This window comes from Rhinolophus sinicus, chromosome 2 (genome assembly GCF_057876585.1).
Source record: "Rhinolophus sinicus isolate RSI-liver-muscle chromosome 2, RSI-T2T, whole genome shotgun sequence".
NCBI lineage: Eukaryota > Metazoa > Chordata > Mammalia > Chiroptera > Rhinolophidae > Rhinolophus > Rhinolophus sinicus.
The window spans coordinates 51,345,618-52,499,050 of record NC_142502.1 but is presented as its reverse complement, the minus strand read 5'-3'; the positions used below and the strand labels follow the sequence as shown (position 1 = coordinate 52,499,050).

The 1,153,433-nt window shown below is 34.2% G+C and overlaps 1 protein-coding gene, 1 non-coding gene and 3 pseudogenes across 5 annotated transcripts; 3 read left to right on the top strand and 2 right to left on the bottom strand.

Moving 5' to 3' along the window:
• The first annotated feature begins 184,398 nt into the window (after positions 1 to 184,398).
• On the top strand, positions 184,399 to 774,643 carry GRIK2 (glutamate ionotropic receptor kainate type subunit 2). Of its 4 annotated transcripts, none has more exons than XM_074333338.2 (18): positions 184,399 to 185,377; positions 190,576 to 190,982; positions 402,830 to 402,997; positions 405,593 to 405,850; positions 448,665 to 448,846; positions 452,345 to 452,398; positions 455,646 to 455,819; positions 536,371 to 536,514; positions 543,390 to 543,497; positions 558,644 to 558,757; positions 595,708 to 595,914; positions 627,982 to 628,205; positions 664,282 to 664,400; positions 667,996 to 668,213; positions 741,390 to 741,615; positions 759,296 to 759,546; positions 770,387 to 770,521; positions 772,904 to 773,008. In XM_074333338.2, the coding sequence occupies exons 2-17, from the start codon at positions 190,868 to 190,870 to the stop codon at positions 770,504 to 770,506; spliced, it is 2,682 nt and encodes an 893-aa protein (XP_074189439.2). In that variant the 5' UTR covers positions 184,399 to 185,377; positions 190,576 to 190,867; the 3' UTR covers positions 770,507 to 770,521; positions 772,904 to 773,008. The 4 variants fall into 4 exon arrangements, with proteins under 4 accessions (XP_074189439.2, XP_074189440.1, XP_074189441.1 ...); XM_074333339.2 differs by lacking the exon at positions 770,387 to 770,521 and adding an exon at positions 768,791 to 768,877 and having other exon boundaries at positions 184,400 to 185,377; XM_074333340.2 differs by lacking the exon at positions 772,904 to 773,008 and adding an exon at positions 768,791 to 768,877 and having other exon boundaries at positions 184,400 to 185,377; positions 770,387 to 770,405.
• LOC109451021 (high mobility group protein B1 pseudogene) lies at positions 449,622 to 450,422 on the top strand (annotated as a pseudogene).
• LOC109433757 (TBC1 domain family member 1 pseudogene) lies at positions 727,095 to 730,540 on the top strand (annotated as a pseudogene).
• A 91,612-nt stretch (positions 774,644 to 866,255) lies between the features above and the next one.
• LOC148758781 (U6 spliceosomal RNA) lies at positions 866,256 to 866,362 on the bottom strand. Its single transcript, XR_016020526.1, has one exon. It is a non-coding gene; the product is annotated as a U6 spliceosomal RNA (small nuclear RNA).
• Positions 866,363 to 955,677: 89,315 nt separating this feature from the next.
• Positions 955,678 to 956,368, bottom strand: LOC109433761 (MICOS complex subunit MIC19 pseudogene; annotated as a pseudogene).
• Between the last annotated feature and the right edge of the window lie 197,065 nt (positions 956,369 to 1,153,433).

The window sequence follows — 1,153,433 nt, the reverse complement described above, 5'->3', positions numbered from 1 at the left end:
TAAAAAGATAAAAGGCACATATCCCAAGGCTTAAAATTATCCATGTAAAGAGAAAAAGTATTTCTGGTAGAGAAAAACAGTATGCATACCTGTCCAGCCAGAGGTAGGGGAGAATGCCATTTGGAAGGGACTAAATTAAATTCAGTATGGATAGAGTGAGAGAAGAACTCAGGGAGTAAGGCTGGAGGTATCGGTTTAGGAAGGATCTTGAAACCCACATTAAAAGTCTGGACTCTATTTTGGTGGCAATAATAAGCCATTCATTGAAAGATACTAAGCAGGAGTAACTTGATTGCTGGGAAAAGTTAGGGCCTGATTTTGAAGAAACCAAGAGAGATTCTGTGAGACTAGTTAGTACACTGTTACAATAGTGCAGGCGAGGGATGGCGGATGAGATGGAGAAATATTCAGAAATATTAGATATGAGGGGGGTGAAGGAAAAAAAATGGGATCTGAAATTATTCCCTCATCTCAGGCTTGGATGGCTGAGTGGACAGTGAGGCCTTACTGAAATCAGGAACACCAGATGAAGAGCACACTTGGAGGAAAATATGAACTCTCTGCAAAGATTGAGTTTGAGGGAGCTGCAGGTCATTTAAACATAGTCATGTATAGGTTCAAAACTCAGGGAAGAGATCTGGGTTGAGGGTAGAGATTTGGGAATTACCATCAACACTCCTATGATAAAATCATACAAAGACAATGAAAAGAGAAGAAAGCAGAGAACAGAACTTTAGGAATGCAGTATGCAGGGAATGAGTAAAGGAAAACGAGCCTTTAAAAGTGGAAGGAATGACCGTAAAGGCAGGAGAAAGATTGGGCTGATGCGATGTTATGACCGTCAAGGGCAGGCAGTGTTTCAAGATAGTGTGATTAGGGGAATTGAATTCCTGAGAGGACCAAGTAAGGTAAAAATGGAAAGCTCTCTATTGTGTTTAAGAAAGTTCCCTTTTATTCTCTCTTTGTCTGTAGCCTGCTAAAAAGCCATTAGTGAGTGTTAAATTGTCTAATGCTCTTTTCTGCCTATATTAACATAACAACAACAAAAACAGCAATGCTAATAGTGACTGATGCTTGTAAAACTGATGATGTGACAGGTATTATATGTCAATGTTTTATATATTAACTTATTGTATCAGTCAGAGTCCTGGTGGGAAACACAAAGTGGATAATTGAAGAAAATATAATGAAGGGACTATTTATGACTTGTGGTTTAATGAAAGGAAATCAACAATGGATGATGAAACCCTCTGGGCCTAACAACAATGGAAGCTGTTACCATCTCTAAGCAGGAGACCACACTGGTTACTGGAAAAGCCACCAACCAGGACTGGTGGCCTTAGGCTTAGGGATGCAGCTATTGCCAAACTGTGGTCTGGAGTGGAAGAGCCATGTGAATAAGTACCCATATTCTTTCTCCTCTGACCAGCCAATTTCTTGCTGGTGGTTGAAACTCATGGAGAAAAAGAATGCCTGGTTGTTGTAGTCTAACAGGTCAGCCTCCCGAGACACAGATCACAGTGAAGAGAGCAGGAGAGTATATGTGGAGGAGCAAGTAAAAAATATCTAGCACTCCTATTTAATCTTCACAATAATCCTGAGTGAGTGCTACTATTTTTGCTATTCTGCAGGTGAAAAAACTAGGGCAGAGAGGTTGTCACTTGCTCAAGGTCATATAGAGAGCAAGTACTGAAACTAGTTGCATACTTACCTCATGAATTTTTATAGTTTCTTTTTTACTAATATGTGCTTAAGGTTGCAAATACTGTTTCAGATGCATTCTACCCATTTAATATACAGGATTTAAACTATTTTTCAGTTGAAAATATTTGTTTATTTTTTTATGGCTTCTTTTTTACCCCCTTGATTATTTAGAAGTACATGTCAATTTCTAATTGGAATTTTTAACTGTTATATTTTTGTTTTTGATTTCCTCTAAATCCATTTGGATCAGAAAATTTAATGGTTATAATACCCTTTGAAATTGGTTGAGATTAGCACTATAAACGTTTCTTTGGTGAATTTTGTGATTGTTCTCCTTGAGCTTCAAAATAATGTGTGTTGATCCTCCTTGACTTATGGTGGGGTTATGTCCCTACAAACCCATTGTAAGTTGAAAATATTGTAAGTTAAAAGTGAATTTGATACACCTAACCTACTGAACATCATAGCTTAGCCTAGCCTTTCTTTCTTTTTTTTTTTTTTTTAATTAAAGTTTATTGGGGTGACAACTGTTAGTAAAGTTACATAGATTTCAGGTGTACTATTCTGTATTACATCATCTATAAATCCCATTGTGTGTTCACCACTCAGAGTCAGTTCTCCTTCCATCACCATATATGTGATCCCCTTTACCCTCATCTTTCTTAAACGTGCTCAGAACACTTCCATTAGCCTACAGTTGGGCAGTTATCTTGAGTGTCATCTCAAGAGTAATTGCCTCCCTCTTTTTCTTCTCACCAGAAGTAGGAGTCACAGATGGGAATTTTGTGGACATGATAGGATGTTAAAACACAAAACACAATATCCAAAAAATGCTGGCAATACAGTACAATGTAGAGTATCTGTTGTTTACCCTTATAACTATGTGGCAGACTGGGAGCTGAGACTTGCTTCCACTGCCCAGAATCACAAGAGGGTATCACACAGCATTTCACTAGCCTGGGAAAAGATCAAAATTAAAAATTTGAAGTACCGTTTCCACTGAATGCATATTGCTTTTACACTGTCATAAAGTGAAAGAATCAAATTAAACCATTGTAAATGGGGATTTTCTGTATTCTGCAATTGCTAAATCCAGTTACTTATATATGTTTATGTATATAAAGCTGTATATAATTGTTAATTGCATCAATTGATATTTTCACTCTTCTTACCAATATTCTGTCTGCTTTGGTTCCTCCCCCACCCAATTCTCTTGATTTTTGCTCTTTATATTTAAAAGCAATGACACTATATGAATAGATGTGCAGAATTTTTATATATTTCTGAATATTTTATTGTTATGCAGTAACCTTTTTGTCTTTAATAGTCTTTTTTGCCTTAAAGTCTATTTTGTCTGATATTGAGAGATCTGACACTAGTTTCTTTTGGTTAGTGTTTGACTGTTATATATTTTTCCATCATTTTACTTTTAGTATTTCTGAATTCTGTATCTTTGGTGTATCTTTTATAAATAGGATTTAAGAAGAAATCCATAATAGAAATCCAAGAAATTAGTCATAATCTTTGTCTTCAACAGAACATTTTTATAATTTATGTTTATTGACATTACCAAAGTATTTAGATTTATTTTTACATCTTCATTTTTGCCTGATTATCTTGCTTATTCTGTACTTCTTTTTTCTCTGTTTCTGCCTTCTTTTGGATTTGTTGATTATTTTTTAATGATTATTCCAGAAAATTCAATATGCATATTTTTCAAGTCTAAAGTTAATCGATATCTTTACTGTCCTCCAAAACAATTACTCTCCTCCAAAAAACAAAAGATTTTTAAGGACCTTAAAATCTTTAAATTCAATTACTCCTCTCCAAACTTTGTATTATTATCATCATGTATTTTAGGTTTATTTTTTATCCCACAGTACATTATTATTATTTAATTTACTCAATATATATTTAGATTTATCCGGATATTTACCGGTACCTCTGCTCTTTCTTTCCTCTTGTTTCTCAGATCTTCCATCAGGATCACCTTCCTTTTGCCTGATGTATGTCATTTAGATTTTATTCTAGTGAGGGTCTGTTGGTGAGCAAACCTTTATATTTTATAACAATAAGAAGTTATCTAATAATTTTATTTTCAGTAAGATATTTTTGCTTGACATAGAATTATAGACTGATTTGTTTTTTTCCTCATCACATTGAAAACATTCAACTTCTGTCTTGCAGTGGTGGCATTGAAAATTCTGCCATCAGTATGCTTGTATTTTCTTTAAAAGTATATCTGTCTTTCCTTATGTTTTAAGATATTCTCTGTCTTATTTTTCTATAATTTTTACAGTGATTTGAATAAGGAATAAGTGTCTTTTTGTATTCATTGCTTGAAATTTATTTAAACAGAGAATTTAACTGATTAAAATGTTAGACATTCTTATTCCATCTTTCATGTTTTAATGTTCCTTTTATATTTTCTATCTCTTTGTCTTTCTGTACTAAAGTTTTCAGATATGTCTTACTGTTCAATAGAACTCTCTTCATCTATTAAATTAATTTATTGAGTTTCTAATTATAATAATTATATATTTTATTTACAAAAATTGCTTAGCTATTTTTAAAATGTGGCTGGCCATTTTATAGTACGTTGATCTTTATTTATGTTATTGGTCATTTTATTATTTTTAAAAAATAATAAACATTCATTTTATATTCTGTTTGATAATTCCAATATCTGAATTGTTTCATGTCTAATTCTGTTCTCTATTATTCTCTCTTGCATTTTGTGACTTCTTTATTTCTATGTTTTGTGATTTTGGATGGGAGTATTACTTGGAGTTTAATTTGTAGGAATAATTTGAGATCTAGAATAAAAGTTAGTTCATACAGGAAAGAGTTGCATTTTCTTCTGCTGGTTCAAGTTCAGAAACACTTGAAATTCTTAGCTCATGGTTTTCAGATTAAATAAGTAGATGAATTCAGGAGAAAACCCTTGTGAGTCCTGGATTATAGGTAAAAATTTTCGAGAGTGTTAACCTTTACTCAGAACCAAGGCCGTTCTGTATAGTCCGTCTTTGAAGAGTGGATGGTTGGGTACAATTGCTTCAACCTCACTTTCATTTTTCCACTGAAATTGTAGCCCTTTTAGGCCCAGCTTTATGGGGGAAGATCTTTTCACAGTTAGGAAGATCTTTCTCCAAGTTAGGAGTCCCTGGGCCTTTCCCCCTCCTATCTACCCTCTCTAATTTCAAAGCCATGAAATCTGATCTGGCAAATGCACCTGAGGTGAAAGCCAACTTCATCTTTTAGACTTTTTTCTTCTCTCAGTATTCCTTATTTTCTTGTCAACTCAGATAAATTTAAGACTTAAAAAAATGTTGCTCCAACATTTTGTTCATGTTTTAAAATTATTTGTAGGAGATTCTATCAGAGCAATTAATGCACCAAATTGTTGCTGGAAAGTGAGTTGCAATATCAGTGACTATGGGGATTCTTGATACACTATTTCAGAGGATTTGTAGGTAGTGTAAGTCAGATGGTAGTAGGTAAAGGAGAGAGGGGAATGAGGTTATATAGGAAAGGTCCAGAGCTGCTAGTCTATATCTAGGCCCATCCCAGCCCCCTTTTTTTCTTTCTTGTGTTCACAGAGTCTACATCTCAAAATTCCATCAGGGTGGGAGCCACAGTATCTACAATCTTAGTCTTTATTCTTTACAGATTCAAACACATTAAATTAATTACAGATTTAAACACTAAAGACCTCCTAGAACCCATTGAAACCAAGTTTTACTTTGTTCAAGATTCAGAGCCAGGTAATACACTTTGTTCGATTTATTATTTTCACTGATTAATGGAATGCTGCAATATTTTCCCAACATTCCCTCTTTATTATATTCCTTATAATATCTTGTGAGCTCACTGCCAATATTGGGTCTCTTGGGGCTAACCTGGCCTCTTTAGAAGCAGTCCTCCCTCTGATAAGAGATGCCATTTCCAGGTATGTGGATTCAGCATAGCTGAATGGAACAGGCAGAGCAGCAGGAGCAGCAGCAAACCGTAAAATCCACGATTTTAAAGTGTCAGGATAAGTATTTCATGGACCCATCCTGTTACTCTAAAATCAAATCAGCTGGGAACATACTTCCCAGCCAAATTTTGACAGGTGCAGCTACTGCCACAGCTCTGCTGTTCTTTCTCTAATCTGCCCATCTGCTCCCAGAATTCCTGTTTCTCTTAGAAATATTCTCTCTTCTGCTTGCTTTGGCCTCAAATATTCCACTTTGTCAGTTAAAACAAAGTTTGCATGAACAAGTCAAAGCAGACAGGAACAGAGCTATTTTACGTAATTAGAGCAGTAAAGGCAGCCAGTCTGAATAATTTCATCTTGCAAATTGGTTCTCTTGTCTGTATTAGTCTAATTTACTCAATATTCTCTGTACTTTTTGAGATTTTGCTGGCTTTACATAAGCAAATAAGATAGCTAATCAAGTTGTTAGTAACAGATAAAAATGTTTAAATGAATTCATTCATACAAAAGTTTTCCATGAACCCTATTTTTCCTTCATAGTAATTAACAAAAAAAAATATTTTGTGCTCTCAAGAGTTTACTAAAAGAAATACTTATTATTGCAAACTTTATCATTATTGAATTTTGGCATCAATTTATTTTGTTAAATTTTTAGTAAGAATCAGAAGAAAAAAATTGTCACATTGCTGGTAATTATGTGTACCTTGTAGGCTAGACTAGAAATAGGTTACAGACTGTACAAAAACAGGGCATAGGCTAAATCTGGCCTATGTGCCAGAACTTGCTAACCCTCGCCTTAGAACAATCATAAAAAATAATTTATTGTTATTATTTCTTAGAGGAAATGAACTAGGAGAAGTTAGGTGAAGGTAACAGAGCTTTGAGTATATTTCTAGAATTCTTTCTTTTATTTCACAAGAGCTTATGTAACTCTCCCTTTCTCTGTTGGGTAGGTTTCTAGGAGGGACAGTGATAAAAATTGAAATTTTGGATAAAAAGGTGGGGGAGTTGGGGAGTCCAAGACAAATGACACCTATATGTCATTAAAATTCTGTGTCTGTAAAATCCTCTCCTCTCGAGTTGGATTCATGTGGCTGGTTCCTCCCTACCTTCCTGATGGCATATCAGCTAGCCTAATTTCTTCCCAGATCTTGAGAATAATAACAAAATGGATCAAATGTGTGTATCCCACCCCAGTTCCTTTTTTTAGTCAAACACTCTTTGGTTTTTCAATTTTTCACATTCTTCCTAATATCCTGGGAAACACACACTCAAGAAGAAGTATATGATACTAAGTTGTTAATGATGAGGCTCAAAAATGTTACCCTTCCCAAGGATTTGCATTGTGATTGGGAACCAAGCCCTACGCCACAATATTTATTATCTTGTTGCTCTTTCTATCATCCATGAGGAATGCAGGTAAGGAGAATATTTTTGGGATTCCCATAAACAGATGACCATACTTTATATCTTCATGAAACTGACTTTAAGCCAATGTTCCTTAACTTTAAAGTATTATACAGTTTACTGTTACTCCTTCCTCACCTTGCTGGAGACTTTTATTTTTTAATGACTAAAAGAGGAAGCTAGGGCCTAAATATTTGTATATAAAAATGTTTCAATCAAGTAATAGTTTGCATTTTAGTATGCATCATACTTGTTATGTTATGTTATACCACAGTGCAGTACGTTTGTATTTGTGAAGTATTTATATGCTCGATAAAAGCACAACTAAAAAGAGAGTAAGCAATAACAATGATTCACACAATAGAAAGAAATATGACCCAGACATTTTATAACATTCTCTTTTCCAGCATCAAGAACACAGATAATATGTGAAAATATGCTGACAGGAGATTAGTGTGTGTGTGCTTATGTATGTGCATGTGTGCACACTTGTACATGTGTAGAAAAACTGCAGTGTTGTGGTAACATTATCTGTTGTGGTAACACACTACCCCCAAAACTAGTGGATTAACGTAGCAACCATTTGTATGCCAGTGATTCTTTGATTTGGGCTAAGTTCAGCTGATAATTCTTCTCCTTATCTTGACTGGAGTCAGTCCTGCGTCTAAGTTCATTTGGGGGTTCAGTTGTGGCTGGATGGTCCCCGATAACATCACTTACATGTCTGGGAGTTAGCTGGGGCTCTTGGCTGAAGTCGCCTGCTTCTTCTCCATGTAGCTACTCCAGCAGGATAGTTTGAGTTTCTTAGTTGGCGGTGGTAAGATTCCAAAGAACATACCCCAATGTTCTAGCACTTACTAAGCCTCCACTAGTGTCATATTTGCTATATCCTACTGGGCAAACAAGGTGCATGGCCATTCTGAGAGTCAGTGTGGGGGATGGACTGCACAAAGATGTAGACACCATGAGGGGTGATTCATGGCAGGTGTTATTGTGGTGATAAGATCTCCCTCCAAATGTTATATTGAAAAGATGATGATTCTTTTTTCCTACCATCACAGAATAAATAGCTCTATAATATATGTGTCATAACTTTGTATAGCTGATATCATGTATTACTATGTTTAATGTTCTGTGCTATAGCATTTCAAGCAATTATAATTGTTTTCCTTACATGCCATGACCTTGCAAGAGGGTAGGGGATGTGTAGTGAAGCTACTTTACAGTTCATCAATACTTTACAGTGCTTACGAGAATTTTGGCTTAAACGTAATATGCTTTAATTGTCAACTCTGCCACTTGCTATCTCGGATCAATTCTAAACCTCTCTGTCTCAATTTCCTCAGCTATAATAATTGAGAATAAGCGTTTGAAGAGCATTTACATGCTTCTCCCAGTGACAGGCACATATTAAACCATGAAAAAAATATATATCTAGTGTTATTATTTAATACTAATAGAGAAAAATTTTCACTGTGTATTCCTCCTGGATTCCTCAGGGACTCATCATCTAACTATCTGCTCAGTCTTTTCCTAACTAATTTAAAATAATTAAGTTATTGTTATATATTGCGTGTAGGTGCCACCATCACGAGAGACAACAGGCAGTTGTATTCCCAGTTGGCGCCATTTCCAACTGGAACTGCTGACTTACAGTTCGTTTTCCTAGCACTTGCCTCCTGAAATAAATTGACACTACTTGGGGATCACAACAATTTTTGAGGATATTTGTGTATTCCTATCTCTTTCCATCCTAGCACTTATAAAGCCCAAGGGGGGAGATTGAGTGAACTCTGAGGATTTGGAAATCAGGGAGACCTGTGTGGAAATCCCACCACTGTCACAGCTTTATGAGGCTGAATTTCAGTTTTTCATCTCTAAAATGGGAATAATAATATAAGCTTAGCAGGGTTGTGAGAATTTAAAGGGATAATGCTTATAAAATGCCCAGCATAGAGATGGGATGAATAAATGATAGCCTTTAAAATAAATTTAAATGTGCTTTTGCAGGTTTATTCATTATCTAATCACAGTCTAAAAAAATGAGCCTTGTGACACCTTGATGTATAAGAATATTTCTGCTGCCAAAGCTATCACTGTAAGTTTTAATCAAAGATTCCAGATAACTGTGATTACTTTGCATTTCTGTGTCAAGTCTGCCTCAGGACATATCCAAGAACAAATAGCCTACTGTCGGATGGAAATATGGAAACAGACTTTGGAACACTAGCATGCAGCTTGCTCACCATGACTATTTCTGAAACACTTCAAAACTACTTCAAAAAACATAAAAGACAGAAGGAAACATCAGGGAATATTTATGGAAAATAATCAAGAGAGGATAAATTATCTTTAAAAGTGTTCTGTAATCATTTTCAACTTATATCCCTTTTCAAATGAATATAATAGTTTTAGAGCATCAAGGAAAACTGTACAAAGCAAAACAAATGCCTAAACACAAATTGAACAAAACCTCACTTCTTCTCTGACCCTAAAGACGTTGCCTGATTATATTCAGCCTATTTCAGAGTGGCATTAACTCTTTAAAGCCCTCACGTTACTGTTTAGTAAACTACAACTTCGCTGCAATTAATGGAATCCTAGTATATGGATAACATTATATATCTTTCTCGAAACATCAGGATTCTGGAGCGCCATGGTATAGTGGGATTGAAAGATGTAATATGTACCTCACCAACCAATTTCAGTTTGGTTCCCGTTGGTTCAAAGTTGCTGACCTGGAAACCTGGAAATACAGCCTACAGAGATCAGCACCTCTTAGATATAGAGCTGAGCAGAGGGAGGACTCAGAAGGAATCTGAGGGCCAACCGATGGTCCAAGGACTGGCACAAGAAGCCAGATCCCTGAGGACTTATATTCTACTACAAATACATAATCAATGGCAAACATATTAAGTAGATTATTGTCTGTCATGTTAGAAGAGGATGAGTGCAACAGGAAAAAAAAGAGTAGAGAAAGCCAAGGGGAATTGAAAGTGCCAGATGGGAAGAAGGGATGCGGAATTAAACAGGATGATCAGGGTATGTATGTTTCATTGAGAAGGTGAGCAGAGACTTGAAAGCAGGGAGGAAACCACACATATAGACATCCAGGGGCAGAGTGTTCTAGGCAGAAGGAGCGGTAGGGGCAAAGGCTCTAAAGTAGAATGTGTTTGGCAAATTCAAGGACTGAGGGGGAGACCGCTGTGACTGGAACTGTGACTCAAGACATGGATGGTAGGAGAAAAGGTTCAGAGGGCCAGTTGGGAGCTGTATTCTGTAGAGGTTTACGGGACATTTTAAGGGTTTTGGATTTGCTCTCTGTGAACTGAAGAGCCTTTGCAAGGTTTGGAAGAAAGTGACATTGCATTTGGGTTTTTAAAAGGTCCATCTGGATGCTGAATCAGGAATAATCTATGGGGATGAAGGTGGTGGAGGCAAGGGCAGAAGCCCAGAAACACATTAGGAGGCCTCTGCAGTAATCCTGGTTGGAGATAATGGTGGCTCAGACCAAGATGGTAACAGCAGAGATGGTCAGAAGTGTTGTATCCTGGATATGTTTTGAATATAGAAACAACGGGATTTCCTAATGGAAACTGATAAGAACTTTTTGGCACACCAACTTTATTTTAGTATTGTCCATCACTGATTTCAAGTTTCTAATCATTAGCTGAGCAAACAATTATAATCCTTCCCAGCTGCTCAAAGCAGCACACTGAATCATGTGGTGATGCATTTGACCTTCCAGGCGCCCTGGCACTGAGACAGAAGGGGCAAGAAGGGTTGGAGTTTGAACATCGACTTCCTCTTGTAAGGTAACTTCCCAGGTAAGGGAGGAACAGCCCCACAGACAGTGAGGCAGTGGTAGCTGTCACGGGAGGTACACGGAGGTGGGAGTGAAAGGTTGGGCTGCAGGACGCTTTGCGTCTCCTAAAGCCTTCTGTTTATCTCTATCCCAGTTTATAGTGTCTTAACTCTTTCTTCATCAATACCGTGACTTTTACTTAGAAGGAACTTGGTGAGGCTATGAACTTCAGTGGACATAATTCAACAAATTACTTGCCTAAACCTTAAGTGTGGATTTTGGCCGCCTCAGCCCTGAAGTTTGAAGTGTTAAGAAATTCTTTAGTATCTTCAGAGGAAGTCTTTGGTATCTGTTTGTTCCTTAAGCCAAACATTTAGGGATCTAACCTTGTCCTTATCTGTGATCTATTTAATGCATGCCCCTGGAGGAGATGTCCCAGCTGGTCTGGACTCTCACAGTCCCTTTATTGCTGTGTTGCCTTCCACATATTGCCCTCAACGCTGCAGCTCCCTCCTGAGGACCCATTCTTATTTGTCAGGTTTTCTGGTTACAAGCAATAAAACCAAATCTGACAAATTTAAGATGAAACTGATTTTTTTGGAAGAGTGCTCATTGAATTGAGGGAAACACTGAAGGATTACGTTTAGGAATGGCAATCGGTAAGGCGACTTAATAGCAGGCAATACAGCCGATGTCATGCCTCTGAGTTTGAGTCATACTCCCAGTCTCTGCTTCCTGATTGGTCCGGGCCTGGACTCCAATCACTGAATGTGTGCATTGCACCTGCAAGACTTCCAGTCCCCGGGGGAAACATCCAGTTACTTAACCGGATGTATCTCCAACTTGAGGATCTGAGGGAAAGGTGAGGAAGTTCCTGGGAATCAGAAGGGCAGACTTCCCTCCAACATGCAATGAGGGATTTTCCTCCAGAAGAAAATATTTGGATGCTAAGTAGTAAAACATAATAACAATGAATCAACTGGAAACATTTGCATAGAAATGCATAATGCTATACCTCGCATTTGCATGTACCTTGTATTTGCCCTAAAGGACTGACTCCATGCTTCATCTTTGGATACTTTTCTATTTAAAATGTTATTACTGTTGACTTGGAAATTTCTCCTTTTGTTAAAAAATGAATTTTTATGAAGTCTTTACTATTTATCATCTTTTTTCCTCTTCTTGCTCAACTTTCATTTCTTCCAGAACATAAACATCCCTTTTTTATTTTCCTGTTTATTTTTTGCTTCTTTCCTAATTGACTTTATGTCTTGTTTTCTCCTACTTATTTTATCTAAAACATCTTGTATATATCTTGTTTTCCTTTCTTCTTTTATCATAAGAAGCGCATAGGTTAGAACCTAAGCAAAATCATACAGGTTCTGTTTATTTCCAATCCCACCTCATCATGACTCCCTCTCTCTACCCTCTGACCGTTATCACTTTCAATGTTTTCTACCATTTCCTAGGTATCCAGGGCTTCCATGTGTGGCAAAGAGATAGCAACCCACCTCAGAAAGGTGGTGCAGTATAATGGTTAAGGGGGTGTCCTCTAGAGTCAAACTGCTGGTATGAGTCATATCATATATAATAATACCTACTTCATTGGGTGTTTAAGAAGGTTAAATGAGTTATTACTTGTTATGTTGTTAGAACAATGATTGTAACATATAGTAAGTGCAGTATAGGTGTGAAGCTATTATTACTATTATTACTGTTTTCTGTCTCAAAGTGTATCTGTTCCTTGTCCCATTATTGCAAGGCCCTCTTCTATGATCTCTCAAGTATTAAGATGATGTCATTAGCATAATGTGTCATGGATTTAAACGGTTTAAGACGTGATCTCAATCCAGGCATCTTATCGCTATTTCAACATGAAGTGTATAGAGCTACAAATTTCTTAACCAAAAAAGATGTTAATGTCTTTTTAGCACCCTGAGGAACATGCCCAGTAAGAAAAGGCATCTTTGAGCCTTTTGATATTCTGTGTAGGTAACTCTTCAACCTTAATGTCTAAAATTTTCTTTTTAATTAGATCTTTTAAACTGTCAGGTATCTCTGCAGGCCTCTCTGCCAACCCCACACTGCAACATTTTATTTTGAAAATTTTCAAAATACAATGAATTTGAATGAATTTTACAGTGAATGCCCTTATTTCTACTCTAGATTCCTAGAATCTATATTGTCATATTTTTTTTCTATTATGTGTATTATTAGATTTAGGTGTAGTAAGGAAATGGCAAAGAAACTGGAAAGAATATGAGCTTCATGTTCAGAGACCTGTATTTTGAATCCCATTTCCTGGCTTAGAGCTGTATTTTTAGGGTTGATTTCTTAAACAGCTTGAGTTTAGTTTCTTTACTTGTAAAATGTGAACACTAGAACTGACCTTGAAGTGTTGCTGTGAAGATCAAATGACATAGTTCAGTTGTATAATAAGCTCTAGATAAATGTTAATTCTCTCCTTTTTTGTATTTTTCACATTGTTTAAATTTATTGTAATGATTTAAAAAATAATTACACTCCAGACAATTGTCCTTTCTGTAGTGTTTTTCATCTTTCAAATTCATAAAGGAAATTGGTGACTTAAACAATCATGTTGGAAACTAGATGCTGTGATAAACTATGATGGGTCAATCCATTTTGATGATATATTTTCATGGCCTTTAGGTATCCTGTTTAACTTTTTGGGGTCTTCCCTGACATTTGAAGTGAAAATTTTATTGTTTAAAACATGTCTATTTTATTTTCTTGGTATTCAATTGGTATTTCTTTCTTCCTTTGCTTAAATATTATATTTGAAACATACTGCTTTTGTTAATTTTTATTTTTTTGGTATATCCCTTATCTTTGTGACCTTTTTCAAATCTTACATTCCTGCTTAAATTTTTTTCCTTCATTTTCCTTCATATGTGTAATCTGGGCTTGTCAGTATCTGAATGCCTATTTTTCTCCAATTCCCATGGCTCATTTACGCCCATCCATTCTTCTTTGCATCATTTCTTGACCTTATTCATGAATTTTACAATCAGGAAGCATTTAAGTTATTTTTCTGCCTTCCTCCTTTTTCCATTTGGAAAGATGCAGGCATTTCCTCCATCAAACAAGCTTCTTCTTGTGCATTTTTATGTGTTATTATTATTGGTTTTATAGCATTGTGGTACCATTCTTTTTTCTAACTTCTTCCCTGTTTTCAAGCTACATTATTGAAAAATGCTTTTATCAATGAAGGTGATTCAAGTTTTCATTGTTATTTATACAGTTTTTATATGCTCATGCATTTACCCAATCTAGTCTTAACCTTAACTGATCTATATTAAATTCTGCTTTTTCTCTACACAAAACATTTCAGAAACAAACAATTGAATTCAAACAACTATTTAGTAAACAACCATTATGATTAGGTTACTTTCAAATTAACTTTTAATAAGTTTTGTTTTAAAAGATGGCTTGATGTTTGATAAATTTTAATGGGTGTGGTAGTTTATACTTCCATATACTCATAAGTATTTCAGTTATATCTGGTGATAGATGTTTGGCCTGTAGTTGTCAATCAAATAAGTATACTTGATATTCCAATTATTAATTTCTTAATTATAAGAAACTTTTTTAATTATAAGAAACAGCTGTGAATCCAAAAGTAAACAACAAAACTCCAAGTTTGAGAAATGCAAGATATAGCCTAAAAATGTGAAGATGAAAAGGTTCTACATTCAGCAAAACCCACTAAGTCCAGGGCCCTATTTCTTCCTGGATCTTCACTAAGAGAACCCGTTGGAGTTTCTGGAGGTAAAACCCACATGGTGAGGGACCCATCCTAAGACTGTGGCCCTGTATAGTTTCTTATTTTTCTGCTAGTCCACATGTAACTTCCAGTAATCTTAGCTACCATTTAAATGTTCCTACCAGTTTATGGTCCTATGGCTTCTGCTCCAGGTAAAAAGATCCATGCTGTGATTCTCTATAGTCACTTGTCTGTCCAGATTTCAGAGGTGGTTGTTTGCCCTGCAACTTCAATTTTCTTCTGGGTCCAACAAAAGTCATTGATTTTTAGTTGGTTCAGCCTTTTTTTTTTCTTGTGAGGATGGGAATGATGACTTTGAAACCATAAAATGAAATGGACTATTGACACATGTAATGACATCAGTGAAAAATCAAAAATATTCATTGTGTTGAGTGAAAGAAGTCAGTCCGAAATGACTGTATACTGAATGATTCCATTTATATGATATTCTGGAAAAAGCAAAACAATGGGACAGAAAGCAGATCAGTGATTGTCAGGTAATGGGAGTAAAGGGAATATCTTAGTCTATCCAGGCTGCTATAACAAAAATGCCATAGGCTAGATGGGTTATAAACAACAGAAATTTACTTTTTACAGTTCTGAACACTGGAAAGTCCAAGATCAAGCTGATTTATAATTTCAAATTAACCATAAATCTAGACATTCTTTTTTCTGTATGCTCATATCTGTCCCTATGAGAATGCATATCCATTTATTTTGCTTCTACTATTATATTCATAAAGCGTAATTTTAGTGGTTCAAAAATAGGATATTTTAATACAATTGTTACCCAGAGATCTGGAAAGGTGCTGTTGAAGCTGGGTGGGTTTTTTTCATTTCATTCTCCAACACTCACAATTAAGCCAACAATAGGTATTTCTCTAGGCAAAATAAATAAGTAAGTAAATAAATAATCATTTAATGATATAAATAATCAATCATTCAATACATACACACATACACACATACATATATGTATCTATATGGTAATTAAGGAATTACAGCAACTTGAATATTCCTTTTTCTATGATTTTAGGGTGTTTCAAGACTTGTACAAAGCTAGATCTCCCAGTGTTATTCTAATCCAACAATTCAGTTTAATCTTGAGTAGTTTGGTCATTCAACAATTCTCACCCATAGGTTTTCGTATAAGGTACAGACTAACTATCCTTACAATGATCTTGAGCAGTTCTCATGACTTTCCTATCTGGGGAGTGAGACTGGCAGGAAACAAACTACAGTAATTAATTTAATTTTATATTTACAACCTTGTTGTATTAGTTTCTAATACCACAGATTGAGTGGTTTAAACAAAAGAAATGTATTGTCTCCCAGCTCTGGAGGCTAGAAGTCCAAGGTCAAGGTGTTGGCATGGCCGTGTTCTTCTCTGAAGACTTCAGGGAAGGATGATTGCCAGGCCTCTCTCCTAGTTACTGGGAGTTGCCATGGTTTGTGGCAGCATAACTCTAACCTTCACATGGTGCTCTCACTGTGTGTGTGTCTGTGTCCAAATGTCTTCCTTTTATAAGGAAACTAGTCATATAGGACTAGGGGCCCACCCTACCCTAGCGTGATTTCATCTTAACTAGTTATATCTATAATGGCCCTATTTCCAAGTAAGATCCCATTTTAAAGTACTGGGGGTTAGGACCTCAACATGTGAATTTTGTGGGGGTACACAATTCAACTTTGTACCTGTATTCACACTTGATGTCAGAGGCAGAGGTTTTAACCAAGGCCAGCAAATTCTTCTGACGTAAGATTTTTATAGCATGGCTGCAGACTGCTATAAAGACTAAGGAAAAAACATTAGAACATTAGAAGCAGACCACTGCACTATTTTTAGTGTGTAGAGGAGGTCTTCAAACTTCTTTTATGATCATATCTGCTTAACAAATAAGAAACTTTAATTTTTGTCATTATTGATATTATATTCCTATTTCTGTTTCTCTTTGAATTAAGATGTTCTTGAAGAAATTACAGAGATAGATGAGATCTTTATGATAAGAGATCAATAGCCAGTACTTATATTTCAACTTTTCCTTCTTTTCCAATAAAATTATGGAAAAGCTTAGCTTATACCTTTAGAAGATTGTTCTGGAGTGAAATAAATAGTTTGCTGTGTCCGAGCTCCTTCTCCTTCCGTGCAGTTATTGTTATTCGCTTCTGGTCATTCAATCTTTTCTCGGCTCTTGTTTTCACATCATGTTGTAGTGTTGGTCCTTGGCTACAAGAGTTTGATTAAAAAATGTACAGGAAAGGAAATTTAGGAAAGCTTACATGCTACATATAAAATGTCAACATTTCATCTCTTGAAGGGGAGCTTCTGCTCCCCTACTTTTTCAGGCAGTGTGCTGAGTGTTATTTCACTGCTCTATTTTCCTTTGATTTATTTATTCTCATATTTAGTAGACATTATTTTCTTTTTTAATTTCCTTTTCAGATAGTATTTAGAAATGGCATTGCTTCTCTAGTCAGTTTTCTTTACTAAAAACAATTAGTTTTTTAAAAATATTTTCTCCATTTTCTTACTGTGTACATTGCTATTAATCCACTGTACATCTATCTTTCTTTTTCTCCATTCGGACTTTTTGAACTCTTCAGGTGAAAATGAACTCTCCTTTTGTTTACAATGTAACTTCATAGACAGAAATGAGTACTCTCTATATTGGATCAAAACTGAGGGTTCAGGTAAGCTATTTTCAGAAACTAGGCACAAACACAGTCTTTTGCCATTTTAGGTCTGACCCTCAGGCAGCCAGAAAGTCCCTAAAGGTCATTCAACTGAAATAGAATCCTGTCAGGGAGTCGCTGTTCCTGACATTCAGTTAGGTCATTCAGGGTGTCCCCCCTGCAAAGGGAAGCTTTGTATTACTTCTGTGTAAAACAGAAAAAGAAGTAAATGAAACTGATCCACTTGAGGATTCTGTTTTTAAACAAAGACCAAAATAGGTCTTTAGTTTCCCAGGGGACAAGAACCATGAAATTTTTAATTTGATGTGGGACCTAGACTGTTGTGTTGTGAGCATTCTTTAAGGACCAGGTCAAATAATTAACCATTGCTTCTTGAATTCACATCCTTCTGGATTATTAGAATTCTCATTCACATAGACTCGGTACAAATCTACTGTGGGATTCTTTGTTCAAGATTCTCATCAGTTTATGTGTCTTGGTTAAAAAAAAACGCACCAAAAAGACACTAAAGTGTCCATGAAGATTCCTCTACTCATGAAGAGGAAGTAGCACCCCACCCTCAAGGGGATGTTGCTGAAGTGATCAAAGAGGCACATGGAGTAGTGGAACAGGTTTCAACTGCGAGCACAATGGCTCCTTGGAGATGCTTCAGTATGGTGAAACAGCAAACTACTCTCCACCGAACAGTTAAAATTTTACTTGCCCAAGGAACTCATTCATCATTTTATTATGTTGTAAAATGACATATGTATAGCAAATATATATTATAGTGATATATAAAGATATATCACTATTTTTTATAATGAGATTCTGTGTTAGATATCCTTTGGAAAAAGACTTAACTGCTAAGAATGTTTATGTCATACATGTACCTTAATATTTTGGTTACTATAACAAAAGGTAAGGAGAGGTGAGGAAAAAAGTCTTTTTCTAGACTTCTTTTTTTTAAAGGAAGATGTTGAAGTCTGTTCCTTCCCAACTAGATTGTGAGTTTCCTGAAGCATTCTTTATGATTTTTATAGTTTTATTTCTTTATTATTCCCCATGGCTCGCTCATTGTAGGCCCTCCACAAATTCTTATCCAAAGAGTAATTAAATGAATTGGTGATTGAGCCAATAAACAGACAAGCTGAGATGGTTAATCTCGTCTCTAAGACCCTCTAATGCTCTGTTTTATTATGCCGAAACAACCACCAACAATCTGACTTTGGATAAGATGGCTAACATGAAAACTAGAGTTTAGCTGAGTGCATATTTCTCCTTTCTTATTGGGAAGTTGAAAGTTCTGTTCTTGCTCTGCCCTGATTCTGAGCAGCAACAAGCAGTATACAAGGGGTAGCAAGTAGGCCAGCTGATGTTATCCTTTCATCTTGAGTCATAAAAGTTAGCATTTTGGATTTTAGACTCTTAGCTTAGTCTTTGTGATAGTACTTTCCCTCCTAGCTTCCTACCTGACATGTGGGACAAAATCCAGTACAGAAAGTCCAATGTGATTCCTTGCTGCATATGATCTGCAATAATAGAATGGACGAGGAAATCCCACCTTTTTTTTTTTTACTGTATATAGATAAAAAATTACAGTAGAGAAATAAAGAATGACACAATTATGCAAATGCCAAAGAGGTATATGTTATATCAAGAGCCAGGGTCAAAAATATAAGCTGAAATGTTTACATAATCTACAGTATACTTTTCATAACTTTTGGCTAGTAACACAAGGGCTCAGAAATACATGTAACATGATAATATGAAAGATTTACCTTTCCATTTCAATCCAACATTTATTTCACAAGCATTATGTATAAGACAGACACGTAAAAATGTGGCAAGCTATGGTCTTTGTCTTCAAGAAACCCAAAATTCAGTAGTGGAGCTAAGATAGAACACAAATAATTGTAATTAAGAACAACTAAATAATAAGAGTATAAATAATTTAAAAGGAGTTTGAAGGGTAGAAATTAGTTTATGTAATTGAAATTTGTGAAAAGGATGGCATGGAAGATGGACATCTTTATTTGGTGGGGAGTAAAGGGATTGGAGAAAGAGGAGCATGAGTAAAGCTGTGGCTGTGGAAAATGTCCTACATTTTGGAATAATGAACAGTTAAATGCTTTTGGATCCTAAGGTACACTTGGAGAAGTGGTGGGCAATGAAGTTAGGAAGACACAGAGGTCTTACCACAGAAGGGTCTAAATATTAGCTGAACTACCCAGACTTCATTTAATTGGAAATGTGGAGCCACTGAACAAGATCGAGGAAAAGAAGAGTAAGTTTTGTGCTATTTTTAAGAAAATTGTACACTTAAGACTTACATGGTTTTACTGAACAATGTCACTCCAATAAATTTAATAAAAATTAAAAAAATAAAAGAAAACAAATGTGGTAGAGAGAGAAAAGAAAGGAGAAGATGAGTTGTGACATTATTACCGTAATCTGGTGCTTAGATAATTGAGAGGGGACTGGAAAATAAAGATGTAAGAAGTATTACACAGGGTCCAACTGGAAAACAAATGACGCATTTAATCTGAGTAATTTGAAGAGAGGTTAATAAAAGGACTCCTTTCAAAGTTAGGAAAACTACAAGGGATAGATAATGCAGTTCCTTGGGATTTGTTAGAGCAGGGACCATCACCACCCGTGACCTTATTCTTCTCCCTCCTCTAGTTTCTTGCTAGGGATCCCCATTGGCCAAGCATAACTGGAAGCCAGAGATCAAGAGAGCTGTTCCTGCCATGCATTTAGGTCAGCATCCCAGAGCACACAGTGGGGTGGGGAGTGATCGGCAGGGCCAATGAAAGCTATATCCTGTGCAGTTATGTGGTGATGCAGTAGAGTTGAGATGAGAAGCCAAGCAGAGCTGAAAATGCATATTTGGAGCACAGTGGGAATACTGGGCTAAGGATGAGGAGGTTTGAGAACTGCTGAAGTGGTGAGGCTGGGTGAGATCATGGGGAAAGAGAATATATAAAGAAAGAAGGAAGAAATTTATGGCATGAAACTTTCAGGAAAAACTATATTTAGAAGACAGGAGAATGAAGACTATTTTTTTCTGCTAGTCCACCTGCTTTCCCTGTTTCTTCTCTTCTTCTCCTTTGCATTTATTGAATATTTATAATTTACCAGACACCTACTTATCCCATTCCATTTCAAAATAACCCAGTCTGGTAAATATTATCCTCATCATATATAAAAGAGGTCATGGGTCTTGCCCATGTTCGAGCATTTAGTAAGGATTAGGCTCATTTTCAAACTCAGGCCTCTCGGGCTCCAAAGCCATGCACTCGTCACGGTAGCAAACACTGTGTTTTACACATACTAGTAGTTATTTGCCAGCTCGCTGAAGAAGGGATGACTGCAGTGAGGCATAGAATACTGCATAAAAGACAGACAACCTGGGTTCCAGTGCTCGCCTTGCTATTAAACACAATGCAAAATCAGTTAATAAAGCTTGCTTCTAGCTGCTCTGAGAATAATCACGTCATGAAAACGTTTTCCTTAGTGAAAGTTACTATATAAGTATTAGATGAATCATGAACATTTCCCATAATGCAAATATTGGAGTCAAACACCTTCTTTGTAAGATCCTTAGAGTAAAATATCTTTATCATGTCATTGTTGTGGGCTTTGCCCCAAGGCAATGGATGATATAATTCTAGATACTTTATGATGTGCCATGTTCATTGTTCAATATACAGTATATAAATCAAGATATTGCCAATTACTCACAGGTGATCATAGTAACTTGTGAAATCGGTGACATCTAAGAGTTCAGGCCAGAAAATAAAACAGAATCCTGTGCAAATAAGGAATGATGGCAGTCCTTTGACCAATGCTCTTCCCCAGAGAAAAATGAAAGCACTTACTGTTCCTCTTTGTTGTAGTGGAAAAATCAGAACTGAGCAATCTGGTCTGTTCTGGAAATGTTTGCCTTAAATAGGAAGTGTCCATATTTTTTTAGCATCCCCGCCAACACAAATAACACTTAGCCTTCCATTCATGAACTTTCGCTATACTGTTAAGAGAACACCGTCTGTCTACCATGTAACATTTAGTGATGATTTAGTGATGTTTTTTGTATTAAATGCTTTGAAATTGCAGGGATTATTGGATAAATATCTTGACCATCTTTTAAAGCTTACAATTCAGCCAGTACACACATTTTCTCATTTTTCCCTCCCTTACTCCATTTCTTTTGAGAAATTCCTTCAATTCTTTACATAGTGCTGTCCTTAGACTACTTGGGAAATATTGTAGATAATTAACATCCACTGATACCTATAAAGTACAAAAGTGACACATTTTATTATCCTCATAGCACAATCGGAAAAATGATACCCAGAAATGTTAATTGATTTATTAAACAATGAGATAAATGTGGAATTAGCAGGGCCATAGAATGACCCCATGTCCAAATAACAAGTTCGGTGCTCTAGAATTCACCAGTTAGTCGAACTGTGTTCAGAGCTCTGTACTCTTTCGTTATAGAAATAAAATAATCCCCACACTCCCGTTGGATATAACAAAACATGTGTTAAAATCGACATGGTTATGTAGTTGAAAGGTCTCAGGGCCTCTAGATCTCTAGGCTTGTTTTTGTGTTCATTTATAGATACTTTTACAGTTGGAGTTTAATTCCCTTCTGTTTCTTCTATTGCAGATCACTTATTAACTTCATGGATTTTGAGGGAAGTGTTAGGAGTCAAGTGAAAGTGAATTTTTCAAGCAAATAATGTTTATATATGATTGAAAAATGAAAATACAAAAAATTCTGAATGATTATGACAAATTTAATGTAGTATTAAAATATCAAGGGAAGAAGAAAATTACATCTCCTTTGAAGTAGTAGACCCTAAATTCATTGCATGATAAAGGAATGCATTGATTTGATCAAAAACGTTAATGTAAAAAGTTTTAGAATATATAAAATGATGCTTATTTTCTCCTGACTTCATAATCATCTAAATTATGCACATGGATAACTTCTGTAATCAACCAACTTATTTATTCAGCAAAATAGTTTTTAAAGCATTTGTGTTGGGATATTTTATCCTCAGTGAAAATCTACAATTATTATAATTATTGTAGTACTCAATGCAGGCAGGGTGAACTTTATGGTTATTTGGGATCTAGATAAAAGAATCCAATCCTAAAAATGGAAAAATAAACTGTAAGGTGAGCATAATATCACTGTTATTTCTGGGTGAGTCAATACCATTTTCTTAATATATCAAGCTCATTATGATCAGGCAAGTAAATTGAATTAAAAAGTGGGTTATTTCTCTCAGCTGTCCTGCACTATTTGGAAATAATGACAATTATCTGTTTGTTTGAAACAATTTGACGTATTAAAAAACAGTTGCCTTCTATGTCCAGTCATTGTCTTAGGCACTGAGATTCAATTAAGGGTATTAGCTTTTGTGAGCTCACAATCTACAGAGCTTTGTAAAAGATGAAGTACACTGTATGTTCTGATAGAAAAGAGAGTTGAATTGTAAAAGAAATGGGAAATAAAAACTTAGAGATATTTGGAATTTTATCTGAAAAGTTCTTACTTTTTTTTTTTTTTCACAGTCCAAGAAAAAGTTTATTTGAATTTCCTTGTTCGTAACTTTCACAGTTCCTGGAGTTAGAATAATGTGAAGATAATCACATTTGATTTGGGGTTGGAAGTGTCTAAAAGTGCCTTCTACACATGCCTCTTCTGTATGATTTTTCAACAGCAATGCTTGCCTTGGGAAGGAATGTGAATGAACACGCTGTAAAAGCATTATTCACCTAGATTACAGTTGACCCTTCAACCATGCAGGGGTTAGGGGTGCTGACCCCTCTGCCAATCAAAACTGTGCATATAACTTTTGACTCCCCAAAAACTTAACTACAGTTAGTCCTTCACATACACAGATTCTACCAACCATAGTTGAAAGAGGATATTTTGGATCCATGGTTAGGAATGCAAAATACGTACTGTTTTGATCCTCAACTGGTTGAATCTATGGTTGCAAAACCCATAAATACAAAGGGCTGACTGTATTTAATGGACCCTGTGTACTTTGAACTCATGTTGTTCAAGGGTCGACTGTACCGGTATTCCATGTCAGAGGTAGTGAACAAACCTAAAGCACATCTACTACAACTAAGGCTTACATATGCAGACAGGGTTAACATGACAAGAGGAGGAAAAATTTCAGAGGTTTGGAACTCTAAGAGCCTTAAAAATTATTTTAATTTCCTTTCTCATTTTACAGATGAGAGCAACATGTTTCTGGTCAGAGCTAATTAGGTGGAGGTGAAACCCAAGTGCTGGCATTAGGAATGGGAATTCAGTGTCTGTTCTGGGACCGCACTTTCTGCACAGTGATTGGCAAGAGCAGGGTTGAGACAAAAGAAGTCGTAAAGAGTAGGTTCACGGAGCCCTGTCCTCCTTTCTGTCCTTTTATGGGGTTTATCTTCTCGTCCTCAGTCTTCATCTCTGAGAGGTAAAGTCCTTTTTAAAACTTAAAATTTTTTGAGGTATAATTGACATCTACCATTATATTAGTTTAAGGTGTATGACATAAAGATTTGACATTTGTATATATTGCAAAATAATCACCACAGTAAGTTTAGTTAACATTTGACACCATAGTTACAATTTTTTTTTCTTTTGATGAGAACTTTTAAGATTTACTCTCCTAGCAACTTTCAAATATGCAATACAGTATTGTTAATGGGAGCACCATGCTGTACATCACATCCTCATGACCTATTTATTTTATAACTGGAAGTTTGTACCTTTTAACCCCCCCACACACAGTTTGTTTGCTTCCCCCACTTCCCACCATTTTTTTTTTTTAGGTTCCACTTATATATAAGTGAGATCATATGATATTTGTCTTTATCTGCCTGACTTATTTCACTTAGCATAATGCCCTCAAGCTCCAGTCATTTGTCACAAACAGAAAGGTTTCCTTCTTTTTTATGACTGAATAATATTCTGAATATATATGCCATATTTTCTTTATTAATTCAGCCATTGATGGACCTTAGGTTGTTTCCAGTATCTTGGCTATTATAAATAATGCTGCAGTGAACATGGGACTGCAGATATCTTTTCAAACTAGTGTTTTTATTTTCTTCAGATAAATACCCAGAAGTGGAATTGCTGGGTCATATGGTAGTTCTATTTTTTTTTTTTTTTTTTTTTTTAGAAATCTCCATACTGTTTTCCATAATGACTGCATCAGTTCTCATTCCCAAGAGGGCACAAGGGTTTCCTTCTCTCTACAAACTTTCTGATACTTGTTATCTCTTGTCTTTTTTATAATAGCCATCCTAACAGGTGGGAGGTAGCATCTCATTCTGGTTTTAATTTGAATTTTCCTGATGAATGGTAATGTTGAGCACTTTTCATGTAACTGCTTGCCATCTGCATGTCTTCTTTGGGAAAATGTCTATTTAGAACTTCTGCCTATGTTTTAATTGAATTATTAGTATTGTTATTTTTATAAAACTTATTTTATATTTTGGATATTAACCCCAAATATTTGATTTGCAAGTATTTTCTCCCATTCAGTAGGTTGCCTTTTCATCTTGTTGATGGTTTCCTTTGCTGTGCAAAACGTTCTCACTTTTGAAGTGTAGTTGAACAGACACTGGCTTGGGACGAGAGTCAGAGATTAGTAATAACTTGTGGAACCTCAGGCTAGTTTCTGAAATTTGGGGGGAGGGGATAAAATTTTCCACATCTGTAAAATAAGAGCTTGAATCAGAAGAGTTCTGACATCCTATTTCACTCTGTGGAAGCATTATTAAAATGTTTTAGGCGGAGGAAACTGTATGACGAAACGATCCAATGTGTGGCTAAAAATCTTACAATGTCAAAGATCACACACAGTTCAGTTTAACCAGAGCATAGCCGTGTGGAGATTAGTGAGAAAGTAAGATTGGAAAGGTGGGCTAGAGGCCAAAAGGAATTTGCATTTATTCTGTAGTATTAGGGAACTACTTGAGGTTCTTCAGCTGTGAATGAAATGATCAGAACTGTGCTTCTGGAGGTTTCATCTGGCAGTGAATTATAATGTGTGCTGAAGGGAGAAGAGACCAGGAGGTAGGGATTCCAGTTAAGGGGTTATTGCAGTAGCGGAGAAAAATGATAACGCAGGTCTGACTTTGGAGAGGCAGTAGGAATGGAAAGAAGTGGAAGAGCAGCATATGCTATGTCTTCATTCATTTAGTACATATTGGATACCCTAGATTCAGCTAGGTTCTGAACTGATACTTGTGAGCAAAATAGAAATGGTCTTTGCCTTCAAAGGGTTTATAATGTAGCAGTGGGCAAAAACTATTCAGTGAATCATATACTTATATAATTGCGGACACAGAATGGACAACGACGGGAATATACTTGGTGCTAGAAGAGCACATAGTGGAAGATCTGATTCAAGCTTGTGGAGGCGCAGAAGGGTTCCCTGAAGAAGTCACGTTTGATGCATAATCAGGACGAGTAAGAATTAAATATAAAAGTGAGAAGGGACGTGGACTAGAATTCTAGACAGAAGGACCAGCATATTCTAAAACCTCGAGGTGAGAGAGAAGCTGGTGTTAAGCTCAAGCCACTGGCAGGAGACCAATAAAGTTGAGGCAGAGGGAAGAGGGAGAGCCATGGGAAATGAGAGTGAGGCCATAGTAGGGGCAGGATCATTCAAGGTCTTGTAGGTCAGATTAAGGCTCTATACTTTAGTATAAGAGCAATGGATTTGAAACAGCAGAGAGATAGTTATAATTTAAGCTTAATCCTCTGACAGACATGTGGAGAATCATCTTGAAATGAGCAAAATGGATATAGGGAGACCAATTTAGAGGCCAGATATGAGGCATAGGAATAGTAGCTTGAACTAAATTGGTTGCAGAGAAGAAGAGAGAAATGAATTGTGTAAGACTAATAAAATGCATGTGGGATTAGAGAGAGGGAGCTCATTTTTATTGTTGGTTTATGAAGCCATTCAAAAAATGAGGGGGGAGACCATGATTTTCATTTTGAGAAAACTGAACTTAAATTGCCTTTAGGACATTACGTGGAGAAATCTGGTTGGCAGCTGGATATTCAGGCATAGAGCTGGAGATGATTTGGGAATCGTCCGATGGATTGTAACATAGGCAAGATGAAACCACCAGGGAGATCAATTAATGTGCAATATAGAGAGTTCAAAGAGAAGAGGGACTAAGTCTGGCCCTTGAAGATACTGATATTTAGTGGTCAACTAGGGGAGAGTGAGACAGTAAAGAAGACAGAGAAGGAAAGGCCAGAGATTTTTGAGGAAAACTAAATGAGGGGCACCGTGGAAGCAAAGGAAAGACTGTTCCAAAAGGAAGGAGTGATCCAGTGGCAAGTGCTGCTGAGTGGTCAGGTTCTGGAGCACTGAAAATATCCATAGGATTTAGTTACTTTGATGCCATTTATTGACCTTGGAGAGAGGTACTTTAGTGGTGTGATTGGGCCACAGTGGAGCAAAATCAGATCACAGAGATTTGAGGAGAAAGGAGAGTAGGCAGTGAGCGTCTATGCTATCTATTTAAACCCTTAGGAGAAGTTTAAATATAAAGGAGATGAGATAGTGTGGCAACTAGAAAAGGAAGTGGGATAGATTTATTTTTTAAATGGAGTTACTTTCTTCAGAAAAGAATTTGGGATTACTTTGTGAAAAATGTTAAATGTATGATACTGTGTAAACATAGAAATAAGAAGGTACAATCTTGTAAAAGCAAAGTAAACAAATAGTATGTTCATGAGGGATAATTTAGTGTAATTGAAGATTAAACTTTATTCAGGACTCCTAGAAACAAAAGCAAACTGAGAAGGACGATGTGTTATACAAGCTTCATTATTTGATAGCAGTAACAAAAATAACTAATATGAATAAGAGATTTTTATTATATGTGTAGTAGCTCATTTAGTCCCCATTAAAGCCCTTGAAGAAGTTAGTACTATAACATTCATTTTTCACATTCAGACACCTGAGCTAACGAGGATAAGGGATGCTTAGAACCAGGCACTCTGACCCAGAGCCTATGGACTTTCATGACTACGCTACATGGCTTTCATTTATACTGCATCTTCAGAGAAGACGAAATTCTTTTTAGTTCCAAATTCTAAAAAGCATTGGTCACATGGGATCTCACATAGGAGCCACTGAACAACATGATGGAACATGTCCATAAGCTTTAAGTGGTTATAGTAACTATCAACTTTTGGGGGCATCAGTTAATGGTCAGGTGGATTGGACCTTTACCGCCTACTTCCTGGTCCGTGCATGCTGCATATAATGACAGCTGCAGCTCCCCTTGCCCTGCTAAGGAGTTAGTACAGGTTCTGCTTCCTGCACTTAACCTTTAAAGCCTTCACTCACCTGCTTTGTAGGAGTTTCATTCTTGTCTTCTATAAATGCTTCCACTCTGCCAAGCTTCTTAGAACCATTTACTTTCTAAGACAGTCATTTTTGGAATTACAGAAGTGATATATGTTCAGTATATAAAATGGGGGGAATTCAGAGAAATTTAAAGAATTCAAACATCAGTTGTAATCCCTCCACCTTTACATAACCATTGCCAACATTAAGCATCCTTACTGTCTTTGTTCTATGGACTTACCCGTAAGTAACACGTATCTTTTCCTGTAGGCAGTGTGCTAGACACTTTATAGCAGTATTTATACAGGTGAAATCATACTATAAACAATGTTTTGTAAAGTGCTTTCCTTGCTTACATATTTAGAATAATTTCCCGTGGCATTAAATATTTCTCTTTGCTATAGCTTAATCATATTTCATCACAAGGGTGAACATTCTATATTTACCCCATCCTACATTGTCAGGCATCCAGCTTTTCTTCTCATTGTTTTAACAATTATAGGTAATGCTGAGATGAACACGTACATACATTTCTGTGCATGGGTCTGATTTTTTTTCTTTGGGAAAATCCGTAGAAGACAAATTGCTGTCTTAAAAGGAATTTAAAAATCTAATCTGCCTATGTCGAAAAATTGACTTTTCTGCAGGGTATGGTGCCTTATTATTATTTTTTTAACCACTTTGTTGAGGTATGATTGATATACAAAAAGTTGTACATATGTAATGCATACCAATTTATTTCTGTAGAGATAAGTATATAACTGTGAAACTATCACTGTAATCAAGGCCATGAACTTATCTACCACCTCCAAAAGTTACCCTCTGTCCCTGTTATTTATTTATTTATTTGAAAATATATCTATTTTTTTCTTTTGTGGTAAATCATTTAATGCTAGATCACCTCCTTAGCAAATTTTTAAGGGTACAATACAACATTGTTAGCAATAGGCCCTGTGTTGTCCAGACGTATTCATCTTGCATAACTGAAATGTTATAGGTGGTACTGTGTCTTAGATTAAATGTGATTGCAGACAGTAAGTAACACAGCATTTTGCACTTAGTAGTTGCTTAAGGAGCGATGACTATTATTATTCAAGATAAGCAAACCACGATTTGTCACCGAATTATAAAGAACATTCTTATAAATGGGATTTTTTAAAAAAGTAACCTTTCTGCCTATTTTTAGTATACAATTTCCATGTTTCTTCATGGTCGTCCTATGTAATAATGATGATGATGATGATGATGATGAGAAACACTTTTTAGAGCTGTTTAATGTAGGAAGCACTGATTTAAGCATTTTTTTTGTGTGTGTGCAACATGTCACTAATCTTCACATGGTCGGGAACTATTATTTACGTTTACACATGAAGAAACTGAGACTGGAAAGTCTCAGTTGTGATATGTGACAGCAGGTGTGATATGCCCAAAGTTACATAGGTTGTAAGTGGCAGAACCAGGTTTCAAAGCAGGCACTCTGATCCCAGAATCTGCACATTTTACTACCGTTCTATGAGCGAGAAGGAACATCACGTGAATATATTGCAATAACGTTCAATTCTATTTTTTGTTATTGAAAATCTAATGCTGACCTCAGAGTCAGGCAGTAGCAGTTTATCCATAGCATGCTAAGCAACAATTTTTCTGTGTTTTCCTCCCTTATTTATTTATTTATTTATTTATTTATTTATTTATGTATTTATTTATTTAAAATCCATCCCCAGGTTCCTTATGTTCTTCCTCCATTACTGCTATCAAAATCAACTTTTATGAATGGACCTCGTAAATTATTTATTTATGGTTTCTTGGGGTTTGAAATTGTATTTTAATAGGAGCCAGCATGTTAATTCAAACTCACGTAAGTCTAATTATGGCATTTTAAGCCTTAGAAAACTGGAGGGGTAAGGAAATTTGTGGGGCAGGGGAATCGTTCTGAAAGGACGTGAGGTAGGCAGCCATACGCATTGCCTACTCAGAAGACCAGCCTTTAACCTCTGACTCTTACTTCTTTCTCTTCTTCCCTCATTCCCTGACTTTTTCCCTCAGGTATTTCTTGAGGGCAATTTAGGGAAAGTGTCTTTAGGAAAGTAATAAAAAAATGAATGCACCACTGGTTTTGGAAGCAAGCTAAGTGATTGAAAACTGATGTTTATATTCATTGTTTTTCTTCAAGCCTTTGGTTTTTGGCTACAGGACCTTTGGTCCACAGGAAGAACATTATGCTAGACTGGCTCAAGCGAGGAATAGTGCAGACAGACAACAGCAGTGGAGGGCAGGGGTGAAGCAGCTACAGATATTAGAAATCTTACCAGTGCCTTTGTTTTAACCCTCTGTGTAGCTGTGTGGACTAACCTTAGGGGAAGGATCTCTTTGAATTAAAGGAGACTGTTTAAGAAAATGATGGATGTGCGAGACTTAATCCCTCTCACCAGCTACGAAACTGATTGATCTTAAAGCTTTTGCCATGGTTGTTATTTCAAGGAGAGAAAAATACGTGTAGGAAAATTTTCAAGGACTTTATCTTTCTGGATTTTCTCATTTCCTTCTCCAAGTGGGCAGAGGATAATTTGATGAGGTTGGAAGTTATGCAAATAACTACATTATATTTGGAATGTATATACAGTGGCCTTGGTAATGTCAAGAAACAGCCAAGGACCATCCAAGGCAACTTTTGGCTTCTGCAACCAGTCACCCAACCAACTGAACAACCCAAGGAAGTTCACAGGATAGAGGGGCCAAGTTGACAGTTTTCAAATGTTGTCCATAAAAGATTTCTACTAAAATGTATAGTAGAAATTATACATTTATAAAAATAGAAATTATAGTAAAATGTAATTGACTCTGCAGTTATTAACTTAGGCTCTGCAATATCGTAAATATGATTTTAGACCACACTAAAGTTTACCTGCTATACCTTAAGGATTCACTATTCCTCACCTATATTTTGAGACCATGGATCTAACCATCTGAGTAACTGGCTCAGACATATGCCTGATTTTCCAGCAAAAGTTTTTAAAAAGGGACAGAATTAAATTCTTGTTTCTGTTCTTTCCAAGGCTGCTGTGTTCCATTTTCAGTTCACCTTTGTACATTAGTTTTTAAAATGTAATAGGAGGAATTTAGGTATAAGTAAGATTTGATTCCTTCTTTGTGCTCCAAATCAGATGAACCAAGAGGAAATAAAGTTCTTTCAATTCCAACTCTATATATAGTGTTTATGCTCCCATTTTGACATCTGTGTTCACTTGTGAACAATTTAAATCAAAAGAAGGAAAGAAGTGATGGGCATCTCTGAAATGCAGATTGGAAAGTTGTTTTCATCGTCTGTACAAGTGATCTGCCAGTGTAGTTTCCAAGCAGCCTGTCAAATATACCTCTTCCACACACTGTCCCTTCCCAAGCCTATAATTCTAGCTGCCCTAAAGGAGAGCTCTAGTCTTAACCTCACTGTCATGGTGCTGTGGGGATTAATAATCAGGTTCCACAAAATTGTGAGGTTAAATATGAAACAGATTAAAGAAATCTTTTCAGTTCTCTGATAGGGCCTTGTTGAGTGGACCCTGGAAAATTTGTGAGGAATTCTGAAGACAGTTGAGGGAAACAAAGCTTCTGGAATTAACTCTTTGTATGGAAAGAAAAATAAGTAAATCATAGTGTAAATAAAAAGAGTATGCATAAAGGCCCAGATCACCCCAGTTCCCTTAGACTGTGTGAGCCTCTTCTGCTGATGCTCATACAGAGCCTCTACCCTTGGATGCATCCGCCCATGGCCCAGTCTGGACACACAGAAATATGTTTGTAAATTCTTGCCAAGCAGAGGCAGGGGAAGGGAGCCATCTGGTGTGGGAGGTGTGTGCTGGTTAACTCTATCAGGAAGCAGGTGGCTGCGCTGCAGGAGGTTTCCAAGCTGAGAACTACAGAAAGGGCAACCTTCGTTGCTATGATGGACACTGACATATCAAAGCAAGAGAAAGAAGCCTACTGAACTAGGAGAAAGACGTTCAGAAGGAGAAACTGCTCCTTTTGCTCTATTTTCACTTTGGCTAGCATTCAGTACCATTGCACAAGCATTTGTGGAGGGTCACCACATATAAGACACTGTGTCTTTTGGGAAATAAATAAAAAGAAATGTCATGGAAGAGAAGGAAGAGTGATTCTTTAGGGAAGAAACAATGCTAATGGGCATGATGCTTCATAACTCCCTAAATGTCTGTGAGACCATGGCAGACATTGTGCAGAATCACGGAGAGTTGATTCCTTCAGGAGGTAGCAGTGTAAATACACAACTCAAATAAAACTAAAACCTAGGTTTGTTTTGAAAGGCATATTCACTATATCATAAACGCATATGTATCCTCTCAGGCATCAACTCTCTGTCTCTCTCCCATACACATTACTCTTTCTCAAATATAATTTATTCTAACCATTTAAAATGCTGTTCCTCTATGTTTGTGAAAGATTGGAACCAAGTAAAAGATGGGTATGTAAAATATTCCAATAAGCACAAAAAATATAGAAAATGTAGAAGTTTGTAATTTTTCTATATTTATATTCTAAATATGTTTTAATAAAAATAATAAATATGTTTATATTATAACAAATATAATGTTTATAATAGAATGATAATTGAAATGATCAGTTCTTTCATTAAGTAACTGAAGAATTCAAAGTCCAGAGAAATTAAATGACTTTCCCAAGGTCATATAATTCATTAGAGGTAAAATTGAGGAAGAAATTAGTGCACTTGCAGTTTAATCTAGACGCTGTAAAAATGGCAATATGTTACTTCTTGAATATAGGAAGCCAAAGTACGTTTTATTGGAACATACCAGTGAGTTCATCTCCCACCTTCTCTTCTTCAGTATTATCTTAAAAACTCACTAAGTCTCAACAAATTCCTTTCTTGCCTTACTTACATTGTTGCCCTTATGCTATGTGTAATGTCTCTAATAAATTAACTTTTGTTTTTAAAAATAAGTGCAGCCTTAATTCAATAGTCATTTGATGCACCTTTAGCATTCTTTGTTTTTAATTCTTTCACATTCTACTCACAGATCAAGTTTTTAAAATTATTTTCTGCATTAACTGTCTATTCACAGTTAAGCTTTCTGGAAGTACATTTTGGCTAAAGCTGGAACACTAAGATTATTGCAGGTTAAAGCAAAAATGTTTTGTGATACATTATCTTTGCACAAATATTTTGCCAAAATATGGCATCAGACCTCATCCCCAAATCACTTAATTCCTAGGCTATCCCATACAATTGAGTTCTATTGTCATGGAAAGTGCCACTTCAAAGGAAATCAGAAAGAATCAGAGCACTCTTGAATGTGTTTCCCAGTAAAATGACACAATCTTCTGTGTTAAATCTGGAATTCTACAATGTAGAATATTAAATATATATTTAGTAAAGTAGATATGTTGAGCTGGGGGAGAGATTAGAGGGAATATTTTTGATACGATGGAGGAAATACTAATACTTCATTTTGAGGATGATTACAAAAATATTTTTTTTGCTACAATAGTAGAGTTTTAGCAGAAAAAAATGACAGAAAATCTAAGGAGGTAGAATTAATGTTTCAGGAAAAATTTAATTAGTCGTAACTTCGAGAAGATCTGCTCTTGCTTTGTGTGTTTTTTTACAACTTGTTCTTGCTAAGACACATTAAATGAATGGTCCTTTGTAGCAATGCATTGGGAAACTGTAATGCTATGATGACACTGTTCTGGTAGGCTACAAGTAGTCAGTAGGGCTGTGGTGGAAATCACGTATTTTATTTCTGCTGCTTAACACTTCACGCACTCCTGCTCTGTACCTTATACCTTTGGTTTGAGTCTACAAACAACAGGTTACAATTGTTGACACATAGGTACTTTGATACTAGAGTTAAGGTTTTATAAACAATTCTTTAAAATTTCCTCTATGCTGAAATCCCCTCTAGTAGCTAACATTTATGGAATGCTTGTTACATTCAAGGCACTGAGCTAAGGACCTAATATCATTTATACCCTCTGACAACCTTGAGGGCAGCTACTTTTATCTCCATTTTACAGATGAGAAATCTGGCATTCACAGAGATGAAGCTAATTGCCAAGGCCATTAAATCAGTAAGTGGGAAAATTGAGTCTTAAGTCTAGTTCTGTCATACTCAGGGGTTATGGTCTCTGTCACTGTGCTCTGGGGCCTCCGTGCAGATTCAGAGGGTTTCAGCTCCTTTACCAGTAAATTGGAAGCCAGCAAGGCTCATTGTGATTGGTCTCTGTTGTCAGTGGGCTCATGAAAATGGATGTTAAGTAGTGGAAAAAAAAAAGGAAAGAAAGAAAGAAAAATAACGAAGATAAAATTCACATAGGCATTAGAAAAGACATTGAGATTATCTAGTGACTTGCTAAGAGACCGGCAACATTAGCACCACCTTGTTAGAAGCAGACTGTCTGCCTCCTCAGCCCCTCAGCCTCCCAATTAGAATCTAGCTTGATGGTTTTCACATACATACTTGGATGAGAGAGCCCTAGACATCTGAAAGAGGGTCTGTCAGGGCTGCAGAGAGCTTGAAGGATTCATTCTGCCCCCTCCAACCAGAGAAATTCAGGTTTGACTTTTTCCCACTCTCATTTTGAGCTCTTGTCTAATCCGAGACTCCAATATTTCGTTTGAAGAACACATTTGCTGTTTCAAGAAACGTTGAAAACCAGCGATCTACACGAGGTCACGAAGGTCATACATGAGAAAAATGAAATTCAATTAATGACTTGCTCCAAACAAATTATAGGTAGATCTAGAAATGGAACCCACACCCCAGCTTTCCTGCCTTTCAGATGAAAGTATTCGAGCAGTGTGTTATATTGGGATGAGGAATGATTTTAGATTCAGAAACCAAGATTCTACTCATGGCTCTACCTAGAGTCAGCCCGATGATCGAGAGTACACAATTTGATTTTTCTAGGACTTAGTTTCTGTAGCTATAAAAAGGAGAGTGATGGTATTTATAATCTTTATGTTCCTTTCTAGCTTTTATATTTGATGTACATATTGTCATCTGATTTCTAAAATGTCTTATTTTTAAAACAAATTAAAACTAATATGAACATAATGCCATAGTAAGAAAAAATCAAGAAGTGCACAAGGGTCTAAAGAAAACTTAAAAGTCTCCCGGCTCCCTGCTCACACCACTGGTCTGTGCCACAAAGCCAGAAGTAATGGTTTCTGTTTTTATTACTTAGTCCTGCGATTACCATTCAAACAGTATATTTTGACTCGATATCTAGTTTTATCAGTAGACAATATTGAGTCCTTAAAACCGATGAAGAATCATTTCCATTTAAATTACCAGTGAATTCTTCACTTTCTACCCATTTTTTCAATTACATTTTATTTTTAGAAATTCCAGTGGTTACCTTTATGACTTTAAATAACACACTCTCCATTTGTTCATTTACCCACGTTAGAACATATTGTTGATATTTTTCATCTTTCCTGTTATGAACTTTTAACTACTGATAACTATATTTTGTAGGTTGATTCTAAAAATTAAAAAGTTACTTAACAGCATTTACAGTCATATGATGATATAAATATTGTTCTTACATGTGGCAGGCAGACACTAGGGTGGCCCCATATTTCTGTCCTGCCCTGGAGTGTGGGTGGGACCTTTGCCTAGCTTCTAAAATAGAATATGGCAAAGATAATGGGCTATTACTCCCATGATTATATTGTGTGTGTGTGTGTGTGGGGGACACACATATGCATGCCTGCCCCTGGCTGATAGCCATCAGGAGCCGTCTTACAACCACAAGGAGATGAATTCTTTCAATAACCCGAATGAGCTTGGAAGTGAATTCTTCCCCAGTCCAGCCTCCACATGAGAATGTAGTCTGGCCAGTACCTGGATTTCAGCCTCATGATACCCTAAGCAGAGAATCCAAATAAGCATAGAATCTAACTAAGCTGTACCTAGACTCCTGACTGTGGAAATTGTGAAATAATTGTTTGTGTGGGTTTAAGATGATGTGTCATAACTTTATATGCAACAATAGAAAATCAATACATTATAGATCCAAATAGAATTATTTTATTCATAGTGAAGAAATGTAATTTTATGTCAGTAAATTTGTACTGACCAAAGAAAGAATATTCAAATATTAAGGTCTATTTATTTCTTAATTACTCTATCTACTTTCAGTAGGACTTCAGGTACAGTGGGTTGAATAATCACATTGCTCAGTTCTTGACAGATTATTGTCCTTCATCTATACATGATCATTCTTTATTTATTCGTTGCTTCCCCCCCTCACTTCTCACTCCCAGTTTCTCCAGACCATAGGCAACCACTGTAATGTATTTAGCATGTAGCTGTTTATTTACCTGTGTTCCAGAAAAACAAGAATTACTGTTTTGGGTGAATGTATGTTTTATTGCCTCATAATGCATTTAATTATAGATCTCATTCAATTCTTACTTTTTTCTCTCAACACTATATTCTTAAAGTTCAACATATTGTTCTGTGTATAGGAACTCCCTTGCTTCAGAAAGACACATAGTCCCCTATTGTGAACAGCCACTCTAATTTATCTTCTCTGCTGCAAGAGACACCAGAGCATCTTCAATTCCCTGACACCATAAACAGTGCTAGTTAGGGAATTTTATTCTTCCCTAAAAATCTGTATCATGTATTTATTGATTAAATAAAAATAAAACAGGCATTTTGATTAGAATTGCAATGAATTTATAGATTAGTCAGGGAAAATTAATACCTGTATATTATTAAGAGGTCCCTTCTAAAGCATGGAATCCATTTACTGACATCATCTTCTGTGTTATTAGAATTGTCATGTTCTGTATAAATGGCTTGTGTATTTCTTTTTTAAATTAGAGGTTATTGGGGTGACAATTTTAGTAAAGTTACATAGGTTTCAAGTGTACGATTTTGTGATGCATCATCTGTTAATATATATCATGTTGGGTGTTCACCACGCAGAGTCAGTTCTCCTTCCATGTATTTCTTTCCACCTTCCTTCTCTACTGATTCTATTGAGGGGTTTCTTTTTTTTCCATCTAGGTAAATGGTGATCATTTTTTTTTTTTTTTCGTTTGTTTGTTTTTGTAAATAGGGAAATATTTATCTTTTCCCTTCCAAACATGCATCTCTTATTCTTTTTATTTCTTATAGAGTTATCTAAGACTTCCCACAGTGTTGAATGGGTAACAGTGATGGCGGCATTACTTTTTATTTCTAATCCTTAAAGGAGATGCATGTAAAGTTTTTTCTTCAAGTATAATGTTTACTATAGACTTTTAAAAAATGACTTTATTCTGGTATAATTGACATATAATATTTAATGTGTATAATTTGATATTTTGACATGTATATATTGTGAAACCATTACCACAATTAAGATAATAAATCTATTCTTCATCAACTCCTGAAAGCTTCCTTAAGCCCCTTTGTAATTTTTACCTCTCACGTTTCCCTAGGTACCGACTCCCTTACCACTCCCACCCCGCATCTTTGTGTGCAAGAAACATTGATCTGATTTCTCACAATATATTCATTTGCATTTCCTAAAGTTTTATATAGATGAAATTATACACAATGTACTCTTTCATATTGTTTCACTCAGCATATTTATTTTAAGATTCATCCATATTGTTACATGTAGCAATAGTTTATTCTCTTTAATTACTGATTAGTATTTCATTTTATGGTATACCACAATTTATCTATTCACCTTTTGATGGACATTTGAGTTGTTACAATATAGCTGCTAAGAACATTTAGTACAAATCTTTGTATGGACTTATGCTTTTGTTCCTTTTGGGTAAATGCCAAGGAATGGAATGGCTGAGTCATATGGTTGGTGCATGTTTAATTTTGTAAGAAGCTGCCAAAATGTTTTCTAAAATAGTTATCCCATTTTACATTACCACAAGCAGTTGTTCCATATCCTTGCAAGCATTTGATACATCAGTTTTTGTTTTCTTATAATTTTAGCCATTTCTGTAGTATATAGTGACATCTCACTGTGATTTTAATTTGCATTACCCTAATGACTAATAATATTGACTATCTTTTTACATACAGATGGCTTATTTGTAATTCATATGTCTTCTTTGGTCAAATGTCTACTGAAAGATTTTGTACATTTTATTTTAGTTTGTTTTCTTATTGAATATTTTTGAGAGTTTTAAATAATATATTCTGTTATAAGTGCTTTGTCACATAGTTGATTTTTAGGTATTTTCTTCCCATCTATGGTTTGTCTCTCATTTTCTTAAGTTTTTCAAAGAGCAGACATTCTTAATTTTTCTGAAGTCCAATTTATGAAGTTTGTTCTTGTATAGATCTTGCTTTTGATGTACCTAAGAAATATTTGCCTAATTGAGCATCATGAACATTTTCTGCTATGTTTTCTTACAGAAGTTTTATAGTTTTAGATTTTGCAGGTAAGCATATGATCCATTTGAAGTTAACTTTTGTTTACATCGGGAGGTGTGGATGGAAGCTTATTATTTTGTAGATGAATACTATCAGTTCTAGGACTGTTTGTTAAAAGACTATACTTTTCCACTGAATTGTTTTGCATTTTTGTCAAAAATCAACTGACCACCTGTATGTGGTCAGGACCCTATAAACTTGGAGCAGAAGAGGCAGGTGGGCATGGATTAGGCAGGTATATAGTCAAATACGTGCAGAAAATTATGCTAGGTGTACGAGTAAAACTGTGTGTGGTGTAAGAACTAAAGGCCAAAGGAGAGAGCTGGCGTGGTGCGTGAGCTGAGTATTAGAGAGCACACAGGGGCCCTGCAGACAGCTGGCACAGTGCCAGTGAACCCTCTCAGGACACGTACTTTTCTTCTGGAAAAATAAATTCTAATTTATTAATTATTTGTAAAAGTTTGCCTAATATTGCTTGTCCCACTTGAAAATGTAAGCTCCCATGGGGCTGTTGTTCACTATTGTATACCCAGGGTTCTGTGGCTTTATTCTCTACTGGAGATATTCAGCATTTTTACAACCCTTTATTATGGCAATTTTCAGATAGGCAAAGTTGAGGAAGTTGTTACATGAATCCTCTTGTACCTATCACCAGCCTCAATAATTTCCACCATTCTGCCAGTTTTATTTCAATTGTCCCCTAATCTTACTATTTATTTTTTTCATGAGTATTTTAAAGCAAATCCCATGTCATTCCACTTAACACGAATCTCTAATTGAAAATAATAGTGTCCATTTAACTGCTACCTCATTATAACACCTAACTAACAACTATCATTCCTTAACATTTTCGCTGCAACGTTCGTCTGTTCAAATGATATTTCCATACCCCCGAGTGTGGCGTTTGACTGTACCCCATGAGCTCACTGTTCCAGAAAGGAAGTTTTGGAAAGCAGATGTATATTTTTTCTATATTTTTGTGTTTTTCAAGAATGAATTACAATAGGAAATTTTTATACTTTAATCATTTATTTTAATAAAATGTAGCACCTTAACTGTCTGTACCTAAAAATTATAAATACTGTAATGATTTTCTGTGGATTTTTACACATTTTGGAGAACAAACTTGAAATCAATTAATTCAGTGAAAAGGTTAATATCATCTGATACCCAGTCTGTATTCAGGTTTGCTTAATTGTCTCAAAAATGTCTTTTTAGAGTTGCTTTGTTAGAATCAAGATTAAAATAAGATCCACCCATTGCATTTGGTTATTATGTCTCTTCTATAATTTTATTTTGTAATCGTCACCCTAACTTTTTTTTTTTAATTTCACTAGTTTGTCCTGGGGATTACCCCATGTTCTGGATTTGCCTAATTGCTTCTTTGAGGTGTCTTTTAACTGGTCATTTTTTCATACATTCTCTATAAATTGATTATTAGATTGAGGAGCTTGATTAGATGGAGGTTCTACTTTTTTTCACAATAATATTTTATGAGTACAGAAGTATTTCCTAGTGTATAGCATCCACATCAGGAAGCACACAGTGTCCAATTATCACATCATTAGCGCCCTGCCATAATTTGGAAAGACTTCATTGAAAAGTGGCATGTGAATAGAGTCTTGAAAGAGTCTTGCCAAGGGGTTGAGGAGAGTAGTGCATTCAGCCTGAGAGAGGATTGCCATATAGGACAGGATGTGAAAACATGTTTTGTTGTTCTTTCTATCTCACATTCAGAATAGATAATGCCATTCAATTTGAAGATTGAATTTTAAACTTAATTGCATTCACCATTACTTTTAGGATAATTACTTTTGAGACCGAAACATTCTATTCTCTTGCGAAACATAGGTTTTTCTACTTAAGTCATTCTTACCAATCAAGTTTTCTTTTTTCTGCCCTAATAGAGAAGGTTTGCTATTTTTATCTCAAGAGATAATTTGTAGGTTGTGGTACAGAGGTCAGATCTGGAAAGGGAACTTCTGGTTTAATATAATAACCTGATCATTTAATGGCACATAAATAAAGCTCTTAGCAATGGAATTTGCTAAATTTTGTTCTATTAAATCACGCTGTTTCCTTTATGAAATAATTGACTTTAGGGGTCAAGAAGGTATTTTACTGCATGCAGAACACTGTATAATTCAGCAGTTAAATCCTCGGATAATGTTATATCTATTTTATTGACTTGGTGAAATTGACATTTGGTTAACAGGAAGCAATAAGACCTGATAGGACATCTAATTACTGACAGTGATAGGAGAGCCTATCATTTAATTAGTGTTTTCTAGGGATACTTAGGGTTTAGTCATATAGATCATTTACACTTTGGAAGGCTGAGTACTGAGGGTAAAAGGTAAGTCTATTTTATGTAGAGGAGGTAAATAGTTTCCTATACGAAGGGTTTCTTCCCTGAAATATCTCCTTTTAATTTTGTTGTTGATGATGATGAGATTTCACCATTAATAAAAAAACTTGTCCATTATTAAAATGAAGCTCCTCTAGGCCTTATTTCATAATATGCCTCATCAGTGTTAGCAACTTAGTGTGTATTCGTTTTGGTACAGGAGTCTATTTTTGAGAGGATAAGTAGGTGGTCAGTAGAACAATGAGAAAGGGATGATCCAAATGAAGCAAAAGGGAACTTCCAACAGAGATGAGGCTCAAGAGTGGGAATCTGACCAAGGGAGTTGTCATTGCTTGGGTTGAGGTCAGCTAATCTGCAAACAACAGTAAATCAGATCGCATGGTCACAGGGAGGTGTGTATATTTTTATGGCTACCATGTTTAGTTGCTGAAGATGGCAAAAGGTGAGAGTTGAAAGGATGAGCTTCATATATCTATTTCATTGATAATTTTTCATGCCAAGAAAGTCTGTAAACAATCTATTAATGCGTGTAAACAGAGTATGTTTTGTATTGTATATTCCATTGTAGATCAAAATATTTTACAAATTCTTTCTGCAAGGTGGGGACAAACTAGATGAAAACTACCCCTTAAAGGGATCCAAGTGCTCTGGTGCAGGTAGAAACAAAAGGGCTTTGTTTATAGCAGCATTTGCAAAATGGAGAGATGAAGCTATAAACAGGAGAACAGCCAAGGTCAGAACTAGGAGCACAGGACTGCGTGTCACACCAAGGTGTCGGCTCGCTTAGGAGTCAGCTGCAGCAGAGGACGTGGGCTGGATGCCCGTGTGTGTGCTGACTGGCATAAGCTCCTGGGAAGGCACACTTGCTCTAAGAAGCTATAATGGGGAAGGTCCACTAGTGTGACTAATGCTTTCTCATGCTAGTTTCCAGGAGAATCACATACTGGTGTGTTAAACACTAAACTTAGCATGAATGTCACTGAGAAAAAAAACAGAAATTCACAAGGTCATTTCAACACTCAATTTAAAGTGTAACTGTGTTTTAAAGTAGTGGTATATCCTGTGTTCTCTTCTGAATTGGTGTTTGGGGGCATAAAAGAATCCCAAACAAATAGCTACTGAATGCATTTTGGTGGTAAATGAGGAATAGTGACTTCTACAAATTGGGATTTGAGCCAGTATTTTTCTTAATTAGAAACACAAAATGTGACTAGAATATACTCCAAGCCATTCCACAATCAATAAATTTGCAATAAATTTGTGAGGTACACAAGTAAATAAAGTAAATGTGATTCTGAATATGCATGTCTCTGATAGAGGGGTAAAAACCGAGCTGCTCAGAGCATGAACAGGGAAAGAAGAGTGAGACCATGGGTGAGGTATGGACATCCTAGACTCCTATGGCACCATTTCAGAAGATGATGTCATATGTCAACAAAGACTTTTAGGTTTAAGCAGTGATTAAAATATAAAAAGTACAAAGACACCCTTAACTTCCCTGCCCAAGGAGGTATCTGTTAGGAAATCTCAGAAAGCTTGAATGGTGGAGACAGTAGATAAAAGACAAGGCTCTCTGAGAGATCAGGCTATTTCTGTGCTCCTCTGTATGTGGGAATCACTGACAGATAATGTCCTCCATACGCTAACTTCCTTATGTGTTTGTATCGTGCTTTGTTTGAGTTTCCCTCTTACTAAATAGCAGCACAGTCATTTATTCATTCAACAAACATCGATTGCACACCTTCTCCTCCTATACGCCACATACTGTGAGGTGGGATGGGATGAAGATATAAAGAAGACACAGACCTTGTTCTCCAGGAGCTCATAGCCTAGGAAGCTAGTTTATAACACAGCCCTTAGAAGGACTACTGCTTGATGTTGCCTATTTCAGGTAAAAATAGAAAATAGGCTTTTCCTTCTCTTTCTTTTTCCCTCCTCTCTCCCTGTGATGCCAAACTTCCAATCAGCAATAGTTATGTTTCCAAGCTTCTATCAAAAACTATTTCTATTTTTATTCTGGCCAAGGCAACCACCCTACTCAGTTCCTCTGCTTTTCTTCCTTTTCCCTCTGAATCATTATCTCCTAAAGATAAAATTGTTTTCTTTACTGAAGCAGGTAGACCACCGATTTCAAAGTTGCTTTCTTCTTCCTACACTTTCAAATACATTTTTAACATAACTGACATATTCTAAAAAAGCATGATTTTCTAAATGTTTTCTTTATCATCCCTGTTCGCCAATCATATAGATCAAGGGTACCTGATTTTCTGAAAAAAAGATGTATGTGCTTATATACTTCACTTGATTTAAGCAAGGGAGTCACCATTCCATAAAACTGATCACATTTAGAAGAGTTTTGTATTTTTTCTAAGCCTACCTCATATAAATGATGGTTGAATTGGCAGAAAGGAAATTCATGTTTTCAGGGATTTGGTGACTTTCTCAAGGGCCACTGTGTCAAAACTGGAAAAAAGAGTATACAACATAATCAACCCAACTTTCCACAGAGGAAAGCAAGATGGATGTGTAGCTACTTCCCTAAAGCAAGTGACATCTGTTCACTTAGTCTTAGGTCTATTAATTGTTGTTGGTAAGACATCACCACCTCTGTGCTGAAATTTCAATTGACATTCTCTGAGCAGTGTGTTTCATTGTGTTGGAACCTGCTTCATGAAAGCATTCTTCAGTTTTCTGCTATGTTTCAGGAAAAATAACTTAAAACATCCAATCGAGAATTTATTTTAAAAAGCAGGGGAGCCTAATATTTCCCTTCTTTGAGTGCCTATACTGTTGTGAATTCTTCATTTACCCTCCTCAGTTGTAATGACCTATGACAAGCTTCCATTACTCGAACACCCTGTCCTCTAATGCAGATGGTATCTACAATAACACCTTTTAAACCTAGTCGGTCTCTCTGGATCCTTTGAACATTCTATTAATGAATATGTAATTAATCTCCAGTGTATCGCTATCTTTGAGCTTAATATTAGTATATACATATGAAAGCTTCAATTGAATCAATGAAAACAAAACGTCCTAAATAATTCTTTTACATTAGGTATTTATAATCTGATACTCTTTCAGTCTTCCCTGCTAATGCATTAATTTTCTTTTTTGGTGGTATGAACTTTCCCCTACTCAGTAATCTAGAGGTGATGAAATAGTATTTTAACAACTACCAGTTCTTTTTATATTTTATCCTCCAAAACCTGGTTCTTACATGTCCATTTTAGATAGAGGGGGAATTGGTAAAGTGGTGAGCATCTATTCTTTTACATACTCATACTCTGCAGTTTGAAGAGCACTCCTCCCTTTTTAAAATGTTGACTTATGGAGGGAAATTTTTATATCATTGTGCCATCAAAGCTTTATTAAAGTGTGGAAATATTTCGAACTTAAACAATACACTTTCAAATTATAGCTTATGAAAAGATGCTTGGTGAAGTATAACTAGAAGAAAAAGAATTTCAAGTACATTTAGACTAAATTTAAGTGAAATGTATATCTGAGAATTATATAAGAACAAAGAATATTAGATCAACATTAATTTTTAAAAATTTTATTACCAGTACAAATTGAGACCATCCATTTACTGAAATATAATCCTTAAGCAGTGTATACACCTTTCCCTGTTGTGAACTCAGAGATAAAGAGCACAGAGATGTGTGCTAGTTTGTGGAGACCTTTCTTGCAGGACTGACTCAACCCTTTTAGTCTTAGCCAGGGTCCTCCAGGAAACAGCCCGAGGCAAACCTTTCCATGGTAATGTCTTATTGGGAGATATACTTTAAGGATGGCGATATTGAAGGGAAAGGGAAGGAGAGGCAGGGAAAGAAAAATAGCAAATACGATGTGGTTCATTACTAAACTGGCATGACTTCATGAAGAAAAACACAGCTAGTTGCTCGATCATGCGGATGAGATAAGTTGTAGCGAACCACTGCACTTAGGAACACTCTCACAGAGGGAGGAAGGAAGAGGAATCTGTGAGCTGCCTCTCATCGTCACCTCCTACACATCTGAGTTTTGTCACTTGACCCCTTTGGGCAGCCCCTGGGGAAGCCAGATTCTACATCCCATGACATGGCGCTTCATCTGAGTATGAAGAGTGGGAGAAGCTAGAATCTTGAGTTGGGCTTGGGGCCTGGAGCTGCAGCAGCTCCTGCCTCAGTGGGTATATTAGAGGCTGGCACAGCCCAGCCCTAACACTGGGGGTGGGGAGTGGCAGAAGAAGCTGGTAGTGCTATAAGGTTAGGCAACAACAAGGCTCTCTGAGCAGCTGGGGCACCAGAAGGCAGGCGAATTTGTACAAACATGGGAAGACACATAAATCAGGCCAGGGACAGTCCTCCCCTGCCATCATTCAGAGCTGTTCTCACCCTCTTATACTATAAGGTGGGAATTCCACTTTTGTAAGAACAAGATGCTCTTGTTTCAAGACAGGAGTTATAAATCCAGCCAATCATAGATTTTTCTTAAAGATGGTAGCCAACCACAATCTCTGAAAAAGGTTTCAATAGGCTTAGTAAGTCAAACGATAGCCTCTCTCCTGTTGCTTTTCCTGCTACTGTAATTGATGTCTTTCTCAAGCATTTCTTACCTTGAGGACCCTCCTCAGGAAGGGACCTAAGTCCTTAATTGCCTTTTTGGGATGCAGTTGCTTCTTGCCTACTGAGTTGTCCCTGAATGTGAAAGTAGTAAGAGAAGTTCCAGTGAATTCCTTAGGTTTTAGATACATTCCTCCCTGGCCTATTGTGTTGTAATCCTAGCTTGCTATGGTAATTAGGGCTAACTCCCAAAATGCTGTATTCCTTGTCCACTGATATTGAGAGTTCAAGGTGGTTAAGTGGTTATCAGAGCCTTCAAGTCAACGGAAACTTTAGTTTATCCTCTGACGGAAATGGAAACCATCCCTACTCCAAGACTCTGAATTTCTAACTTGCAGATATTACATTTTCAGTTTGAGAATGCACACATTTTGCCAGGGGGTCACTGGGAGTGATGGAGGAAAGGGTGTCTCTTAATTCCATCCCCACACATTCCAGCTGTTAGCGAGATAGTACCACACATTGTTTAAGTGCAGATACTGCATCCTGGAAGATAGTGGCACAGTCCTGAAATGTGTTTTCTCCAAGCTAGTACTTTAGTTGCGCTTTTAACAGAGTGCTTGACTTTAACCAGGACAGGCTTCTAGCAAAGCTCCCATAATCATGAGCCCATTGTCTTAACTCATATTTTAGAACCAAATGAATCACATGGTCTGAAGTAAAGTCATGGGGGTACCACATGGTATGTATCAGAAGTTCTGTCAGATGTTGAATGTAAATGCGGGTGGGGGGGAAATTCCATGTGCGACAAAAAGACACTTATAATGTGTCCAGAAATGGTCGGACTAGACAAGCCTCTTTGGTCCTGAAGGGCAAGGAGGAGAGCTGGGGCTGCTTTGGCTCCCACTGCACTGGTACACGGAGGCTGAGCCAGAGCCTGGTGCTAATTTTGGGGGAGACTGCGACACTGACAGTGCTCACAGGTTAGGCAACTGTGACAGGAACTGGCGCTCTACCTTGAGCATATGGCAGAGAAAGGTAGAGCTAAGCAAATTTGGGGAGCAGGAAACAAACTGGATTTAGTACACATTCTAAATGCATTTTCATTGATTTCAATCGTACGTAACTGTGTGAGGTGGGTAGAAACCAAGAAGATACATATCCTTGGTTTCAGACTCTGTGTAAGAGATGCAATCGATTTAAGTACCATTGACAGCAGCTGCAGAGCCAAGTTCTTCCACTTCCTCCTTACCCTCACTTTCGAAAAATGGTGGTGTGGGATCCTGGTGCAGTGGAAATTGCAGAAGTGTAGGTGTTAGGACACCTGGTTCTCGTTCAACACCTATCACTAGGGGCGAGGTGACCTGAGACACCGTTCTTATCTTTTCTGGCGTCAGAGTTCTTACTAAAATGAGGGGTGGCTTATGTCTCTTTCAGTTTCAAATCTTATGAGCTGTCACTAAAATCAGATGATATTTGGAAGGCATGCCCTCTTTAGGCTTATTACTGTCTTCAAGCTCCTTTTGACGAATTGAGGGAACTGATACAAGGTAGAGAAGGAACCCCGTGGTAGAGTGCAGACGGGCTTACAAGCAGAAATATGGAAACATATTAAGCACAGACACGGGTACAGATTTTAAAAAATGGATCTTTTGGAATGAATATTATTAAAACAAACACTGATACAAATATGGATATACAAAAAGATCAAAAGTTAAAAGAAACGAGAAACTGATCTCAGCCTAGTGTCTTTGCAGCAGCCCTCATTCTCACTTTTTTCAGTAAACTGTGCTGAGGGATTATTCTGAAACTACTTTTCTTATGAGCTGCAGTGTGCAGGGGTCATGTGCAGTGGGCACCTCTGCCATTATTTGGCAGCTGGGTGCCTTGGCCTAGAAGCCCTGCAGCCTTTCTCCCTGAACCACAGCCTCATTATGAGAGAAGCTGTCACTCAACCCGCAGGTTCTGTTCTTTGAAACAGCCACTGATGGGACATCATAGGTTTGGCTCATTTCTCATTACATATTTATGTTAAGGGGAGTCTTCAAATTACCTTTTAGCTTCTCATTATCATTTAATATTTCCTGCTTCCACAATAAGTCAGGCTAGAAAGATGGAGAAAAATTATGCAGAGACTCTCTCATCTCTTTCTTTTGCTTAAACTCCTTGGACTCTTCAGGCAAGGGGGTGGGGGTTACAGGAATGATAAAATAACTGGCCTAGAGTTGTCATAGTCATTCTTTCCTCACTTTGTTTTCACTGTTTAGGTTTCTAGGTTCTCCATTTTTTTAGTGAAATAGATTCTTCAGCATGAAACCAGATGATCGCTTTTGCTAAACTCTGAAATTTTCTAATTTTTAGTCTTTTATACCCACTCTCAGCAATTTTCTACCTTTGGTTTCTTTCCTATCATCCACTGAATTTTTTCTTTACTTTAAGTAAACCTATCTTTCAGGTTCTCTCTTGCTCTCTGATTTTTCCTTTTTCATTGAAGCTTACTTTTGATTTATAAATTCCTCTGAGGATAATAATTAGATTTGTATGCATACATATTTCTTATTTTACGGAAATGTCTCTAAGAGGGTCTTTGTGTGGTGAACACTGTGGTGTGCTGCCCAAGGAAGAGTTCGTTACCCTAATTGTGAGACTGTTGTAGGTAGGCTTTCAGCTGTCCAGCCTTGTGACGTGCAATTTCTAAGTTATAGTAAAATTAATTTCTCAGAGGCGTACTCATGGCAAATATTGGTCCTTAAACACCTAAGTCCTTCTTCCTCTTTGTGATTTTACGATTTTGTTTGAAGTGAATTTTTAGAATGCCAGTACAGCTTTATCTACTACTACCAGCTAATATTCATGTATCACTTACATGCTAGTAGCTGCTCGCAGGACTTTCTATGCATCACCTAATTTGTTATCAGTACCTAAAGTTTCGTAGATGAGGAAACGAGGACTTAGATAGATTAGGAAACCTGCTGAAAATCATAAGATCACACGTGGTGAGGCTGCGAACCATCCCAGGAGGTCTGAGTCTAAGCACACGTTCTTAACCAGTTCTCAATTTTGATACTAGGGGGCAGAATTATATTCCAACAGATTTTGTGTGTGGGGGGAGAGGAGGGTTGTGTACTATTTTGGTTTATCTATGATTGTGATTTACTTCATTAGTATAAAAATAAGAATGAATTAAACTATATAGAAAATAGAGGTATGTAGTCATGGTAATGCCCACTAAATCTCCTGCATTTAGAAGAGATAATTGCTAGAAATAATGTGTTTAAAATTTAACTTTCTCCTGTAGAGCCATGAAGTTGTTACCTGTGTGTGTTTTATAGGCTAGAAGTACCAAATTTTTATTACTCTATGACTGGCTTTTTAAAAACCATATATATATATAGTCAGTGTTGTTAAAACAAGCAACCAAACAAAGAAGACTACTATAACAGTTTTAAGTACTTTATATTTCAAAAACATTAAGTTCAAATCCAAAATTGATATGGCATTTTTATTAAAAATGTCTCAGTGCTTTGTTTTCATGGTCAAGTAAACGATTAAATTTTCAAGATTTATTGTCATCTGAGAGTCTTACATTTTAAGGAAAATATTTTTTCTTTAAATTAAAGAATCTCTGCAGTAGAAGAGATTCTGATTGTTTTGTCCCTGTGTGTCCTTTTTTAAAACATTATTTTGAATAGCAGATTGTTTGATTCAGATAATGTAGGGTTTAGTTCATTTCTTTGTCATTACTCATCACTTGAAATTTAGAAAACCTGAGTTCGGGAAAGGAAGGAAGATAATCAGTTTATGGTATATTTTATCTCACATTCCCCCCTCCATGTCTTTATAGTGTTGAGATGCATTTTGCATCTATTTTAGGCGTATGGGATTTTTGGATCAGGTTGTTGGCCTGCCCTCAAACGCTCGCGTACTTTCCAAGCTGCTTTGACTTCAGATGTACTCATAAGCTCTAATTTTTAAAAATGGAAATGAGGCAATAGTTTAAAATATTTGAATTTTCTTCTGGTTTTGTCAGTCAATAATACGCATCTCAAAATCACTCTCTGTAAAGAGATTTTCTTAGTGGCATAGGATTTTGAAGGGGAAAAGCGAATACTGTTCCTTTCACTTAATACGTGTATTACTGCAATGTACACAACATGCATTGAGATCTGCTATTACCCAATCTTTTCAGAAGGGATAGAAGGGACAAAGTAAATATCTTTTAGTGACATCGATAAAACCTCACCTCTTCTCTGAATCCTTTCTCCCATTAAGAAACAGTTCACATATTCATTCTTTTTTTTTAGTTGAGATATAATTAACATTAACACTGTGTAAGTTTAAGGTATACAAAATGTTGATTTGATACATTTATATATTACAATATGATTACCATTACAGCATTAGCCAACACCTGTGCCATAGCACATAATTATCATTTCCTTTTTGTGGTGAGAACAATTAAGAACTAGCAATTTGAAGTTTTTAATGCCATATTGTTGGCTATAATCACTATGCTCTGCATTAGGTCTCCAGAACTTACTCATCTACTAGTTGCAAGTTTGTATCCTTAAACAAGATCTCCCCATCTTCCCTCGTCCCAGTGCCTGGTACCTACCATACTACTCTCTGTTTATACAAATTTAGCTTTTTTAGATTCCACATATAAGTGAAATTGCACAGTATTTGTCTTTTTTCTGTATGACTTATTTCACTTAGCAGAATGTCCTAAAGGCCCTCCATGTTGTTGCAACTAATGGGATTTCCTTCTTTCTCATGGCTGAATAATATTATATATATAATATATATAATATATAATATATACACATATATTATTTATATATAATATATATTATATATATATATATATATATATATATATATATATATATATATATATATATATATCTCCAGAACTTAGTTTTAATCCATGCAGATAAATACTCTACAGTAGGTATAGTGTATGAAGTTATGGAAGAAGTATATATACCTAATAAAAGGAACACTTTTTTCTCCCCCAAATTATCCCTTGAAAAGATGCAATTTATAGTTGAGACCTTTTAAAATCTCTCACATTTCAGGATATTCTTCGAATTGTCCTGTTTAAACCAAAGAAATACTGTTGGAGGAAGACATACTAACTTGAAACAATTTCAATCAAAGCCATTTGTGCTTTCTTGTCAGGATCACTTGATGTATTCAGTAAAAAGTTTTCATAGAAATTTAGTGCAGATTTGGGTATTTATTCTTGTGTAAATTCCTTTACAACTAGATGTGTTGGGAATTGTTTGTAAATGATTTTAAAATATCAATTTAAAAAGCAATGCAAGGGAATGTGTTATAGAAAATATGTTATAGAAAATAGAAACAAATATCCACTACAGTAGTTCTCAGATTTCAGTATGCATCAGATTACTTGGCCCCAATGTTTCAGATTCATTGGTCAGACATGGGGTCTAACATTTTTCACTTTTAACACTAGTTTCCAGGTGATGCTGATGTTGTTGGCCCAGAATTATACTTTGATAACCACTGAAATATTAGAAAAATGAAAATAATCATGATGATACAAATCATTGTTCTAGTGTTTTGCGAATGGACTCATATGGCTTTAAATAAATTTGCAGTAATGGCATCCCAATTAAATGGAGTTGAAGTGCTTTGAAAAAATTGTATTAGAAGAATCCAAAACTGGTTCTAGTGATCACACAGATATTGATGTCCAACATACATCTGAGGAGTTTCAATAGATTTTTTTTCATGAAATTAGAGAGTGGAAAGTGGCATTTTATATATAGACATGCCTTGTTTTATTGCTCTTTGCTTTATTGCACTTCATAGATGTTAAATGTTTTACAAATGGAAGGGAAGATACTCCACCAGCAAAAAGATTATGACTCACTTTATTGCAATACTCACTTTAATGCGGTGATCTGGAACCGAACCTACGATTATCTCCAATTGGTCACTTAAAGTATGTATCATTCCAAAATTAATTCAATATTATAAGCAGACATTGAGTATTTTATCTACATCTCTAAATGTTTGCATGTTAAAGCTGGCCACCTTCCAAAAATATTGGACCATTCCATGGAGCAAATGAAGATTTGCCTTATATTTGGGGTAAACGCCTATTTGATTATGTGCATGTGCACATATATTGTGGAGTTAAATAATTAAATAAATACAAAGCAATGGGGACAATTTTATCTATTTTTGTAATAATGAATTTGCGTACCTTTATCTGTGTCTTTGAGTGCACATAGGCATACTGGTTTAAAACATGGATAAAGTTCTGAAAAAATACACCCAAATATTAGGATTGGCGAGAGACATGGGCAGGCTTTCCACATGATTTCATACTTTCTATACTCCAGATGGAATATTTTGTGATAGATTGTATTACATTTACATTTTTTAAAAAAGCAATTTTGAAGTAGCAATCAAGATTTCTTTCAGTAGAAGTAAATGAAACATAATTGTGAAACTAAAAGTATTAAAATTATAGATTCTCCTCAGCATTGAGATGTAGAAGGACAGGGAAAGGAATGGGGAGGGAGGAGGTTAGACTTCTCCAAGAGTGGGAACCCCACCTACAGCAAAGCTAGAAAGCATATCTCAGTGGCATCTGGATATAGCATGTGACCTGCCTGAAAGAGAGGGGAGTTCAGGAGAATACATTGCTGGGGAAGGAAAACCAGAAGTTTTGCTCAACTGTTATGAGGTAGAATTTGCCCAAACCTTGCCTATAGGCCTGAATCTGTAGCACAGACAGAAGGATTAGAAATCAAGGTAGGAGTTCTTAATTCCAGGTTCAAGAACTCACCGAAATTACATGTGACATTTTATGTGTATTTGCTCATGGAATTGGGGCCAGGCTTTAGTCAAACATTAAAAGGGCAGATGATGTAATAAAAGTTAGGAGTCTGTTTATTAATTTGGCTCAAAACTGTCCAAAAGCATGTCCTTTTTGTAATCCCCCACATAAAGAATATGTACTGTAATAAATCTTGAACATACTCTTTAAATCATTTTCTGCATTTTTTGTTATGTTTAATTTGAACATTTTTCAGAAATAATTTTCTTTGTTTCAATTCTGCAGCTTTCTTGATCTAGATTTTATGATAAAATCATCTTCTACTCTTTATTCTTTAGTTCTTATTCTTCTAATTTATATTAATAATGTTCAAATATATCTATTTATTTTTAAGTTACCTCAAATTATTCCTGGAAGTAGTTGAAATACAGATGATAAAATAATGAGTATTGTGGATTGCAGACATAGATGAGAACCAGGTCCTTCATAAACATTTTGAATTTTTACTTTACAGCTTTTCTGCTGAATTTAGTATTAGATTGAGAAAAAAATCTCTATAAATTTTTGAATTTCTCTTGCAAGTAATTTATAAGAACCGTGATTTATTGTGGGTAGAATATGCTATTGCATACGTGTATAATAACTAAAGACCATTAGGTCAGGAAGGGATTGCATACATCACTTGGCACTGTCTTACTGTAGATCTCTCTTCTTAATCTAGTGATCTGGAGAGAGGTCTATGTGCCTCACCCCGAGTCACATCGTGACCTATCGTGTGAGGTAGGAATTGGAGTTATGGAAGCTGCCATCACAACTGGTCCAAATTTGTATTTAAGTCTCTTGTATTTAAGTGATTTAGGGCAAGTCACTTGGTCTTCTGAATCTCAATTGCATATAAAATTAAAATTGGTTATGAATTAAATAATCATAAATTACTAATTATGAATTTGATTGGACTAGAAAGTGATCCTTTCCTTTGTGTATAATGTGATACCATATTTCAGTAATTCTAAGATTCCCATTTTTTCACAGTGAACATCTTTGTAATAAAAATGTAGCATACGATTGATAGCATGTCCTAGCTTAATGCCACGTATTAGTTTTTAAAATGGTATGTAAAATAACGATATGTCATACACTCGATATTGGCTTACATTCGATGAAATACAGTATAACAGAAGCTTCCATTCAGATTAGTACAAAATTAGAAGCAAAGTTTGCTTTTGTGTGGTGATGTTTGAATCCTTGCTCCATTACCAGATTGTCTTGCATTGTTTAGCTTCTTTACACTTTAATGTCTTGAAAGTTAAACAGTGTGGCAACTTCATCTCTGATGTTCCTTTTAGTATTAACATTTTATCATTTTAGAGCATGATGATGAGGAGGATGTTGATGATGAGGATAATGACAATTGACACTCTGACTGAAGAAAGAGAGGCTACATCAGGAAGTTAAAAAAATAGAAAATCAGCAGACCATAACTATCTGACCCTATCAAGCAATTCTCTCTACTGTTGATTTTCAGTAATGATAGGAGATAGCTTAATTTTTGACTGGTTGTTGACCTATATATTCATGCAACCAAAGAGGAATGATTTCAACATATATAGTGACTCATAATTGATGGCATCCAGAAAAAGTGTGGTTACCTAAGGTTAGAAAAAATAACATGTCCCTGCATGCTAGTCCAAATCCCATGAAGTTAAGTGCATTCATGAGATCAATTATACATGGAATATTCTGAAAGGCTAGTTTAAACTTCAGATCTCTCTTCTTAAATGTATTTTTAGCTTTCATTATTCCATGTTTCCAATTCCCATGGGTTAGTGAAATTTTGGTTAGATTCTTAATTACTCTTTGGAACTATATCTGGGTATACGATGTAAAAACAGTAAGTTTAATATTCCCAAGGAAATTGCTGAAATATGATGTGTATATATAAGATCAGAGCTATTTTTTTTTTCTTTGTCTACTACTTGTCATCAATCACTTGCAACCAGTAAGTGAAAATGGAAGCTGTCATCCAGGCATTTCCTTCAGAGCCTTCAGCACCACATTTCCATTCATTTTTCTTATGCTCTGAGCTTCATTCTGTCCTTTTTTGATAACCAGAACTTGACTTTATCTGCACCTGTCACTTCAGCCAGTACACAGATTTGCTCATTACACTTGTCTTCCATATCATTTAAAAGACTTAGCTATGATTACAGGTTGCTTTCAAAAATGCTTCCTTCTGGTCATAGCTGTATATATCATCTCCTCTCAAGCATAAAAATATGCAGGCAGGAAGACCCTAAGGCCACAGAAAGAGTTTCCATAAAATACTGAGGTTATGGTCTAGTGTTAACGCACCCGTTCAAGATAATAGAGGTAAAGCTAAAATTTCAAGACTACCTTTATGCCCTTGTAACTAGGAATTGAGAGCAGTCTGTTAAGTAATGCATGCACAGTGCTAATTTGTGCAGAGAGATTATGAAAAATGTGCACTTTGAATTTTTTGTCCTAATGATAAATGTGATCCAATCAAACCATTAAAATGACTTAAATACAGCTGAGTGTCATTTATTGATTGCCATAGTATTTTAAGAAAAAATAGTCATTGTGAACTCTTGAAAAGGTCTTACTTGCTTTATAACCCATGACAGCTCTGGGTGACTGGTAATAGCCATTTGGCTTTTGGGGAAATTATGAACTCTGAAGGTCTAAATGTCATGTCTGCATGAGGGTGTAAAAAGTTTTCTTTCTTCCTTTTAAAACATTATATTCTTATAATTACCTAGAAAAATCCAAAAAAGTCAGAACTTGAAACAACTGAATAACTTATTTCAGCTAGTGTGGTCTCTTGTGCTATGACCTAATTCGGGATATTTTAGGTCAGTTATCATTGACCAAATGAAGTGGTCTTGGATCTGTTATCTTTAGGGTCCAATAGATTTTATTGAGGAGAAAAGACCCCAGGGTACAAATATGCCACTTGCCACTTATAATTAAATATATATATATATGTATAATATTATATTATACATATATAATATTATATTATATATAATATTTAAAATATGTAAAATATATATTTTAATTGCAGAATATAGTATTTCATAAGTTAGAAAAGAGAACGATAATATCAAAATCATGGAAAATATTATGGAGGATAAGTAAAGAGAACACCGTATCATGAGATGAACATAATTCAACTTTATAATTTGCTGAGTATAAAAGCAGATTGATGTGCTTTATCATTCATTTGTTTACTGACTCAAGAAATATTCATTGAACTTCTATAATGTTTTAGATGTTAGATTATATCTTCTGGATATTTGTGATAATAATTATTTAGTTGCTTTTTTCTTTTGTTTAATTAGGTTGCCACTTACAAAATTATGTATAGTGCCTGGTATTTTGCAAAGAAGATTCCCCTCCAATGAATAGGGGTAAAGCAGATTAAGGTTTTATGTGAGTCTCGTTATTTTAGTGAACGATAAGCAGCAAGCAGCTGACAGAAGGAGGACATCAGGTCTTCAACAACTCTCAGTGAGGACAAGGCCAGAGGATAAATGTGATATTTAACTCAGATAAGGAGAGAAAACACCACAGCAGTTTTTCCAATCAAGTTCGGTCAAAAGAGGGTAGCTGGGCATATATGGCCCTAGAGCCTTGAAATGTTGTATGTTTGAAAGTGAGCTTTTTTTCTTAAATCTTGCACAATACAATTAATTTTGTCAAACAAATAAAATTTTAGTCACCATTATAATTAGGGTTTTTGTTGTTACACATCTTACTCGAAATTGCAAGTAAGTCCAAATAAGGAGAACATGAGGAAGTATGTATGTCAGGGTTCAGGAGAGACCACATGTATTCCATGTCTACTACCAGAGAAAAGAATCTTTGCTCTCATAAACTTAAAACTGACTCTTTAAACTGTGACATAAAAGTCATGTTCTAATATTCAAGTTGGTGAAAAGCATTTTTCTCCGTCAAGATAGAAAATAAGAAGAAAGAAATGCCTTTGGCATCCCTCAGCTGATGATCCATTTTAATCATGATGGTTGACCCTGGCAGATAATGGTCCTACTCTTTTGCTCAGGTCAACTTGCGCTATTTGCTCTACATTTCTTGGCCTACACATCTCTTACTCTGCTTCAGTCATGTAATATTTTGGCAAGGACTACTGTGGTCTGTGTCTTTGAAGGTATTATTTCAATTATTTGAAATCAATGTCATAATGATGCCTAGAGCATTGTCTAGCATATTGTAAACATTCGGATGTTTGTTGACTCAGTGGGTCAAATCTTATGTTTGACTCAATTTTCGTTTTTCCTCTCTGGCAAACTCGCAGGGACCCTGCCTACCTCTGCTAAAGTCTCAGACCATTGATTCTCCCTTTGCCCCCTCTATTATGCCCCATCGCTACATCTCCCCTCTCCTACTTTGGGATTCTCTGGAGAGGTGGTACATTAAGTCGTCGTGTCCCAGGGACGGCAGCATTGGTTTAGGCCTCTGGATAATTACATAGAGATGCCACCCTGCCCTTTGTTTTATTTAGCATAGGACTCTGGTTTGTTTTCTTTCTTTATTATAAGTAATTGTGCAAGCTGCTGTTTCAATAATTATATTTCATTTTGTCTATTTTTAAGAAAAAACTAATTGTCTTGATTATTGAGTTATAGGCAAATAAAATATTAGCTGAGTCTAGTTTGGTTTTGTGGATTAAATGAAAAATTTGTTAAATTCAACCATAATTATAGAAATTTACTTTTTTCCCAAATACTAAGATGAAGGACAGATTTTAAAACCATGTAAATATTTAGTTTAAAATTTTTAGTTTTGCAATGTATGTCATCTAAAGTAATACTAACAAAAAATAAGACTTCTGCTTATATGTATGTTTCACTGTTATTTTAATAAGGTTACTTAGTTTTACATGATTTGCCAGAGCAAAACCAAAAACACAAATAAGACAACTTCTGTAGAGACAGTATTGGAAACATCAGATTCATTATGATATTATCATAACTTTCACTGCACTGTTTGTAAGTAATGAATGGGATGTTAGAATCTCAAAGAGAGTTATTTTTTTCACTAGCTTATTTAGGAAAAACCATGCAGTTGTATACCTTATTAAGTAGTCAAAAATGTGACCATTTAAAAATGCAGAATATGTACAAGGTAGGATCCAAATGCCTCCTGGTGCAAGTCATGTCATAACGTGGCCTACATGTTAGGAAAATATTTTTGAAGAAAACAAGGACTAAGAGGGAAGTGAAGGGGGCACATTTTTTTTTTCTTTTCTCCCCCTGCTTTTCATCTACCAATAGGCAGAGTATATCATAGTAAAGAAAGCTGTGGATTATGAACTTCACAGCTGCCTACATTTCTGTCAGTTAGAGATTCGTTTGTTTAACAAGTACAATACCTCTGGGAAATTACCACCTGGAAGATTTACTTTTTCTAGTTTATAAACCAAAGTCCTGCTTCAAACTTTGCAGAACCCAGAAAGAATATAATTAAAGTTTTAAGCCAAATGAAGCAACTGGGGAGGAATTCCTGATGTTACCATGGTCAAGAATCTCTATTTGAATTGTGGCCTTTAGTTCTTGCTTGCATGTTCAACTTTGTTAACTCAACAGGTAGAATTTAATTATGTGAAATCCTAACTTTTAGTGTATTTTCATAAAACAGAAGCTTTTTTAATCCTCCCAAATTATAGACTATTGATTTACTGGACATTCTTTCTAAAGTGCATACCACTCTTTGGCTTATAAATTAAAAGCCTGAATTTATAGGCCAATATTCTCTGCAAGACTATGGAGGTGGTGGTAGGGGGTTGTAAATGCCTCTGATCTTGCAGTTCTGTGATAATTGAGATAGCTATGATTCCTGCCCTTAGTGTTTACAGTCTAGCAGGGAGATGACACAGTAAATATATCATTACATAAGTATTTACTTATAACCATGATATAAACAGTATGAAGCCATTAAGTGACTCGTTATTCTATCTAAATTGTTTAAAGTTAGTTGCCTGCTTACTTCAGAGAGGAGAGATAGACTCCCAAATCTATGGCTCTTTTAGTGTTCACTCAGTTCTGTTTCCAAGGCAAGTCTACACTAGCTGAGTCCAGAGGGTTTTCCAAGTTTTTACAAACTTACCCTAAAATCATTCAATGATCTTAGTTCTGCTCTTAGTTCCTGTCTCTCAGGATAAATTGTGTTTTTTCAGTGGAAATCAGCACTTTCTCACACACATACATACTTAGAAAAAGATATGGAATGGTATATATCACAATGACATTGTGTGATTTCAGTCTCAATTTTGCTTAGCTATATATATTTTTTATTTTTCTGCATAATCATACATCACTAAATAAAATCTCCCAGTACATCTGAGTCCATCCACTTCTTAAAATTTAAAAATCTTTTTCATTATGAAATCTACCAAATATATATGAAAGTAGAGAAGGTAGTACTTTATAGAGAACTCCAACATACCCATCACCCAGAATCAACAGTCGTCATTTATTTTTGTCATTTTTCATTTATCACTACTAACCCAAATTTGTATTTTTCAGGGATATTTTTAAAGCAAATCCAACATATCATGTCATTTTACCTATAAATACTTTTACCTATAAATATTTTCATATTTATCTCTAATTGCAAGACACCTTTAACATACTCATTGTGTCATTATCACTCCTATTCTAAATAACTGCAATTCCTTAACGTCATCTGATATACAGTCTATATTCAATTTTCTTGTTTCTCAAAAATGTATTTTTTTAAAGTTGGTTTGTTCAAATCAGGAATCAATAGTGCTTAACATATTGTGTGTGTATTTTATGACTCTTAAGTTCCTTTTATGCTGTAACAGTCTCCTCTCCCTTTTTATTTGCCATTGGTTTGTTAGAAAACTAGATCATTTGTCCTTTAGAATGTCCGATGTTTTGGAATTGGTTGATTCCTCCTTTCTTGACTTATTTAGTTTTTTGTTTTTTTAAATTATTCCAGTATTTCCAATAAAGTGTTCAATTACAGTAAGTGCCTAATTACATTTTGGTTCTGTTTAAGAAAAAAATAATTCCTAGTCTTTGGCATATTATGTTACTGTTTTTATTTTGAGGAGAGATTGCCTAACTGATGGTGATACTAAGACTGGTCATTGGGTTTGTTTTGCCTTTTACGCATATATTTATTCTTTTAATCAAAGTAGTACCTGCCCATGTTTGAAATAAAAAATTACATAGAAGTCGTATATGGCTGTACCCTCTCTGTCTTCTACGCTCCCCTCTACTATTACCAGTCCCAGGTTTAATTATTTCAATTTTTAGTTTTTGTCATTACATTTGGCCCTCCAAATAACATACTTATTCTCTCTCTCTCTCTCTCAATCTCTCTCTCTCTCTCTCTCTCTCTCTCTCTCTCTCTCTCTCTCTCTCTCTCTCTCTCTCTTTCCTTTTTTATAAATTTAATTGGGGAATACTGGGGAACAGTGTGTTTCTCCAGGACCTATCAGCTCCAGGTCGTTGTCCTTCAATCTGGTTTTGGAGGACGCAGCTCAGCTCCAAGTCCAGTTGCTATTTTCAAACTTTAGTTGCAGGGGGCGCCGCTGAACCGGCAACCCTGTTGTTGAGAGCTCGCGCTCCAAACAATTGACCCATCTGGCCGCCCAGTATATTCTTCTTTCTTGATTTATCAACTTTAGACATAATCTTTTCAAGTAGGAGGTCAATAGACAGAGATTTAAATTATTTATACCACCTCTCCATCTTCTGTAGCAGTTATGTAGTAACAACGTAGTAACAATTATATTGTTTTCAGTTCACTATTCCTTACCTTTGTAAAAAAAATTGTTTCACTTATTTTTCTTGTTCTATCAATATTAGATAGAATTACTGAATCTCTATTGAAAGGTGAAGGTACTAGCTTTTCTATTCTTTCCTCTATTTTTCTCTTACTCAAGGTTTATTCATCCTGCACCTTCCTCTTTTGATAGAGATAAAATGAACTAAAACTTGCTTCCGGCAGAAAGTGCAGTGTTGCCAGTCAGTTGTGGAACCTCACCATGAGACTGTAGAACAGTGGGAAGATGGCTGAAGGAGAGGTGTCCCAGGCAACGTCATGGACTGAGGGTCTCTCAAAGGAAGGGCTAACTTCAGGTCTTGGCCTCACTTTCAGCCTGAAATCCTTTCTTAAGAGACCAAGGTGAGCTGGAACTCAGAACCACAGTGCACCTGGACTTGGTGGAGGCGTGAGGTATTGGTCACAGTTGGTGCTATTGATTTAGTTTTTAAACGTTGCTCTGGATTCAGCATCTCTGAATACAGCAGTGGTCCAATCAGGACTACTGATTAGTTAACTAGTCTGGGGGCGTTCCAAAAAAAAAAAAAAAAAAAAAAAACTGATAAAAAGGAAGGAATGGAAGGAAATGTCCATTTCAACTTGTAGAAGTAGAGAATAGCTTCCTAACAGTGCTGAAATCCAAGATGCCACGAAACTTAAATGTATTTCAGTCCTTTAAATATATGAAAAATTTATAACAATATAGTGAATGTAAAATACAATCAAGGGTTAAAATATTTAGCAGTTAAAATTATCCTCCCATTTAAGTAAAAGGTAAATAACAAGAAGAAAAAACAGGACAGAAGATCAGGTTACACAATACATGATAGAAGAAATGCAATACTTCTAAAACTCTAAAATTTAGACATTTGTAGATACATGCAAAAGTCATGTGTTTAAACCATCACAAAATTGAATTGAAAAGAGGTTAAAATCTGCCTAGAAATAAGAGAGAGGAGCATACTCTTATAGAACAGCAAGTAACCATTATAATAAAAATACAACTAGGTATTCTCAGCAGCCTTATTTTGGGAAAACTGGCATGTAGAAATAATGTACCATCGGTATACCAGGACTTTTGTATAAGGAACTGGCATGATTCCATTTGATTAAGGAGTATATATTATATATAGTTTATATATACATATATAATATTTATAATGTATGTATAGTATTTATTATATGCAATTTTTATGTTTTATTTATACATATAATATAAGTAATATATTCCTTGGGAACATACACATATATGTTCATATATGCATGCATGTTTATGTATGTACATATATACATATGTGTGTGTATATATATATTCCTTAGCCAATGTTGTATATATGTATATTCCTTATATACCTGTGTGTGTGTGTGTGTGTGTGTGTGTGTGTGTGTGTGTGTATACCATAACCAATGCAGTCAGGCTATATGTATATTTTTTTCTGACTATACTCTAAGATTGACCATTGCATTGTTAACATTTTAACTGCCTTTTGCTTTTCCTTGCCTTTATCTCAATGTTCCTCAATGTTTACCTTGTTAAACATTTTATTATTCTACACATACAGTGAAAAAATTAAGTTCTGACTCTCTGACTCCCTCTATCCCCACAACCCACCTTACCCTTCATAGCTCTTAAACAAAGTAACCGTGAAAGATTCAAGAATACTGAGATAAAGGCTGGTGGGGAAAACAAGGCAGGATATGGTTACAATACTGAGAGCGAATCAGCACAGCAGCATTTGAATTCTAACCAGAAAGGCTTCAGCTAATTCTCATCTATTTTCCAATATCCAGAATGAATTTTTTTTTTAAACTGTTCCTTTTTCTATTATGGTTGGCTGTGTTTATTAAATCACCAGTTTGTGGGTAGAAGGTTATTGGAATACCTGTTTTTTTGATTTTCAGCATGTATCACAATTTGCAAGGATGTACTCATGTATCTGTTCATAGGTGTAAGACTCCCTTACTGGAACGTGAACTCCATGAGGCAGGGTCTAAGTCTGTTTTGTTCACCCATGAATCTGTAACACTGGGTATATAACTGTGTATAGAAAATATTGACTATTGAATGGAAAAACTAATCCTACTAGTCATTACATGTGAAGATGAGTATCTGTCACCAGCTCCTGAACTTAATTCCTCAACTTCTTCTTCCTGCTTTGATAGCAGAAAAACTGGGAGATATCAAAGATCAAGGCCCCACTAAACTTGCTGTCATTTCGTTCGGATAGCTTGTTAGCAGAAGGAAGGTGGGTTCTTGCAGCTTAAAGGGAAGTAGAGGAAGGGAAAAAAAATGGAATTTGGGGTAGAAAATTGGAGTTGCTTTAAGCAAAACACTATTGATTACAAAAAATTATGTTAAAATCAGTAAAAGTTTTTTGCATTTTTAGTATGTCTAGGAAGGTTATAGTAAAGGAAATAATAAAACAACTACATGATATGAAAAATTATAAAAATAGGGTGCCAATTACACTGAAGGCATGAAGTTTAATAGCTATAATTATTTTAATGTTTTGCATATCTGATTCTCAAAATATAAATGCAGTATAGGGCTTAGAGAAACACTATTGCGCACACATTTACTCAAAAGTTAAATTTATCATTTAAAAAATGGAAGTAATGACTTTAAACATAATAAGTAATTTTTGGTTTGGAGATATGATAAAACCTGAGATTTTACTTAATTTGGAATTTGTGATCATTTGCCAAGGCTGACATTTCTTTTTGTATTATCTTGAAGAAAATTTTAACAGAATAGATGAAAAGCTAAAAGAAAATGGTGTGGGTGGTTGTTTAACCTTTATGAAAGAGACAACATAATTTTAGAAGAATTTAGAACATTATTTATATGCAAATAATGCTATTATTTATGAATTAATTTTGCCTACTTATTAAAGCAAGCCTAGTATAATTTGTTTTACAAATACAGTTTTCATTATTTTAGCACACATAAAATAATTTCAACTAATTATTAAAGACAGTGAATTGGAGATGCTTATCATTCATTTATCTATTAAGCAAGTATTTACTGAGAAGTAATCATGTGCAAGGCCCTGTGGAGGGTGAGAGACAGACATAATCCTTCTTCTTGTGGAGTTTATGGTCTAGTCTAATCTAATGATTTCAAATTGATTTGTTTGATTGTGCAGCTCTACTAGCAAAAATATTTGATAATGCACAATTAACATATGCATATTTACTTATAAATACATGTATGTACTAAATATGTAAAATAAACGAACTTAAAAATAAATTTAGACAGAATGGGATAAAAAGAAACATCAATAAAAGTTTTAATGATGGATCTTCAGGTACAACTCCTGAAGCAGTGTCACCTGCTACCCATGTGGGAACCTGTCTGGTAGGTGAGATAAGCATCAAATCAATAGAGAGAATGTTTAAATATTTATAAACCTAATAAATTCTATGAAAAATATAGTGTTCTGGGAAGAGAAAAAACGATAATTTAAGTTACATAGCTGTTTTTATGCTATAGCCACAGTTAGTAGTTGCAATGCAGACCTGAAAAGCCTAAAATATTTACTATCTAGCCCTTTACAGAAAAGTTTGCCAACCCTTGATTTAGAGTATACAAGGGAAGACAAATTGCTATTTAAGATGATGCATGCAGTGCACTGAAAACAAAAACAAACACGGAAAAACATTCAATAAATGAGTTCCTTTCCTATTCTTTTCTCCATTCTTTTTCGTGTCTTTTATGTAGTCATTCAAAGAAATTAAAAGATTCAGAGCATATTCATACTGTTAAACTCCAATAAATTTACTTATTAGGTTTACTTATCTGGATAGATTTATATATTTGAATTTAATTGGAGTCTATTTTTTGTTAAACATCTTAAATATACATTAATTAATTAAAAAGTTTTAAGACAGATTGTTGTAAATTTATAAAATGATTGTAACAGGTGTTTAATAGCAGTATTACATAAAGGTGGCACAGAATTTCCTTTGCATTAAAATTTACTGTCTTTGAAACTCCAGGTGTTTGAAGTAAATAGGGAAAATGAACTTTGCCTTGTAGCTTTTATATTTAGTATTTAAAACTGAAGTATGGTGACCAAGTTAGTTGAATACTTGTCAGTTATGTAAAGTATAAATCAAATTGTTATTCAAGAAAGTATAAAAAATTAAATACATAAAATAATAGTCCTCTAAATACCATAAATGAAGAAACAATGTCTTTTAATTCTTTTGAATTCTCCTAGAAGAAATGCATTTGAATTTGTGGTCAGTTTAACAATTTTAAATGGAATTGAATATTCATTTTTGACAAAACATTTGATCAAGATTTCCATTTTTATCAGAATTTAATCAATTTCTATATATTTACATTTCTCAGAAAATTTTGTTACTATAAACTAAGACCAGGGGTTTAGAATCCTGATTATAATCATTATCTTCAAATTAGAAATAATTTCTGTCCTGGCAATCATATAACCTTTCTCCCTTCTTAAACATTTCATATTTTCCTTTTTGTATATCTCCTTGTTTTGGGTGGGGGGGTTACACCTATCATAAAATATCTTGAGATCACATTTATTTTAAAACAGTATGAAATAATATTTAAGATATCATCCAACTGTAAAGTTGTAAAGAAACTAAACCTCTCTGCATTTGTGCATGGTAAAGGAAAAAATAAACTCTACTTCCCCAGGTATTGCCAAAAATATTATTTACTCTGGAACACCAGTTTCAAATACTACATGGATATACTTCTAGTTATGCTGGTAGAAGAAAAGCATAACTAATCAAGAAGTTAAGAATAAAATTTATTGCATATATAAACTTCCTCTTTGTTTGTATATGTACGTGTGTATGCATGTGTGTATGTGTATACACATATACATATACGTATGTATATTTTAAAAAATAACTTTTATGTTTCAGGTGGTAAAATACATAGTCAGATTGTTTTACAGTATTACGTAAATTTTCCCTGAGTGTGGGGATGAGAATATGGTATGGCTGTCTCCAAGGCCGAGGAGGAAGAGAGCATTTCTTTGTGGGAAGAGCACAAGAGAAGATGTGGCTGAGAGGCAGACCTTTAATCATGTTTAGGGTTCTCCTGAACAAGAGAACATTAGTCTTGAATGTTGGTATAGTCATAAGTCTTAGTTTGTCAAGCCCTAAGCCTTAAGACATTTATTGTCACTAATGCATTTTTTCTTCTCGTGTTTGCCCTTTGTAAAAGGATGTGAAGGATCCCATGATGTCTTTTCACCATGTGTGACTTTGCCCATTATTTTTCTCATTGCTTTGAGGTCTGAGTCAGTTCTTACTAAACTTCTTAGATGCAGCTAAGATTTTGTGCTCACTCTTACATTGCTGACACTGGGTGAGAAGAGATACTAGATGTTTCTCAGTTATGCGTGAGTAACTGGACAGACTCAGGAATGTGAAAACAGATTTTACAGTGGTATCTCCATGTTATTATTGATATTTATTTATCACATGTATATATTTTAGTTAAAGCAATTATAATTAACCAATAATAACCAATGGGGAAAAAGAAGACCAAAAACAAAATTTTACGAAAATTTTCTCTGTTTGAAAATAATATTTTCAAATATGTAATTGATAACCAAATCTGACACTATCATTCATCTGAAAAGACTCTTTCTGTCCCCCCAAGATTATCTCATTCATGACCATTACTATTTGGACCAACTAGGTCATATCTGTTCTTTCTTTTATAAAAATAACTTGTTGGTACAAAAATGCTCTCTCTATGCCATTAAACTCCCTTTCTTCTTTACAGTCTCAGTCTAGTGGCTTTTCTTTTTTTGCACACCATTTCTTTCTATTAGACTAGCTCTTGCATTTCACAATGTGACCTCATGTTCCCAAGGCTATGCCATCGTTTTCTCCCTATCAAGTACACAAAAATTAATACAGCTTAACAGAAACTGGATTTTGACAAAAATAGATATGTACCTACCGAATATGAAATGATTTTAGTTCACCCTCATAGGAAGAAAATATCATTGAGACAAAGCAATTCAGAAAGTTTTGAAATCATATTTTAAAATTTACTCTAAGGATTAGTTTTATTAATCCTAGAAATCAAGGGTATCATTCAGTGATCATATTTTCTAAGATAAATGAATTATTTGATTTAATAGAGTAGATTAAAATGTTGATCAAGCATATAAATGACTTCCCCTCCATCAATTACCCAAGTATTTAATTACACACTTTACTTTTGAAAAATCAATTGTTCCTAGTTTCTTTTGTAGGTGATATTAATAGCAACAACCCTTTTGGAAATTGAAACCTTATTTTTTTTGTTTTTCATTTATAAGTTAAGATAGCTTTTCTTTCAGTTGACTTATTTTTATATGTGAGATTTAAAGTCACGTATTAACCACAGGTGGCTGAGTATGTCATAGAATGTAAAAAACTCAAGATAGGTTCTCACTTTCTGGAAGTTGGAGTGATGATATTTCTTTTGTAGTTTCTAGCAGAAAACTGATTATAGCTTACATCCCTATAATACGTCAAAAGCAGGATCCCAGAGAAAACCTTTGAGATTTTTTATTAGATGGGTCCCATTTCTAGATGAAGAAACAGATTTAGGTAGTTTATAGATAATGTCAGCGCTGTGCCCATATCCCTTTGGCATTTTTCATTTCTGTGCAGGTCAGCTGGCTTTCAAATTGCCAGTAAATGTGACCTTTTGCCTTTCTAGCGCCATGATCAGAGAACCCACAAAGTACTTGATTCATCATGATGGGATTCCACATGACATTGCTTGGATCAAGGGAAACACTTACAGGGATTGAGGTTCAACGATGGACACATGACCTTGGCACCCATTAGTTCTACAATTATATGCATCATCCAGAATCTGCTGGTCTGATAAAATGCTGTGTAACTTAGTTCTTAAAGGCACAGTTTCGAGCCAGCTAGAAAACAAAGCTCTGAGGAGGTGGGGTATTATATACTTTGAATTATAGGTATTGTATACTTTGAATGTATTGCCATTATATGGCTATATCTCTGATAAACAGAAAAGGAACCAAAGGATGGAAGTAAGAGTGGCCCATCTTCACATCAATCTGATTGGGAATTTGTGATTCCTGTTCCCATAACTTTAAACTCTGCTGTATTAGAGGTAGCTTATTCCACTGACATTCCTAATGTAATTTTACAATGAAAACAAAAAATGTGAATCAGTGACAGGACACAGAGACCTTCATGTGTGGTATGAGTGAATCCGAGTGGTGCAAGAGGAGGAATGCAGCAAAACACTACAAGTGTCCTACCCATAGCCCCTGCATATTTACTGTTTCCATGCACATCTTCTGACTGATCGGATTTCTTTGACTGAGTGCTTACTCTGATCAACAGATCCTTCTCTGTCTGTTTTAAGGGCAGGCTGGAATTAACACCGCCCCCACCAAGAAGAAGAAGAAAAAAAGTCCCTCAAACAATGTCTGATGGAATTGCTGTATAAATACCCCAGTGTCCTCATCCTGCAGCGGGATAACTTTTAGGGGTATCTCCTATACGGTCTCTCAGATTTTCCCAGCAGGATGAAGCTCCAGTTGCCCACAGCGGTAACTTTTGCTGTCTTATTTCTCTGTTCAACTACCTTTGTGTCTTGGAGTCATCTTCTAAGTCAACTACTTATACGTACATATTTGTCTTAGGGTCTGCTACTGGGGGACCTAACATAAGACAAGTGGCTTGTTAAATGCCATCCAGTGATAGGGCAAAATTTAATTCCAGGCCTTCTAACTCTTACACTAGTGCTCTTTTCACTACCGCATTCCAGAAGTGTTCTGTAGACCTGGACATAGTGCATTAATTCTAGACCTTTATGTAGACAGGTTACATTAAACACATCACGGAGGTAGGAACACAGTCAGAAAATCTCTTCCAGCTTTTATTTTGTGCAAAAGATAGCAAGTAATGTGGATTTGAATTTTGTAAAAAGAAAAGATAATAGCACATTTACTATATTCATATGTTTTCTCCCTCCTATGCCCCCTTCAAGGGAGAGAGGATTCCATTCTGGCTTGCTTGCTCAGTTCATGGGCTCCTTTTTGTTATACAGAGTTTGGGTCATGTACTGACTCCTCTGAGAGAAGCGGATTCACTGCACCTCTTTCCTCTGCACTAGAGGGTGTTCCAAGAATGCAGAGCTTGGGCTTCTGGGGAAGGCATGGCATAATTAAACTGATGGCATGAACGTGCAGGAGGGAAATCAAAAGCGGTATGTAGACAAAAGGACACGCATAGATGAACTAAAGGAGTGACTTTTAGCCATTGACGTAAGATAGAAAATATGAAGAGAAGAGCTATGTGGGTTAAGTTTTTTGTCAGGATTCTATCTGTGTGGAGAATATTGAGAGTGAAAGTGGTGGCTAGAAAATATTTTAATGACATTTCACGCTGCCTTTTGGGATTTCTTAAGTATGAGTGCAGATTTGAATTTTTTATTTATTTATTTTTGTTTGTTTGACTACGTGTCTTTGACTATGCCAGAGTAGATTATGCAGACGCCTGTAATTTCCAGGTTAGAAGTAGTTGCATATACTAGAGTGAATATAGTTCCAATACAGTTTCTACTAAATTTAGTCTGTAGATGTTCTTATACCTGTGTGAGAGGTTTGTATTTCCAACGAGGCAGCATGGCTTCCCCTGGGGGAAGGGCTAGAGGAAGAACAGAGTGAGGAAAGCAAAGTACACTTAATTAGGAGATATCAGGAGTAAAGGGTCCCGGATTTCTAAAACAATTTTCAATGCTTGTAGTTTTCAACCTAGAGCGAAAGATTCAGGTAGTTCAGGTGTGGGAAGAGAAAGGGGAGAGCAACAGATCAGTAAATATTCAGGCTTCTGTGGTCCTTGTGAAAAAGGAAAGCCACAGCAGGAGCCCACCGGGTGGAGATCACCTGTGATGAGCTCCCACTGGTGTTCCAGCCACGGCCAAACCACTGTCAGGGTCCAGCCTACTTGCAAATGTGGACATGGAAGGAGAAGAGTCATAATGAGAAGCTGAGTCAGTGTAGAAAAGAAAAACAAAAGAAGGGGAAGAATAAGGAAAGCAAATTCACCCTGCTGGTTTAGTTATTATTATTATTATTTAATAAGAACTAGTTTAGGGAGAAGCTTAAACGTAAACTTGAAAGAAGTTGTTCTGTCTCTGAGAGGATATGAAGGATGCTGTTATGCCTTCAGAGGAAGAATCACGGTGAAGAATTGCCAGAGGAGCTGAGAAGAGTTGTTCAACCAGGGAACACTGATTAGAAACTCAGTCAGATTGAACACAAGAGGCATGTTTGAGATAATTAAAATCCTTGTTAATAATAAATTTTATGTAAGTTTCAGATTGGGTGGGGAAAACATGGATCAGACTTTGGAGAACACGTGAGGAAAGAAAGAGGCCAGGATTTCCAAAATGATTTTAGTGATGCCTCTGAGTCAGAAATAAAGAATATTGGTGGGGGGGAGCAAAGGTCAGGAAAGCTGTGGCTAAGAGATACTCTAACTCTGATAGAGGTAAAAATATAGACGCTATAAGAGAAGTAGAAATATAGAATAGAAGGGAAATAAATTGGAAAACACAGTCAGACAGAATGACAGTAGGGTAAGAGGGAATTAAATGGAGCTCTTGAGAGTAAACTAAAGCAAATGTATTTAACAAAACTGCAGTGAGAACATACTGTAGAGAAGGGAAGCATTAGAATTCTGATTGGCAGAGAGATATTGGAAAGGATAGCAGAGGACAACAAAATCATTTTGGGAGGTTGAGGACAAGAGAGAAATTGTTGGTTGATAGAAGATAAGAAAATAAAAATGGTAATGGGAGGAACCAAAGTAAGATTAAAACATTTGAAAAGACCACAGAGAGCCGAGAAAGCCAAACACTGAGGTCCGTGATCTATATACATGAACAGAAGATTCCTGGGGGGTGCAGTTCTTCCATCATTAATTTGCATCCTCTGTCCCATGGTAGGCTCTGGAAAGATGACATGGGGCTTCTGTAAAACAAACAAAAACTAGAAGCTCCCTGCTCCCCCAAATGAAGTGACCACAAGAGAATTAGAAGGTTAACGCAAACAGAAAGAGATGTTTGCTAGATTTGACAACAAAAACTACTGAGTTGATGTTAAATTCTGTGATTATGTGCCACTAATTTATTACTTTAGAACATGAAGGGATTACATAATAATGACCCAAAGGACTGTTTCTTGCGCTATGTGAGAGTGGGGGGTGTGGGAACAAAAGAGAGGGGATACAAGGAAAATCATTGAGAATTAATTTTAAGTTCTGATTTTACACATCAAAAGATATTTTCTGTCAAGGGGTATTTATTGACACAGTGTTTGAAAGCATAGATTCTAATGCTTAAAAAAAGTTGCAGATGTCATTTATTCAGGTTACAAAAGATAGAGCTGATGCATTTTGGAGTTATTTTAGATTAACACATTCAGAAAATTGATTCATTTATAGTTTAATTTTTAAAATATTACCATTATTATTTCCTCCTAGTCAATCCTTAGGGACCTTCCAAGAAAGCACTATCATATTTATAATACCATTTCCTCCTCACTGCAGTCCTTCTTCTCGTGGAGGAAGTGTAATACGCCTTATGCTTATACTATCCAGTAAAATTCCTTTTTGAATATTTCGGGCCAAAGGATAGTGAACACTGTGCTGTTTAAACATATCAGTATTATGATTTAATTCCCCTTCCTTCCAGATTTTTTGACAAGACGACATGAAAGGATGATGATGGCTTAACTGGGAACAGTGGCATCTGCGGTAGAGAGAAATGGATATTTTGAGACTATTTCCTAGGTAGAAATAATAGGCAGGACAACCGAGGTTAGATTTGTTGGGAAAAAAGGAAGGAGAGGAGTTAAGCATAAAACTATGTTTTTAGCTTGTATAACAGGAAAGATAATGATGTCATTTAACAAGATGGGGGATATTGGAAGAACTGAGAAGGTTGTATTAAGAAATTGATTTAGAACATGTCAAGTGTGAGATGCCTATTGCATCTGTAGGTAGAGATTCAGGAAGTCAATTCAATAGATTTTGGAAATCAATTCAATAACAGCAATTCTATCCATGGAGCCGGAAGAGATCGCAGACAAAGTGATTAAATACAGAAAGATTAAGAACGAACTTCTAAAGACTGAGCCCTAAGGTTCTCAAATATTTAGAAGTCAAAGAGGAAGAGGATCCAGCAAAGGAGATGGAGGATAGAATAAAGGAAAACCAAGATTATGTGGCATCATGGAAATGAAAGGGAAAAAATATTTTAAGAAAAAGTGTGTGCTCTGTGAATGTGGCTGAGAGACCAAGGCAGAGAAGACCAGTGAAATGGGTATGGATTTGATCAAATGATGATTTATCAATTGCCATAGATAGAACAGTGGTGATTCAAAAGTAAAGGAAGCCAAAGTAATTGAAGAATGAATGGAAAGTGAGAAAGGGAAGACTTTGAGAGCAGATTTTTGAGAATTTTTGTGTGAAGGGAATCAGAGATGGGATATGAACTGTAGGAGGATTTAGGATTGAGGGAGAAAGCTTAAAAGAGAGTATGCCTTAGAACATAAACATGGAGATGGGAACAGCACAGAAGAGAAGAAGGAATCAGCAACTCAGGAGAAAGGGATGACTGCAGAATAAAAGCCTCAGAGAAAGTGGTGAGTGGAAAAGCCTCCGAGAAGGTGGCTCACTCTGGAGCACAAGTGAAGGGTTGGCAGCCATGTTTTCCATTGTAACAGAAGAGAAGGTAAAGAATAAGGTCAATGATGTAGCTAGCTTCCTGGATTTCATGGTGAGAAGACAAAGGAGTTCTAGGAGGCATCTGCATGTGACAAAATCCACAAGAGGTTTCATGCAGGGCCAAACAAATTTTCTTCCCTTAATTACACTGGCTAAGTGATAATGTCAAGTCCTCGCCGAAGAGGAGGTGAACTGGAACGTTCGCACCATATAATAAACTTTATGTAGTTTTCTTTACAGAGAGTAGATTTAGTTATTGCCCACAAATCCTTTTATAATTGCCAGAAAAATCTTCAAATAAAGAATTCTTCTTGGTATTATTAAAAATAGATCCAGGGTTTTCAGGAACCTCACTTTTCCACTGGAGTTACAGTTTTGGTGCCCAGTGTGGAGAAAAAGGAAACCAACTTGCCTCCAGGAGCTCTGTTACATGTTACATTTGAGATAATATTAAAATAATGAGAAGGAGAAGGAGAACAGCTTAAGACCTACCAAGTGCTGGTACTGTGTTGTGCACTGTACATATTTATCCTATTTAGTCCTTATAACATAGCTCTAAAGTAGGGATATTGCCTCCTTGTTACATTTGAGGAAACTATGGCTTACAGAGGTAAGGATACAGGTAGGATATGAATTTAGGACAGTATGATTCCAGGAGCAGCAAAGTGTGTGTGTGTGTGTGTGTGTGTGTGTGTGCGCGCGCGCACATGTGCTCCTGAACTGAGCAGCTTGACGGATATTGCCAGGTTTGAGACTTATGGAGCAGGCGATTTACAGATGTTACAATCTGATTTCTCTGGAGTTTAGATGAAACCTAGAAGGAAATAAATTTTAAGAAAGAAATGAAAAAAAAAACTATTCTATTTGCAATTGCAACAAAATGATTAAATACCTCAGAATAAACTTAACCTGAGGAACCTATACATTGAAAACTACAAAACATTATTAAAAGAAATTTTAAAAGATACAAAGAAATGGAAAGATATTCTGTGTTCATGGATTGAAAGAATCAACAGAATTTAAATGGCCATGTTATCCAAAGCAATGTATAGATTTAATGCAATCTCCATCAAAATTCCAATGACATTTTTCAAAGAAATACAACAAAAAAACCCATCAAATTTGTGTGGAGCAACAAAAAATCCTAAATAGCTAAAGCAATCCTGAACAAAACTGAAGCTGAATAATAATTGTATGTCAATTATAATTTCATATATACATATATATATGCATATATATATATATATATATATATAATCACAGGATATGGAGTACAGCATAGGGAATAGAGTCAATGGAATTGTAATAGATATATACGATGTCAGTGGGGCAATAGATTGGGGGAGGGGAGTTATCACTTTGTGAGGGAGAAATGTCTAACTATTGCATTGTTTTGTACACCTGAAATTAATTTAAAAAAATAACAAAGCTATAGGTATCACACTCCCTGAATTCAAAATAATACTACAAACCTACATTAATCAAAACAGCCTGATACTGGCAGAAAAGTGGATACACAGACCAATGGAACTGAATTGAGAGCTCAGAAATAAACCCACATATATATGGGCAAAATTTTTTCAACAAAGGAGTTAAAAGCATACAATAGAGAAAAGAAAGCCTCTTCAGTAAATGGTGCTGGGAAAATTGGAAAGCCACATGCAAAGGAATTGAACTAGACTGCTATTTGTCACATACACTAAAATTAACTCAAAATGGATCGAAGACCTAAATATAAGACCTGCAACAATAAAATACATAGAAAAAACACAGGTACTAAATTTATGGACCTTGGTCTTAGAGAGGCTTTTATGAATTTGACCCCAAAAGCGTAGGAAGTAAAAGCAAAAGATAAGTGAATGGAACCCTATCAAACTAAAAAGCTTCTGCACAAGAAAAGAAACTATCAACAAAACAAAGAGGCAACCAACTGAGTAGGAGAAGATATTTGCAAACAACATCTCAGTTAAGGAGCTAATATCCAAAATATATGAAGAACTCATATGACTCAAGACGAGTAAAACAAATAATCCAATTAAAAAATGGGCAGAAGACCTAAAAAGACACTTATCCCAAGAAGACATATAAATAGCCTACAGGTATATGAACAGATGCTCAACTTCAATAGCTATTAGGGAAATACAAATCAAAACCACAATGAGATACCACCTCACACCTGTTAAAATGGCTATTATCAACATGACAAGTACCAACAAGTGTTGGAGAGATTGTGGAGAAAAAGGAACCCTCATAAACTGTTGATGGAATTGTAAATTGGTACAGCCACTGTGGAAAAGACTATGGAAGTTCCTCAAAAATTTAAGAAGAGAGCTACTATATGACCCAGCAATCCCTATTCTGGGTATCTACCCCAAAAATCTGAAAACACTTATCTGTAAAGATACATGTACCCCTATGTTAATTGCAGCATTATTCACGGTGGCAAAGACATGTAAAAACCTAAGTGTTCTTCGATGGATGGTTAGATAAAGAAGAAGTGTATATATATACAATGGAATACTACTCAGCCATATGAAAAGATGAAATACTGCCATTTGGAACAATATGGATAGATCTTGAGAATATCATACTAAGCCAAATAAGTCAGATTGAAAAGGTCAAGAACCATATGATTTCACCCATATGTGAAATATAAAACAGAAAGCAACAAATGAACAGAAAACTCATAGACACTGACAACAATACAGTGATTACTAGAGGGAAAGGTAGGGAGGTAGAAGAGAGTAAAGGGGGTTAAATATATGGTGATGGAAGGGGACTTGACTTTGGGTGGTGAGTACACAATGCAATATACAGATGATGTATTACAGAAATAAATGTACACTTGAAACTTACATAATCATAGTAACTAAAGACAACCCAATCAATTTAGTAAAATTAAAAAATAAAGCACAGATTAAAATAAGAATAAGCAAAATAAAGAATGTTAATATGATATGCCAGAACTTAGAACTGGAAACGGAGAGGAAAAATTTTGATCCTATTTTAGTCCAAGAAATAAATTGATTGAAACAGGAAAATACATTGGTATAGATATGTAGATACAGATACAGTTGCTCTGTATTTTAGAATTATGGAATTTCTAGTGCTAGCAGTATCCTCATAGAGCATTCCAACCAGCTCTCTCAATTACAGGTGAGGTAAGTGAGGCCCATAGAGGGGTAGTGGTTTCCCAACGTCAAAGAGAGTTAATATGCCACGATTACCCCCAGATTTCTTGCCTCTTTAATGTTTTCCCTTTGTATCATGGGGTGTCTTATAAACAGAGAAAGAAGTGAGAGTGGAAATTTAAACATAAATAGCTAAGAAAAAAGAACAAAAGAAAGAATATGGTTAAGATCGGGAGAAAAGGAACAGAAAACAAGGTAGGTACAGCTTACATATACTAAAACATATTCCAGCAAAGTGTATTTATTGAATGTTTAAAAAAAACTCTGGTCAGACTTAGATGAATATAACCAAGAAGAAGGGAAGAATTGAAACAGAATTAGGGAAAGAATGCCAAATAGCACATGGTAGTCCAAGAAGAGAGGAAGACACAAAAGCTTACTCGAAAAACTTACAGGTATTATGGTAAGCCTGAGAGCCGTAGTGCTGAATTCTAGAAGACATTTGAAAATGTTTTCATCAAACTCAGAGAAAATCTTCAGTGACACGTGGAAAATGTCAAATGACCACAATATTGAAATAAGAGGCTGAAAATGCTTTTAAAGAGAGAATGGGAAGAGAGAAGACCTTGGCATTGGTGAATGCAATTTTCCAGCTGCCTTTTCCCCCCAGTAATCCTGCTGCAAATATTCTCATGAATAGTTAATTGGATGACACATGCAGCACAGTGGTATACTGTAAATCAAAAGGAAATGACCAGTGACCTTGAAATTACAAAATATGCTACATGAGGAAGGTAGGGAGAGTACTTTAGTTTGGATTAGACAGACTGTGTTTTTCTCTTCAGGACCATGCTGAGATATATGAGAATACCACATTCAAATGAACCTAGGGCGCCCACATGCAGTAGAGGTGAGAAAAGATAAATGACAGGTGGTGTGAAGCAAAGTATCTTTATTATGTGTGTAATCCTATGTTCCTCCTCAGGAGGAGACATGCCAAAGTTATATCAAGTTAAGACTACGATTGGAGACTTCCAAATGAAAAAGAGTGAGATTGGCTTTGCTTGTCAGATGATATTGTCTGGGTAATAACAGGATGATGCGAGAGAACACATGACATATTATAGTATAGTATAGGGATAGTATTATAGATGAAAATTAGAAGAGGAGCAGGTGACAAATCTTTATAAAGATACTGTACTTTGTAAGCCTTACAACACTAGTGATTCTCTGTAATGGAATATATTTTTTAGTCGTAACGTGGTATGAAAAAACATTGAACTATTGGTCTGTGGCATGTGTAATCCGAAAACCTGAGAAGTACACCATTAATGGTGATTTGCTTTATAATATGCAAAATATTTTTCTGTGGTAAAATGTGCTAATTAAAAAGTCACAAAACAGGATTGATAAGCTTGAAGCTAGACATGGTGCATTCAAAGATTAATTTCTAAGCAAAGTTAATAAAACAAAGAAAATAAAAACATGAATATGGTTTATATATTTTATATAATAAGTTATGATGTTATTGAAATGTGTTATTTTTATTTTGTTGCATTTTCTGCCATTTCAATAAAAGTTCTTTTGTTAGAGAGTCAATGCTTGTATTTTGTTCTGTTGAAGTATAGTCTAATTAAAATTGTTATTCCTACATTCTAAAAATATTTAAATTTTAATCATGCAATTGTATAGAGACACATAATTTTAATATTTTAGTTCTTAGCTAACCATGTGTTATGTTTCCCTTATATTACCATCCTGGTTAAAATACACACACACACACACACACACACACACACAGTGTCTTAGGTTTCAGTTATAGATCCTAGGATATTCCAAGAGGAATGTTTTAAAAATATCATCTATAGTACCATATTCTAAAGCACTTTTTATTCTTTGTTTTTCATTAACTTTCCTCAAGATAAAAAGCATTGAGAGGGATACTCAGCATTTATTCCTACTCTCTTTTATACTATCCTGTGTTTTGTGGGGGCCAGAATCCTGGTAACTGAAACCCCCAGAATCTCTTGCTGTTATGGTTCCAGTTTCCACCAATGAGAGACACTTGGTGAAATTTGGAAGTTGTTAAGGAAGGTAGGGAGTATTATTCTTACAGTAGTAATAAATGGATATAGAGGCTTAAACAAACATGCCTTTAAAAAACTGTTTTATAGCCTGTATACTGTAAAGTACACTAACATTAAATTTCCATGTTGATGAATATTTACATATGTATCTATCTATGTAACCAACATCCTGATAAAGACACACAATACTTCCAGCATCCAAGAAGTTTCCTTCACGTCACATGTCAGTCACTACCCTCTAGTCTCAGAGGTAACCACTCTTCCAACTTCTAGCACCTTAGGTTAAATTTAACTCTCCTTGTTTTTTGAATTCATATAAATTGACTCACACAACACAAAGTATGCACTCTTTTTCCCCAGCTTTATTTACATGTAATTGACAAATAAAATTATAAGATATTTAAGGTGTACATGATGATTTGATATATGTATATGCTATGAAAGAATCCCCCCGCCTTGAGTTCATGAACACATCCATCACCTCACATATTTGTCTTTTTTTCTTTTTTGGTGAAAAGATTTAACTTAGTGTCCTTAGCAAATTTCTATTGCATAATACAGTAATGTCAACAATTGTCACCATGTTTTACATCAGATCCTCAAACCTTACTCATCCTACAACTGAGAGTTTGTGTCCTTGTACCAACTTCTGCCCATTTCCCCCGCTCCCTAAACCCTGGTAAAAATCATTCTACTCTCCATTTTCTAAGTTCCAACAGGTTTTTTTGTTGTTCTTGTTATTTATGTTTTCTAGCATAATGCCCTCCAGTTTCATTCCTATTGTTGCAAATAGCAGGATTTTCTTCTTTTTTAGGGCTAAAGAATATTCCGTTGTATATGTGTACCACATTTTCTTTACCAATTAACCTGTTGGCAGACACTGAGGTTGTTTCCATACCTTGGCTATTGTGAATAATACTGCAATGAATTTGATAGTACAGATAACTCTTCAAGATAATGATTTTGTTTCCTTTGGCTATATACACAGAAGGGGGATTGCTGTGTCGTACGGTAGTTCTATTTCTAATTTTCTGAGGCACCTCCATCCCGTTTTCCATAGAGGCGGGAGCAGTATACATTTTCACAGATAGTGCACAAGGGTTCCTTTTCTGGATGCCCTCACCAGCATTTGTGATCTCTTATCTTTTGATAATAGATATCCAAACTAGTGTGAGGTGACCTCTTATTGTGGCTTTGATATATGTTTTCCTGATGATTAGTGATGTTGAATACCTTTTTAGGTACCCAATGGCCTTTTTTTTTTAATATCTCTTCAGGTTCTTGGCCCATTTTCTAATTGAGTTGTTTTTGGCTACTGAGTTCCTTGTGTATTTTGGATGTTAACCCCTTATTCGATATATCCTTTGCAAATATTTTCTCCCATACTATAAGTTGCTTTTGATTTTGATAATGGTTTCCTTGGTGAACAGAAGCTTTCTAGTTTGATGTAGTCCCATTTGTTATTTCTGCTTTTGTTGCCTTTGTGTTTGGTGTCAAATCCAAAATATCATCACCAAAACCCATGTCAAAGAGCTTATTCCTTGTTTTCTTCTAAAAGTTTTACAGTTTCAGGTCTCATGGTTCAAGTCTTTAATCCATTTTGAGTTGATTTTTGTGTATGGTGTAAAATAGGAGTCCAATTTCATTCTTTTGCATGTGGCTCTCCAGTTTTCTCAGCACCGTTTATTAAAGAGACTGTTTTTCCCCATATGTGTTCATGGTTCCTTTGTGGGAAAGGAATTGACCATCGATCATGGGTTTATTTGTGGCCTCTTAATTCTGTTTCATTGATCTATGTGTCTGTTTTTGTGCCAATATCATACTGTTTTGATAACTAACTATAGCTTTTTAATATACTGTAGTTTGAAATTAAGCAGTGTGATGCCGCTAGCTTTGCTCTTCTTTTTCAACATTGCTTTGGCTATTCTGGTTCTTCTGTGGTTCCATATGTATTTTAGGACTGCTTTTCAATTTCTATGAAAAATGCTGTTGGAATTTTGGCAGGATTACCTTGACTCTATAGATCAGTTTAGTTAGTATGGACATTTAAAGAATTTCAAGATGCATAGCCTCAGGGGATTCTCCAGCACCCATTTAAAAACTGCCTCTTTGTTTGTCTGAGCTAGGGGACTCTCGAATGCAAACCCCATTGGCTATCAGAGCTAAGTGATTTGGGAGCCCATCCCTTGGGAGACAGTGCTAAAAGTTGGGATGCTAGATTTGTGGACAAGCTTTTTCCAAGGAGATACTGGTGACTTGGTTCTTTTGTTGGTGAGAGCCAGAGGGAAGAAGCAGGAGAAAAGCACACTTTCTACCAGACCCTGGGAGGATCCACCGCAGTCAGCGCCTAGGTTCATGCCAATTAGAAGCTGCACCGCCAGGCAGCAGCTTATAATGTGTGCAGTCACAGCCATTCCAGGGAAAGTGTGAGATGGGCGTTTTTTGCTTGCTCCCCCTTCTTGAGCCACGGAGGGCATAGTAAACAGAGAATGCTTGTGAGCCCATTAATAACTACTTCTTTGTATGCTATAGCCCTACAGAGTCATGAACCCAAGGCCTGTTGGCTTTTGGAGCTATGTGATTTGGGGGCCCCTCGCTTGAGTGGCAGCCTTCAAAGTTGACACACTAGATAGATGTGTGATCTAAGCCCTTCATGTATACACATGTTCATGTACAAGCTTTTGAATAGACAGGCTTTCATTTCTTTTAAGTAAATGCTTATTGGTGGAAAGCCTAGGTCATGGATATTTTTAACTTCTTACTAAACTGCCAAACTGTTTTCCAAAGTGATTGTAACATTTTACATTTTTAGCAGCAGTGTACTTACCACACTTGGTATGGAATTTTTAATTTTAATCACACCAACCAGTATGCAGGGGTATCTCTTTGTCATGAGTTTCTATTTCCCTAATGAATAATGATATTGGTCATATTTTTATATGCCTATTTGCCATCTGTATATCTTCTTTGATAAAATGTTCAAATTTTTAAACCATTTTCTTTGCTTTCTTATTATTGAATTCTGAGAGGTCTTTATATTTTGTAGCTTCAAGCCCTTTATCAGATATATGATTTTTAAATATTTTCTCTTGGCTTTAGTTTGTTTTTACATTCTTATAACAATATTTTTCAAAGAGCAGTTTTTAATTTTGAAGAAGTCCAATTTATCAATTTTTTAATGGATCATGATTTTGATATTATCTCTAAGAAATCTCTGCCTAATCCAAGGTCACAAAGTGTTCTCATGTTTTGTTCTAGAGGTTTATAGTTGAATTTATTATATGGAGGTATATTTTAAGTTAACTTCTGTATATAGTACAAGGTATTGATCAAAGTTCAGTTTTTTTGCACATAGACATTCAATTGTTTCAGCACCATTTGTTGAAATTACTATCCTTTCTCTAATGACTTGCCTTTGAATGTTTATCCAAAATCAGTTGTCCATATACGTGTGGATCTATTTCTGTACTCTTTATTGTGTTCCATTTATTAATTTTTCTATCTCTATAAATCTCACTGCCTTATTATGTCTTTAAGTTAAGAGCTGAAATTTGGCATTATTAGTCCTCAAACTTTGTTTTATTTAGCAAAGTTGTTTTGCTTATTCTAGGTCCTTTGTATTTCAATATGATTTTATAATTTTCTTATCAATTTTTAAAAGGCTACTGGGATTCTGATTGGGAAGGCATGAAATCTATATGCCAATTTGTTGAGAATTGAAATCTTACATCGGGTCTTCTGACCCATCAACATTGTGTATCACACCATTTACTGTGGTCTTCTTTGATTTCTCTTAGCTGTGTGTTTTAGTTTTCAGTACATAGGACTTGCACATCTTCTGTTAGATTTATCCATAATTATTTCACATTTTTGATGCTATGATATTGTTTTCCAATTTCAGATTTTTCCAAAAACCATCTCTTTTTTATTAACACAATAAAAATAGCTACATTTATTATTTTTAGTAAAATTCAGGCTGCAAGAAGAAGCTCGTACATTTTTTTTGTGAGAAGAAACAGCCTTTCTTATTTCCTTTCTGATTTCAATTTTTGATTATTTATTGCTAGCATATAGAAATACAATATATTTTTCTTTCTTTATGAAATTCTCCATCAAATCTGTGACTGTTTTTTACTAAAATATAGACTTAATTCATTGAAGGCTTGAGGTCTCCATTGTCAATTCTGAATACTTAATTTTTAATTTTAAATGGATTTTCTAAATAATCATCTATTAGTATTTGAATAGCTGATCATTTTTAAACATGCTAGGTGATGAGTGTGTATCTCAAATCTATGCACTCTTTTAAAGTTCATGTGTTAGATTCTGAGTAGCAGTTACTCAGCTCGGTTGACACTACAATGAGATAAAATAAATCAGGAAAATTTGTAAAAATGTCTTGAAATATTAAATCATATTGGATAACCATATAAAAGAAACAAGAAAAAATTGCAAATTGTTTCATCAACTATCATTCTGATTCATTGTTAGTGTACATTTAGGCAGAAAGAGTTGTACAATTAAGAACACTTTTTTTTAACTTTGGGAAGAGTTTTAGGTCATTTCTAAATGTACGTAGAGGAAAATCAATACCCTCAATTAAGATGAGAAATAAATAATAAAATCATATAGCTTGCACAGATGTAGTACTCAGGATGAAAAGGATCATTTGGTTTATCTTGATGAGCTGCTGTATCATTTTCTTCAAAGAACTAACATTTTAAGAAAATAATAGAGGACAGATGGGAAGCTTAAGCATATCTAAAATGATACACTGATGCATGCATGCAAAAAAAAAAGAAAACCCAAAAAAAGTCATTCAAACTTTATATAATTATACCTGTCTGCAGTTAGAGTTGGTTTGTGAGGGGAAGTAGGCCAGGTGTGAACTAAATGAATCCATTGAGGTGACCCCCAGCCTGTGCTTCCTAGTAAGCAGGTACACCTTTACATAACAAAAGTTTGATTTCAAGAACTCTTAGTCCAATACTTCTGAAATTTTTAAAATAAATTTCATGTCACTTTAAACAGCTGGAGGTGGAAGATGGGAAGGATTCTAATATAAGTTCTTTTTTTATTGTTAATTTAGTCAAGGTATAAAATGAAAGATGTATTAAATAACACTTTTTAGTTACATCATACTGGAGATCATACTTTTAAGGAAACTCTAGAAAATGTGGAAAAGATAATTGAAGAATAAGTAATATACATTTTGATGGTAATGCTATTATCTTCCCTATGATACATCTGCCTAAGTAATTTAGAAACACAAATGAAAGGGGGAGGGAATGTACACTTTACATCATTTGTTCTACTCACAGGAGGCAGTCCAAAATCTATTGGTCCACAAGGGATAGGTCATCTTATTTAAATTGATTTAGGACAGGATGCATATTCAAAATTCTTACTAACCATGGCTGTATGTTTGCACATTCCTGGTCTTTAATATAAAATAAATCATGAAAGTCTTTATCTTACAGAATTGAAAAAACACATCTTTTGAGAAGTTAAATAATTGAAAAAAATGATGCAAACAGTTAGTATAGACCAAAGATAAAGACAAGTCTTCTTATTATTTTCAATATTATTTTTCTGCCATGAGAATATTTTATTAATAAAAAGATACTTCATTTAAGGTCTTAAATAGATGGCATTTATAATATTGAACTAGAGAATTAATTTAGCTCAGTTTAATTATTATGAAGCTGTAGCTATTAACAAAATAACTTAAGAGCAAAACTAAAAACAAAACAAAAAGACCTAAAACTTTTTCATTGAGTAACTAGAGTAAGTTTCCTATACCAATAGTCTCGTAATTCTTATAATAAGTGTATTCTAGACACAGTTTTTGGTTGTGGTTTGCTTTGTTTTGCTCCACTTAGCCATCAATCTGCCCATCAGCAGTGGCCTCCTAATCATCTCTGGGAAGGCATTTCGCCTGACTCTCAGCCCAGGTAATGTAGTCCCGTTAAATGTCCCCTGGTCTTGGGGTTGACAGGGATGCAAGCTGTCCCAAGCAGGACATAGCATTCCCCACGCCGATGATTGCTTCAGGGTAGTCACGTGACTGGCTGACAACTCAAGTTAAATCAATCTGGGGATCTTTACTTCAGTAACTAGGAAAGGAGTCAAGATCTTTTCTTCTGGATCTGTAGCTATGAAGATGTAAGTCTGGAACTTCTGGAAATTCTCATAAAATTCACAAGAATGAAGCTCTCTGATAATATAAACCCTCCCAGAACAAAATGAAACCGAAAGGACTTTTGTTTTGTGACAAGGGACAGGAATGAGATTTACTCTCTTGTCAGAAATAATAACAAAAAACTGACACAATATGGGAAAACAGTGATTTTCAAGACACTGGGCATCAGGCAATGAAGTTCAATGATCCCTGAGATACAGGAAGCAAACAAGGTGTTCCCTACAATCATCCTAGGCTACTGACTTACACAATTTTCTCGGCAGGGCTCAGGGAGTATCCCTGAGTGAAACTGGCAGGTTCCTGTTTGAGGAGATGAAGAAATTTTGAGTTTGTAGGTGAAAGCAGCAGAGATAGGAGATCTGTGTAGGTAACTCCAGAGTGTCAGAGTCCTCCTTGAATATTCAGCAGTGTACTGATTAGTATATGAATGCAAGCAAGTACTTAAGGCTGTGGAAAAAACCTCTGCAAAATTATTAGAGGAAATGATAGCCAATGCTCAACACAAGATTGGGAATAGACACTCAAACAAGACTAGAAAACCTCATAATTTACAGAGCAGTGGATAGAGAACCCAGAAGAGTCGTGATTCAATAGGGGGGAATAATTAGCTCTAAACTAAATATGACATTGTCCCTGCCTTACAAATCTTAACAAGCAAGACCTGAAAGAATCAAACTGTTGCCCAGCAACCTAATAACTGCATCCCAGAAAGATGCTCAAGAATATTTATATAAATATGACAATATCCTGTACCCAATAAGGTAAACTCACAATGTATGGTATCCAGTTAAAAATTACCAGTCATGCAAAGAAGTAGGGAAATACAACCCATAATTAAGAGAAAAATTAAACAATAGAAACTGACTCAGAAATGATACAGATATTAGAATTAACATACAGGGACATTGAACAATGATAACTCTATACCTCAACTTCAAAACTTTAAGCAGAAACTTGAAGATATTTTAAAATATCCAAATTGAATTTCTAGAGATGAAAACTACAATGTCCAAGATGAAAAATACACTGAATGTAATTAATAAACTGAGATAAAAATATAGAGATTATAGACATTGGAGAAGATGATATGAATTAATTTGAAGACTTCACAATAGAAACCATCCAAATTAAAACCCAGAAAAATAAAGTGGGAAAAAAATGAAAAGGGCATCAGTGAGCTATGAAGTCTACCAAAAAGGTACAAAAAAGTAACTAGACAAAAAAATTAGTGTGCTTATCAAGATTACAGGATATGTGATTGATATACAAAAATCAACTGTATTTCTATGTTAGCAATAATCAAAATTGAAATTGAAAATCAACATAATAAACCAAAAATACCAAATACTTAGAGATAGATCTAATAGAAGTTGTGCTGACCTATACATTGAAAACTAAAGGCACTGTTGAGAGAAATTAAAGACCCAAAGAATGTAGCGATATAGTGTGTTAATGGGTCAGAAGACTCAATATTGAGATGTCAATTCTCCACAAATTGGTGTATAGATGCAATGCAGTCCCAGTCAAAATACCGGCAGACTTTTTTTTAAAAAATGGCAAGCTAATTCTAAAATTCATATTAAATTGCAAAGGACCTAGAATAAGCAAAATGAGTTTGATCAAGAAAATTTAATTAAAAAAAGAAAATTAAAGGGCTAACAATACTTGATTTCAAGACTTATTATAAAGTTACAGTGATCAAGATGGTGTGGCATTGAAATAAAGATAGACAGCTAGATTACTGGAAGAGAATAGAGTTGAGAAATAGATAACTATGGACAACTTTTATGGACAACTTATATTTTTAATGAAAATGCAATGAAGAGAGTCTTTTAAATAAATGATGCTGGAATATTTGGATATCCATTTGCAAAAAAAAAAAAAAAACTGCATTAAAAATATCCTTTCGATCCATACGTTATACTATATATAAAAATTAAGTCATAATTGATCGTACACATACATTTAAAATATAAATCTATAAAACTATAGCTATAAATCTAGAAAACAGTGATCTTGAGTTTGGCACAGATTTTTTTAAAACAGAGCAAAAAATCATGAACTATAAAAGAAAATGTCAATAAATTGGACTCAAAATTAAAATGTTTTAGCCTTCAAGAGTCATTGTTATGAACATGAAAAGACAAGCTTGTTCATGAGAAAATACTTGCAAAACACATATCTCACAAAGGACTTGTATCCAGAGTATGTACAGAAATCTTTCAACTCAATATGAAGACAAACCACCTGATTAAAAGAGTTTGAACAGGGAAAAAACTTTGAAAAGACCATCACCAAACATTTACAGATGGCAAATAAGCACATGAAAAGATAACTCCATCTCATTAATCATTAGGGAAATGGAAATTAAAACCACAATGAAATGATACTGTACATCTACTAGAATAGTTAAAGTAAAAAGAGATTGACAACACCAAGTGTTAGGATGAGAAGAAATGAGATCCCTTATATACTGCTAGTGAGAAGTAAAAATGTTCATCCATTTTGTAACATGATTGGGCAGTTTCTTAAAAAGTTTAATATATACCTACCATGTGATCTAGCTATTCAATTCTTAGGTACTTGTCAAAGAAAATTAAAAAAAAAAAAATAAGTCAGTTAAGTTTTTCTATCAATATTTATGTATTTATCTTGACAGGAAAAACAAAGTTGCCTGGTCAGGGAACAAATCAATTATTTATTCACATAGCTTCTTAGTGCTATTTCTCCATGCCTCAATACTCCATGGGCTAACACATGAGGGCTCAATCCTGTGCATGGAGAGGGATTTGCACCACAGGAGACAAACTCCAAAATTATGAACCTCAGATTTTACATATTGCATCTGGCAAATATACTCCCTTTTCCTCTCTAGAAAGAGCAAGCTTTGCTCTGGAGCGTATAGAATGTAAGCAAATCCTCTCTGGGGAGAGGAAGAAAGGTCTCTAGGTTTATTACCCTTTGAAATAAAAATAAATTATGGCTTTAAGGAGAGATAAGAAGCTGCCCTAGTTTAGGCGCATTATAAGAAAGCAGGGTTCTTTGGAAAAGACAAGAATGCTGGAAAAACAGAAGACAGCAGGAAAAGAGGAAGACCAACTAGAGATGGACTGACTCCATAAAAGGAGTCATAGGCATGAGTGTACAGGAGCTGAGCAGGGCTGGTGAGGATGGGACATTAAGGACGTCACTCATACATAGAGTTGCCAAGAGTCAGAGCTGACTCAACAGCATGTAACACAGAAGACTATATCTCCCTGGTGGTCTTTGTTTTTAGGGTTGCTACTCAGTTATCTCATAATCCAAATACTAGTGCTCTTTGCTTAGAAATCCGTAACCATGCAGAAAAGTGAAAATATTCATGGAGCATTGTTTCCCAGCAATGTTCATATAAAATTTGTACATGAATGCTCATCGCCCTAAACTAGACAATACAAATGTTCATCAACCGATCAATGGATGAACAGTTGTGATATATCTGCACAACCGAATGCCACTCAGCGATAAAAAGAAATGAATGATTGAAAAATACAACTACATGGGTGAATCTCAAAAAACCGTGCTGAATGGAAAAGGCCAAACCAAACAAACAAACAGCCCCCTCCCAAAACAACAACAATGACAACAACAACAAACATACTGGATAATTCCATTTACATAAAATTCTAGAAAATGCAAATTAATTTATCATGACAGTGGCAACAAGCAGATTAGTGGTTGCATTGGAAACAGTGGATGGGGAGAGGGATTGGGATGGAGGAGGGATGGATTATAAAAGGGTCCGAGGAAACTTTTATGTGTATATATTTATTATCTTGATGGTGGTGATGGTTTCATGGTCTTCTACGTATGTCAAAACCTGTCAAGTTGTACACTTTAAATACGTGCATTTTATTTTACATCAGTTTTACCATGATACAGCTGTTTAAAATTTCAGAAAAATCAGCCCCTCTAGACTTTAAAAACTTTTCTTTGAATTTCTGGTTTAGAGTTTCATGGGGAGAGAAAAGGACAAGAATAGCTTCTCCTACTGTAGGAGAGATTAAAGGCTATAGGGCTCAAGTTCCTCGGGCTTACACTTAACCTCGGGTCTGTAGTGAGACCAAAGTGGCCTCAGCCTGAGGACTGGTGGAACCTGCGGTTAGAAAACTTCACAGCACTGACTGACTGAGATTTATGATGCGATTCTACTCACTTTAGACAGTGGAAAGTATGCAGAAAAGGGAAACTTCAAGTTCACTTACAATTCCATGATTTATTATTGATCTTGTATTGATCTTTTCCTATTGTGAAGTTTGTATCTTTTGTTCTAATTTTTAACTAAAAATAAAAATTACCGTGCATTTGTTTTGGCAAATTTGCAGCCCATTTTACCTATACTATTTTAGCTTTAATCCCCAAGACAGTGTTATAAGGTATCATTTCCCCCATTTATACATTCAAACAGGGATATCCAGCTTTGTGACTGTTCACGTTAAACTATTTGTGCCCCATCTCTTTAAACTATGAATGCATGTTAGCAAACATTACCTCTTCTTTTGGGCCATTTTGGTCTGTTCTATTCTCTCCTCTGCTGGTGCTGCTCATGGGCTAAACCCAACTGGAAGCCACAGGTCAAGAGAGCCCTGGCCATGCTCAGTCCTTGGATTTTTGCTGTTCTCAATGTATGCTCTTTTTTTTTTTTTTCCACAACTCATTTATTCCCATAATTATAACTCTTACCTCTAGAGAAATGGGCCAAGTCACTTGATCTCTTCTTCCTGACGTTCTATAGTAAGCTTAATGAGAGTTAGGGTATAACCCAGGGCTAAAAAATTCCAAGATATCAATAAAAGGGAATTAATTGTATTCTCGTTTATTTCTTTAATAAACATGTATTGAGTGATTTGTACTTGTGACAGAAGCTAAAGATACAAAGTCTATGAGAAACTTAGGATTTAGAAAGAGAGAGAGGTAAACAAATCATTTTGGGACAGTGGGATAATATTTATGATAAGATGATTTATGGGGAGTTAAGGGACTACAGAAAAGTTTAAAGCAGTATGTACTGGTAAGTGTTTAACAGTTAGTTGTATGGAGGAAAACAAAACATCCCCCACCCAATTTGTAGCAGTTGCCCATTCCCATTATATAAATCCTTCTACCATGGATGACTTCAGGCTATCAACGTGATGCCACTGAACACAGAGTTGGGAAGGGACATGTACAAGTGGCTTTCACAGTCTGTATGAGCCATCTCCTCCTTAACTACTCTTAAATCAGACTAGGGATGCAATAAGGGAGGCTTTCTGAGGGAATCCACATTTGAGATGAAGTTTATGGATGAATAGGAGTTACCTACACAAAGAATGGGTGGGATAGGGAAATTGATTTCTGTTAGCAGAAACAGCATGACTTGCAGTTTTTAAGCATAGTGATAGGTTTGTTTGAACTTAAATGATTATCTATCGCTGTAGCAAACCATGGGCACTAGAGAACAGTGGCAAGTGAAGCCAGAGAGGAAGACTGTGGGTGCTAAGATGGGGATTGAATTCCTGAATAGGACCTTTGTGAGATGAAACGGAATACAACAACCCCAAATCCCATTATTTCTGTTGATTTAAGTCTAACACACCTTAACTAACTTATGTGGTAATAGTAGATGTTCTTGTATAAGGGAATAAGAACAGGACATTGATCTGATTCTCTCATAAACTTGCTAAAAACTTTGAGTTGATCAATCTCTGGACCTCAATTTCCTCAGATGTTAAAGGAGTAGACAGTTTCAAGTAGACAAATCTTGAGGTAACTTCTGCCTTTAACAGTCTGTGATTTGATCGACTGCACATGCATAAGACATGAGAAACATAGGTTAGTAGAAGTCCATTTGAAAAAGTGACATGACTTCCAAAATGTTAACATAAACTTAGATTGATTAATTAAAGCATAGCCTATTGACAAATGGAGATCTGTCAAGAAGAGAGGGATCTGAGTGGAGGAGAGCCTTGGACTCCATGTTGGCTATCAATGAGTTTAAGTGGGGAATTGGCACTGTTTAGGTTGGATGAGAGAAGACTGAAGTGGGAGGGCATGATGACTCTCAGTAAATATTTTAAATGCTATCACATGGAGGAGGCACTCATCATCTGTGAGTACCATGGGGAAGAGCTAAGAGCCGGGGATTAAGCTCCAGAGAGTCAAGTGCTATTGCTTTAGGGAACATTATGGAGTATCAGGGGGTATTAGGACTAAAGCAGCGATGGCTGGTGGTGGAGTTCTACTTGCACATTCTATGATTTGTGATTATATTTGCTGGGAGAATGTTTCTGTGGTAAGGTCCCTAGCTACTCTCCTTCTAGAGCTTTCCCTCTGTTTAGACTAGGCCCTTCTCTTTCCTATTGTTTCTCTTGCTTCACAGTTGTAAACTTGATGTCCATCCTTAGATTTTTAAAAGTTTTTAAATTGAGGTATAATTTATACACAGTGAAATGCACAGATCTTAAATATATAGAATAATAAAATATGAAAGATATATGCATCCCTTTAACCCACACCCACTCAAAGATATAAAATGTTTCCAACACCCCAGGAAGTTCCCTTGAATCTCTCTCCATTCACTACCTTTGCTCAGAAATAACACTGTTTCATTTTGTTTTATTTTGTTTTTATCCATGGATCAATCTGTTCTTCATATAAAGGGAATTAAATGATATGCATTCTTTGTATCTGACTTTTTTTCACCCAACATCATTTGTTTAGAGATCCATGTTGTATTAATAGTTTGTTCTTTTATTGCTAAGTAATATTCCATTTTATCACTATAGCACATTTAGTCTGTCCATTCTCATGATGATGAATATTTGAGTTATTTTCCACTGTATTGATATTGAAAATAAAGCTGTTATGAATTTTTTTTTTCAAACACATCTTTGTGTGGACATTGTATTTTCATTTCTCTTGAGTAAGTAAATACTGAGGCATGGACTTACTGAGTCATAGTGTATGTTTAACATTATAAGACACTGCCTGAGAGTTTTCCAGTTTTTTTGTAGTGTTTTACAGTCCCACCAGCAATGTAGGAGAATTCCAGTTGCTCCACACCCTTATCAACATTTCATATCATTAGTCTTTTCAATTTTACTTATTCTAGAGCGTGAAGTGGTGGTTCATTGTGTATAACATTGGTTTTCACTAAATGCAACTATGTTTTTAATAAACTTTCAAAATTGTTAGGCAGAGTTTTGACTTCTACAAATTACAATTGCATTATGTTTTCTAAGCCCTTGATAGGCTGCCATTAAGTGTGACACATACTGAGAGCAGAGGGAAAATTTTATGATGGGAGGAGGTTTGGGGAGAGTGAGGATGGGCACAGAGTTTCTTGCTTCAAAGGATCTATGACATCGGAAATTCTTTGCAGCATTGTGAGGTGTGTCAGTTTATGTGCTTGCGTGTGTGTGTGTGTGTGTGTGTGTGTGTGTGTGTGTGTGATGGTTTTTACTAGAGAGTCATCAAAGTCAAAAAGTGATACATGATCTCCAGGAAGGAATAGTTAAGTGGGTAAATGATGCTTGGGAATATTGTTTCCAATTTTCCCTACATATATATTTAAGGTCAAGAATTCTTACAGATATAATTTATATTTGTTAAGCATGTCATTCTCTTCCCTTCCCTTCTCATCTCTCTAACTCCCTGCAGGACTAAATAAAAGCATCGACCCCACTCAACATCATGTAATTTGTTCCAAAGCTTAAACTTTGGTCGGCTACTCTGCATTAGAACATAGAGCCTTGCTTTAACGGGGTTTCATTAACTTTTAGAAAGTGTATTGTTCATGTTTGTCTAATCCTATAAGAGTTGAAAAGTCAGAATTTTTTACTTTCCATGCAGGAGTGGAAAAGACCCATTTGGCAGCCTCACCTGTACCAACAGAGAATAACCTTCTCAATAGCCTAGGTATAATTTTCAGTTTAACCTTAGAAATTTTAAATTACTAAACTTGAACTACTTGCTTTAGGAGACCATTTGGAGAACAAGTCACTGCTTGGGCCTATCCCAGTTCTGTATTTAAATTATAAAGCATTCTAAACACCAAAGTCTAGATAAATCCTGATAAATGGCAGTGGTTTAGATTATCTTTGCCAAGTATGTCTCACTGATCCTCTTACTCTTTAAGTCTGCAATTCAAAAACAGTGAACATTTATCCCTCTAGTTAAGAGGAATCCACATGTACATACTTATACTTAAAAAAAATGTCTTAACTTTATAAAATTGGGCTTGAGAGTCTCTCTTCAGTTGTCTATAAATTGATGGCAAAATCTGCACTTGAGCACAAAACTGTCATGACAGTCTTGATTTTGTTGTAATAAAGTAGCAGGAAACAAACCTTGGTATCTACATTTCATGCAGCATCGTCTGCGTTGCCACCTACATTTGATGTTTTCCTCTTGGGGCTGGTTTGCTATGAGAAGCAAGGACTGCACAGCCATTTCACTCTTATTTATTTATTTATTTATTTATTTATTTATTTATTTATTTTTTAATTGAAGTTTATTGTGGTGACAATGGTTAGTAAACTTACATAGGTTTCAGGTGTATAATTCTTGTTTTATATAATCGGCATCGATCACTGTTCGCTTTCTTGGTGACTACCTTTCTGAAATCTCCGGCTTACAGTCACTTCTGCATTCACATGACTAGAATCGTTTGCTCTAGGTTTGAGAGCAAAACTTGAAAGCCCTCAGATTTATGTATGTATAAATCTTACTGTGTCAGTTTTCCTTGTGCATTACAAGATTTATATTATTGCCTTTACTTTTCTTTCTCTTGCTTTCTCCTTGACGCTCAGCAGTCTAGTTTCTGGTCCATTAAAATCATGTCCTTATGACCAATTCTAAATGTATGATTTCATTATTTATCCTTCTGGGGTTTATCATTGCCTTGGCTTTGTTTTCTTCCTTGAAATCACACTTCAGAATTCAGAGGTATATTCCCCGCCCCACCCCCATTCCTGTTCTTTATTTTAGATGGATCTTTTCTTTGTCTAAAGCTTTATGCTTTTACTTATCTCGATTACCATCATTTTCTGGAAAATTGTTTTCTTGAGATTGGTACCAATTGCTCTATAGTTCCCTCTTTTTATTGGGAGAATTTATGTTGGGGGAAAGCATGTAATTATAAAGGAAAGGTATGTCTTAGGGATGACTGGAGAATCTGGCACTCAGCCTTGTAAAGTCAGAAATCTAATCTCATTTGTATTCCAAAGTGATAAAATGCTGGCATGTTGAATCATGCAAACAGACCTCACAAAACACCAGTATATAAAATAAGAATGCAGTTTACTAATTTAAAATTAAAAATTGTAACTATTGGAAAGATCAGGTATTTCCCATGGCCTGCCCTGCCCATCTCTCTCTATAGATAAACTACTTGGGATTAGTGATGATTTAATTAGAAAAAGAGATGTTAGTTAAATGGGCTCAATGTGTAATAGCAACCATCTTTGATAGTTTACTGTATCCAGCTATATAGCAGATAATATTCCAGCCAGATCAGGTCTCTGCCTGTGCCTCCTGGAAGTGCATCTTTTCTCCTGGTTAGTGTTTGTATTATATTACAGTTACGGATATTTGCCCTGATCTTCTTTTGTGCTCTTATAGCCACACAATCTTTCTTTGGAATGACATGTACTTAGCGCAGTTATATCAATAATGTTGATTAGATTATGGTCAATTCTTGCTGGCCAAAGAATGTGTCTTTGTAGCTATTGTTTGCTTTCTTAGTTTAATTATTGGAAGAAAATTCCAACTGTCCTTATTTTCCCCATGTTCTGTCATAATCATCTATTTGATTACATATGGATTTGTATTTTAAAATGTATGTCAAGCTGTATATAGACAATTATATGTGAATAGCCAGTCCTAAATAACATGACAAAATGATATGTGTGCTTCCAACTCCTTACCACAGGCAAAATATTCTTTCCTATCATATTCTAACTTTTTTTTAATTATTATTTCTGGTGGCATAGGCCTGCTCTGTACATTGGAGAAAATACTCAATGTGCTTAAGGAAAATTGTAGATTGAAACAGCAATCTAAAGTTATAGCATTTATAGTAATTCATGAAATATATTTTTTAGAAATAAGGCATAGCAGACACTGTACTAGAAGCAGAGATGAGCATGTTATCGTATTTGTCTCTAGACACTCAAAGTACCTCAGGTGAGGCAGGTATGGAGCTGTATAAAGGGGCAGCAGGGTCTTCTGAGAAAGGAATATCTGAGGTTTGTGCAAGGTGAGTAGGATTTTCCTGGCCAGGCTGAAGGAGCACACTGCTCATGTGTTTGGAGAAGTTGAGTTCGGCTATAAGTGGAATTCAGAGTAAGAAATTAATGTGATGGGGCTGGAGAGGTCAACAGGTGATTCTAAAGGATCTTCCCTATGCTAATGAGGAATCTTGACCTCTTCCAATAGACAAGTAGAAGCAATTGTATACAGAGAGCTAGAGCTTGGGAAAGAGACAGAGCAAGAGGTTCAGGGAGGACAAGAATCCTTCCCTTGGTGTGGTGCATAGATCCTTATTTGGGAGTAAATTAGGAGAACTAAGGATATCATGGATACAGGGAATATCTATTCTTAGCAGATTTTCTGAAAATCCTGCTGAAAGGTAAGCCTTCCGGGCAAGCGAGAACAACCATGAAAGGGATTCTTTGCCCCTCACTCCTCACTCACCACCCCTAAACCCTCCCCACCTCCCACCTCCCACCTCCAACCCTCAAATCATGTCTGAACCAGTCTTGCATCCATAAGTTAAGTAGTATAATAACTTCAGTTGTAAAAATTGCCACAATAGTTATTGGTCCATCATAACCTCAGGCCTCTGACACTCATTTCTTTTTACTATTTCTAAATGTTGCCTTTTTTTTAAATTCCATGCCTTGTATGTTTCTTTATCTCTTCAGTCAAGTAACAAACTTTCTTTTCCGTCAACGTAATTTCTTCTAACTCCTCTGCTTTTTTCTTTTGACACTACTTTAAAAATGATCTGTACCCTTTATAGTTTCCACATGTCCATCTGTTGCTCTTTGCAACAGATTCCCTTCCTGGTCTCAGAGCACTCTTTCAATGTCCTTCTGTGTATCTTAATATATCCTTTGTCCTTTCCATTGACTTCGTCCAAATAACCATCCTCTTTATTTGCTTGCTTTATCTACTAAAGCCTTGTCTAACCCTTCTCCCACTATCCCCATTTATTAAATAATTTACTGATCTCTGTCAACCCCTTTTTAAATTTAAAGCTTGATTTAAAAGAAAATTTCTCTTTATCTCATAGAACACCTTCACTAACCTTAGGTACTACTTCTGAGAAAGGACCTGTCACATTTGAACATTTGTCCAGCTTCGGATGTGCATTTCTTGAAAGAAGAGATTATTCTTTATGTTCACATATTTTTCTCATATTGTTGGACTTTTAAAACCTGTTAATCTATAATGAACAGAGTTCTAATTGAGAAAGATTTGAAACCAATGTTTCTAGAATTTTATAGGTCCTGGTATGATACAATGTGTGCACATTTTCTTATGGAGAGGATTCATAATTTTAGCTAATTGTTAAAGATCTCCAACATGAAAATAGCCATTCCTACTTAAGGTTTAATAATCAAGATCTTACCTTCAACTTATGCAAGGAATAAGTATGATTAGATTTTTATATAAACTTGAAATAATTCACGTATAACGAATAGCACTACTTTTCTTCTTTACCCTGTCTGGTTGGTGTTAATATTACATTTTGTTTACTTACTGATTATATTCAGCAAGACTTTATATTCGTGGACTATCTTCTCACAATTTTAGCTATTTTGTAGCAATTTTGAACATATCTCTACTTAAATTTGTTCTTAAAAAAAACATTTTTTTAAAATTAAAGTTTATTGGGGTGAAAATTGGTAGTAAGGTACATAGATTTCAGGTGTACGATTCTGCGATGCATTATCTGTATCTCACATTGTGTGTTCACCACCCAGAATCAGTTCTCTTTCAATCACCATATAACTTTTTTTGTCTTCAAAGACCAAAATCAGAAACAGGAAAGCAGGAGCTTTTGGCAGCATAGAATCAAAGTGTGTAATTTTCTAGCCATTCAGCTGCCACCTGCCCTGCCACCAGAGATTCGGTCTAATTATGCTCTCTGATCGAGCCAGCCACAGAAAGAGACATGATGTATGTGAAAGGGGAGGTTCTTTGAAGAGTTAAAGCAATCTTTCTTTAAAAACTGGCTCTGTTTTTGCCTTGATACATGCTTTAACTGCTTCTTCCTGCCCACAATATAAACCCAGATTCCACAGAAGTAGGTGGCAGAGTGGAAGCTGAAGGTACTGACATTAATCATAAGGACGTCTCATTTTTCTAGGCTTCAATTCCACCAAGTGACAGGGCGATTTTCACTTTTCTCTTCCAGGATCCTAATGTGCTAAGTGACATTTAGGCTTCATACTCTCCTCCAAGTATCCCGGTGTCATTCTGACAAATGACCATGTCTTCTGCAAGATGCCAGGGTGGACCGTGGGCACATCTGGCTGATTTTCTTTTTTCCAACAAAGAGGAAGACTTGGTGAGCACTCACCTGCCCCAGGGGGTCTGGAGTCAGTGTTCTTGTGGACTCAATGGAATCAAGTGGTGAGTCTCCATTTCTGAGTAAGTGTCAAAGGCTCCCACGGCGATCAACTCAGCTGACATTGATATAAATACTGTATGTTTATCTTGGTGGCCTTTCAACTGTTTTCTCACTCAGTATTTTCGTTTATAGAAATATAATACCAAGAAAGCGATGTTTCATGTAGTTATATTAAGGGAATAATTGTCAGGTAAGTGGTTATGACTTTCTAAAGTTCTTTTTTCATTCAGACTATAAGTAGATTTAATTTGTGAAAGTGCTTTTCAAAGTGCAGGCATAGAATACCTTTTTGAGTGAAGCTGTAATATAGCCAATTTCACATCTGAGTTTAATGTCCACGTTTCTCTTGGAACAAGTAGTGGTGTCAGTGCTTTATAAAATAATACTAGTTTTGTAATTCTTTGGTTTAACTTTTAAAACTTCCTAACTATTAAGAAACATTGATTTACTTGCTAAATACCTGGTTATCCTGAAACTTTCAAGTTTAAAGCTCAAATTGTTCCCATCTAGAGACCTTAGTCAAAACTTACTATTGCTCCTTGCTTCTGCCTCTTTTTATTATGTAAAGTTTAATAAATCATCTTTTCCTCAGAGTATTTTCACCTCCTCATTACACACTGTTTTCCTAAATCACTGTGATTATATAAGTATGACATATACTTTTTATAAGAATATTTTAATAATAAAATCAGGGGATATCGTGGGCAGTGTCGGATGGTGTGTTAGTTTTCTAATGCTGTGCGACAAAGCATCATAAATGTAGCGACTTCGGAACAACACCCTTTTATTAGCTCACAGTTCTGTAGGTCAGAAGTCCAGCACAGCATGGCTGTGCTCAGGCTCTCACAAGGCTGAAATCAATACATCAGTTTAAATGAGTTCTTGTCTGGAAGCTCTAGGGGAAAATGTCTTCTTCTGAGTGCATTCTCGTGGTTGGCAGAACTCAGGTTCTTGAGGTTACAGACTGAGGTCCTCATTTCCTTGCTTGCTGTAAGCGGGGTCACTCTAAGCTACTAAAGGTTGCGCATTCTTTTCCATGTGGCCTCTTCCATCGTCCAGCCCACAAAGGAGCCTTTAAATCTCCTTGGCTTCTCTGACTTTGGCATTTAGACCCATATTTAAAGAGCTATGTGATCAGGTCAAAAACCACCCATATAATCATCTCCCTTTGTGAAAGTCACCTGAGTTGGGTCCTTAATTACATCTGTAAAAATCCCTTCCCAGCAGTGCTTAGAGTTTGATTGTATAACTGATTAAAGGTGTGTGTTCATCAGAGGCTGAGATTTGGGGAACCCTCTGAGAATTTGGCCTACCACAGATAGCTAACTTATCAGCCACTCCTAATTCCCTTCTCCTGCTCATCCCCAGTATAGAGAGGTTGGAAAGCCGCATATTCTGTTATTCATTCTCCCTTCCAGCTACGGTGACTAGTTGACCTGGCAGTGAAGCATTCAATGGAAATTCACTGGCGGGCTACTGAAAAACTTCTGTTTTCCTGATAAAATAAACAGGTACTCCTGGGGGGTTTTCTTCCTGTATGGAATGTAGGTGGTTGGAGCGGCTTGGGCCCTCTGTGACTATGAGGTGACAAACATTTATACTAAGCCATCTGGGTATAAGCATATACACATTTATCTGGGGGCAATGGATGATGTTATTATTTGATAAAACTGCTAACATGGGTGGGGAAGAGTATAAAAAGTCTTGGAGGGTATTGTTGAGTTACTATTCTATGCTTAATCTTTATACTTCTAGACTTCTTATTAATTGAGAGACAATCAAATGTGTTTAGTGACAAAGCGACCATAATTTATAAGGCAAAAGGGTGAGTTAATATTTATGAGTCATTACTAAGTACCAGCCATGGAACTAGCTGTTTTGTACCTTATTTCACTAATCTTCACGACAATTGTATTAAGAAGAAATTCGTATTATTCTTGTCCAGAATTCTCCTGTCACAGTGGTAGCAAGCACTGGAGTAGGGTTTTGAGACAAATCTGTTTGACTCCAAGTACCCATGTTCATTTCACTAAATCATGTTGCATCTCTTAAAGGTTTAATCCTGATCCTGTGAGCACCTTCTTAATGATTTATCATAGTAAGTTTAGTATTTTGTATGCTTACAGATAAAAAGCAATATGTATTTAGAGAGCCTATGCTATGAACAGAATTGTCTGTCTCCCCCAAATTCATGCATTGAAGCCCTAGCCCCCAATGTGTTGGTATTTGGAGATGGGACATTTGGGAGATAATTATGTTTATATGAGGTCATGAGGGTAGGGTCCTCATGATAGGATTAGTGTCTTTATAAGAAGAGAATTGCTTTCTTTCTCCCTCTCCCTCTCCCTGTTCCTTCCCTTCTCCCCCTTCCCCACCTTCCCTCCCTACCATGTGAGGACAATGGGAAGGTGATGGCTAAAGCCAGGATGAGAACTCTCACCAGAACCCAACCCTGCCGTCACACTGATCTTGGACTTCCAGCCTCCAGAACTGTGAGAAAATACATTTCTGTTGTTTAAACCACCCAGTTCATGGTATTTTGTTATGGCAGACTTACCAGACTAAGACAGGTGACATCTGCCATGTCCCACTTCTCCTGAACCAACATCCCTAAAGCCCAATGTAAAATTTGGATATGGTAGATAATGAATGTACTCTTCAATACTTGCAAACTTCCAAGCCTTTATATCTTTGCTTCATAGCCAGATGAATTTAAATCTTTCACAGAAGGTGCATAAGAAATGCTGAAGGCAAGAAAAAGTATTTAAATATCTACCTTTCCAGAAAATTTATGTCTGCTTGGGGACTTTTCTCTCAAGTTAGTCCCTTGGAGAGGTCTCTCCCTACTGTGGGCATTTCAAAAGGGTATAACTCACTTCTGTAAATTCCTGATCTCTACCCCTTAGGACATTCTATTATTCATGTTTCGTCTAAAGAAAGATCCCTAGGGTTGTGAGACTGCAATCTGAATCTTGAACTTATCACAGCTGCTGCCATCCATAAGATATATCCTCAGAAGACACGCCAACCCATGTGTATATACATTATCACTAACTCGAGCACAAAACTCAATCTCTGTCTTTTATTCCAATGAAGCTGGACTAAACCACAAGTGAGCCTCCAGAACGCTTTTACCTCCATTATATAATGGCCTAGACTAAAGGCAGAAAGAGCCTTTCTCCTTTCCTCTAGATATGCGTATGGTTGTGCCCTTAGTTTGCACTCTAAAAGCAGGAAGAAGAAGTTGAGAAAGAAGATAAGAGGAACTTCATCTCACTTAGGTCGTAGCGCCCCACTTGTGTGTCTTGCCTTTAACCCCTCCCTGTGCCGTAAGGCTTTCTCATTAGAAGGTACCCTTCCCCCATTCTCCTCCTTAGTCTGCTCAACTCCATCTTAAATGGGAGTGAGTAGGGAGAGCTCTGCAGAGAAAACTGGAAACAAGTCCCCCCAAAAGAGTGGTTCCATTCAAGCTCACTATAAATCCACTTGCTAAAAGCTGCACAGCTGTACAGTCTGGCCTCGTTGTTTCCTTAGAACGACATTTTGTGCATGTAGTTCTCCTCCCTTCAAGAGGAGTTTAGGTGTGGAAGTGAGGAGTGAAAAAAAATTGAGCTCTCTCAGTTCTGAAGTGATTTTCAAAATCTTTCGCCGCATAACACTTTGTACTCATAAAATTTTACCTGGGATTCCATTTATATAAATCCAATAAATTCAGAGTATCTCTGGTTGAATCAAGGAGTAGGAAGCACCCTAGACATTTGCAAACTGCTGGAAACAACTGAATTCGAGGTTAGAAGTTGAGGACCAGTACCTGGTCCAGGCCCATATTGCTAACATGCGGGTAGAACACAGGTCACGAGGATGGAGAGAAGACTGTGCCTGTGCTTTGGCAAGTGCTTGACTATCTTCCGTCTTACTCACGTTGGTGGAGTTGATATGTACCATAGGCGAAGGGATAGGCTAAGTCCTGTGGAGCTAGTGGATGAAACCTTTCCCCTCTGCATGGGATTTCTTCATTGTAGAGCTTCTCTGGTATCCAGACAGATTCCTGGCCTGCTTCAGTCATTGGTGCAAGAAAAAAGAGAGGTGTGAGATACTCCAAGTAGTCTCCAGGCCCTCCCTAGACAGTACCCTCCCCCGTGCTATAAGGAGACCAGACTTAAGAATCAGAATTTCAGGGAATCTGACTGTGAGTTTCTTAAGGTTACAGAGCTTTCCTTGTGCTCAGGGCAGAGGATGGAGAGACCAGTGTTCAGTCCCCTTTCAGGTTTCTTTTACAACCTCTGAAGATCTGTTGATTTTCTTGCTGCCAGTTCTGTTTCTGCACATGAGTCATTGGGGGCAGAGGCTGATACTGCTGTTGTAGAAAAGTAATTGACGAGAGTAAATGTGGCCCTTGGTGTTCTTCTGTGTAGAAAGGCCTTTATTTCACATTATATCATACATTATCCACCTTCAGCCAGGTTCTGAAAATGTCTTTCCCAGCGTCAGTTAAAGTTCATGGAGTTTTGGGTGTGGATTTAGTATGGGATTCTTTCCAGAGCCATGACCTTACACCTTCTTACACACGGGTGCTTCCTGCATGGCAGTTCCTATTAAGATTGAATTAGATTAGAACATAGATATTTCTCCAAAGATATTGGTTGTAGAAGCAGTTCTCCAGTATGTGTCTCAAAAACCACTAAGCCCCCTCCTGACAAAGCCCTATGGATGTAGACAGTTTTTGCTTTTGACTATTATTTATTTAACTTTGATTTTCATGCCACTTCATATGTAAAAATGTAAGTGAAAGGAATCATGTGAAAATGTGCTAAAAATAAATGGACAAGCTCACATTTAGATTTGTGAATTAGAAGAAAGAATACATAGACTGGAGCTATTATTTATTTGAACTTTTACCAAATTGGTTAAGCAATTGCTAAACCAGCTCACTAACACTGACCTAAATATCAATTGTCTTGCCAGACAAAAAAAAAATAAAATTTTATTGCATCAATTGAGATATGCTAACAATATAAAGAACACTGCCGTGGAAAATGAACTCTTGAAACAAAACCCTATCCCATGATACCCTCTTCCAAAGCCAGGATTCGTAGGCTTTGATGCATGTCCTAGGAACATAGCCTGGTTTTGACCATCCCCAGATCAGTTTTTTTTCTAACCACTGCAGCTATCGACACTAATGTAATGCTTATCTCTGCTTGGATAATTGGCATGTCAATTATTTCTTTGCTCATCATTCTGTTTTTGTGGATATGTTGAAAAGAAGAAATTGTTTAGGCCCAAAAACTATAATTACAAATATGTTTGTCTCACATAGACTTTAGGAATTTAAATGTCTTTGTGTATGCCAGGTATAGGAACCAAAACAGAAAATTAGAATCTTGGGGGTTACCTAGGAGATGCTTCTTTCTATTTGAATGGCTCTAATTCTACTTGGTATGTGAAATCCCTTGAAATAAATCCACTAGTAAATCAGAATCTCGAATTTGTGTATGGACAATCTAATTTTATCTACTCAGAGATTATAATTTATTTAGATTGTTCTATGAAATGTGGTAGTCAGTGACAGAGAGCAGAAAATGAGTAATGGGAAAGGAAAGCATGAATGCAAAGAAGCAACCAGAATAGACAGGCAGTAAAGGAAATGTATATGTTACAAGAACTTTAGAGCCCAGAAGGAGAGATGTGCAGAACTGTCCTGGGTCATTAAGGTCATAATGACCCGGGATGGAAAAGGAGAGTTGAAATGTGAAGATTCATTCTAGATTTCAAATCCTCTGTGGCATGAGGGAAAGGAGGAGTGAGAAGGAAGCAAAAAGAAAAGCTATGAGGTAATTATATACATACCTTAGTGGAATACTTACTAGGAAAATAAAGGACCAAAAGGGGCTGCATGTGTGTAGTGAGATGGCATAGCACTGGGCTTTTGCCTTAAGTAAAACATCTCTGGATCCTATCTCTGTGCCCTTCAGCTACCAAAAGTCCTTCAACAAGTAGCTTAGCCACAGGAACCATCAAATTCTTCACCTGTAAAGTAGAAATAAAATTGGTACCTTATCTCATAGGGTTAGTTGAAGGTTAAATGTGAATGCATGTAAAGTGCTTGTCACAGTATCTGACCCATGTAAATGTTCTATATATGTGAATTAATATATATTAGCTATTGTTATTCTAATTCTAATTGTTCTAATTCAGTCTTACACCACACTTTGCGATCACTCTTGTAGAATGATATGGGACTCTATCAATAGTCTCAAGTTCAGCATCAATCTTACTGCAGGTTCTGCTTGAACTATTTTGTTCATTCATGCCTATAGTCATTCAATGGATAATTATCGACTCTCCACCCTGAGGGACTTCTGTTCTTATGGGGAATATTATGATAAACAAGAAAGATATCAATAAACAAGGTAAAAACTGTGGAGAAAAATTGAATGAAGGAACCAAGTGTAGTTGGGGTGGGGAGACTGTGCAAGTCGTAAGATCAGGGAAGGCCTTTCTCAGCAGACGGGATTTGAACAGAGACCTGAATGAGGAGATGGACACATCACAGGACAGTATTTTAGGAAAACATTTCATGCAGAGGAAATTATAGAAATAAAAGCAGAGAGCTAAGAAAGAGTTTGGTATTTTTGAGTTTCAGAGATTCAGAATCAGTAGCCGTGTATCCAAACCGTATGGTACAAGGATGCTTCTGGGATGACAAGGTGCTGGTAAGGCTGGGAGGGGAGATCACCAAGGCCCTGAAAGCTGTGAAAAGGGGTTTGAATGGTTTATATCCAACTGCATAACATTGCTTCTTAATCACCTCAAAAGCAGCTCAAACTGACTATTATTTTAACAAGTCTTTGACAGTATTTGGGGGTAGGAGGGAGTGAAAACTGGAATACCATTGTTGTTTTAATATGTGGCCTTTGTTATTCTAGTGTTTTCAATAACCTACTATATTAGAAGGTGGCATATTCAGGAGCATTACTAGTTTTCCAGAATCCCTGTTGATCTCTCCTAAGGAGCCCAGTGCCTCAGCTCCTTTTCTCTGAACCATTAAAACCTGGACTAGCCGTGACATCTGAACTGTCTGCATCTTTCTCTTGGGTCATAGAAGCCGTCTACCGCTGTCCCTGTTGGTTCCTCAGGCACACAGATCACCTGGGGTCTTCACTCAAGCTGCAGGCATCACCTGAGTTAACTCCTAGTGTCAGAAGCATTTCTGTTTTTTACAAGATACTTGCATTCAGTTTCAGACAATCTCCCTGACCTCCCCAAAGTGAGTTTAACCTAAACATTCTGATCCCAAGGATCCAAAAAATTATTCTAAAGGAACACTTAAGTACTGTAGTAAAGAAGTATAATGATGAAAAAACACATTGTTCTGAAGACCAGAAAAGCCCAAGTGTGAACTTAGAATTCATTTTGTATCCAGAGACCTTATGACCCATCTTTTAGGAGTCCTATTGACGGAGATTCAGGACCCAGTCCTGGGCCCTCTTAAGGTCCACTATACTCTTTCTCATCAAAATTCCTGAATCCAGCTTCAAGTTATTCACAATGGCGCTCCAGGATTAGATTTATCCCTTAACTCCAAGAAGCCTGTTTCTAAGCCAAGGACATCATTCCTTTTCATGCAACACAAAATTACTTGGTATATGCTATGCACCAGCTATTGTGTTCATTGTTCGGGTTATAGCAGTTGACAATGTAACCACAGACCTGGTTGTCTTTGTAGTGAATTAAGCAGGGACTTTTCAAAGATCAGGAATGTTCAGAATGCTGTGAGAGCACAGAGTACCACGTCTGGCATAGACAGAGTGTCTGTGCTCAAATCTGTGTAAGGAGCGGGATTTAGCCACATGTAAGGTATTGTATTGGGAGGGAGCTGAAATTGAGGGAAGATTGTATAATTCTGTGTTGATGGCTACATAAATCTCTTTGTATATTATTGGAGGAAGTGTGTGTGTGTGTGTGTGTGTGTGTGTGTGTGTGTGTATGTGTGTTTTATGAGGGTTATTTAGATAAAGATAAAGCAATCTACAAAGTGACTGAGAGTCAACTTCTTTGTCTCCTGTGACGTTTCCCTCAAAATCTCAAAGGGATTAGGGCAGACTGCATTCTTGGCCCCAGTTGGTCACTGCTCTCTATATCCATGGCTTTTGCCATGTGATATTTCTATCCCTCTCACTAAAGGTAGAGTGAACTCCCCACCTTGACGTTTTGCTCAGCCATGTGATTGTACCAATGGGATGTTAGCAGGTATGCAAAGAAAAGCTTGAAATGGGCTTCCATGACTGAGCTTGCCTTCTTCCACTTTTGCTATCATCATAAGAAGAGTTTCCCCTGGGCAAATGCTGTCTATTCAGCATGGGCCCCAGAATGAACATATGCAGAGCTGACCTATGATTCAACCTGCAATGAGGAAATAAGCCTACCTATAATGAAAACTTGAAGCAGAGCTGACCAATTTAGCCAGAGTACATCAGCAAACCCCTTGTGGAACTACAGATACATGTGAAAGAATAAATGATTGTTGTTTTAAGCCAATGAATTTTGAGTGGTTTGTCACATCGCATCATGTAGTAATAGTTCATTGATGCAGACCTCAACTACGAAAAAGTTGGCACCAAAGTTGATAGCACTACATTTCAGTGTTGGGATTCCTGACATTCTTTTTTATGTCAGAAACTACATTTACTGGTTTATGTCTTGGTTTTTCAATACTTGTGCCTGAATCCACCCTACCCCCAGTGACATGAACTTCATCTTTACCTTTTATGATTACCCTTTGCCTGGCTATCAGCATGAATGAATAAGCCCCCTGAGTCATTGGTTGAATCTTGTGCACTAATGCTATTAACATGTCTGTTCTATCACCTCTCTTCCCTATGGATTTGGATCTACCTTCAACTTCCCATCTCTTTGATTATTTCTAGAAGAAATAACGAGATATTGCTGATAAGTCATGCATTGGAGGTCGTGCTGGAAACTGGAGACATATAAGATATGACCAAGACAGTCTTTACTCTCAAAGTATTCAACACCTATGTTATGTGCTGTAGTGTGCGCTCCCTAAATTCAGATGTGGAAGTCCTTAACTTCACTAACTTAAAATGTGACTGCATTTGGGGAAAAGGTCTTTAAAGAGTTAATTAAGTTAAAATAAGGTCATTAGTGTGTTTCCTAATCCAATATGACTGGTATATACTTATAAGAAGAAAAAATTAGGACAGAGACATGTACAAAGAGAAAACTATTTGAAATCACAGAGAAGACCGGCATCTAAAAGCCAAGGAGAGAGACCTGGGAATATATCAACTCTGCTGACATTTTTATCTTTGACTTCTAGACTCCAGAACTATGAGAAAATAATTTTTTGTTGTTTAAACCACCGGTCTGTGGTTTTTTGTTATGGCAGCCACAGCAAACTGATACACTAATCAAGGAGATAAACTAGAATGAGTGCATTTTTAAAAAAGTCATACTCAAAGCACTATGAGAACACAAAGGAGGTATTATTTTTAGGAGTTGGGGGAAAGAAGGAAGAAGAGAAATCTTTATAGAGATGGTACCTTTGGAATTTTGATTAGTGAATAAGATGGTATTAAGTGGAAAAGTGGGAGAAGAATATTTGAGGTGGTGTGAAAAGCATATTCAAATGTAGGAAGACATAACTCATGGCATCTTTATGTAAGTACAGATTGTTTGGCAGAGTTGGAAACATGAGGCGATTAGCAAAAATGACTACCACAGAATAGTTATGTGGATAGTTCATACTTAAAGAGAAAGTGCTCTCTTTTCCTAAAACATATAAATTAGCTACCATAGAAAATAATTTTTTTTAACAAGTGATTTCTCCCCATTCCATTACAATTGGACCTCTTGTGTCAAATTGGGTGAAATTTAAAATATCTTGACAGCTTGATTCTAATATCTAGCTGCAAAGTTTTTGGAGGGAGATCGATATTTCTGAATTTCTATCAATGTATTCTTACCATGACATAAACATTACACCAAATGTTATAGGCTATCTAACTAGCTCCCAAAGTAAAAGCTCTGAAGTGGTTGCAAAGGTTGTAAAATCAGAAAACCTGGGTACTATTTACCATCAAACTGAACCGAAGTAATTTTTTTTTTTTTTTTTTCTTTTAGAAGGGCTGAGAATCTATGTATTTTTCAGGATGTATGGATGAGGGAAAGAAAACTGGCTAAAACGTTTAGCCTGTAGATGAAGGAAGATGGGTGAATTTCTGTTATTGGGCTTCTCTCCAGAAAGAGTCATCTGGCAAGTTGGCAAATACAAAATCCAACAGCCATGTGCCAGATGTGAGCAGCTGCTGTTGGGCCATCTGCAGCTTGCTTTTGTGCCATATGCCACTTTTACACTTGGTCGAATGGGGTATCAGAGGCAAAATTCACAGTGCAATTGTTTTTGCATTATTCTCGCAAATTTAATCAGAAAAAAATGAACAGATATCCAGCTAGGCTAGAGAGTGAGCACAGACAGCATTGTTGATGCAGAGATAAGTACTGCCAGGACTGCTTAGGGTCTTAGTGAAAAGCTAGGAACAATCTTTGACTCCACTTTGGGAAAACAAATGACAAAGTGATGCTATAATTCTGACTCTTTGGTGGCCTTCTTAACTTTGGTCATCTCTGAGGCAATCTTCTACTTTTTATTTTTTTCTTAATTTGTTTCACTTTACTTTTCCCCTTGTCTATAGATAGAAATGCTACTACTCCAAATAAAAACCTAGCCAGTTATTTCCTCTACAGGTTGAAAATGGGCTGTAGTTGTAGTTTTATATTTCAGAGTTAGTTGTTGGCCTACTTGGCACAGTACAACATTAGTTAAAAAAAAAAAAGGTTGCTTGCAATTTGAATTCCATAGTAATATAATAATACCACTGACAGGACATAAACAGAGAAAGAATGGATTATGGTATTCTTGAGTTTTATACCCAGAAAGTAATTTCTTGTTTTTCTACCAGATTTTTTCAAGGCTCTCAGCCATTATTGACCATATATTAATATGTTTGCCTTTTGCCAATTTGGAATCTAGTTGAGGCCGAACTGCAGTCAACACTTTTCTAAATCAAAGCCTAGAGTTTTAATCCAGCTAACAAATTACTACACTTCTTAATTGAGGTGTTCATGACACTCTGCTACTGTGTTCCCCTTGAAAATAAGACCTAGCCAGACAATCAGCTCTAATACGTTTTTTGGAGCAAAAATTAATATAAGTCCCGGTCTTATTTTACTATAATATAAAACCGGGTCTTATAACATAATATAATACCGGGTCTTATATTAATTTTTGCTTCAAAAGACACATTAGAGCTGATTGTCTGGCTAGGTCTTATTTTCTGGGAAACATGGTGTTTCCTACAGCTGATATTCTTATTTGGGATTAACATGTATATATGTTGTAACAGTGTATAAACCAACAACTTGCCTATAGTCGAAAAGGGTGGTCTAGTCTTTTTAAAGATTGTGTGAATATTGTGTTATGCTAAAGTTTGCATGGAATAAATAAATCTATGAATCCCTAAAAATGAATAATGGACATAAGGGAAAGCATTTTAGAGAGAGTAGCATGGAAAATGTGTTAAGATCTATATTTTTTAATTAGAGCTAATTTAATGTGTTAGCTCTATTTTAGGGATTTATTTTTCTCTGTTTTAATAAGTGTTCTTGGTGACTTAAACCTTATGAAATGGTTAGTTTGTGATATTTAGTATAGTCATATCAGTCTAAATTGCCACTGATATCAAATTATATTTGGAACTTTCATATGATCACACAAAGGCCCTCTTAGATGTTTCGGCAGTTAAAGTTTGGGATGAGAGCTACTCTGTGACATCCAGATGGACTAGTTCTGTAAGAAAAATTGTGGGCTCATAGACCATAATCCTAAGCTAGGATGGTGAAGGTGACTAACTTCAGATTCCTCATTTGGAAAATTAGTAGGCTGGAGTAATTTATACCTAAGGCCCAATTCAGCTCTTCTAGTGTATGATTATCACTTGCAGTATTTGGTTTGAGATCCCATGGCTATCTTTCCTAACACATAAAATTGAGAACAGATTACATGTAAAGGTCAGCATCATCCACGGAGAATTGAGGGGAATATGAGAGAACATTATTGTTGCTTGAATATGTTTCAGAAGTGTGCAAGATACTCTTCACGTATTATCTCTATAATCCCCTCAGCATACGTATTAGAGTTAATTATTAGATTAAACCCCCTGAAGTTGCCCTCTTTGTAGATCAAAAACTATCAAATATCATCAATTTCATATGGGTCATCCTAAATCCTATTTTACTTCACAGATAAAAACTCTGAGACCTAGAGAAGATAAGTAACTTGCCCAAGTTCACAGCTATTAAGTGGCCAACGTGGGATTTATACTCAGCCCACACATTTACCATATACCATTACACAATACCATATAAAACACTGCTTCTATGGACTAGATAAATGTAGTTTATTATTAGCTATTTCTATTTGCATGTAAATAATACCCTAAATCTTTTCAAATTATATTTTCATGGGTTAAATGTGCCTCATCACACAATTTTCCTTGCTAGAAAGCCCCTACTTTTCTAATATGCTACATATTAACTTTTGACAAACAACTATAGAAATATGGCTACTGTATCTGAAATGCCCACAGTTAGCATATTACTGTGGAGTTAATTTTATATATAAAGTGGCAAAATAAGTACCAATTCTTTCAGTTTATTTGTTGTAGTTTTAAACTTAAATTTTGCTTATAGTCCTTTATTATAAATTGTGTGTGTGTGCGTGTGTGTGCGTGCGGGCGTGTGTATTGAGGAAGGGTATCATTCAGCTTTTGGAAACATGCGTATTTTTCCTTATGCCAAGTTTCTTATCTTTTTTTTTCCTTTCATAAGAACACCCTCTTAAATTGTTAAGTGCATTATACAGGACTGTTAACTACAGGCACAATGTTGTATAATAGATCTCCAGAACTTTCTCATCTTATACAATTGAAACTTTATACCCATTGAACAGCTAGTCCCTTACAAATGTTTTTTTGTTTGTTTGTTTGTGCATACTTAGGCTTATAGCAGATATTGGGTACAGTTATCAGGGGTGGGCAAAGCAAGCAAACTTTAAATAGCTGAAAATATGCTTATTTGGGCTATATTTAAAGTCATTGCACATGCAAGAATTTGAATTTGGCAGATTTTGGCTTATCTAGCCTGCTCTGAAGAAGTAAACAACATAGAAACCAATATATGGGGGCCATCTTTGGCCCATGTATATAACACTGTGTTATCCAGGTATGCAGCTGAAAGGGAAGGAAACATGGCAAAGCAGCCACTGATGAAATAGCAATTGCTCTTCAATGATCACTGAGCTGCCAGGGAATGAAGGAAAGGGGACACTTCTTAGAAGTCATGAGCAGTCGCTTTTGTAGTTGCTTCTCTGTTCTCTTGTTCTCATCTATGAGATGAGGTCCATGCCCTTATTTATTCAGCACCAGGTATCCACCATGCACAGTGCTGGGTGATTTACATAACTAGAACTGTTCTCAGTACATAACAGGTACTCAAAATATATTTTTGAATAAATAAATCACTTCTAATATTCACAGTAATATGAGAAGGTAGACATTGTTTATATCTGTGTTACAGATGAGACACCCACCTTCCCAAATCAATTGTTTTAGGTGAGCATTTGAGATACAGTAGCTGTATTTCAACAGTTCTTTGTCAAAAGTTAACATCATATATAGCATATTAGAATAGAAAAAGGAGAGGTGTCCTAGTAAGGAAAATTGTGTGGTGGGGCACATTTATCTCATTAAAAATATAATTTGAAAACTTTTTAGGGTATTATTTAATGCAAATTGAAATAGCTAATAATAAACTATGTTTATCTAGTTTATAGGATCTGTGTTTTATATCATAGATAAGCATGTGGGCTGGGTTTAAATTCCAGGTTGGCTACTTTTGGTGTCTCTGTGCTGCCGACAGGTGAACACTGGTACAGAGAAGCATGAGGTGGGAAGGTGATGTCTTTTTAGGTTGATGGTGGAACAGAAGACTAAGCCCTCACATACACTATCGGCCCATAAAAACTGCCTACTAATGTGCTCCAAACATAGCTTTGAGTCTCTGTCCTCACTTCTACCCAGTATTTAGGCAGGCAACACTGTGTTGGGGAAAAGTCATAAAATTGGAGGGTCAGACCTGAATTTGAATCCTGATTTGTCACACAGTAGCTGTAAATAACCTCTTGAGTCTTCAGTATCAGAACCTGTAACATGGCACCAATAATACACATCTCATCCTGTATTTTTAAGAATAAAATGAAATAATATCTCAAGACGATCTAGCAGAGGATTTAGCTCATCGTTAAATGCTCAACAAATATTAGTTTCTGAAGGTAGTTTTTGAGCCTACATTTTCTACATCAGGGCTTGCCCTGACGCTCATTTTATTATGCAATGATTTTTGCCAGGATAGAAATGTTCAGGGTGGAGGTAGTTGCATAAAATGATTTTTTTCACCCTAGCCTCCTTTCCTTTTCCCAGGCATAGTTCTAGAAATGAGTTCAACTTTATAATTTCTTCAGAAGCCATAATGTCCAGCAATAGGTGAATTGGGATGCTGGGTGGTTCTTTTCATCGAAAAACACAATAGAAGCTGGAAGAATTAGGCCTGGAAACAGAGGTCCATGTGTACACGGGGACCGAATCCTTCCTTCTTCATCTGACATAAGCAGGTTGCTATCAGGGGGAGTGAGGAGCTGGGCACAAGATGAGGAGCTTCTTTCCCGTGAAAATATGTTTCCTGTGAGAAGGTGTGACCAGGGAGAGCTAATAGATCTGGAAGAATATACAAATACCCTCATTCTCCATTAAAATGTACTGGTAATGAACATCGGAGCACATGTATCTTTACGGATAATATTTTCAGATTTTTGGGGGAGACACCCAGGAGAGGGATTGCTGGGTCATATGGTAATTCTATTCGTAATTTTTTGAGGAACCTCCACATTGCCTTCCATAATGGCTGCACCAGTCTGCATTCCCACCAACAGTGTATGAGAGTTCCTTTTTCTCCACAGCCTCTCCAACTCTTGTTACTATTTGTCTTGTGGATGATCACCATTCTATAGATGACGTATTATAGACATGTACGCTTGAAACCTATTTAATTTTACTAACCGTTGTCACCCCAATACATTTAATAAAAAATGTATTGGTAATATGATTCATACTAATATGTATTTATTCATCTGAAGAAATGTTTTGCTCTTGGTTTTTATAATTCTGGATGCTGCATTAATTTTTTTTCTCTTTGAAAACTCTAATGACCATATGCAGTGCTGAGAACTAGAGAAGTTATTATGACAGCTATATTTCAGATTCAGTTAAGATGACTAATAAATTGCATGTGTTAGCTTTTTAAAATTTGGGGACAGATTCTAAATACCTATATACTCGCTTTTAAAACAAAATGTGTCCCTCTTAAATGCTGGAAAATTCTCAAAAAAGAAAACGTAAAATCTGTTTAGCATGTTTCTTTGAGAAAAACTTTCAGCACATAAAAATTTAACTAACTTTGGTTAAAACAGAATCTTTTTTGCCCAACGTCACTAATCATCAGAGAAATGCAAATAAAAACCACAATGAGATATCACCTCACCCCAGTCACAATGGCTATCATCAACAAGACAAATAGTAACAAGTGTTGGAAAGGCTGTGGAGAAAAAGGAACCCTCATACACTGTTGGTGGGAATGCAGATTGGTGCAGCCGCTATGGAAGGCAGTGTGGAGATTCCTCAAAAAATTACGAGTAGAATTACCATATGATCCAGCAATCCCTCTCCTGGGTATCTACCCAAAAAATCTGAAAACATTTAGAGATAAAGACACGTGTGCTCCAATGTTCATTGCAGCTTTGTTTATGGTGGCCAAGACATGGAAACAACCAAAATGTCCTTCGATCGATGAATGGATAAAGAAGTTGTGGTATATATACACAATGGAATACTATTCGGCGGTAAGAAAAGATGATATAGGAACATTTGTGACAACATGGATGGATCTTGAAAGTATGATGCTAAGTGAAATAAGTCAGACAGAAAAAGGAGAGAACCATATGATTTCACTGATATGTGGTATATAAACCAAAAACAGCAAAAGAACAAGACAAACAAATGAGAAACAAAAACTTATAGACACAGACAATAGTTTAGTGGTTACCAGAGGGTAAGGGGGGTGGGGGGTGGGAGATCAGGGTAATGGGGATCAAATATATGGTGATGGAAGGAGAACTGATTCTGGGTGGTGAACAATGGGATTTATAGATGATGTAATACAGAAGTGTACACCTGAAATCTATGTAATTTCACTAACAATTGTCACCCCAATAAATTAAAAAAAAAAAAAAAATCTTTTTTTTTTCTCCAGTGGTTGTCTGCCTTCTCCACTCTATAGCCACCAACACTAATGACCACCAACCCATTCTTCTGGAAACTTTCTTTATCCCTAACTTGGTTTCCCTATCCTGGAATGACTGTTTTTCTGTTTTCTAATTCTTTATTTTTCTGGTTTTTTTTTTCGTTCATTTCTCCTCCTCCAAAATTATAGCTTCCTGTCCTTAATTCTATTCTCTTCTTTCTATATTCTCTGTTCCTTCGTGAGCACACATATCCCTGTGAATTTAATGATCATCTCTAAATAGATGGTTTTCAAATATCACTCTCCAACGACAACCATGTTTCAAGTTCTATTCCACATTTCCAACTCTGATTGACAACACCCCAGAAGTCCCAGTGGCTCCACAATGAAATCATTCTTATGTTTTGATACTGACATTAAGAAATAAAACTAAAAATGTCAGCTCCATGTTTGATTCCTTCCTTTTGCACTCTATTTTCAGTAAGTCAGTTATCAGATTCTGTCAAAACTTTTAATCTCTCCTTCCATTTCATTACAACCATTATACGATATTTTATCAGTTCTAGCATACATATTTATTTAAATGTTAAGATCTCTGAAACTGTTACATGTCCTACACTCAACGGTGTATTAGGAATACCATAGTTTCATTAGCAGTGATTTATGTTCTTTCATAATAGTACATAAAATAGCATTTCATCTTACAACTGATGGTATCTTTGATTTGATGTCTAACTTTATATAACTCCTTAGTTTTTGGTAATTGTTTTAGATTTTGGTAATTGTTTTCTCAATCTCCTGTTATTTTTTTCATCATCATCATAACACTCCTCTTAAAGTATAATTCTGATCACTGTCTTGGTCAAGAACTTTTATTTATTCCCATTAGTTATTATATAAATTCCAAATTCTGTATCTTGGCAGTTAAGGCCCTCTTATACTTAATCTTATCTCCCACAGCTCTCCTAATAATTTCCCACTCCATATATACACTGGAATAGCTGTCAAGTACACCCTGTAATTTCTTACCTTTTTTTTTTTGCTGAAAGCAGTGTTCTGCTTCACATGCTATGTCCTTCCTCCCATTTGCTGATAACCTAACTGGGAATCAAGGAACGGTTGAAATGTCACTAACTCCATGAAGCCTTATGGGTATCCCCGGCCTCTGTGGTTTCTCCCTCACTCATGAAAGGTAACATTATTTTTCCTATCTAGTAAGTAAGGAAGTTGGGTTGAGAAATTAATCAAAGAGTTGTCAGGCAAGGGCCAGGGTATGTGACAAGGCCATGATTTGAATGTACATCTGTCTTACTTGAAATACGACGTTATTTTTAGTTACACATGAAATGGAAGGAATGAGCAGATGAAAACAACAAAGAAGGTTAAGCCTCTGCTTTCTGTGTAATTTTATTTTACCTTAATATCTACTTATAATGAAATAATGTAAGACATTCTATTTTCAACTGGGTGAGTTATCATTTCTTATGGAAAGAACTTAGAATCCTCCAAGTTAATGCCTTCTTCCATATCTGGACACAGCACCATAGTTATCAATGTAGTACAGAAAAGCACATACAACAACGTTGTCAGCTATAGACTTTGCTAATCAACAAGTAAATAAATAAAATAAAATTAAGGGACATGTTAAAAGTATAAAATGACAAAATAATGAAAAGATGAATTAGGCAGAGAAATAGATATTAGATATACACACAGACATATACAAAGAATAAAAGCGTATATGAAGCACAGCTCCATTTTTGCATGGAAATAAATAGGGCCCTTTGAACTGAAACATATTCAGACCATGGGTTTCCTTCCTATGTTTCTGTATTAGTCAGGGTTCTCCAGAGAAACAGAACCCATGGGATATACATAAATATATATATAGAAAGAAATTTATTATGAAGTATTCACTCACACATTTATGGAGGCTGAGAAGTCCCACTATTTACTTTCTGCAAGCTGCCAGCCCAGGAAAGCTGGGTGTCCTAAAAATTCAATGCAATTCTGACACTAACCCGAGTCAGTGCAGACCCCACAACTTAAGGGCTCGGTCCCATAAGACTGCCATCCCTTCAAATGCCAATCTCAATTAGGGGATCCCCAGGTTACTTCTGTCTGACTTGCCCACAAATCCAAAGTTCCCACGACCTCCTCCGTAGGATTGATCGTCTGCTAGGGTAGCTCACAGAACCCAGGAAAACAGTTTACTTGCTATTGTTGATTTATTACAGAGGATGTTTTAGGATATAAGAGTGAGATGAAGAGATAGAGTGATGTCTGGATGGGACCTGAATGGAGGTGCTCTGTCTCTGTGGAGTTAGGGTGTGACACCCTAATGGCACATGGATGTGTTCACCAACTTGGAAGTCTCTGAGCCCTGTACTTTTGGAGTGTTTACGGAAGCTTCATCACATAGGCATGACCAATTATTAACTCAATTTCCATTTTCTCTCTCCTTTCCAGAGGATGGGGTATAATACTGAAAGTTCCAAGCTTCTAATCATGGCTCGGTCTTTCTAGTGACCAGTCCCCATCTAGAACCCCACCAAAAGTCACCTCAATAGAACAAAAGGTGCTTCTATAATCCAAGAAATTTTAAAAGATGTAGGAGCTCAGTCAAAAAGATTTTCTCCTATTTCTTCTAGAATTTTGAAAAGCTTAGTTTTTACATTTGCAATTATTTTAGTTAATTTTCATGTGTATTGTGAGGTAAACATTGAAGTTCATAATTTTTATATGGTTATCCTGTTTTCCATTATTGTTTGTTTAAAAGTAACCATTTCCCCACATTTTCCCATTAAATTACCATGGTTCCTTTATTTAAAATCATTTGTTGTTATATTAATGAATTTATTTTTATATTCTGTATCCTGTTCCATTATTCTATATATTTAATCTTATGTGAATACCATGCTATCTTGATTACTCCACTTTTACAGTAAGTTCTCCACTTTGAACTTATGATATAATAGCTTATTACCATTCTTTGCTTATAGACCTGCCGCTGGAGATGGACTCTCCAGTCCACCCCTGCTTGATTACCACTTTGAACAGGACACTCCTTTTTAGGATTTTGTAGATCCTTTCTTCTCAATGTAACTTTAGGATCAGCTTGTCAATTTCTACAAAGAAGTGTTCTGAGGTTTTGACTGAGATTATGTTGAATACATAGACCAATTTGGGTGGAAATTACATCTTAACAATATTATGCCTCTTGATCAATGAATATGCCATAGTATTTCATTACTTTAAATTATTAGCTTCTTTCAGGAATGTTTTACATTTTATAGTGTACAGATCTAGCATGCATGCTATTACATTTATTCCTAGTTATTTCATGTTAGAATACAAGTTAATCATTAAAATTCAACATGATAATTTTTCATTGCCAGTATATACATGTACAAATCATTTTTTATTCTTGTATTCTGAGGTCTTGCTAATTTGCCTCTGATTTATAATAGGTTTTTGTAGATTCCTTAAGATTTTCAATGTACATAATCATGATAATGTTGTCTTAGAATAAAGACAGTATTTTACATCTTTTTGTCCTCTCTTTCTGGCTCTTGTTCCATGTATGTACGTATGTATGTATGCATGTATGTTTGTTTTTTTTTTTGTTTGTTTGTTTTTTTTGCCTTAAGTGCACTGGATAGAGCCTCCTTTGCAATGTGGAATAGAAGTGATGTCAGCAAACATTCTCTTCTTCTCAATCTTCGGGAAAAAGCACTTAATCTTTCATCATTGAAGATGACATTAGCTGTATGTTTTTTATGGTCTCCATTTATTAGACTAAAAAAGTTCATTTGTATTACTAATTTATAAGGGGATGTCAAATTTTGTTAATTTTTTTTCACATCTGTTAAGATAATCATGCGGTTTTCCTCCTTTGTTGGTTAATATGTTGAATTACATTGACTAATTTCAAATCTTAAACCAACCTTGCATTCCTGGAGGGTGGGGGAATCTAGTTGTTCATGGTGTAATAAACTTGTAAGATATTGTTGGATTTGATAATATTGAGCTGAGGGGTCTTATGTCTATATTCAAAGAGATTCTTACAATGTCTGTGTCTTATTTTGGTATCAAGGCAATGGTGGTAGCCTTATATAATAAATTGGGAAGTGTTTCCATATCTTCTCCTCCCGAAAGGACTTTATGTAGTTTTTGTACTATTTCTTCCTTTAGTGATTGATAGAAATAACTATTGAAGCCACTTGGGTCTGGTATTTTCTTGTAGCTATAAATTGAAATGCTTTAATAGTTATAGGACTACTCAGATATTCAGTATTTTTTTCTAGTTACTTTAGATAATATTTTTTGTCTTTCAAGCAGTTTGTCTACTAGATCTAGGTTTCCAAATCTAATAGTGTAAATGTAGTCCTAATATTTGTTTATTATTCTTTTATTATCTCTAGGACCTATAATGATAACCTCTTTTCTATACCTGATATAGGTAACTTTTTTCTCACTGTCTCAGTCTCTGTAGATGTCTCTCAGTATATCTAAAGTTGATACATTTTATAGATTTTTTAAACAGTTTTTGGTTTCCTGATTTTCCCTTTAATTCATTTTTATTATTTCAATACGAGGTTCAAAATATAGAAAATACAATATAATACAGACAGAATTGCATATATAATGGGAGATTTTAATTTATTTCTCACAAAATTGTAAATTAAAAAATGAAAAATAAGTAGAAGTATAGAATAACTAAATAACAATAAAATATATCTAATTGAGTATTAATAGATAATAGATTAATAGATTAATAGATTGGTTATATACTGATATTGGAACAGTATAAATACTACAGAATTTAAAACAGTTGGCAACACTTCTTGAATAGGCAAATAAATCAACGGGACTAAATAGAGAGTCCAGAAAAAGATAACAATTTATTTATAAAGGTATTAGTATATGATGAAAATCGTATTCTGTTGGTGAACAGATTAATTATCAAGTAAGGATGGGACTGCTAAGTGGGTAACTAAAACAAATTCAAAGACTTAAATATAAAAAGTGAAAGCATAAATGCACTAGAAGAAATCATGAAAGATTTAAAAATTCTTACAGAGTTTTTCTAGAGATAATAGTATAAAACACAAGCTTTAAAAGAAAGGATGCATAACTTCACATAAAAATAAAAGAAATGTAAGAAGATAAAAATGGGAAAAAGAAATACAATTGACAAAGGATGGATTTTCTGAATATAGTTTTCCTAAACACAAATTTAGAAAATTTAATCCAGTAAATGTTAGACAAGACCATGAAAACATGCTATATAGAACGGAAAATACAAATTACTCTTAAACACATAAAGAGGGTCTAAATTCACATACAATAAATGAAAAGCAAATTGAAACTATAAGGAGATAATTTTCTTTTAAGACTGTCAGTTTTTTTTAAAAGTTGATGTGAGAACACAGGAAAACAAGCTCTCAGAGCTATTGGTGGAATATAAATTGATACAATTCTGTGGAGGACAATTTGTAATATTTATCAAAATTTAAAAAATGCATATACTTTCACCACTAATATTGCTTCTAGAAATTCATTTAAAGCCGTACTCACAGAGGTGCAATATAAGCAATCCATAAGGATATTTACTTCAATGATATAACTGCAAAAGGGTGAAAATAAGCTAATTTTCCAATAAATAAGACACTACTTATTTCAATTATTGTATATTCATGCAGCCATTAATAAGGATGAGGAAGCTTTATGTGTATTGATATAGAATGATCTCTAGGATAAATTACCATTATGTAATTATGCAAAATTATTATGACATAATAGCAACCTATTGAACAATGCATATAATCCACATTATTCATGGAGAATGGGAGACTACTTTTATCTGTATGCCCTTTTGTATATTTTGAATTTTGTAGCATTTTGAACTTGGCAACCTGTTGTTAATTTTATCTATTCAAAACTATTTAACGTAAATAGGTCAAAAGTAAAGAACCCTGATGATGATGAAGTTGGTGATAGCCACCATACATGGAGGGCCTCAGTTGGAGGCTTTTATGTATTATCTTCAATGCTCATAATGACTATTTAAGACCTAGTTTATGATCCCCATTATAAAGTTAAGGAGACTGATGCTCAGAGAGGTTAATTAATGTTCCCAATATTACGGGATTAATAACCCACTTACCACCTGGAAATCAGGTCTGTCTAACTTCAAAGGCAAAGATAACCAAGGTTTGGCCAAGTTCAACTGAGCATCACATTTAACTAAGTTTAAATAGATGTTAACCATTTCTCCACCTCATTGAGCAACATAGCACAACTTTTTCTCTTTAAATGCCAAGTTTGATATAAATTAGCTAACTTTATTACAATAGTTTGTGATTTTATGTACATGAAATCTTCTTCTCCTGAAAGATCCAATTAAGATTACATAAAGGTTCACAACAGTCCTGTTGTGTAAACCGTTCAACATTCCAACAACAAAGTAGATAAACATTTTGCCAATCACTAATTAAAAAGCTGGCTCTAAGTACAACAACCTGGAGTCAGTTTGCCTTCACTTTCTATTAAAGGCTAATGAATACACAGCTAAACTAATTTAGTCAAATTGTTTCTTTATTGTGTTCAAAGTTAAAACTAACAATTCAGCTTTAGCCCTGAGTCTTTTAAATTATTTTTTCTCCCCTATTGAGTAAAAGTCTAATTAAAAGCTTTTAGTCTTTCACATTGTGCAGGCTGCTAAGTGATATTGTTTGGTCTGCAGGGATTCAATTATTACTTGGCTTTAAAACATACATTTCTACGAGGATTTTTTTAACCCACTTTACCTGGAAGGGTTTTGTGCTCTAAAATTTAATTCGATAACAAGATTATTAAATTGTGAAACAAAATAAATATTATCTTTGGTATGAGATTTTATTTGTATTTGTAATTGGTGTGCAATTTTAACTCTAAGTAGTCAGCCCTAAGACTTACTGACTACTTTAAGTTTTCAAGTCAGGTGAAGTGAGATATAAAAAGTATCCAAAACACTAAGTAGAAGTGTGAGTTTAACTCTGCGTATTCCAAAACAGGACTGATTATATAATTTGTAGGGCCCAGTAGAAAATGAAAATGTGGAGTCCCTCGTTAAAAAACTAAGAATTTCAATATGGCAACAACAAAGCATTAAGCCCGCAGAAACACGCCCCTTCTGACCTTCGGACCCTGTGCAGCTGACCAGGTTGCGGGCCCATGAAGCCAGCCCTGCTCACAAGTGGAGAGTGTAGACATTTCTCGTTATATTATTACTATTTTTTAAACTAAAATGACTCCCCAAATCCCATTCTACTAGACTGACAAACAAGTCCACAGTTTGTGAGCTCCCCAGCTTAGAAGTATGGGGCCTTACGGACACTGCAATCTGCTGGACTTCAGTCTGCCTGGTTGTTACTGAAATACTCCCCGTGCAAGCCCACTGTTCTGCCTCTGGTGCCAAACATACCTTGCTGGCATGGGAACTTGGTGCCTAACATTCAACATTTGTAGCTACAGCTACAAATGCAAATGAATTCATAATGCAAATGAATACATTTTGACAGTGAATACTGATCTAACTGGCTTACAGGAACTCATATGATTCAATGACAAAAAAACCCCAAGTAACCCAATTTAAAAATTGGCAAAGAACCTAAATAGACATTTTTCCAAAGAAGACATAAATGGCCAACAGGTACATAAAAAGGTTAAACATCACTAACAAACTATATGAAGAATGTCGGAAATTCTTAATTTATAGTGTGCATAAAATGTATAATCTTATTCAACCACAGTTTACATTAGCATAATAGAATCTGTGAAGGCCTGTCACCCCTTTAGACTCCGATGATCGATGATCGCAGAAAACCCATTTCTCAGCCTGAGAGGACACCCTCTCCCCTGGAGTTGGCAGGTGGTCCACAGACAACAACTTATACAGACTGGCTTTCCGCAACAGGTCTTAATCACTAATGTTTCTCATTTAAAGCTTATAATGATAGTAATTAGGTAAACATGACTTTATTGTGTTTCCCTATTATTGCCAATGTTACCTTAACCAAATTTTCACAGAAAAGAAGAAACACAGAATCCTGCAATTTACTCTTGCGGGAATTTTTATACAACCTTAATTTTAGTTTCAATGAGATACAACATTCAGATGGAAACCTTAGGGAATAGTTAATGGCCAAAATGAATTCCTCTTAATACCCCCACTAAATTAACTTGCTAGCATAAGACTGTCTCAATAACAGTTCAATTAAAAGTGTAATTTAATGAGATGTCAGTACAGAAGAACAAACTGGTGAAACTTTCTATTTAAGCTCAATTTTCAATAGTCTGCCAAGTCCTTGAGTCTTCAGAGAGCTATCATTTTGGTGAAAAAAAAGATCATATTCATGATCGTCTAGTTAGATTTCTTAAGCACTCACTTTCCATTTTTATATCAGCTTAGTTTTCTCTGGATATTTCATAATTGCCTTTTCAAAGTGTATCTCTCCCCACAGGAAGTTGTGATATCATTTGGAATACTGAGATACTCTACAGTCCATAGTAATGATGTCAGAGGGAAGGACTTCATGAATATAAGAACATTTTCCCAAAGACACTCCCCCACTATCTTCTCTCTCTCTTTTTAGTTTATTTATTTATTTATTTTTTAATTTGAAATCTGAAAGGGCCTAGAAATTTTCTGCCAGCTTACCGAGAGACCAGTGAAATGAATGAACTTGTTTAAATTCTAGTTCCAGCCAGAAGCAGATAAGACTATGTTTAATTTTGTAAGACGCCAAGCTGTACCCATTTCTATTCCCACCAGCAGTGAATGAGGGTTTCTGTTGCTCCACATCCTTGCTAGGATTTGGTATTGTCCAGTGTGTTTGTTTAACCATTCTTAATAGGTATGCAGTACTAGCTCATTGTTGTTTTACTTTGCATTTCCCCAATGACAAGTGATGTTGATCATCTTTTCATGTGTTTATTTTCCATCTGTATATCTTTGTTAAGGTTTCTATTCAAATCTTTTATCCATTTTTTAATTGGATTGTGTTTTCTTATTGGTGAGTTTTAAGAGTTCTTTGTATGTTTTGAATAGAAGTTGTTTATCAGATAATGTGTTTTGCAAATATTTTCTCCTAGTCTGTGACTTGTCTTTTCATTCTCTTAACATATTTTGCAGAGCAGAGCTTTTAATTTTAGTAAAGTCGGACACACTTTTTTTTCATGGATCCTACTTTCGGTGCTGTATCTATAATCTTATCACCAAACCCAAGGTCACCTAGATTGTGCCTGTTTTCTACAGATGTTTTATAATTTTAAATTTGCATTTAGGACTATGACCTACTTCGAGTTAATTTATGTGAAAGGCCCAAGGCCCATGTCTAGATTCTTTTTGCATATAGCTGTCCAGTTGTCCTAGCACCATTTCTCGAAAAGACTATTCTTTCTCCATTGCATTTCATTTGCTCCTTTATCAAAGATTAGTTGACTATATTTGTGTGGGTCTGTTTCTGGGCTGTCTATTCTGTTCCATTGTTCAATATGTCTTTTTTATTATTCTTGTTTTGCCAATACCACACTGTCTTGAACATTGTATAATAGTAGAAAGTTTTCTGACCAGTAATGTCAATCCCTCAACTTTGTTCTTCAGTATTGTGTTGGCTATTTTGCACGTTGTGCTTTTGCATATAAACTTTATAACCACTTTAGCAATCTCCACAAAATCACTTACTGGGATTTTGACTGGATTGCATTAAATCTATTGATCAAGTTGAAACGAGTGACATCTTAACAATACTGAGTCTTCTAATCCATGAACAGAGAATATTCTTCATTTATTTAGACTTTCTTTGATTTTTTTTGTCAGAGCTTTGTAGCTTTCTGCATATAGATTCTGCACATATTTTGTTAGACTTATCCATAGATATTTAATATTTTGATGCTAATGTAAATGGTATTGTTATAGATTTCAAATTCCTGTTATTCATTGCTAGTATAAAGGAAAGCAATTTACTTTTATGTATTATATTTACCTTGTATCCTGTGACCTCACTGCAATTGCTTATTAATTTCAGGAATTGTTGTTGTTGTTGATTCTTTGGAATTTTCTACTTGGACAGTTGTGTCATCTGCAAACACAGATAATTTTATTTCTTTCTTCCCAATCTTTATACCTTTTATTTCTTTTTCTCATCGTATCTTACTATCCTGACCTTCTAGTATATCAAAAAGGAGTGGTGAGAAATGACATTTTTGCTTTTTTTCCAGTCTTGAAGGAAAAGCATCCAGTTTTTTACAATTAAATATGATATAGCTTTAATATTTTTTATACAGATATTCTCTATCAAGTTGAGGAAATTCTCCTCTGTTCCTAGTTTTTCTGAGAACTTTTGTCATGAATAGGTGTTGAAATTCGTCAAATACTTTCTCTCCATCAATTGCTATGATCATGTGATTTTTCCCCTTTAGCCCATTGACATGGTAGGTTATATTAATTGATTTTAAAATGTTGAACCAGCTTTAAAAACCTGTAATGAATTTCACTTGATTGTGATCATAATTCATTTTATACTTTGTTAGATTGAATTTGCTAATATATTGTTGAGAATTTTTGTATTTTTGTTCATAGGAGATACTTGACTATAGTTATTACTTCTTGTAATTTTTTTTATTTTGGTTTTGCATTAATACTTTTTTATTGTGGCAAAATATGCATAATATATTTATCATATTAAGCATTCTTAAGTGTACATTTCAGTGGAATTAAATACATTCATAGTGTTGTGTAACCATCACCACTATCTATAAAAACTTTTTCATTAGCCCCAACAAAATCTATGTAACCATTAAACAATAGTCCTTCCCTTCCTCCCCCTGTCAAGCTCTATTCTACCTTCTTTGTATATAAATTTGCCTATTCTAGGTAACTCATCTGTATACTTTGTCATTTTACATACAGTATTTTTTCTTCCATTTCTGGTTCATTTTACTAGGCATAAAGTTTTCAAAGTCCATCCATGTTATAGCACCATATATCAAACTTTTGTTTCTTTTTATAGCTGGATAATATTTGATTGGAAAAAAGTGTATATATATATATACTGCATGTATATATTATATACCACATTTTGTTCATCTATTATCTGTTGATGGACACTTGAGTTGTTTGTACCTTTCTGCTATCATGAATAATGCTGCTATGAATATTGGTTTACAAATATCCATTCAAGACCTTGATTTCAATTTTTTTGGATATATATCTAGGAGTAGAATTTCTAAGTCATATGATAGTTCTATATTTAAACTTTTGAAAAACAACCCAACTGTTTTAAAGAGTGCCTGCATGATTTTACAGTCCCACCAACAATTTATGAGGGCTCTAATTTCTACACATGTTCAACACTTGTTATTTTCCCTTTGTTTAATTATAGCTATCCTAGTAGATGTGAAGCGATATCTTTTGGTTTTGATTTGTATTTCTCTAATAGCTAATGGTGTGGAGCATCTTTTTAGTACCATTCATATATATTTGTTGGCGATAAGTCTACTTAAGTCCTTCACCTCACCCATTTTTTAATTGAGTTGTTTGTTTTGTTATTGTTGTTGAATTTTAAGAGTTGTTTATATATTGTGGATATCAATCTTTTATCAGATATGTAATTTGCAAATATTTTCTCCTATTCAGTAAGTTGTCTTTTATTTTTTTGATAGTATCCTTTGTGGCATAAAATGTTCTTAATTTTGATAAAATCCAATTTATCCGTTTTGTTGTTGTTGGCTGTGTTTGGGCATATTCTTAAAGTCATTGCCAAGTCCACATCATGAAGATTTTCTCCAGTATTTTTATATTAGAATTTTGTACTTTTATCTCTTACATTCAGGTCTTTGATGCACTTTAAATTAATTTTTGTATGTGGTGTAAGTAAAAGGTCTAATTTCCTTCTTTTGCATGTGGATATCTAGTTTTGCCAGCACCATTTGTTGAAAAAAATATCTTTACCCCCAAAAAGAAAAAAGTTATTTTTTGAATGATGTTGGCACCCTTGTCAAAAATCAGTTGACCATATATGTGAGGGTTTATTGCTGGACTGTCTATTCAATTCTTTTCTTCTATGTCTTTCTTTGTGCCAGTACCATACTGTCTTCATTATTATGGATCTGTAGTTAAGTTTCAAAGTTGGGAAATGTGAGTCCTCCAACTTTATTCTTCTTATTTAAGGTTGCTTTGGCTATTTGGAACCCCTTTGAATTCCATGTGAATTTGATGATCAGCTTTTAAATTTCTATAGAAAGGATGCTGGAATTTTGATAGGGATTGTGTTGAATCAGTAGATTGCTTTGGGTAGTATTGACATCTTAACAATGTTAAGTCTTCTTATATATGAACATGAGATATCTTTTCATTTATTTTGGTCACTTTTAGTTTCTTTCAACAGAGTCTTGTAATGATAAGCATGCAAGTCTTTCAACTCCTTGGTTAGATTTTTAAACATTTAATTCTTTTAAGTGCTATTGTAAATAGAATTGTTTTTCTGATTTCCTTTTCAGATTTTTCATTGCTAGTGTATACAAATACAACTTTGTATCCTGCAACTTTACGGAATTCCTTTATCACTCTAGTCACTCATTGATTCTTTGAGATTTTGTATATATAGGATCATGTCATCTGTGAACATGGAAAGTTTTACCTCTTGCTTTGCTATTTGAATGCCTTTTATTTGTTTCTTTTTTTTTTTTTGGTCATATTTCTGGCTAGAACTCACAGTACAATATTAAATAGCAGTGATGAAGGTGGTCATCCTTGTTTTGTTTCTGATCTTAGGGGAATGCCTTCAGTCTTTCACCACTGAATGTGATAATAGCTGTGGGTTTTTCATAAATATCCTTGTCATGTTGAGGAATCTTCCCTCTATTCTTAGTTTTCTGTAAATTTTCATCATGAAAGAGTGTTGGATTTTGTCAATTGCTTTTTCTGCATCAAATGAAACAATTATATGTTTTTTTCATTCATTGTATGAGTATGGTGTATTACATTGATTGACTTTCATATGGTGAACAACCCTTGCATTTATGGGTTAAGCTCCACTTGGCAAACAATAATAATTTTAATATGCTATTCAATTCAATTTGCTTATTTCATTGAGGAGTTTTGTTTTTATACTCATAAGGGATATGGGCCTGAATTTTTTTTTTTCTTGTGATGCCTTATATGACTTTGGTATCAGAGTAATGCTTGCTTCATGGACTAGTGGGTAATATTTTACTAATATTGATTAAATAGGCAATTGGATTATTTTATATAGTTTTTCTCAGAAAGAGAAATAGATTCATGAATAAAAAGACAGTGATTATATATCCCTAGAAATCAGGTTATTGGAGCTAGAAGTTTCAGTGATATACTGAAATTGCCTCAAAATGAGGAGAATGTAATTTTGGTGTATGGTCATCCAAAGAGATAGTTTTGTTTAGCTTGTCTACCATTCTTATATTTGGCTTATTCCTCTTATTTTCTACTAAGCCTGACTCTCAGACAATTGACTTTATTGTACGAATTAATATTAATAATATTTTGCATTTTTATAAACTTATGATATGATGTCATGGGAAAGTATTATACTAAAATCCACAACACTTCAGTTTAAATCCCGTTTCTATAACTTGCCTGCTATATGACTTAGGTAAGACCCTTAGCCTCTCAGTTTATATCTTAGAAACCTAAAGTGTTTTTCATGTTAAAAACGAAAGAGTTGGGGTCGGCTGGTTAACTCAGTTTGTTAGAGTGCAGTGCTCTTAACAACAAGGTTGCCAGTTTGATCCCCACATGAGCCACTATGAGCTAGATTGCGCCCTCCATAACTAGATTGTAACAACTTCTTAACTTGGAGCTGATGGGTCCTGGAAAAACCCACTTTAAATTAAAAAAAGTTGAAAAAAAAAAATGAAAGAGTAGATGTATCAGCTGTTAAAGACTAAGTTCTTGCTTCCAAAGATGAAACTAAAAATTATGTGCTAATATATGAAATAATTAATGTACTTTCCTCAAAAAATATAATTTCAACTCATTGTTAGATCTTTTCAGCTTAGGAGAGATCTCTAAAATTGATAACAAATATTTACAATAATAACAAATAGTATTATAAATATTTACAATAATATTGTTAAGAAATCTGACTCATGAAAGAAATCTTTGCATTCTCAACATATATAGGTATCCTTCGAAATGAGAATTCTAATTCTTTCTCTCATGGCTAATTTCTTAATCAGTAAGAATTGTTTGATTGGATTTCTAAATATTTCATACAGTTTAATTAAACATCAGTACAAGTTGAAGAATGTGAAAACACTGAACTTTTGAAATCTAGGAAATATGATTAATTAGTTAAAAAGATTTCATATATAAGTAAGGAAATGTAATAAATGTTAATATTCAATTTCACTTCATTTTTACTCTTAATTTTAGGAAGTGCTTATAATAAAAGTTTAAAATATTTTTTTATTTTTCAATTATTGTTGAAATATATTAATTTTAGGTGTACAACATAGTGATTAGACATTTATATAACTTACAAAGTGATCACTGTGCCAGTACCCATCTGACACCATACATAGTTATTAAAATATTATTAACTATATTCCTTACGTTATACTTTACATTCCCATGACTACTTTGTAACTACCAGTCTACACTTTTAATCCCTTCTCTTTTTTCACCCCCACCACCCAAACCTCTTCCTATCTGGCAACGCTCGAAATATTCTCTGTATCTACGAGATTGTTTCTGTTTTGTTTGTTTGTTTATTTTTTCTTTAGTTTCCACATGTAAGAGTAGTCATATGGCATTTGTCTTTCTCTGTCTGACTTGCTTCACTCAGCACAGCACCCTCTAGGTCCGTCCATGTTGTCGCAGATGGCAAGATTTCATTCATTTTGTGTGTGTGTGGCTGAGTGATATTCCGTTGTACATATACGCCACCTCTTTTTTGTCCATTCATCCATTGATGGACACCTAGGATGCCACCATATCTTGGCTATTGTAAGTAATGCTGCAATGAACACATGGATACACATGTCTCTTTGAAGTACTTTTTGGATTTCTTCAGATAAATACCTAGAAGTGGAATTACTGGGTCCTTCTCTGTCTCTTGTTTTAACATTTGTTTTAAAGTCTATTTTGTCTGGTATAAGTATTGCTGCCCCCGGTTTTTGTTTGTTTCCATTTTCATTAAATATCTTTTTTTTATCCCTTTACTTTCAGTCTATATGTGTCTTTTGATCGGAAGTGAGTCATATGTAAGTCAACGTAATAAGAGTCTTCTTTTCTTCTCTATTCAGCTACTCTGTTTCTGAATTGAAGCCTTTAATCCATTTATTTTAAGGTAATTGTTGATTGACATGTAGTTATTGCCATTTTATTCTTCATATTTTTCTTTTCCTTCTCCTTTTCCTCCTCCTCCTTCTCCTCTTCTTTCTTTTACTCCTCCTTCCTCCTCCTCCTCTTACCCCCTCCTCCTTCTTCTTCTTCTAGAAGTCCCTTTAACATTTCTTGTAATACCAATTTGGTGGTGATTACCTCCTTTAGCCTTTTCTTGTCTGGGAAGCTCTTGATCTGTCCTTCGATTCTAAATGATAGCTTTGCTGTGTATAGTAATCTTAGTTGTAGGTCCTTGCTTTTCATCATTTTGAATATTTTGTTCCAATCCCTTCTGGCCTGCAAAGTTTGTGTTGAGAAATCATCTGACATTCTTATGGAAGCTCCCTTGTAGGTAGGTAACTGCTTTTTTCTTGCTGCTTTTAAGATTCTTTTTTTGTCTTTTACCTTTGAGATTTTAATTATGATGTATCTTGGTGTGGGCCTCTGTGGGTTCATCGTATTTGGCACTCTCTGTGCTTCTGAGCTTGTATGACTATTTCCTTTGCCAGATAGGGAAATTGTTCAAATAGGTTTTCATCAATTCTTCAAATAGGTTGTCAATTGCTTGTTCTCTGTCTTCTTCTTCTAATATACCTATGAGTGTTGTTATACTTGATGTTGTCCCAGAGGCCCATTAAACTCTCCTCATTTTGTTATATTTGGATTCTTTTTTCTTTTCTTTTCTTTCTTTCTTTTTTCTTTTTCTTTCTTTTCTTTTCTTTTTTTTTTTTTTTTTTTGTTCTAATTGGGTGTTTTCTGCCACTTCCTTTTTCTAAATCGCTGATTCAATTCTCTGTTTCATCTAATCTACTGTTGATTCCCTCTAACATAGTCATTTCAGTTATTGTATTTTTCATTTCTGACTGGTTCTTTTTTATGTTTTCTATCTCCATTTTAATGTTTTATATCGCTTTGTTGAAGTTCTTACTGAGATCATTAAGTATCCTTATAACCAGTAATTTGAACTCTACATCTTATACATTGCTTGTCTCCATTTTGTTTCATTCTTTTTCTGGAGGTTTATTCTGTTCTTTCATTTGGAACATGTTTCTTTGTCTCCCTATTTGGACTGCCGCTCTGTGTTTGTTTTGATGTACTAGGTGGGGGTGCTATGTCTTCTGGCCTTATGTAGTAGGTGTCCTGTGGGGCCCAGTGGCGTAGTCTCCCTGGTCATCTGAGCTGGTTGTTCCAGGTTTGTCCCTTGTGTGAGTTGTGTGTGCCTTCCTATTGTAGTTGAGGTTTGATTGTTGTTTGCATGTCAGTGAGAGGGATTGACTCTCAGACTGATTAATTATGAGGACTTTCCATGATTACAGTGGAGGAACTGTTGTTCAGGGACTGACTCTATGGAGAAGAATTTGCTTTAGCACAGCTCTGGTGCCTTCCCACTCTTCCCTTTGTATGTGTCATCCTTAGAGGTGGCCAGGTGGTATACTTGGTCTGAAGCTGGTCACCAGATGTGCTGGCTCAAGGGCCTTCTGGAAGGGTGCCAACCACAGGCCAAGTTCAGCAGCATCCTGTGCCCTGCCCAGGGCCACCTGGCATGAGCCACAAAACAATCTTCAGATGGCTGCCACCTGCAATGGGTTTGCAGGTGCCTCAAGAGGTCAAGCTGAGAACTGAGGCCAGCTGCCACTAGTGCTCGGCTTGGGGCTGCATAGCAAGAGGTACAGGGCATGCCAAGGCCAGATGATGCTTATTTGGGGGTTTTGTGAACATTTGAGAGATTTTAAGAAATTCCACAGCATGAGCCAAGACAGGCTGTTTGTATGAAAAAGCCACTGGAATTGGCTTGGGAGGGTACAAAGTCGGATGAGACAGGGTCTCAAGAAATCACCAGGGCAGGGCAAATGGTGTTAGCAAGAATGATGGAGACTCAGATATGGAGGCTGTCTGCACACTGAGAGAGGAGAGGGCTCAATAAAGAAACAAAGGATTCTACCAGCACTTCTCCTTGGAAGAAAGCCAGACAATTCAGCTCTTCTCCATAGAACCCTGGTGCCTTTCAACCTGCTGCCCCCGTGCTGGACATCAGTGCAAGTAAGTCTGTCAGTGAGTGAGTGAGTCATGTACAAGTCTTTTAAGAGGAATGCCTGAGACTCTAGCCACTCTTCATCTCATGCAGCCACCATCTCCACTGGTTTTCTCAGCCAGAAATTGTGGGTACTTCTCTTCCCGGCACTGGAACCCTGGGCTGGGGAGCCTGGTGTGGGGCTAGGACTCCTCACTCTTCCAGAGGGACCTCCATAGCCGAGATAGACCTTCCAATTTTTAACTGCCACATGTGATTGTGGGACCAGCCCATTCAGTGTCTCCACCCCTATTACCAGTCTCGAGGTGGCTTCTTCTGTATGTCCTTAGTTGTAGGATTTATGTTCAGCTAGTCTGCACGCAATTGTCAGTGATGATTTTTCTGTACTTTAGTTATAATTTTGATGTGCTCATATGACAGTGTTTACCTACTTCACTATCTTGACTGAAAATCCCTAATAAAATTTGTATTTGCTTTTATAATTTGCAAATCAGTCACCTCAAAGATAAAGTAAACTTTTTGTTTCCCTTAAGTAACAATAGTTTGAAAAATTAAAATAATATATATTTGGTTCGTTTTACATTCTACTTTGTGTCTTAACATAACCCTAAGATATTATTCATTATTATGTAATGAATAATCAGTGAAAATCAGCCATGTTTAAATGTAGCTGAGGGCTGGACAAGAGTGTGTACTGGAGTGGGATTGAATGTACATTTTACGGAGAACCCTGAGGCCTGAGGGTTCAGCGAGGGAGACGTGAATGGAATTTGGTGAAAGTCAGTGATCAGAACAGATCAAATTATTGGCATCAATTAGAAAGTAATTATAGCAGTAAAGTCTAAGGGCAAGGAATAATAGTCAGAAATGATTCTGTGCCTGAGAGAATAAGGCCAGAGGTATAGGCAGCATTAGGGATAGTTTCTAAAGTTAGAATACATTGAATGAAATAGGGTTGGAAGTGTTGATTGGCCTCTCAAGATGTTATAAGAGTATGAAATATTGATAATTCAAGATTACAAAGATTTATACTTAAGTTTTCTAAGAGTTTCATACTTTGGGCTTTTACATTTAGATTTCTGATCTATTTTGAGTTAATTTTTTGAGACAGTTGACTTTTAATATTTTATTTAAAATTACAAACAAAATTAACTCTTTAAGTCAATATAACTCAGGGAAAGAGGATATTTTGAGTTAACTTTTATATATAATGTGAGGTAGGGTCCAAATTCATTCTTTTTCATGTCTAATATCCAGTTGTCCCAGCATCATTTGTTGAAAAGACTGTTTTACATTTTCCTTTCCAATAAGGATGCCTTTATCTATCTGTCTGTCTGTCTGTCTGTCTGTCTGTCTGTCTATCTGTCTATCTGTCTATCTATCTTGTCTAATTGCCCAGCTAAACCTTTCAGTACAATATTGAGCAGAAATGGCAAGAGTGAACATTCTTAATATTGTTCCTGATCTTACTTGGAAAGATTTCAGTCTTTCACCATTAAGTTAGCTATGGATTTTGCATAGATGCTCTTTATTAGGTTGAGGAAGCTCCATTCTATTCTTATTTTATTGAGTGTTTTTTTCATAAAAAAGTTGGATTTTGTCAAATGATTTTTCTATTTCCATTGAAATAATCATTCATTTTCTCCTTTATTCTAGTAACATAGAGTATTATGTCTAATTTTGTGTAATTTTCATATATTGACCTAATCTTGTATTCTTGGGATAAATCCCATGTGTATTATCTTTTTGTGTGCTGCTGGATTTGTTTTGACAGTATTTTTTTGAGGATTTTTGCATCTATACTGATAAAAGATATTGAGCTATAATTTTCTTTCTTGTGATATCTTTGTCTGGTTTTGGAATCTGGTTTTGGAACCGCCCTCATAGAACACAGTAGTAAGTGTTCCCTTTTCTATATTTTGTTAGTTTTTGAAGGTATGGTGTTAAATTTTATTTAAACATTTGGTAGAATTCATCAGTGAAGGCATCTGGTCCTGGGCTTTTCTTTGAGGGATTTTAAAAAATTACTAACTGTAAAAGAAACAAATTGAATCAGACAAAATGAGCAGACAAAGTTGATTTTACTTCAATAATAGTGCCAGCAACAGGAGAGAGAGCACAGAGCAAGTCTGGGTACCCAGCTCCGCCAACACAAAGGGCTGAAGAATTTTTAAGAGCTGGGATGGTGTTAGGAGAATCATAAACCATCTGTGTTTGCTAACTGACCTTATCCAAGGAAAAGTACATTTTCTCTTATTTTCAAGTCCAGAGGTAGTTTTACAACTTGGAGCAAAGCACCCCCTTCCCCCAAAGTTAGGCTCCTGTCTTTCCACAGAAACTGGGAGATAGAGGCACTATCTTTCCTGATAGTTACATTTCAAAGGTATAGTTTTCAGGTCTTTTAAGAAAGACATTTTTGGGTTGTTATACTTGTAAGAGGCTGGGAGAAGATTTATACCTCATAGAAACAGAGAACTATTTACAATTGCAAGTTTCTAAAGTAAATGCTCTAAGTAAAAGGAAGTCAGGGGTCTGTAGTGAGGAAGAAGCTGTCTAAAGTGTAGTGAAGCTGAGGATAGTATTAACGCCATCTTGGTCATAACTCCAACTCTTTTTTGCTATAGATCTATTCAGATTTTTTTTATTTCTTCCTGAGTAATTTTTGATAGTTTGTATCTTTCTAGGCATTTGTCCATTTTACCTAGGTTATCTGAATCTTGGTATACAATTGTTCATTTTATTCCCTTATAATTCTTTTTATTTTCCAATTTATTTCAGGAGATAGGACAAATCTGGTCCCTATTTCTCTCAAAGCACAAGTTGACAGATTTTTAATGCCTAGCTTAATGGTTAGTTTAATTATTGTTTCTCTTTCATTTTGATTCAAGTTTAGTAAATTATTTTTCTGGAAGAAAATTGTATTTTATTTAAAGTTTCACATTTGTCAGCATAAAGTCATTAATAGTATTTTATATTTAAAACGTTTACTTTATTTGTAGTTATAACTCTTTTTTCATTGTTAATATTGTTTTTTCTTGATAAACTTGTCATATTTTCTAAAATTTCCTTACACTTTTGAAAAAAAATACGTATTTTGGATTCTTTGAATCTGTTTTGGTTTTCTATTTTACAGTATTTAGTATCATATTTATTTCATTCTTTACATGTTCTTTGAATTTAACCTATTATAATTTTTCTGACTTCATAACCCTGAAATCAATAACTTTCATTCTCTCAAACTTTTTTCTCTAAGCAATTAAGGCTATAGGTAACCCTTTAATGAACACTTTACCTGTATACAATAGTTTTGCTATGTTGTAAGTGTATTATCATTCTTTTCCAAGTATTATCTAATATACTTTGTAATTTCTTTTTTTGCTGATAAATGATTCAGAGTATTATGACTTTTTAATTTCCATTAGCTTTCTTATCTGGTACTTTGTATTCACTATTCCTCCAAATTTATTCTTCTTGTGAAAGTTACTCCTTTCTACAGAAGTAGATATCCTAACTCTTCTGCCCCCATCTGTCTCCTAGTCATCTTGTGGTTTCTCCAGTTTAAACAGTTTTGCACAGGAGGTAGATCTGCGTCCATGTGCACATAGGGGTATGTAGTCCTTCATAGTATTCTTATATGGTCCTTTGTATTTCTCTGGTATCCATTGTAACTTCTCTTTCATTTCTGATTTTGTTTATTTGTGCCTTTTCTCTTTTTTTCCTTAGCGAGTCTAGCCAAGGGTTCCACTTTTTCACTTTCAGTCTATATTTGTCCTTGTAGCTGAGATGCGTCTCTTGGAGACAGTATACAATTGGATTTTGTTTTTTGATCCAATTTGCTATTCTGTGCCTTTTTATTAGTCAGTCTGTCTGTTAACATTTAGCGTGATTATTGACATATGAGGATTTCCTACAGCCATTTTGTCATTTGTTTTCTGACAGTTTGCTGTCTCCTCTGTTTCTTTATTTTTGTGTTTCTGTCTATTACTCTATTTTGGTGGTATTCTATGATTTTTTCCTTTGTTTCCTCTTTTTCTTTTATGTTATGTGTCTCAGTTCTGATTGTTTTTTTGAGTAGTTACCATTAAGTTTATGTAAAAGAAAGTTTCATATATACAGTCATCCTTTTTCATCAGCATGCATCTTATCTCCATTCCTCTTTACAAATTCAGAACTTTACCACCCCTCCTCTTTTATGTTTTTTTTTTTTTGTCACAAATTATCCATGTTCATGGTGTGAATTCATTTCTGAGTTGCAGTAGCAAGTTGTCCTCTTCTTGTCTTTTTTTTAATGGTTTTATCTCCCTTACACTTTGTTATGTTTAAGTGTACAGTGCCCTATTCTGTGTAGGGGTTGCCATTTCCTGCTTCTGTCTGTCTGTTAGTAATTTTACTCATAGTTTTGTATTCTTTTGTCTTTTTGTTTCAGGTCTAGTAACCTCTTTCAGTATTTCCTGTATTGCAGGCCTTGTTGTGGACAATTCCCTCAGTTTCTGTCTGGAAAGGTCTTTGTTCCTCCTTCATATCTAAAGGATAACTGCTGGATATATTATTCCTGGCTGGTAATTTCTCTCTTTCAATAGCTTGAGTATTTGATTCCACTCACTTATGGCTTACAGAGTTTCTGTTGGAAAATCCGATTATAATCTAATGGACTTCCCTTTGTAGGTTATTGTCTTCTTTTCCCTGGCTGCCTTGAGGATCTTTTCTTTGTCACTAATTTTGAGAGCTTCAATATAATGTGCCTTAGGGAAAGCATTTTAGGAATGAGGTAATTAGGTGTTCTGTTTGCTTCTTGGATGCAAGGATCCAATTCTTTTTATAAGTTTGGAAAGTCCTTGTCAACTATTTGTTTGAATAGGCTTTCTGTGCCCTCTCCCTCTCTTCTTCTGGTACACCATTATTCTTATATTTCTCTTTCTGATGGAGTCAAATATTTCTTGTAGAGTACTTTTATTTTTTTTTTTTAACTCCCAAGTCTCTCTCTTCTTCCATCTGCATCATTTCTAGATTTCTACCTTCAATATCACTAATTCTTTCTTCTATCTTGTCAGCTCTATTTGCTAAACTCACTATTTCGTTCTTCATCTCTTTCATTGAGCTCTTCAGGTCCAGAATTTCTATTTGGTTCTTCTTTTTTTTTTCTTTTTCAAATGTCAGTCTCTTTGGTGTTCATTTTGATCGTTGATTTTATTTCTGAGTTCTTTAAACTGCCTATCTGTATTTTCTTGCATCTCATTGCGTTTTTTTCAGAACTGCAATCTTGAATTTTCTATCATTGAAGTCAAATATTTCCATGTCTTTAAGTTTATTTTATGGAGATTTTTCATTTTCTCTCTGAGCATCCTTGTTACCTTGGTTATTCATAGTAATTGGTGGATTATTTCTCTTCTGAGGCATCTATAGAATTGGATTCTGAAGCAGGTTGACAGGAATAGGTCTTCCTTTTTGTTTTCTAATAGGTAGCACTGGAGAGTTTTTATATTCTCTTGCCCTGTTCTTGCTTCTTGCAGTAGATGATTCCCTTGGGAATTGGGCATCTCTGTAACCAGGTCACCTCTCTCTCTGTGCATGACCCCTTTGGGAGGATGCAGTAGACAATGGGGTTCTGAGCCCCTGAGACCCCAGTGGTGCCCCTATAGCCAGATGCAGAACTGTGCACCTCAGCAGCCCTGGATGCCCCTGCTGGGATCAGCCATGGAAGGTGGGGGCGGGGTGGCTGGTGTGTTTTTGTCTTTGTTCTCCTCTGGGTAATGGCAACTGCCAGATCACAGCTACCTTGCCCCTACATCTCCTCCTTTGTTATTGGAATTAGTCACAGTGAGCTCCTCCACTCAGGAACTGCCTCTCTAGTTCTCAGGTATAGATATTCCACTCTTTAACCCCAAACTGCCACTGTTTCTTCTGGGGCCCACTGGTAGCACTGGGAGCAAGTGGAGGAGGCAAGCTCTGGGAGGGTATAGAGAGGCAGCCTGCCTCCTTGGCTTTGTTTTCTGCCTGGTAGTGAGGGCTGCTGTTAGACCACAGATGTTGCATCCCTGTATTTGGTCTCTGCTCTGAGGTTTGCCCTGATCACTGGGTTCAGCCATGTTATATGCTGCTCTCCCGGCAGGAGTGCTTGGGGCTACAGAGAGTGCACCTGCAGTTTGAATCCGCTTCTGTCCCAGGACCACATTGAGCTCTGGGCTGTATCTGGGGGCCCCTGTCTCTGTACTTCTCCCTTCCCTTCTCTCTTCCTTTCTCCCATTCTCCCTATTTTGCCCACCGTCAGATGTTTTGATATGCGGATCTCTCAGGTATGTTTGTGTGTTGTGCAGGGAATCCTCTGCTGAATTATATTGTTCAACTTTTAACTTTAAGGGGAGAGGTCAAGGGGAACCCCTCACGCTGCCATGTTTCTGACATCACTCAGCAATGGTGACTCCTAACTTTTCCTTTTTCTTCATGGGATATGGAATGGAATGCTGAATACCTGTTGTCTAGACTCCTTGTCTCCAGAATATATATAAAAGGGTAATTGAGGTTTATTTTCATCAAGTAATACAAGATCATGCACTGGATTTATTGTCTATGTTGTTCATAGGTCCCCCATCATATTTCACAGAATTCAGTTATATCTCTTTATTTGAGCGGTCTTGGGAAAAATAAAAGGCTAGTCCTTGATTCCTTCACTCCATCAAGCTCAAGCAATTCTGGGGCAGAAGCTTTTAACATTTCACTCCTGATTAGAGACAAAATGCTGAGAAATAACTCTCACAGAGGAAGGTCAGTGAGACCTTCCTTTAGTTAAGTACAACCTGTTAGGGTTTCCTCCAGCCTTCCTCACCAGTAGAGGAACTATTTGTTTGTCTAGTGCCATGTGTTTATAGTTAACCAAGGCACGGTATTGGCAAGAGAGCTGAGGACAATTCTGGGTCATAATTCCTTCAGATCTATAGTCTACTCCAAATTCTACTGCCCTTTTCTGGGAAATATTTTTAATGGCTTGCAAACAAAGCAGATGGAATGTGCTTCTGCATCTTTGTTGCTGAGACTTGGTGTGAGATTAGAAAAAAAAGGTGAAACTGTAGTAAGGTGGTATGGTCACCCACCACTGCCACTTGGCACATAGAATTTGGCTGTAGTGAGCAGATCTATGAGTTGATTATGGCCCGCCACATTTGGGTTCCTTCTTGCTGATGACTACTTTTAACACAGTGGTCCAAATCTGTGAGTAGGATACAGGCTTTCACTTTTAGTCGGAGATGGGCTCACAGAAGTCTTGGCCTTCATTCTTTATTCTTTGTCTTGGTTTATCTCAGTCCCTAAACCCCCAAAGCCTGAGCCTGGGTGAATAAGGAATTGCAGAGCATGGTCAGCAGAGGCTAAGGTAAAGCTCATACTAGATCATATATCATCTCTGACAGTCTGTTCACAGTGTCTACCCAGAGCTAGGAAAACATGGAAGGCAAAAGTTGAATTGGGCCAGGAATCCAATTATCTGGTGGGTTTCTCCTGATTTTCTTGGTTTTCCCTAATGGTATATTACAAAATAGAGTCAGATCATTGAACAGCTTAGTAATCTGGGAACAGTTTTTCACAAAACTATAGTAACTTCTAAGCTCCCAATGATTTTTATTGCTTTATAATTAATCGGGCATTGCCAACTGGTGTTAGCTGGTAACTTTCCGGCACTGGTGCCCACTCTGTGCTTGAACACTCTGTGTCCAACATATTTGAGAAAAGTTAGGAAGAAATAGGGACTGGTAATTACAAATCTGTCCTTTCCAAACTACTCAGTAGTTTAAGAAGTGGTTGTTCATGTTTCTTTCAAGTCCTGCAGAAAATAATTATTTCATCTAATTAAAGCAACATTTCTGGTTAGTTGGTATCCCTAATTACCTTTTATGTTAATCAACAAAAAGTGGCAGTTGTTCTTGAAATACTTTGGACTTTATTTTCAAAGTGATAGAATCCTACAGAGCATAAGACAGAAGTTATTTGTTCTCATAAACCCTGGGCATTATCCTAAATATTTTGAAGTGAAAGGAGAGAGAGAGAAAGGCCATTGAATATAATGGAAAGGGAAACTGTGTGTGTGTGTGTGTGTGTGTGTGTGTGTGTGTGTGTGTGAACGAGAGAGACAGAATAGATATTGGACTGTATTCCAGGAAAAGGAAAAAAGTAGGAAAGGCTCAATGTTAGGTGGTTCTCACTCCTTAAGAGTATCCCACAAAGGAGGCAATAACCTCAGAAGTATGTGTAGTGTTTCAGAGCCCTGTGGGCCATAGGCTCAGGAGTTCTGCCTCAGCAAATATTCTTGTGCTCCCCTGTAACAAATGAGAAGCAAAGCTGCTAGATCTGAATGGCCATGCCTGCTTGGACAAAAGTGTTCCAGTGACAATCCAGGAAGTCATGGCAGAGGACTCTGAGAAGCCCTGATGTTATATAAGTTCATGGGAACTTTGCATATCCCTGAGGGATAGGTGGGAACAGAAAAAGACTGGGGATAGTAGTCAAAAATTAGTTGATTTAAAGAAAAACAAGGAATGCTCCAGTTTTTGCTTACTTGAGATTTTCATCAAGATTAATATCTGCTAAAGTATGGTAAGATTTGTATACTAGAAAAGGTCACAGAAACTGCTAAACCCTAGTGTCTTTATAAATTAAGCCTACTTGATTATTGGCTGGCAATAAGTGAATTGTCAATTTCTAAAATTTATGTATTCCTCAAATTTCTGCTGTTTTAATTAGCTCTGAACATCAAGGATAACATAAATAAGTTCTTGTTCTGTCAATTACATTCAGATTTCATTAAAATGTCTCCATCCTCAACTACAATTTCAGGGATCAACTTAGCACTATCTATTAAAGTTGAAAATCTGTTAAAGTTGAAAATGCAAATGAGCCAACAATAGGCTATTCGCCAACAATTGCACTTCTAGCATATACTCTAGAGAGATACTTGAATATGTGCAGGAGTCAGACACAGATATGCTCATTGCAGCACTATTTCTCCACCAAAAGGCTTAGGGAAATTTTAATATCCATTAATAGGAAAATAAAATTTGAAATTGTGGTATGTTTATAAAATAGCATGCATAACAGTTCAAGTGAATGAACTAGTTTCATATGTACCAATACAGACAGACATCAAAAGTGTAATATTGAATGGAAAAAGTAAATTACATAGTGATATCAATTATTTAAACTTTTTAAATACACAAAATATTAACATTGCTTATAGGTTATTGAATATATAAAAATTATTTAAAAATAAAAACTCATAGAACAATTCCATGAGAGGTTGCTTCTAGTGAGAGAGAGAGAAGAAAATTCAACTATAGATAGAATTCTAAGGGGACTGAAATTGTATCAGAAACGCTTTGTTAAATGAAAAACCTTTTGTGGCACATAACACAGAATGTCCACTTGTTATTTATTTGTTGTTCTGGATGGTACATTAGTGTTTGTTATAATATTTTCTGGCTTTTATTTTAGAACTTTATATATATTTTTAAAAAAGTTATTCCCCTTCCTCAGTCACCTACAGTAATTCAATACAAGTTTTCTAATCATTTTCTAATTTCTTCATTAGATAATTATGGAGCATCTTCTGTGCATTAGGGATCAAGAAACTTAAAACCTCCTTTTCCAAACATGTATGTAGGCAGCTAACCCACGCTAGAATCACCTACATGTTGTGGCAGAACAGGCAGGCTGCATGCTGTGCGTGTGGAGGGGTCCCAGGGCCAAAGGAAGGAGAGATGGAATCACACTGAGCCTTCAGGATGGCTTCTCAGGGAGGGGCCATTTGTGCTGTGCTCTATTAAAATCCCATTCATTCTTCAGGTGGGGCATTCCAGGCGGAGGGAAGCGAGATGTGAAAAGAGCCTAGTGCCCTCGAGAACCATAAGATATCTGGCATCCCTCGAGAGAATTCTCACAGAATAACTAGGAAATGGGGGTGGAAACATGACTGAAATCAGATCTCGGGAGAGTCGTCAGTGCTGAGTTTACACAGGTTGTTTAAATGGTGGGAAACCACAAATTGTCCTAAGGAGGTAAATGATATAATGTAGCCTGCATTTGGAGTAGACAACTCTAGAAAACGTTTAAAGAATTAAAATAAAATACAACCTGAAAGCTGACAAGCTGAAAATACAACGTGAAAGCAGACAAGTCAGAAGTGTAAAGTAACACTCTAGGTTTCAGGTGAAGAGGGAGGGCTGACGGAGGGGAGCATCTGTAATAGGCAGGGAACAAGGCCGAGGGGAGAACGGTGGGTGGATCAACTGAGGCTGGAGCCGAGGGAGAGAAGCCAGCAAAGCCCCCTGTGCACAAGCCACTGGGGAGGTGAGAAGGCATTAAGAACAAGGCTTGAAATCAGTGGCTGAGAGGGTTTCTATGAGAGGATGTTAATGTCCAATGTTCCATGACTTTAAGATAAATGAGGTCTCCGCTGATTGATCCAAGAGAACAACTGAAGTCTGAGAGAGGAAGCCAGGCTACCTCTCATGATGGGATAATAGGATGAGACCAGCTGCTCATTATGTAAGTGTCATGATAAACAAAAGGAAAACAAAATAAAAGAAATGAAATAGTAGCTTTAGAAGAAAGAAAATTGATGCCTAATTGTTTCTGAAGTTTATTTTCAGATCTATAACATAATATACTCATATGTGTTTCAGATATATAACATACAGAGCATCAGACTTATAATAAGATAGATTATTTGCAATTTTAAATAAAGGGAAACATGGCAGAGTTCTGATTTTCAGCAAACGCGTGAAATATATCGTTGAATTATGCTGTTCATTCCATTTATCATTTACACACAATACCGGATTGAAAGAAGCTTTTGTAAGCAAGACTATAAGCGTGAAGTTCAGGGGTTTGTAGAACAACAACAACAACAAAAACCCAGCATTTTTACACAATGGTACTATTATTATTATTATTATTTTTTTCTTTGCTGAATGAGGTTTCCATAGCTCGAGGAAAGAGAGCTGTGTTTTGGTTAACTCCTTTGGGAAGACAAAACGGGATGTTACTGAGAATTCTTTGGTCCACAAAGGCTTTATAATATGTAATACAAATAAAGAGAAGGCAGATACTCCAGGGAAAGCACTGATTAAATTGCATGTTGAGGAGGAGTGTTTGAGAAGCTTGAGATGGCCAGAAATAGAACTGTTTCTCAAACTTTCTAGGCAGACCAGGTGCCACCCAATTCAGGACTAGGTTTTCTCTGTGCACAGCTGGTTGTGGGTGGAACAGTCGTACCCACCCAAGCTTTGAATTGAAAACCAATTTTTCTGAAATTGCCTTAGTTAGAAAGTATTCTCTTCCTCCTGTCACCCACCAGTTAGCCATGAGCACTGAATGTTTTCAGTTTGGGGACTACTGAGGACAGTGAGGATACTCTGCCATTTCTTTCTACCTGATCCATCCCCACATTTAGAGCAAGTCCCATTTATTAAATATGTTTATTTAACCCTGGCAGTAGGAATTCTAATCTCTATATTACAGAGCAAGGAGAACACGAGGGCTCAAAAGAAGTTGAATGATTCCCCTAACTGCTGAGAGGTAATAAGAGAACTCAGCCTACAGAGAAGGTCTGGCCCTTTTAATCTTTCACGTTGGGAGAATGTAGTGGGTATTATTTGGTTTCTTCTCCTACCTCCCCTTTTAGTCTTGCTACTATTTCTGATATTCTTTAGTCTTTTTACTATTTCTGATATCTGGTCAAAGCATTGGTTCTTATACAAATGGTAAGGTCTCTGTGCCCCATGGGTGGAAACAAGAGGTCCACTTTCCTCTTTGATACCTAGGTTCCCAGAAGATGGGTCGCTTCTGTCATTGTTTCTTGTTATACACACGTCAGTGTGAGTGGGGCAGGCTAGTCACTCCATCTTACAGTGTGTAAGGTGGCTGAAGATGTGGCTTCTGGACCTTATGACACCTGGGTTCAAATCCCAAATCTTCACTTGCTCTTCTACGGTTCCTGCACTCATGGCTTCTAAGTGGCTGTGTAGAAAAATCCAGATGTGAGCGATAATTAGAGATTTTCTTTATGCTACTTTTCACATAAAAGGTCCAGCCTTTCTAATAATCAATATACGGATTAACACTGGTTCCCATGGCTGTTGGCGTCTCAGGCAGTAAAACCAGGGTGTTCAGGCATCCTGAAGGGAAAAAAAAATAAAAGGAAGTTTCTCAATGTGGAGGTGTGGGCAGTGTGGCCTCTCTCGTTTGATTTTACTGTCTCATGACAAAAAGTTTAATTTACTTGTCATTTATTTCCACTAGGGCGATTATTGTCATAAAAGCAAGACCTGGGAATATTATAATTTTAAGTGCTTTGTAGTAAGAGGTAGAATGACTTTGAAAATATGTTTCACAATAAAGGTTTGCCATTTATCTTGTGGCAGCATATTTAAAATAGTTATTGGAATTTAAGAGTTATACGTTCTTATTTTATTTTATAAAAATAATATTTTAAATATTAAATATTTTGTGGAAATGGTTTTCAACAGTATGCTGTCTAGAAGATATACTTTTAAAATTATCAAATCTTTCCCTCTTGAAGGTAAAGGTGACATTTAAACAATAAGGATGAAAGTCCATGCTATTTAAAACAAAAAAAGAATGCTCACTAAAGAGAGAGGACTTCAAAAATGAATATTTGGAAATGTTTCCACTGCTGTGTAATTTTATTACTGAAAATAATATGTCATCTATAAAAACTCTTGTACTCACAAAACTGGGAAACTGAATTTCCTAACCTTAAAAAATGTCTTCCAAATGAAGTTATTCAGTGAATTTTTAACTCATTTGTTTAAAAAAAATTAGAAAAATCATCACCTTATAATTTGTTTATAGGAAAAACTGATTAATATCAGAGAAGATGGAAATTTGCTATCTGAATTCTGCAAAAATAAAATTGTATAATTACTAAATGGAACTGAAAAATAATTCCATGATTTAGTAAACATAGCTAGTGATACTTTGATTTGAAATATGTGTACCTTTTGCTATCTTTTAACTATGACAGGGAAAAAAACAAAAACAAAAAACCTATATTCAAATAAACTGGACTTAAAGCCAGCCCTTCAAATGGCTGACTCACAAAGTTTAAGCCAAGTTTTAAAAAACATAATAAAACATCATTTACTATATTTATATTACAGACAATATTGTAGAAAGAGCAAAATACTTTGTCCCATTAATTTAAAAAGATTTAAAATTACATTTTGTTTAATCTTTATGTTCTGCTTTTAAATACTTTGTTAGTATGTTATGAAGAAGTAGATCTACATCTATTGAGGGGACATGCTCAAAATCCTTTTATTATTTGGCATACCTAACCAGAAATCTTCCTCTGTTCTTCTAAAAAGGAAACCAGGCAGGTTCTGGTAGTGTTGAGGATATAATCCTGGAAATAGGAACTCAGGTAATTTCTCTACAGAATTATTATAGTGTAGCTCGGCTGCGTCTTGCTCCTGGAAGCAGTGATCACTCTCATCTTCTCTGCAAATCTCCGATATTGTGATGCTGCTCCAACCATACTTCCTTCCAGCTACTGCTGGTGCACTTGCTGGTGGGTCTTCACCAGTTGCTGTAATTTGCTGTGCCCTTCATAGTGTTCCGCTTCCTCCAATTCCTAAATGCCTGTTAATCATCACTACCTGTTTTCTTTGGTCATTCTCTTGAAGATTCCTCCAGCAGTATTACTTACATGCCCTTTAACAGCTTTCTTTAGTCAAAATTATTTGCCAGGAAACTACATAAAAGGCAGCAATAGGGACAGCAGTCGAGAACCAAGATAGGTTGTAGAACTCACTCAGTTTAGGATAAGCTGAAGAGAACTCAGCAGCTGAGTCAGCTCAAGAGAGCACAGAACAATTCTGTCACTCTAGTTCTCAATAACCATAAAACCCTTTTTATTAACATGTATTCAAACTGAAAAAAGTCAGTTGAACTGATCCAGCCTGCTAGTAAATGGTTCTGTTCTTATAAAATCCCTCTGACTAATCTCTACATCCTGTTCACCCAGAACAAGGGACAAACCTTCTTGCAACCAGTAGGGAAACTCTGGGTGCAGTCACCTTAACTAAACAGTATGTTTCTCTAGGGTGGACACCATATCACATGCCACAGTTTTGTTTGTTTGTTTTGTTTTGTTTTAATGCATCCCCTGCACTCATAGCTCAAGGCTAGCTGTTGAGCAGAGCTTCAAGAGATTATTTGTTAAACTGTGCGTTGAAATTGCCTGATCAAATGAAGCAATAAAGCTTATAATGCAAGATTGCAAATATTGACTCCCAAATAATTTAACATTATTTTTGGTTTTAAATATGAATGTATCTGATACTTCTATAAAACACACATTTTTAAAAGCCCATATTAAATTATTCTGTGAAAAGTAATTTACAGCGAGTGGGGGGGAAATCTATTTCAATTTCTTTCCTCGATGCTTTTAAGAGGCTTTAACCTCACTCTTTCCCTCTCAGTGCTGAGGACAGGTCTCTAAAGTCAATGCACTTTGAGCAAAACTATCTAAATTCGGTCGCAGTTTACTGACTTCTCTGGAGGCAAAGGCATTTAAGTCTGTCCCTCCTCTGGACTCCACACTTCTGCCCCTCTCCTTTCCATTAGAGCCAAGCTACTTGGAGGGCTATATTCCCTTCTAGCTCCTGCTGAAAATACAAACAATTACATAAACATTTACTAAAAATGACCATAGTGGTCATTAAATGCAGACCCCAAAGTATTAAAACTGGAGCTCCCCTGAGAATTTAGTTAGGAGAAGTCATGATAAATGAAATTTTGGACTAATATCTCTTTCTTGGCTCTCCCCAGTAAATCTTTTGGTTTTAAGCACTAGGTTGAGAGAACTGGTTCATAGAAATCCAAACAACTAAACTGACTAACCCTTTTGGAGGTTTAGTGCTCTGACTTGGTGCTTGTTGTTGCTTATTTTCTCATTAAAAAAAAAAAAAAAAGTCTGGGTGGTGAACACACAATGCAATATAAAGATGACGTATTATGCAATTGTACACTTGAATCCTATATAATTTTGCTAACCAATGTCACCCCCAAAACATTTAATACAAATTGAAAAAAAAAAGAAGAAAAAGGAAAGGTAGGGGGATTCTCCTCCCTCCCAACTGTGTCTTTCTTAAGGGAGCACCAGATTGAAGGAATGATAAAGGACCCTTTATTACATGTCCTTTATAGCAAAATGCTCATATTTCTTAAAGAATGTTATTTTCTGTGAAAGAATATTATTGTCTAGACTATTTCCCCCAATTATTTTCAGTTTCTATAGCTAATACAAGATTTCAAGTAACGAGAGGTGAGAATTGACATATTTTTAGTTAATCGTCTAAACATGTCAATTTCAGTGAGGTTCAGAGGACCAAGGTATTTATTATGCTTATTGGGAGGGGAAATGGTGCTGATAACCGACTTCAGGTGCTTGCAGGAAGAAGGCTGCTTCAGGCATGCACATACAGGCCGAGTACTGGGAGTCAGGGAGGCCCAAATGCACTGGCAAGATTTGGTAACGTTTTTATTAAAAGCAACAGAAAGAAAACATGCAAAATATGATACACTGAATAAGCCTTTTTTTCCCCCTCCTCATAAAAGGATATAAAATGAGAATATGTTAGTGGTTCAGACTACGGATAACTTAGAAATAAATTGCAGGACCATATTAGTTAGGTTCATTTTAACTCTCATCTGAAAATGTATTTCCCATTATTCTGTTGGCTTTTCTCTGTCTTCCTTTTCTCTATCTGTGAAGCACCATGATTTCTATGGTTTCGTTGCAAAAACTGATTTGATAGGCTCTCTTCAGAGAACATTCTATTGCCTCAGAAGAACATGAAGTGTGGGTTCACAATAATAATAATTTTTAAAAATTAGTACTCAATCTGAGACAGTCCAGGGGTAATTTTTGAGGAAAGGAAAATCTTTGGAAATTGGGAGAATCGTTTTTATTTGGCTTAATTAAGACAGAACTTAATATGTATGCTTCATTCACATAGTGGTAAAAGATAAACATTATTCTTCATTTCTTCTATTAGAGTAAGGCATGACTGCTAACTTCCTTGTATCCATTCCTCACTTAGTCCCCCATCGTCTCATAAAGGATATACCAGAAGAGCGTGCTCGTTTAAATGTGTTTATCTAATTAGTGATAGGAACTTCCTAATAGATGTTTCAGTCCTTGAGTGTTGAATATTACATTGTTTATCTGCTTTACTGGAAGTGCAGACAATGCACAGTAGCATCATCATGAAGTTTTCTCAAAGCTACAATTATATATCTCTAGTGAAATGAGACTCTTCACAGGAGCTTCTTCACACAAATTTCAACACACTGCTGCCCTGACGCCAATTGCTCTTTTTCTTGCACTTGCAGAATCGCAGCTGAGTCTCCTTATGAAAAGAGAGCACATAATAATTGCACTAAATATGCATTAAATTACTTTGCAAAATGATAGTGGCATTCATTATAAATCCTGTGTTTGAGGAGTTTAATCAGCTATTTAAATTTTCATCGGGATGCAAGTCGACGTGCAAGCTCTTAGCCAAAGGTATTCTATTTATCACATAAATATTTGTTGATTAAGAAAAGCACAGGCCCCTGCACTTTTCTAGGGTTTCAGAGGCACACAGCATTTCTCAGGAGCAATAAATAAAAACATGAAATTGAAAAAAAATCACACTTGAATTTTGATACATTGTTTAGTTGGCAACTATGTTTCCTATGGATAGTATGCCACTTCACAGTGATTTAATGTTACTATTCCTCAGGAAATCAAGTTTCAAAAAGTGGAATTAAAGAACACAGAAAATACTAGTAATTGTATTTTTGAAGAACCAAGCTAATACATGCAAAACAAAGTATTTGCTGATTGTATCACAAGGTTTTATTTTAGTTTCTTCTATGTTAAATATTTTGTACACCAGAGTACTTACACCAAAATGAAAAGGAGTGGAGTATTTGAGGTTATAGTATCTTATTTTCTCATTTCTTTTCACATTTACCTGATCTGACTTACATTCAGGGTATTGATTAGTTTCAGAAAACAGAGTTGGTACATGTTCTGTCTGCTGGGCTCCAGGGAAGGCGTCAAGGGGAACATGACTTGTGGTCTCCATCACAGCAAGTGCTCCATTTATGGAGCCCTGGGTACCATGCAAGTGCTGGGAGGAAGAGGAGGAGGGAGGGAAGGATAGAAAGGAACTAAGGTCACCTTGAACTTGGCTAGGACTGGCTGGTTCCTAGATAACTAGATAAGATTTTTAAAACTATTCCAGAATCATTTATTATTCTGAGGTGAGGAGCAGGAATGGAGATTATCTATAGAAAATATAAATGTGACTGCCTAGTAGAAAAAGAGAAAAAGCAACATATTTTGATATTGTGATTTTGCTCTTTGAATAGGAGTTTATAATGTAGGAAATGTTAAAACTCTCAATTTATTACACTTCTAATAGCTAACAATTACTCTGACAGGTATAAAATGGTAAGGTTGAAAAAGACAGTAGAAAATTATTTAGGTGAATCTCTTTCCCTTTGTAAGAGATAATTTAACCTATAAATGTGCATTCTCACGAAAGTCATGTAGCATTTTGTCCACTCTTTTTTATTGTATCCACCAGAATTTAAGTCTAACTTAAAAAATGAAAAGTACTCTTCTATTTTTTCACTGTACTGACTTATAACCTGGAATGGTGTCTGGAATGTAGTAGGCACAAACACGTATTTCCTGGATGAGAGGTGAATGGATGAATGGATGAATGAATGAATGAATGTATGCTTAGGAGACGAATCGAATGAAATGGGGCAAATGGCTTTCCTGCCAGGAAGCACATTGCATTTACAGGGACTTCTCCCGAGTAGAACAAAGCTACTGAATTCCATTGTTAGAGGTGCTGTTGCTAAGTGCGATATTTGAGTGAAGATGGCAGTGCTTATTCTGTTTATGTATGGTACATGATTCTCTCTCTCTCTCTCTCTCGCTCTTCTTTGAAGATGTCACTACTAACAGGAATGGATGTCTATGTAATTAAAAGGAGATTTAAAAAATATTGACAGTGAATGCATTTTTCCATTATTCATGATAAAAACTTGCCCTTGTTTTCTGAGTAAAAATCTTTTTGCAGGCATGCTCTACAAATTGTCTCTAACACTGAGTGTCGCTTAAAGTCTGGGCTCCAAAAGTCTGAAATGCTGGTCGACCTGCCAGTGCTAACCAGGCATATGACCCCAGGTAACTAATTTTGTTTCACAGGTCTCATTTCTCCATCTAAGGACTGGAAGTTTTGGTGTTCTGGGAGAGCTCCAATGTTCCTTCCAGCGTAGCAGTCTGTGAATTTACATTCTATGATCTATCTTGAGTGCTGCTTGCAGCCTAGAGCATGGGGCAATAGAACACTTCAGTGCATTTTAGAAGTGTGTCTCCTACTCCCCTTTGCTTAGTGACTTTCCATCACCATGCCTCTCTTCCCCCTCCACTGGGAAATTGAGTTGGGTAGAGCTTTTATACCCAGGAGCAGTGTTCAAGGCATGCGTACTTCAATCATTGAGGCCAGCTGGTGAAGCAACTATGGGCTGGTGACTCTGTCTTTCCATTCAGTGTTAATAGGACTCATAAGTAAGTCGCGACAGTGCTTGAGAAGTTGCAAATGAGATTTATCTCTTAATTTGTATCTCAAAGCTTCGTGGGACATGACATCCTTTTCTTTTTGCTCTTGGTCTCTCTCTGTCTCTCTCTGTCTCTCTGTCTCTCTGTCTCTCTGTCTCTGTCTCTCTCTGTCTCTCTGTCTCTCTGTCTCTCTCTCTCTCTCTCTGTCTCTCTCTCTCTCTGTCTCTCTGTCTCTCTGTCTCTCTCTGTCTCTCTCTCTCTCTCTCTCTCTCTCTCTCTCTCTCTCTCTCTCCTTGTTGAATCAATATGTATATATGAGCTTCTACCAGCACAAAAGAAGATATTATCCTGAGATAGAAAAACATCAATTCTTTCATAAACACAAACATTCTTATAAGTAAAACAAGAGTAAGACTTTTCAGAACCACAATAGTACCAATTAGTTCACAAAGCATTTCACTAGTTGGCTGGGAAAAGATTAACTCTGAAATCTAGTCTGTTCTCTAGGGCAATGAAATTTTGGGCTATTCTCAGTATCTTTAATCCTACTATCCACTTCTATATACTTGAGGATAATCTCATGGCTCTGCTACCACAATCTTCCCTGATTTTGTGCCTCGTTTCCTTTTTCTTCTTTCCATTCATTTCATTTAAGCATATATTTTAAAGCCTCTTAACATTTTTTTCTGTTCAATGTATTTAATCCTTTTTTTCTATAAGTATTCAAAAGATGATTATTAAAATTCTACTCTTAATTTTAAGTTAATCTTCTCTCTCTCTCTCTCTCTCCCTCTCTCCTGCATCCCTCCCTCTCTCATAATATTGAGGAGTGTGAGACTCCCCTGGCAAAGATTTATGTTTGATCTGGTTAATCTGAACAGCTGTTGATCTGATATTTGGAGGCTCACTGAAGCAATATCCGGCTTTCAAGGTAAATAAATTTACCCCTTTCTCTCAAAATTGTTGGACATTTCGAGCTTTCAAAGTCAATGTCTTTGCCAGCTCTTCCCATCCTGTTCTGTAAACTCACCATCATCTGCAAACTTTTACTGATACCCAGTGTGCTAGGCTCCTGGAAAATAAAGGGCAGAGAGATTTAAAATATTGTCTCAGACTTCAGGGGAGAGGGACATCATAAACATAAATATATTTTTAAAAACCATATATTGGTAGCATGTTGTTAATGTCAAATAAGTGAGGGAAACAATAATTGCTACTTGAGTTTGGAAGTTGGAGCTGGGAAGGTGGGCAATTGTCTTCCAGGCTTCAATCTCACGTTATGAGACCCAGTTGTTTGTGAAAGTCCTACCCCAACAGGATGCACAGATGGACTTCACAAATGACAAGAATCTCCTGATATTTCTCCTGTTTATGGCTAAGGCGCCTGATTTCAGTGTAGGGTGACTTCTGCCCAAGGTCTGTACCTAATACGGTTCTTAAGGTGTTCATCTCCACTCTGACCTCAGCACCTCACCCATTATCGGAGTTCCTGTTGTATGAATCTGTGAGGGAATTTGTGCCGTATGCCTCAAGTTCCCTGTAATGGAGCTTCCACTGGGCTTCTGTGGGTGAATCCGTACCTGCCACCCCACCCCCATTCCAGACCTCCCAAATAATGAATTTTCTGTTCTTGAACCAAATTCTCAGAGCTGGTTTTCCATCATCTGTTGTCAGATTTCCAAATGCTAACCACCTATTCCCCTGCTCTTGGCTGTTGCCACACACCCTGGCTTGAATGGATGCCTTAAATTTCAGATAAGGTATAGAACCATTGACTGGCATGTTTCGGTCCTACCTGGCCTTTTCATCTGATTAACTCATCTTGAAATTTCATATCTGCTCTTGGACCCATATTTTAAGTCACTAATGTTCTCAATCCTTGCCATTGTTGTCCACCCTTTTAGGACCCAATACTTGTCTTACTCTAGACAGGAATTATGTATAATCCTGACTTTTTTTTATGACTCTAAGATTGAACAAAGTCTTCATAGTAATATAAGATCTAATACAAATTGAGGTGGGTAGTAGGGGGTATATTGAGATATATGGAAAATATCCTAGTGAGAGGTAAATGAAGAAATTTAAGCAAAATTAGAGAGGTAGGAATCCTATAGCATGTTTAGGGAGGAAGAAGTAGTATATGAAATAATAAATGTCCTAATTTATGTAGTGGTTTGATTGAAATAGAGTTGATGATTTTTAAAATAATATCATCTAAAATAGAGCTTCTAGAATTTAAAAATATTGCAAAATCTTCTGAAATCCTTGGCAATATTGGTTCCTCAGAGTCAATACTTAGGGCTTTTATTGACTTTCTATTTGTAGGTCATTCAAAATTAGGTATATCTTTGGTGCAAGTACAATTTTTATGGTGCTTAGCGTTGAATTATTCTTGCACTGTTTTCACCATGACATTATAATATTTTGGAGCCACCATACGGTGATAGAATGCTAAGATTTCCAAACTAAATCTAGTTTCTTAAAATAATACACATTGCTAATAACCTGTAATTGTCACACCAGTAATTTTCTACAGTGCTGTAAAATATTATCACAAAGAACCCATTTTATTTGGCAGTTTTATCTTTCTACATGTATTTTTGTTATTTAAAATATGAATATTTTAATTTTGAGCTACTCTGCCATGTGATGTTCTCATTTTATAAAATTATTATTAACAGCACAAGCCTTGACTTTTAATTTAGGGTGGGTGTAGCTTGTAATTTTTAAAGTACTTTTATGACTAGAAGCCATTTTTCAGTGATAATTAAAATTATGTTAAGTGCATCTTGTAAAATGTAACACCATAAACTGTTACAGTGGTGCTAATCTGATAAATCTCAAAAGCAATGAATGTCATTAGCACTTTAAACACATGGAAAACAAACATAAAGAAAGATACAGAAGCAAACATATTGGTAGTCCTTAAAGTTTGAAATGATTAGCAGTAATGCTTATTTTTAAGCTTAGTATTTTCTGAGACGCGTGCAAGGGCCTCAGAGGTTCCAAACCATGTCTTATTTCATTAGAAGAGGAAGACTACCAAGATCTTTTTCACTAAAATATTTGCCTTTAAAGAAAAATGAAGTCATAAATTGGTAAACTCAGCACTTACCTGCAAATAAAGAAGGGAAGAAAAAATTGGGGGGCAAAGAGGGGAACACAATAGCTTTTCAATAAATGCCTCTGAATTTTTTGAGCCTACAACTTATGCTTCAGACTTTCTCTAAGCTTCCCTCAGAATTCCATTGTAGATCCATCTTGGATATTATAGTCCAAAGAACCTGTGAAACATGAAGACAACACTAAAGTCCTTTGAGGTCAATATTCTCCTTTGAAGAGGGAGAACTAAGGCAGTAGAGTAGCAGTATAGATCAGAATTACACAAGCGTATCCTAAAATAGTCCACTTCTCCCGAGGGTCAGTAACAAGGTCCAGCCCCAAAGAAGATCATGTTTCTAACAAGCTTATGTTCACCAAATTGGGCCTGAGAAAGCCTTGGACATCAGACTACAGGGCTTTCTACACAAAACAATTTTTGTTTTCTAAAATCAAAATGTTAGATAATTTTGTATTTCACCTTTTCACACATAATGTTGAAAAGGAATCAGTCATAATTTGGAAGTCTGCTTAAAGCTAGGGAAAGAACAAATGCTCCCATTTGAGGAAAATTCTGTGAAATTAAATTTTATCTTATTAATAGTACAATAACACATGTATAATATAAAAAATGCCGTAACAGATTTTTCAGTTGCAATTTCTAATTTAGTTTGTTCTCATATAGTTACTTTCCTTTGAAAATTTGGTTCAAAAATTACTCCTTCAACATGGAGATTTTCAATTTTAGTAGTTGTGGATTTTGAAGCAATTTTGTGGCAGAAAATGAGTGTCAGGAGTTGCAGCTTGGGAGAGGAAAGGAGCCCAGGGACGTGTAAGGGAGAAATCCACATGAAGGACACTCCTGTTGCTTCTCCCCTATATTACAGTGTAGGGTCCCAGGTTGGGAATAAGAAGAACAAAATGGTAACTCAGCAACATACTAGACTTGTCCACCGTATGTTAAACTATGAAAGATAAATCATCATTCTGGGCTAGTGTCTTAGTCTGCTCAGCTGTTATAGCAAAATATTCTAGACTAGGTGGGTTAAACAGCAGACATGTAGTTCTCATGGTTCCAGAGGTTGGGAAGTCCAAGATCAAAGTGCTGGCTAATTAGGTTCCCGGTGAAGTCTTTCTTTCTGGCTTGCAGATGGCCATCTTCTTGCTGTGTCTTCACTTGACAAATGAAGGGGCGGGGGGAGAGAGAGAGAAAGAGAGAGAGAGAGAGAGAGAGAGAACCTCATGGCTTTTCTTACAAGGATACTAATCTCATCATGTGAGTACCACCCTCACAATCTAATTAGACCATTCTTCAAATGCCATCACATTGGAGAGTAGGGCTTCAATATATAAATTTTGGGGGAAGAGAAACAATTCAGTCCATAGCAAACAGTGTAAATTTGTTTCCTTTTATTTTTTCTTTCTGCTTATTTATTTATTTTTTGATCAAGACAGAAGATAAAAACAGAAATTAACTCATCCATCACTGTGGAAGCACCTAATACCACGCCCTGGGAAGGGGACTTTTTTTCAGCTCTCTAGCATAGATAGATAAAACAATAGTGTTCAGCAATACGTGATAGAGGGTTTTGCAACGTTGACTTAAGAAAGATATAGGAAGATGTGGCAAATAACCCTAAACGTTCTCTGCTAGGTAGAAAGAAGTTAAAAAGTGTCAGAGGTATTAACAGAGCTAGGTCCAAGTCTTTTGTTGTTTTCCCATTTATGCCAACACTGATTAGGTTTATGGATGAAGCTAATTCTGAATAACTGTCTCTTTGTCTTCACATGTTCCAAAGGGTGGGGCTACATCTTTATAAGACCTACTCTTCTGTAATACATTTAAAAAATTATAAGATTACCCACAGTATTGTTGTTGTTGCTTTTCTCCCCTTCATCTCAATATGTCAAATATACAAATCATTTTTGTTTCTTGGATTTCTGAAAGCAGAACTCAATGATTTAGAAGATAACAGCAGAAACACATTCAACTTTTTATAAGGGACCAGACTACTCTTCAGTATATTTAGCTGCAACAAAACAAAGACAATTGATAAGTCTCTCCCTCAAACAATGGTGGCAGAAGATCCTGAGTTAGCTTCAGCTAGGAAGGAAAAGAAAATAGAAAGTAACTATAAAGTATTAGTTATTAATCTGCAGACATATAACTTGTCTTTGAAAACCTATTTGATCTATGTTTTTCTTCTATTTGGTTAATGTGAAAATATTTACAGGGCTTGCAGTTCCCTAAACCCATTTCCACATAGCCTTAAATTCCTCAGCAGTGGATTTTCTCAAGGCAGAGTATTTCAAGAACATAGTGGAAGTCGGAGGAGGACTACTGTTTGATTCCTGGATTGTTGTTTTTGAGATTAAAGGAGGCTCATACTTTGACTTCCTTTCCTGACAATGGGGAAGTATTTGAACTGATCCATCTAACCTCTTTCATCTCATCTCCTCTCATTTCCAAGAGCTAAATAGTCACACATGGGCAAGAGGTTTCTTTGGATCACATTGTTGACTGATTTTTCAGGAACATGGTATTCAGTCAACTGAACTAATACCCCATTTATCCAAGTCAGCATGTATAGATGATATTTAAAAAAAAAATACATTCAGTCAGTATTACCTGATGTTTTATTTTGGAGCAGTGATGCCCTTTGTTTCTTGACTTTATTATGTCTTGTGATTCTTTCTCACACATTACATTATATTATTGCATTTTAGAAAAATAGAATATACTCTAGTGGTGTTTCATTATTCATATTGTCAAAAACCATGTAGAATTGCTAAACAGCTTTGTGCCTCTACCTTCTTTTCTAACTCCATCCACCAACCACTCTTCCCCCCCATCCAGATGTGAGGAGAAGTTGCTAAACTGAATGATCAAATTTTAAACTGTATCTCCAGTGGGCAGGGGCAACATGTATTTAAAAATCTATTTTCTTCTTCTATGTTGCTGAATTTAGCTTTGGATAGGGAATTATAAGCCCAGTTTTGCCTTGAGGTATAATCTTACCATTAATAATAATAAATTTTCATAGAGCACTTCAACTCAGGTACCAGAGTAGCTACAGGCTACTTTTTTTTTTTTTTTTTTAAGAATATAGAACAAAAAGCAGTAATCTTACTGGGATCAGCCCAACTTAGAAAGACATGATACTTCAATTTTCATTTTCTCTTATTTCTTTGTGTTTAAATTCGCGTGTTAGCCTAACATTCTAAGGATGACTGTGAAAGAGAGCTCCTTGCCAACTCTTGGAGGATATTTACCCTGAGCAAGAAATAAATGTTTGTGATTGTAAAACATTAAAATTTAGGACTTGTAGTTATCATGAATGCTGTGGCACAGTCCGATCCTGACTAATACAATCTTCTGGGGTGGATATATGCTTTCATTGCTATTCAGGTTTCCTTCCTCACTACCCAATGTGCCTCTCTTAGTTTTATCTTTAGTTATGATAATAGTCGTGCTCCCAAAGTCCTTCCTTTTAAATATTTACGGACGTTTTGAGGTCTGATTTCTAGTCATCTTGATTTCATCCAGGAATGAGGAGAGTTGTGTCTTTCATCAAAAGTAAGAGATGAATCCCAGTTGTGAGAAAAAATATTATTAAACTATGGCAAAGTGTTATATACTAAAATCATAATAAACCACAACTACTGTGATAAAAAAGATGGACAAAAGAGTTTAACAATTTACAGAAAAAAATACAAAAGTTATTAACAATGAGAAAATAAAAATTTAATCTTACTGTAAGCAAAGACATTCAAATTAACATATTATTTATATACAGTTTTTATATATCAAATTAGCAAAGATTGCTTAAAGATCATATTCAATGCTTTATAGGGTGCAATTGGACAGGACCCTCATCTCCACTGGTAGAAGTGCTAAGTAGGGCAACCTTTTGGGAAAGCAATTGGGAGCTACATAAAGAGAGCTCTGAGCATGTTAATTCCTATCGACCAAGAAATCACATTCATAGAATATATCTTGAGGAAATAAAAATCAATAATTTAGTCCAATATTTGTATGCGTACAAGGATATTTATCCTGGCATTTTTCAAATATTAAAGATTGGAAACAGCTTGTTTCTTAAATAAGGGGGATTTAAATATATGCCAATATATCCCCATATGAGAAACACAATAAAACTATTAAAACGATTGTTGAAAATAATAGCAGGAGAAAGTACTCACATTATAATATTAAGGGAAATAGGTATGATAAAATGCTAAACATCTTGCTTTTAATATGTATATTTGTAAAGTTTTGGTTTGGTTGTTATTTTGAGTTTAAAAATTTTTTTTGTAGTTTGTTGTTTTGTAATTTCCAAATTTTGCAAAGGATTATACCTTGTGAAACCTGACCATTAGTAATAACAGTTTATATAAAGTACGTGCTATATGTGAAGTACTATTCTAAGTGCTTTCCTTGTAAACCTATGTAGTAAGTATGATTATTTTCACCATTTTACAGGAGGGGACACATAGGCTAGGAGTGATTAGGTAATATACCCAACGTCACCCAGCTCACAAGTTCAAGAATCCAGGTTCCTACACTATTAGAAAGAAGAAGTCAATATAGGAGATCGTTTTAGGTTCTGAGGAATTACAGACCACATATCGGACAGAGCTTATCCAAGGGAAGAATTAGAGTTCTGTGGCAGGAAAGAGCTTTTAGAGATCAAGTCCGATCTACTGCTTTTTGATGAATAACATTTACATTGGCTTTGTTGAAAACACATTTTATATATTACCGTTTCAAATCAGAAGCCTAGAGACGCGATCAAAACAGAACCATGATGTGATCATGGTTACACATTAGGGCAGAAAGGCTCTATCTGTTCCTTTTGACCACTTTCCCTGCTACCACGGTCCGCCGGACAGCAGCTTCCCTGTCAACCTGTTATGGATGAGGCTGCTGCTTCCATCCTGGGAAGGGCACCTTTGGAAATAGCCCATGAACTCTTCAGGGGACCCCAAACCAAGAACACTGGTGTGACTCCCTGACTCTGCTCTTGGAACTAGATCAGGAAACACCAACTTCAGTTCATGAATGTGTTTCTGCAGTGGGAGGAAGGGAGATCTCCATTTTATTATCACACCGAGGGAAAGGGAAAGGACTCTGTTGTTATCTTTGTTCTCTGTCCATATTTCTTCTATGAGGAGCAGCAGAGGAACTTGGTTGGAAGAGAAGGGGTTGATGAGAATTAATCTTACTTCTTAGGGGTGAGGGGTTGGGCAGACTGAAGAATTGCTCATCCTCTGTTACACAGAGTTTGCAGGAAGCATCATGTAGCAGTTTTACATCTGGTTTTCCAGAGATTGTCACTCAAGGATTTTGCGAGATAGAAGGGAGGACATCCGAACCCACTGTTAAACTGACACTTCAGCCCAGCCCTTTGCTCTTACGCTCAGTACAAATAATTGACAACATAAATCTAAACTTAAAATGCCACGGTGCTAAGATTTGCTAGCTTTAGATATTCCCGAAACTTCCATTTGGGTATCATTTTATTCTCCCTTCCTTAAAACTGTTTTTGATATTTTAATTTAAAAACACAGCACTAGGAACTTCTCCCAAGGTGGTGGTGAAATTTTCTTCATAGTGCTTCAGTTAATAAAGCATTTTGGGATAATGAAGGGTGAAAATCACAGTATAAATGTAAAAATTCTTATATTAATGAAGCATAACATATTATTGGACCCTTCATGGAATTTTCCGTTGCCAAATCAAGGCTCATTATTCTGCACCTGAGCATCCCAATCCCTAGAGTTCCATGGCATGTTTTAATAAGAGAAATATCCCATTTTGTTTTATAAAACCTTATTTTGCCTTTTTGATGGTCTTTTTCTCACTAGCTTTTAGTATGGCCTCAGAGATTCATGCTTTCACATACAAATTCACATAAGACATATCTTTTTTCAATTGTGTGGGTTGAAGCAGGTTGGGGGAATGCTATAATCTGAGAAATAGTTTAGTAAGTCTTGCCAGAAAATATGCATTGGAAGATGCAATATGAAATATTTCCAACTTTGGGTTTATGATCCAAACCATGACATCTATAGCACAGACTCCATGGTATTTTGAAACTCAGTTTATATATTATGACAATCCTTGTCTTTTCCGATCTCGCTGGTGGGCTGATACGTTGAGCAATATATATTTGAGACCCTGTTAGAGAAAGGCAATGATTCCCCTTTGCCTTCACCGATCCTCCTCTCAGAATTAATTTCTCCCTACTATGTTCTTTCACCAGACTTTGGGTATGACCCTGCGACCCTCTGTTTTCTTTCATTTTTGTAGTTGCTCACAACTTCCTTATTCACTAAATCATTTCCAGTGAGAGAGAAGAGGTTATTGCTCATTTGTGATTCTATCCCAGTGCTTAGCACACAGCCTCACACATTGTTGTGGCTCAGTAGGATTGGATGAGTGGATTTGATTGCATTTCTAGGATCAGTGCATTAATGCCAAGTAGTGTATTCCGTGAATGATAAGTGGTGATTTTAGTGTATTCTATCATTCTTATTAGTTCAGAGAAAGAGTGAAAAAATATTTTGAATAGATTTCAAATGTTAAATTCAGGTTTACTATAAAGTATAAAACAAACTTTTTAAAAGAATCTAGTAAAATGTTTAAAAGAATCTTATATTGACCACAGAAATGAAAGCAGTAAAAACCATATTTTTGACAAAAGCAATGAAGCAGGAAATTATAGCAAAAATAGAAAGTGAAAAAACAGAAACCAGTATAACACACACACACACACACACACACACACACACACACACACTCCTCCTACAAATTTAAGTTCATAGGTCAAAGGAAAGATTAAAACAAAATGCAGAATTTCTAGGAAATAAAGATACTACATTAAAAAATCTAAAGCTAAAGGATAAGGCTATGAATTCACCCATAGAAATTTTTGAGCATTAAACATTTAAGTTATTAAACATAAAATAATAAAAATGAATAACTTAAATATCAAACTAAAGAAATAAGAAAAAGAAAAATAAACTCACAGAATACAGAGGAAAAAAAATGTTAAAATAAAAGTGTAAGTTAATAAATCAGAAAAAAAGAAAACCGTGACATAGATAAGTCCAAGAATTGTTCTTATGAAAAAAATCCTATTGAAAATAATTAAGCTAGTAAATAGCTTCATGAAGAAAACCAAAAGGGGGAAAGCGAAGCATAAATAGGAATGAGAAAAAGCAACATCTATGAATTGAGGAGACATATATATTTTAAATATTAAGAGTTTTTTTGCACCTTTCCGTATTAATGAATTTGGGGACGATCCGAGATAAAATATGTTTTTGAAAAAAATGAATGATCAAAATTGATCTAAAAAGGAAATGAAACTTAAATGAACAAGTAACAGTGAGATAAACTGGGAAATTTAAACAAACCTCTATCTATTCCTAGCTACTAACAAACAAACCTAAAAAACTAAGGAAACCGGTAAAAATTTCAGATACAGAGTGGTTTAGAAGGTCCCACATGACCTCATCCTGGCATTTTAGCTTGCTCCTCTCCAGCCACACTGGCTTCTTGGCTGTTTCCTTAACACTCCAGGCATTCTCCACTACACCCTTTGCATTAGTTGCTTTGTCTTCCCAGAAATATCTGTATAATTTACACAAAACGAAGATTGCATTTCATATCAATGGAGTAAAATGGATTATTTAATACATGATAATAGAATAATTATTTAGCCTCTTGAGGGCTGAGTTATGTTCTTTATCTCACTCTTTACACTAAATAAATTTCGTGTGTATGAAAAACTTAAATGTAAAAATTTAAATCGTAAAACAAATTTAAAAAACATAGATGCAGAATGAATATTCAATTTGTACAAACTAGTTCAGGCATATTAGTGGCATGGAATATCTATCTATCTATCTATCTATCTATCTATCTATCTATAATCTATCTATCATCTATCATCTGTCTATCTCTACCATTTTAGTGTATAAATGTAAACTCAAGTTGGGGTGGTGCTGAATGTTTTGAGGCTGCTCTCCTGCCTTTGGATATATTGATTTTGTATATATTTATGTATAGGGAAGATCTCACTAAGTATGGCGCAAACCATTTTTCTGGAGATATATATACATATATCAGAAAAAAAGAAAACCGTTTTTCTGGAGATATATATACATATATCAGAAAAATATATATATAAATATATATATATTATAACCAAACTGGGAAATAAACAATAACCTGGGAAGAATTCTTGCAACAATAAGACAGGCTAAAGGCAAATATCCCTAATATACAATGAGTTACTGAATAATCCACAAAAATTAAACTACATAAATTACCCAGTAACTTTAGGAATAATTATAATGCAAATTAAAATATTTATCATCTAAAATATTTTCAAATATTGTAAACATTGATATTTAGTGTTGACAGAGGTATAATGAAGTATGTTCTCATTCGTACTGGTGAAAGGATAAATTGATATATTCTTTTTCTAGAGAAATTTGCTATTCCATTTTTAAAAATATATATACACTTTGAACCAGAAATTCCATTTCTCCAAAACTTATCTTACTTCTGTAAGATAAGAAATATCTAAGTGCAAGAATGTTCACTTGTAAGAGGGAATAAAAGGAAAAACTTACCAGTCTACCATTCTGGTATTAGATAAATATTTTATAGTATAGTCATAAAATATGCTGCTATTTCATGAAATGTGATTTGTCTACTTGTATTAGCATGGGAAGGTTTATAAGATGTATTGTTAGACAAAAAAGGACACAATATAGTACACTATATTATGATTACATTTTCATAAAAATGTATATGCACAGTTATCTGTCTAAACACACAATACAATTTTAATATATACAAAGTGAAAAGTAGGAAACATGTTTATTATTTACTAATAGTCCTTAATTTTGGGGTTGGGTAGTTTCAATTTCTAACTCACACATTTTGTTCATGTTTGCATTTTAAAAAAAATAATGAACGTGTATTTTTGTAAACATAAGTAAAACTAGAGTTTGAAAAAGATTAAAAGGAAGTGGTAAGTGTAAAGACATCCCTGAAACATATTTTAGGTCTTGCTTAACGTAACAGAAATCCAGGTCTACAAGTCGAGTGGAAGAATGTATACAGCATCCCTAAACATAGTTTCTGGGAAATGAAAAATGATGGATTATTTCTGGGTAATAGCAAAACGTTCAATCTGGTATCTCTCAAAAGAGTCCTGAAATATATTGCTTTGAAGGAGATGAATTCCATGCAGTGTTTTACTTATTAACTTCTTTCAATGGGTGTGCTAAAAAAAAAGTGACTTTTTCTAATCTTTGTGATTTTCCTTACTTTATCTTTTGAAACATTTTATTTCTACTAATGTTTGAGAAATGTTCTCATAGTAAATTGAATGCAAGGAGTTTTAAGAAAAGGATTTAGGGGTCAGCCCAGTGTCTCAGGTGGTTGTAGCGCCATGCTCCTAACACCGGTGCTCCTAACATGGAGGTCGCCAGCTCGATTCCCACACGGGCCAGTGAACTGCGCCCTCTACAGCTAAGATTATGAACTACAGCTGTCCCTGGAGCTGGGCTGCCAGGAGCAGCCGGCAGCCAGTGTGAGTGGCCGGCAGCCCACAAGAGCTGCTGTGAGTAGCCAACTGACGACTGGCGACTGGGAACCCACTGCCTCAGCCCTGGGGGAGTGCAAGTCTCGTAATACCAGCATGGGCCAGGGAGCTGTGTCCTACACAACTAGACTGAGAAACAACGGTTTGAACTGGAGGGTGAGGGAGGAGAAACAAGGCAAAAAGAAAAATAGAAAAGGATTTAGTAATATGTCTTTTTGAAATGCTAATCCTTAGAACATTTTAAAATTTCCAGCTCACATCAGTCTCCTGGTTACGCTGAATAAATTTGAACATTTACACTTAGCCAGTTAACTTCCTTGAGGAGGAAGCTTATCAAGGAGTTTTTTAAGTATACCCAAGTGACTTTATACATTCTAAAAGAGTCTGCAACTCAACATAATTAAAGGCAACATCATATAATAAAACCTTATTTCTAAAAATAATAGCACACATTTATTTAAGGAAGTGCTAACTTTAAGATGGAAACAAGTATGGACCACAAGAAAAAGTCATAGAGCCTATCTCCTGCAAGCCATGCTCCAGCAGAGAAAGCAATAACAGACTCTCTTCCAGAATAGAACTAGGCGTACAATATATTTATTCAATGATCAGTAAAGACTTTAGTACCCATCGGGTACTCCCCCCTCCTGAGAATACACCAAGAAGGCATGTATGCATGGCTTGCATGGTATGCAAGCCAGGAAGAGGGCTCTCACCAGATCCTGACCATATGAGCTGCCAGAGCTGTGAGAAATAAATGTCTTGTTTAAGCCACTTGGTATATGGTATTTTGCCATAGAATCCTCAACTGGCTAAGACAGGTGTTTCACTGGTGGTTTTGCATATTTTCTTTTTCGATTGATTTTACATAGCTTTGTGATAAAATCCATGCTAACTTTTCTAACTATGTGGTTGAGGTACGTACATTTTTTAGTTCATGATTACTGCCAGTACCAGCAATGATGCTGTCTACTTTAGACTGTAAGTGCCTAAAGGGAAAGGGCTCCACTGGATTTCAACTCCATCAGCCAATTCAGTTCAAAATGAATTAAGTCACATACACAAAATAATTGCATGAAGACAATTCAATTTTCCACCTGCTACTTTGGGCATGTAGATACAAGCTTACTGGAAACTGCTTTGTTCAGTATCAAAATTACATCTTGCATCACATACATATTTACTGATTATTATGATGTTATAGAACCTTTTTTTTTATTAATAAGGCACAGAAATAGGATGTTTGTGATAACAAATGTGTTAACTCATTCCAGTTTAAGAATCTTTTGTTTATTTTTGTTGTTCTCCAGGTAATTTTTACATGTCAGAAGTTGTTCGTTGCTGTTAGCTTATCACTATTAATACTGTTTAATAATTATTGTGGGTTACATTATCAAGAAAAATAATATTCTACTTCAATATGACAGCACAGTTTGACAATCATTGTGTTGCCTTTCTCTGGTGTTGTAATTCTTCACGGTCTTCCATTTTAATTGTGAGGCAGCACGATATGCTCTGAACATTAGTAGACTGAAAGATGGGGTCTCAACGCTAGCACTTCTGCCTCCTACTGTGTGACCTTAGGTAAATCCTCCACCTCTCTGGAGCTCCGTTTCTGCATAAAGACTTGGACTCTCATTTCTGATATTTTGCTATATTGAAGACTTTGTGATGTGTTTTGGGATTAATTTGTGTCTAATGGTAGATAAAGTGCCAGATTTACCAAGAATTTATATTTTATTTTAGGGTGCCTATCCCCAAGATAATATCATTCACACTAATTTTCATTCCTATATGCTAATTTTGAGTGTGAGAAAAAAAGGATAGATTTGTAGCTTATGTGCCCAGAATAAACTTGGGAAGTAGTTCATACTGTGAGAATTATCTTATGTGTGGATTCAGAAAAAGAGGTTGAGAACTGCAGGACCTAAATCAGATGGTCACTAAAACTCTCTGTTCCCTAACATTCCATGAGTCCATTAACCCATTACAGATATTCCCCATTCTCCTCTTCAGGAACCAAAGGGATCCAAAATATCCTTTGAATTACTTCATCTACCACACTGAAAATTATCACTTTTTTTCATTTTATCAATTCAATAATAATTTAATTTTTTTGTTCCAAATAATTTGTTCTACTTAAAATAACAATGCCCACCACTTACTTGTAATTGCAGTTTTAAGCAACAATGAATTCAATTTAATATATATATGTATACACACACACACACACACACACACACACACTGAGGGTGCCAAAATATGTATACAAGTGGACACTTTGGTCAATGTTGCTCAAGCAGTAGTTCGCCGTAATCAGAAGTGTCTGGACATTGATGGTAACTGCTTTGAGCACCTCTTATAATTGCAAAAGTCAAACGAGACTTGTATTCATGTTTTGTTGTTGGTATATACTATTGAGTATTACAATTTTAATACAATTTTCCTTTCTTAAAATGTGTATACATTTCTTGACACCCTCTGTATATGCATACACACACACATATACATACACAGACACACAAACACATACACACAAGGTCTGACAATTAAGTTTGCCAAATCATGCTGAAAAAAGTGCCCATTGCTGAATATCACTATGGTCACCTTCCAAGTACTCCCCTTAGGAAGCTATACACCAATGCCAGTGCCTGGTCCACCCTTCACAGCAATTTGGAACTCTTTTTCTGGAATGGCCATCAGAGCTGTCATCGTATTACCCTTCATGTCCTGAATGTCATCAAAATGTCTTCCTTTAAATATTTCCTTTATCTTTGGGTAATGAAAGAAGTCATTGGGGGCCAGATCAGGTGAGTAAGGAGAGTGTTCCAATACAGTTATTTGTTTACTGGCTACAAACTCCATCACAGACAGTGCTGTGTTAGGTAGCCCATTGTTATAAAGCAAGAGCCATGAATTGTTGGCAAAAAGTTCAGGTTGTCTAACTTTTTCACACAGCCTTTTCAGCACTTCCAAATAGTTTGTCCAGTTTGTACGAATTCTTAATGAATAATCCTTCTGATATCAAAAAAAGTTAACAACATTGTTGCAACAGTTCGTGAACTTAATTGTCAGACCTGGTGTGTGTGTGTGTGTGTGTGTGTGTGTGTGTGTGTGTGTATGTATTCTTTTAAAGTGTGAACAGTGGAAAAAAAAATGCTAAGAAGAACCACAGATACAAAGATAAAAAGGTAATAGGAATTGTAGTGTTATCATTTAGTTCATCAAACTGAAGAAAGAAGCACTCTCATTGTATGTTAAATGTAATTACTTAGGTCAAGACAAAAGAGGACAGAGACAGAGAAAAAATACAAATAGCAGAAAAGATGATGTTGGAAGTAAATTCAAAGATTAAAAATGGTAGTGCTACAACTTGCTGACACCTGAAAAATGGTGGGAGTGTCCATGGATAACAATGGGGAGAGGGAGAAAAACATCACTTAAAACTCTACAATATTCTGAGGACACTTAGTGTAAGGTCAAGTTAAGTTCTGCACGACTCAGTCACCCTCTAGGGATTCTTAGTGCCAATTTAAGACTAAAGCTCACCAATTAGAACAGCACAGCACTTTGGAATTATACAGTGTTAGGGAAAGCAATCTTTCATATTTGAAAAAGCCAAAAATAGCAATATATTACTGCATAGTTCAACTTGTCAGTTGTTCATAAAATTTTTGGTTCATCAAGAAAATTTTAAAATATTTTAAGAAACTTATATAAAACTGAGAACTAAGTATATTTTCAAAAGACTTTATTGACAAAAGGAACACTTTTTGTGGTGTCTGAAGACCTAGATTCTGAAATTGTGTCTTTCATTTACAAGATAAGTGACTTTGAAAAAATCATTTAACTTCTCTGAGCTTTAGTTCTTTTTCCTTTGTTTAGTGAAAATGCCTGTTATATGTACCTTGAAGAATGGAAGAGAGATTTAACTTTAATTGAAATAATGTATGTTCTCTGAGTAATTGAAATATAAAAACATATATTTGTAAGATTATGTTATTATGATTAAAATTTTTAAGCTTTGGACATGTAGTTAAAAGAATCTTCCCTTTTCTAAAATACCTCATTTCTCACACCTGGTAAACGAAGCATTGCTGCAGAATAAATCAGTTACTATTGATTCCAAGGACCAGAACTCTCCAGAGGGAAAAGAAACCAGGTAAGTAAACAAATAGTGGGATGGCTTTATTTACATATTGGAAATAGAATTTGACTTGATGAAATTTCTGTTTTATACCTATCACCAGGTCGCTTCTAAATGAATGCAATTATTTCACCTCCTAAAAGCATACAGAAGTCTAATTGATTCTCTGTGGTATTAGCTTTAAACATGATTTTATAAAAGATCAAATTTGCATTTAATAGGTACTTAACACTGACATATACTTGTCAAAGATGTGAAGGAGTTGGCATTTTTGTACATAAAATTTCTGCTTAATAGAAGTGCTCCGAAGTGGGAGCCCAGGGGACCCATAGCTAGGTTTACTAGCACATGGCTTCTTAAGGTGGCTGTGTGGGTTTCAACACCCATGATTCCGTCTCCAGTTCTGTAAGAACATGCGTATTGCGCATCTTGATGTGTACCTCCTTTTTACCTAACCAGAAGGGTTGTAGTTTCATAAATAAAGTGAATTTCTTATCAGGTTTGTCAGTACTAAGCGGTGGGCTGGGGTGAGGTAATAAATCTCTTTGAATAAATTGGTTATTGTAGATGAACTGTATGATACATGAGGAAATATTGACTATTCATGTTTTCTTACTGAATGAGATTTGTATCAAAATAAAGAACTTCTATACCAAAGTCATGTTTGGTTAAAAAAAATGAAAGGGTATTATGCTTTTGTGATTAGAGGAAGAACGAGGTAAAGTTGGGTCATATCTTGCAGGCTTTCAAAACTAGTAATTTTTTGATGGAAGGGCAGGCTAGAAGATTTGAAAATTCATTTGGAAAGGGATGGGGACAATAAAGTGTTATTTCTTTCCAGTTTTTCATTATAGAAGTTGCTGCAAAGCAAAAATTGAAAAAAAAAGTGAGTTGGAAAACTTCTGTATTTTGATACTTTCCAGTATAGGTTTTTAAAAAAATATTCTTTGCTATTGAAAGACTGTTTTCACTGTTTTACTGAGGAGATCAAAGCAGTTTTCAAAGGTAGAAGGACAGCAGGTGAATGGCATTAGGCCATGTGATTCTGTGAATTTTGCTGCTGGCCCTACTAGTTTGTATGGTGGTGTGGGAAACAGAGCAGTGGCTGCCTGCCTGTCCTAGGAGCTCTCCCACCCACTTCAACCATGGGAGATTCATTTGCGTCAATGAGTTTTAATTTGGGAAGGGATGTTTAGGCTCTCTGTTCATTCACCACTTCCTGTAAGCTGCCTTAGGATCTGTTTCAGTGACTGGATATTTTGATGGGAGCACAGTGAATAGAAGAGAAAAAGAGGTAAGGGGGACTGTGCCTCTGGAGACACGTGGCTCAGACATGTGTTCCAAGATCTTGTCTCCATTTTTAAAACTATGTCTGTTGTATAGTTTAGGCTTTTACTTGGTTTTGGATTATAGAAACATAGGATAAAACTCTACAGTTTCTTGGCTATGATTGCCAAATTTTCCTACCTAGGGAAAAGACTCCTGCTAGGTGGTGAGAGCCTGGTGGGAAGTGTCATGAGATAGCGATTCTGATTAGATGATGTCAGCCGACATTGAAGCCATTTCACTGCTCAGGAGACCCACTTCTTGTGCTCATGTAGATTGGAAGGTGAGCCCCTCTTAAACTAGTAGTGGGTGTAGTAGTTATGGTTCAAAGGAATGAAGAAGGCGGAAAGGGGTGAGTCATGAGCTGAGATTGCTGCAACAAGGAAGCACCACGGGGGAGGAATCTGCAAGCGCCAGTCCCTGGCCTTCAGAAGGTGAAGTCATCCTTGGAGTTACTGTGAAATGGCTTGCAGGAGGAATATTTGGAGCCAGATAGGGAGATTCTTCAGGTCAGAATGGCTGAGGAGCAGAGCCAGGGCGAACTGTGGTATGCGTCCCTGAAAGGGGGCGAGGAGGGAGGTTGTGGGGAGAACCTTAGAATGCCTCCAAACCTAAGTACAGTGGCAACTATATGTACAAAAATCCACATCAGGCTGGCTGTCTTGGTCGTGTTGTCTAGTCCCCAGCAAGACAGGAATGAAGTCAACTAAAACCCAAAGGATTCTAGATTTTAGCTATGATTCAATTTGACTAAGATTTGGCATTTTTATTTGGCATGCTTTCTTTCATTTGTCCTCAGAAAGTTTATTTATAAATGCTGAAATTCTGACTGCTATAAAAGTAGTCTAGTGAAAAGAACATACACCCCATGTTTCAACCCAACAACATCTAACAACATGGGCGAATGAAATTAAAGGAGGACCTGGGACATAGCCCACAGTGGTCTAATACACCTAGATGTATCTTTGAAACCTTATGTTTTATCTTAAAATCCTTATAAAATTGGCGTTGTGTTATATAAAATAACCATACACCTTATTTTAATATAAAGTAATGTGTCAAATTGCTTTCTCGTTATAACTCCAACAAGCACCTTTGCCCCTGAATGCTACTTCTCTCACCCCCCTTCTCTGCTAGGGCGTCCTCAGATAGCCTTCTTTTAATGCCTATTGTTGAGATTCTCCTCTAATTGAAATTGAGTTCATTTTTAGTTTCTATTATTGTTATTTTCATCTTAGGCATCACACCAGAAAAGGGAGTTTTCAGAGTTTTATTTCCTTACTGCGACTGACTGATGAAAGCACAGGGAGTGATTGCATCACTTCTTACCTATGGAGTGCTTCACAGAGGCAGGACCTGAACCCCACACCCCGATCCCTAGTTCCTGACCACAGAGTCAGGAGGGGCATGGGAAACCTTTATCAGTCACCTTTCACAAAGCCTCCGTGTACCACTACCTGGGTCAGGTCACCAGATTCTAATCATTGTCCCTTGAGGGAAGAACAAAAATAAAACAAAATGCTGGGGCAACTTTTGAATATAGATTTAAATGATGAGGCTGTGTTATTCTGGAAATAAAAGTCAGAATAAGTGGGGACTGGCTATGATGAATGTAGAATTACTCAGCAAATCCAAAAATAGAAAAATCAAAGGACAATTTCTTTGAAGTGAATTTAATAACAGGGTTTTAAGACAAAATAAAGCTTTGTATTTATCCATATGTCCTTAATTGTCCTTTGCATTTTCACTGAGAGAAGGGCCAAGGGAACTTGTGAGTACATTCACCATCTTAATTACTTTTATATTCTTAAAGATTTTTCACATATTTTATACTGAATAATACGTAGGTATTCATCCAGAGTAACATAGTACTCATTTGCAAAGCAAATTGCATTGTAAATATCCTAATAATTTTTCTTGCCTTTAGCAATTTCTTCTGCACCTGGTGAAAGATTTAAATGCATCTGGCTATGGAGCGAAGATAGAAAGACCTACAAGTATACAAGGATTGAAGAGTATAGTCAGTATCCACCACATCCAAATTTTATGTTGGGTTTTAGGGACATTGGTTTGGGAGAAGTGGGACTTGGCAGATGTCACCTGTCTTATTTTGCTTAGGCTGCCATAACAAAATATAGACTGGGTGGCTTAAATAACAAAAAAAAATTATTTTCTCACAGTTCTGGATATTGAAAGTCTGAGATCAAGATGCCAGCAGGGTTGGGTTCTGGTGGGAGCTTCCGTCCTGGCTTTGAGAAAGCTGCCTTCTCACTGTGTCCTCACGGGGCAGAGATAGACGTGGAGAGATAGCTAGCTTTCTGTCTCTTCTTATAAAGACACTACTCCCATCATGAGAACCCACTCTCATAACTTCATCTAAACCTAATCATCTCCTAAAGAGCGCATCTCCAAATACCATCACATTGGGAGTTAAGGATTCAAAATATGAATTTGGGGAAGACACAGTTGAGTCCACAGTATCATACAACTCTAGTTTCAATCTTTCTTCTTTGTCCCTAAAATGGGGCCAAACCCTGAATAGCCAGACATGCTTGAATTCTTTTTGCCTGATGTCCTGGGTCATTGCTGAAGCAGCTTGCTGTCGGTTCTGCTCTGATCTTGATGGTGCCATCTTCTTCTTGTTGTTGTTCGTTGTTTTTGTTTGTTTGTTTATTTAGGTTTTTTGAAACTTTATTTTTTAGAGCAGTTTTAGGTTCATAGCAAAATGGAGCAGAAAGTACAGAGTTCCCATATACTCTTGAACCCTTATACATGCACACACACACACACACACACACATGCACACACGCACACATGCACACACGCACACATGCACACACGCACACACCCTCCCTCACTATCAACATCCTACACCAAAGTGGTATATTCGTTATAACTGAACTTACATTGACATATTATGATCACCCAAAGTTCATGCTTGCTTTAGGATTCACTCTTGGTATTTTTCATTCTATGGGTTTTGGCAAATGTGTAATGCCATGTATCTGCTGTTATAGTATTATTTAGGATGCTTTCAGTGCCCTACAAATCCTCTGTGCTTCGTCTCGTCATCCCTCCCTCCCTCCCTCCTAATCTCTAGTGACCACTGATTGTTTTTTTCACTGTCACCATAGTTTTGCCTCTTCCAGTATGTCATGTAGTTGGAATTGCATAGTATGTAGCCTTTTTAGATAGGCTTCTTTCACTTAGTAATAAGCATTTACGATTTCTCCATGTCCTTTCATGGTTATATAATTCATTTTTTTGGTTGTTGCTCTGAAGATAGTACCATCTTTAATTGTCTGGATTCCTATCCTTGACTTTAAGTCTCTTGGTGCCTAGATTAGTCCCAAGTGATCCCTCTGGAAGTGTTAGAGTCCCCATGTCTGCTGCTTAGATCTTGACCCTCAGTGTGTGAAACCTGAGTTCTGTCTGCTCTCCTTCTTTTACTCATTCATTTCACATCTTAGAGGCATGTTCCTTCCTGCTGCATAGTTTGGCAGCTCATTAGCAACTGTCCTGTGTAAGTCCCTGGCTTTTGCTCAACCCACAGGTTTGCTTGGCCTTCCTTGTGTGAATTCCTATCCTTGCCAGAGCCCTCGAATGGCTGTTGACAGGCAGGGAATAGCAGTAATACTATAGAAATGTTTGTGCACTTGCTCCTGGCAAAATTTAAGTCTATTCCAAGAAGAAAACTGGCATGTTGCTGATGAGAGAATTCTGCAATGGCTGCAGGAATCCAATAAAATATTCACACATACTTACCCCAAACTAACAAAAACACTAAAATAAGTTAAGGAATGTTATTAAAAATTTTTTTTTCATATTTTCATTTTAAAAATGGGGTTGATATTAAGAATTTTTGAAATTTATAACTTAATACTGCTGTTCTTTATAAAGCAAGTGATCTACTTTCCCTTCTCCCCACCTCCTACCCTGGAAGTTAAAAAGTAGAAAATTCAAATAGTGGAGAAGAATGTTGGTGGCTTCGTGGGTGCTCATAGCACGTTAGGAATAATCTGAGAGCAAGGTTTGACTCAGTTTCACACATATGATCCACCCTTATTTGATTCAGTTCTCTTATCATCATGTATAACTGCATTTTTTTTATTTTTTTTTTGTCCTCACAGAGAAATAAAATGGTGTGATGCAGAAAGAACTTCCTTAAAGGTATTGGAACATTAACCTTTGTTGGTTTCTCTGTACTGATATAAATGACATAATTGTGTTTGAATCCACATGGGAAGTCTGAAAGGATGTTGTGAGAATTCATCTGCAGGTTGCTCAAGCTCTATGAAAAAGGCACTACATTGGGAAAATTGTGCAACAATAAAAAATGTACTATTGTTTTACTGTAGCAGATGCAAATAAGACAGAGGGGGAACCCAGGCCTGAGAAAACACAGTGATGGGCGAGGCAGATGAAATGATTATAAAGCACCTTGGTATCTAAAGCACCTTCTTTTCACACTGTTTGATGAGGATGGAGACAATGCCAGGATTTATGAATGTATGTCACAATTATTTTCAACTACATTCACAGTGACCTGTTCTTAACCCATATCTGAGAAAAATTTGGTAGTTGTTTCTTTTCCGATAGAGTGGTTGAAATCTTCTTTGTTTCTCTTTAAGTGAAAGGTTAAACATATCTTTACAGAACTACAGATGATTTAATTTAACATGAAATGAATAAAAAATGGACTTGCTTCCACCTTGATTGCTGTCAGCATTTTAATAGTTGAAGAAGTATCGTTTTACACCTGGGATTAGACAAGATCTGAGGGAGAAAAGGCTTAGAATGCATGACTGAGGAAGCCTCATGCTGTCTGTCCCTGGGGAGAAAAGAAATCTGTCCTCATTTTGAAATAGCTCTTGGCTATGGCTCAGAAACATTCAATGGGCAGCTTTAGAAATTGTAGCACTTTCTTTGACAAAGAGAAAAATCACTGCATGTCTGTGTACTCTTAAGGGAGATAGAGGAGGTTAAGAAGTAGATGCAGAAATTATTATGTGTTTGTAACAAGTATCAGCATTATTAAATATTCTTATTTTATTAGGAAACATACATTTTTTTCTGTAAATATAAATTTTTCTCGGAAGTTTCTGATTTCAATTACTTTGTTCTATATTCAGATTATGTGTTCCAATTCTGTGTTAAGGAGTATACAAAATGTATATAAATTAGTTAATTAATATACAAGAGGGCTTTCACCAGAAATATTTTTTTATAAATATTCTGCAATCTTCAGAAAATATCTTTACCCAGGTGGCTAGTCTTCATTTTGCAGTGAAACTGAGTCAGGGCACACATCTCCTATTTTCTATCAATTACATCTTCCTTTCCCACACTTGAAGGTCTAATCTTAGATTTCCCTCGCATTTATGTTGCAGGTAATAGAAACTGCCAAACTTAAAATCAGTTTTGAACTTGAGGAATTTACATAGGGTCAATGGAGTTGGAAGTTGGGATTCTTTTCTGTTTAAAAGGTATTTCGACCAGGAAAAAAAAAGAAGAGAAAGAAAACTAATAACTTTTTTTGTTGTCTGTATGAAACAGTGTAAGAAAACTGACATAAATGAGACATTTCAACAATATGCTGAGATAAAGTCCCCAAAATTAGTTTACTTTCAAACTGTTTCAGAGTTGCCCTTCTGGAATAAAACCATTTTTACAGAAAATAGGGGAACACTATTTTGAAGATTCCTTGATGGCATTGATGTGCAGTCAAGTATATTATCAACATAAGCACTCAGCCAGAAGAAGCCTCCTATCTGAATTAATACTATTTATTTATTTATTTATTTACTTATTTATTTATGGTTCCCAGGGTTTCCGGCCTCCCCCGAGGATGTGGAATGCCACATGCGCGTGCGCGAGCACGACCAGACAGACACCAGGTGGGGATACATTTCATTTTAAAAATTGTATTTCTTTATTATCAGATTTGTTCTTAGAGAACAGAGTGAAAGAGTATGAACTTTAGAAGTAAGCGGAGCTATGCGCATCAATCACCAGTAGACAGACAGTGTGAAGACCCCTTAGAATCAGTCTCCCTACCTGCTTTGAAGGATTGTTTTGCGAGGGTTTAATGAGATAAAATGTGCGGAACACCTAATGGAGTGTCTGCATGTAACATATAAGTTATTCAATAGAGAACTATACCCACTGTGGGGACAGAGCCAGGAGGGCAGTTTCCAGGATCTCGGCCCCACGTGGAAAGGTGCTGGCTCAGGTAGTAAATGGCCATCAACTGTGATTGGATGGCCATCAGCTGTGGCTAGTTGGCTGTCAGCTATAACCAGTGAGCCATTGGCCACTAATATAAATGCCGTGGCTACGTTAGCAGAAAAATGGGGGCTAGCAAGAAGATGGTGACTGAGCCTACAAGAGCGGATTGCGGCTAGCAAGTGAGGTTGGTTGGCAGAGAGAAGTAGACGGCAGGTTGCAGATCGTGTGGCTCCTGCTTCCTGTGTCTCCAACACAGCCGCCAGCGAGAATGTAGTGGTATGACTCCCCTATCTATGGCTCCATGGGTGTTCCTTTTTGGCCTTGGCATGTCCTGCGTTCTTGTGTGGGGAGCGGGGCCAGAGGCCCCCCCCTGCCACCCTGCATGACACCCCCTCTCAAAGGGGTATAAAGACCCAGAACAAAGTAACACTATGAATTTTTTTCTTTTCTACTCTCCAATCAGATTTTATAGGAGAAAGTTGAATATGGATCACCTGTCAGAGCCTTAAATAGTCACAAATGAGTATTCTTGGTAAAGAGGAAAAATAATTAGAATATTATGGATGTTCCAATAATTTTGTCTTAGTGGCAACAAATAGACTAACGCACTGCTGGTATATGCACTTAAAGCACTGGCTCTTCTGAACACAAGCAGATGGAATTTCTGTTTTCTGGAATTGTCCAGTTACTAGCAAAACAAGGCTTACTTATGAAAATTGGCCATCTGCAGTGATCATTTTATTCCTCGTATCTAATTCTGAAACTGTATCTCTGATAAAAAACAGCAATGACCAGGTTTGAATTTTATAAGTTTGGAGAAATAATTTTTGTGATATTTTAACTAGTAATTATTAATGGACACAAAAAAATGTGATAAATATTATGTAATGTGCTTTACTTGTTAGAAATTCTAAAATCTTTGGGATTGAATTAGGTATATTTTGCATAGTACCTGTGGGATAATAAGACTTCGTGAATAAATACTTGTTGTCTACCTCTTCTATCTAGACCCTGGAGATAGAGTGACAAAGAAATCATGGTTCCCACCCATAAGGGGTTTATATGCCAGTGAAAAAGAAAACAGAATAACATGATTGTGTGTAGTGGGTGGAGTTGGATGGTCAGGGGAGCTGTCTTGGAGAAGTCTTAACACCTGAAACATGAGAATTATTCACCCACATGAAGATCTAGGGCAAGAGAACTCCAGAGGGAACCGGAAGTGTGAAATGGTGAGCAAATAAATGCAGAGTCTATGAAACCAAAAGAAGCATAATATGTTCAGGTAAATGTAAAAACAAACAAATAAACAAACAAATGAATACTCTAGATGGTGAACACCCAATACAATATATAGATGAAATATTATAGAAATGTACACTTGAAATCTATATAATTTTACTAACCAATGTCACTCCAATAAACTTAATAAAGATAAATAAAAAAACAAATAGAAAACAGTGTGACTGGACCATTGTGAGAGATGGTGAAATTGTCAGGAAATGAAATTACAGAGATGAGTAAGTATTGTAGGACCGTGGTAAGCAGTTGAGTGTTATAAAAATTCATTGGGTGGAACAGGTATCAGAGAGTTTTAAGCAGGGGGATGCCATGTTAGATCATGTTGTTGCTGTTTGGAGAATGGATTGCAAGGGCAAGAGCAGATAGTAAGGATATAATTTATTCTGTTATGGCAGTGGACTAGATGAGAGATGATAATGAGTTGGGTCAAAGTCAGTAAGGCAATAAACATGAAGAGATGGGCAAATTTTGAATATATTTTGGAGAAAGAACTAATTGGACTTGGTAATAGATTCACTATGGGGATGGTGAGAGAAAGAGGAGAATCATGAGTGATTCCGGGTTTTGACTTGATCAGTGGAAAGATGTTGCTGCTGTTTATGATATGGGGGTCAACTGAAACTAAAAGTTTTCAGGAGGATCTGGAGTTCTGCTCAAGACATTATTCTATTAGACATTCAAATGGAAATGAGTGTAGGAGTCTAGAATGTATGAGTGAAGTAAGAATTGAAGATAAAATATTTTAGGTCTTCAGAATATAGATGGTGTTTGAAAGCCATGTTACTGGATTAATTCACTTGGACATATACAAGAAAACCTAAAACTGGATTACTCCAACATTTAGACATTAGCAAGATAAGAAGGAACCCAAAAAGGAGACTGAAAAGCAAAAACAGAAAAATGTGGTACAACAAATATTAAAGTAATAACGATAACAACAAAAATAGTAAAAGCATTTCAAGAAAGTGATATTGGTCCTCAAGTGTGAAATGGCCTTGAGAAATTAAGAAAATAAAGAGAGAAACAGGAACACAGGGTTGAACAACATGGAGCAGGCTGGTAGTCTTGACAAGAGCATTTTCAATGGGATGGAGAGCATAGATACCCAAAGGGAATACTTCACATAGGTGATGTAGGAAAATAGAAGCAAGGCCAGAAGATGCAAGAACTTTTGCTTTGTGGATGAGAGAAAGAAATGGAACTGTAGTTGAAGAGAGACGTGGGATGGTAAGTTATTTCTTTTTTTTTTTTAAATTTTACCTAAGAAAGATATACTAAACTATAGAATCAAAATGTTTGAGGATGTAAGACAGTATGGAATCTGGAGTTGAATTAATTACGATAACCTTTGAAAGAAAAAGTAAGGTGATGCCATCTTTTGGAAGATCAAGAATGTGTAATGAAAAATAAAAAGAAGCACATACACACACACACAAAGAATGTGTAATGATATGGGAACAAGTGGCAATGGGGGAGTGCACTTGCTGATGGGTGATGAAATAATTCCTATCAGATGGCTTCTTTTGTCTTGAATTTGAATGAAGTACCATGTTTCCCCAAAAATAAGACCTAACTGGAAGATAAGCACTAGCATGATTTTTCAGGATGACGTCCCTTGAACATAAGCCCTAATGCATTTTTTGGAGCAAAAATTAATATATTTGGGGACACAAATATATTATTTGTCTTATTTTGGGGGAAACATGGTATGTTATAAGCTGAGATGAGGTTTTGGAGGAGAAGGAAGGAGATATAGAATTGTTTTATGGAAGAGTGGGAGAGCAAACTTGCAGGTCAGTGTTGAGAGTTCAATTAAAATGTATAGTTATTGTTTGGCCAGACTGTCCATGTATTAGTTTCCTAGAGCTGCCCTAACAAAGTACCACAATAAGGATGGCTTAAAACAACAGAAATTTATTCTCTCACAGTTCTGGAGGGCAGAAGTCCAAAATGAAGGTATCAGCAGGGTTGGTTCCTTCTGGGAGTTCTCAGGGAGAAATTGTTCCAAACCTCTTCCCTAGCTTCTAGCAGTTGCTGGCAATCCTTGTTCCTTTGTTTGTAGCTGTATCTCACCTATCTCTGCCTCCATCTTCATATGGTGTTTCTCCCTATGTGTGATTTTCCATCTTTTTATATGGACACCAGTCATACCGGATTTAGGTCTCACTCTAATCCAATATGAATTCATCTCAACTTGATTATACCTACAAAGACTCTTTTACAAATAAGGTCACATTCACAGGTTCTAGGTAGACATGGGTTTTTATGGGGACACTGCTCAACCTAATACATCCCAGTTGTATAATTTTCTTTAGAGATGTTTAGTAACTTGGGCCCAAATACTGAGTGAGTTTAATCAGGGTCATGTTTTAAAAAATTATTATGGTATTGCTTCCTCTATACATTAACTTTAGGCATCAAATTATTAAGTTCGTATTTTTAGTTGTTTTCGCTAGGTGAAGAAAATTTATTTATTTATTTTTTTGCAAAGAATTATTTTCAAGTTAGATTATACGTTGCCTTTTTTCTGATGACTTTGAGTAAAGGATAAAAGCAAAGAACTATATATCTTCTGCAGCTCAGCTTTATATTTCAGATATGTTTCATCATCTGGATAATGGTCAAAGTCTGGAGGCCTGAGTATTACTGCCGTTACACCAGTGACTGTAATATGATCATGGTTCTGTGAAAAAGCTATCACTTTTTTTAAAATTGCAAAGACCTCATATTCAAAATAAATTCCTGCTCTAGATTTTACAAATAAAAAACCAGAAGCATACAGGAATTAACTGAATTACCAAAGACATTATATTTCAATAGAGATCTAGTTGGTGGAACTCAGCCCAGTGCTTTTTTTGCTATGGCATAAAATTGTTCTGAACCTTTTGGTCCTCATTTTAAAATGAGGACTATATCCCTTGACTGTCCTTAGTGGTTGTGATAAGTATAAAATGAAGAAAAATAAATGAAAAAGATTTGCAAATCCTAGATTCTCCCTACCCCCTTTGTAGCTGAGACCATTTTCAAAAATGCTGGCTGCTGACACTGGATCTTGATTGCTAAGTCCTTTATTGTAGTAGTATAAATACAGCAAAATACATACAAATATGAAACCTATGTGTTGCTTTACAATGAGTGAATATAGAAAAATATTATAGAAATTACTGTTCTGTTTTATCCACCAAAATAGCAATTTCTAATCCTCAGACATCATTTGTTTTCGTATCATAGATTCTTTTTTTTTCTATTTTCCTAATTATATATGTATCTGGTATTGTAGAAGTAATTCTAAAGTTTTCAATTTGTTAGCCAAGAAGAGCAAACAAAAGATCAGGGACAGTGTTTGACCACATTTCCAGTTTGTAAATAAGTCTTGGTTGGATAGCTCTGTTTGTAAAGTGGAAATGTGGTCAACAGACCCTTTGTCCCTACAGTCCACAGAGAAGGCTAAATCTGCTTCTGATTTTTACACGATCAACCACATAAAATATTGATGCAGTTAAGTGATGCATTGCTGTTGTTCATCTCTTTGTACAGAAATTTAACATGTGTTTATGAAGGGACACTGATCTGGAAGCAGATTGAAACAGTTATATATTAAAAGTGTATTGGGACAACAGATTGAAAAATAAAAAGTTTATTTTCTGACCTCACACTTTCTGTTAGTATCAAGTACAGGCTTATGTTTGTATTCTAGTTTCTTCTCTATTCATTTGCTTTTCATTTTAAACTTAATGCCTCATCCATTAATTTGCAGAATTAAAAACCATAACTGAATCCTATTACTTCTGTTGTGTGCTTTCTAACAGTGCGTGTCCAAATAAGGCCACGGCAGTCCTGATAGCCAGCCTGTGCAATGCTTTGGTAGGAAGACAGGTGAAAGGTAGGTGGTCAGCAGTATCTGTGTCCTTAATGAATGCTAGCCTTTGAAGCTGGGCTCACCTGCAATAAGAGATTCGAAAACTGCTAATTATAATCACTGCATTAAACGAGAGGAGGAAAATGTATTAGCACCCTGGTCAGTTCCTAAAAGTCCTCTATAACCGCTTTCTGCAGCATGGCTGACCTCTCCAGGCAGGGCCCATTAAGGAAACAGTTTTAATTCTTTATCCAGCAACTACTTTTATGATGAACTGAATCAATCAGAATGTTTTGGTGTTGTGCTGAATGAAAAATAAATATAAAGCCCTATTCGACATTCTGAAACAGTTTACGAAGTTTGCTTGAATCCTGTGACATACCAAGTGAACCCTTCCCTATCATTGGAACAGAATGTTCTTAGAAATCATCTCCAGTTCCCATCTTGAAAAGCACTGGACGGTTTCGTAGTCAGAAAGTTAGTCTAAAGCTGGAAGGCATAGACTCATAGAAAGAATAACTAGGAAGGTATTATCATTATGGATGAAGGGTTATTACTAGAAGTGTTTTTGTCTTTAATTCTCACTTACTGCAGTAATTGTGCTCTTGGCAAAGGGTATCCTTTAGATTCTGTTGAGAACACTCTTAAGGGATCAAGTCAAGTTCTGGGGTTTTCCTTGGACTCTAATAAAAGCTGAGAAGAAGAGCCCTCTGCTTGCGTTTGAGCTGGCTTCCCCCTCTGAGAGGCAGCTGTTTCTGATTTCTGGCTCCAGACACATCTTTTTCTCAAGGGTTGCTGAGGGAACAAATCTGCTTGCTCTGGTTTCTCCATTTTCTCCAGCTCTCCATATTCCCAGCCGAAACTGTAGAGCTTTACCCCTTACAGCTTAGAAACAATACCTAAAACCCTTTGGGATAAGAGAGAGAGCTGGGGCAGATACTACTTCATTCCTTCCACCTGCCTCCTCTCATGTACCAGCAAGAACAATAAACCACAACCGTCTGAATCCTAGTTTCGTGTTCTCCAGCTGTGTGTCCACAGGCCTCTCTACGTTTTAAGTTATATGACTTCTCTTTGTTTTATTTTTATCATCCTTAAAATAGGAATTATGCATTTGATAAGACTACTCAAAGAATTGTATGTGATATTTTATGTGAAAGTGTTCCTAGAATAGAGTAGGACTTAAAGAAATGATAATTTTCTTCCCCTGAAACGTTGCATTCAATTTCCAAGAAACAGTAGAGATCAACAGGAAGTGGGGAATGGACTTGAGGATTTGTTTGGCAGTCCCTCCTGATCTGGCAAATTCAGATCCTGTGCTTTGCAGAAACATGTACTTCTGTCACTGTCTGCTTTGTCATCTCACCCAGAGTGGGAATCCCTGTCCATTTTTCTGCTCCTAAAGATCTTCACTGCCTTTGTATGGCTCCTTTCCTCCTTTGTTAGGGGTGGGATGGGGAATCTGGTAAGAACTGTTTTCAGGTACAATGCCTCTCTAACAGATGCCGCTTGTGTGTATACTTCCAGTATGCTCCTGCTTTTGTATAAATGTTTTCTATAAAAGGAGGAGCAGGAATATCATAGTTACCATGTATCTATAGAAATATCTTACAAGGTACATGCCGACATTTTGCTTCATTGTTTTCTCTTCATTTCCCTGTATCACAGTAAGTACTCAATAATTACTTGCTAAAAGAGTAAACAAATTAGCTAGGGGTTAGAGTAGGACTAGAGGTTTAGAGACCAGTGAGGGAAGGGGTAGCAGTAGAGGATAGAGGATATAGTACAAAGTAATCTCAAGAATCTGAAATTTACACTGGTAGGAAAGGTGAATGAGAATCTTTGGAACACTCAAAAATTTGTAAGGCACAAAAGTAGAGTACGTGAGGAGTACTTTGATCTTGGTACCTACTTTAGGAGTCTAGGCAAAAGTGAAGCGACTAAGTGAGCAAGTTTTGCACTGAAAAAGTCAGGTACAATAAATAAGGAAGATGCTGAGTGGGAAAAGTTTTACACATGAAGCAATGGACTGGCTATAGAAATGATTTAGTAATTGAAGTTAACCTGGAGGTCTCCTAGACTTGTTCAGTCTGGATATGGTGTTATTCAAATAAAGAGAATCAGTTGTATGTCTAGGTGCCTGGTGAGATGGAGAAAGTACACTGGAGGAGGTGCTCAGTTCGCTCTCTGCCATTCTTCCCTCCCTCAGGGATCGATGGACATCTCCTGTAGGAAAAGTAGCAGGCAAAAGCCTTGAGGATTCTGAGGTCTGGCAATAATAACATTCCCTGACCCACACATTTCATAGGCAGATGTACAAACAGGATCCCAGAAGAATCCTACCCTCCCACCCCACAAGAAACACAACCTTAGCACATTAATATGTGTTGGAGGCAATTAGACTTAACCACAATTTGTCTTTTATCTCTATTTATATCAGTCCTTCCAAGAAGCCTGGGGCTTCCAGGTCATCCCGTGTCACTTCTCATCTCCAAATTGCTAACGTACATCTCCAAATCCAAAACCTTTCCACCGTCCCCGTTGTAACTCTTAGCCTTTCAGCAGCTTCTCTGAATTTCCCCCAGAGAACTGTAGACCTCTCATGTGATTGCTGTTTTCTCCTCCGCACCACTACTGCCACTGGGCAGCCACTGGGAGATGGAATAGGTGTTCTTGCTACTTCCCCATATCACTGTCCACCTTTCCTTCCTAAAACCCTTGGATGTTAAAGTTCCTGTCATCAGACTCTACCATTTGTTAACCCTCCCTTCTGTACCTGTGTCACTCCCAGCCCATTCCTTGAAGATACTGGCTCTTCACTGTCACTCCCACCAGAACCATTCCCGTGATCATTAGTCATGATCTGAACACCCACATCAACAATACTTCTAATGCCCTGGCCTCTGTCCCTTGACCTTCACTCCTCCAGTCATCTTGTTCTCTACTTACCTCAGTCACTCGCTCCCAGAGTCGCTCCCTCCAGCACTGGCCTATAGAATTTTCTGTGATGGTGGAAATATTCTAAATCTGCACAGCCCAGTAGGGTAGCCATCAGTCACATGTGGCTAATGACCATTAGAGAATGTCATTAGCCAATGTGACTAGTGGGACCGGGGAATTGTGTTTTAATTTTAATTAATTTAAATTTAAGTAGCCACATCTCGCTAGTAGCTATACTTAACAATGAGACCCTAGGCTTTATCATTATCAAAAGATCCATCCTCTCAATAATATTAAATTCAAGTATCATTAACAACTCCACCTATCACCTCCTACCTTTGCAACTCACTCACTCTCCTCTGGTTTAAAGCCCTCCGTGGCTCTGTGTTGCCTTCAGAGAAAAATCTCAAACTCCCTAGGACAGGGGTGTCCAAACTTTTTTCAACGTTTTTCCCCAAGGGCCATATGCAGGTAAAATACACAAACAGCCGGCCACTCACTCCAGTTGAAGTACGTTATTGCCTCACCTGGTTTATTTAAGTAAACTAAATATATTTTTGGAATTTGCTGTGGGCCAATAAAAAATGGATCGCGGGCCATAGTTGGCCCGCGGGCCGCAGTTTGGACACCCTTGCCCTAGGACATGACCCTCTGCTCCTCTTTAACTGGACTTTCTACTAACCGCTTATCTTTTCTCTAAGAATTAACTTCTTTGCTCTTCCTAAGGAGCTTTATAGTTGTCCCAACCACAGGATCTATATACTTGCTCTTTTCTCTGTCTGAAATCTTCTTCCTCAAAATACTTACTTGGATCTCTCCCTTACTTTCTCCAGATTTCTATTTAAATGTCAACTAATCAGGGAGACTTTCCCCATCCACCCTATGTAAAATCACCCTGGCCCCTTTGCTGTCCTCCCAACATACCCTGTTTGGTCACTCTGCTTTATCTTTGTCTGTAACACTCCTTGCTATGTAACATCTTATATATTTGTTTGTATATTTGTTATCGTCTACCTTCCTGCCACTAAACTGAAAACTCAGTGAGGGCAGGGGTTTTATTTAATTCATTCGCTGTTGTCTTGCTAATACTAGAGCAGCGCCTGACAGATAGTATGTACTCAATAAACATACTGAGAGATTTCAGAAATAAATATTAGACCCCATCCTTGAAGTGCAGATGTGAATTATTCTGAGAGAAAAAGCTATTGAGCAGGAAGTAGTAACACCTCAGTGTAGTTTCTGTCCAATCACAGCTAAAAAGACTTGGAGGAATGGGGACAGGTGGGAATCAGGATACCCGTTATTCAGTTCTGGAACCTTCTATAACCCACTCTGTGACTCTAAGTGAGTTTTTATTGTTTGGTTTAGATTTTATCATCTGTAACGTGATATTGTTGGACTAGGTTGGTGATTCTCGGCCTGGGGTCTCAGAATTCCTCACAGCCCACAGTGGGCTTCAGGGGATCTGTGCATCTCCTATTGGTATACGCAGTATTTTGAGGCCATGTGTACATGTGTACATTTATTTTCCAGATGAGTAAAAAGGTCTGTTACACTGAAATGAAGTAGATGTCCTAGATCTCTCTGAGTCCTAACTTTATTTGATTCTAGGTTTTGGAAGGGAATGACGGGAGACAGCGCACTTCTGCTCTGCATGGCTAGGAGGCGGTCTCAGTTCTGCCACATCCTGAGCAAGTCCTGTCTGTCACTTTGGTTTATATCACTTATAAAATGAAGGCAGTTGACTAAATGATCCAAAATAATAACTTCCAATTCTACATTCAAATTTAAAAAAACCAGACCAAAACAAAGAAACAAACAAAACCTGATAGTAAGTTTGGTAAGTCAGACTGGTCCCTGCAAGGTCCTTAGGAGTCAGAGTCCCAGACCTACTAAGAATAGCCTAAGAGCACTTTGAGAGGTAAGAAAGGGAAGACAGAGAGGTGGTTCTTGTGTAAGTTTTACAAATGACTGGGAATGGAAAAGAAAAAGCTTCACCCAAAAAGAATTGAGGTCTGATTCCTTAAAATTTAACCTCATAAATCCTGAAATAAATTACGGAAGAGATATCTTTATAGTGTTGGAGAACTTTATTTTGAAGGGTTAAGTGGGTATGTATAGTCTAACGCTCCCTTATTAGTCTTCTTTCTCATTAGAATCCAGATAGCATTTTGTTATTGACGAAATGAATTTGTCACAACATGCATTATTTTGATTTGTTCCACTCTTCTTCCAGTTCTCTCCTCTTGGTCCCTATGCCCTTGCTAGTGCCTATCATTTTTTCCTTTATAATCGTGTGTCCTGTTTGCTCTCGAAAAGAAATTTGTGACTCGGTTCTAAGGATATACATAGCACTTAGAGGAAGTTGTTTGAAACCTCTCCTTCTCCAGATACAGTGTGGTCCTGGGGCCAACAGTATGGAAGGGGGAAGGTTGATCCCAGTAATCCCCTCATTCTGTCATTCAGCACCCACTGTCTGTCTGCCAAACCTATGCTGAACTTTGAAAGTCAAATGAGACACACTCCCTGTTTTCACACTCTTAGAGTCACAACAAAACAAAACTCACTTTGCACTGGAATCTACTCTATGTCCAGCGTTTTGCTCTGTCCTCTCTGTAAGTGGGGAGGCTGGGTCCTATGACGACAAGAAGAGTGTCTTTGGCCAGTAGACAAGTTGCCTTCATTACTTCTGTTGGGGAATGGGACAAAATTTTTTTTTTTTTTTCCTTTCCTGGGGTTGGTCCAAACTTGGCTGCGCCTCAAGGGCCATTAGGCTGCAGGTCACAGCAGCTGGAGCCCAGGCACCCAGAGCCAGTCACACATCCGTGCTGCCTGCTCCAGGAGGCACAATGGAGTCATTGACTATTTATTTACTGGGTACAACAAGGCCGCTGTTGACTTAATTAAGGGAGGCTCCCTGCCACCCTGGGGATCTTTAAATGACTATCGGATTCTCCACTGCCACTAACTCATCTCTCCTTAACTTCTGTAAGTCCCGAGTCTCCCCTGCAGGGAAGGGCTCAATAGGCAAGTAGGGGACCAGGAGTGGTGACCGAGGAGAGGGTAGAGTCTGGTGGTTTTGCTTGGGACCCGGGTAGGGTTTGGCAGGACTGAATCTCTGTGTGTTTCAGGCTGAGTCAGAAGCTAGCTCAGGTCGTGGAGGGTGGCCATGCTGCGCCAGGCTCTGGCGAGGGCTGCAGAGAAACAAGCAACAAAAGGACAGATGTTTGTCTCCAGCAAAGACAACTTGGTCCCTGGGGACGCAGAGTCTCTCTACTTACGACCTTTGGAATTAGAGAATGAAAATCAGGGCTGCTCAAGGACTCAGCAGAACCACAGAATCTCACCTGGCCCCTTATGCAGCCCATTTGAAAATTGCCTCCCGGCCCAGCGTGTCCTGCCTGCTCCTGCTCAGCCTCACTTAAACCTCCTCGCGAATCACTGCTCGCTAACTTCCTCTGGGGGCAACTTACAAAATCTCTGCTCTAGTTAATATTGTAGGGCCGAGTATAAAATAGCAACGGTATTGAGTAGATGTTGACTTTTCCAACCCCGAGGAGCGGAAATCGGGGATTGTTTGCAAAAGCTAATCGTTTCCATTGAGAAGCCGGGGAAGCCGGGTGTGCTCGCTGCCGGTAGCCCCTCCCTGGAAACGGAGTTGTCAGAAGACTCAGGACTTAGGCGCTCCTCCCCTCCTCGGGCCTTTTAAAATGTCCGTTAGAGAATTTGGAAGGAAGGCCGCCGGGCCGGGACTGCTCCCAGGCTTCTTTCTCCACCCTCTGAGTCTGCCACCTCCAGTTTGGCCACCCACCTGATCTCAAACCCAACTTCTTTCGGTGATTCGTTTGGGCTGGGAGTTCAGGGACCTGGGGGGAAAGGAGGCGTCTGCCATTAAGGCGACAGACGGGCACAGAGACTGCCCGCCAGTCCTCCGACCACAGGGAGAAGTCCCTTTCTTTTTTTCAGAAACGGAGGCAGGGAGAGAGGCGCAGTGACTCTAGGCTTCTAAGGGGGTCGGGCAAGCGTGAGGGGAGCGTACTGGTGGCTTGCACAAGAGTGGAGGTGCGGGTGAGGCACAGGTCAAGATTTTTCCCGCAGACCTCAAAGGGAAATGGCAGTAGTTGGACTAAGAGGGCCACTTTCGAGACTACCAGCTGCTCCCCAAATGCTGGCAGCAGAGAAGTTTCGTTGCTATGGTTTCGGCAAGGTTTAAAAGCCACCACCCAGAACAAAACGTGCTCGGGCTCCTTATACGTGTTGTCACCACCCAGAGCCAGGCACATTCCTTGGCGATTTGCATCACTCCCTGACCGAGCATCTCGTTTCCAGTGCCCCCATCCAAGAGCAGGCGGGGATGTGCGCTGGGGAGAAGTCCGGGAGGGGAGGGTTCATAACGTCCTAGTCTAGGGGTGCCCAGAATTCTCGCACTTTCGCTCCCGCGGTCCAGGGACCATCGCTGCGCCCTCTTGGCTACGGCGCCCGGGAGCGTGCAGGGGCTGCGGGGAAAGGAGCGCGGCGCCTTTAAAGCAAGAGGCGAGGAACCCCCGCCAGGAGGCGTGTCTGTCTCCGCTGCTGCTGCTGCTCCACGGTCTCCTTCTCCGCCGCCGCCGTCACTCGCGCTCGGCGCCCGCGGCTGCGCTGCTCTGTCCGGGATCCTGGGACTTCCCGCCCGACATCCTCCCGCTGCTCCTCCCAGAGGACCACCCATCCCCCTCTCCTCCCACTTCACCCCCAGCGAAAGGTAAGGACTCCCCCCCGGGTGGGCTCCGCTCCGGGCTGTCTCCCGAGGAGTATGTTCCCATGAGGACGGGAGATACCGGTGGTGGGCGAGGGGCATTTTTCCATCTGGAGAGGAAGAAGGCGAACGAACAGCAGTGCTGCGGAGCCGGGTGCGCACCCGGCGCCCGCTAGACCGATTCGCTGCGAGTGGCTTTGTCCCGCTGGCCTCAGCCAATTCCCATCAAGGATGCAACTGGCTCGGTTGGCTACAGGCGCTCGCGTTTTCCACATCAAATAATTTAATAAGTGGACGTGTCAGGAAGTGGCCTCCGCTACTGGGACTCACGCGAGGCGAAGAGAAACAGATGGCAAGAAGCTGTGCATCTGCCTGCGGGTCTGACGAACTCCCCAGCTTTCCTTCCATCCGTCCATTCTTCCATTAGCCCTGCTCCCTAGTTCTGTGTGAGGAAGTACAGACATTCATGCCAACCAGTGCCAGCATTGAAAGCCTCTGAAAAAGCTCAGAGGGCGTCCCATTAGGGTGAGGGGAGTAATGTCACCTGGGTGGATCATGAACATCAAGAACTTTTAGCGACTCTCATCCCCTGGTAGTTTTACCTTCAGTGAGTTCTTTACTAAATAACACGATTCATCTGAGGCTCCTTATAATCATTTCCAATTTAGGGAACAGGGGCTATTAGGAAACTTACTACTGCTATACTTTTGGTAACAGATTACCTTCTGTCATTTCTTCATCTTCATACTGTAAGTGTTGTGTCATTAGAATTTACCTTATAGATTAATGATCATTTTCATTTTACAAGAGATGATTGATTCAATCGAATCTTAGTCTGTAGTTTGCTGGAAGATAGGTATTAATATTTCCATCTTGGTTTGTTTAAGTTCATTACTTTATAACTTTTTATAGACACCATTTCCGCCACCACCAAGGCAGCTTCCAGTGGCCTTAGGAACTTATTAAACAAACAAACAAACAAACAAACAAACAAAATGAAACGCACAAAGGAAGATGATAGAGAAACAAGTGATGCCTAGAAGTCTTACCTGTTAGTTTTCTTCTATTTAAACCCATTGAAAATTGCACAGTCTGAAATCTATAAAAAAGAAAAAAAGGTTCCAGGATATGTAAATTATTCCAATTCAATTTCTTAATTAAGATATGCTTCTTTTTGGCATCTAAAAATTAATTATAACTCTAAATGTCATTAATCATCAATGCAGCAGAATGTTGGTTGAACAGCTGATATGTGTTCAGAATCACAAGGGATTGCATAGCATAGTATAGCGTTCATAGTTAGGAAGAGTGAAGTGCAAGTATGCAACAGTGTGGTTTTAAGTGATATCAGCTCTGACTTTATTTTCTGGCACCTCTAATACCATGGATGAACAGGCTGTTTGTTTTAGCTTAGCTGCAATACAACAGGCCACATGCATGGAAGAATAGGTCAGGTGTTACTATAAGATGAGGTTTCTCAAATGTCACATAACAGCAGGACTTTGGTGACAAGTCAAGTGGAATTCTTACAAAGAATTCCATGTGAAAACATTAAATATAGTTATGGCATGACACAGTTTTTAAACACCTTTGAAACACCTTTGAAATTCGGGTTGTCCTGGGGTATGTATTTGCCAGTTTCTTGCTAAAGGTATAGGCATTGTCTTTTTAAACAATGTGCTGTAAGGATTATTACACATTTGTACATGCCCCAGCAGGTGGCAGCTAACTAGAATAAGATTCATTTTCACTGGGAGAAAAGAAAAATAAAATTGCTTCTCAAGTAATAGCGCCCAAGAATAAGAGGTCATTAGTGTCAGTAAATATAAAAATATAGTGAAAGATGAAGCTAATGGCTTTTGGTTGTTGTTGTTGGAACAAGGTTCGCATAAACATGATATGCATTTTGTTCTTCACTAATTTATCATAGGCTTGATATCTCTTCATGTCAACATTCTGCTTTTTTTTTGAGGCTTACTTTTAGACACAGCTCCTCTCTCTGTGTGCATATATGTGTGCATTTGCAGTTTGTCATCTCTGCTTTGACCTTGGAACCTACAGAGCTTTTGGCTCTATGTGGTTAAAATGAGGGGAAAAAAAGCAAATGAAACCATGGAACAAGGGGTGTAAATCTCTATTACTAATTATGTATGATCGCCTGACACCAAGTAATGGTATTTTTTTTAAATCTTTGAGAAGGGAGCAAATTACAAAATTGACACAGTTTTTAAAAGAGAGTGAAATCTAGTCAATGAATACTAGATAATGATTTTATTAATCCTTCATATTCCCCAGAATTATGATGTATGGTATCAGCATTGGGGAGCAACTTGTAATAACTTCAAAATTGCCTTACTATAGGCATCTTCTAGACTACCAAATCATTCTGTTGTAGTATTGGGGGCGTAATTTTAGGGGTTTTGTTGTTGCTTTTGCCTGGGAGTGAGTGACGTTTAATGAGAAAGAATGAGAATGAATCTGATTAGCATTGTAACAGATGGAAATCTGGAGGTGGAGCATTCTGAAGAAATAACTAATTGTACATTTTAGAAATGTCTTTAGCCATGAACATTGACAGTATGTTATTCAATATTCTGAATTCTTGGTGGTCTTACAGTCAATTTTTTTTTGTACTGAGAAACAAGTAGTTTTGTGCTCAGGATGGAACTCAGTTAATGTAAATAGCTTTTGTAATAGTGTGCTCTGAAAAGGGATGACTATTAGCACATCCTGGGTATGCCAAGCAACCCCAGTAAGTCACACTGAAATATACACACAACACGTTGACAAAATAGTCCCCTTGGCAATGTCAACAATGTAATAATTCAAAATTACAGACTCTGTATAGTAGAAATATGCACACTGTCACTTCAAATGGTACATGACCCATTCAATATACTACTTTCAGTGTACTACAGAATAAATCGATGGCTGGAGCGCTGTCCACGGTCCTGAAGAAAGGTCATCTTCTGCCTTGCAGAAGTTCAATTGGACAGGTAGAGTTGCTGTCTGTGCTGTTGAAGCCTTTAGGATGAATTGATGGGTGTAAATGAGCCTAATATAGCATATGTGCAAATTGATTCTTTGGGGACCAATTAATAGTTAAAAAAATTATGATAGACTTTTTACTGTTCAATTTACTGTGTAAGAACTTCATGAATCTGGAAGCTTGATCTTTCACTTTTCCAACAAGACATCCAATAAATAGTACCACAAAAACTAAATAGTTTAGAATGCTAGTTTTAAGTAGACAAGTTACAACTGTAATGTCAAATGCCATTATGTTAACAGAGTACATGAACAAGGAGTTATGGTACATTTTGTTTTTTCAAGTTCCACTAAATGCGAACTACACTGTAGAATTGCAGTATTTTGATTAGTCACAACAGAACATGTTATTTTCAGGTAGTAGGTATCAATTATATTGACAGATGGAAAAAAAATAATATTGTTGCCCTGGCAGTCATGATTATCTCTGCTAATATCAAAAAGTAAAAAGAATAGAATGGAATAAATGAGACAGCAAATACAAGACAGAACATGTTGGGCTGTACATGTCTTACAAGAGATATTTTAAACATGGACTGAAGGAGTCGCTAGATACCCTTGGTTTTAGCACAAGGTGTTCCTTTTAAAGTGCTCAAATAGTCAAATTATTTGATTGAATTGCCTGCTACACTGCAGAACTAGCCATTCATGATACTTATTTTTGACACTGCAGTAATGCCTCCATCTTAAAAAAAAAAAAAAAAATCAATGTCCACTTAATTCCTTTGCAAAATGTAGGTTTATTTTCAAACAAGCATTTTATAGTATCTTAAGAAAAAATAGAATGAAGAAATCATGAGGGAATGAAAACATTGCACTGTTTTCTTGCTATCTGGAGGACATAGTACTCATATGCCTCTTTATCTAAAAATTACATATTCTTCAAATAAGATATTATTTCATATTTTTTCATAAGGTTAAACCTGTGCCCTGTTAGTTGGTTAAGAAAAAGAGATTATTTTAAGATATAGGCCCAGCAGTTTACCTTTTGTGCTTCTTGATCACTTAAAACTATTAATATGTAGCAATATATTTATCACTATCCATCTTGGTTTCACTTACTAATATAAAATATTAGGATTGAATATTCTTATCTACATACCTGGAGGAGAGCATATTACCTATTTCAACAATAACATGTATTTTATTGTTTTAATAGAAATATATTCCTGTACTTTTTTTCTTGAATAAATTGCTAGTTGTGAAATCCAAGAGAGTCACTGCCTGAGGACTCTAAATATTTTGACCAGAGCACTAGAAAATAATAAGGCATTTTTAGATGAAGTTGTGACAGTGTTGCTCAAGCTTTGATCCCACATTTCACTTCTTAAAGAAAAACGTATTCAAAACACCAGAGATAAGACATTTGGACATAAATGACTGAAGCTTTTGGAGCTTGCTACACCAATTCAAATATCATTGTCTTTTTATATATGCACAATTATTTTAGATGAGCTAAAAATGGGTGGGAAAATGTGATTCCTTGATTTTAATTCAACATTTTTTCCCCTAAAAGGACACTTGAAGAAATCTATTTTTATTCCTGGGTAGTAATCAAAGACTGTCCCACTCAAGTTTTAAATGACTATCTTCACTTCTCCAGTACACTCCAATCTATATTCATTCCTGGACAAAATTTTAAAAAGTACAACTAAGACCCTCTTTGAACCTAAACAGAAGTTATATTTGCAGTAAATGCCTTAGTCTTGGAGCACTTCCTTTTTTATAACTCTTAGGCAAAGTCACTTTGACTTAGCTTGTCATTTATTAAAATTCATCAGTTGATTGTAAGAAGTCCGCTTGCATACACCAATCACTCTCTTGGTAAAGAATCTTATTGAAAATAAAAGCACTTTTCCCACATAAATAAATGCGACTTCTTTCTTGCAACTCAAGGCGGGCAATCAGATCGGTTGCATAATAGATATAGGGACGCTCACTGGCAGAGAGCCTTAAGAGGCAAGCAGCTATCTCAATTTTTCTCACTTAATCTTGGCTTCACGTCAGAAGCTGTGCAGCAGTGCAGTGGAATAGGGCCTGGCAAAATCTTTACGAGCAAAGCGCCTTTTGTGCTGGGACTGTGGCTCCCTACTGACACCTCGGCGGTTTCCAAGGCTGGCTGTCCTATTGATTTTCCCCTTCTTTTGCTTCCCCAGGCTCGCGCGGCCAGACACTCTGGGTGTGCGTGCTGGATTTCTCCCGGATGCTCCCCGAGTAACATGGATGTCCCACCATCCCTTGCAGTGGAAGGTTGCTCCTTGGCGCAGTGAGTGAAGAACATGCAGCGATTGCTAATGGGTTTGGGAAGCGGAGACTCCTTCCTCTCTCTGTGACCATGCCGTGATCGTGCCTGCGGACACCACTCCACGCATCCTCATTCCTACCCGAACCGGGAGCCTAACGCTAGATCCGGGAAGTGGGTGCCGCGCGTGTGGACGCAGAAACACCATGAAGATTATTTCTCTGATTCTAAGTAATCCAGTCTTCAGGCACACTATTAAACTCCTGCTCTGCTTAATGTGGATTGGATATTCTCAAGGAACCACACATGTATTAAGATTTGGTAAGATTCCCCATCTCTCTCTATCCCCTGGTATCTGGCGCCCAGGCTGCCGGATGTAAACAGGCGGGTTCGCGCTACCAGGCGGGTGGGCTCCATGCATTCCGACCTGTTCACTGCTCTGTCGCCTGCCTCCCGGGGGGTTTAAAGAACCACCGTGTATCTTTTATTTCATTTTTTTTCTTTTCTTTAAAACAATTTAACCGCCGGAGAGTGAAGTGAGTGCCAGTGGTCCCTGCAATACCTCCCCTTACGTAGTAGCCTGCCTTGGAGCTGCTAGTGACGCTGGGGGCAGGCAGCCTTGGCGTCCCTCGGTCTGCCCCAGAGCCTTCCGGCCTTGGCCCACTGAGAGGTCCGGATGGAGGTGTGGGCTAAGGCTACACGCCTCTCAGCTTGCAGGGCTGATGAGTTAATACTTGGTAACTCTTTGGCGAGTTGGCGTCCAGTGCGCTGCTGCCTGGGACCCGGACAGGTCCGCAAGTGAAAGGCGCTCAGCCTTTTGATTTCTTTTGTTGTCAGACGCACTTTTCGGTTAATTTCGCTGCTTTTCCAGTCCCTGGCTCCTTTACGGGGATCCGGAGCTCTTAATAGTGTTGTAAGATTGAAGGCTCTACTTAGCAAGGGGAGACTGCTGCTTAGCTCAAGTGAGGTAGCCGCCGTCCTAAGAAAGGGTTTTTGCTTGTTTTTAACTTGTGAGTTGTCCTCTCACAGCTTTCTCACTGCGCGTCCTGGACTAATAAATGATTAACAATCCTGTTTGGGGAGGAGGGTAGCTGTGTATGGGACTCTAAGTCTGCATCTTTATTTCACTCTGGAATGATAAAAGCCCAGGGGGGCAGTTATACATTAGGGGAATCTATTGCTTTCCTAAGGAATCAGGGTTTCCTTAGAGCTCGAAGGACAATCTAAGTGTGGGACTCCAGTGGAAACACTGGTCTAAAGGTTTGTTTGGAGGAAATTAAGCGTGAGCAATGCTCAGCGGCTATAGATGGCCAGTGGAGTTTTAGTAGGAGCAGAACTAGTCAAGGAAAGTTCCCTGAAGTAGATAAGAGTGAGAGAGAAGCATGCCAGGCGGGTAAATGCTTCCACTGGGTGCCTCCTTTGACAGTTCAAGTGGATTTAGACCAAAGAGTGCAGGAAACCGTATAATCCTGAATATGTGTCTTGGAGATAAAAGCAGATACATTAAATCACTCAGTCAAATTTAAATCGAAGAGTGATTGCCTGCATCTCCTATTATGTCAACAGCATCTTTTTCCTTGTCCCCATGTGCTTTTTGTATAATGATAAAATTTATTATCTCAGGCTTTGTGGAACCAGGGTAGGAATGCTTCTCACATATTACAAGAAGGGAACTCTACCTTCCCCTTCTCCCACGCTCCTAATGACACTAAAGACAATGGGTTATAACTGAGTTCCTACTGCAGTAGTTTTCCTGCTTTCTTCATGCCTTTAGATGGTCCTTAAGCATGTTGCTCTTAGCAACAAGCATCCACAGGAATGCTTATTTCTTTAGATCAGATTAAACAGGTCCCTATATCACTGACAATATGTGTGTTCAGCTGTTCTGCTTCAACCACGGTAAGTGCTACAGTATGCTAGTTTTGCCTAATATTTTGAGTAGTACAACCTACCTACCTATCTGAAATACTGAGGTGTCTTGTGAAGTGTTTATGAATGAGTGTGTCTTAGTGTGTTTGCAGACTCGGTGGGAAAAAAGGAAGCCTGGGAGCCAGAAAACTGCAACCAATACTCTAAAGATTTAATTATTGCTGCTCTGGTCTTGCAGTACAATATTTGCTGAATCATTAGATTGTTACATTCGCTGATCATTTCATATCTTCATATTAAAAATCTTGGCAACTGTGGCAGAGTGTGTAGCAGCTTTCCAAAAGAGCTGACACACACACAAAAAAACATTTTCCTAGACCAAAGCTTACTAAGAATCTCCTTAAGAAATAGGGGAGTAGGTAAAGACCATTCTCACCAGTCAGTGCCTTGATACCCTAATCCAACAGTCCTATTTCTAAATAGCCTGTTATTTTATTCATTAACTTCAAACATTTTCCACAGGGAAATCCATTTTCCCTGATTTCTGTCCTGAGATGTGGGGAAGGACTCTGCACATTGTAATGTTGGGACATTTTTCTGTTGGGGCTATTTTGATGCAATGATGGGAGTTTCATTTTCTTCTGGTGAAAACCTGTTTTGGGTGGAGGGTATGGTTGGCTGAATACTTATAAGCCACTTTTGAGGAAGGTTATTTTCTACTGTCGCTGAAATGGCAAACCAGAGCCTCATCCCTGGCTCCTTTCCTTGGACGTGAAGGGGTTGGAATTGCTCGTGTTGCCCCTGCTCCTGGGGGGCCGCCAGGTGCGGGTGAGACCCATCGCCTCTGCTGAGGAAGTGGCATCCAGCCCCCTTTTCTACCTCCCCCACCTACCAAGGCGTGGCCAGCAGCGGCCAAAGGCCCGGTGCCTCCACAGCGGTGCTATGGCAACCGTGGAGCCCTGCTGGTGCTTGCCCCAGCCCCTCTTCCTGTAGATGGTAGAAACCACCCTCACCGGCTCTATCGTTCACCGGTTGTCGTCCCCCTCCCCCCCCAAAAAACAACAACAACAACAACTACTGCACACACACTCCCGAAGTCCAGTCGCCGTTTTTTTTGGATCAGAAAGCAGCCCTGCTCTGGGTATGACCCTTATCTAATTCCCTACCACCTCCTCCAGTCTACCGGGTTCACAACTCTCTCTCTCTCTCTCTCTCTCTCTCTCTCTCTCTCTCTCTCTCTCTCTCTCTCTCGCTCTCTCTCTCGCTCTCTCTCTCGCTCTCTCTCGCTCTCTCTCGCTCTCTCTCGCTCTCTCTCGCTCTCTCTCGCTCTCTCTCGCTCTCGCTCTCATTCACTCACATACACAAACAGACCAGTGCGCTCAGGGGAAGCAAGTCTGACACTTTGCCATAATTCCTCTGCGGTGCCCAGGAAAACTTCCTGCAGTCATGCCCAGGAACGCCTATGCCTGCTCACGACCCCTGTCCCTGTCCCACCTGGTCTGGCTGGCGCCGGGCTGCACACCTGGGCTTGCTCCTCAGTTACCGCTTAGCAAACATCTCCCAGAGACGGTCTCCGGAGCACCAACCCCAGGGTGCTTTCCTAAGGCTTTATGGCAGCCTGGAGGCAGAGGAGGGAACGACCTGAGAGTCAGCTGTTCTCCTAGCAAGGGGGCAGGCGGGGGCCTCACCTTGGGTCGCGGCTGTTTCTCTGCCTTCATCCAGCGTGTTTTCTCTAGGGCGACCATCCAGCAAGCATGCAGTCAGGGGATAAGGTAGATCTTGGACGGTTAGTTCCCTAGCTGCAGGTCAGGTGAGACGTTGTCAGCCTGCTTTTGCAAGGGGAACCTGGGACGCCCCCAGCCGTGCCTCTAGCAGCGCTCTGGCTTTGGGGCAGTGGCGGCACATGTAAATAAGGCACCATTGTTTCTCCGCAGCTGTGCAGCCGCTGCAGCCGCTAGAGAAGGCAAAGGTGGGATCCTTCTGTCCATGGGGTTGTGGCCCCCGATTCCACAGTCTCCCAGCTGAACCATGGCTATGCAGTACTTGAACATTTCTGCTGTTAGTTTAGCCAACTTTTTCTTCCCAGTCTGCTCGACCTGTGCTCCAGGGAAAGCATGGGCAGGAGTAGAAGCCCTGGATGGCTCTGGATGCGGCTGTGGGTGGGGCAGCAGTCCCTTTGGGAGGTTGAAGGCTTCCGCATCTTCTGTAAGGAATCACTCCTCAAGCCACCACTTGTTTCTGATTTTCGAGGTAGGGCTTTTCAAGTTCCATTCCGGAATTGGCACTTAGAATGCCAGGAGCAAAGATAGCAACACAAACTTTCTTCCCTCTCCTGGATAGCTTGTCCTAGATAGTCCCTTAGAGTTGAGTTGCTGAGCATGTGGTAGGCTGCTTCTTCCCTTCAGATGTTCCCGCCTAGCTTTCTTCTTAAGCATGCTAGTAAAAGCCTTTATTAAAAGGTTTCCCAGGCAAGATCCCTTCCCCCCCCCCCCATCTCCTTGGCACAGAGCACTGGCCACAGGTCCATGGCACAGAACATAGCCAACTTGCTGTGCATATGCTGAAGGTGAAGGCAGCCAGCTCAGGGACAGCCCAGGTGAGAAAATCCACGGCCTCAGAATGAGCAGAAAGGGTTCCTATGGAAATCCCCCATTTGCTGGACATCCCATGTACTTCCAGATATAATTAATAGCAGATGTACTACAACCTCCAGGAATGTGAGTGAATTGACTGAGCTTAGAAGTTGCCATTCTCAACAAGTTCTTTGAAAGAGATCTTTCATCCTTTGGGAGGTGAGGTGGGCAGGAGGGAGGAGTGGCTTTACATCTGGAATCTGGAAAAGTGGCTCTTGGTAGGTGGGGATGGGGAGTAACAGCGGCTACTGTCTGAAACAGATAAAGCCAGAACACCTGCTCAGCTGAGCTCTGGAAAGTAGGGAAGTCTTTCCAAGAATCGCCAACACAACGGCTACAATAAAAAATACAAAAGTAAAAAAAAAAAAATCTATTTTTCACATAAGTTCTCACTTATTCTTAAAGCTTCAATGAGTAACTCTGATGTGATCCATCAACAGAGGCACACTCATTTCAGAAAACGACTTTGAAAAATGATCTTTCCTTCTGTAGAAATAGCACCCCTTCTCCACCCAGACACATGGAACTCAGTACGTTTTCTGGCTCTGTGAGGTTGTCTTTCAGCAGCGAACATGGGTTTGTTTATATGTCAGCAGACATTTCTTCCGACAGATGCCTTTTGCTTTTTAGTTTAATCCAAGTGATCACTGCCGTGTGTTCATTCCCTGAATTCTCAAATGACACTGTTTCAACATTTACTCAGCACAGGAAAGTTAATGTAAATTGCTCCCACACAAAGGCTGAACATACCATGGACCAAACGTGGGATGTGCCATTGATTATCAGAGCCTCTTCAAGTCTACTCACCGTTAAAGTGTTGTATATGATAATGATGACATAATCTTTAATTTTTTTTTGATTATCAAAACTTCTGATAAGGGAAATGTTTAGCTCTTTTGTGGTAGAAATTCAAGTGAGAGGAATGCATTTTCTCCTGTTTTTCAGGTTTTACTGAGTTATTGTAGCTCTAATTACATTTGTTCTCTGGGAATTGTTGACGTCCATTTTTACACACCAAGTAGGAAGCAGTTCACTGTCTTTCAGCTGTACTATACTGAAATCGTTAAGCTACTACATTCACAATACCTGGGCTTTGTGGGAGATCCTAGGTTTTCCTCCGTAGGATGGTCTAATGTCTTGAAATGGAATAGGTGATTGTTTTGCATTTGGGTGGTGAAGCTTTATCTTCCTGGGCTTTCAATTTGTAGTCCAGAGATCAAGGTACTAGAAGTGCTTCAAATAAATCTTAAACCCTAAATCTTAGCGTGAAAGGTAAGGTCAAAAGCTCCTCAAAGGGAAGGAGGCAGGTGCACATCACCAGTGTTGACTGGTACAGATTAAACACCGAAGGAGACGATTGTAATCTGATAACGTCATAGGGCTTCCTGTTTTTCTTTGCTGCTTCTGCTGACAATTTTGTAAGGTAATTAAATTGGCTGATTGAAGTCACGGTGGTCATGGGGCGATAAAGACCATTTGGATTTAATGGAATTTAAAACAACAGAGCACCGAACACAACTCTTACTGAACAAGAATTTTAATGGCCCATTCTGGGTGCTGACTAAATAGAATGCCCTTAACAAGTTTAATGGAAAGGGCAAGGCAGATTAGTACTATATAGTCTTTATGGTTGAAGATTGGAGAATTAAAATTATCCCTTTAAAAGACTCATTAATGCATCCTCAAGGTTTAATGTAGGTTAAATAAGATTTTTTCAGACCTTCATCATATGCCGTGAACCTAGGTATAGGACCAAGTTTCAATAAGAAAATAACTTTAGGAGCTGACTTATATGTCTTCTTAATTTCAAAAACAAATTTTTGAGAGTATACAGGGTGTTGAGAATAAGTATTGATGATGGATCCTTTCTTTTCTGTAACTGAAAAGAACACATTTGAGTTTTAATTGTTGCATTATTGGTAACTTTTTCTTATAAACAAAGCTTGTCTGTAGTAGAGTAACTGCAGAGACAAACAAATGTTCTCCTTCTTCAGTTCCAAAAGTCATTAGTATTTGATCTGTTTTATGTTGCCTTTTTGATCCTGTCCTTTTTTCTTACTGAAACTTTTAAATTCAAGTTACTGTATTTCAGTGCATTCACATTTCTTCTGCTCCCAGAAAAAGGGCAGAGCCTTGCTTTACATTAGGGACACTAGAGGATAGTCAGTGCCAAGGAGAAAATCACGTCTCAGTCTCTTCAGAGATTGTTCTTCCAGCTGTTTTTTGCTTTGTGAAATTGTCTATTCAAAGTTGTCAGCTCCTTTGACTATTCCAGAAAAAACTGAAACCCAAGTTTTCACGTACAAATGTCCCGAATTTTAATGGCATAGTTTTCAAAATTGTTTAAAAAATTCTGAGTTGACCAAACCAAAAGCACGTAGCTAGTTGGGCCCAAAGGTCACCAGCTTTCACCCTCCAGTCCCACTCCACATTCCACAGGTTCTCAAAGGAGTACGTGCTTTCCTCACTCCTCATTGATCCCCAAACAAGTAAGGCTTATTTGTCCCTTGCCTCACACCTTTAAGGCCGAACATTTTATATTGTTGTTTTTTCAAAATGACATTATTAGCTAATCTGATAATATGAATGTGGGTGGGAGATTAGGGAAGACCATCAAAATCTTCCTGCAGGATTTTACAATTTTCATTTTATTTTTATATTTAGGCTTTGAGATACTCTAATTACCGCAGCATTCAAATATAGCACTTGCCTAGAGATTGAGTTAAATCCCTATTTTCTTAATTAAAAACTAAACATTCTTTTCTGGATTTAGTAGCAAACCAGAACACTAGACAGCAGGGTTATGTGTGAATATCTGAAAGGGTTTGCGGATGTTGTGACTTTCAGATATTTTCCCCACTGACATATGTAATTTCTATCTGTCTTTCTTTTTGTTCTCTTCCATGGACTTGTTTTAAGAAAAATATATTCTGCAAGGGAGACCACATAGTCCTGAGGTTGTAAAGTTAGGATGAGTTTATTGGATCAGTCGATTCTGTCTATGACAGAGATGCTGATACACAAACGAGTACCCGGTGCCTAAAGGAGTACTGAGTGTTAGCACTGATGCAGAGGGGAGGCTGAGAAAAAGAGAAACGTCAAATGCCATTTGATAACAGTCTTTTCCAGGTTTACTCCCAGACATCTCCATGCTTTGTAAATTGATCGTTTTGCTTGTATTAGTCCACATCTTTGAACCTATGTGATGATTTAAAATAAGACGTCAATGATATTCTTACATTGACATATCTCTTTCCAATCAAAAGGACCTTTAAAATACTTTCACAGCCTTTTAAATCAAACAAGCTTCTTTTTCATCATTGAAATAAAACAACTATGTGGAAGGTGTTGCCTCTAATTCCTATTTCTGTCTCCAGCGCACTCTCACTCTGATTCCTTCACCGTTCACAATGGGAATATTGCTCAAAATGATCCAACAAGCAAAGGGAATATTAAAGAAATGTTCTGCTTCAGTCTTAGGCATTTGGTCTATTTTGTGTTGTCTTTTTAATCCTGCCCTTCTTTTTATCAACTGAAGCTTCTATATTCTGTACATTGTTTTGAATGCATTCAGGCCCCTCCTTGCCCAGAAGAAATAAAAGGAAAACTGTCAAGATGAAGGAAAACTATAAAATCCAATAATATTGAGCCAAATGGGGTTTAGAGATCATCGAGTGTAATATCTTGAGTTTAGACATAAATTGCCAGGGGCATTTAAATAGCTTGTTCTGATCACTGCTAGTTAGTGTCAGATTTTGGACCAAAACATGAATATCCTGTCTGCCAGTCTACTGATGTTTTTCAGTGAATTATGCTATTTTTCCAGTGTAGCCTCTGACTCTCTGTGCTTTGCATCAATTTTAGGAAAAGCCACTTGTTCTGGTAGCTCCTCTAGATGTTTGCCTACTTTGCTTCCTCCACCTTTTGTTTCAGAGAACATGATCTCTAGATGATCCCTTTTCTCTCTTTTTCTTACCTCCAGCCCCCTCTCCCATGCCTGCCGAGGTCTTCTTTGCCCTTGTGTACATACCCATTCAGTCAACAAATAGTAATTGAGTACATACTATGTGGCAGACAAATAGAATTCCAAGACCCAGCTTCTGACCTCAAGCAAATGGTAATCCACTCAATATGTATGCCAAATGAGTGGTACGTAAAATATATACAACAGTTGTTTAAAGGATATTGTTGTCGGCTTGAATTTTTATAGAAGAGATAGGACTCTGTCTAGGACCTGTAAAAAAATTAAGGGACAGGGAAGGGGAGGGGGAAATGTATCATTGGAGGAAGAAAAGGAATTTGGGCAGAAATTAAGAAGGTGAGCTTTGGGACATAGAATGGGCCAGCTCTGTCAGAGAGGATAGATGAGGTCTTGCTCTTTCAATGCTTTATTATTTAGATTATAGGGTTTGAACTCCTGTCTGTAGCCCCTGAGAAGCCGTCAAAAGTAAAAGGATGGGCTTGACTTGGTCTTCAGTAAGCAGTTGAGTGGTTTGTCAGTCTGTTGCTTGCATTTTGTGAAGAATAAGATGGATCTCCTTTCTCTGTGTTACTGAAATGAAAGCAAAGGACCTGTGTTTGTTCTTGATCATTGAAGCCTTTAAAAAATTCTTGGTTTGGGATCGCAGATACTTCTTAAGTGAAATTATGAAAGGAACTAAATAAATGTATTTTTAACATATGACCAGATAAAATGATTAAGCAGGGAAAAGTTTCCAGTTAACTTAAAGGAAAATGCATTGGAAAACAATTTAAAACTACAGTTAGCTTCTTTGAAGGATACAATAAATTACCTCCAAGACAATTCTCAATGTCTAATTCCAAAAGATCTCTATTACCTGAAACATTACACGTAAAATAATATATAATAAATTATTTAAAATAAAAATTAAATTAATTAAAAACTATTTTAATACAATGGATTCATTGTAAGTAATATTTTGGGTCTACATGAAATCAGGACTCCAGACCCTGAATTTAGTTATTTGAGTCATTGATTTTACTCCTAACTTTGTCATCTAGTGGCTATAAATTAGGAAAAATACTTAAATCAGCCTGAGCCTTGACTTGTGTTTCTGTGCAATGGGTATTACTTGCTATCTGTCTAACTCCAAGGATAATGTTGGAATTACTGTGTTTTCCCAAAAATAAGACCTAGCCAGACAATCAACTCTAATGCATCTTTTGGAGCAAAATTTACTATAAGACCTGGTCTTATTTTGCTATAATATATGACCAGGTCTTATATAATGTAATGTAATATAATATAATACCGGGTCTTGTATTAATTTTTGCTCCAAAAGACACATCAGAGCTGATTGTCCGGCTAGGTCTTATTTTTTGGGAAACATGGTAATAGGAAAATGTATAGACCTCTGGGCTTATTGGCAGAAAAGGACTTTTGGGATTGAAAGTGTAATTTATTGTGTATGTGTGGAGCACAGTAAAATTTGTTATCACTCGTACATTTCATTCAACTTCTTAAACTGTGCATAAACATTTAAAGTTGTCTTTTAAAAATTATTCTTGAGTACTCTTCCTTATAAGGAACCTGAAACTTTTATAAACGTGCTGAAAAGGACTTATTTGACTGATACAACAGATTTTCTTCTGAGTTGGTAGTTTTATAGAAAAGCAAGTGCATAGTTTATTTTTTTTTCTTTAAGCATCAAAAATTTAATTGGCATTATCAAATATCCACAATACATGTAGGAAACAAATCATAACTAAAAGCAAAAATAATAAGCAAAGAAATCATGCTAAGTCCTGTGGTTAAGATTTTTCACTTTTTCACAACTGCATAGTTTTTCTAATTTATGTTCACAAACATTTTCTGAAAAACTGTGCTTGATTTCATATATACTTCATTCTTCATTTGCCTATGATGAACTTTTAGCTATTATTCAAATTTTGTAGATACACAGGTGATTGTATTTGATCCATTTGTCTTGATTCAGGAAAGTTTCACAAACATTCAGATTTGCTATAATTGTTTGGGGTGGATACATATGAGGGATTTTTCTATGGTTATGTTTGCATCTTTATCAAGGAACTGTCCTAGGTAGTCTTTCTGGGGCTTAATCTTTAAGGCATAATCGACTTTGGTGCTACCCCTACACCACTAAGCTCACCATTCTTCCTGAAGGTCCTAAATTACCTTTGATTCTTTTTTATTCAAGATTTTACCCAGTGTTGGGGGGATCAGCATAGAGGTGGGTAGAGAGAAGACCCCCCCACCCGTGCCAGCAGTGATGCCTCATTACAGAACCCAGGAGACCATTTGAAAAGTATTCAAATTATAATACTCTCTTATAGTTGGAATTTTTATTTTAAGTTTTCAAAACTTCAGAATATGAAGTAAATTAGATATATATGAATTTCCTGGATGTTGAGGATTGTGAGGTTTTGAATCAATGATTCTCAGCTGTCAGAAGTGAGATGAAGGAGAGGCAGTCTCAGGATTTTTATGATAATCTAAAGGAAGAATGGGTTAAATGCAGGTTGAAAAATACTCTTCTGTCATAAGTCTGGTTTTTGTTTTCCTGGAAGCAGTTCTGCATTGTGGTAGAAGTGATGTTGGAATATGTGAAGATACAGTGGAGTTCCTGCTTTCAGTGGGTGAAGGGCGGAGCAGTATTTCATTCAGTCATCTTTCCCTGAGGGTTCTGGCTTGATCGCTCAGGAAGCCTTCCTGGAGACTGGGGGTAATGTTCTAATCACTCATCCTCAGCTTGTTCTCTAAGATGCATTTCTCTTCTGTTTGCTACCCCATACATCGACTGTCCATTAAAATCTAATTCAAGTTTTGCTACCTTCTAAAGGTCTATTTTAGGTCGGGATTCTGTAGGGTAAAGTCCAGCATTGGCAAGAGAGAGTGATCAGAGCAATGGTTTCCAAACCTTGTTTCACATCAGAAAGGAAGGAGCTTTAAATAATTTAAATTCCTGGTTCCCAAACCTGGAGATTCTGTGGTTTAAAGTGTTTCATTTTTCTCAGCTGCATAGTTTCACAACTGCATAGTTGTAGTACCTTAACTTTTTAAGAAAACTCCTAAGTAATGTACTTAAAAGAAACAGAACGCAACTCCCAGGCAGGTTGAGAATTACTGAGCTTGATAATCCTAAGGAGTCTTTTGAACTTAAATCTTTACAGTTCCTCTGTTTATAATGGACATGTGCATCAGCTTTCTGATGGGCAATTGATAATCAAAACTATGCAGAGCAATGAGTACACTTCAAGATAAGTGCTGTGTCTTTGGTATCTTATCATTTTGGCTCTCAGCATACCACTTGAAGGGCTGACTGATTCTTTAAAACCTAAGCACTTGGAATATTGATACTCACATAACCAACCTCACAGTCCAAATGGATCTTAACCAGGGTTGTTTTACAAATAATGTCTAAGATGATGTATAGTTGTAGGACCTTTTCCTCCCAACCTCCTACTACAGGAGCCCCTAATAGATCATGTTAAATTTAGTTTTCCCAAAATCTATCAGAAACAAATTCTAGCAGTCATCCGCTCTAGTTGAGAAGACCTCAACTCAGTTGACCTGGATACATGTAAATGGCCCAGAGTTTAGGCTGAAAGAAGAGCTCAGCCTAGGTGGTGGTCACTGAAAACCTCTTGGATAATACCACACCCTCCCCACCCCAGCCCCATTGTTCTGATTACACTCTCTGGGTTATTGCTAAGTCCTGGGGCCAAGAATTGAAATCTGGACATTACCTTTGGAATGAAACCAGAATGCTCTTATATATTTGTTTCAGGTGGACATTGTTAATAATTACATATACTGCATTAGTACTAAAACTGGGAATATCTTTATTTGTTCAAATTATTGGTAACCGTTTTCCATATTTATTGGCGACTAGGTAAAACATCAGTTTATGAAGTATATTTCTATAATATAACTTGCCATCTAGGAGACTTTATACACAAGTATATATAGGGGGCACCTTATTGGTGGTACAATTTAAAAATAGCACAATTATAGATTAGTTAGAGATTCTAATTATTAAAGTCATGGTAATCACGTGTTAATAATAATTTCAAGAGAAATACTGAAGAAACTAATCGAGTTAACTTTACTATTCCTCAGAAGTTTTCTTATTTGGACTCAACTATGTTTACCAGTATGTGTTTAAATATTGTCAGTTCTTTTAATTAAAATAGTTCAGAGGGGATATAACAACAGAGAGCATGTAAATTGTGGTGCAGTCTTCTGGAAGATAAATATGAAAAAATAAAACATTTTGTATGGCATGAATTTCACAGAAGATTTTATTCATATATATTCATTCAATTATAGTTCTAGAAGCACTATGCCTATAACCTTTCCATTTGGGTAGGATACATTTAAATATATGTAGGATATGAAAAAATGTTCACAATAGGGAATAAAAATTAATAAATTTACATTTATTCAAGGATTCTCATTTATTGACTTTAGGTAGGAGTTTCTGACTTTACTAAACTTGATAGCCACAAGTAAATGGTAATGGAAATGAATTTCTCAAAGTATTTTGAATTTCATACATCTTTTATTTCCTAGCAGGTAGCCAGACTACATTAGCATTTTTAATATAAACAAGGATAGACTCTTAGCTGAGATTTCAAAGCACTATATCTTGTAAGTGAACTGTGAAGATAATTTTAACCCTCAAATTTGTTTATTGTTCTGTACTGTTTGTAAGGCCACAAAACTTAAATGTAAAAAAATAGCTAGCTGTATATTAATAAGTCATATTTAGTATAAGTAATCTCTCTTCCATTCTCTTTTGGTGTTCTTTATCAGGAAAGAGAGATAAAGCTAAATTTGTTTACCAGAAAATAAAATAATGCTTTATACTATTGTTGTAAGGAAGATGCTGAAAGCTTCCTATCAACTCTTTCTATTTTGATTCCATTTTTTATATATATTGCCATTCAATTCACTAAATATTTATTCAGCATTGGTATCTGGTCCAGTTCTTTGATCATTCACATAATACAGCAATTGGAAAGCAAGATAAAATTAAAGCTTCAGGAAATACGAAAATTTCCCTAAAATATGGTTGATTTAAAAAAAAAATACATTATATGGAGGTTCCTAATGATACTTTCATTTTTTCTAATAGGCCGCAAGATGTGTATTTTTCAATTTTGTACTATTGATTCTTTTTTCAATACTTTATTTCAATACCATCCTTATTGACCTTTACTCTCAGAAATTCACATTTAGTTAGATATAATTTATCTAAATGTATGTATACTTGGAGATGGGGGAGGGAACACATCTAAATTATTTTAAGTATTTGAGTACCATATTAGGATGTGGATTCAGTGACATCACAGAAACATCCCCCCCGCCAAACAAAACAAAACAAAATAAAATAAAACAAGATGTAGACGTTCACTTCTCTCTGGCATAGGAGTCTTGATTTTGCAGCTCAGGGATGGTATGGTGGATCTTCAGTCTGTCTCCTGGGGCCTGTGCTGCTGCTTCCGGTTCTCTCTTCGGGAATCTATATCTAGCATGTAGCGTGCATGGCCTTTCTTTTTGTCTACAAGGGAGCTCTAGTGATCTTATGCACCTTCCCAACAGCAGGCTGGATACCTTCTGATGTAGCATGCACCATTTTACCTCACATCCTGTTGTTAGGAACTAAGGCTACTCCTGGGAGCACAGGAGGCTGGGAATGGAACCCTATTACAGGACCCAGCTGAACATCTCTGGGTCTATTCCCATAGGCGACATGGAGAATGAATATTGAAGGACCACTGGTAGTCTCTGCCACAAGCATCCAATTAAACATTTCAGAAAGAAGGTCTTCAGAGTTTTTAACTTTTTTTTCGTGGTCATGAAGTAATGCTTTGTAACCCCTTTGGAAAATATGAGGAAGTGTAGAAGTAAAAACAAAAGCTCTCATAATTATGCCATTCAGCCAAAACCACTACTATCATTTTGTTTCTATTTACTAGCTTTTCAAAATTAAGAGAAAACAAAAATATTTTGGTTGATTAGAAGAGTAACACATATTTATTATAGCAAATGGAAAATATATTGAAAATTATAAAGAAAATAAATATCATCCATTTCTCTCACCATAGAGATTTATCCTTGAATCTTACTGTACATAGTTTGTTACTTTTTTTTTTTCAATGAATGCTTTATGGTGAACATTTTTCTGTAATCAGGTATTGTTGTGTAACATTATTTACCAGTGTCTGACTTTTCCTGACATAGATGTTTCTCATTTATTAGCCAGTTCTTCTGTTATAGGGTCGTGAGCTTGGGCTTTAGATTCAGGCATACCTGAGTTTGAACCTGGCTTTGCTGAGTTTAAGCTATATGATTGGGACATGCTGCTGAATCTTTTTAAGTTGTAGTTTCCTTACCTGTAAAACAGGAATGATAATATTATCCATCCCAGTTATTCTTGGGATTTGAAGAGATAACACACATGTAGTGCTTAGTGAAGTGTTAACATAATCAGCCCATCAATCAGTGAATCGTTTAATTCATTTTGCCACACAAAGTACTTATTTCTGTAAGTGGATCGGGCTCATTTAGATCAGATACTTCTAGGTGTTGTGCTATTCTCCCAAGGGTGGTTGGACCCCATAGTAGTCCGGTGTGGTCTTTCAGGCCAGTGGAGTGCCCTGTGAGAATATGAGACAGATGTTCAGCCAGGACTCAGTAGACCTGTAGACAGGTGATGTATAAATAGACTGCTGTGCAGATGTGGCCTGCCCTCCCTGCCTGCTCTCCAGGACGAGGAGGTCTCTTCGGTGCTGGTGACGAGGCTGGGGCAGGGGAGCAGCAGCAGCAGCCATGTCCCAGCCGTCTCCCTTTCGCTTTTTGATTTGCTGAGCAAATTGCAAGTGGTTTACTTGCTAATCACATTATCATCCCTGATGCTTAATTATTTTCTGTAGGAAAACAGAATTGTTTGGGGCTTTCAGGAAATTAAGTTGAACTTCAAAAGCCTCTCTGACCAAACAATATTTTGAAGTGGGTAATTCCTCAGGGTTTGTTGCTGGGTTCATTCAGTTTTTTCTTGTTTTTTTCTTTTTTTTTTCTTTAAAGGGCATACTCTTAAATAGTAGACTTACTTGCTCTATTTATTTGAGATCATATTTTTAAAAATGGGGCGCATTAAGGCTTCATAAATCCCAAGTAATATGATATAAAAATGTGTGGCTGGGGCCTTGGAGGCAGACTAATGCTGAGATCTATGGAGTGGGAAATTGGAGGGGATTATTCTGAGTTCTATATTTGAGAGGAGCCTCCATCACTGAAAGGTGGTACCTACTGGTCTGCTCAGAGAGAAGAAAGTGGTTTCAGTGTTAGTACAGCAAAAATGCCTGAGAGTGATTTACACTGTGTAAGAGGGCGAATTTCCACAGGGCTGGTAGACACCGTTCTCATCCTCTAATGGAGTCTATACAAGCTCAGCACACATATTTTTAGCCCCAGTTTAGTAAGACAGATTCTGTGTGTTGCTGCTCTATGTCCTCCTACACATCCCTCCTCTATTTACCCTGATGTGCTCTTCTTAACCTTCTAGTTTGCCTTTAAGTTCAATATTTTCTGGACTTTTTGCCCGCTCATGGATACAGCCACAGTGGAATCTTACATTTTAATCACCCCACCTCCCCCTGAAAGGATGGGGGTGCAGAATTCTGTTTTGAATATTGCCACACATCAGCCTTTGAGAGGCGTTTATAAGTTATAAGAACCACAACCTGTTGCTAATAATCTATTGCCAGGAGCTTGATGCCAGACGAACCTGGAAAAGGCATGGTCAGAAAGATTGGTATTCCAGAAACAATTTCTCCATTTAGGTGTGTAAACTAAGGCAAGTTACTCAGCCTTCAAGTCCCCTTTTCCTTATTTTTGAAAAAATATTGATACTAGCACCTCACTTACATAACTTTTACGGGGCTTAAATGAAATAAAGTCCTTGCATGAAGAGAGCATCCCAAAACACCCCTTCCCTTTTAGTTATCCTGAAAGTCTGAATGTGGAAGAGCTGTTGAACGATAGGTTAGTGCTACATTCTACAAGAGCCTGTCAGTCAAATGCTGAGTTCTATGTGTTTATTCACTACTAACTTCGGCTTCTGTGCAGCTGAAATACAAACTCAGCCGTAGGCTTTTATCCACAGATCTGAGAGGAGGAAGGCAGGCACCTGTAATTATAGCCGCAGTGATGACTTGCCGCTGAATTTCAGAGTGTGTTAAGGCTTTTCTCTGCTGCTTGACTTGGGTATTGCTGTAGCGATTCTGGGAGTAAGAGGCGGTATTTGAGCAAGTATTTGTCTTTCTGTTATCCATCCTAACATAATCCTGGAATCTCCATAGACAAGCAAGGGTTTCTTTGTTGCTCTCTGGCAGCAGATAAAAGGGCCTATTTTTATAAAGTGGTCTGTGCAGAGTTTAACAGCCCTTTTATGGACTGGTAGTAGATTACATCTGGAGAGGTGGGGTGAAGATAGTTTTCCACTGATGTCTGTAAAATGTTAGACTCAAGTTTCCATGAATCAAAATACTACTCTACAGAGATCTAAGACTGAGCTTTGCAAATGCTTGTCTCTTGTTTCTTCATTTCCTTTCTTCACGTTGATTGGTCAGGAAGGCAGCTGTCCACTTGATTTTTCCAAGGGGGTGTAGTGGAGTAGTTGGGCCTTTCGTATGAGGTTGATACTTGGGCAAGTGAAGGAAGGTGAGAGAGGAGACACTTTTGTTCTCTCTGCTAATCCCCTTTCCTCAAATACTGTTTGTTCTTATTTCCCTAAATTCTCATAATGGAAATGTTAATGTTCTCAACATCAATTGAATGAGAACTCTAAACAGTGTCTGCAAAATGATGTTTGTGAAACCTCAAAGAAAATGAGCCCCCAAACCCAGGTTTTTCATTTTCTCTCATTTATTTGAGCATCCCAATCACAGGGTTACACTGACATGCCAAGGAGATTTAAAACCTTCGCTGAAACTTATTGAAAGTGTTATTTTTAGTATGGTCATGTCTACATGACTTTGCTAGCCTGTAAGAGCAGACATGAGTCTCAACTAGCAATGCTCAAATTAGGAAAGAAGAAACCCTCTTAATATAACTTACATTGATTTTCTTCTTAGTTACCTTTCTCTGACTCATTCCTTCCTCATGATGGACAGATATGATTCCTTGTTATTTTTCCTCTTCTTCAAGCTATGCAGCAAGCTGGTTTTACTTCTCTTAATTTGTTTATCACATGATCTATTCTTAATGTGAGTGTAGGATCTTTTCCCATCACCCTTCCTTTTCTAGAACCCACTTCCATTTCCTTCTACCCATAATTATCCCTTTCTCAGTGCATCTCTTTTCCTCTGTAGCGAGCGGCTTTCTTAAATAACCCAAATGTCATACATGCCTGTGCAAAGAGGCTCTTGCGGGGATGGAGGTATTTGGGCCCTTTGGTAACATAGAAGGATGGCTGAGGTCCTGAGGTAATTAGAAACTGTGCAGCTACAATGACCACCTTATATAAACTCTAAATCAACACATGAATATGACACAGTGGAATAGTGTGGTTGAAACTGGGACTGTCCACTACATACTCTACAAATAAATAATACTTGTGTAGTGCTTTGCATTTCATAGGCATTTATACATTATTTATTTCAACTTTTCAATAAATCTAAGAAGTAGGTGCTGTTAAACAGGCTAGAAATGTGAAATTTCCCCAAATGTCCCAAATATTGAGGAGTTTGAAGCTGGATTTGACTTCCGACACTAAGTTTTCTGGTCCTTTCATTTCAACAACATTCAGTTGAATGTAGATGTATTTTGGTACTGTTTGATTGGGATGTGGGATTCTCCAAGTGCACTCTGAGAACTGGCTCAGGTGTCACACGCTGTAACAAGGAAATCTTCCTCCGCAGGAGGAACTGTTGCTCTTCTGAAATAGCTTCCAAGCAATCTTTCCCAAGTCTGTTTTATTTCTTACAGAGAAAACACATAGAAGAACATGAGTTATTCTAATTTCTAGAGTGTGGCCGGTGTTAAGATGATAACAATGATTGTGAAATTAATAACAGTGGTGTTGGGTATTCTTTATGAAATATCTGCTGCATGCCAGATACAAGTAGATTATTTTCAGATATCTCATCCAATCCTCATAGTAAGCCCATCACCCCCATTTTATTTGCTTATTTATTAAAATCTCTTCTTTATTTTGATGTTTTAATTTTTTTATTATTTTTCAATTACACTTGACATACAATATTATATTAGTTTCAGGTATACAACATTGTGATTAGACATTTCAATAACTTACAAAGTGATCACCCCAGTAAATCTAATACATATCTGATACCATACATAGTTATTATAATAATATTTACTATATTCTCTATGCTACGCCCTATATCCCTATGACTATTGTGTAATATTACCCATTTGTACTTTTTAATCCCTTCCCCTTTTTCATGCCAATCCCTTCTGGCCTGCAAAGTTTCTGTTGAGAAATTATCTGACAGTCTAATGGGAGCTCCCTTGTAGGTAGGTAACTGCTTTTCTCTTGCTGCTTTTAAGATTTTATCTTTGTCTTTAAACTCTGGCATTTTAATTATAATGTGTCCTAGTGTGGGCCTCTTTGGGTTCATCTTTCTCTGCACTTTTTGGGCTTGTACATCTATTTTCTTTACCAGGTTAGCGAAATTTTCCATCATTATTTCTTCAAATAGGTTTCAATTTCTTGCTCCCTCTGTTGACCTTCTGATTCCCTCATGACGTGAATGTTGTTATGATTGATGTTTTCCCAGAGGCCCTTTAAACTCTCCTTATATTTTTGGATTCTTTTTTCTTTTTGCTGTTCTGATTGGATGTTTTCTGCTACCTTATCTTCCAAATCTCTGTTTTGATCCTCTGCTTCATCTAATCTGTTGATTCCTTCTAGTGTATTCTTTATTTCAGTTACTATATTCCTCACTTATGGCAGGTTCTTTTTTATGTTTTCTATCTTCATGTTTGTGCTTCCTATCTCTTTGTTGAAGTTCTCCTGGAGATTATTGAGCATCCTTGTAACCAGTGTTTTGCACTCTACCAGATTGCTTGTCTCTATTTTGTTTAGTTCTATTTCTGAAGTTTTGTTCTGTTCTTTCTTGTCTCCTCATTTTGGCTGCTTCCCTGTGTTTAGTTTTATATATTAGGTAGGAATGCTATGTCTGCTGGTCTTGGTAGAGTGGCCTTATGTATTAGATGCCCTGTGGGGCCCAGTGGCACAGTCTGCTTGGTCATCCTGGCCAGGTGCTCCAGATGCGTCCCTTGTGTGGGTTGTGTATGCCCTCCTGTTGTAGTTGAGCCTTGGCTGATGTTTGCACATCAATGGGAGGCATTGACCTTTGGGCTAATTGGTTTTGAGGACTGGCCATGACTACAGTGGAGGAGCTGACCCGACAGAGTGGAATTCACTTTAGCAGGGTTCAGGCACCTGCCCAGTCTACCCTTTGGGTTGTTGTTCCATCATTCCCATTTTAGAGATGAAAATACTGAGGCTACAGGAAGATAACGATCACCTAGCAAGTGTCAAAGTGTGAATTTAAATGTTGGTCTGTCTGGCTCCAGAGCCCATGCTGCCAGTCTGCCATATCACTTATGCTGGCTTCTGGGTAGGAGTAAACTCAAGAAAAAATATAAATACCTACATTACATTCATTCATTTATACACATTAGTTCATAAACATTAAGTTGAGGCATATGAATTTGCTAGTATTTGGTCATTATGGACCAACAAAAATGGCAATTTCATGTAGCTTAATACAGTGATTCTCAAAATGTGGTCTCTGGACCAGCAACAGTGGCAACTCCTGGGAACTTAGAAACACAAACTCTCAGACCTCACTCCAGATCCACTGCATCAGAAACTGAGGACATGGCTTATCAGTTTAACAAGACCTCCGGGTAATTCTGACAACAGTGAAGATTGAGAACCACTGGTTACCCTAATATATTTATTGAGCAGCTACTCTGTGCCACATGCCATGGGAACCACTGGGTTTAGCGCATGAGCAGAAATGGGCATGGTTCCTGCTTTTAGAGAGTTTATATTTTACTAGAAAAGACAAAGTTTTGAGAAGCATAAATATTGAGTCATTATTCTTACTGGTATTTATATTTTATTAGAGTTTCTAGCTCTCTGCCAAAAGACTGGGAGAGGCAAAATTAGGTAAGAAAAGGGTTGTCTCCCTTTTCTTCAGAGGCAAAATTAGGTAAGAAAAGGGTTGTCTCCCCATCACATGGGTAGGCGAGACCAAGCAAGACAAACACAGGTCCAAGGACAATGGGGTGGAACAGAGATGGGCCCAGTGCTCAGGGCTTAGCACCACGAATCACAGACATCTTGGGCTCCTGCTCCGTCCCTTCCTTTACCCTGCCTCGAGGGGTGGCTCTTTTTCATTTTGAGGCCGTGTTGGGGTTGGTGGAGAGCGGTAAGTGAACTTTTCAGCATGGGGCAACTAGGGATGTTTTAGCCTCCAGCCAGCTGGTTCATCCAGCTACTGCTACCTCTTACACCGAGGAGCTTCATTTTGTTGGCAGACGGCAAGGTCTCAGAAAAGGGTTTGTTCCAGAACTCTGTTTATCTCTTTCAGTAAGCTGTGCAGCATGACATACAGGGTCACTCTGCCTTTAGGAGTTTAGAGGTTCGTCTAGGATATAGTCACACAGGAAGAGGAGGAAGCAGGGGTCAGGTCAGTGGGTATGAAGAACAGGGACTGGGACCTTGTCTCATTGTCAGGGTCTTCCCCAGTATGAGGGGTGTGATCCTTTATGCATGTCCCTTAACCCTTTGTCATCCCAAAAGGAGACCTTCCTGATATTCTTCCATTTACTGAGGCACGGGTCCTGAAAGTTTAAAGAACATTACTTCGTTGAGACTAGTTTGAAGTTAGAATCATCCTGGGTTCATATTTTCTTAATTCTTTACTAGCCAACTTTTATAGATAACACTTAAGTATAAGTAATGCAGCTTGAATAAATTCCTGTTTTTTTTTATTTTTTGTTTTGTTTTGTTTTTTAAGCATCCCTAAGCCACTTGTGCCAGCAAGTTCCCAAAGAAAAGGAACCAAACATCTGTTGTATGTTCTCCTTTTAAAAAACAGGATTTTAAAGCAATCTCAAGTAAATGAGCATTGTCTCACTTGGATTCCCTTCCTTCCATTGGTAACAATTTAGAAAATAATTTGACACAAACTTTAATGATGGGATTAGAATCTGAAGATATGGAGGGAGAGGGAGGATGCTTGGTGACAATTTATACTTTTAAGTACCAATGGCACTATTTTTGTGACATTAAAAAGGTTGCTCCTGTTATTAATACTTATTTGAATTAAATTCCCAAATGTAATTCAAGCCTTGTTATAGGAGAAATAATTCACATACACAAATAGCAGTAGTTGTGTACTTAGCAAAGGTAGGCTGGATGCATATCAAGCATGGGGAATGGCAGTCCCACCTCTGAGAATTCAAGAGTGCTCACATAATCAGCACAGGTTTTTACCCAATTGATTAAATTATATTTCCTCTGCTTTTACTGAGGAGGAGGGTGGGGAGGATTCTAAAGGTTATGATATCAATGCAAGCTGCTCTTGGATTGTATTATTTGCTTGAAATCAGGATTTAGGTTTTTCTCATCACCTGAAAGACAAATCATATATAGATGATTTTTCATATATATATGTATATATCATATATATGTGATATATATATGATATACATCATATATATGTGTATATATGTGTGTGTGTGTGTGCATATATATATATATACATACACACACAGACGCACACACTTTTTTTTCCTGGAGTCCTTCAGAAATTCCCATATATATATATCATATGGGATATGTATATATACATATACATATTGTATTATTCCCAAGCTTATTATACCCAAGTTTATTCTTAGGTATACTTAGGAAAAAAAGTATATATATATATACTTTTTTTTTCCTGGAGTCCTTCAGAAATTCCCAGAGTATCTTCAAGTATTACATGAATAATTCATTTTACTCACTATACACATTACAGCCTTTAATAAAGGCTATGGCCGGAATCCCCTCCTCGGGGAAGGTAATTTGGAGCATCATTATGACTGTGATTTCACAATGTTTAGAGGTTTTATGACCTACCTGATGAAGTCCTCCTTTTTTTTCCAGTCCTTTTAGAAAAACACTTCAAGTTTAAAATTTCATAGAGTATATTCTTGGAAGGAAATAATCCTAGGATTTCATATTTATTTCACCCCTACCCCTGAATAAAAATTAAAAATAAAGATAAAAAGACAAAGGGACACTTTTTAATTTAAATACAATCTACTGCTCATGAAATTTCCTTACTATTGAAAATCAGATGACATGATTTTAATGTTATATCTATATTTCACCCTGAATTATTCAACATTGGGACACAACCAGGAAAACCGATTGTGTGGATACATATGTGGACATCTTTTAGAATTCTGTATGGAATCTTTTGTGAATTTTCCTTGAATTAAAGTGCATTTTTTTCTTATGGCTCTTATGGGAATTCCTACAAATCTTTAAGTTGCCAAAATACCCCAGTGCGCTCTCAGCTATAATTTATTACAACACAGGATATGTCCTATTTGAAAGCAGATGGACTTATGTACTGTAGCACATGCTAAATATAAAAAGTCTGAAGCAATGCTGACTATTCAGCTCACTCCACCAATGAACTTAAGTCTTCCTGCCTTTCTCTTTTTCAATCCAGAACACCACAAGGCATACATAGCCTGGGCCAAATTAAACACTCTTAAATACTTGAAGTTGGAACAGAGAACTCTATAATGACTCAATAATGCACATCACTAAGTGTCATTTCCAGACTGCTTTTGTTTTAACGATGTGGGGAGAACCTCATTTTACTCATGAGGGTGGCTCAGTTAAGCTTATTCTTAGGTATACTTTAGAAAGTCCTGGTAGGATTTCCTTAAAAAAAGGAAAGAAAATGAACTTTTTCATTTTTTAGGGCTCTTGGCCAATATGCATATGAAAAGATGTTCAAGTTTACTAGCAGTCAGGGAAAGGCAAATTGAAAACAAGTGATATATCACTTCGCACTCATCAGCCTGGCAGAAATAGAATAGAGCCATAGCATCTCTTGTTGGCTGGTATATGGGGAAAAGCGTACCTTCATACATTGATGGTGGAAATGTGAAGCATTACAGCTTTTTTGGAAAGCAATCTGGCAGTATCTATCAAAATTAAATATATACATGCAAGCAATATACTCAGAAGATCCTATCCCACAGAAATAAAAGCACTATGTGTGAAGACATATGTAAATGGATGTTTATTTCAGTATTGTTTGTTGTGGGGAAAAAAAAGAAAAAAGAAAAGGCAGTAAATTTCCAATAAGAAGAGAATCATTGACTAAATTGTGATATATGTAATGCAATGTAATATTATATCACTGTTAAAAAGAACAAATTAGGACTATACCAGATGACTTAGAGGGCTTTCCAAAAGACACTATTGAATGAGAAAATGAAAAAGTATATATAGAAAATACAGACATATATAATAATATATACTATATAACATATATAATATATGCTATGTTATAGTAATATATAACATATATAACATTTTCTTCCTTTTTTTTTTGTAAAACAGTGACAAAAATTCCTAAATGTAAATGTGTATGTATGTTATATGTCTGTCAGTATATTGTATTGTGTCTTTGTGTGTATGTGTGCCCATGCATTGGTAAATTCATATAAGCTCTGTATGAGATTATATGAATACAGAAAAACCCATTGATTATTAATATAGATGCCTGGAGGAGAAGAGGCATGGATACATTAATATGTGGGAAATGTGTATGTATATGGGAAGACCAAAGGGAGGAATCAAACAAAAGAGAAAAAGGGTGGAAAAAAGAAGACACACGAAAATACTTACGCATCTATGTGAAGTTATGGATATGTGTCATTATATGCATAAGTGAAAAAATAACAATAGAGAATACATGGAAAAATGAAAATATTCCTGGAAGAACTCCCTGTGATGCAAAACTTAGTACATATTAGTTTAATCTGATTGATTTCCTCTGACTTGGACAGAGGATAGAAAGAAGTGATTTTTAGGCATAGAGCATTTGGAGAAAGTGAGAGCAGGTCAAGTGGAATATGGAAACAGATGAGTTGCTGAAGCTGGGCGAGATGGTGAGATGGGAAAGTACAGAGACAGCTTTTCTCTATTTTGACGTTTAACTGAGGTTGGCCCCTTTAGGAACAGAAATGAGCTGGCTCCAAATAGTAGCACTGAAGAAGCACTGATTTGCATAGCTGATTTATTCCCCTTTTTGTAGAATGGCTCACAAATCCATGTTATCCTCAACATTTATAGGGAATTGGGTTTCTTACAATCTTGGACAGCACTAAGCTGTGCATTATTTATCTTTAATGAAGTACTCCTTAAAGCTTTGACTGCTTAGACAGTCTGGGTCCCTTCCCACTAGAAGTTTCCCCAAATTTGGAATGCAGGTTAGCTGTGGTAGTGGAAAATAGCTAGAGCCAAAGTGAAGATTATACAGATTACTCATGAGGGCTTGGTTTCTCCTACAGAAAATATTTGTATATGGAGGTTGTTACTATTTTCTGAAAAGAAACAGGAGATCCAATTTGCAAAAAATTACTTAGAAATAATAGCAAGTGCTATGAATCTCACTGGACTCAAGTTTTACTGATCAAGCATAAAAATTAGTAGAGACATTAGGTGCAATCAATACAATTAATTCTATTATTATTAGAGCAGTTATTTATATTAATGTTGACCAGTGCTGGCTTGTGCCAATTCAAATATGTTTTAATAAATGTATCTGACATAATTTAGGTAATCATATTGCATAAAACATAAAATATTGAGAGTGAAATTTCTCATAAGAGCAACACCTCACACAACCAATAGTATTTCAGCACATTCTGTTCCTTTTTTTCCAATGTGCATCTTTTTACCCTAATTTGTACCCTAACTGTACACAATTTTATCCTATTAATACCTTTTTTAGTTTGTGTCATTAGTTTAAAGGATTTGTTAACATGAAGTATAAGATAAAAGTTTTGAAGACAGTAGAGCATGTATGTTTGTAAATAGTTTTCTTACAATCAATTCTGTGTGTCACAGTTAAATTCAAATTTAGGATAGCTTTGTTCACTCCTCCTCTAGACCTTTAAACCTGAATGTCTCTCAGAGCTGTCATTCTGCTTTCTGCCTGACGAGCACTCCCCTGGCTTCTCCTAACTCTCCTTGTGGATTATTCCAGAAGAGAGTTTAGTCCTATCTTCTAAGCATTAGAGGACTTGACTCGCAATTCTCCCTGGCACTGAGATCATTTCCTGTTACTCCTAATTGGTTTTTCCACCTGAATTGCCCTTTCTTTCTTTTTCTTTTCTTTCTTTCTTTCTTTCTCTTTCTTTCTTTCTTTCTTTCTTTCTTTCTTTCTTTCTTTCTTTCTTTCTTTCTTTCTTTCTTTCTTTCTTTCTTTCTTTCCTTCCTTCCTTCCTTCCTTCCTTCCTTCCTTCCTTCCTTCCTTCCTTCCTTCCTTCCTTCCTTCCTTCTCTCTCTCTCTCTCTCTCTCTCTCTCTCTCTCTCTCTCTCTCTTTCTCTCTCTCTTTTTTTTTGATAGACCTTTCAATTTATCAGACTTGAAAGCTTATAATCGTCTTTGATTTCTCTTTCTCTTCTTTATGGATATGCCATATTATGATCAATTATTAAATCTTTTCTAAGTACTCTAATTCCTAATTCAAGTCTTCATTGTCTTCTGCTTTGTCTATTGAGAGACAGGACAGCATTGTGCTTGAGAAGACAGGCTCTGGAGCTGTACTTACTGGGGCAAAACCCTAGCCTGCTACATTGTAGCTAGCTGTATGACTTTGGGCAAGATTTTTAATGCCTCTCCTTGTGTTTCCTCCCTAATATGGGTAATACAATAGTACTACTTGTGGCACAAGGTCATGGGGAGGACGACAGTGTGTCTGTAAGACACTAAGCTCTCAAAGAGTGTAGTTCCCGTCACGTTTGATGCCTATCTCTTTCTTTCTAATCTGTTCTATGCTCTATTGCCAGATTGGGCTTCCTAAAACATAATTTGACTCCTACTGATTCCCATCCTCTTCTCCCCTTTCACCTCCAACCCCTGTGATACTGCTTCCCAAATGAAATCCAAACTCCTCGGCCTGGCATTGAAAGTCCTATGTGCCAGTGTTTATGAACACTTTCCAGTAGTCTTGTGCATGTTAGACAATCCAAACTACATGCTGGTTTTTTGTTTTTTTTTTTTCTTTTTAAGGCCCAGTGTAGGGATGATATATAATATATTTAGCATTTCATAAAGCATAGCCATAGACCAAATGCTGGAACAGGGTCCTAGGGAACCCTGCTGTGCCATGAATTAAGCTTTTGGTTGCTCATTTGCAGGAGGCCCCGTGAGAGGGTCCCGTACAGCTGGAATGGCAGGAGAGCGCTGGGGAAGGTGGGGCGGAGGCCTGTTACTACCTGCTCTGGAAGTACCTTAATATTTTAACAATTTCCACAGCCAAACTGAAGCCTCCCAACTGAATGTCAGCCCTGGCTAGATGCCTTCCTCCTGACTTCCTTCCTCTTGCTCATTGAGCTTTTGTTGAAATTCCTACATATTCAAGAAGACGTCAGTGAAATATCACCTTCATTCTTATAGCTCAACCTTTCTGAAATCCCATAGTGCTTCTAAATAGCTCTGTTTTAGAGTTTACACACTCATATGCTTTTTTTTCCCTTTAATTGTGATTTTTTTTTGATACATGAACACATATACCATGTTTCCCCGAAAATAAGACTGGGTCGTATATTAATTTTTGCTCCAAAAGACGCATTAGGGCATATTTTCAGGGGATGTCTTATTTTTTCATGTACAACAATCTACATTTATTCAAATATAGTCATGTCATCTTCTTCTGGAACGTCCCCACAGAGCATGCATTTAGTCTTAACGTACTAAATGCATCTGTCTGGCTGACGATCTTAACCGGAGCTTATTTTCGGGGTAGGTCTTATTTTCGGGGTAGGTCTTATTTTTGGGGAAACATGGTAATTATGCATGGTTAGCTAAGTTGATAGAACACCTTCTTGAAGGCAGAGACTGTAAACTTTTCATCTCTGCATCCATGCCCTGGTGCTCTTATGCTGGTGGGCAGCCAGCCAACATTTGCTCCACGGAGACCTTTGAACTTGCACTATTTAACACTGTTTTTTTCTTTTTCCTTTTTTTTTTTTTTTTTTCACTTTTTCCTGGCTAGGCATGTACCTGTGCACCTTACTGCTTTAGCACTCTGATTACAAATTACCAGTTTTGAATTATGGTAGTGTTTTGTATCTGAGAATTCTGTGAGGAAATAAAACTCTGAAATATTTTGTTAAAGAAAATAATGCATATAAGTGAATTAATTGATTAGTCTGTCAGAGGGTTATTCTGTCTTCAGTCAGTCAATTTGTCTATCATTTATTTATCCATTCATTCAATGAATACTAGCAATTCACAATTAAAATATATTGGTGGTTTCTAAGCTGTTGTAAAATTTCTAGGATAATCTGATGGCTCATGGAGGCAAAATATAACATTTTTTAAAGAATGATTTTGAAATGTTTTCCTAATTTTTAACCCTCAGAGTTATCTACTTAGGAAGTGATTCTGAGGCGATCTTTTGCTCAGTACATCTTGCTGTGAGGTTTGTCTTTTATTATTATAGTTCCTTAGGAATTCATACTTTTTGTTGGAAGTAATGCTCAGTCCACATTTTATCACCTGTAAACAAAAACTTTTTTTTCATGTGAACCGAACCAACACACAATTTCTGAATATGAGTCACTGACATTAAAAATAAAACACAAATATCCAGAGTTCTCTGGAGCCTGGTGATTACCTTGACTTCAACTTTGTTGAGGAGTTAATGCCCTGAGAATTCTTTAGTACAGCTTTGATTTGTTAATCTAGACCCTTTTTATGTTGCTGTCCGTTTTTCACTCATGGTAGCTATTTTTACAGCATAAAATGAGAAGAACGAAAATGAGAATGCATTTTGTCAGTCAGTTGTCAATACAAAACAACACAAAACAAAAAGCTTAAAGCTTTGGTCATGAAAAAAATTAACATTTGGAGTACAATTTTTAAAATCTTGGTAGGATGGGAATATTACTTTATATTATTTCTTATTTTCAAAGGCTTATATTGACTTTGATAAGATATGAGAAAAACTATATTGAAATCAAAAGGCCTTCTTGCAGTTATATAAGGAAATTGTTAACATTTTTAAGCAATTTGAAAACATCAACTTTTACAAAGAACCAAGCATAAAATCTACGTGTTAGTTTTTTTAAATTATTTTCAGTTGTATAAAGCAATGTAATAGTAGACATTTGCACCCCTCACAAAGTGATAACACCCTCCTCCCCAAATCTACTACCCCTCTGACATCAAATAGCTGTTACAATACCATTGACTATCTTCATTATGCTGTAGTCCACATCCCATGGCTATATATATACCAGGGGTGCCAAAAAAATGTATACAAGTGGACACTTTGGTCAACGTTGCTCAAGCAGTAATTTGCCATAACCAGAAGTGTCTGGGCACGGATGGTAACCACTTTGAGCACCTCTTGTAATTGCAAAGTCAAATGTGACTTGTGTTCATCTTTTGTTATAGGTATATATTATTACAATTTTTATACGGTTTTCCTTTCTTAAAATGTGTATATATGTATTTTTGGCTCCGTGTGTGTGTGTGTGTGTGTGTGTGTGTGTGTGTGTGTGTATTATAGTTGACATTCAATATTATTCAATATTATTCTACTTCATCTTCAGATGTATGGATAGCATATTGGTCAGGGATCTACACAGTCTATGAAGTGATCCCCCTGATAAGTCCAGTGCCCATCTGACACCTTACATAATCTTTACAACATTATTGATTATATTCACCATACTGTATTTTATATTCCCGTGACCGTATTCTGCAGTAGAAGAGCACAGGATGGGGACTTGGGAGACATATGTGGAAGTCTAATTGCTACACTCACCTACAGACTAAGGCAGGTGAGTAACAATTCTGACACATTCCCTATGGGAGGAAATTAAGGTATTGGGTGTAATGATTTTTAAGTGACTCTCTGCTTTTAAACTCTGTAGTTTTATAGATTCTCATTACATTTGCTTTAAGAAAAACTAACACTTTCAATTGGTTAAAGAAACTGTGGTACATTTATACAATGTAGCATTACTCGGCCATAAAAAGGAATGAGCTCTTACCATTCACAACAACATGGATGGACCTAGAGAACATTATACTAAGTGAAATAAGTCAGACTGAGAAAAACAAATACCATATGATCTCATTTATACGTGGAATCTAAAGAATAGAATAAACAAGCAAACAAAACAGAAATAGACTCAAAGATTCAGAGAAAAAAACTAAAGGTTGCTTGATGGGAGGGGGATGGAGCTGGGAGAGAAGGTGAAGGGAGTAGAAAGTGTTCTTTTTTTTAAGCAAACATAATGAGAATCTGTAAAACCATAGAGTTTAAAAGCAGAGTCACTTAAGAATTGTTAAACCCAATACCTTCATTTCCTCCCATAGGGAATGTGTCAGAGTGGTTACTCACCTGCCTTAGTCTGTAGGTGAGTGTAGCAATTAGACTCCCACCTATGTCTTCCAAGTCCCAGTCCTGTGCTCTTCTACTGAATTACATTGTTACTTTTAAATCTATTTTATGATTCTTTTTTCGGCTCTCAAATTGTTAATTTTCTTATTAGAACTTGCTGCTTTGGGATTCTAAGATAAAGATTTATGAAAAATCAAATGACTCCTTATTCATCAAAAAGTAAACATGTTTATATTTGTACCTCAGCCAGAATCTAAAATTGTGTGTGTGTGTGTGTGTGTGTGTGTGTGTGTGTTGCCATTCCATTTTAAGTTCTCTTGGGAACAGTACAAGTCTTGGTGATCTTGGTGTCCCCAATAGCACCTAGTGGGCGTGACACATGTGAACAGGATCAGATCTTTTCCAGTCAGAATGCTTCAGAAGTAGTCATTCACCTGTTATTCCTCATTCAAGTGCCACAAAAACCTCAATTTTGTAAGTGGCATGTTCAGAGGAGAACAATATTGATGAAAGAGAGCGTTCACGTAAGACCAGGAGAAATGATGCCCTTGTTCCTCCTAAATGTTTAATTCATCCTTAACTAAAGAGAGATGCGGTGCACGCTCTGACTACGTCCGCACTGTCCTTCCTCCCTTATATTTTGAGCAGGGCAATTCACAGCTGTGAGTCAAAATGATGGCATAAGGACCTCCGAGCTCTGATAATAGACCAAAAGTTATCTTGGCAGAGAACTGAAGAGCAGTTACTACTGAGAGTCTAAAAAAGGAGTGCTAAGTAGATAATTAACATCTTTCCTCTCAGTGGCAACCTGGAAAAGTTCTTGGTCAGGAGCCATAAAATGGTCTCAGGTCGATAAGAAGGGAGAAAAGAATAATGGATTTCCTCAAGGAAAGGGGAACTTTTTCACCCAATGTGTGTATACTTGGTGTGTTTGTATGTTTGTGGATGAGAGTGTGCAACCTAAACAACCTTATTACGTATATTTACCAGAGTAGAACTTGTCTTTAACATCAGTTTGGCCATTTGAAAATCATAATATATGTTATCGTTTTAATACTTGGCCTGCTATGGATACCTTAAAACTATTGATTTAATATTCTTTGTAAAGAGGAGAAATTCCCAACACTGAATGGGCATAAGGTCTCCTGCACACAACAGCCCTGCCTGTTTAGTGTTAGCTCCACATGCAGTTTTTCTTCAGACATGGACAGTTGGTGGTAGGAATTATGTAAATACTCTGTGTCATGTTCCCAACAAAATATAATTTCTTGTTAGAAAGCAGAACCTCCATTCTCTTCTACTTTTCACATATACTAAGACACATGTGACACATGTGACACTGTGACACATTTTGAGCAAGTGTTAAATTAATACTCTTATGCACAATTAAAAATCTTGTGACTATGTAATTGTTTTTCTTCTCATTGGCTCCTGTACTGCACCTCCCCAAACACCCCAAACCCTGATAAACAGAGTTATAGTGTGGTATCAGATTTAAACATTGGATTACATGGTATTTCCTGCCCAAATAGCACTCAACAACAATCCGCTCTGTCAGCATTTATTGAGCACCTGACGTAGCATAGGAATACAAAGTGGAGTGAGGGTCAGTCCCACACTGTAGGAGTCTAGGGAGAAGGTGGATACTTAGGCATTGACGGTGATAGTTACAGATAATTGTGTGCTTCTCTCTTGCCTTTTTGGGAACAAAAACATCCTAGTCTATCAGGACATCCATCTGCTTGGGGTGACAGGAGGGGGTGATGGTTAGAATTTGTTAAGAAAAGATCATGATAATATTTATGTCACTCAAAAATAGGATAAAAGAGATAATGATAACCATACAAACTGGGCTATTTTCTTGAGAAGAGATTTTCCAAATATCTTTGTAGGAGTTACCTTCACAACAGAGTGTGGAGGGGAGAACTTTCTTCATGATTAAGGCTTTATAGAGTCAGAGAAAATGAAGATGTGAAACAGAGGAAGAAAAAAACCACTCCCTTTCCAGACTCTATGATGATGATGATGATGGAGGAGGAGGAGGACGAAGAGGAAGAGGAGGAAGAGGAGGAGGAGGAGGAGGACGAAGAGGAAGAGGAGGAGGAAAGGAGGAGGAGGAGAAGGGAAGAACTTAGATGACACAATGTGGTGGGGTTGAAGGGGCTGTGGCTGGTGAGCATTTGAGGCACAGACACTGAGTTGAGAGCTGCAAGGTGACCTAAGACAGAGGCTGTGCAGGTTTGCGACTGGCACAATCCCAAGTGACTTTTTCTGTATTTTGGAGGTAAAAACAACTACTCTGGGGTCTGTTGCATGGATCACATGTAAAAAGTATGTGACGTGTCCAGTATAGTGCTCGGCATCTAGAAAATGCTTCAGAAGTACGAATTGCCTTCACTTCTTTCCAGTTTGCCTTCTGGCAGGACTGAGTAAGTTATTCACTTTCTCAAGGTCTGAAAAGATTTCAAGGACAAAGATGAGCCTGGTTCCCTGCTTTTTTAGCTGTGTGACCCCGAGCAAATGGCTTAACCCCTTTCAGCCTCAATTTCCTCATGTATAAAATGAGGATAATATGAGTAACTACTTTGTAGGCTGGTTATGAGGATTAAAAGAGGGAACATACAGTGGCTTAGCCTAGTGCCTTGCACGTGGTAAGGTTGTGATGAATGTTTATTATGTCTGAGAAGAGAAATTTATACCTTTTGCTCCTTCTGTGTTATCTGATGTATCTCAAACTTAGCTTCAGTTGTTTTCTTCGTTGGAAGGTACCTACCTCAGGTACTTAATTTGTTTCTTATTGTTTTAACTCTGTTTTCTCTATGCTGAAGAACAAAATATATAGCTTCATATTTAGAATTCCATAGCAGCGCAGATGGTCCACGGGGATGAGAACTTCTTTTTTACTCTGAATCTAAAGGTGAGTGGTGTGATTAAAAGAGAAAGCTCTCCATTTATTTATCCCCTATTGCCTACATTTTCAGTCAACCAATTAATGATCACTAGTTGCCTATGCAAATTGCTCCCAAGAGTAGCTTAAAGAACAGTTTATGAGTCTTGTAGGCCAGGAATAGATCTTAAAATAGTGACTAGAGATTTGAAGTCCCTCTTTAGTATGCTGGAATAAACAGTGCATGACCAATCACAGCAGCACCGTGGCCTCAGATTTTACCGTAGCCCCTGATGCAGGGGTACATGCGTGCTGCACAGATCACCCTTAAATATAGAATAACATCTGGCTGTGGGGAGTTTTAGACAATGACAGGCAAATGGTAGAAGGTGGGCTTTCATGCTTGCTGCTTACTCCTGTGGGTGACCTGGGGCCATTGGCAGCAGCATGTCAGAGGCCTTCAGCAGAAGTTCCAACTGGAGCAGAGGAAGAGATGACGTAACGGGATACACGTTCTGGATCATTTGTGAGGGAGGATTCCTATAATCAGGCCTAAGGAGAGATATGGCCCTGGTCACCTCCCTCAGAATGGATTCTCAGAGGAGTTTCCATCTTCTCAGGCAAACTCAAAATAGTGGAATCTCAGAGTTGGTTGGGATTATGAATATCAGCAGACGTGTAGTTCAGACTTTAAAGTACCTTGTAGGTGTCTGATTCTGTGAACAGAAGAGCGGATATGTGGACTTTTTTTTGCTAATTTGAATCCTTTTTTATTGACAGAGGCAAGAAAAGGGCAAGTCATTTATGTATTTTTCCCTCTGAGAATTTCCTGAATCTTGGGTAAAATTTTGTAGCTCTATTGAGTATAATTTAATGGTTTAAATATTAGCTTTTCGACATGGAGATTTAAGTTGTTCTCTTTTCCCACCACATTCTGGAATGAGATAGAGCCTTTTATAAGGGAAGGGGATGAGGACAAAGTTCCCTGGTTACCTAATATGTCACATACCTGATTCCTCATGAAGTGCTGCCTTTTTCTCTGAAGGGCCTAACAGACATTTTAGTGAAGGCATCGCTGCAAATGGGGCACTTCTCTCCCCAACTGGTCACCGTGATTGATCCCTGAAGGGAAAACAGAAATTACAGGAAATAAAGACCATTTTGCTTATTTCCCTGCAGCTACCCTGTAAGGACTCTGGTACCTGGCAAATCTGTTTTCATTCCTGAGAAGGAGTCTGAGGAGAAAATAAAGTTCTGTTCATAGAGATTTAGGTTGTTCAAACTGAACCTACATTTTCAAAGAAAAAAATAGATAACACAGTCCCTTTTCTTTTTCTTTTTCATTGGCACTTTTTTCTTTTTCTTTTTTTTTTTTTACTATATAACGGTTTCTAGATCAGATTTTTGAGTGTTTTCATCCAGAACCATGGATGTACTTTTCTATTCTTCTTTTATTAGTATAGTATGACTCGCAGCATGTCTTAGGGATGTCTTAGGGATGACTCCCCAGTAGTTGTTGGGAGCCGGGGGATAACTCTTACCTGTGTCTGATGCTGGCACTTTCTGCTGTTCAGAGCAGAGATCATTTCCCTTAAGACTGAATCTCCCCCTACCCTGCTTGAACTGTGCTAAGAATTAGACAATTCCCAACGACAGTATGACTACTCACAAGTTATTTTATTTTGTTCAACTGGAGCATGTTTAAAACAGACATATTAAAGCAGGATGTAGCTATGGTCCTCTCTCCCTTACCCCAAATAAACCACTGCCCCAGTTTTCTCCTTGCATTCTGGAAACCATTTCTCTCCCAGTTTGCTGGAGACACCACTAGGCCTCTTTCTACTCTCTCCCTTTTCTATTGCCTCTATACCAATGGCTCAAGCAATTTCCTTTATACCCATGATTTCTAAATCTCTGTCTCTAGTCCTATCTTCTTTTCATGCCATCAAATTTCATGTGGCCAAACAGCATGTGAGTCGTGTGCCCAAACAGCACTTGTATTCTTCCCAGAGACCACATTCTTCACCTTATTAATGCCACTTAACATTCTCCAGTTAACTGGACTCAGCTTGGATTCAGATTCATTTTTATCTTTTTTTTTTTTCTCTCCCTACTCTCACGGCTAAACATTTTCTAAGCCTTGAAGACTTCATTCTCAGTGCCTCCTGGATATGGCGTATCCTTGCATTCAGAGCTAGGTACTCATTATTTTTTCACATGGATGATTGCAACAGCCTCCTAATTTGTTTATCTCCATTCTGCCCTTCTTTTACTTCATATGGAAATATTAAAATATGCACATCATTTTTTAAAGTTAGGACTCATTATTTATCCTTTTCAAAATTCAACTTAAGGTTCTTCATAAGTGTAATCTTTCTTAGTACATTTCAAAGATTTGGTTAATAAATTATATCCAGAATTCTTCAGGAGTAAAACTTTTGAACAAGGTGATGTATTTATATATACTTAAATATTTATATAGCTACACTTTGCTAATTAGTGTTTACAAGATAAATAGTTTTTTCAAACTGTTTATTTTCATGTATGTTATATTCCTACATATTTTTTGAGTATCAGAATATTCCACAAAACAGAAAGATTGACTGAGATGATGATGATTTTTTTTCCCTGTACTGAACTCTTAGTGACACTGATTCATTTTTTTTTTTCCCCTAGCTTCATGGTTATGTACTGAGATACTTAGCATTTGCCTTGTGAGGAAAATGTTCTGTGGCAGAGCTTGAATAGAGTGGGGGTGTGGTGAATAATTAGGTTTCTGCCATATTTAGATCTTATGATTTATGTTACCCTTGCTCTTACTGGAGCACGATTTTCATGTGGGAGCAAGTATTAGTCTGGATAAAGAATATGTAACTTGAATTAGTATCTTCTGCAAATTTCCAAATTCTTTTTGGTTCATCATGTATAATCTTTTTCTAGAACTAAATCTCCAGATTTAAGATTCTGCAGTTTTCTTCTTTTATAATTATGGGCTTTTGTGTGTGTGTGTGTGTGTGTGTGTGTGTGTGTGTGTATGTGTGTGTGTGTAAAAATCAATAATGATTTAAAGTAAAAACAAAAAGTCCTAGATGATTTAAAATTAATTGTAAATGTCTTCTAAATTAACACTAGAAATTGCCTATATCATAGTTTTAGAAATTTTGGTTAAATTTATAATTGTGTAATATATTGCACGCAGTTATTAAAATAATTGCAGATTTAAAAACTTATATGGGTGGATATATATATATATATATATATATATATATATATATATAATTTTATAAACACAAACAAATGAAACTTAAACTCACCAAGGACTGAAGGACTGAAGGAGACACATGATGTCTCCTGATGCTAGTAAGCAATCAACGGACCACATTGCTGGTTTATTTACATACTCAGAAAACACCTTCAGTTTTCTATGCTCACAAAGGGAAAGACATTAGCAAAAATGTCCCTTTGCATTCCTTCATGAGGCCTATTTACTTAATGGAAATCTAAGCAGATATGCTATTTTTCTTTTATTGATAATGGTCTAGCTACATAATAGAAGCATAATGTGTCGAGCATCTAATGTACTTCACAACTGCCCAAAATGGTGCCAATTAGAACAAAAAGAATTGCTCCATTTCCATTTATCTCAAAGACCCTTTTTATGTTCTTTGTTGCTATACAGTAAATATGATCATCAAAAATTTCCTCCTCTGTTTCTCTGTTATTATGCCTTTAAGAATTTGTAATTTTATAGGGCATTTCTTAGGAACAAGAGGATGTTGTATATAAATGGGGACCCATTCTTAACATCTGAGAGACTAAGGGAAAGAGAAACATACTGATTTCCTAACAGTAATACAGTATAATATTAATCGCTTTCTCAAAGTGGCCAAACTGTCCAACTTGCCATCTGAGTAGCCTAGGGCAACTAACATAATCTCTCTGAGCCTCCAACCCTCATCTGTAAAATAGGGAGAGGTACTTACAGGGCTATTGTAATGAGTAGAATAAATGATATAGATAAAGAAGCTAGCAAGGTACCTGATACTTTCTGCTGTATCTCCTTCCCAGTTCACCTTCACACTCCATCCTTTTTCCCCTCAAAGGTCTTAGGTTTTCATTGTGAATGACAAAAACATACATAAAAGGAAGAAAACATAAACAATGGGCAGAGAACATCAAGTGTAATGGAAAAAAAACTTGGCAGGAAACCCCCTAAACTCCAGTAGTCCTGATTTTGCCACCAAAATAAGACCTTAGTTTTGTTTTTGTTTTTTGATATGAATAAATATTTTTCTTTGATTAAATGAGCGGAACAAAATCACAGGTTGTAATATTAATTTCAGCAAAAATGAAGGTGACAGGTACTAAGTGGAAGTCCAGGTACCCAGCCTTGTCTCAGTTTGGGACACCTCTTAAGGCCCTCCCTTCCCCCCCAGCTGCAGAGATACTTGTGGGATTGGCTAAGGCCTCTGCTGCAAATGAATTACACTTTGACTCTCCCCTCTGCCCAATTCTGTTTCCCTCCTCCTCTGAGTTCCTGATCCTGAGACCACTCCCCAATAAACCCCTGTGTTAAAGTCTATTTCCCAGAAAAATGTGACTTGTAGTATAGTCTATGGCTATCACCGTAACCAAGATGAAAACAACAACAAAAAATTAGGAAATATTAGCCAGGTACTGGGTTAATTTTCTTGTTTCCATTTCTTGCTTTTGAAGAATCTTGTCCATCTTCCATTTCCTTCCTAGGGAGCAGGGTCCTGTCTCCTTCCAGTGCCCTCCTACTTGCCTGGGCTAGCCTCCCACCACCCCTCTCCCACCTGGAAGGCAGAAACCCCCGATCCCTGCCCTCCCTACACAGCAGGTGGCGCCTCCCTACACACCAGGCGCCTAGCCTGGGTCCTGCTTCTGCACTTCTTTTTGTTTGTTTCAGGTATATAATGCAATGTAATAGCCTTTTCACCCCTCACAAAGTGACACTCCCCACCCCCACCTGCTACCCCTCTGACATGGTATATAGCTGTTTATAAGACCTTGGTTTGATCACAAAGTCTATGTCTCTATTTACCCATCAGATAAAGGTTTAACTGAGTATGCTTTGATTAAATGCCAAATTTGTTATACAGGTAGTAAGGCTTACTCTAAATCTCAGTTAGTGGTTCTTATAGATTGAAGTAAGTGATTAGGAAGGTATCATGAAAGAAGTGGGATATGGTGTGGACTTTAGAAGTTGATTATCATTTGGTTAGTTCAAGTGAAAGTATTCATTTGTTGTTGTTTTGACCTTAACCAACTGAAATGTTTAATTTTTCACAGAATGACATAATTGACCAGAATAATTTGTTCTGAAGTGACACTAGCCATTAATTTAATTGCTCTAGTTTAGATAAGTTTTATTTGAGAGATTTAAAAGTACAAAGGACAAAGAATCCTGTCAATAGCTCCATTATTGCACTTATAAATAAATGTTTCTGAGGAACTCCTGAATGAAACATGGATCTTTCCAACGCAGGGTCCTCTGGAAAGACCAGAATAATGCAGCTGCAATGTGAGGTCACTATGAACAAACATGTGCTCAATATTTTTTTTTGTCCCTGGCATACTCTTTCATTAAATCCATATTTGTAATTAATAAATGTATGACATCATTACTTTCCAGTAAATGTATATAAAGTAGCATTTAAAAGTGACATGTCAAGCATGATCAATATTTTTCTCAGTAAACTTACAGAGAACAGTGTGCTTTAAAAGAAAGTCACAAATAAGAGGATTTGAGAGAAGTCACCATACAGATGGCAATCGCATTCCTAGTAACAGATTAGATTCCCTAGATAGGACACATCTATGTTTACAAGGCGACATGCACCTTTTTGCTCTACTGATTTTTATGACTATAATAACAATGACCAGAGGGGTTGTTGATAAGTAATATAAAATTAAGGAAGTTTGGCATATTTTATGTCATCTTGAGTCTTGATTTCATCTCGGAATTTCTAAGTCTGGGATGTAAAGAAGGTCATATATGTCTTAAACAATTGCTAGCTGCTTTCAGTATGCACGAAGAGCTTGGTAACCATTTTGTGAGGTACACTGAGCGTTCTTACTTTCTGAAAGTGGGTACCATGAGGTCCATATATGTTTACATCATATGCATCATTGCTCCTTTTCATGGTTCCATGGAACCCACCTCCGAGGTAAGTTTACTAACATTTGTTTGTAGTTTTGCTACCAATCCCTTGCCCTCTTCATTTTGTTCCAGAAAGCAGTGATAGTTTCACTGGATGCCAGTGGATCAAAGGAACGACTTTGTGCAGAAAGAACATCTTGGGACTTCTGCCTAAGAAGGAAGGCGTAGTTCTGGCAGCTACTTAATGCTTCATAGACTCCATTACACATAAATTATCTCATTTAATCATCACATCAGCCCTATAAGAACATTTTGCCCAAATCTCATCTTTTAGATGAAGAAACTAAATTTTAAAGCTAAGTGATCCGAGTTCACATAAATAGGCATTTGAAACAAGGGTTTTCTGATTTCTAAAGATACGGAGTTTTTCCATTATACTCTACTGATCTCAGTAAACTCCTTTTTAACTTCCTTGTTAAAGTCATCATTGTACATGTGAATATGTGTATTGAATGTTAATTTAAAGATGGACATGAAATACACTGTAGTTGAAATAAAAAAAAGACAAGATAATATCTCTGAGGTGTAGTTATTATAGTACTTATTTCATCTATTGGATATTAAGTTAGCACGGCCATTTGGTTTAGAATTTTGAGTTATATAGGTCTACCTAGTTACCTTGAACTTAAATACAGTTTGTAAAGAAAAGCAATATTTTGCCTTAGTAGAGTCTTGTGAAAAGAAGACACTTGAAAAGATTCCTGAGGGAATATTTATCTTGTTCATGGCAATTAGTGAGAATCTGGGATTAAAAACTGTAATTATGGCAATAATGTTTCTATTGGCAGATGACCAACTCTGTGTAATTATGAAAAAGCTATGGAATAAACAAATGTTAGTCGGTACCAGTGGAAAAAATAATTTCCAAGAAATATGTTCAACATTACCCACACACAGGTACAGAAAAAATGATGGCATATCAAATGAAAATAACCTTTTCTGGAAGAGTCCTTGAAAAAGAGTCTATTAAAACAATAAAAGACTAGGAAATAATCAAGGCAAAATTAGAAATTCAACAATATTAGGTATAAGGCACAGCATGGACCAAATCTCATTTGACAAGGGTCAGTTGATGTCATCAAAAACTAGAGGGAATTATTAGACTTTATGAAGAAATGAACAAAGTTGCAATATGGCTCAGTGCATTAAGTTAATCAGTAATTAAGATAATCCTGCTGAGGTACTTGAATCTCTATTTCTTTACCCAATGGTTTGGAGCCATCAGGACCCTAGGAAAAATCCTTACATGGTTGATTTGGTTAATCAGCCAATTCTAAGACCAGTCAATTTTAAAAGAAAATCATTTGAGGAAGATTATTATGCCCAGTTGGAAATAACTGGACTGAGGAACTCAAAACTATACATCTTCCTGCCTGTGTAATAATAGAACCTGAACCCGTGCAGACTGACCAACAACTATATTTTCTAGTTCTTTTCAGTTTAAGAAATTAAAAATGATGATTAGATTCCAACTCCTCTCTGCCCTTGGACATATTGACACATTGACTCATATTTCCATTTAAGGGCCTAGAACAGCTCAGAGCCCTTTTCCTTTTCATCATATTTCTTCGTCCTGTTGTGTGTCACTGCTTTCCCCACCCCTGGTAAATCTGGAAGGAACATCAGGACCCAGTTCTCATCAGACTCAGAGCTAAAGACTCATCCTCTTTTCCAGATTTCACAAGAGATCCTGTTTCTATTTGTTTGTTTGTTTCAATTTTACTGAAGATTCACAGAGGGAAGGCAGTTAGATTAAAGGACTTGCAGCTCTCTTCCATCTTGTGGGCCTTAATACCTTTATAGTGTCTCCAAGCTCAATGCTTTCCAAAAGCCAGTATTCCTACACATATCACTTCTTACTGAGTGATACTTTCTATGTAGTCCCGTATCTGTCTTTTGTCATCACAAGATCCCTGCTTTTGAGGAAATTGGCCCTGCCAGACCAGTCCGCACCTCCTGGAATGCTGGCGAATCAGTTCTATTCTAATACCAAAAGATTAGGAGAAAAAAAAAGTTGTGGCAGTTTTCTATTTTTCTAGAAGGTCCGCAAGTTGTTTTCTAGTGAGAGAACAGGGTTTTTGGTCTGTTTGGAAATAACTGTTCTACCCAGAATGTGGTGTAACCCACTTTAGGAGGCGATTTACCCCCTTGTGACCCTGGATCACCAATAATTCTGTCTCGATTGGCTTTAAGGTCTGGGAAAAGCTTTATGAAGTAAAGAGTCTATATGGACTTATTTTGTTGCTGAAGCTACAGAATGCAAGAAAGTGGTTTAGGAAACTTACAGTGAAAGGATATGTGTACTTATCTTTTGGGAGATACAAGAAAAGGATAAGCAGAGCACAGTTTTTGTACCTCTTAGGAGAAGAAGAATTTCAGGGGAGAAGAGTGGGTAAGGATACTTTCAAAGAGGGAAGAAACACTGGCTGAGAATTTAAGGTTTGTTAGATGGCAGGAAAAGACAGCATGGAGTATGGGCTGTGGCCACAGTTGTGTCCTGAAGCTTGATAATTGCATGGCATGCTGTCACATTCTTTGAAAGCTGCACCAGAAACTTCTGTTGCTGTGTGCTGACATAGGGTTTAGAAGGAAGGATAAGACACAGAGAGTGATGATAGGACAAACGTATGGAGAAGACCTTTGAACCCAAACCTCAGGTTGGCAAACTTTTTCTATAAAGGACCATATAGTAAATATTTTCTACTTTATAGAACCTAAAGTTTCTGTAGCAACCACTCAATCCTACCTTTGTAGGCATAACTGAGTTTCAATAAAATTTAATATACAAAAGCAGGTAGTGGATGAATTTGGCCTGAGGGTAGTAGTTTTTACACCTCCCCCCCTCTAGACTGTTTTCCCAGATTTCTGTGAATCAGAATATTTACTATGCCTCATGTTAGCAAGTCATGAGTGAACTGGTAAAGAAACAGTATACAATATATTTCCAGTTTTAATTTTTTCTTGCAATGTTTGCAATAGAATTGGACATGAGTGCTTTTGATTTTGCTACTACTTCTCTTTGCATTATACTAAATAATTTTCATCACTCCTTTTAATGTAATAGAATGCATCACAGAGTGATCACTGAGATTGACTGATTCCAATTTCTGAATAGCTAAAGTAGGAAAGGGGTCTTCAAGAAAAGTTACAGAAATACTTAAGGAATAAGAGGCACCAATAACATCTTATATGGAGGTAAAAAAGTGAGTGACATACAGTATTGCTTTTTTTCTTCAAGAGTGCAAGAGCTCACTTGAGAGAAAATGAAAGGAGGAAAATATCTCTAAATATTTTTAAGTGTATCTCTAAATACATATCTCACAAACTAAATAATTAAAATTTACATAGAGGAATACTCATAGAATGTACTAAAAATATCTAGTGATTGATAGAAAAATCAGAATACATTAAATGTCAAAATAAATTATGTGGTTGTATTGAGATTATTCCTCAAGACAATGAGTGGATACATGTTTCTGAGTGTTAATCAGAGAATTCAATTTTGTTCAGCCTTATTTGTCTTCTGAGACATCAGTAAAGCTAAAGTGGGCAAGTAAATTTTGGCTGCAAGGAAATGTTTTTTTAAAATCACTTTAGAAGTGATTATTTATCACATATGCCAATGAGAATTATTTCTGAAACTTTTAATAGGATAGATCTTTTGAATATGTGATTATACTTTGCAGATTCCAAACTAAGGCCAGATAGTACTTTTTTCTTTTTCTTGATTACTTACTCTAGAAATATGATTACTACCTGAAACCATTTGCACTGTATTAAGTGTAACTTGCAGTATCTCAGCCTGGGGCTATATTCATTTTAAATTATTTTCTTTCCTTCTCAAGGAAGAACATATCCTATATGCTGAGGTAAAGTCTAGATGAAAGTTTTACTTGTGTTTATTTAAATGAACTTTATTAAATAATTGTTACTTTAATAGTCTTTAGAAATATTTTAGTTTTATATTAAATAATATATTCAATTTAGTCAAAGTCTTTCATCTCTGAGCTTTGGCAATTTGACACTATGATGTTGAAAATACTGTTTGTAAACTGTATTAAGATTTCTGAATTAGAAAAGAAAACATTGCTTTATACTAGCCTGTGGTGATTTTCAGGTTCTAATTTTCTTTTAAAGGTGGTAATAATCCTAACTTACAAAATCCCTTCAATTTGTAGGCCAAGTTTACTTTAATTGCTTTTTGTTATGGAACCACACAATTTGCTCACTACGTAAGAATTTCCAATTTGACAATTTTAGTCCTTTCCTCTTATTGAAAATCCGTACATTTTAAGATTAAAAAATAAGGTACCGATTTGACCCTCATGGTTGATCATACTAAAGGCTTCTTCATTAACTACCTTCAGTCTACCCACTGCTCCTCGTACTGGTATCATTACTGAACCCCGAGCATTTACCCTGTTGCAGAAAAGCTTCTCTGTTTTACTACCACATTCTCTTGTTTTCTTACTCCTACCAGCTCTGCAATGTACGCCCTCAGGACCCGTCCACCCCATCTGCTATTCATCAGTTACCTCTACTTTGTTGTATGCATGTCTCATTCTGTTGGGAATAAACTAACCTTCAAACTTGAACTTCTTCTCAAATATTTCTTCCTCGTCCTTCTTATATTACTCAAAATGTGACAACATCCTGGGGCTTCCTTTCCACTGTAGGCTTCCCTAAAAATCTTGGAACCAAGAAGCAGGTTCAGCGTGCTCCTCGGTCTGCACTATTTTCCTCTTCTTTTCCTCAGTAACTTAAGGATTTGGATCAGTCTGCCTTAATGGCTTGCTCTTGCCATTGTATTTGGAGACAGTACTCATGTTGATGACAATTGACCACCTCAGTCTTTCATTGTTTCCACCTCCTAAAACCTAGTAGTGTTTGTTTCTATTCCATCCCAGCCAAACTGAGCTACCAACCATTGCTATTAGAATCTATCATTACTTGAAAGTAGATTTCTAACTCTGAATGTACTTTCTGTGAACTCTACATCTTATCCCATCCTCTTTTCCATTCTTCACTTTCTGCTCCACCTCCATAACAAGCTTTATATTTATCCCCTCTTCTGAGTCCTTTTGTCCTTCTCATCTGCTCTCCACATCTTATTTATTCTGGTTCATCTGCTTAGATGTTCAGCTTGTACTAGGATCTACAATTTCAAATGTGCACTTGCTATCACTTTAGAATCCATTGTCCCTTTTGTTGTTTACCAGTTTCCTTTCATCCTTCCATAGCCCTAGTTATTCTCCTGTGTCTGTTTTCTCTTTTGTAATGGGCCAAAAAGTTTAGTTGTTGTGGACTATGGAATTAAATGAGTGCTGGCTAATTAATTCTACAACAAATTCTTGCAATTTCACAGCAACTGGGTCAGGGCCAGTTTTCCCACCTCTAATTGACTCATTCACTAATATAGCTGTGATAAACCTCTCCAGATTTCAAAGGCATGCAAAATTTTTCCTAACATCCTGGGTTATAGTATGGGCCAACTATATAGGTTTCTCATGAGTGCTTCAAATAAGCAGGAAAGGTAAGGTAGGCCCAATAGATTATTGAGGTGCAGTGGAAAGTGGAAAATACATTGTGGAAAGATTTCCTTCAGAGCATTTTGGTAGTCTTAGAGATAACTGAACCCTGATTATTTCTCTCTCTCTCTCTCTCTCTCTCTCTCTCTCTCTCTCTCTCTCTCTCGCCAAAAGCAAAACCAACCAACCAAAAAACAGAATTTGAAAATGTTTGATTCCCCAAATACCTGACAAATAAGTATATATTTGCTTACTTAAAGAGTACCAAAACTTTTAACCAATTTTTCATTATTTATTTATGTTAGGCTGAATCATGTGTAATTACCAATACATTTAGCTATTTTTGACATACAAAAATATAATTTCATAAGGTCCAGACTATATAGAAAAATGAATGATTTTTAAGGCAACTGATAAAATTATATATTAAATTATTTTTATAGAGAAAAATAGATGTTTATGTAAAAATCAAAGTACTAACTATTTAATAAATAGTGAGCACCTTCTATGTGCCATGTACTATTCTAGTTATTCAGAATATAGGAGAAAACAAGTCAGATATGCTCCGATTCCCTACTTTCATATAATTTACTTTCTAGTGGTGGAGACAGAATGAAAATAATTGAATTATAATATAATGTCAATTTTGGATAAGTTCTGTCTATCAAGAAAAATGAGGCAGGCAGGAAAAGGGGAAGGAGAAAGCTGGGCTGGTTTCACTGTTGGCAGGTTAGGCTTTTCTACTTAGGGTTGTCAGCACAGGCTTCTCTGAGGAGATGGCATTCGAACAGAGACCCAAATGAATGAGGGTAAAGTCATGGTGAATACAAGGGCAAGATCATTCCCGGCACAGGGATCAAGTGCAAGGACTTGGAACCTGGAAGGAGCTCCGGTGTTTGAAGAATTTTAGGGACGGCATTGTGACTAAAATTTATTGAACAAGGAGTAGATTAGTAGAAGAGATAGGAGAAATAGTCAGGAACAAGGCCATATAGAAATTTGGAAAACATTTTTGGTACTGTTCTAAAGGAAGTGGGAAGTTACTGAAAGATTTTGAACAGAGTTACATGAACTGATTTGTGTTAAAAACGTCACTCTATTTGTTGTATAAAGAATAGATCCTGGGAATGTGTAGATTACTTGAGAAACTAGATTACTTGAGAAAAGGATAGAGTGGGAGTATGTAGTTTACTTGAGATTACTTGAGAAACTAGACCTAAGTAAGAAATGATGGGAACGGGAATTAGTCTATATTAGTGAAAAATGAAGAAGATTGCACCAATGCTTTTTCTCATATTTTAGGTTTTTAAAAAAAATCTTATTTATGTTTTTTTAACTTGTCAGTGTATAGGATGTGATTATTCTAAATCTTTGCTTGCTCTTCTATGCAATTGTGTTTTAAATAAAATTCTGTAGTTTATATGTGCTGGTATATGTTATTTAGTCAGGAAAACTATGTTTCATTAACTTCACTGTATATAATTGGTATGTCCATCTGTTAGCTAAGTAATATGCTTAACTTAACATATATTCGTATCTATTTAGTTATTAACATCTTTTTGATTATGTATATATGTTACTGCATATTGTATATATGACATTAACAATCAGGGTCCACCTGAATGAACCTGGAATTGATATATTCCCCAAGACAGGATAATTTGCTGATACACTAATATTTTTTACTGTGGTAGAAATAAATATCATTCTTAATATGCAAAGACTCATTTATTTGTTCAGAAAGATAAGATTTTTCATTAGTAATTTTAATCACAATTCATACAACATCAGCAGTTAGAGAAATCATGAAATAACTCCAATGAATCAGGAATTTGACACATGTAATAAAGTGTTATTTACTTTTTTCCATAGAATGTGTGAACTAGGATTTATTTATTTATTTATTTATTTATTTATTTTTCACTTTTAAAAAAAATTAGTTTCAGGTGTACAAAGCAACATAATAGTTAGATATTTAAACCCCTCATAAAGTGATAACCCACCCCTCAAATTACTACCCCTCTGACATCTTATATAGCTATTATAATGCTATCTACTATCTTACTAGGTATGGTATACTCAGCATCCTGTGACTACTATATATACCTATATATTTAGTTATAGCTGACATTCAGTATTATTCTATTTCACCTTCAGGTATATAGCACATTGGTCAGATATCTACACAGTCTATGAAGTGACATCGCAAGGGCTCATGGTAGAGTGGGGACCAAAGTAAATGTGGGTTCTGGTTCTGTGATGATTCTACCCGAGTGGCCATTTCAACCCTAGCATTTCTAAGTGCTCATCAGAAAATGGTAGTTTGAGCAAATGATTTAAAGTCCTTTCAGTTTTAAAATACTCAGTTTTTACTCAGGTACATGATATAAGAGGGTAAAAGACTGAAACAGCAGGTCGATTTATAGAAAAAGAAGGTTATGTATATTAAGTCTTTTCATTAACTTGCTGGATTATTATTTGTGTTTCATGCATTAATGTAGTCACAATCTCAAGATTCCAACATGAGAGAGTAATTTTAGAAATAACTAATTAGAAACAAATGTCTATAAACTTCTTGGCAAAAAAATACCTAAGATTTGACAACACCAATAGCAATGGTAACAGCAATAAATGTATTAAAATATTTGTATCTTTTTAAAATTAAATTTATTGAGGTGACATTGGTGAGTAAAATTATGTAGTTTTCAAGTGTATATTTCTATATACATCACCATATATTTGATCCCTCTTTCCCTCTTCTACCACCCCTCTCCCCATTAGATGTCTTAATAGAATATTTTAATATGAATTTATTATTTGAATTACCTAAATGGCTTTCTTATAATAATGTTTTTAAAATAAAAATAAACATTAAAATTATCTAGAAAATAAAAGGAATAAGTATTCTAACCATCCATGCTCACATAGTTATGGTAATTAAACGTTTGATTTACTGCTAAGTCAATATAACTGAATAGAAAGTCAAAACTGATCTTAGTTTTAGAAAACAAATAATATATAAGACAGGTTGTATCATTCATTTAGGGAGAATAAGGAGGCTTGCTTATTCAATAATTATTATTGGGACATTGAATTCTATTAAAAGATAAAATGTAAGCACAGAAAATATTGCAAATAAATATATCAAATGCCATTATTATATGTAGAGCTCTGTGGATTTATAAGGAAAATACTTAACTATTAATAGAAAAATTATTAAAGGACATGAGGAAAGAAAAGTCACATACAAAGAAATACAAATTCTCTTAATAAGAAATAAAAAATGAAATTGGTTTACTACAATATTTTAAATCTTACTAGTAATAAAAAATGCCAATAAAAAATAAAATACAGTTATTTAACAAACTGGTAATGAATATATTCCTTATTTCTAAGAGTACAAAATCATTTTTACCTTTTAATTTATATTGCTCTATATTGTTAATTTTGTTTAATATATTACTTTATAATTGAAATCAGCATAAAATGTAATTTATCTCTAGGCATGCTGGAAACCAGAGCAATATGAAACAGCACTATATATAACAATGTGATACATGAAGATGTCTTTTTTTTTTTTTTTTTTGTATATACATACTTGTATAAAGAGGGTACATAAGAAACAGTAACAGCCGAATGGATAATGGCCTTAACAATGGTTATATTAGGAACACTTTTGGTTATTTCTAGATCTTTCCCTTTAATAATTCAAGGCCTTAATATTAAAATATAATGTGGTTGGGCTTTTGTGAGAGCAATATTAATTATCTGACAATATAATGCTAATTATCAAAAGATGGCTGGCCCACCCCTTTGACACGACTACTGTTTCAGCTGCACTTTTGACAAAGATTGGGTAATAATCAGTTTAGGGGTAAATCGACTGGTGAGTGCCTTGAATGTAGATGTTTTGATACTGAAGATCAATTTGCTTGAGCAGAATGAAGGGGGTTTAATTCTTTTATGATTATGAAAGGGCTGACATATCCTGTCAAGTCCTACATTATGAATTTGTATTCAGTCATGCATAAATGTATTTCCTAAGAATATAATGGAAATTAACTTAATTAGAATTTTGAAATTATATACTGAATGTGTGTGTATTTGAGTTATGTAGGAAATATTCAAAATTTCTTGATTTTTAATTCAATGCTTATGCCAATAATAGGTTTACTACCCTGTTTCCCCCAAAATAATACCTAGCTAGACAATCAGCTCTAATGAGCCTTTTGGAGCAAGAATTAATATAAGACCCAGTCTTATTTTAATATAATATAAGACTGGGTCTTTAATATAATATATAATATAATATAATATAATATAATATAATATAATATAATATAAATCATATAATAATACTGGGTCTTATATTAATTCTTGCTCCAAAATGCGCATTAGAGCTGATTGTCCGGCTAGGTCTTATTTTCGTGGAAACACGGTATATGCAAATATTTTGTCAACATGATTTTTCACATTTGAATAATTTGAGGTCCTTAGGTAGTTGAATTTCTGTTTTTTTATTTGGATGTTTGCCACACCAACAATGCCAAAGTGAGAAAATTGTGTTATTGATTAATATTTATTACAACTTATATTTGGATTTAGAATAAATCATTGTAATCAACATTTTTAGAATGAATCTAAGTATCTATTATATTTTCTGCAAAGTACAATTAATCTAAGAAAATAATTTCTTTTTTTAAAAAAAATTTATTGGGGTGACAATTGTTAGTAAAAGAAAATAAGTTCTTAAGTTAAATTGTTTACAGAGAGGCTTTTAAAGTATTTTTGTTGGAATATTTATATTGTTTAGTATCAATGATAGAATACTTTGAATATATGTGTTAACCAAATAATCCTTTCAAAGCATTTCAATGTTTGAAATATATTTTATATATTTCAAAAATACATAAAAAATAACTATCTAATAGGAAGACTTTGAATACGATTTTCTTGAAGTACAGAAACTAACAATAGAAAGATAAACTTTGGAAAAAAGCTGAAAATGGGAACCTTTCCCAGTTTGGAAAAATGTGAGGGAAATCACATCATGATTTCCTAAAGTATAATTGTTTTAATCTGTTCTTAATAAGTTGCTCTGATAAATTTGCTGTTCACTACATTGACTAATAGACTCCAAATATTACTGAGTCTATTGAAAGCCATACTGCATCTCAGGTAAGGTTTGTAACAACCTGAAGAGTTCATGGCCTTGTAATGTGGAAAACAAGATAAATCTGGGAAATCACAAGTCCTATACAGATGGCATAACTTCTTGTAGCTCAGTAACAATAGATGAAGAGAGTGAATGCAAAAAAAAAAAAAGACGAGGCATCATGGAGTCTTTGTTTACATGAATTTTCAATAAGTTTTGGATTTAACCTTATTAAAATGTGGTAATATATTATTTGTTACATTGTCCTCTTTGTTGCTGTTATTGATTCTATGGAGTTTTAGAAATGTGGCAGATTGAAAGCCAATGAATACACCAGAGATTTTAGGGTTTAAAAACCACCTCAAGGATGTGATTCTGGTCCAGGGCAATTTCAGGATCAGCTTCAGAGTTTCTGGTCCAGATCCCAACTGCTTAAAATGTGGTATACACAAGAGAAAACACTATTTTGCCTGTAAGTAAATGGCACCCATGAGTGTGGCAGTAACTACACAGTGCATTTTATCATTGCCCACTTAATTTAATTCAACCTTTTAATTATGCTGTTTACTATATTTATATATGGTGTTTTAAAAATAACCCCCAAAGAAAGAAAAATAAATGAATGAAATGGGAGAGAAATAAAAATGTAAAATAAAGAAGAAAAGAAAGAGGGAGGGGAAGGGAGAAAGGAGGGGAGGGGAAAGCAGGAAGACATGGGGGAAAGAACAGAGAGAAGGGGAGTAAGAGATTCATTTTTTTGTGTGTCTAGTTCTGCTCGTTATTCCTGGTGTAATACTTGGTGAAACTTTAAAGATCTCTGGACCTCAGTTTTCTCAATGTAAAAAGAGACTACTACTTGATAATCTTTAAAGTAGCTTTCTGGTCTTTTGGTTTTGATCCTATGACAATGTCTGAGTCTCCTTTCCTACTCTATCTTTGCATGTGTTCTGTACTTCAGCCAGATCTCACTACTTCTTACCAGTCTCTAAACCGTTCTTTCTCCATGTTGTACACTAATCATTGCACAGTTTTCTCATATCCCTTGTCCTGCAGAAATTCTGCATAATCATGGTGAAGCTCAATTGTCATCCCCAAAGCCTCTTTGATTCCTGATGCTGAAATTAATTCCTCATCCCTCTGTACTACTATAGTATTTCTTGGTTTATGCCTCTCTTATAGCCCTTAATATATTTTATAATCAACTCTTATGTATATAATAATATCCTTGAAGACAGGTATCAAATGGGTTTCAATCCTGTATCTTTCTTAGCCGTTGATTATATTAGGCAGTCAGTAAATTAGTTGAATGGAATTGGGTTACTTATGGCATTTCTTTCAAGATTATTTGTTTCTGTTGTCTTTTGGCAGTGAATTATACAAAAGCCCCCTTTCTTGGAGGTAGCATGGAGTGGTAGGAAAAAAATACAGAATAAAATGTGAATTTGCACTCTATCTTTTAACTTAATTATTGTGTGAACTTGGACAAATTATTGTTTTTTCTGAGAACACATTATTCAATTCTGATGGTGGGTGCTACCTACCTCTCAGTTTTTCGTTTTGTTTTGTTTTAAGAAAGTTGAAATAATATATTTAATGTGACTGGCCAGAGTATTTGTCTTCTAAATCTCAATTTCCTTTTTTATTACTCTTTTAGTAAATATTGAAAGTTTCTCTTATATTACTTTTGTTTTATGTTATTTCAACCTTCTTATGGAGACACTCTTGATAGCTAGTATTATCTATTAAAGTATAAAAAAGTATCCACTAATATCCAATACTTCATCCCAATAGTTTTTCATGAATTATAGCTTGAAGTAATATTTTCATCAATTTAAATCATCATATATATACATATATATACATATATATATATACCCCTCTATTAATCAATTCATAAAATAAGGAGGGCACATTTCTTATGAAAGTGACACAGAGGCTAAAATAACATTTTGAAAAACACATACAAGCAGAGAATGTGGATATGTAAGTGAAGTATATGGCTCTTCATGTTAAAAGACTTTCTTCAAGATATGTGACTACAGTATTGGTCGTCAGCATGGTGTGATGTCCTGGTTTTATTGAAGATTAGACTCCTTTATTTAACCATAGTATAAAACCTCACTCACATTTTAAGAATAACAACCTTAAAGTAGTGGTTCTTAAGCCTGGCTGAATATGAGAATCGCTTGGGGAACTTTTAAAAACATACCTGAGGACTCACCCAAAGATTTGTTAAGTAATTGATTTGGGGTTACAGTGCAAGCGTGTGTTTTTGTTTTGTTTTGTTTTGTTTTGTTTTGTTTTGAAGTTCTCCAGTGTGTAGCCAAAGCTGAGAACTGTTGCTCTGGAAGTAAATAAGAACCTGCTTTTAAGTTCTTTTAAAACTACTTCACTCTCTATGATTTTCCCCCCGAAATGATGACAAGGATAGTATGAAAGATATGTTTGCTCCATACTTAAGTTGAGCCAGTTCTAGCCATCAAAAATTGAAGCGCCTTCAAGCAAAAACTAAATAATACAAACTGTATTTTTATTGGAGAGCAGGTTAGGATTCCATTTCAATGTGCTTCTTTATTACTTTCGCATCTTAAAAAAAAAACAGTCTTACAGTACCAAAGTAAACCGAAATGCGTTGAAAAAGGGTAGTGAAACATTGAGAATACTATCTGAATGTGGTCTGTGGAAATATCTCACCATTTAATAGTCTCATCTTCAACAAGGGATCAAAATTCAAACCATATGATTAATGGTAATAACAGCAAATGATAGTTTTATTTTTAAAAGTTTGCATCTTTCAATTACTATAAAATGCAGTTTTCTGTAATGTAATATGCTAAAAAAACTTTGGAGTATTGCTTGTGAAATGATGTACTGACTTTACACATATTAAAGTTTTCAATATGGATTTCCCTCTCTACATTTCAATGACCTCCAATAGATAATGTTATTATTCAACTGTAACCCGCTATTAAGATCAGAATAGGAAATAGCAGCTTTAGATTTTCTTTCATCTTTGTTTTGTTTTCTCCTCCCAATAATTTCTTTCTTTTTTTTTCATCTTCAGATTTATCTATCCATGGCAATTTCAAGCTAGAAGAAACAAATTAAGAAAAAAATAATTGACTTTATTTGCTTTAATGCTGCCAGCCCATATTATCTGCTTTCTTAAATGAGTTTGGAATTGCCAACTTTGAGGGTATTACACTATATTTTGGGTTGCTGCCAGCATATCCTGAGCAAATATATTTAAATCAAAGCTAAGCTGCTTGAATATTCATGTTATGCTCTTATAATGGTTCAGAAAAATGTGAAACCATTTAAGATTTGCAAACCTGTTACATGGCCACAAAATATATTTGAACTGTCAGATATATCCTTGAAATTGATAATGGTAACCTAGTTTAATAAGGAAAAGTTTCCATAGTTAATTAGTTGTGATGAATTGAAATTGTCTAATTTGTTTATGATTTTCCAGTCACTAGAGCAATATACATGTAATATTTTTCTCCTGAAATATCTATAGAAAATGACTCTCAGAATGTGATGTTATTACATGTATAGACTCTTGCATTCTATGTGCTTTATGTCTATACTTTAATTTTATAAGCACCCCTTTAGTACATACACATTACATTTTATTCTATTAATCTTCCCTTCTTGCTTTATTGGTATGTTCCCTCAAAAATGTACAATTTCAAAAGATTATGTAAAACATTAATTTACTTTCCAGTGATAGGCTTTGAGGGTTCCCAATTGTTTGAACAAAGCATAAGATATAGAAAGGGAAAAACAGTAGTCCCCCTTTTCCGTCGTCGGGGATATGTTTCAGGACCCCCAGTGGATACCTGAAATCGCAGATAGTACCAAGTCAAAATTTATCACACTACCCAGAATAGTGTAATTTCAAACTTATGAATTGTTTATTTCTGAAATTTTCCATTTAGTATTTTCAGACCATGGCTGACCGCAGGTAACTTAAACCACAGAAAGCTAAATGGTAGATAAGGGGGGTACTACTGTAATCAAGAGGGTAAGGGGGGAAGGGGGTGGTAGATGAGGGTAAAGGGGATTAAATATATGGTGATGGAAGGAGAACTGACTCTGAGTGGTGAACACACAATGGGATTTATAGATGATGTAGTACAGAATTATACACCTGAAATTTATATAACTTTACTAACAATTGTCAGCCCAATAAACTTTAATTGAAAAAAAAGAAATGCTAAACACAAAAAAATCATTACATGAAACAATAAAGGAAGCGTAGAAGGAGAAGCTGAACTCACATCTTTGTGTAAGAGGCAAAACTGAGTTATCCCTACTGCAGACTGAAGCAAGCAGGCCTATTTCCCTGCTCCCTCCTCCCACTGCCCCTTCTCCTCTTCCTTAGTCTTCTTAGGTTGGTAGCATTACCATTGCAGATTTAAACTATCTGATTTTGTATAAAATAGTTGTTTTTGTTTGTTTGTTTTTTAATTTTCCTTTAAAAAGACAAAGAAACCATTTAAGACAAAGAAACTATTCAGAATTTTAAAATTCCAGAATACCAAAAGCTATTTGTTTGTAATCATAGATTCTAATGACAGTAGAATGATCTGTGATTTATGGGATGGAGTGTTTTTAAAGCATTCTACAAAATTCAATATAAATTCATGAGATGCCAGTAAGAATTGCCACTGTCGAACCTCCAGCCCTCATGTGAATATGGGCAAGCATGCAAGACTTTCCGAGCTGGGGAAGAACCTGGAAAGCTGGTGCAGCTGTCCCAGACAAGCCACTGGTGCTGTTTTATGCCTGTTGTTTCAATGTTCAGATTTCAACAGAGACTGACCAGTTATAGCAGTAGGCCTGGCCAGGAGGCCGCTTGGTATGTAACATGCCCTATACGGAGCTCTTTGTAGAATTTCTTAACCTAAACCCATGGAAAATCCAATCCAACTAATAACTTTTAGTGAATTTTACTCTTTATGTGGTAGTATTAGAGAGAAGTTCCAATACATTTCTCTGTGGGGAAACTACAGGTGGGGTTTTGCTTCAGTGAGGCATAAACGTACTGGGCGGAGCTTGCGAGGATTACAGGAGCATCCGCTTTAGTGCCCTGTGCAGGAGAGGGATTTAATCATATTGGTGTAAAATTGGTGAGTTCTCAAGATTTTCAGACATTGATCATGAATGAATGGTTGTATAATTTTTTGTATGACAATAACTATATTTCATTGACATTCATTTTTTGCTCCTATTTAGGATTGTAAATCAGATCAACAATGCACAATCATCAGAACTATTTCCCACCTTTTCAATTAAATAGTGATCTGTTCTTAAGGCATGGACTCGTACACCATCTATGAAAGAGAGTGAATGATCTGTCTGTTCCTAGAACAACATGGTGACATTGCTAAATCAGAATGAAAATACTCTGTAGTATGTTGGTGGTAAAACATAATGTTCACTTAAAGGAAGCCTAAAGAAAGTTTTGGTTTTAATAACACACTAATAATTTAGTTTATTTTCTAGGTAAACATTTTCGTTATAGAAGTTAAACAATGATATCACAGAAAATCTGGAAAACAAAAAAATCTCACTTATAACCTTATGTCCTTAACATAATTAACAATTTAGTTTATTTTCTTTCAGTTTTTTATGCATTTATTTTTCATAAATAATTTTTTTTATTTGGCTTCTTCATGAAAGATTAAATTGTACACATTTTCCCATGCTGCTACAAGATTTTGTAACCATTAGGTTTTTGTTTTTATTTTTTAGGTTAAAAATACTGTCATTGTCTTTAATTTGTGGTCAGTTCCAACTGATCAGAAGTCCAGTTTCAGTTCCCAAGTTAGGATTTAGCTCTAGCTGTGGAGCCTCTTTTTTCTCATAGAAAATGAATGAGGAAGGAAGCTGGCCATACAGCTGACAGAAAGCTATTAAATAAAACAAAGCAGTCCAAGATGTCAGTGCATCAGTAAGCAGGTGCCAGTGATAATCGACATCGATATTTTAATGTTAAGGTTTTTTTTTTTTCTTCCTACTAGAGTTATTGGATTCACTGGATTTCCAGGATGTCTGACTAATTAAATGGTTTGTTTTATGTTCAGTTATAGTCTGTTAGACTTTTCCACAGATCAAACATGTGGAGATTCTTTTCTTACAAAACCTTCAAATTATGTCAAGGATCCTGGAATTTCTTCACACATACCTGAACATTCACAAAGTTTTATGTGCAGTAAATGTGTTACTTTTAACAGTGATTTTTCATTAATGTCAATTTTTTCATATAATTCTGAATTTTAACTACTGTTTGAAATAATTTCATAAGACTCATTAATTTTAAAAATTCTTTATATTTTATCTAATGGATTTAGATGTTGGGAAATTTTGTGTGGGGCACAGGGGTTCATGGGGTATGCCAGGCTAGGATATGGAAAATGGGCAGTGACTTTTTCTGGCAATGTAGGTTGATTTGCTTATTTTGTATGTCAAAAAAATAAGAAAAAAAGAAAAGGTGGATAATGTGTTTAGAAATGTTGATTCTATTTAGTTACAATAATTTTAGTGATGTATTATATATGCTAATCCTCTTTCTTCAAATAATATTCCATAGTTCAGGGCAGTGCTTACAATGTGACTGGCATGGAGGAAGAAAAAAAAATCTCAAAAAAAAATTGGGTTTGGGAGTGGTAATTCATTCTTTTCTAACTTATTTTTTGGTTACCCAAATCTCTGCTGAATTGTTTCTGTCTCCCTGCCTCTAACATGTCATGGACCACTCTACATTATTCTAGCAGTGTTATAGGACATAGGTTAACATAGGTTAATGTAATCATTAGACATAGGTTACATTCATACTTGCCAAGTTAATTTCAATGGAACATGGACATTTTTGGGAGTTCTTATAAATTGAAGTTTCAATAATTTTCTTGATTTCTTATTTAGTGGTCCACCTATCTGGATAATGAAAAAGATTTGGAAATCATTTTATAAACATGAGGTAAGCACACATTAATCTTGTGGCTCATTAAAATACATTAAGGTTTTAGTAGGAGAGACAAGAATATTATTTATGACTTGGTGGAGCTATTTGTTGTATTTCTGTGTGTGATCTGCTTGCACTACTCCTGATGGTGGAAGTCTCCAGCATGAGAATTTCAGCTCCACAAGAACAGGGTCTGCTCCTTGAATTAAATAGTTAGTAGTTTATCCTGAGTTGAGAAGTGAAAACTCAAAAGGCTGGAGTAAAAGAAAGCTGGAACTTAAAAGTTGGTTTTTCTAGGAACCAGGTGTAAGATTTTAGCCAGACCATTATCACTTTTGGGTTTCTGTAAATGGAGTTCGACTACACGGCCTTCAAAGTCCATTCCAGAGCTGAAATGACTTTTGAATATAGGCTTGTCCTGGTACCTTAAATTCCAACTACTCCAGTCATTTTTACAGAGGAAGGCATTATCTCCAAGAAGCTCTTATTAATATACCACATATTACTGTGGAAGTAATTCATTATCCCAGTAGGACCCAGTAACACATTTGCTTGGCTCATTAGATGAGCTGCCACCAGTTTCATCAGAGAAGATGCCCAAAGGGGTCCAGAGAAGGTCCACAATAAACACTCATATTATTTGAAAGAGGAGGTACTCTGGTATATTTGATTCATGAACTTCATCTGGAGTATGAAATACTTCTAATATAGGGCAGGTCTTGTGGGCCTTAGATATCTTTAAGTTTTGGGCACTGGCAGTAATAGGGACAGATTTTTGAAAAACAAAAGAAAAATGTTGAAAGGGGCATGTGCATATGAGAAGACACTAAAAAAAAAACTTCACTAACATTATAATTTTGACTGCATATGGCCTTGAATTGATAGGAAAATATATTATGAACTCCTAGGACCCAGAAATGCTTTAGTAGAATGCAGAATTAGATACTGAAATATTTTCAATTTGAGGTGGGATGTTTTCCTTGGAATAATTTATACTTAAACTTGCCTAGATTTAATATTGTTCAGTAGCTTCCACTACATGGCAGTGGGGCCAGGCTGGGGGTGGTGGGGAGAGACACATGCCATCTACTAGTTAGAGTTGTTCTGAAAATCAAATTCTAAAAAGCATGGTTAAATTTAGTGAAATAATGAGTAATTTTCTGAAATATACATTTTCTGTATCCACTGCATATAGAGAACAATATTTGGCATACTCAAGTAGTAAATGCTCAAATAATTTTGTTGAAAGAAAGAAAATAGCATTATTTTAATTCAGGTTAAAATATATATTTGGTATGTGCATGTGAGCATTTGTGTGTGAATACATCTTTAGAAAAAAAGGTTAAAGATGAAAGTAAGCTATTTACTATAGTTCTTGTTTTATAACTTTTGGGTTCTTACATTAATAAGACTTTTCGGTTTCAGCTATGTACATTTTTATATCTAAATCTTAAAAGTTTGTAATCTTTTCATATTTTTCAATCAGACAAGAAAAACATATAACTTTCATAGATAAAAATATACCAAAACAAGCACAATGCTATATGGGTGTTAGCTAAAACAAAGTGAAGTTAATCATCTGATTGAAAAAAGTTATGCTATAAATGCGATATTTGGTTTAGTTGAATTATTGGACTGATTGCCGAACAATTCTAAAGGAAACACTGTAGTGTTTTGCTTATGTACACATGCTTAGGTAAGGCTGAGAGTATGAGTGAGTAAAAACGACATACTTACTAAGCTGTAATTATGTAACTGAGTAATCAAACCATTGCATAGGAACTCATGAGCAAATTCTGAGTATATGTCGGTTTTCTCCTTGTGTACATAATTTAAATTTCAGCATATTATAATCTAGGTAATCATAACAGGTATGGGAAACTTGGTGAGGCATAAGCATGTGTTAATCAGTTTGTACCTTTTGAGGTCACTTACTGCTTACAAACAAATCTTGATATATTTAATGTGCATTTAATGGAGTAAATGCTTTTGGAAGTTCTGACAGGGTGGTACCAAGTATAAGTTAACAGTATGGCAGTGTGGCAGTATGACAGTTAGCACCCCTGAGATTTCAAAAATTGTTTTTCTACATCTGTTTATAATCTTTATTAGCCAAGATAGTCTACCCACATTTTGGTCTTGTGGGATTGTTATTTTTTTCAAATTTAATCCTGCCTTAATTAACATTTTGACTTTTCCACTTTTACAAATAAATGCCCATTTTGGTCTCTAAACACAATCTTTTGTCTCTGAACACAGCCAAGTTATAGTTACTTGCTAATATAGTTACATGCTCCAGTAGGTTCTTTCATCCTTTTTATAGAATTAGAAATTTCAACTACATTAACATTTAGGGTTTTAAGTGCTTCACAGGAAGTTATTCCTTTGAGTGTTTTCTCCTACACGACAAGGTTGACCTGGAATACGAAATTATAACCAGCTTTGCTTACTAAACATCATTGCCGGGATGTCAGAATCCTGTGGCTACTACTCTGAGAGCAAAGGTAAAGAGTATTTCGTACAAAAGCAAAATGTTTTTAATAAATTTAAAACCACTAAATCTTTCTATGCTTTGATTTTAAATAAAGAAAATCATATTTAGACCTCGAAAGTAATTTATTTTGAAAAGAAAAGAACAATATTCCTTAACCTATCGTTTTAAGACTCTTTTTTTAAAAAAAATAAGTGTTCCATAAAACCACACTGTGTATTATATTTTGAAAACATTAAATTTTTTCTTTAAATTGGATAGTATTATAATATTATCACTATGCTATCTGATTAAATTTTTGTTTTGTAATCTATGAATTTTCCCCTCTGTGAGGAGATGTAATTTTTTTTAAATCAAATTTTCGGAAAGGTCTTAACATAAATAAAATATATATTGTCCAAATTGTTATCCCAAGAATTTTATGCCACTGACTAATTTCATCATAATGTTTGTGAAAAGTGGTGAACCGATTTCTTTTGGACCAGGTTTGTTAGCTACTTCCTTGATGGAGATATTCATTCAATTCAGTGTTCCCAATATTTTTCAGATTTTGGCACAAATAGAAAATAATCGGCTATCTACGACTGAGCGGGCTAAAGGGAAAGATGAGACGCTGGCAGCTGGAGGTTGCTGGCCCAGAGCTAGAGCTGCCCCCAGCCAGCTGCAGTGCATCCCCCGTCTTGCGTGTTTGAGAGGCTCTGATGTAACTGAGTCACTGAATACTGACAACCTCAGCTCTAGGTACAGTGGGTACAAAGCTCAGTCAGGAGGGTCAGGACCTTCTCTGTATCGTGGGCCTGCTGCAGAGGTAGGTGTTCAGTTGGTGAAACCTGGTCCATCTCTGTTCTGCAGGTATGCACAGCCCCGTGGAAGGTAGGTAGCCTTTTAGCAAAAAGGGAGCAGCACCTTTGCCATTTTCTGTGGGGGCTCCTCTCGAAGAGGCTCATTTATCAGCATAGAGTATTATCACATTAAATTTATTTCAAAACTTTGATCTTCTCATTCCAGATGGCCAAAGATTTCTTGATTTGAACTTAATTTTTAATCTAAGAGAATATGGCCGATTATTGCTTAAAAATCAAATTGCATTTTTTTTTTTTTTTGGAGAATTATGACCCCAAATTTTTACTTTAATATTTTCAGAAAGTATAAACGTACAAAGTATTGAAATTCTTATTTTTTCAAAGTTGGAGTTCTAATAACAGGAAAAACAACACCTTACTGATCACCTACCCTCTGCTTCTGTGCTATTCCTGGGCCGGGCCTAAGATACTTAGCACACCTTCTTTGCAGGAATGTATTTTTCTTTATTAGAAGCAGGAACTGTCAGCTCACATGTAATGAAAATTATCCATGCATGATTTCTAGCCCAATTTGGCAGACTCCAAGGGTCCTTTGAAAGGCAGCTGACATTTCTGATGATTACCTAAATTGAATTGGACCTTAGAAATGTTGTCATTTTAAAGCATGTGAAACTCAGTCCAGAGAGGATAAGAGTAATAGCCATATATTACCAATTTCTGTTGACGTGGAAGAAACCATTTAGTTTCCCATTTAGAAGGCACACATCTGCTAGGCATATGAAGAAAATCCATCATGACATATTCTTACTGAAATAACTTTCCTAGTCTTTGTTAGTACGAAATAGTTTCATTCATAGACATACAGAGGTAAAGACTTTTTTAGATTGCACAACTTATTTGGACGTGGCAGTGATGATTTTTCCTAAAAGTGAATTTTTACTATGCAAGAAAGAAACTTGATGGGAAATTTCAGATTAATGTTTTTTCAACTGTATTGGACTACTACTCATGGTGGTCAGTGATCAATCCCAAAATATGTAAACTCAGTGTAGGGCATTCTCGATACATGCCTGTTATATTCTGGTATTATAGGAGGTATTCTGCTTTGGACCATAGAAACTGCGTATGAGGCTCTATCCTCAGCAGTGTCCTCCAAATTCTGCCTGTACCTCTCTCTCTCTCTCTCTCTCTCTCTCTCTCTCTCTCTCTCTCTCTCTCTCTCTCTCTCCTTCTCCTTCTCCCTCTCCCTCTCCCTCTCCCTCTCCCTCTCCCTCTCTCTCTCTCTCTCTCTCTCTCTCTCTCTCTCTCTCTCTCTCTCTCTCTTATTCTCATTATTTCTAGATATGCCATGGCAATTGTGACACCACAGTTGAAATATCACCTCCTCTGTGAAGCCTTTCCTGGCTTTTCCAGCTTTCCATCTCTCAAGCAGTGTGTCACTGTGCTTTCCCTGGGGCCATTTAGGTCTGTTTATACATAAACAGATGTTCAGAGGAGGTAACGAGTTCCTCCAGAGTAACCATTTTATAGACCTAAGAGCCAGTATAGAACATTCTGATGAAATTAATGTGGGGAATAAGTGTTACTTCTCAACTGGAAGTTCTTTTTTCTCAACCAGAAGAATAGCTCCTAAAATAGACTTATTGTATTAGTAATATAACACCAGTTTAAAAACTAATTTGTAGCAACATTCATTCTTAACACTGACAGGAACTGTTGCAAATAAACTAGAATAGTCCTTTGCAGTTTGGATTACTTTTTTAATAGTAAGAATGATGCAGCACATTAACACATCGGCCTATTTCATATAGATATTTACAATATCATCCTGCAGAAAGTAGCGTTTAATCTTTTAACTACAGGAGGTTATCTCCATATAGAGAATCTTCAATTTTCACTATGCAGTTCCTTTATTTTTTCTGAAAGGACACCTGGAAAAATTAAACGTGTTTTCTCTAACATCAAGTTTGTGTCCTTAAGAGCCTGGGGGAAAGAAGAATGACATTCCGACAGTCATTTTTTTTTTTTTTTTTACTTTGATGGAAAGTCATCTGTCTTTTTTATTTGGATTTTACCACAAATTGACTCCTTGTAATGAAGTTTATGTAGGTAGTCATTTTATGGTGAGAGTTAGAGGTGACATATAACTATTTTTAATAGCAGTAATTTTAGTACCAGTGTGTGTGTGCCCAGTATGTGTGGCATCACCCTGTACAGGGTGAGACAATGTGGAGATAAGGTGATAGCTCCATTAATATTCTTTAAAAATGCCGGAGATGAAGCCATGTGGACACTTATACATGTTGGCTCTGGGTGCTTATATTAGTTTTCTATTGCTGACATAACAAATTGCCATAAACTTCATTGCTTAAAACAACACAATTTTATTATCTTACACTTCTGTAAGTTAGAAGTCTGCTATGAGTCTCAGCAGACTACAATCGAGGTGTCAGCAGGGCCAGATTTCTTCTCAAAGCTCTAGGAGAGAATCCTTCTCCTGCTTATCCAGTTGTTGGTAGCATGCTGTTCCTTGTGGGTGTAAGACTGATATCCTGCTTACTTGCTGGCTGTTAGTTATGGCAGTTCTCAGGTTCTAGATGCTACTACGTTCCTTGTCTCATGGCCCTAATAATGGCGGATCGAGTCCTCAGATTGCGTTTTTCTGACAGCCCTGCAAAGTTCTCCACTTTTCAGGATTCGTGTGATCAGACTGGGCCCAGGACGGTATGCTCTCCACATCTTCTGGTCCTCAGTCTTAATCCCGTCTTCAAAGTCCCTTTTGCCATGTAACATAACATAGTCACAGGTTCCCGGCATGATGACTGGGACATCTTTGGGAGACCATTTTGCTGTCTACCACAATGTTGAAGAAAATGATCTTAATAATTCTCAGTTGCCAAAAACATCTAGCAATTAGGGATGACCAGGAGAATATCAGTTTGGGTTAAATTGGGCTAAAGAAAAGAACTGAGTAAAAACATAGTTTTACAAGTTTTAAAGCCCAAGTCTTTTGACTTCCAATAGTTTTTCCATAGAACCAGGTTATTAGAGTGTTATATCCCCTGACATTCTTAGCTATTTTAAGACACATGAAGTTGAGGATTGCTTCACAAGGCTGGCTGGTTTTGAATCTCAGTTCTGACATACTGGCTGTGTGATCTTGGGAAAACCATGTATCCTTTTTGTGCCTAACTGTGATTAGGTAAAATAGAGGTACTAATAGTATCCATTGCAGGATGTTAAATGTTAATATATTTTTCAATTAAAATTATTAGCACTACATAAGAGTTACGTACAATTATTGTAGAACCATACATTGCTACTAAGTACCCTCAATGCTCTTCACTTAATAAATCTTTTCCTAATATAACAGTGTGTTCCATATGAAACTGGTCCCAAGTGTTTAATTGATGGCTGATGGGGGGAGGGGTATGAGAAATTGTTGTTTTAAGGTTGACAGCATGTTTTCTGTTTCTCAGGAGAAGATTTAACTTCCCTAAGAGGGCAGAATATCCCTTTGTTTCCGCGAAAGAAAAGGTCAACAGGGCTTTTTATTTCAGCAAAAGGAAAATTGAAATGTTATTCTCAAATAGAGATCTTTAAGACTTTGAGGAACAAAATTTCTCTGCTTTACAGTATGTGTGTGTATATATACATATACATATATATATATATATATATATTTTAATTGTAGGTACAGGTGCATATTATAAATTATATTTTCTGTTGAAATAAAAAGATTTTCTTTTCTTGGACTCTGGTGAATGGGAGCCAGGAGTCAGGAAGGGAAAGCCATGATGAAGGAGCTGTGACTTGGATGGGGACAGGATGTGCATGGGGAATAGCCAGACTGTGCATCATCATGGCAGGTGGGACTAAGGAGATGGCCAGAAGGCTTAGTCTGTAGATCTTGGGGACATTCATTTCTAGAGTCCATGTTTAATCTTTGCTTGTGATATAACATTTCCCAAAGCCTACAGAAATATCTCATTACACACTGTCATTTGCTTTTATCCGTTCTCTGGGAGTGAATGTCAGGCCTGTGTCAGTGTTTGTAAGGAATTTACAAAGAGGAAGTCAGTTGGTATAGTCCAAGTGAAGACAGAATGGATAAATGAAAGGTGGTATGCGAAGGAGCAGGGCAGGGGATAGGACTGGGCTTCTGGCCAAGGGGACAGTTAATATTCAGCCCTGATTTATCATCAATGCACACATCCCACAAGGATTCCCAAATGATGGGGAGGGTGGGGGGTGCATAGTCACTGAAAGGTGAGGATGGGCTCAGATGACTGCTGAGTGGGTCGTATAGAGAACAAGACTTCTAGCAACTTGGGACATCTGAATTACATTAATATAAGCATGGTTTGTAATGTTGAAGATTATTGTGTTAAAGAAAGCAAATATCTTCCTTTTTATTGATCAATTAAAATGCCATAAATTAGTTATTAGACATCTTAAATTTTTGAGACAGTTTTGATAAATTATCAAAATATTTTGTTTGAAATTTTAATGAAGTACAGAAATATCATTTCAAAATTATCATTTCAAATTATTTCAATAATCATTCAAATCATTCAAATTATCATTTCAAGAATATTGTATTTAAATAATCTAATAGTTTAAATAATGACATTTTACAGGAAGTATTTTAGTGACAAAGTGTCCAAGAATCCACACAAAATGTATGAGTTAAAAAAACAAACTATAATCTATTCCTAAATATCTTTGGGTAGTATTTATTCATCATGGTATTATTACTTAATAAATGTCTTCTTATCATTGTGAAGGTTGTTACTATTTTTAAAATAAATTTGTGGTGAAAATGTAATTTTGTTTTCCCAGTCAAGAGAGCTAAAGACTCTCTTGATGCCAGACATAATGGTTGGGATGGACTGAAATAGGAAGAATATAAATTCTATTTCATGTAATATATTGTGTGTCTTTCTATCAAATTAGAAAACTCAGTTTCAACTGGGAATATACTACCTGGTCTTTTGAAGTTATCCTTAAAATCAATTTCAAGAGGATTGTTTAAACTACCGTCACTCGTTCTCAGGGAACCACTTCACGTGCATATGAGATAAGGTTCTTTTCTTGCAGGCCCCTCTAGGGCTTTGCCTCTCTCTCCAAGGACAACACCATGCTTCTGACCTCCGCCACACAGATAGAATCAGGTCATGGGCACATAACAAAGGGACTCCAACATGTATAAAGAACAGCATTTCCTAAAGTTGGTCCTGAGGGGCACGGGTACCAGTAAATATGGATGTGTTAATCCAAAAAAGGGTCCACTTGGAATGCAGGATTAGAATATGTGGTAGACTTTTCCTGACTGCAAGAATGCTCCGCTCCATCAATGCACTGCTGTGTATAGTAAATCTGTAAGCGAAGGTAAAACATAAGGTGTACGGACTTTTCCAAAAGTACTTGATTATTCTACCCCCTCTTCTTTGTGACACATTTTCTTTATTACTGGGATCCCACTAAGGTGAGGTGTTTTTGGGTAGATTAGCCAAGGAGTTCATTTGGCACAGAGCATCAGCACAGGTTTGGAAGCTGGCAACAAAAACATCAGGAAGATGGGATGTCCTACTCAAGATCAAGTCAGCCTAAAGAGAGAGTCCGTGTCCTTGGCAATGATAACACTCAGTAAATGATGTACAGCACAGGGTGAAGCAAATGTGATTAATGAAGCAAATCTGACTCCAGATTTCAGACATTATTGGTGGTTCCTCTTGGGCAGGAGCCAGTCTCAGTGGAACAGGTATAAACCTTGCCTGTGGTTAAAAGCAATTGCATGTGGAACTTTATTATAATTTTTACTGCACCTTCTTATAAAAAGACTTTGTGGTGGGTTCTCCAAGGCAGAATGATGTAAGCCTTTTTAAAGGGCTTGTATCTGGCTGAGGTGGAGTATGTGGGGGTATTAGATCAATAGTTCTTTGTTAGCCAATCTTTAAAACAGGACTCCTAAATTCTTCCTCCACTATTTCATTATCTGTAGCACTTTAATAGTCCTAAAATACGATATAGCCAAGGAGATGACATCTGAGAGCAATGGATCTTGACTTCCCTTGGAGAACTTAATATAAAAGCATATTCTCAGACCCAGGTTTAGACAGTCTAACCCAGCAATGCATTCTGCAGTGGGATCCTGCGCTCTCCAGTTTTTGATGATCTGCGTATATAATTCTGAGGTAGGAGGTCCAGGCGCTAGGCTGAGAAAACTGTCCTGAAATCTTTGTAGCAGCAAAGCTATCCCTCCTTATCTAGCTGGGGAATATCAGGGAGGATCCTTGTGTTATTTAAATCAAAAGAATTCAGATGTATTAAGATTCTGGTCAGGTCAAGTATTTCTCAGAAAGAAAATTATCCTCAATTTGGAGAATAAGATTAGATTAATTCAAGTCTTGTGGAGGTTGAGTGCTGTTTTGACTAGAGGGAGGCAGTGTCTAAAAGCATGAGGTATGATTGTCTTCCCAAATGAGCTCAAAAACAAGAACAGGAACAACAATAAATCAAAGACAGGTTTATTTAAATCTTGGCCTCCAGTCAGTGTTGTTGTCATTGCCACCCTAAGCAGTTATGCTTCCCACTTATTCAGTTGTTTCCAAAATATTTTTTTTTCCTGTCATTGCCAGTGTTCTTAATTTGTCAACTTATATCTTTCTGGATCATGGTTTCATCACCTTGAAACTCTTCAAACTTCATTCATTGAAACTAAATTGTCCTATTATTACATTAATTTTTATTTACCTTAGAGATGCATAGTTGTAGTTTATGAATGTATAAGATATGATACAATGTTCATTAATATGCTATTTTATAAATTTTATATATAAAGAAAAACAATATGCCATTTGTGCTATTTTTTTTGTGATTAATATTAGTATATTCCTGGTTTTAGTAACATTTCAATGAATTGAACAGCCCTAAAAATGCCCAAAACTCAATAGGAAGTTCTTTGTGTGCTACAGCTTGTAGCGTACATATATATATATGATATCACAGACAAAACACTTGTGAAAGGTGGTTGGCTGCCTCTGTGGTTCTCAGTTTGTTTTGGAAACAGCTATGAGAATCTATTCCCTTTGAAACAGGTCCTAGGATATATTCTGCTGTGCAACTGCCGACTGGATCCTGATATAACTTAACAGGAAATGGAGAAGGTGGAGACCTTTGGCAGGTAGAATTTTAGGAGACTTCACTTCACAATTAGTAGTCAGTTGCTGTGTAAATAAAACCATTTGAGTTAGTAAAATCATGTTTGTTGGTTACTTTGAAATATTCATATTTTAAAAATAAAAGTTGTCGCACTACTTCAGGTTGTCATGACACATATATCGTTTTTCATTCATCCATTTTCCATGATGTAAATAACTCAAGGTGTCAACCTTTATGGAGAGCAAAGGAGGCACCAGTTATTTCAAGCAACTACAATGACCTCTGTGTACTTTGAAAGAGTCAATGTGCTTTCAGGAGGCTGAGCAGGAAACTTGCAGATGAGGAAGGTGGAAATCTAGAAATAGTTGCTGTTGACTATTGAATTAGAATCATTTACTTCTGGACTGATTATATTTCAAAGGATAGATAAAATTCAAAGGTGTTCATTTATTGCTTTCAAATAACTTATAAAAATAATATTATTTCTTCTGAGATTTGATCTCAGCACCTGCTAATATACATAAGTAGTAACTGTGTCAGAGGACACAAGAAAATGAAATGTCCATTCATTTCTGATTTAGCAAGTTGCATATCACAAGATACACTTCATACCCTTTCCAGCAAGAAATATGCTTTTGCTGTATAATTTAAAGCCATTTTCTATTGTAAAAATTTAAACATTGGAAATCTGCTGAAATAGAATTGTTTCTGGACCAGAGAAAGCACTGTGAATGGGGAACACATAAATAATTGAAAAGTGTATAAGAACAAAAAGCCAAGAATTAATTTGCATTTTTGAATAAAGCCAAACTTTCATTTAATTATACAGTAGTGGGCTTTAAACATATATTTTCAGTCAAATCTGTAAAACTGCCAGATGCTAAAGTAACATAGATATGCCAGTTATGAATTGTGTTTCATTAACATGATCAGAGATTTTATAAAATATAAAAGGCTTTCAAGGTTTGGAACAGAGACAAAGTTTTCAGTGCCTCTATATATCCTGGTGAAAATGCATAGTGATTCAAACGCAGAGTAGGGCAAGCTATAATAAAGCCTTTCATCCTTATTTTTTCTAGTTGACAAAATTAGGGCTCTAGCTCCCATTACCCTTATCTGATGCAGTGGGAAGAAAGAGGGAGGAAAAATTCCTGGTAGGACACTGATAGGGAAATATTTTACCCTGGGTGACTTAAAAATACCTATTTAGTCTATTCCTACCTTCTTGGATCATCCAAGTTTATCAACCCAGTAAAATATCAACATATAAACCTCATGCTATACTTTAGTTTACATGCTGAGTACACATAATGAAACCTCCTACAGTGAAAAGTAATCTAGATTATTTCATACGTAGGCACCCAGGATATGCTGCTCCCAAAGTCCTTACTCATTTTTTTTCTAGACTCCTTCCATAGTTCAATTTCACTTTCTATTCCTCTACTAAAACTTAACTTTGCATGAAACCATTCAGTTTTTGAGTGTCTGTCTATATTGGAGGAATAGATCGAATTGAAATCTAAGTTCCAATTCCAGATACTTTTTCTATAGTATTTTTACTTCATATCTTTTTACAGTATGCTTTCACTTTGGCATGGACCAAAAGCTTCAGTTGCTATCTATGTGAACTACAATGGAAATTCCAGGTAGATTTTAGTTCAGATATATCTATAGCTCTATCTCTGTCTCCATCTATATCTGTATCTGTATCTGTGTCTGTGTCTCTATCTCTATCTCTATATATAGATATATGTGATGTTGCAGACAAAACACTTGTGAAAGGTGGTTGGCTGCCTCTGTGGTTCTCAGTTTGTTTTGGAAACAGCTATGAGAATCTATTCCCTTTGAAACAGGTCCTAGGATACATTCTGCTGTACAACTGCCAACTGGATCCTGATATAACTTAACAGGAAATGGAGAAGGTGGAGACCTTTGGCAGGTAGAATTTTAAGAGACTTCTTGAACCATAGTAATCCAATAAACCACAGAATTAGGTACTATCCTCTTCCAAATCTGATTAAGAGATATGAAGCTTCTCCATCTTTTATAAGGTGCCATAGTGTAATAACCCCATCTTTTCTCACGTGCTCCTTCTCTCTCCTCACTTGTCCAACACAAATCATTTACATTCATTTTGTTGGACAGTGCTGAATGCAGACCCACAGGGTGAGGAGTGAGTAACCCAGAGGCCTGCTCCAGTTCCAGTAAAGTCTCGGGAGAAATATTTTAAAGAGCTTGAATGGTTATCTTTTAGTGATTCTGAAGGGAAGATCTCAGATTGAGTAAGAAGTTTACTATGTGTTCTCTAACCATCCACCAACTAGAACTATGTCCTATGGTTGTGACCCCATACTAGAGAAAATAATTGGGTTTTATTCAATACTGTTGGATTTCTTGATGAATGACCTACACTATTTTAACACCTGGGATACTATTTATCATTTTTATAAAATTGAAAAAACGTGCAAATGAAAACAGGGAGAACTGTTACTGGCATGCAAGACAAGACAGCTATCTTCCCCACACTCCTTAATGCAAGACCCAAGCCAGTCAAATGAAATTATTCAAAATAGATGGTATTATTCCTTTTCTTCTTTCTTCTAAAGGATGTTAATCCACTGACCCTATTTAGGTTAATAGATGTACAAATATAATTTCTATTATTACCAATGAAGAACTGACATCATTGATAAGTAAGCACCAATGGGTTACACATTTAACTCTGAATTCAATAAGTGTTCCTGTTTCTCTCCAATCAGTGTTTTAACCATGCTGTATTGAGTTTCCCTTCCTGTCCTTAAATGATACCTTGAATGGATCCTATACATTTCCAGTTACTTTAATTCTTAGAGTCAATCCAGTTTAATACTTTGCTTTCATTTCATCCCAGGCTGTCTTCCAGCTGTACACCTGAGGGGGGGGAAGGCATGATTTCTTGGAGTGGTGCAGGTCTCGGTTATCATTTGGCACTAGACACCTCCTCTTTCCATATCCTCAGGACCTGGCTCCTTAGGGATGTAGGAGCAAAGGACAAAGGATGAGCACTCTCAACTTCCATCACTGCTGTTGTATTTCTTTCTGTTGGTGGTCAGTGATTCTCTGGCTAATACCGCCTGGGTGTTCATGCCCTCCTGTAGCCAGTGTGGACACATGCAAGTTCTCAGAGGCTCTGTGGGCCTTTCCCACTGGACAGGCTCTTGACGAGGGACACTTGACTTCTTCTTTCCGCTATCTCCCTTTAGCTCTGCCTCAGGCAGTTCAGCAGCTTGTCTGTGGGTCTCCTTACTAGGGGATAACTTTCTGGGACAGAGTACCAGCCCAATGAGTTGAATGTGACTGTCTTCTCCTGACCTGAAGGACACTCTTACATCCTGGCATGACAGTCCGTGGAATGAAAGCTGCTTATAGCCCCTCTCTCTTCCCTCTCTGATCTCTCCATTTCTCTTTTCCTTGCTCAGTTATGTATGGGGACAATCAGAAAGTTTGTTGTCCAAGCAGATCTCTAAGTGAGGGACAAAATGCCAGTCTCCCCTTCTTGGAGGAGCCTTCAGTTTTTAGATGTCATTCTTTTTTAAACCGCCCCTCATCTACACAAGAACTGTGCTGTGGGAGGGAAATTCTCCTCCGTTCCCTTAGACGTCCTCTCATGGGGCTCATTCAGATAACCCTCTCTCTTCTTCCCAAGTGGAGAAACTTACATTCTGGGAACGCGTGAAAGGCAGGGGAATGGTCTATCTTGGAAGGGTGGGCTCAAGACCAACAGGGGGGTTATTATCTTCAGACTTAGTGTTTGTCCACAGTCTGTGAGCTCAGTCACCAATTTCTGAGTACCAGGAAAGTCCATATTCACTATTCTCCCACACACTGATATTAGACTGTACAAGGAAACAGGAAGAAAATAACCTAATAAATTCTTAGCTAACTTTTTATAGTATAATAGCCAATATTCTACATAGTTTGTCCATCGGATATTTCACACGTGTGAAAACATTGTGTACTGCATGACTTACAGTATAACCGTGATACGATAAACACCAGGATACATGTGGGGAAACATGATTAAGGTGACTACAATAACTTGAAAATATAAATGTTACCTTTTGATACATTCTTTTTGTGTCGTTATGCAGAGTGATAGCTATGGTTACATCAAGTTCCATATTTTCACTTTTTTCTCTTAACGTGCATTTTCTATTTGCATGTCCACTGGAAAGAGTCCTTTTGCTGACGTCAGGAAACCTGAGTTCAAATCTAGCCTCCTCTGGGTGACTGCATTGCTGTATGACTTTAGGCAATCCCCCTGACCTTCACTGGGCTTTAATATTTGGTAGCCTTATGTATCACACTTTGATAGATTACATGATCTCTCATATTATGCCTAGTACTAATTCTAATTATTTAGAAAACACTATTGAATCAATAATGTTAATGCGTTTCCTCAATGTTTGCCTAATGTCACCTAATTTAACTATGTCCAAAGTAGCATGGCATTCCATAATGTTTTGGTGTCTATAACTTGTACACAGTCCTGTTAAAGTAGACCTTTAGACGTTTTTGAGATAATTATTTTGATTACTGTCATGTAACAATTTAGAGATAGAGTAGTAAACATATCTTAAAGGTAAACCTATCTTACCAGAGTCATAAAAATGACTTTCAACATTGTAAGTAATAGTTAATGTGAAACTGAGATGCTTCGATTTTGGGGCATGACCTGTCTCTCTTCAAAATTAAGGTTGAGATTAATGTTTGTTTCAGTCTTGCATTTATTATTTGAGAAATAATATATATTATTATTGATAATATTTAGCTTTAAAATATTTAGTTTCCTAATTCATTAATTGAATGGCTTAAAGATCATTAAATCTTTAAGCATGCCCTTGTATCCAAAGCATAAGCATATCTGCAAGTTGGTATTCGTTTGAGAGAAATTCTTTTTGATTAGTATCCTTCTCTTTCATTAATAACATGTTTAGTTTATTATGTATATACATGGCTAGAAAAGATGTGATTATTTTAAGCACTCAAGATGAGCTATATGCTCCACAGAGTAATGGTGTCCATAAAGAAATTTTCTTTAACAAGGAATGTTTTCCTATTGTCCTACCACATTGGAAATACAGTTTTTCTCTCAAGATACTTCATTGTTGGATATGTATTGTTAATCATTTTTACTCTTATCTAGCTCAGATTATTTAGTCTCTGCCTTTGTTTGCATTACAGCAATAACCTTTCTAAAAAAATGTGTCTTCATAAATTATCTTTTTTTTTTTTTTTTAAATGGTGTATTTGTGACAGATGGTATCTGAATTTCTCATAAGACTTCTATTTTGGGATAGCTTCCCTTTTGGAAATTTCAGCACCAAAAGATTGCCTTTTCAAAGACATCCTTTCCTTTGTGCCTTATTTTTTGTTTGAATTTGTTTTCTCTGTAGAGATATAATAGTTTAGAAACAGTGATACTGAAGATTATCTTTTGTTCTGGTATTTTTCAAAATATCCAGGGTTATTTATTTTGACTTCAGTATTCAATATAGAGTCCTAAGAGACGCATCTTAGATTCCCCATACTGAATATATGCACTTAAAATAAATATCCACAACATGTTGGCAAAATATAAAGGTACTATTTTTTTTGTTGTTGTTGTTGTTTTATAATTATTTATTTTTTAAATCAGGAAAGCCTCTCATGGCTTGACAGATAAAAATGTATATAGCCTAAAGACTATTCAAAATTCATGAAGTTTGTGCAGACGGATATTTATTTTAAGTGTATGAATAAGAAACAATTTCCATTTCAGGTTCTTTTTGAGCAGGCACAATACGTGATTACAATTAGCTGATTGGCAGCTATTCCTTCTAGTGATTTAAAATCATTATGCAGTTTTGTTGCACTGTCCGCTTTCAAAGTTCTTTGATTGCTAATTTTAAAGAATCATATTCATTTTAGAATGAGAAATCTTATATATTCAGAATTGGAAAGCAACAAATTGTATTCATTTTTAATTTTTTAGTTTAATAGAAACTTCATAATAGGTGTGAAGAGGGAAGAAAAAAGAGTTTTAATAACTAAAACTGAAATTGCCACTAATTGATCATATCTTATGTTTTTTCAGTTATTTAAAGGAAATTCTTTCATTTCTGTATGATTTTTTACAACATGTTTTTTTCTTTTATTTCTGAGACTTCAGCCCTACAGTAAGAGAATGCTTTTTCTTTTCTTTTCTTTTTTTTTTTTTGAGTTTCAGGCAGAAAAAAAATGTTTTTTTAAAGCTCTTTGTGTTTATTTGTGTTTAATTCAGAATCTGATATAATACTTCAGAAAGGTGGATTAAATACTTTATTTCAGCCTTGAGGTTTCATTCACTCATCACTTTTTAAAAGAAGTTTAGTAGTATAAAGCCTTTTAGAGCAAGAGGAACCCCAGTTTTTCTTTGTGTATATGAGTATGTTTCTCTATGCACAACATGAATTTTGTAACCAATTAGAATGCCATTCTTTGTTACTGAACAACATAGATAGCAGTCATGTAAAAATGTTCATTGGACTTAATTTACAGTGCTAGTAGTTTGTGCTTCAGTTAGTCTGACACTATTTATTAGAAAACAAATATTTTCTTCCAATTCCAAAATAGGAATTGGAAAGGAACTAAAATTTTCCAATGAGTAGCTTTGATAGGTTATACTTCCCTCCTTTAGAATAGCTTGTATTTTTGTTCCAGAAACAAATAACAACTAAATAAATTGATTCTATTACTAGTTATGGGTCTGTTTTTGACCATATTTTCTACATACTGGATGCCCTTAGGTTTGTAACATGTTTTATTTATCTGCTCTGTCATAAAATAAAACACTTAGCATTCATAGCTTTGAGGAATAGATGTGATGATCGATCACTGAATGGAAAGCACAAAAATGAGCAGCAGATGTTGCTTTTCTTATTTTGCCTTCTTTTCCATATCACAAATTAAATTCATATAAAATTTTGTAGGAATATTGGACAGTGTACACTCTCACTGTTAGATAGTGAAAACAAAACAAAAAACACCCTGCTGCTGAGTTCTTTTTAACTTATTAGCCACATGGCGAATTTCCAGTTCTTTCAATGCCTCCTCTCCCAACAGTGTCTTACTAATGAATCCTGTATGGGGTGCTTTCAACGAAGGTGGTTGAAGTGTGGGTTTGAGATGAGGAGTAGTGAAGAAGCAGCAAAAGTCTCCTGTGCTGAGCCAATTCTACCCCAAAAAGAACTTCAGTCATTTCAGTCTGAATCAAATGTTACTATTGGTCTCTTCATTTAAATAATCGAATTGAGTAAATATTAATTAAAAAAAGCTTGACATAAATACCTTTAATATTTCTTTACAATTAGAAAGGAAATGTACCAATCATTTTGGAATTAAGGATTTAAAAATTGCAAGCACTTTATTTCTTAATCTACACAGAGTATTAAGTTGTATGCTTGTTTGAGGAAGACAAAGATGTCCAGTACATAGGGAAACTTTTAGCACATATATCTTACGTAGTGTCAGTTTTAATGTAATAAGTGTCCTGAAGATTTATCTAGTCAATTAAAATATTTGGATTATTATGAGAAGTTCAGATCTGAATATTGTACTTCACATTTTTGCTGTGGATTTTTCTAGTAATATAATATAAAGGTACTATGACTCTAAAAATCTTATTTCTATGATAATCATATTCTAAGATCCTTACCCTCTATTATATATCCCTACTAAGCTGTTACATATCTCTAACTCAGGGAAATAAATTAAAATTCCACATGAGAAAAATGAAAGACTGGCATGTTGCTTTAGTTTGTACTTCTGCTACCCAAATCACGTTGTACAAATTGAATATTATAAACTTTTATAGGTAATTATTTGATTATATACTATAGATACTGTTTAAAAGAAAGCTCACATAATATTGCTTATCACAATATTTACAATTATAAATTTTTAGCAAATCTTTATGTAAATTTTTACATCAGTAATTTCTTTTTTACTCCTGCAGCTCACAGATTTTTCTTCCCATCCTCCAATGCAAACAAACACTTGACTGCTTCATTACACGGATCATTTGTGCGTCTAGATAACCAGAAGGTGTAACTCTTATGTTGATCAATTATAGGAGACTTCCCTTGAGGCCTTAGAAAAAAGAATTTTTGAAAGAAATTTTTATCTGTTTTGCCTGACTCTCTTTGATGACTGATAACACATCTAAAGGCAAATATGTGTTAGAAACTGACACGTTTAGTGAAGGTGTGTTGTGCTCTAGAGATCTGATGCTTTCTTTCACTGACTAGAATTCTGTCATTCTCTTGTGTCTAATGAATTTTAAAAAGTCAATTTTATAAGCAAATGCATAATTGAATTTGTTATTTTCTTACATCACAAATATTATATTTGAGTCCGTCAAAATGACATAAAATTATATGCAAAATGTGTTATGGCAAATGTGGTTAGAAGGAATTATTTTAGTAAAAAAAATGTATAGTAGACTCTGAACATCCATCACTTTAAAAGTTGGGTCAGATATAAGAAATGTATAAATAATAAAGAGTTATTTTATCATTTTGATGTCTTTTTTTAATGAGAACTTTAGTTCTGTTTTTGGTTTGTTTTGTTTCTGTTCGATTTCATGTTGTACTTTTTGAACAAGAGTTCAGCATATGCTCCAGTTCTTCTCTCTTTCCATATGCAAAAGGAAGGAAAGAATTGCATGAAGTATTAGTAATCCTCTTTTGTCGTATAGTACTATTTGGTTGATAAGAAAGATCTTAATGACATAAAGTTTATACAGCCTTGGAATTTAAATCTAAAAATGCCGTATTTATGTGGATGAGTCTACTGTAAGAAGAAGATATAAGGGAATGAAGATCATTGATACCTACACAAATAGACTGAAATTTTATAATCTGGACATATTAAAAGTAGAAGAGTGGTTGAATATTAAAGGAGCATGTAAAGGATAAATGCTTTTAGATGCAGAGTGAAATATATGGAAAAGAGTCAGGAAAATACCACCTTTGATCTGCTTGATCTAGGAAGATTCTGTGAAAGGACAAAATGCATGCAACATGTCGTAAAGTTAAACATTTACATTTTCTTTGTTGTGCGACATTCAAAAATATTAATTAAGAAGGTTGTGCCATCTTTTTCTTTAATTCACAAATACACAACTAACCCCAGGAATACCATACAATTAATTTAGAACATAATTGATAATGGATTTAGCTATTATGTGTTCTCTAGTGTAGTTAGATCCAACTATTGGAAAATGTATTTTCTATATAATTATACTATCTTCACCCATCTTCCATTTGAAATATTCCATTATTATGGAATTATTTCTTCCTCAATATTTTGATATTTTTTATTTTTACTTTTATTAATCTTGGAGGGATAAGAAGTGGAAAAATGCAAATATTCTCAGGCAAGGTAGTTACATCTTTAAGGAGAGTTAATTGGTAGGAACCTTTTAGCAGGACAAGTTGGTAGGTGTTGTATTGTAGTAATTAAGGGAAAAGGTTCTGGAGTCCACTAAGACTTGATTTGCATCCATCCTATTGTATAATCTTAGTTTTTAAATCTATAAAATTTGGATGATTATAGTATCTATTTTGTAGAACTGTTGGTAAGATCTCTGGAGATGAGCCATATAAAGAATTTGGCCCTTGGAAAGAATTCACGGCGTCTTACCTGTGGTAATTATGGTAGGGGAAAGAAGAGGTGAAATTTTAGAGGGGTGGTTCTTAAACTACTCCTTGCATCCCTCATGATAATTTATATTTTTAATGTTAATTTTCATCACCTGTAAAAAATTATTCTGCCTCACCTGGTTAACCAGACATGATCAGATGTTAAGCGTGTATTATCACATTTACACTATATTCAAACCAGGTGATGTTCAGCCAAGGCTCTGTGAATGAAGGCTTTCAATGGGTCCAGGAAGACAAAGTGATGGGATCTTAGATCATCACCAAGGTACAGTAGGATAGCCAACCTAGAAAAAACTATACCATATTCATATTTTAAGGAATTTATCATAATAAAGCAGCAAACTGTGTGTGGTTAATTCAAATATATTAATAGTAGAAGTTTTAAAATGTTATTTTGTAAATTTTCAAACTCTCTATGGACTAAAAGTATACTAAGATTCTACATAGTTTGTGTTTGTATATGTCTGAGAAACCTTGTAAAGTGAGTTAAGAATAGGGGGCTGTGAAAATATATGTCCTTTAAAGGAGATAGATACAGTCCTTAGTTTGAGACACACCTTGAGAGTGTGGGACACACACTTACTTGGGCAGTTTAGGGTGGTATGATCAGGACAATGATTAAGTATCAGGTATCATTAGGCTCTGGGTTGACAGCAGGAGGACGGATAGTAGGTTGGTATTAGGAGAAAAGAGGCAAGAACATGGCAAGAATGGTGAGGCCTACTGAAAGGCAAATGTTTCATATTTCAGAATTTACCCACATGACCCTCCTTCAGATCTTAGCCACCTAACAGTTCATCGAATTATATTTTTCATCCATTATAATCTCCCTTCCTCTGTAGCTGCTCTTTGATTGGGTGGTTAATGAAGAATCATGGTACTCAGGGCAGGATTCAAGCATGTTGGCTACTTTTCAGTCCATTCTCTTGGCAGGATGTGGACCTTAACCATATGGTGAGGCCGGCCACTTACATTCATTCTACTGGTTTATTCGTATCAGCCTGCTGCAAGAAATTAACACTGTTCACACTTGTTTAGCCTTAATAAAAATCTTTTTAGCTGAAGCACAGGGATAAGGTCACCATCTGCCACATAGAAATGCCAATATTAAGTGAGCAACAGGAAGAAGTTGTCTTTCATTCTTACGACTTTTAAAAAGAACTTCAAATAGGTTAAACACTAATTGATTCTCCTCTTCACTAGTTTAGACTGTAATTTACATTTTATATTGTCAGTTGTGTTGTAATAGCTGTGGAATCTATCAGTGTATCATGCTTGCTGTTACTAGAAATGGCACTACAGGTAGCTTTTAAAATATGAATGTCTTTAAAATCAAACATACTGTCTGTGCCAGATACTACTTGAAACTTAAGCTGAGATGGGTGACCAAGCATCTTTGATTTTTTTATGACAAGATTTATATAGATTATGGACTATGAACTATCTTTACTAAAAAAGTATATTATTAAATGGGGGTGTATAATGTGAATGGGATTTTATGATTAATAAATTCATTAAAAGCTAGGAAAGGTTAATGAGTATAGTCTTTAAACCCAAATTTTCATATGAGTGGGTTTTTGAGTCCTTGAAAATTAATAGGTACCCAAAAATCTACTTCTATCATCAGAATTTAATTGTGAGGGGATAGGTAAAATATTTAAATAACGTTTTGTTGTTATATCTTTATATCCTATGTGTTATAGTGAATGCTTACTTTTCTTTGTTCAGTATATTTTGATAATAGGTCACAATTAAAGGTGGCTAGATGGATGACTGCTTAAAACTGGTTTTAAATAAAATCACAATATTGAGATTTAAAAAAAATTACATTATGTACAAAGGAATGAACTTGTTCTTTTTGTGTTTTATAACATCTGCTTTAAAAGCGAGTGTTAAAATTTGAAGCCTGAGTCTACTATTAATGAATGTAACATCCATTTTGTCTCATTCCACCTCCTTTACCTTATTAGGTTACATTTAGCCTTTCTTATGTTACTTGTAGCAGTATACCCTCAATTTTCAGACATATATTGGCATTTTTATTGAAATAGATCATGCTGTTCATAAGCTACAAAATCGACAGACTTTTTCAATTGAGAAAAACAACTGAGATGCAGCAGACATGTGAATAACAACAAACAAAAATAATGTGTAATCATGAACCAGGAAATTGACAGTAACTTGTCCTCATTTTATTTTGGTTTTAAAAATTTGGTCTTACACAATAACACAAATTAGAGAGAAAATGTCTAGACAGATCCAAGCTCTAATTCCTATTGCTATGGTCACTAATCTCATTTCTTTGACCTTATTTTTCTCTGTAATAACCTTTACTTCTTAGCAGTCATACCACTTATTCTAATTTTATTAGGAATGAACCTGAGGCTGTTTGAAAAGTGCTGTAAGTGATATTTGTTGGATGGATGGTTATATCATATAAGTATTCCATTCTCAGGGAGAATTTTTTTTAAAGATGTGTATTATTTTGGCATAGTTGAAAAACCACTCCATCATTTAGCATCATGACTATTTACCATGTGTGTTTGTACAACGACCTACATGAAAATTGGGAGACAAAAAGTTTGATTTGAAGTCTTCAAAACAATGATGTTAAAAATTAGGTGAAAAAAATTAATGCTTGAATTCCGAGGTTTTTAAAACCTTTTACTGATGAATGTCTTATTATTTCTTAATTTCAGCATATTTTATCTTTGGCTAAATTTAATTTTTTTCTTGCCTGTTAGAATAATAAATGGATTATTAACATGGATATGTAAGTAACCTATTTAGGTTTTGTTATTGGTGCTTTGTACACCCCAATGACAAATGTCAGCACTTAGACATTTTGGTCTATTTTATTAGGGCAGTAGCTTTAGTTGTACATTCTGAAGCTTTTAATTTCAAAATATTCCAATTTGGGGAAGCCAAATCATACTGTATTCAAGAGAGAGAAGGCTGCTGGGAACGTGCCAAATCTCATACACTCATAAGAGCAACACAGGTAGTGGCAGTAACATTGGCTTCATCCTCCCCTACCAGGCCCCAGGCAGGTTTTTGAAAATTTACAAAGGCTTGTAGTGAGTAGGAAAGGCTGTATGCTCAAAGTCATCCCACTGAAGGATTTCTGCTTATTCTGGAGAAGTTTCTGTTCTGAAAGGCATCAACTGACAGGGGAAACCAAGTCTCTTTATCAACGTCCACAAAACAACCATTTAAACCAATTATTCTCAAGAGCAATAAACTTTGCTGATGATTTTAGGGGAGTAAGGTGGGGAGGAGGTATATCACATCAATGCAAATAACTTTGCATTGAAACTTAATTCAACCTTGTTATTGATAGATCTCTCAGGAATTTTACTTGGCTTCGACTTCGTAGCATTTCTCTGTTCCCCTTTCCTCTCCGTCTCTTATCACCCTATCTAATGTTCTCTTTCTCCTTTGCCAAGAGGAAAATAAATCTCATTTTCCTACTTCCTACAAAGACTCACTGTTGCTGTGTTGCTTTGGCTTCCACCTCTGCCAAAGTATTGCTTTCTACTTGGTAAGGCATTTTCCCAAAAAAAGTTTCCTCCCTAGTGGAAATTTTTGTGCCAGCTGTTAAAATAGCATGCTATTTATTTATTTATTTATTTTTATTACTAAGAATTTTCTTTGCAGATTGCCAAATCGATCATACTAGATGGTTAAAAAAATACTGGAATTAATGCAAAGTGCCCTGGTAGGTGGTCCCTACTTCTTGCTTTGTTCTTAAAAATATTAGCCTATTAAAAAAAGTAGAAGTGTTCTTTAATTACAGATTAGTAAATGAATAGGGGCAATTCTTGAAAACTTGAAAGCAGTTAAAAGCCTGAGCAGAACGTAATTATGTCATGTAAGGAAAGCAGACTATGAATAGTATGTTGACAAATAGGAATGACATAGGTAAACTTAAATTACTTTCTATGGAAATGTATTTTGGAAATCAGAAAATAAGCCTATTTTTAATCCCGAGGATAATTTTGATGTCAAAATAACTGTGTACCTGATTCATTTTACTCTAAAGTCCATGTAATTAAAAAATAAATTTAGTGACATGTTATTTTTCTTTAACTGAGGAAATATATTGTTATATTTTTCAGGGACTCTCTTTAGTTGGGACTAGAAGCTAATAGCATAATTTTTGAAACCTTGTGTGTTTTTTTGAAAAGGGCGTGCATGGGCTGTTTTTGCTATTTGGAATCAATGCAGAAGGCTATTTTAGCTGTTGTAGCCAGTCAGCACACTCTGCGCAAGTCTCAGGGGAGTTTTCATATTTTGCTATCATTAGACTCATAATTACCAGGTAATAATTAATTAGTTTTCATCCCACCTGTGGAAGCTTGAAGTGTATCCTTGGAGATATAGAGATAAGTCTCTGGCTTGTAAAACTATATAAGGCATTATTTACAAGAATACAACATTCATAAAACTCCTTTGTTATAATTTATTTATAAATTACTTACTGTTCATTTAAAATTTGTAATTACTTGTACCAATTGGGAAAACAATCCCAGATTATTTTTGAGTATTAAATATGTAATATTTTCAGATAAATACAATTTTATTTCTTTGAATTAAAGTGACCAACATTAACCCAAAAAATATTTCTAAAACATTTTCTCATGTAGAAATCCTTGGTTTTGGACTTAGTGAATGAGTACAGACATATGTCATCTATTATTATGTACACTAGTGAAGCCATAGTACTAGTATTTTTGTTCCCCTCAGTAAATTAAACTTTCTCCTTCAGATTCATTCATGTAACAAACATTTATTGAGTGCCTACTATTTTCAGGCCTGTGCTTAACACTGGAAAAATAAAATGAATCATGCTCCTTCTTCTTAGTGGATTTCCCAACTTTATCAATAGGGAAGACAGGGGTTATCCGTGATACATCTCTGATTGGGATATGCTGCCCTGTGTGAAATACGGTGCAAAAGATGGAAATCCACAACAGACTGGGCAGTTCAGGTTTCCCAAAGCAGGTGATGCCAGCTGAAAAATTAAAGGACATGCTGTTGTGAGTGGGACAAGGGGAAAATGCATTTTTGTTCAGAGAAATTACTTTGGCCATAGTGTGGGACACAGACTTGCATTTTCAGGGAACATTAAGTAATTCAGTTTGCCTAGAGAAAACAAAATATATGGGGCCAGAGCTAAAGATGAGGTTGCAGAGAAAGGCCGGCATAAGATGAGGAAAGGCTTTATGATTTAAACCAAAGACTGTGAATGGCAACAGAAAAGTCATGGAAAATTTCTGAAAGATTTTGAGCAAAGGAATGGCATCAGATTTGCATTTTAGCAGGATCACTCTGGAAGAATGGGAATGTGAGAGGTGTGTGTGTAGGAGTGAGGCTAGGTGGGCTTCAGTAGATTTGAAATACAGAAACAGTGAGAGACATGTTAAGATGTCTCTTAACATGATAATAAATCCAGATAATAAATAGGAGGCCTGGATAAAGTAGTGGGAGTGGGAATGGAGAAGTGATGAATGGGATGGTTAACTCAATATGACTTAGGGACCCAGTGGAAGTGAGAAGTGATAATGGGATAGCAGAACTTTATAATCATCTCCATCATTATTTACAACTGTATGAAGCTATTTTTCAATGTCCATGGAAGGATGTTTTTGCTTGTTATTTTAACAAATTGTATAGTGTGAAACCAATACTAATTTTGTATTTGGTAGTTTTAATAAACAGCTATTTGCATCCAATGTGTAATTTTTCATATATTAGCTGTGTGATTTAAAAATGTAAAAATACGCTCACAAATGCATCCTAGCTATCTTATAGTATTCTTTTATGTGTGTCTTTCTAAAGCGGTAGTCATACTTTTTACATTTCATGTTGTTTTTCCATAGATCTTAAAATGTTGCAGTTTCTAGTGGGCATTCAGTTATTATTTTTTCTTTTTTGTGTGGAATTCTACTCTTTGAGACCTGTCCTCCTCAGGGTTTTCATTGTGATAAAGGTTATGCTGGGCAAAGGGCAATGTCATAACTTATAGTGATTTTTACTATCAGAGTATGTTTATTAAACAAGCAACTTCTGCCTCTTTCAGATCTTCGCTATGCTATTAGTACTGGGCACTTCTGACCCTCTTGAGTTTATACCAGTCTAGATGTTTTTCTGAACCACAGTCTTGCTTATCCAGATATGTGTTTTAAACAGAATGTCACCTTTCAATAATCATCTTTAAAAATCCTGTGTAATTGGTATAATATATATGACTGTTTCTTCTACTACTTCTTTGTGTTTATTTTATTAGTCTACTTTCCCTCTCTCTCAACCAGAGTTATTTAAAATAGGAAATGAATATGAACATTTTGCCAACACATTACTTATATTATAATGAGAGATACTGAGCAGCTATTTAGAGTGTTTTGTAGACTTTTTCAAGTAAAGAGAAATGTGTCAGCATTGGCTTATAACCTGAGTTTAATTTGTTTATTTTTTGTAACTTTGCAGTCAACTTTATTTTAATTTACTCCAGATATTCTGTTAGTCTACTGATTGCAAAAGACAACAAAGAATGAAATGAGAATTTTAGCAGAGCAGATATTAATCCCAGTTGCTTGGCTCTTTTGATAGAGCATATGAATTATTCAGCATCCATATTTAATAGCATATGTTATACTCCTTAATACATCTATAACCATCCACTTCCAGAGGGGAAACTATCCTGCTGCTTGTGGTTTGTTTATTTCATTTTTCAATGGAAGCTGAAGAGAACATTGAATATTTCTCCAAAGACCTACTACGGAATGAATATTACTACTTTAGCATATTATCCTCCATTGTATTTTCTAAAAAGATTGCCTTGGAAATCCTGTCAGATTTTAAAAATAATTTTAAATACATTCTATTTTGAAAGTTTGCTGATTCTTACACTGTATTGCTATAACATTTAAAAATGTATATATATGTGTGTATATATGTATGTAAATAAATGTATGAGATATGATAAGTTGACATTTATGCCTTTGATGTGAGAAATGAAAATGATGTCTAGTTAGGTAACATTAAGATGATATTCATGCAACTGTCTCAAAGGGACAGTGAACAATTATTATTATTAATATGATTATTTATTATTGGCACTTTTCTCAGGCATCAGAGAAGTCTGAGGTAAAATGTATTTCTTTAACCTAGAAAGTGTGCGACTGGTTTTTCTCAGCTACTTCTGTTATATTTCAATGCTTAAGTAGATTATATATTTTTAAACAAGTGAGATATAGGTGCAGAATTTATGAGTTCAAAATGCTTCTTCTATTATTGACTACTAACTTAATCACTGGAAACATTTATCACTTTATTGGCATAGCTTACAGACAGCAGACTGCTGCTGTCTTGCAGGAATCAGGCTGCAGAAGCATGTCATAATTCAATTGAAACACATTTCTCCTATCACGAAAACTAGCATCAAATACCCTTGACTTTACATAGTGTGATAACAACTACCTTGACTAAGCACAGATCATTTGCTTCAGCAAAATGAATAGGTCTAAATATCCATGTACTAAATCCTGTATCTTACTCCAAATTATATAAACAACTTATAGTTTTAGAATCATGTATTTTGAAGGTACCCTAGCAATGAGATAATTCAGTTTCTTTATTTTATAGATGAGAACATTTGAGTCCCTTAGAGGTTAAATGATTTTCCTGTGATCCACAGCTGGTTAGTGGTTGAGTAGGGATGTAATGCAAGATGCATGACCTCAGCCAGTCTGGTATTCTTTTCGCATTGCCTTATATTTAATTATTTTTAGGCATAACAAACTAATTTGAATGATTGGTATTTTTTCTTTTAACCTTCCAAGCATAAATATTTTCCTTTTATGAGAACTTCGTGTCACTTTAAAAATCTAAATCATTAGGTACAAAATACACTTGTGACATTTTGGGGGAACTTGCTCTGTGATATTTATATGAAATATTGTGATAACCTTGTATGTTAATCATTTTGTTTTAGTCATTAATTCTGAAAAGTAATTCTTACAGAATTTAGAGAAGGATTTGCACGATAAATATCAGTAGATTTGATTATAACAGTCAGGGAGGTTTTATAAGGATAAGGACAATTACATTGAAATATACTTAGATGACAAAACATGAATATAAAATGAAAGTCTTTAATGTGAATATTTGTTTTAGAAAAAGAACACAATTGCTGCTACATTTCTACATAATAGGCAAAGAAAAGCTATAGCTCTCTCAAACTATGTTATATGATCCAAAGGAGCTTTATATTTTCAATTTATGCTGCCATTTTTTCTCATTGGTAGAAAATATACTTTTGTATTTAGCAAAATAGCTTTACTTTTTGGGAGGGGGCTGGTGACATGAATATAAAGCATTGTAAATTCATTGATTTCCAGTTAGGATTTTTAGTTATGCTGTTTTATGATGATATGAAACAAAGTCTATGAGCCTTTTAGTAATGAAATTGGTGACCATTGGTGGGCCTCATATTGTATCAAGGTTTTCCCTTGGGAGAAATGTTGCCTGGGGAAAACCATGCCCTAGTGGTTTTAGTCTTCTTCTCCCTAGAATTTTTAAACATGTAAAATTTAGGTAAATTTAAAAAAAAAAGTAGCCTTGAAGTAGAAGGAAAAGTTAAGCCACCAAGGGAAATTTTCAGTTTGAGTGGGTGTGGGGGAAAGAAGTCTGTGGCTCAGTAGTGACTGAGTGTTTATGAGGCTGGCTTCCTGTGGGCTGTCCATAGGATTACTGTTGGATCAGCATGATGGCAATAGAGTTTTGACAAGTGGCAATTAAACAAGCAGATTGTGGAAAGCCTATAACAAATTAAAGGGTTTCACTCCAAGCTACAGATAAGAAGTCACTAAGGCATTTAAGGAAGGAACTGCCATGAGGTAGAGTACCTAGAATATACTTTTGTGTTTATTTACTTTAAACATTGAGCCATCTTGACTAACTCTTTCGTGAGTCAAGGAAGACCAGATTGGGAAAGGATCTCAGAGATCTCTTAGCTCTTTGCTTGTACCTTCGTTTATTGAATCTAAAAGCAGTCTTCAGAAATGTGTTCCATCAAATCTATTTCCATGTTTTGATAATAGTAAATTAGAGTGGAGCTTCGTCTGGCAGATATGCAACAATCAAAAAGAATAGGAGACAGAGTTTACGTTTAGGTGATCTACTTTTAATTCTTGCATGCATGAGATTCTTTTTAGTAATCATGAGGTATTTTAATTTACTGATGTCTCGCTCAGGTATATGAACAGGTATATGCAATACCACAGAGTCCTGAGGAGGATGTCGTTATATGGAACTAGATTAAGTCTCTAAGTATTCTGTGAAGCTATTTGGTTATAGTGCACTAGACTTTGAAATCAGGCACCCTGGACAGCATTACTGAGCAGGCAAATTTTGTCTTTAACTGATACCATCTCTTTTCTTCAAGGAGTTTCATAGATGAGGGAGAATTTTCGGGGAAGAACAGCTGATCCTGTTCCTCAATTTGTGCCACACAGAAAACTGCTTACCCTGCCTTTGTGTAGAGTCAGTCTTATGTTCCGATAAAGTCATTTTTTCCCAGATGTTTAGTAGTGTTTTAATGTAATTAAAGCATTGTAAGTGATGTTTATTATATTACTACAATAATAATGTCATGGTGTATAATGTTCAGCAATGTTTTAGTTAAAATGGAGTTAACATATCCCAGATCATTTTTAACTATGAACTGGGGAAAGAGCCAGAGTATTTCATGGAAATGAACACTGGTCTAAAAGATCCAAGACACCAACCATTCTGGCACTGATGCTGCTTCTGGTCAACCTTACAACTGTGCAGACGTCTTTCCTTTCTCCCAAGCCTAAGTTCTTCATTATAAACTGGCGGTAATAATAGCAGTCCTACCTTGACCATAACATTATAAAAATAAAAGGAGATGGTGTATGTGAATGAAAATTGTCACTCTTTTTCACTTGTGTGGGAACATTGTTGTTTTATAATCTTCTGACAAAGAGCTTTGACGGTCATCTTATAAAATAAGAAAAATCGTCGACATGTAAAACAAACTGCTGAAAAAATACAATGTGACCTACAATAGTAATAGACATAATGTGACTTACATATAGGAACAATGTCATGTAACTTACATATATAGCCCCTCTGTTTTGCATCATTCATTTGTTTACTCAACAAATATTTACTAATACTATATGATGATTATACTATATGATGCTCTATGTGCCAAGGAGACAGCAATAAATCAGAAAGACAAAAATCTTTGTTTTTATGGAACTGGCCTTACGGTACAGGAATAACAAAATTAGGGAGAACTTTTTTCAGAGTTATGTAGGAGATGACACATTAACACTGAATAAGTGTTATGTTTTAGTTTCATTAGTCAGTAGAAAAACACTGTCTGTTAAGAGGAAAATTTGTATTTTTGTCTTTTCATCACCGAGAACTATATAAACATTCTAATCTCCCTAAAGTTAAAACATACAAACTATAATCTTTTTGATTTGTGACTAAAATAGATGTCAGTTATAAAGGTATACATTTTCCTCTTTCGTTTAGACTGTATTTTAAAACTTAATATAAGGAAGATCTAAATAGACATGAGTCTTAAAATGTTTTAAGCATCATTAGTGAGTCTAATAATATGTTTTAATATCTTCTATTCTCCTTATAATAATCATCCTGCCCTGTATTTAACCAAAGTATTCTGACTTAAATGTTACTGAAGAATGGGAAGAGTGTTTATGAGAAGCTTAACAGTTCCCTCCAATGGTAGAAGTATAACTTCCATAGTCTGTGAGCCTCAGAGTTGATGAAGTCTGTGAACAGGCCAGGTGGGTAGAGAATGTGAAAAAGGTGATGGGTTGTGATTTTTAGAAAGCTTTTGATTTAGTTCTGTGGGGAAAATACTTTTATCAACAGAAGAAAACAGTACCTGTTGTTATAGTATGAACTACTTTTTCTATGTTCTCACACAGGTGGCAGAGGTGATTTTGGTGTGAGAATAATCTGTGAGATTGTTGAGAGAATCATCCTTTTCAATTTGGGGCTTATTTTGTTAATATTTTTGTTGTTGAATGAATATATCTATTAGTTTGGGGGAACCTGTGTTCTAATTTTGGTTTTACCATATGCAACTTACAAGCTACTTTTCTTCTCTGAGCTCATCTTTCCTCATCCAAAAGTGATCAGAACAAATGATGTCTAAATTATTTTATTTCAGTTCTTACATTCATGCACACAAACACCTTTTTGTTTTTGGTGATGCTTTTGATTAGTTGTAAGGATGATTTTCTTGATATTGTATTCCTGATAATAGGTGGCCTTGAATATATATGTATAGAGCACATGTAAATATAATTATTGCAGTTTTCTTTATATGCTGAGAGTTAGAGGAAGAACTAGAAAGCTATAGGAAAGAAGCTAAATAGTATTTCAAGAGGTGATTATTTTTTTTAGAAAATAAATTCAATTCTGCTTAAAATACATTTGTTTTAAATAATGGTAGAGTTAAGCATCTGTATTTTAATTAGAATTCAAAAACTTTTACTCTTTTGAACACTATGACCACTAGATTTAATTTGAACATAAACTTACATATAGAATATCCCATTCGACTGTGGTTCCAAATGTGTATTACCAAAAAGTCATAAATACTAAGAAGAGTGTGCCCTATTTACATACGGAGGTGATACACGATTAGCTTTTGTTTCAGGAGTAAAGATCACTATGGCAGTCATCCCTGATAGACACTATTTTCCATTAAGTTATTGTGGCTGGAGAACCATGAAAAGTGGAAGTAGGACACTTTATGTTCCATGGGAACTGTCTAAGAAGAACCTGGAGGCCAGTTGATTGTTCTTCTGTAGAAACCCATTTATTTAAAACATAAATAATTCCAATTGGCATTCTTATTTCCCCAATTCTTATTTGTTCCTTTTTTTTTTTCTTTTTCCTTTTTTTTAAAAATATGGTGGTATTCTGAAGGACTTCTGTAGAAGCTGAATTTGTGAAGTTGCCATCTTGCCTGTTTTGATAACATAGGGTTTGATTTTTTTTGGGTAAACTTAGCAATTTATTCTTTTTTGTAATTAAACTGTTGAAGTCAAAGAAGTCTTCTTAGGGGATGGGATGTTCAAATAACTAGCTAGGTTTCTCCAGCTATATGGTACTCTTCTACAGAATTCTCATTTTCTAAGTGTGTGATGCGATTTATAAGACTCCAGATAAGCTGCAATATCCATCAATACTTCTCTGACAGGTGTTATGGATTATGAAATCCCATCATTAGATAGTTTGTTTTCTAAATGAAGGTGCTACCAGAAGTATATTTTATCAATTTTGAAAATACATTTTTTATCTGAAAGAATTATAATATAGTTATTAGGGAAAGAAAAATGATAAAATGGTTGTGATGTTCTTAAATGACTATAGCTGTTACCTGAATACAAATATGTCCTAATCTGATTAAGAGTATTCTCGGCAACCTGCCAGTCCCATGAAGTGGCATGGAGCAGTAGCAGCATGGTCTTTATTCACAAGGAACTTCTGCTCAGCGTGGAAAGATGAAACATGGATGTTTACAGAGATAACTAACAAAAATAAGCATCAGATAATAATGCAGTTAGAACATCCTCCATGCTGTGTGTTGTACGAAACATATTTAATGGGTCATCTCATTCAGTAATCAAAAGAGTTCTATGAAGTGAGACTAATGATACCTCTAATTTGCACATGAGAAAACACAGATTAGAAAATTTAAGAAACATCTCCAAAGTCATATGTCCCACACGTGTTGGTGGAGGACTCAAACCCCAGGCAATCTCACTACACAGTCTGTGCTCTAAACATCTGCAATAATGTGAACTCATGAAGGGGTAGTGTACAGAGAAGGATGGCTATGGGGGTTCAAAGGAGGCAGTGATGGTTAAGGAAGGCATCATGGAGGAAAGGGACTTTAGTGTGCTCAGCAAATTAGTATCTTGTATTTGTCGGTTCAGGCCACCAAAACAAAATACCACAGATTGGGTGGCTTAAACAACAGATATGTATTTCTCACAGTTCTGTAGGCTGAGAAGGCCAAGATTAAGGCAGAGTTGGTTCCTTTCCTGGCTTATAGACAGCCACCTTCCCACTGTATCCTCACATGAAAGGCTGGGGAGAGAGTGTTCTGATCTCCCTTGCTCTTTTTATGAGGGCACTGATCCCATAATGGAGACCTACCCTCATGGCCTCATCTGAAACATAATTGTCTCCCCAAGGTCCCATATCATATAGCCAGATGTCATCATATTGGGGATTCGAGCTTCAACGTATGAATGGGGGGAGGCTTCAGCTGGTCCTGAATAGAGGTATTACTATAAATGTTGATAAAGGAGAGCATGGTCACATTTATTTTAACAATTTGTTTTTGAGGTTACTACTTCTCCTTGTTGATATTTGCCTGCTCATGAAACAACTTTTCCACCAAGGAGAATAATGAAACTATAGCACAGCAGCCTTAGGAGAGTGATCACAATGACAAATACAACAACGACAAGAACATTTTTACCATAATATAGGCACTGTGATAAGTGCGTCTCATAAAAAGTTAATTGAATCCTCATTTCCATTTCTTGTGATATAGTAAACTGGCTAATGGAGAAAATATTAGCTATACATATACATACCCCAAATACATATATTTTAAAAATGACAACTGATCTTGTGCAAGAGTGAGAGAACTCTTCGAGAACAGAAACTAAGAAAGTTGGCATCCAGAGAGGTCTGGTGACTCTTTAACTTCAATGAGTCACATGTTAAGGTCAGGGGCAGAGCTGGGCCTTGGCAAGATGGAGGTTGGATGGAAAATGTGACCCCCAAGTGACTACTCTCTCAGTGAGTTCATTAGGAAAAAGAACAATAAGAAGGAAAAAAATAAACTGTCAAAATACAGAATGTATTTGTTTGTCATACTAGACCTTGTTTCTAGATGAAAGGAAAAAGGAAAACTCGTACACCCATTTGGGCCTGTGATTTATACTGCCAGTGTGGGTGACCTAAAAAATGCCAAGTCAAAAAACAGTCAAATTATCTTAGGTTGGTCCCCAGGCCTATAACAGAAGTAAACACAAACCTGTTCTAGAGGGATGCATTTCAATTTTTCAAATGTTTCCAAATGTTTTGATTATGAAAAATTCAAACATATAAATAATGAAAGAGTAGTACAGTGAAAACCATAAACCCACCTCTTAGATTCAACAATTGTCAGCATTTTGCCAAATTTACTTTATATCTGTCTCTTAGCTCTGTCTCTACCTTTCCATCTTTTATCTCTTTATTGAACCATTTGAATGTAAGTTGCTGGGAACACACTGCCTTATCCATAGTTATTTTAGCACATATCTCGAGAAATACTTGCTTAGATACAGCACTATTATCTTCATTACTTCTAGAAAATGAATAATTCCTACTATCATCTCATGCCTAGTCTTTATTCAGATTTCCACAGGTGATGCTAAATCATCTTTTATAGTTGTTATTTTCCCTAACTAGGGTTCTACCATACATACATATATATATATGTATATCTACACATACATATATATGTATATAAATGTACTATATATGCATATATATGTATTAATTAAATGTTTTAAATGCTTTTTAGGTAAAGTTGAACCTTTCTTGGCAATAATTGTTTCTATTATGTACTTCATACTTTACATTGCATCTCACAGGAGGTACAGGAAGTTAGGACGTAGCACTGTTAGTGAGGCTAAGGTTGATTACTTGGTTAAAGTAGTGATTACCAGATATTCTCATAAATGTACTTATTTTTTCCTTTGCCATTAGCAAATTATCCTTTGGGTGATACTTTGCCCTTCATTGAATATCTTGCTTCCAGATAACTTTCCACCTGTTAGTTGCAGCATCCTGTAACGATACTAGCTGAATCATTACTTTCAGAGTTGATATACAGAAGGTGACAAAAAAATGTATACACATTTTAAAAAAGGAAAACACTGCATTAAAATTGTAATACTCAATATATACCGATAACAAAAAATGAATACAAATCACATTTAACTTCTGCAATTACAAAAGGTGCTCACAGTGGTTACCACCAGCATAATTTTAATAGGTTTTTTTTTCCTTTCTTAAAATGTGTATACATTTTTTGGCACCCTCTGTATATTAGCTGATCTTCCACATTTATTAGCTGATGTTTTTCTGTAATGATGACTTTTCCTTCAACTGGGAATGAACTGTAGTTCCTCCTAAAGGGTAAATGATTATTTTTTCCATCAATTGTCAATTCTCAGAGAAAGTTATTGGCATAACAGTCACTTCCAATAATGGCGGATGAGTCTCTTCACCTTCCTTTTTTCTCTATCCTGAGTATCACTATGGACTCATTAAAAAAAGAATATCAAATGGGTTATAATAAATTACAGTTATCACATTGTGGGAAACGAGTAAACTCGTCATATCACCTCTAGTTGGAACCGGCAAAAATTTTGCAAAGTAAATAAATAGAGACCTCTTTTTAAACTACAACATTGAAAGTTTCATAGAAAAATATCAAATAGATCGAAAGATATGAATATTTTACGGAAAGTCTAATTTTGGTGAGAAAATGTCAAAAAAGCCCCGCGTTACTACGCAATTTGGCGGGAAAATGCCCGCTTACAAAGTGTTATTATTCATTTGAAGGCCATATTGTCCTAAGCTGTCTCTTGTATCTTGTTGACATGCCCTCATTTGTTTTTCAGGGCTTCCTTTCTGTATAGCACAAGATGCCCTAGCTCTACTTGTACTTTCCCTGCCCCAGACCTGGAATTAGATAATCTCCAACGAACCCCAGAGTAACGTACTTTAAAGACAGATAATTCCCTTGGATAACTTTACCAGATAACTCTCACACACACAAAAACACCTAAAATATATGGTAAGACAGTATCACTGGGGACAGCAGAGAAAACAAATTCTAGAATCAGACTTTCAAAGACTAGGAATATTACAATGATCATATTCAAAAAAATGATTATGTTTACTATAATATTAATAGGAAAAAAGAGGGGGATAGTGGTTTAGCAAAGGAACAAAAAATAAATAAGACTATCAAAAATAACCTATCAGATGTGAAAAAGAATTAAAACTTCTTGAAATAAAATACATGTTTATTTGAAGTAAAAATATATTTATATACACGTGTATATAATTATATACACGTGTATATGTAATTATTGAAATTAGAAGTACAGTAGATGATTAGAAGTACAGAAATTAGAAGTACAGTAGTAGGAGATTAAATATAGCTAAAAGAATTAGTGAACTAAAAGATTTGTGGAATTATCCAGAATATAGCACAGATGTGAAAGAGAGAGAAAAGTTTTAGATAAAAAAGATAGAGTGAGATTAGCAGCTATTAGAAGGTGAGATTAGAGAGAATAGAAGAAAAGCAATAGTAAAAGAGGTAATGGCTAAGAGATTTCTGGAAATATTAAAGACACGAATCCTCAGATTCAGGAAATCCAACAAATCTACTTAGAAATTCATACCTGCACATTGCAACAAAACTTCACAATATCAAGAACAGACAATAATCTTAGGGTCAACCTAAGAAAATCGATTGCCTACAAAGGCGCACAATTGGACTGATCACTAATTACTTAATAGAAACAATGGAAACCAGAAGTTAGTGAAATGATATCATCAAACTTCTAAGAGATTAACTATCAATATAGAATTATATACACAGAAATATTAGTTTTCAAAAACATGGGCAAAAAATACATTCTCAGACCACAAAAATCACGGAATGTCTACAAATCAATGAATCATCACTAAATTAATTTAATCATCACATTAATGAATGTAATTTAGGAAAAAAAAAGAGACTTGAAGTGAGGTCAGGGATGCAAAAATAAATTATCAAAGAAAATGATCAACATGTGTAAGGAAATAATCATGCATTGTATAAAATAATAGTGATAGATATGTAAAGTTATGAACAGAAGCTATAATAGTGTGTTTTCCCAAAAATGACTGGGTCTTATATTAATTTTTGCTCCAATTGGGCTTATTTTCAGCAGATGTCTTATTTTTTCATGTACAGTAATCTACATTTATTCAAATACAGTCATGTCGTCTTCTGGAAATCTTCATAAAGTACTAAATGCGTCTGTCTGGTTGAGATCTTAACTGGGGCTTATTTTTGGAGTAGGTCTTATTTTCAGGGAAACACGGTACTAGACAAAAGTAGCAAATAGATCTGAAGGATAGTGATTGGAATTAAAGCGTTTTGTTACCTTTTCATTCTTTTGATTAGATTATGCTAAGTGAAATGTATATTCTCTAAATTCTAGGGTACACCAAGAAAAGAAGAGAAATAAGTACCATATTTTGCCATGTATAATGCACACCCATGTTTTTGGCCCAAACTTTCAGGGAAAAAATCTTTTGTTTTAATTTTTTAATTCAAATTTTTATTTGTTTGCATTAGGTAATTTGGTTTATAAGGAAATTGGTTGCATTTGGATTATAAGGAAATTTTAGCATTTATTTTTTAACATATTATGGTACAAGACATTTTATCTAACAATTACAAAATACAAGAACGGATACAAGGTACAGGAAATTTTATGTACTGGTAACAAATTTATGATATTTATGCATCATAGAAGGCCAAGAACTTTTCATTGTTGCAAGTTCATCATAAGTTCAACAAAACCGATTATCATATTCCAGTGTATTATTTTGTATATGGATATTGTTATTGATTTCTAGAGTTATACTTTTAACTCATAAGCATAAATAAAAAAATTAGAAACATTTATATAGATACAGAATTAGTACTACCTATGTATAATGCATGTCCTTATTTTTCCCTCACGAATTTGGGCAAAAAAGTGTGCATTGTACATGGCAAAGTCCATTATATCGGGGGCAATGGGCCGAGTAGATCTGAAGGGGCAAGCCGAAATCCAGCCAAGGAGCTTGAATAGGTGGCAGTCCTTGCTTGTGTGAGAGCATTCTTCACATATTAGAACCCGTGATGTTTAAAAACTTTAAAAGGTATTTGCTTGTATTGATTATACTGTTTATAAAGCTAGTAAGTATTCATTACAGAGAATTTGGAATACCAAATTATATACCTCACAATAAATATACATCTTCATTCATTTACAAATAATATTCTATATTGTGTAAAATTATCTGTAATTTCTTCATTTAGAGATTGTCAATTTATTATGCACCCTCTTCAGACATTTTTCTGTTTTATATATTAACATTATATGCAACATATAAACATATATTAATATATTTGTATACACTGTATGTTGTATAATCTATTATCTATGTATTTACCATCTACCTACCTACCTACCTATCTACCTATTTATCTAAATTCTGACTTATCAACTGTGTCATTCAGCCTTTAAGATACAGGTAAAATTGGAATGCTTCCTACGCATTATGGAAAGTTCATTGACCTTCCTCAAGACATTTGAATTCTTGGGCACATACAGATTTTATATTATTTTGTTATTACAAATATTTTAATGTAGTATTATTTAATAAAAAGTTAGGAATGTTTTTAAGGCTTCTGATTCACATTGCCAGATTACCATAAAGGTTGTAGTAGTTCATACCTCAGAATACACAGGAATGTACATTTCACTTACCAATACTGGGTTGTGTTATATAAATATATTACTATTTTTTATATAAGATTTTTCTAAGCAAATATTTACATTGATCTTATTTTCTCTCCTAAATTATATACTGACTAACAGGGAAAATAGGATGCAAAAGGATAAGGTATGAACTTTTCTAAGGAGGAAAATAAAATAGCAAAATGCCTGCATCACCAAAAATACCAACCTGAAAATAAGCCTTTTTAGGAGCCGTGATGTGACAATGCCTGTGATTGACTTTGGAAGGCTGCCCATACCTCCCATTAGTAGTAATGAAAGTTAATGACAAGCCTTATGGGATTGCACAATGGTCTTCAATATTTGTAACTACTTGCTGGGGTAGAAGCTATTCTGTATTGTCAGTGGGTGTCAGTTTATAATTACGAATTGTACAAACACTATGCACGGCATGTATTTTGCCAACAAGGATTGACTTGGCACCTAGAAATACGCTTTATTTTTAGTGCCTAAGAAAAACAAAATCTGTGCCTTTTAAAGTAACAAAGTTTGGAGAATAAACTCGCATGAAATATAATTTATTGCTTTGAAATGTAATGGGATGTGTATGTTTTTGGATTTTTTAAAGTTTCAGTGGTCATTTACCACCATCAGTCCCCAAATAATGAGTTAGAGTACGCGTTCAATTTAAAAAAGTCTGTGGTTATCCTGAGTTTGAGGGTCACTTCTACTTTAGGCCCATATATTGTTCATTCAGTTCAGCTGATACCGTAAGGTTTTGATCAAATAAACCTTTGAAGTAACTTCAATCATGGTTTGAGAAATAGCTTTGTTACCTGATGCCTCCTGGTTTTATGTTTGTGAAAAGATACTAAGTAGGCTAAAAAATAATTAAAGTAAGAAATGCACAGTTTTCATGAGGCTAAAAAGATCTAGTTCACTCTCATTTACTCTGCCCTTCTCACTTTACTCTAGCTTCTCTGGTCTTTTCAAACACACTAAATTCCTTTGCACCCCAAAGCTTTCATATGTTCAGCTCTTTATTCTTAGTGGGTTCTCTTTTATTCACTTTCGTTTCTCCAGTAATATGCTTCCTTGAGTAAGCCAATTTAAGAAAGCTATCCCTTTTGTTCTTTCTCCTCATACTATTTTTTTTCCATCCTTTACAGACCTTACATAACCTGGGATTTTATATTCATCTTTCTATTTGCTTATTGAATCTGTAGCTCCTGCATTAGATGATAAGCTCCACAATGTCAGAGACGTCTAACTTTTTAACCATCTGTTTCCAATGCTTGCCATAGTGCTGGGCACATAGTAGATGCTAAATAAAGATTTGTTGACTTAATGTAAAATGAATGACTAAATGAATGAATCAGAAATATGTCCATTTTCGGGTGATTCTATTCACTTTTTATTGAGCTTTGTTGAAATGTGATATTTTTCACCTTTGATTTTCATATGAGGTAATTGTTTTGTCATTGGAATTAACCCCTCGTCATTCTCAACAGGTGAAAGAATTCACAAGACTTAGAAAAGTGGGAGAGCAAGGAGAGTTTTATTCAAGAAGAAAGACTCCATAGAAGTTGACAGGGGCAGACAACTGCACCTAACTTTAGGTTAGCTTTTTCTTATATTTGAAAGGGTAGGTAAATTTTCTTACAGCAGGAGATGTGACATATAGACTAAGATCACTTGATTGACATATGTTGGTTATATAACTAGTTTCTTACTGCACATACTCTTACCCAGAATGAATACAGAAAAACCCCCGGGGTGGGGGCCAAGACTTAATGTTCATTTTCTTTTAATTGTATTATAATGAGGCTAGAGTTCAGATAGCAACTAGACTGCAACAGTTTGCACATGTGTAGGAACCAGCTAACCCCAGTCAGAGGTTTTATCTCCCCTTTTTAGGGGTGTTTGGACAGTTTGATTGATTTCGAGGGGATGAGCCTGGGTGATTCCTGGGGAGGCGATGCAGACCTGGGCAATCCTCCTTTGGGCTCACTTTTATTAAGTCTTTTTCCTTATCAGTAATATCATTTTTATTCCACCAGATGGGCATATGAAGTTGAAAAGAATGCTGAACCTATTATTGCTTATTCTCTTTTATGTACGTAATATAATAAAGTTTCATATTTGGTACTAAAGATTTATTCAACATTTAAAAAGTTCCATATGTTCACATTCACAGCTAATTTAAAGTTAACTTTATATTCTGCATTTTAAAAGTGTTATGAATTTTTACTTTAACATAAACAGAAATTTATGGCTAAAATATTCTAAATTATGCTTATTGAATGTTCCAATTTAAATTTAAACATTGATTATTTTTACAGCCTCATATTTCATTAGTAAACATTGTTATAAACACTGTAAAGATGGTTTGTGTTTGCAAAATACTTTGATACGCAGTGGTAAAGTTTGCTTTATAAAATGTCAAGGTCAATAATATTTGAAATAGCAATGCTATTTTCTTACATTTATCAAATTCAAATGTCTTGGTCAATTTAAAGTAAAATGTTCTATTTTCTTTAGCAAACTTTATGCTTGATATGTGATATTTTATGACTATCATAACATAAAGGCTGTGTTTGTTTTAGAGCATTCAGTTAATTCTGTAGCAAATAAAGTTTAGGATTGTATTAGTTTATAAAAGTAGGAAAGATATTTAGTACATTTTAATGTATTTTGATTTTATGATTCCCTTAAATACCCTGCTTTATTTTTACATTTTCCTTTTCTCTGTCTTTTTGGGGAAAATTAGTTGCAGACATATGTTAATTTTTGGTACTTGTAAGTTTATAGGCATATAGTTTAAGAATCACCGGGGCGTAGGAAAGCCTAGGACAGTGTTTGGCACTTAGTGCTCGGTGAGTATTTGCTTACTTCCTTTTTTAATTAATTGATGAAGGGACAAAGTGAACTGTTATTTCCATTAAGTAGCAGGAAAAGATTAGATTGAGTATTCTAGGTTTTCATAATATTGCACATTTAACCTATATTATAAGACATATAACATCTATATTTTTTATTCTGATTCTCTATTACATTGTTGGAAGGAAATGTTGTCCTCACTTATTTTCATAGGAACCTGAAACAATGTGAAGTGAAATAATTTGACCTAAGAGTTCAGGTAATTAATGGTAGATTCTGGATTAAAGGATTTAAAGTAAATTCTATCCTCTATCAAACTATCAATATTGATGTCAATATTGATTATTTATATATCAATAACATAGGAAAAGTTGTGGCATTTTTTTTCCCAATAAAGTCAGGTTGTTTTTGTATATTGAATTTTTAAAAATCAAATGAGTCTAGAAATTCAAAACTTTCAACTATGTTAGGTCTGTCACTATGATAAGTTAGAATTCGTGACAGATATATGGGATTACATAAGATGAAATTTTTTTTTCTTAATCTTTGTTTGTATTGCTAAGATTTGGCCTGATCTATAAGTTTTCTAGACAAACACATTGATCTTAGAATTAAATTTGTTGAAACAGACAATTGATTAACTTTTAAGTTAAGGTGACTGCAGAGAACTACTTTGGGTGAATGTTTTTCAACCTGATCTTGGTGGGTTTTAATACACTTGATGGATTTTCTTCTGTGTAATTTTGAATGAATTTAAGTAGGTAAATTAAATGTTAGAAACAGTGTGAATTTGCTTTTCTTGCTAGTACTCTTGTCCTAAATGATTGATTTAAAGAAAGTGAATACTAAGAAAGCAAATGTCTGAAAGACTAAAATTGTTATTTGAAAGCCATTATCCCTCAAAGACTTTTATTCATATTTATTGGAAGTTCATGGTTTTGGCTATAACCCATTCTGCATCTTTTACAATATGGAATAGTGGAAAGTGTCCACTACCAAAACCAAAACTAGGGTGTGGATCCCTACTCAGCTCATTTGATCAGTATGAATGGATCTATAAATTGAGTATAACAATGTCTGTCTTTCAGGGTTTTAATGTAGAATAATATAAGGTATGTTCAATGTTTAGATCACTGCCTGGTGAGGTACTTGATAAATGCTAGTTATTGTTAGCAATATTTTATAAGTTCTGATAACTTTCTTCTAGATTGTTCTTTTTTTTCAAAAAATGAAGATTGCCACAGATCTTGAGATGATTATGATGTTGAGTTACCCTTTCAATATTAATGACACAAGTGTTTTTTTAGCTAGAGAAACAACTCTCTTGCCAATCATATAAATACAGATTTGGAGGTGAATAAAGCTTCCAGAACACATTTAAAATCATAAAAAGCATCTTGAATAAATGAAGGATATAGGGAAAACTCTTAAGCCCTTCAATCTGTATCTCAGTGTTAATATGGGATTCTACTGAAACATACTGCAGAGTTTTTGGTTTTTTTATTCCATTAAATAGGGAGGACTACCTTTCTACATACCTGTTTTTAAACAATTTTCAAAACTAGGGAGCCTGAAAACTGAAGTTAGTTTCATTTCTCTAGACTATGCCATTAATTAAAAATGCAGAGACTAGTTACTATGCATGTAATATAATGTTTGAAATTTATAGTAAGCAATGATTTTTATCATATTACTTATACCAATTATCTTGCTTGTAATTTTAGATTGCATAATTGCTTCGTAGATAGTTCAGTGACAACATATGTCACATTTATCTATTCAGTGACCACACTTCATCGTGTCTAGTCATATTCTGTGGACTTGACATTCAAATTGACAAGTGAGGCAATTACCAGTCAGCACGTCCTGTAGATTTTATATCTGGCTTACCCATTTGTGCTTTTTCAAAAGCACAGTGCAATATAGAGATGATATATTATAGAGATGTCCACTTGAAGCCTATATAATTTTACTAACCAATGTCACTCCAATAAGTTTAATAAATAAATAAATTTATAAAAAACATAGTCAAGTCTGCAGGAAGAACCAAAGTGACCTCATTTCAACCGTGGCTCTACTGCTTACTAACAATGTGACCTTGGAAAAGTTACTTAGCATCTCTGAATTTTAGTTTCCTCATCTGTAATATTGTGATAATAATTAATATAACAATGAAATATTACTTATTGCCAAAAATCAATATAATTGATATAGGAAAACAAGCAGTCATACACTGTTGGTGATACTATTCATTATTAATAAATTTCTACAGGGCAATTTAGTATTACCTATTAAACATTAAAACGTACATTCCCTTTGGCTCAGTAATATAGTTTCTTGGAATATGCTCTACAAAAATGCATTGGTACAAATAGACTTATGTACAGTGATGTTCATTGGAGCATTATTTATAATAGGTAACTTTGGAAACACTTAAATATCCATTATGAGGGAAAATGAATCATGGTATAGTCATGCAGTGTGAAAAAGAATGTACTGAAATGAAAATGTTTCTGAAACATAAATGAAGATAAATAAGAGGTTATGGAAAGTATAAAATTATTTATGTGAAATGTAAGAATATAGAAGTAATTAATACGCAATTATGTGTATATTAACTAATGTAATATGTAATTTTTATGTACTATTATAATTACTTTGAAGAGCACTAAAATGGTATACAATAATTGATAGTGGTTTCTTTTGGGCAGAGAGTGCTAGGATATCTGGGTGTTAAGGGCTGGTGAGTGCATTCATGCAATTGAAACACTAAAGTTAAAAAAATATATTACTAAAGTGTTTTGAAATGAGGTAATGCCTTCTTTCCACCGTCAAGATTAGTCCCCTTGTCATCATTCTAGTTCAGAATTTTCATGATTTCACTAGAGAGTCTCACCCAAAGTGGGAGGGACAGGATACTCTAGAGTCTAAATAATCTCTGTGTAGCACTTTAGGGCTTTTTCAAGGTGCATTTGCCATCTCCTTCCCACATTGAATGCCTGCCCTCCCCACAGTGAGGCCTGACTGATAGGATGAGCTCCTGTTCTGGAGGCCGTACTGCTTGCTCACTGAGAAGAGCCTAAGAGAATTAAAACCCAGCATCCACAGGAAAGGAAGGGGAAGACACCCCTAAAGAAGACTAAGAAGGAGTAAACAAAAGATTAAAGGAAAGTTGGTTGATTGTGGCATTCATGGAGGTTGGGAAAGACAGAGTTTTAAGAAAGAAAGGAGTGGTCAACCATTTTAAAACCTGTAGAGAAGTCAAATACATTAAGGATTGAAAAATTGTCTTTTGTTTGCTTGTTTTTTTTTCGGTTTTAGCACAGAGTGATAACTGTGGACCTTAGTGAGAACAGCTTCAATGGTGGTTGGGTGGGGGGGGGGGAGTTAAGATCCAGTGAAAAATAAATTGTTGAGTAGGAAATGAGAACGTAGATATTGTGGATTACTCTTTTTCAAGACATTTGGATCTGAGGGAGGGGAATATGGGAAAAGGTTCTTTGATGTCCTAAATCTTACCACTTTTTTTGAAAACAATTTTTAAAAAATGCATCACTTATCCAAAGTCATGATTTTTGGTAGGCATCCCAACTTTAAATGATTAACTGAAACACAAATAAAGCAATCTCATTCCTTAGGCATACATTTTGTAACTAGTTTTTCTTGTAAGGTACCCAAAGAAGTCTTCTAATTTTGACATTTTTCTTGACACTTGCTGAGATTCTTTGATGGTCAAAGGGGGTGGTTAGTAATTTGTAAATTTCCAAGTTTAAATTTATCTCATTCATGTTTTTTGATGTAAGTTTTAGCATGTTCCTCAACTCTCTTTTCATGGCTTGAACAAAACTCCTCTTGTTCTTTGACACTCTCCTCACTTTTTAATTAATAAAATTTTGGCCTTGCTCGTGGCTTTCTTTCAAACTCTGTGTCTCCTCTCATCTCGGAATAATAGGCTAGATGTGGAAGCAGGCAAGATGGTATAGCAGAAGGTATGGGAGGAGGAAGGGAGAAGAAGATAGGCTGATTTAGAAATGCTGTGTGGAGGCTATCTGGAAGGTACAAGCCATGGAAAAAGTAACTTGTAGCATCATGGTTTAACCCAGAAACTTCCTGTAAATCATACAAAATTGAGAACCAGTTATGCCTACATACTACTTCATTTGTAGATTAACAAACTAAGGCTATATACCTATACTATAAATATATAAATTGGAAAATGTGCAATATTCTAAAAACATATTTATCTTTGGTTTCACTCAAGTTATTGCATTGATCCATGGAACAGCCCAAATAGTGCATAACATTTTATATACTTTCCGGAGACAGAGATAAAATATATTTAAAATCTTGTACTTAACAAAAAGATAATTTGTCTGGAATAAATATTATACTCAGGTATAAGGATATGAATTATGTTACCAAGTCAGTGCACTACATTTTGACTTTTTTTTTTCTAATTTAAGACGTGACTATGGAAAATTTGGAAGCCATAGACAAATAAGAAAAATTCATTATAACGTAATTCAGATTTTATCACTATAAAGCTTTTAGTAATTTTTTCTCAGACTTTTTTTTATTTGAAATATCTCTAAACTAAAAAATGAATTTTCTATTAATGCTGGTTATAGTGAAAGATAAGAAAAAGAAACAAAAAATTGCAGTAGGTTGGTTATTGTACCCTGGGTCAGTAGTTGACAGCCTGGATTTAGCATTAGCATCTTTAAACATATATTACTCAAAATATTTTATTGTATGCTGCACTGATTGTAAATTATGTTAAATCATTTGTGGAGTTTATGAGATTATGCATAAAGAAATAAGCTAAAATCTTAGTCAAGCAAGAACTTCCCTATTAGTTTTATAGCCTAGAATATCCCTCATGTGAGCGGTGTATTTCCCACATACCATTAGAAATCTGCATGAAAAAATTTATCTCCTTGGACGTAGTCATGGTGTGTTGCAGAGTGGAATGAGAAATGATTAGTTTTTGTGATTCAAATGCCATACTTGTTAAGTCAGCACTTTTAAAAATAGGTACACTAAGCATATAATTTTTTTGTTTGTTTGATAAAGTGCAGCTTTGGTATTAAGTCTGAAAAATAAAATGTTTATTTAATCTTTGGCAGATTTGATGTCCTAGATTGTTGAGGATTGCATTGTTTTTATTACCCACATTGTTCAATTAACATACATTTCCATGTTTCATTTCCTTTACGAATTTTTCAGTTCTGCTTTCATGTCTTCTAGTACCTGGCACATTTGGAGCCAGCCAAGAGAAGTTTATTTGTTGCTGCCTGTGAGAATGTTCCTCAAGCTAATGTCCTTTGCCAGTGACTCGTAGAAGTTTTCCTGCATCAATCAGTTAGCTAGCTAGTCTGGTACTTCCTTAGAGAAGAAGAGTGAAGAGGGTCCTCACACCTTGGCTCAGCCTCCTGCCTCTCTTTCCTTCAGTGCGTCAGTTCTCTGCGATGTCTGTAGTCATTAGCAGTAAAACTAAACTAAAAATGTGATTGACCCTGTTGTACCAGACTCTAAAACTAAAATAATGACACTAGGCCAATACCATTCATATTACATACACATTTCCTTATGCATGCATGCAAGTCCCCCTCCATTTATTGATCTAGTTTTACAAAACCCCAAACGTGTTAGTGGCAATTGTACCAATTTGAAGTGAAAAAAATTAGAGGTGGGAAGAAGGATGGTTAACTCTCATTTCTCTCTAAGATGAGACCCCAAAGCAGATTAGACTTACACAATGCCTTGTACAGAGAACAACTGCTTGAAAAACTTAGACATCAGAAGACATTTTGTTTTCAATCTGAAAAGTAGAGCAAAAGGAATGGCAATCTCTAATGGTCCCTTGATAAGTTTTTATTTTTTAACTAAAATATATTAAAAGTAAATTTTGAAATGGCACATGGACGTCTTAAATTCAGATAAAATATATTGTTATTAGGAATAGGTTAACAAATTGCAAATTAATCAAAACACAAAACCTTTGTTGAGTACTCACTATATTCGGGCATTGGCACAGTGCTTTTCATAAATTAACCAATTTTATGTTCACTATTACCCAATGAAATTTGTTATAGTTATAGTGATTCCTCAGATGAAGAAGACAGTACATAGTGGGATTTTTTTTTAATCTTGTCTACTGTCACACTGCTGTGAAGTGGCAAAGCTGGTGTCCTAGCTCAAGCAGTGGACCCACATACCCAGGCTGAATTCTCCTACTGGGCTGTTCCCTACTAAGGAACACTCTTCATGGGAATTGGAACTGGGTTTAGATAGTGGCATTTTTTTCTTTTTCATTTATTTCTGATTGAAAGACGTTGAACTATGCTGCCTTTTTAAAAAATTGCATTGTCATGTGAAAATTCCAAATCCATATCCTTCCCATTGCCTTTATTCTTCAACATAATCCAGAGGTATAGAGAATATGTGTTCTATGCCTATATGATGCCAAACATATTTATTTAAAATAGTTTTTAAATGAGTATAAATGTGGATATTTCTAAATATGTAATTTTAAAACTGAAATGTTCAAATTCCAATTATGTATATTGCTTTATATATACTAGATGAATATACAGTTTTAAAAGAACAAAGTTCCACAGAAATGCTTTTAAAATCATCATTTTCAGGTGTTTTGATTTTTATTTTCATTTATTGACTGAGTAGACTAGTGATTGATAAAGATCGTGATGAGAGCTTTTTTTTTTTTTTCTAATTTGGAAAGCAGCTGCTGATACTATTAGCTCCCAATATATTTTAAATGGCTAATAATTGTATACATTCCAAGGTCTCAAATCGTACACCTGTGTGCATATTTTGTGGGAACTGTGACTTGGGTAATGATATGACGGACAATTTACAAAAATTAGTGTGATGCAAAATGCATTTTAGGTTTTCATACTAAATAAACCATTGTACTAATTTAAGATTTATCTAAATTAGGTTGGGATGATTCACTGATGAAAACCCTCTGTTCTTAGTATCACTTGAATTATTCAGACTACTCTCTGTGGAAAGTAGGAAAGACAGCTATGTGACTTCCCACAAAGCTTAGGACTGGTGTGTTCATATGAACTCTCTCGTTTGTATATTTAATTAATCATGACTGTTAGGGTCACATGCCTTATTTTTCATGGACTTTGAGAATTTATTCCTGATTTGACTATTTTAGGATCTTAAAATCATAAACTGACTCTTAAAACCTCATTCAGAAATTCACTTCCTTTACATATATAATTAGTTAGGAGAATCAGTTCTTTAAAATGTGTTTATGTTAACCATTCATAATAGGTGCTTTAATTTAGAGCATTTTGTTTTAATAAATTGTGCTACTCCAAAGAGCGAAAGAGTTCGTTGACTTGAGAAATAATTTGTTATTGTCTTAGAGATGTTATCTATTTGTTGCCTGTATGCTTAAACACATCAATGGTATTATTCTATTCATATATTAGAAATATTTCCTACTATAGGTTTTCATTAGAATTTTCCTATATGGGTTAAGTCCAAGTTTCTTTTAAAATGTCAAAGACTGAGAACTTAAATTGAAAAAAAAAAGATAAAACTTTAAAGTTAGAAAAAGATAAAGACATACTATATTGACACACAATAGAATATTATTCAGTGGATATAAATAGGAATAGAACACTACTAAAACTGAGAAAGAGGAATTATAGAGCTGTAATGTGGAATGAAAAATGCAAGTTGTAGAGGACAACATATAGTCCAAGTTTTATAAAGCTCAAATATAATTAAAACTAAGCTATGTATTATTCAGTAACACACAAATATATGATGAAACTATTTTTTAAAAGGAGGCAAAAAGGAATGGTAAATACAAAGTCAGGATAATGCCACCATTGGGGAAGCAGGGGAAGAAGTTAATGGTAATATTCTAGGGTTTAACTTAATGGTGGGATCACAAGAATTAGTTTTATCATCATGCTTTGTAACATATACAAATATATATTGTTTTGGCTCCAACAAACACTACATAACAGAAAAAGCTGCAAGACAATCAATTTCCTGACTGTTTGTCATTATATATGCCTTAGAATAAACTAGTGAAGTGAGAAATTTAGGCAATTAAGTAGTTGTTATATCCACATGAGATCAAATAATAGGCTTACTGATTATTTTGTTTTTGTTAAATAGGACCAAATTATCCTGTCTTAAAGCTTCATATTTTGTTTCTTTACTTAATCTTCATTTTAATGGGAGGACGACTTCAGACAAAATTTTTAAAATATGAGAAAATTAAATCTAACAAATATTTATTGACCTCTCACACTAGTCAGAAAGTGTGTTGGGTACTGCTGGAGTCCCAGAGGGAGTAAGATGAGGTTCTGTTCTTCAGGATCTTGAAGTTTAATAGCGACAGGAGACTAAAAATTGTCTGACTGTAATTCCAATTAGTATAAATTCTGAAAGCACAGTTATGTAAATTTAAATGAAAGAAAGTAATTGAGACTAACCCATCCCTTCATATTGTATGAAAATATGAATTAAGTAAAGCCTTACATAGCAGCTTATCTATATAAAACATGACACCATTTAATTTTGTCAACTCTCTTTGTTTTGATCATTACGTAAGTTTGTATATCCCCCGTTCTTAGGAGTTTTCTTTTTAAAATATTAAGATGCAAAGGCAAGTGTATCAATTTCATGCAATAGCTATGATAGAGCTTATTCCAAAGATATGTTTTTACCAGAGATCCTTGGCCTGGATGACATTATACTTTATTTATCAAGTCCTTTATCTTCTCTAGAAATAAGTTTGGTATGTTGAAAAGAGCATCAATTTTTAGACAGACTATTTGAATTCCATCTCTGACATTTTCTGTCTATATGATTTTAGTTAAATTATTTAACTTCTCTAAGGTTCAATTTCTTCACCTATACAGTGGAGTTGGTAATATTTCCCAGAGCTGTGACGATTAAGTTTTATGGTACAGAAAGCACCTCACCAACCTGACCACAGTGGCTGTTACTTGTTTATAGGATTTAAGGCCACCTAAAGATAAAGCCTTCAGTGTATGCACACTGGATTTTCAAAACACCAAACTTAATTCCCTAGTCCTGGGTGTACTGAGTCACTGAATTTATAAATGACTTAACCATTAAAAGCTGAAAGTCGAGGGAGTTTGAAGACTACTCTCTAATTCAGCTACCAGCAAATATCTTTCTCAACGAAAATGCAGCTGTATCCTGCCCTGAACTGAAAGCTTAGGGAGAAGATTCCAAAACCTGGGATGGAATGGGCACAGAGAGGAAATGATCCAGGTGGAGGATGAAGAATCTAGGAAACTTTCTATCTACTTCTGAATTAGATATTAACCTTGGCTTGGTTATTTTGTTAGAAGCTTGAAGACCTGCCTGTAAATTCAAAAATATAAAGGGTATTTATAGTCAAATAGAAAGCAACACATGCATTCCAAATGATATCATTTGCAATTTGGTATTTTCTACTCTATTGCTTTGCTCTCTTAGTATGAATCATTGGCGTTGACTGGAAATGTCTCTACTATGTGCACGGCACAGTGCAAAGAATAGAGTTTACATTTCAATCTCTTCCTTCCAATCCTCTATCCTGTCCAAACTTCTTTACAAAACAAAAACGAAAAGAAAAACAAAAACACATCTTCATGATTTATTTTAAATTTGTAATGTTTTGCTACTTGTTTAGAAAAGCATGTGAATCTCTTTCAAACATTATTTAATTATAGTTCACTGACATAATTTCGTCACACATTTTTTATTAATTTAGAAATATACATTTACTTCCCTTTATTATTTTTTTCATTTTTTATTTATTTATTTTTTTTTAATTAAAATTTTTGGGGTGACAATGGTTAGTAAAATTACATAGGTTTCAAGTGTACATTTCTATATTACATCATCTATATATCACATTGTGTGTTCACCATCCAGAGTCACTTCTTCTGGCAACATTTATCCTCTTCTACTACCCCCCTCCATTTAATTCCCTTTAAATAAATGATTATCTCAATTTTTAAAGTGGTATGGGTAAACTTATTTCAATGACATTGAAGTGGGCTTTAGTTTATAATTTCTTAAATGAAGTCAATACCTGTGACCTAGTAATTAGAAGCAGCTAAGAGTATTTTGAGTCTTTGTATACAAAGGATTGTAAGATTTTGCTTCTGTCAAACATCTCTACAAGTAATTTGGCTTTTTTGGGGGTGGAGGGTGAAGGTGAGAGGTAAAGATATTTAAAATGAGTTTAGCTTTCAAAAACACTATTTTTTTACAAGTTAAATAATAGCTTATGAGTCTGATTGGATATAGTACACCTTAGTTTGTAACAATGGTTTACTTCTTTAACAGCAAAAGTATTTCAGAGGTGTTCAGGCAGACCTGAGAATCTTCATCCTAGGTAATTTAGAAAGCACCCATCCAAACATTTTAAAGGCATATTGATGGAAGGCAAATTATGATTTTTTTTTAATCTTTAAGTTTATTGGGGTAACATTGGTTAGTAAATTCATATAGGTTTCAAGTGTACATTTCTGTAATACATCATCTATATATCCCATTGTGTGTTCACCACCCAGAGTCAGTTCTCCTTTCATCATCATATATTTGACCCCTTTCACCCTCTTCTACCAATACCCTTTCCCCTGTGATTTCAATTAGAGAAAGTGTTTCTGCAATTATTCAGAACTTAGTCAAATGTGAAACTACTACATGTCCTGAGGAGTAGCTTAAATCTTTGCTCTCAGAATCTGTTTTCTAGGAGCAAGAAGAGACTCAGCTCACTACTAAGTGTTGGAACATGTAAGTTTGGGGTGATTTTTCTATTCTCTGGCATACCTCAGCTGAATTTCAGAAATTGTATTAAATTTCACTTTTTTGTAAAGGAAACATGATTAGCTTTGAAATTGCTATGCTAGCCTACATGATTCTTTTGGGTTTCAAAGTTTACATCTTTATTTTATTTTTTATTTTGATCTTCTTTATTGTTTTTAATATTTTATTTAATGAAATTTATTGGGGTGGCATTGGTTAGTAAAATTATATAGATTTCAAGTGTATAATTCTATAATGCATCATCGGTATATTGCGTTGTGTACTCACCAGCCAGAGTCAGTTCTCCTTCCGTCACCATATGTTTGATCCCTTTTTCCCTCTTCTTCCACCAGCCTTCTCCCTCCTTACCCTCTGGTCACCACTGAACTGTTGTCTATGAGTTTTTGCTCCTTTGTTGGTCCTGTTCATTGTTTTGCTTTCAGTTTTATATCCCCCATATAAGTGAAATAATATGGTTCTTGATTTTTTTCCATCTGATTTATTTGGTGTAGCACTATAATCTCAACATCCATCCATGTTGTTGCAAATGGCACTATTTCATCTTTTTATGGCCAAGTAATATTCAATTGTGTAAATGTACTACATCTTCTTTATCCAAAGTTTGCATCTTTAATCCTATGCTATTTTTCTGTAGATTACTTATGTTAGCCTGGAGGAAATTACATTTAGATATCACCAAACAATTCATAATCTGTGGACTTATGCATGTGTGAAGGAAAAATGTGTTTTGAAAATGAACTTTTAAAGTATTTATCAAGGCACTGATTGTATTAATGTAGTACATGGCAATATATTATTAAGCATTTCGTATATAAGGAAACGTGTACATATATCTAGGCTTCTTGCAGGCAAGAGAAAGGAATATTTAGTTCAGCTCTAAGTTCCAAATACAATTATAATAGTAAAGTTGTTCAGTAGTGCAATTAATAGTAGTTTTATAGTCTACTAATTTACTGTTCAGAGTGTGTTCCTTGCACCATCAGCATTTATATTTCCTTAGAGGTTGTTAGTAATGCAGATTCTGTGGCTCCAACCCAGATCTACTGATTCAGAACCTGAATTTAATAAGGTCCCCGGGTAATTCACATGTGCAATGAAGTTTAAGAAGCACTGGTTTGATAGACTTGTGTAATAGATACGTAGAGGTCTTATGGCACAAAATTGTTACTGACTATACTTGTGAAGATTGAATGACGAACTTACAATTAATATCCACATTAAAAAAATCTACATTTATGAGTTTTATTGCTTACAAACTGGAAAATTTCTTAAGATAAAGCTCAGTGTACAAACTTTTAAAATTGAAAATGTGCAATAAAAATGTATTAATGTATTCAAAATTGCATACTTTTAAAATTTATATATAGACTATGAAAATCAATAATAATTGATATAATAATATTCAATAATAATTTCAGGTATTAAAACTAAAGCCATAGCACAATATCTATTTTATCAGTATATTTTAGCTAACAGTAGAAGGTAAAACTATATGTAACTTGCTAATGAAGTTGTGCATGTGACAAGAGATGGAAAGGCTTGTTGCAGCAATTGAAATTACGTCTCATTTCATTTAATTATATCAATAAGGAAATAAGAAAAATGGGTTGGTTGTATATAGGATTAGCAGAAATTGCGCATGTAAGGAGAGGTGAACATGACTAACACTCCTGACACATGACTAAAGCTCTGTGATTTATACAATCCCTGTCATTACAGAGAGCTTTGTTTTCAGATGTAACAGGCAGAGTTCTGTCAAGGATTCTGCCATGGGAGGAGACAGGGAGGCTTATTTTGAAAGACTATATGAGGTTGGGTGTGATGTTAGTAATCTCCAGTTTTAGGTGGTAGGAGTGTTGCTGCAGCAGTTCCAATCCCATCATCCTCTCAAGGTCGTCTCCAGCCACCTTGGTTCCCACTTTCTCAGTAAAAGTGTTATTGTGTCTTCCTGGTTCACAATCTTTTTGTTTGGCTAAGTAAAGTCATGGTCTGAGAGTTGAGGGGAAGTAGATCTTTAAACAAACAAACAATAGGACTGCTATTACCAAAAGAAGGTGTAATGGATTCCATGCAGGCAATAAACTAAAAATATCCAATAGAGTAGGATTAATAAAAATAGAACAAAATTACTGACCAAAAGATGAGATATTCTGTTTTTTTATAATGCAAATCACAGGGAGAGCTTATCAAATCATCAATTCCACTAAGAGGAAACATCACAGGAAACTTGCAGGACTTTTTTTTATAAACACCCGGTTACCTGGGCTTTAGAGAAGTTGCTTTGGCACCAGGTAAACATATTATGAGGCTGAGAATACTGATTATAATTATCTTACAACAAACGGAATGCATTGAGAATGCATTTATCATCAGAAACTCTCTATCCCAATAACAGATCATTGCAATTTAATTCTCCAGTGGGGCTCATGAATTCATGCAGTATAATGAGGAAAATACTAGATAAAGATTCACATGACTTGTCTTCTTGACCTTTAACTAGCAAGTTCCTTGGTCGCTGCTCCCTTAATTGTTAAGTGAAGCTGTTGGGTGATGATATTTAAGATCCCTTCCAATTCTGTAAAACATTATGGTCAGATTGTTTGGAGTGGCACAGATAAAATCAATGTTAAGCATAGCAAAACCCTATATATAGAGAGAGCAGTATTATCATGGTGATTATTTAATGTTTATTTAAAACTTATATGTACAACTACAGCACATAGCTCAATATCCTAAACATTTTGGATTCCTGAAAAGATTATAAGTATATATAAATTTTGTAACAATTTAAATTCATTATTAGAAAGCTAAATATAAAAACAATTATTGTCTCAAGATTTTTGTGTTAGGGAAATAGCAAAATGTAAATGGAAATTGACAACACTTATTTCTAAGACTATTTTTAATCATAATTACATGGTGAAACAACCGTGAGATATTTTAAAATAACCTTATTTATTTATACATTGGTTAAACGATTAGTTTAGAAAATATACTGAGCTTTTTATGATCAGTGCTTGGATTAGTAGCATAACTCTTGATATGTTGAATATATAGGACACAGAGTGGCATATACAGTAATTATTGGTTAAACAGTAAAGTGGAACTACATAACTACCCAAAGAAAGCAGTGTATGAAAAGATGGGCCCTAAAAGTGTCATTTGCTAAAGCTATGGTTTCTAGAAACATTTTTGTTGAATACGTCTATTTGCAAAAATAAATATGGACATACATGTATACATAAAATAGCTTTAAGAATATGCCTCCATTATATTTATTTATAAGTCATATTTGCATGTACTTTCTTATGTACGTTATAAAATATGCAAGATAGAGATTTAAAAAGATAAGATGATCAAATAACTGACATGTTTAACAGAAATTTTTTTATTCATGGTTTAAATACTTTTTGTTCTGGCTAAAACATAGAAATGGAATGAGGCATTAACATTTTTGTGAAGTAATGCAATATAAAATGAATCATTATTATGATTTTTTATTAGCTTAACACTTCGAAAGGTATGAATTGAAAGTCTGGTTCTAAAGTTTGGTTTGTTGGTTTTAATGGAAATTATAATGGAAAAATTAGTCCTCACAAAGCTATATGGATCCAAATGGAGAAAGAAAATTGTTGACCAAAAATTATGACAAGGTTTTTTATTGAACTCCAGTTGATGAACTTCCATCTCAATTGAAGTCAATTAGTTATTCTTCTAAACTAATCCACAGGGTATTAGACATACGTTCTTAACAAATGGATTTAAAGTCCTGTGGAACATTTTACATAATGAAAATATGTCTAAACATACACTTTTACAACATTCTTTTCATAGTATTAACTTTTTTCAATAAACTGCTATTTTTTTCGTTTCATAATATCAGCAAACGTGTGTGGTATAAATGACATTTGTGGTCACCCCCATTTCAATACAGAGTATTATATTCACTATGTTTTAAAAGTCTTGTTTTCAAATAATTAGCTGCTTTGACAACATCCTGTCACACTTTGAAAACTGGCTTCCAATTCTTTGTCATAATATTCTGCTGGCTTCTAAATTTTTGTCATAATATTTTGCCTATGATTAATGTAAACAGTGACTTTCATGTGTTTTGCTGTTACTGTAGCCTAGTTTTGCTATTATTTTTTTTATTTCAGTCAAATTTACACCTGCCTTTTGTATAGTCTCATTAAAATATTAGTTTTTAAGGAACTAATTTAATGTTAAGATTATAAATTCTCTATGCAACTTTGTCTTAATGGTGACTAATGAGAAGTAGAAAACATGTTGTATTTTATTGAAACAATTTAACTAATAATTGGATCTGAGACTTGTTAAAGACACTTACGTTTGAGTCAACTGTGTAGCAATACTACCACTTACCATTGAAAGTGGTGACCATGGAATAGAGGTTGTTTTTTTTCCAATAAACAAGATCACAATGGTAAATTATACCTCTAACAAAAATATGCAGTATGGAAATGAGAGTAGAATAAGGCAGCTTTTTTATGTATTTTTATGGAAACATTGAAATTCTGAAATGACTTAGAATTTTGAAGACATTTTGAAATCTTTAGGTTCGGAAAAAGGTGGAACAGAGAATGTTTTCTTAATGGTACACTCATTCCTTATAGGTTAAGTGAAAGGAGACTGCCTGTATTTTATATACTGTTCATTTACATGTATATAGCTATAATAAAATACAGACTTTCTTAGATTCGGTTAGAAATTTGGCTGCCTTCCCAGCAAAAGGAAAGTATATAAAAACTGAAATTCCACATCTGTTAAACAAGTTGGCCTCCTCGACCCTTAATACATATGTATTTTCAGTGATAACACATCTTTTTACTCTGTTTAGTAAATTTGCAGGTAGAAAAACTATGTTTTGACTCCAATAATTATTAGCATTATATAGTCTTGTGCTCCGAACAAGACTTCTTTCATGGAACAAATTGACCAAATGTTCAGGTCACTATATAAGCAATGGTCAGTTTTTTTTTGGTTGTTTTTTTTTGTGGAATGCATTTTGTGTGTCCTGTCCCTTCTTATTGAAGTTAAGGTACAAGTCTTCCTCGTTTTTACTTTTCATTTAACAAATATGCATATTTTATAGGACATGTCATGGTACTAAATAGGAGACTTTGTGGGGAGGGTATGAGTTGGAGGTGAGCCAGCATGCTGTAGAGGGAGGACAGGCTTAAAGCCAGGGAGTTGGTTACCTGGTGTAAGTCTCAATTTGCACATCTGAGAAGGGAGGTGAGGTGTTTAGAGAATTAAATTACACTGTATGAAAAGAGGTCTTCATACCATGTTTCCCCGAAAATAAGACCTAGCCGGACAATCAGCTCTAATGTGTCTTTTGGAGCAAAAATTAATATAAGACCCAGTATTATTATATTATATTATATTATATTATATTATATTATATTATATTATATTATAATTATATTATATTACATTACACTATGTTATAGTATGTTGTAAGACCCAGTCTTATTTCACTATAGTAAAATAGTAAAATTTTTTTTTTACTATAGTTAAATAAGACCGGGTCTTACAACATAATATAATATAATATAATATAATATAATATAATATAATATAATATAATATAATATAATATAATATAATATAATATAATATAATATAATAATAATTTTTGCTCCAAAAGACGCATTAGAGCTGATTGTCTGGCTAGGTCTTATTTTTGGGGAAACATGGAAGTAGATCATCAAGAAGTTATGTGTGTATCTTACTATTACACAAGACTCAAAGAAAATTTGAGCCATTTTAATTATTTTGTTTTACTTTTACTATAATGTTAAATAGGGCATTTATCTTGTATAGGAAGTCCAAACGTTCCAAAAAAGGCCTCCAACTATAAATACAGAGGGTGCCAAAAAACTGTGTACACATTTTACGAAAGGGAAAAAACTGTACTAAAATTGTGATACTCAATATATACCAATAAAAAACGATGAGTACAAGTCATGTGTATACCTGTTTTTGGCATCCCTGGTATATTGTCCTTTAAAACAGGCAGCATGACGTGCTTTAGTCAGGCAACACTCACGTAGACAAACACAGTTTTGACTTTTAATCCTTTGCTTTAATTACTGCAAAGGTGTTGTCTTCTAAGCAGATATAGGGTAATATTTATTAGCTTTCTCTGAAATATTCCATGGCAACAGCTGTGATTTTACTCAGCGCCTCTCTGTTCCTCCAGCAATATTTTGCTACTTAATAAAGAATCTTATTAATAGGCTAAAGGTATCTTAAAAGATATGTGTAGGGAGAGAGCAAATGTTGGCTCTAGTAGTCATAGCAGTATATTAACTGTTTTTTTCTTTTATAATTTTTACAGTTTGGAATTGTCTCCCTGATGTCTATTATCCACTGTACAATTATGGGATTATTTTAAACTATAGACTTTTCAACCTAAAGCTAATCTTCTTTAGATATGAAAAATATATATTTCTTAAATTTCTCACCAAAAGAACCATTATGGATGTTTTGAGACCCCAAGTGTTTTGAGTTAAGTTTGCAAGATAAAGTGTTTACTGGAGTATGTCTTGTTGCTAGGACAAATATGTTGGCAATAAAGTTTTTTAAAAGTGCTATAGCAAGTGTTTAATTGTAGTTGGAGAGAAAGAGTCACTGTTAATGTACTGAAGCATTTAATGACACTTTGGTGTGTGATAAAAGAAAAAGTACTTTCATTAGTTAAAAAGATGGAAATGACTTTGGTTGCTACTTTCTTAGGAGCATTACTTTCTTATGTGTTCTGTTTGAACTTCTAGAAAACTAAAGTATAGTTTTCTTTTGTTAAAGATGTAATTGGTCAGCTAATCAGCAACGACTTATTGCTCACCTTTTCTCTAGTGTATGTTGTGGTAATTATGCAGAATACAAAGATTGTAAGACAAGGTTAGTAGCTTACCATCACATTGGAAAACAATACGTTTTCTACATAAAATAGCAATATTAGCAGATATATGAAAAAGAGTCAAACAACATTTCCCAAAGTATTCTGTGAAACATTATTTCCTTGAAATGTTCTGAGGAAAATATTCTGTGACCAAATATGTTTGGAAAATGTGAAAATATACAGAAGGTGCCAAAAAAAAAAAAGTATGTACATTTTAAGAAAGGCAAAAACTGCATTAATTGTAGTATTCAATAAATACCAATAACAAAAGATGAATACAAGTCATGTTTGACTTCTGCAATTATCAGAGGTACTCAAACTGGTTACCATCAGCATCCACACACTTCTGATTATGGTGAACTACTGGTTGAGGATAGATAATATTTCTTAAAATGTGTATACATTTTTTTCCCCTCCATCCCGGTATATATAATATACATTAGAGATTTACAGGACACTCTAGCATATTAAAGAGTCTGAGAAGGCCTGCAGTAAAGAAGCCAGTAAAAAGTATTTGGATAAGCAATTTTCTAAACTTATTTTGACCATGTCTTGAGTATCCCTTATAGGAACCTACTTTAGGAAATGCTTCTTAACTTAGATTGTAATTTGTCCAACAAAACATCCCCTTAAAGGATGGGGAAGCTTGATTTCTGTGATGAAATGCTGATTTAAAAACAGTGTCCATTAAAAAAATACATTATTGAGGCCAGTGGAAGTTGTTACAACTTTTAAACAGGAAAATTTGGTAAAACGTACAAAAATATAAAATATAAATGGCCTTTGGTTTAGAAACCACACTTCTATAAATTTATCCATGTTTAAAACCTCTCAATGGCTAAGTCTTGCTTCCAAACTAAGGATAATCTCATCAGATGCCAGTTAATATCCTCTGCAACTCCTTGGGATATACACAATAGGTGCTGCTGAGATGAAGAATAGAGACAGATTTATGGAGCCTGGAAAGGCTGGAAAAAGATTGGTGGAGCAGGTGGGACTTAAATCAGCCACAGTGAATGGGTGATATTTTCAAGAAGAAGAGGCATTCATTTTATACTTGATACTCCGAATTCCAAGTCCAAAAAGAGTAGTTGGCATATTGTGGAGTTAATTAAAGACATGTATGTTTTTGTTTGTTTTGGCTAGTGGTGCTACTACATGTCAGGCAGTATTGTAAGCTCTTTATTATATCTCAATTAGTCCACAAAACCATTTCATGATGTGAATAGTATTATTTTTATTTGTTATGTACATAAAGAGACTGAGATTTCATGTAATCTTGCTCGAGTTACACTGCTAATGAATGTTAGAGATTTGTAACTTCATCTCAGAGGCTGTATTTTAGCCGCTTTGTTCTACTGATATAAAAGAGTTAACTAAAACAAGCAAAAACTCATAGACAACAGTTTGGTGGTTACCAGAGAGTAAGCGGGCAGCGGGGAGGTAAAAGACGGTAAAGGGGGTCAAATATATGGTGATGAAAGGAGATTTGACTTTGGGTGATGAACACACAATGCAATATACAGATGATGTACTATAAAATTATACAGTTGAAGCCTATATAATTTTATTAACCAATGTCACCTCAATAAATTTAATATTAAAAAAAGTGAGAGAACACAGACTCAGAAAAAAAAAAAGTACCATCTAATTAAGTCCCAGAATACAAAATACCTTCTTTCATTCTTAGGTAAAGTGTAATTTCATTCCTATCATACTGAAACCCAAATTCTTTGATTGACTTGTTAATGGAATATAGAAATAGAAAAGATTATCAACCACTCCTGTTACTTGAGTTGCAATTGTACACATACGTAAAAGTTATTAATATATTTATGTAAATTCTGAACTTTTCTTGACCAAAACAGATCCAGTCAAGTTTCTTATGTGGGCCTTTATATTTGACTCTCTCTTAAGAAATTTTATAAATTCCAATTTCTGTAATGTATATAAGGAACAGTTTTGCTGACTTCCCTGATATTTTTCTTTTAGTACAATCAGCCACAACTGAGATTGAGTTTAGTTTATGAAATAAGCTAATCTGTATACTCTCCACAGCAGAATATATGACAAATATATCTATCTGTAAACATTGACTGGAAGACATAGATTGCCTCAAAAATCACAGGGAGACCTTTCTCTGTTTAGTCCAATGTTATTAATAAACTGTTAAAATGAGGATCATGTTTAGAATACTAAAGTAATGAAAAAATTTTAAACTATTATTTTCTGTGTTATTATACATGGAAGAGAAATAGTTTTGATCCCACAAAATTCTAAATACCGTTTCTCTGAACATAAGACATAGCCAGGCAATCAGCTCTATTGCATCTTTTGGAGCAAAAATTAATATAAGACCCAGTCTTATTTTACTATAACATAAGACCGCATCTCATATAATATAACATAACTTAACGTAACGTAACATGACATGACATAACATAACATAACATAACATAACATAACATAACATAACATAACATAACACTTGGTCTTATATTAATTTTTGGTCCAAAAGATGCATTAAAGCTCATTGTCCGGCTAGGTCTTATTTTTGGGGAAATACAGTAAGTATCACTGTCTTTCACACTTTTTTATGAATTTTCATAGTTGACTGCTATTATGCAAGGGAATTTTTACTCTAACATTAAGCACTTTCTTTTATGTTTATATATTCGTTCATACATCAAAATAATATATGAGATGTTTGATAGAGCTGAGAAGCCCCAGACATAATATGTACAGAGGATGGAGTAGCTATTAATAAACAGCTATTATATGTTTAATATTATAAGTATTGAATTGTCAAATACGAACAGGAAGATAGAGGTACTTGGGGAAGTGAATACAACAAAACACTGGTTGTTTTAGGCACTGTATTCTCAAATCTTATTGAATATGGTAAAAGGACCAAGGATTTCTTACTTATTTGGTTTCCAATTTCATTTGGCATTTTGTTTGTAAGTCCTTTCTGAGAAAATGTATGTGATAGTAAACAATCTGAATAAGAATTTAAAAAACACAAACGATCTACACTTAGTAGACTAAAACATAACCTACTAAATATTCTCACTGGATGTACTATGCATTGTATTATTTTATGGAACCACAAATTCCAGGAATTGGCCATTTAAAGTATCTTTATACAGACTTTTATTTGTGCTTTTTTGTTGTTGTTACTATATTTCTGTTCTCCAATTTTATACTGCATTAATTGGCAGCTCAAAACTGTTTTCTATAATTACTGAAGTCTTTAATCTTTAATTGTCCAAATTGAAGTTTTGTCCAAGGTTAAAAAATTGGTTAAAAATAAAGCAATGTATTGATCAGAAGTTGAGTAAAGTAGAATTGTTTTATTTTAAAATAGTATAACATAAAATAACAAGGTACTTTTAATTCAAAGCAGTTATTATACAGGGGATCAATGTTTCCTGGTTTTCTTAATAGTAAATTAAAGTTATTTGGAAATAAGTTGTGATGTAAGCTAAAATAACTATTCCCTCTCCCTCCTTTTTTCTCATTTATGCACTTCAGTGAGAAGATAGGAAATAACCAAATAGAAGGAGCTCAACTTTATTATAATTTACATATAAAAAAATAAAGTTTGAATTTCTGAAAAAAATGCATAGTTTGGATTTGGTTCATTTAAATCAAAAGTAAAGCAAGACAGTATTTGTTTATATTTAATGAAATTTCAGTGGTTATTGTGAGCATTTGTTTTTATAAATATTTGAAGATATGGAGATAGTGTGTCCTTAGAAGTTATATTACTATAGATTAGATATGTACCTCCCATTTTCTTAGAAGCTATCAGAATTTTATGGCTAAAAGACCACTTTGAACAACCCCTCTAGAAACTAATTATTTGGGTTCTTCTCTATCAATTTAACCATGAAGTTAATTTTGCTCACTTTCTCAAAAGTACCTCTTATCTCTGATGCCAGGGTTTTACCCATATGACTTTTTTTGTTGTTGTTTGATACACTATGTCCTGTCCCTTTTCCTGCCCCTTTCATTTGCCTAATAATTATTTATTCTTTTAGTGTCTTTGTGTTAATTTGGATAGGTTAGGCTATGATGCATTTAAAAAGAGACCAAATCTCAGTGGCTTAGCAAACAAACATTTATTTATCACTCACATAAGCCTGTTGTAGATGGACGTGGCTGTAGTGGGCTGCCATATTTTTCATATGGTGTCTTTGTCTTCCAGTTTCTTCCATTTTGTGGTATTTCATCTTGACACTTAATTCTGCAATAGGCAGAATACAGAGGAAGGGAGCATGAAAAGTCCTGCAACACTTTTAAGTATTTCTTTCTGAAACAATGTGCCCACCTAGCCAGGAAGGGGAATGCTGGTAGGCATTAGCAATGTCTACCAAACTCAAATTAAATAAAACATTTGCATGTCTTCTCTTGAACAATGTCTTTCCCCTGATCTTTTCCAGAAGTTCTCTTAACACTTTGTTCGTTCTTTTTCACAGTCATTATCATAATGAATTTTTCAATTGTCTATCTTTTCCCACCTAGACCATAAGCTCCATAACTTCTGGAACTATATCTAGTTTTGCTCACAGTTTTATTCACAATAACCGGAATGTAATAAGCAGCCAAATATATATTTGATGAATTAATCAACTAATGGTTTTTCCCTGCTTTCAGTCTTCCAACTAGAATGCTAAGTGATTAAGTTAGATCTATTTTGATTTCTTTTGAATCTCCCTTGGTTTCATGTATGATTTTGTGCACATAGTATTATAATAAGTGACTTAATTTTTAATGGGTAAATCAAGTATTTGTTTAGTACATATTATGTTCTTAACACTATTTGAGGAAATCTGTCTTGGGGAATGATTATATTTCACTGCAAGTGGGAGGAAACTTACTTTTGGCAGCCAGAAATAATTTTTTCATAAGATACTTTTGTCAAACTCCTCCCCCACTTAATTAACAAAACTCTTACTGTAGATCTACTGTGATAAAGACTATAGTGAAACTGATGGAAGAAACATGGAAAAGGGAATTCAAAGATGAATGAGTCATGGTCTCTGCCTTCAAAGAATTGACCATCTATTGGGTATCAGATGTATACATAATCATGAATGTTGCAGAAAGCAATAGAGCATAAGGGGTAAGTGCTGGGACGATGATTCCTAGATGAACTATCAACACCAGCTTCAAGCTAGGAATATCAGGGTAGGTTTTGTGGATGAAGTTGCTTTGGATCTGGGCCTTAACTGCTTGAACATGTTGAGAAGGGTAGAAGACCATTTATTTCAAGCCAGAGGAAAATGCAAAGACCTTCTACTGTATGCTCATTGAGTAAGTAGTCGTAGTAAACATGGGTAGTGTTCATCAGTATCCTCTGTTATTTTCTCCTTACTGTAAAACCTCTTTTAATGTTAGGTGGGCCACAGGCTAATTTAGGTCAGTGCACTATAATTGGAAGTGATGTTTGTTATTTTTGGGCCAAATTTCTAAAGAGGCAGTGTTTGATTTTTCTATACTTACTTTCTATGTATTCACTTAATTTGAATCTTTAGGTTGAGACAGAGTATTATAAAATGGCAGAGCCTCCATCAGTGTAGATCCTTGCCCACGTGAATCAAAACCCTCTCCATCAACACCTGTTAGACATGTAACATGAACAACAAATAAGCATTTGTTCTGTAAAAACACTGACATTTGGATTTGATTGTTTCTATAGCATGATCCCGTCTATTCTGACCATCTGTGGAAATATAGTCAATGCGCTATTATATATGTGTGTGTGTTTGTGTGTATACACACATGTGCGTACTATTTAAAGTTTTAAGGGTGTTGCTATTAGGAAACTTGGGTAGTACTCAATTTTATTCACTGTAGGTATGCTCATCTCTCTGTTTCTCTGTCTCTCTGTCTACTTTAAGTCTGACTGGGATTTAATAAATGAGATACTTAAAACAAGCCCCAAGGCCTACATAGTGTAATACCCAAATACAAGCAGTAGTAGACCGTAAGTAGACTGCCAATTATCTGGCTAACATTGGCTAATGTCACCTCCCACCATACCATTTTACAAATTAATTCTTCCTCAAATTGATAAGAAACTTAAGAGTTGTAAGCGCTTGAGGGTAGTATAAAAAATTTAGCTCTCCAGTCAGAGTTTTTTTTTTTTTTTTTTTTTTTTCTGTTGTGGTGTTGTTCACATGATGCTTAATGAGTAACTTGACAGGCTTTTAAAAACTGAAGTGATGTGGCTTGACATAAAGCAGATGAGAAGTTAGGCTATTTAAAGAAGACTATGCATGCATGTTAATTTTAAACCAAAAATATAATTTCATTGCTTTAGATAGTGTCATTTATTTTTTGTTTCTCATATGTTCAGTTACACAGAGATGATAGTTTATGTTGAGGGTAGATCTATATTACCAGCAGCATGAATATTCGTTCTGGAGGCGAGACTAATGTTTACGGTCAGCTCTAGGGGTTAAGGCAGCTACATGAGTTACTGATTCTGGGGTTTCAGTAGTCTGCCAATTGTGGTGGTGTATAAATTCCTGTGAGTGACAAAGAATTAGAACCTCTTCACCTTTTGGAAGATTGAATCCTATTCCCACATAGGTAGGAAAGAATAAAAACACCTCTGATGCAGAAAACTATAGGAGCTGAGTTAATAATTCCCCTTTTATTTTTTAAACATCTGATACATTTAAAGGACAGATTCCTTAATTTCAGAGAACAGCAAGCTGTTGAAATCATTCATATACTTCCATACTCTGGTTTAAAATGTCTGTCCTATAGGAAGGGTCAAACTTCCCTGTTTTCTAGCACCTACTCTATAAAAAATAAGAAGTGTACTGTGAATTTCAAACATGACCCGAGTGAGTGACTTTATGAAAATAACGTGCATGAATAATTACATGCTGTTGGTTGTCTTATATGAGGGAGGATTATTAAGTTTGCATATTAATCAGGCACACAGTTTTCAACTCTCCTCCTCTGAGTATCAGGGCTATTTTAAAAATCATGTAATGTGGTGACTAAAAAGGGAGGAAATTGAACACCACTAGCGTGATCGAAAGTGTTGTAAAGTGGAGAATAAAATGGGAGTAATGTACAGCAAGATGCATTGAGATCGTGGAAGTTAGTCTGCATAAACCAGAAGAAGCTGGAATGATTTCTGGAAAAGCAGCAGAGTAGAAGTGATTCTCTAGATGTGTACACAGACCAACTGTTCTATCATGGACCTTGACTGCCAAGTCTCTGCTGATGGTTGACTTCAGGTTATCCACCACAATCACCGTTCACTTCAGTTCAGAAAAGAGTTTTCATCCCTGTGATTTTTATTAATATTCTTAGTAGGGTAAGAATTTGCTTTGTTTTTCACTCTTAAAATGCCATTCATGATCTAGTCACTATATATAAAACTGATTCTTATTGACAGGATTTTTAAAGAATAGAAAATTGAGTAGGAGAGTTTAGTTAGACTTTCTAATAATCAGGGTAGATATATAAAACTGTATCAAATGGCTTATTTGTAAACAAACCAGAAAGAAAATAAGCATAAATCGATGTGTTTCAATTCACTGAGAAATTTGTTGGATAACTGAAAAACATGAAGGTAGCTGCCATATTACGTTTTCTCACCTTAAATGTGGCAGATTAAAAAATGGCTGATATGTTGATAAGTACTAATTTTCTACCTTCAGATGTATGGCTGGAGAAAGTCATTTCCCTCTATATGGTGGGCTTTATATAGGGGACATAGATTCAGAGCTTAATGCTGCCTGCAGCTACTCATGACATCTAGAGAGGAAGATCGCTGGTCAAAGAGTAAGGTAAGCATTGCAGTTTCGTATCCCTGCACACAGATTTTAGCACAAGTTGATGGCATAGAGGTGGTAAATCGAGTGACCCCCTCACGCCTTGGCCCTGTAGAAAGCTGAGTTCTTTCCAAGAGTTCAGGAAAGCAGTACTTCTCTTAGCAGGCTCCAGTGGGTACATGCCAGTGTCGCAGAGCTGACCTATGTCCAGTAGCCTCAGGCTATCCCAGAGTGAGGGCTTTCAGGTTCTCTTTCTATTGACTCCAGCAAAATTTGGCCTTTACATTTTAGAGAGTGGACAGATCAAAGACACCAGATACCCTTTACACCAAGAATAACAGGGTGAGCTAAGTCTCCCCCTTCCTCACTAGCAAAACAATCTGCTCATCCTTTTAGAAAAGTTAACTATAAAACAGTCACACACTGACACTTAATTTTACCATCCGAATTAAAACTGCTGAATTGTGATCAAACTCCATAACCTATTGTAGGTTAGAGCCCCATAAGCTTCCTCTCCTTCAGGAATGAAAAAAAAAGAAGTCTCATTGCAAAATGGTATTTGCTTAAGAACCCCCTAAAGCTCAGCAAAAGAGGATGGTCCCAGGGACCTCTTATCAAGATAGCTATATTATGGTGATGACAGAGTTGGAACTGAAATTTGGAACACAAATTGACTAAAAAGTCAATTTCCAACTGAAAGTTAATTTTCAGCTAAAAAAATAAATTTCCAGTTACCAGGGTTGTTTTCTCAGACATATCAACTACTTTTTGATTTTGTGCTTTTGATGAAGGCCAGTCTTGCCTCTTTGTGTCCATTGCTTTGTGGGTAATGTAAAGCTGTCCACACACAGGTATTTCTGGTATTCTTCAGATCTCATTAGAAATAGAGGCCAGCCATGGCCCTCTTAACAGTTCATTTCAGAGCATGATGTGTCATACTTTAGAGGCACCATCCAGTATGCATAGTTCAGTAACATTCTGTAGAAAATAAGGGGAAAACAGGTGCTCTTTCTTTATCTACCCACTCTCCTCTAGGGAAATTTTGGCAAGTGATGACTGGTGGGTGAATATGTGTTTAATCCTCTGCTGTAGAGCAAGGCTTTATCACAGTCTTTCCAGGAGCAGATTGATTCAGAATGTCTGATAACAAAGTATGGAGGGGTGGCATGGAATAGGTAGGTGTGTGTGCTAAGGCATCAGACTTCCAGTTTTGTATTCTAGCTCAATCACTTAGGGTGATGGATAATTTTGTGCAAGTTGCTGAGCCTACCTTTACCTCAGTTGCATAGAGTTCTTGCAACGAGAACTAAATGAGCTAATTGATCTACAGTGCTTAGAAAGATTCCTGGCACTCAGCTAGCACCTAGTAAATGTTATGTATGATAGTATTAACTAATTACACTTGAAACCTGTGGGGCCATAGATTTTGGAAGTAAGAATATTTTAGATTTTAGAAGTTACTCATAGTCTTCATAATGTAACATCCACTTTAGGGTCTGAGGCAGAAACTCTTAATCAAACACTTTCATATTTTTATAGCCAAATCTATAGAATATTCAGACTTTATGCAATGAATAAAAATTATAAATAGCCTTAGGTAAAATCAGATTAGGTTTTGCTACTAAACAAATTACCCCAAAAAAACCTTTTCTTAGAATTTTAGATTTTTAAATTTCAGATAAGGAATTGTGGACCTCTGTTATATTTCTTATGTCTCTAAGCCAAACAAGTCTCTACAGTAGGATGGCAGGTATCCTTGCAGAGACAAGGTCAGACCCATTCTCTGTGGTTTTCAAAGTATTACTGACTCAGGCCTCACTGTAGGGCAGGCTGTTTTATATGAGGTTACTAATACTCAATTAGGACTGAGCAGATATCACACATGGGGTGAAATTATTCCTTACTGAAATCTCTCTACATGATTTTCAGAAAAAATTATAGTCTGGTCTTGCCTCACCACTTCAGAAATTTTTCTTCATAAGAGACTAGAGGGCAGCATCCCATTCCCCCCCACCCCCAAAAGTTCCAGAGCTCTATTGATGTTCAGAGGCAGGGGCTTACCTCCAAGGCTCCAGTGTCTATATCCAGGTCCCCATCACTCTGTTTTCTATCAGTAGACAAAAGTAATATACATTTGGACAATGAGGTTTAGTTGAAAGGTTGATTTTCAAGTTCTATATAAGAAAATGCCAAAGCATCTACCAAATTATGATATTCCAGAAACCATCATTGTTTCCCCATTCTGTATATTCACTTCATGGTGGTACTACAAATTCATGGCATCCTTTTGGTGATAAGATTTAAGATAAAGAAAAGACTTTCTATTCTACTTAATTGACACTGAAAAAGGGTAGCTAAAGCATGAGATTGGGTAATGCGATGGCTTAGTCTGTGAATATCTTCTCTGAATGGCAAAATCCATGCCTCTTACTCTGTTTAACAGTCTAGATGGAGTGTTAAGCTAGATTTCTTTCTCATCGACAAAAAGTTGGAGTGCCTAGAAGCCCCATAGAAGCCCCTAGAAGCCCTGTAGAAATTGAACTTGCATTATTACTCATTTACCTTATTTCTCTATAGATTTCAAAATTATTTTGGGGTATACTGATGATGGCAAAATTTAAAATGTAGTTCATATAATTCAATTATCTTCTCCTGTTTTTTACCTTCCTTATGGCAGAATACCATCAGTGAATTAGCTTTGAAGAATTTTGCTTGACATTTAGAAAAATGATGGCTAAATGAGTACATTCCCACCCAATAATTCCATTATAGTCTCCAAGGCTCACCACTCATTAATTGCTTTTCTAATTGCTTTATGAGAAATTAGTGTTTGATAGGTTTTTCTCCTTTTTCTTTCTGAAGTCATTGACAGTTCCTAATTTGCTTACTAGATAATTTAGGATAAGTTACATAATTTATTTGAGCATTTACAAATAATTTCAACATGCTGAATTCTGAATTGCCCTTGTGATGCAGTGTTCTCTGTTGTTCTATTTTTGACATTCATTAATTCAGCCATTTATTCAACAAACAGGTTTTGAATGTTTATGATGAGCAAGGCATTGATCAAACCGCTGTGGAATCTATGAAGAGAGTTGTTGTCCTAAAGGAACTTATATTGTATTAAGGAAAGAAGACCAAAATAATTAGAATTCAAAGTCAAAAATGGTAAATGCAGAGGATGGGGCAAAGTCGTATGAGAATTCAGAAGAAGAATAGAAATCATTTCAGCCTGGGGATTTTAAAAATGGCTTAATGGAGAAAATTGTATTGAGTGGTAGTACATTAAAGGATAATGCATTTCATTTTTATTAAAAATTGATGAAAATATTATCTTTTTGACCATCAAGAGGACATAGGCTAGGAAAATAATGGCACTTGTAAAATGATGTCGATATTAAAAACATCTAATAGCCAGTATGATTTGTACACTAACAATTCAGAATAGAAGCCTGACTCTTCAGTATGGACAGATACTAGCCTATGTGTTACATTGGTACATACTGGCTGAATATGAACCTTACCTGTAGCAGAATATATAATCATTAAAATAATGACTCAAATCTGCATTTCTTTACATGGAAGGATGCTTGCAACATGCTGTTGCAGTTTTTTTTTTGTTTTTTTTTAAAGCAAGTTAAACAGCAACATGTCTAGTATGATCTATTTGTATAAAATTATATACATATATTGATACCTAGAGAATTACATGAAAAGATATTCAACAAAAATTGAGTAGCATTTCTAATAATTTTTATCTACTTCTTTGTATTTTTCTATTTTCTTTGAATTATTTACAGTGACGGTGAATCAATTTTATAAAAGAAATCAGGTGATTTAAAAATCATTATGACAAAAGTCATTATGAACAATATTTCAACTGTTAGTGATAAATAAATGAAGAATATGGTAATTGGAAGGAAATTATAGCTATGAGTGTGTGTGTGTGTGTGTGTGTGTGTGTGTGTGTATTCATGAAAATAATCCAATTTGGTGGGAGCATAAAGTGGACGAAAAGAAGATGTTTAAGAAAAGATGGATGGAATAAAGTCGGTAAACCATTGTGGGAAAATCCTGGAAAGCCTTAAAAAACACAAATTTGACTTTTTGTGATTGGCAAAGGCAGAGAAGGGCAACTGTGGTTTTGAGCTGAATAATGATCCCCTAAACCCCCACATTTAGAAGTTGTTCTGGAAACAATGTTTATGAGGAATTTTTGGTGACCCAGAGTGGAATTATGGGGATATGTAAGAGGTTAATTCAGTAATCTGCAAGGAAGGCAAGGAGGATATGGAATTTGACAGTGGCATTAGACATGCAAGAGAAGCATAGATACCAACTGTTTTGGGAGGAAGAATGAACACTACTTACACATTATCAGGGTAAGGAGGGCAAAGGAGAGGGAGGAGTCACTGACTAGTACTGGTGATCTTCGTATAAATAAAGGAGTTAAAAAGAGCTATAGGTTTATGAGAAAATTTCAGAGAATATTAGATCTGAAAGGGATCATTTCTTTTCTCTCATTGTATGTAGGAAAATGAAAGGGAGGTTGAGTGACTCATCACAAGTTTTACATTTAAAAGTTCAGTTCAGATACACTGAATATGAAGTGACATAGGATATCCCATAAATCCATTAGAAATATAGGTTGAAAGCTCTGTCAAGCCCTATCTTTCCCTTTTGTCAAAATTAATGACTCCTCTGTGGTCCCGTAGAATTAGAAATGCTCCTAATAAAGACCATGCCTTATTCATTCACCATCTCACACACACACACACACACACACACACACACACACACACACAGAATGCTTAGTCTAGTGCCCGTACTGTAGGTACTCCAAATTGTTTAGATGAATAAATAAGAAAGGTGTCAAGGAACATACAGATTTTAGAGTCTCCCTGGAAGTTGTAATAGAACCTATGGAAGTGAAAGTCCATGGTGAAAGGGAGAGCACATAATCATAGAAGAGTTCCTGTTGGTTGAGCTCATGCAGCCACATAAGTACAGGTATGTAGGTACGTTACCTATTTACTGAAGACTTCCAAATATGTATTTACATATCTGTCTCTTTTGCATTTCAGATAAACCAACTGCATTCTGAATAGTCTCCTTAAAATTAAGGATTCCAACGTTGAATGAATCACATCTCTTCCCATTCAGTTTGTTTCTCTTCCCTAAATCCTATTTTGGTTAATTGTACTACCATTCAATGTACCAGAAATCTGAGAGCTGAGATTTCCTCATGCTCCAAATCTGATTTTTCTATTAAATTTACTTCCTGAGCATTTCCTAAGTATATACCTCTATCAGCCCCTGCATTCTCCTTGATTCCAGTTCTCATAACTTCCCAGCTGGAACACTGCAATAACCTACCAATTTGTCTTCCTTGGCTCCTGGTTTACCTGTGCCCTTAAGCCACCACCATTAGAGAACAGAATTATCTTTATAAAACACAAATATAATTTTATTTCTTTAAAAACTCTGCAGTGACTCTCAATTGCTCAAGTTACAAATCACACACCTTGATGTGGAGGGGTGCCTGCCATGTTTTGGTCTGTCTCTACAATTTCATCGCTGTCTGTCACTCACTGCTCCACCCTTTCCGAACTGATCACAGCTCCTTAAATACTCCATGCCATTTTGTATCTTGTTGATTCTTCTTTTTGGAGAGCTCTTTACTCTGCAGAATTCCTGTTCATCTTTAAGAACAAGGTCAATGACCACATCATTTGAGTAGCATTTCTGACCTCTTCTGATGGAATGGACAACTCCTCTTATGCCCTGATACCTTATGCATGTATAGATTCTATCATACAGTATTGCATTTACCTGCCTGTAAGACAGAGGTTTATACTGTGAATTCTAAGAGAATAGAGACGGTCTTAATCAACGTTAGTGCCTGGCAGATAGTAAACATCCAATAAATATCAGCTTCTCAAATTCTGCATAGAAGGATGCTGATGACTGAGAAGCCATTCTTCTACTTCTTTTTTTTTTCTTTTTAATTTAGGTTCTTATTTGTGACTTTATCACCTTTAGGAAAGAGGTGAAGATGGGTACAGCATTCATAAATTTAAGGAATTAGAGAGTGAAAAATCAGAGTCAGTCAATGTGGTTAAAAAAAAAAAAAATCTCAAAGGAGTATCAGAGTCCCAGAGATTATGTATGGGGATACCTAAAAGAGAGTATGGACCACTGCAAAAAATAAAAATATGAGTTTTAAGAATAAGGTTGTACTTGTATATAAGAAGAGAGGTTCTATGTGAGGAAGGATATGGTCCAATATGAGAAAGAGAAGATGAAGGTGAAGAGAGAAAGGCCTCTGTCTTATACATCCTTGTATAATTAATGGTTTGCCTATAGGATCATTAAATGTATTTACATAAAACTGTAGGAAAGGAATATGGGTATGAGGAAAACAAGAAAGCATGGAAAAGACATAGGGGAGAGATGTTAAAGGTGGATAAATTGAGTAAATTAACAGTTAAGACAAAATGAGCAATGAGATCCAGTTTATGTCATACTTTTCCATGGAGTTGTCAACATAGGTCTTTCCTCATCCTTGTCTTCTAGTTCACTTACCATCCATAACCACAGTGAGACTTTAAATGTCATGGTACACACTTCAGTTTTGGTCTGTTATGCAAAGGGGAATCTCTTTTCTGAGTGTCCTTTTGGACATGATCCTTTAGTTGGATTAAGTTTACCTGGCTAAAAAAAAGTGAGAAAGCATGCAAGAAGAGCAATTAAGAGGTAATAATAGCACAGGGATTCATTTAGCGGTAAGAACAAAAATAAACATTTACGTGTAGTTTATCAGAGGAAAAGCAGGCAAAAATTGACGATCGATTAGCTTAGGGGCTAAAGAAGAGGCATGAATCAAGTCTGAGAAGAGAGTGGTACCTTTTGTACCGTGTTATATTCTGTCCTTGGAATGTCCTTTATACTATAAGAGGTGTCCTAGTGCATATGAAAGGATTTTCAATCTGCAAAAGTGTTCATAGAAGGCAAGCCTGCTTGAAGGTTTTCAGTGGTCTTTTTAAATAGCTGAGATGCCATGCAAGGCTATCACACCTTGCATAGTGACAGTGCTGTTAGGTCATTTGTGCTGATAGGGTGCTGTAGAGACAATGTGAATTGTGTGCTGGTTTGGAGTGTGAGTGCCTAGCTGTAAGAGTTCAGTGATTTTACTGCATGGCAGCTGTTAAAGCACTTATTTTCATTATAAAGGAAATTAAACATCTGCCCTCATAGTTCATCACAATCCATGACTATCCAGTTGTTGCTGCCACTGGAACTTATTTATCATAGTTTTATGACATTTCTGGATTTATTTTACCTGTGTCCTTTTCTAGTCATGAAGTTCTGAGTTTCCTATCACAGATCCTCTTTCCTTTCATACTGTCTTGACTCATTGACATAAAGAGAAAATAATTCAGATCAAGAAGCAATCCTCACATAAACACTGCATACAGACCAATAGAATAGTTTTTCCAATTATCTAAAATATTAATGGTGGTAAGATCATCACAAGCACAGTTGTGATATAAATCAAGTTTTAACTATGTTTCTTCTAAATATAATTTATACAACGTAACAGTATTTCCAATCTTAGGAAAACTATCTGAATTGAAAGACAGAACCTCAAAACCTGTCTTCTACTGTTGTGACTGACATAAGATCTGTTTGCTTTTGGTTGATTAGATACAGGTCTTAATGAGCACTACTGAATACTTTCCATTCCTGCTGGTGTTTTGTTTGTTTGTTTGTTTGTTTTGTTTATTGGGGTGACAATGGTTAGTAAAGTTACATGGGTTTCATGTGTACAATTCTGTAATACATCATTTATACATCACTCTGTGTGAAGCTTCAGCCAGCTTGTAGTGTTCAAATTTGAGAAATGAATCACTTTTTAAGATATGCTGTTTCTGAAAATACGATTTTGTTTTCTTACCCACAAAATACTAAACCTACATGTTATTACTATCATGAGTTGTTTTGAAGTCAGCCCAAATGATCTAAACTATATGTAAAAGGCTTCTTTCTGTATTTTGTGCTGGTCGTCCTTTTAAGTAAGATGCACTCCCAGTGCAATCTGTGGAAATCCTTATGAACGTTCATACAGATGAATGACTTTATGTTCAAAGTCCCACTTAATGGTTTTAGTTGTAAGGGGTATTTTTAATAATGTGTGAGGAAGACAATCTCTCTTTGTTTATAATTCCTTTGGAGCATATTATCCTACAAACCCTGAAAAATCGTAATGTATCTTTGAGCTACAATATCAGTCATTCTAACGACACTGAAAATAAAACAAAACTTGCCAATTAAAACACCATCAACATTTTAGCATTTATTTTTCTGTGGAAGAGAAAAAGATCCCCGTGATAGTGATTTTTTCAAGGCTTTTGATTTTTCTTTTCTTTCCCCCCCTTACTCTAAACCAACAGATTTATAAGCCATGTACTTGAACAGCATAACCATTTGCCATTTGGTAGAATTGGCTGACATTTCATTTTTTCTGGGCAGATTGCAGATTAGCTTGACATTATTTTGCTGAGTTCTGAACTACATCATTAACATATTGCTTATGACTAAAAGCAAAGTAGTTTGATTTTGTGGCATAATACCCCACATTTTCTACAAGTAGTAAAAAGTATGATTTATCTGAAAATAACTAGGTATTACTCCAGTCTTGTAAAAAAAGAGAAAAAAACAGAATTCTATTAATGTAACAAAATGTATCACTAAAATGGTGTGTCAGAGGGGAACGAAAACCTCCATAAAAGCATGATGTGTTTACTGTTGATATCGCTAAATCTTGGCTAGAAATGAGAAACATTCATGAAATATTGGGCTTAAACTGAGATTACATCAGTATGGTAGCAATATCGTACTTGTCAACTAATGGAATATAACTGCCTGGTTGTACCACATGAAAATGAAAATTTGCTTTTTGATCTAAGGCATAACTCTTTTCCCGTCCGTGTTGGATGACTTTTTGTTTTTAATGTAAAGAAAATAAGAGCCAGATTACTGTACCACAAGATGGCTTTGTTTGGGATCTCAAGGGAATAACAAACTGCTGATCATTTTTTAATTAAAGTGGAGATCAAATAATTACCGTGCTCTTATTTCTGTTCTCAGTATATTTGCTCACCTCCCATCTTTCCTCTACTGAATTAACTCTAGTACAGAAAATAAATAGGACCACGTTGTACAATTATTGGGTTCTCTTCTATTTAAAAAGCAATTATGCTTGTATGTGATATGGATGAGCTATGTGAAAGAATTCACTTGCTATGATTTTTTTCTCTTTTCTTTCATAATGCTGACATGTTTAATGAAGACAGAACATCTTGTTACTGTAAAATGCTGCTTTTACTGACAGTAAGCACCTAAATGAAGTATTGTGTGAATGTTTTGGTCACACACACTTTAGTGTTTAAGCAAAACATCAAACCAATTAGCAAGCTATGCTGCAGAGATAAAGTATATAGCCTGCTAGCAGATTTTAATGCATTTTTTCCCTCTAGTTACATTCATGGATTTAATTCTTCCTAGTTGCATGGCAGCAGATAGAAAATCTTGAGGGACAAACTATAATTTCATGGTCATCTAAGATAATTATTATACTAATTACCTATTATTAATCCCATTTCCCATTTGTTTCATTGACATTTTGAAAGGGTAAAGGAAACTGTTTTCGTGAACTTGCTTTTAAACCCCCCACTATTTTTGACTCTGAAAGGTGTTCGGGAATGACGTATATTGTTCCAACATACTCTGTACATGCTGTGCATCAGCGATGACCTGTTTTTTTCAATATCTGAGATAGAATACTATTACGCCAGAAAAAAATGTACTGAATTTTCAGGAATGATTGTGGGCATATCAGGCACATCTTTTCGTTCTAGCATGTCCATCTTTTTCTAATTCACCCTATATGTTAGATTTTATCTGGAAGAAATCTGTACATTTAGTTTTCTCCAGGTACAGAATCCAGTGGGGTAGGAGTCGGGGATGAGCAGCACAAAATAAATAGGAAGACGACTCAAAAAAGACATTTCCAGCAATTACATTCCTTTGATTCTGATGATCTTTTTATTATTAAGTTTATTCTGATTTATATTATGCTCTAAGACATAACATAATTTTACTCTGGCTCAAGAACTACCTTTAATAATTTTAGATTGGTATTTATCAACCTATTTGGGTTATAATCAGATTATTATTATTATGATTATCAAAATTTTTCTTAAGTGCAAAGTTGTTCATACACAGTCATCTAGATTCCTCCAACGCAATCCAAGTGGCTTAACATCATCAATTTTTATCTTTGTAATGAGGAGTAAAGGTTAAAAATTCTAAATATATGGCTTTTGGAGTTAGTGGTATGCAGTTTGTCTGGTGTGGACCAAAATACACTGTGGCATGATAGCTTCCGTAGGTCCCTAAAATTTTACTTAGTATATTATTCAGATGGAACTTGGAATGCTATCCCAGTCGGCCAGAGGAATTAAAGTACTTGTGAATCTGATCCGCTTGTTCCGATGGAGCACTTTTGGCTCTCCCTGCTTGAGTCATTATTATTTATAATTCATGTTAAATATGAACCGTTCTTTTCAATAAAGACTAAAAGGAATTGATACTATATTTCATTTCCATTTTGTTGACAAATCAACTCCATTGTATTTGGCTTAATAAATATTGGCTCCAGCCAGTACATAAAAACTTGTCACCATTTTAATTCATTGTTTTGTGTTACACCATGACAGTGGCTGCATTCTTTTGTCTGGTTTTCTTTTGGTTTTAGTTTTAAGCAAAACAGGAAGATGGTATTTCAGGGAGTGACAGAGGCAAAAAGCAATGAGTGTTTAGTGATTTCTTTTTCAGTGTCCCAGTATTTGTGGCCATATGGGCCTTTGTGCCAGAGAAAGAGTGATAGCATTGGCAAGGTGGAATAGCTTGAGAGGATTTCAAATTGTTCTGTAAACTTAGAACTATTAATAGTTTTTCTAGTTTTCTATTTAATTGAAGAAACATGCCTAGGGTCATTAGTTGACCTCCACAAATCATCAGTGAGACAACTGGAGAGGGAACCAAAGACTCCTATTTTCAAGTACCCTGTTGTATGTATGCCACTGCCTTGGAAGAAAGAATTCAGCAGTCCTGGAGGGAATACTCACTGTGAGCAGTCATTTCTTAGGATGTGCTTATCACACTGAGATTTTCCTAAAACCATCTGCATAGTATTGTTTGCTTAAATAATTTTGAAATATAATGGAGAGGAAATATTCAGGTTTAGACTGATTGCAAGGGGAAGTGCAATAAAGCGAAGTGCTTATTACCATAGAAACAAGAAAGTATGCACAACATCAGACAACATTTGAAACCAACAGGACTCTATAATGACACATTATAATCTAGCATATTTTGCTTATAGAATAATTTGTGGTTTTGGGTTTTTACTATAAAGCATACTGGTAGCTTATATCTGTAGGATTAGCACAGTCTCAAGATGCTGTGATGCTCAATTAGATTATTCAGAATATATTCTATATTTGAAATATAGGATCAATTAATCTAAACTTACTGATGGCCGCTGGACTCCCAGGTGGACAGATAGATTGGAGGTTAAAGATTACACTGGTCTGTGTTTTCATTGTGTCATTATATATTATTTGACAATGCTAGAGATTATGCTTTTTCTGCAGGCTATTTTTTTCATAAAATTACCATTGTAAGCATTAGCAAATTTTTTTATGTTATCATCACTCATAATAGAAAATGTTTGATAGGTAATGTATTCTTACTTAATTTTCTTATACATAGTACATTAAGCAGATTTAAAATTTTTCTTGACTGTCAGGGCTCATAACTAAAATTATCAATTATAGTATTTTTCTGTAACCCACAGATGCCCTCAGTAACTTTGGTTTATGTAGCCCTGCTTATATTTACTCTAAATGGTGCCAGTCTGGCATAGAGCATCCTTCCTATCAGCTGTACCTTCACTGGTATCAGGGCTCCTTGTTTATACTATTCACTTAATTACTGTTTTTTTGTTTTGTGTTTGCTTTTTATCTATGTGAATAAGTGAGAAATGTCTGCAGAACAAGAACAAGAAGTCTCTGAGTAAACATATGAGACTTTTCTTATGATTAAAATATGGGTGCCTTGATGAATGTTATATAAAATTTATTTCTGCTGCCCAAAGATCTCTTTTTATCAACACCTAATTCCAGCCAAATTTCCTGTGATTGAGAATGCTGCATGGCTAACTTAATAAGTGGAGTTATTATTGTATTTTGAAAGTATTAGATACAATACTGAACAAATGAAAAATCAATTTAACCCCAAATTTAGACCATTAATGATGCTATCATGGAAATGGCAGAAAGAAAATAATCTGAACATTTGAAGGCTTTTATTTAAAATTTCTTAAATGTCTAAAGCAGGAAATTGAAGTTTTGAAATGACGATCATCTCAGATTAATTACTATAATTTTTAAAGTTAATTTTTGGGTCTTTGCAACAAAATCATCTGCTTAAGAAGGGTAGTAATAAACAATCTGCATTTTTTCGTGTGGGTTTTTAATAGGCAGCCTCTTATTTTCTTTGCTAATATGCTATCTCCCAAGTACATTGAAGTTTTGTCTCATACTTTGCATTCTAGATGGGTGAGTCATAAAAGAAACCCAATTCTCAATGTCCTAAGTCATGTCTGCACAATTAACATAATAATTTTTAGTTGCAGGTTTTTCTCACATTTTAAAATACCAGAAATTCTATCTTAGAGATTTGATTTTTCAAAAAAATGGCACAACTTTATTTAGAGAATACAAGTTAATTTCTATGCCTCAGTTTCCTTGAAGTTAAGTGACAGGATTTTAGCTACATAATTTCTAAAATTCTTGCCAATGCTAAGATTTATTGAATCATATTAAAGATTGGAGGATGAGTGTGCATCCATTGATATTTGGCCTTTGGGTCTGGTCTACCTGCCAAAAAATATTTATTTTCTCGGCAGCTTGTCATGAAAAGTCAGAGTTTCTTGGCATTTTTTTTCACCTGATCTTTTAATATTCATTCAAGCATGGTTATTTTTCTGTGGTCAAAGTTGTGGTATGTGAAGATGTACAATCTTTTGCAACTCCATGTTTAGGATTTTGAGTATATTCTGACAGTTTATATTAGAACAAATAAGAAGACTGGCTGATAGCGAGTGTTTTAAATTAACTTCAGACCTTTGTAGAAAACAGTGAAGAATATAATGTTCATTGAAAAGTTATGATGAAAATTTATGAGGGGGAAACTTTAGTTAAATTCCAGGCCTTCCTAACAACTAGAATCATCCAAAAAAGAAAATAGCTGCCTTGTGCACTGTGAGTTCCCCATCAATGGGTGTATTCAAAGAGCAGTTGTATGGTTGCTTATATGATGGGGTTTTGCAAAACCAGTGAGTGGGAGGCTGAATGACCTTGTTTTAAGGTTCTTTCTAATTTTAAGTTTATATGAGTTCCAAATAAATTACAATTATATTGATCTGAGAATTTTGCTTGAGTAAGGATTCCATGAAGAATTAGACTTAGAACATCTGTCTTTCTCGCTTACTGCATGGGACTCAACAGTGATATATTAGAGTCATTAATAAGCCAGGATTTCAAGACCAATCTGACTAACGTAAGCAAGAAAAAGAGAAAAAGAAGTTCTTTGAGAGGATATCTGTAGTTTGCAGAATTGAATGAACAGTTGAAATCAAGCGTTGGGCAAAGATGAAAACTATGGCAGCCCTGAATCTTGACAGCAGAATTTGTGGATTATGAGTTCGTGACTCAGTTTCAAATTCTTTTCCTGTGTGTCTGTGGACAGGATTCAAGTTTCCAAGGAAAATTGATGCACCTAAATTAACCAATAAAACTCCTGTTGTCAAAGCAGCAGTGGGAAAGGAGGGTGTTAGGAGAGGAGATCCAGGGTACTAGGACTTCTAGTCCCACTAGAATCCAAGTCTAGCAAGAATATTGGGTGAAAGGGATATCTTGAATATAATGGGTTAGGAGTTGCTTAAAGGAAAGGCTGAGATCTTACCAAAAGAATGGAATGAAGGTGATGGGTGCTTGGAAGTTAAAACATTTTGTAATTATATATTCTTTTTCTGTCTCCTCAGTGGCCTCTAAGCTCCTTGAAGTCAAGGATTATGTCTTGTTCGCTGTTAAATCCCCAGCCTTTATTGTAGATATTGGCACCTAGGATTTTGTGTAGTAAATATTTGTTGAACAAACAAATACGTAACTAATTGAATTTAAGTGATATACTTTACAAATTTATTGGTCCACCTTCAGTAAATGTAGAGTACGATTCAGCAAACTGTTGACTCTCAAGACTATTAAAATACATGTTGGCAACTGGATGATGAAGGAGGTGCAAGCTTCATCTTTTCATTCTTCCCATTTTCCGTTTATTTCCTTTTGTTTCCCCTCCCTGCCTCCCTCCTCTATTTGCTTTCTTCTAATATGTATTAATTATATAATTACAGATCATAAAGTCAATGCAATTTCTTTCCCTTTATTAACAAAATATATTTATACACAAGGATATTTGAATGATCACTGTTCTGTTTGTATTCTCTTAATAGTTGAACACAACAGATGGACTGTAAGACTCCTTGCCAAAAAGTTGTGTATTCTAAGGTGTTTTTACTCATTCCTGTGTTTCTAAGACAACTATAAAAATCAAGTCTCTCATCTGATTTTTTTTTTTTTAAGCTTTGGTGAAATCCAGTTCAAACATAGACCTAATCATAGCTTATAATGAGCTATGAGAGATTTTTCTTGTAAATTTGAAGGAAAAAAGGACTGAATCATAAGAGAATTTGAAATGTTGTTAACAAGAGTGAAACCAGAAAATAATTATCTTAAAAATAAATTGCATATATATCATGTTCATTTTAATTAAAGGATATCACCACAACTCAGGACGCTTTGCATTTAACAGGCACATAATCTGTATAAATGCTTCCATGTCAGTAACAAACATACCTAAAGAATGGTCACCATAGCAAGAAAACTGTGTTTGATGCATAGTCTAGAAGTAGCGGTAGCATCTTTCTTTAAAACACTTTTCTTTCTGTCATCAAATGTACATAAAAGATAATAGCTTATATTATTTTAAGTATGCATAAATTCAATGTATTTACAAGTCAGCAATTTCAGACCTTACAAATAGCTGTTTGGGAAGAACATGAGACATTTGGAGCTTTTATATAGTTACACAAGATTATATAGTAACTAAGAGTATAAGTGACCTCACAGCTCAAGCAGAAAATTAACTGAACTATGAAACATTAATGTCTTCACATAAAATGAAAATTCAGTGATAATCAAGGATGCTACATAATAACTATGCCCCTATTTTACTTGCAGAATATCATCAATGGCTATTTGATTTACAGGCTGTCATGTGTTTAGATTGTTACTAATTTATTCGAAACCTGTTGTTATCAGGAAGGGTAAGAAAATACAAATAATCATTGGGATGATGCCACCTATTAATGGAGAACTACTGATGTGTTAAGCCACACAAGAATAAAAATTAGATTTGTATTATATGGAAAATTGGATTCTCTTCTGTCTGTACTTTTGGAATGTATGCTTAATAACAGGTAAGCTCAAAGCCATTTAAAAAACAAGCAAACAAAAAAAATGGACAAACTCCAAAAATGATAGATTTTTCTACTCACCTGGAATTGATCAATTTTGTAAGCACATGGAGGAACATCTAATGCAGGCAAAAATCAATGTGGCTCCATGAGCAACACTTCTTGTTGGATTAATCTAATTTCCTTCTGTGCCAGAGTGACAGATTTAGTAGATGTGTCTGAAGTCAAAGTCTCAATGTGACTTGATTTTGTGAGGCTTTTCTTCTATTCTGAATCATTTCCCAGTTAACAGCCTGGGAAATGTAAACTATTCTACCAATACGCAAAAGGTTGGCGATAGTTTTGGCTACTGGGGACATTTCAAATAAACCTTACCGGTATGATTACACCACGCGTTTATACATGACTTCAGCATCACCATCATAAAAACTGAAGAATAACTAACATTTATTCAGGGCTGATTATGTGCCAGGCATTGTTCTATCGGATTTATATGTATTAGTCCATTTATCCTATTTAAGAAGCAGCATCAGATACTGTTTAAAGGCATGGACTCCTCAGCCTGGGTTCAAATTCTAGCTCTGCTCCTTAGCTGTGTGTCCTTGAGCAAGGTATTCAACCTCTTTGTGCCTAGGATTGGTTGTGTGTTAATTGGTGATAACAGTCCTTAACCCTGAAAGTTGTTAGGAGGATTAAACGAGTTATTGTTCATAAAATGCTTAAACAGTAGCTGTCCCTCTGCCAATACTACAAGCACTTTGTTTGATAAATAAAAATGTAATCCAAACAATAAATTGTCAATTACAAAATAATACTTAGGAAAGAGTTGCCCAGAGTATTGCTTTTAGTGAGGAGTTCCAAACAATGCCTAGTGATGGAAAATGATTGAGTAAGCAGAGTATAATATAGCAGAAGAAGTACTGTGATCTCAGTGGGACGCTGGTTGAGCATATGTCAAGAACACAGGGCTGTAATTACTTAAAATAAACAGGCACTAGGTTGTGTTGATGGAAGAGGATCAAAACAGCATCAACACTGGGTTTAGTGCTTCGCCTCTGCCTCTTTTCAATATGTTGTAACCAATTTAGTTTTCGCTCCCTTTTATTCTCCCTTCATCCCCTTCTTTCTTTCTTTCTCCCTTTCTCCTTCGATTTTTAAAGAAGCAATTTGGAGAAAAAGATTACCTGAGGAAAAACAATGGCAATGTTTTTATTATTTAAAAATTATATGCAGGAGAAAATTAATAGAGTTTGGACTGATTATCTGTATTGGATATTCTGTATTCTAAACAGATTTGAAAGCATTCCTATTGTATCATCATTTAAGACAAAGAAGGATGGGCTCTGCTTTTTGAGTTACCTCAGTCAGACACCTCATTCAACGGGGCCTTCAGCGCACCCTGAGGGGTGAAAACCGGCCTTTGATCCTGCCTCGCAAGTAGCGTGTGTATGACTCACTGTGTTGCACCATGTAAGACCTATGCCATTATTGTAGATCCTCTGTAAATCACCACTCGTGTTCCTCTGCATGGTCTCTCCTCTCAATTATTATTTTATTTTTCGATTCCATTTGTGTGATATGCCTTCTTCTTTTTATGGACTTTTTTTCTAAGTCAGCGAACCTTCTTTGAGTGCTTCCTCTTTAACCATGCTCTGTGCTCTTACACATTTCAAATTATTTAAACCTCAAGAGAGCGCTTTGATATAGTTATCATTCTGCTCATCACGCAGTTGGGGAAACTGAGATCTAGAAAAGTTGACTAGCTCCATGCCATCCAGCTAGAAAGGGCTGGAGCCAAAATTCAGAACCTGGTCTTCTCACCATATAATCTTCAGATTTCTTTCACACTTCCTGTTTAGTTGGGCTCAAAGGATAAATATGTACAAGTACATCCAAATACACTCTGCTTTTTTTGTAGAATCATGACACCCACCCTAGGGTGGATCTCACATATGTTTTCTATTTCTCCAAGTAATATGTTCAAAGCTAAAGAAATAGTTATTTCCTCATTTTTGCCATTCTTTCCTTCTTTTCCCCTGAAGTGTCTTCTCTCTTGAACCTTTTAATACATGCTCTCAAATTATTTCTTAACTTTAGATTATAGTCATAATTCCTTAATGCTTAGTTATTTAGTTATGTCACTGGGGAGATGCTTCCAGTGGGTTGGCCTGTTTTCCTCACTGCTTAAGTACATGAGTGATTCTCTGATCTACCTCCCAGGAGTATGGAAGTTTCAGTGCATCACCTCACTGTCTTTCACAAAACCATGCCAAGCCGTGCTTCTTCACTTTGTCTCCTCAGCTCTGTTAACGGCCTAGGAGTACATGTGCATGTTTTCAGTTCGAGCAGCCTAACATGGCTTATTTAAAGAATACATTTCTTGGGAGTCTCCTGTCTTCTCTTTTACACTGTATTCACAGTTTGCATTTTACTCTGTAATACAGAGGTTTTGTTAAAATATAAAAATCACATGTTCCTCAGATCTTTAAGGAAATGTGCTTAACCAGGCTTGTGTACCACGTTTTTCCTGTGGATTGGTGTATCCCAGCACAAGGCTCAATGCGTAGGGGACAGAGTACCCCTCCTCAGAAACGCAGACCTCAGGAAGAGCCATTGTTCATCTCAGAACATGAGCTCTACTATGGAAGCTTTTCTGAGAACACATGACACTATATAATTATAAACTGTATAAGTGCACATATTTGTGTTTCATAGACACTTGGCTTGATGTTAGAGTTTATAAACAATAGACTATGACTTTGTTAAATGAGTATAGTGCCAATATGCATAGTATTTTTTTTCATAAAAGCGATATTTTACTTGGCTAACATTTTAATTTTGAGTTAAAACTATTAGAACCATAATTACAACACTCGATTCTTATTAAACAACAAACCTTCAAGTCTTTCTCACAGAGACCTCCTAAAGATTTAAATTTTATGTTTAGCTTTTCTTTTTATAATTAGTCTATTACCTACCTGAATTTTTTGACTTCCTTACCTCTTCTTTCCTGTCCATGAGATCAGAATTCTAGCTTTTCTGTGCTGTCATTTATTCTCAGCATTTTTTTCTGAACAGATACCTTCAGCATTCTCATTTCCCTGCATCTAGTGCCCTACCCATCTCTCCCGGGCAGCTGAATGGAGTAAAATCTCTACCCAATTTAGTTAAATGTATTACACACACTTATCATGGTTATTCAGTTTTAGATTGCAGGCTCTCAAAGGGCATGGGTTATTTCTGTTCACTTATGTTATAGACAAGAGTGATATTCAGCTGTGATGACAAATAATAAACTTAAGAATCTATTTTGGGCTAAGCGTCTTTATTATTAAAATGAGAATATGAAATGCAGTATTTCCCTCAAAAAATGATTTCAGAAAAAAAGTGATAAATATTTCTGTCTTGGAACAGAATCTGCTTACCTTAAACATTGCATGATAAATCCTCTCTAATGATTAACCTGATACCCTTGTAAATGTTGAAATTTGACATGGGTATTTTGTTCAAGAATTTTCCATATCTCCACCAATAATTTGTCTTAGCTTTCCTATTAAGAGTTTTAAGGCTCTTGAAAGATCTTCATATACCGATAGGCATTGTAGTAAAGCAGTTAAGAGCAACGATTGGAGACAAACTGAAGATATTTAATCCTGGTTTTACCACTTATCAGTTATGAGATCTTGAACAAATTATTTAGTCTTTCTGTGCCCTAGTGTTGGAGGATAATAATAGGTCTTATCACACAGGATTGTTGTGTGGATTAAATTATGATACATGTTAAAGAATATAGAACAGTGCCTGACACGTGGCAAGTGCTGTGTGCATATTAATTAATATTATTCTAGGATATTATTTTATTATCTCCTAAATTAAACTGTTGATAATTCTATATTTCTAGTGTCCCTTTCATACCTTGTAGCTTTTCTGATTCCCCTAGCTCTCATCTATTTTTGCTTCTCTAGCTCATGCCTCATTATTATGAAATAAATGCCTGCCATCTATATTGTATTTTCCATCTTTTCCTACGACATGTGAAATCAGCAAAAGCAGAGGATGAGCTGAATATTCTAATTATCCCCTCTGAATTGCATTTATTGGTCTGCTTCATGGTCTTAAGTACATTGCCTCTTAGTAATTTTTTCATCATTATCATCATTGTTATCGTCACATGATCATAATTAGAATCTCATCATATCTAACATTTATTGAGTGATTAGGACCTGCCAGGAAGTAGTCTAAGCACTTACATTTATTGAATCATTTAATCTTCACCAAAACCATACAAAGTAGGTTTTATTATTATCCTCAGTTACAGATGTGGAAGTGTTGTAGGAGTATAGCTACTTCTCTTGCTTCTGTTTTAACCTTTGCACTGACTCAGAGACCCATTAGAGCTGAAACATCCCTTATGGATGATCCACTGTCCCTTCCCTACTTTGAACCCTCAGAAGATGACAAATGACCAGAGAGTAGATGATGCTATGTTCCTCATTTCCCTTATGACAATTTCGAAGATTATTTTAGGGAGCATTAAATGTCCAAGACTGGAACACATGGATCAGTCTGATTGGTTTTGGCAGGTACTAAATGAGAGGGAGAAGCATATACAGAATAAATTGTGACATAGAATGAGACAAGTTGCTGTGTGTGGTTACACATAATGCCTCCTGGAATGATCAAATGGAGGAGGCCTAATAATGATGAATTGAGAAAAATAGATGGCCTCTAGTATTGCTCTGTGGTAGATGGGGCCAGACTGGTAGGATGGGAGGAGAAGGCTTGGCACTTCACAGAGACAGATGCTTGAATGGAATTTGCAGGTGGTTTTATGCTAGTTCATGGTGGGCTCATTGGCAGAGCTTTCCCTTGGCTCTTTTAATTCAATCCAGGCTCGAGGTGACACTGTGTATCTCTGTTGGCGATATAGGTACAATGACCTTGCCAATATTTTACCAGTTCACATTAGAATCTATTGTTATTTACTTTTTACCTGATTTCAACCCAGCAAGTTTTTTTTCCTTTTCATTTAAAATTTTAGAGAGCCACTTTATGGATGAAGTTTCCTTGATTATGGTTATGATTCTGCCATGAAAATGCTAGGGTAAGAATAGGTTCTTAGATACCCTCTCTTGTTGACTTTATTTAAAAATCTCATAGGCAATATTTTAGACCAAAATAATAAAAACTAATACGTACTGAGTGATTACTGAGTATCAGTGTTTCAGGTGTTTTACCCAGGTTGTAGCTTTGAATTCTCACAACAATCCAGCGAGGTAAGAACAATAATTATCCCCATTTCACCAGTGAAGAAAACACTATATGGGGTAGTTAAATAACTTGCCTGAGGCCACTCAGCAGGTGGGATTTACATCCAGGCCTCTGTCCCCAAAACACATGCTCTTAATGACACCACCTCCTTGGAACTGTCATCTCTAGGCAGGGTGCTTTGTTGCACAGACTTTTTCTATAGCTGTCAAGCACAAAATCAGCCAAAAGCTCTTCTGCAGAGACATATAAAATTATAACTTGAAGTTATTTTTTTTTTCTGTGTTCCCTGCTTTTTATCAGCTTGCGAATAGGAGACTAAGTTTTTATTTTAATTAGTAACATTGAAATACATTAAATAGAATCTGGTGGCAGCTGTGTAGTCTCCCTTTGACTTGAAAACTACATTCATTGATATCTTTTCAGTCTTTGGAAAGAACTCTATTGTCCATTATAGATGCTACTGCTCTGAACTCTTTTGATAATTGTCCATGCAGGACTTTGTTCTGTCTTCTTTGGGAAAATAACAGTGGCATACTGTACTTCACAGGTGCAAAAATGAAGTGATTTGTTCCATCATTTAGTTTGCTTAATTTACAGCTTTTATGTTTAATTATGTCTATTGTTCATAGATTGGATATTGAGGGTCCAACAAAGATGGTATTTTGCATCAGCTTTGTAATGTCATTGAGTAGGTCTTACACAGCAGGATACTTAAATCTTTTCTCCAATCGCGACAGTTTGAATATCCTCAGGGGTTCCGAGCTATCTTCAATTATGCCAGCTGTCTGAATATGGAATGTAAAACTACTATTACAGTGGGGAATTAAATATTATTTGGCCCAATTTTACCTTTCTAGTCAAAAGTGAAGAGCATATGCCCACATATGCAGTGAACGTACTAGACAGATGCAGCGTGTGCAAATATGCTGCAGGTACAATTTCCCTTTCAAAGCATTTATGATTCGGAGAGACCACCCATCTGCCGCTAATAAGTTGAATAACCTTGGGTAAGTTTCTTAACCTCTCTAGGTTTCTGTTTCCTTACCTGTAAAATAAAGGTATTATTCTAAATAGTTTATAGCCATTTGGGATAGAATCATGAATGTTTTGTCATTTTGGGAATTTTATTATTCTCACCTTGGTGCTGCTTTTGTTCCAATGACCTGAGGAAGCCTCACTCAGGTCAGCACCACCTAAGATTCACCTCAAGAATACAGTTTCCCCAAGGATGGATAACTATAGCCAAATCACTGTGATACTAAACTTCCCCCTACCCTGTTACCCATAGAGATGTGTTTCCTGAGAGCGTGTCCAGAAAGTGTTCAGAATGAAACTTATAGGGAGACAGGATTTTTCTTTTTGAGACTAGTGTACAGCAAGCTTCCAACTTATTGTTCAAGGTGTGGTTCTCATTTGGAGGAGCTTCACATAGCATTTGCAAATAGGTGGCTTAGGTGGTTGTCTTGGCAATAGAGAATAGAGGATAGTAACATTTTTGAGCCCATAAAGACTGTTCTAGTTAATCTTTGAATGTCATCTTAGATTATTCATAATTTATTATACTATTCCTTTTTATCAGTACCCACAGGATTGTGAGACCTAGGGATAAGATCAAGGAGAATGAAATTTTAGGGGAGTCAGAAAACACCATGGAATATTTATGATTGAGAAGCCTAAATCTCTTTTCAGTTAGTCATTGAACATGGTTATATTTGGATCTGGCCAAAATCCAATAATGTTCATTCATTCCTTTAATAAACAAGAACTTGTTGTGCACCTAGAATGTGTCTGGCCTTTTTCTAGGTCCCGGGAACACAGACATAAACAAGACCAACAAAACCTTTGACTTTATAAGATTTACACCAAGAAGAAGTCAACACAGAGATCTGAGCTGACATTCACCTGAGCATCATTTTTATGACGACTTATGGAATCATCCCCTTCACTGCACTTCTTTTTTTGCTTGTTGGAATGCTATCTTGTCACAAAAGCTAAGCAGATAAGACTAGGAAACAGAGGATGTATTAGTGTAACAGACAAAATGTGATTAAGCTGTGGTCTCTCACTTTCTGATCCTGTGGCAAGGATTAAGAATTGAGAAGATTGGTATAAAGCTCCTGCACCAGACACAGTGCTGATCCAAGGCAGAAAGTTAATCATAAATGAAAAGTGTTGGGTAAATTTTCATTTGGTCAGTCAGCAGATTCAGTTGTGCTGGGAAGTGATTGGGAGAGAGTGAGGAATGTGTGGTTTTCTCTCAGTGCCATGGCTGGAAAGGAGGAGACAAGGGCTATCGACTTGTGTTTGAGAAAAAAGAAGGTCTTCGAAGTAGGAGTAAACTCATAGGTGCACCACACAAATCGCACATTCCTGTCCTTTGGCACTTGAGGAAATTTGAGCTGAAAGATTTCAAATGAGTTGTACAGAAGGTTATACAGAAGTTTGGGGGGGGGGGCATAGGATTGAGGTGGTGTGATTGCATCCTCAAGTGTCTAGTTTTAAGAGGGCAGTCTTTTCTCTGGAAATATACTCGTAGGTCTCATGCAAATAGTTCCCTGTTTATGCTTTGGCTGGATTATTTTGAGGTGAAACTTATGGGTCCTCTCCCATCTCCCCATTGTCTCCTTATTTTCTAGAGGGCAAACAATAAAAGGGTAAGTAAAGATAATCATCAGAGGTCCTTGAAGAGGATCATCAGACGTCCACCTCAAATTTAGCCCTGCTCCTTTTTGGCATTATGCATAGGTGGGAAATCTCAGTGTGTGCTTTTAGCATCATTGGCATTAGGGATGCTTCATTGCACACAATGTGACACTTATCACAATGCTCTGCCCTGCACAGATGTGTCTAACCTGCTGTCCGGACACCTGAGAATTGGAAAGGTGATGTGCTCAGCATTCTATTATAAGCTTATTCTCTAGGCACTTCAGAATACACTAATGAAAAATCTTTTCCTGCCACCTGAGGTTTCCTTTTATTCTTTCCTTGCTGTTCAGAGATGATCAATAGGAAATACTCTCAAAACACTTGAAGTTGAAACTATTGGACTTTGATAAGTTTGGGCAGTTCTGCATAACAGCATGCTCTTTAACTTCTTCTTACAATCATATTGGAAATGTATGTGATCAATTTAATTACCTCTCAGAGCTATCCCAGTGAATATTTTATCCTTTTTCATTCAACAGTCAAAGCTAGTTCTCTGTCAGGCACTGAGGGGAAATAGGAAATGTTGTCAAGGAACTCACATTTTTGGAAAGGAGGAAGAGAAGAAAACAATTGACATACAATATCAAACACTACAGTAGAGTTATACACAGAGTACATAATCATAGTAATTGTCCTTTGTCATTAGGAAATGGTTAAATGTTTCCAAGATTCTCTATGAAAAGGTTGAAATTTATCCAATCCATCATAAAAAGTCTTATTTCAAAATGTGTTAATAAAAGGGATATGTTTCGGTTCCTGGAATTGTCATTATTTCAAATATTTTATTATCCAGAAATGTATGATTAATGAAGAATTATTTTGATTGTACTTTGTATTTACAGTAGCTCCTAGCACACAGTAAAAGCTAAATAAATATTTAATGAATTAATGATTGTCTCTAAATGAAAAAAAAAATACCACCATCAGAATTTGATTGAGAGTTATAACAGAAATGATCACCTGGAGTTTAAACTCAAGGGCATACTCTGTACAAAGAACTAACAAGGCCAAGGACAAAGTTCCCTTCCTCACATGAGCAAGTTAAATTTATGTCATGTAAGGCAGCAGGGCAAAGATGTCTGGCAATTCAGTTAAAACAATCAGGTTCTGCAGGTCATAGATCAAATTTTAGAGAACTGAAAGGAGCCAAAGGATTCTAAAAATCAACGTAATAAGAACAAAGGCTAAAATAGGAAAGAGCCAAAATGTACCCTAACCCTTGTCAAGAGACATCTTGAATGTCAGTGCTGGGTCTGTCTTGCCTGATCATGCCACCTTCCAAAGAAACGGCCTACTGACAGGCCCAGCTGCCTCAATGGACAGGTATGATTTGGGCCACTTTCCTGTCCATGCATGACTAGATTTGGATGGGTTCATGATCCATTTTACTATGCCTGCGTTGGCATCAGAGTTTGCGGTGTATGTGAGTAGAGACTAAAACCACGAGCAGGAGGAACTGAATCAGGAAAGTCGTGGCTGAACATAAGAGAGAACAGAAATTGCAAGGAGAAGAACAGAGTCAGTCAGGAAGCGCAGAGACCCCACATGAGTGAGTGAGACCAAACAACCCCTGAGAAACACAGCGAGGACATGGTTGCAGAATCTCCTGAAGGCTGTTTATTCCCCGTGCCTGTGTCTTTAGAATTGATCCCCCCCACCCCAATACACACACAGACACACACAAACACACACACAAACACACATACTCTCACATATGCAAGGTTTTTTGTTGTTGTTGTTTTGGTTAGAGATAACTAACATAGATGTTTGTTCTTTGCAACCCATCTAAAAAGGTATTGAAAATATCCACAAATGCTAATTTGTTGCTTTTGGGATATTAGGTGGAATTAATCAGAATTGTGTAGGTCAGAGCATCGCTACCATTATATTTGGAAGAAAACAATTCAAATCTCTTCTCCTGACTGCCTTCTGGACTCTATCTACCTCTGTCTGGGTTAGTTGGACTCCCCAGAGCTGCCCATCAAACTGTTATGTATTGATTGTCATGGCAATCAATATGGCTTTTAAATTCTCTCCTGTTAGGACTTTATGTCTATATTCTCCACTAGATGCTTGGCTCCTAAGGGTAAGTTTGTGAATTATCTATTGTTCTTTTTCTAGTGTCCAACATAGTGTCACAAAAATGCCTGACACTGAGTATGTTTCTGCTGTATGCTTGCTGAAAAAATTTGTACCTGTCTATAGAAAGGATACCCTTTGTTACTACATATACTGATTTAAATATTCACTCTTGTCCCAAATCAACCACGTTTATGTATAACCACTCAGACGTGAATGTATTGTATGTAATGGGGCTGTGGTATAACTGAGTGGTCTTTTAACTGGATAGAACAGACAAGAAAGTAATACAACGGTGTGTTGCAGTTAAATTTAGTTCCCACATCGTTCCTGACCATCTTTTTGTATTGATAGTTGAAACGTTATTGAGAGAAATTTCAACACTGAAAGTGTGCTGTTCAGGCTCCTTTTATCATTCATTAATAGTTTTAGGGTTTCTGTCCACACTAGGGCTTGATAATTGAGTTTGGATTTTTACTGTTTCTGTTGTGGTAACCACATTCACTTTATGCTAGTGCATCAGAACAAAACTCCAGTCAGTCTTCAAAGGAAATGAGCTTTTCAAACAGTGATTCAGCTGTTCAGGGGTGTGCTGTGCTATAATTAAGAGCTAGTTTCCAGCCACCACGTTGTTGAAATTACAGGGTCCTAGGGAGGTGAGTGGAATATAGCCCCTTATGGCAAGCAGCAAGCATGTGATGACTCGATTTTCTGAAAACATCTGGCTCAGTAGTTCTTGATTCCTCAATATCAAGTTTGACATGCTTGCATGAGACATGTAGATATTTTAGAGTAACTTCTGTATCCAGAGGGACTTGGACTTCAAGGTTAGTCAAGAAGAGGCATGTCCAGAATTGAACATTTTCATCCAAAATCGTATGTAATTATCTTTCTATTGGGTACATACTTTCCCTTACAAAGAAAACTGTATTTATTTAATCCAGTAATATAATATTATATAAAATGTTTAAGTAGGAATTGTTTTAGTAAATGTTACTTTTTCAATTACATTTTCATTAGTGTGGAAACAAACACTCAATACTTGATCATTTTGACTACATACTAAATTCAATTTTTCATCCAACTATTTCTGTTAAGGTAAATACAAATGCTGGTAATAAATGGAGAATCATGAAAAAAATTGTCTTTCAGATGGGGTAATAAATATCTAACTATGCACTGGGGACACAATGTATTAATATAAGAAAGAAAACAAAAGTAAATTACTGATGAAGGAGAAGGAGGACAATGTTATGAATGGGGTTTAAACACTAAGTTTTCAGTAATTGATTATAATATTTAATGTTATAATTTCATAAGAAGGAACTTGACATTTTTATTTTTTATAATATGTATATTGCAGCTGTACCTCCAAATTGCAAATGTCTATAGATCTCCATAATTGCTAATCGTAAGGACATGACACTTTTGAAAGTTATCCAAAGGTGTTTTTCCCTAAAACATTTTAATAAAAATGTAACCTCATTTAGTTTTCCTACTTTCATTAGCAGATTTAGCTAATACAATAGATTTTTTAAAAGTTGATTTGTCAAGAAATACTGTTATCACTCTTTGTGATATATTAATAATATTTGTTTCACAAATTTGACAACTCTTCCTTTGCATGTATTTGATTTTTTTAAAAAATCAGTTATAATGAATTAAAGGAAAATGTCAGAAGGAAAATGGTCAAATTATGGGAAAATCTTGAGTGATAACAATAGCCACCATTTATTGAGAGCTTACTTTGTGCCAGGCACCTTATTAAATGGTTTACATGCAGCAGGTTGTTTTATCCTCAAAACAAAACTGTGAGATTGGTGCTATTATCCCCCATTGCACAAAAGAGGTAACAGGTGTGGACAGTTTAAGCATCTTGCCAAGATCAGTTAGCTAGTAAATGGTGGACTGAGTATTTAAATAGATCTGTTTAACGCCAAACCTCAGATTCTTAACCACTGTACTGTATTTTAGGAATCTGCTTCATAGTGATATTTTGAAGATGATAAACGACATGATATATTTGTGGTACTTTACAGTGGAGTAGAGTAAGAAATATTTAAGTATCATTAGAGTTTGAAAAGAATTTCAATAGAATTTCTACATTATTTTTGACTTTACATCAGCTTTTCTGTTTTTAAAGTGTTTTGTTCTCTGTATATTTAAGCCACAGTTTTCTATAGAAGGTAGTTGTAAGTGTGTGAAAAATTGTTTCTAAGCTGTGTACTCATGTAGGCTTCCTTACATCCATTTTTTCATATTCCCATTCCTAAATCCTGTAACTAATGGAATGTGGCAAATAATCACCATTTATTCACAGAAGCCTCTCAACAAGAGAAGAAACTCTTAATTTTTCTCATTTACAACAGAAAATTTCTACCATGACACTCCTTTTCCTTTTACCTTCGAATCTCAGCTTCATCTCTACTCTCAGTTTATGAATTTACTCCAGGTTTCCTTATCCTTAAATTCCTTTTATCAACAGTGCTTCCCTTTCAAGTTACTCTCTGATTTTTCAACTGCCCTTTAGTGCCAAATTGTAGATAAAGTGATCTTCAGTTTTTCTATCTTAATTACTACTCATTCCTTCTTTTATCTTTTGTGATCTGCCTTCTACCCACAGCACTGCAGTGAAATCATTCTTACAGAGGTCATGACAGTCCTCTAAATAGCCAAATCTAACTTCCTGTTCTCTGTGTTCATTCGACTTAACCACTCAGAAACCTGTAATATTACTATCCATCTAAGCCTTCCACATTCAATAAGTGTTCTTTAAATGCCCATTATGTGCAAGACTTTAGCTTTAGAAGATGGATGAGGCCCACGTATGCGTACCTAGAGTTCCCATTTAAATGGAGAAGACAGGCAAAAATGTTTACCATACAAGGAGATGAAGACGCTAATGCAACTGTTTGCCAAGTAAGACATTGTGGGGCAAAGGCATTGTGGGACAATTTCACAAGAAGTGGTATTTGAAAGTTTCTGGGTAAGAATTCCAGGTAGATTAAATAGTACAAGGCAACACAGAGTTGGGAAACAGCCCAGTGTATTTTGGAAATAGTGAGTGTAATTCAAACTTATAGTGCCTGGGGATGGCATGGGGTTAGGTATAATGGGAAGTTGAAAACAGTTTAGGTCCAGATTGTATGAAACATTTTCCCATTGCCTCTGTTTCTCCCCTTGGATTCTTGTTTTTCTTGGTTGACTCTCTTTTTTTTTTTAGAGTACCTGTGGGGGCAGAGCCCCAGAAAGTAGTTTCCAGGCTCTCGGCCTCACATAGACAGGTGCTGGCTCAGGTAGTAAATGGCCATCAACTGTGATTGGATGGCCATCAGCTGTGGCTAGTTGGCCGTCAGCTGTAACCAGTGAGCCATTGGCCACTAATATAACTGCTGTGGCTGTGCTAGCAGAGAAGAGAGAAAGAATGGGGGCTAGCAAGAAGATGGTGGCTGGGCTGGCAAGTGTGGATGGCGGTTTGCGGACAGTGTGGATCCAGCCTCCAGTGAGAGTATAGTGCCGCCAGAGAGAATATAGTGGTATGACTCCCCCATCTATGGCTCCGTGGGTGTTCCTTTTTGGCCTCACCATATCCTGCGTTCTTGTATGGGGAGCGGGAGCAGAGACCCCGCAGGCCGCCCCGCACGACAAATGGCGCAGCGAGCAGGGTCCCCCGTGTGACAAATGGCGCAGCGAGCAGGGTCTCCCGCATGACAGTACCCCTCAAAAATAGCTTTTCCATGGCACGGCAAAATTTCTCACCCTGTCCCAGGAGACACTATCTACTTCAATTGTCTTCAACAATTATATTGGGCACACACATTTTACTACCATCTGTAAATCTCTGTCTCTCACCTCTCTTCCAAACAACAGATGTGAATTTTCATCTTTTGCCATGTGTCAGTTCAGCTCATGTCAAATATGGTCAAAATCAAAGTCTAATCTTAGAACTCTTTGCCCCTTTTGTATTCTTTATCTCATTTAATGATTGCCACCTTTCTTTTGGTTATCAAAAGAAGGTACTAAATTAGATTTTCCTTTCACCCTCTGAATAAACCCCTACACTCAATCAGTCATTCTTCTAAAATAGTTGGCTGTGAGTATTTTAATACTCACCTAGTTCATACCATCATTATTTTTACCTAAACTATTATCTAAGTATTTTAATGGTATTGCACTACCCGGAGCCTCTTCTTTAATTTGTCTTTTATACCAAAGTTAACAATATAAAGCTATATAAATTACAGTTTAAATCAATTACTGTATGTTGTTTCTGAAAATTTCCATATTACTTGAATATGTTCAAAATAAAACCCAACGTTGACATGGTCCATCCCAGAGACTCTTTATAACCTTGCTCCAACTTCTTTCTGGTCCTGAAATCCCCTGCATGACCATCTCTACTCTGTATTCCACCAATTCCCTGGATATGCTCTTTCATTTTCCTGAGGATACATTCAGTATTTAATATGCCTATTTCTTCATCTCACTTCCTGATTGTAAAGTGAACTCCCATTTTTTTTTATGACCCAGCTATGGATCTTCCTACATAACTCCAATGGAAACCAACTTGTCTTTGGTTTTTGCTTATCATGGTGTAGACCTCTAATAATGCCCATGTATTCTTCCTTGTTTCAAAGTAGTTAATTTATGTTTCTCTAATTAGATTTTAAATTTCTTAAGTGTACATTTTTATATCTATTTTGGTTATTAGAATAATATGAGTTATGATCACACAATATGGTATTTAAATTAAAAAAAAACTATTACAGTAAAAAACACATTGCTATTAATGCTCCTTAAAATACTCCCCCTTGCTTTGAATACTCTTATCCCATCATTCTTGCCACTTTCTGAAGGAGTTCTGAAAGTCCTCTTTCGTGAGTGTCTTTTGTTGTGCTGTCGTGGTTGCCTCGATGTCCTGAATTGATTCAAAACGTTTACCTTTCATGGTCATTTTGACTTTGGAGAAGAGCCAGAAGTCTCACAATATCAGATGTGGTGAATAAGATGGATGATAACACATCGTAATGTTTTTATTTGACAGAAATTGCCATATACCAGAAGTGATGTTTGACATGGAATGTTTTCATGATAGAAGATGAAGGAAAGGCACTCATGAAAGAGGACTTCCAGAACTGCTTCAGAAAGTGGCAAGAGTGGTGGGATAAGTGTGTTCAAAGTGAGGGAGAGTATTTTCAGGGGGATTAATGGCAGTGTGTCTTTTACTTCAATATACATATATTTTTAATTTAAACATTCACCGTATCTTTTGATCACACCTCGTACTTTGTAGTTGTATTACTTGATCATCATAAAATGAGTTCAAATGAAACTTCCTGTTCTAGTTTTAATGTTCTTTGTGTTGAGCATAGATAGCTCGATTTCTGGAGAGTAAAGGTGTATGTAATATATTTATTTGACTGTATGTATCTCAAGCACAGGGACTTAGCTGTATTTACAGTCAACTCCTCCCAAGAATGTTGGGCACCTAGTATTGTTCAAATATTTATTGTTTATACCTCAAACTTAACTGCCTTATAATTTCAATAATAATGGCAGACAACTTCTTTGTAAGCCATGCATATTTATGATTCCTTTGAATCTCCTTTTCTCTTTCCACCAAATAATCAGTCTGATTTAGCTGACTCTACTAAAGGCTCTCAAAAAAACTCTAGGCTTCTTTTATCCTCACACTCATTTCACAATTTGTACTTGAATTTACCTATTTACTTCTGAATCTCCTTCATTAGAGTAAGTCACTGAAGTCAGTACTAGTTGTATCCAGTGTGTGTGTGCATGTGTGTGTGTGTGTGTGTGTGTGTGTGTGTGTGTGTGTATGTGCATGTGTGTATATGCAATGAAAGATAATATGGTTTATATCACTATGAAGTTCTGACCTTAACTTTTGTTGCTCAGTTTAACAGTTTAAAAATATCTATAGTGCTTAGCCTGTTTGCTGAGTAATGACCCCACCCCATTTTTCTGATATTCTTATTTCATAGAAGAGAAAGGGATTTATGTGAGCAATGGAGTCCCGGTTCACTGCCACCTTTGAAAACCTTTATTAAATATTAAGGGTCTCATTCTCATTTAATAAATAACAGAAAAACAGGATACATGGTTTTCAGTAGAGAATTATTATTTAAATTTCATAAAGTTTTCTTGAATTTAGTAGTTTCTTTTTGATTGAATATAGAACTAATTTTATTGAGACTGCCACTATATTTTTAAGAGGAAAAAAATATTGAATTCTCTGGATATTTATTGATTGCAAAATATGCATTTGATCCTTCACATTTCTCATTATCTTTGGAATAATATGGGGCCATGTGAAGTGTCCAGCTAATGGGCTATGAGAGTGACTTTTGTCCCTTTGAGGCCAGAGCATTTAAAAACTATTGTGAGACTCGAGTTACTCCTGCCACAGTGATCATGGAAGATTCTTGTTAAGATTGTGGAGCCATAGAATGGACCCATCCCAAGCCTTGAATCATTATTTAGATTGATGCCTTTTATAGAACTGTGGTACCTGCAGTAGACTTAGAGTGAGCCACAGAGATTTTCTTTTAAGCCACATAGATGTTAAACTTTATTGCTGCAGCTCAACATAGTCCACCCTGATTAAAATACGTGCTTTGGGGGTAATCGTGGGACTCGTAGGAATGTCCTTGGCTAAGTTAGGGAATAGATATAGAAGAGCAAGCACAATTCATAACACAGGGTATAGCCTAAGAATCCACATCATCACCAGGTTCAAAACACCACACAAGGGAACAAGGGAGAGAACAAGAGATTAGGAATTAGGGAGACCTGGAACAGTCTAAGAAATGGAGTGTAAAATAAGAGTGAGAAATGGGCACCAGCTCTGAGCAAAACAAGGATTCTAGAAGGATTTTCCAACTTCACATCGCCTCATAGCAGCGGCATAGGTTAGCTTATTTGATGTGCTAGTCTTAGAAAAACAAATGCTTAAGAATTGCTACTTTAGAGTTACAGTCCTCACAGCCCAATTTCTCTCTGCAATATCGCCAACAGCAGGCAGTTTGTGGGATGGCATTGTTCACTTCCATCAGATGAATGTCAAGAGACTGGGATATTCTCCAATAGTCTATGTTTATTTTACTTTATTATTTCATTGTGGATTTTATTTTCAAACTATTTGTTACTGCATGTTGATTAGTAGGATTTTATTAATTAACCAATTTATGGGCAAAATAGTACTTAATTGTATTTGCAGTAAAAATGTCATTTTGGGCATTTAGGAACACTAAAAAAATGCAACTGGTTACAGCTGTTAAGTATTTTCAGGCTTAAAAATTGAAGTAACATTTTATCATTTTCAATGCAAGAGTAGCATATACACAATCTTGACAGTATTTATTTTGGTCTTGCTTTTCCACAAGTTGGTTTGATTATCATTTGGAATCATACTGTAGATAATTAGAAGCTGTATATTAAAAATAAACAAACAAACAAAAACACATGGGAATTATACATTCAGATAAACTTTGAAAACTAAGTACCATGATTATTGAAAAATAATTTAGAAGATGTATTTAACTCTAATATAAATCATTCAGGCATCTCTAAATTCTGTAAGATGATTTGATGCCCTTTGCAGCAGTAAAAATATTTCTTTTCTCAAAACAGAAGAAAAAAATAGTAAATCTTAAATGGAAAAAATACCCCATGATATCTCACTATTTTGTAAAACTTCTTTTTAAGTCATGTTATTACTACTGATAGTCTAAAACTTGCCATTTCTTATCATCAATGTGCTAGCAATTTGAAGATAGGATTTTTGTGATAAGAAAACAGACAGAATGGCTATTTGGATATTGTTCAGCAATGCTTTTAAAAAATAAAACACTGTATTAAGGATGTGTTATTTTATTCTTCTTATAAAAATGATAAAGATATTTACAAAAATATCTATGACAATTAATGTTCTAAAGAATGTAGACTTGGGAAAGTAAATGTTAAATGATAATGTGCCTTCTGAAGGGAATGGGAAATAAATGTAGACTTTAGTTATATATACCTTTACTTATCATCCATTGAGGACCTTAGCTGTGGTCAGGCACTGGGCTAAGTGATGAAAGGACAGAGATAGCAACCACAGACCCTGGAAACAGATGGGTGCATATACAATTTCAATAAAGTTTGGGATATTCTTTTGCTAAAGAGTGAAAAAAGCTGTAAAGAGTCTGTGCGTTGGGTATTTGAGCTAACTAGGTTTGGAGAAGTTCAAGGAAAACTTATTTAAGGGATGCAACAGTAGTGGGGGTGAGGGAGAGAGAGAGATTGGACTTGGCTATTTATAACATGTGGGGTTCATGGTGATATTTTATAATACAAAGAATTTAAGAAAAAATATGTTGAGCACAGGTGAGAGTTCAATTTTGGGGTCATGTAGCTCTCAAATGTAGGTGAGATATCAAATGGAGGTGTCCAGTGGGCAGGTGCATATTAACAGTCAGAGCATGTTTAAGTTATTTGATCTGGAGAAAAATATTTGAGAGTCATCATTATAAAAGCATAGCCAATTCAATGGTTTAAGTTAGTTGCGATACAGAAAGAGGTCAAGAGCCCTGTTCTTGAACCAGACTAATTGGATTCAAATCCCAGATTTCTCAGTTAGTAACTGTGTAACCTTAGAAAATCAATTAACCTTTTAATATATAAGTTTCTTCATTGGTAAAATGCATATGGCATAATAATGAAAATGTGAGAATTTAAGAGATACTATCTATAATACATTGACAAAAGTAGTATAAAACTCAAAAAAAAAAAAAAAATACTAGCTATATTCCTAAGAAGAGAGTGCAAGATAGGAGAGCTGGTTCTGTATTCCTGGGGATATCATCATTCAAAGAACAAGCAGAGAAACATTATGCCAAAAAAGACTGACCCGAAAATATAGGCTAGAAAAACGGGGGGAAAAAACAGAAGCTAATTCCAAAGATAAGACAATGATTAGGAGTGCTAAAGGATATGAAAAATTCGGTATTATAAGCTAGATTTGACAGCAAGAGGTTGGTCATTTGTGACTTTTTGGAAATAAAATCATTTTTTTTTAAGGTGGAGAGTAGAAAATAGGATAAGATATGCCAGGGAGTGAAAGAGTGAAGATGATTATCAACTATTGCCTAATTCATTCCTTCAACATACATGTGCTGTAAACTGATGATGTGCAAAACATTGTGTCTGAGATCCAGCCATGCGCATGATTTAGTTCCCTGAAGTCATGGAGCTTTTAGTCCAGCAGGAATGAAGGCCATTAAATAACTACTTGCCTATTTAATTTCAATTACAATTCTAATGAATGTTATACAGGAGAATGGCTTGGTGCTATGAGAGTGGCTACTTGGGGACTTGATATAGAGTTAGGGGTTGAGAATGCTTTCCTTGAAGAAAACATAGAGCTGAGCACTAAATGAAAGGTAGGAATTAAATTTATAAAGTAGCAATGGTAGAGAATGCCCAGGCAGGAGGAATAGCATGTCTGATAGCTCTGAGAGAAGGAGCATGGCACATTTGAGGAACTGGAAGTAAGCCATGGAGCTGAAACAATGAGAGTGAGGAGGGACTTGTATGAATCAAGGATAGCGGAGCAGGTCAAATTACATAATAGAATATAATTGAGATAATGCCAAGAATTCTGTCCTCCATTCTAAGATCCATGGGGCACCACTGAAGGGTTTAAACAACACAGTGGCATGATCACATAGCATTTAAAAATGATAGCTCTGTATTTTGTAGAAAATATTGAAAAGAGGCATAGATGTGAGAAATACATTTAAGAGGCAATTAAAATGTTCCAGGTGAAAAATGATGGTACTCGCATGGTGGTGGGAGAAGTGGGGAGGAATTGAAAGATTCAAGGTATATTTTAGGAGACAAAATACATAGGATGAGTGATGTACTGAATAAGAGAAATTGGGGGAGACGAGTAGGGGTGACTCCTAGATTTGTCACTAGCATAATTTGCTGAGTGTTGGAAGTGGACTAGATATTTGGAAGAAGATAATGATTCAGTTTCTGACTTTTAGAGTTTGGGTGCTTGTGTGATATGCAAGTTGAATAGACAGTTTGATGTACTGGTTTGGTAACTCTTCAGTTGCCAGGCTATGGATGTTAATAAGATTGCCTTTGTGTGGAGGACAGATGAGAGCCCTAAGACTAACTCTTGAGAACCTGTGAAATTGGTTATGTTTGAGGAGGACGTTATAGTTAATTGAGATTTTGTCATAGAGAATAGAGGTATAACGTGAATGTGATGCTATGAAAACCATGGAAGGACCAGATTTCACGAAGGAAAATACAATCAATACCGTCGCAACATATGCTGCTGTCCAGTCGAGAAAGATGAGACTTGAAAATGATCCAATGCCTTTAGAAGTCTGGTAGTCATTAGTGACCTTAGTGAAGATGATTTTGGTTAAATCGTGGGGAAAGAAATGTTATTGCAATATATCTGGGAGTATTGTTGAAAGTAATTTGGCTATGAAAGGAAGGAGAGAGATATTAGATGGTAGTTATAGATGGATGAATGGTGAAGAAAGTAACTTTTAAAAGATATGTTATCTGTGCATAACATATCATTTATCAATTATCTTAACTATTTTTGAACTAAGTTCCACTAGCAGGGGTTAACATTACCTTGAGATTAGGGGATATCATCCTTACTAGGCTCGCAGAAGTGCAAAAAACGACATCTCTTAACATTAGAAAGTTAGATCTTCAGGCTTTCTTTTTTTATTATTTTAAAATGGAATAGTTGTGTGGGGGAAAACATTTTCAAAACCAATCTTTCTAATACTGTAAGGATCTAAGTGTAGCATTGGAAAGCATCCAATTGAAGTTAAATTATTAAATTATTAAAACTAATGTTCTACATGTTACAATACAGGACAACACAATGTTTCAACAACTCTACATGGAATTATCAAGGTGTTTATTGGAAATATGGGCTTCCCTTCATTTATAAATAAAATTATCTTGCCAGTCAGAAACTAATTGCATTTTCCTCTCTCAGAACATGTGTTTTAAGCTTTTAAAAATCAGCAATGATTTGGTACTGATATTTTAAGATGCTTAAAAGAACCAAAAAGTACAATGAAGAAAAGCTGCCCTGCCTTATGGTGTACCGTTCTTCATGCCTCAATTCCTATTTGCCTAACTTGTAGTATTTAAAAATTATGTATTGTGTAAAAGCAGGTGGGAATAGAAATGTGGTCTTATTAAGAAAAGAGGAACAGACCAAGGATGACCAAGGATGGAAATTGATGCAAGCCTCAGAGATCTGGTAGGAGCAGCTGTCCTATTAAATGTACTCATGGTGAATTTGCTCATGCTTGATCTTGTCTCAAGACAAATAATGTTTCAAGCAGGATGCTACCAAAATCTAGGTTTTTAAGATTTAGAGGAACTATGTCTAACATAATTTATGGAGGCTGGAGTTTTCTGAAAAATACAATTCCATTACTGAATAGAACACTTTCTATCTCAATCTGAAATATCTGCACATCATTTACTGCACTCTATTCAAGCCTTCCTCAAAAGGTCCATATATAAATATATGAATCAAAAGTAGGACCTTCTAGAGTGATCCCTCCAACAACAAAGGATTAGTTGGTTCCCAAAATCATTCTGCCAATTTCCACCCAAAAGGGCAGTAAGTGCCATCGTGTTCCCCCAAAAATAAGACCTAGCTGGACAACCAGCTCTAATGTGTCTTTTGGAGCAAAAATTAATATAAGACCCGGTCTTATTTTACTATAATATAAGACCAGGTATAATATAATATAATTAATATAATATAAAAGTCTTACATTAATTTTTGCTTCAAAAGATACATTAGAGCTGATTGTTCGGCTAGGTCTTATTTTCAGGGAAAGATGGTAATAAGACGTGCACAAACTTTCCACAACTTTTTTAAAGAAAGTATCAGTTTCAGTCCTTCCCAGTCACTACAATATATTCCTTTTATAATTCTGTACGCTTTCTACTTTGAAGAATCTCTAAATGGATATATTTCTGAAAATATTGTACATTCTACATATATTCTACATATATGTTCTCTGGACTATTTAGTTCTTCTGAGTGTCAAACATGACATCAATGGTGTACATTTAATAACATCAACTTCTGCTTCTACTTGAGCAACACATTTAATAAAGAAGATTACATTTAAGACATAAAATGTAATGAAAAAAAATCCTAAAAGGAATTCCATGCCAATAAGTGAAATGAATATTTTTCACTTTATTTTAGGGATTGTATTTAATCAATTCCTAACTGTATAGAAATCAAAACACAAGTGTTCTGTCACTTTAAAACAAGCCAAAATGTGTAACTGTTTATAATATATACAATAATCATTCACTGTATATTGTGAAATCTTAAATTTTATCTGATGGCAGAATGATTACTATATTAAACTTCAAATATATTGAAAGAAATATTTACCTCTTCAGGGAATATTACATGCTATTTGTAATTACAGATAATATTACAGATATGTCTCATATACGTTTTTTACAGCCACTTGCTTGTTTTCACATAAAAACATCTACCTCTGTGCTACTTACTCCCTTCTGGTGTACCATTTGCCTTATACATTTGAATTAATTTTTAAATGTCCAAACATTAAAAAAGAAAATCATGCCTTAAGATTTTTTTTTAGTATCACATCATTTTTTACTTAAAGAAATTGAAATCTGAATTTTTAATAAAAGTGAAACTAAAAAACAAATAAAAACTTTACTAATGTATCTTTTTATAGTATGTTCATCCAAACTAAAAATGAAAGTTTCAATTCTCTTTGGCGTAATCAAAAGACCTTTTGTGACTTTTCTCCTCTGCTCTTATTCCCCATTTCAAAATAAGTCAGTCTATTTACTTATCTGTCAATGGGAATAAGTAGAAGAACTATATAAATATATACATATATATATTATTCTACATGCACGGATATGTACATATGTCTATTATATACACATTTCCTTGGGAGACTCTAAAAAACAAAGTGTAGCTTTGTGAATTTTAGTGTATTGTCAATTTGAAAGGCAGAAATTGTTTTACTTATGAACATATTTTCTTTGTACTTTCTGAGTGAGCATGGTGTCCTATACACTGTAGTAGGAACCGTAAATATTCCTTGATGGTAATAGTGGTGGGATCTGTTTATTTTGCAACATCCTTATAATTTGGTTCTTTCTAATTCACATTCTTTTTTGTCTTAGTTCAAGCTTTTATCATCTCTCTTGGCACATTTTAATAAACTAAATTATTTTCCATCTCAAAAAACTTCTGTTTCCAACACGTCCTGTAAAATAAATGCCAGACTAATGCTCATAAATATAACTCTGTTATGTCACTACCTTTCTCAAAACTCTCCAGATGCTCCTTAATGTTTTCTAAATTTACATCAAATCTCAAAATGGTATCTTTTATTGCTTAGTTGTTTTTTATTTTCCCCCTTAAAACACATATTTTCTTCATTAACATCACATTTTGGGCAAATGGAACAACTTCCTTTTCATAAACTTATTCTCTGGAGTCGTTCTAAGTCCAGCTGTGGTGCTGCCATCTTCAGGGAGTGTCTGAATTTTCTCAGTAGGTTGAAAACTGTACCAGTTCAAGCCATTCTCCCTCCAGAACTGTAAAAACATGTAGATGTGTTTTGTGGAATTTATCACAATTTAGAAGCATAGATGTTTGATTGACTACCTATTTGGAATCAAAATCTTGTTTAATAGAGTTACAATTCTACATTTTAGAGTTACTGAGGGACATTATGTGGACGAGCATGACAGATTCCACAACATCAACTTGTTGAACACTGCAATCCTAAATCCATTATTAAAATATCAATTATGTATTTTCCCTAGTCCATTCTGAATTTGCTTATACACTTTTCATTTTGTCCTTTTTTTTTCAAACATTTCTTCCTAACTGAATGTAATTAATTGAAGTTGTAATATATAATGTGAATAGAAGGAAACTGATCTAACCTTTTTAAATAAAGGTATTATTTACAAATGCAGACAACAAAGGCAAAGATTTACTTGTGAAACATACTTTTAAAAAGCATCCTTGTCTCTTACAGGTATGAATTTTTATGCTCATTTTACTTGATTTTGTGAAAAGAATCTGGGGAGAATTTTTTGGAATGTACATCCTCTATCTTCATAAACCAAAAAAAGTACTTTTGTGTCTAAGTATCATTTTCTTGTCAAATTAATACAACTACACATATATGTTTATGTTGGTCTTTTCTTTTTCAGACTATTTTATATTTTTTTTAATTTGAATATTCAGCTTTGTAGTATATGCGTACAGTGAGGCCTATTGTTGCTCAATATCCTATGGTGAGTTTGGCAGGAATGAGGACTAATGCCAAGGTTATCTAAATCCTTTGTGGTTCTCTGGACACTAAACTTGCTTACAACCCTGGCACCATTTCTATGAGTAATTATTCAATTATATAAGTTGTGAAGAATCTGATGACTGATAAATGAAGATTTAATAAAATTTTAGATTTTTAAAAAATTTTCGACTTTTCACTGAAAAGTTACAAACCTTATCTTTCTCCTTTTATGGCATGACATAGGACATAATATATGAGGATGAGACTGAGTTCGGGGATTATCATCCATCCATCCATCCATCCATCCATCATCCATCCATCCATCATTCTTTTGTTTGTTTCTTTAACAAACATTTGCATCTATTCACCTCAGACACAGGAAAATAAAAATCCTAGAAAAATCCAGATCATCTTTCTCGTCTTTTCTACTGTAGACCACATGTAATAAATTTGGAAGTGAAGTTGTTTTAAAGGAAGACTTTCTCATGAATATGTGAATCCAGAAGTAGGTTATTCTTATAAAATGAGTGTAGCTAAATTCCCTTCACAATATAAGGGGGGAAGATAGTAAATTAAGAAAAATAAATGGTATTTAATGTCCTTGAGTTACTTCAGATTCCAGATATGTGAATTATAGCCTGTGTTCCTTAAACATATAAAGCATGATGATATTTCTATGCTGTTTGCAGCCACTATGCTTAGTAAAACACTAAAAAAAATTACAGTTGCTAAATATGTTTCTATGGTGCACAGTTCAATATTATTTGTGCTTGTTAGTTTATATTAGTTACCTGCAGGGCTAGGTTTAAACCAGAGGTGTGAGGTTATGTTTGTTATTGGTTAACTCCTAATGTCCTTTTTCTTGTCACTAGGTCACTAAGTCATTTGTCCTATATCTCACTCCTACATAGATATTGCTTTTAATTATTTACCAGAAAATACTGATTTTAGTAGAAAATCCTGCTTAGAGCTCAGCCTTGTTTATATGATTGCCCCTCTTCTGTCTATGTACTAGATTGAACAATCATGAAGACATAGGCTTCACCTGTTTCCCTTATTACACACAAATCATAGTATTGCTTCTGTTTGTAATGAGATGTTTAATAACTGTAATTTGAAGACATAAATGGTGCTTTTAAGTATTTTAATTTTGGGGGGATCTTAGTGTGCAATGTAAATGCCAACCCTGAAATTTCTTTTTATAATCTTGTCATCATTTCTATCATTCTTAGAAATGGTTAAAATTTGTCTTCAAGACATTTTTGTTTAGGTGATTTCTTTCAGTTATTTTGATTTGTCTCTAAAGATTTGTCTGTTTTTTTTACTTTCATATTAAGCCCATGCATTCACATGTGGAGTATACAGAAAACAGTGCAGCATGAAACTACATTATTCTATAGCAATGAAAGTCTTTGTATATCAACTATGTTCCTTTCCATAGTAAAAATAAATTTGCCTGGAATCTTGTGTTTTAACAGACTCTTACAGAGCTGGAGTAGAGGTAATTACAAAGACAAGGACCCTCCATGAAGAAGGCTTGGCTGCGAGAGCCTGACATTCACATTTGTTGCTAGCTGAGTGTATCCCAATGAAGGAGAAGCTTCTGCAATTTGAAAGGAACACATATTCTGTATAAAATCCATAGCTTTGTTATTTCCGAGCCTTTTGTAACAGATATGGCTTACATAAACTTTAGTGTCCCAAATAGTTTAAATTTTGCCCTAAAAATTGTACTTTTTGTCATCAGTAGAAATTATAAAAGAAAATTATTTAAATCATATAAATTATATAAAGGACAGTACAACTAATCAAAATGCTCAATGCCTCAAAATACGGTGACTTTGAAAAAAGTTACACCCTTAATGTCATAAAGAAAGCTTTTAAAAATCATTGAATAGATACTAAAATTTATGATCCAAATGGAATTATACTCCAATCAAAATGTACTTGATGGACACTGTGGTGAAATATATACAGCTAATAGTCTCCTTAGTAAATTCATAAAACATAAATTTTGTAGAACTGAGTGGCTTAAATTTTTCCAAATGTACCATATTTAGTGTGTTTATAGATGATATATAGTGATATACATCCATGATGATCTAATTTTTATATATGCATTCTTATTATATCCCATATCTGTTACCTAAATAACAGATAGAAGAGTCTAGTGAATTCTTTATGTTTCTGTGTATGTTATTTCTATCCAAAGGATCATTAAATATTTATACATTTTTTTTAAAAAAGCACTAGTTGCTTATGTAAAAAAATGATGTTAGAGTACATTTTTACACAACTGTATCCTTTTAGAGGGAATAATTCCTAGATAACTAAAAGTTAACTCCTTAAACCTGGATATACTTATTTTAAATACCAAACCTGGAAATCTTTGTGAATTACTTTCTTTCTTGCCTTCTTAAAAACAAAAACAAAACAAAACAAAAAAGCAGTACATTGAGCTTGTTGCAAACATTTTTATTATTGATTCAGAGTAATCTTTATGAACTTTGTTTATCGTAAAGCACTCAAGCTTCAGCTACTAACACTTCAGCTACATATACATGAAGTGGAAAATGAAGCCAAAAAGGGATGATGCCTGAAACTTGCAGAAACAGCTTTATTATGTTTTTCCTCAGTCATTGAAAGTAATGTAGTGGTTCAGAGCACAGCATCCAGAAACACATATGCTTGGGTTTAAATCTCAGAACTTCTAATTCCATAATCTTTTGTGGTTGGGGAATGGTTATTTGACTTCTGCAAAACTGTTTTCTGAGTCATGCGTTGAAGGTAGTAATCAACCTTGTAGAGTAGATATAATGGATAAGATGATCTGTGTAAATCAGCTAAACTAACTGGCATGTTAAAAAAAAATGTTCAACAAATGCTGTTGATGTTCTACAAGCAACAGGTAGTGACAGCAGTGTAAGAAATAGTGAAGGACAAATAAGGATAAATGAAGGTGGAAACTTGCTTTGTTTTTTGAAAGTCTCTCATCGTCTCCATAACTGGTTTTCTTATTTTCTGCTGCCACAGTATATATTATTGCCATGCCAAATTTTACTTCTAATAATGGTTCTGAACACTGCTGATCTTAATTACTATTTATGCTTGCTTTTTGTACTGCCTGTTCCTTTCTAGCTTTGTTCATTTTTTAAAATTTGCCTTTTTTTTTTTTTAATAAAAAAGTGAGTCTTACCAGCCAAGGAGGAATGTATTAACTTCTATTCAGCAAACAAGTCATTAGGATAGCTAGTAGCAAGTTCTTTCCAATTATATTTTTTTCCTCCATGATGCTTTTTTTTTTTTAATTTATTTTTCTGGAAATTTTTGCTCTTTGGCCAACCTCTCCCCTTTTGCTTCACTCTCCAGACTCTGATAAAAACTGTTCTACTTTGGGTTTTTATGAGTGGCTTTTTTAGATTGCACATATCAATGAGACCAGTCATTACATCAGTGAGATCATTCAGTGTTTGTCTTCCTCTGCCTGACTCACTTCACGTAGTATAATAACCTTAAGGTCTATCCACGTTGTCGCAAATAGCAGGATTTACTCCTTTCTCATGGCTAAATAACATACAATTTAATATATATATATATAGTACATATATACCACAACTTCTGTATCCATCAATCCATAGATGAATTCTTAGATTGTTTTCATGTCTTGGCTAATGTTGAAAAATGCTGCAATGAACATAGGGGTGCAGATGTTTCTTAGAGATCCTGTTTTCATTTTCTTTGAATATATGAAGTGTGATCAAACAGTACAGTGAATGTTTAAATTTTAAAAAGTTATTACAGTAAAAGACACATTGCCATTAATCCCATTCAAAATACTTGCCCTCACTTTGAACACACTTATCCCATTGTTTTGAAGCAGTTCTGGAAGTTCTCTTTCTTGACTGTCTTTAGTTGCATTGTCATGGCTGCCTCAATGTCCTGAATCGTTTTGACTTTGCGGAAGAGCCATAAGTCGCAGGGTGCGAGATCCAGTGAATAAGGTAGATGAGGACACACCGTAATGTTCTTATTTGACAGAAATTGCCATATACCAGACACGATGTGAGACACGGAGCATTGTCATGATGGAGGATGATTTATGGCACATTTTGTACACCTCTCAACTGCAGCTCACACCCGACTGATAGTACCGAACAATGTCACACACTGTTACTAAGGTTTGACGTGCCACTTCCCATATTGAAGATCCCTGCCTTTCCATTGGGTGGCATTCAGCAGCAGCATTCAACATATTTCATGATCACAATGGAAAGGCTCTGTGTCACACAGCTTCTACAAACACCCTCCTCTCTTAACTTCTGGTAACTACTAAACTGTTGCCTGTGTCTGTGAGTTTTTATTTCTTTGTTTGTTTGTCTTGTTCTTTTGTTGCTTTCAGTTTTATATCCCACATATGAGTGGAATCATATGGTTCTTCACTTTTTCTAGCTGACTTACTTCTCTTAGCATGATTATCTCAAGGTCCGTCCATGTTGTCGTAAATGGCAGTATTTCATCTTGCTGAGTATCATACTGATTTAATAGCTTTGTAGTATAATTTGAAATCATAGAGCAAGATACCTTCAATTTTGTTCTTCATTCTCAATATTGCTTTGATATTTTGGGGTCTTTTCTGGTTCCATATAAATTTTAGGATTATTATTTTTTTTTTTTCATTCTGTGAAAAATGCCTTTGGTGTTTTGATAGGGATTGCGTTGAATCTGTAGATTCCTTTGGGTAGTATGAATGTTTTAACTTTATTTATCCTTCTAATCCATAAGCATGATGTAGCCTTTAATTTATTTGTGTTATCTTCAATTTTTTTCATTAATGCTTTATAGTTTCAGAGTACAGGTCTTTAACCTCCTTGGTTAAATTTATTCCCAGGTATTTTATTCTTTTTGATGTAATTGTAAATGTAATGTTTTTAAATTTTTATTTCTGGTATTTTATTATTAGTGTATGGAAACAATAGATTTATGTATATTAATTTTATATCCTGAAAGTTTATTGAACTCATTTATTAACTTTAATTGATATTTGGTGGAGTCTTAAGGTTATTAATATATATGTATGTATATATATATATATATATATATATATATATATATATATAATCATGTTATCTGTAAATAATGACAGTTTTACTTCTTTCTTTCCAGTTTGGATGCCTTTTATTTCTTCTTTTATTTCTTGTCTGATTGCTGTGGCTTGACTTTCAATATTATGTTGAATAAAAGTGGTAAGATTGGGCATTCTTGTCTTTTTCCTGATTGGAGGAAACACTTTCAGCTTTTTACCATTGAGAATGATGTTAGCTGTGGGTTTTTCGTATATAGCCTTTATTATTTTGAGGTATGTCCCCCCCCATACTGATGAGAGATTTTTTTGAGAGATTTAATCATCAATGGATGTTGGATTTTGTCGAATGTGTGTATCACATTGATTGATTTGTGTATATTGAAACAAACTAGGAATAAATCCCACTTTATCATGGTGTGTGATCCTTTTAATGTATTGTTGAATTTGGTTTGCTAATATTTTGTTGAGAATTTTTGCATCTATGTTCACCAGAATTATTGGCCTGTAATTTTCTTTTGTTTTTGTAGCATCTGTCTGATTTTGGTATCAGGTTAGTGTTGGACTCATTGAATAAGTTTGGAAGCATTCCTTCTTCTTCTATTTTTTGGAAGCATTTAATATTTGGTCAAACTCCCCTGTGAAGTCCTGGACTTTTGTTTGTTGGGGGTTTTTTTATTACTGCATCTGTTTTTTTACTAGTAATTGGTCTGTTCAGATTTTCTGTTTCTTCCTGGTTAAGTCTTGGAAAGTTGTATGTTTCTAGAAATTTATCCATTCCTTCTACATTGTCAATGTGTTGGTATATAGTTGTCCTTAGTATTATATTATGATCCTTTATATTTCTGTGGTAATTGTTGTAACTAATTCTTTTCCATTTTTGATTTTGTTTATTTGGGTTCTCTCTCTCTTTTTTAATGAGTCAAGCTAAAGGTTTATCAATCTTGTTTATCTTTTTAAAGAACCAGATCTTAGTTTTGTCAATTTTTTCTATTTTTTTTTTAGTCTCTATTTTGTTTATTTTCGCTCTGATCTTTATTATTTCCTTCCTTCTACCTACTTTGGGTTTTGCTTTTCCTTTTTTCAGTTTGCTTAAGTGTAAAGTTTGATAATAAGGGATTTTTTTTGTTTGTTTCTTGAGGTAGACATGTATCACTATGAACTTCCGTCTTAGAACTACTTTAGCTGCATCTTATAGATTTTGGAAAGTTGGTTCTATTTTCATTTGTCTTAAGATGCTTTTTGATTTCCTCTTTTATTGCCTCTTTAATCCATTGGTTGTTTGATATCCTCTTTCATTTTTAATTTCATTTATTTGTGTCTCCTCCCTTTTCTTTTTGGTTAGACTAGCTAAAGTTTTGTCTATGGTTTTTGAAATTTAGTTTTGTTTTCTTTTTAATTAAAGTTTATTGAGGTGACAGTGGGTTTCAAGTGTACAATTCTGTAATACATCATCTATTAAAATTTAATTTTAACTCTGAAATAGTATATGTTTTCCCTGACTCCATGTCAACACTCTTCCCTCCTACCATAATTATTTTTGAATTTGAAATTATTCTGATACCCTTACTTTTTTTGTAGCCAGTATTTTACTTTAAGTTTTCATAATACCACGTAGTATAAACATTTTCAATAGTTGTGCTAAACTAAAGCTGATCTCATTTTATGATTAGAAAGATAGAAACAAATAGAGATAGAACAGGAGATCCTTTGCCATTACAAAGAGGCCAAGATTAGTTATTTTATATTTGCTTAGAGATAAAAATCTATTGTAGAAGTGTTTTTTTAGAGTGACTCAGGCATAAATGGAGGTGGAGATGCTCTACAGTGGAATTCAAAATTTACTGCAAGATATATGACCAAAGCAGCTGTATTAATTTCTACTATAGCAACTTCATCCTTGTACTCGGCCTTGATTTCTTCGTTTAAGTTAGATATTGATGTGTGGTGGTGATTGTTTTCTTGTGAGTGTTGGAAGTATTGTCTACTAAATGTAGTTCACATGAAAATGTATAGGAAGACTTCATAATTTGCTCTAATTATCTTCAATAGCTTATTTTTATAATATACAGTTTGCCCTGATAAGTTTGTAGATGGTCAGATTTCTGGTCATACATGATCTGGGAACAGATCCTCACCTTGAACAGCCAGAAAGCAGCATATTGATGGGCACAAGGCAGTCCAAGGAAACAAAGGTAATTGTTTAAAGAAGTCACATTTCTGAAGATGCATGTTGCTCTTTTATTGTGTTGAGAATCAGCCCTAGTGATTGCTTTGTTCAATGGTTCATTTCTTTTCCTTCTAGAGGATTTCTACCACCTTCACTCATATATGAGCAAATTGACAGCTTGGTTTTATTTATTTCTAAACTTCTGTGGCTTAGCATAGTGCCTGGCACATCCTGCCATGATGTGTGTGATAACCTTGTGATAGATTGATTTTTTTTGCCAACTCTGACTTACATATGTTATATACTTATCATCTTAGGGGTATTTATTTTCTTTTATAGGCCACTGGAAATCTTTTTTGGACAAAGCATGTGTTCAAATAATATTAAAATCTCACTGTACTCCAGTTAGTTTCTTCCCTAAGAAAGATCATGTAACTTACATGTGGTTCCCATCATGCTGTTTGTGCTTCTCTGTAATGCACTCAGCTTTTTGGTTTATGTTGTGAGAATAGCTTAGGGCTTGATTGCACATATTGTTGAGATTATATATAAAACTATATTATATTACATAAAATGAATGAAATATTTTTGAGGATAAAATGTAGGTGGTATACAAACCATTAATTAAAAAATACAGGGGCAATAAAGAGTAACTATAGATTAAAAATAGCAAAGATGAGTTTCATTTTGAATTGAGGCAATTGTGGTATGAATAATCTGTTAAAATATATGTATATTTCTGAAGAGCTATTATGTAAGAGTATTATGTAATAAGTTATACACTTTTTGTTAAGAAGAAAAAGAAAACTTACGTAGTCTATACCCAATTACCAATTAAGTTCCCCCATTATAGATGGTAACTTTGCAATAGCATTGTATTAGGCAATGTTGTGCTAACTCCGTATATACAATTCATGAATGTAATATATATTTTGTGTTGTTAGCAGACAAGGCTTTTCATAAATACAGGTACAACATTAAACAATTTCTTTAAAAAATGGTTCAATTAAATAAAATCTGGAAAAAATAAATACATGCTGTACTATAAAAGGTAAATAATCATATTCTAAGTCCACAAGCTTTATGTTATTTCAATGCAGGAGTTTTTGAGATATTTGCAGTTAACCATTCCACATTAGTAAATATATCTTTAATTTTATTGATAATCTGACTGTAAACATACCTGAATATGGCTTTTTTTTATTTTCCATATCGGGTGGTTTGTTTTTAGTTGAATCATGTTTTCACACAAAAAATAGAAATAGCATTTTGTTGCTTAATTCCATTAATTGAATGTATTTCTGAGGCTCTCTCAAAGACATAATAATTTTTGTTTTTATTAAAACTATTAAACTCTAAGCTCTATAATCTTCACACAGTAAAGCAGGAGATTAATTTGTGGGCTTTTGCAGTGGGTCATATTTTGCATTATATATATTGTCTTAAATTAATATCTGTAGACTAGTTGATGTGCCCTCTCATCAGCGTTTCCATTTCATGCACTTACCTGGCATTTAAGGTTCCTTTTCTGTGTAATCTATGTGAGAATTTCTGTTTCCACACCCTCCAGTTTTAATCTAGAGATTTTTCTGGAAAGCCTAACTGGTAAATGATTATCATTCAGTTGAAAAACAGAGTATTTGAGTCTGAATTATTTGACTTTAATAGGACAGATTTTGATATACTAAACATAGTTGATTCTTATGTACATCAAATTTCCACACTTCTTCTACAAGGTGCTCAGCTACCACAGATAAACATGTGTCTAAGCACTTGCAATGTCAGTAAGCATTGGCAGGGGTGACAGGGAGTCACTAATTATATGGGGCACTTCAAACCATGCTTCTTGCTCTACACTTCTTAAGCCTGAAGGAACTTTTGCAATCTGCAGGAAATTTTCAGTCACTGCCTTAATCATGATGGCATTTATGATGTTTATGCAGTGATAATTAAGACATCTAAACCTGATATTGCTGTAGTATCAGTATGAGTTATAAAATTAAAGAAATCACCATTCTTTATTCTCCTTTTTGCCCAGAGGAAATTGCTATTTTTCTTGGGTAAGTATGCTCTGCCCTGGTGTTTCTGTGTAGGAAATTGACATGTTTATCAAGATTTTTATTAAAATATCCAAGGTGATACACTTTGGGCAAATATCTGTCACATTATGCATAGAAATGAATTTTTATATTGACTTCTAGTGCTGTTTAATCTGTTTTGCTATTTTCCTACCAGTGTATAAGCATATTTAGGTACTGAACTATTTAACAAAAATAGCATTTATGTATTACTTAACTGTAAATGAGGAGAATTGCTATGAAATATAGGATACCTGAACTTCAATCTTTGACTACTGTCTTGTCTGTCTTTTAAGTGTCTGTTTTTACCTAAGAGTTTTGTTGTGACAAGTACTAGAGAGTCACAAATGAGAGCCATTTCACACAAAAAATGTCCTTCAGATACATAAATAAAACTACATTATATACATGCATAATTAACACATTGTATTTTTATACCTGGCAATCTAATCAGCTTGTTTTTAGAAGCAAATAATGAGGATTTCAACCTTGCTTCAGAAAGGTCTTTACAATGGTATTTGGGCATTAGAATTTAGATATTTAAAAGGTGTCATTAGAAATCAAGTAATGGATTGTTGATTAGATCTGTTTAACTTTCTTTGACAGCTGGGTTATAGTCAGTTGCATATGGGTAAAAAGAAAAATCAACATAAGGCTAAAAGCAGCTTTGCATCTGACACAGGGAGTTCTTAAAGGAAACTAATTAATTGGCCATTTTGCACTATAAAGAAAACTTTAATTAAGTTTCTGTATTTGGTTTCATAGGCCAGCAATATGTTATAAAAAATCTATACAGAGGACAGTAAATAACATGATAAGAGTATTCCCTGTATACTTTTAAACATTGCCTCTGAGCACAACATTTTTATGAAAACAATCTCCAAGTCATGAATGTTAATCAAAATGTATTCAGGGTAATCCACATATTCATAGAAACCATAATTTCCTTTTAAATAAGGATATAATTCACAAGTGAACCTCAAGTTAGCACACATATAATAACTTTGTAAAGCTTTAACTAAATTCAAACATTAAAGTTTTAAACCACAAAATAAAACCAATGTTTTATAAAATAAAAAAAAGAGGTCTGGTAAAACAGGAGCATTGGCTATATAGAGTACATATAGTGAATATGTTTATGTTAAATTGAATTATAAACTAAGAACATAGGCCATTGCAACTAATTATTACTTACTAAAGATTTCATAAGAATGACTTATTAAGAATGTATGACTTCTTAAACTTATTTATATTAGTATGATAAAGCAGTTAATAAAGTATTAATTAGATTTCTTACTACCTTGACTGGGTCTTAGGAAGAGATACGTCAATACAATATAATCCCTTGCTTTTAATGAAACAGTCTTAAAAGAGAAGGACCAAAGGAAAGCTACCATATGATGAATGGACAAAGGACTTGTGTGTGTGTGTGTGTGTGTGTGTGTGTGAGTGTGTGTGTGTGTTTATGTTTGGGGAGTGGGAAAGGTAGAGTGGGGACACTTTGTAAAAGGCCTAAGTCTAGGTCACATATTTGGCTTGCTGCATGGTGTGCTACAGCTGACAACCCATTAGTGCTGTGTGGATGAATGACAGACCCTTCAAAACCCAACTCTTCACCTCCAGTGCTCCCTAAGAAAAGACTGGAACCTGTGAGCCTTGATCCAGTAGGAGATACCAATATGCCAGTAGATATTAACTATATTTTATCTCTAACAGTACATTTTGCTAGGGCCATGGATGCACTGGTTCATTTTTTCATAACACTAAGTAGTCTCTGTTCCCCCTTTCTTGGCTAATATAAAAGTTTGCTTAATTTAGAAAAAACAAGCTGATGTACCTTGGAGAACTATGTCCTCTGTGTATTACTGAAGGAATCTCAGGAATTATTCGGCAGCACCAGGTTAAATCTGAACTTTGCCTATGTATTTTCTACATTGTTGACTAAAATGGAAAGATCAGAATAGTTTTGGCACTGAACAGACATTTCATTTTGAGTCTCTGCTCTACTTTATTGTAGAATAAGGTAAGCCAGAAAGTAACCAGCCTGAATTAGTTCGTGTGCCAATGCCAAAAGAGCTAATCGGAGTCCAGCATATAGGGCATTTGAACAAAAAAATGGATGTTAAGTATCTGGTGTGCGTTTGGACTGCTCCAGAAGCATGTAGTTTTGCTTGGTTATCTTACAGGTAGCCAGCAGAAGATAGAAACAGCTGTGACCATTCTACCTGTAAGTGACCTAAGTTACACCCTTGCCCTTTCCACCTTCCTCTTTGGTGAAAATACCTCTTTGGCTTCTTGGATGCTTTCCTAAACTGCCAAATAGCATATTTCTAGTTTGAGGAATGAAACTGTTGCTGATGTACTTCATTCAAATTCAGTGAATATTTATTGAATCATCAGGCAACATACAGATTATATTCACTGAGATGCAAAATAAAACAGTGGTTAAGAACAATTCTGAAGTCAGATCCCACAAAGTTTGAATCACACTCCTGCCATTTTTAGTGTGTGATTGTGGGCATCTAACTTCTACGAGCTTTATTTTTCTCATCTGTAAAATGGGACTCTTGATAGAAGTTACTATGATGCATGGTGTTAAATGAATGAAGTGAATACTCACTCCTTTGTTTTGGATAGTGCCCTGATTCATTCCTTAGACTTCTTCACTTTTTTACATTTTTCTCAAATGATCTTTACTAATCCTTGTGACTTCAAATACTGTCTATATTCTGATGAGTTTTAAATTTATATCTCAATTTTTGACTCTCCTCTCTGAAATGTAGATTCTTGCACATAATTTCCTGTGACATCTCATACTAAACTCCTGATGTCATCCACATCAAACTGGTTTTTCTTTGTTTGTTTGTTTTTTATAATATTCCCTGGTTAAGCAAATGGTAACTCCATCCTTCCAATTGCAGAGGCCAAAAAATTTGGAAGTCATTTTTAAGTCTTCTTTTTTTCTTACACCCTGCATGTGATCTGCCAGCCATATCTGTCAGCTCTATCTTTAAATATCAGCAGGTCCTTGAATGATGTCATTTTGTTCAATGTTGCATTGTTATAACATCGATGAGATGCCATAGGAACCTAATTCTTGTTTATATCAATTAGTCTATGGTAAAATTAGTTTTGTCACACATCATTTTGCTTAAAGTGGCAGAACCTGTTGACAATGTGAAGCGAGGACCTGCTGTATCTATGAATCTGTCCGCTTATCGCCATATCTATCACTACCGTCTTGATCCAAAACACCATCATGTCTCACCTTGATTATTGTATAGGTCTCCTGCTTGTCCCCCTAAATATGTTCTTACCCCCATTCAGTTTCTTCTAAACAGCCAAACTGATTCTTCTAAAGTTTAAAGGAATCATAGCATTCCTGTGCTGGAAAAAGCCAAGACCTTAAAATTGCTTCTAAGGCCCTAGCTGAGCCCTGTTCCCCACCCTGACCTCCCTGCCCTCAGCTCCTACTACTCTGTCTTTCCCTCCCTAAGCTTCCATGACCTCTATGCTCTTTTTTTGGACATGCCAGACATGCTTCTGCCTCTGGACATTTGCAGTTTTCTGTTTCATTTACCCAGATGCAGATATCTGCATAGCATCTTCCCAATCCCACTGCAATCTTGGTCTGTGAACAAATGTCATCTTCTCAGTGAGGGCTTCCCTGACTACTCCATAAAAATTACCACCCAGTTTCTAACACTCCAAGTTTTTCTTCCTTGCATCACTTTTCTCAATAACAAGCACTACCCTCTCTTATACTATGTATTTTACTTATCTCTCTGCTTATTTTCTACTCCAATAGAATGTAAATTTCAAGAGAATAGGGGTGTTTGCTTTATGTGTTCATTGCTGTATCCCCAAAGCTTAGAATAGTGCCTAGTAGATATTAGACATGTAATAAATATTTATTGAATGGTAGATGATTCTATGAGAATTTGCGGAACACTCAACATACAGCATTGGGTTGGGTGCTGCTAAGGCTAAAGAGAGGATAAAAGTACTTCATACCTTCAAGGAAATTAAAATCTAATTTAGGAAATGATGCATGAAAATATCTGCAGTATAAGACAGAATATAGTAAGTGGCATAAAAATATTAGAAGTAAAATGCTAAGGAGAATAAGGTCAGCTTCTTTGAGAAAAGTGCATTGAAGAATGGACCCCAGGTATGTGGTAGAATTTCAAGCAGGAGAGATGAGTTGGGGACTAAAGAATTGCTAAGACGGAAGGAGCAACGTGAACAAATTTATATACAAATGGAGAAGGTAGACTGTATATGAGAACTGTGTGTATTTCAGTTTGTGAAGAGTGTGGAATATACATATAAAGGCGGTGGGTTGTGTTAGTTATATATGAGTATAGTGGATGCTACTTCACATACACAGTTCCTGACAAATGGAAGCTTCTGTACGCCTATTCCTCGAGCACGGAAACAATGGGGTGTCCATGTTACTCGCTCCCTTTTCTAACTTCTCTTTTGTCCATAGCTAATAAAATCAATACTGGGTAGAGGCCTATGAATAGCCTGGTGTGGAGAGCCCTGTCCTATCAAACAGTAGTGATCACTCATAGGAACCAAGTTTTGTCTCTTGGGAACTTGAACTATAAAATAAGGAGACGATCAGGCAAGAGCAATGGAAACACAACAGAAAAGTCATGAGGCAGAGATAGGCCATGAGGAAGCATGAAGAGGCAGAAGTTACGGGTATTTACAAGTATGAAAAAGCTCTGATTAAGCAAATGTTTAATGAATGTTTGAGAAGAAGCTGATTGAGGTGAGGAAATAATATGCAGAATAAAGGGTAGCCATGATGGTAGAAGGAAAATTAGTCAAAACACACACTGAAAGAAGCCAGGACTTAGTGAATATCTACACCATGTTAATGGAGGTGCATTAGAAGTCAAGAAAACACACAAAGTCCTCCTTCTCTGACTGCTATTGAAGCAATGAGGTGAGAGCTACGTGGATCCTGGATGATTTAAGGATTCCTTTCTTTGTTTCTGTTGTATTACCACTGTAGCTAGATCATCTGTCTCCATTACTTAAGATTGCCTGAGCACGTTGCTGATACTTGCAACTCATAGATCTGTGTACCATTTGCCCTGTAGGCATTAGCTTCCTCTTCTGAACTGTGATATACCAGCTGAAGTGAACTTGCTGGATGTCTTTCAAGGATCTCTATAGCAATGAAACAAATCTATGATTTTTTTTCTATTGGATGTTTACTTGCAAGTATGCCATATAGAATGGTATTATCATAAAGTAGCCCATTGTTCTATTTTGACAGCTGGGGACAAAATAGACTAGTTTAGTGAAAACTTATGCAACTGAATTTTTTTTTCAGTTTTCATTTCATGTGATGCTTTTGTTTAAAGTTGTACATCCTGACCATGAAAGATGCTACCAACCTGGAAAGATGGGAATTTAATTGCTCTCATCAAACATGCTGCCTAATAAATTGCTTACTCTGGCAGAGAAAATTAGACGTAGCTTTAATATAAGCAAAAATCTTTTTAATATGGCAGATTTTATATGATACAGATTTATATAACTAGATTTTTTTATATCACATGCCATCTGTCATTGACTGTCGGCATGATGGCTGCAGTTGATGTTATTATAAGCATAAATACAGTGATAAATGGATCTTGTTTTGTATGCATGTGTTATTTTCCAAATTTTCTCTTAAAGGAAAAATTTTTAAATATTGTAATATTTGACATAGATTTGTATTTATAAGGTAGAGGAACATTTTAATTCTACTTTATTTGTAGTACTTATTTTTGCTTTCCTGGACCTAGTAATGCAAAGCAGACCACTTAAAAATAATAAAATAAATGGAGCTTTCTCCTCTTACTTGTTTATCCCATCTACTCAAACATAATTCAAACTATTTTTTGCATTAGTAGAACTCGTTTCTTTTTCTCTAGAGAAACACTTTTCTGCAGGGCAACACATACTTCTCAAGTTTTTGAATAAAAATTGTCTAATGTAATTTTACAGAATTTTATTTTCTTGTGAGGATACTAACGAAGTCTACATCAGGAAACTAACATTTTAAAAATGCCGTAGGAAATCTGGATATAGAGAAACTGCTTGAGGAACAACACCTAGAAAAACAAAGTTGAAGAGAGGAGTTATTTCTCCTTGTCAAGTGTATCAGCATCAAAGTTAGTACTAGCTGCTTCTACACTGCACTGTTGTTTAAGATTTTATATTTTTAAAGAACAGAGAAGAAAAAAAAAATAAAATCAGCATAATTATTTAAGGTTATAGCAATGCTACCTAGAAGACACAAAAAGAGAGAACTGATATGGATCATATAACGAGGCAATCCCAACTGTCTAATGCAACAATTATTTTCAAACACATGAACACATGTCAGAAGTTGCAAAAATGCAAGATGATGGGACTTGACTTTAGGTTACATGCTGAAATTCCAGTAGATGGGGATGTTACTACACAAAAGAGGATTGTGATCAGTAAACCAGCATTTCTCATTTCCTAAGCTCTGAGTTAAGGACCCTTTTTATTTGAAAAGTGAAGTAGAGGAATCCTCCAGCACAAGTACTTACTTCTCAGCTATATAAATAATTGAACGAGTTTATAATAATGTCCTGATAATCTTCAATCATGATTATAATCTAAAAAATTTAGATTTCCCCAAAATAACCAATATTCATAATTTAGCAATATCTTTGAATTTCAGAAATTTGCCCAATAATGTCTGTTGCATTTTTTAAATAATTTGTTGATTTGGAGGCTATGTGTTTATTTAAACTCCACAGAAGGTTGTTATAAAATTAATTTCAAATTGTCAAAATTTTATATATATATATATGTATACATATGTGTGTGTGTTTATGTATGTATGTAAATATGTGTGTTTATATGTTGTGTAAGAATGAGTCTGCTAGTCCATTATGATAAAATGAATTCATATATTTATTCAATCATTTAAGCATTCAACGAATAGTGTCTGTAGTGTCTCAGTTACTATGCTAGTCATGATGATGAATAAGTTACGTATCCTAATCTCAAGGAACTCATACTCTAGTGGGGTACAATACAAATAAAGACGCAAACACAATGCGATGAGGTATCGCGTAGGATATTCATCGGGATAGTCTCCACTTGCAGTAAGAACACGTATGGGTGGTGGGTGGTGTTGGGGACCTAGTAAATTGGGTGCTCGAGGCAGAGTGTAAATGGCCGGATCCAGGCATTTGGTGGACCAAGCTAAGAGAAATCTTTGCCTCCTGAAAACAAAAATGATGAATAACTTTCAACATTGAGAAGGAGTCTTTCTTTTTTTAATTAAAAAATAAAATCAAGGGGGAAAATAAGAGGACACTTACAGCCAAAGCAGTAATAATGTCAGTTGCTGTAATAATGTAGGGCAGGGTTTTAGGGCTGTGGTTTGGGACATCAGTCCTGATACTAGTCTCTTACAGCGAGGCACTTGGACTTTTCCACTCAGGAATGGGAAACAGTAGGTCAAAACAGGGCATGAATTTGAAACAGTGATCTCTGCATAAAGCTAAAATCTGGAGGGGCTGGACCTTCCATGGAATGGAAACTAAAATCTCTACCTGCAGGATCATAGAAAGAAGTAGAAGGCATACTCTTCCCAGGTCCCTGAATGAAAAACAAGGCAAAAAGCAAAAACAAAAAAACCCCACATATTTATGTTTCTATAAGAAATCAAAATTGAAAGCTTATTCCAAGTATGGTATGGTATACAAATTTAACTCTCTTCATGGTGCAGGGATCTCTAAGTGGACACTGTGATATAAAAATTGATGTTAGAACAATGAAATTCTTTGGACATCTGGCAGAATCGAATGCAATGTGAAACTACTCTGAAGGAATACTTCCAACTCCGCTGAACCCAGAGTGCCATAGAATATCCCCACTCAAAGTGAACCCCACCTCCCGCCCCACCAATGCTGGACCCTGACTGATCCATGGGCTATAGAAGAAGTTGATTAGAAGGCAGAAACTTTTCTAAGCAGATAAGTAAACCATGATCCTCATGTAGGAAACAAAGAAGATGGTTTCCGACACCTGTGAAAACCATGGTGAAGGACTTGTATGTGTGTGTCATTGTTGCTGATTTGCGTTTTAAAAGTGTTGTACCTTCAGAATTCTCCATGAGGTTCCATATCTGACTTTTGGATGTGGCATTGATTTCAGAAGCAATGGTCGATCTTTTTGTTCCAGTTATCTTCTTTTAAAAATGTATTCTTCCACTGAAGTCTATGTCATGTTCATGTCTATCGCTGTAACCTTGATTTTCTGTAATCTCTATTGTAGTATTTCTCTGTCTCCTTATAGTCTTCTAATGCTAGTCATCCTTTGGGGTCCAGCTCATGTTACGAAGTCCACCAATCTTTGCAGGTTTATCTACAGCCCCCTCCCCCCCCCATACAGATTACTATTCCTTTAACTCTATCTGCCAACTCCTACATTAAAATCCTTCTCAAATTCAACTATTTAAACTTTTTTTTCTAATGACTACAACCTAATGTTAAATATCCTTTCCTTGAAATTCTGTAGAATTTTACATTTCTCTAATTTTCTCTCTACTTTTCTTCTCTCAAGACTACTCTCTTTTCATGTACTTTAAAAAATGTTTTAAGTGTGGTTTGGATAAGAAATATACAAAATAGATACTTGTTAAAATATAAGAAATGGATTAACAGTGATACATGGTATGTGTGTGGGGGTGACTGGAAACCAAACATGGGTAAATTATCTTCATTGAGCATTAAGTTTAGCTAAGAGTTGTTGAGAGACAAATGAAAAGGGAAACTCATGGGCTTTGTGTTCATTTGTGTTTATTTGATATTTTTGGTCAGAGGTTGGATTCCCTGGGAAGGAGACGGAATGTATGTTAGTGTGCAGAAGTCCTATAGAGAAAAGTGAAAGAAGCAGGATTAGTCAAAGAGCTAAATTTGGCTGCAGTGGAATCACAAAAAGGGCTCAGCTGACCCCTCAGAGATGCTCTGAAGCTGAGATGGCTCTTTCGAGTTGTCACAAGTTGGGGTGAGTGAGCTGGATCCTTGTTCCCTGGAATTGATGAGTTCTTGGATATGATCTGCCCTGAGAAGGAGGTTTGCTCTGGGGTCAGGAACTTTCAGCAGATGCAATTCCAGCAGACAATCTTGCCGGCAACCAAGGGAATAAATACTTCAGTCTTTAAAAGGGGTCTTGGGGGCACAGGGCTGAGTTACTAAACTCTTATATTTTTTGCTTTTCATAGACAGGAACTGTATAAGCTTTCTTTAATAGGAAGGACTGTGCTTTGCAGAATTGTCTATCAATTCTTCAATGTAGATTGAAGGAAAGTTATATGCATGACCCTGTGTTGTGGGTACGGAGCAAAGATTAAAACATTCTATCAGTTTTTAATGGAATCAATATCTGACCATGAGACATAAATAAGTAAATAAATAAATAAATACATAAATAAATAAATAAATGAAACTGTATAAGTGAAAAGAAAATATAAGTAACAGTTTGTTGCAACAGCAGAACAGATGCAGCAAGGAATTATATTACATAATTAATTACCAAATGAGCCACATTAAGTCTTTGCTGGAACAAATAAAAATAAATTACCAAATTAATGATGTAGACAATTGTTGCTACAGAGTTTAGTTGGAGTGGAAACTTATTGAAACTGAGCAGTTGGAGGTAAGGCTGAAATACTTACAAATAAGGATTATAAACAGATTATAAAGTCCTGAATCACTTGGTCTGGCAGTGGTAAGGAGTAGGCAGAAACTGGGAGTAGTGGGAGTAGTGGTGCAGTGGATTAGAGTAGGCAGAGGCCAGGGGAAAGCAGACCGCGGGTACGCGCTTGCAGTCTAGACATGAGGTTGCAGAGGTGATGTGTATAACAAGCAACTTCCTTTGTACAGGTTTCCCTAATGCTCTGCTCTGTGTTGATTTCTCTTTCTCCTATCTGCCCCAGGTCTCACTGCTTTATGCATTTGGGTTTTTGATCATTTGTTATGATGTAAAATTAATAATAATAATAATAATAATAATGATTTATATAATTATTAGATTTTTATATAGTGCTTTCACTACTCGTCTGACTCTTCCAAGCATACTGTGAGCGAGGCAGGACAGAAATTTTTATCACTATTTTTAACTATGAAAACTAAAGCCCAGTTGCTTAAGATTATTATTCCTTTCTTACAAAATTAGAAACTTCTTCAAGATACAAAGGTCATTTCTGTCCTTACAGAGCCTAGAATAGTGACTTGAATATGAAAAGCAGTCAACAAATTTTAGTGGGATGAGTGGGGGCTTGTATCTGAGGTACTAAAATGTCATGAAATTAGATGTTATAGATTATGCTGCCAACAGATGATGCCAAGAAATATTAAATCTCTTGACTTCTTCATTTTTTTTTTTTTACTTCTGAATGAGAAAGGTTTAGTTTTTGAATAGATGACAGCTTCATATGTTACGATAGGAATAATGTCACATTTGGAGGACTCTTTTTCTCATGCTGTTGGAAAATGTTACAAAATGTTCACATAGAATGTGATATAAGTATCTCTCTAAAATGAATACACCCCCCCAATAAAAAAGTGCATTTATATTTGGGTATAATTACCTTACATGAACCACATCTCAGGGCAAAAAAAGATATGTAAGGATAAAATTATGAAGCGTTAGGTGTTGGATAATACTAAGTTCACAATTCCGGATAAACACAATAGGTGATTTCCTTAATATAGTATCATTACTTTTTTTTAAATTAAAGTTTTTTGGGGTGACAATTGTTAGTAAAGTTACATAGATTTCAGGTGTACAATTCTGTATGACATCATCTATAAAGCTATTATGCGTTCACCACCCAGAGTCATTTCTCCTTCAATCACCATATATTTGATCCCCTTTACCCTCATCTACCACCCCTCTTCCACCCTTACCCTCTGATTACTGTTTTTTAAGATACCTTTAAAAGGAAAAGATTCCATGGCAATTTAGTAATGTAATAGAGGCAGCATTAAAATGTAGAAACAAACACTGGAATGAGGTCAATCTAATGTTTCAGCTTTACCAGCAATTTATTTTATCACCCTGGGAAAGCTGAAGAGGGTTGGAGTAAATATCTCTGAATTTCCATTCAGCTGTTAAATACCTTTATTCAATTGCCAGTTAGTGTTTGATGTATAATTGGAGACACAACAGAGAATAAGAAAGACAATTATCCTCCTGGATCTTATATACTGGTATTGTCTGTTTGACAGATTTGCTGTATCACAACTGAAATAGATAAAGCTTGTGCCACACAAAAAGCATTGTTCATTTCAAATAGAGAACTATAAAAACTGGCCTGAGGTTGGGAAGTATAATGCATGTCTGAGGAAAATTTAGTGATATATTTTACTTGGATACTGGTGGAATTTTTAGGGAATCTCAGAAACCCAGTGAGAAAAGAGTTTCAATAAAGGTAAAACAAAACCATGACCAGAGCGATTAAGGAGGAAGAAATTAGAAAACTGATAATCGGTTGGTCCTTGGTGACTTCTGAGTAAAATTTAATGAGGCAGCAAAGCCAGATTGAAGGAATTACAGTGTGAGTAGGTGATAATACAGGCAGTAGCATATGGTTTATGTTTAAAGAAATATTTGTAGTTTAAAAATATGGGTAAAGATAGATGGGGTGGTAAGTTACAGGAAATAAGAACTTGAGGAATGTTTTCTGTTGTAATAAAGAATACCTGTAGACAGAGAAGCATATGGGAATGGAGCTGGGCAAATAATGAAGTCTGGAAGCTATTGGATCAGAGCAAAGTTGTGTGGTTATGCTTGAGGAATGTAGAAGTGAATGAAAGAGAGAGGTGAAGACATAAAGACACTTTAAACATCTAGAGACTTTTCAAACTCCTGAAAAGTTTGGAATATTACTTTAGAGAACATGGTAGAGAGTCAAAAACATGAAAACAAAAGGAAAAGAAACAAGGATAGTCAGAAGAGTGAGAAAATAGGTCACATAATGAGAGAAAATATTTGAAAAAGATACATCTGATAAAGAACTATTATCCAAAATATACAAAGAACTCTTAAGACTTAATGATAACAAAACAAACTGACTAAAACGGGAGCCAAAGACCTTAAGAAGTATCAAACCAAAAAAAAAAAAAAAAAATTACAGATGGCATGTATGAAAAGATATTCCACATAATATATTTTCAGGGAAATGCAAGTTAAAACAACAATGAGATACCACTACACCTGTTAGAATGGCCAAAATCCAGAACACTGACAGCACCAAATGCTGGCAAGGGTGTAGAGCAACAGGAACTCCCATTCATTGCTGGTGGGAATGCAAAATGGTACAGACACTTTGGAAGACAGTTTGGCAGTTTCTTCCAAAACTAAACATATGCTTAGTTTATGATCTAACAATGGAAAGCCTTGGTATTTGTCCAAATGAGTTCAAACTTATACCCATACAAAACCTGCACACAGAAGCTTATGGCAGCTTTATTCATAATTGTCGAAACCTGGAAGCAACTAAGATGTCCTTCAACAGGTGAATGGTTAAATAAACCATTCATGGTACAATTGGACCATGGAATATTATTTAGCACTAAAACTAATGAGCTATCAAGCCATGAAAAGATGTGAAAGAACCTTAAATGCATTATTAAGTGAAAAAAGCCAGCCTGAAAAGACTATCTACTGTTTGATTCCAACTATAAGACATTGTACAAAAGCCAAAACTGTGGAGACAGTAAAGAAATGAGAGATTGCCAAGGGTTGAGGTGGGGTAGAAGTATGATTAGGCAGAGCACAGAGGATTTTAGGGCAGTGAAAATACTCTGTGATAACTATGACAGATACGGGTCTATATACATTTGTCCAAATTCATAGAATGTACAATACCAATAATGAACAATACCAATAATGTAAACTACGGACTTTGGGTGATTATGATGTGTCGATATAGGTTCATCAGTTGTAACAAATGTGCCACTCTGATGAGGGATGTTGGTCATGCGAAAGGCTATGCATGTGTTTGGGCAGGAGGAGGATATCTACACCACCCTCTCAATTTTGCTTTGACCCAGGGACTACACTAAATCATAGACTTTAAATCTAAAAACAAATAATAATAGACACTCAATAAAATAATGTTCTCTTAAAAAACAGGAAAGGAAGGAAGAAAAGAAGGAAGGAAGGGAGGAAAGAAGGAAGGAAAAAGAAGAGAAAAAGAGAAGAAAGGTGGGAGAGAAGGAGGAACAGACAGAGGGATGGAAGATGGGAGGATAGGAGGAAGATGGTCCTGATGAGGTGTAAGCAAACTTTTTCTGTAAAGCACCATAGAGTAAAGATTTTAGAATTTGAGAGCTATAAACTCCATTGCAACTATTCTAACCTGCTTTGCACAAAAACTATTTGCAATAAAACTATTTGCAAAAATGTGGCTGGGTAGACTTCGCCTAAGGGCCATAGTTTGCTGACTGTGATTCAGATGATGCCAGAATCTTTTCGATTATATAGAAACGAAATTAGCATGGCTTTATGACTTTTCTGAATATAAGAACAAGGATTATGTGTACACACACACACGTAAACATGTGTGTATGTATACATATATGCAGATTTTTATGTGTATATATATATATTTTGATACACATACAAGAAAACATCTGGAAACTCGAAATCCTTGAATTTAAATCACATCAGCTTGTCACAGACCCAAGATTTTGTGGGCCTCATTTTCTTGGTCACCTCTGGTTCTTATTTTCTGGCTCTATCAGTTTTTTTCCTCTGTGTTTTGCACTTCTTTCGTTACCTCTGCCCTGAGGTTAGCCTAAATATGATTCACAACTTCTTATTCTTGTTGCCTAGCACCTCAACACCAAGTCCCTGAAAACTCTTCTTTTACTAAAGTATGTGGATCTCTGCGAGTCCTCATGAATCACATCATGAATCACATAACAAACAGATTCAAACTTTAAACTGATTTTTGACATTCATAGTCTTATAAAGCCTTTTGAACATCATGCCACCAAGAGATTCTTCGCTCAGTGGTCAATTGATCCACACAGAATTGCTTTTAAACTGATTGTTTTCTTTCTCTCTACATCCATTCCCCACCCCCACTCTTGGGCAAAATAAATGAGTGAATGAATTGTGTCACACAGAGAGAGAGTCAATTATCCATTTCACTATTGTCACTTCTACCAATAACCCTCTCCTAGAAGTATCCTTTTTATCTAAGAGTCTTCATTTGTTCTAAGTATCTATTTGTTTGTTTGTTTACTAGGATCTGGATTGCTAGATCATCTGACTTATATTACTCTGTGTGATTAACAACTCATTATGGCTGCTAGTGTCTTTTCCATTTAAATAGATGACAGGAAGAATTGAGGAGGGTCAAGAGATAGCAGTCAAAATGAAGAGCAAAAGGAGGATCTTCAGGAGTGAGTGAGGGGTTTAGAATTTGGTTTCTTTGGGAGGTGGACTTGATGATATTTCTGGTTAAGGTGAGAGATAATTGATAATACCTGATGCGTCTTCTGCAACATCCCATAAAGGTAATCATAACAACCTTTAGATAGAGTCAGTGTTCTAAGTGCCTGGGGAAATGGGAACAACAATTAAGGCTCTTCCAGACCCCAGGAGGACTTTAATAAAAATGTAGGTGATCAATGAAACAGAATAGCCAAAGTGGTTAACACTTTTAAAAAATGTCATTATGTGAGTTTGAACAAATCCCCATCTGAACTTTTGTTTTGTATTGATTTTAGTCTATGTAAAGATGACAATAGTTGGATCACCATTATTTAAGATGATTTATTGTAAATACTGAATTAAAATGTAAGTCCATTGGAACGTAAACCTCATGAGCACAGGAATTGATGTCTGTTTTGTACATTGCTCTTTTTTTCTGATACTAAGTAGATCCTACCTACTAATTTGTTGAATGAATTATTTTAGAACATCCTCAATTTTACAATACAGGTATACCTTGGAGCTATTGTGGGTTTGGTTCCAGAAAACCACAATAAAGTCCTTATCACAATAAAGCAAGTCACACAAATTTGTGGTTTCCCAGTGCATATAAAAGATATAATACTGTAACCTAGTAAGTGTGCAGTAGCATTTTGCCTAAAAAAAAAAATGCACATACCATAATTTAAAAAAAGAGCTTTATTGCCACAAAATGCTAGCCATCATCTCAGCCTTCAGAGAGTCATAATATTTTTGCTGGTAGAGGGTCTTACCTTCAGTTTATTTAAAAAAAAAAGCAATATCTGCAAAGCAGAATAAAGTGCAATAAAATGAGGTATGCCTCCAATTCTAAGGTAATAATTTCTTTATTGATAGAAGCGTCAGGAAACATTGTAAGTCAACTTCTAGTCTCATAGAGAGTTTGGTTTCCTGCATGATTCCCAGGCTTGCCCTGTCTGCTGTGCCCCTGGCATCACTCTTAGTTCCATATCATACAAAGATTTTCCCTGTCTTTAGGATAAGAGTTGTTAAAAATCTGTTAAAGAGATACTATTTAAGTATAACAAAGATGTCATCAGGGCCACTGAGTCCTTTCCAAAATTTTGAAGACTCTATCGGGGTGGGGTTGGCATTTTACCTAGTCATCTCTGCCTGTATTTTTTTCTTCTGAATTTCCGCATCTCAGTCAGGTCTTGTAACTATTGTTGCATCCCTCCAGATATGAAACAAAGTATTCCTTGATTATCCCAAATCACCACCAACACAAAGACATGAAGTGTGACAGAGTTTACTGAGTGGTTTTATTAGTAGAAAACATGTGGCAACTTTTAAATTGAATTGAATAGTAAATCTCCCTATTTTTTTATATTTTTAATTGTATTAAATGTGCTGGGACGACATTGGTTCATAAAATTTTATAGGGTTCAAGCATGCAATTCTACAATACATCTGTATATTACATTGCGTATTGATCAACCAAAGTCAAATCTTCCATCACCATATATTTGATCCCCACCTCTACCGTTGTGTACCTCCCTCCGCTACCTTCCCCCCTTGCCTTTCGGTAACCACCATACTGTTGTCTCTGCCTGTGAGTTTTTGTTTGTTTGTTTGTCTTGCTTCTCCTCTAAGATCAGAAACAAGACAAGGATGCCCACTCTCACCACTGTTGTTTACCGTAGTACTGGAAATTCTAGCCGACCAATCGGGCAAGACAAAGAAAGAAAAAGCACCCAAGTTGGGAATGAAGAAGTAAAATTGTCACTTTTTGCAGATGACTTGATTCTTTATATAGAAAACCCCAAGGTCTCCAGCACAGAAAACAAACAAACAAAAACAAAACAGAAACTATTAGAAACAATAAACAAATACAGTACAGTTGTAGGATAGAAAGTTAATATACAAAAATCCATTGGGTTCTTATATAACAGTGAAATTTTAGAAGAATAACTGAAAAAACAATCTGTTTTACCATTACAACAAAAAGAATAAAATACCTAGGAATAAGCTTGACAAAGGCTGTGAAGGACTTATACATGGAAAACTATAAGGCGTCATTAAAAGAAGTTGAAGACGACATAAAGAAATGGAAAGATATTCTGTGTTCATGGATTGGAAGAATCAACAGTTGAAATGGCCATATTACCCAAAGCAACATACAGATTTAACACAATTACCATCAAAATCCCAATGGCATTTTTAAGAGAAATAGAACAAAAACAAGCAAACAAACAAACAAAAAAAAATCATCACATTTGTATGGAAACACAAAAAATCCCAAATAGCCAAAGCAATCCTGAGAAAAAGTAACAAAGCTGGATGTATCACACTCCCTGATTTCAATTTATACTACAAAGCGACAATAGTCAAAACAGCTTGGTATTGGCATAATAACAGACACACAGACTGATGGAACAGACTTGAGAACCAAGAAATAAACCCACATATATGGACAAATAATTTTTGACAAAGGAGCAAAAACAAAAGCCTCTTCAATAAATGGTGCTGGGAAAAATCAGAAAGCCACACGCAAAAGAATGAAACTAGACTGCTATCTGTCACCATACACAAAAGTTAACTGGAGATGGATCAAAGACCTACATATAAGACCTGAAGCAATAAAATGCATAGAAGAAAATGTATGTACTAAACTTATGGATCTTGGTCTTAGAGAAGTTTTTATGAATTTGACCTCAAAGGCAAAGGAAGTAAAAGCAAAAATAAATGAATGGTACTATATCAAACTAAAAAGCTTCTGTGCAGTACAAAGAAAGCATCAACTAAACAAAGAAGCAACTGACTAAATGAGAGAAGGTATTTGTAAACAGCACCTCTGATAAGGGGCTAATATCCAAAATATATAAAGAACTCATACAATTTAACAACAACAAAACAAACGAACAAAAAATCCAATTTAAAAATGGGCAGAGACCTGAACCACTTCTCCCAGGAAGATATACAAACGGCCAACAGACATGTGGAAAGATGCTCAGCATCAGTAGCTATTAGGGAAATGTAAATCAAAACCAGAATAAGATACCACCTCATACCTGTTAGAATGGCTACTATCAACAAGACAGGTAAGAACGCGTGTTGGAGAGGCTGTGGAGAAAAATAATCCTCAGACTCTGCTGGTGGGAATGTAAATTGGTACATGCAAAACAATGTGGCGGTTCCTCAAAAAATTAAGAATAGAGATACCATATCATCCAGCAATCCCTCTCCAGGATATCTACCCCCAAAATTCAAAAACATTTATTTGTAAATGTATGTGTACCCCTATGTTCACTGTCTCAGTATTTACAGTGACCAAGACATGGAAACAACTGAAGTGTCCGACAGATGATTGGATAAAGAACATGTGGTGCATACCTATACACTATGGGATACTTCTCATCACTTGTCCATAAGAAAAGATGAAATACTGCCATTTTTGACAACATGGATGGATCTTGAGATTATCATGCTAAGCTAAGAAGTCAGGTAGAAAAAGTCAAGAGTCATATGATGTCACTCATATGTGGGATATAAAACTAAAAACAACAAACCAACCAGCAAAATAAACGAACAAATAAATCTCTATTTTAAAAGTTTTTTTGGACAGTACTTTCTCTCCTCCTGCATTTACACTTATTATCTCCTGTTTGTATATCAGCCTGGCTGTGGGTGGACTTCTTAATCTTTCCAAGCTCCCTTTACAGCCCTTCTTCCTAGTTCACTTGTCCTTTGCTCCAACCTCACTTTACTACTCCTTGAGCAGAACACAATTTGTCTCTACTTTGTGGGGGGCACATAGTTCAGTGTTTAGGTATGTTAACTCTAGGTGACACCTCATTGGTTCTAGTCCTCGTCCACGTTTTATTGGCTATGTTACCTTGGGAAATTTCCTTAACTTTTTTATACCCTGGTTTCATTTATTATATGGTTCTCACAGGAATGTAATGAACTGACAAATGTAAAGCACTTGGAAAAGTATGGTATGGTAGAAAGCTCTCATTAAATGTTACTTATTAGTATGCTCTTGCTTCAAGATCTCTCTTCTTAAAAGAAAAACCTAGAAAGAGAAGGAAAAAAGAAAAAAAAAATAGTACCTTGTCAATGTATTTCATTAAACAGAGACATGTATGCTCACAACAGGGAATTCAGTGATCAGTTTTAAGGTAAAATTAATTACTCCCGGCTGAAGAAAACAAATTGCATGCTTTTTTACTCTAAAACCAAAAGCCATTATACCTCATTTTGTTTTAACAGTACCAGTTACTACCTCTTAAGCAGAAATTGTTTAATTATTTCTCTCATTTAAAAAAATTGGATTATACTGATTTCTCAGAGGGGGCAATGGAGGATAATTTAGAAATAATACTGTATATCTCCCTACATTTTAACAATGTTGACTTTGAGCCCATTATTTAGATGGCTTGTAGAAGGTCTTGTGTCTCAATGTCAGGATTGGAGCCAAGCAACTTGGAATACTACTGTTCCTTTCCTCTTCCTTGCTGATAGTACATAACTCTAGAATGAAATAGGAAATTAATAGCATTTATCCAGAATCAATATAGGAAGAACAATCCCACTTTTATACTTTCCCAACACGAATGTTCAGCTATAATCTGAATTCGTCACTTATTTGAACCACTAAATGATTTGCATCACATTGTTTTAAGCCCTAATCAAAGAAAATTATGTCTCAGAATAAGATTGCCATCTTTGTATTTCTTATACGAAGTGCTCAGACTACTTCTTATTGCATACATTCTACTGTTGCTTTCATTTTCATAATATATGCCTAAAGTTTCATTTCAGTATATTAACTTCCTTTGGCTCGCATCAAATCAATAACAACCCCTAATCTCAAAGACTATCTTCACCTGAAAGCAATGGATAGATGGAAGAGAGCAAACAATCAACATACACATCATCAGTGTCAATTGAATAGAGCAGAATGTCATAAATTCCAATGTGTTCCCCTCAAGATAAAGTGGATAGAGTAAGTAGTTGATTTAACTGGTTCAATCACAACTACCTTAGAAGTCGGTGAATACCGTATTTTGTTTGAGGTCTGAAGGAAAAGTTTAGAGGTACGAGCTTGTGGATAAGATAGGGTCTTGTAAGTCACTATGGGAAGGAAGAATAGCATAACCACAATTTTGGCAAGCAGAATTTTTGGTTGGCATCCTGAAGTTCACATGGTGAGGAAGAAAAGTTGTTTTATTTCAGGGTGAAGTGAAATGGAGGGTGGAACTATTTGTGGAGAAACTTAGACCACTCTCAGCAAAGTCTGCATATAATTTTATGATTTAATGTGCTTTGCTTTTATTCTCTTTGGGCAAGACCTTCCTTCATAAACTGAAAATAATTCATGAATGAATTATAACCAGTATCTCCTCATGTTTTAGAAGCTCCATGAATTTATAATGAATACTATTCTTTGTATTCTCTGTTTGAGTGATGAAAGGGTCAGAAGCACAATTTATAGGTTAAATGATATTAGAGAACTATGTATTGTATGACATATTTCATTAAAGCAAGTGCTATGAGCTGGGGCTTTAACAACCAGGAATTTCACACATCTGACCAGCAATCTTGTTCATAATTACTTTTATAATTGCTAAGAATAAGAAAAAAAAGAACTGTGTGCATGCATTTTTTAAAGTTTTACAACTGTAGTTTCTATTCAGAGTTGATTTTAGTTGTGAGGGAATACTGTCATATAAAGTATAATAATTCTGTGATGCTTATGTAAAGTATCAAAGTTTGTCTATAACTAAAATGTTCTGAAAATATGTACTAGGAATGTACTAAAATTGGAATTGAAATTCTTTTAAGGATTTATCTTTCTTAGGAGGAGAAAAGGTTAGTTACAAATTATCCCAAGAAAATTAAAAAAGCAGATTGAATTCCTTGCTTCTCATTAAAAGGTTAATTGCTACTATTTGAAAACTTGGCAGAAACTTCCTATTCATAAAATTAAAATATAAATATTTTAAAATAAAAACTTAATGTATTATGTAATGTGCAATTATAATATGACAGCAGATGCGCGTATATTGATATAGCCAGTGAATGACATTGGTAGCTGCCAATAAATCAATTTTAAATATTTTCAAGTATCTTTCATTTGCCCTTCTGGAGCTATGAAGTTTCTTGGGAGCATCGTTTAATATACATAAAACTATGATAGAAATACAGGACAAGGAAAGACAATATATATTTCAGTGATAAATGACACAACTTTGAGTGCTGTTAGAGTTTAGCAGAAGTAAATATTCCCTTTAAGAAGAATAAGCATTTTCCAAATTTTGTAAGAATTTATTCATTTTAATCAATGGCTAAAGGGAAATTTGAAACCCAAGGGTGATAAACTATGCTATTTGAAGGACTGTTAGAAGACAAGAAGATGGCTAATTATCCACATAATGGTAGTTTAAAAAGCTAATATTTTATTTAAGCATCTAATGACCTAGCTGATGATGAATATTTTTTTCTACTCTTTACTAAGCAATATATATTTTAGTTTCTTTTTATATAACATTTAAAAAAATAATATTGAATAGCTTACTTTTTTAGGTATAATTAAACGTTCAGAGTCCTGAAAACGGCAGGCGTGGACCTTTACATTTAAAGTAGGCCTACAAATTTGGAGAAATAACAAGAATGAAATAGTGAAATGGGAGGGGCTCACAATTGTTCATGATTTTTAGACTCCCACATAATTACTGGATTAAACAATCCCACTAATATATATCCCTACCTTTTAGCTAGATGCACTCTATGAGAGGTAAATTGTCACCATTTTCATTTTTGAATGAATTCCTATTTTTCACTATCTGTCAACAAAATGCACATGTTGTGGCCGAAATACAATAGAAAGGTTTGATGTTTATATACAGAAGGCCTGAGTTTGAGTCCTTGCTGTATCACGTCCCTGCTGTGTGGTCTTGAATAAATGAGTGAGACTCTAATTTTTCATCTGAAAAATCAAGCATTATTAATATTTTTTTCATCCAGTAGCGAATCTGTGCATGCTCATGGAAACACTCTGTTCATTACCAAGTGCTTTGGAGTCATTCCTCTTGTATTCCTCTCTCTTTCTATTTCCTCCCTCGCTACCTCCCTGCCTCCCTTCCTTCTTTCATTTGTTTTCCTTCCAATAGTTATCCATATTAGGGATGATATCTAAACGAAAAAAAAAAAAAGGAAAACATCAAAACTTCAATAATTGTTCTTTAAAGTGCTAAAAATTAGGGATGCTTAAAAAACTTTTAACTCAATATTTTATGCAGATATTTAGGTGTCATATAAGTACAAGGTGACTAGATCCTTTCTGTGATTTCCTTAGTATAGGCTGAAATCAGTGTTATTTCTTCCTAACCTTTTATTCCAAGCTTGTATAAATGCCAAATAAAATGATCTTGTAGAGTATCTTATTAGCATAATAATTTCATAGGGTAGAAACATAATGATTAGACTGTTTCAAATCCCTAACCTGTTTCTGGAAAGTAGAGTTTGCTTCCTATTCTTAGATATGATAATTTTCTAGTGAATGTGACGTGAACAGGAAAGGCAGTAGGCTGACAGAAACCCACAATTTTGATTTTTCTGCAATTCTGTACAAGGTCAATGGTTAATTAAGTCACCACCAGTAGAAATTTGATCATGGATGAGGTCTCCAACATTGCCTGTATTACTGGGCTCTCACTGGATGACTCAGCTAAGACATTATATTAACTTTGCTTTCTCCAGACAGGTACATGATTCAGACTGGACTGATCGAGGTTTTAGGTTGTGATGCTGTAATGTTACTTTTTAGACTCCATTAGGTATTTCAGAAAACTCACATTCATCACAGAATCAGGATTTCATTTTAAGGTTTTGTTTGTCATGTAAATTAGCTACTTCATGTCATGAACAGTTTAGATTGGCAAGGGTGGATTCCTTAAATATTTCACTCATTCATTTCCATGGATATTTATTGTGTATCTCTGTGTGTGAAGCACTGTGCTCGGCACTGGAGTTAAGCAGATGAAAAAGAACAGCGTGAGCCCTGACTCCACTTGAGCCCTTCAAGCTCCTCAGTTCACGACTAGGTCAACTGAGGCCCAGAACAATTAACTGATTTGCTTAAGGTTGAGCATTAATTAATGGCCAAGCCAGGACTAGAATCCTAGGCTGTAAACCACCGCCCTGGGTGGCACTTATCATAGCTATGATGCTTTTTAATTTTTCCTATAAATTTGCGTAAGTATGGCATAGTATGATTAAGCATCATATGTTTATACCAGCAATTAAATATATGAAATTTCGACAACACGTATCAGAGAAAACTCAGGTGGATTTAGGTGCAGGCCGTGTACATAGCAGTATAATAAACCTTTCCTGTTTTAGAGGAAGAATGTCTTTGTTTATACTGTGGCATTTTCTCAGTATCTTCATTCTGCGAATCTGCCCGTAAATAACCATCTCTCTCTTTCCTCTGAAGCATACTGTGTGCCACGTTTTCTGTGTCACAAACAGGTATGGGGGAAGGAAAACAAATGGCACTTTTACTCAGTTAGGACTATGGGATATTTATTGTCCTTTGACAAAAACTAAGTACATATTCATAGCATCCTACAAATGTAGTGGAAATTCCATCTCTGCCTGTAGGCTGCCTTCAAGTAGGTCACACCAGGCAGTTTAGGTATATATATTGGCTCTTATCTGTCTGCTGGGAGGAATCCGTTTTTGGAGGTTGGGGTGGGAAACAGTTTAGGCTGTGGTTTATGTATATTTATAGTGCTTGCATTTACTCTCCTGTTTTTCCCCTGTGTGCATGATTGTATGGGTTCATGTTGACAGTATTGGATGAGGCACCATGTTTTAACCTCTTTTCTTTTGTAATTATATAAACATGTACACTGTACATGGTGACCTGGGGATGCTGATCAGAACATCTGTTATGATAAACAGAACAGTGAATGAGAGTTGATTTTTGAATTGTAAAATACTGAAAGTCACTCTTCTGGTCTGTGGCTTTATGCAAATAAGAATGTTTGACAATGTTGCTAAACCTGTCATTCTTTTACTTGCCAGAGGTGGAAAGAGAGGCTTGTTTTTTACTGTTCTCAGATGGGTGCTCTGCAGCCAGGGAGTTATTTGTCTTTCTTGGAATCAATTAGGTTAACCTTTACAGCAATTTGTATAGAGGTTTAAGCATTCTAGAGCCTGCAGGAAAAGTGTCGACTTAAAGTAGCCAATAATGTCAGGATAACCTTAAGACAACTTGGCTGAGGTTCTTCGATATGCAATTAGCATCACTTCCATATGTACTTGGCAAATTTGGGGCTAAGGGTAGAAGAACAATGGGGTGAAAATGGATAACACGAATGTTACTCTCATAATTCTTCTCCCAAAATGAATAATTAGTCAAAGAAGACCCTAGATCTAGTGACAGATAATAAGCTCTCCTTGCATAAGAACCTCTGGCCATTCTGATTTCTTATAAACCCTCTTCACTACATCAGGATAGCCAATCTCAGGGGAATTATCAGCTACCTTTCCCCATTATCAGCTTGGTTGCAAGCAAAAGACATTTTAAATATTATTAATATCTATTGATTTAGATATGTTTTCCTATTCAACTCACAATTGGTTTATAACTTAAACAACAACAATTTTAATTTTGAATTGCTTATCATATCTGAGGGTTGGGAGAAAATTTCAACCAAGTTACTCACATACTCAAAACATATTGGAAAGTGCTGTTCTGGGGGAGGTAGGGAATGCAAAAGTGGTATTGTCTCTGCCTTGTGCCAGGTCATTTTTTAATTCAGCTTTCAAAGTCATTGTTTTATAAAGATAAAATGGTTCATTTCTATAGTGATGGGCTAAATTTGCTGAATCTATATTTGGATATTTCCCTATGATTGGAAATGTTCTCCCTTTTGCTTGGATTCTGTCCACTGCTAAGAATCTAAAATTGTATAATCTTCTGTTCCAAATTACTACATCATCAAAAATTGTTTTCTTTCTATAAAGGTACCTCAGATATATAAAATTATTTTTATTTCAAGAACTCCAGAAAATAGTAATCATTTATAGTCTTATTATTCATAGATATATTCTATTAATATTTTTGTGTGTATCCTTTCTGACATATTTCTGTATATACATATTTATTTTATATTTATATATCTATCGGTAAATTTGTAAATGTAACTAAGAAGGAATAGCTAAGTTTTATTGAGATAGCCCTGTTGTTCTAAGAATTTTATTTTCTCGTTTAACTTCCACAACATACCTATGAATTTGGTATTTGGTACTACCCAATAAAATAACATTTTTTTTTTTCCAATGGGACAACTGAAATATAAAGAATTTAAGTGATTTGTCTAAGGCCACTCAATGTAAATGCTAAACCAGGCTATGAATCTAAGCAGGTTGACTCCAGGTTTCTTATTTTTAACCAATACACAATATTGCCTCTTAAAAAAATGCTTACCTGCTATTTTTGACCTGCTATTTTATTAGGATTATATCCTGAATGTTTTTTCATGTCAAATGTATATCTTCCTAAGCACTGTAATGATTGCATACTATTCCATTTGTGGTTTACAATACTATATAGAACCAACCCTCAGGTGATGTATATTACATGTTTTCTAGTTTATTTCATCATGAAAAATGATACTTCTATGAACACGTTTGAACATGTGTAATTTCTAGTATAATTTGCCTAATTCTTCAATAGTTATGTAGTTTGCCTTTTCAATTATTAAAATTTGTTCTGCAGAATGACTTGCTCAAAGACCATTCCTTGAATCTGCAGGTTAATAAAATTATATTAGTGCAAGGAATATTCATTGAGCACCTACTGTGTGACAGACACTGTCAGCTAAGAGTTGTGGATTCAACATGGTGCAAATGCACAAGAGTTTAAAAGCTAGTTATTCTCATTAGATAATGAATTTAGAAGCATTTTTTTTAAAGCTTTGCTTAATGATAGATCCACAGTTAACTTCTCAGGAAATGTTAGGAGTAGTACCACTTTTAATCAGGAGATGTTTAGGGGTAGTACTGGTTTTAAATGAATAATTTATTGTGTGTGTGTGTGTGTGTGTGTGTGTGTGTGTGTGTGTGTTAACTCAGTCACTGTCCATCTTGAACACACAAACCTCCATAATGTACAGCTGGGTCTCTTCATTTGAACATAAGTCATACTCCTTTAGTCTGTGTTTACAGAAAGTCAGTGTAAACATTTTGGGCAGTGACCTTTTGCTTTGTTTGATAGTGTCAGGCCACTATATTTCTCTCCTCTACTTTGTCTCTGGATTAAGTAGCTGGTTGTTTTAAGTTTTTTTATATGTTGCTTTTGTTTGAGTCTTTGTGAGTATACATCAGTTTTGTATGTATACATAGATTTGTGTACATTATTTCTGGATTATGCCACTACTGACTTAGTCACACTATATGCAATTAAAATATCCACAATGCTCTTTGAGTTAAATGTTTGGAAAGGGTTACTAGCTTTAATATTGTGTAGAAATATTTACATTTTCTTTGACAAACAACTTTCTTCAATATTTTCTTTCTACACCTGCCTTGGATTCTTTCAGTTTTTAAATTCTCAGGAAATAATATCCATTATTGAATGCTAAAACTAGTTATGAAGAATAAACACTTTTATATAATTAGCCTTATAGATATAGTTTATTCCACAGACATTCCTAATTATAAAAATAACACAACATTTTGTAATTTCCAAAGGACTTTAGCAGGTAAGTGATGCTTTCTGGATTACTGTGAAGAGAAACACAGAGGAAGACACAGAATGAACCCACTTGATTCTCTTAGTTTCCTGTGAAAAGGAAAATAAATTATGGCCATCTCATCAATTTCTACAATGTTTTATGTTATGCTGATGTAAAGTATGATTTTAATTTAATTCAACTTACTTTTGGGTTAATACTTGCAACACTCTCATATTCCCTCCCTTATTAATAGTTTATTCTTTTAACACTTATTAATTGTACTATATGCTGGACACCAAGTTAAGTCTAACAAGTCAAAGATGAGTAAGTTATCTACCCTGCCCTCAAAGAGTTTTCAGAGGAACTGCATCTGGTCATAGAAGGTTTTACTACTTGATTCTGTTAGAAAGACTAGAAGCGAAGAATGAAAATGGTATTGCAAGTGGGATGCTTGAAATCTATCTGAGGGATAGATTTGTGGAGAGGTGGGCTTCACCAAGGAGATGTGAGGTGTTATTAATGGTAACATGAATGCTAACTTTTTTTGCAATCTCAAAATGCATTATGTCTATTAATACTATAGTTTAAAAAAGGGGAAACAAAAATATTTAAAATTTTTAAAAGTCTTGCCCAAAATTTTCTAAGTAAGCATTTCCTTTCTTTATTCCCCTTGCCCCCCCCCCTCATTTAAAGCAAAACAATATAAGAATTTCTCTTTTTAAGGAACTGCAAAATAAATATGTATGGGGTAATGAATGAAAGAACTTTTTAAAAATTATAGTCCATATAAATAATGTGAATTATTTTGTATGTAATATCAAATTACATATTTATGTTGCTTTCTGGATTGCACTATTACTGTTAAATCGATTTCTGATTTTTTTTAAATATTAATTTTCCAGGCATCCTTTTTATTACTATTTCTGGATTTAAACTTAAGAAAGTTTGTTTTAATACCTCTAGTTTAGCCTCATATGATCTAAATGCTCTTTGCAAACTCAAAACGTATTTGCATTTATATTTTTGTTGATTGGAGTCAGTCATATTTTGATACATGGTTTGTCAAACCAACATATTTTTTGCAAATGGTTATTAGGTTGTTAAGGAGTGTGCCATATTTGCAAGAGATTGGCATTTAACCATATCTTAAATTCTGACTGAATCAGCGATACCCCCAATATGCTGTGCAGTTCTTAAGCCGTCTTATAATCATGGAAGTTTGCTGACTCTTAGTCTTCAGGATCATTTTGCCCATTTCCTTCATTTTGCAGAAGAGAAAACAGAAGTCTGGATAGTGAAAGGGGCTTTCTTATTAAGTCACTTTCTGCCTTTTATTTAGCTGACCTGTTGTTTTAAAAATCAGTATAATTGAAGTGTGTTCCCTTGGCTCTCAAATACTTGGTGTTACTTATACAGTTTATATGGTGGTTATTCATATGGCTGCCTTCTCTGCTACCTCAGTTTGATCTCTTCTATCTATATCTTGATATTATTCAAGCAGCTGCCTTCTCAATCAGTATGCATTTCTTCTAGGTTTTAAATTGCTAACATTTAAATAGCCATTTGCCAATTTACCTCGCAGTATGTAGTACATCTACTTTCAAATTAATATTATCTGAATGTGTAAGTCCAAGGTCTTCCCTATGATTTTATGGGTCCATTTCCAGGAAGAAAAATCAACACCTATTTTCCATTCGCTAGTGAAAAACATGTTGGAAACAGCAGGAGGTTTATAAAGTTCAAAGCTTATTTATTTTTAAAATAAGAAAGCATATTTACATGCCTGAGCATAACCAATCTTTGTGGAAGGGGACAATGATATCATTTTCTGCAACTTGATTTCAGTTTATGTACTGCCTTCTAACTCAAATTCTTTATTCTGCACTGTAATCAGCAGCTTTCTTTTTCCAAAGGCTGAGAACAAGTTTGAGTTTAATTGAATATGGTAGATAGAGGAGGGGGTATGCCAGAGTAGCTTCCATGCCTTCTATAGCTGAAGAACTGCAAGAGGGCTAAAAGTACAAAAAGTTCCAGGATATTCCATAGATCAACTTCTCATTTGTCACATGTTTGTGGTTTTTAGTTTACTTAAAATATTGACAAAGGTGCTAATCTGTATGCTTGGATGAACTTAACTTAGTAACATTATAATGAAAAACATTATCATTTCTAGAAATATGCCTCAAAATACTGGAAGTAGTTCTTTCATTAAATTAGAAATACCTATTTCTTCATGGCTCGAGGGAATCAGAAGCAAGTGGGAAGAGTGGTAGGTATCTCTGTGTGTGAAATAAGATGGGTTACAGCTCCTGTCCTTGGAAAATTCATACCTTACCCTATGTGCTTTCCACACAGTTCCCTTGTTGGAAGATGTGACCTTATTCATTTTTCATGGTGTGTCAGTCATTAAGGTCCACATGTACATGTGTTTTTCTTCTTGCATATACAGGTAACTAGGATAGCATCCACCAGCTTCACACAAAATCAATTTCAGAGTGTTATAGACATGTTTCATATGGACACAAAACTTAAGAATCTATTTTAAGAAATTGAAAGTATTTATCATTCAGAACTAAGAGAGGTACTCTGAAAACAACCAGAAGTTGAGGATAAAGAGTGGCACTATTACCCAGCAGGAAGCAGTACAGCATAGTGATTAAAAGGTGAGGCCTGAATTGAGGTCTCCTGTGTCCCAATCAAGCTTTCACCATTTACTATGTAACTGACCTTAGGCAAGGTGCTCGGGATGCTGGACTTGCTCCAAGGTCTTGCTAAAGCAGAACACCATAGACCCAGTAAAGCAAGTTATTGGGCCTAAGAATGAAACTATCTTGTGAGACTATGGAATCTAAAGAGGGGAAAGCAATTCTTAAACTCAACGATATGGACAACTTAAATATCAGAGTTGTATTCAGCATTAAAATATAAAACATTATAAAAATGGGAAATATATTGAAGACAGAAAATATGATGTAACTGTACGTCTTGATAACTTTCTATTAATGTATGTGAAATGTGTATCTAGATGCCTAATATAGAGTATGCTCTCAATCAATGTTGAGTGTTAGAAGCTTTCATCCTTGAGAGTGAGCTCAGGTTTGAACACGTTTCTTACTGATTTAACTTTCTTAAGCTTCAGATTGCAGGGATATGCATGAAAATATTTGAATGTAATCTGGGACTTACGGAATGTAAAGCAGAGACATAATTTAGTCAGATGGAGTTTGGGGCCCTGGGAGGAATGTCTTCCCAGAGAAGGTGATGGTGCCAAAGACTGACAGTGCATTAGGGAAGAGAAAATGTTGCAAATGTATGCATGTGTTCATGCGTGTGTCTCTGTGTATGTATCAGTGTGTATGTGTATGGAGGGACTTGGTTCCTGGGCTGGGGAACATCATCTGGAAGCATTGGAGGCATGTGACTCTGGTTCATTCAGAGAAAGGTAGGTGGTATAATATGGCTGCAGCACTAGGGAAGTGGGAGTGGTAAGAAAGGAGCCTGGAAAGGGAGGCAGAAGATCGATGATGCAGAACCCTATGAACAACAGCAGCTTAAACATCAGCCAGTTTTTGAAAGATTTTAAGACACTAAATGACAAGATCAAAGTTACATTTTAGAAATATTACTCTGGTTGCAGTATGGAGAAACTACTGAAGAACGCCAAATTGAGATCATTAGCTAGTGACAGTTTTTAAGTTATTAGTTTTTAATGGAAACAACTTGACCAAAAATCAGTCACATAATTTTGAGATCCATTATAACAAAGTTTAATGAGAAAGAAAGATATATCATTAGCTATTTTAACAATAGAAAGAGACTCCAGTGGGGATATCCTATCCATGGGGTTATGATCTGAAGCTTTGTCTTTAACTCTCTTGCTCATCATTTTAATCTCTGACTTTGACATAAAAACAAAACTGAATATGATCTAAAGACAAAAGAAACATTTTATATATCATTGTAGTATTAGTAATTTGCGTTGATACATTAGATATTGAATGAATTAATATTAGTAATGAGTTGATAATACGATCAGAATCCAAATAGTCTTAATTAGAAAATTGGATTGACTCTAAATAGATGACATTAATCAGGGACACACGTAAAAGATGAAAAAAAAAAAAAATAGAACATTAGAAATGTAAACTTTTTTAACAATAAACTTAAGATGAACCAGTAGTCTGATATTGTATTCTAAAACAATTTAATATTTATATTATGTATACTTCATTAATTTAGGGAACTGGCAGCCCCATTATAATTTCCTTTGCTTGGACACACTTAGAATATGATTTAAAAATAGACCCATATTGAGCTGTGAGTATATTGGACAATGTTCAGAGGAAAAATAACTAGAAAAATGAAAGGATCAGAATAGTCATGTGACAAAAAAAATCAAAAGACTTTAACCTGGATAAAAGAAAACACAGTAGGAAGATGGTATCTGTTTTCAAATTCAGCATGATGATTATATGAAAGTTGGATTTAAATATAGTCTAATCTGAACAAATGGATAGAAGCTTCAGGAAAGTAAATGATTGATTAACATGAGGGAGAACTTTGTGCTAGAGCTTTCCTAGAGAAGTAACAGACTACTTCAGATTGCAGCAAATTTGCCATTTCTGGAGACCCATATGTAGTAGTAGAAGCAATCTGAGTATTCAAAGAATGGGTAGACCCCATGATTTTTTGATTGTGTCAATCCTTAGACTGTTCTATTCTCATACATTCATATATATATATATATATATATATATATAACTTATATATATGTAACATATATATGTATGTATATATATACATACATATATATGTATAAGTTTCTGGTGTGCAAAACAACAAAATGAATAGACGTTTATACCCCTCACAGAGATAACTTCCCCCACCAAAGTCTACTACCCTATATTCCCTATGCTGTACTTCAAATTCTGTGACTATGTATAATTATAGTTGACATTCAATATTATTCTACTTTGGCTCCTCTATTCTTTACACTTACAATAATGGTACAATTTTAGTACATAGTAAGCATTCTTATAAATACTTGCAGATTAATTTAATGGCCTTTTTTGAGACATCCATTCAAAACAAGCAGTAATAAAAAATGATTACACAGAAGAGTTTCATTTCTTCCTGTCCTTCTTCTATCCCTCATCACAACTTTTATTATATTTTAAAATCTACAGAAAAGTTAAAATGATACTCACCACCTTAATTAGAAATTGTTAGCATTTTTCTATTTTCATTTTTATGACACTTCACACCTAAACCATTCATCATGGATCTCCTAAGAACAAGGATATTTTCTTACGTAATCATTATATCATTAGTTTGCCTAAGGAGGAAAAAGAAACAAATGATTCCCTAATATCATTTAATATACAGGACATTTTTTAAAAATGGCCTTTCACATTTATAAAGAAACGTGATTTTTATCCTTTGGATAAAGATTTACATAAAATTAAAATGAGGATGATTTTTTTTACATTTATTTAGGTAGAAATAAGGTTATTATAACAGTTAATTGAAAGAAACACAACATATCTTCTGAGAGAATAACAGATGACGTATCATTCATAACATCAATTTCTTTATTAAAATAAATGTCTATAAAACAATGATTGTACCGACTTTAAGATAGAACCTATTTGAATCTCCTCAGAAGTTAAATGTGACATTGGTTGGCACTTCCAACATGGGTTTATGAGTCATACAATTAAAAGTAGTTAAAGTTGGTTTAAAAGAGGAAAGACTTGGATAGGCTTCAGCAGTTGACAAATATAAATCTTTTATTTCAAGTCTTGAGTAATGTTGTTTTGTAAGTCAGAGACTTGATGGGGAAAGTTTCAGTGCCGGGATATCTCTGTAAACAAGGAATTCCTTGCCATTTTTTTCCTTTCTATCTACAAAACAAAGTGAGCAACTAGGCTTATGGGGGAAAAAAAAAGGCTGTTCTTGTGTTTCCCTGCTTTGTTTAGAAAGCCTATTAGAGACTGATGAGAACTATTAACTTTACTATAAGCTTGGAGAAAGAACTACAGGCATTTTATTGTTTGATATAAAAGTTATGTAAGCTATGACAGGTTCTTCCTGAATTAAAGCAAACAAACTAAACAATTTAAAGCAAACAAAAATAAAGCTATGGGAATAATTATCTTAGATGACATTTTTAATTTTAAAAAGCCAGAGGTAAGTATAAAAAAGCAGTGAAATTTTGTTTGTATCCTATAGAGAATAGGGAGATTCTTGAAAATGTGAAATTGGGTGAATCTTGGTACTAGTCTCAGGAAAGCACATAGTTATAAATTACTAAAATGCTGCTTTAGGATTATATAGTTCTATGTTTTTTTTAATACTCTAGAACATATTTTACCCACCAAACATGATTTGTGAACTCCTTAAGGTACAAATTCGCTTCATGTACCACATGCTTATGAAATGCTACATGAAATTCTAACATTTCATAATAAAAATGAGTTTAAAAGTAAACACATTTTATAGGAGGTACATAGCACGATGTGAATAAATCTCAAGCTGTATAAAGAGAAAATCCCTGTTCAAAATCATGTTAACAATTAATCTTTTGTAGATTTATGAACAGGTAGAAAAATGCTTTGTCTTTCAATATTTTATGAGCAGCTTTTAAAACCATGTTATCCTCTATCTACTCTCCTTTTTTACTGCTACTCTTTAATGTTCTAGCTTCATTTTAAAACATCTCTTATTCCTTTGTTTAAAAATATTGTAAGATTAAAACTGGTTTATTGTTAACTGTTTAAAATTTACAAATAAGCAAACAAGAGGACATTGAAATTAATCAAATGCCTGTCATCTAAAGTGAGCGACATAATATTTTTATGCCTAAGTGCTTATTGTAATTATAAAGCATTTTTGTCATCAAATACCTTCTACAGAGTAATTTAAAAATGGCTATACACATAGTATTTTATTAATTATATGTACCATAATTTATGTAAATAACCCCCTACCATAGGTATTTAGAACTTTTCTAATCATATTGTTCTTATGAAGAAAGTGAACACCCTTGTAGCAAAATCACCCAAATTTTCCTCATAGTTAACATCCTATAAGTAGAATTAGTGGATTCAAGTGTATGATATTTTAAGAGCTTGATAGATTTTTCAAAAAGGTCCTCAAGAATGTTTGTATCAATTTTTTAAATTGTGCTTTTTTCACACCTTAACAAATTTAATCTGTAGAAATTCTATCTTATTGGTTTAATATTTTTTCCTATTTTTGAACATTTTTTTGTCTTTTGGTTATTTGCACAAATTATTTGTAGATTAGTTATGTATTTTCTTTGTCAATTTTTCCATTGGAGTGCATATTTTTATCAGTAAATATTATTTATATATTGGAGGTATCAAACCTTTTCTTTTAAAATATTTATATTTAGTTAATGTACTTTCACATTTTTTTGTCTTCCTTTAATCATGTCTATGTGTTTGATTTAATTTGAATATTCAAGTTACATTCAGAATATTGCCCTTATACTTTTCTGCTTGTATAATCAAACTTGGAAAAGCCTTAGCCCTTTTATGCAATTGTTTTTTAAAGTACAATTTTATTAAAAGATAATCATATATGCCAAAGTACACAAATCACAGAGTTCTAATAATATATATCCAAGTCCCTAGATCACCAGCACCTCAGAAGCATATCATGTACCTTCCCTGCTACTACTCACACCCCTACTATTCTCTTATTCTTGATTAGATTTGGTAAGGGTTTATCTATTTTAATAATCTTTCAAATAACAAATTTGGCTTTGTTATTTTTCTGTTTCTATCAAATATTTGTTCTCTATTTCCATATTTTCTGCTAGAGTCTTTATTTCTTTTAATTTCTTTGGATTTGATTTTGTTTTTTTTCTAGATATTTGAGATCGAGTCTTAGGTCATTGATGCTAAGTCTGAAATTTCCTCTAAGTGTGGATTTAGTTGCAGCCTGCAAGGTTTCAGTGCCAAATTTTTAGTTTTATCCAGTTCCCAAAGTTTTATAATTCCCATCTTGATTTCTGCCTTGACCCATGGATTAATTAGGCATGCATTCTTTAATTTCTAAATTTGAAGATTTTCAAGTTGTCTTTTTGTTATTGATGTCTAGCTTATATCACTGTGTTCAGAGAACATAGTCTGAATAATTCAATCCTTTTAAGTGTGTTGAAGTTTGTTATGATAGGATCTTATGATCAATTTCGGTAAATATACACTTGAAAAGAAAAAAAGTTATTTTGACATGTTGAGGTACTGTGTTTCATCTATGTTAAATAGGTCAAATATATTAAATGCACAATTTACATCTTTTAAATCTTAACTGATACTTTTGTCTACTTATTCTACCAGCTACTGAAAGTAGTGTGTTTGTTTCCCACTGTAATCTATTTATCCTCCTAGTTCTATAAATGTCTTGGCATTTTTTTTTACTGGATTATGTGATTCTGAATTACGATATCTTCCTGATGTATTGACCCCTTTCTCATTATGAATTATACTCTTTATTTCTATTATTTTGTTGTCTTCAAGTCTACTTTAATATGAGATTAGGTTTACCGGCTTTTGTTTGGTTAATGTGGTTTTAGGACAAAGATTTGCCTTCTTTTTCTTTGTTTTTTGCTATTTCTCTTGTGAGTAGCTTAGAATTTTGTGACTTTTTAGCTTATTTGATAATCTTAAACTTTAAAATATGAATTTGTTCCATTTATCTTTAACCACTGATGTTTTTTTTAATATATACCATTTTTTACTTTTCTTGTCATTTTGGACAATGATATTTTAATATGTCACTTTTTCAATTTTGAATTTTGATCATATGCTTATTTCATGATTAGTTTACTGTTTATCCTAGACATTAATATGCATTCTTGAAGTATTACAGTTCAAAATAATAATCTTTGCCTTTTGCCCTATACTGCTAGAACATTAATATCCCTTAATTCAATTGCTTAATTTCTTGACTTTCGCATTGTTGTTACCATGCACTTTAATTCTACATACATTATAAACTTCAGAAGATGTTATTATTCTTGCTCTTTTAGCCAACATTTATTGATATTCACCCACGTGTTTATCCTTTCTCTTATATTTCATATATTGAAGCAATGCAGTAGTTACCTCTGGGATCATTTTTCTTCTGCTTAAAAAAATCCATTTATTTAGTATTTGTTCTACTAGAGGTGTGTTGGTGGTAAATTCTCTCAATTTTCTTATTTTCATTGTTGTGGTCAAATACCATTGGGAAAAGTTATTTATATACAATTAAATAAAAATGATCGATCTGTACATAGTTACATAAATAAGTTTTATTTCAAATTGCATTTATTAAATCTAGAGAATAATGTTAAGAGAGAGGTTAATGGGACTTCTTTGCTTTTTTACTGTTAAATATAATATCTACTGTTAATATGTGACTTATATTAGTAAAGTGTCATTTTTACTCTATTATTTGTTTTCTGAAAATCATTTTTAAGTCAAGAATAATTTGTGAGATATATCAAGAGTATGTAATATGTAATATGATAATTGCACTTTTATTCTTTGATCAATTAACACGTTGGATGTTATTAAAACCTTCCCAATTTTTAAATAGAATTACAAACTCTCTCTCTTTTTTTTTCCACATAAGTTTAAGGTACCCACCTAACTGTTTCTTGAAAGTAATTCTTGACTAGGTAGTTTTTTGTTTTTTTTAACCTAACCTGCTCATACCTTCTGTGCATACATCAGGGGTAGTGATCTCTCATTTCTTGAGTTAATGTGGTTGGGAGGTGTTATAGAAGATATTGTTCCTGGAAAGCTTATATTATCTGGATGTTTTTATTTTTATATACAAAACTTTTTAAACTCTGACTTTTGATTAATAAAAAAAAAATCATTCATGTTATTTAATTAAGGTAGAATATGAGTTTCCTAAGTGATTACAAAGATTTCTTTAAATATTCAAACCAGTGATAAATATGTAAACTTGGAGTTGGATTTGAATTATTTATTTTGAAGTGAGGTAAAGAATAGGAAAGTTTTAATTCACTGTCATCAAATATTGACCATTTCAGTATCCTTATTTTGTATTTGTACCACATGGAAACTTTAATTTGAACTGAGAAAAATAGAAAATTCAGTGTTTTATTTTATCTTGCCATTAAGAAACAACTTCAGGTTTGGATTTCTATAATTGATTCTTTATTCTTAATTAACTTTAAAAAATACTTTCTAATTGCTCAATTATTTTTCTGTTCCATGTATAAGACCTTGCATTTCCACTTACACATTATTATTAAGGTCATCATATGTAACATTTTAGGAAGCTTTGTATATTTTGCCTGAAACTTTGAAGAAAACTACTTGTTTGTAGTGGAATAGGCAAGGGCTTTGTAGTCATCCACAAACAGGTTTTAATGCTGGCTCTATCACTTGATAGTTTTATATGATCTTAGACCAAAGGGTTCTTTCCTGTAAAATAATACTGCTTGAGATTGTTTTGAAGACTCAGTGAAATCTTAAGCACTTATTGAGTGCTTACTCTATGGCAGCCACTGTTTTAAGGGCTTATTATGAGATGACATTTAATCTTCATAACAACTCTATGCAGTAGCCTCTATTATCATTCCTTTTTTTTAGAGAAGAAGAAACTCAGACTGAAGATTTAAGCAGCTGCCAAGTGTACATGATGGCAAGAGGCAGAGCCAGGATGTAAACCCAGTTTATCTCTGTAATCCATGATCGTACCACTATTCTCTTCCACATATACAAGACTTCTAATTTGGTTCTTGACACCCTTTAGGCATGTCAATACTTATTATACTTTGCTTAGCACAAGTCTCAAAGATTTTAAATATATTCAGAGTACTATTCACAGTAAGTGGATTAATCTGGTAACTACACCAGCAATTTAGTTGAAAGAATAAGAGAAGTATTTCAAACTAATATGGTTTATTTTGTATTTATACCACATAGAAACTTTAATTTGAACTCAGGAAAACAGAAAATTTAGTTTTTTATTTTATTTTGCCATTAAGAAACAACTTCAGGTTTGGATTTCTATGATTGATTCTTTATTCCAAATTAAATTAAAGAAGGACTTTCCAAATGCTCAATTGTTTTTCAAAATTGCTCAAATGACAACTTTTCCAATTTTTTTCTGAATATAAATTTGCCTGATCACTGTAGTATCTTCTTGAGTCCTCATTCCTCATCTTTGTTACCAAATTATGACTTCTTACTAATTTATAATAGGCTGATAGTATAGTCATCTGACTTTCATGTGTCAAAGACTTTTGATGAGGTATGAATTGCAAGCTGTGGAAATGGCTTATTTAAGGAAGTTTAATTTGTGAATGACTGTGTTGAGAGTACATGGTGTGAAATTTGAAAGAGAGAAATATAAATTTCTTTTATAAAGTACTAGTTTCCCCAGGACAGAGTTTGTATCAGGTACTCTCCCTTTCATTGCATTCACCAAAGTAACAATAGGGAAGCAATTACATTGGAGGAAGAAGTCTCAGTTAGGTTAACTGAAGACAGAGAGATGATATTAAGAAGAAAAAAGTCTAGGACAGAACTGAGAGAACTGGACTGAGAAATAGCTGAGAAGATGACAAATAGAAACGCCATATTTTTCAGTTATTGTCTACATTTTATGGCTATAATTATATATACAGTGTTATTCACTGATTAAGGAATTTGCACTGTTTGGGAGAGTTATCTTTTACAAATGTCAAGTAACTTCTGAAAAAACTTTTAGAGTAAAACAAATAGGGAAATGCCACTTTGTTCTCTTTTCTTGCAAGTAAGATGCAGGAATTTGCAAATGAATTAGTATTTTGGCCTTCTAACACAGTAAGTGCTATAAAATTGTTCTAAAGAGTTCTGATTTCTGAATAAATGGAGACAAGCTAATACAGTTGTCCCAATGCCTAACTTTATATGTAGCTTTATATTAGTATAGAGAATTAATTTTTCTGGAATAGTGTATAAAATTTCTAGGGATAATATTCAGTCCTTAAGGCAAGATCTATATATATGCCCAGCTCTAAAAGAAGCAGTTACTAAAGATAAAAGGCAAAATCATGTTTAAATCATGTTAAATCTGGGTAGCAATACCAAGATAATTTTGCCAGTGCATATTTCTCTAAAAGGGCACATATCAAATATTCATGTTCATAGAAAAGGTAAGCACAAATCCATGTACTTAAATTACACACACACACACAAAGACATACACACATACATAAAAATGTAGAAAACTTCCAACATTTTCTCTGTCTTGTAAGAACTGTGATTATTCTTTCTTTTTGCCAGGTGGTATTTTTGAATATGTGGAATCTGGCCCAATGGGAGCTGAGGAACTTGCGTTCAGATTTGCTGTGAACACTATCAACAGAAACAGAACCTTGTTGCCCAATACCACCCTAACCTATGACACCCAGAAGATAAACCTCTATGACAGTTTTGAAGCATCCAAGAAAGGTAATTGATAGATACTTAACATTATGTTTTCTGGAATTAAAATATCCAGGTATTCTTAAGAGATTTCTTAATTCTAAATTAATAGGCCATTAGGAATATTCTCATGAAAGGTTTCTTTTCAAAGTGCACAGAAATGTTATCAGGGAAGGTAAAGTAACATGATTACCTACTGCAAAAAAAATTTGCTTGTGATAAGACATGCAATTAGATCTGTGATAGTGAAATTGTTTTTCTTCCCTACCAACCCTTCTGTTAATAAATTATTCCTATTTGCAAAAACCCACCTACAATAAAAAATGTATTAGGGATTTTACTAAGTTGTTCAATCCATTCTTACAATTTATTTGCATTATCTGTCAATTCCACTATATTATTATTGCGGTCCAAATTTACCAACTACCTTGGAAGTTCTGTGGTTCCAAGTCAACCTGATCTTAAAACTTTATTGGAAAAATTTTAACAACTTTAAGTTTATGTATACTCCATGCACATTTTTTAACTACTTGATGTTTCTTCTTATAACTGGATAATGGTGGATAATGATATAAAAATTGGATTCTATGAAGAAATACTTATCATATTTAGCTATATCATTTATTATGTTGTAAACTGTGTTTTAAATGATAAGAATAATAAAATAATTTTGTGAACTATGAATTTAACATTTATATATGAATGAGAAACTATTATCAAGGCATTATTTTAACCAGTCTTAGTAGTAAATGCGTTTTGAGAGATGTTTCCAGACTTTGCCTAAGTAGGTGATTTTTTTTTTTTGCATAGAGTTAGCATTCATGTAACAAGAATAAAAGGATAATAGAGATTTCCCCAAAGGAATGGGCTTACAAAGCATTTGTTCTAAATTCCTGTTTTCAAAACAATGTTTCCTTTTCTGTAATGCTAATGTTGTTTTATATGCTACTTTACATTGATGGAAAGGTACATAATTATTTATAATTCTAACTTGGTGCAGATTTCTTGTAAACTGATTAATATTAATGGCAGCTGATAAGGTACACTATTTCTTGAAATGGAAGAATCCTTCTTTTCCCAAGCTAACTAGTGTTTATAAAAGCCTATATTCTGCCTGCCCTTTGAATTCATATCTTTATGAATACAAATAAGTTTCCATATATAAGAACCGTGTCAGGGTGATGAAAGGTTTTAAAGGCTGAAAAAAGGGTAAAGGTTATTGTGAAATACTGCATTTGTCATCATAATTGCAAAATAAGTCATTAACTGCAAGACAAGTGCATTTGATTAGTGACATAGTTCATGATTATTTCCATTAGAAAGAAGAAGCTCAATTGAAATCATTTAGACCAAAGAATATGGAATATGAGTGCAGTGTAAATAAAATATTGATAGATTTCTTTCTTTTGATATTTTAAATTAAATTTATTGGGATAACAATGGTTAGTAAAATTACATAGGTTTCAAGTGTACAATTCTAGAATACATCATCTATATATCACATTGTGTACTAACCACCCAGAGTCAGTTCTCCTTCTATCACTATGTATTTGACCCCCTTTATCCTCTTCCACTACTCCCCTCCCCCCTTACCCTCTGTTAAGCACTAAACTATTGTCTGTGTCTATGATTTTTTGTTTTTTTGTTTGTCTTGTTCCTCTGTTAAGATTATTATGGTAATCGAAATAAGTGAGACAGAAAAAGTCAAGAACCATATGACTTCATTCATATGTGGGTTATAAAACTGAAAGCAACAAAGGAACAAGACCAACAGATTTCTTAATGGTGACTTCAAAGGAACAACATTAAAAAAAAAAAAATTACTCACTTTCTAGGCCCAAACTACTTCAGTACATCTTATAGAAATTCAAGTTCTGTCACGGTATATCAATTTTCACTTGAATACCTTCTAGTTTGTTTATGTCTCTCTTGATTATTACAATTATTGTTGACATGAATAAAATTTTCCCAGGAATAAATATAAATTTAGAAAAAAAATAGACCAATATAAAAGTGATAGTACCAAAAGTAAAATAAATAAAGTTAATTAAATGCTTATTTTATGACTTTGATGTTCTTTCTGTTTATGAGGTTAATCCACATGAGCTCATCCTTTTTGAGCCATACCAAGTTTTGTATGGGTGGTGGCATGCAAAGCTTGACTTCTGTCACCAGATATATGCAAATACTTAGCTATGTGCTGCCATAGTTTATTGGAGTGCAAGGGAGGACAAAAGGGCTTCTGATTAAGAAATTGAAATTGTAAGGAATGACCAGTAAACTTGGAAAGGAACACTATTCCCCCAACTCCCTGATATGAACTATTCTTCCAAAATGATCATCGCCCCCCTTAAATTCTGGAGTATCCCTCCTCTTTCTCCTGACCTCTCACCTTCCCTTGACATTATTTGTCAAAATATCTGAACATTGAGCTGCAGATGTCTGGGTGAATTAATTCCCTTCTAACAAATTGAAAATGTTCAGCGTTAGACAAAATATAAAACAGATGTTACATTAAAAAAAAAAAAAAAGATCTTTAGGATGTTACCTTTGGGTTTACAGTATATGTGGTAATGTTGGCACTCTGGCATCATTATTGACAGACTTCTGTCTCCTCTTCAGCCTGTGATCAGCTGTCTCTTGGGGTGGCTGCCATCTTCGGGCCTTCACACAGCTCTTCAGCAAATGCTGTTCAGTCCATCTGCAATGCTCTGGGGGTTCCCCACATACAGACCCGCTGGAAGCACCAGGTGTCAGACAACAAAGATTCCTTCTATGTCAGTCTCTACCCAGACTTCTCTTCACTCAGCCGTGCCATTTTGGACTTGGTGCAGTTCTTCAAGTGGAAAACTGTCACAGTTGTATATGATGACAGCACTGGTAAGAAAAATCAGTAGCCTTTGGGGTTATGTTTTAAATATAAATAATTTTATGAAACATACTTGAAATTCTTACTGTAGTCTTGTTTTGTTTTTTAAATTGAGAGATGGAAAGACATTTGGAATCAAACATCAACACTAATTCCACACATCAACACAAAAAAACAGCTAAATCATGCACTTTTTCTCTGTATTTTTTTTCCTTTAATTAAAGTTTATTGGGGTGACAATTTTAGTAAAGTTACATAGGTTTGAAGTGTACAATTCCGTAATATGTCACCTGTATATCACATTGTGTATTCACCACCCAGACCATCACCATATATTTGATCCTTTTTACCATCATCTAACACCCCTCTCCCCTTTACCCTCTGGTAACCACTAAACTATTGCCTGTGTCTATGAGTTTTTGTTTCTTCATTTGCTTGTCTTGTTCCTTTGTTGTTTTCAGTTTTATATCCCACATATCAGTGAAATCATATGGTTCTTTACTTTTTGTCTGACTTATTTCTCTTAGCATAATAATCTCAAGATCCATCCATGTTATTGCAAATGGCACTATTTCATCTTTTCTTATGGCAGAATAATATTCCATTGTGTATATATACCACATCTTCTTTATCCATTCATCTATCAAAGGACACTATGGTAGTTTCTATGTCTTGGCCACCGTAAATAAAGTTAAAATGAACATCGGAGCACATATATCTTTACAGATAAATGTTTTTAGATTTTTTTTTGTAGATACCCAGGAGAGGTCTCTGTATTTTTAAAAGAAGCACTTTTTTTTTCCTATGAAGTATCAGTTAATGGAAACTATAATATTGGATTAAGGATAGAGATAGTGTAAACTATAATATTGAAATATTTATTCAAAGAATTTTTCTGCTAAGTTCAGGATAGTTTCTCAACTTAAAGCTTCATGATTTGCTGTCAGTGAAACTTACCAAGAAATTCAGAATTTTGCCATAACATTTTCTTTAGTTGTTTAGGTGCAAAGAATGTTTATGGAAAGTAATACCTTTATCTGTATGAACATTAAAGTTTGAAAAAGTTTTTTCGCACATTTCCAACAAAATAATATCCATTGAAATACTTAGTTTTTGGAATTCTTTATGTACAGACACAGATTAGAGACTTGGAAAATAGAACTTATTAAGTGGTGTTTATTTTGGCATATTCAATGAATTTTTGCTGGCAAGAGCTTGTCTGTGCTTTCTTGTTTTAATATATGTTATTTTTATGTATGAATATTTATTTTGAGGTACCAGTTAAAAGCAAATCTCATAGATAAATATAACAAAGTAAATAGTAGAAATAAAGTATTAATTTTTCTTATAGTTATATTGTTGAAGGAAGTGCATACTCTTTTAGTTATTATATAATGATAAGGAGTTTTACATTAAGATACTTATCAGTGGTCTAAATAGTGCTCTTTAAATTAGAATTTAAAAATATTTTATTCTAAGACATTTTACTATACCTTGATGTTTACATCAACACTGAAATTTATTTTGATTTAAATTCTCCCAAAGTATGCCAAGAAAACACTTTGTTCATTCATTATTTAGAACTATGTGTAGAAATCAGTCCATTTGACAATAAATTTGACCATCTGCAAATTGACAGATAGAAATTCTCCCAAGAGAACAGGGAACAGAGAACAGGGAGTTACAGGACTGGGAAAATAATGAAAATAATTTTTTAAAACTTTTCATTCATAAGAAATAGTAAGTCCTAAAACATATTAATAAAGCAATTTTACATCTCTGATTAAAAAATGTGAAATGTTTACAAATAATTTTAACTTTCTTTGTAGATTGTTTCTCTAGGTTGTATGACATGATGGTCCAGGGAATTCTTAGTTATACATTAGTCTATGTATGTTTATAGATGGGCATATACAGAAAAACATAAATATGAATACACATACATTATGATTCCATGGAGTATTTACTTCTCCATCCCCTCTGAAATAATTCAGGTGAACGCTGCCTAAGTATCACATTCCCCTATATCTGCATGTACATACACATGCCATATATGTATATATATTTGTGGATGTCGTGCATGTGATACTTTGTATTCATTCCTTACTATCTTAAAATTCCTCATGGTAGAAGGAAAATTGGCAAATGTTCAAATGTTTGTGGATAGACAGTCAATCCCTCAGTATCTCCAAGGGATTGGTTCTAAGACCCCTGAGGACACCAAAATTTGTGGATGCTCAAGTCCGTTATATAAAATGACAGCATTTTCTTCACTCTTCTATCTTTGTGTGTGTGTGTGTGTGTGTGTGTGTGTGTGTGTGTGTGTGTGTGAGAGAGAGACTTTTTTATTTTATACATGTGGTTCTTGAGTGATTGGATAAGGAAATAATGGGATTTATGATTGAAGTCATATCACAATTTGGTAAACTTCGTGTGTAATTGATCTTAGCTGTTCTTGATCTTTTGCTTTAATAATATAAACATCATTGAGGAAAATTTTAATAGAGAAATATATAGAGAGATAGTTAGATGTATATACTTTTAATGGAGGTTTCACCTCACACTAAAAATATTAAAATACTTTGCTACTATTTAAAAGAAACTTTGTTGCTTCTCACTTTGAAGGTGGCATAGATATTTGGGGATTCCAAAGGTCCTTGATTATTTAAATATTAATGCTAACTTAGAATCACTACAGAATTATTCATAAAATAGGTATGACTTAAAAATCCTCTGAGGATAAAAGCTTACAATTGCTCCTTTCTGTGCAATATTTAATTGAAAAAATATTGATTAAGCACATACTACATTCCAGGGACAGTTACAGGTGTGAGTATATGCCAGTAAAAGAAACAAAGTCAGGACCCTTGTGGAGCTTCAGTTCCTATTTAGGGGTACGTGATTGTGTTTCTAATGTTATTTGTAATGAATTAATTGCATTTGTAATTGACCAGATGTAGTCCCTTTTAATTTAAAACACTTTTGAGGACTTGGCTTTCTTGGTTTTTTATTTAGGATAGATTTTTTTTTTCTTCTTTTTTTTTTTTTTTTTAATTTAATTTTATTAAATTTATTGGGGTGACAATTGTTAGTAAAATTACATAGATTTCAGGTGTACAATTCTGTATTACATCATCTATAAATCCCATTGTGTGTTCATCACCCAGAGTCAGTTCTCCTTCCATCACCATATATTCGATCCCCCTTACCCTCATCTCCCACCCCCCACCCCCCACCCCCCTTACCCTCTGGCAACCACCAAACCATTGTCTGTGTCTATGAGTTTCTGTTTCTCATTTGTTTGTCTTGTTCTTTTGTTGCTTTTGGTTTATATACCACATATCAGTGAAATCACATGGTTCTCTGCTTTTTCTGTCTGACTTGTTTCGCTCAGCATTACTCTCTCAAGATCCATCCATGTTGTCACAAATGTTCCTATATCATCTTTTCTTACTGCCGAATAGTATTCCATTGTGTATATATACCACAACTTCTTTATCCATTCATCTATCGAAGGACATTTTGGTTGTTTCCATGTCTTGGCCACCGTAAACAAAGCTGCAATGAACATTGGAGCACACGTGTCTTTATCTCTAAATGTTTTCAGATTTTTTGGGTAGATACCCAGGAGAGGGATTGCTGGGTCATATGGCAATTCTATTCGTAGTTTTTTGAGGAACCTCCACACTGCCTTCCATAACGGCTGCACCAGTCTGCATTCCCACCAACAGTGTATGAGGGTTCCTTTTTCTCCACAGCCTCTCCAACATTTGTTACTATTTGTCTTGTTGATGATTGCCATTCTGACTGGGGTGAGGTGATATCTCATTGTGGTTTTGATTTGCATTTCTCTGATGATTAGTGATGTTGAGCATTTTTTTATATGTCTATTTGCCATTTGTATGTCCTCTTTGGAGAAATGTCTCTTCAAGTCCTCTGCCCATTTTTCAATTGGGTTGTTTGTTTTTCTGTTGTTGATTTGCATGAGTTCCTTGTATATTCTGGATACTAGCCCCTTATCGGAGGCACTGTTTGCAAAAATCTTCTCCCATTCAGTTGGTGGCCTCTTTATTTTGTCAATGGTTTCTTTTGCTGTGCAGAAGCTTTTAAGTTTCATATAGTCCCATTTGTTTATTTTAGCTTTTACTTCCATTGCCTTTGGAGTCAAATTCATAAAATGCTCTTTGAACCCAAGGTCCATAAGTTTAGTACCTATGTTTTCTTCTATGTAGTTTATTGTGTCAGGTCTTATGCTTAAGTCTTTGATCCATTTTGAATTAACTTTGGTACATGGTGACAAATAGCAGTCCAGTTTCATTCTTTTGCACGTGGCTATCCAATTCTCCCAGCACCATTTATTGAATAGGTTGTCTTTGCTCCATTGTATGTTTTTAGCTTCTTTGTCAAAAATTATCTGTCCATATTTATGTGGTTTTATTTCTGGGTTCTCAATTCTATTCCATTGGTCTATGTAGGATAGATTTTTTATTTAGGATTTTTTAATAGGATAGAACTGACTCTAACAGAGACAGAAGATTCCATTTGAAATGTATTCATAAACTTATAGAAGTAGATCTTTTGTCTTTCTGGGTATGTTTAAAAATCTCAAGATAGAATTTTGATGGTAGAATTCAACAGAGAGAATTTTTAAACTTCCAAGTGAAAAATATGACTTTTTGACCATGTGGGAGAAAAATCTGATTATAGCGAGGACTGTGAACTGAAATGCAGAAAAAAACAAAAAAACCCTCATACCCAACAAAATAAACATTGACTCCATTATGAACTTAATGTATCTGCTGTTTATTGCAGGACACCCTGTGCCATTTTATTTATGTTTCTTTCTTCCCTTTCCAGATTTCTTTATTATGTATGCTGTTCCTCCCATTTATATTCATTTCTATTTTGTTGTGTTGTCCAGTTTGATACATGATAATTATACTTCCATCTAGTCTTTGTTCCCACCCCCAAAACAGATGGGATGATGGATGCAATATAGTACTGGAGTAGGAGAAATTCTTAGAATGATGTTAACAGGAGCTGTTTATGTTTTATGATAATTAGCATTTGTTGTTGTTGTGGATGAATGCTTTTAAACACCCTGAAAGTCTGTTATAGCTCTGAATGATGTCCAAAAATGATGGAAAAGAGTTGGCTTCAGAAACAAAGCTGTCTTTCTGTCAGTCATTTTGGAGCATATGATTCATTTTAAATATAAACTAAAAATAAGTTGGCTAGCTGTCAGCTTGTAAGCAATCCAGCATAAGTTGTGAATATTTGCTTTCAAATCCCTGTGTTTCATCTTTGTTTATAGATCGGTAGTCCATTAACAAAGAACTCTGGACTCGTAAACAGAAGTCTGGGATTCTATTCCCAGGTTTGCTGCTAAATTACTGGTACACATTTGGAAAAGAGAAGAAGGGCATGGAAGTGACTACATATAGGATCTGTAGTGCACAACACATGGTGGCCGTTGCTATTATATAAACAATTTCACTTTATTTTCAAAGCAGTTTTATGAGTCCTAAAGAAAACAGGTTAACACCTCACCATACCTGATGCCTCCAGTGACTGGTTCTTCTGCCCACCAACAGCCCAAGACAGAAACCTGAATATCTTCCTTGATTCCTTCTTTTCTTTGGCCCCACAATCAAGCTCTAACAGTTGTCAATTCTTCCCCTCTCTGATCTCTCAAATCTGTCCTGTGATTTTTTCATTCTCTCTACCATGATTTAGATCAAGGTCACCATCATCTCTCACCTAGATTATCACTAACAGACTTCTAACTAGTCTTTGTACTTCAGTCTGCATCCACTAATCTAGTCTCCACATTGCAGTTAGAGTAATTTAAAAAAATGCAATTCTGATCCATTGTCCTGTTAATAGTTTCTCATTGCTCTAAGGATAAAGTCAAGACTTTTAAAAAAGTTTTACAAAACCTGGCATGATATAGTCCCTGTACCTCTCCAATGACATTTGAGTCTGAATCCCTCTTTCCAATTGAGACATTAAACTTCCAGTTGCTGAAAATACTCTTCTGTCCACCTGCAAAGCTTTCGTTCTGGCCCCCGCTCCTCCTACCACTAAGTGCACACACAAGTGCACAAGCTCCTTTGCAAAAACATGCCCATGCATGCCATCCGGGCTTACATGTCTCAAAGAAAGGCTGCCCTTACCCCAGCTCCCAAGCCTGGAATAGGTGTCCCCCAACATACTCCAAAAGCACCACGGTACTCAGATGACCATCACCCACTATAACATGCAGCATTATGTCGTGAATGACTTTTCTTGTCTATATTTTTCTATCAGATCAAATACACATCTGAGTAGGGCGGACCCGGAGGCTGCTCACCAGTAACTAGATAGTGCCTGGCTCCTTGAAGTACATTGATAAATATTTCAGGAATGAATGCATAAAGAGGTATTATTATATCAATTGTTTAAACAAAGAAACTCCAATGGATTAAGTCATCTACCCAAAGTTAATTTAGATCAGGTAGCTTTTTAGTGCTTGCCATTGAGTAAATACATTCAATAATAATTTTTATATACCTAGACATGATTTCTTCTATCATTTCAAAAATTTTATAAGAGAGCTAAAGTAAATCATACTGATACCATATTTCAACTGCAATGAAACACGTATTTATTTATTCACTTATTTGAACATTCAGTATATTGCATCTTCTGTATACTAGGTTCTGTGTTATGCACAAGGTACAATATTATAGTAGATACAACTTTGACTATCTCCATGAGTTCAGAGTAAAAAGAGGCAGAGAGAAAGCATGTGCCATTATTATAGTTTAGTAAGTGCAGACAAAGACAAGAAAAGAACACTGTGGCATCTTGGGAAAGAAAGATTTTGAAGCTGCCTAAAAAGGCAGAAGAGTTTTAGAGAAGGCGACATTATCATGAAGTTATCATGAAGGACAAGTAGAAATGCTTCAATTAGAGAAGGAGCCAAACGGTGTTGCGTGTGTAAATGTGAGGGTGCCTAAGGGAGTCAGTTTGCTAGGTAACTACAAGCACTAGTGAGATAAGTAAAGTGCTTCATAAAGCCCACATGGTAGGAGCCTAAAATTCATAATAATACAAATGCCACGCGCTATATGCCATTTTTTCTTTGCTAGCCTCTAAAAAATGAATTATTATTAATCCTACATTTTTAGTATGATAAAATTTAGATGGAGAGAGCTAAGATAATTTGTCCAAAATTACATAGCAAGTAAATGGTAGATCTGTGTTTTGACCTTAGGCAGTAAACTCCAATTAAATATTGTGATACGATGTTAGCTTTAGCTGTTATGTTTTGATTTGCTTGATTTTGTTATTATTTTTTGAAAAGGGAATGAACAATCAGAACTATTTTTTGCAAAGGCTGTGACTACAGTGTGGAGAATTTATTGGGGATACTGAGATATGGTGGGGAATAGGACAAGAGCAGAAGCAAAGGAATTTCTGAATTAGTCAAGTTGAAAAAGGTAACAGTCCCAATTAAGGAGGCTTTGATGGAGTGATGTGGAGGTAACAAATTCTATAAGGATTTAAGAGACATAGACTGTAGGATTCAGTAAGTAAATAAGGGGAGGGAGTGATGGACCGAAAGAAGATAAGAATTGCCTCTATGTTTCTGGTCTGGACTACTAATCAATGGCACATTTACCTAAAAGGGGAAACAAGAAAAAAGAGATTTGGGAGAGGTATAATAAATCTACTTCTAACACATTAGGCTTGAAGCATCTGAAATAGTTCCTTGGAATCATCCAAAGGTGCTGGAGGTATAAATACATCTTGAAAAATAGGAGTTTACTGTGGACATATAATTTTCCCAGTGGCATTTTACTCTGCCCTCCATTTTGACTGTTTGTCATATGAGGAAAGAAAAAAAATGAACAAAATCAGGGCTATGGTAGCAAAAATTCAGTTATGTAAATGAGTAGGCAGTCATAGAGCTAAATATATACATAAAAAGAATTTAGTGAGGGGAATGTAAATTCTTTTAATTAATGAAGGAAAATCGGTCATTTTTAGGTATTATAATATCTAACAAACAGCATGGATTAATTTGTATTATATAAATATAGAAAAAAGGCCAAGGCCTTTATCCTAAGCAAAAGAAGAAATGCTTTCTTTACTAACTTCATTAACTGGATGAAGTATATTTACAGACTATTCTAGATATATCTGTGCTTTTGAAGTTAACATAATAAAATGTAAAATCAATTAATAGTAAAAATGTATTTTATTTTATCTTGGACCTATGTTTACATAGGGTAAAATAAAATAATTCAGTAAAATAGGTTTATGTGAAAGTATATATTCTTGGAAGACACTAATTTTTGAATAATACAAAAATTTTTTATATTGTAAATCATATAACCAAATTATTTTGATTTTATTTCAGGGAGGTGATAATTTGGATTTAAGATGATTATATGTTGCACATTCTAAGTACAAATCTTCAAGTTCTCTAAGTGCAACACAATTAGCAATTATGAGTTAAACCTAATTATTTGGATATAGTTGATTACATAGCTTGGTGTATTGGTGTTTCCACAAAGTTGGTGTTGCTTGCATATAGTTTCTTTTTATTTAAGCAAGCATAAAAATTATTATTACATGGGTTTTTATTACATGAGAGTGAACATTTTTAACCATTTATAGAACTAATTCTTACTGTAATTTTTAAAATCTTTAAAAGAGTTTAAAGATAAAAATAAAATTTCTAACCTACAACAGTCACACAATTCATATCCCTGCCAATAGTGAAATAAATATATATGTAGGTCCTAAGACATAGAAGGGGCGGGTCTGGTACCAGACTTCAATGATCAATAATATCTGCTTTTGTTGGAAAAGAAAAAAACAAATCATAAAGTGAGACTACTTCCCTGGTGATGGCCACATACTGCCAATTTCCCTAAATTTAAATCTGCAACATATTGGCATGTACCTCTTGGTAGCTACTTTTCCCTTAGCCTTTTCTTATTCTTGTCTGTCTCCCTCTCTGTGCTGATGCATGGGGCAATTTTGACTACTCCTCTCTTTAGGGGAAAAATTAAATTCTCCTACACTGACTTCGGTGCCATAATTTTCTCCTTACTACCACTTCCTTTCAGCCATATTCCCGTTCTTAAACTCCTTTTTCTTTCCCTGCTCTTTAAAAGCTGATGTTGTTCAGGCTTTAGACGTAGTCTTCTTATTTTCTACTTGATTGCCTCCCTCTCCCTAAAGCCTGTTACCTGACCCATGCCTTCCTCTGCCTATGCAGTCACGTGCTGTTTGATGACAGTGATGCGTTTTCAGAATTGTGTTGTTAGGCAATTTCATCACTGTGCGTACATCATAGGGTGTCTTTACATTCACCCAGACACTATAGCCTACTACACACTCACTGAGGCTATGTGGTATACCACCGTCATATATATATATATATGCTGGCCATCATTGACCAAAACGCCACTGTGCAGTGCATGTATAAGGTAGACACACTGACCTACATCTTCAGTGGTTTCTACCAAGCTCCATACTCACAGATCTAGTCACTCATTGATCATCTTTATGTGGATGTCTCACAGGCACATCTAGCTCAACAAGATAAAAACCAAACTCATTATCTGACCTCCAAACTCGCTTTTTCTCCCGTATTTCCCTCTTTATTAGGTTACCCAGCCAGGTCCCTAGTAATCATTCTAGATTCTTGTCTTTCTTTCATCCCTTATTTTCAATGGATTACTTAATACTTCTTATTTTGATCTCACATTTTTCAAATTTACCTCTGTCCTCTATCCCCGCCACCTGTCTTAGTTAATGTCCTTATCTTTACCTCCTGGACCATGTTCTTCTGCCCACTGCTCTATTTAATCTCATCTATTTGATGCAGAGAAAAATGGTCTTTTTTGAAATGACAGTCTGGTCATGTTATTCCCAAGCTTAAAGCTGTTCAGTGGCTCCTCAGTTTTAAGAAGAATGAGTGCTGATTCCTCAACATGACACATGCAGCATCCAGTGTTGCCACTCTCATTCCTTTCTGATTTGACTTCCCCTGTGTTTCTTCTCTCAATGCTTACATTATGACTTTAGTCCTTAAATAATTGTAGTTTTTCCTTACCAATCATGTTCTGCTGTCTCAAGGCTCTCTCGCTGTGCAAAATTGTTCTCTCTCTCTGGCATGCCCTTTTCATTTGGTGATTCACCACCTTCAGGATGCACCCTAAAATATTCTTACAAAGTTTAAATGTGAAGTAACCTTCCATAACTCCTACTCATGTGAGTCTATAGTTCTATTCTTTGTGTGTATGATGCAAGAATTAATTTAGTTGATAAAATGATACATCATGAGTGCTGTAATAAAGCTTATTTTCATAACACTCACATAATCCATTTAGCAAGGGTGATGTTTTTTCTAGGCAAGAAAGATCTAATTATTTTATAATTAATTTATCTATTTATTCACATCTTCATTTTCTAAAAATTCATTCCTTTATTTAGTCCACAAATATCAAACGTTTACTGTGTGTCAGCACTGTTCTAGGTACTGGAGATACAAGAGTGAACAAAAGAGACAATTACTCCCTTATGGAGTTTGCATTCTAGTGTAGGGTGATAAACAATAACAAAGTAAATATGTATATTATATAATATCAAACGTGACAATTGTTATGGAGAAAAATATAGCTGGGGAGGTGTATAGGTGATGTAAGGGAGGGGTATTTCAATATTAAGTTGAGTTGTCTTGGTAACAGTAATGTCATTTATTTAAAAATAACTCAGTGTAGACACTATTCACACAGAGGCTCATTTTTATATGAGGTACTTAGTAATGATTGTGGTCCATAGCACCAGCTCCTAAAAAAGTGTTAGCATTCATTTTAACTGCAATAAGATTTCAGGTCAAGAAGAGGAAAAATTAGTCTAACATAGTATATCTACTTCTACAGATGTAATAGATTACTTTTCTATACTCAATTAAAAATATATTCAATTTGTATCAGAACACTTTTAAAAAAATCCACATCCTGAATGCCTAGGTTTGATATTCATGGTATATCAGGTTAATGCAACTGCCTTCTAAAGAAGTTTTCTCTATTCTTCTCAACATTGTGTAAATGCTTATCTTGTTTTAAATATAAAGTATATAAAGTATATTTGGGGACAAAATTATCTAGATTCAAAAATTTTGACAAGGCAAGAAAGGGTTAACACCCGGATTCTAGACAGGCTAATTGTGTATCACTGTTTTTGAATTATTTCAAATGGGAGATGGCACAGTGTCCACTCTGATAGTATTTCAGTGACTCAAAAAGAAGTCAAGAAATACATTTCTTTTGTATAAATGCATTAATCACGTACTAAATCTACCTTGTGATAAATAGAACCTTAACTAGTAAAAGTTACTGATAGTACAAAGCCTTACAGCTCTCCCTTTTTCCATATAACAACCAAAGATGTTATTTTACTATTTATAAACAGTTACATTTCTACAAATCCAGTCATCTTTCTTTTCATAAAACATTTTATTATTTAACAGATATTAAAAATAAAACCCAACGTACTGGTTCTTAAATTTAATTGGTATCAATAATAGGATTTCCTAGCCTTCTGTTAAAGCTAGAGATTCCTAGGCCAATTCCTCTGATTCAGTAACTCTGGGGTTATATCCAAGGACTTGCAATTGGTAGAGGCATTACTAGGTTTCCCAATATTTGGTTATCTTCACTTCTAGACCTAAGCAGGTTGCAGTTCCCTAGTCCTTAAATTTAGATGTGGCCACGTGGGTTGCTTTAGCTGATGAAATGCTAGTGGTAGTGTTGTTCATTTCCAGGTGAAAGAATTTAATGACTTGGCACTAATTCTCCAGCTTACTCATACTTTCCCATAACAATTACACTATATGTTCAAAGCATCCCAAAATGCTGAGCCAAAATATTGAACACAGCTGCCCTGGAGAATTATTTAGATCGACAGCAGACCTTGCTTTTATGAGACATGATTTAGTTCTGTTAAATTGCTGTGATTTGCTGGATGATTTTTCCTACAGTGTAACCTAGTCTCAAACAGCAGTGCACAATGAAATAATTATGAAAACTTGTTAAAACACACCACCTTGCTGGTCTTATTTCCACGTTCTGCTTCAGTAGGTATAGGCTGTGTCCTGACAGCTTTTCTTTCTAAAAAGTTGCCATATGAGAATGATGCTGTGGTTTAGCAACCACACTTTGAGAACCACTGATCCATCTAATTTTGAATAAAATGTACATTATTATATTTTTAAAAATAATTGTTGATAAATTAAACTTAGTAAATGGCGGCATTATTTTACAGATAAAAGCAGACTTAAAATTTGTAAGCAAAACTAGAACAGTTTTATAGTGATTTAGCTTTGACAAAATTATCAATCACTTATTGAACGTATTTATTCAGTTGTTTGAACTTTCACACTAAGTTGTTTTAATTCTGCTAAATATTCTTGTCTTTAGAGTATTTTAAACAGTTTTGAATTAGTTTTACTATGGAGGAAGAACTTTATGCTGTAAAGAGAGTAAAAATTGTCAAGTATAAATTAATAAATTTTGGAATAATCTAGCATTGATAAAATGACTTACATATTTTAGCAAATTTACAAGTTGTTTTACTTTTTAATTTAACTTGAAAAGAATTTTGCAAAAAGTACTAATTATATGACTCATGATTCTGATTTGTCAATTAAGCATATTTTAAAATCTCCTGTTCCATTTGCACAATGAACTTTTTATCCTTTTATCCAATTGAAATAATTGGGTTGGCATTAAAGAAGGAAAATTAAGTCAGCCCTTGAAATATTAATACTAACATGTTAATTACGCTATTAATTACTCAATGAAAAATGACAAGCTATAATTTCCTTTCCTAAAAATGGCTGAAGGTCAGAGAGCTATCTTATTGTCATATTGAGAGACTAAAGCAAATGATGCAAATTTTTTCTTTTAAATACCTTCATTGGAAGCTCAGCCAAGGAACTAGATCAATATTATTTTTCTTTAAATTAAAGTTTATTGGAGTGACAATTGTTAGTAAAATTGCATAGATTTCAGGTGTACAATTCTGTAATACATTATCTATATCTCACCTTCTGTGTTCACCACCCAAAGTCAGTTCTCTTTCCATCACCTTATATTAGACCTCATTTACCCTCTTCTAGAATCCCGTTCCTCCCACCCCCTTACCCTCTGGGAACCCCTAAACTATTGTCCATATCTATGAGTTTTTGTTCTTTCAGTTGTTTGTCTTGTTCTTTTGTTGTTTTCAGTTTATATACCACGTATCAGTGAACTCATATGGTTCTCTGCTTTTTCTGTCTGACTTATTTTACTTAGCATTATAATCTCGAGATCCATCCATGTTGTCACTAATGATCCTATTTCATCTTTTCTTACCGCTGAATAGTATTCCATTGTGTATATATACCACTACTTCTTTATACATTCATCTATTGAAGGGCATTTTGGTTATTTCCATGTCTTGGCCACTGCAATGAACATTGGAGCACACTTGTCTTTATGGATAAATGTTTTCAGGTTTTTTGGATAGATACCCAGGAGAGGGATTGCTGGGTCATATGGTAATTCTATTCGTAATTTTTTGAGGAACCTCCACATTACCTTCCATAGTGGCTGCACCAATCTGCATTCCCATCAACAGTGTATGAGGGTTCCTTTTTCTCCACAGCCTCTCCAACACTTGTTACTATTTGTCTTGTTGATGACAGCCATTCTAACTGGGGTGAGGTTATATCTCATTGTGATTTTTATTTGCATTTTTCTGATGATTAGTGATGTTGAGCATTGTTTCATATGTCTATTTGCCATTTGTATTTCCTCTTTGGAAAAATGTCTGTTCAGGTCCTCTGCCCAATTTTAAATGTAATCTTTAAACATTGTTTTATTTATTCTTAAATGAAATTCTACCTATTATATATTTAGAAGTAACATGGCACTCAATAGCAAAAAATAAACAAACAACAAAGAAAAAACAATTAAGTGGGTAGAGGAGCTGAATAGATGTTTTTCCACAAAAGATGTACAAATGGCCAACAGCTACAACATCACTAAAAGATGCTCAACATCACTAACCATCAGGAAATGGCACATCATATCCATAATGAGATGTCACCTCATACATATTAGAAGGGCCATCATCAAAAAGACTGGAGATAACAAATGTTGGCAAGGATGTGGAGAAAAGGGAACACTTGTGCACTGTTGGTGGGAATGTAAATTGGTACAGAAGCTATGGAACACAGCATGGGGATTCCTCAAAAAATTTACCTTATGGCCTAAAGTCTCACTTCTGGTTATGAATCCAAAGGAAATGAGGTGATCTTGAAGAGAAGTCTGTATTCCCATGTTTACTCCAGCATTATTTACAATAGCCGAGATATGAAAACAACCTAAGTGTTCATCCATGGATGAATAGATAAAGAAGATGTGGTACACACACACACACACACACACACACACACACACACACACACACAGAATATTATTCAGTCATGAGAAATAAGGAAATCCTGACATTTACAACATGGATGAAATTTGAGGACATTATAAGAAGTGAAATAAGTCGGACAGAGCTAGTCAGATATCATATGATCTCAACTACGTGCGAATCTAAAACAGCTGAACTCAGAAATAGAGAGGAGAGTGGTAGTCAACCAGGGGTTTGTCAGCAGGGGAAATGGGGAGATATTGGTCAAAGAGTACAAACTTCCAATTATAAGATGAATACATTCTGGGAATGTAATGTACACTATGGTAACTATATTATAGAATTGAAAGTTGCTAAAAGAGTAGATATTAAATGTTCCCACCCTCTCCCCCCAGAATAGAAGAAATGGTAGTTATGTGAGGTGATAGAACTCACCCTATTGTGGTAATCATTTTGCAGTATTAAGTGTATCAAATCAGCACATTGCATGCCTTAAACTTACACAAAGTTATGTATCAATTGTATCTCAATGAAGCTGGGAAAAAAAAAAGTAATGTAACAAAGGTATTTGCATTTCTATGTTCAAAGAAACCAAATCTAACGGGCACTGCCCATATCTTAGCTTTTACACTATTGAAAAGGGGTTCCTAAAAAAAAGAAAGAAAGAAAAAAGAAAAGAAAAACGGTTCCTTGTACCTTTATCCTACAGCAAAGATCAAAGAGCATTCACAAAGGCTATTGGCAAACTAGAGATACACAGAACTGTTTTCTCTGCCTATTGAAAAGCTAACTCTTGAAAGTCACTTTTATTTTGGGAAGAGTAAATTGAAATTATGCAGCACAAATTTTATATTCAGTGACCTACAATGATACTGTTTATATAATTATGCATGTATTTTCCTCAATACAATTTAATTTATTGTTGTAACTGTTTCACTATTTAGGAGATTAGGATAACTCTAAAAAAGTTTGTGGAACTCACAACATTATTTGTAACACCATCATTAGTTTACAGTAGAGATGGACTAAACATTTGTGCAATATTTAGTTGTAGTGATTTTAAACAAGTATAGAGCCCCATAATACGGTTCTCAGATTTCTCCATTTTTAATAGTTGTAAAACACACCTTACAGAACTTTTATTTTTTTATCTTACAAAACTGAAATTCTATACCCTATAACAACTCCTCCTCATTTCTCCTCCCCTTAGGCCTTGATAACCACCATTCCGCTTTCTGTTTCTATGAATTTGAGTACTCTGGATACCTCATATAAGTATAATCATACAGTATTTGTCTTTTTGTGACTGACTTATTTCACTTAAAACAGTGTCCTCAAGGTTTATCCATGTTGTGTAGCCATGTGTCCAAATTTGCTTCCTTTTATAAGATTGACTAAAATTCTATTGTATATGTTTATCACATATTGCTTATCCATTCATCTATCCATGAATACATCCGCCTTTTGGCTACTTTTATTTTTTTAACATTTTTGAGGTATAATTGACATACAACACGGGTGTACAAAGATGTCTTTAAGACTGTGTTCTTAATTATTTGTATATATATTGCCAGGTGTGAAATTGCCAGATCATGTGGTAATTCTATGTTAAATTTTTTAAGAAAGCACCCTACTATTTTTCAAAGGAGATACACTGTTTTACAAGCCCACCAACAGTGGACAAGGTTCTAATATTTCCACATCCTCACCAAGACTTGTTATTTTCTGGTTTTGTTATTGATAGTAGCCATCCTGATTGTTGTGAGGTGATATTTCATTTTGGTTTTGATTTTTTTTTTTAATTTTATTTTATTAAATTTATTGGGGTGACAATTGTTAGTAAAATTACATAGATTTCAGGTAATCACCCTAAATGTAAATGGACTGAACTCACCAATAAAAAGGCACAGAGTAGCAGATTGGATCAAAAAACTAAACCCAACATATGCTGTCTCCAAGAGACACATCTCAGCTACAAGGACAACCATAGACTCAAAGTGAAAGGGTGGAAATTGACACTCCAAGCAAATGGTGCCCAGAGAAAATCAGGTGTAGCCATAATGATATCAGATGATTTTTATTTTCTTAATAATTAATCATGTTGAACATCTTTTCATATATGCTTGTTGGCCATTTGTGAATTTTCTTTGGAGAAACATTTATTCAAGACCTTTGACCATTTTAAAAATCAGGTTGTTTGGATTTTTTGTTGTTCGATTATAGGAGTTCTTTATGTATTCTGGAGATTACTTCCTTATTAGATATATAATTTGCAAATATTTTCTCTCATTCCATAAGTTGCCTTTTCACTCTGTTTATTGTGTCCTTTGATGCACAGAAGTTTTTAATTTTGTAGTCAGTTTATCTATTTTTTCTTTTGTTGCCTGTGTCTTTGGTATCATATCCAAGAAATCCTTGCCATGAGGCATTTTCCTTGTGTTTTTATAGTTCTGCATCTTACATTTATATCTTCGATCCATTTTGAATTAATTTTTATATATGCTATAAGGTAAGGATCCAATATTATTCTTTTGCATATAGATATCCAGTTTTCTTAACAATGTTGGTTGAAAAGACTGTCCTTTCCACATTGAATTATCTTAGCATCCTTGTTGAAAATCACTTGACTATATGAGTATATGTGAGACTATTTCTGTCCTGTCTCTTCCAATCAATTGATGCATGTTTATGCTAGCACCATACTGTTTTGATAACTGTAGCTTTGCAATAAGTTTTGAAATCAGAAAGATGAGACCTCCAACTTGGTTCTTCTTTCTTCAAGATTGTTTTGGCTATGTGCAATCTCTTGAGATTCCAAATGAATATTAGCACGGATTTTTCTATTTCTGCAAAAATACCATTGGGGTTTTGATCGGGATTACATTAAATCTATAGATTGCACTGGACAATGTATTCAGATTTTCTAGATCCAGGCAAATTTAGGTTATATTAAAATGTACTTTGTAAATGATACAACATTGATTTTTCAATTTATTAACTTGTCTGATAGTTAATCAACTAACATAGACCCTTTATGGACTTCAGATCCCAAAATGTGCTACTTCAACTAGGTTTCATTCAACATTCTTATTTTTAAAAGTTTTATTGAGGTATAATTGACATACATTATATTAACTTCAAGTGTACAACATAATGATTTAATATTCATAAATACTACAAAATTATTATTGTAATAAGTCTATCACCATACATAGTTATAATTATTTTTCTTGTGATGAGAGCTTTCTTTTTTAATTAAAGTTTATTGGGGTGACAATGGCTCATAAAGTTATATAGGTTTCAACTGTACAATTCTGTAATACATCATCTATATATCACATTGTGTGTTTACCACCCAGAATCAATTCTCCTTCTATCACCATATACCTGATCCCAGTTACCCTTGTTTATGACCCCCTTACCCTGTGAGGACCACTTAACTCTTGTCTATGATGAGAAATTTTAAGATCTATTCTCTTAGCCACTTTCAAATACCCAAGAATGTACTATTAACTCTAGTGACCATGCTGTATAACATATACTGATGACTTACTTATTTTATACTGGATCACCATTCTTTAAGTTGGGCTCTCTTTATCAATTCTCGATGATAGATGGAGGGAGATCATCTCTCATTAGCTACTATAACATTATATTTAATTTAAAGGTATATTTGAAGGCAATTATTATTCTGGATTTTTTTTTTCGCTTTATAAACTTATATACTGATAATATATAGTGATTACATAAACTAATTCCTTATCAAGCACTGTCTTGGCCAAAGAACAAACCACAAATAAGATGTTTCCTATTACCAAATACTTAAAACCTGGTGTTGCAAATAAATATAATACGACATGCTATGTATTAAAAAAGAGCCACATAAAAAGTGTTATAGAAAAACAGGAGGTCACAGCAAGGAGATCAGCTGGTTAGAGAAAGTAACTATAGATGTCATTTAAACTGGGTTTCAAGGTGTGTTAAGGATAGGTAGGATATGAACTTCAAAAGCACAAAGCTGTGAAACAGTATGGTCAAGTCATAGTATGGTGACATGTCTACTGTGGTTGAAACAAGGATTTGTCAAGTAGAAGTGCCCAAGAATAAGAATAAGTAGGTCAAAATAAATCATGAAGAGTCTGGCATGCCCTAAAATTAGAGCATGTATTCATTTAAGAACTAAGGAAGGTTAGTCAAGGCAACCCTTTGGAGCTGACCCTGAAACTTGAAATGACTACACAGGTTGGAGGCACAAGTAGGTTCCACAGGGCACAATTTTGATTTGAGCTTCAACATGTTGGTTACCAGGAATTAATAAACTTCATAGGAAAAATTGATAAATTAAATTTTAAGTAAGCAAATTTTAAAATTTATATAGCATATTTGACAACATTAAAAAGTCATCAAGTTTTGTAGTTATTCATGCTATGTACCAAATATATCCAGCTCTGCTTTCAGGCACAGAAAAGAATTGCATTTTCTCACCCTCTTTGAAGCTAGGAAGAGCTATGTGATTTTTGTTTCACCTAGTGAAATGTGAGCAAAAGTATTGAATCAGTTTTTGGTGGATGTTCTAAAACCCAGTGATCAATTTGTGACATTTTTTCCCAGGCCAAGATGATGAGGTGAACGTGTCTAGACAGGGGTCTTTAACTGCAGTGCGCAGAGCCACCCTACCAATCCATGTTAGACAAGTTGTAGGAGACAGAAATAAATACCGTATGCATCTTGTTAAGTCACTGAGATTTGGGTGTGTGGTTTGTTTTTTTTTTTTTTTTTTTTTTTTTTTTTTTATCACAACATAGCTTAATCTATCCTGAATTACAGAAAAAGTAAGATATATTGGCTATAAAAAGACTTGATAACAAAGAAAAAACAGAAGAAAAAATCTTATCATTAATTATAATTTTATGAAAAAGAGGCAAGGCAAGAGCTATTAACTATTTCGATATTTACCTCTTAAACTGTCTTTGTTGTTATATGGAACATTAACTTATTATGTCAATTATTAGCTTAGTTTTGACAGATATTCACTCTGCTAAAGACATATGCTATAACTCTCTCTCAGGAGGTTAGCTTTTCTGTCAGTAGCTGTGTTATGACCCAGCTTATAATGATGAGACTGTAGTGTTTTTGTGTCCAAATGTGTAAACTATCAATTCCTCACTCAAGTGGGAAAACATGATACATAGCAGGGTTGTTTTACATTTCCCATGAGACAATATACGTAAAATAAGGGTCACATAGTAAGCTAAACAACAAATGCTAGAGGGGCTTTTTTGTCTTTGTAAAGGTTTACTTATTAAATTTTTCAAATACCTGATACCTTTAAGATATAAAGCATTTTTATTCACTACAACTGGAACATAAAATACAAATTCCCCATCTCCTCTATGCAAGTAAGCGTTATGTTGTTCTTTTAAAAAATATGATCTTGTTCAATTAGTTGAACTTTATAGAGTTCATTTTATAAGTTCTTGATATTTTTAGTACACGATTATTTTAAAAATCCTGAACTTCGTTGCTTTTGATTAGTTTTTATTGTCCTAAGAATTTAGATGTTATTATAACATTTTTAAATCACATTCATGCTCACTTATTTTGAATATGAGTAGCACTTTTGCTGTCCACTGTCTCTCTAACACTAAGGTCAAATATAAAAATTCTGCTTTGTTATTAAAGCCTTATTACAAATAAATGATAGTTACAATTTGTAATAAAACTCATCACAATCTAGTACTGTAGACAGTATTTTCTATTTCCGCCATTTCTTTTTACATTTCATTTAAAAATTCATCTGTAACTGTCTACTTTTATAAGAATTTTACTTTATGGCTTGTCTCATCAATAAGCAGTTCCAGGACATTCGTCTTCTTTAGGACTGTGCCCTCACCTCCTGAAATAGGGCCTGGCTCGGAGTAAATGCTCAGCGCATATTAGTTGAGTGAATAACTGAGTAAATACTATTCAGTTATGTGTCTAAGAACCTATATTCTGACACAACTACATTCCCCATTTAGATTTCAAAGAAAAAGTTTTGTTATTTATTGATTGATTGATGCATTTATTGATTTATTTATTTAGTGATTTAGTTATAACTCTGCATGTGTAATTAAGAAAGTATGAAATTTACTTGTGTCGAATTTAATCTAGTTAATTCTTACCTGCTGGCCTTCTGATAAAGTAAAATGTAAACAATTACAAAGGGGCATAAAGAAACCCAGTGGGTAATGGAAATATTTATCTTAACTGTAGTGATAATTTCATGATATCAAAACTAATCAAATTTAACTGTTTAAACATGTGCACTTTAGTTTGCCTCAATTGTACCAGAAAAAAATGAGAACTAAAACCAAAACAAAAGTGTAAGAATAAAATATTAACTTGCTTTATGTTACAACTGCAGCATTTCTGTAAATATTCTGCCCCTGCACCTCAAGATTTGCAAAAGTTATCACTACAGAAAATTGAGAATGACTTTTGAGATTCTTTGTGAGTATAATACATTCAATTTCCTGCCAGATAGAGAAATTAAAACTGCTATATTTTTATCTCTGTAGGCATTATCTTAAAATTTTCAACCTTCCACCAGGATTGTATGGGAAGGAGAGAACAGAAACATTTGGAGAAGAAATTATCTCCTTACTATTAACTCAGAGAAGAGAGACAGGGAAGAGACATGTATGAGAGATACACGTCCATAATGATTATCATAACAATTGCTGTTTAGAACTTGGTGCATGCTAAGTCTAAGTCTTACAGCCTAAGTACTTATCATGCAGTCCTCATTTTTCTAGTTTCACAACTTTGGTTAATTGTCATCATATATACAAATGTGGAATCTTAGTTGAAAAGACATTAAGGAACTTTTCCAAGGTAAAGTACTACTAAGTGTTGGAATCAAGATTTGAATCCCAATGTTGAATTCAGCACTTACATTCTTCACTACAACTCTCTACCTTTGACACAAGTAAGGAAAAAACCAACAAACCACAGGTTAGGAATGATGACAAAAATAAAACAGACTTCTATATGTTTTGGAGGGTGAGAGGGACTTAGCAGCTAAAGCTAAACAAGAGTCCAGGGTCCACAGCTCTGTCTACGCATATCTCTACACAACTAAGCTGTGATGTAGACAGTTGACTCCAGATAGAGAAGTGCTCAGGCCTGCAGAAAGCGTTAAACAAAAGTAATAATGTGATATCATCTTTGCAACTTTTGCACTCTATACAGTTTTGAGGACCCAAAGTTTTTTCTAAGGCTATTGAAGTGCACATTAAGCCAACGTTTTATTTTATGAGACATAAGAAACTGCAGCAGACAGACAAAAATAAGAGATAAGCAGAGATGAATAAATGGTATATAATGTCTCTAATTTTAAAGGCAATAAAGATTGTATCTGAAGCAGCAGACTGTCATTATAAAAAGGATACATAATGCCCCTCATACAACTTGCTCAGTCCTTTGCTTTTTTTTTAACTAAAGATGAATAGCCTCTGCCGTATTGTAAACTGGCAGCAAAATTAAAGTTAGATCATGGAAAATCTACCTAAATGGGGGGCATGCACATTTAATGGCAAGTACATAAAGCATTCAGCATGGAAAACAGAAGGCAGCATTACATATCACTGTGACGTGCTAAGTACCAGTCTCAAATATCAGTGGCTTAGTCCAGAGTTTCTCATCCTTCAAACTATTGACATTGGGGCCAGATAATTCCTTGTTGTGGAAGGCTGTCTTGTACATTCTGGAATGTGTAGCGGCATCCTTAGCCTCTACCCACTAGATGTCAGTAGCAGTCCCCACCCCCAGTTGTGACAATCAAAAATATGTCTCCAGATGTTGCCAAATGTCTCCTGAGGCAATATCACCCCTGATGGAGAACCACTGCCTTCTCCTAGCATATTCTTAGGTATTGTTTTGTTGTTATTGTTGTCATTAAATACATTGCATAATTGTAGCAAATACAGTCTACAATTTTAGAGATTTTGTTTCCCCGAAAATAAGACCTAGCCGGACAATCAACTCTAATGCATCTTTTGGAGCAAAAAGTAATATAAGACCCGGTCTTATTTTAATATAATATAAAACTGGGTCTTTATAATAATATAATATAATTAATATAATATAATATAATATAATATAATATAATATAATATAATATAATATATAATATAAATAATATAGAAATACCGGGTCTTATATTAATTTTTGCTCCAAAAGGAGCATTAGAGCTGACTGTCCGGCTTGGTCTTATTTTCGGGGAAACAGGGTATATCATGGCTTAGAAGTCTACCTATAGCTGCGAAGCTAATATACGTAGGCTCAATAGAGTTAGCATTGGGCTAACAGTGTCTCTAGTCATCGATCACATAAATATTTAGTAATTACCTACTAAATGCCCATCACCATTCCACGTTCTTAGAGTACGTAAATAAAGGGCATATTTGAGATCTGAATTGGACCAAGGGTCACATCAACTATTCTCCAAGGTTTGCTTTGGTATTCTATTAGATTATCAGAAACCACAAATTATGGGCTTGGTTACCTCATGTCTGTGTAGAGATATTTTCAGTGAGTTATTATGTTTTCCCTGGGAAATGGATATGAAAATTGCCTCTTAAACTATTTATGAGCCAAGATACTATTGAATGCCCTTAATGCAAAGACTTATATAGTAAACTAAGGCTTGAGTCCAAAGCTATAAGGAACATTTATCCACCTGTGTTACTATGTATTTACTGTTTAAGATAATAATGATTATCTTTTAAATTATTTCGATTGTTAGAGAATTTTAGAAGGGACTAAACATTTGGAATAATTACTGGAACCATTCTCTTTCCAGAAACTCCTTTCTAACTACTGTGCCCCTCTCCTTCCTCTCCGAGATGGTAGTTCAGGTCCTGGAATAAAAACAAAGAAATACATAAACAATAATAATAGAGCCAGAAACTGTGATACATATTTTATTTCTGTTATCTTATTTAATCCTTACAGAAAGCACAGGGAAAGTACAGAGACCATAGAAGTAAAGAAGTTATGTAACTTGCCCAAGGTCATACCTTAATTGGTACCCAGGTCTGGATAAATCTCAAGGCCATGCTTTTGCCCTTTTGCCATTTTGCCTTTGGGCCATAGTAGGTTGGGGGTAATATTTTAAATGTGCAACAACCAATTTCCTCATACCTTAGAGATGTTTATGAGCTGAGAATCAGCCCTGACTTTCATAGATGATCTCAGTCCACATCCAAGTACAAACCACATTCCAGCTTTTAAATTCTCATAAACTATTAGGGTGATGCAAAAGTAGTTGCGGTTTAAAAAGTTAAAAATTGCAAAAACCGCAATTGCTTTTTCACCAACTTAATAGTAGCACTGAGTCTCCTTCCTAAACAATTCTGGATATCCTCCTCCAGAGGATGTACTCACAGGATATCACCATGCTTCAGGGTAGGGTCAGGAAAATCAGACCAGGTGCCAGCCAACAGTCAGGGGAGAAAGCCCCAGTATGAGCCCTGGTACAGTGAGGGCTGACACCTGGTGGCTAAGAAAGGGAAAGGAAGGAAGTGATTAGGAGCAGGAAGAATGTGCAGAAAGGTGGAAGTAGCCAGTCAGTACCAAGTCTGAGTGGAGACCACACCTTAGGACCGCAGACAAGAACAGCAAAGGCCGGAAGAGCCCTTTTGCCAATCCTAGATCTTTAATGTCTCCTGCAGTTAAAACTGATTTAGTGCGCCTTGGCATACTCCTTGAAGCAGGGCTTCCTGGGAGATCCCGTCTGTTTCCTTTCACCAAAGCAATCTGAAAGCAGTTTAGAAACTCCATTCTTAGAATTAATTCATTAAATTCTTCTTCATTTTCCAGGACAGACAGAACTTTTCAGACCATAACTAAAGGGCAAATGTTTAAAATACTAATAATCCACAAAGAGGAAACATTAGAAACTAGTTTGTAAGGATGGCAGTCTAAATGACCAGAAACGTATTTTTCTATTTGGCTAGAAGGAAAGAAAAAAAGCATGCAGTACACTTGGTTCCTAAAGCACTGGAGGGGTCACCGATGAGAGGAAAAGGACAAGAGAGGAGATTGGGACAAAGAGAAATTTTAAACATTTCCATTTAAGTTTAACCCTCAAATGCCCCTGAAAAAAATACTCACTGGACAAAGGGAAGCTATACCAAAAAAACGGTTTCATCTTCTAATTGCCTGTGCTTAGGAAAAGCTTATGCAGGGGTAGGGGTCCATTAACAGAAAGTCAGCACCAGCCCCAGGAGAAGTGACAGTCGGGGAGCCAGGGTCTCTCTGAGTAGACTCCAGCCTGTACTGCACAGCACCCGCCACCCCTCTTCACTCCATTAGAAATAATCACTCTTAAGTGGCCCATCATCAGTGCCAGCATGATTTTTTCACATTTACTAAAAGCTTTTCCCTTGGCCCACTTACATTTTTTTTTCCTTTTGTTTCGAAGTAACTATTTAATTCCCTCCCCCTCTTTGTTTTGCAGTTAATTGACTTGAAACATCTGATTTGAAATGGGCTTACAGAAGGTTTCTTCTGTTCTTTTCTACATCCACCCCCAGCACCTAGTAACAGCCACTGCATATGCATTAACCAAAAGGCCCATTAGTGGGATATTGTTTTGCACTTTTGTAGACAAAGAAGAAAGAGACCTCTAGTTGGAAGGAACTCTTTGCATTTTTTTGGGTTTTTTTTTTTTTTTTTTTTGAAACAAATGGTTTCCTTTTAAACTCAGAAATGTAATGGCGTTGAGGTCCTAAATTGTTCTCATCTAAAGTGTTTGTCTCCCATCTTTCCTTCCCTAGATTATGATCAATTTTCGCCCAGAATGAATTATTCAAATTGAGCCCAGTCTTCTGAATCCTTAGAAAAAAATAATGTCTTAGCACTTTTGGTCTATTCTACTCACTTATCACTTGGCACATTTTGCTTGCTACTGGCAGACATTCTTTTTTTCAACATATAATTTATTTCTCCAAATGGACTGCAAGCGTCTCAAGATTAAAGATCATGGAATTTGTTCATTCATTCAGCAAATGTTTTTGAACATCTGCCATGTGCTAGACATGCTCTAGTCACCTGAGATACATCCAAAAAAATATTCAGATAAAAATCCCTGCTTCCATAGAGTTTATATACTAGTTGAGGGAGACAGAAAATAAGTAATCGGTGTCATAAAATTGTAAATCACAGAGTACGTTAGAAGGCAATAAGTGTAACAGAAGAAAACATAAAGCAATGTAAGAGGAATCTGAAGTATAAAAGGAGAAGATACAGTTTTAAATAGGCTGGTCAGGGTAGATGAGCGAGCAAGCCTTATGGATAAATAGGAGAAGAACATTTACAGGCAAGGGCAATACTCTAAGGTGGGAACTGGCAGTCTGGAGTTGCCATCAACTGACTCTGGGAAGACTGTGAATGGAACAGAGAGTACAGCTTTGGATATGTTAAGGTTTGGGTGTCTACAAACATCCAGATAGAGATGTGATGGAGGGGGCAGTTGCCTATAGGAGTCTGGAGATCCAGGAATGTCTGAGCTGGAATATCCATTTGTGTGTAGTATCCAAGCCATATTTAACTGGGTGAGATCACTGTAGGAGTGAAGGTAAATAATTAAAAGTAGAGGGTTAGATGCAAAGAGATGGTCTGTAAGTTACGGGAAAACCAAGAGCATGGGTTGTCCAGGAAATAAAGTGAAGGAATCCTATTACAGAAGCTGGGAGTGATATTGCATAGAAGTGAAATGAAGGCTGAGACTTGACCATGGAATTTAGCGACTTGGGGGTCATTGGTAATCTTAACAAGAGCAGTTTCAGTACAGAGGTAGGCACAAAAACCTTATTCAAGTGAGCTTACATGAGAATGGAAGGTAGACAGAGACTCTGAATATAGACACCTGTTGCTAGGAACTTGCTTATGAAGAAAAGCAGGACAGTGAAGTGATAGCTGGTAGGGAAGTTAGTGCAAGAGAAAATTGACTGAAAATTAAATAACAGTATGCTTGTTCTGAAGAGAAGAACAATAGAGAATAGAGACTTGACAATGCAGGCTTTGAGAGAATCGTGGCCAATTGTAATAATATGAAGGGAATGCTATTATTTAATAACAAGTAGCATAGCAGCCTCCCTGAAAGAAAGACCCAATCTGTGATTGCTTTAGTAAGCCCACTTTGCAGATAGACCTCCAAGGCTTCTCTGTCAGCTCCGTCTTAAGATTGAATGAGTTAAGATAATTTCTGTTTGCCATAGGAAAGAGGGAGAGACTGGACAGTGCATGAAGGAAAGAGCCAACAGTGCTTAGGAAAGAGACTATGTGTCACATAATCAAGAAGAGAGACTTCAGGATTTTTGAAGTGTGATATGTCTTGTAATGTAAACCCTCTCCCCAGTCTCTTCCACTAATTTTTTGGTAAGATCTACCTGCGTAGGTTTTGTTTTAGAAATGTCAAAATGTGCTGAAAGTTGTCTCAAGGTTGTAAACAGATTTAAAGAGTGAAAGCAGAGCTGCCCACGGAAGGATACATCGAGGTTACACAGTTGATTTTCTCTGCAAGACCTCTGTCATCATCTCTTGCCCCAGACAGCTCTCATGTATTTTATACCAAATTATCCACTCATAACATTATACCTGCTTAATTCTTCAATGTCCTGCCTGGTAACATATACTTCACATTCCTAACTTACTTATCTACTTTATTTGGACTTTCTGAGCCATCTTTCTAGCCTAGCTAGGGGCAGAGCCTCTGCTTATCTTTCCCTCACTCCCTCACCTCTCACACCATATTTCCTCCTTGTTCAATGCAAGGCAAATGGAACTATTTGAATGAAATTCCCCAGACTCACCATGCTGTCACCAGTGTCTCTCTGCATTAAGTTCCCTCTGCCTGAAATATTTTTCTTTTCCTCCAACAGTCCAACCCCCTTACTTGCCTATTTAACTCCTTTTAAAATTTCATCTAAAACATTCTTCTACTGGAAAATTGTCCCTCTTCTGCTCTTCCCTCGTGGTGGTACCTACTACAGTGCATAGCAACTGATGGTTTATTGTCCATCTCCCCATTTAACTGTGAAGTCTCTAGCATCCTGGTTTCCAAGATGTTCTATGTATCTGGAATAGGGTCTGTTACATAGTAGCTGCTTAATAAATATTTATCATAAATTGGATAAATATTTCATATCAAAATTTATGAATACCAAGCCAGGTAGCTTAACATTAGCCCTGACCTCAGACAAGTCAGCTTTAGAGTTCATCTGCTGCTCTAAAATCAAGGTCATTGTCTTCTAGTGACTCTCTGGTACCCACAACTATACTAAGTTACAAATGGGATTCTAATGTTTGTTTGTTTTGTTATGTTTTACTTTTTCCCCCAGTCCTCCGTTGGAATTAAAGACTGCTTGCTCTCGAATTACAACTAATTCAATGGGGTTCTAACCCCCAGCTTAATTCTTTCTGCTAGTCTCTGATCCCTACTTCTATATGTCTAGCCAGTAGAGCCTATCCACAGTTGAGTCACTGGCCTAGGATCTCTAGAGCCTGAATGGCCAGGAGACAGATTGCACAGCATTTGCTGCCACGCAACTCCTCACCCCTACTCCTCACCCTGCCCTGTGACATATTCAAGACCAAACCAGCCCACGTTAGAACAAACTATGATTTGGATTTAGGTTTCAGTTTGGGAGGAAGGTCTATCCTACTGCATTTCGTCAGCCATGCTACTTCCACCTTACACTTCACTCCTCTTCTGCCCACCCAAAGTGTTAGTATGTCTAATGTATGAGGCCTGATTATGGATCCACTTGGACCTCTGTGCCATGTGTCTGACATGGACTCTCCACGACTTCTACCTTCTGGACCAGTCCATATGTCCATCCCACTCTCTGATCTACATATTCTTTGAAATCTTTCCCAGTTCCTACTCTACTTTGCATGCACTGCTCTCAGCTCTTCTTTGTGTTGATAACGTCATGTTGTTGCATTTTTTATTTTTATTTTTGCTTTTAAAGTTTATCAATAATTTGGAATTGCACATGACACATGTATGGGGACTGATATCCTGATGTTACTAACTTTGACCTTTGAATACTATGAAAATTATAGTTAAGGGATTTTGGATGACAAATCAGTGATTCTCACTCTTAGTTCTAAAAGTTAACAGTTTTCAGGGTGCCTCAAACTTTAAGGTACATACTTAATGCCCATTTCTTTCCTTAAGTCTCAGCTTCATAGGTTTCATTCAGTGCTCTAAGAAGGTTCAAACACATTTTCATTCAGCAAAATTACTAAAAGCATTTTAGATTTGAGCACTCGGACTGCAGTCTGTGTTCTGCCCAGAAAATCTGATGCATGTATTTCTGGTAGAATAGACATTTTTTATAGAAACTTATTCCACCTATCATCATATGAATGGCTAAATATTCTTCTTAAGGCAGATCATTATCTAGCTATTTGGACAGGTTTGGCAAAAAGAAACAGAATAGCCCAATCTAATTGAACTCATTTTACCACCTATTTTTAAAAACAATTACTCATAAGAAAAACATAGTTATATCAATGAGTACAGATCCCAGCTCTGCCATTTATTAGATTTAAGCCATTTTCAATTGGCTCAAATCCCTGTGCCTCATTATCCTGTATAGAAAAGAGAAGAAAAAAAGAACGCTCAGAATTTTTGTGAAAAATTAGTAAAACACAACTTTTACAAACAGTAAGTGATCATAAATGTTATCAAATATAATTTTTTTAAAAATCCTCTGAGTGGCAAAAGAATGAAAAAATATGAGCTTATTTTTTACTCTCTTTTTAATGTTTAGAATAAATTTCAAAGGACCATAGATAAGCAATTAAGGGAACAACCAGTTGAGATGTCCAGATAGCATCATATTGGAGCAAAGAACAGTGTATAAATTTCCAAAATGTGTGTGTGTGTGTGTGTGTGTGTGTGTGTGATATGGGTGCTAACTAGACCCTGTATTCAGCAGTTCTTCATGAAATGACAATTAAGGACAACCACTTAATATCAGTCATGAGAGGTGCTATGCAATGGATAAGCTTATTGTTTGAGAAGGATTTAGTAAAGAAGGACTCCAACTTCACCTTATTAAGACTGAAAAAAAAATTAGTTGACTTATGGGAAAGTGAGAAGGATTTGAAAAGCAATAGAAATGGCAAATGATAATCAGAAAGGAAATGGAGAAAATATCAAGATCATAAAATTGAAAGAAAATATAAATGTTTGAGCTCTAAAAATGTTTTGGAACAGAAATTTGAAAATAAGACATGCTTATATACAATGACAGACTATATATTTGTACAACAAAGGCATAGCAAATAAAATAGTCTTCCAACCCAAACTCATTATGGGCAGACAGAATTCAAACTGCTTCACAATTCGATGGACTCTGTAGATGGACTCAATCACTGTTGAGATTGGAATTAAGTACTTTGGAAACACCTGGAAATTAAGTTGCCCTCTGGGAGTTAAAACTGTGAAATCAAAACATAATGAATGAGAGGGAGAAGTTGTAAAGCTACTTAAAAGACAGAATGACTCCCAGGTAAGCAAGATTTGATTATCTCCTATCTGAAGGTACTAACATAACCAAAGAAAGAATATCTGCATTAGAAACAGAATTGGTTAAAAATGTGAATTTCTTAAGAAGAGACTTACATGGGAAAACACAGATGACACATCTAAAAGTTGTTCATGGAAAATAGGTTCTTAGATGATTTACTACCAACAAGACCAGGCTTATTGAGCTCTAGATGTACAAGTGGAGTACTGGATTTGGACAGAGACTTCCAGGGTTTGAATCTGTCTTTGTGACTTATTAGTTATGGAACTTTGAGCGTAGTAAACCAGACATCAGTGCCTTCACCTTATCTGTAAATTGGGGCTTATGACAGTACCTCTTCACAGAGTTCTTATTGAAAAACACAAACCCTTAATAAGTGTTCTCTATGATTATTATATTCATTGGGCCAATTCCCTTTGTTCTGATTCCAAATTATTATTAAGCGACTTTCAGATTACAATATGGTTTCTCACATAATTTGAAAATGCAGTGGCCATGCAATTCAAGTATTGCCATGCCTGTGACAGACATATATCTCATTATAAATTAATAGATTGGATTTTTAGTGTTATATGCCACTTTCATGATCTTGATGAATGTGAATCCATTATGTTAGCAATATGGCATATGCTTCAGAGCAACCTAAGGTCTTCCAAACCAAAGCAAAATTGAAACATTCAACATGTATTGCCTCAGTTAAGGATGTACTTAAATTCAATGACACTTCTTCATTATAAGAAATTCTGTTTCCAGAGAAATAAATAATAGGGAATGCATACAGATAATATAGAACATTATGATGAGGGAGAGTGTACAGGGAATGCTTCCTGCTTTTCTCTTACTTAGGCTGATAGAGGCTAAAACACAAGGCAACCTCCTTTCCAGTAATATCTTGTACTATTTCAATAACCCTTGGTTTACCACTCTGAAACCCATCCTTATTGATCTTTTAAAAACAACAACAAAAATTCTTGGTATCAGTCTCCTTAATTTCTTCAGTGATTCCACAGTGAGCAGGGGAGGTACACCTAACTCCCCCAACCCCCCAACTTCCTCACCTTCAGGGGCAGTGATGTTCATACTTTAAGGTAAGTCTCTGTCCCTGACTACAGTTGATTAGATCAAGGGTTCACAAAGCAGGGCCAATTAGATTCTCTCTCCAGAAATTTGGGATTGGGACCAAGAAAGATTAATTGTTCTCCAGCTGCTTGACTTATAACAAGTAAACTCAGAAGTGAATTCGAAGAATGGCTATGTCTCCTGTGTGAATTGTGAGGCAGAGAAAGTTGGTCTTGTTAGATAAAAAGGAAGCAGACACACAAAAAAGAACAGAAGTGAAAGAAGGAATATCTTAATAAATTTGTTTCTATTTCTAAGGAGTGACTGAATTCCCACACTTGGGTTTTATGAAACTACCTAAAATTTTCTAATCTACCCTCCCTTTGTGCTTAAGCCAACCTGGATTATTTTTTAAATATTTGCAACTATAAAGTTTCTTCTTTTAGAAACTACAATCTAATATGCTGCCCTTCATAACTGGTTCTTGCCTGCTACTAGTGCAACCTCATGTCTCACCATGTCACAGCTTATATTTGATTTACCAGCACTACCAACCAAAATATCTCATAAGACTATAAACTTTCATACACTCATATCATCATATTTTATACATGTAGTTTCTTCTTCCTCCAGCACCCATCTATCTTTTTCTACTTGCCAAATGGTTACCCTTCCTTAGACATCCTATCCCCATCACTTCCATTGAACTTTAGAGAAACTTACATTATCGCACATAATTCATTATAGAGAAATTATTTGCATGTCTATCTCCCCACTATCCTATAATCTCACAGATGGCAAACAACTACCATTTATATTTTTGGATTTCATTTTTGCATTGCAAATTCAAAGCACATAGTATGTGCTGTTATATATTCCTGATATAGTCCCCATTTTTCATCCTTTTATAAGATAAAATGTCCGAAGAGCACAATTGCTGAAGGCATTGGGATTAATGGTATTCTTTTCTGGGGCAAAAATAAAATAAAGCCTGAGCTCCTGAAGAGTTAAATTCTATTTGGCATTTCTACCAGCACATAGCAGTTTGGGTAATTATTGTTAGTCATGCACCCACCACATAATGCTTCTTAAGCTGTTTCATCAATGTCTACTTTAAATTATATTTGATATATTAAATTGCAAGATCAAAAGGGTAACAGCAGCATCCTGGGACCGAGCCAAGAAAAAAGCTGTGAAGGATGATTTGCCACTTCATAACTGCACTGACCTGGACACAGGTGGGGGTTAGCAGCAGCAGGCACCTAATCAGCCACTTTCTGAAGAGCTGACGTTGGGTATCACAAGCTGAGAGGGCAGTTGGAGTGACAGAAGGACAGGTATGCATCTGATAGGCTTGTCTTGAGACAAAGGAACCTGCCATGTGCCATCAGAATTAAACAACGAGGTGTGCTAGTCCCACTGGGGTTGAGGAACATTTCCAGGACAGCAGGTGATGAAATATCTAAGATGAAGGATGAAAAATGCTGTGAAGTAGGAGGAGGGTTGTACAGAACCCAGGTTTGCCCAGGACAGTCCTGGGTTATGCTTGTCCTGGTCTAATTACTATATGCTTACATCTCTTCCTTGGACTATCTATCTATCCTTCTTAAAAGGGCCCCAGTTTGATGAAAACAAATAAAATTATTTTAATTGTAAACAGCTATTGAATCAAAATATTACCAAACTTTGGTCACAAACTAAAGTGTAGTCATTCTGTTTGGAAAGTTTCTAGAACATTGCCATAATGCATATTTGGGCTGCGTTTGTTTGCGTGTTTGCTTGGAATCCCTTTGAGGGAATGTTCTTAGTCTCTATGGTTCTAGCAAGGCACACTTTCTACCCCTCATAACCCACTGATGCATCTAACACCAACCCTATTACTCCCATCAGATAACCCCCATATGAGCCAGACGGAGTCCTTCTTAGTATTTTGACAGAACATTCAAGGAAAAATCTCTCTTTATGAATGCGAGATTTTGTTGGTATTCTGTGCCATCAAGTGGGAAAATGGGAGGGGGTAACAAAGGTAACACAGAAGGAGAACTGAACAACAAAGAATTCCTCCCTCCAACCATGCCTGGAGTTTATTTTGAGTTATGGGAGGCAGTATGTTCCATTTTAGTTCAGTGTAGTGCAAATTAGGTCTGCACATATTACCAAAGAGTCCTGTCAAATACAACTGCCTTCTTATTCAACTGTCCAGCTTTTTAACCTGCCCGATCTCATTACACCAGGCATATGCCCACGTTCTGAAGATGTATGGATAGGAGGAAGAAAAATTAGATTATAGGATTGAGCTAGGGCTGGGTCAGCCTAGGACAAAGACATTTATTATGACTGTGGTGCCCCAGTGAGCACAATACTTAAGTTACCTTGTCTGGAAATCAATCACTAATGTGACTATTTGTTCATGAATCAGATGCAGCAAATTTCAATAGCAGTAAGCAAAGCAAAATAATTAAAATGCAACATTAATTCTATTGGCATCTCACAGACTGAAACATTCTGAATAGAAAACTGACTTTAACACATATTGATCTTAGACCCCGAGGCCTTAGAGGCCAAAGGATTTTAGCCCTGGTATAGTGGAAAGCACTGTTTACTTTTTAATAATGGCATAATTGCTTTCTCTCATTGCAGTGAGAGAAGAAAGAGGAACAGCATATTTTGGTACTGACTTTAGGAGTAACAGTCGGCTGGCAGCCCTTGCTTTCCAGGGAACACAGATACACTCCATGTAATACCTCAGTGGAATCCAGTTTCTGAGCCAGGCTGTGACCAGTTAGACCCCACGGGGTGAGGTGCAGGTAGTCCTGGCCCCAGCCTCAAGCCCATGGTAGCAGTTCTGGCGTTCTCTGTCCATTTCTTCCCCATCTTCCCTGTTACTTTCTTCATTCTCAAGACCTCTGGTTATACCCCTGAGACCTCGCCCAGCAGGTCTGCATTCTGCTGTCTGTACAGTTTTTTAGAACAACTTTCTTGAGATGGACTGGTTGTCTGGAAATACACTGTCTCCCTCCACTTGGCCTAGAAAATCACAGGCCACTGTTTAATGTACCTCATTGTTGGGAATTCTTTGTGTATTGAGTCAAGCCTACGGACTCCATAATTCCATGGCCACTGACTGTAGTTCCACCCAGCTGCTCTCATAGTATCCATGCCTGTACCAAAGCTGTTCTGCATGTTTCTGCAGTCCTCATTCCCACCTTTCTATCATAAAATTGTCCAGAATACTGCACTCACCAGACTTACAAAGTAAGTCCCATAGGCTAGGACCTGCTACTGATGTACGCTAGGAGGCTTTACAGTAATCCAGTCAAGAGATCCAAGTAGTTCAATGCAGTGCGTTAGAAGTAGTAAGAGTTTGTAGTTGCCTATGTATATTTTGAAGGTAGATTCCATACGATTTTCTAATACAGTGAATGTGAGGTGTGCTAGGAAGAAAGGAATCAAAGGCCTGGATAACTGGAATGATAACAGTTGCCATTATTCTGGGTGGGGACAACTGAGGGAGAAGCAGTTTTGGAGGCTAAGAAGATGAAGAGCCAAGTGTGGAATGCTGTGTAGTATCTACTATACATCAAAATAGAGATGTTGCATTATTCAGAACTCTTTCAGAACACCCTCACTTCTAACACCAGCTGGAAAGTTTGGTGGTCCCCAAGACCACCCTCACTTCTGACACCAAAGGCAATATCAAGGGTCCCCAAGATTGCCCACAAGATTTATAATTTGCTAGAACAACTCACACAATGACTGTAAGCTACTATACTCAATGCTCTGATTTATAACTACAACAGGATACAGATTATGATCAGTCAAGAGAAAAGACACTTAGGGCAGGGTCCAGGAGAGGTCCACACTCAGAGGTTCCAGTTGTCCTCTCGCAGTGGATTTGGGGACAGTGCTAACTCTTGTGGCAGCAATGAGTGACAGTATACATGGAGTATTACCCACTAAGAAAACTCACCTGAGCCTTGATGTGTAGAGTTTTTAGTGGGGCTCAGTCATGTAGACATGGCTGAGTACTGACTTGGCTACCTGTGGTCTCTAGCCTCTCCAGACATTGAGCTGATAATCTCACAACTCAAATCCCATCCTATAAATCACATTGTTAGGCTATTCTGTGTGACCAAAGGCTCCCAGATAACAAAGACATTCTTATCAGGCAGAACGTTCCAAGGGCTTACACATTAGCCCCAGGAGACATTAGCAAAGGCCAGACCTCTCTTTGGGTAAAGTTAATTCATTAGAACACAATTGTTGAATAAGGAAGTGAATTTAGGAGTCTAGAATTCAGGGAATTGTTCTAGTAAGAGATAAATATACATTTGGGAGTTGTCAGCATATAGATGGTGTATTATTCAGATTCCAAGCAGGAAGCAAATGTACTTACAGGTTTGAAATGGAGAGATTTTGGTAGAGACCCCTCAACAAGCTTGCAGGCAGGGTTTGGGGAACAAAGAGGGTCTGTTGAGGTGCACACATACCATCAATCCCTGGGTTCCAAGGGAGAAATAGTTACCGGAAACCACTGAGAAGGTTTAATACATGCCAGGCACAGCACTGAGTGATTCATGTTCATTAGCTCATTTGATTTTTCCTCTCTGGTAATGATAGTTATTATTATAAAAATGATAACATTTTTTACAAATGAGAAAAATAAAGTTGAAAAAAATTAAATACCTTTATCTATAGTCCTTCAGGAGAATGTTAATAAGGTGGGGTTCAGCCCAACCTGTGCTAATGCAGACTGCCATGCCACTATATGGTCCAGAAATTCGGTGTCATGATGCAGCATAGACGATTGACCTATAGTTTTCAGCCTTTCTCCATGACTTACCTGAAAAAGGTTACTCTGCTGGGAGGCTTCTGCTTTGCTAGATAAGTGTTGTAGCTTTTCCAGTATGGACTTTACAAATGGCAGTAGAGCTGTGAGAACAAAAACATCATGGCCAGATTCTCCTGAGAGAAGTCAGTGAAGAGGTAAATTATATTTCCCAGAGAAATAGAAGCAGGAGAGTAGTGTGTGTGCATGTGTGAGTGTACGTGAGTGTGTGTGCACATGGGTGTGTGTATGTATATTATGTGTCAGAGTGAGTTTTCAGAACTTGAGGCTTTCTGAGATGAGGGAAAACATAGGGTTGTAATGAGTTGCTTCAAACTATAAATTTGTACAATTTGAAAATATTTTTGGGTGATTGTATTTCAGAATTCCTGTTTGGATTCTACATATTTGAACGTATGTGTCATGGTTCAGGGTTGAACCATATGGGTTCTGATTTCAATAGAGAATATGGTGCATAGAATGTAAGGTCTGTACTGTTTTATTTTCCATTTTGAAGCATAGAGAGGCTTTGCTGTCAATAAAACGATATCATGGAGAGGATTTTATGATACAAAAAATAAGCAGGAGATTTTAATATAGGGGTTATCAATATATGATGCCACCATGCCTAACCACCACCCCAGGTCTAATCCCTTATTGAAAGATGCCCCTAAACACAGAGCTCGTCTCAAAAACATTCTTAACGCAGTGTCCCAGGTAGCCACTGACAATCAATTGAACTTGGCATGTGATTGAAACTCGTTTGCCATTTGGATTCCAATATATCAAGCTAAAGTGTTCTTTACATATTTTGCATTTTGAATGTATTAGGCTCTAGCGTACATTAAACATATAGCAAATCTCAGAAAGAGAAGGCAATCCCTCTCTATAAGGTTACTGTTAGAATTTGAGGATTTTTTCTGGAGACCAGCCCTCCAATTTTACTTTACATAATTAGTTTTCTCTCGTGTAACAAAATGAAAAGACTTTGGAAGTTTCCTGTTATCTTCCCTTCTTCTCCTCCTCAATTTTCTTTGTTTTCTATCATGTTTCTCCGAAAATAAGACCTAAGTGGAAAATAAGCCCTAGCATAATTTTTCAGGATGACATCCCCTGAACATAAACCCTAATGCATCTTTGGAGCAAAAATTAATATAAGACTTTGTCTTATTTTCAGGGAAACACAGTATTTTCCCTGTACTGATGAAGAAATTCATATCACCCCCAAGGAAAGGAGGGCCGACAAAGAGCTGAATTTTTTGCAGTGCCAATCTGCCTCTCCTGGCGAAATCATGATGATTAGCTCCCTTCTCTATATTTACAGTATTACCATACATTACAAAGTCTATAACTGATATACATATTCTATTTAGTTTTCTTTAAAACACTCTGTTGCACAAAAAAAATCCTAATAACAATAAGTTCTTGAAATATACTTTGACCTCTAAATGAATTATTCTTTCTTAAATGAAAAAAAAAAACAACAACAACAAAAAACGGCAGGGGGAGGACAAAACATTGAATGTAGATGAGTCATTTTTGTATCATTTATTATACAATGAATTTTGGGGGAGAGTTGGGTCTGCACGAAGACCACATTAACTAAAATGATAAATAGGCCTGATGAGTAAGCCAGGTGGCAAAGCTCTGGTTTGTGTGGCTGCCGAAATCAATACCTGGGGATGGGAGGAAACTTGGGACTCCCTTGCTGCAGCTAGAGGGAGGCTGAGCCTGCAGAGAGGTGGTGTGATTGATCTCTTTAGAAGAAAGTGCCAGCTGGAGTATGCACAGAAATGGCTCCTTCTGGATTCTTTTTAAAAGCTAAATTGATGACAACTTCTGAAAAGAGCAGCTCAGACCTCTGTCCCTTGTAAGCTTAAGATAAACCTTAATTTCAGCTACTGTAAAATAACTGAAAGTAGAAGAAAGCTAAAAAATATACTCTAAGTGAAGGAATTAGAGTGGATAGAATGTTACTCATCTACCAAAATAAAAGGATACTTTCAATGTGCTGCTCTTCTTTGTTAGAAGATTTCCAGGAACTCATCTCTGAAGATTGTTTCTTTTTTATTATCATTACATCAAGTACATTAGGGCAAAGGGGGCATTCCATTTAGAAAGCTGTTATAATTCTACTTTCTCATTGAATAACTAGGTGACAAATTTGTTAAAGTGACCTATTTTCTAAAAATTGTTGTTTGGAAGTTATTGGTATTAACTACATTTTCAAAATAGATTTTATCCCTTTATTTCATCTAATAGATGGATGTTTTTATTGCTCCATTTTGACCAAAGGACTATACACATTGTAAACCTTCCCAATTATTTTGAGAGGTTTATTTTTTTTCCTAAAAGGGGGAAAAAAACTGTTTCATTTTATAAAGCATGCATATTTATTTATATGTGATCAATTTGATTAGGGTAATTTCTGAAAATGGCATTTTTAGAACATGATTGGTTGCAGAAGAATATTGGGGGAGGTAGGAAGAGTGATAAAGATCCACAGAGGAAAATACATAGCCAGTATTGCAATTAAAAGCTATTCTTGCTGTTTAAGCCCATTTTCCTATGAATAAAGCTTTATCCACATACATGAAATTACAGGGATTCCATCAAATAACTCATTATATAGGTAGATAAGCATCTATTCTTTGGATGTTTTCAATGCATCTTCCATTTTGTAAACCCTCTCTTATTTTTCTAAGGCATTCAGCATGCCAGAATGCAGACAGGTAATTTTACCTAAATGACAGAAAATGGGGAAGGCAAAGAATCTAGTGTGGAACTATGGATAATAGAGAAACATTATCATAAGGTCCATCAATGAAGGTTTAGAAGCCAATAGAGAAATCTAAGCACCTGGTGCAGGAGATGATGGAAAGCCACATTGTAAAAATCATGATTCTACTGTCAGTATTCAAGCAGCTCTCTAGATTTCTTCTCACTGATTGAAATGCTGAACCACTCTCATTCCAAAAACTGAATGTGAAAAGCATTGCAGAAACAACTTTTGTACCAAAAAAAAGTACCAGTCGAACTATATTTCATGCAGTTGAAAACTGACTACATGCTATTATTCCAATAATTATAATTATCGATGAAATAATATCTTACATATAGTAGACAAGCAGTAAATGAATGTTGATTGAAAGAAGAAGACAGCATTTCACTTAAATTCTCAAGTAGGAGATGGCAGTTCCTACTAGCAGAAGTTATTCTTTTAGCTCTTCAATATTATTCCCCAGGGAAGCTGGCAAACTGAAATCTGTTATATTAATGCCAACAGGGATGTTCATGTGTGAAGAGAATAAGTAAACATTTATTGTACATGATGGCTCAATGCGCTATGCACATGAGCTTTTAAGAGACTTGAAAATATTTGGCAGTATTTATACTTAGGGTCAACTTCACAAATACTATTTGTGGATTTTTTTTTTATTGGGGGATATTGGGGAACAGTGTGCTTCTCCAGGGCCCATCAGCTCCAAGTCGTTGTCCTTCAATCTAGTTGTGGAGGGCACAGTTCACTGGCCCATGTAGGAATCGAACCAGCAACCCTGTTGTTCAGAGCTTGCACTCTAAGCCATCCGGCCGCCTGTATTTCTGAATATTTATCCTTCAGAAATTTTATATTTATTAATCAGTTGAGCTTTATCAACTTAAAACTACGGGGCTAATCTGTAATGATATAGTTCCTTTACTCTTGGTAATGAGTTTATCTCTTAAAAATTAAAATTTTGATGTTGTTAGGTTTTCAGTCTAAATTAGTGTCAAATAACTTGTAAGAACAGATTTAGTAACCAGCACATAAAAAACAATGAAAAAAAAATAAAAATAAAAACACGCTGAATTCTTCCCATGTTTGCCAAAATATCAACAATGACTACTGACACTTACTGAGAGTGTAATATATGCCAGTTCTTTTTTTTTGGTGTTTTATATATGAAATATAGATGCTTTTATTCTATTATAGAAAGGAAAAAAGCAAAGCAAAGCTAAGAGAGATATAATACCTTGCACAAATTCACATAGATCATAGATTTTTGAACTGACATTCAAATCTAGCACCTAGGGTATTTCCACTATGATAGGCTAAATCCCACAAATTTACATTTTACTTGCATAAAATCTTGTGTGGTAAGTAAGCCAAGAATAGCTTTCTTTTCTTTATTCAGCTAACATTGATTTTTAGATCAGTGTGTTTTTATGTAAATAATTTTGTTAGAATAATAGAAATTTAGAGTTAGGAAAAATTTACAGATAATTCAGTTTAACAATTCTTAGACATATTGATTTTAGTACCACTTTACATTCTTAATATTTTTGAGGATATCCAGAAGTATTTGTAATGTATTATATTTATCATATTTATTATATTTACCATATCATTGTAAAATCATAACATTTAAATATTTATTAATTCATGTAATATAGCAATAATAAACCTATTAGCATAAAATAGCATATTTTTAATGAAAAATGCCTATATTTTCCAAAACAAACAAAACAAAAAATAGAAGAGGGGCATTGTTTTACATTCTCCTAAGTCTCTTTAATATTTGGTTTAATGGGAGTTAGCTGGATTTTCATATCTGTTTCTCATTCAATTTTCTATGGCATCACATGTTTTATAACCTTTAGAACACTCCACTGCACACATATAAGAGAATGAAAGTAAAAAAGCTAAATAATCTCTTACTATTATTATGAAAATAGTAGGATCTCAGGGATCCTCCTAAAAGGATGCAAGGGTGTGTGGACCATACTTTGAGAACTGCTGAACTAGGTAAGACTCTCACTTAATAGACATGGTGACTGCATTGTCCTGTGCATCTGTTACTTTTTATGTATGTTTGGGAGGATTTTATAAGCCCAATGTTAACTTTACTACAATTAAGCAGGTGTTATATGTTCAGATATTTATTTTCTCATTTGTACAGCTCGATGTTTTTATATGTATAATATAATCTGTACCTATTATATTAATTATTATATTAATTCCCTAGAGTCAATTATAGTATTTAATGGGCACATTTAATATCAATTACATATGTAGTATTTATTTTACTATAGTTCTTAAATATTTAAATTTGTAAAACAAATTGAGCTAGTAATATTATACTGTGTAATGTATGCAACCATTATTTGTAGTATTTTAAATGACAAAATTCTAAAATAATTCACAATGAAGCAAATTTTATGGGACAATATTTTAAAAACAAAATATACTAGGTATGTTTGAATTTATATATTTTTAAATTGCATGTGTTATTTGAAAATTAAAATTAGTCATGTAAATTTTACTGTTAACTATGTTGCAATGTATTAGTGTAAATAGCATAATATGTATGAGAGACTCTATTATTTATTGAAACATTCCTATGATTGTATTTTATTCTCTAGATCTTAAATGTTATTTTAATACCCAGTAGGTTTTTAGTTTTAATGGGTGTATTTTTATTTCTGTTTCCAGAGTACAGAAGTAACATATGTCTATATGTATCTATCTACCGTGTTTCCCCAAAAATAAGACATAGCTGGACCATTAGCTCTAATGCATCTTTTGGAGCAAAAATATAAAATAATATTATGTTTTACTCCAAAAAACGCATTAGAGCTGATGGTCCAGCTACGTCTTATTTTCAGGGGAACACGGTGTCTATCTATCTGTTCTAGCTATCTGAATTCCAGATGAGTTATTCCCAGATATTTTTGTTTATTATTTTTCATACTAATATTTATGAAGTTAGTTTTTCAGGGAAGATAGAAGTAAAGATATATAAATATACAGATGAAAAAGAGGTAGATAGAAGGAAGAGTAAGAAGAGAAGAAAAGGAAATTGCTTAATTTGGTTCAAGCTAGAATAGAATAGGATGATCCTTTGTTTTCTTATCACAGTCTTTTCCATATTGGGACTTTTGTATCAGATTCTTTTTGTTGTTTTGTTTTTTTGTTTTCATTTTTTTTCAAGGAGGGCTCTGCTCACAGTGGCCCATGTGGGGATCAAACTAGCAACCTTGGTATTATTAACACCATGCTATGACCAACTGAGCTCACCAGCACCCCTTTTTTATCACTTCTTAAAGGGGTTTCATTACTTGGAGTTTGTATAAAGAATGCAGTCAACGATTTGTCTGTTATTTTAAAATGCGTTGACGTTTCTATGACCTATTGAAAATGTGTCTATTAGTTTGATTTGTTTTTGAAACATATAATCAGGAGCCACTTCTATAGGAAAATGTTTGTATTACCAATGTACGTAGTTATATTTATTTCTGAAGTTAATTACACCTAGAATACAATACAAAAATGTTAGTTTTATTTCTTAAAGTAATTTAATTGTGGTTCAAGATTCTTTAGAGTCTATTTTATTAACGAAAATCATTTCACTCTTGCATATACACCAAATTATTATACCATTACTTGTAAAATAAAACAGAAAGGGAGTAACCTGTATTTTTTTAAATAAAGTTTATTGGGGTGACAATTGTTAGTAAAGTTACATAGATTTCAGGTGTACAATTCTGTAATACATCTTCTATATATCACTTTGTGTGTTCACCAACCAAAGTCAGAAGTAACCAGTTTTTTAAAAACAGAGAAATTATGCCCACTATAAAACTGTTAATTAAGGACAAATTAGTCATTTTTGTCTTTCATAATTTGAAAAAATACCTTATGGAATTTGAGAAGTTATTATTTTAATGAAAATCTCTAAGATCTAAAATTCTGAAATGAGAATTTCAATAGATACTCCATATAATGCACATATACATATGGTCAAGGAAAACAGGCATTGTAATATTTTTTGTGGTTCTATGACACACTCTGTTTTTTTGTCTAATATTCTTTTTTATTTTATTTTTTTTTCATTAAAGGTCTCATTCGTTTGCAAGAGCTCATCAAAGCTCCATCAAGGTACAATCTTCGACTTAAAATCCGTCAACTACCTGCTGATACAAAGGATGCAAAACCCTTACTAAAAGAAATGAAAAGAGGCAAGGAGTTCCATGTAATTTTTGACTGTAGCCATGAAATGGCAGCAGGCATTTTGAAACAGGTAATCTTTAAATTACTTAAATTCTTAATTTCTTTATTAAATTTGCATTTAATGTATGGTATTTTGTTTTTCAAACCAAAGTGTTATTTTTACAGTCAGTTAAAAAAATAAAGCCAGGTAATTCAACTTGATGTAGTCTTCTGATACAAATTCTGACAATTATTTTAATTAATTACCATAAAAGAAAAGTAATGTAAATATCGATGATTTTCAAACAGATTGTCGGTAGTTCTGAGGTTATTTTCTAGTGGCTACAATACTGTTTGCTAATGTGAATATTGATTTATGAGATAACTATTTCAGTTTTGTACTGAAATGAAGGAAGAAACTAAGAGTGAACAACTGAGCAGGTCAACCATTAAAATCGACCAGTAGGGAGAAGAGAAAAAATGTTTATTATTTAGCTGTCATCTACTATGAGATGCCTTACACATTTGCCCTTATTTAATTAGCACCATTGGTAGGCTTTCTCTAGGCTTCCAACACAATATAACTGATCAGTTGTCTTATCTATATAATAACTGACTTATTTTGCTATCAGAAAGGTGAGCAGATCCATCACCTTTAATAGGATTTCTATTCTGGATTCTATTTGAAATAGTCATTGTTTTATACTTGTTTTCCTGTGTGTATCATGACCTAGAAATATTAAGAAATATTCATTCCAAAATAAAGCTAGGTCAGGATACAGATAGGAAAACAGAATCATCATAGTCTTTAAAATATGTACAACAGAAAAGTTACATAAATTTAACAAGATGAGTAGGTGAAAAATTGGAGCAAAGGTAAAATGAGAATATGGAAGTTAAGAAGTCACAGAAGGCATCTCGCTCCCGCTCTCACAGCCATTACAGTACATTGAGCTCCATAGAGACAGCGCTGGGGCAAGTGCGAGTCAGATGGGCACTGGGCGACTCTGTGCTCACTGAGGAAAAATAATTAAACATGGGCAAAGGAGATCCTAAGAAGCCGAGAGGCAAAATGTCATCATATGCATTCTTTGTGCAACCCTGCTGGGAGGAGCACACGAAGAAGCATCCATATGCTTCAGTCAACTTCTCAGAGTTTTCTAAGTGCTCAGAGAGGTGGGAGACCATGTCTGCTAAAGAAAAAGGAAACTTTGAAAACATGGCAAAGGCTGACAAGGCCCGTTATGAAAGAGAAATGAAAACTATATTCCTTCTAAACGGGAAACAAAAAAGAAGTTAAAGGTTCCCAATGCACCCAAGAGGCCTCCTTCGGCCTTTTTCTTGTTTTGTTCTGAGTATCACCCACAAATCAAAGGAGAACATCCCAGCCTACACATTGGTGATGTTGCAAAGAAGCCGGGAGAGATGAGGAGTGATCACATTGCTGCAGATGACACGCAGCCTTATGAGAAGAAGGCTGCTAAGGTGAAGGAAAAATGTGAAAAGGATATTGCTGCATACCGAGCTAAAGGAAAGCCTGATGTGGCCAAAAAGGGAGTTGTCAAGGCTGAAAAGAGCAAGAAAAAGAAGGAAGAGGAGGAGGAGAGGAAGATGAAGAGGATGAGGATGGGGAGGAAGATGAAGATGAAGAAGATGATGATGAATAAGTTGGTTCTAGCGCTATTTTTTTTCTTCTCTATAAAGCATTTAAGCCCCCTGTACACAACTCACCCCTTTTAAAGAAAAAAATTGAAATGTAAGGCTGTGTAAGATTTGTTTTTAAACTGTAGTGTCTTTTTTTGTATAGTTAACACACCACCAAATGTGTCTTTAGATAGCTCTGTCCTGGTGGTATTTTCAGTAGCCACTGGTACAGTATGGGGATTGTAAATTGGCATGGAAATTTAAAGCCGGTCCTTGTTGGTGCACAGCACAAATTAGTTATATGTGAGGATGGCAGTTTTTTCATTCTTGGTTATCGCTGATGCAGCTTACACAAAATAATTGTTCTTCTGTTAACTGAATACCACTCTGTAATTGCAAAAAAAAAAAAAAAAAAAAAAAAAATGCAGCTGTTGACATTCTGAATGCTTCTAAGTAAATACATTTTTTTATTAAAATAAAAAAGAAAAGAAGTCTGAGTAACATTATTGCACAGAATGTACCCTGTTAGATTCTATAACACTGGTAGACCATATATATATGGTCTTGTTTCAGAGATCGGAGAGTTAACAGAGATCATTTGTCTCAGAGATCATTTGTCCCAGAGATCATTTGTCCCACATTAGGATTTCAGTTATTCTAGAAGCTAATTCAAGAAGAAAGCTAGTCATTTCCTCCTTTTATATTTAGAAGTATACTTAATAGTACTCTGTTTTTTGATTGATGACATTTTTCTGAGATTCCGTAACAGTGGCTAATGACGGAACTTCAATGTACTGGTATAGGAGTTGGAGAGCAGACATAGTTGGGCTTTTAGCCAGTCTAGCTTAATCCAAGAGCAAATATGAGATGTATCCAGAAAAGGGGATGGATTTATCAGGTTAGCCTTATTTGTTTATTTGTTTGTTTAATTTCTTTATATAAACTAACTGAGCTTTTACTAAATACTGAGCAACAATTAATTTAATGTTTTCCTGCCCGAAAGCTTTTAAAGTAGGTGGAGCTTGGGGCTGGCTAGATTTTCTGTGAGGCAAATTGAAGCAACTAATTGGCACACATGCCTTAATAGCAAAGATTCCACTTACACTTAGAATGAATTTTTGTAGTTAGTGATTTGTGTAAGAGTATTAGATGCACCTGAGAATGCTTATTTTCTCCTAAGAACTCTTCGTTCAATGCATCAGTTTTCAGTTATCACTAACTATTGTTCATTGATAAACAGCTATATCAAAAGCATTCTCTATTTTCAGAGGGGGAAATTGACACTTTTTATGGCTAGAAGTTCTAGTCTAAAAGTCTTTGTTTTAAGATTGATATTCTAAAATTGACAAGGACTGTAGAAGTGTGAATTAAAACAGTGATTTGCAATTGGTCTATTAATAAAAATAAAACAAAAAAACATTTATTTGTACTTTTCAAATAACACTGGCGATTTACATTTGCTTCTTTAATACTAAGCAAACATCTCAAAAATGCTAAAAAAAATTCTTGTTGACATTGTACTTTATAGCAGTTTTTCCCTAATTGAGTAATACCTTTCCACAAAATAAAGTGGTATTCCTCATTAGGGTATTTGTGGTGGACACATTACAAATACAACAAACTAAGAAGTGCTAATTTCAGGTTTGTGTCAAATGGAATGTCTCCTTTAATATGGAAAGCCATGAGCTTTACAGTTGCAAACATTCAACTAATAGCTTTTCTATCAAGAAAATTGGTTCTAAAATTCCTTCAGTAACCATTAATCTTCTTTAACTGGAGAAAAGATTTAGTTTGACCCAATTTTAATGTATCCTGAATATTATAGGTTGATTCTTTATTATACCCTAGTATTTTGTTCTCACTTGCCTATTGACATAATGTATTTTATATAATGTATACCTTCAATATCAATATTTTAATATTGACTTATTTTTTTACTTCTTAGGCACTAGCTATGGGAATGATGACAGAATACTATCATTATATCTTTACCACTCTGGTAAGTAATTTATAAAATATAAAGATAATGCACTAAATTTTGTTATTATGACTTTCAAGATGGAAAATGGGTTTTTGAGTGAAAAGAGTAATATAATGACTGGCACTTTTGTAGTTATACTATACATTATTTTGTTAAAACCCAGGAGGAATTATCATCACAGAGAACTAATAATTCTTGGTGGGAAGCTGATGATTTTGAAGTAATATCATTTCAGATATAAATTCAAAACATTGCATTATTTTTATATCGCTTTAGCGGACTTTCAGAACATAATGGACTTTAAAATCAGTTTGCTGAGAAATCAATGTTTTAGAAAAGCACAAATTCTTATGTTGGTGGCTCTATTTACTTTACAAAAATCAGGTTGATTAAAGCTACTCTTTTAGTATATTAAATTTACTATCCTGTTTTGCCTATGTTTAGTAGGATTTTTGAAAAGTCAATATCATGTAATTTACAATTATCAAATTGAATGTTACGTTTATCTTTTGTCTTTACACACCCACCACACAGTTTTTTCTTAATGTGCATGAAAATCTGACTTAACTCTTTCACCAAACCTAGTTACTCTTAGCTCTATTTCTTTATCAATCCATATCCTGATTTTTATTTAAAAATGAAATTCAACTGAGTAAATTTGAAGACTAATGGGCTTTACTGAACAATTTTTCAATTGGTCAACATCCTCTCTAACAAGTAGAGAGGAACTCCTAAGAGCTGTACAAAATGGAAGGTATTTAAAGGCAGAGAATGGATGGAAAATGGAAGTCATAAATTAAAAAATTAAAAGGATTATTTCAGGCAAAGTCAACTCCCATTGGGGCACAGGGGGATATATTTAGGTGGATTATCTCACTGGTGTTGACCAGGAAATTACAGTTAAGATTGCATTCCTGGGAAAGGATGAAACTGCAGTTAGGTTAGGTATTAAGCCTTGGTTTGGTGATGTGGGCTTTGCATAAGTGACTCCATTTGGAGCCTATTGTTTCTTTTAAACACCTTCCTCTGTGAAGCATCTGTGCCTCTGTCACTAAATTCTTCTTGCTCATTCCCAGAATATGAGAATATATCCAAGTTTGGGACTCTGTCCTTTTTTCTTTTTTTCTCTTTGATTATTTTCTTCAGAAATGGTATGTATTTAGGATTTCAATTATTACCTTTGTACAAATAAGGATCTAAATGTCCAACTGTAATATTCCTGAGTTGTTGCATGTTGCTACATTGCAGAACAATTATAATTGTTGTGGCATTAAGAAACTGTCAAATTATTTAAACCTTAATGTATTTTGCTCTAAATTGACTCTTCTTCTGACTCCCTTCAAAACTTCTATTGTCTCTGACTACTATATCACCAACTGATTTTTCCTTCAGTGTTCCTAGCATGCATCTTCTCTACCCCCACAATAACCAGTCTAACCAATGCTCTCTCTCTTTCTGTTAACTCAAAAGTCTTCCAATTGATCTCCTTACTTTTTAGGAGGGCGAAGCCATCAGGTCACATTACTAAAATTTAGTTGATCACAATAGCTTTCTGTATTAAAACTCTCTTCCAATAGACATTCTTCCAACAGTAAGTTGTATTTTCCTGGCAAATATTAACTCTGCCGCACTATCTCTGTATCTCTTCCCAATAGGAGACTTTTTGTAGCCTGTGAGAAACTTAGTGATAGGCTGATAGAGAGGGAGTGGACGCTTTCATTCATCAGCAGTTCATATTTTAATGCTGCTGCTAGTCAGTTCCATCATAATCATAAAATTTTAGAGAAATCAGTATCTCTTAATAAGGACAAAATTTAAAAAAAAACTAGTTTAGCATGTATAGAACTTATTCACTATTAAAAGCCTTTTAAGTTTGGTTTCTAATTTAACTTGGCTAGTCATTTGTTCTTTTGCTACTCTTCTCCTTCAGTAATTCTTTTGTAGCCAAACTGATCTACTTCAGTCTCCTGAATAGGCTTTATGTTTTCTAGTTTTGTCTCTACTGACACTTAGAATGGCTTCTCTCTTCCTTTTGCCTATCAAAATTCTGGCCATTATTTGATGGCAGTTCAGATTTCATCTGCTTTATGAAGTTGTTTCTGACTATAAAAATTGAAAGTCAACCTTCTTGCTTCTGACTTCTTGCTGACTTCTATTCTTTTACTCCTTAGAATATATTGTAACACATTTTTTATTTACCCCTTGAAAAAAAAAAAAAATAAATAAATAAATATATATATATATATATATATATATATATATATATATATATATATATATATATATATATATATTCTCCTTGGCTAGATTGCAAACATTAAAAAATAAAAACCTAAAGATCCCTTATATTTTTCACAGCACAGAGCATAGCTCAGGCCAATGTCAGCTGCTCTCCACAGAATTGTATTCCTGTTATCTAGCCTGTGTAGCTGTATGAATCCAAGGCAAGCTGTGCAGAGGACTAATGACATTAATCTTGCCCAGGTTTTCATATTGTCTCTAAGACTAGTTCAAAAGAGGGCAAAAGCCCCATGTACTGCATGTTCTCATAGTCATACCCAAATACCCTGACAACTTTGGTCTCCTGTCTCCTGGGAAAACCAAAGGGCAAACCCAGAGCCTGCACTGTATACAGACTGGAAAGGGCAACTGAAATCTAGAAAGTTCCTCATGATGAAGTTGCTGAATAGGGTATAAGACAACGGGACTGCAGGGTTTTGCAACCAGAAAGCTAGCTTTTAATAGCTTTTCTTCCCTCAGCTTTGATAAAATTTTCTTTAATTAGAAGCTGTATTTTGTTATCTGTTTCTCAAATAAATACATGAATACATAAATAAATAAATAAATAAATAAATAAATAAATAAATAAATAAAATATAAAAATGGCAGTACGGACACAGGGCATGAAAAAAAATACCTCTGGTCAGTTAAAAGTAAAAGATTAATGTATAATATTGAAGGGCAAGCTATCCTTAACATGGAGAAGAAAGCTTATGCAAATCTTAAAAGTAGATTATACAAAAGCCTATTGTTCTTTTGGTGGAATTAGAATATGATATATACATACATGTTTATGTAAAGTATATATATTTTCATTGACAAAGCTTGAGGATAGTATATTTGAATCTTGGTGACTTGTGATGTTTAACATCACTTGAGATACAAAGGTGTTAACTATCCTAAGGGAAGCAAGACTAAGTGACTATTTCAATTATGCATAATATGTACTTTGTTGATAATAACACACAAAAAATTTGTCTTTCAGGACCTCTTCGCTCTTGATGTAGAGCCCTATCGATACAGTGGCGTTAACATGACAGGGTTCAGAATATTAAATACTGAAAATACACAAGTCTCCTCCATAATTGAAAAGTGGTCAATGGAACGGTTGCAGGCACCCCCAAAACCCGATTCAGGTTTGCTGGATGGATTTATGACGGTATGAATACCCACTTAAAGATAAGTTTCTGTGTTTCTAAGTAATATTTCATTAATTATTACATCCTCTGGATCTAAAGTTTGGTTTAATTGTTTGAATTTAAAAGCATCGTATCAGACTATTATTACAAGTGATTATTTTAACAATTTTGTAATTTTTTTTTATTGCAAATTGATACTTTCATCCAAGATTCTCAAAAGGCATTACAACTATCATTAAAAATACTGCAATGTAGGGATTTCTCTAAAATTAAGCAGTTCCATATACAGGATAAATTAAATTAGAGGCTGAACATAAGACATTACCTGATCATTATCCTTCTGATTTTAACTTCCAATATATGATTACTCTTCAACATGTTGATTTTTGATATCTGATGTCATATGGATGACCTACCTCAAACAGAAATCTCCCTTGAGCTTACTCACTCTTTAAAACTCAAGACTAACCAATAATCACACCTGTCATTTTCAAGTTCTAGTTTAAACCTAGAAACCTGGATTAACACAGACACTGTAAAAGAAGGGTATATTCTTATGTAACTCTAGTTGTTTATACCAGTGCTGCCAATGAAATTCTAATATAAGGCACATGTATAATTTAAAGTTTTCTGATAGCTATGTTAAAAAACATGCACAAAAAACAGGTGAAAAAAAAGAGAATGTTATTAATTTAGTTTATTTAACCCATTATATAAAGTACAATATTATTTAAACAGGTAATCAATCCATATAAGATTTATAACTGAGATATTTGCATTTTTTTTCCTACGAAGTCTTTGAAAGTTGGTGTTATTTGACACTGCATATATTAATTCAGACTAGTCACATTTCAAGTGTTCAATACCCAAATGTAGCTACTGGCTACCTGATAGAGCTGGGTAGGGATATACTATACTATTTAAATAAATTATAAATCCCTGATGCATTCTCATTAAATCTACTTTCTGTAGACCAAATGCTACAATTTAGGAAACAGCTTAGCATTTTGGCAATATTTACATTTTCTAGATCATTACCACCTGCTTTTAATAAGCGTCAGTCTAAATGGAAACTTTGTAAGATAAACATCCGCTATCCTGATGTGTGAAAATGCTTTTCTATTATCATTGTAATTTTTCCATTAATTGCTTCAGTGGGGCTTCAAGGTCTGTTTTTCAGGTTTAGCAAAATAAAGGGAAATTAAAGATTTTTTTTTCCCTTAAAAGAAGATTTAGTAATATAAATTGAGTGTCTTCATAGGGACTATGAGAAAATCATGGTTAGTCTCAAGCAATCAACCTCCTGATGGACAAAAAGACATTTTTTTTGTTTTGTTTTGGTTTATTTATTTACTTATTTATTTTTGTGTGTGAGAAAAATAACCTACTAGAATTTGAAAATCTTATATCCACATTAATGTTTTAAAGAAATAATATGAGGAGAATTTTACTGTTTTGCATAAAAAGAAAGGGTTGACTAGGTCTAGTATTTTGGACTTAACCTAAGATATATTTGAGAAATTTTTTGGGAGGAAAATATCTAAATAACTTAAAAACAAAGATATTTTCATCTAAAGTACATCCACGTTGAAAATAGTATACAACCTAGAAAAAAATTACACGTATTGTATTTTATTTCCAGTTTGAAAGTAGTGAATTGAACTTTTGAGATTTAAAAAATGTTATTTTTAAGCATTAAAATGTGTACTATCTTTTAAGTTGTTATTTTAATTATGTATATATGTATATATTTCCATGTATGTTTTCTATCTCTGTTTACCATTCTTTAATTTGAGGATGGATATTTTATCATTTGTTATTCAAAATCATTATTGAATGGTTTTAGTAAAAGTAAATCAATAGGCATCATGACAGTCTTAACACTTTTATATTCTAAGATTTTCACTTACATATCCAAAGATTGGTGTTCCCTTTGATATATCAGAATCACAAAAAATATCCACCTTTACTTGGGTACTCTTTGTATTTCTGTATGACTCCCTGAATGTGTCTATATGTCATCCCCTGAAACAAAGTACTCTCTAACTTCTGGTAACCTACGGAGACTGTTGAAAGGTAGATAAATACAAAGGAAGGTGTACTAATTTCTTACCCAGGGAGGGAGTTAAGAGCTCTTGAAGAAAACGTCAGACGACAGAACAAAAGGACAGTGTGTTTAGAGAAACAGAGGTTTGGATTTTTTCTATTCAAGAGTCCTTTCTACGCATTTTGCACTTCTTCTGAAATGGCAAGTGATTTAGTATGAGTGGATAAGTGATAGAATAAAAACACACTGATGAGAAAATTAGCCTATTTATTGAAAACTCTGGGCATTATTCATAGACCATGGATTTTGAAATCTTTAGAAGAATTTTCAGTGTCAACACCCTTCTCTTTGGTAGAGTCATTAAATGCTTTTCAAGTGACATCTTAAATAAGAAAAAAAATTGTTTTCACATATAAGAGATAATTGCCCCTTCACTTATATATGTCTATTTGAGTGACTACAAGTGTAAAGATTTAACCAGAAAACTTACATGATGACATTTTTTAAATGAGTAGGCTGATGATAAATTTATTTATATGAGTGGTTTTCAATAATATTTCTTATCTAAAAATGTGTACCAGCTATTTATTTTATTATGTTCATAAAGAGCATAGAACACAAAATATTTTGGAAGAAGACATGAAGTTTTCCATTAAAATAAAAGTTTCTTCCAAAATGGATTCCGATTATTTTTTACAATTTCCCTTTTGGAAAATAGACATCATCTTTTAAAATATTTTCATTATATCACATTATATAAAGATATGAAAGATAATGATATGAAAAATATTTTCATTATATAACAGTAATTTTAAAATAGTGAATCATTAATATAAAAATAAAACCAATATGAAATCTGTATAAAAATGTTGGCATACTTCAACCTTGCATGAGCATTCTTTTTCTTTTCAATTTAAGATTATATTGTAAGCATTTTCCTAGTCATTAAATATTTAGGAAAATAAATTGATAGTCTATTTCCACCATGAATGGCATCCGGAAATTAAGAGTATTCTAGTTAGAAAAGAATTATAGCTTGGCATTGTGGTCTAGGCAACATTCCCTTCAGTTAATTCAAGAGATCTCAGTGTTTATGGATCTCTTGTTCTTTTCTTTCCCTGTGGTCACATAAAGAAATGGTACTATCAGTGAGTTCCTAGTGTTTGCAAGAACTTTTATTATTGGTATCATAGTCACTTGTCACTATATGAGATCATAGTGCTTATACTTTCACATATTTCTTCATGTTTGAGCTATTAAAGGAAATAATGAATTGGAATCATAAGAATTTTTCTGGTTGAGTTAGCACCTTCATTGCTCCTCGGTTATATGTTTATCAGCTTCATCACGTTGCGTTAGCATCTTCATTGCCACTTGGTTATGTGTTTATCAGCTTCATCACTACTGAATAAAAGACCATTTCTCCTGAAGTTATAATTTATCCTTCTGTGGTCTGGGATCATGATAATAAAGATATTAATATTAGTATCTCAGTAAAATTTTAATCTTCATCTGGTATAAACCCCACCAAGATACCAACTCACACAGTACATCCAAGTCTAATCTAGTCAAGGAGGAAGGAAGAAAGGAAGTCCAACCCTCTTCTTTCACATATAAGGTGGTTGTTTTTTTGTTTTGTTTTTGTTTTTGTTTTTCATATCACTTTTTCCACACTTTCCCCCATACCCACACACTACCATCCACATAGTGCTCTAAGCTTCTCCCCAGACATCTTATTATAAAGGTCTGTCTCTATTGTCTGTTCTCCATTAAATATTCACATATTTCCATTCTCCTGGGATATGAAAATACTTTACTGGACGATCCTTTACTAGACGTCCTTTACTAGACGATCAAATGACATTTCTCCCCGTCTTCTGGACATCTGCCTTCCCCAAGAACAGTTACTATAGGGTAGGAATTCACTTTTTGGAATCTATCAGAGCTTGACGATAATTATATTTAATATTGATGTATTCGGTTTGCAGCAATCTCAATTTAAGAGAACAAAATCAAATACAAACACTTCAAGGTACATTTTAAACAGTCTAGCTATAATCCTAGAAATCCTTCCCTGTGCTCCAATTATGGCTATGCATATTAATGCTAATGCACTTATAATCTAGTAATTTAAAAATGCCATTTTTTCTTATTTTGATATAGAATACCACACATATCCCTTGATAATGTAAATTTGCAATACAAATCAATAATGACTGTGTTGGTTGACTATATTGTTTGGATTATTATAGGGAGATTACTGTTTTTGAAATTTAAACTCTGGCTACCAACTGCTCTCTCCATTTCATTTTTTTCCTCTCTTCACATTCAACAACCACCAAACACTATCAAATCTACTGTATCAATATCTTTCTTAACTACCTTCTTTTAACCCCCAGAACTATGCCTATATAAAGGATCCAGTGCTCTGTCCTGACTGTCATAGTAGTCTCCTCACTCATTTTACCAGAACATTGCTCATGACTCTGTCATTTACTAGATTAAATTAAAGCTCGTTTGCCAAGATTGCAAGATCCTCCATGATCTGGCTCCTGCCATTTATCCACCCTCATGTGTGCCTCCACCTACTCCACCATGCCACCCATTTCCCCTTTGATATGTCAGCAGTGCTGATACGCCTCCTCATTTTAGCACAGGGTGTCCCCATTGTCTGAACCACCTACCCCATTAGAATGCATGACATAGTCCTACTCATGCTCTAATTTTCAGGTCATCTGTTATCTTGACTGTGAATTAGCCATGAGTCCTCCAGACATTTTGTCTGTGTGCTTCTTCATTAATGCATTTTATATTTAACTTCATGTTGAAATGTAACTCTGGTACTTTTGTGGGTTTTTTTCACATCCCTTTCCCAATAGACTGTCAGCTGTTTCAAGGCAGTAACTAGGTTTTATCATCCTTAAAGCACCTGTACCTAATTTGGTGCCTGATGCAAAGTAGGTTCTCGTAATAAAAAAAGGAATGCCTATTTAAATAAAGGTGTGTGTTCATTTATTTTAATCATATTACATCTGTATTCTAATCACAAGGACTTCTCATTTCCCCAGATATATTCTGGAGAGCATTTTTTTATTTACCTACTTGAACTTTATTATCAAGATACCTAATCATTTAGAAAAATGCAATTAGGCTATCTCAATTATTTGTTAGAAAAATACTTTAAATAGCAAAAGCGTAGAAACACTTTTGATTAAATAGTGAAACGTTAGTGAGTTAGAAAAGTAGTTCCCATTCTCTTTTACAAAAAAGGGAGACTATTTATGAGAGATGAATCATTATGTGTTTAAGTACCAATGTCCTCCTATGAATTATTTCTTTTTAACAACTGTCATGCAGGGAGGCCGGCGGGGTCTCTGCTCCCGCTCCCCATACAAGAACGCAGGATATGGTGAGGCCAAAAAGGAACACCCACGGAGCCATAGGTAGGGGAGTCATACCACTTTATTCTCTCTGGCGGCACTATACTCTCACTGGAGGCTGGATACACACTGTCCGCAAACCGCCATCCACGCTTGCCAGCCCAGCCGCCATCTTCTTGCTAGCCCCATCCTTCTTCTCTCTTTCTCTCCCTCTCTCCGCTAGCACAGCCACAGCAGTTATATTAGTGGCCAATGGCTCACTGGTTACAGCTGACGGCCAACTAGCCACAGCTGATGGCCATGCAATCACAGTTGGCCATTTACTACCTGAGCCAACACCTTTCTATGTGAGGCCGAGAGCCTGGAAACTTCTTTCTGGGGCTCCGCCCCCACAACAACAGACCATGGCCCAGAAATTTTATAATTTTTTCAACTTAAATTAAGATATCAACATCTTGTATTCATAATTTACAGCAGGGATTTAGCTCCTGTGTTAAGGGGGCATAACTGATTGCTCTGTTACTATACAAAGATTTACCTTTAGGAAATGACAATAGAACCATAGAGAAATAAAATATGGCCAGGCAGGCTTTCATTTATTGCTAGAACTGCAGGCCTGCCTTGGCTACTGTCTGCTTATCTTAATTAGCTGTAGTTATTTTGATTCCGTTGAAATGAGAATAAATATAAGACTTTGCCAAGCAGTGCAGCAAACTAACTCGCCATTTTTTAATTGATAAAGACATTTTGAAAAAGTTGATTTTATCTCCACTAAAATGCCAAAAGTATAAAAAGTAGCAAAATAATGAATTAATTACCCTTCCTTTGATTGATTTTAATTATGTGTATGTTGTACACAACACTCAGGATTTGATATCAGGCACTCAGGATTGGGTGATGAAGACAATACCACAATTTCCTCACAGAATTCAGGGAGTTGACAAAATTAGAAGATGCTGACTGTCTTACTGATCACAACTCAGGTCTTTGTCAGTAAAAACATCATATTCAAACTTTGATTAATAATTTCTTCCTAATTTAGTACTTATTTGATTAATTTAGTTTCTTAATTCTTCCTTCTAATTCTTAGTAAAATTCCTTGTTTTCCATGCTATTTTGTGATAGCAAGAGACAGACATATATTTACCAGGGGCTTTACAGGATTTTTCAGTATCTGGCTAAAAAATGTGTAACATTTAACAAAATTCACTAACATAATTGTTAGGTTTATTCTTGTCTTTACCACTGAAAAAATATTTTGGGATTTATATTATCAAATATGGAAGAAATATTTGTATAAGATATTTCAGAGTATGTAATAAAGTCATAAATACTGCATTCATTACATTTGTATATGATTGATTTAATGAGCAGTACAAGGACATGGAGTATGTGGCATGAATAACAGAATGGCACTATGTTTCTTCACCTTATATACCTATTACTCTTCTATGATGTACTAAGCTGCAAGTTAAATCTGAATATAAATAATTGATATGACCTAACAACCTCTATTATTTTATTAGCGTAGAACATTCCATCTAATTGCTTTTACTCATTGGCAGATTAAATAATCAGCATTTATGTAAAGCTAATAAAAAGATGGAATTTCTATTTTAAATAATGGGTTTTTAGATGAAAAATGGCAGTTGCAGTGAAGCATTTACTTTATAGTCATATTATTTTTTAGGTCAATTTTTAAACTTTTCACTTGGAAAAGGTAAGGTTGAATGAAGTGACTTTTTTGTCCCTTCTACCTTGAAGAGCAAAATTTATCTTCAAAGCATTGATCTAAGATTGGGCAATACAATCTTGTAAAGGATAAATGCATTTCTGCTCACAGTTTTCCTCAACTCCTTTTAGATTCTTATTTTATATTTAACAGCGATATAGTTACATATGAATGAAACCAATCACAGATGGTGTGAAGTCTACCTAGACAGAAATTTGTGTTATTGAGGAAGGAGGACACCCTCAAGGGACAGCCAATGACAAAGACACCAAGAGAAGGTGATTGGTCAGTGTTCTGACAAGAGGGCAAAGTCCATCATTGCAGTCTAGGATTTGAGATTTAGGATTCCCCTTGTATTGGGCATCAAGATAGAATTGGTAAAAGTAAGCAATGAATGTACCTTGAAAAACCAAAATTCCAATCATGCTGTACAGGTAACAAGTCATCAAACCTAGGAAAACAAGTACAGGTCACATTATAAAGGGAATGCAGGTGGTTGAAAAAATAAGTAGTGGATTCTTTTTCTGGAGAAGGTGCTCAGGTAAGAATGGGACTAATGGCAAGTTTGACACATGTTCAATGTCCTGGATGAAAGGAATGGATTGGGAAACAACAGAAGACAAAGCTGGGATATAATTTTACATACCAGTGATTCAGAATAGTTATAGTCAGCATGAAGTACTTGTTGAAATTTACTAAAACCAAAGTAAGAAATTGCATTGAGGCCTATAAATAACAAGAAATACTGTTACTCACATCCATACTCATCATGAGCCACAGAAAAGTTCTGGCTAAGGATGGTTAACAATTGCTATAAACTATGGTATTTTCTCTTCATTGGGTCTATTTCTAAAATAGAAAGACAGAGTGGATCTACGTCTAAAATATACAAAATATGGTTTCTGGCTATTTTCATTCAGGATAAAATATACATTTTATATATTTCTATATTTGGGAATAGGAGATGGACTAAGAAGGAGTAGACTGGTGATAATTACTATTGAGATGATGTGATTTCCTGTATTATTCCATTTTATTCATAATTTTAGAAATTAATTTAAGAATTTTATTTCTTATTGTCATAGTTTTATAATTTATTTCCAAAAAATATTGACATGCAATACCAGATAAAATCTATTTTGGCCTCACTACAGTCTTTAAATAAAATAAATTTTAATAAAGTAAATTTTTATTTAAGTAGTTACATTATATATAATTTTATGTAGAAACAAAAAAATAAGCATATAATTTTATTAATATTTACATAGATTCATATTACTTTTAGATGCTTTTGTGAATAGTAACCTATATGTTCTTATTTATTTACTAGAAAGATAGTGTTACAGCTTCAATATTGATAGAATAATTAGCATTTATAATATATGACCTCAGGATACTAAATATAAGGTTTTGATAGATTTTTGTTACTAAATATGAACTATTATTCATAAAATATAAGCATGCACCTTATTTAACTGTAGATTTTATTAATTTTGGTCTCAATATGTCTGCCAAATTTTAACAAATTTTCCCTCTTCATTACTGTGATTTATTTTTTTAAGACATTATGTTTTATTTTTATTTTTTTAAGGAGGGCACAGCTCACAGTGGCCCTTGTGGGGATCAAACTGGCAACTCTGGTGCCATCATCACAACACTCTAACCAACTGAGCTAACAGGCCACCCCATTACTGTGATTTATAACAAACAAATTGCTGTCTTTTTTGTCATGCTCAGTTTTAGAAGAATTTTATTTAAAGGTTGAGACAGCTGGAAAATATTAAAATAAATCAAGAACTTGGTGTATAAGAAAATTTACATCTAATAAACAACAGTCATAACTATTTTTTTCATGTAAATATATGCCACAGTAGATGATTGCCTGTTTTGGTTTTTAAATTTTCTACCTACATATCCCACCAATACAGAAATTCTGTTGTCTATTTGATCCAAAGAATGACCTGACTCTTATTAGAAATAGGAAGAATATATAAATTATGACTATTAAGAACACTAGGATGTATAGTAGCCCTAGGAAGTTTGATCCAAATAATGACTATATATTAACTCTGAGTCTAGCTTCCATTGCATGTAACCATTTGTGTTTGACAATCTCGACTCTAATATAACCTAATTGTGAAATGCACTTAATGCTTACTGGGTCCTACTGTTATTATTGTCTCATGACAACATCATGTGGCAGATATAATCCTCATTTTGTAGATGCTGATACATAGAATAGATTTTATATAAAGGAAGATCACTGGACTATAGTCAGAAGCAAATAAAAAGGAATCTTTAAGCATCCAGAGGTAAAAAGTTGGGCATGACAAATTAGAAACCAGTAAAAATGTTACATTTATTGCTTCTTCTTCAACTTTAATATGTCGGGGTTTATACCAATTTTGGATGAGTTGATGCGTCTACTAAATCCTCATTAATAAATTCACATTAATAAATTAAAAGAATATTTCAGACAAAATGAAATGAAGAGTTTTAGGGTGAATTTGCCTAAGGGATATTAAGAACTCTCTTATTATGCAGAGATGAAATACTATGTTGATCTTTCATTTGTCTTTCTAAAAGAAATCATAAATATTTTATTCATTAATCTTCAGAATACCCTGTGACCAAATTGAACCAGAGGGAAAAATAAAGTTATTAAACAGATACAGATATTGAAATGGTACTGAATCAATTTTTCATGAAAAATTCCTGTATATTGTTACTCATTAATTCATTCTCCAAATATTTATTGAATATCTACTATATTGCAATGTATAGTATTAGACCATGTGGATAAGAAAAAAATGCATATATGTGTAATATGATGTCTACACCTAAAGAATTATCAATTTACTAAACAAAGTAAAACATAGCCTTAAATAACAATAAAAATGCTGTCATATAGTTAGGAATTTATGTAGGAAATAACACATTTAGATGGCAGTTTACCTACTTTTTGTTCCAGATATAGTTGAACCTCACATGAAGTCACCCCTTGAGGATGTTACACGCCCGAGTTAACAGGGTGGATAGTTTTTTTTCTTTGTAGTTCCCTCAATGGACATGGCCCAAAATCCACCATTCTATGATAAGTCTGGTCAACTTGGAAACTTTATCAGCTTGATCAGGTCAGTTGATGGGACCACAGGCTCCATTGTAGGGTACGCCACTCAGGTGTGCCCTCTTGAAGCTGGAGAATTCCGTATCTGCTATGGAATTCCATATCTGCTACCAGGTCTAACGCACTCCAGAAAAAGGGGCCACAGTCCTGGAGCTGTTGCCTGAGTTGGGGTTTTGCTATTTCTACTGAAAATGTGGCAGTGAAATAATCATCTCTGAATATGCTTCTCTTGCCTCTGGTGTTAGAGACCATTTTTGCAGTTGTTTCTCTATGTCTTGTCACTCACCACTGGTAATAGTGCTCAAATTTTTCCCAACTCACCCTGGATTCACACTGTTTCATTTTTCAGCTTCCAGCAATCTAGCTGTTTAGTTTACACAACACATGTGCACCTGAGAACTTGTCCTTAATGCCAGCGTGGTTGTGTCAGCAGCCCAATTCCAGTCACTGGTGGTTGACAGACCCAGCCTTTCCCCAAGTGCCCTCAGGCCTTGTCTGGACTGTGCCCTCTCTCAGCTGGGGATTGTCTTCTCTTACCTGAGTCTACCTGGGCAGCCGTAGTCTCTTAGAGGTTTTCAGGATTGGATTCTTGATTATTTTTCTCCCAGGAATTTCCTAGGAGAAAAATAAATTTTGCAAATTTATCCACGTTCTTCCCAGCAACTTTCACGCTCCTGCTACAAAGGAATGGAGGGAAAAGAGAGGTCTCTGTGAAACTAAATGCACAGTTGCTAGAGCCACCACAAAAATGGTGCAGAGTTGATTTTCATCCACAGAAAGAAAAGAAAAAAGGAAAGGAGGAGAGAGAGAGAGAAGTGAGCGAGGGAGGGCGGGAAGCAGGAAGGGAGGAAGAAAGGAAGAGGGAAAGAAAGAAGGAAAGGAGGGAGGGAGTGAGGGAGGGAGGAAAGAAGGAAAGGTCATTTTGATGGATCTACTCAGAACATGAAAACGTACACCAAAAATATTTGCTGTTTCTTTCAACATAGAGGTAAATTAATAATAAATTTTATTTTATTGTTATTATTTCAGCAGCATCAAGTACTGGCCACAGCTGCTACAGTGTTATAAGAATTTGACAACTTGGTATGATTGGGAAAGAAAATTTGGAGAAATTTTAGTGCTTAAACTGGATTTTGAATGTGAATTTGAACATAAAATAGCATTTTGATGCGAGTAGATGGGAGCAGGAAGGCCAAGTTGGAAGAAGAGACTGGAAAGCCATTAAATGTTTTAGAATAGGAGATGCAATAAATATGTTGTATATCCGCTCTGTGCATATTATGCCATATGAGGTAGTTATATGAAAATATGCTACTCTTACACTATCTATAATTCTCACAAAAACATGCAAGATGAGCATTATTTCTCACTTTATAGGTGACGGAACTGAGGTTCAAAGTTGTTTAGTATGCTGTTAAGGACATTTAGCTAAGAAAGTGGAAGCTGAGCTTTATTTATGTCCAGGCATTTCTAACTTGTTGACTTGTGCTCTTCCTGCCCCTCCATGGGCCCAGGAAGGCTCTCTGATGGCTCTGTGCAGGTGACTCACTCCAGCCGAAGGCAGAAAATTGTAATTCAGGCCTGCAGTAATAATAACTGGACGTGGAGCATAGAGGGCTCAAAGCAGTGATTGAAATGGAAGGCATTTTTGAGGTAGAAAGGAGAGTAAGAAGACACGGCTAGAAAAGGAGAATAAGAAGACAAGGGAGACCTTTAAGCCTTCCATTTTAAGTGACGGCAAAGAGACTCATGCTTTTAACAAAAATGGGGTTGTCTGGAGGAGGAAGTGACTTGGAAATGGAATGCCACTGATTACAAACATACATAATTTGAGATAATGGTGATACCCAAAGAGAGAGGGGTCTGGCAAAAAGTTGGAAGTCAGAATGTTGTTTCTCATTCCAGTAAGGAATATGGTCTCCATTTCTTTTTTCAGAAAGAGGGGGAAACATCCCAGAATCTACTGCCATACGTTTGCAACCCTTCATGGAAAAAGATGTAGCCCATCTGTTTGGCCAACTAGACTAAGCAATCCTAAAAAGTGAGAAAATTTAAGCTGTATGCAATGTCAGTTAAAGAATTACTGCATCTTTCAGTCCCTTCGTTTCTCAGTAGCCATGCCAGAGCAGCCTGAGGCTCCACACCAAAAGTGTCTTGGGTCTTGGAACTGTGCCTTGGGAAAAGATATTTTAATTTGTATTCTGGTCCTAGCTTGAAGGAAAATATTACTCCTGCTAAGTGTTGCCTTTAAAAATCAACTTCTCAGACGCTATTCTCAGCTTTTAAATATTTATTCCTCTCTCTAAATTTTTTATTTTATCAAAAGGAAATAGCAAACGAATAAGTGATAAATTAAAGACTGTGAAATACCTTTAAAATATGAACTTCTCTAGCCCTTAAGGTAGGCACGCATATATTTAACTAACAAAAATCATGCATAATTTTCTAGATTTGAGAGTCTGCTAGACTAAATTTTAACTAAGTTGTAAGCGAATTTGAAACAATCAAAACCACAAGGTAAACACAGATGCTACTCAGGATCTAAAGAACAAAATAAATGAACAAGCAAAATACCAACACACTCATAGATACAGAGAACAAACTAATGGTTGCCAGAGGGGAGGGGGATTGTATTAATTTCTATTAATATTTATTTGTCCTTGCACATATCTTAAAATAGAATCATATAGTACACACTATTTGCATGATGTTTTCTTAAAGTCAAACTAATATTTATTTAAAATCTGCTATGTGCCAAACAGTGTTCTTGGCATAGGATTATAGTGGTAAACAAGATAATGATGGAATTTCCCTTTTATTTGGTAAATAGAAGAGATAAATGAAATAAAATAGGTTAGGGTAAGAGGTCAGAGAGTGTCAGGGGTTGGAAGCGCTCTTTAGCTAGAATACTGGGAGGAGATGATATGTGAGAAATGATGACAAACAGGTAGCCATGCAAAGATTTATCAGAAGAGCATCCTAGTCAGAAGGAACAAGTGAAGACTCCTTGAGATGGAAACAAGCAAGTAGTGTCTGAGGAAAAGAAAGGTGACCCATCATTGTGCTGTATTATTTCAAGAGGGAAAATTATAGAAGATCAGAGCAGTGGTCTTTGAAAGACATGTAAGTGTGAATTTTGATTTAATTGCAGTGGAAGCCCTGGAGGACTTTAACGAGGGGAGGAGTATAATCTGATTCAGCCATCGAAATTATGCCAGTGGCTTCTGTGTGACATCAGAATGTAGAAAGCAAGAGTAAACGTGGGGAGAAGAGTTAGCTATTTCAGTAATGCTGATGAAAGATGCTGGTGATTTAGACTCAGGTTTTATCAGTGGAGCTGGAAACAGTGACAGAATTTGAGATTTAGTTTGGGGTGATGGCCACAGGATTCATTAATGGGTCAATTTGGGGTAGAATAAAGGAGGATACAACAGTTCTTGTCAGTGCCTTACCTATATCCCTCTAACTTTATGGTTCAGGGCGCCCAGAAGACTTGTGGTTACCAGCACCTACTTCTTGTGTCTAAGGGCTTTTTCCAGAAAGCTGCTCTGCTCATGCTTCTAGCAGGCTGGAATTCCTGGGCAAGTAACACCTCTCACCCATGGCTCAAAGAAGCCCATTACCAGTGGCAATGGATGTATAAATATCCCAGCTCCCTCAGTCTTAGCGTGAGATAATTCTGAGATATGCACTTTATATCATTCTCAAAATTCCCTGTGAGATCAAGTTCCATGTGCACATCATAGTAACTCGTTTAATAACCATGTAGTAGGTGCTTTTCCTTCCCACGTCACTTCCCTTCCTTGCTGGTGTTCTCTGAAACTTCCAAATAGGAGTGAGCAACTTGTATTGAAAACTTATCTCAGGGTCTGCTTCAGTGGGAACCCACACTGAGGTAGGAAACATCCAGGTTTTTAAAGTCCAAGGAAGTTGATGGAAATGGACCATATACTGAAAATACAGAAGAATAGCTGAGAAGTGATTTGGGGGTGAAAAAAATCAGTGTACTCTTGTTATGCATTACATTTGAATCACCTATTAGACATTCATGTGGAGATATTTTGTTTTGTTTTGTTTTATTTTGTTTTACTCCTGTATTCTTTGTGCCTTAATAGTGTACGACACATTACAGGCACTCAATCAATATTTGCTGTAAGAAGGACAGAATTATTTGGGGAACGAATTATTTTGAGATGACAAATATTTTATGAGGTTGAAACTCAGGTAAAATGTTAGGATTAGAGTGCAGATGTGTGAGTCCACGGGACATAGATAATATTTAAAACCAAGGGACTTGATAAGATCATCTAGGGACCCAATGTGCATAGAGGAGAGAAGAATGCCAAGGACTGACCTGAAATGTATAGAAGAGAAGGAACAGTCAGCAAAAATCATTGAAGAGAGATGTGTAGTGCGGTAAAAGGAAAACAAAAAATCTGATTTCATGGAAGCATAGAGAAGAAAGTGTTTGGAAAATGACAGAATGGTTAATTGTGTCAAACAAGCTACTAACATGTTTCAAGTATGATGAGGTTAGAGAGTTGAATTAAATAAAATGCACATGTATTCACCTTTATATATGGGTATTGGACTTATTTGGTCACTGATAATTACGGAATTTTCTTTTAATGTCAATCTCTTTTTATAATAGAGCAGTGTTACTTTAGCGGGAATAGAACAAATCCTTATGGACAGTGTATATATTTCAAATGGTGACAAATTAAAGTAAACAAAATGTGGTATAATGTGTCCAATTACCATGTTTCCCTGAAAATAAGACCTAGCAGGACCATCAGCTCTACTGCATCTTTTGGAGCAAAACTTAATATAAGACCCGGTATTATATTATATTATATTATATTATATTATATTATATTATATTATATTATATTATACCCAGTCTTACATTAAAATAAGACTGGGTTTTATATTAATTTTTGCTCCAAAAGGTGCATTAGAGCTGATAGTCTGGCTAGGTCTTATTTTCGGGGAAATAAAAGTAGTGACTCTTAATGTAAGAATTCACTGTTTTAATATGCTGCCAGTGTAAGGCAGCAATTGCTTATAATTGCTAACAAATGACAAAGTCAAATGTGGTAAAAATATTTTGCATACCAATTAATTTCTCCATCTACTTGATGCTATTTAAATATTAAATATTGAATTACAGTTTTTTGAACTGCATTGTTTCTGTTTCTTTAATGAGCTATTTAAAACAAATTCTTTAGAGAAGTACAATAAAAAAGTATGTTAAATGTTAGGAAATGTATAAGGAGGTAATCAGAATTCTAATCTTCTAGCTAGTGTGGTATTCAGTATATTGTCTTCATCAAAATGTACCCACAGGAACACAGCTGGACAGAATATCTTTCTGTGATCTTTAGTAGCTCTGTATTGCCCCATAAATGACTCAGTTACAAACCAGTGAATGTGCTTCAGGCTTTGATTTTTGTTTTTAGTTCAAAGATGAACACCATGAGGATACCACCCAGAGAGAGATTTATCATGTTTTGTTTCAGATCTCTTGTAGTAAAAGCTGAATTTTCTTGTCTTTGTTCTACCAACTATCTTCTGTGCATATGGTAGTTTAAGAAAACATTTTTAATATATTAAAATACATGATAAAATTAAAGTAGGCATCCCCATCCTCTAAAAAATATAATACCACTTCAAGACATGTGTGTTGGCATATTTATTATCCACAAATTTTATCATATTGTGAGTTTTCAAACATGCACCTATACTATGCAGAACATTAATCAGTTTTTAATTTTATAATTGAAAATATATATCAACTATTGTATCTGTTTTGATTCCTCCATGAAGCAAATGACAAAATGAAATCAAAAGTACAACAGATTTATTGGCAGATATGCCTGTGAAGAATAAAGAGGGAGGAAGTTGGAATATATAGAGAGTCTTCAGACTGAGATGCTGATTTGAAACCTGTGAAAGGAGAGAGAGAAGTTAGGATTGGATAGGAAGAACTTCAGACCACAGTTCAGAAATTCTTAGCCATGCTACAGGGGTTCCTTGAGCCAAAACTGCCCTCTAGAGAAAGTGTCCATTAGGCGGAATGGCCTGGTTCTAGCAAGCCGGCCCAGCTCAGTCCCTGACTGGGAGCAGCCCAGCATAAACATGGCCTGGTACACACAGTGGCATGTACAGAGGTGCAGAAGCTAGAGGCCGTTCCGTGGCTATGTTCCCCATAGTAGTTTGTCTTGAAGGAAGATTTGAGCAGGGTACCTCCATGGCCATCACACATACATGTTTGGAGCCTTTTAGTAGAGTTTATGAAGGGGATGTAGATAGTCTTCCTTAGTTTCCTGAGTTTAGAATGCCCATCCCTAACTCACCACGTGCTGTAAGCATTATCAAGTGAGAGACAGGATGGACTGTGTAGCTACGTCTTGGACTAGGGTTAAAACCAACAGTTAAATAAACAAACAAACAAACAAATAAATAAATAAATCCCAAAATATTTGTCATGATTATAGGACAGTATAGGCTTATGTGTGTTTGCTAATGAATAAATGTGTTTTAATTTGGCACATAATACTATTAACAAACAAATTCAAAATTGTAAGAGAGGTATTATATTTCAATGAGGACTACCCATCAGTGTTCAACATAATAGGGAAAGAAACTTGTAAGCAAGCATAGAAAATAGTACAGATTACAAGGCGCATAGATTTAATAATTGAGTTAATTAAGAATAACCACCTGACTGCACATGCATTATGTATTTTTAAAGAATTAATGGAATAGTCCCTCTGAAATTAAAACTCTACAGTAGAGGGAAAGAGTGAATAGGCTCTCCCACTCAGTGAGCTCTGCAAGGCACTCAACCTCCTTCACCTTAATTAACATATCCTAATTTAGTCTTTGATTAACAAAGGCTTTGATTCACAAAAAAATTCACAAAAATTGCAGGTTCTTTCAATATTTCTAGATGATTATAGTTATTTTAGAATTAGTTATCTTTGTACAATAATGTAACTTAAAACTCAGTAATAGTTTAAAGTGTGTTGATTAAGTGCCAGGCTTTGTCCTGGGTACACCTGATACACAGGGGAAGCCAAGCAGGTGTTATTCCCTCTCTTACTGGTTAGTTGAATTTGTATTCTTTCACCCCTTAGGCAAATAGAATATGTGTTTTCCTATTGCTCTTACTTTTTGTTAAGTAAACAAAACAGGCATAATAATAAATAACTAAAGAAACAAGTCCCAAAATACACTGGCTAACAGCTGTGTAATCTTCCTTTGTAGATAGAATCTTTTATTCTTATTTAACATTACTAAATTATTTAATATAATTTATTGTAGACCCTCTGATATAGAACTCAACTTCAGATATACCGGGGATGCCAAAAAATGTTTACACATTTTAAGAGATGTTAGCACTTTGGTCAGCGTTGCTCAAGCAGTATTTCATCGTAATCAGAAGTGTCTGGATGTTGATGGTAACCACTTTGAGCACCTCTTGTAATTGCAGAAGTCAAACGTGACTTGTATTCATCTTTTGTTATCGGTATATATTAATGCAGTTTTTTCCTTTCTTAAAATGTGTATACATTTTTTTGGCACCTGTAGAATGTTTGAAAGGCAATTTATATATCAATGAAAAATAAAACACGATAACCATTTCTTTGAAGAAGAATCCCATTGAAAAATAAACTAAAACCAGTATCATTCAACATTTCTTACTTTACATTTATAATATCTTTAAAATATATCTTATTTGTTTTTTTCTGATAATATATTATTTTAAGAAACTAAAATAATATACAGAGGGTGCCAAAAAATGTATAAACATTTTAAGAAAGGAAAAAATTGTATTGTAACACTCAATGTATACCAATTACAAACGATGAATACAAGTCATGTGTGTACATTTTTTTGGCACCTCCAGTATAAAGTGGATAATGCCATCTTCAAAGATACTTCTATTAAATATTTGATATATATTATTCAATAATTTTTAGTCATAAATTCCCACATATATATTTTTAATGTGAATTTAATTTCACTATACATGGTATTCAGTAACTTTTTTTTTCATTTAATATTTATAAATTCATTGTCACCTTTTATTCTTTTATTTGCCTTTGCTTTCTTAATTACTACATTGTGTCTAATGTATGGTTGTGGGATAATTTCCTGAAAATATTGAGGGTGTTTCCAGTTGCTTAATAAACATTCCTATAAAAAAACATTTTTGTATTTATAAATCTTCATTGTCATGTTTATTATTTCCCTAGGATAAATTCTTAGCAATGCTGCACTTGATCAAAGTGTGTGCATGTTTTAAATTTTAATATGTATTTCCAGATGACTCTTCAAACCTCATATAATAGTTTTCAAGTTTTCCTTTGTTATGGGTTCAATTGTGTTTCCCAAAAAGGTATAGTAAAGTCCTAACTCCTAGTATCTGTGAGTGTGAAAATAGAGGCTTTGAAGATGTCAGTCATCAGTTTAAGATCAGGGCATTAAGGGTGGGCCCTAATCCTATGTGATTGATGTCCTTGCAAGAGTAGGGAAATGTGAACACAGAAACATAGGAGAATACCACATGAAGACACAAACAGGGAGAACACCAGGTGAAGAGGAGGCAGAGATTGGAATTATGCAGCTGTGAGGCAAGGCCAACCAAGGATTACTGGCCAACACCAGAAGATAAAGGAAAGATATAGGCATGGAACAAATTCTGCTCTAGATCCTTCAGAGACAGCATGGCCCTGCAGACACCTGGAGTTTGGACTTCTGGCCTCTAGAACTGTAAGAATAAACTTCTGTTGTCTTAAGCCATCTCAGTTTGTGGTAATTTGTGAAGGCAGCTCCAGGAAACTCATCGCACCGCTAACAATATTTGAAAGTGCTTCTTTACCCGCAGTCTCTAAACTGATCCTTCTTACTATTTTATTCCTTTTGTCAATCAGAAAAAATAAGTAAAAAGATACCTAATAAATTTTTAAACTATGTGTAGTTCATTATTTAGAAGGCAGAGGAATTGTACATTGTTAATATATACGTATATTTATTTATACATTTATTTTTCTATTTACCAATCGACCTACTTATTGATGCATTACTTTGTTATATAAAATAATTTAAGCAGCTGTTCACTAGTTAGAATAGAAAAAATGGAATAAGATTAAAGAAAGGGAAATTTCCATCAAATAGGGAGTTGAGATCAAGTATTATCATCCCAGCTGAGTAACTGGGCCTTGCAAACTCTAGGTATTTAGCTGATGGCTCTAGTAGTGAATGGATTGCAGGGTTCAAACCTTATGTTTGTGATTTCTGGCTAGCCTCTTATCTCTTAGCTTCAGGTTTTGGCACAAACCTAGGATGGCAGAGACTCCTCTGCTGTTTCTGTGGAATAGAAGAGAGAATTCTTGCCATTAATGTTCAGCTTTGCTCTCATAGGAGTTTCTCTATGCTGCTAAAATAGGAAGAATTAGTTCTGGATGGGAAAGAGCTTCCCGACAGTGTCAATTCAGAAATGTTCTGGGTTTATCTTTAGCTTCTGGGGATTATATCATAAGAGACAAAAACTCCTACAAAACATTCATCAATGCCACTGTCAGAGATAGTTGGTCTTAGGTTGATTTGATCAGGACGACATTTACAATGTTTTAAGTACAAGAAGAGTCCACTGAGTCCTCATTGTGGTGTCTTTTCAAATGGAAAGCATTTAAAATGTCATCTCCTGGGATGATGGGACAATTGCAGATTGTGACAGTAATGGGATAGCAGGGGATTTGTAGTCGGAAACCTGCATTCAGAAACCTAGACATGGTTTTGCTGCTTACTCAGTATGTGTCTTTGGAAAGGTGATTGAACCTTTGTTTTCTTATCAGTGAAATGGGTTATAAAGTACGTTTATCACAAAAGGAGGATCAAGTGAGATCACATTTATGCAAATGATTTGGAAACACCTAGTGCTAAATGTATGTGAAATGCTTTCAGATACAACATTTTAGTTTGAATCATGAGTGATTAGACTCTGTGACCTATGATTATTTCTTCTCTCTTATATCTTTTAGTCATATTTAATCTACAGATTAAAAACACAATAAAAACTCTATAACAAAAAATGCAGTTGATTGGGGCAGGCTGTAGGCAAAAGTATTGTCATTGAATGAGGCTCATAACCCCTCCTGTGGCTCACCCACCCTTCTAATTCTAGGGATTTCTTACTTTCAACGTGGGCTCATTCTAAATCCGAGGGCTATGTCTTCCAAAGGAGCCAAACTGATACTAATACTTTTGATAAGCTGTCTTTGTAGATTCCATAATTACAAAACATAATGCATAAATCTGCATTCTTCTCAACAAGGGCTGTCTCTGTATACTGCCTGAAAAATTGATAAACATTTTCACAGTTGAGTTGACACTTCAAAACAATTTTTGTGACACTTTATCTTCAATTCTTAAGGTTAAGCCAGGAAGAAATGAGTTAGCACCATCACAAATGTAGACTTAAAAGTAGAGGCTCAGCCTGTTTATGAGAATGAGAGCTCTGTCATATGCCACTTACTGCTCTAACAATTACCAGGACTTTGAATCATGTAACTCTTTTAATGAAGATCATAGAGACTTCTTCTATCTACTTTCCTAACCTTGAAACCAGAATGAAACATTAGTAAACCATTAATTTATATATTTTGGGAGCCCTGCTGCCTTACATGGGCTATGCACATTTTTATCCCAAAGAAACCTTTATATTTTTTTGTCCCTCTTTGTTATGCAATCACGTTATCAACCTCTGGCATTCAGCTGAAAATATTTCAGGGCAATATTTCTTCTCTCAGGAGACAATTTACTGTGGTGGAATATTGAAGTATTCTTATTCTTTTGCCTCCTCATCTGTAGTTGGTGGGCCCGTCCTGGTTAGTCAGGGCTCATCTTGAGTACCACACTTCCTCAGACATTCTCTGACCATCTACCTCATTGCACACCCACTCCCCCTAGTTACTGTGCTATCACCTGCTTTCCTCTCCTCACAGCTTTTGTTTATGTGTTTACTGTTTAATGGCTCTCCTCCCAATGTGAAATCCGAGAAAGCAGACACCTTTTGTCTTGGTTACCACTGTAGCCCCTGCCTCTAGAACAAATTAAGGTATTGAATGAATAAATGAATTGACTTCAGTTTTGTCCTCTGAAAAATAGAGATACCATCTACTTCATAGGGTTCTTAAAATAATTTGTGAAACAAGAGTGTAAACATATGTAAAAGCATTCAGAAATTACTGCTCTCTGATGGAAATATAAGCTTACCATTATTTTTTCAAAACCCCTATCCAGAAGAGGAAAGTTAAAGCACCAGGGTGAAAACATGATTTTATTTTCTGTGAGACAAGTGAGGGAAATTGAGATAAAAATGGAAAGGATGATTAAAATGAGTGTATTTAGATTCATATCTACTTTCTTAGTCTCACGGTAATTGTTGTGAAGAAGTATCTTGTTTTCCTCAGGCTGTTTCTATCTTGCTTGATTTGGGCACCCTCTTAGGGTTCTAGTGATCTTGAGATTTCTAGTCAATGGATAGAACCTTGATGATGTGGCTGTGTGTACAGCCTCAGAAGGCCACACCCCTTTATGGGTATCACATTTATAAAGATTCTCTGGAACAGTAGGAATAACTGGGTAGTGGTAGGATTGCACAAGGACAATGCACACCTTTTCTGAGTTGGCTTTTATCGTTGCACCTCTTTATTCCAGTTAACATTTGCTGTTTTTCACATTGGCAGCTTAATTTGCTGATGAATTTTAAAGGATAGACTATGAATGTTTATGACAAAAATCAGAATGATTTAAAACATTCTTCAAGATAAATTCAGTGTGATGATTAAATTCACTGACTATATAGTAAATACAATGCCAATTATATATATATATATATTATAAAATCCTACAAAAGAATATTTTAAAATCATGTTTACATTTTGTCCATCTGTATCCTAAATTTGGTTTCATAATTTGAAATACAAAAAAATTCATAATTTTAATATTAAAATCTGGAGCATGATATTCATGACCATATGCTTATACATGTTCTCTCTAAATATGTGGTTGTAATATTAACTGTTAATAAAACACATAGTGTAGTAATTTTTATTAAAGGGGATAATTGAATTTAAATAGCTTTTTCCTTACCTTTACTGCCTTGGGAAGCCGGTGACTTACATCCAAACCCTGTGAAGCAAAGTATGGAGGTAAAATTCCTTTAATGCTGTGAAGAGAATTTGAATGTCAAAGGGCACTATTGATTTCTATGCAAAATCAAAAGAAGAAATGTGGTGTTAGCTAAATCACAATCAGTAAAAAATTCCCACTTAAGGTGTGAACTCAAAGTATCATAACTAAAAACATACAGTGGCATTTTCGTGTATTCTGGGCACACAAATCAGCAACAATTGGCCAAAATATCACATGATGAAAGCTAACCAGCAGGATATTTTTCTTAAATATACTAGACTGTGACATTATACTTGACATTTAGAAAAGCTTCTTATAGTACTTGTTTCTATCAATATTTCTACAACAATTTGATACTATGAATGCATTTATTTCGCTTTTCAAATTTCCTTCACCTGCTAAAATATGAACTATAAATTATTCCTTAGATAGGTCAAATTAATCACTCCAAATGGCTGAGTAAATTTGTAACCATGCTGAAATTGGAATCTTTCAATCATGACTAAAAACATTATTGAAATTGAATGGAGTCAATCATAGAAAAAATTAAATTTTACTCCTCAAAGCATTAAAGTTTTTTTGTTGTTGTTTATTTGTTTAGACCATAGGATTATGGTCAACTGCTATCATTTACAACCTTTCGTTCACTGACCAGCAGCATCAATATCAATCCAGAAATCCAGAATCTCAGACGTACTGAATTATAATCTGCCTTCTAACAAGGTCCCCAGTGATTTATGCGCCCTTAAAGTTGCAGAAGCACTGATTTAGAACACCACCATATACTTTCTCATTTTTTTTTTTCTTTTAAGTAATGGCTGTGAACTACTTACTAAGGTAAAATATGAATTTCGTCATAAAATGTCAACTATCCATTAGGCTTTTTATATACGTGGATGAGAAAGCCTGATTCCGAAGAGTGAGCTATGCAATATGTATTTTATTTTCTGCTTACTAGGTATTGATGTTTTGTTACTAGTAAAGCTTTAAAATGATCTAAATACTTCATTCAGGTGACACAGTGTTTATGAGCAATAAGGTATCAGAGCTAAATTTTCACTCTCATCACCATTGAGGAATACAGTAGTCTCACATGCATCCAGTCGTCATTAACTGGCTAGAAAAGTCCTCCTCAAATCACAGTGTTCAGCAGCTGTTCAGATCTTATTTACAGTTCACAATTGGATTTTAGGTACAAGAAAAACAAAGTGAGCTTTATCATCTTCTAGAATGTGGTCTCTTAAACTATACTGATATTCAGTGAAAGATGATGATAAATCAGTTTCTTTGCATTGAAGTTACTTTGACGTTTCCATTCCAGCTACTTTTCAGTCTTCGTCTGCATGATGCACAACTATTTACTGCTAACCTCTGTACTGGTATTTAAATTAGCTCTTTGGTAATTGACCTTTCAAATTTTTTTTTCTAATGACTATGATTAGAAATAAGCAAACTTATGGCTATGTATGTGACAGACAAAATGAAACTTTCTAATCCTTGTCTTTTTAAATATCTCTATCTTGAAGCATAGAGAACAACCTAGCTGTCCTTTGTCCCCTTGCTTTCTTTTGTCCAAAAAGTGAAAATGGGATAACAGCGATGGCTATCATCACCCAGAAACCGTAAGCTCGATTTAAGGTTTGCTTTCTTTCCTTCATGTTAACTTAAGCTAAAATTAGGAACCTTTTTTTAAATTTATGCTGTCAGATGAAGTTTATTGCTTTCAAAATAAGCTATATTCTTCGTGAAATAAATTATTCCCCATCTTTCTTACATTGAAACACAAGGAAATATCTAATGCATTTTAGAATAGCATAGTCATGTGTTACAGGGGTCAGACAGAATGGAAGTAGATTGACAGGGTGGGAGCATTGTCCATTTTTAGGTGTTTCTTTTAACTGTTGGAAAGTTATTTTTCAATATGAGGCAAAACAAAAACATCATACTCTAAAATTAAAATGTCAATCAAACCTCCAAAAAAAATCAAAATGAATTAACAAATCAATTTTTACAGTAACTGTTGGAAATAGTTTCCACAAGTCCCCATGGTCATTTTTTGATGGGTTGTTAGTAACCAGAAATGAATATGCTTTTTGATGCCTTGACTCCCATGCTTTTACTATGTTTAATATCTGACTCCACATCTCTTTTTCTAAGAAGGGTGTTCAGTTAGCACTTTTGAGTTAAAATAAATTGACTTTCATATTTTATTGTAGAGAAATTATTTTAAAAATACTATTTTGACATTAATTCTTAATATGTTATCTCTTGAATTTCCCATTGGGTTTTTTTCTTTGGAAGCTTACTTCAGAGATGATTACATACAAGGACTCATTTGTTTTTCATTAAGCATTTGTTCTCAAATTTAAGTTTTATTATATACAATGTCTACTTTCACTTTTATCACTTCTTAATTCATTTAGTTTTCTCACAAGTCCTGTGGTTTTGTTGTCATTTTGTTTCTTTTTGTCTTTAATGTGGTTCACTTTTCCACTTAAAATTCTTAAAAATGATTGTTGTCATTTTGAATTCCAAATCAGAGGAATTGATTTTAAAATAAACTATGATAGAAAACCAACAAATTATTATAATATTAAACACACTAAAGTAATTTGAAATGTTTCCCAAGTTTAAATAACAATTATAAAGAAATACATTATGTAAAATATCCTGAAGGAAGTGTTGATATCCAACCCTTTCAACTCAGCTCAGGCCTTTTCACCTGCTTCACTTCTCTATCTCCATTTTCCTATCTTTCTGCTTTTTCCACTTTCCTATTTCAACCCTTGAGCAGAGCATCTGTGGATAAACCTACAGTTTCATGAATATAGTTTAAAAATGATTTGCCCAGGTAATTTCTAATGTTATTTTAGACAGTCTTTTTTCATACCTGAATGGTGTTTAATTAATAGTTAGTTAATATAAAGGAGATAAAAGGAATACAGTAAAGTGGTAATTTTAGGGGCCATGGCAAAAAATACAGTAGGGTTCAATTAGACATTTCCCTTCACAGAGGCAGGAGTTAATGAAGAGGAAAGGTAAACAAATTATAATAGAAGACAGGGGTAGCAGATAGGTCCTAGAAGTTCTGATGTTCTATTGATTAGAAAAGTCTATGCTAAAATGAAATAGCAATCATTTAAGTACCTAGCCATTGATTCCTTATTACATTCCAGATATTTTAAATATTTTGATCTTGTTTAAATACCCAGCCACCTCAGACTAGATACACTAATTTCTTTTTGCAAAGAAAGTAATGTGAGTAAAAGGGGTTAAAGATGATTTCTTACTAACTCCACTGACAACCTATGAAGAGACAATGCTTTTTCTACTGGCCCTTATGCATATTAAACTTAATCCTCACAGCCTGTGGAACATTTAAAGTAGGCACAATTATTCCCATTTTATAACTAAAAAAATCAAGATTCTAAAAGGTGAAATTAATTGCTTAATGTGAGGACATTGGGCTCCTTCTCCGGTGCCCTTTCCTCTCCATACTTTACTGCCTCCTTAATCTCCACAGGAATCATTTTCCCCTTTTATCAGCCTTCAAAATCTTGTTGATTGCTCTCTAATTATAAATACTTGGAGAAAAGTGTGTAAATTGATATGCAAATGATCTTTTCCCCTTAGCAAATTAGCACTTTACTTCCATCTAATTAAGTAGCTTTGTGGAGGAAATGGATTTTTGAAAGAAGAATGGAAAGTGTTTGGATTTTTCTAGGGGTGTTTCTGCTTTATCAAGCCTTGCGAATGAGGTACAGAAAAAGGAATCATGAGTGGGAATAAACAATGAAAGCAGAGAGAAAAGGCAGGGGGGTTGGAGAAGACAAGAAAACTTAAGTGTAATGGTGACAAACCCTTATGGGAAAGTAAACTGCCTTTCTTTTTTCATTCTTTCCCTAATGGTAACCCTTTTTAAAAAAGTAAAATGAAACTTTAATAATAAGAAAGTTCTGTTTCCTCTCATACTTTTGGGTTGCTTATTTTTTTATCGGAAATGGATATATTCAAGCTTAAATGACTGTTACTAAATTTGATAAAGATTTCAAAATTTACAGGATGTACTTTTAATTAAGAAAAAAGTGATTCCTTGAATATATTACAGTAATTTTCCTTAGGAAAAAAGCCACTTGTTGCAATGAGAACTGTTGAAAGATAAACTGAGGAACATGAAAAAATGTAAGAGTTTATTTTAGCAAGAATTGATTCAAATCGTGCAGCATCCAATGTAGCAGAAAGAAAATAACTGAAGAGCTGTACAAAATGAAGGACTATTATAGGCAGAAAGGAGCAGGAACAGGGAAATTATACTAGCATAGAAAGCAAGCTGGTTATTGCAAGGTTAGTTTTCTTCACAGGGATGGCAGGGTTCTATCAGGCAGATAACAAGTAGAATGCTGATGGGCGATTCCTGATTGACTGGTTTAAGATTCCATTTCTGGGAGAGCCAAACTGTAATTAAGTCTCAGTTGGTGAAGTGACACTTAATATAAGGAACCGCATTCTGGACACGTCTTGTTTTTAACAGAATTAATGGGATAAACTACTGCTCTTATATATGTTTAGTGGTTTTAGAAGTAAGGAGAGAGAGTGACTGACAGAAAGGGCGAGGGAGGGAGAGAGAAACAATGTGCTTTCTTCCATGGTGGTATTAAAGCACGTGCCTGAATGTTATCTTCAATATATGATACTGAAGTGGAATTCAGTTCACCTGTATTGAATGTGCAAGTACATGAACAAATAGTATGAATTTAAATTTATCATTGGAATTAAGCAACTGATATTTACAATGTATAAATTCCATAATCTCCAAAATTGATATATGAATTTAGCAAAATGTTGTATTATATTTAGGGGAAATCTTTAGTTTTTATTAAACTGTGCTACCCAGGAGCATAAATAGCTTGCTCCTACAAATCAAATGATGTCATTTTAAATTATATTAATATCTCTCTTATGATGAAAATGTGTTTATTAATAAAATATTGTTTACCCTCCTGCCCATGTTGCTTTACCAGGTATTGATATCTTGTCTATACCCCTAAATTATTTGTGGATACAATGCTTGTTTTTATATTTTGTTTATTAAAATAAAATAAAATAAAAATAACTACAAACTCATACTAATTGCATACCCCAGCAATGCTCAGCTATGCTATTGGCAAATTCACTTATCTTGTTCTAGGTGCCCTTTAAGAAAAATAAAGAAAAATCATGTTTGCTATTTATACTATATACATATAATATATTGAGAGCACACTATCTATACTAGAAAACAATTGAGTATCAGATGCATGATTATTGATTGAGTAGAACCATTTTATTATAAGCATTTCTATGGATAATGGTGACAAATATCACATATCGGAGAAAAGGTCAGATATTTAAGTCTTAATATAGATGTAAAAATGTCTTTTTGACTATTACTGAATACTGATATTTCAAGAACAATTGAAAATGTACAAGTACTGAAGATTATCTCCAAGCTACAGGATTCTTAGGAAGGAGGAGGAAAGATTATGAATTTCATATCCCCAACCATAGCCATCCCTCCCTTACCTGGGCTGTGCTTCTCCCAGTGTTTTCTGAAAAGTCCTTAAAGATATCATGTTGCCAATGTGTACAGGATTCTACTCTTGTACAACACGAGGGGTGGGGGGTCTTTGAGATTATCCATTTCATCACCTTTGCTTTTAGATGAAAATACTGAGGCCCAGGGAAGTCATTTGACTTTGTCCTGTTTTAGTGCTTCTTAGAAGCAGGAATTTGATGCCAAATCTGATATGTGATCCTCAACCAAGAGAGGATTTTCATCCCCCTGACTTGCTGTCTTCATGCTCTGAATAAAGTCATCACTTTGTTATATAATTGGTCCAGTAAGACAATTATATCTCTAAAGAAAATACAAATTGATGAAAATTTCTACAACTATTAAGTATGCAAAATATAAACACAATGATCTATAAAGCATATATTTCCCTCAATGTTTCATTCCCTCTCCCTCAGATGCGTGATTTTTTCACTGTATTTCCCAAGAACAATAGATATGAAATATTTTTATTTGACTATATTCTAAGGAAGCTATATAAATGTATGTTCTGAAATGTACCACATACTGCAGGGGTTTTCCTTTTATGACTTCATAACTGTCCTAAACATTTTTAATTTGTTGCATGGCAGATTCCCGGAATGAAACAGCGGCTGTTTCAGGAAAGTATCAAACACATTCTCTCCAGGCCCATTGGTTGCTGTTTTGCTTTCATATTCTCTCATCATTGACTATACAGCAGCTAGAGCAGAGGAGTTGTTAATAAAATATACTTTCACTGCTAGCTAAATATACACATGATCTAGTGGTAATATTTGATTTTATATAATTTACCTATGTCTGTGTATGTCTTACACCGAGGGACTAGCACCCAATAAGAGAAAGAAAAAGGAAGGAAATTAACTAAGTAACTGTGAGCCATCATAAAGGCCAGGTTAAATAATGAGCTTTCAATAGGTTGGAATAGAATAACTTTAAGTCTTTGGAGTTCAGTGGGCAGTTAGATGCACTAACGGCAGTGCTGTGCTGGGAAAGCATATATTTTAGTTGAAATTTTTGCGTGGAGGCGATTGCACATTACGATATGAATAGCTGTACTAAATGCATGGAGGTTTTCTGCCAACATAGGAGGTGATTAAGGCCCCCTTTACTAGATAACGGCTCACTGGAGGAATGTAATGGTGGTAAAGGAAAATCTGAAAACAGATGATTTCCATTTAATAGTCCATTGACTCTCTTCCTAGAGCCACAGTGGTGATGGAGCTGCTCTTTATTTTCATTTCACAAAGAAGCACAAGTTGGTTTGATGTTTTTGAGCACATACATTTTCTGAAAGAGAGAGAGACAAAGGAAGGAAAGAACACAGTCTTGCATTAAAGATAAATGTAACTAATTCAATTATACGTTTTAAGTAATATGTTTTTGTTGTTATTGAATATTCACTGTAGCTCGGATAATTTTCTTTCTTTTGTTTTTTTTCCCCTTTTGCATCCCATTTTCCCCCTGGATCATTCATCCTCTATCTAGTTGTAACAGACTTAGAGGAAAATACCCTGTATCTTGAGTGTGTTCCCAGTGTGATTATTTGACAGTCCCAGCCCAACACCCTCAGAGAGTTCATGTTTTGTCCACTCAAACTATTTGTATACAAAATAGCTAGTGTACTTTTCCCATTGAAAGCATTTCCTCATTAATTATTTTTCTCTTTTTTCTATGTATTCTATATTCTCATATAGGTTGAATATACCTGAATATCTTATTTTATCCATTGTTTAAGCATAGCAGTTATTTTTTCTCTTTTGAAACAAATATTCTGTTCAGCTAACATAATTTTGCATAATTTAGATTTAAAGTATGTTATTGTGGCATTATTTATTAATAATTCCTAGGGTTTCCACCCTAGGTCTTGAAAGCACCTTGGACCATTGTTTCCCCTACTAAAACATTTTAGACCCTTTGTCTTTATCTACCTAATATCACTTTTCTCATACTGTGTTTCCCTGAAAATAAGACCTAGCCGGACAATCTGCTCTAATGCATCTTTTGGAGCAAAAATAAATATAAGATCCAGTATTATATTATATTATGTCATATCATATCATATCATATCATATCATATCATATCATATCATATCATATCATATCATATCATATCATATTATATTATACCTGGTCTTATATTAGGTAAGACCCGTCTTATGTTATATTGTATAAGGCCGGGTCTTACATAAGACCCGGTCTTCTATTATAGTAAAATAAGACTGGGTCTTATATTTATTTTTGCTCCAAAAGACACATTAGAGATGATTGTCCGGCTAGGTCTTATTTTTGGGGAAATACAGTAGTACATATATTTTATGTACTTCTGAAAATAATAAGACAAGTAATAATTCAGTCATCTAAGATTTACTTAGATATGGAAATATCAATCTTCACAGAGTGAAACAAATTTAAAAGAGCCCAAAAGGAAAAAAAAAAAAAAGAGTTGAACTCACATTATTATTTGTACACTAGTAAAAAAATAAAGTGCAAAGCTATACTTCCATCCTTTGCTGCTGAATGAAATGGTTTTATATTAAGACTTATTTTCAGATATTACTAGAAAACCTTTAAGGTCCAAATCTTAAAGATTTGTATTTCTTATATCAGAGATGAATCATTTTCACATCTAAGTTCCTGCCCCTTAAAAATACCACTCATTCTGAGACTTAAGAGGTTTATCCATAAACATTCTTGTAATTTCCCAATTTACTAGTAAAGCTGAATGGTTGAATTTAACCATTTGGGATAAGGTGGTTGTATCTAACGTGACCATTTGTTTTTCAGGATGATAAATTATGAATAATGTCATAATTCCTTAAATCAGACAGCTTCTTCTAATCTATAGTTCATTGGGTGTTGCTTCATTTTTTTGCCATCAGAACATATGAATGTCTTTTTTTCTATTTTTTTAAAAAAAGGTTTTATAGCAGCAACTTGAACAGAAATAAACTACTAATATTTGTTTATTTCTTTGCATATTCTCTTCTCCTTTATCAAAAAGGTTATTCTATATTTCAGTTTTCTTTATCATATCTTTTTAAATTACATCTCTTTTCACTGGTCTTTCCATTATTTGCATTTGCTGTCTTTAACTTTTTAATACCCACTATGGAATTCTGACATTTTATGTGTAACACATATATTGTCTAATATACAACATATATTTATCATCTATTTTACTAGCCTTAAAAAAATTACTTCCAAACTCAAATAATATGTTGTATGCTTTTCAAGGAACTAAGTATTTTCATTCATAGAGCTTCTTCAGATTAATTTTTTCACAAAACAAGTCTATATATAAAAAATATTTTAATCCATCTCTACCTCAATATACACATCAACAGGAGTGGGCAGTGATACTTCTACAATATTAAAAGTACTAGTAGTGAGGATTAAATATGGTGGTTTTATAGTTAGTATTATTTGCATCTACATCTTGTATATTTCTGAAAGATATATAGTAGTTAGTACTATTCTTTTTTTAAATAAAAAAATATGGCATGAGGAGATTAGTGATTGTCCCAAGATTTTACTATTTTCTTTAGGTAGAACTAAACTAGAACCTATAACTACTAAATCTTTCCATTAGATAGTCCATTTAAAAATAAGTTTTGTGATTCAACTTTATAGTGCTAAATTTGAAATGTACTAACTCTGGCTGTTCTTTCCATCTTCTTTTAACTTTGAGATCCAAGTACAATCTATGCATTTGACTCTACATATTCTGTTTGTGTTTATAATTATTTGTCTCACTATTTTTATGGCTGATGAAGTTGTTTGTGTAAGTAGTTAATGAGAATAAATCTGATAACAACTCATACATCTGGAATTTACATATGGTGTTAATGAGTAGCAGGCCAGTGATTCAAATTCCATTTTTAGTGCTATTTTTAGGACTTCACATTCTCTTCAGCCAGAGAGTCCCCCTGAACTTTATGCATGGAGGAATGGATGTCAACTGTAAAAACCACTTTTAAAATTAGTCATTGTTAAGCCAGTTTAGAACCAAAGGAAAGAAATGCTATGAGATGATGGGAAGGAGAGAAGCCCTTAATTCCTATTCCAGGAAAATAAGTAAGATGATGGCACCAGAATCAGGTACCAAGAAAGTCTGGAGTCAAAGCTGACAGGAGAGAACAGAGTGTAGAATAATTTTGGGGAGGGGCATTCATTTTTACTGTCAGCTCTTCTAAGGTGCCAGCCCTTCTTACTTGACGTTATATACACCTTGCCCATTTTAAAGACATCATATTCAGAAATTACATTGTGATATCAAACATCTTACACAAAGGTGTTCTTGGTCACACCTGGATATAGGTAAAGAGAAAAGATGATTAGGTGGTTTAAATCCATAGTTACTTATAGCAAAAAAGACCCAAAACAAGTGTACTACTTTAAGTGGATTAGTAGTGTTATCTGTGAATAAAAGGATAACATCATGGCCAAGACTGATAAAGAAGTGTCTCATATTTCACATTTATCTTTTTATTTACAAGTTTATTGTTTCACAGAAACTAAATCTGTAAACTGCAAAAGTAAAATTTTCATATATGCACAAGTAAGAGACAAAGTTTATCATTCTGTTCTTGACAAAATGGAACTCAACTACGATTCATCTCAGCAAAATGACAAAAATTTTCCATTGTAGTATGTAAGATAGAAAATTATTTTGTAAATCTCAAAAATAAGAATTGATTGCTAAATACCTAGCAATATTTTTATGAGAAAGTCAATTACTAGAAACTTGCAAATATATTTATCTCAGGAATATTTTGCCATTTCCTATTTCCATGGCCATAGATACATTTTGTACTACACTGTAATGTCTATCATTAATAGGATCATAATTCTAGAGTTGAAAGTAACCTCAGTTATCAATTGTTGTATGACCCCTTCTTTTTACAGCTGAAGATCTAAACACTAAACTAATTACATGAATAAGTAGTAATTGAAGTCCAATGATTTCAATTGAGAAACTCAACAGTACTTATATAATAAATAATAAAGATATAAATTCAAAATATGACATCACTGTTGGGCAACATAAGAGAGTTAAGTGGAGAAGTTTAGATTTTTCCCCTTTCAACTGAATTTAATATCTTGTGGAGAAAATCTCAACAGATAATTTTGACATAGGTTGTTATAAAGACTCTCTACTTCTTACTATCTTTTCTTCTTTTACATTGTATAGAGTTACTAAATGTGTCTATACAATCAATGGCATATTTAAAATACTTTCTGATAATATTCACTCTCCTCTCTCAACATGTCTTTTTTTTTTTTTTTAATTACTTCACCCAATGGGGTGTGTGTGTCTGGGAGCTGAGTTAATGTGTTTTATTTTGAGCAAATATTGGACTTAAAATACTAAAGACAAAACTCTGAGTATACCGTAGCAAATTGGTATTATTTCAGAAAAGATGGTTATGCAGAATTAAAAGGAGAAAGCCAAATTGGTTAACACAGGGGAGAAGTGAATGGTAAGGGAATATTCATTTTAAAATTAATGCAGAATGATAAGGGAATGTTCATTTTAAAATTAATGCTATAAATTATCTTCCAAAAGACTTTTCTGAATTATATTTCAAATACCTGTATTATTTACTTGTTATTTTCTGAGGACATGGCCATTATTGATTTAAAACAGCTAATTATTTAGCCTTTGCTTTTTAAAAATAGAAATAACTATGATAATATTTTTTGTTAAATTAACATTAAAATTCCACTAATAGTTTCAGGCTTAAATACTTGGAAGGAACAGCAATCATGAGGATTATTACCATGTGTATTGTAAAAACTCATTTACAATATTTTGATCCTCTTGAGAAATACCAGGACTGAGCCAATGTCAACCCTGAGAAAACAGAAACAGCTTAAATGCAATTCTAGGATCATTTAGTGCTTAATATATTCTAAGGGGAGAATCAATGCCATGTTTAATAAGTCTGAAGATGGCATTCAGGGGAGTAAAACTTTCTACTTTTGGAAGATTGCATTCCCACTAAGGTTGAGTATGGTGTGGTTCCTAACAAAGAAAAAAGATTGAAGGCATATGTACCCTTCAGGTAGGTCACTAGCTATTGTCCCTTTTACATTGTCTTGACTTTATATTAACCCTCAGTGAAATTCTAGAGTATCCACATTTATCTTAGTTTGGGTGGTCATACATTCTGTTGTGTCCTGGACATTCATGTTTGTCATAGTATAATATTTAATAATGCCACTCTCCGATTGTCAAAAATTCCTTAGTTTATATGATAAATTATGTAGTTACCCCTCTCTTAGGGATAGTCTTTATTCACCAGTCAGAATGAATTTATTAGGTACACAAAATGTGCATGGGAGCATTTGGCTAGGTGGACAAGGCATTAATGAAATATGATCAGACATAATTCCTATATTTAGATATTGGTACCTACCGTGTTTCCCTGAAAATAAGACCTAGCTGGACCATCAGCTCTAATGTGTCTTTTGGAGCAAAAATTAATATAAATTATATCATATTATATTATATTACATTATACCTGGTATTATATTATATTTCATTACATTACATTACGTTATATTATAAATACCCAGTTTTATTTTAATATAAGAGTGAGTATAATATAATATAATGTAATATAATCCTGGGTCTTATATTAATTTTTGCTCCAAAAGACGCATTAAAGCTGATGGTCCGGCGAGGTCTTATTTTCGGGGAAACACGGTAGTTAGGGAGAAAAGAAATTCTTTAAATCATTAAGAAAATACCTAATGAAGTGACAGAATAAGTAATATGACAGATTAACATAAGAGCTCAGAGAAGTGGGAGATTTGTAGAATGAACTGAGCAGTTCCCCATTCTGTCCACTGTGACATTTCCTTATTCCACAGGTATCTCATTAAGAGACTCCTGTGATCTGGACATGGCTTTTGTGTCTTATCTTCATTTTATTGTTCTGAACTATGCTCCTATCTCCTCCAGTGTTAAACACCATAAAAGTTATTTTCACCTTTACTTTATGAAGTAATATCTAGTAGCTATTTTGAGACAATGATCCAGACTATGGCTTTTCACAGATAGTAATCATTCATATATTAAATGACTGCTCATACCCAACCTATGTGGTCCTCCAAAGTGAGCTTCTACAGCTATTGATTTCTTTCCTTTATCTGACCTTTTTCCAAAGCAGAGTTTCCCAAAAGAAACAGTTAAGAAGAACATTTGAGTGATTGATCGCCTCATATTTTGAAGGTTGTCTGATTTTAGTTCTGTGGGATTCTATAAATGTTTAATCTAGACTCATCACTATTGTAAATTCTGAAATATTTTATCTAAATCACCTCCACAGAATCTGAAATCAACTCCACAGAATCCACATTGTCTTATAATAGGAAAAAATATTGTTTAGTTTGTCAGGTATTTCCTGAGAAATTGGACTGATAATTTATGTGTATTTGCCTTGTACATCTGTGGGAAATAGAGACATTGATTTTTTTTTTTTAACTTATTTCTGTTCAGAAGACATTTTTCTTTTCTGTTCATGAGTAAATCATCTGAGAAAAGAAATATTTTTATTTTGCTGTAAAGGTAACATAATTATAACAATGACTCAATGATTGATTTTGGCTTTAATGTATGTTTACTTTAGCTACAGTATTATTTCTTAAATATAAAATTTTAATCTTCAATATTTGTAAGGCTTCCAGGACTCTGGACACAATTCCTGACAACATCACTTTTCCTTGGTTACTGACAGTGCAAAGTCTGTTTGATTTTGATATTTTTAACATGACATATTGTGGTTACCAATTGTTCAACCCAAAAAAGAAAATTAATGTTTATTCCATACATTCTTAAATGATATTTGCTGTTGACTTTCATAATGTTAATTACAGGATGATTGCATAACTAGTTATCATTAGGTTTATTTGTAGCAAAGCTTCTGTGTGAATTTGATTAATAAAAATATCGAAATTTTAAAGTCAAACAGTCAATTTTAAATACAGTCATTGGTTTTTCAGTATTTTAAAAACCTCAAAAAGATTGAAAAATGCCCTTATATACATAATGCTTAAATAGGCCTTAACTAATTATTGTAATTTTCTCTTCATCGTAGGATTTGAAGAATAATCCTCATGTGTTAGATAACATCTCAGTGTCCAAAGAAAAGATGTAATCTTCATTAAAAATGGTTATGCTTGGTTAGTCTCTACATTTACTAGACAATCAAGACTTGCCAGTGCAAGGATAACTTCTGTTGATTCAGAAGATAATGACAGTGATTCTGTAGAAGCATATGAAAGGTACTAGGTGGTTCATGTTTTAAATGCATAAAGAAAACTTGAATGCATAATGTCCTCATTAATTGGTGATGGTTCTGTTTTGATAATAAACTTGTAATTCAGATATGCATACAAACAGGAATCAAGTGTGACAGCAAAGAGCATAAACACTTACAATCACTTGCTTTGATAGGAACAAAACCTATGACAGTTGCATAATTACTAGAGTACCTACCAATGTAGAAATTTAACTTGGTGAAAATTAGAGCATATATCCAAAGTAACATATTGTCAAAAATACCAAGTAATGATTGCATGTTTGAACAATATACATAAAGAGACTATAAAAGAATGTGAGTGCTATGTATTTTTAGCATTTTATGTACATGATTTTCTTTTCTTTGGGTGAATTTTGTGTCTTACATATTTTAAAAACTGGAAAAAAATATAGATGATATGAAACAATCAGCTTGTGTTTTGAAAAGAAAAGCTGTACTCGTTAATGATTGTATTCTTTATAACATTTCCACAACATAAGAAACAAACCAGAAAAGCAGACAAAGTAATGTTATATTTTGAATTTGTTAATATTTATTGGCCTGCCTGCCAACTTGCCTAGATAGAAAGTAGTATGTTTGAAAGTACCTGCTTGAAAGTATCACAAATATTAATTTTTAACAATATTTGCGCTAAACTGTATTTTTCTCTGTTTTTTTAGTATCTGACATGTTGTATTTCTCAGATTAAACATTATCTTTTATATGGTAAAATGTAAGCATTTTTATCAATATAAATATACCGTTATTTAAATATTTATTGAACACCAGGCACTAAGCAATATTTAACAAGTGAATATATGAATTTTCCCAAATATGTCTAATTTAACAGTATGTGACAACCAATACTTATTTATATGCTCTTTATATTGTCACACAGAAATAGGCAACTCTTTGGGGGGGAAATTGAAAGGAAAATGGATATCATTTCATATTTCATGTAATACCATCCTGAATAATGCAAAGCTAGTAGAAAATAGAACAGGATATTTGATATGGGAATGTACTTTAAAGAATAAAGTCTGATACTGGTATGTCCGATATTCCTGGAGTGCATAAAAACCTTACCAGGAAAGTGAGTTGCAAAGATTGCTTGTAGGTGGCCTGGCCTGGCACTCCTTTGCTGCTGGCCGGCTTTTCACAGTTAGGCTGGCTTTGCTCATCAGACCAGTACATGATAGGCACATCACTTGTTGCACGCTCTCTTTCAACTCTTTTTATCTTTTAATGATTTGTCTGGCTGATTTCTGCTTTTCCTGGGGAAAAAGTGAAGCTATTTGAAATCTTGGTTTCAGAGCTATTCCTTGTGAGTTTGCTATAATGAGGGCCCCATCCATTTCCCTATAAGATGCACAAGGAATACAAAATACACACCACTAGAGAAACGATAAGAGTGTAAAGTGAGAAGGTGAAGGGGAAAAGACCCTGTCACCACACCTCTAAAGATGAGGGCTTAAAAATATAAAGCAATGGTATGGCCTATAGATAATTGAGAGTTATCTATGTGCATGTGGTGTGTGTGTGTGTGTGTGTGTGTGTGTGTGTGTGTATTAGAGGTAAGAACTGTATACACACTAATATCTAAAGAAAAAATGGTAAAATGATCCCTGTGCATGTTTGTAAATAAATTTCCAAATGGTACTTGCTCAAATGCAGTAAAATTAGGTTTAAAAATAATTTCAATAAATTATTTTGTTAAGGTATTAAAACACAATAATTTGAAAGCCAAAGGTATTTGAAATTAATTGATTAACTTATCGCAGGTATGGCAGGTATAAGAATTACATGATGTAGGTCAGATAATTGTCATAGACTAAGTAATAAAAATAGATTATACCATTGAGTACATATTATGTGCTATACACAACATGTATCTTATTTCATTGAATTATATAAACAACCTTATATTGTAAATATTTGCATTCCATTTGATACATGAGAAAACTGATGCTTAGAGAGATCTGCACACAGCCAAAATCTGACACCAGGCATTGTTTTTAAAAAGAAAATGTAAGTTAATTAATTAAGTTAATAGACTGGTTGAGAGCATGTGCTTTAAAGTAAGTCAGACATGAATTTAAATTTGGACTACCACCAATGTGTAATAGCTGCGTAGGCTTAAGTTTCCTCATCTTTATAATGTGGAGTATAAAAATACATACAGGAAGCACTCAATATTGTTAATCATAAGATGAATATGCTGCTTTAATGATTCAGTTATCTATGGTAAATATAATTCAGTTGATATGCGTATCCATTCTAATATTTTAAGGGATATTTTATTTGTCTTCACTCAGAAATGTCATATCCTATCTGATCCCTTATTGGGACCCTAAACGAATAACTGAGTCTCATAAAATGCAGGAGTCCGTTATTTCTTTCTATGCAAATTCCTGTGTTGAAATAGGTACGTTGTGACTACCAGGTAGTAATACTGCTAATGGAATCTAGATGTATTAAAAGCAACTCGTTCGACAACCCTTTATTAACAGTGAGCCGTTAAATATATTAAGAATACTTATTTTGCATACTCTTTAAATCATAGAACACTAAAGATGTATATGTTATAATTACAATTATCCTTTTTCTTCATTGTCCTGCTGAGGAATGCACTGTAATTCTGGCAGCTAGACTACAGAGTTGGCTTGCTTTCCTTGGATCGCAGATGTCTAATTGCAGGCAACCATTTCATTTAAAATGGCTCATTAAAGTGGAAACCATTTAGCATCAGTAACATGGATCAGCATCCATGATTATGCATTTAATTAGAGAAGTACATTTTCCTCCACCTTTTAAATTTTTCAATCAATCTATCAATCTATGCATCTTCCTATCTACAGACACATACACATACTCATGCAGATTTATACTGAGCCTTTCTTAGATATTAATTTTACTGCTTTGAAAGAGTTAAAATTACTTGACCTATTGTTCTGTATAATATTTACGGAAAATACTAATTATAAACTTATAGAATGTATATTATTTAAGTAGATTGGATATTATACATACAAGAATCAATTTCCTACTTTTATAGGCTTTTTCTAAATGTATTTTAGCTTTATAAATAAATGCTTTTATTCATTAACTAGAATATTATTTTTTATTATCATTGCAAAGAATTGAAAAATGAAACTAGACTATTTGTCAGATCCTGAATTACGGAGTTTACCAATAAGTAGTTCAGGATTGAAATAGGATTGTGAAAAGAGGATTGTGGAAAGAAAAGCAATTCTGATCTTTCTCATGCTTGAAAGATCAATCATTGAAACATAGTTTTGATATGATATTGTTCTGTTTTTCATATTGTGAAAATAGGTTATCTAACACCATTTGTTTAGAAATAGAATATTTGAAATTAATAGTCATTTTACTTTTAATGTAATAATAATTGTATGTAAAATATTTTTAAGAGAACAGACATTATCTATATTATAATGAACTATATGAACTGCAATTCGTTGACTATTAAATCAATGTTTACATAATTATTTACAAGTTATTTGTAAATTGCCTTAGGTTTTTTAGATCTATAAATTTTAATAAATGACATGTCAGTTAGAGACTTTCATTATAGTAGCTAAGGAAAACTAGGCAGCCTTTTATTAGCTTCTTATTCATTTCATTAGGAAAACAAAACAGTGTATTTCCTTCTGCAGAATCTAGATATGCTGATACGCTATATTATGTCTAAATCTGAGGCAGTGAATTTTCTATTGAGAATTCCTGATCCCTAAAGAACCAAATTTAACATGTAAGTGAGAATAAGGTTGAGACTGATACATAAAAACTAAGAACACATAGTGTAAAACCTGCTCTAACCCTATGTTGCAAGGTAGCCAGGGGTGTCCTCATAGGTTCAAGTTTGGTCAGTCTCAATGTGAGCTTATTTACCTCCTCACTGGATACGTCAATGGCATTCTTTTTCCACAAGGACTGACTACTGAAGTTAAAAAAAAAAAAAAAAAAGGTGATGGCAAGTGTGTTATTCACTACTTGACAAAAAGAGTTATTAGAATATAATTATTATTAATATATACTAAGCCCTTGATATGTACAACTGTTGTGTGCCAGTCACTTTTTGCCCCATTCTCTCTCATCTGGATTCTTAACATGAGTCAGAAGCAAGAAAAAAAAGAAATTAAAGTAAAAGTTGGTGGGGGAGAAAAATAGAGGAGAGAAAGAAGAAAATACAAAGGGAGAAAGAGGACCAGCAAGAAAAAGGGAGAGAAAAAACAGATACCCCACAGACAGGAAAGAATCACAAAAAAGGAGGAAAAATGAGGAGATTAACCAGGTCTTGAGAGAATAAAATGGGAAGTTAATATTAAAAGAATGAGTGGAAAAACAGCAATTTGAGTCTGAAGTGTTAGTAAACCCTGTGCCTCACACATCTCAATGTACTTGAATATTCATCTTCAAAGTGTTATCATATCACTGCTTTGAAGTGCATAGATAATTGAATACTATTCACAGTTCTTCAACTTTCTTTGTAAACTGATCTTCAAGTACTTCTATGCATTTTTGGTCCCACTAGCTAACCAGTCTTAGAAATTATCCCAGCAGAGAAGAGAGCATTAAAGGTTTTTTGTTTGTTTGTTTGTTTGTTTGTTTGTTTTGTGTGTGTGTGTGTGTGTGTGTGTGTGTGTGTGTGTGTGTGTGTTTAGTTTTAGGTGTACAGAACATTACTCATCTTAAGGAAGGCATGGATTTAAACTATAAAAGTTAATTGTGATTCTTTCATAAATGGACAATCCCCACCCTAAACTGGTTGCCAAACAAACTGTTTTGCTTCTTTTACTTCTTTCTCATCCCTACCCCACTCTTGCTTTCCTGGTGCGTGCTATAGAGAGGAACACCGTAGAAATCTCTTTGTACTAAGAACTTTAGGAAGTAGTAAAAATAAAGTGTATGCAAAATCTTTGCCCAAGTTCCTATAATCGAAAAACAGGTAGACATGATGCTGCAACTCATGAGCAATTTCAAAGAATACACAAATACAACATTTAACTACAGTGTAAATTTCAGAATGAAAAATTGGAGCAACACATGAAAAAAACATTCTTAGGGTTTCTTTTGAGAATATTTGGCAAAAAAGAACTTAAACCCACGTTTTTATACAAGCCACAAAATATATAAGTGTTTAAATAAAAAGGTAAAAATCATGACTTTCATACAGATATAAAGATGAACACGTGTTAAATATTTTTATTTAACTCTTAAGGGAAACAGGCAGTTGTTAAAACCAGTTAAAAAGAGAATTCAAAGAATAGACACTTTTATAAACCAGTAATATGTAAATAGAGGCAAAACTATTTTTTTCCACAAGAACGGGAAGTCAAATGGATCCTGTACTGAGTAAGACAGAATTTCTATGTCTGTCAGTTACTTACAATTTGTAGAGTTTTAAACTATCTTCCATAGAAATATAGTCTTGGTCTGCCATGGTCAAGAATGCTATAGACAATCCATAATTTCCCTTTAAATTACAAATATTTTCTCTCAAATGGTAAGATCAAGAACATAGAAAACCATAATAATACTCATTGCATCATCTTCAATTGAGTATTGAACAACATATGAACATTGCAAAAGAGAAACGTGAACTACACAAATTATTACATAGTACACTTTTCATTTCTTGTTCTTTGTGTGCACTCACATTTTTTCCCAGTGTGATAATTGCTTTATAGTTTGACATTTATACAATATCTCAGAGATATCAGAGTCCATCTAAAAAAAAAAAAAAGGTATCATAGTGATAAATATGCAAAAACCATGACTCCATTTGATTTCTAGGTTTGGGTCATACGTTAGTAAGAGTTTGAACTTTTATTGCTTTTATGTTGATATTTTTACCTGTCAAATGCGTTCATAGGCTGTAGGTCTACGTTGGCTGTAGATGTGAAAGTAGATGGTACACTGTGAAAGGCGGAGCAAAAATCAATCCATTTCAGAATTGATTAAATCAGGAAAATGTTCCAATGTCAACAGGATATTTAGGATGAGAATAATTAAATGAGCTTTAGAGGCAAATGAGGTATTGATTACTCAGAAATATCAAGTCTAAGAAGGTAGAGATCGAGATGTATGACTTTTCTTCTTCCCTAGTGATAAGAGACAGCTCTTCTCATGTGTAAGTTACAATTAAACTGTTGTGTGGAAGATTCAGAAAATTCATCACAACTTTATAGGCAAAATATATTACAATTGGTACTTTGAATATATATGCGTATATGTGTGTGTATGTATGGATTCAACAAATCATCTCCCTTTTTCTTATGAGGTCAATAGAACAATGTCAGTTTTTCACTATCTTCAGGATTTGTTCTTTGATGATATAGTGTGAATTTCAGTTTTATATTTTTCCCCTGAGAATTGTTCTGGTGTTCCTACCTGCCCTACGTTCACAACTTTTTGACCCCTCCTTTCTTCATCCTCTGAGACACTGACATCATTTATTCATTCTTTCATATGGTAAATATTTATTAAGTCAAATAGTCTTCTCACAGAGCTTTCATTCTCAAACTTGGCACTATTGACAATTTGGGCTAGATAAATCTTTGCTGTGGAGGATTGTCTGAGCATTGTAGGATGTTTAACAGCATCCCTGGCCTCAACCCAATAATAGATGCCACTAGTACTTCCCCTAAATGTCTCCTGACAGTGCCAAGTGTCCCCTGAATGGCAAAATCACGTCTGTAGAGAACAGCTGTTTTAGAGGGAGGAAATAGATAATAAACAAACATAGGATACCATAATAGCCATAGTGATAAGTGCTGTGAAATAAAATAGAAACTGGGACTGGGATAAGAGAGGTAGCAGGGGCAAAAGCAATAACGGTTTCTCATCAAGGATAGAAGTCTACATAGTGCAAAGACACAGGAAGCCTTATTTCTCTTTTCACAGCTGTTTCTCTGAGAGCCTATCTATGAAATTGTCAGTTAAGGAAAGAACCTGATATAGTATTTATATGATGAAATTATTTTTGGGTCTTGGTTATTTGCAAAATGCCACAGTCACAGTAAGATGTTTTGTAATATGTCAAGTATGTCAACTGAATAGAGCGTTTATAACTTCAAGTGGACTATCGTATGCTATTGATTTCACTGTCCTGTTTCTGCCACTGGGAAACACGAAGATCAATAAGTCACATAGGCCCTCAGTGGGTGGTTGGAAGGTATATTTACTTAAAATCATTCCGTTAATTTTTGTTCATTACATTATTTAATCTATCTTAAAGCAGGTCTGTCATTTTTATGGGTTTCAAAATTGTTAAGGCTCTGGGAGATTCTGTGACACCAATAAATGAAGGAGCATGGACCCTGATGTAAACTCTGGTTCAGGCTCTCTTATTGACTGGCTGGGGGACCTTGGACAAATCATTTCACCCCTGGGCATCGTCTCTTAAATGGAGATTATTATACTCCTTTATTTACTTCATAATTTTCTATGAAGAAATGACATAGTACATGTAAAATCAATTTTAAAATGTTTTGAAAAAAATGTATTTATTGATCAGGTAAATATATTAAGAATGATTTGGATTTCTCAGATACTCTTGGGGTTAAGGGGTAACAATTGTCACTATTCCCATTGATCAGTATTTCTTCTCATCTAACCTACTTAAATTTTTCAGGTCCGTGCACTGAATTTCCCTCCAGTTTGCCAAATTCAACATATTCCACTAAAAAGAAAAATAGCATAGTTTTCTGTAAGGTGTCCAAATCAGCAAACTATATTGAAACTATTAAAACTTTTCTAATAAAGCAGTCATTCCCTTTTTCATTATCACACCCTAACCCCCAAGGAGCCTTTTTTAGATATTGTTTTCCTAATTGCTCAGGCCATGAAATATTACTATGGTATTTTTCCCCTTTTTCTTAGGGGATACATTCCAAGATCCCCAGTGGATGCCTGACACCTCAGATTATACAACACCCTACATATACTATGTTTTTTCCCCTGCACATACATATCTATGATTAAGTTTAATTTATAAATAAGGCACAGTAAGAAATTAACAACCATAACTAATAATAAAATAGAACAATTATAACAATATATTGTAATAAAAGTTATGTGACTGTGGTCTCTCTCCCTGCTAACCAATCTGATAACCTAGATGGCTATTAAGTGACTAACAGGCAGATAGCATATGCAGCATGGATATGCTGGCCACAAGAATGATTCACTTTTTGGGCAAACAGAGAGGGATGGCATGAGATTCCACCGTGCTACTCAGAACAGCGCACAATTTAAAACTTATGAGTTGCTTATTTTTGGAGCTTTCCATTTAATATTGGAACAAGGTTAACTGTGGATAATTGAAACCACATAAAGCAAAACCATAGATAAGGGGAGACTAATATACTACAGATTTGTTCCTGCTGAAGAACCAATTTTATCCTCTGGGGGACATAGGGCAAAGTCCTCCCTGATACCCTTCATTGAGGGTGCATATTTGAGTATCTCTAGATTCTAATTGGCGTCTACCTTCCAGGCAGCTTTTCAGCAGATCCAGTCAATCCAAATCTGCTATGGCTTTGTGGTATGGGACAGAGGCTCAGCTAGCAGAATATAGTGTTAAGCCCTTGCTATCCAGGCTGGTTTACCCTTCTGAAGTCTCTTAATGTTTGAGCAGTTCTTTGGCTGGGAAATAGCATTATACTGGCTGCTCCTGAGTTGTGATGATTAAGTGAGGTGACACAAAGCACTCAGCACGTGCATGGCACATGCTAAATACAAATGTCCATCATTATTGATACCTAATAACAACAGCCAAAAATAGGAAAGGAAAAGAGTAGGGATGACTAATGCTCTTAAGTTACACCACTATGTTTTGTATTTGGGCAGTAGTTATTTTAATTTTTAAACTATGTTCACAAGTTAACCTTTATTCCTGGTTTTTTTTTCTTTTATCTTGTTGGATTTGACCCCATGTTAAAGACTATCATCTGCAAATTTAATTGGCTTTTATGGTTTTCATCCCAGATGAAAAAATGAAAAAATATATACATAAATCAACCACTACATTGGGAAGGACAAGATCACAGAAAGCCACAAGCATGCAAATATCCAAATAGAAATTTCCCCTTAGGGCAGCGGTTTTCAACTTCGTCTGTATAAAATGGACTGAGGCATGACCTAGGTATGGAAACTAAAAAAAAAAAAAATTCTAGTTGATTATATTGTGAAGCTCGGTCAAGAACTGTGTATTCAAATAGTAAGTAAGGAATCCAATAAGATAGACCATCTAGTCCAGATTTCTCTTTCTCTTTGCAAGGATATTACTAGACTTTCCCCATAATTTCCTGTTGAAATCCAGATATACTTTGTCTACAGAATTCATCTATTGGAAGGAAAAATTTTCCTCTACCGTCATAGCTTCAAATGGTTGGAGTTTGCAAATTAATAGACAGCTGACAATAGACAGCTTAACAGGAGAAAAGACCAGGTTTATTTACACGTGTGCATGTATAGGTGAGAGTACTCAGTGGTGAGTAACTCCCTGAATAGCCAGAAAAAGGATTATATACCATCTTAACAAAAAGGAAAAAGGTTTAGGACTACAACGGAAAAGTAAGAAAGGTTTTATTGGGCTTTTTTTGTAGTGATAAAATGGGCTGTTTATGGCAGCTGAATTCACAGGAAACTCTTGGAATGGGGTTAATGGTAGCTGTGCTTTCAGGAGACTCTGCTTTGGTCAGATAAGGCGAATTCAGATAAGGCTTGTTTTGTATGTATCTTCTGTAATTCAGATGTTTTCACTTTAAAATAATCTTTATGCCCAAACTGTGATCTCTTTATCTGATAACTCTTAAAACCAGGGAAGTATAAAATGACCCATAACTGCATCAGAAAAGCAAGGTATGTTTATATGACATAACTGTTTACGATGTCCTAATATATGTTCAGCTAGACCAAATAATTTGCCCAAGGTCAATAGTTAGTAAATAACACAGCCAGGATTGAACCCCGCATTACCTAAGTCCAAGGTCAACATTCTATTATTCTGTGCTGTTCTCAATATGCCCTAGTGATTACTGCCTGACTTTACAGTTAAAAAAAAGTATCATAAAATTTTGCTTGGGCTGATTATCAGAATATAACTTTTTCCTATAGGTGCAAATAGCAAATGAATGCCTCTTTACAGTGTTTAGCATCCTAGATGGTCTCGATCATCTTATTTGAAAACTTCTTAGGATATAAGGATGCAATTCACTGAGCACCAAAACTTAGCTAAGAGCTGTCTTCCTAAAGACTTTGTCTTCAGAGGTCTCTTTCCATAGTTGTTTCCAATCTAAACCTTTTTTTTTTCTTGCCACAGAAAAAGGAATTAAAATTGGCATTCCATGGTTTTCTGGTCTCCTTCTGATCCCAAACAATAACACTGTAGGGGAGGAAACAGTTTTAGTTGAGCCTCTTAGGGTTGATGGCTAAGTTTGAAAATTAAACTAATAAAGACAGATTAACAAGAGAAAAGTGTACAGATTTATTTAATGTAAGTTTTATGTGACACAGGAAACTTCATAAGGAAAAGAAGACGTGTATAGTTAGACCTGAGCACTTTATGTTAGGTTTGATGAAGAGTAGACAAAACATTTCACTCGTGAATGAAGGGCAGTGTGAGATAATATTTTAAACTCTAGCTTTCTGTGAGTTAGTCTCAAAGTTTGATGCCACTTATACTAAAAATTGAAAAAAAAGAAAAGAAAAATGTCTTAGCCCTATCCTCTCTTTCCTGTGTTTTGTAAATATATATATATATATATATATATATATATATTTTTTTTTTTAATTAAATTTATTGGGGTGACAATTGTTAGTAAAATTACATAGATTTCAGGTGTACAATTCTGTATTACATCATCTATAAATCCCATTGTGTGTTCATCACCCAGAGTCAGTTCTCCTTCCATCACCATATATTCGATCCCCCTTACCCTCATCTCCCACCCCCCACCCCCCACCCCACACCCCCCACCCCCCACCCCTTTACCCTCTGGCAACCACTAAACTATTATCTGTGTCTGTAAATATATATTTTTAAACCTTAGAATTTCAAGATGTTCTCAATGCAGGTATAATTTCAGATGTTTCCCTCTTCATCAGGATCGTTTATGATTGTAACTTTTTATTTTAAAAATACTTCTTTTCAATACTTTCTGATTGAGCTTTAGCACCATTTAAGAATCCTAGGTCTTTTGTTTCCTTAAAGTTTTTAAATCGGATTTCTTAAAACATGGACTAAGTTATAATTACATGCCATAATCCCCATCTCCTAACCACCCTTCCCCAGGGTTATCCTGAATGTTAGAATGGCAAGTGGTATTCATGCAGCCCCATTATTCCAACTTTGCCACCAGTTTCTTATTGATCCAACGTGAGTGTACTGCTTCCTCTGGCATCTGAGGCATTAAATTGCCAGCCAGTGAAGCAAGAGAAGAGCTTCTTTTATTGAATAACACTCCAAGGCGAGTGTTCTTTCCTCCTTCCTATTGTTTGTATAACTAATCACCCTAGTATTTTGGGATATGCATGTGGAATAATTATCCATTTGAGTCATCTAACCAAATAATATATATTATCCTATCAAAAAACAAAATTCAATTTAGCAAATTTAAAGATCAAATTGGCTTTATTCAACAATTTGTGAATCGGGTAGCATCCCATCTAGCAAATAGAAAGGAGCTTTACCGAGCTACAGAAAAGGGAAGGTTTTTTACAGACAGAAGGGGGCCTGAAATGGAAATTTCTAGCAAAGGGTGAATAATTTCAGGCTTATTTCACCCTTATTTGGGGGATGGAAGGCATCTTCAGGGATTACCTCACTAGTACTGACCAAGAAATTCCACACTGACCAGTTAAGATGACATTCCTGGGGGAGTTTCAAACTGCAATTAGATTAGGTACTAAATTGGGATTTGCTAACATGGGGCTTAGCACAAGTGACTCCATTTTGGGCCTGTTGCTTCTTTTCTAACAATCATCATAAATAGTGCCACTTACAATCCAATCTACTTTTATTGTCAGTGTCCTGCTATCTTCAGATTTCCATCTAGACAGATAGATTTCATTATTCTAACCTTTCTTCTAAAAGACTTGTTTCTTCAGTTAAAGTATATACTTGCACTGCTGTATTCTGATATTGAATCCCTCAATTTCTCTTCGCAAATGCACGTGTGCACACATACCCTTTTTATTATAATACTCTGGCCCTTGATACATAGTTACCTGAGGACACAGATATTTTCTATAATCCAGTTATGTTAACCCATGAACACCTTGGGAAACTCCTTAATTTTCTTTTGGTGTCATATCTAATACAATTTTCATAATCCTTGTTAATAGTTTGATATTATTTTTCTCTCTCCATAAGTTTTACTTTATTATCCTCCTAATTAGATTAACTTCATCAGACAAATAATATTCTTCCCTGTCCCTATAAAAATACATTCCATACTTAGCCAATGCCCACCAATTTTGGTATCATAAATCATGATTCTACCACCATCTATACAGTTAGCTGCTCAGCATTTTATCCTTTTCTAAACCACACATTGAATTTGAGGAAGTGTTTAAAATAACACTTGGGTCGGTACCAAGAGTCCTTCAGTTTCCTGCCTAGCATATCATGGTTTCTAGAAATGGTTTGCATATTTATCACATTGGCATCATTCATACCCACATGAACCAGCAGGTATGGGTAGTTGTCAGCAGGTATGGTAAGTCTTGGCAGTTTTTCCATCATGTCCTGGATACATGATCTAGAAAGACAATGCATGTTCTATTTGGCCATTTTAAGTCTACATAAAATTTGCTCTTCCTCCATGGTGATTATGACAGGCTTTATTTAATAGATGGCTCTTATTTTTTGAAAATAGAGTGTTACTTCCTTATAAGTCATTAATATCTGATTTCTTGGATCTTTTGAAAACTCTGTTTCATGTATATGAATTCATATACATATGAGCTATCTTACTGAGTCAATAATGATATATTTTTAAAAAATCCAAAGACTAATAATACTATTTTATAATAACAGTATACACACTAATGTTGACAAACACGTCATTCACTACTATTTGGGTTGTTTAAATTATATCTGGATAGTAATTAAATTCAGATGAAAATTGAGAGAAAGACCATCTCTTGGTTTTTTGAGGCCCAGAGAATGCAACACAAAAAATGCAATACAGAATTTATCTGTGGATATTATCAGACAACAATTATATCTTACTTTGTTCTGTGGCTGGCAGACCATGTGCTACAGAATCCAGCAGCCAGGAAGGTTTCAAATACTGCCAAGTCAGAAAGAGATACCAGCCAGAGGGACCTGGCATTACAATTGCTAATATTTCTCCTGAAAATGTTAAAGTGTAATGTCAAAATATACAAAGTGCCGATACCATAGTACCCACCATTTAAAACCAGGAGAAAATTCTGGTTGGGTTAATGTAAGTTATAGGATGACGTGAAATGGAAAGTGAATAACTGAAAAATATGCATTCAGACAAAAATAAATGAATACTTTGGAGTTAGCTATTTCTTGTTCTAGGAATTGTTAGAAATAAAATGGACTAAGATGTATTACGTATAAGGGAATGTCATAGGATACAGTCATAATTTCATTCTGCCATTCCTCTGATCCATTTAGCACAAAGCAGATAATTAAATAACAATTATTTAGTGGTGATAAAATTGTATTCTGGGCATTAACCATCCTTGTTCATTTAAAGGACAAATTAATATTAGGAAGTTCTGGGTGAACTAAAGACTTTGCAGAGGACAATAAATACGTTAATTGAACTATATAAAATTGTCATTGTTATAAGTTGAAAATAGTTGGCATCTATAACTTCATATGGTTTAACCTAGTTTTAATGCATTATTTACATAATAAATAGCTACATAAATTTCTCCCTTTCCACTAGAATATGAGTTCTAGAGCAGGATGACTGATATATGTTTCCCTATGTTATATCCAAGTATCTGATACCCAGTAGGTACTTAAAAAAATGTTGAGTTGAAGATGATAGTTGAATAAGAACCCAAGACTGTTCTCCAGGATACTCATCTCCCACATTCTGATCGCCTATGACTCAAAATATATTTATACTTATCTAGTTACAAATTATGTTCTAATTCATTACAATATTATGTACATCATAAAACATATAGATGTGTTGAAAATTTTTATTTTATTGTATTTTTATTTTTTTTTCCAAGAAGAGGAATTTGGCTTAAAAAAACTCCCAACTTTTAGTCAAAAATAAATATTAAATTGCAATAAGTGCTTAAAAAGAACCAGTGGTCTGATTTAAATGTGGCTTTTTTGTTTTCCTTATTTATTTTAAGGAAGCCAAGTTAGGGTAAAGAAAAGAAACCAATGTTTATTAAATGTCTGGAATAAGAGAGACAAGTTTATTTAATTAAATAACACAAAAGAAGTGTTATTTCTGCTAAACAGATTTCAAAGCTCAGTCTCTGAGAAGTTAGATCCAGAGCCTGACTTTAAACCTGTTCTGATAATGCAGCCTAATACATGGCTTTCCTTCAACAGAGGATCACAATATTTCTTCATAGTAGTCTGTCAGTGAGTGTTAAAAAAATTGACTCGTTTTGTGTATTCAAGCATTTTATATCTATATGATTGTTATGAAGAAAAGTGGTCTTCCCTTCATTGTGAACAAGCAAGCAGGTCTCCTTAACGAAGGCAGCTGTTCAGTATTTATTCACTTCTTGGTTTCTTTCTATAGCAACAGCAATAGTAACATTAGACAGGTATTGCTTATTGGACAGTTGTATGTGCCAGCTTCTGTGATAAATACTTTACTTAAAATTGCCTCATTTAACCAATACTTTCCTGATTGAGGTATTGTTTTTACCATTTTGCAGTTGTATATACTGAAGCTTAGAGAGGCTAAATTGGCTAGGGTCACAAACAGGACGTAAGTGGCAGGACTGGGATTTGAACATAAGTTTCTTAGAATTCAAAGCCTGTATTCTGTACTCACAACAAATAGTGCTTCACTTCTTATAGGAGCCACATTTTGTGATGTGTACAGGATACTTTTCTTTCTTTCTTTTTTTTTTTTTTTTGCCAAACTCACAAAAGCTCAGATAAATGTATTTGAACACCACTCTATCATATTCATTAGAAATTGGATAGAAAATTTTAAAAAGTACCAAACCTCATAGCAGAATACTTTCTCCTTTCAATGGCATAACCAGTATTTCTTCCATGAGTGGTGATTAATCGCACAGGAAGTCACATGGCTATGGGACATATCTACATCTCCAGCTGTAGCAGCAAGATTCATCAATGTCTCAATGCTATGGCAAGAAAAAGCGTTCAGGAAGAATGATGCAATTATTTTTCTGTAGTTCCAGGCTTCTTATTTTTGGATAGTTATCAGCTGAATGGTCAGAGAGAAAGAAATATTGTTACTATTGTTGCTGGACATATGATAGGTAGAAGAATGGTAGACTTCCCATGCTCTCTTTCACACAGGCCCACTGGCTATTTCCCTCACTGCTTTTTCATTTACTTTACATGCCTTTCTAAACTACACAGGGCAAGTGGTTCAAGACTATTTCCCGAAGAGAATACTGTTATTTAATTTCAAATTTTCTGAACATTGTGACATATTGTAGTACAGTGAAAAGAGTACTGGATTTGGAAGCAGAACAAGATTCTCTTCTACCATGTACTAACTGTAAATCTTTAAGGTCACTTATATTTTCTAAACTTCTTTTGTTCTTTTTCATTTTTACTTTTTAATTATAGTAAATTTTAAATATGTATGCACAAAAATAGACAGTATAGTAAAAGTAACCCTTATGTAGTCTACCTAGCTTCAAATATTATCAGCTCGCTGTGCCATTTTGTTTCATCTCTATCCTCTCCACTTCCCCCTCACACGTTATATCATAGCAAATCCCAGATATCACATCATTTCATTAATAAATATTACATTATGTGTCACTAAAAAATAAGAAATCTTTATGCAACACATGTAACCTAAATAACAGTATAGTACCTAAAATTAACTAATAATTTTTTAACATCATCAAATATAAAACGTTCTAATTTCCAATAATCTTATAGACTGCTACTTCTCCTCCTCCTCCTCCTCCTCCTCCTCCTCCTCCTCCTCCTCCTCCTCCTCCTCCTCCTCTTCCTCCTTCTTTTTCTTTACTGTGGGATTTTAGAATTGGGATACAAATAAGAACTATTGTTATGATATGCTGACATTATTCCACTGTCTGGATTTTGCTGATTGCATCCTCATAATAATTTTAAACATGTTCATCTGTTCTCTATATTTCCTGTAAATTGGTAGTTAGTTCTAAAGACTTAATCATATTTAGATTAGGTTATTTGTTTGTTTGTTTGTTTGGGGTCAAATCTACTTCATAGATGGCATTGTGTTCTTCCATCAGTGGGAACTTAATGTTTGTTTTCTTCTTGTGATGTTAGGAACCAATGATGATTAATGCCCAGATTTATTAATTCAGAGGGGCCACATGAAGAGATTCTATTTCATTTCTTCTTCATTTATTATCTAGGCTACTTCTGAAAGAAAAATCTTTCTTATTTACCCTTTGGTTTCACAGTCACACAATTTCATGTAGGAAAGGAAAATAAATGCTTACCAGTTTCAAAAATAAAAACTGGCTTGTTATCATCTATCAACACTGATCAAATAATTTATTTTTTTGTATGATTACAAATTATAATTAAACATATTTGTTATGTTTCAACTTATTTCAGTTATTCTTCTTCTTGATTTTCAAGTTATTCCATTTTGGCCATTGTGAATCTCTTCAAGAGAGCTTCTAAATAATTTTGACTTGGTTCGAATCGATAACATCCTTAATTAAGCATTAACAAGCTTTTTCAGGTTTACCTTGTATAATATTTTGCCCTAGCCCTAAAATCAGAACTTGTTCAAGGAGCCTGATTTCTTTTAGTGGGAAATGGTATATCAAGACTGTAACATGGACACTGAGGGTATCATTGCTATTGAGTTGGCCATTATTTTTAGGCCTTTGCAGTAGACAGACAGAGCTGGGAAATATTTTTAATTTTAAGATAAAATACATCATGAGTTTCTTTTGATAATTCAAATTTAGAACTAATGGATTTTTAGTTATCCTCTTCTAACTTATATCTATATCTCCTTTCCCCAATAGTGATAATCCAGTTTCTCAATGATACCATAAATGATAGAATTAGAATGTAACATAGTAAGTCATATGCCTCATCCCACATGCACAAGTATTAAGTTTAGAATACCAATACCAACATTAACACATGAAATGGTGATAAATATGAAGAATAATATCATATATGTAAAAGTACTCTGTAAATCCAAAGTTCTGTGCAAAATTATTTTTATGTATAGTCATGAACATACTTTGGAAGTATTTTCATAAGTCTACAAAGGGGGAAATTGTTAGATATATGATGTAGACTGAGAATAACTTATATTATGGGGTAAACTTTTCATTGTAAATCTGCAACACTGTAAATTGAACATTTTAAATCACCATAGAAAATAATAACACTATCATCGTTATCCCACTTCCAGAACACTTTGTTGTGATATTCCTATGAGCATTGTAAGATTTCCAAAGATACAAGACAATTTTAAGGGAAGAAATCAATTTGTTCTTCTTTTCTAAGCTCTAGAATTTAAATGTTCAATACAATCTAATGTGTTCTTACATAGCATTACTGGTCTAAAATCTTTGTGGGGAAAATGAACTTGGTATATAATTATGAATACAATCCATGGAAGATAAGTATTTGTTTCCAGATATAATATTTTAGAACACTTTCTTTCTTTGTCTTCACGTTTAAAAGATTCTTACCATTAATTATTACTAATCAATTAGGTTTTATATTCACATGCCAAAGATAAAGAAACAGACGTACCAGAACTCTGGAAAATTTGTAGCTTACGGTTCTATTGCATGATAGCTGATAGTTTCCTGACATATTAACAAGGTGTTGCTAGAGCTTTCTACTGTGTAAAGTAATGTAGAATATTTATAATGTAGAGTACATTTAAATAACAGTACAAATAAAATCAATTGGAAAATAGTCTTAGGTACTGAATGAAGTAATTCAGTAATTTTTCAATTAAAATTTTAACAATATTCAGCATTTTAACATTTAATTAGTGTGTTTGCATTCATAAATTGAAGCCACCAAATATTATTAGAAGTTATGTGAATTGAGTTATGGGATGAAAGAGAATAAAAATTGCCTTTGCTAAATAAAAATAGAAGAAAAATATCCAATTAACAGTTACTAGAAGAAATGTCACATTTTCTCTTCTCTATATAGAATATTCCTTCTTCTTTAAGCATATTATCTTGATGATAGAAAATTTATGTTGGTAAAGTGATTAATTTATCTTCCTTCGTTGTGTATTTTTAGGATTATTTTCAGAATTTAGGATTTAGGTGAAAACATTCATATAATCTAATTAGCCTATTCAAATGTTCAGCCATAATCTCATTGCATAAATACACTTCCATTAGTATCAAAGTAAATTACTTTTGAAAAGTGAATAGCTGCCTAAGTTATGTTTTATGTATAATCAATTGTCCCATCTCAAATTTGCTTAAGAAAACAAAGTTACTGTGGTGTAGGAAAAAGTACAATGGATTATGATACAGGGTCTGGGTTCTACTTATGATTCCCTGGTTCACTTAGCTCTCTGACCTGGGGCCTTTTGATTAGCTACTGAACATTTACTGAGCACTTACCATACATCAGACCTGTGAAACCCAACCATGATATAAAGGTAAATGAAGGAGCCATAGCTCTCCTCAGAGCACTTAAGATATCATGAAGGAAACAGGCAAATGTACGATTAGTCTCCCTACGCTGTGACAAGTGCTGTGCAAAGGAAGGATAGGGTATACATAGCCTGGGTTCCTAGTCTGCATTCTGAATAGTCAGAAAAGGGAAGGCCTATACTATCTAGGAAATAGACTGTGGGAAGCAAGGATGAGCGATCTATATAGTGGGAACAATGTGCAAAGAGGCAAGACAACATGGGGCCTGTGAGGAAGTGAAACATTACTCAGTATGGCTGGATCATGGAACTCCAGGAGCTAGGGATACTGGGACATGGAAAGGACCAGATGAAAAGAGGCTAGACCATGAAGGGCCTCATAAGCCAGTTGGAGGAATACGGACTTGATCCTGCCAGTGATGAGGCTTCTGAGGAGTTTTAAAATTCACTCAGGCTTAAGGGTGGAGAATGGATTCCAACATATTGCTGCCAGAAGCAAGGGACAAGACAGAAAAACCTGTTATATGATTCCATTGTCCCTCATGATAGGCTTAGTGTAAATAATCATCTCAAAAAGCACTCCTAACATTGTATGAATCCAAAATCACTTCTCCTAGGCTAGATGCTAGAGAGTTTTGAAGGTTTTTTTTCCCCCATGGAGACATAATGAGAGGAAACTAGTTTTATCTTCCAGGTAAACTAGTCTGTTAACTGTCCTGGCTTGTCAGATAGATCAGAAATCATACTACACACTATTAAAATCCTAATTTGAAAGTGTCATCTACCAAGTGTATCTGACAGGTTTTCAGTCATTTGGAGCAGGGCAGTGTAAGATGCCAGAACTATAATAACATTAATAAAATCTGACAAGATAATAGCTAAATATTATACAATATTTTTTTTCTTTTATTGTTATGCCTATAGGTATGAGAAGCATATTGGCAAACCTGACTTATATAGTTCATTTAATCTTAGGAAAGCAATTTACAAAACATTATTGTAATGGAAATTTTATTTTTTTAATTAGTTGTTGAACACGAAGTCTTTAACACCTGAGGGGACATTTTTATAAGGAATAGTTTCTGTTAAGAGAGGGTATGTAGGCACTTCATTTGAAAGGTTTTATACTAGAGAATTTTTACGGGAAATGTAAAGCTCCCTCCCTCCAGGTTTTGTTCCTTAATAACATCTGAAGCCAGTGCGATGCCTTTCCTTGTTAGTGCCGCTGCTGTGCAGTTCAGACAAGACTAGCGGAAGAGGTAAGTTCCCCTAAGGGAGTAGTTAGAAAATTAATTAAACGGAAGGAGGCACTGGGATATTTAGAAAACAAATTAGAATCAAGACCAAATTCAGGCAAGAACAAAAAAGAGCAAAAGAACCATGGGAGAACCAGTTTTGCTGTGTGGCCTTCCTGCTTGGATGATCATTTTTCTTAGGAAAACAAGTTTCCTCTTCCCATAATAATGCATATTAATAAATGCTTACATTCATAAAGTGTAAGTATTTTATTCCGATACTGTTTAGAAGACATTCTTTCCTAATGTCTTCATGCCATCACAGATCTCAGAGGCTGCTCTAAATGTCATTTGGAAGGTTACTACAGTCTCTTAACAAAGAGCAGGTTTATGAGGGCTTGGTATCAAAATAAATATTCAGCCCTCTTTGAAAACAATTTCTTCAGATAGCTAACATTTGAATTTAAAAAGTCTCATTTTTCAGTCATGAGTTAATTGAAAATACCAGAGTCCTAGAACTTATTAGACAAGGAGGCTTAATCCGTGTATTAGTTTAAAATAGAGTTAACTTGTCTGTCATGAATTTGCCCGATTTTTATGAAGTTTGGTCAACAAATTGATATCAGTTTTTCGCTGTTGCATTTACTAGGAATGTACTTCTTCTCATAATCCTTAAATAAAATGGATGTTCTTAAAGGCATATATATCTTTATTATACATGCATTTAATTTTGAAGTTTCACCTCCCAAAACTTGTAAATAATTACTTGCTAAGAAGTAGTGGCTGACAGTCAAGTTCCAGAAAATATTGGCTTAAACAGCTAATGGGATATATAGGGTTGTCAGGGAAGTAGAAAAGAAAACATTTGCCTCATTATTGATGTCATATTATTGGGTTATCGTGCTTTGGTGGCCTTTGAATCAATGTATATTAAAGACCTGTGTTAAATTATTTATCAAAAGAAATATATTTTTAAGCAGTGGAACTGAGATTTAAGCCACCATTTTCTGAGTAATTCAATAAATATAGTATCTAACATGTGTTGTGGGGGAAATGCAGAAGTTCAAAAAAGTTTAGTTCTGGTATATACAATATGGTAAGTATGGAAAATCATGAATATCTTAAATTATTAAAATGTAAACGTTAAATAAAAGTCAGATAACTCTTCCATTACTCATAATGATAATAACAAATGCATAATTAGTTTTCTTGAGTATTCATTCCAGTGAAGCATACTACATGCATTATTTCATCTAAATTTTCAAACTGGGACTGAATTTAACTTGTTTTCCCAATGTCCAGTTGAGGTAAACACAATTGTCATTCCTGTTTCATAGGTTAAAACAGTGAGGTTCAGTGGGGATGAGCAAATTGCCTAAGGTCATATATATCCCCAGATTCAAACAATGAAGCATGTCTTCCCTCCTATCTGACAATTTAAGTCCCCAAGGACTCTCTTTTATAAGCCCAAGCATGTGTTTTAGAGACTCTGCATTAATAGAGAGATTCTCCCAAGTACAGTTTGGAAACTGTATTCCAGAAGTCTACAGATAAAAAACATTTTCATGATTTTCTTTTCCAAATGCATCTTCTTTAAAAGTTTTGTTTCCTTCACTCACTCAACTCTATATAGATTTTGCAGACTTTTCTGTTTATAATTGGCTTCTGAATTATACATGCTAGCTTCATTCCTGGTATTAAGATGTAAACACACTGTGTAAGTATTAAAAAGTAATTAAACCTTGGTTGCTTGCAAAAAGTATACTGTATAAGTGATGCAAAATATTTCACTATATTCCATTATATTTCAATAACTATCTTATTTTAACTAAGTCAGGGCCTGTGTTGTGGGGATTACTATTCATTTGATGTATTATCCTCTTTAAAATATGGTTTATGTAGTTCAAGGCATATGCAGATTAAGTGCACATTGTTTATAGTTAAATGACTTGCTGATGTTCATGTATTGCTCCCTGTTGTAAAACACTCCAATGGTGAAAACAAAATCTCTGCTATTTGTTTAATTGTGCCCTAGGGTCGGGATAGGAATGTGTCTAGGAGTGAGAGAACACCAGTTTAATAAGCAAACAATGCAATTTAACAGTTCATAAAACAGTAAAATTTGATCCTAGACTGAGATATTTATTAAATTTTACTCAGCAAAATGGAGTATAGGATATGGGAGCAAGTGAGAATTAAATGAAATTATTTCAGGGGTAGTAAATTTTATTACCTGATAAAGTGGGGGAATTATTCTTTTTCAAGCTATTTCTTCTTAATTCATTCTTTGGAAATAATTGCCTTACATGGGAAAGCTGTTTTTTGCAAACAAAATAAGTAAGTTGGGAACAAATAAAGTTTGTTTAACTTTATTTGTTTAATTTTAAAGAGTAAAACTATACCACTGAAATCTTACTGAGATTATGGCTGAAATATTTTGAACTGTAAGTTAAAGTATTTTGTATTCAAGAATTGACTGATTTTCTTTTTAAAATCCATTCACATGCCCCTACACTAGATGATGCTTAACAATATGGCAGTTTCAGATTCATTTTTGCATATCAAGTGACATATTAAAAAATTCTTAGACACATCTTCTGCATCTGTAATGATCAATTCTATCTAAGCTTTGCCACAAATGGATGATATTTTATTGTTTTAACTTACTGTGTCTTTTTATATCTTTCATATTATTTAAAGAAGTATTAAACAGTATTATGCTATTAAAGGGTATATTAAGTTGCTATTGTAAGGTTCAAAAACATTTTTATGATTAAAAGAGAGAACCTTCTCCAAAGCTGGAAATCTCTTGATTTGTATAACAAAAACAGCAGTGAAGGACTGTGTAGAAATAGAATTGTTTTTACATACATATACTGTGTCATTTGAGCCTCCTTAAACCTTGGGTCAGTAAATAAGAAGAGTATTATTGCTCCTGTTTTATAGCTAAGAAAAGGGAGGTTTGGAGAGGTTACGATTTACTGGAGGGGTTCACTAGAGGAGATATGGCTCTTAAGTGCAGAACAGATTGGGTCCTAGTTGTTTGAATTCAAGTAATCAAAACACCACTAAGACCATTTGTTGTTTATTAAACAGCAACATTTACTATCATTAGTTTTTGAGGATTTAAAGAATTTTACTTGAGTCATAATTTTATTTGTAATTTTTAAAAATCTGTGAGCAATTCTAATAATAATTAATTTTATTAGAATAAGGTTTGTCTTTTAGTGATCACTAGCTAGACAACTGCAGTACTTTATTTTTAAACAAAAATGTACTTTAAATTGTTTAACATCCTTGAGTGATGATATACCTGTGAAAGTTTTTTATAGACTACTTAAATGTGAATTTAGCAATATTTATTATAATTAAATGAGAGATGTTAAAATTAAAAACATGTAACAAGGTTAACACAAAGAGCCTTTTGTGTATCATTTTATTTTGAGATTTTTTGCTTAGCAAGTTCAATTTGTGAGAAAGTTATCACTTTCATACAAAATTAATTTTTCATCACTTGAGTTTTGCAGTTATGTGGTTTGCATCATCTCTACAGTATCTGTCTCACATGAGATACCTAATACATGTTAAACAATAATGCCAATCAAATGTTATCTATTAGTTGATGGATGATGTGAAATTTCAATGGTACTTTAGTGGTAAATCTGAATAACACTTTTCAAACACTGTTAAATACGCCCCAAGAACTTAAATATTGAATGTTCTCTTCTAACTCCATTTAGAACTATTGTAGCACTCAGCCAGGAGAGGAGTGCTGGTCAAACAGCCTTTTTAAGCACAGGTATACACAGAAGTCACCTCTAGGTGAGAAGAGGGAGTTTGGAGAGGTTACATTGTATTTCATGGCAGCAAAAGGAAATTGTGGCAATTGTGGGATGGACGTTTTTGGTTATGTTGGTGCTGGTCACTTATAAAGGGAAAAAAAAGGGAAGCAGGAGCATTTATGTCTGTGTAACTCTGATGATTTCATCTGCCATACCCTCCTCACCCCTCATTTTTTAAACAGCAGTCTAGGTTAAAACAGGTTCCCTTGAAACAAATACAGTTGTCCCATTAGAAAATGGGTGAGGAAGCAAATGTTTGTAATTGTGACCCCTTCATTTCTCCAGAGGGTTTCAGTTGGCACACGTGTTCTATCCCTGTTGTCTGTGCTTATGTTTCCCCATCATTCTGCAGTATTCCTTTCCTGACTATAAAATCAGCAAAACTTCATACTTGTAGCAGTAACCATATTTTATAAAATCATTCACTAGAATACCACGTTAAGAACTTTTGCCTTTTCTGAAACTTATAGTAAAGGCTTTTCTGGCCAGGATATTTCAGGATTATATTTTTAATGAAACCAGATGCAAACATTTTACTTAATCACACCTTACCATAATGTCCCCCTTTCTTTTTTTTTTTTTTTTTTAATTAGGTACCTGCTAATCTTCCTTGAAATGAGAGGGGATGACTCTGAATTGGGGTGCGCAGGGTGACAAAAACCAGCATTTCCCTGTTCTAATTTAATATATGACTTAGTCTAAAACGGTGTCAGTAGGTACATGCCTTAATAAGTTTTGAAGTTTGTCCACATTCAGGATGCTAATTACAGCTTTCATGTCTAGTTAATAATCATCTTAAAAGTAGGTATGTCATATGGGTCAGTTTCCATTAATGTAGAAGCAAACTAAAGTCTATCAAAAATGTAATGTGTTCAGTACATTCTGCTTTTTTATATTTGTATAACCATTTGGTTGAGAAACTTCCTTATGACTGAATTGTCAGGTATAACGAGATTGCTTTTAACCGCACATCTCCTAGAGTCCGCCTGGGTAGTCTCAGCAGCAGACACAGATCCCAGGGCTGTCTACCAGAGGCTGCGATGCCAGGACAAGTCCTGCTGAGTGTTCCTTGGAGAGGCTCATGTACAAATGAAATAATGTTTCAAAGAACATCAAGGCCGTCCTCCAGAGGAACAAGTAATGACAAAAGGACAAATGTACAGATCCAGGGCTTTGGAAGAACATCAAAGGGGCTGTCCCTACTGCTTTGATCTGGTGACAATGTGGTAAGAACATTGGAGTCACAGGGTTTATTTTTAACAACTGAGTGATTCCCCCATCACCAAAGCTCTGGGCTGGTGTAATTGTCCTAATTCACTCAATTCTAATTGGAGGTTTCTTGAAAGGGAATATAGAAATTGAATTATTTAGTCACTGTCTGTTATTTGGTTACTGACAGTTATCCAACTAAACAGTTTGAATTAAATAGCTCTTTGAATATATTATGAATATTTATGTATCCAGAAGGTAAACTTTTGTTTTGTTCTTAATATAAGGAAATTACCATCTTCTAATCATGTTCAGTTTATGCAACCAGTCAAAATAATCTATATTTTCTATTCAAATCAGTCTCCTTTTGATAGTGCCATATTTCCCTGCTGCTTTTAACTGTAAATTAAATCGGGAGGGGCATTTATTCTCCCTTGTTCACTCAAGGTTTAAAAAATGTTGCCAAATGAAATAGTGTTAAGTTTTTTGTTAATGGAAAATAACATATTCTTGTTCATTTCATTTAAACCTAGTGGAAAGTAAAAGATAAAGATTGTTTCCAGGGCTGGATTCTCCGGTGTGTGGCTTGTATGGTCACACAGGACCCCATGCTTACAAAGAACCTGTACTTGCAAATGCTGTGCTGTTGCCATCTTGCAGTTCTTAATATTTGAATAGGGGCCACACATTTTTTTCACTGGGTCCTGCAAATCATATAACCAGTCCTGATTGCTGCTAGTATTTTAGTAGAATCATTACTTGACAATTAACCAAGTCTAAGAACAAAAATAGCTTATGGAATTTTGTTTGATGTGACAGAGTACGAGATAGAGATCTACCTTTAAGAAAGGTCAACCCAAATTCAGAAAATTACTGAAGGTTTTAATTCCTATGCCTTGGCTTCCCTGACACCACTATTTTCTGGCTCTCTGTATCTACTGTCTCCCTCTCATGCTCGGTCTTTATCAACCCTCCTATGTCAGTGAACATCAGGGCTCTCTTCTCTCATTCTACTTTTACTCCCAGTGTCATTGCTCTGTGTTTCAATCCCCCTCCATAAATGGACAGTTTCCAAAGGTAAATCCCAGCCCATACCTGTCTTCTGAGACATGAACATATATCCAACCCACTTACCAGACACTCAAATGAATCATCTTCCAACCTGAAACCTTTTGTCTACTGATGGAGATACAACGGTAAATAAAGTCTCTGTACCCATGGAGATTATGTTCTAAAGAGGGGGAAGAAAATCACTGTGTGTGTGTGTTTGTGTGTGTGTGAGTGTGTGTGTGTCAAATAGTGATAAGTGCTCTGAAGAAAACACAAGATAAGAGAATAAAGAGTGATTGTGAGGGCATGTTTTTGAAAGCATTCATCTACATTATTTTATCTCAGTGACTATCATGTCCATCCTCTCATTAGCCCAAATAATAGTAAAACTGAGAATTGCTATAGCCTCCTTTCTGCTGGTCATCACTCCCTTCACCTCCCCAATAATCAATCGATGGTCAAGCATCCTTCTAAATATTTCTGGAATTCATCCATTTTTCTTTCTGTCTTTAATATGCACATCTAACCTATGATCATCGTCACTCACTGGGATTATTTTAACAAGTCCTTGGAACGTTCCCTTGTCTCTACTTTTGTACCAAAATGCAAGCCATTCTCCACACTGACAGGGAGTAGTCCTTCCTGAAAGTGGATCTGATAATGTCTCTCCCCTGAAAACACTTTAATGGCTTCCCCTTATCCTACAGATAAAATCCATATTTGTGGACATGAATGATAAAATGCTCAACTTTCTGATTTTTGCCAGTTGCTCTGCATCATTCATTATCACTGCAGTCTCCACCTTCAATGGGGAACTTTCAGCTATGGGGAACTTTTCTCAGCTCCTCAAAATTGTTGCTCTCTCTTCTGAACTCTCACACATCCTTCTTCTCTCTTCACCTAACTCAAACTTTTTAGTGTCAACATCACTTTCTTCTGAAAGCCTTGTCTGAGTAATCCAAATTAAATTAAGGTACTTTGTACGTGCCTGCTATGGCAACCTATCTACCATTTCAATTTTAGCACGTAACACTTTCCGTTTTTACTGCATTTTCAATTGTCTACATTTCACTGGGTATAAAGTCCACAAACACAGGCACTACATGTCATCTAGCTTATATTTATGTCTCTAGCATTAACACAGAGCCTAGCACAGGGCAACTGATTACATAATGTATGTGTACTATTTCTTTGTGTGTCTCTCTCTGAGTTCTTTCTAAATCTAAATGATATTACGTATGTGCTATTATACTATTATGTAAATACAAATACTAATGCCCGTTGGGCACATCATATTGAGTCTTTAAAAGTTGGTATATTTTCTAGGAAGAATAGTGATGTGATTCATTATTTCAGATCGCATTTCAGTGTTAGAGAGTATATTTACATCCTCTTTTACAAAAATTACCTGTGTTGTCCTTGAAGTTAATTGGCCTAACCCAGAGGAAGAGGCTTGATACAATATATCTAGAGAAGGCACATGAAAACAGAGGCGAGATATATTTTATTTTCCCTTCAGGAAATGTTTTTTTAGGAAATCAGTCTATCTCCCTTTCCATGAAGCAGAAGCTAATCTTGTAACCTGTTCTTGAATGTCTGTAGAAATGGCTACCACAGCCTTTAAATGAGGTTTACTTGTATGCATGTAATAAAAATGATTTATTTAGAATTTAGGAATGTTTCAAATTTTGATATTCCTATACATTTAATGAAACAGCTTCTCCAAAAATTTGCTATGAGTCATTTTTATGAAATCCTTCTTTTTTCATCACAAATTAAGGCTAAATTTCAAAATTTTGTATGTGAGTTTAATCCCTTTGAAATTTAAATTAAACAATTTGAACAACATTAAGCTACCTTTATTTTGAAAGACACATTGATTATAGAATAAAGAGACAAATATCTATTTAAACCATTTTTAATATGAAGATATTATTTCTTTATTTTAGAAAATGATAAAGACTCATTGGGACAACGTTTCCCTGATAAACTTTATGTACTTACTTATTCCACTTATGCTTACTATAACTGCTCAGTAACTTGGAGACTTGCTTTTAGAGCAACCTGAGAAAAATCAATCTTAATACTTCATAGATTTTTTTTAAAAGTGATAGAGCCACATTATTGATTATAGAATTCCTTATAATTGCTCTTGAATACTTTTTCTAAATCTTATGGTTAAAGAGTTGATATTATTTAAGATACCAAAATGATAATCCTACGCAGTTCCTGAACTATTTTAAACCTCCCTGAATGTCACGTTTGACATAAATGAAAATATTTTAAATTTCTATAACATTCAGTTGGGAGAATAAGGTCTGCTATGTTTACCTCATTCATCTTCTTTTTTTAATGATAAAGTTGGGTATAAATACATAAAACCATTATGTTTGTTTAAAAATATCTAGTCATGACATGTAATTGTCAAACTGTGTTTTAGCTAAATACAGCATATCTTTATGACCGAAAGACTTCTGGTAGTGTCATCGTCTAGAGCTGAGCTGCCTGTTAAAACTCTGCTCCAGGCAGAAGAAAAAGCATATTTCCAAATGAGCCCCATTCTTAGTGAGCACTGCTGTAATTTTATTTAATAGCTCAGAGTTTCATTTGCAGGAAGCAGACACTCTGTTAATTAACAGAACAAGGCTCAGAGAAAAGCTTTAAGATACTACTTGATTAATCACTGATATCTTTTGATGTCTGTATTTAGAAAGTAATTCTTTATGTCTCCTGATGCATTAGATAGCCTGGCTGGTTGTAGTTGAACAAAAGGGGCTGTTTTTAGACCAATATGGCATCTAAACAACTCTTTTGATCTCACCTGGTAATCTTGGGGCCTGACTCTTATTTCCGGTGGCCTTCGCATATTAGAAGATGTAAAACATATAGTTTAAGTTCAAAGAAATTAGAAGTGGCTCAAGTAAACAGTGAATATTATCTAGAATTCAGAAGAAATAATTGCTACTTTTAATAGAAACTTTAATTTGCTCTTGGTCCATTAATTGTGTTTATAGGCACAGCACTTCTAATTCTTAAATATCAAGCATGAGTAAATTGTACTTTGTTTATTTTTATTTTATGCCAGACAGTAATAACTTTAACATTTTTTTCTCCCTAAGAGTGTATTATTCTCATACAATATAGAAATATGAAGAAGAAAGGTAAACTTTTTTATAATACCATTATAATCGTAAACATTTTGGATTTATTATACTCTCTCTGTGTGTATTTATGAAGATAGACAGATATAGATATATTTAAAGTAATATGAGGAACATAAGCTACATTCTGCTTTATACCTACACAATCTACATCTTAAGAATATTCATAATTAAAATTTATTCAGTAGTTAAAAATAATGAGGTAGGTCTATTAAGACTAACTTGGAAAGGTATATTCTTAATTTTTTTAAGCAAACTGTAGTGTATCCCACTTTTGATTAATGCAATAAAAATTAACACAATATCTGTGTGTGTGTGTGTGTGTGTGTGTGTGTGTGTGTGTTTAGATCCATACTCTTGAGAATCATTACCTCTGAGGAAGTTGGGAGCACAGATGGAGGGCCCTAAAATATTTTACTGAATGGAATGCTGAACTATTATAATGTATTATGATAGGAATATATTATTTGGTAATATGGACATGAAAAATGTAAAATTTATCTTTATGTGTCAATAAATATAGCTCCATAGAATAATTTTAATAGTATTACAGTATTCAGTTATATAACTATAACATAAATTGTTTAACCTTGTGAGGAACATTTAGGCTCCTGTAATTTTTAAAACTATAAACCACATTGTAATGCACATATTTGTGTATACATCTATGTGTACTTGCTTTTTTGTCTGTTTGTTTCCACGGACTAAATTCCACCAGTGAAAATATAGTTTCCCAGTTTATGCTTGATACATATTTACAGATTGTTTTCCAGAATAGTGTTACCAATTTTTTCTAGCACCCAACCATGGGTGCCAACACATCATTATACACCTGTCTGGTGAGGAAATTGTGATTTTTCTTACTGAGAAATTTTGCTGATTCCCTCTCACCTCTGGATCAGGAAAGTAAATCCATGTCATCAAGAAATGAAAGGTGTTCTTTTAAAAATGAAAAGCTTTTGATGAAATCTGTCTTTTCAAAATCTTTGTTTCATAGAGTACACTGCATTTTCTTAACATGAGTGGAGCTAGTCTCTAAAACACATACCTAATTTATGATGTGTAGGCACTACTATATATTGTAACAGTTTAATATTAAAAATGTCACGGTTCAGCAACAAAAACAAAATATTTGAAATTTGACAGGACTGAGTTCACATCTCAGATGTGCCCCTTCCCGTGTGATTTGAGCCTCAGCTCCCTGGAATCTATTACATCATTAGATTGTTAAAGAAAACTTATGTTTGTAATTTTTAAAAAAAATACAATCAAATTTAGACATTGATTAAATATCACATATTTAAGGAGTGAAAAAAGAAAGAGATATACAGTTGTGTAAGAGAGGAATGGAGGGGTTCATAATCATGAAGGCAAACAAGCAGAAGATGCATCAGCTGATGTCACGAACTCTAGAAGGATAGGAGTCTTCTCAATAGTTAATAGCCTTGCCCTGAGGTGCCTGGTCATACTCAGGTGCCCTCCGTGAGATTTGAGTCAATGCAGGCTTTATAGGACTCTCTTCCATGAGATTCCCTAAATTTAGCTCATGAGCTAAACTCAGGGATAAAATTGAACAATTTCTGAATGTCTTTTAATGTGAATTCCTTTTTCTTACAAACATATCAAATTTCTGTGTTTCAACTAACAAACAAAGACTATTTTAAGCTATTTTCTATCTTTACTGCCTCATCATTTCCTACACTTCTTTATGTTTTTTCAGGTGATCATTCTTATTATGCCTACTGAGGTATTTCTAACATCCTCTTGCTGCTTGTAGCACACTCTGTGGAAGTGCTATTCTTTCTTGCTTTCCTCTGAGTCCTTGCCATACATTACCCTCCTTTCTTATTTTGGCTGCACCTATTCAGTTGTTAAATCCAGCAGGTGAAGATTATCAAATTCGTTTTTCTCCTGAGTAAAGTGTCATCACCCTCACCTCCTGCTCTTTGTCTACTTTGAATTAATTTCCTGAATGGCATAAGATTCAGTGCAAAATGAAAGTATTTTATGTCTTGGTTTGCAATTTATAATTTGTTTCAAGTATAAAACTAAAATGATAAACGTCAAGAGTTAATAGTTACAACTTAATCTGTTATTTCCAATTTTGATGTCCGTCTATTACCATACTGAGTGAAAGGGCATCGTAGGGTATTAGCTTGCATTTGGTTTTCGAGTCCTCAATGATTTCTTTCTTAACAATGTTCACAGCAGTGTACTAGTAAAGTATTTTCTTCAGTTCACAATATGATCGTCCCTGAATCTCTCTAATTCACAGTAGGTAGGGCAATGTTGATTCAGACAAAAACGCAATCCATGTATTTTGGCACATATAGGGTGTACTCCTTTGTCATCTCACAGTTGCCTCGTTTTGTACTTTTGTAAGTGTAACCAATTCACAATAGCTTACCATGTTTCCCCGAAAATAAGACCTAGCCAGACCAGCAGCTCTAATGCGTCTTTTGGAGCAAAAATTAATATAAGACCCGGTATTATATTATATTATATTATATTATATTATATTATATTATATTATATTATATTATATTATGACATTGCATTGCATTATATTACATTATATTATATTATATTATATTATATTATATTATATTAGACCGGGTCTTATATTAATTTTTGCTCCAAAAGACGCATTAGAGTTGCTGGTCCGGTTAGGTCTTATTTTCGGGGAAACACAGTAGTTATCTAAAATTTTCCTACTGTATTAAATGTTTCTCTACAAAGAGTCAAAAGCCTTAATAATTAGATGACAATAGTTATATATTTAGTGAATTTATTTAATATAACTATGTTTTCTAGTACTTTCATGTGTTTAATTATACATGGCCTGTTTTTACATACATCTTCTTATTTATTTATTTATTTATTTATTTATTTATTTATTTATTTATTTTTAGCGTATATCCCAACTCTATGAGGAGATAGGAGAAGTAGTAATCTCATTTTGCCTTGAAGAAACTGAAGTCTAAGACTGTATTGTTTAAAGTTCTTGCCATTCTAATTGTCTAAAATTCCATTACAATTAGTTAATAGTAAAATTAAATCACATTTAGCTCATAAGATACAGCATAACTGTCATCAAATACAGTTGGATTCAGGTTCCCAAAGAAAGTCATAAATAGATTCCTCTCTATCTCTTACCTCCTTTTTCCTGTATCAGCTTCATTTCCAGACAGAGGTGCAGAGATGGTAACAAGGTTTATATGCACTAGTACAGAACATCAGAAGAAAAACGTGCCTCTTTTCCAATGGCTCCCTGAAAAGGCCTGGATTTAAGAAAAGAGCTAAGTTTGTGTCACTTGGCCATGCCTGAGGCAAAGGTTGTTTCCAGTTTTGGAATGTTCAAAGCTAGGAGATTGGGTCAGGAAATAGATGTAAGGGGAAGAGGGTTCTGCTGCAATAAGAAGAGATGCTGTGGAGGCAAAACAATAGATCTCATCAAAGATGTTACATGACTAATTAGAATCATACTCCTGGTCTTCTGAGTCCCATGTTCTACTCTCTCAGTCTTCCACTGAGATTGGTTCTAGATGAAATGACATATAAAGACTACACTTTAGGAAAATTCTTCAAATTTATCCCATAAAAGGACAAGCATATTCTAATTGTCGAAAGGAGATGTTAAAAATCTCAGAATATGAATAAAGTATAATCTTAAAAAAAAAAAAAGTAGTGAGAACAGGTTTGATCTTTCCCCTTGATTCCATCATTCTTTCCAACTTTGTTTTTATAGCTTTTCCCCACTCCTTTTGTTTTTTGAAGCTATGGATGTTAAAAGAAAAAAAAAAAATCAAACTATGACTACTTTCTAATATATCTATAGGCACTACTCCAGGCAAAATTAGATTCCCCTATATTACTCTGCATATGGCATTATATTAAGAATGTTGGTTTGCATGTTTGTCTCACTCACCTACTGTGAATACCCCAAAGGTCTAAATCATCTTTGATTTCTCATTTTTATTACCCAAGCTCTTAATTGTATTTGATGTCAATAACACAATAATAACCTTTATAAATATTATTGAATGAGTGAATCAACCTATAAAGTACCTAAAAACATGGAAAAAGGCAATTGGGAAAATGTATCTTTATATGGGAAAAGAGATATTCAAGAGACCTATGAATGGGTAAACAATGGCATTTCCTCATGGCGATAAAACAATAGTTAAGTCAATGTATATTCAAAATAGGGAATAATCATGTTATTTAAAATAGCAAAGAGATGGGATGTCTTCAAGTTAGGAATCTAAGGTACCCTGTAAACTATGGGTATGAAAATGAATGTGTGTGTGTGTGTGTGTGTGTGTGTGTGTGTGTGTGTGTTTCCCTCAAAGACTGTGGTATGTTATGTGCCGTTGAGTTGGCTCTAACTCCTGACAACCCTATGAATGAGTGATGTTCACAGTATTCTGCCTTCCACAGCCCTGCTCAGTTCCTGTAGACTCAGCCTATACCTTCTTTTTCATGGAGTTAATCCATCTCATATGGTCTTCCTCTTTTTCTGCTACCTTCCATTTTTCCAGCATTATTGTCTTTTCCGAAGAACCTTGACTTCTCATGATGTTCTCAAGTAGGACAACTTCAGTTTTCCCATTTTTTGCCTCCAGTGACATTTCAGGCTTAATTCTCTGTAGGATCCACTCATTCATCTTTCTGGCAGTTCGGGATCTCTGGAGAGCTCTCCTCCAACACCATATTTCAAATGAATTGATTTATTTTTTTCTAATTAGCCTCTTCACTGTCCAACTTTCACATTCATACATAGTAATTGGAAATATGAGGGTATGGATGATCTTTGCCTTAGCATCTAATGACAGATATTTGCCCTTAGTGATCTTTCATAATTCTTCCATTACTGCTCTTTCAAGGTAAGTAAAATCTCTAACAATTTTGATGTATTCATTGTCTATGTTAAAGTTCTGTATTTTTTCTGTAGTCATGATTTTTTGTCTTCTTATGTTCAAATACAGTCCTGCTTTAGCACTTTTTTTTTTTTCACTTTCAGCAGAATTCTTTTCAAATCATTGCTATTTTCTGCTGGCAAGATGGTATCATTTGCATATCTTAAGTTACTAATATTTCTTTCACCAATTTTATTCTTCCTCTGAGTCTAGCCTGGTTTTCATATGATATATTCAGTGTACAGATTAAGCAAATAGGGAGATAGAATGTACCCTTGTTTGACACCTCTGCTTAATCTAAATTGATATTTTCAGTTGCCAATATACTTGAGATTCTCAGTTACTCTGCTTCGTAATTATGGAATATTTAAAAATCTTTATAGTTTACACTTTTGTAAATTGTTCTAACTTGATCCTTACAACTCTGTGAAGTAGATTACTGACCTACATATTTTAAGAGTCTCATACTGTACTGACTCAGCTAGCTGGGCACCGACTGGCCTACATATTTTAAAGATGACAAAAATGAAGTTAAGAAAGATGACATCCCATAGTGACTAGTAAGTTACAAAGATAAAGCTGAAAGCCCCATTAGCTTTCCATGATATTTTTACTTTCTCACATTTCTGTGAGAAGTTACTACTACAATTTTTTTAGTCATATGTACAATATAGAAAGCTAAACACACAATAGAACACAAAAAAGTTATAAAGGCTACATAATTAATATGATTTGTTTGCATATCTACTGTTTTATTTTTCCAGAAATGTCTATATTAAGTTCTACATTATTCTTCAACTCATACTTAAAATAGATCTTTACTATAATGTAATTTTTGGTTTGGTTCCATTTTATATAAAGTCTTAAGTTCCCAATTTTTATAGCGTTTGGAATTAGTATTTAAATGAACATTTGAATTCATGAATCCAAACTTCTGATGTTTATTTTTGGTGTGCATACTCCTAGATCTCTAATTAGGAAGAATCAGTCTGTTAACAACATGAAAATCTATTTTAATTTATCATATTAAAAAGTAAGTATAAACAGTATTGATGAATATAAATATTTAAGTACACGAAGCTAATTTGAGCTCCAAATATCAAGATAATGGATGTATTGGAGACCAGCTGGAAGTGCAAAGACTACTTCCCCTTGATATTGACTCTTCTCTAGATCAATAGTAGTTCCAAGTGTAGTACAAAGCAGACAAGATTTAACCGGGTCTAAATTATTAAGTCTAGTGCATTGTTGCTAGAGAGTTCATTAACAATCCCATCAATACAGTGTGGCTCATGGACGTTAGTAAGAGCTTCATGGAACATTTTAAAAGAGAATGAGAGATCTCAACGGACTGATCTTAGTGGAAAAAATTTAATTAGGTAAGAATAATTACATTAGTTAAATGAAACTTTTAATTGAAAACCTGTTGGCATTTTCTAACTCGATTCACAGCTGTCCCTTAATCATTTATATTTAAAAAGTGAAGAGTTTCTCCACATGGTGTTTGAGAAACATCTAAACATCTTGGAATTAATATATAAATGTTTAAAGGAGTTTAGAAAGTGTGGCAGTAAAAACAAATAAGATTTTCTGCTTGGAAATGGTGCATTTAAAAGATATATTTAAGAAAGAAAGAAAATTGTATGGGAAATATTCATGGTAAATACATATAATTCTTGGAAAGAATGCAAATAGTCATCTCCTAAAGCTTTCACAATTGCAACATTAAAACTCCATAGACTGAATTTCTTACCTTATAATGCTCTAAAAGCTTACAGGAAAATAATGCTATTTGTAAAATTATCTTGCTGAGTGTTGTTAAGGAAAATGGCATCCAGCAAGAGTTCATGCAAGATTGAAAGTCCAAAATTGTATAATACAAACATAAAGGAACAATGGAAACTTTTACTGTCAAAATTAGCATCAGCCATATTTTGGACTATATTTTACTAGTTGTTGTTCAAAATAGTTTAATTAACTGTCACTATATATTTTCTTTTCTTTTAGCTTAAACCAGAGAGCATAGGTTTGAAGAGACATAGACGTGTATTCAAATTAAAAAAATTCCAAGGAACACCAAACAAATGGATCCATTAATTACACATGCATTAATCCTCGCCTGGGCCCCTTTGCTGAATCCCAGCAACATTATCATCTGGTACTGTCTCCTTCACTTGATCTTCAGAGCATTGCTGAACCTGAATTTTCTTCCTAACTCATCAATTTGACTGTGAGGCTGAACCCATTCTATTATTTTCCCTTCTCCTCCTTTCTTTATCTTCCCTTTAAGCCTTTATGTCTTTTTGCCCCCATGGGCACTGAATCCCATACAGGTAGCTACAAAAATTCATATACCTTTTAAAGATCTTTCATCATGCAGTTTTTGGAATCTACTTTTATTTAACTAATTGGCAGTATAGGAATCTCTCTGGTTAGTTCAAAAACGTGAAGTATAGGCATATCCGTGCTCTGACTGTGTAAGAGGATATAAAGGAAGATAAAATACTGGCATATTAGTGAATGACTTTGGATAGGAAAGAAAGGGTTTTAGTTTTCCTCTGCAGAGTTTCAGAAGGCTAGGTGGATTTTAATATGGGTGAGAAGTTTAACAGTAAAGACAGAAAATATAATACAAGTATTGGAAGGTTTTATTGGGATAAACAGGATTTGTGTAGAGTTAACACAGACAATGATCGAAGAAAGTGACTTTTGATTTCCCTTATTTATTAATTTGTATGAAATATTGATACAAAAGTTTATTATACAAGCACACAAAGCATTAAGAATTATGGGGAGAAGACAGATAAATGAAGCTTATTATTGTATTACGAAGGCCAAAATAAAATAGGAATGAAATGTGAATTTTTTAGAATACAAATGTAAGCCACAGGACACCTCAAAGTCCACTGGTTCTATCCCCTCCTCTTACAGATGAAGAAATTGAGGACTAGAAAAAATATGACACAGATTTGTCCAGGTTCACATTGCTGGTGTGTAATTATCTGTCCAACAGCTGCCCTTTGATCACTAACAGATGCAAGACACTATAATAGTTTACCATTTATATTTATTCTTTAATTCTTTAATTTTAAACATGTCAGGTAACGCTTGTATCTTCAGTATTTTTTCTTTTTTTTGAGGTTGAATAGTGGCATTGTACGCACACCTCATTTTATAGGAATCGCATATTGTGGTATGATAATTTCCTTTCTGCTCCTTCTCCTTCCAGAACTTAATCTGCTGCCTTGAACAGCATGAGGCCTCTTCCTTCATTTAGGCTAACAGTGGGTGTAGAAGGTTGAAACATTATACTTTCTAAACCGGTTCCTTGTTTTGGATAGTATCCATGTTGATGAGATTCCCGCTCTTCCGGTGTTCATCATCATCATCATCTAACACCTGCCTATGCACCATGTGCCAGGGATTGTGGAAACTGCTTTCATGTATTATCTCATGCAGTCTGTGCAGTCCACGCAGCTGCTGGGAAAGAACTCTGTTTCAGAGTAGTACAAAGAGCCGGCAACAGAGAAAGCATAATGGCAGCTGCAGTGTAACTGGGAGAATTGTCTCTGACAATTGGCTCCCGACTGGGTCTGAGGGCATTTCTTCATTAGTCCTTCAGTTCAGTTAGCACCTGCTCTGTGTCGGGCAGAGTGCTGGGTGTAGTGTGCCAGCTGAATGAGTGAACACCAGCCTGCCTTCTATGTGTGACCTCACTTTTGCTCAGAGGGGTGGGTGATTCTCCATCCCATTTTAGCTTGTGCTGACTGTGCACAGAAGCTTCAGAGGTCAGAATCCACCCCTTTCCCCACCACTCTTAATATCTTTATCTTCTAATTGAAGAAATAATATACGTAATTGTTTTCCTCCTGGAACTGTCTGGTTTTTAAAAGTGATTTTTCCAATAAGAAAGTGTTATGGCAGATCATCATTGTTTATTTTCAATTATAAAATGAGGAAACAAGGCAAAGGGGAATAATTCTGATTATTTGTTTTAGATAAAAGATCAAGTCAATGAAAGAGCCAGATTTCATAAACTTAAATTCCATTTACTAGACTCTTCTGCTCTTTGTGCTATGCACTATACTTCAGATGGGAATTCAGAAATGAGCAAAATCTGAGACGTAGGAGTTGCAGAATGGATCTGCCACCTGCCAGCTAGGATTCAGATCTCAAAGGGGACCTGCCTGCACTTATTTAATGGAAAGATAAATGTGTTCAAAGAACTGTTACTATAAATTCATTTAGAAATGGGACAGAGTCTGTACTCCCATTCCTTCCTGGTCTGAATTGCTGGCAGATTTGGTTCACTGTACCTCTGGGAGGTAATACATTCTAGCAAGATGGCAAAGTGTGACTGTTGTTCAGAACTCCATAATACCTATTTCTTTTATAGTTTAAATGAACTTTTTGGTTGAATTCATCAATTTATTGAAAAATGCTTTTACACAGTTACTATGGGCAAGATAATGTATGGAATACTTTGTGGGGTATTAAAAATACAGTTATGGTTAATATCCAAAAGATGCTTGTGATCTAGAAAGGAAGATAAAAAAGTGAGAAAGCATTAACAGATTTTTATTAAAACTACTATAATATGCAATGAATAAAGAAGATATGGACTAGTGATGCTTAGTTTGGAGGGTTCTAGAATAAAATGAAATCTATGAACCATCTTTCCAGAAAAATGCACAATTACTTTTTTATTTTTAATAGCTGTATTAGAGTAACATTGACATACTATAAGCTTCCCAGATTTAAATTGTACAATTTAATAGGTTTTGACATACATATACACCCATGTAACCATCACTCCAATTGAGATATGAATGTATATCACAACCCTCTTAAGAGTGATTACATTTAAATACAAATTATTATATACAACATTGGTATGTTTGGAGCCAAAATATGCACAAAGTGCTTAAGCAGAATGGCATTGTCACAAATGTAACTCTGCTTGTCATAATAGAGAAAAATAATTGAAAAGGCTATGTTCCAAGTAAAAATTCAGTGGCGATCCTAAATATGCTTTGGACACAGCATTCCAAAAGAATGTCCCCTAATTGGAAAGAAAAATAAATAATTTTGATATTTTTTGCTAAGAGAAGTTTATAGTATATCTGAGAGATTTTAGGTACCAATGTTCCCTGCTCTAATTGTGTGCAGTTCATAATTGTTTATTTCTAACTATTTGCTTCATGCTTCATGTACATAAAAGCTGTTTTAGTTTTTTTAAGTTCTAGAACATCTATCCCAGAATTTTACAAAGAGGATGTCTAATGATGATTATAGTGATCAGAAATAGAAATAACATATATACTCAACCTGGACACACTTGGTAATTATTGCTTAGTATCAGATTCTTCTGTAAATTCAAAGTACATAGAAATATAACTATTCACACAATCTATTATTATTCCTGCTTTTACATATTGGAAAATATTTCAATTATACATACAAATGAAAAAATATTAAACAATGGTAATTTTTATCATGTGAAACTTTTGAGAGCATTTGATTTCCCTGATTCTTCAATTGTTTAAAAATACATAGTGGAACTTTCCAGAGCATAAAAAGCTGTAAGCATATTTCACAGTTCTTTCAATACTTTAAAGGCTCATCAGACATGAGATTACTTGAGATAGGTGAAATGGCATTGGTTGACTAAACCAATTTCTGTGGCAATAGCTCTGCCAGAGAAATTAGCATTTGTCACTCTTCCACCTGCATCTCCTTATCTAAAAGTAATTAGACTATGTATAAGACAAACCCAACAATATGTTAACGAGATGGTTAATGTATAATTAAAGTGTAGGCAAAGGCATTTTTCATGATCTTTTAAGCCACCATGTAAAAAGATCACTGCAGTTTTACTGAAATGTGTAGCACAATATTGCACAATTTTAAAGGTTTGCAAAAACAGTTTTTGAATGACAGACATTCTTTGTAGGTTAACTAACTTATTTTGGAAAGAAAAATAAGGTTCCAACTCCAGTCTAGTCTGAGGTAGACTCTCAAGGGGCTCCAACTACTATCAATAGATACTTGACCTAGCAGTGAGGCATGAGGTCTACACTTAGCTCTGTCTATATCTATCTTGTCATGCTTTCTTCTGGGCTGTATTCCCAGGGTGAACAGATATTCTAGCTTTCCAATAAGTGTGATCTATTTATACATAAATGAGTAATTATACTTGAAAGAGAGAAAATAGGACAGATTGTTTTGTCTTCACTGCCAATTTTTTTTTTTTTGCTCTTCCAAGCTTGTCTTTGCAGTTTAGTATGTGAATGACTACAACTTTACCTAATCTTCACATATGAATTTCAATATCCAAATTGTACACATAGTTCATTTTAATTTAATTCGTTAAATTACAGTTATGTTTAACCCTGAAGCTTTTTGTAGAGGTAGCTATGATGAATAAAGAAAAAAAAAATCTAACTTGGGAGTCAAATGAACTTGTACTTGAATCTCAGCTCAGAGATTTAGTTACTCTCTTTGTTGCCTGCAAATGTAATGGTGTGGTATTCAGCAGAACTTCCAAAAATATGAGACCTGCTGCCATCAGTTTCCTCTCCATTGTCTTTTATGGTTTTGGTGGGGATATGGCATAGGAAGGTAGTCAGTAATGATAGTTCAGATGGTGGTTGTAAGAATGAGGCCTTGCCTGAATTTTGATTCTAAGTCTTGTTTCTGAGTCTTATTTCAGCTAGAGTCATGTTATGATGGTTTGAATGGTAGCTAAGAGCTAAGCTCTGCTTGAGTCTTGCTTTCTGAGTCTTTCTTCTCAAGGTGGTGAGACCTTGAGAGAATTACTTTAATCTTGCTAAGCTTCGGTTTCCACCTCTCTAAAATGGTAATAGTAAGATCACCTAATATGGTCTTTGTGAGAATACATGAAAAGAAATTAACACAGATGCCAGTTTCTTAAGTGTTCTCTGCCTCAATGGACTTCCAACTGGATGAAGGTTATGAGAAATAAAGGAAATGATTTAAGGAGAATGCCTCATACATAGAAAATACTGAACAAATGTTACCTAATATTATTACTAATATAAGAAAATTTTTCTAATGGATGCATTTTTGCATAAGAAAATGAGAAAAACACTTGTGAAACAGTTTAATCACTGCTTTCCAAAGGTGCAAGAATTTGCATATGTACAGTTTTTCAAAGAAGAAAATAAAGATAAATTTTCATGGTATATCAAATTTAAATGAAAAATAAATCCAAATGATCACATAAAACAACTAATCTAACAGTAGGACAAAGAAAAGCACCCTAAACTGGTGGGAATACATAAAGGGCAGTTTCAAAAGTTTTATTTATTGCTTTATCATAAATCAACCTGAGAATTCAAGAAGTAATTTGATCAACAACTTTTTAACTACTTACAATTTTTCTCTAGTAGTTAACTTATAGTTTCATAAATGTTGTCTTTTTTATAATTACATTTAAAAGAACAGATCTCAAATAGTTTCATTATCAACTAGTATGTCCTCTGATCGTGAAGCTGAAGTACCAAAAACGGTTTTTCAAACTCTGAATTAGGAAAAATTCTTTCCTAGCATTGTCATTTTAGATAAGGTTATTATTCTAGAATTTTCATATAAGTCCCATTAGATCATATAAGTCATGGCGGGATAGTAGGACTATCATAGTTTGTGTTCTTTTAGTTATTTTATGGATATAGATAAAATCTTGGGAATAATTACAGTGGTGTTTAGGAAACTTCTATTTTTTTAAAAAAAAAACTAAAACATTAAGAAAAAAATTAAAACTGTACTTATTACTAATTCCAAGAGTAATCATTTTAGTGTGTTTTCTTCCCTTTGATTATTTATCTATCTATCTATCTATCTATTTATTTATTTATTGTGGTTGTTCATATGACATGCAATATCGTGGTTAAGAATACTAGCTATGAGCAGAGAGGATGTTTGAATCAGGGCCTCTCGCCACTTTTAACTGTGTGACTTTTATTAATTACTTAACTTCTTTCAACTTTGCTATCGTTATGTGTAAAATGGGAACAACAGTAGTGTTTTTATTAAGTCATTATTTTGAGGATTAAATAAGTTAAATAGCACATGTTAAGTACTTATAAAGACATACAAGTATATAATGGCTTATGCTGGAAATAGAGTTCTATGTAATCTATTTTTACACTTAGCATATCACATATAAATCCTGATCTAATTGATTATTTTTAAAAACATGATTTTTAATGGTTATGTAAAACATCATTGTAATATAATTGTTTTTTTCTTATTTTGAACATTCAATAGGTTTCCATTTTCACATATTTTTTGAAATGAATAATGTATATAGCCTTTGTTCTTATCTACGATTTTCTTAGACCAATTACTGGATTAAAAAGAACAGATTTTTTAATGCTCCTTTATGGTGCAAATTGCAAAATTGCTCTTTATCTTTCATCTGTGAGTAGTAATGTCTGGAAGTGTTCATTTCTCTATACTTTGTTAACAGTGATATTTTTTTAAAGAAATAATTTGTTTTGAAATCAAATGTGTGTCTTTTATATCTTTGTAACTATTTTTATGACCACCTGTGTGGTATATGAAATATGTCCTCTGAATGTTAACTCGGGTTAGAGACAAATATCAGTCTAAACCTTAGGCTCATGATGCATGCCTGTATTAACCACACTATTCTAGTTTTCACTATGCAGTCATCAAGTATGTGGAAATAGTCAGCTGATATTAACAAAATGAAGGTTATGAATCTGAACTACATTCCCCCAAGATTTATGAACTATAAAATGACATTATTATTATGTTCTGTCATTGCATGGTGCTCTTTAGCTGTCTTCCATTTTATGTGGTAGAGCTCCTTAGGATCTATTTGCATGAAAGCTACTGTGTGTACTCATTTTGTATTGTATTGTGGCAAACGCTATAATCTACAGGGTTCCTATTCATTTTGGAATTCATTTCACAGCTCACTAATTGTGTGAATGAGAAGAGGAAATATATGCTTTTATTCTGAAGCATGCCAAGCAGATGGCCTAAAGTTCATTGCAACCAGCACTGTCAATGTGGCCTCTTCTGTAGGTAGTGAGCGTGGCATCGATCCGTCAAACACAATGTGAGGGTCCATTTAACACAGAGCTGACAGTCGCTGAACCTGTGGTTGGTTATGACTTATAAACATTTTATTTTTATCATCAACCTCTGAAGTGGTCAGTCATTTGAGCAGGTGCAAACACAAAGGAATTCATATTTGTTTTAGTTGAGAAGCCAAAATGAACTTTAATTCATATGGAAATTTTGAGAAAAGAAAACAGTAGAGGGGATTAAGCTTAGTTTCTTGAAAAGGGATAAATATGTGTATTGAGATTCAAAACTGTGGCATCATTTCTGAGATTGAACCTTTTGAAAAATTGAATTAAAGTAAAGATCAGGGTTTATATTTTTAAGGTTTTTAGGTGAATCTCCCATCAAATCTCCTTATTGCTTCCTGTACAAGAAAATTGGTTATTTATTTTTATGTGGAATTTCTGTAGCCATTCAAAATGTTAGCAATTGTGTTCAGTGTGTGTGTGTGTGTGTGTGTGTGTGTGTGTGTGTGTGTGTGTGTGTAGATGAGAGGGTCAGACAGAGACAGAGGTAGTCACAAACATGAAATAATAAAATATTACTTCAACAGAGATACTAGGACAATATGACATTGGGTTATCATATGCAGAAAGGGAGGGTAGGTCAAATGTTTTAATGGAGCTGATGTAATTTGATCACATTATCTCATACAAGAGAATCAGAGCATGTGGAGATACTGTTTTCTACTTTACATAAAGAAAAACTGGGTATATATTTATCTCACCCCTTCCTTCTCTCTACTTCTAAACAACGCATCATGGGTTTCACATGTAGTAGTGACTCCATATTTCCTTTTTTCTTGGCTTTCAGACTGATGCCGCTCTCATGTATGATGCTGTGCACGTCGTGTCTGTGGGCGTCCAACAGTTTCCCCAGATGACAGTCAGTTCCTTACAGTGTAATCGACACAAACCCTGGCGCTTCGGGACCCGCTTTATGAGCTTAATTAAAGAGGTACGTCAGGAGATGTATATCTATATGCCTTGTCTCTTTTGTCCTCAAGCTGAATGCATTAAGATTATTGCAATTTTCCTAACACGTAATGCTTTACTTTTATTTTTAAAATTAAACTTACTCTCTTTCCCTCATACAGACAAAATTAACATTTTTACTAAATAATATGGAACAGAAGGGAGAAAATTGCATGATAAATAAATAGACATCCTTCAAAATATCTATAACTGTGTAAACAGGTGAAAATTTGTGATCTATGATTTATTGTATTGTTAGTTTCATCTCCCGGAATCCTTATGTGTGTTACTTTTCATTTAGGTGGAGATATAGATGCTTAAAGAATATTTGTTTATATTTGAGACAATAAAATATGTAATGAATTTTTAACATGAATGCCATTTAACATGAATTTAACATGAATGCACTACACTAAATTACACTCAAGTTGTAAATCTTAAGTAATTGTTATTTAGATCTATGGTTCTTAAATGTAATGTCTAGTTATTTTAATTATATTAACAGTTAACATAAAACAGAATATATGGGTTCATAAAAGTGTGAAGTTTACTTTATATTGCCTAATGCAACCATTCTTATGGCCATATATCATTTCTTATGACTTACTTTTGTTATAGTCATAAACTAAGCATGCCCCTAGTGAGACAAGAAAAAATGGGAAAATTCTTAAAAATCACACACACACACACACACACACACAAACACAAACACACACACATTCTTCCTGTTTTTCCTACCATGAAGAAAAGTCCTTTGTCAGCTTAGGATATTCTTCATTTGATTAAAACAGGACTGTTTTTATGAAAGTTAAACTGAACTATGAAAGTTTAATCTTGGCTATGAAAAATCACAGGCATTACCACATAAGATTTTTCATTAATGGCTTTAAAGAAATCATCAATTCATCATATAATAAATTATTCACCATGAAAATAAAAGTGCAAATAGGATCGTAATTAAGAATCTCCAGGTCCTTGGCAAACAATATCTGTCATATTTTCTTGTCTAATTCTTTTTTTAACGATCTTTATTATGATTTAGCTAAGATACAATATTATATTATTTTCAGGTGCACATAATATTCAACACTTATATACCTTAAGAAGTGATCACCATGATAAGTCCAGCAACCATTTGACACTGTACCATGCTGTCACAATATTATTGACTATATTCCCCATGCTGTACATTACATCATGACTTCGTTGTTTTATACCTTGAAATTTGAACCTCATTCCCCTCACCTTTTCCCCCTTTTTATAATTTTTCAATTACATTCAATATTATTTCATACTGATTTCAGGTGTACAGCATAGTGTTAGACATTTATATAATTTAAGAAGTGATCTCTCTCACAAGTCTAGTACCAATCTGACACTATACATATTATTGACTATATTCCCTATGCTTTACTTTACATCCCTGTGACTCTTATGTAACTGCTAATTTGTACTTCTTAATGCCTTCACCTTTTTTACCCTGTCCCCCACCCTCCCATCTATCACCCCAATAAATCTAGTACCCATCTGATACCATACATAGTTATTATAATATTATTGACTATATTCCTTATGCTGTACCCTACCTCCCCATAACTACTTGTAACAATCAATTTGTACTTCTTAATCCCTTCCCCTTTTCCATCCGTTCCCAACACCCCTCCCCCATCTGGCAACTATCAAAATGTTCTCTGTATATATGAGTTTGTTTCTGTTTTGTTTGTTTGTTTATTCTGTTCTTTAGATTCCACATATAAGCAAAATCACATTGCATCTGTCTTCCGCTATCTGACATACTTCACTCAGGACAATACCCTCCAGGTCCATCCATACCACCACAGATGGCAAGAACTCATTCCCTTCCATGGATGAGCAATATTCCATTGGATATATGTACCACCTCCTCTTTATCCATTCTTCCATTGACAGACACCCAGGCTGCCCCCACATCTTGTCCATTGTAAACTATGCTGCAATGAACATATGGATGCGTATGCCCCTCGAAGTAGTGTTTTGGGTTTCTTCAGAAAATTACTCAGAAGTTGGATTACTCAGTCCTTCTTTGTCTCTTGTTATAGACTTTGTTTTAAAGTCTATTTTGTCTAGAATAAATATTGCTACCACAGCTTTTTTGTTTGTTTGTTTCCATTTTCATGAAATATCTTTTCCCCATCCCTTTACTTTTAGTCTATATGTGCTTTTGAACTGAGGTGAGTCTCTTGCAGGCAACAAATGTAAGGGTCTTATTTTCTTATCCATTCAGCCACCCTATCTCTTAATTGGAGCATTTAATCCATTTACATTTAAAGTAACTGTTGATAGACATGTAGTTATTGCCATTTTATCTTCATATTTTTTATCTTTTTTGTTTTGTTTGTTTGTTTGTTTGTTTGTTTGTTTTTGTCTTAAAGAAGTCCCTCTAACATTCCTTGTAATACTGGTTTGGTGGTGAGGAACTCCTTTAGCTTTTTCTTGTTTGAGAAGCTCTTTATCTGTCCTTTGATTCTAAATGATAGTTTTGCTGGGTAGAGTAATCTTAGTTGTAGATCCTTGCTGTTCATCACTTTGAATATTTTTTGCCAATGCCTTCTGGCCTGCAAAGTTTCTGTTGAGAAATCAGCAGACAGTCTAATGGGAGCTCCTTTGTAGGTAACTACCTGCTTTTCTCTTGCTGCTTTTAAGATTCTCTCTTTGTCTTTAACCTTTGGCATTTTCATCATAATGATGTATATCTGTGTGGGGCTCTTTAGGTTCATCTTTTTCCGGACTCTCTGAACTCTCTGCTCTTCTGTATTTCCTTAATGAGGTTAGGGAAGTTTTCCACCATTATTTCTTCAAATAGATTTTCAATTCCTTGCTCTCTGTTTTCTCCTTCTGGTAACTCTAAAATGCAAATGTTGATACACTTAATGTTGTCCCAGAAGCCCCTTAAACTCTCCTCATTTTTTTGGATTCTTTTTGTTCTTTTTGCTTTTCTGATTGCGTGTTTTCTGCTATCTTATCTTCTAAATTGCTGATTCAATCCTCTGCTTCATCTAATCTACCATTGATTCCCTCTAATGTATTCATTTCAGTTATTGTAGTTTTTATTTCTGACTGGCTCTTTTTTATGTTTTCTATCTCCATTTTTATGTTTCCTGTCTCTTTGTTGAAGTTCTCCATGAGATCATTGAGCATCCTTATAACTATTGTTTGGAACTCTGCATCTGGTAGATTGTTTGTCTACATTTTGTTTAGTTCTTTTTCTGGAACTTTGTTATATTCTTTTATTTGGGACATGTTTCTTTGTCTCCCCATTTTGGCTGCCTCCCTGTGTTTGTTTCTGTGTAGGGCTGCTATGCCTCATGGTCTAAATAGAGTGGCCTTATGTAGTAGCTGTCCTGTGGGACCTTGTGGTGCAGTCTCCCTGGTGACCAGAGCTAGGTGCTCTAGGTGTATCCCTTGTGTAGGTTGTATGCACCCTCTGGTGGTAGTTGAGACTTGATTTTTTTTTTTTTTTGTACCTCAATGGGAGGGATTAACCCTTGTGAGGACTGGCTATGACTACAGTGGAGGAGTTGTTGTCCTGGGGCTGACTCTAGAGAGGAGGGTTCACTTTACTGGAGCTCTGGTGCCTGCCCAGTCTTCCCTTTGGGTGTGTCATCTTTGCAGATGGCTGGGTGATGCTCTAGCCCAATCCAAAGCTGGTTGCTGGGACTACCAAACCTGGGGCCTCCTGAGAAAGGACCTACTGCAGGTCAAGTTCAGCTGCAGTCTATGCCCTGACCTCGGCTGCCTGGCATGAGCCACGAAGCAATCCATATATTTCCATCACCCACACTGTGCTTGGAGGAGCCTTGAAAGGCCAAGCTGTGAACTAAGGTCGGCTGCTGCTAGTGCCAGGCTTAGGACTGCTCAGCCAGAGGTACAGGACATGCTGAAGCCAGATACTACTTGTTTGGGTTTTGTGAACCTTTGAGAGATTTTAGGAATGTCCACAGCATGAACCAAGGCAGACCGTTATACAGAAAAGACACTGGAAGTGGTTTGGGTGTGTGTCCAAAAGGTGGTGGGGCATGGTCTCAGGGAATCACTAGGGTGGGGCAGAAGAAAGGTAATATGGTAGTCAGTTTGTTGGAGACTCATGAGTCTGCCTGTGTCTGCACTCAGGGAGGGGGCGGGATCAACAAAGAAACAATAGCCACTGCCAGTTCCTCCATCTGGAAGAAAGCTGCTCCTTCAGCCCTTATCTCAAAGCTAGACAATTCTGTTCCTTCCTGTATGTCCCTGGTGCCTTTTGAGCCACTGTCCCAGCACTGGAGCTCAGAGCGTGTCCGTCAGCAAGTAAGTCCATGCCGGGCACTTCAAGAGGTACATCTGGGAGTGCAGGCACCCTCTGTCTGACTCAGCCACAATCTCTGCTAATTTCTATAGACAGAAGTTATGGGGACTTCTCTCCCAGGCACTAAAACCCTAGGCTGTGGAAGGACTGGGACCCCTTGCTCTTCTAGGTATGACCTCTACAGCTGAGATATCCCTCCAAGTTTGTAATGATCAGACACAGGTGTGGGACCAGCCCATTCTACGTCTCTTTTCCTCCTGCCAGTCTCCAGGTTGCTTCTTCTGAATGTCAGTAGTTGTAGGGCTTCAGATGAGTCTCAATATTTGTTGTTCTGTGGTTTAGTTATAATTGATGTTGTCCTGAGAGGAGGTGAGCAGAGCATTTACCTACTGTGCCTTCTTGACTGGAAATCTTGTCTAATTCTTATCAAACTCTCAAGTGAAATGATACTCCCTGAAGAATATGCATTTTATTTATTCCTCCACATTATACATTTACTTCTGGTTTAAAACAGCATCAGAGATGCAAATAATAGTGTACAGGTTTGGCTATTTGAAGGATTTCTTTTTTTGAATGCTGCACTTGAGTATTGAGGCATGTGTCAAACAACCCTATGAAGCAATTGTATAATACTCAATATTGTATTTATTGGAGGGTGTTTGAGGACCTTGTTCACTAGATCACATTGTTTCCCCTCTTCTGAGGACTAAAAGGAGATATTTCTCTCAGGTTTCACTACCAGAAAAAGCTATACTTCCCCTGGCTAGTCGGTGTGTCTTAAATTATGGATGCTGTATATTGTGTTTTTACCATATTTTCTTTATTCTGGCTGTTCAGAATTGAATTTGTGATTTAATTATTTTAGTTGTACAGTTTCACCTGATGTACATTTCCTCATGGTGTCTCTATCCCAGCTTTGTTTCAGTTTCTACACTTCTACACCTGTAGTTCTTGATCATATTGGCATTTTTGTTAATTACTTGAAATTATTTTCTTTGGATGAAGTTGGGTTAAAGTAATCTTTTCTTCCTTATTGGAGACCAGTTAACACATGCTTAAGCTCAAGATGATGTCATGTTGCAATATGAGTATAGATGTGTGTGAGAACAGAGTCCCATAGAGCAGTTTCCAGGCTCTCAGCCTCACGTGGAAAGGTGCTGGCTCGGTCATTAGATGGCCATCAGCTTTAACTAGTTGGGCATCAGATGTTACCGGTTAGCCATTAACCAGTAATATAACTGTTGTAGTTAGGCCGGCAGGTTTGTTGGTTGACAGAGAAGCGGGCGGCAGATTGTAGATCATGTGGCTTCTGCTTCCTGTATCTCTAACCCAGCCGCCAGCGAGAATATAGTGGTATGAATTCCCTATCCACAGCTCCGTGGGTGTTCCTTTTTGTCCTATATCCTGCCGTCTTATGCAGGGAGCAGGAGCTGAGTCTCTGCATTACAATGTGTATTACAATTTTTCCTATTTTATTTGTAATTTATTGGCCTAAAACTATTTTCAAATACCTACACATAAGTACCCAAGAAAAAAGCAATGCCTAAGAAATGTAGTAATGCTAATATTCATTTGTAATCTTTATTGGAATGAATGTTGCCTATAATCTACTGGGTTTTACTTCTTTTGTGTCTCTCTCTCTCTCTCTCTCTCTCTCTCTCTCTCTCTCTATATATATATATATATATATATATATATGTATTCTTTCAAACATTATAGTTGTGAGTATATATTACGTGATAGTTCAAGCTATTTCCAAATGACAAATAACAGAAACTATCTAATTTGGGCTATATAGCCAGCAGAGTGGGAGAAGTTTTTACGTTAAAAAAAAACAAAACACAAAATCCCAGATATTTACTCACCTTTGATGGGGGTTAACCCATTATGTAAGTGGATTATTATATTCCCACTTCATTCTATATAGAGAACTCCTTCTACAGGAAGTATAACTTGATGTCAAGTAATTTTGATACATTACTCAAGGGAAACTAAATTAATAAGTTAAATATTCCAAGGGGAAAGTGCATAATCAAAATCGTATGTGACAGGTTTTCCTAGATTCAGTTTCTTGCTTGTAATAAAATTAGTATATTTTCATGTTAGTATGAACTTAGGAGTGGTATTTCATAACAGTAATTCTATTTGTAATCTCCAGTGAGATATTCACTATCTCATATATCATAATAAGTGACTAAATTCTTCTCCTTTGATAAAAGTGGTTTTCTATTTAAAACGTAATCTTCAAATGTCTCATAAAGAAAAGTGATATCTGGAAAATGTGTTATTTAAAATGAAAAAAATGGTACAACAAATTTCATACTGAGACTAGAATAATTTATTTAGAAAAAAAATCCCTCAAAGTTCAGAAAAGAGTAAAAAATATTTTAAAAATCCATAGCAATGTAAGTTCATGAAAAGTAATGAAAATAATGTTTCCTTTTTTTTTTTTTTGAAATGTGTTTCCTCTTCTATGTTTTTTTAATTATTTGTTAATCATTTTTCTTTTTTTTTTTTCTTTTTTCCTTTTCCTCTAGGCACATTGGGAAGGTCTCACAGGCAGAATAACTTTCAACAAAACCAATGGCTTACGGACAGATTTTGATTTGGATGTGATCAGTCTTAAGGAAGAAGGTCTGGAAAAGGTACTTTTAGGCATTGAGCTAATCTACTTTTAATTATTAAATGAAACACACATTGGAAGTGGGAAATACATGCAGTAGAAGTGGGAAATAGAGCTCAAATGTCAGGTTTGAGTCATACAGTAAACACCAAACAAAAAACATGCCAAGATATTTGCTATATATAGTATAAAATGTGAGTTTAAAGAGAGAATAGCCTGGAGGCCTATGGGTTCCTTGGGAAGCTATTATAGTTTGGAATAATTTTAGTATGGAGCCATGAATTTAAAACTGTTTGTGAGGACAAAGCCAGGAGTGCAGTTTCCAGGTTCTCGGCCTCATGTGGAAAGGTGCTGGCTCAGGTAGTAAATGGCCATCAACTGAGATCAAATGGACATCAGCTGTGGCTAGTTGGCCGTCAGCTGTAACCAGTGAGCCAGTGGCCACTAATATAACTGCCGTGGCTACGCTAGCAGAAAATGGGGGCCTAGCAAGAAGATGGTTGCTGAGCAGAAAATGGGGGCCTAGCAAGAAGATGGTGGCTGAGCTAGCAAGCGGCGGATTGCGGATTGTAGATTGTGGATTGTAGAGCGGTGGATTGCAGCTGGCAAGTGAGGTTGGTTGGCAGAGAGAAGTGCACAGCAGGTTGTAGACAGTGTGGCTCCTGCTTCCTGTGTCTCTAACCCAGCGGCCAGCAAGAATATAGTGGTATGACTCCCCTATCTATGGCTCCATGAGTGTTCTTTTTTTGGCCTCATCATGTACTACGTTATGTGGGGAGCGGGACCAGAGACCCCGCAGGTCGCCTCGCATGACAAATGACGCAGCGAGCAGGGTACAGTGCCGGCCAAAGCTCTCCAAAGGGCGGTAGAGCAGTTCGTGCATATGAACACTCAGTCCCAGGAAGACCAGGAGGAGCAGCTGCTGGAGAGCTTGACCCCCATGGAGGGGTGGGAAGATGTGGACAGTTCTCTGACCAGCATAGGCAGGAGAAAGTGAAGGTTATTGCGGCCCTGTGGGCTGGGAAATGCTTACTGAAGCAGCCCGAATGCAGGACTTGTAGTCCCAGGAGGAAACACTTGCTGAGTCCTCTGTGGGAGATGAGGGTGAGGCCAAGGTCGTCGCTCACCCCCAGGACAGCCCTGCCGAATGACTATGGACTATGGGGAATGGGCTCCATCCCTAATTTAATGGACTGCTTGACTATTTGCTTAGGAATGTACCACCATGTAGTGGAACTGGTGGATGTTTGCTTTTGTGTCTCGACCGGCCGCCATGGAGAATATGTGAGGGCCCTGGCTGAGTCCAGGAGGTCTGGCTGTGCCCAGAAAGACTGGTAGTGCCCTGAGAAACCCTGGCTGTGCCCAGAGCCTGGCTGTGTCCAGAATATTGCATTCACCTCCACATTCCTCGCACAGGGCCCCTCACAGAAGACGCTTGTTACGTAGACTGTGAGGCGAGACCCTGTAGGGATGGAGTGTGGGGACAGAGCCTGGAGTGCAGTTTCCAGGCTCTCGGCCTCACATGGAAAGGTGCTGGCTCAGGTAGTAAATGGCCATCAACTGTGATCAAATGGTCATCAGCTGTGGCTAGTTGGCCGTCAGCTTTAACCAATGAGCCATTGGCCACGAATATTACTGCTGTGGCTACACTAGCAGAAAATGGGGGCTAGCAAGAAGATGGTGGCTGAGCCAACAAGTGGCAGAGTGTGGATTGCGGATTGCGGAGAGGCAGTTTGCAGCTAGCAAGTGAGGTTGATTGGCAGAGAGAAGTGCACAGCAGGTTGCGGACAGTGTGGCTCCTGCTTCCTGTGTCTCCAACCCAGCCGCCAGCAAGAATATAGTGGTATGACTCCCCTGTCTATGGCTCCGTGGGTGTTCCTTTTTGGCCTCACCATGTTTTGCATTATGTGGGGAGCGGGACCAGACACCCCACAGGTTGCCTCGCATGACACTATTCTAAGAGTGGAAATGATAGATGAATAAACAGTAACAGAGGTATTAACTGAACATTCAGCAATCGTATTAATTCAAAGAATAGCAGAACATTGGGACTATGTTTTCAAGGAGTAATGGAGAAGCCAGGTGTCAAACGTGAGAGGAGCCAATGATAAAGCTAGAAATCAAAGGCTGTAGAATGAATTAGTGAGAGAAATTAACATTATCTGAGAAGACAGATAAGGTATTGAGAACAGGTGAAGGCAAGTTAGAAAGAAAACTTAAAAGAGTTCACATCAAATGATTTCAGTATCTTCAAAAATTAGCACATGAAGTCATCAGCTAAAAGATGGAGATGGGATTCAGTTTAGTTAAATCTTAAGAAAAATATAAATGGTTTGGGAATGCCATTGTACCTGACATGACTTTTACTCAGTAGAAATAAAGTGCTGCTAAGTAGCAAAAAGTACCCTGTGGTTTTGTGTGTGTGTGTGTGTTTTTTTTTTTTTCCTTTCATTTGTTTGTTTTAATTTAGTAGAATGGTTAAAATATCAATGACTAAATTCAGACAGAATTGGGCTTTAACCCTGCTCTGCAGTTTACTATTTATGGACAAGTTTCTTAATTCTTCTAAAGCAGAGTGTTCAATTGCATCATGGGTAATAGCAACATTTACTTCATGAAGACTAATAAATCTTGATGCTTTTACTTTTATTTTTTTTTCCTGAGAAGTATAGTTATCAACCCATAGATGAAAAATCAGACTTCCCACCTTATAGAGTTCACAGTTTGGAAGGTTCGATACATGGTAAAATTATATAGACTTAAGTTATAATTCTGGTTCTATCACAAGTGTGTGTACTTCATCTTTCCACCCAGCTTCTCTGTGCCAAATTCCTCATCTCAATAAAAATAAGGTGCAAAAGACTTCCGTCTTCTACAGGCTGATGTAAGAAAATCATGGTCTCTAAAAGAACCTGGAAATACTATCTTTTTAGCGATTAAGACTAGAAATTTTAATTATCCCCAATTCTCCCTTATGCCTGGTGAGGAAAATGAACAAAGAAAATGTGTGAAATGATGGCTTTACTCATTACTTCTCATGGTACTGCCTTTTCCTAGTTTTGTCTTAGTAATCTTTGACCAGCACACTTCATTTGTTTAATTATCTAGCAAATATTCAGTGAACATGTATTTTGTATTATTATGAAGATTATACGCTAGTAAAGAAAACCTGCCAATAATACATGGATTCATAAAATTTTAATACTAGATTGAGCAGTAATAAGTGAGTAAAAGAAACATATCTTATTTGTATGTTACCAGAATGATATATTTTGGATCCTTTTCTGAAATGTGAACCTTAATATTGAAACAGTTAGTAGGAAGAAAATCTATGTTTCTGATATTTACAACTGTGGAGCAGATAAACCAGGAAGAAACAGGTTATGTTTCCCCAAACAGGGAACTGAGCTTGGGGTTGACATGCTACTATGGACACATCCTTTCTACTTAGATAATGCCCTTAGATCAGTGTAAGTCCTTTTCAGTCTGTCTTGACAAGGACCTGGGTTGGAACCCAGCTCAGTTCATCATGATCCAAGAAATATCACCAATACCACATATACAACCAGCCACATCTGTCCAAACAAGCTTTTGGAACCATAGTGGTGCTTTCTATGGAGCATAGGAGGAGGTGCTGAGGAAAACTAAGACAGTAGGTGACTTTTTTACCTCAGGCAATAACAGGACAATTTATTTCTTTAAGATCTTTGTATTGAGTACTAGCAATTAGAACAGGAAAATCAGAATAAGTGGTTTTCCCAGCTTGCATTCTTCTGGTCAGTTCAAAAACCATATGGCATATTCTACTTTCAAAATACTCCATCCATTTCTCTGCACTTCCGTTGCTGCTATCATAGCCAGGGGACCTCTCACATTAAAGCCCAAGAAAGCCTCTCTGTCCTATTCCCCCTTGTAATCCATTCCACAAATCGCAGCATACAGCTGATATCTTTAAAAGCAAAGTACTCTATCCACATCATTCCTCTATCCAAACTCTTCCATTTACAATGCATTCCTTACCTTTCCTTCTCACTTTTACCACTCTCTCAGATATTTTCTATGCTTAAGCTATACTGACTTTTTTTTTTTTTTTTCATTTTATTTCACAGGTGCAAAGGTTTCTATTACTTGGCAATAGAGTTTCCCACTCTGGAATACCCAGCCCTATCCCCTTTGCCTGGCCATTATAAATCGTTGGGGTCACAGCCTAACTATTACTTCCTAAATGAGCACTCTCTAAGTCCTTATCAAATTTGATTTTTCTCAGAGCACCCTGTGACTTTCCTTCTTGATACTTATCACAATGTACAATTATGCATTTACATGCATATTTTTAAAAAGACTTTGTTCCTAGCAATACACGTCTTACTAAATGAAAAAAAAATCCTCTTTCCCACTATTTACATATTCAAGGCCTAGAAAAGTATCTGACACAAACTACATCCTAAAGAAACATTTATTAACTGATGAATGAATGAGAATCTCTATGAGAATCATAAGAGATACTTCACACAGGATGTTTACTCACATGTCTGATGCAATTTCCCTACAGCACAGTTATTTGTTTGTTTTTTTCTGCAGTTTTACTCCATACCTACAGAGTGGGGACAGAGAAATCCAGTAGTTAAATAATCATTAGGTTGGAGTTGTGGGTCAAGTCTTCAAGGGTTGAAGGATTTTACAGTGCCGGAAAAGGCAGCACTGAAGTCTATGCTGGCAAGGATGAACATTGCACCAATGGCAAAGCTGGTCCCCTACATGGTGTAATGCAATGCTTGCTGGCACTCCAATATTACATCAATGAGTAAAAATCATTATTCTCTTTATAAATTTCCTTTTTTTTCTTCTTATAAATGTATGGTGTGGAAATAAACAAAGACCAATCAAGTGAGAACAAACAGGTATTATTCAGAGCTTGCTATATAGCAAGGGAACCAGCCACCATCACTTTAATTTGGCAGAGATTCAAGGACAGACAGGAGAGTGGAAAAGCTTTATAGTAGAAAAAAGAGAAAGCTTCAGGTGTGCTCTGATTATAGATCGTTGGCATGAGGACACTGGAGGTGGGCTAAGTAGAAGTGGGGCATCTTGGGTGATTGGTTTGGAGGGCATTTTTGACTTTCTCTAGTAGATCCTTAGTTGGAAGAAGGGCAAAAAAAAAAAAAAAAAATAACAATAAAAAACGGGGGTGGGGTGGGGGGAAGCTGGAAGTTGAGCCAATTTTAATTATTCTGGGCAGATTGCTATTACAGAGGTTGTAGTTTGATTTCCAGGATGTTTGCTCCAGAAGTTCTGGGTTAAAGTCCTGTTGTCATACATGGTCTGACTGTTCTCTGTTTGTATATTCAATCTTTCAATGGAATTTTTGGAGTCACTGGAAGGAGAGGGAAACATAGTAAAAATAATAAGACCAAGAAGAATTGAGAAAAATATAAAAATGTCTTCACAACTGACAATAAAATGAAATTTCTGGGGTTTGTTTTGTTTTTAGCATGTGTAGCTAAGATTTACCACTGGAAATACTAAAACTAATCCTCTGAAGATAGATATGTGCTTAGGAAAGACCAGCTTCAGATGAAACAAAATATATGAATAATGGCATAAGATGTTAAGAAATACTCAGAAGGTTTTTAGAACATAACTTCAAAAGGGTTCTGTGTAGAGCAAAAACAGTTAGAAGGATTTTACACAAGATATGTTTGAACTGAGTTAATGACACTACACGATAGTGGCACATTTCCATTGCAAGATGAGCTATCTAGAGGACATTTGGAGAAAATAAACACATACTTAAAAAAAAAAAAAATTCTTCTAAGAAACTATAATGCAATAATAAAATCACTGAATCCTACCACATAGTGAATTTTATTCTTGAATGTCCTTTGGCATCACTATGTACATAATTAAATGCTTTACGAGAAAAAAAAAAATCTGTCTCACTCTTTTACCTTATGTGTTCAAATGGATTTTTAACATACAAGAGAATACTTCTAAGTGAGGTGTTAAACTAAAGTCAACTTGTGTACCTCTCTTGTCCTTTTTCTAGTGCCAGACTTTGCTATCTATTCTGGTTATTTTTTTGATATTCTCTTGAATGTGACATTTATATTAAAATAGAACTTGGATAATAGTATTTTCTGCTTCCTCAATGGAAAAGGTCTAATAAATTTTATTGAATTGACTTTGTATATTAATATTATAGTAATTGAAAAAAACACATAGGGATGAAGCCAATAAATTTCCCTTGCCAGAGATGTTGCTAAGGGTCTTGGAAGTGTTTAGGACTATGAACAATTACACCATACATTTGCCTCAGCATGCTTTTATAATAAAATCAGCTCTAATTTGTATATCCTCAGAGAAAATCTTGAAAAAGGAAAGTGGTTACAATTTCTACAAAGTTAAGAATTTAAATGAATATAAAGTAAGATAATTCACATTTGTAAAACATTTAAAAGTTTAAATTTGTCATAGTCACTTTCAAATGAAGCTTCATTCCAAGTTTTAACATCTTTACTTTCTGATTATTAACTTTTGCATTTGTACCCACCAGTACAGAAACTGGTTTCAGCAATCCATAGGCTTCTTGCTGAAAATTTAGATAGTTTGATAATATATGAAGAGGGTGAGCATCAGTAGTGAAACTCCGCCTGCCTGAATATATAGTCTCATATGTTTCAGGATCAGAAAATGTTTCAAAGGGCTTTTCGAAGAATTTTTTGTAGAGTATATGTTTTCTTAAGAAAAAGTGGTAATTTCTTAGAAATTTTTGCTAAAATTTTTGCTATTGACCTTTCTCTTGTCTGTAGAATCCTGTACTCATTAACTCCCTATGAAAAAGGCTTCTGAATGGAATTTATACACTTCAAAATGTATTTAAAACTGAAAACCTGTGCTTAGCTAAGCGAGAACAATTTCTCTGATAGATTTTTAGATACCTGATGCATAGCAGCTTTTATCATCCTATCTTTGATGGCATTTGATACACATGCCCTCTTCTCCATGGCAACAATCACCTCCTACTTTCCCAGGAACTGAGATTTCTTTTGCTTCCGTATAGGAAAGCAATGGGAATGGCGATGCTGACTAGTAATCTTCCAGCCAGTCAGAAACGTGTTGTTTGCTTCTTAAAAAGCAAAAATGTTTTCTGGGCAGGGTCCAAGCCTAGTGTATTTCTTTGGAGATGTTAACCATTTAATTGGTCTAACTCTTATATAGAATTTATTTTATGCCTTCTCTCACAACTGTACTGATATATTATGGTTGTGTGTCAGTGTGTTTATAGTTATTTTTCTTGCTAACTTTTAACCTTCAGGACAGTAAAATATTTACGAAAACTATTTACAGATGATTATGTTTAGAAATCATTAGTATTACCTTATTTGAAGATACATGGTTTTGTTTTTTCACCTATCAAAGAATACCAAATATTGATTTTTTTTCTATTAGCTACTGAATTTGAATTAAACAAGGATGTGTATTAAACATAATTGTAATGGTTGATTTGATTTCTAAGTAATCTCTGAACTGCATTTTTATTCTTTGTGAAATGGCTCTTAATTGAATTATACCACATTGTTATATGTGAAAACAGTTAATTCATTGATTAACATTTTATTTAAAACATCAAAACTATCACCTGTCTCTCAACACACTAATTATGTTTACGGTTGAGTTTGCCTAAAAGGTGAAAAATCTGTATTTCTCCTTAAAGATGAAAATTTCATCTTAAAGGTGAAAAATCTTTTTTAGATTTGTCATCCTTTTCTGTGAGATGACTACATACTTATTAATTTATTGTCCTCATATTAACATTGTAGTTTTCAAATGGTGAAGTTCTAGACTGTGGAAATTGGTGGATAGTTTTAGGAAACATTAATTGAGAAGTTCTCTGCACTATCCTCACAGGCCCAATCACTTATGTGTGAAGGTGGCTCAGCTCCCAGTTAATTGTTCTTTACTCTGAATTTTCTAAAATGTCAGGCAGCTAAAATATCTCATTTTATCCTTGACAGATCAGGTGCCAGTTCTTTTTTAAGTGATCTGTGTTCATACTTAGCCCAATGAAAGGATCTACCTTACTATTAATTGTTATTAGACACTACTATTATTAAACAGTAATGCAAGTAACTATCTCTACTTTTCATTTAAAAATTTAACATTGGAAAGGGTAAAGTAAGTGAGGAAAAAAGTCTCTAATTTGTCTGCAACACTTAACAAGATAGCTTGTGTGTTGAAGATACTCTGTCCCTGTTATTCATGTACCACATAGGCTTGAGAAACCTGCGTTTGCAAATTACCCATAAAGAATAGGTAGACTAGTAGAGAAATATATAGTCCACTAGTACATATTCAGTCAATTAGAGAGAATATTTATCTTCTGGTTGTAAATTAGCATTTACTATCAGTACCTTCCTTATGCTTTCCATTTCTCAGTACCCTCAAGCAGGGATGCCCTTTCTTCTGAAAGGAATGGTTAATATGCTTCAAGGCAAACTATACATCATTGGCCACGTGGTTGGAGGCGACTAATTTGGGGAAGAATTTTTTTTTAAGCAAACTTATGATAGAGACTCCATATTGTGTTAAGACTGTTTTAAACATAATGTACAGTGTGGTCTCTCATGATCATCACACAGACTTTCTTTGGAAAAGTACCACTTATGCTCTTTGCTCAAGACAAATACACTTGTCTGATATTAACAAAACAATATATAATTAGAGAAATCTTTTTTCTTTCACATTGTTCTATAATGAAAAACTGCACTGCATGTTTTCCATTCCCTAACATCCACAGATATGTTGTTAGTAAATGTTGATAAGACAGTGTATATAGAATTTTGATAGATTCAATTGTGCCAACTAATTTTTTCAGTAGGGAATCAATGTTAAATGATTTCTTAATTTTAAATGAACTTGACTTTATTTCTAATTAATATTTTTAAACCTAGATGGAAATGTTTGTTTTGTTTCCACTTTTTGGTATACTTGTGAAACAAATTATTACTGCAATTCCGCAGAAAATCAGAAACATGTCCCACTGATTGTGCTTACATGAAACAGAACTAACATACATTTAGAAGAAACTATGAGATGATAATTACAGATGAGGCAAACAATTATGTAGCTCAGGGAGAAAAGGTGAAATATTCTTTGGACATCAAGAAATAATATTTGCAAATCAAAGGAACTTTATGCTGAGAAAATTGTCAAAAACAAAGATGAATGAAGTATCAACTAATTAATGAGATACTTAAATAACTTTAAAATCATCTTGAAAACAAATGTTTTTTTCTACACAACAAAGAAACCAAAGAGAAAACATAGTTACCGAACAAAATTGTATGAAGAATTTATTCCTGAGAAATATAGAAAATAAAGCATAAAATATTTACATAAAAGCCTTATAACTTATTTATATTGACATATATAAAATGTAGCATAAGAAAAGTTCAAATAAACATCAAAGATATGTGGCACAATATTACCAAAAGTTAAATGTTATTAAGATAAAGCTTGAAAAACATGAATAACAAAACATGGAAAAGAAAACATACAAAAGAATAAACACATAGTATATATTCAATATTTGCCAAATGAATGAGTGAATGAATAAATAAGTTTGATGTGTTAACAACCTTAAAATCCTCTGAAAGTTTTCATCATGTAATAGTTCACTCATTCCATTCATTCGTTTATTCAATAATATGCATTGAATATTTATTATCTATAATTCAAAGTAGTGATATCCTTCCCTCAAGGCACTTATAGTCTAATACAAGAGGATAAGAAAAATAAAATGAAACATGATTTTAATGCAAAGAAAAACATAAATGGCATTTCTGAATTGAAAATACATTTATTTCTTCATTCAACTAATATATTTAGATCCCTCACACCTAAGGTTTCTAGTATGTTCTATAGTCAAAGGTCTTGGGATGAAAGGATGAGTAAGCCAGTCTGTACCCTTACAGGATTTAAATTTTAACTAGAGAGAGATAAGGAAAGAATTACAATTAAAATGTGCTGTGATACTTTGGTGTTGGGGGCATACATAACTTGTTCTGTTTATTTCTATAGAAAAGAGGGAACTGTTTTTCCTTCTTTTTTGAAACAGTGATCAAGACACATGTGGAAGGTAGTGGAATAGGAAAAAATATTCCATTAAAGAGTATGACAATAGATGACATTTATTGAAGTCATGACGACACAAATAATTCAGAAAAATTATGACTGCAGTAAAATCCACCTTCAGTAAATGGATAAATGCATTATATTTCTGGCAAATATAATAAAAGAAGAATCTCAGTCTCTCTGTCTCTGTCTCTGTCTCTGTCTCTCTGTCTCTCTGTCTCTGTCCCTCTCTCTCTCTCTTCCTCCTCCGCCCCTCCCTTTAAAAATTCTAAATAGAGCATACTAGAAGGTTTCAAGAAAAATATCTACCAACAAAGAAACTATGAATAAGACAGAGCTCTGAAAGAAGGCCATGACACGATATCTTTATTTAGCTTAATTTTCTTCATAGAGAAATGCAACAAAATTATTTCAAACCTGCAAACAGATAGAAGTACATCACATAGTTATCCTTTACAAATAAATTCTTATATAAGAACGATAATGAATGAAAAGCAAACACTCAACAAAGAGATAATTGTGGCTAGAAATCCTAGTAAACATCAAAAGTAGTTTAAATCATATAGATAAAAGTTTTTAACAACTATTTTAAAGATTATGTCAAAAATTATAATTTTTTTTTCATGGAGAGAGATGATCTATAATATGCACAGCAAAAGAAAAAGAGAAGTACTCCTCACAATCCCAGATTAAATTAACAAAAATTGTGAGTCCATATGTGTAGTAGCAGAATGGACCAAAGCAGTGCATTTTCATAGATGTCATTTTAAGGTTTGTAATTCAATTTTCGTTTTAGAACGCGATTGTAAAAGTTTTTTGAAAGTTAACAATTATCAGACTTAAAACAATAATATATTTAAAGCTTACTTATCTCTCACATTACCACAAAACAACTATCTATCAAAAATTCAGGGGTAGAAATGAAATAGTGAAAAACCAGATGACCTGAAAAAAAGCAAGGCTAAAAATAAGATTTGAGGGAAAAAAAGATAGGATATTTAAAAACTTGATTAATGAGCTGCTTATAAAGAAAACCATAAAATGAGAAATATGTTGAATGTGAATGTGTAAGTGTAGATAATGATTTGTCAGCAAATGGAAATACTCAAATAATAGAAGCAAGGTAAGCATGATTAATATTAGATACTGGGAGTTTAGGTGAGAGAATTAACTGAAATAAAATATATCTAGAAATCTATCTAGAAATCAAGACAACAGTCCTTAACTATCATATATCACCCAATTATGAAAGTTAAACTATTAAAAGTGAAACATAAATTGTTAGAATGACAGTTGTATTATGGGAACTACCATGAACTTTCAGGGGGAAAATAGCAAGTACACAATACTGTTCAAAGCTATATGGCAACATGTACTGACAATCTTAGCTTATGTTATTGGGACTCAGTAATTCTCATTCTGGGAATCTATTTTTAAACTAATAAAATATATGGGCAAATATTTATAAATAACTGTGTTTACTAAAGGCTTACTTGTAACCATGATAGTTAAATCATAAGTTCATATGATGTTCATTTTATATAATCATTAAAGTTGTGAATTGATTAGATTTTAATGTCAGTTGAAAGTGTTCATGGTAATGTACAAAGAGGATATATTTAATTAATATAACAATTATAGCCTACTTATAAACACATTATATTGATTTCTTTTTCATTTAATCCTTGCAATAGCTCTATGAGGTAGATAATGTTATTTCCCCACTTATAGATGAGAAAATTGAGGCGCAGAGAAGTCACCTGATGGTAAGCAGTAGAGATGCAATGGGATTGAGGCAGTCTGATATCCTCTCCTGAGGCTGGGTCATTAACTACAAGGCTAGGATACAAATTATGCAAGGGACATACATACAGCAAAGGATTAGCTATGATGAACTCAGTTCTGTGCATAGGTTCAAAGTTTAAATTGATGTTCTCTTATATATTTTGTGTAGTTTACAATTTAGCAATAAACATACATTCTTTTTATGAAGAAGAGAAAATTTATTTTAAGAACCATTCAGAACATAAGATAAAAATGAATAATGTCATATTTTCTATAGTTCTTTATAGATTTTGAAATACTTTTATATTACTTATCTATTTTATTTAATGTTTATACTAGGAAGACAATTGTAAACTTGAAATATCCAAGTAAAACAGATATAGACTCACTCTACTTAAAATAGCTCTGTGAAGTCAAGAATACTAGATATCTTATTTACTTTTGGGAATGCAAAAAGTACTTTAAAGACTTGATTAAATTATATAGTGAAAAAATTGTGGTTCTGAAAATAGATTAAAAGAAAAAAATTGTGTTGACTTAGTGGTTCTTGTGATTAAAACAAAACAAAGCATAGAAACCCACTGGTGACATTTTCCTCAATCAATAGAAAGTTTTGAGTTATACAGCTCTAGGAGATTTAAAATCTATGAACCATACAAAATTCTATTTGACTTAAAATTTTATGCCACTGAAATTTCTGGAACTTTATAATATTCTGCTCAGAAACATGAGATTTACAAGAGGGTATACCTAATATTTGTGATTATAGGAAATTATGGATTCATATACTATGAGCCCGAACACCACCCCCATCCAAATAGTATTAGAAAAACAACTAACATGAATAAAACTAAATAAGTTTGATTAGATTAGTGAACATACAGCTAAATCATTTTTTATAACCGTAATTATGGAAGACAATAATAAGTGAAATGGGCCATATTTTCTGTTAGTGTTTCGGTTAAAAAGTTGAAAAAAAAGCAAAACTTTAAGCTTGAGTGTCATTAGGCAGACAACAGTGGACAAATGATGTGCTTTGGCTGATAGAATCTACATCTCAGAAATCTAGCTATTAAGCTAATGGTGGGGAAAAAGAAATCTAAGGGAACAAATGTGTAATAGGTATTAATTAGAGACCAGGGACAGAAAAGTGGCAGTCACTACAAAATATGATCTACAGATGTCTTTTTTAGCCAACAGAGTGTTTTTAATGATTTTGTATTTGAAACAGGTCAGCAGGAATTCCAGGCTTTACCTCCCTTCTGTCCTGTCTTACCCAGGTGCCCAGCAGGGCCTCTCCTAGCTCTGGTGATGCCTTGCTGGGAACTTAAAAAAGCACCTGCTCTGGGAACACGCAACCTGAGGCACACAGCTTTGTGAGCAGAGCAGGGGCAGGACTGTGGCCCCTACTTGTTATTCTGCCTTGAGATGATGTGAGATTTACAGTCTACACACTCTTGCCTGGAAATTCTTACTACTGGCTTATGCCCTTCCATCTGTCTGGCCCCTGAATGCCTTTCATTACTGACCCTGAATGTCTTTGCGACATGGTAGTTATAGTCTCACGTAAAGAAATTTAATTGGTCTGTAGGCAATTTACTATGGAAAGAATACTGAATATATATATATATATATATATATATTTTTTTTTTTCTTTATTTTTTTTTCCTCTCAGTGTATCATTTGAGTTTTTCCTTTCTTGATACAAACATCAGGAATATGTAGTTTTTTTAATGATAAGAGGAAAATTAACTCAATATGAGAAAATGTGGTAAGAGATTTTGTTTTAGACATCACTGAAAACATTTGTATTTATTAATAGTACCTAGTACAGCTAAATACATTCTTGAAAAAGTATATATTAGGGTTTGCACTTATATACAAGAATTTGAATGACATCCATTCTTATGAAGAACAGAAATTACTAATGTTTCTACTTTTGTGCTTCTCTAAACATCTTAAGAGGTTACTAGGAAAGCTATGCAAATGGAAAGGGGATCAAAGATTAAATATAAACTATAAAGAAAATGAAAGGATTATAATGTTTAATTTGCATAAAGCTATGTTGATGAGACCCTTGTTAGCATATTTAGGTACCCCCAGGATAAATATCACCTTGCTAAATCAATGTCACTTTATATATACATATAGATAGATAGATAGATAGATAGATAGATAGATAGATAGATAGATTGATATAGATATATACATATCTATATCTATCTATATATATGCAAGTAGGTATTATATATAAAGCTTTATTTTAACATTTAATTAATAATTGATAGTTTTTCTTTTGATGCAAACAAATTGGGTGTTGACTAGGGGGGTATGGAAGACAAATATTATTATTAATGACTCCCAGGTTTAGTGGGAAAAAGAACTACCGACTCTGCGTCTCCTTTTTCCTGTTATACTTTAGTGATGACCATCGTTATATGATGATGCAATGGTGAAGTGCATGCAAACTATCCAATCTATGCATTTAGTGGCATCCTGTGCTTAAAGGTATATCCCAGAGATGTGTCTGTGTCATTCCATAGGCTGTGTTCAGTGGATATAAAATGTCTGAATACTGAAAGTATATGGCCTTATCTATCAGAGGGTATTAGTTAAATTAAAATACAAATTCAGTGGAATACAGGTGGAACTATTGGGATGGGTGAAGCAGATGAGATTGTGCTATAATCTTTCCTCTAAGTATTTTAAAAGCTGCAACGGTGTATTTTTAAAAGCTCCAAAGGTAATTCTGGGTATGATTTTTCCCTGCTGGAGTCATGCAGAATACCAGGCAATGCCTCTTGTAAGCCTGCCTTTACCTATTAATTTATCCTGGATCCCCAGGTTTTGCTCTGTCTTGTAGCTCTGTCCATGGTATATTATCTTTATAATAAGAGGATGAGACAGATCCATCAGAGTAAAAGATATGTGCTATTAACGAGTTTCTAGCCAGCTATCAAGGTATCACCAAATGTGGTTTATCTTGGTGAATGAAATTTTGGATGGAAAATTAAGCTCCCAAACTGACAGTAGAAGTGCAGTGGATCATTTTGTTCTTTAATGTCACACTTCACTGGACACCCTTCACAGAGCAGTGGATCATGCTTAAAATAAGCAGCATTTACTTTAATGACAGTGGATAATGCAGCAGAAGTGAATAATAAGTGTTAGCAGTCTTAACTTTCTCTGGCAGTACTCTCTCCCAGGCACCTGACGGACAATTTACAAATTACATATGCTGTTTTATAGATTGGAACTTGGGATCCAGCCAGTGGCCTGAACATGACAGAAAGTCAAAAGGGAAAGCCAGCAAACATCACAGATTCCTTATCTAATCGTTCTTTGATTGTCACTACCATTTTGGTAAGTATTTGTTTTTCGATTCTTTTTACATGAAGTGTAGATAAACATAGAAGCAGATAGAAAAGTATAATATAATTGCAACGGTAATGAACAGAAGGTAATGTATTTTACAATTATTTAGCAATTACTGTATAACAGATGAGTCAATGTTCATTGAGTCACTGTTTTATTTTGTTAGTCTTCAGTGATGTAAATTATATTAATGTTTGGGATGCTTAGGTTGATTACTAATATAGCTTCATATATTACTAGTATATATTGATAAATAATATAGCTTCATATATTACTAATTAATTTCTACAAAATTAATTACTGTTGAATAATTGTCAATGTTAAGATTTGAAAAGTGCATGGACATATGGCTGTATAAATGTAGTTATGTGAAGAGCTGCATTTCAACTTTGCTTCTGCTTTCATTTCCTGCAAATATATATCAGAGAGCATGCCATTTATTTTTCAGGATTTTTTTCTATAATAATTATATTTTAATCTTGCTTTCAATTTAATGGTTTTTATGAGGAAGATTCACTTTTTCTTTACTAATCTCCCTAATGAAATGAAATGACAAGTGTTTTTAAAGCCAGAAATAGTTTTTCCACTAACAGAATTCAATTAATATTGATAAGCTAGATATTTTTGCCCCTCTTGTAATTATTTATCTTTATTGAATCACATAGTAATGTTCACTTATGGAAACTATGCTATTTACAAATGGGAGTTTTAATTTTAGGAAAAGCAAGGAGCTCTTATGCTATTTAGTCAGTAATTTTACCTACAGCATAAGCTTATCAGTGCTAGCTCTTCTGTCTCCTCAGGTAGTCAATAAGAATATGAGATTAATATCCAGACAAACCACTACATACTTTTAGCATTTATATAATTTCTAAATTTGATTTATGGTGGGAATTGAATTTATAAATTTCAGAAAGAATTTATAATCTTGTCCTTTTAGTAACAACAAGAGATGTCAGATCTCTAGTTGTGTCAAAATAAAATAGTTTGGGCTAAAGTCTCTTGATAATGAAAAAAAGCTGCTTATCATGAAATAACAGTGATGGAAGCTCATGAAGTTTTTTAATCACTTTGTTGCTAAGAACATCAGTGAATACTTGCTCTGTATCTATCATATCCAAACTTCCTAGGTTCTCTTTAACTTAATTTTATGTCCCTCTCTTTTCAAAGATAACTCTCATACCCATCAATTCACCAGCCTTGTTCTTCAGTTGGAATGTTCTTACAGGATGCCAGCACATCCTTTTTCTGCATCTCATTACTTCCTGCTAGGACTTTGCAGTAACCGCGTAACTATCCCTCCTGCTGACAGCCTTCCCCCTTTGCGATGCACCTTAAAAATCTAATTCTGTAATTTTCCTGCTTCCATGCTTATAAATCTTTAGTGTATCCATATTAACCATTAAAAAGGCCCCAACATTTCAACCCTGATTTTCAAAGCCTTCTACAGTCTTGTCTTCTCCCTACTTTCCACCCTCATTTCCCATTGCTCCCTTTCAGGATCCCTGTGTTTTCATTGAATGGGGATAATCAGTTAACCTACAACTGTTGTTGTGTTAGGTCTCTTCCCTCTGCAATATATTTCTCTCTGTTTCTGAGACGCTATAGTACTTATCAGTAATTTATATTATTTAGAATTAATAATATGCTATGCTTATATATTTTATGTTCTCAATCTTTTTCCAGACATCACTGAGCATTCCTGGTAGATATAGGATATGACTCTTATCTCCTGTTTTCACACCATACGTGTCTCTACAATGCTTATAAAGAGTGCTGTGCAGGGGACATCTGTAGTCTTCAGCAATCAACCCCACACTCTTTTCTATATCCTCCTCGATCCAGCCAAACTTCTAAATGCATCATTTATTTTATGGCTCCAGATATTTGCTCAGTTTCTTTCTTTTTTTTTTTTTTTTTTTTTACCTTTCCCTGTGAAAATCTTATTTATTCTTCCAGATCCATCTCCAATGACATCTACTCCATGAAACTGTCTGATCTCTCCATTAAGTTGTGGGTATGTGTGTGTGTGGCGGGAGGGGGTATGACACATACATTTTATGTATCATAATACTCTATCATGGCACGTACCATGCATTTTTTTATTTTAGAAAATATATCTCCATTTGACACTAGTCTGTAGAAGGCCAGTGATCAAATTTTAAACTTTTTTGATCTCTCAATGTCAGAGAAAATACCTTGGGCACGGTAAGCACTCAATAAATATTTGTCAAATTAAATTAAATGTATTTAATTAAATGGAAAATTAGAGGAACTAAGCAACTTCCAAATGATTATATTTATTTTTCAAGCATGCAGGATTATTGCAAACTTCTTGTCCAAACAAAGTAGGTGATTAAGAGTACACATATAATTTCTCAGTCTTGCTTAATTAGGATTGCTTTACAAGAACAAGCCAGACATTTTTCTCAACTATAAACAATTTTGTATCAATAAACAAGTGGTATTTAATATTAGCTTCATATCAGAGTCAGTCATAAAGCTTTTAAAAAAGTACTGTTACCCAAAACATACCTTATATCTTTTAAAATAGTATTTCTGAGCTTTGGACCTTGGACATTTTTGGTTTTTTGTAAGTTCCCCAGGTAATTCTGATCTATAACGATGATTGAGAACTACTGCTCAGATCATTCCTCCAAATAACTAAAGTGGGAGATCAACTGTGGAACATATGCTATGCTTACGTTTTAATAAGTAGTTTATTTATATTTTAGTGTATGTCACTGCACTGGTTCTGTGAGATCCTGATATTTATTAAAATGAAAGCCACTTTATTTGTTTTTCGATCCCTTAGTTAAAAAAAAATTATTTTTCTGAATGCTCTGATCACAAAATATCCACAATCAAGAAAATAACAGATTTGAAGAGATTATTTACCTTATTTATATAAACATTATGCTTGGTGTAAGTTATAGGTATTTAATTGATATTTATAAGTAGGTTCTGATTATTTGATTTACATTATGGTTATTTTGTCTCCTTCTCTCTTGGAAAGTTTCAGAGGAAATTCTGGTTGTGTTACGAACAATGACATCTTCACAAAGAGAAGTTCACTTGTGCTTCTTATTCAGCACTTTTTTTAATGTGTCTTAAAAACAAGCAGTAAGGTATTCTAGAATACAACATTATCAGTGTGCCAATCATAATCAGTTCCGTTTCTCATGAATATATTCATTTACTTATTTATTCATTATTTCATTTAACAAATATATATTGAATGATGATATACCAGGCATTGTGCTACAAGCTATATTTGATTAACAAAATAGACATGGTCTCTTTCATCATGGAGCTTAAAAAAATGGTAAGGACTATAGGGAGAATTACACACACGCACAGGCACACGCACACACACCCCTTGTGATTAGGATATAGGCGAAAGAAAACTGGAGTGGTGCTTTTTATACAGGATGATCCTAAATTATACTCAGTTCAAGAATGAAAGGACAAGTCAAGTTAGAACTTAAGAAGAATAGGCAGCTGAAACTTGAAGTTTGAGAGGGAATTAGCAAGGTGAAGAAAGGGGAAAAGAGTATTCTCAGCAGAGAGAGCAACATATGCAAGGACTCTAAAGCAGGGTATTTTGGAAGATTTTTCAGAAATGATAGAAGACCATGACTGGGGCTGGTGCTTTTGTCTGCTTCTCAGCTTCATCAAATTGAATTATATGCATACGGTCCATACAAAATAATAATAATGACAATAATAATAATAATAGCAGACATTTTTTGCATGACTACTATCTGCTAGACATTGCTCAGAGCACTACTCATGGATTTATTCACTTAATTGTCAAATAACCTTTTGAGATCGATACCATTATTAGTATTACTATACAGGTGAGAAAGCTGATGTTCAGATTGCCTAAGTAAACTACTCATGATCACACAGCTGTAAATTACAGTATCAGGGTTTCAAACGATCTGTTTAGCCAACTTGAGCAACTGATGCTGTAAGATAAAAGTGGTCCATCATAGAAAAGTCTAGCAACTATAGTTTAGGACCTAACTAGCAGCTTGATTAAGAATTGCCCACCTGAAGAAATGCCTCTGATCGATATATCCCACATACGTAAGCTAGAGCACTGTGATGCTGTTCCAGATGTGTCCCCAAACATCTAGAAATACCCATCTCCAGAGGACAGGATTTAGGCTGCTCATGCTTGAATGTCTTGGGCCTCTTATTTTTCTCCTCTCCTAATTTAGCACTCAGTTTTCTTTCAGCCTCTTTAAATCACAATCTCAGGTTTTCCTGGGCAGTCAAAATAGTATTAGCACTTATTTTTTCTTTTTAGAATTGAGATGAAGCCTCTTATTTACAAAGGTTTTTACTCTCCTTGAACACAACCTACATACAATACACAGTATAGGTATAGTCTATTGTTATAGCATGGGATGAATTCATTTTAGAAAGCCCTAAACAATTTTTTAAATGCTTAATATTGTTTTAGTTTTGAATTAAGATTTATGATGTCATACAATTTGGAAATTTTTTGTAACTTCACCTGCAGGTCTAGACCTAAAACTCAAGTCTGCTTATATCTTCTTAATCTTCCTCATATTACAACTCTTGCCTTCAAGTTTCATGTTCAATTGTTAGTAAAATCCTCTGCTTCTTGTATTTATTGTTATTGATTAACCTAAAAATATTAACCTTAGAATCATGTTTTCACTTATGATGATTTCATGTATTGCATAGATTGTCAAAATATAAATTCCTAATTGCCAAAAATAATAACAAAGATTCTAATTCAGAATGAGATATGGAGAACTTTTGAGGAATGATGTGTGCCGTATTTTCAGTTTATAATCTCATCCTGTAGTTTTTACTGCTGTGGATTCACTAGCTAGAGGCAACATCAGCTGACTGAATATTTAAATTCCTGTAGGGAATGCCTATTTTCCCTCTGTTTTTCTTGGTTTTCAATAGATTTTTTTCAGGCCTGTCTAAATATGTTGAGTGCTTCCTACTGTGCTTCTCCTGTATAATAATTAATTTTTGTCCATCAAAAGATTACTAGCACTTAAATGGCACTGTACATATTCTTTTTCTCAATGACTAGAACTTTAGCGTGCAAATTAGTATGAATTTGGTTATTATTTTGAGAAAAATCACTTGCTTGTAAGGAGGGTCTTTCTTCACAGTTGCTCAATGATTTAACAAATGCACTTGCATCTGTAACTTAGTCTTACTTACCTTTTTTATTTTCCTGGCAATTCCTGGAAAGATGTGTATTTCAGCAGTGAGCTTACTCTCTTAGGCTTTTAAAGCTTTATTGTTGCAGCCCACAGATACAGAAAGCTTATCTGGGAGCAAATTCCCAAGGACAATAGAAAGAATCACAGGACAAAAGTCAGAAGTGACCAAATCATACCCTAAATGATTCTGCAAGTTCTTCTATAGTATCAACAAAAGTAGATGTCTAGGGCTTCAAATCCACCACTACAATAAGTTTTCTCTCTGATTCTTCTCTTTTCCATTGTCACGAAAGAACTGTGAAGCATGGAGTACTTCTTAGAATTGTTAGCATTCAGTCTTGGAAACTTGGACACCGCAGTTTCTCAAAGGAAAAAAGATTTTCATTCTTAGCAACCCCTACAACATTTCTAAGCAGTTTCGTGTATACGTACTACTTAAAAATGTGAGATGAGGGTGGCTCATTCAAACTCAGTTTCCTTGTACCCCATTCCTGCAACCAACTTGTTCAAAGGCAACCGAACCTTTACTCATCATTATTTTTTTCTCCTATTTCCGGGATTATGCTGGCAGTACATTTCTCCCTTTCATTCTTGCTCTAATAGTTCAATGTGTTTTATTTCAAATAACTTCTCATATTCTCTTAGACCTCCAGATTAGCTAGATAAACGGAAAACTATTGGTGGTGGTACCATACAGAACAAAAGCTGTGTATTTTAATGTGAAATTAGGCATAATTTTTTAAATACTAGGGTCTCAATCTTTAAAGGTTTTATAGGTGACCAGAACCTTATTTTTTACAACATAATCACACACACACACACACACACACACACACGTTTCTTTCATCCTTCTTTACTAAAAATTAAACCATAATAAGATTCTTAAGTATTTTTTTTGTTATATTTGTTACCAGAGGTTGGGTCCTTCTCAGCGTGGTGTCCAGTTCTTGGCAGCTTGAGTAAAGAATTGAACTAGACAAAGAAATAAAGTTGTGAAAGAGTAGTTTATTAGAAGAGATAGTACACTCCAAAGAAATAGGAGCAGACCTGAGCAATAGAGAATGGCTCAAGGACCGTTATTAGAAGAGAAAGTACACGCCAAAGGGTTTGGAGCAGGCCCCTGAGCAAAAGCTAAGGCTCCAAGGTGCTGACTGCCAAGAACTTGGAGTTTTTAATCCCTTTTTTCCTCTGGAATGGGCTGTATCTTTCTGGGCATGAGACCACTTGATTGACACCTGTGATTGACAACGGGCTATTATATCATCTTTTTAGACTGTGCATGTTCCTTCCCAGAATTCAGTGTCTTATAATGATATTAATGAACTTCTGGGCATATGTATGATATTATAATGATGGTATAATGAGTCCCAGGTGAAATGAAGGGTGTTGTGGCCTTTAGTGCACAGGTGTGAGTGACCAGTTTAATCTATTTTGTACCTATTTGTTTCCTCATAAGTGTAGTTCATTATAGTGAGAAGGAGAAGTTTTGGGCGGAGAGGGAGGTCTTTTGGGTGGTCACGTGCAAGGGTTGTGTTGGATGTACAGCAATGCAGAGACCTGATGCCGATGCCTATGTCTAACTGCCTGCCTTGTCTTCTCCTTGAGAGACATGATCCCCATAAAATCTCTGTGGGAAGTTGAGGGACAGGAAGTCTTTTCTTCTGTATCTGCCTCCTGCTGGACAGGGCCTAGAGCTGTCCCTACATATAGGGGAATTCACAGAACTCTCGCCTATCTGATCTTATGTAGTTGAGAGGAAGGGGTCTCGAGATCCACCTGGAAGAGCAAGATGCCTGGAAGACCACGTTGGCTTCTTCGGTTGGTACCAGTAATCTTGCTGGGGCACCATCTGTTTCCCCAAGGCTCCTGAATGAGGAAAAATACATTGTAATTAATAAATTTAAAAGTGTTGGCTTAAAGAGCAAAGCTCAAAACTATTGATGCGAGGTGGTTATGTGATGGGAAGTCCGTCAACTCCTGTGGAGCTTGAGGTCATTGAACCGGTTCTTCAGGTGGAGTTAATTGTCCAGGAGCTGGGCCCAGATGGGTTGGAAAGAACATTAGGTTTCAGTGATTACAATCAACAAGTATGAATTACAAGTTTTAGAACAATTATCTAAAGCAGGGAGTAGGAGATTTGTATGAGTCAAGTTGAAAACAATCTGTTGTCTATGATTAAGAAACTGATTTTAAAAATGATTATAACCAGGGGCTATGGAGTTAGAACACTAGAGAAAAGAAAACTTAGAGTTTCTATAGTGAAAAGCCCTTTCATTTAGCCTGTATTATATTCTTTTTATTTTCAACATTATTGTCAATGCTAGAATTTTGTTGAGATTATTTTATTATGAACAATGGTATATTAAGTTTGGTATAGAAGAATGAATAAAGAAATCTGAATTCTTGTTTCAGCTTAACTACAGCAAACTACATGGAAATTATATAATTTTACTTTCTCAGTTTTAAAGATGTCATCACAATAGTACCATTTAAAATTATGCAATTTAAATTTCAGCTGCACCCTTGATCTGAGATTCAAATGTAAATTTAGAAATACTTATGGACATCTATCCACCTATATGTCCAGTATCAAACTCAACAAGCGTGAAAACTTTTTCTTCAAATGAGGCCTTACCACACCTGTTTTCAGTATATTTGAAACTTTCCTATATTTTCTTTTATGTATTTGTTTATTTTTTCAATTATAGTTGACATTCAATATTTTTATATTAGCTTCAGCAGAGTGGTTAGACATTTACATAATTTACAAAGTTTCCTATATTTTTAAACTCTGTAATGGTTCCAGTATTTTTCTATTCACTCAAGCCAGAGGCTTGTTTTCTTAGATACTTCACTCTCTTTATACTCTATATTCACAATTCAGATACCAAAAAGAAAAGAAAAAAAAGATGGGTAACAGTATTTAACAAAGTGAGTCAAGGAAGATTGTGCGGACAGAGCCAGGAGTGCAGTTTCCAGGCTCTCGCCCTCACGTGGAAAGGTGCTCACTCGGGTAGTAAATGGCCATCAACTGTGATTGAATGGCCATAAGCTGTGGCTGTTTGGCCATCAGCTGTAACCAGTAAGCCATTGGCCACTAATATATCTGCCATGGCTGTGCTAGCAGGAAATGGGGGCTAGCAGGAAGATGGTGGCTGAGCTAGCAAGCGCGGATTGCAGTTAGCAAGTGAGATTGGTTGGCAGAGAAGCGGATTGTGGATGGTGGAGTGTGGATAGCGTGGCTCCTTCTTCCTGTGTCTCCAGCCGAGCCGCGAGCGACACTTTAGTGGTATGACTCCCCCATCTATGGCTCTGTGGGTGTTCCTTTTTGGCCTCACCATATCCTGCATTCTTATGTGGGGAGCGAGAGCTGAGACCCCACATGACACCCTGCATGACAAACATGTTGAACAAGTGAGAGAAGGTTTGTTCATGGCTAGAAATGAATGGGGAATTTATAGAGTCTGATTTGAAGGACATAGTACCTATTGGGAAGAGGAAAGAGATGGCGATATTGAAAAATCAGGTATGCGATTTCTTGAAGATGGCTTAGATGTGGGGCAAAAACAATTGAGAAATTGGGATAAGGACTTCAAGGTTAAAAGCCTGAGTGTGGGGTGTTAATACTACCACAAAACATGATAGGGATGTTGGAAAAGAAGATAATGAGCCCTATTTAGTCGTGTATGTATGGAGATGTTGGCAATAACTTTTGAGTAGTCAAATCTTGATTACTCGTGTAATCAGATAATAAATCAGATTCAGAAATGAAATGCAGTTTGGGGATTAGGTAATAGGTGCAGTCTTCTTTGCCACCAAATATTTTACTGGAAGAGCAATGAAATGGCACATTTGATTGATTTGAGCTTCAGCTTTTTTTCCCTCTTCACTCTTTCACTTGTGAATTAAGCTAATGAAAAATTTAATGGCCAACATACAAATGCCAGCAGAAAGATAATAACAATCAAGACCTCCAATCTAAACTAATAATTCAGTGAAGTAGAGACGTTTAATGGCTTACTAGTTTTTACTGAAATATGAATTATTTTTAAAAAACAAGCATGAATGATAATCACTAAGCCAAATCTTCCTTTAAACCCTTATTGCTCTGACATCAATAAGTATCTTTCCTGAAATGAAATGCCGATTAACAGCATAACTGGCAAAACATTAGCCCTTTTTTTTGAAAGTTAACATCAACATATTACAGTCATTATTTCTGTAAGATTCACTACAATTTCAGATGATTAAATATTTCAGGGAGAAAGATTTTCTTACTTTTCCAAATCCCAGCAGATTTTCCATACATATGGAGTGAAAACAAAAACTCTTCTTAGAATGATAACTATGGGCAATAAAAACTTAGATTTTTTAAACATTATGTAAATTCTATGAAGTTATTCTTTTGAAAGGAGTTAAACACAGTTTATAGCAACTAAGAATGTTATGATTGTGCCTGAAGTAGTGTAGTAAAGGATTTGCATGTATGAATTAGTCATTAAAAAGAATGCCTTTGCTTAATGCAATTGCAACACCAAATAAAAGAAACAAAAAGAAAAGAAACTTTGTAGATTGCCTCAGAATGCACTTGAATTTTTTTTTAAAGTAAAAGGTAAATAATAAATACAGCTTATTAAAAAGTTACTAAGATAAAACATTGCTCTCCAGGCCCGCTACCCTATTTTGTTGTTGCTTTAAAAAAGAAGTTCCACATTATGATAGTTACTCATTTTCTATCCAGAAAGTTTATGGGAAAGTGCCTTTTTAGTAGTCTTGAGGTATCGAAATAGGGTCTGTTTTCCAGGCAAGAAACAATGTATGAGTTCACATGGAGACACTCTCATTAATACCATAGTTTTTGATTCTCACAAATTAGTCATCCTTTGTGTTGCCTTATCTTGAAGACATTAAGTTGTTCTGAAGGTGCTGCTAGGGTTTTTCACTTTTTCTTCCTGGTATTCTCAATCCCAATTGTGATAACCTGTAATGCACCATAGGCTTCTGACATGAATGCTAATTAGGGATGGCAGAATTCAGACATCAAGAGCCCTGGTGAATAGAAGGAAATTGAAAGACCAGGATTCAGACAATGGCAAGACCTTTCTCAGCTCTGCAGCAGTAAAAGCACAGCAGTTGGAATGGCAGATGCTGCAAAAAGAAACGAACAATATCGTCCTGTCAATGAGTAATAACAATCATCTGTGTTATCATTATTTATGCTTATCTATTGCTTATTCTTGCTGGTCATTTCTTGTGACTGAATTGGAAGATTGTTTTGGCCTGTCCAGTTAAGTTTCTATGTATTTTTCCAGCAGCATTTAGATTAGTATGAATCAATAAAATGCAATGAAATATTAGTAAACTTTATTGATAACTAATTCCCTTAAATATGTGGACCCTTTTCATTTTGATGATTAAAATGCACTACATACATTTATGAAGTTTCCTTAATTTATGTAAAACAAAACAAGACTACTTCAGAATGACTAAAATGTAGTTTAGAACAGTGGTGGTATTTATTAAAAGACGTAAAATTACAAGCTTGAAATTGTGGCTAGGTCTTGGATACTATAAGAAGGTATAAAACCAAATAATCAATAATTTTCACAAATTTTAATGATACTGTATTCTCGTTAAATCTCATTTGGTTTAAAAATAAATTTTAAATTAATGCAAATACCTTATAAATGATCACTTATGTGTAATGCACTTCTGAATTTCTTTTGAAATAATTTATAAAACATGGTGAAGTAAATTAGCACTTAAATATATATTTTTCATAACATTGATAAATACAAAATTATTTTCTTTTTAAATTATCTACAGACTATGATTCACTTTTTTAATACTCATTAACCAAAAGTTAGATAATTAAGAATAAAGTTCTAAAAGTCTATTATTTCTTATCATCATAATACATTTTCCGTGAAATTTTCTTTAGTAATCAAAAATAATATTTATATTTGAAGCAATTTAGGATAAACATAAGAGTCACTAACCATTTTTAGAAGAAAAAAAAATACAAACTGTTTAATAAAAGTTAGGACAGGAGAATATTGGGTCTTCATTCTGCTTGGAGGTGTGTGACCATGGCTCGGCAACTCATTTGGCAGATGCCCTGACATTCCTATGACAGCTGTCAAGCAGAAGACAAGGGCTGGACAATTACTGTCGAGAATATACATCTAAAGAAAAACACAAGCTGAAGGAACAGAACACAAAATTTCCCTTAATGAAGAGTCTGGTTTTCTGTTTAAACTTCCACTGTATTTTCATCATTGATCTGTTTCAGTGGTGGTTCTCCTTTTTATTCTGCTTTTGGTTTTATAGAGCAAATAATTAGAATTACCTGAAAATTCTGTGTACTACTCATTGGATGTCTATAACGAGAGCTATCCTCTTTAACAGTATAAAAGATATGCTTTACTCTTAATTTTCCAATGAAATTCTCTGAAGATTTAGGGGGAAAAAACAAACACAAACACAATGGAAATAGTGGTATTGTAAGCTTAAGTGGCATTGTAAGTTTAAACGGAGACTATGTACCATAATTTCAGTTAGAATATCCGCGAAAAAAACGTATGGGGACAGCTTGCTGATTATCTTCTAAGACAACATGTGTGGCCCTACTTATGAATTCAAACAATGAGATTTTATGTTTTTATGTCATGAATACAGGAAAATACTTTGTTTTTGAATGCTTCCCTTAGCTTGAGTCACTCCATGAAAATATTTCTATATTTAAGAGGTCTATATAATTCTGTAATCATACATCTTATATGTAGCTATAATTTTGTTTCTTCCTTTACTAATTTATAATTGCTTTTATCTGTTTTATTTTCATGTAATGAGACTTTCGCTCTCTGAGCCTGTTTTCCTTGTTTTAACGGTATTTTATTTTTTTCATGATTAACTATGATAATAAATTTATTCTCAAAAAGACTTTTTATTCGTAGTTTTCCAATGAATTATATTTCAAGAAGGAACATGAAATATCAAATACGCAGGGCATCTATAGAGAGTATCATTAAGTTTTAGAGACATTTCAGGTTCACACCAAAATTGAGAGGAAGGGACAGAGATTTCCCATATACCTCCTACCCCCACACATACATAGTCTCCTTCATTATTGACATCCCTCACTAAAGTGGTAAATGTATTACAGTTGTTGAACCTTCATTGACACATCATGATCACCTAATGTTAATAGTTTACATTATGGTCTATTCTTTGTGTATATCCTATGGATTTGGAATATGTATAATGACATGTATCTATTGTTATGGCATCATATAGAGTATTTTCTGTGCTTTGTCCCCACCCCACTCCCCCTCCACCCTTAGCAACCACTGATCTTTTTACTGTCTCCATAGTTTTGCCTTTTCTGGAATATGATACAGTTGGAATCATGCAGTATGTAGCCTTTTCTTTCTTTTTTTTTTTTAAATTAAATTTATTAGGGTGAGATTGGTTAATAAAATTATATAGGTTTCAACTGTATAATTTTATAGTACATCATCTATATATTGCATTGTGTGTTCATCACCCAAAGTCAAATCACCTTCCGTCATCATATATTTGATCACCTTTACACTCTTCTACCATCTCCCCTCTTACCCTTTGGTAACAAGTAAACTGTTCACTGCATCTACGAGTTTTTGCTTCTTTGTCTTACTTGTTTGTTGCTTTCAGTTTTATATCCCACAAATGAGTGAAATCATATGGTTCTCAACTTTTTCTGTCTGTTTTATTTTGCTTAGTAGGATAATCTCGAGATCTATGCATGTTGTCGTAAATGACAGTATTTCATCTTTTCTCAGGACCTAGTAACATTCAGTAACATTCCATTGTATATATGGACTACATCTTCTTTATCCAATCATCTATCCAAGGGCACTTTTGTTGTGTCCATGTCTTGGCCACCGTGAATAATCCTGCAATGTATATGTGTATATATATGCATGGATAAATGTTTTCAGATTTTCTAGGTAGATACCCAGAGGAGGGATTGCTGGGTCATATGATAATTCTATTCTTAATTTTTTGAGGTAACTCCATAATATTTTTCACAATGGCTATACCAGTTTACATTCCCACCAGCAGTGTATGAGAGTTCCTTTTTCTCCACAGCTTCTCCAACACTTGTTATTATTTGTCTTGTTGATAATAACCATTCTAACAGGTTTGAAGTGGTATCTCATTGTGGTTTTGATTTACGTTTCCCTAATAGCTGGTGAAGTTTAACATTTTTTCAACATTGATCAATTTGCCTATGTTGAGCTATTTTTGCGTCCCTGGAACGAACCGGCTTGGTGATGATGTTGTATTCAGTTTGCTAGTATTTTGTTTAGGATTTTTGCATCTGTATTCATCTGAGATATTGGTCTGTAGTTTTCTCTCTTTTTTTTTTTTTTTTTTTCCCCCTGTTATCCTCTGTATGTAGCCTTTTCTGATTGGCCTCTTTCACTTAGTAAAATGCATTTAAGTTTCCTCCATGTATGTTCAAGGCTTGGAAGCTCATTCTTTTTAGTGTGTTTTATTTATTTATTTATTTTTTCAATCCTGTTATATTTTTAATTTTCAAGAGCTTATACAAGTTCTATTTAAGTAACATTTATTCATGTTAAAAAAAACATTTGTAGTATCCATCTATTTCTTATATTGCTTCTTTCTTTCTTTTTATTGTTTCTGTCTTGATTTTCGTGTATCCACTCATATTTTCTCAAATGTTTATTCACACTTTAGAGTAAGTCACTGTAAAAGGGAATGGAAACTCTTTGTGTATGTGGAGAATTAACCAACAGGTGAACTGCACTATGGAGTGTTTTGGGAGAGATATGGCTTTTCATTGGGAGTGTATAACACATACTTCTGTCTATATATGTGTTCTTTGCGTTGCATAATTTCTAAAAAGAATACCACAGCCCATAGTGACATCATCTTAGCTATTGGCATTCTCAATCAAGAAGGGAAAACAGGCTGGTGAACTTACTTTTGACTAATGGAAACTTTAATTTTCTTGATTTTAGCATGGTACTTAATCTCTGAATTAATTCCAGCCAACTCAATCCAGCCAACTAAGTAGGCCAAATTGACCACCCTGCCCTGCCAATGTCAACTGACTTTTGGAATGGAAGGACAGTGGTGCCACCAATATCTCAACATGAAAATAGACTTGATTTTGGAGCTACAGTTTTCCATTCCAATAATCCATTTCTCTTTTTTTAAGCAGAATCCATTACTAACAGCCAGCCCTTACTTTTTACTCTGTTCTTATTTCTTAAGAGCAATCCAGAATATGCTTTATCTTTTAAGTAGAATGAAACCCTTTTCCATGACACGCTCATGCTCTTGCCCCAGTGTTTTTACAACATTGGCTACAACCTACCAATCATCCTCCACAGATGGTTTTCTGTACATGTCTGAATTCCACATCCACAACTTTTAGCAAAGCCCTGTTATTCTTACATTTTACTGTTGTGAGTTTTTATATTTTCCCATAGCCTTAGAAGTGCTTTGGTAAGGAGTTAGAATAGGGAATACTAGTGCCTGCTTTCTACAAATCCTTGAGCTATGTTTGCTTTGGGAGTAAGAATCTATTAGGTGAAGAATGAATACAAGATATTTCAGACAGCAGGAAAATTATGTTTGAAGGCACAGACATGTGAAAGAGTTTAGAGTATATGAATAACTGTAAGTAGTCCACTACAGATGGAGCACAGAAAACATGGCAGAGATGTGATGAGAGAGGGTGAGCAGGCAGGCAACAGCAGAATAGTAGGCCTTTGTAGGTCCCTTGAAGAAATTTAGGTTTATATTATTCATAATGGGGCAATTTGAAAGATTTCAAGTACATGAGCAATATGATCAATTGGGATTTAAAAAAAATCTCTTTCAGTATTTGAGATGGAATTGTATGTAGTTCATGAGACAGAATTTGGTGAGACCAGCCAAGAGAATATTGGAAGAGTGATATCTGAAAAGGTTCAAACTATAGCAGTAGCTGAAGGGTTTGGGGGAAGGAAATTGGATTCAAAAGATATATAGTGTGGAGAATGGTAAATACTAACAGTTTACAAATTGGAGTTTAAGAAGAGGTCAGAGGTTACAAAGACTTTTATTTTAATTATTTTTTGTAAACACGGCTAGAAAAATAATTGATATAAAAAAGCAGAATTAGGATAATATAAGATGAATGTAATATTGAACACATTGTGCTTAATTTTCGTATCATATGTTTATCTGGCTGGCAATTAGACATGTAATTCTATAGCTGAAGAGTATGGCCTAGGCTGGAGATGATATCTGGAGTTATCAAAATAGATGGTGGTTGACACTATGGATATTGGTGATATTGTGCACTTAGAGAGCACCTGTGTGTTTTTAATGAATATATACCAGTGCATATCTCTTTCTTTTTCTGAAACGTCTTTTGATTTTAAAACCTGCTGTGTTCTCTTTGGCTTGACAAGCAATTATAAATTCAGAGCTTCTGAGAAAGATAAAGAGTCTAGGATAGAAAAAAAAAAAAAAGTTCTTTGAGTTAGGCTCAAGAGTCCCTTGCTCATATTGGAAAGGAATAGCTGATAGTTATGAGACTTTCAAGACCAGTAAGTCTTGAATTATGCCAGGTACTTCTAACGATCAATATCTGATTCTCAAGTCTTGATCTCTGTGTTTTCAATCACAACTTGATTACTTGATACCTAATTGCTTTTTTAAATTTGAGATTTAAATGGTATTATTAATGACAGACTTTATCCTGACTCCAATTAACTCCATTAGAATGACTCAAAAAGAAAAGTACAGTGGTACCTCAGTTTTCGTACATAATCCGAGAATTCTGAAACATTTGAAAACAGCTGACAGCTAGGCCTCAGGATCTTGCACTCAGTGGAAGCCATGTGACATGGTCAACTTCTGAGTAGTGTTCGAAAACTGGAGCATTTACTTCTGGGTTTACAGCGTTCATAAACCAAAATGTTCATCAATGGAGACATTTGAAAACCGAGGTACCACTGTACTGACCTCTTCCCCTGGCTGAAAGCACATACGTATTTTGTTCTATTGGCATCACTAACGTGAGTGCTTTTTGCTTAGAAATCCAGAATAACAGATGAGTTATTCCAAGTTCTTACCCATTTATCAATGTATTGTATTAGGTGTATGACTCATAACGTGTCACGCCATTAATTAGATACCTAAAAAGATGAGTATTATTAACTTGAGTCCTATAAATTTTATATTCTGAGATCACTTAACTTTAGTTCTATGTAGTAATTGGTTTAAAAAACAACTCATGTATTTGTTTTCACCACTTTGTTTGAGTAAACTATATTGGTCAAACAAACAAAAGGTTTTTACCACTTCGTCCGAGAACTAATAGAAAAGAAATGCCTTTGCCCCATAGCTGTATGCCAAACATTTCATATTATATGAAAATATTTTATACTGCATTCAAATGCTGAGCCAAAGGCCATAAAATATATTTCATGTATGTCACAACTTTGTGTTCTTAAAATAAATCTAAATTTATATTTCCTCCTTTGAACTTTGAACTTTGAAATTGTTGGCAAATAAAATACTGTGACCTTAGAAACAAAACATTACTTTCATAATACAGCAGGCACTTTCTGTGCCCTGTAGCAATAGCATTCTGTTTATTAATTGATTGCATCAGAACTTCAGTATGCTCTACAGTTCTGATAGGTATGTGATACAGGCACACCCTACAACTATTCTGTGGTTAAACAGATTTTAGAAAATTTTTGGTTGAGCAAAATTCATTAAGTTTATGTGACTGAGTCTTCAGTAAGTTAATATGTATTGTGGCTATCTCAAAGGGATGCAATTATAATTGCTATGTAGACTTTCCAAATATTTTTAATTGCAGAATTTTCTTGAAAACAAAACTTGTGGGATAATTATCCAGAAGAATACACTATGGGTGGCACTAGATTAAAGCACAACTTTGAAACCCTTACTGATATTTGTGAAGGAACTTACATGTGAAAATCCATGAACTGCCTACCCCATCAACAATCAGCAGAGGAGCTGATTTTTTGTACAATTAGTTGACACTTGATATCTGAATTTAATATTTAACTGAAAAGGGGCTTTTCTGCAGGTTGAAGGGACAAATGGAAGTCAGAAAATTTAGGTCTGAATCTGAGTCTCCATTTAGCAGGTGGTTTACCTTGGGCAAGTTACTATAACTTTATAATTAGGATAATAATAATGTGCAACTTGAAGTTTGTATTAGAGATAAAACACTGGAAAATATGTAACATAGTTTCCAGCATAATATTATCTGTATGTGATAATTTCTAATGGGTACAAAGTAATTTGAAAATTAATGAATGGTGCTCATATTTACTATTTCCCCCCAAGGCTTTTTGACAGGTTTATAAACTTCCTCCTTTTATGAACCACCATTCCTTTTCTTCAGGCCATGTGTCATGGAATTCTCTGTATCTTTTCTCAATTCATTTCTCAGACCTGAACAACTCTTATTTCTCCCCATTTAGCTAATTTGCACTCACTCTATACTCCATTATTCTGATGGCTTTTTTTTTCTAGGATGGTTTAACTACCTTGGGACATTTGTACTTTCCTTTTGCTGGCACCTAATGGTACTCTTCCCTGTACAATGTATTCCTTAAGCATTTACATGAAAACTTGTATTACTGGTTTACATTTTTCTGTGCAAATTCCCTATTTTCAACTACATTAAAAGGTACTTAGGAGAGGGAACTCACTCCTAAAGCAGGGTATTTTCTTTAAAATGATAGGTATTCAGTAAGCATTTGTTGATTTTACTGATTACAGAGGACAGCAGCTGAAGGTTAAACTCACCATTCGTTATGTAAAAAAAACCTCAAAGCAGACACATGCCGCTATTACTGATCACTGATGGATGACCCTCATTGCGAAAGGACTTGAATATACATATTCAGGAACAAACACTGAAGAGGTTGTTAGTTGGCTGATCCACTTTGGGATGGGTTGAGGGTAGAAAGCCAGTTAGTATTCAGCTCTTGATTCTAATTTATTTTTCTAGCAGCTTATTTCTGTGCGTTTTGGAGAAACAAGTAGAGCCAGGGGTGTACCCTGGCTAATGTTGGGTCCTTCTTTCTAAGACCAAAGAGCCACCAAACTCAAATTGTTGCACTAAATTATAAGAAGCAAATTTCTAATCAAAAACTCCACTTTGCAATCATTTGACAAATCATGTCTCCTTCTTTTCCATTTGCTTTATCTCTCCCCCAAACATGCATTCTAATGTATCCAGTGTCTAAATAGTGAGAAAATACGTAAAGGGAGTATATTGGAAAAAAAGTTCTCAACCTCATTTCCTACATCAAAATTGGTTTTAGGTAGATGCTGAAAACTAAGGGAAGAGAATGCCATTCTAAGCAGGATATGAATTGAGGCAGTGATAATCAACAGTGATTATATCTAGATAGTTTTTAAAAATTTTATAGGAAAAAAAGTTTGTTTTCTAGCTTAGGTCCTTGTGATATTATCTCCCCGTATCTTTCTTGCTCCACACTCTCTTTCCACTTAAATCATACAACTGTTTATTCTTTCCAGAATCCAGATGATCATTTTCTCTCTCCAAAATATTTCCATTTATTCTGTTTCTTTGTTTAACTCAGTAGTTCTCATTCCTCACAACATATAGAACTGGCAACATAATTTCCACCCCCAGTATAAAATCAAAATAAGTATTTCTTGTAAAATATTATTAAGAATTTTAAAAGGTCACCAGAAGGGTAGTAAACCTAGCACAGGGCTCTTCAAAGTGTTGGGCTCTGTGTAACTACACAGGTCACACACCCATGAAACTGCCCCATCTATACATTATAATCAACTATAAAGTTTTAATAAAGTAATGATGCCAGGGTAGCACCCTAGATGAATTAGATTGTAATCTCTGGATGTGGAGGCCAGGCATCAGTATTATAATTTTAATTGTAAAATATTTAATGTACATCCAACTGATAACTGAATTCAAATGTCATTTCCTTGTGACTTTACATTGTGCTTATCTATTTACTTTCCATCTTTCTCACTACACTGTAATGCTCAGTAAGATTAGATACTATGTCTTATTAGTCTTCTTGTCTTCAAGACATAAGCAATGCCTGGAACATTATGAAATCTATAAGTAGTTGATTAGTGAATGAGTGAATAGATAGATGTTAATATGACATGTTCATTTTATAAAGCATAATCAGGGTGAAAAACAAGTAAAGGCAGATGTATTGGATGATAATTTAAAGGTGAGAAGAGAAAGCATACTCATAAAAGAATGGACTAACGTAAGAGATTTGAGAAATTATATCTATATTTTATATGTATTTAGGTGCTCCTATGTTATATGCACCGATGTTTACTAGGGTTATGTTTTTGTGTTGGATTGATCCCTTTATCATTTTGTAATGTCCTTCTTTGTCTTATTACAGTCTTCATTTTAAAGTCTATTTTGTCCAATATAAGTCTTGCTACCCAGCTTTTTCTTCATTTCCATTTGAATGAAATATCTTTTTCTATCTCATTACTTTCAGTTTGTGTGTGTCTTTCAGTCTGAGGTGGGTTTCTTGTAGACAGTGTCTAAGTATCGATCTTGTTTTCTTATCCATTCAGCTACCCTGTGTCTTTTGATTGGAGCATTTAATCCTTTTACATTAAAAGTGATTATTGATAGGTATATATTCCCATTTTTATTATTCATATTTTTTATCTTCTTTTGTTTTCCCCCTTCGTCTTCTTAAAGAAGTCCCTTTAAAATGTCTTATAATACTGGCTTGGTGGAAGTGAATTCCTTTAGCTTTAGCTTGTCTGGAAAGCTTTCTATCTCTCCTCCAATTTTAAGTGCTAGCCTTACTGGGTAGATTAGCCTTGGTTGTAGGCCCTTTCTTTTCACCACTTTAAATATTTCCTGCCACTCCCTCTGGCTTGCAAAGTTTCTGTTGAGAAATCAGATAGTCTTATGAAAGTTCTCTTGTAAGTAACTAGTTTATTTTCTCTGTCTTCTTTTATGCTTCTCTCTTTGTCTTTAACCTTTGCCATTTTAATTATGATGTGTCTTGGTGTGGACCTGTTTGGATTCATCTTGTTTGTGACTCTCTGTACTTCCTGGCCTTGTATGTCTATTTCCTTCACCAGATTAGGGAAGTTTTTCATCATCATTTCTTCAAGTAGGTTCTCAATCCCTTCCTCACTATTTTCTCCTTCTAGTACTTCTGTGATGTGAATATTGTTACACTTGATGTTGACCCAGAGGTCCCTTAAACTATCTTCATTTTTTCTTCTTTTTTATTGTTGCTGTTCTGATTGGGTGTTTACTGCTACCTTATTTTCTAAATTGCTGATTTGATCCTCTGCTTCATCTAATCTACTGTTGATTCCTTCTAGTGTATTCTTCATTTCAATTATTGTATTCTTTATTTCTGACTGGTTCTTTTTTATGATTTGTATGTCCTTTATGCTTACTATCTCTTTGTTGATTTTCTCACTAAGTTCCTTATAAACAGTGTTTTAAAGTCTGTCTCTGGTAGGTTGGTTGCCTCCATATCATTTAATTCTTTTTCTGGAATTTTCTCCTGTTCATTTACTTGAAACATGTTTCTTTATTTCCTCATTCTGGCGGCCTCTCTGTTTACTCCAATGTATTAGGTAGATCTCCTATGTCTCTCAGTCTTTTCTGGGTGGCCTTATGATAGATGGTCATGTGTGGTCCAGTGGCACAGCCTCCCTGATCACCTCTACGTGTGTTCCAGGAATGTCCCTTGTGTGTGTTGTGTGTATCCTCCTCCAAGTTGAGAGGTCCTTGCCCTGCTCCTGCACCACCTTCTCCTGGCCCCAGACTCTCCCTCCGAATGCTTCCAGGGCCCTGGTGGCTGGTGGATAGGAAGCATGCAGGATGCTAGAGGAGCTGTGGGTGCTGCACCTAAAATGACCTGCCAGATATTCCAGAGTCCAGAGAAATGACAGCATATCCACATCTCTCATGCACAGATTTCAGAGCGCAGATGTTCTCTCTTTTGTGATGTTGTGATTTATATTAAGAAATATATATATATATATATATATATATATATATATATATATATATATATATATATTTGAGCTTTTTCCTCTTTCTGGCACAGAAGTCCTGAAACCTTCTGAATTTCCCAAGAAATTATATCTAAATATTAATTTTCTAACTGAACAAGGTATTGACCTGCACATTGGCCCCCATATTTCTGTGCTCAGAAGGACAATTATTTTATTTATGCTATTACTCATTAAAGTTCCAGTGTTGAGGAAAACCTAGAATAAGGAAAAGAGAAGGGAGAATTTTTAAATAGTTAAAAAAAATGATCACTCCATAAATACATCTATGACAATTAATGGGAGAATAAACTTGTTATATTCCTTTTAGATGTACTGTAAAGCTTGTGAGTGGTATTATATTTGAGGAGGGTTGGCTATTTTTAGCAGTGATTTGTCAGATCAAAGTAGTAGAATAAATGTAATTATCCAAATCACCAGTAAAGTACAATTTTAAGCATTTGCTAATTTTATGTACTTAGGCCTGGCATACAAGGGTTTCCATTATACTATTATGCTTGATGCTTATACTCCATATAAGAGTAATGTGTGTGTGTGTGTGTGCACGTGCGTGTGTGTATGGCTTGTAATTATATTATGTAAATAGTGTACTATAGAAATTTTATTTTATTTATTTGTACTTTACAAGTTTTGGTCAACTAAAGCCAGGGGGCTGGCTACATCTTTTTGTTTGATTTTGTTTTTTTTTAAATTAAGGTAAAATATACATAATGCAAAAAACACCATCTGACCATTTTGAAGTATATAATTCAGTGGCTTTTAGTACATTCACAATGATGTGTGATCATCACCATTATCTTTTTCCAGCTCATTTTTATCACCTCAAAGGGAAACTCTATCTATTAAGTATTCACTTTCTATTCCTCTCTAGGGCCAGCTCCTGGCAACCACTAATATGATTTCTGTCTCTATGGTTTGCCTGCTATACATATTTCAAATAAATAGAATCATATAATAGGTGACCTAAATAAGATTAGCTTTTACAATTCTTCAAAAAAGACAATAGGGTTTTGATGATTGAATTGACTCCCCAAGATTGCTTTAGGAATTATTGCTATCATACCAATATTAAGTCTTCCAATCTATGTCTTTGCATTTATTTAGATCTTCTCTCCTTTTTTTATCAGATATATATATATATATATCTGATATTTTCAATTTATAAATCATGCATCTCCTTGGTTACATTCATTACTAAACAATTTTTTGATGCTTTTATAAGTGGAATTGTTTGCTTAATTTCCTCTTTAGAGTGCTCAGTGCTAGTGTATCAGTATACAATATATAAGTTCTGTGTTGATCTTGTATTCTGTAATTGTGCCAAATTAGATGATTAGTTGTAATAGTTCTAATTAGTTCTATTATCTGTGGATTCTTTAGGATTTTCTATATGTAACATCATGTCATCTGCAAACAGATTTCATTTTAATTCTTCCTTTCTAACTTTTGTTTACCTTTTATTTCTTTTTCTTACCTTGTGGCTCCAGTTAGATCTTCCAATATAATGTTGAATAGAAATGGTAAAATTGGGCATCTTTGTCTTTTTCCTGATCCTCAGGTGAAAGCTTTCAGTCTTTCATCACTGAATATAATGTCTTCTGTTGAGGAAATGTCTATGTATTGAGGAAATTTTCCTCTATTCTTATTTTAACTTTCTTTTTCTTAATTTAAATCATGAAAGAGTGTTTGATTTTGTCAACTGCCTTTATTAAATTAATTGAGATGGTCATGTAGCTTTTCTCCTTGATTCTACTCATCTGGTGTATTACATTGATTTTCATACATTGAGCCATCCTTGAATTCCTAGATTAAAATTCATGTAGTCAAGACATATAACCCTTTCGATATGTTGTTGGATTTGGTTTGTCTGTATTTTGTTAAGGACTTTTTTCCAACTATATTCTTAAGGGATATTGGTCTGTGGTTTTATTGTCTTGTGAAGAGTTTGTCTGGTTTAGTATTAGGATAATGCTAGCCCCATATATTAATTATGAAATGTTGCCTTATATTTTATTTTTTAGAAGAGTTTGAGAAGTATTTGTGCCAAATATTTAAATGCTGGTAAAAATCACTAGGGAAGTCATCTTGTTCTGGGTTTTTCTTTTTTGGGAGGGTCTGGATTACCAATTCAATATCTTTACTTGCTAAAGGTCTATTCAGATATTCTATTTCTTCTTGAGTCAGTTTTGGTAGTTATGTCTTTCTAGGAATTTGTTCATTTCATCTGGGTTGTCTAATTTGTTTGTGTACAATTGCTCCTATAACTCTCTTATACATCTAATATTTCTATAAGACTAATACGAATGGCCTCTTCTTTCACCTGAAACTTCTCCAGTTTTTTTTCTTGGTTGGTCTAGCCTAGAGATTTGTCAATTTTGTTGGTCTTTTCAAAGAACTGACTTTTGGATCCATTTATTCTTTCAACTATTTTTCTGTTCTATTTTTTATTTATATCCACAGTGATCTTTATTTCTTTCTTTTACAAGTTTGTGTTTATTTTGGTCTCATGTTTTAGTTCTTAAAGGTAAAATTTAGGTTATTGATTTGAGATCTTTCTCCTTTTAAAATGTATTTATAGTCATAAATATTCTCTGAGCACTGCTTCTACTGTGTTAAAGTAGTTTTGATTTGTACTGCTTTTGTTTTCACTCATTACATGGTATTTTCTAATTTATCTTCTAATTTCTTCTGTGACACATTCATTAACAGTATAATTCAATTGCCACATATTTGTTAATTTGCCAGATTTACTTCTCTTATTGATTTCCAGTCACATTCCATTATGGCTGGAGAAAGTACATTGTGTGATATCAAATTCTTAAATGTACTAAGATTTATTTTGTGGCCTAAATTATGGAATATCCTGGAAAACATTCTATGTGCAATTGAGAAGAAGGAGTGTTCTGGTGTTCTTGGGTAGTGTCCTACATATGTCTATTAGGTCCACTTCATGTACAGTTTTGTTCAAGGCCTCTATTTCCTTGTTGATTTTCTGTTTTGTTGTTTTATCCATTATTGAATGTGAGATTTGGAAGTCTCCAACCATTAATGTAGCACCGTCTTCTTCTCCCTTAATTTCTTGTTATTTTTGTTTCATATATTTTAGGTCTCTTATGTGCTTATAATTGATTTATCTTCTTGACCCTTTTCTCAATATTTTATATCTGTTTTCTCACATAACAATTTTTGACTTAGACTCCATTTTGCTTATATTAGAAAGTCACTCTTTTGGTTACTATTTTCTTGAATACATTTTCCATCTTTTGACTTTCAACCTGTTTGTGTCTTTGGATCTAAAGTGAGTTTTGTATGGATACCATATAATTGAATCATGTATTTTAAAATTTTTTTTTCAAATGCATTCTGCCAATCATTGCCATTTAATCCTTCTACGTTTAATGTAATTACTGATAAAGGAGGGATTACTTCTGCCATTTTGCTGTTTGCTTTCTATATATATTAAATGTTTTTTATTTCTCTATTTCTATTGCTGCCTTGTTTTGCATTTAATTGATCTGTTGTGGGGTACTGTTTTGATAACTTTCTTTCTCTCTTTCCTCTCTGTCTTTTTCCTTATTTTCATACTGGTCATTATAGGGATTACATTTAATATCCTAATATATAACCATCTCATTTGAATTAATATCAATTTAGTTTCAGTAGTATATTAAAAAAACTTTCTTCCTATATATTTCTGCCCTTCTACATTTTTTATCACTATTACATCTTTATATATTTGTGCCTGTTACCATTTATCATTATGGTTTCATACATTTGTCTTTTGAATAATATATGATAAAAAGAGGAGTTACAAACCAGAAAGGAAAATAATATGAGATTTTATATTTACCAATATAGTGATATTTCCTGTTTTGTTTTGTTTTTTTCCTATGACTTAAATTTACTGTCTGGTGTCCTTTCATTTCATCATGAAGGACTCTCTTTCACATTTCTTCTATGGCAGGTCTATTAGCAACAAAATTCCTTAGCTTTTATTTATTTGAGACTGTTTTAATTTCACCTTCTTTTATTTTTATTTTTATTTTATTGGGGAATATTGGTGAACAGTGTGTTTTTCCAGAACCCATCAGCTCCAAATCAAGTCATTCTTTTCAATCCAGTTGTGGAGAACTAACTAACCAGTGATTCCCATTGGCTCATGTGGGAATCAAACTGGCAACCTTGGTGTTATGAGCAGTGCACTCTAACCAACTCAGCCAACAAGCCGCCCCTCACCTTCATTTTTTTTAAGGATAGTTTTGCTGGATATAGATTTTTGGGTTGACCTTGTTTTCTTTTAGCACTTATAAGAACCACGGCTTTCTGCCCTTCATGGTTTCTGATGAAAATTGACATCATATTAAACATCTCGACATATAAATGTACTCGACAAACCACTTCTCTCTTGCTGCTTTCAAAATTTTACCTTTGTCTTTCAATAGTTTGATAATAATATTTCTTACTATGGACTATGGTTTTTTTCTACTTGGAGTACATTGAGCTTCTTGTATACTATTTTTCATCAAATTTGAGAACTTGGCCATTATTTCTTTAAATGTACTTTCTGTACCCCTCCCCCACCCCTTTTCTCTTTCCTGTCTTCTTGGAGTCCTGTACATTTGTCAGTCCAGTTGATGATGTTTCACAGTCCCTTTGACTCTGTTCATTTTTCCTCATTCACTTTTCTTTCTGTTCTTCAGACTGAATAATTTCAGTTTACCTATCTTCAGTCAAAAAAAAAAAAAAAATGACAGATTGTTTCTTCCTACTGCTCAAATCTATTATTGAACCCTACAAGTGAATTTTCACTTCAGTTACTAAAATTTTCACTTACATAATTTCTATTTGGTTCCTTTTTATAATTTTATTTATTCACCGATGTTCTCTATTTTGTTAGAAATTATTCTCATGGCCTCTTTCATTTCTTTGTCTCTGATTTCCTTTATCTCTTTGATTATATTTAAAACAGTGGATTTAAAGCTCTTCCAGTAGGTCCTATAGCTGCTCTCTGTCAAGACAATTTCTATAAGTGGCTGTACTTTCTTGTTTCTTTCTATACCTCAAAATAGTTTATTGAAATGTGGACATTTTAAACATTGTAATGTAACAAGCATGTAAATTAAATTTCAGCCTCCACCACAGATTTGATGTTAATTTTTGTTGTGGTTGTCATTTACTGGATTATTGACTTTGTTGAGCTGATTTTATAAAGTCTGTATTTTTTGTTACATGTGGCCACTGAAGTCTGTGTTTGTGAGGTTAGTGGCACTCCTCTAATGATTTTACTGAGATTCCGTTAAACTCCTGGAACAAAATAACAACAAACAAAACTTCTGCCCATCTTTATAGTTTGTTTATATATCAGAACAGTCCTTTACTGTTTAGCCATGCACTTTACAATTTGTTCTTTCTCCCTCCCTGCTTGCACAGAGCCTGAAGTCCAGACAGAGATAAATACTTAAAGTCTTCTTAGGTTTTTCTGATCATACACACTGTCATAATCATATATGTGGGTTTTAAATTCCCTTGAATGTATTGGAGCTTTTCACAGCCCTCATGCTTTCAAGTGCCTCTTTCCCCAGCCTCTTCTGTTCCAGGAATTTTGGTCCATCTATTTCTTGCCCCTGCTGTTATCTCTTGCTCAGGAAGAAAGTGAGCAATCTATTTGCCTTTAAACATGTATGAAAATACCACCTATGAAGGAGCTTCAGCTTTCGGAAAGCTTCTGTTTAGACAAAACAAAGCTAAGGCCTTAAGCCAATCCTTCAGGGAACCATTACACTGGTGAAAACACAGAGCTGCCTTTTTTTGGAATAAGCCCATACTGTTCCCTATGGTACTCACAACCTGCACCAGGAATGCAGACTGCCATCTTCAAGACTGCTACAGAATTGAGGAGTGGAGGATAGTAGTAACAAGGTAAATTGATATGCCATGGACTCTTCTACCAAAATCTGCAGGTTTTCTCTTCACAAAGCATTCACCAAGATTTATTTTATTTATTTAACTATTATTTTTTTTTTAGATTCTAGAGTTCAAAAAAAAAAAAAAAGAATCCTAAAAACTGACAGTTTTTTTCTTCCAGCTTATTCACTGGTTCTATGGCTACTTTTCTTCTACAGTGGCAGAGTTGAGTGGTTTCAACTGTTTTGTTCACAAAGCCAAACCTAGTTACTATTTGGTTTTTAAGACAAATTTTGCTGACTTCTATTCTACAAATCAATGTACAGAACTAACATAAAAATATTTGTTTAAGAATGCATGCGTGGATGCTTTGGATGGATGAACAACAAAAACTTTTACATTTGTCTTTTAGCATGAAGTTTTCAAATGTAAACACCTGCATGCATCTTGTTAAATAACATATAAATCTTTAAAATTGTATTTTCTTAGAATACCATAATAACTCTTTGATCACTTCTGGAGTTATTATATTTACTTAGAGTTAGTTCACTATTCCATACAGGATGGTGATGGTCAATTAAAATTAAAACATGCCAATTGGAAACATATATTAGTATTGGGGAAACATTCCTAATGTTATCATTATTATCAAGCTGTTTTTTCACTGGGTCATATCATACATTCTATGTTCTTATTCTATCCAGAAGTGTTGCTTATTGGAACAATGGGATAGTCCATGGTCAGATAGTTACAGAGAGTTGATAACATATCTGTTAAAGAAATGTCCATCTTCTTAATATTGTTGTCCATGCATCCTTCTTATAATGTCCCTGCATCTTTAATCTCCCTTTTAACAGCTTGGTTCTCCACTTTGCATTCTCTTGAGCATTCCAGAGTAAGATGTTTAGGTCTGTTTTTTTCTTTATCTTTCTTTTTAAAATTTTCTCATGTTAAAGTGTAAATTCTATAGTTTTTAAAGAGATGACTCAACTTCCTGAGGGGCAACTTCAGCAGAATCATTGCCTTTGCTCTTTATGTTGCCTGTTCATTAGCCTTCTACTTCCAGTTAATTTCTCAGCATCTACCTTGATCTTCACCCTCTTTGAAAACCAAGTTGCTCTGTTATTACTTATTAGTGCTTTCAGTGTTAGTACAGTGATAGGATATAAAGAGTATGTACATAAGGTTCAGAAAATAGAAAGACATAAATGATTATTGGGAAAATATAAACTACTCAGTTTTAAGTTTTAATCTCCATAAAGTTATTTTCATTTGGCTCATAGGGAACCATAAAAAAAAAAAAAAAAAAAAAATGGCTGTACATTTTTTTTTTGTCAACCCTATCTTCATTGAGGAAAGATTAAGTTATTAACAATATAAATATAAATGTGTACAATATAAATACTTTAATGCTGTTCTTAATTGAGGATATTATTACACATAAGCAATTCGAATTTCAGCTAGTTTCTACAAACTAATTTTTACAAAGTAATTTTTAAAGGTGTCTAGTCATAAGCGTAAATTCAGAACCAGGCTGGACTTAACTAAATATTTATGTTTTCCCAAATTGTTGATTTGAGGGCCACAGTGTCATAGGTCCTGAGATTCACCAGAATGCTCTAAAGCAAGACAAACAGTTGTGTTTCTTTAAAATGTACTCTATAGTGATATTCTATTCCAATGATTAATGAAGCAGAATAACCATGTAAATAACACAAAATAATATAAAATAGATAAGAATCTCAAATTCATCACTAGATTGGAAGTTCCATATGGGCATGGATTTTTTGGTATTGTTTTCTCTTTTCTTGTACACCTGGAGCTTAAAAGAGTGCTGGTATATAATAGGAGTTCAATACATGTTTGAATAAATACATAAATTAGTTTAGCCTTTCATTGCAATAGCATATCATATACAATTAATTTGCATTTTATGTCCCTGTCTTTAGAATGTCATGGGTAAGACTGATAGTTCAAGAGTTAACACTTGTGAAAGATAATTTAGCCCTCTGTAGATATGGGCTGAGGGATATATGAGTTATACACTTAAAAGCATAAAGTTGTATTATATTTAAACAAAACATTTTTTTCACCTAAACCTGAAAACATATTTCACTTTTTCAGAACTTCATTTTAGGTTTATTGGGTGCTAACTCCCAGTCTAATGCAGATAAAACTATGTGAGTTATTGGGTTCCTTAAAACTGAGGTTGATAGTGGAAATGCTGACAAATCCTTATTACAGATGCCACGGGAAGGAAGTGCCTTTACCTCTAGCAAATGCTGATGTGGAGATTTAAGGCTATATGAGAAATCAGTAAAGTTGCCCAGGAGAGTTTTATCATATTATTCATTGAACTCAATATGTGGTACAGTAATTGCTTCTGGTACCATTTTTCTTTTCTTACGTGAGATTATTATTTATCCTTGTGCTGTGTGAAACAGAGAAAGATAATCTAAAGGATAGTCATAACTTGATGTAAACTATCTTGTGACACAGTGTAGCTGGAGAGAGGAGCCATAGCTGGAAAACCATGTCTTACTTATCAGAATTTAATATGGGAATAATGATATTTGACATTGTGGAGATCCATAAATTCTAAAAAGTATGCCCTCAGACCACATGTTTTTTTCTAGTGATATGAAAACCAGAGAGAGCGAGCGAGAGAGAGAGGCTTTTTAATCTCACAGGGATCAATAAACTTATTTGTCTATGACGGAAGTTTTCTTATTAGGTTATAGGTGAAGTAAATCAAGGTAATAGGTCAGATGGTTACTATGAAAAGCTATATTAATGATATTTAAACAGCATAATAATTCTTGAAATTTTTGTTCTGCTTTTGTACCTGGTGCACATATATCCCTCACATGCCTCCTACAGTGTTAAGTAATCACTAGCTTTCATCATATAATTTTTTTCTACTGTTCAAGTGAATTTGTGCAAAAATTATGCCATAAATATTTTGGAACAAAAATTTTAAATAGAGACAATGATGATTTAATTGTGTGAATAGGAAAAATAAGCATTTTTTAGACTCTCGTATATTGCTACTTAAATCTGATGCATTTAAAATATGCAATTTTCATAAATTCTGTACTTTTATGTTAAAAACATATGTTTGTATTTGGAAAGGAGATCATTTGTGATGTAAAAATGAATTTTCTGGATTTTATATTTACTTCTATTCTTTTTTATAATGTTTTTATTACATTGTTTAATGAGTATACGTATTGCCATTTTGCATGTGGCATAGCCCAGTGGCTAATCCCCATTGATTGAAAAAAGGTGATAAAGCCATACAGTGCATATTAAGTTATTTAATGAGCTATGTGCCATTACGCATTCACATAGAGTTCAGAAGTGATCACTAGGAATTATTTAATGTGAGAATCATTTAATGTGTGGTGTTTAGTGGTTCAGCAATCTGGCTACCTGAGTTGTATGTTCTGGCTGTTGTTGACCTTAGGCAAAATACTTAGCACCCCTGCCCTCAGTTACTTCATCTTTAAAATAGAAATAATAATAGACTAACCTCCCATGGTTGTCATGTGAAATAAATAAGTTAATCCCAGGAAAGCAGTCAGAATAGGACTTGGCACGAAATAACTTATTGGAAAATATTAGATAGTGCTATTAGTGCAGGGATCTTGACAAATGGTTAATGTTTGTGACTTTTAAATAAAACAGTATACATCCATTTATTTAGGTCAGAAACTGACTGAAACAAAAATATGAAATCGACAGAGTTCATCTATTGTACCAACATGCTTCTTTTGATTCCCATTCAACCAGCCCTAAATTCTCAGGCTGTTCTCTCTTCTGCTGGCAAATATGGTATGTTCTTCTCAAGTCTCTAACCCCCTGCTTCTGGGTTAGTGACCTGAGGATTTGTTACCACCATATTCAAACCCCATAGGGGAATCTACCTGTCTTAAAATATTTTCTTTCAAGATCAAGTTCTCTTCGCTTACCCAGTTGACCAGAGCAATCCATTCCCATTTAATTCACAACAGTCATTTTATTTGTAATTCTATGTGCCTGGTGATTGTGGCATTGCTACAAATCTAAGTAACTTTCTTACCATATAAATTGTTCAAGTCTAGTTTAGAAGATATATATGTTAATTAGCACTCACTACTCAATATGATAAATATTACGGTAAAAGAATTCAAAAGTTGTACCAGAAAACCAGAAAAAGAGACACCTGGATATGCCTGAAATGTGAATGCTCAGCACAGGAAAGTTGTTTAGATATAGTTATTCCTCCTTCCGAGGTAGCAAAAGCATTAAAACTATGATCCCTGGAATCATGTTTTCTAATTTAAAAGGCTAGCAGGCCAGGAAGAGTAAAGAGGAAAATGGGTATTATAACCCCAAGGATGGAAGAGTACTGTATCTGTCACATTCTCAGTGTATCTCTGGGGAATAAAATTTATATGTGATCACTTAGTACATAAAAATTATGGTCCTAACTGTGCTTTTAAACTTATAGTAAGCCCAAATAGCTAGCTTTGAATTAAGTTACAGATTAATTTCTGATTTTTAGGTTTTTTGACCTAATTCCATTGAAAACTCCAGCATATATGGATTTTCCACAAATTATCTTATGGTAAGAGAAACAACATAAACTAGGGGGAAAAGTATGTATCCTGGAGTTTAGAAAGCCTGAGTTCAAATCTTTTCTTTGCTTCTTCTTAGCTGTTCTTTATCTCTTCATAGTTATGTGACCTGAGGAAATTATTTAACTTCTCTGAAAACTGTAAAATCATTCTAATAACACTTTATTGAAACATATGAAGAGATGTTCAGTATCATATGTCCTTAGGCAATTGTGAATTAAAGCAGCAATGAAAAAACACCCTATATCTATTAGAATAGCCAAAGTCCAGAACCGTGACAACAAATGCTGGTGAGGGTGTGAAGCAACATGAATTCTCCTTCATTACTGGTGGGAATGCAAAATTGTACAACCACTTTGGAAGACAGTTTGGCAATTTCTTACAAAACTGAACATATTCTTAACATATGATGTAACGATGGCTTAGCATTTAACCATATGAGTTGAAACTTATATTCAGACAAAAATCTGGACATAAATATTTATTGGAGCTTTATTCATAATTAGTAAAACTTAGAAGCAACCAAAATGACCTTCAGTAGATGAGTAGATAAATAAACTGTGGTGCATCCAGACAATGGAATATTATTTAGCAATAACAAGAAATGAGCTATCTAGACATAATATGAGATGGAGGGAACTTAAATGCTTATTACTAAGTGAATGATGGCAATCAGAAAAAGCTACATACTATGTGATTTCAACTATATGACATTTGGGAAAAAAATAAAATTGTAACAATAATAAAAAAGATCAGTGGTTGTTAGTGCTTAGGGAACATGGAGGGATGAATGGGCAGAGCACAATGTAGATTCATCAAAAACAAAACAAAACATCACTCTGGTGGGAGTTGTTGATAGTGGGAGAGGCTAGGCCTATGTGCAAACAAAAAGTATATGGGAATTCTGTACTTTCCATTCAATTTTACTGTAAACCTAAAACTTCTGTAAAGTCTATTAAAAACCCATTGAAAATTATTAGGAAGTTAAAATAATTAAATAATATTGGGACTAATATTTACCAAGTTCCTGTCATTTAATTCACATTGTTAAATTTACCTAGAGATGAGAAAACTGAGTCAGAAAATTCACAAATTTATCAAACAGTTATTTAGTTGATTCAATTGAAATATCGAATCAAAATAATTCAATTCATATTTGCTTAGCACCTGTTATGTGCCAGGCATTGTGTTGCACACGGTATGTACTATAATGAAGCAGTATGAATGTTATTTTCCAGGGAAGCAAGACAAAAAAATCAAGTAAATCAACAAATAAAATAATTGAAGATTGATGAATTGTTATGAGAAAATAAATAAAAGATTGAGATAGGAATAACATGATTTTCTTGAGATAAATAGCCCAGAAAAGGTTTCACATTTAATTTGAGCCATAAAGGAAGCACAGGAGATCACCGTTTGAAGGGCATGTGGTAAACAGTACAATATGTTAAAAGGCTCTTGGGTAGAAAATAGCTTGGTGATTAAGGAAATGAAAGAAAACAGTATATTTAGAAATTTGAAAAGAAGATGAGATTGGAGAGAGTAAGATAGAGTGTAAGTCTTCATAATGAATATTTTATTCATTTAGCACATGTTTTCTCAGCACCAATTGGTTGCCAGTCATTTTAATAGGTCCTGAAATATATTAACAAGTATAATCTCTAATGTTTCTAAACTTATGAGTTTATATTCTAATATGGAAAGAAAGAAACACACATACACCCCAATACATACGTATGTACATACATACATACATACATACATACATACATACATACATACTTCAGATTGGGGTAAATGCTATGAGGAAAATTAAGCAAGGTAAGACAATGGAGACTAATTTAGAAAGGTGAGACAATTTCTATGTACTAGTGTTTTTTTTTCCTCTGAAAAAGTTATATTTGAGCAGAGACCTGAAATATGAGAATGAAACAGCCAAGTGAAGATCTTAAGAAAGAACCTTCTAGTCAGAAAGGAGGGGGAGAAGACAATGCAAATACCTCCAGTCAGAAGTGAACTTGACAAGTTTTAGGAACAGAAGGAAGGCCAATGTATCTGGAACATAAAGAGAGAGAGAGGAACAAGAAGCTAAAGTCAGAGAAGAAAGTGAGCAGGGCCTTGAAAGCCAGGGCAAGCAGTTTTGTTTTTATTCTAGTTTTAATAAAAAGCCATTGTTGGGTTTTAAGCAAATGCACCATACAATCATATTTAATTTTTACAAGATCACTAAGACTTTCTGTGGAGAATGGACTGTGGGGACATGTAAGTGGAAAGAAGAGGTAGGAGGCTACTATGAGAATCCAGATAAGGTATAAAGATTGCATGAACTGTGATGGAAATATATCAATAGGTTCAAGATATGTTTTGATGAGAGAACTTGCAGGATTTCCAAAAGATAGGTCAGAGAACAGGAGAGATTCCCTGGCATTTGACTTGATCAATTCTGTGAGTTCTGGAGCCACTTACCAAGATGAAAACAACTGGCAGAACAACAGGTTTCAGGGGTTGTGGTGGAAAATTTGAATGTTATTCTAAATGCATTGGCAATCCATTGGGTGGCTTGAAGTAGTGGTGCGGATATAATTCAATGTATACTTTAAGAGGATTATTTTTGTTATGCTATAAAGAATGAACAACAACAACAAAAAAAGGGTGGGGGTGGGAAGAAAGGATGATGCCTCAGTGACTGGCCAGAATAACTGGATAGATGATGGTACCATTTTCTGAAACCAGAAATAAACTGAAAAGGTAGATTTTGGAGAAAATAATTCCATGTGGGAATTAAAGGATGTGAGATGCCTATGAGACATTAGTGATGATGACAGTTGCCTGAATATGTGGGCCCAAGGTCATTTGGAGAGGTCTGAGTCAGATGTACAAATATTTAAGTAATCAGCATACAGATGTTATTAAATTTGATGTGTGTGAATCAGATTATTTAGGGATAAATGTTAATAAAAGGGATCGGAGGCCATAAACCAAGTCTTAAGGATAATCAATGTTTAGAACAAGGTAGAAAAGAGACAGCAGTGAAGGATCCTGAGAGGGATTTCCTACTGTGGTTGGAGAAAGTCAAGGGAAAATAATGTGTCAAAACTAGAAAACAAAATTATAATCTGGTAGCTAAAGATTTGAAAAGTAAAGGCTTCCCTTCTCACTTAGTAAATTTTCTGATTCAGATTTCATCGAATGATAGCAAGGGTAAAGAGAGAGTTTGGTGTAATACGGTGGCATGAATTTCAGAGAAGCAGAGGTTATCACACAAGGTAGGGGAAGAAATAGCCTGGGGCTACCTAGAGGGGAGGAAAGACACCAAATGAGCCTCTATGCCTGAGGGATGTGATGGTGATTCTGAAGATAGTCTCCAGGAAAGAAGGCTGAAGGAGAAGCAGTGAATTCAGGGTAAAGTCCAGTAAATCAGGGAGGTGGAAGGGACATTCAAAAAAAATAGATGAAGGTATGGAACAATGCGTTGATCTCTGAGCAGAACTTCTTTAACACAGTGGAGTATCAGAAGAACAGGCAACTGGTCAGGCTGGAGTGTTCATGAACAGGCGAGGGATAAGCCAGGTCACAAGGATGGGAAGGAAGATGGAATTAGTCTTGTTTCTGAGGTGAGTATGGGTAAGCCGATACATTGCTGTCATGTCTAAAACTCCTCTAGATATGATGGCCATCTTTTGATGACTTGTTCTCATGAGGTCAGGAATAAGGTGATGACATTCCTAGATGGCATGGCATGGCAGACTCGTAAGCTTGTTCACTTTGCAGTGTCCTTTTCTAAGAGAGCAGCTTCCAGAGGCTTTGCATATGGTCAAATAGTAAGTAGTAGAGCCAATTGCACTCCAGTTTATTTACAGTACAGTCTATTGTACCATGCTCCACCTACCCCCAATAAAATATGCTAATGAATGGATTCTCAGCACTTCTCTATGTAAACATACTCATTTTTAATAGGGCCTGCTTTGCAGAGCTTTATAGGATTTGGCTCTGCACTCTCTTCATTCTCACCTTGTTCAGCTAATTGCCGTGCCTGCTGGATGTGACTTCAATCATATCGATCCTGTTGTCCTCTTCTTGCATCAGTCCAGTGTCATTTTGATCTCAGGACTTTTTACTTGCTATATCCTTAGCCTGAAATTCTCTTCTTTCAGATTTTGAAAAGACTAGACTCCTTCTCTTCTTTTAGGTTCCACCTCATTCAAATCTCAGAAAAAGAGTCCCAGATATATTACTCAATTTTGTTTTATTTTCTCTTACTTGCCTAGCACCTTGAAGTTGTTCTGTATCCTATTTTATGTTTTTAACCGTTATTCAGCATCTGACGTTATGTGTTTAGGCATTTATTATTGCTTTTCTCCTATATATCATAAACTTCATGACGCAGGGCTTTCTCTATTAAATAGAGGAGCCTGGCTCATAACAGCTGGTCCATAAAATGTTGGATGAATGCATAAGCACTTGATAAATGTTTCTTTTTTTTTTAATATTGTAAAGTAAACTTCTACCTTTTCTCCTGTAATTAAATATGGTAATTTCAATTTTCATGGTTGTTAGAACAAAATGTGATAATATAGTATATAAAAGTCCCTCATCCAGTTCTTAGCACATGGTAGGCAATTAGGCAATGACATTTTCTTCCATTTTTTTTATCAATAGATCTCACTGAAATGACACAACAGATATTGACTAAATGGTATAATTCAAATCGGTGCATTGTAATCATGGTGAAATTATACCTATTTGTATTATACGTTATATCTGTTATATCTATTTTTATTATATATTATATGGCACATGCCACATTTGAAATTATTTATTACATGTGATATATATGGTATAAGATATATAACATTTTTATCATAGAGTTATAGTGAAATTACGTTATTTACATATTCTTTTGTGAGGCACTGATAGTCCTGAAATAATCTGCCTTCTTAGTATTTTAAGAAAAAAAATATTGTCTTCTGCCCTAGATTAATGTGAAATTTCTATCTTTTAAGGAAAGCTATAATCCCTGTAGTAAGGTTTATCATTAACTTATAGCACCTACCTTTATGTTCACTGTTTCCAGGAAGAACCCTATGTCCTATTTAAGAAGTCTGACAAACCTCTCTATGGGAATGATCGATTTGAGGGGTATTGCATTGACCTTCTCAGAGAGTTATCTACAATCCTTGGCTTTACATATGAAATTAGACTTGTGGAGGATGGGAAATATGGAGCCCAAGATGATGCCAATGGACAGTGGAATGGAATGGTCCGTGAATTAATTGATCACGTAAGTCCTTTTTCTCATTATTTATACCATTGTTAGATTGCTAAAAGATTTACTTTGTGTGTGTGTATGTGTGTGATGGTCAGGGATTAATAATGTCAAAGGGACATAATATATTGTAAGCATCTATTTTCTTCAATAATTGTATTCAAAGTATATCTTATTTTTGCCATGAAATATAAAGAATCTAACAGGGATGTATAGTTCTATTACAGAGAAATATCTGTCTATGTTTAGCTAGTATTTAATGATTTAATGTTTTGAAGTATTTGCTTTTAATTTGTAAAATGGAATGTGGTTGTCCAACACGGAATATTTTTTTCACTTTTATAATGCTAACTTTCTATTCAACAGAGAGAATGGGAGATGCAAATCTAAATTTTATGATAAGAATTTCCTATACTAGGATAGGATACTTCTTATCTTTAGAGATGCAAGAAATCTATATGCAAAAAGCACAAAATAAGATAGCATATAAAAATAAAGAATATTGAGCATATTCAAACAGGAGGACGCATTTTATTTTACTTTTTTAATTGAAAAAGCCAAACATTTTTTCTTGTCCAAGAAAGCATTCTTTCATAATCTCGCAGTAGTATTAATTCATCTCTGAAATAAACCTTTATCTTTTTAATGTTATAAATTGTATTTGACTTTATGTTTTGTAACATTTAAGTTTGTTTCAACATTTTCCATTATATTAAGGTATAAAATTATTGCTATGAAGTAAGAAATAATAAAAATAATGTTCTTTTTAAAAACATTGTGAACTGTACCCTAAATGATTTTTTTCTTTTTCTTAAATTTATTGGGGTGACATTGGTTTTTAAAAATAGGTTTCAAGTGTACATTTCTATAATACATAATCTCTATATTGCATTGTGTGTTCACCACCCAGAGTCAGTTCTACTTCCATCACCATATATTTGACCACCATTACCCTCTTCTACCTCTACCCCCTTACCAGTAAGCTCTGGTAACCACTAAACTGTTTTCTGTGTCTGTGATTTTTTTGTTTGTTTGTTTGTCTTGTTCATTTGTTGCTTTCAGTTTTATATGCCACATTTGAGTGAGGTCATATGGTTCTTAGCTTTTTCTGTCTGACTTATTTCGCTTAGCATTATAATCTCAAGATCCATCCATGTTGTTGCAAATGGCAGTGTTTCTACATTTTCTTATGGCTGAGTAATATTCCATTGTACATATGTACTACATCTTCTTTATCCAATTATCTGTCGAAGGGCACTTTGGTCGTTTCCTTATCTTGGCCACCATGAATAAAGCTGCAATGAATGTAGGAGTACATATATCTTTATGAATAAATGTTTTCAAAATTTGGGGTAGATACTCAGAAGAGGTATTGCTAGGTCTTAATTTTTTGAGATACCTCTATAACTGTTTTCCATAGTGGCTGTACCAATTTACATTCCCACCAGCAGTATATGAGTGTTCCTTTCTTTCCACAATCTCACCAACACTTGTTATTACTTGTCTTGCTGGTAACAGCCATTCTAAAAGGTGTGAGGTGGTATATTACTGTGATTTTGATTTGCATTTACCTAATAGCTAGTGAAGTTGAGCATTTTTTTTTATATAGCTGTTGGCCATTTGTATGTCTTCTTGGGAGAAATGTCTGTTCCTGTCATTTTTTTTTGAATTGTATATATTTTTTTGTTGTTAAGTTGTATGGGTTCTTTTTATATTTTAGATATTAACCCCTTATCAAAGGCATTGTTTGCAAATATTTTCTCCCATTTGGTTGGTTGCCTCGTTGTTTTGCTGATGGTTTATTTTGCTATCCAGAAGGTTTTTTCAGTTTGATATACATAATCCCATTCATTTATTTTTGCTTTTACTTCCCTTGCCTTGGAGGTCAAAGTCATAAAATCCTTTCTCAACCCAAGGTCCATAGTTTAGGACCTATGCTTACAAAGTTATTTATTAAGAATAAGGGAATAAAGGAAAGATAATAATATTATACTAATAATTAGGAATGATATCTATAAACTTTCTAATGCAATACCTGACATATAGTAGATAACCAATAAATGAAGACATAAATGATTAACCCAAAATTTATGTCTACTTACTTTATCTTTCTATTATAGTTTTTATGAATATTCTTGTTTAGGACTAAAAAATAAAATATTTATACACTGTCTAAAAATATTTAGACAATAAGAAAGATGTAGGGATTATAATTGCTATTAAAATTAATTTTGAAGTGTGTCCTAGTCAGTAAAATCAGTGTTAAGTTTTAATGAAGTTTATTCATCGACACCTTTGATGTTCAAATATTTCAGTGCTTTCCTACCTAAATGATCTCTGCCTTGTGAATGGTAGTTTTATATTAGAATTAATTAAATATAGGGAGGAGTTAATAAAGAATTACATTCATTGGCAATAGGTAAGATAAAGGAAGAAATGATATTTAGGATATCAGCCAAGCAAGAACACCCACCCTTTTTTTTAAAGTTACTACTTCATACAGTTTTTAATCAGAGAAATTATTATAGGAAAATTCACAATATTTTGGGGCCTCCTTGTACTTGTCTTATGGCTTGATATTGTGACAAATTTGAGTTATATATAAGATTAAAATGAAGAGATTTATTTTTGTTGCTCAAATCCTATAAAACCTTAATGAGCACTTCTCAAATACATTTTTTTAAAACATAATAAAAGTCGCCCAGAAACTCATTATTTGGTATACTTTATGAAATGTTAATAGCATATATCCTCCTACAGAGGAAGTAAAGGAACAATCTCTGTAGTTTTTCCTTTATATAGCTATCCTACTCTTTTTAATATTTTTAATGTTAAACTCTAAGAGGTTTTTCCATCAGGGTAAACATAATTTGAATTTTTATCATAGTGACATGACTTGGACCATTCTAATAGAAGTCTTTTGGGCAGCTAAAAAAGTTGATCATTTTTGTGAGTTGTCAAAATGATTAAAATCTAAATCAGGACACCATTTTACCATATCAGTTCACTGCATCCATAGTCGTCGTTATTGTGGTGCATACTTGGGAGTATTTATTTGCTTCAAATATACTGAAAATTACTAGGAGTCACAAATTGCAGAAAATGTTCAGCATTCAATAATATTTATTGAAAAAATATTTAGTGAAAATGTTTCACAAAACTCAAGCACCAGGCTCCTTAGAGAATATTTTACATATTTTTCAAATGCTTTTATTTTTATGTTACCTTCCAAGAGCCCCCATTAAAGTGTCTATTCAAGGGCCAAGTAAAGAAATAAACAGTGACAAATTTTCTTCTTGAAATTAAAGTATCATAACTTTTTCTATAATATTTATGAAATATTTTGTGAATTTTTTTTTTTCATTTTTAAAAGCAAGCTTAGCTATTGAACCTGACATAGTAGAGATGAGAGATGAGTTCACAGAAATTTGCTAATCCACCCATTGTATTAAGTTGGGTGTAAATTTTACTTGTAGCTTTGGGTGGTGTGATTTCTTGTGGTTAGTGCTCATTTATGGGCTCGTGAGACAACTGTTGTATGTTATTCGTAAAGCCAACTAGAGTTATTCATCAGCCTGAAAGAAAACACCTAAGCTGCAATAAGCTAGTAGCACATATTACTATGGGACTGCTTAAAGGAGACAAGGGCAGTGAAATTGCTTTCAAATCTCTGGTGATGTCTGCCTTGGCAGTGGAAAACTTCAGGAAGATTTATGCTTGTAAACATCCATACACGAGTTAATAAAGCAGCATGCAAAGTCTCTGTATGTGCACATTAAAAATAGACCTCAGGTCTGTCCCTAACTTCCAGTTTTACACCCACCAATCAAATCAAACTATGTCTTTACCATGTACCTCCTGCCTCTTCTTTAGGAATCCACCTATACTTTGTAGTACGAAACTTAGTTAATCGTCAATATCTTCTCAAAGCTTTCCCACTAAAACAGTGCAGAGATCCTGAAAGACTGCAGTATAAAATTTCAAGTATTCATGTTGACCTGTAATTTCTTTCCCACAATCCCGTGACCCCTTGTGGTTCCTTTAGCTCTCTCACCTTGTCACCTAATTAAATTCACCTCTAGGGTTCTGTGTTAGGGCACATTCCACAAGGCCTTTCCTGATCATTTCACTCCCATAAAGAGGCTACTTTTTTGAACACCTGTAGAACTATTACCTATAAGATCTGGTCTTATTTTACTATAAGACCCGGTCTTATCTAACATTATGTTAGATAAGACCGGGTCTTATAATAACTTTTGCTCCAAAAGATGCATTAGAGCTGATTGTATGGCTCGGTTTTATTTTCGGGGAAACACCGTACTTTTGGTTGCTTAATCACAGACACTCTTTGTTACATGAAATTATTTGTCCTTTTATCTTTTACACAGAATAAGCCCCAGCTGGAGGCACAGAGAAGCCCCAGTGATCTGCTCAGACTTCTCTGACCTAGTGTTATAACACTGACAAAATGTGTGATGGAATAATGTGTAGTCAGTCATACTCTGCCGATTTAAAATTACATCTTCACTGTGAAAATTTGGGGACTTGGGTGCCATCTATCTATCTATCTATCGTCTATCTATCTATCTATCTATCTATCTATCTATCTATCTATCTATGGTCTATCTATCTATCTGTCTATCATCTGTCTATCTATCTATGTTGTATAGCCTTGGGAAAGTTTATCCTGTCTTAAGGTCAGTTTTATCATATGTACAATGGGAATATGATACTTCATATAATGATGATGTGAATTAAATGTTAATATCTGAGAGTGGAACAGCACTGTACATATTTTTAACTTAGTCAAATACATCAATGAGACAGCAAAGATGGGGGACACGTGCGGCCGACACAGGGAAGGGAAGAAGGACAATGACAGGAAGAAAGAATAATTTAAATGTTGCCGGGCAGTGAAACTGATCCCACTTGTAGGTCTCACGACTTACTGTGTAAAAAGCTCTTATCATAGATGGAAACTCTCATGTATACAGATACAGATTAAAAAACAAAAACAGAAAAACAAAAACCAACATCAAGTCAAAAAACTGCTATGTACTTAACTTGATGTGCAATTATAGAAATTAAATTCAGCTCTACAACTGGGCTATTTAAGGAATTTTCAAATCATAATTTGAGAAGCTGATTCTCATTTAGGACATGAATGTACCGCACAGGTCTTATTGTATTGCTTGGCAAATGGGAAACAAGGCAAGTAGTTGTTTTTGTTTTTGTTATTATTATTACTGTTACTGTATCCAAAGGGTACCAAATATTTTGTGTTGCTTTATCTTGGCTACTAAACATTTTTTGTTTGTTTACCAGATTGCTAGTAAACCATGATTATAATATACTTAAAACAAATAATTGACTATATGTGTTACATGTTATTAGAACAAAAGGGTAATTTTTAATAATTACAGCTAAAAATTAGAGATTTTTAAAGCCCTATTCTCATCCCCCTTACCTCATTAGAACTGAGTAGATTAGAGTATGAGAAGCGTTTGTTTTTATAAGTAACATTTTAAGCTTACCTCTTTTAGAGGTGCCAAATAATTTACAATTGCTTTGTTCTTAAAGAAACTTGTATTTTCATATCATTACCATTTGTGGTTGGTAAGAGAGTATGTTGGTCAATAAAAGCTGTTTTTCTTTTTAATGAGGCTCCTTTTATAACTTCAAGTGCTATTGAAATTTTAAAAGCAAACATTTAAAAAAAACAAAGCAAAACAAAACAAAATATAACCACTACCAGAAAGGAATTCTGTTTCAGTTTATAAAACAGCTATGCCAAAGTGGGAAGTCGGTTGGAATCTACTCTTATTTTACGTTATTTTTAAGAAGACCCAGGATGCTATGGTTTTGCTGCTACATGAATGCTTCCCAGCATACTGCCTTAGCATTGCAATTGGTATTTAATGCTATCAAGCCTTTTATGATTCATAAATGAGCCTTAGAGGACTTCACCATACTTTGCTTTTACCTCCTGATTGCTCTTTTATTATATACTTGGGAAGAAATCAAATATTTGTTTTTCAGGGAACTTAAAAAGGCTCCAGGTATTATCGCAAAAATGGAAATGTTAAATCAAAAAACAGTTTCTACTAAATGGGAATTGACTTGCACCATAGCTTTGAATTTCGATACCAAGTTGTCTCAGTTTTGCATTCTAGTGGAAGCATTTTAGCATTTTCACACAAAAAATATTGAAGAACAGTATTATTATCATTATTACGTTTCTTGAGTTATAGGAAAAGTAACAAAAAAAATGGAAGTGCAAATTTATTTATACTTTCCCATGACCCCAAATTGATAACTGTTAGCATTTTCATTGCCTGGGCTTCCAGTTTCTCTCTTTTAATATAAAAGTTATAAGACATTACTATTAAGTGGGCTATCATTTTTAAAGAAACAACAGCTTTTCTTGATGAGATTAACAAGAGATTAGTAACACATCAATCTTCTCTCATTAAAAATTATCATTTTTGTCATCTAAATTTTCTTCTATTTTCTTGACTTCTTTTGCGTAGAATGAGTTCTTTTTGGACTCACCCCTTTTTTCCTCTATTTTGAAGTTATAAGCTTGATTTTTACTTATTATTTTAGTTGCTCTTTTAACAAGCACACAATATGCTAGCAATTATTCAATATTTTGTCTTTATCCAAAACAATACAGGGAATCTAAACTGTTCAATAATAGATGCTGCCATCGATTATTACTTTTGTTATAACTCGATTTTTATTTAATGTCACAAATAAGTCATTAATACTATTATTTTATATAATCAAAATTGGTTTAAACTGAACAAATTTAGCCTATCCAATTACTTTATTCTGGATTCCTTCTTATATTATAAACCTTCTTCTGTGGTATCATATTATCTTCTAGAACAATATACTTTACCAAATATACCTTTCTGTTGGTAGTAAATTTCTTTTTTTTTAACAACTCCTGTTGTCTTTTTATTGGAATTGTCTTCATTTCACCCTCATTTTTGACAGATAGCTATGCTGATATGCAATTTTAAATTAACAGTTATTCTTTTTTTCATGCTTTTTACATATTGGCCCACTGTTTTCTGACTTTGTTGTTATGAAGTTAGCTATATAATTATTTCATCTTTTTTGTTTTTTATTTTTGTATTGTTCCTCTGGCTGCTTTAAAACTCTCCTCCCTCTCTTTGATATTTTTAAATCTTTCCCCTCTCTTTGATGAATTTAAATTCTCATTTGCTTATCTTGCTTAATTTGCATTGACAGTTTACATGAGGATTCATAATATCTGTCAATTCTAGAAAATTCTCAGCCATTACTCCTCATATATGTTATTTCTTTTTTGAAATCTGATTAGATTTATTTTGGAACTTCCATGTCTTTTAAACTATTTTCCCACTTCTTTGTGTTGCATTTTGTATAATTGCTTTGACACATCTTCCATTTTACTAACTCACACTTTAGCTTTTCTAATCTGTAGTATAATTAATTCTTTGAATTTATTCTTATTATAATTTTAATTTTTGAAAGACATTGGGTTCTTTTTACAAATCTCATAATTTCTCATCTTTTTTTGGCTCGTTGTTTTTTTTGTTTTGTTTTGTTTTGGTTTTTCTTTTCTTATTTTTCAAGATTTTGTTGGGAAATATTGGGGAACAGCGTGTTTCTCCAGGGCCCATCAGCTCCAAGTCATTGGCCTTAATCTAGTAGTGGAGGGTGTGGCTCAGCTCCAAGTCCAGTTGCCATTTTCAATCTTTAGTTGCAGGGGCACAGCCCACCATCCCAAGCGGGAATTGAATCCGCATCCTTGTTGACAGCCTGTGCTCTAACCAACTGAGCCATCTAGCTGCCCCTCTGGAAGCTCAGCAGCAGCTCTTTGACTTCAATCTAGTTGAGGAGGGCACAGCTCACTGTCCCATGTGGGAATTGAACCGACAACCCTGTCATTCAGAGATCACGTTCTAACCAACTGAGCCATCTGCTGCCCCTGGTTGTTTGTGTTTTGCATTCCTTCTTGTATTTATTGAAATGAAATATATATTCTTCCTTTATGTTTATGTTATATATAGTGATAATTTTAATATCTGTATTCTTGAGTGTCTGATTCTGCAAATTAATATTTCTGTTGACTCTTACTCACAGAGAGTTAGTTCACTGGGTACTTTCTAATATTTTATTATCAAAGAACACATAATCCTTGATATATTATCTGTTGAAGCACTTGAGACTTTTTGGTAATATGAATTTCCTCAGAAAAGTTAGCTTCTGCCATATGCTTAGTGACACAATTAATCCAGAGCCCATTGAAGTAATAATATTCTTATTCTTATTCTTATTATTTGGAGATCACCATATGATGGTGGATAGTGTTTTAAGAGTTCTCAGAGCAAACATTTTCCATTTTACTCCCATCTAGTTAAGTACAAAACTAAACCAGGCAAGGGTTCTCACCACCTACATCTGCGAGGTGGGCTTTATTCTAGTTGACCCACTGAATATAAGTTTTGTAGGATGTGTTGGCTTTATTATATAAAAATCTCCAGTCTGATCATTCATCTTGCTTTGGACCCAGGCCATCTGGATTTGGCTTCTGGCACATCAAAACGCAAGCTCTAACCTATGAGGTTTAGAGAATTACATGCCATCAGGGCAAAAGTCAGCTCAAAATGTCTGGATTCATATATTATTCATTTCAGTTGTTCTGAATTAAAAGTATTTTTCTGGTCTTTTAATCCTTTTGGAAATGTGCCTGGTGTGTTGTTTGTAGAAATACCTAGTCTCTCACATTACATACTGGAGTTTGGTATTGTTACTTTCATTTTCAGGGAAATGGCATTTTCCTAATCTCATTCCCCAAGTGGGACTACATCAAAATTAAAATTTTAATATTTAATTTATTAAAAGTATAGGCATTATATGAAAGAGAGCAGTATAATAAATATCATTATATGAATAACTACATGAAATGAGCCTGAAACACATTTATTTCATTTATTCATTGAAGGGACTGCTTTGTGCAATGTTTGTACAAGTCACTGCCAGTGACATAAAGATGACTTAGACGTGGACTCCTTCCTCTAGAATATTTAATAGAGTACAGATACAGTTACCTAACAGATGATTGAAGAATCAAGTATCACGACACACATATGAGGGACAGAGAATAAACCTAGAGTAAGGGAGAATATAGACATGTTGGAGGCATGTGAAAGGCTTTGTGGAGAGGTAGTACTGTGAATGGTCTTTGAAGGATCTCATGTGATGAAAGTTGTGAATCAGAAAATGTATTAAGGCAAACTGTTTTTTATAAACACTAGTCAAGATCATAATCTTTATAAATGCATCCAAATCTTTATAAGTGATTACTAATGACTTTCTCCTAAAATATGATTCTCTAGTCAACATCTGTCAGCCAACAACTGTGATGAGTCAATTATATGAATACGCATGTGTGTGTGGCTGTGCATACACACACACAAATATAAATGTTATGTTCATTTTTGTCTTGCTTAAAAAGGCTAGTTAATGTTTAAAACTACAATTATCTCTCACCTTAGGATCAATGTTACTAAATAGAAATGTAATTTGAACTACATGTAAAATCTCATGTCAGTATTTGAAAAGTGAAAATTTAAGAAAAAATGTTTGAGAAAAATCAGTTGATTATATAACTAGTGAATATGTTAAATTGAAACATAAAAGTTTCATTTTTGTAGATTAAAATGAAATATCAAAAATTTCATATAATACATCTTATACGTCTTTACAACGCCATTAAAAAGTTTGCAGAAGCTTTTGTTACTTTGGGATTTAAATATATGACCTTTAATAATTAATTTAAGAGCAACTCGAGATCCTTTTTTTGTTTTTTTTTTCCAGAAGACAGCTGTGGCCAGATTTCTTTTTCATATTTTATAAACTTCCTTAAAACTCCAAATCTAATTAGAACCGATAACCAGTCTAAATGATTAAAATGTGCTTTCCTACAAAACCAAAACAAGCAAACAAACAAACAGAAAACCTCATTCCTGAAGCACTTGTCAAGGCCCACATTTTCTGCCAGTGCCAGAACCCTGTCACCATTGTTCAAATCTTGGCAAAGTTCAAAAGGAGCTCATCAATGCACAGTGAGAAATAATGTGCACCACTCATTATCCTGCTGAGACCCTTTGTTAAAACAGTCAATTTCTATGCTGTTTGTAAGGTTGTACAGTTGCAATCCCTGGATAACTGCCAGGAATAGCCATAGTAACAAAACATCCAGTGTCCTTCTGTTTTCAAGTCAATGTCATTGTGTAAAGAATTTTTTGAATTATGATAAATGTTGTTTCTAGTCAGTATTTTTAGGTCATTTCAAGACCCTAAATGAATGATGTTACTTCTATGTATGTGCTATCATAGATGGATTTATTCCCATACATCTCTTTACATAAACTATGTGTTATAGTTTGTCCTACAGCTGAGGTTGAATTTTTCAATTAAAACAGAATATGTAATATATGTACTGATAATATGTTCTGATATGCTCTCATATTGCCTCTATATAAATCATGGTGTACTTAAAAAACAAATAAATTTAGCCTTCATGTTTTTTAAAGTGATCGATGCAATATTATAAGTATACACATACATATATTTTTATGTATGCACACAGTGTGTACTGTATGTGTGTGTATATATGTGTGTGTGTGTGTGAATATGTATATATATATATATATATATACACACATATATATATATACAGTACACATATAGTACACATATATATATGCGTATACCAAAAACAGTATTAAAACAATAAATCTTTCTGAATAAAGGTATTCTTTGAATTAACTAAATGTATTGTCAAGGACAATACCTCATGTATAAATATCAATATGAACTTGGATAATTTAATGAAGACTTGTTCATGGATTTATTTGCTATCCTCACTGAAATCTATTTTTCATTCATTATTCCGTAATACATTTTCATTCTATATTGAAATATAATCAGTCCACCAAATGCATTTTGATATTTAAAGGACTTTAAAATAAAATAATAACCAGTCAAATTAACTCTGGAGTCACACAGATTTCCAAATTCCCCTCCATTCCTTATCAAAAGAGTAATCATGGGCAACTTGTGCGGGTTCCATGAGCCTCACTTTTCTCACCTAAAAAGGGTATTGAGAACAGCATATACTCCATGCAAAGATTAACTGTCATAAAACATATGATGTGTTTAGAATAATGCCAAGTATATTTTAAGCATTCAGTGCTAACTATCATTAGTATTTTTTTCTCCTGATAGAAATAATAGCAATATAAATGAAAATATCAATTCAGTCATCTCACTGCCTTTTTTACTCACCCTACTTCCCATTGAAATTATCATTTAATAAACAAATAAGGAAAAGGCTACATTCCCTCTTGGGGGGATGTAGGTCATTCAAATAAATAAATGATAAATGACAAGATTTCTTTTTTTTTTTTTTTTTAGCCGAGGATGTATGAGACCAGAGAGGAGGAACAATAGAGGAGGGTTCGCTCCTGATCCCACTCTCATAAAATATCACTGTGTTTGAGAATTTAGTGGACAGCCATGAGAAATTGCAATTTGTATCCATAGTAGTGTATTTTTTAAAGACGAAAATGGTTTTTAATTCAGCTAAATGAAATCTACCTGAAAAATTTATTATTATTAGGCATTGTAAAAAATTTAAGACTATTTAGTCTATTTAATTCTCCCTGTGTTTTTATCTCCAGAATGTGCAGGGCTCTTTTGACTTTGCTCTAACCCAAGTTACCACCTTTTCCCTTTCTTACAAGCCATTCATTATATCCTCTGGATCCCCACCAATAATCTACCTTCATTTCAGATTTTTTTTTCAATACTTCCTGTTTTGTTTGGCCTCTCTCCTATTGAAATTGCTCTCTCTGTGGCCCTGTCAAATGATAGCTACTCTACCTCTCTCATTCCACTTATCTAAGGAGGTTGGATCAGATCTTGGCTGCCAGAATTAGGCAGCATGAGCTAGACTCAAATATCTTAGTAGTTTATGCCTACAGAGATTGTTTCTCACTCCTACTACATATAGATCAATGACTAGCTGAGGGTTCTGATCTGATTTCTCACTCAGGAGCAAGCAAATGGAGATGCTGCCATTTGAGCATTGCTGATTATCACATCGAGGAAGGAGAGGGAACACAGTGAACTGGACACTGTCTCTTAAAAGTTTCTGCCCAGATATGAAAGCATATCATGTCTGCTTATATTCCATTGGCTAAAACAAATCATATGGCTGTGTTCAACCTCAAGGGAGAGAGTGCAATCCACCATGTACTCAGAAAAAATAAACAAATATAATTGAATAGCCCTAATATCATTCTCCCATTGCTATTGCCGGTTCATGAATTTTCTAAGCCCTGCTCCCCAAAAAAACAAAACAAACAAACAAAAAAACCTGCTTCATTGAGGTTCAGTTCTCTGGATATACATTTCTTTTTATGCTGTCATCTACTCAATTCATACTCACAATTATCCATCCACTGTTAATTTCAGCCACTGGATCATAGTCTTTTACTTTAGCATGGTTAATTTCATGATCCTAGGTGAATTCAGTTTCCTTACAGAACACCCATCTGAATTTCTTGAATTATTCATTTCTGGGGCCACTCAGCCACCTAGTACTTACATATTCCTAAAATTGTGTCATCATCATTATCATGACCCAAAGTGCACTAACTTTTAGATCAAATACTCAGAAACTCAACTTTTTTCCTTCTTGCGTATAAATTCATTTGACACCTCTACACTTGTTTTTGACCCTCTAAAACCCATGGGTTGATTAATTACTAATTTCTGTATATTCTCTCTTCATATTTCTCTATATCCAGGATTATTGCTACAGCCACTGTCTTCTAGTACCAAATTTACTTACCCCTATTGTTTTATAGCATTGACTTCCTCAAAACTTGCCCGTTTTGATGTCATTATCTTCTTCACTGTGCCTGACTTAGAAGAATAAACTCAGATGGAGACAATCAACCAGTTGTGAAGAATGGAACCACTATAAACTGATAGGAATCCCACATGAGTTGTCAACCCTGCCACAACTGCTAGACTCTCTAGTCACTACCCTATCAATAGTCACCACTGCAACACTGTTTACAAATGTTTCTTTCTGCCTCTTAACTCTAACAGTCCCTCATTAATCTGCTTCTTATCTTGAAAACCTGGTCTCCTGCTTCTAAGATAAGTAGAAATCACTGGATGAGAATGTCCTACCTCAGTCCTCCACTATCAAATTGACAGGCACTTCTTCATTAGCACTTGTTTTTTCCCACTTTCTTCTAAGTTTGCTGGAAAAGTTGGCTTTTCTCCTGCTTAAGGATATTCTTTTCATCTTTATTTTCTATTCCAGCTGTCTATTCAGATTCGTTTAGACCCATGTCTCTTTCTCTGCTTTAGACATTTAAGTCTTTGTCTCCTGATCCATTGCCATTTGTATTTTTACAAGATCATGATTTCTCAATTAAAAAAAGTAAATCCCTTTTAGCCTCCACCCAATGTTTCTGTTTCTTCTGAGGCAAACTTCTTTACCCATTTGGCTCTACTAGCTATCTCCATTGGCTCACATATTACCCATGATAACTTTTAAATTAACGTGTCTTCAAAAATTGCATCTATTAATGTCTCCAAGTTGTTAAATCCACTGTATATTTGTCGGACTTTATCTTATTTGATCTTAAGAAGGTATTTGCTCCACTTATGAAGTCAGACAGTTAAGTTCACGAACTCATACTAGAAAAAGTGCTATATATGTCATTGCTGAATATCACTGTGGTCACCTTCGAAGTACCACCCTTGGGAAGCTATGCACCAACGCCAGCACCTAGTCCACCCTTCAAAGCAATTTTGGAACTCTTTCTGGAATGGCCATCAGAGCTGTTGTCATATTACCCTTGATGTCCTGAATGTCATCAAAATGTCTTCCTTTCAATATTTCCTTTATCTTCAGGTAAAGAAGTCATTGGGGGCCAGATAAGGTGAATAAGGAGGGTGTTCCAATAGTTATATGTTTACTGGCTAAAAACTCCCCCACAAACAGTGTCGTGTGAGCTGGTGCATTGTTGTGATGCAAGAGCCATGAATTGTTCATGAAATGTTCAGGTCGTCTAACTTTTTCACTCAGCCTTTTCAGCATTTCCAAGTAGTAAACTTGGTTAACTGTTTGTCCAGTTGGTACAAATTTTAATGATAATCCCTTTGATATCAAAAAAGGATAGCAACATCGTTCTAACAAATCCACAAACTTAATTATCTGACTTTGTATATATCCATATATCTATATCTATATCTGTATATCTCTATCTATCTATGTCTATATATTTATACATTGATATAGATATCTATATCTATACCTATATCTATATATTGATTTGTGATCAAACATTACAGTGACCATTTAAATGAAAAAGAATATTATAGTAAAATACATATTGCCATTAAACCCCCTCAAATTACACCCCCTCTCTTTGAACACACTTGTCCCATCATTCTTGCCACTTTCTGAAGCAGTTCTGAAAGTCTTCTTCTTTCATGAGTGTCTTTGGTTGAGCTTGCATGGCTGCCTTGATGTCCTAAATCAATTCAAAATGTTTACCTTTCATGGTCATTTTGACTTTGGGGAAGAGCCAGGAGTCACACGGTGCCAGATCCAGTGAAAAAGATGGATGAAGACACACCTTAATGTTTTTATTTGACAGAAATTGCCATACCAGAAGTGACGTGTGACACAGAGCCTTTCATGTTGTGATCACAAAACAGGGTGAACACCTCTGCCGAGTGTCATCCAACGGAAAGGCAGGGATCTCCAATACAGGAAGCTGCACATTGATCCTTATTAATAGTGTGTGACACGTTTCTATTTGTTTGGTGTGGTCAGTCAGGTGTGAGCTATGGTTGAGAGAAGGTTTGTTCTAATGTATGCCATAAATCATCCTCCATCATGACAATGCTCTGTGTCACACCTCGCTTTTGGTATATGGCGGTTTCTGTCAAATAAAAATATTACGGTGTTTACTCATCCACCTTATTCACCAGATCTGGCACCATGCGACTTCTGGCTCTTCTCCAAAGTCTAAATGATTCAGGACATCAAGGCAGCCACAACAGTGCAACTAAAGACACTCACAAAAGAGGACTTCCAGAACTGCTTCAGAAAGTGACAAGAACAATGGGATAAGTGTATTTGAAGAGAGGGGGAGTATTTTGAGGGGGATTAATGGCAATGTGTCTTTTACTGTAATAATTATTTTTTATTTAAACATTCAACATATTATTTGATCACACACTATGTGTATACGTGTGTGTGTGTATATATATATATATATATATATATATATATGACAGATAAAAAATGCAATCTCATATTTAAAAAATATAATTGAACATGAAGTTTACCCTTATGAAATTTATTTTGTAGAACTATCTGACAAAAACTTTAAAACAAAACTAAAAACAAAATATATTTTAAAATTTCATAAAAATCTACAAGAAAGAAAATACATTCTGTAGTAAAACAATGAATTATGAAAATATGCAAAATAATGAAAAAAGTTTTCTAAAGAATGTTTAAAAGTTACCATTAAAAGGCATAATTTTAAAAACTGAATAGACAAGACATATCTAACACAAACAAATAATGAGTTAAATGCAAAAAAAAAAAAAAAAAAAAAGAGCACCAGTTAATTTAATCAACACACAGGACAGAAAGACAAGAAAATACAATTTATTAAAGAAGAGCTAAGTGACATAGAGGAAGGCTGAGAAATTTCATCACGTATCTAGTATAGGTTCCTGAAGAGAGAGTGGAAGGAAGTATTAGTTAAGAATGTAATAGCTGAGGGTTTGGTGGAATTTTGATAAAATATGTACCATTAAATAAAAAAAATGTTCTCTGAGTGGGAGACAAGATAGGTAAAAAAATAAATCTATTCCATTGTGAAAAACACACCAAGAAAAAACATTAAAAGACAAGCCATGGGTTAATTTCCAATGTATATAGTAGACAAAAGATTTTAAGTATTTAGAGAATAAGAGCTCCAGCAAATTGTCAATGAGAATGAGATGTAGACAAAGACATGGGTTTCTGGAAGATCAAGGCCAAGGGCTCCATGACCTGTGTTGAAGATATGAAAAGAGCCCCTGGAATGTGGTAGTTAATGCTCTTACCCAAGTGGTGAGCAAGGAGGCAGATAGGGACTTTTATTATCCTGCTGTTAATGAGTGTTTAGAGCCTAAGCAGCAAGCAGTATTAAGGCTTAGTGTCTAGATGGTGAATTGAGCAAGTAGAAGAAGGTATAGTATCACAAACATGACACAGAAATCCCCATAGCTGAAAGGCTTTGTGACTGTGGCTGCTTATTTAGGGGTCTCCAGAGAAGAAATATATAATTTCAGATTAAGGATCTTGCCACCTAATATAGAATACTAGGCTAGCCAAAAACATGGGGACTTTGAGTAACTGGCAAACAACCACTGCCCTGCTCCAAAATCAAAGTAAATGCATTTTGTTTACTGGTGTAAAACTGCTCTCTGACTTGACTCTCCCTGACCCCTCTTGACACTTCTATCCCAATCTTAATTATTTTAAAGACAAAAATTACTAGGGATGAGGCCAAGGTCCCCCGGTTTCTAAGGCCACAAATACCTATCCATGTATACTTGTCCTGAATGTTGGTCAGATAAGGAACCTTGAAGGGCTTTGTTGGATACTGGTGACCAAGTTACCATCTTACCCAGTCCCATTGGGGTGTTGACTTTAAGCCAATAGACAATGAGATATTTCTGCAGCAAAATGGGTTTATTCTGGAGCAACAAAGAATTACAGTTTGAGGCATGCAGTATAATGGAGAACCATATGCAAGTCTAGAGAAACAAGAGAGAGGAAAGCTTTTTTATGGATTTGGGAGGGACTCTTGTAAACAAAGAATCTATTGGAGGAAACTGAAAGTTCAAAGTATAGTAAGTTTCTATTGGTTGAGTTATAGTAGTCTCCCATTGGCTGAACTGTTACTGGGTCAGGAGGAATCTATTTTCCTCCTGCTGAGATAGTAGAGTAGTATCACTTCCTATCGAGATGCAAGATATGTCTCTCCCTATTGGGGTCAGTAGTGTGCATAAGTGACACATGCATTAGAGTTCTAGCTTCAGCCTCCTAACTTCATTTTTAAATGAAGTTTCTGTTTATTAATTTTCACGTGGACATAGGGCATCCAGACTTTGCTAATCAATTTCAGTCAGGATTCACAATGGGGAAAGGAATCTAACATGACCTTGTGTTAAGGGCCCTTTGGGCCAATTCAAAATGTACTCTAGTTGTTGCTTCCACATTTTTATGTATGAAAGACATTCATCTATATTGCCCTATAAAGGCTAGAGGAGATCAGCCCAATCATAAAGAGTTACATGTAGAAAAGTCATAGTACCGTTGGGTCCCCATGATCCTAATGACCCCTTTGAACTACAAGTTCTATGACTGATGATTTTGCCTTTTGAAGTCCTGTACCTGAAGTTTTCCTTTGGGTTCTGTACTAATCACTTTCTCGACATGGCTATCATGTATACCCTTTAAAAAAGCTGTTATTAGCTTGCAGCTAGATCCATGTTGAAACTGAATGCCTGATTCACAGAAACTGTGTGACTCCATGGCCTGATAATCCTATTTTGAAATAGGTCAGCTTGGACTTTAATCACTAACAATGTGGGAAGACCCCAAAAGTTTCACTTATCAAATGGAAATAGTATATTCAAAATCTCAGCCAGCCTGTCAACAGTGACATCTTGACTTTACAGGAAAAGAGGTAGCTGTCACTGGGGTGGGAGGGGGAAGATTAATCCCCACCTTACAACTTAAAATAAAGCTGCTGACTTAATAGGGCTCTGGCCTAGATTCACAGAGGCTATAGATTCATCTTTTACATGTCTAGGCTTGCTTCACTAACAAGTTGAAATAGGATGGTGTCTACTGGGCGCCTGTGGCTATCCAGCCCCAACACTGGCTATACAGAACAAAAAATGAATGTGATCATTCTCATTAGGAGGCAGAATTAAAGGCCATTTTCATAACTTGAGCTATGACTTGAGCAGTTGCCAATGGACTGGGTTTTGGTATGCCCTTTGGAAAGCTACAGACTAGTAGATTAAATATACCCCGCTCTGGGGCCACCAACTATAGAAACAAATTTTGGCTACTGAGTGGAAAGTTTGAGTCACTAATGAATTCAGCATCTATGCTTATTAACTGCTATATTGGTCTTTCTTACTCATAGTTTAAGTCTCAAGTCTTCCATGAATCTTATCCTAACTGCTCTATGGATGTCTTCCTCATACAATTCATTGTGTTCTTAAAGTTCCTCTGGGTATTTCTTGCTTCAAGAAATTTTATATAAGCTCTGGGAGGAATCATGTTTAAATGTCTTTGCATTTGTAGTCCGCCTAGGATACCAGTAAATACTGATTTATAGATCCTGTCAAATTATTTCATAGTTGAGAAAATAGAAGCTTATTTTACTTTACTATGGGATATATTTATGTAAACTTTTTAAACCAGTGAAGAAATAGTAATTACCTTCTGAGATCATGGATACTTAATATTTTTATAATTTAGTATTTGTTCCAAGTTTCTGTTTTCACATTTACAGAAAGATCATGATTGATTATTGCTTTCTCTTAGTCCTGTAAAAACTGTATGAACATATGAAAAAGATAAGAATTGGTAGTTTTGAAATATAGGAGCATTTTTTCCAACATGTTATTTACTATTTTATATCAGAGACTTCATCTGAATTGTTCAGATAAAAATATTTACGAAAAAGGAGTTTATTGTCTGTGCCCTCAAAATAAAAACATAACGGGAACTTTTTAGAATAAAACCAAAGCAAAACAGTCCTTTTATTTCTTTCAGATGTTGTTATAGTAGTTTATTTTGAGAAACAACTATATTTGTACTGAAGTTAATATACATGTGTAGGTCAAATAAAACTTTTGTTTGTGTATCTCAATCTTTACATTCTTAAATATGACCACAAAAAGTCTATTTACCTTATTGATTGTAATTGTTTTATTTTATTAATGAAGATTTTAAAAGTAGAATATATATTTAAAATATCTGTATTTGATGTATATTAATGTTTACATTGTATATGTATATATTTACATATGTATGTGTGTACATATTTGATTGTATATATTTGATCTATATGTGTATTTAAATAACATGTATTGAAACAAAAAGTGATATATTTTCAGTGTACAACATTGTAAAATTTAGACATAAAATACAACCATAACTATGCATTGACATTTTGCTCAGTTTCTTTCCATTATCAATTCTATACTTCTTAGATGTTATATTGTAGAACTTTTCAAGTGTGTGCAAATAGAAAAGTACAGGAATACCTTGCTTTACTGCACTTTGCTTTATTGTGTTCTGCAGATACTGCATTTTTTATAAATTAAAGGTAAGACCACTAGCAAAAAGATTACAGTTCACTAAAGGTTCAGGGGATGGCTAATATATTTTAGCAATAAAGTAGTTTTTTATTTAAGGTATGTGCATTTTTTAAAGACATATGCTACTGCACAGTTAATAGACTACAGTGCAGTGTAAACATAATGTTTATATGCCCTTAAAAATGAAAAAAAAAAACTTATGATATTCACTTTATTGCAATATTACCTTTATTACAGTGTTCTGGAAATGAACCCACAATATCTCTTTGACTATACCTGTACAGTTAAAATCCTTACCAATCACCAATCTTTATGGATTATTAACTCATGGCCAGTTTCATTTTATATCTACTGTCACCAACTTCCTTGTCACCTGTATTCTTTTGAAACAAATCCTAAATTTCATATTATGTCATGTATACATATTTCAATATTTATCACTAAAAGAAGGGGACTGAAAAAACACACTGTTATTATCACACAGAAAAAAATATATAATTTCCTAGTTGCATCAAATGTCCAACCAACAGTACATATTTATATTTTGCTTATATATTTATAAGATATAATATTTCAATGTACTATGAATAAATAAAGGCTTATGGTATTATTTGCTCATTGCAATTTACTTGTTTAAATTCGTATCTAAAAATGCTTTTTCATTTGTGATTAGTTGATATATATATTATACCCTGATTTATTTACCCATTCCCTGTTGATGCATATAGGCCATTTATAGTCCAGATAATAGATGCTCTTGGGGTAAAAATCATTGTGTATCAGCCTGTTTCTGAAGTTAGAGTTATGTCTTTAAAATTCTGGGTGTGGCATTGCAGGGTTAAGTGCTATGGAATATCGAAGGCTCTTGCAGTCTTGACTAGTCAGTGGTCCACATTTATTTAATGGAAAAGTTATTTGCTTATGATTTCTGTCTTAAATTTTTCTTCTATTAGACATTTAATTTTATTGTATAAGCTTTTTAAAAATAAAAATCATCCTCTCTGGTTTTAAGGAAGAAAAAAGAACGAAGAGAAATAGAAAAGAAGGGAGGGAAGAAAGAGGGGAGGGAGTGAGTGAGGAAGGGAGTGAAGAAAGAAGGAAGAAGAAAAACAAAGGACTGAAGAGAAAGAGAGAGAGAGAGAGAGAGAGAGAGAGAGAGAGAGAGAGAGAGAGAGAGAGAGAGAGAACAATTTCAATTAAATGACAGATGGAAAATTCTAACTTTTATCTTAGGAAACTTTTTCTTATCTGCATCTAGTTTTCTACTATCAGACATCTCAATTGTAGCAGTTAGTTTTAGAAAGATTTTTGTGTGCTGCTTTGCAGTTTTGGTGTTTTTAACCTTTATAATCAAATTTACCTCTGAGTTCTTCAAGCATTCTTAAATATACAATGCTATATTATTAAAACTTAATAAACAAATATGAGAACAGCCTCAATTTTTATTAACAAACATAGGGAAGGGGTCTCAGCTCAGTTATTATACCTGAATTATAGGAAAAATCAAATATGCTGGGAGGAAATTGCTGTTCCTCAGTGATATTGGCAGAAAACCTTGAGTTTATTGTAATTATCAAGAGAGTATTTTTGTAGGGGCAGGTGATCATACAGGCAAGGAGCAAGGCTCATGTCACAGGTTCAGAAATATTGTGACCACTTTGTTTATTTCTATTATTATTTATATAATACTAAATTATCACATTGTGGCTCTGATATTTTAAAAATATTTAATAGGTTGTATAGTATTTTAACAAATTCTAAGGCACAATTAGTTTTCTTGCAATTGAATTTGAACAAAATAATTTCTAGAGATCACATTTATAGGGTAAAGGTAAGAGACTAAATAAAAAAGTGGTATCATTTTATTATAGTGGAAAAACATACTGAGAGGTGCAATGACACAAATTTTCTCTTCTAAATCTGACACCTTTTGTTTATGGTTGAAGTGTGCTTTCACGTGCTGTTTCTACAATTCTGCAGGATTTTCTGGAGAGAATCAACAGGATGATTAAAATGTGAGGGTATGGGGAGGGTTAGAAACATTACCTGCTGCCCCTCTCATGTACCCTGCTGTTTCCACCCACAGCCTTTGTAACAATTCCCTCTTCCAGGAGAACACTGCTCAGCTCTCACAGGGCCTTATCCCTGAGCTAACTGAAATCTTGACTCAATGTCATGACATTGGTGAGGTTGTCTCCATCCACCATATTAAAAAAATACAAAAAAAGTTCCCCTTTTCTCCCTATCACACTCTCATCCTCTTACCCTGTTTTATCTTCCTTTAAGACACACTATTCACTACCTGAAATTACATCCTCTATTTTTTCATGCTTTGTTTCTGTCTTCTTCATTTTGTCTGTCTTTACCAGTACTGCAAGTATCTAGAACAACATCTATTATAGAGCAGCCACACAAGAATAAATATTTGTTGAATGAATTAGTGAATTCTTCAATGATGAATTATTGAATATATAAGTGAATGAATAATTTCAGATAGATAGCAAGATTTTAAGATACCCTCACACCTCAAAAATTTTAACACAGATTAGATAAATAGTTATAGTTACACCTTTACAGAACTTAATTGAAAAGTACAGATTCAGGGAATCTCATGAGTTTTGGGAACCAGAGAAAACATGTTACCAAATGCATTTTTTTGTTAGAGTTCATTGTAAAGAGGTCCACATGCAACAGTAGCAATGGCTAGTTGTTTAGATATATATGTACATATTTTTAATATACAGAGTTCTTTCTCATGATGTATATTAACAGTTTACTTGTGTAACAAATATTAATATGTACATTGTATTTGTTCCAAGCATTATAACACAGCTTTTGAATGTTGGAAATTAAGTAAGTTTGTATTTTAAATTTAACCAATTCAAAGAACGTTTTGAAAATTCTGTAAACCTATTCATGAACAAGTTCTGGGAAAGGTACATTCTATGTAGCAAAAAATTATTTTTCTTCTGTTGGGAGATATACAGAAGAGATGGTTGTAATTCTCTACGAGTATAACAGATGTCTTTAAGTAAGAATAAGGGTATACAGTATAATTATTTCCTGTTCATTTGTATTTTACATGGAAAATGAAATAGAAGACACTGAGCTTGGAGTGACTTGCAGTTTACTTATGTGGCTTACAAGTGTTAACCATCATTCAGCTTTTTGTAATAATCTCACATTCAAAAATGTACCGCTCTAAATATATGGTGATGGGAAGAGAACTGACTCTGGGTGGTGAACACACAATGTGACATATAGATGATGTATTACAGAATTGTACAACTGAACTCTGTGTAACTTTGCTAACAATTGTCACCCTAGTAAACTTTAATTAAAAAAAAAAAAGAAAAGATCACAGTTTTTTTGCTGTTGTTTTTTGTTTTAAATTTAGTAATTAAGAGTAGATAATCTGGAGCTATAAAATGAGCTATAATGCTTATCACTTTTCCCTCTTGAGTCCATTGTACTTTCTTTAATAATGACTATGGAGTGTTTATGTATTGGTCCCATTTCAAGTCTAGATTTTATACAAGTAGTATAAATTCTAATAATGAATATCTTTTTATATTAACCAATTAGAACAGCAATTGGGCAAACCAGTGAAATTGTAAACTACTGTACCTTATATGTACTTCAACTGAAGTACTTTTTAGGCCTTTCCATGTTAATCTTCCCTATTCTGATGTGAGTACCTGAGAAATGAGCTGTCATAAACACCTCTTAATACTTTGCCCCAGTCCTGGTGCATCATAGTTAAACTTTATAATCATTTGTAAAGGGATGTTTGTTTTTGTGACAAATATTCTAAATAAATTAATTCTAAAATTATTCTAAATCAATTAATGTTGTTTTAAAAAAAATGCATCATAATGGAAAATGTAAAAGCATTGATTATTTACAACTGTTATAACTTACCTATTATTTGTAAACAGATCCTGGAAATCCGGTGTGCTTATTCCATTATCCACTGTGGAATGGTGTACCAGAGCAGAATTATAAGTTCACAATTTCATTAAGAAGGTTCCTTGTAGTTCATAGTCACCCATCTCAGTGCTAGTAGTTGTTTCTTGGTTCACTGGTTGTGTTCCCATAGCATTTAAACTGGGAAATGAGAAAAAGTTTACCAAAAAATATATAGGTGAAATAATAGCTGATATCAGTAACAAGAAATTCTGTGAAAGTTTTATAAGTTCAAGAAATAACATGAAGTTTTAAATAATATTTTGAGTTGCTTTTAACTTTCTATTTTGAAACTTTGCATATACATTTGTTTCAAAGAAATCTTTTATCATCTCTCTCTCATGAAATATGTGCTTGATAAATATGTAATAACAGTGAGTTTGAATAATATTCTGGATTTTTCCTTCTTTTGTTCTTATGTACGTTTAAATATAACTATAAGAATTATAGAATGTATAATAATAGAACATGATTCATATTTAGGTGATTGTATTTGGTAGGATAAAATATTTCACTTATACTATAATTTTAAAATATGTTCATTATTTTATTATTTTAAAAGCGGGAAGTCTGTAATACCCAAAATACAGAAAAGAAAATATCAGGAACATCATCATTCAGTGCTTTGCTCTTGAATAACAGATATGCTAAATTCCACTTTGGAGTACCGATGTTCATGATTTCAGATTATTTTTTAATAGAAGTTTAGTTTTCTTGCAATTAACAATGAAAAAAAACCCTCAATTTCTGTATACCTATTTTCTTTCCAAGGGAGTTATACTAACTCCAGAGAGCATTAAAATATAAATCTCATAGAAATATTGGAGTGTGAGAGAGTTATTTTGACAATTTTAGTATAGGGATATTAATATTTATAAAACATCCAATTGAGAATTTACAATGAAATCAGATCTAGGTGGGAATAAAACAAAACAAAACAAAACAGAATCAATTAAAGTTTTCCCCATACCCAAAATATCAAACTTTAGAAACATTTTGGAGCCATGGCTCTTTTGAAGAATTACCGGTTGAGAATTTTATTTTTCATTCTGTCAGTAATGGCAAGTTTGGTAGAGTTAGACAGTATCATTTGAAATTATCAGGAGATTTACTTAAGCATTAATAAAGTAACAGCTGCTGAAGCAGCAGTTGAACTACTACTGTTTGTGTTTAATTTTTTTCTTAATTGCCCAGACTTAGGCCCTATAAGTGTGAAAGCAGTATCTGTATTTTTAACTCAATTGCCTACTTTACTTTCCGTTGTATACTGTATGGTTATTACTTGGTTTGGTGAAAAGCAACTAAAGGCATAGTTCTCAAATAGAAGCTTATGTCTTGGTAAACTTACATGTAGATTCTAGGTTGTGTACTCTATAAAATGTATACAATTTATAGAAGCTTGAAGTTAGTTTTTCACATACATGAAACACACATAACTTTAATCTCATCAAATATTTTTCTTAAACACAACTTAGTGAGTACTAACATGATGGTATGAGGTGATTTCTTATTTATTATGATAACAAAAGCCTCGTTTGCCACAGGGATATTATATGAAACATTTCAGCAATTATTTACTATTATTTCAGTTATATAAATATATAAATCATGCACATTGAAAATTTTAGTGTGGTAAGAAGACAAAACTCAAGAACACTGTCTTCTGTAAAGAAGTTTAGGGAAGTACTGGGGGAAGAATTAGCAATAATGATAGTTTTATTTATTCACCAATTCATTTTTAAACAAATGTTTAATGACTACTCTATGCCAGGCATTGTGCTAGGCACTAGAAGTACACAATTGGGTAACACAGAGAACTCCTTACTCAAACGGAACTTACATTCTGTTGGAAGAAGGTTGACAATAAATGGCAGACTTTCAGGTCACGATATGTTTTTGAAGAAAATGAAAACATGGTAAGGAGACAGAGAGTGACAGAATGAGTGATCAAAAAAGATCTCTTTGAGTGACTGACATCAGAACAGACATGTGAATGAAGAGAGATAATAAGCCATGTGGATATATAAGGGGCAAGCTTTTCAGGCAGAAGGAATAGCAAGTAGAAAGGCCTTGAGACAAGAATGTGTCCACATATTTAAAGATTAGAAATGCAGCTAGAATTGTTGGAGCAAAAGTAATCCAACTAAGGCCAGAAGTGTGATATGATCTGATGCTGATGAAGTAGCCAGGGGTCATCTCTTATAATACTTCATATTCTGAGATTAGATTTGATTCTATGTGTGATAGAAATCGTTGGAGCATTCTGAGCATGAAACAATAACCTGATATGAGGTCAGACAATTAAGTTCATGAGCTTGTTGCAACGATGTTGCTAACATTTTTTGATATCAAAGGGGTTATTCATTATGAATTTGTACCAACTGGAGAAACAGTTAACTAAGTTTACTATTTGGAAGTGCTGAAAAGGCTGAATGAAAAAGTTAGATGAAAACTACCTGAATTTTTTTGCCAACAATTCATGGTTCTTGCATCACGACAATGCTCAGCTCACAGGGCAGTGTCTGTGGGGGAGTTTTTAGCCAGTAAACTAATAACTGTATTGGAACACCCTGCCTACTCACCTGATCTGGCCGCCAATGGCTTCTTTCTTTACCCGAAGATGAAACATTGAAAGGAAGACATTTTGATGGCATTCAGGACGTCAAGGGTAATACAAGGACAGCTCTGATGGCCATTCCAGAAAAAATAATTCCAAAATTGCTTGGAAGGGTGGACTAGGAACTGGCATTGGTGCATAGTTTCCCAAGAGGAGTACTTCGAAGGTGACTATAATGATATTCAGCAAGAAGGTATGTAGCACTTTTTCTAGGATGAGTTCGCGAACTTAATTGCCCGACCTCATATGTGTTTTAAAAAGAACTTTCTGGTCTTTGAATGAATACACTCTAGTCAGATAAGAATGAAAGCAGGGAACCAATAAGGAAGTTACTGAAATTGTCCAGGAAATGTGACGTTGTGACTTCAGGAGGTGGACAGTAGTGGAGGGTGGTATCATATATAAGTGGCTATGTAGCATTTGAATGATTTAAATATAAGTGAATCAAATTTCCATAAAACAAAAGACAAAGTATTTGTTCATATTATACATTCCATATAGTTTAGGAAAGTGTGATCTCACTTATAAGTGACATTGATATGCATAATTAATTAACTTAAATGTCTTAATTAAGCTAGTTAAAATATTTCCAATTTGTTCATCTGCACTTACTACTTTAATAACTTACTAAGCATTTCACAACACTGTGGGGGGTGGGAATCAATGTTTAGAACTGGTTTTTCGTTGTTAAATTGTAAGAACTTTAAGAAGGATTCATAAGAGGTTTCATTGACAAGATCATGTATTATAAAATAATATCGTTATGTTCTTTGATTACTAGTACTTCGTAAATGTTTCTCAACGTGATCACATTTGAGGTCATTGTGTCATTCATGAATATAAGCTTTGTTATCTATTTTTTGTATTACATATTAGATATTAGACCAAAAAATAATGTCACCATTGTTCTGTGAGACTTTAGTCAAAGGATTGCTATTAATTATAGAATTCCATTAAAAGAATTATTCTGTTTTCTCTAGGTGGTTAGTTCACTAGAAATTATATTAATGTATAAATAAATCTTATTTCTATAGTAAAACAGGATAAAAAGTTTAATTTTAAATTCTCTGAGGGGTTTTCTTTGAAAAGTTTAGTAAGTTAAATTGAAACTATATTCAGCAAACATTTACTATGCAGTTCCTTGGTGTCAGATTTATCCTGTGCTCTAAAGATGTTAACTTATGATCAGAGGACTGAGTACGACAATTTGGAAGAGTTTCACATAGACTGATAGACTATTAAATTAATATTTATTAAATTAATAAGGTTGGTGCTGTCCAGGCACCTTTGTAAAATTTCTAGAGAGGACTATTTTAACATTCCCTTAGTTCAGCATTATGTGCTTTGATTGAAGGGAATGCCTGCGAGTTTCAAAGTGCTTAAACTCTCATAGGAACAACACAGTTACAACGGTATGTACGTCCAAAAATCTCATCTCATATTAGTTGACTTATACGTGGAAAAAGATCAGAAATAATGCATCGTAAAGTATTGTTATGTATTCAGTTACACGATTAAGTTTACTTGGGCTATAAAAATACACATAAGAGACATGGATGTTTATCGAATGTTCAGAAGAGGCTTCACAGAAGGAAACGGACCGGATATGTGCCTTATGGAATCTGTGTAGTGGAGACAAGGAAAGATGATTTTGGGCAGATGATTTTCTATATTCTATAATATAGAAATAGTATAGAAAAAAAAGTTATGATGCATTTGAATGATTGTACAAGAAAACTTGTGAGAAATGAGTATGGTTAAGTCACCTTTGGAGCCATACTTTCCTTAAACTCTAATGATTCTTTTTGATCTGTAAAAAGGAAATCAGACTACAAATCTGGTAGAGTTGTCGTGAGGATTAATGGAAGTGATATAGGCAAAGAATATAACTCAGTCTTGGCCCATATTGGATACATTTAATACTAGCTAGTACTACGTATGATATTTCTTTTTCCTGCTGCTGCACCCTCCCAATTCAGTCCTTTGTCATCTCAGACTCTTTCTTCTGTTGTAACACCAATATAATTGTGTGTTAAAGCCTTCAAAGACCAGTAAGACAGAAGAATTGAGCTCTCCCTTTCCTTTGTACTATTCATATGACACATAATTTAGTTATTTTTTATTTTGCTGAAATAGATTTTTAAAACAATTTTGACCACTGACTTTTTCTAATATAAGATTACTTTTTTCTTTAAAGTAAAAAATCAATTACTAAATCTATTTTTCGCTAAATCAAAGCTTGTATCTAAAGAGATAAAAAGTTCTTAGATTATTTAATCAGGCTCTTTTCTTCCCTGCTTTGTCTTTAATACTATGAGATTTGATGGGAAAATACCACATCTACCAATACAAACATTTTTAATATAACAACATGTTGATTAAATTTCAAAATTATTATATTATTAATAAACTTGTAATGAAGTTATATCTTATTTATAGAGGATGTTATTGTGTATAAATAAATGTTCATCTTTCCTGCTGCAAGATAATCCTTGGGATTGTTTAAATGGACTTAAAAATATCTTTGGTGTGCAGTTAGAGATTGCTTATATTTGATGATATTTGATAAGTTTTATGTATTTACTATTAATAGTAACAACCAAATTCTAATTAATTAATCGACATAACACATTAAATCCTACTTCAGATATAGTTAAAACAACCCTTTGATATTTTAAAAAAATTAATAGACTTTTTTAGAGACGTTTTAGGTTTATAAGAAAATTGTGCAGAAAGTGGAATTTCCATCCTACCGCAGCCTACCCACCCCCACAGTTTCCCTTATTATTAACCCCTTCCATTAGTATAATACATTTGTTACAGTTGATGAACCATTATTGATACATTATTATTAGCTAAAGTCTATAGTTTATATTACGGTTCATTTTCATGTTGTGCAATTTTACGGGTTTTGATAAATGCATGGTGTTATGACCCACCATGAGAGTTCTCACAGAATAGTTTCATGGCCCTTAAAGTGTTCTGTGCTCCACTTATTCATGTCTCCCCGGTTAACCTGAGCCCTTGGCAACCACAGTCTTTTTAGTCTCCATAGTTCTCCCTTTTTCAAATGTCATGTAGTTGGAATCATACTATGTATAGCCTTTTCAGACTGACATCTTTCATTTGGTGATATGCACTTCAGGTTCTTCCACGTCTTTTATGAATTGATAGCTCATTTCTTTTTATTGCTGAATAATCTTTCATTATATGGCTGTACTACAATCTGTTGATCCATTTATTTTTTATTTAATGTTTAAAAGTGTCTGTTTATATTTTCGGGCCAAACAACTAATTTCTTTTATAATTGAAAGTATTTCACTATAACTTTTTTGTCTTTTTTCCATTTTCATATTTGGAATTAAAATTTTATTTTAGACAAGGCTAAGTAAAATTTGAAATTTGAGGTATGCCTTGTCAATCCCATTAATATAAGCCTATAGAATAACCTTTTTTGAAATAATATAGTGGTTTTGATTTAATATATGTTGTTTGAATTGTTTCTTAACTTTTGTTAATCATTTTGAATTAAAAATATTTTACCAGCTTAAAGTGTATTCGCTTATATGCTTTATATGTGGTGAAGTTTTGCTTTTCCTGTCCCTAAGAAGAGAGAAGTTACAAAGTGAAGTGGCACATAGATAAACTGTGTTGTATGTATATTCAATCTCTCAAACAAGAGAGGTTTACCTGGAATCTTTGTTTCATAAATTATCACTTTCTTTCCATAATAAAATTGTTTATTTTTTCTAACCGTCTTTACATCCTTCCTTTCTGAGAAGTACTGTCTCCTTCCTGTGCAATACTCCATCTGCTTGAACCCTGCATTCACCCTCTAAATTCTCATAGACTGTAATCTGTTTAATCACTGCCCTTCTTTCTGTATATTTTCCTTTTGATCTCTACAAACTCTTTCATAAATGAATGAATGAATGAATGAATGAGTGAATGTTTCCATTATTCTATTTCTGTTTTCTGAGATGCAAGTCATTGTTATTTCTAAGTATAGATTCCAATAGTTTGGGTTTATGTCCTGGTTCCAGTACTCAGTTAGCGCTATGAAAAGGAACACGTTTATAACTTCTCATGAATTCAGTTTCCTTATCTGAAAATGGGAGTAACAGTAGGATTGTGTAAAGGTTAAATGTGACAATTCATGTTAAGTCCTTGGCACAGTGCCTGTTGCATAGCAAATTACTAAATTGATATTTTCCTTGATTTATGAATATGAAATATGATACACTCCCCAGGAACGTGAAGACCTGTTTTTCTTTTCTAATTTTTAGGGAAATGTCTTTCTCTCTCCATAGTTATTCTCAAAGATACTTTATCCAAATATCTGAGTGCTCCCTCTTCCCCCCACACTCTCAATACACAAATGCACACAAACACATATCCAGAATAATAGCGTCAGTAAACCTAGCCTTTTAGAGAAGCTTCTTCTATAAATCCTCCAACAATCCCTGAGCTGAGGAAATAGTATAGGCCCAATTTTAGTCTTTTATATGTCTTTCCATAGCTTTTTTTTTTTAATTAAAATTTATTGGAGTGACAATTTTTAGTAAAGTTATATAGATTTCAGATGTACAATTCTGTATTACATCATCTATAAATCACATTGTGTGTTCACCACCCAGAGTCAATTCTCTTTCCATCACCATATATTTGATCCCCTTTACACTCATATATTACCTCTCTTCCGCCTTGCCCTCTGATAAACACTAAACTATTGTCTGTGTCTATGAGTTTTTCTTTCTTCATTTGTCTTTTTCTTTTGTTCTTTTCAGTTTTATATACCTCATATCAGTGAAATCATATGATTCTCTACTTTTTCTGTCTGATTTATTTTGCTTAGCATTATGATCTTGAGATACATCCATGTTGTCACAAATGGTACTATTTCATCTTTTTTCTTATGGCAGAATAGTATTCCATTGTGTATATATACCACAACTTCTTTATCCATTCATCTGTCGAAGGACACTTTGGTTGTTTCCATGTCTTGGCCACCATAAATGAAGCTGCAATGAACGTTAGAGCCCATATGTCTTTATGGATAAATGTTTTCAGATTTTTTGGATAGGTACCCAGGAGAGGGATTGCTGGGTCTACATAGCTTTTTACAATGAGCATGTCTTCTGTATTCTCTGAAAAATCAGTATATATATATATGGAATTGTGGAAATATAGCTTCTCATCATAGATAGGAATAGATGCCAATGTTATTTTAAAATATTGTAATTATTTCTGTCCCTGTATTAGAGCTTAAGTTCATCCCTGATAAATGTTTATAACATGATGAGTGAAAAGCATTAGTAATTTAACATATATAAGCTACCATGGAAAATCAGCAACTTTATGACAATTGAAAAACTCATTTCCTAATGCAATTTAAGCAAACCTTCAAGGATTTTCATTAAATAATATGAAACAAATTCGAGGGATAGAAAGAAACTCAGGGACAGTAAACACCACCACATTAAAAGATGATTTTCACCATGTTAACTAAAGATAAAAGCTTTTAATTATAATTGATAGTGTTAAAACCAGAAAAAAAAGAGTTGATTATCAGCTAAATAATTTGGGGTAGCTATTATTATTATTATTACCAATTAGAATTTACCAAAGTATTTAGAAAATCATAATTGATGTTAAATGTTTTTATAGTTTAGATTCAAAGTAATTACAGAATGTTCAGTAGCATAATTCAGGTACTGAATGCATAATTGTTTCTTCAGTGTTTTCACCATATGTTTTTTTTCTTTCCCTTTATACTTGCAATATAAATCTTGGTTTGCTAATCCAAAAGCATATAGAAATAAGTGGCAGAGTAAATCAGATACTTCAATTCAGAGTGAAGAATGCTTTAAATGTTAATGCAATCCCTACTGAGACAATTCGCAAGTGTAAAGTCTTTGTTTTAATTTGGTTACTGACTTCTTTCTTGTGACTTAGAACCATTTTTGTTTTTCTTTTTTTTTTCTTTTTTATGTTTACCTCTACAGAAAGCTGACCTTGCAGTTGCTCCACTGGCTATTACCTACGTTCGAGAGAAGGTCATCGACTTTTCCAAGCCCTTTATGACACTTGGAATAAGTATTTTGTACCGCAAGCCCAATGGTACAAACCCAGGCGTCTTCTCCTTCCTGAATCCTCTCTCCCCTGATATCTGGATGTATATTCTGCTGGCTTACTTGGGTGTCAGTTGTGTGCTCTTTGTCATAGCCAGGTAACATGCTCACTTTTGTGATTTTTTTGGCAATTGTTACCTCCTTTTCTAACTAATAATTGTCAAAAGTCACAATCAATTTTACTTTTTCTTTACTTCCCATGGGATGCTGAAGAATAATGAACTTTTAGGAGTCATGTAACTTAATAAAATGTACTATGATGCCTTTTTGGGCAGAAAGCATGCTGGTTGTGTCAGTAAGCTATAATTGTGGTAGAGTTTACATTTCTTAATCAAAACCTAAAAGGAGTCCAAATCACTGTGATCTAAAAATTATTTCTTCATTTTGAAGATTTCTCTTGAACCAGACAGCAAAGTACTATTATCTTTTTACTAAATTGAATTAATAAATCAGTCACAAAAAAACCCCAAGTGGTAAAATTTAAAAGGTGTTTTTCTTTTTTTTTTTTTTTAACAAAGGCTAATTAAATATAAGAATTTTAAATGTCAAAAGACTACCATGATTTTCTACATACAATTCATCATCTTTTTTTCACAGAATAAATATATCACCACAAAAATCTGCTTTATTTTGTTGACACATAGGGTTTTTTCAATCATAGGATCAGAAAGTCAAATGCCTAGTTTGAAACTATGTAGTTTTATATTTACATAATAGTCTTTATAATCTATAATATAGTTTAATCTATGTTGCTTTTGCTACTTTATTGTTATTCTGGAAGTGGAAATCTGTAGTCATTTTTCATTTTGCTTAACTCAGTCTCAAATTTTTAACAGATCATTTTAATATGATTCAGTTTTCTTTTGCCTTAGTTAAGAAGGTAAAGCTATCCCTCAGGACTCAGACCACTATTGTTACTCTAATGAGCTTGAGGTCACATATTCATTACGTATAGACTTTGAATTTTTTTATGTTCTAGTATACATCAAAAAGGTAGCTCTAAATCCAAGATGAATTAGAATTCTACCTGTAGTTTTTCATGTTGGTAATATTTACAATTTATAACTATAAATAAGATTTTTCTGTCCTCTCTTCAAAATTAAGTATTAAATACGTTTTTGGCGGGGTTTAATTACATTAAATAGGTTCTTCTGATCAATTTATCACTAAGGATATTTGTCCTTCCTTGAATTTTTATTTTTTCAATGAAATTATGTATATTTTCCTATCAGTAAAAAACATTTAGTTCACTGAATTAAATAAAAAAGCAATCAATTGTAGAAATAGCATAATATTTATATGTATTTACTTTTTTATAGTTACACACAAATATTTTGATACATTTACACATGAATATTATACAAATTTATAATATTTTACCTAATTGGATCAATATTAACACTTGAATGCTTCAGGCAATGATCATTTGCATTTGACTAAAACTTTGTATTGAAAACACATCTACATATAGCTTTTGTAGCTATATGGTAGATTGTGTTAAAATTTTTATTTGAAGTTTGGAGTTTTCCCACAAAATGGAGAATTTGAAATATGAAGTTCTTAAGTTTTTATCTCCAACTTTACATACTTTGTGAAAATAAAACAGCTTTCTCATTTTTGGTCATCTTTGGACAAAGTATATCCTTTTTATAGTGACCAACACAACCTATCCTGTTTCATATGTATTCAGAGTTCAAGGATTATAGTTTAAATTATTCAATAGCTAGAGAACTCTGAAACCTCCACAGGGCAAACAGAAAAATAAAACTGTAAAATATAGAAAAAGCCAAAATATGGAAAAAATCTTCAGGTACACCTGTTTCTTCTTAATCAATTAAATGAAATTTCTTGGGTAGTATATAAACAAAGCCGGGGGAAACAGTTCTGAGACAATTCTGAGGCAATTATGTGGGTATCAGTCAAGTTGAATTAAGTCTAATTGTAGTTTCCAAGGGATCTTAAACCGAGACAATTGGGTACCTCAAATTCATATTAAGAATTTTAGATAGCCTATTTTCTGAGCCCAAATCTTCTGAAATTAGATTCAAAAGCAAATACTTAAAAGTGGATTCTTTTTCAGCTTAAAAGTACATTTGCAAATAGAGGTATGTGGTATGGATATACACTTACCTAACTTTCAAAATATTTCTATAACTTTCACTTTATTAAATCATCAAATAACATAATAATATAACATCTGTAAAATTATGGTAACTTGTGTTAATTTTACACAAAAGAAATACATCAGATCACTCTATTTGAAAACATAACATTAACTGGTGTACCATTTATTAGTGTCTTTAATTTTTCAAATATTGCTGTTATATTTTGTCATTAGTTAAAAATGATTTATTTCAGCGTCTTATTCAATGATGCAAAAAGTCTCATATATTTTAAAAATCAAGTGCAGCTTCTTCATTCATGGGCAAATTAATAGGTAGACTGTTAAATAATAAACAGTTAGATATCCTATATTAAGTTATAAATAACATTAGATATTCTTGGTAAAATAATACATAATATAACAATAAACCATAGATTCTTTCAGAATATTTTGCTCAACTCTCAATATTAAAATAATTTCATGTAAATATTGCCATATCATTGAAAATGCAGTAAAAAATAAGATTAAAACATAATTTATTGTGTAGTGTCCATTTAAATTCTAAAGTAAACCTCCTAAACCAAATGAACTTGTATAATTAAAATCCAATCTAATGGGTATTGAATTCTTGCTACCATGAAGAAGTTCGTAATACATAAATGCAGACAAAATGTCCAAGTTTCAATTGTAAAACTTAATTACCTTTCTAATTTAAATGGAATCATGATATTTGTTATCAAGATAAATTTGCAGTTTATTTTACCTATAAATAAATACCTATTGACCTTGAATGAAATTCATGGACATATTTAATAGTTATATGAATTTTTATATATTCTATGTATTTTAAATATGCTTTTCTAATACACAACTATAGAGAAATACACAACTATAAAGGAAAGAAAGCATTAAACAGATTGTTAGTTATTAGAATAGTAGATTTGAGGCTTATTGAATTATCTGCTATATCATAATATTAACAATATTAATTTTATGATAAATTAAGAACTGTTCATAATTGTTAGAATTTGTTTTTGTTTTTGTTTTCAGTTGGATTTAAAAGTAGATTGTGATAACCTTTGTAAAATTTCCCCTCACCCTTATTTTATAAGAAAAAGATAACCTATAAAATGCTTAACAAATGCTCTAAAATGTTTAACCAGTTTTAACAATGAGATATATGATCTTATTTGTCTGGCTGGGTGTGGTTTAAAAATGTGTGATCTCTTGTAAACAGTGGTATTATTGTTTATAGCATAATGACATAACCAGCATGCTTACCTGAATTAGCTAAGAAGTCTTATTTAAGAGTAGAGATGAACCTGAGGTACTGTGTTCTAGACATAGAATGGCCTTATCCCAAATATCCTAACAATAGCTCGTGGCTGACAGAGGGTTAGGAAGAAATCTTGTCCATGATGGGCTTGTACTTAATCATATTTACCCCTAAACCCTTTTCCGTCTTTCTATTCTTTTCTTTCTTTGACCGAGGTATACTAGTATAAATATGTTAGTCATATAAAAACTGTTTAGAGAATTCACCCTTTATACTAATAATGACAGGTATTTTTCACCTTGCTTCAAATATTTCCTTTGTTAAAGAACAGATGATATTGATACAATAGATACTATTTATAAAATGAGTCAATTTAAATTCCCATAATATTTTGTATATATATTTTCTTTTTCTTTTAACCATATTTGTCTCCAAGACAACCAGAGCTGTTCTTCTGAAGCATGTAAATCTTGGTCTAGGATTCTTAGTAGTTTGTTACACAGAGATGAATAACTAAAGACTAAACTTAAAAGAAGGGAATAATGGTACACAAATTTCCCTCCAACAGGATTGATGTAACTTTAATAATTATTCACTAACTTTATGAGAACATTGCATATATTATTCTGATATTAGCTTTTAAATATTAAATACAAATAAGCTCTGGAGAAGAAAAACATAACAATGTACCAAATTTTGTATTAAGGCTATTATTGCACAGAAATTTCTTAGGTGACGTAAATGAAGAAATTAACATGGTCAAAATGGGAAAGAGAGTAAAAGAAGGCAAGCAGTATTGACTAACTTGGCCTTCTTAGCAAGAAAACAAATAAAAGAATATTCAATGTGTTAAATACATAACATTAGTTTTTCTAAGTAAAAAAGAATACAGAATTTCTTGTGTGCTTTTGCATTGAATCACTTTGCATTGTTTTTAGAATATTATCTATTGTGTTGTTGAATTAAGCAGCAGGGGATGGCATCCTGAGAATTTGCTCAAGGGTTCATTATTACAGTGACCACCAGGACTGTCTTGACATATATTTTGGCTCTGACATGGTCTGGTCACAAGATGAGAAGGCTGTTGTCTTACTGAGAGTCTTTATACTTGTAAAAGTGTTGTTTATTTCTGTTGGAGCTCAGAGGTAAAGATATTCTGAACATAGTGTTTTCAATGATATAACTGAGTCTAGAAAGCCATGTCCAAAGTGCTTTCATTAACAGCTTTATCTTCACTCCTGACTAGTGTACAGTAGCTTTTATATTCCTGTCACAATGATGGGTGACATTTAATGTACGGTGAAGGGCAACAATGAATTATTATGCACTTGGAAATGGATTACTGTTTTGGTGGGATGTTCAATGTTAAACTAATCTGCTGTCAAAAAACTGTTGTCACATTGAAATGAAATGCCAATTTTGTTGTGTGCTTTTGCCACCAACTTGCCCACCTCTTACTGTAAAACCATTTTGTTTTACCTTTCCATAACAATTTTACATGTAGATGTATTTTACTTTTATTTTATAGTCAATTTTTTTACTCAAGTAAATTTCGGGGAAACCTATCTGTTATTCCTCTTCCCATTTAGTAATTTTCCTACAATTTAATGAACATCTGGTTTGAAATAGTGCTGTTTTACTAATATGCCTTTCACACACAAGCAGGTGATTATTAAAATTGATTATATTAATAGACACCTTAATTATGGACCTTGAGGTCAACATTGATTAAAATTAAATGCACTTTTCAAACTATGTTTCTACAGGAGATGAAGTTATGTCAACATTAGTTTTTCCTTTTTTTTCCTCCCACAATTGTTATTTGGTAAATCCATTATAAGATAATTTACCTCTTTATTATTAATACTTTCAGTTATGTTTTTGGTTGCAAAGTAGACAAGGAGTCACTAACCCATTAAATAATTCTTAATTGGTATAATTAGTAGAACCAAACCAATTGAAAGTAAGGTGAGTCAGTGAATTCTTTTTAGCTATGGTGAATACGGTATGTAGATAATTAATGCAGTAGAGATTTTGACTGAAATCTGCATAGGACAAAGAAGAGAATCTCAATCATCATGAGAGAAAATAAACATATTTGCCACCTCTCAGTTTTATAGTTATGCTAGATATTTATAATAATAAAAGATAAGAGAAAATGTTAAGAAAGACAAAGACAATTTAAAATTAAAGTGCTTCTCTGTAATCTGTAATCAAATGCTTATTGGCATATTCCTTTAAAGATTATTGTACTTGAGTTTATTTCACAAGTTTCTACATATATTTCCAAATTACTTTTTCACAGAATATATTTTTGATTGTTAGAACAAAATTAAGTATAAATACAAGAGCGGAAGTTTGACTTTCTTTTTAAAGTTTTCATATGTGGATTAATTATTTGCCTCTGTATCTTTCCTTGTCTCAATGACCAATTTGAATTCAAAGACTTCTAAAAACAAAAAGGCTGCCTCTCTGTGTAGTCACAGCAAGTGTCTCCACTCAATAAATATCTTGGCCAATGAGCTTCTGAGAATGAAGTCACCCTATGATAATTTGTTTCAATTTAGAAGTTTCACAAATGTCTAGCTCAGTAAATCACATAAACTAATTTTAATAAATTACAGTATATAGAGTCACATTAAGAAACTCAGGAATGCTAAAGACTTGAATCATAAGAAGTAATAGTATGTAAAAAATTATTTTTTCTATGAAAGATTTGGAAAAGAGGGTTAGTGGCTTCTTTGGCAGTTGCTACCATGTCTCATACATTTCTAAAAGCTAATTCAGATTGAAAAACTAATAGGGTAAGAGCAATGCTGCGGATGGCTTGCTTCTCTTCCTTTTTATTCCTTACTTTTCCTTTTTTGGGGGTCATCAGAAGGAAATTCTTTGAGATGATTTTCAAGAACCAACAAGATAAAGAGAACCCAGCATTTTTCACCAAGTGCTGCACTTGTTCCATGTTTTCTATTTTCTAGGTAGCTACTCCTCCCATAGCTGTAGACTAGAGAATTGTGTGTAAGAAGCCATCTCCCTAGATTATTTTGTCTGCGTTAGTTATCAAAACAAAATTGTGCTTCTGTTTTTCCATAGCCACTAGGAAAATGGTTCCCTTGCATTTTGGGAGGTGGGGTTCTCAGTCACCTAAGAAAGGTCTTCACAGTCCAAAACTATCCTAAGAAAGTCAGTGTCCTTTAAAAAAAATTAACAGTGTTCTTTATGAAATATTTTAATCTACAATATGTAGTCAAGAAATGTGCAAGCTTTTATGTGAACATACACCTAGTAACAGTGGAATCTGTGCAGGAATCCAGTGAAAAAAAGATGAGAAAATGAAATGTTCACTCGTTTTTTTAACTTTTTTTTTTTTTTTTACATGTCTTTGTACGATGATTGAGTACTCTACTCAAAAAGAAAAGAAAAACAAAGCACTTGTCTTGAGGAATATAGAGAATTAGGTCATTTTTTTTTTTTTTTTCACAGTAAACATGACACCTGACTTCATAAAAATTTTACCTAGGTAAAGCCGTTCTTTTACTGTGGATTCTTTGGTGTAAGAGTTCTTTCAGACGGATGTTTTCCTAATAGTCTTGTACTGGGCTCGTTGGTTATGTGGAGGAAATCATTGAGGGAGAAAAGGCTGAAAAATAATACATATTGTTTATCAGCAATAGTCAAGTTATATTTGAGAAGCATGAAGAGATTAATTTATTAGCTTCTTTTATTCAGTAATTGTATGTTTTCATGGTTAAAGGAACAAATAGATACACATCACCTCCCCATACCATCCTGGCAAATGAGATTAGAGAGGTTTTCTTTTGTTTAATTCTATTATTGTTTTGCAATTCTAATTTTTCATAAGGAGGAAAATTGTTCTAAAGAAAAGAAAACAGATTTAGAAGAAAACAGAAAACAGATTAGGAAAGGAGCTGGTTTCACTTGGTTCTTTCTGACTATCACGTTAAATTCACCTTCCACTTTTTTCATCCAAGGGTTTAGAAAAAAATGTTGGCTACCTATTTTTTTAAGGATGCTATATTAAATATTTGTACTACATGTTAGCAGTACATTATTTTATAATATTATAACAGGTGATACTTAATAGAATCACCTTTGTTAACTACACATGCAGTGTGTCTTCCTCTTTAGATTTACAAATAAGAAAGCTTAATAATATTTCCAATCACTCGGCACCTAAACAGGAATCATTAGCAAGCCACACATGTGCAGTTTTGCCTTATAAATCTATTCTCTAGAAATGCTCACTTCTCTCCCATGAAAATTACTAGCTGCGTATAGTGAAAAATCGAACTACATTGTGAGCTTTTCTGAAGACTCAAAATACTATTGATGTTTTTATTTATTTTTTCATAATACGTAGGTGTGGGGAAAATATCATCAATATTAATGAAAATGTATGGATGCATTTTTAGTGGTAATTTATGACTTGATTTCTTCATGCTATGTAAAATAATGCACTCTATCCAAATAATTAATGAGTAGGAGATATAGTGTCATCCACCAGTATAACTTCATTCATTAGAGCATGTCACAACACCTTAATTGCTATATTTTTTTACATTCCATTACATAATTACATCATTCAAGTTAAATTGTTTTCATATCAATCCTGTTGGGTGTATATATATATATATTTGGAAAAATATCATCGCTCTCTCAGGTAGCAATAGAAATTTCAATATGGTATTTGGGTAGACAGAGCTTGATAGCATTTTTAAAATATATATAAATAGAATTAGTAAAACAAATGACAACACAAACTATTCTATTGATTTTCAACACTATAAAATGTGAACTTATCTCTGTTAGAAATATGTTAATTTTATACCTGTTATTGAAATTTTGTTTGGAAACCCAGAAATTAACCTGACAACCTTTGTGACAGAAAACTGTATTAATGAAGTTATTATACACATCTGCACTTTAAGCTTATAGTAATTTTATTTTGTCTAATGTACACTGGATTGAGACATAATTTTAGTTTCAATACCTTATAGCATCCATAAACAATAACTTCCACATTCCCAGCCCCGACAACCACTAGATATAACTTAATTTCCTGCTATTCTTTATAAGAGAGAGGTTTAACCCTAAATTATTTTAAAACATTTCCCATTTTCATGTCTGACTACTCCTGAGATGATAAAATGAGGTGAAATGAATTTACAATAGATTTCACTATTAATATAATGGACTTAATATTTGAAGCAAAGGTGAAATTGTAGGTTTTGAATGTTACTGGCATGATAAACATTATAAACAGAATAGGGCTACAACTGTCATCTAAGTTGGTTCAGAATATGCACCTGAATATTATTTTAACATAATAAAATTAGGTAAGTGTTCCCTGCTTCCCTTACTATTATTGGTACTAAGAATGGGGGTGCTGGGAGGTGTATTTGAATATAAGGTTAGCAATTCACGAGACTAAACTGAAGATATGTTTTGGAAACTAATATGAATAAAGTGATTTTTACCAAAATAAATTGAAAACAGTGAAAATTTTGCTTGTAAAAATAAGATTCACACTTAGGGAAAGTATGTTGATTTCAAAATTTTCATTTTACTACTTCAGTTTTCAATTAGGACTTCAACTGTTTTTAATCAGGAAGATACTAAAGTTATTGTTTAAAATCTTTCTTCCAAAAATTTAAAAATATTTCTATCTATATTCTTAATTCAGAGATTTGAGTTGAAAACAATACTAGTAAATGTTTTCCAAACATACTTCAGTTGTTTTAGATACGGAACTGCGTATGCAGTGCGTACATTTAACTTTTAAGTATTTTATTGATATATTTGATATAATACAGTGTAATTTCAAAGGATATGCAGTTGGAAGAAAATAAAGTCCACAATTCATTAATCCTTGTGAAACTTTTATTGAAGTTTATTTTATAGTAAAAATTCAATAAGAAAAAATAAACCCTTATGTGCCTTGCATGTTTATGGTACCTGGTTTGCTATTTTTATGTAATCCAGATATCTGCATATTAGCTGAATCAGTTTAACGTCCAAATGATGCTGGAAAACAAAATGCTACATTCGAAGACTAGCTTCTAGTTCTTGTTGATTACATTATTTACTTATCGAGTATCCACTTTTTGAAAAGCATAGTCTGTTTCGTTTTTCAGTATTAGAAACTGCATGACCAACTGACTGATCTGAGGACAGTCTGCCTTGAGCCTTTTAATAGTGGACTTACTACTTTATAATCCTTAGCAAGTATGTTGCAAGGTAAACACTTGCTTCTAATCTGTAAGTCTAAGAGAATTCTTTCAAACGTAAATTATGCTCACATTGACTTTAAAATAACTACCTTATTAATGTTTGCTACTTCACTTGAAAATAAATACCTCTATTGGTAATAAATTATTGGTAGCATAAACCTATGCTTTTGTATGTGATGTTGATATATGGACCATTTTCCTTATTATTCCCAATTTAAAGCCACTCTTAATTTAATTTGATTGGACAATTGGATGTTTAAAAAAATGGCATTAGTAGCTATTTAATGAGACTATATAAAAACTATTGTATAATTTTTCAAAATAAATTCCAGCTTTAAATGTAGAATTATATTTTTTATTTTATATTTATAAAATTAAGTCTGAATTTTATGGCAAATAAAATAATGCATTTCCTTCAGAAATCTTAAAATGATCAATAGATTGTTATAAGGATTTTTTATTTCATAACAATAAAAACAATCTTAGCTAGTTTAAAACTTAGTAGGTTGCTTAGTATTGCTTAGTAGTATGACTTAATTTTATTTAAAATATTTTTTAGGATAAGAATAGGTCACAAGGATCTGAAATTAGCCTATTGTTGAAGTTAATTTCCTATATCAAATATAAATTTTAAATAGGAAATAGCAGGAAGTCCTATATTTTAAAGACATTTATTATTTATTTTTCTAGTTATCCCTTTTTAGATGATAGTGATATATAGCCTCAAGATTATATTTTTAATAAAAATTGATCACATTTTAAATTTGTCATTAATAAATTATAAACCACTGGAACCAATCATTGTTACCATCTCATTAAGACCTCCAGGCCATTCAGATCTACTAAATAATATGTTCAATAGCATATTATTTTAGCATTCATATACAGATATCCCTTGTGCTTCACTCTGTATACATCTGGTAACTTTCTGTTACTAAAACTGCCAATTAAACAGTTAAATAATGAACAACGTAAGGCATAAAAATATATGTATTGTCCAGTGGTGTGATGGTAGTTGTTTAGTAACTGACTATGGCCAAGAGAGAGGCTTTGATTTGTAGCAACTGCTATTTTTGTGGTATAAATCCTACCACTATGGCCAATATCAAGCTACAAACGGAATGCCATTGAATGTGGAGTTGGGAAGATAGGTGCAAAATTTGTTCCCGCAAATCAGTAAGAGTTTCTCAGTTTCTCAGTTTCTAATATATAACATGCTCAAGTGAAGGCAAAAACATAGATCATAAAAGTGAATAGTAGTGCAGATAGAATGTTTATGCAGTTATGCAGGACGTATCAGAAAGAAATGGGGAAGATAAGGGCAATGTTGTTGAGTTCTGAAAGCAAAAGTAAAGAGTTGGGCTTTTGTTAATACAATTAGAACCTTTGAAGTCATTCTCAACTTCAGTACCAACTTATCCTTTCACTCTTGAAAATAATTTGATCTCTAAACAATTAGCATAGCTTTTTGAAGTTAACTGCATATTAAAATACCTATGGAAAAGAGAAAATACACTGAGAAAAACTTCAGCTCTATGACAGTCTCATGAAATGAGTCCGCATGGATGCTGAAGTTTTCTGAATTATTGAGATTTTATCATTGAATTAGAGAACTTTAACTCTTCAGTCATGGAAAATATTTAACCATGAAATGGTCTTCCTTGCTTATAATTTTTAATCAGAAATTCTAAAAGGAATACATTTTTCTAAGATCATTCAGTAACAATATTATAAACATCAATTAATGTCCTGTGATAGTTCAGTCATATGTTCAGAGCCTATGTTAGTAGGAATAGCTTCCCTTGTAGGTAATAAGAAACCTGACAGAACAGGTACTTAAGTAAATAGGGGGATTATTGTTTTCACAGAGTCTTAAATTAGGCAAAACAAGATTGAAACAGCTGCTGAAAGGTGGTATCAAGGAACTTGGCACCTTCTATCTGTATGCTACACTCTTCTTAGACTGAGGCTTTCCTCTTAATGGTTGCAGAATGGTGACAGCAACTCCAAGCATCATATCTGTGTCCCAGGCAGGAAGCAAGGAGAAAGGAAAATGGACAAAAAATACCTGGCCTTTTAATTCAGAAAGGAAATGCTTCCTCTGTCAACATCTTATTGGCTAGAATTATTTTACTTGTCTGTTCCAAAAGAGGCTGTAGATATGAGTTTCTTTTATCTGGAGATATGAGCCACCTCAGTTCTTTTGTAAGAAAGATGTTGTTAGGTATGTAATTGGCTGTGTCTGCCACAGGAGTTTTTAAATTGTGAAGTAGTGTTTGACCACCCGTGAAATTCTCCCAAATTTCTTATTTCAAGTGTCCATTTTTTTTCTTTCTCATCTGTTCTCAGGCTACCTGTCTTTATATAGCCTGACTGCTCCCTTCCTATTTCTTATTTTACACTAGCATTCTCTTTAAAACAAGTTAATGAAGCTTGTTTAAGAATATATCAAAAGTAAGTATAAATATTCCATGTTTTAAATATCTTCTGTACTTACTTTCTGGTCCTGGCCTATATTCTTGAAACATGAATTTGCCAAATTAATTTTGTGTAAGAAACATGAACTGTTATTCTAATATTATTGTAAATTATATATAAAAAAATTCAATCCTATGGAAAATAACGCTGGTTTATTTTTGATGTGGAGTGGTTTAGTATAGCCAACATTTCCCTAACTCTTCTAAAACAGTGAAGAAGATAGAGCAAAAAAAAAAAATATGTTTAATGTGGTAACCTCCATAATACTCATACAATATAAATGTATTATAGCATATTATAGGGCAGGTGTTACAAAACATCAGATTCTAAGCTGTTTAGGGGAAAAAACGATTAACCCCAGAGAGTTCTACAAGCAAATAAATCAGGGGAACTAGGTACTAGATTCTCCTCTTGAAACTTCACTATTAAAAAATTAAAGGCTCTGAAAAGTATCACAATTAAGACATCTTGTGTTGTGTTAGCTTACCTCAGTGTTTTCCAAACATCTTTGGCCAAGGGACATTTTTTCCTCTATAATCTCTACATCATCTCTTATTATATTTTGTCTGTTAATAGCAAACCAATTAATCTGCAGAATCAAAGATGTGAAGCATTGCTTTAATGTGTAAGTTCATTTAAATTTTTTGGTTGTATCATACAAATTCCACATAGATTAAATCACCCGAATAAGACTGAGTTAGCATCTATGTTCCTGATTCCTCATGGAATTATTATCTGTGCTCATTTTGCTGATGTGCATGGAAAGTAAAATAACGAATGTGAAAAATTTCAATTATGAAATTTAAAAAAAATTACTTCCATTTAAAAATGGTTTTACAACAGTTTATTTGTGAACTTGGTTAGAAAACCAAGTTTTGCTATGAAATTATCAGAAAGATACTATTGAATATTTAAGCAAACACTTCCCTGAATGAATTAAAAGTTATAAAAAATTATATAATTGGAAAAAAATAAATAATGATAACCCTAGCAAATAAGCTCAGAAATGATTTGAGAAAAAAATACGACATGAAAAAATTCCAGTTTTATAAATGACACTATCATCTGTGTTAAATGGAAAGTATTTTGCAACATAGTTGATAATTTATTTTGTGTTTATTCCAAGGATGAAATTAATTATCTATTCTTATATAAATGATCAGCACTCTAGGTAGATGAATCACGTAGATTTTAATTTGAGACAATTTTGAAGCTACATATTTTTATGAGGTTATAATCTTTTCTGTTAGAGTCTTCTTATTTGTCTAGTTTATGACCCACATTCTATAAACAGGGCTGAAGGAAATCACTGTATTTTAAATCTCATTTACATATTAGGCAATATCTATTGATAATTATTAATGTTCTAATTCTATATGGAATACAAATTCTGTAAGTACAAAATTCCAGAAAATAAGTAGTAAATTCAGCACAGATGTGAGCCTACAGTGTCTAACTCTCAGCTATAGTGATATTAAAATGGCTTGTCTGGGGAGAACCAGAAATTTTTATCTACATGCTTATAGTTTGCTCATCTGTTGGATAGGTAACAATTTTGAATGGCTCATCTTAAAATGAATGCAATTATCGAAGCATTATATGGTCCATCCTTCAAGCCATTCACTCATTTTAATCTTTTCTTTGCAGCCTTCTAGCTCTTCTTATGCATTCTCATTTATAGTTAATGGAAGGTATTATAGCTGAGGCCTTAGCCAATTTCAAATAAAATATGCTGTTAGATAAAAGCTTCTTAAGTGCCAGCTACTCTCTCAAATTTAGACCACGTATTTATTTGTTACTTAGAATCAATGATGCTATATCCTTTATTTACTTTGGAGATCATAAGATGGTATGTACCTAAAATATTAATTCTATGATCATAGTTTATCACAAGATTGAGATTATATAAATTCAGATTGGGTTCTAAATAATAATACACCATGATTTTTTTTTCAGTGATCTTTGCATTATCTGAAAATTATTCCAGCTAACTCTATCAATCCTCTCTCTCTCTCTCTCTTTTTCTCTTTCTCTTTCTTTCTCTCATCCATTATCAATAAGTATTAGCCATATAAATCACAATATGAAAAAATATATTCCCTTATGTATTCCCCATTCATAATTGCTAATACAAATTTATTTGAGATAAACTGCCAGTGACTATACTTAATTTCAGAAATAACGTAAAACTTTTATTTTTCAAAGTTTGATTAAATGAGAAAGCATTACATAAGTCAGTTACAGTTTTGTGGATGAACATTCTGCATAATAAAGATGACTTTTTATTACAAAATGCAGCAACTAGAAACAATAATCTGATCTCCTTAACTCAAATATGAAAACCCATTCAGTAATTTCATTGTATAATAAAACACATATAAAATATTAGTTCAAAAATCCAATTTATTAAGAGAAGATACAATTTTTCTTTTAATTTTTAACCTGGGAATTTTAAATACATTTTGTGTGAGAGCATTTCCTACATATGCCTTAACTCTTTTGAAGTTTAGTCATAAAGTAAGTTCTTATGTATGGTGTGTGTTTTAAATGTTGGGATAAAGACTAGAAACAGCAGAGATTAAATCTATTTACCCCCAAAGTTTTGAGTACTCACTTCTGGTAGAGTACTGATTACACAATGTAAAGAAGTACAAACTTAATGTGTTCTCTTTAAATGCAAGGAATTAAAATTTAATGTGCTAAAAAGACAAAAACTACATGGGAAAGTACCAGATAATAATAAATTAGCCCATCCAGGACAGCACTCTAAAAGCCGTGAAAGGTGAGGTGGATTCCAAAAGAGCACAAAAATCTGCACAGGAAGCTCAAGAAGTTAGAAGAGAATGGCTGGCATTTCAATGTTAAGTGTTGCCTACAGGAGATGTCATCCAATTGATATGTTTGAATGTTTGAATATAATGTATCTGCCGGCTACATGCCAGACTACAACAAACAGTGATTCATTTGTAGCTTTTGGCTCTGTTAGCCACATGTTCCCTCTTTGGGATTTGATTTACTGGCCTAATAAATATTAATGAATGTTAGCCCACACCAAGACCAAGAAGTGGTAGCACAGCAAACAACAACACACTGCCGTGTCAATTTTTTTCTGATTGTTTTAAAATCCAAGCACTTGTATAGTTATCAAGTTATGAACAAAGACACAAAGCACTATGAACAGAGCAATGAAATGATTAAATCTTTAAAAAATTACAAACAGATTGCCAGTGATTTGCAGTATAAAAGCAATGAGATTGTTGCATACAATTCTGAAAACCGTTCTAATATATTTGGATACATGTATCAATGATACAAAATATTAAGGAGTATGATTTAGATATATAATTTAAAAAAACCCTGGGACACATGTATGTTAATTTACAATGCAAAGTCACAAGTTCTTGAAACACTGTTAAATAGAACACATTCAATTAGTGGAATGATAGAAATTGTCATTTAAATGCATTCAGACATTTAGGAAAACTGAATTATATGTTTAAAAGCAATAAATGTACATATACCATACATAATAACCTTCTATAAAGTTCTACGTCTGTCGCTAATAAACAAAATTTTAACATAAAAAGCAATGGGACCTTACACCATAAATGAAGAAACTGAAATCTAAAGATACAAGACAACTTGACAGAGGTCAAATATTAATCATAGAACTGGAGCCAGAGAGCTAACAGCACACAAGTCACCGCAGGCAAAATTTAGCCTTAACAGAACACATTAACAGGACTCCGCTTTCACAATTATAATTAAAATCCAAAGTTTAAAGTCTTGAATCTACTGAACTTTAAGAAGTAGTGTAGCTAACAATGTGTTTCACAATTTTTGATACTAACCTGTTTCCTGATAATATTTAAATTTTAGATATTGGGTTATTACATTTTGAGCTTTTTATTCTTTCCTTAGAAGCCTGCAAGATGTTTTTAATCTCTAAGACATGACTACATAAATTTAGAGTTCTATTACCTAAATAGTATTAGGCAATATACTACATTTTACTTTTTCACTTACTAAATCATTTATTTTTTAAGTAATTAAATGCATCCTAATTTTAAGTTATTAAATGCATCTTTCATTTTTCTCAGAGCCATGGGAATTTTATTTCCCTTCTCTCCCTCTTCTTCTTCTTTCTTTGTCTTCTGCTTAATAGAGAGTGCATATTTCTGAATTTTTCCTTTTTTCTGTCCTTCCTCTCAGTCAGTGAGTGAGCAGAGAGCTTTGCAGCAAAATTTGGCCACTTTTTCTCAGTCCATTGTTTTCTCCAAAGTATTGTTGGGTATAGATCAAATTTAATAGCCTCTGATAATTTCATTTATTATATTGTCTTTTGTTGTTTTAAAATATAAATAAGGTATTCAAAACAAGAATAGATACATTAAGGAATCTTTGTCATCTTATTATGTGCAGCTTCCTTTCATACCACTATTTATTAAATTAGCTCTTTTTTGTCTTTCATGTACTTTTGAGAATATGTGAATGCCCATATCTAAGCTAATTTGAATCAGGTAAGATTTTGTTCCAGGCAGTTTACTTATTTTTTGATTATCATCTTTTTCAGCATAATGAATTAAAGTTAATGTGCTTAATTATAACATTATGTTTCTGTGAAAATTTAGGGAAACTTAAGTCAATGTTACCCTATCAGAGGTCAGAGGAGGAGTATAAAAGAAAATAGGTAATAGGATTTAGTAGAAATAGTAATTTTATAAAACAATGTAGAGTAATTTATTAAACTCACTGTCATTCAATTAATACATTTGCAGAATTTAATATATTTAACAAGTGATTACATTCAAGTAAAAGCATTCCTATGAAAAGACAGAGATAAGAAAGAAATAGAAATAGAGACGTACCATTCACAAAATGTAGCAGATACAGACGAATGGAAGAAATGAAATAAAACAATCATAAGAGCATTATAAAATTCTTTCCAAGAAACAAGATGATTTTATGCCACTTCCTTATTTTTGTATGAGAAAATTGAGGCACTGAATGAGTGAAAAACTTGCTAGAAGTCACATAGTCAAAGCAGGCCATGACTAGTATTGCTCTCTCATATATCGATAGTATAGAAATTAAAGAGCTCTCTTCAAAAAAGAGATGATGAAGGACATTTTAAAATATCAAAGTTAACCGAAAATTAAAAGGCCAAAAGTGAGAGATAACAAGCATTTTTTTGAGATCTAAGAATAGCTATTTAGAAGTACTGATTCAGGAAGACACCAAAATAATGTTTTCATCAGAGGGTGAAGGCAAGGGATTTTTAGGAGAAAGGGAAGGGGAATAATTACTAGACTAGAAGGAAATAATTTCTATTGGTGTTAATAAGCGGAGGAAGGAATTTCTACAAACAAGTTATTCTTTAGCTGTACATGATGGTGTTAATTCTAAAAAGTGTCTTTAACTTTTAGTCTGGTAGTCACAATATCTGCTTTCCTGTTAGCATTGCAAACAGTTGTTTGGAAGATATTGCTTCTCTGGCCCAGTCAAAGGTTATTTTGCCCAATTGAAACATTCCTAAAGTTTGAACAGTAAGACATGCAAGTCAGTTCCCCTGATGACAGCTCCAATTCACTTTGGAGTGGCTCCATTTATATTATTTTTCACATTAGTAAAACTAAATTCAAGGTAAAAATATTAAATAAGTGCAAGATGTTACACAAGGGATAAAACATCATTAATGAGAAGCTGATTATTGATTCTGTCATCGATGTAGGAGGGATTTTTGATATTATAAGTTATTATTACATGTTCTATTGAAATACTCCAAATCATAAAATGACTTTTTATAAACATGATTGAGAAAATATCCTGGAAAGCCATACAAAGAGGAGCAGAAAGTAATAATTCAAATGTTTTAAATACATATAAGGTGGTTTCAGAGTGAATGGAGAATTTTGAATGCTGAAGGAAGAAGTTGATTTCGTTTTTAAATAAGATCTTTCAGGATTTAGATAAAAGATATCTTCTGCTATAAGAATTTGAACAGTTTCTTTGTTTGGCAAAGCAGATAGTCAAGCTTGAGATTAAAAATATTTTTAGAAATTAAAGAACTGATAACTCAGAGAAATGAACGGACACAGATGGACATCTTAGCATTCATTCATGAACATGTTTCCTATTTTATTGGATTGGGATAAGTAAATCGATTTAATCTATGAATCAAAATGCAGAAAAAATGCATCTTTTGAAAATGTATAAAATATTTCCTTTGCCTCTAAAAAACTAAATAACTGTGTATGTGTGTATATATATATATATATATATAAAACTGTGTATATATATATATATATATATATATATATATATATATATATACATATATATGTACTCTCATTGACCAGAAATTAAAAACAATTCTTAGTTGCATAATAAAAACTTTCCAATTGTATAAACGTAAAGGAGCATTGACAAAAATAAAAATCTGATAAAATTGGAAATGTTTAAATCTTGAGAACACAAACTGTATATGATAATGTATAAAAGCTATTATTTAATAATTATTTTAAAAATATGTATACACAAATACTTTTATTATATGCAGTTATAAAATTTGAGCATTACAAAGAATCACTTAAAATTATTTTAAATATTTTATAAATAATAAGAAACATTTTTGGAACATTATCAGTGGTGTATTTTTCTAAAGAGCAGAAGAAAACTGTGATTAAAATTTAATGCATAAAATATAACATGTGAAAAATAGTTTAAAGAGTAATTTTTTTTGCACTCAAAACTATTATTTGAAAGTTAAAATACTGTAAATAAATGGTAATTTTAGGATTATTGGACAACATAAGTCTATACTGTTTTCAAAGTCCATGTAATTAGGGAATTTTCTTTATTAAAAAGGATAGTGCAATTAAGAAAATGCTATGTTTTTCCCTTAAAGTTATTAAATTTATTCTAGAATTTTACGTCTAATATATAGAGAAATAATACAAATGAAAATAATTTCATATGATTCATGTCTTGATTTAATATTTAATCAATGGTTACTAATCTATTGCTGTCTACTATTACTATTTATCTACTAATCTACTTTTCTGTCATAAAACGGCAGGTGTTTAAATAGATCTATTTCTCTGCATTTTGTCTTAATCTGAATAAATATTAGATAATTTTTCAAAGCTATTTTACCATTTTCTTACAAATTTATCTATACTGGTTTTCAGTTTATTTGTTTGATTGACTAAAATAGAAATTCTGGCATCATTTATATATTCTTAAAAATATAAAATGTCCCTTTCAACAAGCTTTTCTTTCTTTCTCTTTCTCTCTCTCTCTCTCTCTCTCTCTCCTTTTTTTTTTTTTTGGTTAAAGATAACTGGTACGCCTTTTGCCTTCCTGACCTAGGTTTCCATCCTAGCCTACACAGTTTAAGAAATTAAAGCTGCTTCCTTTACTCACAAATAAACCAAATATCAAATACAAGGTAGGTGGTCTCAGAGTCAGTTCTGGCTTTATACAAGAAACGTCTAAATATGTATGGAATTATATAGTTATTTTCTGATAGTACGTTGAAGAAAAAGGTTTTAGCGAATAAAGCTGGACAATCTTGTTTTAAAATTTAAGAAAATGTTTAAGGTGAGATTTTGACCAAACAAAATATATTTGCAAACTGAGTTTGTCCCTCTTGTTCACTACCTATGGTACCCATAGAAGTAATCATTAAAATAATTGCATGGTCATTCTTTAAATAGATTACTAAAATAGTAGAAATTAATATGATATCTTCTAAATCAGCTTGCTGTAATTTCCAAAATGGAAAGCAAGCTTTGGAGAATAGGCAGGTTGAGTGGTGGGGAGGCCTACAGGGTGAATCTTTAAATGCTGGTAGAAAGGTATTATGTTATGTATGCAAAAATAATTAGAAAGATGATCCACCTTCTAAATACATGTGAAATTTATAAAACAATAGAATATTATGTTCTAAATCTTGTTCCAATGTTAATAAAGTAATTTAAGAAAATATTATTTCTTTGGTGTTGAAAAAATATACCAAACGCTAATTTACTTCCTGATAATCAAGCTACATAACAAGTTAAATCATTAATAATTTAAGTTTTCTTAACCACAATTTGCATACTGATCCATTACTATTTCTATCACCATTTTTTATAGGATTCATATAATCACAATGGCTATGAATCAGTGTTGTCATATACACCTAGAACTGAGTTTTTAACTTTGTCTTAATATAAGGAATTTTTTGTTAATATTTGTGAAAAGGATTTTTAATTGAATCAAAGCCAGTCTGTTTTACACTGAAAGTAAAAGTTCTAAGCATATTATTGATTTATGCATTAGAGCATAAAATAATTTACCCAGGTGCAACATCCAAGCTAATCTAATATTTGCTTTGTTTGGTCTCAAAGTGAAAAACATAACCAACAAAATGTATCCTTCCATCCTTAAACTGGTAAGAGATGGAAGCCAAAGAGACAAAGATGGGATGTCATCAACTCAAATCAGGTTTAAGCAGTTCATAATTTTCTAAGATTTTTGGGGTGATAAATATGTAGCATGTATTTAGAAATAATATACACAGCCCTGATCATAATGTATATCTGATATGTTGTACATTTAAATCAAATGGCTTTCAGATGTGTTTCTTTTTCTTCTCTATACGTAACAGTAACTAGCTAGGTTTGCCTTTGAAATAATGGATCTTACCATTTATCTTGAAATTAAAACAAATAAGATGGAGTAGACATGCTATAAGCAAATTCTGTATATTTTGCTATAGACTTCTACAAGCAAAATCGATATATTTTGTTATAGACATTCTAGCAAAACAATTGGATGACCATGACTAAAGGAGTCATGTTAAAATACAGTTGACCTTTGAACAACTCAGATTTGAACTGAATGGGTTCACTTATATGTGGATTTTTTTTTTTTTCCAATAGTCAGCCCTCTGCATCCCAAGTTTCACATCTGAGGATTCAACCAAATGGGGGATCAAAAACTGTATTTTTGAAAGAGGTTGGGAGTCTGCAGATGCGAAGAGATCACTGTATGCATAGTTCTAGCACACTTTATATAAGGGACTTGAACATATGTAGATTTTGGTGTCCACAGGAGTCCTGGAACCAGTCCTTTGAGGATACCTAAGGATGACTATAGTTTAGTTTTGGGAAAGTAAAAAATGTATATGTGGACTTTTAACTGTTGGGGTTAGCACCCTAACCCCATGTTGTTCAAGGGTCAACTGTACTACAAGCATACACCACACACACACACACACACACACACACACACACACACACACACACACACAGTCTGACTGATAATTCTTCAAGTATCTTTATGCATTGTCAGATATCATTTTTATTTTGCTCTTCAGGGGATTTATTTCACATATACTGGTATGTGTAAGTGGTCACTTAAAGAGAGACAGCCAATCATTGTATTTGTGTTATTGCTTTCTTGTCACTACCATTTAAATGTGAGGGCTGTTTTGAAAGGGATATAATAAACAAGGAAGATATGAGCTAGGAAAGAGGATAAACTACATGTGGAAACATCAGAGCTAACTTTGGGTGCGGTTCATCATACATGGAAGATGGAAGGTAGAAGGAATAATTAATGACAATCAGGAAGTTGGAGCTATAGCAGCGTGCTTTAACTACAAACTCTCTGCCTCCCTACTGACGTAGGGTGTCTGAAAAAACCACAAACCATTTGCCTCTTTACATGAAGGAGTCAAATGTTCAGACCTAATTGATTATTACATTTCATCAATAGATTCTTGACTTATATTGATTTGATTAAAAAAACTTGATTCATTATTTTAGTAATAAGTGTTATATTTCATATATGTTTTCATATCTATCTATCGATCTATCATCTATCTATCTATTCTAGATCTATATCATTTATATATCTACAAAGTAAATAAAGGAAAATGACTACACATTGGTCACAATCAAAATTTTGTAAGCTAAATCACTTTTCTAGTCCTCTAAAATACAATAGTAAATGATAAATGACAAATCTGCCTAAATTATTCCCTGAAAGTGATAACATTTGAAAAATTTCTTACCTGGGGAAAAAGTATGCAATTATCTTCTTTTTCTATCATAATTTAAATATGTATGCTTAAACAGATGAACTTTAATTGCGTTATTTTGTTAAAGTTTTTATAAGGATTCATTTATAAATTTAAATCCTGTTTTGTTTGTCCTTTTTAAGTAATTACCCATGTAATATGCTTCAAGTAGATAATCAATGAGGTAATGGGTATATTTTTGAAAGAAGAATGAAATCTTGAATTATCAATGCTAAAAGAAAACTTTACTGATGACTGGGTCGAGGGGTGGGCAGCCTCCTCGCTGTACAGATTAAGAAACTAAGGATGAGAGAGGAGACCTGATGGTGACAGATAAGAATACTAATATTAATGGAAAACATCTCTCAATAATTATCTTTTAATTTATTTGTTCAACAGTCTCCCTCTCTCTCTCTCTCTCTCTCTCTTTCTCTCTTTGTCTCTCTCTCTATATATGTATATATATATATATGTATGTATATATATGTAGGCACATGTATATGAATTTTTTAAATGAGAGCTTTCATGGATTTGTCCATATTCAATGCACAAAATATTTGAAGATAAAATTGAATGCAAAGTGACAAATTAAATTTTAAGCTTTTCTTAAATTTTGTTTAAATAAATCTATTAAGTTCAGAGGATGAGGTTGAATAATGACTTCTGCTTCTCTGAGGAGTTAATATACATGAATTTTGCACCCCCGTTCCAGTGTCTTATAAATATATCAGTGAATAGTTTAATGTAATGTACAGAAGCACCAGCTGTATTGAATGAAGGAAATACATAAATATATATACAATTTTCTTTAATATTTAAAGAAGTACAGAAAAAAGGTATTTCTATAAATGTTTTAAAAGTTACCTGGTAGATTTAGTATATCTGCTGCTGATTTAGTATGTTTTGTATTAGGTTATATTAAATTAAAGATTAACCTAGATATCCTTTTAATGTAAAGATAACAATTATTTGTATCAATTAGATTTGTTTGTTTAAACACTTTTATGTTTAAATATTTTTAGGTAATTAAATGTTTTAACATTGACCTTCCTCTATTTCATCTCAAATCTTACCCAGTAGAAACCCTTATTATTCAGAATCAGATTAAAAGAAGTTTAAGCAATGATCCCATCCCAGCTTCTCACAAAACATTCTTAGTTCCATGTTTAGAAATCATGAAATTCCGAGAGTAAAGAGATCTTGAGAGCATTTAATCCAGAGTACCATCATTTTGTAGAGAAAAAAAATGAGGTGAAAGGACTTGTCTTATTACACAATTAGGAGAGAGAGAGAGAGAGAGAGAACACAGAGGGCACCATAGATAAAACTAAGTCTGTTACATTGACAACCATCAATTACATCCTTCGTTGGACATCTAATTAGTTTGCACAGACACTGTAAAGCGTATTTCAAAAAATGCTATGCAAATATAACAAAAAGGTAATGCTATGATTGGTGATTAGAACAAGATTAGGATTTTTTTTAAAGTAATTTTTAGAGCAGCAAAAATAACCGGCTCTTCAAACTGTTTCAGCTCCCAATCCTTAGCATTACTAAGTGCGAGGTGTCGAAGGGATTCCATTCACAATCCTACACTTCTGTCAGCACTCGGTATTTATGGGCATCTCTTTTAAGTCATGCACAGGGATTATGTTATCAACTACAATCACCAGTCGTGGGAAATCTGTGCATGAAAGGGCTGAATAATAGCTAAGACTTCTCTCTGTTCACATTTAAAAGCGATGCTTTCATTCATAAGCCAAAACCCTGCTAACCGGTGGGTATTATTGTCTAGACTTCAGTTTCATGAAGAGATCTGTTCTTTCTTAGTATTTTCGAACTTTCTCATCTGGTTTCATGTTGTTTCTTCTGTGTCATCAAAAACTATCTTGTGCCTACTCTTTTTGTGTGCTGTTTCCATTGAGACTGGCCATCTGGCAGCTGCCTCAATGTCTTAATATTATTCTTTATTTTTAAAAGGAAATAACTTGTATGAGATAGGTTTGAAAATAAGTCATATTCACCAATCACTCTGTTGAGGAAACTCAAGCTTACAGTGAAAATACTAGAAAGCTGTTATTTATTTATTTATTTATTTATTTATTTATTTATTTATTTATTTATTTTTACTTCTACTCATCTTTTACTATGCATAGGCTTATAGTCATTCTGGTATTTTGCTTATTGTACAGAGGAAAAGTTGACTGAGTAAAATATAGAAGTGATATGATTTTAAATACATTGTATTGTCTTTGGGTATAAAGCAGTGGGAGGAATTTCATCAGTGGCTTAATGTGAAAAATGCTGCTCAGGAAGTAGATCACAAAAGAAACAGGCAGGATGAATGGAATTAAGACAAATACTGTTTTGTCCAAAGTTACTGCTCCCTGTCAATATTACCACATCGCCCTTGCTTGATAGCACAGATATTGAAGATTAATCCAGTAAATTGTTTAGTGAACTCCAGAATACCTTTATATTACACCTAAGAAACTCTGTGTGTTATTGACTGAGAAGTATTATTATGATAATTATTCATTAAAAAGCAATTCTACACTATATTTTCTACATCTCGTGATATCACACATTCTAAATAACACTAAGTAAAGAGCTAATGGATTTCATTTTTCTATATATATGGACTCAATAAAGCGCTGCTATTTATTGAGTACTTATATTTCTAGTATTGTTCTAATGATGTAGGAGATAATAAAATCAAAATGACATGCTTCCTTCTTTTAAAGAGTGTATTATCCCAATAAGAGAATTAGGCTTTAGGAGATATAGAAAATTATATTAAATAGAAAAAAAATGGAGCGAGCATTTTGGGGGAAAGCGATTAAAATAAATATAGCATATCCTTTCTTGTCAAAGGGCTTATCATCCAATAGGTAAATTGTGTTGTAAATTTTAAGTAGGGTATTAATGGACTGTAATGGTAGAATATTTTAGCTGTGGGGAACAATATTAGCAAAAGTGTGGAGATATTAATATAAATGCCATGTATGAGATATTTATTGGTGTATTTGAATTAATTGTATGATTTTTTGTTGGGGTTTTGTAGGAAACATGGTGAGATGACTTAGCTTTGTCATATTTTAAAAAATAGGCAAAATAAATTAGAGTTAATTGGAAAGTGATAGTGATTTCTTATAATTTTTTTTGACATACAATATTATATTAGTTTCAGGTGTACAGCATAGTGTTAAGACATTGATTACAAAGTGATCACACCTCTTGTAGGTCTTTGATGAATAAATAAACAGTATTAACATCTGGGAAGATTTGCCTGACAATCATATGTAGGATGGACAACAGAGATGGGGTTGGGAGAATCAAAAGACAGGAAGACATGTTGGGTTAGAGGTAGCAAAGCCCAATAATAAAGGGGCTGTAAAATGAGAAGGACTGGGCAAATCCAAGAATTATTTTGAAAAAACAAAAACAATAAATCTTGGTGATATAATGGATACAGACATTGAAGGAGTGGAAAGACAGGTGACTTCAAGAATTATCATCTTAACCATTGAAAAATGCCTAGATTATCTGCAAAATTGTTTGAGTATAGACATGGGTTTGGTTTGATATGGGGAGGTTAAGCAATTTGTTTTGGGTCATACTGAGTTTGAGATAAGGCTGTACATCCAGGTGGAAATCTCTTGAAGGCAGCTGGAAATGCAGCATGGAGGCACTGTTGAGACTCAAGTGAGATTCAGATACATAGATGTTCAGCAAGGAACTATACCAAAAAAAGAGCACAGAGACAATTAATCGTTATATGGTTAATGATAATTGCATGAAGAAATCTGTTACTGTTATAGTTCTTACAATGTGGGAGTTACTTTGATATGGAGTGTGAAGTAATGTTATTTTTCTCAATGATTTTTTTTTTAATTTTCACTCTTTATATTTGGACATTTTTGACAGTACTAACTAGCTAATATATTATAATAGAGTTTGTCTACTTTTATCAAAAGTTATTATGAATACACAGTGGGCAATTCTTAAGCCTTGAGCTGCCTTTTTTTAAGAACTACATTTTTGATAGTTATGAATTTATTCTAGAATAAGAATCTACATAAGAATAGCAGGACCTTTTACCTACTGAAACAGTACAAGAGTTATAGTACTAATGTCTTCTATTCAGTTCTGGATAATTTCTAAATTATAACCATGCAACCAGAAATTTAGAATTGCCTGTGTATTTGAGCTGCATTTACTTGAACTAAATAAATGTATGTGTACTTGTGTTTATTTTTAAAAAAATCATATTCTTAAATGTAAACTCATCTATTATTTTCTAGTTTATGCAATACTGTTTTCCAAATGTTTTGTTCCTTTCATTTCTTTCTTAAACATGGTTGAACGTCATCTAACTTCAATATCTCACCACATCATTTTACATTATGAGGCCTTTTACATCTGAGCACAAAAAACACAATACAGCTTTAACTAATATCCTGCTCATTAATGATTTGGAAGGTAACTAAAGTTAACTATGGCTAGGGATGTGTTTTCCTTAGAAACCAATTCATAAAGTACTTAAGATGAGCTCAATGAAAAAATTCAAGTATGGGTTCATGTGACTCGTATTCTAATGCACACACAATGACTTTTTTAAGTAAAACACATTTAATTTACTGAACAATAGAAACTTTTGGGATGTATGTTTGTTAGTGATAATTATCAATGTAAGTTGTATAATATCAACTACTACAGAATATCATCCTTTTTTATGAAAATAAATTATTTAAGTTATATAAACTATTTGGAATGATCACAAAACTAATTTATCTGGCTAAGGACACTGTTTAGGATTAATTATGCACTGGAATTGGTCTTTGTGGTAGTAAGGATTCAGAAAGTAAAACAAACAAACAAAAATCCTCAGAGTAAAATACTTACCCAATATAAGCAGATCACACTCATAAAGCAATTGCTCAGAATCAGTTTTGTTTTGTGGTGGAACATGATGTTGAAGACACAACTGTATTGTTTGCTATGGAGTAAAACTATTAGTATTTGAGGAAATTGTCTCCGTTTTTAGACTTTCAGTAATATTGTAAAAGATAACTTGACAAACTAAACATTAAGATGACATGACGTTTTTACAGAAGTTTGTTGTCATGAACCCCTGTGTTTTGTACAGGTGTTACGAACAGAACCTAACAGCACCGTGCTTGATAGGGTTGTGTCACAGTTATATGACATTATCTTTGTTTTTAATAGGAACATAAAAATATTTAAAGGTTACTTCTTGATATCTCTTTTTTTCTGAAATCACAGTTAATTAAAAATGAATGATTTTGAAAAATAACCAGTATAATTCTAGAAGATTTATTTTTCCTCTTCTGATAGGTTGAGTTAAATTCCTTTAACTTGATTTATTCCATCTCAAAGATACCTGTGAAGGTTCACAAAAATTGCTGAGGCTCTTGCTTTAGCATTTCTTCATGGGTTCAAAGAGATAACTCTTCCTGACAGTGTAAGAAAAACAATATTATATTCCTTATGCAAAACAGTTAGAATTTAGGTGGGGATGGCAAAATATAGGGCAAAGATAATACTGTAAAAATAGTTTGGACTTGAGGTAAATTTGAAACTCTTTTAAGGATTTCATATCTATGCCTATATTATTTAATTTTAACATTTAAATATGTATATTATTAGGCTTGGTATGATGGTAATTTAAAATAATTCGTAATGTAATGTTTCTAAATATGAATCAGATAGCAGTTAATGTATTTGTTAATCACAACACTGTCTTTTGAAAATTTGTGAATATTTTTTGTGTTCCAATGACATGAAATCATTCTGACTAAATCTTAATTTTTGAACATTCTCAGTGTGCAAGTCTTAACTCTATAGAATGCAAGGTAAATGTGCTGAAAAGTGATGAAACAAAGAGTCTTTTCTATTCCGAGTGAAAATCAAGCAATTCCTCATTGACTAGAGAGTAGGAAAACTGGAAATAATATTCTTCTATCTCTGGGAAACGAATTAGATGATAGGAATTCCTTTTTTTCTCCCTTTTTTTTTTTTTAATGGGAAATGATAAAGATTGAAAACTGACTGTGGTGAGCCACAGTAAGAGAGCAGAAACTTGCTTGCAGGATAGTATTACATACCTGGCTCCAGCCTTTGTGCACTCAGGCAGATCCTTAATATGTCTGCACTTCAGTTTTTTATCATCATTATCATCATCATCATCTTACCTCAAGTTATTTTTGCAGTTCAAAGTGAGATAATATGACTGGATGTGTTTTTATAATTGGCAAGTGTTATACAAACATAAGGTGGTATTATTAATTATGTCTCATTTTCAAGTTTTTTTTTATTTATGCTTGCCTTTTCTGGAATGCCTCAATTGGTCTTTTTTGCCAATTGTTTTAAACTCTTAGTAGAAGGCAAACTTGCTTTTCAAAGTCTTGAGAAATTTTCACTTTTTTGTCTGCTCCCATCTCTGACTTAGCTCTTAGAGCTTTCTTCAGGACATATCAGAATTAAACCAATAGTAACTTTGTCACCTACAAGTAGAGGTATGCTTGCAACTCTCATTCAATCTGTATCCAATTTCCAGAAATACTCTCTCATTTCTGATTATTTCCTTTCATGCTAGAGAGAGCTATGACATCTACTTCCATGCTCTGCACTTCAAGTAAGTGCTCAACAGACTTGTGGCTCCATGCTACCCAGTATTAACACTAACCTGGCCTGATCACCTATGCTGAGCATGTATACAGCTCATTGAAATAATAGGGAACAGTTGTACAAGGCTGAAGTGGAGGGTGACACAAAACATAAGAAAAAACAAAAAAAACAAAAACAGAACTGTGGCTGAAAACATAGCTTATAGTCATTCTGTGAAGAATTTTGATATATATGGCTTTTTTATGTAGCAATTATGTGCTTCTTATTTCTCCCCTTAGCAATCCAGTCAGTATCACCCTGCCATCTGATCTGTTAAAAACAAACAAACAAAAAACAATGATTGGATCCTATAACATTTTTTTATTAAGAAGGACAATTGTATTTTATTTTGAGAATTCTATAGTATTTATTCAATAAAATGTATCAATCCTTAGCAAATAGTTATCAACATTCAAAATAATATTTGTCCCAAGTTAAATAAGTATCAGTTGAAACGTTCATTATCAAATTTTAGATGTTTAATTACTTGGGAACTTAAACTAAAATGTAGTTAGAGATCACTTGTCATTGCTCACTCAGTTTACTTTTATGATCATGAGAGAAAAAAACTATAGTCATTATGTAAATAGTATATGATAACTAAAAAGTTTTGTATTTCTCATACTAGAATATTTGTTTATATTTGATTTTGGAAATAGTAGTGTTTATTTTTAAATACATTCAGTTGCAAAGCTATTCATTTTCCCTATCAACCGATTAAACCCCAGGTTTAAAATGATGTCAACTAAGGAATTAAGCAGAGTAAAGAGGAGCAGAAAATTCAGAGTATCAAAATTACTATTGGTAAAGTTTCAAACAAGATTTGCTTTTGACTTATAATACAGAAGAAAGGTGAGTATTATAATGGAATAATGATATGATATCAACTCATATAGAATTTAAATCCTGAAATATAAATAGGACAAATTGTAGGAAGGTCAGTACAGCTTAAGGAAACAGCAAGAAAAAAGCGTTCAAATATGTGAAATTATATAGCTCCCTGGCTCAAAATAATATATATTATAAAAACTGTTTGTGTACTCTTCACTAGTCATGATGTAGCTTGATTCTGATATGATAAAATGTTCAAATAAATGTTGAATTAGCATTTTGCAGAATATGGTAAAAAGAATGTCCTTAATAAGCAGTAGATTAATTCATGTATTTGCTAAATTATTTTTTACTATAAGATTCTAGAGTAAGACATCTTTAAATAAGAATTATACACTTTTAGCTAACATTTATGTAGCACTGTATAGTTTGCAAAATGCTTTGCATATGTTATCTATCATGTTTAATTTTTTTCCCACTTCTTTAGAGATAAATCTTCAGTTCAGAGAGGTTTAGAATCCGTCACCAAATACAAACCATTTATGTAGCTGGAGTTCATGGTTTCTAAACTTCAAACCTGTAATCATTCTGTTATGCCATTTTTATGCACTGGAGTAATACAAATATTCATAATAATAATGCTAATTATAATGATAAAAAGCCCATCTCTCAAAGAACCTCATACAATTTTGAGAACCCAAGATTTGTACATAAAATACCAATCATAGAATACAAGCAAAAGGTAGTATAGAAAGATTTGAAACAATCTTTGGGAGAAAAGTAAATACTCTGGCATTTCAGAAAGAAATAGGCTAGAAGCTAGTCTGATGAATCAACTAAAGCAAAGAGGTCTTTTCATTAGCAAGAAGAGCACAAACACAGCCATCACGAGACAATGGGCCAGTCTACATACTCGTATATTGGAATAAAGTGAAACATGGTGAGTCCTGCTATTATTGAACCTTAGATTTCAGAGGAATAGAATGTAAACCTGATTTAGTAGTAGCTAACAGACATTGGTTCTTTCTAGAGAAGGAGAATTGCATTGTGCAAAACATAAAATGAAGTTAGTTTGCAAAACAAAATAGGGGAAAAAAGGGAAACCAAATAGGAATTGACTTTGAAAATCCTTGGTTCAGGACTAAGATGAAAGTGCCATAAAAATTAGGAAAAACAGAGGAATTAAAAAAACAGAAGTTGATATGGCTTAAGCATAGTTTGTATTTAAGGAAGGAAATTAAAAGAAGATGAGAATGAACTTTAAATGTCAAGAATTCAGAGATGTGCCGTGTCATTTTAGAAAAGGAGAAATTGGGAAGGAGAGCTAGTATAGAAGTTTTTTGGTTCAATTTTAAGCATTTTAACTATGAGGTAAAAGTGAGCTGCCTAGGAATATACAAAGATGGTTGGAAATATTTTGAGTTACAATTCATGGCTGTAAAACAATTATCAGCACAGAGGTTAAAGCCACGAATGTATAAGGTCATTAAAAAGAGGAAAAATTCTAGAGGCAAGACTTAGCCAAAGGGGATGACTGTTTAGTAGAGCAGGAAGTAGAGAAGCAGAGTGCAGGTCACAGAAGTTAAAAAAGAAGATACCAAATGGCCAGTGATCAATAATAATTTTAACAGAACTACAAAATGGTTAAAAGGTAGTGTTGAGGAAAAAGATAGCGAATTCTAAGACAAGATTTTGCATAGATGGAAGCTTAAATATAATGAAAAATTAGGTATAGAGAAATAAGAGAATTATTATTTTAGCTATTTAGCCAGAAACTTAAACAAAGAGAAGTAAGAAGAGCATCAGAATAATTAAAATATTCTTTTTATTTATTTTTTTAATTTAAGTATAATTTGTATATAATGTTAGTTTCCAACGTACAATATCATGATTCAACATTTATATACCTTACAACGTGATCCCCACATTAAGTCTAGTAATCATCTCACTGTGCAAACTTACACAGCATTATTGACTATTAAAATATGCCTTTTAAATATACACTATATTGGAAACCTTGTGTTAGAAATTCTAGGAGACACAAGAAAGATCAGAAACGGTATTTTTTTTTCTAATATAATAGTGGGGAGGTGAAATGTGCATTAATTGGTAGTGAAGAAACCAAACTATCATAAGTATGACTTGAAGCTCTTAATGCTATATATATGAAGAAAAGAGAGAGGTACCTGAGTTATCCAAGTAGTGGTTCGGCTTCATTAACAAAGATAGCCAAAAATACAAGGCCTCTAATTAGAAAACCTTATTTCTCTTCATTCATAGTCCAGTGGAGTACAATCCAAAGCTGATGGGCAGCTCTGTCATACTCCACATGGGGCTTCTAATATATCTTGAGTCATCACCGTTTCCTGAAAGACAGAAAAGGAAAGAAGAGTTTGGGGCACATAATCCTGAAGGAGAATTCTCAGAAGTCATACACAGCGCTCTGCTCGTATTCCAGTTGGCTCAAATCTAATTGCCTACAATGGAAGATGGGAAGTATAGATTTATTAACCGGGCAGCAAAGTTCCTAGTAAAACTCAGGTAGGGAAATTAATACTGAGGGATAGGAACTAGTTTCTACCATCAGTATCTTTCATGGAAAGATCATCAAAACTACAACGAGATGTATTTTTGGGCTAGAATTAAAGGATGGGTGTAGGCTTGGCATATCAGTGGAGTGGGAGCAGGGAGTACAGGCTGAAGGAAAACATGACCAATGGAATGGATAAGAATCAATATAGGACTTCTTTTTGGAAAGTGGCCAGTAGCCTAGCAGGTAGGAGAAAAAGTAGAACATAATTCTGAAAAGGTATTTTGGAACATGATGTAGACGATCCTGAATTCCAGGCTTAGAAGTATGGATATATCATATAGTGACCATGGGCATGACTAAAGATTTGTTTGTTTGTTTGTTTGTTTGTTTGTTTATTGGGGAATATTGGGGAACAATATGTTTTTCCAGGACCCATCAGCTCCAAGTCAAGTCATTGTTCTCAATCTAGTTGTGGAGTCATTGTTTTCAATCTAGTTGTGGAGGGTGCAGCTCACTGGCCCATGGGGGAATCGAACCTGTGACCTGGATGTTATGAGCACTGCGCTCTAACCAACTGAGCCAACCAGTCACCCCAAGATTTGGTTTTAATAGAGTTATGGAAATATGGGAATTATTCTACATAAAAATTAACTGGGAAGCAGTATTTAGAACTTGTATATTTGGAAGAAAAAGTGGAAAGTCCATATAGGAGACTACTGCTACAGGATATGTCATCCTGAACCATAATTAAAACTAATGGTAATAAACAAGGAAGGGGAGGGCAAGAAATGAAAAACGTTCTGGAGGTAGACTGATATAACTTGACAATTGTTTTGAAGTCAAGGTTGTGGGGCAAAGTAATATATAGAACTGAAGTTGACTTTAAAGTTAAATGAACTAAAGGCGCTAGTGGCAGGACCAGTAACAGTTGGTAATTTAGGGATGCTGGCAGGTGATGCAATGGACAGAGATAGAGAAGGCAATAAAAAGAAAGAATTAGGAGGAAATATTGTGTTCATATTCGACATATTAATATTGAAAACTCTACAGTCTGGCTGCTAGAAATTCACTTTAGTCAAGCGAGTGATTAGGGATAAATGTATAGATTTGACATGTCTGAAATATATTTTTATGAGCATACAAATTATGGAGGCCAACAGAATTTTTTAAGTGAGTCTAAGTTGGAAGGTAGGCACTGATATTGAGGCAAAATCTGTTGAAAACAAGACAGAGTTAAGCATAGCAGTTAATCTTAGGGGTGAAGTAATTTAGTTTAGAAAAAAGTAGAGAATGGAAATAGAATCAGAGCTATGTTGACAAGTGTGAAGGAGATAAAGCTGACCATGGGCAAAGCAGCTCAAGGCCACTGTGTGTGTGTGTGTGGTGGAGGTATTGCTTGGGAGTACAGATTTGAGGAGAAAGGGATGACTTACATTACCACCGCTAAGAGAATGCTAATAAATCAAATGGAGACAGGAAAAGCTTTCTGAGAGTAGCCATGAAGAGGGAACAAATTGCAAATTCAAGTTAGATAAGATTTTTGTTAGATAGATTGGCATCTTTTAGACCTTTTGTCCACTGGAAATCTTCATTCTAAGGGAAAAAAGTAGCAAAAATGAAATATGTGAAAGGTGTACATAATTTGAATTTAAGTGTTAATTTACCATACATTTTCCCTCTCTTTCAATTAAATTATACGAGAGATTCCATCACTTGTATACAAGTAGACAGTCCCTTAAAACCAGTGGCAGTGTTTCCAGATTCTTCCTCCCTATCTCCCTCCATTTCCTCCTTCTTCCTTTCTATTATTTCTTCCCTCTCAAAATTATATATATATGAAAGGGAGGACAAAACCTTGCATATTTATACTTCTCCAAGTATACTTGGGGATACTACAACATCTTTCTCCCTTCATTTCATGGAATTCCCTGAAGCACCTACGTGAAACTCAAAAGATTGTAAAATGCTATGTGGAAGCTAGTGGTCTTGATCAGCCAAATTACACGTTCTCACTATCGATGGTTATATTCCTAGGATTTGTAATGTACTAACTATAAACGTAAAGCTGGTCTGTAAGAGCTGGATTTAGTTTCTGTAAGAGCGAAAACTAAATCCAGCTGTTACAGACCAGCTTTACATTTATAGTTAGTACATTTTCAGGGGTAGAAAAAAGAGTTTAATTATGAAGAAATCAAAACAAGAGTTTGAGTATGTAATTACTGGGGAAATCACAACATTTAATGATATTTATTTAAAAATGGCATTATTTCAGACTTTTGAGTAATTGCTGTCTGCTAGCACTCTATTAACTCATACAATTCTTATCACACCCTTATGTGTCAGGTCTTACTGCTGTCCCCCTTTTCCAGATAGGGGAATAGCACAGAGAGGTAATGTTAACTTGTTCAAGGGCATGGAGCTGGGTGGTCCATCTAGATCACATTGCCTCTGATGAGCAATTCATTGTTTAGATGATTAAAACTGGAAATATTTTTAAAGAAGACGTTCTTGTGTAAAGATTGATTGCCAACATTCTGATACTTGGAAACTTTAGAAACGTATATAACTATCCTCACTAGGGTAAAAGTAATAAGGGAATTTAATTAAAAATAAGTGTCTACAACCAAAGCTACATTTACTTCAGTCAGACACAACAAATCAGATCAGAATGTTTAATTACTATCCAATCAACCTTTCTGTTCATTGTGTCAGTTTAACTTAGAGAACCAAACAAAACATTTCTTTGTTTGTCAAGGAAAGGCTATTAAAACAAGGGTGCTCTAAAATTGCATTAGAAAGATGAAAATGGCTTGTTTGATCTTCTGAATTTTTATATGTCAGAAAGATTATTGTGAACAAAAGTGGACTCTGAAGTGACAGATACATTATTCAAATAACTTTGATTGAATGTAAGATTTTTTAATGCTTTCATCAAGGGCACACACTAATTTGATTTATAAAAGAGTGGCTTTAAAATTTGAAATATTAGGGAAAATATTTTTTTAGTTTAATAGCTAGACTAGGTATTTTTAATATAGAAATGATATTTTTGGATAGTACTATTAATTGATAAATATATCTGGATTATTACTAGAATAAATTAATATACAGTTGACAATTTGGAAAGTCCTGAGTTTGACTTATTTGAGAAGTGTTATTAATATAAAACTGGACTTGAAATTTTGATTTCCTTTCTCTTAAAACAGGGATTCAAATGATACCAAATAATAAGTCGAAACCAATCATCTTTAGTATGGATTCCTGCTTCTAACAATGCTTTGATATCATGCATATTGCCATATCCTCTGAAACCTATCATGATGACAGAAGCGTGTATTAGAATGCAGTTCATTCTGATTTGGTTTTCTGTTTAGAGTTGAGTTTGTTACATTAAAGATATTAGTCCTAGTATCCATAGTACTGTTTTCTTAGATTTATAATAAATCACAAATTATTTTAATCTCTGTACTTTGGTAGTTTCTATTACATCAGAAAATACCTTAAGGTGATTTTGTCTTGTTACTTCTGTCTTTAACTATTTTTCCCACAATTTAAAAATGTATATTTCATAGCTAAGCTTATTTTTTCCTTAATGATTTTCTAGTCTTTTTAATGACTTTCTTAAATCACGTACATGGAAAAGACTAAGTATCTTAAAAACTGTTCTTGGTTTAATGAAATGCAGATTTTCCTCTTACAAGTAATGTATAGTAAAGAAATGCCATTTGTCATCTTAGTTTGGAAATTAATTGATAAGGGCAGGGATCTTTAAAACCTATTACTTGCTGTCATGCATATGAAATTGTAATATAAAAAAAATGCTGATTTCTGGTTTCTTTTTAATCTTACCTATCTTTCTGTTTCTTTTGCAGCAAAAATGTTGGATAGAATTTCTTCTCACTGCCATTTAAATATATTCTTTTCTTCTGTCAATTACCACAGGTTTAGTCCCTATGAGTGGTATAATCCACACCCTTGCAACCCTGACTCTGACGTGGTGGAAAACAATTTTACCTTGCTAAATAGTTTCTGGTTTGGAGTTGGAGCTCTCATGCAGCAAGGTATACGATTCAGCCTGCTCTTTTCCCTGGGCACCATGTCCCACTCTTTGCTGGGGGTGACAGCTCTTGCTGGCACAAGTCGCTTGCATGGGTGCCTCTGTGCATGTAACCATATTCCAGCTTCTCCATCTACCTAATGCATTTAGGCATTCTCAAATCCCTTCCAAAAGAGGATCTGAAAAAATAATTAGCTTTTGCAAATGCACATAAACGATATTCATCTAATTTTTTTCTTAACCCACAGTAGGTACATTATTTCATAGATAATCACACTAACCTAATCCATTAGCCAGAAGCTGTATTTAAAGTACTAACAAGATTACATCTCCGTGAAACAAGAATACAGTGAATTGCTCCTGTTTCCTGTTTCCTTTGATGTAAAAAAAATTCTTTCATATCAATTCTTGATGATTAGATGTACTTGTACTGCATGATTAGTAAATCTACTGCATATAAATTTGCAAAATCAAAAATTTAACTACTTATTTACCTTATAGAGTAAAATATTAGCCATGTCTGATAGCATATAAGAATATAAAACATTGCATGCTCAGAAGTGCATGCAAAAACACTCTTTCACAATTAAAATTTATAATATTAATGTTAAAAGTAAAGGCTGTATTTCTTAGAAAATGATATAATACTTGCACTATATATCTTAATGATTTAGCTATAATTACGAATTCATTATTTTAGTCTCAGCTCTCCCAAGCTGAATTTATTTATATTTTTGCTGTCATGGTTTCTTTTATTAAACTTATAAAGTTTGATCAATTAATATTCCAGATCTACTACTCAAAATAAAAGATTAAGACTATTTTATGCATTTAAAATGTAATATTTATAAGTTTTAAAATCAGTAAATAAAGCAAAATGTTCCAAATTTGAACTGACAATGAATGGATTAAGGAGACAAACATTACTTCATAAGAGGTACAACACATAATTTAAAGGTTTATCTTAAATTTTAGTGTTGTATTTATTATCCACTTTGAAGATTTCATTTGGTAATTGCATTACAGATCTTAAGTGAAACTATATTATTAAATTATAACTTGTTGTTTATAAAAAGGTACTTGGTTCTTGCATGTTTAATATGCATAAATTAATTATTTATTACTGTTTCATTTGTAAACTACTTCCTAAAAAAGGATTAAAAAACTACATGTCAAAAGAAAAAAATAATATAACAAATACATGTTGTAAGCATGGCCTTTTAGGTTGAAACAAATTTTTTCTTTTAAAAATATGAGAATTAACACATATGGCTTTATAGATATTTAAGTGTAAAACTTGAAAATTCAGAGAACTCTTACATGAACTAATCTAAGTTTGTGGCATCTCTTTCTAAATAAAATAGTTAGTAATTGTATTTCCCACTTCTATATTTTGGGTCCAATGTTTTTTTTCCTGAAGCTTACGTTTCACTTGGAAGACAAATCAGAGTTCTTTCAGAATATTAAAAGTGAATGAAAGCCTGTCATATGAGAAAAACATTATTTTACAAGTAGTACTGGGTCATACAATCACACAGGCAAACTGCTATTCACCTGCTAATAACGAACATTAATACTCTGGAGTATATTATCCTCATATTAAAGATCCAACCGTAACAAAGTTTTTTGTTGTTGTTGTTTTTTCTTTTTTTTTTTGCTACCATTTTGAAAAATAAAATATATTTTTTTACTTATATTTCCTGAAATATTCAGAGGTTTTGAGAATTTATATACTGGTAAGATGAGCTCGACTTCTATGAAATCTAGTAATTAGAAATAAGACTATATCTGATATCTCTGAAAATGATCACAAGTAAGCCAAGCAATGAAAAAATCAAACATACATTTGCTTTACCACATAACTACTTCACTGCTGGTGGATACATGAAAGAGGAACCCATACTATTCTGGCTGATGCCCAGCTCCCCAGGAATTAGTGGGATATAGTGCTGGACATGACGTTACCTTGAGTACATGACAGTCAGCCCCTAACCAGGCTCTGATTCACAAGCCTAGGAGGTACTCGCTTTAAGCCTTTGGGTGAGATATGAACTTGTGGTAATTGGGCCATTTTTGTCGAATGTCTCCACTGTTCTTTTTCTTTCCCAGTCTTGTTTGACTTTATTGGTGGTGTTGTTCAAAAGAAACAAAAAATAGTAGAATGGTCAGCCAAAGCTGCTGATCATCTTGGGAGGATTTTAGTGTTTCAGTGTCCAGTGTGTGTCTGACAGGGCCTAGGAGCAACTACATCAGAAAGGTACTTTTCTGTTTTTTGTTTTCTTCCAGAGTGGTAGGCAGAGTCTGGAGCTGGAGTTGGCTGTCATGTCCAAGTCTGTCTGCTTTTGAAATTTTTTTTGGTTTGTTTGAAATTGCAAGAGTAAGATGACCTGCAGTGTAAGATGGGCTGCTTTGATATATTCCAGTCATGACACCACTTCTTTTCAATGTTCACATAAATAATTTGTTGTATTTTTCACGCCATGTAAAGATGTGGTACCTTACAGCAGTGATTATATTAAACATATAATTATAAAACATATCAGCAAATGGAGTCCATCTTTACTTCATTTCATTTTACTCAAACCCTATTAAAAAGTAATCTGTAGCCAATGCTTTCTTGATTATAGATTCAAAGCGATAAAAATGAATAGTAATATATAAACTTAGTATAGTTTTCTTATTAAAAAATGCATACTGATATGTATTAGTTTCAACATTAAGACTGTAAATAGTCTATATAATGGAAATACTGAGGTAAAACTATTAAGACTTGATTTTAAAATTGTTAGGATTGTGTTTTATAACGTAAATTAATTAAAAATAATATTCAAGAGTAAAATATAATTCAGATCCCATTATCTTATTAATATCATGACCAGGCAACTCCAGCTATATATTGTAATATATTTGTGAAAAATATATGTGTAAAAATAAATTTGTGACAGTTTACTTATTCTGATTTCCCTTGTGGAGGCTAACTATAGTGATGGGAGACATTTGTTTATACATAGCAAATAATTTACTACCCTATTTAAAAAAAAAAAAAAGCTGAACTAAAACCCCTCATCTCAAGAAATGTGGGTATTGAATTTATTTTTATATAACATTACCTTTTCCAATGACAAGATGGACAAAATTTTGGAGCTGCGTGATCATGAAAAATAAAACTTTTCTTAAAGCTTGCTAAGTAATGGATCTGAACATACATTAAATAATTTCTTCTAAAACCTACATAACTAGCAACAAAATGAAAAACTATGCATGTGGTTTATAAACTAGAGAGATTTACTTTCTCCTTCTAATGCCATTTTTATAAAGGTTTTTTACTCATTAATATTTAATTGTTACTTTGCACTGTCTCAGGGAAAGCTTGAGTCTCCTGTCACTATACTTAAACGCAAGTGTCCTAAGAGACTGCTTATTAACAGAAATTAGCCTCTGCTCTCCCAATGGTTGTTGCTTGCTTACTAAATCAATATGTAAATCTGTGATTTAAGCTTTTATTGCTCAGTGATTCCATTCTGCCACTGTGACCCAAAGTATCTGACTGCTGATCAAATTCTCTGTATTCGTTTCACCTTTTCCCCCAAATCTGTTAGGTTCTGAGCTCATGCCCAAAGCGCTCTCCACCAGGATAGTGGGAGGCATTTGGTGGTTTTTCACACTTATCATCATTTCTTCGTATACTGCTAACTTAGCCGCATTTCTGACAGTGGAGCGGATGGAATCCCCTATTGACTCTGCCGATGATTTAGCTAAACAAACCAAGATAGAGTACGGAGCAGTGGAGGATGGTGCAACCATGACATTTTTCAAGGTAAGTCCTACTGGTTATCTAAAATTAATGCGTTAACATGATAGAGTGCAAACAAACAAACATGTTTCTATTAATGGATGGAAGAACGCAGCAATACTTATTTGCGCAGAATAATCAATAGCATATACATATACATATACACATATATAAATGATATCTATCTATATATATCTCTATATAGAGATATCTATATATCTCTATGTATGATTTATATATATATATAAATCTTATACCTCTTATACTTTATATATATATATAAATCTTATACCTCTCCACCTATCTCAGAGGTGGAGAGGTATAAGATTTATATATATATAAAGTATAAGAGGTATAAGATTTATATATATATATAAATTTATATATATATAAATTTATATATATATATATATATATATATATATATATATATATATATCTCTCAGAGGTGGAGAGGTATACAACAAAATATATGGCCATCAAGGCAAAACATTGTAATATTTGCAAATGGCAAGAAGTTTTTGCTTTAAAAGTATTCTATTTTTGTTTTGCAGAAAATCTGCCCAGAGCTAACATTATTTTTCCCCAAAAAAAGTTTTATCTTTGAATGTAAAACAGGTAATATATTTATTGAAAATGAATACAAGTCTTGGTTATTCTAGAAGAATAAAATGATTACATGTAAAAATATTCCCCATACATACTTTTCTGTCTGTTAAGATGAGACAAGGTTTACTTGTTCAGAAGCCTACAAAAAAAGAAGGGAAATAGGGCTGAAAGAAAAAAGCAGAAACAGTTCTTGTTGTCTGTATATTCATCCATTTAATATTCTGGGAGGCAGAGAGTCTGAAATGGGCTACTCTATTGAACTCGCAATGGTTTCCAAAAGGACAGCCCTGCGGAACATTCAAAAGGAAAGTGTGCTTGTCCAGAGTTCCAGGCATATAGAATACCTGTCTTCCTTTTTATTTTTTGTCTCTTCTCCTTACTCCAGCTGATCTCACTGGGCCAAAGTAGACAAATTTCACTTTAGGGAGTCAGTATTGCCTCGTAATTGCTTTTGTATTTTATCAAGTATTTTTAAATTCTTTGTAGGTTGGGCAAATTTTTAAGCATCAATGTTTTCCTTCACTGTTAACACAAACACAACTGGCAGTGAAATCGTACAAGTGGTAGATTTTTTTTCTTTTTCTAAAATAATTGACCAAGCTATAAAATAAATTCTTTCATTAAATATTCATCAAGTACCTATTGAGTGCTAGAAATTACATCACTAGTTGGTTATTCTAGAGCAAATAACATCTAGTCATCACTTTCAAGGAGATTAAAGTTTAGTTAGAGCTACAGAAGACTATATTGACAATCATAGAACTGGGTTTTATATGACTTAAAACAGCATTTTTGTCAAGAAATTATGTAATTTTCTTTGTAAAAATTCTTATAAAACTAAATTAGCTTTTTCTTTAGAGTTCTGTTGGACACTAAATATCCAAAGAATGAGATAAATTTGATTTTTTGTTTAATTTATATCATTCTTAAAATTTGATTATTTTCAAAATGAATATTATGGCTAGATTAAAACTTTGATGCATATTTTATGTCTAATTGGAAAATCATTATTATTTAATCAAATGTATTGAATAACTAAGTATGAGCAAAGCATTATGATCAGTATGGTCCTAATGACTGCATTAATTGCAATAGATCAGTTTTCCCCAATTTAACATTTAGAAGTAATAGATTGCTTTTCTTATAAATTTTTTAAAGAAATCAACTGTTTAAAATCTTAAATACATATTGTGAGTATGAAAAACTTTGGGGAGGGTGAATATGTAATGCATTTAAATCATTACACTATTCAAGGGACTTTTGAAGTTTAGTTTGTAAAATAATGCAAGTGATTTCATACCAGAAGTGATTATGCTTCACAAATGCTTTAGGGTTTAAATTTTATTTTTGTTTTCCAGAGGACTCAAATACCCTAAGTTTTAAAGCTCTTGCACATTACAAACAAGGCATATCTCTAGAAATCAATTTGAAATATATATCATTTTTCTCACCTTTAAAGTTTATTTTCTCCCTTTTTTGGCTTTTCAGTCTTTCCAATATTCTGTTCTTCACTTTTTTTTTGTTTGTTTTTTTTAGTTCAAGTGCTCTTTGCAGTGTCATTTTTGCGTACCTTTATTTTTCCTTGCTATTGACATTTCTTCTTATTCTTTCATCTTTTGTTTTTCTTTCTCACACAAAAGGATGTCTCTGGCACCCAGAGAAAATTGACATAAAACAACTTTCTGTTTCCAACAACACGGACTTTCTTTCTGTAGAACTGAAGCTTTCTGGAATAGACACTAGTCATAATAAAAAACACATAGTGGTAATCACTAGGTTGACAATTACCTTATGTTGATAACGTTATCACATGCTGAATTCTTAATGTTGAAATTAGAATTTAAAAGGATACATTAAATGTTGATTTTTCTTTAGTTAGTGTAATCCTAAATGATGTCATTCACCAACTTCATATTTTGGCTTGTTAAAGTATATACTTATGCTAGCCAATGGGTATGAATTCTTTTTTTAAAGCAACCACATACTTGTTTTGTAACTGTACAATAAACCAGGGATAATTATGTATAGTCTATTTACATTTGATATCATTCTTTCATTTCTTAATTAACAGCAATGCATACAGATACTCTAGGAAGCATCCTTAAGACATTGATTTCTAAAGGAAATCTTGTTTTCACTAACTTCACAAGACCCTGCTGTTAGCTAATTGTCCTGGCATGCTCAGTTCTAGAAAATTATCTTAAAGAATGGTATAGTTTTGTTACTATAAGCAAGAAGAGCTGGCTCAAGATACCTGAACTTAGAGGGGGTAAGTCCTCAGTATAGCACAAGAGAGACAGAGTTATATAGCTATTCGACAACATTAAATAATTTATTTTCCAAAGAACATGCTTGACTTTGTTCATTGAGCTTATGTTTATATTCTCTTCAAGACAAGTTCTTTCTTCTTTATTTCTACATCCCTTACACTCCACACGCATTCTTCCCAGGGACAGATGTAAAGCCATGATGGGCAAAATAGCTCAGAAATGAGCAGATGGTGGTTCTTCAGTGTTATTCCATGTAAACAGTAGAAAATTGTATGGCATCATCAATATGCTTTTAATCAAATTTAGATAACAAGATAGCCAAGGACCAGGGAATTTACTGAAAAACAAATAAGGAGGAATCAAAACCTCTTTCCTGGAATCTGGGAACTTGGTGTTTAGAGCTGAAATCTTACCCCGGGGCTGACACTATATAAAACATTGCCAAGCAACAAGCATATCTTTTCTCTCTGAAGTGTAAAGATTAGGAGAATAAATACATATAGATTACATGCTCAAAAATAACTCCGCTAAAGCCTATAAGTGTTTTGGTCTTTTTTGAAAATCCTTATATTTTCAAAGTGAGTCTTGTGTTTTATAAAACAGTGCTCAATCACCTTGTTTCTATGCAACCCAGGTCTCAGGTTTCCCAAGTTCAACAAATTCTCTCCTGGGCTTGGTCTAACTGAAATCTCTGGCTTTTCCACATGGCTGAATATAGTCTGTCCTTCGAAAAAAAGTGGTATTAAGGGAGATATATGTCCTCTTTTATGGTTATTAAAAAATAAATTCTGCCACATGTTAAAAGGAAATGCAAGTGGTATTCAATATCCAACATAAATCATTTAATACTTCTGAAAACATAGAGTACAATTTAGAATAGTTGTTAGGAGTGAAAAAAAAAACAAAAACACACACACACAAAAAAAAAACTGTGAAATCGGAGAAACCAGAGCTTAATTCCTGGCTCCATCACCTATTGGCTTTTCTTAAGTAACACACCTACTCCTTGTTAACCTAACTCCACATGTCTAAATAAGAATGCCTAGAAGGACCACTCTCACAGTATTTTTTGATAATTAAATAAAAGCTCAGGATGATATGCTAAGAACCAAGTGAAAGCTTGACAGATGTTATATTTTAGTAGTTCTAGAATACATGGCTAATTTTAAAAATTCAGAATTTAGAATTATTTTAAACATAGTCAAGTGACTTATGTTTCTATGACCAACAATTGGATAATTTTTAGATAAATTTAAAAGATATCACACTGTGTTTATCTAATTTACATAGCTTCATTCTTCTGATAGATGCTGTTATGAAGAGAGACGAATTTGATAGGTGAAATTAAAAAAGGTCCTGTGGATCATTTTTAGAAGCTTTTTTCCTAGACTATGTATTTTGAAGTAGTATACAACAGTACTCCATTATCAGGTTCCAAGACCCCCAGTGGATGCACGAAACCACAGATAGTACCAAACTCTACATATACTGTATTTTTATCCTATATGTACATACCTGTTATAGTTTAATTTATAAGTTCAGCGCAGCAAGAGAGTAGCAGCCATAACTAATAATAAAGTAGAAAAATTATAACTATGTAGTGTAATAAAAGTTATATGATTATAGTCTAACTCTCTAAATATGTCATTGTACTATACTCACCTTTCTTGTGATGATGTGATATGATACAATACCTACATGATGAGTCGGAGTAAGGTATTCAGAACAGCAAGCATTTTAATACTTACCAAGCTATATTTGCGTGCTTCCTCTGTAACCACATTGCACACTGGACAGCGAGAGGACGAGGAGTGAATCTTTATCATTCACACTCACATCTCAAGTCCCCAGCACAGATTCTGCATATGCTTTCCAGCTACATTAGTTATTGATTGCCATGATAATGTTACTTCAAAACAACCCAAACCTGTTAGTGGCATGTAACAAACTTTTAGTTTACTAATAAGCTGTCCTACTCCTAGCAACTTGTTGGCACGGAGGCTTTTCTCCATTTTGAATAGACTTTGTTCCTTTTACACCAGGTGAGGTTGTTTTGCCAGTACCATTTCTGCTAAAACTTTATGGCTTTTAAATGTATCCAATGGAGTCCATTTATAATCTAAACCACACCCACAGTTCTTTTTAGAGGCATCTTTCTCTAAAGTCAAGCATTGCTGTTTTTGGCTAGAAGCTCTTTACCCAGAGGAGAAGTCTACAAAGGCATTGGCTTAGTTTTTTTAAGGTCTTAACAAAGCACTTCAAGGCAACACACTTAATTTGATCTTTAATTAAGACCTGACGCCATGTTGAAACAATTTTGAGCACTTTTACTGGCTCAAAACACTGAAGATTAGAAACACTTTTATTGTTCAACCATGCAAGTTCTAACTCTGTATCACCTCTAAATTATGTTTGTAAATCAACCCTTCTTTTAAAGTATTTCCTCCTCCACCCTACCTCTTTTTCCTCCTTCTCCTCTTTGTTCTTAATTGTGTAGCTAAAAGTAGGAAGCTGGTACCTTGAGTATTTTGTCTTTTTTTTTTTTTTTTTCTGGATTTTTTTTTTCTTTTTTTTTTGCCAAGTCTAAAAGATTACTAGTGTATTTTCTATCTTCCAAGTTACCAAAGGCCACCTTAAAACTATTATTTCCCCATACATCACAGATTCTCATTTCCCTCCCTCCTCTGAAGATTTCATTGTAATCAGCTATGTGACTCTAAATCAGCTTATTTACATATTTTTATGGCAGTGACTCACTTCTTTTGCCAAATTCTATACAGTTATCCATTGGAACAATGAATATTGCATTAATTGATGGAACACCTATCGTGGAGGGTTATAAATAGAATGTGTGATTACTTTCAAAATTTTGCTCTTCTGTGGAAAGCTAAAAACGTTTCTTCTAAACATGTAGCACTCAATGGCATTTCCATTTTAACCTTGGGTTAAGAGTCAATTTGTTTGGAAGTGTAGGTTTTAGAGTTAGGAATGCAAACAAATAGATTGATCTATCTGGAGGGGAGAGTTTTATCTTTTGGAACCTAGCAACAAAGGTTTATTTTGTTTTTCTTTATGCATAGTCTCCCTGTTTAGGAGAACTCCAAGTGCATTCTAAATGTCAACACACTAATCTTTATGCCTAAGTAAGGTAGAAAGCAATTATTATAATTCTCATTTAACAGATGAGGAAACTGGGCCAAGGAGAGGTTAAGTGACTTATTAATTATGAAAGCAATAACCAAGGGACTTATAGTATCAACAATAAAAGTAATAGCCAAAGACATCATGGCATAACCAACCATCACTACTCAGAAGAACTAAGTGCATTAGTCATTTTGGCTCACCCACATAACTTTAACCGTTTGATCATATTAAGTTTCTAAAACATTTGTCTTAAGCCATTAGGGCAGATAACAGCTATAATATGTTCTTTATAGTCTGCTACTTATTCTGAGCTTATCAGTTCAATGGTCTTCTAAAATTAAATTACTCTGGTGTAGCCGTATAGGTTTTTAAGGCTGAATTGCTTGTGTGGCATGCCTGTAATGATTTTTTGAAAGCTTGAGTTATTTTTCTTCTTAAAGGCCAAAAGAATGTTAAGTAATTTTTTAGTTGACGGATAAAATGTAAGAAGCTGGCAGTATACTTTATGTGCTTAATAAATGGATTTTGAGACATACCATTCATTAGATAATTCTCATGTATGTTTTTTAATTTCTGCAAAACAATTTTCATTTGTTGTTTTTATTTACAATAGTGGTAGTAATGCAAGTACAATATATTTACTATGAAGAGACTAATACATTACAAAAGTAAATTCTCAAAATGGCATCTATAGAGTACTTTTCACATTGAAAAGTGTTTTCTGAAATAAGTATTTAATTTTCTCATAGTCTATGGTGGTAAAACATTTTGTAAGTTTAATTTTGCATATGCAGAAAATTGACAAAATAGTTTTCAAATCTGAGAAAATCCTCTAAAAGTGATTTTGAATTCATTTTATTTTATTTATTTTTATTGAGAGATAATTGACATATAACATTGTGTAATTTTAATGTGTAATGTGTGATTTGATAAGTTTCTAATGGCACTATGGTTACCACTATAGTGTTAGCTAACAATACCTCTAGCACATCACGTAATTATCATTTCGTTTTTGTGGTGAGAACAATTAAGATCTGGTCTGTTGGCAACTTTGAAGTTTATGATACAGTATTATTAAGTATAATCACTGTGCATTAGATCTCTAGAACTTATTCTTTAAATGCCTTTTATATTTAATATAGCAAATTCCCAGTTAAGTATGGTCATCACACAGAAGAAGTTCAATAATTATTTTCTGCACATGGATAGGAACTAGGACATAGATTATGTATGTCCTTCACTGTGTGCCATATTTACTATTATATATAGCCTAAGTACGTTCCACCACTATTTAAAAGGGATTCTTTGACAATATAATAATTAGAAATTCATGTGGTACTTTTGTAAGTACAGGGATTATTTCTTAAATACTTGCTCAAGTATGAGTTGCTCTGCTTATATAGGTGTTACTAACTTGCACATAGCTTTGTTTTCAGGTTGTTTGGTGTGTGTGTGTGTATGTGTGTGTGTGTGTGTGTGTGTTTCCTAATTGGAGTCACTTTATGCTTAGTAATGACACCCTCCATTTCTCTTCAATAATTTAGGGGAAAAAAGGTTTCAAATTTCAGCTTTTGGTCTCAAATAGGGACTATTGTCTCTGCGCCTAGAAACTGATTTAAAACTGAAATATTAACGTGAGCATAATTATAGTATTGTCAAAGTTTTATGACCAAAATTTTTGATTTGTTGATAGGTTGTACCTCCTATGTATGCACTAAATTCTAGACTATAGTCCAGAAAAGTTAGTGATACTATTTTATCAGAATCCCCAGTTGAAACACTACTTCAATTTACAGGGCCAGTCTTTTATCTACCAAAGTTGTAGGAAACATGGCTATGCTGCAACCAGTAGGACTGGATACATGTATGTCACACAGAAGTATGGCCTAGCCTATGACAGGCAATTATATCACTCTGATAAAGAGGAAGGTAGTCTTGATTTTTACATCAGTTTTCTATTTTCAAGTGATAGGGTCATTATTTTGTCCTTTATGGGGGGTACCATCTGTTAAGTTTTAAACATCTTTAAAATGTCCATTTGTTTAAATCAGTAGTCTCAACCTGTCTGCACATTAGAACATTAGAATCACTTGGGGAGCTTTTAGAGAATACTGAGGCTCCAGGCCCCCCTCCAGATGAAGTAATTAAAAATATCTTGAGGTAGCATCCCAGATATCTGGCATTTTTATAACCTCCTCTGGTGATTCTATTGTCTAGGAAGAGTCAACTTAATTTGACATTTAAATAAGACCGACATTATTAATATTAATAGTTAATAACTGCATCTACTTCCCTTTCTTTCATATTTGGATGGATATTTTTCTTTTCTAAAACCCAAACCCCACAAAATATCAGACAGGGGCATGAAATAACCTGCTGACCACCTTCTTACTTCTTTTGAATTGTTTATCTGAATTGTCATTAAAGCATTTTTCAACAGAAATTTCCTGAGAGTAAATAATCTAATTTCATTTTCACTGCCTACACCATTCCTGAAGGCCCCTAGTAGCTATGCATGAGAATTGCCATGTGGGAGGATAAAGAAGTTTAGAGCTTTCTCCTTTCTCAGAGAAGTACAATGGGGTGAACACTGATTTTTGTTTGTGTCTCTGAGTAAATGTTGAGAAAATATGTGTTCTATGGGAACTGGTGGGTGAATATATTCGCCTTTCCTTTATAAGCCTTTATTGCAGATTCTTCTACCGTGGGGCCAGGGAGGGAAAAATTAGAGAAGAGATTTATAAGAGGGGCATAGTACAATCCTGGAAGGATTATACATGTGACTTTTGTGTTTACCTAGGGGAAGCAGATTAGGAAGAGATAGAGTACCTTATTTTATAGGTGTTTATTGTTAGGTTCTGAGCAACAGGTTACGGGTTGGGCTCATTTAGTTTTATTGACTGATCTTATTGTACTACTCTATAATATTTGGAGAACTACTGCCACTCCTTCCATGGTTGTGGAAAAAAATGTATCTACATTAATTGATGGGGACAAATAATTACACAATTCTAATTGATGTCTTCCTTTGCGTCACTGGAGAATTCCTCGAAGTCGCCCTGCAGATCTAAACTGAAACAAAATGCTCCTCAAACAAGACATTCTGCTCTAACTTAGGTGATGGAAGATGGAATATACTTTGGCTCCATACCAAAATCTATTCTTACTTATTTGCTTATAAGTTACCAATTAGGTAATAACTCTTTGGCTATGAAGAATAAGTAGAAACTTCATTTTGAATTTTTTGTTTGTTTTCATGTATTCAAGTTTGTGGATAATTTGGTTCACTGCTTTAATTTTTCTACATGCTTAATTGAACTAAGAAAAAAACTTAGAAGCTTTATATGATTGAATACCAATATATCTGAGCCAGTCAGTTTAGATTAATGATAAATATTATTACTGAAATTTTCATTTGTTCCCGTTGGTATTTTTTTCATTTTTCCATCAGGCATCTTTTCTAGAAATCTAAATAAAATATCTCAGCAAATAATTTTGTAGCCATATCATTTGTCTAATTCTGCAAAATTATTTTTTCTTTATTAATGGCATCAAGGTACTTGTGTGGTAAATAGTTTAAGGTTAACATTAGGTTAAATGGTAATATTTTGTTTAATAAAATGAGGTTTGTATTTGAAAAGTGTTGTTATATTCTTATTTAGAGCCTAATGTGGTTTTGACATTAATTCATGTTGAAATAAATATTTAAACCAATTTTTTATTATGCATTTAATTTATTGGCATAGCAGTGAGGTTATTTTTACCCAAGAAGGTGTATCCCTCCCCCATCCTTATCTAACACACAATTTGTTATATGTGAGGCCTGATCCTATGTTTATTACAGGGATTTGCATAAGGCCGACAGAAAACCTACACCATTTTACTATGTTCCTTTTGCAAAAAGTAAAACAGTGCCTCTGAGTAAAGCTGTTTCATCAGACACTAGTTTAGCATGCCAAGTTACAGCTATCAATGGTGAAACAGCAGATGTGAAAGCTAGTTGGCATCCGAGCATTTGAATCGAAGACTTTCCTATGGGAAAGAAAGTGCTTCATTACACTTTATCTATACTAAGAACATTGGTTCTATCAAGCTGTCTGAAAATTAGAATATGATGGGTTTTATTACCCTGGCTCTACCAGAGTGAATTCAATAGTTAAAAAGCAAGCGATAACACCATTTTAGGAATTATAAGAAGTGATTAGAGTTTCAGTGTTTTTAAATTTAGAAGGAGCAGCAACTTTTATCTTAGAGTCTCTAAAATGTCTGAGGAACTAAAATTTAATCCCTTTCTAATTGTTGCATTTTCAATATGTACCAGTGAAGCTTTGGGCCCCTTAATTGAAGAGTAAATTTTGTGTTTGACTGAAGTGCAAAATCTGAGAAACAAAGTTTTAATTGCCTTGGAAAGCAAGTGTGTGAGACTGCTGTTACTCCAGGATACATTGGGGTTCTCTATTTTGTCCCCCCTCCCCACTCTGTACAGAAACCACTCTGACTGTTTGTCTAGTCAGGATGGCAGTTTAAACCCTATGTTGCACCTCATCAATCTTAGGACAGGAGGCCCCACAGGGAGTAAGAAAATTTGAAAGTCAGTTAATATAGTGATGTTGAGCTGGCATGTCAAGTGCTGGATAATGGATAGTAGTTGTCACTGTAAGAGTTTATAGCCACTGGTTAGGCAACGGTTTGAAGGAAATTCAAGATGGCCATACTTTTGGATACAGAAAAATAGGCTGAGATAAATATTATTAAAAAGTATCAAATTGTATTTCTTAGATAAAAATAATTAAAATGAGAATGCCATATCTTCTTATATAAATAGCTAAATACAAGCGTCATTTGGTATTTCCAAAACAAACATACAAACAAATGAAAAAACAGATTCTCTGCTTTGTAAATTATCTGAGGAGATTACATTTATTGGCACTGAAGCTAAGACAAAGATCTATTAATCATGCTTACTGTTTTTTTGAGTGTTCCACCTATAGAATATATTTTTAAAAATTCATATTATTTTATTCCTTTAGATTGACCATTAATTACAGATGAATATAGTTAAATTTCTATTTGGTCCAGAATGTCCTTGGCAGTTAATGTTCTTGATTTTTTTATGCCCTGTTCTGTCTTTTTAGGGGGAAGCTATCCTTTTGTTGCAAATACAATTTATACTAATTAGCATCTTTGGTCAGCTGAATTTTCTTATGTTCATTTGTTTTCCTACCCTTTTCTAAAAATCCAAATAGCGGTAATATCACTTTGTTCTTTGATCTTAAGAGTTAATTTAAGATATCACATTGTAATTAAGTTATTTCTTTCATTATATCATAAAACAAAATTTACTATTACTAACTGCTGCTGCTATCTTTGATGCTTAGAGGTTTATTTCAAGACAACACAGAACTGTTATTCCCCATAGAAGCAAACAAATGTAAGGTCAGGAGCCCCTCACTCACTGGTCTTAGTACCTCATCATGCGTATTCACAAGTTGCAAACACAACTCATAAATCATCCCTAGTTTTTTTTTTTATATCCTTCTCACCCTACATAGATTGGAAAAAGGACAGAATAAACTTCAGAGCTCATTAATAGGTGTTGATAATTGCAAACGGAATATAATAGATGCCCCAAAAATATTGCTTTAAAAATATGACTAAATTAAACATTATTGCTAAATGGCATAGTCTTAAAGCCATTGATTCTTAAGTAACTCAAATTCCTCTTTTAGCTGTGATATTTGTGATTATGGCAGTGCCTACAGTTGTTTAAATGTCTACTGCATCCTGGTGAGCATTTTCATTGACCTCCTATATTGAGAGAAATTCTTTAATAGTTTCATAAATAAAGAACTTCCCAGATGAGTGAATGTGTCCGCACATGTGCGCACACGTGCATGAGTGAATGTTCTGTAGGATTAAGACACGCTACCTTAATTGGAGTTAAATTATGGATGGTTACATAATTTATTTTTCTTAAATCCTGTTTCCATATTAAATCTGTTTTAGTGGAAGAATAGTTCAGAGTTGGCAATAAATTGTACTTTTGTATTTCCTGACAGTATATGAATAATGCTTTTGATTGTTATTAGCCTATTGTATAAACCATAGTGCTAGTGGAATTCAGTGAAAAGATTTGATTATCTCTAAAGGTAGGTGTTTCATTTATTGAATATTGTAATTACAGCTAATTAGAAGCTACACTATAGTTAGCTTTGTAGGTCCCTTGACTGTTTTCAGAACACTATGAGCTTATGCTTCATTTTAATTTATTACAAAAAAAGTTAAATAAAGACCAAAAAATTGGAAAATAGCATTAATAATGGATATAAAGGATTGTTCAGTCAATGCAATGCACTTTAACACAATAATTAAATGTATAAAGTAGGTCGTTGCGTGAAATCCTACATCTGACACTTACTATGGATTTATTTAACCTCTCCAGGCTTCTGTTTTCTTACAAGTAAACTGGGGGTGTAAGTATATATCTTATATATTGTTTACATAAAGTACTAAATATGTAATTAACTCCAGTACGTACTTACAATTATCCTTATTATAAGGCGCTCAATATTTGAATTATAAAACTAGCTGAAGAAATTTAGCTCATTTCCCCAATATGAATGCTGTATTCCTGGAAGTATATTCAGTTGACCTCTGACACTCAGTTGCATTTTGTTTCATTAATAATGTGTTCCTGATTTTAGGTTATTTAAAAATATTCTGGATTGTGTTGCTAAAAAGTTAAAATGCATTGTAAACCCAGTTCCATCCACATATATATAGTCTTTTAATTAGTGGTCTTTTATTAAAAATGGTTGTTTAATTAATGGCCTTTTTATTCATTCACCTGTGAGATTTGCTTTCACAGACATTCGTGTTCAGAATTAGTGTTTAAATAGAGAGGAAAAAAAACCTCAAATTTTTAGTGGCTCTTCCTCTATGAATATTAACCATTTTAATTTAGGCAAGTTTCTTTTTCTCTTATAAAAATAATGTTTATGACTCCTGAAAACTACAAAATTTTAGAAAAACAAAGGAAAAAATGTTTTGACTCTAACCTATTAAGATAACTCTTAATATCTTGTAACAATAACCTCCAGCATTTTCTTTATAGATATACTTTGATCTCATAGCTTTTTCTCATTTCAATATTAGACTTTTAGTCTTAATACAGTACGCAAATTCTCCTGTTTTCACTGAACACAGGTAATAATGCTCTTTTCAGGACTATGCCTTAAGGATTCATTATCAGTAAAATAGGGTTTTAAGAATGTTCTTATAATATTTTCAAAACTTTTTTTTCTTGATATGGAGTTTAAAACAAATAACCTTTTGCTAATTTCCAAACCCATTCCAACCTAATCATTGTAAAATCTCAAAGTATGTTTACATATAAACGTATGTACAGCACAGAAATCACTTATAACTTAAATACCTAAGTGATTCGGATGTTCATTTTTAATGTTCATTGCATTATAATATCAGAAATTCAATGCTTTAAAATATTAAATTTAATAAACCTTTTAAATCAAACTTTAAAGAAAAATAAATAGAGATATTATTAAAGTTATCTGTTTAGGCTTCCTAATATAATCTGTCTTCAACTGAAAGAGAAAAAAATAAGGAGAGAAAGTAATGCAAATATATAGGAATAGTCATTAACCTTTTTCTCTTACACTATATTAATGTACATTTAGAATAATGATCACAGAAATATCTTTTTTTGTCTGTTAGTTAGCTGCAGTTTACCTAGAGTTTTCATTTCTATGAATAAGAAAGACCACTTGCATGACTATACTCATCTCACAGAGAGTTTACATTCAATGCATTTGGCTTGGCATTCAGTTTCTGTCCTATGAGGATATCCAGAATATACGATCAGTGAGGGACTCCATGTTAGTTCAAATTCTTAAAAAAAAAAAAAAAAAAAAAAAAAATATATATATATATATATATATATATATATATATATATTTTTTTTTTTTTTAAATAATTATATGAACTTTCTATTCCAAGACTAGAAGGAAACAACCCAACCTGACTCCAGTGAAGAAATAGACTTTATCTGGGTAGGGATCCATATTGTCATACTGGAAGGAGGTGATAATCAAGACGGCCATGACTAAGAAATGAACATGATTTAAAACAAAACAAAACAAACAAACAAAAAAACATTTTTAGGTCTACCTGGAATATCCTAACTCTTAGGCAGATATTTCATAAAGGGTCCCCAAATTTGATGATGACAATTATGATGATGATGTTAAAGGTGTAGATGCTTGTGACATAGACCCCCTTGGTATTCACGGAAAACTAAAATTATTTGTGCCCAGCGGGCGGGGGGCACAGAAGTGACTTTAAGAAAACCAGCAAAATTCATTCTCAAGATGCCAAATAAACCAGCATTAGGAAGTCAGAAATACATCTGTATTTGAAGGTGCCTGAGAACTAATTTTGTGGAAACAGGAATCCTGGCAGCACTATATGTAGCCTTTATCTTAATGAAACAGCTTCTGAGTCAGCAGCAAGCCTGCCAGGCTTCACTATGAGAGCGGCTGTCTTTTGGGGGCCCAACCATTTCAAGTAGCTGCTTCCATTTATTTCTACACTGATACCATAATGTTTATAATTCTTAGAGTAAAACTTATATGACTAGAGAAACAAAATTAATTGTAGTTTGAAAATAAAAATGGTAGCTAAACTCTTCCTATATCTTTTTTTTTTGCATTGTGAGTAGATGCAATAGATACCTTATCCATCCTTCTCATTCATCCTTATTCATAATCTCAAATCTCAGGCCTAATGCATTGTCCCTGCTGTGTGTTGAAAATAAGGATGCAGTGATTTACTGTTACTAGTCATGAGAGAAACTCTTCAGTATTTGTCTTTGCTCCTTTCTTTGAATTTGGGAAAACTTTTAACAGTGTTGAAATCAGTAGTTTTCTGCAAAACACTTCCCAAAAATGTTACTATCTCAGGTTAACAGATAGGAGTTAATTTTTGTTTTTATATGGCCTCTAATAAAATGTGCATGGCTGTTGAACACATGCAATGTAGCTAGTGCAACTGAACAACACAATTTAAATTTTTATTTAATTTCAATTAATTTAATTAAATAATTTACTTAATTTTAACTAATTCAATGGAAAAATTGAAATTGAGGCAGTGTAAGACATTTTCTCATTAAACACAAAATTCTATTTTATTTTAAACTTTGAATCATGTAAGATATTGTATTATAGACCATGTTATTGGTGCCCATGTCATTTTTAGTTTACCAATAAACACATCAGTGACATAATCAGTTGAAGTGGATTGGTTCAGTTCAAATTATTTCTTCTATGGACTTGATGTAACACTGTAATGTGTTTGAATATTTTATGCAGATGGTATATGTTACAATGAAAACTGTGTGAGCCGTAACTCATAATTAAATTGAAATACATGCTGTCATTTTAAGCAAAATATAATTAAATTATTTTTTCTACTTTAAGAAGTATACATGGTAAATTTTCAAATTTAAAATGAAGGTGTTCTATTGAAGCAGAATTAAGTAGAAATATAGAAGCTAGTATACCCCTAGAATAGTAAAGAATAAGAAGAGTTCAGGTGAAGATTTGTTACAAATTTCACCAAAAATGGCAATTGCACCTTGCTGAGGCAAAGTAAACGGAAAAGCTGTTTATTGTATAAAAAGATTTTTAATGATAACAAGGTGGTCATTATCAAGAGATATTGTCAGAAATACATAAATGAATTTGATAAGCGTTTTCCTCTTAACAGTAAGAGGATGGATAAAATTAGTTTCCTAAAATCAGCCAAATGTTTAAAAAATTTTTAAATGATATTTAAACAGGATATGAACTTATACCTTTGGACATTCAGTATACAGCCTTTGGGATTCTCCTTTCCCACTTGGCATATTGCTTTGGAGATTCATCCAGGTTATTATGTGTATCAATAGTTTGTTTCTTTTTATTAGCTAAGTAATGTTTCATGGTGTGGTTGTAACATAATTGGTTTAACTGGTTAAAGCACATCCAGATTTTTGCTATAATGAGCAAAGCTGTTATGAACATCTACATACAGGTTTTGGTGAACATGTTTTCTTTTCTATGGAATCATTGCCCAAGAGTCCAACTGCTGAGTTGTATTGCAGTTGCAAGTTAGTTCAGTTTAGTTTAGTTTTATTTTAAATAAAAGGTCTATTAAGATATAAATTACATACTATAACATTCACCTATTTAAAGTGCTCAGTTCAATAGTTTTTAGTACATTCAAAGTAGTACTCCATTTGGGAATCTAAGTAATGATGCCAGTGCTTAGTCCACCCTTCAAAGTAATTTTGGAACTCTTTTCTGGAATGGCCATCAGAGCTGTCGTCACATTACCTTTCATGTCCTGAATGTCATCGAAATATCTTCCTTCCAATGTTTCCTTTCTCTTTGGGTAAAGAAAGAAGTCATTGGGGGCCAGATCAAGTGAATAGGGAGGGTGTTCCAATACAGTTATTTGTTTACTGGCTAAAAACTCCCTCACAGACAGTGCCGTGTGAGCTGGTGCATTGTCATGATGCCAGAGCAATAAACTGTTGGAGAAAAGTTCAGATCGTATAACTTTTTCACGCAGCCTTTTCAGCACTTCCACATAGTAAAGTTGGTTAACTGTTTGTCCAGTTGGTATAAATTCATAATGAATAATCCCTTTAATATTGAAAAAGGTTAGCAACAACATTGCAACAAGTTCGTGAACTTAATTGTCTTACTTCCTATAACTAATACTCTACTGAATAAAAGCAGTGATAAGCTTAATTCAGTACCTAGTCCTTTGATTAAGTCTTTTGCTCTATGGATTGGTTTGCATATTTATAAAAGAAAAATATACTGCAATACTGAATCAGTGTTCTAACAGAACATTATAGTTTTATTCTTTTGCCCACTTATATCACAAACGATGTGACAACTCCTGCCGGTATGGGCTCTCCTTCTGACATTATATTTTAGATATTTTTTTGAGGAAGGAATGTGAGTTTGTGAGGAAAGGAATGTGAGGAAGGAGACTTCTAGATGTAGAGAATATGACTCTGTTCATATTAACATGTACATAGCTTTGATAGAAAGTAATGGTATAATCCACATGCATACACGATAAGCTGTAAGGAGAAATCAAGAAAATTAAATAATTCCCCCCCCTTTTTTTTCTTTTTAATGAAAATATTCTCACTCTTCATTGGTGGGGATGTGACAGTAAAACTGAATCCTAACAGATGGGCAAAATTTGGAAATTTAGAGATGAGAGGGATACTGTACACAGAGTGGGGTAAGAGAAAGAAAATAGAGTATAAACACTCAAGAATGAGTGGTTTGGTTTGGGTAAATGTTAAGTTTGGGAACAATAGTAGGAATTGCAGATAGATAGGTAACGTTGAAAGAAAAGAGTCGCTTTTAAGCTTCTTAAAGCTGTGAAACCCTTTCTTTAATAGGTGTCTATATGCAAAACTACTCAAAGCAGCGCAAGTTTGGTTGAAACAGGAGAGAGTGACAAGTACTTGAGAGGCCCATTTCCTATCCTCTTGCCCTCAGCTGTGGTCTAAAATGATGCTAAAAGGAAGTTTTCAGCCCCAGCTATGCCTTAAAATCACCAGGGCAGCTTTTAAAAACTATGAATGCTCATACAAATTGAAACAAACTCTCCAGGAGTAAAGCCAAAACAGTTTTAGTTTGTTTGTCTGTTTTTAAATCTACCAATGATTTTAAAGACCATAAAAAGATTAGAAACCATTGCTGTAGGGAGGTTAAAAGCCATTGTTATAAGGGAATAGTAAAGCATTGTTAAAAAGCAATTCTTACATTATCAGTCCTCAAATTTAGGTAAGTATATACTTAAAAGTACATAGAGACTTTTCCAAACATTTCTAATGCTGAAGGATATATTTTTTAAAGTTAAAAAACACGATGTATGGGAATATAAAATGCACACGTATCAAAGATTTTATTGTTAAGATTCATTCAAAGGAGAAATTGAAGCAATTGGGAATGCAAAAATAAATTTGCTAATAGTTCTCAAATTTAATAAAATATAATGTTTGAAATTACCTTTTCTATAGATTGTAAACCAATATCATCTTTAACACATAAAATTCATTTGCATTGCTGCAGACAAGAATTGTTTGCATCACTATCAGTTTCCTACAAAATAATGTTTACACCTACAGGGTTGTTAATAGCTTAGAATAGTCAGTCAAATGCATGCTTTTGTAGAATCAGATAATCCCTATATAATCCACTAGGAAGCATCCAACACTCCATTAAAAGAGCACCCACGAATTATTTTTATCCATTTCCAAGTCTTGGACATATTTTCTTCTGGTCTCCTTCACTGTGATCCTACATAATTCCCAATGATGATTCTTGAATACAAAAACACTGCTCTGTTAAGTTAGGCCTGATTCTTTACATAGTTTAGCAAAAGTCTTAATTAACTATATAGACTTCCTCGAGTTTGCTTTGCAAATCTAGAGCCATGCAATATTTGCTAGTTGCTAAATCATAGAATTAACTTTTACTGGAAGTATTTATAAGTAGTCCTGTATTGGAATTTTAAAAGCTGCTATTACCAAATTAGGAAATGTTTTCCACCAGATTTCAACTACAGTGTAAATGAAATTAGGTGAATTCCTCTGTTCTTAAGGTTCCCAGAATTGTCAGTTTCCTGGCCTAGGAGGAAGTAATTTTCCTTACCACAGGTAAGGCTTGGTACTTTTAAGCCATGTAACAGGCCACTTTTCCTGAGTCTTTTGCAACTATTGGCTACATTATGAAGTCAACCCTCATTTTTCAATAATAGGCTTGTCATGCCTGATTAAATGAGAACCAAATACGACACTCCATATGTAATCTTGGTTGCAAAATTGGTTTGTTCTAGTAAAAAGGAAAATATGTTTTTTAGAACCTGTGCAAATAGTTTCTTACCATGAAGAATCAGGGGACTAAATAAGAGCTTCTGAATTTCAGAAGATGATTCAGAGACAAGTATTTAAATATGTTTGTCTCCATTTACAAAAGCAAGTCTACAAAAACAAATATTAGAGAAACTCATGAAGGAAAAAGAAGGGTTTCCTTGTATAGCCATGAAAACAGAGTATGAAGAACAATACTGACAACATTCCGAACAAATAGCCACGATTAGATTTGCTCTATCAGTTCATTTATTCTTCTGTAATTAATTCTTGTTTCTTTTAATCATGGAACAGCAATCCGTTTCCATGAAGTGTACCTGTTTTTGCACAAGACACCTGAATATACTGACTGTTACAGTCTGAATATTTTCTAAATAATGTCACTTCAAAGCTTCTATCCAAGAGACTGTATAAATCTCTTTATTAGGATAAAATAAATAACTTTTATAAAAGTTTACTTAATATTTCCCCTGAAGGTAAAAACATTATGTAGATGATAAGGGCACTGTGAAACCTCCAGAGCCTTTGGTAAAACTTAAAATTAAATAGATATACTAATAATATTTAATAATATTTAATATTTAATAATATTTAACCTGTACAACTTAACTAAGGAGGACTCCCTCTTTGATATGAAACCCCTTCCCATACAGCTCTTCCCAAGTAACTCAATGCTTAGCTAATTAAGCATTGTGGAGCATACCAAACAAGCCTAATAATTTCTTACATTATTTTTAATAATGTAAAAGAAGAAATCTTTCTGATTTTCTGGGAATCCTTTGGGAACTCCCAAAGATTGTTTTCTTGTAAAAGATAGTCTGATTATTTATTATTTATGTATTTTAAATTTAGAATCTGTTGTTGTGGAGTCAATATCAACAGAGTTACAGACAAGATTTGGTCACTTGATAAAGATGGGGTTATAGGTTCCTGAACAATATCTAATTATCTTTCTAGTTAAGTGGCAATAAATTATTTAAATGAACCTAACAGGTTATCATAACATCTTAACTCTTTTATAAGTGATGAACTCTTTTTTATCTAGTTGTTTTATAAGGACATGATAAAATAACATACATTTTAGCAAGTTATGGTAAGATAGAGATTCTCTGCTAGTTAGGCAGAAATCTGAAAAACAATTCTTTATGTTATATTTATATATTGTATTATGTAAATATATATATTATAAATATTCTTATTTAGATCTGTAATACCAACTTATTGTAACAAAGAGAAGATCCAATTCTAATTATACACTTTGAAATAATTAGCTTAAAATAGGGTAATTATCTTAAAAGTAAGCCAATTATAACTGGACAAACTCTAAGAAAATTTTAATACATTTAATGTTTTATGTCAGAAACATTAAGTATTATAATTCGAGGCAAGTAAAATTCATTCATATCATCTACAGCTTGCTATATGTACTTACGTTTTGTCCTCTGTTTTTTTGTTGTTTGTTTTTTTATTCTGAGACAGAGTAACATGCTACTTTGAAAGCGTATGTCACAAATGTCTTTTTAGCACAACCATATATATCATTTCTCTGTCACTATTGCTCATGGGCCATTCTCAACTACCCATATTTATTGTAACTTTTAACAAAAGAAATTAACTTCTGATTTACAGAGCTAGAAGGGAGGTAGGTGAGAACTTCTGTCATACAGAAGTATTTTGGCATCCCAGCAAAGCTCATGCATAAACATAATACAGCTTTCTACAGTCACTTAAGTCCCTTTTTGCACTTTCTTATAGTGGCAAAAATGAACATATTAATTAATTAATATGATCCAAAGGTATACCCACCATATACATAGTGTATAAGAATATAAACAGTACTATACTCAGTATGTTTCAGTATTTTTATCTTAGAAATTATTTATGTATTCGATGACTATCCATTAACTAACTCTGTTTAATGTTAGTCCAAGGTTTAAGTTACCTAAAGATCTTGGAAATTTTGTTTAAGCTGACACACTACAAAACAAAATTATCATTGATATGAAAAATTAGAATTACAATTCACTTTATTTAAAAATATGTTTTTCATAATATTAAACATACATAGGAGTAATTTTGGTTTATTTGATTAATAAGCTAATATAATAATGTTCATAAATTCAGATAATACATTTCTCATGAGAAGTCAAACCTAAATCTTTATAAAATGAAATATGTCTTGTATATTCAATAACATTTAAACTTTATATGAAGTCATAAATATTTATTCTTTTAATCATAATTATTAAGCTACTCTAGTTGGAATTTTATTCATTTTATTGAAAATGGCCTTTGTACAAACATCTTTTGAAGGTTATCACAATTTATTAATTAAAAATTCTGTTTTTGTTTGTTTTCTGAGTATTTGGGAATATTCAGTTTAAATAAGCACTTATTTATTTCTAGAAAGTAATCAGAACTGTTTTTTGTTTTTAATTTAAGAGGTGCTTTAATTTAATGTATTAATGCCCTCTGGTGTTAGAAGTCAAGACCTTTCTCAAATGCAGGTACAATGATACATAATCACAAAGATAATTTATAGATGCAGTCCTACCACCCTAGCCCAGGGTCAAAAGTAAACACAGAAAAATAAAAAAATTGCTGGTCGGTATCAAGTAAGTGTTTTCCTTCTCAGTGGGTATGAACCACTTTCTTAATTTATTTGAACTCATAAGCAAACAGATAAATAAAGAGATTGTAAGCCAGATTCTCAGTCATCTTTCACCCAGTAGAGAATAAATTTCCATCATCCATCTGACAGAGTTTACCAAATGGTCAGAGTAGAAAACCAAATCCTCAGTCATTGCTGTCACCAGTGGGGAATATTTTACTGATTCGGCAAGATCTATAAACAAAAACAAACAAAACAAAAATAGTAGAGGAAAAGGAAGAAAAAAAATTGAGAATTGTAGAATCAGAAAAGTTAAAGTTCTGTTGACACTCGGGATTCACTCTGTTAATCAAGAAAAGATGTGCCTTAGAATAAATAGCCCCATAGGCACACTTCTCTAGCTATACAATATATTTGGCTCTGTCAGGTGAGTCCACTTGGGTGTCTTGGTGAATGTACTACAAAAATGCTAAAGTATAATTTCTAAAAAGTTAAAAACATGTCTCATGTAAATATAAACTGAATGCATGATGAAAATTTTACTCACTTATTAAAGGAGAATTTGGGGAACATATATACACATAGGTGTATACAATCAAGAATGTTGAAATGCGTTTGCTAATAGATGCAACTCTGGTGAAAAATCTTTAAAGCAATAAAATAAAATGTTTGGGGATAATATTTTTGCAAGATGGGAACCAGTTTTTCCCCTCTTGTATAAAATAAATTTGCATTGTTACAGACAAGAATAATTTGCATTATTATTAGTTTTTTACAAGATAACTTCTAATCCGACAAAATTGCTAATAGTTCAGTCAATAGATGGTCGCTCAAAGGAGCATATCAGACAGAATCAAATAATCCCCAGAGTGTCTGCTGTATAACATCCAGTACTCCACAATATGAAAAATCATTTTAATATTTCTAGACCCTCAGTTTCAATATGTATGTTTCCTAACATTGATCTGCCGGAAAAGAAGCCTGCAGGTGCATGCATTATATCTGTTTTTCTCCTCACTTCCCTTTCATATATGCACTTCTTGAACTTAGTAAAATAAAATCATACTCTTTTCTATCACAAATAGAGATAAAAAAATCTCTATCTTCCAAATATAAATTTTAAAAAATCAATTAGAAACACTGATTTTTGAAAGGTAGATAAGGGTAAAAGAGATCAAGTATATGGTGATGGAAAGAGAACTGACTCTGGTGATGAATACACAATGTGATATATAGATGATGTATTGCAGAATTGTACACCCAAAACCAATGTAACTTTACTAGCAATTGTCACCCCAATAAACTTAAAAAAAAAGAAAAAGAAAAGCTTCCTTTATTGAAGGCATTACAAAACCGAACCATCTCCATGTGAGATACATTTCTAATAGAGATTTTCTGTTTATATTTGCTTTTATTTATAATTTTTTGTATATTTTCTTTGTTGTATACTAAAATTAGTTGTAATGATAATCCAATGCAGAAAAACATTTTAAACTTTAAAGACTCATGACACAAGACACATTTTAAATATTTAATTTAAATAACTAAATTTGTTTCAAAGTATAATAAGAACATTTAGTAAAAGCCTTTCAAATATAAAATGTGTTTCTTAGGCTGAAATCTTATGGCAGGTTTGATAGCAACATGATTTCAAAAATATTACACTGTGTATAATTTCTAAATGTCAAAAAATAATTTGATCATGTATTTCTAAAGTGCATGATTGTTGATGGAAAGTTGCCATTGTTTTAATATTCCACAGCATACATTTAAACAATGGTGTAACATTTTTCATTCAAAATATGAATAATTATAATATGCTGGAATATATATCAAATGTAATTTTTTAATCTCATGATAAAAATTTTAGATTTTTGTAGCTTCCAAAATATTTGTTTTGTAGCCTGTATTTAAATTCCTTTTTTATTTCTTGAATGCATACCTATTTTCCCATTAATTTTTAGTTGCTCTTTTTAACAGAAAGCTCTATGAGAATATTAAGAATGGCCTCAATTCATTTTGACTCATAAGCCCATAAAAAAGCTAAAGACAAAGCCAGAAGTCATATCGAGATGATTGTCAGTTTTTAAAACTATGGTAGAAAATATGGTCACTTCAATTGCACAGAGAATCATTTCCAAAAGATAAGTTTCACTCACTAATGAAATTATCTCTTTTCTTTGCCTCTGGGAATATTTGGTTTTAGGGTAGTAATCCAGCACAATAATCCAGTATTTAGTCCAGCACATATACATAGTATTTAATCCAGCACAATAATCTTTGCAGGTGAAATTTTAATGAATGTGTTTCAGATAAGCCAAAGTGAAGTGTAAATTAGAGTCATGGTAAATAGCAACACAAAACTTGTGGCCAGAAACTGCTTGGCTTGAGAATGCGATGAGAGAGATTTGGTGTTATAATAATGCCTGTTTATAACCACCTGCTTAGTTCTTTGATATTTATTATCTTTAGTTTCTTGTTTGGAGAACAGCGTCTTCTAAACGTTTTTATGGGTAGCTCTGTGTCTTCCTGCCTATAATGTTCTCAAACAACTCACCTGTCAAATTCAGTTTTTATAGCATTTTCTCTGGAAATTATATTTAGACCAATCCTCTCTGAACCCATGCCTATTTTTGTATCTATGAAATGCTCTGCCCCTCTTTTTTTGCCTTTGAAAGCCTTGTGCCTGGAGCACATTCTCAATAAACATTTATTGAATGAGTTAATAAATGATTAGATACATGTACAACTTTAACCACTTCTTTCTAGAAATGTTTAGCAAACTTGCCTTTTTGTGAAGAATTTTAAAAAGCAAATGCATTTTATGAAATGTAAATGCTACCAAGGAGTATTACAAATAATTAAAACAAAACAAAAAGACATGAAAAATTTCTTATACTTTATTTAATTCAATAAATGTTTTTTTTGAGCATGTACTATATGTGCTAGAAAATGTGATAGATTCTGGGGCTACTGATCAATAAGAGAGTTATATCCTGCCCTCCTGGAGGTTATAATTTTGTAGAGAAGATAAATATTAGAGATATAATTAGATATATGTCAAATGCTAAATAGAAAAGTAGAGGGTGCTATAGAAACGTATCAGAGTTCTCCAGAGAATTACTAAATTCCAGGAAATCATTTTATATATATATATATATATATATATATATATATATATATATATATTATATATATATATATTATATATATATTACGTATTTATATTTTAAGAGATTATATATCAAGATTATATAATATATAGGTAAAGGTTATATATTTTATATATATAATATATAGGTAAAGGTTATGTATTTTATATATATATATATTTTTTATATATATATATATATATTTTATTTATATACACATAGATTTATTTTAAGCAATTGGCTCATGAGAATATGGGGGTTTTGAAAGTCTGAAACCTGTAGGCAAGTAAGCAGTTAGAAACTCAGGCAGGAGCTGATACTACTTGACATAGTCTTGAGGAAGAATTTCTTCTTCCCTGGAAAACCTCAGTTTTTGCTCTTAGGGTTTTTCAACTGATTGGATGAGGCCCATCCACATCTTTTGAAGTGAACTGATGGTAGTAGATGTTAACAGTATCTAGGCAATACACTCACAGTAACACCTAGATTAGTGTTTAATTAAATAACTGGGCACCAATACCTGGCCAAGTTGACACACAAAACTGACCATCATAAGAACAGATATAAAAGCATATATAAAAAAAATTAACCACTCAGTCTGCCAGGTTCAGGGCAGGCAGTCTTTTAAAATAGGCATTTAAATTGAAACTTGAAGCAAAAATGGAGTTAGCTAAGTAAAAATTAAGGGTAAACTTCAGGGTAAGGTTAGTTCAAGAAGAGAGGAAATTTTACGTGGAAATAGTCCAAGGTAGAAAAATTACATACTCATTATATTGTTTGTTGGTTTTTATGTAAGAAATGAGGAAAACGGAAAGAGTCAAAGATGATTTCTTGCTTCTGCACAATAAGTATGGGACCTCAGAAGAGAGGGAGTAGAGAAAAATCATCATTTAAGTTTGGGGTCTGTTAAGTGTGAAATGAGACAGCCACATCAAGATATATGGTAAGGAGAGAAGAATATGGGTCTAGAGGGCCCAGGTTTGATATTAACTCATGTAACTGAAATTGGGAATAGATGATAGCATCTGGGGGGGTGTAGGGTGAAGAGGTATTTAGGCAATTATCTACGGCATTTAATAAGCTACTATTTCAGAGGACAATGACCCAAATAAATGAAAATGTGAAAAAAGAGAGAACAGCCAGAGAGGTAGGAAGATAATGTGGAAAGTATGAAAAAGGTTTTTTTCCTGAGAAAGAAGTGATCAACAATATGAAATGCTGCTTAAATGTTGAGTAAGACAAGGATAGGGAGGAATCCATTGTATTTTGTGACACGGAGCCCATTTCAGAAACCCATATGGAAATAAATGTGGAAAAACTTAAACTGAGGGAATGGAGACAGATGTATAGAGAAATAATTTGCTTAGCTGCCAAACAGTGGAAAAAGAGAGAGGGTGGCAAGATGAAGGGCAAGAAGAGTCAGGTAGTTATTTGGTCATTTCATCGTAATTAATTATTTTATCTATCTGTTTTATCTAGCTAGCTAGCTAGTCTAATCTATTCATTGTTTCCCCTTGGTTTAAATTATAAAAGAGCAAGTACAAAAATAATTGAAAAAAAAGATACATGGAATATTTACTACGCTAACATCTCTGAAAAAGCTGAAGAGGATGATATATAGGAACAGAAATGAATTATTTAGATTTGGATGGAGGGTAGGAAGAGGGGTCTCTCAGTGTACTGGAAGGAGAGAAGGAAATGAGGTGAAGGTGAGGGGCAAGGTAGGAAGATCAAATATTTCAACAAAATGGAAATTGTTTTAAAGATGAACTCAAGAATCGGAGAACTGATTGAGTAACAGGAAAATTATACGGTGATTTTGAACGCTGTGTAGATGGCGGCATTGAAGATATCTATCTTCTGTTCTCTGATATCTTTTTTCTCAGTGGTATAAAGTAGCCTAAATATTGTCATGGAATAAAGGTTTGGATTTATGCAAGTTTTTTAGATGAGTGTGATGAAAAGATAATGAAACAGAGGAGTTTAGACTCCTCAAAAAGAAGAGTGGTTCAAAAATAATCTGTGGAATCTGAACTGGAATAGAGATAAGTAGTGTTACAAAATGGGGCATAGGGTGGGAAAAGAAAGGCTGGTGTACAGACTGCATCTCCACACCCTAGGAAAGTGCAGGTAAACTGAGCAGGTACGCAAAAAGGATACAAGTTTATAGTTGTACAGTAGAATGACTTAGTAAACAAGTGGGGTTACTATGGAATAGTGGACGCGATTTTTGCAGAAGACAGAGAAGTTAGGACTTTAACCTATTGTTCGATGGACATAAAATTGCCAGTATCCTATCAAGAATTGGAATGAGCACACTGTGGCACAGGTGCTAATGTCTTACATGAGTGAGGCAGTGACCAAGCATTAGTAGTGACAGTAATGAGGTTACAGAGGAATTCAGTGTGAACTATGTAAGAGAGGGACTTTTTACAAGGGAGAGTGTAATGGAGAGTAAGTAGAATGTAGTTTATACCTATTTATTAGTGCGCATACCATGCAGGTGAATTTCAGTATTCTGTGAAAGACACCGGGATGGACTTAGAGGTGCCAAGATTTGTTTGGAAATGTCTGAGGAATAAAGGAGAAGGGGGAGGAGAGCAGAAGTGGGCAAGGCAAGTCTTCACACAGCAATTCAGGCTTGAGACCTGTGAAAGGAGATAAGGAAGGAGAATGGGGGTGGGGGCACTCAAGACCTCACAGCCATTCTGAAAAAGCCACAGCCAGGCCGATGAGGAAACCTGAAGCAAGTGCTGCTCATTGGAAGTGTCCCGTATCAGGCAGGCATGGCCCAGAGGTAGAAGACTCCCAAGCTCAGTCAGTCACTGGCTGTGAGAAGAGCATAGACAGTGTGGCTTTCCTGTGAAAGCCCTGGTGGATACAGAGGGGCAATAGCTGGACTCCGTCAGCCAGCTCTGCTTCTGCAATAAATTTTCTTGAAGAAATATTTGAGCGGGTTAAAATTCTGCACACCTGAGATGCACGTATTTCAGGATTAAGTGCATGTGTGGGGTCTCCTAATCAGAGAACTGATAGTTGATGTGTGTACTTGACTGTACATCTCTACCCCTAATTATGAGGAGTTTAAAAAACACAGGATGTCTACATCTCTGCCATGTATTATCTGGATCGTTTAAAAATGGCACTTTTACAAGATGATTGAATATAGAGTTATATATTGCTTTTGAGGTGTCCTTTTTTGACAGTTGGAGAATAACCTCATGGTATTTATGTAATTCTGATTGGCAGCTGTTAGGTACTCATATTCATCCTACTTTTACTCTTTAAATATTACTCACTTTAAGCCCATTATATCTTCACTATGCTTATGTCATAGATTTGAAGTGATCTGGCAGTTTCTGACAGAAAGAACCTAGAGTATAAAAGCCAATTTCCCTCATTTTTTCCCTGGTACTATTACTGATACTTCTACAACTACGTGAACATTATGAAAGAGTAGTTGAATTAAACTATGTCAGTGAAACAATATTAATAATTAATTAGGTTACTTGAATGGACAATATGTCTATGACATTTTGAATCATTTGTTAATGACTAGGTTTCTATTCAATAGAAAACTGTATTTATTTACTATTAGTAAATAGATGGCAATTATTTTGCAGCATTTGCTGCTAGCTCTAAATCTCTCCTCTCCTCCAGTTTCTTATGCTGCTTAATGGTTTAACTATGGATATTTCTCGGTGCCATTTGTTACTACCTCTGTATGTTATATTAATCATGAGCCACATTTCATTTCCCATGGTCAGTTTTGGATAACAGATCATATTCTCAACCGATCTAGTAGTCATGTAAGAAGATGTTTGCGTAGTAAAAACAAAAACAAACAAATAAGCAAAAAAACAAACAAACAGGAATACTCTCTCAAATTCAGTTATACTCTCCCAAATTCAGTTAGGGTGAACAAAATTTTGCTTCTCCTGGCTCCATATAGGAATTATGAAGTTTAGTAAAGTCAAGTTTAAATTCAAATTTATTCTACTGACTTTGAGCGTACACTCTTTCAAAGTCTTTTGATATATTTTTATTTTAAATGTTGTATCAGTAATGTGTCTAGGTTACAAACGTATTTCCTTGATCAGAGGTAATCAAAGGATGAGAGATGTTAGTAGAACTATCTATGATCCATTTTAAGCTAACTTCTGTATATAGTGCAAGGTACAGATCAAAGTTCAATTTTTTTGCTCATGGATATCCAGTTTGCTGAAATATGGAGATTGAGGTGGAGCATGATGGGACATTTGCTTAATGCCAGAGGACACACTGGAAGATGTATGCATGCTGGGGTGCAAGAAGAAATATGTAGGAAGAAGTGACGCCCTCTTTGTCCCTCTTGTCGGAGATGAGGTTGTCCAGGGTTCATGTCTCACTTCTGTGGGAGGGGATGGGTTTATACACCATGCAACAGCTTTGATAAAGTGTTCTGGTGAAGCTGGCTGTTTTACTATGAGGGCTCCCTCTTCACCTGGATGATAGAAGGACCTATAGAGTATAATTTGTGTTTTTTTTTTAAGTTAGATAGTTTTTTATATTCTAAGGCTCTGAATATCTGTCCTCTCTTTATTCATTCAGTAAATGACTCTTTCCTAAACGTTAGGTGCTATAGTGAACACTTAGTCTCCATCCTACAGCCAAGAACATAGGAAAGAAACACAGCCAGTTATTTCACAAATAATGACCAATTAAAACATTAAAGCGATGGAGAGGAAAATTTCATTTCTCAGCACAGCATGTAACTAGGGATCTAGATTTAATTTTTGTTGTCAGAGGGCCTTATTTGAAGAAACGATATTTAACATTTTTGAAAGGATGATAGTGAGGAGGGCAAGTATGTCAGGCAGAAGAAAATCCAGATAAAAACTAGGAAAACCCAAACTTGGTATTTTTCATGCATTCTACATAACTCCTTTCTACTTCCCATTACATTTTGTACCATCCCCAATACGCATAGCTTCTGTGATTGTCAAAAAGTGCAAATGCCTTTTGAAACCTTTTAAGAGAACTTCACAATATACAAATGATTAGTTTCAGCAAGAGGAAGGAAGACTGTTTTACCGTTGTTCACACTTCTCCAACTGCTTTTCTTGAGGCCTGAAGAAAAAAGGAGAATTCTTTCAGAGTGAAGTAGTATCTTGGAGGTTCCTAAGCAGAACTGGAGATTGTTGTATTTCCAAAGTGATTTCTTATATTAGTGGCAGAAGAAGATCAGGGAAAGAATGTAAGAGCAATAGTATGGCTTACTCATGGCCCTTTAAAAACTATGTGCTCTTGTTTTTAATTAGACTTTGACAGTAAACAATCTTTAAGCAATTAGTAAATCATCAATATTTACTGATTCCTTACTATTTATTCCTACTGTTTATTTATTTATTTATTTATTTATTTATCAGAATAGGTAGCTTGGCTTACTTCTTGGTCAGTCAGTTGTCTCTACATCTTCCTGGGTCCTTACTCAGACAGTTTTTAATAAACCATATAGCCAGGCAATAGAATTCTGCCTCAACCTATCACGTCGAACAATACTAGGCCTCCATTCTGTCACCCGCTTGAACCACATGTATTCCACTTATAACATGAGCTGAATTCTCAGCCATCCTTTCCTGATTGCTGATACAGACCTAAGCAGGCTGATGGTATCATCCTACCTGTACGTTCTATTTTGTTTTGTTTTATATTGCATATTTCAAGTTTATAAACATATTTATCTTTTCTTAGCATCATGGACTTACATTTTTCTCTTTTCATAAAGCCATTTACCAGAAAATCCTGATATATTTCTTAACTTATTAATCTAAGAAAATGCATGATAAAGACAGGTTGACTAAAGTTCAACATCTTAGCTACCTGGGAAACACTAGTCCCGACATTCAGTTGGAGGTACAGGGATTTGGAAAGTTAGAAGGTTATATGAGATATTATCCACATCATCATCATCATTGAGCTCAAAAATCATCACCTGAGAGTCTTTAATGCTCAGAGTGTAGTAGACATTGGTAATCAATATAAAGAGGTAAATAAATGATCCTTGACTTCAAAGATTTCATAGGTTAGTAAAGTTGTCAGCCATGTAGATCAACATACTATGAGGAGAAAAGAAACTTACTATAATCATGATATACTCAAAGTTCTCTAGGAACTCAAAGAAATGGTGATTAATTCTAACATGGAAAATCAGAAAAGAAAGATGATGTTGTAGATTTATAGGGGAGTTATTTGAACAATGCCTTGAGGAGAAAAGAGCTTTAAGGAAAAAACAATGGAAAAGAAAATGCTTTCTTCTTCTTCTGAAATGAAATGGGCAGAGGAGAAGAAAAGTAGAGCTTAAAACGTATTTTCAAATAGAAATGAGAAAACAGAATGTATTCAGATGTCTTTGGTTTTCTTAGGTGAGCAGATGGAAGACAGAAATGCATATAGTGAGAATGAGGTAAGGAATCAAATGTAGGAGAATAGTTGGATAGATATATAGGTGAATGAACAGATGGAAAGGAAAAAAAATAGAAAATACGAAGCAAACATTTATTGAATTTTTAGTCTGTGCCAGGGAATATATTTTCACATCCACTATTTCAAGCCAAATTGAAGGGATAAAAGGAGACTGGTATCTTAGAATTTGTGATGGGACGATCCACGTATATTAATTTGTCATCAAATATCAGCAAAGAAAATTGGTGGGTGAACTTTTTGTTCCTTAGCTTTGACAGTTCAATTATCCTGGGCCTAGTCTCTTCCTCTTAGGAGGAAACAATTCTTTCTCATATCATTCCCCTGTATCTTTCTCTAACTACTCTGTTTACAGAATGGTCTCTTCAGAAATAAAATTTTCTGGTAAAAATGGAATCTGTGGAGTTAAACTATAAAACCCTGATGTTCACTTTTGTAGTAACTTCACCATACATTTATGGTAGTTAAGTTTTAATCAGGCTGGTAGACTTAATGATCAGCCATTTAAATCTAAAGATGAAGGAAGACAAGCTAAAAGGTGTCTTTTCTTCAGTTTCATCTAAATTGTAAATGTCATTTAAGGAAAAAAGGAGGAAAGTGTTTTTGGTCTGAGGTAGTGACACTTAAAAATAAAAATCAGGGATGGAAATGCAAAAGCAATGGCCTTTATCTTATCATTAACTGCTAGCATCACCCTTTGTGTTGGGTACAGGAATCGAGAACTTTTTCAGTATCACAACAAGGACAAAAAGTACCTGGAGTAGATAAAAATTGCAGACTATAGCAAAATAATCCAAAAGATCCAAATGGCACCATTTGCACATCCCCTCAGGGTGTCAATGACTTACAAATGAATGACATCTCAGGAGTAGCATGTAAGAACCCAGAGAGACAGCATAATAACCGGACTGCTAACTATATTTCCACAAAGTTAAATCTGCTTCCTTTTTCATTCAGATGCTGAATTTGGGAAAAGGGGGAAGAAGAAAATTCCCTTGAGCGGGAAGAAATACCCGTAACAGACGAAGTCCAAATACTGGTTTTCTTAGGATGATCCTGATTTTCACCTGTTTAAATCAATTTAGTCCTTTGAATTATTTTAGTATCCTCTCTTCATTCTCAAAACTGTACCATTATTTGGACAATAATCTTGCTAACAAGGAGCCTAACTTTCAATCAGTTTAATATGTAGACTAAAGTTAGGGTTTTAACCTAGAAGATAGTAAACTGGGCAAATTTAGTCAGTAATTGGCTTTTGGTTGGTTTTCTATTACTTTTCCCAAATTTCCTGCATACCCCACTGTCATTGGAAACTCAAACTCCAGGGTCAAATGAAGTCGACTAAAGGAAATGTTATTTTTATGCGTTAGTTTAAGTATTTAAATTTCAAGCCTGCTTCATCAATCATAGGTAGACAGGTCAGTGTGACTTGAGAGGACAGTATTGCCACTATGTCTCTAACTGCTGTTTTCTTGGCATCATCTTTTAAGGCATCCAAAGAAAATCTTTAGTGCAATTGTAAACATAGTGTTTCCTGCTGTTGCATAAACACAGTAGTATATTCTTAAGTGTCTTGTCAAAAATCTTATTGAATTCCAATGTTACATGACATATTGGCTTAAACTATTATTATCTAGGATATTAATATAATTGTTGGCTTAATGATCAAAATATTTTCCTTGATGGGAAACTTACTTGAAATCACTCTTTCATTTCCTATAAAGTATGTTCAAAACAGACACCTGCAAATACCCTACAATTTCTTATCATGTTCCTATAGAATATGTTGTGTTTAACTAAGACTATTTTAGGAATGTATAGTGATCATTTACTTACAATCCCATAAACTAGGTTTCTTGACTTTTTTTAAACCTTCAGTTTCAGATTCTTGAAATCTATATCCTGGCTTTACTTTCAGACAGGGAGCTTGAGAATCACCAAACTTTTTGAAATTTCAAAAACATGCTTGCCAGATTGCTTATAACATATACACCTTTTGTCATTTGTTTTGAGCAAAAGAAAAGCAAGTTAAATATTTTCCTAGAAAACAATATTTTTAAGTATTATATGTTATACATATATTGTAGTACCACAACATAAAAGGGACCCATCACAACTTAGAATAAACATTCAAATGTCAAATTGATAAAATTACTAAAAAGTCTCAAAATGTTTAAAGTTATTCATTCAGAGGTGTTTATGTATTGGGATAAGAATAAAACTGAGAACAGAGAGCTTTGACCCCTGTTCAATTTTAAAGAATAATCTATCATTCTACACTGGAAAGTTTACCATCCCCAGTAGAAAAGTCATTTGGAAATGTATGGAGTGAGATTGGGTTTTTATTCTTCTTGTTGTTTTTGTTTTGTTTTTCTCATAATACAAAGAACCAGGGATGTGAAATTTCCTGTACTTATGTGTAGAGTAGTGCTTGGCCAACAAAGAATTTTCTGACAGAAAATGTATATTTAATAGCATTTCCCTTGACTAGAATATTGGAATCCAGATTCATTTATTTTTTTCTGGGCCTCAGTGAATCTTCAAGGATACTTCTAGTCTTGAAATACTATTCAGTAGTTATTTAGAAAAAAAAAAAAACTAAAACAAATAATTACTCTGTTAGAATCACAGATAAATTTGTGGTTTATACATACATACATAAATGCATTTGCAAGTGCGCATACATGCAGGTCTTCATTTTTAACAGTCTTCTCCATAAAAAATTTGGTAAAAACTGCTGCATTTCAGAATCAATCCAATGAGAATTAGTTATGGAAAAAAAGGGGTCTTTTATAAGATTATTTTTCAGGAAGAAAATCCATAAATTAGACACCAACAGTAAAATTAAACTACATTTTTAGAACAGTGCTTTTAAAACATCATTTTGCTTTAAAGAAACAATATAATTAATCTCTTCAAATAAAGTAATACATAGCTATCCAATATATAAAATGTATGGAAGTTGAGCTCTTCAATAACCCATGGTCCCCACCTTCTATACATACTTTGTCTTCGTTTCCAGAAGCTCTAGGGAATTCTCTGTTAAATCCAAGGTCTTCGTAGAATACAATGGAAAATGTATGGCTGTGAATTAGAGGTCATCATTCTCAGTAAATGGTCTGATAATATGCAAGTAAAGTTAATTGTGCCAGTCCTTTACCGTCAGCGGTGGTAGGAATGAAGTGAATTCCAGGCTCCATACTATTTGGTAAAGCATTCAAATTCAGTGAAAACACTTTGCAGGTCAAAGAACTGCAAATATAAACTATTTTCTTTTTCAGAAGTGCTTTTGTGCTATATTCTAAACTAGACATTACATTGCTAGAAGTTTCTTTATTGTAATTAGGACATTTATCCAAAAAGTCATCATGCTCTTTAATATTTAATAATATGATGAAGTCCTAACTCCTTCTAGCAGGCTAGAGAATTAGTTCCATATCTCTTTCAGTGTTATTCTGGCTTTTTACTCTCTGAATACAGAATATGAAGTCTTCAGTGCATTTTGAAGATCATTTGCCTTCTGATGTTTTGGACCTTATTCTGAATACATGTATATTACCTATGTTTAGTGAAGTAGAGGTGATCAATAAATGAGGCTAATCTGTACCAAACAAACTCCAAGACTATCAATATGCTTAATATTCTTGGCCCTTAATAAAAGAAGTCAAAAGGTAATCATTGGGTGGTATGAAATGTGAAGTAATAGCCCAGGATGGTCTTGAAAGAAAGTTCTTAGGATTGATATAGGGGACATCACTTGTAATAGAAGAGTGAGGAAGAGAGGAAAAAAAGAAAGTGGTAGTGAAAAAGAGAGAATGGGTAATGAAAGAAAGGCTAGGTATACATATGTTTTGAACTGAATTTATATCAAATTGTGTGACATGTAGTATTTTTGCCTTCATGTAATTATACCATATATTGTCTGTCAAAAAATAGAGAAGATATAGAAAACCTGTTGCTTATTTTATACCCTGCTATTGAGAAAACGTGTCTCTTACATAGTTCATGCCATATGCATTTTATACTATGAGAAATTGCATTTGAATATAAATTTATGCACTTTTATCTCAATGTCTGGATTTCAATCTCTTGCAAATTAGCAATTAAATTGAACTAAATGCACTTTGATATGATTTAAATGCTGTTTGATTCTTTTTCAGAGCATGCATAAATATGATTATTTTATTTTAGTGGCCTACAGTTATGAATTCAAAAGTGAAAACTCATTTTTTTTAAAGATTTTATTGGGGAAGGGGAACAGGACTTTATTGGGGAACAGTGTGTACTTCCAGGACTTTTTCCCAAGTCAAGTTGTTGTCCTTTCAGTCTTAGTTGTGGAGGGAGCAGCTCAGCTCCAGGTCCAGTTGCTGTTGCTAGTTGCAGGGGGCGCAGCCCACTATCCCTTGCTGGACTCGAACCAACAACCTTGTGGTTGAGAGGACACGCTCCAACCAACTGAGCCATCTGAGAGCTCAGCAGCAGCTCACCTCAAGGTGCCGTGTTCAATCTGAGTTGCAGGGGAAGCTGCCCACCATCCCTTGCAGGACTCGAGGAAGTGAACTGGCAACTTTGTAGTTGAGAGCCCACTGGCCCATGTTGGATTCCAACTGGCAGCCTTCGGAGTTAGGAGCATGGAGCTCTAACTGCCTGAGCCACTGGGCCTGTTGAAAACTCATTTTTGATTACTTCAACTGACAAAGGGATACAGAACTCAGAATAATGGAAACTTATCTTTAAATTATTCTTTTAATTTTACATTCATTATATTGTAATGTATGTGTTAGTTGTGTCTCATACCCCCAAAAAAGTAAAGTGACTCATCAATTGGTGAACACCTTGGAATGGTCTGAGTGGATACTTGACCTGAACTAATCACACATTAGTCAGTTTTCATATTTTCTTCTGATAGCTTGAACTTGATACCTCTCTTTTTGTCATTGTGCTAGACCTGATAGTCATAAGGAGATAAAAACATTTTAAATGATGTCACGCTGAAATATTTGGAGGTTTATTTCCTTTCACATTAGGCATGTTTGAGCATAGATGTCAGTACTTTCTATCTTGTTTTGATGCATTAGAACTTCACTTCCCTGCATGAACTGGTGAGGCTGTGGAAGAATATTCTGTCTAGACCTGACTATGATATTGCACCAGACCATTAGCAAAGAATCATTCTATTATAATTTATGGCTGAAACAGGGCCTAACACTCATTGATTGACTGAGTGAATCTGTAAAAAAAAAAAATCCATTACATATATGAAAAAATTCATATGTGTAAGAACCATAGCCTGCACATCACTACATGAGAGGTATATTGTTACTCATTTTGTATTAATTTTTAGAAGACTTGTATATGTATGTCATATGTATATACATATATATGTCATTAGTGAAGACACTGATGGCTACTACATTGAGTGACTACATTTTAGGTTTGATGTTTAGAATCATAGCTAATGAAATTCTAATAATAAGCAAACAAAACAAAAAATAGATGGTAATCTTTTATTAGTTTCATAATAAATTATGTAATTTTGCTTTAGTAATTTCTATCATGTTTAAATTTTAAGCCTATTGCAGATGGATCTTTCACCATTTTTAATAGTAAGTTTACTTTGTGTATAGTAAGTGCAATGAAAATGAGGCTGAATGTTAAGTTGCAATTGGTTTATGATAATATAAAACATACAGAATTAAATATATGCTAAATCCTATTAGTGAATTCCTATTAAACACATTTAACTTCCTGTATTATAATTAATTAGATGTATATTAATTATTAGCATAATAACATTTATGATTATGTATACAGTTATATTTAATTATATGAATATATTTATATTGATCAAATTATACTTATAAATTTATGTTTTAATATCTTCATTTTTCTAAATTCTTGTAAGTATAGATTTATGAAGCCTATAATGTTATCCATTTGTAATAAGCATAAATACATTTTCTGGAACTTTGTTTTTTCTTTTCTTCAGGCTTAATCTCTCCTTTCATTTGCTTTCATTCATTTTTATGAAATGGTAGCATTCATTTCCCTTTCTTCTTGGGCTTAAAATTTTCTGTACCCCTATTTATAGATTCCAAGTTTATAACCAGTTACCTTAGAAACTATTTCAAGAACCTCTTTCTTTACTTTTCATAAAACTGCCTTCATTCCCCTTCATCCACTGCTTCAAATAACTCAGTGCCATGGGAATTGATAGGCTCAGGGCTTATGCCATGTTAGGTCTGTGTGTATACATGTATGTGTATGTTTATATTTTGTAAATTATTATTCATAATGACCTTGTACATAATGACCTTGCTTCACACTATTATTATTTTAGGGGGCTACTTGTATGACTAAAAACTGGATTATGAGAAAATTTCTCTTTTGAGTATTCTAACATTTGAATCTGTAGTATGTAGTATCTCACCAGTGAGATATATACAATATTATAATAGTTTATATCAGATGGTCTGTTTGGGTTATTTTTAACTCTAATCTGTTCTATGAGAGATGGCAGATTAAAATTGCAGATTGCAAAACAATGTAATGACCAAAAATATAGATTCTGAGGATGCACTGTCTAAATTCGAATCTCAGTCCCACCACATACTAGGTGTTTGATCTTGGACAAGATACTTAATGCTTTTTGACTTACCTACAAAGTGAAAATAATAAAACTACCCACCTCATAGAGTTATTATAAGTTAATTCTTGTAAATACCTCAAATATATAACTAATGCATGGTATGGATCTAGCGAACTGATTTTAAAAGAATTGCTCTTAAACTTTAATTAAAACTTACAGTAATACATTATTGATGATATGAAGAGAAATTTAATTTATACCTATAAATTCATAATCTGGATGTTAAGTGTCAATAAACTCAGCTACTGAACTGAATGAATACCATGCATTTATTTTTCAGCCCCATTTTAAAGTCAAAGTGTATCGAATTTATATATTTTTATAAAGGAAACTTAAACAGCTTTTTAATTATTTTTAGATGTCCTTGAGAATAATCCACTTCTGTTGCACACTTCAAAGCTTTTTGTGCATCAATACCTCACAGTGTTTTTGATATTTTCAGATTTTTACTTTATCAAAGACATTTATTAATTAAGTTAGAGTCTTTGGGTTGTTATCTACATTATGGTTTAAGGTATGAATAGTTGGATAGAATATTAGATTTTTTATATCATTTAGGGCATTTTTTATTGGTATCACATCCTCTAGTCTACTCATTTGGGAGAAGAAAGCAAATAAATTGTAAGTTCAAAAAATTAGTTAGCTAGTTAGCTAGTAAGTTTGAGGTTAGCAATTGTTTTGTCCAAATAAGGAAATGCAATTAAGTAAGTTGCTTTTTATTTTATAAGAATTGTAAGCTTTTATTTACCTCTTGTGCTACCTGGAAAAATTTCTTCACCTGAATTTCAGTTTTCTCAATTCATCATGGGGCTAGGAAATTCCACCTTGCAGGACTAGTAATACCTGGCAGTTATGAAACACTCTTAACAGAGGGTCAAGTGTCTCACTGAAACACAATAAATGTAAGATTCTTTATTTCCGAGTGAAAGCCAATAAATTTTTAAGAAGATGCATTTGTAATTTTTGGACACTTTCATAATATTAGATTCTAAAAACATGCATTTACTAAATATGATTATAGCAGATAGATAATTTAATATGATCTTAGATTATGCTCCATGAATCCTCCTGAGTTATTAGAGGAAATTTAAATTAACTCAAAAAAAGAAGGGATCTTCAAAGAACACTCTTAAATATGTAGATATTTGTACTTCTTTACATTTGTTAGATATAACCGGAAAATATTACTTTTCATTTAAATGTTGATGATACGTTAATTGTAACATTTTTAATTATGCAGGGTCACCAAAATGTGAATTCCTTCTTATTTGGAGGAGTAATTTATTTCTGCCACTTTAAAAATATGGTGAGCTTTTTTTCAGTGAATGTTCAGTATTTACCAGGCATGGTGTTTTTCACTTTTTATTCATTTTTGTCATATAATCCTTAGAACCAAGCCATGATCTGGGCACTCCTGTTATCCACATATAAAAGTAAGGGAAATATTTAAGGACTGGCTGAAGTTATACACATATAAGTTGCCAGAATGAAGATGTTAACTCAAGCCTTACTTCACAGCCACCAGTCTAAACTACTATGTACTATCTCTCCTTATTTTCTAACTCAAATTTCCACCCAGTAGTTCTGAAAATAATCAGTGAGTTTAATCATTTGTAACTACAACAAATACTTCGAAACACACTTTGAGGTATGAGTATCTCGGAGGTAGGAAATGGGAAATTAGAACATTGAGAGACAGACATGATATGAAAATGTAAGATATTTCAGAAAACTTCATGAACAGAAATTCTTCAAGTTTTACTTTAATTTGTGTAAAGAGCAATTAAAGAGAGCATTTTTAAGTGGTGTCGTAGATCCATATATTTATGCTTTTATTTTTATAATAATTTCATTTCTCTTCTTTTGGCCTAGGTAAATAAATATTGAAAAATGGCAAATACACTTAAATAAATAATAAATTTATGGGATCATCATGGGAACATGTGTTTAATTGTCATAAATGTCTTAATTCTTTTCTAGTTATACTTTAAGCAATAGATCATAAAATGGAGCATTTTAAAACCACAGTGTTCTTTCATTTGAATGGTAAATTTGTATATTAAATGCCTTATGATAAGTAACTAATAATAAAAATAATACCTGTGTATAATAAAATGTTGTATTGAAGATCCTATAGGTATAAGACGCATATGCTAAAAAGTGTAAATCATCATTCCACAAACTGCTCTTATTGAGGCATGCTAGAATAATACTGTCAAATATAACAATTATTGACACTTTTCCTTTATGTGGAGTCACATCCTAGCCATTAATGATAGTGAGTCTCAATTAGACAGTGATTATTAATAGCACTTTTTATAGGGTCTTTCCCATGTTCCAGTCACTACACTGAATGCCTTACACATAAAGTGTCTTATTTAAATTCATCATTTCCATTTTGTAGCTGAGAAACTGAAGCTTGGAGAAGTTTAGCAACTTACCCAGGGACAAGGAAATATGTAGTGTAAAGTTGAGTTATATGACTCCAAAGCTCAATACTTTATTTACTGTGCTTTCCTACAGCTTGCTATTCATTGCTATTTTGTTTTATAAAGAATAATATTATTGAAAAATATGAAAGACTTCATGACAATACTAGAGGAGTTTGACATAAAGCTGTTTATGAGCACTGATTTCTATATAAGCAAAATAAAATACAGTATTTAAAGGGATAATATATTTATTGTATCTCTTTAATGTGCTAATAGAAAATTGGAGGAAATTCAGAAAATTATAGCAAATGTCCCCCTAATTATTCATGGTGTTATATTCAATGTCAAATCTATTCTCTGTGAAATAGAAATTAAAACAAATATTTTTTATATTTGTAATTAGGCTTAGGCACTTGGATTCATGAGAATAAAAAGGAAATACTGTATGTCTGAATTTATCATTGTTTCTGGCAATAATATACAAGACTCAGCAAACCTGGTTTATAACTGACTTTAAAGCTTTACATTCTCCTTTTGCTTCTTTGATAATCATATCAGTATGCATTTAGGGTATAAGTGATCCCAGTTATATCATGTCTGAGAGAGTGAAACTAATTTAGTTAATATTGTAATACAATTTTTTGGAAATATTTATGCATGTGATACATGCCAAGTATGTGATGAAGAAAAGAGTATATATACATGTGTGTGTATATACTATTATATATACATATAATAGTATACATAATGCGTAATATATAATTTTACATTAATTAATAGAAATCATGCTGCTTTTGAATGTGTAGAAAAGGTAAAATTCTTTCCATTGAATTCATTTAGAGTTGGATTATTGTATAGAATATCATTTCACTTACAATAACTGGAAAATGTCTTATATTTTGTGCAGGCGTAGCAAATAAGTCAGTTGCAGAAATCAGTTGTAAACAGCTTTTCCACAGAGATTCAGGATGTTGTTCCCAAGGAATAACACTGTTACATGACCTCAGATTAGTCCCTTTCATGTTACTTGAATTTTTGAGTAAATAGATTGCTCTGTGTTCTCAAAGTAAAAAGGGTGATGCATTCTAATATTGCTGTAGCATTTAAAATTAGATAAAAGCCTATTGGGGGGTGGGCATAAGATCACCATAATCCTCTTGTCAGTTTCCAACAAATTCATACATATCAAAAGGACTCAAAGAAGAATAACAAAGAGGAAAGATAATGAGCCCGTTAAAGCAAATGCTTAATGCGGCTCCACTTTGGTATTAATCATACTGTATGTGAGTTAGGATCAAAACAGCTGAGGTCAACAGAGAGGAATTTGGTAAAGGGGAAAAGAAAAACTAAGCTAGTGATTTCAGACAGATTGAAAATTTAAAAGTGAGACATAAAGGTCACAAAATCAGATTCAGCTTACAGAAGCACAGTGGGCACGTTTTAATGACTTCTCAGCAGAGCTTTTTAAGAGAAACACTCAAGTTTGAACTCTTCAGACAAACTAAACTTTTTTATTTTTTATCAACAGGCAAAAGATGGAATAGTCTAAAGATTAAATGACATTTTAAGGTGGTTTTATTGAGGGAATTTCACTACTTTGGATTATTAAAGTGACTTCTTTTCAAAAAATATTTAAAATTTGTACAGGTTTTATTCAGCATACATAATATAGGTACTGCCTTATGTCACAGATGAGCAATATGTGTGCACATATATTTGTAAAGATATATTTATAAGATACTTTCCATAATTTAATATACTTTTCGTATTTACAAGGCTTTTAAAATAATTCTGTAAAGTGTATCCTCTGAGCTTGCTAAATCCCTTGTTTACAAATGCTAGGAGAGGCAATGACATTCTTCCCCTAACCCATCACTTTCATCAAACCATTCACACTCTATACATTTTTAAGAAAATGATGGTGATAATGAGGAAGAGGAGGAGGAGGGAAACGGAAAGAGGAACACAAATCTTCTTGTCTATAATACATATAATTACTTGCCCATTCTCTTGCTGAAGTGTTAAACGAGTTTTATTTCTCTCAGGATTTCTTGTCAAATATATTTACTATTATTTAATTCAGTTGGTTACTGAAAGCTTACTTGGTAAGGTATCTTAAGAAGACTAGAGAGGGATCAAAGATTATAAAATATATGTAATCTATGCTTCATGGGCCTTGCTGTCTAAGGGGACTTTCATTAGTTGTACATTTGGACATCTTTGGTAGCCAGAATAAAACAGTACCTGTGCCAATAGCTACTTAAAGGATAATACCATACATCTATGCTGAAACAACTTTCATACTTCCTGGTCCTTCTTCTTTAGAATTTGAATATGTTTATCTATTTACCCACCGATAACATTCCTTGAAAATAATGTCCAATCTGTTGGTACTGGCATGTGTTTGAATCACATTAGGCACAGATATAGATATATAAATATAGATCTAGATCTATCTAGCTAGTTTTATTCCACTAATCTAATGTTGCACTCTTTACATTCACAATGCCACCAATTACTTCACTCAAGCACCCTGGATTATTGTAGTTTTCTACTTTGTGCCCACAGTCATTTCCAACCTCTCAGTGATCTCAGGTTCCACATCCATTTGTGACCACATAATAGGACCTTTAGCTACAATTCTAGCCTCAATTCTCTGCTTTTGCATTTTTAATGCATTTTGCTTTATATAGTAGCGTTTATTAAATAAAATCATAAAGAATGAAAAAACATCTTACTTCATGCATATCTAGTTTTCACATAACAATAATGAAAGATCCATTTTTCTCTTGTTACAAAATTATGCAAAATTATGGTAAAATGAACTAATATTTTAATCCCAATTTTGGTTTTGGGGAATTTAGAAAGGACTCAATATGTACTAAGTCCTCACACTACACTTGAAAATTAGACAAAGTAGGAATGAATATTCTAATTTATAGAGTGGAAACATTATGATGAAGAGACTGCCCAAGATTCCTCCCCTAGTAAATGATTAACTGGTAACAGATTCCAAGACTCTTGACTAAGAGTCCTTCAACATTTTCTGTGAAGGCTAGGATGAGCATATGCCCCAATTTTTCCAGAAAATTCTCACTTAATACCTGATATCCTGAATTGACCATTAACTGTGCCCTCTATCCCTCTCAATAGTGTCAATCAATTATGAGGTCACCATAACTATAACAGTGAGAAATAAGAAAAAAAAAACAGAAATAGACTGCATCAAAGAGAAAAGTTATTTTGATGTCAATGTTAATCACACCATATTAGCTTAGGACCATTAATGACGTAACGATCATCTCTTTTAAATGACGCACAGGATAGAAAACTTACCATATAAATATTTATAAGCACTTTAACATAGATCTTTATTATTTTGTCTATATTTTGAAAACTACTGAATAATCTATGAGTATCTCTAAGTGCTGTCTAAGCAATTTTAAGATGTTAAAATATGTGAAAATGGACCCATAATAGATCCAAACTAGTCAAGTTCAAAATGCCAGCCAGCAGATGGGAAGGGAAAATTGATTTAATTTACTTTGTTAACAACTGAGTCAGGTTGAGTGAAATGAAAGAGGCTCTTTCTGTTTAAACGGAATACAAGTTTGATTAGAAGAACACAAGTCAGAATGGGCATTAAGCTGTGTTTCCTATATAAATTAATAGCTATCAAACTAACATTTTTCAAGTTTTCTTTGATCTAACAACTTTAACACTGGTGGTGCAAAAACTGGGTGCATTTAGCAGGTGCTTATTTTCTTTTGTATTTCATATATTTCTCTTTAGAAATGAACTCTCGACATTAATGATCTTGGCTCTGTTGTCCAGTTTCAAAAATCTATTTTGTTAGGAAGCTGTAATTATTGTTACTATTCTGCAGCAAATAGTAAGCTGCTTTAATGCTCTTCAATATCTTTTCAAAAATAGGTCATTTTAAAGATCTATTTCCGAATGTGAAAAGGTTTGACAAAGGTTGAGATTTGTTCAAATTTATCAAATGTAGAGTATGTATATAATATTGTATATGTGAGATATAAGAAGAGTGTGTGTGTGCTCATGCACCTGTGTGTGCGCTTGTGTGTGTGTGTGTGTGTGCGTATGTGTGTGCGTGTGTGTGTGCGCGGTGTGTGAAGGACACATAACCCTTTTAAAGAACATACAGAAAATTGCTTCTGGCAATCCCATTATAGAAAGCACAAGAAAGGAATGAAAAATCTATCAACATGTCTATTCACAAAATTATTGAAATAAGTCTGGTTTAGAACAAGACACTAACATAACTATTATTTTTATATCACCTCAGGTAATTATTTTCCCTAAAAAATTATACATCTATATAGATAGATGTATAGTATGTTAAAACTGGAGATATTTCAAGGAGAATATAAGAACCATAGGGTCCATATAACATCATTGAATGCTACTGGAGTGAAAATATACAGTGAGCTATTTGAATAAAAGTTTTCAGATTTGATTCCTTCGACTATTATTGGAGACTCTACCGTATATAATACCATAATACTCTTTGAAAAAAATGTTTTTCAAATTATTTTATATTTTTCCTCTACTGAAGTCCATTTCTAAAATCCAGTGTAATAGACACAGTGAAAAATTTGGTAAAAATCATTTTAGAATTTTGGTCTCATTAGCTTTTCTATCAAGAGAGGTCATTATATTTTAAGGGAAAATGCTTTCCAAAAGAGTGAATGTGGCAGAATATTTCAAATGGTGAAAAATAGTTTTTACAACTACTACAATAAATTTATTTCTTTTTTATTGTATTTGGTAATATGGTCCAGTTACTAATTAATTTTGTATACATCCAAAAATACCAAGAAATGCTCTGTTTTCACTAAAATCTTTCAATAGGACAATCTTCGTGTGCAGGATGTGCACAAAATTATTTTCATTTGCTTTGAGTGTTAAGTTGACAGTGTTATTTTTCGTAATTGCCAATATAAAATGGAGCCTCACCAGTGATAAGAAAGAGGTGATTATTACTGAAGATTACTATTTATGCCCTCATCAGAGTGTTCTTGCTGCAGAAAGCAGACACAGAGGGCTAAAATTCTTTAGTTGGCCTTAGTATTCTTTTGGTTGCTTGGATATACTACCCCACAGATCTGTACCTCTTAAACTTACCAAGGCTGTATATGAATTTGTAGCATTGAACCACTACTTAGAAACTCAGTTTCCACAATCACTGCCTATTTTGATGAGTATTGTCAATGGTAGAATTTCCCAATATTTTAAATATCGTGAATTATTTTAAAGCCCTGGATTTAACTCTATTAAAAGCATTACTTTCAGGTATATTTCTGTGTTTTTCTCTTATTTAGTTCCTTTAAAACCTAAGCATAGTCAGCTGTGCTTTATTTTACATATTATTTTACGGAAATGTTTATAACATGCTAAAATTATTAGGAGTTACATTCTTTTTTATCTATGTAAAAAGCAAGAATCTAAAGGAAAACTGCACTAAACAACAAGGGTAAGAAATAGTTCAGTTTGGTTTTTGTTTTTCTTTTCTAGAAACATGGTGAGTTGTATTAATCTTATTCCTTGGCTACACTATCATTAGTCTACACAAGGTCCCTACTTTCCTTTTTTGTTTCTTTTTTATTTTTTTTAATAGTTTATTGGGGTGACAATTGTTAGTAAAATTACATAGATTTCAGGTGTACAATTCTGTAATACATCATCTATAAATTACATTGTGTGTTCATCACCCGGTCAGTTCTCCTTCCATCACCATATATTTGATCCCCCTTACCCTCATCTCCCACCCCATCCCCGCATTTTACTTTAATGTTTTAAAATATATTATAAATTTTGTTTTGTTACCCTTTCGTTCCTACTGAACCTCAAGCCCCTTTCCCTTTTTATTCCTCGCATACCAAGCTATTCTAATGCATATCATTAATATTTTTAATATGGCTACACCTTAAAGAATATATGGCGGGTATTATGTGTATCTTTTTTATTTTTTAATATGTAGGTTCTAACTTTTTTATTTTAAATTTATATCTATTATTTTGTTCTTATTTTTCAGTCAACATGATTATCAACTGTTAATTGTTTCCAATTTCTATGAAATTTTACACAAAATTTCCTATCACATATCTGCTAGTGGTAATAGATACATCATCTTCAACTTTCTGCTATGACAAACTATTCTTCAATAATCATCTTCATATATTGATAATTCTTTCCTGACTTATTCATGGTACCAGTTATATCATATATCAAAGTATCTGTCTATCTATTTTTATATATCTAGCTAGCTATATCTTCTGTCATCCATCTACCACCTATATGGAACTATTTCTAAAATAGTAATTGTATTCCATTGATCTTTTTGTCTATTTCTCCAAAATTATATTTACTAATACATATTAGTAATAGCTATTATTTGATAGTGTGAATATTTCCTTTCCCCATTCTTTTAAAACATTAAACTTTCTATAGTTTATTCTGATACATAAACTTTGGAATAAGTTTGTCGAAGAACTAAAAAATCTGCTTTATTTTAGCTTTATGGAGCTAAAATTGACATACAATAAACTACACATGTTTAAAATGTAAATTTGGTGTCTTTGACATATGTATACACCCGTGGGACAATACCACAGTGAAGATAATGAACTTATCTATCACCTCTAAAGTTTCCTTGTAGCCCTTGGCAAACTATTCCCCGCCTCTCCTGAATACCATTCCTAACTCTGGGCAAATACTGATCATTTCATTTCAATACAGATTAGTTTGCATTTTCTAGAATTTTATATAAATGTAATTAAGAGTGTGTGCTCATTTCAGTCTTTCTTATTCAATTCTGCATAATCATTTTGAGATTCACTCATGTTGTTTTCTCCTATTCCATGACTTGTCTTTTTATTCAAGTATTTGTGGCCCTCAAATAGCAAAAGTGCTTAATTTAGTGAAGTCTGATTTACCTTATTATTACTATTTTTTATTGATTATGTTTTTAGTGTCTTTTAAAGTAAATCTTTGCCAAATTTATTGAAACTAAATTTTCCTATTTTTTTCTTGTAGAAGTTTTGTAGGGTTAGGTTTAAAATTATGTTTATAATTTATTTTGAGTTAATTTTTGTATGTGGTATAACATATAGATCAAAGATTTTATTTTTATTTTTGCATATGGATAATTCAATTATTCAATGACCATTTTTTGGAAAAAAATACTTTTTTCACTAAATTTCCTTTGAACCTAGTCTAAAAATCAATTGGCCATATATGTTGGATACTTTTTTGTACTCTCTAGTCTGTTCCATCTGTTTATTTGTCTATGCCAATGTTGAACTCTCCTGATCACCATAGATTTATAATGAGTCTTGAAGTCAGGTAATATAAATCTTCCAACTTTGTTCTTTTTCAAAACTATTTTGACTATTCTAGGTCCTCATATTCCCAGGTGAATTTTAGAATCAGCATGTCAAATTCCATAAAAATGCCTACTAGAAATTTCATTCAGATTACACTGAATCTATGGATCATTTTGTTGAGGGGTGGGGTGGAGAATTGATATCTTAAAATATTGAGACTTTTGATAAATGTAGTATATTTCTCCATTATTAATGTTATTTAATATCTCTCAGCAATGCTTTTTAGTTTCAGTGTCTGGGTCTTACAAATTTTATCAAAATTATCCATAAGTCATTTGAAAGGTAGAGATGAAAAAGACAAGGAAGAGAAAGCATACTTTTTGAAATGAAGACTTAGAGAGGCAGAAGAACACATGATCAAGCAATAGCACAATGGGGTAAACATGGGAGAGAACAGTTCTGGTAATAAACAAGGCAGGCAGAAGGAATCTGAGGGAACCAACTTGAATGGCTTCAGCAAGTTTGGAGGCAAGGCCATCTGATGACAGAGTACAAGTAATGATGGGCTTCGGTGATTGACAAAAGTAAAGAATGTTTTCTATGGGCATAGTCAGCAAGAGGCGGACAAAAATGATAAGCAACAAAGAAGTCTCACGTGAGATCTGTTTGTTGTGACCTATCAGTAATAATAAATTCTAGGAGTTTGGAGATTTGAATTCTAGAAATAGTTCTGCCAATCAAACATGAGATATATGTCATATATAAATATTAGAAGACTTATCAAATGATTTTTGGCTTTTCCAACTGTAAAATGTATTCTAAAAGTACTTATCTGTTCAAAATGAGTTTATGTGTTCTAATGAATTCCAGGTAAACTCCTAATGAATCACAGTGAATCTTACTGAAAGTGAATGCTCTGGACTTTGAAAAAGGACAGGGTAATATAAGACCATGTATGGCCAGAACCATCACTATTATAATATAAATCTTGAGGAAAAAAATCTTAAAACAATGCATTATTATGAGATATTGTGTTATACCTAATATTTTATCTATATAAGTAATATCTATGTGCACGTGTATTATACATATATACATAGCTATGATAAAATATATCAGATAAAATAATTCTCTACTACTGTAAGTTACAGAAAAGCAGGGTTAGATCAAATTATTTAAAATTAACCTCACAAAAGATTATTTTAAAAATTGAGATAAATGAGTTCCACCAGTTATTTTGAAAAATGTATATCTAAGTATGTATCATATCAGTTTTTGTTTTGGATATTTCATGGTCATGTAGATGCATACTTTATGTTCTCTGAACACAAAGAATAAAAGAAGAATTGGTAGATCCAACTAACAAACCATTTTTTAAAATTATGTAGTTCAGTACAATGGACTGACTTTTGTTCACCCTACTTTGAACAGTACCCCACTTTATTTTTATTATAATGGCTATTTCTGGGAGGGAATTCATATAAATTCCAAGTTTGTTTGGTCTCTGCTTGAATTTGTTTAAATTTAAGAGATTGTGTACATCTCCAGAAACTAGTTCTATAATTCTGTTGCTGTTCCTAGCTTATTAACGCTCAGATCAACATGATGTTTTTTTTAAAGGGAAAGTTCATTCATCTGAGACTTCCCTCTTTTTGAAATGACTTCAATAGATGATGTTAAAGAGGAGAAACATCTCTTTCCCCAAGTAGCAACAGTAAAGAGAATTTTCAGACGACCAGGCCTTTGAATAGAAAGCAATAGAGTTCAAATTAACTACTACCTGAAACATCATATAGAGAAAACTTCGTAAATCTTTGCTATTTTAAATTCCTTTATTGAATTAATAACTGTCCTCTTGCCTACACCTTTTCCCTGTCCTTGGCTTTACTTCTCTGAATTTTTCTGTGTAACTGTCTAGTGTCTTTTGCTTATGGGCTACGTGGACACGCTCAAGAATACTGTATATTATTTAAGGTAGAAAATTGTATCGCTGTGTGTCAGATGCCTAGTTAAGTTAGGTGTGTGCAGTCTCCTAAGGGATAATTACTAAAAATCATTATTTAGAAGACTTTGGAAATCATGAAATGTAAGAACAAGAGATAGGCAAGCATATTTGCTTATTTAACTTGAGTGCAATGAATATTTAGAGCTTTATGACAACATAAGCAATATTTTAAAAAATGACAATATTGTGAGGGAAAAAATTTGAAGAAAACTTAGTTTTTAATTAATTGTTTTAGTAATAATGCAACTTGTTTTCTAAAAGCACCTAAGAAACTCTTAAAAATATTCTATGAGGCATTCTAATGGAATTTTCTTTCATTTGAAATAAATTTCCAAACATTTTGGGTTTCTTTCCCATAACAAGATTTTAAGAAATAGTTTTGTATTATGTTTTTAGTAGTTTGCTATAGGCCTCATCTTTTTAAAACAAATAAAATTTGTCTTGGATTCATTTAAATAGATAGTTTGTTGGTAGCATTTGCTTAGGCAAGTCAGTTGGTTATGCTAGCAGTTCTGCTTACCTTTGTCAAGTCAAAAAAGATGTCATCAGCCAAAATTTAGGGCTGAAGTCAGTCAAACTGCCATCTCAAAACTTGTCTTCACCATCTGGTTTGATATCTTCTTGACATATCTTTTTGATGTATGGTGTAACAGAAAACTCTCCATCAGCAAAGGTAGCTTTCCTCAACATCTGCAGCTTCTTTAGAATTAACAACAGGGTTCTGGTGCAATGGCTATGACATCTATCTCAGCAAATGTTGGATTTGTGTTAACAGGAAAGCAAATTGCCTCTTCCTGTGGCGACTGCCTTCTTGGGCAAAGGCTAACACTCTTTCTCAGAGCCCACATCTCCTCCTGGGGATTCAAGCACCTCTGCCCTCTCCTAGAAATGGGTGCCATTACTTCTCATGTATGCATTTGTTCTTTAGCTTTCTTTCCTGTGTGGGGGATGCCATGTCTGTGTGTCAACCAATGCAGGGGATTCTGATCACTCTCTGCAAGTTGTGAGGTATGTGCCACATGTACTCCCACCTAAACCAGTGCAAAAGAGTGTTGAGAATCACAGTCAGAGCATAGCTCTGTCTTAAATCATCCTCAAAATGTTCATTCTTAATCTCTTTCATTACCTTTTTATGTCTTGTTGTGGATCAGTCATTTAATTGCTAGATATTTGACTACATGTCTTCATGATAGTGTTTTTTACACTTTACTTAGTGTTTTATGTCAGTTTTTTCTCGGTGCCTCAACTGAAACATCCAATTTAACTTCAGGTTACCTATACAGATTTTTTTAAAATATTACAGGCAGATTTAGTTTTTATACAAACATTTTTTTCTGCTAGATAAATAAAAATTCATTAAAGAAAAAAAAAAAAAAAACACTGAGTTAAAAAGACTACACTGTGTACAACTACCATAGATTGTATACAGGAAGTGAAAACCATTCATTTCACAAAGGAAACACCTCAGCAGACTGCCTTTGACACTGCAATTGCTAAAAAACTATTCTTAGAGCTTTCATTTTGGAATTATTTTTAGAACACAGTTGCATACAACATAAGAAAGCCAGCTACTTTACTTTGTAGCTGTCTCTGCTTCTAGAACAATAACAACAAAAGCAGTGTGTTACTTAAACATACATAGTTTTACTCCAAATACTTTGACTTATTTTCAAAAACAAAGTTTACTAGGATATAAAATTGTTAATAATAACAGTATTCAAAAGGACATGCATCTATAGACAATTCTATAAAAAAGGAATTCAAAAAAATGTGAGCAAGTTTAGACTAAAGTGACTGTTTTTGATTTGCAAGAGTAATTTGGCTGTGTTGATTCAACAATGTTCATATAAAAAGAAGTTACTGTTTTATTTTATCTTTATAGAGAACTATGTGCATTCTGGACATCACAGTCACATGGGAAGTAAAATACTTAATAACATTCTAGTGAAAAAGAATACTGCTTTTTATGAAAGACCTTTTTTGTTTGTTTTTTGCTTTCTTAGGATAGAATATCTGATTGGTAAAGATAATAGCTAAACAGTAAAAGTTCAAATGATATTGCATTGTAGTCTTAAATACTGTTATTGTTTTTATTATTCCTTAGCCACTCAGTTTCAGAGTAGAGAAGTACTTCGTTTCCATAAAATATCTAAATGCATAAGTGAGTACCAAATTATCATCACATGTAAGTGCTGAGGGTAAACTAGCCCTTCATTTTCACTTTCTCTGATAGTAATTAGATGGTTAAAATTATACTCTTCACAGGGTGAATAATTATGTAAATATATTACAAATAAAATATCCATCTATGTTGTTTACTGAACTTTAGTTTCTCTTCAGATAATTTTTATATTATTTACAATGCAATTTTCACTAATGCTATTCATTAGCTTTCAGTTAGGAATTTGCTAATTTATATTTCTAATAGAATTTTAATACCCATTAAGGAAAGTGGAGGTTATGACCTAGAATTTTACTGTTTTGTCTTTTTAGAGATTTATTGGCAATTTTAGTCACATTCCTAAGTTAGGTTTAATATTTTTATTTTGCACCATTTTTTCAGTTGAGCTTTCTTTTATTTAACTAAATTCATCCATATCTAATTTCATGCATTTTTAGTCACAGCTGAGCTCCCGTGCTATGTATTGAGAAGGCTGAATTATGGTTATAATTTTCAAAGTGTCCTTGAAACTTCAACCCAATCTAAAATGAATTTCCAATTTTAAAAAGTTTTGTGAGCGTGAGTCAGTTTGTGTTTTAAATAGTAGCACACACCTTTCTTTGTTTCAACCATAATATGTCTAGGCTGACACCAACACATTTAAAGATAAATAGTATGGATATAAATATTTCAGAAATTTTTCTTGTTTTTTATAAGTTTAAATATACTTTGATATTTATTCAAGTGATCTATATCTATATCTAAATATGTATGTGTATATATACATATATATATATACACACATATATATATGTGTGTATATATATATATATGTGTGTGTATGTATGTGTATGTGTATATATATATATATATATATATATTTCATTGGAATTGTCAGGAATAATTCTCCTGTCTAATTTTTAAAAATAACTTCATTTTTCTTTTCCTTTTAAATGGGTCTTTTTTTAAATAATTTGACAAATCACATATGTACACTTTACTAGGTAACATTTTGAAATAAAGTCCTAAAGCATGATAAAAAGCTTCATGTACTTTGTTAAATTAATTAGAGGGAAGTTAGATTTTTCAGTTTAGTAGTTATTCCTTATTCTAAAATTTGATCAAATTGACTGGTTGAATACATAGGGACATACACACACATGTACGGGTATATTTTCTGTAACTACACTTTGGAAGCCTGGTTTATTTGTTTTGGGGTTTTTAAAATATACTATTGTACTTTATATTTTGGTAATCCACTCTGAAAATGTGAACATTACATTTGGAAGAGAAGTTGAAAGTTCTATGGGTTGTAAAAGGTTATCTGTGATCAAATATAGTTCAAGTTTGGACTTATTTGGGAAACAACGTAGGTCTGGTATAAAAGGTTTGGTTCGGTCTCCTTTTCTTGAGTGACAGTGTTCTTGAGTGACAGTTGCATTCCTATCATGGAACTACTGAACAAAAGGAAACTTGAAGCTTTTGCAAGCAAAAATAAAATGGAATCAGACCTATAGTCACTCAGGTACGGGACACTAACTCAAAGATGGGATTATTTAAAATATATATATAAGTTGGTAAAAAAATGAATACCTGGATAGAAGAAAAAGAAAAATTATTGCCAATATGGTTGAGACAATACATAAAAGACAACTCAAAAGTTTATACTAAATGAAATGATTATTGGATGATGGGAAGTAAATGCTAATTAAAGGCATCACCACATATGACCTACCTGTCTCCCCTCTATGTTCCGACAGATGATTCTAGTAGAGATTTGTGTCAAAACAAAGGATGCTCTCATGTGGAAACTAATTTTAGTTCAATGCAAAAGTGTTAAGGTTCTAAGCTACATGTAGGTTGTTTCTCCCATTGCCTTTGCTAGATGACAGTGTCAAATAACAAACCATGTAACTGTATAGCTACCCTGCCTTACCTATTCTAGCCACTGCTGTGTGGAAGAAACCCCATGCTGGCAAATAGTGAATATTTACTTATGTTCCATATAAATTGGCCTGGGATTCAATCAATTTTAGCCTCTACCTGCTTAAAATATTTTTCCTGCACTCCCTAGTGGGTTTAAGCCTGCTTAGAGCATGTCATGGGAATGGAACAGGTTGCCAGTGTATCTCACACACGTACACACTCAGACTATTCTTACCACCCTCTTATGATTAATTTTAGCTTTATTTAGGAATCACTTAACACATACTTGAAATTATCATTTTTGAAATTAATTTCAAAGGGTACTTCTTGAAAACTATTCAACTAAATGGCACTATGCATATCATTCTGTAGTTTTCTATCTTTTTTTCTTTTTGTATTTCTACAGGATTTTTTGTGTTTGGGAGGTTTCATTACATATATTATTCTTTTGCAAAGGAATTTGGGGCATTTACTTTTAAACTTACCATTGTTTAATCTGTTAGCCTGAATCTCTTGTCTTGCATCTATTTTGCTTCGTCTTATAGTACTTATTCTGGAAAGTATATTTTGTCTTATCTCTAAATCACTGTCTTAAGTAATACCAATGACCAATTACAGAAAAGCAATTTCAGCAAAATTGTCTACTGTTAAAACTCACAGCAACTTGCTTTACTATATAAATTAAGAATCTGCTTTAAATCTTGTGCTAGATATTTACCTTAATCTCACTTTTCTCATCTTTGTGATGGAAATGAGGATTTAACTGTATGTTCTTATACTGCTTAGCATAGCATCTTATACATAGTAAGTTCTCAATTAAGAGTAGTTTTAAGAAAAGCAGCTAAGAATGTGTGGTACTTGTATTAGCAGTAGCAATATTGACCCAAGTCTTCCTTTAATGGATTACAATGTTAATGGTAATTAGCCTATTATTTAAACTTATCAACATGAAAATGAGATTTAATAAATGCTTATGATTGATCTGAATATTTCCTTCAACTATTCTCTGACTTTATGTATAGTTGATACCTCTCAGAATTAATAAAAATGTATTATTGAATTTTTCCTTAGAATGCATCTTCAATTATATTATACCTTTTATAGTAACCCCGTGCTTCATAGCTAATTGTCTAGTTATGATTTCATTAGTGTACACCATTCATTCTTTCAAATATCCATAGAATGCCTTTCTGTCAGTACCTGTGTTAGGTATAGAGATATACCTAGAAACCATGACTCAACAAGAGTCATGAAGAATACAGAAATTAATCAATCATTAAATAGAATGTATAATTAAAATGTTGGCTGCAACATACTATGGGAACATAGAATTAGTCTAGGAAGGCACAGGGAACATGTCAAATAAATCTGCCCTATCACGAAGAGTGCATCATAAACCCTGTTAACATGGGTTGACGTGACCAAGTTTGAGGTTTAGAAAGACGGTTCAGGGGGGAAAGAATGTGAACTAGAGAAAGGGAAGTTAAGATCTAAAAGACTTACACATGCTTAAATCTTATCAGGTAAAGAAGAGTTATAGGAGAGAAACAATTATGTACGATTCCTGAAAAAGACAAAGGATGTGGTGAAATCTAAACCATAAAATGAAGGGTTCTCTGTGGGAGGAAGGGTAACAACAGAAAGCGAAGCAGAGAGATTACGATATAAGGATATTTTTGATCTAAGAAGGTTTTAGATTAGTTTTGTTCCCATACATGGCTTCATTATTTTCTATTCTTCTGTTTAAAATGTACCTTAGAAGCAAAGGCAAGATCAGCTGTCAACAGTGAATGAGTCCACAGAAGATTTTGAGTTTCAGGAAAGGAGAGAAAGTTGAAATACACATTGTATAGAATAAGTTGAGAGAAGCATACTTTCTGGGTACTGTTTAGCATTCACTTAAACTCATACTTTGTAGTATGCCTTTCTCCAATAATGCTGTGCTCGCCATGATACAGATTCAGAGGAAGTGGATAGTTGGGTTTATTTAGGATTGAGGTTAGTTAGGTGGTTCAAAGAAAAGAAAGTTTAGTGAGTTTAGGGTATTAGTAACAATAATTTTGAAATGATAGATCATGAACACGCATGTGAACAAAGTGGAATATAAAGAAGAGAAGGAGCTAATGAATTAGAATGTAGGTCATTAATAGGCGTCAGACACCAATGAGATTGGGAAATGTGACCAGTAAAGAAGTTGAATAGTAAACTAGGATAAAAAGGGATTGCAATCATAGAGTAAGATACTATGGTAATAGATTTTGAAAGTAAAGCAAATTCAGGTGTTGATAAATACAACCTTATATGACTGTGGATTTGGGCGGCTAAGGTGCTGGTAAGAAAGTCATTGGAGATGATTGTCAAAGAACAGAAATCACTTAGGACTTTCAGTGAAGGAAGAACAATGATGTTCTGGAGCTGGTTTATATTAAATTGAGGAAATTGAATATTTAGGAATTTTATAGTTTGGTTGATTTCATGTCTATACTTAAAAATGGCAATAGTGGGAATATTTAAACCATAAAAACCAGGAAACACCACAAATCTGGGCCTCACCCTATTTTCCAGAAAGCCAGTTTTTAAACATTCATCATTGAGGAGAGACAGATACCTGGGTACTATGATATTCTAGGACTTATGGCTATATCCAGAAAATGAATAAAATATTCATTCAAATGAAGAGGAATCATTGTAGTAAGATTGTATGGCAATGTGCCTTAAAAGATCAGGATTTCGTACCTTGTTTTGTTTTCAAAAGGGGATAGGACAGTGACCATCTAAAAATGGGGGAAAAAAACAAAGAGGATACTAATCCTACTTCCCATCATGAGACTTGTGGAATGTGAAATGCATCCTAGTATTTTTATGACTACATTAAAGCTACAATTTAACATTGGAATAGAACTTAAAATTATTTATGCAGTGTAATGGTGGGCTTTCTTTAAACTTTTCTTTAAAACTAGGCCAGTGGCATTCTTTTCCTTATTAAATTAAGTCATGGACAGAATATGAAAGAAAGAAGTTAATGTGCCTAGTTATTTTTCAAAATATGTGTAGTTATATAGACCATCTCTGATAAAAGATATCTTAGCATTTATATAGTCTTACCCATTTATTCTGCAGATGAGCAAATTGAGTTCTAGAGATGAAATTACTCATCAAATATCATTTAAACTTGGTTATAGGAGAGCTTAGACTAATACCTATCTTTTAAATTCTAGCACAATAGATAGAATACATTTATTCATTTACTTATTCATGTTTTCCTTATTTATTTATATACTTATCATATATCAGGCACTGTTCTAAGTATAGGGGCTATAGGGATGAACAAAACAGGACAAAAATCGCAGACTTCATAGAGTTTATCTTGTAGGGATGGAGATAGAAACTGAACAGATACATAAATAAAAATAGGAAAGATATAATATTCTACATAGTTATTAAATGCTATGAATAAGAAAAAAAGTAGGAGGCATTATGGGATAAATGAGGAACTGGAATTATAAATAAGGTAAATCATAGAAGTTCTCTTGAAATGGTGATCAGAGTGGGGTGACAGAGTGAGGCACACATACATACTAATACGTGCCAGCTGGAAGAAAAATATATTCCAGCTGGAGAAAATGGCCAGTTCAAGCCTCTAGGTTAGAGTATGGCTCTTCTATTTAAAATGTACCTTAGATTAATGATTCATATAGTCATGATGTCATTACTTTATACATATTAAATTCATGATTATTGTGATCAAATAGGCTTTTCCAGCCAGTAGACAGAGATGTGGTTAGAGCTGGTTGCCTCTTCTCCTCAGATCCCCAGGACCCAACCGAGGTAATTTATTTACTATTTAGAAATAAAACATCCATTTGGTGTATATTTTAATGTATATAAGTTTACAGCAAATAGTACAAAAAATATACCGTTTCGTGTATAGTTTAATATACATAAGGTTTTATATATATATATATATATATATATATATATATATATATATATATATGTCTATATGTGTGTGTGTGTGTAATATATATCATAAAGTTTGCATCATTCCCAAAAAAGTTTAGAAACCATAGAAAAGGAGCTGACAAAGTAAGAATAATAATTGTTTTAAGAGTTTCAAATGTTTTTTTTCTTTTCTTTCTTTTTTGGCCATCCTATTCGTAATGCAGAATTTCAATTACAGGGAGGAGTGAGGCCCAGCAAAACTGTGACTGGACTGAATCTTAAATTAAGAAATTGGAATTACTTCCTCTGACTTTCTGTCATCAATTTAGTTTCCACCTCAGCTGTCATTTGTCATGGCATTTATCACAACATTTTAAAATTCTTAGTTTACTTGCCATGCATTATGAGACTTTAAGTATTGCTAGGACAGGGCATGATTTGTTTTTGGTTAACCTTGGTGTGCACAGTGCCTGGCACCGTCCTTTACACCAAGCTGGTGTGCAAAAAATATTAAAATGAAATAACAAGTGAGTGAATGAGTAAGCAAGTGAATCAATCAATCAAATGAGCTGAGATTTAAAAGAAAACTTTTGAGTCCCTCAGGCTCCATACTTGGAAAGGTCTCATGTTGGATATTAAGCCACATTGGTCAATGATCCTCCCTCAGCAAGGCTCAGGGTACTTTTGCTAATCTTGCTCACTGGGGTTATTAGGTCAGGTTATGGGGTAGGGGGGATAGGTGGCATGTTTCTGTATTCCTAAAAATAATAAATTTTACAAAAAGTAAAGGCAAAGATATAAGAATGTAGTGGCTGGCACATACTACAGTCTTCTCATAGAGTTACTCTGTTTCTCCATTGATTGATTACATAAAACTCACAATAAGAATAAAATCCTTACATATTTAGGGAGCTTTATAACTTGTTAAAAGTCGATTTATATAGGTTTTCTCATTTATTCCTTATAACAAGTCTGTGAAATTGGTGGGAAGCTTTTAATTAGATAGGATTGAGAAATTGTTCACCCAGTGAAGTGCAGTTTTCTTCTTTTTTTTTTTTTTCATTTGTCAAAATTGCCCTTTCTGGGCCTGGCAGTTCTGTGAGCTCTCTTGGGTAGTGATAAGCCAGAAGGAGCCTGCTTCCGCAGGGGTGGAGGGCAGTCATGGCTCCTGTCCCCTCCCTGGACCCCGCCCCCCTTCCAGCCACTTCACGGGGCCTGCCGCCTAGCCGCCGGCGATGACTCTGAAACAGACTTTCACAGTGACTGCCATGCAGGGGACTAAAGCACCAGCTCCACTGTGTGAGGGCTGCCCCTGCAGGGCCTGCACAAGCTCTGTGAATGGATAGAAGGAATGAATTCTTCCCAAACCAAACTAGAACTCCAGGAGCACCTGACATTAATCAGGAGCAAACAATGGTTTTTGAGGAGGTTCGGAAATTGAGACCATCAAAGGAGCATCCAGAGAATGAACTGATGATTTCTTTCCTGAGATGTTTATATGAAGAGAAACATTGTTCAGCTGGGTAGCCAGGTTGTGAGATCAGCTCCCTCTGCCAGGCTGGGAAGATTACCTGCCAAGAAGAGCTCCATTGCCAGTGGGAGTTTGAGGACACATTTGCCAAGAAGTTCAAGGTGCTCTTCTGTGGCCTGGTGATGGTGGCGCACAAGAAGTCCCTGCCAGCCCTAATCGATATGTGCTTGAGAAGTTCAATCACAGCAGTTGTAGCAGGAAAGCCGAATTTGACTTGATCTCCCAGAATTCTGAGATTGCTAGTCCTGTGGGAGGGTTTTCCTTCACAGATAGGTTCCGATCTGTGCTCCAGGGGACTGGGAGTGGGGAACTGGACCAGAGGGCCGAAGCACACATCCTTCTCTCAGACTGGGCTGCGCTCTTTGGCCTGTAAGAAGGAATTTCAAGACAGAAGCCTTCGAAGTAGTCATTTCTGCAGCTCTTGAGGAAAACAAAATTGAGAACCATCTCACCAGGGCACAACATTGTGCAGTCAGACCACAGATACTTAGCAAAATTGAACTGTGGTCACGATTGCTCAATCTGAAGTTTACCTCATCAATCCTGACACCAAAGAAGAGTATTGCAGAAAAATTTGAAGGGGATACCCATTTGCTCTCAGGGTATTAGACACGTGGACCACTCTGGGTTTATCTGCAGAAAATCTTCAGGAGGTGAAAGCTTTCATTTCGTCTTTGTGTTTCAGTGCACAAATGAAGTTCTGGTTGAAATTATGATGACTGTGAAACAGACTTGCATGGTGACTGCCGTGCAGCGGACAAAAGCACCAACTCCACTGTGTGAGGGCTGCCCCTGCAGGGCCTGCACAAGCTCTGTGAATGGATAGAGGGAATGAATTCTTCCCAAACCAAACTAGAACTCCAGGAGCACCTGACATTAATCAGGAGCAAGCATTGATTTTTGAGGAGGTTCGGAAATTGAGACCATCAAAGGAGCATCCAGAGAACGAACTGATGATTTCTTTCCTGAGATGTTTATATGAAGAAAAACAAAAAGTTCACATCCATATTGGGGAGATAAAGCACGCATCACAGATTGCAGCAGAGACTACTGGAAGTAAATTACCATCCAGTGCCACTTGATTTAGGCTGGATATGCTGAAAAACAAAGTGAAGAGATCTTTAAACAGAGTCTTTAGAAAATATTTTTTCCGGGGTAATAAAGTCAGAGACCGTCAGGAGCATTCCACCAGTTTGTATGTGGACAGCGCCATGTCTGGCACCTTAAGTAACACCAGCAAAGAGCCATCTGTGTGTGAAAAGGAGGCCTTACTGGTCTCAGAGAGCTCCTTCAGGCTTTCAGCTCCTAAGATGACAGACATATCCAGTGACTCGGAGAGCCACCCCGCAGAAGAGCGGGCCCTGCTCTCTCCCCAGTAGGGTTTCAGAAGGGATGCTAACACCCTGAATCATTTCCCTATAGAATGCCAGGAACTCCTAGAACCAGCTCAGAGGTCTTCAGGGGTCTCGCAGAGAAAACTTATGAAGTATCACTCAATGAGCACAGAGACTTCTCATGAACAAAAAGACTTTGAAACCCAAACCACCCATCTTGGTGATGCTATTGATACCTTTTTAAAGACACGGAGACACTTGTGGAAGCAGCAGATGTTCCTCTGAGAGGCAACCCCATAGAAAGCATGTGATTCTCCCAGAAAATATGAAGATTATTCTGAGCCAGGAGAGATTGCCCTGTGATCTCCATTAGAACCAGTTTGTGAAGATGGACCCTTTGGCCCTGTACCAGAGGGGAGGAAAAAAGGACATCTTGCGAGCTTCGAGAAATATGGCAAAAGGCGATTCTACAACAGATACTCCTCCTCAAAATGGAGAAGGAAAATCAAAAACTGCAAGCCTCTGAAAATGATTTGCTGAACAAGTGCCTGAAGCTTGATTATAGGAAGAAATTAATCCTTGTCTTAAAGAAGTAACCACAGAGTGGGAAAAATGCTGAGCACTCCAGGAAGATCCAAAATTAAGTGTGACATCAAAAAAATGCATTCAGTTGTTGGGCAAGGTGGGCCACATCATGACTGGGGTGAAATCTGGAAATTCCACAGAGCAATACCATCTTCAAACACCAGTGTCCCAGTAAACAGCAGCCAGAGGATACACCAGACAAAGAACTCTTAAAACAGCTCACCTCCCAGCAGCACACAGTTTTTATCAATTTTGGGCAGAACCTTTCTAACTCATCTGTACCTCTCAGCCCAGCTGGAGGCAGGGCAACTGTCATTTTACAGCATGTTGAAAGCCTATTGGCCTCTAGACCGAGAAGTAGAATATTGCCAAGGTCTCAGCATTGTAGCAGGCATTTTGCTGCTTCGCATGGGTGAGGAAGAGGCATTTCTCATGCTCAAGTTTCTGATATTTGACAGGCACTGTGGAAACAGTATCAGCAGGACATCGTTATTTTACAGATCCAGATGTACCCCCTCTCGAGGCTTCTTCACGATTACCACAGAGACCTCTGCAATCACCTCGAGGAGCACGAGACCGGGCCCCAGTCTCTAGGCCGCCCTCTGGTGTCTCGTGGTGTTTGCCTCACCATTCCCACTGGGGTTTGTGGCCAGAGTCTTTGATATGATCTTTCTTCAGGGATCAGAGGTCATATTTAAAGTTGCTTTTAAGTCAGTTGGGAAGCCGTAAGCCCTTGATTCTGCAGCATGAAAACCTAGAAACCATAGCTGACTTTATAAAAAAAAAAGCATACTCCCCAACTTGGGCTTGGTGCAAATGGAAAAGACCATCAATCAGGTGTTTGAGATGGACATCTCTAAACAGTTACAAGCTTATGAAGTTGAGTACCATATGCTTCAAGAAGAACTTATCGATTTCTCTCCTCTCAGTGACAACCAAAGAATGGACAAATTAGAAGACACCAAGAGCAGCATATGCAAATAGAACTGTGATTTCCTTGAGCAACTACAGGTAGCAAATGGTAGAATCCAAAGTCTCAAAGCCACAGTTGAGAAGATTTTGACCAGCAAAAGCAAGCTGAAGCAGGCAGCCCTTGCCTTAGAGCTGGAGAGGTTCAGCCCTGCGGCAGACGGCGAGGAGCTTCAGAAACAGACTGTAGAGCTGGATGGTCCACAGCCTGACCTCACACAGCCCAAGCCCATGGGATACTGACAAGCACAGGGGACAGCACTTCCACAGGGTATGGCTCTGGACGAGACCTTGCACCACTATGCTGACACTGTCCAGGCCTTAAATAAGAAAAACAGAAAATGATGGAGGGAGAAATTGAAATGTGAAACAGGCTTCTCAGGGAGAAAACTAGCTTGCCAGCAGGCATATTCTTCTGAACTAAAGCTTGCAATTCAGGGGGCACAAATATCCCAAGGTTTTTGTTGTTGTTTAGGTTTTAGTTTGTCCCTTCTCCAGTTTTAGTTACTATAATTAGTAGATTTAGATGACATACACAAAAATAAACTTTTATTTTTCCCTTTTCAGAAAAAAAAAAATAAATTGTCAAACTGATAATAATTTCTGATTACTATTATTAGAAACAAAAGAAAACATTTGACCAGGAAAGTTCAAGATATCTCATTTAAAGAAGAGTGTGTTTAAATGATGCAGCATGCACAATCAAATACTGGTTCAAATCCCTAAAAAGGATAACTGCCCTTAACTGCACCAAATTGCTTTAACTGCTCTGCTTTGTATTTATCATGTTATGCTCGGTCACACTCTTATTTCTCTTTTAACTCTCAGTAACACTGAGAAGAGCAATTCCCTCTATTTCATTGTCCTTCTCTTCAAATTTCCTGTTTTAAGAGATTGCAGATGCTTTGAGACAAAACTGCCAGAATTAGTCCAAGGACTGACAGGTTTGCTAACAACCAAATGCTTTCAGATCACTGCACTAGCCTCAGATCCACCTTTGATATGAACCCCATATGGCTTCAGCCCTGTTTTCCTGAATTAACTCTAATTTCCTAGTGACCAAGGTCACATGAGTCCAGATAGGGCTCAGCTGTTCTTACCTGACACATATGTTCCAGTATTGTTGGTAATTTATTTACTGTAATAAAAAATTAAAATGCAAATCTCAGCCAAATTCTCTTCTACTAAGAGATACCTCGGTATGGGCTTTTTTCAAGCCCCATATTAGGAACTATTACATTTGACTTTTCAAAACAAAATAAGATTATTATAGCATTTATAACAAAATATTGAAGTTGATATTAGAAACAAAATTGTTCATGTGGAGATTATTGAAGAGGAATAATTTGAGTAAGTGCCAAATACCACCAAATTTACTTTGGTGATTATGAAAAATGGTCAAAAATTACTACCTCTTCTTTCAGATATTTCACTATATTTATCCTCATACCAAAGTTCAACTAATTTTATCAGACCTTATGGTTTAGGAGATAAAACATTTTCTTCATGAATGTTTCTTTAAGTCCAAATAAATGGGTTTCTAATATAAAGTATTTTTTAGGTTACTTCATGATGCTTTGGGTATTGTACCACCTGATTAACTTCATTAAAGAATCTGAGCTGCAGTCAACACTTCTAATATTATTTAAAATTAGCCATATTATAGAATAGTACTGAATTTTCTTTGTACTATTGATGCTTTGTGGTTATTTATGATATTTCAAACAAATTTAATGTTAAATGTTATCCGTCTCATTATTGGAAAGTAACTTTCCTTTAGAACATACTTAAAAAGTTAATTTTAAATTCTTGCTTCCAGAAGTCATGGCAACATTGATACTGTTATTTTCTTATCATATTTTAGGCTCTGACAGGTTTATAAAAACAAATCCAATGAGCACAAGATGGTTCTTATTATTTTAATTTGTATTTGACAGCAAGCAAAATGAACAGAGGTGAAGAGTTTATTTGTGTACTGAAACAATTTCAGCCAAACATTTTTTTTAAAAAAGATGGCTTTGTATTTATAAAACATGCTGTCCTCAATAAGAAAAAAAGATCTATGAATAATATAATAGTAATCCTTGCTTTGTTACCGTGTTTCCCCGAAAATAAAACCTAGCCGGACATCACCGCTAATGCGTCTTTTGGAGCAAAAATTAATATAAGACTCAGTCTTATTTTACTATAATATAAGAACAGGTCTTTAATATAATAATATGATATGATATGATATGATATGATATGTGATATGATACCAGGTATAATACAATATAACACAATACTGGGTCTTCTATTAATTTTTGTTCCAAAAGATGCATTAGAACTGATTGTCTGTCTAGGTCTTATTTTTGGGGAAACACAGTAGCTCTCATAACATTTCAAAAGGGATAGAAATAAAATTTCAAAGCCCTATCTTTACAGTAATATCTTACCCGTTTTAAAATCTCTCTCCAAAATATTTAGGAAATGTTGCCTAAACCCACTAGTCATTGGAGATCTGCAAATAGCCAAATGATTTCAGGCTGCAAACATTATTTAGAGTTCTGTCAGAAGCTAATGCTAATATATCCTTAAGTTTTAAATCATAAACTATATGTTTAAAATACTATTTTAGGTATTTACACTGAATGTTCTTTTTAAAGCACAAAATCATTAGGCATCTGTGAATTTTAAAAAGCATAGTTCTTATTCTTTATAAGTTTATTCTTGACAAGAATATTTTCTTTTCTTTTTTTATTGTTGTTTCATAGCCCAGGAAAATTGCTGTTCTAAAAAGACAGTGCATTATAGACTGATTTTATTTGTTTTATGCTGATGTAGCAGAAATCAAATCAGCTTATGAGCCTCAGCATTTTGATAAAATAAACACTGCTGAACATTGACTTCCTAAATCCATCCAATCTAACATAAAAAGAAAAGTGTCTTTAATGTGGGGCACAAAAAAAAAATAAAAAAATAAAGAAGAAAAAGAAATTGATTCTAGTATTCATTGTGATAGGGTTCAGTTACATGAGAAAATAAGATAATTTTACTTAGAAAATTTTAAATATTCTTTTCTGTAGAGCTTTGATTTTCATATGCATTTTAAGAAATATCTCTGAGACATGATTTAATTTATTTTGATTGACTTTATCCAAATTACTATGTACAGCATAACTATAAAGATAATACTTAGGAACGCTCACAGTTTTGCCAAAGAAGGTATCTTATCTTACACAATTAGATATATAGATGATGTATTACAGAAATGTACACTTGCAACCTGTATAATTTTACTAATGTTGTCACCCCAATAAATTTAATTAAAAATGCAAAAAAAAATCTTCCATAAAATCATGAAGTCATGTATCCTGGCATCATGTTTCTCTTTACAAATCTACCTTTTCTGGTGATTCTTTTTTCTTATCAAGTAGCCTTAGTATTCTCATCTGTGAAATAAAGGAGTGAAACAAGATATTCTTTATATTCATCCCCCACTAATTTAGTTTTTTTTTTGTACTTGGCTATACTCTGAGCAGCTTCTCTGTTATGCTCTAATTTGTCATTATCTTAGCTCTCTCCTTACAGAGAATTATATTATTTCATGCTTAGCTTACTACCTGATTTTTGATTTTCATATTTCTCTTTAATAATATATTTCTGCTGGACAGTCTTTTCTAGTCAATTTGTCAGCAGCAATGCACAGGGCCAAGCTGCGTCCCAATTCTTGAGTCATTCCTGGTGGTCTATCTTGATTCTCTGCATCACTGTGGTCAGAGGACCTTCAAAGACTGTGCATTTCAGCTCAGCAGCTTAGTCTCCATCCCATGATTTCATCACATCCCTTAGCGATGATCAGTAGCTACTGCACTGCGTGCAACTAACCATCATGACAGGAGATTGAGCCCAACATAGTACAGGTGGTTCTTTCAACATGTCCTGTCTTTCACCAACAACTAGTTCATATTGCAGCTTGATATTTCCTTTCTCTTAAATTTATATACAGCTTTCACACTTCACATATTTACATGTGATTAATTCTATTTTTAATTACTTCCCTGTTGACATTAAATGAATTTTGATTCCTAATCTTTAACTTGTGTAGCCTCCATCAGTTGATTTCAAACTAAGAGATCCTATAGTCTATTTTACTTTGAAAACATGCCACAATTTTCTATTTTATTAAAAATAAATTTAGTTAAAGTTTCATATTTCATCCTTACACAATAGAACTTAGAGTGTAAGTATAATTCCACATGTGTTTAATATCAATATTTTGAATTCAGAGATCAAGGCACATGCAGTATTTTAAATCTATTTTTATTCTCCTTGAGACTCATCTTATTAGAATGTTTGCATTATTGATTGTTCTTCCTTTCTCTGGCATGTTAAATGTCTCCTTTTTCCTGAAATTCTCCCCATTAGCATTTAAACATGCACAAATATGTTCAGTCTTTGAAAATCTTAGTTAAACGTTCTTCTATGCACTTCCCTGCATTGTTTCCTCTTCAGTGCCCTATTTATTTATTTATGCATTTACTGGCTCCATTTTACATTCCTCTCTCTTAATCTATTTCTGTGTTACTTCTAAGTGCTCCACTCCACTAAGTTAGCTTTTGCTAAAATAACCAAAGAACACTGTTTCCAAATCCAAAGATGTTATTCAGTTCCCATCATGTGCATCTTTTGTTTTCTTTTTTTGGCAAATCACTACAGGTGACCACTTTCTCACTGAATATTCTCTTGCCTTGATTTCTTCCACACCACACTTTCCAGATTTTCTTCCTTAGTCTCTGTTTATTCTTTTTCTATTTCATTTGCAGACTCAGTCTTCTCTGTCAGCCATTGAAATTCAAAATTGCACAAAGTTTGACCTTAGGATTCTTATTCCTCTATAATTGTTTTCTCATCCATCCAATATTTTGTCTTCTATATTCAAGAGGACTCCAAAAGCTATATTTTCAGTCTTGACTTTTCCACTCAACTCCAAAGTTACTACATATGAACTTTCTCCCCCAAAAAACATAAACTTCTTTCAGTTTTTTTCTCTCTCAGTGACTCTCAAGATTAATCAGAAGGCAAGAAGTCAACCTAAATCTTTACTTCCTATATTCCAATAATGACCAAGTATTATCCATTACACACACACCTTGAGTTTTCAGATTTCTTCCTGTCTCCAACAGCACTTTCCCAGTACCTGTACTGTTTCTTACCTAGACTGCTGCTATGTGCTCCTAATTCATCTTCCTACATTTACCTTTGCCACTGCTGATCCATTCTCCACATAGCAGCCTTAGCGGTTTCTTCACAATGCAAATATGATTGCCTCCTCAAATTTGCTTCATATCTGCTTTTGCTCCTCTCTGCTCCTATGATGAATACAAATATCCATGATGTCCTTGCATGTTAACTGTTTGCAATGATTTGGAACCTGGTTAATATCTACAGTTGTTAGCCACATGTGTCATGCAGCATATCTGAGTAATTCAATATTTATGTTTTAAATGGAAGAGTGGCTTGGCCCTGTCAAAGCAAAAATTATGCTGGAAATTTTAAATAGGCAAAGGAGACTGTATTCAAGGCTATTGCAATAAGGAAAAGAGGCCTGGACTTAGTCTGAGGTTAACTCCACTGAAATTGGAGAGTTTTTAAGGGCTGAGATAAAAGTGTTTAAAGCTGGACAAGTTTTCATGAACTGTGATGGAGAGGCATCATAGTCATTCATGGTTTGCTAATTGACTTTACCCAATGGAAAAATAAACTTTTAGTGTCCTCATGACAGGACGTAGTTTTACAATTTGGAGCAGGTGCCCCCATAAGTTAGACTTCTATCATCCCACAGAGAATGGATGATAGAGGTGCTATCTTCTTTCATTACAAAACGATGGCTTTTTGGCCCTTGAGAAAGATGGTCCTGGGTTGTAAAACTGACAAGAGAATTAAAAAAAATAGGATTACCTTTCAAAGATGTAAAAAGAAGGAGAAGGAGAAGGAGAAGGAGAAGAAGGAGAAGAGTTTATAGTTACACATTTTCTAAAGTAAATGATTTAACAAAAATGAGTGTAGGGATCTCAGTGGTTGGACCATCTGACTTCTGTAAGCGTCAGGGTAAAAGTAAGGTCAGGGGCCTGGATGCAGTAAAAAGCCTAAAGTTTAGAAAGCTGAGATAAATGGTAAGTTCATCTTAGTTGTCCCTTGTGTATTTCTCCATCATCTTCTGGTACCATATTCCTATGTACTCCAGCCAAAGAGTACTTTCTTCAATTACCCCAACTTACAGCATTTATGTCCAAGACAGCATCTCTTAACTGATTTTCCCTCTGTCGAGAAAGTTCTTGACCTCTCATCATATAGTTGACATGGACTCATCCTTCAAATATCAGTGCTTATTACTTCCTCAGGGAATTGTTTCCCCCTTTATCATGTCTTTTAAACTCTTCTATTCTACTTCTCTGTAGATTTTCTTAACTTTAATTTCCAAGTTTTCATTTGAGGTTTTCATATTTGATATCATATTTTTAATATGGATTTGTTCTCTGAATATATTTTCTTTCAAGAGTGCACTTACTTTTTTTTTATTTGGGCAGTATATTTTACCTCTCTGAAGAGATTTATTTTCTTTGTTTTAGTCTTTATATTTCATGTTAGAAACTCCCTTCAAATTCTTGGTTTTTTGATAATATATAATAGTCTCTAAAGAAGCTCACTGCAAACTCTGGGTGCTTACTCAAGGCTGACAAACTATGAGCTTCACTGTAGCGTGATATAGGGTCATTTTGTTGGAAATTCATAATATGTGTCTTTAGACAGAATTGATCATTAAGACTATGAACTCAGTACCTAATCTGTCCATGTTAGACTCATGGTTTTGCCAAAGTAGCCACATGAATTTAGGCAAATTATTAACCTCTTTGTGTTTTGGTTTTCTCATTTGTAACATGGGTACTAAAATACCTACCACAGAGTAGAATTCTTGTAAAAATTAAATAGTTTAATATTTATAAGTAATTTAGAATAATATCTGGCACATGCTGTTCTTTATATGTGTTAATTACTACTACTACTATTATTATTACATCATCATCATCATCATCATCATCATCATCATCATCTCTTTGAAGCCCTTCAGTTTTGCTTGAAAAAATGTTTCCATTATCCTTACTGGAGGAATTCTAACAACTAAGACCGATACAGGGCTGACTGTTCTCAACATGGTTATAGGCTTCACCTTATTCCTTTTGGTTTCAATATGGTCTCCTCTGGCTCAACTGTGTCCAAAGCGATCTTATTCCCTCTCCAGAAAATAATCTCTAGTTCTCTGCCTGGGTGGGCTGAAGTAGTCACCTTGCTGCTCAGAGATAGAGAACAACTCTGAGGATTAACTGCTTTAAGACAGTCTCTTAGTAAATTCTACGTTTATTAAACATTTGATCATTCTGGCTTTGGAGGGATTTAGAAAAGCTGATCTCTGAAACTTTTGTGGAGGACGGGATTTCTAAAGGTTGGTTAACTCACTTCTGATTCATCTGCTTCCATCTTCCAAAATTTTGTTGTACTTTGCCCTGTTCTCTTTTGCCTTGTGGTATCAGGCCATAGGACAAAAAATGTTTTCAAATATGATACCCAATTTGCCATTTTTTGCCAGAGTTCTTGGTATTTTTAAGAAAAGTAACATGTAAGCATTTGATAGCACTATGCTCTCTTTAACAAAATAGAGTTACAGAATTATCTTAATACTGCATAGTGTGCGTATATGATCCTCACAAAAACCCTGTGAGATTGGCAAATAGATTTGACTATTATGTAAACTGAAATACAAAGAAATTCAGTGGTTTGCATCAGAACATACATTACATTAATAAGAAATGTAGAACTAGTGATCATCACTTCTGACTCAGCCCTGCATTATTCAGAATTTACCTATATATTATGTAAGTATAAGTAATCAATTATTTATGAGTGGTCAGATTTATATAGGAAAAAAACATCCCTTGCTTTGCATTCAGCCTAAAAGTTTGTTTGAAATAATTTTTTCAAATACTTTGTACGCCATCTTAGCTACTTTAAATTTAAGGACTACACAGTAAAATTCAGGTTGTGTAGACATACTAGTGATGCACTATACTCTCTTCACTACCAAAAATATTAAAAGTATTAAAATTGCCAGGAGATGCTGAATATTAGTCCTCCTTCTCAACTTTGTATAGAAAGAGGTAAGAGTTGAATGGTATCACACACACACACACACACACACACACACACACACACAGTCTACAAAGGTAATGACAGCTTATTTTCCTTATCTTTTCTGTATATAGTTATGTTTTACAGGTATAGCTTGGAGGTGCAAAGAAGTGACTGCCCTAAATTGGAAATTGTGGTCAAAGAATAGCAACAAAATAAGCAGACAAGCCACATAGGATGTGTGTGACCAGCAGTCAATATTTCTACATTGAAATATTTCTTATTTGGGTTTTTATTTTTATTATGAGGAACAGAGCAATTTATGTGACTTTTCTATCTAAAATTATTTTGAATTATAGTAAAAATAGAAATACTCATGTCTTCTGCAAACAGGAAAGATGAGTGAAGCTGTACAAAAATCATAGACAATAGATTCCTGAAAATCAGAAGTAAATCAAGATACACTTAAATAATGATGGAAGATAAGAAATTATTAGTTTTAAAATGAGTATAAATAAATAGTACTTTCTAGGGAAGTACTATTGGAAATAAAATATTAGTGTGTTTAGTCTTGGAGGTGTTCCAAGACTTTTCTATGAAAATGTATTTTGTAAAATCCTTATTTTGTCAATTAAAGGTTAGTATTGTAGATTAGATATTTAAAATGTAAAATAATACTACATTTCCCATTAATTTAAAATCAAACTATACATATTTGTAAAGGGCAGATTTAAAATATCTTTGTTAGTTTTCAGTTTTGTTAAAAAAAGATTGATGTGTTTATTTCATCAATCACAGCAAAATATTAATAATGGATACATTCATGTACTGTTAAAATGTACTTTCTTCTTTATAATTATTTGTATTGTACAGTGTTTAAATTATGAAGTACTACTTTTACTATTAAAAATAAAAACACATTATTATACTATTTAAATAGTTAGTGCCATTGTAAACATTCTGTCCCCCCTCTCTTTGGGACAAAAACACTAGTCCTCAAGTTTTGCTTAAATTAATTCATCAATAGATGGAGCATGTTATCGTGAATTGGGAAATCGTGTAAGTAAAACATTGATTTCTAAAGTTCTTGTACCTGACAAAGCAGAGATTTTAGGCAATTTGCAGACAATACAGGTAAAAATGACTTTTATGGGTACTTATCTCTGCTTCGTTTGGCTTCAGAACACCCATTTTATGACATTGCATTATCACTCTCCATTGAAGATGTTACATTTTAAATTCTGAAGTGATAACTGTGCTGTTTTGATTACACTTTTTTAGTGTTATCATTTATGGAATTGTTTATTATCAGTCACAGATTCATTACACCAAAAGCTGTGTCCAATTTAATTTTTTTACATAAAAGTCCTTTGATCTGCAGGTGAACTCTAATATTGATTTTATTTGGTATTTAGGCCTCACTTAATCCAAAACTTTAGGAGAAAAATTCTGACCTTTGAAAAGAAGTGAATTTGTTTTAACTATCCTTATTATGTTACTGATTTGGACAACCACATGAGTCTAAATCTCACTATTGGTCTTAATTATTCCAATAATAATTTCACCATAATCTTAAATATTGCTTTCATTTCTCTTTTCTATTACTCACATTTGATTATCTTACTTGAGGACATTGACACACCACCATAGCTGTACAAATTTGTAATCCTAATAATTTTATTCTAAATGTTTTAGCTGCTTTTTTTTAAACTAAGCCATTGGCCTTTTAGCATGTTTTCGTTTCACCAGAGAGCAAAAGCTTACATTTTTACCCTCTCTTAGCTCTAATGTTGTGCTTGTTTTTATAAAGTACCTCAAGTTTTTTTCCCCAGTAAATTTAGGGTTTTTCGTCCCATTTTTTCACTGAAATAGTGCTGGAATTTTTCTAAATATTGTTTAACACCTGCCTTTTAGTAGACGTCATATTAATATCACATTTTTGACCTGGCATATGTAGAACTAAAAGTATGTTTAAACTGTGAAAACATTACATATCTATTTGTTTGAAAATAGTTTTGACTTTTTATAGCAGGACAACTAGCATGGTGAACATCCTCCTTGTGTTTGTAGCTTCAATATTATTATTTTTATTTGTATCAGAATTAAACTAGAGTGTTTCACAGATGAGCTTCCCATAAGCACATGCTAACCTTTTTCATGTTTATGTTTTACCAGTGCTTTCTGAACAAAACCCATTTGTTTCCCTTAGTAATGAAATCCTAGTAAAGCCCTACTGAGAATTTTCAGTTGGACATAAAAGCTATTCGATTTTATTGGTCCAGAAATCTTTAGTTAGTTAGTAGACATGAATGATAGATTTCTTGTTGTCTGGAGGCAGGCTGAAAGGAGTTCTGGGCTGCCCAGAGTGTGTCCCAGTGGAAATATAGTCATTTTTATTTTTAATATCCTTATTTGTAATGAATTTCTCTCATCTCTTCAACCTACGTACATATTAGTATATCCTTGGGGGTTAACGTGACATCTGTCTTAATGTCAACAAAATTGGGGAAAATGACCTCTTGAAGTTTTAAAGGGTCGATTAGTGTCCAGTGTATGTCTCTTTCAAATTAATGTTATAGTAATGTTGAAAGATAAAATTATAAACATGAGACACTCATGTCAGACACAAGCACAAAAGACCCTCTTTATTAATCTTGTTTATTTTCTTTTTTATTTCCTTCTATGATTGACTACTTGTGCATTTTTGAACATTAAGACACTTTTGATATATTCGTTAAATAAATCTGCACTATACCTGGAAATAGGATGAGGAATTGTTATGAGAAATTTTTTACACAGATTCTGATTTTCTGTTTAGATATTACTATGACTAATACAATTATAAGGTAGTATTAGTAAACTAAATATAGTCAATTCCATCAAAATATTGTAGGATCACATAAAAACTAAGGAATATCTTTCTTATGTATTTTATTTTTCCCCAGAAATCAAAAATCTCCACGTATGACAAAATGTGGGCCTTTATGAGTAGCAGAAGGCAGTCAGTACTCGTCAAAAGTAATGAAGAAGGAATCCAGCGAGTCCTCACCTCTGATTATGCTTTCCTAATGGAGTCAACAACCATCGAATTTGTTACTCAGCGGAATTGTAACCTGACGCAGATTGGTGGCCTTATAGACTCCAAAGGTTATGGCGTTGGCACCCCCATGGGTATGTTTTATGTCAGCCACTTGTTCTTTGTTCATTAATCTTAGTTGCTGTGAGAAGGGGTAAAACATTATCTCCATATGCCGTTATGAATTTTGTTTTAATGAACACACCTCGCTACATTCTGTTACTTTATAAACTCAGGGAAGTGTTGTAGACATCTTCTAAATGGATAAGTATCAAAAGAAAATTTGATTTCTACCAAAATGGTAAGTAGACATTTTTACTGTATCAATGTTGAAAAATCTTACAATATCCCCCTACAGAACCTTTTCAATCTGACATTTAAAAAATTTTTTATGAATAACATAGAGTTTTGCAACTTTATTTTTTCAGATATGTACATAGTATTTGAATTAGAAAGTTAATTGAAAGAATGAGCCACAAATGGTTTCCGTGAATATTTACTTTATTTGTTTTATTTAAGAGAAGATACATATAGCAGACTATTTCTCTAACATAGTTAGAATATTTGATACCCAGCATTAATTATTTTTTTATATCCCCTTTTTCTCAAATTACAAAATTATTTTCAATAATAATTAGGAAATGAAATAAAAGACAATAATTACCCCAAAAGAAAAAAACAATGAAACTTTTGATTTATTGAAATATAAGTATATATATATATATATTCATACTATATATATATATATTCATACTATATATATATATTCATACCATAAATAAATGCATAAGTACATGATATTATAGTACATATGTACTTGTGGAGAACATAATAATAGATACCCCAAAATTTCTATGACCTGATCATCAGAATCTGTGACTATGTACCTTATATGGTAAAAGGGACTTTGCAGATGTGATTAAATTAAGGATTTTCAGAAGAGGAGATTATCCTGGATTAACCAGATTGGTCCACTGTAATCAAAGGGATCCTTATAAGAAGAAAGCACATGGGTTAAAGCTACACTTAAATTGACAGGATGATGGAGAAGTGAGGTAAACCATGTCTTAGTCCAATAGCACTATTATTAAAACAAAAACAAAAAAAGAAACAAAAGAACAGAATTTGAGTGGTTTAGAAACAAAATAAATTTATCTCTCATAGTTCTGGAAGCTGGAAACCCAAGATAAAGGTATCAGTGGTTTTGTTGTCTGGTGAGGACCTGCTTCCTGTTTAACAGACAGCCATCTTCTCACTGTGTCCTCACATGGCTGAAGGGTCAAGGGATCTCTCTGGAGTCCATTTTACAAGGGCACTAATCTCATTTATTAATCCTTCACACTCATGACATAATCATCTCTCAAAGACCCCACTTTCAAATATCATCATGTTGGGGATTAGAATTCCATATATGCATTTGGTGGGGGGCACAAACATTCAGACCATAATGGGGAAAGGATAGAAGATATATATTGTTAGTAAATAAAATTTAACCAAGTAAATTTGAAAATTTAATTGGCTTTATTAAACAAGTCATGAATCAGGTAGCATCTCATCTAGCAAGCAGAGAGATACTCTGAGTGCTTATACAAAATGGAAAGATTTTATAGAAAGGAGGATGGGACAAGGAAGCTATCAGCAAGAGGCAAATGAAAGGTTATTGGAAGAAAGTAAAAGTTCAGGTGGTGATGGTTTCTCGTTGGATGAGCTGTGGCATTTCAGCTGACCAGGCTTGCTGCTCGGCAAAAGGAAAATCTTGCTTCTTCCGGGGTAGGAAAGGGGTTGAACTACCTTTTGGGGAGTGCAGTGTACTTCTCTTCCAGTTGCAGTCAGTAACTGATATCTTCCTGTTAGGAGAAATTGACATAGAGTGGTAGAACACGTGAGCTCTCTCTACAGGCCAGGTCTTTCCTACTCCAATTTTAGTTGAGGTTGCCTTTATTAAATATGTGGAGAGAGAGATGTTGAGAGAGACTTGAAAATGCTACCTGCTGAATTGAAGATGAAGAAAGGGGCCACAAGGCCAGAAATGCAAAAGACTTTTAGAAGTTAGTTTAGAAGGCAAGGAAATACAGCCACAGAAATACAGCCTTGCAGATGCCTTTTAGGACTTCTGACCTCCTCAATTATGAGACAATAAATTTGCATTGTTTTAAGCCACTAAATTTGTAGTAATTTGTTACAGCAGAAACAGGAAATAGATACTGTATGAAAGAAAAAATTAACAGATTAACATGTTTTAATTATATCAATGTGTTTTTTTAAAGAAAGGGAACAATACTAATAGTTTCTTACTGGCCTATCACAGTAATAAATAATGACACTAATTTTCTGAACCTTAACTTAATTTGCAAATTTGCCAATGACTGGATCAAAACTGATATTTGTATATTCATGTTCAATAAATAGTACAGCCATATTTGTCAATTTACCTTTACTCATAATTTTATTAATTTTAATTTTGAAAAATTCCTTTCCCATGAACTTACATAGATATAATAGTTTGAAATTTAGGCATAGATTCATAAAAAATTCCATTTTATAATAAGTTCCAGAAATTACAATTTGATGCATGTCTTTCTTTGCGATAATGTCTAGCAATTTTAAAATGTCTAGGAAATTCACAAATTTTTCACAATCATGACTTCATCAAAAAATTCAACATTAAATTCTATTATTTTTGGTAAAGCATTCTGAAATTTATTACAGTTCAACATAGTTTGAACTGACTTTGAAAGAATTTCGTGACACTACCTCCTGCAACCCTACATATTACTGCCTTTATACAGTGTACTCAAAAATAATGATTCCACAGTCATTATAGAAATGAAAACAAACAACAGCAAAAAACTAGAACCTTGAGTTCTTACTCCCAAAACATGCAAGTCTAGGTGAGCCCACACGTATTGAGGTGAATTGTGTAATAGGAAATCTCCAAATTAATTTCCAAGTAGAATAAAATGTATATTAAAAAATAAAAAATAAATATATGATAATTCAAAGCTCAATAAGAGTTGAGTGTTAAAACTCAATAGTAATTGTTTAGAACTTATATATTCAAAATATATTTTGACAAATATATTTTCAGGGAAGAATATTATATTTTTGTCATATTTTGACTTGTCAGTGCATGGTGATAGTTGATGCTACTGTCTTTAAATTCTCCACACAAAGTGAACTTCTTTATTGTCTGCACGAGGGAAAGATTTCCTAAAGCTTTTCCACTGTTATGCCAAAGTATCTATTAATTCAGAAGTTTTAAAATTATTTTTAATTTATTACAAATGTATAAAAATGATTGTGTTTACATAATTATGCCTTGAGGAACACATTATTTTAAAATGTGTTATACTTATATTCATAGTATAGGTTGGGTTTATTGTATTATGTTGATGGAGTTCTCAAACAGTAATCTTCTACATAGTTAGATCAGCTATGGTTCTTTCCCACAGTAAGAATTACATAATGAGTCCAACAACTTCACGAGTTTATGTACCATTTTGTTTGGAATTTGTGACGAGCAACTTTGCTAATATTTCAAGTATAATTGTGTGCATTCTATGAGAAGTTATATACTCAAATTTATATTTTAGAACAGAGACTGATAATGAACCATTAGAAAAATCATCAAGTACTTTTCTGCATACTGATATTTGAGATTTAGCCTTGTTGTGATCAAGGATGAGTAACTTGAAATTTATGGCCTTTAGATTCCTTCCTTCCTTCCTTCCTTCCTTCCTTCCTTCCTTCCTTCCTTCCTTCCTTCCTTCCTTCCTTCCTTCCTTCCTTTCTTATTAGTAAACTGAAAGGGTTATACTAGGAAAATCTAAGATCTATTAAATGTTAAACTTACAATAATTTTTCAATAACATGCTTGACAGATTCCTAGAGTTCTGTCTAAAACTGGGCTAGAAACTATATAGGAAACATGGTTAACTGATATCTTAGAACAAATTTTAAAAATCGGGCACACTCTGAAACACTTATGAATGGTGGTAGCAGTGATTTGTTAGGCTCCCATTACTTTTTCATTTGGAAAAACACTGGAGTAGATAGGTGTATTTTTCAGTGTTGTTTCTGAGGGGAGTAAGATTCCCATTTATTCTTACCATCCTGGATTGGTTTCCATTACCGGAATGAGAACCAAGATTGTTGCCTCTGTTGTTGCGACCCACACAACAGTGCCTGCATACTTTGGGGCCTCAGTTATCATTTGTTGAACAAATGAATTCTACATCAGGAAATGTGATGGTGTAGCAAGATTTATAAGAGAAAACAAATAACTTTTGAGCTAATGATAAGCATGGTATCTTTCATTATGAAATGTGTGTCCTCATTAAAGTAACTTGAGTAATCCAGGGGGGTGAGAATTTAATAAGATTTGGAGAGGATGTGTAAGTACTTTGGAGTATAGAACAGATATTTTTTAGTAATCATGGTTATATAATTGCACTTATTAACTTCAAAATTTCTAAAATAAATAATTTTGACTTATACTTAATATAAACTTTAATGTTGAACTTTTTGTTTGTTTGCTTATTTGTTTTGTAAATATAATATACCAATGTACCAGGTATGTCTCTATCATACTGTCTTGCTTTAAGGAAGTGCTTAGTAAAAATAAATCAAAATAGTGTATTATACAAATTGCAAAAACCCACTGGGATATTTCAGATGTGAAAACTCTTTTTAAAAAGAAAAATAATATTTGAATTAGTGGTAAGAAAGCACTCTGTTATATTAATTCGAACCTACAAAGAGCAATTTTTGATCCCTCCCAATCCGTGGCCCTGTTTACTAAAAAGGTATTGACCTATTAAGGAAAATATAAAACAATTAAATTTACTAATAGATATATAAAGTATATTTTAATGTAACATTTTAAACTGAGGAAAATACTGAGCACATCACATGGAAATTCTACATCTACCAATATCAAACTTACAAGTATGATAAGAGAACAAAGCAAATTATACTATAAGCCTTAGGATGTAGATTTTTTTGTGTGTTTTTCTTTCATTTTACCTGTTCAACTTGGCTGATCAGATCAACTCTTGCCATTCTGAAGAAAGCTGTTATTTCGTAAAATTTTTATTGATGTTAGCAAGGTCAATAGCATGAGTAACTTTCTAGAAATAAGTTAGATTAAGTATTTCAGTGTAATCATTTCTTTGTAGTGTGCAGCTTAGTTCTGTATAATAGTGTAATATATTAATGTTTTCATTAAAATTAATTTTCGAAAATTAGGCAATAGCACATGATAAATTTCTAACTTTTACAAGGAACTTCTTAGAATTTTAATGTAAAATTATCAGTGCATACTAATAAAAATTCAAAAGAGCTGACTAATACTTTGAAAATTTATACACCAGGGAGAATATTTTAGAACATTCTTTATTTTCAGTGCCAAACATTATTGAATTTAAATTTAATTAAAATTTTACTAAGTTATTACTAAAAAAGTTGTTTAATGCATTTTACATACATTTTTAGCCTAATTATGAATAAGATAAATTTGAACACTATAATTTAGATTTAAAGGAATGAATATTCAAATCACAAACTTATTGGTATTGCAATGTACTTTTTGTCTCTTGTTCAGATAATGTGTTTTTTTTTTCTCTTTGACGTGATAATATTAAGTTCTTGACTTTACTGAATTATGTTTTATTCATTCATAAAGTGGCATCGAATTATTTTGGACTCAGTACATTATGATGAATCTTAATTGTCTTATATAATTTCAACAAAGAAGTATAACCTAAAAAGAGGCACTTCGCACTTCACTCCCTCAAATACATTAGTTCTGAGAAAAATATTTCAGGCAGTAATTTATGATTTACTGTGTCATACCTCTGATAGCTATATGGCTTCATTAAATATTTATATTTATTTATTAATAAACACAGTGGCATGAAACTCTAGTATTTGTTTGAGATTCTGACTTCCCCAAAGCTTTCAACCAACACCAAAATCTGTATTTCTTAATTATTCAATTAGCATTTACCTTTTATATAATCATTGTTCAAGTATGTTGAAGATTACTTGTAATACAGTATATTTACTTAGTTTTAAATTTTTGTTAATCATAAGCCAAAACAAAACAAAAAGAATGTATTAGGTGTTAAAAACTGTTGAGGCTCTTGCTCTTTTCCTAGCAAGAGTTAAGGAGATAAATATATTCACAGCACAGCAATATCAGCTCAGTCTCTGGAAATTTAGATCAGTTCCAGAAATTCCCCAGGATTTTGAGTTTATATTTGCAGGAGCCATAATCCGTAATGAAAATTTCAGCTATGTGTAAATGTGATCAAAGAGAGGAAATCCCTTTGCTTACATTATTGCTCAGATTTTCAGATATTGTCATAGAGGTGTATGTGGTTAATTAAGTGAAGGAGGTTAAAACAGAAATAATGATGTCTCTTTTGGAGTGGGAAATCAGTAATATTTCAAAACGTATACTTATTTTCCTTTTTTTTCACCTAAAAGTCCACGCATCCACTTCTTAGCCTGCTAAGCCTCCTCCTCTGTGATTTATCTAGGGCTCTGCCATCACCATTCATCTCTCTGAGTGTGATGATTACTGACCAGTGTGTTATAAAATTGCTGAATGACTCAGATATAAGCTATTTAATTAGGGAAGCTGTCTTTACACAAAAATACCTTAGTGGAGCAGTCGACAATAATGTGAAGGTAAACACTAAATAAGCATAAGTAGGTTTAATTAAGCTTCGGGTGACATTAAATCCCTTTCATAATTTTCCTGACTACAGCAATGTTATTTTAATGTGGTATTTACTGTACCGTAGATTTTTGAAATTGTAGGTGTTCTAACTCATAATAAGTTAACTGAACTTCCTATTTCATTCAAAAGAATTAAGAAAAGAAAAATTAAAAAACTCTGGATGGGGTAAAGCCTAAAAGCAAATAACAGCAGTTTTCATTAAGGAATATTTAAACTGTGTGTACAGTTGCAATCTTGCCTCTTAATTCACCATAGGTGATAATCGCTTTATCCGAAGAGAGAGCATTTCTACTTTAATGGCATTTTCCACTGCATTGCCTCCCTTCTGACCACTGTACTAAAAGCCTTTTGGCTTCTCTCTCTCCAATGTTGAGTGCATATTGCACTTTGAGGGCTAGGGACTCAGCAGTCCATGAGCTGGTAGGAAAGCAGCAGTCTACAAAAAATCCATTAGGGCAGTTGGTGTTATTTTGCTTTGCTGTGTTCAATTTGGTAGAAATATGGTAAAGTGAATGAAAGGTCTCATTAAAACTATTTCTGGTTTTAACAATAAGCTAGTAGCATACTTCATTCATTTGTTCCTCACAACTTTAATAATATATGTGAATTATTTGTCAGCTGAGAAGGCGATTGAGGAAATTGTATTCATGTCTGTACATATTGCCTATGATGCTGAAATTTTCTATAATCTCATTTGTTCTCATTTTACTTGTGGGATTGAATCAATAGTAAGTTTCAGTCAGTGATGATTTCTGTGAACAAAATCCAAATTCCATATTCATAGAATTACTGAAATATATGTAATACATGGAGCATGTAAAGGGAAAATCTAAAGATGAATGCAAATTGAATATATTTACAATGCCTTTTAATACAAAGGTTAAGTTCAAAGACAATTTTATCACACAAGAAATTGTTAATAGTTTTTATTTCTGTGTATTTACTATTTAATTATATTATGATACATTCTCATTTCATAATTGCATTTACATGTTACCTTTATAAACTGTTTTATAACATTTTATCTTAATGATTACAACATAACAATAGTCCTATTAATGATTCTCAAGTACCTTTTATCTCATTATAATGCCCTACCACATAAAGAATGTTACAAAAGGTTGTATCATTGACTTTTTATGGTAAGAGTATACCACTTTGACATGTACACAATGTGAAATTTCTTTCTTCACTTCTATTTTCTAATGTTAAATGCATGAGATCTCACTGATTTTTTTGTTGTTGTTATTTGATGAAGGGAGAGATGTAGAATTGTTACAAGGGGAGGCATGTTGTTTGTTTAAAGCAAATGCCGGTGTTTATAAAAATATAAATCAGTTAGAGAAACATGTTTTTGTTTTCTTTTTTTTTTTCTGTTTCAGTCACCATTCATTTCTAGAATTCCCAATTCATCATATAATAAGTACTGTAATATTCATCATTATAGATGCATAAAATTGCTGGCCTTCAGTTCTTCAGCTGAAATGAATGAATACATTTGTCTTCATTAGTTGGACATATGCACAAAAAATTGACACGAATTATTATCTTTCTGCAAGTCAAACCTTCCATTAAAATGCATTCTATTTTTTCATTGCACAATTTTGATGTTGGGAAAATGATTTTGAAGGCTAGATTGAGATCTAATATTTTTCAAAGCCTGAATTGAACAAAAAATATCAAATTACACCTGTAGGAGCTGTACATTCCTGGCATATTTGTTAAAGTCTAGATTTCATGTCACTGAAAACAATGAGAGTCTCAGTAAGCGATGCCCACACCACAGACATCAACGACCTTTGCATGCTAGAATCTAGAAAGCTTCCAGAGAAAATTTGATGAATTGTGAGCATCAGTGTGAGCAGCTTGCATTAATGTTGTAATGCTGACCAAATGGTATCCAAACAATGCATAAATAGATAATTCTCATGAAAACAGAGTTAGTTCTGATAGATTGTATATGCAAACATTGGATCATTTAATTCATTTAGTTAGTGTTTTATGCTGATTAGTCCAAGGCCATGGGCTCAAATTCTATTACAGGTTGCTTAGTCAGATTGACTATGTCAGACTGTCATCCTTTAGTTAGTAGGACTAAGTAAGATCAATGAATAACTATTAGGGAAAAAAAGGAGTCAAAACCTAGAGGTGAAATCTGTAAGGACTAAGTTACAAAGATGAAAGTCTTGCATTTGCTGGCCCTCATGTGAAAGGCATTTTCTCAGTATGTTATACAGACTATGTGGTGGCCTTTGCAGTCAGATGACTTATGTAAAAATCCTAGTTCCACTTGAGCGTTCCAGGCATCCTGGGTGAAGTTACTGAGCCTCCCTGAGACTCAGAGTCCTCATCTGTAAATGGGTAGGATCATGTCTACATAATTGGATTGTGTTAGAGATTAAGCATATTATAGTTATAGTATGTGGGTCAGTACATATGCACCATAAAGAATTCTAAAGACTGCCTTGAATAAATGTTTTATAATAATTGAAAGGAAGTGTTTGTGGTTTTTAAGTTATTTGTGTCTTACCCCTTTTGCTCTCTATTTTATAGATTTAGAAACATTGAATATATTATAGATAGGTGGATTGTTAATATGACCCATTCCTAACCAATTAGAAATAGTTTCCTATGGAACCTGACTACATATAGCCAATAGGTACATGTTAGATAAACACAGTTTAGGGGGAAGAAGGTGATTACTTTATAAATATGAGACAATTCCTATTGCAAGGCATTATCTGACTAAATAAAATGAAGCTTTTACTTCTCCAAACGTTTCCTGAGTGTTTAGTAAATGGAATTCAAGATGTATTCAGAGATTATCTCTGAAGACATATATGCTTCTTTTGCATTTGGTCAATCTATGAGAAAATGTATCCCTCTTAAAGCCTACTTAGCTCTGTGAAAATAATGAACGTAAAATATGGATATGCATGATTCCCTTTCTTATAATACAAATGTGGAAAAACAAACAACATAAAATAAATAAAACACAACATAAACAAATGGTCTGTTATATAGTGCAGGGACTCGGAATGATAGAGTTTAGTGAGGACCAAAACAGTCAGGCCAAATTGAAAAATGAACTTAAGCTCTACCTTGAAGAATGGGTACTTTACCCTCTTCAGAAAGTTGTCCTCTCTCCCAGGTTTTGGGCCGTTGATGATTAACTATGACGATGTTTTTATTTAAAATGGTCTAACTCTTATAAGTAGTTCATTAAAGTTTGGTATTGGATTTGGCATGAAAACAATCAGAGTTGGAGAAGCAATCCTGACATTTCCATTCTTACCACTATTCACATGAGTACTCTGCAGATTAGAAATTGTAAGGAAGGCAGGGTTTCAAAGATAAAACTATTTATATTTTCATACTTAGTGTCAGAGTTTTATGATTTGACACCCAGAGAAGAACTGTCACTGCAAATCTACTTCACCAGCCACTTTTGACTAATATGTATGGAATATGCAGGATCAGTGAACTTAGCATAAGTTTCCTTTTTTATTATATACCAATAACATTGGCCCTTCTTTTTCTTTCTCACGTATGTTAGAGGATATTCAGAACATGACTAAAAGGCAACTGGCTAAAACATGTATTCTATAAATTTGGTTTTCTATTGATATATTTTATGTACCTTATGTAAACATCTCCCTTTATAATTTTAGACACTTGAATATTCTCCCGAGGATTCTGCAAATCTTCCTTTGAGTATAATAAATTTACATTACTTGTCCATAGAGGTCATAAAGACATTCCATTTTGAGGTCTACAACAGAGGAGAAAACACAACCTCTATCCAATTTAAGCCAGTTATTGATTTTGAATATAGGTCTTTAACTTTAAAATTTATTATCTCTAAAATATGCTTGGTGGTATATCTTGATATCTATATATTTGCTCCCTAAATCCATGTAGTCTCTACCTCATGTTTTTGTGTGTCTTTTTCCACCTCTCTTCTGTCTTTTCTACATTAACAGTGCGATTTATATTTGACTCCATTCCACCATGATTCTGATATCTTATACCTAGTCCTATCCTCTGGGGCTAGGAGAGATGAACAAAGTTGGTTTGGGATGCCCTCACTATCATTTTCTTTTCCTGTATATTGTGTTCCTAAAACAGGAACTTTCCTAAAACAGGAATGCATATAAAAAGAAAATAGAGGAAAACTAGGCAAAAGTCAGACAAAGAGAAAGAAGAGTTATTGTCCCTATCCTTATTTTTAAAGTAATGCAGACATTTTTGTGTACCTACGCACAAGACTAAGACAATTTTCTCTGTTACTAGGTAACTATAATATTGTGTTCTTCATTATAATGGTCCTCATATTTGCAAGAAGTTATTCAATGTAAGTATTTTTGTTGCAGTGAAAACTCTAGAAGGGCAGGACTCATGGTACACTGTTCACCACTATACACCTATAATCTAGCATCAGTGCTAAGTAATGTTTGTGTATGTAATAATCAATAATACCCCCCCAAAAACAAAAACAAAAACAAAAACAAAACACGATTCAGATAAGTGCCCTTGCCCTCAGGACACTCATATCATCATCTAGCAGGAAAACAGATATAGAAAAACACTAGAATATGATGTATCAAATGCCATACTAGAGTACCTGCAATGTGTCATGGCAGTCAAGGAAAAGTGTACGAAGATAGGGAAGAACAAACAGAAGTTTATTTAGGTGAGAAATTCAACCAGCACATTGGAGGAAGTGTGAAAACAGGATTCTCTTGGCAGTAGGAAATACAACTAGTTTGTATCACTGTCAGGTGAGGTGTAAGAAGAGGATCCATTCAGAGAGGAAGCCTGTGATAGGTTGAAGATAGGAATTGTATGACATATTTATGAATTGGGATTTTAGTGTATAGATGTAGAGCACCAGTGAAAAATTGTAAGCAAGAAAATTATGTTCATAGATTTCCCATATTGAAAGATTACTAGGTATCATGGAGAATAGATCACTTTTATCTGTCATTTACCATTCTGTAATTTAAAAAGTTATGAATTGATAATTTGTTGTCAAGAAGAGCTTACACTTCTTTAATTTTTATGATTCTTGCTCATGGATTTTTCACACATCTATCAAATTGAGGGTATTTGGTGAGGTACCTTCAAAAGGAAACACAAGGAGTGATGACAGTAACTGCACACTAGTTTAGCTGTTATCTAGCAGGAAGTCTGAAATGGGTCTCATGAAGTGTTTAGTTGCTACTTATATTAAATGCTTCACTGAAAATAAATGTATTTTAATTATTAGATAAAGAATAGATGAAGATCTAGATATAGTTTTGACTCATAATAAATTACTGAAGATAAAATTTCAAGTATGCACAATTATTCAGTTATTAATACAGTATTTTATGTATGCATGTATTCATTCAACAAATATTGTGTTCTTATTATGTGCCGTAAATGATAGTAAGCAAATAATCACAAAAATTATTTTTCAGTTAAAAATTGAGGTAAGTTCTATGGAGGAAAATAACAATGATGCTATGGTATTATATAACAGCATTATTGACTGAATAAAACATAAAACTGGGAGTATAGATATATAAAATTGAATCTGAAATGTAAGTAAAAAATTTTTCTCAACACTTGTTTAGAACAAATATGGGAGAGAAAATGTCCTAAGAGGTAATAAAACCCATCTTTTGCTGAGGAAAAGGCTCTAAATGAGTACGGTCTACCTCCAATTTTATTGACAGATTTTTATCATGAAAAATATGGTAAAAAGAGATAAAGCTCTAAAAGCACCCAAAATTTGTTGTGCATTTAGGGCACCCAGCACTCATCTCAGCATAGGAAGCAGAGAGCCATTTCATGAAAGCTAACATTGGCAGAGCAGCATTTTAAGAATGGAAGTTGATGGTTCCAGTAGGTATCCTCACATCTTTTGTGCTAGCAAGTCTTTTATTTATTAAGGCACTGACCAAGAGAAATCACTGACTGTTGATATAAATGCAAGGATGGCAAAAAATTTATAAACTTATTTGTCACCCTAATTTATTCTAGATGGTCAGTAGAAGTGTGAACTAAGTCTGTTTATAGACTCTACTTATTTTACTAAAGTTAATAAGAACCTGAGAAGATGTCCACATGTAGAAGTTCTACCTTGATATATTTTGGCTATATCATAATTGATATAATTGGTTCAATATTTCATTCACGAAGCATTTGTTAAATGCTTAATGTGTGATAGACACTGTGGTAAATACTGGATGAAATGATGTAAATAATATATGGTTGATTACCTATCATAGCCTGCTCTTAAGCCAATATGTAAAGGTCTTCAAGTTTAGGGGTATATGTCTTAGGTACATTTATCAGACTCAACTCCTTCAAAGAAGCGGGATTATTAAAGTTCTTTGAAGCAAGTCCTCTGAAAAAAATATATGCTTAGTGATTATGGTACAGTCACATACTCACAAGACATGTAAATTACTGTATTTCAGAAGGTGTACAACAACTTGGAGTAATGACAAGCTAGAAGAAACCTAAAGTTATGAGTAGTCTAATTCATAGTAATGCCTTCCCAGACTCAAAGACAGCAACTACCAGATGTTATCTAATTCTGTGTCAGACACAGCACATACTATCATATTAATCTGAATAACTATGAAATATAAAACAAAGGAAACTAAAATCCTTTAGGAAGTGGACAGAGAGGATTTGTCATTATGGAAAACAACTATATTTAGACATTCCCATAGAATTTTAGCAAAAGGTTTAAAGGATTTGGGTGCTGTTAAGAACAAAGGCTGTATACATTTTTCATTTCCAAAAATAAAAATGATTTCATCAATTTTGGTATACAAATATATTTAAATAACTCATAACACTTGTCCCAAAAATATCTTGTACAGAGACTTGAAAGCCAGATGTGGAGACCTGTTTTAAGGTGACAAGTGCGATGTGAATTCTTATGGACTGATGTTTCATGAAGCATATGGAGTGATAGGTGAAAAAGAGCATACAAAAGAATGCAACTTGATGAGCTGTAATAATATATGAATTCAAAGACAGGGAGGAAGATATCTAGCCAGGGACAAGCAGAAAGATCTAACAAGAAACAAAATACTTTTTATGGGGAAAATTGATGTAGTAACTATAATTATTGTTATCTAAGGCTGTACTTTTCAAATTGAGATTACAATAATTGATGGGACATTAATAGATGTGAAGAAAAGCATTCTTCACCTAAAAACAAATTTAACTACTTTAAACAAGTTTTTAACTTTTTCCTTTTTTTTTTTTTTTTATTAATGGATAGATGAAAGTCTTTCTCTCTCTTTCTCTCAAGCTAGAACATTTTTTATCTGGTAAATGGGATCTCTTGACAACTTGTAAAAAGACCATTTTTAAAACATAATAATTCCTTACTGTCAGTTTGAAGTATATGTCACTGAACTTGAGAGTACAAAAGCACCAAACATCAGAGATTGCATAATGAAATTAAAGGGCTAAATATAGAAAATGAAATACAAGTAGCTAATAAATATATGAAAAGATGCTTAATTTCATATGTAATTACATATGTGCATATCAAAACAATGGAATTCTTTTTCTCAATTATAAAATGACTTTTTTTAATATTTAAAAATTTAATTAAAATCTGATGTGTCTGATGGTGTCTAAAATAAGTAGTTGGCTTATCCTGCGTGATGTTTTTTAAAAACTAATGTATTTGTCAATATTTAATATAGAGAATTTTAAATAAAATATTTCATGTGATGTCACAAAAAATTAAAGTATCTGATAATTCTGTGTTGATTCTCACAGAGTTTTAATAAAGCCGGAACTTAAAGTTATCTTTCCACTTTGGATATTGTAATTTTCCAGATATTTTTATCTAATTTGCATCTTCACTCATTTATGGTTGTATGTCTGCCCCCTTAAGCATTTGAGGATTGACTTTTAGGTGCAATAGTACATGTTATGATAGACATATTTCCAATTTCCTCAGTAGTTTTCTAACCAAACTTAAGAGTCCTCTTGAAAATACACATCTTCCTCAGAGGCAGCCTTACACTGTGAAAACCTAGCTTCCTTCAGTTGCCAGTCAATGCAGTCCAAGTTCTTTGCTTGCCAGCGTATGGAGTCAGGCTGAGTTGTGACTTGGGCAAAACATAAGTTCTGTGTATCTAACTAATGGCTGTTCATTAGAGCTAAGCCCATGGCTGTTCATGTCAGAAGGAGAATGAAAGATACTTTTGTTCTTTGATTTCAGTATGTCTTTGATATTTTTTCAAATACATGAAATTTCAGTCTAGGTTTGACTTGACCTAGTATCTATATATAAATGCCTCCCAAGGAGCATTAAGTAGTGTATCAAATAAGTAATTCATTGTTGAATTATTGTTTCTTTTTATAAATAATTATTCAAACAAAATCAATGACAGAATAACAAGTAAAACATGGCAATGATTTGCTGTCATTGAGTATATTTCTTATATTGTTTCGTTATGTCAAAACCCTCAAAATGTGGTATATTAACTTTGTAGCTTTGATTCAAAGCAAATGCCATTCACACATGACTATATTTACACTGCTGTGAGGTTTGCTAGCAATGGGAAATGTTTATATTTATGATAAGTGCTGGAAATAAGAATCTCAGCTAGCAAGATCAAGATGTATCCATCATTTGTTGAAAATGGTTCACTTTTGTTTGTGCCTTATTTTGAGAATGTAGTGTAGAATATTGTGAAGCTATTAGAATAAACATGCGAAAGCAGTTCAGTGTGTATGGTGAGTTGGCAACAAAATAATGTTCTTTCAATACATGTATTTCTTGGGATGAGAAATGAACTGGCTCAAACTATTACTTAGCTATACCAAGGATTTTTTTCATATTTGAAAGTCTACTTTTCAAGTAATTACCCCTCAAAATTTTGCTTACAATTATACTTCCAGAAAGGAAGCCACATTTTCATATTAATTGCATAATGTTATATTTCTAATTGAAAGACATATCTAAGGAACTTAAATTCTGCTTAAAATCAATTTTTTTCTCAATCAAATATTTATTTTGAAAGGAATTACATGGTTAATCAGAATGGTAATTCCGAGTAAAAGTGACCTTGAAGCTGGTGCTAAGCTAGATGTAGTGAATTAATGACAACTGGGTAGCCAAAATGGCCTTAATTTATGGTTTTAAACACATATGAGAGAGACCAAAAGTACCAGGTTGTCACTCTTATGTTACGAATGCTTTAAGCATATATTATGCTCCTTATGATATGAAACATTTGTTGAAAATCTATTATGTGAGAAAAGATTGAGAATAAATATAGATGATATATAAGATATATGATATATAAATATAGATGATGATGAAGATAGGTGATAGATAGATGATAGATAATCATCTATCTTCTTTGACTTATCTATTCCAAAGGGTTTATAATCTTCTTAGGAATACAGGTCACATCTTGAAAAGAAATAGTAACAATACTAGGTGACCTAAGCTTAAGTTCCCTTGAGTGACCAACATAGAAAGTACGGTATACTGGGCTAATTCTTTTAGATCTGCAGTGGCTGAGGGGCAGAATTTAAAATGAACATTCTCATCAGAGTAGTATTTGGAGGAGAGCACAGGAAAGAAACTGTGAAGCAAGAATTCCCCTACTATAATTAGGAATCATTGCACAATGAAAATATAGTATTTGAATTCTAATTATAGGAATGGACAATACTCCTTTCTAAGAAAGCTGTGAAAAATGTATGAAGCCATGTACTTAAACATTTCTTCTGAGTATGTTAAAGATTATGTTAAAGAATCAGCTCTCCTGCTGGATATGTTAGACCTTCACTCCTCCAATTGTTTTCAATAGGCTACTTACTTCCTATAATTCTCTTTGTCTTTCTACTTTTAGCTTCCTTATTGTCAAAAGAGTAATGCTGAATTATTTCTATTATATTAATCAAGTAAAATAAAAATTAGTAGTGGCGTCCCTTATGAGGTAGAAAAATTTCCTGACCAGGTTTTTAATTTCTCTTAGCAGAAAAAGCTTGAGGTATATTTGTAGGTATACTTAGGTCAAAACAAGATCACAGGCAACATTAAATACAAGCTGAAATTAGTATTTTTTCTGTAAGCAGAAAAACACTTATGGATGAATTTGTGCAGAAAAATGGAATGTGCAGTATAGTGTTTTAGGAAAGAAGATTAGACTTTAGAAACAGGCTATTTCTGGGTGGGAAAAGACAAGATGACCAATCCCCTGGGACAGATATTAAATGATGCATGTAGTTCAATATTATTCTATGGTTCTGGGCAACCAATTAGAAAAGTTATTACTTGTCATGTAATAACTAATGAATATATACTCCCATCTGCATAAATACTAAATTTCATTTATATTGTTGTCTCAACTGAAAAGAACATTTCTCCTCAAAGCATGACTGATAAATAAATCTCACAATACATTGCCATGATCATATTTGAATGATCCAAATCTGTACAAACCTGTTATTTCTGTTATTCATGTCAAATTTGACAGAAAAATTACCTATTATTTTCAAAGTGTTAGCCACCCCTGAATATAGGTTATTAATCATGATTGCCTTAAATTATTGGCTTAACAAGGGAAACACCATTTTTACCACAACTTTCCTAAAAATAGGTTACCATTTTATCAATACTAGTTTTCAGTGCAGAATGATTCCTAGACATTCATTAAATATCTTTGCACTCTCTCCATTCCCTTTTGTACATTTCTACTTATCATTTTACTTATTTTCAAAGCTCTGAGTTGAATCTGCCTTTTAGAAGGAGACATTTGCTTCCATAAAAACAAAATTAATTTTACCCTTCAAAATTAGAATGGCCACCTGCCTAATTTATGTTGTTAAACTTCTATTCTCTGTCATTTTCCAGTTGTTTTTCCTGTATTAAAAATAAACATGGCACACTTTAGAGCATTTGGAGAAAACTCTGTCTTCCTGTCATCATGTTAATTGTTAATTATTAAATTCTAGGCTCCTTGAGATAATGAACATACTCTCTCTTTTCTTAGGTTCTCCATATAGAGACAAAATCACCATAGCGATTCTTCAGCTGCAAGAGGAAGGCAAGCTGCACATGATGAAGGAGAAATGGTGGAGGGGCAATGGTTGTCCAGAAGAGGAGAGCAAAGAGGCCAGTGCCCTGGGCGTCCAGAATATTGGCGGCATCTTCATTGTGCTGGCAGCCGGCTTGGTGCTCTCAGTTTTTGTGGCAGTGGGAGAGTTTTTATACAAATCCAAAAAAAATGCTCAGTTGGAAAAGGTAAATGTCACCTTTTTACAATTTAAAACCATTGTTGTTATAATAAAACAAATTATTTTTGATCTTCTGACCAAGGGTAGTGCTTAGAACTGTGACTGTTAATTGTCTTCTGCCATTCATTATATAACAAGGGTGCACAGAAAGCACTCATGACCACCTTCGTGATTTTTAATTTAAATGTAGTGTTTAATTGAAACCAGCTTCAGGACAAGTGACTATTTTTCCTCTTATTGAAAGCGTGAAAAAAAGAGAGACACTTGCTACTTGAGTTCATTGCAGTTAGTTTAATGGAGGAATATAAATGATGGAAGGAAAAATCAGATACTGTAATATGAAGGAAACAGTGCTTCTCCGTAGATAAAAAGTGTTTTAAGATACAGTCTTTATTAACAGTTTTAAGTTAGAGAGTAAATGACATTTTTATTTGAAGATTTTTAGTACAGTAAATTTCTTATTGAAAAAAATCCTAATTCGCATTGTGGGACTTTTAAATTAATGAATGTGTGCAAACATTGTGGTTTATTTTTTATCATTTAGTGTTATTATTACTGAGCCCTTTATTCCCTTGTACCACTGTATTTTGAAGAATATATATATAAAACTCAAAATTTTGAGACTATTGCAATTTTGAGGGGGAGTTATAATGCATTTTTTATACAAATGTCTTTTTATTCTATTCTTGAAAAGATTGTGCTCATTCAAATTTTATATTTCTAGCACTTAATTTCCTCAGTTCTATAAATACAAAGAAGGATATTTATAGAAAAATATCTTTTAGGTGGTATGTGACACTTTTGTGTGTAAATTTATAGCTCTGTGCATGAAATAATGCTTTAACATTTAAAAATCTTCTGACACTTTATTTTATACTTTTTGTATATTAACAACTCTTTCTTTAATTAAAAAAAAAAACAACAACACATTTTGGGGGCTTAACTTTTATTCCCTGCCTCAGAGTGTGATTATATTTTCTTTCGTATTTGAAAGGTTTATGAACTTTTTTTTGGTAAATATGAAGAGCAGAAATATGCACTTAAGAACAGTATTGTACATGACTATAAGGCAAATATATTTTGCTAATATTCTCTGAAGAAGTTGCAACCTTAAAACTATTTTTGAAAAAAAATGTCTTTGTCTTTAATAATTTATGTTGCAATTACTTATCCTTTATGAAATCAAAGTTTTGTTTGGATAGAGCATTTCTATATTTTCACTTGACTATAGTACTTAACACTTAGAAATAATGTTTTTATAAGTGGGAATTTTGATGAGTATATTAAATAATTCAAAAGTTTGGAAAATTTAGACAATCGCATGATTTATTTTCCCACAACATTCAGAGTGGCTATATCTGCTGATTTGGCTAATTCAAATATTTGTTGCATTGGTTTGACTGATGATTAGTTCTAAGTACACGTTTTATATTATAAAATTACATTATAAGTTTTGTGGTGTCAAAATTAGTTTTGAAATCAAATCCAAAACACTAATCAAAGACAAAAAACATTAACTTACCCATTTCCATTTTTACTATTTGTCAATAGATGTGATATACAGTTAGTTAATGCTTAAAATGAGTCCAAAAATTGTAGAAAGAATTTGGTTTATCTAGTTGGAACCTCAAATCATCCGTATTCAATGACTTTCTTTCAGTTATAGCTCAGTATTGAAATTAAACCAAAGAATTACTCTCTTGACAATATATGGTATTCTATTGCCCTTTTTGTGTCCTATTCATATGATTTACCTAGGTCTTGTCTTTATGCACAATTATTTATATTCTGTTTAAAAACACACAAAAAAGCAAAAGATGTGAGATTTAATTCTGTAAAATAGCCTTCTTCATTGCTATTAGAAACAACTCACTTCATTGAATTTTTAATATATCAACCAGCTCTCTTGAATTTTTATGTACCTGTATGACCTAAAATACTGTAGAATGAAATAAGTAGACCTTTTTTGATAGAAACAGATGAAACATCACATTGGACAGAAACAACTGTGTTCATATTACATGAGCATTATTAGTCACATTCCCCAATGCTTTCACATACTGTCTCCACATAATTTCTGTAATGAAATTCGAATTCCCTAGTTTAGCAGGATCTGTCTCTGTCCACCATTGCAGTTTTATGTTTTGCTTCTCTCCAATTGCACCTTTACTCTAGCCACACTAAATCACTTTCAGTTTTCCAAGGTCATCCAACTTTTTCAAATCCTCTTCCATTTGATTGAAACAAACCTTGTCCATTTTTCTACCTGGCAAACTCCTACTAGTCTTTTTAGATTACGCACTCAAGACTAGGCATCAACTTGCCGAGAAAGCTTTACCTAATCTATAGATATAATAGGTTTGGCCTCATTGCACAGCTATTCCCACAAGGTGGTTTTCATTTCCTATTCCCATGAAAAGTATATGACCTACATATCTCACTTTTTTTATTTAGCTGATTACAGGTTCTATCATCATTCCAAAATTATTTCCTCCCTCTTTGAGAAAGTTGAAAAGGCATTTTTTCCCTTTCAATCCACATCCATCATTAAGCCTTATTATCTTTTCTCTGCAAGGCCTATGCATATCTCCAGTGTCCCTTACCACACTATTTTATTCATATTTGTTGGTTTCTGTGTGTGGTTGCCTCTCTCCCTATTAGACTCTTAGTTTCTATAGGACAAAAATCTAATGTTTTTGAATTGTATCTTCAAGGTATCAAACAGGGCCTGTTGGTATAAAAGCTATCTATGTCTGTCTATCTATCATCTATCTATCTATCTATCTATCTATCTATCTATCTATCTGTCTGTCTAATCTTTCTATTGATTTAAATTAATAATGAATTTTATTTTAGTGACCTATTGAGAAAAGTCTATCATAAAGACTAAAACAGAACTATGTTTCTCTATAATTCAAAATTACTGTGTTTATCAAATAATTATGGCTTGTTAGAATCACCCATTTTATTTATTGTGATAAATTATGTTCTTGGATGCAATTCTTCCTCATTTTTCTTGAGAAAAATATTTTATTCAGTCGGGCTATACAGTTTAACACCTTACCTGATTTATTCTAATTAGACATAAAATATTCCTACATTTTGTAAGATATGCATGAGGGCATATAGAAATTCACAGCTTATTCACACTTTTAATATTGCCTTTCATCTATTTTTTATTTAAAAATAAACATTTGTGAAATTATTCATTTATTGAATAATTATTTATTGAGGACCAAGCAGGCAATGAATTATGTTTTGCACATTGAAGGTAAGCACGATATATTATTCACCATTCTAGGCCCAAAGTGTTTTGCTATCTATTTTCTATTTTCTTTCTCCATATTCTTTATTCTTTAGTCTACAGTAATCGAAATTTTTTAAAAAAATAAATGAGTAAAATTTCCTGTCTTTATCTAAATATGCTGGCAGGTATAATATTCACACAGTATAGTTTAATACGAACTTTGTGAATAAAATTTATGAATAGCTAATATCTTTCCATGTCAACTCTTACCTCTAATGATGTTAAAGATCAAAATAATAATAATTATTATTATCAGTTATAGGTGAATGTAAATTCATTTTATAGCACATATTTTGTAAAATATTAATGGAACAAATAGCTCTTGATGACTTTAACTTTTTTATGTTACCAAGTTGTTTGATAAATAATAGTAGAATAAGAATGTATCATTTTTAAATGAGGGCAAGTTAAAACTGAAAACGGAAGATAATGCTGAACTATGTAGACCTTAAAAATTCAAAAACTGTAAATTGCATTCCTTTCGCATAACCACAAGGTGGTGTATTCCATTTTTTATAATTTATGGTTTGAATTTTGATGCAAATATTAATGCATCAAAGTTACATTGCTTTTCATTTATTCAAACTTTTAAAATGAATATTTATGTTTTAAAATTTTTCCGAAGTGTAAATTGATCATTTGGAAAGTACTCAAAACATTTTCCTTTTCTGAATGTGTCTGAAAAATATAGTCAACACATGCATTTTTTAATTGATTGTCTTTTTGACTTACCTTTTGGCTGATTTTAAAAATATTATTACTTAAGAATCATTAAGTAAGGAATCTCAGAAACTGCGGTACATTTAAAGCAATTATCAGTGCAATTCAGGTCATGTGTATTTGTTTGAAAGATCCTGTTTCCGCTTTCTAAGTGTTACTTATACTGAAAAAAACTTCTTAATATACAAAATTTTGTTTTAATTGGTAAAATTTATAATAATATATTGGTTTTGTAAGCATTAATTATTTTGTAATATAATAAGTAACTATAACATAATAATAAGTGTAATAAGTAATTATAGCAATTTTAATTTTTATAGAAGTATTTTATGACGATTGTTGTTTATTAATTTAATGTTTAAATTACTCTTCATTTCTTATATATTTGAACATGTCCTCTTTTAAAAAGTATACATTATTCTGCTTTCTTTTGATTTCCAGCAAGAATAGTAATATAACATACACAATTTGATTTTTTTGTTTTTTTCTGATTTGCATGCAGAAATACTTCCTTTCCCATGTAATTGAAAAATAGATTTGCCTACACAAATTGTTTTTATTGAATAGTTTGAGCATCGATCTTTGAGTTTCTTGACATGAGAAATACTTAATGACAAAAATATTCACTTTCTTACTACTTATGTACAAAAAAATGTAGTAAATATGTCTGAAAAATAAAAATATAAATTATTGGTCAGATAATGAATCTGTAAGTTATGTGTCCTGTTTGGACATATATTTTTGCTCTAACTTTCCTTTAAGATTATTGATGTACATTTTAAGAACTACTAGGTTTTGTTGTTTTTCAGGATATAGTCCATGTAGTTATTTATAATATAGAATACTGGTAATTCATATCCAAGAAATTTCCAAATAATGATAGTTTTCCGGTCACTGAAAGTTCAAAGAAAATTTTGAGGGCACATAGGACTATTCTTCAGTCTATGACTGAATAACAAATGTAGAAGGCAGCTGTAACTCATAATAGGACAAATGAATTGAAGCACTGCAATTTGGAGAGTGTTAAGGAGAAATTACAATGGTCTTGTTTAAACCTGCAAGACTAGGGATCCTGGGTGAAAGATTTTTCACATGGAAAACACTTTTCAAAGCTGGCTAAATCTGTTTTTCATGGAACCAGAAGAATGTAAACAAGTCATCCATATATCCTTATACACAAATTGCTTTCAGAATGTTGAAGAATTAGTTCTAAGAGGAGAAATGCTTTTTAAGAGAAGCCATTTATTGGATAAGATACAGGGATGCAAACACAGCTATAAATCATCAGTAAAGATTGTGAAGTTCTAAACAAATATTCAGTAAGTAAAATGTAGCTATAAAGCATGTTGCTATTCAGAAGTTAAAAGCTGCATGTAAACCTTGGACAAATAGTCTATTTTGTATTGTTTTATGTTACTGCCTTTATCTGAGAGCAGATCATCCCTCAATTTCTATTAATGACCCATATAAGGAATATCTGGATGATTTTTAAAAATGTTTTTACATATAAATATAAAATCAGACTTCAAAATGAGGTACCAATCTTTATTTTACTCACTAATCTACTTCCAAATGAGCAAAAGGATTTTTAAGTTATTTCTTTATGGTAACCAATACTCTTTTATGCCTGTAAATGTGTTTTAAAATTAAGATTGCAGCTTGACAGAAAACTTCCTTATTCTTATAAACAACTTTAGAACTTTTACAGTGTAATATCTCTTGTGAGTACAGTTACTCTGAGACCTATGTAAATGTTTTCCGTGTTGTGCAGATAAGGATAAGTATATTATGGGTCAAATATGTTTCCCAAGATCAAAGATGCCTAGTCTAACACTATTTATACTACATCATATTGCACAAAGTGGAAGTAGAATACTTAACTATTTTTCTTGATAGTTCTTTTCCCTGAAGTTCCATTGATAAAATGCATGGAGTAGGAATTTGATATAGATGAACAGATTGTGAGCTTTGATCCTAAGCACTCTCTAGTTATGTTACTTTCCTATCATTAAGCGTCAGTTTTAATATAAAAAAGACTTGAGATCATTTCTCAACTTTGTTTAACCTTGGATAAAATTACTTAACCTCTCTATATATCTTTTAAAATAAATAAGTGAACAGGTTGCAAAATATACCATAAATGAGTTTCAAAAATTAAAATAGTTTTTTCGATGTGTCTGGCACATGATAAGCAGCTATTACTATGTTATAATTGTTATTATTCATAAAGATGATGCATTTTAACCAATGGGCCTTAAGAAAAGAGATTGTTCCCATAATCAAGCATTAGTTATTTGGATGTTATATATTTTGTTGAAAAATCATATCATTATGACTAGCAGCAAGAATGTGATGATTAACATTGCTTTTTCTTAAAATGTGTTTCACAGCTGCATTGAGTAAAGTGGTTTTGAAACTTGTCAGACCTTATTTATTGATTTTTCTAGCTTAAGTAGGAGACGTGTAAAAATATATAATGATGCTCCATTTTTCTCGGTCTCATTGTATTTGCAAAATGCAATATAAAGATATTCGGTAACTGTTCCTGTAAGGGTCAAGGTTTCTGAGAATATTTTATCTTTAGGTATGTTTACAATTGTAAAATAATCCAGGCAAAGCAGAGGATGCTTTGTCATTTTATGCATTGAAGAAAAAAATTGTATTTCTTGTAATTGTTTTTTCTCTCTGATTCATTGTTTAGTATTTAAAAAATTAACATTTATTAAGAACAGAATCCAGGTAAAAGTCTCAGCTGAAATTCAAATCACTGTTCAGAAGGCAGGCTAATATAATAAAGCATTCACATAGTGGAAGTGAAAAGAACAGCGTTCCTCTTTGATACCAGTTATGTGCATAACCTTAGATAGAAAACTTGACTTCTTGAGTTTTAGTTTCGATTAAGCAATAGGAGCATTAAAGAACCTACATGTGGGGAGGCCTGTTAGTTCTGTTGGTTAGAGTGTGAACCAGGGTTGCCGGTTTGATCCCTGCCTGGGCCAGTATGAGCCGTGCCCTCCACAACTAGATTGAAACAACTGCTTGACTTGCAGCCAATGGGTCCTGGAAAAACACACTTAAAAATAAACAAAAGCTTTTTTTAAAAAAGAAGCTACATGTAAAGTCCCATCTGACTGCTACATAGCTTATATAAATATTTTATTTTTTCAGAAAAGAAGCTACTATGAAACTGAGTATCAAGATCAAAGTTGCTATATATATATTTTGACATGAATTTTAACTAGTCATTTTTCATCTCTCGTTGCTTCACTGTTACATTCATATAGCCCTAGGTCAATTAAAGCTTCTGATGTATAGCATTAGGTATTTGGTATTTTAAAAAGACTGCCAATTAAAAAAAATAAGTCAAAAGGAAGGGTAACATTAAATGATATTTTCCTCATTTAACACACCAATATTATATAAAACATTGCATATTACATCATATATACTTTATAGCCCTAGGTCAATTAAAGCTTCTGATGTATAGCATTAGCTATTTGGTATTTTAAAAAGACTGCCAATTAAAAAAAAATAAGTCAAAGGAAGGGTAACATTAAATTATATTTTCCTCATTTAACACACCAATATTATATAAAACATTGCATATTATATCATATATACTTTTTCCATTTTCATTATTGTTTAGTTATTATCTAATATGCAAATTTTCCAGTGACTTTTTGATTTGTCTCTATTACATGTGATATGGAATTCATGGTCAAATGCCCTACAACGTCAGAAATTATTTAGAAAAGTGTCTGAGAATGGACTAGGTATCCACAATTAGTTAAATAATTTAAATGACAAACACAAAACAAAACAGTTTAGTTGATATATGCCAGTATATATTAGACACTGAGCTGCAAAATCTGATAGAAGCAGTTTGAAGATATTTTGATATTGCTTCAAGTAGGAACTGTATGCAAAACTGGTTGGAAATTATTTTCAATGAATATTGACATATGTAGTTAATTTTAAGCTATCAAAGAATAGGATAGAAAGACAAATAAAATGGAGTTTCCTTATTTAAAAATAAGTAGTACATTACCTGAAATCTATGTAATTTTACTAACAATTGTTACCCCAGTAAATTAAAAAAAAAGTGAATACAGACTTGATAATAGTGTATCATATTTTATCATTATTCATCCATTGGGTGACATATGACTACACATATTTAACATGAAAGAGACGCCCGTTTCAAAGTTTAAAAATCAAAACTGGTTACTTTAATCAGTTGCTGTTTTTAAAAAAGACATTGCTACATATAAACATTTTAAGTTGCAGTTAAATAAATTAGTGTTTAGTGTAAAGCATATTTGCAACTAAATTTCTAATACTAAAAATAATTATGTGCTTCCTCACGTGCTGTCACATCATGTTATCATATAAACATCTATAAATTAGAAAGTTAAGCTATTAAGAATAAATTATTCTATAACACCAATAATGATATTATTTAGAACATTTATCTTCAGGCTGTGCGTTGTTTTATTATACTCAAAATTTAAATATATAGCTTTTTTTGTGTTTGTTTTTTTAAAGATTTTATTGGGGGAGAGGAACAGGACTTTATTGGGGAACAGTGTGCACTTCCAGGACTTTTTTTCCAAGTCAAGTTGTTGTCCTTTCAATCTTAGTTGTGGAGGGTGCCATTTAGCTTCAAGTTGTTGTCCTTTCAGTCTTAGTTGTGGAGGGTGCAGCTCATCTCCAGGTCCAGTTCCCATTTCTAGTTGCAGGGGGCACAGCCCACCATCCCTTGCAGGACTCGAGGAGTTGAACTGGCAACCTTGTGGTTGAGAGCCCGTGCTCCAACCAACTGAGCCATCTGGGAGGCAGCTCAGCTCAAGGTGCCGTGATCAATCTTAGTAGCAGGGAGTGGAGCCCACCATCCCTTGCAGGACTCGAGGAGTTGAACCGGCAACCTTGTGGTTGAGAGCTCACTGGCCCATGTGGGAATCGAACCGGCAGCCTTCGGAGTTAGGCGCATGGAGCTCTAACCGCCTGAGCCACCGGGCTGGCCCTAAATATATAGTTTTTTTAAAAAAGCAATGTTAATATAGTCAAATTCGTACTTTTAAGGTTTCCAGACCTTCATTGTTTCAAGAGTTAGAAATGTGTTGCCTCATACAGGTTGCCTCATTAATTACAGTGAATTTATGAGTTTTACTAATTAAATGTAATTACATGCTAACAGCTCAAAGATTTAAATTTTCATTTTCAGGAATCTTCTATTTGGTTAGTGCCACCCTACCATCCAGACACTGTTTAGTAAACTTTTGAAACTTACTAAAAGAGGTTTTTAATAATGGTTAGTATCCTTGTGCCTTTCTTTTTTCTTTTTGTAGTCTGTTATATTACTGTGGAGAACCATTTTTGTTGTTGTTTTCACCCTAAGAAACTTACCTTATTTAACAACACAATTTGTGCGTTTCCATCCCTAAGGTGAAGAGATTGGAAAAGCAGGATAATTTTCTTTCTCTCTCTCTCTCTCCCTCAGTCTCACTCTCCCTCCATTCCTTCCTTCCTCCACTTCCTCTTTCTTCTCCTCCTCTACCTTCTTCTTTATTATAACCCAGGAAACTTCTGTTAAGTTCACTTGGGATTTTCAAAGACTTATTTTATAGTTCAACAAAGATATCTTAAAAATTCCAATCATTATATGCAGTAGGCAAGACAATCTGTCTCTATCAAATGATGATAGAACTTTATTTAAAAGTCAGACACAGTAATTTTTGGTGACATACAGCACAGGGAAACAACTATATTTCACAACTATCTCTTCAATTTCAACTTTAGAGTCTTATATAAATCTAGATATGGAATTTGTATTCTAAAGCTTTACAAAAAGAAATATATGTTTGCCCTAGTGCCACAAGTGAACAGCACTTTATATTATTAAATCTCCGAATTTGCTATATTAATTCCAAACCTTTGCTCAAAGTTAAAGGTTTTCATAGTTTTACAAAAGATTAGAAATATTCTGTATGTGAGAAGAGAACCTATTGTGTCACAGTGACTTTATTAGCAACATAAGATAAAACTATTTTTCAGGTAAACTTACATTAATAGAGCAAAAAAGTGCAGGCAAAATTCAGCTTTTTGAGAGAAAAAAATAATAAAAATGGTAATTTGACATGTAATCCAGGCTATTGATTGGTTAATGGTTGCTTGATTAAAGTTTTCACTTTTTAGTGGCTTTGTAAAATAGATAAAGCTAAAATGGTAATGGTAGAGTTACAAATTTACAATTTTGAGTTTCAAAATTTGTAAATATAATTTACTTAAAATAATTTTACATTATAAAAGATGAAAGAGATTGACTTTTGGGCATATTTTTTTTACCTACATTTTATATTATTCAGCATTATAAATTTTATATTACATAAATTTGCTATAAAAGAGTTTCATGTGTCTTTATTTATAGTCTGAAGTTACATATGGAGTACTAAATACATATTACTCCTTAACTTACTAGAAATAAAATTGAGTCATTTCATAGTTGAATGGGTATGTACATTTATAAGATTTTTTCTAGCAAAATCAGTTGTTTAGACCACTCTCTTAGGATGGACAAAAAATAATTAATATATTTATTCCATTATTTTTGAAACTAATATAATCAATATGTCTAAAAACTGCATTTGCCAAAAAAAGGATATCATAAATTATGTCACATTGGGAAATTTATTAGTTTTAAATGAAGGTTTGTTTCAAACAATTCAATGTTATTCCATCTATAACATTTTTAAGTGTCATGGCATTAAGTTTTGACCTTGTTATATTATCTAATCAATTATTCTGTTAAATGTTTCAACAGAGAGCCAAGACTAAGTTACCTCAAGACTATGTATTCCTCCCCCTTTTGGAGTCAGATTTTTCCATTGCTACAGTGTTGTCATCATCATCATCTTCATCATCATTATCATCATGTTCTTAATAAGTACATCTAATAGTAGGTATTAAACAACAAGAAACACTGTGTCCATATACTGGCTGTCAGGTGTCATAAATCCTTTAATAGAAATATAATTCATGGATTTCAGAACTGTATAATTTAACACATAATAAATAATGTATGACAGTAATTATTAGTGGGGAATTCACATGTAGCTTTAATCATACATTCCTAGTACAAATAAATTAATGTTATTACTAATTTAATGTTATTAAACAAATACATAAGTTTTACCTGATTAAATAACTTCTATACAATGCATTTCACTAACTTCTGAAAAACACTTTGGTAAGCAATTTAATTAGAAAAATTGTTAAATAAGAATTAAAGTATTTGGGTAAAGTATAGCTATCATTAATTTAGCCAACATTTAAAGAACACGTGTAAGATCAGTGCCATGAGAACTCGATCTATTCTCTTTACAATTAATTGGGAGGGAGACTTCGAAGACCTAGAGGGCAGATAGGAAAACATTAAAATGAGTGCAAAATACAAAAGGGACAAAACTAAATTGAGTGAAAACAATGAGCCTGGTCAATTGGAAATTGATTCCTGAGTCATGTCCTGAAGTAATGGATAAAGTCTGATTGACATGAGAATAGAAGAACTTGGTAGGGTACCAGAGCAAGGAGAAGCAAAGGAGAAAAACTTTGGAGGTCCAAGCAGAGACTGTGTGTGTAGATAAAAAAGAAATTGGGGGGGGGGGCAAGAAGGGGAAAAGCTGAATTGGAGAAGTCATGATGGTAAAAATAGATTTGGATTTCACCTGTTTATTGGACAGGAAAATGCTATTAATAACTGATATTTAAAAAATAGATAATTCTGGTAGGTGTGAGCCTTTGGGGAAGGAAGAGATTAGTAGACTATACACAGAGTTAGAAGACCACTAAGGAAACTGTTCAGGTACCCACAAAAGAAAAATGAGGATATAGCCAGGAATGGACAAGAAGGTACTAGAACAGGATCAAAAGTCACAAAATTGGGTATCAGGATATCTTACTAGAGTCTCAGGTGTGAACTATAGAAAGTGAATTACCCTCTTTCTCAATCAGTTTTCTCTGTCATATAGTTGCCTAAAAAGTATTAGTTTGTCACAAAAGATTGTGTATGCAAAATATTTTGGAAACCATGACACGTATGTGGTATTAAGTATTTTTATCCTGTATTATTTTAGAATTAGCCTAACTTAATAAACAGCAAAGGAATAACACCTAAGGAAAAAACACACAAACAAAAAACAAGTCCTCCCATGCATGTTTAATTAGGTTCATTTCATTATGTTTTCATATTACTTTTTGAAGTTCTGTAAATTTTTCATATTTGTTCACATTTTTGGTTGTTTTCCACATTTTTAGTTCTTGCACAGAAAAAGCTTAAGTCTCAGTACATCTAAATTTCAACTATAATATGCAGCTAGATCATGCATCTGATCTATATGTAACTAACACATGTGTATCTCAATTAGCTGGAGAGGGAGACTAATAAAATTTTGTTCCACAAATATGACTTTGTAATAGAAATTTTTTGGAAATGTTATAATGAGCCCCAGATATACTGAATTTCTAGTAAATCTATTGTCAATGAAATGGGAATTCAAAACAACATATATTAATAAGGTCATTATTTTCTTCATAGGATAAATTTTTACCAGGTCTCAGTTATTAAGCTGATGATGACAAAGAAACTTAATATGTGTCCATGGATTTTTAAAGTGCTACACTTTGTTATTTCATGATTAAATCATATTTGTTTTTAATCATCATCAGTAGTTTTATAGGCATAATCACAAAACCAGAAATTATTTTCCATATTTTTGTGTCTGTGTTAATGCTATTTTGTTCTGTTTTGAGATGCATAATGAAGAACTCATGTTTACAGAAAATTTTCATATCTCACGTTGTAATCTAAAAAGTGGTATATTTCTTCAATTTTTTTTTTTTTTAACATCAAGAGTGAATTTCTGGTTATTTATTTGTGTATATGTGTTTTTATTTATATTTTGAGATAGTATATGTCTTATGATGCTAATTAATTTTATATCTCAATAATTTGAGACTATATATATACAAATATGTGTGTGTGTGTGTGTGTGTGTGTATATATATATATATATATATATATATATGCGTTCCTAGTTGGCAGTTCATTTCACTATGAGGTGGAGATTTTTTTAAACTAGCCCACTTTGATAAAATATTTTAATGAACATGTGTTATGTATTAAAAGTGTAACAATTTGTTATAACCTTTATAATGAAATTTTTCAAACCTTCAAGGATGTTATATTGACATGTCTCTTGAGAATTATTTTAGTATTTTTTTTCTGCACAGTTGCAGTCTATCTGTTTTGTAATATTTCATTTTCTGTGTTATTCTGTAGAGGTCCTTCTGTAGTGCCATGGTAGAAGAACTGAGGATGTCCCTGAAGTGCCAGCGTCGGTTAAAACACAAGCCACAGGCCCCAGTTATTGTGAAAACAGAAGAAGTTATCAACATGCACACATTTAACGACAGAAGGTTGCCAGGTAAAGAAACCATGGCATAAAGCTGGGAAGCCAAACACCCAAGCACAAACTGTCGTCTTTTTTCCAAACAATTTAGCGAGAATGTTTCCTGTGGAAATATGCAACCTGTGCAAAATAAAATGAGTTACCTCATGCCGCTGTGTCTATGAACTAGAGACTCTGTGATCTAAGCAGTTGCAGTGATCAGACTTGATTTACAAGCATCATGGATCAAACAAGTTACACGGGGTTATACTGTTTATCATGGGTTCCTCCCTTCTTCTGAGTGAATGTTATATGCGCATTTTGTGGCTGGTTTCAAATGCAGTCCAGTAAGAAATTACAGGTTCCTTTTGAAGTCCCAACTGTTGCCAGTAGATGGAGTATCAATGCCCCAAGGGTAACCAGTAAAAGAAAAAAAAAAAATGAAAAAAAAATCAGTAAGAATAAAAATACTTGGAATCAGCACAAACTGTAGTGTTACAAGAAACAGTACAGTCTTCTGAACACCCAGATAAAAGAGGTGGTGATGTTACTAGCCCCCAACTACTCAGTACAGTGATTATCTGAATAGACGATATGTGTTTACAGGATGTGAAAAATGTAATGCAAAACAATTCTGAATTTCATGGTAAATGGAATATAAAGCATATCTTCATCAGTGTTTTTCTTTCTTTTCTTTTTTCTTTTCTTTTTTTTTTGACAGTCTGTGTCACTGATTGAGATAGAAATGTCAATTACCAAGGCAATAATGTTTTCCTTAAATTCACCGGCAGGAGAATTAACATATAACTCTACCAAATCCATACCTATCCCCCAGCCCAGACACCTTCTCCCAACCCCCACCAAGAATAAAAAAGCAACAGTTGGTTCAGATATTCTGAATTGAAAAGGATGATATTTTGCAATCTTTGTCTTACCTTATAAAAGATGGATGGGTATTGATAGTTGTGTGGAAGACTGAAGCTTTCATTTTAACATTCAGATATGTTAATCCAAACCCTAGTTCCTTCTATAAACAAACTTGATGGAGCCTGGGTAGATGTCAGTGAAAGGAAAAGAGGACTGGTCATCTGTAGAAAAGTGCGTATGGAGAACTTTGGAGTGGACTGCATTTATCAATACAGTTACAATGTTAAATGAACAAAATTCTTGAGCAGTTTTTTTTTCAAAAAATGTTCAGGTTTATTTGTGGAAATGCAAGATTTCTATGAAAATAGTTTTTGTATGGAAATTTTTGTAATACTTTTTATCAACAAAATAAGAACATGTGTTCCTGTCAGGGGTGTGATGTCAAGCATGAATGGTAGTGCGTGTGCACCACCAACGTTTGGTGAAAACTATTTTTATCAAGAAAAAAAGGAATCATAGAAGAGAAATATTTTCAAGTTAGATAATATAAAAGCTAGGTGCACTACCACCACTGCTTACCATGCCACACCCCTGGTTTCCACAAGGCTGACAACATACTGTAATGAACAATTGTGTGTAAAATGGTAAAAGACACAGACTTCTTGACAACATTGTGATAACAGTTGAGTGCACACAGTTTGCTGTTTGAATCCAATGCACAAAATTAAAAAAAAATCATTAAAATTATGTCCATTTTACTTTCAGCTTTGACTTTCATTTTTCTTTTGTATGTATAAATGAATGTACAATGTGCTCATTGCATTAAGGGAAGTATACTTCCTGAATCCTTCTTGGTCATCCTGTTTCCTGAATCCTCCTCTGTTTTCTCTGCTCACAACACCTGGAGAAAAGAGGGAAAAAACTTCAGTGGTGAGCTATTTTAGATGTAGGAAAAGCTGCACTGAGAAATAAAATGTAATCTTGAGGCTTAGGGCAGTTTAAATGAGAAAAATAGCAGTTCTAGAGGCAACAGCCATCATCTTCCCTCTTCTGAGTGGATATTGACTATGTTCATAGGGTGTGTGAGACTGTATAGTGATGACTGGTATTATATTTGAAGTTGGACCCATGTCAATTTAAGACCTCCTTGTGCACTGATAATTCTATGTAATTCAGCAAAGGGAGAAAAGATAGGCTCACATTAACAATTAGTAATGATGTGTGGTTTAGAGGATAATATCCTAACAAACCCTCTTATTTTTAAATCACAAATTATAACATAGAATTTACTAAGCAAAAAAAAAAAAAAAAAAGGAAATACACATTATAACTAGAACACATGACAGAAAATAGAAGTTCTGTGAAGTATTTTTTAAACTCACAAAAGTTGCATAATCAAAATTGCTAATATCTGATTAAATTAAAAATTAGCTGTCTAAGTGTTTTCAAAATTTCTAGTGTATAGACTATTTTAAATTAAAATTTATATTTAAACAATAATTTTGTCCCCAAATTTAATTTAATTGTAGAGAGTTACATGAGTCACTGGTAAAAATTGTGTTTTTTAATGATGAATAAACTAAATTAACATATTTCATAAAAATATTCACATTTTGGAGAATATTAAGCTTTTTCACAATCAGATTCCAATTAGATTTTAAAGGACTTTTAAATTTTAATTCTTTATTATGTTAAACAACTTTAATAATAGGCAGGGAATGACAACTTAATTATTTTTTAAGTAGTCAGGAAATAATTATTTAGCTTTTTAGTAAAAGTTGACAATCACTGTAAGTATTAAATTAATAAATTTTGATAAGTGAAAAAAACTCACTGTATTTTAACTGTAAAGATAATTCAGAATATATAAACAATGCATAATATTTAATTTTTACCCATTTCCTAAAAGGTTTCTACATCAGTCTCAAAACAGATATGTACCTACTCATCAGGCGCTTATGCACACATAAGATACTAATTTTTAATTTTAATAAAATCTAGATTACTTTCAAAATAATTTTAACCAATGGAAATACATTTTTTCTCTTTGAGAAGGCAGTGTTTGTTTGGAGTATTAGTCTGTAGTATAACAAATTAGAAGGAGGAAGAGAACACCTGTTTTAATCAACAATATAACCTGATGACTTCAGGTAGTCAGTGGAGACACACATATAACAACTAAAAGACCCTAATCAGATGAAAACACCAAGGATTTATATTCATATATGTCACAGCTAAGTAACCCTAGCAACTGAACACTCAGGCAATAAAGTCACATATTTACAACTGAATTACCCTAACCTAAATGGGAATACTAAGGGTATATATTATATTTTACAAGTAAGTAAAATAACTAAGGGTATTTTATTAATTACAATGTTTCAAAAATTTTGTGACTCAGTTATATTTTAATAAGTTTCTTGTTACAATTAAATGTGTTTATGTACTAACACCTATGATTTAAAAATATTTTAGCAGTTAAAAAATACTTTTATTCTACTCTCATAAAAAGTCATTAGTTTTTCTGGGTATAGAATTCTAAGTTGCAAATAATTTTCTTACATAAATTTGAAGGTATTCTTTCATCACTTTGTTATTTCTAGCCAACTGTTGACAAATCTGAAGTCGGTGAAATCCCTGATAGTTTGTATGTGAGTTACTTTGTTTGTTTGTTTGTTTTTTACTCTTTCTTAGGTTTGTTTGTTCTTCTCATTTCCGCCAGCATCCTGAAATATCCCAGTGATAGAGATGGCTCTTTTCTCATCCATTGTGCTGGGTGCTTGCTGAAGTTTTAAATTTAGTTACTGTTGTACTTCAATTTGAGAAGAACTTTATGAACTATCTCTTTGATGATTTCCTTTTCTCTGTTTTCTCTGCTCACTCTAATAGCTTCTCTTATGTTAATTAACATTGGAGCCCTTGACTGTTATCTAAATTTATACCTTTGTTTTTCTGTTCCTCATTGATGTCATTTTTACCTTCCAAATACTATATTGAGTTTTTCATTCCTGCAAATTGTTTTAATTTTTATGAGTTCTTTTTTTATGGCTATAATATTTTCTCTGATATCTCTGAAGACATTAATAGTAATCTTATGACATCCCCCTTCTTCCTAAAATGACCTCAGTTTCCTCCCAGTTGCATTTTTATGTGTGCTTGTGTGGATTTCTATCTTCCATGTTAGAGATTTTCTTATTAATTATTAACAGTCTGTTAATGATTAAGAAAAGACTATAATATGACTTGGAAGCTGCATGTGCACAGCAGAGTAGGGGATAATATTTACCTAATTTGTTGTTTACCACAGATTAATCTAGATGGGCTATTTGTTGATGAATTCTTCAAAATGTCCCTATCTTTGGATTTTTCTCTTGGGCTTGTTAGATTCCCCTGAGAAATATTTTTAAATGTCCTGCCTGGAAATTAAGGCCAACAGCCAATGTTCTGGTAATCATGAGTTAAGAGATGTTGAGATCAGTACATTATGCATTCAGAAAGACTAAGATCATTTGATTATACAGTTTTAAATTTAGTACTCATTCTTTCAACTGGACCTGACATCCTCGGTGTGGAGTCTGTCTTTTGTTTCTGTTTTGTTTTTTTCTGTTTTGAGAATAATTCCCTATCATGTTGCTGAGTTGGTGGGGAACAGGCTCCCAGGGATGAAGAAGAGGAAGGGGAATATAGGGATCTATTGTTTCAAACTACATCTAATAAACCCTCCCTGTTGTATTCTCCCTCCTATACTGCAAGTTATGAATGTGCATTGTGCAACTGGTTCTTGTGCTTTTGAGGATTTTATGATATAAGTAATCTGGTTAGTTCTCAGCTTTTCACACTGTCCACATGGGATTCTATTTTTTTTCCCCCAATGTGCTTTGCTAACTATCATTTGTTCATATGGTTTTCTCCTTCCAAATTTTGTTGTTGTTGTTGAAATTTTCACCTCTCTTATTCTCCTTATTCTATGGAAATATTATGAAAGAAAAAGAACAGAAAAGAAAACACCTCTCTGCTGTAATTTTTATGGTTGAGTAGGAAAGAAAATTCAATGTATGAATTCAGTTCTTTACTCCTCCCAGGAATAAGAACACTTTCTTTAAAGAAAATATTTTATATTTTCTTACTGCTCAGTAATGCTCTATATTGTATATATATGTACCATATCTTCTTTATCCCATCATCTATTGAAGGACACTCTGGTTGTGTCCATGTCCTGGCCAATGTGAATAATATTGCCATGAACATAGGGGAATTTATGTCTTTACAGATAAATGTTTTCAGATTTTTCAAGTAGATACCCAGAAAAGGGATTGATGGGTCATATGGTAATTCTGTTCTTAAATTTTTGATGAGCCTCCATATTGTTTTCCATAGTGATTGTACCAATTCACATTCCCACCAGCAGTGTATGAAGGTCTCTTTTTCTCCACAACCTCTCCAACACTTATTATTAGTGCCATTTGTGACAATATAGTTTGATTCTGAGATTATCATTCTAAGTGATATAAATCAGAACGAAAAAGTTGAGAATCATCTGACTTAACTCATATGTGGGACATAAAATCAACAAATGACAAACAAACAAAAACTCAAACACAGACAACAGTTTAGTGGTTACCAAAGGGTATTGGGTGGGAAGAAGGTATGGGGTAGAAGAAGGTAAAGGCGGTCAAATATATGGTGATGGAAGGAGATTTGACTTTGGGTAGTGAACACACAATGTGATATATAGATGATACATTACAGAATTGTACACTTGAAACCTATATAATTTTATTAATTAGTGTCACCCCCAATAAATTTAATAAAAACTGAAGAGTTAAAGATAAAGAACATATTATACTGAAATCTAGTATAGGAAGCAAAACCTAGAATTACTGTGGTTCAAGTAGAGTGGAAACAGAACAGATCTTGCTCTTGTAATTGTATAGAATTTAATATTGTCAATTTTGTCTTCGTACCTAATTTGTTTTTCTATTTTTATAAAGGAGATGCATTCACAATACAAATTAACACAAAGTGGAGCCCAATGATATTTTTGAAATGGGGAAAATTTCTGTTTTGTTATCTGTCAAATGATGCTACATTTGGAAGCCAATGTAATTTATACACTCAGGGCTAAGGTATAATTCAATACATTCCAATTTCTATTTTATAAAGTTCAAGAAACATGTATTATAATGTAGATATGGAACCCTTTCTTAGTGAACCATGCTGAAGTTTTTAAGAATCCTCTTTAATGTATTGCCATATACTGTACCTTGCTTTCACACATCATGAGTGTAATTTTTTTTAAAAAAATTAAAAAAATATATATTCCTGCCTTTTTACAAAGGAGAATTGCTGTTTTCCTACATTTCAACTAGAGAATTGTATAATAGATTACTTCAAAAATATAACACTCACAATTGCCTTAGTTAACTCTAAGGTCAATCTGTAGAATTTAATATCTAACTCAACATCATTAATGCACTAAACAATCTAAAATTATAACTTTCACTCACCTTAGTGAAAATTCATAAGTTAAAAGGGAAAATAAAGTATGCTCTTTCTTTTAAAGTGTTTTATAACATTGTCTTATATTTCAGCTTCTAATCTAAGGTTTTCAAATGTGTTAGGATAGCTGCTATAGCTCCAGTTGTTATATCCACATTTCTACCAGAAGAACGAAAGGCATGAAAAAGGTCTTGCTCCTTTTTTATAAGGATATATACAAGTTGCACATTACATTGGTCAGAACTTAATGATATGCCCACAGTTAGCTGTAAGGTATGATAGGAAATGTAGACTTTAATTCGGGCAGCCACATGTCCATTAAAAGTCAGGTGTTCTATTAATAGAGAAAATGTATAAACAGATATGGGGAAGCAAATTTTAATTTCTGCCACCTCAGGTATTTTACGGTCTCTTACCCCAGCACACTAAATCACACCTTTTTCTGTTAATCCTCTGTTTTTGTTTGGTTTTTTTTTAATTAAAATATAGTTGACATAAATTAGGTTCAGTTGTGCAACATATCAATTTGACAATATGGCTACTAGACTTGTGGTGAACTCACTATAAGGAATATTCCTTATAGTGTGTTCACCACAAGTCTAGTAGCCATATTTCACCATGCAAAGTTATTATGTACTATCTTCTCTATGCTGTGCATTATATTCCCGTGACTTCATCTTATTATTATTGTTGCTATTATTTTATAACTGGATGTTTCTACCTCTAATTCCCCTTCACACTTTTTACCTATCCTCCTGCGCCTCTCCTCTGGCAACCATCAGTTTGTTCTCTATCTATGAATCTGTTTGTTAACCCCCTAATTACGTATGCACACATTTGTTTATATAAAAAAAATCTGTGAAACTACAATGTAAATCAAGTTTTGTGTTTGATACTGGATATGCAATGATGGTCAAAAAGAGACAAGATTCTTGCTGTGATGGTTTAGAGTCTTAAAGAAGAGGCTGACCTTAATCAAATCTGGTAAATACATAAATACAAACTTTTGCTATTACAAAAGTTCTCCTTTTCTACTAGATTCTGATGAGTGATGAAACTTCACTCACTAGATCTCAAGCAATACAGTTTAACAGTTGAAAATCTAAAAATTGGATTATATGTATAAAAGATACAGAGAGAAGCATTTATTGGTATAATGAGGCATACAGGCTTACCTTGTTTCTTTGCGCTTCACTTTCTTGTGCGTCATAGATATTACATTATCATAAACTGAAGGTTTGTGCCAACCCTGCACCAAGCAAGTCTATCAGTATCGTGTCTACAACAGCATTTGCTCACTTGGTGTCTCTATGTCACATTTTGGTAACCCTCAGAACTTTTCAAACTTTTTCATTATAATTATATTTGTTATGGTGATTTGATATCAGTGATCTTTGATGTTGCTATTGTAATTGTTTTGGGGCACCACAAACTGCACCCATTAATATGGCAAACTTAATTGATAAATGTGTGTGTTCTGACTGCTCCTTGACAGGCCATTTCTACATCTCTCTCCCTCTCCCCAGGCCTCCCTACTCCCTGAGACACAACAATATTAAAATTAGGCTAGTAATAAACTTACAATGACCTCTAAGTGTTCAAGTAAAAAAAAAAGTGTCACACGTCTCTCACTTTAAATCAAAACTAGAAATGATTAAGCTTAGTGAGGAAGGCATGTTTAAACCTGAGGAAGGCCAAAAGCTAGGCTCTTGTGCCAGTTTAGTCAAGTCGTGAGTGCAAAGGAAAAGTTCTTGAAAACAATGAGAAGTGCTACTCCAGTGAACATACAAATGATAAGAATGTGAAACAGCTTTATTGCTGATATGGTGAAAGTTTTAGTGGTCTGGATAGAAGATCAAACCAGTCACAATATTCCCTTAAGTCAGAGGTGTTCAAACTGCGGCCTGTGGGCCAACTGCGACCAGTGATCCATTTTTTATCGGCCTGCAGCAAATTCCAAAAATATATTTAGTTTACTTAAATAAACCAGGTGAGGCAATACGTACTTCACCTGGAGTGAGTGGGCCGGCTGTTTGTGTGTTTTACCGCATATGGCCCTTGGTGAAAAATGTTGAAAAAAGTTTGGACACCCCTGCCTTAAGTCAAGGCCTAATCCAGAGCAAGGTCCCAAGTCACTTCTCTGAAGGTTGAGAGAGGTGAGGAAGCTGCAGATGAAAAGTTGGAAGTGAGCAGAGGTTCGTTCAAGAGGTTTAGGAAAGAAGCCATCTTTATAACATTAAAGTGTAAGGTGACTCATTAAATGCTGATGTGAAAGCCACAGCAAGTTACCCAGATCTAGCTAAGATGATTAATGAAGGTTGCTGCACTGAACAAAAGATTTTCAATGTAGATGAAATAGTTTTATATTGGGAGAAGATGCCTTCTAGGACTTTCAAAGCTAGAGAGGAAATCAGTGCCTGGCTTTAAAGCCTCAAAGAATAGGCTGACTCTTTCATTAGGGGCTAATACAGTTGGTGACTTTAAGTTGAAGCCAGTGTTCATTTATCATTCCAAAAACCCTACAGCCCTTAAGAATTATGCTAAATCTACTCTACCTGTGCTCTCTAAATGGAACAACAAAGCCTGGATGACAGCACATCTGTTTAAAACATGGTTTACTGAACATTTTAAGTCCACTGTTGAGATCTGCTGAGAAAAAAAAAACACACAAAAAACCCACAACAATTCCTTTTAAAATATTACTGCTCATTGACAATGTACCTGGTCACCCAAGAGTTCTGATGGAGATGTGTAACAAGATTGATGTAGTTTTCATGCATGTAACATAACATCCGTTCTGAAGCCCAAGAATCAAGGAGTGATTTTGACTTTCATGTCTTATTATTTAAGAAATAAATTTTATATGGCTATAGCTACCAGAGATAATGATTCCACTGATAAATTTGTGCAATGCAAATTGAAAATCTTCTGGAAAGGATTCACCATTCTAGATGCCATTAAGAATATCTGTGATTCATTGGAAGTCAAAATATCAGTAACAGGAGTTTGGAAGAACTTATTCCAACCCTCATGGATGACTTTGAGGGATTCAAGACCTCAGTGAAGAAAGTAACTGCAGATGTGGTAGAAATAGCAAGAGAACTAGATTTAGAAGTGGAGCCAGGAGATGTGACTGAATTGCTGCAATCTCATGATAAAACTTAGTAGATGAGGAGTGGCTTCTTCTGGATGAGCAAAAAACATGTTTTCTTGAGATAGCATCTACTCCATGAAGATGCTGTGAAGATTGTAGAAGTGACCCCAAAAGATTTAGAATAGCATGTAAACTTAGTTGATAAAGCAGTGGCAGTGTTTGAGAGGATTGACTCCAATGTTGAAAGAAGTTCTGCTGTGGTTACAATGCTGTCAAACACCATAGTACGCTACAGGAAAATTGTTCATGAAAGGAAGAGTCAATCGATGTGGCAAGCTTCACTGTTGTCCTATTTTAAGAAATTGCCACAGGCACCCTGATTTTTAGCAACCACCACCCTTATCAGTCAGCAGCCATCAACATCAAGGTGAGAACCTCTACCAGCAAAGATCAAAACTCACTGAAGGCTCAGATGATGGTTAGCATTTTTTAGTGATAAAGTGTTTTTAATTAAGATACCATGTTTCCCTGAAAATAAGACCTAGCTGGACAATCAGCTCTAATGTGTCTTTTGGAGCAAAAATTAATATAAGATCCGGTATTCTATTCTATTCTATTCTATTCTATTCTATTCTATTCTATTCTATTCTATTCTATTCTATTCTATTCTATTCTATTCTATTCTATTCAAGACCCAGTATTATATTATAGTAAAATAAGACCGGGTCTTACATTAATTTTTGCTCCAAAAGACACATTAGAGTTGATTGTCCAGCTAGACGTTATTTTCGGGGAAACACAGTATGTACATTGTTTTTAGACATAATGCTATTGTAAACTTAGTAGATTACTGTATAGTGTAAACATAACTTTGATATGCACTGGGAAACCAAAAAATGTGTATGGCTTCTTTAATTGCCCTACTCATTTTATTGCAATTGTCTGGAGTCAAACCTGCAATATCTCTGTGGTATGCCTGTGTTATTGGTTTGTGTCTTCCTCCCAAGAGTACATAACTTTCGTTGGTTTCACCCCTTAGCAAAGGGTAGGATTCTTCCGGTAATGTAAACTCTAATTTAGTTCATTACTGTCATCTTATTACTCGCGGTGGCATTTTACGAAAACACTACACCATAACTTTCCCTAAGTTCTTCTTTGACCTATACTATTCCCATTTATGTTGATTTTTGTTTCCCACTATATCCTCACATAGGTATAAGAATATATTCCACCAGTGTTTTTTGTTTTTTTTTTAGATTCTTGCTTTTCTTTTCTTTCAAGGGAGAAGTAAATAGTGACGTAACAATTGACTTTCTAACATCGTGAACATTCTTGTCGAAATGGGGTAAAACAGTCAAATCTCAAATATTTAACTTTATCCAAAAGTTTACCAAAAGAATACACTTGAGTCTCTGTCACACAGGTGATGGGAAGTAAAGGAATAGTCTTTTATGAGAGTTTGTAATAAGGGAACCATATTTAGACTAGAGGATTGGAGTAAATTTCCCTGAGTAAATGATGATTGCACTGAGATATGAATGATGAGAGGCAGATACTCAGTGAAGAGAGAAAACTTCACAAGCCTGTGACAAAGTTCATGTAGAGTCCTATGATAGAAGGGAGCAATGCATGTACTTGAGGAACTTATAGACTGTTAGTGTTGATGGAGCACAAAGAAGATATGGAGATATGGAAATGCATTTAAAATACAGCTCAGAGCCAGACCTTAACAAGGTAATGCAAGTGACTTTAATGATTTGATATTTATCCAAAGAGCAATGGAAAACCATTTAAATCTCTTAAGCAGAAGCAAAATTGTTGGATAAGTTCTGTATTTTGTAAAGACCAGTCATGCTTCAATATGGACATGATTTAAATAGGTGCTTAGTGAAGAGGACATAGCAATAAGTAGTATGAGTAAGATACTATGTTAGTTTAGATTAAACTCAACTGGTAGCGGTGAAGAGGAACAGGAAAAGATAAATTCAAAAGATTTTTGTGGCAAAAATTCACATAATTTTATGGTGAATTCAATAATAAATATACAAATTGCTAATAATTATTATGCCATAACATAATAAATGCTTTTTATGAATTATCGCCTCCAATCCTCTGAGCCACACTATGAGGCTTGGGCAAATATTATCAACACTTTATAGCCAAGGAAACTACTGGCAGGAGAACTTAAGTAAATTTTTAGTAGTCTTACAGGTGTCAAACATGGTGAATGAGTCCAGTGTTCTTAGCCATTATACTTGGTCATAGTAATGAACAAGAGTGACATCTCAAAGGCTTATCAAAATGAAACTTCATTTCTTATTCGTGAAAATTCAGTGATGAGTTTTGTGAATGTTTCTCTGTGGCTCTTGGCCTCCCTGTAGTAATCCATAATCTGGATTGCTTCATTCTTTCAGTACCTTTGTGAAGCCTTCTCCTAGATCACCTTCAGAGCCCTTTGGCATGACTTACTCACCTGGTCCTGACTCACTTTAAGGGGCTACAAGTTCAGTAGGGGGGTTGCTGTCTAGCTGGAAAGGGAAACTTGTTTTGTGAAAAATAATTATGCTATGCAAACCTGTACCAGATTTGTGGGTTTCCCAACTGCTATTGTCATCAAGTCAAATAAGAAATAGAAGAAATTTTTAGATTTGAGAGTAAGAGGATGTGTTTAGTTCTGTTCTTGACACAGCTAGAGATGTCTCTCAAACATCCAAGTGGAAATTTCTTGTAGGCTATTGATTAATGCACTTGGAATTAGAGTTGGGAGGAAATACACTAATCCTAAAGTCAGCATTATAGAAACGTTCATTGAAGAAGTGATTGTAAGCAAGATCGCTCAGTAAGGAGTGTCAAGTAAGAAGAGATGGATATCTAGGACAAAGCCTTGACTACTTCTAAACTTTAATTGTGGAGCGAGGAGGGTGAGTTTGTAAGGAGACAGTGAATGTGTGGCCAGAGCAATAGGACTAAATTTTAAAACTTTATAAATTTTCCATGTCACCAAAGAGAGGTCCATAGACTTTTATCCTGGGTTAATGTCTGCAGCCCTTATTGTCTTCCAGATGGAAAATGAGGATGTCTTCAACTTCCTCGCTGCAGGAACATGATTAAGTTATATCAGCTTTGATGACCAGAAGAAAATTAATAATATTTACATTGTAAATCTGAAGAGTACCTGGGAAAAGCATCTGCTGGCAGCTTGGGCCATAACTGACATTGGAAGTCAAGCTGACGTTAGTATCATGTATTCCTGGAGCACTGCCACCATGTTGTACTGAGGTTGGTTGAGTGCTTCTCTCCTGGAAACCTCACTAGCTAAATCCAGGTAGAGGGTTCTTATTAACTTTCTCACCATTGTTCTGAGTAACACAGGCCCATATGCATTTGGACTTTGCTATCTATACCATAAAGATGCTCACTCAGTGAGTCTAACGGGATTGATGTTGGCCTCCAAAGTCTTGCTGATGTGTGGCACCATTTCCTGTGAGCATCCATGGAAATCATGCCTGATCTCTATTTTTATAAAGATTATAAGAGATTAAAAAGGAACAGCAGGCCCCTACTGAAAATGCGATGTCTAGGAGGGCTCTCTGGATGAATGGACCAACTCATGCCTCATTTTCTCCTTTTGCAAGGAAGACTGCATACCAGTTTCAAGGTGTGCAGATATCCTATGTGACGTTTTGGCAGTTTCCTACTGAAGAATGGAGTGTTCATCTTGTCACAGAACACGGGTGTGCAATTCTCACTGCTTAGTCCATTCATTAGGTAAACACAGCCATAGTTATTCTTCAAGTTCTCAGACAAGCTCTTGAGTAAGCTATGAAGTAAGGTCAATAGAAAATAACAGTCTTTTAGAAGCAGAACAATGACAAGAGTGATACAATAGTGACCCAATAACTGTACTGAGCCTCTTTTGCTTCAAGGAGATTTTAGTAACCCACATGTCTTGCCACATTCTTGCCTTCAGTGCCACAAGGAATAAACCCTTACGTGTAAGTATCAAACTCTGAAATCACTGTCTCTGAAGAAAGCTTCTGATTCCTCTTTTTCTACTTGTTTATAGCTCTTTTACACCTCTTTTCACCTTGTATCCTCATCATTTCAAGATTTCCAGTAGTTTCAGCAGTTTCACTATATACTTCTTCCCCTCTATTTATGTCTAAACTACACACGGTGAAAATGAGAATTTCCAGAGACAGAGGAATTTATAAGAGATTAAGAATAATACTCTAGGATATCTTTTGACACTTTCTTTTTTTTAACTTAAAATTATGTAATGAAGATTTGTTCACGGTTTTCCTGATAACTCTTGTTCATCATTTTTTTTTTACTACTGTATAATATTTATTAACTGTACCTACCATAATTTATTGTTTTGTTCTCCAGCCTGGGGATATTATACATTTTTTTCTTTTTAAGTTAAACATTGTGGTAGTATATATATTTTTGTATATGTCTTCTGGTACTCATGCATTAAATTTGGGGGCGGTACACATACACTGAGCCTTGGGGTATGCATAACCAAGTTGTACTGTACAACACTGCCAAAAAAACTGTGCCAATCAGCACCTTAATCATCAATATGCAAGAAAAATTGACTCCTCTCCAACCCTTGGTCTTTCTTAGATTTTTTTTTAATTTTGGCTTATCAAACGTGTCAAATGTCATTATGATTTTGATTTGCATTTCCCTGTTGATTAGTACTATTGATTTTCTTCTATGTGCATTAGTTACATTTGTTTCATATTCTCTGAAATGTCTGGTCTGGTCTTTTACCAAAGTTTCTATTGAATTGTTTTTCTTAATGGTCTCTAGGAGTCTATGTAGTATCGATATCATCTAATCTGTTATTTGATTTTATTTCCGGGAAACATCCCCACCCCATGTGTTACCTATTTAATTTTCACTTTAAAATTCCTATGAATAACAGAAGTTGCTAATCCTGAAGTTGCCAAATTTATCATTCTATTACTTTATTATTATTCTACTGTTTGGGTACCCTGCTTAATTTTAGGTTAATTCAAATATTTGCATTACTTTTTTTCCCTTATCTGTATAACCATTTTCCCCCCTTACTTAATTTATTGAACTATCTCCTTCTTACAGTGATTCATCTGTAACCTATCAAGATTTCACGTATGCATGGGTCTGTTTCTTGGTTTTACATTTAACCCTTTATTTTTTGTCTTCAAAATTATCTTGTTATACCACCTAAATTTCAAAATCAACCATTCACGTTATATACATATATATAAATACAACTGCTGGAATTTTAATCAGAATGAAATCAAATTTTTGTATCAATTTGAAAATATTTTTTGTATTTATTTAATATTATCTTCTTACCCATAGGTAGTTGTCTTCTTTAATGTCTTTTACAATTTTTGTATATAGTTCTCATACATACTTGTTTCATTTATTCCTAGGTAATTTGTACTTTTTGTAGCTATTATAAATGGTGTCTATTTAAAAATTCTGTTTTTATACTGTTTATTGCTTGTATGTAGGAACTCACACACACACACACACACACACACACACACACACACACACACAGGGTGCCACAAAAAGTATACACATTTTAAGAAAGGAAAAAACTGTATTAATATTGTCATAATATATACTGATAATTTATGAAATTATAAGAGATGCTCAACATCCAGACACTTCTGATTACGGTGAACTACTGCTTGAGCAATGCTGACTAAAATGTCTCTCTCTCTCTCTCTCTCTCTCTCTCTCTCTCTCTCTCTCTCTGTCTCTCTCTCTCTCTCTCTCTCTCTCTCTCTCTATATATATATATATATATATATATATATATATATATATACACATATATAACACATAATATATATACTTAAATATATGTATTTATATATTTATAAATATATTATACATATGTTAAATTTAAATATATACACATAAATATGTTAAACACATCTTTTATTTCTACATGTGTATCTCTACATTATTTTGGATTTTCTATGTAAATAGTTGCATGATATGCAAATAATGAATGTCATTTCCTCTTTCAAACTTTTGTTTCTAAGTTTCTCCTTGTCTTATGGCACTGTCTATAACCTCTAATGCAATGTTGAATATAATGGGGTGTCGTACAATACCCTTGTCTTTTCTTGACTTTAAAAGAAATGTTTTCAATCTATTTGGCATTACTCATTTTGCCTTAGTCTTTTGAGCTTGTTGCTTAAATCGTTGTCTCCTCCTAGATTGTATTCTTTCCCCTCAGCACTTGTCTAGATGTCCACCTATGTTTCAAAGACTGTGCTGACCCTCAAGTTACAAAGATGTATATGAACTATAGTTTGTCTCCAGGGGCAGACTTTGAAGAAGGCACAGCAGTAAACAAGTAAATACCCTCAAATATTTTGGATTCTTTGTAGAGGCCAGACACTCTTTATCTATTGCTATTCCAGTGCAATCACTTTCTATCTAGTTTTCCTGTTTCCAATATTTTGTTTTTTAATCCAGTTCTCATGCTCCCTGATAAATAATAGAACCTGATAAATTATTGTTCGCTGTGAAGAGCAAAATAGTCTTTGATTTTTTTTCTAGGTTCCCTATGATATAAATAGTAGTATTTTGACATACCATTTAGAGACATTTTGAACTCCATACAAACTAATTTCAAACTATCTTTTTAGCACCATTCCTCTTACTGTGCCGATATGCTCTATGTTTCAAATACACCAAATAACTGATTAATAATTTTGCCATCAATTTTCCTATTTCCAGCACTTGCTATACTTGAAAGTTTCTTATCCTTTTCTCTCCCTATCAGATATTTTTGCTCATTTTTCACTGTATAGCTCACAGGTAGAAGTGTACCTAAGATCTCCTCTTGAAGTCTTCTAGAACTTAGCATAGAGTCTTTCACAGAGTAGGTGAACAATTATTTGTGATACATAAATTTTCTTTAGAAAATAATTTTAATTTATATTGTATAGCCTGAGAAATTGTAAGTAAATTGGTTTTAAAGTTAATTAAATTTCATTAGGGGAAGTATGAAAATAAAATTTAAAAATGTTCTTGTGATCACAGTGGCAACAGACACAAAAATGATGTACATCATTCGTTTATGATAGTTTCAAGTACATAATGATATGTTTTAAGGATTTTCCTCTACCTTGCCATACTAATACTCATCCAAAGAAAGTTCAAATGTCTATATTAACGTCAAAATGAGTACATTTCAGAGCAGAGAATAAATACCAAGGATAAATAAGTTTATTTAATGGTAATCAAGGAATCAATTCATCAAGATGACATAACAATTTTAAATGAGTGCACCTAGTAACTAAGTTTCAATATATATCAAGCATTGAACTGAAAGGATAGTTAGACAAATCCCAAATATTGTCAGACATTTCAAACTTGCTATCTCAATAACTGACAGAAAATCAGTAAGGACAGAGAAAACTTCAACATGATCAAACAACTTCACCTAGTCAACATTTATAAAACACTTCAGCCAACAATAACCAAACACATTATTTTCCAGTGTACACAGAATATTTATCAGGATAAACCATATCCTGAGATATAAAACCAGTATCATTAAATTGAAATGTATTTAAGTAAAATAAAATACATTCTCTGTCCACAATGGAACTGGCTTAGAAGTAAATAATAAAATTTTCTGCAAAATATTAAAATATTTTGGAAAAATACAATCCTCCTAATAATTTGTGAGTCCAAGAATAAGTCAAAAGACAAATATAAATATTTTGTATTGAATGCAAATGGAAACATAATATATCAATGTTTGTGGGGGTGCAGTTATAACAGACATAGAAGGCAATTTATTAACACAAAATGACTTTTTAGAAAAAAATACATCTCAAGTCAATGACTGCAGGTTCCACTTTAAAACAAAACAAAACAAAACAGAAAAACCAACAATAATGAAAATGGAAAAGCAAACACAACACAAGGTAGCAGAAAGGAAATAATAAACATCAAAGTGGAAATCAATGAAATGGAAAACAGAAAAACAACAGGAAAATAAATGAAAAAAAAGTTCGTTCCAACATCTATTCTTTTTTTTAATTTTTATTTTAGGTGCACAAAACAAAGTAATAGTTAGATGTTTATCATTTATATCCCTCACACTGTGTCAACCCCCCTTCCCCCATCCACTATCCCTCTGAGATCGCACGCAGCCATTACATTTCCATTGTCTCTATTCCTAATGCTGTACTCTGCTTCTTGTCAGTATATACAAACTTGTAGTTGACATTCATTATTGTTCAGCATCAGCTTCAGGTGTACAGTGCAGTGATCAGGCATCTACATCTTCTCTGAGGTGGTCTCCCTAATGAGACAAGTGTCCATCGGATACCCTACAAAATCTTTACAACATTATTGATTACATTCCCCAAATTAACTGATAAAAACTCTGATCAAACTGAAAAGAACAGAATGTATTTGACTTGTTAAATGTTGTCTATAAAAAACTTACCGCTAATATTATACTTAATGGTGAAAGACTGAACATCCTCTAAGATCAGGACGGGACTAGGATGTCTGCTCTCCCCACTTCTACACTACATTGTTCTGGAGGTGATGAATATGTTCACATTTTGTTTGTGCTGATGTTTCACAAATGTTTACATATGTCAAAACTTGTCAGATTGTACCCTTCAAGCCTGTGCAGTTTACTGTATGTTAGTAATACATCAAGGAAGCTGTCAAAACCTGTGTAGTACACCACATCTAAATTGTAGCACAATAAAAATATTAGAAAAAAATAATTCCCAGGGAATTTTGAGATTTTTCACTCAGTGCCTTAAACAACAGGTGAAGAAATAGCATATCTCCTGGAAAAGAGACTGTCAGTCCTGGTTCTAGGTCCAAGAGTTCCTGTAACCATTTGTTATAGACTGAATATTTGCGCCCACCCCCCTCCGAAATTCATATGTTGAAAACAAGTCACGCCCATGATGGTTTTGGAGGTGAGGCCTTTGGAAGTGGTTAGGCCATGTGGGTGGAGCCCTCATGAATGGAAAGTGACCTTATAAAAGAATTCCCTTGCCCCTTCCATAGTGTGAGGGTATAGCTTATAGCCAGAACCAGGAAGTACATCCTCACCAAATACTGAATCTGCCGGCACCTTGATCTTGGACTTCCAGGTCTTCAGAACTTTGGGCAATTTCTGTTGTTCATAAGTCACACATCTATGGTATTCTGTTATAGCAGTTTGAATGAACTAATACACCACTGAACTAGAGTGGTTTTTTTAAGCACCAATTTGGACATGTCATTTGCCTACTTTAAAACTTCTCACTAACTCCACATCACAAACTGCTTAGAAATGACCTATAGATCCATGCATTGCCTCAGTTTAACTCTCTGTCTTTATCTCTAAGTAGCATCTAAATGCCATCTTCTAAACTACCACATTTTTTTTCTATCTACCCATGGCAAGCTGAGCATATTTTAGAATATGCTGCACCATGCCTTGTTTCTATTTATTTAAAATATGTTTCCTCTGCCTCAAGAATTCTTCCTCATTGTTCATGTTTCATCTTCCAGAGGTCCTTCCTGAACCCTTTAGACTAAGTTAGGTTCCTTTGCTATGTTTTTGTATGGGATGAATAGTCAGATTTATACTCTTGAAAGATACTTTTGTACCAAGAGTATTAGATTTATTTGAAGGAAAAAATAATGCAAACATTTAAATAAGAAATAATGAATAAAGGAAGAGGTATTTTCCTCTTTGATTTGTGTACTCAAATCAGATGAGTAATGTCTATCCTTACTCATTTGATTATGGCTAGAAATTGTGTATAGGTTTGATGAGATTGAATATTTCCCCTAAATGATTGCATCCCACAAGTTCAGATAACTCAAAGAATGATTCAGATAAGTTTGATAATGACTTTGAATCCCACAATTAGACAACTCCAAAGTTACCCCTTTAATTTCCATTCAATGCTTAGAATGTCTCTAAAGCTATATTTTGACATCCTTGAATACGAGCTCATGTAGCATTCTTTTACTGACCACCATATTCATACTCATCTCAAAGAACTGGAGTTAAGAATCAAGGCGACAGAGTCAGGAGAGTTGTAACCAAAACTGAAATGTTGAGATTTCAACTTTTTTTTTTATAGCAAATAAAAGTGAAGTTTAAAGAACACAGATTAGAAAATATTTATTTATTCACTCACTTAATTTAGAGGAATGTAATGGAGAAATACATAGAAAAGTAAAATAACATCCTGGGATATGTACAATCAATAAAAGACATTTCTGTAGTTTTTACTCAGATTCAAATAGATGTAAAGTTTATAGAATATTAAATAATGCAAGCATTAAAGAAAGAGAGAGCACAGTTTTCTCAAACATTTGGCTGCATGAAAATTACCTAAGAAATGTATTAAACTGTACATTTCTGATCTATTACTGTAGAATTTTGAGTGAATTGATATGTGTGTCAGGGGCCTACATTAAAACAAAACAAAACAAAACAAAAAAAACCTCAGATAATTTGTATATAGGTGATGGTGAACTACGTTTTCATAAACGTCAAATTTGAGGAAACAAATTATTCAGAATTTTGTGTCACACCAATAAATCCTATTAACATTTTAACATATTTTAGCATATATTTTCCAATTTTTTTTTTTTTTTGCCTGCATATATTTAGAATGTTGTTTTAAGTCTTGGTATATAGTAGAGCATTCAAATATGTGTTGTGAGAAGGACTGAGTTGATATTTTACAGACCCAGTGGTTAAGAGCAGATTTTGTGATAGCTAGCAGCCTGGGTCTAATCTTGGCTTCACTATAGTCTACCTTTAATCAAATTATTTAACCATCCCATGTCTAATTTTCCTCAACCTATATAATGATAAATAAAACATTACTTTTTTTCAAAATAATTAAATCATACAATACATATAAGTACTTGCCACTGTGAAAGTAGTTAATGCACAGTATACTAGCTAAGATTATTGTCTTAGTAAAGAGTTGCTGATTTCCTCATATGAGAAAAAAAATGCATATTTTAAGTGATAAATTTCAAGCTACTTGACTTAAAAAAACAAAAATAATAAATTAAACATTATTTAGTATTACTTTTCACATGTAAGGCGTTATTTGCAGTCGATGTCCAACTCCAAAGTATGAGCAAAATTACATTTTGTTTTTAAACTAGTGATACTTGCTTTGGATCATCATCTAAGACCAGAACATAAACATTTAAATAAAATATTATAACATATAAACTCTCAATGTAATTAATTGAAACACTTTTCCTTCACAAAACACAAAAAAATACCTAGAGTATTTTCTTACACAACAAATGCAAATTTTCTAGTAAATGCTAATTATAGTAAATGTTAGTGCACTTAATGTGATTAAAAAGAGGATTTATTGACAAAATGTTATCACCACAGAAGTTATCTTTAAATACTACATTAAGGTTTCTGGTGGAATCTGAGCATAAACAAATGGCATTCAAAGTAAAGATAAGTAAAATCACCTTAGATACAGAAATTCCAGCGTTTGAGAATGTAATTTCAGTGTAAATATATTGGTTTATCAATTACAACCATGAGAATAAGAAGTGGAGTCAATATAAGAATGGCTATCCAATTAGACTCTGATGATACATTCCTAAATGCACTTAAAAGAGAGATATTTCTTCTAAGTAATTGAAAAAAGAAATGAAGAGCTCTAAATGCATAGTTTCACAGCAGTGTGCAAATACAGACTTCATGAGAGAAAAGGAAGAAAATTGCTTTTATATCAGAAAGGCCCTGGGGAAATCAGTAAGTTGTGTGTGTGTGTGTGTGTGTGTGTGTGTGTGTGAAGCACAAGAGTAGCAGAGTGGTGGGGCTTGGAAAAGTGTTTGTGTGTTGAAGCAAGACATTATAGCCACTTTTTTTTTAAAGGCTAAGGCTCACCTAATAAAAAAATGACAAGCTGTGTTTTTGTATAAATTTCTATTTTCCAGGTTCTTTCTTTAATTGATGTCTATTGTTTAATCTGAGATGTTACTATGAATATAACCTGACCTCTCTAGTGTGAAATACAAACAGCTTTCAATTACTAAATAATTTATAATAAAGGCAAAACCTTCTGCTTAAACAATTAACTTTGAGGAAGTAAAAATCATTCATGAATTTTTAAAATTGTTCCTCCCTGCTATGGATTCTATCTTGTGACCATAAATACACAATCTGACTTTCAAATCAATATCAAGTATGAGAAGTTATTTTCTATAATTTCAAAAATTTAATGCAGAGTTGGTAAGGTAAGTTGTAAGGGGAAAAAAGTAAGTATGAAAGTGATTGAAGACTATACATTTTACACATGTGTACTAGCGATCAGTTAGGAAGACAATTTTTGTCTCTGCTCTTAATTATTTGTGTGTTGTAATTTTTACCTTCTAAAGTTGATTTCATCTTCTGTTTGTTTGTTTGTTTATTTATTTATTTTCAGCAAGAGTAACAGTTGACCTACATGGAGTTTTGAGAAATATTTCCCAAAATAACAATTCTTGGGCAAGTATTCAACTGTGAGAAATTGAATGTTTTCAAACTCTGAATGTGGCTATAGATAGCATGAGTTCCTCAAATTTATCCATAACAATAGCAATATCCATTGCTAATTAGTAGATACCTGCAAAATGCCATTTTTAATGGCAAAGTTTACATAATGAAAAGTCTTTTATCACAAATGAATCCATAAATGTAAACTGTTGTGATCCTAAACCTTCCCAGACACCATGACAAAGACATTTTAGGAAACAGGCCTGAGATTGTCAGTAGTTCACATCTAATTAAAAAAATAAGGAAATATTTAAAAGAGAGATGAGAAAGAGGCCAGCAGAACTGGTGGTGAGATATGAGCTAAATATTAACCAACAACCTCTTTCAACTTTCACACTCTCAGCTCTTTCCTTTTGTTTCACTTATGCAGTGCTCTTAACTTTGTGAATGGCAAATACCTCTGATATTGTGGTTAAAGATACTGAAAAAAGCAGATAGACAAATAGGCCAACAGGCAGAAATTGGTGTATCATAATTGTAGGGAGTGCATGGACTCAGGATTACTGGTCCTCTGGCTTGATAGTCTATTTTCAGGTCCTATCAAATTCTATGCCCCAGTACACTCAGGGATTTATTAAAGATAAAGAGAATGAGTTTGAGCACCAGAAAACCTACTCTGCCCTGCAGTTAGCTCACTGCAGAGAAATAATTGCATCATTCAAAGCCAGCAAACAGGTAGTGAGCTTAAGAAAAGTGTAATCATTAGGAAAAAAAAAAAAATCTCTGTTACAACATAATCTACATTTCTTCAGGAGTTTCTTTTTACCTGTATTGCATGTAAAGTAAGACATTATTTTTTGTTAATTTTTGAACAGGGATATTATATATATATATATATATATATATATATATATATATATATATATATATATCAATTAATTAAAACTGCACATTATATTGGAAATGTAAAAATATTACGTTTACACATATAAATTATTTATAGTAAACATTTTCACCATCAAAATATCTGTTTTCTAAAGTTTACTGAAAAGGTGTCGTATTTTTTAATGAACTTATATCATGTTTTTTTTTAAGAAACTTAACTCATTTTAAACCAGCATTTTTAAACAATTTCCTGTATTATCCTTTATCTACAACTAATATAGGAATTATTTACAATATTCAACCATTATTAAAATATTTAATTCTCCTATAGTGACAAGTTAAAATCAATAGACTGTGTCTACGAGGTCTGACTATTAAGTTCGCAAGCTTGTTGCAACGATGTTACTAACATTTTTTGATATCAGAGGGATTATTCATTATGAATTTGTACCAACTGAACAAACAGTTAACCAAGTTTACTATTTGGAAGTGCTGAAAAGGCTGCATGAAGAAGTTAGACAACCTGAACTTTTCGCCAACAATTCATGACTCTTGCATCACGACAATGCACCAGCTCCTGTGTCACTGTCTGTGAGGGAGTTTTTAGCCAGTAAACAAATAACTGTATTGGAACACCCTCCCTACTCACCAGATCTGACCCCCTAATGACTTCTTTCTTTACCCAAAGATAAAGGAAATATTGAAAGGAAGACATTTTGATGACATTCAGGACATCAAGGGTAATACGAAGACAGCCCTGATGGCCACTCCAGAAAGAGTTCCAAAATTTCTTTGAAGGGTGGACTAGGCACTGGCCTTGGTGCATAGCTTCCCAAGGGGAGTACTTAGAAAGTGACCATAGTTATATTCAGCAAGGAGGTAAGTAACATTTTTTCTAGGATGAGTTTGCGAACTTAATTGTCAGACATACAGGCAATTAAACTAAAACATAGTTTAATTGACTTCAGTAGTGTAAGTATCACATTTTAAACATAGAATGAGTGAAGTACATGTGCTGTAACACTACTCTTCCATATTCAGTGTTACTATCTTCCTATTCTTTTTCTATGAATCTTATAATGATTATTGGGCTTTCTTTATTAACAATTGAAGTATTAATAATTTTTCCAATTAATATTATTAATACATCCATATAACTTGCTTGTATATGCTTCTACTATGTCTCTTTCATGCCCTTTGCTCTCCACTTGGGAAAGGAGAAAAATAGGAAAAAATATACATATATTTAGCATATTCTCCATTTCACCACATGTGTATATACAAAATTTTAATTCATTATTTCCTTTATTTGAAAAGCTTTACTTACTTACTCTTATCCTGCCAATAGTTGGGTATGAGAAGTTATTGGAGTAGGTGGCTGGTTTCTTAAAATTGCCAATTAATTATATCTCAGTATTTTCCCGTTTGTCTCTTTCAGACAAATGCTCTGACTTTAAGTACTCCTCTGCCCCTCGCTATTTCTCACCAGGACAGCATGTAGATGTATTTGTAGCTAACGTGATCATGTTGAAGAAAGAGGATGGGAGCCTTGAATCTTTGGATCGGCGTAGGTAATTCATGCTTTCCATCCTCTGGTTTCTGGGAAGAATTGTAAAGTGGTCTTGGATCATGGATTTTATGCTATTGATGACATTGTGAGTAGAGATCTTGCTGATATGTTTGGCTTCATTATACCTTAGTTTGGTGTGTTTGTACAGCATAATTTTCATAGTCACAGTCAGGTTTTCAATTGTCTCCATAGTTTCTGTAGGGCAGTCATCTTGTCCCTCCCTGGGAAAGAGCTAAATAAAGACCTCAAAAAAAAAAAAAAATTCCCATCTTCCTGTGCCCACATGGCATTGCCATCCATGTGACAACTGTGTACCTCTGGTTAAGGGGTCGAGACTCTTTCTCCATCCTCTTCAATCTGAGCTGGACTTATGACTAGCTTTGAACAATAAGATGTGGAAAAGGGGTTTGGCAGATTTTACTCCTTCATTCTTTGAATCCTGAGATCTTCAGGTTGTGAGGAAGTCCACTTTCACCTACTGCAAAATGAGAAGTGTTATGAAAGAGAAGGAAGATACCCAGTCGACAACTACTATCCATTTTCAGGCATGTGAGTGAAGACATCAGGTCCCCTTCAGCCCCAATAAAGCTTGTAGTCAGATTACTACAGGTGCATGAGTAATCCAAAATCAATGAAGCAGAACTGTTAAGAGTGTTAACCTACAGAATTGTGAAAAATAATAAATTAGTGTTATTTTGTTGTTGTTATATTTATGTGTGGCAATAGCTAACTGGACAACTCATCATTAGGAATTCCATAATAGCTCTTCTGGTTCTGTACTCTGCCACTGTCCACAATCCACTCTCCAACCAGTATTACTGCCGCACATGGGGGAACTTCTGGATCCCTTCCGTATTTCATGAAATGGAAGGGACATAAGAATACCAACTCACATAATCCATTTGTCTGTGTAGTGAGAGATGATGGTGCGTCTGTCTTGTACTTGTTAATTTACCCTTGGGCACTTCTGATTTAAATAGTCTCTTTGGAGTCCCCTGATCTCTATTGACTAAATATTTAGTCTTATCTCTTCTCCTTCTCTCCCCAAGATGGCATGAGGTATTGAGAAAAAGGTGTGATATTTCTGTGTCAGGTGCTTATATCTGCCTTCTGCCCTCTGATTTTGTTCCTTAAGACGGTATCCACTATAAAGCCTAGAGCTGATAAAATTGTGGTTGTTCTCTTGGTTTGAAGACCCGCTAGTTCTTTCTTGATCTTTTGGGACTACCTCATCTGCTGTAGGTGCTGCCCAGATTTCTGAAGTCTTGTTGTAACTTGATGTTTATCCTGAGTCTGATTTAGGAAACACTTTGTTTTATCAGCGATCTTCCTACAATCTCATGCAGCTTCTGTAAAATTCTGAATCTCTTCCATCCCTGGTGGGAGCCAGAGGAGCTGTAGGAGTGATAACTTTGGCTCTCTCTCTCTCTCCAACCATGGTATGTTGTCATTTTGCCTGGATGTGACCACCGCATATTGATTCTGAGCAACTCTGTACTTCTCTCTCCCAGATTTTCAAAATGTGGAACAGATATTAAGATATTCAAGACCCCTCATTTTTCCTCTCCTAACACCACGCCCATCTCTAGAAGTTTGTCCCAGATTAGGACAGTAAGGATGAACATATCTGACCACTCATTTCTCTTCTTGTTTTGCTTTTTCTCTCTCTCACACACAGGCTTTTCTTTTATTTACCCTTCCTGTCATTCAGCGACTTTGCCTACATTTTGTACTCCTTTCTTGCATGTTATCTGGACCTCATTTTCTACACCAATAGCAATGAAATGGATGTTGGGGAACTTGACCTATAGGTAAGGAAAATTGATATATGTTCCAAACATCACCATTTATCTATATTTAACGTTTTTCACATTTTGAGAATAACAAAATCTTTACAACATTATTGATTATATTCCCCAAACTATTTCATATTCCTACGGCAATATTGTGACTACCACTTTGTGCTTTCTAATCCCCTCACCTTCTCTCTCATCTCTACTACTCTCCCAACTAGCAACCATCAGTTTTTCCTCTCTATCTCTGAGACTATTAAATGAGCAGTCATTTTACTCTTAATTCCATTGAAATGTCACCTCCTTCAGAAAGCCTCCGTAAACATTCTTCACTTCCTATCCCCAGGGCCCATGACTAGATGCTCCCACAGCATCCTGTGCATATGACTACATCACATTTATCACACTAAGCAGTAATTATTTTTTTTCTCGTTCTCCCTGTCTTTCTATGTTGCTTCCTTCTTCCCTCCCTCCTTCTCTCTTCCTCTCTCTCATTCTCTCTCCCAACACGGCTGTGAGTTTTCTGAGAGCAGGATCCATCTTAGTATCCCAAGTATCCATCACAATTCTGGACACATGGTAGGTTCTAAATAAAAGTTGAATAAAAGAATGAATGTGCACAGCTCTACATGAAGTCAAAGGATAATCAGAAGGCTACTTGATAAACACAATGAAGAAAGTTGTAAACTCATCATGTTGTGATTGTCGTATATAACCATCTTCATAATAAGGTGAGGACTTCTGCGTGCTCAAAATTCTACCAAAACATCTTAATCCAGGGCATTGCCACACATGGGTCATGCTTACACAAGACAAATCTATGACAATGGTTTTTCTAGATTTCTATTACTAACTCTTCTCTGATTGAGACAGTGTTTCTTTAAATATGCTGTTATCTTCTAATTACCTCTTATTCTGGCTTTAAGATGTACCCACCTGTCTGATTTGATCAATTCTGTTAACTGTGTACTTTTAACTCTCTGATGGCTATGGTTTTGCTCTTACTTTTGAGTTATCTTATTAATCATCTAAACCAGGCCATGCTTGACAGTGAGTGGATACACTATTAATAATTATGACACAACAATAGGCATGCACCTATTTACGATTTATGGACTGGCTGGCAAACTGAGATGTCACCTTACTTATTTTGAGCTTGTGGAGGATATTCACAGGTGTACAAATTGAATTCCTGCCCAGAAATCTAGCCTAAAGGCAGCGCTATGTATTTATTTTCTTACTGTAAAAGACACAGAGTGTTCAAGAGTTGATGGCGACAATTAATAATAAAAACAAAAGTTTAGTTAAATATTTTTAGAAAGCAAAGAATAGACACCTAGTTAAAACAAAGTGAAATAAGTAACCATTGTGTTAAGGACATAAATCCTCTATGTCTCTGAGACAACTGATTTCATATCATGAAAGATAAACTATGGTCTCTTTTTGAACTTATTTAGATGTCTTCAATATAACTATAAATACTATTGATGATAGGTACAGTGCTAATCTTTTTATACTTGTGATTTTCTAAGTTCAATGCTGCTCTCTACCTTGTTTGCCCTATTTCTTTCAGACTCCCATCAATTCAAAATACCTGTTGTAAGAGATATGTTTCTCTTCCTTATTCATGAAGTTCAAATTAACCAGTTTCTTTTGTTTTTTTAATTTTCATTAAAGTTACTTGGGGTGACAACTACACAGGTTTGAAGTGTAAAATTCTATGATACGTCATCTATATATTGCATTATGTGTTCACCACCCAGAGTCAGTTCTCCTTCCATCACCATATACTCGTATACTCTTTAGTTTACCTCTGCTTGTCATCGTTACTATTTTACTATCTTACACTTTGGGATTGAAAAATAAACATACCCCCCCTCACACACACACATGCATATGTATACATATACACACAAATACACTCTCTTTCATGCATTTTCCAACTCTTTTCCCCTATATAACTAGACGCTTATCTTTCTTCTCTGTCTGAAATTAGAGAGAATTATCCTCTTCTAGTAATTAAACTTTGAGAGTGAAAATGCCAAGTCAAAGACGTAAGAGATTATGTGGAATATATCTAATTCATTGAATTCTAAGAATTAAAATAAAATTCTGGTTGAAAAGAAAAAAAATCTAAATAAATATAATAAATTGTTGAAAGAGGAGGGATTATGTTTATACTACTTAGTTGACTAACTTCAGTAAGCGATACTTAATTTGATGTACTAGATTTTCCATTAGGAATATGAGCGAAGGAAGAAAGGAAAGAAGAAAGGAAGGAAGGAAGGAAGGAAGGAAGGAAGGAAGGAAGGAAGGAAGGAAAGAAGGAAGGAAGGGGATAGAGAAATAGAGAGAGATAGGAAGAAAGAGGTAGGTAGGGGAAAGAGAAGAAAAGAGGGAAGAGGGAGGGAAAGGAGAAGAGAGAAAAGAGAATAGGAGGGGAAGGGAGGAGAGGGAGGAGGAGGGAGGAAAAAGGGAAACAGAATTAAGGTCAATTCTGGTCAAAATTCTTTAAAGGCCACTGACACTTAAAGTCAGAGTGATAAAAAAAAAATTTAAAAGTGGGGGCAGTTGTTTGATTTGTAATTATATTTAAATCTCTTTTAGGAAACTGTAGTTGGCTATCACACAAAAGGATTGCATTTTCTCCTCTCTTTTTCTACTCATGCTGTGGTATGAGACATGAATATGATAAGAAGTGGCTCTGGTATTTAAGTTAATTGTTGCTGCCACCCAGGCCTTGTCCAGCCTTCCATGATTACCAATTTGCTACATCTCCGAAGCCTAGGGGCTGTCTCAAAGGCCCATCATGCCTGATGTGGCAGGATTCCAAGCAGCTCTAGAACCCAGCCCTTCCCTGATAGGCCACATGGAGACTCTGACTCTTCCCATCACTTTTGGGCTACATGAAGTACCTTATTCTGGATATGGGATCTGAAGTTTCCAGCAGCTGACTGAACAATCTAGATGACTGAACAATTCAGATAACACCTCTTGGAAGCATTGGAGAGTTGATGCTCCATGGGGTAAGTTTTGTGCAATGAGAAGTCAAAGATGGGAAAGCGAAAGTAAGTCCCTTTTCCTTCTTCCCACCTTCAGGGTGTTATGTGGTGCAGTGTTTCCACACAGCTCATGTGGCTGAGCCACCAGCAATGTTTCTCTGAGAACTGAGGCCAGCTCAGTAACTCATCACTTTGTATTTGCTTTCCCTCCAAACACTTCTTATTATTGTCTTTCTTACCTAGAATTCCACCTGCCAATCCAACCTTAGCTTTTTCTCAGGCTGTGTTTTCTAGGGAAACCATTCTACTGTGTTTCCCCGAAAATAAGACCTAGCCGGATCGTCAGCTCTAATGCGTCTTTTGGAGCAAAAATTAATATAAGACCCGGTATTATATTATATTATATTATATTATATTATATTATATTATAGACCCAGTATTACATTATATTTATGTTATGTTATGTTATGTTATGTTATGTTATGTTATGTTATGTTATGTTATGTTATGTTATGTTATGTGATATTATATTATACCCAGTCTTATAGTAAAATAAGACCAGGTCTTATATTAATTTTTGCTCCAAAAGACGCACTAGAACTGATGGTTCGGCTAGGTCTTATTTTTGGGGAAACATGGTAATACCATTCTCTATTCTTTGACATTGCTAGAAATGAAAGTTTCAGGGCCAGCCCGCTGGCTTAGATGGTTGGCACACCGTGCACCTAACTCTGAGGCCACCTGTTTGATTCCCACATGGGCCAGTGAGCTGCGCCCTCTACAGCTAAGATTGTGAAAAACAGCTTTCCCTGGAGCTGGGCTGCTGTGAACAGCCGGAAATTGCGGTGAGCAGCCGAGGGTGGTGTGAGCTGCAGCAGGCTGCTTTGTGCTGCCATGAGTGGCCGGTGGCCAGCGTGAGTGGCCAGCAGCTAGTGTGAGCTGCTGTGAGCTGCTGTGAGCTGCTGTGTGCTGACGTGGGCTACCGTGTGCTGCCATGAGTGGCCGGCAGCCAGGGAGAGTTGCACTGAGCTGCTGCAAGCAGCCTACCGAGGACTGGTGATGGACTGCCTCTGCTACGGGGCTGTGGAGGGGGGGGGGGGGAGTGCAAGACCAAGACTCATAATACCAGCAGGGGTCAGGGAGCTGTGTGCTACACAACTACACTGAGAAACAATGGCTTGAACTCGAGTGAGTGGGGAGGAGAGGCAGAAGAAGGGGGAAATAGTAAAAGCAAATAATTAAAAAAAGTTTCACTTTTATATAAATTTTCATAGATTTCAATGAATTTCTTTTAGTCAATCATATCGACTTTTGATTCTTTTTATTATAATTTTTTCTGAAGTCCATCTGTTCCTTTCAACTCCCAGTTATACTGCCTTAACATGAGCTGTCATTATCATCATCATTGCCCTTACTACTCTGGTACAGAAGTTTACCTCCTCTGTTTAATTATCCCTGGGTTGAGGTGCCACCTTCCTAAGAAGCCCTACTGATCTCTTGATGTTACTATCCTTAACAATTGGGATCACCATGTGTGGGGACAGTGTCCCAGAGATCAGTTTTCAGGCTCTCAGCGTCATGTGGAAAGGTGCTGGCTTGGGTAGTAGATGGTCATCAGCTGTGACTAGTTGGCCATCAGCTGTAACCAGTTAGCCATTAGCCACTAATATAACTTCCGTGGCTAAGTTAGCAAGCACGGCAGATTGCAGTTAGCCCGGCGGATTGCAGTTAGCAAGTGGGGTCCGTTGGCAGAGAAGCAGACGGCAGATTGCGGGTCGTGTGTCTCCTGCTTCCTGTGTCTCCAACCCAGCCGCCAGCGAGAATATAGCGGTAAGACTCCCCTATCTATGGCTCTGTGGGTGTTCCTTTTTGACTTCACCATATCCTGCATCCTTATGTAGCGAGTGGGACCAGAGACCCCCCCATGACACCCCGCGTAACACCATGAGAGCCCCGCTTGTGCTTAAATTGTTTCTGATTCCCCATTGTCTGTCATGTGATGGGTAAATAATATTTACGTGTTGCATGAATAAAATAAATTAGTTTATTTGGTCTGCCCACCAGATCTTTGAGACCTACAGGACACAACTGATGCAATTCAAAAGACATACACAGGGAAAATTATTTTGCAATGAAAAGAGGACTCAGAATGACAGAACTAGCATGAAAACCAATTTCTCCTGATTATAAGTCTTGAATGCATGCTTATGTTTTGTGTTTAGAACAAAACAAAATGGTTTAACCCTCCTTACTTGACTATTTTTGCCTTGACACTTTCAGGTTAATCAGAGAACAATATTTTATCCTGAATATACATCAAAATTATTTTGTAATCTGACTGTGGAGACAGAGCCAGTAAAGGAGGCTCTCGGCCTCACATGGAAAGGTGCTGGCTCGGGTAGTAGATGGCCATCAGCTGTTACCGGTTAGCCATTAGACACTGATGTAACTGCCATGGCTGAGCTAGCAAGCGCATAACATTGACCTTCAGAAAATCTTTACTAAAAAGTTATTTCTAATATGTAGAATATGTAAATGAGAGTCTAAGCCAGATATAGCTTGGCTTACCAAAATATGAGACTTATTAAATTTGGGCAAACATTTTATGTGACTCTATAGAACTGCACCTTTCTGTTTGTGAGTGTAGGCAAACAGCTCTATGTTTTTTCCTGCAAAACATAGTTTTACATTAGACTTGAGAATCTATTATGTAGGCTAAGTGGCTTGGAATATGTTTCCCCAAACTCATATACTGCTAATCAGTTTCTCCCTGAAAACATTTTGGTGTTCTTTTTTTAATTCTTCTATAAATAATTTAATTATTTTATTTGAAATATAGAAATCATTTTTGCTTTATATCATAGAAGTGAGCTTGTTTTATCTTTTATTTACTATTATATGTTTTCACAAATCTGTCAAAAGCAAAGTCTTTATGATATGAGCAATTAATTTTTGTTTTTCCAAATATTAGAGCACGAAAAATTTAGTGTTTTTAGTTTTTAGTGTTTTAGTGTTTAGTGTTTTTACCTTATTTCTCATGGAGTTGCCTGAAAATCTATTCATAATAAACACAGGCCAGTGCTTCACTCTTCAGTGGCCAAATATATTATCCCCAAATGATTGTCTTGGGGTGGGTGAAGCAAGCATTTCTTTTTTTGTCAGGATATAACAATTTCACAGCAATAAATATTTCCTGTCATTCTACATACATGAAATGGAAGAATCAGAAGAATAGACAACACAGAACAAAACAGAAGCAGATTAAAATGTATTTATTGCACTAATAACATTACATACAAAATATATTTTTTAAAAATCAGAAAAGATTTTTAAATTATTCCTACCACTAAGAAACGATTTTTAAATCATTCCTACCACTAATAAAGTAAAATCCCTGGACATTATTATAAAATAAAGAAGACTTTGAAAAGTGGAGAGAAGAAGGCAGGCTGTCTTGGGACCTTGAGATCCAAGAAATAAGATAGTTAGTTTCTTGAATTTTCTTTTGTCTCAAATATCCAGACTTGGAGCTGAAGATCCAGCATCCCAGAAACTTCAGTGAACACTGAAAAAAGTCCACACAAAAGCCTGTTCTTTCTAACCAAATGACCAGGAAGGGCTCAGACCCCCAAAATAGATAACTTGTAGACAATCACCTATATATTCCAGGCAAGTACCATAGGAAAACAAAACAAAACAAAGTGTGGCTCCCTGGTGCCAGCAAAGTCTGAGTGGAGAGTTTAGACTTCACCTTTGCAAGGCTTTAATGAGGTCTTCCAACACAACTGCCAGGTAGTGTCAGAGAATACTAAAGAGGTTAACTGAGACTTTCATCTCTACCAACTGATAATGACATTGCCCTCTCCTCATCAGTGGAGACTTTGAGGAGCCTGGACCTCTACTTCCACCTGGCAGGAACAAGATGTCTCCTTCCGTTCCCCATTGGGGTGGTGTAAGAGGAGGCCAAGCAGAGTGTCAGGGCTTCCACCTTTGCCCTGTTATAATGAGGTCACTTCACTGTGGTGTCAGGTGAGACCACATGAAGAGCGGGAACGCTCATCGTATTCCAGTAGTTACAAGGAGTGGCACCTGCCTCTCACTAGAGGGCGACACTGGAGACTGATTGGGGAAACTGGACTTCTACCTTCAGCTGACATTTCAATTTAATCATTTAAACACTCTTAATACTTGGATAACTCACTATTCATTCACTTACATAACATATTTACTGAGTAGTTGCCATGTGCAAATATGTGCTCACATGGGAAACACACAGGACAAACAGTTGCTGTCTTCTTAAAGATTTTTGAGAAAGTAGACCCCTTCTCCTGGTGGTTTCAGAGAAATCCAGTTAAAACAAAAGGGTTGAATACGACCTAGAGTCTCATAATGGGAAAAATGTCCAAGTTTCAAGTGAAAATCATCTGTTATATCAAGAAACAGAAAGAACTCAAACTGAATGAAAAAGACCATCAGTAGATGCCAACACTGAGATGACAGATGCTAGAATTATCTAATCAATCAATCAATCAATTGGCCATGATGAAAGTGTTTTAATAGCAATGATGACCATGCTTGACTCAACTGAAAAATAAAAAGCCTCAGAAAGGAAACAGCAAATCTCAGCAAAGAAATAGAACATATAAAGAGAAACAAAATTTACAACTAAAAAAACATCACAAACTAAATTAAAGCTCTATGGATGAGCTTGATAGTAAAAAGGAGTGTACAGAGAAAAGAATTGGTGAACTACAAGACAAATAATAAAAATTGTGTAACTGGCATTGCAGAGAGATATATTTTAGCAATAACATCAGTCCCTAAAATAACAGAAAAACAACAACAAAAATCAAATACCTTTTTACAAAATTAGTTTTATCATTGTGTTTAAAAGATCCAACTAAGCATATTGGATTTTAAATATTCAACTAGTTGTATTAATTTATTACTGTCAGCTTATCTGACACTTTCCTATACAAAAAAAAAAAAATCTAGAATGAAGAATAATATTGAGATTTTTTAAAAATTTCACTTTAATCCTGAAGGAACTCTGTTTCTTCCCTTTGATACAAAATAGAAGCAATTCACTTATGCTTCTCTTAATCCTTAAAATGATAAAGTGGACATAGGGTCACTTCTTTTGTCCCAAACCACAGGGTATGTATATTTAAAAATATGTTGACATTTCTGTAAAATAATGCATAATCTTTGGTGTCAAAATCCCAAATTTAGAAACATAAAACTAAATGTTAAAATTCCTTGGTAATATAAATTATTTTATATTATCTATTAAACCATTATCAATATACCATAATCACAACAAATTCTAATTTTTCAGCTTTTATTAAAATTCCAAAGATAATTTTCTATTTCAATTTTCAAATCATCTCACAGCATGGCCTTGAGGATAAAATTGGAAAATGACTGGTAAATTGAAAATGCCTGTGTGTAACGTGAAAATCAGTTCTTTATCCAGAAATAAACAGGCTCAGAAATGCATAGTACAATGTGAAATGATGACATATAAAACCACTTATGAGTGGGAACTGATTCTTTAAACTATAGAAGAATCTTTTGTCATTTCAGTTCTCAACATATCAGTTTGTTCCTCAAAAATCTTCAAGAAGGCAGAGACTCTGTCCTCTACTGTATCTCCCATGTTACTTGGTGTTGACAAATGTAGGCACTCAGTAAATGTGCTATGTGAATTAGTAAAGAGTGAGGTACCTAGAGTTTAGGAGTGTTTAGATAAGTAAATTGAAAGGGATAATACATTTAAAAGCATGTTATACTATTCAACTAGCTGACCTACTTTTTGTTCCTATTTCTAGATCTAAACCATATTCATTTGCTCATCTCCCAAGGCAGCCAGCTTTTTATTTATTTCTCACAGTTCTGGAGGCTGGGCACCCAGAATTATCTTTGTTTGTACTTAAGATTTATTTTTTTAGAGCAGATTTAGATTTACAACAAAATTGAGAAGAAGGTGATGTAGGATTTCTGATGTGTGTGTATGCACCATGATCGTAGTTTCATGAAAGTGAAGAATAGAGGTATGGACCGGAGAGGCCAGAGGTTGCAGAAGAGGACAGTTTATTAAAGCAAAGAATTATAGCTCCTGAGTGGGAAGGGGTACCTGAAGCTAACATGCCCACCAGCTAAAGCAAAGACTTCTGTTTTTATACTTTTTCTCGGATATCTAAGGAGAAAAGCTGACGTCTACTGGTATAGTTTTATCAAATTCTCAGTCTTGAGGAGGCTTTAGAGAAGGCTTATTGAAACAAACCAGCTGTCCTGTGCTAATGATGTTTCCCAGGGCAACAGGCTTGAAGACATGACTGTCCTTGTCCATTCTACCAGGGAATTCCTGACTGCCTGAAGTCATGCTGACTAACCTGCCTCAATCCCCCTTCTGAAGACATAACCCTAACTGCCGTTAGGGAATGGGGGTGATGACTGCTCTAGCTACTTCAGGCTGAGGAGGGGTGTAGGGAGAGACCGGCAGTTAGGGCTTGTCCAGAGGTCTATGTAAGGGTCCCCAGTAGATGAACAAATCCAGATGAGGATGTTGTCTTGTAGGCCATCGTAGCCAACCATTAGGTGGTCCACAAGTTGAGATGTGTTGTAGGCAACAGCATGATATAATCCAGAGGTGGTGGAGTTGTAGTTTAAGCTGATATTGGCTGAAAGATTAAAACACTGGCTAGAACAACCAGTGAATTTGATACATTTTTCTGCCGGGGTCACAGCTGTTATTTTTAAAGAAAATATGTTCCTGTCTTCGATGGGTCCCTAATTATAGATGTTAGAGTAAGAAATGGACTTATTAATAAAATAACCATCTTTAGGACAAGCTACTTTCTTTTAGTTCCTTCAAAAATGTATTTCCATACCTTATATATTTCTTGAAGACACATACTTCTCACAAACCTTCTATGACTTTCTTAGTCTCTCTTAGTTTGTCCCTTCTCAAACACATACCATTTCCTGTGACAAGACGCTAGAAATGGATAAACTCAGACCTATTCAATAACTGATATTTTAGTATTTCATTATTCTGAAATATGTAGATAGTTAATAACATTTACCATCTAATACTTAGTAAAACCAAAATCGTAAGTTACCATGTATGCCATTTTCTATAAAAGAGCTGCCATCAGTGAAGAGCGTCCAATCTGGGTTGTCTAGAGGTATTTCTTGTAAACCTGCTCCAGCAGCATAGGTCTGCATTAAGACTTGGTGGTAGTTATGAGTTAATTCTTCCTCTGTCTTAGAGAGGAATGTGGCCGGGTTGATGGTGGGGCAGGTCTGTATTTGGATTACAGGACCTTTTAATAAGAGGGCCTCATACTGCAGGAGGTGGCTATTTGTAAGCCAGTGACTATTATCAGTGTTTAAAAGCCCTTTAAAGTGGTGTGGGGCAAAAATGGTTAAGTCTTGTCCCATTGTGAGCTTGATGGCTTCAGGAACTAGGACAGTAGCCACTGCTATGGCCCGGAGGCAGGCAGATCAGCCATGTGCTACAAGGTCTAGTTCCTTACTTAGGTAGACTACTGGTTGTTGTGAGGGTCCTACGGGTTGTGTTAGGACTCCTAAAGCCATTCCTTTTCTCTCTGTTATATATAAATGGAGAATAATGGTTCCCATCTCAGGTATAATGTCCCTTCCCAATAGTGGGGTAGGACTTTCTGGTATGATTAAGAAAGAATGGGAGAATATTAGGCTACTGCATATGCAGCCTAAGGGCTGGGAGAAGTATTTAGCAATTGGCTTGCCCATTACTCCATGGACAGTAACATGTCAATTGGAGAGGGTCCCTGGGTTGGAGAGGAGGACAGAGAAGTTGACTTCTGTGTCTAGAAGGAAATTAATAGATTTTTCCCTCCACTTCTAGGGTTAACCTTCCACTTCTAGGGTTACCTGTAGCTTGGAAGTCCCAATAGTTAGATAGGACAAAGGAGCCACTGTTAGAAGCCCCTGGCCCCTTTAGTCCCAAGTAGGAATCTCGCTAGACAAAGCTGGCCCCGGGGGTAGAGGCCTCCTGAGACAGTCTGACTTCCAGTGATCCCCTTTACAGATGGGACAGGGCCTCGGTGGTCTCCGGGTTGGCTCTAGTCACCATGGGCATTCCCTTCACTAGTGACCAGACTGCCCACAATGGTGGTAGTCGAATTTCCCCTGGATACCCTGTTGGGTTGTAGCCTGTAAGGCAGCTACCAATACTTCTGCCTTCTTTCTAATTTTTCTCTCCTTGTCCTGGGCTTCCTTCTGGTCCTGACTGTAAAAGATGGTGTTGGCTACCTTGAGTAATTGGTCCAAGGTGCCTTCGGGCCAATAGCCAATTTTTGTAATTTCCTGCTGATATCTGGGGCAGCCTGAGTTATAAATTTGTCTTTTAGAAGAATTTCCCCTTCAAGGGTGTCTGGCCTTATAGGAGTGTATTTAATTAAGGCTTCCGTGAGCTTTTCTAAAAAGGCTGAGGGATTTTCTTCCGAATTCTGGCTAATAGTATATAGCTTTGAATAGTTGATGGGTTTGGTCCTAGTCCTCCTTAGTCCCTCTAAAATGCATGTCAGAAAGGGTTTTATCTGCCAATTTCCCGTGGCTGTATCGGGATTCCATTGTGGATAGGACAACTAGAGAGAGCGGGGCAGGAGCCGACTCAGGAGGAAGGGCAGGGTATAGAGTCTTGGGACAGTCCTCTCACTAGGTGTCTACTGAAGGAGCCTCCTCTGGAGAGGAGGGTCCTGTTGGAGGTTCCTTTGAATGGGTCTCCTTTATAGGTGGGAGACACGAAATCACAGCCAAAGGAGCTAGATCAACCTTGCACTTTTGGCAAAGGTCTGGGTTGTCCCTTAGAGTGAAAATAGCCTGAACATATGGAACTCTGACCATTTGCCTTCCTGTCTGCAAAAGAGATCTAGCTGCATTATAGTATTGTAGTTAATACTTGAAGGCCAAGTCTCCCCATCTTCTAATTTGTATTGAGGTCAAACCTCAGAACAAAAGAAGACCAGCGTTGCTTCTTCAGAGTCTGAGGGTCAACTTTGCCCCAAAGTTTCAAGATGTAATTCAGGGGAATGAAGTCATGTGAGGGCTGATTGCCCATCCGGAAGAGAGGGAGAAAAGAAGGGTATCACTTTGCAACTTGTTTCCCAATCAACCTGTCTAGGGTGAACCCTGAGGCCTGAGCCAAGGAGGCCACATGACCAGCTCCGAGGCTGCGTGAGGAGACATGGCACACCAGGTTTAGTCATGCTTACCTGGGCTGCACAGCCCATATCCCCAGTGAGCGCATACCCAAATCCATGGGTATCCTCACCTGGATGTGTAGCACTGGCCCACAGGCTGATAAAGGCAGTGGCCAATAATGAGGTGTTTTAAAGTAGTGGGGTGTATGGCCCTACTCTGTGTGTCTTGAACATTGATGGAGCGATCAATGTAATGATGGCCTTGCAAACAGAGTTGGTAAAGGAGGGAGTATATGCAAATAGTGCCCTTCAATTGCTGCCAAGAGTCATTCTTTGGGCCCCCTTCCTTACAATGGGAGAAGGCAAGAGGAAAGGCAGTCGGAATAAGGCCAAAATGCCTCCAGCTCAGCACTGGAGGGGATTGACCAGAGCCCTCCTGCAAAGCCTCTCCTCCTTGTCTTGTAGATTGGCAGCCGTGCTATTTGCTTTTAAGTGGCTGATGGAGGCCCAAGTTTGTAGAGAGAGAGTCATTAAAATGGAAGCCTGAAGCCAGGCAAGCCATAGCAGAAGCAGTGTGCTTACCTCTTTTTCAATCCTGGGTGAGCCCCTAATAAATGATGTAGGATTTCTGATGTGTGTGTCTGTGCACTGGGATCATAATCTTATGAAACCCAAGAATGGAGGCACCGACCAAAGAGGCCAGAGGTTGCAGAAGAGGATAGTTTATTAAAGGAGAGTTACAGCTCCGAATCCCGAGGGGGTACCAGAAGCTGGATGTCTACCAGCTAAAGCAAAGACTTCTGTTTTTATACTTTTTCTTGTATATCTAAGGAGAAAAGCTGACATCTACTGGTACAGTTTTATCGAATACTGAGCCTTGAGGTGACTTTTGAGAAGGCTTTTTGAAACAAACCAGCTATCCTGTGCTAATGATGTTTCCCAGGGCTACAGGCTTGAAGACATGACTGTCCTTGTCCATTTTACCAGGGAATTCCTGACTGTCTGAAGTATGCTGACTAACTTGCCTCAAAGGAACAACTATTTTTCATATAGCCTTTGCCCTCTCACATGCATAGATTACCCCATTATTAATACCATTCACCAAAGTGGTACCGTTTATTTTACCAAGGAATAACTTAAAATGACACATCATAATCACTCTAAAGCCCATAGTTTACCTTAGGGTTCACTTTTGGTGTTGGACAAAAGTACAGTGACATATATCCATCATTATATACAGAGTATTTTCACTGCCCTAAAAGTCCTCTGTGCTCTGCCTATTCATCTCTCTCTCTCCCTCACACTAAAACCACTGATCTTTTTGTCTCCATAGCTTTGCCTTTTCCAGAATGTTATATAGCTGGAATCATAAAGTATGTAACCTTTTCAGATTGGCCACTTTCACTTAAAAACATAGAGTTCCTCAGCATCCAGATTTTAATGGCCTGTTATAGACGTCTTACCTGCTATCCCTCTTTTTTCAGTCTTCTACCTCCATGGGAATACTCTCCATTCCTTGGAGATTTTAGTTCCTGACTGTGATAGTCAATTTTATGTATCAACTTAGCTAAACTATGGTTGTTTGGTGAAACAACATAGAAGTTACTTATGAAGGTTCTTTTTAGATGTGATTACCATTTATAATCAGTAGACTTTAAGTAAAGCAGATCACTTTCTGTGATGTGGATGAGCCTCATACAATTGGTTTGCTGAAGAGAAAAGATGAGGTTTTCCCAAAACAAAGAATTTTGCCTGAAGACTGTAGCAAAAACTCTGCGTGAGTTTCCAGTCTGCTGATCAGCCGTGCAGATTTATACTTGCCGGCCCTCATAATCATGTGAACCAACTCCTCAAAATCAATCTCTCTCTGTGTCTTCTCTCTCTCTCTCTCTCTCTCTCTCTCTCTCTCCTCTTTTATCTTTATGTATCTCTACCATCTATTTCTATATCTATATCATCTATCTATATCTATCTATAAACTAATCTATACCTATATCTATATATCTATATCATCCATATCATCTATATCTGTAATTTGCTATTGGCTCTATTTCTCTGGCGAATCCTGATTAATATACTGGCTCATTGTTACTCCCTCTAATATCACAGTCATTACGGTGCCTTTGATTCTTCCAATGTCTTTGACTCACATTTCCTAGATTTTCTCTCTTCCAATGATTTTGTCTTTCATCTCATCATCCACTTAAAACATGCATATCCTGGACCTAGTCATTACTTAAAAGGCGATGTCTCCATAAGCGTGATTTTAAGTATCCCATTCTTCAACCACTTTCTCCTATCTTTGAACTTTTAATCCCATTAGTACATCAGTTCTAAAATCCTTCAACCCCATTAAAATCTGTAATCTACTCTCTACACTCCTTCGCTCTCTATGTCTTTTCTCTCCTTAAGAATTAAAAAAAGGTAACAAAGTAATAACACAGATACTTTCTTATGATCACTCTTGAATGATAATCATTCCGTTCCACATACAATCTGTTTGTCCTGTCACTTTGTCATAATTTGCAGTCCCACTGATATCCAACTTTATTTTTGAACTCTGTACTTGATATAAACATGACTAGAGAAAATAACTGTGTTGATTTTTCTAACTTTAAAATTATGATTGCTAACTTGACTAGAGCTTTAAAAGATATTTTTCCGTTGTCCCTGGATCCACTCTGAATTTCTAAACCCTGCTTTAGGAGACTATGTACTACATCAACAGCATCCCTTGCGACTCTTAACTTCTGTCTGGATTTGGCCAATGAGGATCAAAAGTTAACTAGAGGGAATGAGAGTGCCATTGATACACTCAAGGCTGTTCAGTCTGCAGAACTCCTTCCCTTCTCTTTCCATTTTTAATAACTTATTCTGCCTCTTTCAGACTAGCAGTGAATGCCTGACAGATAATAGATCTGACTTTTTGCACCAACCACTATGGCTACCCAACACCAACACCTTTGTAAATAATCTCATTGTGTATTAATTCTCTTTGAATTTACCTACTTCAATCACATCATCTATGAGTATAACAGAAAAAGATTCTTAAGGCTGTTTGGCAATACTTTTCTCCCATATGATTAGTTCCTACTTTTCTAATCTTGTCAAATACCCTATCACTATTTTCTATCCTCACTCTCAGCTCATGATCCTATTTCCTAATTCTCTGAAAAAATGAAAAAGCAATCTCAATAGAAAGTACATAATCTCCCATCTCCACCCACATCTACTCAATATACCTGAATTCATACAGTCATATATGTGTTGTCAATACTTCCAACAGGGCTGATTTGGAGCTATCAATGTGATGCCATTGGGGCTGGGACTATCAGCCCTCACCAGCATGGTAGCCAGCTCCAGCACAGCACTGCAGGCGGGAATTTGATTTGTTGTTTACTGTTTTATACCCAGTAGGTGATTAATATTTCCTGAATAGGATGAAAATAGTAGTTACTATAATTAAGTATTCAGTTGATAAATACTTTCTGAATATGTCTGAATAAACCTCAGGTTATGTGTAGGCATTTGGGTATGTTACTTAAACATATCCAATCAGCTATTATTTAAAAAACACATATGCTTTAAAATTCTCAACCTTTTTTGAATTGGAAATAAAACAAACAAAACTTCACTTTTCAAAATTTATTGGTATGGCCAACTTAAGTACGTCTAAGAAAATAAAATATTTTTCTCTATTTTAGTATATTAACTTTTATACCTATGGAGTAAATAGTAATATTAAGAAACAGCAAATGTTACCAATTGATTAATAGACTTCATTGAGTAAAAATGGGGACTGTGTTCTGTGAAATATGATTAATTGTATTTATCTTCTAGGTTCAGAGCAGAAGCTGAGGCAGAGTAGAATAATACAAAGTAGAGTATTAAATAGTAGGACAGAGAAACACCCAATTGGCCTGAGCACATTTTCATATAAACATTTATTTATTTATTTGGAATATTGCCTGCTTCTTAAGAACCTTGCTGATAATTTTCTTTCAAAGCCAAGTGAGGTGATAAGCACAGACCCAGAAAATCCATGAAGGTAGAAAATCCTTGGATTCTATATCAAGGTATTTTCCTTTCATTTTATGAATTCTATAGACTATAAGCTCCATTTTAAAAGTACACTTGACAGTCCTTCTGGTAGTAAAGATAGCCTTGAAGCTGAAAATCAGTGTATACTATGAGCTGGGGATGAATTTCCTTCATTTGCTTATTGAAACTTCTTATACTTATTTTTCTGTGTATTTGGATGTACAGGAGAGAATAATACATATTTAGTAAGAAAGCATGGAACAAAAATAGATCAATTATAAATCTGTCAAACTCTTCTCAAGATATTAACAGTACTTTGACAGCTGTGCTTATGGGTAAAAAATAATTATATTACAGATTCCTACCAGGTGCAATGTGCAGTTCATATGGGCTTATTGTGGGGAAAAATAGACTCTTCTTCCAAAGAGAAGGTAAAGCTTTACTGATTTGTGGAGTTTTAAATCATATTTTCTCATTTTAAAGATAAACAGATGCTTCATGTGCTAGATGGAATAATGGCCCCCTGAAAGTTATCCGTGACCTAACCCCCAGAATATATTACTTTATATGGAAAAAGGGGCTATGCATTTATGATTAGGTTAAGGATTTTGGTATGCGGATATTATCCTGGATTATTTCGTTGTGTCCAATGTAGTCACAAGGATCATTATAAAAGCAAGGCAGGAGGTCATGGAAAGGAGAATGTGATGTGATGTGACCAGAGAAGTAGATACTGGAGTGATGTGACCACAAGACAAGAAAAGCCACAGACCTCAAGGAACTAGACTAGGCAAGAAACAGATTCTCTCCTGGAGCATCTAGAAGGAAACAGCGTGCAAACTTCTTGAGTTTAGCCCTGTAACACTCCTCTGCTACTTCAGATCCCCATATCTGTTAAAACAATACATGTGTGTTGTTTTAATCCACTAAATTTGTAATGATTTGTTACAGAAGCAATAGAAAACTAATATACTTCTCTTTTTTAAAGTTATTATTTACTCATGTACATGTTTTAAGTAATTTAAGGTGAAAACCTGTAGTGCAGTTATTTTATTTGTGTATATATTATATAATATACATTATGTATATACATATATATATATATACATATACATATATATATATATATGTATACACACACACACACACACAAATATGTATATATGTGATGAAAACATTTGTAATCTCTTTTGGCACATTCTGAGTAGGAAAAACTTTGAAAATTTTATTTCCTTGAATGATAGAAGTATTCTATAAAACAGAAGATTCTTTTTTGAGACAGAGCACATATAGTTTTATTTAGAACCCTCTATACAAAATTACCTTTCATGGGCTTAATAACCATAGTCAATTAAATATGCAACTATTTTGATTCATCATCTGATAGATTAGAATTACCTAGATATACTAAATCTTAAGTGAAATCAAATGATTAAAAAAAATACTTCTGTTTTGTCACAATTTATTTAACTGTAAGCATGCTTGCATTTAGAAGAAGAGAAACATAGAAAAAGACTAGTATAGAAATGATTATATAAAAGATGGTGAATTTCTTAAATATAAAATATAGCAATTATTATCATATATTAGCAAACATAGTAAAACTTGAAAAAATTATATTGAATGAAAATCAAGATTTACTGTTAGAGTTAAAATATGGACAAATCTTATGATATTGAACTCTAACACCACTAAAATTATATAGCAATTCTTTCTACTAAGGTTATGTATTTTATCCTTTGAATAATACCCTCTAGTGGATATGTATTTTTAAAAGAAGAAATTATGAGGCTTTGTCTGTTGATAATTGCCATAATGAAGCTATTTATTTAATAACACAAAAATTAAAACATATATATTATTTAAAATGTATTAACATGGATACTACTGAGAAAGCCCATAAAATTTCCTTTATAAATTATCTTTTTGGAGAAACAAAGAAAAGAGTGTTTGAGCAATCCATGGAGAATCCTGTCTGAAGCTATAAGGTATTACATTAAAAGCAAGTGTTGTTAAGAATGGGTGAACCCATGAATCTGTTCAGAGCAAAAGAAAAAAAATAAATGACCAATATATGAGAAAAATAGCTAACACTCTTACTAGTAATAAACAAAATACAAAATTAAAAAATAAGATCAGATATGCTGTTTATCAAGCTAGGAAATGATGTTTAACATGATAATGAGCAGATTATAATTTGAGGAGAGTGACCCACTTCTCTTCTGACAGCACTGGAGGGAGTTCACACTAGTACAGACTTACTAGTACAAACTTTCTCAAGGATGGATTGGCAGTACTTTGTATCTCTAGTTACTGGCAGATATTTACTTTGATATTTACTAAAAAAAAGTAATATAAACACGCAACAATACTACCATTTAATGGGACAAGGATAATCTAGAAGTTTTCCTGTAAAAGTAGACTCCAACACCTTCTGTTAGCCTACTATAACCATATTCAGTTTATATGAAGAGTGTATGAACAGTTCAATGGTGATATTTCTTAACTACCAGATGAAATTATTTGTAAATACGATGCCTGAGGAGGATAGTGAAAAGCAGATTCGTTTCATATCTTAACTAAAGGACCAACACAAAAAGAAGTTAAGAATTAGACATGATATTTGTAAAGAAACAAAGGCAATTGAGAATATAATGCTTTTCAAAATAATCATAAAAATCCCACTGGCATTACTATGGGGTGTGTTAAAATTATTTGTTTTCCACTAACATGAAAGACAGACTGTTTCTTTCAAGTAGCTGGGTTTCTTGTGCCATCTACCATGCTGGGTACACCACAGGTCCTTTGAAATGCTCACTCTTTTCCATGCAGGAGTAAGTCATAAGTGTTTGTGCAAGAGAAAGATGAAAATTTTGTAGGTGAACAAGTATTAGGAAGTACATTTTTATTTATTAAAACATTGAACTAGAAAATCTAAATTTCATGAAATATTTTAAACTCAAGATACACAGTAACTAAAAAACAAACCAAAAAAACACAAAATATTCACTTCAGTAGTCTTATTTGAAAGCTACAATCTTTTTTTCTTTTTAATATAAGAATTTTGCATGTTCTTTCCTTTTCTTCCAGATCTGTCTATGTGAGTACGATTTAGGGGATTCAGACACTGCATAGAAATGAAAGGTTGGTGTAAACAAAGCAATCTCTGAAAACTTTCCAAAAGACTTATGCCAATTGCATGGTCATGCTGCACTTAACATTAGCACTCCTTGAAAAAGAACAAACCATGAAACCTGGTACTCAAGGAAACTAGAAAGAAGCCCATGTTCTTTCTCTGTGTAAATAATATCCCACTACCTTATCCTTCCAGATCACCAACATCAGTCATCTGTCTTATTGAAGTATAATATTGCATTGATTATATTGTGTCATATAACAAATTACCACAAACTTAGTGAAGAGCACACAAATTTATTATCTCACAATGTCCATAGTCTCATGTCTAGGCATGGGTTCACGGGATTCTCTGCTCAGGGTCTCACGGGATGAAATCACTGGGATTCTTTCCTTTCTGAAGCTTGAATCCTTTTTCAAACTCACATGGCTTTGGTAGAATTCATTTCCTTGAAGCCCTAGGCCAGATAAATGCCCCATTCTTTTGCTGGCTATCCGCATTTAGGTCCGTGCCACATGGTTTCCACCAGTCTTCCGACTTCAAGAAGGGCTCTGCTGGTTACATAAGGCCCTGCCAGATAGTATCCATTTTTAATAACTCAAAATCAACTGATTAGTAGCCTAATTAGTAGAGTAACATCCCATCATTTTCACAGGTCTGCCACCACTCCAGGGGTTGGGATTGTACAAAATGTGTACACTAAGGGTGGGAATCTTGGACTATCTTAGAATTCTGCCTACCACAGATATGTAAGTAAATGTTATTTACTTGGTCTTAATATGCAATTATTCCTTGAAATTCCATTTATATATAAATGATGATACATTTGTCTTCCTTTATGGCAGATAGTAATCGACTATTAAGTTTTCCAATAAAAATTATAAATGACTCTACGAATCCACTGCCTCAAAATTTAGGGAATGATCCAGAATTTTACATTTGATTATAGCTCTTGTTTGAAAGTGTTTAAGTTTCCTTTCTAACATTTTTCAGTATAGAATAGAACTATTGATAAGATTCATTAATGTGAATAAGAAAAAATAGATCTTGATTCCTGCATTATTCATAATTAATTAGAAGAGTACTCTGTGATAAGTCCTGTCCAAGATGCCAAGATTTCCATCATTTACTCCTCATATCAGTTTTTTGAAATAAATATTATTATCCTATACTACAGATAAAGAAATAAGATCAGAGAAGATGATACCATTAAGAAGTGTCTAACCTGGGTTTATATCCATCCCTCTCCATACCATATCCCTACTGATAAATTCATTGTGACAAAACACTTTTATAAAGCAGAAGTTATCCATGGGATCCACAACCTTAGATCCTTGCATGACATATTAGGGTGCCTCTGAGATAATTCATTTTTAAAGTGTCTTCTGTGGAATGCTGAAATTCTGCCAATGTGTCCTAAGGGCTACCTGAGATATAAAGGAAAAACCAAGTGACAGTATCTTTTCTCATATATTGTGATAATTGTGACAAAAGGCGGTTATTCCGCTAAAACATAGTAGAAAACCAGCCTTATTGTTCAGCCTCCTTTCAAATATAATTCCTTAGAGGGAGCCATTTCACCTTCCTTTGAATTCTTCTTACAAAATATATATTAATACCAGAATGCCATTTTGGTAACTTTTAAATCTTAATATAAATGAATACTTACAGAAAACTTATAAAAATAGGTCAAGAAACTCCCATATATCATTTATACAGATTCACTAAATGTTTGTTCTATTCCATTCTCTCTCTCTGTCTCTCTCTGTCTCTCTCTGTCTCTCTCTGTCTCTCTGTCTCTCTGTCTCTCTGTCTCTCTCTCTCTCTCTCTCTCTCTCTCTCTGTCTCTCTCTCTCTCTCTCTCTCTCTATATATATATATATATATATATATATATATACTGTTCTCCTAAATTATTGAAATATTGAGGAAATGTATATATATATACATATATATATATACATTTCCTCAATATTTCAATAATTTAGGAGCAAGTTGTAGATCTTATGCCTCTTTATCTCTTAAATATAATATTTTCCTAGGCAGATTTCACTTTTAAAAAATATTCTTCCCCTAATTAGGCAAAAATTACATTTGAACATTCATTCACTAGCTCTTTTTCTGCTACTTTGACCATACAAATTAAAAATACTTCTTCCACAGACAATCCTCTTAATTTTTAAAACTTAACGATTTAAAATCCTTCCTATGTCTTATTACTGTTCTCCTTTTCCACACCTGTGATAGATTTCCATTATCCCTCAATTTGCTATTATCCCTATATTTTTACCAACCAGGTTCTGACTAACATGTTCTGTTTCTGCACAATGGAATTTGCACATCCTTTCTCCTGGACACTGGACTGTACCAACATTTCTGCCTGTCTAGACTATGTGCGTGCACATAGTCAATTTTAAGAGATGATAAATTATTTTTCAAAGTGTTTGCACAGTATATAGTTATACTATCAATATATTAGTGATCCCGGTTCCACAATCTTGCCAATACATTTAACTTTCTTCAATTTGTTAACTACAAAATATTTTCTTATAGTTTTAATATGTTTCCTGATGTCGATCATTATTTCTTATATTTATTGTTCATTTATGCTTTCATTTGAGTAAAATGTCTTTTTATATTGTTTCTTAAATTTTCTATTGAGTGTTTTTTATAATTATATTGACTTGCAAAACTATGTATATATTTTCTAAACAAATATTTTTCTGTTACATTTACTGAAATTTTGCCTACTTGTTGGGGATTTGTCTTTTCACTTTTCTTATAGTAATTTAAGATAACAGAATTTTATACATTTTCTTGTGTGATTTAATTTATCACTTTCCTGTGATATTTGCCTATTTTATTTATAAATATATATGTATAAATTATATATACATATTACATATATATTATATATATTATATATATGTTATATATATATATTATATATATATACATATATACTATATATTCTTTCCTCAGAATCATGAATATATTTCCTACACTGTTTTGAAGATTTTAAACATTTGCTTTTCACATTTTAGCGCAATATTTATCTGAAATTATAAGTACTTATAAGTTAAAAATTTCCTTTCATCTTTTGTTTTACTTGGAAAATATCTTTAATAGGAAAGTGTCACGGCACTTCTTTTAATACCTTCTTTTCACTACTGATCATAAATACTGTCTAGATATATATTGTTTCTATATGTGTGAATTTATCCTTGACTTCTCTATTCATTTCTCTTGGTCTATGTGACAGTCAATATGCCAGTAAGAAGCTGCTGCTGGCTCACAACATCCAAATTTCCAGCAACCAAGCTGGAATGGCACTATTTATCCATGACACCAACCAGAAACAAACAAGATATCTGATTATGCTTTGGTCTTTCTACCCAATCTTTCCTCCTCATTTTCTGTTTCCATACATGCCACACCTGCTTTACAATTTGAAATCTCCTGTTAACTACTTCTCCCTTCTATTTCACTGGTGTTTTCTCAAATAAATCTCTTGTCCATCTAATCTTGTATTGGTGCTGACTTCTTAGATGTCATGAACTAAACCATAGGTTCCTTCAGAGAAAATATCCTTATATTTCTTCCAAGTGTCTGAAATCACTAACGTTAGATAATAATTTCAGACTAAATTTTCAGCTTGGATTTTTTGAACCATAAATTTGATTAATGAAAACATAATCTCCATTCTACTTATCTCCCTCTCCTCTAAGAGACAATCACCAAAGAAGCAAGTTTCCACATTATCTCCCTTTGGGATAATATTGATTTCTTTTTTTTCTTTTCTTTTTTTACTAAAGTTTATTGGGGTGACAATGGTTAGTAAAGTTGCATAGATTTCAAGCGTACAATTCAGTAATCATCTATACATTACATTGTGTGTTCAACACCCAGAGTCAGTTCTTCTTCCATCACCATATATTTGATCCCATTTACCCTCATCTACCACCTCTGCCCTCCTTATCTTCTGGAAACCACTAACCTATTGTTTATGTTTGAGTTTTTGTTTCTTTATTTGTCTTTTTCCTTTGTTGCTTTCAGTTTTATATCCCACATATCAGTGAAATCATATGGTTCTCAATTTTTTCTGTCTGACTTATTTCATTTAGTATAATAATCTCAAGATCTATCCATGTTGTTGCAAATGGCACTATTTCATCTTTCCTTATGGCAGAATAATATGCCATTGTATATATATACCAGATCTTCTTTATCTAATCATCTATTGAAGGACATTTTGGTAGTTTCCCTGTCTTGGCCACCATAAATAATGCTGCAATAACATTGGAGCACATATATCTTTACAGATAAATGTCTTCAGATTATTGGGATAGATACCCAGAAGAGGGATTGCGGGGTCATATGGTAATTTTATTCTTAATTTTTTGAGGAACTTCCACACTGCCTTCCATAGCAGCTGCACCAGTCTGCATTCCCACCAACGGTGTATGAGGGTTCCTTTTTCTCCACAGCCTCTCCAACGCTTGTTACTATTTGCCTTGTTGATGATAACCATTCTAATTGGTGTGGGGTGATATTTAATTGGGATTTTCATTTGTTATCTGATGATTAGTGATGTTGAGCATCTTTTCATATGTCTATTGACCATCTGTACGTCCCACCTAATATCATAATTAACAGTGAAAACTTGAAGCCCTTCACCCTACGTTCAGGAACACAGGGCTGTCCCCTATCACCTCTGCTTTTCAACATAGTGGTGGAAGTCCTAGCCAGAATAAGAGAAAGAAATAAAAGGCATGCAAATTGGAAATGAAGAAATTAAATTGTCATTTTCTGCAGCTGACATGATGCTATATATAGAAAACCCTAAAGACTCCACCAAAAAGCTATTAAAAACAATAAACGAATACAGTCAAGTTCCCGGCTACAAAATCAATGTAAAAAATCCATTGCATTCCTATATACTAACAACGAAATCTCAGAAAAAGAAATGAAAACAAAAGACAAAAGAAAACAACAAAAAAACACAACTCCTTTTGCAATTGCAACAAAAAGAATAAAATACCTAGGAATAAACTTAACCAAGGATGTGAAAGATGTATACACTGAAAATTGTAACACACTTTTAAAAGAAATTGATGAAGACACAAAGAAATGGAAAGACTTTCCATGTTCATGGATTAGAAGAATCAACATAGTTAAAATGGCCCTATTACCCAAAGCAATATACAGATTTAACGCACTCCCCATCAAAATCCAAATGGCACTTTTAAAGAAATAGAATGAAAAAGTCATCAGATTTGTATGAAACCACAAAACCACAAAAGACCCCGAAAAGACCTAAGAGAAAATTATGCTGGGAGTATCACACTCCCTGACTTCAGTTTGTACTACAGGGCAACAATGATCAAAACAGTATGTATGGTATTGGTTGAAATTTTGGTTCTTTTTTTTTTTTTTTTTTTAAGAAACTATTGATTTCTCGTCAGCCTTATTTCCCTTTTGTTTAAGAGTTTGTGGAAGAAAAACCTGAGAGTACTCAGTGGTTGTTCCTACCCGTCCAGTGGGCTGAGCAGTGGGACCTGTAGACCCGTCCTCAGAGGCAGGCTGAGCACACCAGGCTTCCATGGAGAACTGGTGAGTAGGCACAGAGGGCAACTGCATGCTTTCAGACCAGTCGACAGTCTCAGGTCAGTAGCAGTAAACTCAGGAACGAGCAGTTTGTCCACCCTGAAAATCCTCCTTGGCCATAGCCTTTTCATCACACACCTCATCTGTATTCACTAATTTTAAATCACACATTACTAAATAATTTTTCCACCCTTTTAGAAACCCCCTCTATACTGGACATTCCCTTATAACTATCCTATTCACTAAGAAACACACTAAACAGGACAGCGATAAGGAGAAACTTTGTAATTCTACAAATTATTTCCCTTAGTTGAAACTGAATTATCCGAAGTTTTCTTCAGCCCAATTTTTTGTAACATGCTATTGCCATATCCTTTATGGAAATTTACTTATGAATATAATTATCTTGATATACCAATTTATTAACTTTGTTTAAAAGGGAGGGGATACAATTGCTACTTAACAACTCCTAGGGTGCCCTCAATCTCTCTATTTAATATTAAATTCTAGAAATTTGGATATTTCAGGTGCTAAACTATTTTTCAAAATTCATGAATATTTTCTTCCACTACTAACCTTTATGCGTTTTTCTCAAAGATTATCAATAGAAGTCCTCTTATCATCCTAAAGCTCTTTCCCTAAAACAAAATTAACCAAGCGTACTATGTGTACCCATGAGATTAGCTCAACACCCCAGGTTAATCTCCAGTCGTATTTAATGCCATTCATTTCTCATTTCTCATTGTTCTAGCTTTTTTTTTTTTCTGTTACAGTTGACATTCAGTATTATTTTATATTAGTTTCAGGCATACAGCATAGTGGTTAGACATTTACATCATTTATACAGTGAACCCCTCAGTTAGTCTAGTATGCACCTGGCACTATACATAGCTGTTGCAATATTATTGACTATATGCTGTACTTTACATCCCTGCAACTATTTTGTTAACTACTAATTTGTATTTCTTAATCTCTTTGCCTTTCTCACCCAGCTGCCCAACCCCCCTCCCCTCTGTCAACCATCATTTTGTTCTCTGTATCTATGAGTCTGTTTCTGTTTTGTTTGTTCGTTTGTTTTGTTCTTTAGATTCCACATATAACTGAGATCATATGGTATTTGTCTTTCTCAGTATGACTTATATGTCTGTTGGAATATTAGTCATAAGAATAAAATCGTATCATTTGTGACATGAATAAACCTAGAGGGTATTATGCTAGGTAAAATAAGTCAGACTGAGAAAAATACTGTTCTATCTGAAAACCACTGTAATGTTTACTCCCACTGTACATTGAATATGACATGAGATTTTTAATTGGAAATTAATGATGGTTTCTCCCATTAGTTAGATAAATATTTTATTTTCAGTTTACTTTATAGAAAGTATCATGCCTAAATATGTGATTATTTCTTTTTATTCCAATAGATATTTTGATGTGAAAATCTGCTCAGTTTTCATCTTGCTATATACAGAAGGTGCCAAAAAAATGTACACGCATTTTAAGAAAAGAAAAACGTGTTAAATTTGTAATATACAATATATACCGATAACAAAAGATGAATACAAGTCACGTTTGACTTCTGCAATTACGAGAGGTGCTCAAAGTGGTTACCATCAGCGTCCAGACACTTCTGACTATGGCAAACTACTGCTTGAGCAATGTAGACTGGAGTGTCCACTTGTATACATTTTTTTGGCACCCCTGGTATAGACAATTGTTTTCATCTTAAATGATTTAAAGGTGTGATAGTTTATTTTATGTGCTCACTTGATTGGTCCACGGGGTGCCTACATATTTGGTCAAATTATTGTGCATATTTCTGCAGGGGATTTTTATGTATGAGATTAACATTTTAATTGGTAAAGAAGATTACTTTTCACAAGGAAATGAAGGTTTGAATTAAACAAAAACTCTTAGAGTTTATCTGCAACACTGGCTCTTCCCGCCTTCCAGCCTTCCAACTGGAGCAACAATTTTCTGTGTCTCCAACAAGCCAGATCATGCTACAGATGGGTCTTGACAGCTTTCATAATTGCGTAAGCCAAAATACATATTATACATAAAATATATATAATAAGGATATACATATTATATATATTAAAGTGATATAAACTATATTACATATAAATAAACAGTATGATTTGTTATGTACATATAATATATAATATGTATATTCTTATTATATGTTGTTTATAATTGTATATTAAATTTCTTATTTTATATATAGTATATCTCTCCATTGGTTCAGTTTCTTTGGAGAATCCTGACTAATACTGGAGGAGATTACCAAAATACGGACACAGTTGCAGAAAATATTGCAAGCTCTTCATCATTTGGAATAACTCATTTTATCACTATCTATCTAAACCAAATTTCCTGAGTAGAATTTTTCCTTTGAGATGGATTTTGTCCAGGCTTTCCTCTCTAAATTCAAGATATTGACTTTAGTTATTTTAAACTTTTATTCACACTTAGACTCACATTCCATGAGTATAAGTTATGGAATTTGAGTTACAGCACCTTGGTACTTCTTGTATAAGAAAATTTATTGAATAAGACAAACCGTCTAGAAAATAACATTCAGCATCTTTTGTTATTTTGTAAAAACTATTTTATGCTCTGCCCCAAGCAGCGATGGAATCTGCATTTAATAGCAGCTACTTCAAAGATATGCAGAAACACATTTGCATATGCTATAACTAGAAAAATTTATGTGCTTAGTTCACGGATATTAAAATTAATTGTAAAATGCCACTAAGGGAATTTTTCTTTTGATGTTCTCTGTAGGGGAAAATTTACGTTCTGAGATTAAGCATTAAAAATAAAAAAATAAAAACCTGAAAGAATGTGTATTTTCATCCTTTGGTTAGTGGGTAGGGCACAGATACCTCTCAACATATTATTAATTGAGTGTTTTTGAGGATCTGTGTATAGAATATGCCAGAGGAAAAAATTCCCAGTACTTTATTGAAGAGCTCAATTTTTCTTCTTAATAAATGATGCTATGCTGGCTGCCTTTTGCTCTAAAAAAAAATATACCAGTTATGTAAGTATTATGGAGATCTGTACTGGCCATTCATCATTTAAAGGTTAGAGAATGCGTTTAATTAGTAAATATATAATAAGAAACTTAATGGAGATGCCTAGCAAATTTCATTTAATATAAAAGGGTATTTTTCCATATTAATAAGAGTGAAAAATCAGAGGCAAAGTTGACCTCCTGCACTAGAATCATGTCATCCTTTTTCATAATTAAGTTTCTAAGTAATTTTATGGCCTTTACATAGCACAGTCCTCTGGGTTCTTAGTTCATGTCTAATTTTCTCCACTTACTGTTTCTGAAGAATACTTCAGTCTCAGTGGACATGGCTTGATAGTCCCCCATCAATGCACCACCACATCACACCGTCCCTTGAAGTGCTGTCAACTCATGCATAGTATTAAGTAGCCTCACTGAAGTGTGCTGAGAGGACAGAGATAGCCACTTTATTGCCTAGTAGTTGTCTTAATAAACAGGGAAAGAAATAAGAGATTATTTGAGATGGTGTTAATGAGATGCAAAGTCATTTAGTAGAGAATTGTAAACTACAGTCAGCATTTGGGCTCAACTTCGGTGCACACCTGCTTTATCCTTAAGAGCCAGCTACAGGGCTTAGCAGCTCCCATGAGTTCACAGTGACGGCATAAATATTCACAGGAGATAGAGAGAATGAGAAGGATTGTGGGAAGCAAGAGCAAGATTGAAAAGGAGAAAGGAAAAATTAAGAGGGATAGGCACACAAATGAAAAACTGGTAGTGTGACATAGCTTTGTAGTGGATTTTCTGGTACAAATGTGTAGCCCTTGTGCTGCCAACAAAATTTAATAAGTGACTCGTGCCAATAAGAAAAAATATAACCTCAGTTTTGTAGAGCTCTCAATTGAGTTCTTTGATATAACAATAGGTTACATTAAATTTTATCAGAAAGAGGAGAGTAAAAAATTGATGATGATTGACTCAGAATTTATAAACTATATCAAAATCTCTCTCTATATTTATCTTCCTGGTAGGTGTCAGGGATGGAAAATTAGTTTCCTAATCCAGTCATTTAGCCTTCTATTCTAGGGTTTCCATAAATGATAAAAAAATATATATCCTAATATGAAATATGTGAAATAAAGTATGTCTGGGGAACACTAATTGATGTCATTATCATCAGGCAGGCATTCTCTCCTCTCCCACTGGAAGCCTTCTGGTAACTTTTTCTGAGAAGTGGGAGGGATTCCTGGATTTATAAGTAAGATCTCCCTTAGCTCCTTCCTTCAAACTTAAGTCCATCTACTCATGGAAGAGTAATTAGAAATCAGACCCAGGAAATGGATACTTGCTACAAAGGAGAACAGGAAATAGAAGAATGCTTACTGTGTGTGGATTCAGAAAGATAAAGTGTAGTTAAAACATTGGACTAAGTCAGCTGGATGAGGAAATCCTTTCTCTACTTACTGAGGAAAGAAAAGACAATGAACTCATAAGTACGCACGATTTTTTATCATACTATTACGGTATGACTCCAAGACTGTTAGACTTTGCCTAATAAGATGAGCAACTCTTATTTAAGGAGGACCTACTAAAGATGTGGCCAAATGGGTCTAGATTTTTTTTCCAGCACTTTGTTTTTATTTGGGGAGGAGATTCAATTCTTTTCTCCTTGAGATTGGAGGAGAAAATGTGAGACACATGTCATAAATGCCTCTAATATGTTGTACCTTACAGTGAACACTGTGAAGTTGCTCAGAGAACTCACATGCAGGAAAGATGTGTCTCATTTACTTAAGTCAGATAATCAGAGGGATGATAGTTAGCCCAAGGTTACATGTGGAATTCTGACTCATAAGTTTTTCCATTTCTTGAGTAATTCATTTATTAAACAGTTAATAAAACAGTGCCTACAGTAGTGCTAAATACCGAAATAATAGAGTTCTTATCCTTATGACAGTTATAATTCATCAGGGAAGGTGAATTATCCTCACATAATCTCCTTGGTATCTCATCAAAGTTTAACCAGTACCAGTAATAAAAACAATCAACAACTAGGCTACCATTGATAAGGAAGATGTCAGAACATACTGCAAAACCTTTTATTATTCTTCCATTATGTTCTCTTTGAGTCCAAATGCAATAAATCTCAGATGGGCATTTGGAGAACTCCTTATATCCATGACCTGTTCTCTCTTCTCTTTGCCTTTCTGCTCCCCACCCCCCGCATCATGCCCTCAGTATTTTTTCAACTCCCATTCTCCTCCCAAAGGGCCAGTTCTCTAAGAGAGAGGTGCCAACAAATCCTGATGTTCTGACTGTAACTTCTCACTCTCTATGGCAAATCATCACCATGGATTTATGAGACTTATTATTCTAAGAGAAAGCTTGAAGTCTTTAGTTAGCTTTGCCATGAAGCATCTACAAGACAAAGATTTTTCTTGAAAACATTGAATGTTTTTCATAGCAAAACTTCACCATGTTATTGAGCTAATGGATCTTGTTTTATTTACTCTAGGTTACTGGGGTTAAAAAGAGATGAAGGGGAGGAAGGAGAGAGAAAAATTCTATTTTATCATATAAATAAATTTAATAAAAGCTTTTAAGAGAAAACTCATGTGAGTAAATAAGATAGTAAACTATCCATCTGATGCTGAATGAATGCCAAATTAGAGAAAGATGGATGTGGGGTGGAATTAATTGAAGACATCTGATGTGAATGATTTTATTATGGGTCTTATTTAAAACGTAAATATTTGTGTTGCTGGAAAGGAAAAAACAATTGAGGCAAATGAAGAAAAGGATAAGAATGAAGACCAGGAATAGAAGTTGAAGAGAAGCAATTAATATAGAAAATATAAGAAATCCTGGCTGATTGGATTGAAGAGCCAAAAGAGAAAAAAAATAAGAGATGGATCTTTATTAGACAAAGTGATGTGAATTTATAAAGCGTTTTAAATGCAGTTTGTAATCAATGAAGGTAAAGGAGTTTTAGCTAGGTATACAACTGCTCATCTAGAGACTACTATTCTGAGTCTCCTTGGCAACAATGTGCGGCTGTGCAATTACGTATTTTTTTTTTCCCAGTGAAAAGTGAGTGGAATTAAGCCGGGCAATGTTAGGTAATCTGCTATGACAGATTTTTTTTGTTATGTCAACCTGCCTAGGCTACAGTTCCCAATTATCCAATCAAATACTAATCAAGGTATTTCTGTGAAGGGACTTCTCAGATATAAATAAAATCCCTAATCAATTAACTTTAAAAAATAAAGATTATCCTGGATAATATATGTAGGTCTGACAATCAATTGGAAGGCTCACAGCAGAATTAAAACTCCTCAGTTAATTAGATAGATAGATGATAGATAGATAGATAGATAGATAGATAGATAGATAGATAGATAGATGTCATTATAGACTTTCAGATCTTTGAGACATTCTTGTAATAAGTCACTGTAACCTACTGAGATTGGGTTATGGACCCAGGTGCTAGGCTATAGTCCTCTGTGCTATTCTGTCTTATATAAAGCATATACCCTACTGGGATGCAATTGCCTATTGCCTATTTATAATTGGATCACCCAGCCTGCTCTGTTGAAACCTCAAGTGGAAACACTGACATGTTAAGAAAAGGATTGCAGATGTGAAATTGTGGTACAGCAAGAATTTCCTTAGAGATACCCTTGAGTGTGAGTGCAGTCCTTTTTAGCCTAAAGTGGTATAAGACAGTGAGTCTCTACGGTGCTCTGCCTAGAGGATTTCTTACCCCTTATTCCACATACTTAGATTTTTGGGCTCATCTCTGTAAGTAACAGGGAGACATTGATGGTTACATTCTCTCACATATCCTTTTATAACGTCTTGTATATTCTATTTTAGTAATAAACACAAGTGAACAACAAAACAAAACAAAAAAGATTTAATTAAACTGAAGTTATTATCAATGACAGTCTGTGGATTTTGTCCAGGCTTCTACTGCTAAATTGCCAGTCTTTAACAGGAGAAGGGGAGTGACTTTTGTCTAATTCATTGTTATATCTCAGGTCTTTGTTCAGTATCTGTCACATTGTATGTAACACTAAATATTTATTAAATAACTGATGCGTTAATATGGACATACTCTTCACCTTTCCAATAACTTCCTGCCAGTTTCCATAAGATGCCATATTGGCATATCAAACATACATGGAGAAAAGAAAGCCTCTTCAATAAATGGTGCTGGGAAAATAGTAAAGCCACATGCAAAAGCATGAAACCAGCTGCTATCTGTCACCATATACCAAAATTAATTAAAAAATGGATCAAAGACCTAAACATAGACCTGAAACAATAAACTGCATAGAAGAAAACATAGGTGCTAAACTTCTGGACCTTGGGTTCAAGGAGGATTTTATGAATTTGACCTCAAAGGCAAGGGAAGTAAAAGCTAAAATAAATGAATGGAACTATATCAAACTAAAAACCTCTGCACAGCAAAAGAAACTATCGACAAAATAAAGAGGCAACCAAACAAATGGGAGAAGACATTTGCAAACACCACTGTTAAATGGCTAGTATCAAAATATATAAGGAATTCATACAACTCAACAACAAAAGGACAAAAAATCTAATTAAAAAATGGGCTGAAGACCTGAACAGACACTTCTCCCAAGAAGACATACAAATGGCCAATAGATATATGAAAAAATGCTCAACTCCACTAGCTATTAGAGAAATGCAAATCAAAAACACAATGAGATATCACCTCACATCTGATAGAATGGCTATCATTAACAAGACAAGTAACAGTAAGTGTTGGAGAGGCTTTGGAGAAAAAGAAACCTGGATATACTGTTGGTGGGAATGTAAATTGGCACAGCCACTATTGAAAACACTATGGAGGTTCCTAAAAAAATAAGAATAAAATTACCATATGACTCAGCAATCCCTCTCCTGGGTACCTACCCCAAAAATCTGAAAACATTTATCTGTAAAGATATATGTACTTCAGTGTTCATTGTAGCATTATTTACAGTGGCCAAGACATGGAAACAACCAGTGTCCTTCGATAAATGATCAGATAAAGAAGATGTGGCATATATACACAATGGAATACTATTCAGCCATAAAAAAGATGAAATACTGCCATTTGTGACAACATGGAAGGATTTTGAGATTATTATGCTAAGCAAAATAAGTCAGAGATACAAAGTTGAGAACCACATGAGTATACATGGGATATAAAACTGAGAGCAACAAAGTAACAAGATAAACAAAGAAACAAAAACTCACAGACACAAACAACAGTTTAGTAGTTACCAGAGAAGAAGGGGTGGTAGAAAAGGGTAAAGGGGATCAAATATATGGTGCTGGAAGGAGAACCGACTCTGGGTGGTGAACACACAATGTGATGTATAGATGATGTATTATAGAAATGTACACGTGAAACCTATGTAATTTTACTAACCATTGTCACCTCTAAATTTCTAAAATTTGACTTATGATTAATACTAAAACTTCTGTGCCTTCTTTATGATCTGTTATCCCATTAAATGGCAACATAGGTTCCAATAGCTCAAACTGGAAACACAGAAGCCTCTCTTCCCTCTGCTCAGCCACCTCCTTCATTTAGTCACTAATTTCATCAACTGAGGTTCATCAGATGGGATATCTATCCATCATCTATCTATTATCTAGCATCTATCTATCTACCTATCTACGTGTCTATTTTTTATGTATGAACATTTCATCTAGTTCACTATAGAATTCATACTGGATATATTAATGGCTTCTTGGCAGGAAAGTTAATGAGCATCAAAATTGCTGTCTTTCCTTGGATTGTTAAATGATTTGCACTATATATTATTAGCACTTCCTTCTGTTACTCTTGCTTTGTAGGAGAGAGTAAAACAACAAAACCCTGGCATCCCAAACCACTGCACAATGGACTACCTCTTATAAGCAATGTTAGTTAAAATTGCATATAACTACCAACACTTACTGCTGCCTGTTCCAAATTCCCATTAAAATCGCTATAAAAACACAAAAAAAATTTTAAAAAATCAGAATGCAACCCAAAACTATATATGAGATTCAACTGATTAATAATATTTAGAAACATTTCTACTAATAATGAAAACAGATTTGAAAAATCAACAAGCAACCCCCTCCAAAAAAAAAAAAATACATACCAATGAGATACGCATACGACAATGACATGAGAAATGGCATTTCTGTTTCCTGAAAGATGGTAAGAAGTGGATCCACTTCTTTCTCATTTTTGGTGTTTGGCTAAAAAAATGAAAAGGAGAAATTAATATAGAAATCAATGACATTGCAATAGAATGTATACTGTCTTTGAATGACCCAGTCTTTTATTTGCACACCACCATCACTCATCCCTAAATAACTACCTGAATATGGTAAATCACAAAATGCATCTGGACAAGACATAGGGCATGAACAAAGGAGGGCTGGGTGAGATGGTTTGGGAATAAATCACTTCTCCAAAGGTTTTGTATGCACAATTACTATGCTATAGGTAGGGGCGGCAGTCAGAGTAATCCAAATAAACTGGTATTGTACTCTTGAGACTATCTTTTTTCTTATTCTTTGTCTGATTTGCATCAGAGAGTCAAGGAATGATAGCAGAGGTGAGGAAAGAAATAAAAATAGTAGTCAAAACTTCTGTAAAACTTCCTATGTGACAAGCATGATTCTAAGCATTTTGTGCACATTAACAAAGTAGGTGTTATTATTCTCATTTTTCAAATGAGGAGATTGAGTCCCAAAAGGTGACTAGTCCAAGTCCAAATAGTTAGTAAATCGTAGAGCTGGAACTCAAGCTCTTGTTTCAAAAGCCATGTTCTCAACAACTACATTATACGATTAAGATAGTCTTGGTCCAGGAACACTTAATAGACATTAGAAATCAAGCTGGGAATTGTCCGTTTTCACATGCTTATAAGCTGTGTCTGTGAAGGAGACCTGATCAAACTCAACTGAATAATGACTGAGACCCAGTGGAGTACACATGTATCTTTTATTAATAAGCAGAACAATCAACAGACTATACTGAGTACCCGATAACGATATATAACCTTGAAAACTTATAGATCACATAGCCCATTGAAGGTTATTTATAAAGACTTATAGAATTATCCAGAAATCTATTATCATCCTCAATAACATGCAGGAAACCCACACTGATAGAGAAACCAATAGCATGAAGAGGATATACACTGAAATGAAAAAAATACCACTATAATATTATGTTTGGGATGGATGACTGAAAAGAAAGTAAAAACATTACAACAGAATATAAATATCAAGGCAGTCTAAAGATGAATAAACAATGTCAAAAACTGAATGACTAGTTTGGAGGTTATATTTATTTCTCACAGATTGCTTAAGAAAGACTGAAAATAACCAGTGAGAAGTTAACACATATGGAGGAAACAAATATCCGAACTGAGAATTATATGTGTTCCTGCAGAAACACAAAATTTGGGATGAAAGCCCTAACTAAAACATGATGAAAGAAAACTGCAGTGAAAAGAATAGCGTTAAAGTATGGAAAACAAAAGGATTCACTGCCCCTCACATAAAAACTATTAAAAGATGCCCTTTTCAAGGTATGTCCTAATGTAGAAAGTTTGTGAGATAAAAGCATAAAAACTACGAAATTACTACCCAGTTAAAACTGGTAGTAACATGTTATATATATTAAATATACATATCATTTTATTATTCCCTATTTATTATCTTACAACCTGGATTTTTCACTTGAATTATTTAAAATATTTTCTGATTTATTAAATGTACAGTTACAAAAACAACTTCTAAATCATCAGGGTGTTATTTATTTAATGAATCCTCAAATTTTCTTTAATATCAGCAGGGGTAAAGACATTCTTGAATTTACATTTTGGCATATATCCATTAGTCTATCTGTATAATAAATTGAAATTCATTGTACAATATAGTGTACTCATTCTCAGGAGTTTTGAAATTAATCCAGAATATATTTAAAATGGATCAACTGTTCAACAAAGGGATTTTCTTAGCATCCAGTTTTCATGAGAAATATAAATATATATGCACAAAGGAAGTCAAAATATAAGTACTATTTTTGCTATTGTTTTGTTGCTTAAGGACAAGTAATTTTAGAACAAAGGTTGAAGATAAATGTTTATATTTATCTTAATATTATAATTTCTCTAATAATTGGTACAATCAATTCCTATGTACTTTATAGTATTGGACCTCATAATTTTTTTCTGTACTCCTATTGTCAGACCATAAACACTCCATATATCTTTCTTACATACATAAATCACTTAATCAAATGCAAACATGTATTATGCATTCAGGAAATATTTCTAATATATTGGTATAAATCCTGAAAACATTAATAAATCTCTTATACGGTTGTGATCTAGGTGCTATTGGTATAAATTGTACTTGTATATTTTAAAGGGATCTGGCAGTATATTCATTTACATGCTAGATTTCCAGAATAAAATATTTAGTAAGCAGGGCATTAGACAATTTTGATATTTTGTGACTTGAATGTAGAAAATGAAAAAAAAAATGTACATTGTTTTTCTTATAACCTCATAGTATGTTGTGGGAAAAAAAAATATCAGGGCACATATCCTCTGTCACTCCAGAAGGCAGAAATATAATCAAGAATATAAGAAATGTAGGGAGAAATATGCTGGCTCATGATAAATAAAACCACTTTCATTGTCACTGCCACCATTGAACCTATGTGCCTTTCTGTCTCTGGTTTCATCCAATATTTTCTCAAACTCGTCCAAAATTAGTATCCTTGAAGTTTGTGCTGATTGTTACTTTTTATGCTCAAAAATTTCAACAGCTTCTCAATAACTAACAGATAACTTAGGATGACATTCCAGGTTTTCTATAATTTGTCACCCAGATTTCCTACCTTATTCCTTCACAGTAATATTTCTTGAAACTGAAGCACTTTTATTGCTCATGACCTAAGGTTTCTTTCTGTCAGCTTCTGTGCTTTATATATTTTCATAATGAATTTATTTATGCCAGCTCTAACTCCTAATCCTCCTTTTCCTTTAAAATTGGCAAATATCATAGAGTGGAAGAGTTGGTTAGAACAGACTTTGGTTTAAATTCCAGAACTCCACTAACTCTGTGTGGCTTTGAGATAGCATTTGCCATGCTGAACTTTGGTTTCCTGATGAGTAATATAAAGAGGATGACAGTTTATACACTGAGCAGTTATCATTCTTACACGAAGAGTGTCTGGCACAAAGAGATGACTCAGGAAATGTTAGCTCTTGTTATTTCATCTAAATGCTTTACTGAACTGAACAGTTTTAATTTGCATTATGCTTTTGTGACTACAAGCATTATTTTTGTCCTGTTCTGGACTATGAACTACTGATGTCACCAACCGTGATTTATTTCTGTTTATTGTCTTAGTGTTTGGCACATTATCTTGCTCATAATAAACCGAAATGAAATACTAGTTGAACAAAACAATGATCAAATCTGTTACAGTTCTCTACTTAAAGAAAATTTGCCTCCCCAAGTTTTCTGCTACTAAAAGTGTTCAAGGATAAATTAGCTAATTTACACAGTGGAATGATGCAAAAGCTTAATAAAGTACAAAAAAAAATAGTACAAGATGATCTCTGAGACACAGATTGATTCTAAGATTCTTAGATAAGTAAAGAATATCTAGCTACAGTTAAACAAAATAGAGGACAAAACAATTATTGAACAGCTTTAGAAGACCACAGTTCATTATGAGAGCACTGTGTCATCTAGGTGAGGTAAGTGGGCTAGGGGGAAGTAGAACTCACGATTTTGCATTATTTTAACAAGTAATTATGTTAAAATATTATTTTTAAACATGACACTTGCTTTATAATCCCTACTTAAAAATAATAGCAATGTCTTCTAAAAAACTATCCTCTGATGGCAATTAGAATAAACTTGGGAATACTGAAATTTAGTTTTGCAGTGAAATATCTGTGTGATTTTGAGGATATCACTTAGCCCATTTTCTGTTTTTTCATTTGTGAAATTTCTGATTTGACCTTTAGAGTCTAAATAACCTTAGACTTTAAAGTTTATAAAAAACTGTGAGAAAACTCTAGGCTCTTTAATATACAAAACATTAGATAGACAAAAAAAAATTGTGTTTCTTAAGAATTGTAGAAATTTAGAAGCACATCAATAGTCAGCAAAAGATATGAACAAATTCCTGACAAGCAAACTCTAGTGTGTTTTCTCATCAACCTAAATTAAATGGTAATTGTACCCCAAACAGCCTTATATGTCCATGGGCTTCTGCCAATATGCAGTTGGATTTCTCTTTTGCAGCTGTCTGATGCTCCAAAGAGACAAGTGAATACTGTTGTCAAATTAAAAATGTAGAAAATGGCATCATTAAAGCAAAATGAATAAATCACAATGGCCCAATAAGAGCATCTTTAACAAATGGTCATAGACAGCAGCTAAAGGATAAACTTGACTTTGCACAAGTACAATTCCAAAATTTTAAGTTGACATTTTAATGTAATAATACATAATTCTATTTTAGTTCTATACATTAGCTTTGCATTTTTAAAGAGTTTTATTAAGAAACACTTTGAAAATTAGGTTTAAGAAAAAAAATCCTGAATGTAAAGTCAGAAAATCTGGAATTTTAGTTCTTCCATTAAAGATCTGTTAGACAACCCTATTGGGTCTTGATTTATTTATGTGCACAGTAAGATTTTAACTGAGGTCTCTCTAAAACTCCTTGATTCTCTTATTCTGTAAGTATTGTCTTTAGTATTGAATATAAATCCCAAAAATCATTTTTTTCACTTTGCATGCATTAAAAAAAGTGTATATTATTTTATATATTGTAAATTAGTTGAGGTTAAGTTGAGAGTATTAATGGAAACACCTTGGTAAACATAGACAAGTTAAATGTTTCCGGGAAATGTAACTAGAAACTGAAACAGGTGAAAGATTTGAATGTTTCACTGCAGGTGTCAGACAGGAGCAATGCAGATATTTACTTCAATGAGGGAATCATAGGAACAAATTAAATATTTTTATGCTTGTCACAAGTGTATTTGAACTGTATACTCACCTTAGATATTTAAACAGGACTTGGCAATACCAGAAATTGTTAATAGCAAGAATATGGGAACTGGAAATGACAATTTAGCAGGTAGGCACTAGCACGAAGAAGCACATCATTGGCAGTTAGCCTTCAAATGAATAGGCACGTGAACTGTGGCTTTCTAAAAAGCTTGTTTGGTTGTCTGTCACACTCCAGACTACTCCTGAAGATTATGTTTAGATAAATTACAAAGGAATAGGGTGGCAGTTGGTCAGAGAAGGCAGCAGCAGTTTGTATTTTACTTGGAATGATTCATAAACAAGCAGCTAAGTTGGAATCTGAACCTGTTGTGTAGGTGCTAATTATTCTTTCAGCAGCACCTAGAGAGGTCAGGGAAAGGAGCCTGATTTATAGTCTATCTCAGCTAGTACTGACCAAGCATAAGTAACTCTTGGTGCCAAGTGCAATGGGGCACTGGAGGGGCTCAACAATAAATAGCTGAGATAAATTTTTAATAAAAATTGTTGCACCTCTGTCCTATTACTCTTTTTGCTAAGTAAGGGTTATTTTGAGTTATAGAATGTGGTTTTTTGCTGACATTGACTTTAAAACTTGTACTAAATTTTAGTATAGCTTGCTCTTTCCATCTATACCATACCCAAGTATCTTATAGGCAGCCTAGATCACTTAGTAAAAAACATCTCTTATAATAAAATGAGTTTTCTAAGAAATGAAATGGAGAAATCCAAGATGGTAGAGTAGATAAACACTGTGCATGCTTCCTTTTGTGAACACATTAATATCAAAACTAAATTATAGAACAATAAACTTGGCAAACCATCTGAAGTCTGGCTAAACAGAAGTTTTACAACTAAGGGTATAAAGAAGAACCATATAGAGACTTGTAGGAGGAGTGAAGTCATGACACAGGCTAGCCCCAAACCTCTGTGTGGCAGTTGAGAATCACGAGGGATATCTCGGCCATGGAGAATCCCCCCAGAGGAGCCAGGGATCCCAGCCCCATGCTAGGCTCCCCAGCCAAGAGTACTGATGGGAAGTGGAGACTCCACAACATGTGGCTGTGAAAAACAGTGGGGATTCTGACAATCCAGGTAGGACAGAAGGCTGCAGGAGACCCAGAAGTCCCCTTAAATGGATGGTACACAGACTCTCTGTCTCCCAGTCACTCACCCTGGGCTCCCGTGGAGGGATGGTGACTCGGAGGGGTGTTGGAGGTATAGGGAACAGACTGAGGTGTGTGGGTTCAGGGTGAGGGATGGAGGACAATCGCCCTTCTCCTTGTGTGGGGTCCTTCTCCAAGGTCTCAACTGGCAGGGGTGTGTAACTGGCGGGGGGGGGGGGAGGGTTGCCATCTTTCCAATGTTGAGCTCTCACACACACAGCCAGATTTGAATCTGATTGACCTGGTGACCTCCTCTGGGACCCACCCTATTCAAATTCCCCAAGGACAGAAGCACTTTGCCCTGAGTAGCCAGTCCTGCCCACATTGTACTCTTCCTTGGAAAACTGTCAGAGTTCATGGGCCCTAGGTGGGTTGCTAGTGGCCTTGGTGTGCTCTGAGACTTTTGATGAGCAGTTCCAAGCTCAGCATTAGCACCAAACCAGAGTCTACATTAACCTGATGACCACAGCTCTTCCCACTCTATTGACTCATGAGACCCTGCCTCACCCAACTCATGTACTAATGGATGCTTTACCAGTGGCTGAACCTGAAGGGAGCCAGCAGGTTGCAGCAGACTTCGGGGTGTCCTGGTTTTTGGTGGAGCTGCCCCAGGGTCAGTACTGGTGGCAGCCATCCTCGGTTCGCAGCATGACCTCTCCCATGTGCCTCCAAATTTAGCATAGGTAGTGGACAACTGTGGATCAATTTATAGCTCCTACCAGGTAGTCCCTGGCCAGTCACAGGCAATGGGTGACCTGGGCCTGCACCAGAGCCCTTCCCAAGGACTCCAGAACCAAGATATTTGGAGGTTGGCTTCTGACCACAGCAGAGCACTGCCTAATTAGCCCCACAAGTGGCACACACAAAGAGTGGTCTTAACAAGGACCAGAGCCCACTGGGGGAAATCCCACTTAGTGGGGTTAGCCCCCCTCACAGCTGCCCGTAAGCTGTGGACATGGCCAAACCCCACAAGCCAGTCAAACTGAGGACTAATCCTACTCACTGGTGTACCAATCAAGGCTCAACTATAGCAGGAGAGCACACACAACCCACAGAAGGGACACTCCTGGAGCACCCAGAGCCGGTGACTAGGGAGATGTGCCACTGGGCACTACAAGGGCAAGTATTACATAAGGCCACCCGACCAAGACTAGGATACATAACAGATCTACCTAATGCATAGAAACAAGCACAGAGAGTCAGCCAAATGAGGAAACAAAGTCACATGCCCCAAATGAAAGAATAGGATAAAACTCCAGAAAAATAAGTAAATGACATGGAGGCAACCAACCAACCGGAGACAGAGTTCAAAACAATGGTTATAAGGATGCTCAAGGTGCTCAGTGAGAATTTCAACAGAGAGATAGCAAGCATATAAAAGAACACAGAAACAATAAAAAAGAAGCAGTCAAAAGTGAAGACTACAATAACTGAAATGAAAAATGCACTAGAAGAAATCACCAGCAGAATATATGAAGCAGAGGATCAAATCAGTGATTAGTAAAACAAGGTAGCAGAAAACACAAATTGAAACAGAAAAAAAAAAAAAAAGAAGAAGAATCTGAAAAATTAGGATAGTTTAAGAGACCTCTCAGAAAAACAAGTGTCATATCATTCACATCATAATGGTACCAGAAGGAGAAAAGAGAAAGTGAGGGATCGAGCCTTATCTGAAGAAATAATGACTGAAAACTTTCCTAAACTGGCAAAGGAAATAGACACACAAGTCCAGGAAGCACAGGGTGTCCAAAACAAGATGAACCCAAACAGGCCCCCACCAAGACAGATTATAATTAGAATGGCAAAGGTTAAAGACACAAAGAGAATCCTTAAAGCAACAAGAGAAAGACAACTAATAATTTATAAGGGAACCCCCATAAGACTGTTAGCTGATTTTTCAACAGAAACTTTGCAGGTCAGAAGGGATTGGCACAAAATATTCAACGTGATGAAAAGAAAAGATGTAAAACCAAGACTATTCTACCCAGCAAGGCTATCATTTAAAATAAAAGGACAGAAAAAGAGCTTCTCAGACAAGAAAAAGGTAAAGGAGTTCATCACCACCAAACCAGTGTTAAAAGGAATGTTAGAGGGACATCTTTAAGATGGGAGGGGAAAAAAATCAAAATTATGAATAGTAAAATGGTAATAACTACATATCTATCAACAATGACTTTCAATGTAAATGGACTAAAGGCTCCAATCAAAGAACATAGGAGGCCTGAATGGATAAGAAAACAGAATCTTTACACATGCTGCCTAAAACAGACTCACTTCAGATTGAAAGACACATACAGATGGAAAGTAAACGGTTAGAAAAAAGTTATTTTATAAAAATGGAAATGAAAAAACAAACAAACAAACAAAAAAACCTGGTAGTCTCTCTTCTGGGTATTTGAAGAAAGCCAAAATGCTACTTCGAGGGGATGTGTGCATCCATATATTTATTGCAGCACTGTTTACAATGGTCAAGATGTGGAGGCAGCCTGGATGTCTGTTGATAAAAGAATGGATAAAGTGGAGGTAGCACATGTAATAAATATTACACTTATTTTTTACAGATCTGTAAAGTGAAACTCAGAATTTAATGAACTTGTCCATAGTCATACAACAAGGGACTGACACAGCTGGGATTAGAAGTGAGGTCTCTTTCACTGTACCACCTTATTTCTGATAAGCAAGACACTTGGAATATTAGCATAGTGGAATATAAATCATAAAAGAATATTCTTAATGCTGTAATTAAAGCCCAGTATAGGAGTTTTGCTCTATATCATTTATAATTAAATGTACCTATCTCTTTATTGTGCTGAGACACAAGCAAGAGGAAGGTAGAAGTAACACACCTTAATGCCTCTTACTGACTGAACAGTTAACATACACTAATTCACTAAACTTTTAAAAATCCTGAATGGTAAGTGTTATAATTAATACTATTTATTAATCAGGCAATTCTGGTTGAAAGTGATAAGAATGGTAACCAAATCTGCCCAGCCAGGCAGTATTAGATACAAAATCCAAACCCAGCTCAGTCTGATCACAAAACAATTTGACCATATCTATCCTCACTACAGTGACACTGCACTCAAACATCAGGGAAGAAAAACTTACAAGTGAGTGATTCCTGAATTATTCTGAGACTGAAACAAATGATAAAGAGTAGAATGAAAAAAAGGTAAGTTTGTATTGAATGAATGAATAGAGAAATGTGAATAACAACTTAATGGCGCAAATTTAAACATTTTCTTTTTTTTCAAATGGAAGGCTTTTCAAAAAGCAAAGGGAAGTATTTCTTAATTGGATGTAAAGTACAGTATGGGGAATATAGCCAATAATATTGTAAAAACTATGTATGGTGTCAGGTGGGTACTAGACTTACCTGGGGGGTCACTTTATAAATTATATAAATGTTTAAGAACTATGCTGTACACCTGGGGCTAATATAAAATAATATTGAATGTCAGGTATAATTTTAAAAAAAATAGTCACAGGGATGTAAAGTACAGCATAGGGAATGTAGTCAATAATATTGTAATAACTATGTACAGTGTCCAATGGGTAATAGACTTATTGGGGTTATCACTTTGTGATGCATATAAATTTCTAATCACTATGTTGTTTTGTACACCTGAGACTAATATAAAAATAATAAAAAATGAAAAAAATAAAATTAAAAAAAGCAAAGGGAAGTTAAGCAAATTTAATATATATGAAAATAGAAGCGGAAAATTAAATATACTTCTGTGGAGACTGAGAAGAGAGTAAATACCATGACCTAGCAAATCATGGATAAATTAATGAAAGAAGTAGTCATGAAAGAAAAGTGAGGTGCATCAGATAGAGGGAGGAGATTGTGCATCTTAAGTAAAAGCAAAGGTATGAAAATGCATGACATGTTGTGAGTAGCAAGTATTAGGTGTGCTTGGAAATGAAGGTTTGGAGGGTCTTGAGAGGACTGGTAATCAAAATGGAAAGGGAGATAAGGTCCAAATGTTTTAAGGCGTGGACTATCCTCTGGAGTTTGTTTTGTACCCATTAAGCATTTTTGTGCAAAGAAGTGACTTGAAGGCTGGAGTCGGGAGAGGTGTAGACCTTCAGGCATCAGTGGAGGGCTAGTGCATTGGTCTGAGTGCTTACAATGAATAGTGAGTAGCACAAAGGGGATTCGATACACTTTTTAAAAAAGAAAATGGAGTCAATTATTTTGTCATTGTTTCTTTTTGTTTTATGTTTTGTTTTGGCATCACACATGGGAGAATGAGAAGAGGAACAAGGATACCACGATACCATCTTAAAGAGAAATGAAAGAAGGAAGCCACTGCTAACGAAATAGAAGAATGAGTTATATGAGTGATGGGATTAACCAGAAGAGAAACCTCATTAGAAAAATGCCATGTCTCTTTCCCAAGTTTAATATCTTCAGTGAAAACAATTACATTTTTAACATATCTTTATACCACCTACACTGTATTTACTTAGTATTGTCTTTGTTATCTTTATTTTTACATATTTAAAAGGAACTCTATATCATTACTATAAATAGAATGACAATATTTTTCTAATTTACATTAAATAGATATGTAACCAATTGTCACAAGGATGGCAATGATTAAGAAAAAGATTCTAAAATCCCCAGGCAAATGTTTCCATTTCAAATATTTCAATTTCCCTGTATGTATGTGGGAAAACAATACACACGGCAGTGCCCCAGGTGGAAGAACAAACTCCCTGGCCGTTAGGTCCCACCACTTTTGATGTCACCTGATCAGGGTGAGGGTCTCAGGAACCCTGAATTAAGTCCCCTTGTCATTCTCACAGTGGGGTTTCTACCTTTCCAACTGCTTACCTTCCAACTGCTTGGGGACTCTGGCTTTCCATCACTCTGCCTGCCCCTTGGGCACATCAGTGGTTACAATAGCAGGATGCTAGAGGGTTTGCCCTTAAGAGTGAAATACCCACTGTTACCCTCCCCCTAGGCTTCCCAGACAGGCATCCAGGCTGTCTGCTTATCTTCTTAAAATAACTTAAATATTGTCCTGTGTATTACAAACTCACAGAGATCAAAACAATGCCTAAAATTGATAAAGTGCCTAAACTTAGAAGAAAGTAGTGCTAGGCTTTGAAAGGAGAACTAATCGTGGACAAAACTAGGCTTTAGGTAATGCAGGTCCAGTGTTAACTTTATATTCTAAGGGGACAATTAGGCTAAGTTTACAATCTTGTATTGAGTAGATTTTTAAAATCTTGTAGTTTCCTATTTGTTCATTACTTATAAAACAACTGACTCATTCCCCCTAGTTATTTTAAATAAGAAGTCTGTTTTAAATTGAGAAATTTAAATAAAATTCTTAGCTCTTGATTTTGTTGTTGGTTGTTTTATAATTATGCATATGACAATGACTATTTCCATTCCCTGGCTATCCATACCAGAAGACAGACAAACTTTGATAACAATTTTTTCTAGATAACACTAGGCCTTACAAATTACTGGGTAGCATTGATAGGAATTAAAGCCCTTGTACTTCAGAGAGAAACAAAACAAAACAAAAACCTCACTCTTTCACAAGAGAGGGTTTTAGGGAATTGGTGAATGTCCTCAAATTGTATGCAAATTATTATCCACATTTGACACATATTTTTTTCTGAAATTGAGGTATATATGAGGTCTGACAATTAAGTTCACAAACTTGATGCAATCATGTTGCTAACCTTTACTTGATATCAGAGGGATTATTCATTATGAATTTGCACCGATTGGACAAACAGTTAACCAAGTTTACTATTTGTAAGTGCTGAAAAGGCCATGTTAAAAAGTTAGACAACCTGAACTTTTCGCCAACAATTCATGACTCTTGCATCACGACAGTGCACCAGCTCACACGGCACTGTCTGTGAGGGAGTTTTTAGCTAATTAACCAATAACTATATTGGAACACCCTCCCTACTCACCTGATCTGCCCCCAATGACTTCTTTCTTTACCCAAAGATAAAGGAAATATTGAAAGGAAGACATTTGGTGACATTCAGGACATCAAGGCTAATACAATGACAGCTCTGATGGCCATTCCAGGGAGAGTTTCAAAATTGCATTGAAGGATGGACTAGGCACTGGTGTAGGTGCATAGCTTCCCAAGGGGAGTACTTTGAAGGTGACCACAGTGATATTCAGCAATGAAGTATGAAGCACTTTTTTCTAGGATGAGTTCACAAACTTAATTGCTAGACCGTCATACATAACTTTCATTAGAATTGCAAATGGACCTGTGAATAACATACACATACACATATGGAGAGAGAATGAGAGAGAGAGAGAGAGAGAGAGAGAGAGAGAGAGAGAGAGAGAGAGAGAGAGAGAGAGAGAGAGAGAGAAACCATTAACCATTGCTTTTGGATCACTTTCTACAAGTTTGCTTCATCATATAGCAGGTTGATTTCAATTTTATTTTCTGTGTATTTTTAGAAGAGCATTTGTTTCCATTCGAGAACTATATTCACAACTTTTCTAGGTAGTGTATCCCAGGACAGTCCTGTGAAAATTGTATTTTAGTTGATGTTCTCATACCTATCCTGTATGCTATTATTAATGAAGTAAAATGGAATACTCATATTTCATATTTTATTCACTTCTTTTCACAGTTTTCTCAAAGGCACTGTAAGAGTCCTAAAAGTTGGTATTAGAATACTGGTATTAGATCATAAGAACATGGTCCTCAGAGAATTTCAACAGGCCATGAATATTATCACGTGTCCTTGAGTCAGTCATCACATACAAATGAACTTGAGATTAATGTGCCACTACTTCCCCAATTAGTATAGATAATCAAGAATTGATTGCAACATTGTGATAACAGAATTTTAGTTTTTTGTAGGACAGTTGCAAATAGTTTTTATTCTAAAATTCCTTTCCCTGGAGAATTCTGCTCATTCTTTTCCTATCATATTTTCTATATACCGATTTAGTTCATCATCTCAATAGCAATTTGACCTTTGCCATCTCCACCTGCCATTGCTACCAGCCCCAAACTCAAGCAAGAAACAGAAGCAAAAGAAAAAGCAGTGAACTGTGAATTTTTCCCATCATTTGATGGAGACCTCTCTTGCTGTGAAACTGACCTTCTTTTTTCCCATTAAAAACTCTATTATAATGTTCCTTAAAGAAATTTCAATGAATTAGCCTGTAGTAGTTACGAGTTTGCTATAATGTAAAGTAGGATAACTAATAGTACATTGATTTTTTTATTACTTCTTCTGACATTCCTAAAACACTCAATATTTGATTTTTAAGAATTTCCTATAAAATATCCAATTTATGTGAACCGGGATATTATTTTATATACAGTGACATCCTCCTACCTTGAAAGTCATGGGAAATAATTTTTTAAAAGGTTTTTAATCTGGACCTTTGTTATAGCCATCATATTGATTTATATGCATCCAGTTTCTTCCTTTTCTATCTAACCCACAAACAACTGCCAAATTGAATGTTCTAAAGTCACTTTGATTCTGCCTCTACTGCTCACAGTCCTTTAGATGCTTCATAACATCAAAGTAAAAGTGAAAACTTAGAACAGTGTATAAGACTCTTCAGGATTTGACCTTATTGTAACTTCTAAAATGTTTTTCTCATTACTCTATTCATTGTTTCTATACCTATGTTCTGTCCCAACCCTATTGTTTCCTACAGATGTCAATGCACATTTGTCCATTCCATGTCAGTTGCTCTCTTTCTCATATCCAATTGTAGCTTTCACTTTTTCTTCTGACCACAAGTAGTTTCTCCTTCCTTTGAACTTAATACTTGTCAATTATTCACATTTATTATACCTTCTTATAAATTAGATATGGGTGTACTGTCATAGCTCCCTAGCTAAACTCTGTTCTATTCGAGGTCAGAGCTGTGTCCATTTTCTTTGTATTATATCATCAGTAGAATCATTCAGAATACTTAAATATTGTAGGTACTGAAGCAACAAGTGCTCAAGAAAACGTCAAGTATAACGTGTTACCGTTTAATGGGGGGGTGATGACTACCGAATAGTTCATTCATCCATTAGTTCTATGGGTTTATGAGATGTCCACTATGTCTTAGGAATTGTTTTCTGCCTGAGTGAGTATGCTCCATTTCCATGTCAAATTCCTTAATAGATCTGGAACTGGCCCCGAGGCAGATTTTATCTAGAATCCCTGACTTACATACTTCTCCACTTTCCAGGACTTTTTCTATGATTACTGCCATCTATTGGTATTGCTTTAAGTTAAACCAGACACACCTACAAATCTCTAACTTGGAAAAATAACTGTTGTGGAAAATGGCTATCTTTCAGAAATCCCTTCACTTGTGTTACTTTCTATCTTCTCACAGTGAAGATTTTTGGCCACTGGTGTGTAGTACTTTGTCTTCCTCTTGAACTGATGATGGCCTGACCCTGTAGGAGACTAATATCCCTCTATCAGTCTCTTTGATTCCCTTAATGTGGCAATCATAACTTAATCCAGTATTTCCTATTGGGATTTCTAGCATGGCATGGTATTTACTTGTCATCCATTAAAATTTTCTGGAAATATTACTGCAGGGAATATTTATGCCCTTAGAATTAGACTTTAGTAAGAATTAGGAGTCATAGCCTCATGGTATATAGATAAAACCTGATTTAACATAACCTTTGTTTCAATGCATGGTCACACAGATTTTGTTTGTTTCAGAAGACAAATACTCCAGGAGACACTGCATTTGTTAACACTTAACAGAGTTCCTAGTGAAGGTATATTCTGAACATATATTTACTGAATGAATGAAATTTGGTTTTTTGTGCATTAAAGAACAATGAGAAAAAAGAACAACCGAGAGTGGGGCTCTATTTTGTGTGTTTATCTGTGTGTGTCTGTGTGAGTGTGTGTCTTCTTTAGCTGTAAGACTGTACTGAACTTTGTGGTTCTTCTTGGCGTAGCTTACACTTTTATTGGAATATCTATTATATCTATTCCTGGCTTTGTATATGCATTTAACCTACCTGACTTTTCTTATCTTCAAAATGAGGGGAGTTGATTTAAACAGCCTCCAAATTCTCTTCTAACGCTAACATCTGACATTCCATGGATTAGGTCTCCTTATCTTATACTATTCCTTTGTCATTTTGCATGTATTTTGTGTTTTTTCTTTCCACAGGATATTATGGCACTATATACATATACATTCATAATGGTAAGTATAATAGACACTGATTAAAAATATCCTGCTCAATAAATGTAATGATGCATGAAGACTGTGGTATTTTTTTATAATTTCTTATTTCAAAGTTTGCTTTGAAAGTAGATCATTAACATATTGCTCTTATCAAGCTAGCTACTTGAATGAGGAAAGGCAGAAGCTAATGATAAACTTATCTCATTAAAGAGGGATTTGGCTTTACTCTGAATGTCAAGTGTATAGGCTCAGGCTTAAAGTAAATCTGGGCCCTTTGGCAGTTGCAGTATCCATGGTTTTGCTTGTCCCTCTGGATTTTTTTGTTGTCTCTGTTATTTATTTATTTATTTCCTCTCAGCCTTACATAGTCTAATTATGAGCTCCTCAAAGATATGAATCCTGTGCTTATTTTAATTAAAGTTCCAATAAATTCAAGATGCTTGTATAGAATAGCAATCATTCAAAAATAATATAAACTATCAATTAACTTGAAACTTTTTAATCCTTAAAACTTTGCTGGTTAGCAATTTCATTTGAAGGAGTTCCATTTGCTGGTAACCAGAATCCAGAAATCTTGTGAAGTCTTGCTGTTTAATTTGGATGCCATTATTATTATTATTATTATTATTATTATTATTATTTATTGTGGTAAGGATACTTAACATGAGATATCTAAACTTTTAACAGATTTTTAAGTGTACAATATGGTATTGTTATCCACAGACACAATGTTGTAGAGCTCATCTCTATAACCTGTCTCGCATAACTGAAATTTTATGCTGATTACCAACTCCTCATTTTCCCCTCTCTCTTCTCCCTTGCCCCTGACAACCACCATTCTCTTCTTTGCTTCTACAAATTTGACTATTTTAGATACTCCATATAAGTGGAATCATATAGTATTTATACTTTGACTGGCTTTAACTTAGTAAAATGTCCCTAAGGTTCATTCATGTTGTCGTATTTGCAGTGTTTCTTTTTCTTTTTTCTTTTCCTTTTTTTTTTTTTTCAAATTAAATGCATTGGGGTGACATCGGTTAGTAAAATTATATAAGTTTCAAATGGACCCTATTCTTTTGGCTCTGTTTCTTAGTAACAGGCCTGGAGACTCAGTCTTTAGATATATATTATCATTTGCCTCTGGGGGAGAATTCACAGCAATGGTATTAGGTTATCAGACTTAAAAATCACCCCTCCTACCTCTACCCCCACCCCCACTGCCCCATTTCCTGGAATATCTGTCCTGGTCATGGTAATCTCACACTCTCTCACATATATTTTCAGGCAGGCAAAAAGGGTTTTTTTTTTCTCCAAAGTTAGTTTATATTATGAGTCCTTACTGCTCTCGGGTAGGCCATCCTCCCAAAGAAGACAAGATTTCACTAAGAATAACTCTTGCCCAAAATGTAAGTATTTTATAAGGTGAAAGACTTTTGTCAATTTAGTTCACTAATATTTTCCAAGTCCCTAGAGTAGAGCTCACACATAGCAGACACTTGACATGATAGAGTACCCTGACAGCTTTCTAACAATGGCCTTACATTTCTAGTTCCTGTGGTTCCCTGGCATGTGCTTTAGATAAAATAGGCAATGGCAAAACAACTTGTGTCTGTCAACCCACTGTGAAGGATTTCTTACTTGGATTCACCACACAGCCAGCTGTATATTTTGAAATATATTATAGTTGAAATATTTATAATTTCTTGTACTTGGTGTTTCATTATAGATAAACAAATCAAATCCGCTTATGAAATAGTACATTTATAATAATTATTCTAGACTGTCTAATGGAAGTCAAGGACAGGAACCAAGTTAGACTTCAGAAAAAAAGTGGAATCAAGTATTTAAACAACGTTAAAACTTTTTCCACCTCTTTTTCTCTATCTTCCCTGTGCATGTTCATTCTTATCTCTTTCTGTAAACCCACTCCTTCCAAATTTTGGTCCACAGAGGTATTCATGGTCAAGAATGGTTCCAGAATCTTTGTTACAGCTTTAGCTATTTGAGAATTTCTCCTATTTGCCCAGGCTTATCAGGGGAAGCTCATTTAATTTCTCAAAGTACACTTTTCAAAAACTTACCAGCATAATTCTCATAGAAGTATAGAATAAACGTGTCAAAATCTATTAAACTTTTTCATAAGAAACCAGCATAATGGTGAGATTGCATTTAAAAGTTTAAGAAAAAAACAAAGTATATCTATTCAAAGCATTCCTTTCTTTTTTAGTCAGAAAGATAGAATGCTGAAATAAGATTTCTAAATCACACATAAAACTTGTTGATGGCCTAAAGGGCAATAAAAAATAGGTAAAACTTTGGGGTGGAATCTTTAGCATGCTTACATGTCTATTTGCATCTCAATTTATTTGCATTGCTGTTTGATATAAAGCATTCACAGCACTATCAATCTTATACAAATCAATAGCTATCCTGACAGAATTGTTAAATCTTCAATCAATATAAACAAAATAAAATAAAATGTATATAAAACTAGAAAATTACAGAACTCTTTGCTAGTCCTGTTCAATAACAGTCTACTATGACATTGAATAGACATGCAAATATATTTTACCTAATTCCATATAATGGATATTTTCAAACAATGCCACGAAGATTCTCTATTTACCTGGTAAAGATTAAATGAGAACATGTGTAGAAAATGCTTAATGCTTGCTTGACACAAAATACATTCACAATAAAGTTTACTTATTTTAAATAGTATATTTATTCTTATGTTATAAAAGTACTATCCCTTTGGGTTTATGGGATGTTATTTTAGGTTACTTTTATATTAATATGAATTAATTCTCTTTTAAGTATTAATAGTACATTTTTCCTCCTTTCTTTCCTTGATTCTTTGATTCTTTCTTTGCTTCCTTTCTTTGTTTACTCTTTTTCTTCTCTCCCTCCTTCCTTCCTTCCTTCCCTCCTTCCCTTCTTCCCTTGTCAAAAACCCAGGAAAAGTAAATATTAAAACCAGACCAGTAAAATAGTATTTAGTAAGAGGTCACTGTGCATATAAGAACTGGTTCAGAAACTGGTAATCTTCAGATCCCAAACTGATATGAAGCTTAGAGCTATAATGTTACAGGATGGATTATAAAGTGAAAACAAGAAAGTTCTTTAATCTTTATAATAATTGGTTATTACAATGGAGTTCCAGACATTAGAAGATTGGTTAAAAGTGATTATCTTATACCAGTTTAGGAAGATAACTTAAGTTACTTTTATGATTATCAGAGGCATTTATTAAAAAAATAACCTAAGTTACGTTTCGATTGTTCATAAAAAAAGCTACATTTAGTTTTGATTATATGGCTTAAATGGTTTTGTCTTTTTGGGGTATTTTCAAGCTTGGTCTTCCATTTTATTTTATTTTAATCTTTCCCTCCTTTCTTTCTTCTATTCTTCCCCTTCCCTTTATTTTGTCACAGATTTGTTTTAAATACGAATCTATGACTTGTATTTGAAAGGTGTCTATAACTGCTGCTGTGTTTTAAGGGCAGAGTTAAATAGTTTTAACAGAGACCATATTGCCGCAAACCAAAAATATTTATGTACTAACAGGTTTCGCTAAATAAAGTTTGTCGACCTCTGCCATAGACCATATATTTCAAGATACAGAAGAGATAAATCCAGAAAGCTTTAGACTGACTAGGGGCAATGGTAACACAGAGAGAATTTAGAGTAGGAGAACATTGACCCTGTGACACTGTCTCTGGAGTCATTGAACTAAACATGACAGTAGGTGGCTACTTCGTCTGGGAGAGACGAGTCACTTTGATTTGAATTTTGAGAAACTGGATTTATGGTAAGATGGATATTTTGAGAACTTTGTATGTAACAAATTGTAGTTTTTGTGCTGAGAAAGTGGAATATGATGAACACGAATGAGAATAATAGACTAGACTAACCCTGCCCCAGCTTTACCATCAGTTTTCTCCGTGGTTTTGCAGAAAGCTGGATAAAGGCTGAAATGTAAAATTCCAGGGCTTAATGTGAACTTGTTTCCAAACATGTGGCACATATAAATGAAAATGAATGGTGAGTATAAAGGAAGGGTGATAGGGAAAATATGAATGAAGTTGTTATTCAGAAATACAAAACAAAGACATAAGGAAACATTTCTAAAGTTCAAGTTTATGGTTCTAGTTGCTGTGAATGCCCAATTGCATTCTTGACTTTAGGTTTTGTAAAATTTTCCATAGTCTTTATTAATAATACCCCTTCTGACGGGAAAGAGAGAAAATGATGTAAATAACTTTCGGAAACAGGATTTTGAGTGGATATTATATACCTGAAGAAAATAATAATTATAAACAATGACTGTAGTTGGTAAATGTGTTTCTCATAGGGCTATGGGTTAGGAATTATGAAGCTACTTTGTTTGTATACTATAGCTCATTAAGTAAGTTAATATATTGTAGATAGCGAAAAACAGATGTTTCATTGTCCAAGAAAGCAGTTATAAAAAAGAAAACAGGAAATGCTAAAATGAACCCTGTGGTGCTTGATTAAAATAGGAGTTATCTGTATAGAATCTTTTTAGATAGGTGGATCGATCAATCAATAGACAGATACATCAACAGATACATAAATAGACTGATTGATGACGGATAAAAATAGACGTCTGTACACATGAGTTAGTATAATGTGTGTGTAGATATTTTATATTCAAATCTATTTATCTATCTAGCTATCTGCTCTACTCACTAACAGAGGGTCTAGAAGTAGTGATACCCTAGTCGCAATAAGCACACTGATGGCTCAAATTTTGGTTTCTAAATATAATTCTTCATGAAAATGAATCAGAGTTTCTTGGACAAAATGGCTAATTAAAAAAGTGAGGCAAGGAACATATGAGCAAGATGACCTTAATGCATTTTTTGGTACCTGAAAATAATGAAATGTTATAAAAACTTTTCGAAGTCTGTGAATATTGAAAGGACATACAAGCCATTCTGAAAGATCTCCCAATAGCAAAAGTTGGAACATCTTGGACAACAAAATAAATAACAACGGTATTGAATTCTAGGCTCAAAATAAATAACAAAGGTATTGAATTCTAGGCCCAATCATGAATCTATATGATATAATAAATTAATAAATAGAGGAGAAGAGACAAATATTCCCTACAGAAGAATTTCTGTAGTGGTGGAAATAAATAGTAAATGGAAAATCACCAATCCAGTCATGGATGCAGAAATTAGTGAACAAAAGTTTACTCAGAAAGAGGATATTGTATAGTCTCAAGTTACCGCCTACAAAATATTTAGTAATTATAAATGGGTAAAAAAGCAACTTTACAATATCCTAGCTTACACCACTTTTGCCAAGTGGTCCAAATTGACATTACCAATAATAAGACATATGGATATCATGTAACCCTGATATGATACACTATGAAAGTCATGTTATCGCTGAGATATTTTTATTAATAATGCATAATCTCAACATAGTTAAGAGAGAACACCAGACAAACCAAAATTGAAGGGAATTCCACAAAGCGACTGGTACTTTTCAAAAGCGTAGTTTTTGAGAGAAAAGGGAAGTAAGTCCGAGGCATTCTCCTATATTAGAAGATACTAAGGAGTCATGCCAACAAAATACAATGTCTGATCCGGGATTGTATCTTGGAACAGACAGAGGACAAAAATAGAAAAAAAAAAATGAAATTCACATAAATTCTGTATTTTAGTTAACAGCATTGTATCACTGTTAATTTACTAGTGTTGATAAGTATTCTATGGTTTTATAAGTTGTTAGAAGGAGAAGCTAGCTGAAATATATATATATATATATATATATATATATATATATATATATACTCTTTATACTCCTCTGTGAATTTAAATTTATCTAAACATAGAAAGTTTTTTTTTGTTGTTGTTTGTTTGTTTTTTATTCTCTCCGTTATCCTCTTTTCCTTTTTCCAAAAGGGCCCTAACAGAACTGGGGAGATTGACAATTATTGAGCAGGCAAAGAATGGGAAAATCAGTCCAGATAACATATAAGCTGCTTCCCAAGCTTCCTGACACTTTGTGTTCCCTTCAGGAACAGACATAGCCAGAAGAAAAAAAATATGAACAAACAGAAGGAGAAAGTCAGACTGGTTTATCTTCGTTTCATGCCCAGGAGGAAGAAGAAAGGTAGCTCTTAGAAATCAGAGGAGAGAAAAGCCGAATACGATGTATTATTCCCACACTTTATTTTTAAAGAATAATTATTTTTTTGACAAAGGAATACTCTTTGAACAATAAATCTAGACATTGTATTAAATAGCAATTCAAACAAGACGTTTAGCATATTTATCATTTTACTTTTGTTCCTCATAGATATTTAAATAGAATAAAAACAAATAGTGATCTGATTCCCTCATATACACGAAGGTGATGGGGATAACACTGCTTTTACTATTAATTAATGAAAGTTAGGTTTCCAAAGAACAGAGATGATATGATTTTTAAATCATCTTATTAGAACATAGGCGGAAATGTTTTTGATTTACATATATATTTCAGACTACAAACTACCAGTAGTTCCTTTACTTCATTATTTTCATCTAAAATCAGATAGAATGGAAATGTGTATGAAGGAGAATAATGTGAGCATTTGCATTCTGACCTATGGCTATGATCAGCAAGTAATTTAAGCAAAAGTGAAATTCACTAAGTTGTAGAGTAATTAACGACATATCTCCACCTAAATCACTGGCAATTTCTTGTCATCTGAAGTGAATGACTCATTTCCATTGAAGTCCCATAGCAAGGATAACAAATTCTGAAACTTACGAGGGGAGCATATGAAATAATTGAGTGAATTAAGCTGTGCTGGGCACTGTGGCAAACAGAAGAGCCCGCCTTGGCATACTGGCAGCCACTAATAACTAAGAGTTAATTTGCCTTGCAGAGAGGAAAGCACAGTCTTTTCAGATTTTTTTTTTTTTTTTTTTTTTTTTTTTTTTTTTTTTACCACCAAGGAGAAGGAAACATCCAAGATTTTTACATAAACTCTCTGCAGCCTGTGATTTCTTTCCCACAGGATTGTTTGTATTGTTTGACATATGTAGTCCTTGTTTCTCTTCCAATAGCAGAATAGGCAGCAGGGAACTGAAATCATAACTAAGAGGATGTGTCTGTCTCTATGGCAGATTATACACTTGTTGGAAACATTTTTTTTTAAATATTTGTTCAAATATGAATAAGTAATGAAGGTTTAAGACAGGTTTTATTTGCTATAGGACCCCCTAAGGATAATTTATACACTAAAATATATGTAAAATACAAGATGTCAGAACACCACGAGCCTGAGCTCACCTCCTCCATGGACAAACCAAAAATACAACACATATAGAATAAGTATCACTGAGAATGACCTGAAGACTAGCACAACAGATTTTCTACTACTAAGGATCTAAAAAGAAAGCCACAGTGAGATGAGTAGAAGCAGCAGAAACAGGGTCCAATCAGGAACCACACCCAGTGTACGACAACCCGAAAGCTGAAGGGGTATCAGAATCCTGGAGGTCCCCCTGAGAAGCGAGAGTTCTAAGCCATATAGTGGACTCCCCAGACTGGGGGACCTGCACCAGAAAAAGGAGTCCTTTTAATAGGAGCCTTAAAAACTAGTGGGACTAACATCCAGGAGAGTTAAAAGGATGTAGGAAATCAAGACTCCTTCCTTATAGGGTCCTTATACAAATTCCCTATCTCCCAGTCCTAGCACAGAGGCAGCAGTTTGAAAAGTATAGTCTATGAAGCAGCATATAAAGGAGACACTTTTTCCTAGACGGTAGCACTGAGAGGTGACAATTTTATTTATTTATTTATTTTAATATAAACTCTCCTTCCACCTAGCTGGCTAGATACCGGTGGACACAGAGAACAAGAGGATCATTTGGAGGCATGGGTGGAGCAATAGGTGAAAAGATGAAGTGTATTAAGAAGTACAAACTTCCAGTTAAAAAATAAATAAGTCTGGATATCAACTGCAAAAAGAAAGCGGGAAAAAACACAAATACATGGAGATTAAACAACATACTTTTAAAGAATTACTGGGTCAAAGAAGAAGTTAGAGGAGAGATCAAAAGATACATAGAAACAAATGACAATGAAAACATATCCTACCAAAATTTTTGGGATGCAGCGAAAGCAGTTTTAAGAGGGAAATTTATATCATCACAGGCCTATCTCAAGAAACAAGAAAACTCCCAAATAAATAACCTCATGTTATACCTTAAAGAACTAGAAAAAGAAGAACAAGTAAAACCCAAGGTCAGCAGAAGAAAGGAAATAACAAAAATTAGAGCAGAAATCAATGAAATAGAGAACAAAAAGATAATAGAAAAAATTAATGTGACAAAGAGCTGGTTCTTTGAAAAGATTAACAAAATTGACAAACCCTTGGCTAGACTCACTAAGATAAAAAGAGAGAAGACACTAATTAACAAAATCAGAAACGAAAAAGTGGAAGTTATCACGGACACCACAGAAATACAAAGGATCATCCAAGAATACTATGAAGGACTATATGCCACAAAATTCAATAACCTAGAAGAAATGGACAAGTTCTTAGAAACATATAGCCTTCCAAGGCTGAACCATGAAGAACTGGAAAATCTAAACAGACTGATCACCAGTAACGAAATTGAATCAGTCATCCAAAACCTTCCCAAAAGCAAAAGTCCGGGACCAGATGGCTTCACTAGTGAATTCTACCAAACCTTCAAAGAGGATCTAATACCAATCCTGCTCAAACTCTTCCAAAAAATTGAAGAAGACACAGTACTCCCTAACTCATTTTATGAGGCCAACATTACCCTGATACCAAAACCTGGCAAGGACAGCACAAAAAAAGAAAACTACAGACCAATATCTCTGATGAATACCGATGCAAACATCCTAAATAAAATTCTAGCAAATCGAATACAACAATGCATTAAAAAGATTATTCATCACGACCAAGTGGGGTTCATCCCCGGGGCACAAGGATGGTTCAACATACGCAAATCCATCAATGTGATACATCACATAAACAAAATAAAGGACAAAAATCATATGATTATATCAATTGATGCAGAAAAAGCATTTGACAAGATACAACATCCAGTTATGATTAAAACACTTAATAAAATAGGTATAGAAGGAAAATACCTTAACATAATAAAGGCCATATATGACAAGCCCTCTGCTAATCTCATAATTAATGGTGAAAAACTGAAGCACTTTGCTCTATGTTCAGGAACACGACAGGGCTGTCCCCTATCACCTCTGCTTTTCAACATAGTGTTGGAAGTCCTTGCCAGAGCAATCAGGCAAGAGAAATAAATAAAAGGCATCCAAATTTGGAATGAAGAAGTTAAATTATCATTCTTTGCAGATGACATGATGCTATATATAGAAAACCCTAAAGACTCCACCAAAAAGCTATTAGAAACAATCAACGAATACAGTAACGTTGCTGGCTACAAAATCAACGTACAAAAGTCCATTGCCTTCCTATATACTAACAATGAAATCTCAGAAAAAGAAATACCAAAAACAATTCCTTTTGCAATTGCAGCAAAAAGAATAAAATATCTAGGCATAAACTTAGCCAAGGACGTGAAAGACCTATATGCTGAAAATTATAAGACATTTTTGAAAGAAATTGAAGAAGACACAAAGAAATGGAAAGACATTCCGTGCTCATGGATTGGAAGAATCAACATAGTTAAAATGGTCATATTACCCAAAGCAATATACAGATTCAATGCAATCCCCATCAAAATCCCAATGGCATATTTTAAAGAAATAGAACAAAAAATCATCAGATTTGTTTGGAACCACAAAAGACCCCGAATAGCCAAAGCAATCTTAAGAAAAAAGAACAATAATGGAGGTATCACACTTCCTGACTGTGGCTTGTACTACAGGGCTACAATAATCAAAACAGCATGGTATTGGCAGAAAAACAGACACATAGACCAATGGAATAGAATTGAGAACCCAGAAATAAAACCACATAAATATGGACAGATAATTTTTGACAAAGAAGCTAAAAACATACAATGGAGCAAAGACAGCCTCTTAAATAAATGGTGCTGGGAGAATTGGATAGCCACGTGCAAAAGAATGAAACTGGACTGCTATCTGTCACCATGTACCAAAGTTAATTCAAAATGGATCAAAGACTTAAGCATAAGACCTGACACCATAAACTGCATAGAAGAAAACATAGGTACTAAACTTATGGACCTTGGGTTCAAAGAGCATTTTAAGAATTTGACTCCAAAGGCAATGGAAGTAAAAGCTAAAATAAACGAATGGGACTATATGAAACTTAAAAGCTTCTGCACAGCAAAAGAAACCATCGACAAAATAAAGAGGCCACCAACTGAATGGGAGACGATTTTTGCAAACAGTGCCTCCGATAAGGGGCTAATATCCAGAATATACAAGGAACTCATGCAACTCAACAACAAAAAAACAAACAACCCAATTGAAAAATGGGCAGAGGACCTGAAGAGACATTTCTCTAAAGAGGACATACAAATGGCAAATAGACATATGAAAAAATGCTCAACATCACTAATCATCAGAGAAATGCAAATAAAAACCACAATGAGATATCACCTCACCCCAGTCAGAATGGCTATCATCAACAAGACAAATAGTAACAAGTGTTGGAGAGGCTGTGGAGAAAAAGGAACCCTCATACACTGTTGGTGGGAATGCAGACTGGTGCAGCCGCTATGGCAGGCAGTGTGGAGGTTCCTCAAAAAATTACAAATAGAATTGCCATATGACCCAGCAATCCTCTCCTGGGTATCTACCCAAAAAATCTGAAAATATTTAGAGATAAAGACACGTGTGCTCCAATGTTCATTGCAGCTTTGTTTACGGTGGCCAAGACATGGAAACAACCAAAATGTCCTTCGATAGATGAATGGATAAAGAAGTTGTGGTATATATACACAATGGAATACTATTTGGCAATAAGAAAAGATGATATAGGAACATTTGTGACAACATGGATGGATCTTGAGAGTGTAATGCTGAGCAAAATAAGTCAGACAGAAAAAGCAGAGAACCATGTGATTTCACTGATATGTGGTATATAAACCAAAACAACAAAAGAACAAGACAAACAAATGAGAAACAGAAACTCATAGACACAGACAATAGTTTAGTGGTTACCAGAGAGGAAGGGGGGGGTGATTGGGGGGTGTGAGATGAAGGTAAGTGGGATCAAATATATGGTGATGGAAGGAGAACTGACTCTGGGTGGTGAACACACAATGGGATTTATAGATGATGTAATACAGAATTGTACACCTGAAATCTATGTAATTTTACTAACAATTGTCACCCCAATAAATTTAATAAAAAAAATAATAAAATAAATAAATAAATAAGTCACAGAGACATAATATACAGTATTGAAAATATAGTCAATAATATCATTATAACTTTTTATAGTTACAGCTGGTTACTAGACATCATGATGATCATACCGTAGTATATACCGGAGGTGCCAAAACAATGTATACAAGTGGACACTTGGTCAATGTTTCTTAAGCAGTAGTTTGCTGTAATCAGAAGTGTCTGGATGCTGCACATCTCTTGTAATTGCAGAAGTCAAACATGACTTGTATTCATCTTTTGTTATTGGTATATATTGAGTATTACAATTTTAATAGTTTTTTCATTTCTTAAAATGTGTATACGTTTGGCACCCTCTGTATATATAGAATCACTGTCTTGTATAACCGAAAATAATATAATATCATATGTCAACTGCACTTTAAAGAAAAAAAAAAATCAGTGAGACCAAGGGGTGGGGGTGGGCTGGGGCGGGGAGGCGGAAGTACATGTAAATCTCCAAGAAGAGACTTTGTTAATTCATTTCTTTCCCTAAACTTTCTAAACCATGGTAAGATGTTTCATGGCTTTGGGGATACTAAAATGCCATGTATCTAAATATAGCTGCATTTATATATTACACATATTTTAGAAATTTTGTTTTCTAGGTATTTCTGTACATTTGAACACACATACACGCAGACCTTTTCTTTGCCTTCTCATGTTTCAGAATTGCCATCTAACTTTGATAAAGTGTGACTGGCAGAGTGTTGTATTGGCAAATGTGAATACTAATTGTAAGTTGGATTAAAGCACATGTTTGCAGCACCTTTGCTCACATTTCAGATTTTAGTACTCCAGCCTTTCTTTATGCTATGATTATGAACCAGAGCTCAATAATCATGCCTCATCGATTCACACTAGTTCAATGTATCCTTAGCACGTGACTTTTGTGAGCCTCACTTGTTGCCCTACTCTGCTGGATTTGGTAGCCTGCTAAGATTCAATACTCTGCATATGCCCTTCCAAGAGCAATTGTTGTTTGACTATATGCTGATAAGTTCTTTTGTTTGAAATAAAACTTTTATGGTTCTGACAGTCAAAATTTGACATGTGTTACAAGTAAAAATCTCACTGAGATGCAATGGAAGCCTTTAACCGATAACCAAGATATCCTGAGTTTAGTTTTTGCTTTGCCACTTGTTAATTTTAAGGACTTCAAAAGGTCAACCATACTTCCCCTCCGTTTCTTTATCTGCGAAAAGAGGAAATCATACTAAATGGGTACTAAAGCATATCCTATCTTTCAAGGGTTGTAGAATTCAAATTGATAATGCACTAGAATGATCTGGAGGGCTTGTCAAAACACAGATTGCTGAGCCCCAACCCCAGAGATTTGACTTAGTAGTTCAGGAATGAGGACTATAAATTTACATTTCTAACACGTTCCCAGGAAATGATGATAGTTTCTCAGACCACACTTTTTATAGCACAACTCTATGAAACACTGGGCATTGGCTATGTTCATCTTTGCATAAATACTAGATAAGTAATATTTCCTAATTCTTTGACTAATATGTTTACAGTATACTGCATGGGTTGGGCGCGAAAGGTACAAAGCTATAGTAGTAAAAATAAGGACTTTGAAGTCCCTCATACTTGAAGTTGAATCTCATTTATCTCTGTTAACTCTTTTAACCTCAGTTTCTTCATTTCTAAAATGAGACGACTAACTCATGCTTCATAAAGATATTACACATGTTCAATACATGTATATATGTGCATTACATTTAATTTCAATTCCTCCTTCACTGCCTTCCTCCCAAGCCCCCGTTCTTATTTTACTACAAAGATCATTTGTCCACAATTCACAGAGCTAACGCAATAAGAACGTTTTATTATTCTAATATTTAATAGATGCCTATTTGTCTAGGCATCACTTGTACACATGTACAAGTGATAAGAAGACTAGGTGGTAAGAAGACATAGTGAAAGGGAATAATACATACCATCTGATCTCAGAAAGTTTCATTATAATAGATATCATAAAAGCACTAAGGAAGGGTACAAAGTCCAGCCTTGCATTTTGGGAGGGGGTGAGATGTCAGTATCAAAGATGCATCTAAGGGACGATTGTGCTTTCTCTTGTCTTAAAATGAGTTTGAGTAGCCAGCTAAGAAAAGTCTTTTAGAAAGTTCAGAACAGAAGTAAAATAATAAAGGTATGAACTATATTTCCTAGAAACTCAAGTAAACACACACACACACACTCACACACACACACACACACACACACACACACACACACACATACACACAGCAGGTTCTTGGACAACATCCTTTTGTTCAATGTCTTTTTGTTACAACACTGATGAAAAAGAAAAGTGATTCCTGGCTGGGGCCACAGTCTGTGCGGAGTTTGCACATTCGCCTCACGTCTGGGCTATTGCAGTTTTCTCCCACAGCCAAGATTGTGCACGTTATTTAACTTGGCATGTCTAAATTGTCCCAGTCTGAGTGAGTGTGGGTGTAGGTGTGAGTACACTCTGTGATGGAGTGTCCTGTCCAGGGTGGACCCCACCTTGTGCCCTAAGGTGCCAGGAGAGGCTAGAGCTACTGTGGACCCTAAACTGGAATAAGCTGGTTGGAAAATAATTATCGTACTATTTTGTTGTTTTTTGTTTGTTTGTTTGTTTTTTATGTCTTCAATGTATGTATAGCTCACATTTATCTTAATGTTACTATTAGAAGTATTTTGGATTTAAGAGTTTGATGATATTTTCGTGACCAGATATTGACAATTAAGTTCGCGAACTCATCCTAAAAAAAGTGCTACATACCTCAATGCTGAATATTACTATGGTCACCTTCTAAGTACTCCCCTTGGGAAACTATGCACCAAAACCAGCACCTCGTCCACCTATCAAAGCAATTTTGGAGCTCTGTTTCTGGAATGCCATCAGAGCTGTCGTCATATTACCCTTGATGTCCTGAATGTCATCAAAATGTCTTCTGTTCAATATTTCCTTTATCTTTGGGTAAAGAAAGACATCATTGGGGGCCAGATCAGGTGAGTAAGGAGGGTGTTGCAATATAGTTATTTCTTTATTGGCTATAGCCCCATTCACATACAGTGCCATGTAAGCTGGTGCATTGTCATGATGCAAGAGCCATGACTTGTTAGTGAAAAGTTCAGGTCATCTAACTTTTTCCCGTAGCCACTTCAGCACTTCCAAACAGTAAACTTGGTTAACTGTTTGCTCAGTTGGTACAAATTCATAATGAGTAATATCTCTGCTATCAAAAAAAATGTTAGCAACATGGTTGCAACAAGTTCACAAACTTAATTGTCAGACCCCGTAGTCACGTAACTGTTGTTTATATCAGTTAATCTATGGTAAAATTGGTTTCCTTATATGCCATTTCACTTAAGCTGCACTTTTCAAGAATCTATGGTAGATGTTAAGTGGGAACTTTCTGTATAGGTATATGTGTAAACACACACACATACACACACACACACACTCTTGTTAAGCATGTGTATTTTGATTTTCTATCAATGTGTAACAAATAAATGACAATAATCATTATCATTTACCTGTTTATGATTGTACAATTAGGACAGATCATGATAGGGATGGCTCTTGCTCTGCAAGCATTGCTCATGTGCCTGTCACTTGGAGATAATCAGTGGCTGGGAACTCAGCTGGAGCTGTTAGCTAGGGGTAGCGGTTCTTCTCCATGCAGACTGCTTCTGTTTGGTTTTCCTCACAACTGGGTTCCAAGAAAAGTATTATCGATAAAGGTGAAAGCAAAAGCTTAAAGATCTCTTTAAGCCTGATTTTGGGTCTGAATCTTAGCCATCACTGTAAAGTCTTTGAGGCTCCTTAACTATAGACTGGGACTAGTAAACTCACTTCATAGAGATTATGTTAGGGTTGATATATGTAAGCAAGTAGATGTCATTTACATGTTAACTACGCAGTATCACTCTACCATATTCTGTTTGTGAAATTCAGTCATGAGGGTAGGTGATGGTGACAACTGAACTCCACCTCTCTATGGAAAGAGTTCAAAGATTTTGTGGCCATCTATTGCTACCACGAGATCGAGAGTAGGAGAACTAAGTAAGGTACAAAGATCAGAAGATGAAAAACTTTATAAATATACTAAAAGCCTAACTTTCATCATGAAAAGAAGTTATTTTAAACAGTACAGTGTCATGCACATCATTGGTTTGTAATTAAAAGATTGTTTTGAAAGCATTGTGAGCATGGTTGTGAGAAGGGAACTGAAATCATGGAGATCTGTTTTAAGCTGTTGCAAGTTTTTGGATGCTAGGACATAAGAATTAAACTGAGAGAGAAGTTGCAGCAAAGAAGGTGACAGAATGGAGACAGAAATTTAGAAACTGGAGATAGAGGTGAAAGATGAAAGAGTTTGTTTAAGGAGAATTCTAGGGAAGGAAGCCTGAACAGGCCTGGTGGTGAAGGAGGAGGGGGAGCTGTGGGAAGATGGTGTGTTTATTTTGGATATTTGAATTTAAAGGTGAATAAAAGATTTCAGATAGTGGTACTATTTTAAGCTATTTTAAACTTATCATTAAATTTCTGCTTCATGATGGATCAGAAAGAAAACATAACTACCCAAAGCAGTCTATTATCTGTAGCTAGTTAAAAACTATTTCCTTCTTTTTTTTTTTTTTTTTTTTTTAAGAAAAGTCCATAAATTATGGAGTTACAGTTCTAAAAGAGATAGAACAGTTAAAATATACCTAGATACTAGGATTAAGGGAAAATATAATACTTTCTCTATTTGTTTAAATGTTAATTGCTACTTAGCAATTCGTGAATTTACATTAACCTATTCCTAGGAAATGAGTGCATATTCTTGCAGATTTCTATTTTAAAGGTTCTATGGAGGTTAGGACCAATGGCTGAGTTTATTTGCCTTTAATTGGTTTGAATATCTTAGACGAAAGAAATACCAAGCTTCTCCTTTATGCTCTGTCTTTGACAGTATCTACAAGTAGGTTTCTGCTTTTTCAACAATTGAAACAAAAGGGTTTCTTTTGATCCTCTTTTCTTCTCAACTCATCCTCAGCCACTCCCCTTCAGAGTACAGATTTTTTAAAGGAAAATGTCCATAAATCTGTCACATGTCAAAATGGGTTGATCCCTGCTGCCTTTTAAATCCCTCTTGACCAAGCATAGAATATATGTATTAAAGAATTCCTGTCTCCTATACCCCATTCTGTAATGCAAGTATGCCAGCCAAAACCCAGCCATTTTTAACCTTAAAATAATTTATGTGTTCTATCAATATATTACATGCATGTACTAATAAATTAAATTGTATCAACGAGAACTGTAAAACTGAAGACCCTTCAGTACTGCCTTCCTCTGGCTTCGTGCCACCATTCTTACCTAATCCCACTCACTTCAAGTAAACTCTGACCTGTTTTGAATATGACTCTGCTAATTTATATATCCAAAATGCTATTTTGTTGGATTAATTTTATGTTTTAAGCTGTATTGATAAAATTAACATATAACATTGTGTAAGTTTAAGTTATAAAGCACGATGATTTGATATGCATATATACTGTGAAATGATTGCTACAGTGAGGTTCATTAAGAAATCCATCACCTCATATAGTTTAGCTGTTTTTCTGTGTGGTAAGAACTTTTAATATATACTCTTTTAAAAAGTTCCAAGTATAAAATGCAGTATTGTTAACTATTGTCACTATGCTGTACACTGTATCCCTAAAACCTATTCATATAATAACTGGATGCTTGTACCCTTTCACCACTTTCACCCATTTTCACCACGCCCTGCTCCTCGCAACAATCAACTTACTGTTTCTATGGGTAAATTATTTTTAGATTCCACACATACAAGGTATAAAAATTAAATTCGCGAACTCAGCCTAGAAAAAGTGCTGCATACCTCCTTGCTGAATATCACTATAGTCACCTTCAAAGTACTCCCCCTGGGAAGCTATACACTGAGGCCAGGACCTAGTCCACCCTTCAAAGCAATTTTGGAACTCTTTTTCTGGAATGGCCATCAGAGAGGTTGTCGTATTACTCTTGATGTCCTGAATGTCATCAAAATGTCCTCCTTTCAGTATTTCCTTTCTCTTTGGGTAAAGAAAGAAGTCATTGGGGGCCAATCAGGTGAGTAGGAAGGGTGTTCCAATACAGTTTTTTTTTTTTTTTTTTTTTAATATGGAACGCTTCAAGAATTTGCGTGTCATCCTTGCGCAGGGGCCATGCTAATCTTCTCTGTATCATTCCAATTTTAGTATATGTGCTGCCGAAGCGAGCACCCAATACAGTTGTTTATTGGCTAAATACTCCCTCACAGACACTACCATATGAGCTGGTGCATTGTCACGATGCAAGAGCCATGAATTGTTGGTGAAAAGTTCAGGTCGTCTACCTTTTTCATGCAGCTTTTTCAGAATTTCCAAATAGTAAACTTGGTTAACTGTTTGTCCAGTTAGTACAAATTCATAATGAATAATCTCTCTGATATCAAAAAAAGGTTAGCGACATCATTTTGACTCTTGGCTTGGACTGCTGAAACATTTTTGGTCGTGAAGAATGACTTCCGGAAGCTGACTTCCGTTGTGCACTCTGACGTTTTGTTTCAGGTCGTATTGGTACACCCATATTTCATCAACAGTGATAACACGACCAAAAACATTGTCTTGCCTCTCCAAAAGGTCTTGGCAAACTTCGACTCTCCTTTGCTTTTGTTCATCGGTGAGCTCCTTTGGGACCATTTTTGCATACATCTTTCTCATGCCAAGATGTTCAGTTAAGATTTTCCTAACTGTTTCTCTGTCAATGTTTACTTAGTCTGCTATGCTTCTCACAGTCAGCTGACGATTTTGACACACGATTCAACACATTTTTGCAGTGTTTTTGTCAGAGCTGCTTGTTACTGGCCGCCCTGACCTCCCTTCATCAGTGATGCATTCTCTCCCCTCATAAAAATATTTAATATATTTGTACACTGCTGTATTCTTTATGGCATTATCCCCATATACTGGGACAAACCTGTCCCTGATTTTACTTCCACTCTTGCCAAGTTTAACAAGAAATTTAATGCTTGTTATTTGCTCTAATTCAAACTCAGACATTCTCGCGATGGCACACAAAAATACACCATAACAATGAACACCACTCAGCAAGACACTGACACACATCGACACAAACACAGCTTTGAAACACTGATATACCAAGGTTATGAAACTTACCAAGCAGATTGTACAGTGCTGCCAATCAATGTAAGCATGCCGTGGCAAGTTCGCAAAATTAATTGTCAAACCTCATAAGCGAGATCATACAGTATTTGTCTTTCTCGGTCTGACTTATTTCATTTTGTATATGGTCCTCAATAAATGCACAATTTCATATTTTTTATGGCTGAATAGTATATATCACATTTTTTTATCCATTCATTGTATAGTGCTGCCAATCAATATAAGCGCACCGTGGCAGACTTTGGAAGCCACTACACTCGATGGACACTTAGGTGATTTCCATTTCTTGTCGATTATAATTAATATTGCAGTGAACACGGGGTTGCAGATATCTTTTCAAGATAGTGATTTCATTTCCTTCAGATACATACCCAGAAGTGTAATTGCTGGATTACATGGTAGTTCTATTTTTAATGTTTTGAGGAAATGCCATAGCGGTTATACCAATTTACATTACCACCAACAGTGCACTAAGGTTCCCTTTTCTCCACATCCTCTCTAGCACTTGCTATCTCTTGCCTTTTCAATAACAGCTGTTCTAACAGGTGTGAGGTAATATCTCATTGTGATTTGGGTTTCTACTTCCTTGATGATTAGTGATGTTGAGCACATTTTCATATACATATTGGCCATTTGTATATCTTCTTTGAAACATGTTTATTTAGGTTCTTTGCCCATTTTTAAATCAGATTCTTTGTTTGCTATTGATGTGTGAGTTTTTTTATTTTGGAAATTAACCCCTTATCAGATGTACGATTTGCAATTTTCTCCTATTCTATAAGTAACTTTTCATTTTATTGACGGTTTCTTTTGTTGTGCAGAAGCTTTTTAGCTTGATGGAGTCCCACTTGTTTATTGTTGCTTTAGTTGCTTGTCCTTTTGGTGTCATATCCAAAAAAATTATTGCCAAGAACAATGTCACAGATTTTTCCTATTTTTTTCTTCTAGGAGTTTTATGGTTTCAGGTCTTACATTGAAGTCTTCAATCCATTTTGAGCTAATTTTAGTGAGTGTGCTTTTACAAGAAATGGTATACAATCAGCATGGCTAGAAGTTCTAGGATCTCTCAAACATTTTATGATATCTTGCTCACCTTGGAATCTGCCTGTTCAACTCAAGCTCTAATACAGAGGTGCTTGCCTGTTTTTAGTGGCTTCCAAACTCTGCCACGGCTCCCTCAGTGCTCCAAGTCAGATGAAACAAAAAACATTCCCTCACATAGTCCTCAACAAGAATGCTTAACACATAGTCCACTCTTTGGTCCATTCCATGGGAGGAGTCCCACTATGGTGGGTTTCCTCTGGTTATGTGCTTTACATTGTAGGGGGAAAAGGGCACAGATGGGTATTCAAAACTCTATGAATTTACCCACCCCTTTTTTCTGGAATTCCTTTTTGGTTTTACATTGACTTAGGTAATGTAGCTTCTCAACTAGTCTCTAGAGTTCTGGTCCATATATTGTTAACTCAGTGTCTTTGTGGGAGGAGGACTTGAAGCTTCCTACTCTGCCATCTTTATGACAGCTCTCTTGGAATATCATCTTTAGATTTCCTGGGCTTCAACCATAACTTCTTGATTGAATATCTTTGTTTTCCTTGGTTTATTTTCTAGTATTGGAGTAAATTCTGAATTTACTTTCTAAGAATGGTTATAGGGTGAAGTTGGAGTATATACGTGGGTGAGTGATGGGATCAACTATTCATCTATTTATTTTCAAGTAATATTCACATTTCATTTTTCTTCCTTACTGCAATCTGCCTTTTTGTAATCCCAGGTATCCCAGGCATGCTTTACCTTTCTAGGGATTAGAGGTTCAAATGTTCTGAAACCATTTTCATAAGAAACTGCTTTTCCATTCACTTTCCATCTTCCAAAACTTCTAATAATATTATGTGTTCAATGATGTTCACATCTTGTTCACTTTTTGGTGATTTTCTTATATATTTTGTTTCACTAATCTTGTTTTAATCGGGTCTTGGGAAGAAGAGATGAGCGTGCTGCTCACTCAATCTACCAACTTGAAATAGTTCTATTTTTTCCTTTACAGACTTTGTTAATTGGCCAGTTCATCATATATTTATTAAGCAAAGATTAACTTGCTTTAAGTTTGACAATATGAGATAAAAGATGATTTCAAATATGAGAATAAGAGTTGAAAGATTATGTTAGAAAACATGAGTTCAAAATTATTGAGAACCTTGTAGTCCAGTACAAATATCAGATGCTTAAACAGGCACTTGGTATTCAATGCAGTACTAATATTAACTGTAATTTTGAGCGCCTAATATGTGTAAAGCATTAAAAGGTACATTATATTTGTAACCTCTTAAGCCTCAGAATGATAGCTAGCCACATACTTTCCAGAATACATTCAGGAAGATCTGTGCATAGTTTGTTATCAATTTCAAGAGATTCATTGAATGCATGAACTCAGTCTATGGACACAAATTGGGTCAATAGATCCCACATTAAAAGTCCTTAACATAAATATTTTCCATTCGTTCATTTACTGGAAAATACATATTGATCACCTATTATAAGTCAGGCATTATTCCGATATGGAGGAGATATGGCAGTGAATGAAGTAGACAAAAATCCCTGCTTTCTTGAGTTTACATCCCAGGGCAGAGTATATAGTATGGTATATCAGATGACGGTGGGTGCTAAGGAGGAAAATAAATTAGGACAGGAGTTTGATGCATGATTAGGGGACTCAATTTTAAATAAATAGCTGGAGAAGACAATACTAAGAAAATGACATGAGCAAGGACTTGAATGAGGCAGGGAGTTAAATTTGTGGCAACTTAAGCAGAAAGCAGCAGGTAGTGGAGCAGCAATGGGATAATCCTTAGAAAACAGCATTCCTGGCCTGTTTGAGAAATAGCAAGGAGGCCAGTGTGGCTGGTGTGGAGTGAGAGAGGGAGATAGTGAGGTAAGTGATGTCAGACAGGCAGTGAGGACACATGGGTCTATCTAGTAGAGCCTTGTATTTCAGTGCTAATAGATGGGAAGGGTTTGGACAGATGGAATAGGGTACTGATATAATCTGACTTCCCTGAAGAAGTGAAGTTTAAAGAAATGCATGCCTGATGAGCATTAGCTAGGCAAAGGAGGGAGTGAAAGCATCCCACGTAGAAGGAAGAGGATGCATAGAAATACTGAATCTTTCCCTTTTAGGGGAAAATCACCACTGATGACTTCTCTCCATTTTTTGTTCAGTGGGGTCAGCTATGAGGTAAAATGTAAAGGTCTTTCAGGGTGTTTTTTCCTGTTCTTCATGGGAGTTAACAATCCAGCATTAATTTCTTAGTGAATTTATTAACAAGCTCCCAGTTAAGTGATGGATGCTTTTATAAAGAGAACCGGTTGAAGTTGTTAAAACCTAGGCCTTGTTATTTGGATCAAAATAAAACATATTTTTTTCAGTGAAGTTGTTGCAAACAAACAAACAAAAATATATAACTAACCTCAAATTTCTAACAGCTAAAGCAGCATGAGGATTTTTAATGACCAAGCCATAAACAGCTTACAGAATGTCCTCATGTAGGTCAATGCCTAGAGATAATTTTTTTGTTTTGTTTTTAATTTTTAGAAGCTTTACATTGAAGTTTTAGTGGCTTCCAACTGGAAAAAAATATCCTTAACAGTGGAATAATTTGGTTTCCTTTTAAAACGTACCACCTAAGTTTTCAAATTTATTTTAAAAAATTATTTTTTCAGTCGTCATTATTTTAAACTCTAAAGGAATTTTTCAGTATCATTACCTGATAATATTTTAGTATCAATACAAACATTTTTTGTTTCTCATGTATTAATAGTCTGCATCTTAGAAAGAACTTTTCCCATTATTTTATGGCAGAGCATCATCATTATTTCATGGAAATTCTCTTAAAGTCAGCATAATATAACACAGAGATGAAACCAATCCAAAACGAGAATGCCAAGCAGATTAAATTCTATTGAGGATGGAAAATACAAAAACATGTTGAATATTGACTTATGTTTCACTCCTTGATTTTTATTTTTATTGAAAACTCTGTCATTGGCATACATAAATATTTTCTTTTCTACTTATAAGACAGCAAGGATATTTCAGAAAATTCCCAATTATGTTATTTGTAGTGAGGCAGAAAGTTTCAATTTTCTTTTTTCAATCAAAAACTGTTGCTAAGCTTCTTGTAGATATATTTTTAATCTTGTTTTATTTAGATATATATAAAGTCAAAATTAACTATATCAGAGGCACTGCTTATATATGAAATAATAATAAGCTTAAACTGAAGGAGAATTTGTGTTATTTTGTAATTATTTTAGTAATTACAATTTATATTTTTATGTACATATATACATATATAAACACATGACATACACATATATATCATTTATACATAAACAGATAGGTATATGTATATCTATATGAACATATATATATAATGTATATACATATATATAATTTCTAGAATATCACTTAAGCAACTATTAAACATGTTTCCTTTGGGAGAATGGTATATTCCACAGTTTGGAACACAGAATTTTCATTATATGTATTTCTTTTGAAATTTTTTGTCTTTTACCTAGTATTCTGTATCTTTTATATGTTATTTTGAAATAATAAAGGGGTTATCATTAATTTTTTAAAAAAGACAGACTGCTATGTATTGTGGGAGCTAAAGGGACTTTTAAAAAATTTCCTGGATAACCCTTTATAACAACCGCATGTTCATCCTCACAAACAAGAGAGACAGGGTTAACAGTGAAATTCAATAAGAGAGTAGAATATAATGTTTGCCTCCCCTTTCCTCCACACTTTTTGGAGACAATAAAACTTGGCTGGGAAGTATTTTTCCCCCTGCCTTGTTCAGACGTTCAGGCACAGGGTGTTGTATTGAAGAACCAAAATATAACTACATTTCTTTCTGAAATCTACTTCTTTACTATCTGTGTGTCTTTTGATAAGTTGATTACCCTCTTTCAGTGTTAATTTCTTTACATAAAAAGCATGGATAATAGCACTGTATTGGCTGCTGCTATGATTAAACAAAGTAGTGTAAATATGGCACCTGGTATATAGTAGTATTATATTTAACAAATTAATTTTATCCTTTTTAAATGTAATAAATGTATTATATCCTTATGTCATTAGGACTTCCTCATAGTAATAAATGTATTATGTCTTTAATATTATTCAGATGTCCTACTCTTGTTATCGTGCAAAAGGTCCAGCTGCTCACTACATGAAAGCCAGACGTGGAGAGATGAGGTCGATGGAAAGAAAAGCAGGTTTTATTCCAAAATGCCAGCATTAAAGGAAGACAGTGGACTCCCTGTCACAAAGACTGCCTTCCCGCTCTTACTACCACCAAAGGTTTTATAGATAGATGTGCTAGCAGAGGCAAAACAAAGGAAGGAGCAGTTGGCCAGGCAACTTCAGGAAAAGACACTTCCTACAGGCTGTTCAGCCCCAGGGTCAGGAGTGAATCCCATACAGATGCAAAAAACCTCTCAAATTACCAGACCATTTGTGCACACTGGTCCGAAGTAAACAGAACCATTGAAACTGGTAGGCATAGTCCACCCACACTAAACAGACAGAGTCATCAAGGTTTGCTGGGAGGGGAGGGAGGCAAAGAAAGGTAAAAAAAAAAAAAAAAAAAAAAAAAAAAAAAAAAAAAAAAAAAAAAAAAAAAGAAAAAGTCCCAAGTCAAACCACTGTCAAATTGAATGACATCAGAGGTTTAAATTTTAAAAATAGAAGAACAGGGTCACCATTATCCTCTAGGTTTTCTAGGTCTACATCTCTCCTGATTTCTCTCGTTGGATTCCTTTATTTACAAGAGCTATTAATTTAATTTTCAACTTGTTTAAAAACTAGTTATAGTTTAACGTCATTCCTGTTTTAAAAAAGTCTCTTCACTCTTCTTGCTAAGCCTTAACTCCCCAATTTTATTATATTTAGCTCAGATATCAACTGAATCATAACCATAAGTAAACATGCACTCAGAGTTATGGTAGGTTACATTCTTTTTGAGCTTATATTAGAGGATTTTTTTTTAACATAAGTATCTATCAATTAGTTTTTATTTCATATTAATCACTTCAAACTTAGTGGTTTAAACAATTGATTTAGTTCATGATCCTGTTAGGCATTTCTTTTGTTCTGAGCCATGCTCAGGTAATCTGGCTGCTCCCCTCTGCTGGCTAGTCCTAGCTGGCCTTACCTACATGTGTTGCAGTTGGTTGGCCATAGTCCGTGGCCGCATGGGTGACACGGACCACTTGTCTCTCATATCCAGCAAGCTAGCCTGTACTTCTCAGAGGGAAGCAGTGTTCCAAGAGACAATACGCCCCAAAGCATATCATCCTTTTTCAAGTGCCTGAATCCTGTGTTTGATAGTGTCCCATTGGAAAGCCAGTCACAGGGCTGTGCATGGAGTCAGAGTGAAAGGGTTCTCAATGTTTTATAACAAGGGCAGTGATACAGGGTTAGTAATGATTGCTGGCATTTTTGTAATTATTCTACACAAAAGTTTACAGACTATGTTTACTTTCCTTTACAGAATTTTTTATAGATTAAAATATTTATCCATTCTTCCTTTTTTTCCTTTAATTTCTTTTTATTGTCCCTTGATTGTATGTATCCATACACCTAATTTTGCATATATTAATAATTTCTGATGGTGTGTTCTTGTTGAAGGTTCCTCACTGTTTAAGTACCCTTGCTGTTTTAGTACTCTCCTCAGATATTGAGCTGGAGGGCTTGTTGATATAAATTTACATTTCCTGTACAGCAATTTAACAGAATGACTCTAATAGCAGGGGAGCCATAGCTCTGGGCAGTTGCAGCAGAGAAACTTCATTTTTGCATAGTGTATTCTCTGTGTTAATGAGGTGGCTGCCCTGGGAGCAAGGTTTCTGCATTTAGTTTCATGATTGACCTGGCTTTCTTGCCAACTACCCTTGGCAGCTCTAGCTCCATAGCTAAATCCAACTTTCTTTCTGGCGTATCAGGGAAAACCCTATTCACTTTGTCAGTCACTGCATCATCCTGGTTATTCCTTATTCAGTGGCTTTTGAATGCTTCTGGTACTCCACAGGTACTATAATTCCAATTGTTGTATTCTCTATGTGGTCTCTGGTCTACCATTCCTACAGACATATGCGCTCTAAGTTAGGAAAAGTTAGTGTGATCTGCCAGGATAGCTCTATGCATCCCTGGATGACACACTGCTTTCATGGAAAATAGAGTAACAAGTTGAGTCTCCATGTATGACTCCAGTCTAGCCCTCTCTGCACCATGCCAGCAAACATGGGAATGCCTCCTTGGATCAGGTTTCCTTGTTTTATATTTTCTCCTCAGGTGATCTCATCTGCATCCATGATTTTATTACATATGGTCAAATCAATCATAAACTATCATATCCATGCAATATCCTTCCTGTGAGTGAAGACCTGAAAACTTGGCATTTTCTTCTACATGTTTTAAGACCATAACTGCCTGTCTGTTTAGAACCATACTTGTTGTCTCTCTTCCTATAGTTCTTTCCTTGTATGCATGTAACAGGGAATGGGTAGTGTAAGACACCAGCTTTCTTGAATTTTATTTCACATACAGAAACCTAAGAGTCAAGTACATCCTTGACACATGCCTCTCCTTGTTGATTCTTTGTATGTAACCAACCCATCACAATATTCTGTTGATCTCTGTGTTCTAAGTATTTTAAATATCTCTCTAGTTTTCTTCATGTGAGTCACCCTAATACAAATTGGTAATCTCTATTGCCTTTGCTATTTCAATAGTTTCCTAGCTACTTTATTTGAACTTAATTTGTCCTAGATCTTACACTGTAAGACATTTCTATAACATTTCGAAAGGGCTTTTAATGAATTTTGCTTAAATGTTTCTAATTTTTAACAAAGCACATGTTTGCTAAGCTCTGTAGTTTGCTGGACTCTCCAGTTTTCTGTTTTTTTTTTTGGTGTTTTTTTTTAAGATTTGATATTTGTATACATTGAGAAATGATCACCACAAGTCTAGTTAACATCTGTCACCATACATAGTCACAAAAATCTTTTTTTTTCTTGTGGTGAGAAGTTTTAAGATTTATTCTCTTAGGAACGTTCACATGTGCAATGTGGTATTATTAACTATAGTCACCATGCTGTAATTATATCCTCACTACTATCTTATTTATTTATTTTTCAATTTATTATTTATTTATTTATTTATTTATTTATTTATTTTCACTATTTCATTTTATAATGGGAAATTTGTACATTTTTGCCTCCTTTACCTATTTTTCTCATCCTCTACTTCCTGCCTCTGGCAACCACCATCCTGTTCTCTGTATCTATGAACTTGATTTTTTAAAAATTATTATTATTAATTTATTTATTTATTCATTGCTTTGTTTTGTTTTCTTTTTTAATTTCACATATAAGTGAGATCATATAATATTTGCCTTTCTCTGTCTAACTTATTTCACTTAGCATTATGCCTATAAGGTCCACCCATCCATCCATATTATCACAAATGGCAACATTTCATTATTTTCATGGCTGACTAGTATTCCATTGTGGTTTTGGTATTTATTTCCCTGATGATTAGTGAAATTGAGCATCTTCCCAGGTGTCTGTTGGCCATGTGTATGTCTTCTTTGGAAAACAAAAAAACAAAAACAAAAACAAAAAAACATCATTTCTGATTCTGGACTCTACAGCTTTTATTCTATTCTTGTCCTGACCCATAGTACAGTGGCCACTTTCATTTTTGATGTGCATTTCACTAAAACTTAATACTATTTTTAGTCTCCCTGTGTTTGGACTTCTTCTCCTTCAGCAGATTCTTAACACTTCAGCCACAGTGACCCTAGTAAGTGTAAGCCACTGCATGTTAATCTTCTGCTCGAAACTCTCCAATGCTCTGCAACTTATTCTGAGTAAAACATCATATTTACCAGTGACCACAGGGATGCTAATGGTTGACCACTCATGATCTCTCTAAACATATCTCCTATTGCTCCTCTTTTGTTCCCTCTGCTCCAATCAACCTCTGTGCTACTCCTTGAACACACCAGCTATGTTCCTGCCTCAAAGCTTTTTATTCACCTGCCTGGAATTCTATCCCCCAAAATATTCACACGATCTCTTCCAAGATCACATTCAGGTTTTACTTAGCTATCTCATTTTTAGTTGAGCCTTCGCTAGCCAATCCTCTAAAACTATACATCCTCCAATCCCATAATTCCCCTTCTCCTTCACCACTTTAGTTTCTCCTTAGCTTTTTCTGACAAGTTTCACTGTGAAGGCAGAGTATTGTTTTTTGCTTTGTTTCTGCTCTGTCACCTAGATCAGCAAATACTTCTTTGAACTCACCTTAAGAGAATGACAACATAATAGAGTGTAAATAAATAAATAGTAAAATATAATAGCTAAGAATTTGGACCCAAATAGATTTAGGTTTAAATTCCAAGCTATCATTTTAAAAATTTAGGTAAATTATGACCTAAGGTTCGGTTTCCTCTGGAAAATAACTATTATACCTTTTAATAAGATCATTAAAATGATTATGTAATACTATCCTGTAGTCTTCTTATGATGCTCCAAACACTTATCAAAATTGTTAGCAACTTTATCTCATAGACAATATAAATGTGCTTAGACTGATTTTTGTGTTTATTATATATTTTGTTAAAGTGACTAAATTAAGACATGTGACCACTTTCTAAATCATGTCAGCTTTTGAAAATTATACAATACCAAACACTTTTTTATCAGATTCTGAAATATCTGGAGTTTTTCTATGGATTTATTTTAAAACATTAGTATATTTTGTTTTACGGAAGATTTTAGCCTATAAAATACAAGAAAGATATGTATTCCTCTAGACCTGAAACAATAAACTGCATAGAAGAAAACATAGGTATTAAACTTATGGACCGTGGGTTCAAAGAGCTTTTTATGAATTTGACTCCAAAATGCAAGGGAAGTAAAAGCTAAAACAAATGAATGGGACTATATCAAACTGAAAAGCTTCTGCACAGCAAAACAAACCATCGACAAAATAAAGAGGCAACCAACTGAATGGGAGAAGATTTTTGCAAACAGTGCCTCCGATAAGGAGCTAATATCGAAAACATACAAGGAACTCATATAACTCAACAACAAAAAAACAAACAACCCAATTGAAAAATGGGCAGAGGACCTGAAGAAACATTTCTCCAAAGAGGACATACAAATGGCAAATAGACATAAGAAAAAATGCTCAACATCACTAATCATCAGAGAAATGCAAATAAAAAACACAATAAGATATCACCTCACCACTGTTAGAATGGTTATCATCAACAAGACAAATAGTAACAAGTGTTGGAGAGGCTGTGGAGAAAAAGGAACCCTCCCTCATACACTGTTAATAGGAATGCAGATTGGTGCACTGCTATGGAAGGCAGTGTGGAGGTTCCTCAAAATATTAAGAATGGAATTTCTTATGACCCAGCAATGCCTCTCCTGGGTATCTACCCAAAAATCTGAAAACATTTATCCATAAAGACAATTGTGCTCCAATGTTCATTGCAGCTTTATTTACACTGGCCAAGACATGGAAACAACCAAAATGTCCTTCGATAGATGAATGGATAAAGAAGTTGTGGTATATAAACACAATGGAATACTGTTCAGCGGTAAGGAAAGATGAAATAGAACCATTTGTGACAACATGGATAGATCCTGAGATTATAATGCTAAGTAAAATAAGTCAGACAGAAAAAGTAGAGAACCATATGATTTCACTGATATGTGGTATATAAAACTGAAAACAACAACAAAATAAGCAAACAAATGAAGAAACAAAAACTCATAGACATAGACAATAGTTTAGGGGCTACCAGAGGGTAAGGGGGTGGGGGGGCTCTATCAGAGGGTAAATAGGGTCTTAATATATGGTGATGGAAAGAGAACTGACTTTGGGTGGTGAACACACAAAGTGAGATATAGATAATTTATTACAGAATTGTACACCTGAAATCTATGTGACTTTAATAACAATCACCACCCCAATAAACTTTAAACAAAAATGTATTCCTCGATATAATCCTGTCAAATTTCCTTAAGGTAAACCTTTACCATTCTTTGACCTCACTTTAATAAAATCTTATTATATAAACTTCATGCCCTCTTACACAGAATATTATATTTCTTTAGTTTACTAGACATGGAAATACTAGATTTTTGACACGAAAATACTAGAATTTTTTTTCAATTGTTCATTGCAGTCTAACATAAGATTAAATTCTATTTGTTTGAAAAAACAATTTCTTAGTGCAAATTTAATTTATAAATGTGAAAAATGTATACACATTTTAAGAAAAGAAAACTGTATTAAGTAATACTCAATATATACGGATCACAAAAGATACATACAAGTTACATTTGAATTTCTGCAATTACAAGAGGTAACTCAAAGTGGTTACCATTAGTGTCCAGACACTTCTGATTACAGAGAACTACTGCTTGAGCATTGTTGACCAAAGTGTTTTTTGACCAAAATGTTGACCAAAACTTTTTGGCACCCCCGGTGTATGTGTGTGTATATATATATATATATATATATATATATATATATATATATATATATACACACACACACACATATATGTATATATGTAATATATTTTATATCATATATAATATATATGATATATAATAGATATACTATATAATATATAATATGCATGTTTATATTATATGTAATGTATATAATATAAACGTATATATACATATATGTATATATACACACACACATAAATGAAATATAAACTTCAAGATAGTTTGTTCTAATATAAGCAACAGTTATATAATTAGTGGTATTTAGATTTTGCACCAGGGCACATATATCTTTTCCAACAGGAGAAAAAATGTCCTTACTGCATATACATTCACATATTCTCATAAAGAACATTATATAACAAATATTTAATTTTCATTAGTTGAAAAATGTGCTTGTCTACTATTTTTGTCATAACAACAAATAATCTGCAAGATTTATGAAATATATCACTCTTTACTAACAGATTTTACCTAGTTAATTTTTCTTTTCTCTTAATCTTTGACAAGATTAAGAGTGTTTTTTCTGAATAATGCTAAAAAAAGTGGATGAATGTACAATGACAAACATTAAAAGAAAATTAAAATAAGTATATTTTTCTACCATATAATAGCTTGTATTTTACCTTAAATAAAATCTCAAAAATAGATTACATGTGTTTTTTTTTTTTTTTTTTTTTTTTTTCCTTTTCTTGACTTTGAGCAATACTACAAACAGAGGTGACTTTCTCTTATATTCTACTTCTTGCTCCATTGGTAGAGTTTTGAAACTGTTTGCTTTGATACCTTTTTCTTTACATCTTTCTTTTTTTGGTAAACCTGGATTTTTCACTTTCTTATCAGACTTCGTGTGTCTTTCTTATAATTATCTTTCATTTTTTTTGATATTTTCTTTACAACAGAAAACAAAATAGGATAATAGTTTCTGATCTTTTTTATATACGAGGACTGACAATTAAGTTTGAGAACTTGTTGCAACAATGTTGCTAACCTTTCTTGATATCGGAGGGATTATTCATTATAAATTTATATCAACTGGACAAACAGTTAACCAAGTTTACTATTTGGAACTGCTGAAAAGGCTGCATGAAAAAGTTAGACAACTTGAACTTTTTGTGAACAATTCATGGCTCTTGCATCACGACAATGCACTAGCTCCTATGGCACTGTCTGTGAGGGAGTTTTTAACCAGTAAACAAATAACTGTATTGGAACAAACACCCTTCCTACTTTTCTGATTTGGCCCCCGATGACTTCTTTCTTTACCCAGAGATAAAGGAAGTACTGAAAGGAAGACATTTTGATGACATTCAGGACATCAAGGATAATATGATGACAGCTCTGATGGCCATTCCAGAAAAAGAGTTCCAAAACTGCTTTGAAGAGTGGACTAGGCACTAGTGTCAGTGCACATCTTCCCAAAGGGAATACTTCAAAGATGACCATAGTGATATTCAGCAATGAAGTATGTAGCACTTTTTCTAGAATGAATTTGCGAACTTAATCATCTGACCTCATATACTATTTGCTGACTTTGCATTTTATTTTTCTGTTAGAAACTGCTACAACTAGTTCAATTCAAGACTTTCAGCATCTTGGTTCTGGGGCACAAATTAAGTGTGGGGAATACAAAAGCAAGAACATGGCATGTTTCTCAGGTGAATAAAACCATATAAATAAAAGCACAGCTGTCAGAAATTTTAGACACATTAAGGCATTCTTAACTGGCTGACCTGCATTTTATGTATTAAAGAGGACAAAGATAAAACAAGCAAAACAATTAAAAAAACCTTGAAATGTGATTTAAGATATATTTATTTTTAATTTTGTATAAAAATCTTAGACTTAAGAAACAAATAGCTCTCGTTATTCAATTTTCAAAGTTATTATTCTTTAAATAATGAGGGCATCTGAAAATAGAATATGTAAGTGGTCACCTATTGCACATGCCTGCATGACAACCTTACTGCTGTCCCTATATCAATGGTTTGCAAACGGTGGTTAGTAAAAGAAAAGGATTCTTTAAATATCTTTATAGATATTTTAAGTGGTAATTACGACCATGTTTAATTTATATATGTTTCATCACTTCATTTTGAAATGATTTATTAGAATTTCAAAAATTTGGTATTCCAGAGAAATATGTCCTCAAAAACAAAAGAAAACAAAATGTTGTTCCTGACCCATTTTTATACTTAAATATATGTTAGAAGTATTCTTCACATCAAAATTACAACTAAATTACACATCAACCACCATTGTGAAAGCCCTGAAGACTAATCAAACAGAAGTCTATAACTAAGGATTTAAAGAAGCCAAGTCGAGACTGGTAGGATGGGTAGCGTTACATTTCAGTCTGGGTCCACACACTCATTGTGGTTAAGAATTGGGAAGGGTATCTCGGTTGTGGAGGTCCCTCCCTGATAAGCAAGGGGTCCCAGACCACACAGGGCTCCTCAGCCCAGAGTACCAGGGACTGGAAAAGGAGTCCCCCAACAGTTGGTTATGAAAGTTAGCAGAGACTCAATCAGGTGAGATGGAAAGCTGGTAGAGACACAGGCATCCTCTTAAAGGGCCTGTACACAGACTCACTCACTCACAAACAATTGCCCTAAGCTCTAGGAAAGGGAAATCAGCTCAAAAACACCTGGGACACACCAGGAGGAACTGCATTGTCTGGCTTCCAGGTGAGGGCTAGAGGGGCAGCTCTCTCCAGGACTAAAGCACCTGCAGGTACTATTATTCCTTTAATGGGTCCTCCTCAGTCCATAGCCTGCAGGCACAGGCAGGTCCCAAATCTGAGTCTTTATCAACTGGCTAATATTTCTTTTGCCCCTCCCGCCCTCCACCCCCATGACTCTCTGAGACCCCCTTCCACCTAATTCACATGCCCAGACCGAACTTCTTTCAGAGGCTAATCCGCATGAGAGATTGGCCTGGGTCCATGATGCAAACATTCCTAAAATCTCTCAAAGGTCCACAAATAACAAACAGGCAGCGGCTGGCTTCAGCAAACCCTGTACCTCTTACTAAGCAGCCCCAAGCTCAGCATTAGTGGTAGCTGACCTCAGTTCACAGCATAACCATTCCTAGGCATCTTCAAGCCCAGGACAGGCACCTATCAATTGAAGATCACTTTGTAGCTTCCACCAGGTGGTCCCCTGCCAGACACAAGCAGCAGTGACCTTGGCCTGCACTTGAGCCCCTTCCAAGAGGCCTGTTAACTGACACACCTGGTGGCTGGCTTCAGACCACACCAAAGCACCACCACATAGTGCCACAATTGACACACCCAAAGGGTGGACTTTGCAGGCACCAGAATCCTGCTAATTCCTACTCCATGGGGTCAGCCCTGCACAAGAGCTTGTCTGCTATAGTCATGACCAGTTCTCACAGTCAGTCAGCCTGAGGGTCAATCTCTCCTACTGACATGCCAACAGCACCCAGCTAAGGTGTCATGTGGGGTGTCATGTGGGGTCTCTGGTCCCGCTCCCCGCATAAGAACGCAGGATATGGTGAGGCCAAAAAGGAACACCAATGGAGCCATAGATAGGGGAGTCATACCGTTATAGTATCGCTGGCAGCTGGGTTGGAGATAAAGGAAGCAGGAGCCATACAATCCACAATCTGCCGTCCACTTCTCTGCCAACCAATCAATCCCAATTGTTAGCTGTAATCTGCATGCTAACTGCACTTGCTAGCCGCAATCTGCTGCCCGCTTCTCTGCCAACCAACCAACCCCTCAACACAGCCACGGCAGTTATATTAGTGACTAATGGCTAACTGGTTACAGCTGATGGCCAACTAGTCACAGCTGATGGCCATCTACCACCTGAGCCAGCACCTTTCCACATGAGGCTGAGAGCCTGAAAACTGCTGTCTGGGACACTGTCCCCACATAAGGTGAACAGGGATGGAGCCCCACAGGACATCTATTATATAAGGCTACTCTGCCAAGACTAGGAGATCTACCTAACACATAGAAACAAACACAGGGAGGAACCAAAATGAGGAGACAAAGAGATATGTCCCAAATGAAAGAACAGGACAAAACTCCAGAAAAATAACCAAACAAAATGGAGCCAAGCAATCTGCTAGATGCTGAGCTCAAAACACTGGCTATAAGGATTCTCAGTGATCTCAGGGAGAACTTCAATGAAAACACAGGGAATAAAAAAGAGAGAGAGTGAGAAATAGAAAGCATACAAAAAAGAATCAGTCAGAAATGAAGAATATATTTACTGAAATGAGCACTAAATTTGATGGAATCAACCACAGATTAGATAAACAGAGGACTGAATCAGTAATTTGGAAGACAAAGTAGCAGAAAACATCCAATGAAAATAGTTTAAGGGACCTCTGGGACAACATCAAACATTAGAACATTCACATCACAGGAGAAGAGAAAGAGAGCAAGCATTTGAAAGCCTATTTGAAGAAAAAGTTACTGAAAACTTCTCTAACATGGTGAAGGAAATAGACGTACAAGTCTAAGAAGTGCAGAGTCACAACCAAGATGAATCCAAAGAGGCTCACACAGATACACATCATGATTAAAATGTCAAAGATTAAAGACAAAGTGAGAATATTAAAATATTTTCTCAGCAAGAGAAAAGCAGTTCGTTACCTACAAGAACACTGCAATAAGACAACGAGCTGATTTCTCAATAGAAACTTTGCAGGCCAGAAAGGACTGGCATGAAATATTCAAAGTGATAAAAAACTAGGACCTACTAACAATGTTACTATCCAGTAGAGTTATCACATAGAATTGAAAGACAGATTAAAAGCTTCCCAGACAAGGAAAAGCTGAAGGAGTTCATTACCATGAAACCAGTGTTACAAGAAATGTTTAAGGCATTTCTTTAAGGAGAAGAACATGAACAAAATATGAATAAGAAAAAACACACAAACAAATTAAAATATGACAAAAACAGAAATGTGGAGTTAGTGAATAAAAATGAGCGAATTTAGAATGTGTTTTAACTTAAGCGACCATCAACTTAAAATAGACTGCTATAACCATAGCTTGGTATATATGAAGTACATGATAACCATAAACCAATAATCTACAAGGGATATACAAAATATAAGGAGTAAGGAATACAAACACAACACTACGAATGTCATCGGTATATAAGAGAAGAGAACAAGACAATAAGGAACAGAGAAGAACTATGAAAACATTCAGAAAACAATAAAATGGAAATAACTACATACTATCAATAATTACTTTAAATATAAATGGATTGAGTGCTCCAATCAAAAAATGAATGGATAAAGAAGATGTGGTACATATATACAATGGAATATTACTTGGCCATAAAAAAATAATGAAATCTTACCATTTGAGACACATGGAGGGACCTAGAGGATATTATGCTAAATGAAATAAGTCAGTCAGAGAAAGACAAATACAATATGATTTCACTTATATTTAAAAAACAAACAGACAATTAAGACAGAAACAAACTCACAGTTACAGAGAACAAACTGATGGTTGTCAGATGGGAGGGGTGTTGAGGGGCTGGGTGAAAAACTAATATAATATTGAATGTGAACTGTAATTGAAAATTTTAAAGAAAAAAAGAATGACATAACAAAATTCATAGCTTTCATTGGAAATGAAATTTGGATATCAGAAAAAAAAGAACTATTCTTAATAAACAACTAAGCATATATTGTGTTTTTTTATCCAAATACATATTGTCTTTTTTAATACATACATATTAAAAATAAATGTAGTTTTTGTTCTCTATACATTAATTTCCCTCTGAAACTTTACTAATATATTTCAAAGCTAAGCAAATTAAAAATAAAAAAAAAGCTTGTTAGAACTTTCCAAATGCAAATTACAATGTACTTGGATGCAGGGATCATCAGGTCTTTCCATTATAAAAATATCCTGTGATATCAAAGAATAGATTTAAAATTTCTCAGTCAATTGAGTTAAATGTCTATGTGGTCTTCTAATATCAAAACCCAATTTAAACATGTAGAATACATATGCACTCCATAAGTTATCATGTTCATCATTATAGTGATTCTTATAATCATTTTGAATACATATGGAAAAATTGTACATTTTGATAACTGTTAATTAATAATTCTATACTGTTTCTATATACATAGTAATACATACTAACAAATATTCTTCTTGCCTAGAACATATCAACTAAGATAAAAGAGAACATGACCATTGAAGAGTCAATAAAAGTCTACTATTTGAGACATCATGTCTATAAGACAGCTAAATGCAAATGAAAATAACAAATAATATTTAGATGACAAAGGTCACATTTTCTTGTAGATAAACTCCAGCAATCCTGACATTCTAATAGCTACTCCTAAATTGGTGATAAAAATGTCAACTCTTAACATTTATAAGGTTCATGGCGACATATTAGTTTGAATAAGAAAGATACAAATTCTCAAATTGACACCAAAACTAGTGACCATAAGGATCCTACAGTCTTACTGTTTTACAGTCTCATCTGGGTTTGCCTGGAAATCAAGCAAAAGGTGAACAAATATGAAATGATGGGGAAATTGTCTTTATTTAAGACATTTTCCATCCAAAACTTGGATGGTAAGTTCTTTTAAAAAATATTTACTCATTCTTAAATTATCACATAACTTAAGGAATTCTGTTGCCAGGACATATATATTTTATGTATTAAATTTAATAAGGACAAAATAAAGTACAATTTGACATTAATAATCATTATGCATATCTTTACTATTTTTATTTATATTTATGAGAGGCTCATAAGCTAGTGGGAATATTTCTATTAAACTACATCACAGTTAATTTGAAACACCTAATTCTAGTAATTCACATTACCTATTTTATTTATTTGTGGTTTCACTTCACAAGAGTTTTAGAAGACAAGTGACTTTCAAAAATCAATTTTTCAGAAGGGATATTTGGATTGATGAATGTTTTCTGTTATTTTTGTTTCTACAAAGCAGCAGCTAAATTTTGAAAGAACCTATGCATAATTTTAGGAAATTTGTTTAAAATATTAACAAATACGACATACTGTCATTTATTTTATCAATAAATTAAACCAAGAGTTTAATTTGATTGTGGGTAACAATTATGCCATTTCATAAAAGAGAGTAGGTGTCATTTAAACACTCCTGTTAGGTATATTTATTTTTTATTACAGAGTATATCTTTTTATCAATATTCACTTTTGTAACATGCTTTTGAAAACTTGAAAACAGCATTGCTTTTCCTGCCAGCTTTATTTATTTTTTATCTGCTACCCGAAAAGAATTTATATACTTTTCATTAGAGCTATAAAACAAAGTTTGATAACGCTGAAACTTGTCAAATGTAGCTTCCATATTCTGAAATGATGTGATTAAAAACTTTTTAGAATACAGGAAATCTGAATTGAATCTCTAAACTGATGTTTTCTGTTTCAAATTCAGCGATGTCTCTGTATAAAAAAATTCCAATTTAAGAAACTAAATCCTTGAGGAGCTCACAGTGAAGGGAAAGATATTTTTTGTCTTATCCTATTTACAATTAGTTCCTTAATGTTAGGAGTTTACCATAAATATCCAGTGATTTACTGCTCCTCATTGGTACTTGAAATACCTACGGATGAGTCTCTTGCATTAGGCCGTTCCAACGTCCAATTCAAGTGGGTGACCAGGGAAAGTTAATGATTTGCGAATACTTCAAACTACATTTGTTAAACGTAGGATAAATGAAAGATGTTAAGGAACAACCTGTAATCCATTTTGTTCTCATTCCTGAGGCTAGGGGCTATATTCAACCTGTCAAGCATGAGATGGCAGGTGATCCTGGTCCTACCTCCTTATGAATATAGTAATAACTGATCTTTGGGCAAAATCTTTAATGGTATATGTCAGCAAAAGAATCTTCCTATGAGGATAAAATCTATGTTTCTATAAATATAGAGATGGCAGATGTCTATAATCTATGATGGCTTATGTTAAACAAACCTGGAATCTGTGGATGAATGAAGTAAGGCTTACAGGAAAATGTCATAAAACTGTATACCTACCTGAATAAAATATATATTTATATATATATAATATCTATATCTATATCTATCTGTCTATCTATCTATCTATCTATCTATCTATCTATCTATCTATCTATCTATCTATCTAGAGATTTCATAACTGAATTGGATACTGACTGTGTAAGTGAGGAGATTACATACATCCCTAACTAGAGACTTCAACTTTAACTTGGACAAGAAGGTATATCCAGGTGGGAAAAAAGCACATTAAAAATCCTGGACCTCTTTCTCCATTACTTATGCCTCTTAAAACCTTGTTTACTTGAAATTATTGATAAAGGTTGAAAATGAATAAGATCTCTGATTTGACAATCTGATCCTTTTTGTTAACTCATGCTTGACAGGTGTTTTGTGGGATTGGCTTAACATTTATTTTCAAATAATGAAAAGTGTGCACAAAAAGAGACTTAATTCCTTTTCTACTTCTCTTGGTTAAAGTGAAGATGACCTTTTTTTTTTTTGTTTGTTTGTTTTTTAAAGAAAATCTATAAATATTTCTGACTTTTCTATAATTTTGCCTCTTTGGATTCCTCTAGAAAATTTCCACTTAGTTAACATTTTGGAAGCATAGGGATGTCTATGATTTATGTAATGAGGTTAATCACTTTTTTTTTTTCATTTTAACTAAAATGTACCTTGTGAAATTTGGTTTAAAACTTCATTTGTGAATTTATATACTCATTGCAAAATTAATCAAGCAGAAATGAGACGAGTTTTCTTTAAGAAGATTTGCTCTTGTTTGTTTTCTCGTGCTTGTTTTCATTTCAGTCTAAGGACAGTATCTCTGCTGCTGAAAATGTGAATAATTAGTATGCTTGGTGAATATATTCCCTGGATTTAAGTGCTTCTCAGGAACACTGGGCAGCTGCCATCCCTTTATTGGTTCCGCAATTGCTCTGGGCTCTCTTCCCACCCAATGCACTTTCTTTAAATAGCTATTTGTATAGTTATTCCCATGTGAAAAAGGACAACTTCCATTTATTCCATTCTTGGATTTCACACCTACATTCCATAATGATAATATAAATGTCTAACTTTCTGTAATTATTAATGATCTGAAAATATGCAGTTTGGTGAAAAAAGGTAAATCTTTACGAAAAATTAAATATGTGGTATAGAGTACAAACTAGGCCACTAACTTAAGAAATAATTGCAACCTACACATTTCAAGGAGATTTTTTTTTTGTTGAGTAAATGACAGGACAGAAATCATATTTTTAAATCAATCACTATTATTAAGTTACCTACTTCTGAAAAAGACACAACTACATAACTAAATAAATGATACAAGTGACAGGAATAACAGGTACTCTTGGACCAATGAGTCAGGAATTGTGGTCAAGTGAGTCCATTTGCTCAGTATACTCAGATGTTCCATTAACTGCCATGGACATTTACCAGATAGTTGTTCAAAATCAAGTTTTCTAATTCCACTTTGAAATTTGAGGGACTTAACATTTTGAAATTTTAAGGAAATGTTACTGGTAAAGTTTTTTATTTCTCTGTTACTAAATACATTTTGACTTTGTGATCAGTCATCTGAGAGATTACTTTTCTTTGAGATGAGCCAGAGGGTGGCATCATTTTCATTCAAAATCTAAATATATAGGTTATTTCCATCAGAGTGGATTCTGAGTGGTGTTTTCCTGCAGAATTCAATTTCCACAAATTTATCAAAAGTTGTTCTAGTTCAGATATGCTGCTAAGAGATAGGGATTAAAAGATGAATGTCGCCTGCCCTTGAAAAACATATTTTGCATGGAGAAGCAAAACTTGCAAACAGAAGATTAGGATTATGATGTTTATATTATTTTCTAGAAACAAATAGGAACTATAAAACTGTTACAAAGTATAGTAATTATCTCCATTTATTTCTGTCAGGGAAAGTGACACCTGACTTGGGTTCTAAGGAATGGGTGTTTACTGAGCAAAAGGAACGGATATACTGGACAGATGTGAAAGTTTGTGTAAAGCCATGAAGAAAGCTATAAGGCTGGGTTGTGAGTTTGCATGTAGAACAGTATTATAAAAATGAGAATAACAACTGTGAATATGGTATCAAGCTAACAAGGTCAAATGAATGGTCGGAGAACACACATGTTAGGGCTGGTGGGAGAATAATTGTTAGAGGAAACTATGAGACTGAATCAGTGCAGGATTGCAGATTACCTGTTTTCCATTACATTTTCTTGTTTAGAGCCCAGTGATAGAGTAGGACCAGTTGCTAGACTTTGGGAGAAGGACCTAACCCTTGTTTGTGGGGCTATTGGTGGGCAGGACCTTGGCTCCAGTCTCTCTCTCCCAGATTGGCATCCATAGCTGGGGAATACTGTAAATGTGGGGAACCATTATGGTGTGATCGGAGGCTGAATTTCAAGCTTTGTGCTTACATCTGTATAATATGTCAGGCCAGTTTCATAATATTCCATCTCACCCTCATCCAGGGTTGGCTCCCTAAGAGGTAAACAGTGGTTGGCTTTCACTGAGATTTATAGGAATTCAACCTGCAGAGAATCCATCTTGGACAAGTTCACCCTTAGTTCTTATATACCCAAAGTGTTTAGAATATATCCTAGCATAGAAGCACCTCTGAATACTTATATCATGATTTCCTTACCATACCCAGATAGTCTGTGGTGGAGCTGGCATTTAAAATCAAGTCTGCTTGACTTTTTAGCAGACATCTTTAAATACTATGTTGTGAGGACTTCAGCATCATTCAGTGTGTATACATTCATGCTGAGCTGTATCTTCAGTCACTATGGGAAGAATAAGAAAGATTAAGGGATCTTGTTTTTTGGTGTTTTTTTTTTCTTGATGTTTCTTGCAGTGAAATGTAATGTACCAAGACGCAGAATAAAATGATTCTTTTTCCTTTCTGTTTGCAATATATAAATGGAATAATCAAACACAGCACTTTTTCTAAATATTAAGTTTCGAGTAAAGGTAATATTCAAAATCAAAGACTATAAAACATGCTGAATGTATTTTTAGAATAAAATATATTATTATAACTACAACACATGCTGCTAATTGTGTCTTCCCTTTCTACTCTCTCGTCTTGTAACAAAACTTACACATATAGCCCTATTAATTAGCCTATGATTGTGAGCATAGGACCTAATTCAGGTGAATCAAAGATCTTCCCAACATATTTCTAAACATGAATGTTAGGAAAATCTTTTTCTAAAGCCCTTAAAGTATAAACCTGGGGTTCTAGGAACATGTTTCCACAGCCATACAGAGTATCTTTACATTGGTTGGAGAATGTCAATGACAGGGAAGTAAAGACAAAACAGTAGTGGATACAGAGCATAAAAACCTTGGTTTCCATCCGTGATATTGGGTCAGTCTCCTACACGTTCTTCTGAGTATACTAATCAACAATCATCATAGTTTAGTTGAGTGTTTTTACTGTTGTTGTTGTTTTGTTTTGTTTTGTTTTTCTTTTTTTCCTATTTGTAACTGTATTCCTGGCCAGCACAAATCTATTTTGGAATTTCTGAGTAAAATTTTGAATAAAAAGTATGAAGGGTAAATGTAATGGATATGAGTGGTTATTTAATAAAACCTGAGATGTTATAGCTAGGTGGATTATATAACACAATTCATGCAATTGGGAGATGTTTTAGGGTCAAAACCAATCTGAAAGTTGTTTCCCTATCAAAATTCATAGAGTATTACAATTATTTTATTATGGCTATTGAGGAGATGAGAATGCATGCACATATTGAGTAGGAGCTCAGGATGGACTCCATTTCTGGGTACAAGTTATTCAAAGTATGCTGAAAGCTGTGGGTGTCTTACAATGTGCGTGACTGAAAATAGAAATAGCTAAAAGAGTGGAAACATATTTTATACAGACTTTGAACTGAGCTTCCAATTCTCTGTTATTAAAGAGAATATTATCAAATCGAGTGGAGTAGAACAAAATTATCATAGAACAGAAATTATAAATTAATCAGAACCTCTGACTGAAAGAATGGAGGAAAGGTTAAAGTAGAATTCTGGCCTTGGTAACTGAGTACATTCTAAGGACACTATCCAAGATAAAAAATGGACAGAAATAACACTTTTGTTGTAAAAATAATTGGTTCCATTTGTGATATTTTTGAGGCAATTTCGATAATAAAAATGAAGTTAGATAGAGATGTTTGGTGGTATATATGAATCCAAAGCTTGATAAAGAATCAAAACTACATTTTACGATTAGCAGAGTATTTGGAGAACAAAGAAATAACTTAAGTCCTATACAACTCTTAGAAGAGCATGGATGCAAAATAATAATGTGGGACGTCATCAAAATGGCGGCGTGAGGTGAGCCTCTGTAAAGCTCCCCTGGAATTTACAACTAATAGAACAACAACAACTCCACAAAGGACTCCCTGCACAGCAGACAGGCAAGATGAAGAGGCCCACTACTAAATTCACCTAAAGGTGGGCGAATCACATGAGCCGGTAAGGAGTGAAGGGAGAAGTGTGGAGACGGAGCCGCGCGGGTGCAGGACGCAGACCTAGCTCAGTGCTCCGAGCTCGCTGCATCCCGGAACTACCGCAGCTGTGGGAGAGGGAAGAACTCGGACTGCTAGGGCTCTGCTTATGGCCCACAGGGCTGAGGGGGCAGCATATAACACGGCTGAACCCAAAGCTCATGGCAGAGACCTCAGAGAAAAGACTGAGGGAAGAAGGTTGAAAACGGTGATTTATGCCCTCACTGCCAAGCAGAGAACGGAATCCTTAGACACTGAGACTAGCCGCCCACTCCCTACTATCCCAGAGCTTGCCCTGCCCCCACCTGCCCAGTGCTAGAAGCGGAACAGTAGCAGTGTCAGAGCAAAAGAACAGAATATTTGCTGTTCTGAGAACTGTGGACTGCAGACACAGATTCGCAGCCCAACTAGTTCCGGCAAAGGGGAGGGAGCTGTGGAAGCAGGACTGGCTGTGGCGGTGGTCGCCACCATTGCTCTGGGACACCTCTCACAACTCACCCTGCCCCTGGCCCCACCTATCTGGGAAGATCCCTGCAGGAATATACAGAACTGCTGAAACACACGGGCTCTGAATCTGGTGCAGGAAGAGCTTTGGAACTTCAAAAGCTTTCCGCATACCCACAAAGACACTGCGCCCTGTGACCCAGGAGAACTATTAACAGAGGAGAAGCCTGTCTCCCAGGGAATCCCCCCATTGTGTGAGAAGCTGGAATAGTGCAGAGAACACATAGCACTACCATGTGAGAGAGAAAAAAAGGCTGCAGTCGGAGAGAAAATAAAACATTCTACCAACAAGTACTGGAAAACAAAAGAAAGATCTCTTCCTATCAACCTGTTGCAGAAGCCACTACTGTAGATGTCTAGGAAGAGAAATAATAAATCAGTAATTGCCATGAATAACCAAGGCAATAAAACAAGACAGCTCAGAAAGAAAGTGAAAAGTTTCCAGAAAAGGAACTTAAATATATAGAAATATGTGACTTAAATGACAGAGAATTCAAGATTGCAGTTCTGAAAAAACTCAATGAGATGCAAGAAAACACAGAAAGGCAGTTTAATGAACTCAGAAACACAACCAAAGAACAACATGAGCATTTTAGGAAAGAGATTGAAATTTTAAAAAAGAACCAAATGGAAATTCTGGAGATTAAGAACTCAATAGAAGAAATTAAGAATGAAATAACCAGCTTAGGTAGTAGAGTTGACCATATGGAGGAAAGAATTAGTGACATCGAAGATAGAAACCTGGAAATTACACAGATGGAAGAAGAAAGAGACTTGAGACTTAAAAGAAATGAAAGAACTCTACAGGAACTTTCTGACTCCATATGAAAGAGCAATATAAGAATAATGGGCATACCAGAAGGAGAAGAAAGAGAGAAGGGAACAGAATATAGTCAAACAAATCGTTGATGAGAACTTCCCAAACTTGTGGACAGAACTGGACCTTTGAATTCAAGAAGCAAATAGACCACCTAATTACCTCAATCCCAACAGGCCTTCTCCAAGGCACATTGTATTGAAACTGTCTAAAATCAAAGACAAAGAAAGAATCCTCAAGGCAGCCAGGGAAAAGAAGACGGTAACCTACAAAGGAAAGCCCATTAGATTATCATCAGATTTTTCAACAGGAAGTCTACAAGCCAGGAGGGAGTGGAACCAAATATTCAAACAATTGAAAGAGGGAAATTATGAGCCAAGAATAATATACCCAGCAAAGATATCCTTTAGATATGAAGGAGGAATAAAGACCTTTTCAGACATACAGAAGCTGAGGGAATTTTCTAATACAAGACCTGCAATACAAGAAATACTAACGGAGGCTATTCGACCACCATCAACAGGGACAGTTTGTGGCAACCAAAACATAAAAAAGGGGAGAGTAAAGGCCTGAACCGGAATATGGGAATGGAGAAAGTAAGCATGCTGAAGAAAATGGAGTACTCTAAATATCAAACTTTCTTTTACATAAACTTAAGGGTAACCACTCAAAAAAAATCCAGAACTGAAATATATACTGTAATAAAAGAAGAAACAGAGGGAAACATCATAGAATACCACCACACAGAAATAATAGACAACAACAAAAAGGCAAAGAAACAATGGAGACACAGCCTTACCAGAAAACTAAAGAAAGAATGACAGGAAATCCTCACATATCAATGATCACCCTAAATGTAAATGGACTGAACTCACCAATAAAAAGGCACAGAGTAGCAGATTGGATCAAAAAACTAAACCCAACCATATACTGTCTCCAAGAGACACATCTCAGCTACAAGGACAAGCATAGACTCAAAGTGAAAGGGTGGAAATTGACACTCCAAGCAAATGGTACCCAGAGAAAATCAGGTGTAGCCATAATGTTATCAGATGAAACAGACTTCAGGGTGAAAAAGCTAACAAGAGACAAAGATGGACATTTCATAATGGTGAAGGGGACTATACAACAAGAAGACCTAACAATCATCAATATTTATGCCCCCAATCAGGGAGCACCGAAATATACCAAGCAACTACTAACAGAACTAAAGGGAGAAATTGACCAAAACACAATTATACTAGGGGACTTAAATACATCATTGACAGCTATGGATAGATCATCCAAACAGAAAATAAATAACGAAATAGTAGCCCTAAATGACACATTAGATGAAATGGACATAATTGACATTTATAGAGCACTTCATCCTAAAACATCAGACTATACATTCTTTTCTAGTGTACACGGAACATTCTCAAGGATAGACCATATATTGGGACATAAAATCAGCCTCAGCAAATTTAAGAAGATTGAAATCATACCAAGCATATTCTCTGATCACAAGGCTTTGGATTTGTCACCACAATAAACAAACAAACAAACAAACAAACAAACAAATAAATAAATAAATAAAGTAAAAAAAGAAGAAGAAGAAGAGCGTGGAAATCCAGGGGAGGCATAGGTTTTTGCTGTAGGAAAACACAATATGCTGAGGCCCATGTATACATTTCAGATTACTAAATTCTCATTGTTTAAAATATTCTTGAATTTCTACGGCTGTCTAAAATTTGCATTTAATATGTTCTAAAGTATAACAAACCCAAGCATAAAATTTCATCTATAATAACTGCTTAACTGGACTAAGTCCTCCAAGTTTCTGAAATATTTTGTACTCATTAGTCAAATTCTGTCTACCTGTTCATGTATCTACCTTTGAACATATCTGAAAAAATTAAACCTATATACGAGTTCTGCCAATTAAGTTCACAAACTCATCCTAGAAAGAGTGCTACATACCTCATTGCTGAATATTACTACAGTCACCTTTGAAGTACACCCCTTGGGAATCTATGCACTGATGCCAGTGCCTAGTCCACCCTTCAAAGCAATTTTGGAACTCTTTTTCTGGAATGGCCATCAGAGCTGTTGTCGTATTACCCCTGACGTCCTGAATGTCACCAAAATGTCTTCCTTTCAATATTTTCTTTATCTTCAGGTAAACAAAGAAATCATTGGGGTTCAGATCAGGTGAGTAGTGAGGGTGTTCCAATACTAGTTAAAAACTCCCTCACAGACAGTGCCATGTGAGCTGGTGCATTGTCATGATGCAAGAGCCACAAATTGGTGAAAAGTTCATGTCATCTAACTTTTTCACTCAGCCTTTTCAGCACTTTCAAACAGTAAACTTGGTTAACTGTCCATTTGGTACTACAAATTCATAATGAATAATCCCTCTGATATCAAGAAAAGGTTAGGAACATCGTTTGATTCTTGACTTGGACTGACAGAGTTTTTTTGGTTGTGATGAATTGGCTGACTTCCATTGTGCACTTTGATGCTATGTTTCAGGGTCATATTGGTACACTCATGTTTCATCACCAGTGATAACATGGCCCAAAATATTTTCTTGTCTCTCCATGAGGTCTTGGCAAACTTTGACTCTCCTTTGCTTTTCTTCATCAGTGAGCTCCTTCAGGACCATTTTTGCACACACCTTTCTATGTGAAGATTATCAGTTAAGATTTTCCTAACTAGTTCTCTATTGGTGTTTACTTGGTCTACCATGCTTCTCACAGTCAGCCAATGAGTTTGACGCACAATTCGATTAATTTTTGCAATATTTTAGTCAGTTCTGCTCATTACTGGCCATTCTGACCTCTCTTCATCAGTGACACATTCTCTTCCCTCAGAAAACATTTAATCCATTTGTACACTGACATTTTCTTCATGGCATTACCCCCATAAACTTGGACTGACATGTCCCTGATTTCATTTCCACTCTTGCCAAGTTTAACAAGAAATTTAATGTTTGCTTGTTGCTCTAATTCAAGCTCAGACATTCTTGCAATGGCCACAAAAAACATGCAACAACAATAAAGAACATCACTCAGCGAGACACCACCACACATCTACACGAACACAGCTGTGAGACTGATATAGCAAGGTTATGAAACCTTACTGAGCTGTTTATACAGTGCTGCCAATGTAAGAGCACGGTGGCAAGTTCGTGAACTTAATTGTCAGACCTTGTATAAGAAAAATCATTTTAAAAGACTGAACACTCATGAAATGACAATTTGATAGAAATTTAACTTTAATACACACATGAATATAGCTATAAATATACAGATCTATATGTAAAATTTACATATACATATACATACTATGTATGTATAATATACAAATGCATATAAACACTATGCAGAACAACACATACTGAAATCCTGTTAATAATATTAAAACTTAGACTAAGTTATTTATTTATTTATTTTTTAAGTAACACAGTCAGGAAGGCTATGGAATTCTTTCTGTTCTAGGTAATTCTATATCCCAGTCTTTTCTTTGTTATTCCTGTTCATTGTCTTGACTCTCCTCATTCCCATCCCTGATAATACTGGGTTTTGTCATTTATTTTCTGGTTTATTGCAGTTTCCTACTACTATCCTCCCTAACTCCCATCTTTCCTTGGCTTAAAACTGTTCTCTACATAACTGAAGAAATGACCAAAAATACAAATACGTCCACATAGTTATTAAATTGAAGTTATTAACAATGTTTCATTCCATTGGAGAGGGAAAGGAGTTGACATTTGGTAAATAACTGTTTTGTGGGAGAAATGTAGAGGAGTCTTGCATGGATTAACTGAACTTCATGGCCACAGTCAGGTGAAATTGTTATGGGAGAACAAATAAAACCAAGAGACAAACATGGAGACAGAAACACCTGCAAGTAAAATATATTTTATGTATTTTAGAAAACAGATGTTCGGATTGTTTGATAATAGAAAAGCCAAAACAAAACCGATGCATTCAAAGAAGACTAAAATGGTGTTTAAATCACAGGAACTCTGGTAAATCACATTAATTTACCTCAGGATAACCTTTCCATTTTGCTTTGTCTTATACCTCTTTTCTTTCCTCAGGACTTTATACTGTAAGTTATTCCTGCCCGCTCTTGTATATTTTTCTCCCTTCCCTCTCAACAGGATAATTCTCCTTCAAGTTAAATTCATTTCATTCTTTCTAAAAGTTAAAAAAATAAAAGATAGATAATAGATAGATAGATGTAGATACCTAGATAGATAGATAGATAGATGATAGATAGATAGATAGATAGATAGATAGATAGATAGATAGATAGATAGATAGATAGATAGATAGATAGATCTCCCACTTGTTCTCTCCTGGTCTTGGAGTTACTTGCACTCTCTCTCTTTCCTTCCACAACCAAGCATTCAAGAGTTATTCAGGGAGCATTTGAGATGTTGTTCTATAGCATGTCATCAGTTTGCTCAAATAAAATCTTAAAAACATTCTAAAAAAAAAGTAATCCATTATGTTGTGCTTATTCTTTTATTGCCCATTAGTTCTTCAAACCACTTCTTTCTGTCTTTCACTGTAATATTCTTTGGAAAGAGGGAAGTCTCCTTAATTTTTTCAAAGGCTGCTGTTACTCAACTCAGTGAATATTTTCACTCTGTCATCTTACTAAGCTTGTCAACGGCACTCAAACCTGTTTACAACTTACTATAGTTTGAAGTTTTTCTCTTCCCTTAGATTTAATAATGCAAACTTCTACTGGCCTTCATAATTATATTTCTGTTCATTGTTTTCCTCCTATTAAAGAATGACACTCTGCAAGTTGCAGCTATTAGCCTATTCTGCTTCATCTAATATTTACATCTGTCCACAAATACCAGTCCAGCTCCACAGAATGTTCCACTATCATGAAATTGTCCTATATCTGTAATGACCAAAACAGTAGCCACTAGCTACATGTGGCTATTGAGCACTGAAATGTGTCTAATGAGACAGAATTTTTCATTTTATTTAAAGAGCCACATGTGGTTAGTGGATACTGATTGGACTCTGCAGATCTAGACCTCGTAATGATTTATTCGGCCTTGCTGTTGGAATCTCTGAAAACTACATCTGACTAAAGAAGCATCTTCCTTCTACCAAATCCGCATATTTCCAGACTCCACCACTTATTTATTTATGCAAGTAAAAAATCCAAGAGTCATCATAGTCACTGACTTCTTGCATTTTCCGATAGACTTTCCCTTCTAAATATATCTCAAATTAGTGCACTGCCCCCATATCTATCAGTAATAACCCAGTCTAAACCACACCATTTCTGTTTTGCTGCAATAGCTTCTCTTACTCTTCTCTAAAATATTCTCTAGATATAGCCACAATAATCTTGATAATGAAATACAAACCTGCTTGCATTCATTTTTGCCACCCTTATCCCCACCTGTCCAATTTGAATCTTTATAAAAGGTACATTTATTTCAAAGTGAAGACATAACTCAAAATGGCCTATATAGTAATATTGTATATAGTAATAGTGTATATATTTCCATAGAAATACTTACATATATTTTTAAAATAAGTAAAAAAGGAAAACATATGCCAATTAATGATCATTAAATGATACAATAGTTTTACTCAGAATATGAATTCAAATATTAAAAGAAACAAAAAATCAAATATATTTCTTCAATCTTGTTTTAAAAATCTTAAAAGTAGCTTGCAAATTCAAAGCAATACAATTATTGTTTAATCCATTAGATTACACATCCTTGACAGTATTTATAATTTTTCCAGTGTACGAGTTGAGCACTATTTTTAAAATTTTGGGATATGGTGAGCATAATGACTTCAAATGTATGTTCTCTATTGAATATAGGGGACAGTTTTGGATAGCTGATTATCCAGTAGCAAAGACATGTACTGACTTATCCATTATGAGAGAAAAGGGTAGAACATGAGAGCTATCGGTTAACAATTTGTTTAAGTCCTTTTTAACTGGGCACAAGACGATTCTTTATAGGCAGAATTCTTTGAAGGTATAAATTTCACAAACAAAAATTATATAAAATCTCTCCAAAGGTTGTAATTTGATTGGGGGGTAGGAAGCCTTCAATTTTTTTTTTTTTAATTTATTGGGGTGACAATTGTTAATAAAATTACATAGATTTCAGGTGTACAATTCTGTATTACATCATCTATAAATCCCATTGTATGTTCATCACCCAGAGTCAGTTCTCCTTCCATCACCATATATTTGATCCCCCTTACCTTCATCTCCCACCCTCCACCCCCCACTCCCGCCTTCAGTTTTTTAATATGGCAATATTCCTTAAAGCTGACATAAGATATTTAAGCAAAAGGAGAAAAATAATTTATAATATGCTAGGAAGACCTGTGAAATTGAGTTCAAAAACTTCTCTTAACAAACTTTACCCTTCAATGTTTTTTTTAGTTTTACTTTGTATGAGAAACTTATAGAAGTCTGTTCTTGTTGAAAGCGTTGTCTTATGTAAGACTTGATCAAATTGTCAACTGCCTATAATGAAATCTAAATGGTAACATATCAAAATTAAAGATAATGACTATTAAAAGAAAAATATAAAACAAGACACGATGTGTCATTCTTTTTATGGGGTCATCTCTATGTTTACTCATGAAAAACAATTCCAGTTTTCACTCACAACTATTTCTTAATGGTTGCTCTGTATTATTGAACCTATGATTTTTGTTACTTAAGAATCAGTGCAAGAATTAGCTTGTTTGGTGCTAAGGAAACTACTCGTACTTCTAGTACTGGAGAGAGAGAAGCACAATATAAAATATTTTTGATCATGTATTCACCTGGTCGATCTCTTCATTGCGTAAATGATGCAACCTAAGCAGAAAAGTGTTAAATGACTTCCCCTGAAGACTGAAATTTTTCAGATGCTCTCCAGGAGTCTTCTAGAAAACATGTTGCTAAATGAATGGAGAGTTCTAGGGCTCTTTTAGGTAGTACAGAGAGTTATTTAGATAACCACTGGTGTCTAAAAGATAAGATTAATCATTTTGTACATTTAATTCTAGATATCAAAATAATAGGTCAGGCTAAACCTCTGTTTTGGTATAGGATTGATGATATTATCATAATAAAAGCTTCTGTATATATTTGGTAACTAGCATAGTGTCAGATGCACAGTGATTCTCATTATTTGTTGAATTAGATTGAATATATCTCCTAGAATTTTGACATTTGATTATCTATTGTAATGTGGTTGCTGTGGATGAAAAAAGGGGCCCTGTAATAAAACTTACCGCACTAACCTCACAGGGTGATATGATGATAAATTCCTAACTGGAAAGGTCATGGTGGGTATACACCTCTCAGGTCTATAACTTCCCTAGTCAAAAGTTATCTTTGCCTTAAGCAAACCCTGTCCATTGTTTTGTGTATCTAGGTTGACATACCTTTGAAATGTCTCTTTTGCAGTCCCTTTGGAAGCATAACCACCCTCAAGAGAGCACATAATCCTATTAAATATCCCACAATTCAAATATAGATACATAGACATTTCCCTGCCTAGCCTTCTCCCATGTTCATGTTATTTTCCAAAGCCTCCTCATTAATTCCAAATGTATAAAAGAAACTGCAATCTGTCATTCTGGGAAGCATTTTTTGCAGTCAGTTGAGATCTTGCTTCCAGGCATGTCCTTTCAATGGCTTAAATACACTCTAATCAACTCATAAAAATTTTCTACAGATTTGGATGCTCTTATACCAACAGTATAGATAATGTTTTAAAAGTGAACCTGCATTCATTAGAATTTCAGTAAAGAAGACTTAAACAATTAGCAGATTCAATTTTTTTTTTCCTTTACTGAAGAATTATCTGATCCCTTAAATATCTAAGTACATATTTCTTAGTTTAAAATTACATTACATTTAAGCAATTCAAGGATCACAATAAGCAACAATGCTTTGCAAAGTATACACATTTAAATAAGTCAAATTATAAGAAATAAAACAAATTCATAGGTAATATTAAGAACAGATTGAGAAGAAAGATAAGAACATTTCAGTTATTGTTTTTCATTTCACCTAGGCACTAAGGATGTGCAAATGCTTCTTTTTTTCCTCCTTAATTGAGGACACAAATAAGATGTGGGATTCCTATAAGGTCAATATGTGGGAGAAGTAAAGTGTATAAGAGAGAATAATACTGGATTTATATTATAAAGCGTAGAAAATATGTATTCTATACCTTTTTCAATTTTCAAATTATCTTAAGGAATTTTGTTCTTTGGCAGGGAAAATGGCTTTTACTTGGCAAAAAGGTTTTTTTTTGGTGAAAATAACTCAAATGTCAAGAAAATGATGATAAGGAAATTGCTTAGAAAATTTCAAAAAGATAGCATAGACATGAATCCTTGAATAAGTTTTTAAATGTCATAAAACTTTAAATTAATGCATAGGTGAGTGTTCTGCTAAGTTTAATGTCACTCTTTACATACATGGAAATTAATTTTTGACTCAAGTTTTAGTCTAACATGTTGGAAAACCCTTTGACAATATCTAATACCCTGTTTCCCCGAAAATAAGACCTAACCAGAAAATAAGCCTTAGCATGATTTTTCAGGATGACATCCCCTGAAAATAAGCCCTAATGCGTCTTTTGGAGCAAAAATTAATATAAGACCTGGTCTTATTATCGGGGAAACACGGTACATTTGAACATCACAGATGAAGTGAACCATCAAATCCACTCCTAGGTATATGCCCCAGAGAAATATTTTCACATGGGCACGTCAATGTAGAAAATAATTTTAAGGTAGGAGAGTCATTGATAGCAGAGACACTGGAAATAATCCAGATGTCCATCAGCAATAGAGTGGATAAATAAATTAAAATGTTACAAAATGGGTTACTATGAGACAGTGAAAAGGGATGTATTTTAATTAAAAGAATGTAGATGCAACTCAGAAAATAATAGTACCTGAGCCCATACAATATGCACAACTAAACATTATTATTTAAGGATATCTGCATATGAGTTACAACTTCAGACAAGATGAGGAGCATTATAAACCAACATTTAGGGTTTTGATTATCTTTGTGAAAGAGAAAAAGGGATAGGACACAGAAGGGGTACAGAGGAAACATCAAAGTTAAAGGCAATATTTTTTTGCTTAAGCTAATTAGTGGGTTCATGGCTTTTTGTTTTATTGTTGTTCTTTACACTTTTTAAATAAACATTTTTATAAACATTTTAAAAAATCTCATTAAACTTTTATTATTTCACCTTCAGGATATGTATAGTTGTTTCTTTATTTAGTTTTATCCTAATGTATACATTTCCACTTTTTAAATAAATATTTTAAATTTGATTTGCTGAGTTAGAGGTAATATGGATAATAAACCTTGTAACCGTTTTCATTTGTCACAATTCTCTGGCTTGGTTTTTAGGTTTAAATGAGGCAAAATAGTTAATATTCCTTGTGAAATATAATGACAATTTTTTTGAGAAATTATTTATATTAAGAAATCTAAGCATTTACATTTTGAATTTAAATTGCCTGTCTTTAGTGGTCATTATGTCTAAATTGCTTTTAAAGAATACATATAATATTCAAAATGCTTTTTCATGACATTTTACCAAAATATTAATAAACTATTAAGTCCTCTATGGGGATTACTTATAAAAACATTAAAAATTTAAATTTTGTATATACTAAAACTATTGAATTTTTTCATATAAGATACAATAAAATACAAAAGATAAGAATACAGATAAGTAAGGTTTTCTACTTTAATATTCCCCAAAACTATTCTTCTATGTCTTTATCTTTTGCCTGCATTTCTACTTTTTTTCTTTCCTCTTCTTTGATTAAAATTGAGACATTATCAATTCAGGTACAAGATTTTAGAGATGGCAAAAACCCAAAATGTATATTTTTTATTAAACATTATGACTCCTCTGAGCAAATTAGGCAGCCCATAAGTACTCTTTTTTTTTAAATTAAATTTATTGGGGTGACATCAGTTAATAAAATTATACAGATTTCAAATGTACAATTCTATAATACATCACCTGTATATTGAATTGTGTGTTCATCAACCAAAATCAAATATCTTTCTGTAATCATATATTTGACTCTTTTTACCCTCTTCTACCTCCTTCATCCTCCCTTACCTCAGAAAAAGTCAAGAACCATGTGATGTCACTCAGAAACAAAAGTTCATAGACACGGACAACAGCTTAGTTGTTACAAGAAGGTAAGGGGGAAGTCTATAGATATTATTTATTTAAAAAAATTATGAGTTTCAGGTGTACAAAACAATGTAATAGACATTAAGATAAGCCCCCTCACAAAGTGATAACTCCCCTCCCCCAACTACTACCCCTCTGACATCATTTATAGCTATTAGAGTGCCACTGACTCGATTCCTTATGTTGTACTCTACATCCTGTGACATATATATATATACACACACACACACACACACATATATCTATACACACATATCTATACACATATAGATATATGTGTATAGATATGTGTGTGTATATATATACACATATATACATATAATAATTATAGTTGATATTTGTTATTGTTCCGCCTCAGCTTCAGGTGTACAGTGCAGTGGTCAGGCATCTACATTGTCCTTGAAGTGGTCTCCCTAATAAGACAAGTGTCCTTTGGATACCCTATAGAATCTTTACAACTTCGCAACGATATGGATGGACCTAGAGAACATTATGCTAAGGGAAATAAGTCAGACGGAGAAAGACAAATACCATATGATTTCACTTATACGTGGAATCTAAAGAATAGAATAAATGAACACACTAATCAGAAACAGTCTCAAATTTATAGAGGAAAAACTGAGGTTTGCTAAATGGGAGAGGGGTGGGGATAAGGGGGCAGGTGAGGGGATTAGAATGCACAATTGATAGGTATTCTTGATGTCAGTTCCTCTGAGCCTCGTTTTTCCATAGAAGAACCACTTTTTCCACTGCCAGAAGACATTCTAATAGCTTCCCCTGAGGTATTTGCTGATTATCCTTAGAACCCACTCCCACTACTTTTCAGTTTTTCTAGACCTATGACCAGACACAAGCCACAGAAGCATTTAGGGGTTGACACAAAGGGTCAAAAATTAGGAGGTACGATATGCACAAAAATGAATTACAAGATTATGTATACAAGGTCCTTTAGTACACAAGGTCCAGAGAAGGGTCACCTCTTCCCCTTGACCTCTTGCCCAGGTTGTATGAATGGTAATGTGATCCAATCAGTTCAGGATACATTTCTCTGATTGTGATGAGGTTGAATTGTACTCATTATTGAATTACAATTCATTATTTATAATAGTATTCATTATTATTGAATTAAGTATAATTCATTATTAACTTATAATCCTTATTCATTTCAGATTTTCATCCTGGTGAATTATCAACTTACATATTTTATCCATTTTTCATTTGTTTTCTACATTTTTCTTGTTGCTTTGAAGTTTTTTTAACCTACCGCTCTCTCTCTCTTCCCTCCTCAAACACAAATTAACACTTCTCTTCTTCTTTCACTCATTTGTTGTGAATTTAAAGAATTATTGTTTCATGGTCTTTAGGCATTGCAGACACTCATGAGGATTTGTAATTCATCAATTAATTCTGTCTGTGTTGTTCTTCACAGAACACAGGACTTTATTTTTTTTTCCCTTGTTGCTTGTTGGTTTCATTACAAGAAATATTCTTCGAACCATATGTCACATTTTTTTCTATTAGTTTTTTTTTTTGGTATTGGTATATCATTCACAATTACATTATCATTTAGGTTTTATCTATTTGGAATTTAGTATTGATATTTCAATTTATCTCCATATAGTGATCTAATTATGTAGCACAGTCAGGGCTGGCCCTACTGATTTGCTATGCAACAACTATCAGTTTTCATTACTTTTAATACTTGGTTCCATTTCTGGGCTTTTTTTTTTGTTCTTGTTGTTTTTTCAGGTTTTTTTTTTTTTTTTTAGTTGTTTTATATTTCAGTTACAGTACAATATTTTTATTATTATTACTTTATAATATAACAAATGTGGTAGACTGAATTCTACTCTCTATTCTGTTTAAAAAATATGGGCCTTAATTGTGAACTTTAATTCTTCTTTACATTCTTTAATTCTTCTTGACATTTAGTTATTTTTATCATATTACTTGAATTATGAGTGGAATTGCATGGAGTACATGCATTTTTAAAATCAAATTTCCTATATTCGTAATGCTATATAATTCAGTCCATGTACATGATATTTTTGTGTATGTTTAGAAAGAAAATAACCTGAATTGTTTTATGTTTTTTGTTCCTAAAATGAGTGTTATTTTCTATCGTATATCCCGGTTGTTTACTTCTCATATAGAAGAATTCTATTGATTTTTATGTTTTGTTATTGCTGGCAACCTTATCAATACTTGTTTATTATTCGTTTTTATAATTAAATTTATTGGGGTGACAATGGTTAGTAAAATACAATTCAACAACAAGAAAACAAACAATTAAATTAAAAAATTGCCAGAGGACCTGAACAGACACTTCTACAAAGACAGACAAACGGCCAACAGATATATGAAAAAATGCTCAACTTCACTAGCTATTAGCAAAATGCAAGTCAAAACCACAATGAGATATCACCTCACACCTGTTAGAATGGCTATTATTGACAAGACAAATAATAATAAGTGTTGGAGAGGCCGTGGAGAAAAAGCACCCCTCATACTCTGTTGGTGGGAATGTAAATTGGTAGAGCCACTATGGAAAACAGTATGGAGGTTCTTCGTTTATTATTCTTAATAGTTTCTTGGCTCTTGTTTGATTGTGTTCTTGGTTAATACATGTTTTCTGCAAATACTCTTCTTCCAATGATATAAAGACGTACTCAGTATTTATAACTCAGTACTTAAAACCTCCTACCCTTACACATGAGGAAATCTTTAGCTTGCTTTTGTTACCTCATTCAGATGCTTTTCCTTCATTATAACCTATGTTGTTATAATATTCTGGATAGACACACCCCTAGCAGATGCTTATTCTTTTTCACATCATGGAACATGTAAAATTGGTGGTAATATTTTTGTGAACTATGGAATATGCTAATGAGTCTACCCTTAGTCCCTAGGAGCTCCAGTCAACTTGGATACCACCAGGCCAGGATGAGAACTAAGGGTATTTAAGCACTTGTTAACCATTTCTGGCAAACTAATTGGACAATTCTATTTTCATTGCATAATTCTTTGCTTCTTCATGTCCTCTTAAGGAGGTTTATCTACTCTCTTAACTTCAAAAATACTTTCAGAATGTTTATCTGTAAACTCTGATCTTGCTCTTTTATTCCAAACCTTTTAATCATAGTAGGTTAACTGCGATTATAGACAACTCTAAAATCACATAACTTTATCTACGCAAGTTTTATTTCTCACTCGTGTAAAGGGAAGTATGCACTGAAGAAGGGGGGCACTCTAATCCATGTCATCAGTTCTTCTACTGTTTCAGGCTTCCTTATGGTGTTCAGAGCTCTTCACTGGATTTTTTGTACTCATCAGGCAGAAGAGTGATAAGAGATCATTGGAGAATAAAACAGAAAATTTTAAACAGTCAGACAAATGTATCCCCACCAAACTGCAGAGAAGTCTGGGGAATATAATTAATTTTGAGAGACAAAAAACAAACAAACAACAATAACAAAACATGAAAAAAGATATTTAGTGAACACTAGGGTTTCCGCTGTGTCAGTTCACCTTCTGTCACCAAATGTGTCAGTATGGTTAGATGAGAAAAGAAAAAACACTAAGAATAAAATAAATTAAGTGTATATTATAGGGTTTAAATTTTACACAATTCTTGTAGTTGGGGAAGTCATATCCTGGAAAGATTTAGCGAATATGGAAAATATACACTAATCAAAGATTACAAAGAGCAGATGGTGACAACAGAAAGCTGTTGTATCTGCAGCTGGTGGTGGCCTGAAGTTCTAGGTCAGCAGAATAATAGACAAGAATAAAAGCTCCATCCAAAATAGGGAAAGGTAGAACAGACTGGAACACATAAGAACTAACCAGAAAAGTGGAACCATTGAGGATGAGCTAGAATCCACTTTCACCTCCTACCACATTTAACCCTCCTGGCATTATCTGAATACAAAACAAAACAAACAAACAAACAAAAAACGCTACTGCTCTTTTTCATAGACTTACACATGTGTGTGGTCCGGTATTCAAACTAAAGGAGGTAATTCTGTAAGGTAGAAAACTTGTATATAGATGACTTGCCCATGAGCAAAGACATATGTGAGTTGCAGTCATACCTGTAGGTCTGTGCTGATCATTGGGGAAACTGGCTACTGCTTTACCTGCAACTTCCAAATATAGCACAAATTTCTCCTGTGGTCAAACCTAACCCAGAAACATATGGGGAATGGAAAACCAAGCTATATGTTTCCAAATTAGCTTGAACTTACTACAAAACAATTTACAGTGCCTTACAAAACCCCACTATACTAACTATATAATATGTAATATATATAATTTTGTGTGCTTAAAAAATTATATTGGCAAAAAATAAAATAAATGTTCCCTGAGATTATGCTTATTAATGCATCCTAATGGTACAGACTCAGGAGTGCACGTAAGGTATATAATTACATGCCTAACCAATTTAGAATTATCACAGGAATTAAAACAATATTTTTCATTTTACTTTAGAGTCACAGTGAAATATCATTGACACAGGTAGAAAAACAATATCTTATTTTATTAATTAAATGTTTTAACTGTTTTCTTTAATACTAATTTTAAAATTTCTGCAATTTTAAATAATGTAACGCTCTTATGTAATATAAAACTCTTTAAGCTTTAAAGCTCTTAAGTTCAGCAAACTTTTGCCAAAAAAGTTTTCTTGCCAAGCAGTTTTTCACCATTCTCACAGCTATCTAAACATGGTTCTTTTTTCAGTGTCTGACTAAATGTATTTTCTTTAAACAAAAAGAACCTAAAGAACAAGGCCTCAGGGATATGGTACTACTGGAGTCATTCACTCTCAGCCAAAGAAAACATAAATACATTCTTTCCAAGGTAGTGGGGTTTTGCAAGGTGCTGTAAATTGTTTTGTGATAGATGAACCCTAGGAAAATACATTGACTCTGTTAAACAATCAAAGAAACAATATTGGAGTAAAGAAATACACCCTAGGGTACACAGAGACATTATGTTATGAAGCTAGTGGGTGCTGACCTTTCTATCTAGGGCACAACTGAGACCATCGTTAAAACACTATATATGGTGCCAAAGAACCTGAAAGGTACCAAACTTCTTACAACCAGGGACATGTCAAAAGAGAAGAGGTAAACATACACCTAAAATACTACAGCAAGATAAAATGACAAGAGATTGATTTAAAATATAAATGAGTATATCAAAATCTCACAATTCTCGGGAAAATATACACTTTTATATAGTGCTTTAAAATGATGCATTTTTCTACAAATTTGTGTTGCAGGGAGAAGAAACCATTTGTCATTCACCCCAGCTTTCTCGTTCTGGATTTGTAAGTTATCACATTCATTATATTTAATAGAAATTGAAAGAGAAGAAACATTTTCTTCTTTATTTTTCCTATGTTGTTTCTTTGAAGCAATCACCTACTTTTGCTGTGAAATTTGATTATTTGTTATAAATTCCTCACCTAAGTACTGCTATATAATATACTAACTGATAAAAATAAGAGAAAGGAGGACAAAAGGATGGTAGAGATGGAATGTATATACATGTATAATAGTGTATATAGCACAATAACTTTTGCAATTGTATATATTTCAACACATATAATTATATATAACATAAATATATATATTAACATATAAATAGATAAATGTATGAGTTCCTAAATATATAAATTATGTACACTAATATACATGTATAAAACTATTGAATACACACATACATATATAATATAGAAAATATATATTCTCCTTTTTCCTTAACTGTTTCTCTTAACATCTGTTCTGTTTTCACCTTGCTGAGCTTGGGGTAGTGGAACAACAAAAATGAAATATTCAGTGTCCTTGTGACTACATTTCTGTCTATAGATTGATGGAGTTGAGGTAAAGAAAGCCAACTGATCCACTCCAGAATGATTTTTCAGGGGTCGTTTTGCTCTGATTTGGGTTTAGCATAAGTACAACTAAAGAGAAATGACTCTTGTGTATTAGAAAGGAAATTGATAAATATCCTTGCGTAGAAAGAAATTTTCTTACTTTCTAACTGTACTGAGCAATGTATGTAACAGGAAATGATAGGAACAGCTTTTCCTTAGAAAGATACTGATAATATGATGAGGTTGTAGCACATTAATAAATAGTAAATTTGTCTTAATATCCCAGGAATACATCTTAATTTATGTAAAATTTTAACATGGAAATAAGAGAATAATTATTGAACAAGGGAGTCAATAATTTGAGAAGGAAACATACAGGTCATCAACCCAAAACGTACGCACATATACATGCAACATAAAATATCAGGTAGAATACAGTAAAATTAGAATATGTACATACATTTAGAAATGTTTTTCTTTAAAGGATGAATCAATCTGAAAATAAGATATTGATAGCTTTGTTTCTATAAAATCATAAAAGTTTCTGCCAAAATAAAAACCACAGAACCGCAACAAGTTTATAATTAAAATAAAAAAGGCTAAACTAATTTTGGTGAAGAACATCCTTACAACTATAAAAATGGATCGATATTTTTTATGTGTCAATAGAATATTATTCAACAGAGATACTGCTATAGGCTCAATTAGAGGGGAAAAAAAAGAACAAAAAGCAAGAACACTTAGATTAAAAAAGAAAAACCACAAAGGACTTCCAAATATTTACTCAATGTTCTGCTTCAGTAAAAATAAATAAATTCACACGTAACAACATAACAAAGAAAAACCCTTTATTTGCCTAGCAAATTAACTATTTACCTTACACTGTCATTAAGAGATACATTCCATAAAGGTTTCACTAATAATTCTAGTCAACATATACACTACTCCATTATGATTTTTGAAAGTGACATTAACATTTTAATGGATATTAGTGACTTAATACGTTACCCCATCCCAAGGATTTTGTCATTTATGAGGAGTTTTCTCTAGAAGATACCTGAATCCAAAGCCTCAACCTTTTGTTAAAAGTGTGAAAAAATAAATAAAATAAATAAAAGTGTGGTTTTATTCATTCAAATGTCAGACGTCATGAGAAGCAGTGATAAGAGAAAATTCTCCGCAACTAAGTTAACACTGGAGATTCAGCCATGTTCATGAAAGAGTAAACCTGTTTGGGAACAAAAGCTATATCCAAGCTTGAGCTCAAACTCTGAGTTAAACTGAGCTTGGTATTTTCTGTGTAAAAGAAGACATCATTGGCTCTCCTCAAGACTTTCAGTGTCTTGGATAGTTTTATACTTGATCATTTAGATAATAAATTGTATGAGGGCATGGCCTTTCCTATCTTGTTCGCATGTGCCTTCTCAGTGTACGCGGTCTGGCATGTGCAAGAAATTCAATATATACAATGTGAGTGATTGAAATCTGTGACAGCATATTTTAAGAAATTATGTCTTTAATTTATAATATTTAATTATGAATATTAGTGGTTTTTGAAAAACATCACAGGGGCTATTAAGGTAAGTGAGAAATGGAATGAGTGACTATCCCTCAACAATAAATATAGGTTAAGAGAAACATTAGACTGTATTACCCATGTCAAAGATGAATCAGAAATAAATATATACTATTGATAGGACAATCTTCAAAACATTTATATATTTACAGGATGGAAAAATGGGAAAAAAGTGGTAAATATGGCATGCTAAAGAAAGACTCATTTCTAGAAAAGCTATATTCAGAAAAGAAAATATTCCCCCCTTCTAATAAATACTTTTAACTCTCAACAGAATGGAAACGATGATGGAATAAGAAATACTAACTCACCTAATGGTAAATTGATTAGGATGAAAAGGCAGAAATTTAAAACTGAAAAATCAACTTGACTTCAAAAAGACCACCACTATAAAATTAACAGATAAAACCGAAAATGACATGGCAAAAAACAGATCAGTTAATTGGAAAAAGACTCCAGGTGATGAGAAGAAATGCAGAGCAAAGAAACAATTGGAGAAGGTAATAGTTTTTGAAGATATTGATCATAGAAATTGTTGGTGTTTTGGGGAGGGCAGATTAAATACATACCAGCAATCTTAAAAGTGTGATAGAAAAAAAACATTTCAAAAATGAGAAAATAACAGAATCTGAGATTAATATGGCATATAGGAAATTTTTATCTAATTTAAACACCACATGGATTTGGTATGTTGACAATTTTCAAAAAGCATCAAGGATGAAAAATCAGGTATATCAAAGAGAATGTATCAGCTGGCCTTATATACATACCAATTCAATGCAGGAAAAAAAGTTATGTAAGATCTGAATGAAATAACATTAAACCCAACGTTTTTCTAATCAGTCAAGATTTCTTTTAGATGGAAATGTAATACAGACATTTTTAAACAGAGAAGGTTTCACAGCACAGCTATTCATTCACATTCTTCCGTAGTCCTTTTCTCTCTGTATCTCTGTATGTTTTATTTCAAACAAAAGATATATATATATATACATATATATACACACACATATACATATACATGTATATGTGTGTGTATATATATACGTATATATACATATATATACACACATATACACATATATGTATATATGTGTGTATATATATACATATATATACATATATATATACACACACATATACACATATATATATGTGTATATATATATATATATATATATATATATATATATATATATATTTATTTTTTCTCTTGGAACTTGGCATATGTAGGGACTAGGGAATCTTTCTGTCCTTGTGTTATTTCCATAGTATTTTAATCTACATTACAAATACTCTGTAGTTCCCTATTGATTAAGCATTTTTGGACAGCAAACACAGGTTTGTTTGTTTGTTTGCTTGTTTTCCTTTGGAGTTTCTGTCCTGGTCATCTTTTCCCAAAGGTAAAGAACACTGGGTGATTTATCTGATTGTATGGGGTGGAAAAAATAATTGGACAAATATCAACAACAAAACAATTGTCTAAATTAGCAGCACAATTGCTTACTAATAAATATTTGCATCCTTATTGCATCAGTAAGGGTCCAGACAGGAGGCAAAATTATACCAGTGGTTTAAACAAGGAAAATTCAATATAAATATTTGAAATAGTAAATGGGAATTAACTACTAAAAATAATAAAAATAAATCTATAAGAAACAAGAATAGCAGATGTCAAGGGACAGTTACTATGCCTAAGGTGGAGGTGGATTGCCCAAGGAAGAAAAATCGTGGGAGAGTCACCAGCCCCCTCCCAACACTGGCCAGTGAAAACTGCCCACTGGCGTTTTGGCCACACTTGTTGGGAATCTTCCCACTAGAGTATTGTCAAAATTCAGTGGGGAGCCCCTGGGTTAACAGCGTCCATCTTCACTTCTACAAAGCGGAGCAAAGAAGGGTGGATTTGGAACTGAGAGCCAGTAAGTTGGTAACTGCAATGACTATAGAAACAGCCAGGCTTTCTTTTCTAAGAATTTAGAACCTGGGTCTATCCTAAATCAGGTTCACCATAAAGAAAACTCCAATCGTACAAACAGCACAAGACTATGAATATTTTATTGAAAATCAGTAGTAGAAGTTGAGTTGAAAAGCCAAGAATCAAGGTGAAAGTTTTTCCTTTTTAAATATGAGAATAACTACTTGATCCCCCAACTAAGGACATACCTTTCCCTAAAGCCTACTTTCTTTGTTTCTCTGCAATCCCTCCTATTATTTCTTCTCCTCTTTTCATTTTTTTTGATATTCTTTTTTTTAACTAAAACTTATTGGAGTGACAATGGTTACTAAAATTACATAGGTTTCAAGTGTGCAATTCGGTAATACATCATCTATATATCACACTTTTTTGATATTCTTAAATGTCTCCTGACTTTCACATTGTCTGCTAAACATGAAAGTCTGACTTCACCATTCTTTGGCCTCTAGTAGGTTAGGATTAGCAGTCCTTGGTTTTATTTTGGTGACTATTCCTACCCTCTACTCTGGAGAGTTGGGGATAAAGGTTCAATCTATTCTCCTATAGGTGAAGCTCACTTCTTGGGATCACTTTAACTGGTCCGCCCCATTGTCTTTCCACACTTTGTAAATGGCAAACCTTCCAAATATTTCTGAGATTATGCCAGAATGCTTGTGCAAGGACAACTAGGGTATCCACAGCACAATCTTCCCTTCCTCTGGAACTGCCAGGACCTGTGTGAAGCTGATGGTGAGAACAGAAAGGATTTGGAGTTTAGTGGTTATATCTGATGGTTCAAAATGGATTATTTTTTCATAATGTTCTATGATCAACAAAAAAGTCACATCTCAAGATTGGACTATATGACAAGGATTCTGTTTCATGTATTACTGTCCTCAGAACGTACAACAGTGCCTAAAATATTTAGTGCTTAACTATTATGCATTAAATAAGTGAATAATATCTTCATTTTCCTATTTCTTCTAACTCCTTAGTCTTCTATTGTTCCAATGTTTTAAAATTATCTTAAAATACTGATGCCCATAGAATTTTGGTGCTCTATGTCTCTTCTTGAAATGTCACAAATTAAAACAGAAAATAATCTTTTTTTACCTCAGGTTATTAAACTCTTCATATCAGCTTATCCAATTTGCTCTGGTCTTTTTTTTTTTTTTTTTTTTTTTAATTGATATATATATATTTCCTTCTTCCATTACAGAATAGCCGAGATAAGCCTAGGAATTAAGGCTTTGCACCTTAGCCTTTAAAGGCCATTGACAGCTCTTGATCCATTTTATTTTTTTCTTTGTTTCTGTTTTACCAGTTGATTATATGTCCAGGGGTTTCTGAGTTTTTTGTGTTTATTTTTTTATATAAGATCTTTGTTTACCAACATGTATTATATAATTTACGAGTACATAAGCCTGTGCTTTATCTTATTCTTCTTGGCATAGCTTATCCACACTATGCATGCTCCAGAGATAACTTGGATTTGAATTTGTTCACAACTATTTATTAATTTAAGACCTTGGGAATAAGGTCTAACTTAATTTCTGGTGAAATGTGAACTGAGGATAAGTGCCTTCCTCAAAGAATTCTTTCTATAATGCATATCCCTGCCATATATTAATAGTCATAATTATTTCTTTAACATGATGAGAGTCTCAGGACATGAATTTAAATCAGTTCATATAATTTTCTTACAAAATAAATAATGTAAAGTTTATACATGGTTCTCCTGAGAATTATTTTACTGAGTCTTCCTTCCTTCCTTCCCTTCTTTCCTTCCTCCCTTCTTTCCTTCCTTCCTTCCTTCCTTCCTTCCTTCCTTCCTTCCTTCCTTCCTTCTTTCCTTTCTTTTTCTGTTTTTTTTTCCTGTTATCTTGAATTGGGAGAATAAAATGAAATTTTACCCTACCAACATTGATCTCATTTAAACAAATGAAAAAAAAAAAAAAAGGAGGATCACTAAGGAGATTTGAAGGAAAGCTCATAATTACATATAACTAAGGAAAAACTTTGATTAAACTTCATATATGTTCAGTGGCTATGATAATTTATTAATGAAGATCTACATTAATTCAGATACAGCCCTAAATAACAAATGAGAGTAAATAGTAGAGTTTTTTCCTTACAAATTGGAGATCCACTGATTGAAGTACAAAATGAGGTTAAATGGTAGATGAGAAATCTAGGTACATTGATTCAAATCAATGCTCTCCAAACTAGGAGCCAGAGAATTATTCTAGGTGCAGCTCCAAGAAAATTAATTCCAACTCCTGATGTCTAACTTATACACTCTTCCTGAATGAAAAGTCGTTAGCCTAATCTCCTTCCTGGCACAACAATTCTATAGAAGGAGAAGTCTGATATATTTGAGAGAACAAACTATGAGTCTTTATGAATGATCATCTGAAACTTGAGTTCCTTGATGTTTGGCCAACATCATGCTGGTTTAGTTCATTGGGATGTTACAGCATTAAGACTTTTTGTTTGTTTGTTTCCCCAAAGTCTGCTGTGCAATAATCAAAACATAATAGACAATAAGAAAAGCAAACAAAAAACCTACTGATTATGGACGTAGTTATGTTAAGAAAATAAATTAAACAGTATATTATATTAAAAATTTTAACACACTGAGCTAAATTTGTTTCAGGAATGTAAAAATGATTCACTGTCAAAAAATATGTAAATATAATATACAATGTCAATAGCTTGAAAGAGAAAGTCCATAATTATTCTATAATTAATAGATGCCAAAAGGCATTGAAATTTAGCAGCAAGTCTAAATTTAACTACAGGAAATTTGAATACAAAGCCAATAAAAGTAATTTTAAGGGGGATAAATAACCCACTTTCACACACACAAAAAAGCCAATAACCTGTCACATAAAATGTATATGAAGTTGGACTATATTCTTTCAGGCCAACATTTACATGGGACATGTGGAATTCAGATTGTAAATAAATGTCTATATTTAACTCTTATTCTCAAGAAAATATATTAAAACTTCTCCCCACATGGATTTCCCTGCTTTTGTTCTCAATTTAGCTCTAACATTAAAAAAAAAAAAAATGGGTTTAGGATGTTCCCTTTCCAGAAGGCCTATGATGACATTAAGCCAGTTTCTTTACCACTGCTTCCTGTAAACATGTTATACTTCCATCCGCTCATCCTTTGCCAACATACCATTAGTAATTATGATAGTTAAAATCATTGTTAAAGGATGAGACTAAGTATGGGGAAAGAAAAATAAAAATGTAAATTTAAAAAGCAACAGATATACGCTTATCAGTTTTCCACACAACAAATGTGAAATAATATTGATAGTAATAGGGCAGATATAAATCAGCTTAATTTGTTGATTTGTATTGGTACACCAGATGGGAAAAGGGGAACATCACTGTAAAATAAAAGTGAGAAACCTTGCAAATTCCAGTGCATCACAAAAAGAAATATTGATAAAATAGAATAATAATATCTCTTTAGTAAAATAACTTTAAGAAAATTCCTTGGACCTATCCAATATTTTTAGGTATAAAAGTGAACATTCCCTAATATGTTTTTATATTATTAAATGGCACTTTCTTTCTTTGTATGGAAATAATACAACTCTACTGTGATTTTACTATTAGGAGACTTACTATGATTTATTACTGCCCAAGATTCTTATTCTACTGGATTTTGATTATAATGATAATCTTCCCACTTTAAATTGCATTGTGAATTATTATAAGGAGGCTATATCATTTTGTAAAATCATAAATGTTGTACTCCTAAATATTCATCTCTACAGCATTTATTTGCAGATGAACATTTGTGATGAAAAGGAATAAACCGTTATTCCCTGACTGGAACAGTTCTAAATTTTAGAATTAATGAGCTGAGATCATTTAACCTAGATAGTCTTAGCTGTAATGTAATATTATATAATTGTGAAAACATGAATGTGATAATACATGGAACAGCCTTAGATCGATATTTTTATATTCAGATGGTGGCACAGCTGGCCATTCTAAATGACACCTCATTTAGTATCTTTAATTAGGGTTTAACTGTAAGTTTTAAAGACATTTTAAATAGTCTTATATATTCATATGTTCTTATAATACATTCTGAAAATTCAAATTCATTCTTGATTGAAGTCACAACACAAAGTTTAAGTGTTATCTCATGGACACTAATTTTCTCCTTCATAACTAGTTGTGTGAGTCTACATTACAATTCTAAAGCTTCCCCCCCCATTTTTACTGCAATATATCTTGAAAGATTTAAATCACATATTCAGAAAATAATTGCCATTTTAAATTGAACTCAGAGCAGAACAAACCAATTACTGTAGTTGCCTCAGTGTAAAGCATTTTACTTTTCTACAAGCTGTAGAAGTGCACATACTTTTTCTATCACCATTATTATCACATTACTACTGCATTTGTATTCACCTCCTGAAGTAGACTAAAAAGCTTCCAGGGAAATGGATATCCTTGAAGTTCATATTGGATTTTAATGGTCTTATTCGTCACAATTTAAAATACGAGAAATCTATAGTTAAACTAATTTATATTCATCCTCAAAATCTTTGGCTGAATTCTGATAGTGCAAATAGAAAAAAACTATACATATATATGCATAAATAAATAAACAAATAAATATGTGTGTGTATATATACATATATATGTATATATATATACACATATATTAAACTGGCTTAATGTCATTACATATATAGAGAAGCACACACATACACACACGTATGTATATTTCATGGCACCACTTAGCCATAGGGAGTACAAATGTTTAACTGAAGACATCAAAATATATGTATGCTTAAAACTACTATTGATGAAGAACATCTTGAAAACTAATGTCCTATTCATGACATACATTAGTGAAAAGTACAGAGAATATGACTATTAGTGTTTTATTATAATTTTTAAACTTTCAAATCATCTTCATTGGGCTACAATATGCCCAAAACGAAATGCATCTATTTAAAATGTATAGTTTCATGGATTATGGCAAATGAAACAGTTATATAACCAATGATGCAATAAAGATATAGAGCATTTCCATCATCCCCCCAAATTCCTTTTGACTCTTTGCAGTCAATGCCACCTCTGTGCCTGGCCCTTGGTGACTTTTGCTCTGCTTTCTCTCACTAAAGATTAGTTTTGAGGATTTTAGAATTTTGTATAAATGTAATCATACAGTAGGTACTCTTTTGGGTTTGACTTCTTTTGTGTAACATAATGCTTTTGAATATATCCATGTTATATTTCTCAGTAGTTCATTCCTTTTTATTTTAATTTTAATTGTATAACTACCAATATTTGTTTATTCATTTACTTGTTTATAAAGATTTGAATTATTTCCAGTTTGGGACTATCAAAAGAGTGTTTTAAAAATTTACATACAAGTCTTTTGTTGAGCCTGTTTTCATTTCTTTTGGGAAAATACCTATAAGTGAAATTGCTGGTTCACAATGATAAGTGTATGTTTAACATTATAAGAACCTGTTAACCAAAGTAGCTGTATAATTTTATAGCCCCACCAATAATGTATGAAATTCCATTTGCCTCACAACCAATGCACGGTAGTGTCAATTCTAGTGGATGTGTAGTGATATTTTATTCTGGTTTTGATATGCATTTCTCAGATTACTAATATTGTTTAGCACCTTTAAATGTGTTTATTGGCCATTTGTATGTCTTTTTTATGAAGTGATTGTTCAAATCTTTTGCTTGTTTTTATTTAATACTTTGCCTTATTATTACTGGATTGTAAACTCCCTTTATATGTGATAGAGACAAGTGTCACATTGGAACCACATGCTATAAGAGAGGCAATACAAAAACAATTATCTGTCTTTTTATAGTCTCGACAGTGGATGAAAGGAAAAATATAAAGGGCTGATTATAGCAGTTGCATTAGCTAGTTAGCATTGTTTTCCATGGCCTGCAATCCATATTTATAACACTTAACTAAAATAATAATTATAATCTGGCATGCAACAATATGTTTGGTTATGAGGGTACATGTGTGCAAACATACATATATAGTTATTATATATAGTGTGTGGCTTTGGGTAAGGAACTAAAAGGAATGATACCCTATTTACTTTGTGATTAAAAACAAAAGGAGCAAAAAAAAAGTCAAACAAGATAACAACAAATATTATCAAGTTTTACAATTTTAAATGATCCCTAATGAAGAAAATGTTACATTGTTCTAATTTATTTTACCTGCTATTTACTGAGATAGAAATAAGTGATAGCAGATACAGAAAACAGACTTAAATATCTGCGTAAGGAGAAATGTGGCATTTCATGTTTTCAAGACCAAGTGTCACATAAAATCACAAATAATAAGATTTACAAAATTCATTATGAGAGACACCATATAAAGGATTGTAAGGTACGTGTGTCTTTAAATAAAAATTAGAATATACAACAAAAATAACAGTGCAGACTTTTTTATGTAAAATGAGTAAAAGCAAAGAGGGCTACCATTAAAACATACTCATATTTATACTGAAGTGACTCATATATTTTTGTAGTATCTATCTATCTATATGGAAAAAAGAGTGGTTTAGGAAAAAATAAAGAACATTATCATTAGTAACTGTATTTGTCAGAATTCTTCAGAGAATCAGAACTAGTAGCATGTAGATGAGAGAGAGAGAGAGAGAGAGAGAGAGAGAGAGAGAGAGAGAGAGAGAGAGAGAGAGAGAGAGAGAGATGATTTTTTATAAGGAATTGGCTCATGCAATATGGAGACTGAGAAGTCCCAAGATCTGCGGTTGGTAAGCTGGGGACACAGGACTGCTGATAGTGTAGTTCCCGGCAGTCTGAAGGCCTGATAATGAGCAGCTTCCAGATTCAAGAAGAGTCAATGTTCAAGTTTGAGTCCAAAAGCAGTAAAAGACAGATGTCTCATTTCAAGTCAGTCAGGCAGGAAGAGTTAACCCTTACTCAGCCATTTTGTTGTATTAATTTTTCGGTCTTCAATAGAATGGATGAGGTCCATCCACGTTAAGGAGGAGAAGCTGACTTACTCAGTCTACAAATTCAAATGTTAATCTCATCCAGAAAACCCCATAGACACATCCAGAATAATATGTGACCAAATGTCTGGGCAAGCCTTGGTCCAGTCAAGATGACACATAAAATTAGTCCTCACAGTCACATTCCTCAAGTGGATGGCAAATCTGTATAACCACCCTTACTTATTTCATGTTCAGTATAGAGAAAATACAGTAAATGTGTATAATGTAACAACATAAATATGTATAATATAACAATATAGCTACTGATACTGCAATGCTAAATATAATGTGGTTCCATGAGACAAATAGGACTGGGTTTATTTCCTCATATCAAATGTGACAGAGTAATTTTAAACATTTGCCATACAACAATATGTTTCTGTAATAATAATTTCTTATAATTTATTAACATATTCCTCATTAAAAATGCCTAAAGGATGATAGAATTTGACTATATTTGTTGTCTCTTTGGCTTTCTTGCTTAAAGAGACATATAACGTGACTCTGCTTTATCTTGTACTCTCTGTTCAGTACTCCCACATGTTACAAGATATATTTTGTTATATATCTTGGTCCCTCTCCTTGGATTTACAGTTTCTTGAGGTGTAAAATACATCCTAAAATGTATTAGTATTTTTTTCTAATGAGTAAAAGCACTCTAGGTACTTTGGTGTCACTACATCATTCTCTCAGTATTGTTAATTTCAGTAGTAAGTGAATGTGAAGAAGTAGAGGTGTCAACTGTTACTTCTGTATGCTGTGGCTATTGATCACTCACAGGGGTTTTCTGTGCAATCGTTATTGCTTATTAATGAACTTCCCATTTGTCATTCAAGAAGCCAGTGTCATGTTAACTACTGTCCTCTGTCCCTTCAGATAATTCCTGGACTCTTCAGTTGTGATGGACTCCTAATCCCGTTATCTTTTTGATTTCTATTTTTAAAATATCACATATCTTCAAACTTCTAAATATCCCCCTGGCCTCCAGTCCACGTGGCCACTTACCACTGTAGACTCAGTCTCTCTATATGATTCTTTCTAGTGCATTGTGTTTGAAATAGCTTACCTGTTCTAACTCAACTTGTGACACATTTCAGATTGGTTGTGCTATTGTGCAAAAAATAAAACAATTTGCCAATTTATGTTAACAAAGCAAATGTAATAACAAATACAATATTAATTACCCTATAGATCTATGTGCCTTATAATGTAACAAATTATTGTTACAGAAAATTATTGCCTGGCAAATATATAAAAGTATCACTTTTGATATGAGAAAATAAATAATGGCATCTTCATAGAGATCAAAACTAAAATGATAGTCCTTGATCAGTGAGCGGTGGTGGTGGGAGCCACTTTGCCTCTGATCCTTTCCGAGTCCTATTTTCTCTTATTTGCTTTAAGAATTCCCTTATCTTTTTCAGGCTTCAAACCAGAACATGGCTCTAGACACATCAGCATGAGTTCTTTGATTGAGATATTTCTATCTTTCTTGCTTTTATATTGTAATGTGAACCAAGCACAGTGTCTAAATTTAGTGTTCACATCCCAGGAAATAGATTAAGCAAGTCTCATATAAAGATAGGCCATGTGAATACCCTTTCATGCCAGTACAAAGTAATTCTGTCACTAAGGAGAGGGGAAATGACTGGTCTTAACGAAGCAGATGATGGCATAGGACCTATCTCTTGATAGATGTCCGGGCATTTGTGAAATGAATAAAGGGTCAAAGAATATTTTCCATAGAAGGATGAATGAACATAAGGCACAGATTATGTGAAAGACTCTACTATGCCTCTGTGAAGCTTATTCTTGAAGGTTGAGAAAACAATGTGGTGGTTACTCTAACAGCCAGTTATATCAACTCTAATTATATACGCAGGGACTGGGAAAATAATGATGGAGTCAATCCATGGAGGAAGTGGGCCACTGTGATCCAGACTTTAACCAGAAATCCATGTATTATTTGGTCCCTGTAAGTTCCCACTCTGTCAAGTAGACCACAATGGCAGTTTGGGTTCCCTGATATCTGTCAACTCAGCTACTGTGCCCCGTAGTCCTCAAAATGCCCAGGTATTTACCTTTCCTTAGAGTGTCGAGTTTCCCAGTAGTCATCAATCCCTGTGGAGAAGGGCTGGGGGAAGCATCACTTTATATAGTTACTCTGGTGTTGCAGGGTCCTTTTTTCCTGGGTACCTCTTTAATCAACATGTTTTAAATCTAAAAAAAAAAAAAAATGTGTCAAACTGGGAAGTGAGCCATGGATTGGTGCCATTTTATTGGGGTACCTGCTCTCAGCCTCCTGATACTTTGTCCTTGTTTCCTGCTTATAAATGTCAAGTAGCATCCTTGTTCTCTGCTTATCTATTTTGTTCTTAGGGATATGAAACTTTGTTAACTATATCCAAAAATTCCTCCAGACTGAGCTCCCTTCACTTCTCCAATGAATTTACCAATTATAATAACTTTGTCCTCCTGGCTTCTGGTCATTAAATGCTGCTAAATGGTCTATGTTACATCAGACCTCTGTCATCCTTCTGAATATTAAGGAATTCAGTTCTGGGAATGCTGCCCTATAGTCATCACTGGCCTGCAGAAAAGAGACATCATGGAACTTTTTTACTGGTTTGATAAATGCCCTAATGGGCTTTGGGAGTGGTGTGTCCTTTCAGTCCCATGAAACATAATCCCCTGGTGGGTTTTCTGGCATAACACAACATGGCTATTATAGCATATACACTTCCCCTATTCCTTCCTGTATCACCCACCAGAGCATCTTAGGCATTTGTCTTGCTCAGCATTGACCATCAGTTTTTCTAGTCTTCTAAGAGTCACCCTGGTGGTGAGTTTGCCTCATCTCCTGGGCTTTTTGCCAAAATATTTAATCCCATGTCATGACAAAGTACCCCTAAATTGATGTCTTCCCTATCTACTTTTAAATTCTAAACCCCCTTTCACAAACTAACACCCACAAGATCTAATCCCAGGACCTCCCCTGACTTCTGTCACTAAATATAGTCCATTCTTGTAGCTCTTCTAGTACACGATTTCTTTCCTCCCTTATCCAATCATCTGTGCTTCCAGCAGCAGGATATCTGAGCAGTGAACTTTCATGGTCACCATAGTCTGGTTTTTACATTTAAAATTTTGTATTTTCTTAACAGGTACCTCCCAAATTATACATGCTTCATTCCGTAACACTTTGGTAAAAAACAAACAAACAAACAAACAAACAAAAAACAAAAAACAAAACAAAACAAAAACTAGACATGGATATTGAAACAGATTCTAATATCTACTTCCCAAAATGCCTATTTATGGAATGAGTAGGATTTCAATACATTTAGAGAACATGAAGGACTTTCTAAGAAAGGAGAAAGGGTATAGACAAAAATGGCACTGGCAAACTGACCCATAGGTTAAAGCAGAGATGGGGTGCAAAGAAATGGAAAATTGAAGAGTTTTAGGGCCCGAGTTAAGATGAACAAAAGTACCAGATTAAGGAGCAGAAAAATTGTATGTTAAAAGTGTCATTCTGGGAAGATATCTCTGATGGCTCTGTAAAGAATAATATTTTGGGATTTGAGAGCCAGCCTTCTGCAAAGTGATTGGAACTGAGAAGCAAGGGTAGATAGAATTTGATGAGAAACCAGTGGTTCATTCCCACAAAATGTTCATCAATCATCCCATTTCGAGTCAGGGTTATTTCAAAAATTCTTCACACATATGAGCATTGGGAATAAAAAAAAAGCAGTACCGTGCTGGTAAATGATTAACAACTGTTTCTCCCAAGGGAAAAACAAGAAAAAACAAAACAAAACCGATAAGCTGATTTATTGCATTTGCCAGGCATATGGTGTAAATACTCACACCAGGGCTCTCAGAGCCAATAGAAGACTCCTCTAGCACTTCCTTGCTAAACCCTAAGAATGGCTTACATTAACGAGGCTACCAAGTAACCGCAAAGAATATTTAAATCCCCTCCAACATCCTACTTTAAAAAGAGCATAGAAAAACAGAATTAATTGTTTGTTAATCTGAGGATGATTTTCGGATATTAAACCTAGACCTGTTCGTTATTGATAGTCAAATGTGTATTTTCTGAAATCCCTAAACTTTGGGAAACAACTATTGTGGCATTATAAAAGCTATATTTCTTATAATCTTATAATCCCAAAATAAAATAATCTTCTTCCTTACAAATGAAGTACTTCCATTTTCATGTTTTGAAACTGTTTTTTCCTCCATATGAATGACTTTAACAGTCTCAAAATGCTTTGTTTTGTGGACCATAGCAGACCTGATAATCTGGAAAATGAAAATCCTATTATATATCCTTATAATTATTGTTTCATATGGGCAAAGGAGCACATAACTCAAAACAACATCTGTTTATAAATGCATAAAATTAAATTTTGGAAGTAATTCGAGAAGTTAGAAAATTGATTTTTGTGAAGCTAACCACCTAACTCCAAAAATTCTAATTCCAAATTTTTGCTGATTAAATATTTTGAATTTTACCTTTCAAAAATTTGAACTTCTATTATAGCTTTTATTGTTTCTTTTTTTAATTATGTCACTTTGCCAAATGTACAGAGCTAAAACCCCCTTTAGCTTAATTGTCTTATATTTATTATAGATTAATTTAGCAGTTAATTAGTCTTACTTTTAAACGTCTTTTCTTTGCAAATAAATTAATTAAATATCAAATTTGTGCTTGACTGTCTTTTACTTAGGTGAGTATTTATAAGGATTATTTGATTCATATGTAGATCAGTGGATAAGAACTCAAAAATATATAACATACCCAAACTATATAGATTAAAATATAGGTGTCTAGTTGACATGTAATTTCACTAAAGCATATGAGCTATTTGCTTAACACTTGCGCTAATTATATCAAGTGAATTTTTCTCTTTGTAAATGATCACACTTTTTGGCATCATGAGAACTAGCCAAATAAACCTAAGACCTTTTATTGCTTTGCAAATGCACAGCAGGACATGTAGTCTGAAAACTAACATTAGATAAAAATAATCTTTGCCTAAGTTTACCAAGTATACTAACTTTCACAAGGAAAGCTGTTTATAGAGATTTTATTTCTCTTACTATGAACTTGGATATAGCCTAGATGTAGATTTAACTTACGTTTTTCCATTTTCCAAAAGGTTTCTTGAACTCTAGCAATTAAATACCTACAGGAAACATCAAAGAACAATTCAATACTTTAAATTATGGGTTTGTATGTGTGTGTACAGGCACATTGTGTTTTGTTTTGTTTTATTTGGTATGATTTTTACACAAATGAATGTCTGTATTATTCTAAGTTTGGAACAAAGACTGTGAGAAAATCACTTGCTTGTTGAAATGACCTCTCTGCTTGAACTGTTGGTTCTTTTAGTTCTGAATGAAGATTAAACTCATGAGAGTCACCCTAATTATTGTACTTAGTAGACTGAAGAACGTGAATGCCATTTTATCCTTTTCTTTGGGTTTGGAAAGTGTTTCTCAGTTTTTTGGCCTCCATAATGCACATTATCCTATGAAACACTTATTTATTACTTATGGAATGTTTCTTCTTTGTTTTCTTTTTGTTTGCATTTTAGATTGTCTATCAGGAAAATAAACCATAGTACCTTTGACAAGGTAGTTTTGTTTTCCAGGCCAATTAGAGACAGCTGCTAGTACTTTGACATTTCAGTTTTTATGTGTACCCATTGCTGCTACATAAAGAGACCAGTCTTCACCCTTAGCTTGCCTGTTGATCTTGCAAATAAGACTGATGATTAAAAAGGAAAAGATTATGGATGTTACACTCTAATCTACGACCAGTATTTGAAGAAGAATGGAAATTTTCTTTTAATTTTTTAATTGCAGAGTTATAATAAAATAAAATGCATTGAGCTCTGTTCTCTCCTGTATGTATATGTAACTCCTAGAAGTTATTGCTGTAGTATTTTAATACTGTGATCCGACTGTAAGAGTTAAGTTACTTGGAACATTTAATTTTATTGGCAAATTCACTTGTAAGCCTTTTAAAAAGATCTAAATTATGCCCATATCTATTTCTCATCTTAATTCATACTATTAGATAGTTGATCACATTTGCTGGTGAAAAATGATAGGAGTCATATATTATTTGAGTCCTATTGTTATATAAATTGGTCACAGATAAAAGAATTGCAATGAAACCAACCAACAACCATCATTAAAATAAGCCAACTCAATCGTACAAAAGGATTAAAATACATAGAAATAGACTGATTATTACTTATTTTAAAAAGTATAACTGAAGAAATACCAATAATTTTACAAATATGATTAAAAGAAGCTGGATTTTGAAATGTAAAATAAAATTTTGCTGCACATTTGCCAAAAAAAAAAAAAAAAAAAAGAAGAAGAAGAAGAAACAAGAAAATTAAATTCGTGAAAGACAATAGGCTTCACTGAGCACCTAGCATACTTAGAATTTAAAAGGGAAACAACACAGCATCCACTGTACAGTGGAAGTCTTGGGACTCCCAGGCATAGATGGTGATGTACAAAGATCACTGTGATCCTGGTCATTTGAGCTCACACAGACCATCTCAAATGAGAGAAGTCATCAGCAGTTCAACTTTTACCTTGTTAACCAAGTGCCCTCGTCAGGGAGTCTCATCTAGCTTCTATTATCTGAAATAATTGTATTTCACCAGTATTTATTTCTCTGTACTTGATAAACATTCTTGATGATGAAGGACAGGTTCTTGTTCCTATATATTATAATGCCTGACACATTATCATTTATGTGGATCTTAAAAAAATTCTTGAATTACTCTGTCAGGAAAGTCTTAATGGGTATTCTTCAGACCTCCCTGGAGCTGCAGGAAGTTCAGAAAATACTCGTTAACTCTTCTTTTCCACTTGGGCATCAGCAACAACCAATACAAGAAAGCAACCTGGCAGCAGGAGTGTTTTTGTTTGAAAGAAATGAAATACTGAGGATTCCAGGAGAAAAGAAAAAGGGAAAAAAAAAGGGATAAACTATATTTTGAGAAATAAAAACAAAATCATTTAAATCAAATAAAATTAGTAATAAGTATGTAATTTTAAGAAATATAGCATCACTATAGTTTTCAATCATTAGAACATGGGAAGTTAGCTTTCTTGATATTATTTCAGAAGTCAGTATTAAATTTGATTGTCTAAGACTTTGAAATTACTTGAGTAAAATAGTTTTTATTTTAAATTAATTTTAAAAAGATATTGTTATGCTTAAAGATCATATTGCTCTGGACATGGAGGGATTATGAAATAACCAGTATGCCAAGCATTTATAACATACTAAAATGCATCTATGCTCTGATGTAGATGAAAACATTACTTCACTAGTCCAATAATTATAGATATTTTGAAGCTGCATTCTAAAATATTTATCCTGAGAGTAAATGAATTACACTAGCTTAATATATAGCTATACCAAAAAATTATGTTATATAGTGGCATATTTTTGTACAAAAATGACCAAAGTATTTTTTAAAATGTAAATTTTAGCACCAGCAGTATAATCCTTATTAAGGATTATGGGATTTTTCCTTTTTTAAAATTATTTTTTACAGTATATTAGTTTCAGGGGTACAAAACAACATAATGGTTTAGACATTTATACCCCTCACAAAGTGATAACCCCCCCCAGTCAAAGTCTACTGCCCCTCTGACATCATATATAGTTGTTACTCTACCGTTGACTATATTCCCTATGCTGTATTTTATGTCATGTGACTATATATAATTATTGTTGACAATCAATATTCAACTACTTGAGCTTCAGGTGTACTGCACAGTGTTCAGGCATCTACACAATCTACAAAGTGATCCCACTGATAAGTCCAGTACCCATCTGGCACCCTACATAGTCTTTACAACATTATTGATTATATTCTCCATACTGTATTCCATACCTGTGACTATTTTGTAACTACCAATTTGTACTTTCTAATCCTTTCATCCTCTCCTCAACTCCCCCCCTCCATCTAGCAACCATCAGTTTTTTCTCTGTATCTGAGTCTATTTCTGTTTTATTTGCTCATTTATTTTCTTCATTAGGTTCCACGTATAAGTGAGATTATATGGTATTTGTCTTTCCCATCTGACTTATTTCACTTAGCATAATATTCTATAGGTCCATCCATGTTGTTTCAAATGGCAAGATTTCATTCTTTTTTATAGCATAGTAATACTCCCTTCTATAAATGTACCACAATCTCTTTATCTAATTATCTATTGATGGGCATTCCATATCTTGGCTATTGAGAAAGTGCTACATCAAACTAAAAAGTTTTTTTCACAGCAAAGGAACCCATCAACAAAACAAAAAGACATCCTACTGAATGGGAAAAGATGTTTGTCAATGATACAACTGATAAGGGGTTAATATTCAAAATCTATTTAAAAAACTCATACAATTAAACACCAAAAAAATAAAACAACCTAATTAAAAACTGGGCAGAAGACATGAAGACACATTTCTCCAAAGAGGACATACAGATCCAACAGACATGTGAAAAGATGCTCAACGTCAAATCATTAGAGAAATGCACATAAAAAACACAATGAGACACCACCTGACTCTTGTCAGAATGGCTAGCATCAATAAATCAATAAACAAGTGTTGGTGAGGATGTGGAGAAAAGTGATCCCTTGTGCATTGTTGATGGGACTGCAGATTGGTGCAGCCACTATGGAAATCAGTATGGAAGTTCCTCAAAAAATTAAAAATATAATTACTTGATGACTCAGCAATTTCACTCCTGGGTAGCTAGCCAAAGAAATCCAAAACACTAATTCAAAAAAATATGTGCACCTCTATGTTTATTGGGATTTTGTTTTGTAACTTGCATGGTTTTAGTAGTATCTAACTGGAAATTCTCCTGAAATCTGAACAGATAACTATAAGATCTAGACAAGAAAGTGTACATTTATATTGCCATGATAAGATTCTGTTATTAAATAAAATAAGTGGTAAGTTATCCTGCAATAGCAAAAAGAGTCAATCTTGTCATAATCCCAGTCATTTTACCAACATCAGCAGGAACAACTGAGAGCAAGAATGAGAAACAGGGCTGGCACAGGAAAGTTAGCTGAGGTTCTATTTGTGGTGTAACTGTGCTACTTGGCTATCTTAACTTCTCCCACAGTAGAGTTAATATGAGGTTAATCAAGTGACAAAATATATATATCCCTATGTAAATTTTTTTTTTTAAATGATTTTCTATAGAGATAGCTCTAGCGTAGCCGTGAATGCCTCCGAATGAGGCTCAAGGTTTCTGGCATTTGAAGACCTTACGTGTTCAGAACCACTTACTATAACTTGAACACTGCAATTACACAAAACCTACTCTTGCACTTCACTCAGACTTTATACTAAAGAGAGAGACCAACTGAGAAATAGAACTGTTAACCCAAAAGCAGAGGAAACCCATCTCTACTATCTTTCCTAGGCCTTTATTTATAATCTTGATGATACTATTAGAGTCAGTTGATATGCTAGCCATAGGAATCACTCTATATGTCATCAGCATGACAAAGAAAGATACTGATCAAAGAAAAATCTACCCTAGAGAAGAAAAGAGATAATTTTAAAATAAAAGAGACCTTTAAACAAATTTTAATTAATAGACTCATTGTTATATAAAAGACTTACTTAAGGCCTCTATGTTTTGAAGTAATTAGTTTTTAATGATAGTAATTTGAATATTCATCATAGGATAATAAACTATTATTAATCTTTGACTTTTATTACATACATATAGTAGTATTGTGATAACCCAATAAATAAATACACGTTACATAGAGCAAAAAAGCTAATATTAATATACTTAATCATCTATTATTAGCCATCAACCCTGAGTCAAACCATGAACATTCCAAAATTTTTTAAAAAGGATTTTATTTTCTTAAGAACTACAACTATTTCAAAATTATATATTTTTATTAGTACCATAGTTTTATTTTATTTTTTTTTAGGATTTTCAAGACACCGCTTATATGTATTTAATATTATGTTATTTGAATATTTTATTTAATAAGTGTTTCAAAATATCTATTACATTTTATTTGAAATTTGGGTAAATTTCTAAACACATTTCTGAAACCTCTCACATCTTTTATTTTTTAAAATGCCCAGCACTCAGTTTTGCATGGTATACAATTATAGCTTGAAAATATTTTTCTTCCTCAGAAATTTATCTCTCTCTTTCTCTTCTATAATGTTACTGATGAAGAAACTGGTTCTGTATTTTCCTCTCTGGAACCTGCTAGACTGTCATTTTATTTTGATTATCTAAAATTTCACCAAAACCTTCCTGGATGTAATTATATTTTCACTAACTCTACTTCTCCAAATTTGGCTATTCCACTAATATAAGGTACTAGTGCGTGTTTTCCTTGTAAATGTGAGTTTCCTGCAATCTGCCTTTCCACAAATAGGATGCACCCTGTAAGCAAGAAGAAACAGAGCCTTCCAGTTTTCATTTGAAATGTACTGTGTTGGTAGTGGAGCAGTCAGCCAGGCTAAGGAACCTATTCACTGCAATGCAAATTTTAGGATGACTGCTTATTGTAAACATAATACTTCCTGCATCTCCCTCATGCAAAAAAACTGTTTTGCTCCTTTCCTCTCTCCTAACTTCAAATATTGGTTTACACATCAATATGATGATCTGATATATCATCTATTTCTAGGAATCTACCGTAACCATTTTTTCCCAGTATCAGTTGTGTTGTAGGATTTGAGAATATGCATGTATGTATGTATGTATTTATTTATTTACTTATTTATTTATTTAAATGGAGAAAGATAAACATATTTCCTCACTCTCTTGTCTTGAAACAGATGTCCCTATTTATTTTATTAAAATTCCTTCAATCTTTTTCGAAACAAGCAGCATCTATGGAAACAACACAATTTTATTTAATGGCAGATGTATCTGAGAGCATGAAAATTGCGGTAATAAAACCATTAGCAACTTTGCTCAAATTGTTAAATTGTACTCCATTTTGGTGGTGGTGCAGGGAAAGGTATGTCTGAATCACTTATGTGAATGTTGAGGCTGTGACTTACATAAGATACAGGATTCAATGCCCAGCTCATTCATCCAGGCTCCCTCATGCAGTGCAGAGGTCACACACGGGGCGAGGAGTGAGGACATGGAGGGCACAGGGCTATGCCAGGTCTAATTCTCCTCCTGCCTCTGAGTCCTTCACTGCACACCACAGCATGGTAACAGAGTTGCTGATAACCACTGGTTTGGAGCACTGGCTATCACAGAAGCATGTCCAGTCAGTATAACCGGGGGTATTTATAGAAGGTAGCAGTATCAAGAAGGAAGATGTGTAATGAAGTATTTTGGTCCATTTTTCAGAGATCGTGTCTAAAGATGTTTTTAAAATTCTAGTTATGTGTCATGCAGTAAATTGTATTGTACTTTTTTGTGTTTTAAGTATTTTTATTTTCTTCAGCTTTCTTGAGGTATAACTGGCAAATGAAAGTATAAACGGAGGGTGCCAAAAAATGGACACACATTTTAAGAAAGGAAAACTGTATTAAAATTGCAATATTCAATATATACCGATAACAAATGATGAATAAAAGTCACTTGTGCAATTACAAGAGGTGCTCAAAGTGGTTACCATCATCAGCATTCAGACACTTATGATTACAGTGAACTACTGCTTGAGCAGTGTTGACCAAAGTGTCCACTTTTACACATTTTTTTTGGCACCTCTGGTATATTTAAAGTGTACAACATAATTATTTGAAGTACGAGTGTTGTGCAATTATCACCACGATCAAATTAATTAACTCATCTATCACTCAGATAGTTACCATAACTATTTTTTGTCTGTGTTTTGGTAAGAATGCTAAAGATCTACTATCTTAACAAATTTCAAGTACAGTATACAATACAACATAATACAATTCTATTAGCTACCATTGTCATGCTCTACCTTAGATCTCTAGAACTTACCCTGAAACTGAAAGTTTGTATCCTTTAACCAAAATTACCCCATTTCCCCCACCTCCCAACCCCTGGCCACCTCCATTCTATTCTCTATTTCTATGAGTTCAACTTTTTATTTTTAGGTTTTTAGATTCCACATGAGTGAGGTCATACAGTATGTGTCTTTCTGTCTGGCTTATTTCATTTAGAATAATGTCTTCCAGGTTCATCCATGTAGTCACAAATGATAGGATTCCTTCCTTTTATGACTGAATAATATTCTACTATATAATTTCACTTTTTTCATCAGTTCAGCTGTGGATGGAATGCAGATGTCTCTTCAAGACATTGATTTTGTTTCCTTCAGATACATACCCAAAAAGGAGATAGCTGGATATTAAGGTAGTTCTATTTTTAGTTTCTTGTGTACCCTCCATACTATTTTACATAATGATTATTAATGTTCACTCCCACTAACAGTGTGCAAGGGTTTTCTTTTTTCTACATCCTAACTGACACTTTTGCTCTCTTATCTTTTTATAATAGCCATCCTAACAGGTGTGAGGTTGTATCCCATTCTGTTTTGATTTGTATTTTCTTGATGATTAGTGATGTTGAACACTTTTCACGTATCTATTGGCCATCTGTAGACATTCTTTGCAAAAATGTATATTCAGGTCCTTTGCCCATTTTTAATTAGATTATTTAGGGGGTTGTTATTTAGTTGTATATATTCCATATATATTTAGACATTAACTCCTTATCAGATATATGGCTTGCAAATATTTTCTACCAATCCATAGGTTGCATTTTTATTTTGTTGATTGTTTATTTTACTGTGCAAAAGCCTTTTATGTAGTCCCACTTGTTTATTTTTGCTTTTGGTGTCCTCTTATGTTCTTTTCTAGGAGTTTTATGGTTCTCTTCTTCCTTATGTTATCTTCTAGGAGTTTTATGGTCCCTGGTCTTATGCTTAAGTCTTTACTTCATTTCAAGTCTTTAATCTTCATTGTTAGTGGGGTAATATAGGGGTCCAGTTTCATTTGTTGTATGGGGTTATCCAGTTTTCACAACACCATTTACTTTAAAGAATTGCCTTTCTTCATTGTGTGTTCCAGGGTACTCTTGTCAAAGATTACTTGACTGCATACATGGGTGCTTACTTCTGAGTCTCACACCCCTGTGCCAAATGCAGTACTGTTTTGATTACTATAGTTTCATAATATAGTTTGAAATCAGGAAATATGATGCCCAACTTTGTTCTTCTTTTTCATTATTTCTTTGGCTATTTGGTGTTTTTGTGGTTCCATATAAACTTTAGGATTGGTTTCTTTTTTACATTTCTGTGAAAAATGCCATTGGGATATTGCTAGGGGTTTTATTGAATCTGTAGATCACACTGGGTAGCATGAATGCTTTAACAATATTAACAGTTCTCCCAGTCCATGAACACAAATTATGTTTCTATTTATTTATGTTGCTATAAACCTTTAAAAAAAATCTTTCTGGATCTCTTTAAAAAAATGTTTGACACATTAAATTTTGTTCTGCTTTCCCAAGACAGCTATGTCTAATATTGTTACATTTTGAAAGGATCATATTTACCAGTGGTTCTGTAAACAAATAATATCAAAGCATGATATTACTGATTATTACTTCTCTTTAAACACATTCCAATTTAAGAACATTCTTCCTTGGTTGGATATCACCAGTGCCACTTGCGTCCGAGTCAATAATCTCAGATCTTGCCTTAAACTCAAGTATCAAGAAAATATTTAAAAATAGTGACCATGCCTCTTAATAGCTATCTCTTAATTTACTCCTCACTAACTCATTTCACATTTCTCATAATTCCCACTATCGGTTTTATGACAAATGATGTGTGTACTTTCTGTGTGAGTTTATATTTCAGTGTAATTGGTTATTTTAACAATTGTTTTTTGTTTTGTTTTGTTTTTTCCCACTGCATATCCACTACATGAATAACTCCACATTAAGTGTTGAGGATAAAAAGGTTATTAAACTAGTATCAAGACTTCAAATAGTTAATAATATAAAATAGTGGTGAGACAGAGAAATAAAAAGCTTTATGGCAATATAATGTTTACAAATGTATAATAGAAACCCAAGTAAAATATTGCTTTATATGACCCAATGAGGTATAGTTACTGTAAATTACAAGAAGACAAATTTTGGCTTAAAAAGATGCACCTTGTCACAGTCTGGGCTGCCTCAAGCGACAGTGGATTCTCTGTCACTGTAGGTTTTCAACCTGACTGTGCAACTACTTAATGGAGGGAATTCAAACATCATATGGGTACTTTTACTAGAAACCTTTAAAAAATTTTTCAAATGCTGAGACTTTATGAAATCTATTCACAGCTCTGCTTCAGGCCTCTGCCTAATTTTTGAAACCTGTGGCTTCTAAAATTATGAATTATCTGTAAGTACTGCCAGGTGATTATTAGAACAAATGTATTAAATGTCACTTTAACACTTCCAAGAAGAGTGTTTTATCTACTTAGTCCAACCTTTTTTTATTTTTCCTTCTGTTTTTATTTCTTAACAGAACAAAAACTTATGGATAAAGATTGTGTTGCATATGTTTGGATAATAATATAGATGAAAAAGTCTATTTGAGAAAATTGGCCTCATACTCTCTCAATGGCTTGGCTTTTTAGCAAACTTGAACACAAACAAGAAACTTTAAATCCATTCACCCAGAATTGATATGACTAAAGTGAAGGTAGTTAGGCGTGGAGGAATTTCTTCTAATTAATTAGAAATATTCCTGTGAAGACCAGTGACTAAATGGAGCCATCCTGCCTGTACAACATGGTATTATATTCAGTCCAAATCTGAAATATTAGAGGGGCTGGCTTTTAGACCGAGGCCATAGAATTCACGGTAGTGTTTACAGAATATAGTCGTTGAAATACTATTTCTTGCTGGCAATAGACATCGCTGAATTGATTTAAAGATAAATTTCTATCTGTGATTTTCTAATTGATCGAAGTATGTTTAATTGATTATATTACTTTACTCTTCATATATGAATTAGAAGTCTGGTATTTTTATATTGGCATAATTGTTTATCTTTTGAAAGAAAGAAAATATGTGTTTTCCACTTAAAATTAATAGAAGCTTATTATTTCAACAACTACATAGATAAATATTAGTGATGTCCTAGATATGAGCCATTGCTTAATAACATGAGGACGTTTTTAAAATAACATGAGTTAACAGAGAATGTCAAGTTCAAAACTGTAACACTGATCATATAACTCTGAATTAGTATTCTGAGTAATCTACTTGAGTTGATAAAGTATCCTTTTAGCTTTAGTATTGTCTTATTTCTAACATGGTGCTACTACATATAAAAAGCAGGTCTCAGAATTAATGTTAAGTGACATATTCTTTGGAGTAAATATAATTCATTAGCTGATCAAATTATAATCAGAGTTACAATTTGGGAAAATGAATAAATTTCCTAGAGATAGTTATATAAGCTTTTTCTCAGTTACAATGATAAAGCAATAAGTAAGTATAAAGTCAAATGGCAAAATTACATTCAGAAAGAAAAAAATAATAATTGAAAAACAAATTATAGAACCAGAGAATTCATCATAAAGATACTGTAAAGAAGAACTACCTGATTAATATTTCTTAGTAGAAAAATGTTATTTGCTTCTCTTCATGTTTTTAATTTGACAGCAACTGATAAAAATGTAATGCCAAGAAAGGGAATATTGAAATACCTAATTTTGTAAAAATGAATTATATTGTACTATCCTTTGATATTTAACATACACATAAATTTCAAATACTCTAATATTACATCTATATTATTTTCCATCATGTTAAGATTTTCAAAGCTAGTCATTTATAGCACTTCCCTCTAAAATTTTTAATATATCAGAATAATCAACTTTTAAAAACACGTAACATTTGAAAATTAACCAAATGTTTATGTTTAGATAAATACTTTACATATAAGTTTTAGAGTACTATATAACTACTTTGTAATTTCTATAGTATTACTATATAACTACAAAATTGGCAATTATGTTTCCATAAATAACGGCGGGGGGGGGGGAGAACTAGAAAAGAACAGCATATCATGGTGGTTACAATATAATATGCATACATATTGGGGAAGAATCTTGAAGAACAAAAGAGGTTTATAGTATCCCATAATTCTATTGTGAAATTTAGAAGATTTCTTCACACCTCTTATTTCATTCTTCCTGTTAACCTCAGTTATTACCTTAAATCCTGATGGATTAATGTATTTGGAACTGGAGTGAATAGAGAAACATGAAATTACGTTGAAACAAAGACTTGGGGAAACAGGAAGTGAGTCTGTTATTTTCACTATGGTTCTGTGGGAGAATGGATTGAGAGGGATACACTTAAAGGTAACTAAGAGAATGTCAATTCTCTCTATTAGGAAGCAAATGGTATGTCATGCTGAATAAAACTTTCCAAATTCGAATAAAAGACTTCCTGTCGAATCTGGCTTTAGGAATTTGAAACAGTATTCTTTCCACAATTTTAATATATTTTCATTTTTATCTATAAACTCACTAATGTACTTTTTCTACAATTCTGTATAATTTTTTATACATTTTTGCTCTTCTTCATATACTACTCCTTCTAAGAATTTGGGTATATCCTTGCAGCAAATGTTCTTCCCATATTAAATTATATTTTTTATATATAAACAAACAAACACTAACCCACAACAAAAATAAAACCTATAAAGAAGTAACCACAACATAATGTGATTAGTTCTAAATAAGTATCTGTGCCTAGCTCTGTGAGATATTTCCTAACAGGTACTTTTTTATAGTTATTGAACCACATTCTTATCCATTATCCCATTATCTGCGTTCAATATGTTTTCACTCATAGACTCTATGAATGGACATATAAAAATATTTTAAAAGTGTGTTTCATTTAGTTGAAAGAATTACCCATATAACCTTTCACATTTAGTCCTACTATATAACTTAGAAAAATTAAAATGTTTGGAATTCCTTCTTCCTATAAATATTTTAACATTTATTAAATTTGAATGGCTATTTACAAATGAAACACTGTAAACAAGAAAAACTGTTGGTGCATGGTACAGACTGATATGCAATTTTTAAACCATATTTAATTTTTAAGAAGCTAGAGCTTAAAAAGTCAATTCCCATTTTGCTTATATCAAGCTTTGACACATTTATGAATGGTTTATATGCCCACTGTATTTGATTTTTGTATGGGTCGCTTTACCATTTTTTTTTCCATTTTCTAGTTCACCAAATTCTAAGTAAATTTTAAGAATGTGACAAAGTTTGATGGTGCTCTGTGTGTTACAGGTTCATTGTTTCCCCCCTTCTATCATCTTTAACCTCTCTTGATTTTTTAATATTCCCCAGATGAAAGGTATCTTACACGCAGATTATAACAGTCTATAATCTTCTTAAGTATTTTACTTTTACACTTTATAAAGTATAAATCATTTGTATTCTATTTTTAAAATGAAATGTTTATCTGTAAAGATTTTGAATATAATATCGTATGTGCAGTCAAATCAGATGAATATATAAAAGTCCATGATTCAAGAGAACCTGAAAAAACTGGTCCTTTGGAGTTGACAGCTAGATAGTGGCTATTTCTCTTAACAACTAATTGCTTTTCTAGGAAGAGAAATTTTGTGTATAGATTCAAACTTCTCAGAAAGTACAAGCTTCTTAAAACACTACAGCAATTTTTATTAGTATCCTTCTAGGAATGGATATAGTCAGTCTAAACATCACACTGAAGTGACTGGGGACCAAGAGTAAAACACTAATGCTGTTCATCAATTAAGGGTCTAGAGAGGGTGAGAGGAATCAATTAATTTTATTTTATATTTCCTTATTAGCTCTCGAATGGATATTAAATTGTAAAGCAATTCTAATAAGTGTGTGTAATAGACACAATTTATATGTGCTTTTACAATTTCTTTCAGAGAGCCTCATTATTCTCCATCTCTATCTCCTATATCCCATTTCCCGATAATCGAGCAGGGACTCTGCTACCTTCACCCATGGACCGTCCCTCAGCTACTACCAAAGTGCTCAAGTACTTTTCCTGCCCTTGACAATGTGATATTATCAGTACCGTGTAGCAGAAAGGTCATGGTCTCTGCATTCAAAACCCAGGTCTTTTCCTTCTAGCCATGTGAATGTAGACAATTCACCTAATCTCTCAGGGCCTCACTCTCCTCATCCATTTTCAGTAAATAGATGGAAGGCACCAGAGAAAGAATTTAGTACAAGGTATTCAATATTTAGGGGCTTTTTTAAAACTAAGTCTAAATTACTTGTGGATGATTTGTTTCCTGAGACTCATACTTCGGTTAATATGGCTAAGAATATTATGCTTTGAATGATTTACTTTTGACTCCAACTTAAAATTGGAAGGGCAAGTCTCCCTTAATTTTGGGAGTAATAGGCAGAGAAGTTATAGAAAGCAGGAATGGGAGACTGGAGTGTTTCATACCCACACTTTATGCTTTTGTTTGAGAATTGTCATCCCAATTGGAATTTCTAAATGTTAACTATGATGAGATTGCAAATTTACCCACATTGTACTCATATGAGCATGTATTTAGTTTCCTTAGCGCTTCTATAATTGATCTGATCTCCATGAGCCCCCTTCTTTCAAATTACAGGAAAGTGTGATATTAAACACACATGCCCACACATATTTGTACACACACGCGTGCATGTGCGCGGGCGCATTGCAAGTACAATATAGTCCCATTTGATAAGCTAAGGGCAGCCAAATAGTTTTCACCATCAGTTTATAGAATCCAATCTGTTCATGATAGTTTGATACATTTCAGATTCAAATCTCATCTCTGGATTCTTTCCAAGATGGCATCTATATATGGAAGTTTGTGTAATCATGTTTTGGGAAATATATACTGACCAGTGTTTCCAGACAAGAGGCCAGGTAGAGCCTGTCCATGGGCACTGAGCAGGTAAAGTTGGCAGCTGCTGCAATCTATTTTCTAGTTTCTCAGAGAGGTCATTTAATCTCACCTTGGCTATTGCCAGCACTACATATTCCTCTGATGTCTGACCCAAGACGTCTGACTCAAGTTTTCTGCTCTGGAACTTTCAGTTACAGGGTAGTTTCCCTCCCACCTCACCGAAATCCCTTGTAAACTTGTCAAACAGAAAGGTCAGATCTTACACATGCCTCCACAGGACACATAAGAACTTCTGGCTGTCATTTATGTGACATGGGTACTGAGGAGACACTCAGGCCTTCCTTCTGTCTCACTATGTCTCAGCGGTTGCTTTTCTCTCATGGGGAGTCAAATGTGGGAGATATATTGTATAAGTGTCTTCCCACAACATCCCAAACAGAAACGGAATAGCTCCTCTTCCTGAAACTTTGCCTTCAACCTGTTTCTCACTCCTCACCGCCCCTGGGATTGTAGCCCAGTAAAAAATGAGAGGGGGCGACAGCATGCCCTCTCTCCACCTTGAAAATCCTCACCCTTCATTTTACAATCCCACTGGGATGCAGGAGTCAGCTTTTCCTTTCCTCTTTCAATAGGCCATAGGCATAGCATCCATATCCCTTCTTCTGTACATCTGAACTAACATCCGTTCACTCTCTCTCTCCCATATCTACCAGTAGGAAAACAGGATTACTAAAAGGGGACATAAATCAGAAGGGATTTCAGAAATTTAAAACTCATTATATAACTTTTATTAATGTATTAACTATTACTTATTATCTCTTATTATATAAAAACAAATTTAGTAAATATTGGAAGAATTGAACTTGATTATAAAAATAAATTTGGATTTCACTGTTTGTGATGAATGGAGAAACAGTCCATATTTTTGTAGATGGAAATGAGATTTGTATAAGATGTGTGTGTGACTATATAGTATATATATATATATATATATATATATATATATATATACATATATATATACATATATATATATATAAATGTAAACAAGAATATATATAAATTTATATATAATAAATAGAATAGTTGTGATATAATGGATAGAAAATATATATCTCTATATAAATATTTACACACACACACAAACACACACACACACACACACACAGACACATTATTTTTCAGACTTCTTCGTTTTAATCTTGTATCTTGGAAATAGGAGGCTATGTGATTTGAATGAAAAAATCTCAAGCCAAACAAAAGCAGGGGAGTAAGACACCAAATCCTGTGTATATCACTACTTTTCAAGTCTTTCCCACCAGATTATAGGATGTAGTGAACGTATATTACAGGCTGATAACTATCTTAAAATAAGGTAGTTATCCTAAAAATGCTCTTTCATAAGGAGAAAATAATTTATTTTATGATGAAAATAGTTTTTCCTTATATGTTTGCATTTTATTTTATTTGTAGAGGAAACTTGGCACTGAATATAACAGATTAAAATAATTTAACACAGTTGTTTAGCTTTACACAACTTGTAACTACGGTGACCTATACTAGACAAATAGGTTTTCTCACCCATTGTCCAGAAGACTTTCAATCCTTATTTGAATTAACAACTTAGAAAAAGCTTGTGACTTAGTCCTCAAAGAAAAAAAAATCATTGCAAATATGAAAATGTTTTAGTTATTTCTTTTGCTATGGATGCTGTATTTCAGTGTTTTTAAATTTTGTCACTTCCGAGGAAAAAAATAAAGAAGACCTTAATGAAAGTGAGTTGGGTTCTTAAAAGTGGGCATTGATATACTGCTGGCAAACTCCAGTGACAATGAACAGAAAAAGTAATAGCAATCTCCTTTGTATACCTTTTAAAAGCATTTTTTAATGGCCAGTGAGAATGACAGCTCTTTGTACCTGATAAAGTTATCTGATTAAGAATCCAACTGCATCTGAAAATTGTCACTTTAGTTGAGGCTGTATGCATGAGACATATGCTACTTCCCCCCACTTGATTTCATGGTTTACAATTTTATTGTTTCTTCACTTGAAATACAATCTACTATTCAGCTATTAGAGTATTACTTTTCTCAGTGCTATAATTAAGGTTGTCTAGACATTTCCATTGTAATCCTGTTTTTCAAGGATTTTTAGACTGTTCTAAAACGAAAATTCGAAAATTAGCAGTCAATGTTTAAAGAATAACTATATTTCCCCCATTAAATTAGAAAAAAAACACACAAAAAAAAACACTGGATAATATGGACCTATGACATAGTTAAGAATAAAAAGGTATTTTCATGATTTTTTAAACTACCTTTTTCAGATTTCATATATTTTTCAATGCAGCAGCATATTACAGTATCAGCGGAATTCTATGAAAGACTCACAAGTAGTGAACACAAAACTAACATCTGCATAAATGCAAAAACCTGATTTTCAGTTGTAGTCAGTACTGTGGAAGCCCCTCCTGCCCATCCATCAGCAGATCAACTTTCTGGTGAGCAGTGCTGATCACATCCTGAGCTGCTCCATCTTCCCGAAGGGCAACTTTCAACAGAGAATAGCTCTGCCTGTCTTGCTGGGGAACATTACTGTCTCCACCAAAGGAGTTCAAAAATCTGGCCCCCTGGCATTAGGTGAGGCAATTTCTTTGGTGTGATTTGTGCTCCAGAGCTTCCTTGTGGGACAGGGCTGAAGTTAACTCCCTGCCAAGACAACTTCCTAGTTTACCTTTCTTCTCAGGACCTTCCCAGCTTCCTCTACTTCTTTACTCCCTCAGTTAATCCCTTTCTTAAGAACACTGTCTCTGTGTTTAGGGAACCCAATCTAAGGCATTAATACATGTTGTGTGTGTGTGTGTGTGTGTGTGTGTGTGTGTGTGTGTGTTAATGGAATTTCATCTAATAAACTCAGAGCCAATGATGCAGAATGTGGGATAGTCTCAATTTAAGATTTTCCTACCATGTGTAAATATTTCAGGCCAAATATTTGCACAGCTACTATCATTTTTTCAACAACCAGAGTGTTTTTTTTCAATCGATATTTTTTGGAGACAAGACCCATACTCAAGTGTTGAAATATTATAGCCTTAGCAAACATATCCTATTTCACTGTAAAATATACCCAAGTAATAGAGAGGAATTAAATCAAAACATTCTTCACACATATTGAGATATTCCAAGTTCAAATAGGGAACGTCAGTCTGCATCTCCTACGCATACGTGTATTTCAGATACTCCTAAGATACCTTTCCACATTCCCTACTGACTCCATCAAAGTCTGGTGAGTTGTGGGACTCAACAGAATTCAAGTCCCTGACCACTCAGGTACAACTTACTGCTACACTAAGCAGCAACCAGTGTTTTTCCCACCACTATCAATAGAAAGTGAGTCCTCACTGCCTGCACAAGTTTGGGTTACGCTTTCTTTCAGTTTTATTAGTGAATGTCTTGTTTGCTGCTTTCAAACAAGCTATGTTTCTTACACTGAGTGACAAATGTAGGCAAGAGAGGGGCTGTCCTTCAGATTTTACCCCATATTAAAGTGAGGGCTCTTTACTTCATATAGGTCTCACATATTACTAGATAATACCATGTAAGAGTTGGAAGTGCCAACACATCCTGGCTTATTTTAATAAAGTAATAATGCTTTGATAGGAAAATAAACAACCAAACACATCCTGGTTTATTTTAATAAAGCAATATGCTTTGATAAGAAAATAAATAATCTGTGTCAATTTAAAGCTGTACGGAACACTTCTGAGCCATATATGTATATTTAATAAAATATCACTTGTATCTCTGCTTTCTGTCTTGTTTCACTCCTATGAATTATCCATGCTGCTGTAAATGGGCTACTTATAAAACCGAAATATGATCACACCACCCCCTGTAAACAAATCCTTCTGTACTTCCATATGCTTCAGAATAAAGAACAAAACTCTTCCTTCTGTGTTCCTCTCAAGCTCAACTTGGCCTCTACCTTTACTTCCCCAAACATACCAGTCCTTATGATGTTGATACATTTTCCTGAATTGCACTTCATCTTTCTCTCCTGCATACTTTATTCAGCTACAATCTATTATCCTTCACAACTCATCACAAGTGTCATCTTTTCTGGGAGAAGCTGACCTTTCCACCCCAACATAGAATCGGTGTCTCTCCTTGTGCTCCCGTACAGCACTGTGCATACCTTTATGATAGTTATGAAAAGGTATTAAACTGATTGGCTTCATTGTCTTTCTCTAAACAATTAGACTGCAACATCCAAACAGAAGGGTTTAGCTCCTAAGAAAGTGCCTAATACAAAACTCCTTAAATATTTTACATAAACTGTTGAACAAATAAAATTTGACTGTACAAAAATAAATAGAACATTGTTCCTTGTCCCTAAGGAGCTGGCCATCTAGTGTGAACAGATGCTTTTCAACTTATTAGTCTATATGCAAAAATTATGAATAGGTTTTATCCATGTAGTAACTTTTTTAGATTTTTATTCAGGACCTACCGGAATCTGTTTTTTTTTGTTTTGTTTTGTTTTTTTTTTTTGGTGTGTGTATGGGTGTAGGGTTGGAAGATGAAGAGAAAAATGGCTTAAAGACTCTGGTATTTTTGTGACGACGTTGTTTAGCTTTTTTGCTAAAGTTTAGACTTTGAAGTGCCAATATGTGGATCAGGTAACATCTCTTCTCACCCTGCGCAGAACTTCCATCTGTTCTGAGCAGACAAAGTCTTCTTAACTGTCAGTGTACTTGAAACACTTAAATGGGCATCTAGCCAAATGTTCTTATGTAACAGTTGGTTTTACATACAAGTAGACAGCAGGGAGAAGGGCAACAGAAATCAAATTTCAGTGAAAAGGAACGGGAAATGTAACAGAAGATGGTTCGTGTGTCATTTAGGAAGCTGTCACCATGCAGTTGTGGACATAGTGTGATATTGAGCATGAACTCTCCCTCCTTGAAATTAAAAACTCTTTCCTCATGTTTCTTCCATTACCTATTATCAGTGACTGTAAGTCAAGAAGCTTTATTAAAATCGTGGTGGTGGTGGTGGTGGTGAAATAAATTTTTCAAACAATTCATATCCTCCGGAAACATGCATACAGCATTTTAGAGGTTGTTTTCCTTCTACCCATCAATTTCTCCCACTCTAATCACTCCACCAAACACACACACACACACACACACACACACACACACACACACACACAGAAACTCATATACTTGGCATTAGAATAATTAAATGATGATTCAGTGATAAGGATAGGGATATGCCACATTCCTCACATGCATAACTGTAGGAAAAAGATGGAGTTCCATTAGTCTGTATGTCCTAAGAAAGAAAGTGTAGTAGGAGAGGGAGGAAGGGAGGGAGGGAGGGAGGGAGGGAGGGAGGGAGGGAGGCAGGGAAGGAAGGAGGGAGGGAGGGGAGAGAAAACAAAGAAATAAACAAAACATAAACAATAGAGAAACAAAGAAAAAAACAGAAAAGAAAGAAAGGAAGAAAGAAAGAAAGAAAGAAAAAAGAAAACTGCTAATTTCTTGAGTTCCTGTGAAGATGCAACCATCTAAAATTATGAGACACTACAAGGGTAAGATGTTTTTGTTTGTTTGTTTTTTCATTCGTCTGCAGCTGGTACTTGGGAGGCTGACAACATGGTGAAATTACAGGATTAAAAGATCAAGAGTGTGCCAGCCTACTTCTTTACTGGGCCAGGGAACCTGCCTTGGAATTAAAGCAAGGGGCTTTACAGAGTGGAAAAGATCTGCAGAAGTGTAGGAGGTAAAAGCCATTACTTTGATCCAGTATTCTACCTCACCCTCATTTCTAAAGAGCCACTGTGCAAGGAAAGGAAAGGACTATGTAGTTGTGAGTTCTACTGGATTTAGGGACAGACTATTAGGGCTATTCTTACAGGAACCACTGACTGATGAGATGTAGGGGACATTTTATATATACCCAGATAAACTTGAAATTGCATTCAGCATTGACCGAGTACCTAATCTGTGCTTTGTCACATACCAATTATAAGAAGTTATAGATTTATTGAAACTAGTTCATGATACTATTATATTGCTTTACCCTAGTTTTCTTTCCTGGCTCTAGAAGTTATATAAAAATAATCTGTGCTATGAACATGACAAACATTTATTTATTTTTATTGTGTGTTAAATTCCATGTATATAACATAACTAGCTGTCCATGTAGAAATAAGATAGGGAAGATTTCTCAAATACCTAATATATGGTATTGGCAAAAGTTACAAACAGGTTCTTTTAATTTCTCCCATTAGTTCTTGTAGCTTGTCATAGGTTGAATAGTGATATCAGATACAAATTATTAAATGAGTAAAATGATGTGTATCTACCATGCATGGGTAGAAGTAGAAACTAGCACTATCTAATTAGTTACTTACTTAATTGTGCTTCTTAGTACAATTTAGGTAATGTCTCCCAAGTTGTTTCTTTTGTTAAACAATTGATGGAAGATATTAGAGTAAACACAAGTCTAATTTAAACATGAATGACTTTATTATTAACCATAGCTCATTTTCATCTCTTCTATTGTATTGCTTGTTTTTGTATTTTTTTTTATCCTCTCTATTACCTATGATAAATCTCAGTCCATTTTTTTTTTGACCATCGTTTTTGCTTATATTCACCTATCAGTTGAAATAACGGTATTACGTAACTTATTAGTACATCTTTGCTGCTGATTCTGAGCTTTAAGAGCTCTCAAACAGATATTAAATTTTCTCAGAATAAATTATCCAGCCTTTTTAATTTATTTTAAAATCACTGGTGTTTACTCTCAGCTTTTCAAACTGCCTGGCTCTAAGATTCGGTATCAGCTTCTTCTCACCTGTGGGTTTCAACTATCATAAAAGACAAGCATACTCTTTTTGGTTGCTGTTGTGTTTCTCCACAGTACATAAGATAAAGTTATAACTCTTCCACAGAGTCCCAGCCTGTTCACCTGGAGCTTTGTGTGTTTATTTTAATTTGGAGTAGGACATCATTAAGCCATTTGAAATAAAAATAAAATAAAAAAAGCCTTTAAATAGTTAGAGCATATTACTTTATCATGATTCCCATTTAAAAGTACATAGTCAGATAAACTTCAATTATGTAGAAAATGTGCTTGTGCCATCTAGGAAAATTTAGTTGTTTAATTATCAATTTCAAATGCTGCATGTTATCATATAGTAACATTTTGACCTATGAATCTAATATTATATACCACAGCTTCCTTTACCCTCTTGCAAAATTCCCAAGTATGTAAGTGTTTATCACTCAAATCCTTTGAATCTCCAATAGTTCATTGAGAATAGGCCACATTAATTTCTTTAATATTCTAAGTATCTCTTGCTATGACTATGTGGTCTCATAATATTATTATCTTCTAATATCATTTACCCAGTTCATGACTAATCTTTAATTTGAAGTAATTAACTGCAATGTGGTAAATAAAGATTTCAAAAAAGACTTCTTTGTTGTTCGGTTTTAAGAAAAACTATAAAGCTCAAAAACAGTTATGCCAAAGAAGTTATGCCAAAGTGACTTCTATATTTCATTTTATTACCACATTTTAAGAGTCATCATACTCATTAATGATACTAATCTTTCATAAGTTTCTTTCATTTTCAAGTAAGTTGCTTGTCAACATAATTACTTTTTATAATTAAATGAAAATATTTACACATATGTTAAAAATCACCTATGTCTTATACATTTTAAATGTGTTAATGGCTAGGGAAGAATTGAAAATATTCTTTTAGGAAACAACAGCATTTAAGCATACTAAAATGTATCAAGATTAAAAGAATATGCTATATTGTCACAAATTGTATTTTCCAAAATATGGCGCAATGACATCCCGGATTCCACATATTCTTTCACAATTTGTCTTGCCACATTCCCATCAAGATTTGGGGTTTAAATGTACTTCCCTTAAATCTTGGTGGACTTGTGACATACTTGTAATCTACAATTTGTGAGGGAATTGATACTGTGTGACTTCTAAGGCTAGGTTATAAAAGGCAATACAGTTTCTACCTGGATCGCCTGTTTGAATCCCAAACCTGCCATGGAAGAAGTCTAACATCATCATGCCAGAGAGGCAAGTTTGGAGCGCTCTCAGCTTTATAGCTTGCTGGCCACGTGAGCAAGCCATTTTGGTCACTCAGCCTAGTGGAGCCTTCAGATGACTAAAGCCCCAGCTGACATGTGGCTGCAAACATAAGAGAGACTCTAAGTTAGAACGTCCAAGCTCAGTGCTTCCTGAATCCCTGACACACAAAATTCTCAGTAAAACAATGATTGCTTTAAGCTACCAATTTTACGGGTAATTTGTTGTATAGAAATGATACCCAGCACAGATATTTGGGATTGGATTGGGTGATGCCATAAAAAACAAACAAACAAACAAACAAACAAATGAAACCCGAAAACACATGACATTTACTTTGGGAATGGCCAGTGGACAAAGAACAGAATGTGGGAGAGTCTTGAAGAGAGCTCAAAGATGCTGTTAGTGTGGACTTAAAATGTTGGAGTCTGGAAAAAAGGGTAGATCCCTTTTCCCACCTGATTATCATGCATGATCACCCATGATGACTAGTCATTCCCGCTTTTGGTACTTTAATTTTTACCAGTTTTAAGATAACTTGGTTTATACTTCTATATATTCCTTAACACATACAAAGAAAAAGAGAAATAAGTATTTATATTTATAGACTTACGAGATTAGAGAAATAGAGGACACATGTACCTGCAAGAAAGAACTTTTTACATTTCCATCCCTTTTGTGTTGTGAAAATATTAAAATTTAAACTAAAGAACTATTAGTGGGGGGTAGTTGGGCTAAATAATACATACTTAGTGCATGACAGGTACTGATCCTATCCCACCTGGACTGTGGGGCATGGTGAGACATGCCCTTTCTTCACTCCTCTCACACTGACTACCTCACACACCACCATGCTGCACCTAGTCAGATGCCTGCCTAGACTGAAGGACACAGAGTGATGCACAGAGCTGGTCAGTGGTACAGCACTTGCAACTACAGACAGTATGGTAAAATAACCACAATTTATAAAAAGAAATTTACATTTGGAAAAACAAAAGGACAAAGCAAATCAAACAAAACTAAACACACACACACACACACACGCACACACACACACTACCATTTACTTCCAGTCTTCCTATGTTCCATCAACTGTGCTGAGTAGTCTTTCCTTATTATCTCATTTGTCCTCCAAATATGCATATGAGGAAATTGAGACATAGAAGGTTAAATAAACTATCAAAAGTTACACAGCTAATCATTGACAGAATTTATGAAAAAACAAAAAGAGAAACAAAAAACAGACAACTTCACCTCGAAATCCAAGTCCTTAACTGCTATGGTATATTGCTTATAGAAAAATGCATCTGAAATATAACAGTGGTCTGTCATTAATGGTTTTCTTAACATTAAGAAATTACTTGACCCAAAAGGTCACTCAATCCTACTTTTAGAAAATATAAAATTAAATATGTATACGTATCACAGTATCCAATGCATATATTGTAAAAGGTAAAGGATTATAGATAAAATTGTACTTTTACTATCATTATTGAGATTGATACCACAGGAATGTTTCAGAAGAACTGTGCTGATATTCCTCAGCAGTGGAATAATGCAATTTGACAACAGAAATATTACGGCTGCCTTGTCATTTGTTTCAGTCTTAATTTAGAAAGTAATATTTACTTATCTTGCACAATCTTGAAATCTTGACCTAGTCAGTCTATAAAGCAGAGGCTAGAGTCTGTAAGTGCATTTGAGTGTTTATTTAATTTAATTATACCTATTATTTTTAAGTGTATTTCATTTGAGTAAGAGAGAGCATATCAGGAGGGAAGCCACATAAATCATTTCTTTCGTGAACTCATCACCAAAAAGATACAGAAATATAGAGCCTTTTGTTGTTCTACTTGGCAGAATAAACTAAGACCTCAGAACAAATGGAAGTCTTCCTAAGCTTTTTGTTTGTCTTGTGAGCTGAGATATAAGCAGTGAGCAAGCTTTATGTGTTCAAAAGGCATTACACAGCAGCCAGTGCTTTATGTCTTGTCTAATACATATGGGTGTAGCAGCTTTTCATGAAGGGAGTAGCTCTGCGATTGGAATAAGAAAGGGAATAAATTATCTAATTCTTAGCTAAGGCCAGGAAGGTCAGCCAGAGGAGCACACTTTATTTCACTTGTAGGACTAGCTTGATGTTAGCAACTGTGGCTGGAAGCTTAGGCTTCAATCCAAGCATGACAAGAAAAATATAAAAAATAAATAAATAAAGTGAGGCAGCAAAAACATGGGAGAAATCAATAGACTAAATGAGGCTGTGTTTGTTTTTCATTTAGTTTTGTATGTTAGAAAAATTGATTTGTCATCCAAACAATAAAATCCATGAGAGCTAATTAAATACAAATCTCTTAGTACCTACATTGTCTCTCAACAAAGTATGGTATTAAAATGTCAGTAACAGTAACAACCTAAGAAGCCAACAGAAATGGAATCAATGACCCACATGCAGAAATCATATGAGAGGAGTTTAGATGGTCAGAATTTCTTCTACTATTGAGACATTTTTATCTCATACCTGTATAACACATTATTTTAAACAGAATTCAGGAGGAAAAACATTGCCACAGATATTTCTCATGACATTTAACATAAAATGTCTTTATTATTAAAAAGGAGTTTTAAAATAAAAAGGTTAAACTGATTATCAATCTTCGTAGCTTTGTCAAAATGTATGCATTAGGCTGTATCATGTTGTTTGATAGTAAATTTGATGGAGATATTTCTAATTTTTAAAATAATATATTATAAATTTGGGAACATTTTATTTTTCAAAATACATTATGAAATCAATGTTTCATATTTGACATAATAGATTATTATATTGAGTTTTATATAGTGGTATTTTTATTTGATTCAATGCTTAAGTAATAACATGCTAAAATTTTCAAGAATATTTAGATGTGCTTATTATTTTCAATATATAAGATATGAAATGTTTGTTCGACAAACTGAACACCCATACATTATATTAACTAATCTAGTAATCAAAAAAAAAAAAAGTCTAATCTCCATAGCCTGGGACATCATAAATGTTAAATATTGAATTTTAGCAGACTAAATCTCAGTTCAGTTGCATACCAAAAGAGTTAAGAGTTTAGAAAGAGAATTAAAAATATTGAGTATAAAATGAGACTAAAAGAATATCAACTGTGTAATTGTTATGGCAAAACATATAGGGAACCCCCACAATTTCTAGGGAGTTAAATGAATCCTCTCAGAAGAGGTGCTATTCAAAGTAAGCCTTGAGAAATAAAGAGTTGTGTGTGTTAATTAAATAGATCTGTGTGTTAGTGAAATAATTTTGACAGTAATGTAAAGAATGTATGGAAACTGAGAGAAGCTGGAGGCAGAAGTATTTTAGTTTCAACATTTTTAAATAAATATATTTAAAATTTTCAGTAATTATAAAATTTATTTGAATTTTTTAAAATAACTACAATTTCAATGAACATCAATATGCATATCAGCTAGATTCAATTTTTAACACCCTGCCACATTTTCTACATGTACATAAAGCAATAATTCAGCATGCACCTACTAAAAATAGGGATATTTTCTAAATACCATTTAATAAAAAAAATTCCCTAAAACAGTTAAAATCCAGGCCATATTTTAATTTTCATAATTGTCTCAGACATGCCTTTACCCTTTTTCAATGTTTACACACTGTATACTGGTATCTCTTTAGCCTCCTTTAATCTAGAAAGAGATCACCATCTTACAGTTTCCTCATGGCAAAGCTTTTCTGAAGAGACAAGTGCTGTTATCTTACAAGAATGTCACAGTCTGGATTTGTCTGATTATGTCTTTGAGGTGTGATTAAATTTATTTCTCTACCCCTTGTATTTCCAAGAAAATAGAAGTTAGGTTTAAAGAACTGTTTAGATTCTGGTGAGACTGTATTTGGTGCGGACTCTTAAGAGGTAACATGCCATCGTGATGCACATCAGGACCCTCAATTAGCAACACAGTACGATTGTGTAAGAGGGTGCTATGGCTCATTTCACTTCTTTGTAATAGTCTTTTGTTTTTATCTGTTCACTTTTTGAAGGAGAGCTTTGCTGTTATGAATGATGCTACCACGAGCATATAGCATGTGTGTATGTGTGTATGTGTGTTTGTGTGTGTGTGCACGCATGCTTATTTATCTAGGATATAAATCTAAAAGGGAATTATCAAGTAATAAGCTATATTCATGTTTCATATTTAAAAAGTAATGGGAATTATTTTCCAAAGCTGTTGCACCAGTTTACACTTTTTATATTTTACTCTCACCCCTCTATTTAATCTTTACCCATAGTGTTGTCAGACAGATTTTGTCAATTGCTTAGTTTTACATAGATTCCTTTATTGTTTTGTATTTTACTGAAACTATAGGTAAAGAAGTAGATTAAAATAGCACAGGAGGGAACGTGGGCGATGATGGCTATGTTAACTATTTTAACTGTGCTAAGGGGTATATATATCAAATTGTATACTTTACATATGTATAGTTGATTGTATGTCAATTATACCTTAATGAAACATAAAAGTGTCTTATATTCATAAAATAAGCCACTTTTCACAATATACTGTTTGTATGTACTATTTAATATAGTTTCGTAGTTTTTGCTTTGTTCATTCCTAATGAGAAGTTCATTTTGCATCTATTTTTGATTTATATTTTTTCCCTTTGTTCAAAAACATAACCAAGACTAGAACTTGTCCGCCAGTAGTTCATTTGGAAAGCATGCAAAAGCATGAGAGAACAAAGAGCAGGAGACAGAGAAAGCCAAAACAAATACAGATTGAATTACTAAACTGGTTACCACTGTGTGCAACTATGGCTCACTCTTGCTGAGGACCCTCTCCGCAAGATTCAATGATGAGAATTTTGTTGTTATTTTTTTACTTGTTTCTGTATGTATGTATTTTATTTTTCCTAATATCACCATGTTTATTATTATTGCAAAAGAACAGTTTTCCCATCATTAGTAAAATAGAATACATGTAATATATTTAAAGATCTGCATCTAGATCACACAAAAAAAAAGAAAAAAAAAAAGAGGGAAGGGAAGAAAAAAGCAGAATACAAAATTGAAGCTGAGGAACATAATAAACACTTGATTGAATTCTCACAACATGTAAAGGATTGGCCCGTTGCACATAAAGTTGAAATCAGAGGTTAGACTGAAGGGATGTGGCATCGGGAACTAACAGTATGGTGATTTAAAAATAGGACTACATCTTTCACTCTCCTTCCAAAATGTGGTGGGTGCTATGTCCCCTCTAAGAGAACTTTCAAACTTTGCTTTGCTTACATGCATAACAACTCTAGGAGCCCTCAGCCACAATGTAAATAGTTCAAACACTCAGTAATCACCACGCTGTGAGGAAACTCAAGTCACATGAGAGGCCACATGTAGGTCCCATTCCTAGTTGATCTGGGTGTAACAAGTCATATTAGCCTAGATGACAGAAATGTGAATGAAGTATAAAGATACCTCTTGCCCTCTGTTGCACAAGTGAATTGCAGCTATTTCAATCTTTCCAGTTGAGGCCCCAGATAAGAAATTCAGATGTCTTCTCAGATGTGTCCTATCAGAATGCCTGCCCCACACAATAAAACACTTTGGGATGAATTTTATGCCAAAAACTGATATAAATAGCATATGCTATAGGCACTAAAATTGCTTTCTTGTATAGTTCTTGTTTATATGTAGTAATAAGGTTATATAATGAGTTAGGAGAGTGTTTCTCATTTTCTTTTTTTCTCTGTTAAAAGAGTTTCAGACTTGAACTCTGTTCTTGAATCACCTTACTTATTCAACAGAGACACTTGCATTTTGTATAAATCATCTTGTCTTTTTCCTGTATTCTTTCCAAGCCTGTTGTCTTAATTATATTTTTTTGTATTATAAAGTTTCATCTTTCCAGTGCCTAATCTTCTGTGAGTTTAGGAAAAAAGAACAAAAGACTCATAATTACAGTCAGCATCTCTTTGCTTTTTGAAGTGTTCTATCCATGTCTTGAACATTTCTAATCATGGGAGACATTTTTTGAGACTTGGATTTCTATTTTTTTTCCCCATCTCACAGGCAGGCATGCAGTATTGACTCAATTACGTGTAGCCTAGTTATGAACTAATATCCTCGGTTAGTTTTAAATAGCTACCCTTAGCAAGTGGCTTCTTTTGAAATATGTTTTTGTTTGAACATTTCAAGTGGCAGCAGATATTAAAATAAATATAAATATTGAAACTGTTGTGTTTTAAAAATTAACCAGACTTAGTGTTTAACTTTCTTTTCAAGTGAGCACAAAGGGGAAAGAACCTAGAGTAAGGCGAGTTCTCCTCCCCTGTTCCTGTTTGTCTGTCTGTGGTGGTTTCTGTTTCCAGGGAGGTGTGGGGAGATCATAAGTCATTCCTCTCCCATTGATGCCTCTTGATACATTTGGAGGACCGGTCTGGTTTCCGATTTGCCTGGGATCCCATAAAGATATGGGATCCTTCAATAAAGGATAGCAAACAGAGGGGGAAAAAAAAGTTAATCAGGCTTCAGCCTATTCCTGCAGATCAAAAATGCTAATGAAAGGGAAATCCTTTTCTTTTTTTTTTCGGGGGGGGGGGGGCGTCAGGTATTTCCTTCTGTATTGTTCCATTTAATTTAAACACCGCACTTCTTGCTATTTGTTATTATCAACACACTTAAGAGATGAGCATCCTGAATTTCACAGGGATGCATTTATTGCTGCAGGACATATAGCTAATAAATGGCACACCTGAAATTTGAAGCTAAAATCTTTTGATTCCCAGGACTTACATATAAACACTGAACCCACTTCCTACTATATACAAAGTAGTCAGGAAAATATTAACAATTATTTGTAATGTTATTACTCAAATACTATTTCATTATGTGTATTTTAGATGGTGTCAGCAATTGCAATTTTTCTAGAAGTCCTACAACAAGAAGTATATCACTCATTTAAACGGTATTTCTATGCTAATTTGCTCTTTTAGATATTTCAGCCAATTTAGTTTCCCATAGATAATATACATATATGTGTCTTTTATACTTTTTACATTATGTAATTTATTTCTCTATGTTTAGAAGCACACGTTTATTTTAATGAAATGACCAAAAATTTATTAAAAATGTTCTATATTTTCATTTCATTAATGTATCCAGAGCCCAACTTCTAGTTTTTTGTTTTATTCAGAATGTGTTGAGAACCAAAAAAAAATTAAAAGGTTTTGTTCTTATTGATTGTACTTAATTTTTTTTCTATCTGGAGAACATGTTTCTTCTTTTTATGTACAAGCACATAGACTTGTTAGTTTTCTTAGAAAACTTGGTTTTTTTGAGTATCAAAAAGAGGATAGTTTATTGAAAGCAAAGAGTCAGAGCTCCCAAGCGGGAAGGGGTCCCAAATGGGGGTGCCCCTTAGAAAACTTTCTGAATCTTTCAATATTGCTTTCATTCAGAAATGAGGATCTCCTTATATTTAAATTTGTGATTGTAAATCATGCTTACTTTTCTAGTTATAAGAAACTGTTTTGTTATTATTAAAAAAAAAAATAGCAAGTCAGTATACAAGGATAAATTAAGTACCATTGCCAACACTAATGACAGGAAATAAAGTTTCGGTTAATCTATCATTTTTTTGTTTAAGAATTAGTAATACTTCTGTGGAAGAGAACAAGAAATGACAGATTAAAAAAATGATTGTGATAGGTACGTGAAATCTTGAACAAGAAAAAAATAAAATTATCTGAATAGGTAAACACATGATTGAATGCTTGAACAAGGACAGGAAAGAAATACACCCTTAAGCCAACTCGCTCAAACACTTATAGAGAGGAGTACAATACTTCGAAGGCAAAGTTCACCATTCCAGGAAGTGACCAGCAACAAAGGGAGCAGTGGATTACATCAAAAAGAGAAGAAATAGGTCAAGAATGTAATGCTGAGGGGAACCTTCCAAGAGTTCAAAAGAAATTTACCCTCCAAGAATTGGCTCTTTCACTCAATGCTTACTCCTTAAAAAGAGATTTGCATTTACACATTGTATTTCAATTATATTGTCTTTAAAAATAGTATCTTAAGCTAGATCATATTCTCCTATCTGATATACCCTATGAAATCTCTTCATTCTTTTGGTAATATTTATACTACACTACCCTGGTTTTCATTCTTTCTCTGAGTGTGTGTGTTTATGTGTATGTGTGTGTGTGTGTGTGTGTGTGTGTGTGTGTGTGTGTGTTTTCTTTTGTTTATTTGTTCTTTAGTGGTCTCCTTCATGACATGATCTTCCACTGTTACTTATAAAAATTATTTTTATGAAGAGACTTAAGATGTTTTATATGTTCTGTCCATTAATTCTACATATAAGCAATTCTCTTAAACTAAAACATGAAAGATAATTTTATTTTTTTTCGTCAGAAAATATATTTATTATTGATAGTGAGTGAAGTAAAGATGTCAGTATCACGATAGAGAAGCGCTTATATAAGCGAAGGTTGCCTTTACGTTGATAAAAAAGGCCTCATTTCACTTGTAATCATAAACATTATTCCAGTAAAAGAGGTACATTTTCTCTCCTTTTTTACATGATCTTCCTACATGATCACCATAAGTTAAAATGAAACGGCTCTTATATAGTCAAAGGAGAAAAGAAAAAGAGAAACCCAACATGCCGCAGTCTAGAAAATTCCGCCCAGCGTTGTTGGCCCCAGGTTGAGGTGTTTTGCCCTGTCCTCTCCCCACTCCAATGACCTTACCGCCCAATTCAAACCCCTGAGCTTTGGTGGAGTGGAGGTTCACCTAACGATGGAGACTAGTTAGAAAAGAGAGCTGAACAGAAAGGACAAAAGGTAGAGAGGGCTACCTTTTTCTTTTTGTCATCATATTGCGGTTTATTAACACTGCAGCACGTCCTTGGTGACTGACCCCTGACCGAGGCCTTAGCTTTCTTTCCAAATCATCGTTGATCACATGGTAACAGGTTTCTTTCTGTTCCCTCTGCTCTCCAGGGCTCCTCTTTACTGGTCTTCTCTGCAAATAGGTTACTTTCTTACTAGAAAAAAAAAAAAAAAATGTTCCGCCTCTGGAATTAACGTTGAAGGAGCTTTGCGTGCTGTACGTTGATTTTATCCTCCCTTCTCAAGCAGGCTCTGTTTGGCCTGAGTCACACAGCGCATGCACTGGTCAGTCAGAGCAGAGCAGCTGAGGGTCTGCTGGCTGTTCTGGCGGTAACACTGGAGAATTTGGGCCTGCAGGTCAGCGCAGACTGCGTGAACCTCATACCGCCTGCACTTTGCTTCCACCTCTTCAGCAGCTTTCTGGTACTGTTTGGTGGTGACTCTGTAGAACTCGGAGCTCCTCACCTCCAGTCTAGCCAGCTGCTCTGTGTAGAGCGTACCCTGCTTCTTTAACACTCGATTTTTCTCTTCCAGCTGCTTAGCCAGCAGCTTTGCCTTGGAGCCCTTTTCCTCACTGGATATCCTCTCGTGGAGAATAGGTCTGGTCAGCTGCTCATTGGCTAAAGCCCTGTCTCGGTCCACTTCTTTCCCTTGTTTTAATCGTTTCTGGTTTTCAAATTCTCTCTTGGCTTGTTCCAGGGCCAGCTCCTCAGCTACTCTTTTCAATTCTTCATTAGACACTGAGGCACCATAAGCACCAGAATACCGCTGAGACTTCGTTGGAGATGTTTCCTCGTACCACCCATCACATTTTCCGAAAGCCGGATGCCCTTCACCACGGTGAGGTTCTCATTCTCTTCCACCTCGAAGGTGACCCGGCGGGTGCTGGCGGTCCTGCCCATGGCTTCTTCTGTCCCCGCAGAGACCTAGCGTGGACCCACAAGCAGCTCAGGCCCCATGCACACACATGCCCGGACTTTTTCCTTGCACAGCGGGTGCAAGGCCACAACCCCCTATATTTTCTTTTATCTATCTACCTATCTATCCATCCATCCATACCAAACTTTATCATTAAGGTATTATTTATGATACTATAACAGGATGTAACAAGTTAATATGTCCATCTTAGTGTTAATGACAAGTACTACCTCCTCCTAAATTGAGATGCCGGGGGATATTACAAGTAAGGAAAACTGATCCTGCTCTCTTTATATAGCATTCATTACTAATTTATACACACAAATACAAGAAATTAAAAATAATTGGGTTGTTTGAAGAATGTTGATGTCCTACTACCCTTTTCCCCCGAAAATAACACCTAGCTGGACCATCAGCTCTAACGTGTCTTTTGGAGCAAAAATTAATATAAGACCTGGTATTATATTATAGTATACTGTACTGTTTATTATATTATATTATATTATATTATATTATATTATATTATATTATATTATATTTATTATATTATATTATATTAATTATATATTATATTATATTATACCCAGTCTTATATTATAGTAAAATAAGACCCAGTCTTATGTTAATTTTTACTCCAAAAGATGAATTAGAGCTGATGGTCCGGCTAGGTATTATTTTCGGGGAAACATGAAAGGTAGGGGGTGCTGTGGTATCTCCCCCTGTGTACCAAGTAAGGGATATTATAAGAGAACGATTCATAGAAATAAGTGATGCTCCCAGATGAGCTACAAGTTTCTAAATTGCAAACACTTGTAGGACCATAATATACTGCCACCAGACTAATGTAAAACATGGTTTTGGAATGCAGCCTGCATTTTCTGTGTTTGGAAAGGCAAAAATGCCAAGTGAACAACAAGGAGAGAAGTGAGCTCCAATTGACTTAAAGAGACTTCTTCCAAGAGTATAACCTGGTAGAGCGTAATGACCTCTAGGGGGCAAATGCCAAGGAAGAAGCCTAAGGGAAACAATAAGTAGGAAACGTTAGATCTGGAGGCAGGGACACTCCTAGGGTTTGCAAGGCCTCAGGCAAATATTTTTTGTAGTGCTCCTGTCTATGAATGAGGTTTGGTTAAAATAGTATCACAAAATATATGATGTCATTCCCTTGCTTGAATTATTTTTGCCTGGTTGTGTCATGGCTGATTTCTTCATTGGCAATGAGTTTTCAGCTTACATGCTACTGTGGTAGGCAAGTTCTTAAGTGACCTTCAATGATATCTATGTCCCGGTATTCATGCTTCTATACTCTTATACTTGTGTAATTATTTCCCTTTGAGTGTGGACTGGATGTACTGATCTGCTTAGAATGAATAGTATATGGCAGAAATGACGCAATGCCACTTTTGAAATTAGGTTATAAAAAGACTGTGTCTTTCAATTTAGGTATGTTCTGTCTTGGATTTTCAGCCCTGAGGGAAGCCACTTGCCACACTGTGCAGCAGCCATGTGTAGAGGTTCGGGTGTTGAGAGATTGAGCCTTGGAACAACCATATGAGTAGACCTGGAACAGATCTTCCACTGTTGAGTTTTCAGATGAGGCCACACCCTCACCTGAAAGTTTGACTACATCTCTTAAGAGACTTTGAGCCAAAGACAATCAACGAGTCATTCCCAAATCCTAAGTTACATAACTAAGAAAATTATTTTTTTTGTTTTTGCTTTTGGCCACTAAATTTTCAGTTGTTACTGTATAATAAATAATACATTCACTTGCTACCTAATCCATTCACTTTTCTGATCTCCCTATCTTTATAGCTATACTTGTAATTATTTAACCTTATTTTATGATACTTTTCACTACATGATTCTCCGCCCCTACACCATTTTCCAATTTATTTGCTGTCTCTTTGATCTAGAATATAATCTTGAGGAGGCCAAGAAATTGTACTGTTTGAAACTGTATCCTCAGTGTTATGAAATAGCATGTGTCACATGATAGCATTCTTAATAAATATTTGATGAATTAATAGCGTATATAATTTTACAAACTAAGTAGTTTATCTTAACACAAGCATTTTTTTTACATTATTCAAAACTTAGTACCTTTACTGATTGTGTGCTACTGCACTGTATGGATTTATAATACACATATAATAAACACAAAGAGAAATTCATCAGTGTATCAGTGCATGATATATAAGCCCCTGTATGATTTATTTTTTTCTATTTTACTTCTATCTTAATTTTATATTCCAGGAAAAATAATTGCTTGGATTTTTTTAATATTCAGATTTATGCTTAAATGCTAGTTCCTCTGCCTGGAATGATTTTGTTCTGTCATTTTTGGGGCTATATATAATGAAATATTTAAGAACTGTTGCTTTAAACCCAAAAAAATTTGGCTGAAACAAGTATGGCTCCACTACTAAATTATCTCATAAACAATTATTACTCATTAATATACATTTAGACTTTCTCTTACATTAAAAAAAAATATATATATCTTCAAGCTCCTAAGAGGTTTGGGCAGAGACAGAATTGACAAAGATTATTCTTACTGTATTGTAAGATTTTTCTCTACAAAAGCCCAGGCCAGTCTGTCCCTTAGACTAATCCCTAGTGGACAAGACATTGCAACAGGAAACCGGATCCATGTCTGCATCCTCCCTGTGATCCACCATTCTTATAGTAGGTGGTGTGAGTGACCCTGTCTGTGTTTATATTTATATTTCTTTTTAGAATTGAAAAACAATACCTAGAACCTTTAACTTTGTCATGAAATAAGAATCAGTCTGGAAATGCAACTCAACTTAAAAAACAAAAACTTGTATTCAGCATTGGGGCAAGCTCATAGTGAGAAATAAAAAAGAGCAGGGCACAGACTAGGGTCAATCATTTTGAGAGCAGATTATAATGGAAAACTTTTTGTTTCACAAATATCAGAAAGATGAACAGATTACATCACAATGTTCCATTATTGAAAATATTTCACTGTGACACCTGGTAACTTCTATTCATCTTTTAAGCTATAACCTGTGAGTCACCTCCTTCTGAAACTCTTTTCTGACTCAGATCCCATGTTGCATTACTTTTTTTTTTCCTTTGTGTTCTGTATTCCTTGAACACTTCTTTACCACAGCTTACAATGTTTAGTCTCTTTATAAAAGCACTAGTTTGAACTAGGTTATATTAGGCTAAAAGAAAGGTCCCAGTTGCTTCACTTTAGTACTCTCGTGTATACTATATCATACTTACTACTAAGTAAAAAAAAAATAAAAATAAAAAAATAGGCCTTTATATTTCTAGTATATAAAAAAGGAGACCTATGTGTCCTGTATCAATCAGTTGAAGATTCAGAGTAGAATCACCCATGGAGAGGAAACACTCCCTCATTCCTGACAGGTCTCCCATTCATGGCTGAAACAGGAAAAACAGGACCTGCTAGGGCAGTGGCTCTCAAAGTGTGGGTAATGAACTAGCCATCAACACCGTGGAACTTAGAAATGTAAATTCTCAGGCTCCTCACAGAAATACTAAAGCAGAACCCTGGGGTGGGCCAAAATCTGTTTTAACATGCCCTCCAAGTGAGCTGATTCTGGCTAAAGGTTGAGAACTAAGGTTCTAGGGCAATACTCATTGTGCAAAAATATTGGAGCCAGTTGTGAGGCTTTTAAAAATTGTATATGTGGCCTTACTTCCTTCAAGGAAATTCTCATATGTTCCCTTGTAGGTTTATAGGCCACAGTGACAACTGATAAAAATACTGTCGTGTGACAGAGTGGGTTCCTCTGATAACTGGCATCATGTATGTCTATCACATTCAGTTCTTCTCTGATCAATAATACAATTTGTGCTTTTTATTCACATGTTTACACTTCAGTACGGTGGCCTTTAGTAGGCAAACATAATGTACGGAACATTCTGTAAAATGAAGTATAATATATTTAAAGATGTTTAAAATCAAAATTTGATCTAAATATAAATGTTTTCATAATATACCTGATAACTGGTCTAATTTTTAAAAAACTGAAGAAAATTGTACATATGTACAGACAACACAAAAATAATATTGAAATCAATCCTTAATTGATGGTAAAAAAAAAAAAAAACAACAACATTTTTTTACCTAATTTATATAGTTGCTGGAAAGGCAGAGAGGAATTTCCTCAAAGACACAAATTTCCACGTAGCCATTAAATAGTGGTTTCAACACCAAGAGGCTTTTTTTGTTGATGGCAACATGATAAAATATTTATATTCCAAAATGCGTGCTTAAAGTGTAGTTGACAGTGAAATAGAATATCCAGATGATCTATTGTACTACATAATGTAAAATGCCATCCATTATATTTGAGTGACGAGTTTGGCAATAAATAGTTTCTATACTTTTGCCTTATTAACGTAAATTATTAAGTACCTTGGATAGGAAAGAGGTCAGAGACAAATTTAATTATTGGCAGTATTCTTAGAGAATCAACATCACATGTATATCTTCATAGTGTTTTAGTAACTATTTAAATACTATCATTTAAATACTGATGTTGCTGACTAATGTTTTATGTTAAGAAGCAAGTTTGCTTCACAACATTAGATGCTTTTATTGTCTAATATATTTTGACATGCTATGTTACTATCCTTTGCATTAAGCATGAACTTGCCTTTAACTCTTGTAGACTGAAAGCAAGTAGTGCAAGCAGAAGTTACTTAGAGACATTATCAGAATTAGCATCTGCACTAGATTAATCTGGGATGTTTATACATATTCCATTTTATTCCTCTTTTTTCTACATATATATTCAATATACAATGCATGTATGGAATTAATTTTGATGCAGTGTCTCAATACTAAACTCATTAATATATGTTTTTATCCCTCTAAATATTTGTTTACTTTTAAATAAAATCTATAACCTTTACAATCCACCTAAAAAGACATATGAGAAAGTGTTGAAGTTATATTTAATAACACATGAACTTTCTCACATGGACGCCAGAAATTATAAGACAGTGACTATAACAGTAAACTTCAATATTTTAGTCAAAAGAGTATGCATTCTTTATTTTATCTCACCTAGGATTAGGTTGTATCACATAAAATTTTAATTGCACCTTTTTACATGATTATGAAGATCAGATTTCTAATATGAAAACAGTCATTAATTTGCATGTGCATTTCCCCTATTAATTCTATCTTACTTCACATTTCAAATGAAATTCTCCAAACTTGCATTATTTTAACTACAAATTAATAATAAAGCTCATGGCAAGGTAGTTAGTACTCCTAAAAGAATGGAATTTAGTTAATATGTGTATTGTCTTTCAGTGAATTCAATATAAACTAACTTATAGAGGGTCTTGACTATTTGATAATTTCACATTTAATGCCCAACATTTTTAATAGACAAACTATCGACATAAACGTACATCAGCCAGACTATAATATTAAAATAATATTTTATGTACTTTTAGGCTTTTATAATTAAAAATGTTTTCATATGTATATCATATGTATATCCAAAATGTTTCATATCTATATATATTTATTAAAGTAGTGATTTATGCAGAAGATACATAATTGCATTTTCTTTATCTGTAAACTGCGTATCATATTTAAGAAAATAGATTACTGACAATTTAAGTATATTGTATAAGTTAAAATGGCTAAAATGTGTACAGTTAAGAGACAAACGCATTTCGCCCTAGCTGTATGGCGATTTTCCTATCGGCTGTTACTTTCTGGGCCTCCCCTTGGCACTTACACAGGTCACTGATATAAAAGGAGCTAAAGTCCCAATAAAGGTGGGATTTCTTCAAAGTTAAAGTGCAATAAAAGGAACAAGTTTGGGGACAATGTTAACATACAATATTTAGGCATTTTCAGCTGGATATATTTACCAAAGGCCACTTCCAAAGAAATATTCTTAAAATGGTTGAAATGCAGTCACTACTTTAAAGTAAAAAATCATTTGGGTGCACAAATTTTAGGAAATCTGGGTGAAAGAAGAAAGCAGACTTATTAAATTATTGGTTCTTATTCAATTTTTGAAGAACAAGAAAATAAGAGCTAGTGAAATTGTTTATTATCATAATCTGTATCATAAAGCAATGGACAAGTGTTGTGGCTAAAAGGAAAAGTCCTGATATTAAAACTAGAAAATTGTCTTTTCATTGTGTACTTTTGATTTGCGTCAGAAAATAAAACAAGGTTTACAGGATTTTTAATATTGTGAAGCAACAGGAATAAAGGGTTAAAATAAACTATGGAAGAAATTAAAATTGTGTTGACATTTTCAATCAGATATACTTCCTATAATCTTATGGTTCAAAACGTTGTCGACGAGCTGTTGCTTACAAAAAGATCAATGATGTGATGGAAGTTGATATAATGAAATTTACATGGAGAAAAGAACAGTAAAGCACATTTTACATTTAGATCAGTTTCTTTGAAAAAGGCCAATTGACCCTAATCTAGCGTATAATATAATCTCAAACGTAGATCTAAAGATATACTCAAAGTAGTTCTGAATTCATGACCCTGAATACGTAATATATTACCAGTCTATAATCTTGTACCCTCATTTCCAACATTTAAACAAATCTGAATATGCTGTTCATCTTTCAATGGAAAAATATAATGTTGTTGATTACAGAGTGCCAATGTACACTGGGACTTTTACAGAATACACACACACACACACACACACACACACACACACATATTTATAAAGCTCATCAGAGTTTAACTGCTTTATATAATTATGATAATAATAATAAATAAATAAACTAATATTTATGTGCCAGTTTGCTTTTCAACTTCAGACATATTGTCATGTACAGAAATTATCTTCTCCCTTTCCCCTTCCATCTTCTTTCTTCTCTCACACTAACCCTATTACCTATTTTTTTTTTTTTTGGCTTTGAGGTGCTAAAAGTTCTAAACTGCTACCGTTTCCCTGAAAATAAGACCTAGCTGGACCATCAGCTCTAATGCATCTTTTGGAGCAAAAATTAATGTAAGATCCCATCTTATTTTACTATAAGACCAGGTCTTATCTAACATTATATAAGACTGGTCTTATATTAATTTTTGCTCCAAAAGGCAGATTAGAGCTGATGGTACAGCTAGGTCATATTTTCGAGGAAACACGGTGTTTTCCCTTGAGCTTCCTCATGTGTGAAATATTTTTTTAAGTTGTTATCAATGTGTAATATTTAATGCAATTTTTGGATATAGTTTTAAATTTAATAAATCATTAAACAGAAGTTATGAAAATAACTATGCTTTTATTATCTTACCTTTGTGTCTTGCTTTCCCATTTAAAAAGTAAATTCATATACCCATCTAGTTTTATCATTGCACAATCTAGTTACCTTGATTAGTTTTTCCATTTTTCTTACACACTCTCTGTAGTAGGAGCACAGATTGCCTTATCTATTGCCCTCATCAGGAATATCAGCTCTTCTGCTACATAAGTGGATGTCTAGTCACTATGTCTAGTAATTCAGAGGGCAAATAGGCTATCAGCACAGAACAACTGTGTTTCGTTCCCAAAGTACCTGTTAGAGCAAAATAATCATTAAGTGTTGCTTGTGAAAAAAAGGCATTTAATTTCTCTGAACACATTTAATAATTAAAATGGTGGAATGTAATTACATGAAAAAAATAATCTATTTAGCTTCAAAATTAAGAGCCATAAATCAAAAAATTGTGTTGTGCATGCAGGATTTTTAAAACTGACATTTTAGTTTTTCAAGTAAGTAATTTCTAAAACATTACCAAGTTATATAATGTTTTTATAATGAAAAAGATTTTTAAAGACTAATTTTGAAAGTCTGTTACTGCCATAAATACTAAGAATATTTGCATTTGTTCCTAGACAGTAATAATTTGACACTAAACTATATAATAAGGCCCCTCATAAAAGTTGTATTTGTCAACATATTTTGAATGTCTACTATGTGCAAATCATAATGTTAAGTTGATTTAACATTCACAAGGTAGTACAGAGAGATCGTATACATATCCTATAGGTCTCAAAGCAACACGAGTCCTCAAGGAGCTTAATTATTTTTTAGAAAAACAAATGATAACAAAGAGAAAAGTTCTGTGAAGTAAATAATTGCCAAATTTGTGGTAAATGCTATTAGAAATTGTTTAGAATCACATAGAACACAGCTTTGGAAATCTTGAGCATACAGATCTGAAGTCACGTAACGGGAGAGTTTTAGGAGGCACCTATTCTAGAAACTGAGCAGATAAAGGGATGCCAGATGAGAAAATTGATAAGAAGCAATAAGACCTAAAAGAGTCAGTTGTTTAACAATTTTAACTACCCTGGAAACTCAAGTAAAATAGAAGCAGAGAAATGTCCTTTCTACAAAGTGATGTTGTCTTTGGTGGTTTTAATTTCAGTTATTGTAGCTTCAAGTTATAAAACGTACATTTGGTTCTTCTTTTATTGTTTCCAGTCCTTTCGTGAAATTTTTGATATTATCCTTTATATCCTTGATCTTGTTAAACATACTTATTCTAAAGACTAAATATACTAATTGCATACCAGGATTACTTATACATTTATTCTTATGGTCTGTTGTTCTTCACAATCTTTTGTCAGGTAGTTTTGGCTCATTGTAGCTCTAGTTATTTTTGTTATTATACTTGTTTTAAAACATTTCAATTTTAAAAGAATTTTATACTATATATATATATATATATATATATATATATATATATATATATATTTGCCAAGATAGTACAGAGAGATCCCATATATTCCCTATATGTACACTCTTTACCCAGCTTCTCCAAATGTTAACATCTTACATAAACACAGTACATTTTTCAACACTAAGAGACAAACGTTGGTACAATACTGTTAACTAAACTCACATTTCATACAGAAATCAAAATTTTTCCACTGATGTCCCATTTCTGTTCCAGGATACAATCTAGAATACCACATTTAATTTAATCATGATGTCTCCTTAGTTTTTCTCTAATCTGTGACATTTTCTCACTCTTTCCTTGTTTTTCTGGACAATTGTTTAGCATAGTGGTCAGATTTTATAGAATGTCTCTCATTTGAATTTTCCCTTTGTTTTCTTATGATTACACTGAGATTATAATTTTTGTGGAAGAAAGAGAGATGCTGTGCTCTTCTCATCAGAGGGTACATGTCAACAGGACTTATCACTAGTGGTGTTAACTTTGATCATTAGATTAAGATGGTATCTTACAGGTTTTTCCTCTCTAAAGTTACTATTTTTCACTTTCAATACTCTATGTGTTAGAGCAATTCACTAAGTCCACCCAGTTTTGTTTTTTTTTTTGAGATATTTAAAGCCTACCTCTAGGAGGAGATTAATGAATTTGTGAATATTTGTTATAACTACCACATGAGCTCATACATATTTTTGAGAAGACTAAGGGTATGAAAATATCTTGTTTCTCCTTAACGTTAGGCTTGCTACTGTAGTATTCATCAATGGATCTTACTTGCGGTACTTATTTCTGTGGAATACCAATAGTGACTTTCTATGACCACATGTCTTCTACAATTTTTATTTGGATTTCTTCTATAGTAAAGATTAATCTTTTTTCTACAATTTCTTTATTTTTTCAGGCATATATCTATATTATTTTATATCCATGGATATATGGGCATTTATTTTATGCTTTGAGTTAAAATGAATATTGTTGATTTTGTTGCTCTAATTGTTCCAGCTTAGACCACTGGGAGCTCATTTGATGTTGGCTCCTGTGTCCTTTTAACATGCCACGACTCATTTTTATTCATGTATCTTTTTGAACACTTCTTTACCTTATGGCACTACAAGATGCCCCATGTCCATCTCATGTTTTCCTTATTCTAGCACTAGAATCAGTCATTTTGTCAAGGAATCGTAATGCTTTTTATTGGAGAATGACATTTAGAAACCAAGATCTGAGAACTAGATGTGCTCCTTACTACTAGGCACTGCTTGTTTGTAGGCCCTCTCAAGAGAAACAGTGAGAGTGTATATATTCATTATATATAAACATACAATTATTTATATTTATTCACATATTTGTTTAACTGCATATCTATCTATTAAATGTGAATTTGTCTGCTAATATTTGGTTGACGATTTTTGCCTCTATATTAATGAAAGTCATTTTCTATAGTTTTCTTCTAGTGCCTTTATATGCTTTTTGATATTAGGATAATCTTTCCTATTCTCTTTCCTAGACAAGATTATGTAAAATTTGTATTACTTATTTCTGAATACCAGCAAAATTTGCTAGTGCAGTCATCTGTGCCTGGAGTTATTTTTTCTAAGCTAAAAATTAAATTTCTTTAATAGATAGAAGACTACTTAGGTTATCCTTCTTTGGTGTGTTTTGTTAGTATGCACTTGTTAAAGAATTAGTTCATTATAGCTAAATTGTATAATTGAAAATATATTTGTTAGCAGTATTTCCTATCATCCTTTCAATGTCTTTGAGATCAGTAGTGATGTACCTCCTTTTATTCTTGAGATACATATATATATATATAAAATGAAGTAAAAAGGATAAGGAAATATATATATATATATACATATATATGTATTTTTTTTTTCCTTATCCTTTTTACTTCGTTAGTCTGGCTAGAAATGGTCAATTTCATTATTCTTTTTAAATAATTAATTTTGCTTTTATTGACTTTCTGTATTGTTTTTATGTTTTCATTTCCATTGATTTCTGTGTTATTATTTCATTTCCTCTGCTTTTTTTGGCTTATTTTCTCTTTTTAGTATTTGTCGTAATATCTAGTATAAGTATTTTAATACTATAATTTTCACTTAAATAACTACTTTTGCTGTATTTCACAAACTTGATATTGTATTTTCATTTATAATTAGTTAAAAGATTTTTAATTTTTCTTGTTTCTTTTCCTTGATGCATGAGCTACTTAGATGTGTATTAATTTTCCATTACTTCGGACTTTACCATGTCTCTTTCTGTTACTGATTTATAGTTTAATTAAATTATAACCTGAGAATAAGCATTGAATGATTTATATTCTTTTAAACTTGTTTAGATTCATTTAGTAGCTCAGAATATTGGTAAATATTACATGTGCACATGAGAAGAATATGCATTCTATTATTTTTCGGAGTGCTCTCTGGTTATTTTGTTTGAGCATTCTGACTTTCAATATTAAACATTATCTATATAATTTGATGCTTAAGAATGATATAGTCCTCCTGAGAAGAATTATATTTGCTTATGGCAAGCATTTAAGGAAAGTTAGTCCTGGACCAAATGGACCTAGAACTGGACCAAATGGTCCTTATTCTGAGATCTACAGACAGAACTCTAAGGATCCTTGAACGTGGATGGGAAAAATTACACTTCTATTTTCACTAATCTCTAACAAAATTTTAGCACTCTCTTCCATCATGACTGTTAACAAATTACAGTAGTATTATTAGTACTGATAGAAATCACATATTCACAGATTCCAGGGATTAGGGTGCAGATATCTTTGAGGAGGAAGCATTATTCTGCCTACCATAATAAATGATAGATGCTTATCTTTGCCATGTACTTATTTTATGCAATAATTGAAAACTAGAAATATATCTGAAGAATGTACTTTGATAAGGCAAAAGCATATAGGTGAAAGGTTATGTTATACCTACGATGTCTGAACTCATCCTAGAAAAAGTGCTACATACCTCATTGCTGAATATCACTTTGGTCACCTTCGAAGTACTCCCTTTGGGAAGCTGTGCACTGACACCAGCACCTAGCCCACCCTTCAAAGCAATTTTAGAACTCTTTTTCTGGAATGGCCATCAGAGCTGTCGTCGTATTACCTTAATGTCCTGAATGTCATAAAAATGTCTTCCTTTCAATATTTCCTTTCTCTTTGAGTAAAGAAAGAAGTCATTGGGGGCCAGATCAGGTGAGTAGGGAGGGTATTCCAATACAGTTGTTTATTGGCTAAAAACTCCTTCACTCACAGTGCCATGTGAGCTGGTGCATTGTTGTGATGCGACAGCCATGAATTGTTGGTGAAAAGTTCAAGATGTCTTAGTTTTTCTTGCAGCCTTCTCAGTAATTCCAAATAGTAAACTTGGTTAAGTGTTTGTGCAGTTGGTACAAATCCATAATTAATAATTCCTCTGATATCAAAGAAGATTAGCAACATTGTTGCAAACATATTCACTAACTTAATTGTCACACCTTGGATAAAGTTATATATTGATACATTTTAAAAATACTAAATAAATTGTCTTGTTCTATTTAGAAAGGCTTAAGTATAAAGGTTTTTCTTAGGATTACTTTTTGAAGTAGCAATATTTCAATGTTTCTTTTTATAATTCTCTTTATAGAAAAGCTGGTTAAACAAAATGGATTAAACAATTAGATCTGCATTTATAGAACTCATTGGCAAATAGTATGTTGATACATATTTTTATAACCAATATGGAATAAAATATCCAAAGGTGATTTTATATGATTTAAAAATCATTGTTAATATTTACTTAATGTTACTTTCACTGTTACATCTCATTAAGTTTCAGAGTCAAAGATAATTCTGAGATCAATTAAACACTCAAAATTACTTCTATTTACATATTACAATCTATTACTAATCAATTCTTATCATCAACAATTTACAATAATAATATTAATGGCAATTTTGGGGGATGATAGTAGGAAGTTTTTAAGTGAAGAAATTGTCAAATGAGTTTATCTATTTTAACCACCCAGATTAAACAATTTAGTAAGTGGTATTTCAATGATCATGGAATCCAAATAGAGAAAGTATTAATTTAATTACAATCAGCTGATGCATGGTATTTTATTTAATGCATTAGAATACCAAATATTAATACTACTTCTATGTTTTTATGTCAGGCTAGCTTGTTATATTGTGTCCAGATACATGCACACCTACATTTTGGGGGAGGTTAAATTATACAGGGTTATAAATCTCCACAAAATGAGATATACACATGAATCTCCTTTGAGATGTATATTATTGAGATGTTGCTGTGTAGAAATCTGGTTTTTGAGATTGCTTATTGAACAATTTGCAATTGATGAACGACCTATAATTGATAACAACTCTAGTTTCTCTAGTGACTCTCACAAAAAAAAGATTTACTTTCTCTCTCATTACATGTAGGCTACAAGTTTACTATGCTTCTGCTCTGTGTATCTTCAATGGGATCAACACAATTAAGACAGGTTGGCTATGGAGCAGATGGAAAAGTTCAAGTAAGCTGCTGAAACATGTAATAAGTCTTAAAGATTTTCTCAGCACTGTGATATGCCACTTCTACTCAAATTTTCTTACCCGCACAATTTCACATAGCCAAGCCTGAGAACAGAAAAAGGAAGAGTACTTCTCTCATAGGAAAGCACTGTAAGTTACATGGCAATGACCATGGGCAGGGATGTGCAATAGTTACAGGGACTCAGATTGTAAATAATAGAAAAATAAGAAAAGAAGCCAGTGCAATTGTCTTTCTTAGTCCCAAATATTCCCTTTTCTTCTATCAGCAACAGAAATGTATACTGCTATAAAGAATACATCCCAAATCTCCCACCCAACTAATGTTAGTCTCTGTGTGAGGTATCTCAGAGCAAACCAAGGCCAGCCACTGACCAGCTGGGGCTCACAGACTCCCGGAGAGCTGTCTAAGAATGAATGCAGCACGGCTGGAGTTGGCTTCTGGCCTCAAAAGTGCTTCTAGTGCCTCACAGTTTGGGTGGGGCAGAGTCTCAGGAAGTCACCAGGGTGGAACAAACAGAGTTCATAAGGGAAACACAGATTTCGCCCTGTGGGGGAAGCTCAACATAGGAAAGATGGCGCCCACCTGCCATTTGCATCAGAGGATTCTGCATAGGGAAAATGATGACTGTCCCTCCAGTCCTCACCCTGAGCCACACAACTCACACAAACACATGGACTAATAACATGCTACTATATAATGAATGGGTAAACAATAAAATCAAGGAAGAAATCAAAAAGTATCTTGAGACTAATAAAAATTAAACCACAATGTCCCCAAATCTCTGGGATGCAATGAAAACAGACCTAAGAGGGATATTCACAGCAATGCAGGTCTAGCTCAGAAATAAGAACATATCTCAAGTAAACAATCTAACCTTACACTTAAAAGAACTAGAAAAAGAAGAGCAAACAAAGCCCAAAGTAAGTAGAAGAAAGGGTATAATAAAGATCAGAACAGAAATAAACAAAATAGAGTCTAGAAAACAATACACAACATAAATGAAACCAAGAGCTAGTTCTTTGAAAAGATAAACAAAACTGATAAACCTTTAACCAGACTCAAGAAAAAGAAAAGAGAGAGAGAGAGAGAGAGAGAGAGAGAGAGAGAGAGAGAGAGAGAGAGAGAGCTCCCAGATAAATAAAATCAGAAAGGAACGAGAAGTGACAACTGACACCACAGAAATACAAAGGATGATAACAAAATATTACGCACAATCATATGCAAGCAAATTGGACAATCTGGGAGAAACGGATAAATTCCTAGAAACATACCATCTTTCAAGACTAAATCAAGAAGAAACAGAAAATCTGAACCAATCGACTACTACTAATGAAGTCAAATCAGTAATCCAAAAATGCCCAACCAACAAAATCCTGGAATGGATGGCTTCACAGGTAAATTTTACTCAAGAATAATTAACACTTATTTTTCTCAAACTATTCCAAAAAACTCAAGAGGAAGTAAAGCTCCCAAGCTCATTTTATGAGACAAACGTTGCCCTGATTCCAAAACAAGACAAAAACTTCACAAAAAAAGAAAATTATAGGCCAACATCCTGATGAACATAGATGCAAATATCCTCACCAAATATCAGCAAACTAATTTAGCAATACAATGAAAAGATTGTACACCATGATCAAGTGGTATTTATTCCTGGGATGCAAGGTTGTTTCAATACCTGAAAATTAATTATTATACACCACATAAACAAAATGATAACAATCATATGATCATATTAAAAAGAGTTTGACAAAATCAAACATCCATTTATGACACAAATTCTAAGCAAAGTGGGAACAGAGATAACATATTTCAACATAATAAAGGCTGTATATGGCAAAACCACACATAACATCATAACTCAACATGGAAAAGCTAAAATAATGTTGTCCTTAAAATCAGAAACAAGACAAGGATGCCCACTTTCAATATATTTATTCAACAAAATATTTGAAGTCCTATCCACATCCAGGAAAGAAAAACAAATAACAGGCATCCAAATTGGAAAGGAAGGATTAAAACTGTCATTATTTGCAGATGACATGGTACTATATACAGAGAACCTTAAAGATTCCAAAAAAAAAAAAAAAAAAAAAACTTCAGAACTGATAAATAAATTCAGCAAAGTAGCAGGATACAAAATTAATGTTCAGATGTTGGTTGCATTTTTAAACACTAACAATGAGCTGTCAGAAAAAGAAATTACAAAATAATGCCATTTACAATTGCATCCAAAACAAACAAACAAACAAACAAATAAAACTAGTAATAAATTGAACCAAGGAAGTAAAAGATCTGTGCTCAGAAACCATTAAGACATTGAAGAAAAAAAAAAATGAAAGTACAAATAAATGGGAATATATGCCAAGCTCATAGATAGGAAGAATTAGCATCATTAAACTTGCCAACCAATCCAAAACAATCTGTATGTTGAATGCAATCCGTGTTAAAATGCCAATGGCATTTTTCATAGAACTAGAACAAATAATCTTAAAATATACATGGAACCACAAAAGACCCCGAAGAGCCAAAGCAATCTTGAGAAAGAACAAAATTAGAGGTATCATGCTACCCGATATCAAACTACAAGACTGTAGTAATCAAAACAGCATAGTATTGGCATAAAAACAGACACATAGATCAATGGAACTAAATAGAGAGCCCAGAAATAAACCCACACTCATATGGTCAATTATTCCATGACAAAGGAGGCAAGACTATACAACGGGGGGAAGAAAAAAACACAAAAACTAGACCATCTTCTTACATCATATATAAAAAAAATCAAAATCAATTAAAAACTTGAGTGTAAGACCCCAAACCATAAAACTCCTAGAAGAAAACATAGGCAGTAAACTCTGACATTACTCTTACTAATATTTTTTCTGACCTTCTGATTGGGCCAGGGAAACAAAAACAACAACAGAAAAATAAGCAAATTGGACTACATCAAACTAAAATTTTTTACACAGCAAAGGAAACCACAAACAAAATGAAAAGACAGCCTACTGAATGGTGAGATGCATATGATAAGGGGTTAATGTCCAAAATATATAAATAACTCATACAATTCAATACCAAAAAACAAAAAATCAAATTACAAAATGGCAGAGAACCTGACAGACATTTCTCCAAAGAGGATATACAAAAAGATGCTCAACATCACTAATCATCAGAGAAATGAAAATAAAACCACAATGAGATAACGCCTTGCACTTGTCAGAGTGGCAGTCATCAGTAAATCAACAAACAAGTGTTGATGAAGACGTGGAGCAAAGGAAGCCTTTGTGCTTTGTTTGTGGGACTGCAAATTGGTGCAGCCACTATGGAAAATGGTTTGAAGTTTCTTCAAAAAATTAAAAATAGAACTAACTAATGACCCAGCAATTCCTTTAATACTCCTGGGTATTTATCTGAAGAAATCCAAAAATACTTATTTGAATTGATAAAAGTAAATAGTGTACACTGAAACACCATTTACAATAGCCAAGATTCATAAGCAACCCAAGTGCCCATCAACAGACGATTGGATAAAGAAGAAGTGGTACATATATACAATGGAAAATTACTTAGCCATAAAAAAAGAATGAAATCTTGCCATTCAGAAAACATGGATAGAGCTAGAGGGTTTTATGCTAAGTTAAATAAATCAGACAGAGAAAGCCAAATACTACATGATTGCACTTATATGTAGAATCTAAAGAACAAAATAAACCAACCAATGAAACAGAAACAGACTCATAGATAGAGAACAACGTCAGAGGGGAGGGGCACTGACAGCTGGGTAAAAGAGGTGAAGGGATTAACAAATACAGATTGGTAGTTATAAAATAATTATGGTGATGTACAGTACAACAGAGAGATTATAGCCAATAATGTTGCAACAACTACGTATAGTGCCAGCTGGGTACTAGAACAATTGGGGGGGATCACTATAAATTATATAAAATTGTAACTACTATGCTCTACACCCGAAACTAATATAAAATATTATTGAATGTCAACTGTCACTGAAAAAAATAATTGAACGAAAATAGAATTTATTTTCCATGAGAACATACTGCCTCATTTTGGGGGGTGGGGTGGAATTAACAAAACTATTTTTTTGTAAAAATTAGTTTTAAAGGATGCATAACTGAATAACGTAATAATCATGAAGATATAATTTAAATGGGAAAATTCATTACAACTAAAAATTCAGTTATCTTATGATTATTTTTACTTTTGCATATTTCTACATCTAATTGTGACTGCAGGTTGAGAGTTATTTAGCCCAAACCCTTCATTATGGTTGCACCATGTTTAGAGTAATCCTGTCACAAAACAGGGGCAATGATTCTTTGTAGATCTGACCTTGGAGTCAGTTTCAGAATTAAATGCATAACATCTGTGAAGCACTCTGAGATCTTTGAAGTAGAAGTTGTAATATAATGTAATATTACAGAAATCTAAGATTATGAAAGAGCTATGTATTGAAGACAGTATATCCTTCAACAGATTAATCTTTGACAGATAATCTGTGCAACTGCTAGGATGCTAGCACCACTGTCAGTTATACTCTTGAAGAGATAGATGTAAATGCTATGCAACCACTTCTTATATGTTATTTTTTTATTTTTTATGACTCTGATGCAGATAGAGAAAAAGAGAAAGAAAATGGTGCTAATAAATCAAGAATTAATATGCACTTTCCTTTGTCTTTTAAAACGCTTGGCCATTTTAACCATTTCACAAAGTAGAAAAAATGAAAGTAATCATTTTTAAATGGAAAACTACATATATATTTTTAAGTTTATAAAATATTTTCTGAACCATATTTTACATATGAATGCTTCTATAAACAATGTATGTTTTTAGCCCAGAAAAAAGTTTCAATACTCCAATGTAAGTATACAACAGAAGTTATTTTCAACTTTGGAAGTGTGTTATAAAATTTCATGTTAGTGTATCTGGGTTAGTACTGAAAAAAAAGCTGTAGTTTGAGGACTTTATTTTATTACATGTGCAGTTCTAATTATTTTAGGATTTATAGTAAACAATAAAAGGCACTAGACTTTGAGATGAGGGAGCATATTTCAAAATATATTTTGTCTAAAATTTACTTAAGCACCTACTTGATTATTAAAATAACTTTTCAGTCTTTGTGATACAAAGACGGTGTCAGCTCTGATTGTGTGTATGTGTGTGAGTGTGTGTGTGTGCGCGACTGCTTTCCTATATCTTAGAAATGTAACTAGTGCAAGAAAAAACAAATTTACACAGAAAAGGTGAATCTACAAAATTTAAATGTTCAAAAGGATTTTATGCGTACCAAATTAAATGCAAAATAGTATACAGACTATAATATAAATATACTGATAATTTTGAAATATGATGGTATTTAGAAGGTAGAATGTAACCCTCTTGATTGATGTTGTTTATTACCATAAAATTATTTAGAAAAATGAATCACCTACTGTGTATAAGCCATTGTGCTAGTTGCTTTATGCAATAAAAGTCATTTATTATGTGATCCTTAGTATGCAGTGTTAAATCTCTCAGGGGAAATAGGATGTATATTCCTGAAAATTCAAGAATATAAATAATTATGATGATGTATTATAGAAATGTACACTTACAACCTATATAATTTTCCTAACCAATATCACCCTAATAAATTTAATAAAAATAATGTTTATATAGTACTTAATAATTTACAAATTTCTTTATGTTTATAACTTTTTAAATTTTCACAAGAATCTTGTATGTACTTAGTATTATTCCATTTCACTTTTGGGATTACTGAACTTTGGGTGTGTATTACTTAAGGCAATTTTAACTACTAAAATAGAGAAACCTGAAATTCTAGAGTTAATTCAGTAGACATTGACTTCTTGCTCATAGTGTTTCTGATAATAGTATGCAGAATGCAGTATGAGTGGAAGGTTTTCTGGTGCACACAGACATTTTAAAATGTAAGCTGATGGAGGCTCTGCCTCTTTTAACATGTGGTTTCTGAATTTGTCCTGGGTATGAATGCCCAATCAGTACATAAGAAAAGGCAGAGGAAGTTCATGGGAAGATTTATTGTGTAGAACTGGAAGAGCTGTACATCACTGCTGCCCATATTTCACTGGACAACACTTTATCACATGGTCATAACTAACTAGAGAATATATAGTCTAACTGTATGCCACAGATTTGGGAAATATAATTTGAAGGTAAACATTCTATCACAGAAATGGTAAGTACCTTACTCAATGCCATATAGCTAGCAGAGACAGTCAGGACTCACAACTGATATTTTCTGATACAGTGAAAAGTACATCTACCTCTTAATTTATTTTGTCTTTTTAGTGTTGTACAGCTATTAATAGTAAAGAGGATTCACTTTTGTAATTCTGTTTGATCCACTCAACCATTCTATGAGAAAGTGGAATTATTAACATAGAGATTTGCATAATGGCATATCAATAACATAAATTATTCAAGCATGTAGGCATGGCCATGAAGCCTTGTTGCAACATTTGTCAGCTGTTAATTTTGTTCAAATTACATAGACTTTATCATCTATAATTTACTTAGAGGTTAAAATTCCACCAACATGCATACATAGGAAAAAATACAAACTAACAAAACGTATGTAAAGCATCTAGATAAATAGACTAGAAAACCATACTTGAAACTTGATAAATAGACCGGAGTGCATAGGGTCACCTAATTTATGACTAAAGGTCCACTGAAATTTGAAGGGGAAAAAATATCCCTTTCAGTAGTTAAGAAGCAGTTAAAGATTTGTATGGAACAAAATGAACCTTGATTCCTACCTCAAACTATACAGAAAAAAAAAATGAGATGAATTATAGACCTTAATACAAAACATAACACATAATATTACAATAATGAAAATGTATAAAATATCTTCTTGACCTTGGAATACATAAAATTTCTTAAATAGAATATAAAAACATCAGAAATAAAAAAAAATATTTTGGACTTCATTATAATTAGGAACATTTTTTCATACAAAGACACCTTATCAGGATGCAAAGACAAACCACATACCAGAAGAAAATATGATAAAAAAAATATATATGTGACATAGAATATGTATTTCAAATATATAAAGAATTCCTACAAATAAGAAAAATCAATAAAGCAACAAAAAATAATGAGCACAAATTTAAGTAGACACTTTACAACAGAGAGTTACCAAGTTGTCAGTAAGGCTTTAGAGTTCCTCACAACACACTCATAGGAAAATGCAAATTAAAACTTCAACAATATGCCTATAAACATTCACCAACATGGCTACAATTAAAAGTACTATACATTTCAAGTATAGGACCTGGAGCATCCATATACTGGTACAACTGTTCTTGGAAAACTAGATGTCTACAAAAGTTAATATACATTTGGTAGCTGGTCTCCAAAGATGGCCTTTAAATGAACTGTGACTACTAGATTCAGACCCTTGTATTCATTCCCTTGAATCTGACCTGCCCTTTGTTCTTGGCTGAAACAAATGGATGAGGCAAATATGATGGTTTGAGACTTGGTCATCAGAAGCCTTGGAATGTCATCTCGAACCTCCTGAAATGCTCACTTTAAATTGAGTAAAAAAATAAAGTTTCTTAATATATCTAACTAGAAATACTAATTTTGACGTTTATATTTCTGCTAGTGTTTACCACTTGTTCATTGAGATTTAGCTGTATTTTTCCAATCTCCCTTTTTTTTACAAAACAATTCACAAATATTGCTAATCATAAAAAATATGCTATTGCTATCATAAGAATATAATAATTATGCCAAAGACCTTTGATTTATTTATTAAAAACATGTATTTGTTTATGAAAACTGTATTAGTAATATTTTTAGTACTAGGTACTTGTATTCAGATATTAAGAAAAATGTATGTTTCCTGAAGGTCCCTTAAAAGCATTAATTTCTTGAAAAACAGATACTGGCCACTCTGGTATTTAACTTTTATTACCAATTTCAGTTGATTTTTACTCAGTTCCAACATAGAATTAACCAGAGCTTCTCAATGAAAAGAAGTATTGAAGATGAGATGAAAGACAGTTAATGGGGGAGAGATCCGAGACGGCAGAGTAGATAAATACTGTACCTTCCACGAACACATTAAAATTACAACTAAATTACGGAACAGTCAACCTTTGGCACCATCTGAAGTCTAGCCAAGCAGAAGTCCTATAACTGAAAATACAAAGAAGCCATGAGGAGACTGGTAGGAGGAGCAGAGACACAGAAAGGGCCGCAAACCTCTGTGTGGTGGTTGAGAATCAGGAGGGATGTCTCAGTCACGGTGATTCCCTCTGGAGGAGTAGGAACCCCAGCCCCACACCAAGCTCTCCAGCCCAAAGTATTGATGCTGGGAAGAGGAACCCCCACATCTGGCTCTGAAAATTAGTGGGGATTCTGACCATCCAGGTGGGACGGAAAACTGCAGGAAACCCAGACGCACTCTTAATAGGCCTGTGTGTAGACTTATTCTCTGGCATTCATTTTGGGCTCTGGTGGAGGGACGGTGCCTCGTGGGTTTCAGAGGCATACAAGGGGCAGACTGAGATGTGTGGCTGCAGAGCCAGGGCTGGAGAACAGTTGCCATTTTCCCTGTGAGGTGTCCTCCTTCCACTCAGCTGGCAGGCAGGCACCATCTTTCTTGTGTCGAGCCCTCTCCCATATGGTCAAATCTGAATCTGATTGGTCTGGTGATCTCCACTGAACCACCCACCTAACTCCCCCAACGCCAGAGACACTTTCTCTCAAAAGTGCCTCTGAGAGAAAGAGGCAACCCCACCTACATTGCACTTTTGTTTGGAAAACTATCTGAGTCTAACAGGCCCCAGGCAGGTGGCAACTGGCCTCAGTGTGCTCTGAGACTTTTGCTGAGTTACTCCAGGCTCAGCACTGGCACCAAACCACAATTTACATTAATCTGATAACCACAAAACTTCCCACTGTACTGACTCCCTGAAACGTGTCTCACCCAACTTGCATATTGGACAAGGCTCTATCAAGGGGCTGAACCTATGGAAGCTGGCAGGTGACTGCAGGCCTTGGGGTGTCCTGGCTTTTTGCAGGTTTACCCCAGGCCCAGTACTGGTGGCAGACATCCTCAGCTGGAAGAATGGCCTCTCCCACATGACTCCAGGTTTAGCACAGACTGCGAACAACTGCATATCGCTCTGTAGCCTCAATAACTGCATGAACCTATTCCTATAATAAATTTCTTATATCTATCTATCTATCTATCTATCTATCTATCTATCTATCTATCTATCATCTATCATCTATATCTATCTTATTGATTCTGTTTCTTTGGAGAACCCCTAATACACAAAGTTTTGCTTTGGGATAAATATTTTCAATAACTGAGTATTAAATAACATACACATTTTTTTGCAGTTATTTCTTTCAATCCACAGAAGCCTCTAAGAATTATAGAATATCAATTGGACCAGGTTGCAGCAATGCAAGTGACAAGAGATAAGGCCATGTGCTACAAGGTCTGAAAATCAAGTTCATGAACTTTTTGCAACAATGTTCCTAACCTTTTTTGATATCAGAGAGATTATTCATTATGAATTTGTACCAACTGGACAAACAGTTCACCAAGTTTACTATTTGGAAGTGCTGAAAAGGCTGAGTGAAAAAGCTAGACGACATGAACTTCTCACCAACAATTCATGGTTATTGCATAATGACAATGCACTAGCTCACATGGCACTGTCTGTGAGGGAGTTTTCAGCCAGTAAATAAAAACTATATTGGAATACCCTCCCTACTCACCTGATCTGGCCCTCAATGACTTCTTCCTTTACCTGAATATAAAATAAATATTGAAAGGAAGACATTTTGATGACATTCAGGACATAACGAGTAATATAACTACAGATCTGATGGCCACTCCAGAAAGTTTCAAAATTGACTTGAAGGGTGGACTAGACAATGGTGTCGGTGCATAGCTTCCCAAGGGGAGTACTTTGAAGGTGACTATAGTGATATTCAGCGATGAGGTATGTAGCACTTTTTTTAGGATGAGTTCACAAACTTAATTGTCATACCTCGTATGTATAAAGCTGGATTATGAAAATGAAAATAAGATATATCATAGTTATTCTGTGAAAGAACTAAGGGAGTCTTTTTCTTTCTTTTGGTCTAGAAAAAGTGTGATGAGTTCTACCTGTAATATTAAAAAATGTAGAATACGATTTCTTACATATTAAAATTTCTGGCCCACATTAAGCAACAGCTTTCGGCTTCATGATGGACTCAAGAAAAACTATTTAGTTTGTCATCTTTTCCTCTTCTAAACTTATGAAACACATGCTATTCATTCCACTTCTAAAGTATGTGTTTGTTCTATGCCACATTTTGTTTATATACTTTCTGTACATGTTTAACGTTCATCGAAATACTGTATTTTCAAAAATGCTTCTATAAAACACCATTTTGCCCATTGCATTGACTAAAATTAGCACTTGTTATATTGAATGAATGCACTGAAAGTATTTTGAGTTCTCAATGGAATGACTGATAATCATGCAGACTGGAGCATATGGAACTGTTGAGAGTGGGCTTCTCTAGCTATTCTATCTTATTCTCCGTTTTAAGGAGAAATCATTTGGGGCATGATGGAAGATTTTATATAGTTGCCTTTAATGAGATTCAGGAAGTTCCCTTATATTTCTAGTATGCTGAGGTTTTATCACGAATGAGTATTAAATTAGTCAAGAATATGTTTCATCTACTGATATTGGCAACTAGTTTTACTCTTTTTAGTTTTTTAATATGGTGAATTACACTGATTTTTATAAAGTTATCCCACACTTGTTTTCTTCAAATAAACTCCACTTAATCAAAATATATCATCCACTTTATATATGGCTGAATTTGCTAATATTTTATTTCTCATTTGTTGTTGTCGTTGTTGTTGAGGCTTATGAAGTTTATATCGTTCTGTAGTTTTCTTGTACCTTTTTGTCTGGTTACAGTGATAATATGAGATCAAGGAAAAATAAACGCGTGTGTAGATATTACATGAGCTTTCTCAGCTACCAGATAGATAGTAAAACATTATTTCTGCATGTGTTTATGAGCATGTTTAGATTCAGTAGATTGACTGGATCCAACTCTGCCAATATGGACTTGTATCGTCCAATCCACTGGGGAAATGAATGGAACAAAAAGTCCAAGGAAGGGCAAATTCTCTCTCTTTTCTTGAGCTGGAACATCCATCTTTTCTGCCCTCGGACATCAAGATTCTGGTTCTCAGGCCTTTGGACTTGGACTGAATTATACTACCTGCTTTCCTGCATCTCCAGCTTGCAGACAGCAGGCTGTGGGACTTCATAGCCTCCATAACAGCATGAACCTATTATAATAAATCATCTTATATCTGCCTATTTTATTATCTATCTATCTATCTATCTATCCAACTATCATGTATCTATCTATCTATCTATCTATCTATCTATCTATCTATCTATCTATCATCTATCTGTCATCTATCACCTATCATCTATCTACTATTGATTTTATTCCTCTGGAGAACCCTTAATACATAAAGTTTTGCTTTTGGATAAATATTTTCAATAACTGAGTATTAAATAAAATACACACCTTTTTGAAGTTATGTATTTCTTTCCATCAGCAGAAGCCTCTAAGAATTATAGAATATCAATTGGACCAGGTCGCAGCAATACAAGTGACAAGAGATAAGGTCATATGTTATAGAGCAATGGAGGATTGAATGAAAAGATAGAAAAAAAAATCTGAGGATTATTTAAGAGGTAAAGTCAAATTATAAAAGAGGATCTATAATGCTTAAATAAAAAAAAAAATGAAGATTTTACGGCAAAATTTAGGAAGGCATATAAAATCTTGAATTAAAAATAAGTTATTCAATTAAACCAGAAACTGTTGAGATGTAGAATAGATTTTATCTAGAAAAGGAAAAATCTCCACTAAAATCTTCTTATGTCCTTTAATAAAGGTATCAATTTCACATTTTAAATCAAATTTTGCCATGTAAAGCTGAATTAATAGTATTATTTAGGCTAGTCACATTCATTACTCTTTTAAACTTGGTGTGGCATTGTAACTTTTGAATATTTCTAAACATTTAAAAATCCAGAGAAATATTTATTTCAGAACATTTTAATGCTTTTTATTACAAATAATTATGGTCCCCTGGGAAGTAGAATTATTTTCATTATAAATTCACTAAGGCTTAATTTCTTGCAAATGCCTAAATAAAGATATATATTTTAATTAAATGTTAAATAGTCTTCATAAAGACTGTTGTTTTTAGTCCATAACCTTAACATTATATTATATTTACTTTGAGATTAGGTACTTTTTCCTAGAAGTAGGAAATGTTAGGGATAATTTTCCATTTTGGAAATTAGGTATGTGAAACACTAAATGGCATATTATTTTAGCTAAATCAGGATACTACTGCAGAATTTAAAGCTTTGAATTTTTATGAATGTATTCTAATCACTCATTGTTTCTTTTAATTTTGCTTCTATTTTCTTGTGATTGTAAATATAAATTCCATCAAGGTAGTTATTTCTAGTTTGAATTAACATATTGCATGCAGTCCAGGGATTATGTACCTGCATTTCCAATTATATACTGAATCTCTTGATCTTCACTTTCACTTTTGTTCAGGGCATTCTGAATCTCAACATATAAAGGTCCACATTTTATTTCCTGCAATTTCAATATCAAAGTCTACAAAAACATAACATGTATGTTTTTAATAATTATATTTAGTTAGAAAACCTGACCTGAATTTACATGAGGCTATTTAAGTCTTTATCTCAATCAATGTGAACACATTTAATTGAAGTCATATAAATGTTTATGATTGCAGAGTGTTATCTCAGATATTTTTAGGTTTGTTTAGTGATATATTCAGTCCATGTACCATGTGACCTTTGTAAAATCTGAAAACAAATCTGACTTCTAAAATACATCTTTCCATGTGGCTTGATGAATGGATTGTACACTTGTACAAGTAAATCTATTGCCTCTGTAAGGAGTGTAGACCTTGATTCTCTGCTGACAGTTGATCTGTCATATTGACCTGTGTTTCATCCTGCTTCTGCTAGATCTCTTAATAGCTAAGGTTCATGTCCAAAGACTTATATCCCTTTCAATGTCTTATTTTAATACTTTATTCTTTCTACCTTCCACCAAACTAGTGATAATGCTCCCAAGGGAATTACATATATGTCAACTTCTTCCTTTTCTCCTCCTTTTTTTCCTTCTTCTCCTTCTTCTCCCTTTATAAGAGAAGGCCATTCTGTGACCTACCATTGCTTACTCATCACATTTCCCCTAATTTTTATTATTTTTGCATTTTAATTGTGAAACCTTTCTGTTGTACCTGCCTCTTCTGAGTTCTTCCTGCACTTATTCATAAGGTCTTCTGAGGAAATGAGCTATGATCTGAAGGAAGAAAGAAATTAAGATGAAGGTAACATATGCAGTGGAACATTTTAGGGTGATTGAACATTATTTGCAAAGTTCCTAAGAAAACACTTATTGTGGTTAAAAGTAAACAAATGTTAATGTGAGTGAAACATAGAGACGAAGGGTGGACATAAAGAAAATTGAAATCAGAGATACTGTAGCTAAATAGTTGGGGACCTCGTGAAACATTAAAAAAATTTAATTTTATTCTAAGAATCGTGAGTAACCATGGACATTTTAAAGAGAGAAGGAATATAATCTGATTTGCACTTTGTAAAACTTAACTGGCTGAAATATAATAACTAGATCATAGGGTTAGAACAATGAACATGAAGGGTCTAAAGGCTATTACCCTTATATAGGTGGAAGGTAATGGTAGTTTAGAGAAGAGTATAATTACATGAATCAGGATAATAATTAACTTTTGTAACTAAAAATAATTTTGTGATAGGTTTGTATATGCTCTTTTTATTTACTTAATAGAAATGGTAGAAAAACTCAACACTTTGGGAAATAAGTTTGTTTATGAATATGTTAAATGAGAGCTATTAACAATGTCAAAGAAAAATTGCACCAAGAAAATTAAACAGGCAAGGGAGATTTTATTCAAGACTAGTGGAATAGGAGCGAGAGATTAAACTGAATTCCTTGCTAAAGTAAAAGTCAGGAGCATATTTAATCACTGAGGTAAGCTAAAGGAAAAATATTGGAGGAAGTTAGGTGGGAAGCTGGTCAATATGACTAGGCTATCTGTGTTTGTTAAACTGCCTTATCAAAGATAGGGTCCCACTCTTCCGCAAAGACAGGGGAAATGGGAACAGTATCTTTTTTTTTCTTTCTGTTTTGTCTGTTTATTTTGTTCTTCAGATTCCACATATAAATGAGATCATATGGCATTTGTCTTTCTTAGTCTGCCTTCTTTTATTTAGCATAATACCCTCCAGCTCCATCCATGTTGTTGCAAATGGAAAGATTTCATTCATTTTCATGGCTGGATAATATTGCATTGTATATATGTATAACTTCTTTAACCAGTCAGCTATTGACGAGCATTTGGGATACTTTCATATCTTGGCTACTATAAATAGTGCTGCAATGAACATAGGGGTGCCTATATCTTTTTTCAATTAGTGTTTTGGATTTCTTCAGCTAAATACCCAGAAGTAGAACTGCTGGGTTATCAGGTAGTTCTATTTTTTAACTTTTGGAGGAACCTCCAAACTATTTTCCCAATGTCACTAATCATCAGAAAGATGCGAATTAAAACCACAGTGAGACACCACCTCACACCTGTCAGAATGGCTATCATCAATAAATCAACAAATAACAAGTGTTGACATCTGAGAAAAGGGCATTATCTTTCTTGATGACTGCAATTCAAAGGCATGGTTTCCAGATCCTTGAGAATGATATTCCTGGGCTATAAAATTGGTAAGAGGCTGGGAAATATTTACATTCCAAAGGGGCAGAGACTGAATTTACCATTGTTAAGTTTTCCAAATTAAAGTCTCTATGAAAAGGAAAATCAGGTGTATATAGTTAGAAGAAACTGGTCTAAAGTTTCATCAAGCTGATAGGCACTCTAAGGCCATCTCAGGGAAGAAGTCAAGTATAAGTAGTTTGGAGGTCCTGGTGAAGTCTGTGCTCTGAATTATCTAAAGCAAGATGAAGGAAGAAATATTTGTGGTCAAAGAGGAGAATTTTGATTTTGGAGTATAAAAGCTTCCACTGTTGACAAGTTTGAACATAAATAGGGTGATAGAGCAAAGTTAATTGAAAATAAGGACACCTGCAAACAGAGAGAGCTAGTTTATGAAATGAGACATCTAATAGATGTGTAAATCTATACAGTTGGCAAAAATTCAGGTAGTAAAGGAAGTTGAACTCTAAGTTTTCAGACTCCACTGGCTGAGCAAAAAAATAAGCAATTTCTCCTGGAAAATTAGGAGATGATGTCAAAAGAAAAAGGGAGAGAATGTTCAAAAAATGGGAGTGAGCCTCAAGGTAAAAGCTGTTTATAAGGAGAATCTAGCAACTACAGAGTGACCTGCCAATCTTAAAGAATACTGTAGGAGAAAACGATGAAAAGGTAGAATTTGAGGGAGAAAGTCCTCAGGACAGAATTTTGTTCCTACTTAAACGAAACAGTGGTAGAAGTGAGAAGAGACTAAGTGTTTAGGGAATTTGGCACCTATAAGAGACAATTCCATAAGGTAAGAGAGGAAATAGAGAAATAGAGGCATTGAGGGCTCTGTCAGTGACAAAAAAAAAAAAAAAAAAAAAAGAAAAGTAGAATATGAAGGTAAACGTGTAGTTGGATCTGTAGCAGAATCCAAAACCAGAAAGAACCCAAGCGGCACTCAGAGAGTTAGGAGAGTCAGCTTTATTATGCCGGCGGGCTAAGCAGGATCCTTCCCAAAAGACTGAGCCCCTAGCAAGGTTTTGAGCAAGGTTTTATGGGTTGGGGACTTCCTTGAGTTGGGGAAGGGGTAGGTGTCATCTGGTGATTGGCTCGGGGTGTGGCTTAGAGGGGGTTATGCAGAAGTGGGCTGGGCTTAGGTCGGGAACCTCTCTCTCTCCGCTCGGGCCACCATTTTAGGTCAGTTCCATGTGGCAGGGAAACATTTTAAGGTCAGTTTCCCCATCAGATCCAAGGTAAGGAATCCTGTGACCTGGAACGTAGGTGTGAGAATCATGATGAATTTAAACTCAGCGGTCTTAGGAGAAAGATGAACAATGAGCCTATATGACAGTGATACAGGAGAGTTAGCATGTCCCTAGGTAGACAGGGAGGTCCGTGGTGGAATAAACAAAGACAGTCATATCCTAAAACTTCAGGTTTTGAAATCACTCCTTAGCTTCAGGACATAATGTAACAAGGCCTTGAGATTAATCATAAAATTCATTTTGGTCTGACAAATGGAGCAGATCTGACAGATAAAGAGTGGGTTACTTTGCTAATTCCTTTAGGGTGAGCAAGTAGAACAGACCTGGTAGACAAATTTCATTAGAAAGTGCCACTTCCCTTCTTCAAACAGCTCCCCTTCCCCAAGCAGGCAAGGGAAGGTATAAAAGTAAGAGCTTTTGCCTCAGTCATGGGGCACCCCCCCATTTGGGACCCCCTCCTGCTCGTGAGCTGCAATCTCCTCCTGCCTCTAATAAACTATCTTCTTTTTAAAACTTTTTGCCTCTCCCTGGTCCATGTTTTCATTCTTCGGCTTCACGAGACATGATCCCGGCCCACACTCAGAAACTGCCGGCAGATCCATCACCTACATCAACAGGAGGCTGAGTTCACTCAACAGCAAGTGTAGATTCATAGTTTAGAGCTCCAGTTTGCATAGCATTGTCCTGTGGTCCTGTGGCTAAGAGCTTCCAGCTGCAGTTTGGCTCACGTGTCCTGGAGTGGTAGGTCACTTAGCTTTAGTGTGTCTTTGATGGTTTACAGTCCTTCCCTAAAGCCTCTTCATGTGAGAGAAATAGAATGCAGCCAATATCTATGTTCCTTAAACATGAGTGATTGAAGATCCTTTTAAGATATAATTGTTGTAGGCCTCCCATGTTAACTTAAATATATTTTCATTAAAATATTGTTTATTTTGCATAAATATGACAAAACAATTAATTGAAATGTTAAATTGCCTTTTGTTTGTTCTCCCTCTATTTTCTCCTTCCTGATTTTTTCTCACTAGGTTATTTCCTCTGGAGTCTTTGGTAGGACTGAAAAAGATGCTTCTAGGAAACTTCATGTCTTTGGTAAACAAACAAATAAACAAACAAACAAACAAACAAACAAAAACATTGACGTTAGGCTAAGTCAGGTTCAGGAACAGCAAAGCCACAGGAAGCCCTTTCGAACACCTAGCTATTTAAGGCATAGAGTTACAAACAAAATTTAAGCAATGTGTAAGTTACGATGTCACTTTTGAATTTGTAAGAGCTGAGATGAATTGTAAGAATTGTGGCTGAACCAATCTGCATTCCCACCACCAGTGTATGTGGGTTCCCTTTTCTCCACAACCTCTCCAACACTTGTTATTATTTATCTTTTTGATGCTAGCCATTCTAACTGGTGTGAGGTGCTATCTCATTGTGGTTATTATTTGCATTTCTTGAAGGACACTTTGGTTGTTTTACACGATTAGTGATGTTGAGCATTTTTTCATATGCCTATTGGCCATTTGTATGTCTTTTTTGGAGAAATATCCATTCAGGTTCTCTGCTCATTTTTTTTTTTTTTTTTATTTGCTGGCTTGTTTTAATAGGATTGTTTTTATTTTTGTTGTCCAGTTGTATGAGCTTCTTATATATTTTGGATATTAGCCCCTCATCGGAAGTGTTGTTTGAAAAAAATCTTCTCCCATTCGGTAGATTGCCTCTTTATCTTGTCGATGGTTTCTTTGGCTGTGCAGAAGCTTTTCAGTTTGATATAGTCCCATTCATTTATTTTAGATTTTACTTCCCTTACCTTTGAGGTCAAATTCATAAAATCCTCTTTGAACCCAATGACCATAAGTTAGTACCTATGTTTTCTTCTATGCAGTTTATTGTTTCAAGTCTTTGATCCATTTTGAGTTAATTTCGGTACACAGTGACAGATAGCAGTCTAGTTTCATTCTTTTGCATGTGGCATACGACCCAGTAATCACTCTCTAAAGTATCTACCCAAAAATCAGGAAGCATTTATCTGTACAGATATATGTGCTCCGATGTTCACTGCAACTTTATTTATGGTGGCCAAGACATGAAAACAACCAAAGTGTCCTTTGATACACGATTGGATAAAGAAGATGTGGTATATATACACAATGGGACACTATTCTGCCATAAGAAGAGGAAATAGTGCCATTTGCAACAACATGGATGGATCTTGAGATTATTATGCTAGGTGAAGTAAGTCAGACAGATAAAGTTAAGAATATACCACATCACTGAGATGTGGTATATAAAACTGAAGACAAAAGAACAAGACAAACAAATGAATAAACAACAACTCATAGACACAGACAACAGTTTAGTGGTTACCAGAAGGTAAGGGGGTAGGGGGATGATAGATGAGGGTAAAAGGGATAAAATATATGGTGATGGGAGGAGAACTGACTCTGGGTGGTGAATATACAATGTGATATATAGATGATGTATTAGACTTGTACACTTGAAACCTATGTAACTTTACTAATAATTATCACCCTAATAAACTTTAATAAAATAAAATAAAAAAAGAATTGTGGAAAACTCAAGTATAGATGTCAGTTAGGTAGATGGATATATGGGTCTGGAATTCATGAGGTAGATCTGAGATGAACATATATATTTAGAATTTATCAGCATACAGATAATAATTAAAACAAGTGTATATAATATCACTCAGGAAAATGGGATAGAGTGATGAGAGGAAAATATAGGTTATTACACAGAGGAGCAACAAGCACTGAGGGTATAAGAAGAGAAAAAGAAGCTTGTAAGAAAATTGAGAAATTGTTGGAGAAGAAAACTAGAGTGGTATAACTGGAACAAACCAAAGTGAATATATCAAGGCAAAATTAAACTTTCAAATGGTAGAGTGTGGTCTGGTGATAATATATATATATATATATATATATATATATATATATATATATATATATATATATATATAATACCTATTAATGCTAATTACTCTTACCATTAATAAGTGACTATTTCTGTGAAGAGGTGATTGGAGATGGAAATGAAGGAAAGAAACAGAGTGAAGTATTTCAGAAATTCATTAGAAATGTGGAAGTAGAAATCTCAAGTAAAAAGCTAATTTCTGAAAGAAAGTAGAGAGATAGGCTGGTACTTAAAGTAAGATGAAAGACGGAGGAAGAATGTATTTTTTCACAAAAGGTACACAAAATTTTGTGTTTAAATATTGATGTGCAGAGCCAGTAAAAAGTGAGAGGTTGAAGAATAAAAGATTTGGAATGATTTTTCAAATTTATGAAATGAAGTGGAGGCTGGCATAGATGGTAGGCTTGATCTGGAACAAAATTAATACATTTCATCTATTAGATATAAAAGAAGGATGTGGGGCAGATGGACAGAAGGGTTGTCATAGAAAGCAAGTTTCCATAAGAGCACAGAGAAATGATTATATGATTCCATCTTCTCAGTCAATTAGGGATTATCTATTCATAATGAGTGAAAATGTAGTGGGTTAAGGGAATTGACTAAGTCAAGAAAGGTTTGAAATTGCCTTGGAGAATAAATAATGGGAGATTGAACTTAAAAGAGCCATGAAGATTGGAGAATGGAAATTTGGAGTCAACAATCCATTATATACTCAATGATATATTCCTCTGGTCAGGTCTGGCTGGCTGCCTTAGTAAAAGGGTGAAAATGGCATCTATTTTGGTTACTCTGGACTTGCTGTCTTACAATGTACTGCATTTGTGGGTGTAGATAGGGGTTTGCTTGAAGTGGTCCACATGGATAATAGCCTGTATAGGAAGAGAAGAATATATGACGGGGCTTATAGGCTGAGTGAAAGGAGAGGAGATAGACACTGGGTTTTGAAAATGTTAAAGAACTACAGAATGAATAATTGGTAAGAATTAAAATAACATTATTATTGTCAGATATTAATTATAATTTTAAGATTTCAAAATAAAAATGCACTCAAAGCTACTTATTGAGCATCTCCTATACGTGAAATTGTCCCTAGCATTGTAGAAATGAAGGTGGGACAAGTTTTCTGCTCTGATGAAACAGATTCTAGCCAGGTGGATAATAACAAAATAAAAGGATAATTTGGTTTGATAGTCTTTATTGTAGAGGTGACTGAGGGTGAAAGAGAACACTTTCAAGCTCTCTCAGCCAAAGCAGTTGTTTAACAACGGCACACAGTGTCAGGCATTTATGTGTTGTCCAATTGGGAGAGTCAATCATCAGCTTATAACACAGGAAGGTACTTCTATTGCTGAACAGAAAGAAAATTAATCCCTACTATCACCACAGCATAGGCAGGACACAGTATCCTGACCCTGGGCATGGAACTAAGATCAGAAAACCACAGGGTCACAAATATACAAAGAAAAAACACTCTAAAGCTAACTGGCAGGGAGTGGGCAGCTATTTCACAGAAAGTGTTAGAAGGAGTCAATCAGCTTGCAACTTGATCGACTGAAACTGTATTTTTAGTGAATTTTTAAGACATTTATTTAAAAAGACAAAATATGAGTCATATATAAGGGGGGGATATCCTAGTATAAATGTGCATGTGTTAAAAAAATCAAAGAATAGACATAAGAAAAGGAATGAAACTTAGAAAATATCTGAATATGATCAGAATAAATAAATTTCCTTTTGTACACTAAATTAAGGATTTTGTAAATTTCTTATTGAGAAGATAATTATAAATTATTATTAGAACACAAAGGTATCAAATTTGTAGATTTTGGATATGTTTATAAGTATTGTAATGTGCTTATAGTCTAAATTCATTGTATGTGTTAATCATACAATACTCAACTTTTTATTGACTCTATAACATACCTAAATCTTCTTGATATTATTATTTAATAAGTATCTAAAGTGTGTCAACCTATCTGGCTTTTATTGTCTGAAATGGTTACATCAGTAACTATGGCTGTTTAACAAATTACTCCAAAAATTAGCTGTATAAAACAACCTTTTATTATGGTCACAGATTTTTAGAGGTAAGGAATTCAGGCATGGTATAGCAGACTTACTTGACTCTACCCACAATGTATTGGGGTACAGATGGAAGACTTGAAGCCTAGAGACTGGACTCATCTGAACTCTAATTTATTATCATGTCCAGTGGTAGATGCTGGCTCTTGGCTAGAAGTGTCCAGTTGTTCTCTTCATGGGCTCCTTTTATAAGGGCTAATTTGGACTTTCAGCATGGAGGCTGGTTTCAAGTGGCAAATATTGACAGGGGTGGGGCAGAAGAAGAAGAAAGAGAGGGGAGGAGAAGGGAGAGGGGTAGGTCGGAGAGGGAGAGGGAGAAGAAAGAGAGGGAAAGAAAAGGAGAGGGAATTTTAATTATAAATCCCATTATAATTATGTAAGAAACTATTATACCAGTTTTTAAAATGTTCTTAGATAGAAAAATGAAAGATATGGAAAACACTGTGTATTATTTTGGCAAGATTTAGGGTTTATTCCAAAGAGCTCTGAAGTGATCTCAGGAATCTGTGTGGGTGATGGGAATTGGGAAAGATGGAAGAGATGGGCCTTCAGTCAGGCCACTGATGCTTTCATCAGGTCATAGTAGATTTTATGTATTTTATGTTGGGTTTCGTGTCACATTTTATTTGAATGAGGGAAGGAACAATTAGGAAAAAAAAATCAATGATCTACATATGTTGGTTCATAATAAACATTTAGCATATTACTTTTCTTACTATTTAAAATCATTTCAATTAGTTACATCCATAATTGTATTTATGGCACAAATTATTTAGTCATACCCTTATTTTTACATATAATGAATTTTGTTTGAACTTCTCTTTTTTAAATTTGCTATGTGAATAAAAGCCTATTTATTATGCTGCTTTCTAAAACAGCAATTTTCAGCTAAAAATGATAAATATGTTTAATAGTAGCAAGGAAAATATTGGGCTGGTCTTAAAAAAGACCACTAAAATATGAACTAAATTTCTTAGCCACATGCTATAAAACCTAAGCTAAATAATCAGAGATCACATAAAAAGTCAACTTGTTCACTCCCAAGGATTTATTGTTACTCTCATTTAGAAACATCAATTCTAAAAAAACAAAAGAAAAATAATATCACCAAAGTGCAAACAAGGAACTTCCTTTGTTCTCCAATCCTTTCTCTCAGATCCTAGAGCAAAGAATAAGACAGTTCTCCAGTCCTCTGCTCCACTCTTTTGAAGCCACAATTTTATAGTCCTGCTGTAAAGTTTTGTTTTTATTTTATTTGCAATCTTACAGAAAAGTTGCAAGAATAGTACAAGGCTGTCCAATATACCGTTTCCCAGTTTCACACATTGCTTTCATTTTGCACCACTGGTTTACATTCTCTCTGTGGCTCTTCCTCTTTTTCTCTCTCCCTCTCTGCATACACACATTCACATTGTATTGTTTTTCTGAACCCTTTATAGTAACTGCAGACATCAGGTACAGTTGACAGCACCCCACCCACATGATTCTAGAGTGGAGACCTCTAAAATAACATATTTTCATATAATCTAGAAAAGGAAAAGTCAATTCCTTTTCCTTTTCCCGTTTTAATCCCTCCCAGCTTTTTAATTGATGTAAGAAAAATCTTTAAAAAACACAGGTGCTAGAGAGAAGACTGTCATTTAAAAACCCAGATAGCCCTATATTATGACTCTGTTTTGCTTATTTATTTTGATTGATTGATTGACTGATTGAATTATAGTGGGAAACAAAAATGTAGAAATTAGAAACGCTGGCTAATGAAATAGAATTGACAGGATCTAATAATGTATCACTGAAACTTTGGTTAGTAAATCTTGTTTTAAGAAAAACTCAGCTTGAAGCATAATTTTGTCGGGGTATTTCAGTAGTCCAGAAGAAATCAAGACGGGCCAGTGAGCCAAGGCTGGATTATTTTATGATGCAGCAGTAAGTGCTATTACTCTGAGCATACTTCTTTGAAAAAGTTTTCAGTAAAACCACATCCTTTTCATGACTGCATTTCAGACCTTCGGTGTTTTAAGCAGGTGTAGGATAGTCAAGACCTTAAGGGGCTGGGAGTCCCTCGAAACAGACAGCACCTTCATTCTAAAATGACTGTTCTTCTGATGCATTTGGGGTCATAAGAGCTCTCACGTCGGTGATGAGTTAATGGAATCCATATTAGGGGCAGATCTTTGGCAGGTAGAATGACAAATTATTTTTGTTTTGTTTTTTAATTTTTCAACTGGCATGTCTGCAGTCACTTGGAAAATAAGGTACACCTATACAAGCCTTGATTAAATTTTAGATCCTACAACACTAGTATATAATCCTCACCCTATTCTAGCCAATTTACCAAAACTTCCATAAATAATAAATAATATCAATACTACAGTAAATGAAAGAGAGAGAAAGAAGAAGAGGAGGAGGAGAAGGGAGAGGAGGAAGGATTTACTTCTCATACAGGATATACAGACACTAATAAGAATGATGCTGATCCACTACTTTGACTGATCAACCTTAGATTATTGTTGGGAATGGGCCTAGGGGAAAGAATATGAAACACTGAGTGAGACAAAAGCATCTATTATAAATATAGTAAAGGACTAGGAAAATAAACGTCCCCAAAGCCAAAGTAATGATAAGTTCCATGGTGGAGAGCTGATGGATTTCCTAGACAATTATACAGGAAAAAAGAAAGGAATTAAGCGAGGGATTAAAATTAAAAGGAATTAAAAATGAAGACATTTGACATAATCCACTGTTTTTAAAAACTATTAGCAGTGAGAAAAGAAACATATGCCAGTAACAATGGGATTAGTTGCATTCCTTCCTTCTCTTTGTCCTTCCCCTTCCCTCCACCCCCATTCTTCTTTTCTCTCTCTCTCTCTCTCTCTCTCTCTCTCTCTCTCTCTCTCTCTCTCTCTCTCTCCCTCCCTCCCTCCCTCCCTTCCTCCCTTCCTCCCTTCCTCCCCTCTCTCTCTCACTCTCTTTCCTGTTCTTTCAAACTCTTGTGTATTTTGAAGGCCAGTGGCTCAGGACAGGGAGAGATTAAACATATTTAAAGACAAAACAATCCCCAGAAGCCCTGAGAGAGACAGATGTACAGATGTTTTTGCTGCCTTAAGGCTAACAAATTTCTACTCTAGTTTTGTTATGAGAGACATGGGCTGGAGAATAATCAACATATATTAAATGAGCACTGCTGCTGGCCTCATATATAGATAATGCTATGGCCCCAGATAACTGAGTTATGGTTGTTATAATATTTTAAGGAGAGATCAATAGCATGTCACTGCAACCCATTCTAACATCATGCTGATTTTAAATATGTATGACAATTGATTTTCTGCAACAAGTTATGATGGTATACGCTACTTTTTTTTAGCATCAACATTGTCACAGGTCCACATAAATTAATAGTCCCATATCATTAAATTTATTTTATAGGAACATGCATCTTTTAGCCTGATAAGAATAATTAAAATAACGTGGGGCGTGAATTAAGGAAATAGGACAACAGACATCTGTCAAAATGTGAAAAAGTAAATTCATACTTTACCCTGCAAAATCACATTTTTAAAAGTTTGGAAAGTAAAGTTTAAAGAATTTGGGTTTAAAATAGGATATTTTGGCCATCATATATACTTGAATACCTATAAGCAAATTTTCCCAATGAAATGTAAACCTCTTTGACCTTATTGTATCCACATAGAGTTGGAAAATAAAGTTTTTATTATTTTCCTTGTCTGTATTTTAAATGACATAACTCAGATATTATATACCATGTCTATTTTCTTTATACCTGGTTTAAACTCTTTCATCATTCTACCATAATAATGGACCAGAATCTAGGGTTTCTCCTACTCTGAATGAACTGTGCTCTCTCACACATTCACAGGTAAGTAAAATGGCTGAATGAATTCCAAGTTGGTTTTTCATTTAATCTTCTATGTGCTCTAGCCATAAAATATAGTTCATTTAAAGTCCTCTTTGTTGTTTCACTTCATTTATTTGGTATAATAACAATAAATGTTCTACTTCACGTGTTTCACAACACTGAAACAGCTCCCGGCTTTACAGTAAAACTGGAGAGTTTTATTATATAAGAGTAGCTTATTGTGTCACTGGGACATCTACTAAATGTGTCATTATTTGATAACATATCAGGGTTTGATAATATCAGACTACCATTAGCTACCAGATGGAAATATTTTAAAAGCTCACAATAGAGGCTTTAAGTAGCGTGTTTTATATACAGAGGGTGCCAAAGAAATCTATACACATTTTAAGAAAGAAAAAAATGTATTAAAATTGTGATACTCAATATATACCGATAACAAAAGATGAATACAAGTCATGTATATAGATTTTTTGTCACCCACGGTATATAGATAGATAGATAGATAGATAGATAGATAGATAGATACATACATACATACATACATATATACATAAAATTAAAATTTAAATTATTATTATAAAAGTAAAATTATATATAAAATTTATGGTTTGATTTCATATCATAACTCTCAGTAATTTTCACAGAGGTTTTAGTACTTAATTTATGGTTGGATATATTTTTGAAAAATGTTATTGAATAATAGCAATAAATCATTCATTGGAATTATGAATAAAACATCTAGTGGTGACTGACATATATTTGGGCTCCACCTTTTTCTCCTCCTTTGTGTTTCATAATTTTCAAAGTTTTATACATTTGATTTTTGCTCATAATAATCAGGGGCATTAATAGATCCCTTGCTTTACGTCCAATTTATGAACACAATTAAAACATTATTATAGAAAAAGATATTTTAAAATTATAAATACTACAACAGAAGTTAGTATTTCCTAGTAACTCCTATAGTGACACATTTGCCTTATTATATCTACCAAGTTTTTTAGTTATGGCCTCTTAATACTTACCTGTCATTGAGATACATTCCAGATTTTCATAACATTTTAAAAATTGAGATATAATTTATATACAATGGTGTTAATATATTAGTTGTAATCATTATATTTCAAATGTTATATTAACTATAATTGTTATATTAGTTATAATTGATATACATTATATTATGTATATAATGATTCAATATTTGTATATATTGTGAAATGATCACCATAATTAGTTTGGTTAACATCCATCAACACACATAGTTAGAATTTGTTTTCTTGTGATGAGAGCTTTTAAGATCTACTCTCTTAGCAACTCTCAAATATACAATGAGTATTATTAACTATAGTCACCACCCAGTACATTTTATCCCCATGACTTATTTATTTTATAACTGGAAGTTTGTACCTTTCAATCACCTTTCCTCATTTTACCCATCCCCCACCTCAGGCAACCACCTCCCATCCCCCACCTCAGGCAACCACCAATCTGTTTTCTGTATTTATTAGTTCAGTGACAGCTTTTTTTAAATAGATAATCAGAGTTTAAAAATATGTTACTATAGCTAACTTTTAATCATCCAGGACGTTCCTTCTTACATTTGTTATACTAACTAGTTTACTGGTTTATAACAAATACACTGTATGACCTTTTATTTTCATTAATTAGGGCCTTATGTAATTCCTACTAACATTAAACCCTGCTGTGATTCTCTTCCTGACATAATTATGGCTCTCATTCTGTATAACATTTCAGAGGATTGAGTTTTCTACTTGAGCTCGGGTTCTGTAAGAGATGGCGATTCCTTATTGTCAAAAATACAAGTTCTCACTTTTACCTTTCAAAAACAGTGTGTGCGTGTGTGTGTGTGTGTGTGTGTGTGTGTATTATTTATATATATATATATATATATATATATATATATATAAAATAGATTAAAGTTGTTCAGATAATTTGATCACTATTTTTCCTGCAATCCGGGCTACTTTTTTGACCATTTACCAGAATGGTAAATAGCCAATTTCTTTCTTAATATAGTCCATTCTACAAAAAACAAAGATAAAGATATGGCATCTGATGTTATATGGGAGGAGTTACTTTATGTTACTGAAATTTTGATAATAGTCTTTGTGTAATGTACTAAATTTAAATTCAGTAGTTATTAAATATATCTTTTAAACATATGTTGCACACTGTTTTTTACAAAGAAAAGTCAAATCATTTGAATAATGTAATTCTTCTTAACAAACAAGGGTAATTGTTAGAAAACCTATAATTTTAGGAAAACAGATATTAAGAATCATTTTAGAAACTTGAAAAATAGAAATCCATTGTCGTGCAAGGTGGCCTGTGTGGTCTCTTGTCCCGCTCCACACATAAGAACGCAGGATATGGTGAGGCCAAATAGTAACACCCACGGAGCCAAAGGTAGGGGAGTCATACCACTATAGTCTCACTGGAGGGTGGAGCCACATGACCTGCAACTTGCTGTCTGCTTTTCTGCCTGCCAACCGACCGACTCGACTCTGGACTCTCTCTACTTGACTCTCCAACCAGCACAGCCCTGGCAGTTATATCATTGGCTAATTGGCTAACTGGTTACAGCTGACGGCCAATTAGTCACAGCTGACAGCCATCCACTACCTGAGTCAGCACCCCTCCACATGAGGCTGAGAGCCTGGAAGCTGCTCTCTGGGACTCTGTCCTCACATCCATATAATACAGTTGCGAAACATTTGATAAAACTGAGTTGAGAAAGTTTGGAAGTCAGAGATTGCCTTCTGAATTTACAGCTACTGGGAAAAAAGTTCAGAAAACAGAATATAAGTAGTATTTTTTACTGGGTATATATGGGAAAGTGTTAAGAGAAATAAAGTAACTCAAGGAAAGAATTGGGATGTTTGAAAGAAAAAATAAAGTGAAATAGAAAAATTCCAGAAATCCAGGTCTTCTCAAAGTTGTAAAAGGCAACTGATTTGAAACCCTTAACCTCCCAAAAAGACAAAAAAAAAAAAAAAAAAAAAATCTTTGAGAGATAAACACACATTTGGGAACAGAGCCAGGAGTGCAGATTCCAGGCTCTCGCGCTCATGTGGAAAGGTGCTGGCTCAGGTAGTAAATGGCCATCAACTGTGATTGGATGACCATCAGCTGTGGCTAGTTGGCCATCAGCTATAACCAGTGAGCCATTGGCCACTAATAAAACTGCCATGGCTATGCTAGCAGCAAATGGGACCTAGCAAGAAGATGGTAGTTGAGCTAGCAAGCGCGGATTGTGGTTAGCATAGCATCGTGTGGCTCCTGCTACCTATGACTCTGGCCCAGCAGCCAGCGAGAATATAGTAGTAAGACTCCCCTACCTATGGCTCCATAGGTGTTCCCTTTTGACCTCACCATGTCTTGCGTTCCTATGTGGGGAGCGGGAGCAGAGACCCCGTGTCATGCAGGGTGTCATGCGAGGTCTCTGGTCCAGCTCCCCACATAAGAACACAGGATATGGTGAGGCCAAAAAGGAACACCCACAGAGCCATAGATAGGGGAGTCATACCAGTATATCCTCGAAGGCGTCATCCGCCTCTCTGCAATCCGAAATCCAGAATCTGCCCTTGCTAGCCCCCATTTTTCTGCTAGCGTAGCCATGGCAGTTATATTAGTGGCCAATGGCTCACTGGTTACAGCTGACGGCCAGCTAGCCACAGCTGATGGCCATCCAAACACAGTTGATGGCCATTTACTACCTGAGCCAGCACCTTTCCACATGAGCGCGAGAGCCTGGAAACTGCACTCTTGGCTCTGTCCCCACACTCCACCCCTATAGGGTCTCACCTCACAAGTTACGCGACAAGTGTCTTCCGCGAGGGGCCCTGTGCGAGGAGCCTGGAGGTGAATGCAATATCCTGGACACAGCCAGCCTCTCTGGGCACAGCCAGGGTTTCTCAGGGCACCACCAGTACTTCTGGGCAGAACCAGACTTCCTGGGCTTCTTAAGGTACCACCAGTCTCCCTGGGCACAGCCAGGGTCTCTCAGGGCACTGCCACCACCAGTCTCCCTGGGCACAGCCAGGGTCTCTCAGGGCACTGCCACTTTCTCTGGCCACAGTCAGACTTTCTGGACTAAGCCAGGGCTATCAGGGTGCCACGAGTCTTTCTGGGCACAGCCAGTCTTCCTGGGCACAGCCAGTCTTTCTCACATATTCTCCATGGGGGCTGGTCAAGACACAAAAGCAAACATCCGCCAGTTCCACTATATGGTGGTACGTTCCCAAGCAAACAGTCAAGCGGTCCATTAAATAGGGATGGAGCCCATTCCCCTTAGTCCACAGTCATTCGCCAGGGCTGTGTGTTAGCTTCACAATGTGTGCCCTCTCTGCAGGGTGAGGGCTCCAAGTCCTCCCCAATCTGGGGGTAAGGGTCTCAGCAAGCACTTCCCAGCCCACAGGGCTGCAACAACCTTCACTTTCTCCGGCCTATGCTGGTTGGGGAACAGTCCACATCTTCTCATCCTTCCACGGGGTTGAGCTCTCCAGCAGCTGCTCCTCCTGGTCTTCCTGAGACTGACTGTTCATACACACAAACTGCTCCACCACCCTTCGGAGAGCTTTGGCTGGCACTGTACCCTGCTCATTGCGCCAGTTGTCATGCACCGTGTCATGCGGGGTCTCTGGTCCAGCTCCCCACATAAGAACGCAGGATATGGTGAGGTAAAAAAGGAACACCCACGGAGCCATAGCTGGGGGAGTCACACCAGTATATCCTTGAAGGCGGCATCTGCCTCTCTGCAATTCGCAATCCACAACCCGCCCTTGCTAGCCCCCATTTTTTTGTTAGCGTAGCCACGGCAGTTATATTAGTGGCCCATGGCTCACTGGTTATAGCTGATGGCCAACTAGCCACAGCTGATGGCTATCCAATCACAGTTGATGGCCATTTACTACCTGAGCCAGCACCTTTCCACGTGAGGCAGAGAGAATGGAAACTGCACTCCTGGCTCTGTCCTCACACCCCTGATGGGTCCCCGTGTGACAGATGGCGCAGCGAGCAGGGTGTGGTGTTGGCCGAAACTCTCCGAAAGGTGATGGAGCAGTTTATACATAAAGCTCAGTCTTAGGAAGACCAGGAGGAGCAGCTGCCAGAGAGTTGGACCCCTGTGGAGGGGTGGAAAGATGTGGACGGTTCCCCAACCAGCATAGGCCGGAGAAAGCGTAGGTCATTGCGGCCCTGTGGGCTGGGAAGTGCTTCCTGAAGTCCTCACCCCCAAGTTGGGGAGGACTTGGAGCCCTCGCCCTGCGGAGAGGGCACACATTGTGAGGCTAATGCACAGCCCTAGCGAATGACTATGGACTATGGGGCATTGCCTTCCATCCGTAATTTAGTGGACCGCTTGACTGTTTGCTTGGGAACGTACCACCATGTAGTGGACCCGGTGGATGTTTGCTTCCTGTGTCTTGACCGGCCACCATCGTTAATATGTAAGCACCTTGACTGTGAGTCGCTGTTGTTCCAGAATGGTACCCTGAGAGGCCCAGAGAGACTGGCAGTGCCCTGAGAACCCTGGCTGAGCCCAGGAAGTCTGGCTGTGCCCAGAGAGAGTGGCAGTGCCCTGAGAGACCTGGCTGTGCCCAGGGAGACTGGTGGTACCCTAAGAAGCCAGGAAGTCTGGCTCTGCCCAGAAGTACTGGTGGTGCCCTGAGAAACCCTGGCTGTGCCCAGAGAGGCTGGCTGTGTCCAGGATATTGCATTCACTTCCAGGCTCCTCGCACAGGGCCCCTCGCGGAAGATGCTTGTCTCGTAGATTGTGAGGCGAGACCCTGCAGGGATGGAGTGTGGGGACAGAGCCAGGAGTGCAGTTTCCAGGCTCTCGGCCTCACGTGGAAAGGTGCTAACTCAGGTAGTAAATGGCCATCAATTGTGATTGGATGGCCATTAGCTGTGGCTAGTTGGCCATCAGCTGTAACCAGTGAGCCATTGGCCACTAATATAAATGCCGTGGCTACGCTAGCAGCAAATGGGGCCTAGCGAGAAGATGGTGGCTGAGCTGGCAAGCGCGGATTGCAGTTAGCATGGCGGGTTGCAGATTGTGTGGATGCTGCTTCCTGTGTCTCCAACCCAGCCGCCAGTGAGAATATAGTAGTATGACTTCCCTATCCATGGCTCCGTGGGTGTTCCTTTTTGGCCTCACCATGTCCTGCGTTCCTATGTGGGGAGTGGGAGCTGAGACCCCACATGACTCCCCGCACGACACACAGTAAAATTTTAAACAAATAAAGTTGAATGAGGGCTAATATCAGACTAGAAGTGTGATATCTGTTAAACATTTTAACTGAATAAACTATTTCTGGGTAAACACTTGATTAAGCCTTTCCATGGAATCCCAACAGCTTCAAGACAGTCCTGTTTAAATTGAGAAAGAATTAAACTGCAGCAGAAAATTGAAGAAATATAGCATATTCAGAGGACTAACATGCAAACAGATTCTACAGTGTTTGTGTGAGAGTTGTACTTTCAAGAAACCACAGACTAGTTGTGGTTGTGACTGTCTTGACTGCCTCCAAGTTCTGTCAGGCAGAAGTGATCTTATAAATATGAAAGTCATTCAAGGAGTATATATTCCCACAGCTCACTTCATCCTGAGTTTTAGAAACTTAACAGAAAAATAAGGTCTTCCAGAGGAAGCATAAACAAAAGTGAACAAAGTAGTACCGACGGAAGAAGCTGGGTGAAATGAAGGAAAGTTCTTCCATAAGGTTGCAGCCTTCACAGTATTTCCCCAGTAGGAGGATTTCAGAATTGCCTTGTTTTACATAAATAAAAGTGTTTGTTGTGGTTATTCTTCTGTTCCTGTCTTCTATCTTCATGGGGGTGTGTAGGAGCTGGAGCAGATTGTTCAGAGTTCTCTGTACAAAGAAGACTCACATCCAGACCTGATGTAGAAATTATCACATTAAAAATCTCTTCTTACTTCAGTTGAAATCTTTATCTCATGATAGTATCCTTTTTGCTTTGAACACAATAGTGCGAACATATAATCCCATCACTCAAAACGCTTTACTACATCCTAAATCCTATATTCCTTCCTTCCTTCCCAATTTTACCAAACATTTTGCTATAAATGTTTTTCCATCTGAGAGTGGATATGGATAACTATATGTTACTATTTAAAAGAGAGAAAAAGAAGTAAAGGTATATGAAAAAGTGCTACATGACTAATCATCAGGAAAATATATATCACACATTCTTCATTTATCCTTTGGTTGTATGCATACATTTTTGGCTATCGAAAATAATGTTGCAATGAACATAGGGTGCAGACATCTTTTTGAGATAGTGGTTTTGTTTCTTTCAGATAAATATCTAGAAGTAGACTGCTGGATGATATAGTACTATTTTTAATTCTTTGATTAACATTCATACTGTTTTCCATAGTGGCTGTACCAATTTACATTTCTAGCAAAAGTGCACAAAGTTTCCCTTTTCTCCACATCCTGGCTAAAGTCTGTTATCTCTTCTCATTTTGATGATAATCATTCTAATAGGTATTAGGTGAAATCTCATTGAGGTTTTATTTTGCATTTATCTGATGATTAGTAATGTTATATGTCAATTATATTTAATAAAGTTGGAAAAAAAATTAAACCAAACCACAAGGGGGAGTTGATAAATCCATAACTGTATTTAAACCATTTAGCATGCCTCTATCAAGATATATTAAGTAAACAAAAATAAATCGCAAAGGTTATAGGCAATGAAAATGTTTGTTCATAAATCTATATTTATTAAATTGATTTTATATTCTTGATCACATTCATATTGATGATTTCCCCAAATAGCCACATTCTAGGCAAAAAGAAAAGAAGAAAAAAACTTTCCATATTTCAAATTGTAGAAATCATAGTTATAATGATCATATTATCATGGATATGAACAAAACAATGAAAATAAATAGTAAAATAGTTAATTAATTTGAAAATATTGTTAAAAACAGAAGTGAATATTCTGAAAATGACAAAAATCAGTGATGGGGAAAAGAATATCATAATGGAAATTAAATACTATTAAAAATAAGTGAAAAATGGGTAACAGCAAAACTCAAGGGATATCAGAAAATGTTTAGTGGACAAATGTGCAAATTTGATTTAATGTATGTAGAAAGATGAAATGACAAATACATTAGTAAAACAATAAAATTAACAAATATATTCACTGATTTTTTTCTTAGTATCTATAGATTAATCAAACATTGGTATACATAATTAGACACAAAAAATTAGATGTCACTAGTTAATAATAATTTATAACTATTTTATCTATCATTAACTCCAGATATAACACATTGAAGTCAATTTCTGTGTAAGATGCAAGTTCTGCATTCCATATCTATGTCATTTTCATTTTTCAAAATGGATTTCCAATTTTCACATTACCATTTGTTGGAAAATTATCCTTTCTGCATTGAATTGCCTTTGCATCTTTGCCAAAGATCAAGTATTAGGTTGGTGCAAAAGTAACTGCAGTTTTTGCAATTATTTTTAACCTTTAAACCACAATTAATTTTGAACCAACCTAATAACTATATCTGTGCTGACCTATTTCTGGGCTATTTATTTGATTCTATTGATCTATGTGTCTATTTTTTCACCAATTCCATTCTGTATTGACAAACTATGGTTTCAAAAGTGTTGAAATCAAGCAGTGTTAGTACTCTAACTTTGTTCTTTAGTATTGTGTTAGCTGTTCTCAATCTTTTGCCTTTCCATACAAATTTTGAATCCATATGTCAATATCTACAAAATAGCTACTGGGATTTTGATTTGGGATAATTCCCCTTTTAAAACTACATTCCTTTTCTTAGAAGCTTGTTGAATCCTTCATATATGACGAGTTTTATGAGAATGAGTCCTCTATTTCCTCTTCCCACGTGATGCAGTTTTATATCTTTTGTATTTTGCTTTTATTCTGGGACAACTATTAGCAGCTTCTATTAAGGCCCAGTTGTACAGGTATAAGTCTAAATATAGACTTCATGGACTTACCTAGAAAGTGACCACAGAAAGTAAGTAGCTAGCAATTAGGTCCCAACTGATGCCCCACCCCCCTTCACTGAAGGTCAGAATAAATATATATATCTTTTGAAATGGAAGGGAACTTCAGGAGACATGTGATTTAGAGTATATATACATATCTTTCTTCATTTGATTTAACCAGAATATGCTATTTATTTCTTTGAAAATTTCAATACAGAACAAATTATATTTTTACTTGTCATATTCATGAGCCAAACTAAGAAAAATTAGTATAAAAAAACCAAAAAGTTGAGAACACTTAAAATAGGAATGTATAAAAAAATGTTTTGAAACATATCACATGAAGATGTTTCTGCTTCTAATATTGAAGTACATATTTTGATTAGTTGCCACAGAGGATACAGTTTTAAGTTGCAATAGCATTGTAAAGTTAAACTAGATTATTTTTATTAATGTGAATTCATTTTGATACAATTAAATGGCAAAACTAAAAAGCTGTCACTTATCTTGGACAGGTAACATTAGCATCACACATTTAGTTAAGAAAAATCTTAAGTAATGGAATCTCAAATTTATAGATGCTAAATATTTCAGTTAGAACTATTTAATATCTAAGCGATGTAGTCACTCTATAAAAAAATACTTGCCAAATACTATTATAAAAAATCAGATTTATTATCTTAGTAATATTTATAAATTTACTCTCAAATTCTCTTAAAGGTGCTTGTTCTCCTATATCTTCTTACTATGTTGTGTTTTTATTGCTTACTTATGTTTCTATTTCCTAGTAGTGGTAATAGATCTCTTTTAATGAAAGAGTTTTCTAAAATTTCATGTTGATGTTTCCGGTGACTTTCAGTTGTAGTAGTTTAGAGGAAAGTAGTAAGAATTCAACATTGCGTTTATTATCATCATTACAACATTTGATATTTTGTACATATAAACTATGTTAGCATCAAGTTAAATATTTTAATCCAGATCATTTCAATAAAATCACATTATTTGTAAAATATATTTTAGATTTCTGCCATTTGCGATCTGCTCTCTTCTCTAAAGCAAAAATTAAAGTTGTGTATTAAAATCAGTCTTAGTTGATCTATTTTATGGAGGAATATTTGAAAATGCTACAATGAAATTGGAAGTAAATATCACATTGGAATGTTTACAGGCTTAATACATGAAATACCCTTGGAAAATCATTCAGAAACTGCTAAGAGATAATGACTTTGCTATGAAAGTGACTATAAAATTAGTCATAGCAGAGGTCATAGACCATTTGGCAACCATCCTAAAAGGAAAGAGAGGTCAGGTATTAAAAGCCCATCATGCTAGCAAATCGCACCAATAAACATTTTCAAGGATATGAAGTATTAAAATAGACTCCTTCTATTGCAATGGCTCAATATTAGAGTACGTATTCACAGTAAAAGCCCAGGATAAATGCTAGTGATTGAATTATGTCGCCCCACACATGCACACAAATTCATAGGTTGAAACCATAATCCACAATGTGACTGTTTTTGGAAATAGGTTCTTTTACAGGTAATTAAGGTTAAATGAGGTCATAAAAGTGGGGGTCTAATCTGATAGCAGTCTCAGATTAGAGCAAGGAAGAGACATATCTCTCTTTACCCACACAGAAAGAAGAGGTCATGTGAGCACAGTGCAAGATGGTGGCCACCTACAAGCCAAGAAAAAGGCCTCAGATGAAATCTATTTGCCAGCATCTTAATCTTGAACTTCCCAGTCTCCATAGCGATGACAAATAAGTTTATGTTGTTTAACCCATAGTCTATGGTATTTTGTTATGGCAGCCTTAGCAAACTAATAGAATAAATTATGCTAAAACTGAGTTTTGAAAATTAAACATATTAGTATGTAACAAAAAATGATTTCCAACTAGTATAACTATACTCAAAAATTTTGTGCTACTTTTTGTAGAAAATTATACAAATGCTGCTTAATGTGTTACATGAATTTTGAAAAGTATTTCTAACAAGTTTTTACTGCTTTCATTGTAAATATAATGTCACACAATTTAACTATATCCAATAGACACCATGGATCATGGAAGATGAGAAACTTTCTCTTTAGCTAGGAAAATGTTAACAGGATGAAGGAGCAAGAAACAAGGAACACTGATAGAGATCTAGAAAAAAACTTAGAGGTATTCCTTCTGGAAATCAGAATGTATGGTTCTGAGTTAAACAACATTATGAAAGCAAGTGACAGAAATAAAAACTGGTTGTAAAAAAAGTGCCCGGTACATCTCACCCCAGGATTAAGGACTCTGTCTTCTGGCCTGTTTATCTCAGGATGACAACTCTGTTCCACTAGTAAGGCGTTATGTGGCGATGGCAGCCCCTAATCTTCTCAGCTTTCCTCTCCTGGCTTGGAACTCCCACCCTGAGTCAGATAGGCTGAGGGCAATCAAAGTCCACTGTCTTTGTCCGCCATGTCTAGGGTAGAGCTTTCACCTTACAAGTGGATGCTGGGTGAAGGAAGTACATCTCAGTTGTACTTCCCTAAAATAACACTTCTGCAATATGGGGCTGAGGATGTTAACACGTGCTGGTCACCTACCCCTTCCATAAGAACCACCCCACTAGACCAGAAGCTCTGGAGAGAGTGAGTCCTATATTCTTGGCTATATCTCCAGGGGTAAAGGTCCTCACTGAGATGAAGATAGTTTAAATCAAAGTAGGAGCATATTACATGGAATTAATGCAGGGAAAAGTAGAATACGTTTTCACCAGGAGGAAAAGCCAGTATGTTTGAAGCTATGGTGGCAGAGGAAAATTAGCTCAAATATTCAGGTGAGGTATGCAGGTCTGGTGCTTCAGAGAAGTGTAGGGCTTGTTAAAATGTTTTAACAAACGTGTGAATGACTAATTAAAACTTTGCCTTCCTACACAGGATTTTTTAATAAAACTCAACTAAATTAATATTACAGTAATGGGAGAATTCTGGGTTGCTAATAGCAGGTAGTAAATAATTTGATTAAAAAAAGGTCCTTTGACCATACTAAATAGAACCACAGAGAAAATTTCTCATTCCTTTAAATTGTTGAATAGTTTTCTGTGCAATCAAATATAATTATCAGTATTAAAAATAGGAGGAAGAACTCCAGAAAGAGCTGAAGTTAAAATTTTAATCAGCTGATCCAAACAGGGATTTGGATTCAGAATGTATTTTATCTAGTGGAAACTACAGATTTTTATGGTTTGCCAAATGTCTTGCCTCGGCAAGATAACGTCTGCGCTACACATTTGCTACTACCTGGAAGCCCTACTTTATGCTGATTTCCAGAGGATATTCATTTTTTGTATTTGTTAATTAAATCCTTTATTTACTTTCTGAGATGATATTCATTCAACAAACATGTATTTACTGCTCAATTAGTACAAGGGTTACATAGGATATGTCTGACATTTAGATTTAAGACTAGATGATAAATTTCAAAATGACATATTTAGAAAATCTTGTAAAGATTTGATTTAAGGAGAATTTCCTGAGCACAATTAGATGTTTGATAACAGTAAATACATCCTAAGATATTCAGGACAAAAATTGAGTAGTTTGTGTTAGTTTGTGCTAACAATAATGGACATAACTCCCTATATTTGCATTTATATCATGTCCTTTTCACCTCAATATCATTTTGACATAAATTAGGCATGCCACACATGTGCAAGTGTTAAGAATTATAATAAAGGTGATATAGGACAGCTAGTTCCCTTTGTAACTATGAGGTGCTGAATGTAGACCTTCAGTTGTTATGGCAACCTTCAATTAATGAAAGTATCATCAAAGTCATCTCTCTACAATATTTAATAAGTTATTTCCATTAAACATGATTGAATGTTCCTTTCTGAATCCAATGATACAGCTGAAGTTAAAAGCCATGTTAAAAAAATGAAAATAGATATTTTCAATTGTTTAATGGAGAAAAATCCTCCAAAAACTTCTCTTAAAATGAAATTTTTGTAAAGGCAGCTGCAGTTATGTTGCCAATAAAAATACCCTCTACATAGTTAACCTTTCATTTAGATTTATTGATCATTACAGATTTTCCATTAGGCTAGAGGGGACAGATTTGATAATGATGATGATGATGATAATAAGGTTCAAGATGTCTGATAGAAAATTATGCGAATATTAGAAGTGTTAATTATCAGGTAAATATTAACAGGTAATTTTACTTTTATCAAAATAATCCTCACCAAACTCTCTCACAAATTCATTACCATAAACAAAAAGTTGGAAATCCTTATTATATCAATGGATATGGAACTGAGAAATAAGACTGGAATTTATAATGACTACTATTTATAGAATGGTTTTTCAGATAATTATCTTGAATCCTCAATACATGTAAGGTACATTTTATGAATCCTGCTTTATAGATTGGGGAAATGAGATACCGAGAGCCAAAATTAAAATGCATTTTAAAGATCACACAATAAGAATGTGAGAGAGCAAAGATTTGTGTCAAGTCTATCCGATGCCAAAATCTATCCTCTTTCCATCAGACCATGCTCTCTGCTTAGAATCATTTTAAGGTAATGACCTAAAAATACTGTAACATTCATAAGTGTACAAACTACTATCATAAAATTCCAGTGTCCTTATTTTAACTACCCGCTGAATGAGAAAAAGGAATATTAGTTTATTAGCGGTTAACTCGATTCCTAGACTCTACTTGGAGCACCACCCAGCATGATATAAAAAGTAACTGGAGCATGATTAGAAAAGAAAATATTCTGTGATTCAGTGATCAGCAATGTGAACCTTGGGAAGGAAGTCAAAGGTACAACTTGGAACAATAAGATTGTTTAGTGGCACAGATGTTAATAAAATCTAAGAGAAAAGTGTCTTAGAAAAGTGAGCCCTTTTTATTTTTTCTTGATGTATCTAAAGAAACTAACCTAAAATAAAAGCAACATTGTATGCATATTTTCTTATGGCCATAACCAGAAGGATTGAATCAGTTTTAATCTGTGACACTAAAGGAATTCGAACATTGAATTTATATTTTTGTGCCAGCAAGAGTAAATGCAATTTGGAACAGAGACCTAAACTGAAGCCGTAGTTTGTCCAAATACTGGTTAAATTTCTTAAATAATAATAATATTTAAAATGATATTAGTATGTCCTGATCACTTACTATGTACTATACAAACTAGCAAAGTATAGTTTATATGAATTTCAGGAAAAAAAAAAAAAAGGGTACCTCACAGGAAATTAACCACTTAACTTTCAGTTTCCCTACTGAAACGAAAGGATAATATCTACCTCATAATTTTATGGTGTGGATCTTATGGAGGCAGTATATACATGGTTAAGAGCATAGGTACTGGGTCAGGTAATCGTGAATTCAAATCCATTTTTCCAGTTTACATTTCTGTGATATTGGACAAAGTACTCCGAGCATTCTATTTTGCATCTGTATGTTGAGAAACAACGAAATACTTGCTTCACAGGGTTGACTAGAGGACTAAATGCATGTAACTGTCTTAACACAGTCCCTGGTACATACTCAGTGCTCAGTGAATGTTAGTTATTACTATTAATAATAATGTTATTGACATGTGTGGGTCATCTGGCACATAGGAGGTGCTCACTAGAGAATAAATACCCTCATTCTTTAAGTATTGTTTACTACTATGGACCATATACCAACTAATTAATCTGAACAGATAAAGGTATTGAAGAGATCACAACAGAGTAGCATAAAATTAAGTTCAGTTTCACAATAATTTATTGAATGATTCCTCTTTCCTACTTCTCCCCTTTGTTGTTATTCCTGGTGGTTTTATAATGACCACCACCACAACAAAAATGTTCAAATTTAGTGAGTGGATTAGGAGTAGGAGTATATTGGACAGTAACTGTTGGGTTGAATCATATGAAATCGCTAATATTCTTTTAACTCATCCTCTTTTAAAAGTAATATTTATTGACTTGTCTATACATAGTATCAATCCTCCCAATGATTACTTTATATTTAAGCTACTATTCTCATTATATACATGAAGAAATATAGGCTAACAGAATAAGAAAATTATCCAAAGATTATCATAGAAAAGTAAAATTAATTACATCTTAATTTTTATTCAAATAACCCCAAGTTTAAAGAAAAAAAGAAAAACAATAAAATGACAAAAATGATTAATTACAAGTTTGCATTAGATGCCAAATAAATAAAAAATATATAATTGTATTTCATTATTGTTTTTAATTTTTGAGTATTTTAGTGAATTTATTTTTCTAAATTATACAGAAGTGAACATAATGATTTATTTGGAACTCACACGATATTTACCTGAAAACAGTTTTAATAATAATATTAGCTAGCTTTGAGCACCTATTAAGTGCAAGAATTATATTAAATGCTTCTCATCAATAAAATAAAAGAAAATGGTTATCATAAAATGTTACGTGAAACAATAATCGAAACAATCTCAGACTACCATAACAAGAACTTTAGGCCCCTAAGAGTATGAGATTGAATGGTCATTGTAGATTCTGAAGCAATCCTGGAACCTCAGTAATTAGAATCTCCCAATCTTCACTCAAGCAACACTGCTTTTCATGTGATTCAGCTGTTCTCTTCGTATCTATCACTACCTTGGTTTTTCTGCATATCCTTCTACTAACATGTGACTTTACCTCTCTCTACTATGTAGATATATTTTTTTTTCTGATAACTTATTCTTGTTTTCTTAATTAACAACTCAGCAAATGTGGGATTCTTTAGGGTCTCAGAGGTCTCTCCTTTTCAAATTCAGCTTTTATTGCTATGATTATATACCTCATTCTTTTGGCATTTCCTGAGAATCTGATTCACCCAATTCATTGTCATGTACTAGTTAGTTCTCATCATAGGTTATTGATCAGCCTCTTCCCATAGATTATTTGCTTTTATGAAAATGAATTGCATCCTGTGATGGAGGTTCTCCTCACACATCAGAGCTTCCCATATGTATCAGATTGTTGGAGCTGCTGTAACAAAGTACTATCAACTGGGTGGCTTAAAACAACAAAACTGTATTGCTTCACAGTTCTGGAGACTAGAAATCCAAAATTAAGTTATCTGCATGCCCATGCTCTCTCTGAAACCTGTAGGGAAATCTTTCAGGGCCTCTTCCTTGATTTTGGTGGTTTGCTGTCAATCTGGCATTTTCTTGCCTGAAGCTCCTTAACTCAAGTCTGCCATCATTATCATATAAAATTCTCTCTGTGTGTCTGTCTCTCTGTTCACTTGGCTGTCTTAGAAGTACATAAGACATATTGGATTAGGGAGCCACTCTACTCCAATATTATCACATCTTAAATTAACTAATAGCATCTTCAACAATCTTATTTCTAAGTAAGATTACATTCTAATGTATTAAAGTTTAGGACTTGAACATATATTTTTTGGGGGGTGGGGGGGCACAATTCAACCCACAATACCACAGAAGGTTGTACATTATGGCTTTCCATAGAAGGAACCATGATGTCGGTAGGATTAATAAGTGAATTGTTTTTATAGTTCATTGTTAATAACATAAGGAAATACTTGCTATGGATTAATGTAATAAAACCTGATTTCCCACAAGCAGAAGCCTAAATTTATACTATCATGCATCTGGATGAACTTTAAGAAATTAATTCCAAGATTTTTATAGTTTTTTAATAATATTGCACCTTTAATTTTGTTTAAGTGCATCTTGTTAATGGACATTGGGCTACATTCTTTCAATACATAATTTTATTTATTCATCAAAATGAACCTACACCCACATAATGTTATTTTCCTTGTTTAGATATACACTCATATCCCTATTAAGTAATTGGTAAACACAATTATGATAAATAATGGGGCAAAAATACATACTACATTTTTCTGATTCTATTGCTCATGATTCCTTTTGCATGATAAATTCTTACTTTTCTTTTAAAACTTAATTTATTGTTTGTATTTTGTTCAAAGCTAGGCTCAGCTATAATGACCAGAGTCCACTGTCCTCAGAAACAGTATATATTAGTGCCACAAGAATTGACTTTAATGTCAGATAAATTAGTATTCTAGTTCCACATTCACCACTTAATAATTTTACAATATTAGGCAAATTATATATTCTTTCTGAGACTGGATGTCCAAGTTTATAGAATAGAAATAAAATCTCATAGAATTGAACAGAGACTTCTAAGTGCTAATCAAAGTACCTGTAACAGCAAATATTCAACACATATTAGCTGTTATTATTGTTATTGTTGTTATTATTCCCTGACCACCCACTACAAATTATACATATCAGTGATGTTGTGGTTATTATTTACATGATTTGCATTTCCAAAAATGATCCCATAAGAAATTAATAAGTATTTGTTTAATTCATTCAATGACCTCAAAATATACAAAATTTCTTATTAAGACTAAGATGGAAACAAATTGAGTTTTAAATGGTCTGGAAAATAATAAGTTGAGCCCAGTCTAATGGAAGTTAATTTTAATAGTGATTAATGTATATAACTCAGATTCAAATTCTACCATGAATCATGGCCATCTCAAAATATTATTGCAAATTTTTCAGTAGCTTGAACTAAGTTAGTGCAAAACTCTGAGCATAAATTAGTGATTAAAAGCAAATGCATCATATGTATATATAAATATATACAGACACATTATATATAAAGACATTTTAAAGTATATACTGGTATACATTACTTTATTGCACTTTGCAGATACTGGTTTTGTGTGTGTGTGTGTGTGTGTGTGTGTGTGTGTGTGTGTTTACAAATTGAAGGTGCTGGCAACCTTACACTGAGCATGTCTGTTGGCACCATTTTTCCAATAGCATTTAGTTACTTAGTGTCTGAGTCATATTTTGGTAACTAATAACATTTCAAGCTTTTTCATTATTATTATATGTGTTATGGTGATCAGTGATCTTTGATATTACTATTATAATTGTTTGGGGATATCAGGAACTGCGACCATAGAAGGTGGTGAACATATCAATACATATTGTATGTGTTCTGACTGCTCTTTCAACCATCCATTCCCTCTTCTCTGTGCCTCCCTTCAGGCCTCTATATTCCCTGAGACACATCAATATTGAAATTAGGCTCATCAATAATTCTACAATGGCCTCTGAATGTTCAAGTGAAAGGAAGTGTCACACATCTCTCACTTTAAATCAAAAACTGGAAATGATTATGCTTAGTAATGAAGGCATGTCAAAAGCTGAGACAGGCCAAAAGCTAGGCCTATCATACCAGTTAGCCAAATTGTGAGTGAAAAGTTCTTGATGGAAATTAAAGATGCTACTCCAGTGAACACGTGAATAATAAGAAAGTTAAACAGCATTACTATTGATATGAAGAAAGTTTTAATGGTCTAAATAGAAGATCAAAGCAGCTAAACCATCCCCTTTAGCCAAAGCTTAATCTGGAACAAGGCCTAACTCTCTTCAATTCTATGAAGGCTCTTGAGAAAACTGCAAAAGAAAAGTCTGAAGCCAGCAGAGATTGGTTCAGGAGGTTTGAGAAAAGAAGGTCTCTATAACATAAAACTGCAAGGTGAAGTAGTAAGTGCTGATGTAGAAACCTCAAGTTATTCAGAAGATTGAACTAAAATAAGTAATGAAGGTGGCCGTACTAAACAACAGATTTTCAATGAAGACGAAACAGCCTTATATTAGAAGAAGATGCCATCTAGGACTTACATAGCTGAAGAGGAGAAGTCAAAGCCAGATTTCAAAGCACAGGCTGACCTTTATTAAGGGGTAATGCAGCAGGTGACTTTAAGTTGAAGCCAATGCTTATCTAACATTCTGAAAATCTTAAAACCCTTCAGAATTATGCTAACTCTACTCTGCCTGTGCTCTATAAATAGTACAACACAGCCTGGATGACAGCACATTTGTTTACAACATGGTTTACTGAATATTTTAAGCCCCACTGTTGAGACCTACTGCTCAGAAAAAAAGATCCTTTTCAAAATATTGCTGCTCATTGACAATACTCCTTATCACCCAAGAGCTCTGATGGAGATGTATGGAATTAATGTTGTTTTCATGACTGCTAACATTTATTTTGCAGCCCGTGGATCAAGGAGAAATTTTGAATTTCAAGTCTTATGATCTAACATGTATACAATTCATAAGGCTATAGCTGCCATAGCTAGTGATTGCTCTGATGGATTTGGGCAAGTAAGAGACAAACTATATGGAAAGGCTTCACCATTCTAGATACCATTAGATCTTTTGTGATTCACAGGGAGAGGTCAAAATAGCAACATTAACAGGAGTTTGGAAGAAGTTGATTCCAACCCTCATGAATGACTTTGAGGGATTTAAAACTTCAGTGGAGGAAGTGGTAGAAATGGCAAAGAACTATAATTAGAAGTGAAACTTGAAGATATAACTGAATTCCTACAACTTCATGATAAAACTTAAATGGATGAGGTGTTGCTTCTGATGGGTGAGCAAAAGAGTAGTTTCTTGTGATGGAATCTACTCCTGGTGAAGATGCTATGAAAATTGTTGAAATGATAATAAAGGATTTAGAGTATTACATAAACTGAGTTGATAATGCAGCAGCAAAGTTTGAGAGGACTGACTCCAATACTGAAAGTTTTACTATGGATAAAATGCTATCAAAAAGCATCAAATGTTACAGAAAAATTGTTTGTGAAAGGATGGGTTAATTGATGGGGCAAAGTTCATCACTCTCTTATTTTAAGAAATTGCCACAGCTACCCCCATCTTCAGCAAACATCACCCTGATCAGGTAGCAGCCATCAACATTGAGGCAAGAGCCTCCATCAGCAAAAAGATTACGGCTCACTAAGGCTCAGATGATGACTAGAACTTTTTAGCAATACAGTATTTTTCAATTAAGGTATGTACATTGGTTTTTAGATATAATACTATTGCACACATAGTAGACTACCCTGTAATGTAAACATAACTTTTATGTGCACTGGAAAACCAAAAAAAAAAAAAAAAAAAAAAATGTGTGACTCAATTTATTACAATATTTGTTTCATTGTGATTTGGAACCAATTCCGAAATATTTCTTTGGTACTCCTGCAATAGAAAAGGACTAATTTAAAAGGTCGTGTTATTTTCTAGTTTATTTGTCAGTAAGCTATTACTAATACAGGAGTTGAAACTGTTTTACTGTCAATTTATATAGGTTGTTTTTTTTTCACTTTTAGATGAAAAATAAGGGATTGTATACCAGTTTCAATATCTGGGGTACAAAAAGGCATGCATCCCATCACTGGCATTATTGGATAATATTGAGTTTATTGTGAACAGAGTCTGGGAAATTTTGCCACAGCCTCATGGAGTGGTTGCATAGGAACGATGTTTCCATGACAACTCTCACCACTTTTTGAAGATATACTTGATTTTAATATTTTGCGATGAGAAAATATTAAAAGTTGTCTAAAATTGTCAGTCTAATCATTATCAATTTTAACTACTGTCATGTGAAACTAAAAAAAAAAAAGTACATTCAAATAACTTCCTTAAATTACATACACATTAATAGTAATATACAAGTACCCCTCCAAGGAACTGTAATTAATAGTATGGTTCACTTTTGTTGCCATACTAAATGATTGCACATAATTCTAGTTATTTGCTATAGCTAGAATGTTATTACGGCACTGAAGTTACTGATTCAAAACTATAGCCGATTATTGGATAGCTGTTTGTTTTCAAGTTACAACTCAACTGTTATATTACATTTGTTAATATTTTGCCAAATCATAATTTTTTTAACTGATCAGGCATTCTACTTAAAGACCTACATGAAAATCTAAACTGTTTAGCTTCTTTTTTCCTTTTGGTAATATACTTCTCAACAACCTTATAGTGTTCACTACTTTCCTATGTGATCAGGTTACATAAGTATTTATTGGATAAGCAGTAAAATCAAATGATAGGTTCCAAAGCATAGTTCAAAACTGCTTTTGATTTATAGAATTAATGCTCTGCACTTGACCTTCTACAAATATTTTATTTGGGAACGTTGTCATATTGGATAGTTTTCCTTCTTTGAAAAGGGAAGGCCAGGGATTTTCTTTTCTTTTTTAAGATTTTTATTAAAAAATATAGTTAACACACATTATATCAGTTTCTGGTGTACACCATAATTGTTCAATATACTTAAAGAAGTGATCACCATAAGTCCAGCAACCATCTGACACCATACTATGCTATCACAATAGTTTTTACTATATTCCCCATGTTGTATGTTAATCCCCATAGCTTATTTGTTTTATACCTGGGAATTTGAAAATTTTATTGTCCTTCACCTTTTTACCTCCTTTTAAAATATTTCAATTACAGTTAACATTCAATATTATTTTGCATTAATTTCAGATGTACAGCAAAGTGTTTAGACATTTGTACGATTTATAAGAAATAGATTTCTTTTCAATGTCATTGTTCTTCTTAATCAGAGGAAGCCTTGATGATGTAATAATTGATACCATTTCAAGGTTTTACAATTTCATCACATATTTCTTAATACATTAAATGCTAACCTCTTTCCAACTAGGGAAGAATGATTTCCTCAGAAATTTAGATATTTTTGACATGGTCAATACCACTCATATAAAAGATATCCTGGACCAGAACGAAAGTAGTAATTTTAAAACTTTATAAAAATCATTAATTTTGTACCTGTGAGAACAGATTTTCCTTTGTACTTTTCTCCATAAAACAATGGTTTATTACTAAGTTTCAACTAATCAAATATTTTTGAAAATATATTCTTGAAAATGTTACTAGGTGTCCTACAAAAATATTTTAGTGTTTATTTTTGAATTACTAAGCAAATTGCATACACCTATAAAAATACTACCACATATGTAGAACTAATCCTATGACTTTGATTATGAGACATTTGTATTAAATGACAACATGCCGCCATTGTCAAGAAAGTTTTATTTGCTATTACATTGAGTGAGTGCGTGCCTGATATTTTGATCTCAGAAGTGTGACGGCATTAACAAATAACCCTGACATTGATGCATATCATCTAGTAAGTGAGCAACTGTACATACCATGTAATTCATTCTAGTAGCTAAGTTGTTTCTTTTTAATGGGTTTGTTATATACTCATCCTTCTCTTCCTATTTATTCTGGCATAACGTAATTCTTTAAACAATACCAATGGCAATGCAAACATTAAGATATAATTGATATATGGATAATGCATACCTATACACACAAAACATCCATATACATATGTAGTTGAGAATGACCAAAATGTAAATGCCAGAAAGAAATATTTATCACACTATGATAGAAATTAGTTAAGAATCAGTGAAAAATTTCTAAGTTTTATTTGGTCATTAACAAAACGAGAGAGAGAGAGAGAGAGAGAGAGAGAGAGAGAGAGAGAGAGAGAGAGAGAGAGAGAGAAGGAATTAAGGAAAAAAGGAAGGAAGGAAGGAAGGAAGGAAGGAAGGAAGGAAGGAAGGAAGGAAAAGAGCAGTATAGCAAATTATTATACAGTGATAAAAATATTGTATCTCAGGTCAGATTATCTATCTTCTAATCCTAACTTTATTACTATTAGCTTGGGCAAGTTATTTAGTGTCTCTAAATTTCAGTTATCTTAGCTCTAAATGTGAACACTGATAATACCTGTATATTTGTTATGTTGCAATAATTAAATAAGCAAAAACAAATAAAGGTCATTTCATACTATTGTGAAGCTAGTATTAAAATGTTAAGTATCATTGTAATTGTAATATATTTTCATTGTAGTGTATGTATGCTATTGTATACAAGAAACATATGCATTATACAAATTAAGTAACCATGGTCCTATGTCTGAAAGAAGGATTTTTAAACAAGATGATATATCTTTATATGCCTTATCAACATGCACTTTTTTAGAGCATTTCAAAGTAAATATGAAAAATTTCAGACACAAACACTATCAAGAAGTCAGTTATCAGAGATTGCATAATTATTGATATTTGACACTGCTTTAGTTAAGTATAGCCTAGCAAAGTAGAACTTACTGTTCATATTCTTTGCTCTTTTGCTAAAATATACCAATTGAAACAGTACTTTATGTAATGTTTGGATAACAATAGTATATATATATACAGAAATTGACTTGCTTTTGCCTCTGATATAAGCATCTGACTCAACAGCATGTACACTAAATAAAGGACACAGGATAGTTCATGAATGCCAATTTGTGTCTCATTAATACCCTGTTATATTGTGATCAGGTGTGTTTAAGAAATATGAGGCTGATCCATAGTGATTTTTCATTAACAAGATATTTAAAGGATTTGCTTTTTAAGAAGAATGCAGCTTGCCTTTTGAATTGATGGGTAGGTGAGACCAGCATAATGGTACCTAACATAAGATCAGATGTCCAGTTTTTCTCAACAAGGATTTACTATTTGAAGAACTGTGTTTAACGTACAGGGATTAAAAAAAAAAAAAAAAAGAACAGAAAGCTTAAACTAATTGTTCTGGTAGTGGGAACTACTGCAGTCAGTGACTGAATTATTGCCTCTCTGAGTTTTTACTACCTTCTACTTGATAGAAAAAGAAGCAAATTTCAGTTTTCCAAGTGATACATCTAAGTGGAGATTCTACCTTTTAAGTTTAGCTAGGAGTGATGAGTATACAAAATAAGAAATTATGTTAGTTTCCTAGGGCTGCCATAGCAAAATACCACATATTGGGTGGTTAAAACAACAAAAATTTATTGCTGTATAGTTCTGGAGGCTACAAGTCCAAAATTAAGGTTTTGGCAGGGCTGGTTCCTTCTAAGGACTATGATGTTCCAATCCTTTCCCTAACTCCTGGTGGCCGCAGGTTCTCCGTGGTTCATAGATGACATTCTCCTTGTATAATTATATCATCTTTCCTCTATGCTTATCTTTCTCTTCATATGGCATTCTTTTTATGAAGTCACCAGTGATACTGAATTAGGGGCCCACTCTACTCCAATATGCTCTCATCTTAATGAATCACATCTGCAATATTTCCAAGGTACTGGCAGTTAGGAATTCAACATATAAATTTTGAGGGGACACAATTCAACCCATAGTAGGAATCTAGTTAGATTTTGTTTCAGGTAATATTCTGTTATCAAGTGTTACAACTAATAAAGCTGGTGTTTTTGTCCCTATTTACCTCCTGTGACTATTCCACGATATTTCACTATATCAGAACAGTTAGAGTTGAATGGGAAATAATCAATATCCTCAGCACCAACCATGAGGATCTCAAGATCTGCAATTGTTGGAATCCAACAAGCATTACTGTAGTTTTGATATAGCTGATATTTCAAACACTGTATGTAATTGTTTATTTCTTTACATTTGATGAGGATGTCAGAAAAACAGTATTTAGAAAATGAGTATTTAGGTCTGTTTTCAAAAAGATGTTCTGTTTATTCAAATACGTTTCTTCAGGAAGCATTATTATTTTTCCCAGTAGGAGGCATTTGTCTCTCAGCATTTTTTGTATTCAGTAAAGTTGCTTTTCAAATGTCAGAAGTGTCTTGGCTGATTTGTTCTCTGTGCAGTAAAAATTCACCTTTTCAATGACAAACTCCTTGGCCACCATTTTCCAATTGCTTTGAAAGTTTATAACTTCTTTTTAAATGTGTACCACATGAGCCTATAGCATTTCTACTAAAATGAGAAATAAAAGTGCCTCTTCTGGTACTTTTAGTAGTGTACTGTTAAATATCACATTTGAAATGTGGTGAAAATTTGAAATAGATATATTTTAACATGTGTTCAATTTGTTTCATTTTAACAAAAATAAATGTTATATTTTTAAAATGTCTTTTCAATGTTTATTACAATTTTCATATTGTCTTAAATTGTTTGCTAACTTAATATAGTATATTATATTAATACAGTCATGATACAGAAGTTCCTTAATTCTCAGATACGCATTTTTAGCATTCTTAAGCTTCAACTACTAGGCTACTGCTTACAATTGATACAGACTTTAATAGGATACTTTATTTTCTTTCTCCTTGTTCTCATAACCAACAATATTATAAAATCAATCCTGTACCTCACAATGGTTTAGTTGAATCAAGGAATGTGTTATAGAAGCATTCTTAACATTTCTTGCTTGGAAGTAATGGATTTATCCATTCAATTAATATTCTAGCACTTCAAAAATTATGTAAGTATGATGACCATATGTTCTATTTTGCTCAGGGAGTCTGAATTGTATATCTATTGTCATATCATAATCATAGTACATAATTTTACTCTTGAATATATCACAATGTGGATAAGAAGTTACATGTTTACCCTATATAAAAGTGAAATTAATCTATAGTTTTGATTCAATATTATCTTTGTCAAGTTATATCATAAAGTTATACTTTGAATTGGGTCACTTTTATTATATAGATGATAAATATATGTTTCTCCAATATGGAAACTGCAGTAGGAAATCATTACTTCTTCTGTCAAAGAAGCTTAAGATGGTTATAACAAGACAGTTATGAAGACCATCATAACAAGTTTGAAAATATTGTTACCGGAGAGTGGGCCCTTCTTGGTGAGAAGTTTGGGCTTGGCTCTCACACCCGGGGGTCAAACCCGGGCGTCGGGTAGCAACACTGGGAAGCTTAGCCTCTCCGTTACTGGAGGATGGGCCCATCTTGAGGCAGTGTCCGGGTTCCTGGCATCTCAAGCAAATAATTGAATGAGCTACCGAGGTAAAGTAGTGAAAAAGCAGTTTATTAGAAGAAAAAGTACACTTCAAAGAAATAGAAGCAGTCCTGGGCAGGAAGCAGTGGCTCAAGGGCCATTATTAAAAGGGACAGTACACTTCAAAGAGTTTGGAATGGGCCCCAAGGAAGGAAAGGCCAAAAGGGGACAAAGGCCCAAAAGTGGCATTATTAAGAGAAAAAGTACACTGCACAGGGTTTGGAGCAGGCCCTGAGCAAAAGCACGCTCAAAAAGGCGTGGCTCACAGGAACTTGAGTGTTTTCTCTGGGATGGGCTGTTCTTGTCCTGGTGTGGGACGACTTGACTGACACCTGTGATTGACAAGAGGCTATTGCCTTATCTCTTTAGACTATACATGTTTTCTGTAGTTCAAAATTGTTAACTACAAGCTGATTGGCCCTTCCCCTGTACCTGGGCTTTCACGGGCTTTTTAGCTTAAATGTGTTTGGTGCAAGCTAAATGGCCCTCCGCCTCTACATGTGAGCCAAGTACTCTGGCGGATCAGTTTGAATAAAGTTATTTTCTCGAGTTTTGTTAAGGTTTCTACCTTAATCCCTATACTGCAGCCATTTTCCTGATTGCCTCTAATTTTTCTATCTCAATATCATGTAAAATTGGTATTTAAAATACAATTCTGTAAGGGACATTTCAAAATATAGTCTTCTGTTGAAAAACCTGTGAAAAATTGATCATTTTGGTAAGATATACTAAGCTCTAATGATGTAAGAGCATTTTATTTGGCTATGTCCCAAATCTAGATAATAATTTACCAAACAGCATGTCCAATCACTCTTTTCCTTATAAATTCATGTGATCTAAAACAACAAACATGTAAATGTAGATTCACAAAAAGAGAAAAAAGTGTCCCGTTTAGTTTTTCTCAAGAAAGACATAAAACAAAAACAAAAACAAACAAAACAAAAAACAAACAAACAAAAAACTCTGCTAAATAAATACATTATTGTATAGACCAAAATTTTTATGAGGTAAGAAATATGTCAGAGTCTCATTAGAGCTAGTGGCAAGTAGAGAGGGGTGGGAGAATGGAAAGCATAGCATAATCAACGTTCTCATTTCGGGACTCAGAATTTGTGATCAAGGCATGCCACTGTAGAATAGCAAAAATAATTTTCCCTGTTATCTTCTAGGTTCTTGGCTGAGACCCACCCATAATAGAAGACAGATTAACAGGAAAAAGACAAATAGAAGTGTAAGGAAGACAAATAGAAGTGTTATAACACGGGTACCTCTGTTACTGTTTCAAAATCTGTGTGCTCCACACTTCAAAAGGTCAGAACTCAACATCAGAGTTTGGAGTAAGGAAAGGCTTATTGATTGGGAAGTCCCCAACCGAGAAGGTGGGAGACCAAGTGGTTCCGCAAATCCATCTTAACAAAGTACAGAGTTAAGGCTTCTTTCAGGTCAAAGGAAGGGAAATGGGAGGAGCTCTTTTGTTAAAACTCAAGCCTCAGAATTCCCCTAATGATTAACATGTCAATATGCAAGACTAAGCAGAGGCTACTAACCAGAAGGTCATGAGAATGAAGCAGGCTTGAGCAAGATGGAGTCAGAGAGGCCCAGTATTTCACTCTGGTACACCTCCTGTGTCTATGGGCGAGAACCCAGGAAAACTGAGTAACTCATAGAAACAGCCCAAGCCCTCAACTTAAATACCATCTCCAGCTAAAGACAAAAGAAAGATGTTGGGGGTGAGGAGAGGTAAGTTAGGGGAGGTTCTAGGATGAAGCACAGTAAACAAGGACAAGGTTGTTAGGCAGTTTTAAGTCCATGCCTTGTTCATTGATAATACTTCCTAGAGATTTGATCATCCTCCTCTTCCAGGTTCAGAGAGGGAGAGATACCCTCACAAATAGATTTACTTTTTAAATATAAATGTCTCCTCCAAAGGGTAATTTCTTGGTTGTCAGAGCTTCTCCTTTGTCTGCTATTTCTTAAAAATAAGCAGCTCAAGATAATCCTTATGCCAGAGAAGCATATTTTGAGGCGGCAAATTCTGCTGCTCTTCACCACTAGGAGGCTTATGTGCACCAGCATTCAAGACCTGTGGATGAAAAAGGGGTTCTACTGAAAGTACCCTCACAGGATGATCTGATCATAAATTCCTACTGGGCAGGTCATGGTAGGTAGTCACGCCCCAGGCATGTAATTTCTTTAGTACAAGGTTTTCTTTGCCTTAAGCAAGCCCTGGCCCTTTGTTTCTGTGCATCTAGGGTAACACATCTTTGAAATGCTTTTTTCCAGATCCTTGCTTCTAAACCAAGGGAGCACATAATCTTAACTAACCCCTGTAATCAGATCCCTGCCTTGCTTTCTCCCATCTTTATGTAACCTTTGTTCCTACTCTCCTTAATTCCAAATGCATAGAAAAGCTGCAAACTGTAATTTATTTGAAGCATTTATCACAGTGTGTTGCAGTGTGTTGAGATCTTTCTTCCAGACGTATCCTCTGTTTGACTCAAATAAATTTTTATAAAAATTATCTACAGTTTTGGATATGCTTATGTTGACAAGCCTTTGTGACTAATGTTGACAAGTACATTTTTTTCAGGAACATGGGGAATAACATATGCAAAGGAGGACATAATTGTTTAGTCTCTCAGAAGGATAGCAAAGAAGAAACTGCTCAGAATAGGAGGCAGCCCAAACTCATGTGACTCATACTGGGACATCATTTAATAACTAGTGAGGCTGTATGCTAACAGATGCTCCTCAAATACACGAGGGGAAATCTTCCAGGTATCCTGATGAATGGAACTTCAAAATCAACAGAAAGGAGAACTTGCTTACTGAAATCAAGGCTCATTGATCTGTAATCATGAGGGAAACTCAATTCAGATTTGGGTAAAAGACCTGTAATCATCAGAGAAGATGCTCTTCCCCAAATTCGAAGGCACTACAGATTAGGACAGTAAAGGGTGGCTAGAGGCATATCTGTTACCTGCATCTTAGCAGAGGAAGCAAAGTTATGTACCTATGACGGCACAAATTCTGTTCTCAGCAGCAGATGGGGCAGTAGTGGTATAAGCCAATGTAAATTTTAGACAGTAATAAATAATTAAAAGCATTTATTTGAGCAAAAGGAGCTGCAACTTTGGAGACAAGATTCAGGTAGCATAACCACACATGAAACTCATCTCTCTAGCATGCATTCTGTGTCAATCCAAGCTCGCTTTGTTTATCCTAATAGAACTGTAACTCACCTGCATTCTTTCCCCAGATCCTCCTTCCTGTACATATACTGTATGCCCACTCTTTTTACTTCTTAAGCCCTTAAGACATTAGGTTCTGGTCAGTGTCAAATTAACTTAAGAATAAAGCTTCAGGTCTATCAACCATGACCAGGATATAATAGCTAAACCTCAAACTAGAATAAGGTTTTCATAAAACAGAGATAACACTCTGGCCTCAGTTATGCTTCAGTTCTGGACTCACAAAAGCAGAATGGCCCCACAGACCACATCCCCTGGAAACCGAACCTAACAATGCCATGGCTGACAGCAGGCCTTGAAGCCATGATCAGTGGCTCCCTGCCTTAGCCCCGACCAATCTTTAGTTTTCCCTTCTATAACCTCGATACTAGAGGCCATCGGGAGCCAGGTCTAAGAGCACCAGCTCACCTGTGTCTCTGGGCTTGGCGCCATCTCCTTAAATAAACCTTTACTTTCTTTGCGGCAAACTCTTGCTCTATCGTGTTTGGTTTGAGTATACACAGGCAAGAAGACCCTTTGGATCCACAGTAACAGTAGCAACCTAAACTGCATTCCACCAAGATAAAGGGGAGACCACCTTTTATAGGGAAAGCTTCCACCCAGGTTCCCAATTAGGTCTGTTTTATGTAAATGAGGTACCTGAATCTGTATATTTCTGATTGGTGTGAATCATGCAGTCCTGATTAGCTGGCATTATGCATCCAGATTGGTCATTATGGAGCAGTTTTAATTGGATGGGGCAGATCTTAGTCTATTGGTCAAAAAACGAACTAGGAACTCCCTTATAATAGTGGACTCAGACAGCACACGAGTGGGGCATAGTGAGGGAAGCCTGAGGTTCAGTATGAGGTTCTTTCTAGGAAACAGAGTACACGAGAAGCCCCTGTTAGCAAATGGCCATTGGGCTCTTATTATTTATAAAATTTGGACCCTCAGTTGACCATGGGGAGTCTATCTCAGCAGATAAATTACTTCTCAGGGTTCACATCAAATGAATCTTCCTTCTCTTGGTCCACAGTGGTGAACAAGTTAGTGGTAGCCAAGGAACAGATGTTAACTCAAATCCACTTATAAAGAGAGATGAGCTGGAGGACTAGCAGGAGTATTAGAGTGTCAGGAACCACATTAGAGTGTTGTAGGAAGCTGGGATTTGATCCCAAGTAGTACTGCAATATCATTCATATGGTTGATCAGGTTCCCTGTAGCCAAACTGTTTAGTTTTTGTGGGATTATAAACCATATATATGCTTTCAAAATTCTAGGAACGACACTCTAATTTCAAAGTTCTAAACGACTATTAATTTAACCTACAGTAACATTTAAACATAGCTATATAAGGGAACTCAACATTTTAATTTACTCACAAATATTTTTAAATCCACTTTTTTCTTAATAAATTATCTTATAACAATGTACCCTTTAATGCACACTATAACTATTTTAAATTTCTTTAATTTACCTACTTATATTTTGTTACTTTTAATTGTGTCTTAGACACTAACTTCACCTTATTTACTTACATAGTTTTTTTGTTTTTTTACTTGAATTTTCCAGACTGCTAAATTGGGAACCTTAGATTTTTAGTAAGTTATATTAATATGTCATATATAACCATCTGTCACTTAAATTTTTTTGCAGTTTCTATTCAACAGTATAATGTTAATAGTAGTTTTAATCATTAGTAAAACATTATACATTTTCATGTTTTACAGTAAGGAAACTTGTAGAACAGCTTGCCAGGAATATGCCTGCTTTAATGAATAATATTATTTAGTAACACATCAATCTATATACGTGTTATTAGAGGTTAATTAAAATTTAAAGTTCTAATCATGCACTTCAGCAACTGAGTTTCTAGAAAAGTTTATCTACGAAGGGGAGCAGAATATGCCAACTCAAAATATGTCTCTTGGGCACCAGGTTTCTTTTAGTCTGATTATTTTTAAGAAATAACAGACATAGAAAAAGCTCTGAAAACTGATTATAAGTTACCTTTTTGTAAGAGACATTTACATTTATAAGGGATATCTCCATTTATAAAATTTGTCTCCCTCTCTGTACCAGGAATAGAATCTCAAGAAATTTTTTATAGATGGAGAAGGTAATGACTTAAGTCTGCATAGTAACCTTATCCTTGTATATTGTTATTTTCCTGATAGCCTCTCAGTAATGGTTCCTCCATCTCTCAACATCTTCTGTCTTTAGCTAGAAATGGTATTTAAGGTGTAGTCTTGGGATATTTCAGGGAGTCATTCAGTTTTCCTGCATTTCTCCCATATATACAGGAGGTATACATGTTATTAAATTTCTGTTTGTTTTTCTCCTGTTAATCTGATTTTATTACAGCTAGGTCTCAGTCAAGAACCCAGGGTGGACCCCGAAAAGAAAGATTTATTTGATGTGAACCCTTGTGGCAGGTTAGTTAGTATGAAATCAGGCAGTTAGAAATTCCTTGGTAGACTGAGCAAAAACAGAACTTACCCATACCAGGGCAATCGTACCAGGGCAAATGTACCAGAGCAAAAATATCATCAATCATGCTCTGGGGCAAATGGGTTTGTTTCAATGGTCTCCCCCAAGATGAGCAGCAGAGCAAGTCTGGGAAACATTGTGCCCATAGGCACCAACATCCCAACATCCCCCTCCCAGGTAGAAATAAAGGTATATAAACACAAGTTTTTTGCTTCAGCTAGTGGGCATCCCAGTTTTGGGTACCCCCTCCTTCTCGGGAGCTGTAACTCTTTGCTTGCTATAATAAACTATCTTCCTGTGCAACTCTTTGCCTCTCCTTGGTCTGTGTATCCCTTCTTCGGCTCCGTAAGACTACTAACCTGACATACACTAAGGACCATCCTACATCATCTTGAGGAATTTATGTGTTGAGATGGACACCCCATGGTCAACCAAGGGATCAAATGTTATGAATAATAAGATTCTAGCAGCCATCTGCTGACAAGGGCTTATTCTGTATTTGGGAAGATCCTCAGAATGAATTCTCGTCTTCCAGAACTATGCTCCATTTGTTTATGTCATCTGAGTGAACCACTGCAGGGAAACCCTGGTTTCCTATTTTTACCAATGGACTACGACCTGCCCTGTCCAATCAGAACTTCACAATTTGGAGGCCTCATTTACATCAAATGGATCTAATTGAGAACATGGGTGAAAATTCTCCCTATAAAAGGTGGTTTTCCCTTTGTCTTAGTGAAACACAATTTAGGTCGCTACCTAAATCTGTATTTCCTGGGCTGCAGCTCTGTTTGCTCAACTAAATGCTTTTTATTCTTTATTACAGTCTAAAATTACTTTTGGTCTACCACAGAAAGTTACAGGGAAAATTATGTTCCTCCCTCACATCTACATAAACAGGTTGATTTATTATGAGAAGTGTCCATACACCTAATGGAAAGCCTGTACAACCTGAGTAAAATATGATGAAACCAGATGGCATAAGGGGCAGTATACACGTGAGCGCTAGAAGTAATACACTTCCCAAATCAGTGTGATGCTTTCTGTTGTCTTTTCACCGCCATTGTTACAGCCATATTCTTTACTTTTACACAATATTCAGGCTTCAATAAGGTACCTAACTCTAAAATCCGACTCTCTTTTCATTACCTTTGTGGACTCCAAGAAGAAAAAATCATTTCATGTGAGAAGGAATTTATCTGCAGAGGTAGATTCACCATGGTCAACTTAGGGGCCATATTTTTAGATAATAAGAGCCTAGCAGCCACTTGGTAACAGGGGCTTCCTCTGCACTCTGTATACTGGGAAGAACCTCTGACTAAATTCTCAGCTTCCCTAATTATGTCCCTTTTGTTTACACTGTCATCTGAGTCAACCATTGCACTGAAGCCCTGGTTTCATATTTCTACCAATGTACTGAAACCTGCTCCATCCAATCAGAACTGCACCATGTGGAAAACTTATTTGCATAAAATTGGGAAGTTAGGTGGAAACTTTCTCAATGAAAGAGGGCCTACCCTTTGTCTCGGTAAAGCACAATTTAGGTTGCTACCTGAATCTGCGTCTCCTGGGCCGCAGCTCATTTTGCACAAATAAATGCTTTTTATTCTTTATCACAGTCTAAACTTAATTTTGGTTTACACCTCTTTTGCTAACATTTATACACCTATAAAGTTAATGAGGGTGGTGAGAAAAGTAATGCTTCTAAGAGTCCTTTAGCCTTCTGTACTGTGTTTGCTGTTATGCTGGGGAAAGTAGAAATGATGTTAAAAATATTTTTTTATCTACTCACCCTGGTGGCCTCAATGGTGATATTTAGAGTACAGAGTTTAAATTGATTATGAGGGCATACACAGTTACACCTGACTCGAATAACAAACAGTCTTTGCTTCCTGTGATTCCCCCGTACCATGAAGAAATATCAACTCTCAAAATCTGCTAAAAATTTTGTAGAAATGTTTTGTGATTGGTTAGTTTCTTACCAACTAATGCAATGCTTGATTTCTAATCAAGTAATTTCTTTCAATCTGTTCATCCATATGTGTGTGATGGGGAACAAAAGGGACTGGATAAAATGTGGATAGGTCTCTGCCGGTAAAAACAGTAAGAAAACAATAAGAATAAACTTTTGGAAAATACAGTCTGAAAATCTTATACAATAGCTGAGAATTTTGTGTGTAATGGAAAATATTGTGTATTTTTAAGACTTTCTTAATTGATCCTGTTGCCTATTGTTTAAGGAAGCAACAGGCCCATAATGGAGTCACTTTTGCTAAGCCCCACTGAGACTTAATACCTAACTACATTTTCAGCCTCTCCTATGAATGAGATTTTAAATCAATCAGTCTGGAATTTCCTGTTCAATACTAGTGAGGCAATCTGCTTGAAAGACCCCCTGCCTTTCTCTAAGGGAAGGTGACCTTGCCTGAAATAATACACTCTTTTCACTTCTTTATCCCACCCTCTTTCTGATTATTAAAATCTTCCATTTTGTAAAACTCCTAGGAGAAATGTTCTATTTACTAGATGGGATGCTGCCTGATTCATGAATCTTTGAATAAAGCCAATAATATATTTAAATTTACACGGTTGATTTCTTTTTTTCTTTAACATTATCTAATATCTTCTACAGCTCTTTGATTCTTTTTCCCCATTCAGTTTATAGTTTAGCATATGCATTAACATTCCCTTTATAGACATTCTTGGCCTCCAATAAGGGGCTAATACCCCAAATATATAAAAAACTCATATAACTCAACAACAACAAAACAATCCCATTAAAAATGATATCATCAATTCTTTATAACCAAGTCAATTAAGTATTCTTCATTCATTTTTATTACAAAACTTCTTAAAAAATAACTTACAGTTATTGCTTTAATTTCTTCCCAATAAAATTAACAGTTTGGTTTCAGGTCCTCATGCTACTAAAATACTTTTAAATATCACCAATTACTTCTTAATTACAACACACAACTTTTTTTTTTTAAATTTTAATCCTCAGCTTCCTTGATTTCTCATAGCTTTTGAATATGTTAAATATCACTCTTTTTCTTAAATTTTTTTTACCTTTTTCTTCACCTTACACTAGGCTGCTTCCTTTACTTTTCATGACTGATTTTTTTTTTTTTTTTTTTGTCACCAAATGTAGTAATTGTCCTAATTTTATCCCTTATCATCTTCTGAAGACAAAAGTTTGCCTAGTTTTTCTCTAAGTTTCAATTATGATCACTGTGTAAAGGAGCTCAGTTTCTCTGAACTTGAGATTCACTTTCGCTGATAACTGTTTTCAGTTTCTTGTTTCTTTCTCAATCACTAAACCTCTTAGCAGGTGTCTGGCTTGGTCCCTCTCTCTAAGGATTAGCCACTGACTTTCCTCTTCTTCTCTGCTTTCATTACTTTCTCCTCACATTTCCATTTCCTAACTGGTAGTCTTTTTTTTGCTAACATATACTTCAATTTATCGCAGTGTTGTCTGTACTTCAATTCTATACTCATTTTGCACTGTGAGGCTAAATTATTTTTCTAGATATTTCCTAAGAATAATGAGATTATATATTAGAGGTCCAAGGCACATTAAAGCAAAATACTTAGTACAAACAAAAGAACGTAAACTATATCTAATATTTTAAAAGCATCCATTACACATTTAGATAATATTGAATCTTAATACAGGGTCAGATAAAATATTTACTTCACCTGTCTCTTTTTACTTTTTTTAATGATTTAAAATGTAAAATTTTATATTTGGCTCACATGTGTGGCTCACAATATATTTCTATTGGACAGTGTTTTTTCTAGAAACTCCATGAATTAATACTTTATAAACCTCAAAGACTCCTTACAAGACAATTTCCACCCCAGGCAGACCAGCTTAGCTCAACTCTTCAACATGCAATAATAGTTCATGTTATTGTCATGTTTTGTTCTTCTTTCCTATCATCTGGAATATCCCTTTGGACACTCTTTTCTCCCATTCCTGCATGAGTGCATTTCTACAATGAAACTTTGCTGTTTTTTCCTTTCAAGAAATGAAACTCATTTCTCCATTCTCTTGAATTAGGACTTGTGACTTTCTTTGATGAAGAGAATTCAGCAGAAGCGAAGTTGTGGGTATACTAAGCCTAGTCTCTAGAAGTCTTACAGCTTCTATTTTCACTTATCGGAACACTGCCCCAAGACCAGCTGTGAAGATGCCCAGTCTGGTCTACTAGAAGATGAGAAACTGAGTAGAGCAGAGGCAAAGCAACCCAGATGAGTCTCCTTATGTCACAAACAGCCCCAAGCATCAAACATGGGACTAGGATCATTTTGGACAACACAGACTTAGTGAAGCCTTCAGATGTCTGAAGCCATAAGAATGACTCTAGGTGATATCAGCAAAAAACCAACCAGCTGAACTCAATTCAAAGTGTTAGCTCACATAATCATGGACAATTTGAATGAGGCTTCTTTTTAGCCTGGGGTTCTTTTGTTACTTAGTAATAGATAACTGGCACTACTTTATTTCCCTTAATACTCCAAACCTAGCACTCCTTTTAAAGCAACTTGAACTAATGACTTCCATGCAGACTTTCCTAATTACCCTATATTATCTATGACTGCTCTCCATTAAATGAATCGATGTAATCTTTGAAGATATTGTTTTTTCTATGATTATAATTTTAGAATTATTTCACAAATATAGTCCTTGCCTTCATAACTATGAAGTTTACCTCTTTCTTAACAGGGAATGTGAGAATTGTAACACAGCACTGGAGTTCACAGTTATGGCAGACATTGTGGCTCTGGCTGCTGCCATTTATCAGCATTAGCATTATTATATGTCACATGTGAATTTTAACTCTCAAAACTCTGTCCTAAAATCAATGATACTCAAGTGGAATTAATACAGAGTTTTATAACTTGTAAGTGTATGAAAGTCAAATAATGGCAGTCAGTAGGTCCAGGATCTTATAAAAGACCAATTATTTGATGCCAAGACTCATGGCCTTAAGCACTTTAGGCTAATGCTCTCTGCATAGCAAAGCTCTTAGCTAGGGGAAATGATCTATTGTAAAGGATGTATTTAACATCATGTCATTTCTTTTATCTTTTTTGTTGTTGTTAGTTTCAGGAGCACAAGACAAAGTAATACTTAGATGTTTATCATTTATATCCCTCACAATTTGTGAACCCCCCTCCCCCCATCCACTATCCCTTTGACATCGCACAGAGCCATTACATTTCCACTGTCTCTATTCTTAATGCTGTACTCTGCTTCTTGTAAATATATATATATATATATATATATATATATATATATATATATATATTTATTGTTGGCATTCATTATTGTTCAGCTTCAGCTTCAGGTGTACAATGCAGTGATCAGGCATCTATATCATCCCTGAGGTGGTCTCCAAAATGGGACAAATGACATCATGTCATTTCTTAACCACATTTTTGCGGTCTTTTCCTCCCCATTTTTCTTTGTAATCTCTTTCCATATAGCAAATCATTAGGGCTCAGATCTAAGTTCCCCAATTTCCCTAATCAATATTAGATCTCTGGAGGAGCTCAAAGGTATAGCCTTAATTATTAAAAATGTCAATACTTCCCAAATTTATAACTCCTATTTAGGCTTCTCTAAGTTTCATCATCTTGCCAACTAAATCAATTATAAATCATGTGCCTCTGTCAGTTTTCATTATACCAATCAAAAGTGATTACCATACTGGACCTAACTGCCTCATCCATCAGCAACACCTTTAATCTATTACCCATGCTGGGAGAAGATATGCCTTTTAAAATTACAGATCTAATCATGACATCATGACACCCACCTAGTGAAATCATTCCAAATATGTAACGTTTGAGTCTGAAAGACTCTGCATAGACTGGCCACCGTCGAGTCCTCCAATGTTAACATTTTCATCCCACCCATGCTCTCCTTTCCTTTATTCTCCATCCACATTGGGCTTTTCTTTCTTCAAAAAAGCCATGCTCCCCACCAATTGAGTGGCTTGGGGTAAGCTGATGCTTTTGCATTACACAATTTACCATAAAGTAAATAAATAACAGTAGGCCAAAATAAAAGTGTACCCTAGTTTTGTCTATTTCTCCTAATTCTATTGGCAAAGAGAATAAAAAGAGTGGCTGAAAGGGAGGAGGTGAATTTGAGTGGACTGGTTGTCCTTGGAGGAAACAAAGGCTTATTGTTGCAGCTAGTATTGATGAATACTCAAAACACAAAGGCCGTCCCACAGGACTCTCCCAGTTGACAGAAGACTAGAATAAGTCTATATGGTCTTCCATCCCCTGACTTGGTATCCCTCAGCTATATAGAAATAAAACACAGGATAATGCCCTTATCTTCAAACTGGTATTTTAAAATAAATGTACAGATAATGACTTGATATGTTGGTAAAAGCAAGAATGAGTTTGCACCAATTATATTTTTGGGTAGAAATAACATTGAATTAAATTAAAAAACATACAAATACTCTCTGCTTAAAATACAAAAGAAAGAAAAAAAATAGCGACCGTACAGAAATAGTGCAAAAATTAAAAAGTAAAAATAATATATACAAGAGACAGATGGACACTCTTTCACAGAGAGCAACAGATAATTTAACAATAATGTGTCATACTCTCTCAGTAACATTAAAGGTTACAAAGATAACGAATATAAGATTATTTAAGGGTTATGAAATATGATATACATGATTCAAGTTGAGGAATAAACTGAAGCAAAACTATCACAAAACTTAGAAATAAAAAACAAAAAACGAAAAGCAAAGAAAACAAGGAAGAATCGAAGTCAGCCTGATAGTGACTTAAGGCTGTGAAGAAAAGGCGTGAAATAAAAATGTAGACTATAGAGAGGAAATCATGCAGATAAAAGGAATTAAAGGGTAGTAGGGAATGGTGATGACAAAGACTCAATATCACAGTAATTCGTTTAATCCAAGTAAAAAATAATAGATGATAAATAAAGATATAGATAGAATAGATAAAATCAAGCACAAAATAGAAGATGTTTAGCTTTATCTTTAGCTTTATCTTATACTTTTATTTATTTACATGTGATTATAAGAGAAAAAGATCTGTTAATAGTAAAGGAAATAATATTCTGGAAGAAAAGGATACAGAAAATCAGCAATGTGAATATACCTTCAGGTGAAGTTACAGACTTTGAAATACAGAGACAAGAAAAGCTATCACGACAAGTAAAAGCACACCAATAATGGGTGATACAATAGATTCACCTCAGATTTCTCTACAATTACGTTTAAAGATAGGAAATAGTGGAGACATGTCTATATATTTTTGAGGGGTAAAGCATTGACCCAAGAAATTAACATTTAAGGAACCTGTAATTCACAGAAAAATATCCTGATACATTTAGAACCTCAGATAGAACTCTTAAGGATTTCTTGGAAAATAGTAAAAATCTTAATAAAGATGTAGAACCGTGTTACCACTGTTTGTTTTATATATAATGTAAAGAATGTTTTCAGATTCCAAGAGATGGAGTTTGTTTGTTGTGCTTTAAACTGACCATTTTTTTCCATCTTCAATAAAACACTAAGCAATATTTACATATTATCAGCACTGCTTTCAACCCTCTCCCAAAGGAGAAAGTTTCAAATATTCATGACAACGGAACTATCAGATCTAATTTTAATTAACAGGTAGATAAAGAGGGATTTATCTATAAGAGATAGACCAGCTCTCAAGGTAAGGCTGGGAACCTGCTTCTATTTGGATAGTGTTTTGATCCTTGTCGCCTCCCCCCACAATTATTGAGACAGAAATGACACTCCCCAGGCAACACATACTTCCATTAGTATTTGGAATAGAGTTACTGATAACATCTGTTCACAACCTGCCTATCTTATTTACAAGATTACGTGGAGTATCCTACTCTTTTTCTCATTAAAAAGTACACACACACACACACACACACACACACACACACGCACGCACACCTTTACAACAAAATTTAACATTATTCTTATTCTTTCCCTTATAGCAATATTTGGAAGAAACACAAATATTTATGTATTTTACTTAATGCTCATAGTTTATTAATCCTACATTTTCCCTAAGAACAAGAAAATGAAAATAATTATTTGAATGGAAAGTGATAAGAGATGTCCAGGGCCACAGAGTGAAATTTGTGTGACCATTTCCATGACTGCTCACAAATTCCAGTCTAGATTTTTTTCTGAGCTCCATCCAAAAATATCAAACCACCTGCTAAAATTCTCCACTTACGTATCACAAAGATAGCTCAAATTGAACATGTGAAACACAAGTTATCATCTCCTTCTAAATCTTCCCCACATCCAATGTTCAGTTTGAATAAGTGGCATCATCATTTACCCAGTTGCTCAAGCTTGAAACTTGTGAGTTATGCATGATTTCATCTGTTCAGCAGCCCCAAATCTCACAAATCTAACTACTTGAATCCATTTTTAATTTCCCCAGCCATGGTCCAGGTTACCATCATTCTCAATTTATTAGTAATCTTCTAACATTAATTTGTTGCCCCTCTTCCTTCAGTCCATTCTCTATAGTGCGGAGAGAATAATCTTTTAAAAACATATGATAATGCCACTTCTCTGCTGAAAACTAGGCAGTGGCTTTCCATTGTCCCCAGAATAAAATACAACCTACTTCAGATGGTAGAAGAGTCTGCCTGAACAGGCCCACCTATCTTCCCAATACCTTCTCCATTCTAATGTTGGGATTTTATAGTTGTTTAAATGCTCATATTCCAGTATTACACCTTATCCAAAGCTACTGTCTGTTCAGAATGCTCTTGTATTCTACCTTTTACCTATTTTATAAATTCTTTATGTCTCAGCTCAAACACTTTTCTCTGAGAATGCTTCACAAAACAAACTCTTCTTTCCTTATATGGCTGGGTACACTTGTTATGACTTCTCTTATACTCAAAACTATTTAATAATATTTTGAATACTTACAAATATTTTAAGTAACAAATTACAAATATGTATTTATTTTTCACTATAATACATAAACCTGTGACAGCATAGAATTTACATATTTTTCTTTTTTAATAAGTACTGAATTTTTACATTTGACATATTATAAAAAAATTATATTTGCATGATTGCATTGAATTTGATTGAGAACATTTCAGTTTTCTGAAACTTCATTCCTGATCATTATACAAAATGATCTCTTAATTTATAAGTCAAGACTTGACAGATCTATTGGTCTTATAATTTACACAATTCATACAATACTAAATTCATAATATTAAATATGTTGCTTTTTGTACAAGCTATTGAGAGGTCAAACTATGTTCTGCTGTTAAGATTTTAAACTAACAATGATTGTGTTTTTGCTACATTTTATGAACTTAAAAAAAACTGTTGCCATTTAATTCCTTATTGTAATGTAAAATAAACATTTTCTCCATGTGATTTAATAGTCCCTTTTAAAATACAGACACTTATGCATAAATTATATTTAATCATTCTGCTCTCATTGGATAGATTGTTTATTTCCATTTTTTCACTATTAGGAATATTACCAATGTGTGCTTGACCATTGACCATACTGGTATACAAATCTTTTTGTAGATTTCTAATTCTGTCCTTAGAATAAGATCGTAAGAATTGAATACCTATATCAAAGAGTATGCCTTTATTTTTAAGGCAGTGATTGATTTATAAATGGACTAAATTTTATTTCAATACTTTCAAAGTTACTTTATAAAACATTTAAATATTCCAAAATAATTTTAGACACATACAATAAAATTATCCACAAAATTAATCCTGTAAATGTACAAAGGAAAAAAAATAATCATTACCGTAGTAATTAGATATTTTGTTTAGAGATATTTTGCTTGTAATTTTAATATTTCATCTGAAAGAGATATAGCTGCTATAAGTAGATCTACATTAATACACATAAGATGTGGTATTTAATTTTTATTCTGTAAAGTATCTGCAATTATCACTGTTGTCTGCAACTTATATTTGCAAGTATGACACATGATGGCAATGCTCCAATGAGTTTTGAAATGTTTCCTATGCTGCACCAGAGATCTGGAGTGTACATTTAAAATGAATCTTTTTTAAATGGGTATGTATAAGGCATCCAAATGCCTGAATTGTCAAAGGAAGCAAAATGACCTCTGTTCCAATTCTTGAAATAAATTCCTTGGTTTTTTGCTCTGGGAACTGGAAATTCAGGCATCTGTTACTGTTTGGTATAGTGTTGAATTTCATGGTTTGTTAATTTTGCAGTTATGTCTACAAAGCTAATAAAAGGAGAATGGGCAAGTCTTTTTACTGCAAAATTCAGAATATCCCCTGGGTAATTTTTTCTTCATGGAATTCATTTTACATTTCTCTTTTAAGTGAATGAGGTGAGTTTCCCGCTTTTTAAATTATCAAAAACTATTATGGGTTACTCAAACTTTAGACCTGTTAAAAATAATAAAACTGTGGCTCCACACCATTAATTCTCCAATATTAGTCTTAGAGATCTTTTTTCACTATATTGAGGGCAGGATAATATAAAATTTTACATTAAAAAAATCCTTTACACTCCCCTACTCTATGTGAATACTGTCATAACACTCATTTTTATTATTTTCAAAATATATAGCATAGAGCTGATCCCTGAGTAAAAATAAATTCACTTAATGCTATAAACATTTCACAAATCATTAAAAAACATTAACTGAGCATTTGTTGGTGTCAGGCAGAGGCCCTGTAGGGCCAGGGACTACAGATCCAATGTTAAAGGTCTCTTTGTTTAAAACAGTGTGATTCTAATTGAAGGGACTGTATATATTTCACAAAATTCCAGTAAGGACTTATAGGCAGTGTTCTATAAGTATATAGAGTTATAAGAAAACACAATAAAAGCCTAAGAATGATTCTGAAGTAGGCTTTACATGGTCAGATAAAGTCTAACAGTAGATACTGTGTTAGGGCTCAGTCAGGAGAAGCAAAAGGTATTATTTGTATTCCAAGCACATAACATTGTATACAGGAAATTAGAAACTTAACTTACCTGTAGTATAGGTTGGCAGAGTAAAGATCAAGGGAGCCAGAATCATGGTTGAAGGCCTCATCCTGCAGCAACAAATACAGTGGTTTCAAAAGAGTTGTTTTTCATAGCAGCTGTTTAGATCAAGAACCTACTGGGAGCTCCCAGCCTTAGCACAAGAACCAATGATTTCAAGGGAGCCTCTGCCAGCCACCCAGCAGCTACAGCATTGAAGCAAGTGCCTCACAGGGTATTTCTAGAAGCTGCTTTGAAAACCTCCTAGGTCTGCACTATCTCTGGAGAACAATAATCTCCCTTTTCTTCTACATCAAAATATCCTAAAATTGTGCCTCTTGTCAGCAAACTATATCCAGGAATCACACCAAAAAAAGGTTTGGGGAATTCTAGTTCCTGAAAGCAGATGGTGTTGATACTAAATTGATAACTGAAATCCACACAGATACTAATGTGTTAATGTGTTTGGATTTAGTATTTGTTAGGATTATATATTCAATAACATGACTTTCATTACATTTTCTTAGCCAAGTAGTGTGAACAATGCAGGATCTTAACAACGTAAATTAAATTAATTGTAATGAAACAGTTGAGATTAAGTAATAACTTTAAAATAGTATTCAAACAGACCCAAATAAATTAAAGGTAATTAATTTTGTTATTAATCATTTTATTTGCTTTAAATACTAAAAAAAACACACCCCTGCTCTTAGAGTCACTAGGATATGTATGAGTGAGTTTTCTTATAAATAAATGTATTTTGGATATGTTACTTTACACTTTATTTCCACTATTCTAGTCCAGTCTGTAATTGTCTGCTGTACTAAGTACTGAATTAACCTCCTATCTGGTCTTCTTGCAACCATTTGTTCTCACCATCTCCATCAACCTGTTTTCCACATTCAAGTTAGAGTGGTATTTTTAAATAATAAATCTGATGATGTCATATTCAGACATACCAGCTACATTCTCAGGAAGATACAGATTTTATTAGAAAGTTTTAGTTCAGTAATTTTCATAAAATTTCCTCTGACATTGTTTTATAATTTGAAGTGCTACCTAATTATTCTGAACTTCTGATTCTATTTCTAAAATAAAGGTAATGCCTCAAAGGGTAGTAGTAAGGATTAAGCAGAATAAGCACTAATATACTGCTTGATAAATATTTGTTCAATAACTGTTAGGTTCTTTTAAAAAAATTTCTGCTGTATGCTAAAATAGCTCTTTAAATACTTAACAATTAATGGATTCCATAAACTAAAATACCAATACAAAGTGTTTTTCCCATTGTAATATAAATTTCAATAGACTATTGAAGTATAGTTAACATACAATAAATTGTACATATGCCCCAATGAAACATTGCCAAAATAAAAATATCAAACATTTCTACTACCACCCCCCCCAAAAGATGCAACCTTCCCTAGCTCCTAATTATAAGATGGCCATTAATTTGTTTTTATTGTGATTAAACAATATGGTGAATGCTGCTGCTGAGTGCTATCCAATAGAAAGGCAGGGGTCTTCAATATGGGAAGTGGCATGTGGAACCTTAGTAACAGTGTGTGACAAAGTTCAACTTGTTCAGTGCTGTCAGTGGGTGTGGACTATGGTTGAGAGAAGGTGTATTTTAAAGAGTGCCATAAATCATCCTCCATCATGACAACGCTCCGTGTCACACAATGCTTTTGGTATACAGCAATTTCTGTCAAATAAAAACATTAAGGTGTGTCCTCCTCCACTTTACTCACTGGATCTGGCACCGTGCGACTTCTGGCTCTTACCCAAAGTCAAAATGATTCAGGACATCAAAGCAGCCACTATAGCACAACTAAAGACAGTCAAGAAAGAGGACTTCCAGAACTGCTTCAGAAAGTGGCAAGAACGATGGGATAAGTGTGTTCAAGGAAAGAGGCAATATTTTGAGGGGGATTAATGGCAATGTGTCTTCTGTAATGCATTTTTAAAATTTTAAACATTCACTGTATTGTTTGATCACACCACATTCAATTGCCTTAATACAGAGTAGAAAATGCAGATTTTAATTTTCTATTTTCCATCAGTTTGGGAAAATTGCATTTTGGATAATTTTTCACTTTAACTTTTTTGACAAATATATTGCCATAAACATGTCCATAATATTGTTTTATTAACTTTTTAATATCTATTGATTGTATGGTGGTGTTTTGTTATGTTCTTGTTTGTTAAAATTATTTTACTTCATTCTAGAGTAATCTATCTATGGAATCTTATTAACCTTTTCAGAGAAGTAACTTATGGCACTGTTCTTTTTATATATAGAAACATATATTTTCTTTTCAACTAATTGCTGTTTTTATTTTATATTTCCTGTTTTTTGTTCATTTGATATTATTTCCTATTTTTCTTTAGTGTTTTATTAGTCAACCAAGGCCACATACTTCTAGCTTCTTTTATATATATACATACACATATACATACAGACATATATATGTAAGTATATATACAAACACATACACATATATATATTTAAGCCTGTACCTTTAATTCTTAAACATATGATAAAGCAAATATATCTACTTATCTATACATTTAATCACAAATCTACTTAGTTATAAATAAAGTATACTTAAATGAATTAAAATAATTGGAGAGCAGCCATTTCTATTAGAAAAATGGAATAAGGAGTTGCCATATTTCTCAAAGAGAATTATCTTTATTTTATTTTCCATTTTATATTGTCCTTGTTTTTCAAGGTTAATAGTACTTGACCTCCATGTTATGGCATCTTAGAATGTGTTGTAGGAAATACATAATATTTTTTTTATTTTAAGAAGCTTATATGTCTAAAGCATTTCATTGTAACATGATATAGTAAAGCTCTCTGGTGACATTTAAAAGAATTATGCCACCTGTGACTTTACTTTTTTCTATACTAATGCTAAAATGTAAAAGTAGTAACCTTTTCGACCATTAAAAAGATATAAGCTCCAGATGTTTTAGCAAGTTATGACCATCAGCAACGTGAGAATTTTGCACTGCAATTGCACCTGGTATTCTTGTCTCTTGGTGTACTTTGTATGCTCCAGAACACTCCCACAGGAAGCATTCCTGATGGTCACTGCATTGATTTACAGAGGACAAATGCACAATAAGCATAGGGGTCAATAAGCATTTTTAAGAAAATCGTGAGATGAAGAAGACATATGAAAAGACACTGTGGAGGAAAATAATATATATCTGTGAACAAAATTTGGATACAGAATTATGAGGATCTATTTTTACAACGGCAGTGTTTTAATTTCTGAATGGTCAATGTGAATATCCTTCCAACATTACCTTATATTTTATGAGTTTTCTAGTCCACTCTATTTATACCTCTTCATTCTATTTACTTTTTATAATAGGTAGAGAGGATCTTAGACCTAGAGAAGAATTTCTACTGAGCAAAGATTCATTCATATACAGTCTATTTACATAGACTTTGGAAGTCAATATTTTTACTACAGTTTTATATTATTTTAATCATTTTATTATGACACATTTATTCCATTAGTAATTCATAATACTTTTATGTTTTATAATATGATATGCCTGTATCACTTCCCCAATTTTACATTCTGTTGTAGTTTAATTAAAAAACAGTGATATCAACATTTATGTCAAGAAAAGTGTTTGTGGGAGGGGTGTGGATGTGTATGCATATATAACATGTATATAGATTTATGTACTTAATTCTCAATTAGCGACTACTTCTCCAGAGAGTGTACTCTCCAAGTTAGACTCTTTTTCAAATTTCCAACACACTTCAAACATATTTGAAAAAATTTTTGTTATCTGACATAACAAAATTATAAAATTCATCTTGTTTTTGTCCTTCTTTTGATATTATGCCAACAGTCCATGGGAAAAACTCTGAATTCCAGTAAGATGTTAAATTGAGTTGGCCAGAGTCTGAATTCTATGGATATACTGATAAAATGACTTAAGACACCTCCTAAAACTGTTTCTTTATGTTATTGCTGGAGTATTCCTACAAATTCCTTATAGTTATTAGATCACTTTGATGCTCTCAATTGACTCATAATATCTTCACATATACACATATGTATGCTCCATAAAATTTGGCATTTTTGCACTATATACTATTATAAAAATGTACTTAAATTACAACATGAATGACTAAAAATACTGCATTACAAGACATATTTTAGCTTTTATAAACAAGATAGCAGGGTGTTGGCAAAAGAGTGGACATGTATCAATGGATAAAAGTAGAGAATACAAAAGTAGACCTCTACATACAATTGATTTTATACAGAGTGCTGAAGTAATTTAATAAAGAAAAGGTAGTCTCAATAAATAAAAGTGGTCCTGAAACAACTGGGCATCAATGCATACAAAAATATTTCAAATTAACTCGAAATGGATACTAGATTCAAATATAGAATGCAAAACTCATAATTCTAGAGGAAAACATAAACAAACATTTCTTATATATATAAAAAAAAAACTATGGTTCTTAACTGATTCAGAAAAAATATTGAATATTGATAAAAATATGTCTATAAAAACCCTACAACAAAGTGCTTGATAATGAAACACTGAAAGTCTTACCTTTAAAGTCAAGAATAAGTGTTCAAACAATGATCATTTCTACTCAGCACTTTATTGTGCAGGAAGCTATGAAAAATATATGAAATGTAGAAAGATTTGAAATATAAAAATAAAAAATCAAAAAATCAAAAAAAAAATCAATGCTTGGGTGGTCCCTACTAAACCTCAAAAAAATTGCAGAGAATACCAACATCGTATAGAGGCACTCTTTGTCCATGATGGAATGAGACAAAAACATAATTACTCTATACTCATGTCCATGCACAGATAAAAATACTGAACAAAACATAAAAATAACCAAACATATCCCTCTTATACTCAATAAAATTTACGTTTGAGTTCTATAATTACAAGAGGAGCTCAAAGTGGTTACCATCCAGGCACTTATAACTATTGTGAATTACTGCTTGAGCAATGTTGACCAAAGTGTCCATTTGTATACATTTTATTGGCAACCTCGATATATGTACATATGTATATAATGTATACATATGTATAAGCATATTATATATATATATATGTATATATATATATATTAAGAAAGAAAAAAAAACACTGTGTTAAAATTACACTGATGGTAACCACTTTTAGCACCTCCTGTAATTGCAGAAGTCAAACGTCACTTGTATTCATCATTTGTTATCAGTATATATTGAGTATTAGAATTTTAATATATTTTTTTTCCTTTCTTAAAATGTGTATACATTTTTTGGCACCCTTCTGTGTGTGTGTGTGTGTGTGTGTGTGTGTGTGTGTAGGCTTTAGCCATAATGCATTTTTCCAGCAATTGAGATTAAAAACTGTGTGTGAGGGTAATCAATCCTAGAATTTCACTCAAGTTCTGACAGTTATTACCATAGATTAAAACTATACTTCCAGGAAACCTTCCTTAAATCTACCTAACAAAAACACAGATCCTATAACCAATCCCCTGCTAACATCCAAAGGTTCTCCATGGTGTGTGGTTCCCCTGTATGCAACATGTACCAATTAACAAAACTTTGGTTTACTGCAGGTGTGTTCTTAATGATCTTTACCTGATGGATGTTGATGAAAAAAAGAAAACCAACTTGCAGATGAGATGCTTATCAACATAGCAAATTCAAAATAATCTACTAATTGAAATTAATGAGGATTTAATGATACATAGCACACTGTTTCCCCGAAAATAAGACCTAGCCAGACAATCAGCTCTAATGCATCTTTTGGAGCAAAAATTAATATAAACCCGGTATTATATTATATTATACTATACTATATTATATTATATTGACCGGGTATTACATTATACATTATTATTATATTATATAAGACCTGCTATTATATTATAGTAAAATAAGACCGGGTCTTATATTAATTTTTGCTCCAAAAGACACATTAGAGCTGATTGTCTGGATAGGTCTTATTTTCAGGGAAACACGTCACTATAATTTAGCAATAAAAAGAGATTAAATATAAATTAAAAACCATATCACTTTTATGCATGAAAAATATAAATAAATCTAACAAATGATATACACGAGCATATTAGGGAAAATTATAACAAATTATTGAAAAAAGTATTGAAAACCTAAAAAAAGCATAATAAATTCATAAATTAAAATTTTAATATCATAAAAATAAGCTTATAAGAAAAATTTCCATACATTTAAAAATAAATTTATATATTTTAATAAATTCAATGAAATTTCAATAAAATCCCAACTGTTTTCAGGTCACATTCTCTAGGTGGGACTTAACGATTCTAAAGTTTCTATTGAACAAAGAACCAATGTTTAAAAACAATCTAGTATCATTTTAAGTATAAAAATAAAATTAGAGGACTAGCTCTATCATATATCATATTTTGTTAAAAACCTATAGTAAAAAAAGGCAGTGCCTTTATAATACGGAAGGAATGATTAAATAAAGTATCAAGCTGAGAAGAAAACCATATATACATACATATATATATATATATATATATATATATATATATATATATATATGCCCTTGATATGTGACAGATATGTTACAGATCAATCAGGAAACATTAATTTTTAAACAAGTAATGAAACAATGACTAGCCATATGAAAAAATAAAGTAAAAATAGGGCCCTCTCTCATCATTCAAAACAAATACATTCCACTAATATTATATGACTAAACATAGAAAGGTAAAAATGTTTAGAAGACAGGATAATTTCTTATGATTTTGGTGTGTGAAATGATTTTATAAATAAGATACAAAAAATACAAACCATAATGGAAAATACTGATAATTTTGATCAATTAAGAAATTCTGTTCATCAAAAAAAAAAAAAAAATCACAGAAAGTGAAAATACAAGTTCAAACAGCGAAAATACGTTTGTAATACAAATAACCAACAAATTATTAATGTCTATAATACATAAAAACAAAAAAAGACGTGAATCAAGGAAGACATGACCTAATAGAAAGTGGACTAATGAAACATACAAAAATTTTCCAAAAAAAAAAAAAAAAAATATATATATATATATATATATATATGAGCAAGTTATCAATAAATATTTGAAAAGGTAAATGCAAAGTAAAGCCACAATATAACACCATTTTATGAACAAGAGACAGGCAGAAAATAAATAAAAATAAAAATTATATATCTCCACATAGTATGAAAACAAGAGTACTCTCTTCCACTGCTGGTCTAAGTGTGACTAACATATTTTACAAATGGTTCGTCACTCTCTAGTAAAGTTAAACTTGAGCTTCCCATAATACCTCTACTTACATATGAGCATCAGAAAACAAATAAAATATAATTTGTCACTATTGTTGAAAATAGCAACAACTGAAAATGATTAAAAAATATATCACTATTAAAATATATTAATATATCAATATTAGATATAGCAAATACATCAATATTAGAATGATAAAATAAGTTGTGATATATCTATGAGAGAAGTCTACAGCAATAATATCTATAGCTATCAATCTCAAAACAAATGAGTCAGAAAAATATGTCCAGTAGATTTCATTTACATAAACTTCAGAAAGAGGTAAAAAAGAAAAATATGTTTGGGGAGGAACACAAACAGTGATGATAAACACTATAAAGGAAACCTAGGGAGTAACTGACACAAAATTCAAGATAGTAGTTGTTATTTGATGGAGGGAGGAAGCTATTAGGATGGAGAGGACTCTTCCAGGTCTTCTAAGATAAGGTAAAGTACTCTTTAATAGGTCTGAGTCACAAGTCATTAAGTGTCTCAGTTATGATTACTATTTAAATTGCAAACAGTTTTCATATTTCTTGTGTGTATGCTATATTTTATTTCAGTTTCATCAGAGAGTATAAAATATGTAGTTTTTAGGATAACTAGATATAGGCATGGATATAACAATATAAATAATGACATAAAAATCACTAATTTACTGCTGCTTTAATGCAGAAAAACATAAAAGCAAAGCCTAAAAAATATTGAGTTTTTAGCAGGAAGTTTAGAGATTACAGTGAAAAATAATTTGACAGATTATGGCAATTATGATAAAGTATATGTAGAAGACTTTGAAGACATCATGTGAAATTCTATCACCTCTCCAGGCCTTAATTCTGCTGCTAATATTCCTTTCAAAAAAACACAACTCCATTCCTTTCAAATCTATGAAATACTGCCATGATAAATTCAGAATCTTCATTGCTATTAATTTAATGAGGAAACTTGGACTCTGCTATAAAGAGTTAAATATTGGAAACTGAATTGCTTGCCATCCTTTACATAAAGACAGAGACAGCTGAGTCAGATTTGTTTTCATTAGCTCTGCAAAATTTTTGCATGGAATAGTTTAGCAGTCTCTAGTAATAGAACTGTCAACCTGAGATAAAACCTCCCCAATCCACAAACGCACACAAATCCAAAGTTACAAAAAAATACGATCACATTATTTTAACTGAGATATTCAGGTAAGAAAATCCCAGAGATAAAAAATACTTTCAGTTGTTAAAAATGTGTTGCACTATTTTCACTTTTTATTTTCAATTTGAAAATAACAGTAATAACATTACTTACTGAGATGATTATTTCTAAAATGGGAGGAAACTGTTGACTCTCCCATCCTTTACTACCTGAGCCATGTGAAAGATTCAAAGAAGTGTAAAAGTGTTTATCTAACTACTAAGAGAAAGCAGTTCTGTGTTTAATATTCCTTGATCTTTATCTATGGTTGATTTCCAACTGAACAGATCAATAAGTTCTGTTTTAAAATTTTATATATATATATATATATATATATATATATATATATATATATATATATATATATATTTCCTGGATTGCAGGCAGGGGAGATTACTCTTGAAAAACAAAACCCATGTACAAAAGTCACTGCATTCCTATATACTAACAATGAAATCTCAGAAAAAGAAATACAAAAAACAATTCCTTTTTGCAATTGCAGCAAAAATAATAAAATACCTAGGAATAAACTTAACCAAGGATGTGAAGGACCTATATGCTGAAAACTATAAGACATTTTTGAAAGAAATTGAAGAAGACACAAAGAAATGGAAAGATATTTCGTGCTCATGGATTGGAAGAATCAACATAGTTAAGATGGCCGTATTACCCAAAGCAATATACAGATTTAAGTCAATACCCATCAAAATCCCAATAGCATTTTTAAAAGAAATAGAACAAAAAATCATCAGATTTCTTTAGAACCACAAAAGACCCCGAATAGCCAAAGCAATCTTAAGAAAAAAGAACAATGCTGGAGGTATCACACTCCCTGACTTCAGCTTGTACTACAGAGCAACACTAATTAAAACAGCATGGTATTGGCAGAAAAACAGACACATAGACCAATGGAATAGAATTGAGAACCCAGAAATCAAACCACATAAATATGGACAGATAATTTTTGACAAAGAAGCTAAAAACATACAGTGGAGGAAAGACAGCCTCTTCAATAAATGGTGCTGGAAGAATTGGATAGCCATGTGCAAAAGAATGAAACTGCACTGCTATCTGTCACCATGTACCAAAATTAATTCAAAATGAATCAAAGACTTAATCATAAGACCTGACACAATAAACTGCATAGAAGAAAACATAGGTACTAAACTTATGGACCTTGGGTTCAAAGAGCATTTTATGAATTTGACTCCAAAGGCAATGGAAGTTAAAGCTAAAATAAACGAATGGGACTATATGAAACTTAAAAGCTTCTGCACAGCAAAAGTAACCATCGACAAAATAAAGAGGCAACCAACTGAATGGGAGACGATTTTTGCAAACAGTGCCTCCGATAAGGGGCTAATATCCAAAATATACAAGGAACTCATGAAACTCAACTACAGAAAAAGAAACAACCCAATTGAAAAACTGGCAGAGGACCCGAAGAGACATTTCTCCAAAGAGGACATACAAATGGCAAATAGACATATGAAAAAATGCTCAACATCACTAATCATCAGAGAAATGCAAATAAAAACTGCAATGAGATATCACCTCACCTCACCCAGAATGGCTATCATCAAGACAAATAGTAACAAGTGTTGGATAGGCTGTGGAGAAAAAGGAACCCTCATACACTGTTGGTGGGAATGCAGGCTGGTGCAGCCATTATGGAAGGCAGTGTGGAGGTTCCTCAAAAAATTACGAATAGAATTACCATATGACCCAGCAATCTCTCTCCTGGGTATCTACCCAAAAAATCTGACAACATTTATCCATAAAAACAAGTGTGCTCCAATGTTCATTGCAGCTTTATTTATGGTGACCAAGACCTGGAAACAACCAAAATGTCTTTTGATGAATGAATGGATAAAGAAGTTGTGGTATATATACACAATAGAATACTATTGGGCAGTAAGAAAAGATGATATAGGAACATTTGTGACAACATGGATGGATCTTGAGAGTATAATACTAAGCAAAATAAATCAGACAGAAAAAGCAGAGAACCATATGATTTCACTGATATGTGGTATATAAACCAAAAACAACGAAAGAACAAGACAAGCAAATGAGAAACAAAAACTCATAGACACAGACAATAGTTTAGTGGTTACCAGAGGGTAAGGGGGGTGAGGGGTGGGAGATGAGGGTAAGGGGGATCAAATATATGGTGATGGAAGGAGAACTGACTCTGGGTGGTGAACAATGGGATTTATAGATGATGTAATACAGAATTGTACACCTGAAATCTATGTAATTTTACAAAGAATTGTCACCCCAATAAATTAAAAAAAAAAAGGAAAACGACACCAACCATAATAATAATAATACTAACAGCAGCAGCAGCAGCAAATCAACTCAAAGACTAAGAAATTATGTATGAAATGTAAAAAAATAATTGCCACAAAAGGGGAAAAATCATATAGAATAAGTTAATGAATAAACATATTGAGTCAGTAAGAAAGATTAGGTGTAAATTTCCTTTTTCTCCAATATAAAATCCACTAATTATAATAATCGTATTTGAGTGTGTAAATTGTTATTGATCAAGTCACAACTCCATTTTAGCCCATAGAGGAAAGTGAAAAAGTGTAAGTGCACACAAACAGCTGAGGAGAGCATGCAGATTCTGAACAGAAGACACATGAAGAAAAGCACAATTCATGGATTCATGGAGAGAAAACTTATGATTTTAACAATCAAATTTTCTTTTTCCATATCAGCAGTGTCAATTATTTGGAGGTAACTTCCCCAAATAAACAATTATAATTTTTGGACTCTGTAGTCTCTTAATACCAGCTTTTATGAATAAACTTAGATTTTTTTAAAAGTTAGGGTTTATCTAAGAGAAACATATTTTGCCTTTAAGGCAAAAGAAAATTAAATCCACAGAGTGTTAAGCAGATTCCTTTAGAATAAAAAAAAATTATATCACTTGAAACTAGTGCACGTTAGACCATATCGTTTTATAAACTCTTATGTATTCTTCTCTTTTTTCAGTCAGCTAAATCAAAAAGGTCGGCAAAACCTTCCCTTCTGTAATAAAATTTCCACTTTTTTGCCCTTGATCTTTTGATCCAGGATTGGCAGATGTGAGACCCTGAGGCAGTGCCATTGACTTGGAGAATCCAACAGAGCTAAACACTCATGCATGCTATTTTTGGAATGTTAAACTTCCCAACTAGGACATTTACTTTGCAGTCTTTGATCTGTGAGTTCACCCTGGCATAATGTGAGGGAGATTTTCTGTCAATTTTCAGGGAATACAGATTCCTCATCTATTTTATCCTGTCTCCTAGTTTGCCTTCTTGTTTACTCTTAGCATTGGTTACCTGCTGTTGCCTCTTTCTAGCAGTTACCAACACTTTTTTTTTTTTTTAATTAAAGTTTACTGGGGTAACAATGGTTACTAAAGTTACATAGGTTTCAGGTGTACAATTTTGCAATACATCATCTATAAATCACATTGTGTGTTCACCACCCAGAGTCAGTTCTCCTTCCACCAGCATATATTTGATCCCTTCTACCCTCATCTACCACTCCCTACCTCCTTACCCTCTGGTAACCACTAAACTATTGCCTGTATCTGTAAGTTTTCTTTCTTCATTTGTTTTTCTTGTTCTTTTGTTGTTTTCAGTTTTATATACCACATATCAGTGAAATCATATGGTTCTCGACTTTTTCTGTCTGATTTATTTCACCCAGCATAATAATCTCAAGATCCATCCATGTCGCAAATGGCACTATTTCATCTTTTCTTATGGCAGAATAGTATTCCATTGTGTATATATACCGGATTTTCTTTCAAAGGATACTTGGTTTTTTCCATGTCTTGGCCACCATAAGTAAAGCTGCAATGAACATTGGAGCATGTATATCTTTATGGGTAATTGTTTTCAGATATTTTGGGTAGATACCCAGGAGAGGGATTGCTGGGTCATATGGTAATTCTATTCGTAATTTTTTGAGGAACCTTCACAGTGCTTTCCATAGTGGCTGCACCAATCTGCATTCCCACCGACAGTGTATGAGGGTTCCTTTTTCTCCACAGCCTCTCCAACACTTGTCATTATTTGTCTTGTTGATGACAGCCATTCTAACTGGTGTGAGGTGATACTGTGTTTTTTATTTTCATTTCTCTGATGATTAGTGATGTTGAGCATCTTTTCATATGTCTATTGGCCATTTGTATGTCCTCTTTGGAGAAATGTTTGTTTAGGTCCTCTGCCCATTTTCTAATTGGATTGTTTTTGTTTTGTTTTGTTTTGGTTGTTTTTGTTGTTGCGTTGTACAAATTCCTTATATATTTTGGATAGTAATCCCTTATTAGAGGCGTCGTTTGCAAAAGTCTCCCATTCGGTTTGTTGCCTCTTTATTTTGTCAATGGTTTCTTTGGCTGTGAAGAAGCTTTTTAGTTTGATATAGTCCCACTCATTTATTTAGCTTTTACTTCCCTTGCCTTTGAGGTCAAATTCATAAAATCCTCTGAACCCAAGGTCCATAAGTTTAGTACCTATGTTTTCTTCTATGCAGTTTATTGTTTCAGTTCTTATGGATAGGTCTTTGATCCATTTTGAGTTAATTTTAGTACACGGTGACAGAGAGCAGTCTAGTTACATTCTTTTGCACATGGCTTTCTAATTCTCCTACCACCATTTATTGAAGAGGCTGTCTTTTCTCCATTGTATGCTTTTGGCTCCTTTGTTGAAAATTATCTGTCCATATTTATGTGGGTTTATTTCTGCGTTTCCAATCTATTCCATTTGGTCTGTGTCTCTATTTTTCTGCCAATTCCTGAATGTTTTGATTATTGTTGCTCTATAGTGCAAGCTGAAGTCAGGGAGTGTGAGACCTCCAGCATTATTTTTTTTTCTTAGGATTGCTTTGGCTATTTGGGGTCTTTTGTGGTTCCATACAAATCTGATGATTTTTTGTTGTTGTTGTTGTTCTATTTCTTTATAAAATGCCATTGAGATTTTGTTGGGGATTGCATTAAATCTATATATTGCTTTGGGTTATATGGCCATTTTAACAATGTTGATTTTTCCAATCCATGAACGTGGAATGTCTTTCCATTTCTTTGTGTTTTCTTTAATTTATTTAAAAAAATATCTTATTGTTTTCAGTGTATATTCTGTCTGGCATGCTATCTATCTGTTATAGGATGTTCTTACTTCATTTTCAATAATTTCTCATATAGTTGTGATTGAGATGAGTCTGATGGCCCCATCTCCTCACCCCACAACAAGAGATATTCTTTGCCTAAAAATACACAAAGCTGCTCAGTCATTCAGACAACTCCCTTGCAATTTCCTTCCCAGTCTCCTTAATGGCCTACTTTATTTGTGTATGTGTATACACACCCACACCTTTATATAGATATATCTATATAGATCTCTATCTATAGATAGAGATCTATATAGATATATCTAGACATATATAGAGATATATCTATAGATAGATCTAGATATCTCTCTCTATATATAGATCTAGATCTCTCTATATAGATAGATATCTAGATCTATCTATAAATATATATTGGGACAGTCAATTCTTTATTTTTTCTGGTATTCTCCTTTTTACTTCTTAGTATATCTCAGTTTTCCTGGCATATTTTAATTCCTCAAATAACCAGAAGATAACCAAGGCTAAAACTCTTAAAAGTCTAAGAACACTTCACCTTGTTTCGCTGGGTCCCAATCTTCTGACACTGTCTCCGGGGAGGGTGGGGGATTCTCTCAATCATGTGTAAGATTTTATCTTAGTTATTACTGACCAAGTAATAGACATGGAACGTAATTTCAAAAAAGTCCATCATGCACTAATAATTTGCTCCTGGAATAATGTTCTCTGAAATGATACCAGGAAATGATAGTTGCTCACAGCTATAGAAAACAGCAAACAAACACACAATCAAACAAATAGCATAGATTTTCAAGATTCAGTAGAGTCTCTCATGATTCTGCTCAGAGAAACATCCTATTAGAGGCTTTTCTAAATATTCCTGGGTTAATTTCAGTCAGCGCTAACTACACAACATCCCAACCCAATTCAGTCAACCAAGCTTGGAACACAGCAAGCATCACTGAAAAATCAAGCTAAGAAACCTTTAGACTTTGCCAAGTCCCAAGCTTTCTTTACCCCCACCCATACTTTGCTAGCTCACTCTAAAAACCTAAAAGACTGTAGCTATCAAATACCCAATTCAGAAAGTCTGCTTAAGTAAACTTCTTGAACTTACCTATATGAAACCCAATTCCATCCCACTTAGGAGTTAACCTGTCAGAAACTTTCGCCTAAGCACTAGTCACTTACTAAAAGACTTCTGTTGCATTTCATTGCCTGCTCTTTCACTATAATGGACTTCCCCCCCAAAAAAAAATGGTTATCATAAACTGAAATCCTCACTTCTTGTTCTTTATTATTAGGGGTGACAATGACAAGACATAGGACAGTTACATAACTGGATGAGGTTTAGACCATGACACAGTTACTCAAGTTGAGTTACCTCCTTGGTCACATTTCTCTAACGGTATGTACAATGGTTCTATATATTATTTACTGGAAACCTGTATACCTGGCAAAACTTGAACATGTTCAATTTCAAATGGGTAAAGATTAGCATAGAAAATTTATGATCTATGCTTATTCTATTATGTTTGGTTTTATCCCAGCCAGAGATGATCCTTGTTTCTTGCATCTTAGATATTTATACAACAAATATTTATTGAACTCATTCTATGTGTAAGGCGCTGTAGGTGACATCAATTTGTATTCGATATGGATTCTGTATTCAAGGAGCATTAAGTCTAACAGAGGAAATTCGATTGTTGCACTCTTATAATAAAAGGTAAAATAATAAAAAGTTACAAGTATAGTGCTATTGATTTCAAGTGAGGAAGGAATACCTTCTAGTGTCATTAATAACAATAGATTCTCATTTCTTAGTTCCTTACATAGAAATCACTAATCTGTCCACAAGCTGGCTAAATTACAATACCCAGTGTGCTTTTCTTTACAGAATTTTGAAAACAAAGAGGATAGCAAGTTTTGATATTAATATTATCAATTAGATTTTGAGGAAAAGGTGAAGATAGAGAATATGTTAAATGGAGTCATTTTAACCAAACTGCTGAAATTATTATTATGAAAGTTGAGGCATGAGAGAAAACTCCATTCTTGTTCTAACTAGCCTGAGAACTTAAATTTTTTTGAACTTTCCAGTAGTATAGTATCAAGGCCTGGATATATATTTGGACCTCCAGATCACCCTCTGATTACTCCCCTGAGGAACTCACATATCCAGACCACCTGACATTCAACTGACATATATTCCAGACCACTGGGATGTGATGAGACCTCCTGGCACCCATCTTCCAGACCACCTGGCATCCATCATCGTGACTGCCTGACATCTGACTGATAACCATCCTGGACCAATCCTAGGGCTAAAAATGCAGGACTGATAACTCAAAAATGTACTTTTTACTATTATAACTTTTTTTCTTATTATTTTTATTGGGTATAATAACTTCTAACTTTTCTTTCTTCTTTGGAACACTTCTGGGGTTTTGCCTAGCTGTGTTACCAATCTGCAAACTTCAAAACCCTTGAATTCATCTCTATCATTTATTTCTAGCAAAGCTTCCCGACTCTTTTTGAGTTCATTGGACAGTATGACTTTATGTTGAACACTTCAACTATCCTGTCCAGTAATAAGATTCAACTGCTTCTAAATATGGACATATGAATAGAGCAATCTTAGTGTTTAACGTAATAATGTATTTTTATGTGTGTGCCTGTATGTAGTTTTGCTTATTGTTTTTCAAAGAGAAGGTAAAGGAATCAAGAGAGTCCACTGGCAAAACTATAGAACTGAAAATATCAAAGACAAAGAAAAAAAAAAAAAAGAAGAAGAAGAAGATACAGTGATTATTGCAGTAAGTTAAACTTCTCCCTGAAATTTATCTCAAGTTTTTCTCCTTTTAAGAATCTCAAAGGCCTTTATAAGGCCTTAAATTACTGTTTCCTTGGCAGCTACTAAGTGGGATGATTGCAGCTGGATGATATTACTCTTACTGTAGAAAAGACAGTGTGGGGTATTATTCTAAAACTCTGATTGTTTTTCTCTTCCTACTGTGTAAGGGATTATTCAGATTACATATATCTGTATGAAGCACTTTTATCTTTCACCTATATTTCCTAACGCTCCTTTACACAGGTGAGAAGGGGACAAATGCCAACCAAATACATGGAATTCAACAGAGCTGTCACATTTTCAGTTCATACAGAAAAACTAGGCGCTAGTCAAGATGAGAGAAATGAATGCATTGATAGAAATGTCTCCATGGCAGGAGATAATTTCTAAGCACGGCCTGCTCAGCCTGTACAAAAAAAGATGATGGCTGGAATACATAGAAGTTGTGCTTGGTGTTGACTATGTCCTCAGGTCTCTAAAGCATTAATAAATAAATAAATTAATTAAAAAAAAAAAAGATGAGTTCAAGTTTAAATAGTGTATACAAATGCTTCCTTTGTCTAAGAGAACCCAAGTCAAGAGTATCAATAAGACAAAGAAGATTTTGCTTGCCCAAAGGAGAGAGTGATCAGAGTTGGTGAGATTAATTAAAAACATGTTGATGGTCAGCCCATGGATATAAGAAGTGAAAGCCAGCAACTGGATTTTAGAAATTGTTTAGAAACCAAACCGTAGGTGTCTGATGTGCTTGCCCTACTAACAAGATAAAAGAAGGTAAATGGGGACATGATATAGGAAGAGTAGGCTATAAAGGATGAATTTATGATAAATATGTGGTAATAAGGCTGAGATACCTTTGTGTCTTGGGATTGATTTGAAACTCAGACTTATATACAAAACAAAAAGTATATTTAACCCAATTTTCAAAATATGATTTTTTTAAACCTGCAGGGTTTGGGGCTAGGCTATTAGCCTCCTGCATTATCCAGCTAGCCAGAGAGCATGGGACTTAGCAAAGTTACAAAAGCTTAAGTGATTCACTGTATTAAAATTTAAGAAACTAAGAGGTAGTTTTGAACAGGAAGTTTAGACTTGAAAGTTTGGCCTCAGATAGGTGGCACAGTAATGCAAGTTACATGTGTTAAAACAAAACAAAACAAAACAAAAACATAGATAGATAGATAGATAGATAGATAGATAGATAGATAGATAGATCCAATTACTTCTAAATAAGAGCATATGAATGGAGCAACCTTAATATTTACTATAAGAACTTATTTGTATGTGTGTACCTGTATGTAGTTTTGTTCTTTGTTTCTTGCAAAACTGTAGCATTGAGTATATCAAAAGCAAAGATTAAAAAAAAAAGTCATCGTTGCAGTACCTGTAAGTTAAACTACTCCCTGGAACTTATGCAAATATACATTTTTACAGAGGGTGCCAAAAAAATGTATACGCATCGTAAGAAAGGAGAAAAAAAACTATATTAAGATTACGCTGATGGTAAGCACTTTGAGTACCTCCTGTAATTGCAGAAGTCAAAGGTGACTCGTATTCACCTTTTGTTACCCGCATATATTATTACAATTTTAATACATTTTTTCATTTCTTAAAATGTGTATATATATATATATATATATATATATATATATATATATATATATATATATATATTTTTTTTTTTTTGGCACCATCTATATTTCCACATTGCTGCTAAGTTTTTGTCAGTAAAGCTCTCCTAATCCAAACACTTGGAGAGGGGGACTGATTTTCCCTATAAGAGATATAAAATATGTATTCTTAGAACACTCAGCTGCATCCCTAACCCAAGGGTTGATAGTAATCTAAATAAAATTACTTACACGTGCAAAACAAAGAATTAGTCCATACGAATCAATGCCAGCACAGATAAGGGAAGGCTGGAAAAGCGAAAAAAAAAAAAAAAAAAAATCAGTGTCCCTCTAGCGGTAAAGGATGCTGTAAGTATAAGTATCTGCCCTTTTAGGTGATCTACACTGTCTAGGATCTGTGACCATAATAAACTTTGTTTCCTTGTACCTCTCCGGTGTCCCCTTTTGTGGCTGCCCCTCACTGAACCTCACCTAAAAGAACACAGAAAACCATTCTTCTTTTTCTAGCTTCACTAACAAATCTTCTGATTAGAATTAGACTTCCTATGTGGATATGCTCAAAAGAAGAAAATAAACAAATTGGTAATCATGGATATCAGTCTACTTGATCATCATGTTTAACTGTATATAAATTCATAATTACTATTAGAATTTGTATCAGTCTTCTTGAGTTTTGTTAATGTAAATGAGCATTCCACTTAATATTCTGATCAATTCGATATAATTACAGCAGATGCCCCAATACTGCAGAGGCAAGGTCCAGCTCCTAGAATGTAAGAGCCCAACTCAGCACTAAGGTAATGTCACAGGGCTGAGCTAGACCAGTGAGCAGTTTTATGTAGGCGATACTCCCTTGTCTTAGTTAAGCATAATTTTCATATAAAACTGCCTTTCTGAAACTCAGTATAACAAAGTTGGACTAGGCAAAAGTCATGCAATAAGCTACTGTAGAAATATCTAAATTCAAGAAGGAAAAGTTGAACCAATAATGATCCCAGAGGTTCACAGAAAGGAAAGGCTCAACATAGCTAGAGTACATTTGGCTAATTCTACTAGTCATTTTATTTCAGAATGTCCACTGTGCTTCAAATTGCCTTTATGAAATTATTTGTCACTTATAGAATTATTTTATATGATTTTTGGAGAAAAATATTGGTTTTTATTAGGCAGTGATTACATGTCAGACTTTCAGGTGATTTGGAAATTTAATATAGATAATAGAAGTTAATTCATACCTATGGAAATCTTTATTGAAATATAAGCTGTATGTACATGTGTGCTGGAAAGAATTTGCAGAAGGTGTGAAGAAGGAAGGACTAAAAGCCTTCCTAAGAAGCTCCTTGGATGACTTTACAGGGAACATTTAAGCTTTCTGAAATTTACTTACGTACCTATAAAATAACACATGACCTTAACTTTTTAAAAGTAAAATGTTAGAATAAATTATCATGTAAATTTCTTTCTAACTACATGATAAAACTTTATGGAAGTATAGTGGATATCCAAGTTCAAAGCTGGGACGGTTTAGGAAAATACAACATTTCCATCACATATACGGCTATCCCAAAGCAATATTTTAATTGAAATATTTTGGTTCCAAATTTTCTAATTGACTTAGTTTTCTATTTTAACCTCTATTGGGTAAACCTAGCCTAATTATAAAATCCTTAAATTCTTCTACCCCTCAGGATAAAATATGATTATTTTGGAAGAATACACTCATATTTAGCCCAATCACTTTCAAACATTAATCCACTAACATTTTGGAAACATTTTTGTAAATATTGACACTAGTATGAGAAATATATAAACCTGAACTTTCTTCACAAAAGTAAAAATAGGTGTAAAATCACAAAAGCAAAAATAAAAGTTAGGTAAAGACATAACAATTGTTAGTAATGCAATTTGGGCAAACACCAGCACTATGGCTAAGTGCATCCCTGTTCAAAGGGGAAGATAATGCTATAAAATAATAGCAATAATAATAATAAAATAATAATGATAAAATTACAATATAAAAACAGGTGCAACTAGACTGATAATGAAGAGTGACGGTTTTTAGAGGTTGGCGTGATCAAAAGGAGTAATAAAAGCTACTCTGGAAGATAGAAGTATGAAAGAGATAGGTAGTAAAGATTAAGGAAAAGTGAAGAATCTAAAATATAGTAGATCAGTAGCCAGAAGCTGCACAGTATCCATGAAGTAGGACAGAAAACTGGTCTGTAACTGAAATGAAATATTTGGGAAGAAGTTTAGTAGGAAACCAAGTAGCTGACTTCAAACGTTTCAATGCTTGTCTAAGGGAAGGTGCTTTTCATATCCTCTGTAATTCTAAGGATCCTTGGGATTCTCAGTTTGGCCTCGATTTCATTTAATTGTTATCTGGACAGATACAGGCATAGGTTTAACTATGAGTATGATTTATCTTTAATTTTGACATATACTTGAAACAATATTTAAAACTTTATATAAGGTTAAAATGGTAGACACTTTCCCAATTTTTTAATATACACATTTGTTGTGGATCATTAGTTCAATATTTAAGGATGGAATCCATCCCATCCTATTAAACCTGGGTGTCATTCAGATCATCTGCCATGTATGTCCTTAGGCCCATCTGTTAGGTTGTCAGGGTGCCATACTGAGCAAGTGTCAAGCTAGTTATAAGTAGACATAAATGCCAACCAAAGATTAATTTAGCGGAGGAGCTTGTTGAGTGCGAACAGAGACATTTCCTATAAGAGGAAACTCTTGACTAGCAATGCCAAATTAGGATCTGTGCTTCATTATACGTGAGTGCATCTGTTGCCACTTGTAGGCCTAATGCCATAAAAGGAAATGACTTTCACTATGAAAGCTACTTGGGAAAAAACAGAAGCATAGGTAATTGCATAGTTTATAGAGGACAGACCAAACGGTTGCATATCTAATAAAGTTGCTGAGATGGACACTTCCGAAAGTTGATGAAATAAATATACAATATCTCTTTAAAGCTTAAAATAATTCATCAACAATTGAAAGGCACTGTTACAGAGAAAGAAAATGTAGAGAGGAATATGCAATTATCAATACTATGTTAAAAAAATGGGTAGTACACAAAATAGATTTCAGCATTATAGGATTATATTAACACCATGCTGGAAAAAGAGAAGGATAAAACCAACAGGCTAATTTTAAGCATCACAATTTGTGAAATTAGTTTATTTGGAAACTTATAAAGGAGAAAAGAAAGAAGAGTTATTTGGAAAATTATCCCCAAGACATATACAAATGAGATAGATGTCTACTTTATTTTGTAAAATGCAAGAATAGCAAGCTATTTAGAATTACATTAAGTTAATGGAGTAAAAATTTGGAATGTCAATGATTCTATGAATGTGGCAATCCTCAGAAAAGTCACCTCTTCAAGTTTCTGATAATATATCGATAGATTCTTTTAGACATATTTAGTGAACACCTAGAAGGGTTCAAACTCAGTGATTGAGTTGCCATAATGACTGACCTGAAACAAATCTTCACTGAATTATTATTATTATTATTATTATTATTCTTTTACTTCTAGATGACAAGTTTTCTTAAACTTAGACTTTTGTAAATGCAAAAAGATGGGTGGCTGTTCTGAAATGACAAAATAAGTCAGTCATAAACAAATGGAAAGTGATACTTTTTTTCTTCCATTTGTTTATATGCACTGATGCTTTAGATATTTGCAGTGCACAATATTTTTCTCTTAAAATTACCCTGACTGTGTCTTTGACTTGAAATCTCAAAATAGATAATTAGAGAGAACTACTGGTCCCAAATCACCACACTGCGATATTAATGACATACTTCATTTGACAACTTTACAGATAAGAACGTGTATTTTAAGCCTGGTCAACAAATTCTCAAAAATGATTTTTTTTCAAAAGTGGTCTTTAGGAAATATAATATACCATAGAAGTTGAGGCTTTTTCCTATTGCATAAATATGTAACTTTAATTATTATGAGGAATAAACCAAGAGCTCTGATTCTAAACTTTCAAAATCTATATATGCATCTTAATAATTCTTTCACCCTGGAAAGCTTCATCTCTTGTCTTTGAAGTTAAGAATCGTGTTTCTTCATATGATGTCTTTAAATGTGTTTGAGGGCAGAATTATTTCCTTTTATAATATAGCAACTCTCCACCATACTTGCTGATTAAAATGAGTGCGTTTCTCTACAATCAAGTGACTCTAGAGAATTGACCAATTTAAATTGATCCTTTTCTGGATCTAAGCAGAATTGTTTCTACTTTTCAAAAAACTCATGTTGGATTCAAGTAGCTTGCTTTTTAATTTTGATTCTGAAATTGGATCCTTTTATTATATTGAAAAAATACCTGGATCTTTCAAATTTTTAGCAATATTGAGTACCAAGTATTCCACCAATATTGAGAGCAAATATTATAATTAAGTTAACTACTGTAATTTTCACAGTTAAGCCATGATAGAAATATTATTATTTTCCCTCAATATACAGATGAAGAAACTGAGCACCTTGGAAATTATATAATTTGTTCAGGGTCTTACAGCTAGTAAACGACAGAGCTAGAATTCAAATTTAGGCAGTCTGGATTACTATGCAAAAATAAATCTTAAATGATGTGCTGCAAGAATTCTGCATACATACTGAATAAAGAACAAGAATTAAGTTTTTTAATGTATTAGTGTGTTGGGAAAAAAAAAAAAGGTATGGAAAATCAGAAGGCAAAAGCAGCATAACAGCATAAATCTAAGGGAAAATTTTTGTAAAGATTCTGGTAGTTGCTCTGGGGGTATATGCTAATTTCTGGTGACTATCCTAAAGCATGTTTTCACAGAGATCAGGAGACAAAGCCTATGGCCAACACAAGGGGAGAGCTTGGTTCAGAGGTCCCTAAACCATAAATCACCTTCAGGGCATAAATCCAACAAAACACAAACACACACAAATCCCCACTTTGCTAAAAGAAATACTTGTCTCATACTGAGCCCTCCTTAAAATGTCTAAGAAAAGTCCACTCTCACAAAGGTTTTGAACACAAATAAACAATATCTATGGTTCTAAAATAAATAAGCTGATGATTAATTTAAAGTGGTTATAGATTTTTAGTTCCCTTCCAGTACCTGACAGAAGAGAAACCACATTCTCTCTGGAGTATTACAGGGGCTTTAAAAATGCACATTGTTAAACTTGCAAGTATTGTGAGATCATGATAAAAAATATGAAACTCATGAGAAAACAAGAGACTATAAATAATAGCTAGAAAAACAATGAATTTAGAATTATACATGCCATACACCAGAATTATCAGCTACAGAATGCTGAGTAAAGTGTATGTGATACATCACAATATTATTACACAACAAAATACCATCAAAATGGATTAAGCAGATATGAAACAATGCAGCTAATTTTACAGAGATTAAAATACAATAGAATAAATTCTAAATTAAATAAGCAACATAAAACATGAATTAGAAACAGACTAAAAGAGAATTAGTGAACCCAAAGCTAAATTAAAGGAATTTACAGATATTTCAATATAGAGAAGAAAAGAGATGAAACATATGAAAGAGAAGTTAAGGGATGTGAGGAGAGAATGAAACGGTCTAATACACACGTAATCACATATTCATAAGGAAATAATAGAAAGAAGAGAAGCAGCAAATGCAATTATGATGAATGTGAATATTTTCGAAATCCTCAGATTCAGAAATCTCAGTGAATCTCCAGAAGTAACAACATAAAGAAATTCATACCTAGACACATATGGAAACTTCAGAATACCAAAAAGCAAAGTAAGAAAAAAAAAAAAAGATTTATCCAGAGAAAATAAGAGCTTTCCTAATGACAAATTATAATCAGAATGACAGTTAAATTTGCAGTATCAATATGTAAGGTAGAACAATGAAAATAAATTCAAATACTGAGAGAAAACAACCATCAACCTAGAATTCTATATTTACAAAAAAATGCCTTTTAATAATGAAAGCAAAATGAAAGATTTTCTCACATAAAATTGAAAAAGTTTCTAGCAATACACCCTCACATACAAAAATAAGTAAACAAACAAATAAATCAAAAGAATATACTGTAAGAAAGATAATTACACCAGAGTTGATATGAGCTATAGAATATAATTTTCCAATGGGCTTCTATGGCTCACTACATTTAAAAGAAAAACAAAAATTAAGTTTCTTGTAGTGTAAGCAATTGGTCAACTGAACTCTAGAATTTAATCTTCTCAATCTTTGCAGTTCCTCTTATGTAATCAGCCAACAGTATGCAAAGATATTTGATTATGAAAATGAAAGACTAGATAATCCTACACGCCCTCTCCCCTGGAAGCACAAATGGTAAATATGTATTTTTTTTTTAATGCATGAAGTATTAGATATTCAAAAGGTAGTGAAGAATTACAGAACCAAGAGCCAAGACAAGACAACAACCCAGAGAGTTAACTTGGCTTACTGTAGGCCATTTTTCCTTTGAGGTGTTTTTCAATTCTGGATAAAGTAGTTAAGAAGCCAAACCACACACTTAACAGCATGATATTGACAAGCAAAAATTGGAGCTCAGGGTCTTTCAAGATTCAGAGGTACACTTGAAAAGCTTATTTATACTGTGGGTTTGTCATATATAGCCTTCATTATGTTGAGGTATGTTCCTTCTATACTCACTTTGTTGAAAGTTTTTTTTTTTCTTTTTTTTGTCATAAATAGATGTTGAATGTTGTCAAACTATTTTTCTGCATTTATTGAGATCATCATATAATTTTTATCCGTCATTTTGTTTATGTTGTGTATCACATTGATTAATTTGTGGATATTAAACCACACTTGCATTCCTGGAATAAATCCTACTTGATTGTGATGTTATGACCCTTAATGTATTATTAAATTTTGCTTGCTAATAATGTTTTGCTGCAGTTTACTAATTTTGGCATCTATGCTCATCAAGGATATTGACCTGGGATTTCTATGTTTTATAGTGTCTTAAGTCTGGTATTAGCATCAGGATAATGCTAGCTTCCCTTGCTATTCAATTTTTTTGTAGTAGTTTGAGGTGAATAAGTGTTGATTCTTTAAATATTTGGTAGAATTCACCTGTGAAAGTGTCTGGTGCTGGACTTTTGTTTGTTGGGAATTTTTCTATTACTGCTTCAATTTCACTATTAGTAATTGGTCTGTTAAGATGTTCTGTTTTTTCCTGATTCAGTCTTGGAAGAGTGTATGTTTCTAGGGCTTTATCTAGGTTGTCAAGTTTGTTGGTGTGTAATTGTGCATAGTATTCTCTTATGATTCTTTTTATTTCTGTGGTATTGGTAGTAAGTTCTCTTTCATTTCTCATTTTACTTATGTGGGCCCACTTTTTTCTTACTGAGTCTGGTTAAGGGTTTATCAATTTTGTTTATCTTTTCAAATAAGCAGCTTTTAATTTAACTGATCTTTACTGTTTTTATTTTAGTCTGCATTTCATTGATTTCTACTCTGATCTTTAGCACTGACTTTCTTCTACTAACTTTGGGTTTTGCTTGTTCTTCTTTATTTAGTTCCTTTAGGTATGATGTTAAATTGTTTATTTGCGAGTTTTCCTCTTTAGTCAGGTTTGTATGGTTATAAACCTTTTTAGAACTGCATTTACTTTGTCCTATAGATTTCCATTTTCATTTGTCTCAAGGTATTCTTTTATTTCCTCTTTGATTTATTTGTTGACCCATTAGTTTTTTTTAATAGCATGCTGCTTAGCGTCAATGATTTTTTTTTTTCTGTTTTCTACTTCTAATTGATTTCTAGTTTCATATCATTGTGGTTGAAAAACATGCTAGATATGATTTCAATCTTAATTTTTTCACTTATTTTGTGGCCTCACATGTAATCTATCCTGGAGAATGTTCCATGTGCACTTGAAATGTGTATTTTGCTGTTTTGGGTTGAAATGTTCTACATATATTTATTAAATCCATATGGTCTATTGTGTTCTTTAAAGGCCAATGTTTCCTTGTTGATTTTCTCCCTGGATGTATTTAGGGGCGTAAATGGGGTGCTAAAGTTCCCTACTATTATTGTATCACTGTCAATCTCTCCTTTATGTCTGTTAATATTTGCTTTATGTATTTAGGTGCTCCCATGTTGTGTGCATGTTTACAGGTTATATCTTCTTGATGGATTGATCCCTTGATCATTATATAAAGCCCTTCTTCATCTCTTTTTAGTCTTTGTTTTAAAGTCTGTTTGATTAAATAAGTATTAATACCCCATTTCTCTTTTCATTTCCTTTTGCATGACATCTCTTTTTCCTGCTCTTCACTTTAATTCTGTGTGTGTCTTATCTGAAATGAGTCTCTTACAGGCAGCATATATAAGGCTCTTTTCTTGTTTTTAAAATCCTTTCAGCAGCTCTGTGTCTCTTGATTGAAGCATTTAGTTAATTTACATTTCAAGTAATTAATTACTAACAGTTATGAACTTTTTTCTATTTTGTTAATTACTTTCTGGTTGTTCCTGTAGTTCTCTGTTCCTTTACTCTTCTTTGTTCTCTTCCCTTGTGATCTGATAACCTTCTTTAATGTTATGCTTGGATTCCTTTCTCATTATTTGTTATGCGTCTATTATAGGTTTGGTTTGTGGTTACCATGAGATTCATTTATAACAATGTATATGCATAGGAGTCTATTTTAAGTTGATGGTCGGTAAGTTTGAAAGCATTCTAAAAGCCCTACATTTTTACACCCCTCCCTCATTTTGTTTTTGCTATCACATTTTACATCTTTGTGTGTGTGTGTGGGTATGTGTGTGTATCCCTTAAGTAATCATTATACATATAATTTTATTATGTTTGTCTTTTAATTTTCATACTAGTTTTATGAGTGGTTAATCCACTATCTTTACTATATGTTTGCCTTTACCAGTTAGTTTTCTTCATATATATTTTTTTAATTTTGTTTTTTATATTAGTTCCAGGTGTGTAAAACAACATAATGATTAGACATTTACACCCATCACAAAGTGATAACCCTCCTTGCGGGTAGACTTGTGGTCTACTACCCCTCTAACATCATATGTAGCTATTACAATAAAATTGATTATATTGCCTATGCTGTACTTTACATCAGGTAAACACACACATACTTCATGTGACTTAAGTTCACAAACTTGTTGCAACAATGTTGCTAACTTTGTTGATATCAGAGGGATTATTCATTATGAATTTGTACCAACTGGTCGAACAGTTAACCAAGTTTACTACTTGGAAGTACTGAAAAGGCTGCGTGGAAAAGTTAGACAACCTGAACTTTTCGCCAACAATTCATGGCTCTTGCATCACAATAAGGCACTGTCTGTGAAGGAGTTTTTAGCCAGTAAACAAAAACTATATTGGAACACCCTCCCTACTCACCTGATCTGGCCCCCAATAACTTCTTTTTTTATCCAAAGATAAAGGAAATATTAAAAGGAAGACATTTTGATGACATTCAGGACATCAAGGGTAATATGATGACAGCTCTGATGGCCATTCCAGAAAGAGTTCCTTTTGGACTAGGTGGACTGGCGTCGCTGCATAGCTTCCAAAGGGGAGCACTTTAAAGATGACCATAGTGATATTCAGCAATGAGGTATGTAGCACTTTTGCAAGGATGAGTTCGAGAACTTAGTTGTCCGACCTTGTGTGTGTGTGTGTGTGTGTGTGTGTGTGTGTGCCGTATTTTGTGGTGTATAATACACACTTTTTTGCCCAAATTTGTGAGGGAAAAATGAGGATGTGCAGGATACATGGGTAGTACTAATTCCGTATCTATATATGTGTTTTAAATTCTTTTATTTATGCTTCTGAGTTAAAAGTGTAACTCTAGAAATCAATACCGATATCCAAATGCAAAATAATACCCTGGTATACGATAATAGGTTTTGTTGAACTTATGATGAACTTGCAACGACGAAGAGTTCTTGGCCTTCTATGATGCATAAATATTGTAAACATAAAAGTTCCTGTACCTTGTATCTGTTCTTGTGTTTTGTAATTAGTTCTTACATAAAATTCCTTGTATCGTAATATGTTAACAAATAAACGCTACAAAAAACAAGTACCTAAATTTAAACAAATAAAAATTTTGAATTAAAAAATTAAAACATTTTTTTTCCCCCTGAAAGTTTGGCCCAAAAACGGTGAGCATTATACATGGGAGTGCATTATACATGGAAAATATGGTATATATTTAATTATAGTTGACATTCAATGTTATTCTACAGCTTCAGATGTACAGTGCAGTGGTCAGGCATCTACACACCCATCTGGCTCCTTCTCCCCCGTTCCCCAACAACCCTCCCATCTAGCAACCATCATTTTTTTCTCTGTATCTCTGATTCTATTTCTGTTTTGTTTGCTTGTTTATTCTGTTCTTTAGATTCCACATATAAGTCAGATCATATGGTGTTTGTCTTTCTCAGTCTGACTTATTTCAGTTAGCATAGTATCTTCTAGGTCTGTCCATGTTGTTGCAAATGATAATATTTCATTTTTTACGAAAAAATTAAAAATAGAACTACCTTATGACCCAGCAATTCCCCTCCTGGGTATTTATCCAAAGATATCCCAAACATGAATTTGAAAAAAATACATGCACCTGTATGTTTATTGCACTACTATTCACAGTAGCCAAGATATGGAAACAACTGAAATGCCTATCAATAGATGATTGGATAAAGAAACTGTGGTACATTTATACAATGAAGTATTACTCTTCATGTATTCTCTTATATTTGTCTTTTCCATTTACATAAGTCCCACTGGGTGTGTTGGGGCAGGGGATACTCAAGAGGATTTCTGGTATTGGCCAAGGCCACCCACTGGGAGTGTTGTTTGGCAGTTGCTTAGCAGGTTCCCCAGTGAAGGAAGAGGCTACCAGCTGGGAGTATCAGGAAGGGAGTGACTTGTGAAGGCCTCCAGTGTGGGCCAAGGCCGCCTACAGGGAATAGTAAGCAGGTTGGGTGGTGCGGGTCCTCAGGGGCACACCTGGACTAGGTGAACAGTGTTGGAATGAAGAGTGTCATGAATGGTGCATGCTAGTGGCAGGCCAGCGAGGTGGAAAGAATAAGAAAAAATAGCATTCACTAGCACTTTTGTCCCAAAGAAAGTTCCAACAGATTCCAGCCCCTTCAGTACTTGCCCCAAATTAGTAAATGGATCTTCTTAACATATGATCCAGGCACTTTTCAAACTGCTACTCCTGCACTGGGAATCTGAGTAACTGAGTCTGTGCTCCAGCCCTTTAAGAATGGCATCTCAGTTCCCTACAGCCCTGCGGCACTCCCAATGCAAGCCCCATTTCGTTTTTAAAGCCACGTGTTATGGGGGGTGGGGGGACTCCTCTTTCTGGTGCAAATCCCCCAGGCTGAGGAGCTCAAAGTGGGGCTCCAACCCCTTTTTCCTCAGCAAGAAATGTCTGTAGTTGTTCTATCCCTTCTGCTTGTGAGTCTCTGATTTGGAGATAAGGGTCATGACTGAACTCTATCTCTGCCTGTCAAACAGGTCTTCATGTGGCTTTTTATTTACATCCTTTGTTGTAGAAAATCTGTTCTGCTAGCCTTCTGGTCATTTTGAGCTGTTCTATACATAGTTGTAGTTTCAATGTTCTGTGGGAGGAGGTGAAATCAGGGTCTTCCTAATTTGCAGTCTTGACATTAAAAGACAATACATAAAATATAATGACATTAAAAGTACATTAAAGATAATAATTTCTCATTATCTTTAATGTAGTTACTAATTTGCTCAAACATATAATTTACAGAAGTTTCAAGATTGGTTATATCACAGAGAATACCAAAGTTAATAATTAGAGAATGATATTTTTGATATTCTTTTAGGCATTTGTAATACTAAGTTCTAAAACATATTAGTTATATTGAACTCTAAAACGTATTTTGAGCTCAGTATAATATTTATTTTAAATATAGTGTATATATTTAGGTACTTGTGTATTACACAGTACTTATTTACATATAGTAAAGTACACTTTATTATTAGGCATTTATATACATTAAACGTAATGTAGAAAACTTAAGTGTGCTATTAGATGAAGTTTGGAATGTTCATTTGCCTCTGTAACCCATACACTGAATAATATTTAGAATAATTATACCAACATAGAAAGTTTCCTTGTACCCTTCCCTGTTAATCACAATCCTACTTATTCTTTGAAAGCATACAATGTGGAATCTCTGGTTCCAGATTCTTTCACTCATCCTAGTGTTTTTTGTTTTTTTTAAATATTTATCCACAATTATGAAATATATGAAGGCTTTCTGTCTTTTTATTTTAGAAAAATAGTTCATTGTCTGAATACACTGCATGTTTTTCTCTCTTCTGGTAATAAATAATTGATACTTATTAGCATATCCTGTATTCCAAAATATGTTTAGAACTCATCATAACATTTTACTTTTAAATAAGCCACAGATAAACACCTTGAATGAACACAGCTAAGATGTGCAAAGTTTCTCTTAAGAGAATGATTATACAGAAACAATTCTGACAGTAACAAATTATTTGATTCATGAAACAAGTAAGCTCCTCTACTTAATACTATATTCTATAATGTTATATTTCTTTCACAATCTGCATAGAACTTCTCTAGTTGAGTAGATAATGGAATTAATTTGTTTTAACTTTATTACGTATCATATTTTTATTTTTTGAGGGAAATTTCCTGGAATTAAAGCCCAAAGCAGGAGAACTGTCCCATGATTGACATGGTTTTCTGCTAATCAGGTAAAAACTGGCTCACTCAGAACCTTTCACTTTCAAAGTCACCTATATACCTGTATGAAGGCACCTGAGGGATTTCAGGTCATGATTTTGATCTAGTTTTATAAGAATAAAAATTTAAACTATGTGTACTCTTATTTGCTTACGATTTTCACTCATTTGCTTATCAATTATCTCCATATGCCTGACAATTTGATACAAAATTGCAAAGTAGTGGATTGTGTTCCTACGTCTTTACATTCTATTTTAAATCCCTTTTAACAGGATTTGGTTATTATTCTTGCTGAATTATTTCTGCTAAAATCATTCTTTCAGCTTGTCAGATATTTGAATCTTTTTTTTTAAAGGTAAATTCTCCACCACCGACTTATATTTATTCTCTCTAATATACTTTACCTGTGTTTTCTTTTTGTAGCTTTCCTACTAAGGATAATAAACTCAATTAATGAGTTGTATTTATTTAAGTACCAGAAGATCTGTTCTCTATTAAAAATAAGTCTGTATTTTACTTCTGCCTTTTTCTCTTTAAAATAGCTTGGATGAGTTTAAATTATGACCTTCTTACTAATCATGCACATAAATAACAGCATTATAATCCATTTATCTAAACTCTTTAAGAGTATTTGATAGCTACAGAGATTATTTTCTAAATATTTAAAAATCATATTATGGTGTCACAATTACATGACTGCTGTGATAGACTGATTTCAAACTGACTCTAATTCTCCATGTTTCCATGAATTAAATCCTTTGCAATGTGACTTTGCAGATCCTCACATCAAGAGTTTATGTCGATAAAAGACCCCTTGAATAACCACAGCAATCTTGAGAAATAAGAACAAAGTGGGAGGTATCACACTACCTGACATCAGATCATACTATAAGGCTATATTAATCAAAACAGCATGGTACTGGCATAAAAACAGAAGCATAGATTAATGGAACAGAATAGAGAGCCCAGAAATAGATCCGTGCCTATATGGTCATTTAATCTATGATAATGGAAGCAAAAACTTACATCGGGATAAAGACAGCCTATTTAATAAATGGTGCTGGGAAAATTGGACAGCCACATGCAAAAAAATGAAGCTAGACCACCTTTTTATGCCATATACAGAATTAATTCAAAGTGGATTAAGAACTTACATGTAAGACCTGAAACCATAAAACTCCTAGAAAAAAATATAAGAGGTGAATTAGCAGACATTACCCTTAGTAATATTTTTACTGATATAGCCTGTTGGGCAAGGGAAGCAAAAGAAAATATAAACATGTGGGATTACATCAAACTAAGAAGTTTTTTCACAGCAAAGGAAACCATCAATAAAACAAAAAGGCATCCTGCTGAAGGGAAAACATATTTGCCGACGATACCTCTGATAAGGGCTTAATAGCCAAACTTTATTAAAAAACTCAATACCAAAGAAAAACAAAAAACAAAAACAAAAACAAAACAAACAACCCTATTAAAACATGGTCAGAGGACATGAAGACGCATTTCTCTAAAGAGGACATACGGATGGCCAACAAACATATGACAAAAATGCTCAACATCACTAATCATTAAAGAAATGAAAATTAAAACTACAATGAGATACCACTTCACTCCGGTCAAAATGGCTATCATCAAAAAATCAACCAAAAACAAGTGTTGGAGAGGATGTGGAGAAAAGGGAAAACTCGTGTACTGTTGGTGGGATTGCAGATTGGTGCAGCCACTACAGAAAATGTATGGAGGTACCTCAAAAAATTGAAAATGGAACTACCTTATGACCCAGTAATTCTACTCCTGGTTATCTACCCAGAGAAATCCAAAACTCTATTTCGAAAAATATATGCACCCCTATGTTTATTGCAGCGCTATTCACAAGAGCCAAGATATGGAAATAATCGAAATGCCCATCGGTAGACAACTGGACTAAGAAACTGTGGTACATTTATACAATGGAGTATTACTTGGCCTTAAAGAAGAAGGAGATCTTACCATTTGCAACAACATGGATGGACCTAGAGAACATTATGCTAAGTGAAATAAATCAGACTGAGAAAGACAAATACCATATGATCTCACTTATATGTGGAATCTAAAAAACAGAAAAAAAAAAAACGAACTAACAAAACAAAAATAGACTCAGAGATATAGGGGAAGAAAACCTGAGGGTTGCTAGATGGAAGGGAGGTGGGGATGGGGGAGAAGATAAAGGGATCAGAAAGTACAAATTATTAGTCACAATATTGCCACGGGGATATGAAATAGTTTGGGGATTCAATGTTGTTCAACTTCAGTTGTAAGTGTACAGCACAGTGGTCTGGCATGTACACTCTCCATGTCGTGGTCTCCCTAAACAGTCCATCAGATGCCCTACACAATCTTTACAACATTATTGATTATATTCCCCAACTATCTTTCATATCCCTGCAGCAATATTGTGGCTACTAATTTGTACTTTCTAATCCCTTCACCTTCTCCCTCATCCCCACCCACCTCCCATTTAGCAACCATCAGTTTTTTTCTCTCTGTCTCTGAGACTATTTGTTTAGCATATCCAGCTACCTACTGAAAACTTCCTCAGGTAATCTGGACTTGATGTCCCTACCCTGACCAAGTGCAGTCAATTAGTTTCAATGCCTTTTCATTTTACATGTCTGGCAAAACATTGAACCTGGATTGACCCATCTGTCCTGTATATTTTTTTTGCTGATGGGGAAAAAATATAACACATTTTTCAGACCCATACAAAGAAAATACATTCCTCTCTAACTAAAACTAGACTTTCAAATCTTTCTACAAATTATACTCTATATCCTTGGGCAATTATTTCTCGTATGTTGTTAATTGATTTTTTCACATACTCTATACTCAAACATCCCACATCTACTTACACATGGGAGATTTGCCCCCCCCCCTTTTTTTTTTTTTGTTAAAGGCTTATTTCTCAATTTCTACTTTAATTTTTTCCCACATATTTAGGGTTTTACTCTACAGTTACCAACTCTCTCTCCTGTATCTTCAAATTCTCTTTATTTACTGCTTTCTTCTCATTAAGATTTAAAATGCTCTCCCAGCACAGTACTAATCACTTCTTATTACCTGACATATGATTTCCTTTAAGTTCCTGAACACTCAGAGTGTTAACTATCTTTCTGGCTACTCATGTGTAGTTTCTAGATAATCTCAAAGTTCTTAAATGTATGTTTGTGAATTGGATATACAAGGATTACCTAGTTTGGATATGAGAAAAAAATGTTTGTTTTGAAGCCCCACGTATTTGCTGGGTCCCAGGGTATAGGGATTTGTTCATTTCAATTTCTCAGGATTCTGTTGCACTGCCAGGTTTATGAATATTGTTTAAAGACTTCTTCATTTGCCCATCACTTCTATGTTGGTATTCTTCCTGTTCAACTTTCTCTATGTCACACATTCCTATGCCATCAATTATGATTGAAAAATGGATTCCACTTTTCTATAATTACAGTCTAGTGAAATCAATTACTTCATTTGTGACTTTGGGCAGGTCCCTTATGTGTATGCTTCAGCATCCATGGTTCTAAATAGGAACAAAAAATATATACATATTACACATAGTTTTCAGGAAGAATTATAACTGTAAAGCCTTTGGTAGAGTTCTCATTCATAGTAAATATATACACATGTATATGCAAGCACTTAGCTGAGCTTCGCTCAAATTGCTAACCAGAAAATCATGAACAGATAAATTGATTACTATTTTAAGAAATTACATTTTGGAGTAGTTCGCTACACAAAAACAGGTAACATACAGAAGTGTGTGTTTATTTTTTTAAAAACTAATGAGTCACATGGTGAAAAGTTTCGTGATCTTTAACCCACAGTACGATGCCATACTCTCACACAGAGTGAACGATCTCCACAATCTACAGAGAGATATTAAAATATGTCGCTTATTTGTTGATATATCAAATATAGCAAGCTACTTACCTAATCTAATTTCAATGTTTCCCATATATTCCATCTTGTTACCACCGCCATAATGCTTTATATACTACTCTGTTTATAGCTATTTTAATATCTCATATTATGTCTCCAATTGTATTAACCTTCCACATCTTTTTCCACCTAACTAAATTCTACAGTTCTTTAGGAATCCAGTTCAAAGTTCATCTCCTTTGAAAACACTTTCCTTCAAGGCAAACATATTTTTCTGTGATCTGTTATAACAAGAATAATTGTCAGTAGAATCTACCCTGAGGCTTACTTATCTAGAATCCTCTAGAAAGTATTTGACTTAAGATCTCACTCTGGTGTCTTTGCCCCAGACTCAGGATACTACCCAACACTTTCAGAGCAGCAAAGGATAGATTTCTGACCATCTCACATGAGAAAAATAAATTGTGCAGTTGGGGGGAAAAATTATGACTGAGATTCTAAACTTTTCTAATCCTCTGCGGTTAGTAGAATATACCCTAGCCTCTGTAACTGCAGATAATAGTTAACTGGTGAAAGTTATCGATAAAAATACATTAAAACCCTTTTAAAATACAAAAACGTTGCAAAAGTATTTTGATTCAAATGAATCTAGTAATAGAAAAACTTCAGAGCCTTATTACTAGGAAAAGAGTAATATGGAAATCTTTAGCTTTTTCCAGAATTAACATAAAATTACATGAAAGTCTATGTTTATAGTCCACAAATTATCAGAAGTATTTATCAATAGCTGTCTAAATACTATGAATACTGAAGTATATTAATCTAATTTTTTCACAGCTAAATGTTTTAACTGATATTTGGTAGATTTTTTTTTTTTCTTCTTTTAGTTAGACAATGAAATTGTCCATTAATACAGACCTCACTATAAAGCCAAAGTTTTAGTGTTTGAATCAGTTCAGTATTTTGAAGGCATTTTTCCTCCTAATTATGCCACCGTTGTATTATCTCACTTTTCCAACTGTGAATATTTAAAAAAAAAAAAAAAAAAACTAAAGAAGGAAATGTATTCATTTGAAAAACTAAGTTTTCTTAGTAGAAACAAAATTTATTAAGAAGTATATTCTAGTTCTTGTCAGTTGAAAATTTTGTAGTATTGTAAATGATACAAATATTGCTAATTTTGGATAGATTCCTGACTTGGTGATGCCATTTTAGTAATTTTTTTTTTTTTTTAATAGAGAATTTGAAGTATCTTTTAGTGAAAGAATTAACCATGGTCATGAAAAGAAGAAACTCACTAAATGACATCAACTAAGCTGTTTAATGCTGCTTTTATCATTACCTAGAGTTCATAAATTATGGTGATTAAAACTAGTACTAACAATACATTTTTAAGGTATCTTTATACATTTTATAGAATTACAGGCTGGAATGAGCCTTGGATGTGCCATTAATATAAATGTGTCTTGAGCCAGAAAACACACAGAAACTGGTTTTGCATATATTTTAAAATATGGAAATGTCTTTTTTGCAGAGGTTTTAACAACTGCTCCTGTGCCATCTTTCCCATTCTTAATTGTACAAATTTAATATTTTTGCACATCAACTATTTTTGCTGAGTATCCTATCAGTAATTTTTTAGCTTCCATCTAAAAAAATTATTTTTTCTCATTGATGTTTTGTTTTAAATGATTAAATACTTATTCAAGAATCTATTTGCATTTTGACATTTGAACAGTCTCATTGCAGGGAAGATTCATGTTCTAAAATGGACCAAATATTTATTTTTCTCTTCTGAATAATGAGAGGGCTTTTTCTTTTAGATTTTAATCCTGTGTGCATAACTAGACCAAACACTCTATAATACTATCTTTGCAATTTCCAAGAGTAAAAACTGTAATTTTATACTGTAGGTCACATTGAAAGGGACATCCTGTGGCTGTATTTGACAGTAATAAAATTACATTCCTCAGGAAATTTAATGAACAAGTTTAGGGTATAAAGTATTTAATGGCATTTATCATCAAAATATTTCAAATTTATTTTTAAACATTAACCCATTAATTCTCATAGCACTCACAGGAGGTAATTATATACTCAAGAATAGTTCTTCATTTGTACTCTAGTCATGGTCATTTGTAAAACTCCTTTACTATAGCCTAAAATAAATATTTGTGATTGTGTCACTTGACAATTAATTTAATAATTTATGTTCTTATACTAATTTTCCTGATATATTCAAGGTGCTATGCTAAGTTGAATAAAGGACATTGAAATAAAAATAAAATAAAGTTAAGGAATTTCTGCTCTCTAGGTTTAGTCCTTGTACTGACTCATGGTCTCTCCTTAGGTGATAGCTGTGTTTTACTGTGCTTTGAAGGAATAGGAAAGATAATGAATTTGGCATTTAGAAATGTAATGAAATGTCATGGTCCTGGAGGATAATTGGATAGGAATGAAAATGTGTTGATGTCAAAATCCAAGTAGGCCCATTTATATTTCACCAATAAGCTTATTAGATTAAAATACTGAACAATCAACAATACCTGGGTAACAATATTGACATTTGTAAATTAATATAAATTGTTTTGATATAATTGTTTTATTCCATTTTAAGATAACACTACGTTCATAGAGTACAATAGGATGGATTAATAAATATTTATTTAATGATTGACTGAAATCAATTAATAACTAATTAGTAAGTTCAAGTAAGACACAGGACTACTTTGAAGCTGGAGGGGCAATTTGTTGGGGAGTAAAAAGCTGGAAAAATATAGGATAAAAAGGGGAAATCAAAAGGATTGAATGTATCAAAGCCTTTGCCTTATATGACATGTTATTTGGAATCTTGGTAAAAGTTAGCAAACTATTAAAACCCATAACACTTCGTGTCAACTCTTCAATTAAATCATTACAGAATGCTGCAAAACTTACACTTCCAAAGTTCTAATAAATCAATAATCCAGGCAGCTCATTCCAGCATCTTTAGTACTGTATAGTTTTGCTGTCCTTACCCTTCCCTTCAAAGATGAAGATTTAAAAAGCTAATAATGGAATAGCTTACATTTTTAAGTGCCTAGTAAATACAAGAGGGTGATGAGCACTTTGATCTTATTTGATAGTGTTACTGTTTTTACCCACCATACATATGAAGAAAATAAATCTTGGAAAAGTTAAGCAACTTGTTCAAGATCGTATCACCAGAGAGTGCTAGATCCAAGATTTGAAGGTCTGCCCACTTCCATACCCCATTCCTCCAGTGATTCTCCAGCTGGGTTTCATGAACGTGACAGGAGCATCAGCAGACATATTATTAGGGATTTTGTAAGTTTCCTATGATTTTTTTTTAAATTTTGGGGGTCTTTTCAATAATTATATAATGCACATGTAAGTTTTGGATTATCTGGGAAACCACTTAAAAAGAGAAATCTACCACTCCAAGTCAATATGAATTTCCACTTATATTTAAAATCCTATTGGTGCCAAGTACTAATTTCATTGTCAGGGACTATTGTAGAGGTGAGAAAAATAAATTAATTTAATCCACAAGTGCATATATCTAAATATGTGAACACAGTTGCACACTGTATAATAATGAATTTGAAAAACTGTTGAGGCAGAATTAAAAATGGCACTATAACATTCCAAACTAAGAAGGATATGTTTGTGGCAGTCAATATCATACTCAGTTTGAGACAGGTAAAAACATCTTTCGCATTATACTAATACTGATGATCTGAATATGGTTGTTTCAATTTAATTTATATACAAAATATAATTATATAAGATATTATATATAATAATATTATATACCTATATAATCTAATTGAACGAAAGCTGAAAAAAGTGGCATTAAACCCACTTTTACTAATATAATGCTATAATCAACAAATGGTTTTAAAAAACAGTTTTCTTAAAAAAAGTATCCAAGTATTACTCAAAAGTTAGAAGCACTCTTATTTGTAAAGTCCAGCCTTAGACACATCCTTCTACTTATGCTTTATTAATATTTTATTTTTTGGTCAGAAATAATTCACCTGCACAGATGCTAGTAATTTGTTTAAATGTTAACCTGATAGCTGATGTGAAGTGAAAATATATCAATACAGCAGAAAGTTAAGAATCCATTAGATAATGAAGAAAATGATACAGAGCATGCTATTAATATATTTTAGCTGACATACCCTTCTAGAGTAAGACCTCTGGCAATGGCTTTAAATAGATAAAATGAAAGTTATTGAGTGTGTATGGCTTATTATATTTGCCTTCAAGGAGTTTAGCTTAAATATAGTTGTTTCTACTGAAAATGCATACATTCAAATGTCAGTATAATGAGATGGATAGGCTCTTTCAATTTGTTTATATGATTCAGAGAGTGTTTCTGAGAGCATACTCTACACTCATTGCTCCATATTCTCACATCCACTTCTCTTTCTCCCCCATCAGCCTAATGTTTTCCTCAACAAACTAGTAAAACAGCACTCACTAATACATTTAAAACTTCATTCTTAATATGCAATTTTCTGTACTTATTGACTTTTTATTATTTCTCTCACTTGACCACAACTACTGTCAGTTTCTGTGACACTGAATCATTCTTAAAACATCTTTAGAGGGTCATCTATTCTCATTTTCACTCATGGGTCCATCATCCTTTATACAGCATTTGAATACTGGTACTTCTCCTAAGATATTACTATTATTACTATCTATAAAATTTGTAGTAAACCTCATATAACTAGCGTTCTAACTACTACCCATTTTCTAAAACTATTACCCCTGTCCATTTAACACCCCAACAACCACATTTAGGTACCCACAGACATTTAAAATTCAACAAATACAAAACTAAATTCAATCTCTTTCTCATAGACTTTACTCTTCTTTGTTTTTCTTATGTTGTAAATGGATTGACTCTCATTCATTTATCAATCTGGAATCATGACAAACATCCTAGATTTCTCATTTACTTATCTCCTTACCTATTACTTGTTTCCTAATTATTTACTATATTCTATGGGTACAAATCTTTAGTATATCTTAACTATATTTCACTCACTCCAATTATGTTTTCACTATTCTTATTTCTGTCTTTTTTGATTTCTTACCGAACATCTGTCTGGAACCTGTTTAATTTATCTTCCATGTTCTATGAGAACGATCTTTCCACAAGGCAAATTAGACCATGTAGCAGTGTTGTTAGGGATCTTTTAATATTTTGCTCTATTTTTAGTCTCAATTTCAAATTACTTAACCCATTTCAGAATGCCTCACATGGCATAATTCTTGCATAACATCTAACTTCAAGTTACACCACTTCGAACACCTCTCTTTGTTTACCTGTAAAAATTAATTGTGTTCTTACCAAGAACTCCTCATTTTTCATAAAATTGATTCTCTCTGCTTGAAATACCGTTCTCTTTCCACTCCCCCCAAACACGTGTCAGCTACATGCTAGTTATTACTGAAAATGGAACTTAAATAATTCCTTATATTGATTTTTTTTTCTTTTCCTATGCAGTAAAGAATGAGGGTGGTTCACACAACATCAGTTTCCAAATTCTTCTGCTTTATCTTGCTCTGCGATAAAGAATGGAAATCTAAGTGCTAACTACTCAAGTATCCCTTACTGTTAGAATGAGCATGCGGTAATCCTGGCTAATGAACTATAATCAGACATCATATAGGGAGGATTTTCCTTCAGAAATATCAAGGTAAAGACTCAGGTGGAGACAGTGTTTTCTTATTTTTGGAACATGGAATAGTACATGGTGCCTGGAGCATTCACCAAAACAAACTTGTGACTATGAATCAAGAAGCAAGAAAAAAACGAAATCATGCATTTACAGGATGTAACATTGTTGAGCTCCAAAATCATTGCCAAAACCACCATTAGTCAGCATTTAGTAGTTTAAAGCAGTATCTGTTAGATTTCTCTTATTTTCAGGGTAATGCATTATTAATATACCCTTTTAGTTTGATATATTTGTGTTACCTCATAAAACACTCTGCTCCTCCCTCCTGTCACACAATAGCAAAGTATAGTGTAATATACTATAGCAATTAGTTTATACTCGCCACTTGATTTGCTAAGGTCCAAAACAGTGTTTTTGCCTCTCAGGTGCTTGGTCTTTTATCTGGAAGATTACACGTACCCAATAAAATTGGTTAAGTAAAATAAGTAATTATTCATATAATTAAATATGCAAATGCATAAATAAATGGTGTTATATATCTTTTTAAATATCTTTAAAAATTTTTTAGTTACACTTGACATGCCTTGTTATATTAAGTTTCAGGTGTACAACAGTGATTAGACATTTATATAACTTATGAAGTGATCACCCCAGTAAGTGTATTATCCATTTTACACCATAGATAGTCATTACAATATTACTGACTATATTTCCTATGATGTATTTTATGTCACATGACAGTTTTTATAACTGGAGATTTGTACTCCTTTTTATAACTGGTGATTTGTACTCCTTAATCCCCTCACCTTTTTCACCCATCACTCAAACCCCTTAGTATCTGGCGAACATCAATTTCTTCTCTGTATTTACGAGTTTGTTTCTGTTTTGTTTGTTCATTTATTTTGTTTTTCATATTCCACATAGAAGTGAAATCATATGGCATTTGTCCTTCCCTTAGCATAATATTATTTCACTTAGGCTCTTAGTCCACTCATTTGTAACAAATGGCAAGATTTTATTCCTTTTTATGGCTAATATTCATGTATATATGTATACATATATATATGTATGTATATATATATATGGTGTCTTCTTTAGTGGCTAGAATTATTGCCAGCTGAAGCTTCGCTATTGATTGCCCTTAGCAGAAAGACAATGGCTCCTGTGAGGTTACACGTTGACCCTGGATACAGCCTGCTCTAATGACTGGCTGAATGGGAAATACAAAAGTCTGGCCCTTTGGCTGGCTTGAGGAACACTGTAAAGAGCTCCCTTGCTGGGCTCGACATTCTGTTATAACTGCATCACTGTCTTATTTCCTCCTTTATAGTTACTGTTCCAAGGAGCATTACCCACCAAACTCTCTTCATTCAAATTTCCATCTCTGCATCTGTTCTCTTGGAAATCTTACATTATATTCCTGATCAACCACTGAGGTCAGGATGAGGCATTGAGGGAAGTGCCTAATACATCATTCCTTTTTAGGGTTAACTTTGAAAATGGGAAATGAAGGGCAGGAAAGAAGAACCAATAAAGTGCTTTTCTTTCATCCTTATATACGTCACTACACAGTATGATTTTTCCCTGTAAACCTTAAACACAGTCACAGCTCATGTAGCCATCGATTATTATCTAGTAGCACACACTGTTTCTATCTCTTCTTATCGCACATTTGTTTCCCTTCTGACCTTCAACTACCTAGGTTTACAAATCAAGGAAAAAAAAAATCAGGGCTTCAATACTCTGTTTTATAGAGGAACTGAGTTAAGACAGCGACTCTTTTAGAGTACAAGTAGAAACTAACCTTAATTTTTTTCTCTCATAAAACTCTGATATTATTGCTGCTCCTGTGACAAATCTGAGACTGGCCTTAAATCTGTTCAATTACCTTTGGATATTTAAAAATACTCTGTCAATGTCAGTAACGATATATATTTTTATGAACTCTCACTTTCTGCTCTCTTTTGGTCATATTTTCACATATTCTGCAGAATACTTTAATACTTTTGTATTAAATTATATTAAAGAAATTTTAAGTATATGTAGATGTTTATGCTCTCTAATTCTCGTTTTCTTCCAGATTTGGTCTTTCATTTGGTAATTATTGTCACTAGCCTGAAGACTTCTTTTTTTTTTTACTTATCTTTCAGTGCAGGTGTGCTGGAAAGAAATTAATTTACATATTATGTCCACTTTGTCTTCATTTTCCCTCTAATTTCATTAAGGTATTATTTACATAAAATGAATTCCGTACTTTTAAGAGTACAGATTAATGAATTTGAGTAATTTTCTGCAATTATGTAAATACAATTGAAATACAGAAATTTCCTGCACTCGGAAAAATTTTCTCATGCCCATTTGTACTCAACCTTCTCCAATTTGGGGCAACTACTAATATGTTTTAGTTTACTATAATGTTTTTTTACTATAATTTTATATAAATGGAATCACTGCACATAGATTTTGTGTTTTGGTTCTTTTAATTACCATACTTTCTTTCCTGGAGAGATCCATGTTAATAGCATATATATTTTATTATTTTTTATTGCTAAGTAGTATTGTATAGTGTAGATATATCACAGTTTATTTATCATTTACCATTGATGGACATCTGAGTTGCTTCCAATTTTGCTATTGTGATTAACGTTGCTACGAGTAGTCACACATAAATCTTTGTGTGGACACATTTTTTTCTTATATCTAAATTCAAAGGAAGATATTGCTGGGTCATATGATAAATGTATGTTTAACTTTATGAGGAAATACCATACTGTTTTCCAAAATTGTTGTACCATTTTGTATTCCCATCATTCCCATCAGTAATATATGTGAATTATGTTTGCTCCATATCCTTGGTAACACTTGGTATTGTCCGTCATTTCAACTTTAGCCATTTTAGTGAGTGTATCATTGTATATCATTGTAGTTTAATTCAATTTATATCTTGACTATTGGTAAATATATTTTATGTACTTATTGGCCATTCATAAATTTTATTTTGTGGTGTCTAAATATTTTGCCCATTGTTTATTGGGCTATTTTATTTGTCTTTTACAAATATTGATTTGTTAGTTATTTATAGATTCTCTATAAACTTTTTGAGACTTTTTATGTAAAATTATTCTATAGTTGGTTGCTCCAATTTTTGTTATCTTATGTTTTTATTATTATTATTATTTTTATTTCTAAGTGTGTTTTTCCAGGACCCATCAGCTCCAAGTCAAGTAGTTGTTTTAATCTAGTTCTGGAGGGCACAGCTCACACTGGCCCATTTGGGGATCGATCCAGCAACCCTAGTGTTAGGAGCATCACACTCTAACCAACTGAGCTAACCGGCCGCCCCTTAACTGTGTTTTTAATGAGCAAAAGTTTTTAATAAGGTCCATGTTATCTTATTTTCTTTTATTGTATATGTTTCTTTGTCCTGTTTAAATAACATTCGCCTTATTCAATGAAATAAACAAACAAAAAATGACTATTTTTTTTTTTTTTTTTTTTAGAATTGTATAGTCTTAGCTTTTAATTTTAGACTTTTTTGTTTTGTCTTGTTTTTTTCATATATTTGTCCATTTTGGATAGTGTCATCTAAGTTATCAATGCAAAGTTAGACGTTCCTTTTCTAGAATCTTTTTCTTTTATTTTTTCCTAATGTGTAATTTTTTAAAAACAAGTTATGTATTTGTGTGTAATCTGGAAACTTTGCTTCTGATATTAAGATATCCTTTGTCTTTTACTGAGCTAATCTGGATCTTTCAATGAATTTTAGTTGAGGAGACAGAAATGTCTGCAGAGTCTGGAATCCAATCTCTGGTTCTTTTCCTTCTGGAATTACAGCACTCGCTTTAGGATTTATGATTTCTTGGTTTAGCTTTCATACTTTCTCAGATATATTTCAGATTTTCCACATGTACCCTGTTGCCTTTGAGTATGTCAAAGACTGTGCGTAGTTTCAGGATAAAAGTCCAAAGTTGGGAACTTATTTATATATCTTCCTGTCTCCATTCCTCCAGGTGAGACTAAACACATCACCAGAGTCTGTCTGCTCTTGAATTATTTGCATCTTTTTCAGGTAGTTCCTTTATGAATTATATCCAAGTTTAATATTTCTTTTCAGCATACAATAGATGATTTATATGACTGGCTCTTATTTTATCGTGCACAGAAGAAAAAAGCCATCTACTCTTTTGAAAATCATTTTGTCTGCTTATACAATTCTAAATTGACAGTCACTATTTTTTTTCTTTCAGTATTGTAAATTGAGTTATTTGTTTTTTTCAGCATATTAAACTTGCTATTAATTGTGTCCTGACCTCCCTTATTTATTATAAAAATGTCATTCAGCATTTATATCATTTTTTGTATGGAATGGACCTTTATGTTTCTGTCTGATTTTAAGATTATTCTTTACCTTGGTATTCACCAGCTTGATGATAATGCACATAGGTTATCATCTTTTCCCTATACTTTTTCTTTTAAGAACTCATTATGCTTCTTGGAACTGAATTTCTGTCTTTTATCAGTTTTGAAATATTCTGTCATTTTTAATTATTTATTGTTTCTCTCTTCTTCTGGGACTAAAATCTTATACTTATTAGACTATTTGTTATTTATCCACAATTATAATGTTTTATGTTATATTGCTCTCTTTTTATTAAAGTTTATTGGGGTGACAATGGTTAGTAAAGTTACATAGGTTTCAGGTGTACAATTCTATAGTACATCATCTATATATCACATCTGTGTTCACCACCCAGAGTCAGTTCTCCTTCCATCACCATATACTTGATATGTTTTTTTTTCCATTATTTTTTTGTACATGTCGGCCTTCTGATTTACTGGTCATTTGTTCTGCTTTGTGTAGACGACTGGTAATAATATTAAATAAATTCTTAATTTCTGATATCATATTCATTTTGGATTCCTAACATTTCCATTTGATTCATTTCATAGTTTTAATTTCTCTGCAGAAATCCCATCTCAATTGATGCATGTAGCTCACATACTCTGTTAGATGCTTTAATATACAAATCATTGCTATTTTAAAATTTTGCTCGATAATTCCAAGATCTCAACTACTTCAGGGCCTTCTTCTCTTGACTCTTGGTAATTTGTTAGTTTTCCTTTTTTATAATTGAGGCTTGTAATATATTATGGTATGCTGGACATTTTGTGTGAGACTTTAGAGACTAAAGGAAATAATATGCAGCTTCAGAAATACCCTTTGATCTCCCAGCTTGAAGGAGACCTTAGTCTAATTTATGCTTGAGCTATGCTTGGGCTTTGCTGCAGGTTCAATTAGACTGAGTTCACCAATGGAACAATGTCTTTCCCTTCAACATATCTTGGGGTCTAAGTATTGACATATTTCTGGAGGTGTTTTTATGCTATCTAGACAAGACACCAACTTTTTTGACTTAGACATCTCCTTGTTTAAATACTTATGTCTCAGCTTTTAGGGTTGCTGAATCATTCCATGATCATGTAGTTTTGTTTTCTTCTTTTCCTCACTGTTAACAGTAACAATTTCACATTTAGTTTTAAAATTACTGCATCTCTTCTCTTTATTCTGCCTCCTTTCCTACTTACTGACTAGCTACAGCTTCTGACCTTTGTGACTTTGGAGCAGGGGAGAAGAAATGATGAAGGTGTGCTGAGAAGATTGCACTACTTTAATTTGATTTGGAGGTTCTATAATTTTGATGTATATTTAATACTGATCTTTTTCTCTCTTGATATCTTTATTTTTCTTGAAGATTCCCCCATTGGACATAGACAAAAACATAATGGTACCAGTCCTTTATAATTTCTCACTCAGCTCCTGTATTCCTAAAATGTATTCACTCTGTTGAGGTCATTTCCTTCCCCAAAGGGGCCTCTTAATTATGACTCAGAATTAGGTGTTAGCCAGCTCCCTACAATATGAACTACATTTGAATCATATCAGTTCTCCCTACACTTTCTGTACTTTTCTATCACCGCCATAAATATCAGTGCAATTAACTTGGAGTTGCTTACCATTCTGCTACTTCAAGTCAATGGCCCAAATCATTCTCTTTTTTATTCAGAAACTAGTCTTATATGTCTTGTAAATTCCAGATATTCATGCCCTGGTTTCCTGACAGATCCTTTCAAATCGGGTTTATGTAACTTGAAGTGAGGGGGTAGCAATCATCTTGCTTTCCATTGAGTGAGGAGAGCATATCCTATAGTATTCCAAAAATATCTTCCAGATAAATGTTTCAGTTTTTTTCGACAAAAACCTTTTACAACAGCATGGGCTAAGGTCCACAAAATTGGATTTACAGCATTCCTTGCAAATGCTGTATAGGTCATCTAGATGTTGCATTGATCTGTGGGTATAATTGCCATTTTAACCTCAACTAAAGCTAAGAAGAACACACACAGAGACAGACAAATAGCTAGTAGATAGGTAAATTCATTTTTTTTTTTCCTTTATTTTTTTCCCTTAGGCCCTTAAATATGCTATTGTCTCTGCCCGGAAAACCTGCTCCATATAATTAGCATTCATTCTATCCCTTTGAAACTTCCTCAGGGAAGACATTCTTGACCTCACAGAGTACATAATATGCCCTTGTTCTGTGCCTCAGAGCACCTTTTCTTTTCTAACATAATACTCATAACAATTTATTGCAGTATCTGAGGTTTTCTTATGGGATATAAAGAAGAAAAAAAAATGAAGAAGAGCTGGGAACACACTGTAGTAAGTCTGTGAAACATTCAGAACACTGTACACATATTCCCAGATGTACTACTTCTCAGGAGTCTACTTGAAATTATTTCTTGTACAATTCTGAAGCCCAGTGAATTCCTAACCCAATTTAGGGATGGTCACAAGGACTTAAAAAGGAACTCACAGAATCCTTAGGTGACATTTACTAATTTGTTTTACAAATCAGATCCAAAGAGTCAATTTAATTTTGTGGTGATAATGATTAAAATATTAAGAATGCACATGGATCAGAATATAAGACAAAACTTTTATCATTTATCCAAAGAAAAGGAGATGGCCCACTTTAAATGACAAGAAAATAATTTTGATTAGCTCTCTATTAATCTTAAGAATAGATTTTAATATATCTCTGCCACTAAATGTTTTAAGATAAATTACAATAAAATAAGTTGTAAATATTAAATGTGCTTCAAATTATTAAATTTACAAACATAATTCTTTATTCTACCGTGTTTCCCCGAAAATAAGACCTAGCTGGACAATCAGCTCTACTGCATCTGTTGGAGCAAAAATCAATATAAGACCCGGTCTTATTTTACTATAAGACTGGGTATAGTAATATAATATAGTATAGTACAGTAAAATATAATATAACATAACATACTATACTATACTATAATATAATACTGGGCCTTATATAATTAATATAATAATATATGATATGATATGATATGATATATGATATGATATAATACCAGGTCTTATATTAATTTTTGCTCCAAAAGATGCATTAGAGCTGACTGTCTGGCTAGGTCTTATTTTGGGGGAAACATGGCAGATTGGTTTTAAATTCTTTAATAATGTAAGAAAAAAAACCTATTTTTTTTAAAAAAACATGCTTGTTAGTGGTATAACTCTGACATAGAGTTTACTAATTGAAATTTTGGAGAGACTAAATCAAAGACATAACTTCACAATATGACAAAATAAGCACATATCCTTAAAGAGAGTGAACCTAATATACTAATGAAGATTTTTCTCCAGGAATTTTGAAAGTTTTAATTGATAATTAAGTATGTATTTATTATTTTATTACATCATATGCATGTACATTTCATTCATAACAAACTTATAAGCAAAGTTTTCAAAATATGTTTTATTGAAATTCTCTATCTGGGTTTCAGTAGTTCTTTCATTTCCCTAAATTCACAAAACCAACCAACGAAAATAATAACTGACATTAATCCAATGCTCATTATGTGTCAGATACATTTTCAAGCACTACCTCCTTCCATTTACAAAGCATTTTATTCCCATTTTACTTATAAATGAAAATTAAATGTATTAGATTACTTGCTGATGTCCACACTACTGTTAAGTGAAACAAGAAATATTTGATTTGATCCTGAAACTGATTACCTTAACTACAATGATCTATGGATTATCACAGAACACGTCTTTTCTAAATAGCTTGTCTTGTTCTTTCTCTACATTAAAGGGACAAGATTAATTTCCATTCAAAAAAGATTTGAATCTGAACTTATTAAACACTTCAATGTAAATAAATAGAAAATGTACCAAAATCAAGGAATTTTTCACTATGGAATATAAAAAGAAACAGTCACAGGTCAAAAATAACAATACTTATCCAAAGACTAACAGCTTTAGCAGATGGAATTTTTGTATTTTAGTGCTATCAGCATGCATGTGTATTTGTAAAGTAGGTTGTTTCCTGCCACGTTGGCAGAAATAGACATTTTTTGAGATGTTTGCATTGTATTCCCAAATGTTATTAAACATTACATTCACTCAATATCCTCCCACTCATGTTTGTCAGTCTTTTACTTACTATTAGTACTTCTTTCTTTTATAAATATATTAACAGCAGAATATAAACATTCATCATGTGGATAATGAGTAGAACTTGTGATTTCACATTCATATTCCTGCATTATAATATTATATATCAATTTCTTCATTTATGTTTATATGAAATGTGCTTTAATTCCACAAATGCAAAAGCCAGATCATGGACTGCAGTAGGAACATATTAGGAACACATTAGGAACATATTAGGACTGCAGTAGGAACATAGTAGGAACAATATGAGGTCACTTGCCACACTTTTCCACTGGTGATGATATGCTGGTGGCATCACCACTTGCAGTATGTAGTATAATATTTCCTTAGTTTTTAAATTATTTTAATCTTAGGAATTTCTATTTAAACATAATAGATTGTGTAATAATGTCATAAAAAAGCATTTGATTTTCTTTTTACTCAAAAATTCAAACACCCCAAGGGGGTAAGATATGAATATTAGTTTTAGTAACAACATATCAAGAGAATAAATATAAAGAGACTAATACAAATATTGTCTACCAATTCAAATATTAATCTCATTTGGAAACACCCTCACAAACACGCCCAGAAAAGAAATGTTTAACTAAATAGCTGGACACATCTTTCATCAGGTAAGAAGTATACAAACATAATAAGCAGAGGAGTACAAATGACCATTTTGAATTTTTTCACCTTAAATGGTACGCCATTTCCCCTAAACATTTTTCATAGCTTTCCTTCTAGCAGCATCAAAACAACAAAGAATATCTATTCCTTTGAGTCTGGGAGTTTGCTTGAAATTAACCCATTCCTCTGCAGCTTCACCTTCTATACCCACAGCAGACAATAAATGCTTATGATCTCCTCCCCCCTTCCTTCAGCTTACTGAAGCATTATCCTCCAACTTACTTGGTAAGGACAGTAAATTGCATTGCTTTTTTATTTAAATATTTGACATTGTTTTCTAATATATTTGTGTATTTTCTCTGTGTTATTTCCCATGTTATAACATGGCACAATGTTTAGGCTACATTGTGTAAACTCTGTATGTTAAAGCATGCAAGCCAAAATTTGTTAACCCATCTTAACCAGTAATAAGAAATAAAGCTTTAAGTATTTTACATCATAAATTGCTACACAGTTGTTTCATTGTATTTAATTATATTTTACGAAATTAGCTGGGGATTTTAGGCTAATGTGAAACTCATGATAAATATCCCATTTAGAAAAATGGGAAATAGACAATATGATAACATTTTTGTGGCATAATTACTGCTTTTCATTAATGGATTACTGAATTTATGTGGGAGATGCATGTGTATTTATGCCAAAGAACCTGTTATTTTTATTGTCACACTAATGGTCTTTCATTATATATATGATTTTAAACAAGAGAACAAAATGGTTCAATTTTCATTTTGAAAGAATGTGCCCCCTTGACACCTTTCAAGAGACCAGATTTGATATGTATTTTTACAGTGGTGGAGTATTATTATTGCACTTTTAGTAGGTGTTCTTGCACATGTAAAGTATAAGACAGTTCAAGTTCAAACATTGTAAGTCAGAAACATAAACATTTAATTTAAAAAAGATTAATCACTATAAAAATAATATTGTGAATATTTCTTAGTAATGATCATTGAATTTTCCTTTTATTACTGATAATAATGATAGTATAACTTTATTTCAAAATTCCAAAAGAAAATACTTGTTTGTGAAGTGTCTTGAAATTTTACATATACTTACTTATTCCCCCTTTCCTTCTGGAACTTGAAAGTAATGCATTTTAAATGTGTAACTAATAAATATGTGTAAGATATTTGTGTGATAACATGAAACTTTCTGAACTTTAGTGTCCACTCTTCAATTCATTCTACATGCAATTATCATTTTAAAATTTGTAAAAAATGTCATATATTTGCTCTGACTTCTAAACCAAAATATATCTATACTGCAAAACACACTTTAATACTTAATTTTACCCTATCCAGAAAAATTTTCTTTAATGTAGGCTGTATATCAAATATTATTCTCTAATGTTTGGCTTCTATTTAGAATACATTTACACTATTCATTCATTCATTGTATGCATTTATAATTAATATTTTCCTTCAAGATTCACATAATCTAAAAGTAGAAGAGTACTAATATTCAAATCATTTATTAGCAATATGAAAAAAAAATTTTTTTCCCTTGTATCAGCATCACCCCTAGTACCAAAAAGAAATGGAAGACAAGACATAAAAACAAAGAAAAAACTTGTTCAGGTGGGGTGAGTATGCAGATTCCAGGAAGGGTGCTCAAGGCAGAACAGATAATTGGCTAATTTGGACTTTTGTTTTGCCAAGTGACATATAGATGATAATGTTGATAGCTGAATTAGTAGGACAATAGAAGGTATTGTTTGGGGGACATAGTGTAGGATGGGAAAATGTCTGAGCTGTCTATGTAGGAGCAGAATTAGGGAAGTGGCTGTGTATTGTGTTTTGTATATCCTGCTTTACATATCCATGACACCTTTCTTAAATTATCTATTTGGCAGTTATTGTTTGTGGTATGTTAATTTTTATTTCTTTATTTCTGTTTTGTACTTTTTAGGTATGGATCAAAGTTCCAACCCCTTTTCAAGGGGTTGCAAAGCAAATACTGCTCCAAGTATCAAAAAAACATTTTTTTGTAGTTGTTGTGTAATAAATGAAATGCCAGAACAGAGGGTATAAAAACTATTGAGGTATAATAGTGATGTTCACTAAGAAAGAGATAAAGAAGCGTCCAGTGTACACAATGGAACTGGTATTTTCATTACTAGAAAGTCCTTTTTATCCTTTTAAAATCAAATGTTTAAAGACATCACAGTGTCTAACTCTTTTTTTTTGTTGTTGTTTCAATTCCTTTTGACGTCTTTAATCATTTCAAACGTACACATTTTATATTATTTTACAGATTATCTTATCATCTAGACATGCCTGTCTCCTACTCTTCCTTCTGTTTTCTGCTAATATTCACTGAGGATCACCTTCTCGTGTGTTTTGTGAAGAAATCTCTTGGGACCGGCATAGTTTATGTAGGCAGAGTTTATGTAGAATGGTTTTGGGATTCCTAGAATTTTGAGTACTGGTACCTACTGTATGTTGACCAAGACTGCCTTAACATTTCCCTCAAATTGACTAAATTTTAGACAGGATTCTTCCTGGCTACAGCCTCCTAACCTGCCTTTCCTTGGACTATTTACTTTGGAAACTTGTCGTTGTAAGTTCTTTCCCTGTCTCTTTGAAATGACAATCTTCTACCAGACTTTTGCCAGTTTTACAACTCTGGACCATCTTTTTTCAGAATCTGAGAGCTTCATCTATAAACATAATCATCAGGAAAACCAGTACTTTTATTCCCTGTCTCTGTGGGAGGGTAGGAACCTAACATCAGTACTCGTCAATCAGCTAACAGAGATGGCTATTCACATTGACCAACCTTTCCACTAATGTCCTCCAGCAGTTTGACACACCAGCTCAAAAACTCTGCTGTGGCATTGAGTTCAATCTCTCTCCATTATTGCAACAGTCTTCAATAATGATTTCCCTGCCTGTTTAACTGCTGCACTACAACTTTTCTTTGTCAATGTTGACTTTTTGAGTTGATGGCACTTGAACAAGAAGAGCTGTAAAAGTTTTGGCACAAACGTGCTTAAGCTGTAGTCAAGTATATTTGGATACTGGGGCGAGGTGGGGTGGGGGGTCCTTTCTCTCAGTTAAAGACTATTGCCAATAGGTAGATTTTTCTTATTTACCCCTTTAGAGAGTATCACTTCTTGAGAATGTCAAGGTTTATTAAGGGGTATAACACAAATTTTTATGTGTTCTTTTTTTCCACCTCGAATATGTTTGTCACCTCTGACTGCTCTTAGTCAGGTTTTCATTTTCTATTTGTCATCTGCTTTTGAATTAAAGTATATTTCAAATACTAATCCTAAACAAAAATTTGCACCTAAGATCTATGTATATGCCTGGTACTGATTTCTTTTCAACAAATTGTTACATATATCTTAATTTTAGATATAAAAATTATGAAAACTATATACTTATTCATAAATTCAGAAACTTACAAATATGTTATAAAATCAGATTTATTCAAGTATAACTTATATACAGTAAAAACTCATCCTTTTTAGTCACACAGTTCTGAGTTATAACAAATATATATAGTCACATACCTAACCAGAATGAAGATTAGGTACATAATAAAATAATCAAGATTTAGAATATTCCTATCATGACAAAAAATTTCCCTTTTGCCGCTTTTTATTCAATTTGTTGCTTCCCTGCTAGCTTTGAAATCTACTGATTTGTTTCCTTCTTCTGTAATTATGCCTTTTCCAAACTGTTATACAAACAAAACATATAGTATTCAGATTTTGCACCTGGCTTTTGAGTCACACTTGAACTTGAGATCCATCTACCTTATTGGGTCTATCACTTGTTAGTTCTTAATGTTGAGTAGTATTCCACTACATGGATGTACTGCACTTTTCTGACCCATTCACCACTTGACAAATATTTGGGTTGTTTTCAGTTTTTTTGTGATTACAAATAAAGCAATTATAAACATTCACATAGAATGTTTTAAAGCAAATATAAATTTTAGAATAAATTTAATTAAATATGTCTTATTTTCTGATGTTAAAATATACCAACATAAAAAAGAGTTCCAAAAAAAAGGCAGTTAATGGCATTTGAGTCTTAATTAAGTCTAATGGCTTAATCTTACTTCTCTCATGTTCAAGTTGAATACATCAGGATAATTCTCCATAAATTTTATGAGCCTCTTAAAACAATCTATTTCAAAGAGATATCATTTGAGAGAATCAAATGATACAATGTTTACAAATATCCTTTGTAAACTCTGTTGTTCAGGCAATAAAAATATTTTCCAAGTGAGGAGGAAGCGCAAGTCCACACATGAATCAATCACCTGGACAGTTAACCCAGGAATGTTTATCTCAGATTTTAAGCAGATAAATACCTAAGCCATTGTGTGAATTTAAAAATCCTTTTCAATATTTCAGTGATAGCCATTAGTTAGCATTTTGCCTGGACTGTAAGAATGAACCCTTAGCTTACAGTGGCAAAAATATACTAATATATAATATATCACAATAACATTGAATTTCAATGGAACTACCTCATCCTAATGACTAGGAGAGTAAGTTATAAACAAGTGCACTTATGAAATCTTGAGCCAGGTCACCAAGCCCTATAAAATACAACTTTTAACAATGTATAAACTTTAGACTGGAATTAAGTCCAGGACTTCATTATGTTCAATGTTAGTTTTCCACATACATATTTTATTTTTAAGGTTACTTTGTTTTTGCTGAAATAGGTTAAACCAGACGGCAGGAGTAAGGAAACTATTTCACAAATAATAATTATTGGACTATCAATACAAATTGTCTAGTTAATGACGAGATATTAAGCCAATCCAGCCTACGATAAGGTTATTCATATTCTTTCCAGCTCAACTTATCTTGATCAACTAGTATAAATATACTTCTGTAAATAAAAAGTCTTATGAAAGTGAGCAGAAAATAAAGTAGTTACTGTAGGGCAATTGCTCTTATAGCCACTATCCAGATTGAATCGTTTTTTGCAAATTTTCCAAAGATTACAAGATGCTGTTAACATACCAAAAAAGTACAAAGACTACATGGTTAAAATAATGAATGAACCAGAATTTAATCAACTACTGCCAAATGGTTATATGCATTTTTTAATGGTTTTGTATTGCTCTCAGAAAATTAAAATCCAAAGATAGTATTTAGACTCTTTTAATGTTTATTTCTATAGTGATGAAGACTCTAAAAATAGCATTAAGGAGACATTAAACGAGGGAAAACTTGGTTTCTGGGAACTAGTGCCATGGTCTTAATCATACTTGTAGATTTTCAAGAGCATATTGAGAATGTGGATTTTTATCTTTTGACTACAGTAAAATCTTCACTGTCTTGTAGCTTTCAGCCAGTCATAACATAGCAAAATCAGTAGACACTAATTGTGATCTCATGTTTTAAACTATGAGAAATGTTTTGCTGGACAATATGTTTAAATGGAATGCCAATCTTGGGTATTATTAGGAAGCCTACTGATGGATAGATGGATATTTTATCTAACCTTTGATATATCTGGAAATAGAAGATGCATGTAAATTCACTTGTTTATTTTAATTTCTACTGGTTTCATAGATTTAATTGATGTGAGCAATTCTTTCTTGCTGAGTTATTGATAATTTCCCTTTTATTGCCATCTGGTATCTGGTTTTCTCCTTTTTCTTTTTTTTTTCCTTTAGTGTACTGTGTACACATAATGTAATTAGCTTTGCTCCAGATTGCCCAAGCATGGGTGACTAAATGGTTTTTAAAAATCTTTTTTGTCTTTAGAATAAAATGTTGGTTTCAGCAAATGTTTTGAATCTTCAGTAAAATTTTAGAAATTAGCTTGGTAATATATTGGAAACTATGACGAACTTACAGAATTTAGAGGTTTGGTTTAACTAATTTATTTGCCCCATAAATGGTAGCAGATTACATATACTTTTATTACTTGAAATGTTTGTTTATTTTTTTCTCTCCTATCTTTTAAAACCATATAATTTCTGGTCAGCTATGCAGAATCTGTGATAATAAACAATGACTATAACCTTTTCAGACTGCAGGTCAAATCTAATATTACATTTTAATCATATTTGTCTTATATTTTGCTTATTATAATAACCTTTAGAAAACAATTTTTGCAATAATCAGTACTTCTCATGAAATAAATATTCGCCAATTTAATTTTAAAATATAAAATAATCCATAGTATAGTATGTATATCCTTTTTCACTTACAAAATGTGTGCATTTTATTTGGAAGACTAAATTTCAAATGGTAATTAGATGCTCTTTTGAAAAATATATTTCACATGCATATTGATATACATTTACTAATCATATGAGCAATAATGAGAATAAAAGAAGCAATTAAGAAATGAAAGTACTATGACCCAACAATCCCTCTCCTGGGTATATACCCCAAAATTCTGAAAACATTTATCTGTAAAGATATGTGCCCCGATGTTCACTGCAGCTTTATTTACAGTGGCCAAGACATGGAAACAACCCAAATGTCCTTCAATAGATGATTGGATAAAGAAGATGTGGTATATAGACACAAAGGAATACTACTCTGCCATTAGAAAAGATGAAATAATGCCATTTGCGACAAAAAGGATGGATCTTGAGATTATTATGCTAAGTGAAATAGGTCAGACAGGAAAAGTCGAGAACCATATGATTTCACTGATACGTGGGATATAAAACTGAAAACAACGCAACAAAGGAATAAGACAAACAAATAAAGAAACAAAAAATTCCTAGACATAGATAATAGTTTATTGGTTACCAGAGGGTAAGTGGGGAGGGAGGTGGTAGATGAAGGTAAACAGGATCAAATATATGTGTATGGTGATGGAAGGAGAACTGACTCTGGGTGGTGAACACACAATGTGATATATAGATGATGTATTACAGAATTGTACACCAGAAATCTATATAATTTTACTAAGCATTGTTACCTCAATAAATTAAATTAAAAAAAAAAAAACGAAAGTACTAGATCCCAACACATAATAATGAGAGAAAAAAATGGGGATAGATAATCATATAATGTAAGATATATCTTCTTTTTTCAAACAACAGAACAGAGAAAAATTAGGCTCTATGTAACAGGTATTTTGACTAACCAAGGTGTTTGTTAAATAATGGAAAGAAGGAACACAGTGGATAGAGTAGACTAAAATGAACATAAAAAAAAATACACATACACAAGAAAATATACTTAATTTTACAAAAGCTGTAAGGACTAGAATAAGTATTACACGTTTTAGTGGACTAAACCCAAGCAGCAGCAGTATATGGCACTTTCATATTATGGAGGGTGGAGATTTTTTTTTTTTTTTTAAGACATCTTAGTAAATAGATGTCTTAGTTATCCAGATATCTGATGAAGTATGCAATATGACTAGAATTCCAAGTGACTATAAAAAATTGTACAGAAGAAAATGGCCAGTCTTCATAATACATATATATATGACAGGCAAAGATTTATAGTGTTCTCATGAAGTTCCCTCTAAAACAAAGAAAAAATGAATAATAAAATCAATTTCTATTTATTAAAGTCTCTAGTAATCATTTCAAGCTTATAACAACTAGAAGAATCGAAAAGGTCATTATGATATACTGAGTTATATATTTAAAACTAAGAAATAATTGGCTTTTATTTGGGGCTAGGAAAATGTAATTTTTCTTTGGTTGGAAGTGACCTTCACTTCATTTTTTTCAGTTTTATAGTTTTAATTTAATAATTTTAAATTAAGAGAAGCCTAACATCGTTATAAATATAGTTTAAACCATATGTAAACAATCAAAAAGCAAACAATAAAAGTCTTCCATCCCCTGGTATTTACTTCAACATCTCAGGTATTACACCGGCAAAATTTCATGTATAGCTGTATAAACATTTTAATATATATTGAACATTATATTCAATGTAAGTATAAATATTTTTATGCACAAGTACATATACACATATAAGGTGTAAAAATATAGGTTAAATATTATGTTCAAAGTAATAATTTTTTTTATTTTTGCAACCAAACTTCCCAGAAATAACTTCCTATAATACATCTATATGAAAGAGTATATACAACACATACATTTGGATTAAAGAACACAATGCATGGAAAATCTACATAGCAACCACCAAGGTTAAGCAATTGAATGTAATCACAATATTTACTTGCCTAATCTTATCAGTAGAAGCTATCGTTCCTATATTTTTGTTTCATTGTTAACCTATGTGCACACTGCTTTTAAATTTAAATGAAACTGAATTATATCAATTTCTCTATTACTTTTTCACAATAGTGTATGCAGGTTTTACTTATGCTGGTTGTACTAATTTTTCAATGACATTAAATGAGTTGTAAAACATCTCTCCTTATTTTATTTCATGGTGTAATTTAGAGGCAACTTTTTTTTTTTTTTAAATCAAACATGGATGATGAATCCTTTAAAAAATTCTAAAAATGTAGAACTTAGGCAGGTGTGGGATAGGGGTATATTTTTTATTACTGTTTATATTTTTATTAGGCATTAGTCAAACTACATTTTCTATTTCTTCTTTTACTTTGCATTGTATATTTTTTGACTGAAATATTTTATAATTTGTTATATCTGAAATTTAATGCTATGTAATTATATATTATTTTATTATTTAGAAACTATTTTGTCCAAAATTATTCTAATATTGCATTTTAACCATATTTGTGTCTTATATTTTGTTTATTTTAATAAGCTTTATAAAAACAATTTTTGCAATAATCAGTGTTTATAACATTATTCATATATTACAATGTAGGCAAAATTTAGTAACACACATCAAAGAAAAAATAAGGTGCAATTGTCTAAAACTACTTTTGAACAAAAATTGAAAGAAGGAAGACAGGTGAGTACATATATTGTGATTTCAATGTGTATGTATTATATTATGCCTACAATTTTGTACTGAAATCCTTCAAATTCTTAATCACACAATTTTAACAGGCACTTAATTTCTTGTGGGGTGTATACAAAGATATTTAATTTCTTATTCTACTCTTAAATAATTTAGGCGTGATGTATAGTTATTATTATTGACTTTCCTTTTTTATCTTCCTATGGCTTTCCTAACTCTTCTATTTCTTGAATCTTAAGTCTTTTTCTTTCTTGGACAATGTTTTCATTATATAAAAAGATCAGAAGTATTTGTTTACGTAATCCCTTGACCATACAATTGACTGATGTTTTGATTGATCACTCTATTTTGAATGTTATAGTCTATGTTAGATTTGACTCAAGTGTCTATTGCTAGTGGGATGAAAGGTTTGAAAGCTGAAGTGGAACTGACCTAGAACAGACTGTTGTCAGTCTTAAAATTTCACATTAAAAACTCTGGAAAAGATGAGATTTCCAATTTCAGAAATATGGAGTAGACATATTTTTTCTTATCATCCCATTATGTACAAACAAAACAAAACAAAACACCTTGGAATACACACACACACACACACACACACACACACTTAAAGAAGAGCCAACATTTATCCTATACAATCTCAGAAGAGGTAGAAAGCCTTCCGAATCATTTAATGAAATGAGCATTATACTGATACTAAAAGAAGAAAAAGACAGTACAAAAACAAACAAATGAACAACAATAACAAAAACACTGCAGACCATTATCCTCCATGAATAAAGTCACAAAAAGAGTTAACAAAATCTTAGCAAATAAAATTCAGCAATATATAAAAAGAAGTATGTATCATCAACAAGTGGGTTTTTTACTTGGAATAACTCAATCCATGCAGTCCAGAGTACTAATGGGTTAAAGAAGAAAAATCTTATGATGATATTGACTGATAAAGTAAAACGCACTGAACAAAAATGCAACATCAATTAATAATTTTAATTATTAAAACTGTTAACAAACGAGGAATAGAGGGGGAAATTCCAAACCTAATAAAGAGCAGCTACCATCAACCTATAGCCCACATCTCAATTACTGATGATAGAATGTTTCCTTCTTAATTTTGGGAACAAAGCAAGGATGCTCACTCTCACCACTGTTATTCAACATGCTACTGGAAGTTCTAGCAAATGCAGTGAGTTAAGGCAAGAAATAAAAGTCATACAGATCATAAATAAAGAAATAAAACTGTAGAGCATCCAGATGGCTCAGTTGGTTAGAACGCTAGCTCTTAACAACAATGTTGCCAGTTTGATTCCCACATGGGCCAGTGAGCTGCACCTCCCACAACTAGATTGAAAACAATGGCTTGAGCTTGGTGGGCAGTCAGTTTGCTCAGTGGTTAGAACGCAGTGCTCATAACACCAAGGTTGGTGGTTTGAGTTCCACATGGGCCAGTGAGCTGTGCCCTCCACAACTAGATTGAAAAAACAGTGACTTAACTTGGAGCTGAACTGTGCCCCCCAAAACTAGATTGAAACACACACACACACACACACACACACACACACACACACACACACAAAACACTACTCGACATGGAGCTGATAGGTCTTGGAAAAACACACTGTTCCCAGAATGAAAGAAAAGAAAGAAAGAAGGAAGGAAGGAAGGAAGGAAGGAAGGAAGGAAGGAAGGAAGGAAGGAAGGAAAGAAAAGAAAAGAAAAGAAAAGAAAAGAAAAGAAAAGAAAAGAAAAGAAAAGAAAAGAAAAGAAAAGAAAAGAAAAGAAAAGAAAAGAAAAGAAAAGAAAAGAAAAGAAAGAAAACTGTAGATGCCATTATCCTTGATATAGTAAATCCCAAGGAATTTACAAAATGAAAGATTCTTGGATTTAAGAAGTGAGTTCAACAAGGTTGTAAGATACAAACTACATATACAAAATAAATTATATTTTATATAGTAGGAACAAACCCATGGACATGAAAATTAAAAATATAATACAATTTATATACACTCAAAAATTAAATAGTTTGATACAAATCTAATAAAACATGTAAAAAACTTCTTCACTGAAAAATACTAAATACTGATGAAAAGTCAAAGATTATCTAAATAAATGGAGAGATATGCCGCCCAAATTAACACATACATTTACAGTTCCCATCAAAATCCCAGCAATATTTTTCATGGATATAGATAAAATTATTCTGAAATGTATATGGATAGGAAAAGGAACTAAAATAGCTAAAACAATTTTGAGAAACAAAGAATAAAATGGAAATGATCAATCTACCAATTTTCAAGATATATCGTACAGCTTTTTATGTATTTTACTATATACAATAAACAAGCAGTTTGGTATTGGTGTGGTGTATACACATAGATGAATGGAGCAGAATAGATAAATAAGAAATATATACACATAAATGTACACAAGTAATTTTTGATAAAGTGCCAAAGCAACTTAAAGAATAACCTTTTCAACAACTGCTATTGGAACAACTGGACATCAACTCAAAATGGACCATGTATTAAATGTAAAATACGAAACTAAAAGACTTTGAGGGGAAAAAAATAAAATTCGAAGAAATGTCTTTCATCAGAATTAGTTTTTGTTTTCTTTTTGAAAAACTGTTAAAAGAATGAAAAGACAAGCTAAAGACTGGGTGAAAATAGCTGATGCACATCTAAAAATGCATCAAGATAGAGATTATGTAAACCACTCCCAAAACTCTACAATAAAAATTAAAAATCGAACTAGACAATGGGTAAAAGTGATATTTCAACAAAGAGAATATACAGATACCAGGCACGTGAAAAGTTGGTTGACATCATTAGTCATTAGGGAAAAGCAAATTTAAACCACAATGAGAAATGCTAAAATTAAATTTATATATCATATAATATAACATATGTACACACACACACACACCACACACACACATACACACACACACACACACACACACACACACACGCCCTGGCAAGGATGCAGAGTAACTAGATCACTTACGCATTTCTGGTGGGAATATAGAATGATACAGTCACTCTGTAAAGCAGTTCAGTAGTTTCTTAAAACAAAACAAAACAAAACTAAATATACAATTAACATATACTGCAGCACTTGTACTCCTGGGCATTTATCCCACAGACATAAATATTTATTTTAATATAAAAAATGTACATAAATGTATATAGTAGCCTTATGCATAATAGTTCTCAACTAAAAACAACCCAGATGCCTTCCATCAGGAATGAGTAAACATAATTCAATACATCCAAGCAATGGAATACTATTCGGCAATAGAAAGAAAGGATTATTGATACACACCATGATTTAGATCAATCTGCAGAGACTTATGCTGGGTGAAAAAGGCAATTACCAACAGATATACAGAAGGTGTCAAAAAATGTATACACGTTTTAAGAAAGGAAAACACTGTATTAAAACTGTAATACAATGAATGATGCTAGCATTCATTTGATTAACGCCATCTTTTGAGCAAAGGTCATCCTACACAGTGCTACCATAATTCAATTCAACTTCAAAAAGTAATACCAACACAACATATCTTAAACTGTACACTTTTTTTGGTAGACATAAAAGAGAAGCAGATGTGGTTATAAAAAGGCAAAGTGAGGGATAATAATTGAAATGATGGAACTGTTAAATATCAACCTATCTCTGAAACTCTCTTCAATTAGCTATCTGTGATATTGATGTTTCCTTTTTGACTTATGGCTAACTTCTTATGGTTGGCCATGTCCATGAATGCTTTAAGTCTAATGATACAGGAAAAAATGGATTTCCATTGTATATAACTAAGGTGAGGTAAATAATTTCTTATTTGGTAGTGGATAGACCTCGAGTACTGACATGGAATTCTCCTCAGCCAGTGAAACAAAACGCCGTGAGACCATCACTATATCCTCTAATATACTGGTAGGTATCTGTTTTCACACAGTACATCTTAGCACTTAGCAAAAAAATTACCTGCAGGAGCAAATGGGAAGAGACTGAAAGGAGAGCCTTGCAATCACTGTATTTATTGAAAACACTCTGTACTTGTAGCTTACAGATTTGATCATATATCAAAGCCACTTAATCCTAGTTAGATTCAACATCCTTGGTGCTTTTCAAAATACATCATACCTCATTTGTGCATACTTCTATCAAAACACTGATGCATCTCTATTGCTGTATTACTATTAAGTGTTGAGATACTGATTTATACTTCTTGTAATACTATACTGTCAATTCCCTAAGAACAGATATTCTTTGGATATGTTCTGGCAACCATAGGACATAAATCTCAAAGATATCAATGCATTTTGGAAATTTGGGATAACTAGTTTTGTTTTGTTTTCCCCCTATAAGCACTGTGATTTTATGTTCTCTGTAATGTGAATATTTAAAAAATGCACTCCACCTTTTTTTATTATCCCTGTGCCTCTCTTTGCATAAATGAGTACATGCATTGCTTTCTAATCCTTTCCTCCTCTTTTTTTCTTACATAAGAGGTAGGGTGTCATAATCTTTTTAATTAATACACACACACACACACACACACATATGTTTAATTATCATTATTTATCAAAAAACATTACAAATAAAATCTTCCTCCTATTTTTTAAGCCTACAGAGTACCACGGTTTATTCAACAACTCTCCTATGGATAAGCAGTTTATTTGTTTCGAATGTTTTATAATTATAAGCAATGTTGTAATGAATAATGGTGCATAGGCATTTTTGAATTGTTTCATGTATACCTTTAGGATAAATAAATTCTCCAAAGTGGGATGCCTGAGTCAAAAGGTAAAAGCATGTGTAGTTTGTTAGATATTTCCAAAATAGTTGCAATGTGCATGCTTACAAGCTATGAGTGAGAGTTCCTGTTTCCCCAAAGCCTTACTAAAGGATATGTTATTATATTTTTTAATTTTGCCAATCTGTTAAGGGAGATGTGGTATCTCACATTATAGATTTGTATTTTTCTAACTGTGAATGGGATTAAAAGTCTTTTGACATGCTTAAGAGACATTTTAGTACATTTTTGTATAATTTTAAATGAGGTTTTTGGTCATTTTCACAATATATATGTATACATATATGATGAAAATGACCAAAGACCATATATATATATATAGATAGATAGATAGATAGATGTGTGTGTATATGTATATGTATATATGTTATATATATTATAATGTATAATGTATATATATACGTATATATGCATATACATATATATAAACAGCATATATATATATTATAATGTATAATGTATATATATACGTATATATGCATATACGTATATATATAAACAGCATATATATATATATATATATATATATATATATATATATATATGCTGTTTTATCTGAGGTGTTGTGGGTGTTTGAGGAAATAATGACTGAAAAATTCCCTAACCTAGCGAAAGAAATAGACATATAAATAAGCCCAGGAAGCACAGACAGTCCCTATCAATAATCACTGTAAACATAAATGGGTTACATGCTCCAATCAAAAGACAGGGTAGCTGAATGACTAAGGAAACAATAATGCTATGAAACTAGAAATAAATTACAAGAAAAAAATACTGAAAAACACACAAACACATGTAGCTTAAATAACACGCTACTAAATAATGAATGGGTCAACAATGAGATCAAGAAAGAAATCAAAAGATACCTTGGACAAATGAAAATGAAAACACAACGACCCCAAATCTATGGGACACAGTGAAAGCAGTCCCAAAACAGAAATTCATAGCAACACAGGCCTACCTAAAGAAACAAGAAAAACCTGAAATAAACAGTCTGATTTACATCTAAGGGTACAGGGGAAAGAACAGCAAACAAAGCACAGAGTGTGCATGAGGAAGGAAATAATATCAGAGGAGAAATAAGCTAAATAGGGACTAAAAAAATAATAAAAAGTATCAACAAGGGCTGGTTTTTTTAAAAGATAAAGAAAACTGATAAACCTTTAACCAGACTCATTAAGAAAAAAACGTGAGAGGACCCAAATAGCAAAATCAGAAATGAAAGAGAAGGAATGACAACAGACATCATAAAATTAAAAAACAACAATTTAAGAAAATACTCCAAGCAACTTACACCAACAAATTGGACAATCAATCTGGAAGAAATTGATATATTCCTGAAGCATACAATATTACAAGGCTGAATCAAGAAGAACAGAATATCTGAACAGACTGATTACTACCAATGAAATTGAATCAGTAATCAACAAACTACCAGAAAACAAAAGTCCTGGGCCAGTTGGCTTCACAGTTGTATTTTACAAAACATTAAAAAAAGAATTAATACCTATTCTCTTCAACTATTCTAAAAAAATCCAAGAGGAGGAAAGGCTCCTAAGCTCACTTTATGAGTCCATCATTACCCTCATTCCAAAACCAAAGACATTATAAAAAAAGATGCAAAAATCCTCAACAAAATATTAGCAAACATAATTTAGCAATATATTAAAATTATCACACACCATGATAAATGGGACTCATTCCTGGTATCTAAGATGGTTCAATATCTGCAATCAATTAACATGATACAGCACATAAATAAAATGAAAAATAAACATGATATGGTCAAATCAATAGATGCAGAAAAAGCATTTGACAAAATCCAGCATTCTTTTATGATATAAACTGTCAGCAAAGTGGGAATAGAGGGAACGTATCACAACATAATAAAGGCATATATGACAAACTAATAGCTAATATCATATTCAATGTGGAAAAGCTAAAAGCATTCCCCTTAAGATCAGGAACAAGACAAGGATGACCACTTTCACCACTTTTATTCAACAAAGTACTGGAAGTCTGAGGCACAGCAATCAGACAAGAAACAAAAATGGTGGGGGGAGGGTATCTAAATGGAAAAATAAGAAGCAAAACTTTCATTATTTTGTGCTTATTATATCATTTCAAGAGGGTTTCTCCTAATAGGATGTGATGATAAATACACTCTCAGATTTTATTGGTATACATAGACATGGATTTTTGATGACTACATACATAGGAATGAGATTACTTGATTACAGGTTGTGGCAGACTTCATTTTCAGAACATGATACTGACAATCCCCCTTAAGAAGTGGAGCCTAGGTTCTTTCTCCTTGAATGTGGTGGACCTTTTGAATTTCCTCAACTAACAGAATGCTTTAAAAATTATGCTGTGTGACTTCTGAGGTTAGATCATAAAAGACAGTATGTTTTCACATTTGTTTCTTTTATTACATCTGATTTAATTAGGACCCCCTTGCATTTATAGTTAATTCTGCTTCATATATTAAGTTGCTATATTGCTTAGTATATAGAGTTTGATGATTTATGCTGTTCATAAAGTGTGCCTTGAATGTTTTTATAATTTTAATCATACTGGTATTTGCTGTTAACATTAAATTTAACCTTGTCTGAAATTAATGTTGCCACTTCTAATTTCTTTTTTGTTCTATTTGAATTTTAGTTCTTAGTTCACCATTTTATTATGTCTTTCTTCATATGAAGGATTATGTTTAAATTTTGCATAACAAGAACTAATTAATATGATAACATACAAAACTTTACCTTACAAGAATAGATACTATACATGTGTTTGCATGTGTATGACTATCTTTGAAATAATTTCAAAATTTAATCACACATCAATTTTCACCATGATCCAATTCAATTAGAAATAAGTTGGAAATATAACAGTTTTAGTTTCCTAAAATGTTTTCAACCTTGTTATATTATAAATTTATTTTATTTTTATTGGTATTATAGAATCAGATTTTCTTTAAAAGACATAAAGAAATCTTAGATCCTGGGAGGAATAAAATAATCTTTGGGGAAGCATGTATTCAGCTACGAATTTAATAATTTTTTTCCAAAAAATATTCAATTATTTTGAAACTATTGAAGGATAACATGTTTTTAAATAAAGGGTCTAATTTCTAAATGCACAACAATGACAATCTTAATTGGAACTAATTGGATTAATTAGGTCGAATAATTGAAAATCAAAACAGTAAATTTAGGATATTATTTAGAGTTTAGGTAGAAGAATAAATCACTGAAATATTAACTTATTTTGAAAAAGAAAATAAAAAAAAAATAGAAAAAAAATAGACTTTGGTGATACAGTGCCCAGTTGAAATAAAAAGTCAATACTGCCAAGATCTTTACATGAGTCTTAAGAGTTCAAGGCATTATTAGTAAGAGCAAAGCTTGAATTGAGGAGATAAAAGTGAATTAAGAAGTGAAAGGAATCCTAGGAGGTTGTACTGCAAACAATTGCTCAGAAAAAGAAACGAAAACACCAAATAAATGGTAATGATATTTAAACTGAAAAAAAAAATAGAGAAAATAGCTAAATTGGGAAGAAGTAGAAAGAATTTGAGACGAAGATGCCTTTCATTTTCATAACTTTGAGGAATGCAACACTGTTATATTCATTTTTAAAAAGCCGATCATTTGTAGTATCTGTATTGAAATTTTAGATTCCTATGTTATCATTAGAAATGTTTTGTGTTCCAAAAATGATACCAAATAAAAGGGCAACTTACACACACACACACACACACACACACACACACACGCAGTATGATATCTGCCTAGTTTGTCTTTTCCTTGGAACATGCATGTTAGAACCCTGAACTAATACGTAAGAAGTCTGGTTACTCTAAAGTTACCATGCTAGATAGATTATATAGACAGACTTGACAAAAATAAAGAGGAATGCTTCGTTTTGTAGTTCCTAGCACTTGTAGTCCAGGTACAAAACATACATTTGAAGAAAACCTTGAGATGGTCCAGTCACTGTGGGTCTGCAAAATGCAACTAAATCATACCCGAATTCCTTGCCCAGAAAATCCATATAAGAAAACAAATGAGTATTGCTGTTTTAAGCTATAGAGTTTGGGGAGACTTATGCACTGATAACTAATATACAGAATATAGATATATATGTGTACATTACTTGCTAAAGTCAGAATGTTTTCTAAAAAAAGTTTAAACATGTATACCCTTACCAGAAGTGTTAAAGGTTCTGATTCTCCACATCTTCACAAACACTTTTAATTTTAAACATTCATTGTCTATGTAGCCATGTATAACTGTCAATTTACTTTGTATATCTTTAATCATTACTCAGGTTGGGCCTTTCTCTATATGTGTAGTACACAGTGATCCCGCATCATGTTGTCCCCATAGATTTCTATTACTGTTTTATATAGTCCATATTTACTAAGATATTTTGCAATTTTATATTATTTCATTTTCTTTGCTCATCTATTACTTTTGTTAATAACTCAGCATTCAGTTTTATTGTGTATCAATGAACATAGTGTGCTTTGTTTTCCTTCATCTGCTTTTTGGCTAATGCCCTGAAATTTATAAATTGCCATCTAAATAATAATCTAATATTTGAGAAGGGAGTTTTGCTAATCCTTTATCTGTATTGTCTATACATCTCTCTTTATTGAAGCTACCGAATTGTCTTATTCTTCCATCTGGCAATTGTAAGACTAGTAAAACTAAACTAATAAAATGTGTTTAAAAAAACTACAAATTTTGAATGCTTTTTTAAATCAATGAATAAACTTAAACAAGTAGCTTAGCTAAATTTACACTGCTGGTAAGTCACACTAAGAAAAATCATCCATTCCTTTGTCATTCAACCTCTACAACTAGGCAGCCTTCTACAACTGGAAAAATTAAATAAATAAATTAGTTTCAACATTTCAAGCACCCTTTTAGCATTAAAATCTTAAGATGTTTTTATTTAAACTATGATTGTACTTATCATGATGACACTTGACTACACTTTTACTTGAGAAATTGATTTTATACTTCATATACATTTAACTACTTACTCCATTAACATCTTGCTTCAAAGGGTTATATGCAACTAGAAAAAAATTAAATTATAATATAAAATACTTTTGTATTTAAATAAATTTAACTTTTTATTTTCCTCAATCTATTGCTTTTGAATATTTTCTTGTTGGAAATAAGAATGTGAATTACTTTAACAGAACAGTGAAGAGTCTATTTACAGAGTCTTATTTATATAACATTCAGACTTCAAGGGTTGTATTCTCAATATAAGGATGAGATAGAAATAAAAGTGCTCCCTTAATTAATGTGCACTTCTAGAACAGCCAAGAAATTGCCAGCCTGAATTTGAACTAGATAAGAAAAAACAAAAAAAAGTTGTGCAACAACTTCATCCTAATCCAATGTTGGTTCGTATGCCAGTTTGAGTTCCAAATTCACACCTACTTGGATAGTCCCCAAATTGCAAGCTAAGGGGTTAAAGTAGTGCCAGATTGTTAGTGAACCTGGACACCTGGCAGAAGTAAATACAAATTCTCTCTGATGGACCCAATTTTGACATGGCCATTAACTCTCACAGATGAGGTGCCAAGGAGTATAAGCTCAATGTCAACAACAACAACAACAACAAAAGATTCTATGAGGAAGATTAAACAAAAAACAAGTTACATCTACACTAAGAAGTTGAAAACAAATAGAAAGACTCAAAGAGAGCAAAAGAAAGGAAATAAGAAAAAAAATGAGTGTCATTAATGGAATAGAAAACAAAATAAAGACTATTTTAAGAAGATGTGGTATATATACACAATGGAATATTACTCTGCCATAAGAAAAGATGAAATACTGCCATTTGCTACAACATGCACGGATCTTGAGAATATCATGTTAAATGAAATAGGTCAGAAACAGTTGAGAACCATATGGTTTCACTCATGTGGGATATAAAACAGAAAGCAACAAATGAATAAGACAAACAAAAACTTATAGACACAGACAACAGTTTAGTGGTTACCAGAGGGAATGTGGGGAGGGGAGGAAGTAGAGACGGTAAAGTGGGTCAAATAGATGGCGATGGAAGGAGATTCATCTTCTGATGATGAACACACAATGTAATATACAGATGATGTACTATAGAATTGTACACTTGAAATCTATAATTTTATTAACCAATGTCACCCAGATAAACTGAAAAAGAACAGAGAGTATACTGTATTCAGAATTGATATAATTTAAGTGAAAAATTAATATTCATCATACATTCAAACAAATAATTTTATTAATGATGCATACAGCAGTATTCTTAACTCTGTTTCACATTTTATTTTTTCTCTATTTATGACTAATAATTTCTCATTTAAGATAACAGAAAACACCAAAAAAGTGAGCTAACTTGAATTTGTTTAACCTATTTAAAATATTATTGCAGCATTTGGTATTATAATTAGCAATAGCAGCAAATAACATGTGGCATGCCTTATAATTTTTATATACCCTGTGTCCCTGAAAATAAGACTTAGCTGGACAATCAGCTCTAATGCATCTTTTGGAGCAAAAATATAAGACCTGGTATTATATTATATTATATTATATTATATTATATTATATTATACCCGGTATTATATTATATAATATATTATATTATATTATTTTTATATTATACCTGGTATTATATTACATTATACCTGGTATATTATACTATACCTGGTATAGTATATTATATTATGTATTGTATTATATTATAGTATAGTATAGTATAGTATAGTATAGTATAGTATAGTATAGTATAGTATATTATACCTGGTCTTATAGTAAAATAAGACTGGGTCTTATATTAATTTTTGCTCCAAAAGACGCATTAGATTGTCCTCCTAGGTCTTATTTTCAGGGAAACACGGTATATACATATATTTCTATACTGTCGGAAAAGTTATAAGGCTATTTCAAATTCTGGATATCAGATATTAATTTTAATAGGTATACAGGTTCCTCTAGGTCCAAATAGTTAACTCTACCAATTCCTGTAATAATTATTAAGATCAAATGCTATTCAATACTCACACATGCACACTCCATGAATGAATGACATAAAGTTGGGTAATACTATGAGAACTTATTTACTTTCCATTGCACAACTGGTGAAAAATATTTGAGCCATCTGACTAAAACAGTATTTTCTATTTTGATAGTTTCTTTTCTTTTTTCAAATTTTACAAATTGCTCTCTGTATTTTTTTGTTCCTATTCCACATTTTATGACAGAAACCTTACTAGGCTAGAGGCCCTGGCTGATCCTAAATTAACACTGGTTATCAACTTTCTAGGATCTATTTGCATGACTGCTTTGCACATGATAAAGAAATCTTAGGAAAAAAAGTGTAATGCACATGTGCTTAGAGTGAATGACAATAAAGAAAATAATATACAAAGACTATTCTGCTTTCATGGCCCTATGAGTTTTGAGTTCTATGGAGAGATGTAAATACTGAAAGAAATGATTTTTACTTCTGTAAATCTTGCAGGTTAATCTGGAGAAGCAGCACTTAAGCAGCACTACTCCTTTAAATGATGCAATGACAGCAGCAGTGGAAACTCTGATGTCCAGGATAAGGAATATATACCTGTCAGAAAATTGGCAGCAAAACAGCAGTCGCCACCTGTTTCTGATTTAGAATATAAATAATAATATGAAATCACTACCACCCACTGACTCTTACTGACTGAGAATATTTGAATTATATTATAATTTTTAAAATTCATTCTGTACTTTCAGTTACTCTAAATTCACATTAAATACCACTAGTGTTGCCAAATTTTCATAAAGGTTTTTAAATTTCTTTCATTGCATTGATCAAATTCTATATTTGTAGAAAGACATAGTTTACATGAGGCTACATGTGCACGTTATTACTCTCTAATGTGAATATTATAGAAAAGCAATAACATGTCCTCTGGTAGAGGAGTGTCAGATGCTAAACTCTCTTTTTTTCTCTTCCCTGTGTATGCAGAAAGGTTATATACCCAGCTTCCTTTGCTGAGTCATCTGTGTCTGTATCATCTATATCTATATCTATATCTATATCTATATCTATATCTATATCTATATCTATATATCTATATCATCTATATCTATATCTATATCTATCTATATCTATCTATACCTGTATCTATATCCATATCCACATCGATGATAATCATCTAGATGGATGCTACATAATTAATTCCAGTCAATATAAGTTGCAGAAGTGATTTATACCAATTTCAAGATTAACTTCTAAAATAATCTGTTAGATTTTTCTTTACTGTTCTCTCATCCCTGATTCTGGAAGAAAAACTCTGAGATGCCAGAGCTATGAGATAGAAATTGCTAGGATTCCTAAGAGCTTGGACCCAAAATCTTCAGGAGAGATACATGGCTTTTGTTTTGTTTTGATGTTATCTGAGTGAGAAATAAACTTTTATTATGTGATATCACTAATATTTTGAGTTTTGGTTACATTAATGAGTATTATTTTCTAAGTAATACATGTTCCTTTGCATGCTTTACATTCCATGGAAATAAAGTTAACTTTTTCATTTGTGACCAAGTACTTTTTCTTTTCAGGTGGCTGTGTGTCTAGAGTAATCTAAATTATAACATCTTTAAATTGCGGTAAATTTTTTCTATAGCAAAATGTACAGCTCTTAGTTATTCAACTAAATAAGTTCTAATAAACATATACATTCATGTACCCCATGTAGCCACTACCCCAATCAAATATTCTCTTATGCCTCCTGCCAGTCAGTTTCCATTCCCATAGTAGTACCCATTACCACCACCACCACCACAGGCAACTTCCCTTCTGATATTTATTACCATTGATTAGTTTTACTGTTCTTGAACTTCACGTACATAATATCTTACAATTAATAATTTTTTGTATCTGATTCCTTTCAATCAACAAAATACTGTTGGATTTCATGTTTTTGCAAGTATCGGTAGTCTACTCTGCTTTATTGTTGAATAATAATCAATTGTATAAACACACTGCAATTTGCTTATCCGCACACCTGTTTTTGGATATTGCTTTATTCCCAGTTTCTAGGAATTATGAATATAGCTACTATGAATAATCACTATAAGTTTTTGTGTGAATTTTATGTTTTAGGAGTGAAATTGCTGGATAATACAGGTGAATGTTTAACTTCTTACGGAACGTCCAAATAGTTTTCTATTATTGTTATACTATTTTACACATCCCAAAGCAATGTTTGATAGCCCAGTTTGATCCACATCGTTGATGATAATTGATATTGTAGCATTTGCTTTTGGTTTTTCAATATTAGCCATTCCAGTGGGTATCTATATCAATGTGGGTTTAATTTGGATTTTCCTAATGACTAACGATGTACACTGTTTTATTGGTTTATTGACCCTTTGGGCATCTTCATTTATGAAATGTGTGGTCATGTCTATGCCTATTTATAAAATTTGGTTTAAATTACATTATTGTTATTGATTTTAGGAATTCATTATACATATGTTGTGATAAACACTGCAATTCACCTGCCTTTATTAAGGACTTTTTCACACAACTTCTGAGACAGCTTTCAACAGATAGCCTTTGTTGTCAAATTCTTCAGAAATTGCCTCAGCTGTACAGATCCATGTCATTCAAGATCATGCTTATTCTTGAGATGGGCCACTTTCAAAGAATGTTCGATGTGGGAGTGTACAGTAGGGACAACTTTGAAAGTCCAGCGCTTTCTATAAAGTCAGACAACACTCTTGTGACAGATTTTAGCTCAACTTCTTTCTCTTCATCACCTTGCTTTCTTCTCTTCCTTTCCACAAGTATTAATCCCAAAGATGTTCCTTAAGTATGTATACTAAACTTTATCCTAGAATCCAGGTATATAAATCTGTGACATATGATACAAGGAAAGATCAAAGAAAGAAGGAACAAGGATGGGATAGTGTATCTGGATTATTTTACACCAGATTGACAATGAGAAGCTCATTGTTGGCTATAGGTGAAACATAGATGTTCCTTGGCACAGGTGGTAAGTAAAACTTTCACTGTTGGTGTACTGGAATGATAAAATAGAAAAAAAAAAAAGTAAAAATAAAAAAAGATACATTACCAGCTATGATTATCTAGGCTTTTGATAAATGAAAGAAATAGTAACTATGAGGGCAATGGAATAGTTGGATAGTGCGGAACTTGACTGAGGTTTTGGAAATAATGAAAAACTGAGAGAAATTAACTGCTAATTAAAAGTGAAGTGTGAAAACTGGTGAGCCATTTTGGAAGCTTGCAGCTAGACGCTCATCTACTCCAGCTGAGAAACAGAGAAATATAAAGTCCAGTTCATAATGTTTAGAATAGCCAAGCTTCAAAGAAGTTTAAATTCTCTACTAAGAAAGGTTTGCTATGCCACAGAGATGTTTATGATAAATTAGCATTCCTATAAGCAAATCAGATGGACCCACAGGGTACTACTCAGTTTGTACCATCAAACTAATCAAGGATAAAGGCTCAGTAGACAGAGAGTAGTGCTCCAAGAGAAAGGTCATAATCCCCTGACCAGTTAATGAACCAGAACCAATATCAAAACCTGAAACAAAATGATTATAAATAGCCTCATTTCCAACAGGAAGGAGTAGTACACCTCACGATGATCACCTACTACTCCTTTCCCAAAGAAATCTAGTCCTTAACTTAGGGAACAGAGAAATATTGAAAGGGTACAATGCCAACTATTTCAAGGATTGTTGGGCAACGGATCCAAGGTAACATTGATGCCCAAAGACTCAAAGTATCATTATGATTAACATCTCACAATAAGGTGGGGGGCTGCAAATAATAGTCATGGTCAGGATCTGCCATCACAGTGTTTCCATTGTACACTCCCCTGAACATACAATTACAATAAACATACTTAGTAATTTGCAAAAACCTCATTTTGGGCCCTTGGCGTCTGGGACAAATTACATGTGGGCACTTAGTACATTCTTTAATCAGGTTATTAGATTTATTCTTTATTACGTTGTAGGGGGTCCTTGTATATTTTGGACATTAACTTCTTATCAGATATATGTGTTGCAAACATTTTTTTTATTTCATAGGTTTCCTTTTTTATGATGTTGATTATATCTTTTGCTGTGCAAAACCCTTTTAGTTTGATGTATCCCCACTCGTTTATTTTGGGTTTTGATTGCTTGTGCTTGTGGTGTCATATCCATGCAATCATTGCCAAGACCAATATCAAGATTTTCCCTTATGATTTTTTTTTCTAGGAGTTTTACAGTTTCATGTCTTATATTTAAGTCTTTAATCTATTTCAAGTGGATTTATTTGTATGGTGTGAGATAAGGGTGCAGTTTCATTCTTTTACATGGTATTTCTCCAAAGAAGACATACAAATGGGCTAACAGGTATATGAAAAATGCTCAACATCACTAATCATCAGGGAAATGAAAATCAAAACCACAAGGAGAATCACCCCACATTCATCAGGGTGTCTACTGTCTAAAAAGGAAAAGACAACAAGTATCGGCCAGCACGCGGAGAAATTAGAACTTTTACACACTATTGATAGACATGCAAAATGTTACAGTTGCTATAGAACACAGTATTAAACTCCTCAGAAAAATTAAAAAATAGAATTACCATATGATCAAGCAATCGCATTTTTGAATATTTATACTAAATAATTTAAATAAGGATCTCAAAGAGATATTAACACTCCTATGTTCACTGTAGAACAATTCACAGCGGCCAAGATGCAGAAACAACCTAAATGTTCATTGACAGATGAACGGAGAAAGAAACTGGTATATACATACAGTGGAATACTATTTAGCACTACAAAAGAAGGGAATTCTGCAATATGTGACAACAATGTTGAACCTTGAGTACATTATGCTAAGTGAAATAAGAAGTCAATCACAGAAAGATACTGCATGATTCCAGTTATATGAGGCATCTAAAATCAAGGATGAAGGCTCAGTAGATTGAGAATAGTGGTTCATAGAGCAAAAAATAGAACAATAGTTGCCAGGGGTTATGGGCAATGGGAAATGGGGAGTTATACTAATGAACAGGCAAAAAGTTTTATTTAAGGAAGATGCATAAACTCTAGAAATCTATTGTACAACAATTTACTTACACTTGATGTGCACCTAAAGATTTAATAGGGTATACCTCACATTAAGTGTGTTTGCCACAATGAAATAAAATTTTAAAAATAGTCAATATTTGATATTTCCAAGTGCAAGTCTTTGACACTTTTCAATCCTGCACTGGCCAAAGGAGTAATTGAAACCATATTGTATTCCATGAATTTGGCCAATTTTAAAGATCTAAAGGATACATGGAGGTGATCACTGTCATATCATTTTATTCAACAATCTTACCTCTGCAGAAACCACAAAGATTCTGGTGAATCAAAGGAGGTTACCACAAATTCAACCCAAAATAATGCAAATAGTAGCCATCACATCTTTACTAGACAGATTACTAAAACTTTATACACATTTTATTGTAGCATTGATTTGAATTATACATAATTCTTTTTTCCATCACTATCAGGACTGTACAAATTTACATGGAAAGGACACTATATACATTTATAGTTTTACTCTTGTGATTTGTTGACTTGCCCACTATCTTTCATAAATAGTCTGAAGAGATCCTGCCTATTTGGCTAGTCCAAAAAAACCTTGATCCACTATATTGATGATGCCATGCTAATTGAACAAGAGGAGAAAGAGATAATATCATACATAAGGCCTTGGTATGCACATGTACACCTGAAAGTGGGCCACAAACCATAAAAAGATTCAGGAGACTAACATTTCTGCACAATGTGTAGGACTTGAATGGTTATGACCATGCCAGGACAAACTAACAGAAGACTAGACTACATTACTGCATCTTGCACCTGTCACCATGATGGAGGAAGCACAGTGCCTAATAGGCCTCTTTGGGATTTGGAAACAGCATATTCCACACCTGAGAATACTACTCTTGACTTATACACTGGATGACATAAAAGTCTGCCAGAATTGCATGGGGCCCAGGAAAGAAAAGTGTTCTACAGTAGATTCAGGCTGCAGTGCAAGCAGCCCTGAACTTGAGCCATAACACATGGCAGATTCTATGACATTAGATATTACCAACAGTGTGAAAATTATCATGTAGACTATATAGAAAACCTCTACGGAATGTCATAATGCAGACCTCCAAATTTCCAGAGGCAGATTACCATTTGCAGCAGAAAATTACACACCTTTTGAAAACCAGTGAGCATTTCTACTGAGTCTTCATGAAAATTAAGTGACTGGCCATGTGGCATCAAATGAGCATGTGACCACAATTGCTCCTTGTGATCTAGCTTCAGTCAGACTCACTACATCCTAAAATTGACAATTATAGAACTTCAAGATAAATAGTACCAAAGGGCACAAGAGAGCTCCTGGTGTGTGTAGCAGATCTTTGTGTCATTCATTGATGTGTCAATGCCTTTCCTTCAGCTCACACATAATGTTACATGGTGAATCTTTTATAACCAATTGATGGAGGATGGAAAGTTCAAGTTTGGCTCACAGATAAGCCCGATTGACGTACAGGTGCAGTCAAAAAGAGAAAGCAACCACACAACTACTCCACTTAGGGAAGACACTGCAACGGAATGGCAAGGGAAATTATTCCCAATGGGGAGAGAATGGTGGACTTGGCCATCTAATTTATGTGGAAAGAGAAGTGGCTGGAGTTTAGAATACATATGAATACAAAAATCACTTGTAAATGGCTTGGCTGGGGAGTTGGCAGCCATAAGGAGAAAGACTAAGATTAGAAAGATTACAAGTGATTTTCCTAACTTACATACACATTTCTAACAAAGTGTTAAAATCTTAGTATCACATATCAACATTTGATAGCAAATACTGTCTATGACAGAGGCAAATAACAAGCAGACAAAATGACTTACTGTTTTTTAAATTTTCTATGTTAAAAGCTGTAAATAGCATATCATAGAAAGTAGGCAAGGTGATATGAACTTAAGTAAAAACAGATGACTACTAAATAGAGGCCTGAAAGTCTGCAGACTTCTCCAAGGTTTCTGGGCCAGCAATCAATTCTCAGGCTGGTGTAGCCTTAAAAATCTACCAATTGTCTTAAGCTGAAACTACCATGGATTAGGGCTCCTCAAGTTTCCAATTTTATTTCCTGCCAGGCCCAGGTGACAGTTGAAGTTTTGCTGGGTTTATTTCCTCCACAGCATGTACTCTTTTAGGACCACCCCCAACTTTAGCTGGCACCCATAACTGGCAAACAAAATCAAGAAAGAGAATGGTGCCAGTCGGTTCACCTCAGAGAATATTTCCTTCTCTGAAATTTTATTTTTCTGCTTCAAAACTCTGAGATACATTTAAAATATGATTTTTGGTAATACATCTAATTGTTCCTAGTTTTTGCAACAAAGCTTTGCCCTGCCATGATCGACCGTGTTATAGACGGAAGTGGAAACTCCTATTACTGATCACAATTTTATAGTAGTAGCTCAATTAGCAGATATTTTTGATATGCTAAAACACATTTATCTCAATATAGAATTAGACTTAGCTTGTTTTATGTTATCAAAAAAGACACAAGGCTGAGGACAAAGTCAACAAAGTAGTTTCTATCCATAGATGTTGTTAACTATAAAGGGACTTCATTTCTTTCACTGCAAATTCTGTATCAATGCGAGCTGGGTAAGGCATTTCAGGAATAGAAAGTTTGTTAAGGATTATACTTTAAATAATTTTATTTAGATCTATAAACAACTGGAGAGTCTACATTCCAAAAACTTGAACTTAATCAAATTTATTATTTATATGCTCTGAAGTTGCTTGAAAACTGATGAACATAAGAAGCCTTGAAATTGCCGTCAAACAAGTCCCAAGGAGAAAAAAATATAGAAAAAAATCAGGTAGGAAACAATATAACAGGCTGTTGATATCATCTCACTGTAAAGTTGGTCATATACCTGTGAGCCACTTACAATATGAATAGAAACTAAAAAGACAAGCTAAAGACAGAAAAAGAGGGGACAGAGGAGAATGAGAAGAAGTAAGACAAAAAGTCCCAGAGGATGCAATAATGTCAGTAGTTATACAATTAAAATAAAGTAAAATAAAATAAACATATAAAAAACAACAACAACAACGAAAAAAACAGAGAAGAAGCTTTGTGAGGAAGCTAAATTTTCATGAATGTAAGAGCTGGATTAAAATAACAAAAATGGATTACAACTAAGAAATTTTTGATATTTTTATTACATAAATTTTAAAAATGTGTTTATATGAAACTGAACTGAAAAACAAATCAAGGGAAAATAAATTTGAGAAAAAATGTCTGCAACAATACTACAGTTTTACATATGAATATTTCTTAAAGTTACAGTGTAAAAGGGGAACAACTGAATAGCAATATAGAATACTGCAAAAGATATAGAAAAATATCATGGGTTTTGAACATGAGAAACTTTTCAGCCTCACTCGTAAATACATATAAAATTACAATTAAATATCATTTTAAATCTATGTGATTGATGAAAATCAAAATACTGACAACTCTGGTGATAAATTTCTATTTTTTTTAAGGCTTGTGAAAACTGTTGAAGATCTGATCTTTATCTAATTATGTAATTCAGATAGAATGTTTTTATAATACCTTCATTTGATATTTGGGCATCAAATGATTGTTTATAAAGTACTTAAAATGTTATTTTCTCATACATTAAATGTCTTAATTCCAAATTCATGAATCAGCTTAATATATATCTTCAATATTTTATTCATATATATTTATGGATATATATTTTTACATGAAGGCATACTGTGATGCTAGATTTTCTTAATTATACATCATGATAATGAGTACAAATTGATATTTTCTGGTCTACTGTAATAAAATACTGCCTCTGTCAGTCATTAATGCTATTTCTCAGTTTAAAAAAAAAGAAAATTGTGCTGTTTCTAGACCAAAGAATTTCTTGGGTCCTGATGGCACTCTGCTGACCAACAGATGGAACAGTAAATAGCAGATGGCTTTATGAGCAGTTCTGTCATCTTAGCATCTAAAATGCTTTACATGCTAAAGCTGTAGAAGTTTGGCCTCTGCTCTTACACAGTAAGCCTGCTGTTAGCATGGTTCCCTGACTGTTTTTTTTTAGCAAATTGTGATCCTCTAACTGAGCATCATTATAGCCATGCATATACATCTTCCCTCTATATTCACATATTGTCCAGAATATCTTCTTATACAAACGAAAAGTCTTAGTGGGACTTTATCCTAGTCAATACGTATCACAAATTGAATCTCCATATGTTTTGTCTCACTCTGGTCTTTATACCAGTGACAGTTTTTAGACAGAGAACAATAATTTTTAAATATTTTAAATAAATCCAAGTAGCTATCTTGTAATTTAAGGATACATATGCTCTTTTGTTGAGAGAGAGAGAGAGAGAGAGAGAGAGAGAGAGAGAGAGAGAGAGAGAGAGAGACAGAGAGAAAGAGAGAAGAAGAAGAAGAAGAAGAAGAAGAAGAAGAAGAAGAAGAAGAAGAAGAAGAAGCAGCAGCAGCAGCAGCAGCAGCAGCAGCTAGAGTTATCTTACTAGATAAAGTAAAATAAAAACAATCAAAATATTTGTATAAAATTTTCAAAACTCCTTTTACACATATATACAAGGTACATATATAGATATATAGACATATTTTTACCCTAAAATAAATCTTTATAATGATATTTTCTAACATACTTTATTTTGTTAACAGTTTAGAAGGAATATATTGTCATGTCAATAAGTTAAATATCTGTGTTATTTTAACTATTATACATCATTGCAGTATACGAGGTCAGACAATTAAGTTTGCAAATTCATCCTAGAAAAAGTGCTACACATCTCATTGCTGAATATCACTACAGTCACTTTCAAAGTACTCCCCTTGGGAAGCTATGCACCGATGCTAGCGCCTAGTCCACCCTTCAAAGCAATTTTGGAACTCTTTCTGGAATGGCCATGAGACAGCTGTCATCGTATTACCCTTGATGTCCTGAATGTTATCAAAATGTCTTTTTTTCAATAGTTCCTTTATCTTCCGGCAAAGAAAGAAGTCACTGGGGGCCAGATCAGGTGAGTAGGGAGGGTGTTCCAATACAGTTGTGTGTTTACTGGCTAAAAACTCCCTCGCAGACAGTGCCATGTGAGCTGGTGCATTGTTGTGATGCAAGAGCCATGAAATGTTGGTGAAAAGTTCAAGTCGTCTAACTTTTTCACATAGCCTTTCCAGCACTTCCAAATAGTAAACTTGGTGAACTGTCCAGTTGATACAAATTCATAATGAAAAATCCTTCTAATATCAAAAAAGATTAGCAATATCATTGCAACAAGTTCACGAACTTAATTGTCAGACCTCGTATACATGGAAGATGTAAGTAATTTCTTATTTTAGCTCATTTACGTTTGTACTACTTTTCTCATAGACAATGTTAAACATCTCTGAACATATGCTTGTATACACTTTACTTATGGAATACTTACTATATGCCAGACACTGTACTGAGTGAGGACTTTAAATGCATGAACATATGGATTTCTCTCAACAAGTTTGTTAAATAGGTACTATTAATATTTCCTCATTATTGATCAGAAAACAATCTTACAAAGGTAAAGTATAATTCAGTTAATTAGAATTTAAACTTTAGAAGTGGGTAAAATTAATGCTTGGGGTTATATTTTTTAAAATAATTTTATTAAATTTATTGAGGTGACACTGGTTAGTAAAATTGTATAGGATTCAAGTGTACAATTCTATAATACTTCATCTATATATTGCATTGTGTGTTCATCATCCAAAGTCAAATCTCCTTCTGTCACCATATATTTGACCGCATTTATCCTTTTTTACCAGTCCTCCCCCCTTTACCTTCTGGTAACCACTACTGTCTGTGTCTATGAGGTTTTGTTTGTCTTGTCCGCTTGCTGCTTTCAGTTATATATCCCACATACGAGTGGTTCTTGAATATTTCCTCTCTGATTTATTTCACTTAGCATGATAATCTCAAGATCCATCCATGTTGTCACAAATGGCAGTATTTTATCTTTTCTATGGTCAAGTGATATTCCATTGAATATATATGTATGTACCACATCTCCTTTATCCAGTCATCTATTGAAGGACACTTCAGTTGTTTCCATGTTTTGACCACCATGAATAACGTTGCAATGAACATCGAAGTACATACCGTGTTTCCCTGAAAATAAGACCTAGCTGGACAATCAGCTCTAATGCCTCTTTTAGAGCAAAACTTAATATAAGACTGGGGCTTATAGTAAAAGAAGACTGGGTCTCATATTAATTTTTGCTCCAAAAGAGACACTAGAGCTTATTGTCTGGCTAGGTCTTATTTTGGGGGAAACATGGTATATGTTTACAGATAAATGTTTTCAGATATTTCAGGTAGATGCCCAGAAGAGGGATGGCTGGGTCATACGGTAATTCTATTCTTAATTTTTTTAAGAACCTCCACACTGTTTTCCATAGTGGCTGTACCAATTTACATACCCACCAGCAGAGTATGAGGGTTCTTTCTTCTCCACAAACTCTCCAAAACATATTATTACCTGTCTTGTTGATAGCCATTCTAACAGGTGCGAGACGGTATCTTATTATGGTTTTGATTTGTATTTCCCTAACAGCTAGTGAAGTTGAGCATCTTTTCATATGTTGTTGGCCATTTGTATGTCTTCTTGGGAAAAGTAGTTCAGGTCTTTTGCCTATTTATTCATTTATTTTAATTAGTTTCAGGTATACAAACTTCTGCCCATTTTTTAATTGGATTGTTTTGTTGTTGTTCTTGAGTTGTACTGGTTCTTTATATATTTTGGATATTAACCCTTCATTGGAGGTATTGTTTGCAAATATCTTCTCCCATTTGGTTGGTTGCCTCTTTGGTTGGTTGATCATTTCTTTTGCTGTAGAAGCATTTTAGTTTTATATAGTCCCATTCATTGATTTTTGCTTTAACTTCCATTGCCTCTGAGGTCAAATCCATAAAATCCTTTCTGAACCCCAGGTCCTTAAGTTTAGTACCTATGCTTTCTTCTATGCAATTTGTTTCAGGTCTTATATTTAAGTCTTTGATACATTCATTCAAATTTCATCAACACGAGGGGGTTGGCCTAGTTTAGTATTATGTCAATAAATCTCTATCTGAGTAATTTTCATCAAAGAGCTCTCCATATTTTTAAAATAAGTCTTCAAAAAACTACCATTTATCTGTCAGTTTTTCTGTTCAAAATGTCTATTCCTGGCACATATTTTGGCACTTCTTGTTCACATTAATGTAGTTTTTGCACACTGAGTTGGCCTAGTAACTCATGCATTTGCCAGAGATGATCTTCTGGTTCTGGGTTAAATCCCTATTTAGAGGTCGTATCAACTGCTTTAGAGAGAATTTGAATTCTAGAGAAGTATAATGGCTTAAAGTTAGTTCCAAGTAAATGGGTCTCCTCTTTATATCTCATATACATTTGACTGTCTTGATTAGTAAAGTTTTATCTATGGAACAAACAAAAAAGTCGTATTATGACTGTATTTTATCCTTTCTAGTCCTTTCTTTATGCATCAAATGCTATTTTATTGTATTGAGTAACATAGTCAGCAGATGTCAAAAATCTCTCCTACTATCATCCCATCCCCTCCAGACTATGTTCTTTCATTTCAGTAAGTGCTGTCAAGAATGCCCTCCATTCATTTCTCAACATCATAACCAGAAAAGAGATTGTTTCTCCTCTGTGTGGATAGGGGGAAAGTTAATATATATTTTTAAAAAAAATTATCTGTATCTAGCAGTATACTCACAAGTTTTGTATATGACTTTCAATGTTCCTGAATTTTTGTTTGGTAAAGCTTCTTCCTTTGATCCTTCCTATTTTGTGTGTCAATAGGAATGTCTAGACAGATATTTATTAATCTTTCCTATGCCACCTTGTTTCCAGTTTGACTACTGGATGTCAACTCTGAACAGCATTAAATACAATGACTTGGTAGCTAAAAATATGTGTTTAATTAAGTTTGTTTTCAAGAGAGAAAAAGTAACAGAATACTACATTAGTATCTCAAAACCCACTGATATTCCTAAGGGGGCCTAATGAGTAGGGGCTGTAAACATGTTTGACAAAGCTATGCCTCAAAATAAATAAATAAATAAATAAATAATTGAGCAAATCACATTGATACTAGTTATTTATTCTTCTCTCCTATATTCTCAATAAAATCTATAATTGATAAAGATTAGGAACAAGAACTTACAGTTACCATCCATATGTATGAAACTTAATAAGTATGTTGCTATATATAATTTAAATTGGATCAGACAAATAAATCTTCAAGGGTCTTACTGTAACTCCCTTCCTATAAAGTTGTTGGCATTAACTAGTATGTGGGTTGACCAGAATCATCAACTAATAAGTGATTATTCTATAAAAAGTTCCAAAAACACAGACAACTTATGAGTCATCATGTTGCCCAATTATAGCGGTGTCATTCAGATTATGTTTACATGAACAATTTCCCCTGGAGCACCAATAGGGTAGGAAAAGTTAGTCCATGAAAAAAGGGAGTTAAAACAGATGCCAAGGCAATTAATTAGGGAGATAAGATTGACTTGAAAGTGAGTTCAAACTGCCTTCACAAAAAAAATAAAATAAAATAAATAGAAAATAAACAAATATTTCATGAAATTACTCATGTCATCTAAAAGTGCAATTATTCAAAAGATTGACTGGAACTATTAGCAAAGGTCCATGATTATAAGCCTATGGTAAAATATAAGGTACCATTACTGCTTTTATATTTATATTAAATTTGAGTACTATTAAAGAAGAGCAAGGTAAATTGGAATAACAAATTATCAACTTATACACATTTAGTTGATCCAGAGTTTCCTGATATGAATAGTTATTTATCCATTAGCTATTGTGAAAGGTAACTCTGAACCAGAACTCCAGTTTACAAAAGAAAAGATTGCTTTAGAAAACCATGTGTATCATGGAAATTAATAGATCAATACCTAGCTTATGCGCAAGGGCAGAGGAAAAATCTCTTGCTTTTGAGGTAGTAAACATAAGTTTGAATAGCTGTTTTCTAGCAATATGGAATGGTTACCTTATCTAACTTTCTTTTCCTTTGTATTCTCTTAACATTAAAGAATAATCTCCATACATCGTTGCTACAGAAATTTAAAATAGTGTATGTTGCAGTACTGTGAGCATTATCATTTCTCAATAAACACTACAAACAAAAAATGTCACCTATTAAAACTGCATGCATATAAGTCTGCCTAGCCTCTTCAGGAGGATTAGCAAGCACTACAATCACAACCACAACCATAGCAACCACAATCAATTCAACCAGAAAACACAGGATATGATTTCAGAAATACCACAATGCAACTGTGAAAGTTCAGGTTTATCCCCACTACTTTTATTTTTATCAAAGGGAGCATTTTGCAGCATAACCATGTTACCACAATGATTTTACAGAAATTCAATTTTGACAAATATCTTTTGATTTGCTGTTACTTTCTCAAGAATATAAACTACCTTAATCTCATAATCATATAATAAACTGACTATGTCTGATTACAAAAAAACTTCAACTATTTACAGATAAATTTAATATATGTAAAAGGCAGACTATTCAAAGAGAATATACTCATTGTCTACACTTTTAAAGGTTTTAACCACAAATTCTAGTGTCACTAATAGGTGTGGTCATCATAAACGTAACGATTTCTTTTAAGTCTTTTCTTACATTTCAGACTGAGGTCTCTGAAATTGAGTCTAAGACATATGCTTGAATAGAAGTGGCTTACTTTGGAAATCATCCCAGTAAGTAGTAGTAAGTGGCAGAGGATATAAAACAAGAAAGGATGGAGAACCAGTTCAACAATGCTACATGATGATTGCCAACTGTTCTAAGACCAGTGCTTCATTCCATGAAACCTTCTGAGTAACCCAATGAGAACCTCAGAATGATACAACCACTGCCCTCCACATATCATTGGTCAAAAAGTTCTCAGAGGTACCAGTGAACTTCCAAGTTTTCATATGTTAGTCCCCAGTGGGTTAATTCAGGCATCCTATTTTCCTATTTCAGAGAAGTATAAGAGCAAGAAGAAACAGATGGCCCTAGTTCAAATGAAAAGAATTGTTGGGTTGCTTTGAAGCAGGTTAAAACTGCAATAATGGCAGCAGTAGTAGGATAGAATAAAATAATTTGAAAAGGATTACAAGAGCTGTCCAATAAAATCAATTAGATTCTAGTGTTAATCACGGATATTAATCATAATATAGATTATATTACTTAGATTAGTTGAGGAAAACTCAATATCAAAGTTAAAACTTCTATAATTGGATTTACATGGAAGATTATTATCTAAATGCCTATTAATATTCTTCCTGAAGCATTTCTGCCCATGCAGTGATTTCTAGCATCTCCTATCACTCACTTTCCATCCTTGCTTTCTAGTTGGAATTCCATGTACTGTTTGGATTTCAGTACATTTATTCTAGCACTTTTAACTACAAAGGGACAACTTCCTTTGTCTTCTGTCCTAGATTTGACTTAGACTCTAATTCAATATTCTAATTAAAATTAAATGTTTCAGTTTTGCTTAATGTACTACACAGGGGTTGCAAAGAAATGTTCTACCCTTGTAGCCAATTTAAAGCTTATATCTTAGTATTTTCCTGTCTCACCAGCAGTGCAAGTTTATAGTGGGTGATCTTTCATCCTGAAAAATGAATCCAGCTGTGTTGCCACTAAGAACTGGTAGTGTGCAGTCTGTTAAATAGCATGCAATTCAACTAAATCTTGATTATAATGTGCAAATAATGAGATTGCCATAACTATGTTAAGCATGGTAAATTTATGGGATACATTTATTAGAAACATATTTTGTGCATTTTTAAAACAAAGTTTTCTCAATTATGAGATTGCTTGAAGATGGAAATTTGCTTGAAGGAAACCATAACACTCCCTGTTAAGAGAGATGCCTCTCATCTTGAAAAACCTATAGTGAGTTTTGGAGAAGCACAGTCTGTGACTATTGGGCTCATTTTTAAAATTAAGTAAGAACTGGATTTTAAAAATAGGAGGTATATGCTTTTAAGTTTAGATAAAATGTATACAAACCTCTATACAAACAGCATAGAATTAATACTCTGTTTTTCATATCTTGCATAAATACCTGGGTACTGAGGCAGCTTCCACTTCTAAACATCAGATCTATATAAGTTAATACTAATGTCCAATCATGTTCACACTGAAAGTCCAAAATTATATGCTAATAAGCATGATGAATAGCAATAACAGAAACTGCACTGCTATCGTACTTTTCATGCTAGATGCACTTACAATGCATTTAAATATTTCACAGAATTGAGGGCTGTTAACAAAATATTGGCAGAGTATGAAAGTGGAACAACTGGGCAACTTGCTTATATAATCATTCAAATCTTTAAGTCATGATTATGGGAATAAAATCCATATGTCCAATGTGAGTTTAAAGAAGTTAATGAACTTTTGCTATATGACATATGATTAACTGAATCTCTATAAACAAAATCTTCATGTCTCTAATCCAATTAAAATTGCATTATCTGATAGATATAATGATGGCCCTGAAATAATCTGTCATGTGAAATCTGGAAGGTTTAAATTCCAAAATACTTCATCAGATATCAACTATGAGTTGGTATCATTTATTACTAATTCATCACTTATTCTAAACAAAACTCTACAAGAGCACTATTATTTTCATTTTGCTAATGAGGAAAAATACGAGGGTCATAAATAGAGACTTGTCCAGATGTGTGTAGTCTCAGAGAAAGATATTGAAATCAAATCCTCTTGGATCTACACCCTGTCTGGTTTTCATAGTATCACAACCCCTAGCAAATTATAAAAGTCGACTACTTATTGGAAACATTAGACTAAAATGAATTTAAAATAATTGCTAACGAGAACAAGACAGTTGGAGTACAATGCAATATGTAGGAGTAGACACCCCTAAAGAACATTGAGACAAAGCTTTCAGGCATTGGGAACATATGGCTAAATACATAAGAGCAAGAGTCTGAGAAGTGTTTTCTGATACATTCACATAACTTTGGCACAAAGCCAAAATAGGTCAAGCAAAACACACTATGTTAAAAAGAAAGACTGTGGTTTCTGGAATTCTGTCTCTAAGTGGCAAAAATAAGTTGAATAAAATTACCATGTAGTTTTATTTTATTGTATATTTTCAGGCATATTGTCTCTTAGCAGTTTTTCATGGAAAAGCGCTAATACTATAGTCATTGCAATTTTATTGTTATATATTTGTGTTGGACTTGAAATTTGACTACTGTTATAAATTGAGATTATTGGTATCGACAAATGGAAGTTCAAGGTGTCTCATTACTTTGCAATGACATGATAGTGATTAATACATATTTTGAGAATTTTGTATTTTATATGGACACTTACTGATGATAATAAATAAGTGGATTTTTCAGGCAGTAAATGGCCTGTCATTTGACTAAGGGGCTAACTTAACACATAACAATTCCTAAATATCTTAAGTCCTATGTAATACATGAATGAGATCTGCAGAAATATTTATTAGTGAGACTAAGGTATGTGTGCATTTGTGTGTGTTTGTGTTTTTACATTTGTGTATTTAAAGTTCCTGAAATCTGAATTTTATAACATACATGTTGCATATATTTGCATAATATGCAGCATGTAACATATTTAAATATGCAAAATACATTGAATTAACCAAAACCTGTGTATGTAAAATACACAATATGAAAATGTTTATGATATATATTTTATTATAAACATACATATATGTGATATATGTATATGTATATATGTATATATATGTATATAATTATACATATAATTTAAAGGTCCAATTTTAGCTCTCATGATATGACAGAGTTTTCACATTTTTAAGTGCCCAATTATGTACAACATGATAATTACTGACACAAAATTCCTCTGTGCTAAGTTTTTGCTAAGGAGTGAGTTTTGCAAAGGGATATGGGATACCACACTAGGAAGCATTAAAAATTTAAGAATCGTGTATCTAATCCTGTGCTATAGAGAAGCACATAGAAGTACTAGGGGATAATTTACCAAAAAACAAAAACAAACACAAATACAAAACTTAATTTGGTTTCAGAAGAAAGAACAAGAATTCTAAGGTAAAAAAATAAGATTAACTTCTGTATGGCATTGAAGAAGTATTGCATTTTATATCATATAAAGATTAAGACTTTCCCTGGCCTTGAAAGAATTGTGAAAAATGATGAAAATTTTGTCTCAGATAATTTTAAAGAGAAAAGAAAATGTAATAAGTAGGGTAAACATATTCCTTCAAAGGGCAAAATGACATGTTAATTCTGTGCTTATAAAAAGTAGACTTCTCTTTAGGGGGGATGGTAGCAGAAAACAATTCAAAACAAGTCCTCCTTGTAAGTATGGAGAGACAGAAGAGGGTCCTAGGCCCATACTTTCCATTTATTACCAAAATATAACTAGTTAACTATTTCTATTACATATTTGCATTTTCAGATATGTAAATTCAAAATGGGAGAAAACAAAAAGAACCTTCTAGCTATCATTGAGGATCCCCTGAGATTTCCCTCAAAGCTGATAGGATTCTGTAAAATATCATTAGAGAATAAACAGCAATCTGCAGCTAACAGAAAAGCTTCTGGTGCTCATGTGAAAATTATAAGATAATGTCTATTTGCCTGTAATCAGTCATAAAAATGATGCCCCAGGGATACCTGAGAAAAACAATATATTTCAAATTGTTTACATATTTTATTGAAAAGATTCCTTTATGAATCATCATATGCACCATCTAACCCCCTGATAGAGACCTTTCTCATTAGTTTGTACCAGTTCTGCATGACTTCTTCTGGAAACAGTTAGTGAAAATAGATAACTCTATATGGCAAGTTTGATATATAACAAAGATTTTTGGTAATTATTCCGATTTGCCATTTTTTAGCTCTGTTTCTAAGTTTCAGTTGTTTTTGAAGATTATTCTAAGAAAAAAAGTGAAACAAATGAAGGGTTAGAGGTGGTTGTTTTGATTGTATAGCTCATCTGCTTTGGTAGTATTTCTTGTTTTTAAATAAAATAAATACAGTACTCTGAATTGCTTCTGACTTTTATTTCCAAAGATCACTGCTTCCTTCATTGCACACAAGAAAAACTTCATGCAAAGGGACAAGGGATTTGCTTATCAAGGCTATCTCTATCTTTCAGTAATGCTCTCAAAAAAGATAACCAATCATGTAAATGTAATTACCCTGTTTCCCCGAAAATAAGACCTAGCCGGACCATCAGCTCTAATGTGTCTTTTGGAGCAAAAATTAATATGAGATCTGGTCTTATATTATATTATATAAGACCCAGTCTTATATTATAGTAAAATAATACTGGAGCCCCACAAAGTACCTACTACGTAAGGCCACAGAGCCAAGACTTGGAGACATAGCAGATCTACCTAATACATAGAAACAAACACAGAGAGGCAGCTGAAATGAGGAAACTAAAAAACATTTCCCAAGTGCAAGAACAGGAGAAAAGTCCAGAAAAACAGCTAAATGAAATGGAAGCAACCAACCTACCAGAGACAGAGTACTTCAACAGAGAGATAACAAGCATAAAAAAAAGCACATAGAAACCATAAAAAATGTCAGAAATGAAGAATACAATAACTGAAATGAAAAATGCACCAGAAGAAATCACCAGCAGGGTAGATGAAGCAGAGGATCAAATCAGTGATTTGGAAGAAAAGGTAGCAGAAAACACTGATTCAGAACAGCAAAAAGTAAAAAGAATCCAAAAAAATGAAGATAGTTTAAGAAACCTCTGGGACGATATCGCTCATAACAACATTTACATCATAGGGGCACCAGAAGGATTTAAGAGAGGAACCAAGGGATTGAGAACCTATTTGAAGAAATAATGACTGAAAACTTTCCTAACCTGGTGGAAAAACTAGACATACAAGTCCAGGAAGTGCAGGGAATCCCAAACAGGATGAACCCCAACAGGCCCACAGCTAGACACATTATAATTAAAACAGCCAAGGTTAAAGGCAAAGAGAGAATTCTAAAACCAGCAAAAGCAAGACAACTAGTTACTTATAAGGGAGCTCCCATAAGACTATCAGCTGATTCCACAACAGAAATTTTGCAGGCCAGAAGGGATTGGTGTGAAAATTCAATGTGATGAAAATCAAGCACCTACAACCAAGACAATTATGCCCAGCAAAGGTATCATTTAAAATCGAAGGATAGATAAAGAACTTCCCAGACAAGAAAAAGGTAAAGGAGCTCATCACCACCAAACTAGTATTACAAGGAATCTTAGAGGGACTTCTTTAGGATCGGGCGGGCGGGGGGGGTAAATCAAAATTATAAATGATAAAATGGCAATAGCTACATATCTACCAACAATTACTTTCAATGTAGATGGATTAAATGCTCCAATCATAAGGCATCGGAGGTTTGAATGGATGAAAAAAACAAGATTCTTACATATGCTACCTACAAGAGACTCACTTCAGATTGAAAGACACACAGAGACAGAAAGTAAAGGGATGGAAAAAGATATTTCATGAAAACGGAAATGAAAAAAAAAAAAATGAAAAAAGAAAAAAAAAAAAGCTAGGGTAGCAATACTTATACCAGACAAAATTAACTTTTAAAACAAAGGCTATAAGAAAAGACGTTGAAAGACCCAGTAATCACACTTCAGGGTATTTATCTGAAGAAACCCCAAGTGCTACTTTGAGGGTACTCATGCTCCTGTACTGTTCATTGGAGCATTGTTTACAATGGCCAAGATCTGGAGGTAACCTCAGTGTCTGTTGATAGAAGAATTTATAAAGAAGTGGTGGTACATATATGCAATGGCATATTGGTTGGCCATGGAAGAAAATGGGTTCTTGCCGTGTGTGGCAGCCTGGATGGCTCTAGAGGGCTGTGCTGAGTGATCAGACAGAGAAAGACAGATGCAATGTGATTGTGCTTATATATGGAATCTAAATAACAAAATTAACACATAAAACAGACACAAAATCACAGATGCAGAAAACATTTTGATGGTTGTCATATGGGAGGGGGGTGAGGCTGTCTGTAAAAAAGGTGAAGGGATTAAGAAAATTGGTTGTTACACAGCCGTTATGGATGAAGGGTATATAGCATAAGGAATATAGTCAATAATGTTGCAATAACTATATATGGTGTCAGATGGGTGCTAGCTTTGTTGGGGGCAGGGTGATAAAGGTGAAGGGATTAAGAAGTACAAATTGGTAGTTACAACAGTCATTGGGATGCAAAGTAAAGCATAGGAATATAGGTAATGATATGGTAATAACTATACAGGTAGGCACTAGATTAGTCAGGGGGATCACTTACGAAATTATATAAATGTCTAACCACTATACTGTACACCTGAAATTAATATAAAAGAATATTGAATGTCAACTATAATTGAAAAATTTTAAAAAGGGGGCAAAAGGTGAAGAGGAGTGAGAGGTCCAGATTTCCAGGTATAAAACAAATAAGTCATGGTGCTGTAACGTACAGCACAGGGAATATAATACTGTGATAGCATGGTACTGTGTCACATGGTTGCTGGACTTATGATCACTTCTTTAGGTATATAAATGTTGAATAACTATGATATACCCTGAAAATAATATAATATTGTATGTTGGCTATATTTTTAATAAAAATCTTTCAAAAATAAAAATAAAAATAAAATTAAGCATTTATATAACACTATGAACACCGTGTGTGTGTCTGTTTGTGTCTATGTGTATGCATGCACATGCACACAAATCAAAAACTATGGTGGCTTTATAAGTAACTATGTAACACGTTACTTTCCCTTTTTTGCCAGTTAATATTTGCTACACTGGTTGCTGTAAAAAAAATAAAAAAACCTTTACCAGACTTGTCCCATGATTCAGAGTTTCTCACATAAAAAATTGGAGAACTGCATTATTTATCTGCTGTTTCCTTCCTGTATTTGACTGGGAGCTTTTCCCTGGCATTGCTATCCTGGCCCACAGGAACAGAGTAGAGCCAAAGACCCTACAGTGCTGGTTATTGGAATTCTAGTCTGAATATACCATAATGGTAAGTCCAGGAATACAGACGGGGGCACTGACAGCATCTACCACAGTACATGAGTTCTACAGTATGCATTGTGGTTGTGCAAATATTAATTGTTATCTAAAACAAAGCATACAAATGCATGAGACAGTTTTTTATATATATAATAAATTCTACTTAACCCCACCAGTTTATATTTTAAGAGTAAGAAAGTGAGTATATACATTTTAAAAAATGAAAATGAATGCACATGTTCACATCCCGAATATTTTTGGTTGTTACATTGTTATTAATATTGCAGATAATATTGTGGATAATCAATAAACATTTTGTATCCAAAATTTTTTCTCTCCATATTCCATGGATATAGATAAAACCACATCAGTGTTAATAACTACATTCCACTACCACAGCAATCTACCTAAGTAATCCAATGTAGGGCACTTTCCTGAACCACAACTAAGTATTTCTGTGAGTGTACACTTGTCTAATTTAAAATATTAAGAATTTCACACTGTCTAGATTTATTTGTGTGCCCATTTTGTCCCTACTGCTGTCTTCATTGGGGGTTTTCTAATTTAATTGATAATTACCTGTTTTCTATTGGAGATTTTCTTTTCGTAATACCATTAATCTCATCCTAAGGACCTGTTTATCTTCCTGTGTATTTCAAACCCTTAAAACATCCTGTTGAGACAGAAGAAAACATTACTTACTCTTCAATACATAGTGTCCTCATGGAAACTCCTCCTCTAGAGGTGGTCTTTAATCTCATAACTCCAAAATGTAGAAGGATTCAATATATAACACCATATAAGGAAGCTTCCAACATTATTATAAAAAAATCAAACTATCAAAACAAAATTTTAAAAACTCAGAGATATTACTCAAATTTAAACTTTACTAATAACTTCAAGGAATCACAAGGCATAGGCAGAGTAGGAAGTGTTCTGGACCACCAATGTGATTTTCCACTTCCTTTCTTGAAGCATCCATCACATGTGATCTGGGACCAACCTAACATGAAATCTCTAAGCATTACTTAAATAATGACCTTTCTATTAGCAAACACCATTGTGTTATTAGTCAGGATGTTTGACATTATTATATTAAGAAGGAAATTTAATAGAATCATCAGCTGTTTTTCTCATGGTCCTTCTTCTAAAAGGAGGAAACGGAATCAAGACCTGTTGCTTACTCTTTTCCTTCCTAGTACACCCTTTGCTTTGTCAATATAGCCTTTCAATAATTTTCATATGCATTGTTTCATTATTTTTCTTACAGTGTTCTTCAAAATATTGTAGAAAAGATCAAGCCTGCAAAGACTCCAACAAACACCAGGAATGAGCAATCCAATATGGAATAGGAATTCCCTCTACAAAGCATGTTAATCATGATTGTATTTCTTTACTAGTCTTTTGCTATTGATTTACTAGATCTTTTACTCCTTTTTATTAATCATCCATAATTATTTGAATATTTTTCAATATACTGTATTAGTGCATACATTTTTATAGATAAAGATTTTCCAGTTATTTCAACAATTATGAGCTTCAAATAAACCCACCCCATTACTTTCTTATCTTGATCCCATGTCTTTACTTTTCACTTATTTCTATCATAAAATAATAGAAAAATGTATTTCAACAATTTATAGTTGTGGCAAAGGGGTTAAAATTTGACTTGCCATACCTCAGTTAAAATGTACTATGTATTCCCAATGGCAGGTTGTGACTAGAGGTCAATGTTCAGTACAGTCTGGATTCTAGTTGGTTGGTGAGGGTAGCTATATATCAGATATTATGGTGTAGTTTTTTAAAGATACTAGTGTTCAACTATCATTATATAATTCCAGTATCTACTTCCCATAAAGCAATATGGTTTTGATCTTTAGTTGTCCCATACCAACTAATCACTGCACAGGGAAGACAGCCTTTTTTAAATCCCTGATATCTGGGCTGTTAGAGAGCAACAGTAAGAGCCATATTAACCAGTGATGACCGCCTAAAACTTAGCATTACCATAGTGTGTTATAATAGCTTCACTTTTTTTTTAGGTTGGTTCTTAAGTACTCACCGTCAATGCCATGATTTCATATCTAATAGTTTTTCCTTTGTGAGGATATAGCCCCTCCTCAATATTATTGATGAGCATGTTCATCCAGTAGAACAGAAGTTCTCAATCGAGCAATTTTGTTCCCCAGGGACACTGGCAATGCGTGGAGACATTTTTGATAGATACAACAGAGGGGGTCTTGCCACTGGCATCTAGTTGAGTTGAAGCCAGGAATATTGCTAACTATCCTACAATACACAGGAGAGTCACAACAAAGAACTATTTGGTCCAAAATTTCAGTAGCATAAGGCTGAGAAATACTGCATTAAAGTCACTATAAGGAGTAATTATTAATCTTTACACCTATGCCCTTATTATCCACCCAGACTGATTTCTAGCCGTGGCCAATCTCCCATATATTCTAAAATACAGATCCCTCTGATATTCTGAAGAGTGGTGATTTCCTTAATATGGTTTCTTGCCTCCAGGAACATTATTACAGTCTGACACAAGATCTCATGAGCAATTCTTCAAGTCCTCACAAAATATCTAAAACTGTTGATTAAGCCTCTACATAGTGTTGCTTCTGAATATTAATGAGAGTCATGTAGTTCGAGAACATGATCTGGATTCCAAAATGCTTTGTGCACTCCCACACTGTCTGCGTGCACCATAATTTTCTCACACATGCCTTTAGTGTACTTCTGAATGGTTGTTATAGGTAATATTAAGTCACAAACTCGCACCCAAATACACCTGCTTAAAGGCTGTTTGAGTTCCATTTAAGCTGTCCTTAAATAAATTTCATCCAAATTCACATTTGATGTATTTGAATGAGCATACTAAATTGTGAAATATCTCCCAGCAGCTGCAATCTGCTTCTCATCATATTCAGACAGCCGTCTTAAAAGTATAAAATTTTGATCTTTGATTTTATATAATGCATAAGCTTTGCTTTTCATTACTGTCTATCTGATATGATTCATTAGTAGTACTTCACAGGATCTGAAAAATAGTCAGAATGGTAAATATAAGATATTAACTGGGAACTAAGCATAGCTGAGGTCCATAATTCAAGTAGTCAGGATATACTTTGTCTCTTCTATACTCCAGATTATAGGTATAAGTGGAACCTTTAGATAGAGTTTATAAATCAATAGTTCAGTCTTCCTTTTCTATAAGAACCAGGTCTGAGGCTTCTCCCAGTGTTGTCACCAAATCAGTAGGAGAGTAACCAGGACTATTCTCTGGCTCTGAGGTGCTCTCCATAGTGATCTAATTTTAAGCATCACTCTCATTTGTTACCATCTTGGCTTATTTCTATTCTCTATTTTAACCACCACTTTCCAAAGCCACTTTTCCTCATGATCTAGTTTTCTAGTTGGGATGAATAGTTTAATCACAGAGCAAGCCATACCAATACCCTTGCTAATGCTTCTCCTTGGCTCTACTTGCCTGGAAGGCACAGTAGGACTTCACAGATAAAGAATCAAACGATTGCCCCTACTTCTTGGTAACAGAACTTAAGTCACATTTGATCCTTATTTGGCTACATGGATGAAGTTATAGCCACCCAAGTTATCTTTAGAAAAATGCACTGTCAATTTTAATGATATTAATATTGTGTCAACTATGTCAGGTATATGGAAATTTAAACCCAGACCAGATACCACCATATAAGACAAAAAGAGATGATTAGTGTTTGTTGGATGGGAAATATACATTACCTAAAAGATAAATACCGGGGATGACAAAAAATGTATACACATGACTTGTAATCATCTTTTGTTATCGGTACATATTATTGCAATTTTAATACAGTTTCCCTTTCTTAAAATGTGTTACATTTTTTGGCACCCTCTGTAGTTCACCATTCTAAATATTTAATTTTATTTTCCAAAACTGCTTCTGTTGTGGGATAAATGAAGTGTAGGGTAGAATAAATCCATTCTAGAGAATATCCAGTTGCAACCTACTGGGTTTACTAAGAGAAGTCAAATGTAATCCACTTGGCATTGTGCATTGTCCTTGTCCTTGAGGAATTACTCCAGTCAGTTTTAAACAATTTCATTCCTGTTGATACCGTGTTTCCCCCCAAATAAGACCTAGACAGACAATCAGCTCTAATGCATCTTTTGGAGCAAAAATTAATATAAGACCTGGTTTTATTTTACTATAATATAAGACCCAATCTTTAATATAATTAATGTAATATAATATAATAAATAATATAAGACCGGGTCTTATATTAATTTTTGCTCCAAAAGACGCATTAGAGCTGATTGTCCGGGTAAATCTTATTTTCGGGGAAACACGGTATTAGTGCAATTCACTTTCACTCACATACTGCTGAGTGCTCTGAGTTTCCCTCTGCCCTCTTATGTCCTAAACCCCAATAACTAACACAGAGACCAGAAAACAACATCCAAATCTTCAGTCCAATCTCTTAAGAACCAGCACATCTTATTTATTTTATTTTGCTTTGTTTTTGTTGGGTATCTACATAACCCATGCTAATATTCCCTCTAAATTTGCAGAGATTTTTGTAGCTATTTTTTTAGTAATATGTACTTAAGAAGTATCTAAGCCTTTTTGTGACTTGATAGTTCATTTATTTTTACCTCTATCTTGTTTTGGTATTAGGATAATGTTGGCCTCATAAAATGATTAGTAAGAGATACCTCTGCTTCTGTTTTCAGGAAGAGATTGCAGAGAATAGATACTATTTCTTCCTTCAATAGTGATAGAATTCACAAATGAAATCATATGGGCTGTTGCTTCCTTTTTTGGAAGGGTATTCATTATTGATTCATATTCTTTAATAGAAACAGGTCTATTGAGATTATCTGTTTTTCCTGTGTGAGATTTTGCAGTTTGTGTATTTTAAAGAATCGATTCATTCTATTTATCAAATTTGAGGGCAGAGAATTGTCAACTGTATTCCTTTATCACTATTTTAATGTCCAAAGATTCAATACTGATGACCTCTCTTCCATTTCTGTTATTGGTAATTTGTATCCTCTATTTTACTTGATTAAACTGGCTAGAAGTTTATCAAATTTATTTATCATTTTAAATAACCAATTTTGGGGTTTGTTGGTTTTATCTATTGCTCTCTTCTAAAATTTCATTGATGTCAGCTCTAATTTTTATAATGTCTTTGATTCTTCTATTTCTAGTTTCCCAAAGTGGAAACTACAAATAATTTAGATTTTTCTTCTTTCCTAATGTATGCTTTCCGCTATAAATTTCCCTCTAAACACCACTTTTACTGCAACCCACATATTTTGGTAAGGCCTGTTTTCATTTTCTTTTAGTTTAAATGTTTATGGAAAATCTTTTGAAACTTCTTCTTTAGTCCATGTGTTACTTAGAAGTTTGTGGCTTAATCCCCAAAAGATTGGGGGGGGGAGAGAGGCTTTTCAGCTATCTTTCTGTTATTGATTTTCAATTCAATTCCATTGTAGTCTAACATTCTCTGTATGATACCATCTTTAAAACATTGCTAAGGTGAGCATTATTGCTTAGAATGCAGTCTATCCTGGTGAATTTTTCATGTGAGCTTTAGAACATGTATTATGTTGCTGCTGGATGTAATATTCTATAAATGTCAATTACATCAAGATGATTCATAGAGCTGTTCAAGTCAACTAACTCCTTGCTGATTTTCTGTCCACTTGATCAAAAATTTACTGAAAGAGTGGTGTTAAATTCTCTAAGTACAATTTTGGATTTGTGATGTATTTTCCTTTTAGTGCTATTTGTATCACATATTTTGATACCCTCTTGTTAATACAATATACAAGTATAGTTACAAGTGTATATACATACAGGTATATGTACATATAGGTGTAGTTATGCCTTCTTAGAGAATTGACTCCTTTATCATTATGTGAAGTTCCTCTTTATACCTGAGAGCTTTCTGTGTGCTGGTCGGGTTTGTCTGAAATTAAAATAGGTACTCCAGCTTCCTTTTGATTACTGTTAACAAGCTAAATCTTTCTCCAACTCTTTATTTTGAAATTATCTGAGTCTTTACAGTCAAAGTGGGCTTCTTTTAGACATCACAAAGTTTGATCTTTTTTATTTATTCTGATAATTTTTGTCTTAATTTGTGTATTTGAACCATTCACATATAAAATTGTTGTATTTGGATTAACATGTAACCTGTTTGTAACTGTTTTATTTTTATTGCAATTGTTCTTTGTTCCTTTTGCCCCTCTTTTCTCTGTTTTTGCTTGTTTTAACTAAGCATTTTATGTGATTTCATTTTATGCCCTTTCTTAGAATTTCAATTATATTTCCTTTAAAAAAAATGTGGTCAGTAATTGCCCTAGAATTCAAAATGCACATTGTTAATTGACCTATGAGTCCCTTCAAATAACACAATACTCTTCACATGTAGCGCCCATACCTTGTAAGAGGTTATTTCAAATTGTTCCTTCTACCCAGTATAAAACTGCTGGTATTCACTTCACTTATTCATATGCTAAAGTCACTCAATACATTGAAAATATTTTAACTCTAACCCCAAATTATCTTTTAGATCAATTAAGAATAAGAAAAGTAACATTTTACCTTTATTTCTTCTCTGATGCGCTGCTATTCATTACGTAGATTGTGGTGTCTGACCTATCTCATTTTCCTTCTCCCTGAGTTTTGCTTATTTGTTTTTAATATATCTTTCAGAGCAATTCTTTGGAAATGAATTCCCTCCATTTTTGTTTGCCTGACAAATTATTTATTTTCTCCTTCACTTTTCAAGGGATCATACATTTTTGAATAATTCTAGATTTGTGTTTTTTTTTTCCATCAGCTTAAATATTTTACCTCACTTTCTTCTTTTTTGCATGGTTTCTTAAGAGAAGTCTGCTGTGATTTTTATTCCTGTTCCTCTATAGGCAAGATATCCCCCTACATTCACCATCTTTCAAGATTTTATTTCTGTCTTTGGCTTTCTGCAATTTAGATATGATATACGCGAATGTAGAATTTTTGGCATCTATTCCACTTAATGTTCTCTGAAATTGCTGAATTTTTGCTTTTGTGCCTGTCATCATTATTATTTTTTTAATCAGCCATTCTTACTTTAGATATTTCTTCTGCTCAGTTTTCTTTCTTTTCCTCATTGGAATTCCAATTATATGTTTGTTACACCTTTTGAAATTCCCACACAGTTCTTGGACGTTATGTCTTGATGATGATGATTTTCGTTTTGCATTTTAGTTTAAAAAGTTTCTTTTGACATATACTCTTGTTTAGTGATTCTTTCTTAGCATTACCTAGTATAATGATGAACCCATCAAAGTAATGCATTATTCCTAATATAATAATCCATAAATTCATTCATTATTTACGATAGTTTTTTTGTTTTTATTTCTAGCATTCATTATTATTTGTCAGAATTCCCTTCTCTCTCTTTGCATTACCCATCTATTCTTGAGTAATATCTACTTTTTCCATTATAGTTTTTTTTTTTCACTTATCCAGTTTCACTTTGCATGATTTCATTTACCCAAGGTAAACCACTATCTGAAAGTATTAAATATAAAATTCTATAAATAAACAATGCTTAAGTTTTAAATTGCACATTTTTTGAATAATGTGATGAAATCTCAGTGTCACTGTCCTGCTGCCCAGAACATGAATCATTCCTTTGTTCAGTGTACCCATGTCATACACATTACATGCTAATTAGTCACTTAGTAGTCATTTTGGTTATCAGATCAACTGTTGTGGTACTTCAATGCTTGTGTTCATGTTACCCTTATCTTACTCAATGCTGGTCCAAAAGCTAAAAAGTGGTGATGCTGGCAATTAGAATATGTCAAAGAGGATGTATAGAGTGCTTCCTTTAAGTGAAAAGGTAAAAGTTCTCGACTTAAGGAAAAAAAAAAAATATGCTGAGTTTGCTAAGATCTATGATAAGAACAAGTCTATCTGTGAAATCATGAAGAAGGTATAATAAATCCATGCTAGTTTTGCTGTCACACCTCAAACTGCAAAAGTTACAGCCATAGTGCTTGACAAGTGCTTAGCTAAGGTGGAAAAGGCATTAAATTTGTGGATGGAAGGTATGAACAAACAGCTCACAGTCATATAACTTTCGTTACAGTATACTGTTATAATTGTTCTATATTATTAGTATTGTTACTCTTTTGACTAATTTACAAATCAAACTTTATCATAGTTATGTATGTATAGGAAAAAATAGCATATGCTTGCATGTGTTTGGTACTATCCGTGGTTTCAGGCATCCATTAGGGATCTTGGAAGGTATCATCACGGATAAGAGGAGGACTGAATATATACTCCTTAATGTGTTAATCATAACCGTTTTAAATTCTCTGTGAGATAATTCCAAAATTTGTGTCATATTTGCGTCTACTTAAAATGATTGCTTTGTGTCTTAGGCTATATTTTTTCTTTATCTGTTAGCAAGCCTTATGATTTTTTTTGCTGAAAGACAGATATGACATACAGGGTCATAGGAATGTGATAAATAGTGTTTTAGTGTGAGATTATGTTAAACTCGTTATGAGTCTGATTTGTTTAATGTGCTATAGTTGCACATGCCAGAGGCTTTAAATCTGTATCTGTCTATTGCCCATGTGTTTTTCTGCGTAGGAATTCCTTTTTTTGGCTTACATTACTCATCTGTCCTTATTGTCTTTGGGACTGCTTCAGATACAGTCTGCGTCTTGAGGATCTTTTGGCTCTAATTTACACTTATTTTACTGGTGGCCTGCTGGTTTGATGGGAAGATGTGGGGGAGGGAATATATCTTATAATATTATGATAAATTCTCAATCTTTTAGTAGACCTGTGCACATATATTTCATGACATCCTTTCTACTTAGAAGCTTAGCTGGGTCTATTTGTAGAAATGTCCTTCTTTCAAGTAGAATAAGACTCTGGTAAAAGTCTCTTCCCCTAAATTTAGTCTTCTCTTCCCTTTCCAGAGACAGGAAATGGTCTTTTGTTGGCTTGCCACCATGTGAATCGAGAGGGATTTATGAAGGTAAAATCCTACAAAAGTGTGGAGTTTTCCTAAAATTGTGATCCCTAGAAGGTTCCTAATTTCAAGGTAGTCCACAGTGAGACTAGAATTTTATTAAAATGAACATTTAAATACCCCCATGATTTATGGCTACAGACGATCCCTATGATGACTCTGGTTTGCCAACGTCTACAGATTCCTGGGTGGTGATTTACCATGTGACATCAGCCCTCTAGTGGGACCAGGAAAAGATACTGATTTTCAACTTGTTCAGCGATTTCTTGTTAGGATGGAAATGACAACTTCCAAGTTCTTTATATGTCACAGCTGAAACCAGAAGTATTATTCAAATATTTTCCATCATAAATCACAATCCTCATAATTTCACCTGAAAATATCCTAAGTAGGATAGAACAAATTTGCTATGATATTTTATAGTCAGAGTGGTGATGAAACACCTCTATTTCCCTCAAATTTTATCATGTGCTATCTATTTTCATTATAGACATCACATGGAAAGCCATCAATTTCTCATCTCATTCTTCAAAACCTCCCTAAAAACAATTGTACCAGTTGTTATTTATTCTTCTGTCTTCTCATTTCTCCCTTTGTCCCCCTTTCCTTTTGATGGCATGTACCCTTGACTTCCCATCATGGAGCCCCTTATGGAGTATCTGAGGGAGTGTCATGGACACTCTATTGGCTTCCCCAAGAGCAAATTTACATAAAAAGTGCATGACTGGGGAGCCCTGACCACAAAATTCATGATCATCTGCATGAATAGCATTAAACGATTCCCCCTTGATTAGAAAAAAATCCAATTTTGAAAAAGGGGAAGTTATCATGGATGCCACAGAAATACAAAGGATCATCCAAGAATACTATGAAGGATTATATGCCACAAAATTCAATAACCTAGAAGAAATGGATACATTCTTAGAAACATATAGCCTTCTGAGGCTGAACCATGAAGAATTGGAAAATCTAAATAGACCAATCCTCAGTAATGAAATTAAATCAGTCATCCAAAACCTTCCCAAAAGCAAAAGTCCGGGACCAGATGGCTTCACTAGTGAAGTCTACCAAACCTTCAAAGAGGATCTAGTACCAATCCTGCTCAAACTCTTCCAAAAAATTGAAGAAGAGACAGCACTCCCTAACTCATTTTATGAGGTCAACATTACCCTGATACCAAAACTTGGTAAGGACAAAACACAAAAAAAGAAAACTACACACCAATATCTCTGATGAATACAGATGCAAAAATCCTAAACAAAATTTTAGCAAATCTAATGTAACAATGCATTTAAAAGATTATTCATCACTACCAGGTGGGGTTCAACCCTGGGACACAAGGATAGTTCAACACAGGAAAATCCATCAATGTGATACATCACATAAACAAAATAAAGAACACAACTAATATGATTATATCAATTGATGCAGAAAAGTGTTTGATAAGACACAACATCCATTTATGATTAAAACACTTAATAAAATAGATATAGAAGGAAAATACCTCAACGTAATAAAGGCCATATATGACAAACCTTCAGCTAATCTCATAATTAATGGTGAAAAACTGAAACGCTTTGCTTTACATTCAGAAACACAACCAGGCTGTCCCCTATCACCTCTGCATTTCAACATAGTGTTGGAAGTCCTTGCCAGAGCAATCAGGCAAGAGAAAGAAATAAAAGGCATCCAAATTGGGAATAATGCAGTTAAATTGTCACTCTTTGCAGATGACATGATGCTATATATAGAAAACCCTAAAGACTCCACCAAAAAACTATTGGAAACGATCAACGAATACAGTCAAGTTGCCAGCTACAACATCAATGTACAAAAGTCCATTGCATTCCTATACATTAACAATGAAATCTCAGAAAAAGAAATGAAAAAGAAAAATCACAATTCCTTTTGCTATTGCAGCAAAAATAATAAAATACCTAAGAATAAACTTACCCAAGGATGTGAAAAACCTATATGCTGAAAGATGTAAGACATTTTTAAAAGAAATTGAAGAAGACACAAAGAAATGGAAAGACATTCCGTGCTCATGGATTGGAAAAATCAACATAGTTAAAATGGCCATATTACCCAAAGCAATATACAGATTTAATGCAATCCCCATCAATATCCAATGGCATTTTTTAAAGAAATAGAACAAAAAACAATCAGCTTTGTTTGGAACAACAAAAGATCCCGAATAGCCAAAGCAATCTTAAAAAAAACAAAAACAAAAGAAAAAAAACAAACAAAGAACAATGCTGGGAGTATCACACTCCCTGACTTTAGCTTGTACTACAGGGCAACAATAATCAAAACGACATGGTATTTATTGGCAGAAAAACAGACACGTAGACCAATGGAATAGAAATGAGAACCCAGAAATAAAACCACATAAATATGGACAGGTAATTTTTGACAAAGAAGCAAAAAACATACAATGGATAAAAGATAGCCTCTTCAATAAATGGTGCTGGCAGAATTGGATAGCCACGTGCAAAAGAATGAACCTATCTGTCACCATGAACCAAAATTCATTCAAAATGGATCAAAGACTTAAGCATAAAACCTGAAACAATAAACTACATTGAAAAAAAACATAGGTACTAAACTTATGGACCTTGGGTTCAAAGAGCATTTTATGAATTTGACTCCAAAGACAAGGAAAGTAAAAGCTAAAATAAATGAATGGGGCTTTATCAAACTTAAAAGCTTGTGCACAGCAAAGGAAACCATTGACAAAATAAAGAGGCAATGGTAAAAGCATGGGAAAAGATTTTTGCGAACAGTGCCTCCAATAAATTGCTAATATCCAAAATATACAAGGAACTCATGCAACTCAACAACAAAAAAAGAAACAATCCAATTAAAAAATGGGCAGAGGACCTGAAGAGATATTTCTCCAAAAAGGACATACAAATGGCAAATAGACATATGAAAAAATGCTCAATATCACTAATCATCAGAGAAATGCAAATTAAAAACCACAATGAGATAAAATCTCACCCCAGTTACAATGGCTATCATCAACAAGACAAATAGTAACAAGTGTTGGAGAGGCTGTGGAGAAAAAGGAACCCTCATACACTATTGGTGGGAATGCAGACTGGTGCAGCCCCTATGGAAGGCAGTGTGGAGGTTACGCAAAAAAAATACGAATAGAATTACCATACAACCCAGCAATCCCTCTCCTGGGTATCTACCCCAAAAATCTGAAAATATTTATCCATAAAAACAAGTGTCCTCCAATGTTCATTGCAGCTTTATTTATGGTGACCAAGACCTGGAAACAACCAAAATGTCTTTTAATGAATGAATGGATAATGAAGTTGTGGTATATATACACAATGGAATACTATTCGGCGGTAAGAAAAGATGATATAGGAACATTTGTGACAACATGGATGTATCTTGAGATTATAATTCTAAGCAAATTAAGTCAGACAGAAAGAGCAGAGAACTATATGATTTTACTGATATATGGTATTTAAACCCAAAACAACAAAAGAACAAGACAAACAAATGAGAAACAAAAACTCACAGACACAGACAATAGTTTAGCGGTTACCAGAGGGTAAGGGTGGAAAGGGTGGTAGATGAGGGTAAAGGGGATCAAATATATGGTGATGGCAGGAAAACTGACTCTGGATGGAGAACACACAGTGGGATTTATAGATGATATAATACAGAATAGTACACCTGAAATCTATATAACTTTACTAACAATTGTCACTCCAATAAACTTTAATTAAAAGAATAATCCGATATAAATTCACTTGGTATTCATAGCATTCCAACCATATATAGGAAGAAATTCAATGTATGCTTTGGGGAGATTATTACTCATAGAAAATCCTGTCATAAACCACAGCAAAAGATCATTATTTTTACCATCAGAGATTTGTCGAAATTTTTAAAAATGTTCTTCAAAATCAATCTTTTTAACCAAAAACAATTTTATAAATATGGATGGTTTGGAATTTAACAACTTTTCCAACTTGCCATTTTACAAAGCTAAGAAAGATGATTTAGGAATAAAAACAGAGTTGTGTCTAATCGCCTGAATAAAGTGTTCCAACTTTTAAGTATATCAAATGATATTTCATTTCCAGATGTATTGACTCAACCCTGATATAAAATCCACAGGATCCCAATTACCATTAGTCTTACTTCTTTTTGCCTCTGGCAATGTGAAGTCCTAGGTCTTCATGAGCAAATTTGTCCACTAATCAATTTCAAATACAGACTGAAAAAAAACAGTGACATGATTTTAAGCAGAATAAAAAATGTGTAGTGGTGATAGTTAAAAAAAGTAACTTCATGCTTGGAATTTACAAAGATTGCTTTTGTTTTAGAGTAATGTAATTATTTCATGAATCTTGTAAAGTTTTCATTATAATATAAAATGATACAAGACAGTTGAACAAAAAGCATGTGACAAAAATATTTTCAGTAAAAAAAAAGTAAAATCTTTCTAAAAATAACTTGAAAAAAGACAAAATGTGGGCTAAAACATATTTAACTTATTAAATATATAACTTATTAAATATTTATTAAAACTTTGAAACTGGTTTGGGGAATATAATCAATAATGTTGTAAAGATTATGTACGGTATCTGATGGACACTTGTCTTATTAGGGAGACCACTAGGTGCCTGACCACTGCAGTGTACACCTAAAGGTGAAGCTGAATATTAATGAATGTCAATTATAATTTAATATATACATAGTCACAGGATGTGGAGTACAGCATAGGGAATAGAGTCAGTGGAACTGTAACAGCTATATACGATGTCAGAGGGGTAGTAGATTGGGGGGGTATAAATGTCTAACTATTACATTGTTTTGTACACCTGAAACTAATAATAATAATAAAAAACTGCAAAAAAAAAAAAACTTTGAAACTGGAAAATTTATTTCACAATTTATAGTCTGTATGTAATACACATGTATAAGCTTACTGTGCTGTATTTCCAATTATTCAGTATTAACTATGAAAGATTATTTCTGTGTTGGTATATGTTTGCATATGTCTGTTTATATATGTGGGACTATGTGTGTGCATACATCCAGTTGTTTCAAGTCATATTGACAGCAAATGTTTGATAAAATAAACATTTTACTTGACTGAATTTATATTCAAAACAGCATAGAATGTGGATGTATTGCCTTAGCTTTTGGTCACAGACTTTTGCTTGTAACACAGAGTTTCAATTTTATATAAACAAATGATAAAATATCATTTTGAAAGGTCTGATTATTATGTCAACCAAAGCTAGAAGTATCTGGTAATACATAGCATTTCCACCAGCAATGTTGAATCTTTTAAAATTATCTTCATTTATTGACCTGTAATAATTTCTGAATGATTTCATACCTTTTGATATTTACCCATGTCACCTATGCCTTGATTGTGTCCATTTTCAGGGAAAAGCAATATGTATTTAAAAGATGGTAAATGTCAGAAAAATAATGAAGAATAATAAGATGCTGCCTAAGATTTTATTAAGACATTTTTTCATATATTTTCACCAATCCTGATTCAGAGGATGAATTTTGAAAAGTGAGTGTTTTCCGAAATATAGCTTAAGTCTACATAATACTGCCACAATTGTTCTCATAGTTTATAAGTGATGGCACAGCAATATAAAACACATGCTTTTATAGCATTTAGAGATTCAACCATATTAAAGGCTTCCCACTTGCATATAAATTAATTACAAATGATAGTGAATATGAGATAGTTTATGTAAAAAAGGAAGTATTAATGAGCTTCGCATTATATGTATATTTTTCTGCATTTTTTTTACTGTTTACTTGTAAAAGACACAGATCCTCCAGTAATGACATTTCTATTTCTGAGACTATTTTGAGATGTTAATATCATATATAATCTAAGATAGCATTACATTTTTAAAAAAGAAAGAAAATTGTCCTATTATCCTACTATGTATTTTTTTTCTGAATGTAGATTTTTTTAATTAAATTAATTGGATGACATTTGTTGATAAAATTATATAGGTTTCAAGTATCTAATTCTATAATACATCATTCATATATTGCATTGTTTGTTTATCATCCAAAGTCAAAACTCCTTCTGTCACCATATATTGGACCACCTTTACCCTTTTCTACCATTCCTCCCAACCCATACTCTCTGGTAACCAATAAACTGTTGTCTGTGTCTATGAGTTTTTGTTTGTTGTCTTGTTTGTTTGTTGCTTATTGTTTTATATCCCACACATAAATGAAATTATGTGGTTCTCGACGTTTTCTGTCTATTTTAACAGTAAATATTGTGGGATGAAATCAGCCTTATGGTGCAAGAAACAGTTCAGAATGAAACGGTTAGAGAAAACTGGTTGTGCTGATCTGCTTTCCTTTTATTCCTCTTGGTTCTTCAAATCGCATTCCCATGTAAAATTTGGCACAAGACTAATCTTTTATTTATTAATGTATAAATTTGTTTATATTTTGGCTAGAAATCAATTTAAAGCATGCATGTTTCAAGGTAAGCATATCAAAGATTAGCATCACTAATAATTTAGGAAGAAAATCAAACTGCTGCATTTTTCAGTACAATGAAATCTGTTCATTAAATGCTAAAGTATCTACTAAAATTTAAGATGTTTCAGGGTAGGTCATGTTTTATTATCCAAAGTCATTGTCATGGTGCTTCTCTCATAGTTGGCACTTAATAAATATTGATTTTATTAAGAAATAAACATAAGTGCTACAGAATTAAACTGACAGTAACTTGCATTTCTGATTAGATCTTAATTTGTTAAGTTTCATTCTAAAGCTAAAGGGAATATTGGACTTGATTATCACTTCAAGAATTTGCAAATAAATTTACTACAGGACATATACAAGAAGGAATAGAGTAAAGAACAGCATTACATGAAGAAAAAATATCAAATTGATAGCTAACTTGGGACATTAATATATATATAGTTAGCTTAAGGTTAAGCTTTTTGGTAGGTTTGAGAAGGGTTCATGGAGGAAGAGACTAATGCCAGCATCTGAATCAGTCTTAACCCCCTTTTCTGTACTATCAGCTCCCATGTTACATAATCAACTAGACACTCTCTTTTAACTATAAATATATTGAGGGCTATGAAAATCAGATACTTCTGTCAGAACTCTTTCAACATAGCTATAACGCTACCCGACCTGAGTGTATTTCTTTGTAGGTTTTCCTCAAGAAAAGTTATTTTAAATATACCAGTGTGCAACACAAACTGTTTTGTCTGGTTTTTTTTCAGTTCCGGATATTCCACAAAGTTATATAAATTAAATCATACAGTATGTAATATCTTTAGTCTAGCTTCTGTCATTTATTATAATGCTGTTGTTTTAATTGTACTGTTTGCTTGTTATTTTTCTCATTTGTTTTCTCTAGGTTCCTTGAATGTTTAAATTTGAGTTTTGATGTCTTTTCTTATTTCTGAAAAAAATTTATACTGCCATTAATTTAAGTATTTCTTTTTAATCTTTTTCTTCCTCTTTGCCTTCTGGAAATCAAATTACATATTTTAGACAGTTTGATATTGTATCAAAGCTCTTGGAAACTGTTATTACAATTATTTTTTTCTTACTCTTTCATGTTTCAGTTTGGACAATCACTATTGGTCTATCTTTAAGTTCATTGATCCTTTCCTTAGTTATGATAGTTCACTAATGAGATACCTGAGGTATTTTCAATGTTTTACCACATTTTAAATTTCTTACATCTATTTGACTCATTCTTATAATTTTTATGTATCTACTAAAATTTCCCATCTGTCCATGAATGTTGTATATCTTTTCCATATAGCACCCAGCATATCACTTACAGGTACTTAATTTCTCTGATAGTTCCACCATGTATATCTTATACGAATCTTTTTCTCTCATATAATTTGTCTCTTGATACTATTTTTGTCTTGCATTTTCATATGTTTAATAAATCTTAAAACCAACATTGCATGCAGGATAATAGAGAGTGAGGTAAATAATACTAAATATCTAACTTGCTGGGCCTCTGGTAAGCCAGTGTTTGCATACAATCTCTTGTGTTTTTGCTTGTTTGTTTGTTTGTTTGTTTGTTTTTCCCCCTCATATTTGAGCTTAGTTCCTTGACTTGCAAGTTCAGCTATTACATTGGTTCACAAATGGGATTGCTTTTTACATTACCTAGGTTTTCTCATTGTTTGTATAGGGATATGTACAGTTATATCCTCTGTCTACCGTGTTTCCCTGAAAATAAGACCTAGCCGGGCAATCAGCTCTAATGTGTCTTTTGGAGCAAAAATTAATATAAAACCCAGTATTATTATATTATACCATATCATATCATATCATATCATATCATATCATATCATATCATATCACATTATGTAAGACCCGGTCTTATAGCAAAATAGGACCTGGTATCGTATCGCATTATGTCATATAGTATCGTATCATACCATACCTGGTCTTATAGTAAAGTAAGACTGAGTCTTATATTAATTTTTACTCCAAAAGACACATTAGAGCTGATCGTCCGGCTAGGTTTTATTTTTGGGGAAACATGGTATCTATCTATCCATCCATCCATCCATCCATCCATCTATCTATATATATCATCTACTCACATCGATCTTCACAGATCTCTTTTTTATTTAACTGATTATGTTACTAATCTGATTTGTCTATATTGCTTCTGTTAGACTGTATCAGGTACAGAATGTACTATTTTGTATCATAGTGTGTGATGCAATTCAATTACGCTTAGTAGAGAAAATAAAACACATTGTTTTATCAGTGTGTATGATACTTTATCATTTATTCTGCCTCCATAGACATTTCAGCCACTTCTAATCTAATAATTTTACTGGCATAAAGTAGCATAAGATGCAGAACTCAATAAAATGGAATTTCAAGAAGACCATATACAAGGCAGTATCACACTAGTGTTATAATAATGAAGAGTTGGCTTTTTTTTTATATTTGATAGGAAAACTGCTGAATGTCAGGAACTTAAATGTTTACAAATAATGAAAATCACTTATGCCAACTAAATATTTTCTCTCTTTTGCTCACTTATATTTTTGTATACAAATGAAAAAAAAATTCATACCGCCTTTTGTCATGTTGATAACATTCTTTATACTATTTAGTATAAATAGTATAATATTTAGTAGTTGTTATTCTTTATACTATTTAATAGTTGTTATGGTTCTCATTAATTTTACTTTTACACTAATGGTAGCACTAAGTCAATCTATTTAATCATATCTATGAAATAGACATATGTTAAGTGCAAAAAACGGGTAAGTGTAAAAAATGGTTGTGTAAAAACTGTTTAGAATAAAAAACTTTTCAAGATGTTATTTGATTAAATTTCCCTGTTTGACCATGAACTTGCCTATACTCCTTGTTTCTTTAATACACTTCAATGATACAACAAACAAAAAATTATAAGCAGCTAATTAATGTTATCAGAGTAATAAACATTCCAGTCAATAAAAAAAAATTGAGTATCTATTACTCTGCATACTCCAGATTTTATAAAAGCATGAGCCATTTTCTCTTGATAAAATAAAATTTGCTATGGATATAAAAGAATGATGATTTTTATAAACGCCTATTAGAGGATTTCCTTCAAGAGTTTGTAAGGTGTCTCCTGAAAAGGTGATACCTGACACAAATTATAAGTTCACATTAATATAATATTGTTAAATTAAAAAAACTGTTAATCACTGGAAGGTAGCAAAACCTTTTCAATCTTACTGAAGACATTTGTTTGCATATGCCTTTTCTCTGTTTTCTTTAACTGATATCTGTGGCTCCTAGAGAAAGTGACAATTAGCTCTATAATTTTGTGGCAATGACTTAGGTTAATTACCCTAAACATATTTCAGTAGTCCTTTCAGATTTAATTAGAGAATGGCATCCTCTCAATACAAGCATTTAGTCCCCAATGAAATAATCTTCTGACATTATTAAGTCACCCATATATTAAATTCTCAGAAACATTCATTGCACATAACAAGCAAAAGTGAGAATGTAATAAACTTTAAAACTGCAATTTTTTGAGAAAATTTTGGACTATTTCCAAATCTTCTCCCATTGTGAATCACTAGTGCTTTTGATTGATAACATCTTTAAATGAGAGAAATGTCATTAGTCCCCTTGAATTATTGAATAAACTCTTGGTACATCATTAAGTATGTAGGAATTATTCAGGGTAAAATATTATTTTGAAGATGTGGTATATATACACAATGGAATACCACTCTGCTATAAGAAAAGATTAAATAGTGCTATTTGCGACAAAATAGATGGATCTTGAGATTATTATGCTAAGTGAAATAAGTCACACAGAAAAAGTCAAGAACCATATGATTTCACTGATGTGTGGGATATAAAACTGAAAACAACAAAGGAACAAGACAAACAAAGAAACACAAACTCATAAACACAGTCATCAGTTTAGCAGTTACCAGAGGGTAAGGGGAGAGGGGGCTGGTAGATGAGGTCAAAGGGGATCAAATATATAGTGCTGGAAGGATAGGTTACTCTGGATGGTGAACACACAATGTGATCTATAGATGATGTACTACGGAATTGCATACGAGAAACCTATGTAACTTTACTAACCATTGTCACTCCAATAAATTTTAATTAAAAAAAAAAAAAAAAAAAAAATATATATATATATATATATATATATATATATATATATATATATGCAGTCTTCTCAAATCCCTAAGAAAATCCCCACAGTTGTGTCTAAATCCCCAGTTGTGCATAGAATAAGCAACACACAAAGTAGAAATAATCCTTTTATCCCATTAAAAAAAACTAATCAAGTACACAAGTCTAGAAGAGCAATACCTTTTTCTGAAAATTTCACATAAAATTTTGTGGGAATGATAGGATGAATTAAGATAATACAGTTAGGCAAGAATTTGATCATTTAAACTTTGTATGCCATGATAATACTTAAGTTTTCCTCTAAATATAATCTGGGTTCTTTGAATAACTTTAAAGAAATATTTTTTACCTGATTCATGTTTGAGAAATATCACTGTCATTACTGTATGGATTATGGAATATGGATTGTGGAATATGGGGAGGGGACAATACACATGAACACAGGGAGAAATGTCAGGGAAACTGACATAGTACAGAGATTGATGATGGTGTTCATACCTAGGGTGTATTAATGGAGATAGATATGTGGTTGGAATTATGGACAATAAGACAAGAAATTGGACTGTACTTGATATGTGTCAGAAAGTTATGAGTCCAGTATGATACATCATTTCTGTTTTGGTCTAAGCAACTAGGGAAATTATGACACTATTTACTTAAACGGAAAAATCTTGAGAAGTAAAATTGGTGGTAGAAGTTTTGGTAGGAACATATTAATATTTAGTTTTGTGCACAAAATACTTTTAATATATTTATAAACATGCAAATGGAAATGTTCAGTAGGCATTTGGATATATCAGGTTTACACTCAATAGAAAATTCTAGGAGGAAGATAAAAGGGACCTACAGATTATACTTCAAGTTATGGAATATAGTAAGAGATCACCTAGGGATGAGGTATGATGGAAAATATATTTAAGGTATTCTAAAATTAGAGGTCTTATAGAAAGGTCACACAAATAACACCAATAAATAGTGGCCAGGATGGTAGTAATAACTAGAGTCTTTTCACAGAAATGGTGAGAATAAAAAAGTGGATATTAAGGTATTGGTGTTTCTAGTTATGATGGAGAAACTAGAAGCAGAGTAATCCTTCCAGTGGGAACAATTAAAAAATAGAACTAATGGGTGTGCCAATTAACTTGATTGTGCTAATCATTACACAATGTATACGTATATCAAATCACCACACTGTATATCTTTAAATATACATAATTTTGTCCAGTCATACCTCAATAAAGCCAGGGAAAAAAGAAACTCTAGGCAATTTGTAAATGATTGAATGTGTCATTGTTCCAACACAATTTCATTCATGACACTGATTTTTGAATTTCAAAAAAAAGTAAAATAAATTGTTAAATACAGATGTAGATGATATTATCATATTTTATATATCTATTGAATATGTAAATTAATGTGAAGTATAATTCCACATTTTTGTTTTACTCAGCTATCCTGCTACTATTATTTTTATTTAAATTATTGTTCTTCAAAATTAAATATAGATTTGCTAACCTCACATTCACTGACTTGCAGTAAAATTCTAGTGAGTGTCTGCAATAGCCTAGTGTTAAACAGCAAGTCTTAAAGATGATAATTATATGGTTTCTGCTCTGAAATAGCTCACAAGTTTGCCAAGAATGGAGATTATATAGGTTCCACAATAAAATAATATAGGTAACATCCCTGAAAATGGAACATCTGGTTGAGTAAACAGTCAAATGTGAATTTTATTTTAAAAAATAGACAGACTTCTAAAGAAGATCATCCAGACAACAGTTATTCCTGGCTATTCACAGAAAGTGTATATACACCTGAATGGGCTATGTCAAGATGATTGATGTACAGTGTTTCTAATAATAAGGTCTGTTATGAGGAAGTAGTGTTGGGATGAAATTAAAATCAGGGTGAGCAGCCAAACTCAAAAGTGCTGTTAGTATGGAATCTGGCCTTTGCCCCTTACATCATACAGTGCTCGCCTCTGTGTAGACTAACACCATTTATTATCTGAAAGGCATGTGATTAGCAATTAGTTAACGTCATTAAGTTATATGTGATTATGAATAACTTACCTTTGGTTTTGTGTTTCCTATAAATTAAAAAAATATATATTGTATTATTTTATTTTGAATACTTTTATAAACCAAAAGGCCTTGATGTATTTCACAACTTAATAAATTATTTTATGTACTTTTGATAGTTTGATCAATGCAAGAGGAGCAAGCACTTCTCCCAATGTCTCCTTTACATGAAGTTATTATTTTCTTTTTTTAAAGAAATAAGGAAGAAAGGAAGGAAGGAAGGGAGGGAAGGGAAGGGAAGGGAAGGGAACGGAAGGGAAGGGAAGGGAAGGGAAGGGAAAAGAAAGGAAGGGAAGGGAAGGGAAAAGAAAGGAAGGGAAGAAGGAGGGAGGGAGGGAGGGAAGGGAGAAGGGAGGGAAAGAAGATGAAAAAAAGGAGAGAAAAAGAATGAGAGAGAGAATTTAAATGGTATTCTTATACTACTACATTTTGTTTATCCATTCATCAGCCCGTGGACACCTGAGTTACCACAACAGGAATTAAAATAAGAAAATAGAGAAACCTAAAGGATTTATTCCATAGAAGACCCCTCCCCCGGCTGTGAGGCATTATGTCTTTCTCAAACTTGCACAGTCCCGTTGAAGATTATAATATTTGTAAAAACACACTGAGTAAAACTAAAAACATCACTTTTTTTTTTTTTTTTTTTTGTCAAGAGGCATATTTGGTCCTTTTAGATATCACTAAATTACTAAGTAGCTCACATAAGTCAAATACTCATCAATAATTACCTCTCACTTGATATAACTTTCAATATTTTCAAATCTATAACTTCTAGTTTTTTTCCTTAGCTATCTATGGCAATCTCAGATGATTGTTAATATGAATTAAATAAAGACTGCTAATCATTATTTTCTTTGTTTTCTTTATTATATGTCTTAAATTTAATATCCTTTCCAATGTCTTACAGATTTTTCAATCTGTCTCCTAGCAGATTATTCAGCAAATGACAGTACAATAGAAAGAATCTGAAGGATAGTTTATGATCGTGATGAAATTGCAAACTCCATGCCTTGACAAGGATTCTGAGCTGTCTATATTTGGACATGGTCAATAGAGAAGGACTTAATTTTGAACAAGTGAAGAGATGGAAAAGTGTATGGATCTCTTTTCAATCCATATGAGACAACAGTTGTAAATCCCAAATCATAAGTAGCCATTTTTTGGATATTGTTGTTAAAGTCAAAACCACAGAATTTATATTCTTAGACATATTTACCCACAGCTCATCCACTTTTGATAATTAATAGCATGTTCACTAATTTAGCAAATCATCTATCGCCTTGCCTTACCACTCTCTACTATTCCTTCCCATTCCTGTTTCATATTTCCTTTTGGTGAACTGCATAAGGACTTTTAACATATCAAAATTCAACTAACTGACAGAGAAGGCAGAGCAGTCACCATGTCAGACTGTACCTTTTGTTGAAACAGAAAATAAGCTTTTTATTTTCTCAACTGTTTTCTTATAGACTTATTGGAGGACACATCACACTAAGGAATAATATATCCAAAAAAAACACTTTGTAAGAAAGTAATTACATATGGAATAATGGGCTACTTTTCTTTGGAATTCTTCCATCTACATCAGTCCCTATCATGCGATGAATTCCAAACATGAGGTACGGTAGAAAGGTTATTTGCCATCATATATTGATAAACTGACTTTAAAAACAAAAATAATGCTATATGCTAAAATTCACCTGAAGTACATGGGGAAAAAGAAACCATGTACACAGCCTTATAATAAAGGGTAATATCATGTGTAT

What these genes read in the sequence shown, in the direction of transcription:
- GRIK2 (XM_074333337.2), top strand. Translation starts at nt 190,868, where the DNA reads ATGAAGATTATTTCTCTGATTCTAAGTAATCCAGTCTTCAGGCACACT. An exon ending in ATTATATCTTTACCACTCTG is followed by an intron (nt 452,399 to 455,645) that starts GTAAGTAATTTA and finishes TTTGTCTTTCAG; the next exon opens with GACCTCTTCGCTCTTGATGT. An exon ending in TGGCGTTGGCACCCCCATGG is followed by an intron (nt 741,616 to 759,295) that starts GTATGTTTTATG and finishes CTCTTTTCTTAG; the next exon opens with GTTCTCCATATAGAGACAAA.